Below are 953290 nucleotides of genomic sequence, written 5' to 3'. Positions count from 1 at the left end.
CACCAGACACCAGATGTCAGAGCCTTGATCTTGGACTTCCTGGCCTCCAGAACTGTGAGAAATAAATTTCTATTCTTTATAAATTACCCAGTCTCAGGTATTCTGTTGTAGCAGCACAGAACAGACTAAGACGATCACCATTCATCTGGTGGAGTCTACACTACAATGGATTTGTACCCTGACAGCTGAAATACCAAGGTGATGGCTCCATAGGCTCCCTGAGTTTGCTCATTTCAAGTGTACTGAGTCACAGGTGCTCAGGCATTTGCTAAAGTGAGGACGGTAACTGGAACCCAATGGAGATGGATCAGATATGGTGGCTGAGAGGCAGTTGGGTTCTACAAAGCTCAGTAGCACTTGCCATTTAAAATCCATTTCTGGCCGGGCGCAGTGGCTCATGCTTGTAATCCCAGCACTTTGGGAAGCCAAGGCAGGCGGATCACCTGAGGTCAGGAGTTCGAGACCAGCCTGACCAATGTGGAGAAACCTCATCTCTACTAAAAATACAAAATTAGCTGGGCGTGGTGGCGCATGCCTGTAATCCCAGCTACTTGAGAGGCTGAGGCAGGAGAATTGCTTGAACCCAGGAGGTGGAGGTTGTGGTGAGCTAAGATCACGCCATTGCACTCCAGCCTGGGCAACAAGAGTGAAACTCCATCTCAAAATAAAATAAGGTAAGATAAAATCCATTTCCCAGTCAGCAGGACCTGGAGGAAGCTGGTATTCTGCTCAGGAAAACTGTCTTGCGAAGACAACACTCAGAATGCCAGGGTCTTCCCGGCAGTCAACACCCTGGCTCTCACCTTGCCTACAGCATTACATGCCCACTTTAGTGCTCATGATCCAAGCACTTTTTAAAAAACTTCTATAAAATGCGATATAATAAACCAATTTCCTTAAAGCAGGAGCCTGTGGGATTTTTATCTTTAGACTAGCCTCCTCCTTACTGCTTCCTCAGCAAATTTCAGACCTGGAGAGATATTGATGTAGCAATAATTTAATTTGTTTTAACTTGCTTCTTGTTTACTTTCACAGAGATTGAACATTTTTTTCTATATTCTGGAATATTCTGTAAATATCCTTGTCTTATTAGCTTAGAGCACCTCTTCATATGTTGAAAGTATTACTCTCTCTGGTTGTTTTATAAAATCTAAATGTTCTCTCCTAGTCTGTCTTTTGTCTTTTGATTCCACATACAAATATCTGCATACAAATATCTGTCATTTTTACCTAATCAAATTTGTTCATTTTCCCACTCTAAAGTTTTTTTTAAATTATCCTTTATTTTACTTTATTACTTCTATAGTTTTATTTAAAATCTAGTTAATACGTCTGGAATATATTTCTATGTGTGCTGTTAGTTAAGAATCTAACTGTACTTATTTTCCAATGAACCAAGTCATTCATCCCAATACTGTTTACCAAATTATCTATTCTATTTTTGATTTTAAATTCCATGATATATTCAATGAAAAGGAATGTTACAAAACACGTTAAGTATGATGCTATCTTTGAAAACGTCATAAAGGAAAAATATTAATGTGGCTATTACAGGAATATAGGATTATTTGTAGCTCTATAATTTTCTATTTCTGTGTATTTTCTGATTCCCTATCATGAAGGTAAGATACATTTAGATTTGTATTTGTGTTTGAGGTTTAATGCTTCCAAGGTGTGATAGCATGGGTGTGTGTGCATGTGTATGCACGTGTACATGTGTGCCTTTGTCCACATGTCCAAACCCCTAGGCTTGCCTAGGTGTACACATTCCAATGGCCTCTGCCAGGTACTTCCGAGGGAAGCCCTGAGGTTAGGATTCAGTTTTCACTGACCTATCCATATGCTTTCTCATGATTGTCCTTATATCTGAGTAGATGCTCAGGCAGGATAACTGATTGAGCTGAGTGTCGTTTATATTTTTAAAATTAAGTGAAGACACTGGCCTAAGTGGCAACTGGCCATATAGCTGCAGATAAACACTGGTGGCCTTTCAGGATTGTCATGGCTCCAGTTCCAGTGGTCCATGGTGCCATATGCAATCGTTGTCCCTACTTGCAGTCATTGGGTCCACCTTGTGGAATAGGGATAACCTACTTCTCCTATCGATCCCAACATCACAGTTCTGTTTCCATCGGTACAAACCTGTGTCTGTCCAAGTTTTTTATCCCGCTGCTCTGAACATTCAGGGTTAAACATTGGCACCATGCTTGGGTCACTTGGTAAGTATAGAGACAACAATGTGTTCCATACCAGAGAGTGGTCGCTCACCCATCGCTCACCTCTATGGACAAAGTTCAGACACCAAATGCCGGGAGCTGACAGAGTGATCTATTAGGCCAGGTGTACAGTTCTAGCCCAGAGAATTGGCCATGCTCTTTCATGACCCAACTGTCCTGTAATTTGACACACCATTTCTCCGAAGTAACTGAAGCTAGAGTCAGAAATGGACATTAGACACACCTTCCCTATTCCTGGCCATATGAGAAAATTATTTTAAAAACAGGGATGCATGACGGCAAAAAGGCAAGGAACCCAAATGGTCTTTTGTTAAAATATAGATGCACCAGAACATGGAATTTCTTTGACAAGTCAAGTTCATCTGTGTTTATGTGAAGATTCAAAGACACATACATATACACACACACACACACACACACACTAAAATACTTCCAGATGCTTTGATTTTATGTCTTGCAGGAAACAAGTCATTGCTTGCATAATTGGGGAAAGGGAAATAGATGTAGAAATAGACACAGAAAAAAAAAACACTTTTTAGGCCAGATGGGGTGGCTCATGCGATATTCCCAGACGTTGGGAGGCTTACTTGAGGCCAGGAGTTCGAGGCTGCAATGAGTTATGGTCACATGACTACACTCCAGCCTGAGACAGAGCAAGACTCTGTCTTAAAGAAAAAAAGAAAGAAAATCATTTTTAAAATCTTCCTACTGACCAGTTTGAGTAAAACCCTACAGGTTATCAGCCAGAGATAATTCCTTAAACTAAGAATAAATAAAAGGGACCATACATTTTATCCAAAGCAACAAAAACAAGAAGCAGGAAAGAAGGGGGATAAAAAACACAGAACAGTGAAGCCCAGTCCTGCCACCAACAGGCACGGACAGACCTCAGGCAAGACTCAGTCTCCCCAAACCTCAGTTGCTTAGTCTCTAAAACCAGTCATCTGACTAGTCCAAGATGCATCCCAGGTGTAAGAATCTGAATTTTCAAAATGTACAACTTTACCGATTTTTATTTTGCTGCTTTTCTGTTGCTTTAAGTAGATATAAACAAACACACCTAATAACATTTAAAAAAAAAAGGAAAGTGGAAAAACAACCCTCAGAATAGAAGAAAATATTTGTAAATCATGTTATCTGATAAGGGACTTAGAATATATAAAGAATATTTAAAACTCAATAATTAATGAAAAGGTAAGTAATCCAGTTAAAAAACAGACAAAGATTAAATGGACATTTCCCAGCCTCCCGTGTAGCTGGAACTACAGGCGTGCTCCACAACACCTGGCTAAATGTTTAATTTTTGTACAGATAGCGTCAGTCTGTGTTGCCCAGGCTGGTCTTGAATTCCTAGTCTCAAGCAATCCTCCCACCTCAGCTTCCCAAAATGCTGGGATAACAAGCATCAGCCACCATGCCTGGCTCTGTTTCTCTAATTTACTTTACTTTTTTCCTGCTCCTATCACCTGTCTTTGCTTAGGTAACCAGGAATATTGAATGCTGTAATTTTGATTGAGAATATGATTGCATTGCTTTTCTTTCCAAATTAATATAGTTTCAGCCAGGCACCGTGGCTCATGCCTGTATTCCCAGCACTTTGGGAGGCCGAGGTGGGTGGATCACCTGAGGTCAGGAGTTTGAGACCAGCCTGGCCAACACAGGGAAACCCCATCTCCACTAAAGATACAAATTAGCCAGGCACAATGGTGGGTGCCTATAATGCCAGCTACTTGGGAGGCTGAAGCAGGAGAATCACTTGAACCCGGGAGGTGGAGCTTGCAATAAGCCGAGATTGTACCACTGCACTCCAGCCTGGCAACAGAGCAAGACTCCGTCTAAAAAAAAATTAAACAAAAAGACCAGTCTCACTTGATCTAAGTAGAAAGTAACTATACTGGCCGGGCGCGGTGGCTCCCTCCTGTAATCCCAGCACTTTGGGAGGCTGAGGTGGGTGGATCACCTGAGGTCAAGAGTTCGAAACCAGCCTAGCCAACATGGTGAAACCTGGTCTCTACTAAAAATACAAAAATTAGCCAGGATGGCGGCATGTGCCTGTAATCCCAGCTATTTGGGAGGCTGAGGCAGGAGAATTGCTTGAACCCGGGAGGCAGAAGTTGCAGTGAACAGAGATCATGTCATTACCCTGCAGCTTGGATGAGAGAGAGAGAAAGAGGAAGGAAGGAAGGAAGGAAGGAAGGAAGGAAGGAAGGAAGGAAGGACGGACGGACGGAAGGAAGGAAGGAACTATACTAACAAAATGAAAACAAAAAAATACAAAATTCTAGCAAGATATGATGGTCTGCAAAGGCTCTCACTCCAAAGGAGTCCTCATCTCTTATTGTTAAAAACAGTGGAAAATGGGCAACTGATTTCCTCACCAGGGGAGCCGATGTGTTTGAAGGCTGAGTCTGTGCATCTTTCAGAAGCCACTCACCTCCCACCAGTGACATCTGTCATATGAACATGTTCTTGCATTGCTATAAAGAAATACCCGAGACTGGGTAATTTATAAGAAAAGAGGTTTACTTGGCTCACGGTTCTGCAGGCCGTACAGGAAGCATGGCACTGGCATCTGCTTCTGGGGAGGCCTCAGGGAGCTTCCAATGATGGCGGAGGCGAAAGGGGAACAGGTGCCTCACATGGCAGGAGAAGAGCAAAGAGAAGAAGTAGGAGAGATGTATAAACAACATTTAAACAACCAGATCTCACAAGAACTCACTCACAGTCTCGAGGACAGTACCAAGGAGCTGGTACTAAACCATTCATGAGAAACTCACCCCCATGATGCAGCCACCTCCCACCAGGCCCCACCTCCAATACCAGAGATTACAATTCAATGTGAGATTTGGGCAGGGACAAATATCCAGCCTATATCACCTCTCCTATGCTGATAAAAACTGGAGCTAAAGAATCCCACCCATCCACTCAACGGTGGGCTCCGAAGGGAAGTGCGCGAACCTCAGGGGTGCACGCGGTGCTTCCTTGGGATATGGAGAGGAGATACTAAAACTCTTATTTATATTCAATTGTCTATCAAAAAAGGGAAGAAGTGAAGTTTTTTGTTTTTGTTTTTTGATTTTTGAAACAGAGTCTTGCTCTGTGGCCAGGCTGGAGTGCAGTGGCACGATCTCAGCTCACTGCAACCTCCACCTCCCAGGTTCAAGCGATTCTCCTGCCTCAGCCTCCCAAGTAGCTAGGACTACAGGCGTGCGCCACCACACCCAGCTAATTTTTGTATTTTTAGCTTAGATGGGGTTTCACCATGTTGGCCAGAATGGTCTCGATCTGTTGACCTCATGATCCACCCACCTGGGCCTCCCAAAGTGCTGGGATTACTACAGGTGTGAGCCACCGTGCCTGGCCAGAAGTGAAGTTTTTAAACACCAACTACATGCATCAACCACAGTCCATCTATACCCCGCATAAACAAGTGAACAAGTGTGCATATGGTGCCGTGCACACACACATTGTTTTCACTGATAGGAGGGCAAGGTCATATGCCATTTAGGCAGCCCTGCATTCAGCCAGAACTTTTCCCACAGCGCTGGCCTTTGTCTCCACAGCTGGGCCCTCGTCTGTCCAGCCTCCTGCCTATCTGCAGCAGTTCTTTTCCAAGGAGAGAAGGGTCTACTCTTTCGGGGCCCCGCTCTGTCAAGGTGAGTCCTGCTCAGGTTCCAGGTGCCAGGCCTTGACCCCCGACTCTCAGGCTCAGCCCCTCCCTGAGGGGGGCCCACACGAAAGCCAGTGGGTCCCAAACTCCACTTAGAGCCTGGCATTGAGCCTGGGCCTCCGGTTCAGGCTGCCCCTTCCAGGCCGGGAAGCCAGCTGGAGGAAAATGGAGGTTTCCCGGGGCTGCTGGCAGAAAGCACCACAAACTGAATGGCTTCCAACAACAGAACTCTATTCTCTCCCAGTTCTTCAGCCCAGAAGTCTGAAATCAAGGCATGGGTGGGGGCAACTTCTCTGGGAGGCTGTGATGGAGGATCTGGCCCATGCTTCTCTCCAGCTGAGCAGCTTCCAGCAATGCTGGGTGCTCCCTGGCTAGTGTCTTGGCTCACTCCAGCCTCTGCCTCTGTGACCACATGACCTTCCTATGTCGCTCCCCTTCTCTTCCAAGGACACTTGTCACTGGATTTAGGATCCACCCAGATAAACCAAGATGGTCTCATCTCAAGATCCTCCCCATAACAGCATCTGTAAAGACCATCATTCCAAATGAGATCACATTCGTGTTTCCAGGGGGCATATCTTCTGGGGGCCATCATTCAGCCCACTACAAGAGGCTTCTGTCATTTCCCATCAGCAGGTGTCAGCACCCCCTCAATCCATCAGAAAATCTCTGATAAAATCCACCTGTGTGTTCCAGGCTCTCTGATCTAGAGACGGAGTTCCCTTTGCCCCCTGACCTCGTATGTACATAACTGAGAGGGGCTTCTCAAGACCAAAAATCTCTGCTCCAGATTGCTTTGCTATCTCCAACTAAATAAGGGTAGGGAGCATGACCCTGGCAGTTTTTAAATGGCAGCCCTTGGTGAAAAAACGAAAAAAATTGAATGCCAGAATGCCCCATCTAATTTGGCCCATGTCACTTGTAAATGGAGACCTGAAAGGGAGGGGTAGTTAAGAGGATGGTAGCAAGTATCATGCCCAGATTACACAGCGGGCACCATCTAAGCCCTTTCCGAGTGTTACATCATTCGCCCCTCACAGCAGCCTGTGAGGTAGGTAATATTGCTATCCCCTTCACAGATGGGGAGTGGAGGTAAAGTGACTCGTCTACATTCACACAGCAATAAGTGGCAGAGCTGGACTCTAAACCAAGACATCCAGCTCTTAGGCCCCAACACCATACATAAAGAACCCCGTGCCTTAAGCTGGGGTTCACCAGGCACTACAGTTATGTATTTTTTTTTAGAGAGACAGAATTTTGCTCTGTCACCCAAGCTAGAGCGCAGTGGCATGATCATAGCTCACTGCAGCCTCAACCTCCTGGGCTCAAGCAATCCTCCTGATTCTTTAGCGATTTCATGGACGCCTTGAGAATCAGGATGGGTGGGTGCTGCCCTCTGGCCAAACAAACTTCATCTCAAATGGAGTAACAGGAGTCTAATGGCTTAGCTCCTTCCCTTGTTTTTCAATTAAACCTTTCGTTTTTAGATAACCGTAGATTCACATGCAGTTGTAATAAATAATACAAGAGAGATGAGAGATCCCATGTCCCCTTCACCCAGTTTCCCCCAATGGTAACATCTTGCAAAATTTATAATCCAACATCACAAGAACATTAACAAAAAATACAAAGCACTGATCTTATTCGAATTATCTTCATTTCATGTATTCATTGGTGTGTGCACACGTGCGCTTAGTTCTATGCAATTTTATCAGGTGTAGGATCCTGTATCCACCACCATGGTCAGGACACAGAACATTTCCGCCAGAAGAATCTTTCTTGTTGCCTTCCTACCAGAACACCCACCCCCCTGTCCTCCTCCATCCCTTAGCCCTGGAAACCACTATCTGTTCCCCAACTCTGTAATTTTGCTATTTCGAGAATGTCATGTAAATGGAATGAGACAGTGTGTTACCTTTAGGGATTGACTTTTCTCTTCTAGCATAATGCCAATGAGATTCATCCAAGTTACTGCATATGTCTGTGTGCCTCTTCCATTGCTGAGCAGTACCCCACAGTATGTCGGCACCACAGTTTGTTTAGCCATTCACCCATTAAAGGACACGTGGGTTATTTTTGGTTTGGGATAATTACAAATAAAGTTGCTATGAATATTCATGTATAGGTTTTCAGGTGGACATAAGTTTTCATTTCTCTGGGATAAATGCCCAGGAGTGAAATTGCTGGGTCTATGGAAATTACATATATAGTTTACCAAGATGCCACCAAACTGTTTTTCCAGAGTGACTGCACCATGTTACACACTCGCCAGCCAGGGATGAGTGAGCCAGTTTCTCTGCATCCTCGCCAGCATTTGATGTTGTCGCAATTTTTTATTTTAGCCATTCTGATCGATGTGCAGGATAACTCATTGTCACCTCAAGTTGCATTTCCCTGATGGCTAATGATGGTGAACATCTTTCTGTGTGTATATTTGCCATCTGTACTTCCCCTTCAGTGAAATGTCTGTTCATGTCTTTTGCCCCTTTCCCTTCTTTTAACTAAATTTAATTAACTAAAAAATGTGGTGCTACTTTTAGAGGAACAGGAAGCACAAATCCCTGGCAGAAAAAAAAAATCAGAAGGTATGCCTCCTCAAACTTCCATGGAATGACCTGCAGAAATGGCCAGAAGAATTAGCTGAATTTATTGAACAACTGTTGTCAAGAAGAACATTTAAATAACCTAAGCTGAAGCCTCGGTTGTTTCTGCCAGGTTCTTTGAAGGCTCCAGAAGAATATTCCTGTGCAATGCTCTTCCACAGGTCACCGTCTATGCCTGTTTGAAGGGGGGTGGGTGTGTTGAGAATAGGGCTAATGTGTCCTAGAGGGTCCATTAGGACGCAGTCCCAATCCTAATACACTGTGTGATGTGCATCACATTAAGATGCTATTTTGGTAGAAATGGACATTAAGGGGCATCTGGCTTACAGTTTTCCCGGCCACAATCATCCCTTCTCTGCTCTGTGCTGTAGCATTTTGAAAGACACTCGGGTATTTGAGAAAATAAGCAAACTGGAGCTGCTGTATTTGAGAGAAGTCCCAACTCTAGGGAGAGGAATTTCAGCCCCTCCAAGCAGGGGCAAGGGACATATGATGAAACAAGGCACAAGAAGTGCTCTTTCCACCTGGACACCATGTTCACAGCAGCGTTACTCACACTCGCCAAAAGTGGAAGCGACCCCCATGGCCACTGTCAATGAGTGGGTAATCAAAATGTGATTTTCTACATGCAATGAAATACGACTCAGCCTTCAAAGGAAGGAAATCCTCACACAGGTATGAACCTGGAGGACATTATGTTCAGTGAAATAAACAGGTCACAAAATGACAAACACTGTTTGATTCCTCTTATATGTGGTACGTAAAGTAGTCAAATTCATAGAGACAGACAGCAGAATGGTGATTGCCAGGGGCTGGGGGCAGGTGGGGATGCGAGTTGTTCAACAGGTTCAGAGTTTCAGTTTGAGAAGAAGAAAAAAGAGTTCTGGAGATGGATGGCGTGATGGTTTCATAATAGTGTGAATGCACTTAAAGCCATTGAACTTAAAAATGGCTAAAATGAGGCCAAGCACTGTGGCTCACGCTTGTAATCCCAGCACTTTGGGAGGCCGAGTTGGGCGGATCACTTGAGCTCAGGAGTTCAAGACCACCCTGGGCAACGTGACAAAATCCCGTCTCTAACAAAAATATGAAAAATTAGCCGAGTGTGGTGGTGCACATCTATAGTCTCAGCTACTTGGGCGGCTAAGGTGGGAAGATCACTTGAGCCCAGGAGGTGGAGGTTGCAGCAAGCCGAGATCATGCCACTGCACTCCAGCTTGGGCAACAGAGAGACTCTGTCTCAAAGAAAAAAAAGAAAAAGAAAGAAAAAAAAAAAAAAGAATGCCGGCAGCAGTGGCTCACACCTGTAATCCCAGCACTTTGGGAGGCCAAGGCAGGCTGATCACTTGAGGTCAGAAGTTTGAGACAAGCCTGGTCAACATGGTGAAACCCCATTTCTACTAAAAATACAAAAATTAGCCGGGCATGGTACATGCCTGTAATCCCAGCTACTCCGGAGGCTGAGGCAAGAGAATCGCTTGAACCTGGGAGATGGAGGTTGCAGCGAAGTGACAGAGCAAGACTCCGTGTCAAAAAAAAAAAAAAAAAGAGAGAGAAAAACAAGAAAGGAAGAAAGATGGACTGTCCACTTTGGACACACGTGGATCTGTGGCCTTCCCAGTAACTGGCCGGGTCTGCTCCAAAGTGCCTTGTTTTCGTTCCCCACACCTCCAGGAAGGAGCGAAGTTTAACGACCTGGCAACGAATTCTCATTACCTTCTGAAACAAAGAATACTTTCCAATTTGCCAGCAGTTGAGTCCAGCCTGATGAGGCTCACCTGGCAATGCTCCTCTGCCCTTCGGAGCTGCGGGGGAAAAAAAACTGGCTTTGGAGCAGGAATTTAAGGGAAATTGAGGTCTTGTTGGTATTACACAGATACTTGTTCACATTTTTATCTCTACCAAACCCAGTGGACGCTGCCTTGGGAGAGTGTAAGCACTAACTCTTAAGAGATCAAGGGCTTCGGAGCTAGAATGGACCCCAGAGATAATTTCATCCAAGCTCATCATAGTCCATATGGAGAAACGGAGACCACTTATCAGGGCAGGAAGGGATAGACCCAGGACGCTGTCCATGGCCCTACACCAACCTTGGGCGTTCAGTGCTCCATTTATCACACATCTAGGCCCCGATGAGGTTGCTCTTGTAGTCACATGCCTCTGGGAGAAACACACCTCAACTTGCTACCCGTGGCCACACGGAGATGATTTTTTTTTTTTTTTTTTTGACATGGCGTCTCATTCTATCACCCAGGCTGGAGTGCAGTGGGGTGATCTCAGCTCACTGCAGCCTCAACCTCCCAGGCTCAAGCAATCCTCCCACCTTAGCCTCTCAAGTAACTGGGATTGTAACTATGTACCACCACGCCCGGCTAATTTTTGTATTTTTGGTAGAGACAAGGTTTTCACCAGGTTGCCCAGGCTGGTCTCGAACTCCTGGGCTCAAGTGAACCACCCACCTGTCTTGGCCTCCCAAAATGCTGGGATTACAGGCATGAGCCACCGTGCCTAGCCCAACCACGGATGATTTTTACCATCATGTACATGAGGCTGTCAGCTAAATAGATCCATTTTCCTCCCCCAGGAAGAAGAAACTCCTGTCCTCACAAAGGTTACACCCACGGCCACAGAGTCCTGGCTGAACTGCTGTACACACCAATGTGTACAGTGTCACATTCACGCCTCACTAAACAACATTCATATAAAGAGAGCATTGACCGAGTCCTTGCCATGAGCCAGCACCGTTCATGTGTTAACGCACGTGAGAGTGTTACGTTCCCCTCATTTGATGGAGGAGACTACTGAGGCACAGGGATGTCAGGTAACACCCCATGGCACGTGGCTGGTGAGGGATGTTAACCCAGGCAAGTTCCAAAGACTCCAGTGGCAAGGGGGTTTTGCCCAACTTCAAGCTGATTGATTTAAATCCCAGATCTTTGTGAATCCAACTCTTACAGCTAACCCCACTCCCCCTCTACAGCATCCTGATGGGTGTGCCCTGTCACCACCTGCAAGGCCTCTTCTCCCAAGGCCTTAGCTCTGCGGGTTCTGAGCAGGTGTGAGCAGAGGCTGGGAGGTAAGCGGTTGGCCCCAGGAGAGACACCTGGGGGCTGCTGCCCCAGACTCACCTGGCCTGGGCTCATCAGCCACATTCCAGGGCCTACCACGGAGAGAGAGCCCCTGGGGACAGGCTTCTGGTCACTTCTGTGAGTGGCCAGTGGTGGGAGGACATCTCTCCCATCAAAATAGTTCCTCTCTCCCCTGCTGCTCTGAGTCTGGCAAGGCACAAGCAGAAGAGCTGTGAGTGGATCTCTCGGCCTCCTGAAGAGAGCCTCACCCAGCTTTCTCGTGTGGCCTGTGCCAGTTTGGAAGCCCTAGATGTGATCTGTCCTTCATCCCAGGAAAGAGTTCCATGTCGTGTCTCCTAGTGGTCAGGGAGGTTCCATGTCGTGTCTCCTAGTGGTTAGGGAGTTGAGCCCTGTCAAAATGGAGCCCAGGACCGGAGCAGCCAGTAATCTGTGGCCGAGCTCAAACCAAGATTCCATTAACTGTATTGGTCTGAAAGATACTTAGTCCAATGGGGATAAACATGTCCTTTCATAAAAACTGTCTCTCAACGTTACATTCAGGGAGGTTTCCTGAACCAGACTCCTACTCGGGAAGTAAGTTAATCCATTTAAGATTTAGATGATAAAATAAGTCCTTTATTTCTGCACTATTTAGATTCAGAATTTTTGCGAATGCTGACTGCTACACTCAGTCTTCGGCAGCCGGCTGGCCTCAGGTTCTATGATGTTTACACTGCACCAAGCAAGATGCCAACACATTGCACAAAAATAGACCACAGCAGTGGGTCAGAGTGGGGGAAGAATATTTTTTAATTCCTACTTGGGTTTTTGAGGTAATGAAAACATCCTATATATCAATTGTGACGGTGGGTACATGACAACATGCATTTGTCAAAACTCTAACCTTACACTTAAATGAGGGAATTTTATTGCATGTCAATTATAGCTCAATAAAGTTGTGGGTTTTTTATTTTTTATTTTTTTGAGATGGAGTCTCACTCTGTTGCCCAGGTTGGAGTGCAGTGGCGCTATCTAGGCTCACTGCAACCTCTGCCCCCTGGGTACAAGCGACTCTCCTGCCTCAGCCTCCCAAGTATCTGGGATTACAGGTGCCCCCACCACACCCAGCTAATTTAAGCCGCCCAAAGTGCTGGGATTACAGGCATGAGCCACCGTGCCTGGCCATAAAGTTTAAAAAAAAAAAAAATACTTTGCAATGTTTCCTTTTGTGCAAGGTGACCCATGTACTTTCTCTGGTTTTGTGCAAATCATCCTATGGAAACCCGAGTTTGCTCACTGCATTTTTGTGATCCCTTCCAGTGGTGATTTGGCAACTAGTGTAGACCAGTGTGTTCAGTAGGATAGCTTCCAGGCAAGGAAGTGCTGCAAAGACCCTAATGCAACCAGATCAAGGGATAATGCCCCACTGTGGCTCATGGCTCTCCGTCAGCCCACACCTCCTCTTTCCCGGCACTCCCCAAGGCTGTGTCCATGGCAGCCAACCTGCCTCCCTATTTCTTTCTCACTAGTCACCCCTTGTCTTCTTGTCCCAGGTGCCTCATCCTTGGCTTTGTCTCTTCTCTATCCACAGTCACCCTCTGTATAGCATCATCTCACCAAAAGGTCTCAAATGCCATCTAAATGCTGATGGCTCCCAAATTTCTGTCTTCCAGCTGGACCTTTTCCTCAAACTAAAAATAGTGGAGTGTTTCCAACTGCCTACTCAACCCCTGCCTTGGATATATAATGATGAACTCCAACTTTAAAAGTCCAAATTTGATGCCCTGGGTTTACCCACTGATGCCTGTTTCCCCCCAAGCCTTCCCCACCCCAGTCATGGACACTCCAAGCTCTGGTGGCTCAGCCCAAAAGCCTAGAGTCACCCTGGGCTCCTCCTCCTCTCACATCCACATCTGATCCATCAGGAAATCCTGACTCCTCTATCTTTAAAATATTTTCAGTTTCCAAATTCCTCTTATGCCATCCACTGCTACTGCCCTGGTCCAAGCCACCAACTCTCACCTGAACTGTTGCAGTAGCTCCCTAAGTGTCTCCCTGGTCCCACCCCTGCCCCCTGTAGTCCACCCTCAGATCCTTTCAGCAACCAAGGCAGGTGAGTGTCCTCTGCTCCAGACCTCCAGTAGCCTCCCACCTCCCCCAGCAGAAAAGCCAACCTCCTCATAATGACCTTTAAGCCCCTCCGTGACTTAGCCACCCTTCATCTCACTGCCCTCCAGCCCAGTGAAACTCCTGGCTGTTCCTCAAACACAGCTAGCACTTTCCTTGCCCAGGGGTCTTTGCACCTGCTGTCCCCTTGTCCTGGAACACTCTTCCACCCACCCCTCAGTATCTGCATGGCTCCTTCCTCTCTTCCCTTGGTGTTTGCTCAGATGTCGCCTTATCCAAGGAGGCGTCCAGATCACGCCACATCAAAAAGCAGCCACCCTTCACCCCTAGTGCTCCTCATCTTTATTTTCCTTCAAGGCACTTTGTGGCCTCCAAGGTGTTTATTTGTTCACTGTCGCCCATTGGAGCATGGGGACCTTTTCTCTTGTTCACTCCTGTGACCCTGGTGCCTGGAACAGGGGATTACTAACTGAGTTCCTGAATTAACCAGTGTGTGCTCAGCCCCCTCTTCACCCTTCCCCTGCTTCTGCCGGGCTTTTGCCTCCCTAGGAAGCCCCCCGTCTGCCTCATACACCACTCTCGAGCAGGTTCAATGTCACCCCTTCCACGAAGTCCTCAGAATACATTCCAAACTCACAATCATCTTTTTTTTCTTATGAACTCCTCCATCACTTACATATCATGTCTACCATCCTTGCCTTTGACATCATGCATTAAAATGTTCTCTAGACTTAGGACTGGCTGTCAGTCATATTATAAAGCCTCAGCAAGAGGGATTATGTGGTTTTAATGTTTCTATCCTGTGCCCTCTTACAGAGTCTGGAACTGAAAAGACATTAAGCACACACTTGATAACTCTCTATTTTGCCCCAACGTCCACACTTGAGGGGTCCCAAACTCAGGAGTAGTGGGCCACTCAGGGAGCGCTACCCTCAGCAGTGGGTGACCCAACTCCCTACAACCCCAGGCAGTCTGGAAGGTACCAGGAGAGTGAGCCCCTCTTCCTCCTGAGCACATATTTCCCCCACCCCAATAGTGGCTTTGTCCCACTGGTGGAACAGGTGAGGGAAGGGGATTACCACTGCAGGACAAATGAGGCTCGCAGCTCATCTGCCAGAGGGAGAGCAGCAGCTCTGCAGAAGCACAGGTTCCCAAACATGCAGGCTGGTCCTGCAGATCCGAGTGAAACCAGCATCCCCTCCCCTCCTACCTGGGTTCCCTCCCTCCATCCTACCCAGCTTTCCCCTCAAGCCATCTGCGCCACTGACAGGGGATTGGAATGGGCTGCATTTCCCTGCCCAGCTGGGCTCGGACATCCCCTTCCTCGGCTGTCACAGAGGGAATGTCTGGCATCCTGTGTAAATTTGTTTGGTGCCTGGAAGCTCTTCTTGGTGATAACTGGGCTTCTAATTGATTCTAGACATGGGGGCAACTGGACTCTCCCATGCTCTACTCCAGCCGTCCTTCACAGGGCAGGGACTTGGGCGGGCTACATGAAGAATCAGTCACAGCCAAAGGACACAACCCACCTCCAGCAATGGCCACCTCTCAAAGAAGGCACAGCCAGGTCAGGATGGCAAGCGGCCAGCTTGCTATTTTCTTTACCATTTAGAAGGCAAGAAACCTAGGAACGGCTGCATGGCCTTCGGAACTCTTCAGTAGAAACGACAGATGATTCTGATTGTTGACTTGTGGTTACTTCCCCTCCACCCTCCTCCTTCTCACCACCAACAGAGAGGGAGCTTCGAACCAGAATACATTTGAATGGCAAAATAATTTATGCTTAATTAGGGTGCTGGATTTAAAATTAGAAGTGTAAATGCATAATCACATGGATTGTTTAATCTCATTGTTTTGCCACTCATTAGCCACTCTTTAAGAGATCTGTGACACAGGAGCCTTCTCTCTACCCCCAGGTTATCCTTTCCTCTCCTTCCTAGAAATTATGCCAGATTCACCTTCCTAAAACAGCACCTGGTCATTTCACAAGCTTTCTCCAAGAAATTATATAGTTGCTCATGAACAGTTGATCCCTGGTGTTCAGGACCCTCCCTGCTGCCCCAGCCCCTTCCATCTCACCCATCTCACCCATGCCCTCCTCTCCTGCTGGCCTGGTCTACACACCTGTTGGTGCTTCCATATCATATCCCTTTGCTCACCCACCTCCCTCCAACCAGGAAAACATTCTACCTTCCAAAATTATGCCCATCCCTTGGATTCCAGTGCAAAAGCCACCCGCCCATGAGTTCCCTGGTTACTGTAGCAAGAAGTTGCCTCCCCACCACCACCACTTATTGCCCAGGCTGATCAAGTTCCTTATTTTATGTTCTTGTCTCCCCACTTCTTTTGGCTAGATGCCCCTAGAGACCATGAACCTTGTTCTGCAAGCCTAGCACAGAGACTTACTAGAATAATTCTTCAGGATTGAGGACAACTGAAAGATAGACCATGTCTCTCCTTAACCCTTCGTGATAGATCAGAGAATAAGACATGTGACAGGCTCATAGCAGGAAGCATCCCTTACTGCAGGTGCCACTAACACTCATGGTCTCTCCATGCTACCCACCCATTTTCCCTTTGCTCCTAATCAGCTACCTCTCTGATATGGTTTGGCTGTGTCCCCACCCAAATCTCATTTTGAATTGTAGTTCCCATAACCCCCATGTGTTGTGGGAGGGACCCAGTGGGAGGTAATTTAATCAGGGAGGGGCTGTTACCCTCATGCTGTCCTCATGATAGTGAGTGAGTTCTCACGAGATCTGATGGTTTTATAAGGGGCTTTTCCCTCTTTGCTCAGCACTTCCCCTTTCTGCCATCATGTGAACAGGGATGTGCTTGCTTCCCTTTCCACTATGATTGTAAGTTTCCTGAGGCCTCCCCAGCCCTGCAGAGTTGTGAATCAATTACACCTCTTTCCTTTATAAATTACCCAGGCTTGGGTATGTCTTTATTAGCAGTGTGAGAACAGACTAATATACTCTCCCACTAACCACAACAGCCATTTCTAACATTTACTGCTGCGCAAGCTCTGTGTCCAACCATCTCTGCCTCTCTCTCAGCAAATGATTCTGACTCTTATTTTATTAAAAGAAAAGATACCACTAAACTTCCTCTCTCACTAATCTGGACTCCCAAGACAAACTGACATCTGTCTGTCCATCCTTCTTCCCTCCTGAACCAGTGGGTGTGTTCCTGCTTCAGCTGGAGGTGGGGCCCCTAACTCTCTGTGATCATCAGCCTTTCGGCTCTATCATTTTCTTCCTCTGGCTGCAGTACCTTCCATATAATGAAGTTTCTCTCTGTACACTTTTACTTTTTGGGATACAAGCATTCTCAAAGCTCTGCAGTCCCACACAATGACAGGTCCATCCTTTTCCCTTCAAACCCTGTCTCCTTGTGACAGTGGACACTCAGTCTTCTCTTCCCTCTGGTCCAATTCTCAGCAAGGCGCAGCCTGCCTTCTGCCCCTGGGGTTTGACCAAAATGGTTTCACCTCATCGTCTGTCCTTCTGCACTGCTCTGTGCCACTCAACACCGCTGATGACTCCCTGGCCTCAGCATCCCGCTCTGCCCTGGGTTCCGTGCTGATCCCCACTTCTCTGGTCATCCCCTCACACTTCTGTGCGTGCTCTCCTTCTCCTCCATGCCCCTGGGTGTTGGAGTGCTGGGGTTCTGTCCTTAGCTGCTTTTCTCTCTCATTCTCTGGGTTTCCTGGGTGACCTCCTTCAAGAATATCATCTGTTGATGACCCTGTATTTGTTCTCCTGGTCCAGAATCCTCCCAGACATGAACATCTTACCACACCCAAGAAATCTCCATCTATATGTCCTGCAGGTCTACAAGTGCGACAAGTTCAAAGTTGTTCCATCATTTCCCCTCTCAGAACAGTTCTCCTCTTCTGGGTGTTTCCGCCTGCCCTTAACCCCACAGGCACACAGCCCTGTGGCTCTTAATGCCTCTCCCTCACCGTCGTTTCAGACTCTCCAGTCATTGCTCATCTCCCTACAGGGAAGCATGACTCAGCTGGCCTCCTGTCCCAGATAATGTCCCATTAATCCATTCTCCACAGCCCAAGGGAAGCCCACACCACCAGCAGTTAGCCATGTGCACAGAGCCAGAACCAGAGAGCCAGCGACATGAAGCAGATGTCACATGACTCCTGGTCAAGGTGGCCTCAAGCTGCTGCCTCACAGGACAGAGGATTTAGCCTGTGGCTCTTTACTCTTTGGAGGCCAGGGGGCTCTCCCATGGACAGGATTTAGGAGGCCCACAATAGCATTTGCCCCTCTTGCCTTTTGCTGACAAACCCCCTTCTGACTCACCCTTCCTGGGTGCATTGATTCATTGCGTCATCTCAGAGTCAAGACTTACGGACCTGAAAACCATTCCCTCTCTTTTTACATTTTTATGTAAACTATATATAAATTACATCTGTAGTGTACTGTCTTATAAAATAAATAGATGCTCATTATAGAAAAAATATAATACAGATAAGTCAACAGAAAAAAATGAAAGGCATCCTTCAACTCTTTTCTGTAAATAAATACATATTTTTTACAAATATGGATCATAATATGCATTTGGTTTTGAAACCAAACGTGCACTTAACAATAAACTGTAAACAAATTTCCATGCCATTAAATATTCTACCAACACAGCATTTGTATGGCCACATAGAACTCCAATGAATCAATGTACCATCATTTACTTAGCCAATTCCCCATCGTTGGATATTTGGGTTGTTTCCAATTTAAAGGGGTTTAGTAAGCGGCCCCTCCCAGGGAAACATTCCCCCTATGGGAATCGCTTGCAATCTTCCAAATGACAGTTTTTCAGCTCCAACAGTCTTGAGATCTAATATCCACCGAGGACTCTTTCTAGTCCATCTCTTCTAGTCCATTAGTCTGTTAATTCCCACACTCATACCACACTTCTAATCACTGTCACTTTGTACCTTCTAGGACGTCCCCAATCTTTTACTCACTCCTCAAAGTTTTCTAAAGTAGCCTCATAATTGTATTCTTTAATTTTTAAAAAAATAGCTTTCAGTATGGTTACAAAAATAAGACCATTTTGTTGTAAAAAACTGAGAACACACAAATAAAAATTGTAAACACTCATTTAGAAATAACCATGGTTAATATTTGGAATCTTCCATCTTTCTCTAAGCAAATTTTAAACATACTTTACCAAAAATGAAATCATGTCATGCCATACATTCCGTCCTGCAGAAACTTTACGTCCGCCAGAAATGTACAGAAACGCCCCTTTCCTACAGGCTTCCCAGCATATACACACACATTTTCAAAGTTTTATCAATTTAATATTTTAGTTGGCATTTCTTTGAATATCAGTGAGATTAAACATCACTTTCAGGAATTTACTGGCATTTTGACTTCTTTCTTGTGAATTGGCTGTAACTGTCATTGGTCCCTTTTGCCATCAGAGATGTGGAAGTGTCCTTATTGAATATTAAGAAGCCCTTGACATGCGAAGTTTTGACCCTCTGTCACATTTCTCACAGGTGCCCTTTCCACTTAATTTTTAAGGCTTTTTGGTATTTGGAAGTTTAAAATTGCTTGTGTGGGCAAATCTATCTTCAATATTCTACCTTTGTCTTGAAGTTTAGGAAGCCCTTCTTCACCCCAAGGAAATAAAAATGTGTATCTACATTCTCCTTTAGTGGTGGTATGATTTCATTTTCATTGTTTAAATTTTTAAATCATCTGGGATTTCTTTTGGTGCATGGGATGACAGATTTAACTTGTATTTTTTCAGTTATGCCAACTGCATTTGTTGACAATCCTTCCTAGAATCATGACTTTAAATGTCACTCTTTTTGTTCGGGCTGCTACAAAACAACACCTGCAACTGGGTAGTTAAAAAACAACATAATTTTGTTTCTCACAGTTCTGGAGGCTGAGAGTCCAGGATCGAGAGGCTGGCAGATTCATTGTTGAGGGTCTGGTCTCCATGTTCAAGATGGCGTCTTGATGCTGCATCCTCTGTTGGGGAGAAACGCTGTGTCCTCACATAGCAGAAGGTGGAAGGACAAAAAGGGCTAAATACTGCATGAAGCCTCTTTTATAAGGGCCTTAAATCCCATTCATGAGGAAGGAGCCCTCGCGGCCTAATCACTCTTACAGGCCCCACCTCTTAAAGCCATCACATTGCGAACACTTGAATTTTGGAGGGGACACATTCAAACCATCACAGCCACTATTTCATATTCTAAACCTATTTATTAGTTCTGTTTCTGAATTTAGTATTCTTCTCTTCATCTTGCAAACATTCTTTTGCCACTACCACACTTTAAGAATTATTGCAGCTTCATAACATATTTTGTCGTTTGGCAAGGCAGATTTTCTTCCAAAATTCTTTTATTGTATTTATTGGACATTGTTATGAATTTATTTTCCCAGGATCCCTCCTTCCACAACTTGCCCAATTTTCTAACTTCGCTGGTATATAGAAAAGCCATTAATTCTATCATTTAAGGAAAGCAATAGGCTAGCTTACCAAACACTTTTATAAGCTCTAATTAATGTTTCTCAATTGATTTGCTTGGATTTTCTAAATAGATAGCTATAACATTTGCAGATAATGATCAATCATTCTGATTTTCCTTTAAGATATTTATCATTCCTGTTTCTTTTTCCTGTCCTATCACAATGGCTAAAACTTCTCAAAGAGTGTAGAATACTGTTAGGGGTCCCCTTGACTACATGCTTCCACATGGTAAAGGTTGCATTTCTGTGATGCTCCTGACCTTCCTCTAATTCTCATATTTTTCTTCTTGGGAGCATTTGTTTGGGAGAAAGAATTTGCCTGCATGGCTTAGCCTTTTCTAGATTCTCTTTGAATCTGCCATCTGAGAAGGCAGCGTTGTCTGGTTTTCTCTGCTTCCTGAAAGAGCCAGTCCTAGCTGGGTGTGGGTGGAGAGAGTCAGAGCTGCCAGTGACTGTGGTATATTGTCTAATTCAGGGACTGCTGGCAAGCTCCTCTGGCTTCAGATCTAAAGCCACATGCTGCAGTTGGCTTTATCAGTAATGAAGCTGACATTTTGACCCATGTGTCTGATGACTCCTCTCAATTGATTTCACACTGAGACAGGGAAGAAGTGGTGATAGTGAGCTTGCTTGTTTTGCTCTTGACCATAGTAAAAATCAGCATTAAATATGATGTTGGTTGTTACCTTTGGACAGATAATCTCTACCATGTAAGAAAGTATCCTTTAATTCTAGCTTACTAGTTTTAATAAGAAATGGATATTTAATGGTATTCAATGTTATTGTATCATCTATTGAGACACAATCGTATTTTATCATATTTTTTTATTTTTTCTCATACTATGCCAAAGGATGGTAAAATATGTTAATAGTATTTTTAAAGCTAAACAAATTTTGCAATCCTACAATAAACTATTTGATCACATGTATTATTCTTTGAGCACTTTCCTGGATTTGATTTGTTGCTATTCTACATACAATTTTTTATCTCTTTTTATGTCAACAGTTTTTGGGGTACAGGTGTAATCAAAGTTTTTGATTACATGGATAAGCTCTTTAGTGGTGAATTCTGAGATTTTAGTGCACCCATCACCTGAAGTGTACACTGTACCCAATATACAGGCTTTTATACCTCACCTCCCCAATATTCCCCCCCGAGTACCCAAAGTCCATTATATCACTTTTATGCCTTTCCATCCGCATAACTTAGCTCCCACTTACAACTAAGAACATACAATATTTGGGTTTTCATTCGTGAGTTACTTCACTTAGAATAATGGCTTCCAGGCCAGGTGCAGTGGCCCACGCCTGTGATCCCAGCACTTTGGGAGGCCAAGGCAGGTGGGTCACTTGAGGTCAGGAGTTCGAGACCAGCCTGGCCAACATGGTGAAACCCCTGTCTCTACTAAAAATACAAAAATTAGCTGGGTGTGGTGGCACATGTAATCCCAGCTACTTCGGAGGCTGAGGCACGAGAATCCCTTGAACCTGGGAGGTGAAGGTTGCAGTGATCCGAGATCACAACACTGCACTCCAGCCTGGGCAATAGAGTGAAACTCTGCCTCAAAAATATAATAATAGTAATAATAATGGCTTCCAGCTCCATCCAAGTTGCTACAAAAGACATTATTCATTATTTCATTGCTTTTTATGGCTTAGTAGTATTCCATGGTGTATATATACTACATTTTCTTTATATACTTGTGGATCAATGGGCACTCAGGTTAGTTCCATATCTTTGCAGCTGTGAATTGTGCTGCTATAAAACATTCAGTGCATGTTTCTTTTTCATATAATGACTTCTTTTTCTTTGAGTAGATATCCAGGAGTGGGACTGCTGGATCAAATGGCAGTTCTACTTCTAGTTTTTTAAGGAAACTCCATGCTATTTTCCATCATGGTTGTACTAATGTACATCCCCACCAACAGTGTAAAAGTGTTTCCTTTTCACCACATTCATGCCAACATCTATCGTTTTTTGACTTTTTAATTATGGCCATTCTTGCTGGAGTAAGGTTGAATCTCATTATAGTTTTATTTTGCATTTCCCTGATGATTAGTGATGTTAAGCATTTTGTCATGTTTGTTGGTCATTTGTATATCTTCTTTTGAGAAATGTCTATTCATGAACTTTGCCCACTTTTTGATAGGATTATTTGCTTTTTTATTGCTAATTTGATTTCCTTGTAGATTCTGGATACTAGCCCTTTGTCAGATGCATAGTTTGTGACTACTTTTTCCCACTCTGTGAGTTGTCTGTTTACTCTGCTGATTATTTCTTTTGCTATGCAGACATTTTTTAGTTAAATTAGGTCCCATTTATTTATTTTTAGTTTTGTGGCATTTGCTTTTGGGGTCTTAGTCATGAATTCTTTGCCTAAGCCAATATCCAGAAGAGTTTTCCCGATGTTATCCTCTAGAATTTTTATGGTTTTAGGTCTTAGATTTAAGTCTTTGATCCATCTTGAGTTGACTTTTGTATAAGGTAAGAGATGGAGGTCCAGTTTCATTCTTCTGCACATGATTTGCCAGTTTTCCCAGCACTATTTATTGAATAGTGTGTCCTTTCCCCAATTTATGTTTTGCATGTTTTGTTGAAGATCAGTTAGCTGTTAAGTATTTGGCTTTATTTCAAGGTTCTCTATTCTGTTCCATTGGTCTACATTCCTATTTTTATACCAGTGCCATGTTGTTTTGGTAACTATAGCTTTGTAGTATAAGTTGGGTAATGTGATGCCACCAGATTTTTCCTTTTTGCTTAGTATTGCTTTGGCTATGCAGGCTCTTTTTTTGGTTCCATGTGAATTTTAGGATTGTTTTTTCTAGTTCTGTGAAAAATGATGATGGCATTTTTGTGGGAATTGCACTGAATTTGTAAATTGCTTTGGGAAGTATGGTCATTTCTCCATTCATGAGCCTGGGATATGTTTCTATTTATTTGTGTCATCTATTTCTTTCAGCAGTGTTTTGTAGTTTTTCTTGCAGAGATCTTTTACCTTCTTGGTTAAGTATACTCCTAGATTTTTTTTTTTGCAGTTATTGTAAAAAAGATTGGGCTCTTGATTTGATTCTCAGCTTGGCTGTTATTCGTGTATAGCAGTACTACTGATTTGGGTACATTGATTTTGTAACCTGCGACTTTACTGAATTTGTTTATCAGATCTAGGAACTTTTAGGATGAGTCTTTAGGGTTTTCTAGGTATATGATCATATCATCAGTAAACAGTGACAGTTTCACTTCCTCTTTCCCAATTGTGATACCCTTTATTTCTTTCTCTTGTCTGATTGCTCTGGCTGGTACTCCCAGTACTCTGTTGAATAGAAGTGGTGAAAGTGGGCATCCGTGTCTTGTTCCAATTCTCATGGGGAATGCTTTCAACTTTTCCCTGTTCAGTATGATGTTGGCTGTCAGTTTGTCATGAATGGCTTTTATTACTTTGAGGTAAATCCCTTCTATGTCTATTTTTTTAGGGTTTTTATCATAAAGTGATGCTGGATTTTGTCAAATGCTTTTTCTGCATCTATTGAAATAATCATATGTTTTTTTATTCTATTTATGTGATATATCACATTTATTGACTTGTGTATGTTAAACCATCCCTACATCCCCAGTATAAAACCCACTCAATCATGATGTATTGTCTTTTTGACGTGCTACTGTATTTGGTTAGCCAGTATTTTGTTGAGGAGTTTCACATCTATGTTCATTGAGGATATTGGTCTGTAGTTTTCTTTTTTTGTTATGTGCTTTACTGGTTTTGGTATTAGGGTGATACTGGCTTCACAGAATGATTTAGGGAGGATTCCCTCTCTCTATCTTTTGGAATAGTTTCAGAAGGATTTCAATGGATTCAGGAGAATACCAATTTTTCTTTGATTGTCTCTAGAATTCAGCTGTGAATCCATCTGGTCCTGGATTGTTTTGTTGTTGGCAAGTTTTTTTGATTACTGATTCAATCTTGCTGCTTGTTATTGGTCTGTTCAGGTTTTCTGTTTCTTCCTGATTTAATCTAGGAGAGTTGTATGCTTCCAGGAATTTATCCATTTTCTCTAGATGTTCTAGTTTTTTTATATACAATTTTTGCAATTATATTTGTAATTGATGTTACTCTGGCTTTGTTTGCTGTTGTTCCTGATGGCTATTATGTTTGTTGTGTTTTATTTTGTCTTTTTCTAAATATTTATTTGACAATATTTTTAATTTCCTCAACAAAATTGATAGACTTTGGCTTTCTACCTTTTCACTATTTCTTTTTTTTTTTTCTTTTTTTTTTTTTTTTTTTTTTTGAGATGGAGTCTCGCTCTGTTGCCCAGGCTGGAGTGCAATGGCACGATCTCGGTTCACTGCAAGCTCAGCCTCCCGGGTTCACACCATTCTCCTGCCTCAGCCTCCCCCATTATTTCATTTTTGTTTCTTTTTATTTTCCTGAAAAATTATCCATTTCATTAACACTTTCAAGTGAATTAAAATATATTTTTTTAAATATTAAAAATTTTACTATCTAGTTTTAGCTTCCTTTCCCAAACGCTATGTATCTGTGCTCATTCTCTTTTTTTTTTTTAATTGACCTTGGTAGAGGTTTTTTTTTACATTTTCTTTTTTAAAAGATATTTAGTTTTTCAATCATTTGAACTATTTTTCTATTTATTTCCTTCATTTCTAAATTTGTTAGTTCTATATTCTTGCCTTTTTAGTTTTATTTTTATATTATTTTCTCTGTTGTAAAAGTGCTTAGTTCTTTTATTTCCCTTCTTTCCTTGTTTCATAATAAAGACATTTAAGGCTACAAATTTTCTTCTGAAGACAACTTTGGCTACCTTCCACAAATTTTTTGATGTACTCTCACTGACATTCATTTGAAGCTAAATATCTTATTACTGATTTGATTTCTTCTGTAACCTGTAAGTTATTCATTTAAAATTTTTGTTTGTTTGTTTGTTTGTTTTGAGGTGATGTCTTGTTCTGTCACCCAGGCTGGAGTTCAGTGGTGAGATCTCAGCTCACTGCAACCTCCACCTCTTGGGTTCAAGCAATTCTCCTACCTCAGCCTCCCAAGTAGTTGGGATTACAGGAGCCTGCCACCATACCTGGGTAATTTTTTGTATTTGTAGTAGAGATGGGGTTTCACCATGTCAGCCAGGCTGGTCTTGAACTCCTGACCTCACATGATCTGCCCACCTCAGCCTCCCAAAGTGCTGGGATTACAGGCGTGAGCCACCGTGCCTGGCCTGTTTTTGTTTTTTTTTTTAATATCCAAGTGTTTTGGTGATTTTTGATTTTTCTAAGAGTGCTGATATGTTTTCATTTTATTCACTTGTGGCCAGAGAATAAATACATTTGTTTGAAAATTATTAATATTTTCTGTATGGCCTAGGATATGAACATATGTCCATGCAAAAACAAACCTGTAGATATTTGAAAAGACTGTGTGTTGTTGATTTACAAACTACAAAGTGCAATATGTACATTAAATCTATTTATTTATTATATAATAGTAGGCAATGCCTCTGCCACTACCCAACACATTGGGTAATTTCCTCCTGATTTAAAATAGTTGTTTCTTTGTTGTTTCTCTTTACACTACCATTCCACTACAAGTTCTTGCCCATTTTTCTACTGGACTGCCTACCTTGTACTAATTCATTGTAGGATCTCTCTTTTCAGTGGAATTTTTGCGTACCTAGACCACTAAGGGTCAATAAGGGGAAGAGGGGAAGAAGTGGGAAGTCTTGGGAACACCAAATATCATCCAAACCAGATGCTCAGTGCTGACAGATTGGCCTTTGACATGTAAGGCTCAGAAGGTGAGCTAAGGGACAATTCAGCCCAGAGCCAGTCCCCATGGAGCTTGCTGGTACTCACAACAGAAATTCCTGTTCTTCCTAATCCATCTGAGGATATCTTCACCCACATCTCCACTCCTTACAGCCCCATCTTTTTTGGTTTCAAATTATGGAGAAACTCTCATTACAAACTCCTCTGATTATTTCTACCTGGCATCTGTTTCCATTGCTTTTTTTCTTTGAGACAGTCCATTTTTATTTATTTATTTTTTGTATTATGAAGTGTAAGATGCAAATAGAAAAGTACACACACCAGGAAAAATGCTGGTGAATTATCACGAATTATCCTGTAATTAACACCCAATTCAAGAAATAAAACACTCCCAGAAATTCCTCTTATGTCCCTTCCCAATTATTACCTCCTCTTGCTCTTTCAAGGCAATCATGATCTTTTTTTGATCTTTTTTATTTTTCTGAGACAGGGTTTCACACTGTCTCAGGGTCACACTGCAACCCAGGTAGGAGTGCAATGGTGTAATCACAGCTCACTGCAGCCTCCACCTACCAGGCTCAAGCAATCCTCCCACCTCAGCCTCCCAAGTAGCTGTGACTACGGGCATGCACCACCACATCCAGCTATTTTTTTTTTAGTATAGATGAGATCTCCCTATGTTGCCCAGGCTGGCCTCAAACTCTTGAGCTCAAGTGATCCTCCCACCTCAATCTCCCAAAGTGCTGGGATTACAGGTTTAAGCCACCATGCCCTGCCAGCAATCACGATCTTGACTGTAATCACTATAGTTTGGTTTTGCCTGTTTCATAATCTTTACATAAGTTGTGTAATACAGGATTTATTCTTAAGTTTTTGACAACTTCCATTATTCAATATTATATTGTAAGAGTCATCCAGTAACTTGTTACTTGTTACCAGTAACTATAGTATATTCATCTTCATTACTGTATGTTTTCCATGGTAGGAATATACCCACAATTAATTTATCCATTCTGCTGTTGATGGACATTGGGATTGTTTCCAGTTTGGGGCTATTAGGAACAATGCTACTATGAATATTCTAGTAGGTGTCCTAGACATGGGTACACATTTCTGTTGGGCATTTCTGTACACAATTCACCTGCGAGTGAAAATTTTGGGTAACTTCAACTTGAGTAGATAATCTCAGTTTTCTAAAGTAGTTGTACCAATTTACACCCTAGCAGTGTATGGAAGTCCATATTGCTCCAAATCCTCAAAAACACTGGTCTTTGCAAATTGTACCCATTCTCGTGGCTGTGTAGTGGTATTTCAGTGTAGCTTTAATTTGTGTTTCTCTGCTGACTAATAAGATTAAGCCCCTTTCATCTATTTATTGTTACTTGGATATTCTCTTCTGGAGTATCCATTCCAGTCTCTTTTTTCTACTGAGTTGCCTCTCTTTTTCTTATTGATTTTTAGAAGTTCAGTTCCTTATATGATCCAAATATGTGCACTGTCAGTTTTATATGCTGGAAATATCTTTCTTAACTCTATGGCTTGCTTGCTTTTTTCCTCTCTTAATAGTATCTTTTGATGACTAGTTATTAATTTAAAGAGTATAATTAATCAATTATTGTGTTCTACTTTAAAAATTGTTCCTTACCTAAAGTGATGAAGATGCTCATTTATCACCTAGAATCTTCTTTTTCCTTTTTCTTTTCTTTTGCTTCTCATTACAAGCCACCTGAAGGTAAAAAAATTGTTTATGTAGAGTTTGAGATATAGGTCAAATTTATTTGTTTGTTTGCCTTCTCCACTCTGCAATGGTACCAGGTATGTTTAAGTCTAGTTTGGGCCCACTAGTCTATTCATTGTTTTCATGTTTGTTTTTATTCCAATGCCACATGGTCATAATGACCATAGTTTTATAGTAAACCTTAATTTCCACTAGAGCTAATTCTCTCACCTTAGTTTGTAGGAAGTGTGGCTTTGCTATTCTTGAAAGATTTATGACAATTCTATGCAGTCAATGTGGTCAATGTGTGTGCAGCTCCTCCCGGCAGTAGCCCCTGGGTGGGTTCTGGCCAGGCCTGGCTCCTTTCCATCCTGCCCATCCACTCACCTCACTTGGAGGCTGCTGGCTTCCTCGGCCAGGCAGATAACTGAGTGCACCTGCTTCTTCTCTACCTTCTGAGCTCCACTACTTCTCTCTGCAATTCCCTTCTTCTCAGGTGGTACAAGGGCAGAATAGCAAGTATATAGTGAAAAAGGCTCACAACCAGGGAGCAAATGTCAGTCCCTACTTCCTGCAAGTCCCCATAATCTTTGCATGATTCCTTGAAAACCCTCACTTGGCTTTAGGACTCTGCAGTCACACATCCACTTCCATCCTCTATAGGAAGAAAAAGGGATACTCTTTCTCCTTTAACTTGAAACTCCACAAAAAATCAACTTCCTCTCTCCTCTCAAGGGACAGTGTATTAGTCCATTCTAGTATTGCTATAAAGAAATACCTGAGACTGGGTAATTTATAAAGAAAACAGGTTTAATTGGCTCATGATTCTGCAGGCTGCACAGGAAGCATGGTAGCATTAGCTTCTGGGGAGGCCTCAGGAAACTTAAAAATCATGGCAGAAGGCAAAGGGGAAGCCAGCACTTCACATGATCAGAGCAAGAGGAAGAGCAAGAGGGAGGTGCTGCACACTTTTAAAAAACCAGAACTCGAGAGAACTCACTCACTGTACGGTACCACGGAGGGACGGTGCTGAACCATTCACGAGAAACCGCCTTCATGATCCAATCACCTCCCACCAGACCCCACCTCCAACACTGGGGATTACGATTTGACATGAGATTTGGTGGGGACACAGATCCAAACCATATCAGACAGGGTCTTAGGGCCAGCTGGGGCAGCCCTCAGTCCTCATTGCCAAGAAGAACATGACTCCCAACTGCGGGCAGCTCTCTGAACTTGGAATGTGGGGTGCTAGGTACTTTCATACTCAGTTTGGGCCTTAGATGCATTAGGCCACTTCCTGTTTCCCTGTACTGTTTATTGTTTCCCAACTTTTATTTTTTCCAGCTGCCTTAGTCCACTCCTGCTGCTGTAACAAAATACTACAGACTGGGTAATTCATGAACAACAAGGATTTATTTCCTCACAGACCTGAAGACTGCAGAGTCCAAGATCAAGGCAATGGCAGATTTGTTGTTCTGGTGTCTGGTGAGGGCCTCCCTCTGCTTCCAAGATGCACCTTGAACACTGTGTCCTGACATGGCAGAAGGTGAAGATCAAAAGACCCTGGCTAGCTTCCCCCACACTTTAACAAGTTCACTAGTTCTATTTCTGCAGGAGGGGTCCTCGTGACTCAATCATCCCCTTAAGCCCCTACTATTTTAGTACTATCATATCGGTAAGTCAGTTTCAACATATGGATTTTGAGGAATACATTCAGACCTTACACCAACATTTCTTTAAACCACATCTCAAGTCTTGAGGTTTTTTTTGTTTTGTTTCTTTGTTTGTTCAAGACGGAGTCTTGCTCTGTTGCCCAGGTTGGAGTGCAGTGGCGCGATCTCGGTTCACTGCAAACTACACCTCCTGGATTCAAGCGATTCTCCTGCCTGAGCCTCCTGAGTAGCTGGGACTACAGGCACCCACCATCGCGCCTGGCTAAATTTTTGTATCTTTAGTGGAGATGTGGTTTCCCTGTGTTAGCCAGGCTTGTCTCAAACTCCTGACCTCAAGTGTTCCACCTGCCTCGGCCTCCCAAAATGCTGGGATTACAGGTTTGAGTCACCATGCCCAGCCAAGTCTTGAGTTCTTAATTTCAACTTTTTTCAAACAACTAAAAATAATTACTGAAATCATTTTTTCAAAACATGATGTGTTTGAAATATTTTCTGCATCCTTGCATGTCTGAGAATTTCTTTCCAATACACATGAACATTAGATAGGCTGAGAATGGAGTTCTTGGGTTACAATATTTTCCCCTCCATACCTTGTAGCCATTTCTCAGTTGCTTTGTGCCACTTTGTCATATGAAGAAACCTAACACCAATTAATTAATCTGGTTTTTTGATTGTAAAAATTAGGAGATGTTTCTTTATCCCTGAAATACCAAAATGTCATCAGAATATGTTCAGGTGTGTTTCTATATTTTCACAAAATATCCTGAAAGATACTTTTAATTTAAAGGCCAGTCTTACTTTTTAAGGGTGCTTGAAGGGGGTTTTAATTTGGAGAGAAGACATTCTACTCATCAGCTCAGGGAACTTGTCTTAGTCTTCCTGGGCTGCTTAGTTGTTCTGGAGGCTGCAGAGTCCAAGATCAGGTGCCAGCAAGGCAGATTTCCTGCTCAGGCCTCTTCTCTTGGCTTGGAGGCAGCTGCCATCTTGCCCTCTGTGTACTCACATGACCCCTTCCTCGTGTATCCATGGAGAGAGGGAGAGCTCTAGTATCTCTTCCTCTTCTATAGGGACCCCAGTTCTATAGGATCAGGACTCTATCCTTATGACCTCACTTAACTTTATTTACCTCCTGATATGGTTTTGATCTGTGTCCCCACCCAAATCTCTGTTGAATTGTAATCCCCAGTGTTGGAGGTGGGACGTGGTGGAAGATGATTGGATCATGAGGGTGGAGTTCTCATGAATGGTTTAGCACCGTCCCCTCGGTGCTGTTCTTGTGATAGTGAGTGAGTGAGTTCTCATAAGATCTGGTTGTTTTAAAAGTGTGTGGCACCTCCCCTGTCTCTCTCTCTTGCTCCTACTCCGGCCATGTAAGATATCCCTGCTTCCGCTTCACCTTCCACCATGATTGAAAGTTTGCCAAGGCCTCCCCAGCCATGATTTCTGTACAGCCTGTGGAACCATGAGCCAACTGAACCTCTTTTCTTTATAAATTACCCAGTCTCAGGTATTTCTTTATAGCAATGCAAGAACAGACTAATACACCTCCCTAAAGACCATGTCTCCAATAAAATCGCATGGGGGTTAGGGCTTTGGCATATGAACTGGAGGCAGGAGGCACAATTCAGTCCATAGCAAAAGGTATCTTGTATTACTTCTTTACTTATTATATTCTCTCTACTCTTATTTCTCCTAAGATATATACATTTCCTGAATCTGTCTTTTGTGTTACTTTTCTTTATGTGCACCATTTTGTTTCTTTTATACTCTGAGTTTGAGAGGATTTCTGTGTCTGGCCTTTTAAATCACTAGCTTGGTTTTCCGCAGTATCAACCACTGTATAAATTTCATTTTAAAACTTGAAATATGGTTTTCAACCCAGAGGACTCTTCCTTGGCCCTCTCTCATTCCTCTTTCAGCCAATGTTTATCTAGATTATCAGTGATAGTATGAATTTGGAATTTTCACAAATTTTCTCACTTCTCGCAGCAACTCTTGTTTCATAAAAAGACATTTACCCTGGGACTCAAAAATCATCCATTCTTTCGCACTGTTGAATCAGAGTTCATGCTTTGCTTATCCTTGAGTGGGGAAGGAGAGAATGAGAAAGGGAAGGATAAAGTCTGTGGCCTTCTTCAAATGCTAGTTAAGGTGGTATATTAATTATCTATTGCTGCATAGCAAATTACCCCAAAAATCTAATGGCTTAAAGCAGCAAACATTCATAATTTTATAGTTTCTGCAGGCCAGGAAACTGAATATGGCTTTTGGTGGGTGGTTCTGTCTCTCAGGAGGCTGTCATCACCCTCAGGCCCCACTAGGGCTGAAGGTTTTCCTGCCATGCCCCTTCACAGGACTGTTTGCAGCCCCAGCACATCCTCTTTCCAGTTCCTTCCCCAGCCCCACTTCTGGGGCTGACTCACCACAAGGCAGCTAGCTTCCCCCAAGGTGAGCCACTCAGGAGGAAGCTAAAGAGAGCACCCAACACAGAAGCCACGGTGTCTTTATAATTTCTAACCTAATCGCAAAAGCGGCCACCCATCACTTCTGCTTCAGTGGCACCATATCTGTGAGAAGCAAGTCACAAAGCCTGGCTCAGCCCACGGGAGAGCAGGTTACACAAGGGCACGAATATGAGGAAAATAACAGGAAGTGTATTAGTCTGTTGTTGCACTGCTACAAATAAATACCTGAAACTGGGTAATTTATAAAGAAAAGAGGCTTAATTGGCTCTTGGTTCCATGGGCTGTACAGGAAGCATGGCCGGGGAGGCTTCAGGGAACTTATAATCATGGCCAAAGGTGAAGGGGAAGCAGGCACATCTTACATGGCAGGAGCAGGTGGAAGACATAGAAGGGGGAAGTGCTACACACTTTTAAACAACCAGATCTCATGAGAACTCAGTAGCACTAGAACAGCAAGGGGAAAATCTGCCCCCATGATCCAATCATCTGCCCCCAGGCCTCTCCTCCAACATTGGAGATTACAATTCAATGTGAGGTTTCGGCAGGGACACAGATCCAAACCATATCATTTCACCCCAGCCCTTCCCAGATCTCATGTCCTTCTCATTGCAAAATACAATCATTCCTCCTCAACAGTCCCCCAAGTCTTAATTCATTTCATCATTAACTCAAAAGTCCACAGTCCAAAGTCTCATCTGAGACACTTCTGCTTCAGTGGCACCATATCTGTGAAAAGCAAGTCACAAAGCCTGGCCCAGCCCACGGGAGAGCAGGTTACACAAGGGCACGAATATGAGGGCCATCTCCAAGGCTGTCCACCACAGATGGGTTGGATCATGATTATGTGTGTCTGTGGTCAAATATTTTCAGGCCCAAAGAGAAGAGGACAGACTTTAACCGTATGGAAATTGTATTTTTCTGTAACAGAGGCATGGAAATTGAAAAAAACTAGCAAGAGTGATGGCCAAGGAGCTTCACCGCTGGGGCAGGGTATTCCGTTCCTGTTTCTTGTGTGTTTCATTTTTTAATCTATACCATCCTGAATGGCAGGCACTGTGCGCCTTTCTGAAGCATGCATGACTGCCCCCCATGTGCCCACCACAGCCCTCCTCACAGTGCTCACTGCCACCAGCAGCCGAGCGTGACATGAGATGCTGAGGTTCTGGGCACACTGTGGGGCTCAGGGGCCCTTTCTGAACCTGCCAATGAGGCAAGATCTGCCCCACCCTCACCCCAGGGCCCCAGCCTGCATTTCTGTCTACTCACACCCGTGGCCACCTGGTCTACCCTTCCTCAAGCCTGCCCACCCTGTTGATGCCAGAAATTTCTTAAAATTTTTGTCACAGGGATACACTTTGTCCTAAGTTTAATCACTGATACATATTTTCTCCATTTTTTTCATTTTCCTTTATTTCAAAGATGATTTGAGATGGAGGTAGGGGATTAAATTTGAAAGCATATGTTGTGTTAATTATTCTTCATCCTTTAAGTGACTTTACACTGTCCTGCTTTGATCTATTAGGGTGATTTTAATGTCTAATTATCAGAGGGCACACTTTCCACCTTACATCATTGTGCTTGATTGATGATCCCCTTACCCCCAATGACAGTGTCAGTCAAGAAAAACTGACGAGACAAGTCCCAATCATATTAGGAGGTTTGTTTGCCAAAGTTAAGGACATGTGCCCATGACACAGCCTCAGAAAGTCCTGATGATATGTGCCCAAGGTGGTCGGGGCACAGATTGGTTTTATACATTTTAGGGAGACATGAGACATCAATCAGTATATGTAAGAAGTACACTGGTTCCATCCAGAAGGCAGGGACAACTTGAAGCAGGGAGGGGTCTTCCAAGCCACAGATAGATGAAGAGACAAATGGTTGCATTCTTTTGAGTTTCTGATAAGCCTTTCCAAAGAAGGCCGTCAGAATATGCATCTATCTCAGTGAGCAGAGGCAGGTTTGTCCTGAGCAGTTCCCAGCTTGACTTTTCCCCTAGCTTAGTAATTTTGGGGCACCAAGATTTTCCTTTCACAACAGGGACTCACATAATTAGTTAAATAACTCTTTAAAAGCCATGACCCTTGTGGTCTAGTCTCAAATAAGCATCTTGATTAGGAAAACATCATCCAGCAACCAAGAGATTATATCAAAGTAATGGCCTTTCTTTCTTTATCCAATTCCCACCTACTCTCAGGCCTCTTTCTGTCAAAGTCTCCCCCAATACTCCTGGTCCTTGCCTTAGCCCTTGCCCCTCTTCTCTTCCCTCCCACCCCTTCTACATCTTTTCTCACAAAACTGCATATCAAGAAAGACCAAAATAACAGACAGGAAGTATATTAGTCCGTTCTTGCACTGCTACAAAGGAATACCTGAAACAGGGTAATTTATAAAGAAAAGAGGTTTAATTGGCTCTTGGTTCCATGGGCTGTACAGGAAGCATGGCTGGGGAGGCTTCAGGGAACTTACAATCATAGCCAAAGGTGAAGGAGAAGTAGGTACATCTTACATGGCAGGAGCAGGAGGAAGACATAGAAGGGGGAAGTGCTACACACTTTTAAACAACCAGATCTCATGAGAACTCAGTAGCATTAGAACAGCAAGGGGAAAATCTGTCCCCATGATCCAATCACCTCCCCTCCAACACTGGAGATTACAATTCTTTGTGAGGTTTGTGCAGGGACACAGATCCAAACATATCATTCCACCCAGCCCTTCCCAGATTTCATGTCCTTCTCATTGAAAAATACAATCATTCCTTCTCAACAGTCCCCAAAGTCTTAATTCATTTCATCATTAACTCAAAAGTCCACAGTCCAAAGTCTCATCTGAGACAAGGTAAGTACCTTCCACCTATGAGCCTATAAAACCAAAAACAAGTTAGTTACTTCCAAGATACAATGGGGGTACAGGCATTGGGTAAATATACTCATTTCAAAATGGAGGAATTAACCAAAAGAGAGGGGCTATAGGCCCCATGCAAGTCTGAAACCCAGCAAGGCAGTCATAAATCTTAAAGCTCCAAAATAAACTCCTTTGATTCCATGTCTCACATCCAGGTCACACTGATACAAGAGGTGGGCTCCCAAGGCCTTGGGCAGCTCCACCCTTGTGGCCCTGCAGGGTTCAGCTCCCATGGCTGCCCTCAAGTGCTGGTATTGAATGTCTGCCACTTTTCCAGATGCATGGTGCAAGCTGTTGGTGGGTCTACCATTCTGGGGTCTGAAGGATGGTGGCCCTCTTCTCACAGCTCCTCTAGGCAGTGCCCCAGTGGGGACTCTGTGTGGAGGCTCCAACCCCACATATCCCCTATACATTGCCCTAGTAGAGGTTCTCCATAAGGGCTCCACCCCTGCAGCAGACTTCTGCCTGGACATCTAGGCATTTTCATACATCCTCTGAAGTGTAGATAGAGGCTCCCAAGCCTCAACTCTTGCTCTCTGTGCACCCTCAGGCTTAACACCACATGGAAGTCACCAAAGCTTCTGGCTGGCACCCTCTGGAGCAGAGGCCTGAGACACACCTGGGGCCCTTTTAACAACAGCTATAGCTAGAGTGGCTGGGACACAGGGAGCAGTGTCCTGAGGTTGCACAGGACAGCAGGGCCCTGGGCCTGGCCCATGAAACCATTCTTCCCAAATCCAAACCATATCAGGAAGGAAGAAGCAGCAGCTGACTAGGAGATGGCAGAACTGGGCACAGAGCAGGAGCCAGGACCACACAACACTGGGACGCACAGCCAGGCTGTGTGTTTGCATCTTAACCCTGCCATTTAATAGCCATACGGCTTCAACAGTAGCTCCCCACTCAGTTTCCTCATCTCCCAAGTGATAACAACCTCAGTACCATTGAGAGGAGAAAACAAGTTATATTCACAACACCTTTAGAAAGTGCCTGGCACATATTGTGAATTTTATAATCAACATACTATAATCTCAGCACATCAAGAAGTGCCTGGCATTAACCAGGGTTCAGAAAGTGTTTACTGAATGACAATCGTTTGTGTGTTATTTGGGCTTTGATGATTATATTGGTAGAAAATACCCACAACTCCAATTGTACAACTCCATCCTTGCATCATCACAAATCATGCCCCAATAGAGAAAAAAAAATCTTTCAAGAATTGTCAATGACTTTTGGCCGGGTGCGGTGGCTCACGCCCACCAAAGTGTAATCCCAGCACTCTGGGAGGCCGAGGCAGGCGGATCATGACATCAGGAGATCGAGACCATCCTGGCTAACATGGTGAAAACCCGTCTCTACTAAAAATACAAAGAATTAGCCAGGTGTGGTGGCAGGCACCTGTAGTCCCAGCTACTCAGGAGGCTGAGGCAGGAGAATGGCGTGAACCCGGGAGGCAGAGCTTGCAGTGAGCTGAGATCATGCCACTGCACTCCAGCCTGGGCGACAGAGCAAGACTCCATCTCAAAAAAAAAAAAAAAAAAAAAAAAGAATTGTCAATGACTTTCATCACATCTAGTCTGTGCCCACATCCCATTGCATTGTTTCCAGCCTCTGAAGACACACAGGAAATGAAAGTGGCTCCTGCTCTCTCGTTGCACAAAGAGCCGCCTCAAGTTCAAGTACCAAGATTGCACTACAAAGTGGCTACTGCAGCCTGGTGGATTGATGGGTGAGCCTGGCCCCGCACAGAATGGAAAATACATTCACACAAACATCTCAGTCAAAACTGTCAAGACAGAAAAGCTAGAAAAGACTCATTGAAAAGGAATTCAATTTGGACATGGTGGCTCACAACTGTAACCCCAGCACTTTGGGAGGCTGAAGCGTGAGGATTGCTTGGGCCCAGGAGTTTGAAACCAGCCTGGGCAACATAGTGAGACCCTCTCTCTGCTAAAAAGAATTTAAAAATTAGCCTGGCATGGTGGCACACACCTGTAGTCCCAGCTACTTGGGAGGCTGAGGTGGGAGGATTAGAATGAGCCCGGGACGTAGAGGCTGCAGTGAGCAGTGATTGTACCACTGCACTCCAGCATGGGCAACAGAGTGAGATTCTGTCAAAAAAAAAAAAAAAAAAAAAAAAGCATTAATCTTTAGCAAAATTAAAAAGCTTCTGACCACAAGAAGAAACGTCTATGTCGCCGGAGCTGGGAATTAGGAGAAATAAAAATAAGACAGAGGGAATCAAAGACAGGAGAGAGGATGATGCGAGATGATGGAAGCCTCTGTCCTGGGAGCAAAGCCCCAGCTGACCCAGAGTGGGGAGGGCCCAGCAGCTGGATCTGGAGGCGAGTATGCACCCAACAGCACCCAGGGGACCAGGGGATGAAGGAGCTGCTTTCCACGCTATCAGGGAAAAGCAGGGACATTTCAGGCCCAAAGAAGAAATGAGTCTCAGAGGTGAATCCACAGACAGGGCTATGTCTCGGTCAGTTTGAGTGAGTCTAGACAGGCACAGTGCTTGTCCCTTTCTCTGAGGTCACAGGGGGGTCTGTGGACTTGCGACTGTTCATTTCTTCCAGACCATGGCCCTCCCTTGGCAACGGACTTAGTGCTGGGACTAAATTAGACCCCGGTTTTATCAACTGATTTATTAGGCTTTGTTATTTTGCTGCAAATTTGTTCAAAACCAAAAGTATTGATGGAGGAGAAAATCACAAGCCTGGCAGTCCTGACCTCTTTGGATGCAGAGCTGCATGACATTAAAAATTCCAGACAATATTTATGCTTCTCTACAAGATATGTGTTATTAGCCCTCATCTAAACACATTTGTAAACACAACTTGATGTAAGTTACATACATCACTGAAAATACATGAATTATGGCACCCTCCAATGATTATTTAAAAATTAAAATAGAACAATAAAGCGACCTTTATCTGATGCAGAGAAAGCTAGGATCCGTCTGTCACTGATTGCTTAAATATATTCTACACCTTTCAAGGACAATCGCTGAAGGAGAAAGTCAAACGAATGATTTCCTAGAAGTTAAAAGGGGAAATATTTGTGCTGGGTTCCTTTCTCCTCAAATGATGGTTTAGGCTGTGGGGGGCTGGGTTGGGGAGGGGGTGACATTAGATAATCACAGAAAGAAAGATAAAGAAATAGAGACTAGAAGATTTCATGCTGAAATAAAGAAATTCATGTTGCCTTAAATATAATTTGTGTTAGTTACATTTCAATTCCTAATTTTTACATAGCAGGGTTGATAAAGAATTGCATTATAACGAAATTAGCCGGAATAATTAGCATAGTGTATGTGCCACTGATTAAACACCCAGCAGATAGCTTGGTAATTAAGATCCATGAGTGCCGTATTTTGAGGCTTTGTCATCTTATTATCTGCCTAACAAGTGCTTCATCTTTACCTCCCTTCTGATTTGAAGTTTGATAGCAGTCTCTAATAATTCTCATTTTGTTTCTTTAAATTGCCTTACCCCAGTGCTGATCATTTTCCTGTGGTCACTACCCCTCATGTCATTGTATCTACACAAATGTACTAGTGCTAGATTTCTCCCTACATGTAAGATATTTGATGCTGCAAAGTATTTGTGCTTGGAAATTTAAGCTCAAAAATCTCCAAAACCCCCAGTTCTTTGGTCAAAGAAAGAAGCAGAGACCAATTATACTCTGCAGTTCGGTCAAGCCTCTGAACAGCAGGCAGATCCTCAGAGTTCGTATTTCCCTTCTGGGAGGAGTCCATTGCCAGAGATTCCAAGGATGTCTCTATCAGGGTCCATTTGTCAGGGTCTGTGACACTAAAAGGTAGTCACTCCAGTGGCGCTGGCTACTATTCATTCATGAGCCCAAACTATGGTGCCATTGCTCCTCCACTTGGGGAGTCTGGAGTTGGCTGTTGTCATTGCAAAATCCACTGGGGTTTTATCATAGAAGGCAGGTCGTTACTATTATCAAAGAATAGAAGGCTTGGGAGGATCAACTCAAGTTCTTCACTGGCTGAGCCATTCCCCCTGCACCTCCTTAGACTAAAACCAGGACATTTCCATGATTGAAAGGCAGAGTAAATACACTACCTGTATCAACCAAGAATGCCTTCAGTTGTATGTAACAGAAAACACACAGAAAGTGCTTATGGCATAAAGACAAGAGGTCTGGTGGCTGGGGCCCCAGAGCTGGGGCAGGGGTTCAGAAATGTCATCCCCAGTCTCTCCCCCGCTTTCCATCCCACTCTCCTTTCTGTGTTAATCCTTCATTTCATATCTGTTGCCTCCCAGCTGTGATGTGGCTGCTGCACCTCCAGATATCATGTCCATGTTCAAGGAAACAAGAACAGGAAAGGGTGTTGCCAGTCACTTCTGTCCCTCTTGATCAGGAAAGCACATAACTTCCCAGACTCACCCCAGCAGCCAGAACTGGGTTGCAAGGGAGACTGGACATTGAGTGCAGGCAAAGGAGACTGGGACTGACACTACTGACCTAAATCAACATGACTCATCCCCAGGGGCTGGGCACAGTGCCCCCACCAAGAAAGCCAGGCTGTGTTGGGCAGGTGGAAGGAGAATGGATGTTGGGCAGGAACTACAGTGCCTGGCACCTCAAGTGCAGATGGAACAGAAGCTGGAAAATCACACAAATGAGCTGAAAGGAGGAAGAGGGTGTATTAGTCAGTGTTCTCCAGAGGAACAGAACCAACAGTTATGTAGGGAGAGAGAGAGAATTTCTCTTCAAGAATTGGCTCATACTATTGTGCAGACTTGGTAAATCCATCATCAGCAGGGTGGGCTGATAGGCTGGAGACCCAGGGAAGACCTGAGGTTGAGACCAAAGGCTGTCTGCCGCCAGAATTCCTTCTTGCTCAGGGAAAGTCAGTCTTTTGTTCTATTCAGACGTTCAACTGATTGATGGAGGCCCACACACATTAGGGAGAGCCATCGGCTTCACTCCAAGTCTGCCGGTTCAAGAAATTCTAATCTGATCCCAAAAACACCTTCATAGAAACATCTAGACTAGTGTTGGGCCAAGTCTCTGGGCACTGGGGTCCTAGCCAAATTGAGACATAAAATTAAGCACAGGGGAGAAGAAAGAAAGTAAGGAATGGAAAAGATGGCGAGATAGAAGGCAAGGCGAAGGAGGCCCTGTAAGCTCCACGGCCCGCCCTGGGCCCTCAGAGACCACAGCACACTTGGCATCAGCAGAGAAGCTTCAGGCACAGCTGTGCTTATGCACAGGTTGGCACACAGAGACCCAAGCACACTGAAGACACAGGTCAAGGAGAGAAAGCCCCACCTTTGCCCCTAGGAGTGCACAGAAATCCCCCTGAGGGCTCCACACTTCCACAAGTCATGGAATTATAGGCTTTGAGCAAAGTTTACCAGCCTTGAGGCATAGGGAGGTCACAGGTAATATTTAGGTTACTTTTTTTTGTTTTTCTGTGATGCTTCCGTCTTCCTGAGATCAGCCAGTCCTTCTCTGCATTTGGAAACCAAAGATTCCATTCCATTCTATGCGTTTGAGGCATGTCCAATTTGCAGGTGACCAGACGCTCCTTTTAGAGGAAGTGAAGGAACACAAGGGGTAGAATATTAGAAAATGTTCCTTTCCACAGAATAGAGGTCCAAGCCCAGTGCCAGGAAGAGGTTTTCAAAGTTTCAGGAGAGAGCCTCACTTTTGATAAAAGAAGATATTATTCAACAATACCCATGAAAGCTGTCTTTGAAAATATTGTCTCTCCTTCTTGCACCACTCACAAACATGTCTGCTGCCCCCATCTCTAGAATAATCCTTTGCTGAGGCCTCTGGAAAGATTACTTCACACCTCCCTGCTGGCAGGTGGCCCTCCGCAGGGACTGTAAGAGGAGCCAGGGTGCTGCTATTTATAGCAGCCCCCACGCCACTCTCACGGACAGCTGCTGACTTTGGAGTCGCTTTAGAGGAAGAAAAGAAGGGCTGGTCACTGCAGAAACGACGTAACAATGTCCAACTCGGATTACCTTCCCGACTACCCACTCAACTCAGATTTAGTGAAGAGATTAAAGTCTGCCCTGGATGCCAAAGATGAGGAGAGAGTGAGGGATTTAATCTGCACTGAAATCACGCCTGTGGACGCTGTGATAGAACTGGCCAATGACGACTGGATGAAAGACCCCTCGGCTCAGCTGCCCACCGGCATGCTGCTAGGTAACCAGAACGAGCCTGCTGCATCTGGGATTTAATTACTAAGTTACACTGATGGGGTGGGCAGATCCTGGAGGTAGAGGGGCAAATGTTTGGAAAAAGTAAATGATATGTACTCGGATATCTGACTCTCATACATACATGCATATATGTGTACTGCATAGACCATGTACATGCGTGTGCGACATAAGCAACAAGTGCAACACAACACAAAAAAACTAATCCTACCACAGTGGCTGCTCTGTGGCTCCATTGTTTTCCAAGCCTGTCCATTTGCGTGTGTAAATTTCACCCACTGATAACCATATCATACACATAATTGTGTGTTCTGCTCCCTTGAGATCTACAAAATCTAAATCTAAAGCATTTTCCATGTTGCTACATAGTCTTCCCAATTTCAATCCCCTACTGAAATACTTAAACCAAATGCCTACAAAAAGATAGTATTTGGTTACCTTTTTGCTTCTATAAATAATGCTGTAACGAACATCTTTATTAGGATTCATACGGCTTTTTTCTTTTTTGGGATTATATCCTTACCATAAATTCCTAGGAGCCATATAACTGGAACAAGAACATAACATTTTTTCAAATTGTATTGTTTCTAAATTGGTTCCAAATTGTTTTCCGCAAGGGTTTCTGTTCCCTCTGACAGTGAGGTGATGTGTTTCACCACAACCTCACCAAGGAGCATCACTGGTAATGAATGTTTGTATTAAATTGCCATTTGATAAGCACACACTGGTAATTCTTCACTGCCTGTCGCCCATCCTTTCTTTGCAGGTCTGGACAAAGTCTTGTCCATAGGATTTTTTCTTTGTAGGCCTCATCAGGTGCAAGACCTGTCTATTTGGGTCTTGGGCAGGAACTCTCCATCTCTTGGAATCATTTTTATCATTTTGTAGGACTTCTTCACGTAACATAGACATCATCCCTTTGTTAGGTTTCCTGAAAGTGTTTTCCTGACCTGTGATTTACTTTTAGTTGTATTGTGCTGTTTCCCAGCTTGTCAGATTAGGGGACAAGGTTAGTCTTGGCCTCTAAGGGATGCTGAGGGCTCCTTTCCACCCCCATTCTCCCTCCCAACATAGGTGCACACACGCACACGCAAGTACATGCATCACATGCACACGTGTGCGCAACATGCAGGAGGAACACAGATGGGACATGAGTGGGAGTTGCTGCTAGGGAATGGAGCTTGCAGGGTGCTGAGGCGAGGAGTCTGAGATTGGAACTTCCGAGGGGGTCCGCCCCCCCCCCTTGGTTTGGGTCTACTTTCTGGGCTGCCTTTCAGTGGGGACTTAAGCAAGTCGCTTTAGGGAGGAACCTTCTCTTGCTTCCTCTTCACCTTGGTTTTCCTAATATCTGGCGGGGGTCCATAGGCCCAGGAGCCATGATCCCAAACTTGGTACCTTCCATCTCTCTAGAAGATTGCCCTGGGGGGGGTTTAGGGGAGGTTGTCATCACAAGCAGTGATTGGACTGGGAGTGCTGAGCTGTACATCTTGCATTCACCCTTTAGGCCCACCGTGCCCAAGCACCCCCCCGAGGCTGATCTCTGCAAACTGCATCAGTCCCACTTGCCCTCTGGCTCCTGTTGGGTGCCACTAATGATAGGAGTTGGAGGAAAGTGAGGGTAGGGCAAGTGCTTCCCCGGCCCTCCCTGCCAGATCGCTGCTGGGTTTAGCAGCCTCCTTCTGTGGAAGGCTTGGCTCCTGCCCAGCAGCTCCTGCCCCTCCTCCAGCCCTATCAGGTACAGGGTTAGGAATGGCCATCCGCTGTGGCTGCTGCCACCTGTAAGTGGTCTCCTGTAGCCCCTGTAACCCGGCCTGCCTTCAGCATGCCCTGAGCTCATGCCATCTGCTTTCTGTTGGGATCCTGACTACAGCAAGCGTCCTCTCAACAGCTCTTCCTTCATAAACCAGTCCCAGCCGGTTGAAGATTTGTGTATTGGGAATCCTGAACCTAAATATCCTTTCTTTTCACATTACTAATTGCCCTGCAAAATCTTTACTGTGTGTCTCATTTTACCAAACACTTGAAACTATGAAAATTGTTATAAGAAAGTTACATTCCTTCCACAGTTATAAATTACATACTGATATGGTTTGGCTGTGTCCCCACCCAAATCTCATCTTGAATTATAGCTCCCACAATTCCCACGTGTTGTGGGAGGGACCCAGTGGGAGATAATTGAATCATGGGGACAGTTTCCACCATACGATTATTGTGGTAGTGAATAAGTCTCACGAGATCTGATGGTTTTATAAGGGGCTTCCCCTTTCACTTGGCTCTCCTTATCTCTTGCCTGCCACCATGTAAAACGTGTCTTTGTTCTTCCCTCACCTTCTGCCATGATTGTGAGGCCTCCCCAGCCACGTGGAACTGTGAGTCCGTTAAACCTCATTGTCTTTATAAATTACTCAGTCTCTGGTATGTCTTTATCAGCAGGAAGAAAACAGACTGACACATACACATGTACTATTTCCTACCTAATGATTCAGCACTGCAGGGACAATTTGATACTAATGACATGTTTAAAGTGCTTGGGTCTGTTCCAGGTTGCTTCAATTCAGGACGATGGTATGCTAAATGATTAAACACATGATCCTAGGGCACGCGTTATCAGTGACTTTATCACAGAGAAAGCAGGCTGGACTTCAGGACAAGGGTGCAGGGAGCAACACGGTCAGACGTTCATTTGGGGTATGCCACTCTGGCTAACATGGGAAACTAGGATTTGAAGGAGGCAGAGAAAGGCTAGGAAGGAGATGAGTCTAGCTGGGAGTTCATTGAAGGCAGTTGCCCAGGTGAGAGATGGCAAGAGTCTAAGCCAATGCAAAGGAAGACACAAAGGCAAAGTAACAAAGATGAGAGGAAAGGGACCCAGGTTCTTGCCTAAGCTCTCCCATGACCTGTGTGACCTTGCACATGTCACACCACCTCTTTGAACCTTAATTTCCTCATTTTCAAAAAGGGGATTGGTGTGGATCATCTCTAAGCATCTTTACAAATAATTGGGGGGCTCAATGGGAAGGTTGTGGTGATGAATAGAGGATAGGGCCACCAGCTAAGATAGAAACAAGAGGGAACTGTGATTATGATGATTTATTGAACCTCTACTCCACTGAGCTGTGTAACCTCAGGAAACTCACTGTCTGTCTCGAGACCAACGTCTCCATTTATTAACGAGGGTATGAGATTAGATTAGTGCTTCCCACACAGAGACCCACAAGCTTCCTGAGAAGAGCTCCATGGTGGGATGAGCTTGGGAACTGCTTTCTGCTGGGGCCTCCCCTCAGAGACTGGCACGATGACATATCAAAGGCTTGGAGGAGTTTTACCACAAAGGGACTTAAGGATTGCAATTGCATTTGGCACGGTTTCTCATCTCAACCCAGAACCTCACTTTCATGTCTGCTGACAACCCGTAGAATTGGTGATTTGCAGATGCTCCTTGGGAACCACTGCTGGCTTGGTTCATCGTTTAGGTTCCCTCCTTCTCCATGCTTCTCTGAGGCCATAATCCCAAAGACTCACTGTCGCAGCCTAAAATGGGCATAGGTTCCTTTTTCCTGTGGGAGCAAATGTTCTCTTTCTCAAGGTAAGGGCGAGTTTGGGGGGACCATCCTTGATGGGAGAAAGAGCTGTTTGGATTCTAAGCTACATGTAGGGTCTTTACAATTTTTGAACAGTGGTCAAAACTTATGGCAATGACCTTGAAATGCAGCACATATTGGGAATGGACACTGTCAAACACCGAAATCCCTGAGAGGAGGAATGTGAAGAGGAAGGAATGATAACACAGGAAAACAGGGCTGGGCCAAGAGAGGGGGCAGAGCTGGTGATGCCCACCTGAGCCAGGAGAAGGCAAGAGTCGAGGGTCATGTTGGCAAAAGTACCTGGGGGAAAGAAGAGGGAAGAGGTTTCTATCCCAAGGACAAGCCCAGTAGACAGAACTCTGAGTTTTATTCTAAAGATGACAATGTGAAAAAATAAGAAAAAGAAAAGTAACCATTCGCTCTGCATGTTAACATGATCACTTGAGGACCTTGCCTCTTGCAGTGCAATCACCATGCTCATCGGCCTGTGAACTTACTACTCCCACCAAATAGAACAGAAAGAAACAGAATTTATTTTGATGCATCCATGTCAACATCACCAAAAAAAAGCATAGAGAAAAAGTGGCATCCAATGGTGGAAAGGGCTTTTTCTGGAGAAGTCCCTCAGGTGAACATGTGCCCCCACCTTGGTGCAGGCAGAAGTCAAAGGAACTGAAAATTTTAGCCCCAGCAGACATTGGGGGAAAGCACAGAACATACCCTGCTGAGGCAGGCATTAGGCAGGAGAATGGCCATCAGTCAGAATTCTCTTAAACAGGCAACTGGCCTGTGCCCTTGTGAAGGCACCTGCTCTCCTGCAAGGATGGACCTGAGATGCCCAACATCCTGCTGGGCTCACTGAGGCTGAGCCCCCCACGCTCTACAGTCAGCATCCCCATCCCAACAGGATCCTCCCAGCCAGGGCTGCACCTCCTCTGCTCACCTTTGCCATCTCATCCTTCCGACCCCATGCAGGGGAGGTCACGTCCACTGGAAGGCCATCCCTTCCCACTGGGACAGAAATCGTGCATCCTCCCTGCATGAAAGCATAAAGCCCTTAGTCTCCATCCATTACGGAAGTGCATGGCCTTGCTAGGCTGCTTTTTATATACCAACTGGATAATTCAAACCTGAATGCCACCTCTTCTAGGGCCAGAACCTCGCCTAACACTCGATTATATCCAGAGCCTAGCACAGGGTATTAACCCTGAGAGAAAGCTTGGACTCTGGGTGCAGTGATTGGCATGGAAGAGCTAAGCTCCTTTGCTCACCTTCAGCTGGGTGGGCACAGACTGCATTTCCACAGACACTATTGGGATTTGGGTTTCTGCAAAGAAATATTTAATTCTACTTTCTGCTAAAGCCAAGTCTCTACTGTTTAATATTAGCAACAACTGCATTATTTGTGCTTGCCTCTTTTCAATACCAATTGGTTAGTAGCTGCAGAGAACACAGAGAGGGAGAAAGGACGGCTGGGGGAGGGGCAGTGAGACCCATCTCGCCCCCCAAATGCATCAACTGTACAATTTGGTAACTGGTGTAATCAAACGACTTAAGAAACAACTGATTACTAATTGCTATTATTAAGGATGTCAGCATTCCATGATTTTGCTGCTGATATATTATATACAAGTCAAGATGCTACTTGAATTCTTGATTGAAATAGAAAAATAGAGGCATTATGTTGTGTTTGGGGTAATAGTATTTAAGCACCCAGAGGAAAGTTAAAGAAATACTAATTGAGTTTTTATTAAGAGATCTCACCAGCGTCATGTATAGGTGGGGAATGAGTGTGGGTAAACACACCACGGACATGTGCACACATGTGAAAATGGGGTCCATTTGCAGAATTAGACTTCTCATCTAAGGCTTGATGCAGGGCGAACCATGACACATGGGCCATATCCCCTGCTCCTTTAACTCAGACATCCTTCCTTATGCCTGGAGAATAACATCACTCAGGACAAACCAAACGGCTGACTCTAAATTAAATGAGCACAGCTCCCGCCTTAGAGGAATCATTTTCCAACACAGTGACAAGAGCGTACCCATTGATGATGGTGCCAAGATGTGGTGTAATGGGAAGGGCAAGGGACTGAGAGGAAGGGGACCCAGTTTCTTGCCTAAGCTCTCCCGTGACCTGTGTGACCTTGAACATGTCAGACCACCTCTTTGAACCTTAATTTCCTCATTTTCAAAAATGGATTGGTCTGGATCATCTCTAAGCATCTTTACCAATTGGACTAACTCAGGTTCTAAGACGAATGGCTTGTGTTTGTGGAGGGGATCAACAAAGCCTCCCGACCCACACTGCCTTCCCAGGAGTGGTGGATTCTAACAGGGGCCTGTGTGGGCCACACCCTGCCTTCGAAGGAAGGCCTCCAGTGGTGAGTTTCAGGTCAAGTAGGCAGCGAGGATACCAGCTGGAAGGTGCATAGGAAGCTGGTTTACGAACTCATATGCACAGATTAAGCAGCAGCTTGGCTCAAGGCTTAGGAAGAATAAGTCCCCAAATCAGGGTATGTTCAAACTGAAACTGGTCCTACACGGAGGCAAAGAAGGAGGAATTGGCAATGCCGCAAGTCCCTGCTGTTCCCTGGAGAACAGGTGAGAGCATCTCCAAGAGCTCTCCCCTTTCCACTCCTCCAGCTGAGGAAAATGAGGCTTGGAGAAGTTGCATGACACACCTTGGGTTCCACAGACAATTGGCACTGTAAACCCAGTGCCCTTTCCCGTGCTCCACGGCACCTGTAGTTCATCCCACAGCTGCGTTCTACAGACCGGAACACTGCTGCTCACCTGTGTTCACTTGCTGGTCAACAGCCAGTTAGGAGCAGAGCAGGAGCAGGTATGCTTCCTGACTTGTAGTCAGGGGCTCTTGCTGCCTACCCACCCAGAGACATTTTGCAGGAACGTCCCTGAAAAAACTTCCCAGTGAAGCTGTCTACAACCCTTTAATCTGACATGAAGCATACATATGCATATGTACACACGCACACACACAGTCATGCACACGTGCACACAATCTCAGTAGATAGAGTCCCTGGTTTCAAATCATTGAGCAAAAATAATCCCAAAAAATCATGGGCAAGTAAGTGGGGTGCTAGGCTGGAGAATAAAAACAGAAATGGGAAGCGAGAGGTCACCCACGGCAGGGCAGGCAGGAGGAGAAGCGCTCTGCTGTCTTGACTGCTCACTCCACCAGAGAGCGTGGGGGCAGGGAGACCCTGCTCGAAGCAAAATGAAATTAAACCTTTCTAAGTACTTATAAATCAGCACCTAATGACACTATCCCACCACCAGCCTGAGCATTGCTCTTATTACTTTGATTCACAAGCCAGGAAAAGATCCGGAATTATGCACAAATTATTGTCCCATCTTCTTAATTAACGCTGATTGCAAAATTCTTGCTAAAGTCCTTGCTAACAGACTCAATTATGCGCTGCCTGAATTGATTCACCCAGATCAAGTGGAATTTATTAGAAATACACTTTCCTACAATAACATCAGATTATCTTTGAATATAGTTGAATTATTTAGGAACAAAATGGCTGCTGCAGCAGCCCTCTCTTTAAATACAGAAAAATATCTCCCACCACCTAGAATTAAAATGTTTCTTTGCTTTCTACGAGACACACACCCTAGGCTCTTTTTTTTTCCCCAGAAGCAGGTTGAATGACACTGTGATGAGATGAGATGCATGCCTTAGAGCTAATGGTCCGGCTTCAAAGGCATATGGACAAGAAAAAAAATCCTACAGGGTCGCGTCTCAGCTCCCCCCAAGTATGAACTGTCACTGCCTGTGGAACACAGTGAAATTGCAATTAGACTAAATCAGGGTATTTTCAGAATCAAAATTGAGAAACGGGCTAATAAAGAAATAATGTATGCTGATGACATCCATCTATTAACATCATCCCCAAGCACACTGGAGAGTTTGGAAAGAACAAAAAGCAATGAGAATAATAGCGGAGAGGCTTTTCTACCTTTCTGAGATGACGACAGTTTCCTGCCACAAGTGCTCTGCTTGAGAAGTAAACATTCCGAAGGAACTAATTGGAAATGGCAGGCATGCTCTCTGTAGCCTGATTCTAGCTTCCCATCCAATGCCCCACTATCTTTTAATGCCAACCTCTGCACCTGGATATTGGACAGGGACTAGGTTTGTCTTATTTGCCACATCCTGCACATACTAGGTACCTAATAAATACTTATGGGCCGGGCATGGTGGTTCATGCCTGTAACCCCAGCACTTTGGGAGGCTAAGGTGGGCGAATCTCTTGAGCCCAGGAGTTTGAGACCAGCCTGAGCAACATGGCAAGACTCTATCTCTACAAAAAATACACCAATTAGCCTGGGCATGATGGCACACACCTATAGTCCCAGTTACTTGGGGGACTGAGGCAGGAGGACCACTTAAGCTGGAAGGTGCTGCAGTGAACCGTGATCATGCCACTGCACTCCAACCTGGCAACAGTGAGAGCCGGTCTCCAAAAAACAAATGAATACATAGAAATTAAAAATAAATAAATAAAAAATAAATATTAATGCACCAAATAGCACAGGGAGAACACTGTAGAAATCCTCTGACTTGACCCTCGAAACAGGAGCATGTTCCTGGGAGGCTGTGATCCAAAGGAAGGAAGCCCAGATAAAGGGAGGCGAGCAGGAAACGTAGTGCACCCAAGGCATGGCACGTGGGACAGGGAAGTGGGACACAACTTGGACTTGGGTGTGTAAATCAGAGAAGAGAGGAAGCCCCAGGCAAAGAGATTGGGACGATATTGTTTGAGGCTACACATTCTAGGCACAGGTGTTTACACTTACTTGGAAAAGCCATGAGGAGCCATTCAGCAAAGGAATGAGGTCATCTTAATTTGGAAAGAAAACACCTGACTCTTTTACTTAGGTAAAGCAGAAGATAGAGGAGAAAGGACAGGTGCCAGGAGAGGCCACCAGCTGCTAGCTATTCCCTCACAGCCACCCTCCTCTCCTGCTTTACCAGCAAAATCCCTGTGGCATGCAATGTGCCCACCTGAAAAAGAAATACATCTCCCCACTGTGTTAGTCCGTTCTCGCATTGTGATAAAGAAATACCAGGCCAGGCGCAGTGGCTCACACCTCTAATCCCAGCACTTTGATAGGCCGAGGGGGGCAGATCACCTGAGGTCAGGAGTTCAAGACCAGTCTGGCCAACATGGTGAAACCCCGTCTCTACAAAAAATATATAAATTAGCTGGGCGTCGTGGTGGGCGCCTGTAATTTCAGCTACTCAAGAGGCTGAGGCAGGAGAATCGCTTGAACCTGGGAGGAGGAGGTTGCAGTGAGCCAAGATCGCGCTACTGCACTCAGGCCTGGGCGACAGAATGAGACTCCGTCTCAAAGAAAGAAAAAAAAGAAAAAGAAAGAAATACCAGAGGTTTAATTGGCTCACGGTTCTGCAGGCTGTACAGGAAGCGTAGCGGCTTCGGCTTCTGGGGAGACTTCAGGAAGCTTTCAGTCGCGGCGGAACGCAAATGGGGAGCAGGCAGCTTACAGGGCAGGAGCAGGAGAAAGAGTGGGGTCGCGAGTGCTACACACTTTTAAACAACCAGATCTCACAAGAACTCACTATCTTGAGAACAGCACCAAGCGGATGGCAGGAAACCGTTCCTGGGAACTCCGCCCCCATGATCCCATCACCTCCCACCAGGCCCCACCACCCTCATTGGGAATGATAATTGGCATGAGATCTGGGCGGGGACACAAATCCAAACCCGATCACCCACTTCCCTTGAAGCTAGGGCTGGTCTTGTTCCCATCAACGATGGGCTTAACAGCAGATGGAAGAGGACAGAAGACAGAGCCGGCAAATTTGAAAACATCAATAGAAAAATATTTGATTTGAAGAAGAGAAAGTAAAATGATGGGAAATTAAATGAACAGGATCTGTGGGACAAAATAAAAGGTTTAACATACACAACTAAATGCAAGAAAGAGAAGAGAAGAATAATAACAGGGTGGAAAAATATGATTAAAGAAATAACTACCAAACGTTTCCCAAATTTAGTGGTAAAAAATGTAACTTTATAGATTCAAGAAGTTCAGCCAACCAGAAGAAGGGCAGAGTTGATAGAAGGGAGTCAGCTGTGTGGGCTCGCATGCCTGGGTGCTCAATTCCTGTTGTTGAGTCAGGTTTACTCTGAGAATAGAGAGCAGATTCCATGGGAGTGAAGGGGTGAAACGTGTGCAGAGAGAAGGGTGCAATCAGTTCGATATATGGAGATGCTCATGTAACACTTCTTCCCACAAAGCTGCCATGTTCTGTACTGCCTACAGCAAGCTGGCACACTATGTCCTGTGGGCTGGCTTCCTGTTTTTATGAATAAAGTTTTATTGGAACTCAGCCACCTCCTTCATTTACATATTCTTTATGGCTGCTTTCATGTGAGCGTGGCAGAATTGGGCAGTTGCCACAGAGACCATATGACCTGCAAAATGTAAAATATTTACTGTCTGGCACTTTATGGAAAAAGTTTGGTGACTCCTGTCACCAAAACACAGTTTAAATTTTATAACAGGCATCCAAAGGCCTAAAGATGTACCCTGAGCTAACTCTGGCATCCCTGCCATTCTCTCCCGGCATCCCTGCACCCACCCAGAGGCTGAACAGTCACAGGGGCTACTCTGAATGTGGTAGGAGGTGGGAGTCACTCTGGGAAGTGTTTGACCGAAATTGACAGTAAGTATTTAGACATGTTTACAGCAATTTTAACCTAACATCCATGTGTGTGATTTGCAGACTTGTAATTACCTGTCGTTTTTCGGTTTTATTTTTGCCGGTAACTAATTTCATTGTATTTTGAAAGAGAATCAGACCAGGTGAAGTAGCTCAGACCTGTAATCCCAGCACTTTGGGAGGCTGAGGTGGGAAGATCACTTGAGGCCAGGAGTTAGAGACCAGCCTGGGCAACACAGTGAGACCCCATCTCCCACCACAATAATAATAATAATAATAATAATAATAAGTTAACCAGCAAGTGGCTGTAGTCCCAGCGACTCAGGAGACTGAGGTGGAAGGATCGCTTGCGCCCAGGAGTTCAGGTTACAGTGAGCTATGACTGTGCCACTGTACTCTAGCCTAGGCAACAGAGTGAGACGCTGTCCTTAAAAAAATAAAAACAAAAATAAAGACTGAGCCCCTTGAATGAGAATCAAACTGCAACAAATTAGACTCAGAAAAGAAAATCCCTGGTCCCTCACCTCGGGTGCTTGAGAAACTCTGGTCCAAGCCACATCTCCACAACACCTCAGTCCGCAGTCCCTTCCTGGCGTTTGCACATCTGCCTCTTCTGCTGCTTCCTGTCCTCTTGTGTGCCAGGAACACACCCACCATCCTCCCAGTGGCTCGTGAGCTCAGGGGTCAGCGTTGGGTGCTGACTGGAGTTTGGCAGGAAACTTCCTAGGATCAACATCTAGAAAGCCAGGCTGGCGAGGACGGTGGGGATCCTTGACGCCACCTAACCATGCCTTGGCTGACCCCAGGGGCAGCTCTGGAACAGAGATGACCTGTCACAGTTTTCCCTGCATGGGGCCAAAATGGCAGGACAGCTCTAGCTGCACCTGGATCCATCACTGGATCTGGCCACGTTGGGAGGAGTGTTCTTAGGTGATGCAGCTCTGCAGCTGAGGCAAACCATGGAGGAGCTGACAGCTGGGGTGACAAGTCCTCCCTACAGCTGGGGCCTGGGTGGTTCATCTCTGTGTCCACCAAAGGATCTAGGCCCCTCCTCTCCTCTCAGCCCTGAATCACAGGTCTGCTGTCTGTGGCGGCTTCATTTCCTGCTCAGGTGCCCCTCTGCCTGACCCCTCCACATCATCAAAGGGCTGGCTGCCTTCCTGACTGCACCTGTGTCCCATGCGCCATAGCATGGTGGCTAGTGACACCTGCCTCTTGCTCAGGCCAGAACATAGGGTATAGCTCCCCGCAACAATAGATCAAGAGGAGAAAACAGACATCCTGGGGAGGAAATGCACCTTCCGTGTCCTACACCTCCCTGTCACTTTGCTCAGATGCCATATTAGGGGGAAGCTGGCCCTATCCCTACCCCATCACTCTGATTCCTTATTTGAGGCATCCCCATCTTAACACCTGTACCTCCATATAGCAGTGATCTGATTCCACCGCTAGTTGATGGTGGCCACGTCTGCCCTCCCACTCAATTCAACACTCCTTAAAGGCAAGGATTTCTACTGTGTGTGTGTGTGTGTGTGTGTGTGTGTGTGTGTGTGTGTGACGGAGTCTCACTCTGTTGCCAAGGCTGGAGTACAGTGGCGCAATCTTGGCTCACTGCAACCTCTGCCTCCTGGGTTCAAGCAATTCTCCTGTCTCAGCCTCCTGAATAGCTGGGACTGCAGCCGCACACCACCACCCTCAGCTGATTTTTGTACTTTTAGTAGAGACGGGGTTTTACCCTGTTGGTCAGCCTGGTCTGGAACTCCTGACCTCAGGTGATTCACCTGCCTCAGCCTCCCAAAGTGCTGGGATTACAGGCATGAGCCACCATGCCCGGCCAGATTTCTACTATTTATTTCTGTAAGCTTCTTGTACCTGAAAAATGCTCTGTACATGTAAACTCAGTATAGAACATTTCCAAACTGAACAGCAATTTACCCTCCCACCTGCAAACTGGGAGAGGATTAGTGTCACTGAACTCTTCAAAAACTTGACTTTTAAAAAATCTTTCACAATAGGCAAAAAGATCTCTTGTCATTTTTCACTTGTATTTTAGGTTAGTAAAATTGAACGTGATTAGCAGTCCAGTGTTTCAGCAGTCACTTACAGTTCTTATCATTTTTTTTCCTGTTTTTCCGTTGGAAGTTTAAAGTTCTAATTCTGGAATTTAACTCCATCAGACAAAACTGGCCTCACTTTGCTGGATGCAGTGTTGACCAAATTGTCTCCTAGACCACCCTTCTCAACTTCAGGATAGGTAAACTTCTCGTTTCTAGAAGGGATATAAAGGATCACAGGGCAGAACAATCAAAGCAAACCAACTTCAAGAGAGAAGTATTTTGCTCCCTGTGTGAGATTCATAAAAAACAATCAGTCTGAACACGCAATTTGTCTCAAGAGGCAGGAGCTGCAATTTTATCATGTAATTAAATCCCCACGCCAGTTGTAAAGAAACTTCGTCACCTTTATCAGGGAGAGCTTCAATGATACGCTTTCCAGCAACGTCCCCAGAGTCTATAAATGTCCTTCCAGGGCTATTTACTCGTGGTTGTGCACGCTGAGGATTGGGCCGCTGTGTTTTGCACTCATCCACAGCGGATACACGGTGTTCAAGGGCATCTTTGTTTCTGAGCTTCCAAAAAAGCCCTCCTGGGCTGCCAATGAAAGCGGCACTTGACCTTTGGATAAGATCACATTAATAATGAGAAGTGACTGTTGTTCTGCATTATCTGCACTGGGCTTGGTAGCAGTGACGGGAAAATAAGTTAGTGAGGTGGTTTCCTCCCTTATTGTGTTCCTCCACATGATGGAAATGAGATTTCTTAATAATGTGAAATCAGCACAGACAATTTAAGTCATTATTAATAGATGCACTTGATCTGAGGAAGTAAAATGTTTTAATGTTTTGTTAAATGAGGTGTGCTGTGCTAACATTGTTATTCAGAGAGGAGGTTGAGATACTTTAACATTTTTGATATTAATGTCTATGTGACTAACTCTGGTGGATGGATGTGTCCTGGAACTCTTAAAAGCAGAACTTTATATACCTGCCCAGCTTCTTACTTTTAAAATATATTTTTTTAATTCTGCAGGAAGTGGGGTGAAGGAAAGGTGGCTTTAGACATTAAAACAGGAAGAATAAAGACCAGAAGAGGGTGTGAAAGTAACTCCACTGGAAGGCCTGGGGCTGCTGCACCAGTTGGTAGTGATGTTATTATCCTAGAGTCCAGTCAGACTTAGTACATGGCCATTTACAGAAACCCTCCAGGTAAAAAAAGGGGTGAAGGAAATTGACCAGGTCAACAACGTGCGCTGGCATATTTAAGAAAGAATGCACGGAATTTCACAATGTCCACAAGAGTAATGACTTCCTGCCCCTGTCTGTCCACTTGGACACTTCCAGAAGGAAGCCAGACATTTGCCAATGACCTAGGAAAGAATCTGAACATTTGCCATTCCCCAAGAACAAGAGAAAATGGCAGGGTGTCCTGCAGCCTCAAAAATTCTACCTCTTGGCTTGAAGGCATGGAAAGTTGTGGCCATGGAGAATAAGCCTGGCCCTGCCACAAAGCCCACCAGCTCCAGGTTTCAGCCTCAGCTGGATTAATCCTTGGAGGCTTCTGGGGAAAAGAAAATCACTAGTCAACTCAATGGCAAGAAGAAAAGATCCCAATGTCACATGAAAATAATAGTTACCATTCAAACACTACCATGTGGATACCCCATTATAATTTCAAGGTGGATTTTACCCTTTTCATCTCATTTGATCCAGAGGCAAAAACTCCTTCTCATTAGCTACCTACACTATAGGACTCAATTATAAAGAACTCATGTTTGTGTCTCCACTATAGGACTCAATTATAAAGAACTCATGTTTGTGTCTCCTGCAGACAAAACATCATGCTTATTATTTAAGTCTCCAAAATATTCTTTGCAAAAGTATATTTTAATCCAGTTGACTACCTGGCTAGTATTAGAGAAATTCAGTCTATTCACTCAGTTAGCCAGACACAAGCCGGGCCTCCTCTCCTGCTTGGATTCTTGCCTTCCTTTTCCTAAATTCACTTCATGGTCTGCAGCAAAAGACCACAGAAATTACATTTGTTTAGTATTCTGCCACGGTCCACCCACACAAATAAGCTTCCTCTGTCAAATAAGTACACCATTTGAAAAACTAAAAATACTAAATGTACTGGCTTGGAGAAAATTATATTCATCAGAATCCCTCTCTTTCAAGAAGGGCATTGTATTTGTTCAGAAGCATTTCCTTGACCAACACCCTGGAATAGACGTTGAAACCCCATGGGCCCTAGCAGTGCACAGAACAACACTGAAGAAAAAAGGGGGAGGATTTCCATGGCTGTACCAGAGAGAATGGAAACAGAAATGGAAGTGAAGAGTGGAATAAGGCTGTGCAAACTGTGACAGACCCCTTCACATCCTCAGTGTGATTGCCAGATACACTAAGTGATGCTGTTAGTGGGCTAGCTTGAAAACAAACCAACCAACCAAGAAAAATCAAAGAAGCCAATTGTGGCCGCCATTGTGGGAGGAGAGCAGAAGGTACACAATGCAAGCAAACATAGAGATCAAGGACAACACCAGGAAGCAAAGCACAGGGGCTCTCTGGAGTTCTCAGAGGGACTCTCAGTTCTACAAAGCCAAGAGTCCCAATGAGAAAGGGAACTTAAATGGACATCTGTCTGACACGAGTTACTCTTACTGTACAGACATGCTTTGAATGTTTTCAAATAATTTGCTGCATTTATGCCATCTAAATTTGGGTATAAATATCAATGCATCAAAACAACCAACAACCTCTTAACTTAAAAACAAGAGAAAGAAACTTCTAGTGCCCCAAACGGGGAACCCATAGTAGTGAATAGCTGTTTCAGTCATTCGATTCACAAGGACAACAGATTCCTATGGGTCTGCAGTTTGAATGCTGCCTGGTGGCATTGATTGAATCGGCCTGTTGCTCTGACCTGTGGAGACCTTTTGGAATCTTGGCTGTGTCATGCTCCATGCCACGCATCTGATAGCTACCCTTCCACAAATTCATTCAAATCACGATATGTATCACACAAAATGGGGTAAGTCCAGGGATAAAAGGCATTCCACACCACATTGCAAGGGTCACGGATTCCATGGTTGCCTTTCACAGCAATGGTTCTCAACCTTGGCTGCATGTTAGAAGTACCTGGGGACTCTTTTTTCTTTCTTTTTTTTTTTTTTGAGACGGAGTCTTGCTCTGTTGCCCAGGCTGGAGAGCAGTGGCATTATCTCAACTCACCACAACCTCTGCCTCCCAGGTTCAAGCAATTCTCCTGCCTCAGCCTCCCAAGAAGCTGGGACTACAGGCGTGCGCCACCTTGCCCAGCTAATTTTTGTATTTTTAGTAGAGACAGGGTTTCACTATGTTGGCCAGGCTGATCTCAAACTCCTGACCTCGGGTGATCCACCTGCCTCAGCCTCCTAAAGTGCTGGGATTACAGGCATGAGCCACCACATCCAGCCACCTGGGGACTTTTTAACAGTCCTGTTGCCCAGGCTGCACCTCCAACCCATTATGCCTGAAACTACCAGGTGGGCTCCAGGCATCGTGTTTTTTAAAGTTCCTCAGGTGATTCATTTTTGTAGCCAACGTTTGAACCACTGCTGTTGGGGCATCACGTGTATTATTTCTCCAGTTCACATTATTTAGCCAGAGTTTCCTAAAGAAAGACTCGCACTGTTTCCATCTTTTCCAAGAGGCTGTCATGAAACTGGCATTGCATGTTGCTGCCTACACCCCGTCTGCATATTTATGATAACCCTGTCACAAAAGAAAATTCTAGTCCACCCTGACGTGTTCCTAGTGACTTGTGGAGCTCCAGGTGACTCCACTCTGTTTTCTAAATACTCCCAAACAATCTTTTTCACAATCCATGTAGGGATCTTGCCCAGGTCTAATGTCAAGATCACGAGTCTGTCCGAAGTCTCTTTCCATTTGAAAACTAAACCTCTAGTCTTCTGGTCCTTCTTTTGTTTTATCACAATTCCTCAAAGACTTTGACAATTGTTCAGCAACTTCATACACAAATTCACTCTTGAAAGAAGTTGCATTGGATACGTACTAAAGTTGGCAGAGAAGATAAAACCTGAATTGTATCTTGAGGCTATGTATTGGCTTTGACTAAGCTGAGAAGGGTGAGGACCAAGAAAATAATGAGATTAAAATGACTTGACCCAAGCAAGCTATAGATAAATGTGAAGGCAGCAGGCAACAAAGAGCACAGTCAAGAGCACTGGGTCAGAAAACAGTGTTATTCATGTAACTACAGGGCATCATTCAGCTGCTGGGAAAGAAACCTAAAGAACTTCTGTCTTCTGGAGTCCTCCGCTCCTTGCTTTCTCCTGTTTGATCCTTGCAGGCAGGGGTATTGTTAGGTTTTTTGCCTCCAAACCCTCAAACCTTAAGATTCACCCTAAAACATAATAAAGATTACATAAATGCTTATTGAATGAATGAATGAATGAATGAGTTGGTTTTCAGGTTTGTTTGTTTTAATGTAATCATCAACATGTGGCTATTCTTGTTCTTTAAAAAAAAAAAAAAGACAGCTCTCTGCCATGCTTATGAAATAATCTGCATGTCTTATGAACTAATGCTATCTACCATGAGCTATTTTTAACGCTGTCACCAAAAAAAAAAAAAAAAAAGAGTCTGTTTCTTGACTACTACACCTTGCCTACTGAAATCAAACTTGGATACTTAGGAAGCTGTTGACAAATAATACTGGAAAGCTAAATTTAGTGTCTGGTGCAGTGTGGAATGGCTTTTATCCCTGGACTTACCTCTAGTGTCCTATCCCTTTTAAAAATAACCAACGACAAGCTATATCAGGCATCAGGAAATTCGTTAAAGTGAAACACAGTTGGATCAGATTATAGCTGTGCATGAGTAAGTCCTGCAGAAATTTATCCAATCACAAACAATTAGTCTGAGAAAAAATAAAATGGCAAAATGGCTATGCTTAGAGAAAGGAAAGACCCAAAGAGCTTCATATTGGTGGGAAAATGAATAGTGCAACTACAGAATACATAAATGAAGGGGGAAGGAGATGAGACTGAAGCCCATCATGTTGTTCTGGTGGACATTTGAGAAGGGAAGTGGTCTCCACTGTGTTACTATTGGTCATTTTATGCATGCAAATGCATTTGATCTCCAACGAAGGCTCTAAGTTCCTTACAAACATGGTCTATTTCTTCTTTACTGATGCATTTTCCAATGCACCAGCAGGGTCCTAGGCACACAGTGGGCTCTTTGAAAAAAAAAATCTCTGCTGTTCCAATTGATGACATTGATGCTGCTTTTGCTACTGATGATGTGGATAAGGGAGATGAACTTTAAAAACATGTGAAACAAAGTTTTAAAGAGTTCTCAGGGGGCATACAGTAGCCAAGGTCTTTTTTTTTTTTTTTTTTTTTTTTTTTTTTTTGAGATGGAGTCTTGCTCTGTCACCCAAGCTGCAGTGCAGTGGCATGATCTCAGCCCACTGCCTCCCAGGTTCAAGCAGCAATTCTTCTGCCTCAGCCTCCCCAGAAGCTGGGATTACAGGCATGTGCCACCACACCAGGCTAATTTTTATATTTTTAGTAGAGATGGGGTTTCACCATGTTGGCCAAGCTGGTCTTGAACTCCTGACCTCAAGTGATCCACCCACCTAGGCCTCCCAAAGTGCTGGGATCATAGGCATGAGCTACTGTGCCAGGCCAGGTCTTCTTACAAAACCTGGTAAGGATCTCTACATGTGGGGGAAGGTGGGCTGTGCAGTAAAGCCCACAGATCTGAGGTAGGTCCCCACGCTGAGCACCTGAGACCTGCCCTAGGCCAGCCGAGCGTCCACGTTATGGTGTTCTTCCCTAAGGGTGAAAGGCAACAGATGGCCAAGAATAAGAGCAAGAACCACTGAGGAGCTTTAATGTTGAGCAAGTTTCAAAGAGTCCAGTCCATTCGTTCTCTTCACTGTTGGCATTGAAGACCTTCTCTGTGTGGAACACCATGCGGGGCATGAAGAACTTCCCAGAGAGGAAGCAGCAGCCCCCACCGTCCTCCAAAAAAGCTCATGGTGAAGTGGGACACAGACAAGGAACCAGCAGTAATAGTAGAGCGCCCAGTGCCACAGTCAGAGTGCAAGGACAGACATCAGGACTGGTCTTGGAGGTCAAGGGAGGCTAAGCTGTGTTGGAGGATGAGCGAGGCTGGCCAGGCAAGGAGGGAAAATAAGGACTGCAGGCAGAAGGAACAGCCTGCACAGACACCTGGAGAGACGAAGGCACTATCTGGGGACTGCAGACCCCTATACTAAGGTGTGGCATGCTCCAGGGACAACGGTGAGGGCAAGGTAGGAAGCCCTTTTACTCACGGGAAGGTGCTTGGGCACTGGCTATGTCAGGATTCAGAAATCTTGAGAAAGGTAACTGAATCTGTGAGTCCCAGTTTCCTCACCTGCAAATGACATCAAGGGTATCAACCTGCAGGGATACACCTGACACAGAGTCACTAGCAGTGGGTGTCCAGGGAGCAGCAGCCCCCAAGGGCAGCTAGCCCTGACCCCACAAGAGCTAAGCCCAATGGGCCCTTCTGCAGCCCCAGAGCTGAGCCTTTGCCCAGAGGTCAGATAAACATGGTAAAAAATAAACCTACGGCCCCCGTGGCAACCAATTTGGGTCATGGCCAAGTCTCCCCCCACACCCAGCTGAGGTTGACTCTCACCCATGTGAGCCCCTCAGCTTTCACAGCACAGCCTCTGTCCCTTATCCCCCTGCATCATAGACTGCCAAACGTGGCCTCATCCCTCCCCACCCAGCACCACTGCAGCCCTCCTCTGTAGAAGAGAGGTGGGTTTTATCATTTGGGTGAACCTCCAGGCCTTGGGTCAGTCTGTGCACATAAACTCATGCCTGTAACAGGGGTCAGAACAAGGGTTCTACAACAAGGGTCAAAACACATCTATATCAAACCATAAATGTGTTCGATTTCTACTCCACCCTTTGCTGCAATCTCTTGTAAGGAAAATCAAAGGTCTCCCTTTGCTGAGCACTCCTTAGTTATAGAAGATCTTGGTGAAAGGGGCAACCCAAAAGCCAGGTTACTCTTCCAAATAAAGAGCCCACACAGAAAGCCTGCTCTGGTTGGGCACTCAGAGGTCGGGGGGCACTTGACGAGGGGTAGGGGGAGTCACAAGGCAGCCTTTGTGTGCAGAGAAGACTGAGAGAGAAGAAACTGGCATAAAAGGAGGCTTAGGAAGCTCGACTGTGACCAAGGATGCACAGCCCAGTGAGCTCTATTCCTTGATTTCACATCTGTTTTCCTGTTGATTCTCTGCTGTTGCTTCCTGGTTGCAACACCATGTGGGGATGGGATCCCATGGGTCCCCAGGTCTAACACTGGCTGTGAGCAAATGGGGGCTTATGCTATGCCCGCCTCCCTGGGCGAGGGTCTGCTTAGCCCTCCTGGGCCCATACTGCACTGCTCTTCTCTCTGCTCATCCAGGCAAAGCCCTCCTGACCCTTTCACCTCCCTCCAGCCTCTGCTCATATAGTTTGTATCGTAACTCATGTGCACAGGCCAAAGAATTCTGTAGCTCACCATCATTGGCCCATTCCAACTTCCTGGTGGGGAAAAACAAGAATGGTTGAAAGAAAGAAAGAAAAACAGGCCGGGCACGGTGGCTCACACCTGTAATCCCAGCACTTGGGAGGCCGAAGTGGGCAGATCACCTGAGGTCAGGAGTTTGAGACCAGCCTAGCCAACAAGGTGAAACCCTGTCTCTACTAAAAATTAAAAAATTAGCTGGGTTTGGTCGCAAGAACCTGTAATCCTAGCTACTCAGGAGGCTGAGGCAAGAGAATCGCTGGAGCCCTGGAGGCAGAGGTTGCAGTGAGCAGAGATCACATCACCGTACTCCAGCCTGGGTGACAGAGCAAGACTCTATCTCAAAAAAAAGGAAGGAATTGCATATTATTTATGTTACAAGAAAAAAATGAGCTTATTTAATTTTTTGACAATAAAATAAAGCCCTGAACCAAACCAAACCTTAGTAAATAACTCATAAGTTACTAATAAAGAACTGTTATCATTCATTTGAAAAAAAAAATGTGGCATTACTCATCTTCAGCAAGGGATGCACATTTAGGGATCAGTTCTCTGTCCCTGGAAGAAACTCACAGGTACCAGGGCCCCAGATCATGTCTTTGGGAACCCCGCATCTGTCCTATGGAGCCTCCTAACACCCAGGGACACTTATCTGGAACCTGGTCATTTTCAGTGTCCAGTGGGGCCTCCTTCACACATCCTCAGGGTGGCCACAACCCTTGGAACACACATCTGCTCATCACTGGTCATGGCAACAGAGAACATGGATGGGAAAAAAAGCTAAAAGACACTCTTCAAACCGAGAAAGACAAGCTTCACTTATTTCAGGTAGTAATTACTCTTTTTTTTTTTTTTTTTGAGATGGAGTCTCGCTCTGTTGCCCAGGCTGGAGTGCAGTGGCACGATCTCGGCTCACTGCAAGCTCCGTCTCCTGGGTTCACGCCATTCTCTCACCTAAGCCTCCTGAGTAGCTGGGACTACAGGCGCCCACCACCACACCCAGCTAATTTTTTGTATTTTTAGTAGAGACGGGGTTTCACTGTGTCAGCCAGGATGATCTCGATCTCCTGACCTCGTGATCCACCCGCCTCGGCCTCCCAAAGTGCTGGGATTACAGGCGTGAGCCACTGCGCCCAGCCCTTTTTTTTTTTTTTTTTTTTTTTTTTTGAGACAGGGTCTCACTCCACTGCCCAGGCTGGAGTACAGTGGCACAATCATGGCTCCTTATAGTCTTGACCTCCCAAGCTCTAGTGATCCTCCCCACCTTAGCCTCCCAAATAGCTGGGACCACAGGTGCATATCACCATGCCCAGCTAATTTTTTTTTTTTTGTAGAGATGGGGGGACCCTTGCTATCTTGCCTGGTCTCAAACTCCTGGACTCAACAAATCCTCCCACCTCGACCTCCCAAAGTGCTGGGATTGGCCAGACACAGTGGCTCATGTCTGCAATCCCAGCACTTTGGGAGACCGAGGTGGGCGGATCACTTGAGATCAAGAGTTTGAGACCAGCCTGGCCAACAAGGTGAAAGCCCATCTCTACGAAAAATAATTTAAAAAAAAATTAGCAGGGCGTGGTGATATGCACATGCCTGTAATCTCAGCTACACAGGAGGCTGAAGTAGGAGAATCACTTGAACCCAGGAGGTGGAGGGTGCAGTGAGTATCATGAAATATTATTCTTCTTTTGATTTTTCCCAACTATTTATAAATGTACAAACAATTCATAGCACCCAAACCATACAAGAGCTGGGAGTGGAGATCGCCAACTAGTGACAGCAGACAGACCCTTTCAGCCCTATCACCCTGAGAGTAGGTCCTGCTACCTGGCACCGCCTTCGCTTGGAGAAAGACTAAATCCTGGGCAGCCAAGAGGCCTCTCTGGAAAGTGGCTCCTGACAGTGCTGGCCCAGTTCTGAGTAGGTCCTACCTGATGCAACTGGAAGCCAGCAGAGTGGCGTGGGGGACAGAGGATGGACTCTTGAGACAGACGCACATGGGTTCCAATCATAGCACAGCTGCTAACTAGCCAGGCGGCCGTGGCCATGCTATTTCCTTCATGTGGTTGTTATTGGGAGTAAAGAAATAAATATGGTAATACTTAAAAAGCAACTGGTGTACATCGGGTGCTTCATAAATACTTGTTTCTTTCCTCTGAGCATAAGACTTTTATTTCCAGATTCCAAATATAGTACTTTAAAAAAAAATCTGAGAGGATATTACTTATTTGCTAAGTATTCTGGTCACCAAAGTCATTTTTGTAAGTGAGTCACTTACTCCACATAAACAGGTAAATGCAATGCTATTTAAGACTGGGGAATCATCTGCCCAACAGCAGGATAAATGAGTCCATCACAATTAAATGTGTGCTGGGAGTCTGCCCTCGGTGCATGGAGAGCTGCTTTGGAGCTATCCAGATGTGTCTGTCTCCAGAGTTAGCATCTGTATCATCACAAAGAGGGTGGCTGAGTACTGCGGCATCCCAGTGCTCACATGCCCCTGGTCATATCAAGTAACCATTATCACATCGGAGCCCACAGGAGTTATAAATATACCACCATCGAGCCCCAACTGGATGACAATTGAGTAATGACAATAGAAATAGCTCACACTCCATAAGACCATCTTTCCCGTTCCTGAAGAACTCTTCTGAAATCGACGGCATCTCAATGGAGAGACAGCCAGGGCCAGTGAGAGGAAAACTTCAAATATTTCAAAAGACAGAGAAGGATCCTCAAGCTAGAGCAGGGTCCCCGGTGCAGGAGTACCACACTGCCCTGGTCGCAGGGGACCTCGACCATCTGAAGCCCCTCATGGACCAGTTCTTCCAGGATGCCAACGTGGTGTTTGAGATCAATAAGGATGAGATGGAATGGCAGGTGAAATCTCCAGCCACGTTTGGACTATCAGGTACCCTTGTTCTTTAAAGCTCAGTCATTTATTTTTAAGGGGCTACTAATACTCTCTGGGAGTGTAAGGCTCCCGTGTGTAGACTGGGCACAGTGGCACTGGGTTTAACGTACACAAGAAAAGGACATCTGATGAAGTTTGCTCGCAGTAAAGTGTAGGTTTTAGGTGATGGCCTATAAGAGATCCAGTTGGAAAGGCAAAGCAGCGATTGGTGGGAATGCCTATCCGATGACGCTGGGTGTGCCTCTTGTCTTTACAAAGGAGCATTGGTTTAGGTGTGGAGCTGCCCGTGCCTGCATCTGGCAGCCAGGGAGGTGGGTGCTGAAGAAGGAAAGTCTCTCCTTCAGTTGCGCCCGGAGCAGCCTCTGGCACACAGCTCTGTGTGAGGTCCTTTATGAATCTGCAAATGCCACAGCTACAGCAGGGGCACAGCCAGCATCAGTAGAGGCAGGACCCCAGGACTCTCTGTAGATCCTCCTCCTGGAATCTGGGGAATCCCAAGAATGGGGAAGGAAAAAGGAAGAAACCAGAGGTCCTGACTTCATACGTGTCTGCAGGTGCTCTTGCTGCCTGAACATGGTCACTGTGCGCTGGGCGGACAAGCAGACCTCCCAAGTGGAAAGAGGTCCCCTCCTCCCCCTGCCCACTCAAGATGTGCAGACACTTGCTGACCACCATGCTGCATCTGGGGCTTTCTCGGATGGCACCCTGCTTTGGGCACCCCACCCGCCACCAGCTCAGATGCAACATATTTACCAAGAAGTTTCACATGCGTTGGAATCTACAGCAGCTCTGCCAGACCATGGGATTTGAGAATCTGAGGTCAGTGGCCGGCGGCCAGTGTCCCATGTCCCTGACTCTTAAGCTCTGGCAGGCAAAGAATGCGGAAGGTTGGCTTCCAAAGAACTGACACAGTTCTGTTTATACCTCACACGGGGAGAAGAGAATAAACTCAAAACACTGTCAGAGGGCCGAGCAGCTCCTGCCAACCAGTGAGGCGGTGGGGGCTGCAGGAAAGGCAAATGGCAGTTCCTGTTGGGGCTGCATGTCGCAGCCGACCCCTTCTGGGCCTCCTCTCCCTCACCTATCCCAGACCAAAAATACCAACGGCAGCCCTGGACATACACACACACAAATGTCACAATTTCAAATAGATAGTCATGTTCACCCATCATTTGCACATTCTGTATCCAAAATCAGTTTCCTCCTTCCCTCCCGAATCTTCCCACCCCTAAGTTCTGCTGCTGTCCTGTGGTACACCTGGACGACAGGATACTGGAGCACGCCCACAGCAAAGGGATGTGGGCTGGTACTGAGGAAACGGCAGCCCGGACAGTGAGTAGTGGCCCAAGGCCTCCACACAGGCTGGGAAGAGAGGGAGGCAAGCTCAGGCTGCCTGGATTCCAGCCTCCTCCGGCACAGACACCTGACTGCCCTGCAGCAGATCCAGCAGCAGAAACGACCAGACCCTGTTTGAAAGCAGTGGCCCCATGTGCTCTCCCATGAAAAGACTTCCCGGTGGCCAATTCCAGCTCCCCTGGTGGGGAAGGGATTGATCTGAGTACAGGGAGCAGGTCCCCAGTGGCCACCACCTCGGTGCCCCTCCGTGATAGAATGCTGGCCCATCCAGCCCACAGTCATAGAGAGCACTGACATGGGGGAGCTGATGCTTAGAGGGACACACCACATGCAGAGAAGCCTTAATTCATGTCCCTCCTGGTGGCAGAACTGGGACCAGAGGGCGGGAGTTACAGAAAGCTGATTCCGGCTTCCTGAGCCTTAATTCACGTCCCTCCTGGTGGCAGAACTGGGACCAGAGGGCGGGAGTTACAGAAAGCTGATTCAGACTTCCTGACTGCATCGCCAAGGACCTGGAGACGGTGCTGGCCCACACTGTGGCTGAGCTAGATCCCCACCTATGGCTTCTCCCCATCAGTCCCTGAGAAGACTCAGGAATCCAGGGTGGGTTTACTGAGCGCTAGGGTAGGGTGGGGCTGGGTTGGGGATTTAGCATTTCCCAGAGAAGGCAGTAAGTAGTTTTCATCTCTCAGAAAAACAAATCGAATCAAAAAACCAAGAGCTGGCACCTGCAGGAATGTAGGTTATTGTTATCACGGGGATAACAATGTAGATAGACTACATCCATCACCCCCTCCAGATCCGACCTGGTCTTCACTGGGAAGGGCAGCTCAAACCCATGCAGGTCCATGTCCCTGGGGCCTCTGGCCACCACCATTCCATGCCAGTCCCACAGGCCCCCCTTCCCCCACTGAGTGCACAACAAGCTCCAGGCTGGGCCTTGGGGACTCAGGGCGGCTGGAACTCGGCACCACATGCGGGTAGGTAATTAATGAATGGACTTTCAAGGCTGCTCAGCATGGGTCCTGGGAAGGAGGTGGCCTGTGAAAAGGGTCTCCTCTGCGGCTCATTACAGCCACAGTATCGATTCTTCCATCATTATCAGAAGGCCTTCCTGCCATGTGAAATCCTGCCCCTTGATGTGTATTCACCAGGGACTACATCCCCCATTTCCACGAGCGCTCCTGGCCGCTAACAACCTTCCACGGGCTTTTTGAAAGTGCCAAAGTTTTCAGAGAAGTAAAAATGTATAGCACCTGCTCCATTCATCCCTCAAGAAAGAGCAACCCTACACACACACACACACACACCCCTAAAAAGCGCAAAGAAACAAACCAGGATTGTGCTGAATGTGGACCACCACATCAAAGTGTGCTTCTGAAAACTCAGCCACTTGCAAGAGAGCTAAACTTTCTCTGAGTCCTTTTCTTGAACAACCTTGGTGATGTGTGGGTCAGTTTGTTTTGTCTGTTGTCTCTTCTTAATGATAAAGGGACAAGTTTGGAGCTCAGCTAAGGGAGTGCTGGATTCGGGAAAATTCCACAACCCACTTTCCTCTTTCAAGCTGCCCTAACTCAGGGCCTGGAACACGTGAATTCCTCACTTAAATTCGCCTACCGTGCACCCTGCTTGGACAGCTTTTAACTGACCCCATTTCCCAGTCACCCCCGTATTTGGCAAAATCCTCTTGCTTCTCAATACCCGGCGCCCCATCTCTCTAGCTCGGTTTTAGCCTTCAATCTCTCCTTTGTATTTCTTCCTCTGTCTACGCCTGTCTCTTCCCAGTGTGTCTCTCTGCTCTCTGTCTCTGTGTGCGTCTCTGATTCTATCCTCTTCTCCCTACATGCCTACCTGGTACCTACCTTTAAGAGACGGCTTCACTTTCTTTCCGCCTTAAGGAACACCGCCCACCACCACCACAACTAACCTCCCCCTGACCTTACATCCCACCTCCCTCCCCGCAGGCCTCTGGACCCTGGAGTACAAGCGTGAGCTCACCACGCCCCTGTGCATCGCCGCGGCCCACGGCCACACCGCCTGCGTGCGACACCTGCTCGGCCGCGGCGCAGACCCAGACGCCAGCCCCGGCGGCCGCGGCGCCCTGCACGAGGCCTGCCTCGGGGGCCACACCGCCTGCGTCCGCCTGCTGCTGCAGCACCGCGCCGACCCCGACCTGCTCAGCGCCGAGGGCCTGGCGCCTCTGCACCTCTGCCGCACGGCCGCCTCGCTCGGGTAAGGACCTCGGGACAGGCCCGCGGCGTCCGCCCCGCCCCGAGACCAGACGCCCGCCTCCCCCCACGAGACCGCCGACCCCGCCTCCGCCTCCGTCCCAGCCCCCGCCTCCGGACCCAGACCCTGCACCCTTGACTCTGCCCACTGGATCCCCAGACCCGCATCCGCCCCGTCCCTACCCCGGCCCCTGCCTCGGGACCCAGATCCAAGATCCCTGACCCGGGACCCCAGACCTGGCACCTCCCGGCCCTCGCCCCGCGCCCCGGCCCCGGCCCCCGCCCCGCGCCCCGGCCCCGGCCCCCGCCCCGCGCCCCGGCCCCGGCCCCCGCCCCGCGCCCCGGCCCCGGCCCCCGCGGGTTTAATTAGCGCTTGATTGCGAGCGCGCGCGGGAGGCGCCACGCCGAGGTAATGAGCGCGGTGATCACAGCCCAGCCGCCGGCGCCGGGGATGCTAAAAGGCCACTGGCGGGGTTGGAGGCTGAAAAATTAGGGTTTTTAATGATAATTTTATGCAGAATAATTGTCACAGTGTGACATAAATGGTTAGCTCCTCGGGCGGGGCTTCCAGGCCCGCTCGGAAGCGGAGCTGTGCCGGCCTCTAGGGAGGCCCAGCGGCCGCTCAGCTAGTTCGCGCCCGGGCGCGGGGTCTGGGGGTCCCGCAGCCCCCGTCCCCAGAGAGCGCCCTCCCAGCGTGTGCTCCGGGTCTCGGAAAGGCAGCGGGGCCACCTGTCTTTGCACAGGACTCGTGTGGGGTTTCTCGGCTTGCATTGTGTCATCCTGACTTTTCTGTTAGTCAAAATGCTCCAGCCCCTGCCCTTGGAGTTGTCATTGCATGGCCTTCTGTCTCTGGGGGAAGATTAAGGAAAGTCGCCCACGTTTAGTGCTGGGAACCCGCGCGGCTCTCTCAGAAACCGCATCGCCCTTGCTGCTTCTCCACCGACTGTCAAAGTTGCCTGGATGTCCTGCCCAGCAGGGGCAGCAACGCAGGCAGGCGGGACTGCTGGGCATTCAGGGACTCAGGCAGGGGACCCACCTAAGAAAGGTCATTTGAGTTCAGAGGGGGGATCAGGGGGCCACGTGGACCCCCGCCAGTCTTGAGAAAGAGGAAGGAAACAAGGTTCTAGCAATGCTCTTTAAAAGCAGCTTTACCGAGGTGTGATTGACATTCAGCAAGCGGCACGTGTTTAAGGCGTACAATTTGATAAATTCCGCAGACTTATACACTCGTGCAACACCCCGCAGTCCATGGAGGGCAGATATTTATCATTCCCCCTGTGGCCTCACGGTGCCCACGGTTCTCCCTCCCACTGGCCCCTTTCTCACTCTCCATCCCTAGCATCTGCTTTCTATTACTTGGCTTAGTCTGAATTTTCTAGAATTTTGTATAAATGGAATCTGCAGTCTTTTATCTGGCTTCTCTCGCTCGACATAATTATTTTAAGATTCATCTGTGTTGCTGTGTGTGTCCGTAGTTCATTCCTTTTATTCCTGGGTAGCGGTCCGTGGTATGGATGAACCACAGTATGTTATGTTCATCCATTCAGATGTTGGGAGACATTTGATTGTTTCCAGTCTGGGTCTTTTACAAACAAAGTTATCATGCACATTTGTGTGCCAGCCTTTGAATGGGCATATGCTTTTATGCATTTTGAATAAATACCTAGGTCACACGGTATGATTAAGAACATAACTGTTAGGCTAGGTGCGGTGGCTCATGCCGGTAATCCCAACACTTTGGGAGGCTGAGACAGGCAGATCACTTGAGTCCGGGAGTTCAAGACCAGCCTGGGCAACACGGCAAAACCCCATCTCTACAAAAAATACAAAAATTACCCAGGCATGTTGGCATGCACCTGTAATCCCAGCTACTCAGGGGGCTGAGGTGGGAGGATCGCTTGAGCACAGGAGTAAGCCATGTTCACGCCACTGCACTCCAGCCTGGGTGACAGAGTTGAGACCCTGTCTCAAATAATAATAACAATAACTAATAAATGGCCCAACTAGTTTTGAAAGTTGTACCATTTTACATCCGCACCAGCGATGTCTGCATGTTCCAGTTGCTTTACAGCCTCACCAATACATGGTATGGTCAGGGCTTAATTGTATACATTCTAATAGGTGTGTACACATGTCTTGTTATAGTTTTGATTTTCATTTCCCTGGTAACTAGCGATGTTGAGCATTGTTTCATGAACTTACTTGCCATCCACATACAGTCATTTGTCGCTTAACGATGGGGATACATTCTCAGAAATGTGTTGTTTCATCATTGTGTAAACATCATAGAGTATATTTACACAAACCAGGATGGCATAGCCTACTGCCCACCTAGGCTATATGATTAAGCCTCTGGCTCCCAGGCTACAAACCTGGACAGCATGCTACTGTACTGAATACTGTAGGGAATTGTAACACAATGGGAAGTATTTGTGTATCTAAACATAGAAAACGTACAGTATAATCTTATGGGACCACTATTGTATATGTGGTCTGTTGTTGACCAAAACCATTGTTATAAGGGACATGACTGTATCTTCTTTGGTAAAGTGTCAGTTCAAATCTTTTGCCCATTTTTAAAATTGGGTTGGTTTTCTTATTTAAGTTTGAGGTTTCTTGGGATATTCTAGATATGAATCTCTTGTGAGATATGTGATTGATAAGTATTACCTGCCAGTCTCTGGCTTAGATTTTATTCTCTTAGCAATGTCTTTTGAAGAACAGAAGTTCTTAATTTTTATGGAGTCCAGTTTATCCATTTTTTCTCTTTTAAGGATTAGGTTGGGTTATGATATCTAAAAAAAAATCTGCCTAACCCAAGGTCATACAGATTTTCTCTTATATTTTCTTCTAGAAATTTCATAACTTTACATTTTACATTTAAGTCTGTGATCCATTTTGAGTTCATTTCTGAATATGATGTGAGGTAGGGATTGAAGCTTTTTTATTTATTTTTGCATGTGGATATCTGACAGTTCCAGCACTGTTAGTAGAAAATAAGTATTTGTGAATCTAAACCCTTCCTTTCTCCACCAAACGGTCTTTGCACCTTTGTCAAAAATGAATGGACTATATATGCGTGAGTTTATTTCTGAGCTCTCTTGTCAAGCATGTGCAAAGCAGGGCAAAGTCTGACTGGTTCACCTGGTGAAGACGTGAGGAGCCACTCTATTATATAAAGAGTGAAAGGAAGAGTAGCCAGTGGTGTTGGCTCCTCACAATCTTTATGCCACACACCAAAAAGGATAACACCTAGACAAAAGGGGCTGGATGATGTCAACACAAATTGAAGAATACCCCATTTCTGAGCAGCCATGCCTAGATCAGAGCTGAGAGGTTCACAGCCTGTATCTCTATTCTGAAGGGGCTGAAGCAGGAAGGTCCCTGCCTCCTCAGGATCCAGAAGGCATTGAGAAACCATCTCATAGCAGCCTCCTAGGGGACATAGCCAGGGGAGGGGGCAAGGGTCTTATAGCAACTCCTTACAAGCTTCCAACCCAGGAGTATCCAGGTGTTCTACCAAGACGTAGATTCAGTAGTGGTTCCAGTTTTGCTTTGTGGCCTATGTGGATATGTGCAGGGTCACCAAGGTGCCATGGCAGAGCCATCCCCCTTCATCTCTATTCTGTTTCATTGCTCTATTTGCCTGTTTTAACACCAATACCATACTGTCTTGAATATTGTAACTTTATAATAAATTTTGAAGTCAGGTAGTATAAGTTTTCAAGCATAGTTCTTCCTTCTTGAAGTTGTTTTGGCTATTCTAGCTCCTTTGCATTTCCAGATGAATTTTAGATTCAGTTCATCCATTTCTACAACATAGCTTCCTGGGTTATGTTGTCCAAATCTATAAATCAATTTGGAGAAAAATAAAAATAAAAATATTGAGGCTTTCAAATCATGCACACAATATACTCCTCCATTTATTTATTTCTTCCTTTTCTCAGCTGTGTTTGATAGTTTTTAGGGAACAAGGTTTGCATATATTTTGTAAGATTTATCCCTAATTATTTCATTTTTTGATGCTGTTGTCAACTGTATATTTAAATTTCCATTTCTGATTGTGTGTAACTACTATATGAAATTTATAATAATTTATTTTTGTATATTGACCTTGTATCCTATAACCCTTCTAAACTCACTGTTCTAGTAGAATTCCATAGGATTTCTTGTAAGCAATCATGTCGTCTACAAATAAATACAATTTTACTTCTTCTACAATCTAGATGCCTTTTATTACTTTTCCTTATTTTATTGCACTGGCTAGAACCTCCAGTGCAATGTTGAATAAAAGTGGTGAGAGCAGATAATTTTTCTTGTTCCTGTTGATCCTAAGGAAAACATTAATTCACCACTAAGTATGATATTAGCTGTAAAATTTTGCAGATTCCTTTTTTCAGAGATACAGAACTCCCTTCTGTTTCTAGTTTGCTGACAGTTTGTATGATGAATTAATATTGAATTTTCTCAAGTGCTTTTTCTACATATATGGAGATAATCATGAGGTATAAGTTTTGTCTGTTAATATAATAATTTATATTGATTAATTTTCAAATGTTAAACCAACCTTGCATTCCTGGGATAAACCACACTTGATCATGAGGAGTTATCCTTTTTTATATATTATTGGGTTTGGTTTGCTGGAAAAAATATTTAGTATCCGCATCTATGTTAATGAAAGATATTGGTCTGTAGTTTCATTTTCTTGTAATACCTTTGTCTGGTTTTGGCATCAGAGTAATGCTGGTCTCAGAAATAATTTGAGAAAAAATAATTTGAGAAGTATGCCCTTCTCTTCTATTTCCTGGAAGACCTTGTATAAAATTATGTCTTCCTTAAATGTTTGGTAGAATTCATCAGTAAAGCTATCTGGACATGTCTTTTTGTAATAAGGTTTTTAACTATGAATTTAATTTCTTTACTAGCTATAGGGCTACTCAGATTATTTCTTTTTTTTTGAGTGAGCTTTAATGCTTTAATAGTTTGTATTTTCTAAGAGACTGACCTCTTTCAGCTAAGTTGTTTAACTTATTGCCATAAAGTTGTTCCTTATTGTCCTTTTAAGAGCTGTAGATTCTATAGTGATATCACCTCTCTCATTCATGATACTAGAATTTGTCTTCTTTTCCCCCCAATAAGTCTTGCTTTTGGTTTCATTGTTTTTCTCTATTGTTTTTCTATTTCATTGATTTCCACTATACTCTCTATTATTCTTTCTTTGCTCACATTGAGTTTCATTGGCTCTTCTTTTCTAGTTTCTTAAGGTGGAAGCTAATGTCACTGAGTCAGGAACTTTCATGTTTTTTAATATAGGCTTTTAGTGCTATACATATCTCACTACATACTATTTTAGCTGAATCCCACAAATTTTAATATGTGTTTTTACTTTCGATCAGTTTTAAATACTTTCTAATTTTCTTTTTTTTTTTTTGAGTCATGGGTTATATAGAAGTATGTTATTGAGTTTCCAAATATGTGGGGATTTTCCAGATATCTTATGATTTCTAATTTAATTCCATTATGGCTAGAAAATTTACTTTGTATGACTTTAGTCCTTTTTAAATTTACTGAGAATTGTTTTATGATCCAAGATATGCTATACCTTGATAAATGTTTCATGTATACTAGAAAAGAATGTATATTCTGCAGTAGTTCAATGTAGTATTCTATAAATGTAAATTAAATCAAATTGCCTAACCATGTTGTTTAATATTTCTATATCCTTGCTGATTTTCATTGGACTTGTTTTACAAGTTATTGAAAGAAGAGTGTCAAACTCTCTAAGTATAATTGTGGATTTGTCTGTTTCTCTTTGCAGTTCTGTCAGTTTTTGTTTCAAGTAATTTGAAGCTCTATTATTAGGTACATAAATGCTTAGCATTATTCTGTCCTTTTGAAGAACTGACCTTTTTATCATTATGAAATTATTTATCTTTAGTAATATTCTTTGGTCTAGGCCAGGTGCAGTGGATCACACCAGTAATCCCAGCACTTTGGGAGGCCAAGGTTGGAGGATTGCTTGAGGCCAGGAGTTTGAGACCAGCCTGAGCAACATAGCGAGAACGCTTAGCCAGGGGTGATGATAATAAAAATGTATTTCTCACAGTCCTGGAGGCTGGGAAGTCCAAGATCAAGTTGCCAGCAGATTCATTGTCTGGTGAGGGCATGTTCTCTGCTTCCAAGATGGCATTGTGTTGCTTCCAAGATGGCATTGTGTTGCTGCATTGTCACATGGCAGAGGAGCAGAAAAAATGGAAGAGGCAAATTTAATCCCTCAAGCCCTTTTATAAGGGCACTAATCCCATCTATGAGGGCCTAATCACTTCCTAATGACCCACCTCTTAATACTATTACATTGGGAATTAAGTTTCAACATGAATTTTGGAGGGACACAAACATTTAAACCATAGCACTTGTCATGTGGACCTCTCTAACATGAAACTTGTTTCATCAAAGTATGCAAGCTGAGAAGACAATAGAGACAATCTGCTTGCAAGATGGAATTTACAATCTTCTGTAATTTATTCACCAAAACAACCTCCTGTCACCTTTGCAATAGTCCATTGGTTAGCGGCAAATCAAAGGTTCTGCCCACGCTCAAGGAGAGGAGAGAAGAGCATGGACACCAGAAGATAGACTTCAGTGGGGGACCATGCTAGATACTGCCTACCATACCATCCTTTCATTTTTTAACTTACCTGAGTCTTTATTTTTTAAGTGGGCTTCTTGTAGGCAGATTATAATTGAGTCTTGCTTTTTTTAATCCAATCTGACAGTCTCTGTTTTTTAACTGGGTGTAGATCATTCACATTTAATGTAATTTTGATATGGTTAGGTTCAAAACAAATGTCTATTTCTTTTCTATTTGGTTCATCTATTATTTGTTCTCTTTATCTTCTTTTCTACCTTTTATTCTGAACATTTTTAATGATTTCATTTTATCTCCTTTTTTGGCTTACTAGATATAACTTTTTGTTGTGTTAAGTGATTTCTTTCTGGTTTATAGTATACATCTTTATTTTATCACACTCTACCCTCAGGTAATACTATTCTACTTCATGTGTAGTATAAAAACTGTATGGCAGTATACTTCCATTTCTCTCCTCCTGGCCTTTGTGCTATTATTGGTAATATACATTTTACTTCTATACAAAAGTCCTGCAATACATTGCTATTATTTTTGTTTAAACAGAGGATTTTCTTTTAAATATATTGAAGTAATAAGAAACAAGTGTTTATGTTTACTCATATAGTTACCATTTCCACTTCCCTTCATTTATTTGTGTAGCTCCAAGATTCCATCTAGTATCATTTTCCTTCTGCTTGAAGTGCTTTCTTTAACATTTCTTGCACTGTATGTCTAATGGTAATGGGTCCTTTCAGTATTTGTATGTTTGAAAAAGTCTTTATTTCACCTGAGTATTTGAAAGGTATTTTTGCTGGGTAGAGCATTATGAGCTGACAGTTTGGTTTTTTATTTTCTTCTTATTTTTTCTGCACTTTAGACCCATAACTCTACTGTCTTCTAACTTAAATTTTTTAAAATGAGAAATCTACTATCCCCTTTTTATCTTCTCAAACAGGTGGAATATAGTTATAACAACTGTTTTAATGGCCCTGCCTACTAATTCTATCACCTGTGTCATTTCTGTGTCACTTATTTATTTATTGTAGAGTTGAGGTCTTGTTTTGCTGCCCAGGGTGGTCTCAAACTCCTAGTTTTATCTTTGTTCTTTTATAGCTAATAAATATCCTTTTATCTGGCTTTAAGATTTTCTCTAATCACTGGTTTTAAGCAATTTGGTTATGAGGTGCTTTGATGTAGTTTTATGTTTCTTTTTATTATTATTATTAAATGGTGTCTCACTCTGTTGCCCAGGCTGGAGTGCAGTGGCATGATCTCAGCTCACTGCAACCTCTGCTTCCCGGATTCACATGATTCTCCTGCCTCAGCCTCCCAGATAGCTGGGATTACAGGTGCATGCCACCACACCAGCTAATTTTTGTATGTTTAGTAGAGCCAGGATTTCACCATGTTGGCCAGGTTAGTCTTGAACCCCTGACCTCAGGTGATCTGCCCACCTTGGCCTCTCAAAGTGCTGGGATTAGAGGTGTGAGCCACCATGCCAGGCAAGTTTTCTTTATGTTTCTTATGCTTGGGATTCATTGAGTATCTTGGATCTGTGGGTTTATATGCTTTTCATCCAATTTGGAAATATTTTGGCAATTATTTCTTCACATTTTTTTTCTATACAACCAGTACTCTCCTTCAGGGACTCCAATTATACATATACTATGCCACTTAAGATTGTTCCACAGTTCACTGATGCTCTGTTCATTTTGCTCAGCCTCTCTCTCTGATTGATTGATTGATCTTCTCTTCTGAAATACCTGATCTGCCATGAACCTTATCCACTATATTTTTATCTCCAACATTGTAGTTTCAATTTCAGAATTCCAATCTTAGGACTTATATTTCTGTATTTTACTTAACATGGTCAGTCTTTCCTCTAGCTTCTCAAACAGGTGGAATATAGTTATAACAAGTGTTTTAATGGCCCTGCCTACTAATTCTATCACCTATGTCATTTCTGTGTCATTTATTTATTTATTGTAGAGTTGGGGTCTTGTTTTGCTGCCCAGGATGGTCTCAAACTCCTAGTTTCAAATGATTCTCCTGCCTCAGCCTCCCAAAGTGCTGGGATTACAGGCATAAGCCACTGCTCCCAGCCTCTGGGTCACTTTTGATTTTTTGGTTTTTTCTCTACATTTCATTGGGTGTTTGATATTTTTGTATTCCTGTCAATATTCTTGATCTCTGCTCTGGAATGTAAAGTTACTTGGAAATAGTTTGATCCTTTTGGGTCTTGCCTTTAAGCTTTATTAATCAGAAGTCAATCGGTGGTTAGTCTAAGGTTAATTTTTTTTTCTGCTACTGAGACAACTCTTTTTGGTACTCTCTCCATACCTAATTATTTATAAGGTTTCACACTTTGGTTGCTGAAACCAGCCACTATTCCTGAACCTGTGCATGTGATGAGCACTGCACCGTTTCTGTCCTAGAAACTTTCTGGTAGAAATCCACCAGCCCACACTCTCAACCTCTATGCACACAAAATATTTGACATATTTCAGTCGGTTCTAATCCTTCCTTTCAGGTGGCTCTTTCCACAGCTTAGGTAGTTTCCTCATGCCCACACACTAATTGGTATTGAGCTGAATAATCAAGGGGGCCCTCTGCAAAGTTCTTTCTGTGTGAAGCTTTCTCCTCTCCAGCACCCTACCCTACAAACTCCAGCTGTCCTGGCATCCCTAGACTTCCAGTGCCGTCTCCTCCACTCAGCTCACCAGGCTCTGCTGGGGTCCCCTTCATAGAACCCTCAGCCTGAGAGCCCAGAGGCCCTTTGGGAGGTTGAGAAATCCAATACTGCCAATCATATTGGGGAGTAAGTTCCAACCTTGTGACACATTTCCATCCTTGGCTACAAGCATTCTCCACTTTCCACCAGGAGGCTTTCTTTCCAACTATTCTTTAGACATGGATTAATTTCTACCTTGCATTCACTTCCAATTTTTGTTCTTGACTCATCTGATAGATGATTTGCTGGGATGTAAAAAGGTATCATCTTGTGAAAAAATTATAGAAATTCCATTTATTTTGAAACACACAGCTCCAAGGTCAACCAATATTGACTCCATTCCTGCAAGCATTCAATCACCAGTTATTGAACCCTGTAAGGGGCTGAGGCTGGGCTGCATTAGACATAGTCCCTGCCCTCAAAATGCTTGCAGTTTCAGGGAAGAGGAAGGTAATGCTATGGCAATGTGTCAAACATTGGACCAGAATATGTCAGATATATTGTATGCATGGAGGTTAAGAATGGGATGCCAGTGGATTTCTACCAGAAAGTTTCTAAGACAGAAAGAAGCATCAGCTTCATTAAAGGACATAAGCCAACCAAATCAATTGCAAAAGTCTTTCTACATACTAAGAAAAGAGGCAAAATTATTCAATTGTGTATTGATTGCATTCAAGTTTGATCACATTTTCATACTATACAATTTTATATCTACACATAGATATTTTACCACATTTGAGGCCCAGGTTGAATTCTAATTCCAACACTTACTAGCTGTGCAACATTGGACAAGTTATTTTTCTATGTCTCTGTGTTCTCACTTGTAAAATAGGGTTGATAATTGAGCCTACTACATAGGATGGTTATGAGAATTAAATGAATTACTATAGCTAATTTGCTTAGAAGAGCACCTAGCATATAGTAAGGAGCAGGTGCTGACTGCAATTGTTGGGGCCTCATGTCTAATCACTGTATTTCTTTTATAGGAATTGAAACTATATTTTACTATTTCAAATTCATTTGGGGGCTTGATGTTTCTTTCCTTTATCTCCATAGTTATTGGTCATTTATGATTTATTTGCTATAATGTCTCTAGTCAAGAACATAACTCCCCATTATAACATGTTCCTATGGAAAATATAACCCATTTGATGATATTCCAAGTCAGGGTATTCACCATTCCTCCCTCCCCGCCTTGCCAAAATGCATGGCTATATTTATTATTCTCTTGTTCAAAATTAAGTTCTTTAAATGCAACATGGTATCCTGTATTAGATCCTAAAACTGAACATGAACATTTGTGGGAAACATGGTAAAATCCAAATAAAGTCAACAGTTTGGTTAATAGTCTTGTACCATTGTTAATTTCTTAGTTTTGACAAATATACCATAATAATATTAGATATTAACTTTAGGGGAAGCTGGGTGAAGCGTATTCAGAAACTCTCTATGCTATCTTTGCAACTCCTCTGAAAATCTAAAATAATTTAAAAATAAAAAGGTTTTTAAAAATCAAGTCTGCTTCATACCTTGGGCCCCAACTCCTCTCCCACTTTAAAGGATCAGAAAAATATTGCTTCTTACTAAGAAATCAGAATGCAGCACCCAATCATAGCACAAAATAAACACAAAATGCTGTGAATCATTGCAACACTGCTGAAGAGACGCCAACAAGCTTACATTTGGACACCATAAGGAGCTGAGGCCATATGCAGACCACCAGAGCTACTCAGCTTACACACTGAACAATAGAATCTAATATCCTGGCTTCCGTTGGTTTTACAAAAATCATACAGGCCCAGGCCATTGTTTAATAAGGACTTTTTAAATGTCTTTTTATTAAAGTGGGGATTTAAAAAATCTCTCTTCTTCTGTCTTCCTCTTCTTCCTCCTCTTTCTTCTTTCTTGTTTCATTTTCTCTTCTCTGTGTCGCTCTATGGGAGTCTTTCCCTTTGGCTGTTTAATTTGACACTCTTGACTTATTTAAATCCAGATTATTGGGGGAAAGTTTAAGATAAGTGATGAATCAACCAGCATTTCAGGCAGAACTCTGTAACAGCTGACTTAGAATCCCTTCAATATCAATGATGATAATGGAATATGCTGGCAGGTCCCATTGAACACCTCTACAATAACACAGCCAACTACCTTGAAGGATAAAAAGTTAATAGATGTCGAAAGGGCCTGAGGTTTTGACCATGGCTTTTCAGCTCTAAAGAGTCCCCCTAAAGTCATACTCTGAGGAGGTCTGGCTTCAGGTAGTATAAACATTATCACTTTGACAAGAAAGAGCTACTTTCTCTGCAATCTTTTTAAACACAGTAGATTTTAGGTCATCCTTAATTTTTTTACCTCACAGTAGAGAGGGGGTCGCTGACCTACATACAGAGCCATTCCATTTTCTGACTCTTGATGACAATGGTCTCCACACCTAGGGACCCCGTTCTGCTCCATCCCCTTTTAGTTGGCAATTCGCCATGGGCACAGGACTTTAAAACCTTTGAGTCTCTGAGTTCCTGGGATTAAAAAAAAAAAATTACCTGTGCTTCCTTCCAACCAGCAAGCTTCAGAATTCAGAATTCAACACACTGAAAGGGATATCAGAGCTTTAATCTAGGAGCCTTTTGAAGAGATTTTCCCAAAAAGAAAAGTTACAGTAAAGTAACTGTGTTCACATTAGCAGCCTGCATGCCAGCCTCGCCCTATTTGTTATCAGATTCCTCTCCTTGACCCTTTTTATTCGAGATAATTAAAATAAGAAAAGAATGTGTTGACGCCCTATTCTTTTTCTTGTCTATAGCTGTCTCGATTTAAACAAAAGTGAGAATGACTTGCTTTCCTCACGGAATTTATTAATGAAAAGCATGCAAGTTTACTTTTTTGTCCCAGGTGTGTTAATTCAACTGAATGAAAAATAAATCATGTGGGCACAGTGGCTCCTGCCTGTAATCCCATCATTTTAGGAGGCCAAGGCTAGAGGATCGCTTGAGCCCAGGAGTTTGAGACCAGCCTGGGCAACATAGTGAGACCCCATCTCTGCAAAAATTAGCAAGGCATGGTGGCACACAACTGTAGTCTCAGCTACTTGGGAGGCTGAGTCTGGAGGATCACTTGAGCCCAGGAAGTCGAGGCTACAGTGAGTCATGATCATGTCACTGCACTGCAACCTGAGTGACAGAGTGAGACTCTGTCTTAAAAAAACAAAAAATAAATTAAAAATGATTCATGAGCTGGAGTTGGATCTATAAAAGCAGCTAATTATCTTATGGGTGGGGGGACCCAGCAGTCTCCACCTAAGAACAGGAAGTTCACCTGCCTGAGATGCCAGGCTCACAGGCATTGATACATAATCCAGAAAACAATACATTCTTTCCACATCCCAGGTGAGTGACTGATTGGTTATTCAAGTAGAGAGAAGAACATGGTCTTGTTTGATAGGACTTTAAGGCATCTTGAGGAATACTGAAGAATGAGATCTCAGAGAAGAATGAGATCTCAGAGAAGAATGAGATGTCAGAGAGAGGCGGCACCCAATAGATGATTTAATATTTGCAGAATGTCACACATTCCTGAGCATGTGCAAATGTCTTATTTCCTCTGAGCCTCTCAGGCCTGCAAGGCATGGTACACAGATTAGAAAACCAAGGCTCAGAGAGAGTCCGTGTTATGCCAGTAAGGTTGCACAGAACGGAAACCAGTAGAGCCAGGACCCAAAGCCAAAGGTTGTGAGAACAATGCTAAAAGATTGCATCTCCTTTGTTAACTGAAGTTTTTTTCCCAAAAACTGTCTGTAATCAGGAAGTAGCTCCACTTATCTCTGGCCACCTCCCTCCAAACATGCTGTGTTACAAGTGTGTCCCCTTCCCTGCCCCTCAATGGCATCCCAGGTACATTCTTCAGCTTTCTGGTCACTTGGCAAGTCCCATTTTAATATCCAAAAGCCAGTCCAGGCCAAATCAAAACTTTACACTCAGGGCAAAAGCCTCGATCAGACACTTTATGAACAACATACAAATGGCCAATAAGCAAATGAAAAGGTGTTCAACATCATTAATCATCAAGGACATGCAAATGAGACCACAAATAAATATTCACCATTTCACATGCATTAGAATGGCTAAAAAAAAAAAAAAAAAAAAAAAAAAAAACCTGACAACACCAAATGTTGACAAGATCAGGGAGCAACTAGAACTTTCATACATAGTTTTGGGTGGGTAAAATGATATCTCTTTGGAAAACTGGCAGTTTCTTACAAAGTTAAATACATACCTACCAGTAATTCCATTTTTAGGTGTTTACCTAAGAAAAATGGGAACATATGTCCCCAGGAAGACTTATACAAAAACGTTCATAGAAGCTTTATTTATAATAGTCAAAAAATAGAAACATGCAAATGTCCATCAATATCAATGGGAAAATGGCTTAAAATTGTGGTATATCCATACAATTGAATATGACTCAGCAATTTAAAAAAAGAATGAATTACTCCATGCAGGCAACAGTATGGATGAATGTGAACAGCATGATGCTGAGCAAAAGAAGCCAGATACAAAAAAGTGGAAAATTTTAGAAAATGCAAAACTAACCCACTGTGAGAAAAATCAGCACAGTGGTTGCCTACGGGGGTTATGACTGACTGGTGGTAAACACAGGAGAAATTCCTGGCAAAATGGAAATATTCTATGTCTTCATTGAGGTATTGGTTACATAGGTATATTCCTTTGTTGAAATTCATTCAATTGTGCTCTTAAGACCTGTGCATTTCTGCGTGTGTACCTCACAGAAGTTATTGTATTAAAATATACATACATACCTACATGCATACAATGTTTCTCTCATCCAGTTTAAAGCTCCCCCCACCTCACCCCTATCCCTGTCTAAGAAGCTAATAGAGTCTTTTCTTTTCCATTTCCTCCTTTTCTTTCCACTCACTCTGATGCTACTGGGTCTTCCTCTTCACCTAGTATATTGGGACCAGGGGATGAGAGAAAGAGAAAGAAATGTTATGCATGCCTTACTGAGGAAGGCACACCAATGAAGCTTCTAGAAAGTCAAATGCTGCTTAGTGGGCATGTGAAGTGTATTAGGCCATTCTTGCACTGCTATAAAGAAATACTTGACACTGTGAAAGTTATAAGAAAAAAAGCTTAATTGGCTCACAGTTCTGCAGGCTGTACAGGAAGCATAATGCTGGGATCTGCTTCTGGGGAGGCCTCAGGAAGCTTTTTACTCATGGCAGAAGGCAAACAGCAAGCAGGCACACCACACAGTGAAAGCAGGAACAGGGATGGGGGGTGTCACACACCTTTTTTTGGAGACGGAGTCTCGCTCTGTCACCCAGGCTGGAGTGCTGTGGCACCATCTCAGCTCACTGCAACCTCCACCTCCAGGGCTCAAGTGAGTCTCCTGCTTCAGCTTCCCAAGTAGCTGGGACTACAGGTGTGCGCCACCACACCCATCTAATTTTTGTATTTTTAGTAGAGATAGGGTTTCACCATGTTGGCCAGGCTGGTCTCAAACTCCTGAACTCAGGTGATCCACATACCTCGGCCTCCCAAAGTGTTGGGATTACAGGCGTGAGCCACCACACCTGGCTGCCACATGCTTTTAAACAGCCAGATCACCCATGAACTCGCTATCGTGAGGAAAGCACCAAGGGGATGGTACTAAACCATTCGTGAGAGACCTACCCCCATGAACCAACCACCTCCCACCAGGCCCCATCCTGCCCCCAGCATTGGGGATTACATTTCAATATGAGATTTCAGCAGTGATAAATATCCAAACTATATCATGGGGCACACAGTGGAGCTGACTGTACAAATCTTGTTCACTAAATCATTTTTCAGTTTGCCAAGTTTCCATTTACAATGGGGAGAGAATTTGCCCAAAATATCATCATCCACTGCAATCATCCCACACTTCAGAAAAACATAAGATGGCTGGCAGCCATTGCTCCAAGGGAAACCGTGATGATAGAAATGGCCAACCAGTTTCTCTTCTCAGTCGCCCTCCTACCCTGAAGGATTTGTCTATTCACATCAGCCATTTCAATTGTAAACATTTATGTCTGATAGTCTCATAGCTTAGCATCCCGGGAGAGAGGGAGAGAAAAGAAAATGCAGAACAGAAAGGGGTAGATGGAAGATCCCCAAAGGAAAGCCTCAGCAGAAGGTCCAGGGAAATAAAGTGGAACCGCTCCTCCATCAAAGTCGTGGAGCTGTGGCTTCCCCGTCCTTCATCGGAGTCAGCTGGGGCATAGAGCCACAGGAGGAAACCTTCCTGCAGCAGCTTCGTTAGAAAACACGGCTCTGTTTTCCTCCCAAGGCTCCCCTGCAACCTTGCCCCCATAGGCTGGCACATGCCCAGCACCCACCCTGGGACCCAGCCTTCAGCTGCAGCCACCCTTCCCCTGGGACATGTCTCTAGCCCATCTGCCTCCGTGTCATCTCTGAGGAGGAAAAGCAGCAGTAACAGTAATTCAACAAGACGAGCTCATAACACCCATTACCCCCACTGAACACACTGTGTAGTGCTCAACCCCTTCTGTCTGTCAGAAGGGATTCCAGGAGCAGTCACATAAGGAGAACAGGAGAGGGAGCTCAGGATTGCCCAAGGACTCCGGTGACTTAAGGAGACAGATGCTGTATTAGTCCGTTTTCACGCTTCTGATAAAGACATACCTGAGACTGGGCAATTTACAAAAGAAAGAGGTTTATTGGACTTACTGTTCCATGTGGCTGGGGAGGTGGAAGGTGAAAGGCAGCAGCAAGAGAGAGAATGAGAACCAAGCAAAAGGGGTTTCCCCTTATCAAACCATCAGATCTCATGAGACTTATTCACTACCAAGAGAACAGTATGAAGGAAACCACCCCCATGATTCAATTATCTCCCACCGGGTCCCTCCCACAACACATGGGAATTATGGGAGTAAAACTCAAGGTGAGATTTGGGTGGGGACACAACCAAACCATATGAGATGTTTAACATTACTAACAAAATGTTCAGAAGCAATGTCCCTTTCCCCACTCACACACAAAAGGTGACGTTTGAGTCTTGAATGCAGCCTTATTTTTAGCAGCTGTTTGTTGTTGTTGTTGTTGTTGTTGCATTGCTCAGTCAGCATCATCTTTTGGTGGTTGTGGAGTCCTTGTATTCACCACTGGATAGTGGGGGCTGGAGTTCATATCCCAAACAGGACACACTGACTGCAAGGCCACCATCCTCTGCCGGGCCCTGCCCTTTAGACCACTGCTTAAACCTCAAAGATGAACTCCTCACCAAAAAGGAGGGAGGATGCCATCTACCGTGCCAGGTAGCTAGGAGGACTGGGTGAGAACCGGTTACTGTGCCACCCCGTAGAATGAGGTCCATGGGTCGCCTTGCCCTGCCTTCAGTGTCCTGTCGGTGAGTCTGTCCAGGAATTCCTGTGGAGTGATAAGAGGAGAAACACTTCTCCTTACCTCGAAAGGAGCATGGCACATGTTCTCTGCTTATTGAATGAATGAAAAGGTCACTCATAACTTGTGGAAAACGCCTAGAACAGAACCTGCCTCAGAGAAGGTGCTTAACAAATAAAACCAGTGGGAAGGGGCAGTGGAGGGGTGTGTGACTGACAGTGGGAAGCCTCATGAAGCAACGAGACCTCTGCTTTGCCACTTCCTGCCTTATGCATGTCACTGGCCTTTTAAGCCTCAATTTCCCCAACTGTAAATTCCACCTACAATGCAAAGTTGTTTCAGGGACTAAAGATAAATAGTTGTTTAAAAAAAAAAAAAAAGGCCAAGTACTGGGGAATCCAAAAGACCTTTCAGTTCAGAACCAGGAGGCAGAGAAGCAGCATTTCCAGGGCTTTGAATAAAGAGGGTGATCAGGAGGCAGGGGAGACGAGAGAGTGGAAGCCTGGACAGGCTCTGGCTGAGAGAAGAGGTATCTGGGCAGAGCATGCAGGGAGCATGGAGGCTTGGCAGGCAGCTGAGACAGGTGGGAGCAGGTGGGTGAGACAGGTGGGTAAAGGAAGGAGGAAACAGTGGGAGAGCCCAGGCTGAGGCCTCCAGGCCTTGTGCCCTGGGAAGGGACTAGGAAAAGCCAGTGCTTTGGGAAGGTGCTGGAGGGTGGATGGGAGGGTGTGCAGGGAGTGGCCAAAGTCCCACATCCCCCCACCCCATAGACATGAATTGGAATGACATTGATTCAACAGTCCTTGATGGGTTCATCTCTATTAACTCCTGCCTTTTGGCTCAAGTTACTTTTTCTTTCTGCTGTTAACCCTGGGCCCCTGTAACAACCTGTCATTGCAGTCATTATCGAAAACAGAGATGAGGCACCCAGAGATTAATGTGTTTGTCCAAGTTGCTTCATATCAGAAGCTGTTGAGACAACATGGTGTCTCCTTAATCCTTGCAAGATAAAGACAAAGTTGTTCTGACATCCTCAGATGGGAATTCTACCCTTAGATCCCAACGGTGACTGTTCTACCCTGACCCCAGGCCTTTCTGACTTTTGCCTTTCTATCAGGACAGCAGGAAACCCACTCACAAAATCTTGCCTTGGAGTAAAAGGCTCAGCCAAGGCTGGGTCCCAGACATAGACCTGCAAAGGCTTCAGGGATGCTTTCCCTACTGAGCTATTTCTTCTTCCACTGGTGGCATTGATACAGAGAAGGCAATGAAATGACAAACAGTAAGCTTTCCCCACTGGGCCATTTCTTCCACTGGTGACGTTGATAGGAGGGATTGAAATGATAGTGTTTCAAGGATGGGCCTGGGTCCTGGGGTCAGGTCTGAGAGGTCCCCACGATTGTTATCACTGAGTAGCTCCCAGCCAGCCCAGGCCTCTCCTCTCCTCACCTTCTCATGGGCATTGCCATACATACGTTCCAAAATGCTGCTTATACCTAAACAGATTGATGGAAATTTCAAGCGTATTCTGGGAACCTGGAAAGCCAAAGGGATATTCTTAGGATCCAGGAGCTGTTGCTGGAGCAGGTGGGGATGGTTTTGTTATTAATAACCTCTGTTGTGGTTCTTGTATCAAACTGCACCTTGACTTATTTTGGATAACTTGAAAAACGCATGCAGGCAAAAAGGAAACAAGCTCCCACTATGCCCATCATCCAGAGATAAACACACATTGCCCTCTAAATTTCTAGGTTTTTTGGCAGGGCACGGTGGCTCATGCCTGTAATCTCAACACTTTGAGAGGCCAAGGTAGGAGGATCACTTAAGCCCAGGAGTTTGAGAGCAGCCTGGGAAACATAGCAAGACCCTGTCAATACAAAAATAAAACAAAAAAAAATTAGCCAAGCATGGGGGCACTCGGCTATAGTCCCAGCTACTTGGGAGACTGAGGCAGGAGGATTGCTGGAGCCCAGAAGTTCAGGGCTGCAGTGAGCCATGATCACGCCACTGCACTCCAGGCTAGATGATAGAGCAAGACCCTGTCTCTAAAAAAATTAATTAAAATTAAAATTAAAATCAATTAAAAAATAAAATGAAAAATTTCTGGTTTCTTTTTCTTTTTTTTTTTTTTTTTTTGAGATGGAGTCTCATTCTGTCACTCAGGCTAGAGTGCAGTGGTGTGATCTTGGCTCACTGCAAGCTCCGCCTCCCAGGTTCACGCCATTCTCCTGCCTCAGCCTCCCCAGTAGCTGAGACTACATGCACCCACCACCACACCTAGCTAATTTTTTGTATTTTTAGTAGAGACGGGGTTTCACCATGTTAGCCAGGATGGTCTCTATCTCCTGACCTCGCAATCCGCCGGCCTTGGCCTCCCAAAGTGCTGGAATTACAGGCGTGAACCACCACATCCGGCCAATTTCTGGTATTCTTCATATACGCATAGATATATTTAAGCTTTTTCAAAATGGGACTGTACAGTGGTGCTATTTTGTAACCTGATCTGTTCACATCCACTGCAAATGTATTTCCATGCCATTAAATAGGCTCTCACACCTTCATTTTTAATGACTGCCACCGTGTACCAGCAGACGTGCCCCAGTCAATTTGTTGTTTCTTTCCCATGCCCGTGGTTCTGCTACTTAAATCATTGCCCACTCTAAAAAAGTGCCAAGGTTTAGCCAACTAGAAGCTCTTCATTAAAAATGAAAAGAGCATCTGCAGCCCTCCAGAGGGTGGGCCAGTGTCCTCATTCCTCTGAAAGGTATCTGTGTTGCAGATAGCAGCCTGGCCATTAGCCAGCTAGGCTGTGCACGTGGAAAAGCCTGGCCATTACCCAGCTATAGGCTGTGCACGTGGAAAAGGGGACTGGTCATATTTCCCTGTGGACTTCTTTAGAGAGGCTGAGCTGCTTAAAAAAATTTTTTCTTTAAAAAGAAGAAAATGTTTTGTAATTGTTTGCAAGTGCACACAGGCTCAGTGGCAAAACGAGAAGGAACCCTTGATTTCTAACGTCCTGCTGCACTGTTCAAAATTCCTCCCAGAGAAGCAAATAGGAAGCAAAGTGAAGCGCTCTGACTGTAAAATTTGCATCCTCCCTTAGCCAGTCCTGGTCCCAAAGGACTCCACATCAAACTGTACTTGTTTGTAAAGATCTTTCACTCAAGACAGACCACTTCTCAAGACACTGCTGATGTAGAAACGAGACAATCCAAAGGGAGAATTTAAAATACTGAGAGCCTCTAGGTAAAAATATAAATGGATTTAAGGGCAGCCGGGAAACCCTCAATGGATGATCTTGTTCAGAGCCCCAGTTAGGTTAATATAGTAGGAAAAGCAGCGGCAATATAAAGAAAAGCTGAAAGATGTTAATTAATGGAATGTGTTTGTTCAATATGTTTTTAGGGAATACCAATAGTGTGATAGGCACTATGATAGGCACTGGGAATCAGAGATAAACAAAGCCTCCATTTCTACACCCAAGGAGTTGAAGGTGCCAAGATTTATTTTTTTTTTTTTTTGAGACAGAGTCTCGCTCTGTTGCCCCCAGGCTGGATGGAGTTCAGGGGCACGATCTTGGCTCACTGCAACCTCCACCTCCCGGGTTTAAGTGATTCTCCTGCCTCAGCCTCCCGAGTGGCTGGGATTACATGCATCCACCACTATGCCCGGCTAATTTTATATTTTTAGTAGAGATGGGTTTTCACCATGTTGGCCAGGCTGTTCTCAAACTCCTGACCTCAGGTGATCCACTCACCTCAGACTCCCAAAGTGCTGGGATTACCGGCATGAGCCACCGCGCCTGGCCCAACAAATATTTGAAATATGGGGTGACCAATGTGCCTGGGCACATAGTGCAAGACATGTGACAACACAGAGGTGTGACCCCTCTACCTGGTGGCACAGGAAGGCTTCCAAGAGGAAGGAAAGATGGGACTGTGTGGGCCATCACGTGCAGCGGGGCAACCTGGAAGGAGCAAGCAGAGGGCATGGGGGCATGGCACGGCAGAGTGTGCTCTCAGCACCATACCTGGTCAGGCAGAATTGAAGCATGGAGAGGCGGCGCCTCAGGAGGTGAACCCGGTGAGCCCCCAGGAGCTGGATCATGATGTGTCCTGGGTCCTGAAGAGAGCAGTGTGGGCTTCGCCCAGCAGGCAGGGGGAGTGGTGGGGTTGTTGGCAGGCACATTTGATTGGCACTGGAAAGGCTCTTTCCAGATAGTATGCAGTTTGCTAGATTGCAGCAAGGGGCAAATGAAGAGACTTATAAGCATTCCGAGAAACGATGTGGCCTCAACAAAGGACAGTGACACTGGGAGTGGAGGGAGGAAGCAGTTCAGGTGATGAGATGGCTCAGTGACCAGTTGAAATGGGGCAGGGAAATAGAAAGACAGGAAAATGGCAAGAAGCAAGTCATCTAGAGCAAGACCCCAAATAAGCCAAAGACGACTAACTCTGGGCCAAGATGATCAAGAGGGAGTGCCTTCCTTAGGCCTGGGGAAGAGGGAGGCAACAGCTGTTGTCAAAACAGATTCTAATCAGTGTTGAAACAGATGTGTTTGCAGAAGGCAGGCAGGTGAGGGAGTTCCTGGGAGCTGCACCCTGAATGAAGCTGATGTAGACAGCTGAAAAGGAAGAGGGCGGAAGCTTGAGGACCAAGGTCAACATTAGGAGTGGTTAGTGGAGAGCAAGGCATGAGGAGGTGGCCTTAACACTGAAAGATATCAGTTAACTGAGGCCCAGCTGAGACCAAGGCCAGCTCCATGAAGGCTGCGTCCTCCAACAGGGCTCGGCAGACCCGCAGAGAAAAGGAGGGGGGTGAAGAATGGACTCCGGCTTGAAGATTCGGCCATTTGAGTAGGGGATGGCCATGGTCCCCTCCATTCAAGGGAACTGAGGATGCAGATGACGAGGTGACCACAGTGCTGCCCAGGAAAGGAACTGAAGCCAGGAAGGGTAGAGAGAAACGAGAGGTCCAGGGCTCAGGTCTCCATAGAGCAAAGATGGCAAGTAGGACCAACAGGCATTGGGGAGCTAGAGGACTAGGGCTGTAGTCTGAAGTCGGCATGTTTGCAGACTTCCAAGGCTGGAGCGGCCTTATCGATGGCAGGTGACTATGGGAGCAGGTGGCTGAAGTTGGGGGTGGGCTTGTGTTTTTCCGTGTCCATGAAGGACAAGGACCAGCGGAGGGCAGAGGGTCTGTATGACTGTCTTCCGGCTTCCAGGCTGGGGCACACTTCTCACCAGGCATCTGAGCCTAGGCTGAGCTGTTTAGAGTGCCCCCAGGGGATGGGAGAGGCTCTGAGGAAGCCTGGTGCCTGGGGTAGAGGACAGTCATGCTCCTGGAGGCAGCAGAAGGAAGACACTCGTCTCTGGGGAAGACCGCAGGCTCCCATGGGGGTCTAGAAGCTCCTGGAGACCACTGGGGAATTCAGGTGCAGCCAATATCCAGTCTGTTCAAGCAGCACAGGTAGGCTCACAACAGGGCCTGGTTGTGCTTCCCACCTAATGCTCCCCGGACTGTCAGAGGACAGGGTGGTGCCAGCCTGAGTCAGTGTCCTGAGGGATGGGGAAAGTCCCTTCGTGGTGCAAGGCAAGGCTTGCCTCACACCCTCACAAAGCTGAGCGGTTTCCAGAAGGGCTAGATGGGGGCCGGGAAAGAGTCTGACCCCCAAGGGCCTCTCCTTAGAACTGTGACTGCCAAACCCTTAACCTCCAGGTGTGACAAAGAGCTCAGGTAACCAGTGCATGGAGCACCGTCATTTGAACCACATCACCTTCCCAGGAAGCTCCAAGCAGTTAAAATTTCCTTATAAATTGTAACTCTGCACGTGGATTCTTATGGCATATCCTTTGCTATTTACACCACTCAGGAGCTGGTTTTGCCATAATCTCTTTTTTTTTTTTTTTTTTTCCAGTTTAGTTTGAACTCCTGACGCCTTGGTATGGGAGAGCGGAGCATGTCTTTTCATTCAGAGGTCACTTGATATTTTGCAGCAGCAGGCCGGGGGTGGAAGGGTGCGGGCGTCCTGCGTGGCGCCCGAGTGACAGGCCCTGGCTTCCCACAGGTGCGCGCAGGCGCTGCTGGAGCACGGGGCCTCGGTGCAGCGCGTGGGCGGCACGGGCCGGGACACGCCGCTGCACGTGGCGGCGCAGCGCGGCCTGGACGAGCACGCGCGCCTGTACCTGGGCCGCGGGGCGCACGTGGACGCGAGGAACGGCCGCGGAGAGACGGCTCTGAGCGCGGCCTGCGGTGCGGCGCGGAGGCCCGACGAGCACGGGCGCTGCCTGCGCCTGTGCGCGCTGCTGCTGCGGCGCGGGGCGGAGGCGGACGCGCGCGACGAGGACGAGCGCAGCCCGCTGCACAAAGCCTGCGGCCACGCGAGCCACAGCCTGGCGCGCCTCCTACTGCGGCACGGCGCCGACGCGGGCGCGCTCGACTATGGCGGGGCCTCGCCGCTGGGCCGCGTGCTCCAGACCGCATCCTGCGCTCTCCAGGCCTCACCGCAGCGCACGGTGCAGGCGCTGCTCAACCACGGCTCTCCCACCGTGTGGCCCGACGCCTTCCCCAAGGTAAGGCAGGATCCAGCCCGGCTGGCACGTGCCCTGGAGTTTTGCCACTTAGTGACCGGCCTGGGAGCTGGGTTGCATGCGGCGCTCTCAAAGTGTAATGGCCCAGGCACCCCTGGGGACTTGTGAAAATGCAGAATCTGCTCTGCCGGTCTGGGGTGGGAGAGCCTGCATTGCCAACAAGCTCCCGGGTGTGGCCTAGACTGCTGTTCCTGGGACCCCATTTTGAGGAACAGGGGCCTAGAAGCCTTCTGGTTAGAGCCACGAGACAATTAAGGGGTTGCATGTGAAGAATGCATCCTTTCAAAGTAGTCACCTGGGGACGGACGCCAGGCACTTATTTCGATGATGCAGTCAGAGCTCAAAATATTTTGGCAGCTCATCATCAGTGTCATTTTCAGAACGATGAAAATCAGTCTTTTGCCACATCTGGCATTTGATCTGAAACAAAATTACCCAATCTGATCATCCACCTTGTTAATGAGAGTGCTTCGTACATTTGCAGACTTCTCTCATTCGGTCCTCACCACATTGCAGTGAAACACGAGAGGCAGGTGATATTCTCCCTCTACCTGGGGTTCGGTCAGGTGAAGTGCCCTGCCCAGGTCATTGCAGTGTTGGGACCTCACCCCCATTCTGCTGGCTCACCCTTGCAGACTTGACTCTGAACAACTCATCCTTGTTCCACCCGTCAGATCTACCCTGAAATAATAATGATAAAGAATAAAGATTTCTCACCTCAGAAAATAACCCAAAAGACTGAAAATGTTTCCAAAATATTGGCTGGAGTAACAGGTTGTCCTCCCGAAAAGACTTCATTGAAGGGAAGTCATTCCATTAGATGTAAAATCCGGGTGTGTTTAATTTAAAAATTATCTCCATCAACCAAGACTCATCACTCATAGACATAAGACATATTTTGGCCTGATTAGTTTTGAACAAATAGCTGAAAAGCTAATATTCAAAAGTACAGTGTTCTCAGTGGTCTGAACCATCGAGAAGTGAGATTCACTCATTTCTCTCAAATGCTAACTTTCCATTATAGATGCGTTCAGAGTAGACTGTGCCTCTGAAAGGTTAGAAAATCCCCCGAGACAACTCCCCTAGTGTTTGCTCACTTGACAAACAGGATGGCACTTTCCCGATGCTGTCTCACCCCCTCTTTGGGTAATTGTCTTGTGGTGCTCCACTAAGGCAATGATTTCAATATAGTGGACTCCTGAAAGGGAAGAAATGCTAGCATTTTTATGTTCTGTGACAGCTACCTTTTATATTTATAATTTACATTTTAATGTTTCCCATCATTAGCAGGCTTAGTTCATCAACTTATAACATGGAAACAAGACTCACTGCCCTTCCCATGCACACTGTGTCTGCATTAAACCAACACACACTTCAGCCCTTGTCATATGCAACTGCATAAAGAATGAAAAGAGGCCAGGCATGGTGACTCACACCTGTAATCCCAGCACTTTGGGAGGCTGAGGCAGGAGGATCACTTGAGTCCAGGAGTTTAAGACCAGCCTGGGCAACATAGCAAGATCCTATCTCTACAAAAATTTTTTTAAAAAAATTAGCAGGGCCTGGTGGCATGCACCTGTAGTCCCAGCTACTCAGGAGGCTGAGGCAGGAGGATTACCTAAACCCAGGATGTGGAGGCTGCAGTGAGCTGTGATAGCAACACTACACTCCAGCCTGGGTGATAGAGCAAGACCCTGTCTCCAAAAAAAGGAATGAAAAGAGAAAACAAAGTTACAGGATGGGCCAAAAGGGGAAAATATCTGGGCCAATTATTTTTTTCTGACTTACTTATTCAGGGAAGAATGGGGCAATTTATTTTAAAGAAAAAAAAAGGAGTCAATATATTTCAGTAGCGACTAGAAATAATCCTTTGTTAGCCTTGAAATTGTTTCAATTTGAGTGATCTCTGACCAGGCTTTCAAATCCTAGGGGCAGCCCCACAGGCATCATTTCTAGGAACAGGACCTCTGACCCCTGGACTCTGTTTCCAAGGCTGTAGAAATTACACTGCCTTGACTAGAGATGCAGGACAAAGCACAGCACCTCCTCTCTAGGTGCTCAGGGGCCCTGTTCTGGGATGGGATCCCCAGTACTATGTCAGCCACACAGAAATGGGGTCAGTCAGTGGTGCAACTCATCCTCCATTCAGGTTGGGGGTAGGTTTAGATTTGTTGTACCTGGGGGCCAAAAAGCCATGGGAAGTGCTTGACAAGGAATCTTGTCAGTTCCCACCCATCCTGGAAGGAATTGGAGTTTTCTTGAGAAATCTTAATACCTTGAGGCTTTTGCAAAAAGCGTTGCCCACCGCTGCCTCCCTGAACATGGCGCCTGCAAGCACAGACCTTCCATCAGTGTTTGTTGAATGAATGAAAGGGATTCCAGCCACTGCAGGCTCATGGCCTGCATTAAATCTTTGGAAATAAGGATTCCACCTTTTTGCACTGGGATTCCCCCACACCTCCAGTGGGTACCCCTACACCTGGCCAGGAGAGGATGGTGGATGAGGATGCATTCACCATGCTGAGAATCCCACAAGCAAAGGCAGCAGTGCCTGTAATGTTCTAGCTTGGTCCCCACAACCGAAGCAAAACTCTGTGGAAAGCTAGAGGCAGCCTCTTCCTCCACCCAGTCTCCCTGCAATCGCTCCTCCAGGGACGGCATCTAATCATGTGCGACATCAAAGCAACAGACGCTGCAGCCAGCCACAAAGATGCTGGGCAGGCACCACACGGGCGCCATGGCGAGCCGAGCGTAGAGTCACCAGCACTGTCACAGGGCAAGCCGTCCGTGGGCAGCAGCCGTACTGTGAATAGATGTAAAGAGACACCCATGGAGCGCAGAATTACCGAGGCAAAAGGTTTCACAGCGAGCTTATGACATAAATCACAGCTCCCCATGCCCAGACAAAGGCACCATCGTCGCGGCAGGCGGACACAGGGCATCCTTCCGAGCCGGCGCAGTGCTCTGCAGTGAGAATCAAAGTAGTGTCACGGCTTCGGAAGCCCACGTGTTGACAGTGCCAGGCCTTTCTGCCTGGCTGACCGCTAGTTAACACTGGGGGCAGGGACAGGGCACCGAGGGCAGGCATAGGGGGCAGGCTGTGGATTCTGGCAGGTTTGGATTCTGGAAGATGTCAGGGCAGGCTGGGGCTGGGCCTGTTGGACAGCAGGTAGGAAGGCAGAGAAGCACACACAGACGTGGACCTGAACTTGTTTGGCATCTGCCACAGGTGACTTTTTGGGCTGGATGCTTGGTCTGGATAAAAGGCTGTGCTCAGGGGTCTCTCTCCTTCAGCCTCTCCTTACCTGGAATACGAATCTGTGAAACAGTCATGAAGTCCCATGTGATCTTTTTCCAAGGAAGCACTACTTTGCTCTTCTCTCCTCTTTGAGGAGCACATTTCTGGTTTGACCCCAGAAAATGATGGAGCATCAAAGCGTGTGGGAAGATGTAAGTCCAGCCCCGCTCCAAGATGGGACACAGAGCTGACAGTAGCAGCACGCAGCCAGGGCTCAAACCCCTGCCCTCCACTGCCTCCTTCACAGGTGTTCCTTTGGGAACCTCCTTGATTCACCGCTCAGTTTACATGGCCAGCTTTATTTGTCCCTGGATGTCACCTGACACCCGTCCATGAACACTTTTCATTTGCAGTCAGCATGCGTGGCCAGCACATTCCAGCCCCTCCTACCCTGTCTCCTATTTTGTGCTATTTCCCAAAGGCCTTCTGTTTCCTGTGGTGCAGAGGCCAGCAGCAGCCCGGGAAAACGCACCTGCAGGTGACTGTAAAGAGTTCAGACTCTCACCTGGCAGAGGAGATGCCATGATCACAAAGGTGGTTTTCTCAGGGTGAGACTTATGGATTGCATTCCGGGTCTGATGACCCGCACGGTTTTCCCAGATATGAGAAACTCATAGATGCAGAAACTGCATAATTTATGGTTGAGAGGGACTGCATTTCTACTTTACCCTGTGTAAAAATGAAATACTAATAATACTTCAGACTCATACTTGTCCACCAGTCGGGGAAGTGCAGGGACAACACCAGTAATGAAGGATTTCCCCCAAGTCATGTAGGCATCGGCTATGCTTCCCACGGGCATCCCTTTAGTACTTATGTATTCATTCAACAAACATTTTGGGGGAACTTGGGTGCTTGGTACTGGAGTCACAGTGAGGAGCAGGAGCATGTGTATTTCCCACCCTGGTGGAGCTGCCTGTCACGTGGATCAGACAAGTACACACACTAAGGTGAAGTTGCCATGGTGAGAAGTGCTGCAAAGCCGAGGCTCACTTCACCTTGAAAGCACAGAACAGGGGTTTCACCTGGCTGGGGGGCAGGGTCCAAGGCTCCCTCAAGTGTGTGATGAGTGAGCCGAGATCTGAAGGCTGAAGGCTTATCTTTGTGAAGCGGGGGACAAACATTCTAGACAGACGTCCTGGGCAAATGTCCTGGAGCAGGACAGGCACGGCAATGTGTGCAGTTGGAAAAATGAGCTAGTCGTTGGAGAGGAAACAGCTAGGGGGCACCAGTTGAGACTAGGCAGCCAGGCAGGGCCTTAAGGGCCTGGGCCTCTGACTTTGGAATATTGGGAGTTGATTACATCATTTTCAAGGAAGGAGATGACATCATCCAATCAGTATTTTGGAATTTCTAAGCTCGACGTAGAGAACACACCAGGTAGGGGGCTGATGGAAACCACAGGCTGTGGTGGCAGTCCAGGTAAGGGATTCACATAGCTTGCATGGGGGATGGAGGTTGGTGCAAGAATAACAGATTCTAGGCCAGAGGCAATAGCTCACGCCTATAATCCTAGCACTCTGGGAGGCACAAGGATGACTTGAGCCCAGCAGTTTGAGACTGGCCTAGACAACATAGTGAGACACCATCTCCACAAAAAATTAAATTACCTGGGCATGGTGGCATGCAACTGTAGTCCCAGTTACTCAGGAGGCTGAGACAGGAGGATTACCTAAACCCAGGGGGTGGAAGCTGCAGTGAGCCATGATTGCAATACTACACTCCAGCCTGGACGACAGAGCAAGACCTTGTCTTAAAAAAAAAAAAAAAAAGCAGATTCTAGAAACATCTGCAAATCTCTGGTCTTGTCTCAGCTTCTGGGCACTAACCATACTGAAAATGGAGACCTAAAGTTTTCATGTTTTCTTTTTACCTAATTACTAAATCAGGTAAAGGGACTTCGCTTATCCCAATTCCACAGGATTTTTAGTGGGAGATTTCTGGAGTAGCAGTAGTCAAAAACCAGGGCTCCCCCTCCCATCTTCACAGAGTTGCGTGCACCCAGTCCCCAGTGGGAGGAGAGAGGGGAGATCATAAGTAGGGCGCCTGTGTTTTTCTTGCTGTCGTTTTATTTCTCCATCTACATATAAAGCAATGTGCCTGTGTGATTTTTCCCCTTAATTTTCTTTCTGCCGCCTCATTAGCTGAAGAGAGTGTGGTGTGCGTGGACACTAATGACATCAGCATGTCAGAGTAATGTGGCAGCCGCCTCTCCGCAGACAGCAAGGAGGCCGCGGAGATTTTTAAACTGTGTTGGCGTAAAAATAATGAAGGCAGCCAGCTGCCTGGCAAACATGAGGGGGCACGATGCAGAGGACGGGGAGGGGCAGGGAGCCCCAGAGAGGTGGAACAGAGGAGAGACAGAAAATGAATTCCCAGAGACAGGCAATAAGACTCTGTCACAGTCTGTGACCCGGTGGGGGAGGGGCGGGAGGAGGTGGTGCTTTTGCTCTAATGGAGGGCACCTCTTCCCAGGGTGGGGCATGTCCGGGTTACCTGCAGTCCCTGGGAGCCATTTAACATTTTGCAGAGAAGTGACAGGGCCAGTGGGAGGGTCGCTGGAGGTTTGCAGTGAGCAAGACCTGAGCATCGCCTAGGGTACCAGATAAATAGCAGCAGACTCCATCCCGAGGGGTCCAGCGTGAGTCCTTCTTAATGGCGTGATTTTTTTCCCAACACAGAAGGGGATGATTGAAATCAGAGACTGCCGTGCACGAGGAAATGGCATGTTAGTGGGGCTCGTGTGAGCCAGAAATATCAACATGTGTGGGGCGCAGAGAGGGACAGGGCTGGCGAGATGGGCTGGGAAGACCGTGCTGGCCCCAGGCCTCCTGCCAGGCACTCCCTCTGTGGCTTGGTTTCTCCGTGTCTCCGTGTTCATGCTCTGTCTCTCTCTTTCCGTAAAGCCTGCCAAGCCTGACTCAGTGACAGTAATGGATGAGAACAAAAATAATTGGGCATGGGGAGGGGACCACCGATAATAGCTCTTATGATGTCGATATGATGCCCAGTCTAGAAAGAACAGCTCCTGTCCTCCAAAAGATAGCTTTGAAGGCACAGATGAGAGGAAGGAAGAAAGAAAAGGAGGGAAAGAGAGAGAGGAAATCCACAGCAACAAGGCAACCTCATGTCTGAGTCTAGGAAGACCCAGACCCAATGTCCTTCTGCTGCACGGCCGTAAGTTTCCAGGCTGTCAGGCAGACATTACCAAAAAAAAAAAAAAAAAGTCAGCCAGGCAGTGGGGGAAGCCTGTGAAGCCACAGTAAAGTGCAGATGTGAAAATCGGGGGAACCCAGCTTTCAGAGCAACTTGCCAACTGCCAGGAAGAGGGTAGCAGGAAGAAGCCTCCAGGCCGAAGCTCAAGTCCACCGGGCAAACCGTCCAACCGGGAACGGGGCTGGGCCAGGCCCTCGTCCCCCTCCCTCCACGTCTCCCGGCTGGGCACAGAGTAGGACCACAGACTTCCCCTGCATGTTGGCAAAATTTGCATCTGGTTCTCTCCTTAATCAAAGACTAATAAAGAGAAAAAGGAATAGATTCATGGGGGAAAAGAGGACAAACCGAAAAATAGAACAGCATCCAGAAAACAGGAGATCCAAGAAAATCTCAGAAAGTATGTGCCATCCTCTATGGAGTACAAGAAGACATAGCTTGTGGGATTCATCGAAACAGTACTGGTTAAGATGAAAACTCAATAGAATGACATGAAAAGGAAGATGGAGGAGATAGTTACACCAAGAAACTAACAGCACAGTCAGATTGAAGTATACACTAAAGAAGGAAAAGGCAGAGTTGATTCATAAAGAAAGAATCAAATCCGTGCTGGGCCATTGGCCCGTGTGCCCTCAGACCCTTTCCTGCTGTTCCTGGGTCCTGCTCTGCATCCTGGGTGACAGGGGGAAAGGGAAAGCCCCCTCAAGCTGCACTCAGAGCCCCCATCAGCTGGCTTCTAGTCGGACTCAGCCAATGGGAGACACCATGGGAAACGAGTGTGGAGGAAGAAAGAAACCAGGGTATTTCTCTCTTTTGTCTCTGTCTTGTGTAGCTTCACCAGCAGCACCTGCATCGTCTCTGTGACACCAACACCCACCAGACAGTCCCTCCCTTCATGGCCCCAGTCCCCAGTGGGTAGCCCCTGACTCAACTTGCTTCCAGCGGATGGCCCTGGTCTCTGGACTCTGATTAGACTACCTCATCCCACTATCCCACCAACTCTTAAGAGTAATGACAGCTTTCTATTTCGCTAATCTCTAGGCTACTTCACCTTCCCCTTGTTGGAATCTCAGCAGTTTGATTACCTACGTAACCAATTCCATGTGTAAAGTTGTTTCTGGTTGAAATACCTAGAGTGGTTTCCTTTGCCTGATTGGACTCTGATACAGGTGGTTTAAATCACAAGTAGCAGAAAACCCAATTCAAACAGGTTTAAATAAGGAAATGCATCTTTTTATCTCATATAACAGTAAGTGCAGAAGTAGCAGGCTTCAGAATTGGTTGTTTCAGTGTCTGGATGATGTCCTCAAAGAACCTGGTGCTTCCCAACTCTCTGCTCTGCCAACCTCAGTGAGTCAGCTTTGTCCTCAGAATGCCTCCCTCATGGTCACAAGATGGCTTCCAGCAACAATGGGCCCGTTTCCTTGTTCATATCCTGTTGTTCCTTTTTTCTAGAAACCCTGAGGAGGTGTCCTCAGTTGGCTTAAACCTACCCTTCTCTGAACCAATAACTGGCAAAGGAGATTGGTTTACCATGATTGGATTAAACTAATCATCTGAATTGTTGGAAAGTCAACCTCAGTGTTCACTATAATGAAATACTAATGACAAAAACTATTCTTAAGTGCAAAAAAAAAAAAAACCCAAGAAACTAAAAGAGAAAGTGATGGTAATAAAGGATAGAGAGCCAACCCACAGATAAGTGATGTTACTGCAGAAGGAGCCTAGGACAAATGGATCAGAAATAATAACCAAAGACATAATAGAAGAAAACTTAGCTGCACTGAAAGTCTTAACTTTTGGTTGGCAATCGAAAAGGGTGTTCTCTGCAAATCAATGACAGGAGGCACATACCTATATACATTCTAACAAAAATGTTCTAAAAAGACATGGAAAAATCTGGCAAAGTATTTAAGCAGAAAACAGGCTATTCATAAAGGAATAAAAACCAGGCTGGACTCAGATGTTTCTGCTGTAATAGTAACATAAGACAATGAAATATCATCCACCGATTTTGAAAGGAAAATTTGGACACTAGAATTTTAGACTCAGTGAAGATACTTTCATTTTGATGATGAAAGACACTTTTAGATATCAAGGGTTCATAAAACATGCCTTTCTAATGCATTTTCTGAAAAAGAAAAAATACTTCAATTATTTATCAAAAAGTATTTGCTGAGCACCAGTCATGTCCCAGCAATATACTAGGCACATAGGATAAGTGAGTGAACAGATAAGGGGAAAGAAGTATTCCTGCCTATGTGGAGCTTACATTCTAATGGGGAAGACAGGCATTAAATATTGAGCATGATCAACAGACCAAAAAAGTGATAAGGACTATAGAGAAATTAAAAGGGTGGAAGGCAGTTGCAATTTTAAGTCAGGCAGTTAGGGTCAGTGACTGCTGAACAAAGACTTGAGAGATGTGAGGGACCCACTGTGTGGATGTCTGGGGAAGAGCAGCCCAGCAGAGGACCAGCCATCTGTAGCCTAAGGCTGGAGTGGGCCAGCCCTGCGCACAGAACCACAGGGGACCAGTGTGGCCGGAGATGGAAGGAGCTAGTGGGATGGGAGTAGGAGATGAGATTAGGGGTGGTAAGGGAGAGGGCACAGGTTGTGTGGGGTCTTACAGGACATTGTAATGACTTTGACCATTGGAGGGATTTGAGCAGAGGAGTGACGCAATCCAACAATATTTTGTAAAGATCCTCCTCTTAACATCTGCCATGTTAAGCAGATGCTTGAGAAAGAGGAGAACAGATGTCGAAAGATGAGTTAGGAGGGTGTTGCTGTGATTCACAGGAGGGGTGATGGTGGTGTGGACAAGGGAGGCGATCTGACCCTGGATATATTTTGGAGGTAGAGCCAACAGGATTTTTTAACAGATGGGATGTGGAGTGTAGGAGAAACAGGAGCAATGGACGACTCTGATTCTAGCCCAAGAGACTGCAAGAATGAGTTTGCTATCACTTGGGAATGGGGCAGGTTATGGGTGGCACAGCAGGTTGGGACCTGGTGAACAAGGGAGTTCAGTTTTTGGTATGTGGAGTGTAGGAGAAACAGGAGCAATGGATGACTCTGATTCCAGCCCAAGAGACTACAAGAATGAGTTTGCTATCACTTGGGAATGGGGCAGGTTATGGGTGGCACAGCAGGTTGGGACCTGGTGAACAAGGGAGTTCAGTTTTTGGTATGTTGAGTGTGGGATACAGCCAGGTGTAGCTACAATGTAAGCAGCTGGATATCGAAGCCCAAAGTTTGAGAGGGAGAGATTTGGCCAACCTGGAGATATACCTTTGAGGGTCAGTGACAAAGGATGGTATTTAAAGCCAGGAAACCAGATAAGATCACCAGCAAGTGAGAGTAAACGGAAAAGAGGAACAGGCCTGAATGCAGGGATGGTCGAACATCTGAAGGACGGAGATGAGACAGCAGCTAAGGAAACCGAGGAGGGGCAACCAGTGAGGTGGAAGGAATGAGAGCACACCTTCCTCAAAGCCAAGTGAAGGCTGCATTGAGGTGGAAGACATCGTCAACATGTCAGGCGTGGCTGACACAGCAAGTAAAGTGAGGCAGAGCATGGACCACTGGCGAGGCAGAGCCTGGGCCAAGAGCAGCATTGGTGCCATTGGTAAGGACAGTATGGGGGAGTGGCTGGGGCTAATGGCCCATTGAGGTAGATGTACTCCAGCTGACAAAGAGATAACACTAACGAAGAGCTCAGGAAGGGGGAAATCCATCCCCAGATTCTCCCCACTCTTCCCCCTAAATATATCTCAAAATCTCCTACCCTCCTGACTGCCACCACCTGAGGTGAGGCCACCACCATCTCTCCCCTAGATGGACACATCTTCTTCACTGGGCTCTCTGTCTCCTCTAAACTATTCCCCAGATCCAGCCTTGGTGATATGTCCTTGTTTGGTTGGTTGGTTGGTTGGTTGGTTGGTTTGGTTTGGTTTGGTTTTTGAGAGGGGGTGTCACTCTGTTGCCTAGGCTGGAGTGCAGCAGTGCAATCATAGCTCACTGCAGCGTCGACCTTCCAGGCTCAAGCAATTCTTCCACCTCAGTCTCCTGGGTAGCTGGGATTACAGATGCACACCATCACACCCAGCTAAGTTTTTGTATTTTTTGTAGAAACAGGGTTTCTCCATGTTGCCCAGGCTAGTCTCAAACTCCTAGACTCAAGTCATCTGCCTGCCTTGGCTTCCCAAAGTGCTGGGATTACAGGCATGAGCCACCACACCCAGCCTTGGTGATATTTCTAAAATTAAAATCAGACCCAGCCTCTCCTCCACTCATACCTGGCAAGTGCTCCCTGTGCCAGCCTCCTTCTCAGGCAGATAATGGACTCCATGGTCTTCCCTGCTTTCCTCTCCTGTTTCATTTCCGAGCACTCCCCATGTCAGACTCATGCCCCAGCCAACATTATTTGCTCCTTCTCACCTCCCAAACCTGGCATAATACGTTTTCTCTGCCTAGAACACTCTTGTCCCCAGAACTCTCCATGCCTTTTTTTCCCCCTGCTAACTCCTGCTCCAGAGCCAGGTCTCGGCTTGGATGTCACTTCTTCCAGAAATCTTCCCCTGAACTCCCCCTCATATGACCACAGCACTGTATTGTTGTTGTTATATTTGGGACTGTAAAGCTCTGTGAAGGTGGAGCTGGCCATCATAACATGCAGACATAACACAATCCCTGCTTTCTAGTAGGAGCTCGGCAAATACCTACAGAAGGGATGGCTTAAAGGACAGGTGGTGAGCATACAACCCAGCTATAACAGGGACAAATAATTGGGAAACACATTGTAAAACTAAATGCAAATACCAAAATTGTTACTGAAGGAGATACGCAATATAAATATGATCATATAATAATGACAACCTGGAACTAAAACTCCAGTATTATTAAGAAAGGAAGGGAGAAGAACTGGTTAAGAGAGAAATGTAAGAGAAAGGATGATGGCATATCCGGAACATAAAAGATACTATTTAGATTTTTAGAGAACTATAGGTGTGTGTATATATATATATATATATATTTTTTTTTTTTTTTTTTGAGACGGAGTCTCACTCTGTCGCCAGGCTGGAGTGCAGTGGCGTGATCTCAACTCACTGCAACCTCTGCCTCCTGGGTTCAAGTGATCCTCCTGCTTCAGCCTCCTGAGTAGCTGGGACTACAGGTGCATGCCACCACACTATGTTGGCCAGGATGGTCTCCATCTCTTGACCTCGTGATCTACCCGCCTCAGCCTCCCAAAGTGTTGGGATTACAGGCGTGAGCCACTGCATGAGGCCTAGGTTGATATTTTTTTTTATTTTGAAGGTAACTAATAGCATTTTAAAGACAATGCATACTTCCAAAATACGGAAGATGAATCCAAAGAAAATACAAACATGTACAACAGAACCGGAAAACAAAGGAAACAAGAAGCAGAAAACAAAAAGAATAAAGTGAGACCAGAGTGAGACCAAACGCTTGATTTATGATAATAAATGAAAATTGCTTAAACTACCCTGTTACCAACACAGACTCTCAAATACATTTAAAACAAAGTGAAACAAAAGGTTAAAATTTAAAAATGAGGCCAGGTGTGGTGGCGCACACCTGTAATCCCAGCGCTTTGGGAGGCCGAGGAGGGTGGATGACCTGAGATCAGGGGTTTAAGACCAGCCTGGCCAACATGGTGAAACCCCATCTCTACAAAAATACAAAAAAATTAGCCAGGCATGATGGCGGGTCCCTGTAATCCCAGCTACTCGGGAGGCTGAGGCGGGAGAATTGCTTGAACCCAGGAGATGGAGGTTGCAGTGAGCCAAGATCTCGTGATTGCACCCCAGCCTGGGTGACAGAGTGAGGCTCTGTCTCAAAAAAAAAATTAAAGAATGAGCAGAGATAATTCTGGCAAAAAAAAATGTACTTTTATATCAATATGCAAATAGAATTCCAAGGAAATACACAAAATGAGAGGGGAAAAAATATTCATTTGATATTGACCAAGGATATAACCCATAGTGAAAAGATAACCATTATAAACTTTATGTGCCAAAGAAGATTGTGTTAAAACAGAGAAAATGACTGAAAAATAATTTAGGTGATTCTTAATTCATATCTATCACAGACCAAGTGAGCCAAAAAAAAAAAAAAATGAAGTGCAGTAGCTCCAAATCATAAATGTGACAAACATATTTTGAACCAAATGAAATGTGACTTCTGCTAGTGCCAAAACAGACATTGTCTACAGCCATATTGCAATATACCAGAAAATTAATAGTAAAAAGTCTGTTCATTTTAAAAAATAACCATTTGAAAATGTTATAGCACACTCTCAAATAACTACTGCCTCAACAGTTATTTAACTGCAGACTATTTAAGAAAGATGAGCCGGGTGTAGTGGCTCACATCTATAATCCCAGCGCTTTGGGAGACTGCAGTGGGAAGATCGCGTGAACCCAGGAGTTCAAAACCAGCCTGGGCAGCATAGTGAGACCTTGTCTCTACAAAAAAAATTTTTAAATTAGCCTGGCATAGTGGCATGCACCTGTAGTCCCAGCTACTCAGGAGGCTGAGGTGGGAGGTTCGCTTCAGTCCAGGAGGTCAAGGCTGTAGTGAGCCATGATCACACCACTGCACTGCAGCATAGGTGACAGAGCAAGACCCTGTCTCAAAAAAGGAAGGAAAGAAGGAAGGAAGGAAGGAGGGAAGGAAGGAAGGAGGGAAGGAGGGAAGGGAACACTGCCTCAAAACTCTTGGCTATGACCCTACCAACGTTCAAAGGGAAATTTATACCATTTTGAAAGTTGCCTTTATTATGACTCTAGGAAAAAAATGTTATGAAATTAACTGAGCAGTCAATCCAAGGAGCATGAAAGACAAACAAAACATACCTAAGGAGATAGGAGAAAGGAGTTAATAATGATAAAGGCAAAAATTAATGGGTTATAATATTTTAAAAGAGAACTGATCAACAAAATCCAATAGCTGATTTCTTGAAAAAAGGAGTAAAATGGAAAAACCTTCAGCAAAACTAAACAGGAAAAAAAGCATTGAAAATACAATTACAGTGAATTTCAAATGAGAAAAGGGTGCTTATTCATCGATAGAGTGAAGATCTCTTCCTTCCACCTTTATGGATCCGTATGGACCTCATTCTACAGCTCTCGGCCCTCTGCCTTCCAGCTGGGTATAGCCAGTGGGGTGTCCCGGCAGCAGGAGGGAGGAAAGGAGAGTGAGGGCAGAACATGCATTCTCTGGGCTGGCTCTTTGCCTCAGGCTAGCTGTGTATCCCCAAGCGAGGACTGCTGCTTCTGCTACGACAGCTCACCTGACTGGCCCTTCAGCCCAGGGTGGTAATACCTCTGCCACGACCCCACATTGCTGCCCTGACCCTTGTCAGTTTCCTTGTACCCACATCTGGTTAAATAGTTCCTGTATCAATAAACACTTCTGGAATGATCCCATATCGAACTCGCCATCTCTTTTTTTTTTAGACGGAGTCTTGCTCTGTCGCCCAGGCTGGAGTGCAGTGGCATGATCTCAGCTCACTGCAACCTCCACCTCCTGGATTCAAGCAATTCTCCTACCTCTGCCTCCCGAGGAGCTGGGACTACAGATGTGCACCACCATGCCTGGCTAATTTTGTTGTATTTTTAGTAGAGATGGAGCTTCACCATGTTGGCCAGGCTAGTATCGAACTCCTGACCTCAGGTGATCCACCCACCTCGGCCTCCCAAAATGCTGGAATTACAGGAGTGAGCCACCGTGCCTGGCTTCTCCATCTCTTTTCTAATGGACCTTGACTGTTATCTATGCAATGCTAAATTTCTTTAAAATGAAGATTATTTTCCAGGAAAATATAGATTAACAAAATGGACTCAAGAAGAAATCAAAATAAAATGTGCCAATAACCATGAAAGAAATGAAAACTATCAAATTACTACCTGCAGCTAAATGCCAGGCATAGACAATGTCAAATGCAAGATCTACTGTGCCTTCCTGATTCCAATAATGGTCTACTTGTTAAAATATTCCCAAGTATTAAAAAAAAAACAAATTTTATCAGATAGTTTTACTAAGTTAACATAAAATGATGTTAAAACTTGACAAAAATAGCTCAAAAAATTATAAACCAAATTTATTAAGAGATTTAAAAATCTTAGTAAATTGAGTCTGGCACTGTATTATGTATACTCTACTATTTCAAATGAGAAAAGTGTGCTTATTAATAGATACGGTGAAGATCTAGCCTGATCTAGTATATATAATAGCATATATATCCCTCTCTGATATATAGTGATATTATCATTTTATATTTTTATATATAATATGTATATTAAATATAGAAGAATAGCCAAATAGGGCCTGTTTTATGAAGGCAAAAATGGATCAGTATTGGAAAATCTTTTTCTTTTTTTTTTTTTTTTTGAAACAGAGTCTCACCCTGTCACCCAGGCTGGAGTGCAGTGGCATGATCTCAGCTCACTGCAAACTCCGCCTCCCGGGTTCAAGCGATTCTCCTGCCTCAGCCTCCCAAGTAGCTGGGATTACACGCGTGCACCATCATGCCTGGCTAATTTTTGTATTTTTAGTAGAGAAGGGGTTTCATCATGTTGGTCAGGCTGGTCTTGAACTCCTGACCTCAGGTAATCCACTTACCTCAGCCTCTCAAAGGGCTGGGATTACAGGCATGAGCCACCACTTCCGACCTGGAAAATCTTTTTCTATCAACTTGGTTAGAAAAAGGCAAAAAATGAAATTACATCTTAAACTTTGTAGTAACCTAGGAATAGAAAGATATTTTCTTAACTTAGAACAGGGTATCTATTTGAAACTAATGTTCAAGGTTATATTTATGGTGAAACATTAGAGACAATCCTATTAAAGTTAGGAATAAGATAATTATGCATGCTATTAATGTTGTTATTTAGCATTGAACTGAAAAGCTCTAGCCAGTGTAATAAGACAAGAAATATTAATATTGAGGAGAAAAAAATATCATTATTTGCAAAATTATTGTCTACCTGAAAATAACCCTAATAAATAAAATGTACTTACAAATCAGTGAAGAAATGAACACACCAATAGAAAAATGAGCAAAAGACATAATTGAGCAATTCACAAAGGAAGAAAAACAAATGGTCAAACAAAACAAAAGTAAATAGTCCATATTGGGCTGGGCACAGTGGCTCACGCCTGTAATCCCAGCACTTTGGGAGGCTGAGGTGGGCGGATCATGAGGTCAGGAGTTCAAGACCAGCCTGGCCAACATGGTGAAACTCTGTCTCTAATAAAAATACAAAAATCAGCCGGGTGTGGTGGCACCTGCCTGTAGTCCCAGCTACTTGGGAGGCTGAGGCAGGAGAATAGCTTGAACTGGGAGGCAGAGGTTGCAGTGAGCCAAGATCATACCACTGCACCCCAGCCTGGGTGATAGAGCAAGACTCCATCCAAAAAAAAAAGAAAAAAGGATAATTGCTTGTAAATAGATTCACAATCTATTCTGCATGGAAAAAAATCAGATTTCAAAATCATATGCAAAGCATTCACCCATTGTTGTCATATATATTAATTTTCTGTCTAAACACATAAAACATTAGCATACACAAAATGTTAATAGTAGTTACCTCTAGCCAGAGGAATATGAATTTTTTTTAGTTTGTCATATTTGTATTTTAAAGGGGTTTTAGGTCTGGAGCTGTGGAGAAGGGAGGCAAGTTGTGAAGTGAGCAGCCTCCATGAGTGACTTCAATACTTTCTTTTGTTGGACTCTGTGTCCATAGAGCCCCAGTAGACATGACGCAGGGCAGGCCCCGGTAGTGGTTCAGGTCATTGCTGCAGATATATGGTAGCTGGGCTTAGAAAAGTTGCATAACCTCTGGTCTCTCAACCAAGAAATAGAAAGAACGATTATACAACACTTGGCAAATCTTAGACCTCAAAAAGAGAGAGCTATGAAATTGCCCTGCCCCTCTCCAAAATCGAATCTGAATTTGGTCCAGCTTCTTTTTTTTTTTGAGACTGAGTTTCACTCTTGTTGCCCAGGCTTGAGTGCAATGGCACAATCTCGGCTCACCGCAACCTCCGCCTCCCAGGTTCAAGCGAATCTCCTGTGTCAGCCTCCCGTGTAGCTGGGATTACAGGCATGTGCCACCACGCCCAGCTAATTTTTGTATTTTAAGTAGAGACGGTGTTTCTCCATGTTGGTCAGGCTGCTCTTGAACTCCCAACCTCAGGTGATCCGCCTGCCTCAGCCTCCCAAAGTGCTGAGCCACTGCGCCTGGCAACTGAATTTGGTCCAGCTTCTAAATCCAACTACTAATTTACAGAAAACAGAGGAAGAGCAGCATGTCCACAAATCCCACAGGGATGTAATCAGCAAAAGCCCCACAGTGAGAAATGCTACAGGACAAATAACCCAGTTCCCACCACAAGTAAGTCACATGAAACAAAAAAGACATCTAAAAATACATCACAGCAACCAGTCTCATTATATCGGCCCTAACTGGAATGATTATTCAAACAAACAAATTATTTTGTTAATATAATGGCATTTAAGAGAAATCTGTGAATTTAAACACTGATTGTATATGACGTGATATTATGAAACTTGTTAATTTCTCAGGTGCTATAATATTATCTTTGTTTCTTCAAAGGGTCATATAAAAGATGCACTGAAATACAGATAAAATTATAGGATACATGGAATTTGCTTTAATCTTAGGAGAAGTGGATGGGCAGGATCAACCATGGGTTGATGGGGGGGGCGGGGATACATGGGAGTTTATCATACTATTGGCACTACTTTTTTGTATGAAGGTTCAAACTTCTCCATAACAAAAAAAAGTTTATTTTTTAAAAGCAAATAGTGTTCCCATCTTTATGGTGAAGCTAATGGACTTGAATTATAAATTTGTGAATAAGGCAATAGGAATCTTTGCCAGTGGGGACTGTGAAAATAAAACGGAAATGCCAAGTCAAGAGGAAATTCAACAGCAAAACAATTCCTCTTCCCCAATTCTCAATTTCCTGACACATCTGAAAATTGAGGTAAGAAATTGGGAACACCATCCTCGGGCCAAACTTCCTCCTAGCAGAACTTCATTCCTTTTCTCTGAGCAGCTCTCTGGGGGCCAAGGAGGCCTGCCAAGCCACCAGCATAGCCCCCCTGGGAACCTGAATGCTTAAGCACTTGGCCCAGACTTTGGCTGGGCGGCCATCATGATGGGAAGGAGGGCTCCCTTGCAGAGCCGTTGCCTTGTGTCTTTGTGTGCACTAATTCATGTGATCCCTGCAGCAACCCTGTGGTACTGCTCTGTTGCTGTTCCCTGTGTGGCTTGGGCGTAGGGAGGTCACACAGCTAGGGAGAGCATCCCCCCACACCCCCCACCCTTTCCCCACTGAGACCCAGAACCCAGTCGGCCTACGCTGCGTCTTTCACCTCTTCCCACCAGGTGCTGAAGACCTGTGCATCTGTCCCCGCAGTCATCGAGGTGCTTTTCAACTCCTACCCTCAGCTCTGCTTGTCAGAGTCCTGGAAGGAAGTGATTCCTGAGGAAGTATTCCAGGCAAGAGGGCTGCCTTTCTGCCCATCTTTAGTACAAAACTTTTGTCTGTTTTTGCTTCTTTGCATGGGGAGTTTTGCACTGATATTCGGCTAAGTATTATACATCTGAAAAAGGAAGAATGGGAAATGAGGGTGTATTTGCACGTTTCTGGTTTTTTCTGGAGGCTCCATAATCACACAGCCAGGAGCTTGTTATAGTAGTTGCGGTGCCATGGCCTCAAGGAGCTCAGAGCCCCGTGCTGGCCTGAAAAGCGCGAGGGTTCCTTAACCAGTGTCCAAAGAAAGGCCAGAGCCGCCTGAATCCACGGGCCTAGCTCCACGTCAGGACATACTAATCCGGCCCTGTGAGTCAGCTTCATGCTCCAGCAGCTCAAGATACGACCAAGGAAGCTATGGGGATTACATCTATCCACGACAAAGTCCACAGGTGACTGTCCATTAAAAGAGAGTGAGAACAGGCCAGGTGCGGTGGCTCATGCCTGTAATCCTAGCACTTTGAGAGGCCAAGGCAGGCAGATCGCTTGAGGTCAGGAGTTCAAGACCAGACTGGCCAACATGGTGAAAGCTTGTCTTTACTGAAAATACAGAAATTACCCAAGCATGGTGGCAAGCGCCTGTAATGCCAGTTACTCAGGAGGCTAAGGCAGGAGAATCGCTTGAGCCCAGGAGGCAGAGAGTGCAATAAGCTGGGATCACGCCACTGCACTCCAGCCTGGGTGACAGAGCTAGACTCCATCTCAAAAAAAAAAAAAGAGAGTGAGAAGAGTTGTGTGTGTTTTTTCTGTTTCACTGACTTGAGTCATGTGTGCATGACTGACCACCAGACCAATGCCATGCACTCGCTCCTGAGCCCCTCCCTGGCAGAAGGGAAGAGCTGGTCATGACTTGGGGAGATGAACAGGGCCACCCCGGAGCTGTAGGGCTGCTGTGCAAAGAGGATGGAGCAAAACGGAATTCGGGGAGACCACCTGGAGCATCTGAAGTCACCCCAGTCAGAATCCCCTCTCACTCGGCAGGAACTGTGCTTTGGGAGAGCACACAAGCCCCTGGGGTAGAGGGTGGTTCCCACAAGATGGTGCGTCTCCCTCCAGTGCGCTTATCTGGGATCAGTTAGCCATAGAAAAGCCCGCTTGTACCATCAGTGGTCTGGCTAAGAAGAAAACGTATGTTGGTTCCACGTGCCCAGATTTCTAATCCACCTGCCTTCCCTTCCAGATGCACAAGCCGTTCTACCAGTCCCTCTTTGCCTTGGCCCTCACCCCACGCTGCCTGCAGCATCTTTGCCGCTGTGCTCTTCGCAGACTGTTTGGCAAAAGGTGCTTTGACCTCATCCCCCTGTTACCCTTGCCAAAGCCCCTGCAGAATTACCTACTTTTGGAGCCACAGGGTGTTTTGCACTGAAACGCAGAACGCTGCAACCAATACTGTTGTTCTCCTCGCTGACCTTCCATGGAGGCCGTGTGTTGGAGAGTGCCCTGATGCAGATGGAGGTGATGGGAGTTCCCTTCCCACTTGCTCTCCGTGGGACCGGGTGAAGCACAGACCTTGCCAAGCTTCAGGTTCACCTCGAAATGGAATTGGCAACAAAAGCCCTTTCTGCCTCTCAGGGTCGCTTGTGAAAATCCAGTGAAATCGTGACTATCACAGCACTTGGTCTGGGAAAGTACCTTTCAACAACAGTTAAGCCAAAAGGTACAGTGAGTCCTCACTTAAGGTCTTCGATAGGTTCTAGGGAACCAGCTTTAAGCTAAATGAGGTATAACAATGCCAGTTTTCCCAAGGTTAATTGATATAAACAAGAATGATGTTCCTACAGCATATTTCTGGTCACAAAAAGATCACCACACTTCTAAATAAAGACCAATACAATTCTAATAGTAAAGATTGAAATAAAGGCAAGCTACACATACCTTTAAAAGAGATTAATAACAAGTAAGATAATTATTTACCCAATTTTTGGTGAATCAGTATGTGATGGTGGTTGTCCTGCTGGTGGGTTAGATCAAGGAATAAATGTTTGCAAAACGAACCTTGTCAGGAGCACCTCCTACCACCACGAAGTTCAGAACAGTCACCAATGTGGCAGGCTTGCTAGGCCCTCTCATACCGCATCATTTATTGTCATGCATTTGGATGATTATTGTATGCCTTATGAATTTTTACTTTACAATAATTTGTATTCATTCATTCATTCATTCATTCATATTCTAATGTGCTTATTCTAGTTCAGGGTCGTGCGTGGCCAGAGTCCACCCCAGCAACTCAGTGTGCAGGGCAGGAACCAGGCCTGGACGGGGTGCTATTCCATCGCAGGGTGCTCACACACCCCCACACCCACCCACCCACACACAACACTGGGACAATTCAGACACGACAGCTCACCTCACTTGCTCAGCTTTGGGATGTGGGTGGGAACTGGAGCACCCAGAGAAAACCCATACAGACAGTGGCCTTGCCCAGGAATCAGTCTTGTTTCTTTTTTGTTTTTTTGTTTGTTTGTTTGTTTGTTTTGAGACTGGCGCAATCTTGGCTCACCGCAACCTCCGCCTCCCAGGTTCAAGCAATTCTCCTGCTTCAGCCTTCCTGGTAGCTGGGATAACAGGCATGTGCCAGCACGCCCGGCTAATTTTTTATTTTTAGTAGAGACGGGGTTTCTCCATGTTCGTCAGGCTGGTCTCAAACTCCCGATCTCAGGTGATCTGCCCGCCTCGGCCTCCCAAAGTGCTGGGATTACAGGCATGAGTCACCATGCCCTGCCGAATCAGTTTTGTTTCTTATCGGTGTTATAATAAAATGACATTAAACAAAACATTATTTAAGGACCTACTGTATATGTATTTTTCCAGTGTGTTAGCAGCCCTCATGCTGCCCCTGAGCCTTGGGACCGTCCCCTCACAGAGAGGCCTCTCACCCCGCTGGGGCCCGACCACCCGGGGAAACTCTGTACCCTAGATCACAACGGACCTGCATGTTGAGAAAGGACACTTGCAACCAAGGCACGTGCACCTGCCCAGGGCCTGTCGGTGCTCTCAGTGCTCCCAAGCATATTACAGCCCAGAGCTCCCCCGGAGGACACCGGCAGGATGGTGAATGGAAGTTTCCATCCTGTGTGAGTCTTCATGTGACACCCTCACCAAAAGCCACTGCTCCAGCTCCAGGAACAGTCTGGGAAGTCAGATGCCAGGAACAGACACAGGTTGATCAAAGGGGCCTTCAGCTCAGCCTGAGCGTCACATGCCAACAGAGATGCTCTAGACAACAAGGACTATATCAACCTTGTCTTATTTTCTCTATTCCATATATATATACACCTTGGGGTAGAGGGTGGTTCCCACAAAATGGTGCATCTCTCTCCAGTGCACTTATCTGGGATCAGTTAGCCATAGAAAAGCCTGCTTGTCCCATCAGTGTCTGGCTAGGAAGAAAACGTATGTTGGTTCCACGTGCCCAGATATATATATGCCAGAATCTCACTCTGTCACCCAGGCTGGAGTGCAGTGGTGCAATCATAGCTCACTGCAGCCTCGACCTTCTTGGCTCAAGTGATCTCCTGCCTCAGCCTCCCATGTAGCTGGGACTACAGGTGCACACCACTGCACTGGGATCATTTTTTCTATTTTATATAGATGATGGGATCTCGCATGTTGCCCAGGCTCTAATTCCTGGCCTCACGTAATCCTCCTGCCTCTGCCTCCTGAGTAGCTGGAATTGCAGGAGTGAGCCCCCTCCCCCAGCTTACTTTCTCTATTCAGATGCTTTGACATCTGGGGCCTTGCTGACCCAGGAGGAACTGACTGCCCCCCACCCACCAGGCTTAGCTGGTTCTTAGCAACAGTAAACAATTCCACACAAAGCATGCTTTTCCAATGTTAGCCAACCAATCTGGAGCCCAGAGCCCACACCTCAACCACCTCTTATATCCCACTCTTTCTCACATGCCAGACCACTGTCTACTCCAGAGCAAGTGCCACACAACTTGGGAAAGTCCTATGCCCCAGAGTCTGCTGAAATTATCCAAACTAGACAAACTTCAGCCTTGCCCTCTCTTGCCCATTCCTCCCCTGCCTCCTGAAAGACCCTGGGGCTTCCTCATGGGCTGCCCCCATGTCATAGCATACCCTCTCCTCTTAGGAACAATGATCAATAAAACACCTTTTCAATAGCAGTCATCTCCTGATCTGTTGGCCCTATGAGACATCAAATTTTCTATGAATACACTGTATTTTAAAGCAAAGACTCTTCATGTTCATCCTCCAAGGACAAGCAGTGGCTCTCTTTTTTCCATTACAGCCAGCGCAAGGTGCTGCCCCAATGAACCTCAGAGGAGACACTCCCTCTGTATTGGTCTGTTTTGCATCACTCTAAAGGAACAGCTGAGGCCGGGCAATTTATAAAGAAAAGAGGTTTATTCAGCTCACAGTTCTGCAGGCTGTACAAGAAGCATTGTGCCAGCATGTGCTTTTGGTGAGGCCTTTCAAGAAGCTTTTACTCATGGCAGAAAATGAAAGGGAGCCAGTGTGTCACATGGCAAGAGAGGGACAAGGGAGAGCGAAGGAGGTGCTGGGCTTTTTAACAATCAGTTCCCAAGTGTACTAATCCAGCAAGAACTGACTCAATACTGCAGGGAGGTCACCAAGGCCCTGTGACCCAAACGCCTCTCATGAGGCCCTACCTGCAATGCTGGGGATCAAACTTCAACATGGGATTAGGAGGGAACAAATATACAAACCATACCACCCTCCCATTGGTAGAATCTGGAAAGGGAATTCAGACCCCAGCAAATAACTGCAGGGTGAGGTGGGATGTTATATGCACCATAAGTAAAGCCCATCATGGAGTGAAAGGGGGGCCCAGGCAGAGCCCAGGAAGTGAGGATGGACATCATGAAGGAGTTAGCCAGGGTGCACCTTGGTGGACAATCAAGTTTTAACACAGTGGACCTGCCCAGGGAGTGATAAGACAGCATCCCCCAGCTCCATCAGCTGACCCACCTTCACCCACCCTTTGAGATGGACAATTGATCTGTCCTACAAAAGGGCTACGTAAACCCAGCTTCAAGACCCCTCAGATCCCCATCCCAGGCAGATGACTCTCCCCAAGCCTCTCCTACATAGACTTTCAGGAGTTACCACTGCCTCCAAAGGAAAACTTGAATGAAGGCAGGTGTGCAGGGAAGTACAGGGTTCCATGGAGGGATAGTGATTTATCCTCCTGGCTAGGAGGATCCCCATGCTTTGGCAGCTGGAAGGAGGCAAGGCTAGAGAAGGTGGGGGCAGATCAGGAGGTACTTGGCTTCCAGACCAAGTATTCTGAACTTCACTGGACAGGCTGTGAGGAACCACGAAGCAAGTGAGCAGGTTTGGTCTCAGTGGGACTCTAGGAAGATTGCTTTGTCCTGGAAAGGGAAGCAATACACTGGAAGATGAGTAGCAGCCCAAGGTAACACCTTAGAGATAGGTTCAGAGCTTCTCCACTGACCAAGAACAATGACTTAACTGAAATTGGTTCAATTTGCTTACCTGGGAAGTGAACATATCTGCGCCTCTCTCACTTACTTAGGAATTAGTAAGATGTCTGGTGTAAGGCAGGTCTTCACCAAATTTGAAGGGATCTTGTTGAAATGCAGATTCAGACTCTAGAGGTTTGGAGTGGGGCCCAGATTCTGTGGCTCCAAGCATTTGGATGTTTCTGTTAACCTTGGATCCTGATCTGCAGGCCCCACTGAGCAGAGAAACTGCAAAAACCCAGGCCCAGAGCCCAACCCAGAGAAAGAACTTGATAAATGGTTCCTTCTGTTATTAGGATTGTTTTATCATTAGAAAAAGAAAACAGCCCAATATTAAGATAGAGACTGTAAAAAATGGGGAAAAAAATAGCAAATTTTTTTTTTTTTTTTTTTTTTTGAGACAAGGTCTCACTCTGTCACCTAGGCCAGAGTGCAGTGGCTTGAATGTGGCTTACTGCAGCCTCGACCTTCTGCACTCAAGGGATCCTGCTGCCTCAGTCTCCCATGCAGCTGGGACTACAGGTGCACACCATCAATTTTTTTATTTTTTGTAGAGATGGGGTCTCGCTTTGTTGCCCAGACTGGTCTTGAGCTCCTGGGCTCAGTAATCTGCCTGCCTTAGCCTCCCAAAGTGCTGAGATTACAGACATGAATCACCATGCCCAGCCAGCAATGTTATTTAAATAGCAAGGGTAAGAACAGTAAGAAATACAGCCACCATGGCCTCTAAGGAGCACAGTCCTCATTGAATTCTGAAAATGGAAATATGCCTGTCTTCTAAGACTATACCCTCCAGCCACCCCTTCCACCCCACCCTACTATAGAAAACAGTTTGGCTGACTTTCTAAAATTTTAAATATGTATTTAAGAGTCCTGGAAGAAGGCAGAGCTCTTTTAAAACATACTGACGATCGAGACCATCCTGGCTAACATGGCAAAACCCAGTCTCTACTAAAAATACAAAAAATTAGCCTGGCATGGTGGCATATGCTTGTAATCCCAGCTACTCGGGAGGCTGAGGCAGGAGAATCACTTGAATCCGGGAAGTGGAGGTTGCAGTGAGCTGAGATTGCATCACTGCACTCCAGCCTGGGTGACGGAGGGAGACTCCATCTCAAAAAAAAAAAAAAAAAAAAAAAATACTGACTTGGCCAAGCATGGTGGCTCCTGCCTGTAATCCCAGCACTGTGGGAGGCCAAGGCGGGTGGATGACCTGAGGTCAGGAGTTCGAGACCAGCCGCTGACCAACGTGGCAAAACCCCGTCTCTACTAAAAATACAAAAATTAGCTGGACACAGTGGCAGTTGCCTGTAATCCCAGCTCCTTGAGAGGCTGAGGCAGGAGAATCACTTGAACCTGGGTGGTGGAGGTTGCAGTGAGCCGAGACTGCACCACTGTACTCCACCCTGGGTGACAGAGCAAGACTCTGTTTAAATAAATAAATAAATGAAAACATACTGACTTTACACTTCTAAAAATCTAATAAATAATAATCAATTATTAGGTTTCCAAAAGCTTATTTTTCCCCAAATTGCAGCTTAAAAACAGCAACACGATTCTCACAGTGATCCCCAAAGGTCCCCCCATAGCTGCCTGAAGTTTTGCCAACATGGAGGACTTATTTCTTTTTCATTATTTTCACCCCTAAGAATTTTTAAATTCAGATGCTCCGGGGAAGAGTTAATCCATGAAGTTCCTTTGGAATAAACCATTCACTCATTTGTTGATTTATTTTTAATTTTTTTTTTTTTTTTTACATTTTATTGTGGTAAAAAGCACATAATATAAAATTTTCCCGACCGGGTGCGGTGTCTCACACCTGTAATCCCAGCACTTGGGAGGCCAAGGCGGGTGGATCACGAGGTCAGGAGTTCAAGACCAACTTGGCCAAGATGGTGAAACCCCGTCTCTACTGAAAATACAAAAAAAAAAAAAAAAAATTAGCCAGGCGTGGTGGCGGGCACCTGTAATTTAAGCTACTCGGGAGACTCAGGCAGAGAATTGCTTGAACCTGGGAGGTGGAGATTGCAGTGAGCAGAGATCGTGCCACTGCACTCCAGCCTGGGAGACAGAGTGAGACTCCATCTCAAAAAAAAAAAAAAAATTCCTCTTAGCTATCTTAAGTGTACAGTTCAGTAGTGTTAAATAGATTCACACTGCTGTGTAATAGTTCTCTAGAACTTTTTCACATTGAAAAGCAACTCCCTGTTTCCCCTCCCCCCAGCCCTGGCAGCCACCAGTCTACTTACTGCCCATAATTTTGACTGCCCTAAATACCTCCAACTAAATGGAATCATACAATATTTGTCCTTTTGCAGCTGGCTTCTTTGATTCAGCGTAGTGTCCTCAACATTCATTCATGTAGCATGCCACAGGATTTCCTCCTCCTTTTTTTGGAGTCAGGGTCTTACTCTGTCACCCAGGCTGGAGTGCGGTGTCATGAACACAGCTCACAGCAGCCTTGACCTCCTGGGTTCAGCTGATCCTCCTGCCTCAGCCTCCTGAGTAGCTGGGACCACAGGCACACGCCACCGTATCTGGCTAACTAAAAAAAAGAAAAATGTTTTGTAGAAACAGGGTCTCGCGCCATGTTGCTCTAGCTGGTCTTGAACTCCTGGGCTCAGGTGATCCTCCCACCTCGACCTCCCAAAGTGCTGAGACTATAGGCATGAGCCCCCAGGCCTGGCCTCTTTCTTTTTAAGAGCTGATAGGCTGGGCGCAGTGGCTCACGCCTGTAGTGAGCACTTTGGGGGTCCGAGGCAGGCGGATCACGAGGTCAGGAGATCGAGACCATCCTGGCTAACATGGTGAAACCCTGCCTCTACTAAAAATACAAAAAATTAGCCGGGCGTGGTGGCAGGCGCCTGTAGTCCCAGCCGCTCGGGAAGCTGAGGCAGGAGAATTGCCTGAACCTGGGAGGTGGAGGTTGCAGTGAAGCGAGATCACACCACTGCACTTCAGCCTGGGCGACAGAGCGAGACTCTGTCTCAAAAAAAAAATAAAAATAAAAATAAATAAATAAAAGCTGAATAATATTCTGTTGTATATACCACATTTTGTGTATCCACTCATCTGTCAATGGACACTTAGACTGTTTCCCCCTCTTGGCTATGGTGAAGAATGCTGCAATGAATATGGGTGTGCAAACAGCTCTTCCAGATCCTACTTTCAATTCCTTTAGATGTATACCCAGAAGTGGGATTGCCAGATGATATGGTAGTTCTGGATTTAATCTTTTAAGGAACCTCTATATTATTTTCCATAGCAGCTGCACAATTTTACCTTCCCACCAGCAATACGCAAGAGTTCCAATTCCCCCACATCCTCATCAACACTTACTATTTTCTGGGTTTCTTTTTTTTTTTTTTTTTCTTGACATTTGCTCATTCATTTAACTATCACTTTTGAAAGTCTGCCGGGGGTGGAGCCCAGTGCTTGGGGCCAAGGATCCATCATCAACAAGACAGACTTGACTGGTGCCCTCCTGCTTGTGGTGCTCACAGCCAAGTATAGGACAAGTTGTCTCAAGGCTGCTGGAGAAACTTGGGCATATGAGGAAGGCATGGAGAGAAGGGCCCCATTCTTGGCCATGTTCTCTCTGCCTATGGGCCTGTGTTGAACGGGGGCTGTCGTATTCCCAGGGCGGGTGGCAGTTTGTGCACTGTGTGGCTTCCCTGGCCATCGATCTCATCAGTGTCCCACAGGCAGTCAGGTGATTTCTATGATGAGCATTCCCTTAGTCCCACCCTGCCAAGTCAATATCATATGAACTATGGCAACCAGACCTTCAGCCAAGTGCTCTTGGTCAGCATGGACCAAGTCACACAGTAATTAACTGAACCTCCTCAGCTGGAAAGAATCCTTCACTCTGCCCCTAACTTCTCAGGAACATGACATCACAGCTGCAAGAGAAGGGGTAGGAAATCAACTGGCACTAGAAATGAGTTCTAAGTCACCTGGGTTCTAGTGGCTGTCAAGATGTGTTGAATATTGTACCTGATTTATGGATGGCTGTGATTCTTTGAGACAAAAATGGCTAGTGGGTTCTCTGGCCCTATCTTAATCATCAGATGAGATGGAACTTATTCATAGTTTTGTAGTATTTACGGCTAGCAAATTGCTTTGTTAAAGCAAAAAAATAAAATGCCTGACAAAAATATTGTTTCAGTGACTGTGTTTAGCTATGCTCTGTGCTACATGTGTTAGGAAGTTCTACAATTAAAGGACTTGCATAATTCCACATGGATAAGTGTATTAGTCCGTTCTTGCATTGCTATAAAAAATGCCCAAGGCTGGGTAATTTATCAACAAAAGCGGTTTAATTGGCTCAGGGTTCTACAGGTTATATAGGAAGCATGGTGCTAGCATCTGTTCCCAGCAAGGGCCTCAGGAAGCTTCAATCATGGTGGAAGGCAAAGGGGGAGCAGGTGCGTTATGTGGCAAGAGCAGAAACAAGAGAGTGGGGAGGTGCAACACTCTTTTTTTTTTTTTTTTGAAATGGAGTTTCACTCTGTCACCCAGGCTAGAGTGCAATGGCGCAATCTCGGCTCACTGCAACCTCCACCTCCCGGGTCCAAGCGATTCTCCTGCCTCAGCCTCCAGAGTAGCTGGGATTACAGGCATGCGCTACCACGCCCAGGTAATTTTGTATTTTTAGTAGAGACGGGGTTTCACCATGTTGGTCAGGCTGGTCTCAAACTCCTGACCTCAGGTGATCCGCCCACCTCAGCCTCCCAAAGTGCTAGGATTACAGGCGTGAGCCACCATGCCCAGCGCAACACTCTTTTAAACAACCAGATCCTATGTGAACTACCAGAGTGAAAACTCACTCATCACCAAGGGGATGGCACTAAGCCATTCATGAGGGATCTGCCCCATGACCAAACACCACTCACCAGGCCCCACCTCCAACACTGCGGATTATATTTCCACATGAGATTTGGAGAGGACAGATATCCAAATCATATCATTCTACCCTTAGACCCCAAATTTCATGTCCTCCTCACATTTCAAAATACAATTATGTCTTTGCAATAGCCTCCCAAAGTCTTAACTCATTCCAGCATTAAATCAAAAGTCCCAAGCCCCAAGTCTCATCTGGAGTTCCTTCCACCCATGAGCCTAGGAGGTCAAAAACAAGTTATTTACTCCTAAGATACAATGGTGGTACAGGAATTGAGTGTACATTCCCATTCCAAAAGGGAGAAATTGGCCAAAAGAAAGGGTCAACAGGCCCCACACAAGTCTGTAATGGCAGGGCAGTCATTAAATCTTAAAGCTCCAAAACAATCTCATTTGACTCCGCATCCTGCATCTTGGTGTGAGGGGTGGGCTTCCAAGGCCTTGGGTAGCCCCACCCCTATGGCTTCCCTGGATGCAGCCCACATGGCTGCTGTCACGCGTTGGAGTTAGGTGCCTGCAGCTTTTCCACACTGAGGTTGCAAGCTGCCAGTGGCTCTACCATTCTTGGGTCTGGAGGGTGGAGATCCCCTTCCCACAACTGCATCCAGCAGCTGAGCAATCCTGTATTTCCCCTCCATATTGCCCTAGTAGAGTTTCTCTATGGAGGCTCTGTCCCTGTGGCAGGCTTCTGCCTGGGCACCCAGGCTTTTCCATACATTCTCTGGAATCTAAGTGAGAGCTGTCAAACCTCCTTCACTCTTGCATTCTGTGCACCTGCAGTCTTAACACCATGTGGAAGCCGCCAATGTATACGGCAGCTTGTGCTCTCAAAAGCAGCAGCCCAAGCTGTACCTGGGCCCCGTTGAGCTGATGTTGGAGCCAGAGTGGCCAGGATACGGGGAACAGTGTCCTGAGGCTGTGCAGGGCAGCAGGGCCCTGGGCCTGCCCCACAAAACCATTCTTTCCTCCTAGTCCTCTGGGCTTGTGATGGGAGGGGCTGCCTTGGAGATCTCTGAAATGTGCTTTTTCCCATTATCTTGGACATTAGCACTAGGCTCCTTTTTAGCCATTCTAATCTCTCTAGCAAATGGTTGCTTAATGGCCTGCTTGTATTCCTCCCTTGAAAATGTTTTTTCTTTCTCTGCCACACAGCTAGGCTGCAAATTTTCCAAACTTTTATGCATTGATTCTCTTTCAAATATAAGTTGCAACTTTACGTCATTTCTTTGCTTCCCTGTCTAACTGTAGGTTGTTAAAAGCAGCCAGGCTGCCTCTTGAACACTTTGCTGCTTCGAAATTTCTTCTATCAGGCTGGGCACAGTGGCTCATGCCTATAATCCTAGCACTTTGGGAAGCCAAGGTGGGCAGATCACTTGAGGTCAGGAGTTCGAGACCAGCCCGGCCAACATGGTAAGGCCCCATCTCTACTAAAAATACAAAAATTAGCCAAACACAGTGGCAGGTGGCTGTAATCCCAGCTACTTGGGAGGCTGAGGCAGGAGAATTGCTTGAACCCAGGAGGCAGAGGTTGCAGTTAGCCAAGATCATGCCACTGGACTCTAGCCTGCACGACAGAGCAAGACTCCATCTCAAAAAAAGAAAAAGAAAAAGAAAAAAAACAGACTTTCTTCTACCAGATACCCTAAGTCATCATTCTTAAGTTCAAATTCCACAAAGCCCTAGAGCATGGACACAATGCAGCCAAGCTCTTTGCTTAGGTATAACAAGGGTGACCAGTTATACCTTTGCTCCCGTTCCCAGTAAGTTCCTCATTTCCATCTGAGACCTCCTCAGCCTGGCCTTCACTGTCCATATCACTATCAGCATTTTGTCACAACCATTTAACCAGTCTCTGGGAAGTTCCAAACTTTCCCTCATCTTCCTGTCTTCTTTGGAGCCCTGCAAACTCTTACAAACTCTGCCCATTATCCAGTTCCAAAGTCGCTTCCACATTTTCAGGTATCTTTATAGTAACACCCCACTCTTTGGTACCAATTTTCTATATTAGTCTGTTCTTACATTGCTATTAAGAAATACCTAAGGCTGGGTAATATATAAAGAAAATAGTTTTAATTGCCTCAGGGTTCTGCAGCTTATACAGGAAGCATGGTGTCAGCATCTGCTCCTGGTGAGGGCCTCAGGAAGCTCAATCATGGTGGAAGGTGAAGGGGGAACAGGCATGTCACATGGTGAAAGCAGGAGTGAGAGCAAGAGGGGGCAGGTGCCACGTTCTTTTAAACAACCAGATCTCACGTGAACCACCAGAGCAAGAATTCATCCCTCACCAAGGGGATAGTGCTAAGCTATTCGTGAGGGATCTGCCCCCATCACTCAAACGCCTCCCACCAGGCCCCACCTCCAACAGTGGAGGTTACATTTCAATATGAGATTTTGAAGGGAAAAACATCCAAACCATATCAATAAGAAGAAGAGAAAGAGCCAGTCACAGTGGCTCACACCTGTAATCCCAGCACTTTGGGAGGCCAAAGCGAGTGGATACCTTGAGCCCAGGAGTTCGAGACCAGCTTGGGCAATATGGTGAAACTCCATCTTTACCAAAAATACAAAAAATTAGCCAGGTGTGGGGGCATGCACCCATAGTCCCAGCTACTCGGGAGGCTAAGATGGGAGGATCACCTGAGCCTGGGAGGTGGAGTTTGCAGTGAGTCAAGATGGCACCACTGCACTCCAGCCTGGGTAACAAAGTGAGACCTTGTCTAAAAAAAAAAGAGAGAGAAAGAGAACAAAAAGAAAGAGGAGATAGAGAAGGAGGAAGAAGAGGAGATGGAGAAGGAGGAAGACAAGGAGGAGGGAGACAAAACCAAGAAAAGGAAAGGAGGCAATTAGAGAAGCAGGGAGGGAAAGAAGGAGAGAGGGAGGTAAGCTAGTTGATAAACATCTAAAGAGGCATTCTACTTTAAGACTAGAATTATCTTGGCTTACTTCTTTTCCAGTGAACAAAATATATTCTGGTTTGTTTGTTGGTTGGTTTGTTTGTTTTATTAAAGGGTCTAAAAACGTTTTCCTTTCTTACACAGTTCACACTGAACATCATTCTTTTTCTCACTGAGTGTATTACCTAAACTCAATTCTACAAGGCCTAAATTATTTCCTTTAATTTCAAATTTAGTTTTTAATGACACATTCACACAGCTCAAAATTCAGAAAGTAACAAAAGAGTAAAGGATGCGTTTACTGGCTGTTTCTACTTTAAAAAAAAAAAAAAAAGATAGCAGAGGGCCGGGCACAGGGGTTCATGCCCGTAATCCCCGCCTTTTGGGAGGCAGGAGGATCATTTGAGCCCAGGAGTTCAAGACCAGCCTGGGCAACACAGTGACACCTTATCTCTACCAAAAATTTGAAAATTCACCGGGCATTGTGGCATGCGCCTGTGGTCTCAGCTACTCAGGAGGCTGAAGCAGGAGGATCACTTAAGCCTGGAAGGTCAGGGCTCCAGTGAGCTATGATTGTACCACTGCACTCCAGCCTGGATGACAGAGTGAGACCCTGTGTCAAAGAAAAAAAAAAAAAGACAACAGAGGAATATTTTGCCTCCAACTTTTATTGAATGTCTTTGATTATTACTTGTCATTTGACGACAGAGAATTAAAAAAGAAGTGGCTGGGCACAGTGGCTCACACCTGTAACCTCTGCACTTTGGGAGGCCTAGGAAGGTGGATTGCTGGAGTTCAGGAGATCAAGACCAGCCCGGGCAACCCTATCTCTGCCAAAAATACAAAAAATTAGCCAGGTGTGGTGGCACATGCCTGTGGTCCCAACTACTCAGGAGGCTGAGATGAGAGGATCGCTTGACCCTGGGAGGCAGAGGTTGCAGTGAGCTGAGATCGTGCTACTATACTCCAGCCTGGGTGGCAGAGTGAGACCCCATCTCAAAAAAATAAAATACACAAATGAAGCTCTCCACTAATATTGGTCCTGGGGAGGCTGGCCTCTGTCCGCACCAACCATGTCCAGGACAGGACGAAACATTCATGGTTGGACCATCAGACACAATCCACAGTCCACAGGCAATTAGTACACAGACCCAGTACTGTGTGACGTGTTATGTTTAAAACTCTGAACCCAGCATTAGGCCTGCCTTTTTAGTATATTTACGTTGATTTAAGTTACTTGATAATCATCGACTCAGTATGGTTTAAAGAAAATCAAAGCCACTGACTCTTTAAGTCTATGGAGCATTTGCTGATCCCAGTTAACTGTATATAATTGTCAAATTTCCAATCTCTGAAATGACCCTTTGGACACACACTGATGGGGCAGGCTGTTGAACTTTTGCAAAGAACACTTAACCTTCTGCAGAAATGGTGTAAAATACAGGCTTGCGGAATGAGCTGGTCCACTCCAGTGCCCCCACCTCCTGTCCACGCCAGGCACCTAAGAAGCTGCTCAATCACTACAATTTCGGGTGCTATTAGCTTGCCAAGTGCTTTTCATCTTTTAAGGGCTGCCCAAGGGCCAAGGGATAAATCAGGAATGTTGTATCTTTTATTCCATTATTTTAAGGATAAATTACTGCTTAGTCAAATTTGTTATGTCCAGATGGGATATGCAGAAACCCCTGTATTTCAATTATGGTCAATACTGCATCTCATTTCTAGGATTTAAGTGTAGTTTGAGAACATCAAAATCCTTTTCAAACTCCGGGATTTGCGTTGAAATTGTTAACATCTTTCTCTGTTAAAACAAAAATTAATTTCACTAAATTGCTAAAATAAGCCTGAGGAATCTAGAACCCTGCGGAAGATTGAATAGGTATTGAAATTCATTTTCAGAGAGGCCTGCAGGTGGCGCCATAAGCAAACGGTCTTACCCTCTCCCACCAACCTACTCTCCCCAGAATTTAAAAAGGAGGAAAACAGGAAGATCTTAGCTCACATGATAAAGGGGAGGGGAGCCTACGAAAACTACAGATTCGTAAACTATCATATAGAATCGTGCTGCCATAATAAAAAATTCAATAATTAAAATATTGATTATGGAATTGCCTGCTTCCTTTGTATTAAATATGTGCAGTTTATAGTTAATGTGTTTATAAATAAATATAATTTTCAGTTGAATTTTTTATGATACCATAATAACATCCCAATCCTCATTTGTGTGTTAAACGTGTTCTTTAACAAAATTATACATTTACTATTGCAATGTAACTAGCTGGGTTTTCAGCCTTCATCTAATTTTCCAGAATGGTATTTCTGCAGTCCTAACATTCTTTGCTTAATCACTCCGATAAAAACGGTGGATTTCTTTGTAATGCAATTTGTAAGCAAAAAACATGATTGAGAATGCAGTATTTGCTGTCAACTATGTTTAACACAGGGTTTTAATTTAGCGGGTAATTATTCATTTGGTAGACGCTTTTTCCATTCACATTTATTTTCCCTGCTCTTAAGAAAGTTCGTAAGTTTGGAGAACCTTGGAAAACCAGGGTTGTGGCGTATTTGATGTAAGCCAGAGTTTGATACAGATGTTATCGCAAGAGAACATTTTTTTTATCTGCTAAAGACAGGAGGTCACATTAACTCGTAATACAGACACATAAAAATGTGATTATGGGTTCTAAACAGAACGCAGTAGGCTCCTAGTTAACACAATGAGATTTCTAGGAAGTGATGCATAAATTCTTCAAAAATGACACATTTCTCACGTTCCATTCCAATTAAATTACTGAGGCAGCTAACAGCCATGAGCACAAAGTACGGGATAAAATGAGGGTTTGCTTCTTGTAACTGTGTCTCTGTGAAAGTATATTTTTATGAGAAGCAGTTAATATTAAGCTATTATTTTTCAGCTGTGCTGGAAGGGATGTCTTGAGCCTTTCTTGTCGCGCTCTCCCCAGAAGAGCCTCCCCCTTTGTTTCTTGGGTTTGCTGATAGGAAGAGCGCGTTGCTCCACCGGCTACCGCCTTCACCTGGGGCTTTGGAGTGAAAGGGACCAGCCCAGGAAGGGGTCCCCAGCACCAGTCCCCAAGGGTGGGTGTAATCGCTGCCCAGAGGCCCTCAGCCAGGAGATTCAAAGGTGGGAGGCGCCCCCTCCGCTCCGCTCCCCCTACCCGCAGCGCCCGGCCGGGACGGGAGGTGCGGGGCTGGCCCCCACTCGCGATCCGCGAACACGCGGGGCCTGTCCTCCACGCCCAGCTCAGGCTTCAGGGACACGAGCGCCCCGCGGCTGCGCGGCGTGGGAGGGGGTTCCGACAGCCTGCGGAGCCCAGCCCCACCCTCCCCAGACCCGCTGGCAGCAAGAGGGGTTCAGGGCTGTTGCCCCGGGAAGGAGGCCCGAAGAGCTTGCAGCCGCCGGGAGGGGTGGGGCGGGAGGGGGCGTCGGAAGACAAAAGGATGTGAGGCTTTAAATTCAAAAAGATGTTTTGAAAGCCAAGCGCTGGGGTTTGAAAGGCGCTGGGAGGACGGCGGCAGAGCGATCCCAATCAGAAATGCGATTTGAAGTCCTAATGAACTTGATTGCGTGAACATTTATAATCCCCCATGGCCCTAAATGAAATCAGATATAATCAGAAGATACAGGGAAGGGAGTGTTTACAGCCGACGCCGGGCGGCCGCGGGACGGGGAGATGCGGCCCCGGTATTGATGTCGAAAATGATGGATAACGCGGGAATGGCAAATATACTATTTGTCTAATGGCTCGGCAATTAAATTCCCCTGTAAATGACCCATGCCTCATTTCATCCTAATCTATGGAATTTTGATTGAATTCGTCAGCTCTAATTGAAAAATACTGCACTTTAATGTCTGCATTGCAGTTTCAGGACGAGAGTGGTTTTAATGAGACAGTGCCCCCATGACCCGGGAATATTTGAGACTTTTATTCGGAATTTAAAGCCAGGAGATTGCTCGACTGAGCCCTGAGATTTCCTCTCCTGTATCCACGTCCATCCATCTCCAGACGCGATTTAATAAACGCACTTAAGGATAAATGCGCCCCCGACCCTCGCGCCAACGTGTTACCCCACGGGCGCCCCTCCTCGGAATAAGGGACGGCGGAGGCCGGGGAGGCGGGGGAGTTGGGGGGCTCAGAAGGTCCTGGTCCCTCCCCGGCCCAAGTTTCCCTGCCCTCCCTGCCACCCTGGTCCCCAGGCACTGTCGCGGACCCCAGACTCCGCCTTCCCTAGGCCAAACCTAGGCGACCTCCCTGGACTAGGAGGCCTGGCTGCCTGCCACCCGCGCACCGGAAGAAGGGACTCGCGCACTCGGAGAAGGGGCCGGGCCCCGACGCGCTTTATATGCAAATGGCGAGGCGAAGCCATCCCTGAGAAATTAGCTACTTGCTGAAGCATATTTACTAGATTGAAATGAGTTAAAGAGAAACATTTTAAGTCGTGCAAACGAGATAATTGGGCCGCATTAAAGCTGGGGATGTTTGCTCCTTTCAAAAAAAAAAAAAAAAAAAAAAAACCGCCGGAGGAGGAGGAGAGCAGTAAAAGCACGCGTAGAAATGAAGCCCCAGCTGGTCAGAGACCGGAAATCCGGTAGTGCACGGGACGGGTTCCCTCGGGGATCTCGGAGGGGAGACCCCCACCCGGGAGGACTGGAGGCAGCGCCTCTCCCGCCCCGGCGCGCGCAGCCTATTTCCCTCTTTCCAAGGGGCCAATCCCCACCGCGGCCCGCAGGGGGCGCGCTCAAGGCAAGGTCCCGCGGCGAGAACGGTGCCCAGTGGGAGCGAAGGGCGAGGCCAGCCCTTGGTCCTTGGCCGGCAGTTCGGGTCCCGCCTCCAAATTCGCCCCCCTCCCCCCCGCCATCTCCAGCGGTGTTCAAAACTCTGATGGCATGGGGGGGTTGAGGGGGTGGCCCTGGGGAGACGGAGTGTGGGGGCAAGCAAGAGGTCTAGGTGCACGCGTTGCCTATCCCTGGCCCACGAGAATGTAGCTAAGGTTTTGCACACATATTTAAAGTAAAATAATCAAAAATGACAGAAAAGGCTTCTCCCTGGGAAGGCCGTGCCTGGCGCCCTGGCGATGCCAGACTTGGTGCTGAGAGCAGACGACAGAGGGAGGACTCTCCAGGGCCAGACACGGCCTCCGCACCTCCGTCTCGGTTCGTGCAATGGGGATGGCGCTGCGCCCACCCAGTAGAGGCGCTCGCGAGCTCTCCCTTCCCAGGAGAGGCGTCGTATGTTGTGAAATGTCACACTGCATCCTGTTCCATTGGGTGGCCTCTGGTCTGTTTTTAGATGTTCCAGAGGCCGGGCGCGGTGCCTCACGCCTGTAATCCCAGCACTTTGGGAGGCCGAGACAGGTGGATCACTTGAGGTCAGGAGTTCGAGACCAGCCTGGCCAACATGGCGAAACCCTGTCTCTACTAAAAATACAAAAATGAACCGGGCGTGGTGGCACGTGCCTGTAATTCCAGCTACTTGGGAGGCTGAGGCAGGAGAATCGCTTGGACCTAGGAGACAGAGGTTGCAGTGGGCCGAGATTGCGCCACTGCATTCCAGCCTGGGTGTCAGAGTGAGACTCTGTCTCAAAAATTAATTAATCAATTAATAATAAATAAATAAATAATGCCCCAGAATCTGGAGCCCAGAGGCTGCCCTCCCACGGCTACTCTCACTCCGAGAGCACAGGCTTTCGCCCCTGGCTGGCCCGCGCTCCCCAAGCGCCCTGCAGCGTGCTCGCTCCTGCAGCTGCCCTCCTGAGCATCCTCTCTGGGCCAGGCGCCCGGCCCACGTGTGCTACACGATCGAGTTCAGTGCCCAGTGCCCATATCAACTCGTGCTATATTAATTATCCCCTTTTTGAGACACAGTCAGGCCGCTGGTGGAGGAGAGCGGGGATTCCTGCCCACTAGGCAAATAGAACCGCAGATGGGGAGTGGCCTCAGCTGCAGCCCAGGACCCTCAGGCCCAGACGTCCGACGGCTTCCTATCTATCCCCTTCCGGGACCTGCTCAGGGTGAGGCAGAGCCGGGAGAACCTTACATGGATTCTATAAGGAAGCCGAGGCAGATTTTCTAAGATCACCTCCAAAATCTGACGGTATTTCTTACACCTTCAGCAATCACGGAGGTCTGATATTTTTTCCCCATCGTTTATGACAAAGGCTTCTCTGGTGGCCTGGATGTTTAAAATGAAAAGAAACTGGAGATCTTTTTCCTGTCCAACTATAGGACATACCTCTCAGCCCTTCTGACCCCTGGGGATGGACAGTCCTGTCCTACCCTGGATCAGAGCCCAGCCAGCCTCCACTGCGGATGCCATTACTTACGCAGTGCATAGGGGGCGCTCCGGGTGCTTGAGCGCCCTGCACACCCACGAGGCTCTTCAGGTTAATACTTCAAAAATTGTGAAGGCTTAAATAAAACTGTTTCCTGCCATTCCCTCATTAACTATAAAATCTATAGTACTTATTTGAGTTATGTTTACAGATAGGAAATAACCTTGTTAGACAGCTAAAAATATAATGTAAAACTACATTATAAAGTTCACTTCATTTTAAAGTATAAATTTCCAAATAACTTAGAATATGGGGAATTAAATGAACGTGAAGCTTTTTTGGTTAGAATAAAGTTAAACTTTAAAAAGTCACTCATCTCTTAAGCTTTCCAGGATTGTCTTGTTTGTGCTTTAACTGGGTCTACAAGAAACTTGAGAACGGGGAAATTGATAATAATAACCAAGAGATAGACTAGGAATATCAAGGTAACAATTAGATTCTAAAACACTCACCTGCATAAAATAAGGAGATGGGGAGGGAATGAGGTTGGGTAAGTAGGGGAAGAAGAAAGTCCCTGAACTCAATGGAGGCATCAAAGTTGATCACATGATATCCAGTCCAATCATCGTCATTTTCTGAGCCATGATCAGTTTCAGCTCTTTCTAAAGCTTCAATGTTCATTATTGTCACAGACTTCAGGGAACAGGTTTGTCCAGGTGGAGACAAGCCAGATTAGCTTCTGACTTTGGTTCATTTCCCATACCCATACTAGTTTTTCTCACATGCCCAGAGGGAGAGCTGGGAGACAGAGGGCCTGGAAGAGGCCCATTCACAAAGTCACTGTCAGCGGTGGCTGCTGTGCTGTGGCCTGGTCACACTAGGCATCTGACACACACGGGACCCCCCCAGAACCAGCCCCCAGCTCCTCTTCTGGTGTCAATGGCTATGTCCCCTGCAGATAGCAATTGCCCGCCTCCATGTGTGGGTGTAAAGGAACCGCAGGGAAATGACACATGGTCCTGTGAATGACTTCCCCCTGCAGGGGTGTTTTAAAGTCACTGTGCAGAATAAATACTAGATAGCGAAGTCTGAACACCTTTTCTTTAACTCTGTGTTCATCATTTGGAGAGAAAGAAAAAAAAAACACTTGCTACACACACACACACACACACACACACACACACACACACACACGGACCACATGCCCCATGCAAAATGTTTTCATTTCCTACAAAACCCAGAAATGTCCTCTAGGAATGTCTGAGAGACAGCATTCTGGATTCCAACAATTTTCTGGATTTTTCCCACTGTGACTCAAAGAATTACTCTCTCCTCATTCCCTCAGGTTCCTATTTATTTCACACACACTCTAGCAGTTTTTGGTCACTCGCTGGAAATACTTTGGGATCTTTGGATTTGTTCTCTGACCTCACTCTTGGTTCCCTCTTTTTCTAAAGCTTGGGAACTTCAGGCCACACCCATAGGGAGATGTAATTGTTTGCAGCAAAGTCATGCAAATTGAGTTCTCCGTATTTTTTCCCATGATAAATGGAAGAAACTCAAAGGTTTCAAAGGCCAAGGAGGTCACCATTCCCAATTATTTCTGCAATCATCAAGAAGGGGCTGTGTACTTAAAGAACCTGAGGCACTGGGAACAATTGCAGATCTAAAAACAAAGAGGCTCTCCTTCCTGTGAACTCATCCCGACCTTCTTGGCCAGTGGCAGAGAATGATCAGGAGGTGTGACTTAACTGTGGAACTGTTTGAGATGGCCCCAGCCTACCTTGCATTTCTCATGGCTCAGGAGCTGGCTCAGCCTCTTGTGAGACCATGACCTCACAGCCCACCTTGGAGCCCAGGATAGGTGAGGGTTCCAAGAGCCTGAAGGGGGTGGGGGCAGTTGAGTCTGTCATCACTGGCTCTGGTTCTCCAGGGCTTTCAAGTCTCTCAAACAAGAGCAAAGATCTACCCTAGGATGCTCCTCCGATAAGGAAATGTGTCTGCCCCAGCTGGCTTCAGGGCAAGTGTTCTTTTCTCTGATTCTGTAAGTCTGGTGCCCTACTTTAAGTGAAGTGATCCTGTTTACTTTCTTTAAAGGACGGGAATCTGTTGCCCTCACTTTTTTGTTAACAGAATGGACCCCCCACCACCTCGCATCAGCACACACTCCCCTCCTGTTCTCTCCTGGGAAAAGTCCGTCAGTTAGGGTGATTTCCCTAAGGAGCTTTCTCTGATAGGCACAGGGATCCTTTAGAGCAATGTCAATGGGGCTAGTTGATCAGTTACAGACACACCTACCCTTGAGTTTTACAGAAGACCTTATTTCTGAGTGACGTTTCCCTGGGAATTCCAATGACTTTTGAATGACTTTTACAATGACTTTCGCCTGGGAGTTCCACCTGGGGGCATTTGTTACAAGTGACAGAGGCCATTCCAATTCTCACTCCCCATTTAGCCAACATCTCTCCTTTCCATTCATACCCAACGCCGTGCCCCTGTCTTGTGACATTCTTTTCAGGAGGAGGAAATAACCAGAGGAAATTCAGGCTCTGCTTTGCAGGATTTTCTGGAAGAAGAAACAGTTCTTGCTACAGCAATCACTGCTCATTTGGTCCCGGAAGAAGCTAAAGTTGGAGGGGTGCCCCTGGTGTGCATGGCTGTTGATTCAACACCCTTCTGCTCCCTCCAGCGCGGTTTCTAAAGGGTTAAATGCGTGCCCTCCGGGCAGACCGCATCCTCTTTAAAATACTACTTCCCTGAAGGGGGTCGGGGCCGTCGTGGAGGCAGCGGCTGGGGACTTGGTTTGGGGTGTCCAGGAGTCCCGGGGGGTTCCAGCCTCCAGGGAAGACTCATAGGGTCCATGGCCTGCCTCTCCTAGACACACGGTCTCCTGGCGAGCATTGGAAGCTCATGGGGCTCACAGCTAAGCGCCGGCCATCGTCTCTGGCCTCTGCTTCTTCCTTCTCCGTGTGTTGGACGCTGGCTGCGTCCAGCCCAGGCCCATTGCGACGTGCCCGCAGCCTTCCAGGACGAGGCAGGCGGGATGCGGCGCCCGCACGGTAGCAGACCCGGGCTCCTCAGGAGGGCTGCCCGAGAGGCCATCCCGAAGGTCCCCAGCCCAGGCCAAAGCGCACCCCCTCACCCCTCCGTGCCCTCTGCCCGGTTCCCAGGCCGCGGTTCACGCGGCCCGGGGATTAGCATCTCTGTGAAGTCCCGCAAACAATGCCTGCTGTGCGGGAGATGAAAGCCGGGCACCGGGTGGCAGGGCGCGTTTGAAGTCCCCGAAAGGTGGGGCCTCGGGAATCCGAGGGAGCAGATGGGAGGAGATAAACCCAGGTGAGAAGCGCCTGGCGGCCGGCGTCTCCCTCCCCAACACTCCAAGGGCTGGGGTTCGCCGACGGACGCGGCCTCCAGAACCCCGGCCGGAGCCAGACCCGGGCAGGACACAAGGGGACACCACTCCCGCCCGCACCCCCGGCCTCCGCCCGCACAGCTGCAGCCCTTGGACCCGAGCCCCCAGCCTGGCCTTCGCCTGGTGCTCCCTCTTCCCAAGCCGGGAGCCCCGGGGCGGGCGTACGCCTCAGTCCCCACGGAGAATCCCCCTTTGCCTGGCTAGGTGCTCCCGGAGAGACGCGCGGTGAGCGCGGGCGCTGGGCTTCCAGGACGAAGGGCGATGGGCGATCAGTTACCCCCAGTGGTCTTGAACTCCCCAGCCTCAATCGTTACGGCTGCTCTGAAAAAGAACTAGGACACCCGCAAGCGCCCTCGGACATCTGGATCCCGGCCGGGGGAGCCGAGTTCCGCGTGGAGTTGGGGTAGTCCCGGGCTCCAAGCGCACGCAACGCTCGCCGGGTGCGCCGTCGGCGCGACAGCGCCCGCCGCCCCAGGGGCTCCGGGGCTGTGTAGCATTCCACCCCCACCCTCCCATTCCCAGATGCCACGAGGGCTCGCCTCGCGGGCCGAGCGGCTGTGGCTCCTCCTGTTCCTCGTCGCTGGAGTGGAGAGGGCGGCGCAGGTGTGAAGGGTCACGTTTCCCAGCCTTCAGGCCTGCGGATAACATTTTTCAACTCCCAGGAGGAAATGAAGAAGAAGAAAAGCCCCTCCCCTTCACATTTCTATTTTGCGGTTGTTTTGTTTCTGCTACTTTGAGGGTGGGGGACAAAAAGCAAAGTTTCTACATAAGAATGTCGCAGCACACACAGTCCCGCAAAGTGTTTCTTCTTCAGGGAGCTTTAGAAAACCCCCTGTCCTGCTTTCTGCATGGTCAAGGAGCAGAATAATGAAACCAAAGACTTTTATTTTATAAACCACTTGATCTTTGCTTGGGAAACTCTATTAATTGAATGGGTTTGCCTTTTTTGCCAGTCCCCTTTATCATTATTTATGGGCTTTAAATTGTTTAAAGTTCCCTTGACGTTCAATTTACAAGTTTGGGGACTTTTTTTGTTCTGCCTTTTGTCCTGGAGAAAGACATCGTGTTGGAAGTGCTTTGAAAAGCCAAACATGAGAGGTTGGCAATGAAAGGGAAGCGGGCGAGATCCCTTTTAATTCCGTCCTGTTGGTGAATGGCTCTTTTACATAATTGCAGGAGCTATTTCAAAGCCAGCCAAGGGCTGACTTCACTTAGAACCACATGGAGTCTATTTTGGGCTTTCAGATTAAAAAAAAAAAAAAGCTGAATAAAATGTTTAAAAAGATGAGGCTTCAATGCTTTCTGCTACTTGCAAATTAGTGTGTCTGATGGGGAATTTTACACAAGCGCCCCTTTGTAAGTGCGTCCTGGGCTCGGGAGGGACTGTTCAGGGTTAGCTGGGTGTGAATCCCAATTGCCCTTCCATAAATAAAACCCATCCCAAGTTATTTCCCAACTATTGCCAGGAGCAAGAGCTGCGGCAATGACCAAACGATCGGGCTTCTCAAAATCCCTGTAAATAAAAACAACTCGGTTGCCCGAGAAACCAGCCTGTCGCCTAGGACTGGGCGACTGGCGGGAGCGCCAGACCCTCGAGGCCCGCAGGATTCCCCGCGTCCTCCGAGACCACGGGTGGCCACACCGTACCCTCTCCACGACCACCCGTTACCTCGACTCTGGCGGCGGCAGCGAAGCGCGCCATTCGCGGTGCTTCCTCCTCCGGATTGGGCTGGGCTGGGCTGGGCAGGCCAGCACAAGTTTGCTGCATGAATATTCATTTACTTGTGCGTTTTCTATTTCACCCTCAACCTTCATACATCTGCATGCAAGCGCAGCCTGGGACAACCCCGAAGCGAGGGGCCAACTTAATTACCATCACTTTTTCGGAATGTCTGAGGTTTTAAGTGGCATCATCTGAACCTGACACTAGCCTAGCACCTGTCGAGTGAAGTGCCCAGGGGCTGAGCTATCTTCATCTAGGGGGGAAGAGGGGAGGGAAGTTCACGAAGTTAACTGGAGTTGGAGGACCCAGCTCTCCCTTCGGGTGCGCCCTTCATTTTTCCTAATTGGAGGGGGGAGGGGACCAAGTTGCAAACATCTGTGCCCGGTGATTTTCCCGCGTAGACTGGGCCGAGCTGAGTCACGGAGGACTCTGCAGTTTGAGGCTGTTACGAGCTAAGCAGGTAGGAATCCGGAGGATGGATAAGCCATGCATCTATCGCTCCTGTCCATAAATCTATCCGAGGAGCCGAGGAAAAACTCTAAAGGCTTTTATTATCCGCAGTCCCCACGCTCTGAACGCTTTGCAGGTAGCTGAGGTGCCCCGAATGCATCTTGTTAATCACGCCGAAACACAAGGATCCTTTTATGACACGAACAGTCGTTTTCTAAGCAGCTAAGCATTAGATGAGAAAGTATTACTGCATTGCATTTGCGAAAAAGGCACTAGTAAATAAAATTCATATTGATGGGAATTATCTGAACTCACTAATAAAAGATTAGTATTATAACCCCTGCAGTCAATACTTGCTATGGCAATTTATGGATGCAAATAACATGCCATCAAATTATTTCAAGTGCAGCTATAATTCGACGGACCTAAATCTTCTTGCTGAACTTTAAATGTAGAATAATCACCAAAATAATCAAAGGAATCCCTGCCTCTCAGAGGGTAATCAGGCGACAAAAGTCCCTAGAACAATATTTTTGCGGCGAAATAGCAAAGTGCATGGCAAACCTGCCTAGGTAAAATGAATAACAGCTTCCCCCGGCATGTCAGTGGCAAGCCGGAAGGGCCCCGGCTGTAGCCACGTAAATCAAGGAAGGAATGGAGCGTTTCTTAGTATTCAAAAAACAGGGTAATGGCACCCAAGGCTGTGTCACTGTAACTATCTCATAATGAGGGGGAGTATTTATTATGCTCATAAAGATATCAGCCTTTTGCCCTGGGCTTCGATTTTTTTTTTCTTTTTCTTCTTTTCTGGGAGTGAAGAAGGAGGGATAGAGCCTGGAGATCCCACAGACACCTCCTTCTCCATGGATCCCAAAGGGAATTCATTTCCCCTCACACTGCCTAAGCCACCTCGGGGTCTGGGCGTGAAGTCAGGGGAGGCAATCCAGGCAGCGTCCTAATGAATTCCTTTCAAACCGCCTGCTGCCGGAGCGATCTATTACTGCGGCCTGGAGTGGGGAAACGCGATCGAGACGTCTTTGTCCGGGTGGTGGTAGGGAGGGAGGAGGCGAGGAGGAGGAGAGGGCTGGCGGCGGACCAGCGAGTTTTCCCAGCGTCCCGGGGCGCCAAGGACACACCCTCCCCTCTTTCCTCCAGGTCTGCTGGGTGGGCAGTGGGTCTCCGGCGGGACTCCTGGCAGAGGAGCTGATCTGGGATTAAGACGTCCCCCGGGGGGCCTTGGGGCTAGAGCGAGAGAAAGAGGAAGAACGCGAAAAAAGAGCTTCAAAGAATCGGGTCGATAAATTCATAAAGATCGATTTATCTTTATCTCCCAATTAAATGTGCTTGTAAGTGATACATAACACACGTCCAACACGGGCCAACTCCCCAACCACTAGCTCCTCGGCGTGAGCTGATTTTTAATGACCGAACTAACAATGCCCTTCTTTCCTTCTCCCCAACCCGGTGCTGTTGGCGGTTCAGGGCTGACGTCTAGACCCGGGAAGTTGAAGCCCGGGCCTTGGAGACTCGAGGAAGCCCCGCTCGCGCTGGTGCGCTCTGCACGGTCTGCCGTTGTCAAGAAGTGATTCCATTTTTAAAGGGAAGACAAGAGCTGAAAGTTTTTTGTTTGAAAATGGAAGAGGGGATAAGTACGTCCCTAGTTTCCCTCCACCCCAAAATTCCCTTACTTTCAAATTTGGGGGTCTTTACCGTTGTCGAGAACAGGGGAAACATCCTGAGGGGATCGGCTCCATCCTGCAGTTAGCAAAGAGGAACCGCGCGCCCTCGAGTCCTCGCGCTGGAAACCGGGCGGCGGCGCCAGGGTGAGCACTCCTTGCGTTCGCAACGTGCTTAATTAGCGCCTATTTACAAAACGCAGCTTTTATTTGAGCAAACATCATAAAGCTTTCATCAGGATAATCTCACGTTATACAATCTGGAGGCACAGCAACTCCCCCCTTCCTCCCCGAGGATGGAGCAGATAAAGGACTCTCTTTATTATCATAATTATCGTGGTTGTTATTTTGGTGCGCGCTGGCAAAGTGTGTAAATAGGTGCGATGATTAAGAATGTCATGAAAAATGAGAGACGGGATCGCTCACGGGAGGGCCCAGCCCGGGATGGGGGAAGCAGCAGCCTCCCCGCCCCACCCGGTGCGCGGACCTACAGCGAGCAACCCGGCGGGTTTCTGGCGGCGGGCAGGCGCTGCCAGCTCCCAGCCTTCGCCCCGGGGGTGGCTCCGGAGGGGCAGGACCCTGCCCCCAACTCCAGGACCCTCGCCCGGACCCCAGGCGCAGCCGGAGCACCCAGCGCTGGAGTGAGCCGCAGGCAGGTTGGTTCCATGGCAAATACAGTAAAAGAAATAAAGCGCCCCCGGCCCAGCCGTGGGGGTGCGGGCCCCGGAGGCTACCCTTCGAGGTGGCCTCGACAAGGCTGCAGGGCCCCAAGGTCCGAGCCTTGGAGGTGCCATCCGCCCGTCTCAAGTTTGCGCGGCACGGGCTAGGCATGCAGGCTCCGGCTCCCCGGCCCGCGCGCTCCGACGGTGGCGCCCGCAGCCCGCTCGAGGCCAGCTTGGGTGGAAAGGGCGGGGCCCCGCTTTCGCCCCACCCCCGCCCCGCTCAGCCAATGGCCAGAGGCGCCCAGCCCCACGTGAGGCGAGCCGGGCCAGGCGGCAGGCAAAATGTGAATGAGAAAGAGGAGCGCGATTTAAAGGTGCTGGCTGCGCCCGCCGGAGATAAGTACGCCGGCTTCGCGCGCTCCCCAGCGGCCCGCGGGAGGCGACGGACGGCGGGACGGACGGACGGACGGCAGCTTACCGGGGCCGAGGGCCAAACCCGCGAAGCGCGCGGGCTCCGACGGGCAAGCGGCGGACGGGGGCTCCGGCGAGCCCTCGGGGCCCGGGCGCCCTCTCCACTCCGGGGCGCACGGCCTCACCCCGCACACCCCCTGCACCCGCCCGGCATGCAGCGGGCCCAGGACTGAGGGGCGGAGGCGTCTGCTCTCCGGGTCCCGCTCGGCCCCTGCCCGGCGCTCCCGGCGGTGCTCCCGGCGTCCGGCGGGCTTCCCGGCGGCGGCGCGGCGCGGGGACTTTTCGCCTCTCGCTGGCCTCTACCGAGCGCGTCTATGAGCGCAGCGTTCCCGCCGTCGCTGATGATGATGCAGCGCCCGCTGGGGAGTAGCACCGCCTTCAGCATAGACTCGCTGATCGGCAGCCCGCCGCAGCCCAGCCCCGGCCATTTCGTCTACACCGGCTACCCCATGTTCATGCCCTACCGGCCGGTAGTGCTGCCGCCGCCGCCGCCGCCGCCGCCCGCGCTGCCCCAGGCCGCGCTGCAGCCAGCGCTGCCGCCCGCACACCCTCACCACCAGATCCCCAGCCTGCCCACAGGCTTCTGCTCCAGCCTGGCGCAGGGCATGGCGCTCACCTCTACGCTCATGGCCACGCTCCCCGGCGGCTTCTCCGCGTCGCCCCAGCACCAGGAGGCGGCAGCGGCCCGCAAGTTCGCGCCGCAGCCGCTGCCCGGCGGCGGTAACTTCGACAAGGCGGAGGCGCTGCAGGCTGACGCGGAGGACGGCAAAGGCTTCCTGGCCAAAGAGGGCTCGCTGCTCGCCTTCTCCGCGGCCGAGACGGTGCAGGCTTCGCTCGGTGAGTCGGCGGCGCGCGCAGCCGGGACGAGGGGGCGGGAGGAGGCGGGGGCGGGCCAGCGCCGGGTTCCCGCGGGAGACCAAGGGGGCGAGGCCGCGCCCCCGCTCGACCCCCGCGGGAGGAGCTGGAGGATGAGGCCCGGCTGTGCCGCTGGGCCTCCGGGGGACATTCAGAGCCACCCAACAAGCGGGGTCTCGGGAGGGGGGGCGTTTAGCGCCCGGCGACCAGCTGCTGCCCTGGGCCACATATCTATCTGACGATGCGTTTGGCCGAGGCCGCCTCTGCCGCTCCGCGGTGACCTGGGGTTCCGGGTAGGTTGCAGCCTCTAGGGGAGACGGGTTGGGCTGCGCGTCTCAGCCGTGCGTGTGCCCAGGGGCGCCCAGACTTTTTAAACCCCTTCGCTGGTCTTGCTACTTGTCTGGGAGAAACGGACTGCTGGGAGGCTGTGCCTGTGTGTTTGTGTTGGGGGTGTCTGGTGGGAACTTATAAGGCCACAAAACATCCCTTTGACCAACGTTGTCTGTCTCAAAAAAGATGGTCTGGGATCTGCACGTCCCTACGCCTCCACTCCGGTTAGGAAGCAATTGAGGTTCACTACATTTTCATGGTGGCGGTGGGGGGAGGATGAATCGTGAATCCCCCCATCAGTCCTCAACCAGTCCCCACCCCAGGGACAAAGCGGGCAATCTCTTGGGCCTCGCGCCTCCTGCTACTTCTCCTGACGCTGCCGAGGCTGGGAGGGTGCGGGGGAGGCATGGCGGCCCTTTGAGTGATGGTTCTGGGCAAAGGGCCGTCGCCTGTACTGCCTCCTCTCCTTTGAGCTTTCTCACGCTCCCCCCACCCCTCCTCTACCCCTCAAAGGCCAGGAAATCACAATGTGTTAATGTCATAGAAAGACAATCCGCTAAAGGGTGGGGGGCGGGGGGCGCGGAATGTCCAAATGACGGTGGGAAGGAGAAAGGAAGGCCAGTGTGCGAAATGTAATAAAATGCCGTTTGGTTTTGCTTTCAGTCGGGGCTGTCCGAGGGCAAGGGAAAGACGAGTCAAAGGTGGAAGACGACCCGAAGGGCAAGGAGGAGAGCTTCTCGCTGGAGAGCGATGTGGACTACAGCTCGGATGACAATCTGACTGGCCAGGCAGCTCACAAGGAGGAAGACCCGGGCCACGCGCTGGAGGAGACCCCGCCGAGCAGCGGCGCCGCGGGCAGCACCACGTCTACGGGCAAGAACCGGCGGCGGCGGACTGCCTTCACCAGCGAGCAGCTGCTGGAGCTAGAGAAGGAGTTCCACTGCAAAAAGTACCTCTCCTTGACCGAGCGCTCGCAGATCGCCCACGCCCTCAAACTCAGCGAGGTGCAGGTGAAAATCTGGTTCCAGAACCGACGGGCCAAGTGGAAACGGGTGAAGGCAGGCAATGCCAATTCCAAGACAGGGGAGCCCTCCCGGAACCCTAAGATCGTCGTCCCCATCCCTGTCCACGTCAGCAGGTTCGCTATCAGAAGTCAGCATCAGCAGCTAGAACAGGCCCGGCCCTGAGGGTCCAGAAGGGCCAGGGCCTGGCACCCACCTGGAGAAGCCCCCGCACCCGAGGGAACCCATGGTGGACTCCACTGTGTTTGAAGCAACAAAGTCACAGCCCAGCTGTGGCCATCCCAAGCAAATTGAGAATATATTCACTAAATGGGCTTAAAAGACTGCTTTTGAAGGGGCTTACAGCCACACCAGAAGACACGCTAAATATTTATTATACTATCCTACTTTGTACATAAATATCTCTATAGACTGGATCTCAGCTGCAGTATTTTGAAAGTTATAGGACTTAATTACCCAGTAATTTCTCCACTCATTCCAGAAGAAAACAAAACCTCTGCTGTAATCTGCGCGGTTAGCAGCCACCTTTCCATACTTTTCCAAAGGTAAACGTGAAACCCAAGAACAAGCACTGGGGTTTAAACTGATTTTGGTTTGCGTTCTGGCTTTTTGAGTTGACTGAAAAGCAGACATTGTTAGGCAGCCTGGAAATTCGCTTTGCTTTGCTTTGCTTTTGCCTGGCTTTGGTTTCCCCTGGGGTTGCCTATCCTATCTGAGCCATGTGAAGCACGTCTCCGTTGTGTTAATTTATTTCAATGTAGCTTATTTTCTTATAAGTTATGACATTTAAACAATTTCAGTCTTGTGAATAATAAAAAGGAGAGAGGGGGGGAAAAAGACCAATCCCTGGGCCTCATAAGTGTGTCCAGAATTTGACCGTCCCGGGCACTGCCAGGGTGTGGCCGGGCAACTGGTCTGGGACCAGTACTGGAGAAACGTCCCCTGAAACAGGTCTCCTTAGGCATCCTGGACTTGAGCCACCCAGCACTTTGCCAGGTTTAAAATAGGAGGGCAAGAGGGCCGATAGGATTACGAATTTAAGAAAACCTAATTCTCACCTTAGAAATCTATCTCCCCCTTTTGCACAGCCTAATCGATACCTAGTAGGCCGGCAAACTTCGGCCAGAGGAGGAGGTGGGTGCCCGGAGGAGGCAAGCGAGTGCGGGTATTGGTGGCTTTGCACAAACTCCTGATGCTCCAAATCGACTACAGCCAGGGAGGAAACGTCTTTCCTTTACAAATATCTCCGGCCCGAAAAGAAGCGGTGCTCGCCTGCCGGCAGAGTGGAGGGTCCATAAATCAGGCTCCGGGCGTTATCTGGCGACAGGAGCAAAAACCCAGCGAGCCCAGCCGGCTTCCCGGCAGCCCTCAGTCGGAGGCGGAGGCTGGCTGGAGCGCCCCCGGCCCCGGCACCTCCCCCTCCGGGCGGGGTCGAGGGGGCGGGACCCGGGCACCGCCCCACCCCAAGGACGCCCCGGTAGTCCGCACCACAAAGGGGGAAAACGGGAGAGGCTACGCAGGGGAGCTGGGAGTCGGTCTGCAAGGGACGGGGAGCTGCGCGCCTCCCCATCTCGGTGGGGCGTGCCTGGTCCCCAAGCCCACTCCTGTCCCAACCCCGGCCCTGCGCTCAGAGCCCTGTCCGCTCGCTGCCGGACCCCGAAGCGCGCCGCCAGATACTGCGGCGGACAGGCCCAGGGGCGTTCAGCGGGCCAGCGAGTGTGAGCGTGGTGCCACCAAGCCAGCAGCCCGAAGCGCGAGAGAAGCCGGGGCTTCGCCAGCCTCAGCCTTTCGAGTGGGGGAAGGAGGGGAGGCCGGTGAGCCGCTGCGATGCAGCGGCGCTCGGCCCTCGGCGAGGTTCTCAGCCGAAGAAGGGGAAGCGCGGCCCGCCATGGGTTAGTACTAATATTGACTTAATTTTTACTACTTACAGGCCGTCACCTCCCCACGGCGGAGGGGCCTGGGGACCAAGACCTCCACCCAAACTTCAGGCGCAGGGTGAAGGCTGGGAGCGACCGAGTCACCCTTTCCCGCCGCGTTCCCAACAGTTCCGGTGGCGGAAAATGGCCCAGACTTGGTTTTCGAGCCCAATAAAATAGAAGGGCCAGTCCTCCGAGGGCGTCGGCCGGCTCTGCGGGGCGCCGAGAGCCGCAGAGGCTCCTGGCCGCGCCCCGCCCAGCGCCATGAAGCCTGGCAGGGAGGGGATGGCGCCCGGGTCGCGCCCTGGCCTGGCGCGGGGGCCGCAAGGCCGGGATCCCGCCCGCCAGGAAGCGCTGAGTGCAGGTTGCCGGTGAGCGCCTGCTGCTCGGGGCAGGTACCCACTGGCCACACGACGCTGCTGCAGCATTCGAGGCCCGCAGGGACGCCGTCCCCCGACCCACACACCTGAGCCAGTCTGCGCGTGGCTGGGGGCGAAGAGTTTACCCGGGAAGGTTGGGGAGCTGCGGCCTCTGCCCCGCCGGCCCTGCGGGTCGGGGGAAGAGACCCTGGCACTCCCCGCAGATCCTGGAGTGCCCCCCATATCCCCTTCCACCATAACAGGTGTAACCCCACCCGCCTTCTCCAAAAGCCCATGGCAGGGATGAGGGGCAGAGGGACCCGAAGCTTTGACCGCACAAACCCGGCGGGAAAGCGAAGCCCACTAGGAACCGGAGGCCGCCGTCAGGAAGCCCCGCTCCTGGGACCGAGCTCCGGGCCCTCCCAGCCTCGAGGTCCTCGCCCTATGGAGGCACGAGGAGGAGAGGGCCCGAGCTCCCCAAGCTGGCCGATGCCGCCCTCCCTCCTGCTCCTCGGGGCGCTGACCCCCTCCCTCCCTAACCCCTGAGCCCCGGGGCGCCCCCGAGAGCCCGGCAGGGAGGCCAAGGCCCGGGAGACAGGCCGAGGGGAGGAAGATAAACAAGCAGCGCTTGATGGCCGCTGTCATCATGGCCGTCATCATGGCTTTCATTTGGCTGCCTAATGAGTCACATCACAGGCAGAGAGAAAAATTGTCAATCGCCCGGGCCCTAATGAATTTTTTTGCAAATTGTAATCAAGCCAGGCCGTCTCAGCTGGCTGATTAATGAGACCCACGAGGCTCGGCCAGCACCTCAGCTTTTTATTCCATCCCGTCCTCCCTGCACTAAATTAACAGCAACTTGTCTGAGCTTCAAATTAACTCCCAATGATTAATTCTGATGGGGGGGCCTGAAGAATAGCTTGTTCTAATAGGCTCTGGCCTGAGATGCTGTTGGAAATTAATACACTTCCCCTTTGGCTGCCGGCTTTAATCCAAGGTTGGGTTTTGACATCACTATATTTGTTGTTACAATAAATTCCACTTACATCTGCAGATCAAATAATTACACTTGGGAGCTCCTTGGACCTGCGCCCCCCAGCCGTGCACTGGGACGCCTCAGGGCTGCCTGCACCCCGCAGCCACCGACCCAGGCAGAGGTCGGAGGGGGGCCACAAGAACAGTCACTCCACCCAGTGACTGCCTTTGCTCCCTGGCAAGCCAGGCACCCCTGCCCCATTGGAGAACCCAAGGTATGCTGAAAATCCGCAGCCATCTCCCTGTTCTTGGGGCAGGACCCTCTTTAGTTTGGTCCTGGGCCTCAAGCAACTTCCCCTTCCAGAAGGAGCCCAGGACTACCTTCCCAGCAGCCGGGACCCACCTGCACTGGAAGCTGCTCAAATCCCAACCTGCGCTGGAATTTTCGAGACTTAGTGCATGCTTGTGCATCCAGCCTTTGCTTCCTGTCTTCAGCCCCCTGGGTGGTTCTTTCACAGATGCCTTGTCAGCTAAATGGAGAGCAGGGAGTGGCCCCCCCAGGCTTTTTTGAGCCCGGGTTTGCCTCGGAGGACATCCTGACTCTATGGCTGTCTGTGCGTCTGGCCTTCAGCCTAGGTGCTTGTACAAGCCTGGGCACATCGCTGGTACCTGCATTCCAAGACACCCTTTCTCTCAGGGTCAGCACCCTCTCCCTCTTGTTTCTGTTTGTTTGAGCTTAATGGGCTTAATTATTTCAGCTGCATCTGGTGAAGCTCGCACAGGGCTTCCAAGGCTGCTCCCTCCAGCCCCAGACCTGTCTGGAACAGAGTCCCATGTTATGCCCCATGGCGGGTGGTTCTAGGTGCACTGAAAGCCGGGAGTGACCTTCTAGCTTTCCGGCCTCAGGAGCCTTTGGATCACACTCTGGTTCTCACCTCGGGGCCTTCCTAGTCCCAAGTGGCTGGAGCCCACGCATTCAGCAGCGCGGGCAGCAGAGACCCTCTCGGGGCCCTCTTCTTTCCCCTGCTGGACTTCAGTGGCGGTGTGGCAGAGTGGCTCGCTTATGCCCAGCCGTGGCTTCCCAGGGAAGGAGGCTCCAGTGCACACACCTATTTCTGTCCCCAGAGACCCCAGGCATCTGCCCAGGCATGCACAGCCAGAGCAGGTGGCCTGCTCCGACCTTCTGGCCGCTGGGTCCTCCCAGGCAGCTTCAGCGCAGTGCTCAGGGCCCAGTTCCAGGGTAGCAGGGCTCTGGGGTCTTGGGGGAAGCTAAGGCCGGGGTTCTACAGGGACAGCCCAGACGAAGGGAGGTGGCATTCATCTTCATTTTAGGCCCTTAGGGTGTAAACAGGAGAAATATGATCTTGGTAACCAAACATGAATGCAAATCACACCGGCAGAGTAATAAAGCACCTGAAACCCCAACGCACATAAGCAACACCATATGTATGTAGACAACCTGCATAAATTATAAATTACATCATCAAAACCGATTGTCTATTTGAACAGTTCAGAAGTGGGGGCCTAAGCCGACTTCCGCCCTGCCCTCCGTGGCTTTGGGGAAAGGTCAAGCCGCAGTTCCCCTGGACAGGCGGGACTCCCGGCAGCGCTGCGCTGCGCTGAGGCCTGGCTGGCACAGGGGCCTGGGAGACAGGCAGCACACTTTGTCACTGCAGGCGGCAGGCTCTGCTCCGCTGGGGCAGAGGGAGGGTGGGGGGACAGGCCCATGCATTTGGGAGCTGCGGGAGGACCCAGGCTTCTTGGACTGGGGGGCCAATGGCAGATCATGGCTTGGTGGGGGTCCCACCCCCAGAGAGGCTGCCCCTTGACCCAGGCCCTTGCGGCCCATGCCTGGTGCTGCTGCCCTGGAACCCGCTCAGATTTTCCAGCTTGAACTCAAAGGTCCCTGTGAGCGCCTCCTTTGGTCCCCACGGAGTGGCTCTGTGATGAGCAGCGGTGTGAGTGTGCGTGTGTGGGCGGGTGCGCAACTGCTTGAGTCTGTGTGGGTGTGAGCAGGTGACAGTGGGAGTGTGTGTGTGCATGTGCCATTCCCTTTCACGTCCAACCCTCGCTTTGCCGGGTTTCTCCACATTCCCAATAGCCAAGGGTCCGACCCCACTGGGGGAGCCAAAAATGCTGCCCCCAGGCACCCAGCAAAGCTGAACGCCCCCTGTGCCCCTGAGCCCGTCCCTGTGGACTGCTCCCTCTCAGTGTATCCATGCAGCGGCGGGAAGCCCCTCCCCCCATTCCTTCTCCTCTGCCTAGAGGACTCTCGCACCCCCCACCACTCTTGTCTGTGACTCCCACCCGGCATCCTGCAGTCCACTTTCCCCCCACCGCCAGGGTTTGGCCTCTGAGCTTTCTCCACATACCCCAAACCTCCAACGCATGGAGCACCCCCCGCTTTCTGTCCCTGGGTTGACCCCCTCCGCAGTTCACACTGCCCCCACCCCCACCTGGACCTCAGAGCTCTTCCCGGGTCTGGCCTATGGGCTGTTCCGGCTCCCCACCTCGGCAGCCCACCATCAACACCCTAGCCTCCACCGCGAGGCCCCCCTACACACACACACACACACACACACACACACACTCTTAGGGCTCCTAAACTGACTCCCAGCACCCCCCTCCCCAGCCCACCCGCTTCGTGCCGCGGTCGGGTACACCCTCATCCCCTCTCTGGAACAGGCACCGAAGGACGCCAGTGTGCGGCCCAGAGCTGCACGTGCTAGGCTAGGGCGAGGGAAACCGAGGCCAGGGTAGCCCAGGGGTAGGCCTCCAGGCCTGGTCCTGCAGGAAGCCGTGCACCCCGTGGGCCTCGAGGGAGAGAGGCAGGAGGCCCGGCTGCGCTACCAGCCTGGCGGCTCGGACACTCAGGGAGGCAGGGAGGCCGTCGGGGGGCGCGGCGGCCCATCTCGGGCGACCTTGTTCTCCTGATACTCCCGGGGGCCTGAGACCGAAACCGGGGGCCGAGCCCCGAGGGCGCGCCCACGGCTCGAGAGCGGCCTGGGCCCGAGGCAAAAGCCTGAGGCAGGGCCGGGCCCGGGGTGGGGGGGCGGACGTCACTCCGGGCACCCACCCCCAAAGCCTTCATCTCTTTATTTCACAGCCACTGGGTCCCTGGCGGCCTTTGTCATGCCGGTGCGTCTCTGGTGTGGCCGCCTTCGTCCTAAAGGGCCCGGCCCCCCAGCTTCTGCCCCGCGGCCTCCTGAATGACAATGGCTGAAATGGGATTACACCGACATGATCCTATTAAGCCTGACCGCTAGCGGCCGGGCCCCCAGCCAGGGCCCGGGAGAACACGGATCTCCCACCCCCACCTTCTCGCGTTCCCCTTCTCCCCGCCCCCCATCCGACTTGCCCGATGCACCTGGCTCGGCGGGGACCCGGCAGAGAGCTGAGCGCCATGAGGGTTTGGAAGTGGCCGCCTGACCCCAGGAAGAGAGTGGCACCCCGGCTCTGAATAACAAAAGCCGAGCCTGACCAGGCCGAGGAAGGAAAGAAAGGAGGAGCAGACCCCACCCCAGCCTGGCCGGGCCTCCGAGCGTGCAGAGGTGTGTGCAGTCCAGACTGCCAGAAGCCATGCTTGGTGGCTCTGCGTGGCAGCCTCCGAGGCACCTCTCCCACCGCGCCAGCTGGGGCCTGGGATGCGATAGAAATGAGAAAGAGGTGTCCCTGCACCCAGCACCTTACCTGCCCTCCGGTATGGCACAGCCGCCCAGAGGCAAGAGTGAGGGTCCCTTTCTGCAGACAGAGCAACCAGACCTGGGCAGGGGACTCGGGCTGGGCCGCACTTGCAGCGGGAACCGGCCTGGATCCCTCCAAATCCTGACCTCGTCCCCTCCCACAAGCCTTGGGTTCTGAGCCAAGGCCACTGGCACTGACTTCTTTCCAGGGTCAGGGGCCAAGGCAGAGCCCCTGGCCTGTGGGGGAAGGGTGGGACAGTGGACGCCTGTCCTGGGAGAGGGGAGAGGCAGAGCTTTGACCACCCCTGCTGTTGGATACCGGACAGTGCTGGGGGGAAGCTGCAGATGTTTGCTCTTGTTTCAAGTTTTCCTTTTCCTTCTCTTCTCAGCTGAGTTCATCATCATTATCTGAAGTTGGATAGAAATTGTGGGAGAGGTGCAACAGCTGGGTCCAGAGGCCAGAGAGGCGTCTGCTCCTGGCAGAGGCTCCCCTTAGCTAACCCGATCAAAACACTCCACCCAGCGGAACCTGCACTTCTTCCCCTTTGCTTCTAGGGCACAGGTGTACAGCCTTCCAGACAGCTTGGTTTCTGGGGAGGGGAATGGTGTAGTAGAGATGAAGTGCATGATAACATCACACCACACGAGCGGCCCACTCAGGCCTAGGTGCACAGCTTTGAACTCAGACCACCTGACTTTCCATCCTCAGGTGATTAACTCTCCAAGTCTCAGTTTCCTCCTCAGCACCAGCTGGTCCAATGCAAGCAAAGGGTGCCGTGCCAAGCTGGGCACACAGTGAGTGCCGGTCACCATCAGCCACTGTTTCTCTCGCCACCCACACAGAGGCTGGCTCTTCTGCTGAAGAATGAACAGAAACAAGGCTCCAGGGCAGTCCTCCTGTGTGGCTCCACCTTGGTTAGGGTTTGCTGTGTGTCTGGTTCAGGTTCTCCCATGACAGCCCCTCCACCTGCTCAACCCAGGTCTGTCTTGCCACATTTTAAGGCCGTGTCATTCAATCCTATCCTTTGTGGAGATGGTTTGGAATTCATAGTAGCATCTTTACTCACTTGGCAAACAGGCTTCAGATCCTCTGCTGGTGCCCTCCGCCTGAGGAGCCTGAGGTCTGTGGAAGGAGATGGCGCTGTGGGCTGGTGACCCGGAGGTGTTTCCGTAGGATGGCTACGCACCTCTTTAACCCCTATATACCATCTCAGCTCAGTTTCCCCCACAAAACCAGAGGGTCTCAATTATCTTCATGTTCTATCTTATTGGACCTACTTTGATATCTTAGATTCAGAGGCAGAGGGGTCCCTGGGGTTGGCACAGGGTAGAGGCAGGATTCAGGCTCTGTCTTATTCTTAGTCCTGGCAGGGGAGGTCTCAATGAAGGTATCAATTATGAATAATGAAGTGTCATTTCAGAAAGGCCTTTTCCATTCCTAGTATTTGCACAAATCCTCCTTTGCACAGGGTCACCCACCTCCCTCAAAGGTGCCTGGTGGATTAGTTAGAAAGATGGCAGGAGCCCAAGCATTGCAAAAGCTAAGATAAGAATTTCAACCCTGTGTTGTCACCATCCTTAGTCAAAGAATCTCCAAACTGGGTAAGATCCCTCCAGATGAATCATTTGATTTTCCGGTAACTTGGGGCTCCGAGCCGCCTGGATGCAGAATGTCGACCCTAATGTGATCATTCAGAGCGTTTCTATTACCAAAGCAGTCACTTCACACATATGTATGTGAGTATTACTTTTGAACCTGAGGTTATTGATCATTTCGAATATGTTTATCAATTGTCTTGAAGTGGATTTCCATTTTCTATGACCACAGCTGGAATTTTTCCCCCAATAATTTTCACATTTCAGCATTTTGAAAGCTATAAATTGCCAGAAAAGAATGATAATCACCCATCTTTAAATGAGAAATTGTTAATTTGGGATTTATAAAGGACTTTCTTTAATGAATAGTAGTGAAGACAGATTTGTCTTCCCGCCTCATTTTGCAAAGTCACATTTGTGAAGTCAGGAGATTTCCATTCTTCCTCTAATTACTCTCTCCCTCCAGCAGGCCTGCAGCGAAGGAGAGGCCACCGGGGGCGAACTGGGTGGACTGTGGCAGTGCCCTTGGTCCCGAGTGGGTGGCAGCCATACAGAGGATCGGGGGCTGTCCTCTGGTTACCCCCACACCACCTACAGGCAGGGTTTTACCACCGGGACTGTGGGCACTGGCACAGGACAATTCTTTGTGGTGTGGGACTGCCCATGACTGCCAGAGGGGCACCCTGTCATGTGACAGCCAAAAGTGCCCCAAAGGAAAGCAGACCTGTCCCCAGTTAAGTGTCCTCTGCTGGCACTGTGCTAGGCATGAGGGGCTGACAGGCGCCTGTGTGCAACACATGCCCTCAGGCGTTCAGAACCCACGGGGAAGACAGGTAGAACCCAGTGTGAGGAGACCAGTATGCCCTGAGTTCACACAGGGGCCTCATCCCCAGCGTGGATGAGAAAGGTGCTCAGGGCCAGAGAGCCCTGGGTGGAGGCTGTGGGATGAGCAGATGTCACCCCAGGGAATGACTTTGCAGTGGAGATGCTTTGGGACCCCATGGCCTGGAGTCAACATAACGGGGTTTGCGTTCAGGCCTCAATCAGACTGGCCACCTGGAGCTCTGTGCCCAGAGGCCTCCAAGTTCACCGGTTCCTCCCCGCAGGTGCCCTCTGGGCTCTGGCGGTCCTGCTCTCCCGGGGATCTTCACTCTGCCTCTGAAGCTCTGGGAGTGATTTGGCCCATTTGAGCTCAGTGATTGCAACCAACCAGAGCTGGGGCAGTGGCTGAGGGATCCTGGCCCTGCGGGCACCCGGGTTTCACAGCTGACACTGAACGCAGGGCGAGTCCTCAGGGCTGGGCCTGGCCAGTTCTGTGCAGCGAGGCCCTCCCTCTTTTCTCAAGGCTCCTCCTCTCCTCTGCCAAGGTTGGACAGCACTTACTTGGTTCAAGGGCCACTTCCTTGGGCTCAGGACCCTCCGGTGTGTCAGGGGCATGAGGGCCTTCCTGGGGGTCTGCTCTGGTCACCCAGAGCTCTCGAGGTGGCTGTGCTGACCCCACAGGCCTTTGGAATGCTTTCTCAAGATGAATGAATGAATAGTAGATGATGATGATGATGATAATAAATTTTAAAAAATAATAATAACCCTTCCTCCCCACATTACCCAGCCTCAGCCACCTGACAGCTAAGGAAGCAGTCTAATTTGGAGTCATTTAGCGAAGTCCTTGGTGAGGGCAAGTCTACAATTTCTGAGTAATTCAGCACATTAAGCCCACAGGCTGCCTGCACCCTGGCACTCCAGCGCTCCAGCTGGAGGAATTAGATGAGGTTTTCTGGAAAGTTTCTCATTGACATGATTTCTACTTGACAGAGATGCCTTGGTCTGAAAATCCTGATTTAGTAAGATGAGCCCCCTTCCTTGTCCAGCCCTCTGTTAGACCCTCCAGATGCAAGCAGGGAGTGGTTCCAGATGTTCAGCCCTGTCCACCTTCTCCCTTCCTTTCCCTTCCAGAGCAGATGAAACCAACTCTGCTGGGGCCCTCAGAGGAGACTGGAGTCAGCAGGGAGACCAGTGGGCACGGGGTGGGAGGACAAGGATCGCAAAGATGTCAGCGCTCCCCAAACTCATTTATTAGTTCAATGCAATCCCAATCAGATCCCAGTAGAGTTATCTTGGAAGCTTGACCAAATGGTTCTAAAGCACGTCTGGAAGAATAAACATATGAATCCAGCTGGAGAATTTTTAAAGAGACACATAATGAAGAGGGGCATTTGCTTCAATAGGGGTGATTGCCCAGTGTGCACGGGTGATGGGCACTCTTCCTAGCACTTGACCTTGAAGCTCACAACAACCCTAGGAAGTAGGTATTACCTTTAACCATACAAAATTGCTGGTATTTGATGATTTTGAGGCCTATGAAATGGCAATTTTCTATTATTGTCATCTAAGTTTTGCAAAACCAAGGCACAGAGAAAATAAGAACTGGTCCAAGGTCTCACAGCGCCATTGGTAGATCCGGAATTTAAACCCAGATAGGTTGGCTGCACGGCTTGTGCTCATAAGATTACGTTATATAATCAACAGATTATGTTACTCAGAGATAGACTCTAGAATAGATGAAAAATTAATCTATGATAAGGAAACCTCTGCAAATTTGTGGAAAAGGAAAAATTGTTGCATATATGATATTTGGAAAAACTGGCTAATTGGAGGGAAAGATGGAACAATCTTCACCTCCCACTTTGCCGCAGATCAATTACAGATGGATTAAAGTATTCAGTGTATAAAAGGAAACCTTTAAAACTATGAAAGAGGATTAGCTGGATAATTATCTGCTGTGTGGGGATGACACAAGGGAAGAATAGCAAAGCTGTCTACATAAAAAACAGAGGTTTCTGTGCATTCCAAAGATCAAAAACAATGAAAAATACAAGGAACAATTGGGAAAAATGCTTGTCAGAAACATGACAAGGTGAATTAGTATGTTTCTACATAAAGAGCTAGAATGAAAGAGAAAGAAAATTGGGAAAGGGCATGGATGGCCAGTTCATGGACGGTGAAAAGCAAATGCATTGATTCCACAAATATATGTGGGGCGGTCATGACTTGTCAGATACCGTTCTGGTCTTGGGGATGGAGCTTGCATTCTATGGGGTGAGGCTGATGCTAAACAAACCAACAGGTGATATGTGATATAATGTCAGGTATTATGAAGACATGTAAGTGACAGGAAGGAGAATAAGGCACAGTAAGGGGGTAGGGAGTGGAAGGGGCTATTTTAGATGAAGAGATCAGGGACCATCTTGCTGATAGGGTGACTGTTGGGTAACTTTTTGAAAGAAGCAAGGGGCCGGGCACGGTGTTTCACGCCTGTAATCTCAGCACTTTGGGAGGCCGAGGCGGGCAGATCACTTGAGGTCAGGAGTTCAAGACCAGCCTGGCCAACACGGTGAAACTCCGTTTTTACTAAAAATACAAAAATTAGCTGTCTGTGGTGTCACATGCCTGTAGTCCCAGCTACTCGGGAGGCTAAGGCAGGAGACTAACTTGAACCTGGAAGATGGAGGTTGCAATGAGCCAAGATTGCCCCACTGCACCCCCAGCCTGGGCAACAGAGTGAAACTTTGTCTCAAAAAAAAAAAAAAAAAAAGAAAAGAAAAGAAAAAAAGAAAGAAAGAAGCAAGGGCTCAGGAAATGCACAGATCTGGGGGAAGAACATTCCAGGCAGAGGGACAGGCAATGAGACTAATGTGACTGGGTAAACTGCGCAAGGAGGAGAGTGATGAATGATGGGTTCACAGAGGTAGCCAGACACTTCATCATGTTTGATCCTGAGGAGGTTTGGAGGCTCTGCAAAGAAGTTTGAATTTTATTTCAAGTGGTACAGGAAGACATTAGTGGAGTTAGAGCAGACGAGTGCATTTTTTTCCTTATTTGTTAATAAACATATAAAATTGTTCCAACTCAGACAGATAAAAATTAAAACCAAAATGAAATATCAAAAAATTTTAAGACTGGACACTGAAATGGTGCAGTTAGATGGACACTTGTCCATGTCTGGAGGAAATACATCTGCTTACTAAATCAATAAATAGTCATTGAGCATCCATCATGAGCCATGAGCCAGATAATGTTTTGTTTTGTTCTTTTTTTAGAGACAGGGTCTCACTCTGTCACCCAGGCTGAAGTGCAGCCATATGTCAAACTTCTGGCTTCAAGCAATCCCCACCTCTTCACCTCCCAAAGTGCTGGAATTACAGGCATAAACCACCATGCCCTTCCAAGCCAGATAATCTTTGGGGGGTTTGGGGAGGCAGCAACAGACAAAAGAGACAAGGGATCTGTGTTCAGAAGGTAGAGCAAAAAATGTTCTCTCAGTCTATTTTATATTTGTTAAACAATAAGCAATATACTTTACTATCAAAAACAGTAATGGGGTGGTCTGAGTGCAGTGGTGTTTACAACTAATTGATCACAATGAGTTACAGATTATTTTGTTCCTTCTCCATTATGACTGCTTCCCTTGACTAGCCTTACTAAAAAGAAAATAGGAAAACTATTATTACTTTTATTCAGCATTGTTACTATATATCATAACCAAAGCAATAAGATAAGAAAAATAAATAAAAGGCATAGGATGAAGAAGGGGAAAGTCAAAGCATATTAATGAAAGATACATTTAAAACCAACAAAAATATAAAGCGCATAGGAAAAATTATAACTTTTTTTCAGTGACATGAAAGAACATCAGACTAGATGGAGAGAGACACCACAGTTTTGGGCAGAAAGATGCAATGTCATAAGCATGTCAGTTATTCCTAGACTGGGTTATAACATTCAGTGGGATACCAATCAAAACCCCTGAAGGTATTCGAGGAGCTTGGATTAAGAATTACCTTGACCTGGCTGGGAGCTGTGGCTCAGGCCTGTAATCCCAGCACTTTGGGAGGCTGAGGCAGGCGAATGAGGAGTTTGAGACCAGCCTGGCCAACATGGTGAAACCCCGTCTCTACTAAGAGTACAAAAAATTAGCTGGGCATGGTGGCAAATGCTTGTAATCCCAGCTACTTGGGAGCTGAGGCAGGAGAATTGCTTGAACCCGGGAGGTGGAGGTTGCAGTTAGCCAAGATTGTGCCATTGCACTCCAGCCTGGGCAAGAAGAGCAAAACTCTGTCTCAAAAAAAAAAAACCAAAAAACGAATAGCCTTGACCCATGAGAAGAGGAAGATAAGATGATGAAGGATGAAATATCCTGCCAGATATCAAGACTTGTAGGCCGGGCGCGGTGGCTCATGCCTGTAATCCCAGCTCTTTGGGAGGCCAAGGCGGGTGGATCACGAGGTCAGGAGATCGAGACCATCCTGGCTAACATGGTGAAACCCCGTCTCTACTAAAAATACAAAAAAATTAGCTGGGCTTGGTGGTGGGCACCTGTAGTCCCAGCTACTCGGGAGGCTGAGGCAGGAGAATGGTGTGAACCCAGGAGGTGGAGCTTGCAGTGAGCTGAGATCGCGCCACTGCAGTCCAGCCTGGGCGACAGAGCGAGACTCCACCTCAAAAAAAAAAAAAAAAAGACTTGTAAAGTTCTCTTAAGGAAGAAAGTGTAGTATTGACATGGGAATGAAGAAACCAGGTAAGGAAACAGAAGGAAAGGGCCAATATATATACCCCATGCATCTCTGGAAACTTGATTTATGACAGAGATAATGGATTACCTTTTTTGTTTGTTTGTTTTTTGAGATGGAGTCTCACTTTTTTGCCCAGGCTGAAGTGCAGTGGTGTGATCTCGGCTCACTGCAACCTCCGCCTCCCAGGTTCAAGCAATTCTCCTGCCTCAGCCTTCCAAGTTGCTGGGATTACAGGCATGCACCACCACGCCTGGCTAATTTTTGTATTTTTAGTAGTGACAGGGTTTCACCATGTTGGCCAGGCTGGTCTCAAACTACCGACCTCAGGTGATCCACCTGCCTTGGCCTCCCAAAGTGCTGGGATTACAGGCATGAGCCACCATGTCTGGCCGTACTGGATTATCTTGCCAGGAAAAAAAAAACTCAACTGGAGGCTTCCCTCATACCACACACACAAATTAATTACAAGTAGATTAAAGACATCAATGTAAAAGGTAAATTTTTAAAAATTTTAGAAGAATATATTTTCTAGAGGAGAGGATTTTTCTTTCTTTTTAGAGACAGAGCCTTGCTCTGTCACCCAGGCTGGAGTGCAGAGCACTCTTGGCTCTCTGCAGCCTCGATCTTGCAGTATCAAGTGATCCTCCCACCTCAGCTTCCTGAGTAGCTGGGACTACAGGTGCGCACCACCACATCCAGCTAACTTTGTTCATTTTTTGTAAATATGAGGTCTCACTATGTTGTCTAGGCTGGTCTTGAACTCCTGGCCTCAAAGGATCCTCCTACCTCAGCCTCCTAAAGTGCTAGGATTACAGGCATGAGCCACCACACCTAACTGGGAGAGGATTTCTTAAACAGGATGTAAAAGCACTGTTCATCAAATGAGGGCAGTAAAAAAAAAAAAAAGCCACAAACTAGAAGAAAATATTTGCAAGGGGTTGGTCTAAACAATGATAAAGAACAGCTACTCATGACAAAGGAACAAATTAGTCCATATAAAATAGGAAAAAAAAAAAGTCTACAAATAGGGATTTCACAAACGAGAAACCATGCTTGGCAAGTACATTTATGAGTATATGCTCAATCTCATTTGTAATCAGAGAAATTCACACTAAAGCCATTTAATGAGATACCTTTATACATTCATTCATGGTATATACCATTATACATTCATCAGATTGGCAAAGATTAAAAAGCCTGACAATACCAAGTGATGGCAAAGATATGGAGTACCTGGAACTCTCATACATACTTGGGGATGTCAATTTGTACAACCACGTAAGAAAACAGTTTGGCTTTTGTACTGTGAAGTCAAACACATGCATATCCTACCACACAGCAACTCTACTCTTAGGGATGTATTCTAGAACAATGGTTTCAAACAGGGATGCACACAATGATTTTCCAAGGAGTTACAAGAAACTGACAGTCTTCAGGGAATCTATTCAGACAAACTTCCAAATGTCCTCTTCTCTACATTTCCCCTTTCCCGCTTCCCCTTTCACAAGTGATGATTTTCCTACCTTCCCTTTCCCATGCCTAAATCTTTTCTTTGATGAGTCAGCGCAGGTTGCAGAAAGTTCTAGATTGTCAGATTTAGGTGCACTGAGACATATTGATGTCAGAATTGAAAAAGTGAATGACTAGTGATTGCTTTATAAACCTATTGCAAGTCAGGTGGTTTTCAATGCATTGTGCTCAATGACATGGAAGAGGAAATAAGAAAGTTACCAGCTGGTATAATTTTTTTTTTTTTTTTGAAGTAGAATCTCACTCTGTCACCCAGGCTGGAGTGCAGTGGCATGATCTCAGCTCACTCCAACCTCTGCCTCCCAGGTTCAAGTGATTCTCATGCCTCAGCCTCGCGAGTAGCTGGGGCTACAGGCACAAACCACCACGCCAGCTAAGTTTTTGTACTTTTAGTAGAGACGGGGTTTCACCGTGTTGGCCAGGCTGGTCTCTAACTCCTGACCTCAGGTGATCTGCCTGCCTCGGCCTCCCAAAGTGCTGGGATTACAGGTGTGAGCCACCACGCTTGGCCAAAAATATTGTTTAATAATTTGAGAAATTAGGTCAGAGAAAGTTAAAATAAATTAAAAATTAATGCTATGAATTTTTTTCATAGCATATTTCCAGCATAGAGAATATGAGCAATAAATGGACTTTAAGGAAACAAATATTAAAATAAAAATTTGGGCCCGGCGTGGTGGCTCATGCTTGTAATCCCAGCACTTTGGGAGGCCGAGGTGGGCGGATCACTTGAGGTCAGGAGTTCAAGACCAGCCTGGCCAACATGGTGAAACCCTGTCTCTACTAAAGATACAAAAAGAGACTCTCTCCAAACAAAACAAAAAAAAAAAAAAAAAATTGAGGGAAGAATAAAATGAATATACAATTTCAAGAAAAAGAAATGGAGCAATGTAAGATTTCTGAGTGTTGAAGAGGCTGCTCATGAAGTTTCAAATTGGATACCAGGGACACTGCATTGGTGGCATTTGTATTCCCGCGTCCACACTTTAAAAAACGGTGTAGTTTGCTGGGCACGGTGGCTCACACCTGTAATCCCAGAACTTTGAGAGGCCAAGGCAGCCAGATCACTTGAGGCCAGGAGTTTGAGACCAGCCTGGCCACATGGTGAAACCCTATCTGTACTAAAAATACAAAAAAAATTAGTGGGGCATGTTGGCAGTTGCCCGTAATCTCAGCTACCTGGGAGGCTGAGGCAGGAGAATCCCTTGAGCCTCGGAGGCAGAGGTTGCAGTGAGCCAAGATCATGCCACTGCACTCCAGCCTGGGTGACAGAGTGAGACTCTGTCTCAAAAAAAAAAAAAAAAAAAAAAAAAGTGTAGCTTGAAGAGCTGTATTGCTGTGAAGAGGCTGGGCGTGGTGGCTCACACCTGCAATCCCAGCCCTTTGGGAGGCTGAAGCTGGAGGATCTCTTGAGCTCAGCAGTTTGAGACCAGCCTGTGCAACATAGTGAGATGAGACCCTATCTCTACTAAAAATAAAGATAAAAAAAATAGCCTGGTGTGGTGGCATGCACCTGTAGTCTCAGCTACTCAGGAGGCTGAGGTGAGAGGATCGCTTGAGCCTGGAAGATCAAGGCTGCAGTGAGCTATGATTGTGCCACCACCTGAGTGACAGAGGGAGATCCTGTCTCAAGATAAAAATAAAAAAGCCACTAAGAGAGGCAAATCGTATTTATTAACAATCAGGACTGGGCGCGATGGCTCATACCTGTAATCCCAGAACTTTGGGAGGCTGAGGCTGGTGGATCACCTGAGGTCGGGAGTTCGAGACCAGCCTGGCCAACATGGCGAAACCCCGTCTCTAATAAAAATACAAAAAATCAGCCAGGCATGGTGGTATGCGCCTGTAATCCCAGCTGCTCAAGAGGCTGAGGCAGAAGAATCGCTTGAACCCAGGAGGCAGAGGTTGCAGTGAACCGAGATCGCGCCACAGCACTCCAGCCTGGGCGATAGAGTGAGTGAGACTCCGTCTCAAAAACCAAAAACCAAAAACAAAACAAAACAAAACCTGATTAGGCCATTTCTTGCTTTAAATATTTGACAAAATTCCTAATACTTTGGTATTCCTAATTTTTTGTGTAGTACACTTGAAATATAATAAAATAAAATTATTTTATTTCAAAAATTAAAGGTTTGTGTAATTATCTTTAAATGTTAATATTTACAATGTGCCAAGATTATATATTTTTCAATGATTACAGGTATGATTTAAAAAACTGAGATTTCAACTTTAAAATATGAGAGTAGATACTCATTTTTCAAATTCTTTTAGGGAGTCCATGAGGGGCGAGTTGGAAGACCATAGACTTAGGGAAACTCTTGCACACTAGAAAAGTGTGTGAGAACATTCCTGGCAGCCTGGTTGGTGATGGTAAAAACTGGAAACTCGAATTGTGCTGCATTCTGGAATGGTACAAATGAATGAACTCCATTCAGTAATACACAACATGGACACATCTTGGAAAATCTGTTGAATGTAAAAAGAGAATGCTTCCAGTTTTATAGAGCTCAGAAATAAGCAAAAGTACTTGTTATGTATAATAACTGAACTATCTTTTAAAAAGCAAGGGAACAGCCTGGGCTCAGTGGCTTATGCCTGTAATCCTAGCACTTTGGGAGGCCAAGGGGGAACAGATCACCTCAGGTCAGGAGTTCGAGACCAGCCTGACCAACATGGTGAAACCTCGTCTCTACTAAAAATACAAAAACTAGTTGGGCGTGGTGGTGTACGCCTGTAATCCCAGCTATGTGGGAGGCTGAGGTAGGAGAATCACTTGAACCCAGGAGGTGGAGGTTGCAGTGAGCTGAGATTGTGCCCTGCACTCCAGCTTGGGCAGCAGAGCAAGACTGTCTCAAAAAAAAAAAAAAAAAAAAAAAAAAGGAAGGGAACAATTAGCACAGCATTGAAGATAGAGGTTACCTCTACGGGAGAAATACTCAGGGGCATTGGTAACTTTCCAGCACTTCAGTAGGATGGTGGGTTATTTTGTTATTCACTGTCATAGCTTATATAAATCCCATTCTAGAATCACACCTTATCCAATGAAATCTATTTCTCAAATTTAAATATATAGGAAAATTAAAAGAATAGCATGTGAACTCCTGTATACACATCACCTACATTCAATAGTCGCTAATATTTTGTTGTTGTTTGTGGTTGAATCACTCTAAACCCTTCATGCATCTTCTGAGAATAAAGACATATGACTAGTTTACTCTGAAATCATCACCCACCTAAAAATATTATCAGTAATTTTACAGTAGCCTTCAATTCCCAGTCCATATTTGGATTTCCTCAGGTGCTTCATATGTTATAGCTTAAAAAAAAAAACAGCAATCAAGGTTCATAAATTGCATTTGATTATTATGATTTTTAGTCTGTCTTCCAAGAAAAATTTTTGCTGGGTGCCGTGGCTAACGTCTGTAATCCTAGCCCGTTGGGAGGCCAAGGCAGGCAGATCACTTGAGGTCAGAGGTTCAAGACCAGCCTGACCAACATGGTGAAACCCCATCTCTACTAAAAATACAAAAATTACCTGGGCATGGTGGCAGGTGCCTGTAATTACAGCTACTCAGGAGGCTGAAGCAGGAGAATTACTTGAACCCAGGAGGTGGAGGTTGCAGTGAGCCGAGATTGCTCCATTGCACTCCAGCCTGAGCGACAGAGCGAGACTCCATTTAACAAAAAAAAAAAAATTTTTTTTAATTTTTAAATTTTTGTTTGTAGAGATGGGATCTCACTATGTTGCCCAGGCGGTCTTGGACTCCTGGCTTCAAGCAATCTTCCCACCCCAACCTCCCAAAACACTGGTATTCCAGGCATGAACCACAGCGCCCAGCCGAATTTGAGTCGCTCTTATTCTAGAACACCTACCTCCCCTTCCATGGCATTGATTTTTTGAAGGCTTCATGCAAGTATCCTCATGAATGCTCTCCTGACTAGATTTGTCAAAGTATTATTTTCTTCTAACCTTTGTATTTCCTATTGCTGATGCCTTGCTTAAAGTTCTGAGGGGTAAAAAGCCTCTAAGAAGAGACAAATGATGCATTTTACTGTATAATTTTTATGTAAGCAAAATCTGTCCGTTCTTCTAAGATATTGATTTTTATATTTTGATGAGGCAAGCCTTCTTCAGTCCAGAATTCTAAAAATATGCCATATTTTTCTAATACTTTTGGATTTTGCATTTGCTAGATAAATTCTATTTGGAATTTATTTTTGCCTGTGGCAGGGTAGGAGTCTAAGGACACTTGTCCCTGAATGGTTGGCTAACTGTCCCTCCCTACTTATAAATAATTCATTTTTTCCATTGATGTGATGTGCTACTTTTATGGAATTCTGAATTCCCATATGTTTATGGTCCACCTTCCAGAACCTAGATATAACTCTCATCTATTTGTTTGTTTGTTTGTTTGTTTTTGAGACAGAGTCTCGTCTTGTTGCCCAGGCTGGAAGGCAGTGGCATGATCTCTGCTCACTGCAACCTCCTCCTCCCGGGTTCAAGTGATATTCCTGCCTCAGCCTCCTGAGTAGCTGGGATTACAGGCATGCATCAACACGGCCGGCTAAGTTTCATATTTATTTTATTTATTTGTTATTTATTATTATTATTTTTTGAGACAGAGTCTTGCTCTATCACCCAGGCTGTAGTGCAGTGGCGAGATCTCGGCTCACTGCAACCTCTGCCTCCCGGGTTCAAGCAATTCTCCTGCCTCAGCCTCCTGCGTAGCTGGGACTACAGGCGCTCGCCACCATGCTTGGGTAATTTTTGTATTTTTAGTGGAGACGGGGTTTCACCATGTTGGCCAGGCTGGTCTTGAACTCCTGACCTCGTGATCTGCCTGCCTTGGCCTCTCAAAGTGCTGGGATTACAGGCGTGAGCCACCATGCCTGGCCAAGTTTTGTAGTTTTAGTAGAGATGGGTTTTCACCATGTTGGCCAGGCTGGTCTCAACTCCTGACCTCAGGTGATTCGCCAGCCTCGGCCTCCCAAGGTGCTGGGATTATAGGCATAAGCCACCGCGCCTGGCCTGATTTATTTGTTACTTCCTGCTCCAACGCCACATCATCTTAATTTTTCTAGTTTTGTTATCTGATGTGGGGAGTTCCTCCTTGTTCTTCATTTTCCACTTTTTCTTAGCTAATTTTTTGCATCTTCTCTTCCAAATGAATTTTAGAATCATCTATTTGAGTTGTTTTGAAAAACCCATTTGGACTTTTGACTGCCAATGTGCTGAATTTATAGGCTACTGGAGGGTAAGTAAGGTGACATTTTCACAATACAGTCTGGTTGCGTGCGATCACGGGCCAGCTCTCCTGTTGTTCAGGTCTCTGCTGTGCTTCTGGAAAGATTTAGAATTTTGCTCATGTGAGGCTCACACATGCCTTCTGCAATGCACGCCTAGGTGCTTAACAAATATCAGTTGCTATTATAAATGGGAACCTTTATCTTACACGAAAATTTCAGATGTTATCAGTGTGCAGTTGATTTTTTTGTGGGTTTTCTCTCTCCTTTTCCAATATTTATACCCCCTTTTATTCTTGTCTGTTGCACTGGCTAGACCCTCCAATATAGTAATGTGTGGTAGTGGTGATAATCTGCATCTTTGCTGTGTTCCTGACTTTGCCAGGGATGCTTCACTTTGCTTTTTAATCTACGGCTACATCAGGTTTCAGTTTAGCATGTGTACACACATGCACCCCACCAAGCCAGGGCTTAGATCCCTCACCCAGGGATGTAGCTAGTAACATTTCAAGGGGTGCTCAGGCCTCAGCTTTGCATTTTCACACAGTTGTGTGGCCTTGGGCAGGTTCCTGACCTCTTGACGCCTCATTCTGTTTTTTTGTAAGATGGAGACATTTATGAGCTCCTAGCTAGGGGATGCTTAACTGCTTCGTGGCTCTGCTACCCTGGCTTTAGATCATGGCTTTAGAGTGGATCATGGCTTTAGAGTGGATCATGGCTGTAGAGTGGATCATGGCGTTAGAGGGGATGGCACGCTCTATAGGCAAATGGGTCTAAATAGATCATGAAAGATTTTAACTCAAAAAACTGTGTTTTCCTTAGGATGTCCTCAAGAACACAGTAACAAAACATGTATCGTGTAAAAATCAGTTAGTTACATTAGACCTCCTTGCTCAACCTCTTCTGGGAGGCTTCACTATGCTGATGGGGGGCCTGAGCCCCCAGAGGCTGTTTGAAGTCCCATATTCAGCATTTTCCACATATGTATGTGACCACAAAGTCCTCTTTGAGGTTCCATAGAGCAGAACACTTTATTTCAGGTGTGGCAGTAAAGGCTTAACAACCGGCTCTGGGGGTGGGTGTCTGTGGCGGGGAGGACCTTGATTTGTAGCATTTGCCAATTTCCGTGGTGTAAATACTCCCACCATGGCCCATTCCCAGCTACCCATGTGATGTCACGGAACACAGAATTGGGAAGAGGTACTCAAGAGCAGCTCGTGGGAGACGGTGAAAGCCACCGCCAGCACATCACTGCTCAGGTAACTGACATCTCACAGGACCTCTGCTCCCTGAGCGCTAGATGGTGACGCCACTCACTGTGCTCCAACATAGGTCACAGTGGTTTGTGTTTCTTCGAGAAATTGTTTCTGTGCATGCATCAGTATATATAAATGGGTAAATGGTATGTTTATGTGTTGCATTTTATACTAGCAGAGATGTTTTAGTCTGTACCTTGACTTTTTAAAAATTACTATATCATGGTCACTTTTCCATAATCAGAATACACAGAACATATGGAAGGGCCTGGCTCTTTTGGCCCATTTGGTCCCTATCTTCTTTTTTTTTTTGAGACAGAGTCTTGCTCTGTCGCCCAGGTTGGAGTTCAGCGGCGCAATCTCGGCTCACTGCAAACTCTGCCTCCCGGGTTCAAGCAATTCTCGTGAGTAGCCGAGATTACAGGCTCCCACCACCACGCCCAGCTAATTTTTTGTGTGTATTTTAGTAGAGATGGGGTTTCACCATGTTGCCCAGGGTGGTCTCAAACTCCTGAGCTCAGGCAATCCTCCCGCCTCAGCCTCCCGACACCCGGCCGGTCCGTAGCCTCTAACCAGCGCCCTCTATTGGACAATTCAGTGATTTCCTTTCCAGGCCTCTCCCGGGATAGTCAGGGCTGAAGGGAACAACCCGGTTCTCCCCAAGCACACATTTCTGGGGCCTTGAGGTTCCAGTCTGGGCAGCCTGGCTCAGTCCTGCCTGCTCCCCATCGTGGACTCCTGCAGAGTGGCTGGGAGCTGATTTATCTGGGGTGCTACTGCCTAATAACGAGCCAGGAAGTGCCCTTTCCTGAGCTCTTGGTGCTTTCCCCTCCCCCAAACCCACAGACAGGACAACTCTCTGGTGCGATGCAGCCGGAGGAGGTGGAGATTCTCAGGACCTTGGAGCAAGGAGTCTCAGGCTGTGGCTGCTGTGTCCCATCTGTCTCCATCTCCAGATTCTGGGTTCTTGGCAGAGCAGCTGTTTCAGAGACCGTCTGAACCTGGCTCAAAGCAGGTCCCAGGGCACACCAGGACACTGCAGGCAGAGAAAGCCAGCAGCAGCAGCAGCAATTGTGAGTTCCTCCTCGCAGCCACTCGGAAGTCCACACGGATGGTCTGTCCAGCTGCTTTCCACCTGGCAACTCTGCGTGGCCAGGGCTGGGAGCCGGGGCAGACATTTCAGTGTAATTACAGCTGATGAGTTTCCAGAGCAGTGAGGGGAGGGCAAAACTGATTTATTCAGTATATTGACTAAACACTATATGCAAGGTGTTGTTTTGGGTGCTGGGAAAAAGAGGACAGTGAGGTAGAAGTGTGGCCTGTCCTCCTGGGATCCATGTTCTGGAGAGGATGTAGACTCCAGCAGGTAACAGTGAAGGTGTGCGATCGCTCAGTAGCGGTAAGCGCCCCAGAGACAAAGAAAGTGGAATAAGGGAAAAGGGAGTGTTGGAGGTAGGGACTGAGTTACAGGGTCAGGCTGTGCTTCTCTGGGGAAATGAGCTTTGAACCTAAAGAAGGCAAAGGAGGAGCCACGGGAGGACTGCATGAGGAGCTAACGGGGCAGGGGCCGGGGCGGGGGCGGGGCGAGGGGGGACCGCAAGTGCAAAAATGGGAACTTATTCAGATTGTTCAGAAAAAGCAAGGCCGGTGTGTCTGAGGGTGGGGGGCAATGCACAGGGTCGGGGGGGGAGCTTGAGGAGGAGACATCAGAAGAGGAGGCAGGCCAGATCACGTAGGACCTTGCAGGGCATGGTAAGTGTCTTGCTTTTATCCTAGGGGTGCCAGGAAGCCGTCCGTGTGGCGAGCACAGGGGTTTCATGAGCCGACTTTTTTTTTTTTTTTTTTGAGACGGAGTCTCGCTCTGTCGCCCAGGCTGGAGTGCAGTGGTGCGATCTCGGCTCACTGCAACCTCTACCTCCTGGGTTCAAGCAATTCCCCTGCCTCAGCCCCCTGAGTAGCTGGGACTACAGGCACATGCCACCATGCCTGCCTAACTTTTTTGTATTTTTAGGAGAGATGGGGTTTCGCCATGTTGGCCAGACTAGTCTCGAACTCCTGATCTCAGGCAATCCGCCCGCCTCGGCCTCCTGAAGTGCTGGGATTATAGGCGTGAGCCACTGCACCCAGCCGACTTTCACTTTAAGAGGGTTATTCTAGCTTCCAAGTGAAGATGAAACCCAGGGGCAGCAGGAGCAGCAGGAAAGCCAGCTTGGGGCGACTGGAGTAACGCGGAGCTCAGATTTGCGGGGGAGATGTGGTCAACTCTGGGATGGATCTTTGGAGACAATAGGACAGACTGATAGGAGGGAGAGAGAGAGAAGTGTAGGATGGCTCCTGAGCATTTGGGCCAGCATCTGGGGAGGGTGAGTGCTGCTTCCCAAGATGGGGCATATTTAGGAGAGTCGAACTGGGAAGGAATTGTGCATTTCCGTTTGGGGAGTTACACCTGAGGTGACTATTCGCCATTGGAGACACTGTTGCTTGGCGACGGCAACACCTATTCCCGGCTCCTTTTTCTCTTTCCCACCAACAGAACAGAGGCTGGAAGGGATAGATACTTGCTTTTCAAACCTCCCTTGCAACCAAACATGGCCATATGACCAAGTTCTGGCCAATGAGAAAGTCATAGGGGAAAGTTTGCTAGAAGATGCCGAAAATCTAGGAATGTCTTTACTCTCCTGATAGAAATGATAGATGTGGCAAGTTCCATCTCTTTATCCCATTATTCTTGCTTTGGACATGAATGTAATGCCTGGAGTCATGGCAGCCATCTTTTGACTGGGAGGTGGCAACCGGTTTGCCAATGATAGTGGAGCAAAATGAAGAAACTCAATTTAAAGAAATAACATAGCTGAGCCACAGACCAGCTCTGGACTGTCTGCCTTTAAATATATTATGTGATAGAATTAAACATCTTTAGTACAAGCATTTGTTATTTGAGGATTCTATTATTTGCGGCCAAAAGCATTCCTAACTACATTGAATACCTACTCATCAGTGGATATGAGTCTAGAATCCAGGGTGGCAGCAAGGCTAGAGATAAAAATTTGGAAGTCACAGGCAAATATTGGACCCTTTGGGACTAGATGAGATTGCCTAGAAAGTACCATGGATAGAGAATATCATAGATTGAGGACTGAGTCCTGGGGCCTCCAACATCTGGAAATCAAAAGAGGAGGGGGCAGACAGGAAACCAAGAGGGACAACAGAATGTGTTGTGTATGTGTGTATGTGCATGTGTGAGCACACACGGCCTCTGCTTTGAGGTCCTATGCTACATGTCTATATACTCCTCTGCAACTTGAATTTTTTTTTTTTTTTTTTTGAGACAGGGTCTCACTCCGATGCCCAGGCTGGAATGCAGTGGTGAGATCATGACTCACTGTAGCCTCAATCTCCCAGGCTCAGGTGATCCTCCCACCTCAGCCTCCTGAGTAGCTGGGACTACAGGTGCTTGCCACCACACCTGGCTAATTTTTTGTATTTTTTGTAGAGACGGGGAATTGCCATTTTGCCCAGGCTGGTCTCAAACTCCTGGGCTCAAGTGAGCCACCCGACTCAGCCTCTCAAAGTGTTGGGATGACAGGCATGAGCCACCACACACAGCCGAATGTTTTATTTAATAGTATATTCTGGACATCTTCCCATGTCAGCACATGTAGGTCTACATGATTCTTTTCAATGGCTAATGCTAACCTATCATGTGGATATTCCATAATTTATGTGTCATCCATTAAAAAAGCCTTCCATCCTATTGTTTAATTGGCACAAATAGCTAACCATTTGGAAAAAGTAAAAATTTCGCAAATGAACAATGAATGAAAATTTAAATGTAATAAAATGCCATAAAATAATGGAAGTCTACTAAAGAGAAACTGAGTTTTGGATACTCTTGAGCAAGGAAGAAGTTTCTTTTCTTTTCTTTTTTTTTTTTTTTGAGATGGTGTTTTGCTCTTGTTGCCCAGGCTGGAGTGCAATAGCGTGACCTCGGCTCACTGCAACCTTTACCTCCCAGGTTCAAGCAATTGTCCCTGCTTAGCCTCCCAAGTAGCTGGGACTACAGGCACCTGGGACTACAGGCACCTACCCCCGGCTAGTTTTTGTATTTTTAGTACAGACGGGGTTTCACCATGTTGACCAGGCTGGTCTCCGAACTCCTGACCTCAGGTGATCTGCCCACCTTGGCCTCCCAAAGAGCTGGGATTACAGGTGTGAGTCACCTTGGCCAGCCGCAAGGAAGGGTTTTCTAAGCATAGCACCAAAGGCAGGAATCATAAGGGTAAAGACTGATTTGAGTTCATAGTGTTAAAATTCTGCACATTAAAAAATCGTAAGATTAAAAAGGAAAAAATGAGATAAATGTTATAACACATTATGTTATATAAAGGGTTAGTATCCTCTAAGTTAACACATCGGTAACAAAAATATTGTGCCTAATGTCCCAGCTACTCTGGAGGCTGAGGTGGGAGGACGGCTTGAGCCCAGGGGTTCAGACTGCAGTGAACTATGATCACACCACTGCACTCTAGCCTGGGTGACAGAGCGAGGTTCCAGCTCTAAAAATAAAAAATAAAATAAAAATAAAAAGATAAATACAAAAGTGAACAAAGAATATGCAAGGGTAACAACACAAAATAGAATTTGCCATTAAACATAAAAAATTCTACCCCTAATGGTAATAAAATGCAGATAAACTAAGAGAACCTATTTTTGGCCTTTCAAATTGGAAACAAAAGTGACCCCATATTGGTGAAGTATGGGGAGCCAAGCAGCCTGATTCCCAGTGGTAAGTGTTTCGATCTTGTTAGAGAACTTTTTTTTTTTCTGCCATGAAAAGTTGTTCATGCTCATTTAAGTTTTAAGAAGTAGGTTTCTCATGACAATTAAGAGCTCTGTGTGATTATTGATTGGATCTTGGATAAGGGGAAAAATCAGCTGAGAAAGACATTACAGGACAATTGAGGCAATTTGAATAGGGACTGCATATTATATCATACCAATGGTACCCATCCTGGGAGTCATCATGGTCTTGTGGTTACAGAGGAGAAAGTCCTTGTGCTTATTTATTTATTTAAGGCTGAAAAGTCCTGCTGTAGCTCCTTTACTTTAAAATGTGGCTGGGCGCGGTGGCTCACACCTGTAATCTCAGCACTTTGGGAGGCCGAGGCAGGCCGATCATCTGAGGTCAGGAGTTCGAGATCAGCCTGGTCAACATGGTGAAACCCCCGCCTCTACTAAAAATACAAAAAAAAAAAAAATTAGCCACGTGTGGTGGTGTGCACCTGTAATCACAGCTACTCAGGAGGCTGAGGCAGGAGAATCATTTGAACTCGGGAGGCAAAGGTTGCAGTGAGCCAAGATTGTGCCACTGTACTCCAGCCTGGGTGACTGAGTGAGACTCTGTCAAAAAAAAAAAAAAAAATTCAACATAGTGTGTGTCAGTCTGTCTATCTAGAGAGATGGCCGTGTATTAAAATGTTAACAACTAGTGCGTAGAGATGGGCATCTTTGGGTGTTCACTGAACGATTCCATTCTTCAACTTCTTTGTTGGTGTGACATTTTTCAACACAAACATTTGAAGGGAAGCATAGGCTAGAAGATGGTTTGAAGAATGCTATTTTATTCTTAAAATAAAAGTACAGTGGGGCACAGCAGCTCACTCTTGTAATCCTAGCACTAGGGGAGGCCAAGGCAGGAGGATTGCTTGAGCCCAGCCTGGGCAACATAGTGAGACCCCCCCTTCTCTACAAAAAATTAAAAAATCAGCCAGGTGTGGTGGCACATACCTGTAGTCTCAGCTACTCAGGAGGCTGAGGTGAGAGGATCGTTTGAGTCTCAGAGGTCGAGGCTGTAGTTAGCCACGATTGCACCACTGCCCTCCAGCCTGGGTGACACAGCAAGACTCTGTCTCAAAATAAAATTTAATTTAATTGAAAAGTACATGTGGCCTGGCACCATGGCTCACACCTGTAATCCCAGCCCTCTGGGAGGCCAAGGTGGGTGGATCACCTGAGGTCAGTAGTTCGAGACCAGCCTGGCCAATATGGTGAAACGCTGTCTCTACTAAAAATTAGCTGGGTGTGGTGGCATGTGCCTGCAATCCCAGTTACTCAAGAGGCTGAGGCAGGAGAATCATTTGAACCTGGGAGGTGAAGGTTGCAGTGAGCCGAGATTGTGCCACTGCACACCAGCCTGGGCAAGAAGAGCGAAACTCCGTCAAAAAAAAAAAAGTACATGTATATTTTAAAAAAGATGCCAGAATGCCAGAACACATATCCACACCCTAAGATCGCCTGTCTCTGGGTGGTTGGTCATTGTTCATTTCATTTTGTTTCCTTCTTTTAAAAATAGTTATAGAAATAATAATTTTTCAGACAAGTAATTCAAATAAGCAGAAATAACAAATTAAAATCAAGTTTAATCTCAGGCTGGTGTGGTGGCTCACACCTATAATTCCAGCACCTTGGGAGGCCGAGGCGGATGGATCGCTTGAGCCCAGGAGTTCAAGACCAGCTGGTGTAACATGATGGAACCCCATCTCTGCCAAAAATTAGTCTGGCATGGTGGTACGTGCCTGCGGTCCTAGCCGAGTGCGGTTTGGCAAAGGCAATTTGCCATACATTTGGAAAACCCACACAAGTGGGGTGCAGTCCTGGGCTACTCCATCTCCTCGGGCTGCTCCATCCCCTCAGCCTCCTCCGGGCAAGAAGGCTGCTGCTGGCTGCGCCGGCACAGTCACCTGGACAGGTTGCATCTATTGAGTACTTTGTAAGATATTGACAGGACCCTGCACACAAGTGAATCACTGAATCCCTTTAGCCAGAGGCAGTGCGATGCCAAGTTCCCATCATCCCTGCTAGTGGTGTGTGTGTGTGTGTGTGTGTGTGTGTGTGTGTGTGTGTGGTAGTTCCCCTTGTAGTGCAGTAAATGAGGGCTTTTTTTCCCCTCCAGCTTTAAAAATAAACAGATCTTGAAAGTGAGTGCAGCTAGCGCATTGGTCAATACCATATGCAAATAAATAAGTGCTAATTGCCTGCAGTGTCTTTGGATGTCAGGCGCGGTTATTGGACCACATTTATGGGCCAATTAGGAGCCTTACTGGACTCTAGTGGTGATAAATTGCGACTGAGTAGCTTCTCGGAACGTGCTGGAGACAGTAGGGCTGATCGTAACTCCTCCCCACTCGCGGCTGGCGTGGACTGCCAGGCTTTTGTCCATTGTACAGCCGCACTGTCATCTTCGCTGTCACCACGGGCAGGTCCGGGTGTAGCGAGGGTGGGGTGGGGAGCCCTGTGCGAGCCCAGGCTGGGGGAGAGCCCGCAGGTCAACAAGGGACCCGGCCCCTGAGACACAGGCCATGGCTGAGATTCCACCGAAGTGCCATGGGCAGCAGAGGAGGGAGGGCTGAGCGAGTCTGGCCCTGCCTTCCAGGGGAACTGGGCGGGCCTGGCTGGAATTTGGAAGGAGGGTCCCTTGGGTGCATCCCCCCCAGCCCATGTTTTGTCCTCACTCCTGTCACAGTTATAATGAGGTTTGGTTTCCTTTGACCCAAAGAAAATTGCTGCTGCAGCTGGACACTCGACACTCAATTGCGCCAAGGAAGGCAAGACCATTGATGGGCCAGAGCTTGTTCCTTCCTTCATTCACTAGTTGAGTCAGTGGATATTCATTCAGGCTGGTCCCTGGGCCCTGGGTGTAACTCACACAGATCCATGGCCTTGGAGCTCAGGGGAGGTGAATGATCCCACAAGGAAAGGCCTGTGGTGAGCACCATGGGGAAGGACTGCCAAACACAAGAGCAGGGAAGCCTGATGGGGCCAGGAGCCAGGGGCCAGGTGTGGAGGCCTCTTTGAGGAAGGGACAGTTCATCAGAGACCCCAGAGATGACAAGGAAGAAGCCACAGAGAGCAGGGCCTTCCCAGGTGGAGGAAAAGGTGAAGAGCAGGATCCGATCCCCGGGAGGGACAAGAAAAGGCAAGGAGAGAACATTCAGGAGTCAGCATGGTCCCCTGGTGGGAGAGGAGGGGGCTGGGAGGGCAGCAGGAGGCAGGGTTGGCCTTCTGGAAGGTTCCCAGCTGTGTTCGGATGCTGTGGTCAGGAGTCAGTTTGAACTTTATTTCTTCAGATTCTGTAACTTACAGTTTGGTTTGCTCCTTATTGCAATGCTTCCTAATTTTTAAAATTTTTATTTTTCTTTCTTTCTTTATTAGAGACAGGGTCCCGCTCTGTTGCCCAGGCTGGAGTGCAGTGGTGCAATCATAGCTCACTGCAGCCTCAAACTCCTGGTCTCAAGCGATCCTCCCACCTCAGCCTCCTGAGAAGCCGACTACAGGTGTACGATGCCACGCCTGGCTAATTTAAAAAAATTTTTTGGCCAGGTGCGGTGGTTCACGCCTGTAATCCCAGCACTTTGGGAGGTCGAGGCGGGTGGATCACAAGGTCGGGAGATGGAGGCCATCCTGGCTAACATGGTGAAACCCTGTCTCTATTAAAAATACAGAAAATTAGCCAGGCACGGTGGTGGGCGCCTGTAGTCCCAGCTACTTGGGAGGCTGAGGCAGGAGAATGGCGTGAACCTGGGAGGCGGAGCTTGCAGTGAGCTGAGATTGTGCCACTACACACCAGCCTGGGCGACAGTGTGAGACCCTGTCTCAAAAAAAAAAAAAAAAAAAAAAAAAGAATTTTTTTTTGTAGACTTGGGGTCTTGTTATGTTGCACAGCCTGATCTTGAACTCCCGGCCTCAAGCGATTCTCTTGCCTCAGCCTCCTAAAGTGTTTGAATTACAGGTGTGAGCCACCGTGCCTGGGCTGCTTCCTAACTTATAATCAATTTGTTTTCAGGATCAAAGTAGTTAACCAATGGTTTTTCCAATTTCAGCATGAGAACAATATATTAATAAAAAAACCCCAAACACTTTCTTTAAAGTCTGTGGCAAAATGTGAGCTTCAAGATATGCCTCAATGTAACTTTTTACAATACAGGATGAGCATCATTTATCCAAAATGTTTGGGACCAGAAGTGATCTGGCTTTTGACTTTTTTCAGATTTTGCAATATTTGCAATGAGATATCTTGGGGAGAGGACCCAAATCTAAATACAAAATTCACGTGTTTCACACATACCTTGTACACATAGCCTGAAGGTAATTTTATGCAACATTTTCAATAATTTTGTGCATGAAACCAAGTTTTGACTGCAACCTGCCACACGAGGTCAGATGTGGAATTTTCCACTTACGGAATCATGTTGGTGCTCAAAAAGTTTTGTATTTTGGAGTATTTTGGGTTTCAGATTAAAGATATTCAACCTGTACATGCTAATGGAGAAAATGGGAACAGTAAAGTAAAAGAAAGAAATAAAAACCACCCAGGATTCCCCAGAGAAAGACAGCACTGTTAACATTTTGTATATTTTTTCCTGGATATTAAAATATCTTTAATTAGAGATCACTCCTGTAAATACTTTTTTTATATCCTAATTTTTTATTTATATTATTTCCCCATGTGATAAACACAGTTTGAAATGACTAAATCTTCCTCCCCTTTACAGATGCATGATGATTTATTTAACTCTCTCCCTGTTGGGCTTTGACCTTGCTTCCAATATTGTTACTATAAATACCATAGACATGAACATTTTTAGGCACATGTCAAAGTATTCCCATTATCCCCTGGCCAGATTCGTGGGCATTGAATTCATTCATGTGGTCAATAAACACGTACTAAGCCTCTATCGTGGTGAAGGTGTGGTCCAGGTTCTGCCTTCCTGGGTCATGAGGGAAGCTTTTCAGAGTCTTTGTGCACAATTCCATATGGCTTTGCAGGGGCACTGCTTCCACCAGCAGCGTGTTTGGGTTCGCCTCACCTTGGCCTTGCCAGCACTGCGTGTGATCACAATACAAGTCTTGGCTATGAAATCTAAACATTCAGTCTTGCTTTTGTGACCTGAGAGCTTCCCAGAGCACCTGGCTTAAGTACCTTGGTCTGGGAAGGTGATTCCGTTTCCCACTCCTGGGGCCCTGACACCTCCTAGGAGGGTGACAGATACTCTGAGGTTTACTTAGAGCCCTGGAGGGAAGCTGGGTGTGGACAATGCTATGGACAGAGGAGGAGCCACTGAGCAGCAGCAGGGCAGGCACGGCCTGGCCCCCGGGTCTCTCCTGGGGAGGGAGTGTTCTGTGTGCTGACCGAAGGGTGCGTGTGAATGGTGGGGAAACAAGGTGGCTGGGCAGGGACGTGAGCCGCCTATTCAAAACCTGCTCTCCCCATCCTTCCACATCACCCCTCCCCCCATTTCCCAGCATCCCTTGCAGCCCTGAGGGACCCCGCCCAGTCTGGTCAGTGGTGTGTAAGTGGAGGCATGAGGGTGGCTTCTGGGGAAGCTGGTTAAGAGGGACCGACTCAGCTGCCTCTTCTCTCACCTTCTCTCTTCTTCTCACTGGAATGCAGATGCTGGAGATGCCCCTCTCGGGGGTGCCCAGAGGTAACAAGCACCTGGGAGCCATGGTTGACCAGACGGCCGGGAGGAGGCTGGGCCCAGCAGACTCTGCAGCTGTTGGCCAGCCCAGGCTTGCCTCTCTCCAGGCTTCTTCTTTTGGGAGGAAAAAGAAACCCTTCATTTATTTAAGCTGCTGTTTTGTAAATCTGTTATTAAATTCATCAGATAAGCAATATGCATTTTTTTTTTTCAGACAGGGTCTCGCTCTGTCACCCAGGTTGGAGTGCAGTGGCATGATCTCGGCTCACTGAAACCTCCACCTCCTGCGTCAAGCAATCCTCCCACCGCAGCCTCTCAAGTAGCTGGGACCACAGGCATGCGCCACCACGCCTGGCTAATTTTTTGTATTTTTAGTAGAGACGGGGTTTTGGCATGTTGCCTAGGCTGGTCTGGAACTTCCGGTCTCAGGTGATCCGCCCACCTCGGCCTCCCAAAGTACTGAGATGACAGGCGTGAGCCACCGTGCTCGGCCATCTATATGCACTTAAATGGCATTGATTCCTCCTAAAAGCACCTTTCCTTGTGCTTTTTCTTCTTCCGCATTTCTTAGAAGACAAGTCAGCCCAGTACCCTTGTGCATGAGGCCTGTGGGTGTCCTGTGACGGCAGGTGACCAGGTCTCTGTGCTGGGTGAGGGGCTGCCCTCGCTGTGGCCTCACATTCCATGTTGTGGCCGTCCACGAGGCATTTTGTGGCACTATGGGCTCCCACACCATGGGAAAACTTCAACAAAAAATGTCACTAATGTGTCATGAGATCACGAGGTTCTCTATTTCTTGAATGGAAGAGTAGGGGGAAGAGGACACCCCTGTATTTGCAGAGAAGACTGTCTGGAAGGCATTCCCAAAATTAGTGGTGGCATTTTTTTTTTTGAGATGGAGTCTTGGTCTGTCGCCCAGACTGGAGTGCAGTGGCATGGTCTTGACTTGCTGCAACCTCCGCCTCCTGGGTTCAAGTGATTCTCCTGCCTCGGCCTCCGGAGTAGCTGGGATTACAGGCATGTCCCACCATGCCCAGCTGATTTTTATATTTTAAGTAGAGACGGAGTTTCGCCATGTTGGCCAGGCTGGTCTTGAACTCCTGACCTCAAGTGATCCAACCGCCTTGGCCTCCCAAAGTGCTGGAATTACAGGTGTGAACCACCAGGCCTGGTCAGTTTTCTCATTTTTTTTTTTTGGAGGGGAAGATATAATGTAGTTTGTAGGCAAAAATTACAGTAATATTAATGATAATAACGGTCTTAATAATAGAGTCCTGGGATGGTTCTACTGCTAGCCACCTGCTGGGAATAGTTCTTACGACACACCTGGGGCAGTGTGGCACAGTGCAAAGATACAGAAGCATCTGGAAGTTCTGGGCCCAGTCAACCCTGGCTGGGCAAAGAACATTCTCTTGGAGTTTCTGTCCTTGTAAAGGAAGAAGTCAGAAGAGACACTCCTGGTCTCTTTCTTCATTCCGTCTGTGAACTCGTGTGCTGAGTCCCTCGGGCCTGGGGCAGCCTGGGCCTGGGGCAATCCCTGCCCGCAGCAGACAGAGCCCCTTTTCTCTCTGATTTACCTTTCCTGGGCTTAGAAACACAATTAGTTGTGACAAATGACCAACGCCACCAAAAAAAAAAAAAACAAAAAACAAAAAACAACAACTCCACGGAAGCGGTGTAGACATATTTTCATTTCTTTATTAGAAAGAGGTCTCTACACCATAGCCACCTCTCTCTGTTACTTTACACATCTTTCTTTTTCTTTTTCCCTTAGAATACTGTACAGCGGACACAAAAAAATCCCAAGGCAGGAAAATACAAACTGGCATATTTAATCAAAACAAGATCATATGAAATAACAAGCAAAGTGAAATGTCTGTCAATGGTTTTAATTACAGTACAAACAATATAAATAAAGCATCATTGAGTCATTGTGAAACATAAAGTTGCTGAATGAGGTAATAGAAAACATCCAAAAAAAAAACCTAAACCCATCTGTGGATACACCCACGCTGCCCTTCCATCTCTATACACTGCTATTTACAGAAACAGAAAACTGGCTGCAAGGTGGGTTGGCCTTCCCTGCCCCTGCCTAGAAATGCATCTCAGTTGTCACCTTTGAGCTGCTCCGGCTGCCCTTTAGGAAACGCACCCCTGTGGCAAGATGAGAACCAAATTCCAAGCTGGCAGAAGGGAAGAGCCAGTGCAGGAGACCTGCCCCCGGGACCCGTGCGACCCTCCCCTCTCCAGGCTGAGCTCAATAAGGGCCTCCCCAGCGCTCAGGTGCTCGGGGCTGAGAGGGGCTGCAGTCTGGAGAATTAGATGTATTTCAGACACAAAAACCCAGCCGTGGGAGGGAAACTGATGCTTTTCAAGTCTGCAAGAAGGAATTATTTCTAACGTTACAGTGCTGGTCCCTCTCCCCCCGTTCTTAACGCCACGAAGCAGCTTCTAAATGCACACTTTGCCACCCACCATGCAACTGCCCCACCCCTCTCCAGCCACCTGTGTACCCTCAAAACAGCCATGCTGAGAGCCCTGCTGGGACCCTTGGGGCTGGGTTGGGATGGGGGAGGTCCCTCGTGCCAACCTGAGCAGTGCGTGAGACCCACTCCCCAGACCAGCCCCTGGCTCACTCCCAACACCCTTGGAGCCTTCTCTGTTCTCCTACCCTGAGAACCCAGGCAGGAAATGCATTTGCCCAGGGACCTCCAGGAATGTCAGGGGACACCCCAGGGCTGTGGTATTGGGCAGGGGGCTGGGCTGCTTCCAGTGTCTGCATGAGGCCCATTAGGATTCCATGCACCTGGACTGTCCTTCCTCAAGTCCAAAGGCCCCTGACATCCTCATGCCCAGCTGCTGACCGAGTGGGCTTCCAGTGTCTTCTGTTTACCAAAGCTCTCCAAGCGGCTCAGACGTTAGCTTCCTGGGCCAGTGTAGACTGTTCAGCACCAGGGAGATGAGGGTTTAATTGGATTTAGGGGCAGCTGTTCCCAACAGCTGGTGTGTTAAGGGGGTTTGCTCCACTGGGAAGATTCCCCAACACACTCATGCCTTGTTTGGTTCCTTTCTTTCACCTGCATCTCAAGGCAAAGGCCATGCAATCCCCCCACGGGGCATTCTAGATCAGTCCGATGTGGACTTCGACAAGGAGTCTCTATCATATGGTTTCACCATCCTCAGGTTGGGGGAGTGCTCCCTACAGGTACCCTGTGCCAGGCCAAAATGAAAACCAAGCCCTGAGCCAGCCTCTCCTCACATTCATGAGGATATCCTGTTTGGGGCACATGGAGCGGCTGCCCAGCTTGGGCGTCCCAAGGTCGGATGCCACAGCTGCCTGCTGGTCTCACCTAGCAGCCTTAGGCCTGAGCTCTGGGGCTTTCAGAGCCCATGCAAGTCTCTGCTGGCCACTCTGGCCCCATCTGCCCACCTCCAGGCCCTGAGGCCCATCTGTAGAGGGTGAGGACCTCAGACAAGAACAGTTCTACCCAACAGGTGCAAAACCCCAAACCAAGTGCTGTCATTTTACACCAAAACCAGCATCTCATGGTGAAAGACAGTAAGAATGGGTTTTCAGATTTAGGTTTGCTTACCGCTGCTCTGGGGTGGGTGTTTACTACACTGGTGAACTTAAATACTTTCTCATACAACTCAAAGATTTAAAAAAGACTTGTTGGTTTCCCAGAATCCCTTTCCAGAATCACCTGCCAATGCGGACATGTGACGCGAAGAAAGCCGCAGACACACTGATTAAATGGGGGGGCCATTAATATTTCAACAGTCTATTTAAGGGCAGTATTTCTTCTCTAAGGGGAATAAAGTTTGTGTTTTGAAACAGTAATATCTAAGTAAATATTTCTTTCTTCATGGAGAGGGGAGGAGTCTGCCACAGGGGTTTCTGTCTAATCACAGACGGGACACTGGCCACTTCTCTCTAATCACAGACAGCGCAGCATCCCAGGGGCCAGCGATCCAGTTCACTCTCTGCCTGTGTCGGAAGGACCAGTCTGAGGACTGTTTCTTAGTGATCCAGCTCCAAGGTGTACTCTAAGGAGATACACCTGCGCCCCTTCTCTCTCCTGCATAATGGGAGGAAAGCTGACATTTTGCTGAAAAGCAACCTAATGTATGTGGTTAAATGATAGAGGGCCCGTCCCCACAGCAGGGCTGGGGCAGATCTGTCCACTGGGCAGGGCAGGGGGGTCTCCTGGCCCCACTCGCTATCACCTGAGCGTGCTGGCCTGGCCTGGGGGCATGGGGAGCAGCATTAAAGACACATGACCACAAGGGCTCCCTGAAGAAAGCCACTCAGAAATCCAAGCGCAAGCCGCGGAAAGGTGGAGAATGCACGCATTGATGCCAAAGGCCCTTATTTAGCTTTTTGGGGAAGGATGAGGGTGACAGTCATTCAAGATGTGACTTCACAACATGTGAAACCCCCGTCTGAGGCAGCGGTTGGAAATAAATTACATTTCCTTTGAAGGAAAGATGTGTATCTCCAGCACTTTTCTATCTGAACTCCTCCTTGACTGCTTTTCAATTTGTTTGCTTGAAGGCCATAAATACAACCCCGGGGAGTTCTAGAAAAGTCTCAACGACCTTGTGCAGGCGGTGAGGGACGGAAGCAGAGCACATGCCGTGCCGGGAGGTTTGGGGTTTGCTTTCCAAACACCTTTGCCTCCTGAGTAGTTGCTGAGGCCTGATCATACCGCATCTCAGGGGAAGCTACATCGTTGCCAGGCTTCCCACCTCCTGGGGCAGGAATGTGGATTTCCTCTCATTTCCAGAACATCCTAAGTGCAGGGAGGGAGAGTTGGTGTCCTGGGCGCCACGGGGACCTAGAGCGCCTACGGCACATTGGAGGCTGCAGGTTGAGCAGGCCACTCTTGTGGGGTAAGATGAGTCCACCAAGTTCAAGCACAAAACACGCTGGGAACCCGAGGATGGGGAGAGAGGGACGGGCCTGCAGCCAAGCACGGCGACCTGGGGTGCTCTCCAGCAAGCTCCGATCTCAGACAGGAGGAGGAGGGGAGCACCAAGCAAGGCCCAGTGCACGCGTGAGTCACAGCGGCTCATGGCAACGGCAAGGGGGCATCTTAAGGGAGGGGCGCTGTCCACGTCAACGGCACCTCAACAGGCTGTGGGGGAGAGGGAAGGGTCGTCTTGGCCCTGATCAGCACCAGCGAACAGCACGAGGGCAGAACTCAGCCCCTTCCTCGCCTCTAGAAAATCAACCTCAGACTACAAAGCAGAATATACATGTTGAGAAAAGTGGGCAGGTTCCAGAGAGGCTCTCAGGGAGCAAGGACCTCATTGATGCTGTTCCCCGCCATGTGGAGGGCAGGGCACTGGCAAGCTGAGAGAGGAGGGTCCTGGGCTCTACTGGGGGGGGGGGGTTGGCAAACGTGCCCATCACAGCCTCCCCAGAATGCAGGCTGGAGGACAGTGTCAGCCACGGGCAGGTTTCCTGGTGTGTGCACTGGCTTCGGTCCCATCAGTGTTTCTGTTATTAACAAGTGCTCCTGTTCTCCCAGCATCCCCTGGGCCAGGTGTGAGGCCAACACTTATCACACTGGTTTGAAACCTCACTGCACCCTGCAAGTTTCACAGATGAGGAAAAAGAGCCCAGGAAGCTGGGTGCTTGCCTAGAGTTGCAGAGGAATCCTCTGGAAGGATGGCAGGGCCAGCTGAGCCTAGGGGTCTGTCTTTCTCATTAGACCATGTTTCTCCCTAACAAGGTTAGCAATAGCTCCTATGCAGATATAGGGAATGACCCCAAATGTGCAGATGTCACAAAAATAGGAAGACTGGTATCTACACTGGATGACGAGGCCGGAACCATGCAGGCCTCATCAGGCTGGGTGAAATCTCAGAAGAGGGAGCTTCAATGCAAGGCCCTTGTGCTGAAAAGCCACTGCCGAGAACTGGCCTGTGCACTAGAGGCTCTGCAGGAAATGCAATTCATTAAGATCCCGCTCTCTCCTGTGTCTGAGAACCCTGCGATTGGCGAGTGACCCGCTGCCTTCTCCCTCCTTTCCAGTGCATATATACATTGTGCACACACTTGGGAGACAGGACACTGCACCTGGTTTTGGGGCCAGTGACTCAGGAACTTGTCACTTGCTCACCCTCGAGCTGCTCATTTCCTGGGATGAAACAGAGAGAGGGACCAGGGACCAGGACTGGGGTGCTGGGCGGGGGAAACCATCTGCCCGTCCCAGCACCTGAGGTCAGAATCACAGAGTACTGTCCCTGCGGGGTGTTTCTGCTGCAGCCAGGTCTGCACCACACCCCTCCACTCCCCGCCAAGTTCAGTCTCCGCGAAGCTGAACGCGGGGGTGCAGATGTGTCCAGATCACCCATGGGGTTACACAGGCCGCTCGTGGGCCTCCCTCAGCTGGCTGTTTCTCATCAAGGGAGAGTTTTAATTCTGAACAGGAAAGGTGAGGGGGATCCTGCAGTGGTGATCTGTCATCGTCACGTCACAGAACTGAACATGGAAATGAACAACGAAAACTCCACCCCCTTCTCAAACGAGTTATTCCTAGCTCCGCCCCCAGTCCTTGCCTCTCCCAGCCTTGGTGGTAATTAGCTTGAAAGTGGGAACGAGAGTGCGGTCCGCAAAGAAAGGACTTCTGGTTAGACACTGAAATACAAACAGACTGCCAACGAGCTCTGGGCAAAGCTGCCCCGTCTTCTTTTTTTCGAAAGACCCTCAAAAACTGCCTTTCCTTCTGCTACCAAAACTTGGGCCCTAGAAAGTGGCTGCGGAGTGGAGCAGATGGACATCACTGAGAATGGTAGAGGAGGGGCTGTGTTTTCTGAGGGGGAGTCATGGCAGCTTGTGCTGGGGGCCAGGAAGGGAAAAAACCAATCTGGCATTCAGGTTGTGGAAGGCAAAGTGAAACAAGAAGTCATTTGGGAAAATATTATATTATAAACACATAGAATAATATGTACACGCTCATATACATCCCAAAGAGAAGCCTCAAGGAGTTCCGTTTCTTCTCAAAAGAAACTTCACTATGATAAAGCATTCCTATAGTGGGAATTAACTACAATGAAATAATTTAACAATTTCATTTATGCTATATCTGTGTCCACTACAGAGTCTACGGTGAAGGCTGTGTGGAGCGAGTGTGTCTAGTGGACTCGAACACCAACGCGTTCTTCAAAAATAGGCAATGACCTGTTTTTTTCTATTCACATTTACAATAGCTACACAGTGATGAAACGCAGACTGAAAAATCAAATGGCAGGACGATGGAACTGTCGTCAAGGTTCTCAGACTTGTGGCTTCTGCACCTGTTATACTTTTGGATACGAGTGAGCTCCACTTAGCTTCGTTAAGATTAGAAATTTCCATGAAACACTTACCCACATATAAATTCTGTGTAAAGCTTTATTTTTTTCCCCACCTACTTTAATTTTTTTTAAAAAGTGAAATAAGAGGAAAAACTCTTATAAAATATAAGGTTTAACATACGAGAGAGCGAGGAACACCCCGGAGGCTGCCGGTGCGTGTGGCTTCATGTTTCTGTGCTACATGAGTCTAGTGTCCTCATCTTCCATTGTGACAACCCTTCTCCCCCCATCACACTGTCAATGAGCTCTAGGCAAAGCTGCCCCGTTTGCTTTTAACCTAAGGGATGCTGTGGTTTGGTTGACTACATTTGACTACCACCACTGAAGGCGGCGGACGTCTGAAGCGGCTGGATACCGCAACGATGGAAAATCAGGCGAGGTACTAGCGTGGAGGGCCGGGCTGCCAGGTCAAGGTCGTCTGGGTTCTCAGGAGCCAGTCTGTGCCACAGAACCATTGGCAGCTGCCTTCGTAAGGCACCTCGGTCTGGCATTCGGAAAACCACCCCATCTTGCCAGAGTCCCTTGGTCCTTGGTTAGCAAAAGCCGTATCCGATCTAAATCATGCTTTCAATCATGAGAGACCACATTCCTTCTTTTTCCTTTCTAATATACTCCAGTGTGTCTTTTTTTTTCTTTCTCAATTTTAATAAGCAAATTGTACCACCATCTTATTCTGAGATGCTCCTTTTCAAAAGCCGTAGATCACATTAATGGAAGTGTTTACTGCTGGGAATATTTTCCATGTACAATGATCTGTAACCCTCTTATCTCAACTAGTTGCACATTATTAGTTCACATCCAGTTCAATTTATAAATTAAGAGAGGTGCCATTTGTCTGTACAAAAATCAATGCATATTTATGAACTTCTTTTATTCAAATATATTTTCACACATCTTATCTAAATACATAACACAGAAGCCTGTGTGACTTGGGCAACGTGGTCCAGGAGGGCCTGAGACTAACACATCCACCTCGGCAAAAGGACATCAAATATCTCTTACAGTCGGAAAAAACAGCCTTTTGTGTATTTCCTTAGTTTACGAAATATACTCGAAATGCTATTATTAGCTGAATTTGTGGTTTCCTTTTGAGTTTCTGAGTTATTCTTATTTATTTTTCCCATTTTGTTTTTGCACCAAGGAGACCGGAGTCAAATAATACTCAGCGACTGATTTCCTCTCTTTGGACTGAAAAATTAAACAGATACTAAATGATGACAGTGAATTTAGAGAGGGCTCCAAGGGCTTGAAAGAACATGTCTGGGATAATATGGTGCTTCTAAGAGTATTGCAATCACATCGTGGCAATCACCGGCGCGTGCCGCGTGACTACCTCCTCGGCTAATATGCTTTCTTCTCGGCGATGACTAATCACGTTCTATTAAACAGCAGTAATGCGGGAAGAACTCGGCTGTACAAGTGTAATGAAGCCAGTATTCTCCCTGGACAGATTAGCTACAACTGATTTGACACACACCATCATAGGGGCTTCAAACCTGACAAACTCTGTGCTTGCTTCTGATTTATGCCGTCGAGCTCCTCAGAGAAGAGATGGAATCCAAGTGTTCCGTTTGGTAGAGGGGAAATGTACTATGTGCTCAACTGCCAGTTAAGGAAAGTTGCCCCTTCTCCTTGTTCCTCGCCTCCCCTCCCCCTCGCGTCCCCATCCCTTGTGCCACCAGGACAAGGGTCCTGCGCCATGTGCTATCATCAAAGGGCCGAGGCCCGTCGCTCTCTCCTGTGTGTGGTTTAGGGGAGTTTATGAAAAGGAGCCACTTCTGCAGTCTCCCGGCCGCCTCTTCGCCCCTTGAGGGATGTCCAGGTTTTGTGATTTTGTTTGGGGTGAGAGTGGGTGGGCGGGAGGGAGGTGGCCACCAGGAAGAGGGAGGGGATGCGACGGGACTCACGTGCTGCGACTTCTGAGCGAGAATGCGGCGAGGCTGCCGCGTCCCAGGTGCGGCGAGCAGGCGGGCACGGCTGTTCCTCAGATGATGGTGGGCACCCTCCCACTGCTGTTGTTCCGGTTATTGTTTCTCCTGGACAGGTTAGGGGTGGCCATGAGCACGAAGCGCTCGTCGGGGCAGCCGTACTGCAGCAGCACGTCGATGCACTCCTGGCTGGAGGCCTGCCGGGCGTAGGCCAGAGCTGTGTTCCCGTGGGCATCTCGGGCCGTGACGTCCACTCCGTACTGCGGAGGTAAGGGAGCCCACATTAGTATCATGGGGGATGTGATGGAGGGAGGGGGCAGGGAAGCTTTCTCTCAGCCCTTGCATGTGGCTTGTGCTTGGACAGCGGGGCCAGCTACACAACTGGCTGGGGTGCCAGGACCATCCAGTGCTGGTGGCACAGCCTGCACCCGTGGCCAGCGGATTCTTTTAAGGAAAGAACATGTCTTTTTTTTTCAACTGAAAGCCCCTCCTTTGTGCAACATTAAGGAATCAAAGATAACTTTAGTTTTGCTGTTTCTATTTTGACTTTCCAATTGCACAAAGAAAATCATTGTTTTGATCTCAGAATTTTCATTATAGGAAATACACAAATAACACATAACAGCTCAAGAAGAAAAAAAATCACCCATAATCTTACTACTTAGAGATAACCTTTGTGAATTAGTGTATTTCCTTTCAATGAGTTTTCTTTGAATCTACATGTATATGTACATAATTGAGATAAGACTGTACAAATAATTTGTATTTTTTTCATTTTTTATTGATTACTATACTGTGATCATTTTCTTACATCATTAAAAATTACTCAGAAGCACAACACAAGCTGGGTGCGGTGGTTCACTTCAGCCCAGGAGTTCAAGACTAGCCTGAGCAATACTGGGAGACCCTGTCTCTAGAAAAAAACACATTTTAAAAAAATTAGCTGGGCACGTGGCATATGCCTGTGGTCCCAGCTATGCAGGAGGCTGAGGTGGGAGGATCGCTTGAGCCTAGGAGGCAGAGGCTGCCGTGGGCCGACATCACACCACTGCACTCCAGCCTGGGCAACAGAGTGAGACCCTGTCTCCCCACCCCTCAAAAAGCATGACATATGCAAGTCATACAGTATTCCACCACATGAACAGAATTCAGAACTCTCCCCTCAACTGTGCACACTTTGTAAAAATTGTCACTGGAGCCGGACACGGTGGCTCATGCCTGGAATCCCAGCACTTTGGGAGGCCGAGGAGGGCGGATCACAAGGTCAGGAGTTTGAGACCAGACTGACCAACATGGTGAAACCTCGTCTCTACTAAAAATACAGAAATTATCTGGGCATGGTGGTGTACGCTTGTAATCCCAGCTAGTGTCAGGAGGCTGAGGCAGGAGAATTGCTTGAACCCGGGAGGCAGAGGTTGCAGTGAGCCGAGATCGTGCCACTGCACTCCAGCCCGGGAGACAGAGTGAGACTCTGTCTCAAAAAAAAAAAAAAAAAAAATTGTCACTGGAAGAAACAGTGCCCGGATGTATGTCCTCACATAGAATCTTTCTTAGGATCTGTGATTGATTATTAGAGTGATGATCAGAAGGGGGAAAATATGAGGTTAAAGTACACAACGTTTTTAAGCTTTTTGCTCATGAAAAAGAGTGAATTCACTTCCACTTCTGCCAACTCACAATGTGTGGGAGTCTGAGGCCACTCAACAGCATGGAACCAGCGCCATCAAAGGAATTTTTGCTCAATTGGAGAAGCAAAGATGGCCTGTAATTTATAACTGTGTCCCCCGCTCCCACCAACAATTCACATGTTTAAGTCCTGACACCCAGTACTTTAGAATGTGACTGTATTTGGAGACAGAGCCTTTATGGTGGTGTATTAGCTTAAATGAGGTCACAATAGGGTTAGTATCTATATGAGAAGAGGAAAAGGCTGGGCTGGGAGGCTGATACCTGTAATCTCAACACCTTGGGAGGCCGAGGTGAGAGGACTGCTTAAAGGCAGGAGTTCAAAACCCATGGGCAATATGGTAAGAACGTAAGTCTACAAAATTTTTTAAAAACTGCCATTCATGGGGGTGGCATGCCTGTGGTCCCAATTACTTGGGAGGCTAGGGTGGGGGGATTGCTTGAGCCCAGGAGTTTGAGGTTACAGTGGGCTATGATTGTGCCACTGCACTCCAGCCTGGACGACAGAGCAAGACTTTGTCCCAAAAAGAAGGGGGTGGGGGGAAAGGAGAGAGCTACCAGGAGCGAGTGCAGAGGAAAGGCCCTGTGAGAACATAGGGAGAGGGCGGCCGTCTACCAGCCGTGAGAGAGGCCTCGCCAGGAACCATTCCTGCTGGCCCTTTGATCTTGTACTTCCAGCCTCCAGAACTGTGAAAAAATAAATGTCTGTTGTTGAAGCACCCCTGTCTGTGGTATTTTGTTATGGCAGCCCTAGCACACTACACACAACTCTTATTTAATGTGCATTACATCACATGTATGACTCATGAGCAAAAGGGAGTATCTGTGTGATTTTGGTGTAGTGTCTATATCTCACTCATTCACCAACTGCACCCATCAAAAAAGTCAGATCAAGGCTGGGCGTGGTGGGTCATGCCTGTACTCCCAGCACTTTGGGAGGCCGAGGCGGGTGGATCACGAGGTCAGGAGCTCGAGACCAGACTGACCAACATGGTGAAGCCCCGTCTCTACTAAAAATACAAAAATTAGCTGGGCGTGGTGGTGCGCACCTGTAATCCCAGCTTCCTGGGAGGCTGAGGCAGGAGAATTGCTTGAACCTGGGAGGCGGAGGTTGCAGTGAGCTGAGATCGCACCACTGCACTCCAGCCTGGGTGACAGAGCGAGACTCTGTCTCAAAAAAACAAAAAACAAAAAAGTCAGATCAAAAACATGCAGAAACCTGCTGCACTCTACCCATGCTGCTGTAGAACGTGCTGCTGTGCTGGACTGACCCATCCTGCCTTGCGGGTGGAGACAGAAGAGCCTCCAGCTGGGTGTCCCACCTCTGGGTGCTGTCTCCACTTCTGGGCACACACTTGCCTTCCCTATCTGGGGAGCCTCCCTGCCGGCAGCTTTCTGCCTGCCTCTGGTGGGAACCTGCCTCAGCAGAAGCCCCAGGGGTCCACAGGCAGCCCCTAAGTGGGCGTGGCTTCTCAGACGTAGCTCCTGGGTGGCACAGGCAGGGCCTCTCTGCACAACCACTTTATCCTTCTCTTTCACTCCTTCAAGCATTGTGACACATGCTTCAATAGGAATGTAAATAATACTTTTCCCCAGTAGAAATTAATCAGAATGGTTCGAAAGAAGTCCTTTGACAAACTCCTGCCACATCAGACCTCAAAGTTTAGGGTCCAGTATTTCTGTGTTAAGTGAATAAAAACACCAAAGGTTTGGAAATGGGGAAACCCTACAAGCCATCCCGTTAATACACCGCCTTCTCTCCAGAAGATGATGGAAATGAAAAAAGAGGGATAGCACCAACCCTGCTTGATAAGGGGCAATCACAAAGTTGCAATTTTCAGAAACTCTAGCAAGTACTGTACAAGGAGGACCGGCTGTCTCTCCGTAAGGCCCTCTGCTCTTCAATCAGAGTTTCCCATTAGGAACTGTTTCCACTTGCAGATCGAGAACAACAGCCTTCTGCCAGAAAGATGCCCACGGAAGCAGAACAAAGCAGAGAGTGCCTCCTGTGGCCCCGTCCTCTGCCAGGCGTGCCGACCACCTACCCAGATCAGGAGCTGCGCCAGGACCACATTCCCCTTGCGGCAGGCCAGATGCAGCGCCGTGCGGCCGTCTCCCTCCCCGCAGGTCTCGTTCACCTCGTCCCGGGAGCCGTGTGCCAGCAGCAGGATGGCCGTCCGCAGGTCCTCGTCGGCGGTGGCCCGCAGCAGGTGCTGGCCCAGGGACAGCTCCGTGCAGGGCAGCGGGGCCAGGAAGAGCTTCTGCTCGTACTTGGCACGGATCCACCGTTCCTTCTCTTCCCTGCAAAGAGCCACCAGACAGGTGCAGTCACGATCAGGCCCGAGAACACAGGCTGCCAGCCCCTGCCCAGTGTGGTCGGGAGAAGCCGAGAGGGAAGTGAAATAACAGAAAGCAAAGGTCTTCACTCGGCACAAAGCCCCCTGGGGGAAACGTTTATCCACCTTCACAAAACAGTATCCTCACCAGCAGCATCAGCCCAGAAATGCAGATTCTCAGGTCACGCCCCAGACCCCCTGAATCCAAACCTCTCGGGGTGTTTTAAGAAGCCCTGCAGGGGATTCCAATAGGCCCAAGGTGTGAGAGCCGCTGATCTCAGGCTCATACACTGCCTTGGTGCTGCTTCTGTCACTTTTAGTGTAGAAGCTGTCCTTGGAAAGAAAACTACCAAGTGAGGGCTCAAGGCCATGGCCTTGGATCAGTGGCTCTCACACACCGATGCACAGGGGAAACCACCCTACTGCCTGGGACCAGCACGATGGAAGCACGGTCTCCGGGGCCGAGAGCACGGACCGCACGATGGAAGCATGGTCTCTGGGGCCGAGAGTTGCTTTACTGTAAGCAGGACTGTAAGTGAGGGCTATAGGACACTTGGCTGGAGCTGGGCCGGGGGTGGGGGGAAGGGACAGCCGGTGCGCTCCCCACACCTGGGGGTGACCATGTGCTTTTAGCTTCAAACTCCGAAATAGGGGGTGTGTGTGGACTCCCCAGGGTCTCCAAACCCTTTCAGCTGAGGAAAACATGGCAACAGACTCACGCAGGAGAGGGTGGAGACTCCAATGAGGAGGTTTAGCAGGGAGATGCAGCTTTTGGAATCTCCAGATACTTGGGGAAGGCTTAAGTGGAAAGGACAGAATGTCAGGAATGGCTGAGTTTTTTGGGGGAAACTGTTCCAGGGCCTGGGAAACAGGCAGGTAGCTCCCAGAAGCCAGAGCTGAGCCCAGAGGCAGAGGAGAGGACAAAGCTGGGGAGGGGGTGGATGGGGTCGGAGGTGTGGAGAGTGGATGATGCTGATGCCTGCCCGCCCCGGCCCCAGCATCACAACCTGGCTGAGATGGGGCTGCCCGACCTGGCCAGTGTAATACATGGTCTCCTCCTGGGGGGTCTACAGAGGATGGGGACCCTGCTACACATCTGTGGGGAGGGCTAAGAAGGAGAGGACAGGATGAGATGAGAAGCTTAACAAATAGAAGAGGAAACCAACAGTAAGGCATGTTTATGTTGACCCAAAGGAAGGACCCCAGGCGAGCAGCTCCTGTACTTTGTGGCTACTGATGATGGTTTCTGGTTTCTCAAAAAAGAGCGTGACAGATACTGAAAACTCAAGACTCTGCAGCACCGCTAGAGGGGAAAAAAAAAGGTAGGGTGGTGGGGGACAAGAAATTTACAAAGAACAGTGTGAGATTTTACAAGTAGCTCTTGAAATTTTACAAGGATCCCAGGAGCCAAGCCCAGCCAGGGAAGTGCTCCCTGCCTGCCTTTTTGATGAGGATGACAAAGAAAAGAGGCTGGGCGCAGTGGCTCATGCCTGTAATCCCAGCACTTTGGGAGGCCGAGGTGGGTGGATCACCTGAGGTCAGGAGTTCGAGACCAGCTTGGCCAACATGGTGAAACCCTGTCTCTACTAAAAATACAAAAATTAGCCGGTGTGGTGGCAGGCGCCTGTAATCCCAGCTACTCGGGAAGCCGAGGTAGGAGAATGGCTTGAACCCGGGAGGCAGAGGTTGCAGTGAGCTGAGATTGCGCCACTGCACTCCAGCCTGGGTAACAGAATGAGACTCCATCTCGAAAAAAAAAAAAAAAAAAAGAAAAAGAAAAGAAAGAAAAGCCCTACATGTAAGAAGGGACTGCAGTTACCCATAGAGACTTTAATAACGCACTGATTCACAATCGCCCTCTCCAAAATTCAGGTTTCTCCAGGGGAATAATCAGAGTACACAGTTACAAATGACACGGAGAAATCACTCAGGGCTTCCGCGAAAGTCTAGAAAGAAAACTCATTACCCATGACATTTCTGCTTCCGAAGTACAGAGGAAAGGCCTTGTTTACACCTTTTACCCGTGTTTACATTGCACCTAGTGATCTAGTGTCGGGTTAGCCCTAATCTGTTTTTAAATACTAAGGCAAACAAATTCTTCCAGGAGTAAATCTGGATTAGTTTTGCTTCACTTCCTGGTACATGTGAGTGACCCCAGAGTGACCCCCGACTCTTTTCATTTGGAGATTTCCAGGACAAACACTTGGCTACAGCTGAGAACTGACACCGGCCCCCACAAATGCAGCGGAGGCAGCCCCTGCACCCCACTCGGGCAAAAACACAAGCACAAAAGCACTGACAATGTCTGGGAAATACGGGTTCAGGAGACAGACAAAAAGAAGCAGTTCTGATACTATTTTAAAGGCCTTATTTAAAATGTATTAAACGTTTGTTGATGCATTTCATAAATCACAAAAGAGAAGGAGCAAAACGTCAATTAAATGAAAAGGGATGACGGTGAAGGATGCGTCCAGATTTTCCAGTTCCAATTTGCTAACTCTCATTTTTTGGTAGACATTAAAATCCCACAACTATTTGATTCCGCTCCGATTGACTTTAATAGTCATTGCCAAATCACCCAGGGATAAACCACATAACTGAACTAGTAGCTACAGTGCTAACTGCAAGTATTCAATTTCTTTTTAATATTCCCACACCCCAGCCAAAGAATGAGTACGAACCTGCGGCTCCTGAACCCTTCGCTGTGTCAGTATGTTCTCCCCGGGAACTGCTGGAGTGATTCTCTGTCCTCACATCTCACCTCATAGGCAACCTCATCCGAACTGACAAGCTGATACACATTTGAATGAGCTGTTCTTTACTTTTAAAAATCAGCATTGTTGATACCACCTTCATCCTTCAAGAATGGCCATAATCAAAAAATCTAAAAACGGTAGATGTTGGCGTGGATGTGGTGTACAGGGAACACTTCTACGCTGCTGGTGGGAATGTAAACTAGTACAGCCGCTATGGAAAACAGTGTGGAGATTCCTTAAAGAACTGAAAGTAGAACTGCCATTTGATCCAGCAATCACACTACTGTACCCACTCAGAGGAAAAGAAGTCATTATTTGAAAAAGATACTTACACACACGTTTATAGCAGCACAATTCACAACTGCAAAATTGTGGAACCTACCCCAATGGCCATCAATCAACAAGTGGATAAAGAAACTGTGGTGTATATACATATACGACGGAATACAACACAGCCATAAAAAGGAATGGGTTAACAGCATTTGCAGGGACCTCCAATGAGACTGGAGACTATTATTCTAAGGAAAGTAACTCAAGAATGGAAAGCCAAACATCGCATGTTCTCACTGATACGTGGGAGCTAAGCTATGGGGACATAAAAGGTGTAAGAATGATACAACGGACTTTGGGGACTTGGGGGGAAGAGTGGGAGGGGGGCGAGGGATAAAAGACTACAAATAGGGTGCAGTATATAGTGCTCGGGTGATGGGTGCACCAAGATCTCACAAATCACCACTAAAGAATTTACTCATGGCTGGCCGTGGTGGCTTATGCCTGTAATCTCAGCACTTTGGGAGGCCGTGGTGGGTGGTTCTCTTGAGGTCAGGAGTTTGAGACCAGCCTGGCCAACATGGTGAAACCCTGTCTCTACTAAAAATACAAAAATTAGCCGGTGTGGTGGCAGGTGCCTGTAATCCCAGCTACTCAGGAGGCTGATGCAGGAGAATTGCTTGAATCCAGGAGGCAGAGGTTGCAGTGAGCCAAGACTGCGTCACTGCACTCCAGCGTGGGCGACAGAGCAAAACTCTCTCTCAAAAAAAAAAGAACTTAATTAACCAAATACCACCTGTACCCCAATAACTTATGGAAAAAAAATCAGCATTGTTTAAACTATGTAATAAAAGGTAGGTCCAGGTTTTGTGGGCCCGAAACCCACAAAAGGGAGGCTGAGATAGGAGAATTGCTTGAACCTTGTGGAGGGTGGAGGATGCAGTGAGCCAAGATTGCGCCATTGCACTCCAGCCTGGGTAACAAGAGTGAAACTCCATTTCACAAACAAAAAAACAAAAGTTTGCAGCCAGGTGCAGTGGCTCATGCCTGTAATCCTCACACTCCGGGAGGCCGAGGCTGGGCGGGCCACCTGAGGTCTGGAGTTTGAGACCAGCCTGGCCAACATAGTGAAAACCCGTCTCTACTAAAAATACAAAAATCAGCCTGGCATGGTGGCACACACCTGTAGTCCTAGCTACTCAGGAGGCTGAGGCAGGAGAATCGCTTGGATCCAGCAGGCAGAGGTTGCAGTGAGCCAAGATTGCGCCACTGCACTCCAGCCTGGGTGACAGAGCGAGACTCTGTCTAAACAAAACAAAACAAAAACAGAAGCTTTCAATGCTGACTTCTGAGTCCTTTGGGACTGCTATATTTCAGTGTTTTCTCGGACAGTAGGAGGTGGCCAGGGAGTTGGGGCAGCCACTGGGCTTTGTGTCTGCATCAGACGTGATTCTTGTTAGCAGCTGAAATTTCACTAGTATGAAAACAGGACTCAGACAAGGGCACTGGGTTTTTTGGTGCTACTTCAGCAAACTAATGCATGTCAGCCACCTGCTGTGACTTGAAGGCCACCTCCTGTGGATGCTCCCATCCAGATACCAGGGGGAAAGCTTAGCTCCCTGTACTTTCTGCAATGCCCAAAGGCAGGGAAAAGCCAATCTCCCCACCAACACTAAGCTCACAGGCTGCACTCTTAAGCATTAGAGAGACTGTGGCTTATGTGCCTTTTCTCGACTTAGTGGTGTAGACGTTCGCCTTTCTAATAACTTCTTGGACCCTCTTTTCCTCATCTGTCAAATGAGGACAGTGACATCTACACAAGGCAGGGCTGTTTTGGGATTTGGGATCACGCATTTGGATGACACCATGGCCACAGTGGTTCCCCTGCAAACAGCGGCTGTCACGACTGAAGAAAACAACCTCTCTGATAATTCAATGTTATGTGAGCACACAGGAGCTCACCCGTGGAAGCGGCACGTGTGGGGGAAGTGCTGGTGGCACGGGGCCGCGGGTACCGAAGGCCTGCTGGGCACGGGAGGCTTCTAAATCACGGCTGTGTGTACATACGAGCTTCACGCAACTCCTCATGCTCAGCATGGTAGGGGGGATGCTCTTGGCCAGAGGTCTTGCCAAGCCTGCTGGCATCTTGTGAGCTCCCCCGAGGGTGCAGAGGATCCTGAGACTCTGGGGTAAGAAGGAGTCTGGCTGGTTTAAATGACCTCATAGCTGTCAGAGTTGCAGGAGCAACATCTGGTTGGCTCCTGCCCATAGCCTTGAGATGTTTAAGGGCTTCTTGGATGTTAGAGGCTGAGTCGTATCCCATAAAATTCACATGCTGAAGCTTTAACCCTCAATGTTGCTGTATGTGGAGATGGGGTCTTCAGGAAGAGAATTAAGGTTAAATGATGCTATAAAGATAGAGCCCTAATTCAATAAGCCAGGTGCCCGTATAAGAGGACGAGACACTGGTGATGTCTCTCTCCCTCTGAGCACACCCGGAGGAAAGGCAGGACACAGGGAGAAGGCACCATCTGTCAGCCAGGGAGAGAGGTCTCACCAGAACCAACCCTGCGGGCACCCTGACTCCAGACTTCCAGCCTCCAGAACTGTGAGACGTGAATGTCCCGCACTTAAGCCACCCAAGTGTAATACTTTATTTTGGCAGCCTGAGCTGACACATACTCTGGATAGCATCCTTCATCTTTCTCACTAGCGTCTCCATACGCAAGTCACATATGACCAAGGGACACGCTGACAATGGCTTCTTCTCGATGAGACTATTCCGTCTAGAGGCATTTGCCCTAAGAAGCCATGATGTCAAAGCACACAGACTCAAATGGTCACTCGGAGGCCGCAATTCTACTTCTGGGATCCCTGGCTTGTCTTGGCTGAGCCTTTCATTTTCCCCAAGGAAGGCCAGTTCAAGAGCAGGCAGCCGGCAGTAGATCACCTCCCCTCATTCCAATCCCCGGGAGGATCACCGTTCACAGCCTCCGTTAGCTAATGAGCTAAAAAATGAATTATTGGCGCGGCCGGCCGTCAGCAGAAAGGAGGGGGCCCAGTTCCTCATTTGATGTGGTGCTGACACACCTTTAAATAAATCAGCCGCAGGAGAGTGAGGGAAAATGAGGGAATGGGCGACTCATCAGAAGAAAGGCACTGACCCAATCCCCAAAATAAAAAGAAAAGGTACATTTCAGGCGCCATCGTATTTTATATTTGCTTCTCTTCCTGCCTAAAAGAAGAGGTAAAGGTGGCTCTTTACCTCTCTCTGGGCCATGACAGGAAGCCATCCACAGGGACAGCCAGGCACTGAGCACAGGACATAGGAATCACTGGGTAGGTTGCAGGAGCCGTGAACCCTCTGGATTTTTCGGGGTCTGCCAGCTCGGAGACAGACACTCTAGCATTGCTGCCTGACGGGCTTTGCCGCACCTGACCTTGAGGGGTGGTGACTTGGCCAAGGTGGCTTCCCTGTGTCCATCCCAAAGACAATTCTCTTGGACACTCCCCACCTGCTACCCGCATACTTAGTGCCTGCCATGCCAAATCCACTGCATGACTCAGCTGGCAAGGTGTAATCTCCATGTAACCGGAGCACTTAGTGTGGGCTTAAGGATGACAGTAACTGACTTTATTGATCATTCCTGGTAACACCCTCAAGCATGTACACATTTTAAAAAACAAACTCCAGCCGGGCATGGTGGCTCATGACTGTAATCCCAGCACTTTGGGAGGCCGAAGTGGGTGGATCACGAGGTCAGGAGTTCGACACCAGCCTGGCCAACATGGTAAAACCCCATCTCTACTAAAAATACAAAAATTAGCCGGGCATGGTGGCGGATGCCTGTAATCCCAGCTACTCGGGGGGGCTGAGGCAGAGAATTGCTTGAACCCGGGAGGCGGAGGTTGCAGTGAGTTGAGATTGCACCACTGCACTCCAGCCTGGGCAAAAGAGCGAGACTCCGTCTCAAAAACAAACAAAACAAACTCCATATCTAATGTGGAACAAGATGCACACGTGACGGCAGAGTGGTGGCCGTATTTTGGGAAATCGTGGGAAAAAAGAAAGGCTGCAGGAAAGAAGAGACAGGTAGATTTTATTGCAAGTTTCAAAAGGGGAAAAACAGTGGAGAGCCTAGAACTGACAGACCCGGCTTTTCCTTCTTTGAAACACAGCAAGAAGGAAGGAAAGACTTAGGGAATTTTACACCATTCAGCCAGACAGGGCTGCAGAGCGGAAGCAGGGGGGCTCCCAATCTGGCCCCCGCCTTCAGGACAGGCCTGGGGCCATAAGGTGGCCGGCCAGCAACCTAGCAGGGCCAAAGTTCTCTTCTCTGGAAAAAGATGGATGCTGAGCTGCCTTCAACCTGCCCAGGGACCAGACTGAGAGAGCGGGAGAGCGTTCTGTGCGTGTGCGTGTGAATGCGAGTGCCGCCTCCTGCCTCCTGAGCCCCTGAGCTTGGGCCGGGATGCCCACGCTGCTCCCAGTTTGCCCAGCGTCATACAACTCCCAGCACCTGTGAACAGAAAGCAGGTGCTGCACAGACAGCAAGACAGCCAACCCAGCGACGACAGAACCAAGGCAGAGTGAAGAACAGATCAGGAGGGAGGGAACGGGGGATGGAGAGAAGCATTTATGTTTACAGAAGAAAATGTGCAAGTCAGGGTTGTGGGGAGAGAGAGCTTTTCTTTCGTTTTCCTTTTTTTTTTTCGAGATGGAATGTCGCTGTGCCACCCAGGGTGGAGTGCAGTGGCACAATCTTGGCTCACTGCAACCTCCACTTCCTGGGTTCAAGCGATTCTCCTGCCTCAGCCTCCTGAATAGCTGGGATTACAGGCACGTGCCACCACGTCCGGCTAATTTTTGTATTTTTAGTAGAGATGGGCTTTTGCCATGTTGGCCAGGCTGGTCTCAAACTATGGACCTCAGGTGATCTGTCCTCCTCGGCCTCCCAAAGTGCTGGGATTACAGGTGTGAGCCACCACGCCTGGCCTCCAGAGAGCTTTTATTTCAATCTCTGTGGCAAGGACCCAGGGTGGGGGCGAATCATCACATGCAGGCTGCACCGGGCTCTGTCTTGGTGTTACAGGTCCTGGGGTAAAAGCCCGAGGGAAGACCACGTGGGAGCCGTCACTGCAGTGCCCACTGGAGAATGCACCTGAGCAAGACCAGTCGCGTGACAACACTGCCGATGACTCCAATCAAAAGGCAACAACCAACTGTGATGGTTTATCTGTCCTCAAGTGACTGGGGGATGCCATGGGCAGGTCTGTGTGTTCCCAGCACTTCACATTGCCTGATACCGGGATGGACCCTTTCTTTTTTTTTTTTTTTTTTGAGATAGAGTCGCACTGTTGCCTAGGCTGGAGCGCAGTGGCTTGACCAGGGCTCACTGCAGCCTCGAACTCCTGGGCTCAAGCAGTCCTCTCAACTCAGCCTCCCAAGTAGCTTGGAATACAGGTGTATACCACCATGCTTGGCTAATTTTTTGTACTTTTTGTAGAGACGGGGTTGCACCATGTTGCCCAGGCTGGTCTCAAACTCCTGGACTCAAGTGATCCACCTGCTTTGTGCTGGGATTACAAGTGTTGAGACACAGTGCCCAGTCTTCTTCTCTCTCTTTTTTTTTTTAAGACAGGGTCTTGCTATACTGCCCAGGCTGGGTTTGAGCAGGCTGGATTGCTTTGGGCTCAAGTGATCCTCCTACCTCAGCCCCTTGAGCAGTTGCAACTACAGGCGTGTGCCACCATGCCTGCATAATTTTTTTTTTTGTAGAGATAGGGGTCTTGCCATATTGTCCAGGTTGGGATTCAAGCAATCCTCCCACCTCAGCCTCCTGAGTAGCTGGGCCTATAGGCATGCACTACCACGCTCAGCTGGGATCGGCCCTTTCTCATCCCAGTGACTGGAAACACTGCAGTGAGGGTGCCTTCCCTGCACGGATTTATCAACAAAGTCTGCTCTTTTATCACTGCTGTGTGTTTGTGTCACCCCAAATCCATTTGCTGAAATCCTAACTCCCCAAGGTGATGTTATTAAGAGGTAGAGCCTTTGGGAGGTGACTAGGTGATGATGGCCCTGCCCTCATAAATGGGATTTAGTGCTCTTATAAAAGAGGCCCGAGGGGGCTGGTTTGCCTCTTCTATCACGTGAGGACGTAGCAATGAGGTATTCTCCATGAAGCAGAGACCGAACCCTAACCAGACACCGAATCTGCCGGTGCCTCTATCTTGGACTTTCCAGCCTCCAGAACCGTGAGCAAGACACTTCTTTTGTTTATAAATTACCCCATTTAAGGTATTTTGTTATAGCAGCCCCAGAGGACTAAGACAATAATAAACAAAGGCCTTTCTGCATAATTTCTCCATCTTTATTTACAATGCTACATGAGCCAAATGGTGGGTTTTAGGTGATTGATCATGGACATATATTTATATAAATGTAGAGTCACTATTAGACAAACTCTGTTATGCAGACTAGGAAAAGTATCAGTAATGTTCACAGCCAATGCTTATCAAGTATTTGCAATGTGCCAACCACTGACTTGAGGCTTTTTTATTTTTTGAGACAGGGTCTGGCTTTATCACCCAGACTAGAGTGCAGTGGCGCAATCATAGCTCACTGCAGTCTGGAACTCCCGGGCTCAAGTCATCCTCCTGCCTCAGCCTCCCAAGTAGGTGGAACTACAGGTGCACATCACCACGCCCAGCTAATTTTCAATTTTTTTTTTTTTGTAGAGAAGGGGGTCTTTTTCTTTTCTTTTAGAGACAGGGTCTTTCTCTGTTGCCCAGGTTGGAGTGCAGTGGGTTCACCAGTTTGCCCAGGTTGGTCTTGAACTCCTGGCCTCAAGCAATCCTCCCACCTTGGCCTCCCAAAGTGCTGGGATTACAGGTGTGAGTCACTGCACCCAGCCCAGGCTGAACCTTTTACACAATTACCTGGTTTAATTCTAACAACACCTAGTGAGGAAGGTCCTATTCTTACCCCCATCTTAGAGGAGAAGGTCAGTGATACAGAACACTGCCCAGGGTCCCCAGCTGGGACACCCGACAGACTGGCTGCCCTGGCACTGTCTGACCTCTTGCTCAGGGATCTGATGCCTCCCAAATTAGGAAACATCTTCCCATCTGTACAACCAGACTCTCTGGGCTTTGAGAGTCTAGGTGGATCCACAGCATCATTTTCTCATGCTCTCCCTTTGGCCATCTTAACACTTGGTTCTGGTCTCTGACGAAGGGTTAGGTAGGGTTTGCTTCAGAGGAAGAATCTAGAGGTGTGCCCCCCAATGGGGCAGCTGTAAGCTGCCCGTGGGTGTTGACGTGAATTGAAACAAAATAACATTAAAAACACAGTTCCTTTAGACACATTTCCAGTGCTTTACATAAGTATGTGGTTGGCAGCTGCTACCCTGGGATGCTCGGATCCAGAACGTTTCCACGGCTGCCGGTCCAGAGCACCGACGCTGCCGCCGACTAGGACGTTCCCACGGCTGCCGGTCTAGAACACCGACACTGCTGCCGACTAGGACATTCCCATGGCTGCCGGTCCAGAGCACCGACGCTGCCGCTGACTAGGACATTTCCAAGGCTGCTGATCGAGAACACTTCTGCCATTACAGAGGATGCACGGATCTAGATCATCTCAGTTTTTCCTTCCTCCTCTTCTTCCCTATCAAAACTATCTATAATTTATTATTATAAATATTTATAATAATTACAAAGATGAATAATAATTCATGGAATTTTAGAATGAAGAGAAAGGAGATCACTAAAAGGAAAAGGCAAGTCATATAGATACCAGTACCCAAAACAGAAGTGCTGCCCGGGAATGAGGTGCTCGGCAGGGCGGGGTCAGGCTGACCAGGCAGCTGAGTCCCAGAGGTGAGCTTGGTCACTGCTGGTGGCACTGTCATCTATGCACTGGCAAATCCTTGTCAGTGATGAGCAAAGCATAGACCAAGACCTCTGGGGACACCTGGAGAGCGCGGGGAGAGTCACACCTACACACAACTACCTTCAGAGAGAAATGCTGTCTTCCTGCAATGCCCCATTCTCTGTTCCTCATGCATTTGAGAGCTGCAAAGATGAGGTCTCACACAGCCACCATCAGCTGTGTTTTGGTCCTGGCAGGGAAGGGTCAGCACATTGTCAAGGGGTAATAAGGTTAATGGGTTGGATTCCCAGAAAAGAAAGTTTTAAGCAAATAACCACAAAGCTTCTGACTGCCTTTCAGCACTGTCTTGTGGCGGGGTCTGGGAGATGAACGGGACACAGACAAGAGAGCGGGCAGCCAGACGTCCACCTCAGTCCTCACAGGGGCCGCTGTGTGTGGCAGGGCTGGGGCGCTCTGGGGGGCTGTAAAGCAGTCTCTTGGTGGTTTCATCCTCAGCCTTCAAATCTCACAAATGTGGCTTTCTGAGCACGTCTACAAAACACTGAGCAACACCCCTTCCCGAAAGTGCACTCCAGGTCAAGTCTAATGTGCTCATTTTTATTGGAACCCCCTCTCTCTTCCAGTGCGAAAAGGCCAAAAGAAGAATTTGCGTCTGTGTGCCCGCCACTTGTCACAGTCTTTCCTTTGGAAACAGCTGCCCTGCCCCCGCCAACAGGTGGGAGAGGAGTTTGGCAGTGATTTTCAAGGAGATTCTGTAGCAGAGCGGGCTGGCGTGGAGGAACACCCTCAGGGTGAGGAGCAGACACTGGAGGGGACCCGCCCGCCTGGTGTTGAAACTGACAAGGAGGAGAGGAAGGGCAGAGGAAGGAGAGAAAAGAGGGCTAGCAGCAAGGAATTTCCAGAGTGCTTCCTGCCTCAAGCAAAACAGGAACTGGGAGGGGAGGCATGGAAGAGGGGGCTGGAACAATACGTGAGGAAGAGAGAGGGGCTTCCTTTCTCGGTAGGGGAAGACCCCGGCCCACTGCGAGCGGGCGCTGACAGCTGCCTCCCCCTTGCATGCATGCCTTCTCCCTGAGCTGCGTTGCTAGGGGGTCAGGCGGAGGGACGGAGCACAGCCCACAAAGGCCAATGGATATTTATTCCTTAATTACTGAATGCTTTTAAGAAGCTGGCCACTGTAAATCCCGCATGCGGGGAGGAGGAGGCAGTGGACAAGGATTTATGCTAGTGGGGCAAAGACAAAATAAATATCCCGCCTGACTTCTGATCAATATTATGAGTGTTTTTGCCAACCTGCAGGGTGTTTTATGAGCGCAGAGGAACAGAAGAGGATCATTATTAATTAAATAAAGTCAACCATATTAGGCTTATTACTTCTGCAAGTCACAGTTAAATGTGCCCGGCCGCAGGTATGGGGGCTGGCAGATCCCCCGGCAGGTGCAGGCCCCAGGCGGCCCAGGAGAGCGAGGATGTGCCCGGGTACTCTGGCCCCAGCCAGGTTTTCCTGATTCTGCACTGCCCTGTGCAGGCTGGCACAGCCTGTGTTGTTCCAGAAGGGATTGAGGCAAGGGGAGGGCCAGTTACTGGGAGCTGAGCTTAGTCTTGTCCCCAAACCTTCGCCTGAGGTTCGGGTTGAGACTTGGGGCACTCGTGGCTTTGCTGCCACTAGCGCTCCCTGCCTGTTGAGTACCTGACCAGCCTGAGTAGGATAATATTCCTGGATACAAGTCACAGTGCATATGCAACCTCATTCTTCCAGAGTCTTGAGGCAACCTATGGAGACTGTCTGAGGAATCATGAAAGCGCGCAAAAAGGAGATGTGGGACCAGGACAGCAGCCCACAGCAGCCCGGCAGGGAGGATGCGTGAGGCTAGCTAGTGAACCCAGTCAGCTCAGACCCAAGGGTCTGTTTGGTGTCTAGATGTGCCAAGCACTCAGGAAGCACCCAGCACAGAGGAGGAGGGACCCAGGCCTCTCTGGGCAAGGACATGGTTGGCTGTGGGGCCCTGGGCAGCCACCCTCTCCCAGGCTTCAGTTTTCCCTCTGGAGGCTCAATGATTCAAGGCCTGCTGCCTCTGAAGTTTGAGGTTCCGCAGGAGAATCCGCTGGCGGGGGTGGGGCGGGGGGGAACGGGTAAAGAGAGGACAGAAAGCAGCTGCTGCAACCTCGGGAACAGAGAGCTGCCTGCCAGCAAGAGGCCCACACAGCAGGTCCAGACCCTACCCAGGGTGCTCTCTCATTGAGCCTCCGCACAGGATGGCCTTGGCCCAGCTTCCCACGTTGACACATCTGTAAAATGCACCATAGGCCAGGGCAGCCACCCCCTTGTAGACTGCAGCCACCTCCACGGGGCCCAGCACACTCTGTGATATGCAGTTGGGTAAGGAGGCAGCAGGGGTTCTTGGCTTCTCTCTCCTGGGTCCCCATCAGGAAGCCAGACCTTGCCTGGTCCTCTTGACCTACTCCTGCGAGACCTGCAGACCCCATCCTGCTACCACCAGCACCGTGACTTACGCAGGTGGGAAAATGAGCCCATGGCCTGCAGAGAGCCCTGCCCACCAGCTGGCTGTGCGTGACTCCAGCCACCTTCTCCAAATGCATTCATGGGAGCCCAGAATGAAAGAATTGGCTTACGTGAATTCTCGGGTTCCTGGAATCCCAGCATGGCCCCCAGAGCCCACCCTTCTCGAAGCTTTTCACTGCCTACTTGGGATGCCACAAGGCTGGAAGAAGTGTGGTGCCCATCACACAGAGGGCAGGGGCTAGCCGAGTCACGCACACGACAGCCCGGGTGGCACACAGGTGCCCGCCCAGGGGTCCTGAGCCCTGTGCGCTGCCGCAGTGCCTGCACATCAACCCTCCTTAGGCCGGCTCTGGTGAGCTGCATATGGACATCCGCTTCCCACTCAGGCTTGGATGACATGCTAGGAAAGGCCAAGAGAGGCTTGGTCACTGCTGCTCTGCAGATGGACCAACGGTCCTTAGGCTTCAATCAAAGTTCTAAAACCAAGGTCCTCTCCAGCTCCAGCCACACTGATTCCGGTATGTGCTTTGAAATTGGCAAACAAACAGAGCAGACATCCTGATGCCTAGGGCCCCAAAGGCTGCCAGCCAGCCAGCCAAGGGCAGCCAGAAAACAGTGATTTGCTGCAATGCAAGGTGTCCCTGGGAGGGGCAACAGGAGCACTGGTGTGTGTGTGCTCCGGAAAGTCAGTCGCTGAAGCCCTAACCCCCTGTGTGATGGTGTTTGGTGACAGGACCTCTGGGAGGTGATTAGGTCAGGAGAGTAGACTCCCATGAATGGGATTCTCACTCTTATAAGAAGAGGCACAAGAGGGGCCGGGCACGATGGCTCACGCCTGTAATCCCAGCACTTTGGGAGGCCGAGGAGGGTGGATCATGAGGTCAGGAGATCGAGACCACCCTGGCTAACATGGTGAAACCCCGTCTCTACTAAAAATACAAAAACAAAATCAGCCGGGCATGGTGGCGGGCGCCTGTAGTCCCAGCTACTCGGGAGGCTGAGGTGGGAGAATGGCGTGAACGCGGGAGAATGGCGTGAACGCGGGAGAATGGTGTGAACCCGGGAGGCGGAGGTTGCAGTGAGCCGAGTTCACGCCACTGCACTGCAGCCTGGGTGACAGAGCGAGACTGTGTCTCAAAAAAAAAAAAAAAAAAAAAAAGACACGAGAGATGCCCCTCTCCTCTCTCCTCCACATGAGGACACTGCAAGAGGCATCTGTCTATAAGCCAGGAAGAGGCCCCTCACCAGAAATGAATCAGCCAACACCTTGACCTTGGACTTCCCATTCCTCAGAAGTGTGAGGAATACTTTCTGTTGTGTATTTTGTTACAGCAGGCACAGCTCACAGAGCCTTTGTCTTCCTCTCTGTCCTTGGTCCCCCGCTCCGCCCATCTTTCCCCCTTACCTGGCTATCGTGTTAAAACTGAAGTTGACGCAAGACTGTGTGCATGCAGGGTTCTTAAAGTGGGATGTTTTGGATTTTTCCATTCAGACCAATTCACCACTTTGCTCGAATCTAACTGCTTTTCCTTGTAGGTAGCCTGAATGCATGTCTTGCTGGCTTGGAAAGTCAGCCCTGATCTCTGCTGCCCTGGGTGAGGGCCGTGCCTTCTCTCACCGAGACAGACAGAAGGAACTCAGCTTTATCTTCCCACCCAGCAGCCAGGACAGTGTCTCTCCTGATGCTAACCTGCCAGAGTGGAGTTGGTGAAATCCAGTCAGAGCTATGGGCACAGGCTTAGACGGGCATCCACAGCTCTGCTCTGGTACCTCGAGGGCTCTGTGCACGCTAGTCCTTTTTTTTTTCCTTGAGACAGAGTCTCGCTCTGTAGCCCAGGCTGCAGTGCAGTGGCATGAACTTGGGCTCACTGCTACCTCCGCCTCCCGGGTCCCGGTTCAAGCGATTCTCCTGCCTGCCTCAGCCTCCCGAGTAGCTGGGATTACAGGCACGCATCACCATGCCCAGCTAATTTTTGTATTTTTGGTAGAGACGGGGTTTCACCATGTTGGCCAGGCTAGACTTGACCTCCTGCCCTTGTGATCCACCCACCTTGGCCTCCCAAAGTGCTGGCATTACAGGCATGAGCCACCGCGCCTGGCCTGTGCACGCTTGTCTTTGTAACCCAAGTTGGATTCTCTAAGAGGCCAGAGGGCTGTGGCTTTGTAAGGGATTCTGATGGTGGTCCTGACCCTCACAGCCCTGTGCCCCCAAGGAATCTGAGAAGGGACAAGGATTTTGTGAGGGGCAGACAGCACAGGTGCTGGTCGAGGGGCAGGATCCACCCCTGTTGGGGAGTCATTTGATGAGGCTGCAGGATTGAGGTCTCCACCTGTCTAGGAGCACCGCTGGGGGACTTCTCAGCCCCGTGCAGTCAGAGGGCACTGGGGATGGAACAGGATGGAGTGCTGGAGGCTGGACTGCCTTGGGAAACTGGAACTGCCCATGTCAGCCTGGCCTGGTGGCGTATCTCTCACAGCAGCCAACAGGCCTGGCCCTACCAGCGCCCCGGCTGCTGGAGCGGGCCCTCAGCCTCTTCCTGCAGGCCTTTACACAGGCCTCCCGCCTTGCGGGGCTCCTGGGGCAGACCCACTGCCCAAGGCCCCCCACCTAAATGCAAGTGGGAAGTACCTAAGGTTTCACATTGCTGCAGGCCTGGGTTTGAATATTCAATTTCCCTACCCGCAAAAAGGGGATAAAACCCTCCACATCTCAGGGACATAGTAAGGACGTAAGGCGGTTGTGCATGTGGCTCAATGCCTGGGTCAGCCCTTGGTAAACGCACAGGGCAGGGTGGGGACAGGAGCCAGACAGGATGGCGGGGTGCCTAGAAGGGGCCCAGGAGAGGCTGGGCATGTCGCTCACGCCTGTAATCTCAGCACTTTGGGAGGCCGAGGTTGGCAGACCACGAGGTCAGGAGTTCGAGACCAGCCTGACCAACATGGTGAAACCCCAACTCTACTAAATACAAAAATTTAGCCAGGTGTGGTGGTGGGTGCCTATAATCCCAGCTACTTGGGAGGCTGAGGCAGGAGAACTGCTTGAACCCAGGAGGTGGAGGTTACTGTGAGCCGAGACCACGCCATTGCACTCCGGCTCTGGACAACACAGCAAGACTCTGTCTCAGGGGGAAAAAAAAGAAGAAAAGAAAGAAAGAAAGGAAAGAAAGGAAAAAGAGAAAAGAAAGAAAAAAAAGAAAAGAAAAGAAAAGAAAAAAGAAAGACAAACAAACAAGGGGCCCAGGAGAAAAAGATGGAGCCTGTGCTGAGGTGGGGGGCGGGGAGTGGCCCAGCAGGGTCAGACTGCACAGGCTGTGAACAAAATGAGGACCAGCCAGCCCAGCTGCCCCCTTGGGGGCTAACATGCCCCAAACTGGGTGCTCAGGGCTTGTGACCAATGGGTGGGACCATGCCTTTAGAAACAGCAGAGCTTGGCACCCGGGGTGACTGACCAGTGACCTCGGTGTAGAGATTTTTCCTTTTTCTGGGAGGCAGTGGGCGGAGGTGAGGCCGGAGGATGGAACGGGACAGAGGTGCTGGTTTTGGTGAGGGAGACCCCTCCACGACACATGTGCTGTCTGGAGCAGGGAGGAGGCGCTGTGCAGGGGGCTGAGTCTTCTGGGAGTCACGGTCAGAATGCAGGCCATTAATGGGTCGGGCCCTGGAGATGTGGCACCCAGGAGGCCAGGCCTGGGGGTGGGGGGTGGGCAGAAACCCCGGAGGGGAGGGGATAGGCAGAGCCAAGAGGTGGGGCGGGGGCTTGCGGTGGGAGAACAGAAAGCAATTTTGAAGTCTTTTAAGACAATGACTTTTGAAAAAAAAGTTACACTATTAGCGAAAGGCAAAACATCCAGAATGTTCCAGAAGCAGCCGGACATATTTTTATTTTTAGTATTTCCCCACCATTTTCTAATCTGTTGTAAAACAACACAACAAAACACGGGACGTTTACAGGAAAAATCGCCAGTGACACCCCCTTAACTCACAAAGTCTCATTGTGTCTCTGAGCCCCTTCCTGCCATTCTCCACTTGCAGACGTGTTTTACCCACTCGGCATTTAACACAGGCACCTTTATTATTCTGCTCAAAGGAAGTTTTCTTTCTTTCTTTCTTTTTTTTTTTTTTTTAACAGTCTCTCACTCTGTCGCCCAGGCTGGAGTGCAATGACGCGATCTCAGCTCACTGCAACCTCTGCATCCCGGGTTCAAGTGATTCTCCTGCCTCAGTCTCCTGAGTAGCTGGGATTACAGGCATGAGCCACCACACCCAGCTAACTTTTTTTTTTTTTTTTTTTTGAGATGGAGTCTCGCTCTGTCGCCCAGGCTGGAGTGCAGTGGCATGATCTCGCCTCAATGCAAGCTCTGCCTCCCGGGTTCACGCCATTCTCCTTGCCTCTGCCTCCTGAGTGGCTCGGACCACAGGCACCCGCCACCACGCCCGGCTAATTTTTTGTATTTTTAGTAGAAACAGGGTTTCACCGTGTTAGCCAGGATGGTCTCGATCTCCTGACCTTGTGATCCGCCCGCCTTGGCCTCCCAAAGTGCTGGGATTACAGGCGTGAGCCACCGCGCCCGGCCTAATTTTTGTATTTTTAGTAGAGACGGGGTTTCACCATGTTGGCCAGGCTAGTCACGAAATCCTGGCCTCAAGAGATCTGCCTGCCTCAGCCTCCCAAATTGCTGGGATTATAGGCATGAGCCACCGGGCCCAGCCTCAAAGGAAGTTTTATAAGGGAAGTTTGTGACTTCATTTGGAAACTGTGTGTGAGTATGTTTGCACAGAAACATAGCTAAGCCATGCTAGTCACACACAGAATGGAAGTTTCTGTACTTCACCATTAGAAAAAATGTGAACTACTGTTTTAAAGCATAAATCCCGATAAATGTGTACCCAGTGAGAGGGAGCCCGAGCCAGCGGGGTGAGGCCGTCCTAGACTCCGCGTAACGTGGCATGAAGCCCACGGCGGCTCTGCTGGTGCAGCCGCCATCACAGTGAATTCCGTTCACCATAACAGCGGCTGATGTGATCGGCTTTGGAACATATCGCATCATAAACAGATAAGGGAAGAGAAATGGCCCTTTTCCTCCGCTCCGGATCCCGTAAAGTGGATGTAAGCCCTCGCTGTACGTGCACCGACGCCCTTTAAACACCAGGGAGAGGAACAGCCAAGGCTCTTCTCACACGGAAGAGGCGGGGACAGGCCGGAGTGACTGCAGAGGGCCCAGTTCAGGCCGGTGGCTTCTCAGGGATTTGCTGGCTAAGTGGCTGTCAAACCTGAGAAAGAGAAGGTCGCAGGCTATGACACGGCGACACATTCAGAAAAAGCTGCAGAGAACTCCAAGTAGGCTTCCAATAAAAACTGCCAAGTGGCTTTAAGAACTGCGGCCTGTGGTAATATTATTGTTTAAAGACATAGGACCATTGCTTTGGAACAATAAGGAGTCTTCTTAATGTGGTATACCTTTTAATCTGCTTGTGGTGGGGGATCACAACAGTTCCAACAGCCAAAAACAAACAGTACCAACAACAGAGATTTTAAGAGAGGACAGGCATGGGAGTGGGGAATAACCAAAGGGAAACACATTGAAAATCAATTTGGATTTTGACTTTTTTCAAAATATGAAAACATGGAAACATGCTGAAAGAAACTGATGGAATGAGGGGCCTGGGTCTGCGGACCCCTGTGTCAGCCTAGCTGATGCTCACATTCTTTGCAGTGGGGTTGCCCTGCATGAAGCCACTCACTCCAGCCAAGATGAATTCCATCCAGGGTAATGACAACTGAAATTTTATTACAGACTGGATGGCGTTTCCAGAGAAAATCCAACAAATGCACAACAGTTGGGTTTTCTTTCTCAACTAATTTTTTTTTTTTTTTTTCTTGAGAGGGAATCTTACTGTGTTGCCCAGGGTGGAGTGCAGTGACACGATCTCGGCTCACTGCAGCCTCCGCTTCCTGGGCTTAAGCGATTCTCCTGCCTCAGCCTCCCAAGTAGTTGGGACAATGGGTGTGCACCACACCACGTCTGGCTAATCTTTTTTGTATTTTTAGTAGAGACGAGGTTTCACCATGTTGGGCAGGCTGATCTTGAACTCCTGATCTCAACTGATCTGCCCACCTCGGCCACCCAAAGTGCTGGGATTGCAGGTGTGAGCCACTGCATCCGGCCTCAACTAATCTTAACCTGAAAAACAATAAAAATATCAGAGTCAAATCTATACACCCACTAGGTGTTTTTCCCCCCTAAGTTTGGCTGTGTAGCTGGGAAGCTGATGAGAATGATTCATCATGAATACATAAATTAATTCTCCAGAGTAAGGAAAGCATTATTATTTAACAAGCTAAGTGAAATTCTTTCATTAAAATCACCAAACCTATCACTAATGGGATCAGGAGGCAGAAACTGGTCAGATGTTTTATTTTCTACCATCGACACAGAGTTTAACTTGCTCAATGTCACTGACTTTGATAATGCAAAATCAAAACTCTCTGCTGAGCTTCTTGGTGAGAAAGGAACCTTAGAAGAGGGGCACGGAGGGGGCCTCAGGGGTCTCCTAGTCCAACGCTGGCTGCATGGGTGTGGATCTCTACGGTTGCAAAGGCCCAGTGCTCAGAAGGGGCCCATGCTCGGTTCTGCTCTTACCATCTTGAGATTCTTTTTTATTGTTTTTTGAGATGGAGTCTTGCTCTATTGCTCAGGCTGGAGTGCAGTGGCCTGATCTCGGCTCACTGGAACCTCTGCCTCCCGGGTTCAACCAATTCTCCTGTCTTAGCCTCCTGGGTAGCTGGGATTACAGGCACATGCCACCATGCTTGGGTAATTTTTGTATTTTTAGTAGAGACGGGGTTTCACCATATTGGTTAAGCTGGTCTCGAACTCCTGACCTCAGGTGATCCACCTGTCTCAGCCTCCCACAGTGCTGGGCTTACAGGTGTGAGCCACTGCGCCCAGCCTCAAATTCTTGATAAAAATTGAAATGGGCCTCAAATTCTCTAGCTGATCCTGGAGAGCCCAGCTGCTTTCAAGTGTCACTTGGTGGCAAAGATATCACCAAATCCTCTGAGAAACAATAAAAAACCATATAGTGAGGTTCTCAGAAAGCCAGTTTTGAATCTGTAGGGCAATTCTGATGTTACGGCCTCCCTATGATAAAATGTCCTTTTTTTGAAAGGATGGTGACAGCAAATGACTTATTTAATGTCCTGAATGCTGCAAAATTAAGAACCAAGCACCATATTTCTTTTCTTTTTTTTTTTGAGGCGGAGTCTCGCTCTGTCGCCCAGGCTGGAGTGCAGTGGTGTGATCTCGGCTCACCGCAACCTCCTCCTCCTGGGTTCATGCCATTCTCCTGCCTCAGCCTCCCGAGCAGCTGGGACTACAGGCGCTCGCCACCACGCCCAGCTAATTTTTTTGTATTTTTTTAGTAGAGATGGGGTTTCACCCTGTTAGTCAGGATAGTCTCAATCTCCTGACCTCATGATCCGCCTCCCTCGGCCTCCCAAAGTGCTGGGATTACAGGCGTGAGCCACCGCACCTGGCCCCAAGCACCCTATTTTTATTCCCCAAATATATTTTGAAACCTGACATAACTGGGAAGTCCCCCCGGCCCACCCTGTCCCTCCTTGCAGTGAAGTCCTTGCCCAGCAGCCTACCTGCTGGCTCCCCCGCTGGGGAGGTGGGGCTAGTCTGCTCCTAGGACTAGCCTCCTTCCTCTAGTCCTTACATCTCTAGGAAGTAAGGATCTAGTCCTTACGCACTAGGATGTTTGGAGGCCTTTAGAAAGGGCTTTTAGGGCCAGGTGGGCTCACACCTGTCATCCCAGCACTTGGGGAGGCTAAGACGGCAAGATCACTCGAAGCCAAGAGTTTGAAATCAGCCTGGTCAATATGAGACCCTGTTTCTATAAAAATTAAAAAAAATTAGCTGGGTATGGTGGTGCACGCCTGTAGTCCCAGCTACTGGGGAGGCTGACGCAGGGGGATCGCTTGAGCCCAGCAGCGGGAAGCGGCAGTGACCTATGTTTGTGGCACTGCACTCCAGCCTGGGCAACAGAGCAAGACCCTGTTTCTCTAAAAAAAAAAAAAAAAAAAGGAAAAAAAGATTTCATCAAGTCAGCCAACATTTTAATTTAATTTATTTTTGCTATAGAGTGTTGCTGTGTCACCCAGGCTGGATTGCAGTGGTGCAATCTTGGCTCACTGGGACCTCTGCCTCCTGGGTTGAAGTGATTCTCGTGTCTCTGCCTCCCTGGTAGCTGGGATTACAGGCGTGCACCACCATGCCCGGCTGATTTTTTATTTTTAGCAAAGATGAAGTTTCATCATGTTGCTCAGGCTGGTCTTGAACTGACCTCATGTGTTCCCTGTCAGCCTCCCAAAGTGCTGGGATTACAGGTGTGAGCCCCTGCACCTGGCCCAACAATATTTTAAATGAATAAAACGTTCAGAATCTGAAAAACCGGTATGACGGTTCAGCGTGGAATTAGTGTATAGTCCAGCAATCCCACTTCTAGGTATATACCCAAAAGAATCGAAAGCAGGGACTGAAATAGACATTTGTATGTCCACGTTCACAGCAGCATTATTCACAATAGCTAAAATGTGGAAGAAACAGAAGTGTTCATTGACAAAAGTTTAGATAAGCAAAATGTGCTCTATCCACACGATGGAATAGTACTCAGCCTTCTTAAAGGCTGCATATTCTAATATTCAGGGACAGAAATTCTAATATCTGCTACGACATGATGAGCCTTGAGGACACTCTGCTAGTGAAGTAAGTCAGGCACAAAAGACACATACTATAAGATTCCACTCACATGAGGTGCCGGGAGTCGGGAGTCGTCATTTCATAGAGAAGGAGAGTAGAATGGTGGGGGCCAGGGGAAGTGGGAGTTTGTATTTAATAGGTAAAAAGTTTCAGTTTGGGGTAATGGAAAAGTTCTGGAGATGGATGGTCGTGATGGTTGCGCAGCAATGTCAATGTACTGAGCACCACTGAACAGCCCACTTAAAATTGGCTAAGATGTCCTGACCACGTGATCCACCCACCTTGGCCTCCCAAAGTGCCAGCATTACAGGCGTGAGACACTGCGCCTGGCTGAGACCAGCCTGGCCAACATGGTGAAACCCCATCTCTACTAAAATACAAAAACTTAGCTGGGTGTGGTGGCACATGCCTGTAGTTCCAGCTACTCAGTAGGCTGAGGTAGGGGAATCACTTGAACCCAGGAGGCAAAGGTTGCAGTGAGCCAAGGTCGCGCCACTGCACTCCAGCCTGGCGACAGAGCAAGACTCCATCTCAAAAAAAAAAAAAAAAAAAAAAAAAAAAAAAGATTAGGATGACAAATTTTATATTATGTATATTTCATGACAGTTAAAAAATCCAGAATCTGGTGCTCCTTTGCTCCCTCAGACAGACGCCACTGTGTGAGTCTCTCAAGTTGCAAGCCCACATTTTGAAGACCCACATTATTATAGCCAAAGAACTTAAAATTAATACATTTTTACCTATCATGGGTTTGGATCATAATCCTGAAAGACACAATTCCAAACACCATAATCCCAAATGCTGAAAAAAGTAAAGCACTTTACTATAAAAACTTATTTAAGATTTGATGGACTTTGCAGGAGGAAATAGGTTTCACTTGAATCCCAAACCATAAGGACAGATTTGGAATTGGTGCCATCAAGGCTTCTGAAAGTGAATTTCAGGATATTACCAATAAAGTTTGTTTTTTCCATTCAGCTCAATGCATTTGGTAAAAAAGTCAGATGAATGGATTGGCCACGTGATACGGCAAGGATGAAACTTCAGTTTAAAAGTGCATCATTTGGCCCGGCAGGGTGGCTCACGCCTGTAATCCCAGCACTTTGGGAGGCCGGGGTGAATCACTTGAGGTTGGGAGCTCGAGACCAGCCTGGCCAACACGGTGAAACTCCATTTCTACTAAAATAAAATACAAAAAATTAGCTGGGTGTGGTGGTGGGCACCTGTAATCCCAGCTACTCAGGAGGCCGAGGCAGAAGAATCACTTGAACCGGGGAGGCAGAGGTTGCAGTGAGATGAGATCATGCCACTGCACTCCAGCCTGGGTGACAAGAGCGAGACTCTGTCCCAAAAAAATAAAAAATAAATAAAAAATAAAACTGCATCATTTGTCTGCACTGGCATTCCATCTAACTGATGACATTCCAGAAGCTTTTTTTTTTTTGAGATGGAGGCTCACTCTGTCCCCAAGGCTGGAGTGCAGTGGTGCGATCTTGGCTCACTGCAACCTCTGCCTCTCAGGTTCAAGGGATTCTCTTGCCTCAGCTTCCCAAGTAGTTGGGATTATGGGTGCACACCACCATGCCCAGCTAATTTTTGTATTTTTAGTAGAGATGGGTGTTTCACTATGTTGGCCAGGCTGGTCTCGAACTTCTAACCTCAGGGATTCCCCCGCCTTGGCCTCCCGAAGTGCTGGGATTACAGGCGTGAGCCACTGTGCCTGGCTGACATTCCAGGAGCTTTTAATGAGAAGAGCCACATTTGTGTGAAGAAGCCAGTGAAGTTACCTACTGGATGAAAAACAGCTATGCACATGGTAGGGTAAGATACATAGTACTGCGGTTCCATCATCAGTATTGCTTCCACCAAATCTGAGGTCTGTACCTGAGCGAATGCAGAATGGATTTCCAAGTACCCAAAACAATAAAGAAGCATGGCACAGAAGCTGGGGAAATTTAATGGGAAATAACTCATGTTGGCGAACCCTGAATCACGGAAGAATTTCTAAAAGAGCAGCGTCACACAGAAAAGGAATGTGAACTTCTTCTCTATGGAGAGGCACATCCTAAAAGGAAAAAAGCAGCTATGCGCCATGATGCAAAACTCAAAAATATAATGATCGTGGAAGTTGGCCAGCTCTTAGGGACTATCTCTGTGCAACTATCCATAATCTAGCCCTGAACTAATATACTTCTTCATATGTCAAAATTTTTAAAAGTTTTTTCCCACAATTTTACATTGTCAGCATTATTCTAATTAGTTTTATGCATTTTTTGCAAACTTGACTCCATCAAAGTACATTACCACAACACTGTAAGCACTGCCTATGTCAATATCTACCAACATGAGAATTTCCTGTTAGATTTTCCCTTTTTCTTGTATTTTTTTAGAGAGTCTTTTTTTCCTATTTTTTAATCTTTTTTTATTTTATAGAGATGGCATCTCACTATGTTGCCCACGCTGGTCTCAAACTCCTGTGCTCAAGTGATCCTCCAGCCTCAGCCTCCAAAAGTGCTGGGATTACACACGTGAGCCACTGTGCCCAGCCAAGACAAGGTCTAACTCTGTCAACCAGGCTGGAATGCAGTGGCATGATCATGGCTCACTGCAGCCTTGACTTCCTGGGCTCCAGTGATCCTCCCACCTCAGCCTCCCGAGTAGCTGGGACCACAGGTGCATGCAACCACGCCTGGCTAATTTTTAACTTTTTTGTAGAGACGGGGTTTCACCACAGTTCCCAGGCTGGTCTCGAACTCCTGAGCTCAAGCAATCCACCCGCCTTGGCCTCCCGAAGTGTTGGAATTACAGGCGTCAACCACCACGCCTGCCCTGCCCCCACAACTTTTTTGAGACAGTGTCTCACTCTCACCAAGGCTAAAGTACAATGGCTTGATCAGGGCTCACTGCAGCCTGGACCTCCCGGGCTCAAGTGATCCTCCCATCTCATCCTCAAGAGTAGCTGGGACCACAGGCATGCGCCGCTGCACCAGGCTAATTTTTTTTTTTTTTTTTTTTTTTTTTGTAGAGATGGGGTCTCTTGCTGTGATGCCTAGGCTGGTCTCGAACTCCTGGACTCAAGTGATCCACCTGCCTTGGCCTCTGAAAGTTTTAGGATTACAGGCATGAGCCACTGTTGCCCAGATCAATTTTCCCATCTTCTGTGCCAGGCTTTTTCATTGTTTTGGGTATGTGGAAATTCATTCTGTATGCACTTACATACAGTCCACAAATTTCATGAAATTTCTTCAATAAATGAACATCTGCGTTTGTGAAAGATAAAATTTCTCCAGCTCTCACTGGGCGCAGTGCTCATGCCTGTAATTCCAGCGCTTTGGGAGGTCAAGATGGGAGGATCGCTTGAATCCAGGAGATCAAGACCAGCCTGAACAACACGGTGAAGCCTGGTCTCTACAAAAAATACAAAAACTAGATGGTCGTGGTAGTCTGTGCCTGTATTTGCAGCTACTCAGGAGGCTGAAGTGGGAGGATCGCTTGATCCCGGGAGGTGGAGGTTGCAGTGGGCCGTGATTGAGCCATGCACTCCAGCCTGAGCCACAGAGACCCTGTCTAAAAAAAAAAAAAAAATTCTCAGCTCTTTTGGCAACTTCATAGGCCATGGTGACCCATCGTATTTGCAATTTTTTTTTTTTTTTAAAGATATAGAGTCTCATTATGTTGCCCAGGCTGACCTGGAAATCCTGGGCTCGAGCAATCCTCCTGACGTGGCCTTCTGAGTAGCTGGGACTATGGTTGTGTGCCACACACTGGCTCCATCACAGCTTTTGATCAGTCTTGTCAAAAGACTGAAGTTGTTCGTCACTGTATTTCAGGTGTTATACAGCTGAGTGCCCATAATTAGCAACCACAGTGACATGCATTTATATATTTCTGACCTATGAATACAGTCTGCTTGTACCTGTTACAGCCATATGACTGTTGTTAGTACACCTGGGGTTTATGCTTGCAAAAATATAGGTTATCATTGCCTATTTGTGAAAAGTGCTCTAAAAAGTGTTCTGTTGTGTTTTTATATGTTTCTCAGAGAAACCCCCTTTAAAAATGTCAAAAAATACCTTTTAAGTAATTTTTCAAATGATCTTTTCCAGGATTATATTTTTGGGATTTTGATTTTTTGGGATTGTGATTTTGGGGATTTCAGACTTGAGAGATTTCAATACTTGGGATTATGGTGTTTGGGATTGTGTTTTTCATGATTATGACTGGCAGGCAGCCACTGATATGTGGTCCATATTCAGTTTTCACCAAATTATCCAAAAATACGTTCTAGGGCTGAATTTCTCTCCCAATCCAGGATATATGTTGCCTTTGGTCATCCTCTTATACCTCCTCCCATGTGAGAGTCCCTTCCAAACCCTACTCTTCTTTTTGGTCTTTCTTTACATTGGTATTTTGAGGATTTCAAGCTATTTCTATTGGAAAATGCCCCCAATTGTGTTTGTCCGATTCCATTTGGGTCAAAATATTACTACAGAGGTGCCACGTCTCCCTTGCATCACCAGCAGGAGGCACAGACTGTGAGTTGTTCCACTACCGAGTCTGTCTGAGTCTGTGGCTAAAGCAGGAGCCACCAGGTCTCTGTCCAGGTCCCTTCCCCCTTTACAATGACCAAGTGATCCCTGGGCTGACACCTTGAGGTGGAATATCTTGTTCCTCCCCTCCCAGGGGTGCAGCTTCAGTTTCCCTGGGCTGACACCTTGAGGCGGAATATTTTGTTCCTCTCCCCCAGGGGTGCAGCTTCAGTTGATGATCCTTGACTGAACCAATTAAAATATCACGTTTTTGGTTGCGGGATAGAGATTTTCCAGTTCCCTCATCCTCTCTGTTTACTGGTTGGCATTTTTTATAAAGAAGAGCTTCTCCCCCACTGCCTTTCTGGAGTATCGTCGTGGACCCATGTTTAAAAATTAAATGTGTCACATAAACTGCCACCAACACTATTCTTTTAGATGCTTCAATTGTTCCAGATTTGGCCAGTGGGAGGCCTGGAGCCGCTCCTGTTTCTGTCTGCGGCATCTGCCCTGGTCCCTGGTAGCTCTGTGCTTTCTTTCTGGCACAGCAGGATGCTCCAGGGCCATTCCCTACTTCTCAACCAGATCTGGAATGAGCCATTTCTCCAAGGAGCCCTGATTCTTTTAAGGGAAGCCACCTTTTATTTTGCTTGATTGTTTTAAACTTTTTAGTAAGCTTTTTTGAAATAATTGTGTATTCACATGGAGTTTAAAGAAATAATACGGCCGGGCGCGGTGGCTCACGCCTGTAATCCCAGCACTTTGGGAGGCCAAGGCGGGTGGATCATGAGGTCAGGAGATCGAGACCATCCTGGCTAACACGGTGAAACCCCGTCTCTAATAAAAATACAAAAATTAGCTGGGCACGGTGGCGGACACCTGTAATCCCAGCTTACTCGGGAGGCTGAGGCAGGAGAATTGCTTGAACCCGGGAGGCGGAGGTTGCAGTGAGACGAGACTGCACCACTACACTCCAGCCTGGGTGACAGAGCGAGACTCTGTCACAAACAAAACAAAACAAACAAAAAAGAAAAAGAAATAATACAGAGAGATCTCATGTACCCCTTACCTGGTTTCCCCTCAAAGGCAGTATCTTGAAAAACTGTAGTATGTTATCACCATAGGATATGGATACAACCCACCTGGCTTGTCCACATTTCCGATTTTCCTTGTGGTCATTTGTATTTATGTGTCCATGGAATTGGTTCAATGCAATTTGGTCACATGTACGTTCCTGTATCTAGCACCAGTCAAGGGTCTCTCTTGTTGCCTTTCTAAAACCTCACCCACCCTCTCCATCCCTAACCCTGGACAACCACTAACCTGTTCTCTAGCTCCGTAATTCTGTAATATCAACAGTGATACATAAATGGAATCCTACAGCACGTAATCTTTTGGGACAGGCTTTTTTTCACTCAATGTAATTCCCTGTAGATTCGCCTAAGTTGTTGTTGTGTATTAAGAATTCATTCCTTTTCACTGCCAAGTAGTTTTCCACAGTGTGGATGGTCTACAGCTTGTTTACTTTTTCACCCACTGAAGGGCATCTGGGTTGTTTCTGGTTTTGGGCTCTTACGAACAACGCCACTAAGAACATTCACATACAGGTTTTTGTGTAAACCTAAGTTTTATTATTTACTTATTTATGCAGAGCCTTGCTCTGTTGCCCAGGCTGGAGTTCAGTGGCATGATCCCAGCTTACTGTAACCTCTGCCTCCCAGGCTCAAGCCATCCTCCTGCCTCAGTCTCCTGAGTAGCTGGGACTAAGGTGCACGCCACCACACTCGGCTAATTTTTGTATTTTTTTGTAGAGACGGAATCTTGCTATGTTGCCCAGGCAGGTCTTGAACTCTCGTGGCTCAAGCTATCTGCCTGCCTCAGCCTCCCAAAGTGCTGGGATTACAGGAGTGAGCCACCGCGCCCGGCCTAGGTTTTTCTTTCTCTAGGATAAGTGCCTAATAGTGCACCTGCTGGGTCATAAGGAAGGTGCACGTTTAGTTTTATAAGAAACTGTAAAACTGTTTTCCAGAGCAGAGGCAACTAAATGTTAAAAACAGTATTTGATAAAACCAAATTCCATTATGAAAAAGGAACAGTTGAGACCCTCAGGATTTAGAGGAACTTGAAATACCCTGTGTCAGAGGGCAGGGCCCCAGGCGACCTGGACTAGCAGCGACCTCCGTCTTCACCCCTCCAAAGTTGCTGCACAGAGAGACAGGCATAGATGACTCAAATCTGTTTTTGGAAGTACACTGGACATAAAAATGCGTGCAGATATGCAAACACGCATGCACGTGTGTAGAAAACACGTGGCCAAGGACAGGGCATGCAGGCAGCGGATTGATGTGTTCAGAAATGTGCTTACCAGGAACGATTACGGCCGGTGCGGTGGCACACGCCTGTCAACCCAGCACTTCGGGAGGCCGAGGTGGGCAGATCACCTGAGGTCAGGAGGTCGACACCAGCCTGGCCAACATGGTGAAACCTCATCCCTACTAAAAATGCAAAATTAGCCGGGTATGGTGGCGCATGCCTGTAATCCCAGCTACTCAGGAGGCTGAGGCATGAGAATCGCTTGAACCTGGGAGGCGGGGGTTGCAGTGAGCCAAGATCGTGCCACTGCACTCCAGGCTGGGCAACAAGAACCAAACTCTGTCTCAAAAAAACAAAACAAAACAAAAAACAAAACAAACACAACCACCACCAACAAAAGAAAAACAAGGAAGGATTATGTTTGCAAGCTGGGCCGTATAACCAGGAAGACCCCCTCCCTGCTAGCTTTCAATATCCAAAAGTGATGAAAATAACACAAAAATCCGAACAACTGGAAACACGCTGCAGGAGGAAGGCCTCCCTCCGACCCCCGCCTCTCACTCGCTTGGCAAAGCCCGTTTGCTTTTCCATGCCTCTGTTCCCTCCCTTCACAGTCTCTTTGGGGCACATTTGGAAATTATTTAAAAAGATAAAATGCCTCTAATCTGTTACCAATTAGAAGAAACATGTGAATATTATTTTCTAATTTGTGACTCTTGAGTGTGCGTCTCAAAAACCAGAGAGAAGTAATTGAAATAATTATGTCTGCTTCTGAATATTTCTATCATGCTCTTGAAATAAGAGGGTGGCTATGTCCTCTTTGCATGGTACGCCTGAGGGTTGAATATATCAGTAGGAACATCAAAGTCCTGGGTGCGAACGACCACAAAACTGCCATTTCTACCCAGCCCATCCCCAGCCTGTGCAGCTGGAGCCCACAATGGTGACAGAGGGGTGAGGACACGGCCGGTCTCTGTGAAGGGCTCAGGCGCGCAGGGCAAGGTGAGGAGAGCAGTGGGTTTCCTGGTAAACACGTGCTCCTCCCTGCAACTCCACTCACCTCAAAACTTCTGTATCCGATGGATTCATTTGCAGCCAGGGAGCTGCTGTACAGGCATAAGGTTGATTTATAATAGGAGCAGTGTGAGTTTTTTTTTTTCCAACCTAGTTATAAGTACGACTTGAGTGACTAACTCCTGAAAATTGGTCATTTCTTGGTGGTTAACAGTAGAAAGTCCACCAATGAGAAATGAGGCATGCTAATAAATTTATAGGGCGTTACATGCCAATTAGACCTCGTCAGCCATTCAAGAGGCAGGGATGCCAGTCAGGTTATCATTCCACAAATGCACTCTTTATTGCCTGCACTCTCACAGTTCAATCCCCCATTTGGATGTCTGAAAAGCAGCATATTAATGCTGACTGTACAGGAATCAGAAATTTGCAGAGGGCCTTTCTGGTTAAACAACCTCCCTTTTCTTCTGTGCAAACTCTTCTTTGTTCTCCAGTGCCAAAGAAGGACTTCGGGGTGAGCATGAACTCTATATGGAACCAGATTCGTTCCAGACTTTGGGTCTCATCAACGGCAACAGGCGCAGGCCATCAGGCCACCTCCCAGTTGCTACGCTCACTCTCTTCTGCCAGTACCCGGCAGCCTAGTAGGCGCTTTATCTCCAGCATGCAGTTCATTTGCAAGGACCTCAGCTTGACCTGGGATGGCATCTTTGCAACTGGGAGACTGAGAGGCACAGAGACACATGTGTCCTTTACGGAAGAGCAAGGAATATGTAGCAATGCCCAGGGAAACTGTGTGTCAGTTTGCTCTTTGTGTTAAAGCAATTGACTAGACTGACTTTAACTTTTTATTTTTTCTTGGGGAAATAAAAATCACACAACTGTATGTGCTTTGAAAAGACCTCATCCATGCAGAAATGTACAAACTGGACTTGGACGCTGCCACCCACGTGAGCGGTCTGACTTGGACCCTTTCCTTTTGGATATTCTCTGCCGCAACTGTGGCATCCCACTTTTTCTACTCCTTCACGTGATGGACGGTGGTGATGTACCTTCTACCTTCTGTACTTTGAAACATATTATACAAACCAGTTCTTTCTCTTTTGGTAGAAGTGAGTTCTTTGAATTTGATTTCAGCCCCGTGTGTCTTTATGACGATCACCATCATGATCGAATGCCCTGTTAAGCAACTATTCTTTCAAGAAATACCAACTGAGCACTCGTGAGGAATGAGGTATTGCAGTGCACCGTGATAGGTTCTGGAACACAGTGAATAGAAGCAGAAGGATACATAGATTCGTGACAATGGGGACAGGGCTACAATTGTGGCATAAACTGCTGCAATTCACAGAAATCAAACAAAAGAGAATCTATGGTTTTACTATGTAGACCGCTCTGGACTTAGTTTACAAAAATTAAAGTGTAGTTAAACCCAGATAAATAATTAACACTACTTCCTGAAGCTTAAGAATACAAAATGCATCAGTAAACATGAAAGCATCTATGAATCTGCCTGGAGCCTGTGAGTCACTGAACCAACATTTAAGTTCACAGAGGCATCTTCTTCATGTAATAGCTATCACCCACTAGCTATCACCCAATAGCCCAACAGTAAGGATGACTCTGGAAATGCCAGCCAATTCACATGCCCACTGCCAAGTGTCTTACCCTCCAAGATGGTCATTACAGAGTGTGACAACCCAGGACCCAAACTCCAGATGCTTAATGGGTCTTTGCCCTTTCCAGCAGAGCTGGAGCTATCTGGCTGTTTCTTCAGTGTGCATTAAACCCTTTCAAAGCATTGTAGGAGAAAACTTGCCTTTTGCCAATTCCAAAATGAAAACAGCGCTGGCCTCTCTCAGTAAGGTGAAGGAAGGATTCCACTGTCTGAGGACACTCAGACACATGATAAGGCTGGGGACCCAGAGACGGGGATGTGCCTAGGTGTCCTGGAGCCCAGCTGGGTAAGGTTCACAATGAAAGGCACATTGGTGAAGGTCCCCACTTTTCTGGAAATAACCATCGTGGAGACTGAGGGTCTTTCTTGCTCAGGAGGGAGTCCTGCCAGATAGCCATCAACAAACTGAATAACCTGGACCCCGGGGCCAAGGATACCAAGCAGGTCTCTCGTCCTCCCTGTCCCTCCCCTGGCTGTGCCAGATGCTGATGTTCAAGGTCTTTACACATCTTTAAGCAGGTCCCAACCAGAGAGGACCTGCTGTAACGTCTCCTCCTGGCAAAGACCTCTGGTCTATTCCTCCCCATAGCCCATTCAAAAGCCTTGTGATATTAAATAATCAATCTAGTTTAATGGACGCCAACTTCTTATTTGGTGCTTCATGGACAAAGAAAATGGGTATGTCCCCGGTTGTCACTTAACCAATAAGGCCACTTACATGGCTTATGAGACTATTCACGGCACCACATGGAAACAGAGAAAAGCTTTAAAACACCAGGTGATCATGTTATCACGCTTAACCAAGGGGCCTGATTCAGAACATCAAACTAGTCAGAGGTGGGCATGAGCCGTCCAAGTAGCCCGTCATGGGCAGTGTGCACCACAGTCCTACACCGCATTTGCCATTTCAGCCGGGACTGTGGGGCGGGCACAGGCTCTCTCGGGAAGATGGTGTGGTAGAGCCATGAGAAGTGGCTAGGTCATAATATAAAAGGTAAATGATCCTGCAAGACGAGGTTGTCTGTCCTTGGAGCAGGGCTGTCGGGGACCTGGACTCTTTCAATGAACACCCACAGCTAGCCCCCGCTCCCGCCCCCACCCCGGGCTCTGGCTTCCTCTCATTCCCACCTCGACCCCTAAATAACACTGGAATGCCCTGTCCCCTGATGGGCTCCATAATGAGAAGGCCTGTCAATCACAGCTCCATTAGCCTGGACAGACTTTCACTTCCTGAAACAATTTATTGGATTCCCAGAAGCAAATGGGCCTTCTTCCTTTTCAGCTCTGTTTTTAGGGAGCTATTCAGAGGGAGTGTGTGTCCCTTCTGCTCCTGCTGCGAGGCCTTTGTTTCCTTCATTTACTCATGAAAACAGTTTCCTGAGTTTACCTACCTCCTCTGTCCTGGGTTTCCCGAGTGTTTGCCAAAACTTTTTTCCCCCACTGTTCAGTAGCCACACAAAACCCACCAGCTGCTTCCAGCTACTCAACCAGGGAGGGAGCGGGGAATTTTATTTGCAGATTTTTGGAGGGAGGGAGGTAGGGCAGGGGGGTGGGGGAGGGGAGAGGCACATACTTGAAGAAATTAAATTTATGCAAAGAAAGAAAGAAATAAGGCCGATGAATAAGTGCTGGCCAGTGCCCTCCTGTGTATCTCTGGGGTCCATGACTTCGTTCCCTTTCTATCTCATTCCTGACCAAGAATTTAAGCGGCTCTATTAAAAATGGCTAAAGACGCCCAGCTAAAATTTTATCCTAAGAATGTTGAAAATTTTTTGGAATGTATCCACAACACTTATCAGCTCTATGCTGAGTGACGGTTAGTTTTGTTTGGATGAGACTTCCAGCTATTTAAAAGAGAAACTATGTTACCTGCAATCAAATTGCTGTCCAAAGACTTTAAATGGGCAGTATTTCTTTTAGTTTCTGAATAGAAAAAGAGGAAAAAGAGGATTTAAAATTACATAAAATAATATTTTCCTTGTACTGCTCTTCTTAAAGAACAATATACACTGTGCAACTACACTTGAGCAGTAAGGTGATCTTCCTTTAGCATAAATCAGTTTAACTTTTAACCTGGGAAAACAGACTGAAGAAGACAGAGAGTTATGTCTCGCCTTCTGAGAATTTCAAGTCAATAGTAAATTGGGGGGCACGTTAGTACCACTGAGATCCAATCAGGATAAAATTACGCAGTCATGTAAGAAATAATATCTATTAGGCTAATTTAATCACCGAATACTTTACAGATGAATTAGAATTTAGAATCCAATTATTTCTTACATTCGGACTGTCAGAGCTGGTATCTCTAAGCAGGAGGAGGGGGGAAAAGGGCAGTAGGAAAAGGAAGATTAGGGCAAAAAGGAAGATCAGGGCAGCTTTAAAAATGCAGTCAATGGAACAGATCCTGTCCCGCTCCCAGGCTGTGATAACAGCAGAGAAATGACGAGTGTGGTCAGCGTTGCTGCCATCAGCCCAGCCTGGCAGCCAGATGAACCCACGGCCTGGACGCTGGAATTTGCTATCACTGATGGACAGCCATTGTCCCCTCCAGGAGTCCTGCTCCTTGTGTGGGGCTTGCCTTCACAAAGGAAGCCGGCTGGGCCACATCCTGAGGCGGCCCATGGAGCCAGGCAGCTCCTTGGCCTGGAAAACCACATGATGCCCCTGGGGGCCACCACATGGTCCCTGGTCATGCCCTGGGCAATGGGACTCAGCCTAACCCTCTTCCAGCCCCCAGTCCTCTTTAGGCCTGCATTTCTTTTTATGAACGGTAAAGGCTGTCTGGAGATGGGGAGGAGAGAAATGAGAAAAAAGAAGGAGCCCTGAGCATGCTGGGCCTCTGGGATCCATGGGCTGGTCCTACCAGCTGGAACAGTGTTTGTTGCTCTTTGTGTGGGGAAACTGGGGACAAATGGAAACTCAGGCTGGGAAGTGAGGTTGGTACTAGAGATGCATTAGAGATTTGATCATCTGAGCAAGAACAAAACTAGCCTTAGAGAGTGCTCCCCTCCCAAACAGATCCTCCAGGCGGCTGGGGAGAGCTGCAGCAACAAAGGACGCTTCTGATTTGCACCCTAGTGCTCCAGAAAGAATCTAACACTGCCCCCCTACCACCCCTTCTCTATTTGTCCTGGCCAGTTCAGGCAGTCACAGAATTGGGTAAATAAAAATTTTTTTTTTTTTTTTTTTTTTTTTGAGACGGAGTCTCGTTCTGTCGCCCAGGCTGGAGTGCAGTGGCACAATCTTGGCTCACTGCGACCTCCGCCTCCCGGGTTCACGTGATTCTCCTGCCTCAGCCTCCTGAGTAGCTGGGATTACAGGCGCACACCACCACACCCGGCTAATTTTTTGTGTATTTTTAGTAGAGACAGGGTTTCACTATGTTGGCCAGGCTGGTCTTGAACTCCTGAGCTTGTGATCCATCCACCTTGGCCTCCCAAAGTGCTGGGATTACAGGCGTGAGCCACCGTGCCCGGCCTAAAAAATCTTATTTTATTTTATTTTTTTGAGATGGAGTCTCGCTCTTTTGCCCAGATTACAGTGCAATGGCATGATCTTGGCTCAACGCAACCTCTGCCTCCCGGGTTCAAGTGATTCTCCCACCTCAGCCTCCCGAATAGCTGGGACTACAGGCGCCCACCACCATGCCTGGCTAATTTTTTGTATTATTAGCAGAGACGTGGTTTCACCATGTTGGCCAGGCTGGTTTTGAACTCCTGACCTCAAATGATCTGCCTGCTTCAGCCTCCCAAAGTCCTGGGATTACAGGCATGAGCTACCGTGCCCGGCAAAAATTCTTAAAATTGATATTTGAGTTGTGAATAGAATGACAGATTTGTTTCAAGGTTTCAATGATTTATATCCAAACAGAGGTTTTCCTGAAAGAAAATGTCTGAAAATTAATTTTTTGTTTGCATCCTGCATTTTCTTTAAGAACTAGAAATACACAGAAGCCCCTTGCATTATGGCTATTTAAAAATGCTCAACAATCTCCCACACTTCCAAAAGTAGAGTACGAATGTCAGGGAAAAACCACTACTTATCATTCGTTCCAGAATGATCCTTACAGCATGAAATGAATGAATGTACTGTGCATTTAAATGTTAATATGCTGGCAGGTCACGGGGCTGGCCGTCAAGACTGAATACACTTGTTTAAGTTTAAGGTGGCCGCAGAGACCCCCCCCCGCCCTTCAGGAAGGCACAACTAAAGCGAACCATCATTACAGCTGTTCCCCACCGGGGCCTCCCAGCCCCACTCCAAGACAGGAGGGAACTTTGGTGTTTACAGGCTGTAGGGGTTTTATGACAGGGGTGCTTCCTGCCTTCCTGCCCGGCTGAACAGAGAGCGCCAATCCTCCAGACTTTGTGAGTCTTCCTCCTGCACCTTTTCTTCCACCTGCCACACAATGAGTCCTTATTATTCCTTTAATTACTGAGCTGGATCCCTCTGTTCCTTCTCATCTAGAACCTTGGTGTGTGCATATGTGTGCCTGTGTGTGTATGTGTGCACGTGTGTGTGCATACACACGCACATGCCCATTTATCTCGGATTCATTTAATTGAGGGCAGAGCATCGAATGGGATCTCAGAAGAGGCACTCCTTGCTCTGCGATGGTTTATTGTGGCTCCTAAAACACCTGTTCATCCATTTATCCTTCTGTAAAAAAACAGACTTAATGTGCAGTATTTTTAAGGTATTAAAAAAAAATCTTCCTATATATTAAGTAAAACAAAAAAGCCCACATTATTATAAGACAATAAACTATTTAAGAATGATCATAAGAAAGCCTCCCAAATTTGGGGTACTTCTCTTTCTAATGTAGGCATGGGTGTGAGCATGCACACATTTATACGGAATTCCAGTGACAATGTCTTAGTTAAGCTGGTAACTGCTGGAAAATAAACAGGCTCTTCAAAATAATAGAAGAATCAGTTGCAGCATTTAGGCACCAACTTTGATGGGCTTATACCAAAAATGTCTCTTCCTTATAATAAAATGAAAACAATCCTTTAATCTTTCCTTTAGAGAAAATATCAGCCTCCAAAGCCACAATGTCAACGTAAAGAGCCCGTGAGGAGGACGACGCTTCCTTGCAACAAACCGAGCTCATCACATGACATCTGCATTATTAGGCACACACTGACCTGAAAAACCTGAGACCGAAGCCTCGGCGACTGACAACAGCCCTTTCTTTGGCAAGTTCATGAGCCAGTCTAAATGGAAGGCGAGGCCTCTTTTCTTTTTCTTTTTTTTTGAGATGGAATTTCGCTCGTTGCCTAGGCTGGAGTGCAATGGCGTGATCTCGGCTCACTGCAACCTATGCCTCCCAGGTTCAAGTGATTCTCCTGCCTCAGCCTCCTAAGTAGCTGGGATTACAGGCGTGCACCACCACGCCTGCCTAATTTTGTATTTTTAGTAGAGACAGGGTTTCTCCATGTTGGTCAGGCTGGTCTTGAATTCCTGACCTCAGGTGATCCGGCCACCTCGGCCTCCCAGAGTGCTGGGATTACAGGCGTGAGCCATTGTGCCCGGCTGATGGAGTTTTGCTCTTGTCCTCCAGGCTGGAGTGCAATGGGTGCAATCTCGGCTCACTGCAACCTCCACCTCCAGGTTTCAAGCAATTCTCCTGCCTCAGCCTCCCAAGTAGCTGGGATCATAGGTGCCTGCCACCGCGCCAGGCTAATTTTTGTATTTTTAGTAGAGACAGGGTTTCGCCATGTTGGCCAGGCTGGTCTCAAACTCCTGGCCTCAGGTGATCCACCCGTCTTGGCCTCCCAAAGTGTTGGGATTACAGGCGTGAGCCGTTGCACCTGGCCCTCTTTTCTTTAACTAGGTGAATTTTGTAAACCAATCACCACTGCAGGTGAGCTGTTTGCCCCTGATAGGCCTTTTGGGAACCATCTTCCTTTCTGGAGGGGATCGATGCTTAGGAAAAGCTCTCCCTCCCTGAGAGATCAAATGGGCAGCGGCCCCGTAGCAGGACCTGGTGGGTGAGCTCCCACCACATGCCTAATTAATGACCCTGCTGGTCGCAGCTGGAAGAGCTGAGCTGGGGGTGATTAATTAAATTAGCTGGCAGAGGAAATTACAGTGGAAAAGCCAAGGTTTGATTGCTCCATAATTAACCGCAGTGCAAATAATATCTGCATCTATAACTTCCAGCGATGAGATCAGAAGCCAATTGAATTTGGCACTGATTGAAGCTGTAAATATCCCGTGGTGAAAAATGATAGGTTTGTTCTAGAGGGAAAACTTACAGAAATGGACATCTAGCAAATGTGATCGGGGGAAAGAAAAGGGCACCAGAGGAAACGGCAGGAAGGAAGCCTTACCTTTCATGCTGCCTTTTTCCAACATTAAAACAACTCTTTTTTCACATTCCTTTTGGATTAGTGACTAGGCGTGCTATATTTCCTGTCTCTAAATTTCAGGTTTGACTTCCCATGCATGGAACCTATGTTAGGGTTCCATCCCCCTTTCTCGTTCCAGGGATTAAAACCCAATTCTAAAATAATTTCATAGGCTAATAGGAGGGGACCGCTTTCATCCCCCTGAGAAGAAAAATGTTCTATTTAGACCATCAAATGCATGAGCTATTGCAGCTTTTCTGGATAATGACATTTTTTCTTCTTTGTAACAATTTTCATGTTCAAAATATGGTTTCATTAGCAATAGGATTCTACTTAAAAGAAAAAAAGTATTTTATACAGATAATTGCCCTGCAAAAAAAAAAAAAAAACCCACAGAACTTTCAGCAGACTGGAAACATTACTTTTTCAACCATCCACATATTTTCACTGTAAGTTGTTTTAAGGAAGGAGTCATGTGTCTCTACTGGAAAAGCTTTGAAAAGTAATGACTTGGTGGCTTTGGACCACGAGGCGTGACTTCTGTCTGCAAGTGGTCAGAAAGGATTTACCCCTATCTTGATACACAGACTCTCAGTCGGGTGGAGGACACACTGCAGCTACTAACATGTGACACACAAAGTGTCCGTCCAAATGCAGCGCGGTTCAGACACGCACCCCGGCCATTTTCTCCACTGAGCTTCCATACAACCTGGGGGGTCAGTATGGCAAGTGTAGTTACTCTCTTTTTATTTTTAAAGAAGAAAGTTGAGGTTCTAGGTGGTCAGTGTTGTGGCAGGACAGGACCCCGGCCTCCTGCCCACTGTCCTTACTCTAGCCAGGACCCTCCCTTCCCGATTCGATGTGGTTTTCCTTCCAACAGACAACTCTGTCTGCACCCTACGCTGAGATGTACCCACAGGCACCACCTGTCTGGATGGAAAGAAATAGGCAGGGCTGTGACTGTCATGGGGGTTTGATGACATGGGCCACAGTATCTACAGAGGTCAGAATAATGTGGTAGAAGGGAAATGGCTCCCAAAGATGTCAACGTCCTAATCCCCAGGACCTGTGACTATGTGACCTTACATGGCAACCTAACTGCAGATACGGTTAAGACAAGGCCCTTGAGAGGGGAGAGTATCTTGGATTATCCAGGTGGGCCCAATATACAAGGGTCCTTATAAGAGGGTCATATAAATAGGAGAATCAGAGTCAGAAGATGTGAGGACAGAAACAGGTCAGAGGGGATGCAAGGCCACCAAGATGAGTAGCAGCTTCTAGAAGCTGGAACAGACAGGGGCATGGACTCTCTCACAGCCTCTAGAAGGAATGAAACCATGCAGACCCAGCTTGGACTTCTGACCTCCAGAACTGTAATGGAATACTTCCGTGTTACTTTAAACCACTAAGTGGGTGGTAATTTGTTACAGCAGCAATGGGAATCTTATACCTACCCTATTAGGAAGAGAAGGATTGAGAGGCTAAAAGCTGGATGGATGAAACGTGTACAAGATACAGCAGGTGGCTGCCCTTGGTGGCATCCATTGAGCTTGATGTCTAGTGTGATCTGTCCCTCTTGGCCATAGAGTCTCCGTAACAACTCTTCCCTTGGCCTGGGAATTCCACAGGCCTCTAAACTTGTCTGGTTGCAAACTGACGTCCTTATTTCCTCCTAGCTGTCCCTCCTAGACTGAGATGGAGGTTTCTGGACTCACAGAATCTAGACCAGAGACTTGGTGGAGGAGGCAGTCTGATCTTTGCCGGGTAACAATTCTTCTCTCTCCTTTCCCTGTGTCTTTCCAGCAGAGGCTCTGCCTGCCTTTTTTCCCAACTATCTTTCCAAGAACATGCACAGGAAACAGCCTTGGATGATGGAGATAGCATCTCCCTCCAGAGCACAGGGCAAATGTGCTTTGTGCCCACTGTAGAAGATTTGGTTCCTAAGCTTAGGGTTCCTCTCCTGCAATGCAGCCCTTGATGTGTGCGGATGCCATGGGGCCCTGACTACATCACAGCTATGGGCACTGGGACCTGGGAAATGACCCAAATGCTAATACTCTGGCTACTGCTATTGCTGTGAATAACGGATTTTTCTTTGTCTCTGACCCTGAAGTCTCATATCTTAGACCAGCTCCGTGAAACTGGAAGGCCAACTTGCCAGGTAAGTAAAATCTCAAACTCAACACAAGTTCTCATTCCCTGGTAACCAGTGCCTTGAGTGTTAGTCTTCAGCAACAGTGGAATACATGTTAGCATATTGGGGGGTCCTCTTTTATACCTTTGCATGGGGGTTCCCTCCGTCTGTACCACCCCCTTCCCTGTCCCACCAACTGCCTGTCAGGGCCACTCAGTCTCAGGTTTTTTTCTCTGAGGCTTGCCTTGACCCTGCAACCCACTTCCTCCTGTCTGCCTACCCCTGCTGCAGATTTTGCATGGATCACTATATATATATGTATGTATGTATATGTATATGTGTGTGTGTATGTATGTGTGTGTGTGTGTGTATATATATATAATTTTTTTTTTTTGAGACGAGGTCTCTGTCACCCAGGCTGGAATGCAGTGGCACGATCACAGCTCACTGCAGCCTTAAATTCCTGGGCTCAAGCGATCCTCCCAACTCAGCCTTCTGAGTAGCTGGGACCACAGGCACATGCCACCATGCCTGTTTTTTTTTTTTTTTTTTTAAATTTTCTTTTTTTGTAGAGACAGAGTCTCACTATGCTGCCTAGGCTGGTCTCGAACTCCTGGCCTCAAGAAACTCTCCCGCTTGGCCTCCCAAAGTGCTGGGATTACAGGTGTAAGCCACCGTGCCTGGCCAGCATGGGTCACAGTATCAAGCAATTTTTGGTGTCTCTCTCTCCTTCATGCTGTGAGTTTCCTGAGGGCAGGTGTGGTGCTAGTACAGTGCCTGGCACATAGCAGGCAGAGGGGACTCTGTGGAACTCTCTGTCTAGATGCCAGGCCTGGTGTGGCATCGGAGCCCTAACCCACCAGGCAGGGGTGTAGATCAGGCTGTTTCAACCACCTCCTACACCCCAGCCCCGGCATCAGGTATCTTCCCCCATGAGGGATGAGGCTAAAGGGACGGGACTGGAACCTCACTGTTCAAGCCCACTGGGTCACTGTGTGAGGCTGGACCTTCTGCTGGAATGAAGAACAGAGCTGGAAGTGAGAAAGGAAAGGCAGTGGGTGTGGCCACCCACTTAACCACGTGGGATGGGGCCGCTGCAGGGGTAGGAGGGTGGGCAACCAACCTGGCAGAACGACCAGTCTGGCTCAAGCTTAGGAATCCTACAGGGAGAAGGGGCCAGAGGGTGGACTTGGGTCCCATGGTCCCATCTAGCACCCAGCCACAGGAGCCAGGTAGGGGACAGACGTGTGTGAAACCCATCTGGAGTCAAGAAATGCTAGCACGCTGCTCAGCAGGTGGTTCAGTGGTAATACTTATCTAGGGAGATTACGTTTTCAAAGGCAAAAGTGCCCAATAAAATGCACCCCACCCCTCTGGGAGAAGCAGCGTGCGGCTTTTGCTGGGAAGGAATTCTCCAGGCAATTAAAGTCATAGCAGGATGACTCATGATCAGTTTCACATGTCAACCTGGCCAGGCCACGGCGGCCAGTGATTTCATCACACACAACCTATGCATTGCTGTGAAGGCCTTTTGTAGATGTCACTTATAGTCCATGGACTCCAAACAAAGGCAATTATCCTTGAGAAAGCAGGTGGGCCTCATCCCATCAGGTGAGAGCCCAAAGAGCAAAAAACAGGTTTCGTGATGATGAAATCCTACATCAAGCATGCAGCATTAACTTCTGCCCGAGTTTCCAGAACGCCGGCCTGCACTACACACTTCAGATGTGACACACACACATACATATACACACACACACACACACACCCCCGGCTGGCCTGCCCTACACACTTCAGATTACACACATGCACACACACACCAGCTGGCCTGCCCTACACACTTCAGATTACACACACACACACACACACACACACACACACACACAAATTGGTTGTTTCTCTGGAGAACCCTGATGGATACAGCATGGCTGTGAGCAGAGCAAAGACCCAATTGAAGCAGAGCCCTATCGCTGTGAGGCTGGCAGTGACCCAGGGGAGACGCAAGGTGAGAAAGAACAGATGTACACAGAGGGCACCACCCTTCTGGAGAGCAGCACAGTGATGTTGGATCAATACCTGAAAAAGTCCACAGCCTTTGACCTCATTTGGCTCCTTCTAGAAACTCATCCTTAGAAATGAATTAATCATAAGCCCCATAAGCTGTATTCACAAATGTGCTCAACCCAGCGGTATTTCAATATTTCATTGCAAACCCATGTCCAAGGGGGATGACTATGTAATGACGGCTCAACCATGGACGGATTATTGTGACACCACTAAAAATAACGCTTTAAAAGACATACATGGCTGGGGGTGGTGGCTCATGCCTGTAATCCCAGCACTTTGGGAGGCCAAGGTGGGTGGATCACCTGAGGTTAGGAATTTGAGACAAGCCTGACCAATATGATGAAACCCCGTCTCTACTAAAAATACAAAAATTAGCTGGCCGTGGTGGCACGCACCTGTAATCCCAGCTACTCGGGAGGCTGAGGCAGGACAATCACTTGAACATGGGAGGCGGAGGTTGCAGTGAGCTGAGATCGCGCCACTGCACTCCAGCCTGGGCAACAGAGCGAAACTGTCTCAAAAAAAAAAAAAAAGAGACATACATAAGGACATGAGAAGATGTTCATGATATAGTTTTAGCCCAAAAAAGGCTCTTAAATTCTTTAAAGCACTGTTTCTTTTCACAAATGTTGCAGAGGAAGACTACATGTAATATGTCAAACATTAACTGATTATCTCTCGGGGGTTGGAATATGAATATATATATATATATATTTTTTTTTTTTTTTTTCTACTCTTTTTTTCTTTGAGACAGGGTCTCACTATGTTGCCCAGGCTGGAGTGCAGGGGCACAATCATAGCTTACTGCAACCTCCTCCTCCCAGACTCAAGCGATCCTCCCGCCTCAGCCTCTGGAGTAGCTGGGACACAGACATGCACCACCATGCCTGGCTTTTTTTTTTTGGGTATTTTCTGTAGTGACAGGGTTTTGCCATGTTGCCCTGGCTGGTCTTGAACTCCTAGGCTCAAGCAATCTGCCCACCTTGGCCTCCCAAAGTGCTGGGATTACAGGCATGAGACCCTGTGCTGGGACTATTTTTCTACTCTGTAGGATACAGTCACTTCCCAAAATGTAGCCCTGGCTCACTGGAGGCATTTCTCTAGGAAGTGGTCTGTTGCCAGGTATGCTCATAGCGCTGGGGCTTCCCTCTTTAGTGGTTTGGGAAATTATTAAGTGCCACAAAGAAGCCTCTGTAATTTTGTTTAATCCAGTTCTCAAACACAACTCATTTTCCAGAAACATCTATCATCATTCTCTGAGATTAAAATTTCTAGGAGTATACTGTGGAAATCATGGCTTTCCCAGATTCCACGGTGTCCTGGGTCACACACTGAGAAGGTCAGGACAGCTTGTTATGGGCCATGTGCAAAGCCGTCAGGAAGTGAACATTCTCAAGACTTTATTTTTTTTTGAGATGGAGTCTCACTCTGTCACCCAGGCTGGAGTACAATGGTGTGGTCTCGACTCACTGTAACCTCTGCCTCCAGGGTTCAAGCAATTCTGCCTCAGCCTCCCAAGTAGCTGGGATTATGGGCTCATGCCACCATGCCTGGCTAATTTTTGTATTTGTAGTAGATGGGGGTTCACCATGTTGGCCAGGCTGGTCTCGAACTCCTGACCTCAAGTGATCCACCCACTTTGGCCTCTCAAAGTGCTGGGATTACAGGCATGAGCCACGGCGCCCCGCCTCAAGACTTTAAAAAACTCCACAATATTCTCTTGTGAAACCAATCTGACTTTCAATTCCTAGATCTGATTGAGGGGTGTCTCTGAAGGAGGACTGTTATGACAGCACGGGTCTTGGGCCTTGGTGAGGAGCAGAGCTGCCCCCAGACCCCTGGTCCATGTGAGGGGGCGGCACCGCCTCCGCCTGGGTGACCCACGCTGCCCCGGCCTCCTCTGCAGCATGGCCCCTGCTCTCACTCCCTGCGGAGGTTTGCTCTAATGGAACTTCTGCTGCTTCCTCTGAATGTTTGTCTGCCTTCTCCAAATAAATTTCAGATTGAGTCACCTATTTGGCCACAGATTCCAAAGCTAGAATCAATGGCGGCATCTTGATGACACTGGGCAGCAATCAGCTCTCACTGCTGTTTGTCAAAGGCTCCTCTTGAGACCTCTGTCAGGGACGCAGAAAGGCCTGTGAGGTTTGGGAAGAGCTTGAAGGGGCTATAAGCTCCTCAAAGCAGCGGAGGAGAAAGCAGCTCCTCAAAGCTCCTGGGGGGCTTCCCCTGGAGGCCACTGAGGGGCATGTCGGCTATTTCCAGTGCTGAAAGACCCTGGCAGGTCCCATATTTACCTGGAAGGCTTTGAAAACCAAGGAAAAAGATCTGGGCCCAGCTTCCTTGATCCTCACCCAAGGCCAGAACACAGTTCACTATTACGATGTCCAAGGGGGCAGCAGCGGGGACCCTTTGCGGCTTCATCCCCCATTCATCTGTCTTATGTTTTCCTTAGTTTTCTTAATAAACTGGGAGCCCTTGGGGGTGGGGATGGGCAGTACCAAGTCTTCTTTTTTCCCCAACAGCTGTATTAAGGTATAATTTACATATCATAAAATCTACCTGTTTTTAGGGATACACTTCAGTGATTTCTAGTAAAAAAAACCCAGCGCGCAACCATCACCAGAATCTGGTTTAGAACGTTTCTGCCACCCCTGAAAGATTCCTCATGCCCACCTGAAATTTTCCTTTCCACACCGACGCAACCGCTTCTCCTTCTATCTCTACAGACTGGCCTTTTCTGAGACGCCATGTAAACCGAATCAATCACTTATAGATCTTTTGTGTCTCGCTTTTTTCTTTTTGAGAGAAGGTCTGTCTCTATCGTCTAAGCTGGAGTGCAGTGGAGTGATCTTGGCTCACTGCAACCTCCACCTCTCGGGCTCAAACCACCCTTCCACCTCAGCCTCCTGAGTAGCTAGGACTACACGCGTGCAACCATGCCTGGCTAATTTCTGTATTTTTTGTAGAGATGGGGTTTTGCCATGCGGTCCAGGCTGGTCTTGAACTCATGAGCTCAACTGATGCGCATGCTTCAGCCTCTCAAATTGCTGGAATTACAGGCATGAGCCACCATGCCCAGCCTGGTTTCTTTCACTGAGAACTCAACCTTTATGTTAATTCTATAGACTTTTAAGTAAAAGAAAACAGGAAATGGAAATAAAAACCAAATCTGAGTGTGCTTTGCACTGAAGAAATTTTTGGTCATTGTCTAATTCAATAAATGTTTCGTAACATTTTTACACATTTATTTTGGTTGAGTGTGGTTCAGAAATACCTACTGTATGTAGATGTTAGGTTTTATGGAGACTATTATCTCGTAAGAGCAAATGGACTCTTTCAATGTTTAGAATGAACTTGAAATTGCTGAGCTTAAGCTTGTAAAAATTAAGAACAGCCTGTGCCATGCCAGATAAAAACTGCTCATTAACTTCCCAGAGTGCAGAGTGTGCACAGAACACCCAGTATCTTTATATGCTGATCCAAAGTCGTCCCAAAGAAATGGCTAAAGCTTTTACAGTTGATTCTATGGGGAGGGAGTGGAGAGAATCACACACTTCCCAAGCTAGCAGGGGCTCCCCGGGGGTCTTCTTGTTTAGCCTCTCCCTTGCAGAGGGTACTGATGTTAGGAGAAGTCACTTATGCTGACTTGTGGCCCAAATGGTCCAGGAAGGCAAGGTTTCTCACTAGGGCCCCTACCGCGTCAAGCTGCTCCTCAGAGTCAGCTGGTATGCAATGGAGAAACCTCTCATGCAAACTGTCACTGGATCTCTACAGCTAGCAGGGGCTCCCCAGCCCCCCACCACGCTGGGACAATCCAGGATGTCTCCAGGCATTTCCAAATGTCCCCAGGGGGCAGATCAGCCCCAGGTGAGAACCTGTGCTCCTGGAGGAGACCTTGGCACCCAGAGGGTGGTTCTTGAGCTGGGATGTGCAGCGGAAATGCTTGGGGGGAGGGGCATGCCCAGGCCAACCAGCATAGTGTGATTCTGGGGGTCTGGTGGGGGGCTGCAGGTCTCCTGCAGATTCTAAAGTGTGTTGAGAAGGCCACGGGAGACGGTGGGGTAAAGCCATGTTTGCAGCCCATGTGAACAAGCTGACCTGCCTGTACCCCCACCACCAATGAAGTTACAAGTTACAAAAGGTTAAGTGGCATCTAAGCTCAAAGTTGCTGTGGTGGGCCCTGGAGTTAAGACCAGGTTACTTAATCGCCATTCTCAGGTTATGTTATAGGTATTTATAAATTATCTTCTATGTGAGCATCATTACAAGGTCCTTGTCAAAGCCTAACTTACAACAATTACTCCTGACTGGCGCAACACCAAGATGGTATAATCCAATATCTCCAGTCCCCAGCTGTTTTGCAAGCTGTTTTGCAGCATGTTTTGCAAGCTGATAGGGCAAATGTAACTCCTGTCCTGATAAGCTATCTAGACCCATGATTGCCAAACATGGGCCACATGTGGCCATCAGATGCTTGAAACGTGGCTAGTCCTAATGGAGATGTGCTGTGTGAAATAACCTACTGATGTGTCAAAGGCTCAGAATAAAAGAAGAATATAGGCCAGGCACGGTGGCTCACATCTGTAATCCCAGCACTTTGGGAGGCCGAGGCGGGTGGTTCACGAGGTCAGGAGTTCGAGACCAGCCTGGCCAATATGGAGAAACCCCGTCTCTACTAAAAAATACAAAAATTAGCCAGGCGTGGTGGCGTGCGCCTGTAATCCCAGCTACTCGGGGGACCAAGGCAGGAGAATCGCTCGAATCTGGGAGGCGGAAGTTGCAGTGAGCTGAGATTGCACCACTGCACTCCAGCCTGGAGACACAGCGAGACTGTCTAGGAAAAAAAAAAAAAGAATATAAATATCTCCTGAATGCTTTTTTACATTGCTTGCTATGCTGAATTGACATGTTACATACACTGGGTTAACTACATTATTAAAATTACTTCCATCAGGTTCTTTTGACTTTTTAACATGCAGCTACTAGAAAATTTAAAACAACACATATGGCTCCTGGTATAGTTCAGCTGGACAGCAGACAGTGGTATGGCAGGTAAGACATTAGAGGGGAAAATGTAAGAAAAGACTATTTTTGGGCTAGATGCAGTGCCTCACTCCTGTAATCCTAGCACTTTGGGAGGCCAAGGCGGCAGGATCACTTGAAGTCAGGAATTTGAGCCAACCTGGCTAACAAAGTGAGATCCTGTCTATACTCACCTACCTACATAAATAAATAAATTAAATTAAATTTAGCTGGGCATGGTAGCTCATACCTGTAGTCCTGACTACTCAGGCAGCTGAGGCAGGAGGAGCCCTTGAGCCCAGGAGTTTAAGGCTGCAGTGAGCCATGATCACACCACTGTACTCCACTCTGGGCAAGAGGGTGAGACCCTATCTCTTTTTTTTTTTTTGAGACAGAGTCTTGCTCTGTCGCCGGGCTGGAGTGCAGCGGTGCGATCTTGGCTCACTCACTGCAAGCTCTGCCTCCCGGGTTCAAGCGATTCTCCTGCCTCAGCCTCCAGAGTAGCTGGGACTACAGGCGCGCACCACCGCGCCCAGCTAATTTTTTGTATTTTTAGTAGAGATGGAGTTTCACCATGTTGGCCAAGATGGTCTCGATCTCTTGGCCTTGTGATCTGTCTGCCTTGGCCTCCCAAAGTCCTGGGATTATAGGCGTGAGCCACTGTGCCCGGTGACCTTATCTCTAAAAAAAAAAAAAAAAAAAAAAACCCACAACGAAGACTACTTTTGGAGAGAACAGACAGGAGAGACAAAAGCTTTTTTTGAGAATTGAAAAACCACAGGATATGTGAGTTTTTTTAAAAAAAGTTTAGTTCTCTCCTAGAGATGGGCCAGGGACACCATTTGAAGGAGAGTCATCCGGTGTCTTTGGACAATTTTAAGTTTACCACAACGGTGGATAATTCCAAGATCTGGATTGGTTTTTAAAACCAAGAAAAATTACGACTCTGTGTGCCAGCCGCAGGCAGCTGTGGTGCTCCAACCTGTCTGTCTCAGGAGGCTGCTGGGAGCTTCCAGAAGACCCTGAACAGGGGCTGAGCAGCAGCGAAACTCCCCAGCAACACTGGGGAGCACTCCTATGCTGCTGGCCATTTTTTTCCTTCTTCATTTCTGTTATTAAAACTCTCACTTTTAATTCAGCTCTTTCAGACAGATCAGCCCAAATGGCTTTCCTAGGCTGGTCCTGGCCAGTCCACCGCAGATCAGGCAGGTCTTCCTGCATCGCACTGCAGATTCACAAACACTGGCTGAACTGTTTACCGTGAGTCCCCTCTGCACACACAGCACACATAAGGGTCTGTAGATCGCATGGCCCCAGTGTGGTTCTGGGAGAGTGGCTGTTGAACAAATAAATGTTCCAGATTGTATGTATCCTTGGGGTCAGGCCCTGCCACCCCAAGCCAGGTCCTCACAGTCCCTTGGGTGGGCTCTGTTCTCTGTGCTAGAACCAATCCTTCCAGGAGTGGCTGGGACCACCGAGGTGCTCAGCAGGAAGCCATCTGCAGGCCAGGTGGGCTCAGACTTGGTCCATGACTGTCCCAGACAGTTCACAAACCCCTTTTATGGTCTCAAATAAAATCTGTTGGACACTTCAAAAATCCTGCATATTTAGCCTGAGTGCTTCTTTGATTTTCTAAAAAGGATTATTCGGGGCTAAGGCCACTGATGTCAAAGAAATGAACCAGCGCTGCCCTCCAAGCCCGACTGGGCAGGTGGTTCCCATCTTCTCACTCCATGCCGGCAAAGCCGTGGGCTTCCTTAACGGTCTCAGAAACATGATCTCCTCTAGCTTTGTTTAAAACTCAGAACATGCTCTCTTTGATTTTTCCCACCACTTAAAATGTGGCATATCTTTTCTTTTTTCTAACAGCTTTGCTGAGATGTAATTCACATACCCTACGATTCACTCATCTCCAAATGCACCATTCAATGGTTTTAGCATTTTTCAGAGTCATGGAACCACCATGACAACCAATTTGGGGACATTTTGATCACCCCAAAAAGAAGTCCCACTCCCATGAGCAAGCACTGCCCATCCCCCTGATGCCTCCCCGCCCCTGCCCCGGCCCAGGGCCACCCCAATCCACTTTCTGTCCGTATGGATTGGCCTATTCTGGCCATTTCATGTAATTACACGGTATGAAGTCTTTTGTGACTGGCTTCATAATGTTGAAGGTGCATTTACGTTGTAGTATACATCAATGCTTTAGTCTTTTCTGTGGCTGAACAATATTCCATTGTGTGGATACACCATATTTTGTTTATGCATTCATTGGTGGATAGACATTTTAGTTTGTTTCCACTGTGTAGCTAATAGGAACGATGCTGCCATGAACATTTATGTGCAAGTTTCTGTGTGAACGCAGGTTTCATTTCTCTTGTGGATACGCCTAGGGGTGGAAGTGGTAGGCCACAGAGTAGCCCCGTAATTTCACTAAAACTTCAGAGGAACTCATAACTTTATAGATGCTCCTCAGCTGCTAAGAGTCCTTCAGAATTAGCCTGAGGATTTCAATGCTGCTCTTTCTCATTCATCTGGGTAGGTGAGCATGGTGTCCGGACGCTGCCCCTAACCACTCGCCCTGATGCCAAATCCAAACCAAGAGCAAACTGGGAACAAAAGGAGAACTAGCAGGTCCACTTCCAGAGGAGGAAACTGAGTCTGGGGAGGGTGCGGGTCATGGCTGCACAGCTTTCGGGAGCAATGTGGGGGTCACACCCCAGTGGTACTCCTAACACGAATGCTCTCATACAGCGCCACAGCCAGCAGATGCCAGGGCTCTAGGCGCCACTGACAGTGGACCAGTGTGCCCTTGGGTGGCGTCAGCCACCACTGTCACACTGGGTGAAAGGCAAGCCATGCCATTCATGTCAATGACACATTCCCGGCCCTCTACGGCTCTGATGTCATAGATAGCTTATTAAAAATCTAACCAAATTTTTAAAATGGCAGAAAATTAGAAAATAAAGATAAGCAATAAATAAGAATAAATCAGAACCCTATCCCCTAGAGAAAGTGTCACAATTAACAATTTGGGGTACACAATATTTTAACAGAATACCATAACTATCTCCCCATGTAATCACATTTTCACCTGCATCATCACATTTCCAGGTGCAGTGGCTCACTCCGGTAATCCCAGCACTTTGGGAGGCTGAGGTGGGCAGATCACTTGAGGTCAGGCGTTCAAGACCAGCCTGGCCAACATGGTGAAACCCCGTCTCTACTAAAAATACAAAAGTTAGCCAGGCGTGGTGGCGTGTGCCTGTAATCCCAGCTATTTGGGAGGCTGAGGCAGGAGAATCACTTGAACCTGGGAGGCAGAGGTTGCAGTGAGCCGAGGTTGTGCCACTGCACTCCAGACTGGGTGACAGAGGGAGCCTCTGTATCGAAAGAAAAACAAAGTTGCACTGTTTATATCATGTGCTATGCTCATATGTATAAATAATGCATATACTTACCATGTAAAATTTATACATTATATATAATTCATTACATTATATGAAATGTAAGATTTTATGATATATATTCAATTATACATCATAACGTATGTATATTTACATTGCATTGTCACGTGTACACGACAAAATCATGTATTTTATATAATGTAACTATATGCATTACTTGCATACTAAAGTAATAATTTATTTAATTGCCTATTTTGAATTTTTGCTTTATTTAAAATTTCTTTCTTTTTTTTTTTTTAAGATGGAGTCTCACGCTGTTGCCCAGGCTGGAGCGCACTAGCGTGATCTCGGCTCACTGCAACCTTCACCTCGCGGGTTCAAGTGATTCTTCTGCCTCAGCCTCCCGAGCAGTTTGGATTACAGGCATGCACCACCATGCCCAGCTAATTTTTGTATTTTTAGTAGAGACGGGGTTTCACCATGTTGACCAGGATGGTCTCGATCTCCTGACCTCATGATCCGCCTGCCTTGGCCTCCCAAAGTGCTAGGATTACAGGCGTGAACCACCATGCCTAGCCTACATCCTTCAGTTTTTAGGATAAATTTTTTTTTTTTTTTTTTTTTTTTGAGACGGAGTCTCGCTGTCGCCCAGGCTGGAGTGCAGTGGCGCGATCTTGGCTCACTGCAAGCTCTGCCTCTCGGGTTCACGCCATTCTCCTGCCTCAGCCTCCTGAGTAGCTGGGACTACAGGCGCCCGCCACCACGCCCGGCTAATTTTTTGTATTTTTAGTAGAGACGGGGTTTCACCGTGTTAGCCAGGATGGTCTCGATCTCCTGACCTCGTGATCCGCCCGCCTCGGCCTCCGAAAGTGCTGGGATTACAGGCGTGAGCCACCGCGCCCGGCCTAGGATAAATGTTAAGAGAAGAACTGCTAGGTCAAAAAGCATATCATTTTAAAGGCTATTGACACATATTGCCAAGTTCCTTCCAGGAAGGTTTCCCCAACTTTCACTCTTACCAGCAGTGCCAGAGGAGAGGAGAGGGAGTTGGCCAACAGGAAGGGTTATTATATTATGGAACAAAACGACCTTTGTTTTTTACCATCAGATGTTTCACAGTGATCTGCGCTAGCTATTTGATTTTTTGTTTTTTTGAGATGGAGTCTTGCTCTGTTGCCCAGGCTGGAGTGTAGTGGCGTGATCTTGGCTCACTACAACCTCTGCCTCCTGGATTCAAGCAATTCTCCTGCCTCAGCCTCCGAGTAGCTGGGATTACAGGCACATGCCACAACGCCCAGCTAAATTTCGTATTTTTAGCAGAGATGGGGTTTCACCATGTTGGCCGGGCTGGTCTCAAACTTCTGACTTCAGGCAATCTGCCTGCCTTGGCTTCCCAAAGTGCTGGGATTACAGGTGTGAGCCACCACACCCAGCCAATTATTTGATTTTAGTAAGAGCCACTCTGTCTTACAGGAACATACACAACATGTCCTTCTCTTTGCCAGATGAGATAGCACAGGACGGATGGCTGACCCTGACAGCCCGGTGGCTATGATTTGGAACATGATGCAAAACATCCAGGAACGGTCATTACTCTTTGGATTCCATGAGACTCTTGTGAAAAACACTCGCTCTTCCTCGTCTCACCTCACGTGAACACGGCATACTGGAAAGGATGTGCGGAACGTCTGTTAAGAGATGAGGTTTCTTCCCCAGAACAGAGAAAAGACAGGACCCCATTCTCTTCTTCCAATACGTGTTACTCCCAGTCTTGGCCACATCATCTAGCGCATAGTAACATAGATTATTTCACACTACTTCCTAAGAAAATAATCAGATTGTCTTTCCAGAAACATCTTTACTTTCTCAAATGGGCTAGCTCAATACTAGGCATTTCTGTAGATACTGAAGACTTGTCCTGCCCACCTGATTTAGCATTATAGCAAATATGACAGGTAGACATAGTATTTTTCATTATAATTTTTAACGATGTTTCTGAACTTGCTCAGAGTGTCTCACTCTTACAAGTTTTTCTCCTTTAAAAGCGTAGTGATTTTTCCTTAAAAAAACTAATAGATGACTTCTATTTAGAACTTAGCCCTCTATTGAGAAGATTAGGTGTTCAGCATTGTGTTATATATATTGTTCATTTAATTCTTGAAATCATCCTGATGAGGCAGGTACTACACTTACCCCTCACTTGGCAGAATGGGAAACTGAGGCACAGTGAGGGTGAACATCCAGCCCGGGTCACACAGCAAGCCAGTGGTAAAGACCAGGTTGGATGCTGCCAGTCTGACCTGAGTTGGAACTCTGAACCCCAACTCCAGAAGCAGATCTACACAGAGTACATCTGACTTACAGTAAACTCTTAGGTCTCAGTGATAAAAAAAAAAAAAATTGGTTGGTGAAGAAGACATTTTCAGATATTCCCTTACATGGGGAAAATGTATCATTGGTAGATAAACAATTCTTTTCAATTACATTTTTGAGTGATAGTAGCCAGGCACAAAAACGTATATACCATATAATTCCATTTCCATGAATTTTCTAAGAGGCAAAACTAACCTATCCTGACAGATGTCAGATTCATGGCTGCTTCTGAACAGGGAGAATAAACAGGAGGGGGGACAGGGGAAGTTCCTGGGGTGATAGGAATATTATTGATAGACCTATGCAGTTATCAAAACCAACTGAATTGATTGTATACTCAAAATGTGTGTAATGCAGTATGCAAATTATACCCCAATATAAATTTTTTAAAAAGCTAAAAGAATAATATACCACTTGCTCTGGATAATCCAACCATTTTAAGAGTTCATGATTTATCTCAACAATCTCAAAAGAATGGCATGATACTGGGACCTTAAGAATGAGGTATTCAAAATTCTAGTAATTTGGCTGGGCACAGTGTCCCGCGCCTGTAATCCCAGCACTTTGGGAGGCCGACGCGGGTGGATCAATTGAGCTCAGGAATTTGACACCAGTCTGGCCAACATGGCGAAACCCCATCTCTACTAAAAATACGAAAATGAACTGGGCGTGGTGGCAGGTGTCTGTAGTCCCAACTACTCAGGAGGCTGAGGCAGGAGAATCACTTGAGTCCAGGAGGCAGAGGTTGCAGTGAACTGAGATTGTGCCACTGCACCAGCTAGGGCGACAGAGTGAGACTCTGTCTCAAAAAACAAAAACAAAAACAATAAAAAACAAAAACCAAAATTCTAGTAATTTGTGCATTCACTGCAGCCTGCAAATCAGGGCTTCCTGAGGCCCATGTGTCAGTAAACGGATTTGCACAGTGAGTGTCCCCTCCAGAGCTTGGGCAGGGTGGCCCTAGTGGGACAAGCAATGGAAGAAGGGTTTTCAGGACACATGGGCAAGCCATTACTGAGGGCACATCCCACTGAGGGCCACGAGTAGTGACTCTGATGTTGCTGACACATGCCGACCACAGTGCCACCCTGGCCATCAGACAGCTACTCCCTAGAATCTCAGCACAACAGCTGGGGACAAGCACAGTGACTTGTCACGTTTAATGATGCAAGGATTTTCCCATCTGATAAGGAAGCTGCTGGACAGAAGGAAGGACTCTGGAAGGCTTTGCTGAAAGCAGTGCTAGATGGTGGGTCCTAAGGCTTCATTTGCCCTGAAGCCCAACTGGGTGCCACAGAGCTCCACAACCCAGCAGGAGGCAGCTGTCAGAAGAGCCCCATTTTTAAAAGGATGATGGAGATGATGTGTTCCGGCAACAATGGGACCCCACTCGCTTGCCTTAGGAAGCAGGATTTTGTTGTAAATATGCACATTTAAAAGCGTTCCTTTTTCTAAGCTCTGCAGCCCCTGTGGGCCTCCCTTTCGATAATCACCCAACTGTCCACAGGCTGGCCGAACACTGTTCCTATTCCAGAGAGAGCCTGATGGAGTGTTAGCAACATGTCAGAAAAGGTTTCTAGGCTGCCTGCGAACAGAACATTTAGGGGAGCTTTCTTTGATGGCTGCTTCACAGCCAGATGAAAACCGCCCACGGGGCGAGTGTATTTCAGAAATAAAATGCATCCAGTCGAATGCAGAGTCACAAGCAGGCAGCAACAATAGGGGCCCGAGGAGCTGAAGACACCACCACCGACACTCCTAACTCAAAGCCAATGGACGTGCCCCTGTGTGCGAATAAGTTATTGAACTTCCCTTGGCTTGGCAATTTCAAAACCACAAGTGGGAACGTCAGGAACAGAGCCTTTTCCAATGCTGTGTTGAAACCCAGAGGTTTTGACGAAGCCCGTGATGAAGGCAGCACGTAAGCCTTCCGGCCTCCGATAAGCTGCTGTCTGTCTGTATCTGCCTCACCTCTCCAGCAGTATCAGTCAGGCTGATGCTCCATGGAGCCTTTGCCTGGCCACTTACTTCCACTTCCTTTTTTTATCAGTCATATATCATGACCCTAACTTTAGTTTTTGGAAAGAAAACAATGAAAAAGTAACACAATCTCTCAAATATTTATTGAGTATCTACTATGGCTCCTCTGGAATATTACAGAACAGGTGATTATTCTTGTTTTCATTTTATGTGTTTAGAAAGGTATAGTTTGGCAATTTAGAATGAAAACATATTCCTCTTTCTCAGTTCATTCCTTCCACACCCCCAAAGAATTCTCCGAGGAAGGGTGCGAGGCTCTTCCAGGTCTTTTCACGTGCTGTTTAAAGGATACCAGCAATCAGCTGGTGGGAGCTGATCCTGGGTCCCTCTGCAGCAGTGTGGGTTTAATTTTTGGAGGGCTCTTTCCATGCTCCTCAGCAGGAGTGCTACTGGCATTTTGTTATTTATTTAGTTTTAAGACGGAGTCCCGCTCTGTTGTCCAGAATGCAGTGCAGTGGCACGATCTCAGCTCACTGCAACCTCCGCCTCCCGAGTTCAAGTGAGTCTCCTGCCTCAGCCTCCTGAGTAGCTGGGATTACAGATGTGTGCCACTATGCCTGGCCAATTTTTGTATTTTTTTTTTAGTACAGACAGGATTTCAACATGTTGGCCAGGCAGGTCTCAAACTCCCAACCTCAAGTGATCCACCCACCTCGGCCTCCCCAAAGTGCTGGGATTACAGGCGCGAGCCACGGCAGAGCAAATTTTCACGTGTAGGAGTGTCCTGGGCTTTAGCATTTGAGGCTGAAAGCTACTAGAGGCATTTGCAGCCATAACTCCATGCTCCTAAGCCACGCTGTTGGCTTCTCTCAGGAGTCTCTGGGTGACAGGTTCACAGGCTAATTCTGGCTTGGTCCAAGTCACTGGGTTAATTATAGGCAAGTCACTTTTCCTGTCTGGGTGTCATCTTCTCTGATTTTAAACAGTTATCTCCTAATTTCATTAAGATGGCAAGGATCAGCATGAAGACATTGTGGCAGCTCTTCGAGGTCCTTGAGGAGAGACTTATAGGTAAGTCATCATGATTATGTATGTATCCTCCAGGGTCATTTGTATTAGATCACGTACATCAGAGATGCTTTTTATATGAGTGGGTCCCTAAAATTGAGTGATGTGTGCTCCAGATAATGTTCATCTTCCAGACCCCTGGTTGATGAAATTTTGTATCAGTTATAAATGACATTTAATTATTTGAAGCTTTAATGGTATTGTCACTGCTGTTCTCCCTTTCTGGGCCTCAAGTAATTCTGTGAAGTCAGATCTCTGCAGCCAGGAGTGGCTTGCTTTGTCCCACTGGCCTCGGACAGTTTGCCTCTAAAGCCCAGTGACCCAGTCACAAAGCCAAGACTGCAAAGGTGAGGCTGGGCCTCTGCTACACTGGGTGGCCAGCCTAGAAATCAATCAATTAATCTTGTCGAAATCACCAGCACAAATGTGTGCAACTTTTACCTTTCTTAACATGAAAATAATCTCGTCAAGATTTTACAACTGGAATTACCTTTTGTGTGTTTTGCTTGTTGTTTAAAGGCCTCATCATCCTCCCAATGGCCCAAGAAAGAAAACTAAACATCAACATGGATGCTTGTCTTTCCCACACCCCACATTCACTTTGGTTAAGAGCCACCATTCCTGGTGGCTCATGCCTGTAATCCCAGCACTTTGGGAGGTCGAGGCCAGTGGATCACTTGGGGGTCAGAAGTTCAAGACCAGCTTGGCCAACATGGTGAAACCCCGTCTCTACTAAATATACAAAAATTAGCCATTAATGGTGGCGGGTACCTGTAATCCCAGGTGGGAGGCTGAGGCAGGAGAATCACTTGAACCTGGGAGGTGGAGGTTGCAGTGAGCTGAGATTGTGCCACTGCACTGTAGCCTGGGCAAAAGAGCAAGACTCTGGCTCAAAAAAAATAAAAGTCCTGAGTACAGCGGGGCGCAGTGCCTCACCCCTGTAATCCCAGCGCTTTGGGAGGCCAAGGCAGGAGGATCACTGGAGGCCAGGATCCCTGCCTGGGCAACATAGTGAGACCCCCATCTCTTAAAAAAATAGCTGATGGCCAGGCACGGTGGCTCATACTTGTAATCCCAGCACTCTGGGAGGCCAAGGTGGGTGGATCATGAGGTCAGGAGTTCAAGACCAGCCTGGCCAAGATGGTGAAACCCCATCTCTACTAAAAATACAAACATTAGCTGGGTAAGGTGGCGGGAGCCTGTAATCCCAGCTACTTGGGAGGCTGAGGCAGAGAATTTGCTTGAACCCAGGAGGTGGAGGTTGCAGTGAGCCAAGATTGCTCCACTGCACTCCAGCCTGGGTGACAGAGTGAGATTCCATCTCAAACAAACAAACAAAAACAAACAAACAAACAAACAAAATAGCTGAGTGTGGAGGCATGTGGCTGTAGTCCCAGCTACTTGGGAGGCTGACTAGGTAGGATTGCTTGAGCCTGGGAGTCTGGGGTTGCAGTAAGCTATGATCATGCCACTGCATTCAAGCCTGTGTGATAGAGTGAGATTCTGTTTCTAAAAAAAATACATGAAAATAAATGAAAAGTAACAACAACAACAACAACAACAACAAAATACGAGTCCTGAGTATGCTCCTAGAATCCCATACCAGCCTGGCTCTGCCTCCCTCCCCTCCCCTCTGGCCATGGCTTCCTCTAGGGAGGTCAGATCTGGGGTGGGTTCTGGCCCGTCCTGCATTCACAGGCTCAGGGAGACACAGGCCTGAGTTTCCTAGCCCAGGAAAAGGAAAGAATGGCATTGGTTTGCTGTGCGGATTCCAAGAGGCAGGGCTTGTCAAGTGCCTGATCTCTCCCAGGGACTCCCAGTATCTGGTGGTGATGATCGCTGATTCAGGCTCACTTGCTCCCCTGGACATAGGCACCACCTTCCACCTGCTCTCGCTCCCCTGTGGGCCGTCCGCAGGGCAGGAATTTGGCTGCAGTGCACATCCTGCTCAGAGCTCTACTCCCCAGGCCTGAGGAGGGGCAGCCACGCCAGCCCTCGGCCCGCACCCAGGCCCCCGCCACCCAGCATGCGTTCCTGTACGCCTGCACCTTTGCTCCAGCTGCTCTTTGTGGAACGCCCTGGCTCATCTGTTTTCCTTTGGAAATTCCTTTTTTTTTTTTTTCAAAATTGACATAATTTATATACCATAAAATTCACACTTTAAAAGTGTACAACTCAGTGGTTTTTAGTATATTTGCAAGGATGTACAACCATCACTACTATGTAAATCCAGATCATTTTCGTTGTCTCCAAAAGAAGTTTCGTACTCATTAGGCAATCACTCCGTATACGCCACTGCCCCTCCCTCCCCTGCACCTGGCAAGCAGGAATCTACTTTGCATTACTATGGAGGTGCCTGTTTTCGCCATCAGACAGATGGAATGGTACACGGTGTGGCCTTCTGTGCCTGCTTCCTTTCCTTTAGCATCATGTCTTCGAGGTTCACCCACGTTACAACCTGTATCCACACTTCACTCCTTCCCATGGCAGAATCACGTTCTGGTGTACGGACAGACCATGTTTTGTTCACCCATTCATCCACAGAGGGACACCTGGGTTACTTTCACTTTTTGGCTATTATGAATGATGTTGCTGTGAACACTCAGGTGTACATTTTTGTGTGGACAAGTGTTTTCATTTATCTTAGGTATAGACCTGGGGGAGGAATGGCTGGGTCATACGGTAACTCTAGGTTTAACTTTTCGAGGAAGTGCCAGACTATCTTCCCAAGTGGCTGCACCAGTGTCTCCACGTTCCTCACCAACACTTGCCACGACCGTCCAAGAGCACGTGCGGTGGGGGCTCAAGGGTGATCTGCATTTCCCTAAAAAGTAATGACATTAGGCATCTTTTCATGTATTTACTGGCCATTTTTATATTTTCTGGAGAAATGTCTATTTAGAGTCTTAGCCCATTTTTATTTTTTACTTATTTTATTTTTCAGACGAGGTCTTGTTCTGTTATCCAGGCTAGAGTGGAGTGACGTGATAACGGCTCACTGCAACCTCAAACTCCTGGGCTCAAGAGGTCCTCCCACCTCAGCCTCCCAGGTAGCTGGGACTACAGGTGTGCCCCACTGTGCCCAGCTAATTTTTAAAAGTTTTTGTAGAGGTGGGGTCTCACTATGTTGATCAGGCAGGTCTTGAGATGCTGGCCTCAAGTGATCCTCCTGCCTCAGCCTCCCCACATGCTGGGATTACGGGCATGAGCCTCCATGCCCAGCTCTTTGCCCATGTTTAAATTGGACAATCTACCTTCTATTGTTGAGTTTTAAGTATTCTTTTTTTTAATTTAAATTTTTATTTTTTTGAGATGGGGTCTCACTCTGCGGCCCAGGCTGGAGTGCAGTGGTGCGATCACGGCTCACTGCAGCCTTGACCTCCTAGGCTCAAGCAATCCTCCTGCCTCAGCCGCCTGAGTAGCTTACCTATGACCACAGGTGCACGTCACCATACCTGGCTAATGTTTTTTATTTTTTATAGAGATGGGGTATCCCTATGCTGTCCAGACTGGTGTCAAACTCCTGGGCTCCAGTGATCCTCCCACCTTGGCCTCCCAAAGTGCTAGGGTTACAGGCATGAGCCATCATGCCCACCTGTAACCGTTCTTTATATATTCTGGATACCAGATCCCTACTGGATATTTAATTTTCAAATGTTTTCACCCATTCTGTGCATTTTTACTTTTCTGACACTGCCCTTTGAAGCACTAAAATTTTTAATTTGGCTAATATTCAATTTATCTATTTTTTCTTTTATTGCTTGCACTTTAGGTATCATATCTAAGAAACCACTGCCTAATCTAAAGTCACAAAGATTTACCCCGTATTTTCTTCTAAAAGTTTTATAGTTTCAGTTTTTGCACTCAAGGCTTTGATCAATCTGGAATTAATTTGTGTGTGTGTGTGTGTTTTGAGACGAAGTCTTGCTCTGTCACCCAGGCTGGAGTGCAGTGGTGCGATCTCGGCTCACTGCAACCTCCAACTCTTGGGTTCAAGTGATTATTCTACCTCAGCCTCCCAAGTAGCTGGCGTTACAGGTGCATGCCACCATGCCCAGCTAATTTTTCTATTTTTAGGAGAGACGGGGTTTCACCATGTTGGCCAGGCTGGTCTTGAACTCCTGACCTCAAGTGTCCACCCGCCTCAGCCTCCCAAAGTGCTAGGATTACAGGTGTTGGAGTTAATTTTTATATATAGCATTAGATAAGAGTCTAACTTCATTCTTTCACAAGTGGATATCCAGTTGTCCCAGCACCACTTCCTAAAAAGACTATTCCTTCCCCATTGATGGGGAAGATGTCTTGGCATCTTTTTTGGAAATCAACTGCCCACCGATGAAGGGGCTCATTTCTGGACTCTCGATTCCGCTTCATTGACGTGTGTGTCTATTTTTACACCAATATCACACAGGCTTGGATCACCATGCTTTTGCAGTAAATTCTGAAATCAGAAAGTGTGAGATCTCCAACTTCTTCATTCTTTTTTCAAGACCGTTTTGATATTTGACGGTCTCTTACTGTGCCATATGAATTTTAGGATTAGCTGTCAAATTTCTGGGAAAAAAACAGGCAGCTGAGATTCTGAAAGTGATTTTGCCGACTCTGTACATCGATTTGAAGAGTACTGCCATATTCCAATCCGTGAACATGATGTCTTTTCATTTACTTAGGTCTTCTTTAATTTCTTTCGATGATGCTTTGTAGTTTTCAGTGTACAGGTAATTTATTTCTAAGTATATTACTCTTTTTGATGCTATTTGTAAATGGAACTGTCCTTAATTTTATTTTGATTGTCCACTGCTAGTGTACAGAAAGAAATACAATAGAATTTTTTTTTTTTTTAAAGATACGGTCTTGTTATTTTGCCCAGGCTGGTCTTGAACTCCTAGCTTCAAGTAATCCTCCAGCCTCAGCCTCCCAAAACATTGGGATTTAAGGTATGAGCCACTGCACCTGGCCTTTTTGATTTTTTAAGAGTCAGAGTCTTGCTCTGTTCCCCAGGCTGGAAAGTGGTGGTGCGATTGTGGCCCACTGCAGCCTTGAAATCCTGGGCTCAAGCAATCCTCCTGCCTGAGCCTCTTGAGTAGCTGGGACTACAGAACTGTGCCACCATGGCCAGCTAAGAGTTTTGCACATTGATCTTGTATCCTTCAATTTTGCTTAACATGTTTCTTATGGGTTCCTTAGGATTTTCCACATAAAAGATTATGTCATCTGGAAATGGAGGTAGTTTTACTTCTTTTCAAATCTGGATGCTTTTGGTTTCTTCTTCTTGCCTAATTCCCTGGCTTGAACCTCCAGTATAATGCTGAACAGATCTGGTGACATTCTTGTCTTGTTTGTGATCTTAGGGGAAAAGCCTGCAGTATTTCACCATAAAGTACAATGTTAGCTGTGGGTTTTTTAGAGATGTCCTTTATCAGGTTCAGCAAGTTTCCTTTTATTTCTAGTTTGCTGAGTGTTTGTTACCATGAAAGGGCACGTGGTTTTGTCAAATGTATTTTCTGTATCCCTTGAAAAGATTATGTTTTCTTCTCTCTTTACTGTATTAATGTGGTATATCACATTGATTGATTTTTGCGTGTCGAACCAACCTTGCCTTCCTTGCATTCAGTGCCACCTGATCACAGAGTCTAATCCTCTTGTAGATGCTCTCTGGCTGTAACATCTGCTGGGATATACTGGATATGCTAAGCCAGACAACAGTCTGGTAAAGGAAGAAAACAGAAGACCTGGGTCTAAAGAAGTGAGGAATGAAGTCCAGGGACTTGGATTAACACAGTGAGTTCACAGGCAAGATTGTGGACTTTTATTTTTACTACTTAGTGCAGACCAGAGTGTCTCAAACTTTAATGTGCATAAGAATTACCTAGAGAGTTAAAACACACCACTGGACCCTACCCCCTAGGGATGCTGACTGGGTAGGCTTGGGTGGGGCTCAAGAATATACCTTTCCATGTGATACTGATGCTGCAATAAACCATTATATACATACAAAGCAAAATAAACATGGGCCACATCTTCTATATCAGCAGGCCCTCCACAACCCCCGGGGAGGGCATGGACCACCTGTCCCTCTCACTGCTAGTATGCATGACCCAGGCCTCAAAGCTGATTGTATCTTCTGGATAAAAAGGAAGCCCAGGAAACTTCATAAATATTATTTTCTTTTAGCACTAACTCTACATAATTAAGTGGGTGGAAAAATGACTAGTCTCTTCTTAGAAATGAGGAATTACCCTGTTTTTAAAATTAAAATGGCAGAAGATGCTGGCCATGAAACCAGAACCAGGAACTCTATGGCCTGAGACATGGCTCCATATTGTACCATGCAGATAATAAATATGATTGTGAGGTCTCTGCAATACAGGCTTTATATTCCCAAAACGCAGTGTTGGGTCAGGGACATGAGCAGGATGTGGTTACGTGAAACACGGGGGTTGAGGGGGGGGCTCTAACCCTGCACTTGTGTGGGTGGATCTCAACATTTTACAGTTCTCAGTGCTGTTTTCTGTGGAAGCTCTTAGGATTAGCACTGATGGAAGAGAATTAAGACTTTAGAATCATGGCTGTGTGACTTGTAAGGTCGAGTTTTGGCCAGGCACAGTGGCTCATGCCTGTAATCCCAGCACTTTGGGGGGCCAAGGCAGGCAAATCACCTGAGGTCAGGAGTTTGAGACCAGCCTGGCTAACACGTTGAAACCCTGTCTCTACTAAAAATACAAAAATTAATTGGGTGTGTTGGCACGTGCCTGTAATCCCAGATACCTGGGAGGTTGAGGTAGGAGAATCACTTGAACCTAGGAGACAGAGGTTGCAGTGAGCCGAGATTGCACCACTGCACTCTAGCCTGGGCGACAGAGAGAGACGCCACCAAAAAAGTCAGGTCAGCTAAATGAATGTAAACTAAAATGGAAGAGGCTTTATGATTACTTATATTACTATAAGTGAAGCTGCTGTGAAGTGGAAAGACACTGTAGTTACATAATATGTTTGCACTACTCATTTAGTAAGTTTGACACACGATGGCTACTGAGATAGAAACTGACCAGGGGCGAGTGGGAGTGGTGCTGCTAAACATGGCGGTTCTCCCAATGCCGCTACTGACGTGGATTTGGCAGAAAAGGAACAGGAGCAGCAGCAGGACTGCAGAGCGGCATCTGGAGTCAGATCTTGGTGCCTGCAGTCTGACCTGCGCTCCCATGTGACCCTGGCACACGTCTGGGAATGGGGATAATCCAAGCACACAGGGCGCTGTGTGCTCCGGCCATGTTTTTGTCTCCCTCCTCTTCATTAAGAAGAAGAAAGAGAAAAGTTCACTAGAAGACAGAGAGTCTCTGGTGCAAAATAAGCAAAACACGACTGAAAGACAGGGCCCTTTGGAAAATGCTTGACTGCTGGAGGAATCAAAATAGAGGCCATATTTATTGGCCCATGTTATATAATTCAAGCCTAAAAAGGTTAATCTTCCCATTCCATTCCTTCATACACTCCCACAAGTAGACACAGGCTTGAACGTGGTCAGGGCACCTGGAAGCCAGTTGCTGCCTGCTGATGACTTGCCTTCTCATCTGCCAGGGGCAGTAAAAATTCTTAAGCATCAGAAACTCCTTAATTGTCACGACGGCCGTATTTCAGAACGTAAATGATAAGGATTTTCAACCCTAGACAGCTCTGCGGTAGCAAAGCCGGCTCCAAGCACACACTGGTTTCTTGCAGGATCAAACAAATAACTGGGGTTCCTGTGTGGCAGGCGGCATGATAAACCGAGAGCACCATTCTGTCTGTCTGGTTCAAAGGCAAATGCAAGTATAGTTATCCTTGAAAAAGCAGATCCCATTATACTTAACCTCATGGAGAATCTTCTTAGAATCACCTTTCTTATAATTAGAGCCAGTCTTTATGGAGAGCTTGCCTGGATTCCCACCAAGCTCCCTGGTGGAGGTTCACTAGATGCATTGCTCTATCTGTTGTCAACTGTAATCTGTAGGTATTATTTTAAAGGCAGTGTTAACGTACTTCTCATTTGTACATTTTCCTAATTGGCTTAATATTTATAGCAGAATATTTCTGATCCGGGCCCTGAGCTCTAGTAAACTGAAGCATATTTAGCAGTGTGCTAATGAGGACCATCCAGTCATGAAGGGTGGCTAAGTGAGTTATGGTTCTCTCAGTCTGATTCCAAGTTGGCTTGCTAAGAGAAGTTGCTAAAATATCTTAAGTAAGGGCTGAGGTCCCTGAGCAGCTGTTGCGTTTGCATAGCCGAGGATGTATAAACTTTATTGGTAGTAAATGTCACTCCTGCCAGCAGACGGTGTGCCTGCAAACCCACGGCTCCTCGGAGAAGGCTGCCACTGTCGTGGCTTGAGCAGGGCACAGTCCCTGCCTGGACGGGGAAACTGGGAGGGTGGACCCGCTCTGCGGCTGGGGCCAGGGCAGGCCCACTGACAAGCACGCCGCGGTGACAGAAATTCACTTTGAGTTGCAATTAGTGGTACTGTCATTTTCGGGGGCTCCTGCCAATTAATTAAGCCTGTCAAATAGAAAAACCACAGCGTTCACATGATAATTTATATTGGAAGAGACGAGGCTCACAGAGCACAGCAGCTTCCTCCACAAACAGAATTCTCCCTGAGAGCACTGAAAGAAACACATGAAAACAAGGCACATAAAGCCACACACAAAAGTGTGCATGTGTGTACATGTAGGGGGGTCTGCACGGCGAAGAAGAAAGTTAAACTGTCCTTGCTATAATTGTTAACTCTGATCGCCGGAGTAGAAGACAGGCTGATTAAAACTCCAAACGAGCCCCCAGCTCCCTGAACCCTCTGCATCCGGGATGATAGAATCAGAGGAGTTTATTCATACCATTAAGCCCCAGAGAACTTAATTGAAAGAAGAGCACAGCCCGGACCTTGACAAGCGGGAGGTCACAGTAATTGCTGCCGGACATATTTAACATTAAGATAATCAGGCCATTAATTACCCTTTGGATCATTAAATCAGCCAGTTGCAAAATGAAATTTCTGCCTCTATTACTCACTTGAGAGACCACAGGGGTGGCCTTTAATTTATCAGTGAGCTTGAGATACAAAGGCTGGGGCTGGGGGAGGGCAGCCGGGGAGGGGGCCCGGGCCCGGCAGTGGCGGCAGGGGCAGGGCATCAATCCGCCATGCTCGGTGATCGTGGCAAATTAACTAGGTAAGATAACCTCCGCTTCCAAAGGCAGGAGCTGGGGGTATGTAAATAGATGAGGGCAGACAGGGAGATCAGAGTCTGCACACCACTTAGCAGGATAATAAAGGAAATCATCCTTGATTATCAGTGCTAATTTGGACACTGCCGGTAGCTTGTTATGCGTGTTCTGAGTAGCATTTAATTAATTCAATTGCTTGTTAATGAGGAAAGTGACATGTGGGGAGCAGATGCCACCCAACTGCAGATGGACTCTGGTCATCGCGGCAAAGTCCTTTTTTTATTTTTTTTCTCCTTTCTCCCCCTCCCTTTTTTTTTTTTTTTTTTTAAGAAAGAAAATAGGAAAAGGTGTCAAGCATAGAGGAACACTCAAAAGAGACAAAACATTGACCTCAGCAGGCCAAGAACTGTTGAAAAATAATAAGATGAGACAATCCTGGGGCTGTGTGGGCAGTCGTGTTCCCTGAGGCCACATTTGGAACAGTGCATCTTTATGCCAGAAATTTGAGCCCGAGATTACTACATTGTGATCTTATGATCAAACCTAACAAGACAAAGACACAGCCAAGTGGTACTGCTTTTAATATCTCAGAGTTAGCTGTAGGGATCCAATTATTTTCAGTTTGGATACATTTCCCCTTTATCAATATCTCCATGTGCATAAATAAGATGAAAGTGGAGTTCCAGAATCAAAAAGAGATGGAACTCACATCACTGGGCAGACTTGTTCCATCTGGAAGTGTACGGCCAGTCTCTCCCACGTGGATTTCTGATGTCTGGCCCCAAATCTTCCTATCGAAGGCGACATCTTTTTATAGGTTAAAGACAAGAAGGGAGTTTAGGCACAGAGGTGAACTTACAAATAATGGGGGGAAGAAAAAGAAAAAGGATGCTAAAAAAGGGAAAAGAATACGTACTAAATCAGCAAACTCGGTTCCCTTCCAAGTGGCATCAAAGAGGTAATGGGTGATTTCAGTTGCGCTTAAAGCGCCTCTCAAGAGCTCTTTCACGGAATTGAAAACACTATTCTCCACTTCCAGGTTCCTTTGATTTCCTGGCCCAAATCAGCAGGCTCCTAAGCCGCCAAGTAAACAGGCTACCTGCACTGAAATGCAAATAGCAGCGAGTCCCTGCAGGGCCTTGGGGGCCAAATGCTTTGACACCAGGACACAAAGATGGGGAGATGCAGTGCCACGCAGAGCGAGGCTTCTGCCAAGAGGAATGTGGCGCCAGAGGGCTCTGCTCCGTCCTGCTAGGAAATCACTTGCACTGCAGCCAATCCCAAATGTTTTTAAGTGCAATGGGGACAACAATAAAGAACAACGGGCCAGGGCGCTGCCGTGCAGCCCCGGAAACACTGCTGTACCGCGAGGGAGAGAGGATGTGCGTGGACGGGTTTACTGAGACGGCTTTGCTGGTGCTGCAAACGTCAAAGCCCCGGTTTCACTCACATGAGGAATTCCAAGGCCCCGAAGTAGCAAGAGCACCTGACATGTGTTCCATGATGACGAGTTCCCGCTTTCACTCATTTACTCGTTCAATCATTCATTCATGCAGGAGACGTTCGCACGACTGTTTTAACATCTTCACCTCTGAGCTTATTACTCTTGCCTTTGAAAGGGTCACCAAGGAGCTTGGCAACTTCTCCTTACAGTAACACCATGTACCTCTAACACTGGAACCCAGAGCCCCGCCTGGCTGGTGGCCCCCGGCCCAGCTGCTCGACGCCCTACAACACGCTACGTTATGGTACCGCACACACGCACAAGCCGGGTGTTACGAAGTCCTGTCCTACACACAGCTGACGGCTCCCTTCTTAAACCCCTAAAACCTAGTTAGTTCTGTCCACTGTTACTACTTCACCACCACTTCAACATCCCCACTTAAAATCGATATTTTAAGTGTGTGCTTAAATGGTATCAATAGCAATTAGAGAGGGGAATTCTGATGCTACCCCAGATGTAGTTAATTGTTGTAGCATTGCTCTGTTTTCTAACGTGCTTCTTTTTCCAAATTAAACCCCCATTACAGAGGGGGACAAAGGGCATCCTCTCCCCTCCTGCGACAATAAATTTAATATCGAATGCACTGGGAAAAAATGGCAGTTGTTGCAGAATCCATCCAAAAAGATTTTTTTTTTCTTCCTGGGAGTAATTAAAAGATGCTTTTCTTGACTAATGATTCCCCTGTTTAGGAATGGGAAGTCAATACTGCTTCAGCCGCCGTCAGCTTCCATTGATCATGATGCTGCTCAAGTTTGAACGGCAGTTCTCAGGGCGGCAGAGATTAACTGGAACCAATTATAAGCCGTCCGAAGCTGCCCTAATCAGGGGTGCAGGGACACAGCAGAGGCCGGCTGTCCAGGGCGCCTGCTGTCCTAACTGGCCGCACGAATAGGTGACTCCAGTGTGCGGCGGTCTCTTTGGAGGAAGATCTGCTGTGTTCTACTTCCCCATGGTCTTGAATCTGTGTGTGTTTGTGTGTTTGGGGGTGGGGGCAGGCTGAACGACGCATTTCTAATTATATTCCACTGTCAGAATGAATCTTCTGCACAAGATGGAATGGACCAGAGCTCCTTGGGAAAACAGCTGGGCCCTTTTTCAAAGAATTACACCAAATATATTGCACTTGGCTTTTCCTTTGATAGAGAGAAAAATTTATTAAAATATTTCTTTTTGGTATTACCTCAGGGCCACATTAAAAGAACCTTCCAGCTGTTTCTACTAACAATCGTAGGTTCTGCAGAGAGACCAGGAGGGGCGGAGTGGGGCAGAGGGAGCGGGGGTGGCTTCGAAAGGCAGAATCTTCTCACGTCATGGACAGACCGGCTTGCGGAGATTCCAGCCCCGACTTTCACTTTTCCATTTTCTATTGAGGGGACGTGCAGGAGGTGGTGAAGGTGGTGGGAGTCTGAATTTCTACTCTGTTATCGGGCTGGGTGTGTTTTGCTTTGGACAGTGTAGTTAAGGCTTCCCGCATGCTCCACCAGGACCCTGGCCTTCCAGCGGGAAGGGACACAGACCTTGCTGGCTGCCTTTAGTCCTCTTGGGAACAGGTGGGACAGACAGAACCCATGAATAGACAAACCCTTCCCCTCTCCCCTGCCCCCAGGGTCGCTTTTAAGGTGCCAGCCCTGGCTCAGAGGCCCTTCCTGCTTCTGCTCTTTGGGCCTCCCCCATTCCTGCTCCTCCTCATTCATGGGAGGCTCCCGTCCACGGTGCTGTACTCGCCGACAGGCACACCTCCCCACAGGCCCGGCCGAGCCTGCATCCACCGAGGCCACTCCCACCCTCCAGCCCGCCTTCCCACCTGGTCCCCTGGCCCTGGCCCTGGGAATCACCCCCTATTTCAGAGTCCAGCTCAGATGCCATTTCTCCAGTGACACCTCCCAGAATGCACCCTCCCGAGCCCTGGCATCCTCAGGCAGCCCTGAGAGCCTTCACCAATCACCAGGGAACTGCAATCATCACTCACCGTTGCTTTTCTACGAGAAAGTGTGCAATGATTATTTGCTGATTTTCACTGAAAACAAAACTCCCCAGGAAAATTACTACAGGCACAAAGAAATATTCAGTTCTCGTATGTGTTTATCTTCTTAGGTGCAAAGGGAACTTAGAAATTCCACAGTTACCTTCAGCAACAGCACAGAACCACATCACCAACACCACAGTCTTGGAGAGGAATTACAACTCGGCCTGCTCTTTAGGAAAGCCAGTGTGACTAAAGAAAAGATGGGACTTAACTGCAACCACTGCACTTGGGAGTAAGCAAGTCTCTGCAATAGGTCTCTAAAATATAATGATGTGATGTATGTAACACTGGAAAAAAGACAGGGCTCTGCACTCAAGAACTTAATTCAAGGATGCAAATTAGAACTACAAAATACCTGTGCACACACAATCTTCATTTATGAATGAAGATGAAATTATAAAACATTTATCAGGTAAAACATGAACCCGTATCTTTGCTTCGAATAATTCCAAATGGTTTCTAAATTTTAATGGATGGATAAACAAACTTTTCTAATAATTCATGATATTAAAAATAGTGAATGTGCTTCTTTTACATATAAACAGTAAGATGCATAGATTTTTCCAGCTTATTTCAATGTTTTCTGCATTCATATATTAAGCTCAATCTAATTTCCAATCATTTTTCATTTTCAGACCCAAGTTTCCTCCAATGTTATCATTATCTGTGAAAAAATAGATATTAAAACATGAATTCATCTTTTAAGCTTGTTCACAGTTGATGACCCAGCTGATTTCTATGGTAGCATTAAACAAATCAAGATAAATACTTTTTAAAGTGCATAATTTCTTCGGTTTGTAAGAAACTTACCCCTGTCTACACTATAGAGCATAACTCATAAAGAGGTCGCGTATCAAAACCATGCAATTTTAAACAAATATGTTCTTTGCACCTTTCCTGTCCTCCCCACTACCAAAGAATCCCTCATACGGAGAGCCAGATGAGTAACACACCAGCTTCATTCTCTCCAGTGAGCCAAAGGTGGCACCACAAATTCATTTTTCAGTGTTAATGAACTGAAGTCCACGAACGCTTCTCACGTTCTTACTGCTCTGCAGTAGAAACCGGTTTCTGTGGCGTAACCACAGATTACCACTTGAACTTTCATTTTATCTGATCAGCAGCAAAACAAATCAGAGGAACCTAAAAAGTACCAGTGATGGGAGACCTCTCCTCTCCCTTCATCTCTTCAGACACCTGAGAGGCAAACACGGACAGCAAACCTCAACCTCCCACTTCCTATTGTGGGTGAAAATGAGCAACCCTGGAAGCCACTTGCTTTAGACAAGTACGGAGATGAAATGCTCTATTCTGCCTCCATGCCATACGCCTTCTCAGAAGACACTCCATTTTATCACCCCTTAGGAACATTAAATATGCATGTGTACTCAAAAACAGTTTATAATAGCTGTAAATGAAAAATGAGAAACTAAATGGCCTCAAAATAAATGCGTTTTTTACACTGGATAACAATTAACATTAATGAGGAGTTACATCATACATTATGCTGAACTTGGTTGACTAAATGTGTTGAGATATATTTTAGAAAATAAAATAGATTTTGTTACCATAAAAATAACTTTTGTGTGATGGTGCGGGGGGGGGATCGACAGAGCAGATGCTTATCCAAGCTATAAGAATAACAAAATTAAAGGATCAAAAATTCATAATTAGTGTTAACGGCACAGCTTATGCCTATTAGAAATGTATTAATTAAAGTAATATATTCATAAGGTTAGAAGCTTAATACATTTCTAAGAGGGGGGAGAGAAATCCCCAGGCCTAAAAACAAACATAAAAAATTAAGGAGTGTGAATTATCCACGTCTGCTCAAGACCAACTTTAAACACAGACATTCCTATGCCGGATGAATCGGAATTCCCGAATTCCTACAGGTTATCAGGGCCTTCCCAACCGTGGCTGTCATTATGATCACTTCCAGTTGCCTAACTGTTGGCAAACGTGTCGGGAGCCAGGCATCTTCCAAAGTTCCTACCTTGTGGAGTCTACCGATGGTTTCGTCCGCCCCTGGCTGCTCTCTTCCCAGACGCTGTTGGCTAGCTCGTTCCCGATGGATGACATCACCTTGATGAGCTCGACTGGCCAGTCATCCAGGTCCAGAGATCGGACTCGGGAAAGGTGGGTGCCAAGATTCCGGTGGATCCCTGAGCATTCGATGCACATGAGGGCTCCCAAGTTCAAACTGGCCCAGTTGGGATCTACGGGAAGAGGAACAGAACGCTAAACGCAATCAGACCATCATGCATCATTCCAACCGTTCTTAGAAACACAAGGCGACGAATCAGTCAAACTTCACAACGACAGAACCACATCCATGGCGAGAAAAAATGCTCCCTAGCCAGTGCTCAGTCCTGTTTCAGGTGTCCCAAATGACTGGCCGTTGGTAGTAGCTTCAGAACACATTTGGCTGAAGCCAAAGCCTTGGAATTTCCCGCACAATAAATAATTGACAGCGTTGGTTTGGATAGAAAAGATGCACTTTCCCATATGTCACAGCAGCATTCACCTTGAGAGGGCTGACCTGTGTGGGAAAAAGCACGTGTGACTCGGCATCCACTGTGGACAGCTGCTGCTGAGAGGGAAGGAGAAGTGGTGCTGAGGGGCAGCTGGGTGACACCGTGACTCTGGTCATTCCTTCATTGCTACCTCTGCAGCCACTGGCACATCAAAGTTTCCAGTAGGTACACAACGGGCATGCTTGCAAATTTCAAAGATGAGAGAGAGGTACACTACAGTGAAGAAATATCGTTTTCAGTGATCTTATTTAACTATAGCTACTGAAGCAACTGCACTGCAGGCAAGTTGGTGGGCAGGGCCCTTTGGTGAGGTTATCACGCAGCGCAACCAACGCTGACTTGCAGAATGAATGGTGACAGGCTTTGGGCTGTGAAACTAGACCAAGGACTAGTGCAAGGATTGTGCAGGACAAGAAATGGATTCAGACAGCAGCACTGGGACCCCAGAACTGGAGCACTCACTGCGTGAAACTGGCTGGCATCATCAGAAGACCAAGAACTCAGGCCCGGGTTGACTTCACGCTAGAATCTACAGCTGATGTGCAGAGATAGGGTTGACCTTGATAGTCACTGGCTTTCACCACTGTTAAGTAAATACGGCTTACTCACCTGGGAATAGGCAATGCTTACTCTGGACACACCTGAAGAGTCAACAAAAGACCAAGTAGCTTAGGTCACATTTGACTCACTGGGGAGACATCCTTTGTTTTATAAATGGCAAGTAACCAGCAATAGCCTTACGCCAGTTGATCAGAAATCAGAAAGCCAGTCCTTTATTTAACATCTACTACATATGCAAGAAGGCAGTGATAGATACCACAAGAAATGTGAGAAGAGGCTGGGTGCGGTGGTGGCTCATGCCTGTAATCCCAGCACTTTGGGAGGCCGAGATGGGAGGATCACCTGAGGTCAGGAGTTCGAGACCAGCATGACCAACATGGTGAAACCCTGTCTCTACTAACATTACAAAAAAATTAGTTGGGTATGGTGGAGGGCACCTGTAATCCCAGCTCCTTGAGAGGCTGAGGCTGGAGAATCGCTTGAACTCAGGAGGCAGAGGTTGCAGTGAGTGGAGATCCTGCCACTGCACTCCAGCCTGGGTGACAGAACGAGACTCCTCAAAAAAAAAAAAAAAAAAAAAAGAAATGTGAGAAGAGAGGTCTGTGACCTCAGAGAGGTTCTGACTGGGAAGGGGAAACCTATGCATCAAATGAAAAAAACCCAAGCAGAAGAGAACAGAGAAATGCAGAGACTCAACGCTGAAAAGCGCAGTCAGAACCAATGCACAGGTGGCACGAGAAGGAAGAGGGCAGCGGGGACACAGAGGAGGCCCTGGCCTGGGGCTGTGGAGGGTGGAGGCATGGCACACAGCTGGCGTGGACCCCTCCTCGCCTGTGCCTCTCCCTTTGTGTCTGCACAGCCCACCTCCCCACTGGCTCCCTCTGCTTCTGCACCTCCGGATCACTGACAACCAGGCCTCTACCTCCTGACCATGGACGCAGCACAACCAAAGTCACTAGCCTGTTCCAGGGCGAAACCCAAAAGACCCCTGTGGCCAACGTTTCACTCGGCCTCTTGTGGGCTGGCCACTGCCCCACCCCTCCTCACAACACTGAGTACTACTCTTTTTTTGAGATAGGGTCTCTTGTGGTGGCACAATCACTGCTCACTGCAGCCTCAAACTCCTAGGCTCCAGTGATCCTCCTGCCTCAGCTTCTCGAGTAGCTGGGACTACAGGTGCACATCACCATGCCTGGCTAACTTCTTACATTTTTTGCACAGATGGGGTCTTGCTATGTTGCCCAGGCTTCAACCACTGGGCTCAAGCAATCCTCCTGCCTGGGCCTCCCAAAGTGTTGGGATTACAGGCATGAGCCACTGTGCTGGGCCAGTGCTAACTTCTGATACCTTTTTGGTCAACGACCTCTCTGGATTTTTTCCCCACTTTCCTGGTTGCTCCGTTGTGATCTCTTTCCCAGCTCTTCCTCCCTGACCTCAGGGCTCCTGTGGGGTCATCTCTTCTGACTGTGTAGTCTTATTCAGGCCAACCCAACCCACACTTCAATCACCACTCAGGCACTAACACCTCTTCCTGGCTCCTGAATTATTATATACGCAACGACCACGTACATTTCAGTTGGGAGAATCTCCTAGTCAACATCCACTCTGCAAATGCATTCTTCTGCCAGGTCCCTCCTGTCCCAGCTATTCAAGCTGGGACCCCAGGGGTCCACCTTAATTCTTCCATCATTCCCACAGCCAATCACAAGGTTCTCAACCTCTCATAAGTCCAACGCTTTCTTCTCGAACTTATGCTCCCATGGGCGTCCTCACCAGCATCGCAACTGGGGTGCAAGGGGCTCCTGTCTGCGGCCTTGCCCGTCACTTCCCTGCAGACCTCTTCACACAGCAGCCAGGGCCCCACTGAACACGGCATCTCTGATCATGTCACACCACCGCTCAAAACCTAGCACCTCTCCTGCTCCCTTATGTCCCAGCATCCAGCCCATCACCGAGTGCTGTGGGGAGTGCTCTGACACACTGTCTCCACTCACATCTGGATCCCCATAGCCACTTGCCTAAGCTCTTACCAGAACCTCCGATTTGGTTCCTATGCCCACCCCACCGCCCTCCATGCCGCTGTGGGTTGCAGATACAGAAGCCACTCATGCTGGCCCCTCGTTCAGACCGTGGTGCACCCCCTCCTACCTCCCCCCAGCAGCTCCCAGGCTGTCAGGTCCAGATCTGAAGGACGACATTCATGCGTGGGACACATTCCTGTGCCGGACTCCGAATTCTCTGAAACCCAAAATGTTGCAGGGGGCGGGGGCACAGTGTTCCAGGGCCCCATGCTCACCACCCTCTGCTTAGAGACAGGTAAGGCTGGGGCTGACTGAGGGGAGAACCTTGCCTCCGCTCCAGCAGAGAATGACTCATCGGCAAGGGTTGGTATCTAAGCATCACCACTGCAATTTCCTTGAAAGATGCCTTAAGGCCCAACTGGGACACTTCGCTGTGTCTCGGCCTGGGTGGAGAACCTCGGCCTGTGGCTGATCCCAGCCTCCTGGCACGGACTCAGACCTCTGCACTGTCTCCTGCCCCTCCACCTGGCTTCAGGCCCCGCTGGTCCCACAGCCCCAGGGCGGCCCTGCCTGCTCTCCAGGCCCTCACACCTGTGTGCGTGCCACCTGCTAGCACTGCCTTTCCACCTTTGTCCTCTGCAAGCCTCTTGCTCTCCGGGCCTCAGCTCCCCTCCAGAGAAATGAGGCTAATAATTCCCATCCTCAAGGGGCTGTCAGAAGGATTAAAAGCTACGAGGCACTTAGAGCAGTGACTGCCCCACGGGAAGTACAGTGTTAGGTGTTGGCTGTAATTACATCTGTTCCTTCACGTATTCAACCAATATTAACACACTGGCTTCTGGGGATACAGCAGTGAACAAAACGGAGAAAAATCCCTGCCCACAGAAATGCAGGACGTAGATTCTATGAGGACAGACCAAGCAGGAAAAAATAAAAAAAACTAGGCCCAGCACAGTGGCTCCTGCCTATAATCCCAGCACTTTGGGAGGTCAATGGGGGAGGATCGCCGAAGGCCAGGAGTTTAAGACCAGCCTGGGCAGCATAGTGAGACTACCTCTCTACAAAAAATTTAAAAAATCAGGTCGGCGTGGTGGCACGCACATGTAGTCACAGCTGCTCAGGAGTCTGAGGTGGGAGGATTGCTGGAGCCTAAGAGTTCAAGGCTGCAGTGAGCCATGATTGCACTGCTGCAATCATGGACAGGCCCCGAGAGGCAGCCTACCCTTTCTGCTGCACTCCATCCTGGGCTATAGGGCGAGACCCCATCTCAACCCGCCCCTGCCCCCGCCCAAACCAGAAAAGAGCTAAGAAAATTCTAGGATACACCAGAGCCAGGAAGCCCCCAGGGCAGAACAGCAGGGAGTAGGGATGTGTGTGTGTGTGTGTGTGTGATTTCAAACCTGGAGGTCAGGGAAGGACTAAGAGGCGACAATGGGAAGGAGACCCGACGTTGCGGGACCGGAGGTTCTATTTGTGGGCCAAGCTAAAGATGAGAGCCTGGATGTGCTCCTACTGTAGGTTGTGGTGAGCTATCTGGTGGTAGTGGTGGGTGCCAGTCCCCTCTTGTGTGCAGGCCTGGGGTTCACAAAGGGAAATAAGGCAGGATTCTAGACATGAGAAAGGCCCAGGAGAGAGGGGCACCTGTGAGGTCCACGCAGCAGGGTGGGAGGGACCAGCGCACGGTCAGCTCCAACCAGGGCTTCATGGGCGACATGGATGGGCAGAGAGAAAGCAGCAGAAACGGTGAGCTGCCTCTCAGGGCCTGTCCATGAAGGTCAGACCTGCTGGTGAGAGCCACTGAGGGTCCCAAGCCCTAGGATTCTCAGGGGCCCTCAGGTGTGGACTTTCCTTGGCATGTTCCTGGCAGAAGGCAGGCAACAGGCACCCTAAACAAAGGCCCCACTGTCCGATGGGCCTGGGACATGCTGGGTTGGGCCATGCTGAACAGGTAGCTTCAGAGCAGTACTCCCCGGAAGCACAGGTGTCCGAAGGCTGCAACTTCCTGGGAGTCGGACGTTGTTAAGAGTTTCCCAAATTCACTGGCTCTCAGAATCCCTTTATAGACAGGCACCCCCAAAGCTCCAGAGGCTCAGCGTCCACTCTGGAAACAGTGCTCTGGGATGTGCCCAGTGAGCAGACAGAGGGGGCTCCTGGCGGTCTAGAGCATTCTCTGCAAGAACTGGGGGTCAGGGAGCTGTTACCACAATTCCAAATTCCACGCTGCATGAAAATCCCCAAGCCTCAAAAGACCCTACCACTCAGACACAACTGGTGCTAACCTTCCAGAGTGCAGCCTTACAGATCTTTCCCCTCTAAATACCTGTAAATACTCGTTAGGTTCATCTAGACTCATTGTCATACCCCTTTTTCATTTTACAACACATTATGAAGTTTCTTTATCTCAATTAAGCACCCCCCCCACTTTTTTTTTTTCCCTTGAGACGAAATCTCACTCTGTCGCCCAGGATGGAGTGCAATGACGTGATCTTGGCTCACTGCAAACTCCGCCTCTCGAGTTCAAGTCCTGCCTCAGCCTCCCAAGTAGCCGGGATTACAGGCATATGCCACCATGCCCGGCTAATTTTTGTATTTTTAGTAGAGATGGGGTTTCACCACGCTGGCCAGGCTGGTCTCGAACTCCTGACCTCAGGTGATCCGCCCACCTTGGCCTCCCAAAGTGCTGGGATTACAGGCGTGAGCCACCGTGCCCAGGCTCAATTAAGTCTTTTTCCATGATTTTTAAAGGTAGCAAAGACAAGACATCACCATGAACTGCTCTTCAATTGTTAGACATTTGGGATGCTTCTGATTTTTTGCCATGTAAAGCACTGTGATGAACATCTGGAAAGACAGATCTCTGCACCCGCCTTACTCAATCCCATTGGTTTAGTTCCTGGAGTATACAGCTGGAGTCAAGGGCATCCACTCTTCAAAAGCTTTTTATATACATTGTCGAAAGGCCCCATGGAGGTGTTTACAGTTCATCATCAGTGTGGGCACTGTACCTATCCCGGTACTTTAACCAAAATTGGGTATTTTTACTTAACAAATCCTTGCCAATGTGCTACATCTTCTGAGCCTTTCCATTCTTGAGAAAATACAGCAGGCTGGACAACAGATGGGTTTGAATCCTGCTTTGGGACTTGCTATTTCTGTGACCTCAGACAAATGACTTGACCCTTCAGGCTCCTCAATTCCTCCCCTTTAAGTGGGGCCCACAGGGGCACCAACTACTAGGGTTGCAGAATGAAAAGACAGCGCATGGGAGGGTTTGGCACCGGGCTGACACAGACCACACATTTAGCAAATGCGTGCTTGGTATCGCCTCTTTCTCCTGAATTGTCAAACTCTGCCTTTTCCCTTTGTCCCTGTCCATCTGCTCAGGTGGTCTTGCTCAGAACAAACTGGCCCACACCTCCCCTGCACTGGCCTCCCTTTCCCACCCCCCATCCGCACTCACATGCACAAGCTCATCTCAGACAGGACCTGCGACCTCCGATTTGCCAGGTATCATGGTCCCCGCAAGCCACGGATGGCTTTCCTTTTAAAGCGACCTTCAGACGCACGGTGGAAACAACTGCAGGCATTTTCCTTAATGGATGTTCTAATATTTCTCAGATTCGTGCTTTTAAAAAAGCTCTTACTTTTAAAACTTTTTGATAGAAACACACTTCAAATAACTGCTTCTCTCTTCGAACTTCATTTCACCACACATTTGAAAGTAAAACTTAAACATTCAAACATAAGGAGGTACTTTAAAGAAGAACCTCAAGATACCTGGAGAAGAACCCCTTCCCTCACCCGCAGGACAGGCTTCCAGAGAGGCCGCAGACAGACTTTTGATCTCTCCCCTGCCTGCTATGCTGCTGAGTGGACTCTTGGAGGGGGCGCTTCCTTTCCCTTTTGTCTGGAGCAGTCCTGGGCTCCTGTCTCCCTTCCCGGCCAAGCCGACCCTGGCTGGCCTCCTCCCTGCTTTGCCTCTATTCCAGTATGTTCAAAATGGTCTGGCCAGATCCATCTCCCCAAGTGGAGCTCAGGGTCCATCTCCTTCCTGCTCTAAAACTCCAATGATGTCTCTCTGCTTACAAATGAAGAACAAAGCTGGAAAAAGTTTCACTTGGCACTCACACTCCAACTAGCTTCTACTGGTTTTCCAGCCCAAAAAGCATCTCTAATCCTACAACCACCCAGAGAAGCTCTCCTCAAGCCACTCCCTTTGCTCACAGTGATTCCTTCGGCCCCTTCCCTGTACAAACCCTGCCCATCTCCAGAGCCCTGCTGACACGACAGCTCCTGCATGGGTGGCAAGACCGCCGCATGCCCCCGATGGCTCTCCCCAGCGCTTAGCTCCATGGTCAGCAGGTTGGTGCCTTGTCCAGTGCATTTCAGGCTTCAGGATGGCAGGACCCACCACGCCATGCACGTTTGACTCCTGGGCAGCACCCAGCCTGGTACCAGCACCTCTTACCTTGTTTGAACTGAACTTCCTTCTCTTCAAAACACTACTTAACAAAAAAAATCTGAAGGGAAGAAATTTACTGAATGTCTCCAATACTGTCTCTGGGCTGGGACTGCAACCATGAAAATAAGTCCCTACTCTCAAGATTATGAACAACAAAATGACTTTTTCAAAGGGAAAGTAATAGTATGGATTAGACAACGGAAATCATGAAATAAAACTGGGGTACTCGATGGCACAAAGCAGTAATTACAACTTCTATCAGTTCAATCAGAGGCTTTAGTGGGTAATGGATTTAAGACCAAAAAAAAACAAGACATCATTTGATGGCAAAACCCAGAACATATGATTGTGAATTTAAAAAAACAATACCCAAGAATCTCTAGGCAGGAATGAACCAATTATATTCTATTTTTATGAAAAAAAAAAAAAATCAACAAGTGATCACTGATTAAGCAAAAAGTAAGCCAGCTGCCACGCCTAGTTAATTTTTAATTTTCTGTAGAGACGGGTTCTCCCTGTGTTGCCCAGGCTCGTCTTGAATTCCTGGGCTTCCTAGATTTGGCACAGGCTGTGGGTGTGGGGTTGAATCCTTTGCACCTCAGGTATGACTGCTGCTCATCGGATGCCTAAGGCAAGGAAAGACTCACAGAAACGCACCCTGCAGCCAGGGGTGAGGCTTGTGTGGAAGGCACTCTGTTAAGGTAAAATCCAAACAAAATATCTCAATTTCCTAAAAGCAGTTAACTCTTATCTGCCAAACAGGACAGATGTGAGTCCCCTGCAACCCGGGCCTAGTGGGACCATGTGGTCTCCAGCTACACAGCGCCAGCCCCTGCTACCACCGCACACACTTACTCTGGGTCTCGCAGTCCACACAGTGGGAGTTCCCGCGCATGTTCCGGATCGACTGCAGGGCCATGGCCTCGCTCTGGCTCGTCAGCCGGGACTGGGCACGGAGGAAGACACAAATACAAGGCGTAAGCACCCCGGGAGAAACGCACATCACTGATAACATCAGGGAAAGATCAAACAGATTGGGAGCAAATGTAGGACGAGGGTAATTTCTAAACAATCACTCTTGTTTTGATGTCTTTGGGAAAGAGCATAACTGAAGAAGAAATCATCATGCATGGGGCGGGGGGAGGGAGGAAATGTCACATTTTAACTCATCAGCTGAGACGGACTCTGCCAGAAATGAGCAAAGAGGAGAGTTCTGGATCATCTGTGAATACGCATGGACCATGGTAACCTGGAGAAGGTAAATGGGTAACCTTCTGGGCAGTAGCCACATGTCTACTTGGTAAGAAGAATGAGAAAGAAATAATCCGTTTATAAGCCCAGGGTTAGGGCTTCATCAGCAATGTAAGACATATCTCATGGTTCCTTGTCAGAAAACCCCATTCATACCACACGTCACCCTGGGAGATGCACATGTCATCTGAAGACCCTCGGTTGCCACAGTGACAAAGCCACTCGCCAGGGTGGGGGCAGGGAGAAACACGAGTATAGCTGGGAGTGCTGATTCTTAACCTTACACTTGATGGCTTGCTTTATTTTTATTTATTTATTTATTATTATTATTTTTTGAGCCAGTGTCTCGCTCTGTGGCTGAGGCTGGGGTGCAGTGGTGTGATCATAGCTCACTGCAGCCTTGAACTCGTGGGCTCAAGTGATCCTCCTGCCTTAGCCTCCTATAGTGTTGAGATTACAGGTGTGAGCCACCACACCTGGCTCTATGGTCTTCTTTAAAAAGGATTTAAAAACATACATGCTCATTGAAGCAAGTTTAGAAAATACAGAGAGGGGAAAAAGAACATAAAATTAATAAACAATCATACGGCCATCCATAGTTAAGCATTATTAACATTTTGATGTCTGTTCTTTTAGCCTGTTGTTTAAGCACATCTACATACACATATGTACTTTAAAAAGCCAGCGTAATACATATTGCTGCATAGAAACCTGCCCTTTCCAGCCTAACGAAACTTGTTCATTGCTCACTGCTGTCACATACTCTCTGACATCATCATTTTAAATGGCTGCATAGCATTCCACTTAGTGAAGACCTACTTATCAAGTTCTCTTTGATGGACATTTAAGTTGCTTCCAATTTTTCTCTATCATAAACGATGCTGTAAGAACATATGATTGCTAAGTCTTGGTACACACTCATGATTATTTACTAAGAATAGATTCCTGGAAGTAGAAGTTCTAAGTGAAAGGATATGTACTGGATATGTACCTTTTTCCCCACCTAGAGAGAGGGTCTTGCTCTGTTGCCCAGGCTGGAGTAGTGCAATCATAGCTCACTGCAGCCTCCATCTCCTGGGCTCAAGTGGTCCTCCCACCTCAGCCTCCTGAGTAGCTGGAACTACAGGTGTGAACCATGCACCTGGCTATTTAAAAATTTTTTTGTAGAGACAATGGTCTCCCTATGTTGGCCAGGCTGGTCTCGAACTCCTTGCCTCAAGTGATCCTCCCACCTTAGCCTCCCAAAGCACTAGGAGTACAGGCGTGAACCATCGTGTCTGGCTGATATGTAGTGTTTTTGAGGCTTATTTATTAAGTATGCATTTAATATTATGGTTAAAGCAAAAATTGATCAATTTCAGAGGACAGTTACAATAAGCTTGATTTTTGCGTAAGAATTCTTCATAAATTGAAACATCTCATCAAATTGATGTGAAATAATATATTACTTGCTACATAATAAATTATAATGTATTAATCACTACTGTCTAATTAGCATCATGCGTTATTGAATTTTAATTCCCTTTGGTTAGATACCCAAGTATTCAAAATATGTTTAAACAGTTTACACTGGCATCTGGAATGCAAGTGTGTGATCACACACACACACACACACACACACACACATACAAAGGGATGTGCCTCTGTCTCTCTGTGTACCTGTATCATTTCTGTGGTTGGTTGGTTTGTCTGTCTGTCTAGCTATGCCTATACCTGTATCAGCTCTCAATTATCCACTGGCAGGTAAAATACTATAAAGCTGGTGGTCAACTGGGCCTGTATTTTTGCCTCCCGCTACTCCTTGTGGACAGTATTTCCATGTTTTATGCCCTCACACCTGTTCAACCAATGCCCACGATGACCAGCTCTGAGTCGGCCACCTTTGGTTGCTCAACGCGTCCTCCTCCCAAGGGAGCAATTCCCTGGAGAACAGGCGCCTAGTGAGGGCCGAGGGCAGCATTCTAAGGCTGGTGTGTGCATGAGCTGAGACACGAGTCAGGAGGAGCCTGGCAAGGTGTGGAATGGGAAAGGCTGCCACCATCCCAGATCTTCCTGAATTAGGTCGAGGTGGCAGGGGCTCAGAGTCTGCCGTGAAAGACTGTGATTTCTCCATGAAGGCAGGAACCTGTGCCTCTCTGTTCGGTAACACAGCCTGCCTCCCTGCCTTCCTTCTCAGAATGAGCTGCCCACGCTTGGAGGATGCTGTGTGCTGTTGCTTCCCATTGAGGTGGCCCCAAAGCACCCTGTGCTCGTTTCAGGAGGCACATCATGGATGCATGTGGACGTGACCCAGTAAAGCCAGGGTGTATGGAATGAAAGGCAGTGGTTCTCCCCACCTTGAGTATAAAACATCTTTTAAAAAGGGAAGCAAATTACATTATAATAATAATGACTGTGGTCTGGTTTACCCTGGTTAAAGAGGGTAATAAAATAAGACACTTCATCTTTCTGAAAGACAGACTCTCTTTTTAGTGACAAAGCTGCACATAAATCATAGGCAGAAATTTCTTTAAATGGTTACAAATGAAACTGCAGGTCGGTGGGTAACATCCTTTCTCTTAGTTTCTAGTTGATCATAGTCTGAAATATCAAAATGCTCTCCAAAAGTCTAAGACGTCCCAGCAAAGAGGTTAAAGACAAACAAACATTAAAATAATGAAACTGAAGCAATCCTTGATGGGAAAAAGGACTTTTGTAGAAGGAACATCACTGGGCAGTAGCCTAGAGAACACAGGTTAAGCCAGGCGTGGTAGCTCATGCCTGTAATCCCAGGACTCTGGGTGTCTGAGGCAGGTGGATCGCTTGAGCCCAAGAGTTTGAGACCAGCCTGGGCAACGTGATGAAACCCCACCTCCACAAATAATATATATTACATAAATAAATATACAAATAAATAAGCAAGCAAGCCAGGCCTGTAGTCCCAGCAACTCAGGAGGCTGAGGTGGGAGGATTGCTTGAGCTTGGAGGTTGCAGTGAGCTAAGATTGTGCCACTGTACTCCAGCCTAGGTGACAGAGATAGACTCTCTCCAAAGGAAAAAAAAATACAGGTTAAAATATTTTTCCTTTTCTAGCTAAGTAACTACAAAAAACAAATTGCCTCTCATTATTTTTTTAATATAGAAACATTTGGGGGTGGCGTTTTCTGGTGAGAACCAGAAAACCTGCTGGACAAATTCTAAAAGAGCTGCACCACCACCTCTAATTATTGAATAAAACACATACCAGGCTTTATCAGTTTAGATAATAGAAACTTTATCTTCCCAAACTCCCTGCACGCTCATACAGACCCATCTACTTTTCATTTATGTCCCTAACAAGAGACGGTTTTCCAACTTGATGTCGATTTGAATTCTGGGCATTTACTTGAACAGTGCATCTTTTAAGTCCGTCTCTCTTTTTTTCTGAGTGTATTCTGTCCAAAACAAAAATAAATGTGGACCCAGAAGCCACAAGAGTCCAAAAGATTCCCTCTGGGATTGGCTGACAGACTGAAGATTTAACCTTGGCTCTCCTGCCAGGGAAGCACGGTCAGGCTGGAATACTCATGTATGATGGTATAGACACAAAGTGCTTCTGATCGTTTTAGTTATTGAGCTTTCTGCTCATAAAGAATAGCTAGGTCCTGTCATTCACACTGGTCCTCTATTTTCTCCTCCCTGGGGCATTACTTGGGGCCCGCACTCCCCCTGAGCAGCCCCAGCCTTGGTTTTGGGCAGCCAGGGGCCTCACCTTGTTCTTGCTGCTCTCGCACGACTGCAGGCTGGCCAGGATCTGGCTCTCGATGGCTTGGACCCAGGCGTCCCGCTCCTCATACGTCGTGGCTTCAAAGTGCCATGTTTGGCCAGTGAGGGACACAATGATAAACTCAAAATTTTCTTCTTGTTCTGAAACACAGAGTGTGGGATGAAGAGTTTAGCTTTTATGAGACAGCAGTCCCCCTGCGGGCCCTCTGTCACAGAAGCGCCTCTGGGTTCAGCTGCCCCTGCATGGACCGGTGAGGCGCACGGCACTGGACAACCACGGCGGCGGAGATTTGAATCCATGCACCTCCCAACAGTCCAGATGTGGTTCCTAAGGCCAGCATGACTTAGCCAGGTTTCAATCAAGGCTCAGGGCACAAGGCCAGATGAAATCAACGAGTGATGTCAGCGTCTCTGTGTGGTGCACACACAAAGCAACTTAGGAGAATAACCATGTAACTCATGGCTGACCATCCTTATCTGTGGGACGAAAATTAAGTTAGGGCCGCTAATCTCCGGCTGCAGGGTTAATTTCTATCTAAGCACTCGCGTAGATCCACAGACACTCCATGGATAGAGGAACGCGGGAAGGTTCTGTTCTTTTATGGCAGAGGACCTGTTACCGTGGGAGAGGCATCAATTCCCACGTTTTCAGACAGGGAGAGTGCATGGGATCCCGCGTGCCTTAGGAGGATCTCAGCTGAGACAGGCCCCAGACTTGGTAGCTACTCTGGGGCCATGTCTGCAATGGGAAGAGAGGAACTTGGGGGTATACCCTGCGACCCCACCTGCCACATCTAAGTCTTTGGGCAAGTTCCTGGACTCCCCTGAGGTTCATTTTTTCTAACCCATAAAATGAAGGAAAAGGGCACCGACTGTCTAATGCTTTTCTGCTAGTTCCATGAAGTGTACAGACCCATGCGGACTTGGGACCTGGTCCATAGGAGACACTCCACAGATCCACGTCGGCCTCTGTTCATTATTCCTGTCCCTACTCCCGGCCCCCAAGTCCCCGCCAAAGGAGGAGGCACCACTGGCAAAAAGCATAACTAATTGCATACAACCACGAAGAACTGTTTTTGAGATGGAGTCCCACTTTGTTGTCCAAGCTGGAGTGCCATGGTGCAATCACAGCTCATTATATCTTCCACCTCCCAGGCTCAAGCGAGCCTGCCTTCGCCTCCTGAGTAGCTCGGACTACAGGTGTGTACCATCACACCTGGCCAATTGTTAGACATTTTTTGTAGAGATGGTGTCTCCCTAGGCTGGTCTCAAACTCCTGATCTCAAGTGATCCTCACTCCTTGGCCTCCCAAAGTGCTGAGTGACAAGTGTGAGCCACTGCACCAGACCCTCATTAAGAAATCTTCAACTAGGTTTTCAGACACAACATCTCATTTGACTCAATGTTTCCGGGCCCTGGCCTGTGAACTAGCTGCATTATAATCCCCTGGCGAGCAACTATTATTAGTACTGACTTTCACCTACCTGCCTGCCAACCACTTTACTTATCTCTGTCACCAGCCCGTGGCCATTGGGCTGGCTCATGTCTACTGCACGGACCTCTGATCTTCCAGACTCTTGGTCCCTCTAGCCCAGCTTCCAAGCACGGCTTACTGACCTCACCTAGACTGGCTCTCCCAGGCCCTTCCTCACAATGCGCCTGCAGCCTGGGACGTGAGGACGTGCCACCCCACTCACCCTTTCCCCACTCCTTTCTGGCTGGGTGGATATGCAGCCCTCTTTGTGGCTGAGAGATCCCTTCCACCTGAGCAGCCCAGTGATGCTCCCAAGCCCCACTCCCAGGGGTGTGGGGACAGCACCCAGCCAGAGAGGGCCCATGGCCTCCACCAGCCCCTCAGTGGTCTGTGACTCCCTAGGTGCTGACAGCCACTGTGCCCTGGGCATATTCTGGGGGCTGCAGGAAAGTGCTGTGATGCACGTGCTGAGTGGAGGTCGGGCCTGAGGCCCTGGCTGGTTAGCCCCGCTTGGGGTGTCGGCACTGAGACCCACCCTGTCCTTGAAAGGGACCGATACGGGCTGGAGTGGGAGGGGAGAGAAGAGTCTTTGGAGGAAGCCCTCAGCTGGCCCACACGGTATGGGGGTGTCCTTTGTGCTCTCAGTCACCCTGGTTCCCGATTTCTGGAGAGCTGGTGACAAGAGGTCAGGATGGGAGGGTCTGGTTGCTCAGGAATTTTATCCCAATCTACTGGGCTCTTGAATTTGGAGAACAAATGACCACCCCACCCCCGCCACCTGTGTATTTATGCAGAATGAAACACTCCACCTGCTGTGGAAAGAGGGGTGGGGGAGGAAGGTGGGGGTCAGGGTGTCTGCAGGTCATGCCTTCAACAACGACCTTAAACACTCAGGGACTTGGAGATTTCATTAAAAAAAAAAAAAATCATTGTAACTGTAACTTTCACATAGGTTTCACCATGGCTGACTTACAATGATATCGTGCAAGTACTGGCTGAGCCATTGCATCTGTGGGTCTTGGTCCAGCTTCTTGATCCATGGGCTTTTAAGTCCTAGTACTATGATTTACAACCTTTTCCATACAGATTCTCATAGGATAGTGCCCCAATTCATGTATTTTATGCAAAACTCTCCTAGTGAACAGATAGGTAAGGTATGAAAAAACTACATAACTCACAGTTAGATCATAAGGAAAACTTGGTAATTCATAGGTGGGATGTGACAATTTTTCATTATGAGATCAACTCGACAGGCTCACACTTTGTTTAATCTGTGAAATTCAAATGCATGTATCAAAGCTCCCTCTGATCAGCATTTATTGGATCTTCTAGTGAAAAAAATTACAACCATTAGCTTCCCGGTTAAATTTCTGCACAACTGGTCCCCTGTAAAGCTTTCCTGCTCAAATGTCTGGCTCTAGCCAGTCATGAGCTACAGTCACTGGAACTAAGGCTAAGAGCTGAGCTTGTATTACACTGTATGGGTGCAGGGCTCGGTCACTGTGGTCCTCAGCTGCCCTCCCCAACGTGCTAGGCACTGGGCTGGGTGGAAGGGATTCCAGCATGCAGGAGAAGCCTGTGCCCTCTAAACGTGTCTACGTGGTGAGGACGGGCACACACTCAGGCAGATGACTGAACACAAAGTGATAAAAACAATGGAAATCTGAATGAAGCTCCAAGGGAACGTCTCTATTTTTTGCCTCATCCCAACGCAGTAGCTGCTATCTGGTATCTTGCACTGTAATACTCTCAGTATCTCATGCAAAGACAAAACTTGCAAATTAAATTGCTAAAGCGCAGTTTGGCTCTGCCCGATTAATTATGTAAACAAATTTTACCTATGCATGCAAACTCTACTTAGGGGAACAAATACATGTAAGTGTTCACAGGAACATCAGAACCCATTTCGAGCTAATTTCTAAATGTGCTCCCTACAGTGGCTGTTCTATGGCTTCATCACTCACTCTATTTATTTATTTTTTGAGACAGAGTTTCGCTCCTGTCGTCCAGGCTGGAGTGCAATGGCATGATCTCAGCTCACTGCAACCTCCGCCTCCCAAGTTCAAGCGATTCTCCTGCCTCAGCCTCCCGAGAAGATGGGATTACAGGTATGTGCCACCATATCCGGCTAATTTTGTATTTTTAGTGGAGACAGGGTTTCACCATGTTGGCCAGGCTGGTCTTGAACTCCTGACCTCAGGTGATCCGCCCACGTTGGCCTCCCCAAATGCTGGGATTACAGGCATAAGTCACTGCACCTGGCCGATCACTCACTTTAAAAATCTATCCCACCACCTGTCTTCTCCGTATACTGGACAGAAGAAAGTTCCCTTGTCTAGTATCTTCTATGTCACTCAACATTTCTGTCTCTCCTTTCAGCTCCTGGTCCTTTCCTCCCGTCTCTCTGCATCCTTTACCTGGTCCCCTCATACCTTCTTGCGGACCTGGATTTGGCATGGTTTCCTCACTCTCTTGCAAACTTCATGTCCCCCTTCTACAGACCTCCTGCACTCACTTCCTGATCTCACTCCATCCTTGAGAGAGATCATCACCTCTTTTCTTCATCCTTCACTCACACAATCTGCAAAGCAGACACGTGCACGCGTGCATCCAGCTCTTTACCACCCTCTCTTTTCTAATAATGCTTCCCCATCATCCACCTGATTGAAACCTCACTCTGTAAGATTACAGATCAAGGAACAGCCAGGGGCCATGGGCTGTGCTTAGTCTTCTTTCTCACTGACCCCCCTCTTTCTGGAGCACCTGACGTTGCTGATGGGCACCACCATCTTGCAATATTTTCCCCCTTAGTCTTCTGAGATGCTTGATCACCCTGAAGACTCACCCAGATGTGAGCAAGGCTTTTATCAGGGTGAATGAAAGAGATGTGAATAGAGTTATATGGATTCACAGCTAAGGGGTACTAAGCAGCATAAACTAGCAGAAGGTCTGCAGTGGTCAACCATGGAACTATTACCTCTGTCTTGCCTCATTCAATATTCAATGTTTTATCAATGACTTGGATAAAGACATATAAAGTCTGCTTACCAAATTGTGAAAGCAAAGAGTTTTGGGGGATAGCAGATAAACTAGGGTTTTATCCCCATCCCCAAGGTCTAAAAAGAGGAGGATCTCTTAGCTGAACTGACAACTCAAATGGTCAAATGCATGACTAGAATTCCTTCTCTTGGACCCCAACAGCAGGTGAGGTTTGGGAGAAGATTTTGCTTCCCAACTACAAATATGAAAAGGCTGAAGGACTGCAGTGAACGGCAGGCCCAGAACGAGGCTCCCAGTGAAAGTGAAGGCTGTGAGTGTGTCACCCACAATGGTGGGGAGGTGGTCCTGTCTCTATCACTCAGGGTGGTGGCCAGCAGGCACCACAGAGAGAGCCCAATGCCAGGGACTGCTCACTGGGGACTCTGAGCACAGGGAACTTCTGTCTGATGGAAGAGGGATGACACCTGTTCTGGGTGCCCTGGAGTCAACCCAGGACAGAAAAAAATGATGGAGACCCTGCAAGTGGAAGATTCTGTCCCCCTCACAACTATCCAGAGATGGGGCTTGTGGGTTCTGCTCCCTGGGGGTTTCAGGCCCTTGAATGTGGCCCTTTCAGAGGAGACTGGTGGGAATTCAGCGTCTCACACATGATTGGGAGGGCCCTTGCAACTCTGAGATCCTATGGGAGTGATGCAAGATAGCTGAGAACTATCTTGCATTTGTGTTCTCAATGAAGGCAGCTTTGAGCAGCTGCAGAGAATCCTGTGTTGAGATCTCCAAGGCTGGCTCCAGGCTCCTGGAGAAGGATCTGCGATCAGCTAGCAATGTCTACCCCAGGGCAAGGAGGGGTGCCCGTGGCGTGCCTGCCATCTTCTCACTGTGCAACTATAGTTCTCTTTCGAGCTTTCTGATCACTGCTTCTCTTTCTCCTCCCTGGTTCCTCTGCATGTGGCCTTTAGTGAAGGCAAACTTCAAGTTTAGTTAATGTTCCTCCTTCCTCCTCCCTCCTTCTTAGGGGTTCCTTTCCTTCCGAAGCTTAGAGAGTCACTTCCTACAGACATGTACAGTTCTCATACATATATCTCCAATTCATATATCTAATCAGTTTTGGATTTTAAAATGCCTGTGGATGTTTCTCAAAAACTTTGTCCTCATATCAAATTTAACATGCATCACATAGATTTGCTAGCATTTTCAAATGCTCCTCTTGGGGTTCTGTATTTCTGTTAATGATTACAATGCTATTCTAATCATAAAATCTCAAAATCACCTGGATTCCTCCCTCTCCCTCTTCCCACTTTCATCTCATCAGTCACAGCCCTGCTTAGCAATATCTGCCAATCTGTACCCTTCCACTTCCTTCTACTTTCAGCCCTTGCCTGACTGTGAAATTGGTTCTGGCCCACCTTTAACACTTCGCTGAGTTTACTGTGTAAGAAGTTTGTGCTGTCGCTCTCCTCTCCAACACTTAAGCATTTCTCCCTTGTTCCTGGGGCCTGGCTTCCCCTCCAAGCTGACTGCATCACAACACAGCAGTCCACAGTGAGGCATGATCTCAAGAGGACCCTCCTTCTCCTTCCCCAAATCAAATACACGAGGTGAAACTAGAATTGTGAGCCTAAAGTGCTAAAAACCTGCAAAAGTGAAGGCTACCCTGAGGGGCAAACACCTTTGGTAGCACAACAGATAAGGTCCTAAGATAGGAAACATAAACCCAGGGTCCAGCACCTGGCAATCCTGCAAGGAAAGGAGCCGGGAGGCCCCAGGTCTCAGAGCTCCCTTGGCTTCTGGTATCTTCTCTACAGGAAAGCTTCCCATGGACGGAGACCAACTACATCTGAACTCAAAACCAGAGATCACCCAACACACTGCAAACAAGACAGCAGATTTAGATCCAAAGTATTACTGATACAGGCTGGGCATGGTGGCTCACGCCTGTAATCCCAGCACTTTGGGAGGCTGAGGCTGGTGGGTCACCTAAGGTGTCAGGAGTTCAAGACCAGCCTGGTCAACATGGTGAGACCCCGTCTCTAGAGACAGATTGCTCTTAAACAAATATCAAGACGATCACAGACTTCTTAAGAGTAACAGTGAGAGTCGCCAGATAGTGGAATGATATCCTCAAGAGAAAATAACAGTGTAGACTTGAGATTCAGATAAACTCTCTCTCAAGAACAAGAGTGAAACACAGGCCAGGTGCAAGGGATCATGTCTGCCAACTCAGCACTTTGGGATGTGAGGTGGCAGAATCACTTGAGCCCAGGAGTTCAAGACTGGTCTGGGCAACACAGTGAGACCTCATCTCTACAAAAAATTTGAAAATTAGCCAGGCATGGTGGCTTGCACCTGTAGTCCCAGCTACTTGGGAGGCTGAGGTGGGAGGCTCACTTGAGCCTGGGAGATGGAGGCTGCAGTGAGCTGTGACCACACCAATGTACTCTAGCCTGGGTGAAAGAGTGAGACCCTATGAAAGAAAAAACAGAAAAGAGCAGAGAAGAAAAGAAAGGAAGAGAAAAGAAAGGGAAAGAGAAAAGAAAAAGAAAAAGAAGGAAAGAACAAAATATATTTTTCTGCAAAAACACCCAAAAGTGCTTATTACCAATAGACGTCCACTAGGGAAATTACTAAATGATATACTTCAGGGCCAGGCACAGTGGCTCACACCTGTGATCCCAACACTTTGGGAGGCCGAGGCAGGTGGATCATCTGAGGTCAGGAGTTCAAGACCTGCCTGGCCAACATGGCAAAACCCCATCTCTACTAAAATACCGAAAAAAAAAAAAAAATGGCTGGGTGTGGTGGCACGCACCTGTAATACCAGCTACTCAGGAGGCTGAGGCAGGAGAATCACTTGAACCTGGGAGGCGGAGGTTGCAGTGAGCCGAGATCACGCCACTGCACTCCAGCCTGGGTGACAAGGAAAGACTTCATCTCAAAAAAAAAAAGAAAAAAGGATGTATTTCAGGAAGATCCTAGAAGGCAGGTTTGTGAAAGACAGGTTGGTGAGCAAATGAACTGATAAATATGTAAACAAAAAAAAAAAACTAAATAAAAACAATACCGACTATGACTGCTAATGACAATGTCTACCATGGGAAAGGTCAAAATGCTGGAGAACGTGAGAGTAGCGGTGAGGACATGGGAGTTACGATGTCATAGGGCCTTGTACTGCTCTACTGGGAGAGGTAAGGACTCACTTCACATGTTGGTAAGTAAATTAAGTCCATGTGGTAAACCTCTGCAAGAAAATAAGTAGAATGTCCAATTTCTCAACCAGAAGAAAGAAAAAAAATCAATAAGAGAAAGAAGCATGATTAAAACTCCTTAGCCAACGAGGAATAGAAGAGGACTCCATTACCTTGGACAGAGATAATCTATCCCTAAACCCCACAATGTCACTAATCCTAAGGGTGAGATGTCAGAAACATACCTTTGAACACTCAGTTACAGGATGCTCAAGACAAGGACACCCACTGTAACTGCTTTTTTCCATCCCTGCTACCCAGTGTATTAAGTCAAAAATAAGGGAATGAAAGACCGAGAGATTGGAAAGGAAGATAAAGACATTCACATGGTATATGACTGTCTTCATAGAAAACCCCAAATCACCTACAAATTATTAAAAATCATAACAGCAGTTGGCAAATGGGCAAGATATAAGATGAATACAAAAATATTAATTGCAAAATGTACACTAGCAAACAAAAATCGTATTTAAGCATGCCTTCACAAATAATAGACATATATTTCTATCTCTGAGGTAGCAAAGTAGAGATACAAAGACTTGTGAATGAGCTAAATACTTCCCTAAAAGTAAGAACATAAAGGACCACTTGGTATCCGCAGCCACTCAGAAGAGGTGGCAAAGAGAAGGCTTTACACTTTGCCTGGAGGTGACGGATTAACCAGAGCCTGAGGGTGGCCTGCTCAGGTTCAGGTCTCCTCTCCCGGAGAATGAAACCCAGGCTAATTGGCTAATTACCATGAAACACCAACAAGGCCCAACAGAGTAAAGAGGAAACAGATGCAAGACACCCTGTGACCCAGGCTGATGGGCACCAGCTTCAGGTAAAGGCATGGATTGGGAAGGTCAGCCCCATGACAGACCCTGCTGACCGTGGAAAGCACAGCTAAGCTTCACATCCTAAGGACCAACTGCAACCCCAGACTCACTTAAGATATTCTTTTCTTGAGGGGGAGTCCCGTGCAATAACTCTAAACCTGGAAAAGCACAGGACTATACAAATAATGAAGAAATAAAGACACGAATCGCAATCCCCGGGACCAACAGCTCTGTGATAGTGTGGTGGGCAGGAAGCTGTGCCATCTCTGTGATCCTTGGGTATGGTCTGTCTCTGACGTGTATGTAGCATGCACAAAGGCCCTGTGATCACAGGGCAGGTCTAAACGCCACGCTTTTCCCTGTGAGTAGCAGTTCACCATGTAGTGAGACGCCGATGAACAGCTCTTTGGGGTTTCTGTTCTGTTTTGACCAGATGGTTCATCCTAGCCCTGGAGAAGCACAAGATGGCCCCCTCTGTCTCGTCAATGCGGGGTCCAGCATCAGCTCCCAAATCAAGAGGCAATGGCGCTGCTGACCCTGGGCTGGCCTCTCCCAGGCAGGCTGTGCTGATGGGGACCAGGGCTGAACTGTGATGCAAACATCTGGGACACCTGGAGGGGAGAGGCTCAGTCTGCCCTGGGGGAGGCAGGGCAGAGGCGGGAGATGGAACCCTACATGCTCAGCGCAGAGGTGGGCACCGGCGGGAGGACTACCCTGTGTCTTCTTTTGGATTTTCAGGCCCTGAAATTTACGACAAGGGTCCGAGCAGCTGGACCTTGCTTCCTGAGGAAGGATTAACATCTGAGCACAGAGCCTAATTAAGGCCACTCTACACCAACACTGCCGAGTGGAATCCAGCTATGCTAGGCCCATGTGTTTCCCAGGATCCTGTCTTTAGGTGGCTTCATTTTTTATTTTGAGGGAGGGTAATAGGTGAATACCCACACGTAGAGTTTCAGATCTAATTTATATCTGCCATATGACTTTTCTCTGCCTCCCAAGATTAAAAAAAATAAGTACAAGGATTATAGAGCAACTGCATAGTCATGTTACAACTTCCAGGAAGAAATCTGTTTATCCATAACAAATCTACTGCATGGAGTAATAAACATAGAAAATAATACCACTGGGCTCCAAATTCTGTCAGGCACAACGCCAGGACTTTACAGCCATTTTTGCTTGTAATCATTTTCCTCTCTTAAAGTGGCAGTACTCTTCCTCCATTTCCTAAAAACAAATTAACATTTAAAAAAAGGAGCTCTCCTTGGGAATCAAAGACGGCATAGGGGCTGGAAGGGTCTCCTAGTGGCTTTCCGTTATCTTCTCCTATTCCTCATGCCAAGAGAACAAGATGGTTGGGCCTTTTGAAACTAGCTTCCCCAGAAATCCCTCAACAGTTTGTCTTACTGTCCTTCTTTTAATTTTTATTTTTTTCTGAGATGGAGTCTCGCTCTGTTGCCCAGGCTGGAGTGCAATGGCATGATCTCAGCTCACTGCAACCTCCCCCTCCCAGGTTCAAGTGATTCTCCTGCCTCAGCCTCCAGAGTAGCTGGGATTGCAGGCGCCTGCCACCACGCCCAGCTAATTTTTGTATTTTTAGTAGAGCTGAGGTTTCGCCATGTTGGCCAGGCTGGTCTCGAACTTCTGGCCTCAGGTGATGTGCCTGCCTCAGCCTCCCAAAGTGCGGGGATTACAGGCATGAGCAACCGTGCCCGGCGTGTCATACTTCTTTCTAACTGATGTCCAGTCACACAATCAGGTCAGTCTGGTAAATGCTGGGGGACATGGTACACAGAGGTGGTGGTCCTCTGGGCCTTCCACGTGCCACCTGCCGGGTGTCTGGCTCCCTGGCCAGCACAGGGAGCAGGGATGGCCCCATCTATGTTGGCCAACTGGAGCACGTGATGTCCCTGGCCACTCTGATCAGTCCTGGTGGGGGCACATGATCAAGTGTCTTCCAGGGTTTCACATCTGAGTTGTGTCCATAGAGTGCCTTCCCCTCTTATCTGGGACCTGTCAGGACATGGCCCACAGGTGCAGGTGCAGGTGCCTCTGCCCTCTCCATGGGAAGGAAAACTTCTGTTATCAGGCCACTCCCTGTGGACAGGTATGAATGCTGCTGCCCAGCAGAGTGAAGCCAGGGATGGGAGGTGGCAGGGAGCCTGGTGCCTCTGAGGTCCCTGAAGCTCCTGCCTGTCCTACAGTTCGTTACATAAGACATCCATCCATCCATCCATCCATCCATCCATCCATCCACCCACCCGAGAAGGAGTCTCCCTCTGTCGCTCAGGCTGGAGTGCAGTGGCACCATCTCAGCTCACTGCAACCTCTGCCTCCGGGGTTCAAGTGATTCTCCTGCCTCAGCCTCCTGAGTAGCTGGGATTACAGGTGTGAGCCACCACGCCCAGCGTCTCCTTTTTTTAAAACTGGATTTCTGGTGTTACTAAACCTAGTTCTGACTAATCCAGTAGAGAAGATCTATCCTGGTGGTGATCTCCTATGTGCTGCTCTGGTGACTTTATTAGGTCAACACCTAGCAAATCTCAAGATTTAATCCGTGTTTAATCCGTGTTTACACTTCGGTGGCATTGCAGTGACCATTTACGCTCATTATGTAAACAGTGAATAGATTTTTGGACCCAATTTCCCTTCTTCTGTGTGGAGAGAACAGGAACATGCTCCTCCTAAGGTTCAAAGAAGAATTTTTAGCAGATGATAGAGCCTTATTCAAATCACCGATGGCCCCGAAGGGCTGCAGCACATTACGAAGTGACACGGTGATGACATTTTACTTATGAGCAACTAGATTAAAAATGATCAAAACAGTAATTGGCAGCGTGAGGCCCATCAGTCAGAGACAGAGCCGAGCATTACTCTCCACTGCCACCCTCACTTCAAACGTGCAGAACGAGCATGTGCCTGTGAGGATGCCCTGTTCGGAGCTTTCACTTTTAGTGGTGTCATTTCACTAATACAAACTACCTATTTGTGACAATTGCAGTGGCTTCTATTTCATTCACTGTAAAAACAGATTTCAGGTTGTAGAAGCTCCTGATGGTATATCTATTAAAAGCATGTTGAAGTTTCAGATACACACACAGACAGCAAAATTAATCCCCCTGTTCCTGAAAAATCAAGATGCCACCACACCCCAAAGCCTGAAGTAACAGACGGTGTACTGTTTCCCAGTGTGACATTCCAGGGCTTAGCTGTTTAATAAAGTTTTGTGATTGGGCTCACAGGGATTTAAACAGTTTTCTGTGTTTAACAGTTAGCTGTGGAAAGGTCCACTATAATAGTATTTTAGCACCATGAACCTGTCGAAATCAACCTGCCCAATTATTCCAAACGACATTAATAACACCGGATATTACACTAATTGTGTCCAGTTTCTATGCAGACAAGGCCCCATGGGGCTAATTTTGCCTCCTTAGGGGCAAGAAACTCAGCCATCAGACTGATTTCACAAGGAATCCCTCCTCATTACATGAATCCGGGCTGTCAAACTTTTTTTTTCTTAAAGGTTAATGGGCCAATCCGTCATCAATTATTTTTTTGCGGAATTCTAGCAGACAAAGGGTTAAAGGGCTAAAAGCAGCTGAAAACCGTTTCACATTTGGAAGTTGCTTTCAACAGGAGGCATCTGACAAGGATGCATGGGGGAGAAGTGGGTGCGAGGGGAGGGAAGGAGGGAGGCACAGAGGCACACACAGGTCTCAGGGAAAGGGTCTGGGGAAAAGGACAACTGCACTGTGCTCTTGCAAAGGCCAAGAGGACCTGGATCTGTGCCCCGAGCTACGATGAGAAATGGCTCAAAGCTGTTGATGGGGCCGGGCGCAGTGGCTAATGCCTATAATCCTAACACTTTGGGAGGCCAAGGTGGGTGGATTGCCTGAGCTCAAGAGTTTGAGACCAGCCTGGGCAACATGGTGAAACCCCATCTCTACTAAAATATAAATTAAAAAAATTAGCTGGGCGTGGTGGTGTGTGCCTGTAGTCCCAGCTACTTGGGAGGCTGAGGCAGGAGAACTGCTTGAACCCGGGAGGCGGAGGTTGTAGTGAGCCAAGATCACACCACTGCACTCCAGCCTGGGTGACAAAGTGAGACTGTCTCCAAAAAAAAAAAAAAACAAAAAAAAAAAACAACCAACCACAAACTACTGATGGGTGCAGGTGCAATGCCGAGATGTTTCTCTTCTGAATAGAAAAGGGCTCAAGGAGGATGCAGAAGTCACTTACTCCAAGTTCTTCAATGACCGGATGAGAATCTGGGTCCTGGGGAGAGAGGAGGTTCTCCCAGGGTGCCCTATAGCCTGAAATCCAGGCTCCTGAGGCCCATCCAGTGTTCTGTCCACAAGGCTAAGCATCCTTTGTGACACATTTAATGAGCAACCTGTGATGAAAATGAAATGGGATATCGCAACGGTGCAGAGATGACATGCTCAGCCTGGGGGACGGGCATGTTTGCTGTACAAAGAGTGCAGGATCTACCAAGCCCAGAGGCCTCCAGACAGCACCACCGAAAAGACGGGACAATACAACAGCCAAGGCCTGGGCAGAAAATAACCATCTTCTCCACTCCTGACCTTGGTGAAAGAGTTGGGACTTCTGTTTTAGGACACACCACAAAGCCGTGGTGAACACATTACCACCGATGCTTACCTTCCGCCAAGCCCTTTTTCTTTTTCCCCTATTAACAAGTGAGTTTTCGCTATGGGTTCTCCCAGTTTCTGTCTGAACTGGAGCTCCAACTTTGGGGTTCTCTCTCCTGGAACCTACTTCCCATCCTGCCATCGACGGACTGGTGCCCATGAGCAGCCCACTTCATCTTTCTGATCTCAGCTTTATCTGCAAGGGAGGTGCCAGGCTGGACCCGGGATGACAAAGGGAAGCTCTCTCTCCTTTTCTTTTAAAAACAGACATTCCTAACTGTTCCTGAAGAGGCTGGTGCAGCCCCAGAATTCCTCTTCACACAGTTCTCCAGGTAGCCACTGTCAATGCAACGGGGTCGGAAACTCAGACGGAATATACTCGCTACCTTGTGGTCTTTCTCCCTCTACCATGACCCTAAGAGGCAATGTGTGGCAATGTCACGCACACACCCGGGCTTTAATGCTATTTTTCCTCATACACTTTGTAAAATCCTCCAATATTTCTGTTTTAAAACCATCTATTAAATAGGCGTGTGGCTTAGATATTTTACCCAATTATGACAAAAAGCTCACACACTAAGATGTCAGCCAAAACACAGTATTAGAAAGTCAGTTTTTATTTTCAAATTTTCTCCCATTTTTGTAGGAAAAGACTGATGTGAAAGAAAGCCTGCTGACCGGGTGCGGTAGCTCAAGCCTGTAATCCTAACAGTTTCAGAGGCCTGGGGTGGGGGCGGATCCCTTGAGGTGAGGAGTTCGGGAGCAGCCTGCGCAACATGGCAAAATTCCATCTCTACCAAAAATACAAAAAGCAGTTGGGCGTGGTGGCGGGTGCCTATAATCCCAGCTACTCAGGAGGCCGAGGCATGAAAATCACTTGAACCCTGGAGGTGGAGGCTGCAGTGAGCGGAGACTGTGCCACTGCACTCCAGCCTGGGCAACAGAGTGAGACTCTCTGTCCAAAAATAAAAGACAAAGACTGTAGGCAAGCCTGGAGAATATGGACCAGGGTTGTACAGAACCAAGAAACCTATGGATATACTTAGTATACTTGAGAAGTTATTAATTTTAAACAAAAACAAAAGATCATTATAAACACACGCAGTTCACGGTTCTCAGCTAATTATTTTTGGAAACTCTGAATTTGGTCAACATCTTTGTCTAGCCAAGAGAGTCCAACAGAGGTGTTGTCCTGTGGCTTAATTTAGAACAGTGTGATTAATTCTGTGAAGAAGCAAATCCCCACAGGTCAATTACGAGCTTAGGAATGTTTAACTACTAAATATTACCACGGGAAGGTTCTCATGACATACAAAGGACATTTTTATTTTTCAAACACATTATAAAGAGCTGGGATAGCAGTTCAAGGACCACGTGTAAAGAAACTCCATTTGAAAGCTTTGGCTTCCAGAGCTGTAGGGTGCCATATGTGCCTTTTTTTTTTTTTTTTTTTTTTTTGAGACAGGGTCTCTGTCGCCCAGACTGGAGTGCAGTGGCTTCATCTCGGCTCACTGCAACCTCCACCTCCTGGGCTCAAGCGCTTCTCCCACCTCAGCCTCCCGAGTAGCTGGGACTACAGGCATGCGCCACCACACCTGGCTAATTTTTGTATTTTTTGTAGAGAAGGGGTTTCACCATATTGCCCAGGCTGGTCTCGAACTCCTTAACTCACGCAACCTGCCCACCTCAGCCTCCCAAAGTGATGGGATTAGAGGTGTGAGTCACCATGTCTGGCCCGTGCCTGTCTTAAATTAAGAAAAGACTCCAAAACAAAGCTCTTGGGGAAAAAAAAATAGTTATCTGACCGCAAATTGAAAACATCTTGCGATACAGCAGGGGTGAGTGTTGCTATCTCCCTTGTACTTTCTCTGTCCCAGATACCCTGTGAAAGCTCCAGGCCCAAACATTCAGTTTAGAAAGACAAAGCAACGATAGGCACGTGCGGTGATTTATCTTGTTACTAAGCGGTAACTGTTTGTTACTCATCCTGACACACTCCCCACTTTGCAGAGGTCCCCTCGGACTCCTAATTATAGGAATAAGTGAGCACGGCCATGTTGGGCAGGCCTAGGGCGGGTTCCTCTGCAAGAGTCCAGCATGGCCATCAGGAGACCCGGGCTTACCAGGAATCTTCAGCGGCACCCTCCACTGTCCACGGTGAGGGCTTCCTCTCCTAGGTGCTGCTCAGCGCTGAGGTGATTGATACCCAAGACTGTCATCCTTTCAAAAGGAGGGGGCTAGAAAAATGAGCAATCTTCTCTTCCCAAAACGTCAATTCTAGTTATTCCCCATGCAAGGGTTTCCTAAATCTGAAGTTATCTGTATTAGTTTTTTTTTTTTTTTTTTTGAGACAGAATCTTGCTCTGTCGCCCAGGTTGGAGTGTAGTGGCACGATCTTGGCTCACTGCAACCTCTGCCTCCCTGGTTCAAGAGATTCTTGTGTGTCAGCCTCTGAAGTAGCTGGGATTACAGGCACGCACCACCATGCCCAGCTAATTTTTGTATTTTTAGTAGAGATGGGGTTTCACCACGTTGACCAGGCTGGTCTCGAATGTCTGACCTCAAGTGATCCACCCACCTTGACCTCCCAAAGTGCTGGGATTATAGGTGTGAGCCACTGTGCCCGGCCTACCTGCATTAGTTCTTAGTTGGTGCTGCTCATCACTGAGGAGGGGTGGCTTTGGCCAGCTCTGCTCTGTACCGATACATTAAAAAGGCCTACTGAATAGTCCACAGATATTCTCCATGGAGTCTTTGGGTCATTTTTCTATTAAATAAGTCTGTATAGCAATTTAATAGCAGCCACGGCGGCCAGCTTCCCTATGTGCCCAGCTCTGTGGGAAGCACTTCACAGGCTTCACTTCATTTCTTCTTCAATTACCCTTCAAGGTAGGTTTTATTGTCTGCATGCGAGGAAGAAAAGAACAGAGAGGAAGGACAGACCCAGGAAAGCATCCCAAGCCACACAGCTGGGAAGTGGCAGAGAGGGGATGAGACCCAGGCGTGTGTGACTCCACAGCTCACGCTTTTAGCCAAATTTCTACAACTGACGATTCTTCTCAGATGACAGCAAATGGAAGCAGGAGGGTAGGTTTAAAAGTCTAGATAACAGGTTAAGTTTCATTTCTAAATTCCCCCCTATGCTTCATGGGCAACACGTCTTTTCAAATCTCTGTTCCTGGCTACATAAACAACGTTCAAACACTGCAATTTTCTTTGAAAACAGAGAGAATCTGGGTGCTTGAGTACTGGGGCTTACTGGTCCTAGGCAAGGAGCAATGCAGGGGCCATGTTCCACATCTCTAGGTATGTTAGCTTGCTGACTCCTCCCCACAACCCTGTGCAGTGGGTGTCATCACCCCAGTTTATAGGTGGGGAAACTGAGGTACAGAGAAGACACATCAAGAACCCAAGGTTAGAGCTATGAAGTGGGGATGTGGGACTGAACCAAGACCACCTGAGTTAAGATCTGGGCTTGAGTCTGGCGCCCATGCCTGCCTCATACAAACAAGAGCAGTGATTCAGTGTGAAAGAGAACCCATCTGAGCCTGGAGAATGCTCACTGCAGAGAGCAGGTTCTGGAAGGCAGCCTCTCACAGTGGGGACCCACACGGGGCACTGGGGAGACTGCCGGGGCATTTGGCGGGGGCCTTGATCAGACACTGCAGTGAGTCCTTCAGGAAACACACAACACAATGGGTCACAGATTGTCAGGCAGGGCTGCCTTCTTCCTCTGCTGGAGATGATGATGACAGCTGTCTGCAGATCTGTGGATCATCTAGTCCCCTCCACTGGTACTGGTCCCAAAAGAATCCTCGGCACACACCTCACACTCAAGCCTAAGGGCGCTGCAGGCTCTGTACTAAGCCCCGTCCAGGTGCAGGCTGCTGCCTCCACCTGGAATTCCAGCCCCGTCTTCCTGAGAGCTCCTGGGGCTGATGCCTGCCCTTCTCCCAGGCTCGGTTTCTTCTTTTATAAAACAAGGAGGAAAAGATCTCCCTCTGCTAGGGGTGCACGACAGGATGTTGGAAATTTCTCAGCACTGAGGATGCGGTCACTGTGGTTCCTGTCACATCCCGCAGGCCATGATACCTGTCCTGACCCCTAAATCAAATGTAGTTCTGCTCTCCACAAAGCCCCCAGAGCATCCAGGGCCTCTTCCCTCCTTCTGCATGAGATCCTTTGTGCAGCCTCCTAGACTGACAGTAAGCTCCCTGAGGGCAGTGGGCGGGTGCACCCTTACCCTCTCCATTGCCCCAGCACCCAGCGCAGGCAATGGCGCATCCCAGCAGGGACCTGAGAGTCGGGAACAAGGAGGCAGGCCTACCTCACACTCAGCAAGACCATCATTCTCAGATGTGGGCCTGTAATTTGTTTAACTGTGAATGAGTTGGAAGTCTCAGAACTGTGACCAAGAAAACGAGTGTTGGAGGGAATGGCCAACAAGTTAGGCCTGCTCACATCTGCTCAGAGGAACAGTGACCATCTGGGCTGTTCAGTGGAGAAGGCAGGTGCGGGTCTGACTGCAGGCCTGAGGCGCGAAGCTGTATCTGTGATGAAATTTCCAAGAGGAGGTTTGCTGTTTCCCCATGGCAATGCCTATGCTTGGAATCGCAGTGTCGGGGAGACTGGGTTCCAGCGATCTGGCCCACTGTGGTGAACGGAAGTACCCAAAGCAGAGGTTTCCCAGGCCTGTTGCTGGGGCGAGCTCTAAATCCACAGAAACGGGCCCTCATAGACGGGCTCGAATTGGGACTTTAGGCCAGTACTGAATCTGGCTAACACCTGGATGCAAGTGTCATCACCTATTTGAAGAGGCCTATCTTAAGTATTCATTCTGCTGCCAGGGAATGGGCTTGGCATCCCAAGAAATGCCCCCTTGTTTCCTAACACCTCTCTCCTTTATCTATTTAGGTACTGGAAGTACTTTTCTTCTGCAAAAACAGAGAGCTTAAATGCTCTTGAAAGAGCCCATGTGTTCACCCAACTCACAGCGGATGATAATGTCATCTGTTTAGCTGCATGGGGCAGGTGAGGCCTGGAGATGGGTCCAGGTGTTGTGCAATTCTGCCCTGCGGTGCAGCGAAGAGGCCTCCCTCCCGAGTTTCCTCCTGCACAACGTCCACTCTTCTGCCACTTGGTCCTCTTTGTTCTTTCTCCAATACATTTACTTTCAGTTGAACATTGGTGAGTCTAGCCTCAGTCATCTGGTATTTAGATCTTATTCTCCCTTGGGTTGGGAGACAGCTGTTAATTGGAGGATCATACCATTAAGACACCCTTCCATTCACAGGTTCCTGAGATGTTAAAGTTACAGCTGCATTCTGGCTGAAGAAAACTCAATTTCACCCATCTTGAGAAAGTTAATTGTTAAAAAGCAACAAAAGTTTGTACATTAGTGCAATCATATATATCCAAAGTTTCTATCTCAGTTTCAGTGTTAGCCACAATGGACAGACAAAAGATAAAATATTTTTGTTTTTTAATCTTGTCTGTGCGTTTCCCTTGTAAGTTTTGTTTGTTTTTATCCACTCCTGACTTCCATCCACAAACTCCTTCCACGTGGATCTGTGAGCAGGTCCCACAGTCAAGAGATCTGGGCACACGTCCTGCCTCTGGAACATGCTAGCTTGTTCTGCAGAAAATCACTTGAGTTATCAGAATCCCAATTTTCCATCCATAACATGATACCTACCTGGCAGGGGGAGTGTGAAGATTAAATGAGATAATGTGGTCCAGAGGCCGGAAGAGAGAGGACATAAAAGAAAAAGGGCTTCAGAGAGATCCTTAGACTCAAACCTTGGCTCTGTCTGTCTCTCCTAAACCAGGATCCTGAGGAAAGTCCCAGAACAGCTGAGTCCACTCCCAGCTCCTAGTGGGTGGTCTCCTCTTATTCCTGAAGCTCAAGTTCTCCCTCTAGACACAGGAAACTCCAGTGTCCACCTTACTTGGGTGGTGTTTTTTGGGTGCCTTTGAGTAAATCACTCAAGTGGACCACTTTAAAAGATACTCCACTTGGGGATGGATATATTTAGTGTAACACGACGTGAGGTTAAAACAAAAGTTAAAATGTTCAGGATACAAATTTTCATGAAGGGTCACTTTATAGACAGTGAATATGTGATAACTTCATACATCAAAAGGCTGTAAATCAGAAAGGAATTTGACAATTATTTTATATAATTTTATAAATTCTGTAATGTATTTTTTTTTTTTTTTTGAGATGGAGTCTCGCTCTGTCGTCCAGGCTGCAGTGCAGTGGAGTGATCTTGGCTCACTGCAACCTCCGCCTCCTGGGTTCAAGCGATTCTCCTGCCTCAGCCTCCTGAGTAGCTGGGATTACAGGTGCTCGCCACTATGCTCGGGTAATTTTTTTTTTTATTTTTAGTAGAGATGGGGTTTCACCGTGTTGGCCAGGCTGGTCTCAAACTCCTGACCTCAGGTGACCCACCCGTCTCAGCCTCTCAAAGTGCTGGGATTACAGGTATGAGCCACTGCGTCTGGCCTGAATTCTGTAATACATTATTAAAAACCGTATGAAATGAGATTGTATGTGTACACATGTTAATCTTAAAATAAACCCAAAGTAAATGAAGAATGCTGTCTTTTAATTGAAAATTCATACATGACCTTGAACACCAAACAGAAACTTACTATAACTGAGAAAAATGAAAGAAATTGTGAGGGACAATTGGATATGCAGTCACTATTTAGTATCCCCAGGAATGCCTTTCATAGCTACTGACAGAGGGACCCCATGTTTGCAGTGCTATCCAGTACTGACAGATTTCAGAGAGGAATTCACGCTCTCCACCCCTCCGAGGTGCTGGGCAGAGCAGATGCTGTGTATTACCTGAGAAGCTAAGGCTGAGAAGTTCGCACTGCTGCAAATCCTCACTCCTGGTTCTACTGGGTCCCGTGTCACCCACCAGTGTCTCCAGGAAGGCCCATCAGCAAGTCTCAGGGAACCATTTGCCCTCAAGGCTAAGGAGGTATGTCCCCTTGCTGTCCCCCAATTTTCTATACACTGCATTTGAAACCAGACCTCACAATTTTTTTTTAAAGGCTGGAAGTCAATAAACAAATTTGTTGCGACAAACCCACATGCATACAAAAAAAAAAAAAAAAAAAGCAAACCCAACATATTTGATAAGGACACAGGGAGGAGAAATGATATGCACGCTAAGTTGAAAAACATTTAAAAAACGGTGAAAAGAGTATACTAATACCCTTTAAAATGCAACAAAAATGATAATGAATGACCGTTTCTTAACTTCTATTCTTTTCCCTCTTTCATTTGGTTATTTCTTGAGTGCTTTGAAAGAAGATACCAATGAGGCCAAGCTCCACTGGTATCTTAACAGACAACAATTTTCCCTTGAGAAATGAAAAAAAAAATTATGATTAAAAAATGGCTCTTTAACAAGCCATAGTGAAAATGTAGATTTGTTTTCCAGATTTCTTTTTCTTTTTTTTCCTGGCTGAGAGCAGGGCGTTCAGCGGCAAGACAGGAGTAATTGTGAAAGAAAGAAAAAAAGAGGATGGTGATATAAATCGGCAAAGGTTAATGACCAGGATGTGAAGAGAGGGACTTGTTTACAGAAATAACGTGCAATTTAAAATTTACAAGAGATTTAATGCCATTGCTTGGCAATCGCTAAAATCAACAGCCCAGAAAACAGTGACATTAAGAAAAATATTACAGTTATAATAATCCCCAAATAAGTCAATTAGTGTTAGGGCACGAGCTTGCGATTACTTGACCCATTTGGCTTGCACTTAAGTGAAAAAAAATGTCCCCCTATTATACCAAGATCGCTGGATTGTGACCTGCTTTGCATCACACGCCCGATGCCCCCGCCTCCCTTATGTGCGCTTGGGCTGATGGTGGTGGTTTTCCCTTGCCTGGCATCAAAGTAATTCCGACCCTTGACATTTGTAATCATAAAAAAAAAGGCAATTTATAATTATGTTGTTCAAATGAAGGTGGGGGAAAAATTCAATCTGCTATTATACAAAAGCAATGACGGCTGTCTTCGGTGAAAAAAGCAACGCAAGTCAATTTGTGAACTTTGGCACCAGACGACCTTTAGAAACACAACAAAATACTGACTTTACAAGCAAATAGCAGCCCATGCAAATGGCCCGGGCCTGCCTGCCTGTGGATTAGAGCTGCAGAGAGCATTATGGAGAATGCTTCCACAAAACAAATTAAGACTGTTACTTAAATGTCACGGCACACTATTGTATTTGGCTACAGATCATTACACCTGATACTAACACTTTTAAAAACTGTAATAACTTGGGAAATATTACACTGAGTGCCCACATGTATAAAGGAAAAGAAAAAAGAGGAGAAAATAGGTTTCTGAAGTAATTTAAACATCACTACTCTACGACTGAAGGGAAAGGTCAAAATTTAAGTAAGCTGAAAGGAACACGAATGGTAAAATAAAACACACAAACAAAAAGATGAAAAGACCACAGGAATGACTCTGCAAACACAATAAGGGAGCATGCGGCTTTGGGCAAATTGCATTTCCATGCCTGTGTTGGAAAGGAAGGGGCGGGCAGGGGATGAGAGGGGAAGAGGCAGGTGGAGGTGTGGGCGGGTGGAGGTGCGGAGGCGTTACCTTCAGTGTTGGTGCTGCTGCTGTATATATTTCGCAGGCTACCAACACGGTTTAGTTTCCATGCTTTGCGTTTGGCTGCATCCCGAGAGCAGAAAGGGGAGAGGGGAAAAAGAGAGAAAACAAAAAGGAAAAGAAAACAAATGAAAAGGGGAGAAAAAAAAAGGTCAAAGTAGCACGTGACGTTGCCTCCGAGCTGTCTGCGCGAAGCGGGTGGGTGCCATGGAGCTCCCTGGGCTGAGCCCTCCAACTCCCCTGCGGTGAACAGAGGAACTCAGGAAGGGCAGAGGTGGAGCAGGGTCATCAGGATTGCATCTAACGTCAAAGAACTACCCACGCGCAGAAGTCTGCTTCGCCCTGCTGGGTTTCACACGTGGCTACTCAAAACAGCACAAAAACTGGCCTCTGCCTTGGGAAATGATGACACCCTTTGAAGGAGCTATGATGCCAGTCGCCACAAGCCCTTTGATTCGGCCAAATATTAGGAGCATGTCAAATCAAGAGACCCTGGTTATGAGCAGTTCATGCCTATGTGTTGGAGAAGGTAGGTTTTAAAACCAAGAGCTGTTAAAAGTGAAGTTGTCTTCCCGAGACAGATTTTGATTCAGGCAATACCTACAGCAGCAAAACCCCCTAGTGCCATTCTGCTGTCCTGGAGGGAGGAGTCTATTCTCTTTGACACTCGGGGGAGTTACGGCTCTAAATGGAGCTCCTAGGAACCAGAAGAGCAAATGCCACCTCAGGTTCTCAGGAGAAAGGACAAAACGCCAAGTCACCGACAGTGGGACGCTGGGTTCGGAAGAGAACCAATTTAACAAGGGCGCAGCAGGCCCACCACTCAGGCTGTGTGCAGTGCCTGGCTGGCTCACTGAGATGGGGCCCCCACCCTCCAGAGACACATTCTCCACCCCACCAGGCCCTTACCCTCCCAACTATCAACTCAGAAATGCTGACATCTGTGGCAGGGAAGACATCGACTTGAGGCATTCTCTCCGCCCTTCAGGAGACATTTTATAAAAACCCAAGAGTTAAACAGGGTGGCTCAACTCTTCAGGCAAATGCAAGCAAAGGCACAGCCCCAGGTCACAGGGCTAGAGGGCTTGGACTGCCGTGCAGGCAGGTGGAATGGAATGTTTAGTGGCGGTCACTGTCATTCACCTTCTGAAGAAGGGGTCTCACAGGACCGTCTGTCTCTCTCAACTGCCACAGGCAGGAAGAGAAACCAGTGCAGGCTCCCACTGGGCTCTGTGTGGCCGTTTGTTTAATGCAGGTGAGCAGCACTTATCTGGACGGGCAGGCCCTTACCCTTCCAGAGGCAGGTCTTAAGCCCGCAAAGCAGGCAGCCAGGCTGGCCCTCTGGTTCCCAAAGCATGAGCTGGCCAACGGTCAGCTCCCTAATCAACCCCAACGTGTTCCTGACTTACGACAGGTTAACTCTTCTTGCCTGCTGTAGTGTTTGAGCCAAAATTCTCCATTTCGAACACTACAGCTGAGGCTGTGGTTGTAGGTTCGGCGTGTGCACCAAGTTCTGGTGGCCAGAAAATGACCCAGGGTGATGACTAGGCGCCTGGGATGAGTTATGTTGCAGAAATGAATCTCAAGTGCTTCTAACTACACTGGATTTCTTTGTAGAGACAACACAAAACATACGCGAGAAACCTGAGCCTTTAAGGAAGCAAATACAATTCTGCGATAAAGCACTGTATATTTAGGATGCAAATTTTACATTATTCACAAGTAAAAACTAGCTGTGATTTAGTTGCTTCTTGATTTAAAGTGATATTAACTTGTTATAACTAAACACATCTAACAATTCCTTTGCAGTGTGAAAATCAACAAATAGGCCAGGTCCTCACGTCTGTAATCCCAGCACTTTGGGAGGCTGAGGTGGGCGGATCACTTGAGGACAGAAGTTCGAAACCAGCCTGGCCAACATGGCAAAACACCGTCTCTACTAAAAATACAAAAATTAGCTGTGCATGGTGGGGCACGCCTATAATCCCAGCTACTCTGGAGGCGGAGGTTGCAGTGAGCTGAGATCGTACCACTGCACTCCAGCCTGGGCGACAGTGAGAGATTCCATCTCAAGAGAATAATAATAATAATAATAATAATAATTTAGTAAGAAACAACCTCTAAACTAGCAGGCATCTGCGGTGTTAAAGGATACGGGTCTACATTTAATTTTTCACAAGTGAAGACTTCTTTATGTCTATACCTTCAGGTTTCTTCACTATCTATAAGGTCCTACCTAAGTATCTGTCTCAGGTAACTCCAAACCTGGGAAAAGGATCTTCAGGTACCCACCGGTACAAATACCATGCATGAGGAACGAAGGAAACCAAATCTGTCCCGGGTCTCAAATGTTTGCTTTAGAAATGCTTGATGGGTATGTACCAGGGGCCCCAGGCATGATGATGCAGAATTAGGCATGGGCTTAATTTTTAACTGCTGCAGCTCTGGTGTCTGGGACAGTATTTCGCAAGTTCCAGAAAGAGGTAGCCATGAGAAGGCTGCACTCCTCAAGAGTACAACTTACCTCTTGCAGCAATATTTACATATAAATAGGCAGAATGGAGGCTGGGCACCCCTCGGGAGGGGAGGGGTGCCCGAGTGCAGAAAGCCTCTTTCCTCGCCCGCTTTATGCCTTCCATTTTTCACACTCTGCTCTCCCATTACCACAGGATGTATAAGCAGGAAGTGAACTTGCAGCCCGGCTTTCTATTAACCTATTGATGAAATAATCCATTTTAATGTGCAAAATGTCGTGCCTGTTTCTTCCCCTTAAACAAATGGATGTTTTCTAGCTGATACCAAGGTCCTGATATGTGCATCGGTCTCCGGGGGCATTGATTGCTCTAAGTTCCCTTGTTTAGAAGCTTCTCAACAAGAAAATACAATCCTATTATCATCAATAACACCTTGGGTTATGTCGGATGCTGCTGCCTGGAATCACTTTGAGGGGCTACGGAGACACTGTGCCAAATGGAACCAGGAGGCTCCGAGCTGATGTTTGGTGCCACCCAGCCACTGCCCACCACTGGCAGCCTCCCTCTGGTCTCAGGCCTTTGGAATAAAAGGCGATTCTCGGGGACTTCAGGGGGACTAGCAATAGACTAAAACTTTCCGGGTCTTTATTTTAATTAAAATTTTTAGTAAAATTCCTGTTCTACTTTCAGGAATACAGTTTCTTCCTCTTAAACACAGGCTAACTTATTTTGATTTTGTTACTAATGTTATTTCTCACAAAATCTATTATTCTAGTATCAAAATTTCACCTGTTATTAAACAAAAAGGCAGCAGGGTGTGAGCATTCCGTTAGTGTTTTCCATTCTGCTATTTTGCTTGCTGCGTAAGCAAAAGTCTCTTTGGTAAACAGAGTTTCACAATGCCTCCCATAGCTATGTATGCGGCAGGATGTCTCAGCACTGTCTTACATGTTTAAAAACACATACGCGAATCTCAATGGACATGAAATCCCACAAGTATAATTTCAGATGTGGTACAAACTGACTGTCAGCTCCAGTGTAGACAACGAGACTGATCTCTTCTCACTTTAGTCTGCAAATTAAATGGAACTTTCTGAGCTCTAATCTGGGTAGGCAGAACAGTCAGTGGGCCTGGGAGAGAATGCCACTCGTGGGAGGACAGCACTGTCCCCACAATGGTGCCAAAACGTGAACCGTGAACTCAGGTGAAACACAAGGGTGCTACATGCGGGTATCACAGCAAGAGGTCAAACAAGGGAATCACCACCGACTGCTGGGAATTTAAAACACACATGGAAAACTCATCATCATGCTGGCTGGAATGTATTTTCTTTTTTCATTTTTTTGAGATGGAGTCTTGCACTGTTAGCCCAGGCTGGAGTGCAGTGGCGCCATCTCAGCTCACTGCAAGCTCCACCTCCCAGGTTCAAGCCATTCTCCTGCCTCAGCCGCCCGAGTAGCTGGGACCACGAGTGCCCGCCACCACGCCCGACTAATTTTTTGTACTTTTTTAGTGTATTTTCTAAGGATTAAAAGGATCAAAACTTTGAAAAACTCAGGTTAAGACAATGCAGAGAGACTCACTCCCAAACTCTAAGACAAAATGTTTATTTATCCTTGTGTAATATAACAATGGTATTAATTTTCCGGAAAACACACACAGAGCCCTCCTGTTGAGGAACACCGAAGGCGTTAGCAAACTGAATTCATGAGGCAGTCTTTGAATTACAAAGAGAGATCACTGTGGCACCTTCTGGTACCACGATCCTAACGTGGACAAAGTGTGCTGATGTCTACACTGGCTATGTATGGACTTTCTGCGTCTTCAGGTTGGCAGATGGGATGGGTGTCACTCCACTCATGAGGGTCTCATGTGGTGCACAAACAGTGATGCACTTAGAAAAGAAAGTGTGATAGAAACTTTAATTCACAGAACATTTCTTAAGGCATCTGATCGTTATAAACAGCAAATCTTGTGTCTGGATGACCAAACGAGGCCTGGCATAATATACTCAGCTCCTTGTAATTACTAACAGACAGTCACGATCTTTTCAAAGACAGACAGAAGGGGAAAGTGTGCAGCTTACTACGTCTTTCTACTAAGTTAGAGTAGCTGGAATCATTTAGCGTTAACAGCTCCCAATTATTACACCTCTCCCTATTTTTAGAAGCTACAGCTTTTCATCTGGGTTCCTGCGACATGAGGAACTTAAATTTTTATTTTGAAATAAAATTTGTTAATTTGTTTCTCTAAAAGTTTTTTGTTTTTTTTTTTTTTACTAACACATGTGAATGCCTGAAAACTTATCACTGAGACTTAAACTTAACTGAACACTTCAAACTGAGACTCTTTTGACTGGCTCTTTGTAAGCAGAATAAAAATATTCTTTAGTCTGCTGGCATGCTCAAACGAGCAGGGTTTTATTCCAAACTCTTCCTCCATCATTGTACCAGGAAACCACAGGCTTATTAATGTCACCTCTGGTCTCCTCCTGACAACACTCTTTGTTGATCAGATAAATATTCCTCAGATAGCTGATTAAAAAATGATGCAGCGCCGAGGCTGTGTGTCCAAGGCGCGTCAGCCATGTTGGACGTCCAAGTGTGCATGAATTACATCCTTGGCGTGAACCGAGCAGGGACGGCTAAATGAGGCACGCTGCAGCCCTCAGAATCAATTATGAGAACTAATAGGATCTTTTTACCTCCATGGAGGAAGGGGATGGGTTGAAGAGGTGTGCCACTCATTTCTAACAATGTCTTGTCTTTGAATGAAACAAATAGCCCTCTCTATTCATAGAAGGGAGCGTAAATTTGTACCTCTAAGAAAAGTCAAATGATCACCTTGTCAGACAGCACTACTCTGTCCACATCAGACATGTATTAATTTATTTAAAAAGACGCCATCAGTATAAATGTCACTGTTGCAGAGGGGAGCGTCTCTGCTCCTTGGAGTGTTTCAGGCTGACTGCGGCACCAGGATCCTTTACACAAAGATCATCCCCCAGGAACCTCGGCAGGTGTGAGCGGATTCTGCTGTGGTTTTGTGTCACTTCCAGTTTAGTGCTCCCGGTATCCCGTGATCTTTTGTCCGTGGCGATTTCATTGTGAGGTTAGAGATTGGGGATTTCTTTTGTGCTGGCCATTTGAACGTTCATTTGCTCAACAAGACGGTGTAAATGTTCTGTTCTCTTATAAAAAGGCAGTGGATTTCTTTTTTTCATAAGATGCAACCCAGAAGATTCTTCGACTATGTGAACTCACTACTTTAGCTGTGAAGGGGCTTGACATGATGGCCGCTTCCTAGCGGAGAGCTCACAGAGAAGGAGTCATGTTGAAACATCAGTTCAAAGGGCCTTTGAAGGGATTAAACAAAACCCGAGGCCAAGCAAATATATAGGACACGTGTTCAGTAAGGAAAATAACTTTGCCGTGATCAGTTTCTTGCAAGGCCAACAGTCTTCGTAATTTGGAGCCACAAAACACAGAAGATAAAACACCTAACTAAGTAAAACTCATGAAATAAAAGTCATCAATCTCCAATTATGGAATTTTAATCTGGTTTCCAACAACTCACAATGGTTCTTTCTTTACAGCAAATATGATTTTCACATTGGTGGCTTCCTTCAACCTCTTACTCTGTGAAAACTGCCAAGGCGTTCTACATAGTGGGCTAACGTAGGTGCACATGGGAAAGACCATCAACCCGGGAAAATAAAAACGAAGCAAGACCTCCAGGATATGCAATAAAACCAGAAGTTCCAATTAGGTAGAGAGTTGGTTTTCCCTTTGGCCTAGAAACACGCAGAAGTGGAGATCAAGGGTACAGGTGCACCCCAAATCCACTGGGTATTTCAGTACAACACCAAGAGTATTAAGTTTTCACAGGGACTGAAAAGAAGTGAGTTGAAGTAGAGTATAACTTCATGATAAATTTCTAATGTAGACTTTTTGTTTTGCACATTGTCAGATGAACGTGAGAAATGCATCGGTGAAAAACAGAAATTTCTCTCCCTGTTTTCACGGAGTACCTGTTCATTTTGCAAAGGAAAGGCTTTTTTGGAGGATGGCTTGTCAGGGAACTGACACTGAGGCTCCATGGCTCCTGGGCTTCCCCTACTTCTGGGTATATGACAACAGCATGAGAACAGAAACCGACGAGGCCTTGGGTGTGGTTGGGCCCCAGCCAGTATCATGAGGCATCCCCTGCCTGGAAAATAACTTTACCGTGATCAGTTTTATTTTCTAGGTCTAGTTATTCGGCTGCACAGTGTTATATGCACTCCAACCATAACATATGTTAGGACTGAATACTTGGCAATCCAAATTGAAAACACACACACAGCAAACCAAATTCTCACTTAGAAAAAAATGAGGTTCAAATTAGTTTTTCAAAACCAAATGACGTGTGGAGTAAAATGCACCTCTTTCTTGTGAGATTTGTTCAGTGGTGGTCACACAATTGTGTGTGTTGAGCAGCACTGGTGCCGGGGAGCAGCCTCAGGTCCCCTGACTTCTGCCCCTTCTCACGTCCCCTCTCCAAGGACTGGCTCGCTGCTCTGTGAAGCGGATAGCAGGCTGGGGGCTGGTGATGCCGAGAGGGGAAGGCTGGTGAGCAGGGGCCACCTTAGCCCTCCTGAGACAGAAATGAGTGATAATGGGAAACATTCATCTCTTTTTTTCCCTCATCCCTTTCTTCTTTTTAATCTCCTCTAACAGAATATATTGCAGGCCCTTTGGTTCTTTTTTCTTAAACACAAAATCTTTTTCAAAAATTCCAAAAAAATTGTTTTTTAATAAAACTCCAAATTGTGTTATCATATTTCAAAGGCAATGGCCAGTTCAACCAACTAATCAGAGGTATAATTATGTAATGACTGCTGCTTGTGCTCTCACGCAGGGCCGTAATTGAGGGGCTGTGATCGCTGGACCACCAGCCTCCACAATGGCAAACAACCACCCTTCTTGAAGTATTTGATCTGCCATCTTTGTAGTTGAGTTCTGACAACTACAGCGGGTGAAATGATACACTTCAGGGTTATCCAGTCAATCATGCTCCTCTTATATGTAAGCCATCTGAACTGAAGACTGGTGAAAATATCTACTAGAGATAATTTTAGCTTTTCCATTTAAGGACTTCTCTGGAAATTCCCAAAAGTATCCTGACGTGTGGCTTGAGAAATCATCATGAAAACCATAAGATACATGGCATTTATTCAGTCAATCAAGCATTAATACAAAGATCAGAGTGGAAAAGCAAAAGAAGAATTCCCAACTTTGGGCTCTTCTTGCTATTATGGAAATCCTTCCTTTAAACACTCACAGATTTCCTCCCATAAAACTGCTTTGACCTTAACTTCACAACTTTTTTAGCAGGCTCTTTGGTTACTGTCAATGAGTAAACAAGGTCATTATTAATCTGGGAGGGCCTGAAAAAGCACTGCAGGGCTAACACAACAACGGAATAAAAAGTGTCTCATTTCTTTCATTTAAAATTAAATACATCAACTTCATTCAGGTTTCAGCAAGAACTCACTGGAAGACTAACATTATGGCAGAAGCAAAGTTAATTTTATGTTAGTTTAATATGAATAAGCCATGGCTTATCTACCTTTTCCATTTTTCCTTTAAAGTTCATATCCGTACACACACACAACTATCACATTGTAAGCGTAACTCCAACAGAGACCTTTGTTGGAGACTCTACAATAAAAAATACTACTTTTTAATGTAAAGTATTATGTTTCCACAGTTTTCCAACCTGTCCCTTATAACAGTTGCATCATGGAGGTAGTATTAACATAGTTGTAGCCATTCCTCATGTTAAAACACTTAGTTATTTCCAATTTTATGCCAGTAAGAATATGAAATCTGTTAAATATAGATACAGATGGTTACATATAGAAATATTTGTAGATATATATGCATATGCAGGTTAGTATACACACATTTCGTTCTTTACTCTGTTGGCCAAGAGAACCAAGAAATGGCACCCCAGAAGCAACGAGCACGCCTAGCTCCAAGACACTGGTTTCTAATACCATTCTCCAGTAAAAGGAACCAGAGCTCTTTGGGAAACAGCCGATTCTAAGATTGTGGCAGGAAAGATACAAAATGCACCTTGTACTGACAGAAAGGAAGGAAAGTGCTCAAACAAAAGAAACCCCACAGAGATGGGGTGTAGGGCAAAGGGTGTGGGAGCAGCCAGAGGAGCCCCCAGGAGCCACGGGTGGAATAATCTGGGCCACAGCAGTATTGGATAGCAGCCTAGAATACAAAATAAATATTCACAAGTCCACATGAATACAAATAGACAACTGAATATAGTCATAAATGGGGGAGAGAAACAGATCTCCCCTGCAAAAGAATTCTAAAAAATTTACATAGACACCCCACCCTCAAGGACAGGGGGTCTAACGCCCAACTCCTTAAGTGCACAGTGACTTCCTTCCAAAAGTTCAGTATGGGCTGTGGAGGGGCACAATGACTTTACAGCAGAATAACTTGACAGACACTACCTCAAGTCAAAGGATCAAGGTCAACATCAGCAGCCATAAATAAAGTTGATGGTATATACCCTTGACAGGATAGGATGGAAATAGCACTTCACCCTGTGGTCCTTCTCCACAAAACTTGTAACTCAAGATGAAACCTGAGAAAAGCATTGCACAAATTCCAGTAGAGGGATTCCTATCATACACCTGGCCCAGCATGCCTCAAGACCTTCAAGGTCATCAAAGACAGGAAAAGTCTGAGAAAATGTCCCAGCCAAGAGAAGGCTAAGGAGGCATGACAATGGAATAGGATTTGGATCCTGGAACAGAGACACGGCATGAGGTTAAAGCTAAAGAGATGCAAATAAAGTGTGGACTTTAATAAAAACATATCAATATTGACTCATGAACTCTAAGAAATGTACCATACTAATGAAAGAGGTAAATTAACAGGGGAGAGGGTGGGCATGGTGGCTCACACCTGTAATCCCAGCACTTTGGGAGGCTGAGGTGGGTGGATCATTTGAGGTCAGGAGTTTGAGACCAGCCTGGGCAACATGGTGAAACAACGTTTCTACCAAAAATAAAAAAAATTAGCCGGTGGCACACTCCTGTAGTCCCAGCTATTTGGGAGGCTGAGGGGCAAGAATCGCTTGAGTCTGGGAGGCGGAGGTTGCAAGAGCCAAGATTGCACCATTGCACTCCAGCCTGGGTGACAGAGTGAGACCCTGTCACAAAAACAAACAAACAAAAACCAAAACACACACACACACAAAAAACATGGGAAACTTGTCAGGGGGAAGTGGTGGGAAGCCTATGGGAATAACCTATAATATCTCCTCAATTTTTCTAAAAGTCTAAAGCTTTCCTAGAAAACAAAGTCTATCAAATACACTCTAATAAGCATCTTGAACAGGAATATTATTTTTTCTTCCATTCATTTCAGTTGTTTCCATAGAATAAAATGCCAAGAGTAACACTGCCAAGTTAAAGGCTAGAAGTATTTGATAGCTTGGAGTACATACAGAGAAAACTATTATCTCGTCACAATATATCATTTCTTCTCCTAAATTTTACAAATTAATGACAATTTGAAATCTTACTGTGGCACACACACTATATGTCACATTTGCTACTAAACTGCTTAACAACTCGAAAGGCTGCCCCAACTGGCATTCAGTTGTGACTGAAAGAAGTACTATTGAATTTATGATTGTGAAGATGGCTTTCAAAGTATGTTTGCTAACTAATATTCTTTGGAGGCAATAATTTACCAATGCCAGTTCTTCCGGATGCTGTGCTGTCTCCATATATTTTATTTGGAATTGTGGGAGGAGGGTATAGCCTCCTGATGCTCTTTGGGGTAGACCAGCTGTTTCCACACAGACGCAGAACACTGCTTGAAATTATTATTTTTGCTTTTAACAGATTACAACGTATGCTTGAACCATGCTCCAGCTAATTTTCAGGATTAGCTTTTAATGATCAGAAATGAGCTTTGGCCCACTGGGAAAAAAAGTTTGTGCTTATGTTGAATGTGGATCCCAGTTTCTAATCAGCACACTAAAATCATCTTTTTAATAACAATGACAAAGTTCGGTAAAGCTGGAAACTTGGGTCACGCTAAGCTGGGTTTGTGAAATTCACCGAGGCACATCTGTGGTCACTGATCTCCCCTGGGAAGGTCTAAACTCAGGAATGGTCTCAAGACCCCCAACTGCCACAGTCAGGAGACAAAATGAGCATCTTTCCTGAGACAGGAAAAACAGTAACAAAGTTACACAGGAGGAGGGTTTGCAGTCACTCAGGCATCCAGAATACACTGTGCTAAATAGGAATATTTGGGGCACAAGATACGAGGTGCCCATTGGCTATTTTCACCAAAGCTCATTGCACCTGTAAAAGCCCTAAGTGAGTTGCCAGAAAAAGGAATACTAAACCGCCCATTCCACAGAGCCATGGAGTCCAGGGGCTGACTGTTTTATGCATCAATCTATACCATGTATGTATTATTTAGGGGTTTTCTCATATTCTTTCATTTTAAGTTCTTTGGAAAAAAAGTTACATATTTATAGATAGTGTAGGACATGCAAACTTCCAGAAAAAAAAAAAAGTGGTAGGACAGCAGTGACCCCTCCACAGTGAGCTGCACACAGGCCTTGTCAGGTTTCAGTGGGGTTAATGACTGAATTTGATCAGGGTGGAAGTGCCCACCAGGCTCTCCTCTCAGCACTGCCAGGTGCACAGCCAGAGAAAGAACAGGCGCAAATCCAAGGGAGAGTGTGGGGTGGAGGGAGCTTGGATGTGGGACTTAAGGGTACCCCATGCGGGCAGCAGCAGCGCAGGGGGGCTGCGGGTGACTCTGGGCTCTGGGCCATGGGTCCCTTGTCTGTGCTCAGAGTCCACCTCCATCCCAGCGTGGCCATGAGGAGGACGTGCGACCACACACAGAGGTGGGTAAAATCTTGGTGCCTTGGTGTGGGCCAGCATCCTCCCCTGCTGCGTGAGGTCAAGGCCCTCCAAAGGACAAAGACCCATGAAAAGAAAGCATCCTGGGCTGGGCGTGGTGGCTCACTCTTGTAATCCTGGCACTCTGGGAGGCTGAGGCAGGCAGATCACCTGAGGCCAGGAGTTCGAGACCAGCCTGGGCAACATGGCAAAACCCCGTCTCTACTAAAAATACAAAAATTAGCTGGGCGTGGCGGCATGTGCCTGTAGTCCCAGCTACTTGGGGGGTTGAGGCACAAGAACTGCTTGAACCTGGGAGGCAGAGGCTGCAGTAAGAGCTGAGACCGTGCCACTGCACTCCAGCCTGGGCAATAGATCAAGACTCTGTTGGCACACAGTGGGCGAATACGTGAGTAATTTTCTAACTTACTTCTGTGTTAGTTCTGTGGTTCCCGAGTCTTCTTTTTCTCGGTGAGCAAAACAAAAGAAGAGCTGGGTGCAGAGCAGGTGTCTCATGGCTGCGCCTGGAACCCAGCGACCCCGGCCCTCCTGTTCACACACAAACTTCACCTTAGGAGACTTGGTCATTTTTCAAATCACACTTAACTTGAGCACATACTGAATTCAACGCAAGAAATATCATATAAATATTTATATTTATAGAAATCTAATAATGAATTGGACTTCTGAAACTTTTGGTAAAATTCAATACTTCTATGAAATCTCGCTTTTCAGGGGGACTCTCACAGTCCTGCCCATCTCTGTGTCCCCCCTTTAAATGTTTAAGTGTCCTGTATTCATCCAGGAGGGACAAGAAGATGCAGAGTTCCACTCTCAAAGGCCAAAGACCGCCAATGAACAGGAATGCATGAAGTAATTCTTTCCAAGGCCTTCTATAAGGGCAGCCAGTGACCCCCTCATGAGAGGGAGCAACATTACTTGTTAACATATTTGTTTCATGTCTCTTTTGTCAGAAAATCAGGATTCGCTTATGAAAACACACAGCCTCTCCCCTACTCACACATGTGCACATGCGTGCAATCAGATACTTGGAAGAGAGTGAGGATGGGAAAGGGGATGAGGGAAGAAGGAAAGTCATTTGCAGACTGTCCAGGTGGGGATGATATTTGAGCTTTGAGTCACCGGCTGTTCCAGGACGGGACCAGGAGCCTCCTGGGCTCAGGCTGGGTGCGTGGGTCATGTTGTGTTTGTCTGTTTATTTTCAGTGCCCAGCACGTGCCTACCACACATGTTCTCAACGAGTCTGCTGAATGAATGACTCAGTAACAAATGGACCCTTGGTAGCACTGCTTGTGCGGGGAAGCCAGCTCTTCCTGGCATGTCGCTTGAGAAACTCTCTGTTCTCACCCATGGCCCTGTCAACACAGACATCCCAAGTCTAGCTGTTTCTCATGGTGTCCTCACCCAGTCCAGGACCAGCCATGGAGGCGTGGGCTGAATGTGCAACGCAAGCTTCCAATCAGGCAGAGATGTCCACAGGAACAAAGCGTGAGCGCTTCAGAATGTATGTGCAATGATGTTCAGGGAAGTATTACTGGTAATTGTTAAAAAAACTGCTGAGGCAATTTCAATGCCCAACGAGAGGGGCTGGCATAACCTATTAGAGACCACGCATTCCACGCAGTGCCCTGTGGCCTTTCAAACAGCTTGTGGAAGAACTGGAGACCCACGGGGTGTTAAATTAGAAAAGTAAAATTCCAGAATATACATGGTATGATCTTATACAGAAACAAAACAAAAGGGGAAATCCCCGCCCCTCCAGGATGTGACGTTCTACCGCTCTCGGCCTCCTGGTCTCCCGGCCCTGGCCTCTGTGTCCTCTCACTTCCCATATTAACTCTTTCAGCAAGTCCTGCCAGCTCTGCTTGCAAGCCACAGTCTGTGTCTCTCCTCCTGTGGCGCTGATGCCTGGGGAAGCCACTGTCACCACTGCCTACTTCAGCCCCTGCAGCCCACTCTGCCCAGCCGCCAGAGGGAAATTTTCAACGTTAACAGGCTCACGTTAGTAGCCACACACCTTCCCCAGCTCCCTACTGTGCAGAGGACACAGAGACTGGGTGGGGGGCACTAGCGGCCTGCACCTGCCACAATGCACCGCACGCTGGGTGGCGTGAAACCACAAAAATGCGTTTCCTCCTCTGGGTTCCTCGGAGGCCTGAAGGCCATGCCAGGGCTCCCCATGAAGGCTCCCCGGAGGACCTGTCCCTTTCCTTTCTCTTGGTTTCTGATGGTGGCGTTTATCTCAGCATTCTCTGCCCCACAGCCGCGCTGCCCCAGCCACCGCCAGAGTCTCCATGTGGTGTTTCCTGTACGTCCGTCTCGCCTCTGAGGGTCCATCCCCTCCCCTCCTGTATAGCTAATGACATCTGCCATGACCCTAGTTCCATATGAGGCCACATTCTGAGGTAGTGGGGGTTAGGACAACTCATCTCTTTCTGGAGGTCACAATTCAGCCAATGACAGATGGATGACAGTCCTTTATGGCATGGACTCTCACCCTCCTCACGCCACGCGGCATCTGCCTCCCTCGCTTGGCCCTGGTTCCTTCCACACAGGCCCTTTCTCATCAGCCACTCTCTGTGCCTGGAAGACCCTCCTTACAGAACAGCACAAGTGGGGCTCCTTCTTGCTGTCAGGGGTCTTCTCCGCCCCCCTTAGTGGCCCTCACTGCAAACACAATCTCTAGTACCTGCCCCGCCACACCATCGGGGCTGATTGCCTCAGGCATGTGCCACTATCTGAAATCACCTGTGTTTTATTCTTCACTGTGCACCTCCCTGCAGGGAAGTGAGTGCCAACGATGTCCATGCCCATCCTGCTTAAGTCAGGCTCGGGCTGGTGTTCGCCCAGCCTCTGCACAGAGCAGGTGCGCCATGGCCTTCTAGGAACAGGCTTGGGGGGTGGGGGATGCACACCCCACCATCAACGCTCAGGGTGGGGGACTGGACTGGAGGAGGGGGACGCAGTACCACTGTCTCTGAACAACTGTTTATTATTTGAGCTGTCACGCGTAGTGATTTTTGTACAGAAAGTCCTCAATGCCATTGACAGGTTCTTGGAAATGTGTGACTTTAAGCAAAACTGTGTACAGCAGGTCCTCAAATAACTTTGTTTCCTCCCACGTTGTTTCATTATGATGCTGATAAGGAAAAAAACTGGCTTCATTATAAGTCCTTTCGCTTCAAGTCGAAGTTTTAAGAACCTATTGATGAATGACATTGAGTGAGGAGTTAGTGTAATTGGAAAGACAAAAATAACAACGTAATATGCAGCTCTCCAGTGATGTTGAGACAAAAGCTGGCCTGCAGGGGTGTGTGTCCTCCCGATGGATGCTGCACGGTTATGGCTACTAACAAACAAACCTTCGAGGACGCCTGCACGTGAGGACACTGGTCTAGAAGCTGGCCTTCACGTATTCTTTCTGACAGTCATTAGAAGCAGGATCAATGGTCTATGAGACTATTCGGAACTCATGACTATAAAACTACGTTCTTGGTGTAGCAGGTTTGTTATGGGCACACATCAGGAGCACCCACAAATCGTGACTTACAAGTTTAATGAATGGAAGTCAGAACACTGCCCCGCTTGACACATCTCAGACCTGACCCCCAACATTCAGGGAAGCATCAAGATACAGGTTCCTCATCTCCTGCTCCCAACAACATCATAATCAGCATCATCACCACCATACCATATTGGTCATCAAACTGCCATCGTCGCCATTACCACTATCATCACCACCACGACCACCACCACCACCATCATCACCACCACCACCTCTCACCATCGTCACCACAATCACTACCACCATCATCACCACCACCACCACCTCTCACCATCATCACCACCATATCATATTGGTCATCATGCTACCAACATCACCATCACCACTATCATCATCATCACCACCACCACCACCATCACCACTACCACCACCACCTCTCACCATCGTCACCACAATCACTACTACCATTGTCACCACCACTATAACTACCACCACCTCTCACCATCATCACCACCACCACCACCTCTCACCATCATCACCACCATACCATATTGGTCATCATGCTACCATCATCACCATCACCACTATCATCATCACCACCACCACCACCACCACCATCACCATCACCACCACCACCTCTCAGCATCGTCACCACAATCACTACTATCATTGTCACCACCACTATAACCTCTCACCATCATCACCACCATACCATATTGGTCATCACACTGCCATCATCACCATCACCATTATCATCATCATCACCACCACCACCTCTCACCATCGTCACCACAATCACTATCATTGTCACCACCACCACCACCTCTCACCATCATCACCACCATACCATATTGGTCACCATACCATCATTATCATTCTTGCCATCACCAGTACCACCACCACCATTAACTCTCACCACTGTCACCACAATCACCACCACTACCCCGTCACCACCAGCCCTATAACCTCTCACCATCATCACCACCATACCATATTGATCATCATACTATCATCGTCATTGCCGTCACCACTACCACCACCACCACCACCACCACCAACTCTCACCATGGTCACCACACTCACAACCACCACCATCACCAACTCTCACCAAGGTCACAATCATTACCACCACTGTCACAACCCCCTTCATAACCTCTCACCATCATCACCACTGTACCATATTAATCATCATACCATCACCATCATCATCACCACTATCATCATCACTGCTACCACCACCACCATCGTCACCACCACCACCACCACCACCTCTCACCATCATCACCGTCACCATCCCTAACTTTTGCTGAGCCAGGTACCATGCTGAGCACTTACCATAGACTTATATTTAGAAAGTTGGCCTTAAAGTATTATCTCATTCCATTTTCCCAGCCTTTCCATGAGTGAAGTACTAATCTATCTCCATTCCAGAGGTGTAAGAACTAGGTTGAAGCCCCACAGCTTTCAGGGGTAAGATAGGGGCTCAGTTAGAGGGACCCTGGAGCCTGCTGGCTCACCTCCAAGGCATCCATCTTCTCACTCCTGTTCCTGGAGTCAAGGAAACCTGACATATGTCTCAGGTCATCTTTAGCCCTTTCTCCTAGATTTCTCCACTAGGTGGTAACTGAGCAGAGCTTCCTAAACACTAATACAAAATGTTTTTCTCCCATCTGCAATAAAATTAGAAAAAGAGGCTCTGAGCAGCATCAGGGTAAGTCAGTTAATTGTACCTCGGCCAGAGCTTAACGCTTGCTCTCTCCTGTGGGCACTTATGCAGTCTTCTTCTATGAAATGATGGTGGCAGTCCACGGTGGTTATTGTTTTAAATATCCTTGCTTGGCAAAACTCAAAGTTGGTCAATCCTTTGTTAGTCTCTCAGTTTACTGACATGATTTTGTTAATCACTGAAATTAAAAATGCCTGGGGTCCACTTTCAGAGTAAAACAGCAGATAACAGTGACCTAACTGCATCCAAACTGTGGGCCCTTCATGTGTAACACCAGCCTCCGAGACCCCGAAATGCTACGTGGAAGACGACTGTGGCTCGTGGTTTCAAAGAATACCCCATAAACAAATGTACTGGGAAGTCCTCTTAAAAATACAATCCCTACAGAAGGGACTGAGCTACTATACAATTAAGAGGGCAGACCAGAACCTTCCATTTGAATGGTCTTCAGATTTTTTAGTTAGGAAAAAAAAAAGTTTTTATTGGTGATTCTGGAGACGGACTGCGCTGGGGAGCTGGAGTGGCTGAGAAGCTCTCAAAACCGCTTCTTCTTAAACAATAAACCAAAAGCTTTCACAAGGATCAACATATGCAGTCCCCACATACAGTGGGCAGTTACCACACAGTCAGTGTAGATGCTGCGGGCGTGGAAGGCACAAGACAGGGCTCCAGGCCTCACAAAAATGTATGGCCGCGCTACAAAAATACCAAACACTAACCTTAAGGTAGTAGAGAAAGGTGCTGGAAAGCATTAGAAATGCAATTTAGAATGACGTCTTAAATTATGAGTTATATTTTAAAAGATCTTCATTAGGCTGGGCACGGTGGCTCATGCCTGTAATCCCCACTTTGGGAGGCCGAGGTGGGCGGATCACCTGAGGTCAGGAGTTCGAGACCAGCCTGACCAACATGGAGAAACCCCATCTCTACTAAAAATACAAAATTAGCTAGGCGTGGTGGTGCACGCCTGTAATCCCAGTTGCTCGGGAGGCTGAGTCAGGAGAATCACTTGAACCTGGGAGGCAGAAGTTGCAGTGAGCCGAGATTGCGCCGTGGCACTACAGTCTGGGCAACAAGAGTGAAACTCCGTAACAACAACAACAAAAAAGATCTTCATTAAAGGCAATATGCATGTATCTATGTACCTATGCATGCACACACACTCCTGTCTTCATTATGGGTAAAGCCAGAACACTGGTAGAATAATTAAATAGGTCTCAATGATACATACATTCAGTGATTTTTTTCTTCTCCTACACTTAGCTAGTGGTGGAATTATTTTTTCTGATAAATTAGACTTGAGTGAAAAAGTGAAAAAATTGGCAAGGATTAATCTCTTTCAGTGGTTCCCAATTTTTAAAAAGTATGCAGGCGTCTTTTGATGAGCACAATTTGGCAACATTCTAAAACGACTTTGCTTTCCATTAACCACAATTTCAATATATGGTTACTTCTGTCTACATAAACCTACACACAGATTTCAGGCCCTTGGCATCTCCAGAGGTCTGTTCCTGCAGGCTGGGAGCTGTGCTCCAGCCTCTCTCCTTACTCCAGATGAACTGCCGCTTGATGGTGAACAGAAGGTCCCCGGGGGCAGCCAGCTGGCAGGGGCTGGCTCTACCGCCAGGTCATGCTGACGTCAGGGCTTGGGTGCAGGAAGGAATAACACTATTTCTCTAATCAAGATGGTTGGCATTTAAATTAAAAGGCAAGAATATTTTCATAAAAGGATCAGTAGGTGGTAATAGAATAATGCTCACCTGTTTACTATTCTCTTAACTACAGCACAACTTAACTATGTGTCAGAGCGTAAGTTAAAAAAATTAGAAGACACCTGTCAGATACGAATCTCCAATCGGCCAAGGGGCAGTAGGAGGCGAGTTTGGCCTAATTTCTGCTGGAGAGGTGGGCAGTGGACGGGTTTCCACCTGGGTGCAGGTGTCAAGCGGGTGCCCTGCTGGCAGCAGCTTTGAGTTGTTAACTACAGATAACTAAATGACAATGGCTGCTACTAATTGCTTATCGAATAATGAAACTGACACAACTGATAAAAGGTTTCAATCTTGAGAAAAATGATTTATCGTATCTCAGTTAACTGGCACTGCTATTTGTGTGACAAACGGTTGGCAAGCCTCCAGTTAATCTCTGTACCCCTCCGAGCCCACGTGGCGGCTTGGGCTTACACATCCAAATCAGGAACAGCTAATAACACTGCAGGGAGGCTGTGAGGGCTGAAAACTGGTCTTTTATTGAGGCTGACCTCCAGACCTACTGCACAGTGACCTCCAAACCCACTGCACAATGACCTCCAAACCCATTTTTGGCAATGGGTGAGGGAAAGTGAGGGAGAGAAGAGCCAGAGGCAAGAAAGAAAGGAATACCACCACAGGGTCATCCTCACCATCACCACACTCAGGCCACAGCTTGCAGTGATGCATCTAGAGTATGGCTCCGAGACAGAGAGATGGAATCCTCAATAGGACCAAAGCATCAGTGGCTTCTGATGAGGTCTGTGCAGCTTTCTTGATGGCAGAATCGGACCCGCAGTGTCAAGCTGCCCTGCTAAGGTTGTCTGCCACACATTGTTGTGGGGCTGCCGTGCACGGTGAATGTGCCTGCCATCTATGATGCACAGAGGGTCTTTCTTCTTTAAGTAGAATTTTTTCTTTCTTTTGTTTGTTTTTTTGAGTCACAGTCTTGCCCTGTCACCAAGGCTTAAGTGCAGTGGCACTATCTCGGCTCACTGCAAACTCTGCCTCTCAGGTTCAAGCAATCCTCCTGCTTCAGCCTCCCGAGGAGCTAGGATTATAGGTGCGCACCACCAAGCTTAGCTAATTTTTGTATTTTTAGTAGAAACAGGTTTCACCATGTTGGCCAGGCTGGTCTCAAACTCCTGATCTCAAGTGATCTGCCCACCTCGGCTCCCCAAAGTGTTGGGATTACAGGCATGAGCCACTGGGCCTAGCCTTTTCTTTGGTTTTTCACTATGGGAGGGTGGTGGGCATGACAGCTTTAAGTAAATTAAATATTTTATTTATAAGCTATATTCCAAATAACATATTTACTACTGTGGTACAGAATAAGATACTGTTGTATCTTATTCTGTTTTTTTTTTTTTTTTTTTTTTTTTTTTTGAGACAGAGTCTTGTACTGTCTCCCTGGTTGGAGTGCAAGGCGCGATCTCGGCTCACTGCAACCTCTGCCTCCCGGGTTCAAGCAATTCTCTTGCCTCAGCCTCCCAAGTAGCTGCGATTACAGGCGCCTACCACCACGCTTGGCTAATGTTTTTGTATTTTTAGTACAGATGGGGTTTCACTATTTTGTCCAGGCTGGTCTCAAACTCCTGACCTCGTGATCCGCCCGCCTCGGCCTCCCAAAGTGCTAGGATTACAGGTGTGAGCCATTGGGCCCGGCCTATTCTAATTTTAGTTTAAAAAAAAAAAAAGAAAGAAATTCATCATGCTCTTCCCCTGAGAAGCTTGTGTGTTTGTGTAACGTGGAAATCTAAACAACTTCGCACTTTGAGCCGAGCTCTCCACTGCTGCCCCGTCTCTGTATCATCGGGCTGCGAGGCGTTGGGAAAGTCGGGACTGAATAAGACAATGCAGGGAGTGCAATTAGGAAACAGTTTGGTAGAAAGTAACCTCTCAGTGTGTCCCCACTATGACGATGACAGTGATGACCTACTTCTCAACTTTCAAACCAGAAAGAAACGACCCCCTTAACGCTGTCCTATCAACAAGTAACTCCAAGAGGCACACAAGTACAAGCACTAAGAAAGTTGTTACGTGAGAAGAAATGAATTTTGAGGTGTGCGTTATAAACTATGTTATCTTCATCAACTATTGCACAGCACGAAAATGACAGGGAACACCCCTAAATGGAACCAGCTTTCAGGAGGGCATAAAAGCACAGACATGGAGAAATGCTAACTATGACCAGTTTCAACAGAAATGGATGTAGGCACTCTAAGACGAAGGTGTCTTGCCAAAATGAGAGTATGAAACGACAAGACTCTTAAAAAGGACACATATGGAACCATGTTATGAAGCTTTGGGGAATACAGAAAGAGTGCCTAACCTGGGCATGATATTCTAGAGGAATTAGAAGCTGGGGGACACACAGCCAATGGGGGTCCCAGGGGAAGGTGTCTGTGCTACAGCCATCCTGTGGAGCAGGCTTATGGGTCATCGTAACTTTCCCAAGCTAAAAAAAAACACCTAGGACCTGTGTTCCTAGGACATCTGGAATGTTCTGGGTTTTCATATTAGTAAAATCCCATTTGCTCACAGACTTTTCCCAAATCAGAAGTGACGAGGTCTCAGGACGTCCTGAATGTTGCTGGGTAAGTAATTAAAACTCCACTTTCTCCAAGCGCACGTGAGGACACACCTGTGCTCCCCAGGACTGGAACAGCATCTACACAGCCAAAGCAGAAGGGCGTGGCATAGCTGGTTTGGTAAGAAAGAGTTTAAGTTAAACTAGGGTATTTTCAAAGGAAGCGTTCCTCAGAGCCCTTAATTTGGTATTGGGCAGCAAAAACTCCAACAGGGACACAGGCTGCAACATTCTCCAAGCATTTTCCTTCACAGTATCTTGCTGGCTTCAGTTTCCACAATGTGAACTTTGGGAAGCATTGGTTTCTATCACACAAAACCATACTTGCAGAAAAGAAATACATCGCAAATCCAATTACTACCTCCCTATAGGCCTGCAGAGGTGCTCCCTGTCTTCCACTTTGAGAAGCAGTTTCCATCAGGGACATACCACGTGCACACACTGTGCTGGACTTTCAGGGACACCAGGAAATATCTGAGACGAGTCTCCTGCCTTCTTGGGCTTCCAGCCTAGTCGAAGGGACAAGGCTAACCCAAGTGAAATGTTTAAACCACTGACAGCAGCTCAGAATACAAGGCTGCCAAGGCTGCTCCAAGGCAGTAAATATCAATAGTATTGTATAGACTGGCCTGAGTTGAGGAAAAGATCACTGCAAATCACCCTCCTCCCCACAAACAGTTTGGTGTTTGAACTGTACAACTGCAAATTGTGGGAATCCTATATATACGCCGCTATCAATACTTAGGAAGCACAACTCCATGTATTAGCTAGAATCTCTGCTAAAGTCATTTTCAGATGTACATATGAAAAAAGTCCATGTCTTAAACTGGTTTTTTGTAACGTATAACAATAACTTTTGCTACTATCTTTCATGAAAGGCAGACACGTCAGCATGGAGGCATTTCCAGTTCCACTATGTGGCCAGCCAGGTTCTCCCAGGTAGGGAGGAGGTCAAGGAGAGACGTCCATGGTTCACGACGGAAAGAGGCCAACACAAGCTCAACTGCAAAGGCCATGAAACAATGTGCAGCCTGTGCGTGGAAACGGCTGGTCTACCCCAAAGAGCAGCAGGAGGCTACGTTAACAGGAGGCTACGCTCTCCTCGGCGCCCACGACGCATCCCCAGGTGTGCAGGACCTCAGCGGCCACGATATTCTTGGTGAGTTGAAGAGTCACCTTAAAAATGTGGTTCAATGCTACTTAATGCATACTCTGATGAGTATTGCCTTCAACATTTAAAAAGCATAATATAACAAGTGATCTCTTACATCAGAACACAACAGTGTCCCCGAGCCTTTCTTAGGTGAGTCAATAAAATCTGAAAATACACTGCACATAATTTGGCTCCCACGAGTAATACTGTAGTCTATAAGAACTGAATCCTCAGAAAGGAATGGGTGGCAGTCTCTGTCCCCACATGGAGGGTCCCCTGCCACTGAACGCCAGACACTCAAAGCACAGGAGTTCATTGAGTGAATCCTGACAACAGTCTTGGAGGTAGACAACCTGATCGTTCCCATTTTACAGCTGAGAGCACTGACGGGAGCGTGAGGCACTCGCCCAGGCCACCCGCCAGGAAGAGGTGGAGCTGCAACTCAAACCCAGGAAGACCGGCTCCTCCGCTGCGCTCCTAACCACGCAACATGGACCCAGGAAGACCGGCTCCTCCGCTGCGCTCCTAACCACGCAACTCGGACCCAGGAAGACAGGCTCCTCCGCTGCGCTTCTAACCACTCCTGTTATCTGGGTCTCGTGATGGCCACCATCACAACCCTTCTCCACACACGGCTACGGCCATGTCCTGTGGACAGAGGAGACACCAACTGAGCAGTCTCAACGGGCCTTCACAGATGAGAGAGAAATGTGGACATTTGTGAGGCTGGATGTTTCAGTTTTACGGACAGCAAGATTCTAAGCGTTTTTTTGCAAGTCTGAATCTGTAGCGAATCTTTTACTTTTTTCCCCGACTCACAATTCAAGAAGACATTACAAGAGAAAATCAGAGGTAAAAAGAACATTTTTCCAAAGTCGGAGCAATGAGAAGAAATGAAAACCTTACAAGAAATATTTCAGCAAAAGAGAAATTCCTTCTTCTTCATTAGATTTGGGAACTGCAGAAGGAAATGCCTTAATTACCCATGAAGCAAGATAGCCTTATGTGATTGCCTTCACTTTAAGAGCCTTAGAAAGAACGCCCAGTATTAAACGCTCATGTCTTTTTCCAATTGCTGGGCAACTCCAATGTCATGCACCAACCTCGCAAAATAATCTTATACGAAATGAAATGATTTAAAAAACCATTTTCTTTCCTTTTTTAAGAGGTGGGGTCTCACTGGGATGCCCAGGCAGGACTTGAACTCCTGGGCTCAAGCGACCTTCCCACCTCAGTCTCCCGAGGAAACTGCCTTGAAACTGTTAGAGTGATATGCATTTTTATTAGCCTGCCTTCATATTTGCTGGTTCTCTGGACCACTTTTTAAAACTGTCCAATTTTCTGATTGATCATGCTGCTTGGAGAGAATAAACCCTACAAATATTGGAATATAATTGTATGTGGAGAATGAGCTAGAATATACTGAATAAAGTATTTTTATACTGACCCTTCAAAATTAAAGGACAGAGAAATAAGAAATGCATAATAATTCTTGAGACATAAAATACTTCTCCAGTCATATTACCAGAGAATAAGTACAACACAAAAATCTAGGTAAAATTCAGCTTGTTTTACACAATACAGTAGAACATAAGCATATAGCACGTGATGTTAACTACAAACAAGTACTCAGTTTAAGGTGGCCACCACAACAGTGCAAACACAATTCCCTGGCCAGGAAGATGCCGACCACAGAGGGCCACCTGGCGACAGCCTCACCTTTGCTGGGCTGTGCTATGTGGTCTCCTCGGTGAGCCCTGCTTGGCTGCCTTTGCAGAAAAGAACCTTGCCCCACCCCTGGTGGTCCCAATTCCTCTTACTCTATCTTGTTCCATTGTGTTGATCACAATCTGACATAATACACATTCACTTATTTACTGTTGCAAATTACATTTTCCAAAAATGGCCATGGTCATATTTTAGTCCACATGCTCTTCTAGAACCTTGCCACTCTCTATCCAGAGGCAGAGTCTATTTCTGCTACCCTAGACCCTAAGTGGGACTCTGACTGTGTTGACTACAGATGGAGTAAAATTGACACTCTGTGTCCTCTGAGGCAAGGTCACAGAGGAAACAAGACTTCTGCCCAGCCATGTACCTCTCTCATGTGATGCCTGCCCTTGGAACCCAGCCACCATGTTGGAAGGAAGCCCAGGCCACTTGCAGAGGTCATGTGTAGGTGTTCTGGCTGACAGCCCCAGCTTAGGTCCCACCCAACAGGCAGCATCAACCATCAAACACACGAGTGACTGGGATTCGGGATGTTGCCAGTCCTGGCTTCTGAGTCTTCCAGGTGAGGCCCCAAACATCACGAGGCAGACACAGGCCTTCCTAGCTGCACCCATTCTAATTCCTGACCCACAGAGGCTGCAGGGAAGCGTCTTTGCAGGGAACTCTGCTGGAAGGTGCGGCTGGACACAGGGGCACATGTCAGTGGAGAGAGATGGGTGCTTTAAGGAGGATGATCTGTTTTGAAAACAGCATCTACAGCTCAAATAGTAACTTTGACATAACAGATAATATTTGAGCTTTTATTTTTCTGCAATTTGATTTAAACCAATAAGACAGGGTAGGAAAAACATTAAAAAAGGTTTTAACAGGAATCCTAACGGTAGAGCACTTGGGACAACATAAGAACGGCTTGTGTGGCTGTGGGTCCTGGGGTGTGGCCCACATTTTTATGAGTCTGAATCTCCGTGAGACACTGGTCCTTCACACAGATCTAGCTGATCTTAACCTAAACCACTGGTTCCCAACCCCGGCTACGCATTTGAATGATCTAAACTGTCCAGATTGCTGACTGGCCAGCCCCTCCCCTCTCTTTCATCTCTTCTCCTGTGGGCAAAAGGAAGACGCATGGATTTCCTCTTCCGAGGCTGTCCCTCCCTGTGAGCTGCTGCTGTGACCGTTCCACTCCATGCACGTCTCCCGCACGGACTGATGCTTGCCAATGTCTTCAGTCCTCCTCCCACTGACCCACCTCCTCCAGGGATTCCCCGTCCTCCTGGGCTCCTTGATTCATGACTCTTTCTCCAACCAACACCCAGGAGCTGGTGCAGCCCGAACTCTCCTAATCCCCTCTAGTTTCTCCCACATCTTCCTGGGTGGCCCTAAGCTTTGTATGTGGCCTCATGTCCTCCTTGCACGCAGGCAGCCCCTCAGCTACGCCACCAGTGTGCCCAGGCCCTGCCTGGGGCTGCCTCCCTAGGGCAAACCCTCCTCCAGCCCAGCTCATCCTGTCCCAGCACCCACCTCTCCCCTACACTCATCACCATCGAGCTGCGGACCCTCCTCCTGATGTTTTCACCTGGTCTGTTCTTCCTCCCTCCATGGTTCCAGTTGGGGGAAGGGCTTAGGAACTAGGTTTTCATTCAGGACATTGTGAGCTTGCAAAGTCACCAGATGGGCAGAGGAGCTGGGTGAAGCCACACGCAGCAGCGACCTCTACACAGTACCTGGTCAATAAATACCTGTCAGCAGCTTGAACGAAAAATATCTAATTCCAGGGAAGAAGGAAGACACCACAGACAACAAGCTGTTAAGACCTGGTATTGCCTACGTCTTGCAGTTTTAAATAACAACAACCATCATCATCATCTTCATCTCACATTATTATTTGAAGGACACAGGAGAGGAATTCTCAGGGGATGCAAACTCTGAAGAACAGAAAAACCAAAAGACTCCACATTATTGGCCAAGGGAAGCCTGACAACGTGTGGTCTGTGCATTCCTCGGAAGACCTAAACTAAAACTCAACGACCCCAAGGTGCAGGTGTGTGAGAACTGGAGGATCACCAGCACCCAGGCAAAGTGGCGCTGAAGCAAGTTACCTGCTGGGGGACCATGTGAGTGATGAGAGTCAAGGAGGCGACAGTGACGCCCAGTCTGGGAAACACATGCTGACCACAGAAAAAAGGGTGGGTGCAGGGGAATGAGTGCGCATCACCGATTCTGAAGTGCAATCTGAGAGCTCGTCTTGGCCAGAGTGGAGTCGGCGGGAAAAAAATAATCATTTCTCGTCTTTAAGATTCCATTTACCCACTGGGCCCCCTCATTACTGGAAAGTTACAGGAAAAATGCAAGTGTTTCAGAGACAATGGAAAAAGCTGACCTCTGCAGATGAACTAAAACAAGGAGAAACGCCTGCATGCCTTGACTAAGTACCTACTGCTCAGAAAAACAGCCATACCTGCCAGAGAACACTTACGCTAAAGTTCAGAAATCACTTCCTGACTTCGGGGCGGGGGTTGGGGGTGGCATTTAAGGACAAGAAATTCTGAGTAGTATCTGAAGCAGGTGCGACTGATTCATGGCAGCAGGGACAGGGAATCCATTGTCACCCACGCACCAATCAAAAGGAGTTTTAGGCCAGGCACGGTGGCTCACGCCTGTAATCCTACCACTTTGGGAGGCCGAGGCAGGTGGATCACCTGAAGTCAGGAGTTCAAGACCAGCCTGGCCAACAGGGTGAAGCCCTGTCTCTACTAAAAACACAAAAATTAGCTGGGCGTGGTGGTGGGCACCTTTAACCCCATCTACTCGGGAGGCTGAAGCAGGAGAATCACTTGAACTTTGGAGGTGGAGGCTTCAGTGAGCCGAGATCATGCCACCACACTCCAGCCTGGGCAACAGAGTGAGACTCTTGTTTCAAAAAACAAAACAGAACAAACGAACAAACACAAAATAACAAAAGGAGTTTTAACTACCAACATTCTGCATACTTTCGGTTTGATTTTCTGGAAAAAGCAACAATATTTTTAACATGTTTATATCACCTATTTTTGTAATTAGGAGGGAGCCTAATTACAGGAGCTTCTTTAATTCCGTATTACGCATGAACGGATGAGGACAAGGTGAAGTCACAGAATGATGTAAGAGAAGAATTTGGCGGTTCTCACACAGTTACATGGAAATTGAACAACCTGCTCCTAAATGACTCTTGGGTAAATACTGAAATTAAGACAGAAATCAAGAAGTTATTTGAAACCAATGAGAACAAAGAGATAACTTACCAGAATCTCTGGGATACCGCTAAAACAGTGTTCAGAGGGAAATTTATAGCACTAAATGCCCACATTGGAAAGAGCTAGAGAGGCAACAACGAACTAATCCAAAAGCTAGCAGAAGACAAGAAATAACTAAGATCAGAGAAGAATTGATAGAGTAGAGACAGGAAAACCCTCCAAAAAAAAAAAAAAAAAATCAATGAATCCAGTAGCTGGTTTTTTGGGGGGGAAAAAAATCAATGAATCCAGTAGCTGTTTTTTTGAAAAAAATTAACAAAATAGATAGACCATTAGCTAAACTAATAAAGAAGAAGAGAGAAAAATCAAACAGACATAATAAAAAATGATAAAAGGGATATCACCACTGACCCCACAGAAATACAAACTACCATCAGAGAATACTATAAATACCTCTATGCAAATAAACTAGAAAATCTAGAAGAAATGGATAAATTTCTAGACACATACATCCTACCAAGACTAAACCAGGAAGAAGTCAAATCCCTGAATAGACAAATAACAAATTCTGAAACTGAGGCAGTAATTAATAGCCTACCAACCAATAAATAAATAAATAAATAAATAAATAAATAACAATAAAAAGCCCAGGACCAGATTCACAGCTGAATTCTACCAGAAATACAAAGGGCTGGTATCATTCCTTTTGAAACTATTCCAAACAATTGAAAAGGAGACATTCCTCCCTAACTCATTTTATGAAGCCAGTATCATCCTGATACCAAAACCAGGAAGAGACACAACAAAAAAAGAAAACTTCAGGCAAATATCCCTGATGAACATCAATGCAAAAATCCTCAACAAAATACTGGCAAAAAGAGTCCAGCAGCACATCAAAACACTTATCCACCATGATCAAGTCGGCTTCATCCCTGGGATGCAAGGCTGGTTCAACATACACAAATCAATAAACATAAATCATCACATAAACAGAACCAAAGATAAAAACCACATCATTATATCAATAGATGCAGAAAAGGCCTTCAATAAAATTCAACATCTCTTCATATTAAAAACTTTCAATAAACTAGGTATTCATGGAATGTATCTCAAAACAGTAAGAGCTATTTATGACAAACCCACAGGCAATATCATATTTAATGTGCAAAAGCTGGAAGCATTCCTTCTGAAAACTGGTACAAGACAAGGATGCTCTCTCTCACCACTCCCATTCAACATAGTAATGGAATTTCTGGTCAGGACGATCAGGCAAGAGAAGAAAATAAAGGGTATGCAGATAGGAAGAGAGGAAATCAAATTGTCTCTGTTTGCAGACAACATGATTTTATATTGAGAAAACCCCATCATCTCAGCCTAAAAACTCCTTGAACTGATAAGCAACTTCAGCAAAGTCTCAGGATATACAAAATAAATGTGCAAAAATCACAAGCATTCCTTTACACCAACAATAAGCAAGCAGAGAGCCAAATCATGAATCAACTCTCATTCACAATCTCTACAAAGACAATAAAATACCTGGGAATACAACTAACAAGGGATGTGAAGGACGTGTGCAAGGAGAACGACAAACCACTGCTCAAGGAAATAAGAGAGGACACAAAAATATGGAAAAAAACTCCATCCTCATGGATAGGAAGAATCAATATCATGAAAATGGCCATACTGCCCAAAGTAATTTATAGATTCAATGCTATTCCTATGAAACTACCATTGACAGTCATCACAGAATTGGAAAAAACTATTTTAAATTTCATATGGAATCAAAGAAGACCCTGTATAGCCAAAACAATCCTAAGCAAAAAGAACAAATCTGGAGGCATCACACTACATGACTTCAAACTATATACAAGGCTACAGTAACCAAAACAGCATGGTACTGGTACCAAAACAGGCATATAGACCAATGGAGCAGAACAGAGACCTCAGAAATACCACCACACATATATAACCAACTGATCTTTGACAAACCTGACAAAAACAAGCAATGGGGAAAGGATTTCCTATTCAGTAAATGGTGCTGGGAAAACTGGCTAGTCATATGCGGAAAACTGGCTAGCCATATGCAGAAAACTGAAACTGGACCCCTTCCTTACACCTTTTACAAAAATTAACCCAAGATTAATTAAAGAGTTAAATGAAAACCCAAACCATAAAAACTCTAGAAGAAAACCTAGCCAATACCATTCAGGACATAGACATGGGCAAAGACTTCATGACAAAAATGCCAAAAGCAATTGCAACAAAAGCCAAAATTGACAAATGGGATCTAATTAAACTAAAGAGCTTCTGCAAAGCAAAAGAAACTATCATCAGAGTGAACAGGCAACCTACAGAATGGGAGAAAAATTTTGCAGTCTATCCATCTGACAAAGGGCTAATACCCAGAATCCACAAAGAACTTAAACAAATTTACAAGAAACAAACAACCCCATCAAAAAGTGGGCAAAGGATATGAACAGACATTTCTCAAAAGAAGACATTTATGCAGCCAATAAACATATGAAAAAGAAGCTCAACTCACTGATCATCAGAGAAATGCAAATCAAAACCACAGTGAGATACCATCTCATGCCAGTTAGAATGGTGATTATTAAAAAGTCAGGAAACAAAAGATGCTGGTGAGGCTACGGAGAAATAGGAATGCTTTTACACTGTTGGTGGGAATGTAAATTAGTTCAACCATTGCGGAAGACAGTATGGCGATTCCTCAAGGATCTAGAGCCAGAAATACCATTTGACCCAGCAATCCTATTACTAGGTATATACCCAAAGGAATATAAATCATTCTGCTATAAAAACACATTCACACATATGTTTATTGCAGCACTATTTACAATAGCAAAGACATGGAACAAACCCAAATGTCCAACAATGACAGACTAGATAAATAAAATGTGCTAAATATACACCATGGAATACTATGCAGCCATAAAAAGGAATGAGATCATGTCCTTTGCAAGGACATGGATGAAGCTGGAAGCCATCTTCCTCGGCGAACTAACACAGGAACAGAAAGTCAAACACCATAGGTTCTCACTCATAAGTGGGAATTGAACATCGAGAACACATGGACACAGAGCGGGGAACAATACACACCAGGGCCTGTTTGGGGGTCGGGGGTGAGGGGAAGGAACTTAGAAATGGGTCAATAGGTGCCGCAAACCACCATGGCATATGTATACCTATGTAACAAACCTGCACAATCTGCGCATCTATTTTTTTTTTTTTTTAAGAAATAAAGGAAAAAAAAAAAGAATTTGGTGGTTCCTTGAAAAGTTGAACAGAGTTACCATATGACCCAGCAATTCCACTCCTAGGTTTATACCCTAGGAAAAACTGAAAACAGGGACTCAAACAGATACTTGTGTGACAATGTTCACGCAGCATCCTTCATAACAGCCAAAAGGCGGAAACAATCCAAGTGTCTGTCAACAAACAAAATGTTGTAAATCCACACTATGGAATATTATCCATCCTTTAAAAAGAATGGTGTACAGACACATGCTACAACATGGAACATTATGCCAAATATAAGATGCCAGACACAAAAGGATCCATATTCAACTATCATATGATTCTTTTGATATGAAATATCCAGATGAGGCAAATTCACAGACAGAAAGCAGGCTGGAGGTCACAGGGGCTGGGAGAAGTAGGGGCTGGGGAGTTGTTGCTTAATGGTTAGCAGATTTCTGTTTGGAGTGAAGAAAATGTTTTGGGAATGGCGGTCATGGTTGTCCAGCACTGTGAATGTGAAAATATAATTCAACGGCACTGAATTGAACACTTAAAAACAATTAAAATGGCAAATTTTATGTTACATACAGCCATGTATCCCCATCGTTAAGTGATGCATTCTGAGAAATGTGTCGTTAGGCGATTTTGTCATTGTGTGACCATCACAGAGTCCATACATAAGCCTAGATGGTGTGGCTACCACACACTCAGGCTATGTGCAGAGCCTATTGCTCCCAGGGCATAAACCCATACAGTATGTGACTGTATCAAAAACTGTAGGCAGTGGCAACACAATGGGAAGTGTGTATTTAAACATCTAACCATAGAAAAGGCACAGTAAGGACACGGTATTATAATCTCATGGGACCACCATCACATTACTTGGTCCATCATTGAACAAAATGTTGTAATGTGATGCATGACTGTATTTTGCCACAATAAAAAAAAGTTCAAAGAAAAAAGAGAATAAGAAAGGGAGAAAAAGACAATGATGAGGTTATGGATGGGAAAAGAAGAAAAAAGAAATTAAACAAGAGAAGCAAGGACAGTCTTACAGGAAAAAGGAGAATGGAAGAGAAAGAAGGAAAGGAGAAAAAGGGGCCAGAATGTAGAAAGTGATGGGAGGTTGGTGCTGGAGAGGAGGAGCTGAACAAAAGGAGGGGGCCTAGCAAGGGGAGAAGCCCCTTGCCCAGACCCCTGCCCCGGTGGATGCCCTCCCAGCCATGTTCCCTGCAGCAGCGCTGGTCCTTTGCACACCTGTAAAGAGACCCTCCTGCAGCTCCCCTTGCTGGGCACTTCCATAACCCCCCATCCTGTCCCTTCTCTGGGGTCGTCCACCAGCCCCAGCATCCTGGGAGACCCCTGAGGCCAGCTTCCTGCTCAGCAAATGGCCCTGCAGCAGTGAGCACACCTCCACAGACCAGGCTGGCTTAAGGAATGTCTCCTCATGCTCACACATCGCTCATCTGAACAGTGTGGAGGAGTGTTTGCAAATGCTTTTTAGGGGTTGGGAAAAAAAATTAAAATAAGAACTGGATTTGGCCTATAAATGAATGGGTATCAAATCTTGTCTCAGAACTCAAGTAAAAGAACGTGGGAAAAAGTGGCTCTCCTGGGCAAACTAAGCTGATGAGCTGGCAATCAGAAACAGAAGGTAACAAGTCACTGATGACAGTAACATATTAATCTTTGAATGTCCAGAAGGAAAGAAAACCAATTTCCCATCAATGACATTCTGGAACCACTCAGGGCACAATGGTGGAAGTCTGGAAAGAATGGCAGCCAAGGGCTGGCTTCGGTTCTTTCCTTCCACGAACGGACTGGGCAAGTATTTCTGTGCTGCTCGAAAAGAAACAGGGCCTAAACCTTCTCTATGTTCCTTCAATGAGCCTGGGAGAGCAGACAACGAAGAGGAAGGTTGAAAATTCTTATCTTCAGTAGTCCCCTAGAACCAATGATAATACAGGTTACTTTTACCATTTATGAGTTCTTCAAACCAACACCCCACAACAGCAGTGCCTCATTGCATGAATCGTCCCCCCTTCCTTCTGACCTCCTAGCTATGACCCTCCCAGCTGATGTCCCCACGGTGTGCAGAATAAAGTAATATTTTGGGGGAAAATCATGAAAATAGTTATAGATCTTAAATTGCTTAATTAATTGGCCCGTTGAGGTAATTATATGTTAATTGTAAGAGTTACTCTGCATTCACAGCTAAAAGTGTTTCTGCATGTTTACTGACTCTTTGATTCTCTTTAAATGTGAGAAATGGATTTACTTGTCCAGGTAAAATTACCAGGCTGCGAAGAGATCATCATTATATATGCCAGCTTTCCAAAATTACAGCCTTTGAAACTTTGATCATTTGTTCTTCGTGGATCTGGTATTTTCTAAGTGCTGTAAAAATGCATTCTGTCAATCTGCTGAAGCACAGCCTCGGGTAAAATGTCAGAAGTTTTTATGGTTGGAATATTAACTTATTAAAATTAAGAAACACTCTTCAGATAACCCATAATAAAACCCCTTATTTTATATGAACTTCTTCTGTAGGAAGAATCCTAGACAAGCCAAGATTCGGAGGCAAGACCGCTGAAAAGACAAGCGCCCCCTTCCAAGGGAAGGGAAGGTCACCGTGGAGATGTGTTAGAGGCGGCGAGCACTGCTGCCCTCGCCTGGATCGGTGGCCCTATCGCTGCTTTCTACGTCTATGGCCTTGAGCAAGTTACTTAAACTTTATGACCCTCGGTTTCCTCAGTTATAAAAATGCGGATAACGGCACCCACCTCCCAGGTTCTTGTGAGGGTTATGAGACGCTGCGTGTAAAGCACTTAAGCCCAGTGCCTGACACATGGCAGTGGTCAATAATTGATAGTGATATTATTGCTAATAGATTGTCAACTCTGAGTTTCTGTTTCGTGATTGATTTCCTCTTTGAAAGAGGCATCACTAAATGTGTATTCTGGTAGAAAATATTTTATTTTCATGAAATTCAGAAAGAAAAAAAATAACACCGTGTGTGTGTGTGTGTGTGTGTGTACGCATGGAACATGAACTTAGAAATTCTGGTCAGCTCTCTTAGGGGTGTTCTGGTAACCATGCCTACAGTATATCATGGCTTCTGCAGAAAACCAACTGAAGGGGAAAATCATTCCTACCTGAAGAAAGCAAGAAAGACCCAAATGAATAATCAAGCCAAAGAACAAAGCTACCTATTTATTTAATTAAGAAGAGTCAAATCAAGTTATTGAAATACCTGCTGGAGCAATGCTACGGCTCTCGTCCCTCATATAAGCTTAGTGACCACAGGCCCCGAGGCAGCATGTGTTGGCAAGTTCAAGACAGACTTTGAGAAACATCTCACAGTGATCACATACTCTGGGGTGTCTAATTCCTTAGCCTTGCACAAAATGTTAAAACAAAAAAATAAAACACCTTAGAAGTTTTCCTAATCATTCTAAGACAATCCGTAAGACAAGAATCAGAATTAAGAGCATAACAGGAGGAGGCAAAAAATCTTGGTTTATACCAGTTTTCACTTCTACATAGTAACATTGGTTTAATTGTCTGATTTTCTTAAGAGGCAACATCATGCCTCATTTTGGTAAGAAACAATCCCATCCTTTCAAATGTCCCCAGACTTCAAGCTCAATAGCGAGGGGAGGGAGGAAACAATGGGAGAAAGTCTTTTGGGCACAGGGTAGCAGGCTGAGCCCAAACCTAGCAATGCTGACATGAGCTCCACGGTCACACGGAGCGACCACTCAACAGTAGGAAGAATTCTCTGCCTATTTTCCTGCAGATGAAAAGATCTTTAGATAATTAATGCTTTTATGCCAAGATGGAAACTAACCGCCAGATCTCCTCAAAGCTTAGAGCCTCCCCCGGATCAATCCGGGAACCTGAACACAGTGGCCACATAATTGAACCTGTCCTCGACGCTCAACATGTGTGCTCAGCGGCAAATGCGGTGAGATATCTTAAATATTATCAAACACTGTATCATTAAACAGAAATTAGACGGAAACAAGGGAAGCCTAAAAATTGACTAGGAGTTCGGATGCTCTCAATGGCTAATATGTCCATTTTTCACCTGAAGCCCTCTCCAAATGCAGTTTTGCTATTAAGCAAAACCCAAAGAAAGGTAATCAATTCCAACTAAAAAGCACTTATCCTGGGATGACGATGTACAAGGCACTTCAAACCCCTGGCTGCCTGCCAAAACCCAGACAACAGCCATCAATGTTTCCGACTATTCGAGGAGCACAGGGGCCATGCATAATTGACTAGAAGATGGGCTAAAACTGTGCCCAATCAGTGTGTGATCAAAAACGCGTGGAATATTCAGCGCCACTTGATTACACGGAGGGTCGTCCTTTCACTCTCCTCATGAAATCTCTTCAAGGTCCACAGTACTGTAATAAGATCATTACTGTCAAGCGGTACGAATCGCAGGCAATGAGTCTTGGGATAGGGAGTCATACTTCACAAGCTCCCCTGCTTTCTCTATCTCTCTTTTTTTTGTATTTTACTGCATGCAGAGGCAGCAAGGCGACGAGGTGGCAGATAATGATCACATCACTGTGTGGCAACTAGAAAGGCACTTTTAAGAAAAAGCAGAGCGAAATCAGCTTAAGAGAAAACTAAAACATTTTTCCTTTGCTTTTTTCCACTTAAAAAAATTAAATAGAATTAAACTGTGTGCAGTAGGCACTTTTCATGAACTCTGATACAATGTCATTGATTTTACCCATTTGATAGATTTTCATATTGCAGCAAAGCCCATTACCCCACAGACAAATGGCCAATTTTCTCCATGTCCCACGTGCACAAGAGGCCCTTGTGAAGTTGTGTGTCCGTGCACGGCAATGCCTGCCGGAACGTTCGCTGCGCCTGTTCTTTCACTGGCTCCACACCTTGGTGCCTATGGTATGTCTGAGATGAGAAAGGGGTGGAGTGGAAAGCCAGGAGGGTATTAGCAAAGATTACTAAATAAACACACAAAGTTTATCTCAACTACACCTTCTCCAAAGCATTAATACATCTTGATAAAATGAGCGCGAGTCAGTAACTATGATCGGACCCCGCAGCCAGGCGAGACAGGCATTTGATTAACACTTAAATCAGCGATGCAGGATTCAAATGAACGACAGGGGGGCTTAATCAATCACCACCCTCCTCCCTCCAACCTCAAACTGCCCTTAAAAATGTGCACTCTAGCTGGCTGTGGTGATACATGCTTGTAAATCCCAGCAACTCAGGAAGCTGACATGGGAGGATCTCTTGAGACCAGGGATTTGAGACTAGCCCGGACAACACAGTGAGATCATATCCCAAAAAAAAAAAAACAAAAACAACAACAAAAAAACCCCACAAATACACTTCTGTCATCCAAAAAAAGAAAAAGCATATCAATCTTAAAATGAACAGAAAAACTGGGTTCACTGCATCTGAATTAAATGTCCGTAAGTCCAAAAAAATTTCAAGAGAGATGTCCCCTTATAACAGAGCCCATCTAATCCTGTAGGTTCTAACTGTCTGCAAAGCAGCTGAAGCAGTGATTTGCATCTTTTTTTTTTAAAAACGTATCAGAGTGTGCATGCACTTGTTTGCAAGGAAGCCATACCACAACACAACAGGCCTCCTGAGAAAACCAGCAAAGGAATGACTGCTTCCCAGTTCTCAAGGGCAGTGGTGGGGAGCCGTGGGCATGGCCCTGCTGTGCTGCAGAAATGGACATGCACAGAGGGAGAAGCAACTCTGAGAGCCACAGGATTGAGAGTAAGAGGCCTGCAGAAGGCTCTCCTCCCACTCCAACCCCCTGAAGCCTTTTCCAGGTTAACAGATGAAATGCAAAGCAAAATACAGACTTCCAAGTCCCAGAGGCCACTCATCTACTGGCCTTGGGCAAATTACTCAACTTTATTCAACCCTCTTCCTCATTTGTGACAACAGAAATGCCACCACCCACCTGCCAACACCACACAGGGTTGTTTTAAGGATGCAATGAGGTAGCGCACAAGCAGGCAGTAAATCCATGGTGTTCTTCCTTTGCACTGGATGATGTCTCCTGACAACAAATCCAAGACTTGGGAGGGAAGAGTGAAGGGGAAAGGACAGCTGTGATCTGTCCAAGCAGTTTCTGACCTGAGACAGTCCATGAAATCCTTAAATGGCATATGGTGCGTGGGTGAGTGGGTGGGTGGGGGCCACAGGGACATTAATCCCACAGCCAGGAATAGAAAGTAGAATGGTCCTACAGACTGAATGTTTGTCTCCCTCCAAAATTCACATGTTGTAGCTCTAATTCCTCACCCCACCAATGTGCTGGTATTTGGAGACTGGGCCTTTGGGAGGTGATGAGGGTTAGATGAGGCCATGAGGGCTGGGCCTTCATGATGGGAGGGGTGTTCTTATAAGAAAAAGAAGAGCTTCTCTCTCTGTGTGTGTGTGCACACCACAGAAGGGCCACATGAGGACACAGCAAGAAAAGGGCCACCTGCAAGCCAGGAAGAGAGCTCTCCCTAGGAAGAGAATCAGCTGGTGCCGTGATCTTGGACTTTGCAGCCTTCAGAACCATGATAAATGAGTTTCTGCTGGTTAAGCCCCCAGTCTGTGGCATTTTGATATGGCAGGCTGAGCTAAGACAAACGGTAGGTGCAATTTTATTTCATCCTCCCCATTTGCCAAGTTGCTTCCACACAGACTAAGTTTTGCATTAGTCAATATCCCCTTTTGTTTTACATCTTTAGAAAGAGGAATGAAGTCGCCACTGCCTGTGAGATAAAACACTGCCTAGTTTCATTATTGCCAGGCCTGGGAGGAAAGACAAAGCGAGCTCAGCTAGAACATCTGAAAATATAACCCCCGGGCATCTCTACTTCCTGAAGCCCAGGCCGCATGTGTCTAACAGAGCGTGGGAACATCTGAGGGCTGCAGAGGCCGAGAAAAACACCCTCGTGCATGAGATGCGGACCTCTCATACCTTGCTGCTGAACATTTCAATCTGTATCCCTGTACTTTGTGTGTAAAATACATGCAGCTGAGGAAAGTAGAAAGAGTAGATGAGGATTTAGAATAGTAAGGAAGACACAAGTTGAACAGCACTGGCCGCTAGAACCAGCCCCTCTTCTGGCTTCAGGACCTTGGTCCAAGTGGACCATAATTTCACCGAGACTTAAATGACATCCGAAAAGCCTCAGAGCTCAAACATTTTGAGACCATCAAGAAAATGACTTCAAGACAGATCCTAGATTCTAATGAAAGTCGACCAATGCAGGGTCTCCCAAGCTAGCCCGAATTCCAATCCCAGGGTGCACACAGGAAAACACGGTGCCCCGAGTTCTCTGCTGATGGACGCCGGAGCCTGTGAGCAGCTTGTGCTAACCGAGCCCCACTCGCAGAAGAGAATCTCTAAGTCTAGCTAAAAAAAAGGAGTTGAGGTCCGTCACATTTCTGTATCTTAGAAAGGGACCTTGTGAGTAGTCAGCATTTTTCAAAGGTGAGTTTATGCTTCTGTGTAGCAGGCTAAGGAGCTCAAATGCTTGTCTGTGGCGTCAGGAGTTGCCTAGGTACCCCCAGGAGCTCCAAGCCACCTCTTTACAAGATTTAGTTTGTTTTGACTTTTCAGATTTTTTCCTTTTTTCCTCCTTGGAATAGCAGATATTTCGTTGTCTATACAACGTGTGTGAGTGTCTACTCCCCTTTGGGGAACCTCCCTGAGGTCCTCCAGGCAGCTGGGGGTGCCCTGTGCTCCTGCATAACCAAGTTCCCCGGCGTGTTTCTGCTTTCTCCACTGGTCTATGTGTGTCCTGATGGCTGGGCCGCTTCAGTTGATGTCCCATCCAGCATCAGACAAAACTCTTGCGTGCAGTAGGTGCTCAATGAACATTTTTGGACCTGAATCTAACCCCTTTAAGTTTGTGTGTGGTTAAAAAAATTAAAACAAACAAACAAACAAAAACCACACTACAAACATCCTTCTGTGCGTCGGTTCATCACGATGGGAATCTTCCGTTCTGGCTGCCCCTGCTGTGATCGACTCATCTTTGTTTATTTCCGACCTGCTGGCTTCCACAAAGGATCTGAGAGCGCTTACTGCTTGTGTGTGTTTGTGGCGGCCGGACTGTACCCTGCAGGATGGCTTTTGAGTCAACTGTGCCCAATCTACAATGTCAATGTCTAGAGTAAACCCAGATGATCTACTCAATTTCAGCAAGTTCATTCTCTTGGAAGCTGGAGTTACAACCTGAGAGCAAACTGTCTTTGGAAAAGTCATCTAGTTTGTGGGGAGGAGGCAAGTCCGTCGGGATGCATGGTGGCTCCCATCACTGACAGCCCAAGGGTGATGAAACCCAGCCAGTCTCCTGATATCCTTAGCAGAGTGAAGTGACTGCATTTCCAGCGTATCTCCCAGGAAGATGTTCTGATTCTTGGTTTTCCACATTCGCTACTGCATTTCCAGTGTATCTCCCAGGAAGATGTTCTCATTCTTGGTTTTCCACATTTGCTATAATGAACTGTTCAACTCAACTGTTCAGATGCACTAACCAGTGGTTTGCTAATAAGGAAGTTTAATTAATAAGTCCTTATTGTATCAAAAATTACTGTTGATTATGCAGTTTTTAGGGAGCTGATTGTGGAGACTTCTCGTTCCCTTTCCTGGGTAGCTGCCAATGTTAAACAAGGAGCAGACACGGGAGGTGCCGGTGGAATGTTCATGGAGAAGAAAAGGAGAAAACCTGAGGGAAGAATGACAGTAACACTTGTGCAACTGGATCTCCCCTCCAGCCACCTCCAAATAACACAGAATTCAATGTGAAAGCCCCTGTAGACTGGATATAAACCTGGAAGGTAACAGTTTCTGGGCCCTGACTCCTTGCCAGTCATGTGCTCACCGTCATGTGCACACTAATTGCACCCCAGGAGTGAGAAAAGATGAGAGCCTTGTGCTAATAAGACTCTTACAACCTTGTTATATTCTAAATAACAAAACAAGCACACTGCCCTCCCAATCACGGCATGCAAAATCCCCAAACTACCCAGCAATGGCTCAAGCTGCATGATAGTCCATCTAACCGGATGGTTACAGATTAACTGAGAGCTTCCACGCACCCACGTATTGCTTTCCTGCAAGAAAAAAAACAACACTGTACGATATGCATGCACGATTCTTTAATTTCTCTCCAAAGTGCCTTCCAAGACATCAACTAATTAATAATAATAAAAAAAAGTCCTCAGGTAAAAGGTAACTGATCAATAGCAACATCTGTTTCTTAGCATCTAAGTAAAAACAAAACTCCATTTTGTGACTAATTAAATCACCACCACTGGTGTTTAAAGTTGTAAGTAGGCAACATTTAATGAAAAAGTAATGATTTCTGCAGTTTTATTAAATAAGATAACCATTATGTGCTAAATCTGCACAATAAAAATTAAGCTCTACAACAGGTTAGCCTTCCCTAACTTTTACAACTCAGTGTGTATTTGTGCTTCTTCTGAATTCCCATGCCTTTCTCGAATATTCTGCCTGACATCCTCGTTACAGTTTCTTGCATGTCTTATCTCCATAATCAGGCTCTAAACTCCTTGGAGAGAGAGAGGAACCGAGTTTTATTTCTCAACGTCTCCCATGGAGGCAAGCACACAGTGCTTTCCCTGTGGTGGTTGCTTCATATTTGATGAAAGAATAAAATGATCTACAATTTCAGGTTCTCCTTTGAAAGAGTGAAGGGAAACTAAGTCCTGGGTGACCTCTGCAACTCTGGAGTTAATGAAATTTGTCAACATTTCATTGCTCAGTGAGTGCAGCTGTGATGAGCAATTCATTTTCTACCATAACAGTGAGAGGCCCGTTTGTGACTTACCCTCTACAGGAGAATCTTTCAATATCCATCCAGGATCAACCACACAATGGTGCGATAAAGACCAGAATGAACAACCAAAGGAACAAGATGAGAAGGATAAAATAAATTCCCTTCTGAGACCTTCAGAACAAAGCGCTGTGAACCCAAGGGGGGGATAACACCAGGATTTCTGCATACCCTCTTGTATAATAAGATTGGGTAAATCCAGTCTGGTCCTGCATTTTTAAAGAAAGATCTTTGCTACACAACTTCTAGATGTTATGAGCCATATAAAAGTCAGTGTCTTTACATGGAATCTGAGAAATATCAAGGAAGCTATTCAGTGTGCCCCACTCCCAGATTCAAAAGCAGCTCCACATACCTCAAAGACTTGCTTTTTGCCTGGTGGAAAGAGTTTGAGGCAGAGAATCAAGAGACAGTTCTGTCACCTACCAGCAACCTGACCCTGGACAAGAAAGCCACTTAACCTCTCTCTACTTCAGCCTTTTCACTGGGGAAACAGGGAAATTAGCACTTAATGCAAACTTGCATGAATGTTATAAAACTAACGAGAACCACCAGGTTCGGGGCCACAGAATGGGACTGCAGAGACCGTTCATTTTAGCAATGACAACCTCACTACTGGACCCGAGATATGAAGATGCCCAGAAAGTACTGTAATTCAAAGACAATGCCAAGAGCTGACAAGCCATTAAAGATCTGCAAAATCCCACTGCCCAGGCGCTTTTCCCTGGCACATACCCTTGAACTTGGACCTGGTTGGGAATCCAGGGCCGTGGTGCAATCACCTTCTAGAGCCCAGGTTCCTCTGCCCTGGTCCAACCCATGCCGACCCCATGCAGGGTCGGGGTCACTCCCTCTCAGGTGGCCCTGGTTCGTAGAGCTTTTTCTAGAGCTTTTAATATCAGAATCAAAATCCACCTCCTTGAGGCTTCCACCCATCAGGTCCCATGGTTACCACCTGGGCCATCCAGGACAAGTTGGGACGCCCTTCTTTGCAAACCTTCCATCAGCTGGTCACAGTCACCATGCCTCATGGCCCTCATCCTCATCACCACCCTTCTCTCTGGTCACTGCACGTTCCCTCCATGCATAGGCTTCAGGCCCTGTCACCATCCTGCCCAGTCACATCTCAATTTCCTTCCATTGGTCTCAATGACCACGCAGCACAGCAGCCCATCTGTGACATAAGAGCCTAGCGACGGGCTCTGTCATCCACACATCTCCTGGTAATCCTCAGAACCCAAAATATACACAAAAAGATAAGGGATTCTCCAGTCACCGTCCCTGCTTCTGTAACTTTCCAGATTCCTCCGATTCATTTTAAATGGTAAACCTAAGAAAATAAATGCTCTCCCTGGGCTGGGGTCTGACACCCTCTGCCATCTGGTGCAGAACAAAGTGGCTGTTCTTCAGCAAAAAGAGCACAGCGAGCACCTGCGCAGGGAGAAACTCCAGGGCAGGAACGGCCCAATTTCCATCGGTCACCCTGACAGCCCCGTGTAGACACAGTGTTTCTGGGTTTGCAGCAGCAGGTACTGATGATTCCTACTATTAGCCTTTACTTTCTGAATAAGTGCGCCACAGAGGTAAGAAACGGCCAGAGTGAGAACCTCTGTGCTTAGCTGGGAGTCTAGGAAGACCTTCTCGCAGGGTCCTTGTCGCACACAGCTGGGGAAGGGCACTGAGGTCTGTTCAGGAAGCCGCGAGGGCTCCCTGGGCCAGGCTAAAGCCAGACCCTGGGGGATGATGGAGGGGAGCACATACCCCTGCCCTCTAGAGCTTCGTTTCCTGTGTTTGTGGACCACCAACAGAGTGGCATGGCACGGGCTTCAGGGGCTTGTAGGAGGTGCTGTGAAAGGCACGAACACTCTACGGCTTCTGTTGGTTTTGTCTTGGTCCTGGGAGCCAACTGTGTGACTGGCATCGTGGGCTCTCAGGGCTTTTGGCCTCTGGTTGGATTTGGCCAAGGAGGGGCCACTGGAGACCAGTGGGAGGGAGAAGAGTGAGGACACCCTCACCTTCCCGGTCACCACAGCCGGACAGGTCTCTTTCTTGAAGGCCACAGCTCCTAGCTGGAAGCTTTCCCAAATAGTTGCCCTCTCCTCACCCCGTTACACCCCGGGTTCTACACCAAACCCACTTTCTCCCCGCATCTCTGCAGACAGGCCCAGGAAGACTCCTCGGCGAACCAGCCGGGGAGCCCCATCCCATTCCAGATTCATCAGCTGAGTTTAATGGATTCTACTGACCAATGGATTCAAAGGACCCTGATAAATTTGCTTACTTCAATGGAATTCTATTTTTCTTATACTCTAAAGAGATTTGAACCTAGTTATTTGTTCCAATAGGGTATATTAAAAACCATAAAATTCAACTACTTTACACAAATCTTCTATAGAAGTTTTATATCTGTAATTCCATCTTTTCAGCACTTGGTCAGGCGATAGAGAATACACTAGTAGTAACCAGTCACAGAGCCTTGCAGGAAAGAGAGGCAGAAATGGTTTTTTATAATAGAATAGTATTCTCAAAACATAAAATATAGGCCGGGTGTGGTGGCTCACGCCTGTAGTCCCAGCACTGGGAGGCTGAGGTGGGAGGATTGCTTGAGCCCAGGAGTTCAAGACCAGCCTGGGCAAAAGAGTGAAACTCCATTTCTACAAAAATACAAAAAATTAGCCAGGTGTCGTGGTGCCTGCCTGTGGTCCCAGCTACTTGGGAGGCTGAGGTGGGAAGATCACTTGAACCTGGGAGTTCGAGGCTGCAGTGAGCCGTGACTGCACCACTACACCCCAGCCTGGGTGACAGAGCGAGGACCTGTCTCAAAAAATACAATAAATAAATAAATAAATAAATAAATAAATAAATAAATAAATAAAATAAAACATATATAACTAGCTTTAGTTTCAAGAACAGATTTTTTTTTTTTTTGAGACGGAGTCTCACTCTGTCGCCCAGGCTGGAGCGCAGTGGCGCCATCCCGGCTCACTGCAAGCTCCACCTCCTGGGTTCACGCCATTCTCCTGCCTCAGCCTCCCAAGTAGCTGGGACCTGCCACCATGCCCAGCTAATTTTTGTATTTTTAGTAGAGACGGGGTTTCATTGTGTTAGCCAGGATGGTCTCGATCTCCTGACCTCGTGATCCGCCCGCCTCAGCCTCCCAAAGTGCTGGGATAACAGGCGTGAGCCACTGTGCCCGGCCAGAACAGAATGTTTAATTTGGGTGTTTTACACAATGTACTTTCAAGGAATTAACAGTAAATAAAACTATCAAAAATATCATATATCACTGAATCTACAATGATATGTTCTGACTTCAGATATGTTACAATTTGGGGGGAAAATGTGGCTTTGAAAAAATGAAATATAGACTTTTTCACAAAAGTGACTCATTTGTAGTCTGATAAGTAACTTTTCCTAGGGAAAAATGATACATTTTCTTTTTATAAATAACTTATGACTTATTTGCTATTGGAAAGATGTCATAGCCGCTGACGTAGAGACCAGACTCTCCTAATTAGAGAGTGAGGTGGCTCCCTTGGAACCTCTGCCTTGGACTTCCAAACACACGTCACCCGCTTACACATCCATGTTTGAGACACCTGTGATTTCCTAATATTGGAGTTTCCATGGTGCCTGAAATCTTTCTGCTGGTGTTACCACCTCAGCAGTAAGACCCTTTAAGGAAAGGGGCCCCCATTTGCTGCTTGGACAGAGCCCGTGTCTCAGCCTGGGTATCCACTATTGCCTCGCACACACATACCATCCCACTCACTCAGCAAGTGGACCTGAAACATCAGGCGTCCAACGTGGTCACGGTCACTTGTCAAACTTCCTTCAAACTCACCGGTGCTGAATGGAACACTGGGTGGTGCCAGCTGCTCCATCAAATGTGCAGAAACGCTACTGATTTATTCACTCATTTACACAGCGGTCAACACGTGGGTGGGATAATGAACGTGTATCTAAGTGGCAACGGTCAGTTCCCACCAGGTTGTGCATAAGAAAAAACCACAGACCTCGGTTGGAAACACACAACAAATGCAAGAAGACGCGTGCCTGTGAAAGTGAGAACAAGGCCTGTCCTTAAAGGGAATCTGGCGCCCGCCCCTGTGTGTGCACCTTAGGGGCGTGGAGGGTACAGGCTGCCCACCCTGGGGGAGGCTAACCTTCTTCCCAATCAGGGAGGGGTGGCTGCACGTGCTTGGCAGGGTGATTTTTGCCCAACGGTTGTCTGAAGGAGTCTTACCAACACAGAGCGCCTGCGGCTGATACTGTTTTCAGTGGGAAGGTCAGTGGCATCTGTGGCTGCTCTGACCCATAACCATTATTTTCCACCATCGCTGACTTAATGGGATTATCCTCACTCCCCACAACATGAGAAAAATCGTCTTTTTTTTTTTTTTTTTTTTTTAAAGACAGAGTCTCACTCTGTCGCCCGCCCAGGCTGGAGTGCAGTGGCATGGTCTCGGTTCACTGCAACCTCCACCTCCTGGGTTCAATCAATGCTCCTGCCTCAGCCTCTCAGGTAGCTGGGATTACAGGCATGTGCCACCACATCCAGCTAATTTTTGTATTTTTAGTAGAGACAGAGTTTCATCATGTTGGCCAGGCTGGTCTCAAACTCCTGACGTCAGGTGATCTTCCTGCCTTGGCCTCCCAAAGTGCTGGGATTACAGGCGTGAGCCACCGTGCCCGACGAAAAATCAGTTTTTATTGGCTAAATATGTTAGCAGGAAGCTTACAGGAGGCAAAACAGGAAGAAACGTGGTGAAGGAGAAAGGCTTCTAACCCTTCTGCGGAGGCTGGCGGGCTACTCAGAGCTCCGAACTTCAGCTTCCTGATGATGAAAGAAATGATGCTCCCTGCCTCCGGTGTTATGGAAACACACAGCACACCCCACACTCTGCCCCTTCCCTGCTAACACACGCACCGTGGGTTTGCGTGCTCCGCTCTGGATATGTGGACGGGATGGGCCACTCCCTCTAATGTAGCCACTGTCTGACAGCTCGCAGGTTTGAACCCTCGATCAAGTAGAGTATCTGGAAAAAGCATGGCAGCCATAGAGAAAGAGAAAGGATGGAAGCCATAAATGTTGCCCCTGGGCATGAGACCCTCACTGAAGACACGCTTTTACCATGTCGGTCTCACAGGTAACCACACTCTCTCACCATTGTCGGTCTCACAGGTAATAATTCATGTTCTAACAACAAGGTTCTCAAACTTTAATTTTTCCTTTTAAGTATTCCTTTGTTACAACTGCATTAATTTTACCTCTCATAATGTGGGGGGTGTGTGTGTATGTGTGTGTGTACGCATGCGCTTACCTATCTCTACTTGCATCTATGAATTAAAAAAAAAAAGGGAATTCATTTGAAGGAGCCACTTCAGGAAGCTGACATCCAGCCATCAGTGGCAATAAAAACTAAGGAAGCACTCAGGTGAAAGGAGACTCACAATGAGCTGTGACAACTGGAATATTAATAGAGCCCACATACCAGAAAGAGCTGATGGACATTAACAGAAGAAGTGTTTATCATAACACGTTGCTAAAAGCTGAAATCAAGGCAGGTGTCTGGTTAGTTAAGAGTAACCAATATCAGAGATGATTCCTAAACTAGAAGTGGGCACTGTCCCCAGCAGAGTCACGCAGCATGGCCCACCTTGGCTGGAGAGGACACTCGCCCAGGCTGCCAGGGTGGGGCGAGACCTCAGAACTGGATCAGGCTGGTGGCTGGGAGACCAGCACTCCTACCCGCTACCAGCGACGGCGGCCAAGAGTGATGACAGCAGATTTGGTTGCGTAATATGAGAATCAGACAGTGATGAAAAGGTCCCAAGGGCCCTCTCGTGCCACCTTGCAAACAGAAAGCACATACGGTGACCAGCATTACTGTGCATTTGTTGTGCTAAGGGTGTCTAATTTCACGCATTTGAAAAATAACAGAGAATTTTCCGCAGTGGAGACTCTCTCCCGGGGCACCGCGGAACCCTTACCTTCAGCAGTGCCGGACAGGCCGTCGGCTTTGAAGTTGCTAGTGCTTTTCTTCCTTCGGTGCTTCTTTCTGTTGGCGTGAGGGGAGGGGGGCGGGTCGAGCTTGGGGCTGGTGGTGCTGGAGATACTGGGGCTGGAGCATACGGAGTCACCCAGCCCTGTGTCTGCCATTGGACCGGAAAAGGCAAAAAAAAAAAAAAAAATGCAGAGTGAGCACTTACAAAGCAGAATGCGCAGAAACAGCACAGCCACGCTCCTCTCATACCACACAGGCCCTGCAAATAACATCCCATTACTGTATTGCTGAGTTGGAGGCCTAGAGCCTCTGGTATGAGATGGGCTCAGTCCCCCTTGCTCTACTGTGCCTCCCGCTATTAAAACACAAGCATTTCTTTTTCTATCAGCAGCATGCTATGGATGCATTCTCCTTCTCTCCTCTGCATGACTGGAGCTCTGCAAAAGGAAAGGGGTGAGTTTATGCTTTTTAGTTATCTTTCTCTTCTTAAAATTACCTTGATATATTAGAAATGAAAACGATGCATTTAAGAATACATTTGGAAATATCATCTTAAGTGGGTTTGACTCCTGTGGGTGCACAGGATAAGGGATTCCTGATCCTTTCTTCCGGCCTCAATATTACAGATGACTATAACTTCATCTTGTTTTATTATCAGTGAAAAATTCTATGCCATTTTTTTCTCTCTCTCACCAATGTCCAGTGACAGTGTTTGGAAGTCGATATAGTAGGCCTGCCAATTTTTGATTCATTGAAGCTACTTAGAACAGTTTCAAAACCAGTGCACACGTGATTATTCACTATAAGTGAAACTCTCAATGTATTATGTCCATTTGTATCTTTATCAAAGAGAAGGCCAAAGCGGTACTACATGACCAGAACGCGCATATAATTCAAGCCGGGTGGAAAAAAGCCCACTGAAAACGTGCAGGAAAAACAGGTGGTGCATGCCTACGGCGTCTTGAAAAGTTTTTATTTCACGATTCAGCATCTTTAAGTCCAAAGTCAGAGTTCTGTACAGCACACCGCACTCATTCAGCTGGTATTTTTTGAGCACTGACTGTGAGCCAGCGGCTTTTCAAGATGCTTGGCAGCCATCATTGATCGAGGAGAAACAGATAAACATTCCTGCCCCAATGGGGACTCTGTAAAGTGGAGTGGCAGTGACATGGCAGCCGGGCCAGAACCTGGAGTCCATCAGAAGCTGGTAAGAGTTATGGGAAAGACCGAATAGGAACGCGGGGCATCAAGGCTGGGAGGCTGGGGAGAGGCGGCAGTGATGGGGGGTGTCATTTAAAATAGGGTAGCTGGGGTAGGTCTCGCTGAGCACGGGACACTGAATCAAGACTTGAAAATGGCAGAGGAGTGAGAAGGTAATGAGAGCAGAGAAACAGTCAGAGCCTGGCTCCAAGGAGGGAGCCTGGTGTGTTCCAGAAACGGAGAGGGGGCCCGAGTGGCGGTGGCCGGTGTGGGTGGGAGAGGCCTGCGGAAGGTGGCACTGGAGAGGAGGGGGCTTGCGGGCCACCGTGAGGACCCTCGCCTGTGCTTTGGGGGGAATGGGGAGCCATGCAGGGTTCTGAGCAGAACAGTGACATGATTTCAAATACAAAGATAATGGAAATCAAAATGAATTGAAAATATTTTTATTTTGTGAAGTTCTAGGAAATTTTATCATATGTTGAGAAATGTACAAACACACAATTTAAGGTATCTGAGAAATACATACGGTCCCAAGAACACCCTGATGTACGTTCCTGGCCGCCCTAAGGCAGAGACCCCTCGCCCCTCTCTGCACAGTCGGAAGCGTCACCCTTCATTGCATGCACCCTTTACACATGGAAGAAGAGGGCTGTGGGGAGCTCCTCCTGCGAAGAGGGTGAAGGGCCACCCCAGGGCTCCTGCAGGGCAGCCCAGGCAGCACTGGACACCATGAGACACCTGAGACTGTGTCAACCATGTGCACTCCTTGTGGGTGGTCACTCACTCACAAAAGGCGGAAGTTCCCTTCACCACTTTAAGGAGTTGCGAGAAATGTGGCAATTCGGTGTCTCAGCAACTTTCCCTCTACCAGGCAGGAGGTGCTTCCTATGGACGCACATCCTTAGATGCAGAGGCACACGGACAGGTCACTGTCCCCTGGTGGTAGGTGAGAGGTAACATCAATGGCAGAAATCTGGCTGTCAGCTTCCTGGGGTGCCTCTGTTGTGACTCCACCATCACGGCTCCTCTACTGGCCTTCTCGCCCTCTCCTCCATCCTTAGAGGAACAGGCTCCCCTCTCTCCATCCCCAGAGGAACAGGCCCCCCTCTTCTCCATCCCCAGAGGAACAGGCCCCCCTCTCCTCCATCCCCAGAGGAACGGACTCCCCTCTCTCCATCCCTAGAGAAATGGGCTCCCCTCTCCTCCATCCTTAGAGGAACAGACTCCCCTCTCCTCCATCCCCAGAGGAACGAGCTCCCCTCTCCTCCATCCCCAGAGGAAAGGGCTCCCCTCTCCTCCATCCCCAGAGGAACGGGCTCCCCTCTCCTCCATCCCCAGAGGAACGGGCTCCCCTCTCCTCCATCCCCAGAGGAAAAGGCTCCCCTCTCCTCCATCCCCAGAGGAAAGGGCTCCCTCTCTCCATCCCCAGAGGAACGGACTCCCCTCTCTCCATCCCTAGAGGAATGGGCTCCCCTCTCTTGCTAAATGAACATTCCTAGCTTGTCCTGGTCCCATCTTTCATCCTCAGGTGTCTTGGCCAGGTCACTTCCACTCATTCCTCCCTCTCCACTGCGTCACTTCTGTCCTCAGAGGTCCCAAGATCTTTCATGCCCACTTTCCTAAACCCCATTATTCCTTAAAGGGTTATTTCCTTAACCCTTGAAGCCACAGTCTCAACAGCAAACACTCATCCAAAGTTACTACCCAACAGGGGCTATTCCAGGCTCTACCTTCAGCAATGCGTTCAGGACTCTTAAGCAATCCGCTGAGGCACGTGGTATCCCTACCACCTCCACTTTACAGATTAGAAAACCAAGGCACAGGGGAAGGTTAAGTAACTTGCTGAAGTCACAGAGCTCGGTCAGGTCTGCTCAAAACCGCTGCAGACCTCTCCAGACAAGGTTCCTATCCAGATAGAGGGTTTAAATCCACTGTGTTTCTTCCTGACTCCTTGAAGTCTGGCTTCCTTCACCATTGCTTCTTCAAAACGGCACACTGTTTCACTGTGCCTTCCTTCGCCCCCGTAAGACTTCCTTTCCCTTATCATGCTAACTGTGCTGGCCCAAGATGCCATGTTTTCCTGCCTCTCCTCCCTACGTCCACAGGGGCATTCTCCATGTGCATGACACCAACACCAGTTCCAGGCTTGGCTCTACCTGACCCTCTCTTCCCGGCAGCCGGCTCCCAAGAAACAGCACTCACTCTGACCTTTGCATTCCGGGCAGCTTTCTCTGCTATCACCTTGGGCTTCACCCTTGAAACTGCCACTTCCCTGCCACTTCTGCCCAACACTTGCTTTCCACGGTGGACATCTGGTAAACCTCCTTGGTTAACTGTACCCGAGGTGTAGCCAGCAGTCCTGAGACCCCCTGAGCCTGCACTATGACAGTTTGGTTGTGGTGGAACTGCAGAGGTGGGAGCGGGCAGGTTTAAATAAGACACTTCCCTTGCCTTGAGCAGCCTGGGACCTCGAGCTCAGCCTGTTTTCACAAAGCCGCTCCATGACTGCCTGCTCTCCATTTAAGCACCACGTACCCCTGGTCCAGTTCTTACCTTACCCCCAAGCCTAGACTGTGCGGCCAGCTCCACGAGGTCCTTCTCCTCCCAGACTTTCACCTTTTAAGCTGTCCCATGATTTTACAATACTGATATTTCTAAAGTAGTGGTTCTTATATGTATTTCTGAAATACTAGATTCCACTGAATATCAGATAAAAGCTATAGATATCTTGGAAAAAAAAGGGCGAGCCTAATTAATTTTTATTTATGATTTAACAGTGTTCAGAAGCCTCATAACGTTCAGGGGGTGGGGCATCCAGAGACCCCAAGATCATTACCTGATTCTAAAGCAACCCTTCTCTGTGTTATTCAATGCTCAAACCAGGCAGGCAATCTTTTTGCTCATTTTAAATATTTTCTGCCCAGGGTTCCCAAGTCTTTACCATCCCATCCTCTCTATTCAGTGTTAGGAGCCCACTTTGCCAGGTATGGTGCCAGGCCATGGGAAACAATGGTCACTGTGACTGTCTTTGCCCTCAGAGAGCTCAACCCTAGTCCTGCAGGGAGATAAGCAGAACAGGCAAACGCAACTCTCCTCGGCTGCCAGGGGCCGCTATTAAGTAATATTATTATATTAAAATCATATTATTTTACTCTGTCCCTTGGGTGTCCTCTCATTTCGACAGGCCATGTTCATCCCCAACTGTGCGTCCTTCCCTCTGTCACTCTGTGTTTGTAACACTCTCTCCCAAACTAACATTTCTCATCTCTACACTCCCACGGAGCCCACAGTTAGGACCTTCTGCACGAGGCTGCCAGTCGCTTATCTCAATCTAACTAGCATGCCTGTGCCCAGGGCAACCACCAGTGCTCGCCTCCCCTGTGGTGACTTGTGCAATGCTGAGCCTACAGTAGGTGCATTATATCATAAACTCTCTTCCGTTATCCAGCGGTTGTTTTTATGAGTGTACACCGCTATTTCGAAGACACTCAGAACACACACATTAGCTATGCCGTCCACACGACAGGCTTCCACAGGGGCGTGGTAGGTCTACCGCTAGGCTCTCTATTCCAGGCCACCACTCTATGTCTCTGTGTTCTAAGCCTATGTGTTGTTACTCTTCACTATCGCCTTAGTTATGCTTGACCGTTCTGAGCATATACTCCCATATATCCATCCACATCAATGAAAAAGATGGTGAACAGGGTGGAGTCAAGATAGAGCTTCCCACCTTAACATGCACCATCCGCTCCTGGAAGATTCTAAGAGTGACCACTGAGCCTAGATAAATTACACTGTCTTTGTGTTCAGCTCACATATCTTTCAACTTGCCTATGAGGAAACCAAGGAAAAATCTTGTCAAATACTCTGCTGAGGGCTATATGGTACCCAACTCACACGTATTTTTGACAACTGAAAACGATAAAGGGCCATCTATTTGATGTCTATTCATTCTCTTTAATAAACTACCTCTGTTCAAATACATCTGTTTCCTTTTCTATGTGCACACAAAGCAGCCCTTTAACAACTGAATTCAGAATCCCACCTGGTTGTGACCTGACTCACTGGCATCTAGCTCAGAATTCACGTTTCTGGAAATCAAAATGGCACGTCTGTTTCTAGGCCCCTTCCCACTTTTAGCTGTAGAAAACTTTTTGCAAAACAGTTGACAGGGACAGGGCCCTCTCATTTCTAAGCTTTCTCCATATCTTGCAATATTTATAATTCTCTTGGTGAGTCCGAGAAATCCCGGACTCACCTGGAGGAAGCAGCTAAGTGGCAGTCTTGGGAAGGAGACAGCACTTGGAAATACCACCACCCACCTTCCTCTAAGAGACCACCACAGCCAACCCATCAGCATTTCCTCCACATCCACGTTTTCCTTTTGTGTCCTTCCACACGAGCACTTCTAGCCCCATGGGACTCTGGATTCCCACAGATCCACCGGTTCTCCAGGAACCCCCACCCAGGACCTCTGGCAATGGCTGGAGACGTTTCTGGGTATCAAACTGGGTGGAGTGGAGGTGCTACAGGCATCAGATGGTAGAAGCCAGAGGTGCTGAAAAATGCCCTACAATGCACAGGACAGCCCCTGCCACAAAGAACAGTCTCAAATACCTAAAATATCAATAGCGAGAAACCCCATGGAATTTCAACCAGAGCTTCTAGTTTTCAACCTCTCGCACACACCTCCTTTGGAATTTTGGTCTGTCTGCATCTCAGCCTCCTGGGTGTCCTCTCCAGCACCCTGGCCTCTGTGCCACTCCACCCTCATGAATCTCTTCTGCCCTGGACCTCAGACACCCTCTCTCATGGTCTCACCCAGGCTTGCTACCAGCAAGAACCACAGTTTCTAGGGTCTAACTGCCACCCCCACCCCTGCCTCCCCAGCTCACTAGGCCTTCACTCCCGTGGCTCCTCTATGCCCTGAGTTCCATGCCATCTGACGTCCAACCCGCTCACATCCCACGGTTTTTCTTATACAGCCGGGCAGCATCGCACACGACTTGAAACTCACCCTTGTAAGTTTCCCTTCTCCCACCATCTCTCCTGAGTAGGAAGCCCCAACTTCACTGACTTCCAGCCCTCCACCTGCTCAGCACCGTCATGGGCCAGGGCTGGGAGAGGGTGGTGCCATGCACACCGGCCTCCTCTGTGTGGTCAGTGTACCCCTCAGTGGCCTCTGGCCTGCCCTTCAATCCTACCTCACTTCTGTAGTAACCCACTTCCCACTCTCCAAGGGGCTATTTCAAAGCTTCTCCTCCCGCTTCAAACACCCCACGCCCCACACCATCCTCACGATGACCTCACTTTTCACTTCACTGAAACAAAACAAAACAAAACAAAACAAAACAAAACAAAACCAAAAACCAAAAGCATCCATCAGAAGAGGACACCCTCCACCCCGCCCTGCCCCAGCCTGTCCCCAGCAGTCTCCATGGGCGCGGGGCCCCTCCCCTGGGAAATGGATGCTCACCCACCCTCGCTCACCCAGCACCCGGCACTAAACATGAGCTGTCATCTCACTTTTTTGTGCGTGTGTGTGACGAAGTCTTGCTCTGTCACCAGGCTGTAGTGCAGTGGCGTGATCTCGGCTCACTGCCACCTCTGCCTCCTGGGTTCAAGAGATTCTCCTGCACCACGCCCAGCTAATTTTCGTATTTTTAGTAGAGACGGGTTTCAACATGTTGGCCAGGATGGTCTCGATCTCTTGACCTCATGATCCATCCGCCTTGGCCTCCCAAAGTGCTGGGATTATAGGCATGAGCCACCACGCCCGGCCCTGTCATCTCACATTTTTAACACAACTCTCCCTTGGCCGCACACCTCCACCCTGGACATTTGACTCCTGCCCTTCTTTAAAGCACAACTCCCTAGGGCCTGTCCCTCTGCACTGCTGTCCACGGCTGGCCTCACTCCAGTCCCGCTCACATCCCACCAACCACTGGTGTGTCCTTGCTGGGGCCGGCGGCACCCTGCAGGTGCTGCATCAGTGGACAAGGCTCAAAGCAGTCACACCAGTCTCAGCAGCATCCACACAGCTCATCCCTGCCGCCTTAGACGGGGAGCCGTGTGGAGGGGTTCTGCTAGGCAGGCAGAAGGGACACCAGGAAGTTTTAGACTCCAGGAGCCAAAGGAGGAAGCCCCAAGAGAGGCCTTCCCCAAGCTGGCCACTGGCGCATCCAGCCCCTCCCGGCCCCCTGTGCTCCGTGGCTCTCTCCACATGGGGACATGACATGCTCCATGCGTGTTTCTTTGTTTACGGAACATCTTCCCTATGAGCGCTCGAGCTTCAGGAAGGCAGGCCTTCGCTCATCCTCTTCACCAGCACACATCCTTCCTGAAACAGATTCAGGATGAGTAATGGGGTTCGATACGTAATAAAGTTTTATGAAAGAACTAACCTCTGTGTGACAGACACTTGCGCGGGTGGATGGAACGGACCACTTTCTGGTGTATCACACAGCAGTGTATCAATTTCGCGACTTAGTTTTAAAACCAGCCACAAGCACGCTTTTGTGCCAAACCACTGTCCTATGAGTTTCCAACCATTTGGAATCTATTTTTAGGCGAACGACTGAGTCCATGAGTGAAGTCTATTGACACAGAGAAAGCATCTCCCTGTTGAGTGTCCCCACGCACCAAGCGTGCCCTAGGAGCTGGCCGCTGTCAGAGAATAAAGGGCAAGACCCCTGTCCCACGGGGCTGATTTCTAGAGTGAAGAGAATGCCTATCAAATTTCTTGCTTGATGCCTTCCATAAAAGACGATTTTTCTTGGGCCCTGCTACCTGAACAAAGAAGGAAGAGGGGAATCGCATCTCCAGTAAGCACGCCGATAGCAGGGGCCACAGGTGCAGGGAGAAGTGAGGTACGGAAGAGTCCGCACGCCCACCTGCACTGGACCGAGCATACCCAGGCCACCTCCAGCCACCCCAGAGAATGGGACCAACAGGGAGATGAAGGTGTCATTGCACCGGGAGAAAGCCCAGGAGAGGGCTGGGGAGACAGAGAACAGAAAAATGTGAGCCTTGTCCTGGCCACTGCGGGGAGAAGGAGGCAAGCTTTTCAGAGGACACAGGGTTGTCATGGGATAAAAACAACTGCAATCTCAAGAATGGAAACAGAAAGCCAGGCCAGCATTCATGAGCTCCTTGCAGTCGTCCTCAGGAGGCTATGACTCGAGTAACTGACGTGTGCAAAGCACCTGTGATCCTGGAAGCAGCACCAGCCCACGCTCTGATCTGCTGCTTACAGGGCCGAGGTCCTCCAGGGTGGGTCCGCAAGCACCCTCCCCGCCCCCATTTGGAGGCATGGAGTTGAGGCAGTGACTTTCCAGGCCATGCTGCAGGCAGGGCAGGGTGCGTCTCTGCCCACTGCGTTCTCCTGCCACGGCAATGCTCCAACACTCCATAGCCCAGGCCCTGGACATTTTACTCCAACTTTCTTGCTGGAAGGAGACAACCAGTGGCGCCTGACCACTCAGAGGTGGGGTGTCTACGGTGGCCCAAAAGGGAGGCACTCAAGCCCTTAGAGAAGCCACATGCTCTGGGCTGGGGCGGGTGGGAGCAGGTTTGGCAGGAGCGGACAGGCAGCCAGTGGGGAAAGTGGCACAGCTTTGACAGGAGGAAGCTCTGGTGCTAGTTCCAGATGCTTGCCTGTGGGAGGGCCCGGCTGCAGCAGCAGGGGAACCGGCTACACGAGGGAGTGGCCATCATGGTGCTGAGAAGGTGATGGCGGGGTGAATTAGGATGTGAATTGAGGGGGGCCGTGGCAGGAGACAGAAGTCGGGCAGGAAGTGTCACCTGGGACTCAAGACCAGTGAGGAGCGACCAGAGAGGACCCACCTGGAGGCCAGGCCCTGACCTCTCCTGGGCTGGGTGTTCTCATGGCAAGAAGGACCGGGTTCCCGTCCACTGGGCGCTGAGCTCGGCCACGGGAATATGAATGCCCCTGGCTTCTAGGTGTCGAGAGCTCGCTTTCAAGGAGTTGTTTAACATTCCCCTGGTTTAAAATATGAGCAATCACAACGCACTAGGCTTCCACGCTGTGCTTTTCCATTCCAACTACTCCCCTCGCCTGACAAGGTATTCCTCAAATTGAAGAGGCCCCGAAAGCCCCGCCTGAGACACTGTAAATGAGCTCCAGCCGGCCCACGGAGCGCCATCCGCTCCTCCTGGCTGCATACAAAGAATGCATTTTATTTTGTATCAATTACCGGGCACCGGGACAGACGACTACTGTCGACGGCGTTAAGTATGGGAGGGGAGAGGCTAAGAGAAAAAAGCCATGCCAAATTAAAAAAGCGAGCGCCTCATTACTCCACATCTAAACCGGCTCTGACGGAGGGACTGGGGTCCCGAGCTGCGCGGCGCTGAGCCGGGATGGGCCGGCACCATCCCGCACATTCAATGTCAGCCATTAGTTCTTCCCAATCGGGCATCAATGTTCAACGCACACCCCAAAAAATATATAATACGAGCAATAATGATCACAATCTGCAGTCTCTCCGAGCTTCGGAACGTGAAGTATGAGTCAAAGAAGCAGTTTCACTTTTCACTCGGAGAGCTGACAAGCATGACTAGAGGGGGAATAAAATAACATTCCGTCCGCATAAATATCAAGCAGCCTGCTTGAGACTGATGGGCCAGGAATGTATTCTTAGCTATCATTCCGGCAGACAGGCCCAAGGACACTCATAACTTATTTTACAATCATTTAGTTTCAGCTCAAGTGGAAAACGTGACAACTTATCTCTGCTGACAAGATGCCATATCGAACCTTACAATTAACTCTCCTCCGATTATCTGCCCAGCCGATCATTAGCTGGGCAATTTTTGATGAACCATTGCAGGGAGCTCGCCTTGGTGAGGGTCCTCGCCAGGTGTGCTGATAGGTTTTTGATATCCCGGGTGATATTCAAGAGATGAGTCTCTGTGCTTGTGATTCTCATATCCCTCGCGCTCCCGAGGGTCTCTAAATGTGTCCGCTGGGGGAGGTGCTGGGCGTAGGTGCACTTGATCTCTGCAAGCCTCCCTGCTGCAAGGACTCCCGCTGTTACTGCTGCCGTTAGCAGGGCCCTAATCCTCTCCCGGGTCAGATCTTCCCTGACCCTGGAGCCTGGATTTCAGGGAGTACAGGGCCCTCCAGAAACACCTCCAACCACTCTCCCTCAGGGGACGTAGTTTGATGAGGGGCACGCCACGAATTTGCTAGGAGCAGGCAACACTCACTCTGGGAGAGCTGCAATGGTTCCCGAAGGGTTGGCTGTTCATTTTCTACATGTTGATTAAAGATACAAAATGCTTTAAAACATGTTCATAAGAAGCATGCATCTATATGGAAAAAAAGGAAAAGAAAGACAAAAGAAAAGAGAGAGGAAAATGCTAAGCACGTATGTATCGGCCCCCTGCCCCTGCTGACTTCCACCCACACCTTAATTTACCTATTTGGCAGTGTCAGGTACATGACTAAAAATCCTTTTTTGCTTGGTATTAAAATAATTTAAAATTATCAAAGACAGGCCCATTTGTAGGTGCCAGGAGAGGAAATCAGTTGAGGGCTGAAGCCCCCTGTGAACTCAAGATGAAGTCGTTGTAGGAACTCGTAAATTAAAACGCACTTCCTTTGATACACGGCCAACGATATAAAGCTAATTTGGATCTTTAATAAGGGCTCTGTTCTTTCTGAAGCTTACAGAGATGTGTAGGCCGGTAAATAAAGAACAGGCCACCTTTGCCATCCAAGGAAATCACAACATCCTGGGTCTCTGTTAAAAGGTGAGTGTGAAGTGAGGTTCAAAACCTCACCCCTTCGCATAGTCCTTTTGACGGGAGCTTTCAGCGGGAGGAGGTTGACTTGAATTCCCCATCTCTGAAGATGTTTCAGAGACTGGCATTATTGTCCCTTTCCCTTTGCCGCTCACACAGAGGTACACAATGTCAGAGGGGCAGCGGGGACACGGCAGGGGGCCCAGGAAGATGACAGGTGTTGGCGAAAGGAAAAGACAACACAGTGTTAGACTGAGTTATAAAAACGGGGAGGAAAGGAATACAATAGGAGGAGCCAGAACCAAGAGAACACACAGGAGAGAAGAATTGCCTACTTGGGCCATTTTCAATTACGCCCAGAGATCTCTCTAAATTAAGCCTAGTCAGTAGGAATTTAGGAAATTTGATCTTCCATTGAGATGAGGACCTTGATTACTGAAATATGTTTATAAAGCCTTACAAAGAAAAAAGTACATATTCTGACCACCAATTCAAGAACAGAGTTTCCTTTTTGAGACGATGAAAATGTTCTGAGATTGACTGTGGTGATGGTTGCAGGTATCTGTGAGATACTAAAAACTACTGCATTGCACCTGTTAAATGGGAGAAGTGTGTTATGTGATTTTTATCTGAATAAAGCTGTTTAAAAAAAATGGGAGAGGTCGTTGTATTAAATGCTACAAAGCAATTAAATAAGGAAGATTTTAAAACGTCCACTATACGGTCTAGTGAGACGGGGGAGAGGGTCAGAGGGGACAGGAGGGTGGCTGGGTTCCCCCAGAAACTGAAGCTAAAGGCCATCATGAGACTTGGGCCATGAGCTGAGTCTGGATGAACAAATGGACGTGGCTGTCTGGCCTCCAGCCACCTACCAGGATCTGGCTCTACACAGCTGACCCACAGGAGGTCCCAGTCTTGAGCTGCTCATGGGGCCCTACCCTGAAGGGGTGTCCCCCAGCCTCCTCCTGACCACAGGTGGGACAGCCCTGGGCTTCTCAAGCTTCTCTGTGTTCTCGCCTCCCAGGTCATACTCCTCTGCTCTCTCCTCTTGGTTCCTGTCACTTTCTTTGCACCCCATCCGTTTCCTGGTATCTCTCCTTTCTTGTCCACTACAACAGTTTTTTTTTTTCATGCCAGAGGGCCAGCTGGTGCCGAATGGCATCATCCAGTTTGAAGGGATGACAGAAGGAACACAGAGTGGCCAAGTGAGGCAGAAAGCCTGGGGAAGCCGTGGGGAGTGTGACAGAAGGGAGCATGCTTGGGAATGCAATGCATATCAGGAATTTATAGTTAAGGCTCAAAAATCAAATTGTTCTCTAGCTGATTTTTAGCTGAATGCAAGCAGCACAAAGTTTAAATTAATACGGTGAACTCCGATAAATGGGAAGGCACGATGCGCAGCGCTGTTAGGTGGAAATGAAATCATTTTGAGAGATTCCCGCTTCTCCCCAGCCTCTTCCCTTTTTACATAATCAGCCACTACCATTTCTCAAGTTGGGTGCTCAGATCTGCTAAATTGAAAAGAGATTCTGTTTCACGTGTGAGGGTGAGCAGGCTGGGGAGAGACTGAATGCGTCTTGCAGAAAACTCAATTAAATCAGGAAGGTAATTAGATGTAGGAGCCCTCTTTGATCACATACATTTCTCATCTTTAGAAACTTAGCTGTTTCTATGAAAAGTCACATGCAGTCAAATGACCCACTGCTGCACAGGAAAGTGTCCTATCTGAGTGGGGAAGGTGGGCTCCTTAGGCCAGTACAGCGAGGGGCTTTGTCCAGGGTCCTGAATGCACCTGGCCACTTCACTCCGCTCAAGGTACAGCAATACACCAAACTCAGGCCGCTGCTTCGAAGTACATCCCTGCTCTTATCTACTGACATTATGTGGTTAGAAAAAGTGTGTTGGTGTCCTCAGCTATGGGAAAACCTGATATGCAGAAGCCCAGCCTTAAAAAAGAGGCAATTTGGTTGTGAGATATCATCCCATGGGTTGAGTGTTATATGTCATAGAAGATAAGTAATAGGATTCTTTTCTTCTTTAACATCATAAAGAGCAGAATATGCTTTGGTTTGCTTAGTCAGTTCCCAGCTGCTTAGAAGGATTCCAAATTTATGACCATAAATCAGTACTTCTGTGTGTTTTCAGTAATTAGGATTATGACTTTGGGGCAGCTTTTGAGACACAGGCTCATGAACATGAGCATTCGTGGGGCTCTGGATACATGCTGCTGAGCCGAAGTTCTGTGCTGCTCCCACCAACGGTGTGTAAGGATGTCCAAGCTGTGTGTCGCTGGAGCCGACATGCCTGTTACACTTCAGCTCCCACCCTGCCCACGTGCTGATGGAGAGGTCCCCGCTCCTCAGGATGGCCCGCACCCAGGGTACAAGAAGGAAGCAGATGGAGGTCAGGGAGAAAACTGCACAGTGCTCCATGAACTGGAACCGCACAGACTCGAAGGCAGCTCCAGCCCCAGCCTAGCCACCTGGCCACGTGACCCTGGGCATGTCATTTCTTTTAGCCTCAATTTCTTCACACAGGAAATGAACAAAATAGCACCCCTGAACCTCTACCCTCAACCGGCCTCACCCTACTCTTGCTCTCTTCTCCATCTTGGTCAACTAAGATGGCCAAGAGCCAGTTAAAGACTGACTAAGGCAACTCTACCCTCCACGCCAAACCAAGGGGAGGCAGTGCCATGTGGCCCATCTACCATGTGCTTGGTGTGGGGCTAGACAACATCCAGACACATGGAGGGACAGAGAGACCCATGCCCTGGTCAGGCTGTCTCCTAGGAGCTGCGATAATAGCAGTAAATAAACAAAGCTCCTGCCCTAAAGAGCTTAGGTTCCAGCAAACGGAGAGAGTTAATAAGCATATATATGTGTGCATATTGACCACGAGGAGGGATGACAAGGGCTGTGGACAAACCTGAAGGACTCACAAGGGGTTGGCAGGTAGAGGCGGGGTGTGGAGGCTGCTGGTGTGCTGAAGCTCCCCTTGTTCCTAAAGAACGTGCAAACATGGCTGTCGAGGGCCCCCAGCTTTTCCAGACAATTATCATTCACACAGTTAAAACGCAGGACCTCAACACAGAACCGTAACATACGAGATGCAAGTCACTTCCGCCAAAAGATGAGGCATTGTAAGGAGAAAGTTAGAGAACGATGAGAGAGGATGTTGGGAAATACAGTTAGACCTGCCACAATGAAAGCTGCACAAACCACCGTGCCTATGAGCAGCGCTTGGAGGGCTGAAGCCTGCCCTTCAGTGGCACAGGAGGCAGCCTCTCTTCCCAGCTCCCTTGGACACTGCACCCCTTTCATGGCCCTTAGTGTGCTATGATTGCTTCTGTGGATGTCTCCTTTATGTGGCTGTGTCCCTCTGATTTTTTTTTTTTTTTTTGGAGGCAGAGTTTCACTCTTATCACACACACTGGGTGCAATGGCGTGACCTCGGCTCACCGCAACTTCTGCCTCCCGGGTTCAAGCGATTCTCCTGCCTCAGCCTCCCGAGTAGCTGGGATTACAGGCATGTGCCACCACGCCTGGCTAATTTTGTATTTTTAGTAGAGAATAGAAGAAACAAGGTTTCTCCATGTTGGTCAGGCTGGTCTCAAACTCCTGACCTCAGGTGATCTGCCTGCCTCAGCCTCCCAAAATGTTGGCATTACAGGCATAAGCCACTGTGCCTGGCCTGATTTTTAAAAGTACATTTTCTTTTTCAGACAATGTCTCACCCTCACCAGGCTGGAGTGCAGTGGCATGATCAAAGCTCACTGCAGCCTTGAACTCCTGGGGCTCCAGCGATCCTCCTGCCTCAGCCTCCCAAGGAGCGTGGACCACAGGTATGACCCACCATGCCCTGATAATTTCTTTGTAGAGATGGGGTCTCACTATACCTCCCAGGCTGGTCTCAAACTCCTAGCTTGAGTGATCCTTCTGCTTTGGCCTCCCAAAGCACTGAGATTACAGGCGTGGAAAAAATTTTCTTTACAGATGCTCAGTGGCCAGCAAGCACCATGCACAAAATAGGTGCTCCGTAATCAAGTCTGTCAAGACAGGGAGTTGCCAAGTAAGACCACTGCAGCACAAAGAACAAACAAAATTTGAGTAATGTCTTTGAAATGCTGGAGGGAAAAAAATGCAGTATACTTCTAATTGCCTATTTAAGGCTTAGGAGTGTTGAATATTATTTAAATACCAGCTAACAAATCTGTATGAAATATCCTTGCAGTCTGAACATTTTGGAGAATAAAAAATTAACATCTTATAACGATAAATTACGTTTTCTTTTCCCTTGGCCATCACATGTAACCTTTTGTTATGTTAGAAGGCAACTGTGGGAACCATCGGGGTACTTTTTTGGGGGTTAAATCAAATGCTAATTTGCAAAATTCATTCCCCCTTATCTGTCCTCATAGAAATATTTTGTAAACACCTAAAATATTTGAAAAACTTCTTGTTCCAGGTGATTTCAAGACTCTCTCCTAAACTGTGGACAGGAAGTTTCATTATGAAAAGGGATCCTTGCGACTCCCAAGCCTTTATTGGAGGTGGGTGGCATGTCCCAGTCAGCGAGGATGGTGATAGCATCGTGGTGTCAGGTGCCTCGTACAGAAGGCCCAGCCACTTGAAAGAGGCTGTATGGGTCCTTCCGCCACACCTGGCTCTAACAATTGCCCCAGTCAACCGGCTGGAGGTCACAGAGCAATACTCTGGCTCTTGGAGCCGCCCAGCCCATAGGGCAGCTTTGAGGGCTTGGGTTCCACTGGTAATTTATCCACAGTGACCCTGAACAGAAGGCCCTGGGGCTGAGCTGAAGGAGGGGATGCAACTGCTCAGGACCACCAGGATGGTGAGGCTCAGCACCGAGGGACACCATCTTGATGGCACACTCGAAGTCTGTGTGTGCGGAAACTCCAGATATTTACAGATATGATCAACAACTACCCAGGGCCACTCAGGGGGAGGCACTGTTTAAGGCCCTGGGGAAATAGTAGTGGAACAAAACAGAATATTTCCAGTTTTTTTTAAAAAAAAACACAGATAAAATTTACAGTGCAAACACTTCACACTAATCCAATCCTAATTCTATACTGATACAGACTGACTTACAGACACAGGGGCACTCAACATATATTTGTCTACATTTGCATCATGAGCTGCCTGGGGCACCTATCTGGTACCTGGATAACCTTTTAACAGTATAAACATTTTTGATAAAAATACAGGAAAAAAGTCTGCATATTTAAATTTTAAGGATTTGGCTGATGAAATTTTTTTTTTTAAAACCTATGTTATAACTTCTTTGACAGACACTGAAAAGAAAATATTTTTCTCTCCTGCTGTTTTAGGATTTTGCTGGGCCACTGCAAATGACTAATGACTGTGCTGCATATTTTATGTAGATTCTGAGGCTGCGGTTCACCTCTAACTTCCTCTGCTTGAAAACTAGATATTATCAGCCCATTCATGTCTCTGACAAGAGGCAGGTGAGCTCTGCTCAGCACATTCACGTCAATAAGGAAGCTGAAACATGAGGTTATCTGTGCACTGAATACTGGAATCAATCTGGTGTGGTGTTAATGAGAAGATGAGGCTTATGACCTTTCATTTTTGACTACACTATTAAACAACTGTATTTAAAAATAATATATCAGGTCACAAATACATAGCAGGTAGGATGACAGAAGGTTCCCCAAACCAGATGGTAAATGAGTAGATCAGGGTGGACCATTTGTTTCCACCAAAAATCTGTAGCTAAGACTTCCTCTTGAAAGGAACCTGACAGTTTCCTGCATTTATGAAGCTCTAAGTTTGGCTGGTGTAAAAACTGCCTGTGTGTGATGGGACTGGGAGACTGGTGTGGTGTAACTCATCTGCAGCCCAAGGCTCCAGTCATCCAGGATAGGAGGAAATGTTTATTTTGTACCAACAGACAACAAGCGATTCCCGAGAATGAATCAGTGAGAAACAACAGCTGTAGCAAAGGGTAGTGACACGAGCCACCTTCCCCAGGGTGGGTGACATTCATTCTGCCTTTCCCGGGACAACCTCTGTTTACGCCTGTTTCTCAGTGCAACTATTAATATGTGGTCATGGCAATCTTAAACCAACCCTGCAATCATTCCAAAAATAACGAGAAGAACAAAGTTCAGAGGAAATCTCATAATTTTGACTAAGCTTTGGGCAAGTAAGAGGTTTGAAAACCTGCTACACATTTTTCAGTTCCATGCTACTCTGTCTCACGATGACTGACAGCATTGTCCATAATCGTACCTGGGGCTGGTAACTGCTGGAAAAGTTTGTAACATGAAAGATAATTTGAATGTGCTGTGGACATCGATCGAGTATTCTACTTGGGATAACTATCTCCACCAACACCTCCACTCGTGAGCATCTTCATCCGCAACTGCAGATCAAAGTCGGAAGTGTCTTCTAAAGCACAGCCTTTCAAAGCAGCTCCATCACAGTGGCCAAATGTGTCTTCTTTATTTCGTATTTTCCACAAAATAAGAAATCATTCAGAGTGCAACCTCCAGAATTAATGATATTTAAAAACTAGAATTAAATTTACTTCCAGCAGAAAACTATGAGTAATTCACCATTACTATTAGATACTATTAGAATATTCTTTTTGTAAAAAAGAACTGACTTTGTTTGCACCACCAAAGTTTTATCATATTATTTTTACTAGTGTCTTGGAATTTGGGCTGTCCAGCCAAAAAAAAAAAAAAAAAAAAAAAAAAAAAAAAGTGCTTGGAGATCCCGAGTTACATTTGCTGTGAGTTTAAAGCATTTCCTTTATCAAGCTAAAATTTCGTTAATACAGTTCAGTCACATACTGTGGTTGATCTTTAGGGAAAATTGCTTTAAAATAAACTGAAAGGTAAGATTGTGCTCCAAAATGTAATAATTGACATTTTCCTCTCTTTCTTTAAGCAAAACCCTGACCTCCTGTGGCTGCTGGAAGGGTCAGGGGTGGATGCGGCAGGAAGCAGAATCCTGGCTGGCTGGCTATTCAGCAGAGAAAGCTCTGGTCATTCTTCCCTACAGCAGCCTTCATCCCCTGGGGTGAGGTTAAAATCGTCAGTGACTATCCACCCACCTCTCATCCAGAATCAGGGTCCCTCCCTCCCTTCCCAGCGCTGCCAGCCCCCAAACCTCAGGAGTACATCCCTTTGCTCCTCCTGCAACTCCTGCAGGTTCCCACCAGCCATAATTTTCTCTTGCATATACTCCCGGCATTTGCTCCTGCCCACACACCCTGTGATATCCTATGGCACAGCCATGGCCAGGTCTGGCTGGCTGGCTCCTGCTCTTCTTTGCAATTCTGTAGCTCACCAGCCCAAGTCCTTGTGCTGGGCTAGGGAAACCCGGAGTCACCACTGGGAGAGAAGACTTTCCCTGGGCACTCTGGCCATGAGACTGGCGGGAGTTTCTTACTCCAAATTTGTCCAGGATCACTGGGGCCGTAACCCAGGCTAGACTTTTACACTCACCCCATTTTCTGCGCTCTCCAACTCCAGCATGGACCTTCACCCATCCCAAATGGCTTTTCCCAGCAAACACCTCACTCTCTGTGCCCAAGCATCTCCCAGCAACCCTCCAGGGAGCTGCTTCATTGCTATTTTTGGTGTCTTCCCAGACTTCCCAGCGCTGGCTACAGAAAAGGAAGAAACAGGTGCAGTTTCTTCCACGAAATTCCAGTTAGTTTTCTAGTTCTAGATCCATGATACTTTTGCCTAGGCGAGGGAGTCTATTTTTCCTGGCAGAACTTTCCATTCTGCATGAGCTGTGACTCTGGCCTTTGGTACTGTGGTGATCAGAGACGAGCACAGGGTCCACGTGCTCGGGGGTGCGGCGTGGCTGGGGTAGCTCAGCCCCAAGGCTGTTTATGCAGCTGGACCAACTCATGTTTTGCTTTTGTTTTACGAGGATAAGTGGAAAATGGAAAGATTTTAACTGATATTAGCAAAAAGAGCATGGCGCTCATAAGCTTACTATGCAAAAGAGGCACAAAAGAGCACAAAAATGGAATTCGCTAGGCATGCCCAAAGCGGCAAATCTACACAGCCTTGGGTGTTCGAGGGATTTAAGCAGATCTGTTCAGTTGTGAAGAAAGAGACTAAGATGATGATCCGGAGACACGGTGCAGAAGAACAGGCGGAGAGGTGGCATAATCAGGAATTTCATGGTATTTTTCAGCTCCTTGGGAAGAGCACCCCCTGGCCACCGCCCTCTTTTGAAGTGGTATGGCAGCACTTCTTACCAATTCAACTTCATAGGTGTTTCCAGAAAAAAAATTATCATGGAAATTACAGGTTGAGTATCCCTAATCCAAAAATCCGAAATGTTCTGAAATCTGAAAATTTTTGAGTGCCGACATGACGCTAAAAGGCAATGCTCAATGGAGCCCTTCGGATTTTGGATTTTGGGTTTAGGGAACTCAACGTGCATGTATGAAAGAAGGGGCCTTCCTGTATTTGACTGCACATCAGGCACTTTACAAAAACCAATCTGCTCATGCCATGCTTGCCTCACCCAGGGAGAAGGGGCTGGGGCAAGAGAGGATTCAGAGCCTTGCTCCCCATCTAGGCAGGTGAAAATATTCACTGACTATTAAAAATTATAATTCGCTTAATCTAACTAAACTGTAAGTTGTGATTCATCGTATTGTGGACACTGCGTTTGTAAATAATTCCAGATAACACTGGAATGCTGTCTGCTTTACTGGACACGGGATAGGCTCTGCAGAGCAGCACTGTGATTTGATACCTGGCTGCTCTGTATTGAATTGGGTCTTCCCGTACACCTGTCATTTTCTTGACTGTGTGGCAAGTGGGAGGATGGGGGCCAGGATCCTAGCATTCTCACTCTGCCCTGACACATGCCTCTGCCTGGCTGCTGTGCCCCCACTGTCCCCTCCAAGTCTCAAACACCCGCCTCTGCCCATCCTTCTCTATCATGGCCAGCTGAGGACCCATCTCTAGCGCTACAAAGACAGACTCACTGCACTCACTTTTTAAATTAAAGTTTCAAACTAAACATCCCTACTGCCAAAGCGGCCATGGAAATTCTCAAATGTTCACCTCTCAATTTGTGTTCTCGTTATGAAATTCGTATTTTAAAATAACTTTATTTAAAACATTTTTAGGCCAGGCGCAGTGGCTCACGTCTATAATGCCAGGAGACTTTGGGAGATGGAGGTGGGGGGAACACAGAAGCTCAGGAGTTCAAGACCAGCCAGGGCACGATGGTGAAACCCCCATTTCTACCAAACATACAAAAAATTAGCTGGGCATGGTGGCGCATGCCTGTGGTCCCAGGTTCTCCGGAGGCTGAGGTGGGAGGATCCCTTGAGCCCAGGAGGCAGAGTCTGCAGTGAGCTGAGATCGTGCCACTGCACTCCAGCCTGGATGACACAGTGAGACCCTGTCTCTAAGACAAAACAAACAAACAAACAAAAAAAACCCCAGAAAACCTGGCACACTTTTAGATGAGTATGTCCTCATTACTAAAAGCTGAAATGGAACAGGTAAAACAGGTAAACCTTCCCATGAGTCCCCTGCCCTCTTCATTCACACGGCCTTCATGCGGACACCTGCATTCAGGTGGGCACACAGGGAGCCTGGCCTAGCCGGCCTAGCCCAACGCTCAGGCTTTGATCCGTACATTGCACGCTGGATCCTCATCACCTGCACACTCTTGCACAAGTTATTCAAATTATTTAGGACTCAGTTTAATCATTTAAAAATGAGGATAATAGTACCACCTCAGAGAACTTCAGCGTAGACTTAACAAATAGTACCTATAAAGCATTTAATCCAGGGCTTAGACACTGGCAAACAGTAACGTTCAACTGCTCATTCTACCACCTGATACCTGGAAAATTCACTCAACAGAGGCTGACTGTGCCCCTACTGATGGAGACACTGTTCTAGGCTTTGAGAATAGAGGCAAACAAGACAGTCCCTCCCTTTAGGAAGCTTAAATTCTGGTCGGGGGGAGATGACAGATCAGAACATTGATCCAGCAGTCCCACTACTGGGTATCTACCCAGAGGAAAATAAGTCATTATACAAAAAGACACTTGCACATGCATGTTTATAGCAGCATAATTTGCAATTGCAAAAATACGGAACCAGCCCAAATGCCCATCAATCAACGAGTGGACGAAGAAAATGTTATATATGTATATATAATTATGGAATACTAGTCAGCCATAAAAAGGAACAAAATAATGGCATTTACAGCAACCTGGGCAGATTTGGAGACCATTATTCTAAGTGAAGTAACTCAGGAATGGAAAACCAAACATGGTATGCTCTGACTCATAAGTGGGAGCTAAGCTATGAGGATGCAAAGGCGTAAGAGTGATACAATGGACTTTGGGACTCAGGTGAAAGGGTGGGCGGTGGCGAGGGATAAAAGACTACACGTTGGGTACAGTGTACACTGCTCGGGTGATGGGTGCACCAAAACCTCAGAAATCAGCGCTAAAGAACTGATCCATGTAACCAAAAACCACTTGTTCCCCAAAAAACTACTGAAATCAAAATAAAAACCAGAAAAAAGGAATCACATTTCAACCAGTTAAGTAAAATATCTATATATAATTTTTAAAAAAGGAAAGGAAGGAGTAGATGACAAAGGCTGTCAGAAGGTGACTGGTGGCACGCAGAAGTAAGGTGGGGAAGAAGGACATGGGCACGTTTAAACTGGGGTCAGAAAGGCCTCACGGTGAAGGTGGTATTTGGTGGACACAAGGGTGGGGAGGGGTTCCCAGGCACAGCAGGTGAAAAGGCACTGGGGTGGCAGGGATATGCCTGGCTGGGCAGAGGGGCGGGACCACACAGTGCTGCCTCCCTGCTGGTTCTTAGAACAATGACGCCTGGCGATTTCAATGGCCAGCTTTCCAAGCTACTACATAGAAAGCAGCACTTGAATGGCTGCCCAGCCTCTCCTTGGAGGGGCCCCCAGTCCCCTACTTCTGGACACAGAGATTGTTTCTAGTTTCTGAACTGAGATTGTTTCTAGTTTCCACACTGAGAGTGTCGAAATTTTATCTATTTATACTTATTTTCTTTTAAATGCTGTTAAGTACATGAAAATATTCTAAGACATGGAAAATTTTAGTGGACATATTACATGTTTAAGTGGAAAAGGCCTGGCCGGGCACAGTGGCTCAAGCCTGGAATCCCCAGCTCTTTGGGAGGCCGAGGCAGGTGGATCACCTGAGGTCAGGAGTATTGCTTGAACCTGGGAGGAAGAGGCTGCAGTGAGCTGAGATCACACCACTGCACCCCAGCGTGGCTGACAGAACAAGACTCTGTCTCAAAAAAAAAAAAAAAAAAAGGAAAAAAAGCCTATTATGATCCAATCCACTTTGGGGGAATAAACACATAACCACACACACACAAACTGGAAGGGTATACACCCCCAAAATTAACAGCTTTGTGTAGGACTGAGTTTTTTAGAAACCAAAGAGCTTATCTGCATTTTAAATGTTTCTACAATGTATTTTTTTTTTTAATTAGGGGAAAAATGCATAATTTGGATCTGTGTCTCCGCCTGGATCTGTGTCTCCACCCAGGTCTCATGTTGAATTGTCATCCCCAATGCTGGCGGTGGGGCTTGGTGGGAGGTGACTGGATCATGGGGGCAGAGCTCCCTCTTGGTGTTGGTCTCATGAGATCTGGTCACTTAAAAGTGTGCGGCAAGTCCCCCCATATCGCCCCCACCACCACCGCCAGCCATGTGAAGTGCCGGCTCCCCCTCTGCCTTCTGCCATGATGGTAAGTTTCCCGAGGCACCCCCCCGGAAGCCAAGCAGACGCCAGCATCACATTTCCTGTACAGCTTGTGGAACAGTGAGACAACAAAACCTCTTTTCTTTATAAATTACCCAGTCTCAGGTGTTTATTTATAGCAGTGTGAGAACGGATTCATACAGGTACCCACTCCCGAATCTAAGAGCTTTGTGTAGGACTGAGTTTTTTAGAAACCAAAAAGCTTAACTGCATTTTAAATGTTTCTAAAATTTAATTTTTTTATTAGGGGAAAATGCAAAGATATTATTGTAAAATTAGCAAAGAGAAATGGTAGTTAACCCATATGTTAGAAGAAAAAGGCAGATTTGTAGAAACAGGCTGAAACATGTGCAACAGATACCAACATCCTGCTGTTCTCCAGCCATGCACTGTGGCCTCCATTTAATGGTGGGACTTTTCTGCTAGCGCACGCGTTAACCATGCTTCTGTAATGAAATAATTTTATTGGGAGGCCAAGGTGGGTGGATCACGAGGTCAGGAGATCGAGACCATCCTGGCTAACACGGTGAACCCCCCCCCAACTCTACTAAAAATACAAAAAATTAGCCGGGCGCGGTGGCGGGCACCTGTAGCCCCAGATACTCAGGAGGCTGAGGCAGGAGAATGGCGGGAACCTGGGAGACGGAGCTTGCATTGAGCCGAGATCGCGCCACTGCACTCCAGCCTGGGCAAAAGAGCGAGACTCCGTCTCAAAAAAACAAAAAAGAATTTTAAAAATGAAAAGCTTCACATAATTTTAGGAAAAGAGAAAAGTTCTTTAAAAGGACAAATAATTTCTTTTTTAAAAAATTAATTGTCAGGAACTTGGATTAGCAAGATTTGATCAATAACCTTTTGGTTTACAACGATACCACCGTCCCCCAGGAGAAGGTCCTATGTAAAAGCCGGGTGCTGGTCCAGGTAATAACCCAAACCTTGACTGCTTCAGAAGGTGGTGTAGGATGATAATTTTTCCAGAATGTGTGGTCAGAATCGATGCCGCAGCCTCACAAATCTCATCTGGGGGCCTGACCCGCCTGTCTTGCTGTCGCTGCCACTGCCTTCTGATTGATGAAGGCCTGACGTGCCCCCAGACTCCAGTTCCCCTCGTACCACCCCCATAAAGGCTCTGGCAAAGAGACACTGACGTGGTGCCTCTGGACACACAGTCAGCCAGATGACTTCAGATGTATCACTTTGGGGAGTGGAGATACTTATTTCAGTTTCTGCATTAATGCAAAGCTTGATATAGAACAAAGGATGGGTCAACAGCTGGTTTGAAGTTGAGTTTCCCAACTTGGAAAGCTTAAAATGTGGAAGTACATAAAGAATTTGTAAGTAGATGGAATTTTCTGATTCTATTTTGCATAGGAAATAATTCTTAAGTCGTATGCTTACCCAGTTATGATTTAAAAATCCAGCAAAGGACTATTTATCTACAAACATTACAAAAATAGAGTACCTAAAAAGATAACTGGTAAGGTTGTTAACTTGATGAATGCTCAGAGAGTAAGCCTCCTACTAGAGCTGAATTCTTGAACTATGACCAGATGGAATGATCATGTGTGAGAATAGTGTGATGTATTTATCGATAATTTGAAGCCCCCCATTCTGTTTTCTCAATGTAATTATAATTGTTTCCTGTAAATAAGTATATAATTTAAGAGGATCTGAAATATACATAGAAATATTTCCCTGCAACTATAGTAAGATTTTAAAAATCCCGCTGCAGAAATAATGTAGCAATTAAAATAGCATTTATAACTAAATATGTTTAAAATGTTTCTTCTCATATAAAAGAGTAAAATTTTAAGTCATTAAAAATAACCATCTGCTTCTGTGTGATATAAAATTTTTAGTATCATTGTATAATTAATATTAATATCACTTTCTGTTAATAACCTTATCTGTCACATAATAAAGCCAAGATGTAACATGATATATTCATTGAAAGAAGTTTAAGAATGCAAAACCAAAGTAACATACAAATCCTAACGGAGAAGCTGGACAGTGGGCTTGCTCAGCCACACCCCACCCTCTGTCACCCATCTCTGGCTGTCTCTCGACCTAGCCATGTTATAACCATCTTGTAACAACTTGTTCATTTTAAACACCACTCTTCTCCAACACTCATTTCTTCCATGCCTTTCTTTCTTCTCGATACCCCCCAAAATTTTAAGTGGCCAGGCATGGTGACTCATGCCTGTAATCCCAGCACTTTGGGAGGCCGAGGCAGGTGGATCACCTTAGGTCAGGAGTTCGGGACCAGCCTGGCCAACATGGCGAAACCCCGTCTCTACTAAAAATACAAAAATTAGCCAGGCATAGTGGCATGCGGCTGTAATCCCAGCTACTAGGGAGGCTGAGGCAGGAGAATTACTTGAACCTCAGAGTGAGCCAAGATCGTGCCACTGCACTCCAGCCTGGGTGACGAGTGAAACTCTGTGTCAAAAAAAAAAAAAAAAAAATTAAGTCCTTTAGGTCTTTGCCTTTTTGCATGTGTTTATAAAATCTACAAAAGGAAGTGAGGGAGGAAATGAAAAAGATTTGACCAATGTTATTCTAACAGTTGACAAAGTCACCAGGGAGGCAGTATGATTGACGGTTCTTAACCTGTTGGGTTCCTAGGTTGTGGAACTGAGCAAACCACAGAAATACAAAGTGAATATTTTCCTGTCCCAAGAGTTGTATAAAGTCATGTGGAAAAAAAGTCCTGTATTGCTTCAAAATGTACATTATAAAATCAGACGTTCTAATGTTGAGAACACAAAACATCACAAAGTTTTATTTCCAGTTGGAGAAGCAGCACATATATTTGACAAATCTTCAAATATATGTGCCTCTTGGGTAGCTGGGACTATAGACGCACACCACTAGGCCCAGCTAATTAAATGAATTTTTTTTTTAGTAGAGATAGGGTCTCTCCATGTTGCCCAGGTTGGTCTCAAATTGACAAATCTTTTTATACTGTACTACCTATTCCTAATTTGAAGCTAGGATAGTCAAGATGCTTTCTATCTTTAAAAAAGTCCCCCTGAAATTGAAAATTTGCAGCTGCAAACATGGGGACTAAAAAATTAATAAAATGCTAAATAATTTTACAAAATTTTAGACTTCTGTATGCTAGGAAATTTTTAAAATGTAATTTTTTTTTTTTTTAGACAGAGTTTCGCTCTTGTTACCCAGGCTGGAGTGCAATGGCATGATCTCGGCTCACTGCAACCTCTGTGGGTTCAAGCGATTCTCCTGCCTCAGCCTCCTGAGTAGCTGGGATTACAGGCATGTTCCACCATGCCTGGCTACTTTTGTATTTTTAGCAGAGACGGGGTATCTCCATGTTGGTCAGGCTGATCTCAAACTCCCAACCTCAGGTGATCCGCCCGTCTCGGCCTCCCAAAGTGCTGGGATTACAGGTGTGAGCCACCACGCCCAGCCTAAAATGTAAGTTAATGACACATTGTTGCCTTGAGGCCCATGAGAAGTGACCTGATTAAAAACTGGGCCAAGCAAATGAGAAAGGAACCAAAGAACGAGATGCAAATTTCAGTGACGGCTCTACCCGTGGCTACTGGACTCCTGGAACCAGGGGAATCGCGGGTTGTCTGCAGTGAGCCCACTCTGCTCTCGATTAACGCAGCCTGGCATGAGCTGTCTACACAGCAGATGATAACCCAGGCTGACTCAAGAGGGATCTTTTCAAATCACATTCCTCTCTTCCCTAGGAAATGATGAGAGCAGTCATGGCTGGGGATATGAGCTTGGGTATCTTGAGTCTAGAGGAATGCTCAGGCCTATTTCAAGAGGAGTGCAGGGAGGATGGGAGAGAGCTGAGTTCTGGGCCACATCCATCAGGGCATTCTGCTGGCTCAGGATCACGGGCAAACCTTTTTAGAATGCTTTTCCTCACTCTTCCATACCGGGCTGGAACGCTCCTTCCTTCCTCTGTGCTTCGCCTTCAGTGTCCGCCCTTCTTACCCCCCCAACAACAAAGCTCCATAGCCGCACACACCCTTCCCTTCGCATGGATCCCACACTCCCTTTAGCCTACTGAGTTCTTGGCAGCATTTGATTGGATTGGATCAACTGATGTGTCCATCTTCTCTGGGGTCACTTCCCAATGTACCCTGGGACACCACTGCATACGATAAAGCGCTAGTTATATATTTGTCAAGTGAATGGAATGAATGATGAACAGATACATTGCTGTGATGGTCTCAGTTGAAAACATGCTTAGGAATTCGCACACTCATGCATGCACGACTTGACTTCAGAATGCGAACGTATGCCTTGCACCTGCTCACCCTCATTTTACTTTTCACCACCTGACAAAGCACATTTCAATTTGTTTCCTTAGTGATTATCCGTCGATTCTTCTTTTGTACCTAGAGAGACCTGGGAACTCCGTTTGGATTCCTGCTCCACTCCCAGGGCCAGGGCAGTGGGTGGCCACAGTAAGTGGTCAATAAATACTTGTGGACTAAATGAAGTTACATAAGAAATTAAATTGTTGTGAAATGTATCTAATCTACATAATCCCTATTAATTTACACCACTGACTTTACTTATGATTCAGGAACAGGCTAAGATGATCCGAGGGAGGAAAACCAGTTTCAACTCTAACTACTTATACTAATTTAAGAACCTGTTGCTGAGACTGCTGCCAGTGTTTTCTGCCATAAACTGTATACACTGTGACCAACATGCTCTGTCTTAAGGGGCACCAGCACTGGTTCTCTGTTAAGAACCAGTTTCTAAAGCAATATGCAAAGCATTAAGATACTTAAAAATTCAGAAGATTATATCATATAAAACTGGCAGAATCCTTGGAGCTCATTTTGCAAATCGAACGAAATACACCAAGCCACCCCACCCCTGCCACCACTTGGACTATTCCTATTTGGGGATGCTATCCAAGTGTGCTCATTCACTAACTCAGCATATTACCGTGCAATGACATTGTGATGATGGGATGGACACAGCTCCAGGTAGTCAAGAAAGTGGAGACAGACAAGACCCTGAAGCCCCTCTCTGTGGTGGAGTTAGAATTACTGCAGAAGACACATAAGCAAACAGGATCATTTCAGATAGTGACAGATGCTAGGAAAACAATTCAAGATGCCAGGGGCAGGATGACCACTTGTGACTGGGTAGGAGTCGAACAAGAATGTGTCCAGAGTAAGTCAGGCCACAATACATGCTGAGAAAAACAAGAAGTCTGGGTAACCGCAAAGAATGGGATGGAGAGTGGCTGTCTGCAGTGATGTACACACGCTGGAGCTGACGTCTGGGCGGAAGCCTGAACTATCTGGTGGATGACTCATCCCAGATCTCAGCAAAGCCGCCGGCTGGAGCCATGGAGAGGCGGTCAAAAAACAGGGGTCAGACCAGCTGGGGCCTTGTCAGCCAGAAATCAAGAATTGGGAATCTATTCCACTGGCAGTGGGAAGCCACTGGAGTGGGTGTGGGGAGTGGCAATCTGGCTCATGTTTTGTTTTTTTAAAAGGTGAATTTGGCTGCAGAGAGAGAGGACTTTTGGGAAGTAAGAATGACAGGCCAGAGATGAGTTAGGACCGACGCAGCAGAAGGACCAGGGGAACACAGAGGAGGTGGAGGTACAGGACAAACCCAGCTGGTATTCTTGGAGGTCAAGTGGAGGGAACCAAGCAAATGAACAGACTGTGAGGTGAGGCCGAGGGAGGGTGTGCAAGTGATGCTTTGGGTGTGTTTTGAACTACTGGGAGGATAGATGGTGAAAAGGTGGGTGAGAAACAGACGCTCTGGATGAAAGCTGGAGTTCTTCAAATATGCTGAGCATGAGCCGCCCAACTCCCCTCCGAGCAGGTAGCTGCTTACCTGCGTTCAATGAGGAGAGAGGAGTCATGGCTGGGGATGTGAATTTGGGTATCTTCTGAGTCTAGAGGAATGGTCAGGCCTATTTCAAGAGGAGTGCAGGGAGGACAGGAGAGAGCTGAGTTCTGGGCCACATCTATCGTCTGAGGTCTGCTGGTAAAGGAGGATGACACAGGGGGCAGCCAGAGAGCAGCAGGAAAAACCTGTGTGTGTCTTCAGAGAAGCCCAGAGGAGAGAGGGTTTCAAGCAAGATGTGGAGTCAGCAGGTCTCCCACTATGAAGATTACCACGGGAACCAAGGGGTGCTCCTGGGACTGAAGTGGATGAGAGCAGTGTTGGAGGGTGCTGGGCTGATGACACATGGGAGAGGGTTGAAGAGAATGTGGGTGGTAGCTGAGGACAGACGAGTGTCCTGGAACGTGTGGTGAGAAGGAGAATAGAAGGAGAGGTGGAAACTGCAGAGGGCCATGGTGTTGGGCTGAGCGATGGCCGAGCAGGTATGTAAGCTGAAGGGAGTGATCCAATACCTGGGAGAAACCGCTGGGACAGGAGAGAGGGTGTCCGCGGAAGCAGAGTCCCTTGGAAGATGAGAGGTGATGAGTTCAGAGGTGGAAGGGATGCCCTACCCCATGTCCAAGCAGGAACAGATCATACATGGAAGCTCCAGAGGCTGGAGAGGCATGGGTTTTGGCATGGGAGAGAAGTGGGGACGTTCCCCAGTTTCATCGGGAAAGGATGCAGAGGGCCTTCAGGCAAGGGAGAGGAAGGCAGAGATGCCAGAGGAGAAGGCTGGAAACAGTCGCTGGGACCTGTCTCACTGCATCATACTACTTGGTGTCAAAGTTGTCTTTCCTGCAAATCCTACCCATTGCTCCCAGTTCAATTCTCTGGGTTTATACAGAATCAGGATCAGATTTTGTCCTATAACCACCATTCACACACATCATTCAGGTCCCTCTGAAAGAGCTTCTCAACCCTGGCTGCGCATCTGAAACCCCTGGGGGACATTCCACTGCTTGGGTTCCATCCCAGGCCAAATGGACTAGATCTCTAGCGGCTGGCCCCAGGAACAAGTATTTTTAAAAATCGCCCCCAAGAATATAATGGGCAGCCATTGGACGACGCCTTCCTGAGAGGGTCCTCCGGCCCTCCCAGGTTTTCAGCCACGCTAGGTGTTGTGGGTTTCAGGCCCCTCTCCCCATCTCGGCCCTCCGCTTCATGTGCTTCCCAGTGTGCCGATGTCTTTCTCAAAATGTGGCCCCCGAAAGGATCCTCGGAGCCCAGTGAGACATTCAGAACCTCTCTCGTCCTCTTAGTGCAGAATGTAAGTCTTGACAGCGTTTCTGCAGACAAACCACACCCAAGCCTTCCCCACCAGGTCCGGTACTCCTGTTCCATTATCTGTACTGTTGGTTTGTTGAGCCTGAATTCAAGATTTTATCTCTGTTTCAATTTGTTAGTTTCAACCCATTTTGTAGTCTCTAAATCTGGAGATTTCAATGTAGATTATGTCTCAGCTTGTGGCATCCACACATCTGATGGCCTCACCCTCCCTGTCTTCATACGCGCAGCAGGGGGACACGCTGCGCACCCAGCGTTCTTGGAGGCGGTCGGGTGGGCAGGAGAACAGCTTAGTGACAATTATGACACAGGCTGTTTGAATCTAGCCTTGACCACCGACCTGCTGCTGCGATAGGCCCAACTGCCTTCTGCCCCTGCTTCCTCATCTGAAGCGGGTAAGGCTCTGGCACTCATCTCCTCATCTGAAGCAGGGAAGGCTCTGGCACTCATCTCCTGGGGGCCTGTGCCTGGCAAGCAGTGAGTTCCATGAATGTTACATCACATCTACGCTGGTGGCAGCAGGACTGCCGCTGAACCGGCCGTGCCGCCAGGCGGATGCTCTGAGAAGCTGTGTGGAAAGCACCCTGAGGATCAGGCACTGCTCTGGGTTGGCTGCAGTGACCCTCTTGCAAACCAGAAACCGGCTTTCCTTTCTTTGGGAAGGATTCTTACTGAATTACTGTGCAACGCAGCAACCGCAGCTGGAAGGGGCCAAGGAAGCGAAACTTTCATTGTCCAGATCGGGGCTTCCTGACCGTGGCACCGCTGGTGTTTTGGGCTGAATAACTCTTGGCTGTGGGGGGCTGGTCTCTGCCCCGTGGCACACTCAGCAGCACCCTGGTGGCTTCTACCCACTAGCTTCCAGTAGCATCACCCTCCCCTATGTGACAACCAAAAATGCCTCCGGACATCACGAACTGTCCCAAGGAGACAAAATCACCCCTGGCTGCGAGCCCCTGGAATAGGTGAAGACACGCCGAGGGCCAGAGGGCCAAGAGGTCTGGTCCGGGCACTACAGCAACTAGCAACAATATCCTTCTCTACTCCCTGTTTACAAGCATTTCTAGATTTTTTTTGCCTTGCAACAACATGAAGATTTCTGGTCTTCGGGAATGAAATGTGCTGCCCCTGTTCGGTTTTGATCATGGGGCAGCATTTCACTGTCCTCTGTTTCCCCTGGTCAGCAGCTACTGCTGAAAATAGCTGATAGGAAGGAACTAAGGAGACAAAGTACAAAGTTACAACATTCTGATTGGGAGGAAAAAAAATCCACCTTTCACCCCCTGTGTCCAGTTACCCCAGGACGCTTCTGCCTGCTCCTCGGCCACATGCAGAGACAGGAAAGCAGGCTCCGAGCACAGAAGGGAGCGGGGTCAGCCTTTTAATTAGGCCGGCCAGCCTGGCGAGCCGAGCAGCCCTCCCGGCGGTGAGGCAGGGAGTGCCCAGCTTTGAGAGATGAGAGCCCAGGGGCCTTTAACACTGAGCTAAGCTGAAGGTTGATGACAACCCCCAGGGAACGCTTTTGAATGCCAGCCAAGATTTGGGAAGAATTGATAAAGGAAACTTCAGCATCAGTGAGAGAAGACAAAATGTCTATCCATCTTAGAACATATTTCCTTGAAAAGCAAGCGCTATCAAAAGACAAACAATTTTTATGATACAATGTTTTAGTACTAAGCATGCGTTTCTCCTTAAAAAAAAAAAAGCAGAGGGGAATGATTACAAGCTTTGAAATCAGAAAGATCTGGGTTTGAATTTTGGCTAATAATGATAAGTATGGTCTTGGTTTCTCAGCCTTTTGGAAGCTCAGTTATCAGAGATGATGATCCCCAGGGAAACGAGTGTTAGGCATGAAGGTCACAACAGCGGAGGCTGTCAACACATGTATTTCCTCCCCACCACGCTTCACTGATACCCTCCCATCAAAGAAGCTTCCAGGTCAGAGACCGGCAGTATCACATTACCGCCGCCTGCTGGTCATACACTAAAATTGTCAGTATAATATCCAAGAAGAGAAAAAAAATGCTCCAACTATAATGATTAAAATTGATGAATGGTGTGGACATGCTTGCTGGAAAGTGTGGTTCAAATGCATTGGCTCCGAAAGTAAGTGTGGGACAGACAGCTTCCGAAGCTGAAACTCATGTTTCGAACCCCCATCATCAAAATCGACGTGCAAAACATTTTTATAATGAGAAAAGACATTTAAAAGCTGGCAAAAACTCAAATGCTTTCCATTGAGGATCGGCTGCTTTATAACCACAGAGTCTACTGGAAAGATATAATGATTACGTGGCCAGAAGGAAACAGGGACCAGAGCATACACCCGTACACACACACATGTGATACACTCCTTCCATGTGGAAGATGGACATGGTGTTTGTGCTCGATGGTGACGAGGCTGCGTGGTGGCCTGGGGGAGGCCGAGGGAAGTGAGGCTCAAGAGCCACATGGAAGAGTCACGTGAAGAAATGCAGTATTAACAGTGATGGCCAGTCAGCGTGGCAGAAGATAAACTGTTGGACTGAAGCAATCGGGGATGGGGTGGAGCTATCAGAAGAACCTGACAGTCCAGGGCTGGGGGAGCGAGGCTGCCATGGCAACAGCATTAGCTGAGACCACCCGACGAGGCTGGCCCAGGCAGGAGCCAGCGGGGAGGGCCGGGCCAGGCTCACCCAGGTACTCAGGAGGCAGGCAGGCAGGTGAGCACTCTGGCCCTGAGGACAGGTGTGACGCATCTCAACGTGCATCTTGTCTTGAAGTAAGACAGGACGGCCAAGTATGCCACATACGACCCCCCAGGGCCCCTGCTACCCACAGTGATGCTGACTCGTGGCTAACGCTTCTAGAGGAAATTACCTATGGAGGAAATGATTAATCAAAAAAAATTACAGGCTTCCAATAAGATTCAAGAGAACCCTCAGCCAATAGTTGTTGCAGAGATAATTGTTCTGAATCTATCAATAAAGCAAAGCTGCCTCTTCATTGACTGCAAACACCAATTTCTTTCACCCAGGATTATAAGTTGGTGGTCACGGGCTCACTACTGCCATTACAGTGATAAACAGTTTAAACCACAACAGGATCTGACATGTAGATCAATTCTGGGTCCATAAAGAATCTACACAAGAGGTTGCAGGACAGGAATTTACAGCCACCAGTTTTTATTCTCTCTTGCTGCAAAAATTACTTCTGTCAAACACTTAGAAGAGTGGGAAAAAATGTAAAAAAATTAATTTTTCATGTACTCCTGGAACGGCCTTTTTCAATGCAGAGGCTCAAGATGAATATGTTTCTGCATTTAAAAAATTACGCTCAGCAGCATGTGGTACTCAGCAGAGGAGGGATCCAATCCTCCGTGCGGCTTGCAAGCCGGCAGACGGCAATTTGAAACCCTCAACCGAGCTGTCTGCATTTTCTCTAAGGGCAGATGCAGGTCTCATGTTAGCAACGCCAAATTATATTAGACATTTAATTTTAAACCTCAGGTACTTAAATGTGAAACCTTACAACAGTAATAGTCATAAAGCAGTGGGCATTCCATTTCACGAAATGGATTCTTTTCTTCTTCCCTTAATTTAAGCAGCACCTCCTGTTTTGTAGGTTGCCCCTACAAAGGAATCTATCTAATTAGGAGTTTCTCACAGCTGCTTTAAAGGAAGAAACCCCGGGGGGACCGGTGTGTCTAGAGAGGAGACTTTGAAAAGTTCTCCAGAGCCAAAGTCTTAATTTAGGGTGGACGGGGGGCGGAGAAACAGTGAATCCCAATGTTGCCGTGATTATTATGTTTTAGAGTAAGAGTGCACAACAATGGGAAGGCACACTTGCCAACACGGGCGTCTGTATTCCAAAGCTGCTTAGGCTCTCCCCATTCATTCCTGCTGCCAGCACAGAGTAAGCGACTCTGAAATCCAAACCAAAGACTAGGGATGGGGGCAGATACATTCGAAAAGGAAGTGGGGGCAGGGGGGACTTATATCACCGGCAACTTAAGAAGAAAGAGCATGACAGAAAGCTCTTAATCATGTTTGTTTCTTCTGTGATTATTTTCTAAGCCCTGCAGGGAATGTTTATGCCAAGGCTGAGTCTTGAAATCCATTCATAAACACGTTTTCTGGAAGTTGTCCATCAGATCCTGTGCCCTGGTGTTCACTAAACATTGCTGGGGTCTGGCCACTTGACGAAGCAGCACACTAAAGGGGGGAATGACGCGAACCAGAGGGACGCCGGGATGGTACCCTCGGCGCAGACAGACAAGGATGCGTCCAGCAGGCCTGGGTGGAGCCTGAATTCTGCATCACCAGCCAAATCCCCGGAGCTGTCAAATGCCACTTGGTCCGTGGACCAGGCTTTGGGAAGTGAGGACTTACAGCAGTGGTTCCCAAGCTTCAGCATGCCATGTGATCCCAGAGGGCTTGCTATACACAGGTTGCCTGGTCCCATCCCCTGAGGACTGGATTCAGTGGGACTGAGACAGGGCCTGAGATCAACATTTCTAAGCAGTTCCCAGGGGCTGCTGCTGCTGCTGCTCCTGGAGGCACACCTTGACATGCAGTGATGGAGAGCTGAATCGGGCCACCTGAGTTTGAATCCTGGCCCCTCACAGGATGTGACTTTGAGCAAGTGACATTTAATCCTTCTGTACCAAAGGCAGCCCCTGTAGAAGGCAGGTAACAACAGGATCTACTCTGTGAGGATCAAATGAGATTATCTACATAAAGCCCTCAATAAACTGTAGCTCTTATTATTACGATTATTGTCTCCCTTTTCAAAATATTTCCGGTATGACATACTATTAATCCTTAGAAAGGCCGGGCGCGGTGGCTCATGCCTGTAATCCCAGCACTTTGGGAGGCCAAGGCGGGCAGATCATGAGGTCAAGAGATTGAGACCATCCCGGCCAACATGGTGAAACCCCGTCTCTACTAAAAATACAAAAATTAGCCGGGCACGGTGGCGCGTGCCTGCAGTCCCAGCTACTCGGGAGCCTGAGGCAGGAGAACTGCTTGAGTCCGGGAGGCGGAGGTTGCAGTGAGCCGGGGTCGCGCCACTGCACTCCAGCCTGCCAATAGAGCAAGACTCCATCTCAAAAAAAAAAAAAAATCCTTAGAAAATACAGGAATCAACCAAGACCCCCATAAAGCTGTAGGAATCAGACTTCTGTGCACCATTCTGCTGTCTTTCTGGATCTTTGCTCTGTAAAATGTCAGCTCCCAAGTCTGAAAATCAGATGCTAATTTGGCAGTGCTGGGCTCTCAACACTCATCTCTTCTGGTCTCTCCTCATTTTTCTGCACCCCAACTATCACCTTTCACTTCACTGCGGCTCGTGGCTATTCCATCTTCCCTTTTCCTCCTCTCTGGGTCTTTGTCCGAAGTGCCCCAATGCTTATAATAACTTCCTCCTGCTGTTTTGCACAAAAAAATCCATCTGGTTCTTTAAGCATTTCTCAAGTTTGATTTTCTTTGGGAAGCTTTCCTTGATCAACTCTATCAATCCTTAAACGACCTGCACAATTTCAGCCCTGGGCTCTCCCTACAGCTCTCCTTCCATGTCCCTCAGCAGGCTGACACCTGGGGCATCCGCTTGCTTGTTTCTTATCTTCTATGTTCAGGGTTCAAGATTTACGAGGTCAGGGAGCATACTGGTCTTTAATGGACACCCACGTGTGTTAATATTATAGAAATTGCTTTGTGAATAAAAAACTGGCATTCAAACGTAGGCGACTTTAGTCTCACATGGGTACTGTACAAATGCATGCGTGCAGACAATGCAGCCCACTTCCATGGAAAGAGACTTCCAACCAAACGGAGGCTCTGGAAAGCAGTGTCTCACGATGTGGCGGTGTGGAAACGCCCACTGCACATACGTACAGCTCAACAGAAAGAGCTATTCAGTAGAGGGAAAGTTACCTAGTGAGTTTTTATCAAACAGGTAAGTGTGCAAAAGGAAAATCTGTATAGGATGAATTTTAGATGAATACTTAAACACCTGTATTATTGGCACCTAGACTACTCTCACTCAGCAGAGGCTGCTTGGTAAGGCAAGGCCTTGTCCGTGTCACCTGTGCACCTGGCTCCAGAAGGCCCAGCGTGCATCTCCCCACGCCCTCAAACGTGGCCCTATGCAAGAACACCTTCACGAGATGGCGGCCACAGAATGAAACCTTATCAAATAGTAATACTAATTGATAATACATATTTTAAAGTATTTGATAATGAAACGAGTATGTGAACTCTCTGCTCCTCCTAAAGGAACCATGATTAACAGTGGTTCTTCAGTCACGAAGAGCCTACTGTCCTGTGTTGTGGCACATGCCTAACTTCTACGTAAGGGAGGGGAGAACGTGTCCATTGAACAGATAAGAAAACGGAGGCTCATGGAGGTACGGAGGCTCATCCTAGGCTGCCTGGCTGGCAGGTGGCGGGGCTTCAGCTGCAGCACACACAGGGCTGATGAAAGGCTGACTACCAGGCCCGCTGGGGCATGCAGTGGTTACAAAGAGAGTAAACTGTAGACGGTTAATTTATCATAACTTCAAACCTCCTTGTTTGGGGTTTTCAGGGTTATCATCGTGATTCCAGATGAGGCAGAGAGCCTTAGAGAGCCCTTGAAGAAGCTGCAGGCAGATCTTTGCTATCTAACAAAGCACCTTCTTTTGAGGGAAGGAGCAAGCCCTGGCGCTGGGATGGGAATGGGCCAGCCGGGGCAGCCGCGTGACGCTGTGTGTGTCTGCTCCAAGTCACAAGGCTCTTCCAGACCCGCACCGCTATGGTGTGGAGCTACCTCGCTGACTCCGCGTCTCCCGGCTTGGTTTGGAGATGTCTTCCTTTAAGGCTTCTGCTTGGTGGCGTCTGCGGAGCCACTAGAAATAAGGATGATGTTTACCCAAAGCAAACGTCCTGCTGCAGCAGCTGGTGGGTCTACAGGGAAGACCTGATGCTGAATCTTTTAATTAGAACAAATTATGCTAAGATTACTCTAAAACCCCGTCTGATAGATTACATACAACAGTGGGAATTCCTTTAAATACCGGTGAACAGGCCAGAGACAAAACGCCACAGGCAAACCCTGCTGCAGCCACCAGGGTGCCCTCGGTGCTGCGTCATTCACGCTCCACACAGACGGCGAGATCGTTTCCAACGTGCATGCTTATTCCCCAAAAAGCTGGATACACTTGTCAAAATAATAATAATAATAATAATGCCAAAGGAATTTGAAAACTGAAGGATTACAAAGGGGACTCCAGAATTTAGAGGGTACACCAGGAATTCTGGAAAACAGACAAGGAGACTGAATTCACCCTAATGATATAAAATGTGCACTAGTGGTGGAAGAGTGTGGGCCACGCCACGTAGGGCAGTGTGATTGGGGAGATAAAATCAGATCTTATTTCTCAGCGCTGCCACTTCTGTCACGTGACCCTGGGTAAGCCAGTTGCCCTGTCTGCCGCCTCAGTTTCCAAACTGACCAAATGGGATGACTACCTCCTCCCTGTGCCAAAGAGGAACAGATGAGATGACAGGGGCAAGACAGCCTAGCAAGGACAAAACGTTCCACAGATGAAAGGCAAGATGTGAGTCTCTGATGCAGCCGCCCCACAGGGTGCTGCGCTCCCAGAGGAGCATGAGAGCTTAGGGCGTCCTGTCCAGCCCCTGGCTTACAACGAAGGACCTTGAGGTGGCTGCGGGTCCGTGGGGCTGAGCCCCCTCTTACCACTGCTGATGGCCGAGTTTGCAATGACCGTAGCCTCACTCCACTGGTCGGCACTGGAGACTGAGTAGGAGCGCTGGTGCATGCCGTCGGGTCGGCTGTTGAAGGAGACCAGGCTGATGCCGCTTGCCATCTGAGACCCAGATGCACTAGTGACATTCCCTAGGAATAAACAAGTCAGGTGAACACCACCGCGGACTGCAGACCACAGAAACCAGCGCGAGTTAGTCTATGGGACCCACACGCTGGCACATAGTGCACCTTACCACCGAGAGCAGCCCCTGTCCTGCCTGCATGGCAAACGGAAGCGCCAGACAGAAACTATTCGGGAGGAATAAAAGGGGGACGCCAATCTTGATGGTGCCTGACAAAGCAATGTGAAGGGACCCGATGCCACAGATGGCTCGCACCGAACAACCCTATACAAAGACGCAACCCAACCGCAACCGCAACATCGAGTGGAAGTGAAGACAAAAGACCCAGCGAGTCTTAGCAGAGACACCGCGATCCGGCAGGCCGGCAAGATGGGGGCTCCAGGAGCCCGGCCATGTCACCCTACCAATGGAACAGAAAATGATCACCCATTGAGAGTCAACTGTCTGGTGCCAGAGGATTATTTTCATGGGGAAGCCATACTTTATGATCAACACAAATCAAAGTCCCTAGACACGACACGGAGGAAATGCAGGCTCTTCAACCAGATAAGTTTACTCTTAACCTTGAAAAGACTAAGCAGAGGAAAAACAACCTGCGTGACTTCATAGAGCACAGGGGCTGTGATGAAAAATGATTCCATTGTATACTTAATGATTTGAATCAGTTGCTCAACATCAAAATGAATTATTATCTGGTCATACCAATTTTAGACTCAAAAACATAATTAAGTGCCTTTCTCTAAAGCTCAGCCAATCATACCCTGCTGCCAGCGAATTAGTCTGTTAGGTCTATTTGCAGATCTTCGGAGGTACTGGGGCTTTTTTAAAAAAAATTTTCTTCCAATTGTTTTAGTTCAGAACCAGCTAAGTTCTAAGCTGTCTCAACATAAGTTTTTCACAGTGCAGGATTTTATAATAAATACGCAGCCCATATTAGCAGTTCTTAAATCTGGCCAATTACCAGAATTTCCTGTGGAGCTTTTTAGAACTAGTGGCTTCAAAAAATACAGATTTTGATTCAGAAGCTCTGGGAATGGGGCTTGGGAAAAGATGCATTTTCAAAAGCACTCCGGTGATATGGATGAGAAGCCAGAGGCAGGAACCAGGTCTCCCCTCAAACAAGCGGCCTCACTGCGATCCCGTGCAGCACTGGGAAGCCACGGAACCACGAGCTGAAGCGTAGTGTACGAGCCCTACACCCAATCAGCGATTAACAAACGACGAGGCGTTTGGCTTTGAAGAATAGAGTTCTGCCTTAAAAAAAAAGAAAAGATACCTATTTTATGCTGTTGTCTGAACTGAGTACATTCTGAACGTCATAAGGGAAATTATTCATAGGCAGGTCTGCTTGATTCCAGAAAAAAGCCCACAGTGATGCCCCAGGGAAGGAAGGATCGGAAAGCCACAGAGGTTGTGGTCTTCGGACCTACAGAAGCAGCATCGCCAAGAGGCATTCGAGAAATGCAGAATCCCAGGCCCCACCTGCCACCTGCCTCTTAGTAAGATCCCAGGCAATCTGTGTGCACATTAATTAAAAAAACCACTCCAGCCAGAAAGTCACCACCATAAAACAAAAAATCACAATCAAAACTCCACCACGGCAGACCACTGGCATCCAAGGGGCTCAGGTGGGAGGAGCGAGGGCAGTGGCTCGGAAGCCTCGGGTCTGGGCTCCCCTGCTTACATGTAGGGTCTTGAGGCCGTTTCTCATGCCCCCAAGCCCTGATGTTCTGAGAGCTCCATCTCAGGGCATGGGCGTGCCCTAACGCCCTAGAAACACACAGCGTCATTTGGAGCCCACATCTTGAATGACAGTGCCATGTGGTGCTCCCATGCTTGCTCTTGCACCAGGCCTCACAGCAGCCGGGGGAGGTGGGCCAGGCATGTGGCATCTTAAGAGACGTGGAGGAGCAGCCCAGAGCTGGCGACATGGCACTAAGGGGAGCACTCATGCTCCTCCCTGTATTTTCCACGTGCCACCATCGAAGCCACCCTGTGGCTGTCCTCTGGGTATTGTGTGCCTTAGCCAGATCCCTATTACAATAGGGCATTCAGACCCCACAGAAGGCAGCATCCCTGAGGAGCAGAGGAGATACTCCCATCTCGGGACCCCCTCCTGGAGCCCGTGCCCACCATGTTCCTGCTACATCCCTTCACATCCCTTCTCCGCCCTGCTCTCCTCCTGGGAAGGCACCCATATGGGCTGCACCTGTTGGCTCCAGCACCTTCTAGCTTCTCACTGGGCTCAACCAATGGTGAGCATGGCAGGAATCTAAAGGAGAGAGGAGGGTGAGGGTGGGTGCTGACTCCAGGGCTCGTTCCCCGAGCAGTTGTCTTGCTGGGTGACCCCCTCTCTCCTTGGCCCTTGGGGCCCATGGGTTGTCCTGGTGCATTTCTGCCAGCCCTGGTGCCTGCACTGTCCTGTGTGCTTCTCTTCCCCTTCTCTCTCTCAATCCCACACATCCACCCATCGAAGGTGCGTTTGGGGAGGAGGCGCCTCCCAAGAGTGGCTGCCGGGGCTTCCCTGGCCTGGTTCCGCTTTCATCACGTGAATTCTGAGCAGACAAAAGGCTTCCAGACACTGCTGACACTGTTATGGTGGGCGAAAGGACTCCGCAAAGGTGGAAAAGGACAATGACAAGATGCCTGCAAGCAGCTGGGGGTGCGATTGGGGGGGCACCTCCCTTGCTGGGACCCTGACTGCTGTGCCAGGCACTTCTGGGCCTGCTCTACCTGCAGGGACACCTGCTGTGTAGGTAAGATGATAAGGAGGTAATTCCTTCCACACTGCAATGCCCAATCAGACCCCTGTCAAGTCATTATTAAGCATGCCATCTGTCCACAGACCTCATTTTATACCAGCTTTAGGCACACAAGGTCCAAATACCTGAAAAACAAAAAGGAATTTCACTGTGTCTGTCTGTCCCTCCATCTTTGGGACAACGATGACAACATGGCACTCAATAGAGCACCGCTTCTCTTGCTCCTTCTCCCTGGAGAGTGGTTCTCCGATGACAACCAGGCCTAGAAACCTTCCAGAACAATTTCCTTTAAAAGGCAGAGGACAGTATTTCAGTGCATCCATCACTGACTACTTGCAATAAAGCTCCAGAAGTAAGTATCAACACACAGTAAGGAGAGCCAAGTCAATCTCAACCCCAGACAAGGGACCACGAAATGTTCCAATGGAGGTTGCTGATCAAGAACTCATCTTAGGTTTATGAGTTCTTCATCTCATGGCCAAACATCACACTGCCAAAAAGGAAGGGAGAGATTCCTTCAAGCCTACACACTAGGAAACAACAGGACTCTGCTGTGAATGCTGCTGTGAATGTACTGGTTTTCAAACTTCTGTCTGTCCATCAAAATACAAGGACAAGTCCAATCCACTGAGATGCTGGTGCAGCAGCTCTGAGGGTGTGGCTCAGAGCCCACCTTCTGCCTCCTGAGAGAGTCCCCAAGGAACCAACCTGGAACCTCTGGGGTGACGAACCTCCTGGCAAGACCACATGCTCCTGGTGTCCAGATGGAAGACACCAGACCAGCTATCCACAATCCTTCTGACGGCAGACTCTTAGAGCCCTATAGCTCGTGAAGGCCCCCCAGCCCCAGCCACACCCACTTCCCACTGCGGGACTACACTGAAACAGCATGACTGAATTTGGGCCACATCAAGGTGTATACATGGACAAACCGTGATAAAGGTGAAACTTTCAATCAGATCCACAGACTATCGCCTGACGTCCAGGCTGAGCTCATAGAGACATTTTTACTTAGTTGATCATTTTTTTCAAAGTAGAATTAAATTGGGAGATTTCATTTAAAAATTGGTGGTTTCTGGCATCACTTAGAAAATGAAAGCATCTGGGAGCTGTGGGCCTGTGTTTATGAACAAAGAGCTGACAGCCTCTCTCTCTGGATCTGTCTGAAGGATCTGAGTGGGTTCCGGGGTTGCCCAGGCTCACACCTGCCTCCCCACACCCCACTGCACTCAACCCACCTCACTCTTGACCTCTGGTCAGGACCTTCCAAAAATATGCGGAGGAGGAGGCTCATTCCATAAGCAAAACATTTCCGATTTTCTCTTAAGGGAGTAAATCTCTGTTTCAAAATATACCCATTCACTATATTTGAGATCACTTAAATTTTCTTTCAGAAAAACCAACAAAAGAAAACAAAAGTATTTTGTGTGATAATGCAGAAACATATTTGACTAAAAAAAATTACACAGGGTCAGAAATATTGTTTCTGGGATCCAAACACAGTACCTGCCTTTCAACGTAAATGCATGAAGACATCTGCTTAAACTCTGAGGCAAACCAGTGGTCCACGACCTGAGCCACGACACTGTGGAAGCTGCCATGCTGGGTTAACACGCCCATGGAGCATCTCGTGCCATGTGTCAGCAGTCCCAGGCCAGTGGCCACAGTTTTGAGGCATTTCCACTTACTTTCAGTAAATCCACCCGTCAAAGAAACGAACCACCCCCAAATGTGGAGTGAATCTTTTTAATAATCATGCACATTCCATATCCAATTATAGTGTCATACTTTCTCATGCATTTTTTGATACAGATATGCATACAGAGTCTAATATGTAATCTCATTTCTGTTCTTGAATGAATGTCATTAACTAATTGACCTACTAATGCTGTCCTGGCATCCAGTTTTGTTATGTAAGCATCAAGCAATACCTGCCCTATGTGTTACCACACAGGAGTTTTGAACACTTTTGGAAATATCTTTAAGCATAAAAAAAGCCTCTGTTTAAAATCACTGTATTCTCACTCAAAGTACTCGAGGGCAACTGTTTTCACTCACTGGAATTCATTTCACGTTAATGAGTTATTAATTAAGGCTGAAGGTCTGAAGTTCTCATTTGTGAAACAAGCTGGATAACTTTTTTGATTGCTTGAGGGGTAAGGATCCTGACATCAAGACAAGCTAGGATACAAGTGCACCAAACACTGTTCTAAACACAGTCCAGGTCAGCTCGAAGCAGTCCTGCCGAGGTGGAGGCCTCATACCCAGCAACCAGGCTGAAGGGCAGGGGACCTAAACCCACGTGGCCGCCGACAGTCAACAAAGACACCAAGCTCTGCTGCTACTGTGTTGATTAGTTAAATCACATTTTCACACCTAGACCTGATAGCTAAGACGGTGAGTTTAAGGAAACGCCCAAGTGCTTGCTACCCAGGCATTAAAGTTGCCAGTTCAGGAAGGCTAATAGAAATAGAGCTACATTCAGAAATGCCATGAGGATTGCAAGGTGCGTGGGGTCTGCAGGAAGCCACGCCCCAACCCTCAGCCCCAGTAATGCCCAGGAAAGAGAGCCTCTGGATTGTCTCCATCAGGGACCACCTCAACACACAGCCGTTTTGCTACAGAATTTCATTCCCGTGTCTAAGGAGTAAGATATGAAGCTGGGGTCGTTTAGATGTGGGAAAACTCTGCGCACCATCGTTGGAAATGTTCTTTGCAGGCATGTCTGTATTTCCCTAGAAGGAGGAGATTGTAAAAGCCAGATTAGAATGCCCTCCTTCCTGGAGTAGACGAGGTGAGTCTAACAAGTGGTCCTAATTCACCAACCTCAAGTCACGCGCAAATACAAGGGTCTTAAAGGAAGCTTCTACCCCGGAAGCCGAGGGTACACTTATACTCGGGGATAAGTACAAGGATGTGGCCTACTTTGGGGGGTGAGTACTCTCCATTCTTCCCTTCCCTTCCATCCTTCCCTGACTTCCACTCTCCCTGCTGCTACCAGCACATCCCACCCCACTGTTGCTGGCAGCCAGCTCTCCACGGGCCTCAGTTTCTTCTTCCTCTGGGTGTGGACACGGGCAGGTGCTCTCTGCTCTGTGTTATTTTGCAGGGGATGTGGACAGAGTAAACAGACTGGTACAACAGGGGTAATGTCTACTTTAAGAGGGAGCACATCTGTTTGCTGTCTGGGACAGTAAATGTCGCTCTCCACAGCAAACTTTGGACAGGCTTGCTTACGTGCTCTTATTAAACACATGGGGTTTCCTAAGCTTGGGGTTCCTCTTACAACATGAGTTACTGTGTGTGCTGGTGTCACCCTGTGGGAACTGAGGCTTGGGAAGCCAGTGCATGACAATGCTGATACTCTCACTATTGCTATTGCTGCAAGAGACTGTCATTCATTTTGATCCAGGAGTCTCATCACCCAGGAACCTAGGGCAGGCTAACCTGCTAACTCGCGAGTAGGGGAAGATGGGACCCGGTATGCAGAAGCTGCCGCCTATTCTAACATTGACCTTCTAGCGGGCCGAGCAGCCGCATGGAACTGAGCCCCTACTGCATTGGGCACAATGAAGGAAGGAGTCCCTGTCTTAGGGAACCTACAATCTAGTCTAGTAGAAGGTATACAGCAGATCCACATGTGGCCCAAACGCAAGGCAGAGTAACACAAGAGCAGCCAGAAAGTATGAGGGTCAGGGAGCCCACCGCTGCTGGAAGGTACAGGAGAGGCTCCAGGGGACACTGCAGCTTTTAGACTTTGGAATTAGGCCCATCTAGATAAAGAATAGATGGAAAGGGGAGATACTGCCTTAAGTCTACCTAAGATACTACCTTAAGATACTACCTTAGACTTAAGGTAGTATCTTGCAAGGGATGTTGACAGAATGAACAGACTGGTGAGACAGGGGTAGTGTCTACTCCCAGCGAGGGGGGCACATCTGTTTGCTGTCTGGGACAGTAAATGTCACTCTCCACGGCAAACTTTGGACAGGCTTGCTTACGTGCTCTTATTAAACACGGGGGTTTCCTAAGCTCGGGGCTGTCCCAGGACAACCTACACCACTCTTCTAATTGACTTACTGGATGCAAAGCTTTCATAAAACATTTCAAGTCCACTTCTTTTTTTTTCCTCCTTTAAGATTTCTCTTCTCCTTTCACATCTTTCAGATTTAAATCATACAGATGCACATAAACATGGCCACCAAAAAGTAGGTGCTAGAATGTTCAGAGCAGCACTGCTCATAACAGCCCCACGCTGGGAATGACGGCACTGTCCATCACTGTAGGTACATCACGGCACAACGGAACATTACCCAATGACAACAAGGAACTACTGACACGGGCCACAACTGCGGTGACATCACACACAGAACACAGAGCCGGAGACAAGCACGAGAGTGCCAACTGTTAGGATCCCGTCCAAGGACAGGCGAAACCCATCTACGGAGTGAGAAATCAGATGGTGGTCACCCTTGTGAGTGGGGTGGGGTGGGGTGGGGGTGCACGGGACAGGAAGGGGTCCATGAGGGCTGGCTACCTGCTGCTTCTGGATGTGAGTGGCGGCCCCTGTAAACGTGGCTATGACTTATGATTCTGTGCGTCTTATGTGTATGTTGTACCAGTAACACTTATCCAAAAACCTAGAAAATGTCATTGGAATGGCTTGTGAATGCAGAGGTCAGGTCAGGAAGTGTAAGAGACAGAACAGGGTTGTACAAGGAAACAGCTGTACCAGCAATAAGTCCTTAAAAAGTGGCCCAGCCCCAAACAGTATAGGATGCTGGCTTCCACAGGAAGGCAGTCATAAAAGGACCTTTTCGGCATCGTCCCCCAAATATTATTTGCGTTACCATGAAATACATGACTGACGACATGGCCCATTCTGAACTCAGAAAGAGTGTTTCCTCAAATACCCCATCTACGGATCAGCTGGTACTCGCCCCGATTAGCAGGGGGTGACTGCATTACCATGCTAATCCATGTCCTCGCTGCGCCACTTCCTTGATATGGATATGTGTGTGTGCTTACTGAGCTGCCTTGATTAGTGCAAGCTTCCATGTGTCAAAAGCGCCAGATTCTTTCCAAAGAATAATTTTAGCTGTACTTATATCCCTAAAGTGGAAGAGTTGATTTGAAAAGGTACTTACCTCCACCATATGCTATTTTTCTTTACACAATTTGCATTTCAAAGTGAATATGGCATTTATATCTGAATGAATATCAGTATGTTGCCTGAACTGATCTCAAATGAGCATGAAAAAGATGCTGGTTTTCTATTGAACAAGAATGTTTTCATCCACCAAATGACATCAAAGACAGAATCCCTCTTTTAAGCTATTAGCTTATTACATTAAAAATAGCCTGTTCTGATTTTTAAAAATATACTCTGAAATGATGGCTTTTCATAGCATTCAAATAAAGATTCATCAACAAATCTTTACAATAACAATAACAAAATACAAAAGTTCATTCCCTGCGCCTTCCAATTTTGGTCTGTCTTTACAAATAGGACTTAACTTCACCAAAGCATTTAACTAGGAAAATAATAGCTGGCATTTGACTTATTGGTTAAGTAAGCCTGAAAAGAGGAGCAACTCTTGGTGATGGCGATAGGAACTTTCATGTACATAGAAAGAGGGCGGGGAAAAAGCCAAAAAGGATTCTATGAGCACTTGAGTGTAAAACAGACGTTTATTCCCACTGCAGAATTGTATACCTTCTATTTTAACAAATCCTAATTACAGGAATATGATTGACAAGAATTCACCCTTCCCCTATGGAGCCTTCACCCTTAGAAACATCCAGGGACGGCTTTCTTCGGTCCAATCTCATTCACAGGCAGCTTCAAATGCTGTAAAAACTCAGCGTGAGCGGCTACCTTGCAAACCCTACAGCTGCACCACGCCCGTTGTGCGCATGTGTGGGAAAACCGGGTTCCCTGGAATCACAACTGGATGAAGGAGGCGACGTTAACAGTCACATCACTTCAAACTAGGCCTTCGCCATCTGTTCTGTCCTCTAATTACAAACCCAAAAAGAACAGAATTCACAACACTACCATAAAAAGTGAGACACACGATTTAAGGCCTGTGAATGGGGCCCATTCGCTCCTGTATTTGCATTGGAGATCTGCCTTGCTTTTGGCAAGTGGAATTTCAGGCTGAGAGGATTTTTTTTCCAAGGACACATTCAGTATCTTATAAGATGTAGGCATTCGGGACTCTGCATCCTGTGATACTTGTTTTGTAAAAGAGTACAATTCAACATATCTACTAGGAAGACACAAATCTGGTGTTTCTTGATACCTTTTGTTTAGTTAAGAGATTTTCCATGTTATGTTTATCAAGACAGAGTACAGAGTTCAGACCTAGTCACAATGACAGATGTAATTACTACTAAATACAGCAACGTGGCCAGGCTTAGGATTCCACATCCTGGAATTACACAGCTCTTTCCTACAACGTAGAAACAGCTCATTGTATGCTGCTTTCTCCCTGTTCTAAATTATGATGTCAAGGAAAAAAATAATGGGGGCCTATTTTGTTGTACTGTTAAAATATACTTGGCAAAAGTACAGATATACAAATAATGTAAACTAAATCCACCAAAATCTCGTCTAACAGATCAATTTTTTATTGAACATATGCATACATTGTTCTTGGTTATGGCCACAGAAAAGATATAACTTTATACACTTCTTTAATATGATTTCCTAACCATTTTCCCCATGTTGTTATGTAATCTTCATAATTTTAGATATGTAACATTATTGATTTAATGTAGATAATTTATATCACCATTTTTCTACTTCTGGATAGTTTTGGTTGTTTCCAATTTCTGGCTATAAACAACACTGCAAAGGACATCTTCTACTTTTGAATTTTCCTTAGAAGAAATTCTCAGCAGCGTTATTACTGGAACAAACAGCATAATATATCTTTCTGATTCATGATATATGTTGCTAATTAATTTTCTTAATGACCAGTAACTAAAAGAAGATGGAACCTGGGCATCTTTAAAGCAATTTAGTCCATAATTTCTAAGTGGATAATAATAATAATGAAGAAATGGTGATAATGATAACAGTATGCCCCATGTGGTTAATATAATGATCAAATTATGTAAAGCACTCTGTAAACTGTAAAACCTCTGCAGATATCAGTTATTAATCTCATCAACAGTGGGTTTTCCTATCTCTACAGTTTTTTAGCAAAAGCTTAAAATGGTGATGTTGCTAATCTTGTTTGTCTTTAAAATCTAAAATGTCTGAATATTTTCCTTATGTTTCCCTTGTAATGGTGTCTCTTCATGTATGAACTGTGCATGCCATCTGCCTCCTGTTTGCTTTAGTGCTGTAGTTGGCATCACTTTGCTTGAGCTCATTCATTCCCTCTGTGAGTACTTACTGAACACCCACCATCAACTAGTGAAGTGCTTGGTGCTGTGGAGAACTCCACGGCACCCCCCATCTTCCAGCATCCCAAAGGTCTGATGATCAGAGCGATGCCAATGTTGTCAGAGGTACAGTTTACAAAAGAAAGGAAGGAGAGAAAAAAAACAACAACCCTGCGCTTGGGGCACCATGCGCATGCAGCGGATGAAGGACATGGCCTGACAGCAGGTGACAGTGAGCTGGAGCGCCAGAGTCATCCCTTCCCTCCCATCCCTGGGTTACTGCTCCATGTTGGGAGTGGATATCATGTGGCAATTGGTACAATTTAAGACAAAATATTTACCATGTCAGACGCTAAGTTCTCATTTAAGTAATTATATTTAGAAATAAGTGTAAGTATTTATTCTAAAGACAAAGTTGCTTTCTCCAGCCACACAGTTCTACATAACAGAAAAAAGAATATACAGAATCCAGACCCAGTTGCAATGACAAATTTAACGACTACTAAATACATCAACGTGGCCAAGCAGAATTCAACATCCTAGAATTAGACGGTTCGTCGTCACTTCCTAAAACGTGGAGTCTTATTCCGACCTTTGCAAAACAATGTGTGCCATTCTCATTTTGCCATTTTTATCTGCTGAAGGAACACGTGCTGCTCCAGATTCCGACAGTGTTTATGGAGAGCGCCATCGTACGGCTTGTCTTGGCCACAATCCATCTCCTGGTATGGGTTATATGGACAAGCTGATGCAACAGCGAGGATGAGGGGTGTAAGCATTGTGAAGACGGAGAAGAAAAGAATTTTTCTTTGTTTGGTGTCTTCCTTTGCCATGAATAACGGTTCCATCTTTACAATATTCTTTCTCCTTTATATGATAAATGCAACAGGTGTGTGTGTGTGTGTTTTTAACATGAAATTCATTTTCATTTGACAACACTGTTTTGAGGGGAGCGTTCCCCGGTCATCTCTGAATTTTACAGTCCCCTTCCAGGAGCAGGTGGCCCCACAGCTCTATCCTGAGAAGTATTCACTACTACTTCTTTCTCTGCTTTCCAGTTCTTACAAAATGATCTCACAACTGAATCCAGCAATGACACAGGGAAGACAAAGCACCAAGGAGTACCCCGGGCTCACAAGTCTGATAACATGAGGCGGGTTTTACAGGTTTGCTGGTTGGGATGTTACGGGGTTTGACCACTCCCTAGAAATACTCCAGAAACGCAAACGTTCACTATATGAGTGGTAACTCAAAACAATGGGCCACAAGGTTTCGAGATGGAAAAATGTCACGATTACTTCGAAAAACTCTCCTCTGCCAGTGTGGGAAAGGACTGCAGGAAGCAGGGAAGCCACGGACTCAACTCTAGCCTGGAAGAACCAGAAGCCCTTTCCCAAGGCCTCGGTTCTCACTGGCCCCCGGGGCTGGCAGCTGGCTCCCTGGTGGAGGGGGCGCGGGTAATTCACAGAGGCTCTTCCGGGCACCTCCTCTTTCCCACAGCTGACCCTGCAGACCACTTCGCTGGTCTCGGAAGCATCAGTTCAGCAGCTGAAACACTATTCCTCCCTGCCCACACACATTTTTGAGAGAAAAAAAGTGTTTGAAGCACCTTTTATTTACTTGTAGGCACACCTGTTACCACATCCAACTCAAGGTCCTGGCCATCCCCTGATATGTCTCAGCTGAAATCATCAGGAATCAAGTTGCTTTAGTTGGTTCTTTCAGAAAAGAACACTCCACTTAGAGTTCAAATAATTGAAGCTATCCTTAATTTAGGAAGTACAATACTTACTTCTGAATTACACACCAATGCTCAGGACCACAGAGAGCTACTACAGGGGAACATTATCTGCAGGAAAGCAACTAATCTCCTCAACATCCATCACTTACATTTAACATGATGGGTAACATGCAGGAATATATACCTAATGAGAAAATAATTGCTAGGTCACAAAACTAAGAGAGGATAACAAAGAAAGAGAAGTAACAGTGTATGCCTCAAAGAGTTTACAATTTAATGATGGAAACAATACCACACGAATTTGCCTAAACCTCAGTGGGAGCAATGTATAAACACGGAAACAACTAATAGTGAGAACGCATTGCTCATAAAAGCTGAAGATGCTGCAATTCTTAAAAAGAACTAAGATGAACTTTAGTGTCCTCTAATGTCAGATTTAGCTAACTTTCTGATGTCTGAGAAGCCTCACAAAACATTAACATTTTCCCTAAAAATTGTCAAATAGACATTAAAACCAATTCCAACAAAACCTGGTTTATGAAAGCAGATATCACATGCTACTGATATTGAGGTTTTATTTCAGAAAAATAATTCTCGACCAGTAAGGCTTCCATTTGCAAATGGTCTACCAAGGTGCTAGAAGGGTACTTAGCAGAAGCTTCCAATTTATATGTTGTAACCAAGATCCAATGTGTGGAAAACTCCCGAGTGACCTTGGTCGACATGAGTGGGAAGCAAGGATCTGTGTTCCACCAAGCCTTGGCCACACCGCATGCCGGCAGGGGACAGGTGTGGACTGACACTGCTCATCCAGGGCCCACAACAGACTCCGGACTCCAGAGTTATTATAATGTTTTCTAGACCGTTTGAAACTAAACAAAGAAAAACTTTCTTTCCATGAGACAACAACGGGTCTAGTTTTGATGTCACGTTATTTTTTTTTAATAGCTATTACCACTGAAACAGCAGCTTCGCGACTCCGCGTCTGCAGTGTGAGCAGTTTTGATAAACAGCCTCTGCGGGCCACACAACGGGGATAATGTATCCTTAAGTACCGCCAATGAGCTGCCATTCTGCACAGCCAATTACTTCTGTGCGTCTGTCACTCAAAGGAAAAATGACTGAGCCCATTAGATCAAACCTTTGTCACTGTTCCTAATGCACTCTTAGGCCTCATTAATCTCCGGGAGCAGCAACAGAGCCGCCGGTGCCTCATTGCCTCCCCCGAACAGGACCACGTGAAGCCTCTCATCTCTCCCCCAAGTGCACCACGTTAATCAAGCTCTCCTTATTACCCCGGTCCCTGTCACGGCGGAGAGCGCTCCCTCTTAAATGCTCTCATTATGACCCATCTTTAGAGCCGGCTAAGTGGAAAAAAAGAGAGGGAGAGAGGGAGAAAGAGGACGAGAGAGAAAGAGGAGAGGAAAGAGCAAGTCCGATCACATTAATATTCATGACAATAATTAGTATTCTAGGTCACTGAATATTCATGCTATTAGTTTGGTTTTTTATGGGTTTGCTGGATGTCCTGATTGCTGAAGTGTGGAGAAAACAGCATGGTTGAGACTTTAGATGTCAACGGCAGTTCAATACTCAAAACACATTTGCTGTCCCCGCCTCCCCCACCTCCCCTGGAAAATCAGCTTCAACCCTCCTGAAGGCTTTAATATTTCGAAACCGCTGGGGGCCTCAAGTAGGGAAGGGGGGGATGTAGAGGAGAAGGGGAAAGGATTCCTTTGACAAAGGTCTAAGCATCAATCTGGTTAGGATAAAAACATATCCATAGTTGCAAAAACCCAACAAAGACACACTTTAGAGACAAGAAGGTATCTGTCATCCTAGAACAAAAATGTCACAACCAGGAGTTACAGAATAAAGTGACCACAGGACACAGAACTGGAGCAGACAGCTCCATGGACATCCATGAAAGTCCAGAAGAGCATTTCTTCTGTCTGCCCCCTTGCTGCCATGATAGTGGGATGCTGTCTGTTGGGGAGCATGGGTTTGTGAAGTCTAAGCCCTATGTCCATTATGTCCACTCAAAGGCTATGTCAATGCTTTATTGTATTTGAAAAATTAATTCAAGAACATAATTTCTTTCCCCTCTTCCTTGCTTTTGGCATAACCATGATGATGAATTAATGATGTAATTCTGTGAAGTCAGCATCGGCCAAGCTTTTCAAAGGAATGCCGTGTGTTCTTCTCCATAGAACAGAGGTGGACATCATTTCCCCATTTTAAAAACAAGGAAGCTGGGGTTTAGTGAGACAACTTCAGAAGGGTCTGAGACAGGAGAAATGGGATTCTATTCAGTGATTTGGACTCCGAAACCCTTGCTCTTGGACATTATGTTTTCCTGCTCTCTACTTAAATGTGAAAATAACTGTGGAAGCTAATACAACTCTGCATTGTTACATGTGGATACAGCTTCACCAAACTAGGCTGGCCAAACATTCATGTCAGAAAATACCTTGACGTTTTACCTCCTTCTCTGGACCTATACCTGAAATTCAAGTTGGGAAGATTCTCCAAAATGTGGCTTCTGGTGGATCCTCATTAGAATGGCAACTTAAGACTATGTAAGTTCCAGGCCAAAAGAATGGAAGTGGATAATGGCCATGCACATCTTGAGAAGCCAGTGACCTTGAATGAGGAAGGGAAGGTTTAACCAGGCCTGAATATCTTTTGGATTCTTCTTTTTTTTTCTGGAGTAGACCCTTCAGTAATTTTTTCAAAACCCTTTAAGACAGAGATGTTGTATAACCCTGTAGGTTGTCTAAAGATGTCTTTTTTTTCTATCTTCATTTGATTAGTAGTCGTCTTTGCATAGGCTTCTAGGTTCAGAATTATTTGTCCTTAGGAGGGAATATTTCCATTATATTTAAGAATGCATGTTGCTCTTGAGAAGTCTACAGTCAGATTTCTCTTCTTTTGTAGGTAACCTTGTTGTTCTCCTATTTTTGGTGTGTTTTAAGATTTTATTTGTATTTTTGCAGAGCCTCCTCTCCCATCCAACTTGATACTTGACTCTTCAGATATCCTTACTTGCTTCTAGCATATATTCTTCTGTTACATCTTTGACTACCAACATGTCTTTAGCCACGTTCTTTACAGTATTTATCTAATGAATTTTTTATTTTCACAATCTTTATTCATAAAACTTTTTCTCCTATAGTATTTTCACATACTCTTTATTTTTTTGACACAGGCCTCACTCTGTTGCCCAGGCTGGAGTACAGTGGCATGATCATGGCTCACTGCAGCCTTGACCTCTTGGGCTCAAGCTATTCTCCCACCTCAGTCTCCCCTGGGACCACAGGCACTCGCCACTATGCCCAGCTAAATTTTTGCATTTTTTGTAAAGACAGGGTTTCACCATGTTGCCTAGATTAATCGGTCTTGAACTCTTGGGCTCAGGGGATCTGCCTGCCTCAGCCTCTCAAAGTGCTGGGATTACAGGCATGAGCCACTGCGCTGGGCCAAACACGTGCTCTCTGTTTGCCTCATTTTATGAGTATCATTAATAACTAACGTATTAAATCCTTCTGTTGATAGGAGTTATAATTTCCTTTTAAATTCCCTTTCACTAAAATGTCACTCTTACTAAGATCAGTTATCCTTCACATTTTACTGTTGGTTCCCACAAACACCTTCGTTGTCCATTATCTATGAATAAGAGCATGTGGGTTGATGAGGCAGATGAAGGGGTTTTCTCTGCAGCCTTGGCCAACCAGAAGGCTGGTTGTGGGCTCTGAGCAGGTGTATGGCCCATAATGACTGGCGGGTTTCATTTAGACCTACCGTGTGGGGGGCTGTGAGCTGGCCGGTGCACTTCATACCACCTACGGTCAGGGCTGCCTTGCCTCTCCATTTCTTTCTCTTCTTCTGAGACTGAGGATGTTTGAGTTTCACAATCATCTCTGTTTCCCTTTTTTGAGCACCAGCATCCACATCAAAAGGTTCTGCTCTCCCTAGGCATGCTGCCTGTTCCGATGCATGCTCTCCTGGGGGTGTTGGTGGCAGGGACAACACTGGCCAGCTCTCCTTGCTTTCGTCGCACAGCCTGCTGCTGTGCCCCAGCCCACTCCTGAACTCCACGACCGCCACAAGGAACCCAGAGCCACCCCATCACCATTGCAGCTCCTCTGCTCTCCTCAATGCATGAGCCCCAGAGGGTGGCCTGAGCCCAGTCATCAGCAGTGCACAAGGCAGCTGCTCTGACAGTGCGTGTTTCTTCCTCTCTCCCAAGCCCATGGCAAAAACTGACATGAAGATGACCACATTTCCAGCATTTTAAAGTGTGAAATGTAGTCACTATTTCAATACAGGCAAATCACTTCCCAAATGCTAGGAATACCCCACCCCCGAGCCCCTCCAGGTATTTTCTATTCAATTGCCCCATATGGCCCTTCAGCACTTATCATTCCTTACAATGATCTTACTTGTGTGTTTATCTTTGGACTCCTCCACCCCCACTTGAGTGTAAGGCTCCTGGAGAGACGTCTTGTCCTCCCCCCACCCCAATATCCAGAGCATTAATCAAGGGTGGGCATACAGCAGACTCAGTAACAATGGAGACGAATGGCACAGGAGGCAACACAATCCAGTCTCTGTATCAGTAAACTGGTGGCACACAGTTAGGCATTATAGTATTTGAAATATGGAATGCATTATGACTGTGTGCTAGAGAATCAACAGAAACATCCAGTAGCTATTCCAACTAACAAGAGTTCAGCAAGATGGCTGAATAATAGAAAACACAAAAATTAGGAGTTTTATTTCTGACCAATTAGATGACATAATAGACCCCGCCTCTCTAAAAAGGATTAGCTTCACAATGCACCAAAAATTATAAACAGAATAGATTAACAAGACATGTCCAGCAGCTAAATAAAAAAAAAAAATGCTGAACTTTGCTGGAGGCTATAATACAAATTTGAATAAACTGGGAAAGAACAGTGTTCCACGATAAGGAACTCCACACAGTAAAGATGCCACTTCCTCCACAATTCATAGCTTAAAAGCAATGCCAGTTAAAAGCCATGATAGAATTATTTTTATTATTTTATTTACGTGCCCGTATCACAGCCTCGGGAGGTCCTGATGTCATGTGCACCAATGAGGGGATTATTTTTATCAAGGAGGAGAAGGTTTCAAGTTACTCTTTAGTTCATTTGAGGAAAAATAAGCAGGCAGCAGTAGCCAAGAAAAACTGGAAGATAAAAGAGAAATATTCAACTGTGTTATACTACCAGATACAAACGGAGTCATACATCTAAGACACTGTGGTAAATCTACATAAGGTAAGACAATGCAGGGACACCAGGTCTCGGAACACATCTGAGAGGCCAGAAACACAGCCCATTTGATGAAGTGATTGAGTTCTACAACAAAGGCAACATATGGAATTAATAGGGAAAGAAAAAAAATTCAACAAAGAGAAAAACGACAGTTGATTATTTATTTGAATAAAAAATTCAATTAGATTTCTATCACACACAATAGACACAAACAAATTAAAGGTGGATTAGGGGCTAAATACATGCATATACATGTATACACACACATACACACAGATATATATGCATATACATATATTCACACACATAAACACATACATATATTTTTTAAGGGAAAAAAACAATAAAATTAAAACTTAGAAGTATATATATGTAAACTGTGATCTGGTTTCAAGATTATGAAAGGTTTTCTAAATAGCTTAAAGTAGAAATCACAACAGTAAAAGATAATCTGATTATAAATAAAAAAGAGGGAAAACCTTTTTATGTAAAGAAGACCATAAAATTTAAAAGGCAAATAATAAACTGGGGAAATACCTGCAAAATATATTCATATCCTAAATATACAAGGAGTTCTCAGATATCAATAAGAAAAAGAACCTAGTGCAAAAATGGGCAAAGGATACACCTAAACAATTAATTACAACGTAAGAAACACATACACCTAATACATGTGAGCTGTTCAACTTCATTACCGATTAAAGAAATCCAAATAAACAAAACATGAGGCATTTTTATCGCTCATCAGATTAGCATAAATTCTAACAATAATATTAATAGCATTAGCAAGTGTGTGAGGTGAAACTGGTGATGGCTATGGATGGGAAGAGTTTTCATGTAAAACCTTTTAGAAGTTAATTTGGAAATGTGTATCAAGAACCCTGTAAATGGTTATACCAACCGAATGAATCATTCCATATATGGACAGTTATTCCAAAGCAATAATAAGTGTTAACCACAAAGATTTAGGCTCATACATATATCAGGTCTATGTGAATGCAAGTTACGGGAAGAGAAGGCATAAAATGTTGATCTAATTCAATCGCATTAAGAAAATGAATACAAAAATGAAAATACAAAGAAAGAAAACCCTCCAGTTCACCCAGAACTGAGACAAAACAAATGAGTCAAGAGTGAAGAATAAGGTTAAGTATTCAATTTTTTGGCAAAAACAGCTCTCTAATACCTATTTTTAGCTGGAAGTCCCGTCTCTTAAATGTAGCCTCAATTTATTTCAGATTGAATTTGCTGTGTTGGAATTCCTCAGGTGAGAGGACATTTTGTGAATGATGATTTTAGCACAAGAAACTCAATTTTCAAAGAGTATAAAAACTCAAATCCCCAAATGCTTTAATTTCTTAAGCAAGAAAGAACGTATCACTTTACAGATTCATGTTCATGTTTAGAGAAGGTGAATGCAAATTAAAATTTCCCAAGATTTTAATGAAGCTGCTTCCTCTTACAGAAGTGCCTCCGCCCATGGCTTATTCTCAGAACCCAAGAATGAAGCTGAGCAATAAACAGGGAGCTGCTATCTGAGATCTGCGCCCTCCTGCCGCACACCAGCTGATGACTTCACCCGCATGCTTGGTCAGGGTGCCACTTCCCTTAGCACTGCTGTGGCCGTGAGGCACTTTCTTCTTCCCAAAGTGGCAACGCCTCTGTGCTAAGGTCATACCTCCACTTCTCTATCCCTAGTTGGAATCCAGAGAAGAGGGAAAGTCAGCCAGGCCCCTGTGTGGGATTAACCTGTTTGAGGGTTGCGGAGATGTCCTGTTACACACTGAGGGCTGTGACCATGGAAAAGGGATTTCAATCTTGTCGCAACCCTCCCATTTGCCCAACAGGGGCTCTTAAAGAGAATGAAACTGGGCAATGGGAAATGCCTTCCAAGGACACACAACTCACTCCCTCAAAGAGAAAGGCCCATGCCACAGCCGACTCCATCAGATATGGTACGGTTTATAGGGCCTTTGTATTATCTACTTAAAATCACACATTAGTGTTTCCCTTAGGACAACAGTGGCATTTGGCTCCAAGGAACATAAATCTCAAGATTAGGAAGTTCAAAATCCTACTTTTACATAGTGAACGCTTCTTCACAGAATTGGTGCCCTTCCTTCATATCTGTGTGCCTGGCAAATTCCTATCCTTTATTCAAACTCAGCAGGTAGCCCCCATCCCTTGAAGCCTGGCCTACCTCCTGGGGAGCCGACCGCAGCATCACTGGGTCTCCAAGCCCTGCCCTTTACACAGCCCTCCTGGGGCCTGTGGCTCCGTGTGGCCTCCATCTACTTGTCTTTCTCCCCAACAACAGGGGAGATTCCTGAAGGCGGGAACTGTGACTCAGGCACACGTTAGAAACTCCACAAATGGCATGATTTAGCCATTCCACAATGTATACATAATTCAAAACACCATGTTACAAAGATCAATAAATTTTTATTTAAGTTAAATTAATTCTATTTAATACATTTTTATCAATTTAAAATTATAAAAATGAAACTCAATAAATGCTTTTACTTATGTAACTAGATGACTAGATGTGATGGTCAGAAGGGAGGTGGAAATGGAAGAATTCTAGAGGTTAGGGACTCCGTATCTGCAGTGCGCACAACTTCTGGCACAAAATAGGTGCTTGATAGATTTTTTTTTTTTTGAGACGGAGTCTCACTCTGTCGCGCAGGCTGGAGTGCAGTGGTGCGATCTCGGCTCACTGCACTCCACCTCCTGGGTTTAAGCGATTCCCCTGCCTTAGCCTCCTGAGTAGCTGGAATTACAGGCGCACATCTCCACACCCAGCTAATTTTGTATTTTTAGTAGAGATGGGGTTTCACCATGTTGGACAGGCTGGTCTTGAACTTCTGACCTCAGGTGATTCACCCATTTTGGCCTCCCAAAGTGCTGGGGTTACAGGCGTGAGCCACTGCACCTGGCCTATAGATATTTTTTGAATAAATGCATGAGTTTATGTAACGTACTAATGTAATAAAGCCTTCAGCATTTTACTCACTACGGATTGTTTTTTCTTTCTTGTGCCCTTCTTTTCTCTCTTCCCACCCCATAGTTAGCACACCGCTCTAATAAGAAAAATCTCACGGATGTCTTGGAAGAAAGGTCAGCAGGTCATAGAAGCCCCTGGAAAAATACTGTTCTCACTTTTTTGGGAGGCACTAAAGACTCCTTTAGCATAAAGCCAGTTTTAACTTTGATTAGAAACAACAGCTTGTGTTTGTATCCAGCTTTCCCAGCACTTTCATGTTGTCTCCTCTGACACCGCCCCCCTGCAACACAGGCAGGCCAGGCAAGAGCACCCCAATGTGGTGGGAAGGAACCAGCTCAGTGACTGCCTAACACTATGCAGCGGAGCCCAGGATGGTGGACCCAAATTTGAACTCCTCTGTACCATCTTGCTCTCACCTACCAGTGTCGTTCATGCCTCAGAACCAGGCAGTCAGCACCATCCCTCTTTAAAAGCACTTGATGTTTCAGAAGAGGAAAGTGCAGCATCAAAGACCAGAAACTCTCATAGGAGAGAAATCTGTTTTTTTTTTTGAGATAGAGTCTCGCTGTCACCCAGGCTGGAGTGCAGTGGCGCAATCATGGCTCACTGCAACCTCTGCCTCCTGGGTTCAAGCGATTCTCCTGCCTCAGCCTCCCAAGTAGCTGAGATTACAGGCACCTGCTACCACGCCCGGCTAATTTTTGTATTTTTAGTAGAGACGGGGTTTCACCAGGTTGGCCAGGCTGGTCTCGAACTCCTGACCTCAGGCGATCCACCCGCCTCAGCCTCCCAAAGTGCTGGGATTATAGGTGTGAGCCACTGCGCCTAGCCAGAAATCTGTTTTAAGAAGACTGGATGTAGGTGGGAGAGAAGAAAGTTCTGGACTTTCTGCAGGAGAAAATGCAAATTCTTGAAGGGATGTCCCCATGTTGAAGGAGCCTGACTCTGTGTGTGTGTTTATGGGAGGGCTCAAGAGGATCTTCTCCTTATCTCTGATGAGCAGACATGGGAAGGTTCATGACACAGGGCAATTATTTGCAAAAACGTAAATAAAATGAACAATGTCATTTTGGATGGCTTGCAACTGGGCACAGAGGCCAGGAATTTCTAAACACATCAACATTTGAGAAAATACAGCTTTCTCTGATCCTGAATGAAAAAAAATCTCCTTTAAAAGAGAATACAGAGAACTAAAGTTGCATTAAAGAATGGCAGATAATTAAAATATAACAACACAGAATTTACATTTTATATAGGTCAAATGGTTTCCTCTGAATCTTGCTCCGAATGGTTTTTCCACTTTCATACATACAGTTATCAGAAATGAGTTAATCTTTGACACTTTAACGTTAATTCACGTTTTTCAGAAGGATCTTAAAAACCCAGTTCACATGTTAACTTCACTTTCCACTATGCAGCCCTGGAAAGGCCTAGATGCATGGTTTTTGCAGCTGTGACTCAAAGCACCATTTGCTCGCTGGCATTTGCGGAACTGAAAGTTTAAAGGAAATGATCAGCCACAGAAGTGATCAGGTTTCTAAACCTTAATCTGTAATGTGATAGTTACTGTCTCCACTTAACCTAGGAGTCCAACATTATCCTCGAGCCTGGACCACCTGTTGCTGTTGAACTTGATTTGTTAGTGCATTTGCTGTAAGCTTACCTGAATTGGGTGAGATGTGTAAACTGCTCATGTCCTTGGATAGGCCATTGGTTTTAGGGCTGGAGATGGGTGCGCAGGCTGACGTGGCTCGGGGTGGCCTCTTCCCTGGGACTTTCACAGTGGTTCTCAGAAGGTCAATCTCCTTACCATGAACATTCTGCATGTAATCCTGTTGAAAATGTTAAACATCCAAGAGAGATAAAAAAAAAAAAAAGACCTTTTACAACCTAGAACAAAAGGGTCTATCAGACGTCATGAGTTAAAACCCTATGACCCTTCCACTGTGGAAAGTACTTTAAAAATCATGAGATTTTTATCTATAGAGTACTGGTAACATCATTATTATATTTAAATCAGAGTTTTGCTTCTGTGTCCTGAACTAATCCAGGACCTAGAGATGTAAGGAGAGACACAGCAGGTGCCTCCTTCAAGGGTCATTAGGAAGTAAGTCTACACACAAAATCTGATTTTTTGAACTCTTGCTTATCAGAGGGTACATTAGGCTCCTCCTATAAATTCCAAGTAAAATTCCATGGAGTAGGAAACCATTTTGTAATAACCTTTCTGTCTCAGATGGGAATATCATTAAAATCTAGATAAGACTGAAGCTCTCTGGTGAAAAATCAGGTGAAAACTGGAAGTAAAAAGGTCAACTGTTGTGCTAAGAACCAGGAAGATGTCCAAGGGGTATCTGGCTTTCTAGGCCTTGGAAGCAAATGACCAGCAGCAATCAGAGAACTACAGGGAAGCCTCGGTGGACAGTGACTGCTCTCTGGCAGCTCACTTAACTCACTGTGGAGTCAAACACTACCTGGAAACTGGCTGATGGGCAGGGAACGGGGAAGGTGAACAAGCAACTGAGAGCCGGGGGATGGGCCTGCTGGCCAGTGAGTTACTGATCCTTTAGTGCAGCATCATCATCACTCATTATTATTATTGTTATTATTATTATTTCTGGTAATGAGACTCCCTGTCTGCAAACACAGTATCTTAAGCATTCTGGACACATATTACTTGATATCACACGTTAAGAAAGAATATACACTCAGCCCTCTGTAACAATATAACAATTAAAAAAAATACAAATAAGAAAATATTGCATTTACATTGCATGAGGTATAAGTAATCTAGGGATGATTTAAGGTATACGGGAGAATGTGTGCAGGTTATATATAAATACTATGCTGTATTATATAAGGAACTTGAGCATCTGAGGATCTTGGTATTCTGGAGGGTCCTGGAGCCAATCCCCCATGAATACAGAGAAATGACTGTATTTGAAAATTACTCTTGGAAAAACAACATTTCAAGTGTTTTAAGACTATGCAGGAAGTGGGAATAAATATGCTCTTTCTTTGGCAGCATCTTGGTGAATTCCCTTTAGATGTGAAAACCAATAAATTTGTCTTTGTTAAAAGTAATTAAGTTCAGGTGACCATAATTCCATTTCATTTATTAATTTTTTTAGAGATGAGGTCTTGCTAGGTTGCCCAGGCTGGTATCCAACTCCTAGTCTCAAGTCACCCTCCCACCTCAGCCTCCCAAAGCACTGGGGTTACAGGCACAAGCCACCGTGCTCAGCCAACGTAATTTTAGAAGAACTGCCAAATAAACTCACATGCTGGATGCAAGGGACCGAGGCAGGGTGGAGAAGTGGGCTGCTGTCTTTTAACTGCCCAATGGCAGTTACCCGATGCAGAGAGATAGTTGGATCAAGTTCTAGAATCACTATGCAAGGGTCGGAAGCCTCTGTCTCAGGGACAAGGAAACTTGGCCAAGTGTATTGAGGAAGCTGCTGGGACACAGGGTAGGGTAGCAGAGAGGCCAAAGCGAGATCCCAGTGGCTTCCAGGAAACGGGCTGTCTACCTTTTTGTTTTGTTTTGTTTTTTGAGACAAGAGTCTCACTCTGTTGCCCAGGCTGGAGTGGAGTGGCATGAACTCAGCTCACTGTAACCTCTGCCTTCCGGATTCAAGAGATTCTCCTGCCTCAGTCTCCCGAGTAGCTGGGATGACAGGCAAGCAGTCCACCTTTTAATTGCAGGGCAACACCCACACTTGTGAAGGAGTCACGGGTTTATCAACAAGTAGATGTTTGCTGATAGAAGAAAAGGCACAACAAAAGCCACAAAGTACACAATTCCAGTTCAGGGGAAAGGAATGAAACTGTGGGTCCTCAGGGCAGAGGATGAGAAGAGCTGTTTTCTCCCTGCCCAACCATGGTCAGGTGGGTGAGCCTGGGGTGTGACAATGTAGACCTTCCCGCAACCAACATGACTTACAGGCTGCCACATGGAGTCAAACCAGACTCAAGGGAAAAGGGTGCAGGAATTCTCAACGGCAGGACGGGCGGGAGGAGAACCTCTTTACATGAGGGCACAGCCACACTGGCGGGGGACACTCTGGCAGATAAATACAGAACCCCAGCAGGCTCCCCTACATCAGCCCCAGAGGGACAAGATGTTTCAGGGTCCCTGGTGACCCCTGAGGACGGAAGTCTTGGTGCAGACAGAAAGCTCAAAACACCAGGGTCAGAACCAGGAGGAAGAACAATGGGCTGAAGACCACTGGAGAAAGGATCAGAAACTGTGCTACAGTGGGGCAAATTCAGAGGCAGGGGCAAGGCCGGGCATTCCCCGGCAAAGGACAGACAGGCTATCCAGGCAGAAAACCCTGGCACGCGTGCATCTCACATCAGCCCAGAGGCCGGGAGCAGAGGTGCCCGGCCACCCGAGGCTGGTGACTGGCCATTTCATTTTACAGGGTGGCTCAGGGAGGATGGCCTGACTCTCAGGGCAGGCTGGCTGGAGTCAGCCACAGCCCCCTTGGAGGAAAGCTGTCATGGTGGGTTCGGGTAACGGGAGGGTGGTATCTGGGCTGGGAACAACAAATCTGACTTCACCAGCCCCCGAAAGGGATTCCACTTGGAAGTTGAGATGCTGGACTCCACAAAACATAATCAACTTTGAGAGGATGTAGACCAAAGACAGAAAGAAAGTTACTATTGAATTAACTCTGTTAAACTAGATGGAAGGAAAGCTAGAGCTGGAAGCGGCACAGGAATTCTCAGGACTGCGCTGTGTTGAGGGTGACAAATGAAAAGCACATCAGGCGGGGCGCGGTGGCTCACGCCTGTAATCCCAGCACTCTGGGAGGCCGAGGAGAGTGGATCACTTGAGGTCAGGAGTTCAAGACCAGCCTAGCCAACACGGTGAAATGCCTGCTCTACTAAAAATACAAAATTAGCCAGGTGTGGTGGCGTGTGCTTGTAATCCCAGCTACTTGGGAGGCTAAGGCAGGAGAATCGCTTGAACCTGGGAGACAGAGATTGCAGGGAGCAGAGATCATGCCATTGCACTCCAGCCTAAGCGACAAGAGGGAAACTCTGTCTCAAAAAGAAAAGAAAAGAGAAAAGAAAGGAAAAGCACACCGTAGAGTGGTGAGTGTTGGTCACTTCCTAAAAAAGGTTTTTCTCAAGCATCTTTAGTTTACTTCCATTAATATCCACTGAAAATATGCAAACCCAACTTTCCAAACCAAAGTTAATGCTTGTAAATAATGAATTCCTTCTTGCACAGTTACTCCTTTAAAAATATCAACTTGCTATAACTTTCTTCCTTAATGCCAATTCTTAACAAATTAAAATACAATAACAGGAGTGTAATTGAGCATTTATTGCTTATGGGCTCTAAAATGAGGCTAATCAGATAGTGACTAAGCCTCAGCATGGGCTCTTTTAATAGGCATGTTTTAACATACAATAACCACGATATTTTATTTAAAATTATTATAGAAATGTACCAAGTGTCTGCTCTCCAGATTCGAAAGCGGCAAGGGAACCCATTTATCTTTAGCTCAGCATGGGCTAAGGGATCTGTTTTCTTGCCTGAGTTAGGCGTTACAACCTCAGAAGAACTAGCTCTAAAAAAAAAAAATAAATAAAATCGGTATTTAAAATAGCCAATTCTTATATTTCAAGGCACTGCACATTTTTAAAAATTTTACAAAATGCATTTCCTACTCAATAAAAGCCCTCCGACTCAGCGCTTCACACACAGGTGGGAGATAAAGACACATGTATCTGTGGCTTCAAGTTCCTCCCAAGAGAAACGACACTGAGCTTTCTGGTTTTGAAAGAACTGATCCTTTTCATCTCTCCCCAGCTTGGTACTTGAGGAATTAAAGCTACAACCACTAAACAATGTCCTCCGTAGAAGTCAAGGGGCTGTGCAGACCCTTCACGGGTCTGAGTTAGGGACCTCGGTAAAATTAAGACAGGAAGCTTGATTTTGATATGCAAATGTTACAGATACTACCCTTCTCCATGTTCCTTGTTGAAAATGCTGATCGAAGATAAAAGAGGAAAAACCCTTTAACAAGGCGTGAGGGTAATTCAAAGCCAAGTACTTTTAAACAGCACTTAACAAGTCCCTGGGGCCCACTCAAGAGCCAGGCCCCCCAGAGGTGCCATCTCCTGCCCCTCAACAGCTTGAAAAAGTAGTAATTGCAAACCTATTTGCATTTTCCTTCTCAAGTTGTCCATGATCATCATGCGGCTTATTTTTTCCAAGCAGGCGCCAGAGCAAAGGGACCTGTTTCCGAACCCGCCAATTGCTCGGTAACTGTGCCTCGCTGTCCCCCTGCAACCCTGCTCCGGCACCTTTGCCATCCCTTGTTTTTTACATTTCGCTCCTAATTATGTTGCATCTATTGCCGTACACTTAATTAGCTGCATTAATGTGATTTCTTTTCACATAGTCAAGCAATTAAGAGCTATGATTGAGTTTCATTCAATTAGCCTCAACAAACATGCTAATTGATGTCCCAGATGCAAATGAGGTGCAATGAGAGAAACCTGCTAGCAATTGAGAGCCGTGTCAGAGACCCATAGCTTTCAGCTTGCTGACAGCAGCACAGCTTAACGTGGCGCCCGCCTTCTGTGGGGCTGCCTTTGGAGAAGGACGCGGAGTCATTAGTATCTCGGTGTACCAGATCCCTCCTGATACAGAGAATTAATTGATTCGCTGCTGTATCACGTTGTCCTAGAATTTCACAGTTATGTGTTCCCAGGACCGGGAGGTTACCAAATGAGTAACACTTGGCTCCAGCAAGGAGGGTGGTACAAAGTCCTCATCAAAATACCGTATTAGGCTACTAAAAAATATACAAGAATTCTCCCCAAAACTACAAAGGGAAAGGTGTGTACATCTTGTCTTGGCAATCCCAGATCCCACTATGTGCCTGATGGCCTCTCCCGTCCTCAGTAAATGGTGAGTTCATCTTAGTCAGCTCTGGGGCCTTTGGCACTTGAAGTTAAGCTCAAAATACAGCAATCCATCAACAGTCCCTAAAAATACCCTTACTATATTGATTCTCACTGCCTCACATCCGGAGGTTACCTTTGGCTGTCTGGTGAAAAGATGGTTTGCTGATGTGTTCACAGGGGTACTAAAAGCAGTTAACAAGATCTTAAAGCTAAACTGAAATGCATACACTATATGATTGGCATCTCAACATTAGATCAGAAATAACCATATGGCTTTGAAAATCTGACAGTGCTTAAGCTCAACTTTCTTCAAGGATAGAAAATGTAATCAGCATACTCCATTTTTACGTATACTTCAAAAAAGTATTAAGACTTTAAATTTACATAGTTAAATGATGGAAAAAAATAATGGAAAATAGTGGCAATCTGTTCCAATTCGTTTTCTCCATTAAGTTCTAGTTTATAACTGTACATGTATGTTGAGAAATATAATATTTTATATTAATATATAATACTGAAAAGATAGATCACTTTTCAGACAAATCAATAAGATTTTCAAAACAATTCAGATACAGTACTTGCCTTTTTATTGCTGTGTTGAAATTTGTTTTGATGGTGCAAACATGCTGGTGATTAACATGAATCAAAGTAGTAGCCCCAAACTGTACTAGTCATCATCACATTATTCACTGGCATGCTCTTTAAGTACAAACAAAAAAGTCTCACAGATGCTCTGAATACACTTAAAAAAAGAAGTGCTACCGATTTTTAAACATTTCGACCTTTGAGTCCATGTCTTCATTTTCTCAGGTATGACATGGAAAAAGCATGCATAAAGCATTTTTGCTGGCTACCGGAGGGTGATGGTTGTCTTGCAGAAACGCACTTCTGCAGCTGTTGGAGTTGCAAGCTGAACCAGCCACTTTTTTGGTGGGACAAGATTTTTACCTGAAAGAATGACTGTGCCAGACATTGACTGACTCTGGTTTTCAGTTCTATGTATGTGGCAAACTTGTATCTCTAACTATGAGCTTGACACCTTCCAAAGACTTAGCAACTTTTCTGACAAGATTGGCGGTGATACAAATGAAAATTTTTGATGTTATATGATGAAAACTATCACTATTTAGAAATCTGCATACTTCATTTCAAAAATAGTTTTTCTTGAAATGACCGGGGTATGACATCACATGCATGGATGCATGTGGATATGCCTGCATGGATAAAACACACGTAAAAGATCATTCAAAGGGCAAGTCAGTTGGATGGATTTTAAGGTAGTAGAGGAGGAAAAAAAATAGTGATTTCACATTGCATTACTAAGCTTTAAGAAACTATCACATGTTGAGTTTTGGTGAAGTGTGCAAGAGGAATATCCACAATTATCTGAAATGAGGGTTGAAATATTCCTCCCTCTTCCAACCACACATCTGTGTAACGTGAGATACTCAAAGACTAACCAAAACAACCTATCACAACAGACTGAAGCAGATACGAGAATCCAGCTGTCTTACACCAAACTGGGTATCAAAGAGACCTAAAAAAATATAAAACAATGCAACCCTTCTCATGATTTTTTATTTTGAAAATTATACTTTTCACAAAAATATTATTTATACTAACATGTAATGGGTGGTTTATTGTTATTTTAAATGGATTACATATTTTCTTTGTTTGAATTTCTAACATGATGAATATCAATAGACAAAATCCATATGAACAAAAGCTCTTTGGGGTCCCTCCATAATTTTTTTTTTTTTTTCCGAGACGGAGTCTCACTCTGTCGCCCAGGCTGGAGTACAGTGGTGTGATCTCGGCTCACTGCAATTTCTGTCTCCTGGGTTCAAGTGATTCTACTGCCTCAGCCTCCTGAGTAGCTGGGATTACAGGCACGTTCCTATGCTCACCTAATTTCTGTAGTTTTAGTAGAGATGGGGTTTCACCATGTTGGCCAGACTAGTCTCCAACTTCTGACTTCAGGTGACCCACCCGCCTTGGCCTCCCAAAGTGCTGGGATTACAGGTGTGAGCCACCACACCTGGCCCATAATTTTTAAAAAGATAAAGGGGTCCTGAGCCCAAAGTCTTGAGAACCACTAGTCTAGCTTCATGTCTGCAAAGCAGCCATTGGCTCCATGTGTATGCTTTTATGTACACAACCGGGGAGGAGCAAAGGGTTGGACTGTGGAAAGATATTGTAAATGTTTTCACATTTGTTTGTTCCTCCTTCTCCTGGAGGAAAAGAATGACTCATTATTCCCTATTTTCACTGCACTTCATGAATATCCAGTATCAAAAGGAAGCAGTAATTTGTGAAGTTCTATTTTTAAAAAGCCTCACTTCTGGGCTCAAAAAAAAAAAAGTATGTAAGAGAAGCCATTGTAAAGTTCACTACTATTCCCAAACTCCATTTAATATTATATTCAAAGGAAACTAATCATAAAGACATATATAGGACCACCCATTCAAAAAGATCAAGCAAACGTTCACATCCCACATTTATGAATAATAAACAATGGCCTTGTACGTAGTCACAGGTGCAGACCAAAGTCATGCTCCTAAAAATACTGTGAAAATATTGTAAAACTATGAAAAATCTTCTGGCCACATCCCTTCAGATCACAGAACTCAAGAAGACAATTACTCTTCTCCCCAAAGGATCATAGTCACAATAGCAAGGTAGGAGGCAGCTTCAAAGGGAAAAATCCCATGAGAAATAACTTTGTTTCCCAAGACAGCCAAAAGCATTCCAGTGTTTCACTTTCAGAACTGCGTTCCTGAAGACTACCTGACCCATGCTTGTAAGTGCATGACAGTGACCAGCAGCCATGGCAGGAGGAAGGCACCTGGCCAATCAGATGTGTAGCATGCACAGAGGCAAACAGCTCATGCTTATGGAATTCACTGGTCTTACCATGTTCCCCATCATCCTGAAGCAGCTGGATTAATAGAATGGTGGAATGGCCTTTTGAAGTCACAATTACAATGCCAACTAGGTGACAATACTTTGCAGGGCTGAGGCAAAGTTCTCCAGAAGGCTGTGTATGCTCTGAATCAGTGTCCAATATATGGTATTGTTTTTCCCATTGCCAGGATTCACAGGTCCAGGAATCAAGGGGCAGAAATGGAAGTGGCACCACTCACCATCACCCCTAGTGACCCACTAGCAAAATTTTTGCTTCCTGTTCCCACAACATTACGTTCTGCTGGCCTAGGGGTCTTAGTTCCAGAGGGAGAAATGCTGCCACCGAGACACAACAACAATTCCATTAAACTGTAAGATTGTCACCTGGCCACTTTGGGCTCCTCCTACCTCAAAGTCAACAGGCTAAGAAGGAAGTTACAGTGTTGGCTGGAGTGACTGACCCAGACTATCAAGATGAAATCAGTCTACTACTCCATCATGGAGGTAAGGAAGAGTATGTGTGGAATATTCTTGACTTAGTAAATGCTTTATTGGGTCTGGGTCATTATGCTACACGTGGTAAACGAGAAGGCTGGTGAGGCCTTGTTGGGGACCAGTGGTGGCAGCTTCATGTACAGTGGAGAGTCCCTACATGATGGCAAAAGCAGACTTCTCTGCTTCATGTGCTGCGGAGGCCAGTGTCCAACATGCGTGGGCTCAAGTCCACCAGTCCAAAGGGTTAAGTTATTCTACTACAAATCAAAAAGCAGAAAATTCTAAATCGAATTATGAATACACCTTTTGCTTCTTGACTGTATCTGTCTTGACTGACCTACTGTATTGAGGTTTACACTGCCTGAAAGATTTTTCTCATTCTAGGTTAAATTGAGTATTACGCAGTTGTAACCCATGCCTGCTCAAACCTAGCCTGTACGATGCATGCCTCGGATATGAAAACAGCTGCTTGTCTCTACACAGTCACTGTAGGCCTCTCATTACAATGAACTTCAAGGAGCCAACACAATTCCTTTGCTGTCCTAGTATTTTAATATTTGAATATGGCTTGAAACAACTGGATCAATAGTTAGATCCTAGAAATTTTGACTTATAAGGAAATGTTCACCATGGTGATACTGCCTGTCTGGGTCTCTTTAAAACTTCAGATTTCTTTGGACGAATTTGCTAAAATGTGCAGCGCTAAAACAAACAGTATATATATATTTTTAAGACACAGTTTCGCTCTTGTTGCCCAGGCTGGAGTGCAGTGGCATGATCTTGGTTCACTGCAACCTCCGCCTCCTGGGTTCAAGCAATTCTCCTGCCTCAGCCTCCCAAGTAGCTGGGATTACAGGCGCCTGCAACCATGCCTGGCTAATTTTTGTATTTTTAGTAGAAACGGCATTTCACCATGTTGGCCAGGCTGGCCTTGAACGCCTGATCTCAAGTGATCCGCCTGCCTCAGCCTCCCAAAGTGCTGGAATTACAGGTGCGAGCCACCGCGCCCGGCCAAACAGTAGAGTTTTAAGACAGCAGAGCATATACATCTGTCCTCTGAGGTGAATATCGATTGCTACATCATGTCTTCTGCCATGAGACCTAAGGTAACACGGACAAACTCCCACTTCAGTTTTTCCCCTTGACAAAGGGTCAGTACTTCTAATTTTTAAACTTTCCACCTAGGCCTATTTAGAAGTCTTCTATACGTATTTTTCCCATGCATTGCTTTTACAGGAACTACTCTTGTTTTCCTAAACATAATGCCTGCCAAGGGAGTTCACAGCACCTTGTATTAGATTCCATTCAAATGAATCAGATAATTCACTGATAACCACACTTTTCTGATTTCCTAAAGAAGTCTTTGGAAGACAAAAGTTGACTTTCTCTTGGTCAGGGAATAAGCCTCGAAATCAGAGTGCCTCCACTCTCCTCCGAGTTGCACACTGGGGGCCTGTCATTCAGTCACTCAGGGTCCCCATGTCCACATCTTTAAAAACAGTTCTAGCTTCATGATACTGTTGCGAGGGTTCACTGAGATAATACTCAAGTGCTTAACAGAGCGCCAAAGCCCTCCATAAATGTTAGCTCTCACCACTCTTGTCCAATAAAAATACTGAACTATTTTCCCTTTGACTTTATGTGGCAATTTCTTGGGCTAAAGGTGTTGTTCCCACTTGAGGTAGCAATTCTGACATGATAAGTCATTAGGGTTGACCTGCAAAGCCATTTTTCACTTTGTAGCACAGGCGGGGGTGGGGGTGGGGGGGGGAACCTGTCCTCTGCAAACGCATGACATTTTCTGCTTTTTCCTCCTTCTCTTCCCCCACCTTTTTTTTTTTTAAATGGGGGAGGCATGTATATGGTAGTCAGACATTTTTATTGCAAAATGCCGTCTGGAAAAGATGCAAAACAAAATTGCTAAAATGCAAGGGGAAAAAAAGAAGGGGGAAAAACAAAAGGCCCCGTTCCCTTTGCTTATTGAGTTCAAAGGCAGAACATGTAGCACCCTGCAGCAAATGGGAAGCTACACTAATTTTAAAGCCATAAAATGCTATCAAGTGCCCTGCGGGGCAGGACTACTCTGAAGCTAGTGGCACCTAAATAAGACATGGTTCATTTACTTCGCAGCTTAGCCTAATGTAATCATCAGCGGATTTTTAGCCTAGAGTTGTAACAGGCAAATAGCCGATGCGGCAGAGGTGGCCCTCCCAGCCATCGAGGGGGCTGCAGCTAGATTGCTGTTGATTAGAAAATTTTTCAGTTTTGACAAGCACTTAATGAACATAAATCGCACCTTGATTGGTTTCCATCTGGGGCCACAGGCACACCTGAGAAGAAACAGGCCTCTCCAGCCCTGCCCCTCCCTACCTACCTTCCAAGACCTCAGCAACAAGCCCGCAATCAGGTTATAAGCCAAAGAAGAAAATATTTATAAAATATAATAATGAAATTCAATTTCTTAGTAGAAGTAAAAGAACATTCCTCATGACCCCCCACAGTCATCCTCTCCTACTGAGTCCTCGGCTGTGACTTACTGTTGCTGAGGAAACCAGAGGGATTTGATTTATTTACCTTGTGTAAGAATTTTTGGCCTCAATGAGTAACACGAAAAGGCCAAAAATGGAAAACAAAATGTTATCAATTGGGTACAAAGGACGGCCAGAGACGATCTGACATATCACGCGGCATACTGGTAGGACGATGTCCCTTGGATTCCACTGGAAGCTTAGAGACTCAAACCCTCCAGCCACACTGTTAAATCTGCTATTTATAGAAACACACATATATTCTATTTTTTCATTTTAACTAGAAATGCAAGAAGGCAGAATTTTTCAATGTTGAAAATAGGTTAGGTAGGATCTACACTATTTAGTGGTATAATTTTTAGAAACATGAGGACTTGGTCAGGCGTGGTGGTTCACGCCTGTAATCCCAGCAGGTTGGGAGGCCGAGGTGGGCGGATCAGTTGAGGTCAGGAATTTGAGACCAGCCTGGCCAACATAGCAAAACCCTGTCCCTACCAACAATATAAAAATTAGCCGGGCATGGTGGAATTGCTTGAACCCTGGAGACAGAGGTTGCAGCGAGCTGAGATCACGCCACAGCACTCCAGCCTGGGCAACAGAGCAAGACTTTGTCTCCAAAAAAACAAATAAAACCAAATAAAACAAAAAACAAACAAAAAAAGAAATAAGAGGACTTTATTTTGTCCAGTCTCACCCTGCTTCCATTCACTGTGTGTCAACAACATCAATAATGAAATGTCGTGAGGATAGCTTTCGGCCCTTTTATTTTTAAATCCCAAACATTTCCAAACCCTGAGGGTATATAAAACAAAGAAAGAATTACATAGACAGAAATAGACTTTGATACAGAGTCCTTTTCTGTGTTGGTGTAACACCAGTGAGTTTTTAGTAGGCTCCATTTCCAACAAAAGTTGTCACTATGCCCTGAAAACATTTCTACTTTTATGGCGGCCTAATTCCTTGGCTTTGGAACTGTTGACACATGGGAGAAACAACTGATCACATTCTTTCAAACAGGTCACATGAATGACAAAGTTCTTTCCCAGGTCACCCAGGTGCTTAGCAAACTCCAGGAGAGCCCATGTGACCATGTCATTGCTGGGTGGTTTTCTTCTTCTTATCACATGGCTTCCAGACCACCATGCATGTTATGAAGCCTGCACAGTTCACTGTGGTCAGGACTGGGCCCAGCAAATGTACCATGACCAGAGTGCTGGTAAGGTTAGGCAGGTTTAATATTCAGCCATACTCTGTAGCTTTCCCATGTTACAGTTTTTACATTTAAAACCCAAGCTCTGAAGAGTTATCTGTATGCTCACATTCCTAGCAGCATTGTCCACAGTGGCCAAGAGGTGAAAGCAAGTGTCCATCCATGGACAAACAAAATGTGGTGTGTACATATGACGGAATATTACTCAGCCTCAAACAGGAAGGAAATTCTGACACACACTACAACTGGAAGAATCTTGAGGACATAATGTTAAATGCAACAAGCCAGTCATAAAAAGACAAACAGCATATGACTTCATTTATATGAGGTTCCTAGAGCAGACAAATTCATAGAGACAGAAACTGGAATGCTGGTTGCCAGGGGCTGAGTGGAGGGGGGATAGGAATTTGTGTTTATGCGTAGAGTTTGTTTTGTAAGATGAAAAAGTTCTGGAGGTTGACTGCCCAACAACGTGAACGTATATGATACTACTGAACAGTATACTTAAAATGATTAAGGTGGCAAATGTTGTATGTATTTTACAATTAAAATGAAAAAAGCAACAAACAAAATCCTGAAGCTTTTCTCCCATCAAGATCCTTCTTTAAGTTGCAGCAAATGGAGCCAGAATATGGCTGAGACATATTTCTGCTTCCTAAAAGTGTTGCATGGTGGATTCCTTCCACGAGGTTTTAGGAACTCTAGTCCGACACATTTAAGGAAAGGTTAAGCATATGGGCTAATTGTGCCTCCATTCATCCATCCATCCATCCATCCATCCATCCATCCATCCATCCATCCATCCAACAAGCCAGTGTTCCAGATGTTAGAGATACATTGGTGACATATACATCCTTGCCTCAAGGAGCTTCCAGTCTTGTGGGAGAATCAGAGAGATGGCCCAATAGAGTAACGTGAGAGCACACACAGCATGGGTGCCCAAATAGGCCGAGTGTGGGGAAACTCCCAAGAGGAAGTAGCATTTAAGCCAGGATTGGAAAGAGGAGTTAGTGAGGCAAAGAGATGGGGCAGAAAAGAACATTCTCAACAGAGGCAACTGCATTTGTGAAGACCCGGAGGCCAGATAACATGGCAAGTATGAGAAACTAAAAGAAAACAAAGACAGCGATAGAGCAGGAAGCAGGTGAGAGGCCAGTCTGAGGAGGCAAGCTGGGGCAAGAGCAGGGGCACGGACATCAACCAAGCGGGAGAGGGGATCTTCTCCATCATGGAAATACATAAAAGAACTCAAAGGAGGGAAATCAACAAAAATATGATGAGAATCACAAGGTGAAAGTTAAAAGCAGCTTAGGAGTAACCGCTATTCTTCATACAGCCTACAGGTTTTGGAAAACTTTATGAGCAGGCCACTGCGCTAGCTGAACTGAGCAAAAATGCAGGCCTGCACACTCAGGGGAGTATGGTCTGCAAGATCACCTCTGTGTGACTTCTGGCGTCATTCTGGATGAATTCCCAGGAGGAAGAGAAAACGGAGGCCGAGGCCGAGGCTGTGGGTGGAGGAAGAAGAGCTACCAAGCAATCACTGCATAATTGACCTTGAGAGGCTCAGTGATTCTCACACTGTGCCTGAGTCCCAGGACTCCACAAAGCCACGTTGGAACCAACATGGAAGCGGGTGGGGCAACGGCAGAATCGGAAACCACAACTGATTCCCAGCTCAGTGTTCTTTGACCTGCACACCAGAAGGATCAGCTAAGAGAGGAGCCGAATCACACTTTAGAATAAAGGAGGGAAGAGATCTTAAGATGGAAGGAGGTAATTTAGATTTGCAAGCCACAAAGTTCCAATGCCTTTACTTCACAATCTACAAGTTGAAATGAAGTTGTGCCCATAGCTGTGTGTGTGTGTGTACATGTGCATGTGTATGTTTAAGTGTGTGTGTATGTGTGTGTGTATGATGTATGTATGGTCCTATGCATGTGTTCACAATACATTTTCACATCCATTTTCTGTTGGAAGCTGCTTCAAATCCTATCTTGGGAAGAGGCAGAGCTGCAGTATGACTTGAAGTAGGCAGTATCTACACGTCAAGGTTCTTGGGGTGACATTCACACCACTGGCTTGAAGGGCCAGATATCCCTGTGAAAGCAATCCACACGGAAAGCTGGACTCTGGCTGTTCCCAGGGAAGCGAAGAACATCACGGACTCAAGGATGTGAGTGTAGGCTCTGTTCAATGGGGATTATCTCTTCGGTCCCAAGAATAGCCAACCAACTGGGGATTCTTCCTGCTTCCCCCGAGCTGACTCCTGCCAGTCTTAGAAACTTGCAGAAATACCCGTTGCGGTTCATATTGTTTCCAAAAGCATTCCCATTTGCCTAAAACAGGCAGCTCAGGCTAGAACAGCAACGTTGGTTTGTTGCCATAGTTCCAGATCTTTGTTCTTTAATATCCGTACAATCTCCTCATATGCCTCTAAATGGATTGCTTTTTGGATTCCAGTGATGTGTTTAGATTTTGCAGCATTTGTAATAATGCCACGTGAGGCAGTGATTACGTGTGTGTGTGTGTGTTCACCCAACCCTATGTCAGTTTAGGGAGGTCATGTTGTAAGACATGGTGAGTACTGTTAGTCTCAATCATACCACAATCTGTAGAGCACAGCCAGGATTGTCAATGTTGAGGGCTGGAGTCCAGGAAGTTCAGGAGCAAAGATGCTGAAGGAGTCACACGATTGGAAACTTCATTGTGGTGGCACTCAAGTCACTGTGACCGGTGTGTACTAAGCAATACCTATGTGCCACTCACATGACAGCCCCTGGGCAGACTGTGGGGAACACAGCCCTCCTCCTCAATGACATACACTAGATGGGGCAGAAAGGGACATTCTCACCCGAGGCAATGATGTACACTAGATGGGGCCTGGGAATCAGGGAGGGCCATGAAGGCACATCTGCATGACGGACACGGCGCACCCTCATGATGGACACGGCACACCCGCACCACAGACATGGTGCACCCTCGTGGACATGCCACACCCACGCCACAAACATGGCTCACCCTTATGATGGACATGGTGCACCCGCACCACAGACACAGCTCTTCCTTATGATGGACACGGCACACCCACACCAAAGACACGCTACACCCACGCCACAGACACAGCACACCCCTATGATGGACACGGCACACCCACACCACAGACAAGCCACACCCATGCCACAGACACGGCACACCTGCGCCACAGACACGCTACACCCACGCTACAGACACGGCGCTTCCTTATGATGGACATGGCACACCCGCGCTACAGACATGGTGCTTCATTATGATGGACATGGCACACCCACGCCACACCCGCGCCAAAGACACAGCGCTCCCTTATGATGGACACGGTGCACACTACGCCACAGACATGGCGCACCCTTATGAGGACACAGCACACCCGCACCACAGACACAGCACATGAAAGGCCAAAGGACAGCTCCAAGCACCTTAGCTTATGACCAAGAAAGCAAGATGAAATAATTTTTGATCTTAAGATGAATCACGCCTTCTGCAGCAGCGTGCCAGACTTGACATGTCTGACTACGCTCTTCTCAGTAAGAAAGGGAGGTCTGTCTTTTTGGTCTTCCCAGCTTCACATCTGAAAATCTGGCCTTCACATTTGTCAGTCCAGTAGCCTGCACAGGAGTTATTCTGACTGTTTCAATGTTCTGGGGAAACCAGTGAAAAGTTTCTCTGAGTGTAAATGAATGTTCACGACCTCAAGAAGTCTGAGGTCCATCCTAGCAGACAGTGAAGGTGGGTGAAGAGATGGATCACAGATTCTTCGTGAATCTTCAATCCTCAAGTAAAATGTTGCAGTCCTATGTGAGGAATTCGTGTATTTACAAAGGCAGTTACAGGCACTGAGCACAGCCACGAGCTGCTATTCTCATAGCAATCTTTTTTTTTTTTTTCTTGAATGATTTCTTTTGAGGAAAATACCTACTTAGGAATCATCACAGATCTTTTTGTTGTCTTTACATCAGTAAAGAAGTGGGTCTTCTGTCTGATTTTGAAACTAGAAACTTTCTGAAATCTGCATTCTGATGATAATTTTAGAGAGTCCAAGTTTGGCTGCCCTGGCTTTGAAAGAACAAAACCAAACTTTGACGACACACAGAATCAAAGGGTTTATGTGTTGCAGGAGAGTCCAAGCCACTCAGATAGAAATTAACCTGCCTAGTAATGAAAAGAAGAAAAGCTCTTTAACAATTTTAAAGGAGGAAAATTTAAGAAGGAAAATTCCAGTATTGCAGGTCAGGGAGAAATGACAGAGCCACAGCTGTTTTAATGTGGGCACATGCAGAATGGAAAGGAATCTAAGAAGGACTTTTTTTTTTTTTTGAGATGGGAGTCTCACTGTTGCCGAGGCTGGAGTGCAGTGGCACCACGTCGGCTCACTGCAACCTCCGTCTCCTGGGTTCAAGCAATTCTCCTGCCTCAGCCTCCCAAGTAGCTGGGATTACAGGCACCCACCAGCACACCTGGTTAGTTTTTATATTTTTAGTAGAGATGGGGTTTCACCATATTGGCCAGGCTAGTCTTGAACTCCTGACCTCAGGTGATCCATCCACCTCAGCCTCCCAAAGTGCTGGGATTACAGGTGTGAGCCACCACACCTGGCCAGAAGGAGGTTTTTTAAAAGTCTGACCAGTTCATGCACGTCTGCCAGGTATGGCCCGGAGGGGAGGAGTTTCACAGCTGCCAAACGACCTCCTGAGGAAGCCCAGAGAGCCAGGACCGGAACACTGGTGAGCTTTCCTAGACAGGGGCACCTTGAAGTCCTTGGCTTGACCGTGAGGCCACTCAGCTCATCCTTCCAGGTCCACTTAGGAATCTCACTGCACACATCTTTGTCAGCAGGGAATTGCAGCCTTGCACTCGACGGCCGTGCTTGCGACATGGAAGATGAATAGGTGGCCACGCTGAACTGTGAAGCCCTGAGGTCCAAGTTCTTTCTCATTATGCCTCCATTTTTCTATCAAGGTGCTCCCTAAGGCTCACATTTAAGTCCACAGAAAGGGACTCTCAGGGTCTTAGAACAGGCTGCCCTCGATCCACCTGAACTGTGATCCAGCAAAGTGTCTGAAAACCATGAGACACTCATATATATTTCCCCCAAGAAAGTTAAGCAGTTAGGGCTTTTTAAAGGTCTTGGAGACATACAATTTTTCAAAGACACAAAAATGTAGACCGCAGAGCAGCAGCATCAGCCAGCGTGCTTGCTTTGACCGTGTCAGTCTTATTTAAATGTTTAGGGTTATCATTGCAAAATGCGAAGTGGAGATAAAGGAGCTGTTAGGGCGGTCAGTACTGCAGCAAGTGCGGCCAGGTCCCAGATTGCCTGGGACTTCCCTGATGTTAGCTATGAAAGTCCTGCACCCTGGGAACCCCTCAGTCCTGCAGAAAACCAGGGCAGTTGGCCACTCCATTAAGGCAGTTTCATTCATTATTTGGTTGAGTTTTCTATCTGTTATCTCAACTGGGTTTTGGTTTCATTTAATAATAGCATCTTGAGAAAGAAAGATGAATTAACTGAGGTGTTTTTTTTTTTGAGCCTCAGTTTTAGTCTTACACCCAGTAGCTTCAACTTCAGGACAGCGTTTTCCTTAGAAATCCAACTAACTCCATTAGCTTGAGTTTGCTGAGAGTTTTTGGTGAAAGTTTTAGAGCTCACATTCTTCAGAGTCTGAAGTGACCTAGAAGACAATGTCATCAAACTTCCTACCCAGTGAAAGAATTCGTTCTCCATGTTTCTAAAACGGACACCTTCCAGCCAGTTTCCCAATGTCTACCTTCAAACACACCCACTAGAACGGATGTAGCCTGAGCGTCTGCAGCAGGGCACCTCTGTGTGATCTGAAAGCTATGCAGGTGTGCTCCAGCTCCTGGACAGGCTGGGCAGCCCCCGCCCACTGTCAACTGGTGGCTGAACATACTCTGTGAGGGAAGCAATGATGTGGACGCTGTAGGTTCATTCACCCCTCCCCACTCTGGTGCTGTCCTTGTTATCCTGCCCCACCACTGGCCTTTAGGAATAACCACAGCTGGGCAGAGTGGCTCATGCCTATAATCCCAGCACTTTGGGAGGCTGAGGCGGGTGGATCACTTGAGGTCAGGAGTTTGAGACCAGCTTGGGCAACATGGTGAAATCCCATCTCTACTAAAACAAAAAATTAGCCAGGCGTGGTGGTGCATGCCTGTAATCCCAGCTACTTAGGAGGCTGAGGCAGGAGAATCACTTGAACCCAGAGGTTGCAGTGAGCTGAGATCGTGCCACTGCACTCTAGCCTGGGGGACAGAGTAAGACTGTCTTAAAAAAAAAAAAAAAAAAGGGAATAACTACAGTGGAAATCTACCATCACTTCCTCCTGTGCCCATACCTCCTTCTCTCAACCTACACAGCATGGAAGTGCAGGGACCCCATCATCCTGAGGCAGCCAGTGCTAACACCTCCTAAGCCTTTGGGGAAGAGCTGAAGGAGGCTGGGAGATGTGGCTGTGGGTGATGGCTGGGGTCAAGACTTCACAGAACCCAAGCTGAGCAGATCTGGGGCCTGGAGGTTATCACTGGCATAAACTTTCATGGAGCTTTCTTAGTCTGAGTTGGCTCCATGTTTTGCTTCTTTTCCCCTCTGATTTCCAGGGAAATTATCACATCCTATGACCTGGCTATTCCATAAGCAATTCTATTCCACTGCTTAGAAACAGAGGTTCTCTCCTAAGAAAAAGGTTTGAGGTTTTCAACAACATGAAACAGACCTGGAGAAAAAGGTTTCCCTCCATATCTTCTATCTGTGGTGTAGGAAGGGTATGTAGATTTAGCTTATGTCCTAAGTAAAGGACAGAGTGAGGCTGAGCTGCAAGTCAAAGGAACTAGGGATTACTGGTCTCCTAAACAATCTATGTAAGGACTGAGCTTGGGGCTCAGGGCTAAAAAAAAAAAAAAAAGGCAAAGACACTTTTGGGGGATGACGAGAAAGGAAAGAGAAATCCAAAGCAATTAAGTGGGAAGGAAAGTGACATCCCAGGGCCACCACCCAGCTGAAGTCCCTTGTCATGATCTTCTGCAAGTAGAAAGCTGCCCCAGTTCTGAGGGAGACACGCAGTCCCTGGGGATCAGTATTCGTGAGGTTCCCAGGCAGCCGACCCATTCTAGGTACATTTTCAGCCTCACACCAGCCCCACGGTGTCCTGCAATGTCAGGTTTCCCCAGTTTCATGACTGGCTGCTTTGTTCTGAAGCCACAGTTTCAAAGAGCAGGTCATCCTGCTGGGATTCCACGAGCTCGGTGCACAGCACGGCCACATACCGACTGTTTGTTTGGCCAAGAGCTGGGTTTATTTTCGAACACACCGATGTGTGGAAAACATCTGTCTGGGACTGATACTTGAAGTTCGTGTCCAAAGGTGATCGATCTTTCACACAAACACTTCCGTGGACACTTGTGCAATAAGCAAACTGTGTTCAGATACCTCAGGAACAGAAATGACCTCTTCAGGGAGATCTTTTCCTAAGGGCATCTAATGAAGACATTGAAAAACCCTCACCCAGAGTTTTTGGCAAGGTTAGGAAATGGTCAGTCTCCTGCTTCCACAGTGTGCAAAGGAACTGAAAGCCAGAGCTCCCCACTGCTGGGGTGTCTTTCCCAAACAAAGGTATGAGGATGCTGGCACTGCTGGGAGCACGCAGGAGCTGAAGTGGCCACAGGGAAGGCTGGGGCAGTGGGTGGCCGCTCTACCCGACAGCAACAAATGCTGTACCTGCCTCTATCAACTTTTTTTTTTTTTTTAAAGACAGGGTCTTGCATGGTCGCCCAAGCTGGAGTGCAGTGGCACGATCATAGCTCACTGTGAAGCCCTGACCTCCTGGCTCAAGTGATCCTCCTGCCTCAGCCTCCTGAGTAGCTGGGACTACAGGTGTGCTCCACCACACCTGGCTCACTTTTTTATTTGTTGTAGAGATGGGGTCTCTCCATGTTGCCCAGGCAGGTCTATCAACTCGGCCCTTGCTTGCCTGTCTTGTCTAGGGAGGACTGGTTGGGGAGCTCGCCTGGGAATTTAATTTGGTTGACTAATGCAGGAGCTGTGTGGAGCAGCCCTAGGAGGGGAGTCGAGCCTTCTAGACCCTCCTATCCCACACAGGCAATCCTCTGACATCAGCTACTATGCCTGAACATCCCTGTGTCACAGAGGGAGAAAGACAAGGGTGGTAAAGACCCTCGATTCCACCTTCTCGGTTTGATCCTAAAGAACAAATAATCCTGAGATCCTCCTGAACTACCCGCTCCCCCGCCCCCTGCCCATAACCACATTGGCCTATTCCGTTTAAACTTGACTCAGTTGTTTACTCTTGCTCCAATGTTCCTTGTGTGCAAGACCCTCTCCCCAGCTCCCTGAATTTAACATGATAAGCAAATGGAAGGAGGCTGGTGGTGGCACCAGGGCGCAGCCTTACGTGGACTGTGAGCGGCACACACGTGGACAGAAGATAAATGTCTGTGCCGGAAGGGAGAGGCCTCACCACCACGAGCAAGCGCTGCCGGTGATGGGCTGCCGCACGGCCCTATCTCATCTCTGTCTGAATCTTCCACGTTTAATACAACTGCAAGCCTGGCGCTCTCAAGTCAGCACCCCATAATAGAAGTATTAGCTGATTAGAATCCCGTCTCCCCAAAAGCATGCTAGTTTCCTTTTTAGTCCACTAATTACCTGGGCTTCTTAAATTAGTGGTATACACCAGGAATCGGTGCAGCAACCTCACTATTGATACCCGTTTACATCTTTGTAGAAAACTAAAAATATCTGATGGTTTGGCCGGGATTTTTTTTCCTGGGCTCTGTGGAAAAGAACGGGCTGTAGGCTATGCTATATGAGATCAATGCAGGCCCCTGCTCCGGGGGCTCTTGTGTTGGAACCTGGGCCCCATCTGCCTTTGAGAGAAAAGGTGGATGAGAATAGTGTTCTCAGAAACCAGATAACATTTTCCTCTAGTGTAAAACAGGGAGTTATTCTGGTCCACTGACAGGTTAACATCTACTTTTAATGACTTGATATAGGTCTACAGAGGCTGGACATGGGCCTGAATCCCAGAGGAGAGAAAAGGAGGCAGGTTCCCATGTTCAGACAATAGGGTGTTACCAGGGAGAGGCCCCACTTCACGCTGTGGTCAGTAATAGAGTTAGGAGCAACAATAATGACTCTGAAACCCAAACACCAGCAATCCTGGCAGCTTTCCCAACACTTGACCACTTATGCCACCACTGCATGTGGCCAATGACTCTCAGTGGTCCTTCTGCCGTAATACATCCTGGAGATAGCCAAGGATGTGGGTGTCACAGCATGGTCCGTGTTTAACTGAGATCATCTGGTTCTACGATCTTTTGAAATTTTCCAGACTGAGATAACTGGGTCACTCTCACGGTGTAAAATTTTGGGACCTGAACTAGCAACACATTTGCACATTCTCAAGTTTCTTATGAAGGAAAATCTGGATTCGGCTCGTGGGTGTCCCATTGAATGCCTCTTCCCATTTTGAACCAAGACCACCAGACTAACTCAGCTGGTGTGGGTCAGCACTTCCCCTAACAAGTCACAACAGAACGGACTCGTATGCACCTGTCAGAGAATACACCTGGAAGTCACTGCCTCTCCACACTTTTATCCAATGCTTGGCTGTGAAAATGAAACCCATGAAGGATTACGTGGAAGGTCATGCCATCTCTTCAGGCTCTAGTGATTCAAATCCATTCCTGGATTAAGCCCCTTCCATAGGGAACTACGTACCTGCATCAAAAATTTCAGTTCCAAGGAGACTGGCATTAAAAGGATTGCATTTGAAAATGACATTGGCTCTTGCTTGCTATACAATTATACAACAAAGCCCCATTGCGCCCCTCTTCCGTACTCCAGTAAGATTCATGCATACTTATGAATGAAGGAGAAAGGATGGAATTGGCAAACACTGAGGGACATCACAAAAAAAAGCCTGTGGATAGGAGAATTTTTGAAGAACTGGTTGTGATTATATACTCAAGGGATTGGATGAAAAGCAAACAGGCTTTAGGCCTCCTAAGGGAATCTTCTGATACATATCGTTGTTACCATATCTGCCCCTTGGCAAGAAGCAGCAAACATCCCTTCGACTGAGCCTGAGCTCAGCAGTGAGCATATGTTGACTGGAAATGTATCATCCATCAGCTCTCACTTTTTACTGGTCAGTGAGTCTTACCAAGAATGATATTTTGATTGCACTTCTCTAACTTACATAAAGCGACTGGTTCAATAGTTAGACCTCTGCTCTCTGACAGGGTCCATAGGAGGAGCTAAGCCAGTAACAGGGCAGCCCGGCCACTGCTGATGGAGCAACTTTGCAGAGAGAATCCAGGGAAGACCTGGTGCCTCGCTGTTGTTCTGATGGATGGAAGCTGGGTGTGGAGAGGGCTGCAGAACTGGAGACCTACATGGGGCAGTCCTGGAGAGATGCCAACCTGGTCCCAGGTGGGCGTCATGGAATGGGTATTACATCTCTTCGATCTGAAGGCCCCCTGGAGAACCAGTCTGACTATATTCCAAAACTAAACTAGCAGGACACTGAGCACAAAGGAATTTCCTTACTGCAATAAAGAATATCTATGTAAGAATCTATCCATATCTGCATCTCGAATCCCACTGAATAGTAACGCATGGGAGGTGCTTTCAGTAACAACAGAAACCAGTGAGAGATGCCGACGGAAGACCTGCTTTGCTGCGTGGTTCTGAAAGGTATAGCTACGCTAAAAGACAAGGAGACAAGGGCAACTCAAGACGCCAGCAAGCGAACTCAGCATCAAGGTTCCCATGTGCTACCTATCATATTAGGAAAAGCTCTTCTTTCTGAAGGTAAATGTTCTTGAGAGGGCAGAGAAAAGGCTCTCTTATACACTGCCAGATGAGATAAACTGATACAACCTTTCTGGGAATTTGACAAAATACAGCAAAAACCATGAAAGCACATGCGACTCTTCAACGCAGGAAGCCAATTGCTAGGAATGTATCCTAGGCAAATTGGACAAGGGGACAGAGAGATAAACAGAGGAACGTTGATTAGAGTTCTTTATGACAGTGAAAAAACTGAAAGTAAATTTATCTGCCAAGGTTCATTTTTCAGATACCGTGGGATCAATGAAGGCACATCCACACAGTGGAATATTATATAATCATTAAAAATGGTGGTGTACAAGTATATTTCTTGACATGAAAATATCTACTATGAGTGAGGAAGGCAGGCTGTGGGCAGTGTATACACAGTGACCATGTGCTTGTGGAAGGAAAAGAGAAATATACATAGAAATAGCCGGGAGTATGCACCCTAAAATGTGAAGTCAGGTTCCCTAGGTGGTATTTTAGGAATGATATTAATTTTCTTCAATATGCTATTTCTAACTTCTCATCAATAACTGTGCCATTTTACAAAGCATTTCAAAATTTTAAAAATTAATAGCTTGGCTGGGTGTCATGGCTCATGACTGTAATCCTAGCACATTGGGAAGGCGAGGTTAGGCAGATTGCTTGAGGCCAGGAATTCAAAACTAGCCTGGGCAACAGAGGGAGACCCAGTCTCTACCAAAAAATACTGCTGCTGCTGCTGCTGCTGCTGTGACTATTACTACTAGCCTGACACAGTGATATAAAGTTGCCTTTTGTTATCTGTGGATTCTGAATGTGCAGATTCAATCAACTATGGATTAAAAATATTCAAAAGAAGGCCAGGCGCGGTGGCTCAAACCTGTAATCCCAGCATTTTGGGAGGCCGAGGCAGGCGGATTTCTTGAGGTCAGGAGTTCAAGACCAGCCTGGCCAACATGGTGAAACCACGTCTCTACTAAAAACACAAAAAAATTTAGCTGGGCATGGTGGCAGGCACCTGTAATTCCAGCTATTTGGGAGGCCAAGGCAGGAGAATTGCCTGAACCCAGGAGGCAGAGGTTGCAGTGAGCCAGGATCGCGCCACTGCACTCCAGCCTGGGAGACAGAGTGAGACTCCTCTCAAAAAAAAAAAAAAAAACAGTGAAAAATAACCTAATACAACAGTGAAAAATTATACAAATAAAAAACAATAGTATAGCAACTATTTACAGAGAATTTACATTCTATTACATATTATAAGTAATCTAGAGATGACTTAAAAGTATAGAGGATGATACTCTCAGGTTATATGCAGATACTATGCCATTTAATATAAGGGACTCGACCACCATGGATTTTGGTATACAAGGCAGATCCCAGAATCCATCCCCCATAGATACTGAGGGACAATGGAATCAAATGACTGACTTCCACCATATATTCTAATCTACACATTTCTCTGCATCAAGTAAGAGTTATGGAATGGTTTGCTATGAAACTAGAACACCCCAACTTTAAATTTTATCAAGGGTAGAATGTCTGCATTTTTTTATATTTTATCAATGGGTAGAACGTCTGCATTTCTTCCCCAAGAATAAAGTTAATTTTGTTTATACATCTATCTTATACACCACGGATATAACAAACTTATATGTAACATAAACTTACATATAACACAAAGAGGAGAGTTTCTTTTGCCTAATGCACTGGAATGTGTTATCTGACAATAAAAGCTGAGTCATGAATTGCATTTGACTTCTGATTATTGTTCACAGCTTTTCAAAGCTAAATCCTGGGTTCAAATGTAATTGTTTCCTTCATTCTCGATTTTCAGATAGACCACTCTTCTCTCCTTTCTCTTTTCTCCTTGCCCCTGTCTTTTTACTCTCATCTAAAATTTTACTTCATCTGTGCCTTTTATTGTAATTCTTTGTAGAATTGGAAAGCCACAGATTGACTGGTAGGGAGGGGAAGAGAGAGAAAGACATATGGTCTAGTGGAGTGTGAGGAACAGGGTTATTTATCTCACAGTTGAGCAGGAGACCAAATACGACTTTCACTTCAAACAGAGACAAGAGGCTGGGCTGCTGGTAGGTTCCCCTTCCCCACAGTGTTTAGTTGAGGTCTGCAGCTGTTAATTGCTCCGAGGGGGCTATACTCACATGTAAACTGGGATGATAGGTCAGCACGCCATTGTCACACAGGGTGACATATTTCTTTTTCCACTCTTTATTCAACGATTTGCCACTTCGCTTCAACAGCATGCCCTACAAGGGAAAAAGAGCCAAATAGAAATTCTAATGTAAATAAAAAAAAGAAAAGGCAGGTACACAGGCAACATATACATTCAAGTTCTGTGTGTGTGCAGAACTTCACTCTGTGATACTGGCGAATGCTAAAAGATATGCCATTAGTTCAACAAATACGACACAAACACATTGAGACGTGCTACACTAGATCTTTTGGATAATTAACTGCTAAACACACAGGAAACACCTAAAGGTATAATGTTTTAAAGAAAGAAACCCCAGGCTGGGCACGGTGTAAGGATCGTTTGAGCCCAAGAGTTCGAGACCAGCCTGGGTAAGATGCTGACACCCCCATCTCTAAAAAAATAAATAAATAAATAAAATTAGCTGGGCACGGTGGTGTGCTTCTGTAATCCCAGTTACGTGGGGGGTTGAGGTGGGAGGATCTCTTGAGCCCAGGAGGTTGAGGTGGCAGTGAGCTATGATTGTACCACCGTACTCCAGCCTGGGTGACAAAGCGAGTGAAAGAAAGAGAGAGGAGAGACAAAGAGAAAAAGAAAGAACAAACTAAAAAAACTGCATTAACCAGGCCGGGCACGGTGGCTCACGCCTGTAATCCCAGAACTTTGGGAGGCCGAGGTGGGCAGATCACCTGAGGTCAGGAGTTTGAGGCCAGCCTGGCCAACCATGGCCAATATTGGTGAAACCCTGTCTCTACTAAAAATACAAAAATTAGCTGGACGCAGTGGTGGGCACCTATAATCCCAGCTACTCGGGGAGGCTGAGCAGGGGAATTGCTTGAACCCAGGAGGCAGAGTGTTGCAGTGAGCTAAGAGCCCGCCACGGATGGTACCGATTGTTTTAAGAAAATGGCAGACAAACCAGACGTGGGGGGAATCGCCAGCTTCAATAGGGCCAAGCTGAAGAAAACGGAGACGCAGGAGAAGAACACCCTGCCGACCAAAGAGACCACTGGGCAGAAGCGGAGTGAAATTTCCTAAGAGCCCGGAGGATTTCCTGCCCTCGTCATCCTTAAGACCCCAGTTGTGATGTGGAGGAAGAGCGACCTGCAAGATGGACACGAGCCACAAGCTGCATTGTGAACCTGGGCACTCTGCACCGATGCCACTGGCCTGTGGGTCTCTGAAGGACCACCCCCAATCAGATTGCCAAATTCTCTGGTTTGCCCCAGGACATTATAGAAAATTATTTCTATGAATAATGAAAATAAAACACACCTTGTAGCCAAAAAGAACAAAAACAAAAACAACCAAACACAAAAAAACCCACCAAAACAAAACAAAACAAAAACCACAAAAAAACCCCAGAAAAACCCAAACTGCATTAACTGTATTCTCACCTTATATTTGTAAAGCAGAATTTTTTTACAGTTTCCTTCATTTCAGATTTTTTATTAAAACCAAAATTCCACTGGCAAATTTCAGTAACAGTATTTAATAGATGAATCCCATGTAATTTACTCTAATTCATTTTTAATGAAATCATATTAAGCCTCCTTGAAAACCACTCAGAATTTGAAACCAACACATTTTTGAAGTCATGTTTAATCCAGTCTTCTTAAATGGTGGTTGAGAATTTCTTCTTGTTTTAACACCAATTCCCAGCAAACCTTGCTCTACCTTGACAGGTTTCCCTTTGTTAAGGAAGCTGACGGCCAACACTGAGCTTGGGCAGGCCCCACACCTTGAGCTGGGATTCTCTCCTGCTCAGCCTGGGCTCCATGCCTGTCCAGCTCAGTCCCTTTCAATGGCAGCGTTCACATCGGGAGTCTCTGTCTCTGTCTTCCTCCCTTCTCATCTAACTCTGGCCCATGTTAACCAAGAAAAATGGAACAATCTCTTTACTTCCTCTTCTCCTACCCTTTTATAAACTTATGTAACCTTAATATGACTGAGAGAGCGTAAGACTCAGGCTAGTTAATTCACCTGGACTGAGGCAGAAGGAAAGTTATGAGTTTTGAAATACAAGAAGACGCTTTGAGAAAGCCGAGATGCCCCACGAGTCACCTTCAGAACTTTTCCCAGCCTCCATCGACCTCCTAAATTCTGCTATCTTTCAAGAATTACAACATAAGAATGAATAATTATTATGGGATATAATTGAGTTCAAGTCCAATTAATTACCAATACTGTGACAATACTGTTTTTTATTTACTAGATCGTAACCAAGTTTCACAAACTTAATAAAGTATGAGCCAGCTTGGGGCTGCAATCACCATTAGACATTGTTGCTTAAGGGAAAATATTTGAGTTTGAAACGACTTTAGAAGATGATTTCTTTGCAAGTTCTTATTAACGGAAACGTGGCAAAATGTGGCATACCTTGATTTCTTGGAATCTAAATCGCTATACACCAAATATGGAACTGAGACCAATCAACCCAATGAAGCCCACAGGAAAATGCTACTAAGTTGCAAACCAAGACAATAAGGGCTTCCTTGCATGGCAGGAATTAGAGAAGGGCAGTCACCATCAGCGATGCGGTAATAAACAAGCAATTGCTTCAACTCATGAGAGACCCCTCTTCAGTGGGATTCCCGTGGATTTTAAAACTTAGCATAACAAAGCCTCACTCAAGTTCTTTTTTTGTTTTTTTTTTTTTTGAGACGGAGTCTCGCTCTGTCGCCCAGGCTGCAGTGCAGTGGCGCGATCTCAGCTCACTGCAAGCTCCGCCTCCCAGGTTCAAGTGATTCTCCTGCCTCAGCCTCCAGAGTAGCTGGGATTACAGGCAAATGCCACCATGCCTGGCTAATTTTTTTTTTTTTTGTATTTTTAGTAGAAATGGGGTTTCACCATGTTAGCCAGGCTGGTCTTGAACTGCTGACCTCAGGTGATCCACCCGCCTCGCCCTCACTCAAGTTCTCCAGTGGGCTCCCATTTTTCCGTCATTCATTTCAGATGGAATTTCAACAATGCCAGGGCCACGGTCTCTGGTGTCACCAGGAGATTACAGATGCTCCAGGCTTCATTCAGAAAGCTTCATCCCTTCCCACTCAGACAAATGCTGGCCACGGCGCACACCCTCGGGGCTCCACGCGGATGGATTTGCACCACTCTTCTGGCTGGCGTGTGGGAGGTACTTTCGTGAGGAAATCACATCCTCAAAATTGTCCTGCCCCCAGTGAAGGCTACGAGGACTTATTTGTTAAGGAAAAAGGGGGAAACAGTCTAATCGGGAGGCATGTGAAGACATCATTTTATAGCTTTCTGAGGAACTAAATTAGGCTGAATTAAAACTTTAAAAAAAAAAAAAAAAAAAGGCCAGAGTGCAGTGATGCTATCATAGCTCCTTGTGGCCTTGAACTCTTGGGCTCAAGTGATCCTCCCTCCTTCCTCCTGAGTAGCTTGGGACTACAGGCGTGTGCCATCCTGTTCGGCTAATTTTTTTATTTCTGTTTTTTGTAGAGATAAGGTCTCGCTCTGTTGCCCAGGTTGGAGTGCAGTGTACTGATGCAATTACAGCTCACTGCAACCTTGAACTTTCCAGCTCAAGCAATTCTCCTGCGCCAGCCTCCTCCGAGTAGCTAGGACTACACACACATGCCACCATGTCTGTCTAATTTTTTATTTTATTTTTTGTAGAGACAGGGTCTCATCATCTTGCCCAGGCTGGTCTCGAACTCCTGGGCTCAAGCAATCCTCCCACCATGGCTTCCCAGAAGTGCTGGGGTAACAGGGGAGTGAGCCACCATGCCTCGCTTAGGTCTTTAGAAAGTGCTGGATGACAGGGAGTGAGCCACTGTGCCAGGCCTACGCTGATTTTCTTTTGATCCTAGGAAAACTCTCAATAAACTTAAGATCTTATTAAATAAGTAAACTTAACTTAAACTCTACGTCTTGCCAGGGGGGATAATCTTGGATTATAGGCACTATTCAAATGCTGCGTAAGTGGCAGGACTACAGAATACCCTGGCCTCTTAGGAGTCATATTTCTGCCTTCCAGCCTTGGCCCCAGTTGGGTTTATTATCTGACCCCCCCAAGAATTGCTGTGGCGACCAAGAGCCACTTGGCTGCCCCGCTTGCCATGTCATGGCTGTGGTCTAGCTGGGCTGGGGCAGGTGCACTTTTCTTTCAGTGGCTGGAGCACTACCCCATGCTCAGCCCGGCTGTGCAGTCATGTCCCCTGCTCCCCAAAGGAACAAGTCAGGGGCAGCGAAGTTATGGAAGCCATGGCTCCCTGAAAGCCAGGACTGAGTTACACAGGGGAAGTGTCTTGTTAGCTAACGGAATGTGGCAGGGCCAGCTCTCCTGCCGTCTTCACTCCTGCCAGGACACTGGGCTGCTGGGCTGCCAAAGTCTCCTGTTCCTACTGATGGGCGGTGACCTGCTCCCCACGCAGAACCTCTGGGTGTCCCAGCCACTGCCCAGCCCAACACTTTTGGTCTTGAACTTCAGCTCCCCCTTCCAAAGCACAACCACCAAGGGGCGGCTGCTCAGGATCCCTCTGGCAGGCACCTCTGTCACCTGAGTCCCTTGCAGGGAGAGAAGTGAGACTTCATGACAACTCGCATTTTATCTTCCCGCTGCACCCCACAGTTTACAGAGGGTATCCCCAATTCCCAAGACATTCTGATTCAGTCAAGGAACATGAGCGGACAGGGGCTCCGCTTCACTCCCAAATTCCCACTGAAATATAATGTGAGCTTGGAGTGAGAGCAGATGAGCAAATATTTCCCTTAACTGAGAGTGCACATGGCTCCAGAGGAAGCGGTTTCTGTTTGCTAAATCCAGGAGCAGCCTGAGAAGGCCTCAACCCTGAGTGTCTTCAAGGAAAGGAGAACAGGACAAGAAATCTCAACCCGACTAGCAAATTCCAGGAACGGGGTGCCCAGGGCTGCTGGAAACTAGAGATCAGACCTGCTTGGCAGGGAGGAGTACTTTAGCCCAGAACGTGACTGGGCCAACATGCTGCCACCAACAAGCCCCTGGGGTTGTGCAACACAGCGACCCTGCAGGGCTGGAGGGTCCCACGTGGCCAGATTTCCTGATTATCAAAGAGAAGGAGAAACACTGGACTTGTGTGTGATGGCTTCTTATGTTAAAATACTGGCCACAGGTATACATTTTTGCATTGAACGCTGGTTACACTGAACCTGCTGCAGGCCAGCTGCACGTGCACGCGGTGTTTGTGACTTCTGGCCAAGAGTCACTGGGGTTGGATGGAGTCCCCCTGCCCTCCTATGGATCTTAGGATCCAGCAGCCGCAGCACCCATACTCTCCATCTGACATGGGAATATGGCCCTGAGGGGCAGCAGTGTGCAGAGGCCACACTCTCGGGTTTCCACGGGCACCGTGGGCCCTTCTCTCAAATCAGCGGGCTGCCCTCAGCCCCACTTCCTGCCTGGCCCTGGAGGTGCCTGAATGTCTGGGCCCTGCCATAGGTGTGCAGGGTGGAGGGAGGAAGGGGTTATCTGATTTGCATTAGGAAAGATTCCCCTGGCGAGGACAAATTTTAAGTTGGCAAAAGACGGAAGCACTTTCCAGCTCAAAGTGTGGCCCACTTTAGACCAGTGGTTGGGTGTACCCAAGAGGGGGAGGGATCAATCCAAATGTAACAAGATCCCCAGACGGTCTGAGCAAATTTGAGATGCAAGGGAAACCTGTCATTTTCTCTGGAACCATAATTTCTCCAAGAGAATTTTTAAATTTTTGAGTGTATTTTAATCACTATCTAAAAAGTGATCCAAAACCACCACTGGATTCCACTGCCCGAGTTGGCATCTCCGACTTCCTAGGTCATGAGTGGTGCTAAGGGGGACAGCGCTGAGGGAGACGCAACATGTAAATCACTCACTCTGAGAACAAGTTAACCCCCGGGGAAGGCACCGCATGCTGTACACGAAACGATTTCTCAGTATGAAAGCAGGAAAGGAAGAGACTGGGGTCACCACGTGATACGGTCACGAGGCAGCTGACACCAAAGGAGCCTGCCCTGCAACCGTCATCCCTAACCCCTGGCACGGATGGCCGTCATTTTGTTTCAGCAAAACATCATCATCCTTAACATTAAATGCACAGTAAATTAATGGTATTAATTTAAATGTTTAATAAATATAACTTTTATATCTATTTAAAAGCTATAAAGACAAGGAGCTGAATCTTAGTTTTCTGCTTGTACCTAACTGCATAATTATTATCAAAACAGTTAAATCAATGTTGAAGGATTCATGAGATTTTTGTTCTTTTAAATGGCTCTGGCAGGGCGTGGTGGCTCATGCCTGTAATTCCAGCACTTTGGGAGGCCGAGGCGGGTGGATCATGAGGTCAGGAGTTTGAGACCAGCCTGACCAAATGGTGAAGCCCCAACTCTACTAAAAATACAAAAATTAGCCGAGCATGGTGGTGCATGCCTGTAATCCCAGCTACTTGGGAGGCTGAGGCAGAAGAATTGCTTGAACCCGGGAGGCAGAGGTTGCAGTGAGCCAAGATTGCGCCATTGCACTCCAGACTGGGCAACAAGAGTGAAACTCTGTCTCAAAAAAAAAAAAAAAAAAGGTTCCACACCACTCAAATGTGGGAAAGACTGGTCTAGAATGGCAGCAACGATCAGGGATGCGCCTGGGGGCAAGAGAGGAGAAGGAAGGCAGGCAAGGAGAACGCAGATGCAAGAAACACGCTGGAGGTAAAATCGGGACAAGGTGCTGGGTGAGGTGGGGCGGGGCCAGCACAAAGTCAGGCTTTAGTTGTCGTGGCCCAGTGGGGTCATTCACTGAGCCAGAGAGTACAGGAGCTGGTGACCAGGAGGGAAAAGAAGACTTTGGTATCAGCCACACAGCACTGGGGGGCTGGTGCCCCAGGCAGGCAAGGCGGCCAGGCCAGCCGTTGAGGTTCCACGTTCAAGGAGGAAGTCCGGGAGACGGAGGGTGGCTGGGGAGGAGCCATGAGAGAGGAAGAAGCCTAGGGGTGAATATGGTGACACTTAAGGTTTAGCACGCAAGGGCCGGGTTATAATCTGCTTGGCCAACACAGAATCAGAATCCCATTTTGAAGAATTATCATCTAAGGGTCAGCACAATTTTTCCTGAGAATCATTAAAATCATGACGTAATCATTTAATAGGTTGACTAGTTCATTCTCCTTTAAAAATAAATTATTTTAAATATTTCTAAAAGTACATAAATTGATAGTAAAAAGCATCATGTTCACCTTAGGAAAACAACAGATACAAGTATTTGCAATTTCAAATGAGGAAGCTAGAGAACAATGAAGTAAAGATACAGAAGGCAATGCACACCTCTATTGGAGATGAGAAAATTATCTGCAGGTGAGCCCCTTACCCTGGAAACAAGTCATCTAATTATAGCAAGGAGATCTTGGTCATGGGTCTGACATAGAACAACTACTTTTTGAGGAAATTAACATTTGTTCCATTATATGGTCAAACTTAACTCTCATTAAATGAATCCATGTTAAATATAAACAAACAATGCATTGAGTTTTTAAAATGAAATAAAAAGACATTTACCCATTGAATAAAAATTTAGAAGTCCCTAGTGCAATTATAATGTATTTTGGAAGATGTTTTTGTCTGATTAGTCCGGATAAACAGCCATCAAAATCACTGCACGTACTGTCGGGCAGTGGGAAGTGTAGGTATCTGTGCACAACTAACACACAAGTCTCCAAGTGGCTCCATGTGTTGGTGTCATGGCGCCCCATAAGCAAATGCAGATGGGAAACAGGAGACCACACACTCCCGGGAAAGCTGGGGAGAGAAGCTCTACTCCACCACAGGCCCGGGCTGCAGGCGGAACCTCAGGAAACGTGCTGGGAATCACGTGTCCAATCGCAGCCTTCAAAGCACAAGTGTTCCGACACACAGTAAGCACGTGACTCAAAACCGACCTGGCCCTGAGCCGCACAGCCTCGTGGGCATCACAGACCTGTGCTGGGTTCTCAGCCCTGACAATCATCGAGTGAGGAAGGCCGGTCCGCTGGGAATCAGATCTCTCAGCAGACAGCACGATGGTGAGACTCGCACCTCGGTGGGCTTTTATCCTAAGATCTCAGGAACCCAAAGTGCTTGTTCATCCCAACAATTTAAAATACCATCGATTTTATTACAATTGTTGTTAGTCCCAGGAATTCTAAAAGGTGAAAACAAACAACGGGAGTTGCTCTCTGGTTGGCAGATACAGAAACAGGACAGGGCCATGGACCAGTAAGGTTGAAAAGTGACCTCATTTATAAAACAAGGCTGACCTCCTCCTTGCAGCAAGGGCAGATGGGGGAGAGGGGGTGACAGGGCTCTCTCCATCCCAGGACCCCAGGAATACTGCCTTTGGCCTCCAGGGTTCTTCTCCCAAAACTCAGTCTTCAACCAGTTCTAGTTTCTTTTTTTGCCCACGTTTGGGAGAGCTGTTTCTAGTTTGCTTCCGCTTCACAAGAGGTTACTGCCTATCTAATGGAAATGTGGGGCCATGATATTGACAATTTCTCTGATAAGAGGGTATTTTAGTACCAGTTTTTAAACTCATCCTCTGCCTTGATCCATGAGCGTGTGCAAGAGCACACGCACACACACATGCACACACACACTCATGGTATCTTGGTTCTAGGAGTAATGCTATCTTTGTAATGAGTTCTATACATGAGTGCCTTCTCTTTCACATTCACATGTCCAGGTTCTCTTGAAATTTCCAGAATAGATGAAGGCAAAGCCAGAAACATGACGAAGTCCTGTCCTGACCCCTAAGGACAGGAGCAGCTGATCCAAGTGAGGCCTGCACAGAATCTTGAGCTCACTCCAGTCCCACCCAAACCCGTCTGCTGTTAGCAGCCGAGCCTCTTAGCTCCCTGCAAAGTGCACTTCGGTTGCTCTGCCTAGGTGAAAGCACCTAGAGTGATGGACAGCAACTATAACCACAGCCCTGGCCCCAAGGAGGCATGAGGGCAGCCATGTCTGAGAAGCTGCTGCAGCGCCCCCAGTTAAGCCAACTTCCTTCTACATCACCAGGTACCCTCGGGAGCTCAGCTCAAGAATGTGGTTCTGGGCCGGGCACAGTGGCTTACATCTGTAACCCCAGCACTTTGGGAGGCCGAGGCCGGCAGATCACAAGGTCAGGAGATCGAGACCATCCCGGTAAACATGGTGAAACCCCGTCTCTAGTAAAATGCAAAAAATTAGCTGGGCATGGTGGTGTGCGCCTGTAGACCTAGCTACTTGGGAGGCTGAGGTAGGGCAATTGGTTGGAGGGAGAGGTTGCAGTGAGCTGAGATCACGCCACTGCACTCCAGCCTGGCGACAGAGCAAGACCCTGTCTCAAAACAAAAACAAAAACAAAACAAAACAAAAAACAGAATGCGGTTCTGGGCTGGGCGTGATGGCTCACGCCTGTGACCCCAGCACTTTGGGAGATGGAGGCGAGGGGACTGTGTGAGTCCAGGAGTTTGAGACCAGCCTGGGCAACAAGTTGAAACCCCGTCTCTACAAAAAAATACACAAATTAGCCGGGTGTGGGGGTGTGCACCTGTAGTCCCAGCTACCCGGGAAGCTGAGGTGAGAGAACTGCCTGAGCTCAGGAGGTCGAGGCTGCAGTGAGTCGTGATTGTGCCACTGCACTCCAGTCTGGGTGACAAAGTAAGACCTCGTCTCAAAAACAAAACGAAAATGTGGTTCTGGACTGACATCAAGGTCCTTCCACATGGACTGGACAGCGGCACTGGCCTTCCCACAGTCGGGTAACTTAGGCCTCCAAATTATTACACAGGCTTGCTCTTCCTTGAAGGGCCCCAATCCTGGGAAAGCCCGGACTCCCCAGCTGTGGATTTAATGCCCACAGATCTTTGACGTCAGAGAGTCCATGTCTGCATTTATACATGTAAACCTTTAAAAAAAAAAAAGTTTGCCAAAACAATAGGAAAAACTACAAAACTCTCTATTGTCTCTCCTTAAATAATTTTAAAAGGCTGTTCCTCAAAAGTACGATGAGACAGAAGCTCTCTGATGAGTGAAGACGTTGGCTGGGGCTTCAGAAGCAGGAGGCCAGAGGAGCAGTCATAATCAGAGGTTCAATTGGACTACAAATGAGCAGACTCGGGAAATAGCTTTTGTGGATTAAAAACATGCTTTTTCTTTCTTGGCTTAAATTAATTCTGAACACTGATTTTTGAAGAGTGTTTGTACCAAGTGGGAATCAGAGAATTTCAGTCTAGAGCGACCCCAGAAGTTAAACCATTCAGCCCTGAATCTGCTACAAAAATGTTTTGCATGATCCCCACCTGGGGTCCCGCAGTCTCTGCATAAGCACCCTGGGGACAGGGGTCCATAGGTCTCAGCAGTGAGAGCTGCCTGGATGATCTCCCTTGGAAAGAGCCAGGGTCCTCTGCCCTCCTGGGGCACGGCTGGTTCCTAATTCCAGAGCTGCACTGAGCCAGTGGGGACTTTCAGGGACCGTGGAGCCACCACAAAAGCCCCATTGAGAGGTCTTCTCACATGTGGCAACACAAGCCAAGCCCCTTCTTAGTCCACACTCTTCCCAAAGCAAGTTCCAGTTCGACCATGGGACGCCCCTCTGAACACACTCAGCATCCCCCATGTGCAGCAGCTAAATGGAAACCAATCGGGGAAGACAGGGGGCCCGTCGCTTTCCTTAGGGAGGAAGTGGTACTAAGGTGGCCCCCACTGGTCTGGGCTGAGCGCGCAGACAGCCTCCTCTATGTTCAATCAGTCCGAACTTTCACACTTCCTACTCTAAGGACCAAGAAAATGGAAAACCCTAAAAATAGTTCATTTGAAACTTTTAGAGGACATGAAGCCGTGATCCTACTGGCCAGAAGATGACAGAGGCCGGAAGGCTCTGCCTGAGATGCTCAGGAAGAGAGTTCCTGTCAGTGAGTGCCAATGGCCCCTGTGATCCTAAGTCTTTTTGATTCTGCATAACCCAGGGCCAGCGGCATGGTGGCATGTCACCATGCATACTTTGTCCATCTTTCAGATGCCACTTTTGTACATGTGAAAACCATCTCTGCTTAAGATTCTTTCTTGCTGTCCAGCTGTCACAGTGAAGACATCAATTACAGTTAACGCTTTCTTTGACTCCTATGTGGCTTCGGCATTTATTTAGAACTTTTTTTTTTTATTTCTATGCAATATTGGGCTCACTCTGAACCAGATGCTGCTGCTCTAAGTGCCTTGCAACTGTTAACCCACTGAAAGTGCATGACAACCAGATGGTCATTGATTATCCTCATTTCATGGACAGGAATTGATATGACACCTTTAACTGGGTTCCAAAGAGTATGAATACCAATCTCTCAGTATTCACAACTGCATATTTCATCAACTGCAATCACAACTGATATCCACGACGATTCTCATTTCATGGATAAGGACACTGAAACAGACTGCTTATGTAACTTGCCCAACATGCACAGCCAGCGTGGTATCTGTTCTCCAAAGACGGCTCCCATTGAACCACACTTCGTGGCACTGGTGTCCCTGTATAAATAAATCCTCCCACACTGACCCTGGGCTGCCCGAGACTCACTTTAGCTAACAGCATCAGTGGGAATAACACTATCTCCATTGGGTTTAATTCTCGAGAAAGCCTAGCAGCACCTGGTGCCTTGGGAAGCTCTGACAGATAAGTCAGCCCTGCTGGGCTCTGTCCACAGGTCTCAGCCACAGTGTTATAAGAAACAGTCAAATGATCATTTTCTTAAACCCTGAAGTTTCAGGGTGGATCCTTATGCAGCAACAGGTAAGAAAAACAGAATTAGCATCCTGTACTGCTGTAACAAAAATCAAAAACACATGGCAGTGGCTTTGGAACTAGGCAGTTGGCTGAGGCTGGCAGAGATGTAAGAAGCATGAGTGGAAGTTGTGAGGACAGTGAGGAAAATGCTACCTTAGGATGGAAATGGGGCCGGCAGAACAGGTACCAGCAGGGCAATTAGCAACCTGCCCCCTCCCGGCCACCCCACGCAGGGGGATGGGTAGCATAGCAAGAGTGCCTCGTGAGCCTGCACACCTAGCTACCAGATTGCCATGCCAGATGCTGGAAGTGCTCCTGGCTCTGTTAAATACGGGAGGAGAGAGAGGAGGTCCAGGGAATTTTCCAGCACAATTAGAAAAAATATTTCAACTGTAAACCTTGCTGGACTGATCACAAAACAGTTTCTCATTCCCAGCTTCTCCTGACAGCAGAAAACCCTTGAGTAAGAACTGGCATCAGAACTAAGATCAAATCCTGGGGATGCCAGTAGCTGTGATCTCAGAATGAGGACCCCTTCAATGGTGTGGCAGTCAGACCCTTTCCTTGAGAACTCAAATATTTTAAGGCAATGCCTCACAGACCCTTCTGATTAGAGATCCATGGATTAGAGAGAGAAATCTGTGCATTAGCTTTTGTTTAATGGAACAGATTATGATTTGACACAAAGGATACCCACAAGATTTTTAAAGGAATTATACCATCTTGGATTAAAATGCACAGAGAAAGTTCAGAAAGAAAAGTGGTCTCTGGGCCCTCAACTTTAAGTACAGCAGGAAGCAGGCTGAGAAAGCTGCATAGTAGCAAACATGGGTCAGTTCTTATGGGAAAGGCAGAGGGCAGAGCCAAGGGCCAAGGAGGATGCCTCCTGGGGAGAATATACAGTTCTTATGCCCAGAGCAGGGTGAATCAGCATCATGTGCTGGCTGGATTTCAGAATTGTTATGGCCCAGTGACTATTCCATGTCTCTTGTCCCTCTCCATCATTTTTTTTTTTTTCCAGATGGAGTTTCACTCTTGTTGCCCAGGCTGGAGTGCAATGGTGCAACCTCAGCTCACCACAACCTCCACCTCTCAGGTTCAAGTGATTCTCCTGCCTCAGCCTCCGAAGTAGATGGGATTACACACATGTGCCACCATGCCTGGCTAATTTTGTATTTTTAGTAGAGACAGGGTTTCGCCATGTTGGCTAGGCTGGTCTTGAACTCCTGACCTGAGGTGATCCACCTGCCTCAGCCTCCCAAAGTGCTGGGATTACAGCCTCTCCACCTTTTTAGAATAAGGGTATCTGCTGCAGTTCTCCTGTTCCTGAGTCACCACTGCATGGTGTGTGAGATAACTTGTCCCCTGCGTATCGTGGTCTTCCGATGGGGAGGACCACATGCAAGGAACCTCATCCACGTGTACCTGGTGTAGACGACAAGGCCATGAACTTCAAGCCTGGGCTGGATGCCATAATGGCTTGAGACTTTGGGTAGCTGGGGACAGGCTGTGGGTACTTTGCAGGAAGGAGGGTAGAGTGAAGTAGCTAGTGTCCGAAGATGGCACACAAAAACCAGCCCCCTCATCCCCCGTGGTGCTCATATCCTGTGTGATCACTCTGTCCTCTGACTCAATTGAACCAACAGAATGTGGTGGAAATTATGCTGTGCCACTCCTGGCCAAAGCCTGAAGGAGGCCTGGAAACTCCTGCTTTACACCCCTGGGAAGCCTGCGCAGCCTTGTTAAGAGGTCAGACTATCCTACTGGGGAGACCAAGTAAAGAGGAGACACCCTGAGACTATTTGAGGAAGAACTGAGGTCTCAGATAGATGACTGCCAGTGACCTTTTCACGTCAGCCTCCAGCCAGCTGTGCCACTTTTGCTGAGGCATCAGATACATCAGTAAAGAAATGATCTTGGACGCTGTAGCCCTAAGAAAGTATCTTGTGGAGCATGGACAAACTGTCCCCAATATGCCCTGCCCAAACTCCTGACCCACAGAATCATGATAAACAATAAGGTGGCACTTTTATTTTTTATTTTTGAGACGGAGTCTCGCTCTGTCGCTCAGGCTGGAGTGCAGTGGCGCGATCTTGGCTCACTGCAACCTCCACCTCCTGGGTTCAAGTGATTCTCCTGCCTCAGCCTCCTGAGTAGCTGGGATTACAGGCACCTGCCGTCACGCCCGGCTAATTTTTTTTTTTTTTTTTTTTTTTTTTTTTTTAGTAGAGATGGAGTTTCACCATGTTGGTCAGGATGGTCTCAATCTCCTGACCTTGTGATCCACCTGCCTCGGCCTTCCAAAGTGCTGGGATTACAGGCGTGAGCCACCATACCTGGCCAAAATGGTACTGTTTTAAGCCACTATAATTTGGGCTCATTACCCAGCAATAGATAACCCAAACGGCAGTAAGGGGAAGAAACAGGCGCAAGATTCGAGGTACAAACCAAGGGTTTATACTTGTTACCCCGCTGCTATGCTGCCTCCCTGCAAACCATTTCACCCACCAGACAAATTTTAACTTGTTTGTAAAGCAAGAAATTTCAAATGTTTTGTGACACCTCAAATTATTCTTCTTATGTTACTTGGAAATGGCAAATGTTGATCTAATTCCTACCACCTAATTTACTGACATATCAGAAAGACTGATTTTAATGACCTATAACCAAAATATCAGGATTCCAGGCAGGCACATCTTGCTTTAAGCCCAAGGAACCTTTTCTACAGTGGAGCAAAGAGTAGAATTGTCTTTTGGCTGCAATCCCTTTATTCGTCATGTGTATTCTTTGTCTAGTCCCAAGAGGTCATTGAAAGCCAAAAGCAATGTTAAGTGTACAAGCTTTAAATAACTTACAAAGTTAATGTCATGAATGTAAGTGCTATCTGAAACCCATCACTCAGTGTTTGCTGCAGCCCCAAGCTGTGATAAAACACCACTCATAAATTTATATTAAAACTCTGCTCGATAGCAATTATTTACCAACAAAGATTTATTGACTGCATTAGAGACTGGGGGTCTTAACCAGGCAAATCAGTCTTTGTTTTGAGTCTCAGGGACCAAATGGTGCCGGCCTCTGCTCGCACAGGGATCATCGTTACACAGAGGGAACATTTCATGGCTAAGCTCCTACGGGGTGATGGAGCAACAGTCTCAACGCAGGCGGCGCCATGTCAAGATCAGATTATCAACAGGCACGTCCACAACCACTCGCCTTTGCTCTGCGGGCAGCATTCCTCATCGGCTTTAACAGACACCGGGGGCCGTGCATGCATCTGACTGAATGTAAAGGACGGTGCACGTGTGATTTCGCAATGAGATCAAATGAATCCTCTTGCTGCTGCAGGAGCACTAATAGTTTCCTAATTACCAAGTTTTTTAAAAAAAGTTTTTTCTGGCTTAAAAACATCCATGCAAGTTCAAAAATGTTTCTACTTCTAAAAAAAAAAAAAGTGATGTTTGAGTACTTCGGTGGTTTTACAGTGAATATTGTTAATAGCTCATTTAGTGTCTTATGATTTGCATTCATTACACTTTGGAACAGGTTCTTGTTAAAGGTTTCTATGAAGTTCTAAAATAGGTCAAAGAAAAGCTGGCACCTTTAACTGAGATCCAAAGAGTGTGAGTACCAATCACACATTTGCATTTAATAATTTTATTCTAATTATTCTAATTAAGATTTTTCCCCCTATAAACATGTATTAAAACTGTGGCTGACAGGAACCAAACTGACCTCAATAAAACTAGAGAAGCGCATCTGGGTGGGTGGTGGGTGGATGGAATGTCATCATTGGAAACTGGAGAAGCACACGGGTCATACAAGCTGTGACCTATTCTTCCCCCACGGCACCAGCTCCATGCGGAAAATGGTACATCCAGGTGATGCCCCTGCTGAGGCTCCCCTGACATCCCACTTTTCCGTAACGAACACTTAGTCATCTTGCTTTTGCCCTCTCATTATGCTAAGCTATACCCTGCAGATAACACTTAGCTAGAAATAGGCCTGGACCCAAGACAGTGAAAATCCATGGCCCTGTGTGCTTGGTGTGGGGGTCACCCTCCCTCACTTGCACACACACACACACACACACACACACACACACACACACTGCAGCACCAGCATAAGGTGTATGATCCCGAGGGGCCAGAGCCTTCCCGCCTAACAGGAACTCTCACAGCCTGTGCACCCTCATCCAGACTATTAGCGTTGGGGATCCTACGGGACTGGGGCCGGCAAGCTCCCACATGTCGGCCAAATCTGATCCTCTGCCTCTTTCTGTAAATAAAGTTTTATCGGAACACAGTCAAGTTCATTGGTTGGAATGGCTGCATTTGCCCTGAACTGGGAGAGGTAGGTAGTTCAGGAGAAACCACACGACCCATGAAGCCTAACATACCTCCTCTCCAGCCTTTTATAGAAGACTGCTACAGGACAGGAAACCATGCAGACCCAATCAGAGGCCAGAAACTTTAATGTAAATTGGCAAATTCAATTCTTTTCCCCTGAAATGTCCTTCTTGCATCCTGCCCCTTCCTCTGGCCATCCTGGTGAGCGCCCCTTTAGCCTCCCATGCTGAGCTGCAGGGTCACAGGCTCCGCATAAGCAAGCACCCCCCGACGCCCATCCCTTAGACGATGACTATTATGGGCTGCATTGTGCTCCACTCCCTAATTCAGATATTGAGATCCTAACGCCCAGCACTCACGATGTGACTCTATTTGGAGTCAGGGCCTTTACAGAGCAAATTATGTTAAAATAAGGCTGTTAGGATGGGCCCTAATCCAATATGACTGTTGTCCTTATTAGAAAAGATCAGGACACAGACACTCACGGAGAAAGACCACGTGAAGACACAGGGAGAAGATGGCTGTCTGCAAGCCAAGGAGAGAGGCTTCAGGAGAAGCCAATCCCACTGAGGCCTTGATCCAAGACTTCCAGCCTCCAGAATTGGGAGACAATAAATGTTTGCTGTTTAAGACAAAGTCTGTGGTCTTCTGTTATGGCAGTTTGAGCTGACTCACACACACAGGTGCATGAACAGGCTGTGCACTGCTCTAGGACAGAGAAATGCTGTCTCCCCCTTCCCCCTCCAGCACACTGATGGCACCCAGCATGGGAGGTGGTCCAATGCTGACCTCACCAGTCTCACCAAATACGCCCCACAGGCCCTGGTGTCACACTGGGGACTTCCGCTGTCTCTTCCCCACTTGCTGGAGTCTCAATTCCCATTCCGTACTGGACACACTCCCCCGAGTATCTACCAGGTACCTCAAGTCCAGAACACCCCGATCACACACACGGATTGTCTCCCTCGGTGGGAATTCTGGGGAGTCAGGACTGTCTGAGTCGGCTCGGGCTCCCAGATTCCCACATCAGTAGCTAGCACCCGGCTCAACCTGCAAGAATAACCACACCAAGTTATAGATACTCCTAGTCTCAGAAAATAAAACATCAAAGCAGTCCACCAAAAATCTAAAACCAAAAATAAAGATGCGCACAGGGCATCGCATGCTGCTGCCTAACTAAAACAGCATCAAGTAAATCTGGATGAGTGACCCATATACTGCAAGACGTAGGGTTTAGCAGAAAAAAATCAAGTGTGGCAAAAATGACCAGACCGCAGATACACAGACATACATGGATCGAGACAGCTTTCATTCAAGCTGCAGAAAATGCCGTTAAGTGAAAGAAGTAAATCGATAACATAGAAATCATTCGTTGTGTGCAAAAACACATCCCAATTAACTGGCTTTCCCCAGTCCTCCACAAACGGAAAACTTCTGGCAAATTCACATCCACGATGCTGGGAGGTAAATTTTGGTAAAAGGAGATGACTAGAAAATGTGACCAGCAGACACAAGCTCTGCCGCTACTAAATCTTTTTAACTTTCTCTCTAGTTTAAAGTGTTTCCATAGGAACAGCAGGAATCCCCCCTTAACTGAGCTTTTTAAAATAGTAATATTTCCCGCCCTGCCCCTCCTCCAGAGCACCTATTATTTTACAAATGGAGGCTTTTCTGCAGCTCCTTCTGTACAGTGGAGGGAGTTGGGGGAGGGGCAAAGGGGCGAGGGGCCGATTCTGGATCTTTAACCAGCTCCCCAAAGACCCCCTCCCCTTTCCGGCGAGTAATATTTCTGTCGTTGTGCCAGGTTGCAGGGCACAAAGGGTTACACTTTAATTGAGCTGTCAGCATCTCCAGCAATCGTATAAAGCCCCGATTGCGCACGGCGGGGTCGGCGCCACACGTGTTACTGTGGGTGCCCTATTTGCGGAACCCAAGGCTGCGCCACACACAGGTCAGCTCACCCGCGCGACCTTCCTGTCATTAGCCGCGTCTATTCCTACCTCACTGCTGAGAAAATCGCACAGCACAGGCTTCAAAGCGCCGGCCGGGACTGGATTCGGCCAGGAGCTAATCACCCACAAATCCAGCTCAAATGGCAATAATTGGCTAAACTGCTCCCCTCTCCAGAGCTCAGCAGTAATTTGGGATAATAAAGAAAAGAATTATTCAGCTAACTGCCCCGAAATGTATGCTTTGTGACCGACACACTTCACATTTTAATAATGATGGACACAGAATCCAATTTAATACAGCGTCCACTGAATAACAAGACCAAGAACAATGACAGGGAAAGAAATAAAAAGTTTGTTGTGTTTCTCTCCTTCCCTTTTAAAAACCCATGTTGACGATGAGTAATGCCGACGAGATGTATGGTTCACATTAGGTCTGGCTAGCATTATTAAGTCCCAACCAGAACCAAATGCTAATCAAAGGAATTTTGAATATGGGCAGAAAAAAAGCCAATGAAGCTACTGTATGCTGGGGTACTAAGACCAAACCAAACCTCCTCCATCCAAAGGAAAGAAAAGAAAAGGAAAAGGAAACTAAGAAAAACAAAATGTTTTTTTTTCCCACCAGGACTGACAGATCCCCTCTTGATTTTTCTAGTTAATATTATCTCTTGATCGCCTCGTTTTTCTTTCCTTTCACTCTGTCTCTCCCTGTCACAAGATTTTCAGGGACGACACCAGGGACGACAGTATCTGCACTTAATGGCTGCTGGTGACACCTCTGCAGGCTGCCCCTCCATGCTGACCTGCGTTTGGGGGCTCCGGGGCCGCGCAGTGGAGCGGAAACGCTCAACCACCTTCCGGCCGCCCACCTCCTCCTCCCACCCAGACCGCCCTGGAGGCCAGAACCGCAAACAAAACCAACGGGCACTTACCATGGTCTGGAAATGGACTCCATTTCTCCCATAGCTAAAGAAAATTAAACAGAATCCAACTGCCTGCCTAGGAAGCACACCCAGGCCTCCAGGCCGGCCACAGAGTGAGCCGAACCCCTTCACATGATGGGGGCATTCTGCGAAAATGCAGAGTTCACGGGACTACACAGTGGCACATGGATATGGCAGGGAGGAATTCCTGAAAAAGGAACAATCAGAACCTGCTGCTCCTGCTTTATTCTAGCGAATGATCCCTAAATTGTTGTCACTGCAAAGATTACACATGCTACAGCAACTGTTTATTAAATCACGTGGGAACGGCCCGCTTGCGCATTCAAGTCAGATCTATAGAGTCAAAACCGAGCACACCAGGCAAGCTATGAAGTCGACTTTTATATCTATGGAAAATATTTACAAGTCCTCCGCATAAAAGATTTGTCCTTTCTCTCCAACACACACTTTTAAATACAGAAAGTTCCTGAATGACACACTTCCCTTGTTCCCTCTAGTTTCTCTTTTCCATTCCTGGCAACTTTTCATCCACCTGACTCTTCAATGCTCAGAGTTCCTTTCTTTCCGAGTTAACTCTTCCCCTAGAAGGTCTCATCCACAGCTGCAGACATCACTACCTGGTGTCCCACAGGTGGCACATCCTCAGCCTGCAAACCAGGTGTCCCGCCTCACACCAGGGCTTTCTCCCATGCTGCTGCCTTGCATTGGCCAGCGACCCGTAGTTAGCCATGTGCTCTCCCCACCGGGGCCTTCGATGACCTCGGGCCCAGGAGGCCCACCTCACACTGCCTCCCTAACCCCAGCCAGCGTCTGTCCCCTGGTCAGCTGAAATCATCCCTAGCTCAAAGAGGAGGCTGTACCTGTACCATCCCACAGGGCCACCCTCAGCCACATGTGCCAACTGAGGACTCGACGGGAGGCCAGTCCCAGCCGAGAGGTGCTATATAGGTGAACTACACACCAGATTTTGAAGGTTCTGTAGGGCGCAAGGTAACTTCTTGTATTGATTATATGCTAAAATGATCAAACACTGGATATACTAGGTTAAATAAAGCATATTAAAATAAACTTCAGATTCACTTATTTCTTCTTACTTTTTCTCATGTACCTGCCCCTGCAAAATGGAAATCACATTGTGGTTGGCACTGTGTTTCCATTTGACAGGGCTTCCCAGACCACGTGGGATGCCCCTGCCATCTGGCTCCTTAGTTGCTACATCATGAGCTTATGGACAGTAGGGACCACTCCCGTCTTGCCCATAACCTGGCAAATATCAAATGTTCAAAAAGTATTTGATGAATGAATTACTGAATGATTCTAACAAATCTCATGAATGGTAAAAAGTTTCATGGAGGTTAAGTAATTGGGCAAGGTAATATAACCAGTGAGCAGTAAAGGGGAAGCCACATTGTCTGTGGGCTCCAAATCCCATTATGATAACTACATACATATGCCCTGCCCTACACAGAGCAGAGGAGATTAGAAAAAGCATGCACACAGAGATCTCACCAGAGAGCAAAGCAACCCAAACAGTCTCAATGCACGCACGGTGAGTGGACAGCACCACCCTGGATGTGAAGAGGCATAAAGAACAACCCAGGGCTGCCCTCAGGATCCTGACATCTATTACGGAAGTTCAAAGGTGCATATGGTCTGTGAAGGCAATTCAGACATGGACTAGAGGTTCTACTGGAGAAATGAAAAGGATTACTCACTTTCCTCCTGATTAAAGAAAGAAAAAGGTTTATGCAGACAAACAGCCATGTGTCAATTTTAGTCTTAAAGACTTAAACCAAGAATGGCTAAAAGGTACCTGGGACAGTTTGCAGTTTGCACTGCCCTACCCCATGGTGATGGCAGATGGCATCTGCAACACCTGAGCCTCCGAAGCCTTCTCAACACAGCACTCCACGCAGTCTCTGCTACGGATGAGAACGGGCATGGAAAATGCACCCTACATCTGGCCCTGATCTCCAGAAACATTCCATGTGCACGTTTCATTACGAGCAGCACAAATATTTCCTTATACTGCTATTACTACCACCGCCACTTTGATGACGATGACAAGGACCGCTACCACTGCTACTGGCAATAACTCCTTACTACAAATAATTTAATTTCTTGGAAATTTGAATACCATCCCGAACTGATTAGAAGTTAGAAGACAAACTGTGCTTCTGGAAAACAAAGTGCATCGAATCAGAGTCATGGTCCCGGGCTGCACGTGCACGGAGCCATGGATGAATGGAGCCATGGATGAACACCCAGGACAGCAGGGCCCCTGAGTGGTCTAATGCACTCCTGCAGTTTCCTTTCTGAGACACTCACTCGCCAGGTGCTAAGCCATCCGGTAGTACAAGCTGAAGGAGGCACTCCTGGTTTTGATCTCTGACGAAAAGAATGAGCTCAAGCAAAGGTGCCCAGGACACTCAGGAACCCCACGGGGCAGGGTCCCCAATGGTTCTCTTCCTCCCAAATGGGACTTTTTAACTCATGTTACATCTAACATGTCAGAGAGATCTTTTCTACAGATGTTAATGTTTCATTTAAGGAAATGCCAAGTTACTGGAACTAGTGACCAGATGGAGGTAAGATACAGATATGCACAGAGAAGGTGAAGGGTCATGCCCAGAATCAATCCCCTGATAAGCAGGAATCAGGGTACCTACCAGTCCCCCAGGGACACAGTGGGTCTTTCTACAGACAAGCAGTCAGTTCAACTGCCTGGACCTTCCTGGAACTAAGGAGAGGGAAGAGAGCTGTCAGCATGCGCTCCCTGCAAATCACAGGCAGAGGCTGCCCTGCTAAACATAGGTAGTGCATGTGGGTGACAGAGGTGACAGTTAACGTGGGACAGCTTGGATGTGTTTCATTTCCACCAAATGTCCTCTACGAAAGCCTTCTCTGTTCCAACTTAGAGGCTGTAACAGAGATTGCATGCTGTTGCTATCAACAAGAGTGTGTTCCCTGATGAGGGAGTAGATTTCAATGGTGCCTGTGACACCTTTACCAGTTGCAAAAATCTGGATGAAAGGCACAGCAGTGGTCAAAACGGCACTTCTGGAAATGACCACATAGAACAGACCACACCTTATTTCACTCCCAAGTTCCCAAGTGCCAATTACCATTTAAAGAAGAGGATGAAGTGATGTTGAACAAATCCTCTGATTCATCACATTTAAAAAAACTACTCAAATGGTCCCCTATAGAAGTTGATTGTTAATCAGGACAATCGAATGATGAACCACTGCAAATATTGTATCAGCAAGCTAAAAATGGCCTTGTTTCAATGGAAGACTCACACAGTACATACTATATATAAAGTATTGCATTTCATGCCCCATTTCCTGTAACATATTAGTGGGCTCAGTCATCAAGTAACAATTGTCTCCTTGCCTGGTTCAGATATTGTGGTGGTAAGAGGAGGGGTGTCTGCAGTGGGAGAACAGCCCTTGGAGGCTGACGGCCGTACACAGGGAGAGATTTGGTACTATTTGTTTTATGGGCCCCATCAACAATATTAAATAATTGCACATCTCCGTTTTGGCAAATAATGCAGTCTTGGTAAATATTTATTTTTATACATGCTAATTGAACCATCATTTGGCATGTTGTTCTTCCTTTAATTATTTAAGATTACTCAAAAAAGAACGGCTGAATAGCAGAATCTTCCTGCAATTATTTGATTAATTTACTTCACTATTAAAATGTCAGAAACATTTATTACAAAAAAACAGAATCTGTACTACTGCCACTTCTCTGTAAAGCAAAACATTGTACTGTCTTTAATTGTGAGCTGTTTGGAATCTCAGTCAGTTGCTGTATTTTTGAGAAATTCCACAAATGAGAATAAGATTCACAAGGACAATACTGGATTTGTTAGACTCCTGTTAACACTATCCTAGATACCATTAATAAAATACGTATCTGTGATGTGAGACTGGAAGGTATGGGGAGACAGTGGTGACTAGAAAGCTGCGCAGTTAGAAAAAGGTAATCCTCATATTCAATCCATAAGCCATCTCCTTGAGGCAAAAAAAAAAGGTAATTATAATTATGGTTTCAAGTTAGAACAGTTAAAGGAAATACCGAACGCACTTACGTAATGACTTCCAGCAGAGCTCAGCATTATTATCTTCCTTTTTGCCTTGAGTGCTAGGATGCTCAGAGATAAAGTTATATTTTTTATTTCTCAGTGTATGTTTTCTGGTATGCCCTTTCCTTTGTTGCTTGACAACTATCTTTTCACTGTTTTAATGAGTATTTGTGTTTCTTTCAGTGTAAGATACAAGTTAAAAGGAGGAGGAGGAGGAGAAGAAGAAAACAAACTGAGATGAAGGTTTAGCCCCTAAACTTAGCATTACTGAGGACAGAAGAAAGCAATTATGAGACTGGGCTGGGAGGGGAAGGTAACCCATGGGGATGGTGATCCCAGCCTAGTTCCTTTACAAGAGACATTCGCAGTGGCCATACAACCTCTGCTTGCTGGTGGAAGGCGCTGCGCACAGCCAAGAACTGAGTTGTCCTAGAATCAGAGCTGTTTGTTGCCTCTTGCTGGCGAAAGAGGAGCAGCTCCAGGGCGGAGGCATTTCAGAGCCTTTTGAACTGTACACAGTGCTGTGAAGGGCAGGCAACGGCTTTTCAGACAATAGTTCAGAACTTATTCAGCAAAGCTCGATTTTTTCCTTCAAAGGTTGAAATTTGTTCTACAGATAAAAGTAATGCCTTCGGGAAAATAACTCTAAGGCCTTCCGGACAAATGCGAGTCTCTCTGAGCATTGAGTTACTATTGTGTTAAGGTATAGTCAGCTATGGAAATACAGTTAGAAAAGGGAAGCAGGAACTTTAAAAAAAAAAAAAACTGCTCAGAAAAAATAAGAAACTAGAAGGCCTCATACCAATTAGTCGTTCCTATCTGAAAGCTGCAGATCCAAAATAGTGTGTCGTTTTTAGAGGTAATATGCTCCCATTTTGAAAGGGGATGGAACAAAAGGCGGGGGGGGGGGGGGAGGTTGTGGGGGGAGAGTTGCAGATTTCAGGATGGGGGTTCTCACCGGGCCAGTAATGGCCATTTCCCCACAACAACAGTGAATGGTTCTCTGGCCTTAGCAAACAATTCCTTCCATTTAACTTCTCTGACAACTTCTTATGGGTGGAGAGGGAGTTAACAAAAGAAACAATATGTATTAAAAAAAAAATGCAAGGTGCCCAGAGTACGGCTAATGGAATTTGATGCTGGCTTTAATTTTAATGAAGAAAGTTGCCAGTAGCAACAAAACTGTCAGCAGCCGCCGAGCACCATTAATAAAGATCGAGACAACATTAGTGCCCGGCACCAGTACAAAGGGTTCCCCTTGCTTCATGCTGTGCTAAATTGGCTGCCCAATTTTTCTTAAGTGTCCATTCTATTTAGAAGACAATTTATTAATTTTTGCCATTCATTGTCAGTTGACAGGCCATCATTTTGTAGCCAGAATTTTAGATGAAAACTAATTGAAAAGACTGGCAGTATTTATGAGGGGTATTATTTGTCAATTACAGTGGCAAATACTCCTTGCTACCACCAACTTTGATGCCCCTGATCTCTGGGTGTGAGCACTGTTACTGCTGGCATTAAAATATGAGTAAGCCTCTCCCTGCTCATCAATTTCACAGGCATGTAGAGAAACCACCTTTCATGTTCTAGGGACCTTTCATGGTAGACGGATACATTATAACTTTTGACAAAGAGGAAGTACACATCAATTAATAATCACAGACAATCATGCATACAAAATATAATTCATTGTGAACTAGTTCATATTTTTTTTTATCATCTCTCAGTAACAGTTATTAGTTAAAAGGTCTGTTTCCTAAATTCTGTATGGTTTTAAAACATTTTCCCCCTAACCTACTGCATCTTAAACTCAAACATGTACAAACAGGATATATACGTTCTGCCCATCAATTTGCCAACTTGAAAGCTCAATGTCTTATCTTAAATAAAACAGGCTGACATTTTTATAAGTAAAAATGTTTTTAATCAGTAAGCAGCCCTTAGAAACTGTGCAACTAAAAAGTTTGATAAATATACTTCTCTAAAAATGTTATGTTCATGTTCTATAGCATTATTCTTACATTTTTTAACTAACGCTACCAAAACCGTTGATAAAATGCATCTTAGCAATGAATACTAATCTGCTTACTAACTAAAGAAAAATTTACTGAATTACGATTTTATACGCCCAACTTAACTTCCTTTATGTGGTAATGTTGATGATGGAATTCATTAAAGATTGCTATATAGTCTGGATTATGTTCAATTTGAATTTATACAAAGTTAGAGATTTTAGCAATTAAGATACACATTCTCCCGAAGTGGTGATACTAAATTAAATGCTGTACCGTCATGGTGTATCTCATAAACTCTCCAGTCCTGTACCAGAAAAATGAAAATCCCCCAAGATCACCCAGGAAGCAGCCCTGGGTATAAGCCTCACACTCCCAACATGGGCAGACAGTGTGGCAAAAAACATGGCACAGGGCGATAGGCCTGCTTCTGCAGGCTCTGGTTCTTCCAGCGCTTTTACTGGAAAACTCTTTATACCCAGTCAATTCCCAAATGACGACTGTACTACATTCTTGCAAATCAGTTACATAAGAATGCTTATTATTAGCTGCTTCCAGTCTTTCCTCATCACTAGTTGACTTTGAATTTGCTGCTATACAAAAGCTAGTTGGCAAACCGAGGAGGTGCTCTTCTGTGTCATTTCTGTTATGGTGTATATGTGGAGAAACAGACAATGTATACATGTGACATGCAATGCATCCATGTTCTTGGTGTATCCACTTCTGCAGGTTCTGTTTAAAAAGGAACAGCTGCAATCAGGGTGGGAAGCTGCTCAACGGACATGCACACACACTGTGAGCAACGGGAGGGTCGGGGTCAGGACCCTGCAAGGCAGGAACCTGTGTCTGAGGTCTCCTTGGGGACGCTCGTCAAAGGATCTACGACAGCGGCCCCCAACCTTTTTGGCACCAGGGACCAGTTTCCTGGAAGACAATTTTTCCACGGATAGGGAGGAGGGATGGTTTTCAGGGTGAAACTGTTCCACCTTAGATCATCGGGCACTAGATTCTCATAAGGAGTGTGCGTCCTAGATCCCTTGCATGTGCCGTTCTCAATAGGGTTCGCACTTCTGTGAGAATCTAATGCCTCCGCTGATCTGACGGGAGGCAGCGCTCAGGCAGTAATGCTCACTCACTCGCCGCTCACCTCTTGCTGTGTGGCCCGGTTCCTAACAGGCCACAGACTGGTACCAGGCTGCCATCTGGGAGTGGATGACTCCTGCTCTAAAGTGTAGCATCTCAGGCTCACCACCTGCGTCTCCATGGAGATCACTTACACAAATCCCGGCCCATTAAATACAGTGTGGCTGAGTGTGTGTGTCTTCATGTTTCCCTACAGCGGCATTCTTTCAGGCACTGGTCTCACATCTACCACGTCCAACCGGACCGCAGCGTGGGAACCAAGCGTGCTCTCAGACACCTGAGCTCACGACAGTGGCTGGCACTTGCAGGAGGCCTTCAGGTCTGAGTGTCAAGCAGGGAACACTGGCTGAAGTTTTGAAATTTCATGACAACTTGGGCAAGGGACATTTATGGTGGTTGTCCTACATCCAACTCCTGTGCTCATGGCCAGGACCTGTGACTCTGCATGGGCAGGTGACCCTTTCCCATCCTGGCCTGTGTACTCTGGGTCAACATGTGGCCTAGGCCAAGGCAATGAGCCCCAGTCACAGGAACTGGTTCAGTACTGGACAGGCAGATGGTCCACACAGAGCTGCTCACGACTGATGAGGACATTAACGGACCTTCGGTTTGAGTCTACTGCTGGCTTAGATGTGGAAAGGACAGGAACCTCAAGGGCCCAAGTTTAAGCACACAGGTCATGAGAATGTACAGATCCTGATGGCAGCCCCAACCCAGAGGGATCGGACTCAGGCTATCCTCCTCATGGTGCTGTTTGGGGTGACACCCCTGCTTCTATGAGTCAGAGAATCCCTTCCTTACTGACACCAAGCGAATCACATTTTCTTATATGGAAAACCCAAACAATTCTGGGTGAATCACTGGGTACAAGAACAAACTAAAGAGAGGAAGCTATAGCTTCAGTGATGCTAACTTGAGATGAACATTTAAAAATATTCTCGGCCGGGTGCGGTGGCTCACGCCTGTAATCCCAGCAATTTGGGAGGCCGAGGCGAGTGGCTCACAAGGTCAGGAGTTCAGGACCAGCCTGGCCAATATGATGAAACCCCGCCTCTACTAAAAATACAAAAATTAGCCAGGTGTGGTGGTAGATGCTTGCAGTTCCAGCTACTCGAGAGGCCGAGGTAGGAGAATCACTTGAACCCAGGAGGCAGAAGTTGCAGTGAGCCGAGATCATGCCATTGCACTCCAGCCTGGGTGACAGAGCGAGACTCCATCTCAAAAGAAAATAATAATAATAATGATAATAATAATATTCTCAGTACTTCTGAGACAAGGCTGACCCCCTGGGAATGCAGTAGCCTCCGTGCATCTAGAGACCTCATAGGGTAAACAAGGCATTTCCTCTAAGGCATGAGCCTCAAGGACGTGTCCCCAATCACCCACTTGTCACTGTCACCCATTTACCAACACCCAGTCTCCAATTCAAACAAATATCCTCTGACTTGAATTCAGTGGAGCTGCTGCTCAGCCTCTCGGTCTTCCCAGCACAGTGGAGATAAGAGAATGAGATGAGTAGCTGTGTATTTATAATATCAAAATCAAAAGTTCAGGGCAACGAATCTAAAGGAAAGAATGATACCCTATATTTAAAGCAGAAATTGCTCGATTTTAAATTTACTATAACTCAACTTTTATGACTTCAAAAACATACTGAACGTAACACAGTTTAGAATTTGGTTTGAAAAATGATAAATCTGTAACTGAATGAATAAGGACATCTAAAGAAACTTTAGCAATTATCTTTAAATGTAGTATAGCAAAGAGAGCTTAGAATTTCAGTTGACTTTTAGCTTTGAATAAATCTACTGATGATTAATTTTGACATGCCTGTCACACTACTCACTCCCTGGAAAATCAAAGTAACCATTTTCCAGGTAGACTTTTGTTACTGATCACAGGGATGACCTCACGCTTCCATTTCCGTGCGCCACCCCAAGGGATGGCAGCACATGCGTCACCACGCCGATTTTCCACCTGGGGCCTGATGAGGCTGGTTTGTTGAACATCACAGACAAATACCTTCAGCTTTTTTTGCCTTTAAACCTTTTCTACTTTTCTGTTCCTTCACGAAATAAGGGTCCATTAGTCACCCTAGTTTAAAATAACTGGCATTAAGATTTCAGAAGTAACAAATACAAGGAGGCAGACCTCATGGCGGGCCCTCCTCTGAAGCACCCTCCCTCTCACAAAGTCTACGTGACGAAGTCAGAGCTGACCAAACGTCCTGGGCTCCTGCAGCAGAAACGATCTACACTTCTGAGGACACTGTACAGGATGCAGACTCCAAAACTAAGAATGAATAAAGAATTGTTTCTCATTTGCTCCATTAACTCCTCTATGAAAATAATACTAATAATAAACAAGCGAAACCAGGGGAAACAGCCACTTTTGAGCTCGTGCCATGACAGTACCTATCACTCCACAATTCACTGCCATCAGCAACTGCCACTTAACAGATAAAGCAAGTCAAGCTCGGAGAGTAAGAAACATCCCCAAGTCCACCACTGGTAAGCGGACGCGGCAGCCCCAGGCTCCAAGCTGGTCTGGGTTTAAAGCCTCTGGTTTCCTATAATGCGCTGAAATGGGCCTGCTGTAGAGCTGGCTTTGCCTTTGTAGCCACAATAGCAGCTGAGGCTGGAATGAGGCAGCCATCCTCCCCCACCTCTGTGATGAAGGGCAAATAGCCAGCAGGGAGGTGAGCTGGCAGGAGTGGCCCATCTCATGCCAAGCTGAGCTAGAGACAGGCCTCACAGGTCCCATCTATCGGGGAGAAAAAGAGGGAAGGAGAGCAGGCCCATAGGGAGCCAACAGGACCACAGCCCACGTTCAGTTGGATGCGGGGGAGGAGCGGGGTCTACTCCATGCAATATTCTTTCTCCATGTGACCTTGAACAAGGCCTAAGTTTCTCAGCTGTGACAGGAGTTGTCAACACTTGATCACCGGTTTTCAAATTGGGTTTGCTGGAGGTGACCCCACGAGCCCGGGAAGACAAGGGGAGGCTGAGGGGGAGTGCCTGTCTCAACACAGCGGCTCCACTCTCTCTAGCTGAGTATTTGGATTTTATCCAGTCATATAAGGCGGGGTCATCCCATGAGCCTACGCATCAACTTCCTTTTTCTACACTCAAAGAAAGCCTGGAACGGACATATTTACCATATTTGCTTCATTAAAAACTTGGAATTGTTAGGTATGGCTCAATTATGGCATCTAGTATCTCCACATGGGAGGCTGACAACAAGTCTGCAATGAATGACTAGGGACTGTCGCTAGTAACAGTACTTCCCAAGTTAATTCAAGGTATAGCCTACACTTAAAACCAAAACAAGCTAGCGACCATCCTTTCCCCCATCCACACACACCAGTCTGTTCTCAGCCTACTTCACAAAAATGACCTCATTTGTTCTACAAATTTCAGCACTTGTAGATGCACTTATCATACTTTACTCCCTAAATGAGGCTGAATAATATATTCATCTGATTAAATTTTCATTAACATCCAAAATCACTGTTCAGTCATATTGTCTGATAAAACATTCTGGCCTTAAGTCCCCAAATAATTACCATAGGGTGGTCTGGAAAAGTGGTATCTAGTCTTGCTAACAAAGAAGAAACAAAACTTCCATTTAATCTATCTATTATAAAACACTGACTGTAGAAGAGGAAAAGAAAGGCTCACATCTTCCTATCTGCCGCATCCCTAGGGTATTGAGAGATTTATCTGTACCTGCCTGGGGGTTAATTAGAAAGGAACAACTAAAATCACAAGGAAGTTGACATTATTTCCAACTCAGTACTAAGAAAGTCACAACATTCCCTGTTCCTAAAACAATTCCTCACTCAACCTGCCTGAGTCAGATATTTCAAATCTTGAAGCAGAGTAGGGGGAGCCATTTTACCCCGTTTTTCTCTCATCCAGTCTATAAAACGCAGTCAAGACAGATCCGCTCAATCTTGGATTTTAATGTTTTATGTTTCTACCACTGCTTGTACCCAAAACATGCAAAGCGCCAGTAAATGTTTTTTTCTTTAAAAAAAGGTTCCTCAAAGAAAGAGCGTAAACGCTCATTGATTTCCTTCCTTTGTGGACTGAATTGCCCGCTATAGAAATTAAGGGGTCTTTTGTGAGTTGCCGAACTTTCTGGAGGAGCGCTCCATTTCTCCAGCTCTCCCTCCTGTAACCTCTTTGTTGGAAGGTGTCAAAGGTCTATCAGAGATGCGCTGAAGTCAGGACAAACAGCAGCGGCCTGCAAGCTATCGGCCGATCTGGAGTTCACCTCTATGTTAACTCCCACCGCTAATTCATCATGGCCCCGGACAGCTGGGCTGATTGTGGGCCTTCAGCACAATGCGGGCTGGTCTGACCACCCCTCGGCCCTGGCCAGGGGGAGGACTGACGGGCACGGGCTCCAGCAGGCCTGAGATAAGTGCTGGCTGTCAGTGCAAGGACAAAGAAGGGCAGGCCCTGGGGAGAGAAAGGAGATAAAAAAAATTCTTCACAACTGCTTTATCTGATGAGGGTTATGGCTAATTAATTATAAACTCAATTACCTAACCCTTACTTCAGCAGTCTCTATTCATTAAGAGATAAAACTTGACTGACGGCTAACTTTCTCTCGCACACATACACACACAGCATGCTTGCTTCAATTTGTACTCGCAAACACCCAATTTCCTAAAAAGATCTCCAAAGGCACCCATACCTGTCAGGCGCCTGTCAAAAGGCGGCCTGTTTCGGGGTTCCCCCCCCTTTCCACCCCAAGCCCCCTCCGCGCACGCTAGGAGGGCCCTGCTCCCTCGCTGGGCGCTGGCATTAAAAAGCAAACGCAGACGCAGACAATAGGCATTATGCACGCCCGGGCCCTTCTCCGCTGCCTCGCTTGTCTCTGCTGCATTTTAAGTGAATCTTTTAATTTGGGTGCTCAAATTGGGTAATCGGCTACAGAACCGTTTTTCCTCTTCCCGAGTAAATCTTCCCAATCAGAAACGGGGGAAAAATGAGCACTCAGGCATATATTAGTTTTAAATATACATTTCCATTTCCCCCCTAAATTCTGGACAGGCCTGACCTTCTTTTCAGTTCCTGGCACCTTGTTTCAGAGTCGGCAGCAGCTCACAGGCCTGTTTCATCAATGGGCTCTATTCAGCGGAGGTTGTTAATCTCTTTCACCCTCTCTCCGCTTTGCCCACTTTAATGTATTTTCATGTCTATAAGTTCTTTTAATAAGCTGGGAGGGTCTGGGAGAGAAATACTTCAGGTTTCCTTACTGCTTGTCGCCAAAATTACCTCTGGCGTACTGCAGATGAGACGTGCGAGGTGTGCATCAAAACACTGGGTTTTATTTCTTTTCCTAACAGGAGGCTACCAAAGCCCCCAGATTTAATTTCAGCTCAATTATTTTTATGGCGAGCAGTCAAGAGGCGCTTCCCCGTCCCCTTCTTCTTCTTTCTGTTCATGGGCTCCTTGCACTTGCACTTGTATTTCCGGGTGTTCTGGGTTCAGGGCCACACACACGGAGATAAGCCTAGAGTATGCTGCCGCGGGCATCCTGGCGCTCGCCGGCTGCAAACACTCCAAGGGGGGAGATACCCAAGGGACATTGGTAGCAAGTAACTGCAAGAACACACAATACACTTTGCTTTAAAAAAAAAATTCTCTGAAACGAGGGCCATTTTCCCATCACTCGCCTGCGGCACATGGTGCGTTGGTGGACGGGTGAAGTTTAGGGAAAGGGGGTGACATGCGGACACCTGGGGCCAAGCTGCTTCTGCCCTTCCCAGGAGATGGCCTTGCTTAGCATCTTCACCATTCCATGGCCTCCCAGCCCAAACCCCATGTCTGTAGTGGAGCCACGTTTCCCTCCCAGCTCCGACCGAGCAGCAGGAGCGCCAGGTGGGCACCGATGGTCTATATTCAGCACTGACAGCCTGGACAGGGCCCTCTCAGGTCCACTGGCTCCTTGCACTCTAGGCCAGGCTGTGAGCTCAGAGGTCCTGGTAACACTGGCTGCTGTGTCCAAGGCTAACACTGGGCTGTGCCTAGAAACCAGGTCTCCTGGATCCTTTGCAGCTCAGCGCCCTTCCTGTGGGAGAGTCCTGTGAACACCAACCCCATGAACAGCCTGCCTGGGAGCCCCCTCTGTAGGTTGTGCAGGGAGGCTGTGTACAGTGGGAGGATGCTGGGCCAGGTCCCGGAACAGCCATTCCCTTGCTAAACCCCTTGGGCAGGTTAGTCAGCCCCTGCCCACCACAGACCACAATCCCCCAGATGGACTTGGACCTGGAAACCCATTGCTCCCTGGAATGCACTTGACATGAGTGGGTTGTGGGGTGGGCCATGGAATTCCCCAACTTTGAAGTACAGTCATCATGCTTTCAAATCTCAAATGTGTGTGAAGTCACCACCCCCAATGATGGGATGGCATAAAGACGAAGGGTGACTAGAAACAGGAAAACTTTTTGCAAAAGCAGCTATTTTTGTGAGAATACACAACAGCTCATTCCAAAATGTCCTAAAGTACTTCTTTGTAAAGCCCTACCTGCCAGCAGCCTTAGGAAACCAAGAAGCAACACCGCACCCTCATTTCCCAAGTGAGGCCTCTGAAATCAGAGCTGCTCAGAGCGACTTCTCCACCAAGGTGCATGGACACTAATGCGGGGTGGCAGAGCCAGCCGGCTGATGTCCTGCCAGGGTGCATAATGCAGAGGTGCTAGGACCAAGGGGACCAAGGAGACCACATCAGGCACTGCCCCAGGGGAGATGGCTCCTTTCAGAACTACAGAAAGGCCACGCATTAGTAGAGCAAGATTGGAAGAGAGGTAGAGGCCAGTCACTTGTGGCTATGGAGATTTCCATTGCATTTAGATATAACAGACCACCTCCCACTGCTTCAGCTGCTTTTCTGCAGAGTTGGAACACGCACATCTTCCTTCCAGAATCTCCATTCCTTTGGCTCAACTGCAGCCTCTGTGTTTGCTAACGTCGTCCGGTTACTAACCCACGGTTTGCCGGAATTTGTCCACAGCACTGTTAAGAGGTGCTGTGGGCTGCAGAGCCCTGGGGCCAGGACACCGTGGGGTGGGTGGGAAAGGCAGGTGCCAGGCCAGACCTGCTCAGGAGGCATCAATGCTCCTCCCTACCTTTCCTCTGCCCTGTCCTCCATGGAAGAGGAAGAGGCTATGAAGAAGGCTGAGAGGGAAAAGTGAGAAAGGCAGGACCAAGAAAGAGTCGTGGTGAGAGGGAGAGGGGAGCATGTCAGGGTGTGAGTGGCTTGTTCCACACATGTGTGAGATGGGGACAGGAGCACTGGGCGCCCAGACCATGCTCGTCTTCCTCCCCTCCAGGGGCGGGAAGCAGAGTGGACGGTGGAGCAGGGAAAGGCCATCTGTCCTGGAGAAGTGAGGGCTTGCCCTAGCGGCCATGAGGAAGGGAGAAGGGCCAGGCGAGGGGCTGGGTGAGGCTGGACACTCCATGCCCAGCAGGTGGCAACCCTTATCCAGGCCTAGCATCCCCGCAGCATGGAGAAGTCGTGGCTGCAGAGGCTGAGCTCTGAGCGTACAGGCATAAGGGGGCCCGGGCTTCTGCTCACTCCAGAAACCCTCCAGAGTCACACATGAAAACCTGCTCTCAAACTGTGATGTTTTGCAAACCTGTCCTCCACTGCAGGAGAGGTCACTGCCTGAAAACTTAACATTAGCTTGTTTCTATCATCTACACCACTCCGATAGAGAAATCACTTTTACATTTGATTTCGAACAATGAATACTTGGAGAGACATTCACAAAAAAACCAGTTAATTATAGTAATATGTGTACTCATAATTGGCCCTCGTTGGCCAATAGAAGGAAGACACTTGCAACTTTTCCCAGGAAATTATATTCTAAATCCTTCACGAGTTGGACCTCGTCCTTTTCTGAGAAAACTTGATGGCGGTCTTTAGTATTCACTGGCATAATTAGGACTGCAGTTAATTTCATTAAATTCTCTTGCTGCTAAATGAAGCAGATTATGAGACATCTTTTATTGCAAGGCGTGAAATTACAGCCTGTCAGCTGCCAATGGTGGGGTGAAACTAATGAATTACAGGGTAAATAACACCAGAATTAACCAGCCAATTTAACATAGTGCCAAGGAACAAAGTCATTTCTACTTAGAGCTTTAAGGAACAACATGGCCAGGATACCTCCAAAGCACACGGACGGACAGGGAAATCAGTCTTGGGATACTGACAACCCTTAACACTGAGATGGGCAGGAAGGAGCAACAACAAAGCAGCCCCGAATACAATTCCTAAAACCTTCCCCACTATCAGAAAAGCATTCAGAGCCCAAATGAGAGAAACTCCTCAAATACTTACTAGCTGGGGGGAAAAGTTAAAGCACTAAATGATCAAGGTGCAACTGTGTGTTCTCACCTGATCTTTCTGTTAAAAGGACGAGGAAAATCATCTGGTTATCTGGGTGCTGTGTGATTTACATTTCAACACACACAGCAGGGTTTGGAAAATGTAAAAGTACTCTGAAAATAGTACCTTCCGAGCAAACTAAATTACCAGTATTATTCTCGAGAGTAATGATCTCACCATGGACATCACAATCAATGGATTATTAGTTTCACTGTGAATTATTTCCAGTTTTTGCTAAACCCAAATCTTTGTTGAGACAATAATTATTTCCCTCTTTTTCTTAAGCATGTTCTGATATGGTACAGGCAGCTGAATAGCTCCCAGTGTTAGAAAGAAGAGATTTGCCTCTGAGTAGGACCTTGTTCCTTATTCATTTACCTTGCATGGACTCTATCCCAGGTACTGTGCTGGGTGTGGGTGGAGTGATGAGGGCACAGGCCAATCCCTAAAGAGGCTCAACACTGGCAGGTGGCTCTAATAGGTGGACGGACAGATGCAGTTTAGTGAAAGCTAGGCCAAGATAGGACCATGCCCAGGGCACTGTGAGGAGCCAGGCAAGGGACCTTAACCTGGAGTGGGGACGGCTGTATGAGCCATGGCTTATGGAAACAGCATCCTCAGGATGATGGCGAGTGACAGAGAGTGTAACCGGTGGGATACTCCCTGTCTAGGGCACCCAGAAACCAAGCAGTGCCTAGAAAAAGGTATCACTCAGGAGGCTGTGAATGGCATTTGCTTATAGAACTGACCAAAAGCTTTGTTATGCCAAAGGTTTTAATTCTTCCTCATTGTATTAACCAGACTGTGAAAACATAGGACTTTATAACCCTGGTGTGAGAAGTGGCTTCCAAGGCCGCCTGGTAAGATCCATCATGTAAAACACAAGCCAGGAACAGGAGCACTTCCTGGGGATTCTGCCATCCTTGGTCAAGAAACGGAAAACGGAGCCCCAGGGAGCTTGGCTTGGGCTGCACCTTCACATGAGATACACGTTAGGCGTCGTGTACGAGAGCCACTGTCGTGGCAAACAAGCACAGAAAGGCGCCCGTTTCAGGATCTACAGACGGTACTGAAATAGAAATGATCTCTTCAGTAACACCAGCTGTACTGCTTGAGTGATGAATAGTCAAAATATTAAAAATGTTTCTTATTTGATAAAATGACTCAGATTAATTTACTATGGCTAGAACAGTTTTACGATAAACTTGATTCATTTTAACCCTGTCATATCTTTTCAAAGATGTAATTTTCTATACAAAATGAACTTCAACCTAAATAATTTATGAAGTGGTTCACATTACTTATGAATTTAATATTGAGTATGTACACTGTGTAACAACATCATTTTCATTGTGAATCATTTTTCTTTTAGACAAAATTGAAAGCAAGAGTCAGTGAGTAGAAAGAGCATTCTGTATTTTGGGATAGAGTCAAAAGCCAGAATGGCCATACATGAAAAAGATGGCCGTTTTTCAGTCCCAGTTTCCTTTCTAAAGCAGTATTTTTTCTGAACCAAACCATCTTTTCTTCCTTAGTTTGCTATTCTGTTAATGAAACCACCATTCTTACAGGCACCCATTCTCGAAACCTAAAGTCTCATGAGATGTTCTACCTTTAAGCCTCTATATTCAAAAAGTCGCTGAGTCTTGGAGTGCTTGCTGGTCTACCTGTGTGACTGCCACGGTGGCCTCTGCACCACCCTCCTAGCATTTTGCTCAACATGTCGAACCTGGGACATGTCAAGCAATCCACAGCTCTTAACCTCTTAGGATGGGGAAGAGGGGGAGGCCACAGGCCCTCTTCAAAACTGTGGAACCAGACCAGGCGCAGTGGCTCATGCCTGTCATCCCAGCACTTTGGGAGGCCAAGGCAGGAGGACTGCTTGAGACCAGGAGTTCCAGACCAGCCTGGGACACATAGTGAGACCCTGTTCTCTACAAAAAAAGCCAGGCATGGTGGAGTATGCTTGTAGTCCTAGCTACTGGGGAGGCTGGGGTTAGAGGATCACTTGAGCCCAGGAGTTAGAGGCTGCAGTGAGCTGTGATTATGCCACTGCACTCCAGCCTGGGCTTTGTCTCTAAAAACAACAACAAAAAATTATTTAATAAATAAATAGGTTGGGCACAGTGGGTCACGCCTGTAATACTAGTACTTTTACAGGCTGAGGTGGGATGATCACTTGAGGTCAGGAGTTTGAGACCAGCCTGGCCAAAATGGTAAAACCCCGTCTCTACTAAAAAAAAAACCAAAAATTAGCCAGGCATCACGGTGCCTGCTTGTAATCCCAGCTACTCAGGAGGCTGAGGCAGAATAATCGCTTGAACTGGGGAGGTGGAGGTCGCAGTCAGCTGAGATCATCGCACCACTGCACTCCAGCCTGGGTGACAGAGTGAGATTCTGTCAATAAATAAATAATAAATAAATAACCCATAGAACCTCTTCTGAGAAGATGTACATGCAAACTCTTACATTCCATTTTGCATTTCACAAGGGTCTATAAACCTCAGGGTAAGAATTTACAAATGACTTTCTTTAAAATCTTCTGTAACTTCTGAGTCCTAGATCGAAATTTCCAACAGTCCAGTAAATGATTTACAAGGATGTCTCTTTCAAACTCAATGACTTATGGAGAAAAAGACATCTAAATATACAATCTCAGTAAAATATGGTAACTGCAATGGTGAGAAGTTTGAGAATATAGTGAAATTAAAATTTTTTTTTAATTTAGTATTTTTAAAATTTAAGCCTCATCCAGGAGGTCTGGAGGGCCTGGGAAAGATTTCAACCCTGTGGCTGCAGCTGAAGGGTGAGTGGAGGGGCCACTCTGGGGGTGCAGGAAGGAGGGCATATCTGAGGGCTACAGACTGAAGGTTGGAAACCAGTGAGGAGGCCCAAACACACATCCAGGCCCCAAACCACATGCATGACTCCTTCGGAGGGCACGACGGGACAGATGCTCAGGAAGAAAGGGAAGAAGGACTTGGTGACCATCTCGGAGCAGCTGGAGAAGGTTAATAGATGACATCAGGAATAGTCCCGGCTGGTGACTTGGGTGACTCCGTGGATGTCACCGAGAGGCAAAGACAAGCAGATTATACCAGAAAACATACACTGAGAAATTAAAAAGCAGATCGGGGGGGGGGTCAGGAAAGGAATAACTGGAAGGAAAGGAATAACTGGAAGGAAAGGTCTGCTGTCGACCGGCTGGGCTGTCGGTGGATAGTGGTGACCCCACAGCTAAGAATGGGGTGTCCTCAGGAAGCCCAGGGTTCGCCCAGCTGGCTGAACAATGCTCATTCCCCCATTCCGTTTGCTGACTCAGGAACTCAGGGTATCATATGATTTTCTGCTTCCATGTCTGCAAAATCTGCACTCCCAGAAGCCAGCATGGTGTTGGATTTTGCTCTGGGGGTCCCCTGAGCACACCATACATGTGGTCTGAGCTGGATTAGTTACAGACTCAGCCTCTAGACTCCTGTGCAGGGGTCTGGCTGTCTCCCCTGTACTTGCTGCTGGGCCTTTGTGAGATCCTGGGATGGCTGGGCTGCTGCTCCCAGATTTCCTTGACATGTGTGGCTCTTGGGACTAAGCTTCAGCCCCATCTACAGTTCTCTGTTTGAGCGAACGGCTAAACAGGATGACACAGGACTTGTTAGGAGGCTGCCTTGTTGACTGTTCAATTCAGCCATGTGGAGCCCCACTGCTGGGCCGGGACCCCACTAGGTCCTGGGGACAAGGAACAGCAAACTATAATTGCTGCTCATACAAAAATCAGAGTCTAGTGGGGGAGGCGGCAAAGGTAATAAATTATCATTACCCAGTGTGATGGGTGCTACAATGTTTGTCTTACAGAAGGCCATCTTGGGAATGAAGGGATGAGGCACAGAAAAGAGGCACCCCCTCGGGCCAGGGAGAGGAAAGCCAGGAAGACTTCTGAGGGGGCGACAGCACCAACGCTATGTCTTGGACCAGCAGGACCAGCCAGGTGGATGAGTGATGGATGGAAGAACACTGTGTGCCCAGGTTCGGAGAGGAGGCCACTCAGATGCCTAGGGACTTGGGTGTTGGGAGTGGATGAGACAGAAGCTGGGACAGGGAGGCAGACATCGGTCAGGGGGAGCCTTAAATGCCGTGCCAAGCTGCAGGAGCTTCGTGGGAAGGTCAGGGGGTGGGTTTAATGCAGAGATGCCATCTTGGTGACTTGGGGACTATTTCTAGTCTGCAGAAGCATTTTCATCAGCCCCCAAAAGTGCATAATAGATTTTTGGAATCAGTTGCCAACATTTAAAAATGATAAAATTTTATATGCAAATCCAAATTCCTGGCTTTCCTTCAACACCAGGACCATCCGGGAACACGAGGCCACTGAGGCTGAGGAGGGCGCAAGTGAGGGACGGCTGCCCCTGTGGGTGGGAGCTGCCCTCCCTGTTCACCCAGACCCTTGCCCCCTCCAAACCCACTCATGACAAGTACCTGCCTGGCTCCTGCATTCAAGTTAAACATTTTAATTCGTTGTTTAGAACATTCAAGATGGACAGGGAGTGGAGATGAGAGCCACTAGCTGAGCTCCAGACCGGCAGGGGAGGCCTGTGGGGGCAAGCCGAGGACTCTCACAGGCAGACAATGGATGGCCCAGAAGGCTTTCAGCAGGAAAGACTTCATTAGCAGTGGGGAGGACAGACTCAATGGGGCCAAGACTGAGCCTGGGTGGTCCTTTGGGGACTCCTGCCAGATTCCAAGAGGGAGAGGTTCAAGCTCTGAGCTGGGGCAGCGGGCAAGGTCCTGAGTGACACTGATGACAATGTGAGGCCATGCTGGGAAGCAGGCTCCTTTCTCGGCCAGCTCCACACCACTGGCGGCCCAGGAGGCTGCCTGGAAGAAGATTCTGTGCCAAGTGTGGACACAAAAGGAAAAGAAAATGTGGCAGTGACTCCCGATGGTGGCCACTGGCACCCCAGCTCTATGCTGTCCACTGACATCTTGGAAAAGTCCAGTGGGGAGGTCCTGCCGGGAGCTAGGCTGATGAGATGAAAAAGATCCCAGTGGCTACACATCTAGGGAGAGCTGGCCTTAAAACAGAGATCTCAGATGCAGGGCGGAGGGGAGCCCAGGTGCAGAAAGACCACAGATGATGGGGAAGAGAAGGCAAGTGCTGCTGGCCAAGACAGGGCACCTAGAGGCTGCAAATGGGGAACGAAGGGAGGCGGAGGCATCCCACAGCAGAAAGAGTGCTGTGCAGGAGGAGCTGGACTGCTTTTCTGGAAATGGTAACATTGCTCCCTGGCCCCAGAAAATACCTTTCCAGGAAGAAAGTGGGGCCCAACCAGACCGTGCCATGCAATAAGCAGACACCGAGGAGGAATTCTGAAATGAACTCAAAGAAAGGAAGAGAAAGGGACACAGCGTGGGACAGAGGGAGGGAAGGAAAGAATTGTGTGGGTGAGAAAGGGGAGGCAGCAAGCAGTGAGACCCAGGGGGCTGGAAGGCCGCAGCCGAAGCTCAGGTCCTCCCGAAGACCACTCTCTAAGAAGGAGGGCTGGTGATGGGTTCTGGGAGCTGGGGGTACAGGGAGCCTGCAGGGATGAACAGCGACTTCACAGGCAGATTTGGTCTCAAAGGGCTGCAGGGTGAAAAACCGACAAGGGTGGCAACAGGACAATGAGCACTTCTGTTTCATTATGAAGACCCGTGTCCTCAACTTCACATCAAATCTCACACGGGCCGGGCACGGCAGCTAACGCCTGTAACTCCAGCACTTTGGGAGGCCGAGGCGGGCCGATCACCTGAGGTCAGGAGTTCAAGACCATCCTGCCTAACATGGTGAAACCCCATCTCTACCAAAAATACAAAATTAGCTGGGCATGGTGGCACATGCCTATAATCCCAGCTAGTCGGGAGGCTGAGGCAGAAGAATCACTTGAACCTGGGAGGCAGAGGTTGCAGTGAACCAAGACCGTGCCACTGCACTCGGGCCTGGGTGACAGAGTGAGACTCCATCTCAAAAAAACAAAACAAAACAAAAAAAACAAACCTGACACATGGGATGAAAACTTCAGTTTATAGAATTCATAGGGTAAGAAACTCAAATCCACATGGAGGCTTGCTACAGGTGGGTCTTTTTTGGCACGTCCCAAAGGATCCCTTCTCAAAGTATTAGGTTTAAATTCATAGGATTACAAAAGAACCAATCATATCAAAATACAGTCACCAAAATATAAGCAACGCCTGTGGCTGGGTAATAAGCACACTGCTTTATTAATGCACTGAGACCCAGTGGCAGACCTAGTACCTTCCATTGCCAAACGGTGACCAGAGAAAACAACCTATTCAATTATCTGGGACAACGGCAATGCGCTGTGAACATGTCTGTGATTTTGAGGGTGGCAAAGTCACAGGTTCTGCTAACAAAACACCACTGTGGATCGTTGCCTACATTCATATCTGAAGGAAACGTTAACTTTCAGTCGAAGTCAGTGGAAATACGAATGAATTTCCCCCCAGCCACATTCGCGGACCCCTGAATTCTATCTACAGAACCACAGTGAAGAACTCTTGCTCCAGAGCACGGAGTCTGTGCTCCAGAACTAAGAAACCAGGAGCGGAGGAAGCCCAACGCCAGCAGGCTGGGGAGAGGGGCAGCCATGGAGTGAGCCTGGGCTTCCAACGAGAGGCCCTCCTCCACATGAGCGACATCCCGCAGGAAGCAGCAGGTGAAAACCTTAGTATCCCAGCGTCTGCATGGAGTGGTGACGGCAAGATTTCTTCTAAACACGGAGACACATCAAAGTTCCTTAACTCACTAATGAGCGTGTAGGGAAGACTTCCCAGAGCTTCAGGGGAAGAGAGAGAGCAGCAGGATACGGGTGAGGAAACAGGAAATCAGGAGGAAATGCGGCCTGGATGAGCCTATAGGCAGGAATATAACTTATGCTCTCAGCAACAACCAAGGAAAACAGAAACTCAGAGCTGTCTGGAAGGAATCGTCCCTTGGTGAAAATTAAATGCATTCATAACATAAAGCCAAATTACAATGCCTAACATGTACGAAGTGTTTGACAAATACAGGTAATTATTTATGAATTGCTAAATGATAAGCTACAATTTTTCTTTTTTCAGACATGGTCTTGCTCTCTCACAGCTCACACTGGAGTGCAGTGGCGAGATCACAGTTCACTGCAGCCTCAACCTCCCTAGGCTCAGGTGATCCTTCTACCTCAGCCTCCAGAGTAGCTGGGACCACAGGTGCACACCACCATGCCTGGCTAATCTGTTTATTTGTTGTACAGATGGGGCCTCACTATGTTGCCCAGGCTGGTATAGAACTCCTGGGGTCAAGGGATCCACTCGCCTTGGCCTCCTACAGTGCGGGGATTAGTCGTGAGCCACCGCATCAGGCCCGTAAGCTACTAACTTAAATCAAATGTACGTCTACTCTAGGGTTTCCTAGTGAGCGGCGACTGTTGGTAACTTCTTTCTGGAACAGTTCGCCACTGTATCATTTATTATTCCAAGCGAATCGATAACTTCTAGACCTGTTCCTCCCTTTAGCATCACAGTTGGGCCTCTCCTAGGCGGTGTCTACACTTGCTGTGCTGTGGCTCCCTCCTGCTCATCGTTCATAGCCCTGCCGCCGCTTCTGCTCCATCATTTCCCTGATGTCATCAAAGACCCCTCCATCCCACAAGCCAATGGACATGCTGTAGTCCTTTTCCTACTTTATCTCCCTCTTTCAAAAGGCAAGTTCTTTTTTGTTCTCCTAGGAGAACAGTCTCTCAAGTTTCTTTCCCGCTTCTCTGGTCCTGTTTGCTTTCTGGGGATTCTGCCTTTGTCCCTCCTAAGACCACCAGTGGTCCTTAGCTCTCATTGCACCAAATTCCTGGATCTCACACTCTCTCATGTCTTCAATGGCTATTTCTGTATGATTCCCAAATACATACCTTCAGCACAAGTGTCCCTCATTTATAAAAAAAAAAAAAACTCTTCTTTCTCCTTCATCCTCCACATCGAATCAACCTGTCCATCGGTCCTATCTATTCTACTTTCCGAAAGCCTCCAGATATGTCTTCTCCTTTCCATTCCTGCAGCCCCCAACTCTGAGAGCCCACCAGGCTCTCTCTGGGAATGCTGCTCTACCGACCACCTCCTGCCTGGGCTCCTGCCCTCCAACAGCCTCCATTCTGCAGCCAGCATGGCCCTTCTGAAGTACAACATGGTACCGCTAGGACAACACGGACCCACGAGTATTGAGATCTGACCCACCACAGTGCATGGCTTCTAAAGGGAGAAGTATAGAAAAGGAGGCTAAGGAAGAGGCTGTTTCTAACACTTTCTGGGCAAAGGTGAGAACAAGGAGAGGAACAGCCTTGTCTTCTCTGCCCCTACATAAATGTCGCCGTGTTATGTCTCTAAGCCACTTTACTTTAATGGTCACTGCAATGTCCACTGAAGCCATCAGAATGGACAGCGGCTGAAGCCATCAGAATGGACAGCGGCTGAAGCCATCAGAATGCACAGAGGCTGAAGCCATCAGAATGGACAGCAGCTTGCTGTCATGAAAGACTGGTTGTCAACAGGTGTCACCTCTGGAGGGAACCTGCCCTAACTCCCCTAACTGTAAGGCCAGGAGGGGAAAAACAGAAACCACAGGCTGTGGGAAGATCACAATATGACCTGATTACAAACATTCCCATCAAGGGTTTTGAATAAACAGCTAATACACTCTTAGATGGAAAATTATTTTCCTCATAAATTATTTCAGATTTTAATTTTCCCCTTTTCTGGGTATGCTGCCTCCCTTCATTGACTTTCTCATTTTAACAGAAGTTCGTAATTCTTTATAAGAGTCTCTCATCCTGTGTTGGTGACATCTATTTCTGAGTGGAAATCAGGCTACCAAAATGTCTTTCAAATGATAATCTGCAAATAAAAAACCATTTCATGTATGAAAAGGCAAGTACTCCTCCTGTTCCCACATCTCCTGGAAAGGAGGTACACGTAGGAGCCCCTTTCCTCTGCCTAATGTTCTTCTAAAGTGGTTGTTCTTAAGGGGGTGGAAACGAACTCGCTGGGAAAATGGATTCTCAACAAATCTGCCCTCCCCAGGAAAGCCCCTTCCCAAAGCCTAGAGTCTGGCTCCTCCAACATCACGTTTTGTTTTTAAGATGGGGTCTTGCTCTGTCGCCCAGGCTGGAGTGCAGCAGTGCGATCATAGCTCACTGCAGCCTTGAGCTCCTGGCCTCCCGAAGTGCTGAGATTAGAGGCATGAGCTACTGTGCCCGGCTTGCTTTTTGCTTTTTTAAGCTCTCCAGGTGATTCTGATGAACACCTTTAAATGGGAAACACTAGAGAATAGATGCCCGGGCCCCACCCAGGCCCAATGAGTGTGACTCTGACCCTCCGTGGACGGAGTGTGTGCGTGTGTATGTGTGCCTGCACGCCCACACCCGTGGGCATATCCAGGGTTGAAAATCACTGGTCCAACAGCTTTGGGATCTCCTTGTGCCATATTTAAATGGAAAAGCACAGGTTTGTGTTCTCAGACTTTCTATTTCAAACTCATTCTATTTTTTGCAAGTTTTTTCCATAAAAGATTGCTTCACAGTAAATGCAGACTCAGGCCCCTGGGGAGAGCAGTGGCATGGGCATGGATTCTGATGCTCAGACCTCGGTCACATGAAATATCCGACAGAGTTGATGTTCTAAACACCAACACACCAGCAATTTATCTCTTGAATAAACCTCACGTACACCCGCGTTAGCTTAATGAATGGCTTTATGTTTCCAACTGAAATTCCCGAGCGGCAACATTTCACCAGAAAGTCTTAGGCACTGGATTTTTCACTTGTAAGTCCAAAAAGTTGTGTTCACTTCTAATTTATGCTTCTTAAAAAAAAAAAGTCTTTAATCAATTAGGGTCAGAGAGAGAGGCTTTCTGTTCACTAAATGTCATCTGTAGAAAATACTAGAAGGTTGGGGATGGATGTAACACATGGAAAGCGAAGCAAATGATCCCTTCGGGGTTCCCCTGGCACATTCTAGTGCATACCTAGTACAGTCAGATCTGCACAGCAGTTACTGAGACAAGCCTGACTTTCTTGCTAGGTTGTGAGTTTTTAAAAGTGTAGACTGTATCTCACTAAATCAATTTCCTTTTTATAACTACTGATGGTGGCTAATACATACATATGGTCAGTAAATGCTGGCTGGTACAATACGTAGTTAATCACATCATAATATTTTGGAGCAAATTATTTTGAATTCTTCAGATTTTCTGAACACTTACCCCTGGGAAAAATTCTAAGGAGGAATAAATGCTTCAGAAAGCACAGTGCCTCTTCTTCCTCCTACCATATGAAATGTTACAGAAACTGTATATACACATACTTTTAGCAAAATCACTTTGGAGGCAAAATATTCACCAATGGCAAGCCTGTTATTTATCAATAGTGCCATTTACTTACATTTGTGAGATGGCTTGATTGTCAATTAAATGTGTTAAACAAACTACAGCTTTGTAAAGTAACCCTGGCATTCCCTCTTTTCTTTTTTTGGGGGGGTGGGGGGACACAGTCTCACTCTGCCACCCAGGCTGGAGTGCAGTGGCACAATCTCTGCTCGCTGCAACCTCCGCCTCTTGGGTTCACGTGATTCTCTTGCTTCAGTGTCCCAAGTAGCTGGGACTACATGTGCACACCACGACGCCCAGCTAAGTTTTTTTGTGTTTTTAGTAAAGATGGGGTTTCACCATGGTGGCCAGGCTGGTCTCATACTCCTGACCTCAGGTGATCTACCCACCTCAGCCTCCCAAAGTGCTGGGACTACAGGTGTGAGCCACCACCCCCGGCTCTGACATTCCCTCTTAGCCTTTATTAAGGGAGCCTGTACTCCCTTATCTATTCTATTTTTAAGCTTAATTTTTTTCTAACATTTATCTGGAATTAACAGTAATAAATTTATTGATGAGAAAAGAGACTCTCCTCCCATATGGAGTTACTATGACCTAATAAGGTTTAATGTCTAGTGTTTACATGTGGTTACTTTCACAGGAATACAGAGATCATGACAATAGTAACTTATTTAGTGAGCTGTTGTTATATGCCACCTCCTTTACTGGTAGACTCCATCATCTTATTAATCCACCAACAACCCTGGGGAAGAGGGTTGTTCTATCATCCTCATTCTGCACCTGAGTTAACTGAGGTTCAAGAGGTCTAGGGGTTTGCCTGAGGCTCACAGCTGGCAAGTAGGGTCTCCTTCCATGGCTTAGGGCCCTGGACCTAGCAGCCCTCCCCACCTTCCCAGCTGTTCTGACCCTGAACATCAGTGTCAGGGCTCAGGCCAACAACTGTGTATCTGGATCCTTTAGAGTAAACGTTCCCTCTCAGGAAAGTACTCAGTATTACTTTAATGTAACCGCTGTTAATCATATTTAGCCTAAACCTTTCAAAAAAAAACCCTTGAAGGCTGGGTGCAGTGGCTCATGCCTATAATCCCAGCACTTTGGGAGGCCGAGGTGGGCGGATCACCTGAGGTCAGGAGTTCAAGACCAGCCTGACCAACATAGAGAAAGCCTGTCTCTACTAAAAATACAAAATTAGCCAGGCGTGGTGTTGCATGCCTGTAATCCCAGCTACTTGGGAGGCTGAGGCAGGAGAATCTCTTGAACCCCGGAGGCGGAGGTTGCGGTAAGCTGAGATTGCGCCACTGCACTCCAGACCGGGCAACAAGAGCAAAACTCCGTCTCAACCCCCTCCCACAACCCCCCCAACCCAACAAAAAACCCTTGAACTCTCCATCCAGCTGCCTGAGTTGTGATCTCCAGTTTTACACCTGCATTGTGAATCACCTAGAAAGTTAACTGTGAATGTAAATGGCACCAGTGTAACCCGTTCCTCCTGTTCTGTCTGTGCCCCTGTGGCTCTGGCCTGGGTCATAGTTCTCTATCTCGAGGAGGGAGCTTTAGAAAACATACCAGGAACTTGATTCTTCAGGGCTGTCTCCATCTTCTCCCGCTCCTTGAGAAGAGTGGATGAAGGAGCCCTGGACTTTTGGAATCACCCACTTAAACTGGTTAACTTTAAATGCCTGCCCCCTGAAGCATGACACAGATCAACACGGTTTGAAATCTGAGAACCCAAGAGGAGAAAAAGTGTGACAGACACCAGATTTCCACTTCCCGGCTAAGCGCCTTGCAGCAGGCTGGCTGAGACACTGACTTCGATATCACAGTGTGAACCTGTACTTAAGTGACTGGGTTCTGAAGCAACCCCAGTCACGAGTGCAGCTTTCAAAAGTCAGCAGCATTCCCACAAGGGAGTGGATGCATTTCCTACAGGACCACTTGTTGGTGTTTCTCCTCTATCGGCCCCCAAAGGATTCTGCAGGGCCATCACCAGCACTCCCGGCCACCTGCTGCAGTGCTCTAATTTGAGTATTACTCACTCAATATTGCTTTTGATCGCTGTACCTTTACCAAAGAATTAAGGTAATGGAAAATTTATGGCAATATTTATAGCCATCAAAAGTTTGCTTCATTCAAAAGCCGGCTAAAGGGCTTTAGACCTGTGCTGTTCAGTTTACTCTTTTGATTGCTTTTCCACTATGTAAATCAATTTGTTAATGTTCCTTACAAAATGCATGAGCCAGTTATACTGACAAACACACAAAGCTCATTTGTAATTAGCAGTTAATTAGTAAGAAGGAACAGATGCTGTTAGAGTTTCAGCAGGCGAACAGGTTCTGTAAACAATGCTTATAAATCTAAATGAATTTATTAACCACAATACAACTGTCAACATTTTGCTGGCAACCATACAAAATATGGCGGAATCCCCAAAATGTCATTACAATGTATTAATAATCACGGTGACAGCCGGAGCCTCTCCAGTCAGTGGTTGGCTCTTGTTAGCCGCCTTCTTTGTCTAAGAAGCAGTATCAAAATCATTACTTTCTACCTTAATCTTTGATACACACTTATTAGTAAACTACACGAGCAAAGCTTAACATGATACAAACTTTTTGCAATGGAGACACGATTTTGTTGTAAAGTGCCCAGCACAGGGCTAAGCACCAAAGTCCCAGCCATCTCCAGGAACTCAGTGTCCATGGAGAGCCAGATATGAACCCCTTGTCCTCCTCGGAAAAGCTTACACAACGTGCCAGCTACTTTAACAAAGTAATGGACAAAGTGCTAAGAGGCCCACAGGGTGGGGCAGTGGGCAACTTACACCTCAGATGAATAAGAATGGTTACACAAGAGAGGGGCTACATGAGCAACATCTGAAAAGATGACAAGTTTACAAAACACAGACGTAGATGAAGGAAGAAAAACGCTCCAAGCTGAGGAGCCTCTCTGCCAGGTGTGGCAGCACAAGATACACTGTGTATTTGAAAACCAAGAAAGTTGATGGCTGGGAGCTCTGGGGAGACTATCTGAGACCAGACCAGGGTTGGGGTGTACAGGCTCTGACACCTTCCAAGGGTTATAAACATTTTGGTGCAGGCCATGGGGAGCCACTGAAGATTGCAACTGAAGGAGTGACAAAATCCAGCTGGCACTTACTGAAAGCTACCTCTGAGCTCAGCGTGGGAAACGCATGCCCGGGGAACACACTGAGGGCACCTGTCCATCCAGTGAGGCTACTGTGCAATCGGGGAGAGCAAAAGTAGAGAATCGGGAACGGGGGAGGTGTGAGGCCGAGGGGCGAGGATGCCAAGACTTTAAGCGAGACTCCCTGCTCTGGTTTCTGAAGTCATTCCTGTCCACTCCAACTAACGAATCACATGTTCTCGTGATGTTAGCAAAATGCTTCCGCAAGTTTTCTGCATAGAGTCTGTTCCACCTGCGTGGCGTGATTAAGACAGGCTCTCCCTATGGCAGAGGGGCCTCATCCTCCACCACTAGACCCGAGCCTCTAAGGGCCTGGATATTCCACACATGCGCCCAGAAGTCAACCTCACTTTCCACATCCACCTTTCTCCGGATGCCTGTCTAACTTCGGAGACTCTCGCTCTTGCTGACCTTTTATTTAAATGGCATTTTCCTATCCTCTCACGGGGACCTCGCAGGGACCTCCTTTCTAATGGTCTGCTAAGTGAACAACTGGTGAAAATGAATGTGAACTCCAGTGGATGGTACCCAAAAAACTGACATTCCAGGTAAAATATTTTCTCAAGGCAGGCATGGAATATGTAAATTAAGAGCCATAATTATGGGTTATGCTGCAGAGGAGGACAGGGCTCTGCCCTCCTGCTGCTCACAGACCGGGCTCTGTGGCCTGGGTGGGTGCACGAGGACAGGACGCAGCGGGGGAAGCAGTTATTCCAGCAGGCAGGGACAGAGGATGAACCAGGATACACCCTTTGAAAGGACAGAAGGCATATCTGAATCTGCAGTGTGATCTTGTCCCCATGTTCTGTCTGACACTGGTGTGTCCCTATGAAATAAAAGCCTGCACCTCATACTATGCGGAAGAACATGCAGAGACACAAACCCCATGGCCAGCACACCTCTGTGTACCTGTGGAAGTAGCTAAAGAAAACCTGGAACTTTTCTCCCACAAGGCACCACATGGGGCGCCCATCTGACCACGGTGATCACGCTGAGAACTAACCATCAGCTGTTCCAACCGGGCAAATGAGAACTCAGTGTGCCCGTGGACTGCATAGAGACACAGCACTGGATTTCGCCAGACTGGCCTACATGGAGGGGGCTGGCTCAACTAGGATGACAGTTAACATGTCAATACTGGACAAAGAGCCAGTGCTGCTACTGGCTTTTTTTTTTTTTACAAAAAAAATGTGAGTTTTACAAAATATGTGAGATAATTAGTGGGTCATGAAATTACTTTAGTGAGCTGCAACCAGAGCTTTAAAAAAAAAAAAAAAAAAACCAGATTGGAGGATTGGAGTGAGATGCACTTAGGATCATTTCATAGAACATTTGTTTCAGTTATACACATGTATTCATAAACATGCACACATGTAAGTGTGTGATCCCATTTTATAACCATATTTGTAGTGGGATCCCATTTGATAAATATCTTTAAAGGTTTACCAGTTATTGTTCCATTCATTCATTCGGGATATATTTCTTGAGCACCTTTTATGACATTCACTGTAACGAAAAGTCAAGATTTCTACCCACATGGAAGCCAGGATAGGTGGGATCCAGAGTGACATTAGCAAGCACTCTGAGGAGGGGGCGGGGTGATGAGGAGAGTCAAGGTGAGCATGAGGGCCTTGGAGAGTGGGGGTGGGTGGTTTAGGTGTTTCAGAGAGAGTGAACTTGAACAGGGGTGCAAACTATGGGGATAACCACTTTCATCCTGGAGTACTGGCATTAAGGGGTGACTTCTACGTTTTTGTCCATGTACATCTTCTAATTTTGCTACAGCAAGCAGGTATGATTTTTCTAAGTTTCTAAAATAATCCTGCCCTGTCCCTTCCTTCCTGCTCATTTGGCCACGTGTGGTCCCGCTCCCGTGCCTACGCCAGCCTCTGTCGTGGCCCTGGCATCACTCAGCACGGCGGCAGGCCGACGGTGCTTCCACAGCACTGCTCCAATGGAGAGCGCCTGCAGCACCCAACAGCCTGCTTGCTGCCTGCACCCTCGGGTCCTGCCAGTGCCCCTCCAGAGCCAGCTGCTCTCCGGCTTGTCTCTTCTACCATGCTCCCTGGCTCACCGGCCCCCTCCAGGTCTTGTTTCCTTGTGATGATGTACATGCCCTGGCCATCAGATGTCACACAGTCTCAGAGCCAAAGGCCCTGGTCCTCGGTCAGGGCAGTGGCAGAGGATACTAGCTGCTTTGGGGCTGCCAGTCTCCTGTTGTACACTCATGAAGCAGGGGAGAGACCAGCCTCCTTCTGGCAGCTAGGCTCTCCCACCCTCTCTCTCACACACATGGTATTGATCCATGGGATCTGGGTGCCAGCTGCCCACCTGCCTTCTAGTCTGTGGGTTTGAACATCCCTTCACTCCCAAGGCTCAGCCAGGCTTGGTTTGCACGTGGTCACTTCAGCCAATAAGCACAGCTGCCAACAGGCAACGACTTCCCTAGCTGTTAATTACAGATGTTATTAGCACTGACACAGGATGGGGAGAATTATCATTCATAAGAACTTCACAGATTCCTGGATGCTTATTAGCTGCAATGAAGTCTAGAATGTCTACAATATATAACTTATAAAATGTCACCCATTCTACATTTCATACAATGTATAAAAGTGCTTTTAAGAACTGTATATGCTCCTAAGCAATTATCTCATCGGAAGAGTTGATGATTTTGAGGATGTGCTCACTCAGAAGGTTTCACAGTGTAGAAATTGTTGAAATTAATTTTATCAAACTGTAAGGAAAATGCTAATGATATGTTACAGGCAAAATGAAGCCCAAGACCTACCTAAACAACATATCAATAAGCTGGAGAACCTTGAAGGAGAACAATTATTAGGAGGGAAAAGAAGAAAGATCAAGAAAACGAGAAGACAAGCTACAGACTGGGAGAAAATATCTATAAAAAACACATCTGAAAAGGAATATTATCCAAAACATACAAAGAACCCTTAAAATCAACAATAAGAAAGTGAACAACTCAATTAAAAAATGAGCAGAAGATCTGAACAGAAACCTCACCAAAGACGACCTACAGATGGCAAATAAACACATGAAAAGATGCTCCACATTATATGTCATTAGGTAACTGCAAATGAAAATGACCAGGGGATACCACTATACACACATTAGAATGGCCAAAGTCTAACACTGACAACACCAAGTGCTGACAGGATGTGGAGAAACAGAAACTCTCATCCATTGCTGGTGGAAATAAAAAGTGGTACAGCTACTCTGGAAGACTGTTTGGCAGTTTCCTGCAAAACTGAAAACATTCTTACCATACAATCTAGCAATCATGTTCTTTGGTATTTACACAAATGAGCTGAAAACTTAGGTCCACACAAAAACCTGCACCCAAATGTGTATTAGCAGCATTAATCATAATTGCAAAAAGTTGGAAGCACCCAAGATGTCTTTCAATAGGTGAATGGATAAACACACCATGGTACATCCAGGCAATGGAATATTACTCAGCACTGGAAAGAAATGAGCTACTGAGCCATGGAAAGACATGGAGAAAGCTTAAATGCATATTAGTGATATAAGCCAATCTGAAAAGGTTACACCTCTATCATTCCAACTCTATGGCATCCTGGCAAAGGAAAAACTATAGAGGCAGTAAAAAGATCTGTGATTTCAGGCGGTGGGGGAAATGAAGAGGTGGACCACAGGATTTTTAGGGCAGTGAAACTGTTTCTTATGATCCTATACACCGCAGTGGTGGATACAGCTCATTATACATTTGTCCAGATTCACAGAACACACTCCAACAGTGAACCCTAAAGTACAGATGGACTGAGGGTGACAGTGCTGTCAGTGCAGGCTCATCGGCTGCAACAGACTGTGGGGGACAATGGCGGAGGCTGTGGGTGTCCTTCTGCTCAACTTTGCCGTGACCTAAAACTGCTCTAAAAAAGAACGTTTACTGTTTTTTTTTTTTTTTTTTAAAGAAGAAGAGTGAAGCACTCTGGACCAATCTAGTTAAAGTCTCGAATGTGATTCCCTAACAGCTGTCATCAGTGCAGAGAGCAGCCAGCAGGTGCTGGTACCACTGTGACTCTCATGGGGTGTGCTCCTGGGTCATGCTTGTGACATCTTATAAAAGTAGCAAATGCCAGCCCCGTACAACGGCTTCCCAGGTATCGCCTACACCTGCGACACACAGGTGAGGAGGCGGCACCCATCAGCATTCTCACAGGAGTCCCCACCATCCAGTCCCATTCCTGCTTAGCTGCAGACAACTAACCAGCTAATAACTACTCTATTAGTTAGGAGTTGACTACTGGGCCTACCGACAGGTGGACCTGAGAAGAATGAGGCTATCAACAGCATCCAATAGAAGTAAAATCACTTAAAAATTCCGAGGAAGAAATATCTTATAAATGCATTTTCCACCTGCTGTGAGGAACACTAGGAGTGCTGTGTTAGTGGCTTGGGGCCGCACACCGTCCTGGGCTGGCCTAGAAACCTCAAGGTGCAACCCCCACCCCCTACCAACATTGCTTCCCCCAACAAATAAACTCCAAGCCCCCTGAGCCCCCAAAGTATCTCACAAAGAGTGCTCAGCATGCAACACTTCTGAACTGTAAACTTCCTGGTGCACACGGACCTGATGAGAGGGCACCCTCTATCAGAGGCTTTCTGATGGGATGTTTAATGAAATGAATACTTTGAAAAACAATGAATGGAACTGACGGCTTTGAAGTGCCTGCAATCAGAAAATTCACTGGCCTTGATTTGAAGAAAGACAGTGGACACTGCTAAGTGACAGCACACATCTATCTCCTCACTGACATGAGCAAAATATGAAGACAAATTCCATCTGACTTTTAAAATACAACGAATTTACTAAGTAAACCAATCCTCCACGGGCACTCAAACGGTGACTGTAGCCTGGCCCACTGGTGTCATGGGGAAGTCACACAGAGCCGACTCCTACCTTGTCTGCATCTTTTCTGGGCCTCCCAGTCTCGGATCACGGTGGCCTTGCCTTGGCAAGTACTGCCTTAGCCCTGGACAGTGTCTTCACAAATGAGAACGACTCCATCAGCCAGCCGCCAAAGCTCTGCATCATGCTGTCCCACCCCGACCCCCAGTCTTCCTTCTGACTGTGTATGTCCAGGTGTCCTGGTCCCCATGTGCCCCCAGTCTTCCTTTGACTGTCCATGTCCAGATGTGCCGGTCCCCAGAGACTACTTGTCACTTCCTGAAGCTCTGCCTGTCCCGGCCCACTGACACCCACTCTCTATTGCCAGTTCTTCACACCACCTTCTCTGGTCCTTGACCACCCCCTGCACGGCAAACTCCCCAGGGCCAAGCAGCCTCCTGTCTATCTGCGCCTTCCACAGAGCCCAGCACAGAGGGGCCACCCACTGCTGCAAGGATGGACGATACCATCAGGCTGGGTCACCAAGCCCCCATGGAGTTTGAAGAATTTCCCACAAAGAAGATGTAGAAATACAGAGAGTCCAAAAAATTAAAAATCATCTATCACCAACTTATAAAAAATCTCTTCGCAATATATAACAAGCTAACATCATGATTAATTTTTCACAAGTGAAGGAAAACTACCCAACTGGCTTCATCAGGAGTGGTGGTGAATTCTCTAGTGGCAATTCAGTATACATTTGGCCAGGATTGACTCAGATGTCAAATGCTGTGCCCTTTCTTGCTCACAAGGTCTCAGGGTTCTTAGGAAAGTTAGAACCTGGTTATTAACATGGCCACAGTCTCTACATCCTGAAAATACTTCTCCCTTTGGAAACACAGGTGACCGACTGCTAATGCTGCCCCATCACATTACGGACATAAAGAAAATGAATCCTTGATGACGAAAGTGGAATTCTGACAACGGCCACAGTGGTCCAGCTCTCTCTCTCTCTCCAGAAAACGAAATGCACCATCTAACAACAAGGCCAGGGGCCAGGGGATGCACAGAGGCTGCCTGCAAGTCCAAGGTCAGCCAGGCGCTGCCTCATGCCCCATGGCAGAACAAACAGGGAAACGCAGGTTGTAGACAAAGTCCTGGTGCCAATCTGCCCAGTCACTGGTGCCCATCTACCCAGTAGCCCAAATGTTGAAAGACAACAGGAATAAAAGAGAGACATCTGCCTTAGACTGAACTCTGTACCAGTCCACAAAACTGCATCTTAAGACAATGACACCTGACCCCCAAAACTGAGGCTCAGAACTCTGGACAGGCTGCGTCTGAGAGCTGTGTCTTACAAACGAGGACTCAAGGTCTGTTCTTTCTCGGAGCATCCATTGCACGTTCAAATGGTAAGGGCTGTGAGTCATGCAAAATGACACCCATTATCTTCGTGTGGTTTAGCGTGTCCTCAACGTGTCAACCAGGGACATCTCATGACATCCGAGCAACATGTGGACCCAACAGTCTTGGGATGGACTTTGAAAAGGCTGGGTGAGCGAAAGCTTCTGGAATTTGCTCCATGACATTCCACTCTTAGGGCAACATGCTCTCAAAGTAAGCTTGAGCCTAAATTCTACCCTGGACTACCCTCTACGTTTCCAATTCCAGAGGTTTATCAATTAAGACATACACACCCCTGGGCAAGACCTCCCCAGGTATTTTCTGCCTTCTCATAGAACAAACGTGACTCGTGGGCAGTTCCATACAATGCATAAGTGTTAGTTTACCACTCCCAGGCTGAGTGACATTGAGTAAGTGGCTCAACTTCTCTGAGCATTCATTCTGTCTGTGAAATGGGGATTATGCTATTATCCCTCCTAAGGTGGTTGTGAGAATTGAGATTTTTCATTACATAAATATTTACTGAGAGCTACTCTAGGGGTCTGGGATACACTGGTGACCAAAAAAAGAAATTCCCAACATGGGGTGCTTATGTTCCAGTGGGCTGCCACAGAAAGGGGTCGGCCTAGTGCAGAGGAATGCTCATTTCACTGAGTTCAAAATACTTCCTCTTCCATCAATTCCTGTAGCCAAGAAAGATACTCGAATTTAATCCCATTATTTCCCAGAAACATGAGAACAAGCCAGAAAACATTTGTCCCCAGGAAACCAAAATTCAGGATCCCCATCTGCTCTCATCTTTCTCTGGGATACTTGTTGTAAGTCTGTCAAAATGCAGCCCCTACTGCACCGTCAGGACCCACAGTGGCTGGGCAAGCCTCAGTCCTGGAGTCCCGCAGGCTGGCCTGCTCCAGAAACCAGCGCTTCCCAGAAGCCAGTGCAGCCTCCCTCGCAGCCCAGCCCTCCGGGCCTCTCCCCACAGGCATGCTAGCAACATCCCAGCAGGCGCAAAGCATTCCAGAGTGAAGGCAGCCACCCCTGAAAACACCCCTCTATCTTCAAGGCCTACATTTCTCCAGTATTCTGACAGCTTTTAGTACGGGCAAGCTATGTTAAAGGAAAGCCTCCCTGACTAACCTTGGAAGTGTAGTTCAATGCCGGTGACGATTCAGCCGTGGATGTTACTCTTAGGCGTGCCACCTGTGACTCATGCTCAGAGGGTAGAATGGGGGCCACAGCCACACCCTCTCCCCTTCCTTCCAAGGGCTGCAGCAAAGTATCCTGGCACACTAAGGAACTTTTAAAAGTCATTGATAAGGCTCATTAATGTATCAAAATGTCACCTACTCAATGTGAACCATTAAAAATTATTAGTACAAGTATTAGTAGAAATAGTCATTAAAGTGCAGAAATACCAGGAGAAATATCAAGTAGAAATATTCATCACCTTGGAGCTACGCCGGCAGCCCCCTTACCTCCTGCTCCAAGCCCTTCAGCCACGTGGGTCAGGAGCTGTGCCCTGTGGTCTCAGCCCTCAGGTCAAAGCCCTGAAACCTCAGGGTGAGCAAGGAGAGTCTGCGTGGAGAATCAATTTCACTCAAACACTTGGAGAAAAACAGCAATGTTAACTCACAAATAATAGAAAGTATATTCAAACACGTGATGCATGTATGAAGCAGAAAGTAAAAGTCACACATATTTTTAAAATAAGACGTTGCAGCTGTGTCCTCTCATCTTGAAGGGGATGTATTTCCTCTCCTCTGCAATCTGGGGAGACGCACAAGCCGCACTACAAACCCGCCCAGGGGTGAAGAGCTCCCCTCCTCCTTGCCCTGCTTAGGATGAGCCATGGATCTGGTACTGAATTCTCCAACACGCGGAGCCACCGTATCTGAAAAGTGCAGGTACTTTTCTCTAACTTAATCAAAGTTAGTGAACAATAGGAGGAAGGAGATATGAAATCATTGCTTTGGAGGCTGTTTGGCCAAATTTGTGTGTTTTAGAAACATTCTGTGGAGAAAAGTGACGAAGACAGCCAGCCACCTCCACAGGAACTTCGTGAAGAAACTCTCAGGGTGGCTAATGTTGCAAAAAAACATTTTTAAAAAGATATGGGGAAGCAAGCCGTGTGCAGTGGCTCACACCTGTAATTCCAGCACTTTGGGAGGCTGAGGCGGGTGGTAGGAGTTCGAGCCCACCCTGGCCAACATGGTAAAACCCCGTCTCTACTAAAAATACAAAAATTAGCTGGGTGTGGTGGCGGGCGCCTGTAATCCCAGCTACTTGGGAGGCTGAGGCAGGAGAATCACTTGAACCTGGGAGGTGGAGGTTGCAGTGAGCCGAGATCGTGCCACTGCACTCCAGCCTGGGTGACAGAGCAGCAAGACTCTTGTCTCAAAAAAAGGAGTGGGGGTGGGGGAAGAAAAAAAAAGATATGTGAAACGGAGCAACGGAGACGAAAGTAGAAAGAATGAACCTGCAAATGCATGGTTATGCAGCTGATGGTTACCTTTCCTTATCCCTGCTCAGGCCCTGTATCTGCCCAAGCAGCATCTCTGAGTTGGCAGAGGTTAGACTTTTGGGGCCCTTAATAAGCCATGCTCATGAGGAAAACTAGGTCACCCTATTTGGGGGTAACCTGAAAGGAATCTATGAGGGATAAAGAGCATGCCAACGCTCTGCCATCCAGTAAGCAAACGGTGTGTTCCTTCTCCTTCTACTGGAGCCAACAACTAAGCAGGTGGCTCTTTCATCACAGGGCATGGCGCCACGTTAGCATGGTTTCGCACACCTCCTCTTCCACGCTGGGTGCAGCAACAATTGAGAGGGTTTCTATTTTTTTTTTTCTGTTTTTAATTTTTTGAGTACATAGTAGGTGTATATATTTATGAGGCACATGAGATGTTTTGATACAGGCATGCAATGTGAAAGCAGCACACTGTGGAGAATAAGGTCTCCATCCTCTCATTTATCCATTGGGTTACAAACAATCCAATGACACTCTTTTAAGTTATTTTTAAATGTATAGTTATTACTGACTAAAGTCACCCTGCTGTGCTATCAAATAGTAGGTCTCATCCATTCTATTTTTTGGACCTAGAGAGGGTTTTAACATTTCAAATTAAACACTATTTTTTATTGTATATACTGACCAACATGCAAACATATTTGATAAATTAGTAATTGTGTTCAATGTATATTTAGTTCTAGCCATCTTAAGCTTTTTAATGAAGACTTTGCTGGATACATTTTTCTGCTTCACCTAACTGAAAATAAAATACTACCATCTACTTTTAAAAGCAGACACTGAAATAATGCACATGATTTTTGCCCCAGTTAAGCAAAAGCATAATGATATTTATATGCATAAGTGATCACGGGAAGGGCAATAGAAAAAAATAACGGACTGGCCTAAAATGAATAATAATAGTTTTCAAAAACTCGTTAATGCTGCTTTTCAGGCCATAAGCACGGCCAACAAGATATTAAAAATGTTTTCCTCAAAATGAAGCCACAGCCACCATGGTGGCAGCTGTTCAAAGGGTCGTTGGATCTTCCACTGGAAATTCAAAAGGATAACGGTTTCTGCATCTTTCACATTAGCAGCACCAATATGTGCATCATTTCAGTGTCCTCTCCCCTCGGTCAAGAAGGAAGGGGTCTGGAGACGGGAGCCTGCATCCAGGAAGCCTGGGAGGCTCCCTCTGACCCACGATGGCTGTCTCTCCTTCTATCCACACTCAATTTCAACAAGGAGAAACAGGTCTCATTTTCTTTCAATATCATTTTCAGTAGCAATTTGCACTTTTCTACAAATGGTCTTTCATATGGTTATTCTTGCTGAATTGCAAATAAGAAAAAGCTTCCATAAATCAAGTCTCCTGAATCTCCTCCACTGTTGATAAAAAAAGGAAGGTTTCCATTAGGGGGAAAGAAAAATCAGAAAAGCGCCTGTAAACGTGAGACATAAAAACATGCTTTCCTTTTCCTGAAATTATCCAAACCCGTGAATGCACCGGTTACCTTGATGGGTATACATAAAACAACAATATGCCTGAGAAAAACACAGTTGTGTTTTAGGTTGAGCATTTCTTGGTACCGCGAAAGAATGCAGGCCGTCTCATATAAGGGCACATCTCATCTACATGTGGAATATATTTTTATTGCTCTGGGAATAGTCACTGTTAACTGAATGCAACAACAAAAAGGGGGAAAAGGAGCATGCAGACCCGAGGGAATCACCAAATCAATTAACAAGTAATTCGGGAACTAATTTCTACATTGCCTCTTAGCACAAAATTGTATCTTTAATTTCTCCTGCAATAAGCATCTCAATGATGGTCCTAACACACACTGACGCTGTAAATGAGTTTACAAGTATCTCTTTTTGATTGGCTGTACAACATTATTTCTTCACAGTTCAATGCTACTGTAGCCAAGTGCTCTGAAATATTTAATTACACTGGTAGCTACCAGTTACCAATTTGCAAGACCCACAGTGAGTACAGTACATTTTAAAGAACTAGTAATCAACTAATTAAAGCCACTGTCAATCCCAGATACTCCAATTACAAACAACTGCTTTCGAATACACTTAGAGGATTTCTGTATTAAGGGGAAAGGGATCTCACAGAAGGCCTAGCTGTACCGTGGAACACGGGTGCCACCAATCGAAGACCCCTCAGCGTTGGCGCTATTTAGAAAACGTTTCTGCAGTAGTCCCTGGGTGTAGTCCTGTGCCTGAATTTTTAACATAAACAGAATGTTAAGTTATATATAAGTTAAGTTACATACTGGGAGCTCGGTGCTACATAAGGCCCTTCAATGTGAAGACCACTGGTTTTAGGATAGGCAGACCTGGGTTTGAATCTTATCTTTGCCTCTTCCAGGCTCTAGGAAATCATGCAAGGCGAGCCTCAGCTTTCTCATCTATAAAATGTGCAGAGGAATGAATGCCACCTAGCCTCACAGGACTGCTGGGAATCAATGAGCCTGCTAGATACATAAACACACAAAGGATGGTCATGTTGTCTCTTAGTAACCACATGCTTTCAAAGGTAATGCTTTTTATCTATTCCCTTGCATATTTAAAAAAACAGATAAAACAGCATGAAGCTTAAAGATTCAACTTAGAAAAAGCTGACCAGTCGCAATACAATAAAAATATCTGGGTCAAAACAGTAAACAACCACTACTTGTTATTTCTATTTTTTTGAGAAGTGCACAAGGAATAAGAAAATGCTGGTGTCAGTGGTGGAAATGGTACTGGAAGAGCATCTGGAAGGACCTTGAGCAAGCTCTTTACCCTTCCTGGGACTCAGTTTCCCTAGGTATAAGATGAGGGTCCCTTCTAGCTTTAAAAACAGCATGTTTGTTGGGCAGTTCACTGTAATTCTGGTGCGAGCACAGGGAAAAGCACTCTAGAGCTGGGCGTGGTGGCTCGCACCCATAGTCCCAGCTACTCGGAGAGGATAAGGCAGGAGGTTTGCTTGAGGCCAGGAGCTCGAGACCAGCCTGGGTGATACGGGGAGGTGGGGAAAGACAGCACTCAGTTATTTGGGCAACAATGGGAAGATGGTAGGGAAAAATAAATCTTAGGGTTAATCTATAGAATTATAGATTATAATTGTTAACATAATACATAATGATATGTTACATATCATAATAACATGTTAATATGTTACATAAATTTACATATGTACACACATACTATACATAGTTTTTGTTCTCTGAGAGAAACTACTTGGAAAAAATAGGTAAGATTCTGAGTAACAGAATTCCCAACCTTCATGAATGAAATTACGAGATGAAACCCAAAGAACACATGTTGGTTTGTGGCAGCGCCTTTGTGAAGCTTCTTTACCTAAACAGCGAGCCACACCTGGATCACAGTAGCACTTGAATTGCATCTGTTGCTTGACAAACATATTGGCATGGCCTGAAGGGAAATCAATAGCCATCCATCCTTCCCTCGGATGTGCTGGGTATCTACCGCATGCCCACCCGTCGGGGTCCACGACCAGGAAGCCCCTCTTGTTCAGTTCTAGAACTGCCACCCCATTCTCACCAGATCTATCTGGGAAGGTCCACTCACACTCACCACTCCCAGCTCGGGCTCACTCAGGGCTTCTCCAGCTCCTCTTCACCACTGAGCTTCTTCAGCTTCTTCCCATTCCCAAGCTTCTCCAGCTCCTCCTCACCCTTGGGCTTCTCCAGCTCCTCTTCACCACTGAGCTTCTTCAGCTTCTCCCCATTCCCAAGCTTCTCCAGCTTCTCTTCACCCTTGGGCTTCTCCAGCTCCTCCTCACCCTTGAGCTTCTTCAGCTTCTCTTCATTCTTGAGCTGCTCCAGCTTCTCTTCATTCTTGAGCTTCTCCAGCTCTTCCTCACCCTTGAGCTTCTCCAGCTCTTCCTCACCCTTGAGTTTCTCCATCTCCCCCTCACCCCTGGGCTTCTCCAGCTCCTCCTCGCTCCTGGGCTTCTCCAGTTCCTCCTCACCTCTAGGTTTCCCCAGGTCTTCTTTAAGTAACCAACAAGTTTCAAAATCATCCTCATTTACTCCTTCCCTCCAATACAGGAAGAGTTAAAAAAGCACTTTAAATTTTATTTAAGACTGTACACATTTATCAGAAGAAAATAGTTTTCATTTTATAAAACCTACTTATTATTGAGTACAACGTCTATCACTAAAAATGATCAGCACAGCCTCAAAGTATCTCCCCGAAGACATTCATCCCTAACTTTATCAAATGGAAAAATAAGAACTCAAGGGAGAAATCCAATAGGTCTCGCCTTGTCCAAGTGACCAAGGTCAGTGTTCCCAGGAATAAGACAGGTGGCTGTCAGGTGCCTCTGGTACAGAGCACCAGGAAGGGTGCAAGGCTTCTGTGGTTTTCCTGCCAGAAATGTAGATCTTCTATCTATTCAGGAGATGACATCAGGCAATCCAAATTAAAGAGCTTTCTACAAAGTAACTGATCAATATTCCTAAAATAGTGTCAAGGTCATGGACATAAGACTTGAGGAATTTTCTCAGGGTGGAAGTGGCAAAATAAATAAAGCAATTAAGTGAAAGGAGGGATCCTGGATTGGATCCTGAGATTAAAAAGAACATTTCAGGAAAAACTGGTAAAATGTGAAGAAGGCCTATAGATAAGTTACTAGTACCTTACCAATACTAATTTCCTGGTTTTTATAGCTGTACTAGTTATATAAAAATGTCCACAGTGAAGGAAGCTGGGTGAAGGGTATATGGAGTCTTTGTATTATTTTTTGCAAATTTCTTTCAAATCTAAAATTATTTCAAAACATGAAGTTAAAATTTTTAAAGTTCCCTGTAGTCCCGGCTACTCGGGAGGCTGAGGCAGGAGAATGGTGTGAACCCGGGAGGCAGAGCTTGCAGTGAGCCAAGATCGCACCACTGCACTCCAGCCTGGGTGACAGAGCGAGACCCCGTCTCAAAAAAAAAAAAAAAAAAATTGAAGTTCTGCTTTAAACCTACCCCAGTTCACTTGTTACTGCGTTCCTATTCATCCAATTTAAAGCCACATGTATACATATTTTCATGCTCCAATTATTATACACAGTTTTATGTTTTATGCTTTCACTTATCTCTAAAGGGTATTCAAATTGGCCATTTTAATGGCTGTACATCCTGGTACTATTCAGTTAGCAATTACTAATTTAACTTCTTGCTTGTTGAAAATTTGTAGCTCCCAGAATTTTAATATTATAAATAACTGCTATACACACTGTTTTACACTAAAGGTCTTTTTCCCTTTCTCCTAGTGAATTATTCCCTTGAGGATAAACTTCTAGAAGACAGATCACTGGGACAAAGTGAATCAAATTTCTTATGTCCATCATGTATGACTGTTAGATTGCCCTTCAAGAAGACTGGGTCAAGTTTCAGGACTATAGCAGTGCATTTCCACAACTCTGCTCTTCCTTATTTTTCTTAGAGTAGGATTTTATCATTCTTTGTTAATGATACATTTTAGTATACAATGATTTCATATTGTCTTAAATCTCCAATACTTTAGATATGAGCAAAGGAAGGCCAACACACCCAACCAGAGCTATCTGCTTCTCGTGGTTCCTCATTGCCTAATCATTACTTGGCACATTACTCGTCTCTCCACTAGTATTTCTGTGTAGCTGTTTTATATATTTGTATAAAATTAATTTTTATGTACACTAAAAATATAAACATTCTTGTTTTTAGCATGAATGAAATCACAGAGGCTGTGGCTGATAGAGACTGAACAATATGGTAAAAACTTGGCAATTACAAAAACAGTCCGGTGTTACTAAAATTTGTGGGTTTAATCTTGAAGAATTCCTTATAAACAAAATTTTGTATGTGAAGACATTTATTTAAACAAATCTTCTTCTGGATAAATACTCAAAAGTAGAAAAGTTGTACAAGAAACCAGTTTTCTGAAATTATTTTGGGTCACTGGCAAAAGCTTTCTTCTTTGCAGATTAAAAAAATGTGACCACTTCTGTGTAACCTAAACATACTATCTTAGATACATAAAAGTTAAAGAATGTTGACTTAAAAATTATAATGTTCCTGAAAATACAATTTAATGAATACTGTAACTTCTCCAATATAACATATTCTTTTAAACAAACAAAATCTGTTTTGGTGAAGAAAAGACATTTTAGCCACGCATGGTGGCTGTACTCCCAGTACTTTGGGAGGCCGAGGCAGGCAGATCACCTGAGGTTGGGACTTGAAGACCGGCCTGAACATGGAGAAACCCCATCTCTATGAAAAATAGAAAATTAGCTGGGCATGGTGGTGAATGCCTGTAATCTCAGCTAGCCGGGAGGCTGAGGCAAAAGAATCACTTGAACCTGGGAGGCGGAGGTTGCGGTGAGCTGAGATCGCACCATTGCACTCCAGCCTGGGCAACAAGAGCAAAACTCCGTCTCAAAAAAAAAAAAAAAAGAAAGAAAGAAGAAAAAAAAAAGCCATTTTACACAATTAACCTATGCTACCTAGTGCTACTACCACCAGCAACCTGCCTACCAAATACCCTCCCTGCTGTGTACACAACGCAGGAGAAAGAACATGTCTCGGAGTGTGCACCATCCGGAAACACGTGGGAAAGGAGGCGTGAATGATGCACATAGCTATAAACAGGGAAGATAGAGAGCAAGATCCCAAGATCGGACGGGCATCGGAGGAAAGAAAAGGAAAGAGCACACATCTCATTGGTTTACCTGGAACAGAAGGCATCTGACACGGGCCTCACGGCTAGGAAAATTTTCACGAGCACAGATTAAAGGGGCTGGTACGAATCAAAGAGTCATCTATTTGTGAGGCGGGAAAGGAAAGAAGCCCTAAGTGACTCCATGTGCCTAGAAAGGGGATCTCAAAGTGTGGCTCCTGGATTAGCAGCATCAGCATCACTTGAGAACACAGAAATACAATCTCCTGCCAGGCGCAGTGGCTCACGCCTGTAATCCCAGCACTCTGGGAGGTGGAGGTGGGTGGATTGCCTGAGCTCAGGAGTTTGAGACCAGCCTGGGCAACATGGCAAAACCCTATCTCTATTAAAAATACAAAAAATTAGCCAGGTATCGTGGTGTGTGCTTGTAGTCCCAACTACTTGGGAGGCTGTTATGAGGATCAATTCAACACGGGAGGCAGAGGTTACAGTGAGCCAAGATATTGCACCATTTTATTTCAGCCTGGGTGTCAGAGTAGACTCTGTCTCCAAAAAAAAAAAAAAGAAAAGAAAAGAAAAGAAATACAATTTCCCGATACTCGATTCTGACCTACTCAGGCAACCTCTGGGCCCACAGGGACTCCGATGAACACTGGAGCTCAAGGACCTCATCTGATCTTGATCCAGGTGCCAGACAGCACAGACTTTCCAGGACAGCCCTGCGTAAAACAGCCTGCCTTGCTGGTGCCCCACCAGGAAAGTACACTGTGTACTTGATGCTTGATCTTGCACAGAAAAGATGGCCATGGGCCGGGCATGGTGGCTCACGCCTGTAATCCCAGCACTTTGGGAGGCCGAGGCAGGTGGATCACCTAAGGTCAGGAGTTCGAGAACAGCCTAACATGGTGAAACCCCATCTCTACTAAAAATACAAACCTTAGTCGGGCATGGTGGCATGTGCCTGTAATCCCAGCTACTTAGGAGGATGAGGCAGGAGAATTGCTTGAGGTCAGGAGTTCGAGACCAGCCTGACTAACATGGTGAAACCCTGCCACTACTAAAAATACAAAACGTAGCTGGGCATGGTGGCCCATGCCTGTAATCCCAGCTACTCGGGAGGCTGAGGCAGAAGAATAGCTTGAATCTGGGTGACAGAGGTTGCAGTGAGCTGAGATCATGCCATTGCACTCTAGCCTGGGTGACAGAGCAAGACTGTCTCAAAACAAACAAACAAACAAAAAAAAGACGGTCATGGTGAGCACAGATGGCATGGGGCGGGAAGGGGATGCAACAGCATAGGCTTTTCTAGAATGTTTCAGAGAGGACTCCTGGATTTGAATCCCAGCTCTTCCACTCACGTGGAGCTATATAACATCGGTCTCATACCTTAACATCCCTGAACCTCAAACTCTTCGTCTAGAACAGAGTAGCAAGTTGTATCTTAGGTTGGTGGAGAATTAAATGAGGTCCTGTGATGAAGCAACCAACGTAATGTACAATATGTACTCGGCATGTAACTGCCAGCATTCTTATTACAAGTCTCACACGATAATAATGTGGTTGATTCTGATGAGTTTTTAAGCAGAAGGAAAGGTTAGGGAGTAAATATTGCAGGGAGCAGATCGGATTGAACCAGGAGGACTAGACTTGGGACGGCCCTAAGATGTTAATAGTATTTTGAAATGTTTCTGTTTTCACCAGTCTGCAAACATTAACTATAGTATTAGGTAATTTATGGACAATGTCTAACTAGGAACATATTTCCCAAACTAACAAACTCTTCTTTTTTTTGAGACAGAGTCTCACTCTGTTGCCCAGGCTGGAGTGCAGTGGTGCGATCGCAGCCCACTGCAACCTCCCCGTCCCGGGTTCAAGCGATTCTCCTGCCTCAGGCTCCCGAGTAGTTGGAATTACAGGCATGCGCCACCGTGCCCGGCTACTTTTTGTCTTTTTGGTAGAGATGGGGTTTCGCCATGTTGGCCAGGCTGGTTTTGAACTCCTGGCCACAACTGATCTGCCTGCCTCGGCCTCCCAAAGTGCTGGGATTACAGGCATGACGCACCGCACCCAACCTAAAACTAACAAACTCTTCTATGCCTACTTTATAATATTTACATTCCTATATATTTACTTATAGCTGTCAGCTTTGGTACCAAGGAAAGAGTGTTTTGGTTTCAAAACATGGCCTTCAGTGAGTCAGTTAAAAGTAAATTCTTTTACTTTTAGATGTAGGAGAGGAAAAAGTGTTTTTGCTACTCAAAACTATCTGATAAAAATGTCATTGTCTGATGACTTTCCTGAAAAGCCTCAAAAGGGGACTGTGAAGACTTATTAAGCCGCCACCTTCTTTAGAACTTGTGGAGCCAAAGGCTCTGGAGTAGGCAACAAGCAGAACCATGTCATAGGGGTGTGTGAGGGAGAACCACAGCGACAGTCTTGGGACAGAGTGCACAGTCTGGGCCTTCCTGACCATTTCTGGGAAAATGTGTCTGGTCTAAGAGCCATGCCAAGTGCCATAAGTTCCACGGTTGCTGTTTCTAAACAAAACATGAAATTCTGGCAGCCAGTGATTTCTCTCTGCCAGGAGAGGTGCTTGTTTGGTTGTCAAAGCCTCTATTCACAAAGGACAAAACTCAGCTTGGGAGAAGTCCTATTCCACAGTCCAAGTTCCTACACGAGGAGAAACTGAGTCTGCTGTCAGGAACTGTTAAATAAATACTGCAGAACTGAAATAAGACTTTAATGATACAATTTCCTTAGGAGTCTTGGTCTTGGTAGATATCTTTTTTTTTTTCTTCTTTTTGAGACAGAGATCAAAAAAGGAGTCCAGTAGCATGATCTCGGCTCACTGCAACCTCCGTCTCCTGGGTTCAAGCGATTCTCATGCCTCGGCTTCCCAGGTAGGTGGGATTACAGGTGCACACCACCATGTGTAGCTAATTTTTGTATTTTTAGTAGAGATGGGTTTTTGCTATGTTGGCCAGGCTGGTCTTGAACTCCTGGCCTCAGGTGATCCACTCACCTCGGTCTCCCAAAGTGCTGACATGACAGGCGTGAGCCACCACACCCAGCTGGTAGACATCTGTTTCTATGTAGTGTTTGCAAATGGCCAAAGACTGTGGGAAGTAGTCAGAGCTACTTGTCACGTGTGGGGATTTTAACCTTTAAGGTGAAAGGCCTCCTAAGTCTGACCTGGAGTCTCTGCACTCCTGCTCTTTCTTTCCTTTTTTTTTTTTTTTTTTTTGAGACGGAGTCTCGCTCTGCCACCCAGGCTGGAGTGCAGTGGTGCGATCTTGGCTCGCTGCAACCTCCGCCTCCCGGGTTCATGCGATTCTCCTGCCTCAGGCTCCCAAGTAGCTGGGACTACAGGCACCCGCCACCACGCCTGGCTAATTTTTTGTATTTTTAGTAGAGACGGGGGTTTTACCATGTTAGTCAGGATGGTCTCGATCTCCTGACCTCGCGATCCACCCACCTCGGCCTCCCAAAGTGCTGGGATTACCGGCGTGAGCCACTATGCCCAGCTGTATCTTTCTTTCAGTAATGAAGTGAGTATATAGCTATCTTTTATACCTGGGAGAAATTAACCAAAACACAAAACACCACAGCCACTGTCAAAGCAACCAGTGACACAACTGACGGACAGTGAGCACCTGCCCAATCCACAGGCTCTTCCTGAACATCCCCAGCTACAGGCCCAACATTTACCCGCGGCCCTGAGGAGCTGCCTCCGCAAGGGAAGGGAGCTTTGGTTTTCAAAACCAGCCTGAAGGAGGTCTCCCATGGACGGGACTGAAAGGCCTCAACAGCTGTAAAACGCACTGCACAGAGTGAGAGCTACGCACCTGGTATAAGGATTCGTTCCAGCAACAGTCTTATTTCAAATGACAACAGTTTACCACAACTTAGGAAAGTTTCAATGGAAACCCCCAAGTCGGAGTACTTTGAGTCTCGTATGCTTCCTATCTAACGCATGCGGCCTCTTCAAGTAAGTTTTTCTTTTTTATTCTCAAATATGTTGGTTAGAAATCAAGTGGCCTTACCTTATATGACCAGGAAGGCCTAAGCTAGGACATTCCAGATGGAAAGAACATGGCAGATGGCTCTCGGTCACACAGAGCTCAGCTCCCGTCCCAGCTCTGCTACTACCCAGCTGTGTGTTACAGGATGAAATACGTCCCCCCAAAATTTGCATGTTGAAGCCCTCACCCGCAGTGGGACTGTATTTGGAGACAAGGTTAAATGACGTACAGATGGGACCCTGATTCAATGGGACTGGCATCATTATAAGAAAAAGAGACACCAGGCGTGTGCACATGGAGTCCAGGCCACGGGAGGACACAGCAAGAAGGCAACAGGCTCAAGCCAAGGAGAGGGCTCTCCAGAAACAGGCTCTGCTGGGCCTTGTCTTGGACCTCCAGCCTCTAGAACCGAGAGATCAACTTGTGCTGTTTAAGCCGCCCAGGCTGCAGGATTTCATTAGGGCAGCCCTGGGGACTCATGCGCTGTGTGGGGCTGCTGGGCACGCCCCACTGTCTCCCCAAGCCTTAATGTTCTCATATGGGAAAGGGGAGCGTGGCACTTCCTAGGTAAGGGGGACAGCAGTGGAAAGCTCTAGGACAGGGCACTCGGAAAAGTGGTCAATAAACGCTGGTTACCGCCAAGACTCTGGTACATCAGAACCCCCATCATCTCAAACCCTATGGGGACAGAGTAAGAAGGGGAGGGAGATCCACTCCGTGCGGCCATGAGTCTCTAAACCCCCAACACCACTGCTCCTACAAATAATATGGGGAAATCAACCCTTCTCTGCAGAGCAGCCAGAGTCCTTGGCAAGCAGATACCCTGGGCCTTTAGGACCCTCCTCCCCACTTCCTCCTGAACCCCTCCATCCGCAGCTCTGCTGTCTGCCTCCCTCCTGTTCTGCCACCACCTACTTGTATGTCCCAGTCCAGTGGGATTGTCCCCACCTCCATTTCCCTGTCCTTCCCTCACCCTCTCCTGTCTAACTCAGTAGAATTCACCACTCCTTGGCGTGACACCCGTCCACTTGCATTGGGGGTCATGGGATGGGATCGTCAGTACACACCTGAGCTGAGCCTGGGGGCTGCAGACACTTTCTGCCTCCTCCAGCCGTAGCAGAGGACCCAGGGCATGTCACACAAGGACCAGTGAACAATTGTTACTAGTTGATCAAATCTGATAAGAAATAATTCCAGAAATAAGTATCTTTTTGATTCATCAAGACAAAAACAAGTTCTGGCAACATTAACTTTGAGAATCTTTCCTCTACTTGTAGGAGAGCTTGTATTTCTGAGCTCAAGGGGAATTGGATTTCACCACCACTGTTCAACTTTTAAAGAAAATAAGCACTATTTTGCTGAAACAAATCACTTAGATATTATCCCGGTGAAATGGGAGGCAGGCAGGGAAGTGCTGGGTAGAGAAGGGCAGGCTCCCTGGCAAGAGCTCCGCCCTTGGGCCTGTGCCCACAGACATAGGCGAGGACAGGCATTCCAGTTCTTGCGCCCAAACACTGCATTTTCCAAGACCACCCTGGCCTGCCACTCCCCCCATCCTGTGCCTATAAAAACCCCGAGACCCTAGTGGGCACACACACAGGCGGCTGGGCGTCGAGAGAAGCACACCGGCAGAAGAACACACCAACAGACTCTGGCAGGCCACCAATGGCAGAACGATGTGGGTGACGTGGAATTCACCCGGGGGCGGTAGGAGGAGAGTCCGGCCACTGAGTGGCCCGACTCCAGGGTAAGACCACCTTCCCACTCCATCGCCCTTCTGGCTACCATCCATCTGCTGAGAACTACTGGCACCACTCATTAAACGTTGCACTCATTCTCCAAGCTGACGTGTGATCCAATTCTTCCAGTACACTAAGGCAAGAACCCTGGGATACAGAAACCCTCTGTCCTTGCAATAAGGCAGAGGGACTAACTGAGCTGATGGTCACAGGCTGCCTGTGGACAGCCAAACCGAAAAGCACACTGTAACACACGCCCACTGGGGCTTCAGGAGCTGTCAACGCCCAGCCCTAGACCATGCTGTGGGATCGGAGCCCATGCTCCCCACAACCCGCCTGACTGCCTGCCCGCCCCCCTAGGGGTCTGAGCTGCGGGACACCGAAGAAGTGAGCCACAGCCCATCACATGCCCTGCGAGGGAGATAAAGGAACTTTTCCTGTTTCACCAGCTCTGGACAATGGATACACAGAGGACACACTGAGTCTTAAAACGAACTTCCGTTCTTGGAAACGCCATTCTGTTAGCATGGCAGTTGGTCGTGTATGATGCACCTAGGGCTACACTACTTCCTGTCACCCTCATGCAACCCTCACGGCCAAGGGAAGTATTCTTTTCGATTGCTTTGCAGATTTGCATATAAATGATGGATTTTGTGCTTTGGGTAAAGTAATTCCAAATAAACATTCTGCACATCTTGTGAGGAACATATTGTCACCCACCAACATTGCCAAAAGGGCGGGGATGTAGGGGAGGGTGTGCCCGATATACTCAAAGACGGATGACTGTCATTTCACGTGTAGGCCTCCAGATATTCTGGACTGTTCTGGCAATGACAGTATGAGATTTGAGGAGTCAAAGTAAAAGCACTGATACACCTGCCTGGCTATTACATTAATCATCGTAACTGGGCTGGGTCTGTTGTGAACCGGGCTGAATATAAGACTCTCAGGGAGTTGTTCACCCAAGTGAGGTCAATTAGCTTGCAGGGCACGGCAGTTCACTCTGTAAATTATCTGCTTCTGGGGAGCAAAACGGGCCCCTACGCCCAGGCAGAGCTGATTTGCCACGTGGGTGGACATCGTACGCTCGGCGGGCCTCTCGCTCACCTTGGTTCCTCAATGGTGGGGCTTAATAAACGTGAGCCGTCCTCCTGTAAACCTCTGCCTACGCAGAGAGGCCGCAGGCCTGTGGAGCTCCTCTCTCCATGCCCCTGAAGGAAGGGCACTGCCATTCCTCTCCATCTCCTCCGATCTCTATCAAGTTTCAGCGTGGTCTTCACATTTGTTTCCTCCATGAAAGCAGCACACGCCGGTGAAGCAGTCAACCAACTCGCTGTGAGCAGTGTCAAAGTTTCAGGAGCTGTTAACGCTGGCGTCATTAGGCTGCTTTCATTCTGCCCATGCCACACAATACACCCCTCGTGTTGATCCCAGGTACCAGACAACACAGGTCGGTGGCCTGCGGCAGGCTGGACGAGGGGATTAACTCCAGAGGTTCCTTTCACTTAATTGACAATTGCCTCTTTCTACTCAACTGAGAATCAAAACACGCACAGCTTCAAAACAGTTCACAGGCCCGATGGCGGGTGCGGCGGGCTTGCCCCGGGCAGGCCGGCTCTTCCTCTGACAGCTTGGGAAGGCTTTTCCCACGGCTTCAGATGGCTGCTGGGAAATGACTGCTCTCACAGCTGACTCCCTGGAGGTGGCCATGACATCAGGGTTCAAGGTCAAAATGAAGACTTAAAAAAAAAAAGTTTTTTTGAGGGATGTTGCTCCTTTGGTGCATCCACCGAGCATCACAAAAGGGAGCGTGCCTGATGGAGGGTCCCCCGCAGCGCCCTGCAGCCCAAAGAACTGAGAAACAGCACCTTGGCGGGCATCGCAGAGGACGGACCAGAGTGGGTGGCCTGCAAGAAAAGGATCCCCAGCATGTGACCACCGCAGCTGTCAACAGGGCTGTTGCCTCCTGATGCACACGTCTTTGCCTACCTTTCTTCAAGGCAAGCAGAGACCTGGTTCTCTCAAAACATCAGCCAGGTGATCAAATAAACACAAAACTTCTGAAAGTCGTAGGCAATGTTTTTCCCATGAATCTCTAAGAGCTCTCTGTGAGTCCTGCTAGCACTTAAATCCTTAAACACAAAACCAAGAGCGTGAGACACCCTGGCCAGAGCTGGGCCGGGCCGGGGGCGGCCCCTCTGAGGGGTCTGCATGACAGGGAGCGGTCGTCCCCATGGCCTGAGGTACAGAGCATGCCCCGCACACTTTCTGTATTTCTCATTCCTGACTAACCCTAGGAATGCCAATCCCCTGATGGTCCAACCACGAACCAGGGACGGGGAATAATCAGTAAATACAGTTGGCCTGTCTGAAAAAGGAAGAAAAGACTCCCAAATGGAAGCATGATAAGGCAAAGATGGTATCTTCTATTCTTTTTTATTCTCTGAAACCTCAGGAGACAACACAACGTCTCAAAAGATGTAGTGAGGAGGTTCTGTGTGTCCCCACCAAGTAAAAATGATACGCTTTCAATTGCGTAAGCACGATGAGATAAACTGAGCATGATTTTCAAAAAATTCAAATCCTTCTAGCGTACGCTACCAAGTACAAGGCAAGTCTTGAACGGTTTATGCAGCCTGGACATCAGAGGCAGGAGGGGATGGACAGGTTCTCTGGCCGGGGCTCTGCGAAGGGCACGGAGGAGGCCAAGGCGTATGACTGTGTATCTGTACTCAAATATAGAGATTAAAAAATGCTAAAGAGAAAGAAAGAAAGGAGAGCACACAGCTGCTGTCCCCCAAACAGACCTCCCATCTGCCACCCACGATTTGCATGTCACCTTCTCCGGGCTCATTTGTACTTCATTAACTGCCATTGACTTAACAAGATTTATGCAAATGGCACCATAGGAGCTCCCTAACTCCCACTGCAATCAAGTGATTATGTATGTACAACTCTCCACAGCAATGAAAAATTAATACGTGACAAACCCACTTGCCGCTGAGCCGGGCCTCTGGCTTTTTCTTGCTTTGCTTCTTAATTTTTACTCGAATAGACCTTATTAGTAAAAAAAAAAAAAAAAAAAAAGAAACCGAATTCTCTGAACCAACCTCCTCCAAGACCCCAGAAAGGACACCAAAGGAGAAGTAGACCCAGGTCCACAAGAAATGAAGTTATAGTCCAGAAAATAAGTCATATTCTTGATGGGGAATCTTTAATCGGGAGAAAGAAGAAAGAGACAACGTCATTGACCATCATGATTTGGCAAGCTCCCACACTGAGGTGGGGGGAGCCTGGATGCTTACAGCGAACGAGGTATCAGATGGAAGTGAAAGGGGGTTAACATAAGCCACTGCGACACGTACTATCTGTAAACTCTGGGGTTAGATTGCAGAGAGTGTTGAAGGCTGCCTTGCCTGGATCCTAAACCATCCATTACAAGACTCCTGCTGGGGGAAAGAAGAGTCTGCATTAGCAACTCCACGCAGGTTGCTGGGGTTCTAAAACGACTCCTCTGCCATTAGGCAAAGGTCCATTAGCTGGTGTGTGAGGCTTCGATCATGCAGACCCGAGTCTTTCACATGGGCTGAGCATTAAGACACAGTTCTCTGCAGCAAGTGACAAGAGCAGAGAACATGTTTGCGGCAAACACGGTAAGGATGGGAATGGAATGACGCCTCCCACCCGGAGAATGGCTGAGCAGGGCTGTGTTATCCCTGGAGAAATATGTTGCTGCAGGCAGTCTCAGAAGTTTCTTTATACAGTCGTAAGATATTTTTGTCTCAGGTCGTGGTTCACTTACTTAATTTAAAACATGTAACTTTGCTTCCTAAGCTTTCTGAAGGCTTTTCATCAATGGGCAGTGGAGAGAGCGCAGACATAGGGGCAGAGAGGCCTGGTCCGAATCCTTGGACCTACTTCCTAGCTGCCTGGTATAGGGCCCTCCCTATCTCTGTGTTTAAAATAAGGAGAACACAGCTACCATAACTGTGGCAATGTCGAGGATTAAGTGGGATCTTGTATGAACAGCACTTACATAATAAGCACTCATTTAATTGTTCATTTATTCAACAAATAATTTGGTTGAGTTTCTAGAATATGGCCATCAGGCTCCATCCCCTGCAATCCTCTCATTTCATTTCCACACTGAAGTCATCACACCAGGAAGGTCAGGAATTCAGGCTACCTGAAGTGATCTATGTTCCTTTAGAAACAAGGGTACACACAGGGATGTGAGATAGATCGATACAACCGTCTGCAAACCCACATCAATCCGTCCGATGCACAGAGAGGCTTTGACAAGGGTGCCCCGATTTAAAAATCCAGTTTTGCTAACATTTAAAAATTCTCTGTGGAACCTCCACATCTAACTGCTTCAAGGGCTTCAGACATCATCCAGTTCCCCATTTTACAGACGAGGCACCCGAGGCCTGGAGAGCTGGCCACGGGGGCACTTTGCTGGGACAGGTGTGGATGTGAGGAGGGAGCTGTCTGTGGCTGCAAGAGGGGGACAATTAGGAGGGACAAGGAGCTCCCTGTGCCCAGGAGTCACCGGGAAATCAGACCATGATTTAGATTTCAACGAGATTCCTTTGAACATTCACAATCGAAAGGCATCCAAGGACTGGATAATACTCATTTTACGCTTGATGGTCAGTTCCAATCTGCACACATATTGAAAAGCTAGCCTGCAAAGCTAGCCCCCTCCACAGATGAGCAGGTACAAATTGAATGAAGGTTCCAATTATACCGGGGGCCCACCTGGCTCGCACAGAGGGACTCCCGCCAGGCTGGTGAGCGCTCCCACCCAAATCACCCAAATCAACCACAGACAGGCATTAAGAAAACAGTCTATTATTAAGTTTTAATATTCCCCAAAGGAAATGTCCTGGTACCAGTTTATGAAAAAGAATTATTTTTATAACTGATTTTTATAATTCCAGTTGAAAAAGGTATCAGTGGCATAAAAATTACACAGTAACATTAGCTTATGCAGAGTTAGGTTATAAATAAAGGCACCAAGAAAGAATAAGCAACTATGTGCACGGACCTCTGAAGTGTTTTATAGTGAAAACACCACCCATCATCAAAGTGGAAAGTTCTGTTGTTGTTGTCTTTGAATATATGGAGGGAAGAGAATTTCTCCTAAAGGTGCCCCGGGCCAATCCATATATTTGCGGCCCAGTAGATGATCATGTATCTTACATAGATGCCTGAGGGCCTTGGTGATGACCTGCAGGCCTCCTTCTTCTCTGCCTGGCAAAGGCGTGCCCTGTGAGCACGGAAGGAGAAAGCTTGCTCCCGGGCAGGGTCGGTTACGCTGTGGGCAGAGGTGTGGTTTTTGCAGTAGTTCCTGGGCTCCTTGGGAAACTCTGTGGACTCCCTCCTCTGGTCTCACCCAAGATGCTGTGGCCCTATTTAACCCCTTCCTCTCCCACATCTTCACGCTGACACTGGCTGGCCCCTCTCTAAGGCTGCGTTCCTATTTGCTTCAAATGGACGAAACCTGCACCACCAGAATAATCCAACTCCATGTGTGGAAAGACTCTCCCCTTTTTAAGGGCAGCCAGTGCCTACACAGTTCCTAAGGGATTACCGATGCTGTGTAGGTGCCCGCAGGAGAGAGGAGAGCAAAGCAGTGAGCTGGACCGGAGGTGCACACCGGTCACAAGCCCTGTGCCTGAGAGGCGGAGCCATTCTCCTGCCCACAGAGGCTTCTGCTCAAGAAGGATGCACTCTAAATCAATTGGCTTTCTTTAACAAACCAAAAGATGACATTTCAGAAGCCACTGTGTGGGGTTGAACTCTATTTTTATTCTCCTTGGAAATCAAACCACAATCTACGTCACACGTGGACTCCAGGGTTTTTTTTTTTTCTTATTGGAGATATAAAGTGATTTAGAATCTGGTTTCTGGGCTAATGAAACCCTGTTCCAGGCTAGCAACATAGGCCAAAACAAATGGTTGAATTCAAGTCCTGTTGTGTAATGAGAAAGTTTAATTAAGGCCCCACATTACAGCTGTAAATGTTCCTTTATATAATAAGGTCTAAATGAAACCGAACCTAATCAAAGTTACAATTCCTTCATTAGCAAATTACAAACAAGAGCGCACAGCTGACACACCGGCTATGATTATCACAACTAATTGCCTCGTTGTTACAAACCAGCCTGAAACAGTGTTCAGATGTCCGTCTGTGAGAGCAAATTAGGGCCACGTCGGGCTGTTCCTGTGATCACAAGGGGCTCTTGTAGGCGATCTGAGTTACCCCTGTTGCCCGGCGGCCCGCGGCCCAATCAAAGCCGTGCTACAAAGGCAGCCTTTGAAAGCTCTCAGCCTGGAAACGCACTCCATATGCAGGCGGGCAGCCCGCACTTCATTAGGTCTGTTGTCTCCGTTCCCTCTTCTCATTCTAATGATCCCATTTGAATACACACAGGAACTCTGCTAATTGATGTCAAGTGAGAGACTTCTACATTCATCAACAGAGCACATCAGACAGACCTTGGTGCGAGAGCCAGCATCATCTCCAGGAAGACCTGAGGTGTATCTCCGGCGACAGGGAGGGAAGGATGGGGAGGCTGCTCACCTGTTTAATTGGGATGGCTCGGCCGCTCCCAATGCTGTCCGCACGACTCTCCAGGCCTTTCTTCTCTTTGTCTGGGTCGCTCCCTTTCCGAGACTGCAAAGCAAAAGGAAAGTTGGCATCTGGGTAAGGGCTGTGGTTCACAGACGGGGCTCTGCCCCTGTTTGCAGAATTCCTGCCAATACACATTTAGAAAACATGCGCGATCTATGTGTGCGCACAGACACGTCCGACGAGCAGACAGCTCAGTAGTTCATCTCCACTGACTCATCATTTTTAAAGAGAATCATCTAAACTTTCCCCCTGACTTTTCCACCACAGAATTATCTTTTAATTCTTTTTTAAAAAGTTCAAAATTCAACTACTAGAAACCAATGGGCCATATGGGAAAGTAACGCCCAACAGAAAAACACTTGAAAGCTGCAGTTCACACAGCCGAGGAAAAAAGGGGCTGCTCAATGTTTATTTGGAAAATCTACTACATCAACATATGTATTTAATTAATGTTTGAATGATTTTAAAATTCTGTTGACTAGTCAGCTGTGCGATTTAACGGCACACTCTTGATTAGTATCAAGGTGCTGTTAACATTTTCCGTTTTTGCTTCTGGATGGTTGGAAAATGGCAAATTCGAAGTTAAGCTAGTGGACAATACCACAAAAAATAATGAAGGGGAAAAAAAACCCCTGATAATCGCCTTTGGACGAAAGGTCAGTATTTGGGAAATAATGAACAGCTTTATTTGACAAGGTCCTGAGTCAATTATCTCCGATGCACTGCTGACGTGCTGCGGACGACGAGTGGCTGCCACCGGGCAGGAAGGGTGGTGACCTTTAACCCAGGGAAGCCCCAACCAAAAGCGCACCTTGACTTGGGTAAAACTGAAGGAGCTCCATCGTCTCAGTCTCCTCTCTCGATGGCATGAGAAAGTGTGAGCACAATGATTTTCTGACAGATTTATTTTATTATGAGAGAAAGATTGGAGACTCGTCCTCCTTAATAACTGTGCTGACAAGTGACAACTTCACTCCATTACTTTTCAATGGGAACATTACTCACACAATATTGAAAATGGAGAAACATTTTCACGTGCTTTTCAAATCTGAGATGATATATGAAATGAACAGACTTTGTGGTGTCCACTGCTACAATGAAAAGCTAATGGAATCCAGGTTCAAAGGGATGTGAGCTGGAACAGCTGATTTAAAAAACATACATATTAAAGGGGCAATGTCATGGGTCATAATACAAACAAGGGCTGATGGGACGCATTTAGGATTCCAGAAGAGGCTGCTACCAAATTAAGGAGGAGGACAAGGAGAACAGTTCCCATGATGGAAACTCAGATCTAGCACTTCAAAGGGTGCTACTCTCCTGGGCAGCTGTGCTCATTAGGAAACATGCTTCTCAGATGGTGATAAGAGCTGATGCTTATTGAACACCTACTACGTGCCAAGCACTGTGCACTTGTTTCCCCCTTAGGTTGGTGGATGCCTAGAATGAGATGACAGGGAATAAATCAAGCAACAAATATGAAGTTGCAGAAGAATATAAAACGTAAGGTTAACCCTTTGGGCTAGAAGGAAAATAGAGATATTTATCAATTCTTTGTCAAGGGCTCATTTTTCTTTTTAATTAATTCTTAATACTGTATAGTAAGAGCTACACAATAGCCTTAAATTCTTTTCTCCACATCACAGTTGATGAGAAAAGCTGGCTCCTGAGGTTCCTAGTTTTAAAATGAATTTCAAAGCACACAGTGATAACATTAAAAAAATTTTTTTTTAATTAACAAAAAATATTTAAGAGTACTTTGGGAATTTTACAAATTCTAAATTTCTAAATTTGGAAATCCATCTTCATTATTCTGGTTAATTAAACCAGAATAATTAACAAAACAAACTTTAAAAAAATTAACATCTTCCTGTAACAAGGCAGCTCATCTGTCCCCCCAGCCAATCCATTCTCAGAGCAGAATTTCAGATTCCACTTGAAATGGGAAGAAATAGCTCATTGCCCTGCTGTAAACACCTTAGAACATGAACTGTGAACCACCAAACTCAATATCTGATCACACACTCTGAGATAAAAGAGACTGAAACTTCGGTAAGACTTCATTGCAAAAATAAAACAAAAATTTCCTGACAACTTTAACAATTTGCCGGAGACAGTCAAAAAACTAAAATTTCGGGAAAGAACAGTGGCAAGATGTTAGGCAAAAGAGTTTGCTGTACCTCAGCCCCACAATTAGTTTGTCTACATCAGGCTGTATCCATAAAATTTAAATCCAACAACCAGACTAAATCAAATCCAATGGACATAGACACCCCAGCATATACAAATTCCCAGTAAGGTTTCCTTTCTCTGCTAACTTGGGAGACCTCATCACTAATGGCACATCCTTCCGTGATGCTGGAATGGATCCGAGGAATCATCAGACACAAGGCAGCCCTCAGCACCCACGGCGTCTGCCAGGAGTGACCCTGCCCTGCATACAGCCTGCTGCACACTGCCAGAAATGGAACAGCAGCAGATCACACCCAGAAGGGCTGCAGATTTTAAGTCAACGCACAGCAAGCCACCATAGTAACTGCTTAGCCTCCAACAAACACTCGATGCAGAGGAAAGAAAGGTTAAGGTAATCCAATTATCACCTGCTTCTTTACAAAAATGTTTAACTTCCCCTGCCGTGGTGAGAGAAGCCATGGAGGACACTCCCATCAACTAACTACCTGCCTACAGGAACAAGCGCATCATTGCCAAGAGCCCTCTGTATCAAAGAGAAGCCCGTTTACCCCCTTTCAACCAGTGGCTAAGTCAACGGCTGCTGGAACACACTAGGGGAGGTACCCAGGAGCTCCTCTGCAAAAACAAATAAATGCCATTGAAACAGTTCTCTTCGCACTATGAATTTTGCTGCCTTATTTTTTTATGGCAAGTTTCTGAGCTGGGCAATGTATATTCACAATCTTTGGTTCCTGGGTGCACTTGGCTCTGTTTAATGGTATCAACATTATATGGTAAGCTTTTTAAAAATATCACATAAATAACATCGTTATTATAAAGCTTGAAAATGGACAAGGCCATGTAATGTATAATTTCAAGACTCACACTAGAACAAGTTTACAGCATGGACACAGATAATATAGACCAAATTCAGGTTAATGCTGATCCCTAGGCAGACAGGCAGGAGAAACGTGTTCTGGAGGCACATGGAAGGAGCTGCAACTTTTACTTAGGATTTGCTTATTTCTTGCAGTAGCAGCGTAGCAGAAAAGGGCTTGTATTTGATGAAGCGTGTGGTGAGTACACACGTGTTTATTTCTGTATGTTTGAAAAATTTTTCTAATAAAACACTTTAACCACGTGTAAACTAGGGCCGCTAAACTAAATTAATTGCTCTAAGAACCCATATTACCAAACTAGGGATTAAATGGATACAGTCTTTTAATGTTTGTTTTTTTTCCAAAGAAATAAGTGAAATAAAATATAACTCAGTGTTTGATTAGTAAAGTAGAATTCCTACTGCAAATGTAACATATAATTTGGACTAATACAGAGATTTTATTTGTACTATTTTATAAAAAAGTCATTTATTTTTGTTTAAAAATTGTATATGAATATATGCAAACAAACATCTGGGAGCACAAAATGTTAGCCCAGAGCAGTGCATTACAGTGTACTTTATAAAATGTGTAAAATGGTATTGGAAAAAATGATACATGCATTACTTAATTAACTATGGCCTCTTTATGATGTTCTAATAAATAAGGTGGATAGTGCCCCTCCAGCTGGGTGTTACAATCCCAGTCTGCACGAATTTTTATTCACTAAGATTGTCTGCATATCATGCATCTGTCCTCTGACTAGACACTTCCAAATAAATACACATTTTGACAGTTTATGCCTATAATCACCAACAACTGCCAGGGATGAAGAGTCTATTCAATTTTACATATTTAAAAATAGAAGAAAACTGGTCATGATAAAAATTTAATATCTTAATTGCTATGATTTCACAATTAATTTGCCTTCTTTTTGTTCCTTGGATGACACTGACATCTAGTGGAGTTACTATTTCCAGGAACTTCAACTTAAGACTACACCGCATGCATCATCACCACCACCACCACTACCACCACAACCATCATCACCATCACCACAACCACAACCATCATCACCATCATGACCATCACCATCACCACAACCATCATCATCACCATCACAACCATCATCACCATCACCACAACCATCATCACCATCACAACTATCACCACCATCACCACAACCATCATCACCATCACAACCATCACCACCATCACAACCACAACCATCACCACCATCACAACCATCACAACCACAACCATCATCACAACCATCATCACCACCATTACAACCATCATAACCACAACCACAACCATCACACCATCACAACCATCATCACCATCACAACCACAAGCAGCATCATCACCATCACAACCATCATCACAACCATAACCATCATCACAACCACAACATCACCACCACCACCACAACCATCATCACCATCACAACCACAACCATCATCACAACCACAACCATCACCACCACCATCACAACCATCACCATCACAACCACAACCATCATTATCACAACCATCATCACCACCACAACCATCATCACCACAACCACAACCATCATCATCACCACAACCATCATCACCACCATCATTTTGTTCAGTGTCAAACCCACTGAGGACCAACATATGGATCCCTGCCCAGAACTTTCACTGTCTTTTCCTTAAATGCCACAATGCAAACCTATTGCAGTGGTAGCTTCTTTTATGACTCCAAATTTCTATTCCCACTAATGCCATGGGACAGCTGGATTCAATTTCTGATCTGATCTCAAATTTATTTTCCAAGATTAAGGAGAAAGATAACAAACACTGGTCACCCTTAGATCCATAGGCAGACCATTATATTATGTGACACATTAATGGTGAAATAATTAATGGTGATTTTTGGTCACTGTAACAATGAGTTTTTACTGGCTTCTGCACCTGCCCTGCCCGGCCTCTTCATGGATGCCTGTAAGTGCACCTGTGTGTCTGCAGGGTGAATCCGCAGCAACAGGGTCTCTCCTCCTAGTGTGCAGAGCCCCTTCTCCTTCACCCTAAATCGCTTTCCCTTGAACATGGGTTGACTCTGGCAGTGAGTCTTCCTCCTAGACACTGAGCAAAACCAGGGCTGTGCACAGAGCAGATGTTAAGTCAATATTTATTAAATGGGCTGTTATTTTGATTCTCTCTGCCTTCAAGTGTTCTCCTCCCTAAGTCACCTGGGTTGTCAGGTACCCAGTGGGATACTACTTTCTGGCACACTGCAGTTCCAGAGCTTATAAAGGGAGGGGATGGGAAGGTGCTGGTATTCTCCTTATAAATAGTCTCATTTTTAAAGATACTTTGTGGTTTTAAAATTTCTCTCCTTAAAAGAGAAAGCAAAGTCAACAAGCAGAAAATGTGGCCCTCAGAAGGCGTCTGAGAATGAGTGCTCTCCCCCTTCCACTCCCTTAACAAAGACACAGAAGGTGTTCTCGACCACCACGATGACAAGCCCGCCCCTCCTCCCGGGGCACAGGCCGCCTGCCCACAGCCCACCTTCTCTCAATCCAGCTGCATCTTTGGCTATTGGTTTCTCAAGCCACCGAGTCACTGTGCAGCCTGTTCTAGCAGGAAACACTTCAACCCAAAGCCCCCCAGCCTGGGGGTAGACAGGGGCTGCTCCAGGTGTTAGACGGAGCTGGGAAGCAGCTATTTAGGTGACTGCTGCTGTTCTCGGTGTGTGTGAAGAAACTGCCCAATAAAACATGTTATCCATGCACTAATTTAAGCATGTGAGATACTCACCTGTATTTTACAGAAACCTAAATACCCACCTCCTAATCTATCACATATGCTTAACACGATCAGAAATCATTTTATAGCATCAATGGAGTGAGAAAACCATGGAAGCAATGCCACCAGATCTCTTCTGCCTCCTCCAGGAAGTCTTCCCGGAAGCCCCACTGCAGAAGTACTATGGTTTCCAGCCCAGAGAGGTCAAGTAATTTGCCTAAGGTCAAACATCCGTCAGCAGCGGAGGCCGGGATGGGAGCTTGGTCTGTCTGATCAGTCCTCACCCTGCTGCCCAGCAGTGGCCTCTGTGGGAGCTGATGTGGCGCAAGGCAACTAGCAAAAGCAAGGGGAGGCTGGGGACGAGGGGGTGTGTGCAGCTGGCAACCGCCTCCGCAGTCATGAGCATCCAATGAGAGACTGCCCCAGACATGTGGCAGAGGGGCGGGGGATCTCCCAGACTTGGCAGGAATCGCAATGTAACATCAAGATCAGATTCACAAAGGGGCAGCAAATCTGACTCCCAGCCACCCCTCTAGAGCTTTGCATCTGGGTCAGCAGTAATCAACCAAAATGGAAGTCAGATGGTTTAAAACAGGGCACCACTAACATGTGGGGCTGGATAATTCCCTGCTGTGAGGGGCTGACCTATGCACTGTGGGATGCTTTGCAGCACCCCTGGTTGCTACCCACGACTAGACGTCTGCAGAACCTTTACCTTCCCACTCCCATACTCCTGTTGTGAGAGCCCAAAGTTTCTCCAGAAGTTGCCAAATGTCCTTGGAGAGCAAAACCACCCTGGTTCAGAAGCACTGTTTCAAAAGCATGTACTTGTAATGCGTGATCCAGGGAGGAAAAGCGTTCTTCTCAAGTCCAAATGCTTCAGTCACCTGACAGCAGCTGTGCCTGGAGTTTGCGGCTCAACTGTGTAGAATCCAGATTGATTGGTAATGTCTGCTATGCACAGGGAAGGGACAGGCTGGCAGCATTTTTGCCACCTCTGTAGCTCAGAGATTCTCTGCATCTCAATCACCCAGGGAGTTTTCAAGCACTTCACATGCTGGCTGTGCACTATGGCTCATGCCTGTAATCCCAGCACTTCAGGAGGACAAGGTGGGAGGGTGGCTTGAGCCCAGGAGTTCAAGACCACCCTAGGCAACACAGTAAGACCCCATTTCTTTAAAAAAAAAAAAAAAATTAGCCACACGTAGTGGTGAGTGCCTATGGTCCCAGCTACTTAGAAGGCTGAAGTGGGAGGATTTCAGGAGGTTGAGGCTGCAGTGAGCCATGACTGAGCCACTGCACTCCAGCCTGGGCAACAGAGTGAGACCCTGTCTCAAAAGAAAAAAAAAAAAAAAAGGAACAATGCATGCCCGAGTGCACCCAGATTGTGAATTTATAAACCTGAACCCAGATAGCTCATCTCTGCTTTCAACATGCTCTACAGCAAAAAACCCAAGTGGAGAGCCTCATGGCAATGAGCCTCCAGGAAGCACCTCCCAGTCCCCCACCTCCACCCCGAGGGCAGCGCCAGGCACCCCAGCAGAAGAAGAAGAGGGCCTGTGGACAGTAATAGCTTATATATCATCTGAACGGTTAGAGACACACATCTGGGAATCTTAGAGTTTTGTCATCTCCTTGTATCCACTGTGACACATCTTTAGCTGGAGCCACAGGATAACAAGTGCCTTTATACACACCCCCAGCTCTTCATTTCAGACACACGAAGTCAGGAATGTCTACATGAAGAAATTCCCATTCTACTCAACATCCAAATCTTTGCTTCTCTTAATTTTCTTAGTCCTCCACAGAAATCAATGTTATTCACTTTAATATAGTTGAGATTCTACAAATACCACTGAACCATGTGGCAACCAGGTTTACGTTAATGGGAACGCTTCGGAATCGCATTCAAATCTCCACCCAGGGTTGACACTCACGGTGAACAGGTTGGACCGGCGCTTAGACTGCTTGCGAACGGGCGTGGGCGTGTTGGCAGTGGGAGGAACATCGATCCGAAGTTCCTTCTGGCTGGTGCTGGGAGTCGATGGAACGGAGGAGGAATAGTCGCTTAAACTCCCACCTCCATTACTTGTCTGAAATGATTAAAATCCAAGGTTTCATTAACGACATACTCAGGAACCCAAGACCTCCACTTAGGCAAGGTCATAACCAACAAGTGAGCATGAGCCCCATGGAAGGGATGCATGGGAATGGCTGACTTGCGTCTATGGCTTTGCCAGGTGTATTAGTGTCATGTCTACAGAGTCTCATCCTGGAACATGCCAATCATCTCACTCAGTGGCATCCCCTGAGAAAAGTGACTGAAGACAAAGAAGTCTCTTTCATTTAACTTAAAAGATTTCTGAGAGTTCAAATTTGATTATTTTCTCTTTCCTCTGAAAATGAAAGGGGTTGGTTAAACTAAAGGGATTCTATGGTCCCTCCACTGCTCTAGATCAGCAGAACCACAGCCAACATTATGAAAATGACACCTGGAAAATCTAAGTGTTTTTGAAAAGTATTTCAAGATTCACAGAAAATTAAACACAGCAAGTGAAGACATTCTTTTTTTTTTTTTTTTTTTTTTTTGAGACAGGGTCTCACTCTGTCACCCAGGCTGGAATGCAGTGGCACAATCACACTCACTGCAGCCTAGCTCTTCTGCTGGGCAGAGGTGATCCCCCCACCTCAGCCTCCCAAGGCACAAGCCACCACGCCCAGCTAATTTTTCTCTTTTTTGTAGATACAGAGGTGTGGTTCTGCCACGTTGCCCAGGCTGGTCTTGAACTACTGAGCTCAAGCGATCCACCTGCCTTGAGCTCCCAAAGTGCTGGGATTACAGGCAACTGCCACTCAGCCCAGCCAGCATGAACATTCATGACTGTACCTTGACAGGCTCTGACAATACATGCCATAACTTACTGGCTTCCCAAGCAAACTGAAAGTACGACACCGAACCCTTCCACCATGTCCTTAAAAAAACAGTGCCAATAGAATACCTGCCCAAGAAACGTAATCAAAAAACAAGCACAGACAAAAACAAAGTCAACTGTTTCCTTAGGAGGTTGTTGGTTGAGTTCTTCAAAGTGACCATTATTTCATTTGCTTCCAAGTAAATACTTTTGCAAAATGTTGTTATGGAAAGATAGCAGTTTCTATGGGACCTAAGGGAGATGGTAATTATAATTGAATGCCACTACCAAATTTAAGTATAAAGCGAGATTGGCCATTAAGATTTACTCACAACTGTTCAACCTATAAGCAGACTAGGACCAAGACCAGAGAAGGGTGGTTTAAATCACCAGCGAGGACTGCAGCACACACCTCCCATCACCACCCGGGCCAGCATGCCTCATAACACAGGCAGCATGAAGACAGAAAACATAAAAGAATGATTCCCATAAAAATCACTTGGCCACAGCAGTTTCTGAAGAAAATGTGAAGTCAATTACAACATGCTGTTACTTATAAAGTTGAAAAGAAAAAAAAAATCAACCTTAGCATTGGCTGGGAACACTATTTGCATATTGTCTTTGGTTCTAAGAGTCTGACTTCTCATGTCACCTAACGTACCTGGCTGATGTGCACGGCAGACACCTGCGCGGAACAGACGGAGGAATGGCTGGGAGAATTAGGTAGCGACTTGCAGGGTCCTATGGACAGCTGCTGCTTCTTCCTTGTGGCAACAATCTTCTGGGCAACTGGTGGACACACAGACAAAAAGAAATCCATGTCAATCAATTTCCAAATTCAGGAACAGAGCAGAGATCATCAGTCTGTTGTCGAAATCTGTTATTTCCTTCTTTCGCAGTAATAGCATTCCTGGTTCTTAGGTGGGCAAATGACAACCAGAATAAACATGACATTTGCCAGAGCCTCCTCCCGTCCCCCCACCCCCGCATCAGCTGAACATGGCCAGGTACACAAGCTCTGGCCAGCAGGATGAGAGCAGAAGGATCACAGGGCAGCTTTTAAGGATCTTCCTGGAGAGCCTCCCTTTGCCTAAATTCTCGTATGTTTTTCCTACTTGTTGCCTGAAATGCACAAACGTTACATGGCCTCAGCAGCACTGTGGAACACGAGGCGACACTGGGAACAGGAGCCACATGGGAGACAGATAGAGCCGGTCCCCCAACTCCACAGAAGGCCTCAGCAGCCCTGCACAGACCACCTCAGAGGAATGTAAAGCAAAAAAATACACACCTATCTCATTTAAGTTATTCTCATAAAATCATCTTTTTTTCCAGTTACTTGGAACAAAAATAATCCTAAATAAGGCAGGGCAATTTAACCAAACCCCTTGGAAAGACAAAAATCTTTTTTTTTCCCCCAAAGCCTAAAGAAATCCTCTTCACTCTACAAGCTATCATAGAGAATTATATTCAAGGAGATGTAATTATATCAAAGACCTTTTTTATTTAAATATATGACTGCACACATTGTAAGTTTATCTTAATCAATACAAATCTAAATTCAACCAGCCATAACTTCTCTTGGCAAATAGGCTCGCTGATAAAGCATACTGAATGTAATTGGAAAGGAAGTCAACGATTAGAAAACTCTTCCTACACCAATGGTGTCACTGCCGCAGAATAACTACACTTTTGATTTGAATAGATGTGTGTCTTTGGGGACTAGCAGTAATTAAGTTCAATGATATTCAATCCTTGACTTTGCCTAGATAGTTGCTATTTTCGAAGATGTCCACGGAAAGGAACTTGTCATCTCTCCCCAGCAATAGGTTATAACGTAGACGGGGCCCATATAGTGTTTGCAGATAATTTCTTTTCCAAATGAATACAATTTTAATAAGAAACTGGTTTGTCCACAGCCTATGGGTTTCATGTAAATGAATGATAGTATAAATATGATTAAGTGAAAATGCAATATATAAAAAATGGCTCACAGAGAGGAAGAAGCAGCTTCATTAGTTACATCCCACCTCCAATAGGCCTCTTATCATCCTGAAAGGATGATATCAATTAATTTATCTTCCGGTAGTGTATTGATATCACATAACCTTCATCAGCTAATCATGTTTAAATTACAGAGGAATATCGCAGCACTCTGTCATCTCAGAACCATTGGCATATTGATCTGGGGTCTTTGAAGACATTTATTAGAATATTTTAAAGTCATTATGTGAACTCAAAAATAAAATCTAAGATTTCAACAGATGCAAAATGTGTTGTCTAGGTATCTTGAAATTGCAAAAACCAAAAGTAAATTAGCCAAAAATCATAATTGCCTGGGTGAGTGCTAAAGTATTGCTACTTTGTTTTTGAAAAATAGCAATAAGGGGCTTTGATTATCAATTACACTGAAATCTGATTTTACTCCCAGCTTCAGAGTTACTATTCAGCTGGATGGCCACACTGACTTTACATTCGTAAGAAATGTGCAGATGTCAGAATTAAATAGGACTAGGATGCATGCTTTGAGAGCTTTGCAGACATTTTCATTTGTAGAAACTAAGGGAAGATGCGAGAAACTTCCTAAGATAAGTCAAATATGTTATGGAAACGACTGTTGTATGAAACTTCAAATGCAAATGAATGTTCTATCCTTTCTATGGAGTCTAGGAAGAGTCAGTTCATGAGTAAAGAGAATATTTCTACAACAAAGCCTCTCATCAAACTACAGACAGGATGTACAAAGTATGAGTATTTAGCATTGTTAACTGCTAAAATTCTTCTGTCCATTTAATTACTATTCTACCACATTAATTAAAAAATAAAATGAAGTCACAACATCCGGTAACTGGTAGTAGTTTTTAAACTCTACTATTTTTTTTTCATATTTGTCCTATTTCCCCTCTACCTGTTATGTCCTTCCTGCTTCCATACACAAATCAAGGAAAGAAAATGATTTATAAATATATTGTTCTAAAATATACGGACTGCTTGAATGCTTTAAAACTACAGGGTAACCCATACGAATAAGGGAAAACTTTAATGAAGAACAAAAAGTATCTGACTTCAGGAGGAGGAGCGGGAGCATGAGGAATAGGAAGGGGAAAGGACTCCTTTGTAATGTCTGCCCATGTCTCCCCCATCTTGAAAATGCAAACTGACTACAGAGTCAATGCTGCAAATAGCCACAAATTTGCCAACGGCTGTTGCTGCTATTTGCTTGATGTCCCAGGGACGGGGTGGAATCTCTGGGCGCCTCACTTAAAGACATCCCTAAATGAATTGTTTGGGGAAGCAAAAAACTAGTATGACAACTGCCATCCAAGACATCCGCAGTCCTTCCCCACACAACCCAGCAGCAGGCTGGGTAATCTCCTAGAGGGAAAAGCTTGGTGTGTCTATGTGAGTGGAGGAACCCCCCTCCATTCCCACCCCAAAAAAACAACTCAAAGAAAATGGATGGAATGTCACGGGAGGGAGCTGCTCTTCTGTGGCTGTAATCGTTAATTACTCATACTATTTAGAACATTTAAATGTTAATAGGTTTAACATGTGAATATTACCCCAGACTGTGCTGTCTGGGAAGCTTTTTATAACCATTGAGTTTTTGTCTATATTTGATTATCCAAGAAATAAATGTGTTGTTTCATATAAATACGTATGTTCAATGTAAATGTGTGTGGGTGCATAGACATAAATATGTTCAATGTAAATGTGTGTTGGTGCATAGATCAGAAACACAATCACGTGGATTTACTTAAAAAAAATCTGGAAGCGGCTGGGCGCGGTGGCTCATACCTGTAATCCCAGCACTCTGGGAGGCCGAGGCGGGCAGATCACCTGAGGTCAGGAGTTCGAGTCCAGCCTGGCCAACATGGTGAAATCCCGTCTCTACTAAAAATACAAAAATTAGCCGGATGTGGTGGCGCATGCCTGTAATCCCAACTACTTGGGAGGCTGAGGCACGAGAATCACTTGAACCGGGGAGGCAGAGGTCGCAGTGAGCCAAGATCATGCCACTGCACTCCAGCCTGGGTAACAGAGTCAGACTATCGCAAAAAAATTAAATTTAATTTAAAAAAAATCTGGAAGCTTTGTCACTGAGATTTGATCTTTTCTCAAATTGGGCAGCACACTTCCCTATGACTCTGTCACATGAGCTACTCCCAAATCTAAAACGGTGTCAACGGGTACTGAAAACATTTGCGCTTACTACTGACACTACCAATTTAATTACCCTCCTGAGACTCCCAAGAGTAATGCTCAGTGTTCTTTTAAAAGTCACTTCCTCTATAATTTTAAAATTTTATTTGGGTTAACAGATAAAAGATACCTCTAACTAGCCCCTTCAACTGTGCAAGTGTGCGTGTGTGTGTGTACATTGTATAAAGGTGAAAACCAAGCTGGCCTCACCATGGGGTCAGAAGGGAGAATTGTGCCCATCTTCAGGGAGCAGAGCAGGCAGGTGCCTGGGACAGGACACAGGGGTTTCTGGGGTCTAGAAATAGGCCCTCCTTGACCTGAGGATAATTTTGTGACAACTTTTTAAGCCCAAATACACTTTCATGTATGTTTCCATTCTTCAATAATAAAAAAAAAGTTTAAGAACTTAACAAAAAAAGTGAGGTATACATTTACTTTATCCACAAACTGTAAATGTTCTATTCTATAGAGGGAAATAGCACCCTTTAATTAGTGGTTAAAAATAAGACAACAGCTCCCAAACAAGACTTCATTAAATCCTGACATAATGCCCAATTTCTACTTCCATCTTGTTTCTAAATCACACAAAATGAGGCAAGGAATAGCCCTTGGTCACACTAGGAGCCTCCGGGCCAACCTCACGCCCTCTATAACCAGAGGACAGCTCCTCCTCCTCCCCCTTCCTCCTTTTTGCTGCTCAAAGGCTGAGCAGGGCTAGGCGGCCCACACTTCCCATCTATTAACTCATTTCATCCTGTCAGCTCTTTCATTTTGCAGGTGAGAAAAACCAGGCAGCAAGTGCACCAGAGCAATCCGACGGCTCTGGGACTGCTCATGACACCACCATGTGGCAATCGAACACCCTGCCAGCACCCCAACAGACTGTCCTGGTTCCACAGCACGAATCATGTGTTCTTTTGCCCTGCACCCTCAGTTTGTCATCAATTTCTAACTTCTACTTGGGTGACTAAATGAAATGGATTGGGTAACTAAACAAAATGCTGAAAAGGACTGAGTGTGGTGACTGGCACACAGGAGGTGCTCGCCAAGGCTGCCCGGATTACACCGTGTGCCACGCCCCATTCCCAGCCAGGCCTTCTGGAAAGCCCGGGGATGCTGCTCGACTCTGCCTCTCCTGCTCTCTGCAATCCCTAGGCTGGGCCTGCCATTGCCATGGTCACTGGGAGTGGTCCAGAGGCTAGGTCGCACCTTCCTGGACCTCTGAGCAGCATGTGGCGTTCCTCGTCATTCCCTCCTTTCCTCTTCTGCATCCTCCTCGGGCTTCCATGAACCCTGACGTCCCTGGTTTTCCTCCTCCGGCTGGAACTTCTCTTTCTCATCCTCCCTTGCTGGCTCCTGAAGTGCGGGTGCTTCCCTGGCATCCTCCTGGTGTCCTTTTTCCCATGCCCTCTGCCTGGGCAACCTCCTCGCGAATGTCTCGGTCACCACCTCAGTGCCAGGAGCTCCCAGGATCGCCACTGCCACGAAGAGCTCTGCCTCACATCCTGCCTTCTAGAGTTGTGTAGCCAATGACCAACTCGGCATCTCCCCTTGGATCTGCTAGAGGCGCCTTCAAGTCCGCGCCGCCCAGCCTGGGCCTCCTAGCCTCTCTCAGACCTGCCTCTCGTCTGTTTTCTAGCTCAGTCGATGGCACAACCCGCTCTTCACCATGGACAGAACAGACCTAACAGATGATTGGTTCAACCACCAGAGTTTCTCAGAAATTCGTCTTCACTGCCACTGCCTTGGTCTAAGACTTATCCTTCCACAGCTGGTGACCAAAGCAACTTCCAAATGAGTCTCCCTGACTGTCCCCTAAATGCCCCTAACACACCACAGGGCGACCTCAAAGGCAAATCTTACCACAGCGCTGTTCTATTTCCAGTTTTTCAACAGCTCCTTAGCAAAACTGGGCTCTTTCATGTTTGGGGAAGGTGGCTTGTCCACTCCTGGTATTTCCGCACATTAGTACTACTGGATAAGGACCATAGTCTCTCCTGGAATAGGCAGATGAACCCCATGCAAAAGCTTTGTGGGGGACCAGATGACACGTGAAGGGTGGGGAAAAGTGGGGGCAGAGAACTAAGGAAGACACAGAGAAAGCGTATAGATTGCAGTGACACTGAAGAGCCACCATTAGATGACAACTAATGACTCGGTGTAAATCAAGCCCACGTTTGGGAAGAGGGTTCCTCTGCTACTGGGAAAGCTGGAGCACAGTGAGGCCAGTAACTTGGGAGGCGGGGGAGCAATTCCGAGTAAGCACTGTTAGGTAGGGATTATAAAGTACGAACCACACCTCCAATAAAACCGTATTTTAAATGCTCACCATAGACACACTGATGAAATTCACATGAGACTAAACACTAATTTTACTCCACGAAAATATTTTAAAAGCAAAATTTATGCAGCTGAGGGCACTGCATGTCTTGTCTCTGTCTTTGGTGTCTCCACCCAAAGGTGACACTTACTTCACATTTCATTGAAAGGCTCTTCCCGGCTGGGTGAGCTGGCTCACACCTGTAATCCCAGCACTTTGGGAGGCTGAGGCGGGCAGATCACCTGAGGTCAGGAGTTTGGACCAGCCTGGTCAACATGGTGAAACCTTGTCTCTACTAAAAATACAAAAATTAGCCAGGCATTGTGGCGTGTGCCTGTAATCCCAGCTACTTGGGAGACTGAGGCAGGAGAATCGCTTGAACCCAGGAGGCAGAGGTTGCAGTGAGCCGTGAGCCAAGATCATGCCACTGTACTCCAGTCTGGCCAAAGAGCAAGAATCCGTCTCAAAAAAAAAATCAAATCAAATCAACGTGCCATCTTATTGTTTATCACGATTCTGTGCGTCAGGAGTTTGGACAGGGCATATCAGCATATCAGGGACAGTTTGTCCCTAATCCATCCCCCGCCCCTACAAAAAAAAGAAAAGAAAAGAAAAAGAAAGAATCTTCCATTCGAACCATAGGGGGCTTACCTGGAGACCCTCCCATAAATAATGAAAGCCACTACCGGCTGTAATCTTCCAGTAACAAATAAAAGATCCCCTAACGTCTCAACTCCATTTTAAATCACAGTAAAGTGATCATTAAACTATCTTATTAAGAAGAAATTAATTACCAAATTATCTATATAGTTCAGAATGTGTGACTTCGGAGTGAAAAGAAATATGTAGAATTTTTCTCACCATGAAAATCTCAAAGTTAAATGTTAAAGAAGGTGTACTCTATATTGTTGATAATTCAAGCCCATCTCCTAAATGTGTTTTCATATGATCTGTGTTTTCAGCGATAAAGAAAAGCTAAGTCAAATCATAGCCATGTGAGGAAGCACACACATCCATGATGGTCTCTTGGGTTTTCTGGCTACAGTATGTTCCTTAATGACAATCAGTGAACCATGGGACCCATGGCATAGCCTGGCACTTACACACCTGCGGAGATCCTGCCAAACTGTGCCGTCTACTAAAGAGTACAGTCAGCCCATGTTCCAAGACAATGGGCCAATTCCACCGAGCTGGGACCTCTTCTGGAAATGCTTGAGGCCATGCTGTATTTAACTTCCCGGGGCCAGGGCCTGCCTGACACTCAGTGGGCACACAACAACTGGATGAATGAATGGATGAGTCAACAGTGGGGCTGGGGTGGGAAGGTTATAAGAAGGTAGTGGGAGAAGATGCTGAAACAGGCAACTAGAAATGCATTTCTAAGGACCTGATATGCAGAGAAGAGTGGCAAGTGTGAAGTTGTCCTTAAGGCAATGGGGGGTTATTCAAATTGAATAGAGAAGTGAAGAGATCTATGCTTTGGAAAGATACCTGGGGTGGTTAGAAGATACAGGTCATTTCTACCTGGACACTCAAGAAAGGGAGTGTGCAGGGGTGTGGGGAGCGGAGGGGCTGGGAAAGAGCCTCAGGGGCTGAACTCAGCAGCCTGGTTCCAGCGGTTTCCCGAGAAGCACACATATATTTTGTTTTGAGACTCCCATATCTAAAACTGTCCCTCTACCCTTTTACTGGATTAGTATTTTGGCAGCACACAGAATTCTAGGCTAATTATGTGTCATCTGATGATTCTAAGCTACCAAAATGAGTTCTGATAAGGTGATACAAGCTCAGTGATACAGTTTTAGCTAAACTCCGAAAATTTCTTTAATGTACGTTCCATCTTCCCATAAGCACGGCGACCCCACAAGGAGAAATTCATTATCCTTGTTCTAGAAGAGGCTTTCATCATTTTTTTTGCCACTACCTTTAAAATCAGCACTTAGCTATTCACCCCAAATCTACCGATTCCCACCCATCCTTCACATGGATGCTGCATTTATGAACAAGTCTGGTCCAGCTACTTCCACATTTCAACAGGACAAATTCTAAACCATCAGAGTAATTTTCCAATCAGAACAAATACTAACAAGGAAGGTAAGACATCCTGCAACTAAACAGGTCATAAATTTAACTTAGGGGTGTGTAAATAGGAAATGCTCTTCTATGCATTTGCTTTTTGGTTCCTTGTCACTGAAAGCCTAATGAGAAGCTGTGGCCAAGATTCAACTGCTCGAGTAAGTCATTAGGACATGCCATGCCCCAAGCAAGCCAGCAGGAGAAAGGGTTCGGTGGGTGGTAATCCTTTGTTGACTTACCTTGCGTATATCAAAGTAATCCTTTGATGCCTTACCTTCTGAGTATCGAAGCACAAAATATGACTATATATATGTATTTTTTTTTTGAGCAAACAACCCTCTAATCTAAAATAGGCTGTGGTTAAAAAGCCAAGCTTGCTTAAATTTCTTCTAGTGAAGCTTTTAAGTTTTTCCTGAAGTACTGAAGTCTGAATTCTTAATCTGAAATTCAGTTCTTGTCTGTATTCTTTTTATCTCGTTGTATTAAAACAAATTTATCTTCATTTATGTCGCAATTACCTATTAGGGTTGTTAATTTGCTGGAAATGAAGCTATTGTTTAATTGCTCCTATTAATCGGGGGATTTAAATGCCGACTGTAATAAACAGTTACCTTCAGGACAGAGCAAAGTCAAGGCTGCTGACGTTAATTTCAGAATTTTAGAATGAGGGGAAATTTCTACCATGTCTAGGGCAGCGGGATTTCCCTTTTCCTTTCAGAGAAAAGGGGAAAGAACATAATTAAAAACAAAAACAAAAACCCTGTGCTGAAACAAATATGGTGTATTTGACATTTTTAATATGTGTATCCAATTCTGGTATAAAGTAGTTATTTGTGGTAAAGGGGACTTCAAATCACGCTGCAGGAAACACACATCCCTTCCTCTTCCATGCACTCCTTCAAAGCACAATAGTTCCTTAACATTTAATCCCAAAGTCGAGCTGCCAAAAATCAGGAATGTCTGTTCCCATAGTCACCCTGGGCTAGAGGGCAGCAGGGGCCAGGGAGCTGACCAACTGCCAGGCTCCAGGCCTCAGGAGGACCAGGGATCCTGTGTTCAGAAGCACCAACATGCAAACGTTCACCCCACTGAGAGATGCCGAAAAGCACCCTAACGTGGTGTGGCCCCGCAGCTGGTTTTGTCTACTGCCGGTCTGAATGCGCGCTTCTGAGGGCTCCATTCTGCTTCCGCCAGCACTTCTCCCCACCATTTGGGAAAGAAGGGGCTCCAAATGATCCTGTCTGGAGAACCCTCGGGGGTCATGTCTCAGGCTTCAGTCTGCCCCATGCACCAACAGGACGCCCACCAGTCAGTTCCAAGCACCGGGATGTGCACTGACGACACCGATGGACCCTCCCACTCCTCTCCTTGCCCGGCCTCACCTACCCTCCCGCTCTTCTCCTCGCCCCACCTTGCCTCCCAATCCTCTCCTCACCCCGCCTCACCTACCCTCCCACTCCTCTCCCCACCCTGCCTCACCTTCCCTCAGCATTGCTCTCATCCATGCCTTCTCCAGTTTTCAAACTCAGCTAACCTCATCCAAGATCCGCACCACACCATCCTGGCTTACTAGTGGGCTCCTAGCTGTTTATCCTTTTGGTGGACTTTCCTGAATTAAAATCCTCAAATCTTCTAGGTCTTTTCCTATCCTTAGGGATTAGGAGTTTGTACATCCAAGTCATACTCCAGCGTGAAGGAATTAAGCTGTGTCTGGAACCCTGTGTCTCCGGCTGGCTGTACCGTAGGGTCCCAGTATGGCACTCTGCTTCTCTGTGCACTTGAGCTAAGTACTGTGTATGATCATGTCCTTTCAAAACCTCCTGCCCTACTCAAGTAAGTCCTACCCATCAGGTTAAGTCAGGATGACCCCATGAGGCATGCATGACTCAGAGGCTGCAGCGTTGATGCCAATGGCCTAGGAAGGTCCCAGAATGTATAATACTTGGTCAAACTCTTGGTCCCAGAATGTTCATGGTCATGCTCTTGGTCTTACAATGCTCTTGGCCTTGCTTGCTCTTGGTCCCGGAATGCTCATGGTCATGGCTCTTGGTCCCAGAATGCTCATGGTCTAGAACGCTCTTGATCTTGCTCTTGGTCCCACAATGTACTTGGTCATCTTCTTGATCCCAGAATGCTCTTCAGCTTGCTCTTGGTCAATGCAGAATTAAGCAAGTCCTCACAGAAACCAAGCAAGTTGCTGCCCATTCTTTAATATGTGGAGTTGGCTGCTTTTCCCTTTAATGTGTCAAGGAAGGTTTCTTTACTATGCTTTATAGCATCCCTCACTCATCCCATTTACTGACTGTTTTTATTGAGCAACTAGTATATGCCAGGCAATTTGCTAGATGTGGGAGATTGTGAAATCCAGACAAATCTGCCAGCTGCATCATCTAGAAAATGTCAACCAACCAACCACAACATCACATCCACCTCCTGCACACCTTGTCTGCACCTTTCTCTCCCAATGTGTTAGATAAGTGGCAGCATGTGGGATATAGAAAGTGCTATAAAGAGAGGCGTGTGTCTATGATGCAGACAAAGAAGGAATAATCTGCAAGGGGGAAATACTGAGAAATTAATGAATGTTGCACAGACATAGAAGAGGCACTTAAAGCAGGAAAAACTCAGATAGATGAATGAAACATTAGAAAGTGTTACGCCTGTGGAACAGGAAGTCATTAGCACGTGATGAAGAAAAGCTTTCATGACATAGGAAACCCACATGGTTTGGAAGCAGCAGCCAAGGGTAGAGGCGGCCCCTGCTAGCTCAACTCTTACAACAGGAGAGGGGAGAAGCCTGAGAACTCAAAGACAAGAAGTGAGAACCGGAGCCCACTGATCACAAGCCTGTGGGGCCACGGCCCCAGGCCAGCTCGACTCTGAGCACTGCCTAAGTATGTGTCAGAGTGGCAGGAGCTGGTGTCAAGACCCTGATTTGGGGGGCGACAGCTCCCTCAAGGAAGCCTGATGGAAACAAAACTAGCATATGCTGGGAAAAGGTGTCAAGAATACGGGAGCCAGAACAAGCGGGGAAGAGAGTGGCAGGGCCAGGAGGACCAATGGACGGAGCTCACGCTTTCTCACTGGAACTCTAGGGGTCTCCTGAACCCTATAAACAAATGAACTTATTCTTCAGGACCTTATTAATGAGGTGCTTCTTCAAGACCTCACCTGCTCAGAGTAAGAGAGCTGTGCTCTTCTCGTCACAGGGCACAAGAAACTAGACGAGATCTTGTCACAGGCACATTCTCCTTCAGATAGCTTTTCATTTTCCAGAAAAATGGACTTATTACAACTGAAGCTGTTTTCCTATTTCCAAAAATAATTACCCCTACAACAATCTCGATAAAAATTTCAGAATCTCTTAGAGAGCTGAGTGTACCATTTCCCTCCATGCCCAACTATAATTCATTATTAATTATTCCACTTAATTGAATAAATCATCATCAAAAACAAGTAGGCAGAATTTAAAAGCAGCTAACATAGCTTAGATTAATCTGAAATGGAGAAAGATATGCAAAAAGCATAAATTAAAGATCTTCCGAAGAGCAGAGCTTTCTAGACTAGGTCACTGTGCTATTCTCCTCATGATACAGGTTAACACAAGAGTTGAATATAGACTCTCATTAGAAAATATGTAACATTTCAAATGCTACAATTAAACACAGTACAAATCTGTTCAAAAGGCCAGGAGATGATTAACTTTCTCTCTCACTTATTCTCAAGCTGGATGCAAATCAGCGTCTTCCAAGACGAGGCAAGTGAATATCCCAGTAAATTGGCAATACAATTTAGATGGCAGGCAAGGATCTCAAAGATAAATGACTTAAACAAAGAAGGGAAAGATGAACCTGTCACTTCTTCTCAACTCATCAAGCTGTCTCGCAGAGAAAGTTGATGATCCTGGAGCAGAAATGTTTCTGCCATCCCCTGAAGGTGAAGGCTCACCCGGCAATTCTTCAATCTGCACGTGAGGCTCCTCAACACTCTTCCACGCCAGGCAAAGCTACGGGACTTCCCTCTTCCATCCACGTTTTTTTTAAAAGGCCCAAATTTGGGGTTACAAAGTAAACTAACACAATTTGTCAGTGGAATGAAAGAAAGACCTAAGATAAGTGCAGATAAACATGGTGGTATCAAAGGAATACGATAAACTATGAAGACAGAATACAGAAAAAGTGACTGGCAAAGGATTTTAAAACATACAAAGAGAAAAAGGTACCACCAACAACATGATAGCGTGCCAGACTGATTATGCCAAATTATTCCAGCTAAAGAAACTACACAAAATTTTAAAGAAAAATGGATTATGCTAAATTATTCCAGCTAAAGAAACTATACAAAATTTTAAAGAAAAATAGATTATGCTAAATTATTCCAGGTAAGAAACTACACAAAATTATAAAGAAAAAAAGATGAGAAGATCAAGATAAATGAGGAACAGGAGACGCAAGAGTTCTAAAGAAGGGAAAATGTAAGACGTAAAGGCCAAAAGTCGATTTTGAAATCAGGAACCTTGAGACAGATCCAGTTAAGTGCAATAATTGGTTTTCTTTTTAAAAAATTAACACAGTTTGATTAATATAGGCTTAACAACTTATCAGGTCTAATTTGCTTCCTATTTTTAGATATGAACACCAACAGAAGAAGGAGTTTAGAAACTTCTGTAATCTTTCCATTTCTCACAGGCACACTCTCCTTCGGATAGCTTCTCACTTTTAAGAAAAATGGATGTATCTACCACAACTGAAGCTGTTTTCCTATTTCCAGAAATAATTATCCTTACAACAATCTACATAAAAAAGACATTTTCTTCTTAAAGTGGGGGAGAGAAGATGTCTTGGTTGGAACCTGAGAGAATTATTCGTCTCCTCCCTGCTCTGTTAATAATGAGCCAGCAGCGGTGGCCCTGTGCACGGGAAGAAGTGACAGTGACACACAGGTTGAATTATACAATGTATTGTGATGCAATTAGGAAGAAGGATGAGATGACAAAACAGATTTCCACTTGGTCTTCAACAGGGCTTTGTGCATTAAGTCATTGTAATACTCTCCCCAGCACCCATCCATTATTATTACTTAACCAGCATTACCTCCCAGAAACCTACCTTTTCTGATACGTGAAGTTCCTCTGGGGAAGTTTTGCCCTTTGTGATGTTATAGTAACATTACCCACAAACTTAGGAGATGCATGATGAATTTGAGGGTCCACATAAACATTTTTAAAACGATCTAAATTCTATATGATTAACATATAAACCAGGTAAATTTTTTTTGCATAGGCCATGGCTACTGAAGAGTTAAGTATATAGCAGAGAGAAACTTTTCATGGTTTTTTTTTTTTTTTTTTGCTTTAATAAGAAATTAAGTTTATCAATTGCCATTGTAATCGCTCACAGCACCTCAGGTAATTAAAAGGGATCTAAACCTAATTTTATTTACATTTAGAATACCTGAGGCCATCTCCGATCAAGATTTCACATTTGTGACTAATAATGTTAAGTGTTAATTAGAGTTCAGCAGAGAATACTGATTGATTTTGAATCTGTAATCTGCTGTGATTTAGGAATAGTGAGGAAGTCAAAGTATTCTTTTCTGTTACCGCAGTTTCTATGCATTAGTGAAATTCTTCAAAGAATCATGTATGCCTTTTAATTCTGGCAGGATTCATTTTTGTAAAAATTGTGGCTCCTCATTATACTGTACACTTCTACTTGTGAGAAAGCACATCACATTAAATTAGGTTTATCTGGACCCATCTTAATGTACGAGACCTACAATGACATTTTTAATGTAGTAACAATTTTTTTGATTTCCCCCTATATTTTATTAACACATTTTTTAAGCATACAAAAAAAATTTGAAAGCGAACACCTCCTTCCACTCCGGCTACATTTTATAATTGTAACATGTTGCTACATACTTGCTTTATTATATATCTATCCACCCATCCATCCGTCCGTCCATCCGTCCGTCCGTCCGTCCATTTCATTTTCTGATGCAATTCAACTACGGTGCAGGCATCAGTTCACTCCCACACATTTCAACATGCACGTGATTAACTATTAGGTTCTTTTTTTGAGATTAAATGTACATACTGTGAAATGCAAAACATCTTAGTTGTACCGGTCCATGAATGTTGACAGATGCCGTGTAACCCAAGCCACGATGAAAATATCCCCCTGAGGAGTTCCTCTGGGCCACCCCCAACCCCAACCAATCCCTCCTTCTCACTTCCTGGCAACCATTCTTCCGATTTCTTTCATCACCAATCAGTTTGCCCGTTGTAGAACTTCATATAAATGGAATCATTCTTTTCTGTGCGTGCCTCTTTCCACAGAGCATAATGTTTTGTGGGTACGTCCATAAAAACAAGTTTTCAAACCACATCTCTGGCATAACAAGATACTAGAATCCTGTGATGACAGGGACGTCACAAGGTCTTTTTCTCTCCACAGTGACACACAGCAGTCCGTCCTCTGCTTCCTAACAGGACTCTATGAGAACATGGTGATGTCCTACCACAAAGAAAGCAACACCTGATTATCAATAACTTCTCTGGTCCGGCCAAGGATGAGCAAGGAACAAAGAGCTTTTAGAACATTAAGCATACATCTAAATTTATTTGACCTGAGGTATGTAAATGTTAGCTATAGGTAAAAGGTTATAATGACTCTTCAGGCCATAAATTCAACTCTTTTTTTTAATCCCCAAATCTTGCTATAAACTACCTTAGGAAAGTATCTTTCACTAAGAAAAGCCTGAGAAACACTTTGTCTTTGGTGACATCATGGTTCAAAGCTCACTGAGAAAAATGGTATTTAAGAAAAAAAATTCATGGTGAACACTTTGAAAACAAGTGTCAATCACTGACCAGATCCTCACTCTGCAACCTAGACACACACACACACACACACACACACACAATCTCCTGCCGATCACAAAGTAGTCTAAAAGGTTAAAAACTAAAATAAACAAACCACAATTTATTGCACTTACAGCTGAAAATGCTGCCTCCCATACAACACCTATTCTGTCACTGCCAGTTACACAGCTACTTGGAAAAGGTATACTTCAACTTAAACACAATCAGTAGGTTTACCTTAATACTGAACGCTGTGAAAATTAGGCATGCAATACGGTTTCCTCAATACCATCCAAGGGTGATAGTTAAAGAGAAAGTGGGAATAGGTGACTGGGACTCCTATTCAGTTATTCCAAAGAAGGTAGACTTTCCTTCTGGGCTTCAGCGTTCTCCCACTGGTACTGCTACACAGCACCTTTTATCTATTACTAGCATAAATGTTTACACATAAGCTTTTCTAGTGATGCTTTTGCAAATTCATTTTGAAGGGGGAAAAAAACAACAAGCATAGACAAAAAGAACTCAGATCTGTGCCAGTTAATAACCCAAACCATTAGCACCCATCTAAAGAATTAAAGGAAGTAATCTGAAAGTAATGCAACCATTTCACTGTGGACACTCAAATACATCTGTGGATGAGATATGTAAGTAAAAGGCAAATTACAGCTTGTGAAATTTTAGATGGCAAATGGTGACATTGTCAAAGTATAGAAAACTGGCTATTTCCTTCCTCCAAAAAATAATATACATGAGAAAGATGGTAAAGACATTACCTCTGTTTTCAAAACAGATTTCTCTTTTGATGGAAAAAATACAAAAAAAAAAAATGGGCAGGAGTGTAAATACTATATAGTAGCCAAAGTTATCCTTCAAATAGATTGAAAATCCACTCAACCATGGCTTTGAATCAAATGCCATGCTCTTGGTGCCCTGCGTCTGGCCTGTAGCCTCTCGTGAGGAGGGCACCTGCCCAGCTCCATCTCCTGGGCTGCAGGCCTTCCTTCTGAAATGAAGAGTTAGTCCTGCTGTCCAGTTAAACTAGGCCTTAAAACAACAATTCCAATCAACTATGGCCAAACAGTGAACATGAAAGGAACCACATTGTGTCACTGGGTCTAGAAAGTTAAAGGGCATCACAGCTCCCATGATGCATGAAGACGTAGCTTCAAGCTTCCTTGATTCTACAAAAGGAATGCGGAAACTCCGTATACACTAGCGGCATCCATTAGAGAATCAGGCCTCTGATGAGATTATTTACATAAAAAAAAAAGTCCCTCCTCCCCCCAAAAAAGCCAACTGGTGATGGGAACAATAATTTGCTATTTGGGTATTTTTCAAAACAGCTTCCATTGGCTCAGGCCTTACCCTTCCAGAGCCCACTGCATTAGAAAAGAGAGGCACTGGATACTGTTTGGCTTACGAAGGCTTCTAGGTGCCTCCGAGACTGTGAATCTAGGAATGAACACGTGTCCAGTGAAAAACTGTCTGCATTCAATAAGTGTGATTTAGTCTCCAATAAAGACCCAACTCTTCATTTGTGCCTTTCTGGCCTTTATAAGCATTTAACTGTCATAACATCCATAATTCAGCACAGAAAAGGCATCATAGAGCATTTATTATAAATCTTACAAAACATCTAAGGCCCCTTTGCACTTTAATCATGTGATAACAGTTACAATAAGATTGTATTAAAAATTTAAACTGCCCTACTTAAGCAATTTACCTTCAAACGTCCATTTCCAGGGAATGAATCCAAGGGATATGAATGTCGAACCCCTGGACAGATTTATTGCACCAAAGAATATTTCTCCCAATATAGCTCTGATGAGTGAAGTCTAATGACTTTAGTTTTATTACTTTTTAAGCACTTAATGGGAAAATTTAGACATTTTCACAAGACTGAGCTTCAACAAGAATGGTACATTTAAAAAATGACAGGTAGGGAAAGGTCTGTAAGATTACTTTAGACATACCCAGATTAAATATAATCAGTGGAAATTTTAAGGCAATGACTAATATCACAGGTTTGCCTCTGTCATTATTAGTTTGGGTTTCTTTTTTTAAAATGTCTTAAATAATTGTCCAGAGAATATTTAGCAAAGAGTGGCTGCAGAGAATTTTATTCTTATACATGTAAAATTTTAAAGCCATTTAAAAACCCCACAGTATTTAATTTTTTTTCCCACACTTATAAACCACCTACCTTGAAGAGGCTACACAGCAGATACCATCATTATCTCAGTATAATTACCCCAGCCTCGGCCAGGATCAACTGTTTCTACCACCAACCAGACTGTCAGCGGGAGAACTATCTTCAAAATGTTCAGAAGCAAATCTAAAAGTTTTCCTTTACTTGAAGTAATTTTTCCCCCAACTTAAACCCACAGCTGTGATCCCTCAGATTTCAATTAATGCCTAGGCAGTAATCCTATCAATCACCAAGGACTATAAATTTCTTATCTTTCTCATTAGCTACACCGTTGCACAGCTTAAATATAAACATACCTTGCCACAGCACTGTAAATTACTTGGCCGAGCAACTCTACCCACCGTCAGAAGGGGCAGGAATGATTTCAGCAAATCTGTGGTGTGCTTGCTGCACTAAAGCTGATTTACACTTCTCCAAAAAAATAAAAAACCACCAAGAATCACACTGACAGAAGATCTCTTTGAGTTTGCTTACTTGGCTTAAAACTGGTAATGACCTGTCTTTATTAGTATTACTAAGTTTTATGGGCAGAATCCAATTTTCTGTGGAAATACATATATATATATTTTGCTGCATCTGCCAATGATATCTTTTGCAGTTACCTGTAGCTATTAATTTTCTTAAACCTAAATTCCTCAACTTATTTTTTAAAGCTGTAAAAAAAGAAAAAAAGCAACAAACTATCTTCTTCTTGAAATAAAATTAGGCACCACTGTATCAAGAAATGGTGAAAACAGGAGGTAGGGGTGGAGGTGGGAGGGGCAGCCCCCCCCAGGAATGTCACCTCCTATTTCAAACACTCTTTTAGGCTAACGTGGTGATACCATCACTCCAGGTCTTGCATGAACCGCTTCATCAAATTTTCTCTAAGGAGATTGTGCAGTCCAATTCTTTAATGGAATAGAGGCTATTTATGCCATTTGCTGTTAAGTACAAACTTTGCAGCGTACATTCCAAGCACGAGTGGTGAGGATTTTGCTGCTGCTGCCCTTTACAAAGCAGCTACCAGGGGTCCCGGCTTTAGGCTGCACAGTTCTGACAGCGGTCCAGGCTTCAGCCATGAGCTTCCAGTTTCCTATCACATTCACTTTATGCCTAATTTAATTCATTGTATCTTTCAAATTAAAATGGATGTAGCACATTAACTGGTTTTCACCTTCAGTCTGCAAAGCCTGTAGGTTACTGATGATCTCACCTGAAGGAAACCAGGGGCAGGGATGTCTGAGCCTCAGCCCCAAGGGCACCTCTAGCCAGGGCGGTACTGCCATCTAGTGGCCTCCGCTTTTCCAAGGAGCAGCTTGGGCTCTGGACTCGCAGAGCTGAAGGGCAGAACCCGGAGAGCCAGCGGGTTCTGAGTGCTGAGCTGAGCTCTGACAAATTCTCACATAGCCAAATATGGCATTCGAAGAGCCTGGAGGGGTAAGTGGTGACCAGACAGACTAAGGTCCTACGGGATGAAATGTAACCAATATTCATCCCCAATTATTTTTAGATTACAAACAACCCAAGAGTGGCCGAGGCCCCTCAAAAAAAGTCAAACCCAACACAGTCTTAAAAGCAGAGCTAAATCGTTAGGTTGGAGACTGTGTGAATTGTATCTTGGCGAGGCTGTATTTTAAAAATAACACAAGTCACCTGAATCCACTGATGTGTCTACAAGGATTTTTCTCCCTCGAGTCTTCTAGCTGCTCCTCATCAAGTTACTGAGGCTTCCTTGCAGATGAGTCTGTGTTCTTGGTAAATGTTCATAGGTTGCCTAACAGGGGTGGGGAGCGCCGAAGCTGACTGCCTGGGTTCCCAGCTCAGTGAGGCAATTTATGACCTGCATGATCTTTACCAAGTTACCTGGCCCTTTTGTGGCTCAGTTTCCTTATCTGTAAAACATACACACAGGATATGCTTCTTGGGGTTGGTGAGGGAAGTCAGTTGATCCATGTGAGGCACAGAGAGGGTGCCAGCCTCCTGCAGTGAGGACTGCCACGGGGCTGGAGAGGCCACAGAGATGCAGGTGACAAAGATGTGGTGCCCGGGCTGGCATCCCTAATATGAGGGTCTAGATGTGGTTGTTCCTGATCCCATGGGGTTTACAGTCTAGACCAAGAACACAGCCATCAGAGGCCACCGTCATCTCCAGGCCATGCTGAGTCCTACCTTGTGTGGGGCCCTGCTCCAAGCACTGGCAGGACCTCTATCATCACCAGTTTCCCAGATGAGGACCCTGGCACTGCGTCTCCAGTCAGGGGAGCCACATGGTAGCCGGGAATTCCGACCTCAGAACTGAACTAGGGAGGAGAGGGGGAAGAAACACTCCCTGGGAAGCCAGAAGCTGGAGCTCTATGCTCACAGATAAGGAGCGAGTGAGTGAGGGGCCTGGGGCAGGAGGAAGAGCACGGAGCAGGAAGCATGAGGACAGGGACTCTTAAGAACCTCGAAGAACCTTCTGGCTCTCAGGACCCACAGCACAGTGGTGGTCTGAGAAAGACACTAAAGAGATGCTGTCTGATTAGACGTGAAATAAAATTCCCTGCTGGCTGCACTGGTCAAAGAACTGGGGGAAATGGGTGGATACCCAAAGTGGAAAGTGCAGAAGGAAACCCAGGCGGGGCGATGGTGGCTGGGGCCAGGGCTCTGATGGCAAGGGTCGTACAAGGTACATGAACCAATACAACCTGGTGCTCAAGCAGCCACAGGGAGGAAGGGAGGGGAGTCAGAGTGGCCCAGGGGTCTAACCTGAGCCAGGGACAGAGGGGCCACCCAGCTGGGGCCCAGGTGTGATGTCAAGGACACAGCTGATATTTAAGTCTCAAGCTCAGAGAAAGGGTCTCAGTGGCCAGAAATGTGAGTGCCTCGGTGAAACACACAGATATGAGATCGCCCAGGTCTGAGGCAGAGGGTGAGGGCAGCGGGCTCAGGGCAGAGCCAGGAGGGGCCAAGGAAGTCCCCTCCTTCCAACCACTACAAACATTTCAAAGGTACAGAAAATGTAACATACAACAGATAAACCCCATAAACCCACTAATATCCAATAAATACAAGTCCTTTGCCATATTTGTTCTATCTCTGTATGTGTCAACTGAGTCAATTACATCACAGCCATCATTCGTTAACGTCTCAAACACTTGAGCGTGCACCTTTATCAGGACATCTGCCTACCTAGTCCTTATGCCAATGGCGGTGCTCTAGGAAGGTGCTGGGCAGGAGGCTTGAACGTGCTCAGGTGACAGCTGAAGGCACTTAGGACCAGCGTCGGATTCTGAGAAGGCGATTGGAGGGGTGCAGGTGAGACAGCTGTGACTCGTCCTCTATGGCAACAGGACATGGCGAGTACAGCCAGCGTAATTTGCTGGTGAAACAACGGTTTCTGCTCCCAGAGGCAGACGCAAGGCTGCCTGCTGATAACGAGGAGGCAGGTGGGAATCAGCCCCACACGGGCGCTTCACACCTGTAATTCTTCTTCTGTCCCATGTCTGCTGGTTCTGTCTCCAGCTCGGAGCAGCTCAGGAAATCACTTTTGTCTTTTTTTTTGAGACAGAGTCTCGCTCTGTCACCCAGGCTGAAGTGCAGTGGCGCAATCTCGGCTCACTGCAACCTCCGCCTCCCAGGCTCAAGTGATTCTCCTGCCTCAGACTCCCGAGTAGCTGGGATTACAGGCGCACGCCTGGCTAATTTTTTGTATTTTTAGTAGAGACAGGGTTTCACTGTGTTAGCCAGGATGGTCTCGATCTCCTGACCTCGTGATCCACCCGCCTTGGCCTCTCAAAGTGCTGGAATTACAGGCATGAGCCACCGCGCCCAGCATCACTTCTGTCTAATACTTCCTCGTTTCTCTGCAGGATCCAGCCTGGCCTCTCAAGAGCAGACGCTCACATGATAAAACGTGCTGGGAACTCACCATGTACTCAGCAAAGGGAAGCAAAGGTGAGCACGGCCCCAGCTTTTCCTGCTCCGAGGCTGATTCCAGTTTGGCGGAAAAGCCAGAGAGGTTGCAGCCAAGAAAGGGCTAGGAGAGCCTCGAGATTTTGGAAAAGGGGCTCCGAGTTGGTGCCGATGCCTGAGGGACGGGCAGGTTTTCGCTCAGAGCAAGGCTTTGAGGCTAAGGAAAGGGTGCGAGCTTGCAGTGCCTGGAGTACAAGGTGTGCAAGGGGAAGGGGGAGGGCCCTCCGCTCCCTGCAGGGCATAGCACCTGCAACACAGGAGGCTCTCTGGGAATAGCTGCTCATGAGCGAGTGACGCCCACTGGGACAGGTGGTGCCACATTCAGAGGGCGGAAATACTGGCGCCCTGCACTGCCCACTGCCTTACACACTGGCCTTCAACTTAGGAGACCCTCGACAAGAGGGGTTCACAGCCAAAAACAAGTTTGGAAACCACTATGGTAGGTGCTAGGGAGGCATCAAAGGCTTTCGAACAGGAAAGAATCCTATCTGAGCTCTGTCACAGGCAAGAGCAGAGGCCAGCACAGCAAAGATTCAGTGTGGGGTCATCTGCCTGGATACAGAAGCAGGAGGCTGACAAAGCAGTCTCAGTGACTGAGGAGGAGGCCTGGACTTCCGAATGGGCAGTAGGTAGGGGGAGAGAGGCTGAGGGAGGAGGCAACACCAGTCCTGACCACCCCTGCGAGGCCTTGGAGCCCCACCCTCCTCCCTTGTCACTCTCATTCATTAAGCCACACTGATGGAGAATTCACCACATCCTAGACACTGTGACCAGAATTTTGAAACAGGTCCACTTTTGGCCCTTGTAGATCTTCTCAAAGCAAAATCAGTTCTTAAGAGGGAGGGTCACGCATCTAATATATATTCAAAACCAAACACAACGCAGTCTCCTAAGCCGTACAATGTCCCATGTCCACACTTCCTATTAAACTAGGAAAATATCTTAGGAAAACCTTCAAAGGACAGAAGCTGGCGGTTGCACATAAGGCAATCCCAGGCACGGAAAAACTTAAACGCTTAAAAGGAATCAACAGGCCATCTTCATACTCAATTCTCTTTACCAATTCTGCACAACCTCCTTGAAAACTTATATCAGAAATTCCTAAAATGTGTTTCCAATGTTTTTCTATCTTTGAAATACTTCCAGGGGTATTAATCAATGTTTTGATTAATTACACGTACATAGAATTTAAGACAAAGTAAAGGCTCTTCCATCCCCGCAAGTCCCCAGAGAAAATTTATAACAGCAAAGTATCATCATTACTAAATTAGAGCGTGACCAGGTATGTACTGGGGTTAACACTTAACTCGGGGCGGGGTGGGAGGAAGGACTATGACACTTCTCAGTGGCCGTGAATTATTAAGGCTTTATCTCCTGGCAGACAGAGAAATCTAGGCTGACAATAACAGAGCAAAGTACATTTATTTTTCTTTTTTGTCTTTAAGAAATAGGTTCAGAAGGTAGGAAAATAAATGTTGTTTAAAAAGCTTTCTATGGTAACTCGTCCTGGAAAGGACGTCATTACACCTATGATTTAAGAGGACAGCTTTTTATGCTTCCGCTAATACAACTCACTTTTGGCTGGCACAAAATGATCTCACAGGAATTCTTTCAGTCATCAGGGCACCAAACACAGGCTATACCGATGCAAACCTCCTTTCGTTGAGGGTGACACACCCCATGACAAAATCCTGTGCCAAAGAGTGTGCTACAGTCTGGGACAGGAATCCCAAATTGGTTACTGCTCATCACTGGTTGGTTCCTGGACACCTGCAGGACCTGTGGGCTCTGTCCCCACTCACCTTCTCTGTTCCCCAGCTGGCTGCAGGCAGACAGGACAATCTCCGATGCCCCTTCTGTTCACCCAGTCCTTTTGCTTTGTCACTACTCCTGGAGCTTTCTCTCAAACTTTCCCAGAATTTACAGGGGAATCTCTTCCATAAAAAAAAATAAATTTGGCTCTCAGAAGGGAGCTCCAGCTTTCCCCAAACTGACATTTTGGCACCAGAGAGGGGTGGTGGCTTCGTTTTTGTAGCCTGGTGACAAGCACAGGAGGTGAATGAATGGGCGAGTGAATGCAGGCGCCAATCACTCAGATCAACCCACCGCAGAGATCTCGCTCATCTGAATTCTCTTTCACAAGATAAAAAGGTTAGTAATTACTTTAGGACTGCATCTGTTTTCTACTCTGAGACGTCATTGAAAAGACCAAAATAAGTTCATGTGAAATCTCTGATTGGAATCAAAGTACCGCCATAAAGATGCAGGCAGCCTGCTGCATCTAGGGTAATTGCGAGCAGCCTAACGACTATTTTAATCACTGCATTTAGGCCCAGCTCTACTTCAGAGCCCTGGCTTCATTTCCATTTTAAATGCGACAGTTTTCAGTCCTTGATCGCTTTCCTATCAGCAATTTTTAGGCTACTACACTTAAAGGTTTGGAATCTTATTTTCCCATTAGCCTACTGGTCTTGCCCAAGTCCACGCTGACTTGGGAAAAGTGACTGCCTGCCGTGATGGAAGGGAAGTACTCAACCCGACAGACTCAGCCCTTTTTAAAAACTGGAAGCAGGGGTGAGTCATGGAACTCCCTCTGCAGCAGCACCTCTATCTTCCCAGCCCTGGGCTGGCGACAGGTGTGTGAGGGACTCCTCTGATGGCTGTGGATAGGGGAGGCTGGAATTTCTGCCTTACGGATTTTCCAGATGTGCATTTTTAGTTTATAGATGTGCCATACTTTACAGAAGAAATGTCTATAATATCAAGAATAAGGGCATTTATTTATGAGTTGAATTTTCAAGACTTCTACAAATAGTTTTCTCCTAGATCTGGATATTTAATTGCAAGGCAGTAAAACAATCTGAGATTAAGAAATTTAACTTTTGTTCATCGTAGTCATAATAGTAGTAGTAATTGCTATCTCTTGGTCCTGTTTTATTTTTGTTAAAAATCTTAGAGGGGGAAAAAAAGTTGGCTGAATGGACCAGCAGGTGAGATGAAGAGTTGATTGTCTTCAAACGTAAAATATCTCAAGCAAGAAAAGAAGAAAAAAGTCTCTTCAATAAATGTTGGCAATATTTTCGAGATTTTTTTCTTTTTTTGGTGCAAGGACAGTAAAGGAAAACAAAGGGCACTCAACTAATTAGAAGATAAACTGTGATTCTCCGAAGAAAACCAGCCCCCATCTCAGGAAACTTCCATAGGAGAGGACATGACTCACCAGTCCATTCCCAGGTCCAACCACTGTTTCTAATGAATGAACTGGCGCTATTATTTAAAAGGATCAGAATCTATAGTGAGGTAGTAGAACAGAGTATGGGGGCAGGGAACCTAAGGCCGATTCACGCTGACTTCCTAGAACTAAATCGAACGAAAACCCCAACTTTCCACACCTAAGTAACAAAAGGACCTGAGGCTGCTCCCTTTGCAACCCCCTCCCTGCCTTTTCTGCAAGGCAGATGGAAAACTGAAAGTGCCTCCACCTGGTTGCTTTCTGCAACCAATCAATCAGACATTTGCATAGGAGTGTAACTTTGTAACTTTGCTTCAGCCTTTGATTGGTTGCTTTCCACAACCAATCAGACTGACCGTAGGCCAAATCTTCATTTGCATAGAAGTGTAACCTTTGTAACCTCACTTCCACCTTGGATTGGTTGCTTTCTGCAACAAATCAGACTGACTGGGGGCCATGACTTCATTTGCATGGGGTGTACACCAAATGGCCAATGGGAAACCTCTAGAGGATATTTAAACCCCAGAAAATTCTGTTACTGGGTTCTTGAGCCCCTATGCTCCGGCTGCTCCCACCCTGTGGAGTGTACTTTTGTTTTCAATAAATCTCTGCTTTTGTTGCTTCATTCTTTCCTTGCTTTGTTTGTGCATTTTGTTCAATTCTTTGCTCAAAAGGCCAAAAACCTGGACCCCCTCCACCAGGAACAATAGTAAGTTGATCTGCTTCCAAAACACAGAGGGGAGAAAAAGTGGCTACAGACAGCTTGGTGCTTTTCACTCCATATCCCAACAAAATCAAACAGAGCCATCCCGACAGCTTTACTGGGCACATAAAGAATGCAGGGCCCACAAGGACTCAGTGACCTCCTGAAGGTCAGAGAGAGACCCGCTTGCATCCCAGGCTCCGAGGGCGGCCTCTGCCTGTCTACTCGCGGCTGGTTCCATGTGAAGGCTGGTCACAGCCGCTCAGCTGTGCTCAGTCCTGTGACAATGAACTCTCTGCCTTGTGTTCAGTGTCACCCACCTTCTTAGGCCCAAGCTACAGACACATTTCAGCTATGAGAGGCATTCCCAGAAGAAGATAATCAAGAAAAGGCAGATCCATTTCACAGCTGGGTCAACTGACTAAGTGAGATGCTGAAGCACCATGAATGGGAGGACTCTGTGGTCCAGCCCAGAGTTTATCCATCCACAAGCCATAACCTACAAGTGCTGGCTTCTTGGTAGCTGACTGAGGAACAGCTAAGATGGAGATCTGATGGGGCTGGAATACATGCGCCTGCTGGTGAGGAGCTATTTGTCAACAGCTGTCTTTAGGGAAGTTCGTCAAGAGAAATCAGAGTTTCTCAGTGTGGTCTGTCATAAAGCATCAGCTCTGCTTGTCTTGTCATTAGCGGGATTATAAGAAATATCTGGGGTTGGGTGTGGTGGCTCACACACGTAATCCCAGCACTTTGGGAGGCTGACGCAGGCGGATCACCTGAGGTCAGGATTCGAGACCAGCCTGGCCGACATCCCTGTCTCTACTAAAAATACAAAAAATTAGCCAGGCATGGTGGCTGGTTAATTAATGTAATCTCAGCTACTTGGGAGGCTGAGGCAAGAGAATCACTTGAACTCGGAGGCGGAGGTTGCAGTAAGCCAAGATCGCACCACTGCGTTCCAGCCTGGGCAACAGAGTGAGACTCCAACTCAAAAAAAAAAAAAAGATAAGAAAAGAAAAAAAAAAAGAAACAAGAAACATGTCAGCTCCGGAACATTGCATTTACTTCTATTTTCTAAACAGAACAGTTATGTAATTCCATCTGAATTTTTTGTCACAGGCCTCGAAACAAGTAAAAAGGATGAATGATTAAAATATGAAATATTGTAAGGTTAAAACGACATACTGATTCTTTGAAGAGAAATTCAGAACTCATTTCTAACACTGGGGAGAGACAGGAGTGCTGGGAAGAGGGGGAGGTAAGGAGTGAGTTGGAAGAAGGAAGGAGGGAGCCCCTGACTGCACAAGATGTAACTGACGCAGATGAGCACCCACCACAACGGCCGGAGTCACACAGCCTCTCCTCGCTTCAGCTTCCTGGGCTCTAAGCCTCTCCAGGTGGGGATCACTCTTCGGGGAAGACCAGACAGGGCAGATGGAGCTCTCAAGTCACGTGAACACACGGCCACCAGTTCCACAGGGCAGAGACCGGCATGTCTCCAGTTGAAAAGCCACGCCCGTCATCTTTGCACGCCCACATGCCTTAGGTCACCCTGGCTGCATCCTGTGGCAGGTCCGTGGGTTCCTGGGGGTGCCCTGCTCCCAGCTGTGCCCACGTGTGGTGGGAGCCCCAGAGTGGCCCCAAGGCTCCTCAGGTGCACCTGAACCTTCTGCACCTATGGCGCAGCCTGGAGACCGTGCTCCCCAGCAGAAGCCCTCTGGAGGCGGCCTGCCTCTGACCATCTGCCTTAGCTTCCTGCAGCTGCTCTAACAAGTTCCCATGAACCCAGTGGCCCAACAGAAACTTAATTTTCTCAAAGTTCTGGACGCCAAAGTCCAAAATCGCCATCACTTGGCTGACAAGGTGCTGGGGGCCATGCCGGACCCAGAGACTACAGGTGAGCAGTTATCTGTGGGCCTCCCAGCACCTGCGGCGGCCGCACTCCTGGGCCATGTTAGTCCCAACATCCAGGCAGCATCTTCAAACTCCTCTGCTCCACGTGGACCCTTCTCCCTCCCTATTATAAGGATACATGCAATTGCTTTCAGGGCCCAATCAGAAGGTATTCAAGATTCTTAACCACATCTGCAAAGACCCTTTATATTTTGGACACAAAATATAATATTCGTCAATTCCAGGGATTAGAACTTGAGTATCTTTTGGGACCCCATCTTCCTGCTCACCACACCATCTCGGTACAGGGGTCAGACATTCCTGAAGCATTGGAATCTGCCACTTTGAGCTTAATTATCCTAGCACTGACTGTGATAATCCATGAAAGGCAATTTTTTTCTCAAAATCCACCAGCTTTTCTAAGCAGTTTAAATAAAAGTCTGAAATGATTCTGAGTGTTCTAAGCCTTGTCCTTCAGTTTAAGCTTCTATTTAAATCTTCTACTTTAGGAGATTTTATGATTGCGTGAATATCCATCATGGGCAATGCAGGAACCCTCCGGAGCCCCCACTTGAGAATCACTTGAACCTAGGAGGCGGCAGTTGCAGTGAGCCGAGATGGCACCACTGCACTCCGGCCTGGGTGACAGAGTGAGACTCTGTCTCAAAAAGAAAGAGGCCAGGCGTGGTGGCTCACGCCTGTAATCCCAGCACTTTGGGAGGCCGAGGTGGGCAGATCATGAGGTCAGGAGATCGAGACCATCCTGGCAAACACTGTGAAACCCGTCTCTACTAAAAATACAAAAAAAATTAGCCAGGCGTGGGGTGGCGTGCGTCTGTAGTCCCAGCTACTGGGGAGGCTGAGGCAGGAGAATGGCATGGCATGAACCCGGGGAGCGGAGCTTACAGTGGGCGGAGATCCCACCACTGCATTCCAGCCTGGGCGATACAGTGAGACTCCGTCTCAAAAAAAAAAAAGAAACAAAGAAAGAAAAAAATGTGTGTGTATATATATGTGTTATTACTAGGAGGTGGGATTATAGGTGATTTTTACTTGCTGTCTTACAGTTTCCTGTATTTTTACAAACAAGTTATTTTAATCACAAAAACATGTTTAAATGTGTGTATTCAGAAGATATGAGATACACTTGCTAATATATGAAACATACATAAGTGTGTATCTTAATAGAAATACATGTGAAGTGTAACTCTGGAAAACCAAAGTCCTTGGAAAGGACTGGATGCTCCTTGGCAGCCGAGGGCCATGTCCTCCCTCCCCTGTGCCAAAGCAGAACTCAGCTAACACAAGCCAGGCTGCCTCGGAGCGTCGCCTGTGCCTCCCCCATGATCCAGGACCAGGTGAGAGGCGGCACCTGGAGATGCCCTTTAGTCACTGCTTTCGTTTTTTTTTCACTGCCTCCCCGAGATTTTGACCACGATATTTTACAGCAATTAATTGTATATTGTGTTGGAAGGATTTCCTCTGAATGTCACTAAACTTCTTCAAGAGCATCCTAACTTATCTCACGCAACAGCATGAACGGAACAACTAACTGTTTGCATTTCTTTAACAACCATTTGGGCAAAGGGCCTGCCCAGGAAGGAGGACAGAAACCAAAGACCTGAGTGAGGCTTGTCACCATCTCCTCGCAAAACTCCAATTCCTTAAAACATTATTTAGTAGCATAAGCCAATGATGCAATGCCAACAATTTTCTGCAAAAGAGTGAAGACCACGCAAACCTTGCCACTGGAGGAAAAAGAAAACTCAAAGCAGAAAGAGTTGGGCACGCCCCACTCAGCAGCCCAGGCATGTCCTGGCTCTGGTGAGCAATGACTGCATGACCTGCCACCAATCCCAGGAGTACTCCTGGAGGGCACCGTGCCAGGCACTGGGGGACAAAAGACACGCCTGGGCCCCAAGGTAGCAGCAACAGGACTGTGTGACGGAGCTACGGGGGACGGGCACTAAGAACCCAGAAGAGGGAAAATACCCAGGAAAACAAAATATCTGAGAAAAGGATCCAAGGCTGGCAATTTCTAATCCAGTTGAATAATTTTCACTCATTTATGGTGAATTACTCGAGTACTGGGATCTTTAGTACAGTTGGTATAATTATTGGAATATTTGCTAAGGTCTGTCATCAGGAATCCTATTTCTGAGATCAGGGTTTTTCAAACTGTATTTCGGCAGCAGGTGTTTCTTCTTCTGTAAGAAACAGATCTGGGAACTCGATGAATCAGAGAGAGGAAGCTGCAGCGCTGGCCAAACTGGGGCCTGGCCCACATGGCTGCCCAGATCCCCGACAACACTGTCAACCGCTAACAGTGCTGGGAGCAGGCTTCATCCCACGGCGGCTGTGCCTACCCTCTCTACAAAGCCGTGCCCACCTGCAGGTAGGTTCTGTGAATGTGCCCCGGCACCGTGCACATCCCTGGATGCCGCCGGAGTTTACTGATTCGACTGCAACACCTGAACCTTGGGCCCCAGCTCTACCCATTGGCTCCCCACAGAATGCCCTACATCTTAGAGGATGGTAAAACATTGTCCTTTGGCACTAAAAGACTACTTTGAGAAAGCTACCCTCCTAAGGGGAATGTGGCTCTCCGCTCTGATGAAATACCCACTTTTACTTAACTTCTTTTCTCATGACTTTCTGCCAAATTTTCACTACTCTATATACTGAAAGTAGTAAAATTCTCCAAAATCTTTATAAATTCTAGACATTCAATTTGTACATATTCTGATAGAGAAAATGTTTGAAGAATACTGAGTTTGTGATTGGATCTATTTCTCATTTGAGGTACTGAAAATACAATTAGTCCCATTTTACAAATATAGAAATTGAAAGTGTTCTAATATGAGATGCTACAATTTCTCAAATTCTAATGAACCTTGTGTAGTGAGAGAAAATAAAGGGTGAAAACAATAAACAAACGAAAAACTGGTAGGGAGAAGCCCTCTATCTTAGGGTAAGAAAAACTAAGAGGGAAAAGAAAAAAACCTTCAAAAACTAGAAGACTCTGGCCAGGGATGTTGGCTCACACCTGTAATTCTAGCACGGTGGGAGGCAGAGGCGAGTGGAATGGCTGAGGCCAGGAGTTCGAAACCAGCCTGGCCAACATGGTGTAACCCTGTCTCTACTAAAAATACAGAAATTAGCCGGGCATGATGGCGTGGGTGCCTGTAGTCCCAGCTACTTGGGAGGCTGAGGCAGGAGAATTGCTTGAACCTCGGAGGCGGAGGTTGCAGTGAGTCCAAATCACGCCACTGTACTCCAGCCCGGGCGACAGAGCGAGACTGTGTCTCAAAAAAAAAAAAAAAAAAAAAAAAAGACAAGAAACTGGAAGATTCTATACCAAGATAAATGGTATACATTACAATCCCATCCGTGCTGTGCCCCCAGCCCACTGCCAACCCCACAGGGAACACAGCAGCTGCTAATCCTCTGGAAAGGTCCTACTGCCTGCAGAAACTTACCACTCTTGGTAACGGTGCTTAGATTTGTAAACGGAATATCTACATTTCCAAAAAATGATCAACTCCCGTCATGCTCCCAGGAGTGTCAGTCTGACTTTGCCTTTGAGGCTTCATCTCTCTCTGAACACGACTGCATAAAGGTAAGGTCATGGCTTTGGTCAACGGAAAAAGCAACGGCTGCACAGAGGCTGATGGTGTGGGCCGGACCCCCAGCCCGCAGAGCCTCCACGCTTGGCCCGGGTGCTCGCTGGTGCGCACGAGAAGCCTGCGCCCAACCTGCCTCCCGATTCAAGGCTGCAGACGCTAACGTGAGGTGCCTGGCCAATCACTCAAGCCAGAGAAACTCTTGGTGCATTCTGTTAAGAGAGAATGATGGGCTAAATAATAAGTCCATTTATTATACTCTATAAAGAAGTATCAGGCCAGGGTGCAGTGACTCACACCTGCAATCCCAGCACTTTGGGAGGCCAAGGTGGGCAGATCACCTGAGGTCAGGAGTTTGAGACCAGCCTGGCCAAGATGTCGAAATCCCATTTCTACTAAAAATACAAAAATTAGCCAGGCGTGGTGGCGGGCTGTAATCCTAGATACTTGGGAGGCTGAATCAGGAGAATTGCTTGAATCTGGAAGGCAGAGGTTGCAGTGAGCCAAGATCATACCACTGAACTCCAGCCTGGGCAAAAGAGCAAAACTACATCTCACAAAAAAAAAAAAAAAAAAAAAATTAGCCGGTGTGGTGGCACGCACATATAATCCCAGCTACTCGGGAGGCTGAGGCATGAAAATTGCTTGAACCCAGGAAGTGGAGGTAGCAGTGAGCCGAGATCTTACCACTGCACTCTAGCCTGGGCGACAGAGCCAGACTCCTTCTCAAAAAAATACAAAAGAAAAACTTTGTATCTTTGGCCAACTTTTCTTTGATTCTTCTGTAAAGTTACATGCAGGGCAAAATCACAGAATATATAACCACAGAATGTAGAATTCTTTAACCACAGAATATAACATTTCATCTTTTTAATTGTGTTCTCCTCCTCATTCCAATGAATGAAACTTTTTTACTTCTGCATTTGTGTGCTGCTGATCCAGTAACTTCACACGCTTTACGGAGTGTATCTTATTACAGGTCTAAATGGTCTCTTAAACCAGTGTGTTTTATTATATCTGTATTCTCCATGGTGACAGCAAAAGGAAAACATTTGCGCAGGAGAATAATCCTTAGACGCGCTTTCAATGCCCCCTAGTGGCGGTTTACTAAATTACAACAGCACTTGCATACACTGTGCTTCATGGGCCATACGGTCCTTCTAGCTCAGACCTTGTCACAGACCCAATGTCCTGTTACCCACATATTCTGTTGCATGCAGAAAACGCTCTGTGAATTTTTATTAGTTAGCTTATAAAAATAATCGATGTGTTATCGTACTGCATTTAATCCAAGCACCCTGTGTTAAAATGGCTTAAATTTTACTAAAAACAATTATAACTTAAAGGAGCATTTTATTTTAGCTCACTACCAAGTTTTTTAATGTAGCCAATGGCTTCTAAGTACGACATTCATAAAACAAGAATCGAACTGTGCAGCCAAAAGATACAGACCTAATTTCTAGCACCTGCCTTGCTACTAAACACTCTATCTGACAAGACCGGTCCTGTCCACCTGTGAAGGGAAGGGTCGAGCTAGGTGGGGTCTCTGTCCTTCCAGCTCTGAAATTCTACACATCTAGAGGTCAGGCCAGAAATGTAAGCACTACCTTGGACTTTTCATTGAATAATGAAATCTTGGTGCGGGCATGGGAGTATTTCCCAGTACCCAGATGACTATGTTGGTGTTCAATATTTTTTCTTACGGTTTACTCACAACGTTGAATGAGAGAGTTTTCTGAAACTCCAGAATTCACAGACCATAAAGATTCACTCTGAACTATGGCTGTGCTTGGAATACAGTTGGCTGGGGATGAGTCACAGCCCCTCCTGCAGACGTAGACACGTACAAGGCAAAGTGCTGCCGAACATTTAGCGGGGAAGCGATTGCTCAGCCCAGGGAGAAGGGAACATGTGGTACAGTCCGGTTGGCTGTGCTCACGGCACCAGGACTGACCACGCGGCAGTGAGCCGATGAGCCCCCAAACGAACAGTGTTCAGCTTCTCTTTTTAGGCTGGACTGCTGCTGATTAATTTACATGTTCGACTAAAAAGTGCAGGCACATGTTCCCACTGGAGGGGCCGGGCCTGTGGGGGCAGCGTGAGACTACCACCCATGGGGAAAGCAAAGCAGCTGCCACGGGCGCTCGCAGGTGCCCCCATCCCACAGACACTCCCAGATACGCCCACCCCACAGACGCTCCCAGATACCCCCACCCCCACGGACGCTCCCAGATGCCCCCACCCCACGGACGCTCCCAGATACCCCCAACCCCACGGACGCTCCCAGATACGCCCACCCCACGGACGCTCCCAGATACCCCCAACCCCACGGACGCTCCCAGATACCCCCACCCCACGGACGCTCCCAGATACGCCCACCCCACGGACGCTCCCAGATACCCCCAACCCCACGGACGCTCCCAGATACCCCCACCCCACGGACGCTCCCAGATACGCCCACCCCACGGACGCTCCCAGATACCCCCAACCCCACGGACGCTCCCAGATACCCCCACCCCACGGATGCTCCCAGATGCCCCCAACCCCACGGACGCTCCCAGATGCCCCCAACCCCACGGACGCTCCCAGATACCCCCACCCCACGGACGCTCCCAGATGCCCCCAACCCCACGGACGCTCCCAGATACCCCCACCCCACGGATGCTCCCAGATGCCCCCAACCCCACGGACGCTCCCAGATGCCCCCAACCCCACGGGCGCTCCCAGATGCCCCCACCCCACGGGCGCTCCCAGATGCCCCCACCCCACGGGCGCTCCCAGATGCCCCCACCCCACGGGCGCTCCCAGATGCCCCCACCCCACGGGCGCTCCCAGGTGCCCCCATCAGGGGTGGGAACATGCAGGCAGCCGAGCCGACTCAGGACGCAGCAGAGATAAGGAGACATGTTTGGGTTTTAATTCTTTAGCTGTTGTGGCAGTGACCTGTCAGTGACTGAGTTCTGAAATCCTGATATTTCAAACATGGAATAACAGATTTTTACGATCACCAAAGTGGGGGGGATGTGCTTTAGGTGCCTGGGAAACATGGATCTACGTGACCAAGATCCCCAGTCCAGATGGACAATGAGGAAAGGCAGAAAAGGAATAAACATGGGCAACGGGGAGGGGCTGAAGCGACCGTGGTGGGCCACAGCTCTTCCCTGAAAATCGGTTTCTGTGCATGAAAATGAAGGGTAGAGAGAGATTCTCAAGCCCTTCAGAGCACCAACGACACACAGCCATGCTCAAGGAACTGGCAGTTTTGCTTTTTCTTTGCCTCCTTTGAAGTGTACTTCAGATATTTGTCTGTAAGGTGCTCATGTGCCGATAAAAGCGCCTACCAACCAGTCGGAAGAGCTTACGGAAGCATGGCACTTCTGCCGTGGAAGTTCGCCTCCACATGTCACAGCCACACATGGGCAACCGCCACACACGGGCCGGAGCCACGCACGGGCCAAAGCCACGCACGGGTCACAGCCACGCACGGATCACAGCCACACACAGATCTTCAGACCAGTGCTCTGTGCTGTCAGCATTCTGGGGAGCACGGCTGCTCCCACCTTTGCAACCGCCTGATGACCCCAAAAGCGCGCATCTGTAAGAGCAGCAAGGACTGCCTGGGTCCCACGTGTCATCCTCAGGAGTACACCTTTCCTACCTAGGACAGGTGGGAAATCAGATAACAAAACAGATTACAGGACGTGGACTTATTTTCATATTTGGGGGTGACTTACATGAAATAATACTTCTGTGTATAAACTGATAGAGGTTTTCAAAATGAATATACCCAGTGTGGCCAGGTGCAGAAAAAGGGCAGCTGCTGGAGAACGCTGAATTAGGACAGGTCTCCTGGAAGGCCAGTCAACACCAAGGATTCAAAGCCTTAACATTCTGAAGGATGTGGACACACAGTCTCACTTCCAGAGATGGATCCTCGGGAAATTAGGAAGGACAGAGACACAGCTTTCAGTAAAGAAAACCATGCACGGAAGCACTCATCTAAATCAAATACAGAGGGATAAAAAACCAACCAAATGTCTAATTGGAGACTGGGTCCAAAAGCTGTTCTGTTTGCTCAAGGAAATGCCGTGCAAAAATCAATAACCACAGGGTGGGAAAAGTTTCACGGTCGCGGATCTCTTGTCCAAAATGCTTGGAAACCAGGGTGTTTTAATTTTTTTTTTTTTGTGGAATATTTGCAGGCTGAGCATCCCTAAACTGAAAACCTGGAATCCGAAATTCTGCGTGAGCACTTGTGTGCCATGTCTGCACTCAAAACATTTCGGATTTTGGAGCATTTCCAGTTTAAGATTTGGATTTTCAGATTAGGGATGCTCCACGTGTATGTGAAAGAGTATGCTATAAAGTCTCACAATGCATGACAGTCCATTTTTTTCAAACACGGCAGGTGCACGTGTGCGCGCGCGCGCACACATACACACACACACACACCCGAGCCTTAACAATCATTGCCCCCGGGTGGCAGTGTTGTCAGTGGTTTTTATTTCCATATTTTATATCCTTTAAAAATCATCTTTCTTCTCTTTGGCAAATTTCACAACATCCAACGTACTCACTGAAGGTTTTACAATCTATCTTTCTTTCCTGTTTTTTTGAGATGGAGTCTCACTCTGTCTCCCAGGCTGGAGTGCAGTGCCACGATCTCAGCTCACCACAACCTCTGCCTCCTGGGTCCAAGCAATTCTCCTGCCTTAGCCTCCTGAGCAGCTGGGATTACAGGTGCCCACCACTATGCTCAGCTAAGTTCTTTTTTGTATTTTCAGTAGAGACAGGGTTTCGCCATGTTGGCCGGTCTGGTCTTGAACTCCTGACCTCAGGGGATCCACCTGCCTCAGCCTCCCAAAGTGCTGGGATTACAGGTGTGAGCCACCACATCTGGCCTATTTTTCTCTTAGGAAAACAAAGTTGAAATCCACTCTTCCCAGCTGACTTTTGCTTATATCAGGGAGACTCCTAAGGCCGTCAGTGCATCGCTCTCCTCGTCACAACGCTTCGATGAGGCTCTGCATTCAATACACAAACTCACCCGATTCCAGAACCCAACCTTTAGGGATGCCCCTGATCTGCTCGGAGCCTGAATTCCTCACATCCTCTTGGAGCCAGTGTCTGGCCAGGCTCAACCTACAAGGACTATGCAAAAAATATCAAAGTCCATGAGACAAAGCCACCCTTTCTGAGGTTAAAGAACTTCACAACTTAAAAAGGATTACTATTCCTCATCTTTCATCAAGTGAACAAATTCAGTGCTGCTAACCCAGTGGTTTGTGGGTAGCTCCTCGATGAGTGAAGTTTACTTAGAAAAAAGGACCACATGGCTATGTCCATATTCTCTGCAATTTTTTTTTTTTTTTTTTTTGAGACGGAGTTTTCCTCTTATCCCCCCAGGCTGGAATGCAACGGCACAATCTCGGCTCACTGGAACTTCCGGCTCCTGGGTTCAATCGATTCTCCTGCCTCAGCCTCCCGAGTAGGTGGGATTACAGGCATGCACCATTACACCCGGCTAATTTTTTGCTTTTAGTAGAGATGGGGTTTCACCATGTTGGCCAGGCTGGTCTTGAACTCCCGACCTCAGGTGATCCACCCACCTCGGCCTCCCAAAGTGCTGGGATTACAGGCATGAGCCACTGTGCGCCCGGCCTATGTCCATATTCCCTAAGGAAAAAAAAATTATAAAAAACTTCAAAATAACTGGAAAACATCAGCTACAGATTATAACAACTTCTGACTATCCTAGTTAAGTAATATTCTCTTATTCTTTTGATCATCGATTCCATGGAGGGTTAACTAGGTCAAAAAGTACATCACTACTTAATCATTTTAAAAACATTAGAAAGAGCAGAATGCCGTGGCATTATGAACAGATTATGAACAAAAATAAAAGCCATTTGTATGCATTAATGATACATCACGCTAATTCAAGCTGGCTCAAGTCATTAGAGAGAAGTCCTGGGGCAAAACACAGCTATGATACCGCAGTGCAGAGAAGTATTAAAATAACCATTTTCTATGTCATTGATAAAATTAATTCTATGAGCAAAAGAGATGAGTCTTAACATGAAAATCAAAATAGAGAACATTTACTAATAGTGTGTTTAATGATCTAATGTTGGCAGTGTGAGAGTTAATTCAGGCATTTCTCTGCACACGTATGAGCATCTGTGCACACTTAACGTTTCTAGTAAGAGAAGCACAGCAGGAAAAATCCCAGACTTAGGGTAAGAAATTGCCAGAAGAGATCACAGGCTCTATTAACACAATATTCTGCAACATCACTAAATAACAATTTATTTATTGTCTCTGGTTGTTTGCAGCATCAACCTTAAGATTTTAAGATAATTTCTTCCTGTTATTTCTGAAAGAATCAAAATTCCTTTCCTTATAGGTTCCTTGGGTGTCACTCTATCATGTTTCATACTTGACCCCATATTGCTAAGGCCAGCAGGTGCCATCTGTAGCGTATGGAGCACAATGATAATTAAGATATTCCCTCCCCCACCTAAACATTTTCATATTAAATGGCTGGTGTTAAGCAAATCAAGCGATAGACTGAGAGAGAATCCTTTAAAAGTTGGGCTGCTGGGAGTGGTGGCTAACGCCTATAATCCCATCACACTTTGGAAGGCTGAGACAGGAGGATCACTTGAGACCAGGAGCTGGAGACTGGATTTGGCAATACATCGAGACCCTCATCTCTACAAAAATTTTGAAAAATGACCTGGGCATGGTGGCATGCACCAGTAGCGCTAGCTACTCAGGAGACTGAGGTAGGAGGATGGCTTGAGCCCAAGAGTCTGAAACTGCAGTGAGCTATGATGGCATCACTGTACTCCAGCCTGTGTGACAGATCGAGATCCTGTCTCAATTAAGAAATAATAATAAAAAGAAAGGGCAACTCTAAACAAGAAACAAGCTGATTTCATACTTCTAAGATGAAATAATTGAAATAATATTCAAAAACACTTGGATGATTTAAGGATAATCACCTCAAGCACATTCTCAAATTACTCCTGAAAATGTCTGGTGTAGCTTCATAACGAATTCTATCTTACACATTTGTATTTATTTTGTTTTTGGTTTTGTTTTTTGAGACGGAGTCTCGCTCTGTCGCCCAGGCTGGAGTGCAGTGGCGTGATCTCAGCTCACTGCAACCTCCGCCTCCCGGGTTCAAGAGATTCTCCCTCCTCAGCCTCCCGAGTAGCCGGGACTACAGGCACACGCCACCATGCCTGGCTAATTTTTGTATTTTTAGAGAGGGGGGTTTCGGCATGTTGGCCAGGCTGGTCTCAAACTCTTGACCTCAGGTAATTCGCCTGCCTCAGCCTCCCAAAGTGCTTAGATTACAGCTGTGAACCTCTGCGCCCAGCCCATCTTCTGTATTTGTATTTACCGAGTGAATATGGAAGATTTTTGTCTCAGTTGATGTGCCAGAAGCTTCTCTCATCAGTAAAACATGTGCTTTTATAGCTTCATGAGGGTAAGAATTTTTCAACCCAAACTAATTTTTTTCTAAAAATAGTAACTCAAAAGTATTTTTCATTTTGTTGGATTTTTTTAAACCTCTGAATGTATGGTTTACTATACAAAAAGCTTTATTTTAGTTTTGGTATTAATTTGCTATTTCAGTTTATAATTTAACCCTGTTGTAGAAAGAGCTTCTTTGGTTAAGAACTGAATTCGAAAATGCATATGAAGAAAGGAGTTGACAATGTCATGTTTCATAAAAATGATCACCATCAAACATTTATGTATTTTCCCATCCAAATATAAACCAGGGATATGGCATAAGAGAAAGACCCACACAAACCCACCAAGGCTTCTTCCTCACATGTGCGCCCCCACCAACAGGCTGAATCAAGTCTCCTTACAGTCAACAGCAGGTCTGCACCTCTCCCATTCGCTGGGAGATAAGCTACTAGGCAGGTCAGATGTGGCTCTTCTGGAGACCATCTGCAGATTCTCACATGCACTGGATGGCCCTACATGTGAAGCTGCCAGGGCCGGGCGCGGTGGCTCACGCCTGTAATCCCAGCACTTTGGGAGGCCAAGGCGGGCGGATCACGAGGTCAGGAGATCAAGACCATCCTGGCTAACACGGTGAAAGCCCGTCTCTACTAAAAATACAAAAAAATTAGCCGGGCGTGGTGGCAGGCGCCTGTAGTCCCAGCTACTTGGGAGGCTGAAGCAGGAGAATGGTGTGAACCCAGGAGGTGGAGCTTGCAGTGAGCTGAGATCACACCACTGCAGTCCAGCCTGGGTGACAGAGCGAGACTCCATCTCAAAAAAAAAAAAAAAAAAAAAAGAATGACATCAACAACCCTAGGGCTAACGACACCAGAATGTCTCCCAAACCAGCATCAAACCCCCTTATATGACCGGGTGCCATGGCTCATGCCTGTAATCCCAGCACTTTGGGAGGCTGAGGCGGTCGGATCGCTTTGAGCTCAGGAGTTCGAGACTAGGCTGGGCAACATGGCAAAACCCCATTTCTACTAAAAATACAAAAACTAGCTGGGTGTGCTGGCACGCACCTGTAATCCCAGCAACTTGGGAGGCTGGGGCGGGAGGACGGCTTGAGCCCAGAAGGCAGAGGTTGCAGTGAACCAAGATTGTGTCACTGCACTCCAGCTTGTGTGACAGTGAGACATTGTCTCAAAACAAAACAAAAACAACACGCCTTACGTGACTTGATCATTTAACTCTTGAAGAATGTTTTCTGCTCAGCCCCCAACCCCCATTTGTATTGGTACCGCATAAGTGCTGCCAGAGCCTTACAGAGGTCACTTTCTTCATGTCATCTTTGTTCTCAGAAAATGTTCAAATATGAACCCCCTTAATGAAGTGTAATTTAAGCAGCTGAACCTCTTTCATACTGTCCCAATACACATCTACCACCCATCTGTCCCAGGAAGTCTTAGAAATAAGACTTTCAATGTGTGGAGGGGGTGAGGGTGTAGAGACGGGGACAGTGATGAGTACAGGTGCACAGCCAAGACCACAGGTAGAAACGGGAAATGATGGCCTCGCCTGACACCAGCTGCACCATGTACCTCTGGGAAGGCAGCATTTCCAACAATGTAGTCCCAGCTGTAAACTGGGCCTAATAAGATCCACTATCCTACATCATAAGCCGTTAAATTGTTGCATAATTATTAGTCATTACTACAAGTGATTAAAAAATGGACAATTAATGACCCATTAATCCACCTTTTCAACATATATCAAGTGCCTAATGTACACATATACATGGCTTGCTTTCAAGTGTAAAAAATCTTATTTTTTGAAGTATTCCCTCGCTAACACACATATACACACACACATGCACGCATGCACACACACACTAGTTCCAATCTAATCTGTAATAAAGGAGAAAAAAATAGCAACAAAAACAAATCATAAAACAGGCCACCCCGACAATGAAAATTAAGCTGATTTCAGGAAAGAATGGAATAGGCTTAACTGATACATCCTTTAACAGCACAAGGACTGTGGTGTGAGCAAAACAAAATGGTCCAAGATGATGCAGGACCCAGGAGAAGAGGCCCAGAAGACTGCTTACATTCACAGATGCTCTAGTGCGTGCAATTAGGTTGCACAAACGGACTCATTAACATAGCTCCCCTGGTTCTGGACACTCCTGTAATTAGGACCAGGCAGCTGCAGCCATTTAATGTGAGATGGGGTTCTTTGCACACACCAGGATTTCAATCTCTGGAAGCAAAGCATCAAGAGCACACCGAGGCTCCCTGACTTCCCGCACAACCTTGGTAAAAATCATGCAACCTCTCCCAGCTCGGGCTCTCGGCATGGGTTAGATAGGCCCAGGTGAGCCGTTACTGGGAAGGGACAAAAGACAAATGGAATGGCTTCTATAAAAGTGCTTTCCAGAATGTTAACTGCAGCACAAACATAAAAAGCCAGGGGCAATGAGGTCAAAGGACTGACATGGATCTGCCTAGACCAGGAACTACTCTACCAGATAAACACCCATCCACCAGGACGATGTACACAGCGTGTGAACAGAGGAAGCCCTAATAAGCCACAAGGCTGTGGCCACACTAGCACCTGGCACACAGAGCCCGGGAGCACTAGCACCTGGCACACAGGGCCCGGGAGCGCTAGCACCTGGCACACAGCGCCCTTCCAGTGCCACTGCCCAGCTTTCCCATACACCTAGAACCTACTGTCTCTCCCTCCACAATAATGCAGATCTGTTCTAGGACAGAAGTCTATGTGAGATCACCAAACTGGCCCTGGAGACCGTTAAGCAGAGAGATGATAATTTGTAATTTATCTCTTTGACATGGATCTTGACCTGGTCTAACAACTACTATCAAAGTTCTGCATGTAGGTTTTCCTATGGTCATATGAATACAAGCTTAAGACGCTGACGTTTTGGTGGGGAGCACGTCCTAGCACAGTGCAGATCATATATCTAATGTGATGTTCTGAACTGGGATTTAACAAGTGACTAGAAGGTTCAGAAAATGCATGCAAGAATATTAAATTCTATATAGCAGCAGTCCCCAACCTTTTTGGCACCAAGGACTGGTTTCATGGAAGACAATTTTTCTGAGGATCAGGGGTTGGGGGGCAGGTGGGGGATGGGGATGGTTTTGGGATGAAACGGTTCCACCTCAGCTCGTCAGGCATTAGAGTCTCCTAAGGAATGCGTAACCTAGATCTCACGCATGCACAGTTCACAACAGGGCTCGTGCTCCTAGGAGAATCTAAGGCTGCTGCTGATCCGACAGGAGGCGGAGCTCGGGGAGTAATGCTCACTTGCAAGCTGCTCACCTCCTGTGCAGCCTGACTGGGGACCCCTGCTGTATACAAAACATGCTGGGATGCAAATAAACAATCCATGCATAAAACCACACTGTGGACCACTCACGTACATCTTTATCAGCTCATTCTAGGAGAGGGGGAGTGAAGAGAGAAAGGGCATCGAGCTGCTTGGAGAAGAAATGAAAACAATTCTTTGTACCACTATCAGGTTGTACTCCTGATTGCCTATGAAAGGGAAACCCCTCTTTCTTTAGGAATCAGGGGCCTTTAAAATCCCACATGCCATACAGCTACCACAAAGACACCATAATTTAACAATCATAAACTATGCCCAATAAAAGTTAGGGTGCATTGGCTCAAGAATGTCAAAACCAACAAAAAAACCCTGATCCTGTCTCCCCGATTGAACAGATGCCACAACACAGGCCCCTGTGTTCCTCTGTGGCACCGCCACCCGCAGCAGAGAAAGCTCCGAACACGCTACTCAGGAAGACGAGAAACTCAAAGCATTTGAAGACAGGCTAAAATTTACACTCTCCAAAACCTAACTGCAGGGAACGACAGTGCTGAATGCACCATCTCCAAGAATATACAGGCAGAGCCCGCTCTCCACTCTCTTCCTCCCAAGGTGCACGTGTAATGCTCAAAGGGGCCCTGTTGCTACCTATACACAGCTTGCTACCACCTTGAACATGACTTGGCCTTCTGAAGGGAGGATTTATTTTTGTCACTAAGTTATAACTATTTTAGGTGACCTTTCAGCATGTAGGCTGAAAAATCCCATCACCAAAACTATACCCTTCCTGACCTTCCGGAGACCTGACTACAGTCCCATGTCAGACACACACTCTGTCTGTCCAGAAGAGCTGCTTGCTGCCACTCAGAAAGCTGCTTCTTCATATGAAGTGGGAAAAATGTCTCTTTAAAGAAGAATCGCAAGCTGGGTGCAGTGTGTCATGCCTGCAATCCCAGCACTTTGGAAGGCCGAGGCCAGAGGATCACTTGAGGCCAGGATTTCAAGACCAGCCTAGCCAACATGGCAAAAACCAGTCTCTACTAAATAGCCAAAAAGTAGCTGGGCATGATGGCGCACACCTGTAATCCCAGCTACTCAGGAGGCAGAGGCAGGAGAACTGCTTGAACCCGGGAGGTAGAGGCTGTAGTGAGTCTAGATCGTGCCACTGCACTCCAACCTGGGTGACAGAGACCCTGCCTCGAAAAAAGGGAAGGGGAAGGGGAGGGATCGTAGGACCAGAGGAACAATGTCTACATGGAATGAACTTTATTTTTCTGTAATCCTTCATGTTCATGTATCCAGGCCCTAGGAGAACAAATCAACAGGGACTTTTGAAAAATTTAATGCCAAACACTGAAATCACCATTTTAACTTTAAAAATAGAAAAACTTGTATATAGGTTATTTCCCAGTTGCAGGAAGAGGCAAACAGAGCCATGCAGAATCTGACAGGCACAGAGCCGCTGGCTGTGAAGCAATCTAGGAACGAGAGCCCTGTGCAGTCCCTGCAGACGGACCTGCAGCCCCCAGCTGCCAAGTCCGCACATCCAGCCCGCCCCAGCCCCCAGTGCCTCCCTTCCCCAGGGCTCTGCTGAGAATCCAAACGGTTGGGTACCCACAGCCCACGTCCGGCTCAGCTGCCCAGGTCAAGCAGAAACCATCTTGTGGAACCAGCTCACCCAGCCCCGCAAGCCACACAAACTCGCCTGTGAGCAGGAGCGAGAACGCTCCACCCCCAGAAAGCAGCCTGGGCTGCCACACTTCTTTTCCACCCCTGAGCAAGACACAAGGTCATGTTTCTGGGTGACCGTTTGATGTTTACCCTCCCTAGTGGACCTTAACTTCACGGAGGAAGGGACCCTGCCTGCGCTTCCCAATCTGCCTCTAGCCCCTGACCAGACGCACAGTGTGTGGGAAGCTGGTGCTCAGATGAACGAGTGACTGGGTGGATGAACCAGCCTGCTAGGCTGCTTCCCAACACCTACAGCCACTTGCCAGTAGCCATCTGGAAACTCCATGAAAGCAAAGTAAACAGGACCACACAAGCGAACAAAAAGTGAATGCAAGGTTTCTCCATTCATTTTTACAATGTCCTTTTGTTACAAGACACTAAGAAGTCAAATGTTGGAGAAGAAAGAATGAGGTCCCTGGCCTTTTAAATGAACCTCGGTACAGAGCCAATCAGGAACATGGCCTCCGCAGGGCAATGGAAGCAGCTGGATTTTTTTTTTTTTTTTATTTACAAGCCAAACATTATGTAGAAATTACACGCTTTTCCTTTATGTTTTCTTTCTACCATATACAGGTATAAAAAGTAAATAAACAAAGTAAGCCCTAGGGCAAAAAAGAAGCCAGAGAGTTATCAAGAAATGTGAATAAACTGAGTCGGCGAGCAGGCAGGGGCCCTGCTGGCTGGGTGCATCCCCTGCAAGGCCCTCCCCAGACCTGTGGGCAAAGCTGGTGTGTTCTTAAGGCCCCAGGACCTGATTTGCTTCCATTTTAATGACAAAATGTCCCGGTGCTGTGGTTAAGTCGAGGCTCTCAGGTCCCAAGATGGGGGATCCAGTCCAGGCTGTGTCCCTTTGGGTCAAGCTATGTCATTTCTCTGAGCCTCAATTTCTTCAACTTTATATAAACCTTACAATGTTTAACTTTCCTTGAGGATTTTTACTTTGTTATTAAGGATTGCTAAGTACTGAATAAAGCTCCTACTCAGCAACTACTTTTCTCACTAACAATGAGAGTGTTTGTGATTTACATGAAAATACATATACAAATAAGAAACCATATACCATATAACTATGATATAAAATATACAAAGTAACTGATTTTATTTTAAAAATGTTATCTTCATATGAAAATATTTTAAGGACAAAAAAATCGCAATAGTCACGGAAGTTGTAGCTTCACAGGTATTTGCTTTTCAAATTCCATAAAATCCTACTTTTTTTTTTTTTTGAGACAGAGTCTCGCTCTGTCACCCAGGATGGAGCGCAATTGTGCAATCTCAGCTGACTGCAACCTCCGCCTCCCAGGTTCAAGCGATTCTCCTGCCTTGGCTTCCTGAGTAGCTGGGATTACAGGTGCCTGCCACCATGCCCGGCTAATTTTTTGCAATTTTAGTAGAGATGGGATTTCGCCATGGTGGCCAGGCTGGTCTCGAACTATGGACCTCAGGTGATCTGCCCTCCTCAGCCTCCCAAAGTGTTGGGATTACAGGCCTGAGCCACTGCGCCCAGCCAAAATCCGAATACATAATGAGAGTGTATTATTTCTATAATACGAAACTGGAACGGAAATCTCCTGTGCCCATGAAAACGGACACTCATCACAGCATCACCTGGGGAGGTGCGACATGAGCTGTCACAGTAACGGAAACGCTTTTTCTGAATATTTTAAACTAATATTTAGAAATATCAGTCCTTATTCTCCTCTTGCCACCCCCAACCTGAAGAAAACGAAATGCTTCCAACACAGAGGTGGGTGGCTGCCTGTCCTCTGCCTTGAACGTGCTGGGTGTGGTATGGAACTCAACCCAAATTCTTATACTGAAATCCTGACCCCCAGGGGAATAAGAGGTGGGGCCTCTGCCAGGTGACTGATCACAAGGGTGGAACCCTGTGATGGGTTAAGTGCCTTTATGGGAAGGGACTGGCGAGGGCTTGTGTCCTCTGTTCTCCACTATGCAAACACATATCCCACTAGGAGGATGGCCCTCAGCAGACACCACACCCACCAGCACCTGGCCCTGGACTCCCATCCTCCGTAAGTAGGACAAGTAAAAGTCTGTTGTATAAGCCACTGGGTCTTGTTAGAGCAGCCAGAACGTACAAAGGCTGTTTGGCAGGAAGGCAGCATCATCCTGACAACCCCCAGTATTCATTAATTGACAACATTATTTTTATAAGAAGCACTCATCAATTTATGGAAAACTCATGTATGTTAACCGTGATAAATACAAAAGCAAAGGAGTCACTGTGGAAACTAAACTTATCCAGACAACTGAGTCCCTGATATCCTGCATCGGGGACCGGCAAGCTCTCTGCACGGGGCCAGAGAGTGAATATTCTGGGCTTCTCAGGCCGCAAAGACCCTCATCTCTGCTGTCACAGCTGGAGAGGGGCCCAAACCCGCTGCAGCCCATCGACACAAAGCGTGGCTCTGCGTCATGAAAAGTCTATTTACAGCCAGGCGCGGTGGCTCATGCCTATAATCCTAGCACTTTGGGAGGCCAAGGTGGGCAGATTGCCTGGGCTCAGGAGTTTGAGACCAACTTGGGCAACATGGTGAAAATCCCATCTCTACTAAAATGCAAAAAATTAGCCAGGTGTGGCAGCGTGTACCTGTAATTCCAGCTACTGGGGAGGCTGAGGCACAAGATTTGCCTGAACCTGGGAGGCAGAGGTTGCAGTGAGCTGCCATCACGCCATTGCACTCCAGCCTGGGCAAAGAGCTAGACTCTGTCTCCAAAAAAAAGAAGAAAAGTCTATTTATGAAAACAGGCAGCTGGCCTCATGCACGGGCCTGGGGACCCTTCATCTACGACGCTTTACTTCAACATTCACAGGGGCCTCGGCAGCGCAGCGGCCGACAGTGACCTTGCTCCATTAGGGTGCACCTCTCAGAAGAGCTCTAAGGGCCTCCCTGCACAGTTCTTCCAAGTCTCACTAACATCTCACTCATGTTCACCAGCACGGCTTGAAATGAGGTTTACTCCCCACAGGACATTCTCCCGACAGAGGCAGCAGGAGGTGCCCGAGATATACGTTAGTGGAGGGAAGAAGGGGCTGTGGGACCCCAGCGACTTTGTGCTGATCCTCAGGGGACCCTGCGCTTCTTCAGCATTGGCACTGGATAAGGCGAGAAGAAACCTAAGCCATGAAGCAGTAACTAGGACCAACGTGCTGAAAAACAGGTAAGTATCTGAGAGGCAGAGATGCGCGGGAAGAGACGGCAGGCTTAGAAAGGAACCTCACTGCTCCAGGAAAGAAAATGTGAAGTTTGAGAACTGATGTCATCTTTGAAACTGAGTTGAACAGTGAATGTACAGAATCCCTACAATTTCATCTGAAGACTAATTTAAACATGTAATAGAAAATTGCCCCATTTGGAGGAAGTCCCGGGAACAGTCCTGCAGCCACTGCTTTCACCGTGGGTCTTCAAGGTCAGAGCGCGGCGAGTCCTCCATCACCTTGAAGCGGCTCCAGCACTCTCTGGAGAGCCCGAGTGTGGCTGCCCTGCTCTGCCCCCGACAACCCCCTGGGCACCAGAGCAGGGGGACAGGTGGCTCTGCCCCCATGGATTTAAACCAGAAGGGGAGAGGACCCTACAAGTGACTTCCACCACTCCCACCAGCAAGGGGACCCTCTGCCAGAACCATGCCTCTCCCAAGCTTCCAACTTGAAAAGACTGGCTTTAGAAGTATCAGTCCTTATTTACCCCAGACCCTCCTATCCCCAGGGTGACGCCACCTCTCCCGCCCACCCCACGCATCTGCACAGGCTCCTCTCTCATAGACGACGTCTGGCGCTATGATCATCCACAAGTATGTGACCCTCTTGCAGAACCTCATGCTCTCCTAGGAGAATTTTCTGTCTGATTTGTGGCTGTTCCTGAAGGTAGGTGATCAATAATGAATAAAATAACCTAAAAACAATTCCAAAAGGCTGGTCCTCACCCTCTGCTGTGAGTGGTATCGTGTCATTTTATTATTTTTTTGGTGGGGGGAGGTCCAAACTTGACTCTCTCTCTCCTCCTTTCAGTTCTCTTCTCAAAGCCTAATATCAAATATTTAAACTGCTTTAAAGGACGGGACTGGATTAAGAATGGGCAATTACAATAAAGAAATGCTCACAAACAAGTTTTACAGAGCACATGGATGAGTAACAGCTCAAGAAATGTTCTATCCTGTACACAAAAAGGCCCCATAGGAGACACACAGACCCAACACCAGGCTGTTCTCAAGCCATGCCTTGTTGTCTCTTCTGAACACAGCACTGTTTATATGAAACATACCTGAGAATTGCCTCTGGAATGGACTGCTCTCGATACTAATGCCCACCCATCAACGACATATTTCCACCACCCACATGCACAAGTGCAGGCAGGACTGACTTCTTGAAGTGCCTCCCGTCTATCATGAACTGAAATTAAACTCCCAGCCACGCGCATTTACCGTCCTGGAAGACCCTCTCCACATTCAGCCCGTATGTAGCACACGTCTCGTAGTACGTGCACCGTTTCAGGTCGTTGGAGAGCTTCCTCGCCCTGGCGTCATCGATGACCCTCGGGTTAGCAGAACTTATGGCATCTGGAACAGAAGACCAAAAAGTAACGGCACAGTGACAATGACAGCTCTAAATACTTCCTACACTCCCCACAACACGGAAAACCAGTACCTTACTCAGCAGAAATGTAATTAGTTTATGAATCTGGAATTGTAGAGCATCGTTTGCCTCCCAACTAAGAGACTCAAACACAAGAGAAAGTTATTCATTCGTAGATATTTGTTTTACAGGAGCGCTTCTGAAACTGCAATTTTAAAATGTTCAGAAAGAAGGAAAAAGACTTAAATATGGGTCTAGAGGATACATACTTTAGAAAGGAGGAAAAACCACACACACAGTCCCTATGTGCAGGCCCCCTTCTGTGCACCACGCAGGTGGCTAAGCATACTCCCTACACTGGCATTCTTCTTCTAGGTGTGGTCACTTGTCCAATGACGCACTTAATAAATGCTCACTGAGCCCCCATTTGGGGTTTGTTTCTGTTCTATGCACAGGGATACCCCAGTGAATTGTTGAAACAGACACAATCTGCACTCTCATGAAACAGACATTCTAGTTGGCCAGAGAGGCAAGCAGAAAAGAAAGATGAATGTGATGAATGGTTCTGAATGTAAGATGGCCACACTGTTAACTGATGCCGGGAAGGAGGTCAGGAGGCTTGGGTGACTCTGGGTTTTAGAGCAAGAGGTCAGGGAACCCTCACCTGCAGCAGGTGGGGCGCAGTAGGCACTGCCTGGGGCAGAACGCCTGAGGCAGAGGGCAGCAGGACAGCTGGTGTATATGAGGGAGATGTAGGGGTGAGGCCTAGAGGGGTGGGAGGGAGGTGTGTGGAGAGGGGAGCAGCGAGTCCCCTGAGGTTTTGATGGACCCCCTCAGGGTCACAGGTGACCTGGATCCCCCCAATCTAAGTCATGTGTGCACACGGGGGCGTTTGAGCAGCTGCACAGGGATGTCGGCACCAGTTTCCTAAAAAAGAAACTGAGCTTTTTTTTTTTTTAAGCTCAGCTGCCAGGATTCCCCACCCCCAGCCCTGCCCCATCCATTCCATTACTATTGAGTTACAGTGGCACGTGGAACAGAGAAATGAGGAGCTGGAATGTGAACAGCCACAGGGCTTAGGGAGGAGAGAGGACTTTTCACAGACAGCTTTTTTTTTCTTTTTTTTTAATGAGATGGAGTCTCACTGTGTCGCCCAGGCTGGAGTACAGTGGCGTGAGCTGGCTCACTGCAACCTCTGCCTCCTGGTTTCAAATGATTCTCCTGCCTCAGGCTCCCAAGTAGCTGGGATTACAGGTACTCACCACCATGCCCAGCTAATTTTTTGTATTTTTAGTCGACACGGGGTTTCACCATGTTGGCCAGGCTGGTCTCAACTCCTGGCCTCAAGTGATCCACCCGCCTGGGCCTCCCAAAGTGTTGGGATTACAGGCGTGAGCCACTGCGCCCAGCCTTCAGAGACAGTTTCCTAACCTGAATCTTTTTCATAGGGCTTGAAGGCTCTTATGCCAAAGAAAACAATAAACAACTCTTTAAACAAAAATCCACCAACAGGATTTCTCCACCAGTCAAAGAAATAGCAGCAAAGTTATACAACAGAGCGACCACCTTTGACATTTTATTTTTGTGGAGAAAGGGCATTTGAGAACTTCATTTTTTGAAGTATATTTAAAAAGTGATGTCCTGAGGAATTTATTCAGTTTTTTCTTTTCTCTTTTCTCATGTTATTTTCTTAGCCCTATGAAATAGGGTTGGGCTGACGTTTCCTCGTTACTGGAAGGCAAGTGAACTCTGCAGTTAAGGGTTTCTTCTCTGACAATCACCACTACAGCCTCCATAGGCTGCACCCCCGTTCCAGGGATACGGTCAAAGGGCACCTCGTCCTGCCTTCTTGTCTTGCTGATTAGTAAATCTGACTTGCATTTCACAACATTTAAGAAAAGAAAGTTTTTTTTTTAAGTATAAACATTTCTTTTTAATTGTAAAAAGAAGTTACAAGTCCATGATGTTTCAATGCTCTAGGATAATTTTGAAAACACAGGCCACATAGCATCCACCCAGCTTCCATGAGACCCTGACCTGCGGCCGAGCAATCCCGCAGCCCCTCCGTCCTCAGCGGCATGCTCGCTTGGTTTCTGTCAAATTTCGGCTTCAAAGGTGCACCACGGGAATCTCTGCCACTGCACCAAAACGGGCTTCTGCACTCGCATTTCGGTTCTATACCTGTCTCATTTTCATTCCACTTTTAACTCCGTAGCTTTTTACAGATCGTGCTTCTCCCTCAAATCAATTTAATTTGCAAGTCTTTAAAACAGAACTTGTTTAACAAACATTAAATGATTACCTCATTCATTCCCATCTTGCCCAATTATGAACATTCGTGCAGTCCTTGGCTACTGCCCAGAAAGAGCTCCTGCTGGCAGAGCTGCCCCTCCCGCCAGCGGGCGGAGGCCTCACCCCAGCCCAGGAATCCTTTGGCAATGAACCTAATTCCTCTTCCGTTCTTTCCCATCCCATATGCTCTGACCTCTAACGCTGCCTACCCCAAAGCAGCAGGAAGAGAAATGCCAGGTGCCTTCCTAGACAACCTGATCCCTCTTTTGTCTCTGGCATCCCAGGAAGCCAAACCCCTGAAAGAGCAGCCGAGCACGGGCTTCACGGAGAGCAAGTCTGCACGCAGGAAGCAAGCGTCGCGGCAGGGACCCTCAGAGCCCACGTGCATGCCAGCTTCCTGCCATCAGGCTTTCTGGGGTGCTCCCTGAAGTCTAGGGAAGGACCAAGAGAATCCCGCAGGTGAGGAATACAGCCCTGATTGCAACTTTTCGTTCTGGTTCATCTGGGGGTGGCCCAGCTAAGAGGAGTCCTGCAGGGAGGGCATGGGGCCCGCTTACCTGCTCACCCCGGGAGGGCGTGGGGCCAGCTTACCTGTTCACCCCGGGAGGGTGTGGGGCTGACTTACCTCCCAACCCCAGAGGCCACCCTCGCACACGCACACACTCCCCTGGGGCCTTCCTGGGCATCTTTCCACATCCGATCAACGGATGTTCATGGAATTCATGGGAATAAATGGGGGTACTTTCTTTTACTCAAGGACTTCAACTTCATCAGGGTTTCTCGAGAATCTAAGCAGCCACCCTGGCAGGAGGCTCGATGTGCCCCTTGGCTCAGGCAGGAGACTCAGAGGGATACGCTGCCTCCAGGGGCAGGGACAGTGGGGGGTGGGGTTCAGGATTCCAGGCAGGACCCTGGAACACTGGTCGCAGATTGAAATATGAGGAACAAAAGCAGCCATTGTTAAGATGCCTATCACATACCCACGGATGCACTGAGTGTCTTCTGGGAATTCCTGTTGAACCCCACCAAAGTCCCAGGTGTCAAGGTCACCCAGCCAGCAGCCAGTCACACGCAGGTGTGTGTGGTCCCAACTCCCGGGATCTCAGACACTCCCTTCCTACTGATGGAACATGGATGTGTACTCAGAACTCAGAGAACAGAACCTGATCGCAGGGGATCTTTCCAGGCTGGGAACTTCACTGTCACTTTTCACAGTGAGTCTAAGCAAAAGCCCATTCTGAGTCCTAAAGTCAAACCTCCTGAGCTCCAGCAGCCTGTGAGTGGTGTCTGCACACACAGCCCCGAAGGACCCTGCTCAAAAATGCCACGGTCGGGCCTGCAGGAAGGGGAGCTTATTCGGAATTTCTCTATTCGACTTCAAGGCAGCTTTAAGCAGAATCTGCTGTGGATGAGCATCCACTTTAAAACACGATTAGGCATTTTCAAGATGCCACCTCAAATACGGCAACTCTGCATTCTCACAAGAACCAAGGACTTTTGGGTGGTGCGGCCTTGTCTCCTGGTGAACACTAGAGGGTGCATTAGGCCTAAGAATCCCTCCTCCCTTCTGTGTTAGGATTAAACAGAGCTCTGGCTCTGAAGGTTTCAGGAGTGAGAGCGACCACGTACGCTTTAAAAAAAAAAAAAAAAAAAAAAAAAAAAAAAAAAGTTGGGGGAGGTGCTCTCCAGGAAGCCCAACTCTAACATCTCTCATCTAGCACACTGAAAAGATACTTATAGTTTTGTTTTTTTTTTCCCTTGAGATGGAGTCTCCCTCTGTCTACCAGGCTGGAGTGCAGTGGCACGATCTTGGCTCACTGCAACCTCCATCTCCCCAGATTCAAAAGATTCTCCTGCCTCAGCCTCCCAAGTAGCTGGGATTACAGACACCCGCCAACATGCCCGGCTTTTTATTTTTTTGAGACAGAATCTCACTCTGTCACCCAGGCTGGAGTGCAATGGCGTGATCTCAGCTCACTGCAACCTCTGCTTCCTGGGTTCAAGTGATCCTCCTGCCTCAGCCTCCTGAGCAGCTGGTATTACAGGCATGCACCACCATGCCTGGCTAATTTTTCTATTTTTAGTACAGACAGGGTTTCACCATGTGGGCCAGGCTGGTCAACTCCTGACTTCAACTGATCCCACCTGCCTGGGCCTCCCAAAGTGCTGGAATTACAGGCGTGAGCCACCACGTCTGGCTGGAAAATGTTTGTGGTTTATGCCACACTATTTATCTGGGCTTTTGTAGGTTCGTGATCAAGCAGCCAATCATCTGCCTGGGCAACCTCCTACTTAGACCACACCTAGTGCAGTATGTACAGCTGACGTCCTAAAGAGAAGCGTCTCACATCAGAGCATGGATGGGCATGTCAGATAGGCTCATTCTAAAAGAATTCGCAAAACAGTCTATTCATAGCCACAACAAAAATGAAGGGATATACAATTTTTCCTGATAGGATTATTTGTATGTTACCCATATTTCTGACAAAGCAGTTGTAAAGCTAACCTCCATCTGACTTTTACAAACATCCTACGTGACATCTTAGACCCTAGTGGCAGACCCAGCACAACCATAGGTCTGTGATCAAGAGCGAGGACATTGTGTCTCAGGCCATGTGACGGCCACTCCACTAAGAGACCAAGTTCGAAGTGACCCTCAGAGAAAACAAGAAATGTGCCCAGTTGGATTCTCTGTCTGAGGGGCCTGTCAGATTAAAAATAAGATACAGATCATAAGACGGTGACAAACAGAACTTAATAAACAGAACTGCTCTATGTTCAAAATCAGCACTATTTTCAAGGTGCACTGAAAGATAAGCTTTAATAGATTGTTTATAAATCATTTTATAGAACAGAGAATTAAAATATAGCAGAAAATATATATATGTATTTGACTATATATATACAAAACATATACACACACACATATATATTTTTTTTCCAGAAAACAAGGGAAAATAGATTTTATTTTTCATAAAGCACCTGGGATATGTGTGTGTGTGTTGTTTTCAGGTTGTTAAATGAGTGGTTTCACCATAGAATCAAATCAGGAAATGTGATCATTTCAGTTCCATAATTTTTCCCAAAAAAGTGAGCGTTCAGTAGGCAATTTTTCCTTCTTTAAAGCATTTTTTAAACTCCTCCATACTGAAAATATGTAACTGTTAGAACCCTTTCAAAACAATCTGCACACGAACATCACTCACCCTGGGTTCCCACCAGAACCAGAGGAATCTCGCTCGTGTTCCGATAGTTGGCCATTCGACTGTAGTAGTGGTAAACGGTCTGGAAACTTATTTCATCCTCCAAGCTGAAGACAAATATAACAGCGTCCACCCACATGGCAAACTAGGGAGAGAAGAAGGGGAGGAGAGCAGGAGCTGAGTGAGCAGGCTTGATTAAGAACAGAGATGTCTGCATGGCGGCAGGCAGCAGGGGGCTGCAGGAATCCCCTCGGTCACACACTGGGTGCTTGACTTTTGACTGTCACTTTTACACACTGTCACGGCATCCACGTCCTCCTCCTGAGCACACCATGCCTGGTGTTCCCCTTGGGAATGGGCCCTTCATCCTGTTCCCACCCAAGCCACTCTGTCTTCAGAGGACACAAACCACACAGTGTCCCCGCGGTCCTCATGCTCCTGGCCTGTCCGCCCGCTGCCCCGACCTGCCAAGGCGGCCCCGCAGACAGAAGGCCAGACCCACCTCCTGCCAGAGCCCCTCAAGCCCTAAGGCTTTCCACTGTACTCTCAACCTCTTAAGGAAGCCTTGCTGGACCCCTCATGCCTGCTCAGAACCTCCCCACCCCTCAGTCCTTCCCACTCGCTACCGCAGCGGCTGGCCTACTCTGTTGAAGGGTAAAGATTCAACCCAGGCTCATCCTTGGCTGAACTCCTGCTGCACCTCTGCAAAGAAATGACTACTTATTTTCAGGGAAATTAACAAAACTTAGGGAAGAAAACTTCACAATAGCCTCACTCTCGCCATTTTGTTCTTGCTTTGCCGTATTCATTTTATTCTTGTCTTGCCAGTTGAACCTACATCACATCCTCTTTTGACAGATACCCACACTGTCAGGCATATACTAGTACCTCATTTAGTACCAACAGCCATCTTGGAAAACTGGAGCTGAGTGAGTGGAGGCTGCCTGCAGGGCAGAGACTTCCCACACTCACTGCAACCAGCGCAGCACATCTGACATCAGCTCTATCTGGCAACAAAGATCCTTCTCTTTCCAAGTGCAAATTTGAAAAACAAAACCGAAATCCATCCCGTCTGCTTTCCCTAAAAGAAGCTGTAGTTCCTAGATAGGTTTTTATGGCCAAGGTTATCACCTCTAATACATTTGGTCTAAGTTTTTAACAGGTTAAACTCTGACTTCTGCATGTAAGTGAAAAGTGCATTCAGTTATATGTAAAACATGTACATGGTAAAACTTAACCCAAAGTTCTAGTGATAAATACAAAATTAAATGAGAATGAGGACTTGAAAACAAAGAAGGCCGGGAGAGACCTGGGAAGATCGTGATAGCAGCTCCCACAGAGAGTGCCAGGACCAAGGCTGACGGAAGGCATCTCCTTTTCCTCTTCTCTGCCTTGAGAAAGGCTCTTCCTGTCTCTTCTAAGAAAGCAGGAGGAGCAGACTCCCACTGCGCCCATAAAGAGTACTGGCTGACCCGGAACCAGACCTCAGTTCCCGAGCCGGGAGCTGAAGCCCATCTGAGCATCCACCCGGAGGAAACGTGAACTGTGGCTCTCATCTCCTAAGGGTGCATTCTGACTTCCCCAGCAACTTGTGTGGGGGGCACCCAATAAATAACCCCCCAATCTAACATGTTCACCATCAGAAAACTGAAACTATGCTTTGGGGTTTGTTTTTTGAGACAAAGTCTCGCTCCATCGCCCAGGCTGGAGTGCAGTGGTGAGATCTCAGCTCACTGCAACCACCTCCTTCTGGGTTTAAGGGATTCTGCTGCCTCAGCCTCCCAAACAGCTAGGATTACAGGCACGTGCCACCACGCCTGGCTAATTTTTGTATTTTTAGTAGAAATGGGGTTTCACCATGTTGGCCAGGCTGGTCTTGAACTCCCGACCTCAGGTGATCTGCCTGCCTCAGCTTCCCAAAGTGCTGGGATTACAGGTGTGAGCCGCTGCACCTAGCCTCTTCTGTAGATTTTTCTCTATATTTAAGCTTTTGTGCTTCATATACTGGTAAGACTTGCTCTTCAGTTGTGGAGAAAAAAGCTTGTTTCCAGTCACTCAAAACATTTATGTGCTGGGGAAAACGGAAAATCAACTCAGGTGATTCTAAATGTTACCTACTTCTTTCTCCTATCACCAGCCACAGGAGGGACCTTGCCTCCAAGAGTTCCTTTGTAGCAGAACAAACACGGTCCTATACATTCAGTGGGACTAAGAAAGAGCTGACTTTTATCAGCATCTGACTGATAGGATCCTATCAGACCTCTAACTTTGCCCTGCCATACTATAAACTACCAGACGGTCACTGAACATGGGCTCAAACTGCTTTGTAACTAAGTTTTCACTTTTAACACGTCTTCAAGGTCTTTCCTTGTTATGATCAAGTTCATGGTATCGTTAATGCTAAGAAACAAAATGTTACACACTTTAACAGCTTTGAAATCAGAATGCACCTAATTATTGCGGCTGTTTCATAGTTTAATTGGCAGCATCCTTCTTTCGAATACTGGTACATCTTAATGGTCACTGTCAATGGTCAGAGTCAATGCAACATGGCAAATCTGTGGCATCTTCTGTATAACCGCACAGCCCTCCAACCTGTGGAGTACTAGACCTGAGGCCTAAGAAGTCCTGTATTCAGTATCTTTCACTTTCTCCATCTTACAATCCTATGCTGCCCGTTCACAAAAAGGTTAAGTCCAGGAAATAATGCCAAGAAAATGTCTGACATTCCGTTTGCATTTGAGGTCACTAGCCGTTACCAGCTCTCGGCTCCTTTGAAGTGTTTAAATGGGTCGGGCGCGGTGGCTCACGCCTGTAATCCCAGCACTTTGGGAGGCCGAGGTGAGTGGATCACGAGGTCAGGAGATCGAGACCATCCTGGCTAACATGGTGAAACTCCATCTCTACTAAAAATACAAAAAATTAGCCAGGCGTGGTAGCAGGCGCCCGTAGTCCCAGCTACTCAGGAGGCTGAGGCAGGAGAATGGCCTGAACCTGGGAGGTGGAGCTTGTAGTGAGCCGAGATCACGTCACTGCACTCCAGCCTGGGTAACAGAGCGAGACTGTCTCAAAAAAAAAAAATAAATAAATAATAAAAAATAACAATAATAATAATAACAACAACAACAATAATAATAATAACAATAATAATAAAGTGCTTAACTGGTAAATTATGCTGTAAGTAAAACAAAGCAGGTTAAATAAACCAAAAAAAGAGATCTTCCACACTCATGTTTTGTTATTTCCAGAATGACCATCTTTCCAGGAACTTCCAAAGAAATCATAATATGCTTCATACCGGCTTTCGGTGGAGACTGCCTTGCTTGGGCCAAGGCCAGGGCGGCACAGAGGGGCCAATGCCTGTAGTTACCAGAGACAGAGAGAAGGTGGGACTCCCAATTGCACCCAGCAAGCTCTCTAACTCTCACTGCTCTAGAGATCAAACCACTCAAAGGAAAAGGCCAAAAAACAAACCAAACGACAGAAATTTCCAGATGTCATTTCAACTGGGCTCCCCAACCAGGGCAGAGTGTGCGTTTCCTGCCTTTTTAAAAACACAGAAAGTGAAAAGCCATCACATAAACCCAACTTCCCTGCAGGATTTAGTCTGGGAAAAAAATAAAAAAAGAATTAGCTTCTTAGAGATGAGAAAAAAATGCAGTGAGAGGAAACATTTTTTATGGGGTTTCCACTTTTTTGGAAACCAAGTCACCGATTTCTAGAAGCACTTCTTGAATCAAACCTTAGAAAACAAAGGGAAAAAAAGCAGGCTTGGGGCATGCATGTATACTCACCTGCGCCTCCGGGGGGCCCCCTTCATCTCTGATCAGCAGCAGATAGCTCTGTCCATCAACGACAATCTCTTTCTTGAACCTGCCACCTGCCACACACACAAAACATCTCGTTACACGAGAACAACAGAGAGTGAGGAGGGCAGACAGACGTGGGCTTCGCTTGTGGAAAAATACACCCTAGGCTGTCGCCCTGGAGGCAACTGAGTATTTAGGATGTTGCCAGCAAATGCTGAATTTTAACAGAGCCGAACTCAGATTTAAATGTTTGTCTTTAAGAACCCCTGTGCGTTTCCAGTTGGAAGGCACAGCTTCCTTCGCAATGCCAGACACTCGTGGCCAATTAGTGTGGACTTCTCATGTGGGCTTTCTATGTAAATTCAGGAATTCTCACTCACTGGGAAACAGAGAACATTAAAATTGTCATTCTCTTGTTGGGTTCACAAAACTGAAACAAATTTTTCATGCTTAACAGGTGCCTGATCTGCAACCTCTTGGTAAATTACAGGGCCGAGAACCTGTATTCTCCTCAAGAGAAACCCAGTTCTTGAAAGGGAGACATAGAACATCATGAGAATGGTGTTTCCAGAGTCACAGGCCACAATTAGGGAGGGACGCTTCACTACTACACATGGGTTAGACAGAAACTACTGGATGGGACCTCCGCACGGGTGGAGACAGCAGAGCAGCGGCTGACAGGAGGCGTTAGAGACCACGCGGGGTTAGCGGGAGACCACCGGGACCCTGCAGGAACAGAGGTGACCATGAGGAGGGGGTGCGGGCATGAGGGGCCTGGTGCTACCTTGGACGTCCCGGCCCCTGATGCTCTCAGGAGGGGATGGTACAAGGTTGCTGCAGTGCCCAGCCCGGCCCGCTAGGCCAGCCCTGCTCCTGCTGGGCAGCGGGAAGGATTCCACCCTGGCTCCTCTGCCTTCTCCAATGACAGACGTCCCCCTCCAGATCCTGGGCTCTGAGACCACGCTAGGGAACCCTCATGGGGATTCGAAACTCTTGTTTTAAAGAGGGAAGGCACGCATCGGTTCCCAGCTCTTGTCTTCCGCTCCTCTGTGCAGATGCCGTCCAGAAACCCTGTCTAAACCCCAAATCGCTGGACCCAGAGGACAATGCTGCCAGAGCCCAGAGGCTGCCTGCCAGCTCCACTGCCGCCCAGAGCGACGTCTGATTCCCTCCCCTGCGACGGGAACCTTCCCTCCTAGAATCCTGGGTCTGAACCACATCAGTGCCTGAGAAGCAAAAAATCAGAGTCCCCATCCCAGCCTGAAAGTGTCCGAGGCCCTCCAGACGGGCAGCTACCCTCTGAGGCCACAGAGGGCTGACTGGGGCAGTGGGGCGTTGGCCCGTTCCCGCGAGCTCCTGCCATGCTCGTGTGCTCACACTCAACACCTATGCCACCATCACAGGCAGCCGCATTTGCTAAAGCAAATAAATCTGCTGTTCAGTTCATTCAATAACACAACAATGAAGAAAACCTTTTGATGTTAAAGCAGATAAACTCTCATTTTGCTGTCCCCCCAGTCACTGAAACAAGACGGTAGGGCCCACTGGAAATGGTCAGGCTGAGGCCCGTTAGCAGGGGACACATCCAGGCCAGTCAGGCCGCTGGGTCCAGACAGGGTGAGCCCCAGCTGCACGAGGGTCCCAAAGACTCAGGGTCCCTGAATCGAGAGTCCTCGTAGGCAAAAAAGAAATGCTTTTCTAGCAGAGCTGTTGTCATCATGAAACAAGCTGGGAAACATCTGACACAGGTGGACGTCCCCACGTATGTGACGGTGCTGCAGACGGTCGCCCCCAGACCCCGATACTGGCCTAGCTCTGCCTGAACCCTGGCTCTGCCACATACAGCTGTGTAGTCTTGCCCCACCTCGCCCCATCTCAGTGTCCCCAGATGCAAAGGGGATGATGTCCTAGCAGGCGAGGAGTAATAAGTTGACACAAAGCACCCTGAACAGTACCCGACCCAGTCTTATTTGAAATTTCTGCCAAGGTTCTTTTAACCTGCTTTAATAAAAGTCGTATTTAACATTGAATAAGCCTGCTTACGACAGAAAAGTCTGCAACAGTGATAGTAGTATTATTTCCCTTTAAAAAAACTTTTTAAAAAGAGATGCTGGAAACCTGCTGTATCTTGGTGATGTGAATTGAATTTGACTGTTTTAAGAAAAATAACATTTAAGGCTGGGCGCGGTGGCTCACACCTGTAATCCCAACACTTTGGGAGGCCGAGGCAGGTGGATCACCTGAGGTCAGGAGTTCAAGACCAGCATGACCAACACGGTGAAACCCTGTCTCTACTAAAAATACAAAAATTAGCCAGGTGTGGTGGTGGGGGCCTGTAATCCCAGCTACTCGGGAGGCTGAGACAGGAGAATTGCTTGAACCTGGGAGGTGGAGGTTGCAGGGAGCCGAGATTGCGCCACTGCACTCCAGCCTGGGTGACAGAGCAAGACTGTGTCTCAAAAAAAAAAAAGAAAGAAAGAAAGAAAGAAAAATAACATTTGAAAAGGAAATCTGTTCCTCTTTCTTTGGAGAAGAATCTTCTCCTTCATACCCTGTTCTGTGTGTGGCCCCAGGCACCAGCCCACCAGGTTCAAATCCCTGCCGAGCCCTCCCTGGCTGAGTGACCTCCAGCACGTAACTCAACTGCTCGATGCCTCAGTTTCCTCACCTGTGAAATGAGGGTAAACAGAGCCTTCCTTAATGAGTTAATGCATGAAAAGCTCTTAGAACCCTGCTTGGGACAGAGGAGCTCAGCAAACAGGGATCCTCACCATCCCTGCCCCATTTATCTCACCCCCAAGTGTTTTTAATCTCCCTCTGCTCTCCCTTCCCTACCCCTCACATTCATTGAAATCACCCACACTTCTTTGCTAGGTTTCTGCACAAGTTTCCTGCCTGCCCGTGCCCACTCCCGGCCTCAGTCCCTCCTTCCCCTAACATATATCACAGCCAGAGGGACCTCGCCGCCACACCGTCCCGACCCTGTGTCCTGAGCCCCACATGTGCTCCTCTGTGCCCTCCGGACGCTGAGTGCCCTACAGGGCCCCAGCTCCAGCCCTGCCCTCTGATGGTTGCCCCAGATACAAGGGTATGTGGAAGCCCTCCCTGCTTGATGAACCCTAAGGTTCAACTTTGATGAGGCTTCGTCTTGTCCAAGCACGCTGGCCCCAGGTCCCATTCCTCACTAGATCCCTAGACTGTGTCACCTCCAGAGCAAGAAGGGAGGAGTGGAGCCTGTCCCAGGGGCCCTGCAACGCCAGTGTCCCTCGCTGCCTACCTCTCCAGGAGTGGGAACTTGGGGAGCGTCACCACCCAGCTCTCGTGGAATGACCGTGACGCCCTGGCAGATGACCCTCCCTGTTGCATGTCAGGTGAGCATGCATAGGACGGATTTCACGTCCATCCTCTCCTTTGCTTCCTCTAACATGTTTTTGCAGAGTCACGTTCACAAGTGAAGCTTCCAGGTGGCTGAATCACAATATTCAAGTTACGAAAGGTTCCCTAGGAGGGCACTGAGCCTTCTCATTTCTGCTCTCCTGAAGTCTCTGGCTTTGTGATCTCAAGCAAAGGACTCCAGGCCCAACTTTCATTGCCTCTAAAAGGAGCAGTGATTCCTTCTCTCATCAGCAAGGTCTCTTCGAATCCTAAAGTCAGTTTACATTCCCCCGGCAGATACAGAGTATAATTAACAGTTCTTTTCAGCATCTTACAATTTCAAACACCAGATACTGGTAATTGATTTGCATGATTTTTTTTCGTATTACACTTAAATCAGAAAGCAAAAATTAAATACTGCTAAGTATTTGCCACGAACTCAAAGGTGAATAATAAGATAAAATTCAGCCAGGTGCTCCAGCAGCCAGGTTGTATGAAAGCAAGAATGTCTTTACTGGGGAGATTTTCAAAAGGTCCCGCAGGGCACTACTGATGGGAGCAGGTTCAGCTCAATAGGACCACTGGGCCTTGAGAAGTCTGGGCTGGCAGGTAGGTAACACTTTAAAATTCATTTTCTACACTTGAACCACTTTAACCACAGAAGGAGAGCCTTAGGATGACAGCATCGTTGGCAACAAGCTGGTACTCTGCAGGCACCACCACTTGCACCATTTTAAATTCAACCTACCATTTCATCAGATCTCATCCCAGTCATTAGATTTTTCATTGTTGTTGTGTTGTGTTTTGTTTTGTTTTTTGAGACACAGTCTCACTCTGTTGCCTAGGCTGGAGTGCGGTGGCACGGACATGACTCACTGCAGCCTCGACTGCCTAGGCTCAAAAGATCCTCCCACCTCAGCCTCCCTGAGTAGCTGGGACCACGGACATGTGCCGCCACACCTGGATAGATGAGATGGGGCCTCATTGTGTTGCCCAGGCTGGTCTCGAACTCCTGGGCTCAAGCGGTCTACCTGCCTCAGCCTCCCAAAGGGAGATCTTTTTTCCACCAGAATTTTAGAGGATACCATCAAATTTTACATCCAGTTTCAAGCTGAATGTAGCTTCTGAAATGCCTGTTTTGTCCCCATTTCCATGTATTTTCCTGCAGGTCTGGTTCGCCCACCGGTATCCTCCCAGCACCTGGTGCACAGCTTGGCCCATGGCCCATGTAATGGATCTGCCATGAGTGATGTGCAACCTTCTCTGCTGCCAATTATGATGACGTACGATTAAATGACATCAGCATAACTTCATTTTCAAAAATGGTTTTCAGTCTCCCCAAACCTGATGTCCCTGTCAGACATGCATCTGGCCCAGGCACACCTGTGAACAGGTGCTAGGCGAGCTCCGTGGGAAGGGACCAGCGCCCACCCTGGAACCACAGCACCTCCCAACGGCGGGCACCCCCAGGGTGAGGAACCAGACAGATCGGTCGCAGCTGCCTGACCCTAAGGTGGAACCAGGTCGCTGGGCAGCTGTGACCGCATCTCAGTGAGAGGGGAAAACAGAGTCCCAGTCTCACTGAAATCTGTGCTTCCCCAGGACACAAGGATATCACAGGAGGTAAACAGCATCACCTGGAATCCTCAGCTTAGAGCAGAGGGAGGTGAGAACGGAACCCGCATCCCTTCTGGGCTTGGCTTTCTGCACTGAGTTTGAAGCAGAATGGAGTGCTCTCACCTCGCCCGAGCTACTTGGGGATACAGCGGTCCCATCTTCTTGTCTGAACTCAACTTCAAGTGCAATGTGCAATGTATTAGGTTTCTGGTTCACCCCAAGGCAAGTGTTCAGGGTTCCCAGAACATGTGGAAACTGCGCTGGGTGCCTTAGTTTGCCCTTGAGCTTGTATTCATAAGCGAGTCGAGGTCTTAATTTCTCCCTAAATCCCACACTGCAGAGAGAAAAGTATATGGAAGGTGGAACTGAGTTATTTCCACCAAGATGCTGAAGTGGGTGCGTTCACCGTGAATGAACAGCGCACCAGGAAGAAAAGGATACAGCTACACTCTTTCGTTTTTTAAATACCTTTTTCTAAGTCCTCATAGCCTTTCACGATTACTATTCTGAATGCTGTCTCACAATGTGAGAGCCAGTTTTAAATTTGGGGTGCTGGGGGAAGTAAAACAACTGGGTTCCTTCAAGTTTCTGCACTCACGCGAGGTTGAGCTACAGCGGAGCCTCTTGAACACAAGTGCAGTCTACACAGAGACAAGTCGGAGAGGGAGATCATCTATGCTGTCATTTCTGCTTTAAGAAAAAGAAAATAAAGAGAAAACTGAATTTTCCCATTCCAAAAAAAGGGCCCTTTTGGGAGTCAACATTGCAACAGATGTTTGGCATTTCTGTCATTTTGGCTAATTGAACTGAAAGCTATCAACGTATCATTAACAGTCCTCCAAGCGACAGCTATGGCAACGACAGTGTGCCTTCCAACGCCATCGTCTACAAAGCACTTGTTTTCCCACATCATCTCTGTTAGCCCGCACCCCATCTTATGACGCAAACATCATTGGCAACACCCAAATCCACTCAGGAGGAAAAGGAGTTCAGACACAGAGCAAGAGCTCCACGGCCAGTGCGCGGCAGGATACAAAGCACTTGTTTTCCCACATCATCTCCGTTAGCCCTCACCCCATCTTATGACGCAAACATCACTGGCAACACCCAAATCCACTCAGGAGGAAAAGGAGTTCAGACACAGAGCAAGAGCTCCACGGCCAGCACGCGGCAGGACCAAGACTCCAATCCAGACGTTCTGACTGCTTCTTACGCCTCCTCTCTTCCATGTGAACTTCTGCTAAGACAAGCCCTACAGAAACAAAGCCGGCAGCCTCCGTGTTTGCTGCGTTTTGCAGCATCCACAGGGCCAACATCAAACAGGCAGAGAGGCGGGACTATCTTATCCTTACTCCACTCACACTTGGGAAGGGTGGCCTCTGTCTTTAGCTCCAATAATCATCACTGTGCTTAGGAAACTAAAAAGACAGACACCTGTCTGTAACTTTCATTTTTTACTGTTGATTTTTATCTTTTTAAAGGGTTTTTAATTTTTACTATTCTTTTTTTTTTTTTCATGCCTGAGCTAAGGATGAAAATGACTCTTGACTTCAAAGCTCCATGTGTAGAGCCCACTGTTTCCCTTTGCCATCAGAGAGGGGAGGGACCTCATGGCAGTGTCTGATCAAGATGCAGTGGGGCCACCCCGGTTCTTTCAGCAGATGCAAGCTGGCCACACCTCGTCAACCGCCCAGCGCTGTGGGGTTCAGACTGGAAGGGAGAAAGACAGGAGGAGCATGGCTGGCAGGTCCTGGGTCCCTTTCGGCCACACGTTTGGGATTCTCTTCCAGGAAAAACATTTTCAAAATTCATCTACAATATTCCTTGTTACTGAGTGCCATGATGACATCGGGAGAAAATCTGCAAACTGTATTATTCCCTAATTATTTTTAACAAGTGGGATGAGATGGATACCTTGAAAAGGACAATCAGCCCTCGTTTTTCCCTAGGAGAATATTTAAAATTTCAATCATGAATGCGCCAGAAATTTGTAAAAAATAAGTTTGGCTCATTTAACTTTGATAAAAATACTGAAGTCAGTCACTAATGTTGGGGTTTTGGAAAAGTTTTGTATTGTGACATTTAAAAGGAATTTTGGACCACATATTATTTATACACTGGGAAAAAGGTTTTATTGGTAACATCTTTGTTTACAAAATTTAGCCAAATCAGATTTCACTTCCTCTCCCAACTTTTTTTTTTAATTTACATTGTAAAATACAAAGTAACTACTACACAAAGGTACCAGCAGTGAGTGAGGACCCTGCATGTGGCGACTGCTGACTATTTCCATGGGTGAAACACTCCGGGGTTCTGACCCGCAGTGAAGTGAGCACTTAACACGATTTCCTTGGGCAGGCCACGGTCTCTCATGGTTTCATTTAACCGAGATCTAAGTAAGGTACAAAAGGAACACAGAACAAGAAAAAAGCCAAACTCCAGGTTAAGATGGCAGATTAGAACTTCACTATAACTGAATTTCCTTTCCTCCTTTCCTAATAAAACAAGGGGGAAACATTAAAGCCAGAAGGAAGGAACTTCACCATCCAACAGGAAAAGGGGCACGGCTTTACATAATAAACCTCAAAAAACGCAGGCTCTAAGGAACAAAAAGGAAGATTTGAGCTGGGCGGAGGCTCCTCATCTCTCCTACAACCTGAGCCAACAACACCCCATCACTTCACCCCAAAGTGCGCAGGGAAGAAACAGAAGGGGCAGCCGTGGCCTCATCTTTTTCGTCTCCTGACTGAGGAATGGAAATAAGAAAGCCTTGGAAGTGAATGGCCGGCAAAGGCTCTCCGGAGGCAAAGAAGATGCCCGTGTTGCCTGGTGAGCGGGAGAAGTGACCCACGCAGGGGGGCACCTCAAGGGGAACAATGATATATTCCTCCCACCCCGCAGGATGGGTGAAGGGAACCTGGAAGAGGATGTGGTAAATTCCCAGGAAGAGCAGAGCCCTGGTCCCTAAAGAAGGGCAGACTCTTTCAACGGGAGGCAGCTCCCTCCAACTAGACGGATGGCAGAGCATGGATGCTCAGTAAATCCTGGGATCTCCAGAACAGCATCCAGTCTCAGCTCCCACAGCGTGGGCAGTGAGACTCGAAAGATGCCCCCAACACCCCTGGGGCTGGCTGGGGGAGGTGGCTGAGGTCTGGCAAATGGGAGTGTGGGTAGAATGGTCTGGCCCATCTCGTCCAGGACACTCAGGATGAGAGCATCTCCTCTCCCTCACCTTCTCCCACCACAGGAAGCAGGGCGGTCACGGGCTCCCAACAGCCTAGATTTGACTCAGAATGAGGGAGAAGTCTTCCCAGTGGTCAGCATCGGTCTCAGGGAAAGACAATGTCTGGGAAGAGAGGTCCAAGCCAAGAAGGCTGAAGAGCAGGGCTGGGGACATTATGCAAAGGCTCCCCAGCAGGGAAAATGGGAAGGCGGGAGAGGCTTGGGGAGAGGAAGGAGGGAAGGGAACAGAAGAGAAACAAAGCAACAATGGAGAAGAAAACAAAGCTCAAAAAGCAGAAGGAAGTCCCTTACAACCGCTTCCCACTCCAGTGTGACTTAAGAAAGAACAGCCATTCCAGGAGACGAGAACCTCCAGTATGAGAATTTGAAACAATATGAGATAAAATGGAAACGTCCAGATCTGAGGATCAAAACGGCATTTGGGGAACTGATGAATAAAATTAGAAAAAGTAAGGAGCAGAAGAGACAAGGCTGAAAGCTGAGTTTCTGACACAGAGGAATGGCTTGAAACAGACACAGTCAATGAGATTAAAAAGACAGAGGTAAAGTATTTAAGAGAGAAGTTCATTGACAAACGGACCTAAACAAAAGGATAAATGGTATCTCTGACAACACATCCACAACAAAAGAACTCAAAGACTATTCGAAGATAAAAGACAAAGGAATGTTCCTGAGACGCAGAAAGATCTGAATCCGCAGATCAAAAGTGCACGCGATACACCAGGAAAATGTGACACAGATTCACAACTTTCAAGATGAGAAAACCAAGGTCTGCAGAAAAACAGCACACAGGTTTTTGTGCTGGAGAAAAACAGCACAAAAGATGAGGCCACGGCTGCCCCTTCCATTTCTTCCCTGCGCACTTTGGGGTGAAGTGATGGGGTGTTGTTGGCTCAGGTTGTAGGAGAGATAAGGAGCCTCCACCCAGCTCAAATCTTCCTTTTTGTTCCTTAGAGCCTGCGTTTTTTGACGTTTATTATGTAAACCTCACACATAGGCTGTGTGACCCTGAATAGCTTTTGTGGCCTCTGGTGCCTCTGTTTCCCTAGGTATAAATGAGCTAATCCATGTCGGCTGTCAGCTTCCTGAAACGTCACAAGTGGCTCATAAAAATTAACGAATGACTGCTACATTACGATGATGACTATACCATTTCCAAATGGAAACTCACACATGGAGAGCTCTGAAACGCTAATTCAATGAACAGAAGAAGCAAAACTGCAACAACCAGAACATGAGAGATGCCTGTCTTCTGTTCAATTCCCACAGGAAAGCCAGGCCTCTTCCTAATACGCAGCCATAATTCCATGCTTTCTGGAAGATCCAGGATACGTCTTTTCCCTTACATCAAAATAGCCTATAAAATAGCACGTCTTGGACAAGTGCTTCTCAAATGGCTCTAGGAAAAAGATTCTATAAATCTCTAGTAAAGGAGTCCATGTTTATCCAAGTGTGTGGCATGTTCCTAAAGTCAGACCAGAGCTTCCAGGTAAGCAAGTGATAAAATAACAAAGGGGAACGCATCTGCTGTATACTCAGCCAATGATACAATCTGGTTCCCATTAGTGTGAGCTCCTTTTTCGCAACTACACCACAAGGGCCTGTGCCTGTTTCTCCACTACCACCCTACACAGGTCAAGAACATCTTGGTCATCTCAACCACCACCAAACAAACAGCCATCCCCATTACATGTCAGACACAGCCTTGATGCCAGGAATAGGGTGAACAAGACAAGGTCTCTGTCCTGATAGAGGTTTTTGTCCAGAATAGCAGCAGAAGGAAACTGACTCATGTAAGACAAGGAGAGCCGGGCTAGGGGCTGGGGGTTGGGGGTAAGCTGCAGGCAGGCTCAGCATGCACCTCTCGGAGAAAACGGTTGGGGGCTGCTTTTCAATCACCACTCTGAAGAAAAAAATAGTCACATAATGATTGGCCCCACCCAATACAACCTAATACATAACCAAATAAGTAAACTATTGATTGAAAATCTTCCGATACCCACCAAAACAGTGGTGCTTGAATATTTCAGCATCTCCCACTGTCTCTCAAATAGCCTGCATGGTCAACTAAACATATTTAGTAATACACGTTTGGTTCTTGGGAGGAAAATGATTTTTAATATTTTATACATTTATTTTAAGCATAAAAAAGGTAAATGGCATGGTAGCTCACACCTGTAATACCAGCACTTTGGGAGGCCAAGTCAAGAAGATCGCTTGAACCCAGGAGTTCAAGGTATAGTGGGCTATGATGGCACCACTGCACTCCAGCCCAGGTGACAGAGTGAGACCTTGTCTCGTTTTTTTTTTTTTTTTTTTTTAAAAGGTAAACAAAAGAGCATTGCAAAACTGGAGAAAGTGCCTAACTCCTCATCTGGGGTATTTAAATAATGCTTTCTCACCAAGTAACAGCACCATGACCTGAGACGGATGCACAATGGCACAAGTGTTAGAATCCAGAGAGGGCAGGAAGCAAGTGGGACAGCAGAGTGCCAAGCAGGGGACCCTTGGCAGTTACTCGGCTGCCGACACGGGCACACAGGCTCCTTGTCCCTCAGACCCTATTTCTCTACACTAGTGCTTCCTATGTGAACATAACTTTAGATTAAATAATAATCGGCTTTACATGAACTCTCTTTTTCAATATGCAATTCAGGAAGTGAGTATGTAAAAGTACGGGCTTATGAGCTGTTTGTCCACATATAATTCTCTGAATGTAAATAAGGTACTTGTTTCAAGAAACTAAGAAAGGATGGTTGCTATTCGATGAGCCTGCATGGAGAAACTAAGAAATCCTACGTGATTTGACTGTTCTATGCCTTTTTTCCATACTGTAGGGTAGGGGGCTGGCGAACTGCCTGTGTAAAAGGCCAGAAAGTAAACATTTTAGGCCTTGCATGTTGTATCCTTCTTTGTTTTTATGTTTACAACCCTTTAAAGAAACTAAAAACCTCTGTTCTCAGGCAGTAGCAACACGGAAGAGGTGACAAGTCGCTGCTGTAGTCTCATCTTTGGTATTTCTTTTGTTGACAGATGCACTTTACTCTTCTAACTGCCAGACTCCTTTTTCTCTGGGGACTCTGGAAAACGCATTTGTAATTCTTACAATCCTGTGGTGACACTGTAATGGCTTTAATGGAAGGAGGCCAGCAGGTTGTCTCCAGGCCTCTGTCCCCATCCTAGCTTGGATTTTGGTCCCCAAGAATAACCAAGTGGACCAACGCCCTGAGCTGGAAAGCACCAAGACCCGGTCCAGCCTCTCATCCACAGGTGGCAGAGGTGAGACCGCCGTGAGACTGCCCCTACAGCATCCTCCTGGGGGAGGGGGTCACTGGCTCTCAGGCTGAGCTGACCCTGCAAGGCCCAGTGGTTCTTCCAGGAACCTCCTGCCTCTGGAACATCTTGGAACGAGCTGCATCTGCCACTGAGGTACTGCCAGGCTCCCTGGGGCTCCCAGCCGAGATGCTGCCCAAGTTGAAGTGGCTGCCAGGTCACATGGTTCTAGACGGCCCAAACACACCTGGGAATCAGTTTTTCTTAGGCCCAATAAGCGGATGCGGCTCCTCAAGGGGCACACGCCCTAGTTAGTGCAGGGGGCTTCATGGTGATGGGTTCCAGCAGCTCATCCCATTAGTCAATGTCAAGGTCCAGAGGTGGCCTGGGGATTCCCCTATCTGTCCTCTTAGGTCCCCCTCCAAAGCCAGTGCTCCTGCTAATAGCCTGGCTGGAGCCCTGGAGCCCAGCCACTCTGACTCTTATCATGCCTCTGCCTGGCCAACCCCACTTCTCCTCTCTCCGTCCCTGGGACATGGAAGACCCACACAGCAGCTGGCCTGGTCCCCTGCCAGATGGTGTGGTCACATCACGCCTGGGTTTTGACCATTCCTCCACAACCCCTGCTCTCGTCCAGGCTCCAAACCTCCCTTCTTCATCCAACCTAAACCTACTCCCTTCTTCTTAGTGTCTAGAGGGCAATGCTGCAGGCTGGCTTCCCCTCCTCCCCGCCCCGCTCTTGCTCCACTAGGCACGCTTTCATTTCAATGTATTTGGCCTTCAAAGAGCAAGTGTTGATTTTTTCCTTCTTGCTTATGGTGGTGTTAATTTTTAAAAAAATATACAACATTAAGAAATGGGGCTCAGAAAATAAATGCTGGCGACATGGGCTGCCCTCATACAACAAGAACAGACCACCACCAGCTTTCGGACCCAGGGCAGGCACCAGCAGCTCTCACACTAGCACTCCTCCTGCACACAGACCCTGCCTCAGAATCCTCCTGAACACTGTGCGTTCCAGAAGCCAACAAGCATGGATAAAGGACTACACTGTGAGTTGAATCAGGTTTCCATTTCTGGTCTGGGTCAATCATTCATGAATTTGTTAGTTTAAGCCATTGGAATCATATGAAACTGTCATCTTTTGCAGATTATTGGCAGCTGTATATAGCCTAATTTACATTGATTTAAGAGCACGCACACACACACACACACACACACACAGAGTCTGGGCCCAGTCCTTTTCAGATCTCACAGCCAGCCAGTAGCACATGAAATGGAGCGGGGAGCTTGGGGGCACTTTCACTACATCTCAGATTCTCCTGATGTAATTCTTTCTGGCACTCGACCTAATTTGCCGTTGGGAGTTTCTTTCAACTTCTACTTCCCTTGTCTCCATCGTCCTGGCCCTTGGAATTTGCCATGGGCAGAGAAGTGGCACTTAGTGTCCAGGCCCCCACTGGGCAGACACGGTCTTACAAGGACGCAGCATTTTCTTTGGGGAGTTGCGAGAGGCAATCCCAGCTCTAATCGGTGCTGAGTGGAACGTGTGCTCTGCACATTCAATTTCATTCCCGGCCTTCTCTGAAGTGTCAATCTCTCCATTCTGACCCACAGCCAGGCCCCCAAACTAGACATGCTGCACCCCCACCCTGTCTTTTCTCTGCACTTCGTCTTTTTCAGTATGCTACCTTCCAGAGGAAACCATTGAACCCTGATTGCTGGACTGCTACGCCTAAGAAAGGCTATATTATGATCAATATGGGTACCTCCTGAGAGACTGATCGCTCCCCTTTCCTGACACCGATAAAACAGGTTGGGGGAGAAGCGGAGAGGAGGAGTGGTGGTGAGCTAATGCGGTTGATGATGTTGGAGGAAGGATGTAAAAACATTATTTTGTGAGCTGACATTTTTAAGATCCAAACAATGTATAACATTCCAAAGACTAAGCTTTCAGCATTGGAGATTAAGAAGCAAAAACTTGCCTGAAAATGTCAGAGGTCCACAGCCCAAGTGAGACTGTAAAAGTCACAAGGAGACACTTACCAGAGGTAGCTTTGGGGTGAATTCAAACATACCCCAGGTGCTTCTCCTTTAGCACCCAAGTTCAAACCGTGCAAGCTGGGTGTAACGTGATCTGTGAATTAGGAAAGAGAACTGCATTGCACAACACCCCCTCCCCCCAGCCCCACCCTGGCTAAAATGTTTAAAACGGACAAACCCTGAAGACACAGGGTTGGGACTTGCCTCCCGGCCTTTTCTGGAGTCCACCTTCTGCCCAGCCCTAGTCTATCATACTCCTGCTCAAGCCACTCAGCTCAATTAGGCTGACCTCATCTCCCCACCCGAAGGGACAGAACAATCAAAACATCCCCTCCAACCTGTGATACTGATTGTTTTAGGGAAAAGCACCTGACTCAAATGAGGCCACATGGAACTGACTTAGAGTCTTTTGCTGTAGCTATTGACAAAAATCCTCACCTTTCCCTCCTCACCACATCTGAGCACTAAGGACCGAAACCACCATGAAGGGCTTGCTACCAAGTGGGGAGACCTTGCTGGGCATGATGCCCACCCAACACAGGCAAGAAATGGGGGAGAGGGCTCCTCAAGAACTTCAGTGCATCAGGAGATTAGGGTCTTTCTAAAACTAAATCCATCCCCTTGGCAGCTCCAGAGATGCAAGTTAAGAAGTTAATAATTCACCACTGGCCCACCCCCTCCCTGCCTTTCTATTTTAGCTAACCTAAGTTGGTCAACTATCTCATGCAACCAAAAGAGCATTGACTAACACAGCGAGCATGGCCCCGGGGCTTCCAGACCAGAGCAGGCGGTTCCCTGGCCAGGGGCACAGTGGTCTGCTATAATCTGGTTTCCTGGACCTGGAGCTGGGCTTCCAGAGAGATGGCGTGATCAAGGCCAAAGACATGGGCAGACGGGAGGAGCAGTGAACACAGGTGAAAGTGTGTGATGGTGGTTCCATTGGGATAGATTCAATGGCTCTGTTAATCCGCAATAAACAGGTAAATGCACCCACAGCCTCAGAACACTTTTGGGGTAAAATTTCTCTAGGAAAAATGATTTGTAATTACATACGTGAAACTTTCTAGGCTCTAGTCTCCATTTTCCTCTTAAAGAACGGTTTTGTTAAAATATCTGATGCCGTGAGGTTTCTTAGGAAAGCAACAGTTGTGTCAACAGCATGTGCTGTGCTGTTGTTGGGCTCTGTGAGTGAAGGGACACACATGAGCCTCTGTGCGCTGCCCTCAGGAGACAGTGACTCCCCACAGAAGCCAGCGGGCTTGTCCTCTTTAGGGCGCTCCCAGACCGGGTGTAAGTCCCAGCCCTGCATCACAGTTACTTATTCAGAAAGGTATTTTCTCTGGAACACAGGCTCCAATGCAGGCCCAGTATGGCTTTTGGTAAGCCCTGGATTTCTTGTCAAATTAATTATAACAATATGGGACAATACATTCTGAGTTCCATACAGCCAACTCAAAAACACACTTTGTCCTGCCAATTTCATCAATGCCAAAAACATGACTATCTCCTTATTCTGATTTTACGGCTTTTTTTCTTGCTCAAAATGAAACAGAACATGCTTCCCTTTTATTATTTTTTTGAACATCTAATAATAATGTTAGCATCCTTTACCTATTTTTAGACAATATCACCTGATCCTCACTGATGGCTTCCATGCCAGGGGTCAAGTTAGGGACTGTCACACACATAGGAAGACAAGAACAAAGGGGAATGGTATTTCCATGGTGAGTGATCAGGTTAATTCTGAAAATCATCAGTGAAGATGGCTGAACTGACTTCTGCTTTATCTATTAAACCAACATAGCAGCAGGCTCATCATCTCAACGTTTACAGATAATTCTCATTAAAAAATTATCATGTGTTTATAATCACTTGGTTGCAACTAACGGTCAAATTGAGGTTGAAAAATCTAAATGGCTAGATTTCACGACTAGTCAAATGTTACTGGAGTATTACAGGTGTTTTTTTTTTTTTTCCACTGGAACATTAAACAGCACCCAAGAACAGCTTTAGAAATAAACTCTAACATCTGGGATGCAGTGGTAGCTGACAACCTTTTTTTTTAAGTTATTTGACTTGGAAAGGGTTTTTGGAGCTGACAGCTTAAACACACTTCATGTGTCCCAGAAAATAAGACTGGGTGTTTACCACGTTTTGTTTCTAAGAAACTAAGTAAACATTCGTTAAAACATATTTAAGATACACGTGCTCCTGAGAACACATTTACTACCCCGATGACAGGAAACAATTCTAGGCAGTCCTGAAGGAGGGTGGCAAGGCTAACCCCGGGAACAAAGACTTGCAGGTGGCTGTACAGCCAGCTGGCCCTGGAGGCCAGAAGCCAGTGGCCAGTAGAACTCTCATCCAGCACACCGCGTCAGCAGCTTGGAACAAGCAACAGAAACCAAACACACAGTGGAAAATCCCAGAACCCTTCAGCCTCAGTGCAGCACAGCCTGACCCCCGACATGCTGGAAACGAGACGTCCTTTCTCCAGGAGGTGAAGCGGCTCATTCCTTCCTACAGAACCTCCAAGCCTTTAGCAAACTCTGATGTGAACCAAATAAACCAAACAGACAAGCGAAAGGCTTCTCTTGGAGAGATGTAAGAAATGAGGTGGGTCTGGTGTACTTTCCTGCTTCCCAGGCACAAAGCAAAAGTATGTTTGAGAATTTCCTATGACTTATGCTCAGAAACTCGACTTTCCTGAGTTAGGGAACTGTCGAGCCTAATCTCACCCACTGTTTCTCACTGGTCCTTACCTGGTAGTTATAATTACTCTTAGCACCTGGTATTTTCTCTTAAAGCTTTTCCTCATGAGCACTGGATGTTCAGGTTTCTTCAGTCTCCCTTATCTGTTTTGGACTCTTCTTTACATAGGGAACTCCCCCTCCCCCCACCACCGCAGGTACCTTTTCCATCTGGGAGGGCACTGACTTCCCCTGCCCTACGCTGGCAGGCTCCTGAGTGAAAGAGCTGCCTTGAGCTCCTTGACCATACTCTTCCAGCTACCTCAGCTATCATATTCTATCGGGAAAATGAATGAGGGAGGCTAATCTCCCAGTGACCAGTGTGTTCCGTCTCTGGGACAGAGCATGGGGGCAGCTGCTGCCTATGTGTGGCCCGAGCTGGGAAGATGGGAGAGCCTGGACATGGGGCTGGAGGGTCGCCCTTCTGGGAGGGAGGCAGGGCCGGCACAGCCTTTACCAGCCATCCCCATTACCAGGCTCCCGGCCAGGAGCTCGCTGGCTGTTGGCCTAGGCACATTCAGGGCTGCCTCAGCCTTGGAGCTAGCTTTCTGCCTAAAATTTTGAGTTGGTTAAGAATCAGTCAGAAACTCCAGATTCCATCACTGAAGGAAGGAGCCCCTGCTGAATTAAGCTCATGAAGACCCGGGAATGCCAGGGCCAACGCTCCCACATCATGCCTGGCTAAGGCCCTTCCCTGCAAATCCCTCTGTGTGGCGGCAGCAGGCTACGACACCACTGACCCTCGCAGGCAGCCGCTGGGCCTCAGTGGCAGGCAGGCCCCGGCCCTCCTTTTGCCACTTTCACACCTAGATGTGGGTTTCTTCCAGATCTGGGATAAAGGCGGCTCTCAGATGGCCCACCTTCCTCTCGGTACTTTCATTTTGCAGCTTGGAGTTGGTCTATGAACATTCTTAAGTCTCTGTCGATCGACCAACCAACCAACCAACCAACCAACCAACCAACCAACGATAAAAGCTCCCACTCAATCCATATACAGTTTAGTTTCATCTTGGGAAGCTTGTGGGGCCACCTTTCTGCCCTCCTCAGGTGTGCCACGATCTCAGCGTGGTGCTGGCTTTCAGCTTTTCTGGTCCTCAGGTCCTTCTGGCACACAAGCTAACCTGCACAGCTCGGGAGGGCCCATGGCCCAGGGTGCCTGTGATGCCATGGGTGACACAGAGAGAGTTGTCCTGGGGAACGGGTCTCAGAGCAATGACTCAGTTCTGCAACCTGAAAAGATCTCAGGAGGACGCCACACTCTCCCCACCTGCAGGGGGTGAAGTGTCTTGGGCAGGTCCACATTTCCTATCTAATGTCCACATAATACTGGACATCCTAGCTTTGTTTCCTTTGACTTTTTCTCTTTTGAAAGGAGAGTTAAAAGCTGAGTGGCATCATGTGGGGTCTGTGTTGGGGGACGCTGAATATTAAGCACATAAACACACCACGAGGGAAGTCACATTACACACCCAAAATGTCACACGATTCTAATCAGCAGCCATTAATAGGGCTCAATTGGCAAATAACTAATTTTCATCTCATTCTCTTTATAGGAAGTGAACGGCAGCTGTGAAATTGTCCTCAGAGGTGTGAAGGTCACTGCCAGCCGATGAGTCCTTGTGAGGTTCTAGAACACCAGCAGAGCTTGCAAAAGCATCACTGGCAGAACCATGACCACCACCAAGTGATGGGGCCAACTCCAACAGTTCTAAGTGCAGCGACCGTCTAAACCAAGCTTCTCTAACCTGCCAACCAGGACAGCTTTGGATGCGGCCCAACGCTAATTTGTAAACTTTCTTAACACATGAGTTTTTAGTGTGTGTATAATTTTTTTTTTTTTTAGCTCATTTGCTATTGTTAGTGTTAGTGTATTTTATGTGTGGCCCAAGACAATTCTTCCTCTTCCAATGTAGCCCAGCAAAGCCAAAAGATTGGACATCCCTGGAGAACATCACAGGTATATAACACACACTGCTGTGGGTTGAATTGTATCCCCTAGAAGATACGTTCAAGCCCTAACCCCTGGGACCTATGGTGTGACCTCACCTGGATAGAGGGTCTTTGCAGATGGGATCAAGTAAAGATGATGTCATGCTGGAGGAGGATGGGCCCTAAATCCAATGGCTGGTGTCCTTATAAGAAAAAGTTTGGACAGTCACAGATAGCCAGGAAAACACTGTGATGACAGAGGCAGAGACTGGGGTTAGGAGTCTATGAGCCAAGAAACAGCATGGATTGCTGACAGCCACCAGAAGCTCTCCCCTGAAGACAGGAAGGCCCTCACCACCTTAACCCTCCCAGCCATCTACATAACCCAGCCATCTACGTATACCAGCCACAGGTCATGATTAGGATAAAGTATATTCACGCACTAATTAAATCAGAACAACTGTGCACAGACATGCAACAGATTCAACCTCAAAGTCTGCAGAAGGACCAACCCCGTCAACACCTTGATTTCCGACTTGTGAGAATACATTTCTGTTTTAAGCCAGTTTGTGGTACTTTGTTACCACAGCCCTAGGACTGAGGTACACATACATATATTACACACCCAGATGTGCACACACACGTGTGAGCACGCACACCCAATTAAGGAATCTGTCTATACAAGAGGTTTACTCTTTGATGGCTTTCATGAAATCACAAGCTCTCTATGGAGTAACCCACTTTTGCACTGTTAATTCACTAATTGAAAAACAGTATTTACATCCTTCCCTCATTTGAACTGCATCTTTAAAATCATCTAAATCTGTGAGTTGGCTCTCTTCACTGTAACAATAAAATATCAACCAAAATGCATCACACAATTAAGACAGCAGATGTTACCCTCTGGGATGGAGCTAAAATGCATCTGATGTATCTGCTGAAAAGGAGGCCTGGATCTGGAGACGGCTCTGCACCAGAAATGTTTCTACCACAAGAGAGCTCTCCCCTGAAGACAGGAAGGCCCTCACCACCTCACCCCTCCCAGCAATCTACATATCCCAGCCATGGGTCAGGATTAGAATATAAAGGATATGCACACACTAATTAAATCAGAACCGCACAGACATAGAACAGATTCAACCTCTAAGCTGCAGAAGGAACCAACCCCGTCAACACCTTGATTTCAGACTTCTGAGAACTATGAGAATACATTTCTGTTTTAAGCCACACTGTGTGTGGCAGTTCGTTACTACAGTGCTAGGACTGAAGTACACATACATATATTACACACCTAGGTGTACACACACACACACACACACACACACATAATATTAAGGAATCTGTCAATCCAAGAGGTTTACTCTTTGACTGATTTCATGGAATCACAAGTTCCCTACGGTGTTACCCACTTTTGTGTTGTTAATTCACTAATTGAAAAACAGAATATTTATATCCTTCCCTCATTTGAACTGCATCTTTAAAATTATCTAAGTCTTGGCTGGACGTGGTGGCTCATGCCTGTAATCCCAGCACTTTGGGAGGCCCAGGCAGGTGGATCACTTAAGGTCAGGAGTTCAAGACCAGTCTGGCCAACATGGTGAAACCCTGCCTCTACCAAAAATACAAAAATTATCCGGGCGCGGTGGGGGGTGCCTGTAATCCCAGCTACTCAGGAGGCTGCGGCAGGAGGATCACTTGAATCCTGGAGGCAGAGGTTGGAGTGAGCTGAGATCACGCCACTGCACTCCAGTCTGGGTGACAGAGTAAGACTCCATCTCAAAATAAATAAATAAATAAAATAAAATAATCTAAATCTTGTGAGTTGGCTCTCTTCACTACAAGAATAAAATATCAACCAAAATGCATCATACAACGAAAAGACAGCAGATATTACCCTCTGGGATGGAGCTAAAATGCATCTGATGTATCTGAGGAAAAGCAGGCTTGGATCTGGAGACGGCTCTGCACCAGAAATGTTTCTACCACGAGAGAGCTCTCCCCTGAAGACAGGAAGGCCCTCACCCTCACCCCTCCCAGCAGTCTACATATCCCAGCCACGGGTCAGGATTATGACATAAAGGATACTCACGCACTAATTAAATCAGAAGAACAGGGCACAGACATTAAGAAGCGCAGGGAGAATCCAAGGAACTATCTGGACAGGCAGATACACAGCAAAATGCCTTTCATTCAAAGTAGCTGCCCAGTTGATCGCTCTAGCAGTTGTAAGAGGAAAGGAGGTCTGATGAGAAGGCAGCAGTACACCAAGAAATGGGAAGGCCACAGAGCTCACTCAAAATCCAATCCCTCAACCGGGCGCCAACCACTCCCACCACTGTGGGAGTGCCCTCACCTTTGTGTGGGTAAGTAACCACAGGTGAGGCTGGGCCATCATCAGCTTTGTCAGCCTCCAGCACTCCCCGAGGACAACACATCCCTTTGATAGTCTCCACACACCCAGGTGACAACACAGTAAATTATATCCCAAACCCACAACACTCTATACCTAAAGCTTCTCAATTAAGCAAAGCATGGGTAATTGATCAACACTAACTCACTGGACAAAAATTGAAATCACTTTCCAGGTACAGGCTCCCTGAGCATGAGAGGGAATTTCAGGATGGCAAGACCGTGGTATGAAAGAAACACGGCTTCTCATTTGTTTTCTTTCCCAAACAACAAGTATGGCTCCCTTCATTACAAGTGACATTACAACAAGTTATGGCTCCCTCCTGCCACTGTCATGAGGCACACAGTCACATGAACAGGAAGTAGAAGTCCATTCCCTGGTCTCATTAAGAGGGGCAAAGACAGTGGCCACCTGCTTGGTTCTACACGGGAAAGGTGGCTCAGCCATGAGAAGCATGAATTCAGCAGGACTAAGAAGCTTCCAGGCACAAGGAGCCATGTATTCATAATTCTTTCAGCACCCAGGGGCCCTAGACACACACCCACTGGGGTGCACCTGGGTGTCTGCTGCTGTCAGCTCCTCACACTCCCACAGAACAATCCCTGGGACCTCGAGTCAAAAGGTGAGAGGCCACATGCCCAGGGAGGGCTGCTGCAGGGCATGAGAAAAGGTCAGGGATCATGATCTTTCCCCTGACCCAGGAAGCCTTGGGCATGGGGCCCCATGGAGGGGATGAGCTACTTCCACTTTGCAGATGAAGAAAGGAAGGTACTCACCCACGCTCCTACTCTTAAAAATAATGTATTTTTAAAAACCATACACAATACTATGAAATTTCAGTGCAGTAAAATGCATTACTTGAAAAATCAAAGAAGCAGGGATGTTAGTGATCAGTTTAGGTCACCCCACAATCCTTCCTTTTGATGTATAAACGTTCAAGAGAAATGCTTTGGTGTGAGTCAACATGTAAGGGTCAATTATGCACTGCAAAAGACATCCCAGCTGGGCCCAAATACAATGGAACACACTGTGAATGCCCAAAGGGAAAACAGCGAAAAGCCACAAAAATGACCAAATAGCCATATAGCAGAAAGGCCACCATGAGTGAGTCGTGGTCCTTGTTCTTACTCCAGAAACCCAGGGCCTCCAGCGCTGCCCCACCAGACACCTGAACCCCAGGGCCAGAGACTGCCAGAGCAACAGCAACAAAACCAGGCCCGACTCATGTAACTTCCTGTGGTCCCAGCTTGAAATCCACAGAGTTGCAGGGCCCTGAAAGTAGATTTACTTAGAAAAGGTGGTCATTTCATTTGCAGGTGAGTTAACCTCTGTATAACCTCTACAATAGCTAGCCCTTGAAAATAAGTGGAAAACCCAAAGGAAAAATCTCTAAAAGATTCTCTAAAAGGTGTCACCAGCTGGCCGTGGCTAAAATTCATATTCCGACACAAAGGAGCAAATAAAAGCCGTCAAAACCCAGGGACAGAGCCCTGACAAAATGTGGCCTTTGCTCATTTCTCCAAATCATGCCATTTTCTGGCATCTGTATGCATTTCTCAGTGAACAGGCAAGCTTTCTCCTATTGACCCCTACATACAAGCCTTCATTATCACCTCTAATCTTCCTAGATCATCATTTCAGTATGGAAGGTCTCTTCCTGATGCATGAGGTGTTCATGACATGACTACACAATTCTGCAAAACGGTGGCAGAGCCTCAAGCCACTTTTATACTTCTCCGAACGGTTCCGCAGTATTCAGGACAAGAGTTAAATGCTAGGACAGGTGTTACAGGGAACAGGTGAAGCTGCTTGGGACTACTGCTAAAAAGACAACTAAGGGACAAAACAGGGTGGAATGTTCAACTGAAGAAAAAGATAAAATGAAACAAAACAGGATGGTACACAGAACAAGGAGGGAAGGGAACGCTACAGTACAAAGTGGTGCCTTTCCTCTCTCTCCAAAACAAGACAAGCGCTGCCATGAAGAAAATGAATAGTTACCTGCATCCATATCTGCAAAGAATGGAACAGCCAGTAAGAAAAAGAAGGAACCAGAAATTCAGTGTCTCAGAGTTGGATTTAACAAAGTTACACGGAGAGAAAATTTCATTTAGAAAACTGCTTGTCAACTACACCCCTTCGTTAGGGGACACGGGAGCTAAATGCTTCCTACCATTATCATAATTTTATTTAAGGCAAAAAATAAAATATGGACATGTTAACTGAAGAAGCAAATGCCTAATGGCAAAAAAAAAAATCTTACTCTCATGCAAAATGATTATTAAATGTTTATAATATAAGGGGGGAAACATACTCAAACATATGGTGGTGGTAATCTGAACGTCTTATCCCGGAAGGCTCTTATCTATGACTAAGTAACATTACATACAAATTATGTATAAATTCAATATCCAGATCACAGGAATGTCCAGTCAATATTTAAAGGAGCAACAATGGATAAGAAGGACACTGGATTAAAAAGGACATTTGAAAGGACAGAACAATTAGATAAGAAATAAATTCAATAGTATTTCATGGTTCTACTGCGCTATTCCAGATATCAAAGTGAATATAACGGGTTTGCTAAAAATACTACAGAAGAAACCACATACTTAAGGGTTTTTACCGCTTGGTATGTTTTATTGCTTTCTTGACCTGTGATACATCAAAGTCATGATTTATAATATGCTAAGGAAAAATTTTAAAAAACTACATTCTTAAGTTTGCAACTGCCTGCCAAACAGCATACCTTCCGGAGACTCCTCCTGGACATATGTGCCCGTCAGGTACCGGTGCACCAGGGCAGACTTGCCGCTGGCCAAGTTACCCACAATTCCCTGAAACAGAAACGGACAACCGTTAAGCATCATCAAATCACTCTATTTGGCATTTTGCAAATACTAAGAGGCTAAAATAGACAGGAGGCCTAAACACAAACATAACCAAGCACTGGCTGGATGGCCAAAAACAAGCTCATTCAATACTTCCATTGGAGTAAAAGGGAGTCCAACACTCTTAATTAACATCTCACGTTCTCATCAGCCTCAACAGCTGCAACGGCATCAGCAATGCTGGTATAAACACTGGTTTGGCATTCTTCCAGAAAACAAGCACATTGTTTACATCAGGGCTGTGTTCCTTGAGTTAGCCCGCCGGCATCTACTGTGCACCCTCCAGAGACTGGGAAAAGCAGCAGGTGAGGTGGCACCCGAGGGCAGAGGTGAGTGACGTGGGGAGAGTGGCGAGGACCCATGCATGGTAGCATCTTTAGGGGATGAGTCTAGGGTAGACTTGGGGGCAGGACAACAGGAGCAGAAAAGGGCAGTGTGGGGAGACCTGGGGGTGGAGGAGCAAGGCAGGGGCCGGCCACACAGGCGAGGAGGGCACACACCTGCCTCCCAGACACAGGACCCACCAAGGCATCTCCGAGAAAAAGGGGACAGTGCCAGGGCTGCTGGGAGAGACGGCAAAGGTGCTCGTTTGTGCTGGATTAGAAGGCGACCCTCAGGAGGGAGGGTGACATGAGGGCCTCTGTCCTAGCAGTAACCTGGCGGCAAGGCTGACTTTCCAGGGGATTCTTCACAGGAAGCCTCCCTGTTGACACAGGAGACACACCTGGCCTCCCAGCCTCCAAGTGGCCGATCCTACAGGGAGCCTCCCTTTCCCTGTGCTTGGGAGCTGGATACCCCCCATGCCGCCTTCTCTGGGAAGCTGCTCATCAAAAATCTCCTGCATTTTAACCTTTTCCTCCCCCACTAGAACATCGCTAGTGATCAAATTTAAGCATGATCTAATCGATTCCTTAAAAAGCCCAAAACATCACAAGGCACCCATCCCCAGGCACAGGTGCTCATTAAGGCCACCTGCCATTCCCTGAGCTGGGACTCACCCCGCTTGCTCTCGGTTCCACTTGTTGACCTCCCTCCTGCCTCCACTCAAATTATCTGAAGCTCTGGCCCTGTTGCTACCAGGAAACTGCCCACTAGGTCACCCGCAACTTCCATTTCAAAGCCACTAGCCTGTCTCGCTCTGACCTGGCCCCATCACCAGCAGCTGCTGTTAAGACACTCTCTTCCAACTCTCACACTGGCTTCCGCCTCTACCTCCCTCCCAGCCCTGTGGGTTCTTCCTCCATCTGCAGGGACATACTGGGACTCGCCAGGGCTCCATCCTCACATCTCCAGCTGATCCTCCACTCTAATGTCCCAACATGCGCCTGTCCACATCCAACCTTCTCTCAATGAGCTGCGATTCCATTTAACAGGAGACACCCTGCAGACTCTGGAATCATAACTCATTGATAGAAGGTTGGATGTGGGGGGAAAAAAAAGCTGCCTATTCCCAAATCGCATCCCCTGGCCGCCGTCCACCCCAGCTCCAGGCGCCCCTACTTAGCTCCCACCAGGACTTTATATACATCCGTACGCCACCTATGCGGTATTCACGCCTCGATGGGTCCACACCTTGCCTCTCTCTCCCAGTCTCCTCATCAGCTTCTGAGGCCACATCACACCCAGCCTCTCAAGCCAGAAAGCTGGAGGCCATCCCCGACTCCCAGTGGCTGGAAGTCAGGGAGTCCGCTCCCTCCTGGGCACCTTGCTGCCACCTCAGTGTGGACTCTCCAGTGTGCACGGATCAAGGAAGCAGCCTCTAGGGCCTCTCTCTGCCTGCAAGCACCTGCTTTTCAACCCGAGAACACCAGAGAGGTTCCTAGAAACAAAGTGACCATGAGAAAGTGGCACTCCTTCATTTCATAAGCCGTGGGAGACTCCTGCTGCCTGGAGGCCCAACTCCAAACATTTTAGGAACAAACTGTCTCCTTCCAAATCCTCGCACACAACTTTGCTGGCAGCTAACAGGCCCAGCAGGTCCATGAACTTGCCGCAAGAACACTTCACTGCTCCTGTCACCTGAGCACCCCTCCCCTTTCACCTGAGGAGGGCTTCACTTTCTCTTGGGAAAGCTTCCCTGCTTTCCCCTCACCCCCAGACAGCCTTGACAGTGGCTGGTGAGGCCCTGGGCTCCACCTCCCACTACACTTAGGACCCCGAGGGCCAAGATCTCTGTCTCTGGATACGGGCCAAGACACCAGCTCCGAATCTGTACACTTGTCATAGTCCCTGGCTCCAACAAAGTCCTGGTAAACACAAGATGGGTCGATGGATAGATGGATGACAAGGAAGAAGGATGGGAGGGAGGAGAGATGGAAATAAAGGGGAGAGGAGGAGAGACAGGAGGGAGGAAGGAACGTTGGTTAAGTAGATGATGAAGCCAATAGCTATTAAGAACAAACACAGGGCTGGGCACGGTGGCTCACGCCTGTAATCCCGGCACTTTGGGGGGCCGAAGCGGGCAGATCATGAAGTCAGGAGATCGAGACCATCCTGGCTAACACGGTGAAATCCCATCTCTACTAAAACTACAAAAAAATAACAAGGCGTGGTGGCACACGCCTGTAGTCCCAGCTACTCAGGAGGCTAAGGCAGGAGAATCGCCTGAACCCAGGAGGCGGAGGTTGCAGTGAGCCGAGATACACCACTGGACTCCAGCCTGGGTGACAGAGCGAGACTCTGTCTCAAAACAAAACAAAAACAACAACAAAAAAGAAAACAAACAAACATATAAGAGAACAAATTTGGCATGACAGTGTGGAAAAAAGGTTCTCAGTGATTTACAGGCCACCGTGGTCTGCTGTCTGAGTGATGGCTCATGGATCCAAATGTTCTCTGTCACCCAGTCCTGGCCGCTCCCACTCTCTACTCATCAGCCAGAGTGGCCTTTCTAAAACCTATGCTCGGTCCTGTCCTCTTACACCCCAGTTACAACCCTCCCGCCTCTCATCTGCCCGCTCCCTGCTTGGCCTTCTAGTCAATCAGCTACCAAGCCCCATCCTAACAGGCCTTGCTGTCTCCAGGCAACTAAAGCTTTCCATATCAATCATTCCCCGAAACCTACTCTTACTATCAGTTCAGATGTCACCTCCTCTGACAAGCCTTCAACTATATGGTAGGAATGTTTGTGCTTCCCCGTCCTACCCCCACACTCCCAGCCAAACTCATATGTTGAAACCTAACCCCTGGCTGGGCATGGTGGCTCACGCCTGTAATCCCAGCACTTTGGGAGGCCGAGGCAGGTGGATCACCTGAGGTCAGGAGTTCAAGACCAGACTGGCCAACATGGTGAAACCCTGTCTCAACTAAAAAAATATAAAAATTAGCCAGCTGTGGTGGTGCATGCCTGTAATCCCAGCTACTCAGGAGGCTGAGGCAGGAGAATCACTTGAACCCGGGAGGCAGAGGTTGCAGTGAGCTGAGATTGCACCACCGCACTCCAGCCTGGGCGACAGAGTGAGACTCTGTCTCAAAAAATAAAAACAAAATAATAAATAAAATTTTAAACAAAGAAACCTAATCCCCAAGGTGATTGTATTACGAGGTGTGGCAGTTGTGGGAGCAGATTAGCGCCCTTGTAGAAGAGGCCTGAGAAAGACCTCTCGCGTCTTCCTCCACGTGAGGACACAGCAAGAAGATGCCACCTACGAACCAGCAAGCAGGTCCTCAGGCATCAAATCTGCAGGTGCCTTGATCTTGGACTTCCTGGCCTCCAGAACTGTGAGCTATATATTTCTGTTGTTTATCAGCTGCTCAGTGTATGATATTTTGTTACAGGAGCCAGAAGAGACGAAGACACCTTCCTGATGCCACAGCCTCAACTGGGTGCCTTTCCTCAAAGCTCCCTTAGGTCTCTGCCCCAAGGATATCTCACAAGGGAACACATTATTTTGGAAACATCAGTGTGTTGATCTGGCTTCCTCCAATACTGACAATTCCTCAAGGACAGGCACCTTGTCTCATTTGCCTTGTTCTCTGAATCCCTGCGTAATGCAGAGCCCAAGGCAGACGCTCAAGAGCACGGGCCGAGTAAAAGAACGGATGAGTACATGCATGACTGCACTGCTGGTGAGTGAATGAGATGCTTATTACTAAGGCTCAGAGCCAGGCTCAAGCCAGGCTGTGTGGACAGATTCTAAATAAAGCTGTTTCCCCTCCTAATCCGACGTACATCTTTTTTTACCCTGGGCCTCTATAATCGGAGAATTTCTACCTACTAATTATTCTTTTGCTCAAGGGCACCCGCTTCATGTCAGCTTCATGCTGGGAAAATCCAAAACAGTATGCCACAGAATTAAATTTTTAATTAAGATCAGTTTCTCTTTCTCGAGGAAGAAAATGCTCCAAAACCAAACATCCTTTGGTCTGTGCCTTCTCTGCATAGCAACGTTCCTGCCTTCTTCCACCTAACAAGATGGGCAAAGATTAAGCTCTCCCCTAAGTTCTCCCTTAGGGCAATCAATCTTGGAGTGGAGTGGGAAGGGGTTTGGTTTGGCTGGAACAGCCATCTCACAGACCACCTCAGTCACACACGATGGCATCATTTTAATTTGAAACGCTGGTGGAAATTAACAGTTGATGGTGAAAGGAAAATAAAATAAGGGGTCAAAATGCCGTTTCAAGTGTGTCACGCCACCCGTGAAGCTGTCGGAGCGACTGCTGGAAGTAAACCAAGACGGAGGAAATCAATCCAGAGCGAGCCAAAGAGCTACATGAGGAGGAATGAGGTGTCTTGAAAATCACAGAACTACGTACTTAAGGCAGGAAGAGGTTGCCACTGTCAACCTCTGTGCAGGGGTCACCGTCTGTGCAGGCACATGAAGTGCGTTGGAACCCATACTCGGCCCTTCACATCACAAGGCCAAAGGGAATGCAATGTCTTCCTAAACTGATTTCTCCAGAGCCCCACACTAACCCTGAGGTTTGCTGAAAAGGAAATCAAGGCTTTTAGTAAAAATTCCAGTTGGAGTTCAATGAAAACACACAAATAGGATGTGAGGAGCTGGGGACTGAGGTCCCCTACACAGGCAAGATGTCCAGAGCCTATGTGCCTTCCCCTCTGACAGAAGCATCAAGCTTTTGCTGTTGGGCACACATCTGCAGCCAGCAGCGGTTGGCTCCTGTGCAGCACCAAAAGCAACTGGTCATGGACGATCTGACCACAGCACAACTTCAGAAAACATCAGGCCGGGCGCAGTGGCTCAGGCCTGTCATCCCAGCACTTTGGGAGGCCAAGGCAGGCGGATGACGAGGTCAGGAGTTTGAGCATAGCCTGGCCAACATGGTAAAATCTTGTCTACTAAAAATAAAAAATTAGCCAGATGTGGTGGTGGGTGCCTGTCATCCCAGCTACTTGGGAGGCTGAGGCACGAGAATCACTTGAACCCAGGAGGCAGGTTGCAGTGAGCCGAGATGGCGCCACTGCACTCCAGCCTGGGTGACAGAGTGAGACCCCGTAACAAAAAAAAAAGAAAGAAAGAAAATAAAACATAAGGCATGGTACTACCACTCTTGAGAAGAAAGCGAACATTGAATTTTTTTCTCTGACAGATTTCAAAAGATTTATTGCAAAATGTTACATAAAGGGCCTATTGGAGGCTTGCCATGACATCATGTCACTGCTGCGTTTGTGAAGCAGGGGCTGGGTTCCTGAGACGCTGACCTAAAGTGCCACCTGTCCTGGGGGGGCTGCGCTAGGAGGGAAACAATTGCAGCCCTATAGGCACTTGGAGGCTGCCTAGGGAACAAAGCAGCGCTTTCTTCAGTCCCTGAGCACTCCTCAGCACACAAGGGATCTGCTGGGGGTGCCGATGAGGACGAGTGCCCGCTGATGCCACAACAAGAAGGCACTTGGGCTAGAGCAGAGCTGGTGGGCCTGCCAGGATCTCGTCCATCCACACTCAGGCCAGGGACAGGACCGTTCTGAGAACTGTAGAACCAACAGCATCGAAGCCCACGGTGTCAGCAAATTGAAGCAAGCCTTAAGACAGTCCGTTTCAGAATGAGGAGCCCATGCTGCCTCAAACGCAACTGTCTCCTACAGCTCTGGGCAGATATTCCAGAAAATCATATGCTTTCAAAATACCGGCAGAGCACAAGTTTTTGGTGGTAAGCATCCTCGATTATGGGCTGGTATGATCATGTGGGCCCTCTCTGAACCTGTAACACCTTGAACTGCCAAGTCAGGTGGTTCAATACTTGACGATCAGTTAGTCTGTAATGCTGGCAGTAGGGTGGCCGCTGGCCCTGTGTGGCTATTTCAATTTAAATGAACTAGAATCAAACTTAAAATGCAGCTCCTTGATGGCACTGACTGGCCACGTTTCAATCACTCAACAGCCACATGGCGCCAGCCGTGACGGCACTGGGCAGTGCAGACGCAGGAGGTTTTTACCGTCGAGAAAGTTCTGTCAGGCAGTGCGGTGGTGGAAGCACCAGCTCCAGGCTCACACCTCAGCTCCCCCACTTACTCACTGTGGCTCCTTGGGCAGGTTCTTCATGTCTCTGAGCCTCAGTTTCCTCATCTGTGAAATGGGGATAACCGTACCTATCCCTCCCCATGGGGCACTTGTCAGGATTAAGTAATTTTGTAAAGCACTTAGAACACGACCCGCACAGAGCCAGCGCTGTATCCACACCATCACCACCAGTAAACCACCGTGACTACTGTTCCGTGCCCATCACAGCACCCGAGTGGCAGCGGCTGTCTTAACAGGAAGTAACGGAAACTGCGGGATTGTTCTGAGAATCTCCTGGTAACAGCATTGCCAAGCCTGTGCCATTCATTCAACGCACATTTCCTGGACGGCTTCAATAGGCTTAAGACACCCTGCCAGTGCCGCGGTGACAAAGCACACAAAAGACAGAAAGAGGCGGCTCTTTCCAGGCCAGTCTTGCGGAACCCCAGGCTTCTGAGACAGCACTAGGACTGAGAGACGCTTTGTCTCCCACGGGCAAGTGCTGCAGAGACAGCCCAGAGACCTTCAGGGAGGAATGGGGCGGGGGGCAGACACCGGGAAGGAGATGGGCCCAGCTGATGACACCCCGCGGTTGCGGTGGGGATGGGTGTGTCAGACACCAATGAGAGAGACGGCACAGTGACCACAGGGCCTTCCCACCTCAGGGCACCTCCCACTCATTGTACTTCATTTCCTAAGTTTAAAAACAAATACTTTTCCTGGTGACAAAAGTCTCTTCAAAGACCTAGAAGTTCTTTGTTGCTCTATCTCCTCATCTCAGACATGAAGGACCGGAAGGATCCTGTCTCCTGGCCCTTGTCCTGTCCTCCAAGCATGCAATGAGGTTGGGGTCAGTGGGGAGGAGTCCACGGGCCGCAGGGGATCTGGTGCTATCAATAGAAATGCAGAGGACAGACACACTAGGCAGGCCCATGCCGGAGTCTGCAGAACAGCAAGAGCTCATCTGCTTTGCTTTCACGGTCAAATTAGAAAATACATACACACACATACAGAAATTAGACATATATACATACATACATAGATACCTACATAAATATAAACATACACACGGAAATTAGACATATATACACATATATACATACATACACAGATACATAACCATACACACAAATGCCACATATTTCACGACAAAGAACCTGGTTGTTTCAAAGTTAGACTTGCCCCTTCCTTCCATCCTACGGTAGAGGGGAGCGGCTGGAAAGGGTGGCTGCGATGGACCACTTTTTACACGTGCCAATTTGAAGCTCTACATAATTTCACCGAAAGGGTAAGGTTCGTAAAAGACAAAAATTTTAATTTCATGCCAATACTTGGTCACAGGGTAAATAGTCACATTTCAAAAATGATGGATACCAAAGCTTGGTGACTCATGACAGAAGCCTTCCGTGACATCCTGCAAAGAACAAATCAATCCATGGGGGTGTGTGTGTGTGGAGCCTTCCGTGACATCCTGCAAAGGACAAATCAACCCATGGGGGTGTGTGTGTGTGGACACACACACACCCACGAGATGTGAGAGAGAGGATGATGATGGCCTCTGCCCTGCACATGAGACACCGCCCTGGCTGAGTGGCAGTCATGGCTGTCATAGCTGTCCCAGGGGCACTCAGGAACTTGGACTCTAGTCCCAAGCTATCAACTATACCTGGCCCTTCCCAGGAACACACCCAGAGTCACACTTCCACTCTGGGCCCCAGGCGATGACCAGTTGCCTGGGAATGCAGGCTTGGGTGTGCACAGAGCCCCTCCCTTCCCACAGGTGCCAGGGCCAGAGGGAACCACTCACCACTTTGAGCTCCGGGACAGATCGACTCAGCGTCCATTCCTGGCTGTTCACGAAGGCATCTGAAAAAGAGGAGGACACAAAGTCAGACACCATAACTCACGTAAAGGCCAAGTCAAAATGCCTCCAATGGGCCATTTTCACATCCGAAGGTCACTGAAGATGGTGCAGACAAGCCTCCCTGTGTCACTCTCACCCCAGAAAGATCAGTTTGTCCCAGTTCACGACACTCAGCTAGATGCCAGTGGGGAGTTCCAGGTCCAAGTCTGTGGTCGGTAACACATGCTCTATCCAATGACTTCAAAAGTTACTGAAAATCGAACTTTCCATTTTTCCCCTGCTAAAGCCACAGCCCTTCAGTGGAGCGTGTATCTTCAGACCCTCCTGACTGTGCCTGTTGGCAAGTGTGGAGATATTTGAGGACACACCTAGCTTTCCGAGGAGTGATTCTGTTATAGCCTGTCGGTCCACATTTGGTCTTTTGCTTGTCTACTACAATAGTCATTTTTCTGAAATCCCACACACACAGCAAAAAGTATGATTGAATTTGAAGATTTGAATGCTCACAGTGTAAGTTAACACTTCAGTGTTTGTAAGTAACAGGTTACAGCTCAGAAGAAAGATCTGGTGCTAGAGTTTTGACCCTCACAAAGATATTAAACACTGAAGACCCAGCCAGGATGGTTTAGACTATGTCAGAAAGATGGAGGACTCCTAAGCTCCATGGGGTGGTCTACAGAGCCCAGCCCTCTGCAGGTGCACTCTCCCCCGCCTCCCCTGACTGCCTGTGCACAGTGCACCCACCCGATACAGATGACCCAAACGACCATGGCTTTACCTGCAACCCAGTTTTCCACACCCACCACATGCCATTTCTTATCATAAATGAGACCCCATGATAGTAGTCATCATTTGTCCTGGTGATCACATGGCAGCTCGGGCAACACATGACGAGTGGGCTGGACCAGAGGGAGGAGGTGCATCCCACTGATAGAAAAATAGCTCTTTCCACATGGGATTTACTTCCAATATATTGTCCTCCAATGCTGAAACTTACTCACTCTACATTATGTCTAAGAAGTGACCTGATTCATAAGATGCCTAAAAGTTAAGAAACACCATCACCTTCACAGAACTGTGTGATATGAGGACCGCATGGATGCAGGGCTGGAAGCCAAGGGGCTAACCACACCATGGGTGTGACACAGGAGGGCAAAACCAGCATCTGAAGGAGGCCAGGCACACCCTGGGGAGCACAACCCACCAGGTCACACGATGGGGAGCACGTCCCACCAGGTCACATGATTGGGAAGCACAACCCACCAGGTCACAGGCTGGGGAGTGCATCTCACCAGGTCACATGCTGGGGAGCATGTCCTACCATGTCACACACTGGGGGAGCATAACCCATCAGGTCACACAAATGAGGAGCATGTCCCACCAGGTCACACGCTGGGGAGGGAGCACATCCCACCATGTCACACACTGGGGAGCACGTCCTACCATCTCACACCCTGGGGGAGCACAACCCACCATGTCACAGGCTGGGGAGCACGTCCCACCAAGTCACACGCCGGGGGAGCACAACCCATCATGTCACATGCTGGGGAGCACGTCCCACCAAGTCACACGCCGGGGGAGCACAACCCACCATGTCACACGCTGGGGAGCACGTCCCACCAGGTCACACGCCGGGGGAGCACAACCCACCAGGTCACAGAGTGGGGGGCACATCTGCCCAGTGTGTTCTGGGCGGGGGGGGGGGGGGTCATGGGGAGGGCAACTGTGCAGCAAACCAGATGCCACGGGCCCTGCAATGACAGCGTCAAGGGTCTCCCGATGCCGAGTGAGACATCCCGTCAGAGGAACACTCCCTGCTCCAGGAAAGGACAGCTGGGTAGATCAGGAGGAGATCTGAGTGATCTCTAGAGGGCAGAGACTTTCGGGGCACAACATGCCTGTCCAGCTGGCAGAGCAGACCGGCAGAGGCCCATCTGCAGGAGCTCAGGAGGAAAGCCCAAGAGCCCTGAGGAAGAAGATGCCTGGGAGGCGGACTTCTCCCTGCACTGCCCGCAAAGACTTCCAGTCACTGCCCCTCTACTCTCCTCCCACTGACACGGACACATTGGGAGCTAAATATCGGGGGCGCAAAATTTTGCATAATTGTGCACCCAAACACCACCCCAACATGCTGCAGACAAACATTACCCGTGGACAGATGATGCGAGGAACGCACTAGCGTGGGCCTGACACCCAGCAAGCGCTCAGTCAGGGGTAACTAATTGTGTCTTAATACCATCAGTGAACAGCATTACCAATTAATTTGGAAAACACTTCTTTCTGTTATCGACTACTCTTGCAGAAAAATGGGAATGTGGCCTTAGAGGATCTGCAAAGTGACCCTAATGGTCCAGGGAAAACTGAAAGGTCAATGATGATGACTCCAAAATGCAGGCCCCAATAGTGTCTGGCTTCTCAGAACGTCACTCTGTTGCTGCACTGTAACAAACCACACCCTGGTTAAGTAACTGTGGATATAGCCACATCATGGAATAGTAAAACCAGTAACTGAAGCTCAACATACTGCAGTGGGGATTCCCCAAGTCCCCAGGCTACTATCAAGTGATGACAGCCAGGTGCGATACAGAGATGGATAGGATCCTCACAAATGCATTTCTAAAAAGTGTATCGGGGGTGAGGGGTGCAAAATATGTATACGCTTGGCCGGGCGCGGTGGCTCAGGCCTGTAATTTGGGAGGCCGAGGCGGGCGGATCACGAGGTCAGGAGATCAAGATCATCCTGGCTAACATGGTGAAACCCCAACTCTACTGAAAAATACAAAAAAAAATTAGCCGGGCGTGGTGGCGGGCGCCTGTAGTCCCAGTTACTCGGGAGCCTGAGGCAGGAGAATGGCATCAACCCAGGAGGCGGAGGTTGCAGTGAGCCGAGACTGTGCCACTGCACTCCAGCCTGGGCGACAGAGCGAGACTCCATCTCGTTATTTAAAAAACAAACAAACAAACAAAACAAAACAAAATAAATATGCATATGCTTGTCAAGGCTGAGACTATTTCTGGTAAAATTTCCAACTTAACAGGTGCTGATTTAGGGTTAGGAACTAGATGGCTGAAGTCAAGGGTGATGAGATGATTTTCCTTTCATTGTTACCTTCTGGCACCTTTTAAGGTTTATTCCATTTGGCACATAAGAAATTAAATCGTGAAGTTTTAAAAATGAACTTTAATAGTAAAACAAAGAGGGTAAACTGTGAATTAAAATGAGCTCTATTCATCAATGCACTGCTGATTTTTCAACACATACCACCATAAGATTAACTTTCTAACAATATAAAATATTCATTATAAATTAAGCAGTGCTCCATTAAACAAAGATGCATGATTATATAAACATTGGAACAATGTGAAGCATCTTTTTACTTGCAAATACATCCTCACTTGAATGGAACATATTTGTGTTTGTGGCAATAAGAGTAATAAAATAAATGCTTGACTCAATTGGCCAAAACTCTTCATCTCCCATTAAAAAGTATTTATTTTAAAAACTTTCATCAACTCTGTTACCGCCCAGTCAAAATGGAATGCTGCCTCATACAAAGCTAAACGAAAATTAACAAAACATTCGCGAAAGCCATGCATACCAAAATAGTCCTTCCTCCTACTCCACTACAGGGACCTATCTGTGGGCTGGACACTGTGCTGGCGTGGAATTGTTCATCACTCAGTAGGTGGGGTCGAGGAAGGGTGGGGCAGGGTCCAGGCCAGCTGTCCTGCTTCCTTCCAAGGTGCAGGAACACTGGAAGGATAAATATGCTTCAGGGAAACACAGCTGGGCATATGCGCATGAGTGTGTGGATGCACATCCGGATGTGTGCACACCTGTGTTCCTGGACCAGCCAGAATCCAGTGGCACAGAGGATGTAGCTCGTTCTCAGAAGTGTCTGGGCCAGGCGTGGTGGCTCACGCCTGTAATCCCAACACTTTAGGAGGCCGAGGCGCGCAGATCACCTGAGGTCAGGAGTTCAAGACCAGCCTGGCCAACATGGCGAAACCTCGTCTCTACTAAAAATACAAAAATTAGCCAGGCGTGGTGGCACATGATTGTAATCCCAGCTGCTCGGGAGGCTGAGGCAGGAGAAGTGCTTGAACCCGGGAGGTAGAGGTTGCAGCGAGCCGAGATCCCACCATTGCACTCCAGCCTGGGCAACAGAGTGAGACTCTGTCGCAAAAAAAAAAAAAAAAAAAAAAAAAAAGAAAAAAGCATCTTGTATTTTACAATCGACGTTGGTGATAGTAATGATCCTTCCCAAGAACTAGACAGGTGCCGGGCTCGCCGACCACTGCAGCCCTTCAGGACAGGTTCTCCCTGCTGCTGCCTCTGGACACAGCGGGACACTTGGGAAAGTCCCCCTTGACCTCCTTGGCAATGCCAGATTCTAAATCCCTCCCTCATTATCTGCTGTGTTGCTCAGAGCCTGCTCGCCCTAGACTAACCTGGGACGCTTAGCAAAGCCAGCAACAGGTGAGCATCAGCCGGGACTCTGGAAATCAGAACCTTCAAATCGGCATTTCTTTTTTGAGACGGAGTCTCGCTCTGTTGCCAGGCTGGAGTGTAGTGGCGCGATCTTGGCTCACTGCAACCTCCACCTCCCGAGTTCAAGAGATTCTCCTGCCTCAGCCTCTCGAGTAGCTGGGACTACAGGCGCCCGCCACCACATCTGGGTAATTTTTGTATTTTTAGTAGAGACGGGGTTTCACCATGTTGGCCAGGATGGTCTCGATCTCCTGACCTCGTGATCCGCTGGCCTCGGCCTCCCAAGTGCTGGGAATATAGGCATGAGCCACCACGCCCGGCCTCAAATCAGCATTTCTAACAAGCTCCCTGCAGAGCTTTGTCCACACTTTATTACTCTTCATCTTCAATTTTTCAAAATTTGCTAAGCAGATGTTACAAGTGTAAAACTCCAAGAGCGGGAATTTCTGAGAAATGTGAAAACAGCACAGGTTGCCATGGGCAGAAAGTGCTGCAGTTACTGAGGCTAAACTCCTACCCCATAACGCAGCCCTCAGAGATGAGCCCTGCTTCTCCCACCTGGCCCTGCCCATCCCAGTGTCCATGGGAGATCAAGAGGACGCAGAGGGAAATGGGTGTGAGGGGTCAGGGAGCCAGGAGCCATGGGTTTGACAGTGACCTCGGTTAACTTTCTGGTCTCTCAATTTCCTCACCATAAAATAGAAGCATTTCTGGTCGGGCGCGAGGTGGCTCACCCCTGTAATCCCAGTACTTGGAGGCCAAGGGGCGTGGATCACCTGAGATCAGGAGTTCAAGACTAGCCTGCAGGCAGATCACCTGAGGTCAGGAGTTTGAGATTAGCCTGCAGGTGGATCACCTGAGGTCAGGAGTTCCAGACTAGCCTCGTCAACATGGCAAAACTCCATCTCTACTAAAAATACAAAAATTAGCCGGGCATGGTGGCAGGTGCCTGTAATCCCAGGTACTTGGAGGCTAAGGCAGGAGAATTGCTTGACCCAGGAGGCGGAGGTTGTGGTAAGCCGAGATTGTGCCACCGCACTCCAGCCTGGGGGATAGAGCGAGGGAGGGAAGGCTGCACTCCAGCCTGGAGGATGGGCGGGGGAGGGGAGGGAAGCGGGGGAGGGGAAGGAGGGGGAGGGGAGAAGAGGGGAGCAATTCTTTCCTAAGGCTTCTGTAAGGTTCCAAGGAGATGCTGCCAAGGAGGTGGCAGGATGCCTGGGAAAGGGCCCAACTACCCACAGAGGAAGCTCTCCTATTACCTTTGGGGGTAGGATTAAAGAGCAGGAATTGATGTCCCGTTGCCCAGGTGCCACAGCCGGGGGAGGATGCTCCCGCTCAGAGACAGGCACACATGCTACCTGAACTCACTGCTGCGCTGGAGGCACAAGTGAGCCTGGAGTAACACATGGCCTGCCAAGTCCTGATGAAGCAACCACACCAGGGATGGAAAACCGTGGCTCGGGCCGGGCGTGGTGACTCACGCCTGTAATCCCAGCACTTTGTGAGGCTGAGGCAGGCGGATCACTTGAGGTCAGGAATTTGAGACCAGCCTGGCCAACATGGTGACACCCAGTCTCCACTAAAAATATAAAAACTAGCCAAGTGAGGTGGTGTGCGCCTGTAATCCCAGCTACTCAGGAGGCTGGGGCAGGAGAATTGCTTAAACCCGGGAGGTGGAGGTGGCAGTGAGCTGAGATTGCGCCACTGCACTCCAGCCTGAGTGACAGAGCCAGACTCTGTCCAAAAAAAAAAAACCAAGAAAACTGGCTCACAGTGACCACTAACTCCACATGGAGTAAAACAAACTAGAAGGCTTTACTGGAGTCAGTTTTCATCCCAGGTCAATTTATATTCCATCAAACCACATAAAAATTGCCAGATCAATCTGACCACAGCCAGGAGGAGATGTTCCTGCTTGGAGACAGGCACATGTGCTACTTGTACTCGCTGCTGTGCTGGAGGCACAAATATGGTCAAATATGTTTGAATAGTGGCAATTTCACAGTGGGGTTCAACCTACAGCACATAAACGTGTATGAAAAAAGTCATCCATGTGATATGACTACCAACATATACCAAAAATTCTAGAATGGGAAGTAATCCTGGAAATGACTCCAGTTGGCCTATCTTAGCATTCTACCTCAGCAAACAACACCAACAAGGGAACAGGGCCCAAGGACTATGGTCAAGGAAGAGAACTTTCAGAGGATTCTGGACCTGAGATGAGGAAGCCCCACCTTCCCAGGCTGCAGGAGCCTGGCTGCAAGGACCAGGGAAGGCAGCTCCTGTCCAGCGGTGCCTCCACTGCGTCCTTCCTCGGGATTTCAGAGCCTTCTGCTAAAGGCTCCCCCACATTCTTCATTAGACAAGGGAGCCAGGACCTCATCTTCATTAAGACAGCCATCGTCTGGCAGGTGGGCTCATTCCCCAGCAGAGCTATGGACTCTAATTTTCTCCTCCAAATTATCAACTAGAAGCACAGCATGCAGCCAATATTAGAATGACTTGATGGTCTCCCGTGTCACGTTCACCCCCAGCCCAGCCCCCAATTCTGTTTGGCTCCAGGAACCACAAATACGCATTCCAGACAAAACTCGTGAAATTATACACAAGGCTAAAAAAAGGAACCTGAAATTGCAGGTGACATTTTAAAAACAACATATTATCTCAGAAATTGGGAATTTTCTTTGAAAACCTTAAACGTCACAAGGATTTTAACTATTATTTTTAGCACAGAAAAGGGGAGGAGCATTTATTTTTAGTTTAAAGCAGCCGTAAAGCCCCCAAATATAAAACAAAACAACAATGGAAGAAAGATGGTACATCCACAGAGGAGAGGAGCATCGGAGGAGGCTGTGGCTGCCACAGCCTGTCAGTTCTGTGCCGAGGAAGGAAGTGGAGTCTTAAATAGAATAAAGAAATCCATTTCAACGCAGCCGGAAAAGAGCCCGCTGCAAACTGGATCAGACATAATCCGCTGATGACTTTCAAATGTAGGACTTAGCAGAAGTTCACCAGCACAGTTTCAATGGTAGGATTTAATTTCTTATTTGGAAATCCTTGAATCCCTATAATAAATGAAATAAAACATAAACCCTGGGGATACCAGATTGGTTTCAGGCTTCCCTGGAAGTTCAGGCTCAAAGATCCTTTTCAGCAGCCTCAAAGATCCACAGACAAGACAGTTTCCCATCCTGACATGTCCGGACAGCATCCCCTGACCTTGCCATTCACCAGGCCCTCTCAGTGCAGGGTGACGAACACCTGGCCACCAAGATGCCACCATGCCCACCCCTGCAGGTACATCCACGCCACTGCCTGCAATTCCAAGGCTCTTTCCCCTGAGCCCTGAGGCGACTTAGAATCTGTCACAACAACGTCAGCATTTGACTGGGTCCTCTCTCTTCTCCTCTAAGGAAATCCCAAGGCAAAAGTTTGCCGGCCCAAATGGGCTCTAGAGGATTTGCAGGTTTGTAACTTCTTAGAGGATAGTGATTTCCACCCCCCCATATATATAAATATATAAAATATACACTAAATAGAGCATATCATATATACATAATATATAATATGTACATATAACTATATTATAGAGTATATAATATATACATATAACTATATTATAGCATATATAATATATACATATAACTATATTATAGCATATATAATATATACATATAACTATATTATAGCATATATAATATATACATATATAATATATACATAATACATAATATATATATTACAAATATGCTAGCATGTGTAATACATAATATATGCATATATTATACATTATATACATATATTATAAATATATACTATGTAGAGTATACAATATATACATATATAATATATACTATATATACACAGAGAGAGAGAGAGAGAGACAGAGACAGATTCTCGCTTTGTCGCCCAGCCTGGAGTGCAGTGGCACAATCTTGGCTCACTGCAACCTATGCCTCCAGGGTTCAAGTGATTCTCCCGCCTCAGTCTCTTGAGTAGCTGGGACTACAGGCACGCGCTACCATGCCTGGCTAATTTTTGTATTTTCAGTAGAGACGGGGTTTCGCCATGTTCCCCAGGCTGGTCTGGAACTCCTGACTTCAAATGATCCACCTGCCTCGGCCTCCCAAAGTGCTGGGATTACAAGTGTGAGCCAACACACCCGGCCCTCATTTTCATTACAGTTTCTTCAAAAGCATTCCTGAGTGCCTCATAATACCCCTCCAGAATCACGGTGTTCCCCAAGAACGCCCTTGTCGTGGGTGTGTAAAGCACTGCTTAAAGGATTCACGTCTGAGAGAATCAAAGCAGAGGGCGTGAGGATTTGAAAGTCAAAACGGCAAGGAAGAAAATTGCCCTTTCCTTCTTAAAATGTGAAAACAGAGGCCCACCTACAGCCTTGAGGAGTGGAGCACAGCTCTCCTGCACTGCTGGGATTATCTTCCGCATTTCCTTCAGAAGAACTGTGTTCCATTAGCTGAGGCTGCTTCGGAATATTTAATGCATAAATAATAACTTCATAGTCCTGAAACCCATGCCCCAATTCCATCCCGTTTCCATCTCACTGTTATAAACCAAGGTGATAACAAGTTTTGTTGCAAGCATCTTCCTAGGGCAGGTTTTGGGTCCAGTGCAGTACAGCCTTCTGGCCCCAGCTTGTTAACCTACAGGCTGAGTACAAGCTTGTTCACAGATGCAGGGAAGAAGTTCATCCCAAGCTACAGAAACAGGCCGTTCCCCCAACACCGAGGTCCCCAGAAGAACCAGCCTGAGGTTGCCTCCAAAACACATTTTACAGCCTCCCTGGCACTTCTGGCAAAGCCCCACACCTCATAGCTTCCTTGTTTCACAGGCTCTCACTTCCATCTTTAATTCCTGAACCTGGACAGCTTGGTAGAGAGTGCAGACACCCCCACTGCGAATGCTGGTTCTCCTGGAGCCCGGACTGCTGACGCAGTCAGCAGAAGGAATGGCCTGCCCATCCTATGGGTAAAGCACTGTGGCTCTCAAAACCAAAAATGCTTCTGAGTTTGCATCTCTGAGGGATGTTAACCACTTTGGGCATGGAATGCAATTTGGATGTGGTGCTTCACTTTTTGGAGGGCATTTCATGGCTCTAAGAAGTAAATTTCAGCCACAAAATGCTCCAGGGGTTTTACAAAGAGGGAGGGAGTATCCAGGATCCCATTTAACCCGTGAGAATTCAAAGGAGTCACAGAACTCCAGGGGAAAAAAGTACAATTCAACTTCTAGTATATAGTGAGCTCCAATGTTATAAAGTCAGCCCCAATTTCCCCTGCTAAAGGGAACAAGCACCTGATCACCATCATCCAAAACCTTCTTAGTCTTCTTACAAATACATCAGGCTCTCTGTAGCAAGACAACGCAACCAAAGACACTGCCTGTATCTACAGGAGGTCTCCCCAAGCCCTAGACCCCCATCCCCCTGACCCAGCTCATCCGCTGTTCCCATGCCCCAGCAGTAACACCCCACCAAAGTAGGAGAAAAGCTGGAGGGGAAGGGAGGGGGCATGTAGGGACGTCCTGCCCGACCAGTTCTTTCCCTCCTGCCTCCCCGTCCCTCCTGTGCGAGCCTAGGTGGGGTGGGGGGGGGGGATGTCTGATGCCCGTGGTGGTCCAGGCCACCATCTCCTGCCTACACCACCAACCAGCCACAGGTATGGGCACGGGGCTCCCCTGTGCTCCTCTCCTCTCTAATCTCCAGACACCTGCCTTCAGGAGCTTGCTAAAAACCCACCCTGGGGTTTTCACATGCTGACTACATGTTCAATTTATTGTTGAGCCTCTGAGTAACTGAGCTTCTATCTAAAGTGGGAAGAGCAATAAAAATTTAAAAATTGTGATAGGTATGATGAATAATTATGCAACCATCAAGCTGCTACAATAACAAGAACCTGAGAAAATGACTGTAGGAACACACTGAGCGCCACCACCAGAACGCCAGCTGTCACACTAGGGAGACACGGCCTCCCGCCAGGGGTTCCTGGCACCCCTAAGAAGCGGTAGAACATTGTCACCTTAGACCAAAGCCAGAATCCTACATTTCATATAAGACGTAGAATTTTGAACAGATCTCGAGAATGCTTTAAAACATTTTAACACCTAAAATGAAACTGCTGAGTCCTTGAAAGTGAAAATGTTGAATAGGGATATTTTATGAAAAGGTACAAGTCAGAAACTGCAAGAAAAAACAAAATCCGTAGGTTAAATTCACAGCCATTTTTTTTTCATGAGATGTAAGAGTAGACAGCTATTTGTCTTACTGCAGTTTGGGTGGAGATGTATATTAAAACAGGGGTCCCCAACCGCAGGGACGTGGACTGGTACTCATCCGTGGCTGGCTGGGAACAGGGCCACACAGCTGGAGGTGAGCAGCGTGTGAGCAAGCAAAGCGAAGCTTCATCTGTATTTACAGCTGCTCCCCATAAGCTCACACCACCTCCTGAGCCCCGCCTCCTGTCATATCAGCGGCGGCATTAGAGTCTCACAGGAGTGCAAGCTCCACTGTGAACCACACCTGTGAGGGATCTAGGATGTGTGCTCTTTATGAGAATCTAATGCCTGATGATCTGAGCTGGAACAGTTTCATCCCAAACCATCCCCCCTCCCTCGACCCCTGGGTCCCTGGAAAAACTGTCTTCCACAAAACCAGTCACTGGTGCCAAAAAAGCTTGGAGACTGCTGTATTAAAAGATAATTTCGACTGCAGCTTAGATGCTGGTAGTATGCAAGAGCCACTGTATTTGCTGAAGTTAAGACAAGTTGATAGACACGAGAACATTTTCCCTGGTTAAAATAAAGAACGCAGGAGACAAGATATTTACAATTCATATGCTGAGTTTCTGTCAGTCCTGGGCTGGATATAATTGGGCCTGACAGTTTTCATTCCAGAAAGAATTATAAACTCAGTCAGTCATACTGTTTAATTCATGGTGAAATTAATGTTTATAATAAGGGATGGCTCAATAATAGACACAAATAAATCCAGAAGATTACCACAGAAAGAGCAATCAGAATTAACTCACTCCTTACTGTTGCTGAATTTTCGCCACAAGAGCAGACTAAGAAATTGGTTGGGGGAGGGTCCGTGGGGCAAGGTGAAGGGAGCACAGTCTGTGAAGCCAAGGGTCACCCCTCCCAGGCACAGGGGTGACAGACACAGACAGTCCACTAGGTATTGGTCCCCCCTGCCATGTCACTCACAGAGAAGCATTGCTTCATCGGGGATTGCAGGGGGAAGTGGGGGCACTGGGCACTTAATGTGGCTAAACTACTTCTAACAACCTCACATGAAGACGAACAACATGTACACCCAACACAGCTAACAAGCAAACCAGCACCTCCCCATCCCGATGCGGCAATGCTGGTTCAAATCCATGCTCTACATGGAACGCCTGGGCAGCTTTTCTGCGAGTCACTTAGCCTCTTGGGGCCTTAATCTCTTCATCTGTGAAATGGGAGGGCTGCCTCCGGTTCTTCCAGCTCTCACCTCCCAGAATCTGCTCTTAGTAAGAACACCCTTTCCACGCAGACCTAAAGCTGGCTGGTGCCTGGGGCTGTCCCAGCTTCTCTCAGGTTAATGGGCTGGCACTGACCTAAGGGGAAGGTTCAGCTAAAATAACCGGACTTAATGGCAAATCGAATGAAACAAAAGTTAGGATACTTCTCTTTTTTTTTTTGAGATCGAGTCTCCAGGCTCTGTCGCCAGGCTGGAGTGCAGTGGTGCCATCTTGGTTCACTGCAACCTCTGACTCCCTGGTTCAAGAGATTCTCCAGCCTCAGCCTCCCGAGTAGCTAGGATTACAGACGTGTGCCACCACACCCAGCTAATTTCTGTATTTTTAGTAGAGACGGGGTTTCACTGTGTTGGCTGGGATGGTCTCGTATAAGGTGGGGACGGGGCTCATTCTGAGAGGTGGCATGGATAATTTTTCCCCCACAGATAAGTCTGCAGCACATGCATGGGAAAGGGGCAGCGATAGCATGGTGCCACTACTAATTTTGTGATTGTGTTACATGATTAAAACAAATCCTGCCCATCAGGTTGTAATGCTCAGCAAATCTAATCAGCCTCCTGGGAGAAGGTCTGTTGAGCCGGCTGACCCACACGGACCATCTCTCATCCCTGTGAGCTTGGTCTGTGGCCTCACATCCAAGATGCCACAATCCAGGCTGGAAAGCGTGGAAGCTGGGGCACCCGACCCGCCCTTCACACTGAAATGTCCACTGTGCACCCTGGGACCTCACACGACTCTTGGTTCCCCTGTCACTGATGCTCAGGGTAAGGGTCATAAGCCATGGTTTAAAAATTGGTAAACAGGCTGGGGGCCGTGGCTCACGCCTGTAATCCCAACATTTTGGGAGGCCGAGGCAGGTGGATCACCCGAGGTCAGGAGTTCAAGACCAGCCTGACCAACATGGAGAAACCCTGTCTCTACTAGAAGTACAAAAATTAGCTGGGCATGGGGGTGCACGCCTGTAATCCTAGCTACTTTGGAGGCTGAGGCAGGAGAATCGCTTGAAATCGAGAGGCGGAGGTTGCAGTGAGCTGAGATCACGCCACTGCACTCCAGCCTGGGCAACACAGTGAAACTCCGTCTCAAGAAAAATGGTAAACAAAACAATCATGCAGGTTCCCTCTGGGCAATACCCATCCTGGTGCCCCTCTGTCGACAACCCCATGCAAGTGTCTCCTCGGCCCTCCTCTGTTCTCAGCACAGACCTTCCGCTGGTGCACCCAAGGGAATAAAACTTGAAGACTACATCACAGAGGGGTTGGTTATTCAGTATCTCCTGCAACAATGCTGTCTGATGTCCAGAAAAGAAGCCACCTCCTTGTGAAGGACAGTGACCCCTCTCAGCTCCCTGGGCTTGGAGCTCAGATGCTCCTGTGAATACGCATGGTTTCTTTGTGCCCCTGCTGACTTACCTCTTACCTCTTTCACCCAGCAAAGTGCCCCCACTGCGCCCGGCCCTCTGCCTGACCAGCTCAGATGTGGAAGAGACACTGCTCTGCCAATATGTATGCTTACAGGCAGACCTAGGCCCCACCAAATACTGTGTCCAGAACAAAAGCTGTCTGTTCTTGAAAAAAGTTCCACGACAGATCAAGTGTAATATACTGAGCACAAACACTGGGCTACAGATCGTCTGTAACCTGAGCCGCTGTCTGTTCACCATGTAACTGACTGACAGAGACGACATATAAACACCCGTGAAGGAAGCTGTCTTCAAGAATATCCAACTGATCTGACAACAGCAGCTATCTCTGAGGGACGGGGGTAGGGGATTGCCTTTTTCTCTTTACCAATTTCAATCCTGTTGTAAGTCTTTACGATGAGCATCTACTATTTCTATAAGATAGGGCAATAAAGGTGCACTCATGGAAAGAAGTAGTTCCTTTCTACACCTCTAAGAGCTATTATGGAGTGAACTGACTCATCCACATCCACATGGTGATCAAGCTGAAACCCTGAAGCCTGCGAAGGTCAGCCTCGATGCTTAAAACACTGGCAAGCATAATTAAGGAGGAAACACGAGGAAAAGGTCCTTGTTATTTCCCAGCTTCTCATCCTTCACACCATGAATGTCAAAGATTCTTAACTGGTTTTGAGGTTATACAGTCTATTTAATAGTAAAATAGACACAAGAATTTTTAAATACTTACATTCTCCAACTATGGAGCTCCGCTCAGCACCTCTCACCCGCCCTGGGCATCCCTGTTGCTTGCCTTTGGGTTAAACCAGGTGAAACTGCGAAGAAGCCGGAACCCCCCATGCATCCTGGTGCTTACACAGCCTCTCTTCATTTGATCTCCAAGTCTGAGACGCGTTTGCTTCCTAATCACCCATAACTCCTCAGGAGAGGAGAAGAGCACCCCACATATACAAGGTGAGCTGTGCAGTGACAGCAGGACTTGCCCCGAAAGGTGCCCAGGAGATGCCTGAGCAAGACGAGGAGGAGCAAGTGTCCTTGGGAAGGTAGCAGCTTCCTTTTTTTCTTTTTTTTTTTCTCCCTGAGGCGGAGTCTCGTTCTATTGCAGAGGCTGGAGTGCAGTGGCGCGATCTCGGCTGACTGCAACCTCCACCTCCCAGGTTAAAGCAATTCTCTTGCCTCAGCCTCCCGAGGAGCTGTGATTACAGGGCACTGCCACCATGCCCAGCTAATTTTTTTTTTTTTTTTTTTTGAGACAGAGTCTCGCTCTGTCGCCCAGGCTGGAGTGCAGTGGTGCGATCTCGGCTATCTGCAAGCTCTGCCTCCCGTGTTCACGCCATTCTTCTGCCTCAGCCTCCCAAGTAGCTGGGAATACATGCGCCCGCCACCACGCCCAGCTAACTTTTTGTATTTTTAGTAGAGACGGGGTTTCACCATGATAGCCAGGATGGTCTCGATCTCCTGACCCCATGATCCGCCCGCCTCGGCCTCCTAAAGTGCTGGGATTACAAGTGTGAGCCACCATGCCTGGCCAAATTTTTGTATTTTTAGTAGAGGCGGGGTTTCACCATGTTGGCCAGGCTGGTCTTGAATTCCTGACCTCAGATGATCCACCCACCTCAGCCTCCCAAAGTGCTAGGATTACAGGTGTAAGCCACCACATCTGGCCAGCTTCCCGATCTTATTCCTCATGCTTTGAATCACTAGACTTCAAGATAAATGGACAGTTAACTATGCAGCTTCCAGAATCACATGGTAGTTTCTGTTACTTTTTATAAAATGTTCCTGGTATGCTTTGCAACATTAACAGACATTGAAACTGCCATGTTTTTCAAATGGGAACGTCATTAACCCCCAAGTAAGGGCTGAGGATCAACTCACAGGACCCACACTTATGCCAGAGGAAATCAAGTTTATTTCTGATTTTTTCAGTGGGAATAAAAGCTAATTCAAATCTATTCTCAGTTAACTCTTATCTAATTTCTACATCCTCCTATGAGAATAGCAAGTACTACTACTTCTAATGTTTTGTGGGGTTTTTTGGAGACGAGGCCTCACTATGTTGCCCAGGCTGCACTCGAACTCCTGAGCTCGTGATCCTCCCGCCGCAGCTTCGAGTACCTAGGACTACAGCCGTGAGCCACCAGGCCTGGCTTAATGCTCTTTTAATGAGAGCTTTCCGCAATGCCTTCGCATGACTGTGGTGGGCACCAGCCTGTCCCTCTGTTCAGGGGTAAAGCCTTCAGTACCTGGCTGCTGGGAGTGCAGGTGGCTGATCACTCTAGGCTGAGTCCCCATGCCAGAGACTGCACTTGGGCAGAGAAGTGAGTGGTGTGGCCCAAGGATATGACCCCTGGAGGGCAGAACACGTCCAATCATAGACTGGTGACAGGCATAAAGGCCCAGCCCCCGTGCCTACTTGGGGATAGCTTTGAGTACTACCCCAGCTCCTAAGGCCACAGTGCCACCACCTTCAGGACCCTTGAACCCTTTGCAAAGACTGCACTGCAGCCCCAAAGCCCCCTCCTCTAGGCCTGCCGGCTGAGCAAACCCTCAGGCGGGAGCTCAAGAGGCACTGCAGGAAACATTCTGCACATGCTCTCCTTCCAGAGCCTCCTTCCCAAGGAGTCAGCCTCTGCATGGCCTTCCCCAGTGGTGACTGCCGCAGCCCACATCAGGAAGGCCCCTAGGCCAGCAAGTGGAATCTGACACTCTACAGTCCACACTGGGCCTCAGCCACTGGCCTGCAGGCCACACTCCCTCTCCCATGCACAGTACCTGCCAACTCCACTGATGCCACCACCGACAGCAACAGGTCCTGCTCACTGCCTCCCTCCCTCCCTCGCTATCTCCGGAGCCAGGCAGTGCCACATCAAGGGAGATACGCACACCAAGCACACCCTGACTCCGCCTTCGAGAATCAGCAGAGCAGCCGACCAGCAAGTCCACCGCAAGACCTGTGACTGCGGGCTGTAACAAATGCCATGCAGGACACACGAGGCGGCAGGGAAGGATAAGCAGGGAGGCTGGCGGGGTGCACGTCAGTCATCGGCTTCTCTGAGGTGCTGGGCCTGAGGGCTGAGGGTCAGCGAGGGGAACCCACTGGCTAGGCACTGAGGCTGAGTCAGAAAAGGATGGCCCAGGAAGGCAAGGGGGGAGGGCAAGGGGGGAGAGCATAGGGGCAGCAGGGCGAAGTATGGTTTGATGCTGGGGCTGGAGTGCAGAGTTTGGGTTTCATTCTAACGGCAGTGGAAGTCACCTGGTGGCTTTTGGGAGTTGGCAACATGGGTCACATTTTCTAGCTGGTGCCCCTCCTGTTTCCTAAGCCAGATTAGGCTCGATGTGCACCTGGCAGTGCAGGCACAAAGGAGCAAAGTGGACGGCCCAGTGCTGGAGAAGGCAAGGTCCCCACTGGCACCCTGGGGAAGATGGAAGGCAGGGGCCACGTTCTGTTACAGAGGCGAGGCCAGAGGAACAGGTGCAAGGCAGCGGGCATATCTACATGGCTGTCACCACCTAGACACGACGAGACCTGGCCAGGTAGGGGCATCTGCCAGGGAGCCCCCGGCTTTGGCTTATGGATACATAACGCATGTACAAAAGCTTCTTAGATGAATATTCAAACTCAATATGCGCACTTGGGGTCTGAATTTATTTTGTTTACTTGGTTTACATCCTCTTGAGAAAACTTTATAGTCTTTGTTAACTGGCTCTGTCTTACCACTAGTAACTAGATAACCAGCAACTAGAGAATGTGCTATCGTGATGCTGTTATTTCTCTGAAACATTTCACAATATGCTGCATGTCTGTTTCTACTAGGAACTCCGATTTTGCATCCCTGCCTTGCCTCTAAGTTCCCTCTCCTGGATGTCACTGGCCATTGTCCCCAAGCTCATCCCTATCCAGTACTTTCTCCTAGTGGGTGAATGGGGGGCGGGCAGGAGTGCAGGGGTCAACATGACGGAGGTCACACTCAGGACAGGGAAGGAAGGGAAGGGAGGCGTGGTCCCCAGACCAAGAGGCCCCTCAGTTCCCCAGCTTGCAGCCTTCTGCAGATGTGCATAAGCCCAAAGCAACATGATTTGTACTGAGTCTCCCGCTGGTGTCCACTGTCCAGCACTTGTCAACATGGGACCTGGCTGTGCTCACATCCACAAATGACCACGGCTATCCGACTGTTTTAGAACCAGTGTTGCTGTGTGGAGGAAGAGGGACTCACGACCAGTCACAGAATCCGACTAAATGTTGGCACATCTCAAATGAGTATCTTTACAGTCTTCAGCGGATTTTAAAGATGTGTTAAATCTACTTTTGCTTCTCGCAACGGAGACGTGTAACAATTCCTGTCTCCAAAAGTAAGGCACTGGCAACCATTGGCCATTACCAACGTGTGCCTTTCTAACTTGCCACCAACAGGGTAGCATCCACTGCCAGAGAGTGACCTTTCCCTGGATATGACAGTCCTGGGGCCAGGCACAGAGCCCTATGCGCATGTGCTTGATTGACGGTGGGAAAAGGCACCAGCATCCAGCAGCCCAGAGCCTCTCGGGGCTGGGGTCTCTCAGAAGGGACCAAGGCCTCAGAATCGCATGGGGCAGACTCCTTGCTGGCCTCACCTCGGCCTAGGGAGCAGAGTCTGGAGGAGGGGGTAGAATCTTGTCTACAACCCCCACCTTGGCACTCTAGGCACACTAATCTGAGTGTTCTAAGATACAGGCTCATAGCCTAATTGGAGAAAACCAGGTGGTGAGCGACTTCCAAGAAGGCTCCTGGCATATCTAAAATAGCAGCCACGAATCCCTGCCAAACCCTCAGGCCAGATCCGAAGTATTTATATGGCTGGATTTAGAACTCTGAAAATAAAACATTGATTTTGACTTCTCGAAACCAATACTATGACTAGACTGGAGAAAAAAATAAATAAATCAAGAAGAAACACAATGACTTTACCCGAAGATAACCGTAAAAGCAACAAAAAGTCAGTATACCTGCCCCAAGCAGACAGGTGTCTACCAATAGCCGGAAGCCTGCACCTCTTTCCAAAGAGCTCCTTCAAACACATTCAGGGCCAGGAGCACTGGCTGCCCAGCCCGTCAGAGCTCCTCAAGCAGACGCTCTGCTGTAGCTCTCAGCTTTAGCAATATCCATTCTACCTCGGACTCTGGGTCTGATGTGGCTGCTTAGGTGTCTGAGTTGGCCAGCCTCCTCTACCGGAAGCTAGGAATAAACCATGCTTTCCTCCTTGGCTATCACCTTTATTTTAAACTAGAAGCTGTGTCTCAATGTTTCAAATGCATAATATCAAGTGCTCCAATGTGAGCTCTGCCTTTGAAACACAATTTAACCTGAAGAGCCAGGCTCCCTCCTGCACCTGCCCCCAGGGCACGGCCTCCCCAGCCCCAGGAGTCCACCCCACCTGCTGCTTTCACCTTTAAAGGGTGGGGTGCGGAGGGAGGGTCAGAGTCCCTTTTAGCTCAACATTCCAGGGTTGTTTAAGACTGTGTACTAAAGTTCTCTGAGTGGTAAAAGTGAAGCCACTGGACTGGCTCCAAGCAGGTAGCAAGTGAGATCCCTCAGTACCTCAGGTAGGGGGAGAGGGGAACCTGGGGACTCAGCACCTGGGGAGAAGAGAGTGTCAATACTGCATGAAAACCCCGAGGGAGAGACACCCAGGGGCTTAGAACTCCCAGTCACCTTTGCATTTGCTGTGATATCACTTTCATCAAACGCATGCAACAACGCGATCTATTTACCATCTGAAAAAATTAGACCAGGGAAAATAAACAAAAGCAGTATTTAAAAAAAAAAATACCACAAATGACACTATAGGTTCTGAAGTGCATCATGCACACAGAAACTCCTGGAAAGGAGGTGTAGGACACCACCCCAGATGCTCTCCTGGCAGCAGCCTCAGCCCTGCTGGCAGAGTCTCTGCAGGCACGAGCTGACACGTCACACAAGTGTGCACGTACACACATGCAGGACAGTTTACCAACAGTGCAGCTCTATGACTGTCCTGAAAAGTGGAACTCTCAAATGAGTGGAAATGTTGCAGATACTTCATTACACAGATTTGAGGTTAGGGGAGGTCCCTATGGTGACCTGCCAATTTGGTGTCCATCAGAAATTATTTGCCTGAAACAATGAAAACAAGAGGGGAGTTGAGAAACAGACTTAAGACTTTCAGAATTCCCCACCACACAGTACCATCTTTCTCTGGCTTACAAACGCACTATTATTTTCCTGGACAAGCTATTCTGCCTGCCTCTCTGCAGTCAAAATTGTTATGTTCTATGGTGTAATGGAAACATAATCAGTGCACTACTTTCTGCTCACTAACCCGGTATTGTGCTGGAGACCCTACGGGCCGATGAACAGCAGCAGGCTCACTCCAGGCCCGCGTGGTGAGCTGTGCAGTGACTTGTGGACACGGCAACCTCACTCTCTCCATTGCTCTTGCTCTAGCTCCAAAGTGCCCTGAACCATCTCGGTGCTAGCGAATGAAGAGTGTCCAAGGCATAGGCAGGGCCGGGGCCATCTACCGAAGGCAGCACAAGGGCCAGCAAAGCGCAGAAGCCCTGAAGCCCCTAACTCATGGGATAGCCTTGGGCTTATTTCTTCATTGCTCTATAAATACGTATACGTAGATGTCTCCTACAGATAACCAATCAATCAATCTTATAGATTTATGGGACAATAATCTACCGCACAGGGTTGTTGCTGGAATCGCTGCACAAATGCAAGCAAAGTGCTTCCAACAGTACCCAGCTTGGCGAACGTTACACGGGTGCGGCTGCTGCTGCTGCAATTGCGTTACTGTGACACAGCAACAAACCCAGTCTAAACACAGGCACAGTTGGTTCTGGCCCTCAAACAGCACTAGCGGGTGAATGAGGGGCGGGATGAGGGGACCCAGGCCTAGTCATGCCACTGACTCCCCTGCTCCTCCAAGCTGTCACCAAAGCACCCCAATGCTCATTTCCTCCAATGCAAAATGAATACACAATGACTTTTCTTTCAGCAGCGGTGACTCCCTTGTCTAGTCTTAACGGGTACACACGTGGTCATGACGAAAATCTGAACAAAAGGAAAAAATTCCAATTCCCACTTCCCACCCACCTATAACTGGAGATGTGGGATAGAACAGATTCTAGTAGGGCCTGCAGTCTCATGTGGCAGGATCTGGCTTTTTCTGAAAGCAGCTTACATCTGCAGGGCATACTAAAGTACCCCAAGAGAGGCAGAAAGTTTCGGAAGTCTGTCTGAAGTAGAGGGGCTGGAAATGTGAGAGGTGAGTGAGTGGAGGGGACCGTCATGACCTTCCAGAGAGAATGAAAAAAACAATGTTGGGAAAGCAAAAGTGGAGAGTGCAGATTCCTTCCTGCACACACCTGCTCCCCAAACAGACACCACAGACCTCAAACACCAATGAGCAAAAGGAGAGATCACACTCCTAAAATACTGACACCTCTGTCCATCTACAGCCCAGCAAGAGTAGACAGGAGGTTCAAGATCCGAGGGCAAGGCTGGGCGTGGTGGCTCACGCCTGTAATCCCAGCACTTTGGGAGACCGAGGTGGGCAGATCACTTGATCAAGGTTGGGACTTTGAGACCAGCCTGGCCAGCATGGTGAAACCCCGTCTCTACTGAAAATACAAAAATTAGCTGGGTATGGTGGTGCGTGCCTGTAATCCCAGCTACTCTGGAGGCTGAGGCGGGAGAATGGCGTGAACCCAGGAGGCGGAGGTTGCAGTGAGCCAAGATGGCGCCACTGCACTCCAGCCTGGGTGACAGAGTGAGACTCCATCTCAAAAAAAAAAAAAAAAAAAAGTCAGAGAGCGGCGATTAAGAAGAAAAATCCAAAAAAAAAAGAAAAAAAAAATCCAGGAACACATCCTTCTACCAAAGAGCGCTGAATCCTCAGTAATGTGTACTTTGCCCCTGCTTAAATTATCTGACCTTCCTCATCACAGCTAATGTCTTAAATAAATCTCTGGCCACATCCTGCGAAGAAGATAAGTCTGATCTGAACGAAGGTGGCATTCCTGCATTCCTGTGTATTTTGGAAACGGACAAAATGAAAACTCATCAGGTCATGTAAGCCATCTTTCAAACACTGGTCCTCATGTAATAAGTTTTTATCTGCATGTTTATCAAATTAAACTGATATACATCCAATATATCTGTTTGGAAACTCACCTAAAATGAATTTTAAACTGGTATCTACGATGAAGGGCTATTACGATTTACACATATCGGACTGTCACCCCCAAAGGTCAACTACAAATGAAATCTGGACTCAAAGGTCTGCAGAGGGATGACATTCCTACATATGAAAGGTTTGGGTTAGCACTCCCCACCTAGGAACACTAAAACTGAAATCATTACACCTGATGGAACCGGAGAACTTAATCTCCTTCCAAAGGATCAATATCTACTTTAGACTTCAAAGAAATGGGAAATGTCACAAACATCTCCTGTGGTGTGGAAAATTAACTGCCTGAAGAATGGGAATCTGTTTGATAGCAAATGCCCAGATTCTTCTGTTGAGAACAATGTTTACTTTTAGAGCTAGGGTGCATCCCTTCATTGGACATACGAGGAAACTGAGGCCAAGTGAGAATGTTATCAGCTCCCGCCCACCTGATCTGCAATCTGCATGTCAAGTGAGCAGAAATGTAATGAAGTCCAGCAGGGTTCATCAGGGTTGAATGGAGAGTGGGTGGAAAGAAGAGTGAGGAAGATAATTATTCAAAAAGCCTTCCTAAGCCAAGCCCAGTGGCTCAGGCCCATAATCCCAACATTTGGGAGGCAGAGACAGGAGGTTCACTTAAGCTCAAGGGTCTGAGACCAGCCTGGGCAGCACAGTAAGACCTCATCTCTACAAAAAAAAAAAAAAATTATTTTAATTAGCTGGGCATGATGGCATGTGTCTGTAGTCTCAGCTACTTGGGTGGCTAAGGTGGGAAGACTGCTTAAGCCCATGGCTGTTGTGAACCATGATCACGCCACTGCGCTCCATCCTGGGCTTCAGAGCAAGACTCTGTCTAAAAAAAAAAAAAAATATATATATATATATATATCTATATATATATATATATATATATATCTATATCTCCACGTATATATATACACACACACGTGTGTGTGTGTGTGTGTGTGTGTGTGTGTGTATATATATATCTCCTTCCTGGGAACCAGAATTCGGACGTCAAATTTCAATCTGTCAGCAGTGTACGCTCACACTCATACCTAGGTTTGGCTACAAGTGCATGATTTTAATCCCCACAATATAATACAGGTGATGTTAGAGTTTTTATTCTGGGAGACAAAGAATTCCAATATAGAAGCTCTGCCTTCCCAAACCAGGAACAAAGATAATCTCCTGAACAAATTCTATCACTAAAGCACATCCACCATGGCAAAGTGTTCATTCCTATCGCCCATCTGACCATCTATTCACCTTGGCCAGCACCTCTTCCCTCCCAGCGGGTGCCCCGTACAGCAGGAGGCTTAGTCTATGGTCAGCTACCACTTGGGGGGACTTCAGCTTTACTGGATGAGATACATCTTTAAAATTCCTAAAAAGACCTGTGGAAAACAAAAATCTTAGGCCCCCAAAATCACTAAGCTAAAGGGAAAATTCAAGCTGGAAAATGCTCAGGACAAACCTGCCTCCCACTCTATTCAAAGTCATCGCCCTGCTCACTAAGTGCATATCTGATTGCCTCCTTTGGAAAGGCTCATCAGAAACTCAAAAGAATGTCAGAAGCCCCCTCCCCACTTTGAGTGGTCCTGCCTTTCTGGACCTAACCAATGTTTATTTTACATGTATTGATTGGTGTCTCATGTCTCCCTAAAACGTACCAAGCTGTGCTCAGGCCACCTCGGGCACATGTTGTTAGATCTCCTGAGGCTGTGTTAATGAGCGCACATCCTCAACCTTGGCAAAGTAAACTTTCAAGATTAACTGAGACCCGTCTCAAATTTTCGGGGTTCACAGAGCTCTGGAGCCAAATATTTCTGTTTTGATTTTTACAGTAAAAAAAATCGAAAGGTGCTAACAATATGGCATGACTAGTCATTTTTCATTGTGTTTTGAAAACAAAACCACCCATGGGCCTTCGGCTGTCCAGACAGACGCACCCTGTATACGCGTGGAGCAGTGAGGGGCCTCTGGTCTTCATAGCATTTGTTCTCTACTGGTCAGGTCCCAGGGGAGCATTACAGCCTCTGCTGGCAGCCACTGAAAACCAGAAAGCAAGCAGAAAAGGATATCGAGGTGATGAGAGGCCGTGGGACTAACAGCTGAAGGTGTTTCAGGCATCAGAGAGGCAGCCACACAGGAGGGGGATCAGCAGGGCTCAGTGTGACCCAGAGAGATGAGAACTGAGCCCTGAGAGCCCCTGGAAGGAGGCCTGCACTGCCAAGAGTCTGCTGCATGAACCCAGGAAGGGAGGAACCCACACACCAGGGCACACAGGCAGCTGCCAGGTCAGGGAGGCGGCTTGTGGCTTCCTCTCAGGAACTCTTCTGTCCTCATCAGGGTAATAAAGAAAGGTCCCCTCACAAGGCGTGAGTCCCCAGCAACAGGCAAAGAAGAACCCTCTGGGCACCAGGATTCTGCAACCAGCCCACTCAACCTCGGCCCACCCAGCAAAGCCCTCAGAACCTGCACACCCCTGACTCTCACAACCCCTGGGGCCTCTGGGGGTCCTGCCACAGGGAACCAACCAGCCACACCTGGAGCACAGGGTCTCCAAGAACAAGGGCTTCACAATGGCCATGGTGACTTGTATGCCACAGTCATCCCAGATTGGACAGGGCATGACCGTAAGCAGTACAGCATGATCCAAAATAGGCCCTGGTGTTCCTAATGCCAGATAGTCTCTCCTGTTGGTCACAATTCCTAATCTCTGAAAGTGCCTCTAAGATTGACGAGTGATACCAACAAGTTATTCATCTGACGCAGCTCTAAAAACTCAAGCAGCCATGGATGGTAAACAGTAGCTTCCCTCATACAAGAAAGGGGCTGCACCTTGCTTTTTTGCAGCAGCTTCCCATCTATAGTTCAGAAAAGAGGTAAGTGTGTATGGATCCACACTCCAAGAAATCACTAAGACTCACTCATTTCTAAGACACTGCTCTGCACCTGATGAATGAGTGCAGAAGTTGCTGCAAAAGTTACAGTCCAGAAGCAGCTGGCAAATCCTCAAAAGGAAGCCTCTGAGCACCCAGCGCTCCCATCATTCCATTTAGGAATTAATGTGTAAATGGGACATTCTGGGCAATGACGGTTTTTTCCAAACTGAGAATGAAGCCTAGGGCTTGCTCCTTCACCAGGCCACGATGGGCTGGGTCTCGTGATTGCCTTAAGAAAGGCTGTGGCCAGGTGCGGTGGTTCACACCTGTAATCCCAGCACTTTGGGAGGCCGAGGCGGGTGGATCATGAGGTCAGGAGATCGAGACCATCCTGGCTAACATGGTGAAACCCTGTCTCTACTAAACAAAATACAAAAAATTAGCCAGGCGTGGTGGCGGCCACCTGTAGTCTCAGCTACTTGGGAGGCTGAGGCAGGAGAATGGTGTGAACCCGGGAAGCGGAGCTTGCAGTGAGCCGAGATCGTGCGACTGCATTCCAGCCTGGGCGACAGAGCAAGACTCCATCTCAAAACAAACAAACAAACAAAAAAAGGATGAGTTCATGTCCTCTGCAGGGACGTGGATGAAGCTGGAAACCATCATTCTCAGCAAAACTATCACAAGGACAGAAAACCAAACACACCATGTGTTCTCACTCATAGGTGGGAGGTGAAAAATGAGAAGACATGGACACAGGGCGGGGAACATCACACACTGGGGCCGGGCGGGGGACGGGGGGCTTGGGAGGGATGGCATTAGGAGAATTACCTAATGTAAATGACGAGTTGATGGGTGCAGCAAGCCAACATGGCACATGTATACCTATGTAACAAACCTACATGTTGTGCACCTGTAACCCTAGAACTTAAAATATAATAAAAAAAAAAAGAGAGAGAGAGAAAGAAAAAACAAGGCCATCTCCTCAAAGGAGAGCAAGCTGGACTCCTGACCTCAGCACATACCTTTCAATCCAGAGCTTCTTCACCTTTCTAACAAGTTATTCCTAAATTTTACAAACTTACATTTAGCACATTTAAATATTAAAATAACTAAACTTATTTTATAATCTATAAGTTTTATTTGTATAATTTATTAATATTAAATATAATATGTATTAAGTATTGTATAATATTTATAAATTATACAAATGTAGATGGCATTATATCAATATGTGTATATGAGGGAGGCAAGTACATTTTTAATAAAACAATGGTATCTAAAATAGTTACTTCTTTCCAAGGGATCAGTATTTTTACCAATTCTGTCTTTTTTGTTGTTGTTTGAGATGGAGTCTCACTCTGTTGCCCAGGCTGGAGTGCAGTGGTGCGATCTCAGCTCACTGCAACATCTGCCTCCCGAATTCAGGTGATTCTCCTGCCTCAGCCCCCCAGTAGCTGGGATTACAAGTGTGTGCCACCATGTCCAGCTAATTTTTATATTTTTAGTAGAGATGGGGGTTTCACCATGTTGACCAGGTGGTCTCGAACTCCTGGCCTCAAGTGATCTGCCCACCTCGGCCTCCCAAAGTGCTGGGATTACAGGAATTAAGCCACCGCACCGGCCCTCAGTTCTGTCTTAAAGGGAAGAATTTACTTTGCGTTTTCCAGGAGAATAAGATTTCCCATAGACACAGAACCATGGCAGGGTAGCCACACTTCCTTCCAGAACATTCCCTGTGTTGGAGGGGGTGAGATGAGTCCATCAACAAAAGAACTACAGCAGCTGGCAACAGACCGGAACATGAATTCCGTGCTCGTGCTGCCTGAAAACACACACACACACACACACACGTGTGCACACACCCACACATCGAGTTCACTCACCAGTGCCCAGCAGGTTAAATGCCATTGTCAGTCCTAGTTTTTCGGGTGAGAAAACTGAGGCACAAACAAGTTAAATAACTTGCTAAAGGTCACAAATCTAGAAGCAAAATCAGGGTTCTGTGCCAGGCATGGTGGATCAGGCCTATAATCCCAGCACTTTGGGAGGCTAAGGTGCGAGGATCATTTGAGGTCAGCAGTTCAAGACCAGCCTGGCCAACATGGCAAAACCCCATCTCTACTAAAATTAAAAAAAAATTAACCAGGCATGGTGGCAGACACCTGTAATCCCAGCTACTCGAGAGGCTGAGGCAGGAGAATCTCTTGAACCCGGGAGGCAGAGGCTGCAGTGAGCCGAGAGTGCACCACTGCACTCCAGCCTGGGCAACAGAGTGAGACTCCATCTCAAACAAAACAAAACAAAACAAAACCCCCACAAAACAGGATCCTGGTTCCAGACGCCTCATTCTTGGCCACCAAGCTAGTTCAGAGTGAAAATGAAATATGCCCAGCTTGAAAGGAGGAGTCCACAACGTACATATTATTTCTATATTAAAACAAACAAAAAAAACAGTGCTGATACGGTTTCATAACACAGTATAAAATATGCAAACCGAGGCCAAGCACGGTGGCTCACGCCTGTAATCCCAGCACTTTGGGAGGCCAAGATGCGTGGATCACAAGGTCAGGAGTTCGAGACCAGCCTGGCCAACATGGTGAAACCCTGTCTCTACTAAAAATACAAAAAAAATTAGCTGGGCGTGGTGGCGGATGCCTGTAATCCCAGCTACTTGGGAGGCTGAGGCAGAGAATTGCTTGAACCTGGGAGGCAGAGGGTGCAGTGAGCTGAGATTGTGCCACTGCACTCCAGCCTGCGTGACGGAGTGAGACTCTGTATCAAAAAAAAAAAAAAAAAAAAAAAAAGCAAACTAAATTAGACCCTTTATAGGACTTAGGTATACACACGTGAAAAACAGTTAAATTTCACCAATACTGTAATTCCCAACCTACTGCTCTATTAACAATCAACCTTAAAAAGTCAATTAACACAGAGTCCTAAGAGGACATTATTCAGTAAGTGCTGGTTAATGCTAACAGTACAGATGAAAATTAAAACTGTATTATATTTTTAGGTGCATACTGTATTCCACATTTATTCTTGTGAACTTGAACTGTTAGTCTCAAGAATGAGTGAACAAAGCCTTTAAACTTTAACAGGTCTTTGAAAAAACAATGGCTCTGCATGTGTCTGGCTGTCCACCTGTCGGCTGTGTTGGGGCAAGGGAGTAGACAAGGTGGTTCACCAGCTGGAGGAAAGGTGACAGGACAGAGGCCTAGGTTTGCAGTCACTCCTCTCCCGCTCTAGCATGGCACCAGGTTTGTAGTCACGCTCTAGTGCATGCTTCCTCCTCGGGAGGCGCGTAAGAAGGGTCATAGAGTGTGTCAAAAGGGCTAAAATTGCCGGGCATGGTGGCTCACGCCTGTAATCCCAGCACTTTGGGAGGCCGAGGAGGGCAGATCATGAGATCAGGAGATCGAGACCATCCTGGCTAACACGGTGAAGCCCCGTCTCTACTAAAAATACAAAAAAATTAGCTGGGCATGGTGGTGGGCACCTGTATTCCCAGCTACTCAGGAGGCTGAGGCAGGAGAACGGTGTGAACCTGGGAGGCGGAGCTTGCAGTGAGCCGAGATGGCGCCACTGCACTCCAGCCTGGGCGACAGAGCGACACTCTGCCTAAAAAGAAAAGGGGGAGGGGGGGCTAGAATTTTCAGAGGCCAGCAAACTGCCCAGCTGAGAGGAAGTAGGAAAAACACAGCTGGCTGCATCCTGAGCTGCAGCTGTGAGCATGATCATCTTATCTGGGTTCACAGTCCCAGTGTCAGCTCAGGTGTTCAGAGGCGGAAGCTGGCCCAGGAAGTGTGGAGTAGAACTCTGAGCTGAACCTCTGGGAGCCCGCAGCCACTCTCTTCCCACCAGGCCAGGCAATTCTGGTGAGGCCTGAAAATGAGGATCTGCCTAAGGACAGCATTCCCAACAAGGAGAAGCTCAGGCAGGAGACCCGCGCCAGGATGCTCCTGGCAGGTACAGCCCCAGCTGCACACACCTATGCTAGTACATTCACCCTGTCAGCACCAGTCAAAATGGATGTCACTTGCTCCCTGCCAAGGACAAGACACCAGGAGAAGCCAGCCTCCTGCTCTCGGTGCCTCCCCACATGGCTTCAAGAGGATGCCTGGGACCCCTTCCCCAGGCCCATAGAGAGCCACAGAACAGAGATGGGGGGATCACACACATCAAGTCACCTGAGACGGGTCCAAATGGACACGAGGGTGCTTCCCAAGTCACAGCTTCTAGAGGGGGCTGCAGGGCCCCTGACCCCTCTGGACACCAGCATTCACACTCAAACCCCTGCCCTGTCCCACCCCTACAAGGGCTCAGGCCCAACACTTCTCCCGCGCCAAATTAAAGCCCAAATCCTGGCCCAACATCCTTGAATTCTTAATATTTTAGCTCATTTCCACGGACAAAGCAGATTTTACCACTCTTCTATGAATATATATTTAATTACCGCTCTTCAGTTGCAAGGCGTGGGTAGCCCACAAGGAAGGTCAGCCAGGGGGCCAGCTCCCTGTGCTCTGATCTCCTGCATATAGAGCTAAAGTTCCTCTCACTAGTTACTTGCTAGCTCAACCACTATCTAAGTTTGTAACATTATCTTCAATGGTTAAGCCACGGTGCTTTTTATCCAAAGTAGTAGTACGTTACTTAGAAACGACAGTCAAAATGTCAGCGTCAGTACAACACAGATCCACGTAACACCATTCGCATCATATTAGAAACCTAAATATTTGAAAATACGGAATTCACCAAATGACCTTTACTACACTCCACTGAACAAACCTGATCAATATACTGTGTCAGTGCTTTCTTACTCTGAAGACTAAAAGTCACGCCCAACAAGGAATATCCATCCTTATTCTCTAAAATCTCAAGAGCACAGATTACTCTGCTTTCCAGGCAATGCTCTCTGGTGCCAGCCCTCCAGGAGAAGGCACAGCAGGGATTAGGAAAGGTGATGTTGGGACGCAGCACTCAGACTAGCTGTCCAAAATAAACACATATTTGGCTTGTACCAGGAATGAGACGAATCCATATGCTGCCAAGTAATCGCTACTCCTCCGAATAAGAGGAGTGGGAAGGGGATTAAGCCAAAGGAAAAAAAGAGAACTCTATTCTCCCCATTTATAATTTTAAGGTAACAGTGGTCAATAATTTTAAAGGAAGTAGTTAAATTGAAGATCATGAGAAAATACAGGGGAAAACAGTGAAAGCAAAATACAAGGTTGGCTTATACTTGGAGCTTCGGGATATAAGAAATCCACCTGGGCAAATGTATATCTCATAGTAACTATAAATGCAAACACAGCCACATATGCAATATTTCTATTTTTAGGTCTTTTGCAAAACCCGTATTACAGCTAAATAAAGTAAAGCAAAGATATGGTGCTGGGCTGCACAGTGACATATCTGTTTACTGGCACAAGGTAGACAGAGCTCAGGGATGTAGATAACTAGGCAGAATCACCTTACTAACCGAAGTATTGTTGTCAAGACTAAATCCACTCCACCAAATCAAGACACTGTGCTTTCTCCATGTGGCAATTTAAATGTGTTCCAACAACCAACAGAAAAGCATTCTTTCTTTCTTGCCGCCATCATTGTATTATCCACACACCTGAAATCAGTTTTCGAGTCAAGGCTGGCTGTGCACAGGGAGAATCCGATTAAGATCATGCCCAGCCACCACTCACCATCTGGATGCCCAGAAGACAAATGGCATCGGTATCGAGAGGGGCTACATGGCGAAACACAAGCCCAGGCAGCACTACTGTGGGGCTGGCAGGCAGGAGAGCGGGAGTGGGAAGCAGGGACCTTCCACCCAGCACCTTGCAGCTGACAGGCAGAACTCTTACTACGTCTCAGGTGAGCCGGCAGAATATACCAGGATCCCAAGGTGGGGGCGGGAGGGAGGCAGGCAGGCAGGAGGACAGTCCAAAGAAACTCCAGACAAATATCTTCCTTTAAGCCTGGGAGAAAACTACCCCCTGAGAGAAGACCAGGTACAAAAATCAAATCCTAGATCCTGAAAGGACTCTAGACCTTGAAAACTAGGATGGGACTTGAAGTCCATCAATTCTACCAGCAACAACACACACAGCCCCCGTCCTAACAATCCCTCGCCAGCCCGAGTCTGGGTGCCTCCAGTGATAGGAGAAGCCAGCTTCTTCCAAAGCAGAATGGCTATGCTTGTGAGAAATTACTTCCTAATTCTGAGCCCCAATCTTTTTCCTTTAAGTTTCCTTAACCAGCGCTAGACACTGTGTCCTTTCTATGTGTTTCTCTAATACTAGGAACAAAGCCTCCATGCTCCAGTCTCCTCTTCCAAATTACACATCCAGAGTGTCTTCAATGAACTTGGCTTCCAGAGTGTTCATGAACCAGATCAGGAGAGAATAGACATCTATGAACAAATCCAAAAGAGAACAGACTCTCAGAAGGTTGGGATTCTAGTTTGGCAGCTGAAATAGCCGGAAGAGTGAGATATCCAAATATCTTGGAGCTGTCAACGAGCTGCATTGGCACCAGAGGAGCAAAAGCCAGCGCCGCGCAGGCTCACCGGCACCATAAGCGACTGCGCCCGCTCCTGAGGCGGCAGCACTTACTGTACAGGAAAGCAAGTCACAAATACGCATCCTCAAGGCCAAAACTCTGCTTTGCATATTTTCACAGAATAACTGGTTTTGCTTTTTTTTTTTTTTTTTTTTTTTTTTTTTTTTTTTTTTTTTTTTTTTTTTTGGTAAAGAGCTAATGGGGGCAGAAAGGCAGAAACTGGATAAATATTCTTCTCTCGCCTCCACCAACAGAAGTGATATCTGAGTGATTCTGATCCTGTGTAGGAGTCAGAGAGGGCAGGAGCCGCATCAGAAAGGCTGGCGGCATTGTTCACCGAGTCAATCTCAAGTGCCTGACGGTCAGCAGACCGGCTCAAAGAAACCCTCGCAATGACAGGCACAGAGAGCAAAGGGCACACAAGATTCCCTCTGACAATCGTCTCAAGCAAATGAACATCCACTCAAATGATGCACCCAAAGGCCGTACAGAGAATAAAGGAGCATTCCTGTGTGTTGACCACAACACCCGGCACACAACGTCACGTGAAATCTTGGACCTAACGATCACACCAGAAACAGATTCAAAACATTTTCACCATTCCAAACAAAGGACAGTATAGGAAAGAAACCGTCATTTTCCCTTCCACTCCCACAGACCAAAATGCACCTCATAAAAATTATCTTCATTTCTTAGATAAGGAGTCGCCGAAACAATCCCTTCACAAGCCTCTCACTGGTACACCCTGGTACTGAATGAGAGAGGAGAGGACTCTCATCTTCTGACCCAGGGAAGCGTGCTGTCTGGTAAGCTTTGAGTCTTTAGAGCTGTTAGTGATGTCACCATTAAAAATCAACTAGGAAAATGAACACAATAAAAGATGGTAAGAAAACAAAGGGCCAATAGCCATCTCTGAATTAAAACTAGCTAAATGTAATTAAAGGAGCAGCTACGTTCATGTCTTCACAGGAGAAGAGAGAACTAGCAAACGTGAATGCAAGTATCAACGATGGGAAACACAGTTCTAGGGCTATCACCAACAAGGAACAATCAACACCACAGCGGATTCTAATTTGGGCTGAATAAAACCTAAACCAAAACAATCAAGGGCAGATGGTACTTCTTTCAAAATAATGAAAAGACAATAATCTCCTCCCTTTTTGCTAATCCGTTGACCTTAATACCAATTCTGTTCTTAATCACCTGGCGACATGAGTGCAGCTGTATGCACTTTATCTCATCATGAGACTACCCTCAATAACTATAACTTTTTTTCATTATTTCACTCATTGTGACATCATTTTAAGTTAATATAATTGTTTCAAATCATTACAGGAAAACAAATTGACAATAGCCTAAAGGAGAATTCCTATCAGAAACAAAAACCATATACCGAAAATATTTTTCAAAAACAAAAACACCAAAGCTCATTGTAGAAAGAGTAACATCCTGTTTTATGTTTAGTGTTGGCATTAGTCATAAGGATCTGGGGAACAGGAATAAATTCTTAACAATTAACTATAGAAATCCCAAACACCTTGCTGGTGGAGTCACTCTTCTCTACCTGGTAAACTCCTACAGATCCTACAAGATCCAGCTCATTTGCCCCTCTGTGAGGCCTTCATTAACTCCTTCCCATTAACTCAAGAACATTCAATTCACTCCCTCTTCTAGTTCTCTCATTAGTTCCACCCATAAACATTTACTAAAATCTATGTGTCAAGCACAGTGTCTACAACTCTGCAGTACACAGAGGAATGATACGTGCTTCATGCCCAGGAAGGACTCACTAGTTAGAAGTGGCAGGCATGTATGCAAGGTTATTGTTACACAGTGGACTAGTGCTCTAATGGAGATATGCTATGCAGAGAAATAGTCATATCATCCCTCAAGTACCCCATGAGGCTGTGATTCATTCAATCTTTTCCATCTCCTCCAGTATGCTACTGACCTCTGAAGACAGGAACTGTGCTCTAGTTAGCTCCAGCTTCCACTGCCTAGTGAATGCAGAACACACCATAAACATGCAATATATGTTTGTTAATGCATTAAAAAGACAAAAACTACTAGTGCTTTATAATTGGGTCTTACAGCTCCAAACAAAAGGTATTTGTTAACTGTATAACCCAATAATTTGCTACAATGTGCCTGTCAACACTGGAGGACCTCTGGAGCAGATGTACTTTTGAACATTCCCCCTGGTGGCAGGATATTCCAGCCCAAGTCTCTTTGATGACTTATCAAAGAGAAAGATGTTAACAGGTGACCTATGCTGAAACTTGGGCTCCAACCTAAGGAAATAAACAGCAGGACACAGCCCACAGCGGTGACTTAGAAGGTTCCCTGGCTGACGTTCAGCACAGCTCTTCCTTGTACCCCAAGTACAACTGCTCTGTCTCCAGGAGAATCATTTTAGCCCTAAACAAAAATAATGAGGAGTTTCCTAAATTGCTATCTGGAGTAATTTACAAAAAGCAAGCAAACTCTAGGAATGTTCAATTGTAACAACAAAACACTGTAGATAATCAATTCTAATAACAAAAGACTAATCAGTTCAAAATGTTTCAAATGAGAAACACTGAATTACATAGTTTCCTTACTAGTGTCCTTTTCAGGCCAGGCGCGGTCGCTCAGGCTTGTAATCCCAGCACCTTGGGAGGCTGAGGCGGGTGTATCACGAGGTCAGGAGATTGAGACCACAGTGAAACCCCGTCTCTACTAAAAATACAAATAAATTAGCCGGGCGTGGTGGCGGGCACCTGTAGTCCCAGCTATTCGGAGAGGCTGAGGCAGGAGCATGGCATGAACCCGGGAGGCAGAGGTTGCAGTGAGCTGAGATCGCGCCACTGCACTCCAGCCTGGGCGACAGAGCGAGACTCTGTCTCAAAAAAAAAAAAAAAAACCAACCAACCAACCAACCAACCAACAAAAAGTGTCCTTTTCAGTAACAAATCAAATTTAAAAATCAAACTTTATCAAATTGTTTCAGTAATTTTATTTCATTTAATTGCTGTGTCCTCACGTTCTCCACTGAAGGCTGTTTGTTTTAAATGGTTTAAAAAATAAAAATATAAATGGTTTAAAAAATAAAAATAATAAAATAATAAAATAAAAAAACCACAGGTGTGGTGGCTCATGCCTGTAATCCCAGACCGAGGGGGGTGGATCAAGAGGTCAAGAGATGGAGACCATCCTGGCCAACATGGTGAAACCCTCTCTCTACTAAAAACACAAAAATTAGCTGGGTGCGGTGGCATGCGCCTCTAGTCCCAGCTACTGGGGAGGCTGAGGGAGGAGAATTGCTTGAACCTGGGAGGGGGAGGTTGCAGTGAGCTGAGATCGCTCACTGCACTCCAGCCTGGCAACAGAGTGAGACTCCATCAAAAAAAAAAAAAAAAAGTCTATCACCCTACAGTAATTGACTGATACAAATCAAGGGAATCAGAAATTAAAGAACAAAGCCACTCATAAAATGTGCTGTCAAAAATCAGTTGTAAATTACTAATTTTAAAAGCTAACCTCAGTAAGAGGTATCAATGAATCACTTTATTACTGTAATCAATCCTCCCAGACAGCAAGAGAACACTCTAAAGACACCGAATGTTCTGGATGGGCATAGCCAGTGTGGGCTTCACTCACAGCACAGCTGGTTCCAGGGCCGGCCCAGACGGCATCCACTGGGATGCAGAGAGCATGCGCTGCAAGGGGACCCCCTACAATGTCATTTATCATTTATTATTTGATCTTTCCTTGTATTAAATTATACTTGAGTCAACGGACTCTGCCCTAACACATGTGTATCAGTTAACACGAAACTGCCCTTGATCTGACACAGGGTCTTTCTGGAATGTCTGCTGGCTTGCTGCTATCAGTTGCAAGCCTTACACAGAGGGAGCAGCCCTGAACTCACCGAGGCAACTGTTCTGCATTAGAGGGAAGAACTAGGAAGAGCCTAAATAGACAAGTTCCAACAAGGACCAGACAGTACAAGAGAATCATCCTACAAAAGGTAGGTGCTCCAATCCTTTCATCCTTAATGCCTTCAGTTCAGAATACAGGCAAACCAAAGGTACACGTATGTAGGAGCCTGTGTGTGCTTTAAAATAAGACTCCAGCCATCTTGCTTCCCTGTGCTAATGGAAATACCTTGCCTAAGCAATTAACTCTAAGCCAAATAGACTAATGCAATAATTACTTAGTCTTTAGATTTCTGTAGCCAATTCAAAAATTTACTAGCTCTTTTAAAGAATATGAAAAGATTCTAACGGAAGAAAAACCTGTACCAGCTGAGGTCACTTCTAATTTCCTTTATATTTTCAAGGACTCCAAATTTTAAAACATTATGGCCAAAATGTACAGAAAGCCAGTGGTGCTTCTCATGATGCTTATCACGTTGCAGGTCTACGATAGTTTAGCTGTCAATCTGAAATCCAAAAAGGTCTGAGAATGGAACTTCTTTTCATAAATGGCTGGCAAATTACTTTGGTGGCAAAACCAGACTCTAACTGGCACGAGGCTATTTTTAATCACTATTTATTTCACTGAGTATGGATATTTCAGGCTTTGCTGCAAAATACTAGTGTGTTACTAAAGGGCGCCACCCGATCTCACAAGCAGCGTTCTATATAACACACACCATTTTACCTTCCTCAGATCCAAAATTTCCGAGTCCTACAAACCCACCTGTCCCCAGTGGTTTGGGGACTTGCATCCTATGGACATTTACAGGGAAACTGAGCTTGGGCTCTACTGTATCTGACTGTTACCTTAGAGATTCTCACCTAAATTCAAAATCTTAAACAGCACCTAAATTCTGAATAATTTATGTCACAGGAAGCAAATATGTAAAGACTGGAAAAATGTAATAAAATGAGAAGTTGTGACACCTATGGGGGCTACACCTTTTACCTGTAACAGACACTGGCATCACCAAAATCCTAAGAATATTGACATGTCAGACATTTTAGCCAAAGGCAAAGAATTTATCCAGGTGAAAGATGTAGCTTTTTTGAGCATGTGATTACTTAGAACTTCAGAAAAAAGTGAGGCCCTAGAGTTCTGACCATATGGCTATAATGTAGTTCATTAAATTTCCGTTTTTCTATACAACCCACAATGCTGGTAATATCATGTCTCAGACCAAAGTAATTCCGCCCAGAGAAGGACTGACCACAAGGAACAAACTGAGCATTACTATAAACATTCCAACACACTTCACACCCTTACTACTCCAAATCTACTATCAATCCATTTGACCAGAGAGGAACTATCCAAACTCCAAATGCTTTTAACTTGTATCAAGAGGGACCACAATGAAATGCATTCTCTCTAAATCATGTCTGTGCGTTTTTCTTTCTCTCTCTGATACAAACTTGTCTGGAACCGAGGCAGCTAATTACTGTTTTCTTCCAAGTCCACAGAGCAAAGATGCAAGCCTGCTATTAGAGAACTGAGACCTTCAGGTCTTAACTTCCTCTGAAAGCCAATGATGACAGGAGCAACTTCGTGCAAACCAATTCTTTTAACAAAATAACACGCATCATGTTCTCATATTTTAAGAGAATACATGAAGGGATGGGATAATGGTTGGAGTTAAATACAGTGCCTTCTAAAGTAAGTGCTCCAAGGGAGGTTAAAACTAGATGTGCCATGACAAGCTAAACATAAGTGTGGCAACAGTGTAGCCTCACTAGTGAAACAGGTCAGATTTTAACATTACCGCACATGCCACTGCTTGGTTTCAACCATCCTCTAGCACATTCTGAGGATCATTAGGAGCATATTAGAACATGACCATTTTATCTTCACTTTACCTTAAAAATATTTCCATAAGGACAGTCATTTATTTGCATGAGTTGGTTTTAACATAAACCCTAGGGGCAGTCAGCTGACCTGTTAAGTCCACTTGGGATGAATACCCTCTCCAGAGGTGGGTTACACAGCAGTCTGAACTGCAAATCAAAAGCCCACTCTCCAACTACCTTTATCTGTACCAGCCAAGTTAAAGAATTCAGATAAGAGGATGAATAATATTTTTTTTTTTGGTGGTAAAAATGCATGGCCTCTTGTCTGTGGCCACAATATCTTCAGGCATACAACCCCCTCCCAGGAGAATAAGGTGTAGCAATCTAGCACCACTTCCACCCCCAGAATCCCCCTCAGGGTGATGCGCAGTTGATGGAGTCTGTGTTTTGAGGTTTCTGGAGGCTCTGACCCCGAAATGCTACCAAAAGGTTAACTGATTCCTGCAGAGAATAACATATCTGGCTGGAGATCCCTCCATGCAAAGTCCCTGTCTGAGGACTTAAGGGAACACAGACCTGAGGTTTCAGAACAGGCTGCAGGGCTGCGGTTTTCCTGCCCTTTTGCTAGCCTACATTATGAGGAAACAGAATCCAGTCCCAGACTCGCTCTCCTCATTAAGATGCCACCTGGCAGGAAAGCTGTGGAGAGAGGGGCCTCCGTCCCACCCCAGGCCCCACCACTGTAGTGAGGTGTCCTTACAGCCAGCTCAATACCGAGGGCCACGGAGTCAGCTGAGTCCACATCACAACACTGACAGATGGTAGCACTAACAGGGAGACGACTCGAGGCAGGGAGGGGCGCCAGGATGAATGCCGGCTTCTCCCATCCAGGCAGCCGCACCTGTGCGGCGGCGACCGGCGAGCCTCGGCTCCCTGGGGCGGCCCCACAGGTGTCGCGGGCAGCCAGCTCAGGGCCCGCTCCCGCAGAAGACCCAGCGAGCACGCGAAGGAGGTCGGCGCCGGCTGGCAAGGCGACCTCTCCCGGGTCAAGCTCTCCTTGATGAAGGTGGTGGACTCCGAGGGGCACCAGCACGCACAGCCAGGCGCAGGGGCAGCCAGAAAACCCAGGACCGCTGCGCCCTGCTGGGGAAAACCGCAGTACCCGAGTTCGCATCCCTCGAGGCCACGTGCAGGCTCCCGACCCGGGAGGGCGGGTCCCATAGCCGCTGCGGAACCGGCAAGTCCCCACCACGCCCCTTCCCGTCCCGGGACCCCCGGCCACGCTGCCCACCTCTGCGCGGGGAGCCGTCGATGCTCTCGGCGCTGGACGAGTGCGCTTCGGCCGGGGCCCGCCGCAGGCTGAAGTAGCCGCGTGGCCGCGAGGCTCCGCTCCGTGGCGAGGGCCCGCCGCCCGGGCCCCCGTCCCTGCGCGCGAAGATGCCGCTGAAGAAGCGCAGCAGCCGGTGCTCCGAGGCCGCGCCGGCCCCGGCCGCCGCCCGCGCGCGCTCCAGCCGCTGCAGGTCGCTGTTGTCCAGCGTGCGGTTCTTGCTCTTACTGCGTTCCCAACGCTCCAGGTCCGAGAGCGCGTCGTTCTTGCTGAGCACCTCGCCCACGTCCAGGGTGTTGCGCTTCTCCGAGGCGGGCTGCGTGGCGGTCGCGGGCTCCAGGGTGGTCCCGGCCGCGGCCTCGTCGCACGGCGCCCAGGCCAGGCTCCCGGAGCTGCTGTGGCGCCTTCCGCCGCCCAGTGTCCGGCCTTGCGGCGCCTCAGGCCCGCTCCAGTGCCTGAAGCTCAGGCTCCGCCGCAGGGGCGCGGCCCGGGCCCCCTCCACGTCGGGGCTGCCGGACGCGGGCGAGCCGCGTCCCTCCTCCTCGGCCGGGGCGCTGCCGGCCAGGTCCGCGGGTTCCAGGCCGCGTGCGCACGGCCGGAGCCGCCCCAGTTCCAGCTGCCCGGTGCTGCGGGTGCGGAAGGTGCGGAAATCCCAAGCGCGCGGCCGGGGACCCTCCGGTTCCTCGGCGCCCTCCGCCTCCTCGGCCTCCTCCTCAAGCCTCCCGGGCGCGTCCGGGGAGCGCGCGGGCCGGGGCCGCCGAACCGGGCGTGGGTCCGGGCCGCCGGAGCCCGGCGCGGCCAGCTGCTCCTTCCTGACCATGGTCACGGAGATGCGGTAGACAGTCTTTCTGGGGGGCGTCCCGCGCGGCATCGCGTCCGCGGGTGGCGACGCGGGCTCGCCACTGCCGTCCAACAAGTACATGTCGCCCGCGCGCTGGGGCCCCGCCGCATCCAGCGAGCCCGCGGGCCGGGAGGGCGCCGGGCCAAGCGGGGAGGGCAGGCGGGCCGGGAGTGTGGCCCACGCCCCCCGCTGACCGCGAGGGCCGCACTCAGGCTGCGGGGACGGCGCCCCTGGCACCCGCCGGCCCGTGCGCCGCGCCGCCCGAGTGCCGGGGTCCGGGCCCGGGGCGCCGAGCCATGGGCCGGCGGGGCCAAGCGAGGCGGCCGGTCAGGCGCTAGAGCGCTCTCGCCGGCAGGTGCGGCCGCGGTGCGCAGGGCCCAGGGCAGGCGGCGGCGCCCGCGGCTTCATTGTCTACGACGCGGGGCCCGTGCGCATCCTCCCGCTCCGGCTGCACAGCTCGGCGGTTCCGCAGCCTCCGCCACTCCCTGGGCTCCGGGACGCGCGGACAGCTGCACCGGCTGCGGCCGAAGGGTGGCGGGTGGCGGGCGGCGGGCGGCGGTTTAAAATGGAAACGCGCGCCGGGGCGGGGCGGGCGACGGGGGCCGACGTGCAAGGGACCGCGGGCCGCGCGCCCAGCCGGGCTGGCCGAGTCCCGGGAGCGCGGCGGCGGCGGCGGCGGCGAGCGCGGCGGCGTGCAGGCCCAAGCGCCGGGATGGATCGACGCAGCGCGGACCGGAGCCTCCGAGGGGCCCAGCCCAGCACCAGCCTGCACCCTAAAACCACGCCCACTCTGGGGCTTGGCCTGCAAGAACAAAACGAGGGGCATGTCTCACCTGCTGCGCGTTTAAATGAGGCATCTTTCCTAACCATGCAGCCTCGAAGATGCAACTCATGTGACTTGTTTAAAAAACAGTCTTTGGTACCTGTTACCGCCAACCTCACCTAGGAACAAGTGGGCTTCCAGGAAGACAAGAACAAAGAGATGTGACTGTGAGGGTGCTGTGTACACCAATGCCATCCCAATGAAGGGCCACAGTCTGTCTCCTAACATAATTCTGTCTTTATTGTTTTCATTTTCAATTATCAATAACCTCACCCCAGATAAACCTCCATGGCTACGATACTGCCTCTGTGCAAAACTTCTAAAATAATCTTGTAGGGTTATTTTACCAATGTGTGGGGAAGGATTCCTTACAGGTAAGCACTTGCTCCCCATGACAACAGACAGGAGAATACTGCGGTTAAGAGCAAGCAGACAGACGTGCCTGCCCGCAAGCCAGGCTTATTCACTGACAAACCACTTGCTTTTCCACCTGTAAAACAGGGGTGCCAATAAAAGCTCCTAAACTTTGAGCATTCCTGTGAAGATTAAATTGGTTAAAATCCTATGTGCCAGGCATTCTGTGTACATGCTAAATATTCACCATTAATAATGAAAACTGAACTTCTCTTCCATCAAATCCTCGATTTCCTACCTGGTGGGCTGATAGATACTGGTCTAGGATGTTATCGGAGGCCACAATATTTAGACATAGATGATCAACTTATCAGTTCCTCAAGCTGTCTTAAACACAGATGTATTGTTTCAGAGTTTCCTTGATGAAAAGTTTCAGAAGGAAAAATACAATGTCCCCTAATCACACCACATGCTTACACGACCTTCTCCAGGCCTAGAAATGCCACAGCTTGCTACAGGCTGTTTCTGGGCAAGGTGCTGGCGGCCAGGCCAGGTGGAAGCATTACTTTGGGATTTGCTATTTGCAGGCAGGGATTGTCAGGTGCCAGCTTTCCCTACTTTAATCTTATTGTGGGGGTACCTATTGTGTTCACGACACTGGAAGTGGCATAAAACTGAATTGGGCAAGCTCTCTTTTGAAGGAAGTTATAGAAGTTATAGCCTAGGAAATCTAGATTTTATGACAGCATTAAATTTAATATTCAGATTTAATGAAATAAGTCAGAGTGACTGCTAGGTGATTCACTTTATTTATCTTGAAAGGATACTTTAAAATACACCTGAGCACCCTCTGTGGCCTCGACCTTAACATGATTTTCACCATCACAGGGTCATACCTCAGCCTACCTGCTACTCAAACTCTAAGGGCTCTGGATGTGGTACCTCTGATTACATCCTCATTGTAAGGAGGGGTCTCCAAGACAGAATCATTTTACCTTTTGAGTTTCAATAAAGAAGACTTTTTTTTTTTTTTTTTTTTTTTTTGAGACAGAGGCTCACTCGCTCTTGCCCAGTCGGGAGCTCAATGGCACGATCTCGGCTCCTGCAACCTCCACCTCCTGGGTTCAAGTGATTCTCCTGTCTCAGCCTCCTGAGTAGCTGGGATTACAGGTGCGCGCCACCAGTCCCGGCTAATTTTTGTATTTTTAGTAGAGATGGGGTTTCACCATGTTGGTCATGCTGGTCTCGAACTCCTGACCTCATGATCTGCCCACCTCAGCCTCCCAGAGTGCTGGGATTACAGGCGTGAGCCACCACGCCAGGCTAAAGAAGCCCTCTTTGATAAGAACCAAGAACCCCCAACTTCTAGAGTAGCAGCCAGGCGGGATTCATCTGTCAGAATGGTTCAGAATGACAGCCTAGCGCCCATCTGGTTAGGGAGATGCAGAGGCTCGGAGACAGAGGGCACCTCCCCAGGGCTACACAGCTCCTCAGTAAGGGTGAAATCTGGGGTTTGGGGGTCACACTGCCTGTGCTCATTTTTTTTTTGTCTTAGTAAGCATCAGCATTCTGCTTTGTTGATAACAAAGACCAAAGTAAACATGTGAATATTACTGAACTCCACACAAATCAAATGTAAATGTTACCTTGACATTTCCAGGTAGCATTTTTAGCAAACTTTCACAGACTTACTCGGTTTTCTATTGGTTCATTTATTCATCGAATATATATTGAGTACCTACTGCAATGCTACACAGTGACAACGCAGGGGTTCTGTCCTCAAAGAATTGACCCAACTCCCGAAAAATGCTAAGGCTACGTGATTTTACCACAGAAAGACAGCGAGGGAGAGAAAAGCTTCGCGATAATCCCAGAGACAGCTACAGGGCCATCCCGCCTCTTTAATGATGAACACCACTAAAATATGGCAAAAGTCTAAAATTTTATCACTGCAGCTGTACAGACTTAAAGGTCACCCAGGTCTGTAAGCTGAGAAACAAACAGCAACGTGGAAAGATAGAGATCTCTGCTACTGTCAAGGGTGGGACCAGAACCCTGGGCTCCTAACTTAGCCAGGTGTGGGAGGGGGAGGTCAATTCTCACTGTTTGAGACCAGGGCAATGTTCACATACTGAGATGAACTTTAATATGAAAGTAGCTTGTCCATAATTAAGGTATGTAAATCTATCTGGCTTGTTATCTGAAGCATTCATAGAGCCCAAAGTAAAAAATAAGGTAGTATTCCTTCAGGGCTAAAACACTGGACTGTTTGTGTCTCCCAATTACTGTACCTTTGTTGAGAATCCATCCCAGGTTTTGCACTTTGCCATATGAGATGCGGGCTGCGGAGTAGAAGAATCCATTCCATCCACCTTAGATGACACTGACTCTTCCAGGGAACCTCTTCCAGCCATAGCCAGTGTGTTTGTGATCTTTCAGCATTTCCACCTCAGAAGGAAGCACTTATTTTCCACACCAGTCATAATGATGCCATGTCAAGTGCAACTGTGGGTGCTGAAAAACCTGGTCACAGAGAATTGCCTTTCCCCACTGCCTTAGAGAGATGGGCTCTCCCGATGCAAAGAAGACACATGCTCCCGACATGTCACTCCAAAATCTAAATCCCCTTCTACAAAGCCAGACCAGCCTTTTTTGAAGAGGAAAAAAAAATCACAATACTATATATGTTCAGGTGGCATTATGCTTTATTTTCCTGTGGCTTTTTAAACACTAGACTGCCATTTCTTGAATTTTTTCATGCCATGGAGCATATCACCATTTTTTTTTTTTTAAAGCATGTAGTTGATTTCACTGCTACCTCAAAACCAAACAGCAGCCGGGTAATGCCTCCGTGCTGCAGGGACTAATGCTGCGCGAGAGAGGAAGACTGCAGAGGAGAGTTCAGGAAAGGTGCCAGCCCTAGCTAACCCCCATTCATCACCCTCAGCAGCTGGCTTCGCTCCCTTAGTTCCAAGTTTATGAGATGCTTTGGCCACCGTCTCACGACTCCTCTGTCCCGGGTCATTTCTAGCTACCTATAAATCAAACATTCTCCTGGAGAATAGTATTTCCAAGTGTTGCTAGAGCTGATAAGCCTTATTTAAAGGAAACTTCTGGTAGCCAGTCAGCAGAGCCATCTGCTACACAGGCTGGCTTTCCAAATAACAGAACCTGACAGCCAGTAATCACGTTTGCAGTATCTTAGCAGAACCGCGTCTGCTGATGGTAGAAACTGGCCAACCACTGGTACTGCCCAGGCCTGAGCATGCCCACCCCGGGAGCCCACCAAGAGCCCCTCCGTGGGTACATCAAAGGCTATTTTCTGGTAGCCAGTTGACTGACAGATACATGTAAGAAGAAGCAATTACCAAGACAGTAACGTCTTATTAATACTTTTATATTTTTAGCATAAGACTCAAATTCTCATCTGAGAATGTCATGGTAGAATGGTTTCTAAGCTAAGATTTGCCATGATGCTCAGCTTCTAGGAACTGAAAATTCTGCACGCATCCCTTTGCCTGGGACACTCCAGCTGAACTCACTGGGGACCCTATTTCTCTCGTTTTAAAAGCTGAAGGTTAAACGTGGAACTGTAAAAGAGATGAGGACTTGACCCTTATCTGCTAGTGGAGGAAGGACAAGTATGGTCTGTCTGTAGGGCAGGAACATTGATCTGGCAGGAAAAAAGACCCCAGAAGGTCCTCTGAGCACCTGCATCCTTCCTGTGTTTTTCCTTAAGGACCAACGATAGCAATTCCTGCCAACAGAACACTGGCGATGTCTATTGTGTATGAACACACCACCACACAGACAGGCTAGAGTGCAGTGGCAAGATCATAGCTCACTACAGCCTTGAACTCCTGGGCTCAAGTGATCCTCCTGCCTCCTGAATAGCTGGGACCACAGGCACATGTCACCACCCCTGGCTAATTTTTAAATTTTTTTGTAGAGAGGAGGGTCTTGCCATGTTGCCCAGGCTGGTCTCGAACGCCTCACCTCAGATGATTCTCCCATCTTGGCCTCCTAAAGTGCTGGGATTACAGGCGTGAGCCACCATGCTTGGCTAACGTTTTTTTCATTTATGGTAAAGATGGGGGTCTCACTATATTGCACAGGTGGGTCTCCCTTGTTACGCCTGCACCTGGCTAAGGGTTGAGGTGGCATCACTCACACGTACTTTATCCTCTGAGAATGGGAACTGCCACATTACAGAAGAAGAGGCTTTAGTTCTACCCATGCATGAGGAACACGGGAGATTCAGGCCCAGACTCCTTTCCTCCATGCAGCCATAGGAAGCATCGGACCCCACACTGAGACTTCATTTCCACTTAAACAGGCCAGTGAGAAGCAAGCTTGGTTTTAAAACAAGCCAGCAAGTGTCCATTGTGAGTAGATTCTTATTCCCAAACAAAAGGAAAATATTAGATATTTCTTGGTAGTTTTTCTTGCTAAGTGTCAGGCAAAGGTGACTTAAGATATTAAATCAGGCCAAGTGTGGTGGCTCATGCTTGTAATCCCAGCACTTTGGGAGGCCAAGGCAGGTGGATCACCTGAGATCAGGAGTTTGAGACCAGCCTGGCCAACATGGTGAAATCTTTTTTATATTTATAAAAATACAAAAAAAATTAGCTGGGCGTGGTGGTGTGCACCTGTAATCCCAGCTACCTGGGGGGCTGAGGTAGGGAAATCGCTTGAACCCAGGAGGCAGAGGTTGCAGGGAGCTGAGATCATGCCACTGCACTCTAGCCTGGGCAACAATAGTGAAACTCCGTCTCGAAAAAAAAAACAAAAAAACAAACTATATATTAAAATCCAATCTATTAAGCATCGTTTTACAGAGCCAACACAAACAACACTGAACAGCCACGTCACACACAGCAGCTCCCAGTTCTGGCCACTCGCTAGCTGCCAGGCACTGGCCACAGCTACGGAGTCACCAAAGGAGCTCCCATCGACCATTCAGCCTTCGAGCTCAGGGACAGGAGGGATGCGGTCAAGGGTAACACACAACACTGCAGCTGTCTATCAGACAGCCTCAAAGCAGCCCTGGAGCTTTTGTGCAGAAAAACCAAGAAATCCCTACACATTATCTAATCTTCCTAGTATTGGGTGCACAGGGGAACAGGCCTATTTGGTAACATTTTCCTCTACAGGATTCACGGGAGGGAACTCTTCTAATATCGCCATCTGTACGATGGTCTTCATGCAGACATTCCTTCTCAAAGCACAGGGAAGTCGGATTTGGATTCTCCTAAGAGCTTCCTGGAGTAGGAACGAATATCACGAACTGTCAGAGAACAATGACCTAAATATGTTTGACAACATCTGGATGTTTACCAAGCTTTTCTTTAGATCCACTAACCTCAAAGATTTAGAAAATCCATGACTTACATGAAAATCACATTGAGGCCACAAACGATGCCCTGGGAATTTTTGCCAGCCCCATTACAAAGCCCAGCTTCTGGAAGAGCGTGATTTTACACAGTTCTCCCTTCTGCATCCCATTTGGGATTTGGCTGCAGAGATATCTGAAAACTCTTTTATCTGTGCCCAGGGGACTTGAATATTTGATGTATATTTTTCCTCTAAATGTAGAAAACAAAATGCCTACGATGCCAGTTCAAAGCCCAACCCCACGCTGCTGCTCCCATCTCAGCAGAGGGATGCACGTGATCGCTCCCCTTCTTTTTTTTTGAGACAGAGTTTCCTTCTTGTTGCCCAGGCTGGAGTGCAATGGTGCAATCTTGGCTCACTGCAACCTCTGTCTCCCAGGTTCAAGCAATTCTCCTGCCTCAGCCTCCCAAGTAGATGGGATCACAGGCGCCCACCACCATGCCCAGCTAATTTTTATTTTTAGTAGAGACAGGGTTTCACCTTGTTGGTCAGGCTGACCTCAGATGATCCACCCGCCTCGGCCTCCCAAAGTGCTGGGATTACAGGTGTGAGCCACCATACCCAGCTCTCCTTCCTCTATTAGCCAGCGTGTCCCTAGCTCGGTGTTCCCCAGGCTTGAAGGAAAACACATCAGGGGCTGCTGGGAGCGGCAGCTACCTGCCCTCCTAGTTAGAACATGCATCAGAGCTCTTAAGAAAGAACTGCGTCCCCGGAATCACATCTGACACAGTAAGATGGAATAAAACCTCTGCTCGCCATGCACCAGTCAGCAGTGGCCAGGAGCACTGAGCAGGGTGAGGGGTTCTTGCAGCGGAGCAAGGGGATGAGGGACACAGGCTGGGTGTGAGCCCAGAAAACCCCAACTCCTGCAGCTGCTGAGCACCTTTGCTGAGTTATGACACTGTGCTATCTTTCCTCTGTTCAAAATCACCAACTTCGGCCAGGTGTGGTGGCACACACCTGTAATCCCAGCTACTTGGGAGGCTGAGGCAGAAAAATCGCTTGAACCCAGGAGGCAGAGGTTGCAGTGAGCTGAGATGCCACCACTGCAATCCAGCCTGGGCAACAGAGCCAAAAAAAAAAAAAAAAAAATCACCAACTTCCATGAAGGCAGACAGACCAAGTAGGGGAATGATAAACTAAATTGGGATGGCCACACAATCTACATTACTTCAAAACTGCTGTGAGTCCTCCCCTCCATGGACGCACTCTGTCCCTAGGAGTGTGGCTGAAGGTGAGACCTGGTTGGTTACATACCAAGACTTTCCTCATCAGCTCAGCTCTGCACACTGACTGAGGGATCAGAGGCAGCCTGCACAGACACTCTCTAAAGCCGCGCCACAAGTTAAGATGTGACTACCTGGCATGCAACTGAGTGGATACACAAAGCTGGGATTCATGTGCCACCACCCTGGGTCCCTTTTTTCCTGGTCACGGCCTTACAGCCACTCCACCCTAAAGGAGCTGAGTAGGGTGGTCAGCTTGGAGGTGGAGGGCCAGGCCGTGCCGCCTCCTCAGCGCCATGGTCTTTTCCTTCCCTGAATTCCTGGAGCCCCCTCCTATGGCCATACCCCAACTCACCCAGGATAACACTGCCCTACAATCTTGGCCTCCAAAAGCCCTTTCCCTGCCCACAAGTCCCAGGTTGGCCATCCTTTCTTTCTGGAACTTCCCCTCCAGCTGTAGGGAAGCTGACTGTCATGCATCCTTTCCATCCCAACTCAGAGCTGCCTCCTGGCGCCTCCTTCTCTGTCCAGCAGAGGCCAAGGGACATCACTGTATCACTGTCTACTCCAGACATGGCCCCACCTGTCCCTGGCTCCTGTAAGACCCCCCTGGGCATGCCCCAAAGGCGGATCTGTACGAACTCCAGTGCACTGGACCAGTGTTCTCCAAGCACGGTCTACAGATCAGCAGCAGGGGCTTCACCTGGGAACCTGACCCCACCCTGAGATGCTCCATGTCTCCCGGAGATTCAGGCTAGCACGAGCATCGGAAGCCCCAAGTCCACATCACCAAGTCCCGCTGCAGATGCACATGTGCTGGGGCTGCTTCCAGCATCCTACAGCCCCCCCACCCCCACAGCCCTGGCCAGCCCCCTTTCCCATTCCTAGGATTCCTTGAAACTATCACTGCCCCATCCCCTCAGTAGGATGGCCTCCAGCCATGACTTCAGAGCTCCCTCAATGTCCTGCCTCCCGCCCACACCCAACTCTCCCGCTCAGAGTTGGCAAATGGACCCTGTACCCTCAATCACAATCACCGCCTTTCCTTCAGGCGGCAGAGGAAAACACTCGATTACGTCCCACTTAACAGAAAACAGAAACAGCCTGCCTCTCCTCCCTCCCTCCAGCCCTCAACAAAAGCCTCTCCTCCGCCTGCCAATCTCTCCCCACCTGCGTATCTGTCTGAACTACCCGAAGAGTCCACTCTCCCTCTACTGTTCACAGCCTCTTCATCTGTCTCAGGATTCCCACAGCACACACGTCCTTGCTGACCCACCCCCAGACGTAGCCTACTCTCAGTAAACCATCCTTACTCCTGCAATCAGAGTCTGAGGGTACAATTCTGTTCGGAGCCCTCAGTGAGTCCCTGTCACCTGCAGAATAAAGCGTCCGTTTCCTTAACCAGTATTCAACGCCCCGACACCCTCCAGTCTCCACAGTTGCACTGAGTGGCTAAGAGGCTGGGCTCCAAGGCCAGAATGATGCAAACCACATGTGACCTTGGGAAAGTGACCTTGAGGCTCTGCATCAGGTTTTCATTTCTGCAAAAACGGGACAAGAACAATACGGTAGCTGCGACAATAAGATGTGATGATGTATGGGGAGCATCTGCTCCAATGCTGAAAACCAACAGAGGTTGTTTCTATTGCATCCCAAGATTCCCCATCTAAACACACCAGTGTCCTTTCTAGTTCCCAACCACACCATACCCAGTCTCGCCACTATCTCCTGCTGGGATCAGCAGGATGGAGCTCAACTCTACACATCACTGGGAGCTGGACTCAGGAGTCCCCAAGCTCTTTCCCTGCTGGCCCTGACCCCTTCTTCTCCCCTCATACCTGGGCACACCTGTGCACACCTGGGCACTCTTCCTTGGCATCTGTCACCCTGCTCTGACACTTCCATTTATAGAACCCCCTCCTTCAGTTAAGGACAACTTCTCTCACCCTCAAGCCCTTATCAATGTTCTACTTAATAAATGCTGCTTGATGGTTGACTTAATCAGTGCAGGTAATGCCTCAGTCATGTTACCAACAAGAAGGTTGGTCAACTTGTACTAAACCCCCAGGAAGCCCATTTACCCTTCCACACAGTGCCTCCCTCACCGTGACCCCGCAAGTTTATCTATGAAGTCTCCAGTGGTTAGGGAAAGACACAGAGAAGAGGGTGATTCACTTCTTCCCCTAGCCACAAAAATCCTCAGCCGCAGCTGATCTTGGGTGGCCGCCCCCCTGAGAAAGCCTGTCCCTCCCTCCCTTGGTGGAAAACATGAAAACACAGTCACTGTGTGTGCTGAGGGGTGGGGGCATCCCAGAGTGTGACTGCCTGGGAAAAGCCAGCCTGGTGGCAGCTGCTTCACTTCAGGGAATGGGATGCTGGTCAGACAGAGGGGTCTACAGCCTTGAGGGGCCCATGGAGGGGTGCCTATGGGCCTGTTCCTTCCCTGCCCACCCCACCAGCCTGGGCCCATGCCAGGCCCATTGTGCACAAAGAGCCAGATGTTGATTCACGAGTCCCTGACCCTCCCAGGACCAGAGGTGGCTGGCTGGTTCCCCAGATTTCGCATCCGAGGGCTTATCTGCAGAGGCCAGGGCCCCAACTGAGAGACAAAGAAATATACACTATTGATCCAGGGCTTAGAAGATCCATTAAGAAATAGAATACTTGGAATAACTGAGAACTGTTTACAGAGAGGATAATAATTGAACCCATCCCCAGAGTTGATGCAGGGATCTGACAGCCCTCGGCACCTGGACCTGCACAGGTTCTCAAAGTAATGGTTGCTATGCTTCAAATGGCACGTTCAGGGGAGCTGCAAAGGGACCCCGAGCAGGGCACTGACGCCTGGCAAGTGACCCACAAAACATGTGTTCATATAGCACCCTGACTGCCAAAGGATTTCCCAAGAAGCCACAGTTGTTGGAAATTTTGAAAAAGGTGACAGGCTCAGCCTGCCCAGCTGACGCCCCTTCCCAGTGCACCAAAGCCAATGCTTAAGGAGGACGCTACTCACTCAGATACAACACTGTGGCACTTCAGACGTTAATTCAGTTCATCCATTCTACCCCCAAAGTGCCACAGAGAGGTAGGTACTATTATTATCCCGATTTTACAGACATAGAAAGACATAAAAAGTCAGTCACAGGTTAAAAAGGTCCCTGGATCTCACTGTAAAGGGTGGGGCTGGATTGAAGTCCACAACCCACTCATCAGATTCACAGAAACGCACAAACTCGGCAGGGTGTGGGAATCCAGCTCCAGGGCCTTCCCCAGGGCAAGCCCAGAACGGCAGGTGGACTTGCAAAAGGAGGCTGGCGTGGAAGTTGGCAGGGCGGGAACAATGGAGGGCCTCTCAAAGGAAAGCAAGTGCTGTACATGCTGCTGGGCTGCTTCAGAGTGAGAGCAGAAGGGAGGAAAGAGGAGGAGGGAGGGCAGAGAGAAAAGCAACGTGCTAAAAGAGCTTTCGGAGAAAGTACTCAGAAATGGTAGTAAAACACCAACAACAAAAACAGAAGGTCCCTCACGGGTATTCCGAGGGGGAGGGTGCCGAAAACTCAAGGCTGATTGGGGTAAAACAGGCTCCCATTTCATTTGAATGTCAAAGGACAAAGAACAGCCCAGTGATTAGGATTATCTCCCAAATCCCACCCTCACCAGGGAAGTCCCCGTTTCCTTCCAGAGTTCCTGGAAAGGCTGGGTAGCTGTTCCTTGAGCTGGCTCTGCCCCGCCAACAGCTCCAGGGAAGCCCAGCCCTGTCCACTGCCCAGGTCTCTCTTTTGAGCCTGTCCACCCCTCCACCCCTGCTGGGCACGTGCCCCCAGCACCCTCTCACCCGGACACTCTGCTCCACACCTCCTCCCAGACTCTTGACCTCGACCCCCGGGAGGCTGCAGGAAAGTCTTTCAAGTGTAGATGTCTCTTTGCTAATACGGAAATACTCACTTATAAAGCCATAAATTCTTCCCGTCCGAAGCATTCTGGATAGAATTAGAGCAGTACAAAGGCCTGGGCCTTGGAAAAATCGCTTATTTCTCTGAACACATCCAGACCTTTCGCAGGTCTGTCAACCCAGACCCCTCCAAGGAAAATAGCAGCACCGTTATTTCTAAAGCTGGTAATAGAAGACATTTTGCTAATAGAAGAAGGTATGCACAAACTAGAAAAAACGCTTTGCAAAAGTGTAAAGGAAAAAAAATCCATAAATATTTAATTGGCCACCAAGGTTTTAATGACCTTCCCTAGCAATAGAAAGATTTTAATGTTCATAACATTTGAAGCCATCACTGTACGAGTTTACCAGCCTTGACCTAACAAAGTACCACGGGCTGTGTGGTTTAAACAACAGACACCTAGTTATCCTAGTTCTGGAGCCTAGAAGGCCGAGATCAGCACAGTGTGGACAGGGCTGGTCTCTTTTGAGGTCTCTCGGCTTGGACATGCCGTCTTCCCCCTGTGTCCTCACATGGTCTTTCCTCTGTGTGTCTGCGTCTTAATCTCCTCTTCTTATAAGGACACAGTCTTACTGGATTAGGGCCCACTCTACTGACCTCATTTTGACTCAATCACCTCTTTAAAGAACCTGTCTCCAAATAGAATCGCATTATGAGGCACTGGGGGTTAGGACTTAAAACACACACATTCTGGGAGGCACAGTTTAGCCCACAGGAATCACCACCATGGTTATGGAATAATCACACCACTGGGCTGGGCGCGGTGGCTCACGCCTGTAATCCCAGCACTTTGGGAGGCCGAGGCGGATGGATCACCTGAGGTCAGGAGTTCGAGACCAGCCTGGCCAACATGGTGAAACCCCCATCTCTACTAAAAAATATAAAAAATTAGCTGGATGTGGTGGCGGGCGCCTGTAATCCCAGCTACCCCAGAGGCTGAGGCAGAAGAATTGCCTGAACCCGAGAGGCAGAGGTTGCAGTGAGCCGAGGTGGCGCCATTACACTCCAGCCAGGAGACAACAGGGAAACTCCACCTCAAATAATAATAACAACAACAACAACATCACTTATTCTTAAAGTAATGGGAAGATTCAGTGTGTAATAGTCACATTTGGATTCACAGAAGGCCTTTTTCTCAGTAAAAACTCAAATAGCGACATAAACAAGGTCATGCATTGAACAACTCAACTCCAGGGCTACCCAGTGCCCTACAACTGAAGTAACAGCTATAAAGTGGAGACTAACTCAGGATTGAGAGAGACAAGATCTCCCGTCTCTGAGGAGGAAGTCCAGAGGCTTCCAACTGTAAGAAGCAGAGAGTCCCTCATGGCTCAATTTCACTGTGATACTCCTGGGGAAAGTAGGAAAGTTAACAGCACATGCATGAGAGCTGGGTCAGCTTATCTAGACTCTGGTTTCCACTTTTCAATGGAATATTAATTGGATTCATTTAAAATCATGCATGTCTTGCTGAAATATTAAATCATAATCCATGTGATTGTGGTCAGCAATTTCAGTGGGGACCCCTAGTGCAAAACCGAATAGGATGCCTCTCCTTTTCCTTTCTGTTATGTTAAAGGACTGCAACATTATGTTATATATAAAGTTTCAGTGCCACAAAAGAAATAGCACTCAAATATAAAATTTTCTTTTTAATTCTCAGCAAGGCAAGTTACTTCTACAGAAGGGTGCGCCCTTACAGATGGAGCAATGGTGAGCGCACACTTGGACAAGGGAGGGAAGGGGTTCTTATCCCTGACTCACGTGGCCCCTGCTGCTGTGTCGTTCCCCTGTTGGCTAGGGTTAGACCGCACAGGCTAAACTAATTCCAATTGGCTAATTTAAAGAGAGTGACCCGGTGAGTGGTTCGGTGGGAAAAATGGTTATGCAGGGTGGAGAATGAGTCAGGGCAGAGCAGGTAGCAGGTAATCGGAATGAGTCAGGGTGGAGCAGGTGATTGAAATGAGTCAGGGTGGAGCAGGTAATCGAAAAATGTTGCTTTATGAGAAAGTTAAGTTTAGAAGTAGAAGGCAAAGAACTGAACATACTGACATACTGATTCTTTGAAAAGAAATTTAGAACTCATATCTAACAATTAGCTTCATGTAAACCCAAGTGTTAGGCTTGAAACTGTTGTTTGTTCTCGTGCTTCTGAACGTAGCCTTAAAACAAGCAAACAATGCCTGCCCTGCAAAAAAAGTTGTCTTCTTGAAACCCGAATATCTGTCTCCATCAAGGTACAAAGCACCAAGATAAATGAAAGCAATATTCTCTACTGCTTGTCCTCATTAGCCATCATCAGCAGGAGCGGCCCCCTGAGGCCAATCAGAATGGGGGCTGCAGTCTTCCTGGTGAAGGAGAACTCCAGTGCCCTTGCAGGGAAGGAAGAAACGTGCGATGGACTGCTTCCCTGGACTCTGCATTTCTTTGTCTTTCCTGGTAGAGTGTGTACAGCCCTGCTAGTTACTTATTGGAAGTATCGGAGCTCCAACAACTGCCTTGCCACATCCTGCACTGCCCCCTCCCTTTTCCATACAAAACCCAGGGTCATATTCCAACAAAGATTCTTCCCCAGCATCCAGGATGGTGCCTCACTTAAAAAAATACCTTGGAAATTTCTACTGAATAAACTTAATCCTGAATAAATCATGCTTTTGGAAATGTGTTAAAAATACACACGTGGCACTAAAGATCCTTTCTTCACAAAATAAGGAATCCTGCTCCATGTGGACTTGCAGAGCAACACACGGGGCACCTGCTTCGCTGGAACGCAGTTAACTGCTTGGCCTGGGATCCCACTCACAGGCAGCCTTGCTAGAGAAACGTTTTCACAGCTACTAACTCATCAGATACAGGTACTCAACACAGGTTAGATATTCCCAACTAGGAGTGGGGAGTATTATACTGGTGAAATACAGGAAAAGGGATCAAAAGTAAGACTAGAGAGCCCATGAGGCAATGAAGGACTGGGCACCTGGGTTGTCCAGGTGTGATTCTGCAACACTTAAGGAGATCCCTGGGCATGACCAACATTGAAATTACCTAGAAAGGAATTCAGGCCACATCACTTTCCAGCTTTCCATCTATTGTCTTTTTCACCTACTCAATTTATTAATACACACCACAAGGAATGCATATACCAGGCTACGAAATTGTGATATCCCAATGGAATAAAGTGCTTTAAAGAACAAAAATGGAGACAACGACCTGTCTACCTTCCAGCTTCTGTACATTTAATTAATTCCATGTTCAATTCCAGCATGAATAAATTTTCAAAGCTTATGTCTCCTGTTAAATCTATGCTGACCTTGTGTCAAATGCACAAAGGTTTCTGTTAACACACAACTCAAAAAAAAAAAAAAGAGGATCATTCTGGATATAGTAATTAATATTCTTTATTCATGAAAGAGCTTTGTTTAAAATGATATGATTCAATCAGAAAGTCATTTTCTTTCCGAGTTTGCTGGCCTTCTGATATGAATGCAAATCATGGTGACAAAGACAACACAGGGATTGAAAACATACTGCCTACTCCTTATAATTGTTTAATCTTGCTCCAGATATAGCTGGGAGAAATTATTTTGAATATTTTTATTCCAATTTTCTTGAGACCACTTGCCTACGTGAAAATAAAGCAGAGACTAGTGATGGAGACCTTTCTGATGAAATTATCATCAAGCACTGTCATTTGATAAGAGAAAAAAAAAGGATCTTAGAAATCCTGTGGGTATGATTAGAAGCATGTCATCTTTAGAAGTGGCCGGGGGGACCACTGACTACTAATAAACTAGTTCACGTCACTTTAAATGTGTCACCGTCTTGAGATCACTTTATCTCCACTAACAGACACATAGGGACATCTGAGGATGACCTCTGACTTGGTGAACCATTCTTTACTTTTTACTACACTGCGACAGCAATGCACCCATTAAAATATTTCTTGTCATCATTCAATCAGTGGCGTAGAATATTGTGCCCCTTCTGAAGCCATCATTTATTAAAATATCCAATTGGAAAATCTGTTTCCCTTATCTTGCTATTGTAGTTACACAGTTAAGCATCCCCAGCTGTGCAGGAAATACCATGGCAGTGAAGACATTATTGAGCACAGAGGAATCAATTGGTGTTCCTGTCAAAGATGTCACATGCCACAAAGAGGCCAGGCGATAAAACACAAACACCCACGCTACACTAAGCACACAGTTATATATAAAATCCCTTCATGGGCCTTTGTCATCCTGTCCCAATCCAGATTGAAATAAGCAACGAATGAACCTAAAGGACACTGATTAAAATCTCCTCTAGATAACTGTCAGATTCTTCTTCTGCTTCTGTATTTGTACTTTCTAAAATTAACATGGATTGTTTTTGTTTTGTTGAGACGGACTCTCACTCTGTCACCCAGGCTGGAGCACAGTGGTGCAATCTCAGCTCACTGCAATCTCCGCCTCCCGGGTTTAAGTGATTCTCCTGCCTCAGCCTCCCAAGTAGCTGGGATTACAGGCGCCTGCCACCACTCCCGGCTAATTTTGTATTTTTAGTAGAGACGGGGTTTCACCATGTTGGCCAGGATGGTCTTGAACTCCCGACCTCAAATAATCCGCCTGCCTCGGCCATCCAAAGTGTTGTGATTATAGGCGTGAGCCACTGTGCCCAGCCTGGATTGTTTTTAATACATAAGGCCATTTTTAATTTTTAAACTTGCATGTAGGCTGGCTCTTCAACAATTTTGTTTATGCTCTGAGTGAAACATACATTGTTTTTTAAACCTATCTCTTGGTTTACTCAAACTGACCATTTTAAAATCTGTCTTGGATAGCTCCCCCTTTACTACTTAATCCACTCAGGTAGAAGAGATGAGGCTGATGGCCAGGGAGTGTGCACTTTTTTATTTATTATTTTATTTTATGTTATGTTATGTTATGTTATGTTATATTTTATTTTATTTTATTTTATTTTATTTATTTTTGAGATGGAGGCTTCGCTCTTTCGCCCAGGCTGGAATGCAGTGGCGCTATCTCGGCTCACTGCAAGCTCTGCCTCCCGGTTTCATGCCATTCTCCTGCCTCAGCCTCCCGAGTAGCTGGGACCACAGGTGCCCGCCACCACACCAGGCTAATTTTTTTATTTTTAGGAGAGACAGTGTTTCACCGTGATAGCCAGGATGGTCTCGATCTCCTGACCTCGTGATCCGCCCGCCTTGGCCTCCCAAAGTGCTGGGATTACAGGCATGAGCCACTGCGCCCGGCCGGAATGTGCCCTTAAGTAGCAAGGTAAGAGGGTTAGCTGCTGTAGGGTATGATTTCCTCTTTACAATGCAGCAAATGGGCTTTGAGAGGTCAAGTGTCTTGCCCAAGGCCAGACAGCAAAGCCTACCCTCTTATCCTTCCCGGTGCAGTGCTGCCTCCCCACACCTGTTGATGGGTCAAAGAACACCTACTGGTATCGTTCTTGTTTTTCGAGACAGAGTCTGGCTCTGTCCCCCAGGCTAGAGTGTGCAGTGGCACAAACTTGGCTCACTGCAACCTCTACACCCTGCCCCATTCAAGTGATTCTCCTGCCTCAGCCTCCTGAGTAGCTGACTCATTGCAACCTCTGCCCACCCTGCTCCCTGCCCCTGATCAAACGATTCTCCTGCCTCAGCCTCCTGAGTAGCTGGGATTACAGGCACCCGCCACCACAACTGGCTAATTTTTGTGTTTTTAAGGGAGATGGGGTTTCACCATGTTGGCTGGGCTGGTCTTGAACTCCCGACCTCACGTGATCCACCCGCCTGGGCCTCCCAAAGTTCTGGGATTACGGGTGTGAGCCACCGCACCCGGCCTAGGATCACTTATGTTTCTGTTCAACTCTACCCTTGAGTTCTCTTCCCTGATGTTCAGTGATGGCTCTGAAATGATGATGTGGTGTCTCCTGAATCACATGGGCTCTCCACCCCCAGACAGATAGAGGCTGCTCTCTTAACATGGACTCAATGCTGTCACCCACAGACAGGTGACTTGCTTAGGGTGGCTCTTGGAGGCTGATGGGCCTCTAAGGAGTAGGAAGCATGCAGAGGACAGGGGTCTCCAGGGACACAGTGGCCTGGGGGGTAGGGGGGGTCTGAGGGCTGCGTGGCTGAAGGCTGGAAAGTGGTCAGATAACTAAGATGGCCATCTCCTGACAAGCAGGGCCCTGTTGCAGGGCCACAGAGTGACAGGTGGGCTGCTCCCAGAGGGACACAGGACATTCAATCAAGCTTCCAGTTGACCAGTCAGGGAAGTCACTATAAAAGCTGCCTCTGCCACCTGGAAAGCTGATCAGCATGTCTCCTGCCCACTCCAGGTGTCTTTCAAATGAAATTAAGTTTGCCCCCTTCGATATGGTCTAGGGTTTGCAATATCCTGTATTTCTCAATTATAACCATCAAAAAAGTCGAGCGTTCAAAAAACAAAAGGGGTGCCCCAAACCCTAAGAATTTCATACCAAAAGACACTTGCTGTAAAACAGGGCTCCTTCTCCTTCTCATCAAGACAAGCTGTCTTCTGGGTGCCCTGCTGCCTTTATATGCCTGTCCCTCCCCGTGGACCGCTTTATCCTTTCTGGAACAAGATACGAGTATAAATATAAATCAACCTGTCAATTACTATGAAAATCTCTTTAGCTTAGATTCCTAGAAGCACAATTCCTGAGTCAAAGGAAGCCAGCATTTCATACATTCACATTTCCAAACAAGTTTATAAAAAGGTTTCCCTTCCCACCATCATTATTTCGGGGGGCTCAACGTTGCTCACTCCCAGCCCACCCACCAGCACACAGGCTTAATCTGCCAACAGCCACAACATGACTAGAGGGCTGAATCTGTCTACGTCGTCGACATCACTGTTTTTAGTCTTTGCTGATTTGTTCAATAAGAGCGTTTCAGATTAATTGGTTTTTGTCTATTTGCCTATGGGAATCTTCATGTTTTTCCAATCTATTTGTATGGGCTGTTTAAACATCAGGAATAACCATTTGTCTGCAACATTCACTGCAAATATGTTTCCCTTAAGCTTGTCAAAATGAGGACTGGAGTATGTCAAAAACAAAACATGTTAAGAACATTGCTGATGGAGATATCTGGCAGATCGTTTTCTCAGTGGTACTAGAACTTCCTGTTTATCATCATCCATTGAGTCGTTCCCCACCTTGTCCACCAGGTTCCTCGGCCTGTGACCACTGCCTGCAAGGGTGTCTCTTTTTTTTTTTTTTTTTTTTTTTTTTTTTTTTTGAGATGGAGTTTCACTCTGTCACTCTGGCTGGAGCGCACTGGCTGGCACGATCTTGACTCACTGCAACCTCTGCCTCTCGGGTTCAACTGATTGTCCCACCTCAGCCTCCTGAGTAGCTGGGACTACAGGAGCATGCCACCATGCCTGGCTAATTTTTTATATTTTTAAGAGAGACCGGGTTTCACCATGTTGTCCAGGCTAGTCTTGAACTCCTGACCTCAAGTGATCTGTCTGCCTCAGCTTCCCAAAGTGCTGGGATTATAGGCGTGAGCCACCACGCCTGGCCAGGGTCTCTATCTTGGCTGTCTCCTAATGGTGCCACACATGTCAGAGGCTGCTCTGCCAGACCCAGGTCTTCAGAGCACATACTAGCTCTTTTTATAGGACATTTCTTTAATAAGTCTTTCTAGAGTTTTACTTGAAGCTAAGCTCACAGATTTGCAATCTGCAAAAAACACACTTTTTCCTACTCTGAAAATTGGTACGTTTTTGACATTGAGTTTTCTGTGCCCTATTTGCCAAGGTTTTCTTCAGCAGAGCAGGGTAAAGAGCAAGCTAATTTCCAGGAACACTCAGGACCTCAGAAGGCACCACTTGCCACAGCATGAGACTGCAGAGTTTTATGTTTTCTATGTTTACTTCTTTGCCATATCCCCAGTGCCCAGAACTGAAACAGAGCATGCTCAACTAACATATAATGGATGGATGGGTGAGTGGGCAGAGGGAGAAGAGGAGGAAGACATGGATGTCTAGGTGGGTGGAAGGATGGAAGGACGTAAGGACAGATGGATAGATGAATAAACAAATGAATGAACAAACCCAACTCCCAGAACTCACTCTGTGACCCAGGCTGGAGTGCAGTGGCACAATCTCGGCTCATTGCAACCTCCACCTCCCGAGTTCAAGTGATTTTTCCTGTCTCAGCCTCTGGAGTAGCTGGGATTACAAGCGTGCACCACCATGCCCAGCTAATTTTTGTATTTTTAGTAGAGACGGGGTTCTTCATGTTGGGCAGGCTGGTCTCGAACTCCTGACCTCCGGTGATCCACCCACCTTGGCCTCCCAAACTGCTGGGATTTCAGGCGTGAGCCACCATCCCTAGCTGGTTTAATCAATTCTTATTTTAATATTTTCCATCCAAAGATCACCATCTAATCATAAAGATATTTTTCTGATGGCAGAGGATGTTCATCCAGTTTGATTTACTGAATTGTGTTGCCTTGGAATCTCATCAATTAACCTGAGTCAGACATTAGAAAGCCACTACTCTGGTATAAAAGGCACTCCACAGTAAAATAAGGGAAGCCAGCCCATGCTTGCATGGAGGAGCTGAAGTACTTCAATTGGTTTCATTTTCATCAGCCTAGATCTTTAAATTAGTGACATCTGATGCACTGTACATTACAGTATCGTTACCGTGATAGAACCTACAGCGTAGTGCTCCTCAGGGCAAGGTCCCAGACAAGCAGCATCAGCACAGCCACCTGGGAGGCGCTAGAAAAGCACAATCTCGGCCAGCCACTGTGGCTCACATCTGTATTCCTAGCACTCTGGGAGGCTGAGGCAGGAAGGTTGCTTGAGTCCACGAGTCTGAGGCCAGCCTGGGCAACATAGCAAGACCCCATCTCTACAAAATAAGAAAATGTGCTGAGTGTAGAGATGCGCACCTGTAGTCTCAGTTATTCGGAAGGCTGGGGTGGGAGGATCGCTTATGCCCAGGGGGTTGAGGTTGCAGTGAGCTACAGTCATACCACTACACCCCAGCCTGAGCAGTAGAGTGAGAATCTGTCTTTAAATAAAAGTAAAACAATAAATTAAAACTGCATAGTCTCAAGGCCTGCTTGGCCCCACGGAATTGAAATCTCTTGGGCAGGGCCCAGGAATCTGTGTTAATAAGCTTCCAGATGCTTCCTGTGCATAAACATGGCCTCTAGACTCACTCCTGAGCCTAGGAAAGACTGATGTTCCCACTGCCCCACAAAATCCTCCCCCGAGGAGCGTCCCACTCAGTGACTTCACTTACCTCTTCCAAGAGCCCACTGCCCGTCCCAGAGAGCAATGCAACTCAATTCCAATGCAAGAATGTTCTGGGGTTTTAAATAAGCCTTCCAGAAAAGTGTAACTACTCTCATCTGGGGTTCTCACAAGTCACATTCTCAGGCTAAACCCTGTTCCGAGTCCCCCAAGATCCAATTAGGAGGAGCTACCATGGTGGCTTTGGCGGGGGTACAGGGGAGGGGTCCCTGCTTCCGAAGTCCTGCGAACTGAGGTCACAATTACATGACTTTTTTTTTTTTTTGAGACAGTCTCGCTTTGTCACTTAGACTGGAGTGCAGTGGTGCGATCTCGGCGCACTGCAACCTCCGCCTCCCAGGTTCAAGTGATTCTACTGCCTCAGCCTCCCGAGTAGCTGGGGCTACAGGCGCATGCCACCATGCCCAGCTAATGTTTTTTTTTTTTTTTTTTTTTTTTTTTGTAGAGATGGGGTTTCACCATGTTAGCCAGGATGGTCTCAATCTCCTGACCTAGTGATCTGCCTGCCTCGGCTTCCCAAAGTGCTGGGATGACAGGCATGAGCCACCGCGCCCGGCCACATGACTGTCTTAACTGGAAGAGGAAGATGAGGTTTCCAGCTGTGGCTGAATGTACAGTGTGAATAGAAAACCCTCTTTCCACGGGAAGAACAACAGAGAGGGAAAGGTAACCTCACCTTAGTCTCGTGAAACTCTGAATCAAGGTGCTTGAATGTTAGTGAGTGCAGAGCTGTCATGTGCAGACTCTTCATGGTTCCAAGAGTGCATTTCTCCACTGATGAAGGGAGAATGCAACACTGGAGCTAGCCCACCGCAGAGCCTGTTGCAGGGACAGAGTGCACTGCTGCACTTTCACAATCCTAAACAACAGCAGACAAAAGAAAAAGGAAAGAAACCCAAACTGCCCACCCTGAGGGCACAGGAGGTGGAGGGGCAGGTAGCTGGGGATAACCAGAAGGTCTCAGAAGAGAGGGAGAAAGAGATGGAGGCAGCATGGCACACACGGGATGGACACCCCCCAGTCAGTCTCTCCCACAATGTAATTAGCTAAAGCTAAAAACTTTTCAACGCCAGCCTACAGCTGCCTGGCTTGTGTGCAGCTTTCTAAGAATAACTTGGGGGTTGGAAGGTCCTCAAGAAGCCACATGTGCTCATCTCAGTCACCCCAGTACTCCTGAGCTCTCTTTCTGATTGGTTCAAATTTCTCTGAAATGGTGACAATCTGCTCTCACCTGGCCAGAGGGGGGAAATTAGTGGCGGTGTGATGGTCTACAGTAAGGACAAGGAAGAGACCTGGAGGGGATCCCTAGGCTGCCACCAGGGTCTCCACACACTGGTCAGCCAAGAGCCTGGACAGTAAAATCAGGATGAAATTAGACTAGAATGGAAGTTCATTCCAGACCTAAAAACCTATATTGTCAACACTAGGATTTCTTTGTGAGGCTATTAAAATGTGATTCCTCAGCCAGGCATGGTGGCTCATGCCCATAATCTCAGCATTTTGGGAGGGCAAGGGAGGAGGATCATTTGAGTTCAGGAGTTCAAGACCAACCCAGGCAACACTGCAAGAGTCCATCTCTACAAAAAGTATAAAAATTAGCTGGCTGTGGTGGTGTGCGCCTGTAGTCCCAGCTACTCGGGAGGCTGAGGTGAGAGGATCGCTTGAGCCTGGGAGTCTGAGGCTGCAGTGAGCTATGACTGCACCACTGCACTCCGGCCCGGGTGACAGAGCAAGACATTGTCTCAGAAAAGAAAAAAGAAATGTGATTGCTCAACTCTAAAAACCTCTATAAAGCAAGTTCGAAGGCTTCAATCTGATCTGAGACAGTCATGCTACATGGGTACCCTCAAGTAAATACTTTAATGGCAGGGCAGACTGTGATCACATTGTTAAGATGATAATTACAAAACTCAGTTGCATGCAGTTGTGACCAGACTGGAACCTTTAAAAAGCAAACAAAAAGCTGACCTTGTATTACTGTCAACATTCATTGTGAAGACTCTTGACTTTTCTTTTTTTTTTTTTTTTTGAGACGGAGTCTCGGGTGGTGCAGTGGCGCAATCTCGGTTCACTGCAAGCTCCACCTCCCAGGTTCACGCCATTCTCCTGCCTCAGCCTCCCGAGTAGCTGGGACTACAGGCGCCTGCCACCACGCCCAGCTAATTTTTTGTATTTTTTAGTGGAGACGGGGTTTCACCATGTTAGCCAGGATGGTCTCCATCTCCTGACCTCGTGATCCACCCGCCTCGGCCTCTCAAAGTACTGAGATTACAGGCGTGAGCCACCGCACGCGGCAAGACTCTTGACTTTCTGTGATATGGACAAGCTTGCTTGGAGCCCGGCCCCTCCACACTGGCCAGGAGGTTGTACAGAAGGCCTCAGCCTGTGCCTCTCAAGGCCTAAGGGTGGCCCAAGCACCCAAAGGTCAGTTCCAGCAGTGACCTTGAACTTATCTCTAGTTGTTGTTCAGGGGTTAGAAAGATGGAGAAGTCAGAGATCAGGTGGAAAAGTTAGGGGCGGGGGCCCAAGGGAGAGAAGCGACACACCAACACAGGAAAAGCAAGCATGTCATGTTAAAATTCAGCAAGCCTAACCCAGCTAACCAAAATGCCCCCCGTTCCTACATGGAGAGGAGGCTTCACAAGGCTGCAAGCTGACGTCTGGTTTTGGTCAATAAAATTATTCCTGAGGCACATCTTAGAATGTTGCATTTCAAGTCTTGCTAATATGGTTGGTACAGGCAAGAATTTCTAGTTCTTTCAAAAGATTCATTTTGGACCTTGAGAGATTCTATTCATAACTGTTAAATAAAGATGCATTATCTTAAGATGGCTCCTTTTCTGTTTACCAAACAAAACAACCTTTTTTTTTTTTTTTTTGGAGACAGAGTCTAGATCTGTTGCCCAGGCTGGAGTGCAATGGCGCAATCTCACTGCAACCTCCGCCTCCCAGGTTCAAGCGATTCTCCTGCCTCAGCTTCCCGAGGAGCTCAGATTACAGGCACCCACCACCACGCCCAGCTAATTTTTGTATTTTCAGTACAGACTAGATTTCACTGTGTTGGCCAGGCTGGTCTCGAACTTCTGACCTCATGATCTGCCCATCTGGGACTCCTAAAGTGCTGGGATTACAAGTGTGAACCACTGCGCCCGCCCAGAACAACCTTCTTGATGTCAACCAAGAAGCTTGATAGACTTGGTTTCACCACTTCTGGGTTGGGGAAATTGTAGCAATGGAGCAAAGAATTGTTAGATTCTGAAGTCCTTATCTCAAGCTATAATTCTCAGACAAGACCCTCGCTCAAAAATTAGAAAAGCTCTCTAAACTGTTTAAAAAATCACCTTCCTATAAATTCTGATTTAACACAAGAAACAGGTAGCAGAGACTGGCTAGTTGTTTCTGTGCCGGTTTTCTCCTTCCCCTGGACACTCAGGCCGACCTTGTCTCCCCACCTCCCTCTGCAGGAAGGGGTGGTCATCTGACTGCGTGCTGACCCATGGAAGGGGGATGTGCAATGCTGTGTGCCCCTGCCAGGCCTGGGGCGTAAACCCCTGCAATGACCCATTCTCTGAACTCTTCTTCTTTCACGGTGGCCCTGGATGGCTGAGCCCAGTCACTAAAGGAGCGTTACTAAGCAGAAGCATCTCTTTCCAACCTAATGTGAAAGGGCAATAAACATCCCTTTGGTTAGTCATTGAGAATTTGGGATCTATCTGTTGCCATCTAATAATAGTGCCCTAATAAATACAAAGCCGGAGACCTCACTTCTCATGAATTCTATCCCTTAGCTTCCTTTAAATGGGCTAAATCCATCTTCCAGAGCAACTTTGAGATAGGTATGTGAGCCCACCTCTTCATTTTTGTTTTATGTAGAGTTAATTAGTTTTCAACTGTAATTCTACTTTGTTTGTCATATGGCAGAATGAAGGCCTAAGATTAGAACTCTTACACCTTGGCCGGGTGCAGTGGCTCACGCCTATAATCCCAGCACTTTGGGAGGCTGAGGTGGGCAGATCACCTGAGGTCAGGAATTCTAGACCAGCCTGGCCAACATGGTAAAACCCTGTCTCTACTAAAAATACAAAAATTAGCCGGGCATGGTGGCAGGCACCTGTAATCCCAGCTACTCAGCAGGCTGAGGCAGGAGAATCCCTTGAACCTGGGAGGCGGAGGTTGCAGTGAGCCCAGATCGCGCCATTGCACTCCAGTCTGGGTGACAAGAGTAAAACTCTTGTCTCCAAAAAAAAAAAAAAGTCTTACACCTTGATTGCTGTTGCTCCACTATACTTAAATGCAATCTACGCAAGTCATCCTTGAAAGACAGCGAAGCTGACACACCATAATATTGCTATAGCGTCAACACATCAGTAACAGGGGTTCCCAATCCATGGATCATAGTGGACCAATGGACGCAACACTACTGGTCAGAACTCTGGCACCAAGGTGCACTGTGCTGCATATCAGTTCTAACTCTCAAATCCCACGGCCTCTCTTGCCAAGATCCCCTGGTGGCCAAGCGCCTGACTTGGCTTTTCCTCATGCTAGCCCAACAGGGATGTTTGAATGGTTCCCTCCAAGTGCAGAGAAAATGGTTGGTCTCCAGTTCTGGGGATTAAGATTCTGCAGTGAGCTATTTACACCCAAGCAGAGAATGATGATGAGCTACTCTCAGATAAACGGGGGCGATCCTCTGTGGTTTTGGTACAGACTCCATGGAAACGTATGTGTAAGCACCAGCAGGTCCAAGGGCTAAACATCAACAAGAGCTCTCAGGAGTCCCTGCAGACACACACACATCCGTGAAGAGGCCACATGACAGTGAACGGGACAGAGATCGCGCTGGCAACAGGCTCCGCTCCGTTCTTCCCACTCTCACTCAGTATTATCTAATCAGGAAGAAATCTAACTGTTCTTCCAGACTTTCTTCTCCCATCCTCTCATCTCGCCTCCAAGGATTCCATCCAGTACTTCCCAACCACCTGCAGCGGAAGCAGCTCAAATAATCCTATGACATCTACAAGTCTGCAAGGCTGACCTTCCCGGGCTCCCACTGCTCCCTGCTTCCAGAACGTGAAGGCTGCTTTGCAATAGACTGACCCCCCTTTGTGGCCAGGGGAGCCATCTTTCTGCTCATTCCAGGCCTCCCTTACTACAGAGGCACAGAGCAAAGGCAGCACACATCACGGGGGCTCTGTCATCTGCTTCCTTTGAGTAGATAATCAGTTTTCACTCAGAGGAAGATCACAGGACACAGAAGAACCAAATGTGTATGCTGGCTCAGATACCAGGGGCCCTATTAAGAGATAGCATAATGGGAAAGATAAGTAGGTTGTTTTCCCCCCACAAAGTATCTATTTCTAAGCTATGTTTCAACAGTGCGCTGCAGCAGTTTCTGGCTTCCTATTCAAGGGAAGAGAAACAGGGTTTTGCTCAGATGGATATACTAGATACGGTTATCTCACTTGGCCCCTGCAGATGGAGATGGTAAATTCCTAATGACTTTTCCAGGGGAGATGTTTGGGGGCTCACTTGGCAACACTAAACAGTTAGATCTATCCCTTTCTGTCAAACCAAGAGAGTTTTCCAGTTTTTTCCATTTCCCCAGTGCCATTATGATGATCATTGCTCCTTGACAACACATTAAAAGATAATGTGTGGAAAATTTTTAACATCCTTTAAACTTTCTTTCTTTTTTTTTTTTTTTTTTTTTTTTTTTTTGAGACCCAGTCTCTCTCTTGTTGCCCAGGCTGGAGTGCAATGGCACAATCTCGGCTCACTGCAACCTCCGCCTCCCAGGTTCAAGCAATTCTCCTGCCTCAGTCTCCCGAGGAGCTGGGACTACAGGTGCCCGCCACCACACCCAGCTAATTTTTGTATTTTTAGTAGAGACAGAGTTTCACCATGTTGGCCAGGCTGGTCTGGAACTCCTGACCTCGTGATCCACCCGCCTCGGCCTCCCAAAGTGCTGGTATTACACGTGCGAGCCACTGCACCTGGCCATCCTTTAAAATTTCAAAGAATCCATGTATGCACAGCCAGTCCCCCTCTCTGAGCCTCAGTTTCCCCCTCTGCAATAGAAAAAAGGGGGAAGGAGCTGGTCCCTGGAGTCTGTCCCAACTGTGTATTTTCTCCTCCCAAGAAAACCTGCTGCAAAGCCGGGGCTAATCCTACAGTCACCTCCACCGTTCGGTACCTTGCCAGGTCCCCACCACCACCGTGCCTTGTCATGGCAGCACATTACAGACAGGCGGCCCCAAACACCACAGTCTAGGCCACGAGAAATCTGCCAAGACTCAGCAACCTGGGATTTGCCTAATCTTTGCAAAGCAAAATAATTTTATTCCAAGACAATGAGATAACTACTTCTCTATTTTCCCCCCTCCTTCTAAAAGCAAGAATTATGTCTGCACATCTCACATAAGCAGAGTCCTCTATGGCTGCTGTAACTTCCTGAAGCAAAGTAGCCTTGGGAAAGTAGTGGTCAGAGCACCCGCTGATTCATCCCCAAGCTGGTGTGGAGAGCGGAGGCTGGCCTGCCTTCCAGGGTGGGTCTGCCTCTGGACAGCTGGCCCCTGGTGGATGATGGTCCCGACAGCTGTTAGGACAAGTGGAAGGTGGAGAAGACAAGTCCAGGCATGACTGTCCACTGGGAGTGCTGGCAAAACCAAGACCCAAATCCCCATCCAGAGGGCTGCTGCTGTGGTGGGCTCTCATAGACCTACTGGGGACAGTCCCTGCAGATAAATCCCTAAGCCAGGTTTTCCTCAGTCACAAGCTCTCTTCTAATCAATGCCAGTGGGTGCAGCCCCAGGTCCCAGGAGGTTGAGTGCAGAGGGCCCCTCACCTCAAGTTTCTTTGTAAATCCTCCCCCACTGAATGCCCCCAAATGTGAGGAAAGAAATGCGCACTCAGGAAAGAGATCCCATTGCACATGCCACGAGCTAGCAAGACTTGGGAGAGGAATCCCCAGTGCCAGAAGGCCAAGTCGAGCAGGCGCCGCACTCCGTGGATGGGCACCCTCTGGAGGGCCCCTGGGGAAGTAAGGTAAAAACACAGGCATGTGCACCCCTGGGACCTGAGAATCTACTACGAGGCTTTATGCTGAGTAAAGAAGCAAGATGATGTAAGAAGATACCTGAAGAAATGGACAATCAACAGTAAACGGCTTAAATGCTCACAAAATGGGAATGAAGACAGAGGAGCAGTTTCAGAGAATCTTGTGCCACTGTTCAAATGATAACTGTGAAGGCCAAGGAGCAATGCAGAAAATGCTAATAATTCTTAAAAAGCACTGGAATCAGGTCATACCTGTGCACAGAGAAAAGCAAGGCTGGAGAGGACACAGAATACTGAATCAGGTAATGTGTTGAAATTAGATTATGGGAAATCATTCTTCAACCATTATATCCTATAGTGTGGTAACATTATGCCAGTAACATTGTTTGTGAAATAAATAAAATATGTATTTTTAAAAATGTAACAAATAATGCCACTGAACGTATGTGGGGGGGAAAGTAAAGCCTTGGGACAAACACAAGAGAGGCAGGGTTCTGAGTGAGAGGCACAGCCGCGTGGGCGGGAGAGGAGCCCACAGGCACAGACGGGCCACGCAACCCACTCAGCCTCTCCAACTTTTTGACATTTACCAAAGTGCTGCTTGAAGTGCTGCCTTGGAATGCAAAGGGAGGCATCCTACCAAAAAAGAAAAAAAAAAATCGGGTCGGGGAGAGGAGAGGCATTTCTTTTTAAATCACAAATTACCCTAACACAACCAGGACACTTAAAAAAAAAAAAAAAGGAAGGAAGGAAGAGAGGGAGGGAGGGAGGAGAAAGAGAAAGAGAGAGAGAAAGAAAGAATCGCAGTACTGAGGACTTACACATACATCTGCAGTTTTATTTGCCTGAATCATATTTGTAACATTAGAGGGTAATTTTTTTAGTTCAAAACTCCCATTATGCATTGTTTCAGATAAAGTGTAGGTCTGACCAACTCCATTTCTGTAATTGGCTGGTGGGCAGGACATGTGCTTTGCGTGATTTATGGGAAATACTCTCTAATCACAACCTGAGTTAAACTCCCAGAGGAAAAAAGAACTATTGTAGGCAAAGGTATTAGGCCGGTCATTACAAAAAGGCAGAGTTATGAGACATTATAAAAGACATTGTTATCAGACAACTATAAAAGACACTGTTATTAGGCAGGAAAACAGGTGGAGCAGCCAGCACTGCTTGCCAGCCCACCTAAATGAGTGAAAGCAGTCAGGACTCCTGGACTTTTCTCTCCCATCTTTTCCAATCCACCAAATTTCTGACACTTCTTCAAGTGGAAAGAAAAAGAATTTGCCTCTCAGACTCACTCTCAGGCAGGTTTGCAAAGTGAAGTTCAAAGGGTTTGCCTGCCTAGACTATTCTTTAGAATTTGCCCCCACGACATTTTTAATAGAAGACAGGGGAATAAAAATGGTGGTAGGTAACAGACAGCAGACACAGGGGCTAGAGAGGGAGGCCAGCCCCATTCATGGTTTTTCCTGCAGTCATTGCCAATTAGACAGCTTAATTACAGGCTGAAGCTGTTTACCGAAGAGAACAGTCAGTAAACAACCAGGAAATGCAACTCCTAGCTGGTCTCTAATTAAGCTGGGCCTGTCAGTGGGGAAAAATGGTCCTTTGGAGTTTTAGGATTTTCTTGTTCCTAAGTTCTGAGATGGGTAATGCATGCTTCCTTCTTTTTCTGAGATTATCCTTCTGACCTGGGTTGGGCCAGCCTCCCTGGACCCTTGAATTTCTGCTGGAAGGAACAGCACCTTTTCTCCTGGCCTGAGGCCATATAGCCAGTAGAGATCATTTTCTCTTTTAACTGCAGGGTAAAACAAGCCAGAGCTAGGGAGATGGGAGTTCAAATCAAAAAGGGCAAGAAATGTTACAGGGTCTTAAGCTTGCCTGAAACAACTGTCCTTCTCTATCTGGGAATCTAGTGGAAAACAGCAAAGTGAGTTTCTGACTAAGAGCAACTGTCCACCTCACCCTAGAACTGCCAGTATTAGTGATAGACAGTGCTGGTGTGCGCCTGAGAGGGATGAAGTTAAGTGCTTGTAAACAAAGAAATGCAATTAGGTTGCCCTAAAGACTGCTAACCGCTTCCTGAGAGATAACCCAAATCCAGCTATCAAGAAAAACAAAAACTGCTTTTGAGCAACTGTGGGTCTCTAACCCCATCATGGGCAAATTACAACTATAAAGGTGCTGAAGGGGAAACTGTCCATCCCTGCTGACTCTATCAATCCGTGGACCCCTCAAGACGTTGCAAATAATCCAAAAAGAAGTCCGAGAACAGTTTAACCTGCTCTTAAAAGTGTTTTTCAGAGCCTGAGAAGCAAAACTGGATGGTCTAGAATGTGGGATGGCATGTGCTGATTTTGAGAACACGAGATGCAGCGAGGCAAGCGCTGCCACTATCTAAGAGTGAAGGAGAGTCCCTGCGATTCTTCCCCAAACAACAGTGTGCCCAGAACATTTGGGCACCAGAAACACAGCAGGCAGCTTGACCAATAAAGGCCAGAGAGTGCTGAGTGCATGACGGCGACAAGTCCCACCCACCATGAGATCATCCCACGATGTTTCCACATCTGTTCATGAGCCTCATCCTCACCAGCCAACAGTCGCTGAGCAACAGCTCTGGCCAGAGAAACAAATTCCCTTCCCAGCCTCCTCTTCCTCTGCCCACCCTGGAAACACTGGGATTCCCCGGGTTCTATCGCAGGCCGACTTCTCAGGCCACACCGTGGTCCTGGGTGAGCTCACCCACCCACCTCCAGGGCGTGCTTTCCATCTTCCCATAACCTTCAAATGGATGCCCCCAGCTCAGCTCTGAGCTTGAGAACCACTCACCCAACAGCCTACTCAGCTGCTCCCTGGGAACCACAGACTCACAACAGCATGGCCAAAGCTGAACCCATCCCCTCTCTCAACCTGTGGGCCACTATCATCCGTCCAATTCCCCATGCCCCACATCCACCCTCATTCCTGCCTTGACCAAATTCCATCCATCAAGTCCTCTAGAAGCTCCCTCTCAAATGGCTCTAAGACTCTTTTGTCCCCTTCTCTCCACCCCTACTGACACTATTTTAACCAGTGGGTCTCAGCAGGTGATTCTGCCCCCCAGTGGACATTTGATCTGGATTGCCTGAAGACATTTTTGGTCACCGCAACTGGAAGAGATGTTACTGGCATCTAGTAGGTAGAGGCCAGAGATGCTCCTGAACATCCTGACATGCACAGGACAAATAATTATCCGGCACAAAATGTCAATAGTGCTGAGGCTGAAGACCCCTGAGGCCCACGCCAGCCCTCCGCCTGGGTTGTAACCAGCTTCCTGGCTGCTCCCTCCTCCTCCGGCCTCAGCCTGTTCTCCACTGGCAAGCCAGAGCAGCCATGTGACTCCAGGACACCACGCTATTATTCTCTGGAAAGCAAAGACAATGATGGCTCCTAGTTCTCCTACTAATTGGGAACCACCATTCATACTGTGGTATCTTTCTTTCCTGTCTTTTTTCTGGGCATATATACAGTTTTGAGGGTTTTTAAATACAAAACTGAGCTTATATGTGACCTACTATTTTATAACTTGTTTTTAACTTAATAAAGTGAAATAACATTTTCCATCGCCATTGTGATGTTTATTTTAACTAGTCTCTATTCACAATTTGTTCTTGGAGCACACTGCAGTTTTCCCCACGACTTCAGTCAAGGTTTACAGAGCAGCCACCCTGTGCAGTGCACCTCCCAAGACATAGGCCTGGAGTCTCCAGGCTCCCGTTCGAAGAGCTGCAACTGTGAGGGGGCCACACTCACCTCTCACAGCACATCTCAGGGTAATCTGATCGAACCTCCTACCTTATAGCCCAGGATACAGCAGCCCAGGCAGATGGGAGGAGTATACCCAGGCCACGCAGCTCTGCTGTGTGACAGAACCAACTAGAGTCTTGCTCTCCTGACTGTCTACCCACACCTGTTATGGTTAATGTTACGTGTCAGTTTGACTGGGCATTTCACTGGGCCAAGGAACGCCCCAACAGCCGGTAAGATATTATTTGTGGGTGTGTCTATGAGGGTGTTCCTGGAAGAGATAACAGCTCGATCAGTAGAACGAGTAAAGATAATCTGCCTCACCCATGCAGAGGGCATCACCCAATCCACTGAGGACCCAAAGAGGGCAAAAAGGTGGAGGAAGGGCAAACTCACTCTCTCTGTTGGAGCTGGAACATCTGTCTCTTCCTGCACTCGGACATCAGAGCTCCTGGTTCTCGGGCTGAAGGATGCCACCAGTCTTCCCAGTTCTCCAGTGTGCAGACAGATCATGAGGCTTCTGGACCTCCATAATCTCACGAACCAATTCCCCTAACAGACCTCCTCTTCCATATGGTTCTGCTTCTCTGAGAACCCTGAATAATGCAACACTCACTTTCTTCCATACACAATACTTCCTCTTCCTATGTGTAAAGTTCTGAAACATACAGCCCACTGGTCCGAACTTTCCACCTTCACTTTTGTCCTAAAAATAATAATGAAGGCCGAGCACGGTGGCTCATACCTGTAATCCCAGCTACTCAGGAGGCTGAGGCAGGAGGATAGCTTGAGTCCAGGAGTTCAAGACCAACCTGGCAACATAGTGAGACCCTGTCTCTACAAAAAAAAAAAAATAATAATACAATTAGCTAGGCATGGTGGCATGCACCTGTGGTCCTAGTCACTTGCGGGGCTGAGGTGGAAGGATCACTTGAACCCAGGAGGTCGAGGCTGCAGTGAGCTATGACCGCGCCACTGTACTCCAGCCCAGCCTGGGTGACAGAGTAAGGCTCTGTCTTTTAAAAAAAGTCACATTTTGAGGTCCTAGGAGGTGCTGGGCAAACTGTCACTACCACTGTATAAAGCAGGTCTTAGCCTCATTTTACAGACAAAGAAACTGAGACCAGTGGCACCTGCCTCGTACAAGATGCTGAATCCCACAGTGAGTCAGGTGACGTTTTAGTTTCCTGGGGCTGCTCTAACAAAGTGCCACAATCTGAGTGGCTTCAGAAACAGACATACATTGTCTCACAGTTCTGGAGGCCAGAAGTCCAAGATCAAAGCGTCAGCAGGGCGGGTTCCTTTAGGGGCGGTGAGGGAGGGTCTGCTGCGAGCCTCTGTCCTGGCTTCTGGCGGCTGTCTGGTTATCCTTGGCATTCTTTTTGGCTTGTAGAAGCATTACCGCAGCCTTGACATGATGTTCTCCCTCTGTGCATCTGCGTCCAAATTTCCCTTCTCAGAAGGACATCCATCATATTAGATGAGGGGCCCACCCCACTCTGGCATGACCTCATCCTAAATAATTACATCTGCGACGACCTTATTTCCATTCTGAGAGACGATCACATTCATAGGCACCGGGCGTTAGGACTTCAACCCCCAACAAGTGATGACACGACGACTTGGTCAGGCCGACTCACCTCTGGGCCAGCGGAGTCCTGGAACAGTGAGTCTAGCCCAATGTCATGGGATGCTGATGTGGAGGGTCCAGAAGTGAGGGATGCCTAGGGGAGTGGACGCTGGGGGGCCTCTGGAAGGGGAGGCTTCACATCAACACTTGGTTTCTGGATGAGTTCTCTGCCGTCCCTGACAGTGACTGAGGGTTCGAGACCAGATAGCCAACTTCCCTTTCCACAGGCATGAACACATCCACAGCGAAGGGCTTTCTCCTGGGTGTAAATTATTTGACTTCAGTGATCCCACAAACGCTCCCTGAGTGGGTGTGTTCATTTTTTAGTGGTCATCCCAAAAATTGGGGGCAGGGGACACTTTCCTGTCTGTCTGCACACAGCCAGATAAAGTCCCAGAAAGGTGCCCCAAGGATAAAGGCCCTGCACTCGCTGAAGAAAGGAGAAGAAACCAGAACCAAGCTGGATGAAATTCAGGACCAGCCTTTCTCTTTAGAATCTTTTGCTCCATAAGATGAGACTTTATTTATTTATTTATTTATTTATTTATTTATTTATTTACTGAGACAGAGTCTCGCTCTTGTTGCCCAGGCTGGAGTTCACTGGCACGATCTCGGCTCACTGCAACCTCCACCTTCCGGGTTCAAGCTATTCTCCTGCCTCAGCCTCCCAAGTAGCTGGGATTACAGGCATGCACCCCCATGCCCAGCTCATTTTTGTAGTTTTAGTAGAGACGGGGTTTCACCATGTTGGCCAGGCTGGTGTTGAACTCCTGACCTCAAGATCCACCTGCCTCAGCCTCCCAAAGTGCTGGGATTACAGGCATGAGTCACTGTGCCCGGTCTAAGATGAGACTTTTAAAGCACGGAAAGGAAAACATTTGTCCTACTCAGAACGACCTATCAGTAAACCTCCAAAGCCAACAAGTTTTAACCTTCCCGCCTCACGCATCAGACTTCCGGGCAACGTGGCTCCTCATAGCACAGCATCAGTGCAGGAGCGAGGCAGCTTTGGAGAAGGTGCCATGGCTAACTCTGATGCCTCCCTAGAAAACTCATTGATCTAGTAGGTTGCTCTAGGTTTCCAAAAGAAAACCAAAGTGCGTTCTTTCTTCTGTCTTCTTGTTCCTCAGAGACTTACCCCATGGTTTCCAAATCATGTTGAATCATCTCAAACAATGGAACTTTTTGGATGATGAATAAAAGAACGAATTCACCACACCAAAATGACAAATTTTCAGAGTAATTTGTTTTCCTAGGAGGGCTTATTACCAGGCAAGATGAAAGTCAATCCTACGGGCAGAGAAAAGGAGAAACGGAGAAATGTCCTGCTTGTACAAGGAGACTGTGCGCAGCTCACTCACGGGAGTGCTTCATCCTCTGCTAAGTCACCTCGGATAGGCATCCTCATTCCCATTTTCAGATGAGGACACGGAGGCTTGGAAAGGTTTGACCGACCCACTGCTGCCACACACAGGGTCAGGGTAAGGCTGGCATCAACACTCAGGACGCCTGTCTCTAAGTCCAGCTGCTCTTTCTACTTATACCACAGTACCTCTAGACCACCAGGTCCTGAGGCAGGAGATTCCCAACTGGAGAGGAAACATTCACGCTTCAGAGGGAAAACTGGTCCCAGAATTGAGAAAGCGCCACAGGAAATTCCATGCAGATCTGAGGACACACGGTTGGCCACTGTCTACAGCGGGGGGGAGGCTGAGGGTGAGGAGGTGGGGGTGGACCAGGCACTGTCTGCTCCATCCACTCGTACATGGAACAAACACATCCTAACACCAATAACCAGCCAAAGCGTGTGCCGGAACAAAACAGAGCCTCCTTCGTGGTACGTAAACTCAATTCTCTCTGAAAATTAAACATTTTGACATTTTGAAAAGATGGTTTTATTTTGATCAAAATAAAAAAAATTAGTGTTCTCAGTTTCAAACTAAAGCAAGAACACAGAGAAATCTGATGAGGAAAAAGCCACAAAAATGTGGAACACAAGCCTCTCTAAAATGGAATGTGGAGGAAGAACTTACGGCTGTCCCCAGATTCCCTACAAGGCTCAGCTTTCTCTGATGATTCGCAGTGTCTTGGTCACAATTAGTCTGCAATACAGGTGGCTGAACTGATTAGAGATGGGCTTGCTTCACAGCCTGAGAGACTCCATTTTGACACAAAAACTTGGTTTTTTGATGGACAGCTTCTAAGCTCCAGCTCCCACAGCTGCTTGTGACAGGACCGAGTCCCATCTCAGGGATGCCCTTGGGAACCTTCCGAAGTCTCAGCTCTTTGTTGCTTAAACAGTACCATATGCAGGGTGCGTAATTATCACCACAACAGTGCTGCTGCTGTGTTTAAGACTCCAAAGGATGTGTCGATGAAATACACAGGTACACAGAGATACACAGTGAACTGGGTGCTTTCCTCTAGCAATGCACCAATGCAAACTCAAACATGTATTCTGGAATATATGCCATAATTTATCATCAGGACTTGAAGAAATTCAGGAGACAGACAAGATTAATTGTGGGAAAATCAAGTGAGAAGCCCCACAACTTGCCGTAAAGCCTCAGCTACCGCTTCCCCCATGCCTGTGGGCCCCGCCCACCCAAGATCTTTAGAAAATCAGGGCACCAGGCTGCAACTCTGCGGCGGGGGGCTTGCTGGGGGCTGCAACTTTGCAGGGAGGGGCTTGCTGGGGCTCGGAAAACTGATACCCCAAAGTAAAGGCCACCCTCAGATGCAGCCAAGTTTCTCTCTGAGCTTCTCCTGCTCTCCTGATCTCTTGCCCCTCATTCTCCCCTGAGCCACAGGAACTAGAATTCTTCATCCCTAAGACAGGTCATAGAAACCAAAACCCCTTTTCCCCAAAGCTAGCCATAAGCCTAAAAATATTACTGTAACCTTCCCCCATCTTTTTAGGTAAAGCTGTCATAAGGTAATTAAGACCCTCATTCCAGAGGGGTCCCATCCCATACCCGAGAGGAAGAAATGTTACACAGAGGCCAAGAGGAATCTGAACAGACAGGCCTTGTAGGTCTCCCCACTCCATCTATGACAATTCACTCAAGCTCTTTTATTTTTAAGACAGAGTCTTGCTCTTGTCACCCAGGCTGGAGTGCAATGGTGCGATCTTGACTCACTGCAACCTCCTCCTCCTGGGTTCGAGGGATTCTCCTGCTTTAGCCCCCGAGTAGCTGGAATTACAGGAGCCCGCCACCATGCCTGGCTAATTTTTGTATTTTTAGTAGAGATGGGGTTTCACCATGTTGACCAGACTGGTCTTGAACTCCTGACCTCAGGTGATCCACCCACCTTGGCCTCCCAAAGTGCTAGGATTACAGGCATGAGCCACCACGCCCGGCCCGCTCATGCCCTATTTGTCCAATTCCACTTCTACTTGGCTGCCCCCAAGTCATGGAACCAAGGCACACAGACGACCTCCCCTGAATCTTCGGGTCTTCATTCCGTAGGCTCCCGCATGCCGTAAAACCAGGATCAAGTAAATGTATAATGCTTTTCTCTCGTTAACCTGTCTTTTGTTACAGGGATGTGGGCCATGACCCTTATGATGGAGAAGAAAGGGATCACCCCCTTTCTGCCGCTAGAAGTTCAAGCAAAAGCAGAACTCAAAAGCCCACCAAGAGTCGGGGGTTCAGAGGCTGCACCACGGGCTTCTGGTTTGGAAGGAAGCCGAGACCCCTTCCTGCAAGGCTAGGGCTAACCCCACTTTGCAAGAGGTCGTCTTCCTTTTTCTGCCAGCAAAGCACCTGAACCTTCTTCTAAAACAATTATGTAAATCTAAGCAGGGAAATCAAAGCGGCAGAGCATGTTTTATAAACCACACACCAGCACACCACCAGGTGCCACAAGAGGAAAACCGGGCTGATGAACGTGCAATGGCCGGCTATCAAGTCTCTTGATTAAATCAGCGGGCACTGTTTAGCATGGGAAACACGGCCACCTAAATAGCAGGAGAGGTGACAGAACCGTGGTCCCCAGAGGGAGGCCAGGTGGAGCTAGAAAAACTGAAGCAACTGAAGCAATCAAAGTTTCCCAATTGCTGCCAAGACCCCAGCCCGATTTCAGCAAAGAAAGGAAAAATAAACCCTATCAAACTTGGCCATCAGCAGATGGTCACAGATGACCCCAGGTGTGTTTCAGACTTGCCAGCTCACCAAAGCCCATCAGGCATGTAAAGCTCACCAGGCAGTTGCTGACTACTGCAAGCGTAATGGACGTGGCGAAACAGGGGCTCCATGGAGGAACACACAGGCAGAGGGGAGGCTGAGAGGTCCCAGTCCCCCAGAGCTGCCCTCACTACTCTGAGGCACCCCGAGGATAGCCAAAGGCTCTGAAGCTCAGAAACTGACTTCTTTAGCTCCTGGGGACAGCTGGCTGGGCAGTTCATGCGAACACTGCTCTGGTGGTGGGAGATGAAGTCAGAAAACCAGTTCATTAACTCCCCTTAAGTCACTGAACTGCCAGGGCGGCTAAGCTCTGGATCTTGCAGATAACACATTCTCACCTTGTATGCTAATTAGAATCACTTGGCCACATATGTCTGAAAACCCCAAATAACAGTGGCTTATACAAGACAGAAGAATATTTCTCTTACCCCTTAACAAAATCTCCAGGTGGGCTGTCCCTTGAGGCTGGTGACCCCATAAACCCAGACCCCTTCCAATGCCAACATGACCCTTGCTGTCCCAGTCTCAGATGGTGGCCAGCCATCATATATGCATGCAGGTAACAGATGGAAAAAGCAGAAAGGAAGGGTCAAAGGCAGGCCTTCCAGAAGCTGCCACAAAACACCTCCAGTTGCATCTCACGAGAGTGGCCACACCTGACAGCAGGAAGGGCCACCCAGCCGAGGAGACCGTCACAACAGCCGGAACTTAATTAGCACCGCCACCTGCCACAGGCAGCTCCAAGGCTCCGTGTGTCACCTCACAGAATTTTCTGACCATGTGAAGCAGATACTGCTATCCCCCGTGCCATCGAAGGTCACCTAAGCACAGAGAGGTTAACCAACTTGCCCAGAATCACACGGAAAGCAAGCCCAGGGAAGAAGCAAAAAGCAGAAGAGCACCAAGAGGAAATAGGTCCTCTAGGAAGGGTGCCCTCAGTGTCCATCTTCACAAGGAGGGGCCTTGGCAGACTGACCTTTGACCAGCAGGTATAACCAGGACCACGCAGTCCGGTCCTGGGACCCAGAAACCCTCTCTACCAGCAGTGATGGCCCACCCGGAGGCTGTCCTCCTTGGCTCTCCCGCCTCGTGGCCTCTCCTTGGCTAGCTCGCACAGCCTGGCCGGTCATGGTTGGCTAATCCATCGTCCTTCCTTGCGCCATGCTTGACTTTTCAGTTGAACTCTCCTAACTCAATCCTTCCAAGCCTTTAGGGGACACCACCCTTTTGTTACCCTGGGATCTGACAGCATTCCAGTTATCGAGTTTGCCATTTACCCACTGGAAGGAGGCTCTTCAACGTGTTTATTTGCAGAAGTAATGAACCCTGCTAACATCAGCCCTCGTCCTGTGGATTTTCCCTGAGTGTGTAACCCTGGTATCCAGGCATTACCAGTGCATTTGCATATGAAGGAGCTAGACTGTGGGCCCTGTCAAAATATTTTTGACAGGCCAAAGACGCGTTTTACGACACGATTCACAGTTACCAGAGAATGTGTTCACAATATGCTTCCGCAATCTGCCCCTCTCGTGCAGCGGCTCTTTGTTTTGATCGGGCTGCGGCTGGCTGTCACTCGTGTTCATACATTATGCAGACCCGCAACGGGCTGGGCCAGCACACAGACCTCAGTTCAAATCATTAGGAGGAGAAATGACAAACGGAGGCAGCGGGGCTGAGCGTTGCCATGGTGGCAGCCAAGGGAGGGTGGTCCTGTTCCGATGAAGGACAAATGTACCTGCACCTAAGCCAGTGGCGAGCCGAGGGGCACACCAGGGCAGAGAAGGAGCAGGACCAATTAACTTGAGAACTGAGGCACACATCAGCTGCTGCTCCCCAAACTAACCCCCTAATTCTTTCTCAAATACAGCTTACCAGTAACATGGATGTGCAATATTACAACACGACACGGAAAAATGCTAATGTGTTAATAAGGCTACAAACCCTATCTCAAACATCTTTAAAAAAACAATGTACAGGGGCCGGGCATGGTGGCTCACGCCTGTAATCCCAGCACTTTGGGAGGCCGAGGCAGGTGGATCACCTGAGGTCAGGAGTTCGAGACCAGCCTGATCAACATGGTGAAACCCTGTCTCTATTAAAAATACAAAAATTAGCTGGGCTTGGTGGTGCACACCTGTAATCCCAACTACTCGGGAGGTTGAGGCAGAATTGGATGAACCCGGGAAGCAGAGGTTGCAGTGAGCTGAGATAGTGCCATTGCACTCCAGCCTGGGCAACAGAGCAAGACTTTGTCTCAAAAAAAAAAGTACAGAAAGACGTTTAGGAGGAATTCCACTAAAATATTAACAATCGTGTGATAGCTCCCTGGGTTTTCAAAAAACAACTTATTTGTTTCAGTATATGTTTAATTTGGCACAAAATCTTTCTACAGTCCTATATTTTTAAAGTTTCATCTTAATGCATTTCCATCCTGCTGGAAAAAAAAATTAAATGTAATCAGACATTTTGTATACAGTGATGAAGTGGTTAACATCTGCTTTGAAGATGATACTTTAATTAATAAAGCATCATAAAAATCTCTGGAGTAATGTCTGTCATGAAGTCTATTCATGCCACATTATCAATGGTGATTTCTGTTCTTTCTTTTTTTTTTTTTTTTTTTTGAGACAGGGTCTCCCTCAGTCACCCAGGCTGGAGTGCAGTAGTATGATCATGGCTCACTGCAGTCTTGACCTCCTGGCTCAAGGGATCCTCCAGAGGGGCTGGGACTACAAGTACACGCCACCACGTCCAGCTATTTTTTTTTTTTTTTACATTTATTGTAGAGATAGGGTCTTACTATGTTGCCAGGGCTGGTCTTAAACTCTTGGGCTCAAGCAATCCCCCTGCCCTGGCCTTCCAAAGTGCTGGGATTACAGGTATGAGCCACTGCGCCCGGCCCCTCAATGACTTCTTACTCTTAAAATACCTCATGAAGTCCCCATGCTGGACACCTGGCCCCTGTGCTGGACACTCGATACTCACCTGCTGATTTTCATGTCTCTGTCCTGTTCTCCTTTTCTTGGTCTACGGTGTCTGACTAGGGCCAGAGCCTCCCACCACCCACTTTCCTCCTTGCTCCCCAACAAGTCTGATCCTGTTGCATCTCAAGAGATGGGCAGTGGCATCAATCAACAAGTGGATAAAGAAACTGTGGTGTATACACATACACACACACACACACACACACACACACACACACACACACACACACACACAATGACTACTACTCAGCCTTAAGAAGGAATGAATTAACGGCATTTGCAGTGACCTGGATGAGATTGGAGACGATTATTCTGAGTAACTCAGGAATGGAAAACCAAACATTGTTGTTCTCACGGATAGGTGGGAGCTAAGGTATGAGGACACAAAGGCATAAGAATGATACAATGGCTCACACCTATAATCCCAGCACTTTGGGAGGCCAAGGCGGCTGGATCATGAGGTCAGGAGTTTGAGACCAGCCTGGCCAATATGGTGAAACCCCGTCTCTACTAAAAATACAAAAATTAGCCGGATGTGGTGGCAGGCGCCTGTAATCCCAGCTACTCGGGAGGCTAAGGCAGGAGAATTGCTTGAACCCGAGAGGCAGAGGTTGCAGTGAGCCAAGATCACAGCACTGCACTCCAGCCTGGGTAACGGAGTCAAAAAACAAACAAACAAACAAAAAAAGAATGATACATGGACTTCGGGGACTTGGGGGGAAGGATGGGAGGGGAAGCAGGGGATAAAAGACTACAAATAGGGTGCAGTGTACACTGCTTGGGTGATGGGTGCACCAGAATCTCTACAAGTCATCACTAAAGAACTTATTCATGTAACCAAACACCACCTGTTCCCCAATAACCTATGGAAAAAAAAAAGAGGTGGGCAATGGCTCCCCCTTCTTTCCAGAGCATTCAAGGACCCACCAAATCTTGTCTCCATCTTCCCCCAAAGATACCCTGGGCTCTTCCAGAACCGGGCACTTCCACCTGCTTGTTCTTCTGCCTGGAGCTCACTCCCAGGCTTCCCTTCTGCCAAGTACATTCCCAGAAATCCATGCAAAGAACATCCCCTTTCCGGCCCTGCCTGGGTCCCTGGATCCCTGCTAGGTGCCCCTGGACAAGTCCAGTGCTCCTCCATGGGGACAGGAACAAGCACAGGGCAGTGGTCAGGCTCAGTATCCTCTGCCCCAGCAGCTCCTCCACCAAGTGGAGCAGCTCACAGGCAAGTGAGGGACTCTCGCTGAGTTGCCGAGTCTCTGAAAGGACTGTAGGCAGCAATGCACAGGTGCCCAGACAGTGCCTGACGTGTGCTGGGGGCTGGCCCTGCCTTCTCCCCATCCGCTCACCACTGAACTACCCCAGTGCAGTCAATGGTCTCACGGAGGGCTCTAGTGCTCCCCCTTCTCCTCCCACTGGAAGCAGGTCCACCTTGCTTCGGGGGGAAGCCTGCCCAGTAAGTGCATGGGGGGCTCAGACCCTCTCCCTGTGTCAGTCAAGGGCACTGTCCCAATTCAGCCTATGCCCCCCTTCTTTTCCACCAAACGCACCATTTCCTTTCCTAAGTTCATGCTCCTAAGGGAACCTCTTCCTCCCTCCCATTGAGAAGATTATAGGACATATTTTTCTAGTTCTGACCTTGTCCCATCTCTGTTTGGCCAGAACTCAAAAATAACATTCAAAGCACTGAGAAAAATCACCAAGAAAAACCATTTCTCTTTCTCAGCAATAGACATGAGCCCCAACTGTGAATAATCTCAAACAGGAGTATTGCAATGGGAGACTAAGGGCTGAGCCGGGGACGAGGCATTTTACTATTACTATCCTGGGCAATCTGGGGGACACAGACCCCAAAATCAACAGATGCTGCTGCTTCACCTCACACCACAAAATAAGCCCCACGGGCAGTGGACTTGGTACCAAGACGATCAGACGCTGAGGCTGGGGGATCAGCATGCCCAACATAAAGAACTCAAAATAGCCGGGCGCCGTGGCTCACGCCTGTAATCCCAGCACCTTGGGAGGCCAAGGTGGACGGATCACTTGAGATCAGGAGTTCGAGACCAGCAGGGCCAACATGACGAAATCCTGTCTCTACTAAGAATACAAAAATTAGCTGGGTGTGGTGGTGCACACCTGTGATCCCAGCTACTCAGGAGGCCGAGGCAGGAGAATTGCTTAAACTCGGGAGGTAGAGGTTGCAGAATTGCTTAAACCCGGGAGGTGGAGGTTGAAGTGAACCAAGATCGCGCCACTGCACTCCAGCCTGGGCAACAGAGACCCTATCAAAAAAAAAAAAAAAAAAAAAAAACCTCAAAACAGCCTGGGGCCAGCACAGGAAAAGCAGGGGACAATGCCACTCCCCTTTATAAGATAGACTGAATTGTTTTCTTAAAAGGATTCTGCAGTGTAAAATTAAAGAACAAAACAATATCCACGCTATGTCTTACTTTTCAACTTAAGACAGTTGGGTTTCAAACTTACGTTATGTGAACAGTGAAAATAAACCCAACATATCTATGCGCTGGAATGACCCACTATCAGTGGATTTCAAAAACAAAAGTCCTTAATGGGACATATTAGAACAGAGATCAGGCCATGGGCCACAGGCCAAATCCAGCCCACCATGTGTTTTTGTAAATAAAGTTTTATTGAAACACGCCATGCCAATTTGTGTCTGTACCTCTCCCTACAAGAGTTGAGGAGTTGCCAGAGACGGTACCATCCTCAAAACCTAAAATAGTCACCATCCAGCCCATTCTGGAAAGTGCACTAAAACTTTTTACTTCAACTATACTTTCGCCCCTCAGAAAATACATTTTTAGTATTACTCAGGTTACTTCTTCTTAAATAACTGTTCACATAATTAGCGTGTTCATTGAGGAAAAGAGAAATGCATATTTAAGAAAAAATGTAAAGGGAAAAAAATCACTTATAAAATCCACTGTCACTGCCACAAACATTCTGGCGTATGCCTTTCCAGACTGCTATAGACATATGTACTTTTAAAAAACGCCACCATTAACTGTCACACACACTTCCCATGTGCCATGCACTGCACCCAGACCTTACATGGGTCTCCCCATTAATGGAACAAGCAAGCTTATGAGGGAGAGAGTGTCAGCCATATTCAGTTCGTTTTTGGCTTGAGACAGTCTCACTCTGTCGCCCAGGCTGGAGTACAGTGGCGTGATCTTGGCTCACTGCAACCTCTGCCTCTCGGGTTCAAACTATTCTCCTGCCTCAGCCTCCTGCGTAGCTGGGATTACAGGTATGCACCACCATAACCGGCTAATTTTTTTTTTTTTTTGTATTTTTAGTAGAGATGGGGTTTCGTCATGTTGGCCAGGCTGGTCTAGACTGCTGACCTCAAGTGATCCACCTGCCTCGGCCTCCCAAAGTGCTGGGATTACAGGCATGAGCCACCGCACTGGCCTATATTCAGTGATTTCTGTACAGTATGGAGGCAGACACAGATATCACACTTCCCAATTTTTCGCTCATAGGATACAGCAGCAAATGCCTGTGCATTATTTTTACAAATAGCTCTGCTAATATTCTACTTCCCCGAAACACCTTTCTCTGTGTGGAATTTCAAGAATAAATGTGAGAACATTTTTAATACTTGGTCACATGTTGTCACAATGCTTTCCAGATGCAGTAGCAACATCTACACCTCCCAATAGTGTGGGGCAACATCCTAAATTATTTTAATTTTCTCTTAGAAACCTGAGCCATGATTACAATGAAAAGTACTAGCTGAAGCTACAAACAAACCATAATATATTTCAGACGACTATTTTCCCCCAGCTGAATATGTCACAACCAACTCTGTATTTAGAAAAGTTGCACAAAGATCCCTGAAACACACACCTGCCCTCATTTATGTTGTTCCCTATTAACCCCACCTTTTAAGCTGAAGTTTATAAACAACTAAAATCTGGTGACTTGTACTTGCAAAATCAGCAATCTCATTGGGTTGGTAAAAAGACACATGCAAAGCATGGTTTTCTCTTTCAAACCATTGAAACCCACCATCCCTCCAAAGGAAAGGCACCTTTCTCCCAGATTTACAGAACCTCCCCTGACCTCAGCGATGCAGGACTCCCATGAATTTCTTCCAGCTGCCTCAGCTAGGCTTTCAAACTGTCCACATGCGCAGGTCTTCACACCTCCTCCAGGTCACCTTATACTCAATGCTGCTAAAGGCATCACCCCAGAGTTGGAGGCCTGAGTGACCTGTAGGGTGCCCTGAAGCAGTTCAGGCATGTGCAGAGGGGACTGCTGGAGTCAGAGAGTTCAAGGTCATGAAGGAAAGAAGAGCAACACCAAGAGTCTAGAGCAGGCACCTGGAATGATTCCGAGAGCCTTCCTCATCCAATGATCACACCTGCTGTGTTAGTCCATTCTTGCATTACTCTAAAGGAATATCTGAGGCTGGGTAATTAATAAAAGAAGTTTAATTGGCACACGGTTCTGCAGAGTGTATAGAAAGCATGGCATCAGCATCTGTTTTGGTGAGGCCTCAGGAAGCTTCCAATCATGGCAGAAGGTGAAGGAGGAGCAGGACATCACATGGCAAGAGCATGAGTAGAGGGGTCGGGGAGTGGGGAAGGGGCATACTCCTTTAAATTGAATTTGCATGAACTAACTGAGCAAGAACTCGCTCATCACCAAGGGGATGGTGCTGAACCATTCATGAGGGATCTGCCCCCATGATCCAATCACCTCCCACCATGCCCCACTTCCAACACTGGGAATCACATTTCCACAAGAGATTTGAAGGGGACAAACTTCCAAACCCTATCACCTGCAATGATCTGAGGGGCTGTAGCTGAGACCCCTGGCAAAATCAGAATCTCCTCCATCCTCCCCACAAGCACAAACATTACAATGCCAGCACACACGCACATACACTTTACAGCACACAGAACAGAAAAAGCAATATTTAAGTAATGAAATATTTTAAGTTCTAAATGGAATATTCTAGAGCAGGTAAAATGAAAGAACCAGAGCAACATGTAGCAGAACAATTGTTTTTCCATTCCAACCACTGAAGGACATCTTCAGCAGGCGACCACTGTAGGTGCTTCCCCTCATGCACACAGAGCACCATCTACTGTCTAAGGACACAGAAGTAGCGGAGGAAAGAGATCCAGATGGGAAAGACAGACCATCTTCAACAGAACAGAGAAGGGGGCAAGGGGACTTCCACTGTATCTGTAGGTGTTTCTTCCATAAACACCAACACGCACAACATACAGAGAAAGCAAATATGGTAAAATGTCCCATCAGGGAGAAATGACATCCATCATGGTCTTTTCTCCAGTTTTTAGTATTTGAACCATCCTGTACATTCAACGGTTAAGATAAAATGTACATTTAATGGTGAGAAGTTTCCTTTCACAAAGTCTCACTTGCAACGGTGGCTGCAGAGCTGATATTTGGCCACTGGCTCTCCTGGATTCAGCCTGGGAGCAGGTTGGCCTTATTTTGGTGTTCTTCTGTTAGTAGTAAGCAGTGACAGATCCCCTAAGACTGCTTACAAGCACACTCAGAAACACAAATGGATCCAACTTCTCCAGGAGACAGCTCAAATTGGAATCATCTTGAAAATGGAAACAAAATATTCCTCTTGGGCACTACACCTTATTAATTCTGACCTTTTGTTGCATTACAAATACTAAGCATTCCATAAATATTGAAAAAAACTACAATACTCAAAAAAATCTGACATGTAAATTAATGGCTTAGGGAGGCTGAAAGCAGAGATGTATCATTCATTCTGAGAAAATGTCCAAAATGAGGGGAGGAGTGAAGATCCAAAAGTCAAAAAATATATGGCAACTGCATCACAGACCTGCAACACAGCACCCTAACCTACCATGCATCTCCAGGCTGGCTCAATGGCCCACAGCTTCAGCAACTAGCTTGGGAGCACCATGCTGTGAAGGCCCAGCAGCACAGGAACAGGAAGAGAGAAGTGCTCAGCAAGAGGGGCTGAAACAAACACACTCAACCCGATGGCTTGTGTCATCCTGAAACCTTGAAGCAGCAAATCCCAAAGCCACCACGTGCAGACCAAGTGAAGTCTAATAACCCACCATCTCCAAATTAACTAATTTTCCATCCCCAAAACATGGTTTGCCGATATTTACACAACGAGGCAAAGCAAATCTTGATTTGTAGGCTAACGCCCAGATTCATTTGACATGCCCAACATGCTGTAATACGATCAACAAGCAGAGGTCAGCCTGCAGAACACGCATAAATCTCCAAAACAGTCCATCCGTTCAGATGCATTGTTTCTGCAGCTGTATTGAAAGTTCGAAATGAAAGGAAAGGCCCATTGATTTTAAAATATCATAGCTGTAGCAGCCTGGAGAACATCAGGCAATCCACTGGAAAATGAGCTGCATGAGAGACATCTATTCCCCCAAAAAGAATGTCCAAGTTAGCTTCTAACCTCTTCCACTTTTCTCAATCCAGAATAAACTTAAGATTCAGCGACAGTCATTGCTGTTGACTTTGTTCCCCTCCTGCTTCCCTCCAGTGTGCAGGTGGGAATAGCTGGGGACGTGGTTCTCATGCCAATAGGACCGTGAAGCAGTGCTGACTCCAAGAAGAGACTATTAACATCACATCTTACTTTCTACAATGACTGTCCAGTGTGGGTGCAGGAAGCGACATGTGTGCCTGCCCTGAAGTCTCACTGCATAACCCGGCCTGGGAAAATGGCTTAGCGCTAAGAAGAGTCTGGCATACGTGAGCGCGCTACAAACATTAGCTACCGTGGTCCAAGTGATCCACAGCACCTCTGACAGTGTCCACTGAACCATGTGCTTCTGATCCAGCCAGGGCTCCCAATTTCATAGGTCGCATTCTCAAAACCGACGTTGGCTGAAGCGTCAAAGTTGACTTAGTGAGTCCACCAAGAGGAGCAACTGGGCCACCGGGGTTCAGTTAAAGGAAGCACAGCAGCAGCCAACACTGTCCTCCCCAACTGCTGTCTTCAGATCCCAGACACCTGTCTCTGCAGATTGAGTCCAGGCACCAGGTCTAGATCCATTCATCACCCCAGTGAGATGGGCGGACATGCAGGAGAGCAGCGTGGCCGTGAAGAAGCTCAGGGAGCTCTGAAGGATGAGAATGCTACAGACCACTGGCTGTCCAGAGTCACATCTCAGGACCTGCTGACAGTCTATTCCACTGTGAGCATTCTACAAAGCCAGCAGGAGGGCTGGTGTGACTATGACCATTCCTAGGAAGCAAAGACGAAGGCTCCTTTCCCAAAATTGGGAAGAGCATGAAGAACATCAGCTTTTATAAAACCTAAGCTACTTTAGCTAAATCTAATTTTGTACAGAAAAAAAAAAGTTTATTTTGGATGTCTGCATGTAACCTATTCAAAACACAACAAGAAAAGATTAAGGCATTCTAAAGTGTTGAATATGAGCTTAGGTTGGACAGTAGCAAGCTGACCACTAGTTAGAGGAATGCATTTAAAATTCTGCTCCATCAGCTACAACAAAAAGGACAGAGTCTGTAAGAGGCCGTCAGAAACATCCACACAGTGGCCGCTGTTCTGAGGGGGTGGGGGGGTCTGCGCGGCACTCCCTTCCGATCGCACCCCTCCTCCACTCCTACCCAACTGCAGAGAGCCAGAACATCAGCAGCCGCTCCCAGGGGGTTACTGCCATGTGCCCTCTCCTGTTAGACTGGGAATAGCTCCCAAGTGACTGCTGTGCCTCTTCTATCTTCAAATCCTTAGGACATAAACCCAGGGCAGAGAGCAGGCACTCCAAGTTCCAATGCATGAACAATGGGCACAGGGAATGACCAACCCTTGTGTTGGAGAGACCAGAAGGGTCACTGACATCTGGAGTCAGAGGAGCCCCTAAATGCATGATGGGCAGGGGCCATTGGGGTCAGCCCAGCCAGTGCCCAGAGAAGCCGGCTCAGAGACGTGACAGGGCCCTTGACACATTCACATGACAGCCTCGTAGGTATAGGAGGTAAGAATGGTGCCAACGCCAATGGCAGCAGCAGAGGCTCTGGCTCATTCGGCCGTGTCTAAGCTTACTTCACGTAACCCCAACCACTCTGGGAGGTAGAGACTGTTAACATACCCATTTTATTGAAACATATGAAGAAACCAAGGCACAATGAAATTAAATAGATCGGCTGGGCGTGGTGGCTCACACCTGTAATCCTAGCACTTTGGGAGGCCGAGGTGGGCGGATCACCAGAGGTCAGGAGTTCAAGACCACCCTGGCCAACACGGTGAATCCCTATCTGTACTAAAAATACAAAAAATAGCCGGGTGTGGTGGCGGGCGCCTGTAGTCTCAGCTCCTCCGGAGGCCAAGGCAGGAGAATTGCTTGAACCTAGGAGGTGGAGTTTGCAGTGAGCCAAGATTGTGCCATTGTACTCCAGCCTGGGAGACAAGAGCGAGACTGGGTCTCCAAAAAAAGGAAAAAAATTAACTAGATCTCCAAGGCCATCCAGCCACTTCAGCAGCAGAGCCAACACGCAGATGCAGCCCCCTGGCTCCTGAACTCACAACAGACCCCAGCCCCCTCCATCAGAGGTGATGGGGAGTCAAGAACTTGTCACCAATAAAAGCTGTAGGGCTGCAATTCAGGAATTACTTCCCACAACTAGAAGGAAACCAGAGCAAACTCAGGATCACTCATTCACTTGTTCACCTGCATGCCTAACGAACATCGACAAAGGGCCTAGCATTGGCTAGGTCCTGTCTAGGTGCTGGGGAAACGGCAAACACAAGCCCTTATATTCCATCCAGTGGGGAGAGAGAGACACCAGACATGTCAGGGAGCTGGGGTTTATGGGGAAATAGGAAGCAGGTGAGGAGGTGAGGAGGAGGGGCTGTGGCTGGGAGGAAGGCCAGGTGCCACGGAGGGTCCTCAATGACACTGGAGGTGAGGCTGAAGGATGCGAGGGCCAAGCTGCAAGGGCCCCCAGGAAGGTTTTCCAAAAAGAGGAAGCAGTGCAGACATGTAAGGGTCAGGAGCATGCATTTGGTTGAAGGATCAGCAGAGCCATGAGCAAGGGGAGAGTGGCAGAAGGCGAGGGCCAGGAGGAGGTTTTGGCAGAGGGCATCACACTCTGACCCGGCTTCTCAGGGATGCCCCTGGCTGCTGGGCAAGTGGACTGTCCAGGAGAGTAGCAGCATCGGCTTGAAGAGGTGAGCAGTAATCCGCCAAGCAACGCTGCTGCCCGGGACCAGGGTGCTAATGGCTGAGGTGGCTCAGGAAGCCACTGCATCCTGGATATACTTTGAAGGCACAGCCCAGCATTTGCTGATTTCTGGAAAGTAGTTCTATTGTCAGCATCCATGCCCGGCAGGAGAAGAATGACAAGTCTCCAGCATGCGAGGGCTTCAGCTGTGACAAAGAAGGTCCCTGGGGGCCGAGGGCAGGTGCTGCAGAGGCCCAGGAAGGCAGCACCACACCTGGAGGCACAGGCAGCTACAGAGACAGTAACATGTGTCTCCTTGGGACAGCCATGCCACCAAGAACAACTGGCCCGGGATCGGGGCGCCAGCAGTGGCCAAGGCTCAGGAAAACCAAGCCCAGCATATAGTCTGGCTGCGCACTCTGGACAAACCTTGCAGAAAAAAGTAGAACAGGGCCCTTGTTGCAATGCAGAATTGCCCAGACACCTGTGCTATCAGAGGAGGTAGACACTTGAGCTGCTGGGACAATGTGCAGCAATTCGGGCGCCGAAGCTGGTGTTGCTGATCTCCAGCAGCTGGCCGCCTCTTGGCAATCTTGTCCCCTTCTAGTGCAGCCAGCCCAGGATGCTCATGAAATTAAAGGGGTGGACATGGGGAAAAGAGCTGCATCTGCAGGGAGCCTCTTCTCTCCTCCAGGCCAGAGACTGCACTCTAGATCCTAGGCTCCAGCAGCCCCAGGATTGACCAGCTCCCCCACTTCAGCCCCAGGTTTGAATCCCAGCTCCCCCACTTCAGCCCCAGGATTGAATCCCAGCTCCCCTACTTCAGCCCCAGGTTTGAATCCCAGCTCCCCCACTTCAGCCCCAGGATTGAATCCCAGCTCCCCTACTTCAGCCCCAGGATTGAATCCCAGCTCCCCCACTTCAGCCCCAGGATTGAATCCCAGCTCCCCCACTTCAGCCCCAGGTTTGAATCCCAGCTCCCCCACTTCATGATGTGAACTCGGGCAAATCATTCAACTTCTCTGAGTGTTGGTTTCCTTCATGGTAAAGTGGGGATCGCCCTGTCCTTACTGCGTGAGTTCCCTATTACCACTGTAACAAACCACAAACTTGGTGGCTTGCTTGACACAACACACATTTCTTACCTTACATCCAAGGTCTAAAATCGACATGGGCTAAAATCAAGGTGACTTAGGGCTGTGATCCTGGAGGTTCTGGGGTAGAGTCCATTTCCTTGCCTTTTCCGGCTCCTAGCGCTCTCCCCCATTCCTTGGCTCATGGCTCCATCACTCCAGCCTCTGCTTTCATATTCACATCTCCTTCTGTGACTCTGACCCAAAAGATCATTCTTACTGCCTCCTTTTATAGAGACCCCTGTGATTATGACAGATCCACCCAGATAGCCCAGAATAATCTCCCAACGCAAGGTCCTTAACTTAATTTCTTTTGCCAACAGAAGGTCACACATTCACAGGTTTCAGGGATTAGGACTTGGGACATCTTTGGGGGCCGTTATTACGTCTACCACATCTACCCACCCAGGTTTTGATTTCTGCTTTTGTTTTGAGGGTTAAATAAGATTATACATACCACATAACAAGAGCTCAGTAATAATAATTATTAACAGCCACTATTAAAATTTTAAGTCTTGTAATTTTAAGCTTTTATGGTACATTATTTAAATATAAGCTTAAAAATGGACCTTAATAAAAAGATAAAATAACTAAAGCCTTTTCATCTATAAATCCTTAACTTGAAGCTTTATGCCTGAATTGAGACTGAAAATTTTTGCACTAATGTGAAATGGGTCTACCAGAAAGTGAAGGTTAGAAAAAAACTAAGAAAGACCAGACCTGCAGGAGGTCAATTAAACTGGACAGATAGGGGCTTCAACTTGCAAGATAGACCAGGTGCCCCATGACAACAGAACCTAGTCACATTCACTCTGTAGAGTAGGATGAAGGCCAAGGAAAACCAACTGCTCCCGAAAAATCACCTACAAAAACCTACTGGAATTTTCCAGCTCTTGTGGTTTAGTAATGATAACACAGAAATTGCTAGCATCCCATGTATTTGGAGCTCTGAGTCAAAATAAACAAAGAAATCACAGTAACTCATGGATATCATGGGTTACACATCATCAACGCAGTAACAGTAAAAGGGAGCAAAAACTGCACGCGCCCAAGACCGAGCACATCCCACCCTCCAAAATGTGTGCGATCACATACAGACGCAGATCTTCCAAGTCTGAGCTTCTCACAGTTACACAAGTTGCATCCTCTTGGTTGATGCTCCACGAGATGTGAGCTACTCAACTCAGTTCAGTTAACTCGCCGGCCCCTACAAACCCACAGCACCACAAGGGAGACTCAGGTCCCCCAACTGCCATCTTAGTATGTATTTAAATTCAAAAGTGCATGCATGCATATCCCAAAACTATGCACTGCATCCACTTACTTAATAAAAGAAATCTGAATTTGGAGTGTTTTTAAAAACAAAAAACAAATACTCATGTATGCAAGACATGTTTCTATCCAAACTATTAGCCAGGCCGCAGAAACAGAGATTATAACTCAAAAACAAATGTTCTTTTGTTTGTTTGAGATGGAATCTCAGTCTGTCGCCAAGGCTGGAGTGCAGTGGCGGGATCTCGGCTCACTGCAACCTCCGCCTCCCAGGTTCAAGCGATTCTCCTGCCTCGGCCTCCTGAGTAGCTGGGATTACAGGTGCCCACCAACATACTTGGCTAATTTTTGTATTTTTAGTAGAGACAGAGTTTCACCATGTTGGCCAGGCTAGTCTGGAACTCCTGACCTCAGGTGATCCACCCACCTTGGCCTCCCAAAGTGCTCGGATTACAGGTGTGAGCCACCGCACCTGGCCAAAAACAAATGTTCTTTACAACAACAAAATTAACAGCAAGCACACTGCTGATTTGGGGCCTCATGATTTCAACCACTATTCTAATTTCCTCTTAAAAATCAAAAACGTTTTCAAGAATTGTTTGTAGAAAAAGTAACTTAGCTGTGCTTTGAACATTAACAAAATCTAATTCTCTGGACATTTTAACCTAGTTTTTGAAAGTTATTATTTTAACTGCTGTTCCTCATCTATTCACACATGTTTGTTTTGTGTTTTAAGAACATTTTTCCCCCTACATTACGATTAATTCTTAAAATTAAAGTCACAATTCCCTGGTAAAGCCACTTCAGCATGCCAAAAGTGAAAGCAAATGTTTCCCTTCTTTACAGCAAATTCATAAAATGTGAGCCCAGCCCAATCCCTAGAGAGCTGATGTGACTTTGACTTTTCAACTCTTTCCAAGCTTAAAAAAAAAAAATAAAAAAAATTTAAAGATGCACGTTTGTTCATTTTACAAGCATCCCTAGGGAAGTTAATAATGGCATTTAAAAATTACAAGATACACCCCTCCTCACTTCAGCGAAGCAACAAAAAAGTACGTTTCCTAAGTGTTAGGCTACAAAATGATTTTTAAAATCATACGTTCAGAATTTTGTTTTCACTATTTGTTTTTAAATCTGTTCAGGACAGAAACATTTATTAAGGGTCTACTCTGTGCTAGGCACCAAGCGTTTTCAAGTTGAACACAACTGGGCAGAATGAAACCACAGGTGGGGCAGGAAGCCAGAAACCTATGAAGTTTTCTATACCCACAAATGTGTTTTATTTAACGAGTTTAATCAATCTAGGGTTAAAAGAAGATAGGCAGAAATGAAATTGCCAGGTCAGAGGTCAAATACATTGTTAGGGTTTTTATTACTGTTTGACAAATTTCTCTCCAGATGGCTATCTCAATTTACATTTTTCCCACTAAAATGTAAAAGGGGAACTATTTTCCATCACCTTCACCAACACTGGGCCTTTGTTTTTAACACTGAACTTAACCAGATGAAAAGAAAGAGGTCACCTTTTTTTTTTTTTTGAGATGGAGTCTCACTCTGTCACCAGGCTGGAGTAGAGTGGCGCACTCTTGGCTCACTGCAACCTCCGCCTCCTGGGTTCAAGTGATTCTCCTGCCTCAGCCTCCCCAGTAGCTGGGACTACAGGTGCACGTCACCACACCCAGCTAATTTCTGTATTTTTAGTAGAGATAGGGTTTCACCATGTTGGCCAGGATGGTCTTGATCTCTTCACCTTGTGATATGCCTGCCTCTACCTCCCAAAGTGCTAGGATTACAGGCTTGAGCCACTGCATCCGGCCCAGAAGTCACCTGTCATTTTAATTGTTACTCTTTAATCAACAAAGCCAAATATATTTATATCTTAATTGCTCCTTTGTTTCTTCTTTTATGAATTTTGTGTCCATTTCCTTTAGTTAGGAAATATTTTTCTTATTGTTTTATAAGAACTCTTTACATATAGAAGACAATGCTCTATATGTAATACATATTTTTGTTGGTCTTTTAATTTTGCTACAAGTGTTTGTGCTGTTCAGAAGGTGTTCTGTTGTTCAGATGCTGTCAAAGTAATCCCCTTTCATTTATTTTCTGCCCTTGAAGTTCATCCCCAAGAATATAGGAACACTCAAAAATTCATTTTTTGAGGAAAGGATTCTGTCTTTGGAATGGCTATGAGCATAAAGAGAAAAAACAATAATTTGACCTAGTTTCACAATAACCCAGCTCCCCAAGAGGCAAAATGCATAGCTATCCTGTGAAGTCAGGGGAGCAGAGGAAAGCTGACCCCACTTCCTTAAAATACTTTCTCTTGGCATTAAAAAATAGGTTGCAATGGCTCAGAGATGAGAATCATGCCAAATGTGCATTTGATCCATGCTTACGGATAAATTTAGGCAAGATTTAATAAATTCTCTGCCTACAAACAGTAGAGAGATAATGCTTTGAAAAAAAATAGCTCAGGCTGTGAGTAAAGAATGGGATCATTCCAACTTTTGGTCATATGAGATCACTCCAATTGTAACAATACTGGCAAGCTCCTCAGTGGGACCCATTAGAAGGCAGTGCGAGGCAGAGCAGGGAGGATGGATGCTGTAGTCACATGCCCTTTGAAGTCTGGTTCTGACTCCCAACCATGTGACCCTGGACAACCCAACCGAGGGTGGGGACGTCCCTGGACCGTGCAAGCTGGCTGGCAGTGGAAGTGACAACACCCACCTCTGTGGGTTGTCATAGCAATCAAATGAAGGAGCAGAGGCTGCTCATTCCCTGCGCGGAGGAGTCAGGCGTACTTGCACTCTTCATGGAAGGGGCTGTAATCATTTGCATTTTATTAGAAATTTTAAAAAACCACACCGCCAGGAAAACCACTCACCTTGAACAGCCTCCTTTATTTGAGCGCACCACACACAGGCAGAAGTTTACTTGGACTTTGACTATTTTCAAGTCGGCCCCAGTGAACCAAATTTGTTGTAAAATATCACATACGGCATTGGGCCCTGAGTAGAGAAAACATCTCAGCTAAACCATTAATTTAATAGCCACAGAATCAAACTGATTCCCTAGGAGGCCAAGAAAACAGGAAAAGACAGCACCCTCTTGGTACCCAACGCTGTGTTCTATTTCCCACAAAAGAATTCACGGTGAATACTGAGTTAGCCAGTCTCGTATCTTCCCTAAGCGTGTGGAAAAAGGGCCCTGCCCCTGAGCCTGGCACACCCCAAACCACAAGCCAATCTGCAACGGGGGTAGAGAGCCAACCCACACTCCTGCAGGCCTGGGTGCTCCAGATGGAAGTGAAACTGCTAACAGATTTTACACCAGACAGCATTCAATGACTTTCCACTGCTCACGGGCTAAAGAGCAAAGCCCCCACCCCTCGCCATGTTTCTCCTTGCCTTTTCTCTCCCTTGAGCTACAACTGCCTTCTTCCCTCCCCAAATACATCCAGCCCATCACAGGCCGTTTGCTGCTGCTCCTCTGGGATGACACACACTCCTATGCCATCTGAGACCTGAAGCAAGAGCAGCGGCTCCCTAGAAAACTCCCACTCGCCAGCAGCCCTTTCCGGATCCCACTTTTGTTATACACGCTCCAGCACCAGCCACCTCCCCGCTTTAAGTGACGCTGGCCACACTGCTAACTGTATGATTATGGGGTGACTCTGGCCAATGTCACCATCCCTTCTAGACTCCAAGGACCCCCTGAGGCCAAAGACCTTGCCTGTTTCTGCTCACCAGCACCAGTAGGGTATCTAGCACATTCGCAGATGTACAATCAATATTTGGTGAATCAATATATGAACAGATACCACGCAAGAAAACTTAGTGCTTTTGAGTATTTGGCCAAAACACACAAAAGGGGGAAAAAAAAAAAACCATACCAAAGATTCTGAATTCTGACTCATGCACAATATTCCCATTAACAAAGGGTTCTTGCAGACTACCACTAGCCAGGTGTCACCTAAGTCCCCTACACAGCAGATGGACAAGGCCACCCTGCGGGCCACACGGCGCCACTATATGCTAATTCACTGTTAATTACAGCCTCTCCTCGAACTGCAGGAGGAGCCTCATTCTACAGGGAGGCCCGCGCCAATTAGGCACATTCACAAAGGAATATTTTAAAGTAATTACCAGCTTATATTCATCTTTCTTTTAATTTATCAGTAGATCACCTGGAATAATAGCAATAAAGTGGTTCTAGTTATCTGTGATTTATTTTCCTCTTTTATTCTCTTCCTTACCATTTCTTGTAGTTTTTTCAGGGAGAATGGGGAGATAAAGGGAGAGAGGCAAGAAGGCGTTATTATTTACCTAAAAACACTTTCCCTGGCCTCTATCTCCTTAAGGAGAATGAAGAGTTCTGTTGGTTTCTGAATCCACAGTTTCTGCTCAAAAAGATATAAGTCTTCTCATTGAAGGAAGGAAAAAGGTTTGGGTAACAGCTCTCAAAATATGCATTAAGTGTAAACAACTTTGGATTTTAAGATAGAACCCATTTGCTTATCAAATAAGCTGCCAAATTAAAAGGTGCTTACATCCCCAGGGCTGCTTGCCTCAAAAATCTCAGGTAAATAATATTAAATGTGGCCGGGTGCAGTGGCACAGGCCTGTAATCCCAGCACTTTTGGAAGCCGAGGCAGGCAGATGACTTGAGGCCAGGAGTTCAAGACCAGCCTGGCCAAAATGGCGAAATCCAGTCTCTACTAAAAATACAAAAATTAGCTGGGCATGGTGGTGCCTGCCTGTAATCCCAGCTACTCAGGAGGCAGAGGTTACACTGAGCCGAGATCGTACCACTGCACTCTATCCAGCCTGGGCGACAGCGTGAGCTCCATCTCAAAAAAAAAAAAAAAACAAAACTGAAATGCAAAATTCTCTTGTTACAATCTATACGTATTTGCTAACCTCACCTGGGAAAGAGAGGTTAACTCCAAATTAGAAGGACATCCTTAGGCATCATCAGAGATGCCTCACATTGGAGAGATAAAAGGCCACAAACATAACCTGGGCGGAGTCTCACTGGAAGCAGAAGCCAGAATCCAGAGACGTGGGGTCATTCCCTCCACAAGATCACAACATCGGCTGGCAGGCCAACCTGGAAGCAGGTGCCAGGTATGCGTCCGGCATGCAAGCCCAGGTGGCACTCAGCACACCTGGCCGGCCACCCCATGCAAAAGGACCACTGTGCCCAAGCAACCCTGGATGCGCTGGTCAGGATTTCCCAAGTTTGGTACACGTGAACCACAACTGTTCTTAACATGAGTTTCATGCATTTGCAGGTTCTAAGGAGTCAGGGAGACCCCCACACAGTCACGTTCTTTTCCCTTAGCACCTGAATACAATCAGCTATTAAGTAAGTATTTGTCAGTTTGAATAAGTACAAAGGCAAAGACCAATTCATAGATCATCTGGAAGGGCCCAGCACTCTAGGCGCTGCCCCTGAGATCTCATTACCAGGGCCAAGGGCTCCAGCTGACATAAATTATTTACTGCTGTCCTTGCCCTCTGATTATGCACACACATTAAATGCAACCAAGGGGCATCTGAGCCCCACTTTAACCAGGCACCGCCTCCACGCCACAGGAGGGGTGCAATCAATTCACAAGCACCCCTGAGATGAAAGGTGCTGGTGTAAAATCTGTCCACTCTCTCTTCCAGCACTGCGAACCCGCCCAGCGTACACCCAAGCAGCAGGTTACCTGGGCTTCACTGAGAAAAGAAAACGTGTGAAACAATAAGCCATCTGGAAAACAAAGTCCTGAAATTGCACTCAGATTACGATTACAAGTAGAAAATAAAGCATGTCTGATTGTTCTCCAGTGAGACTCTAGGCTGCGGACAGGAATGATTTTACATAATTATTAACATCAGTATTGATGGAGGACTGCCTAGCAGGGAGGCCGCTGGGCCGGGTTTGTGACCGCCACCTAGGATGTGGTCTCAACCCTTAAACCGTGCCCACAAGCATGCCAAACAGCAATGCTCCCAGTCACAGAACGGTGACCATATGTTCCACAACTGGAACAGGGAGGGAAGGATTTCTTTGTCTCCTATGTAAATCTAATTTATATGAAAACTACAAAGGTAGGAAATGAAAATCATTAATATCATTGATGAATGCTCTTTAAAGAAATGAAGACAGTTATACCAAATCTAGATTTCAACAGAAACTCAAGGTTGTTTTTTCTCTATACAATGTTCCTCACAACTGGTTTACTATCCTGCTTATCAATCTAAAGATCCAAGCCTCCCTGGGCTCCCTGTTCAGAGAACACATGTGGAGAGGGATTCTCTAATTACACAGCGTCTGTAATCTGCAGGCCTGGGCACCACAGGGAAGTACACAGGCATCATAAATCACCACCTCAAAACAGGAATCAGAACCACCCACCCCATGTTATCACAGATGTGTGCAACTGCAGACAAACCACTCCTCCAAAAATCAGCTCCTTCACAATAACTATTCATTATGAAAATATGAAGGCTGCATTGAGGATGGCCATGACCTTGAATATTAACATCATTTTCTATTATATTCGTTGCAGCATCCTGACCTCAAGGGGCTTGCAGTCTGAAAGGGAGACTCTTCATCTCCAACGAAAGTGTTGTGTGGGCCACAAGGGAGTCAAACCAAGACCACCTTTGCAGCTGCCTGGGAAGGTGCTCTGGCAAGACAGCATGAAGTGGCAGTCCCTACACTAGGCAGGGGAACATTTCAACTGGCAAAATGAAGTGAGAGGTGGAGGATCCAGTAGGGCAGAGTCCTCCCCTCGGGGCAGTGGAAGGTCAACACACTAGCCCATCCAGGGAGCTGACTCGGCTATGGGGTTGCAGGCAGGCGGCTGGCAGGCTTCCGGAGGTCATGGGCACAGTTTCAATGAGGAAGACGGTGCCTTAGGAAGAAAGCCAAGCTAACGTCAGTCAACCATCCTACTGGGCCGCTCTTCAGAGGGGCTGAAAAGGATTACAGGCAGAGGACAGGTGAAACGAAACTGGGCTACAGGACAAGAATGAGAAGGCTGTGGGCAGGGGGTGGTGTCAAGGCAGGAAGTAGGACCTGCAAGAGTTTTCTGAACCAGAGCACACCTGTGGCCCAGTCTTAGCGCACCTCCTCCCCAGCCCAGGGTTTCCACTCCAGGGCAGGGAGCTCACGGGAGCACAGTGCGTTTGAGGATGGCGGGTCTGCAATGTGGATGTGTGCGGAAGCGCTGTGCTATGGGCTGTATTGAGCTCTCCTGAAATTTGTATTTAAAGCTCAACCCCCAATGCGATGGTATCTGAGGTGGGATCTTTGGAAGGTAATTAGGGTTGGACAAGGTCATAAGGATGGGGCCCTCATGATGGAATTAGCACCCTTAGAAAAAGAGACAGCAGAGAGCTGGCATGCTCTGCACCACGTGAGGATAGCAAGAAGGCAGACATCTAGAAGTCAGGACAAGAGTCTCTCCAGAGTCCAACCATGCCAGCACCCTGATCTTGGACTTCCAGCCTCTAGAACTGTGAGAAAATGCATTTCTGTGGTTTAAGGCACCCAGCGTCTGGTATTTTGTTATGGCAGCCCAAGCGGACAAGTGCACGGTGGACTCCAAGATGACGAGGTATCATAAGGATACAGCAGATCCTGTCTGGCCAACGAAGAAGCTAGAGCCATGTTCGGTGCAGACTCAAGCAGGCACACAGGATGACTGTGGCTCTATCGGGTAGCAGTCAACACAGATCAGAAGCCAGGAGCTGGGCTGGAGCTTACTCCAATGGTGGAGACAAGCCTGTCACCATATCTGTGACTAGGAGCTAAAAGTGCTGGCCCTGCACAGAGTTGGGGCAAATGCAGGAAAAGCATTGCTGCTGGCAACTTTACCATTATCCTACCCTAGCTAAATGGAGCTGTTGCCCAGTGCCAAACCGTCCCTGAGGAAGGAAACACCAGGTATTCTCAGGTGGTTGGCCACTCACTCCCTGCACCCAGCCCAGTGACTTCACCTCATGCACCTGGCGAGCAAGACTCCATTTACCAACCTCTGAAACACGAAGCCAAGAGTTGCGCCTTCAATCCTGCCAAGCGCCAAATATGCCCACAGCCTCCCACTACACTTTCTGGCCTGTGAGTTGGGAGTGAAAGTGGCCACATAACTTCTGAGCCACAGCATACAACAGCAAACAGAAGACCTCCAGAGCTCCTGTTCCTCCGGTACAGAACCAGGGACGTTTACCATAAGGATGCTCCCTCAGCACGGGACCCCAGAGCACTGAGACAGGCAGGAGCCCCTCTGCCATCCTCAGCGCGCATGCAGGTCCGGGGTCAAAGTGAGGAGCAGGCCTTCTCTACTGAAAACTCAAGACATGTAGGCTGCCTATAACCACAGCACGCCCAGCCTGCCTTCCCCACTCCCTCTCGCACTTCTTCCACAGCCCAGCCCCCAGTTCTTACCTCTTGGAATCTCGAATGATCGTGCCCAGCAGCCCTTGCTATTTTCTCCACCTGTTGTGGAGGCTTCCCGCTCATTCTGAAGCTCTCCCTGCCCCATGTCCCCATGTCCTCTGGCCATTTTAACAGGGACTTCTCCTGCTAGGGACTCAATTTCATTGTGTTCTCTTCCAAGCACCAGTGGCCACATCTGCTTTTCCTTATGTTCCCACAGCTTGTTTACGGTCATCATCAGTGATCAAGAAAAAGTGCTCAGAAAGCTGCCTCACTAGGACCTGGTCACAAACCCTCCCCACCATCAAGAAAGAAAACTGCCAAAAATAAGGCAAGAAGGAAACAAATTCATCAGCCCCCTGTGATAAGCATCCTTCCCAATGACAAAGCTCTGTGCAAAAATCATTTCTATGCAGAACTTACCACTGCCTCCTTCCTCCCTCCTTAGCTTCTTAAATTTGCTCTTCTGTAATTATTATTACTACTTCTACTACTATTATTCCTAGTACTATCATTTGCATAGTTGGGGGTATTAGGGATGGGGGGGAAGTCAAGAACAAGCTGAAAGGTTTTACGGTCAAAAGTGGGTCATGCCAGCTCTCAAACCTTCGTACAATCTATTCGAATTTCACCCTTGTCCCCTGATCTCCCAGGCCTCTGACAGACTGACCTCAAGACCTGCCATCAGATATATTCCATGGAAAATTGCTCCTCTCTCCCCTACTAAAAAAGGAAGGAGAAGAACAATTTTTTGGTTGGAGGCCAAGTAGCAGCAGGGCGTCCGGAATCCAGAGACCTCGTTCCTCTCTTGGCTCCACTGTTTTCTGGGCCTGGGACCCTGGATGCGTCCCCCAGACACTCTGGGCATCATCGGCTCCCCAGTGTCCTTCCATCCGTCCAGAGGGCAGGGTTGGTCTCACTGGGAGAGGCAGAGGGTCCCAGCCCAACGCTGGGCCAGGGAGGCTGCCAACATGGGACCCAGGGCCTGACCACCCCCTTCCCTGAGCATCTCCAGGTCTCCATGGCCTGGGGCGGCTCCACCTCCTGAAGGCCCCATCCCACAGAATCCCAGCCAAGCCCTCTCAGCTAGTCTCCAATCAGCGAGTTTCCTCCCAGAGCCAGATTACTTGGGGGAAAAAAAGACACAATGGAATTTTACAGAATACGGCCATGGATCCAGCCTGCTCTGATTCTGACAGTATCCAGCATGTTTGCCAACACACTTTCCCTGCAAGATGAAGAAGAACTGCTAGACGTGGGCCAAGCAGAGAAGAGATGCTGAGGCTCCGCAAGGGGATGCTCCAGAGGCATCACTCTGTGAAGCCAAAAATGAAAAGTGGGCAAAGCTAAAAACGACCCGGTCAACGTGCAGACGATGCCAACCCGCCCACGCTCTGAGACAGGCAGACTATGAAGTCAGGGGTAATCTCTTCAGCATCCACCTCATGTCTGAGACAGCAGGCACTCGCTCACTTGAGGCACTTCCAAGTCAAAACTCGAAGATCTAGATGCATTTTTTTGGTCTAACATATTTCCAAAAGAACAATATTTGTTTTGGTAGAACACAACATCTAGATATTATCTATCCTTTAAAAAATCCTAAAATACTATTAAACCTCAAAGAACGTTCCCCGATAGTGACTTGGGGCCTGGGAATCCAAGCATCCCACCAGCGCAGCAGTCTCGCGCCCCGCTGCCCTTCCACCTCCAGGAGGCTGCCCTCGAGGCTGGCCTGCAGCTTCCCACACCCAAGCCCGCACTTAAAGTGGAATCCAGAGACCTTGGTGGAGGCTCAAAGCTGTCCTCTTGTGTGCACCAGCCGAAGGGGGCCTTACAGGGCTCAGGATCCAGCCCCTTCAGGTGACAAACAAAGCAAAGGCTGAAAAAGGTAACCCCAGATCAATCTCCATCCTCTGACAGTGGACACCCAGGCCAACGGGCTCCACCCAGGCCAACGGGCTCCTGGCAAGGCCGCCTGAAGTCAGAACAGCTCCTCCTGCCCTGGGCTCTGTGAGTTTGCTTGTTGCTGTGGGGAGCCCTAAAGGTAGACTAATAATTCTGTATAATAGCTAGATTTCCACATAACTGTGAGATTGCATGAATATAAGGTAAAGTTTGATCCAAGTACATTGTTTTTAGCACACAATGGAATATTAGAACCCAAGTACTGGTGGGCTAAATCATGCATCGGGCTTCAACAAAATGTCCTATTTCCCACCTAGCATTCCCCTGCATGGTCTAGGGGCAGCCCTGGGTCTGGGCAGGGAAGGGGGGGCTCTGGATTTGGAAACAAACGAACTCACCGTGGTCCCACTTCTGCCCCTTAACGAATCCGGGAAACGTCCCTTACCCAGCTGACCCTGTTTATTTTTGTCAGTGGGATGTAAACAATAATTTAATACCCATTTTTCTCACCTGCCAGTCTCATGGGCCAGATGAGATAATATGTGTGAAACAGGTTCGTAAACAATTATAATTTAAGGTAAGCAGTGCTTTTTTTTTTTTTTTTTTTTTTTCAAGAGGCAGTCTTGCTTTGCTCTGTCATCAGGCTGGAGTGCAGTGGCGTGATCTCAGCTCACTGCAGCCTCCGCCTCAAGCGATCCCCCTGCCTCAGCCTCCTCAGTAGCTGGGACTGCAGGCGTGCGCCACCATGCCAGGCTAATTTTTTGTATTTTAGTAGAGACGGGGTTTCACCATGTTGGCCACACTGGTCTCGATCCCCTGACCCTCAGGTGATCTGCCCGTCTCAGCCTCCCAAAGTGCTGGGATTAAAGGCGTGAGCCACCAAGCCAAAAGGTTTGCAAACAACTGTAAACAATTAAAATTTAAGGTAAGCAGTGTTCCTTCTTTCTTTGAAGTTCTGGCACCAGTCAATGCTTCTATGACTCAGGATTGGCTTTCGATTTGGTGACATGCAAGATTCATTCTGATGCCCACTTTTTTAAAAAAAGGTTCATTATGGATGTGATACTAGACATTCCAAACATAAACCCAGATGATGCTTTCACAGAAGTAGTTCTTGGTCTCTGAATCGAGTAACTCATTCCTGCCATCCCCAAACCCCCAAATCTACCAGATGCTGGCTCCAGGGTGAAGGATGTTCATCTCTGGCAAACAGGTTTTGCTTTCCTTAAAAACAGATACATGATCGGCTCTCAGCGGTCTGCTGTTGTGGAGAACAGAAGGCCTTTCTTCTGCCTCCTACATCACATTCACCAAGGGGTTAAAAAAGGGCAGCCGCAAACATATGTGAAGCAATGCCAAGGGTGACCAATGGAACGCAAGCCACTGGCCAGAGCAGATGCCTTACTTCTCACCGGTGAAAGGCCGGGGAAATGGCCGATCTTGGGAACCATGAATATTCAACACTGTTTACAAGAACTCTTCTTCTCTGCAGACCTATAAACATGTTTGCTTGTTTTGTTGTTTTCCTTATAAAACACATACTTATTGGAGAAAGTGTAGAAAATTCTTAAAAAGTAGAAAGAAAAGCTCTGTAATTTCACCAGGCAAACACATCTTTGTGTCTGCAGACAGCACTTAAGCAACCGGAGTGCTGTTCACCACCACACTGCAGCCAAGGGAGGAGGATGTGCATGCCTGCGTTGCCATGGCAACACAGGGCGTACACCGCGTCCTCTATACTCATCGGATCTGCGCTGAAATTCTAGAGTCATTGACTAATTGCTGGTTGAGAACAAATGTTAGACAACAAAAATGTGCTGACCGGGTACAGCTGGCAATTTTTACAAAAGCAGCCTCTTCAAAGACCTCCCTGTTTCTGATGGAGAATGAGTCTAAAATGCTTAAATTTTTCTGTGCCTGCATTTCTTAAATATCGCTTTCCTTCTGGTCTCCCTTAGGGTGTCTTGAATAATTGGTGTTTCCAGCCGTTAGGGACCCACACGTGCCTTGGCAACAAGGTAGGGAGAAGATAAATGATGCCGGGATACAAATGGTGGGTACCAGATAATGCCGTGCTGCACGACAAGCCGGAAGGGCCGGCGTCGTCTGGTGAAAAACAGATTTTAGGATTAGCTAGAATCTTCGCATGTGGCGAAATTCTGCTCTCTGGGTATTAGCTGTGCAGCCTCGGGGTGGTTACAATCTCCCTTTCCTCATCGGTAAAATGGGGATAATTAAGAACAACAATATAAATGAAGATGAGGGGCGTGAAATGCAAAACAGCTCAGCACCTGGAATGTGAAAAGCACTCAATTATTATTTATTACTTATTACCACTTATTTATTACTATTAAATGTTATCTGTCAAAAGAAACATGAGGCTGGGCACAGTGGCTCATGCCTGTAGTCCCAGCACTTTCGGAGGCAGAGGCAGGCGGATCGCTTGAGGTCAGGAGTTTGAGACCAGCCTGGCCAACATGGTGAAACCCATCTCTACTAAAAATACAAAAATTAGCCAGGCATGGTGATGCACGCCTGTGGCCAGCTACTTGGGAGGCTGAGGCACGAGAATCGCTTAAACCTGGGAGACAGAAGTTGCAGTGAGCCAGGATCGCGCCACTGCCCTCCAGCCCGGGGGACAGAGAGAGACTCCGTCTCAAAAAAAAATGGTAATAGGCTGGGCGCGATGGCTCACGCCTGTAATCCCAGCACTTTGGGAGGAAGAGGCGGGCAGATCACGAGGTCAGGAGATCGAGACCATCCTGGCTAACATGGTGAAACCCCATCTCTACTAAAAATACAAAAAATTAGCCAGGCGTGGTAGCGGGCGCCTGTAGTCCCAGCTACTCAGGAGGCTGAGGCAGGAGAATGGCGTGAACCTGGGAGGTGGAGCTTGCAGTGAGCCAAGATCGTGCCACTGCACTCCAGCCTGGGCAACAGAGCGAGACTCCATCTCAAAAAAAAAAAAAAAAAAAAAAAAAAAAGATAATAAAAATAAAAAAGAAACACGAATGTGCAACCTAAAGGAACTGGCATAAAGAGGACAGTAACAAGCACTTTTTTTTTTTTTATTTTGATACAGGGTCTCGCTCTGTTGCCCAGGCTGAAGTGCACTGGCACAATCGTGGTTTTCTACAGCCTCAACCTCCCGGGCTCAAAGGATCTTCCTGCCTCAGCTTCCCGAGTAGCTGGCACTACAGGTGCACACCACCATGTTCAGCTAATTAAAAAAAATCTGTTGTATAGGCGGGGTCTCACTATGCTGCCCAGCCTGGTCTCAAATCCCTGGAGTAAAGCAATCTTCCCACCTTGGCTTCCCAAAGTGCCAGTATTACCAGGCAAGAGCCACACTATTCTTTTTATATATGCCAATTGGAGGAATGATACATCTGAACCAATTTTTTTTTTAAATTCCATTCCTGATGCCAGGTTCTGAAACCAGCCTGAATTCTGATATATTTATATTAAAAGGAAAAAAAAAATGAGCAAATAAACTAATCACATGGCTGGAGAGCTTCTAGCAAGATCCACCTGCTATGCAACAGTTTTTCATCTTCATCTCGGGGATGCTGGAAGAAACCAGAGTCACCGTGTGTCATTTTGATGGGTGCCTGTGCCAAGACTGCAACTTGCAGACCGTCAACCAACCCGTCAACCAACCTGATGGACGCATTCCTTTCTGACAAATGCGGTAAGACCCACCTAACTAGCGACCAAGAATTCCAGTGCTCAAATTCCCCATGAAATGTTGCATAACCGAAACACTTACAAGCAGGACTTCACAGATATGAGAGGAGAAAATACTTCACACATGGAGAGACACTCACTGTCAAGAGGAAAAGATAAAAAGCCACTTGTTTGAAAAACAAATCACTGAAAGTTGCCTATTTACAGCACTGAACATAATTTTACTGAAAGGAGAAGGTATCTAACTAAAGAATTGCATTTCCTGGTGTATACTACAGTTTCTTAAAGCATTTGCTCTCTGACTTTTATACTGCCTCCTAGCACCTGAACTGTGTAACTAGTCATTCTACATTAAGTCATTCAATAAATAATGTATTGAGCACTGCGAAGCACCCATTCTGATCTTGGTGTCTGGCACATATCTGTGCACTCTGGGAGCTCACAGTTCCGCAGTGGTGCACAGACAAGAAAACAAATACAGTAGGTGCCTTAGTTCGTTTTTCATGCTGCTGATAAAGGCATACCCTAGGCTGGGTAATTTATAAACAAAAAGAGGTTTAATGGACTCACAGTTCCAAGTGGCTGGGGAGGCCTCACAATCATGGCAGAAGGTGAAAGGCACATCTTACATGGCGGCAGGCAAGAGAGAGACGAGAGCCGAGCAAAAGGGGTTTCCCCTTATGAAACCACCAGCTCTCAGGAGGCTTATTCACTACCATCAGAACAGTATGGGGGAAACCACCCTCATGATTCAATTATCCCCCACTGGGTCCCTCCCACAACACGTGGGAATTATGGGAGCTATAATTCAAGATGAGATTTGGGTGGGGACACAGCCAAACCATATCAGTAAGAAGTGTGTCCGATGGGCCAGGCACGGTGGCTCACGCCTGCAATCCCAGCACTTTGGGAGGCCGATGCAGGAGGATCACCTGAGGTCAGGAGTTCAAGACCTGCCTGACCAATATGGTAAAACCCCTTCTCTACTAAAAATACAAAAATTAGCCAGGCGTGGTGGCAAGTGCTTGTAATCCCAGCTGTTCGGGAGGCTGAGGCACAAGAATCATTTGAACCCAGGAGGCGGAGGTTGCAGTGAGCCAAGATCGCACCACTGCACTCCAGCCTGGGTGACACAGCGAGATTCCTTCTCAAAAAAAAGAAAAAGAAATGTGTCTGATGCGGATAACTGCTAAGGAAAATGGAAACAGGATAAGAGGAACTGTGGAGGTGGAGGAAACATGCACCATTAGGCTGAATGGGATGGCCACACTGAGCAAAGGCTTGAAGGAAGGGCAAAATGCAGGAAGCGGAAGGGCACTCAGGCAGAGGGCACGGCTAATGCAAAGGCCCTGGGGCTGGCGTGCTAGAGGAACAGCAGGGACTGAGTGTGGCTGGAGCGGAGGGAGTGAGGGTGAGCCTGGCGGGCAAAGAGGTAGTGAGGAAAGAAGGCCAAGCAGGGGTTAACAAAGTTCCACTGCCACGGGCCAGGGAGTAGATAGTTTAGGTTTTGTGGGCCAAGAGACAAAATCGAGGGAATTATGTAGATCTCTGTCACAACCAGTGAATTCTGCTGATGTCACATGAAAGCAGCCACAGATAACATTTGAGCAAACAGGCATGGCTATGACCCAACACGGCTTTATTTGTGCTCGCTGAAATATGAATTTCATATCATTGTCATGCACCACAAGTTATGCTTTTGATTTTTTCCCCCAACTACTTAAAACCACAGAAACTGTGCTGAGCTAGAAAGCCATACAGAAGCAGGTGGCAGCAGTTTGCCAGTGCCTGCTCTGCGGCCCTGGAGGTCATAGTAAGGACATCGGTGTTTATCCTGAGAATTTTGGAGAGCTGCTGCAGGTGTGAGGCCCAGGAGTAATGTGATTGGACTTGGGTTTTAGGGGTCACCCTGGAGTCTCCTTTGAGAATGGACCTTTTGGGATGGGGCACGGAGGCCCGCTAAGAGGTTACTGCAGTGACCTGGGTGATGTGGTGGCTGGATTGTGTTGAACCTCCAGTGTGACTGTACCAGAAAAACAGGGCCTGCTGGGAAGTAATTAACTTTAAAAGAGGTTGCCCAGGCTGGTCTTAAACTCCTGGCCTCCAGTGATCCTCCCGCCTCAGCACTGAGATTACAAGTGTGAGCCACCACACCTGGCTCCACGGACTGGTGATATGGTTTGGCTGTGTCCCCACCCAAATCTCATCTTGAATTGTGGCTCCCAGGGACCCAGTGGGAGGTTACTGAATCTTGGGGGTGGGTTCCCCTATTCTGTTCTGTGGTAGAAAATAAGTCTCACAAGATCTGATGGTTTTATAAACGGGAGTTCGCCTGAGCAAGCTCTCTTGCCTGCCCCCATGTTAGATGTAACTTTGCTCCTCATTCACCTTCCGCCATGACTGTGAGGCCTCCCCAGCCATGTAGAACTGTGAGTCCGTTAAACTTCTTTCCTTTATAAATTACCCAGTCTCAGGTATGTGCTTATTAGCAGCACGACAACAGACTAATACAACTGGTGTTCTTATAACAAGAGGAAGAGACAGCAAACCTGTCTCCATCTCTTTCTCCTTCCCTTCTCGCCTCTCTCCCCACCCCCAAGCACAGAGAGGACACAGTAAGGAGGAACTATCTGCAAGCCAGAAAGAGGGGCCCCACCAGAAACGCCACCTTGACCTTGGACTTTCAACTTCTACAAACTGAGCAAATACACTTCTGTTAAGCCACCCACTCTGTGGTCTCTGTCGTGGCAGCCCAAGCTAACACAGTGGCATCCAGTGGAGGTGGGGAGCTGGCTGGACCCTGCAGGTACTGTGGCAGTGGCGTTTCCCAGCTTGGCTGGATACTGAAGGCAGTGAGAAGAGGAGAGGCGTTACCAGGACTCTGAGATCTGGGGCCAGAACAACAAGCAGTAAAAATAAAGTGAGCACCAGCTGAGATGGGGGAGGCTGCAGGTGAAACAATGGTGGGTATGCTGGTTAATACTGAGTGTCAACCTGACTGGATTGAAAGATGCAAAGTATTGATCCTGGGTGTGTCTGTGAGGGCGCTGCCAAAGGAGATTAACATTTGAGTCAACGGGCTGGGGAAGGCAGACCCACCCTCAATCTGGGTGGGCATCATTTAATCAGCTGCCAGCAAATATAAAGCAGGCAGAAAAACATGAACAGGCAAGACTGGCTTAGCCTCCCAGCCTGTATCTTTGTCCTGTGCTGGATGCTTCCTGCCCTCGAACATCAGGCTCCAAGTTCTTCAGCTTTCGGCCTGGGACTGGCTTCCTTGCTCCTCAGCTTGCAGCCAGCCTATTGTGGGACCTTGTGATCCTGTGAGTTAATACTCCTTAATAAACTCCCCTTTATTACATATCTGGCCTATTGGTTCCATCCCTCTAGAGAACCCTAATCCAGCGGGGATGGTGGGGGTCTGTAATGAGGGGGTATCTACAGGAGTATGGGGGTCTATAGGGCAGAGGGTGGGTAAGAGGAGGGCTTCAGGTGAGGGCTCCCTGAGCCTGAGTTGCTACTGAGTGTTTCCAGCACAGTCCATGCAGGCTGAAAAGGTAGTGCCAGCACCTCCCTTAGGAGCAGCCCCCTGGAAGCAGGCACACTGATCGTCTGTGGGGTAAACAGAGGCCATAAATCATCCGAATTAGATCATCAGCTCTGGCCCTGCTGCCAGATGAGCTACAGAATATTTCCAGTGTCGGCTTTTTGGATTTTGGACAAGGGACTTGAACCTGTAATTACTGAGTAAATAACAGTTACGAGAGAGGAAGAAAGGCTGGGATGGAGAGAGGGGCTCCCTGGAGGCTGTTTATATTCCCCTGAAGTTGACACCCTGAAGTTTACTGTGGCTGCAGTTTGCACCTACTCATCTTTAAAGTTGTCTGGAAGAATCGCCTGTTTTCAAATCACAGTGGAACCTCCGCCCTGAACACAGGCACTTCCCTGAGTCAGTTTCTCAGAAATTATTTTCCTCATCCTTCAGGGCTCCACGTCGTGGGTACCAGCATTGCCTCCACCAGGGGCGACTGACCGTGCCATCACATCCCAGGATCCCTGCTCATCTTCCCAGCCCTGGGGCAGGCGCTCTCTCTGAACCTGGAGGGGAAAAGCCCTAGAGAGCCAGCGATCAGGTAGAATCACGTGGGACCCAGAAAGGGCACTGGAGGAAGTGACGCTGGGCAAGTGGACTGCAGGATTCCTCTGAAGGATGAAAACAGGCTCTACGAGCCACTCCCAGGAACTTCCGGAGCCACATGGGCCATGGCAGGGGATCCGCAGTTCTCCAAAGCAGAGTGACCATTCTGGACAAATCCTGACTTGGTGGGGGCTTTTTATAAACTTATTTTTGTGGCTATGGAATAAAGAGTAAGATAGCTTTGCAGTCATTTCCCACATCACACATAACTGCCCTCTGCGTGTGGCTAATTCATGCAAATACTTCCTCCTGGGTCGCCCAGAGCTCACCCTGCAGCATCCACTTCCCCAGCCTCCTTGCTGCCCGCCACACCTTCTCCATCACCAGACTCCTCCTGGGCAAAATTGGGGCAGGAAGAAAGCACACTGCCACCCCCCCAACACACAGTGTAAACGTACTGCAGCCCACAGGCCCTCGGCCACCGAAATGAACAGCTGTGTGGGTTCTCGCAGCATTCGTGGAAGGGACTGGCTGCGTACCCTGGGGTGTCTTCTACAAGCAGCTAGAAATTTCTTTGTTGGCGTCAAGTAAGTTCTCCACAAGGAAAAATAGAAGCAGCATCTCAAATGGACTTACTGCAAGCATCTGAAGGCATGCGAGTAAATAAATACATTCCTACCTGCTCCGAGGACAGCAGTGAGCTCATCTGTGTACACCACCACAGACGCAAATGTCAACAAGAGGAAGACAGGCTCCCACTCATCTGCCCAGCCAAATATTTAAAGCAGCTGAGCCCATCCACAGCCCTAAATATTTAGATGAGTGAATAAAGAACTCATTTCTCATGTGCTTTTTAAATGGGTTTTCATTTTGAATAAAATCTAAAAATAAATTATCTTAAAAAATAAAGACTTTGCCAGGAGTCTGGCTGAGGTAGTGGGACTAAGACGTCCCACTGTGCACCAAACACACAGCCCTGGGCCACCATGCTGAGTGGCACAGTCAGCACCCGGAGGGACGACTCCGTTACAGCAAAAACGCATCATCTGTACATTTAGCATAAGCGGCTCCTTTTCATATCTTTGCATTTAATTTGGCAATTCTGAGTTTATACTTGAATAATCCCAGGATGATGAGTAAAAGAAAGTTAAAATTAGTTTCACGTCATCCAGTAAGTCCTCACTTCACATCACCAATAGGTTCCTGGAAACAGCAACTTTAAACGAAACGACATACAATGCAACCAAGTTTCCCATAGGGTAATTTGATATAAACAAGAGTTAAGCTCCTATGGCTTATTTCTGGTCACAAAAACATCACCAAACTTCTAAATAAAGACCAAAGCCCTTCTAATATTAAACACTGCAATAAACGTGAGCTTACATACATGTAAAAATAAGTAAGATAATTATTTACCCAATTATTCCAGTTCAGGGTGGTGGGAGCCTGTCCCAGCAGCTCAGTGGGGGCAGGCAGGAACCAGGGCGCTGTTCCATCGCGGGGCCACTCACACATGCCCAAACTCACTCAGACTGGGATGCTGTAGACACGCCAGTCACCTAATGTGCACAGCTTTGGGACGTCGACGGAAACCGGAAGACCCAAAGGAAACATGGGAGGGCGTGCACGCTCCACACAAAGGAAACACGGGAGCGCGTGCACGCTCCACCCAAAGGAAACACGGGAGCGCGTGCACGCTCCACACAAAGGAAACACGGGAGCGCGTGCACGCTCCACACAGGAAACACGGGAGCGCGTGCACGCTCCACACAAAGGAAACGGGAGCGCGTGCACGCTCCACACAGGAAACACGGGAGCGCGTGCACGCTCCACACAAAGGAAACACGGGAGCGCGTGCACGCTCCACACAAAGGAAACACGGGAGCGCGTGCACGCTCCACACAAAGGAAACACGGGAGCGCGTGCACGCTCCACACAAAGGAAACACGGGAGCGCGTGCACGCTCCACACAAAGGAAACACGGGAGCGCGTGCACGCTCCACACACAGGAAACACGGGAGCGCGTGCACGCTCCACACAGACAGGGCCCCAGCGGGAATCCATTTTTTTCATCACCAACGTTAGAACAAATCCATGTCATTCGAGGGCGTGCTGCACATTTTTGGGTAACCCTAAAATAATAATAGTATCAATTGTGCAGTAAGGTGGTTGCAATGTTTTCCTTTACAAGCAGTCTGGACAGTTATTTACAGCTGGAGACACCCCTTAGGGTCAACTAGTCTGAAGCTCAGGAGACAGGGAAAAAGGAAAGGAAGTGACGGAAAGACTGGCCAAGCAAGGGGTGCTTGCTGGGTGGCCAAGGTGTGTGGCCCTGGAGGGGCCAAGGCCTTGCATGAAGGGCTGTGTGTGGCAGAGGACAAAGCAAGCCCCGTCCTCATCTCTGGGAGCTGTGCTTGCAGAGTGGAGGTGGCCCTGAGCACACAACATTCACTCCCAATTCTGCTCCACACGTCCTGAGCACCTCCAGTGCCCCCAGCTCTGCCCTGGAGGCGGGCAACAAGGGTGACAACGCTGAACCACAGGGCATCCCTGGCCTTGGTGGTTGAAGGGGCATCTTTCCACATAGAAGAACTCAGGAGCTGGAGTCTGGAACCTTAACTCTTTTGATCTCCCTTAATCTGGCTGTGATGAGTCGGCTGGGGCTGCTATCACAAAGACCACCGGCAGAGGCACTTCAACAACACACGTTTACCTCTCACAGTTCTGGCAGCTGGAAGTCCAAGTTCAAGGTACTGGTCAATTTGGTTCCTGGTGAGGCCTCTTCCTGCAGAAGCCATATCTCCTCATGATGTCCTCATAGGGTACAGAGCAAGCGCTCCTGAGGGGCATTCGTGCCACCACAAGGGGTCCACTCCCATGACCTGATACCTCCCACAGACCCACCTCCTAATACCATCACACGGGGTTGCAGGGACACAATTCAGTCGACAGCCCCGGCCTTGGGAAACATCATTGCTTTTCTCATCACTAGGACTGGGGCACAAGAGAGGAAGAGTGAAAGCTGATTGACCTCCGAGGTTTCTCTTCTATCTAAAAGTCTATTATTCTAAAAATAAATTTAACAACATCTTCTTACACAATCCCCTCAAATACAGCCATACGATGACACAGCACCTGCAACCAGGAACCCGGGAAGGGTCTCTCCAACTCTGCCTGCCTTTCCCCAGACCAGGGACCAGCAGCCGGGGTGCTACCTGTGGCTCACCAGAAACACAGACTCTCAGGTCCACCTTGCCTTGCTGAATCCAAATCTGCAGGTAACAAGGTCCCAAGGTGACTCCAGGCACACCGGAGTTAAGCAGCTGGAGTAAGTCTCTGGGATGCCCCTCCCCAGGTAGACTCCTGTCCTCAAGGTCCTTGGGGCTCCAGTCTGAGACTCTATTTCCTCAAAACTCTGTAGTGCCCCACAGGCATCTGGACAGTCCCACCTGTCTAGTTTGAGCATCTGTTAAATAACAGTGAATACACATCCATGGCCGGGTTCTGACTCCGTTTAATCACCTTAGATGGAGCTGGGAATGTTTACAGTGTTCATGGATAGCTGTGCCACTTAGACTTGACATGAAGTTAGACTGAAGGCTGTGCTTATGGGTGATTTCCATGGAAAGACGGCATCACTGTTAGGAGCACAGCTGGCTCTTAGGGCACACAATTCACAGGGCTGCGATTTTCACAACCACTTCCAGGAGCATAGCTTCATAACATCAGAAACATCTGCCGGCCCCTGTACACAGTACGCAAAGTAATACATTACTGCTTCATTCTGAGACGAAACACTTTGACCTTGTGCTTCTCCATCATAGTTTAAGAAGCTGCCCTAGTTTATGTTGATTTATTCTTAAACAGTTCTTAGCAAGGCAAGTAAACGTATAATTTTTCTTAATTTTCAAAGACAACGGAAACTTTCCCAAATAGCCTTTGCCACCTCATATCGCTGTCAACTGCTAGTTTTTGTTAATTTCACATCAATCATCGGCTATAAATATTTGTGCCATATCAGCAGGGGATTTATTAGTGAGCACGCTTTAGCAATGCATCTGCCCAAACACCAAGCATGAGGGACAGTTTGTTTACGCATCTCACTCCCTCCACCTGCTGGTGGCTGCTGGAAATGAGTCCCCCAAAAATCCAGCCTTCACTTTGTAGGAAGTGGCACTGACAAATCCACCTAGTACTGCTTTACTTAGCTGTAAGTAACAGCATAATTGAAAGTGCTATACGTGTTTATCAGAACAAAAACACAGGAGCAGGCACATTAAGGCAGCAGCAGGCCCAGGAGTGAGAGTAAGCTGAGTTCTGGACTTCAGCTACACTTCCTTCCTGAGAATGTATTTCAGTGCCCACTGGACCTATGTGCTTCTGGTCAGTTTCACGGTTTCCGGCCCCTCGAGGGTGTGCTCCCCAGGAAGGCTGCCTTTCTAAGAGTCAGCTCCCAATACTGGTGAGAAGCCCAGGAGCTGTTTCCAGGCATCAAGACCATGCTGGCCAGATCCCTTACAAACCTTCAGTTTTCCTCCCCTTCCCCTGGAGGCTGGGCTGCACTTACTCCTCTCCCAAGCCGTCTGAGTCAAGGCTGCCCCTTATTCTCTGAAACTCCCTTTCTGCAAAACACACTGGAGTTCTTCAGGTCTGCAACAGGCCCCTCTGGCGCCACACCCGCCTCACCTGGGTCATTCCGTCCACATGCCGGGAGGTGCCCTCTCCTCCTTGCCAGTGCCAGCCTGGTGCTCTGGTTCCAGCTACCTCCTCTAGATAGCAGCAGATGAAACTTTCTTTAAAAAATATGTTGATACTTTTACATCATAAAAAAAAAAAAAAAAAAAAAAACAGCAATCTGGGCCGGGCGCAGTGGCTCACGCCTGTAATCCCAGCACTCTGGGAGGCCGAGGCAGGTGGATCACTTGAGGCCAGGAGTCCAAGACCAGCCTGGTCAACATGGTGAGACCCCATCCCTACTAAAAATACAAAAAATTTAGCTGGGTGTGGTGGCATGCATCTGTAATCCCTGCTACTTGGGACGCCAAGGCAGAATTGCTTGAACCCGGAAGATGGAGGTTGCAGCGAGCCGAGATCACATCACTGCACACCAGCCTGGGTAACAGAGCAAGACTCCCTCTCAAAACAAACAGCAATCTGGAAAACTCCGCATCATATTGTCAATTCTTCTTTAAAATTGATAAATCTCATGAAATGCTGAACACAGTACCTGGCCCACAGAGATGCTCTACCCATCAGAGGAAGGAAGGACAGAAGAAAGAAAGCCAAAAGGAAACTCATTTACAAAGAACAGCAAGAGACAGAAAGTTATTCCTCCTCTCAAGGAAGAAAGGAGAGTACAGAGGAGGAGACGCTACCTCTGATCCTCATTTTGTTTTTCAGGTTCAGTAATAAAACTAATATTTAAATATGAAAAAAAAAAAACCCCAGAATGCCTATTTGCTACAGATATTATAATCTTCCTAGTCACCAGAAGGGGGCAGCATCTTAAAAGCCATGTAAGAACTGTATTCTGTCTCTAGAGTAAGAAGCTGAAGTACTAAGTCTATTTGAAAAGCAAACGCCTATCAGATGCTATTTAACATCTCAATCTCCACTTCCTTAACACCGCTTGAAAACTATCCTTACTACATGTGCACCTATGATTATTACTAAATAAAAATCTTCATTAAACTTATGTATACTCTCAAATTCACCTTAGAATTTGATTGATTTTTTTTCCTTCTCTTCTTTTTCCTTTTGAGACAGGGTCTTGCTTGCTCTGTCCCCCAGGCTGGAGTTCAGTGACACAATCATGGCTCACTGTAGCCTTGAACTCCGGGGCTCAAGTGATCCTCCTACCTCAGCCTCCCAAGCAGCTGGGACTACAGATGCTCACCATCATGCCCAGCTAATTTTTGTATTTTTTGTTTTTAGAGATGTGGGTCTCACTATGTTGCCCGGGCTGGTCTTGAACTCCTGGCCTCATACAGTCCTCCCACCTTGGCCTCCCAAAGTGCTGGGATTACAGAAAGGAGCCACTAAGCCTAGTCCTTATTACTGAATTAGCTGTAGCGCTACACGATTTGAATACACATTTTTGAAAACCTCAAAGCCAAAACACACAGTAGATATATTTAAGTATATATCTATATACACGGAAAACATATTTAAGTTGTAGAGTTGGCAGGCATCATTTGTTTAAATGAAGCAAAAACCTCGAAGATTTTAACAGTTCATCAGAAACATTTAACATGTAAATCAAGCAGGAAAAAGTACCATAATCTAAAACAACTAAAATTAGATTCTGTCCTCCCCACCCAAAAAAACATACTAATATCACTGTAACTCATTCTGAAATAAATTTTAAGCCTTTGCTTTTGAAATCAGGAGGTTGTTCTGTTCCACTTTTGTTTCCTAAGCTCAGTCTCGGGTCTCTGCGTTAACACCATCCCTCCAGGGAAGAGCCTATTTACCCAATCCACTTGTTACCCACGTGCTGCAAGACAGAATCTCCTTGAGGGCTCAGGAAAAGCTGCCCGTCTGAATGCCAGCTTGAGAGCCACAGGTGATTCCAATTTACATCTCAGGTTGAGGGTGGCTGATATCAATAAGGATTACAGGCCCACAACCTGCATCCCTCTCCCCTCTCCCTCACTTCCGAGCCATCTCTCACCTGGTCAGGTGAACAGGGGCCTTCAGCAGGTCAGGGTCACCTAACGCTCATTTCAGAAGCTCAGCAGCCCTCCCGGCCACCGTCCCAGCCACCGATCATCCTTAACTGAAGCTGTCAGACAGCCTCTCCTTATTTTGAGATGCCAGGTGTCTCCCTGAGACACCAGTGTTCCTGGAAACTGTGCAGCAGCTGATCCCCACCTCCATCTTCCATTTCCCAAGGGGTGCTCTCTTCTCCAGACGAGCAGCCACCCCGCACTCTCACCCTGCAAGGGCACAGCTTTAGCCATCACGTCCCCAAGCAACCTCGGCCAGATACAGGCTTTGGGACTGACACCATAACTAAGATGCGCCCATATCTCCATGTGCGACATCCAGCAGTACTGAGGTCTCCCCTCCCTGCCTTGACTCTGATATAGCTACTCCTGTTCAACACCCCTCCCGTGAAGCCAGCTTGGAATCTGCTCAAAACCACAAGAAAGGAAGGCCTGATTGGCTGACTCCTTAGGGAGAACCTCCAAGAGCTCATGCCACAAGCCGCAAGCCCGGAGTCAGCCCTAAATGAGCCTCTCCTGGAGCCCTGCCCTCCAAAACCCTGGAAAAGCGGGGTCCTCTCGTGGTTCTAAGCTCCTTCACCATCCTGCTCACTGCCCCCCAGAACATGGCTCATCTACTCCTCCTTCACCATCCTGCTCACTGCCCCCCAGAACATGGCTCATCTACTCCTCCTTCACCATCCTGCTCACTGCCCCCCAGAACATGGCTCATCTACTCCTCCTTCTGGCGCGTGGTGCCCAGAATTAAATGCAGCATCCAGGTGGCCAGGGCAGTGGAGGAGGAGCCTCCTTGGCTGCAGAGCAGGGATACCTAGCACAGCTCCTGGCCTCCAGCCACCCTCCCTCCCCAGGTCTTCCTGGCCACAGGGCGCTGTCCAGGCAAGCCTGGGCCCCTGGGAACCAGCGCCACTTCAATGTATGACTGTGTGAGTCTGTTCTTGCGTTGCTATAAAGGAATGCCTGAGGCTGGGTAATTTATAAAGAAAAGAGGTTTATTTTGGCTCATGGTCCTGAAGGCTATACAGGAAGCTGGTAGCAGCATCTGCTCTTGCTAAGGGCCTCCCAGAACTTCCAATCATGTGGGAAGACGAAGGGGGAGCAGGCATGTCACATGGCAAGAGAGGAGCAAGAGAGAAGTGGTGGGGGGTGGGGGTGGGGGCAGGCTCTTTTAAACAACCAGGTCTCTTGGCACCTAATACTGTATACTGTTGTGTAAAGGAAAATTAAAAACAAAACAAAACAGACCTCTCATGAACTATCAGAGCAAGAATTCACTCATCGCCAAGGGGATGGTGCTAGACATTCATGAAGGATTCACCCCCATGACCCAAGCACCTGCACTAGGCCTCGCTTCCAACACTGGGGATCACATTTCGAAGTGAGATTTGGAGGAGAAAATCATCCAAACCACATCAGTGACATCAGGCTGAAGAGGCCGTATGCTTATCCCAAACTCGAGGTCAAACAGTTGACTGCAGCCTGGGGCACATTTGCCTCTGTGGAGTCAACATCACACCAAGAGAAGGAGGGATTAAGCCTCTAAACCCAAATCCGTGCGCCTTTGTTGTGCATTCTGCCCAGGGCCACTGCGTTTCACACCAAGACCCGGGCAGCACATTGCTTCCCACTCCACTCCCCCTCGTTCAGTCAATTCATTCCCGTTGCTGTTTACATAACTTAAAAAACAGGGCTGGGCGCAGTGGCTCACGCCTGCAGTCCCAACAGTTTGGGAGGCTGAGGCGGATGCATCACCTGAGTCCAGGAGTTCAAGACCAGCCTGGCCAACATGGCAAAACCCCATCTCTACTAAAAATGCAAAAATTAGCTGGGCATGCTGGTGGGTGCCTGTAATCCCAGCTACTCGGGAGGCTGAGGCACGAAAATTGCTTGAACCCGGAAGGCAGAGGTTGCAGTGAACCGAGATCGCCCCACTGCACTCCAGCCTGGGCAACAGAGCGAGACTGTCTCAAAAAATTAAAAATATAGGCCGGGCGGTGGCTCACGCCTGTAATCCCAGCACTTTGGGAGGCCGAGACAGGCGGATCACGAGGTCAGGAGATCGAGACCATCCTGGCTAACATGGTGAAACCCCGTCTCTACTAAAAATACAAAAAAATTAGCCGGGCGTAGTGGCAGGTGCCTGTAGTCCCAGCTACTTGGGAGGCTGAGGCAGGAGAATGGCATGAACCCGGGAGGTAGAGCTTGCAGTGAGCCGAGATCACACCACTGCACTCCAGCCTGGGCGACAGAGCAAGACTCCGCCTCAAAAAAAAAAAAAAAAAAAAAAATGCACACACACACACACACACACGCACACGCACACACACACACACACACATTAAAACAAAACAAAACAAAAAAAACAGAAACAAAAACAAAAATGAGTGGCCTATCCTGGCAGGTTCTGTTATCTTTAAATTCGAAAAGCAGGTTGTGGTGGAGAGGGCAGTGAAAGGCATTGCTGGTGACCCCCAGAAGCCCTGTCTCTGGGCATGGTCACGGTTTCCAGCCTCCCGTCCCTTCCTGCCCACACCTGTTGATCAACAGCTTCAACATCCAGCCTCGCGGAGCTCAGGCCTCCTTCCATATCCCTAGGAGGTGCAGACACCGGGAATCTGTGCAGACACTCCCTGGTCAACTTGGCATCTGGCATAAAAGGATAGGCACCTAAAGGTTAAGAATATTTATCTTTGGGCAGAGAGCTGATGGGTGCTTACATCTGTATTTTAAGAAAGACTAAAAACTACTTTTTGAAGCTGGAGCTTTTAAACGTTAACACCGAGTAAAAACTCAGGGAGACAGTAACAGTGAGAGAAAAGAAAGGGCCGGGCGCGGTGGCTCACGCCTGGAATCCCAGCACTTTGGGAGGCCGAGGCGGGCAGATCACTTGAAGTCAGGAGTTCGAGACCAGCCTGCTCAACATGGTGAAACCCCCTTTCTACTAAAAACACAAAAATTAGCCAGATGTGGTGGCACTCACCTGTAATCCCAGCTACCAGGGAGGCTGAGGCAGGAGAATCGCTTGAACCCGGGAGGCAGAGGCTGCCATGAGCTGAGATTGCACCACTGCACTCCAGCCTGGGCGACAGAACGAGATACCATCTCAAAAAAAAAAAGGAAAATAACTTCCTACTCATTCCCAAACCCTTTCCTAAGAGGTGAGCCTCTCTCTCTCTCTCTCTAGATGCTCTGAATTCTGGCTACCCCAACTCAGAGTGAGTCCTGGCCGTGCTCTCCTGGCTACACAAACACTAAAATGACCACTGCTTCCTCCAATTATCTCCATTCTATATCTCTATCTATCTATCTATCTATATTTTTTTGAGACAGGGTTTCATTCTGTCATCCAGAATAATTTTAAAATGCAAAGAGAGCCTTCCCAAAGAGGACAAGCCACCTAGAGCGGACATGGTCCTCCTGCCCATGAAGAACCAGGAGTTACACTTGAAAAGTTCGGTTGGATGGGAAATTCAGAAATAAGCCATTAACTGGGACCAGCACTGGCGCGGTGGCTCATGCCTGTAATCCCAACACTTTGGGATGCCAAGGTGGGCGGATCACCTGAGGTCAGGAGTTCGAGACCAGCCTGGCCAAAATGGTGACACTCCATCTCTACTAAACATACAAAATGTTAGCCGGGCATGGTGGCAGGCGCCTGTAATCCCAGGTACTTGGGAGGCTGAGGCAGGAGAATCACTTGAACCTGGGAGGCAGGGATTGCAGTGAGCCAAGACCGCGCCATTGCACTCCAGCCTAGACAACAAGAACGAAACTCCGTCTCAAAAAAAAAAAAAAAAAAAAAAAAAAAACAAAACAATAAGCTATTAACTGGTAGTTCTCAAAATCTCCTTTTCTACCAGCATCGGGGCTCCTGAAACCTTCCAGAGGCCCTGAGCGCTGAACCCAAGAGGGACCAGAAAGGGCATTTCAGGGCCTCCCAGAGCAAGGAGCACCTGTGAAATCTGGCAGAGCTATTCAAGGTCAATAAAACACAGTTGTATTTCGATAGGAAAACAACTCAGCACGAGCACAACGAACAGTGGGAAATACAGACTGCTGAGAAACCTAGGGGCCAGGCAAAATTCTCAAATAAGCCAGGAAAGCAGGCCACTCGGGACCTTTCCCAGCCGGAAGATTCTTTAAAGGTCTCGTCAGTAATCACAATCCCCAACGTGCTGGGTAAAGGAGGCAGAATGGTGTCTACAGAGCTGACTGCAAATTTCAGTGAATAATGACATGTATGATATTCTTGATCTATAATTTACCCTAGTAATCTCCAAATCAAAGATAGATTTTAAAGGAACAGAAAGATAACCATTTGTGTTACTCCGTGAATTTAACAAAATTCAGAAATTTTTCCAAAAAGGAATTAGGAGTCAAAATGAATATGGTATAATTTCTTAAAAACTCAGCTACAGAAGACTGTTAACAGCTCTTTGAAAACCCAATTTTTTTTTATCCAGATTTTACTATTTGGAGGGGTTAAGTGTGAGAGGCCAGATATGACCAGGGTGTAGCAGCCACCGGGAGTCCTGGGTTCTAAGGGGTCTTGAATGTCTCAGCATCAAGGGTGAGGAAGGTGACGGTGCGTTGGCATTAAAGAAATGGGAAGGGTGGTTGAGTGTAGAGAAGTGGAGGAGAAGAAACCCTAGCCTTCCCTTTGTTCTGGTATTTTATCCCCAATGGATCCTGAGAACTAACTTCCCTGTAACAATTTTCATTTAACACTGGCAGAATGAAATCACTGATGCAAATGTGCATTTTTTTTTTTTTTTGAGACGGAGTCTCACTCTGTCACCCAGGCTGAGTGCAGTGGTACAATCTCGGTTCACTGCAACCTCCACCTCTCGGGTTCAAGCAATTCTCCCGCCTCAGTCTCCCGAGTAGCTGGGACTACAGGCATGTGCCACCATGCCCGACTGATTTTTGTATTTTTAGTAGAGACGGGGTTTCACTATCTTGGTAAGGCTGGTCTCAAACTCCTGACCTCAGGTGATCCACGCATGTCGGCCTCCCAAAGTGCTGGGATTACAGGCGTGAGCCACCACACCCGGCCACAAATGAGCATTTCTAAGGCTGCCAGATGACTTCCCTTCCGTTCATGGGAAGCTGCAGGGACCGGGCAGGCGTGGAAGGAGCAGCAGGACCTGGAGACCCCTGTGGGGCTGAGTGTTAGCTCCTGACCCTCACACTGGCCTCTTAAGCCCGTACTTAAGTGAAACAGGTTGTTGTGACTTTTTTTTTTTTTAAGGCGGAGTTTTGCTCTTGTTGCCCAGACTGGAGTGAAATGGGGCTATCTCAGCTCACTGCAACCTCCACCTCCAGTGTTCAAGCAATTCTCCTGCCTCAGCCTCCAGAGTAGCTGGGATTACAGGTGCCTGCCACAATGCCCGGCTAATTTTTTAAGTATTTTCAGTAGAGATGGGGTTTCACCATGTTGGCCAGGCTAGTTGCAAACTCCTGACCTCAAGTGATCCGCCCACCTCAGCCTCCCAAAGTTCTGGAATTACAGGCATGAGCCACCGCACCCGGCCTGTTGGGAGACTTAAACAAAATGATGCATTTCCGGTCCTTCAAACAGCACCCAGCACATGGTGAGCATCCCGCTGCCCTGAGCTCGGAATCCCAGCCTCCCACCTATGGTTACTACAAGGAGGATGCGCAACTGAAAAGACAGCTGCTGCCTCTCAATCTCTGTCACTCTCTGGCTGTTTGCAGCTCCATCTGCTTAAAAGACAGGACTCCTCCGTCCTCCCCTCAGAAACTTGGTCCGACTTTTCCACCCAGAATGCTCTGCACAGAATGAGGAGACAAGAGGTGTTTGCTCAGTTAACAAGTGAAATCAACGTGAGTCTATTATCACCACCATGTTTCTGTTTGGGTAATACCTTCTCCATACAAATGGCTCAAAAACTATTCAATTCAAACCACTGACTCATCCATTCAAATAAGGATTTTGTGAGCATTTAAACTGCACTAGAATTAACTAGAGATGGAGCTAGACAGAGTAAATGTGTTTGTTTTCATGGGACTCAAAACTGCCACCCTAGTAATATTCTGCCTCTTGATCTGGTTACACACGTGAGTTCATTCAAGCTGTATGCTGACAGGCTGTGCATGGTATATGAACTACACTCCGACAAAACCCGTCCTCAAGAAAGCTCCCTCACTCAGGTCTTCCCCAGCCAACCGCTCCCTCCTGTCCTATCAGGAATGGGAGGATTTGTCCCCCAGACTATGTTTCCTCTGATGGAACAGCTTTGTCACATCTCTTAGTGGTCTGTGTTGTTCACACATAGAAGCCGTACTGTACGGGGCAGTCCTGCACAGTCTCACTCTGACAACCCAAGTTGGAAATGCTGCAAAACCAAGGCCCAGGACAGTGTGTGGATTATCACCAAGAGACCTCAGCCTGCAAGGGCCTTCAGGTCACACAGGCCTGTGCACAGCATCCTCTGGAGTCAGCCTCTGCATGGACATAAGGAGCACTCAAAATACTTGCTCGTGGCAGCCTTGACTGCTGTGAATCCAACACACCACATAACAGCTGCCTCCACCTTGCCTTCCACAGGGGAGTCCGAGTATTTGGGGAGGTCACAGCCTCTTCAGGCTCAACATCCGTCTCTTTCCCAACTCCACACACACCCAGGGGGTTGTAGCAGTGTGCCCACCTGCATCCTTCGTGGAGTGAGCGTGCAGAGGGCAAAGTGGGTGGTCTGGTCAGTGGAGAGTGCAGCGGGCTTCTCTCTCCTCTCTTCTGGATAACATGCCCGTATGGCGGGCTGAGGGCTCACCCTCTTTGTGTGTATGCGCACACACACAAGGTAGTGTTGACTTACACGGAGACAATGGCCGACCTAAATCCTTACATTTACTGCTTTTTCCAGGAGGCATTTTTTTCAGCCACTTCCCCAACTTGCATTTGACTCGCTCATGAAGCTCCTAAATCCCCTTCCCACTCAAGCCCAACACCAAGTCTGTTGCCAGAACCTGCCTAAATACACTTCTCAGTGGCAGCTGCAACCCTGAAACCTGAGAATTTAACTGATTTCTCCATGTAGTTTGGTTTGCAAATCCATGCAGGATTCACCGGGTTTTTAACAACTCACCTGTGCTCTCCAGGCGCTCCAATTAAACAGAAAGGACGAGACAGCCTTCATTTCGGGTCCGCGCAAAATAATGAGCCAACACAGCAGCAGAAGGTAAGACGGTGGTGGGTGGTAAAAGTTGGCGTGTGATTGGTTTGAATGCACCTGTTGGTTTTTACCTACAAGTTTTTCTAAAGGTAAAAAGTACATTTAAGTAAAAATGGACTCAAATTTCTGTGGAGCCTTAAGTTCCTCTTCCCAAACCTAGATTGAGAATCACCTATCCCCTGCAGATGATGATGTAAGGATCAAAATGAATGTAGAACTCAAAGAGACAAAATACTAAGCCTCAGAACACATTCAGGCTGAACAGTGGCCCCCAGAGATGCCCACAGACTCATTCCTGGAACCTGAGAGCATGTGGCTCCACGGGGCAAAGCCACTGTGTGCATGTGAAGAGGTGAAAGATTTTGAGATGGGGGTTTTGCAAGGATTCTGGATTACACAGGTGGGTCCAATGTAATCACAGGGTCCTTCCAGGAGGTCAGGGTCAGAGCAGGCCACGCAGCTACCACGGCAGAGGCCAGAGGGATACAGAGCTAAGGCCAGGAATGCAGCAGCCATTGAGGCTGGAAAAAGCAAGGAAATCGAGTCTACCCCACAGCCTCCAAAAGGAGCACAGCCTTTGATTTTAGGCCCGTAAGACCCATTTGGAGCTTCTGAGCTTCCGAACTGTAATAAATCTATGCTGTTTTAAGCCACTTAGTGTGTGGTAATTTGTTACAACAGCGATAAGAAATGAATCCACAGCCAAGAGAGGGAAAGACCAGAGCTAAAGAAAAAGGCCAGAGCTACAAGATATCCACAAGAGTCTCTCTCAGAGAGTCAGAAAGAAGGTTTCAAGAAGCCGGGGGCAGCAGCAGCAGCACTGTACCTAAGTGGGTAGGGGGGTGACGCCTAAAAGGAGTTTTTTGGTTTTGGGTTTTCTTTAAAAAAAAAAAAAAAAAAAAAAAGGTAATGACTTAGCCACGATACACGATACACAATAGCCAATGGCCTCCAAGTTTCCGCTGAGAAAACGAATAAAAGCAGAGACCACGTGGCAATGGGAGAGGGAGGAGTGAGCGGCAAACAGGTACTCAGAGGTTGTGGGTAACTGTGGGGAGGTTAGCACTGCTGTAATCAAGTACCACAAACCAGGTGGCTCAAACAGCAGAAATGTATTCCCTCGCAGTTCTGGAAGCCAGAAGTTCAAAAATCAAGGTGTCTGCAGGGCCGTGCTCCTTATGAAGGCTGGGGGAGGGGATCCCTCCTTGCCTCTTCCTAGCACAGCTTGCTCCGACCTTTGCCTCCATCGTGACATGGCCCTTCCTGCGTGTTGCTGTCACAACCTCCCTCTTCTCAGATGAACACCGATCACTGGATCAGGACCCACTCCAATCTAGTATGACCTCATCTTAACTAATTACATCAGCCAAAGACCATCTCCAAGTATGGCCACACACACAGCTACCAAGGTTAGGACTTGAACATACTATTTTGGGGGACACATTTCAACCCACAACACAGTCGTCCCTTAACCTTGTTCCTATAAGAACAAAGAGTGCAGAACTTAAATCATTCACTTGTTAATGTAATTATTACGTTCAATGACAGGCCAGGACACAGGCTTTCCCAAGGCCTTCTTTCTTCACAGATTTCCATGCAAAAAAAAAAAAAAAAGTGGTTTATTGAGGGTCATGCTTCAAGTTCTTAGTGAGGCAAGGCTGGAAGACAGCCTGATGTCATGCTCTGCAGAAACCCCAAGCGTACCATGAGCTACATCTGCACTCTCCAGGAGGCTGTGCCACTACTATGTTTTCAATCCTGATAATGCAATGTGGGCAATTCAACAATTAAAAACAGGCCCTGGCCAGGTGTGGTGGCTCATGCCCATAATCCCAGCACTCTGGGGGGCCGAGGCAGGAGGATCATTTAAGTCCAGGAGTTCAAAGACCAGCCTGGGCAGCAAAGTGAGACCCCATCTTTTTTTTTTTTTTTTTAAGACATGATCTCATTTTATCACCCAGGCTGGAGTGCAGTGGTACAATCTTGGCTCACTGCAACCTCTGCCTCCTGAGTTCAGGCAATTCTGCCTCAGCCTCCCGAGTAGCTGGGACTACAGGCGCACACCACCACACCCAGCTAGTTTTTGTATTTTTAGTAGAGATGGGGTTTCACCATGTTAGCCAGACTGGTCTCGAACTCCTGGCCTCAACTGATCCACCTGCCTCAGCCTCCCAAAGTGCTGGGATTACAGGCATGAGCCACCACACCAAACCTCTGAGACCCTATCTTTACCAAAAAAAAAAAAAAAAAAAAATTAGCCAGGTATGGTGGTGCATGCTTGTGGTCCCAGTTACACGAGAGGCTGAGTATGAGGCTGAGTATGCTCTCTTCCTATCAGGCCAACAACCACCGGCCTGAAGCAGCCGCATAGGTTCAAATGAGTTTCTCTGGTAAGATCACCATGGCTGGGGTTATATGGCAGTGAGACCAACGCAGGCAGGGGACCCGCACCTGACCCTGGCCCACTTGGAGTTACCCCAGAGTTACATGAGAGGCTGAGTAAGAGGATCATTTAAGACCAAGGTTCAAGGCCGCAGTAAGACATGTTTATGGCTGCTGCACTCTGGCCTGGGTAACAGAGTGAGACTTGGTCTAAAAACAAAAGCAAACAAAACAGGTTCTTACATTAAAACCCTGAGTTTACATTAAAACCCAGGCAGAGGACCCACACCTGACCCTGGCCCACTTGGAGGTGCCCCAGAGCCCCTGGCTTCTGGCTTTTCCCTTTATGAGTCAAGGACAAATGAAGTTTATTCTAGAAAATGCAGCTGGTCTGAAAGTGGCCAGTTTACTAGGGAACTATTTCAACTTTAACACACAGGGGTCCTTGGCAGGTTCCGAGCCAAATCCCAACAACATAAAATGAGTGGAAAGCAGCCTTACAAGCTTCCTCCCGATTCCGGAACACACTCCATCAAAGGCTCACCAAAATCCTTGCCAGTGCTGCCTCCTGGAGTCGGTCAGTGCTAGAAAGCACTTTAGGAAATGCAGCATAAGGCTGTGATGCCGGGAGGCTAGGACGTGGGACTCAAGTGCCAACTCCTGCTAACAGCAATGAGAGCCCAAGAAGGACCACGAGCCCCCTCTCTCTGACTTCTCCCAGGCTCCTTCGGCCATCACTCCAGCAGCTAAATCCTTCCTTCTGAAGTACACTCCGTGCTTTTGTTGTAAAACACTTTTAAGAAATATTTATAGGTCCTCCCCCAAAGAATCCTTCTTTTATATCTGAGAAGCTCAAAATGTGGCATCCCTTTAATCTCAAGGCACCAAACCTCAACACATAATTACACGCATGACCAACCAACCCCACGATCTGACTCAAGAGGGCTTCATCAATGCAATGAGCTCCCATGATGTCTAAGGGGACACCCATGCTTCTCAATGAGGCATTTAGGGCAAGTCGCTTCTACACTGTGTGGCTCCTGTCCAGCACACTGCAAAGGACAAGCAATCCTGGTCTTGGGCTTTAGTGACACCCTAAATGCCAGCACAAAGAGCCACACCACCTCGGCAGGCAGCACCACGCAGCGGGGTAGAAAGACTCAGCACACTCCTGGACCTGCCAAAGGTCAGGCTCAAGCTGGGGCAAGAATGGGTCAAAACCACAATCATGCGCTCCAGGGCTCACATCTGGTGACCAGGGGCCACCACTAGGATCCAGGGGTCTCTGCTCCTCGTATAGAGCAGACAGCCCCATAGCATCACTATCAACTCCTGCCTGCTGCAATCACGTCTTCCCTGGATGGAAGGAACATTTCATGTCTCCTAAAGACTGCGTTAATATGTTGGGTTGCTGAAGGACATCAACACTCAGGCCTTAAGAATTTCCTGGGGTGAACACAGAATAATAAAACCTCCCCGGGTGCTAATTCAACAATCATAGTCCAGTTTTCTTCTTCCAGGTTTCAATTTTTGACACCAATCATTGTGATGTTTGAGAATGTCCCCGTGACTGCAGGATCTCCATGGTAACCTTGTTATTTTCTTTCTTTCTTTTTTTTTGAAGATGGAATCTCGCTCTGTTGCCCAGGCTGGAGTGCAGTAGCACGATCTCGGCTCACTGCAACCTCCACTTTCCGGGTTCAAGCAATTCTCTGCCTCAGCCTCTTGAGTAGCTGGGATTACAGGCATGCACCACTACACCCGGCTAATTTTTTGTATTTTAGCAGAGACGGAATTTCACCACGTTGCCCAGGCTGGTCTTGAACTCCTGAGTTCAGGCAATCTGCCTGCTTTGGCCTCCCAAAGTGTGGGATTACAGGCATGAGCCACTGTACCCAGCCTATTTTCTTTTTAAATGGCCTCCTGGAATATATTTCCACCAGTTTCACACTCAATCCATTAAAAAAAAAAAAAAAAGAACAATATAAACAATCTTCTTCATGATTGAATTCTTAAAAAGCTGGGGACAAAGACCAAGCTGGAAGTCCTGCACCTCCACTGAACAGTGTGCAACCTCCAAGTCTCCATCTCTTTCACCCTCCATCTTTTTTTTTTTTTGAGACGGAGTTTCGCTCTTGTCACCCAGGCTAGAGAGCAATGGCATGATCTCAGCTCACTGTAACCTCTGCCTCCCAGGTTCAAGTGATTCTCCTGCCTCAGCCTCCCAAGTAGCTGGGATTACAGGCACCTACCACCATGCCCGGCATTTTTTTTTTTTTTTTTTTTTTTTTGCTTGAGATGGGGTTTCACCATGTTGGCCAGGCTAGTCTCGAACTCCTGACCTCAGGTGATCCACCGACCTATGCCTCCCAAAGCAGTCTCTGTTTCTTAAAAAGCCTCCACTCCACACCTCACGGGATTACTGTAAGGATCAGAGTGTGCAATAATATACACAAAAGTGCTTTGTAAACTGTCAAGCCATGTGGTAAACACAGCAGTCACAAGTTATTCACCATACAAGGAGCAGGGCCACATTACACCCTAAGGTCGAGAGCAAGAACCCACTGCTCAGAGACAGGATGATCACCTCTCATGCCAGGTCAGATAACATCCTCTCTAGATTTTTTTCTCTTTCCACCTTGAACTCAAGCTGTGTGATTTCATTCACTGTTGCAATTGCTGACTGTCATCTAAGTGCCACTGTCAAAACATTAGAGGCCAAAGAAGTCAAAAAGAACTAAACACAAAAAGATAGCTATCAGCAGGTAACAAAACCATTCTCAATAAACTCAGCTTCAAGAACTCCTGTACATGAAAATGCCCATAGTCAGGCACAAGTAGCTGTTTTTTCATATGTTAATGTCATTTATTCTAAGAGAGAAGCACTCTCAGATACACTCGACTCTACCTCTAGAAGACACTAGAATGGTGGAGTAGAAAGCGCACCCTCCCCAACCCTCCCTCCCCCACTGCCTCCAACAAGCACCGAGGGAAAAGCCAGCACTGCCACTGTGAAGGAGATGCAAGAAAATGAAGAAATCAACCCGACAAAATGTAAGCGGCCGGCACGTCTTCATTCTCACCACTAATGATGGGGAGAACAGTATGGCGGTTCTTCTCAAAGTCAAATACAATTACCTTTCCAAGCAACCACTCAGCTCCTAAGGATATACTCCAAAGAGGTGAAAATGGCAACTCAAGCAAATCCCTGTACACGCACGTTCATAGCTGCATGGTTCCCTGTAGCCAAAAGATGGACACAAACGCCCATCAACAGATGAATGAATAAACAAAATGTGGTCCCTCCATACAATGAAATATCATTCAGCTGTAGAAAGAAATGAGGCACCAATGCATGCTACCACCCTCGATGAATCTCAAAAACATTATATTAAGGGAAAGAACCCAGTCACAGAAGGCCACATGTTGTATGGTTCTGTTTATATGAAATGTCCAGAATGGGCAAACCCACAGAAACAGAAGACTGGCGGTCGTCAGGTGCTAGGGAGAGGGGGAAATGGGCAATGACTGCTGAAGAACATGGGGTTTCCCCTGGGCGGGGGTGATGAAATTGTTTTGGAACTAGACGGGTGGGTGGTTACACCATGTGGTGCATACGCTAAGTAAGTGTTCACTTTTTTTTTTTTTTTGAGATGGAGTCTCGCTCTGTTGCCCAGGCTGGAGTGCAGTGGTGCCATCTCCACTCACTGCAAGCTCCTCCTCCTGGGTTCACGCCATTCTCCTGTGTCAGCCTCCCGAGTAGCTGGGACTACAGGTGCCCACCACCACGCCCGGCTAATTTCTTTGTATTTTTAGTAGAGACGGGGTTTCACTGTGTTAGCCAGGATGGTCTCGATCTCCTGACCTCGTGATCTGCCCGCCTAGGCCTCCCAAAGTGCTGGGATTACAGGTGTGAGCCACCACGCCTGGCCAAGTGTTCACTTTTAAATGCTTAACTTTATGTTATGTAAATTTTGCCTCAATATTTTTTAACGACAACAACAAAAGAGCCAAGTCGCCCCCTGGGATTGCAACCCACAGCTGTATTGATCATGCCCAAATAAGGTTTGTTTTGTTTTAACAAAAAGGCTGGAGACCTCAGGGCATGGGAAGGACAGTGAAAGGTTACGTCACACCAGGAAGGATTAAAGCAAAAGTGTCGCCTGGTAAACTGAGCCCGGCTCTGCAGAAGCCAGCTGGGCATAAATAGAACTGCCTTTCATTTCTGAAGCCCTCAGTGGGCAGGGGCTGACACAGTGCGCCCTTATACGAAAGTTTTACGACAGTAAACCAGCCACAAAAATGAGCGCTCCACTGTGACACAAGCTGGGGAAGGCTGCTTCATGGTGATAATTTGGTTTCCTGGTTTTCTTTCCAAGATGATTCAACTGGGTACCTTTTAACTTTAGCCAGTAATAAGAAAACCCTTAATTCTTCTAAGACTTAGACTAGCAAAGAGAAAGAAACAGAAGTAATTCAAATTACATATCTATATCCGTCTGTGTGACTGACAGCTAGAGGGACAGGCAGATAGGTAGACAAAGGTAAAATTTTGACCCTCAACAGTGAAAAACTATTGGGCTATACACAAATGTTTATTTAAATAGCTTATTGTAAAAAAAAAATTTTTTTTTTTTTTTTGAGACTGAGTCTCGCTGTATTGCCCAGGCTGGAGTGCAGTGGCACAATGTCGGCTTACTGCAACCTCCGCCTCCTGGGTTCAAGCAATTCTCCTGCCTCAGCCTCCCAAGTAGCTGGGATTACAGGTGCACACCACCACATCCAGCTAATTTTTTTGTATTTTTAGTAGAGACGAGGTTTCACCATGTTGCCCAGGCTGGTCTCAAACTCCTGACCTCAAGTGATCCGCCTGCCTCAGCCTCCCAAAGTGCTGGGGTGGCATAAGCCACTGCGTCCAGTCTGTAATTTTTTAAACTGTGGCAAAATACACACAAAATGCATCATTCTACCCACTTTTAAGTGTGCAGCTCAGTGGCACTAAGTACATTCACACTGGCACATGCTTACCATCATTTTTAAAGGTCTTAATCATGTCACTGACTTCTCCCAGGACACCTGGGGGCAGGTAAGGGGAACAGGCATTGTGGTTCTTAGGTTGTAGTTTGAGGAGAGGTCAGGTCCTTGTCAACAAAGGTGTGGGGGCACAGTGCAGGTAGGAGACGGGCACCGTGGAGCTCAGGCTGGCTCTGACAGTGGCAGTTTCATGACATGGGGGGCTCAGCTCCAACCTTGGTGGCCAAGTCCTTTATAGCTCTACTGGTCAATGGTGGTCCCAGAACTGAGGCTCGCCCTGGAACTCTTGTCTCTGCTCCCAATCACGCTCGGACCCTCAGACCAGCAGGCAGGATAACAGTGGTACCCAGCTCCTCACGAGGGGAAGTCCTGATGGCGGGACCAGCACACGCAGGCACCTGGATGGTGTCGGGTGCGATCCAGACCCCCTGTGCAGACACTGCTCCCTTGTCTGCATCAGGAGCCTCAACAAACAGCCCCGCTCAGACCAGGCTCAGTGTTTGGTTTTTTTCATCCGTACAAAGGCGAACTATCAGGTCCCAGCGAGCAGACATGGGCCTTTTGTGCAGCGCTGAAGGAGGGATTACATTTCAGGAATAGCAAACCTACTCTCTCTCCCGGGGGAGGCCAGCAGACAAGCCTGTGTTGAATGCACTTTTTGTTTACTGGCTCAATCAGCCAAGCCTTCGAGGGGATGACGACACACACGTTCCACTCGGCGAATGTTCCGAATGCTCAGAGTTAACTGCCCAAACAAAAATAACCGGGGGAAGAACCATGTAGTCAGGCAGCCACACAGCCATGCTCCGGGCAGCAAGGGACTCTCAGCTCCCACCGACTCCAGCAAGCGACCAGGGACACAGGAGCTTCCGATCATTTCCAAACAAACACAGGACTCTGCTCCAAGCAGGCATTCAGCGAGAGGCAGTGTCTCATCTGGCAAAGGCTTTGGGCAGAAGGTCAAGAGAATGGGGTTTTAATCAAAACCCTAAGGCCGTGGTGCCCAATACAGTAGCTCCAGCCACAGGTGCTACTGAGCACTAAAATGTGGCCGAATTGAAATGTGCGATGAATGAACATTACACAGCACCACCCAAAGCATCAGTACCAAACAGGATTATAGCAAACCTCGTCCACAAATTCCAGATAATTGCAATGAAAGGATAATATTTTGGATATGTTGGATTAAACAGTTTATTAAAATTAATTTCATCTGTTTCTTTTATTTTTTCTAATGTAGCTAGTAGAAAACTTTAAATGACGTATGTGGCTGGCATTCTACTTCCACTGGACAGAGGTACAAGGGGGTTCAGGAAGGCCTGATATTTCAGGACAACAGAAATGCTTTTCTTGGTGAAGATGCAGAGGTAGAGTTTGGCATTTGGGGTATGGAGGGAAGATGGATACCTGTGGAAGGAGGGGAAGAAGCAGAACTGGCCAGAGAGAGGCTGAACTGCCAGGCAAACCTGAGGCCATCTCGCCAACCCAACAGGGAGCAATGGAGAGGCCATTAGAATTGTCCCATGATGGGTCCAGATGGCCCCACCTTTCTGCCCTTCACACCCTGGAAGAACAGTCACGGGAAGAGGGTCTGACAGGATGTACCCTTACGCTGGGCATCTCTCCATGAGGAGCTGCAGCTAATGATGCTCCCAGCAGCAGGGGCGACAGTCCTCCCTCAGAGGGGGCCCAGGCCAAGGCATCCCCCTCCTCTCTAGAGTTCCACCTTCTTGCCTGCGGGACTCGAACCTGCCCTCAACGGCCCCTGAGGTTCTAGCAGCCTTTAGGGCACAGCACGACCACTTGGGAACACTGCAGTCAACCAATACCTGCAACAAAGTTCTTAAAACCAGCTGCAGTGAGTCACCTCATTAAAATCAGGCAATGCTTCCAGCACACGGAGAGGAGATATTCCCCAAGCACCACCTGCCTGGTGACCAGAATATACCATACTCGTCAAACTTCAGGGGAAACAGCAAATGAGGACACAGCGCACTGAGAAGCACGTGCTGAGTACAACACACACAAAAATAATCAATGCATTAGCTTCTAGTGAACCAGGTTAACAACTTCTGGCCCCCAAACACTTTTATAGAAAAGACTGGAGAGTAAAACGAATATGGTGACTGACAAACTGGACAAAGACTCATAGCACAGAGGCGACCAAAGCCCCTATCCTACCTTTGCCACTGGGGAACCTGAGGCCCAGGGTTGCGCCAGGTATGGACCCAGCCTCCTGCCTGGTGCCCTCCCAGCCTGGTGGCTCCTCCTGTTGCAACCGGGCTCTGGGGAGCGACAAATCACCCACAGTTGGTCTCTGCCACACAGCGGCTTATCACAGGCTGTGCACGGACAGTGACACCCAGAGAGGCTTAGGTCCCTAGGACAAGGGAAAGGTATCCAAGAAGTTATGTGAGGGGACAACACGTCTCATAAAAATGCCACTTTTTTTTCACATCATCTTCTTTTGAAAACAGAACAGAAGGGAATGTCTTATCTGATGTCGACAGCAGACAATTCAATGGAGACAGACTTCCCTCCCCAATCTCAGTAAAGAGGTGGTTATTTTACGGAAAGAAAAAGGACACCAGAAACAGAAGAAAGACACATCTCCATTTACTTGAAAAGAAAAAAGCTGAAAAGAACCTTTGCAATAAAAAAGTGTTATAATTTTAGGCATGCAAACCTGTGCGTTCACACCTTTCCCTACGGCAGCCCTTTCTCCCAGGTTCCAGGAGTAGAGCCCAGGGCGCATGTCTGAGTTTGTCTCTGGATACTAGTGTCAAACACCTGGCCACCCGTGAGCACAGCTCACGGAGGAGGCAGAGCAACAGGACAAACGGGTATCTGAAGATATCATTCAACAGCCTAGAATCACACTGGTCCTTAAAGGAGAAAGCCTTCCAGTTTCCTCGGCTCAGCTTTTCCCAAACTTCATGCACCACCTTTGTGGCTTCTGCCACATTCAAAGACCACCTAAACTATCACCTACTTCAACTCTCTTCAACTTTAAATTCTTTCAAATCTTAAGTTTATCCTAAGTATTAATATTTATGAACTCACACCTTTGGTGTCTTTTTAATACACATTAAAACATATACAAATAATCAACAAACATGACATGTAATTTAGGAATTTTGGAAACACTCATCATATCAAGCTACATTTTGTACAACTATTGAGCAGCTGGAAAAATAGCCACAAATCCAACCACCATCTCTTTATTCTCAATGTCACCTTTTTTTTTGGTTTGTTGTTTTTGTTTTTTCGAGACAGGATCTCACTCTGTCACCCAGGCTGGAGTGCAGTGGTACGATCGTGGCTCACTGCACCCTCAACTTCCCAAGCTCCAGCGATCATCCCACCTCAGCCTCCCATGTACCTGGGACCATAGGTGTCTGCCTCCATGCCTCGCTGATTTTTGTATGTTTGGAAGAGTCAGGGCTTTGCCATGTTGCCTAGGCTGGTGTCGAACTCCTGAGCTCAAGTGATCCATTTGCCTCGGCCTCCCTAAGTGCTAGAATTACACGCGTGCTCCACTGCGCCCAGCCTCAACAAAGTTTAGATTCTAAACCAAAGGTCTCAGAAAATATTCAAAATTAGTTATTTGGTCTTGTGTGATTTTCTTTCTTTTATTTTTCTCGTTCATTCCCTCCTGGTGTACTTGGTCCATTATTCCTCTTAATACAGTCTCTTTAAAAAGCAAAAGACCTTCCTTTTAGGGGTCAAATGCACATGACTATTCATTAACTGTCGCACAGAACCAAAAAGGACCTAAAAGAACACTGCTTGACTTTTTGAACAGCCTGGTAAAAACTATCAAATCAAGGAAACCAAAGACTTCAGTGGTGGGAAGTGTTTAAAGAGATTTAAAGGTATAATCTGATCACAGCTATTAAAAGAGAAACTACACTGCCAAAAAGGGCTCTTCCCAGTGGCTGAGATTTACTTTATCAGATAATGCACCTTCACTAATTACATTTCGTTATACAGTTTATGCATTTAGCAAAGAAGAAAAAATGCTTCACACATACAATTAAATCAATCCATTGAGGCCTTTCCCTTAAGGTAAGGGAACATTTTCAGCTTTTCTGTTCGGAAGATTTTAATGCCTGATGGCAGGAGTGGGGGTGGATCTCAGAGGCGTTTTTAGGATGATTATCCAAACAACCTGAAAGAGTCCGTCCAGGCCCAGATGCTTCAGGTGCCAGAATGCAGTCACAGCTGAATGCCCAGCTGGGCCTGAGTGCTGCTAATGAAGCTGATGACAACTTTTAGGTGATGTCCCTGCAGGCTGTGGACCTCAGATAGGACAGGCCCCAAGGCACCCAGGCCCTGCCTCCCTGACCAGCTAACAGTCAGGGTCTGGTGAAGCCAGTGGGCTCCTGGCCAACACAGGAAGGGAGGGGTCAATAAAAAGGTTGTGCGACAGCAGGGGAAAGCTGAACAGAATGCCAACCCGCTGGGAGGCTCTGCCAGGAGCCAGCCCCAGCCATGAATACACGGGGTCTCCAGCCTCTCAGCTGGCCAGGCTCAGCACTGGGGTGAGGCAAGCATTTGGATTTAGGAATGCACATTCCATGTGGTAACAGCTATCCTGACCAGCCACCCCTGACCTGACTCTCCAGATGAGCCGGGGCACACCTGCCAAGCCCACCTGCTGGTGATGGGGCGCACTCATGGGGCGCACTCATGCCGTTTGCAGAGACCAGAATTCTGTCCTCCAGTGTCAGCAGTGTTGTTGCCACACTTTCTTCCATACGCTTCCTTCTAACTATTATCACATCACTTAAATATCACACAAATCGATGAAATGGGAGTTTTAATAATAGTAACTATAATGACATCATTTGATTAAACATTATACACACTGACTAAATAAGAATTTAAATAAGAGGACTTTTTCCTATGAAAATTAAGTTGAATGTTTTGGTAAGTCTCAATGAAACAAGCTGCTTTAAAAAACAAAAAATGTAAGTACGTGTGGGTAAGACAATTTTAAAGATGGAGCAGCAGCCGGGTGCAGGGACACACACCTGTAATCCCAGCACTTTGAGGGGCTAAGGATCACTTCAGCCCAAGAATTTGAGACCAGCCTAGGCAACAAAGTAAAACCCTGTCTCTACAAAGAAGTAAAAAAGTAACCAGGCATGGTGGTACATGCCTGTGGCCCAGCTACTCTAGGAGCACTTGAGCCCAGGAGATCCAGGGTGCAGGGAGCTGTCTGTGCCACTGCAATGCAGCCTGGGTAACAGAGTGAGATTCTATCTTTAAAAAAAAAAAAAAGGAAGAAGAAGAAGAAAGAAGAAAGAAGAAAGAAGAAAGAAGAAAGAAGAAGAAGAAGAAGAAGAAGAAGAAGAAGAAGAAGAAGAAGAAGAAGAAGAAGAAGAAGAAGAAGAAGAAGAAGAAGAAGAAAAAAGATGGAGCAATCGGGGAGTCTGACAGCAACTCTCGTGCTGCTTCTCATTCACGTTCTAAAAGGAGTCTCAGGCAGAATGTCTGCTTGCCTGCCCCCAACACCAGGAGCTCCCGCAGCCGAGCTGGTCCTGTTCACATGTGTAGCCTCACTCAGAGCTGGGCACACGCTGAGCACACAGTAGGTCCTCCTTTGTGGGGCTGAAGTCAGTGTGATGCACACAACGGCCTGCCAGAGCAGGAAGACTCTAAGGGCAGCTGCTGTGGCATTCCAAATGGAGGGGTGACTTCTAGCCAAGGTGATGGGGAAGTTGGCCACTATTTTCTGGAGAGGTGAGATTTTAGCTGGGGCAGAAGCCCAGGTGCAGAGAAGTGGGCAGGAAGCCCCTATAGGAGGGACTTCAGAGATGAAAACAGCAAGAGAGATGATGAGCAGGGGTGGCAGGACCTGTGGGGTATGGTGCAAAGGACGCAGGAGGCAGGACATCTAGAGGACAGAGGAGCACCTGCGGGGGAAGGGTGGTGGTGCCCAGTGGTGGAACCTGCTGATGGATATCACCCCCACTGCCTGAAGAACTACCCCACCAGTGCACAGCAACAGTGAGGTGCCACTGATGGGGCTCAGCCACCCCATGCCTGGTGCCAAATGCACTCAAATACCACTCCTGAAATTATGTGCATCTAGAAAGTCCTAAGTCACACAGCCATGCTGAGCTGCAAGCGGGGGTCAAGAGTCAGCTGACACACACACAGGGCACGGCACGCAATCTCCCCCCACCCTCAAGGGCTCTCAGTAATGCCACCTGGTAACACTTTCTTCATTGCATTTGCCAAGCAAAGCTCAATAAAGTTCAGACCCAAATTAGAGGCTAAGCCCCCAAAGCCAGGAGCAGAGCTGTGAGCTTTGAAAATCAGGTTGGATGTTTTAAGAAGTTTCAATAAAGACGAGCTGCTTCAAAAAAAAAAAAAAAAAGTGTGTGTGTGTGTGTGTGTGTGTGTGTATACATATATATGTATACACACACACACACACACACACACACAAAGTGTGGGCAAGACAACTTTAAAGATGGAGCAGCAGCTGGATGTGGTGGCAAACGCCTGTAGTCCCAGCACTTTGGGAGGCCAAGATTGGAGGACCATTTGAGCCTAGGAGTTTGAGACCAGCCTGGGCTACAAAGTGAGACCCTTTTGGAGGGCCACTCTGTTGGGGAAGTGAAGCCCCTTTCCCTTCATTGAGCACTGACTATATACTACAGCGTCTGCCTCTTCCCTTTCAGCAAGCCATATCCCAGGTGAGTTGCCTTTAATATGAAAATTCACAATTTCCCTGTAACACAAAGGGCTACCCAGGAAATAAGTATTGGAAAAGAACCAAGGAAATGGGTTTAGATACAAAGGAAGTGTAGGTGGTTAATATTTTAACCTTAGCTGAACAAGCACTGGCCAACAGAACCTCTCAGCCGTGACAGAAACCTTTCACTATCTGTGTGGTCCAATAAGGCAGCCATCAGCAGCACATGGCTGTCAGGCCTGGAAAACGTGGCTAGTGTGCCCAAGGAACTGAATCTTTCATTTCACTTAAATTTAGCCACAAGTGGCCTGTGGCTACCATACTGGAGGATATACAGCTACAGCACATAGAGACAATCATTCATAAAATGTTTTACTATGCATAAGACACTGATATGGTGTGAATCCTTGTCCCCATCCCAAACCTCATGTCGAACGGTAACCCCCAGTGTTGGAGGTGGGGCCTGGTGGGAGGTGACTGGATCATGGGGTGGATCCTTCATGAATGGCTGAGCACCGTCCCCTTGGTGCTGTTCCTGTGATAAGGAGTTCTCACGAGATTTGGTTGTTTACAAGTGTGTGGCACAGCCCCCTGCAACCCCTCTCTTACTCCTACTCCAACCATGTGAAACGTGGGCTTCCCCTTTGCCTTCCGCCATGATTGTAAGTTCCCTGAGGCCACCCTGAAGCTGAGCAAATGGTGCCACGCTTCCTGTACAGCCTGCAGAACTGTGAGCCAGTTAAACCTCTTTTCTTTATAAATTACCCAGTCTCAGGTATTCCTTTATAGCCGTGTGAGAACAGTTGAATGCAGATACCTGAGATTCCTCGAGCAGCAGTACTTGCCAGGCACCGGCCTAATCACCTACACGTAGTGTCACACCAAATCCTGATAAAATGTTTTCAGATGTTTGCCATTATCTCCACTTCATAGAGGAAGAAACCGAGGCTCAAGGAAGCTGGAACCTAAATGGTCTTTGGATTTAAAAGAATCTTGGGACACCCAGAGAAACTTAATTTTAAAAAACTAGTCTCTAATGCCGAGGCCAAAGAGCAGCACTGAAACCACCACCAAACACACCTAGCAAGTGATCAAAGGAATGCTCGATGAGGGCACCTGCTTCTTCTGAAAGTCTCTGCAAAGAAAGACAGGAACGGGAGGCTGCCTTTACATGGAATGTGCTTCCCACATTAAAAGGGACCCAAGCATATTTGTGTGATAAGTCTTTGTCCTCTTTTTAAGCAGGACTCTCTCACACATTATAACAAGATAATGATCTGGCTTTAACATTCCTTTTGGCCAGCAAGAGGGAGACCAGCATTAAGCAATCTGTTGTTTTCTTGAAAGGAACCTCCTGCCCCTACCTAGGCCCCATAAATAAATGGCTTCCTAATGGAGGCAGGGGCTTGTAGGTGGCAACAGCCGCTAGCCGGGGACTGCTCAAGCCTTCTCCACCAGGGCAGAAGCACCGATCACTGCTTTAGGAAGAAGAAATGTAACAACTCCTTCTCATGGAACTGGGCACAGCAAGTAAAGCAAAGGCTAGGGGGAAGCCTGGGAACTCCCTGTGAAGAAAATGAAAATAATTTCCCTTTGATTCCGTCTTCAAAAAGAAAAACCAAAACTGAAAGAAACAGAGAGAAGGAAAGAAAAAGAGAACTGAGAAGAGTTAACAAAGACGACAGGCGCTGCAAATAATTTGGATCCCGGGCCAGTCACACCATGTTTTCCTTAGATATACAACTCTGGTTTTCGTGTTCAATTCTATAAACATTCTAAATTTTTGCTGTTTTCACTAAACAAGTAAAGAGACCAGCAATCGGAAAAACAATAGCATCCACTTTCAGCTACTGATTGGCAATGGGGATTTGGGAGAACTCCAGAGAGCCTAAGAAATAAAAACTACCCAAGGCTCGGTCTCAGAACCTACAGGTTCCATAGAAAGACCTGCATCTCCTGTGAGGGGCAAAACCCAGAAAGGGTTTGGCAAAGGTGTAAGACTACAAACCCTCACACAGGGGCACAGTGAACACACCCTACCTGGGCACAGCCCCTCCAGGGATGTCCTTCGAATCCTCCAAACCTATCCACAGGAAGGTTTGCTCACAGACCATGCTCACATGGGCAGAGGGCAGAATTCGGGGCTCAGAGGTACAAGAGGCCAGGTTTGCTTTCCATTTTGCCCTTTACTGCCTATAGAGCCACCAAAAGTCTCTCTGTGCCTAAGTTTCCCTATCTGTAAAACTGAATCCCGAAGCCTACTTTGGAAGGCTGCTAGGAAGATTCAAGGATAACATACACAAGGGGACACCTGGCCAGGAGAGGCACCCACTCGGGGTCATGTACTTCCTCCAAGATCCTTTTTTTTGAGATGGTGTCTCGCTCTGTCGCCCAGGCTGGAGTGCAATGGCGTGATCTTGGGTCACTACAACCTCCGCCTCCTGGGTTCAAGCGATTCTCCTGCCTCAGCCTCCCAAGTAGCTGGGACTACAGGCGCCCGCCACCACACCCAGCTAATTTTTATACTTTTAATAGAGACGGGTTTCCGCCATGTTGGCCAGGATGGTCTCTGACAACGTGAGGGAAACTGAATCATGGGTCCCCCAAAATGTCCATGTCCCAACACCCAGAACCTATGAATACGCTGCCATATCCTTATATGGCAAAAGGAACTTTGCTGGTGTGATTAAATTAATGGCATTGAGGTGAGGGTGTCTTGAACTATCCAGGTGGGTTCAATGTAATCACAGGCATCCTTCTAAGAAAAAGCAGTAAAGCTAGGGGACAACATGATGATAGAGCAGAGGTGAGAGGTCAGAAGATGCTCCATCCGCTGCTGCCTTTCAGGATGAAGGATGGGCCCACAAGCCAAGGACTGCAGGTGGCTTCTGGATGCTAGAAAAGGGAAGGAAATGGATTCTCCCTGCACCCTCTAGAAAGAACACAGCTTTGTGGATGCATTTAAGGACTTCTGACCTCAAAGAGAATGACGTGTGCTGTTTTTCACCACTAAGTATGTTGTAATCTGTTACAGCAGCAGCAAGAAATAACTGCAATTGCTTCCTTTTACAACCGGCACTGAGCCAGCAGCGATCCACATCCTCCTCCAACACATACACAGCTTCTCCTTCCTGCCGTCTGGGTCTCGGTTCTGCCACGAGTCCATGTCCATCCCACGCATGCATGCCAGGTGCCCGCCACATGCTAAGTGCTAGCGGCTTTAGGACATGGCTTCACTTCATCAAGGAGCTTCAGTTTCTTTCTCCATAAAACGGAGAAAAACTCTGGTTCAACAGGTTGTTGCATCAACAGAGTAAGAGAACGGGCGTCCATGCTCCGCAAAGTGCCTGGCCCACAGCAGGCAGCCCACGAACAGCAGCAGCTCGGATCCCACAGAGCTGCTCATCAACCTGCAAGCACGCCTTTGCCCTCAAGTTAGCTGGCGGGGCATCACCAAGCCCAGTAAGGAATGACCTCCATGTGGGCCTCGATCTGACAACCTGCCACCTTCAGGGGCCTCCTTTCATGGAGGCTGCAGCTCAGGATGCTGTCCAGGGTCCCTGAGGGCACTAGAGACATCACGAGGTCAGTGTGGGAATCCCCACTGAGTCAGAGCCCCAGAGACTGAAGGGAACTGGCAGTGTCACCCAGCCCACACAACCTCCCAGAGGGCATATACCTGGCATTTCTTACATACCAGCAAGGATGCTGGCTCCAAAGCCACCTTCCAGAAATGTCTCAGTTCTGCGCCAGTGCATCCTCTAGTGCACAGCCCTCCTGTTTTCAAGCCCCTCCGCATATTGAGAGGCCACTGTCACCTTCCCCCTTTCCACCTTCATCTTTGTCCTTTCCTCTCTCCTCTCCCACTTCCCCTACAGGCCCAGACCCCTTGGCTTCCTCAGCCGCCCCCCACAGTGGACAATTCCCACCCTGCCCACCCCCCAGTGCCACGTTCCTCCTGGCCACCACCATCAGATGCTCTTCCCCTGCAGCCCCTTCTCCCCACCACTCCCTAGACCTCTAAATAGTCCACCAGTCCCACAGTATGCGACCGGCTGGGAAGCAGGTTGAAAACACACCTGGGTTCACAGCTCCCCAGCTGCATACTGGCACAGACCTGAGACCCATGAAAAGACAGCTCCCATACAGATGGACAGCGCAAGAACAGACACGGGGAGAAGCAAGGCTGCAGGTGTGGGTAGGGAGCTGTAGAACCTCTCCCAGGGACAGTGACTGGGGCTTGCAGAGGATGACCAGGCAGGTGCTCAAGCTAAATGACGCCCAGGGCCCATCTCCCAGCTGAGGGCAGGGCCCTTTGGGGCTCTGGAAGGGAAGGCCATGGGCCAGCTGAGGGCAGAGCAGTCCTCTCTCATGAACAAACACCGCTCCGCCTTTTCCCATTCTCATATCTGAACATCCTTCCAGCTGAAACCAGGACAGGAAAGAAGAGAGGCAAAGACATCCGACCCGCACATCCAAGCTCTAGGCACACCCTCTGCCAAGGGCTGCCCGCTGGCCTGGGGGTGGGCACACTGCCAGTGTGCTCCCTTTAGGGGGACAGACCTGTGGGAGAGGTCCACACAGTCCCCGCAACCAGGCTCAAGCTTGTACTGGGGTGAATAGTGTCCTCCCAAAATTCACACCCACCCAGAAGACACATGCCGGGAAGAGGGCACGTGATAACAGAAGCAGAGACTGGAGTGATGCAGCTGGATGGGACACCAAGGATTGCCAGGGGCCACCAGAGGCCGGAAAAGGCTAGGAGGAATCCTGCTCTATCCTCTGGAGGGAGCACAGCTCTGGGCACACCTTGATCCTGGGCTTCAGGCCTCCAGAACTGTAAAAGAATGATGTTCTGTTGTTTTAAGCCACCTAGTTTGTGGCTGTTACGGCAGCCACAGGAAACTAACACGGGGCCCCCTTCAGGCAGGGAAATCTAGGGTCCACTCATGTTAACCCCAACAACTTCCTGCCTGAATATGCATCCTGTGTTCCTCGAACAGCCTCTCCCCGGTCCCGGCTGGTCCTGCGGCATGAGGAAGGTGTCAGGCATACAACATAAATAAGAGAGGCAGGAGACAGACCTGCCCACTCACAGCACTGGTCATCTAGTCCTCTGTTCCATAAAATAAAGTGCTGGCCAAAACGTACGGCGCACTGATGATTTGTGCTTTTCACTGTTTATGAATGCTTATCTGGAAATAAAAAAACAAAACAGTAAATCAATATTGATCTCGAGTTAATAATAGCAGCTATGCATGCGGCAGTCCTTCAGTCTGCCGTTGACTTTGCAATGCATTGAAAAATAATACAAGGCCGGGCGTGATGGCTTATATCTGTAATCCCAACACTTTAGGAGGCCAAGGCAGTTCGAGACCAGCCTGACAAACATGGAGAAACTCCGTCTGTACTAAAAATACAAAATTAGCCAGGCGTGGTGGCGCATGCCTGTAATCCCAGCTACTTGGGAGGCTGAGGGAGCAGAATCACTTGAATCCGGGAGGCAGAGGTTGCAGTGAGCCGAGGTTGCGCCACTGCACTCTAGCCTGGGCGACAGAGTGAAACTCCACCTCAAATAATAATAATAATAATAAATCGAGGAATGGACAAATGAAAGATGACACAAGCAGAGGGAAATATTGTTTACAGAATCTTGGCAATCAGTGTACAAGTACTCACTATAAAATTATTTCCACTTTTCTGTATGAAATTTTTCATAATGAAATGTTGTAAAACAATAGTTTAGTGGCAAAACATTCTTTAACAGTTTCTTAATATCTTGGGAGATTGAGGTGGACAAATTGCCCACCAGCCTGGGCAACATGGTAAAACCCTGTCTCTATCAAAATAAAAAATGAGCCTGGCGTGGTGGCGTGCACCTGTAGTTCCAACTACTCAGGCGGCTGAGGTGGGAGAGTGGTTTGAGCCTGGGAGGCAGAGGTTGCAGTGAGCAGAAATCATGCCACTACACTCCACCCCGGGTGACAGAGCCGACCCTGTCTCAAAAAAAATACAAAAAGTCTTTTAATGTCAATGACATGAGAAGCTTTTGGTATTGACACTTTATAGCAGGTCTTTTAAGAGTATTTTCATCACAAATAACTAATGAGGTAAAGCACCTTCATAATAACATTCACACACAGGAATCCCTGGTTAGTTCCTGTGAGCCCCGCCCCACCTTTCGTAGGTCACACTGTTAATTATGCTGGGTAGGCATGAGTGGTGTAACTGCACAGGCAACAATGCAGATGAGAACCCTAAGATGAACTTGTTAAAGTACCCCCTTCATTCCTATAAAACAGATACCACAAAGCTAAGTGGGACCTCTTCACCTTGGTTTAAAATGCTGACAAGGGACAAAGAGTGTCATGTGGCATGGGGCCAATGCCAGGCTGCTCCTGGCTCATACCTGGCCCTGCGAAGATGCTCCTGGCTCACACCTGGCCCTGGGAGGATGCTCCTGGCTCACACCTGGCCCTGGGAGGATGCTCCTGGCTCACACCTGGCCGTGGGTGGTGGTCCAGGCTCACACCTGGCTGTGAGTGCTGGTCCAGGCTCACACCTGGCCATGGGTGGTGGTTCAAATTCACAGCTGACCGTGGGTGGTGGTCCAGGCTCACACCTGGCCCTGGGTGGTGGTCCAGGCTCACACATGACCCTGTGAGGATGACCCTGGCTTACACCTGGCCCTGGGAGGATGATCCTGGCTCACACCTGGCCATGGGTGGTGGTCTAGACCCACAGCTGGCCGTGAGTGGTGGTTCAGGCTCATACCTTGGCTCTGGGTGCTGGTCCAGGCTCACACCTGGCCCTGGGTGGTGGTCCAGGCTCACACCTGGCCGTGGGTGCTGGTCCAGGCTCACACCTGGCCGTGGGTGCTGGTCCAGGCTCACACCTGGCCGTGGGTGCTGGTCCAGGCTCACACCTGGCCCTGGGTGCTGGTCCAGGCTCACACCTGGCCCTGGGTGGTGGTCCAGGCTCACACCTGACCCTGGGTGGTGGTCCAGGCTCACACCTGGCCCTGGGTGGTGGTCCAGGCTCACACCTGGCCCTGGGTGGTGGTCCAGGCTCACACCTGGCTGTGGGTGCTGGTCCAGGCTCACAACTGGCCCTGTGTCAGGCTCAAGGCAGGCAGGCCCTCAACTACATGTGAACTGGATGAAAAGTGGAAGAACCTTAAATTTAGGAGTAGCACTTGAAGATATACTCAGAAGTATAGATGGCTCCATGGAATTTGCAGGGAGCTAGTCTCGGTTATTTGGCCTGAGCAACTAAAATCCTTCCCCCACCGAAGGCACCTGGAGGCCTCCCTGGCCTACTGTACGGCAGAAGGAATCAATTTCTGCAGCAAATAATGCTCACTAATAGTAACAGTATCCCCAGAGAGTCTGACTGCTCCAAAGCAAGGCTCAAGGCTGTCATTTAAGCCAGGTTTCTTGGTCCAAGAAAAGCATCCTGGCTGTCACCCCTGGTCATGAGCAGCCAGATCACTTTAGGATTCGATGGATAAAGGCCAGGGCTACGATCATAAATAAATTTTAAAAGGTTGTGTGGACTAAAGAAAAAACGTACATTGACAAAAGCTAATTGTAAAGAGGAAGACCTATTGACTGGTCCGGTGACATTTCCTCCAATCGCAGAGCCACATACTCGCCATGACACATGCACTCTCCCACAAAGAGGCTCCAGGAGGCATCTGAGGATGGGTCTGGGAATCACAGACCTGTCCACACCCCCCACCCAGCTTCCCACTGATAGCCATGTAACCTGGAGCAAGCTTCTTAACCTGCTGGAGCCACAATGTCCCCATTTGTAAAAGAGGGTAACAAGACCACTTCAAAGGGGTTGTGACAAGGATTAAATCAAACAGTCCAATTCAGCAGCCAGCACAGTGCCTAGCATATACCAGACCCTCAAGAAACGCTAGCTTCCTTCTCTCTCTCCATGCAGAGGCCCCTTCCCAAGCCATAGCAAAGTTCATTAGAATCAAGAGAATACAGCAAATTCCTAGAACTTACCCAGACAGCCAAAATCACCCTATCCAAGAACAGGATGATCACTTTCTTAACAATCCAAGTCCCCCCACCCCCCGCCCGGGCTATAATTTACACAGGATAAAGTTATAAAACGACAACTTCCTGTCTGACTGTAAAAATAGCCCAGTGTGTGCTGAGGACCCTGGATCCAATTAACACATTACTTTCCTCCACAGAAGGAGCCGAGGCATCTTAGTTTCTGCCTGGGCAGAGGAAAGTGGGGCTGATTAGCAGAGCTCAGGTAGCTTCTCAGGGGGTCACCTGGGCAAGAGGCACGGCAGTGTGATCTCAAGCCGTGGCCAGGACAGGAGGGCACAGAGGCAGACACAAGAGCAGTGATAAAAGGACCAGACACAGCAAAGGGGGGCAGGACGGAAAGAAATGAAGTGCTGGGGACGCCGAGTGGGCCAGGGCAGGGGGGCACAGCCAAGGCCAGGCAGCTCGGAGGGTGCGAGGCATGAGATGCTGGGGCTGCACACCTCCCAAGTACAACAGAGATGCTGCATTCAGCACAAGGCAGGTCCTGTTTGCAGACTCCCCACAGCAGCCCCAGGGCAAAGCGACTGTACTTATTTTATTTTATTTTAATTATTTTTTGAGATAGGGTCTTGTTCTGTTGCCCCAGGCTGGTGTGCAGCGGCTCACTGCAACCTTGACTTCCTGGGCTCAAAGGATTCTCCTGCCTCAGCCTCCGGAGTAGCTGGGACTACAGGCGCACACCACCGGCCGGGCTAATTTTTTTGTATTTTTTAAAAGAGATGGGGATCTCCCCATGTTGTCCAGGCTGGTCTTAACCTCCTGGGCTCAATCAATCCTCCCACCTCAGTCTCCCAAAATTCTGAGATTACAGGCATGAGCCGCGACACCAGCCAGCATCCCCATTTTAAAGATGAAAAACACAGAGCCATGGTGACTTGCCCAGGGTCACCCAGCTGCAGAGGACCGGAGCCAGGACTGAACCAGAGCTGTCTGGCTCCAGGGGCCCTGCTCTTAAAGAGGACTGAGGGTTTTCACAAAAGAAGGCATGTGGAGGAGGGTTTTGTGAAGGACTCAGAGATAGTCCTGAGTCTGCCAGGCCACCAGAAAGCATGGGGCAGCGGAAAGGAGAGAAGCCGGACTGCTGGGGCTGGGGAGGCACCTTGGCGAGTTGACTGCAGGAAGGGAAAGCAGTCTCACACACCATGCTCAGAAACACGTGCAATCCGTGCTATTCAGGAACAGGGCGCTCTGCCCCAAAACACACAAGAGGGAGGGGGCTTCGGGGAACCATCTCTCCCCACCGTTAGTGCCAAGTGGTGCAAAAAAAGACACCTTTCCACTCCTCACGCCACAGAGACAAAAAGTATAATCACGTGCTATAATCACTTGATTGCAGTCATAATATGTTATGATTTGACTACACTGCTTATCAAGGCATGAGAAAATAAAGGTACAGTTTCAATCACACTTAATGTAACAGAGGAATCAAGGAATCACTTTAAATCATGGTGAATAGCCTTAAAAGTTAACTAAAAACTGATTTCCTTTAGAAGATTGCTTGACATAATCTTTTACATGCAAAGGTGTAACACTACACATACCCCAATCTCTCAGCTCAAATATTTTGCCATCATTTGTTAAGATGTGTGTTTTTGCTATTTTGACAATGTCAAGGTATGAGCTGGTTTGCTTTGGAGAAAAACCTCAAGATAGTCCATGGAAAAGCCATAAATCTAAGTTAAATGAAAAGCCTTGAATTTTGTAAAATATGACAGAAGTCCAACTGGGAAGGGTATAAAGAAAGCTATGTTTCAACTTGACTGGAAGTCATGGCTCTCCTCTGCAAACAGAAGCGGCTTAGGCTCCGATCTGTCAACAGTTTTTAAATCAAAGGCCTTAGTTTCTGCCTTAAACACTAAGTCAATTACAGTTCTAATCCACAAAAGGTATGTAATGGGCCTCTATTTAAGTTTACAGATACTTTTTCCAAATACTGAATTAGCTAAGTAATCCTCTCAACATCCTCCCCAGCTAGGCAGACAGCAATAAGCCTCAAGAACACTTGCCTGGGGCTGGGACTGTCCAGGGTCAGCCCTAAACCTTAGAAGGAAGCCAGGCACACCCATCCCCAACTCTTCAGCCCTCCCCTTCTCCCAGCATCCCTCCAAGTCAGCAGCCAGAGGAAGCAGGAGATAAAGGGTGTAACTGTTAATAATTACACACCTGAACCAACGAGTAGGAATAAAGAAAAATTCTACCATGTCAGGAAACCCCTCCCAACCTCGCCCCCTAAATCAGTGGAAGAGCTTAGGAAGCCCTCCTGTTCTTACCCGCAGACCCCAGCAGCTCCTGACCTACAAGGTTTCCTAAACGTCATTTGTTTGTGGGCAGTTTAAAATTGGAGATACTCTTCCCTAAGGAAATAACATTGGAAACAGCGACTAGGTCTGTGGACAATTCACTGAAGCCTCCTCATCCCACAGTGAAGCAGAAACTCTGTGTTCACATAGAGAGCACAGGCGAGGAGGCAGTGACCCTATGGAAGCCAACACAACAGAGAAGGCTAAATGGACACCCTAGGCTCCTGCCACAAGCCTTCTGTGCATGGCCCAAACAACCAGGCAGCGGCACCCACTCCAAAGAAACACTCCCACCTCTACTGTCTGTGCTGACATTCTGGTCAACATTTTTTATGACTTTTCAAGGACACATGAGAAACTGATGGAGGGTGGAGCATCTGGCTGTGACCTGAGGTTTCCTGGAGCATCGCTTGGCCTAGTGGAGAAGGCAACACCTGAGGTTTAGAAGGTTGGAAAGGGGAGGTGCACTCATCTACTGCCGCCGTGACCACTCAGCTGACTGGTTTAGAACGACGTGATTTCACTGTCTGACAGTTCTGAGGGTCACAAGTCCAATGTGGGTCTCACCAGGCTTAGGTGTCAGCAGGGCTGTATGCCCTTCAGGAGGCTCCAAGTTTCCTCATCTTTTCCGAAATTTTAGATGCCATCCACATTCTTTGGCTGGTAGCCTCCCTCCATCATCAAAGCCAACAGTGCTGCAACTCTCTCGCCCTCCTTCCACAGTCCCCGACTCTCCTCTTTCACTTCCCTCTTCTACTTTTAAGTACTCTCATAATTACCTTGAGCCCACAAGATCATCCATCTCAAAGTTCTTAATCACATCCGTAAAGTCCCTTTTGCCATGTGAGGTAACATCATCGCAAGTTCTGGGGATTAGGGGACAGGCATCTCGGGGCCATTTTTCTGTCTACCACAGTAGGGGAAGGGATGGAGGGAGGCATGGGGAGGTGAGGAGGGAGGGATGGAGACGGGAAGGGAAAGGAAGCAGAAAGAGAGAAAGAAAGAAGAGAAAATCAATCAAATGATCTAAGCATGCTGATATGAAGACAGCCAAACATGCCGTGGAGGGGAAAACCAACTTGTACAACAATATTAATAGAATTTCATTTTCCTTTTAAAAAATTGACAATTACCCCATCTTACACCATATACAAAAAGTAACTCAAAATCAAAGACCTAAACGTAAAAGAAACCATCAGAAAACTCTTAGAAGAAAACACAAGGAGTATATCCTCATGACCTTGGATTAGGCAGCGATTTCTTAAATATGACACCAAAGTCCAAATAATCAAAGAAAAAACAGGTAAATTAGATTTCATTAAAATTAAAAGCTTTAGTACCTCAAAGAATATCAAGAACATTAATGGACAAACCACAGAAAAAAAGAATATATTTGCAAATCATATATCTAATAAGTGTCTAGTATCCAGAATCCATAAATAACTCCAACCACTCAACAATAAAAAGACTCAATTTAAAAACAGTCAAAAGATTTGAATAGGTATTTCTCCTAAGATATACAAATATATAAATATGCTTTAAGATAAGCATATTTAAAAAAAAAAAGGTCAACACCATTAGTCACCAGGGAAATGCAAATCAAAACCACAGTTGAGATACCACATCATACCCACCAAAATGTTAAATTTCAGGGGTATAGAAAATTTCTGGGAGGCTATAACGTAACATATAACCACATAACAGTGGTCACGTCTGGGGATCTGGATGAGGGATCATGAGGGATATCCTTTAGCTTTCTATTTCCTGTGCTAATTTTTTCTACACTGAGTACACATTATTTACATAATGAAAAACTGATTTTCAACCTTAGAGAAGAATGTTCGCAATGAGAGATACCGACACTAACGTCAATCAATCACTGGCACACGGCAAGCACCCACCAGCGTCTGCAGGCGCTCATCACAGACGCCTCTGGCTTGCCACAGAGAAGCCGATCAAGTACAAAACATCAGCACTTGCTTGTCAGAACAACCTTCCAAACAGTCTTGGGACACCCAAATCACCCCTTCATCGTATTTTTATAAAGACTAAGCTGGCAAGTTTCTAAAAAATCTTCAAGCCAACTGTGGTGGCAGCTCAGGCCTATAATCCCAGCACTTTGGGAAGCTGAGGTGCGAGGATCACTTAAGCCCAGGAGTTCAAGACCAGCCTGGGCAACATGGCAAGACCCCACCTACACACACACGAATACAAAATATTAGTCGGGTGTAGTGGCGCATGCCTGTAGTCTCAGCTACCTAGGAGGCTGAGGTGGGAGAATTTCTTGAGCCTGGGAGGCGAAGGCTGCAGTGAGCAGAGATCACACCACCGTACTCCGGCCTAGGACACACAGCGAGACCCTATCTAAAAAAAAAAATCTTCAATGACGTGTAATGAACTTTTTTTTTCCTTATTAAGAACAGACATGTCTGAGGCTATGGTAATGATTTCACAGCACTCACATGTGTATGTGCTCTCCTTCTACCCACAGTACCTTGGGGCTCCTCAAGAAATCAATTTGCACAATGTGTTTATGGCTGAGGGCATAACGGCATTATTGTAAGTTGCTGCGGCTGAAAGCGGGTGCATCTTTCTAATCGCACATTTCGAGGCAGAGTCCTTTGTGAGGAATGCAGTCCCCATCCCATAACATTGTTCCTATGGGAAAACCAGACTCAGCTTCCTGGAACTCAGTGTGGGGGAAAGTAGGCTGGCCTCTCTGGGGTCTTTTTATTTCTCCTGAAGGCTACGACTGGAGGGTAGCGGGGTTAAAGCAGAAAGGGAAAGGAAGTGGATGGAGACATGAGAACATTCTGGAAAAGCTCTGAGTATTTTCAAGGGCTTGAGAGGTCAGATTTCAAAACATGGTTTTCCTGGTCACACTTTATTCTTGGAATCAATCATACACATATCTCCCAGAGATGCTGGGAGACAGGGAAACCAAAACCAAGAAAGACACACAGAGGTCTCCAAAGCACAGAAGCCTGTCAGGGACAGACAACAGAGGTGATGAGAAGGAGGTGACAGAATAGAAAAGGAAGAGGTGACAGTACTCAAGGAGGAGAGCCTGGTCCATCTCCACTGAGCATCCCACCCACCTCTACACACAGCCCATGCGGAACCGAGTAATCCCCATAAATGTGCGTGTGTACTGCATACCCTGCGGGGCCAGGCACACAGAAAGGCCCCTTCCACACAGGGAAGGCCGCCAGCCTCCTACTCGCCATCCCGCTTCTCCACAGCCCGTGCCTGGTACTCTTCCCACTCACAGATGGACTCTGCCCCAGGTGTATCTGCCTCTAAAGACCACTTTGTTCATCTAAACCTATTATTTTACAAACAGGCAGCCTCTGGAGGGGAGCTCACCTGTCCAGGACCACAAAACCTCACTCACATGGCGCAGGGCTCAAGAAAGCACCAATAGGTTCCTCAAATGTCATTTAAGCATCAACAGTTAACTGTGAATCTAAAGTGTCTAACTTCCCCTTGTCGAAATGTAGCCAAGTCCGTTGTTTTCATAAGGCACAACCCCAGCACGTACCATGAAGGTGCACACGGCCATGGAGCGGGACCTGAAGTGCCCACTCTGGGGTCAGGCTGTCTGGGTGTACCACAGCAAGTTCCTCGACCCTCTGTGCCTCAGTTTCCTTATCCAGACAGCAGGGAAAGTTCTAGGACAGGATGCTGGAAGGATTAAGTGGGCTTCTTCAGGTTAAGCACTGAGAGTTATTGGCACAGAAAAAAAGGCCAATAAATGTTCACTGACATCATCGTTTCTCATTTTCCATTTTTTATAAGTTCTCTTTATATAAGTTCTCAAAAGCCAGAATCTTCGGAATGAACTCAGACTTCATGCCTTTTACCAAATCAAGATGACTCCAGAGCCTGTACCCAGCATCACCGTCTTCGGAGTGATTTCCCTTCCCAACGGCGATACATGGACAAGCCTTTCCAGTCTTAAATAAAATCAACACGCGGTGAGCAACAGCTTCCAAGGTGAACAAACTGTGATCCCATGAAAGAGCCGGGCTCTGAGCATCCCCATGGCCAGCCCAGCTCAGTTCCAGCCTTCCCCTCTCATTCCAAGTGGCAGTTCCCAGGGCTTCACCTCCCAGGATCATGAATGGTGGTTCACGTCCCACAGGCTCTGCTATGGAAGCAAGCAGGAGGCAGACCAGGTCAGCAAGACAACCAGACCCACGGGCTCCAGAGCTCACCCCAGGACCCAGTCCCCTAAGTCCCCAGTCCCGCGCCAGCTGGGAAGGCCAAGTCTGCCTTCGGGATCCGCCCCCCAACCTCCAGAAAGCCCTGAGTTGCACAAAAGAGGTGTGCACTAAACGCTATATCCTCAGAAAATGATCAAACCTGGATTTAAAATAAGACAGCCCTCAGTTCAAACTTGACTTCTACATTGCCAATGAAGAGCAAAAGACCACACAAGCTTAGGTCAGGAATTTAGCCAAGACACTTCCAGTAACACATTCACTCCAGGGTAAATAAGTGCCACTTCTCAAATATACAATAAGCAACGACTTTCAGATTCACGATCTTACAGTCTGAAAAGTTTAATATTCATCTTACTGTACTTTCTAAGGCAGTAGACACATATAACTATCTTACATTCATTTGTGTTAATTTACATATAGTAGCATGTTATTTACTTGCACATAGGGGAGAGAGGGAACCAGAGTATTGGAAAGGAAGACCACCTTCCACTGAACTCAGCAGAAGGCTCCTGATGCCTTCCCTCCCCCAAGGTGCCTGGTCAGAGCAGAAAACAGGTAAACGGTTAGGCACTCATGGCCCTCTGCTGAAGCCCTTCTCTGGTTTGTGTCACCCCAAAGTCCCCCAAGACTGCCTTGTCCCATCCTGAAGACCTAGGTGTGGGCAGCCTGGACGAGACTGGCCTGGGCCTTGGGGTCAGTGTCCCTCCTCTCTCTTCTGTAGCCACTGGAGCAAAGGGTAGCCCCAGAATGCAGAAGGCAGGTATAGGCCAAGGACAAAGGGGACCCAGGGGGTCACAGGCTTGTTCTTGGACCTGGACCTGGGGGCTGATCAGTGGCCTGGACAGAAAGGGTGCTCTGTGATTGGCCAAGGCATGAGGGGGCAGCTCTGAGGAGCTGCTGCAGGTGTGCAGGCCACGGTCCACCAGGCTGGCTCCCTCCCACATGCACAACCCTTCTTCAGGTCTCAGTGCCCCCGTCCATCCTTCTGGAGGCTTCCAGAAGCCAAGCTGGAGGCATTGCTCTCCTGCAGGATGCTGTTTCTCCCTCACATGTCCCACGTGCCCCACAGGCAGAAACACAAGGACACAGCAGATAGGTCTACATCGCTTTGTTTTTGAGGTCTAAGTATTGCTTTGCCTCATTGTGTACATGGCCCAGAGCAGGTGCCCCAAATATTCCTCAGCCAATCAACCAACCAACCAATCAATGCCCTGCACAAACCTGCAAACTCAGGCCTCACACACATGGCATGACCCCGAACCAAGTCACTATTTAACTTCTGTAACTCAGAAATGAGTGATGACCCCCAAAGTCTCCTCTCCTGAGCACTTCAGCCAACCAGGGCTTCACTACGGTCTGAATCACAGAAGGAGACTGACAAGGCCAAAGCAGAAGTTCAAAAATGTGGTTTGGGCCAACTTCCTTATATTCTGCCAAAAGGAATCTGATGAAAAGACCCCAAGGCCTGCATAGCTCATGCACAGCCCGGCCTCCAAACATGACTACCTCTTCCTGCTGCAGGACAGCTGGCGGTGGCAGAGGGAACATGACATAAGCTGCCTTCGCTTGCAGCCAGTGACCCCCATGCCGGCCCCAGTCCAGCCCTGGATGTGCCTGGAGAGTGTGCCCCACATGCCTATTCCCTGAGCTCCACCCATCCACCTGCTTGAGGTCCACGTGTGTCACTGGCAGGAACCAGCCATCTATGAGCATCTTCCTGTGCAAGTGGCCAGGCTTTGCAGACTGGACTGGGGACTGCCTTTACTCAGACACTAGAAATGGAGACCAACGAACACAAAGAGACAGGGCAGGGCGGCAGGTTCTGTGCATCACAGAAGTGGGTGGGAGCGGCAAGAAGGATGGCACTGCAGGGCGGGCAAGCCTCTGGCTCCTTTAAGAAAGACTTTAGAAACATCCATCTGGAAAGAAGAATCAGCAACCCCTGTGCCTCTGCCTAGGAGCATCCAGGCTGACCCTGGCGGCCGCGCTCTCCTCATCCCAGCCCCACCCCACGATGCTGAGAAGGCAACTGCTCCACCTCCTCTCCAGGACCCTCTACAATTGAACTGGCTGGAGAGAAAGCATTGTTTGAAAAACTCAAGAAACAATTCTGGCCAGGCACCGTGGCTCACACCTGTAATCCTGGCAATTTGGGAGGCCAAGGCAGGCGAATCACCTAAGGTCAGGAGTTTGAGACCAACCTGGCCAACATGGTGAAACCTTGTCTCCACTAAAAACACAAAAATTAGTCAGGCATGGTGGCAGGCGCCTGTAATCCCAGCTACACGGGAGGCTGAGGCAGGAGAACTGCTTGAACCTGGGAGGCAGTGAGCCAAGACTGCGCCACTGCACTCCAGCCTGGGCAACAAGAGCGAAACTCTGTCTAAAAAAAGAAAGAAAGAAAGAAATGGTTCCGTGATTTTAAAAGGGAAAGGAAAGAGAAGAAAGAAACAGCTCCAAGTGGCATCAAGGCATTTTTCAAGGCACTTGGAACCTCCAACCACAGGCGTGTAAATGGACCATCCTCCCTAAAGCTGGAGCCCTTCTGGTGGTTTCCTGAAAGGCACTGGGAACAGCAGGCCCACATGCAGCAGGGGCTTCTGATTAAAGGGCTGTAACACAGCAGCATGGCCTGGCGTTTTCTTTCCTTCCCAGGAAATCAATGCCCGGGCACAGGTGCCCCATCTCTACTCTGGGGTTGTCAAGAGCTCACCCCTGGGCCCTGGGAGGGACCTCAAAACAAATGTCACTTGGCCCAGTCACATGCAAACTTCCCAAATAAGAAACCCAAATAAATGGTGCGGAGCAGCTAAGCAGGCCACTCTCTGCTTCAGCGTGAGCACCGTAAGGCAGGCTGGACCACGCTAATTAAAATGAGATGCTCAAGATCAGAGTTCCTAATTACCTGCCAAATTAATGTGCTGTCTTATAGGCTCCTTCTGCTTCTCCCAAAAGTCCTACCTTCACTCAACCTTTCTATTTTTGAAGATCACTTTCCCCAGAGCCCTTCGGCAGGTCTCCTGCAGTGACTGGGTGGTATTAGTTACAAATAAGCTTCCCTAAATTTCTGGCCAGAGGTGAGTCACACAGAAAACCTTTGTCCACCCAGTAAGGGGTCCAGGAGGGCTGACCTCAGAGGGCTGGTCTTGGCACACGCCGCACCACGGGGTGGGGTGGGAGGCGGAGGCAACCGTGCTTCGGGATCCTTACGTGGAAGTTCCTTTCACTTATCAAGTGAATCAAGCCATTGTCGGGTGGAAATACGACGTCAGTTGCTCAGCATGAGGAGTGCCACTTACGAATGTCACATGTGCTCAGAGGTGCCCTGAACGCTCCTCTCCTGCACCCCACCCTCACCTGCTTGAGACTCTGGCAGTTGGCTCCCTCCAAATCCAGGGCCCTGGAGGCAACTTTCCAAATGCTGGCTCCAGACGTAAACTGTACCTGGGTCACCAGGGACCAGGCTCCACTTCACGCACAAATGCCACACCCCCAAATGTGAGCCAACAGGCCAGAGAGATGCGTGGACTCGCCTTCTTAATATTGACAATGATGATTCTAGCAGAAGCAATTGTTTACTAACTACTCACCATGTGCTAGTGACCTCAAATCAGTTCTTAACTAATCCTAGCAACACAATCATGTAGTTTTTAAAACTAGCTGTGGGATTAAAGGAGAAGTATGTAAACAACTATGTTTTATTAAAAATTCACAGGAACATCGTGACCTGACCAAGACAAAAAAAAACCCAACTTCCTCTGACCCCCACTGCCTCCCAGATGTCCAGTCGTTGGTCATCTCTTGATCTCAACCCCCTCCTCTTCCCCCAGCCCTTAATATAAAAAGCCTAAAATCTGTACTGACTTAAGACAGTACTTGAGAATGTTAGTTCACCATCTTCTTGGTTTTCAAATATACCTGCTGTTTCTCCCACCAACCCTTGTCTCTCAAGTCTGGCTTTCGAGTGGTGAGTAGCTGACTGTATATTCAGTTATAGTATTAATGCTACTTGCAGATGAAATAAAGCAGAGGCTCAGAGGAACCACCCAGCTAGGGAGCTGACTGAAAACTGAAACCCAGATGTGGCTGTCCCCATACCCTTCACTGTGTCACACACACAATCAGATGCACATGTGTGGATGTATGTGTGTGAGAAGTTACGACCAAGGCAGGCGCTGCCTCTCTGCACTCCTTGAGCCCACAACAAGGCCTCCAATGCTCTGCAGAGTCAGAACCCGGCTCAGCAGAGAGAGATGGGGCCCATCACACTCTGTCAGGCACTGCATTCTGCAGCTGGCTTTCTGAAACTCAACTCTCTCCACTTTGGCCACTGCTCTCTCCTCACTCTTCACCTCTCTGAACTCTCCTGGTCTCCTTTTCCTCCATTCTCTGGGTTAAGCCTCTCTGCATCCCTCACCCACAACCCAGCTCCAAACCTCTGCCAGGTGTGTGTGCACCTGCCCATACGCCGCATCCCCAGTGCCTGGCCAATGGGAGCAGCATCCCCCTACACACATTGCGGGTGAGCTCATGAGGGCAACTGAATCCAGGTGTGAATGAAGGAGTAGCAGAAAAAATCCCACACTTCCCAGGAAGTCCATTTCCCAGTGCTCTGCACTGCACTCAAGCAGCCAATGGCTCTACTTGACTTAGTTGGTCTTCCTGACCTCCAACAATGCCAAGCCTTAAACACATAATGAAATCCCACTTGCATTATAACGACACCAAGGCAGCACTCCAAACCTGGCTTCCTAAGCTACTTCCAGTTATTAAATGTCCCCGATAGGATTTCTTGGCACCAATGTCTCTCTCTTTCCTGCAGAAACTGTATTTCTCAACACCAGCAATAAGCAGAACTGCAGGTGGTTCTCAGAAGCCCTGTCCAGACTACCGCGGCCAGAGTTACGGGGCAATGAACACCAAGCACACAACAAACACTTCCCTGCAGGCCCCTTCCAGCGGGTGGCAGTACCGCGGCCAGTTATGGGGCACTGAACAGCCAAGCACACAACAAACAGTTCCCTGCAGGCTCCTTCCAGCAGGTGGCAGGGACCAGAGAAAAAAACATTAGCTCTACAACTCCAACTAGAGTTCTTTCAAGAAATCTTGTGAACTTCCTTTTTAAAAGACGGTAAAATTAACCAGGAGAAAGCTGGGATCGCCCTCCTGGCTCCTCACAGCTGAAAGACAGCAGTGGCCGCCTCCAGCATCACTAGAAGCTCCTGAGGCCCAGCAACGCTCAGTTTGTGTTCTCCAGAGGACCCTCTTTCTACGCCTTCAGGATCTACCAGTCAAGGTGAAGAGCAAAGGTAACATTCAGAGAAAGTCTTTTAGGGTTTGTCCTGCTTTCCCTAAAGATGCTCCACTCACAAATGCTCAGCAAACATCCTGCAGGAAAGAAACAGCACCCACCTGCCACGTGCCTTGGAAAGAAAAACGTTTTAATTAGTCTCACAAAGTGTCCTTAGAATGCATGCAGCTCAGGCTGGCAATGGTAGTTGATGCCTATAATCCCAGCACTTTGGGAGGCTGAGGTAGGTGTATCCCTTGAGCCCAGGAGTTAGAGACCAATCTGAGTATCACTGGACGACCCGTCTCTACAAAAAAAATCAGCCAGGTGTGGTGCTGCGCACCTGTAGTCCCAGCTACTTGGGAGGCTGAGCTGGGAGGACGACCTGAGCCTGGGGAGGTTGAGGCTGCAGTGAGCTATGATCAAGCCACTGCACTCCAACCTGAGTGACAGAGTGAGACCTTGTCTCAAAAAAAAAAATCTGTCTAGCCCCTCTCTCCTCACCCTTTCAGAATCAACTCAAGAGATGCAGAGGCCTGGAAATCCTGATCCAAGAAGGCATACAAGTGAGACATGAAGACCTTTCCCGGGTGGCCCCACCTCAGATGACATCAAGCAACCAACTCACACCACTGGAGGTGGCCAGGGAGGTGGGATGCCCCCGACCCCCCACTTCTCTTCCTCAGAAGCAAACTCACTCTTAAGAAACACTATCTATGGCCGAGCGCGGTGGCTCACGCCTGTAATCCCAGCACTTTCAGAGGCCGAGGTGGGTGGATCACTTGAGGCCAGGAGTTCGAGACCAGCCTGCCCAACATGGTGAAACCCCATTTCTACTAAAATACAAAAATTAGCTGGGTGTGGTGGTGCACGCCTGTAGTCCCAGCTACTCAGGAGGCTGAGGCAGGAGAATTGCTTGGACCCAGGAGGTGGAGGTTGTAGTGAGCCGAGACAGTGCCACTGCACTCCAGCCTGGGCAACAGAGTGAGACTCTATCTCAAAAAAAATAAGATAAAAATAAATAAACACTATCTCATCAGCATCAAAGAGCTCACTCTTTGGCCACAGGAAGGATTTGCGATCGTCACTACATTCCGCATCATGCCCGGAGATCCCCACGCCTCAGGTGTGGATGGTGCTGATCCTGTGCTACAGTCCTGCTGGGCCCTCGGCACCTCTGCGGCAAACACACCTGTCTGTGGCTCCCAGACCGACGCCTGCAGACCCTCATCAACTCTGAGTCTGGAGTCGCAGGTGTGGGGTGGGGCCCAAGAACTGGCATTCTAGCACACTCTGGGCAGGCACTGACACTGCTGTGAATGGCATTTGAGGAGAGGAAGGCAGAGCTGGGACCAGGACCTGACAGCCCGTGTGCATGCTCAGTGACTCCCAATGACGAACAGCTATGAGAAGTCACTGGCAGTGATTTTATGAAGAGCTCAAAAGGCAAAGGGAACACAGAGCCCCAGAGAAAGAGTGCCAGAGGGGACCCTAGTACAGGGCATGAACGTGGGGACGTGCCCTCCTCGCCAGTCAGGGCTGCGGAGAACACTGTGACGAGGAGGTGCCTCGGGCTGCCTGTGTGCTCGGTGATAATCCACCTGCTAAGACTGCCACGGGTGCTGGGAGTGTGCAGGCTGCACGCAGGATGATGGTTCTGCCCCACTCAGGGTCTACTCCAGATGTGGACATGCCACTTGATCTCTGAAGCAGCAACCCTACCCGTCCTTCCTAAAAATGTACAATACAAGGACATCCATCATATTATACAGCTGCAGACACCAAAGAGTTATGTGAGACTACCAGAGCCAAGGCCCAAGGCCCAGGTGGTTCCCCCACCACTGAAGACAGCTTCACACCTGTGGTCATCCGAAAACGTCCCCAGCCTCTCATCACCCTCCACCTGCGCAGGGCGAGTCCTCCCACTCACTCCACTAATCCCCATGCTCCCGGGGATGTTAGGCCGCGGTGAGATGCAACTAGGATGTTGTCTATACCTGTTTGTTAGAGTAAGAATCCTGAGAGGTGTAAACAGTTCTATATAGAACGCGAACTGCTAAGAGCACTCTTAAATGCATGTGAATGCTCGTAAAGTATCAATACATTTGCCAGGTGCTAAAACGTGAACAGTATTAGGCTCATTTTTAAAAAATTAGATGGTGCCAAGGAGTTTTAAAGAAACAAAAGTAATCCAAAGGAACAAAAGCTGCCCACAGGCACGCGGAAGACGGAGGAGCAATGCAACTCTGTACGTGAAAAAGGCTGCCAACACCATCTAGAACAGCAAGGCTGGGCTAAAGGCACAGGCTGGAAGCGAGGGTCTCATGCTGGCTGATGAACACCCTGCATTGCCTCCCAACCTCAACAGCATCTCTCCAAGTAGCTGGGGGAGCTCTCTGGGGTCCTCTGACAGGAGGAGGCTTAAGCAGTCTGCAACCCTGCACGCTGACCTTCCCAGGTGAGAGCTGGCATCCCAGCAGGCTGCACTCGCCAGCTCTCTCCAGTCATCCCTGTCCTCCACGTTCCCCCCAGCTTTGTCACCTACAGAAACCAGGCCCTTCTAGTTTGTATTCCTTAGAAATAAAAGGTCTGGAAAATCCTGCTGAACGTGGCAAACTGTCCTCAAAGAACTAGGAGGTATAAAATCCAGGAAGAAGAAGGCTTGAATGATTTAGTCATTAGCATGAGCTCCAAGTACCCTGGGGTTGTGTCTCTACAAGGAGAGCAGGTCCCAGTTTCTGCACAAGCTGCCCTGCAGTGCTTTCCACCCAGGCTCGGACCACCTTGCAAGCAAAGCAGGGCAGGTCCGCTCCAGAGCAGGGGTACAGATGCTTTTTCTGTAAGGACCAGGTACAAACACAGCCAAAGGCAATATAAGCGAAAGGCTATGGCTGTGTTCCAATAACCCTTTATGTTCAAAAACGGGGCAGTGGCCTGAGTTGGCTAACCCACGTCCCAGAGCACCCCTAGTCAAACGCATGGGTACTTTTGTAATGAAAGGTGCACTCTCACATGAGCAGATAACTCAGGTTCTGCTGCCAAATGAGTGGGCTGCAAAAATCAGTGCTTTGGGGTTTTTGAATTCCAGATAAGGGGCTGCAGGTCTTCATACATCGTGGCATTTTTTTTTTTTTTTTGAAGACGGAGTTTCGCACTTTTTGCCCAGGCTGGAGTGCAATGGCGCAATCTTGGCTCACTGCAACCTCCACCTCCTGGGTTCAAGTGATTCTCCTGCCTCAGCCTCCCGAGGAGCTAGGATTACAGGTGCATGCCACCACGCCTGGCTAATTCTGTATTTTTAGTAGAGACGGGGTTTCACCATGTTGGCCAGGCTGGCCTCGAACTCCTGACCTCAGGTGATCCACCCACCTCCCAGAGTGCTGGGATTACAGGTGTGAGCCACTGCGCCTGGCCCATTGTTGCATTTCTGAAGGTAAGTTGGAGAGTGCTGAAAGAAATCTGAAAGTGGAGGAGAAGGAAATGGGAGAAAGTGAGCCGATTCAGCAGCACCAGCCTGCAGTGCATTTTACATGAGCGACACTACAGGAACAGGAGAGCAGTGTGGCGTGCAGGGCAGCCCTGTCACTACCAGTCCAAGGGAGACGAGACGCAGTCCACTGAGTGCTTGACTTAGCTCTCTGCCCTAGGACAGGAACAGCAGAGCAATCGTGCCATTTGTTTTCTTGCTTTAAAATGGACACAGCTATTTCTCACGACCCTGGGGCAGAAACAGCAGCCTGAGGCCAACCCTCTGTCCGCAGCTTGGCTAACAAATATTGTAGCTGTCACCGCTATACCTGCATTCTCATGAAATAATTCAGGAACCGTGTGCTAAACACAAACAGGCGTGGAATTTCACCGGGCTCTTTTCTGTTCAACGCACAGACACCAAGCATCTGCCTGTTGCCTCCATTACCAAGTTCACCCTGGCATTTGCAAATTCAGCTTCTCACGGGAGCAAGGGGAAATAAGACCAACCCCACAGTAGAAAGGACTCATGGCCGGGCATGGTGGCTCACGCCTGTAATCCCAGCACTGTGGGAGGCTGAGGAGGGCAGACCATTTGAGGTCAGGAGTTCGAGACCAGCCTGGCCAACATGGCAAAACCCCGTCTCTACTAAAATACAAAAATTAGTTGAGCGTGGTGGTATGTGCCTGTAATCCCAGTATTTTGGGAGGCCGAGGCAGGCAGATCACCAGAGGTCAGGAGTTTGAGACCAATCTGGCCAATATGGTGAAACCCCATCTTTACTAAAAATACAAAAATTAGCCAGGCGTGGTGGTGCATGTCTGTAATCCCAGCTACTCTGGAGGCTAAGGCAGGAGAATCGCTTGAACCCGGGAGGCAGAGGTTGCAGTGAGCCGAGATCGCACCACTGCACTCCAGTCTGGGTGACAGAGCGAGACTCCATCTCAGAAAAAAAAAAAAAAAAAAGTCAATGTAAGCAGCATATTACTGCCTGGAGTTTTATTCAGGTGATAGGAGGAAAGAGTAAAATTTAAAAAGAAGTAGAGACTTGCTAAAGAGATTTCTTAAAGCCTTCAAGAATCAGAAGAATAAAGTGTGTAACTCTGGACGTGGGCCTCAAGCAGCTAGGCCATCTCCTTGGAGTTGATGGTGTCCCAAAGCCACTGCCCGTCACCTCCCTGGTCTGTGTTGCAGCATAGAAAGCATCTCTCCACAGTGGGGTCTTACACCACGATCCTAAAAGCATGGGGAATTTTTCCCTGTTCAACAGTCAAAGGCTCCCAGATCTCTGTGGGGAAGCATCTTTCTGCTGAAGTGGTTCACCTCTGCACAGTTTTATGGCTGCCACAGCAGGTCCCTACGGGTGGAGAGCTGAATACGGCCAGTGAGCCGCCTGCTCAGTCAGCTTCCACAAACTGGTTTTCCTTAACCTTCTTTTAACATGCTTCAAGATGCACAGCAGCATCTAGATAAAAACCTTTTCATTTAGTCAAAGAAGAAACTAATGACTACCAAGGTAAAGTAACTTGCTAGCCAAGAAAGAGCACACTGAGAGGTCTCAGACTGACAGCTCCTTGTTCTGACCCACCCTGAGGTCATTCATGTGGTTCTGGACTCCAAACCGGCCGGTGAGAAGACAAGCCATCGCCATCACTCCCAATGATGCCCCCACACACCCGTCACCACGCCAGCCACGTCCCCACACTCACACCCTGACCGTCACCACTAGCTGCTAAGAAACCTGAACCCTGGATGGAAACCACCATTCACCTTGGAAGGGCCACAGCCTGGCTTCCCAGCAGAGATCTGTGACAGACATGCGGGTCCCAGGCACAGCTCTGGGGCCATAATTCCTTCTCTTGATAGGACGCCAGGAACCACCAAGAGTGTAACCTGGTTAACTTAAAACCTGGCTACTTCCAGACTACACTTCCACTTTTCTTGTCCCTTCTGCCTCTGAAAAAGACTTTTAAGCCATCTATTTCTCTTTGTGGGATATAATCAAGGACCTGAAAAGGCAGGATGGCCCCATCAGGTGGCACCCGAGGGCCTGCGGGCCTGCTGGACACTCAGACATGGGGTTCCTGCAGCTCTACCTTGGGCTCGGATGAACAACAGTCACACAAAATAAGAAATCAACTGAATTCTAGCAGAACAGCCCAGATTGGTGTGGCCTGCTTTGATGACAGCTGTCCCCCATCCTTGAATTTCTGACATCCCCTTCACAGACAGACTGTTCCAGTTCATTTGCAAAGCACACAGCACAGCTGGGCACAGATGAAACCTAACTCACTCCTCACAGAAGGCAAGGGCTGCTGAATCTTGAAGAATGAGGAGGGTCTGGCCAAGGTGCCTAGGGGCGAAGGGTGGGGTACCATCCAGACAGAGGGGACCCTCCCTGCCTTCATGCTCAGAAGTCAGTCACCCAAATACTCAGCAATGCCTACGATGCCTGGTGCTTCACCAGATATCGGAGGTGTGTGGATGGTGGTCCTGGGCCTGGGGAACTTTCAGCACCAGCAGAGCCAAGACAGAATCCAGCTCTGTCCAGCATAAAGCAACATCCCACAGGCTGGAAGAAGAATGCCACTGCAGGTGACAGGAGGGAAAGAGGACTCCAGCCAAGTAATCCGGGGGAGCACAGGGGCAATACGTGTTGATTTCCAGAGGCAGAATCTGCAGGGAGAGCCTCCAGGAAGGAACTCCACTAAGGGCAGTGACGCCCACGGGCCAGTGTCTTCAGAAAGAGCAAATGACTCTGGGAAACAGCAACGGAGTCGGAGTAAAACTAACAATGTGCTAAAGCAGAAAACCCCAGCTGCTACTACTTCCCCCGCAGGTGCAAGAGACCCAGAAAGGTTCTGGCTCAGTCTCAAACTTCCTATAAGTAAACCTCTAAGTAAGGGCTCACACGCCAGCCCTGCAGAACTGTGACTAGGAGGGAGGCACTGTTCTCCTGAACCTTCTAACCCTGCAATAATCATTCCTTCCTTTCCAGGGCTAAATACTCACACCTGTAGAGCTGAATTAAGCTGTGTTTCACCGATCACACTCTTGAACACTTAACGCTATTTTCAACATGAGAAGGGGGTGATGGCCCAAATGATTTTCCTCAATGGCACTATTATTAACAAGCCCTTTGAACCTAAGTGCCATTATTTAGAATAACTTGTAAGGTGCCCATATCATGGACCACATGGAGTCATATTTCCGCTAACAGACCATGATCTAAACAACAAAGTAGCAAGAACCAGGGTAAGGGATGGAAGGTTGGGACGGAAGGTTCAGAAAATTGTCTAATTCCACTATATAGAATGTAAAAGATTTATCAGTATGTCAAGTGACGCCTTACCCCGTTAGAATACTGCTAAACTCAAACCTAAATTTTAAAACTATTCAAATTTAACTCAAAAACTTCCCCACCACACCAAGAATACTCGAGTATTGAGAAGACAGCAACGTGACCCAACAGAAACAAAGCAAGTCTGAAATCTGAGATGAAAGGTCCCCTCAAGTCAACATTCCAGTAGGAAGACAGATTTTACATCAACTGGAAATTCGAGTTTGACAGTTGCAGTGTGGGAGAGCCTCAGGCGAAGGGCTTCCTGTGAGAGGCAGCATTGGTTTTGGGGGCCATCTACAATCCAGCAGGGGTACCCAGCAGGCCTCCCCACCTCTGCCCGGCCCAAGCTGCACTGTCCCACCTTGGTGGACCACTGATGGGATGACACCTGGATGACTTCGTGCATAATAGAGGAAGGGGCTCCGTGGTCGGCCCGGCTGGCTCCTCGCCTTGAGAAATGGATTTCCAGCGATGGAAGCCTCCTTCCAGCCACACGGACCACGGGAAGGTTCAGATGCTCAGCCTAAGGGGACCGCTGAGGCCCCAAAGAGTATCCTTTCCTTCTAAAACTTACATGGTAGGAAACTCCTACAGAGGAAGAAAGCCAGTCCCTGCGGGACTCAGAACCTCGTAAGCAACGGCAGGAGGCACAAACCTAGGTGGTGCGTTTCTTGCACAATTTTACCAAGAGGGAGTCTGCTGGCTCCGTTCCTGCCACACCGCCTGACCAGCCCTGGACCACTGGACAGGAAGAGACCCCTCCTGAAAACCAGGGAAAGTCATATCTGAGCAATCTGTCACCCCTCATAAAGACATGCTGCCATTCACAAATGAAATGCCTTTTAAGCATTTGAGCATATTCAACGTTAGCCTTATGAAACTGTCACCACGAATCGCTCTGCATTCAAACATGCTTGTTTAAAGTGGGGGCAGGGGGTGACTCAATAGCCAGCACATGAGGAATGGGGCACGGCCAGAGCCAACCCGATCTAGGCCACAGCAGTGGCCTGGGCACAGGCGGCAGAGAGAGAACTCTTCCTATCTGCCGCAAGCCCTTGACCAGATATTACCCTGGAACCATCCCGTGATTCCCTGACAGGTCTATGCTTTTAGAGGGCACGTGTTGCCCCTGGATACCCCAAAGTACAGCCCCTAGGGCCAGTGTGAGCTCAGATGGCTACCGCCCTGACACTACCACTCCAAGGAGCTCTCGTGCTGTTCCTACAGATGCACAGGCCCGAGGTGGTTTCAGCCCAGCCTCCTAGGCCTGCAGGGAAGAAGGGCTCCAGGAAACACAGATCCTTGGAGAGTGAGGTCAACCCCCCACCTGCCCTCACTGCTCTCCCAAGCACTGTAATCAGGCACCTGCGCCACAGCTCCAGGCTGGGGAGAGGCCGGGGAAACACCCCCGGCCAGCCACAGCCCTTGCTGCAGAGCTCAATCCAGCACGGTTCTTCCCAGCCAGGTAGACCAGGCCGAGCCCCAGCTTCTTCTCTGGATGCTCTGCCATGTCCTTCGTCCCCTGGTTAAGACTGAAACCAGCAGTTCTCCCCGTACACGGGGACACAGCCCATCAGCCAGAATTCCAGGCTCTGATTCAACTCTCTCCTGGAGTGGAAACCGAATGGCAGGGAAGCCACTAACTTCATCCTGAACAACGGGTACCTTCCGACTAGGCATTTCTCACTGATGCTGCCTGGCTCAGTCAAGCCCCCACTCAGAACCTGTGGGCGACACTGAGTCACTTTGGCTGTTGATGACTGTGATGATATGACTACTGCCTGCATCCCAGCCAGGAAAGAGAAGCCCTGGGCTACTCAACACCCAACACCCAACACCCAACACCCAACACCCAACGAGGGGCAGGGGGCGGGGGGGGGGGAGGGGGAGGAGGCGGGAGCAGGGTCGCACAATACCCAGGGAGGGAATGACTGTGGCTCCCGGCTCAACTCGACAAACAGGTCCCAAAGAAAAGTCCACCCTCAGCAAACAGGAAGTCAGGCTTCCAGGAGACCGTCCCCAGGTCAGGAAAACGAAGGACAAAAGCCCAATGCAACTGGACCCCTCCCCTTGGGTGGTGCAATTCACACAGGTGAAAGCGAGATTCAGAGCCTTTTACAGGAGGGGCCTCGGTCTGAGAAACACAGGGAGCAGTGCTGGAGGCTGAAGCACCATGGGGCCTGCAGGGCATCTCAAATGGCTTGGCACAAAAATACACATATATTACTTACATAGAGATTGACAAAGCAAATACAACAAACTAGTTTTTTAAAGTCTCCAAGAAAATCAACTTTTTATGATCATATTTGCAAACAATTCTCAGAACAGTCTATATTTTGAAATGATTGTACATGTAAAATATGTATCATTTTGTTAAGAATTTTTAATCTGAATGGACACATCAAAGGTATGTATCAGTATCACATGGGTCAGGAGGATGTACGGATTTGGGATTTTTCCTTTTTAACAATGAATAGGTATTATCAGACAGAGATGAGACTTTCTTTTTCGGTGATGGAGGCTGGGAGTTGATGAGCTCTTTTGATCCGGTAGAGATGGCGCTGTCTGAAGCTGCAGGAGCAAACAGCTCCATTGATTGCTTCCTTTTCATCTGAGGATTCAATCCCGCTTATCCACACAAGGGCGGGCTCCCTGAAGGCCAAGGCCAAGTCCCTGGCCCTGGCCCTTATGCTCAGGATGGGTCTCTGCTCACTAGGCTTCAAACACCTAACTCCGGGCTCTCTGACAACTGGCCCCCCCCCGGGACCCACTGTCTGAACTGCACTTTGCTTCCTAGGTCTTGCTCTGAAGTCCAGCTGCAAAAAATGAAAGTGAAAATACAAAGCACACAAACAGTTCTAGCCTTGAGAGCAATAACCCTGTTTGCACAAAGGATAACAACTTCCATCCTGGAACAACCTGATCATTCACAACTTAGGTCCTTACCCATTTAATATGTCAAGATAATATCCAGTGTGGGCAGAAAAAAATAAATAATGCAGCCGTTAGAAGAACCAATGGAGGTCATACCATGCAATTCATTAAGTAGAATATTATACAGCAGTGAAAATGGATGAACTATAGCGACGTGCATTATCATGACTCATTACCAGAAATCATGTTTAGCCAACAAAGCAAGTCACAGAACCACATACAGGTAAATTACATCTATATAAAGTTTATAGAAACAGGTAAAATTGAGCAATATATACTTTAGGGACATTATATACATAATGAGATAGAGATTCAGATATAGATACAAATATGTTAAGTGATAAAATTAAGAATGGAGGCCGGGCACGGTGGCTCACGCCTGTAATCTCAGCACTTTGGGAGGCGGAGGCGGGCAGATCACGAGGTCAGGAGATCGAGACCATCCTGGCTAACACAGTGAAACCCTGTCTCTACTAAAATAATACAAAAAATTAGCCGGGCACGGTGGCGGGCGCCTGTAGTCCCAGCTACTCAGGAGGCTGAGGCAGGAGAATGGTGTGAACCCGGGAGGTGGAGCTTGCAGTGAGCCGAGATCGCGCCACTGCACTCCAGCCTGGGCGAGAGAGTGAGACTTCGTCTCAAAAAAAAAAAAAAAAAAAAAAAAAAAAAGAATAAGAATGGAAAAAGGAAATAATGGACAGAAGATTTAGGAAGGGGGTTGGGAGTGGAAGCAAAGTAAATGGAGAAGAGGCCCACAAGATGCTTCAAAGGTTCTTGTAAAACGTCTCCTCAGCCAGATGGCAGCCAGGCTGGCATTTTTATTATCCCTTAATCTGTACATTCAAGTTCATTCTTGTTTGTGTGAGGCAAATCTATGTGTACTGATGAAAGTCCACGTGCCCAATGGTGATTATTAAATAGAGCTACTGCGTTTAACTGTTTTAGAGCTTATATAAGGATAGAAAATTTCTGGAATATTCCAAAATCATTCGCTAGAGTTACTTTTGATGGTTATACTCCCTTTTTTAAAACTATAAGCAAATATTACTTGTATTAAAAAAAAATTGTAAGTCTACCCAGACTTTGTTTAAGCAACTGAATGACCACATAGAGAGCCATGTTGGGTAAAAAGTGGCTGCAAACATCCCTCCAAATCTGCAACTTTTTGATTCCATGCCCCCAAAATACCAGAAGTCACGTATTTATCCAACATGAAGTTTACACACCAGCCCTGAAGTGTTTCTTCTCACTTTTTATACTGCCCGGCATGGAAAGTGAAGGGGGTGCACGTCCCGCCCCTATCCCCACCATCTTCACCTGCTTTCTCCCTTCATAAGGGTCTCTTCATCCCATTTTAATTCTACAAGGATTTGCTCACCATTACTCTCTCCCAGCACTGCAAGGGGAAGATTTTGTAGAGATTTTCTCCAGCATTCCCCTCCAAAGAGAAAGCACCCAGGGAGGGAGCACAGCTTTCTAGCATCTTTAAAATCATCATTTATTTTGCATCTCTGATAACCAGGCCCTTTTCTCTTTTTTGATTCTATTAATTTCTTTTCAAATTCTCTCAATTAGGATAAAGAAATGGATTGAGGTTGGGTACGATGGCTCACGCCTGTAATCCCAACATTTTGGGAGGCCGAGGCAGTTGGATCACCTGAGATCAGGAGTTTGAGACCAGCCTGGTCAACAATGGCAAAACCCCGTCTTGACTAAAAATACAAAAATTAGCCAGGCGTTGGTGGCGTGTGCCTGTAATCCCAGCTACTTGGGAAGCTGAGGCACGAGAATTGCCTGAACTCAGGAGGCAGAGGTTGCAGTGAGCTGAGACTGCACCACTGCACTCCAGCCTGGGCAACAGAGTAAGACTCTGTCTCAAAAAAAAAAAAAAAAAAAAGAGGAGAGAGGGAGGGAGAGAAAAAAACAAACGGATTGAGAGGAACAAAATGAGATGGAGGTGTCCCCACCTGCCACTGTCCATCTGTCCATCCTGCCTACCCCTTCCCCACCACCTTCCTGAGCAGGACATGGGACAGTTCCCTGGGAGGGATGGGGCGGTCCAGAGTCCTGTGGGCCTGAACGGAGACCAGGAGGACCGCGGTGGATGACCAGGTGGAGGCACTAGACACTTCCTTGCCCCAGACTAAAAGGGCTTGTTTTCCTATCCCGAAAACAAGTGCAAGAGAAATCTTCACATCCCTTAGTTGCTCTTCATTTTCATTCCTATCCTTTCTGTCTCTCGTGTCCCCCAGTGGCACCCAGAACTAACACCCGTGACCCCAGGACCCACAGCAACCCCTTACCGAAGCGTCTCTCCTCGAAGCCTCTCTTCTCAGAACAAATGGCTGATAAAAGAGAGGTGAGTTGATCTAGATTCCAGCTACCTCTACCCCACAGCTCAGTATCTCTGAGGACACTGCAGCCACCTGCACCACCTCACACCTGGGTCTCCTTCCTCCCACCCTAGAGGGGAAATATGGGAGAGGAGGTGAAAGAGAAAAAAATACCAAAATAGACACAACCCAAAAAATAATCGCACAACAAGGAAGGAGGCAGCATGGCTTCCTAAAAAGGAGCAAGAACTGGAGGTGACAGGCCAGCACCCCTCACAAGGCAGCGCTAGGCAGGGATGAGACCCATGGCCCATTCCCTTCCCTCAAAATGGGCGTGGGATTCAATCAGAAAGCTCCCTAAGAGATCCTCTACCTGAGATGCGTCAAGACAGCAAAGCACTGTTGCCACTCCATGCCCTGATGGTATATCTAAGGCCATGATAATCCAGTGCATCATAAAAGTCCAGCTGCAGAAGGTAACCTTCCTAGCACACATTTTCCTGGCAGCAGTTTCAGAAAAAGTCCTGATTAGATGCAATCACATGTGTGCAGAGCAATCTCTGCGAGGCTGCACAAGGTCTTGAGACCAACGCAGATCACCATTTCAAATCAGGAAAAGGCAGGTAGGCACGGGTTCTCTTTCTCACCCTGAAAGCTTGCAATTAGCAATGTAGCTGCCACCTGGCTGTGAACAAGAAGGTACAATATAAAACTCTCCCTTTAAGAAAGGAGTGAGTGAAACATGACCGAGTTTTTCCTTCTGCCTCCCACTAGGAAAAAAAAATGGCTTTAAAATGCTATAAGAAAGTAATAACAGGTTCAAAAATCCTTTTTCCACTTACTTTTAAAAACTTTTAAAATGCCATAATAAAGTAATAGTAAGTAAGCTTTCCCACACTAGAATTCCAAGCCTGGCTCCAGGATACTAAATCCTATCTTGGACAACACACTTCTCAAATCTCCTCAAAAAGGAAAGTTCAAGGAAAGTAGGAAACTCTGATGCGGAGATGGGAACGGGAGGCTCTACAAGATGAGTGAGGATGGTTCAGCCTGAACCAAAGAGGAAGAGGGTAAGCAGTCTCCGTGGCGGAGACTGGAGTTACCACCAGGTGATAATTTGCTCCATGCCTGCAACAAGGAGGAGACAGCAAGGCGTGCGGAAACCTATGCAGAGAACTGTGCAGAGAACAGGACCCTAGGACTTAGGTGCAAGCCCTCTTCCCACCCTCTGTGCACAGGCGTACAAGCATGCACACACACACACACACACACACACACACACACATAGTGGCTGAGGTTCTTCCTCCAGAGCCTAGGAGAGGAGCAAGCATATTCTCCGACAGTCTGAGTAGAATCCAATGCATTTTGTGATTGAATAATGCTAATCACATAAAAATAAGATGCTCTTTTTCCTTCAGCAGCCCCACAGACACAATATGCCTTAGCCAAAAACGAATCTTGTCCCTGCCCTGGAAATTCAGATTTTACATTATAAGTCAGTAACACCCAACTTGTACAACCATAAACAGTGAAAGGCTCCAAATAAGCCTATAACCCTATTTTCTTTTCAGCAACATCACAGTATGGATTAGACTTCATAGTGGTTCTCTGAATTTATCCTGGGAGAACAGGGTATAAGCTGAGATTTGGCTTTTATCTTGAACATGCAACAGTAATGGCTCTACCACGCATATTAGCAGCCTCAGAAAATATGAATTAACAGCTAACAAGAAGCCTCTTAGTACGGTTGGTACAAAATATCAGAAAAAGATGTCAAGCCTGCTATTCAGGGGAAAGCATGCCAGATATTCTGATGACAGAAGCACACAATCTAAAATGTGGCTGACTTAATGCCGTGCAGAAAAATGGAGGGCGAGAGACAGAGGAAAAAAAAACACAAAACACACAAGTGACTGCCAGCAGTGAGTCCTTCCGATCATTCAGTGACATTAGCCTGAAAACCTCCATGAACCTCAGCCAATGGTATCGCAATTGCTGAGATAATTATTAGACAAGACTGGGAACTCAACAATTTAAGTGTGAAAGCACTACAGGATCAATATTAATATTGATAGTAATAAGAAGAAACAAACAGATCATTTTCACATGGAGAGCTGCAAGCTTTAAGATTTCTCCTATTTTACACGTGCCCAGCAATGGGGCAGCCAAGACATGAACACAAGTGCATGTTACCATGGTGCTGTCCTCTCCCCACTGCCTGAGCAACCAGAGCTCCCCCATCCTCCCACATCCTCATGACTCCCCAGCCTCCATGAGGCCCCACACCACCTGGCCTCCCCGCCTGGCCTCCCTGCTTCCCTGAGCTGACGCCAGCCCTCTCCCTCAAGCTCTGTGCTTCCTCAGGGCCTCTGCCTTTCTCTTCCTTGGGCCTGGAAGCAGCACCCACCATCTCCCCACCTGGGCCTGCAGCGGATGCCACCTTCCCGGCCAGGCTCCCGAGGTGCCCCTGCACCCACACACATTCACACCACCCCCGCTCTCATTGTTTTCCTTGCCACCTTTGCTAGCTGTGGTACCGTATGTTTTACTAAATTGTGCTTATTGTTTATATCCTCCACTTGTCCACCAAAACATGAGCTCTGTGAAGATGCGTTTGAGTCTGTTTTGTTCACCACTGCATGCCCAACGCTGGACCTGGGCAGGCGCAGAGGAGCTGCTCATCAGGGACCTGCCTCACTAGGGAGGAATGAATAAATGCACGCACAGATAGATGGACTCACGGAGGAGTTGGTCAGGCTCCTGCACCTGCCCACAGCAGAGAACTGGGGAGCCATGGCCTGTCCAACTACAGAGGGAAGGGAGAGGTGGAAGGAAGCCGCAGTCCCTGGAAACTAAGAAAAGGTGACACACACTGTCCTCCAGCCACAGAGATTAAAAACACTGACGCGTGAAGAATCAAGTGAATGCTCCCTCTCTCTCTGGTTCACCGCTGCACTTGGGGATGCCAAACAGACTCAAAGACGTCTTCGCAGACCTCATGTTTTCAGGGACGGGTGGAGGACATAAGCAAGGGGTGTGTGTGTGTGTGTGTGTGTGTGTGTGTGTGTGTGTGTGTGTGTGTGTGAAGGATGCGACACACAAACCCAGGGGTCCTGCTGTGTATGTGTGTGTGTGCAGGATGCCACACACAAACCCGGGGGTCCTGCTGTATGTGTATGTGTGTAGGATGCCACACACAAACCCCAGAGTCCTGCTCTGTGTGTGTGTGTGTGTGTGTGTGTGTAGGATGCCACAAACAAACCCCAGGGTCCTGCTGTGTGTGTGTGTGTGTGTGTGTGTGTGTGTAGGATGCCACACACAAACCCCGGGGTCCTGCTGTGTGTGTGTGTGTGTGTGTGTAGGATGCCACACACAAACCCCAGGGTCCTGCTGTGTGTGTGTGTAGGATGCCACACACAAACCCCGGGGTCCTGCTGTGTGTGTGTGTGTGTGTGTGTAGGATGCCACACACAAACCCCAGGGTCCTGCTGTGTGTGTGTGTAGGATGCCACACACAAACCCCGGGGTCCTGCTGTGTGTGTGTGTGTGTGTGTGTGTGTGTGTGTGTGTAGGATGCCACACACAAACCCCGGGGTCCTGCTGTGTGTACTGTGAGGAAATCGTGAGAAAGCCGCAAAGAAGGCAGCCCCCTCCATCTCCTCAGGGGTCTAGAGGAGGCACCACCAGGGGAACTGAAAGACAACTTAGTAGCATGAGTCTCGAAGGTGAGGCCGGCTCTGGGAGAGCAGGAAGCAGATGGGGCGAGGGGCCTTACGTCCACCAGCCAAGGAGGGCAGGAAAGCCACTGTGGCCAGAGCCTGGAGAGCTTCAAAGGCCAGGCTACCTGCGCGTGGACTCCTAATGTGTGTCTGCCACTCCCAGAAGGTTCTGGAAAGCAGAGCCGCTGCCTGCCGGGCTATGCAGAGACTGAGCCCACTGCATGTCACACGCTCACTTATTAGGCATGAAAATACAAGTTTTGTGAAAGGCGGCAGAAAGGCTTTTCTATAGAAAATGAAAGTGAGTGGCTTGAATGGCAAAGAGCATTAAAGGGCTGGAGCTGGAGCGCGACGCGGGTGCCTGGCACAGCCCCGCCCGGCCCCCAGGGTCTTTGAGGAAACCTTTGGCCCCGCCACCGTTCCTTGCTACCTGCCGCGCAGAACAGAGAGAGGGGAGGATAAAGAGGACACGGATTTCATTTCATGTTTTTTTTTTTTTTAAATCCAAAATACTACCCTAAGATCAATTCCTCCTGCACCTCGATGGGAAAAAGAAAAAGGGCAGTGAAGTTCTAATTTCATTTAGTAGTAACTGACATAATGAGGGTCAGGCGCCGCGACCTCACACCCTCTTCAATAAACTTGCTCGTCGCATGCAGTACTTCATTTTCTTGAACTCGGCTCTACCTGGAAGTTCGCACGCCCGCATTGAAAGAGACGTGCAGATGAAACGGGAGGCAGCAGCGAGGGCACTGTGAAACCTGCTCCATCGGGTCTTCCGCTCCTGCAAACGATGGGAGGCAACCTGGTGCGGGTGGCCCGGTGGAGGGAGGCTGACCTGGGCTGCCTGGCACACACCCCTGCGGATAAGTATTGGCCCTGGCGAGAATCCATTCACCTGGGGGAGCAGGTCGTTTTACATCTGCAGACATGTGTGCTCCAACTCCAGCGAGTATCTGGGAATAGGTGAGAGGCATTTGGAGGAAAAAAGCATCCTGGGCTGCTCCCTAAGGGCTGGTGTCTGCTTCCCACTGTCACTCGCTTGAGTGACACTATTTACAGAAAATGTCAATACTACAACTGATAACTCATCCAAGGACCCCTAAAGAGGGCAGGATGAGGCTACAACGAGATACCCTGACAGCTAAAGATGTAGACTGCTACTATTCCCCAGGCGCTGACGCCTGCACGGGCTGCCGTTGGCTCTTCCACGGATGGCTGCCTTTGAATTTCCCCATGTCGTGCTGAAGACACACTACCACTATCCCCGTGTCCCTGAATGAGGAAACGGTGGCACCGTGTATCCCTGAGGCTTTAATGAAATGATTTGCACTGGGCATATATTATGATCAGACTGAGTAATATAATTTATACATGAACATGTATATAAACAAACCGCTAAGCTTGAAGCACTGATCAAAGGTAAATGACCTTGAGGCTGAAACAGGTTATGGAGACAAATACCAACCCAACAATGAACTACCAAATGTGCACCTCCAAAAAACACCAGATCTAGTAAAACAGCACACCCATCCTCGGGCACTGCATGCAGGTGCCACTGTATTTTTTTTAGGTGTACATTTAATCCAATGAGTCCTCAGATGGATGCTGCTTTTTAAACAGTGGACATGTCTGGCCGACCCCCTATCATCACAGCAGCGACCTCTTATTAAACATGGACTGTGTGAAGGTGACGTGGCAGCAGGCACTGTATTTACTTCCCTAGTCCTCCCCTCATCCCCACCATGCGCACGCTATCGGTCCCATTTGGCAAAGAACACCGACCATCTGGCAAGCCCTTTGCCTGAGCCACCGGGGTCGGCAGGAGGGCACAATCCGAACACGCCACGCTGCTTCTCAGAGACAGAAGGGCATGGAGAACACACAGTGAGTACTCCTTCTGCGGCCCACAGGACTGCTGTAGCATCGACAGCGACGGTGTTTGGAGGCTCCAATCAAGTGCTACAGAAATGTTGGTTAGGGGGCTTCCCATGTGGCTCCCCTGAAGCCCACTCCCTCCCTGGAGAAGTTCTTTGGATGAAGTATTGGTTTGGTTCAGCAGTTAAGCCACAATCAACATGGTTTAAGCAGCAAGCGCTTGTCCAGCCCACAGCCCAAACCAACCAACTCTCTTGACCATTATCCCCAAGCCCAAAATGGATGCTTGCAGCACAGAGGGGCCAGCGGGGAGGGGTCCAGCTCCTGGGAGCAGAACCGAGGGGTGAAACCAGGCGACAGGAGCAGTAACAGCTCCTCACACATGAGAAAATCCCAACACTGATTTCTTGCTGGCCTCCCAGTGCTATTTTCTAAGCATTCCTTTTCATTAGAGGAAAACATGAAAGAACAAAGACCCAAAAAAATAGAATAAAGCCTGCCTGATGATTTTAAATACTGGAGTAGGATGCTTGCCATGTGTTTAATCTCAGCCAGAGTATAATTTTGCTCAACATTCCAAGCAAAATCTTTGTTTTGATCCTTAGCATAAAATGCCACCCAGTTCCTAATTATCTGACATGCTTCTTCCTATACAACAGTAATTATAATACAGCAAACTAATGAGTAATGGATGTACACATTTCCCTAAGACCGTTCTCCACTTGTCTGATCCAGAAAAATTAGTCATTAAGCTTTCTTACATAATTTCCCATTAAAATCCGCTTGATTTCCTGCCTGCCACAAATATTTGGATGTATCTTCATTAATTTTTTAAAAAAGAAAGTCAAAACCTCTTTCATCAGAATGTGGCTGATGACGGTTTCTAGTGAGCTTGACCATTTCTGGTTTTTAATGAACCATTATTAGATTTTTAAAAGATGTTTTCTTAAAACAAAAACATCCACAGCAGAGCTGTAACTCCACATCCGCGATGCTCCTAACTCAACGCGGTCATGACTGATTCCACATCAACTCACTCCCCACCATACATGTGGTGGGGTTTTTTCCTTTATAAAAATCTATAGCAAGTTACTGATATTGATTGATTGATTTTTTTTTCCCTTCAAACAAAAGCATGACTAGTCTGAAGCATCAATGACAGAATCAAACCAAGGAAAGCGAAAGCCCCATTTGCCAACATACAAAAGCAGCACTGGGTGGGTAACAAAGTAGCCCACGGCTGTTCACAGTCACTGCTAAGGACCATGGCCAGCCATGCACCGGCTGCCAGGAGGGAATGGCACGGCTCACTGCCCACTGCACCCACGCACCAAACAAAGGGTAAGCTGAGGCAGGTAGGAGCTCTTGGTTTTCTTTTCACTTCTCTTACAACATTAACTTTTGCCATTTTTTATTTAAAGCATCCAGAGTGTTTTTAATATAGTTTGAGATGAGTCCATCTCAATACATCCATGATTAAATATCAAGCAAACATTTAAAAAGACAGTTTATGAAAAGGCGAGGACAAAGAAAAATGTCACTGTAGGAGAAAAGCTGGACAAACCACTGCATATGTGATACATATACAACCCTCGTAAAACACAAAGGTAGGGCAGGTGCAGTGGCTCACACCTGTAATCCTAGCATTCTGGGAGCCCGAGGCAGGAGGATCGCTTAAACCCAAGTCTGACACCATTCTGGGTGAAACCCCATCTCTACAAAAATACAAAAATTAGCTAGGTGTGATGGCGTGGGCCTGCAGTCCCAGGTATTTGGGAGGTGGAGGTGAGAGGATCACTTGAGCTGGGCAGGCAGAGGTTGCAGTGAGCTGAGATCACACCGTTGCACTGCAGCCTGGGCAAGAGAGAGACTTTGTCTTAGAAAAAAACTAAAAAGCTACAAAGGTAGAAAAACAAAAAGCATCCCCAAGAGTAACAGCAGGTACCTCCAGCTAGAAGAATTATAGGCAACTGTTTTCTTCTTCTTTATAGTTTTCCATATTTGCATATAACACATTGATAACTTTTTTAAAAGTTAAACTATTTCCTGCAAAATCTACTTTTTGTGATCAACTCTACTTTTTCTCCTGTATTTTCCTTTTTAAAATTCTAAAACTTAAACAAGTGTCTGCCAGGTGTCCGATCTAATGCGGACAGCCACTTCACAGGGCTGGAGTCCCAGCTTGCAATTTAAAAGCAAAGCTAGGCCGGGTGCAGGGGTTCACGTCTGTAATCCCAGCATTTTGGGAGGCCAAGGCACATGGATCAACGAAGGTCAGGAGTTCGAGACCAGCCTGACCAACACAGTGAAACCCCCGTCTCTACTAAAAATACAAAAAAATTAGCTGGGCGTGGTGGCAGGCACCTGTAATCCCAGCTACTCTGGGAGGCTGAGACGGGAGAATTGCTTGAACCCGGGAGGCGGAGGTTGCATTGAGCCGAGATCGCGCCACTGCACTCCAGCCTGGGTGCCACAGCAAGACTCTGTCTCAAAAAAAAAAAAAAAAAGGCAAAGCTACCAGAGAACCAAAGGTGTCCCAATTCCCTTGTCCCACTGGATATGGCACAAGCGAGGACACATGTATGAATCATTACCAAATTTCAAGGCCAAAATGGCAGGTGACATGGGAGCGGGTCACTCATGAGCTACAGGACATGAAAAGAGAAGACCGATGCAGAGATGAGGACAGGCAGCCACAGAGCAGGGCAGAAAGGATGGGCAGTGAACATTCAACACTACAGTTGAGGGGGAGAATACAGGAACCAGAGTCTGCCCAGCTAGAAAAGCCATAGGAAGGAGTGAGATGAGACCTCTTCCATGCACATAACCAGCAGTGTGAGGCCGGCTGCAAAAGTGCCAGTCATCTCATGAACTGCAAGATGAAGCACTGCCTCCCAGCAAAAAGGAGAGCTCCAGCCAATGAACAAGAGCCCAGAGGTATCACTGGACCAGGAGAATCAGTTGTGATCCCAAACTAAGACTCCTTGTGCTGAGTCTAGATTTGCGGACACGTGCATTAGCAGATCTGTGCCAAATACCCTAAATCTTTATTCAGCTACTGGTTTTCTCACTGTACTTTCTAAACTGAAGTGGAAGTCTGTGGAGACCGCCAAGAGCCTTTGGGTTGGCCAGTGTCCCCCTACCCTCAACCGGTGTTGACTGGCTCAGCCCCAATGACAGCAGGTGTGCAGGGTCTCCCACAGTGAGGGAAGAGTCAGCCCTCAGGAGAAACACAGAGGAAGGACACTGAGGTGGGCAGACACCACCCTCCCCAAAGATGCCCAAGTCCTAATCCCCAGAACCTGCAACTGTGACTTTACATGATAAAGAGGCACTGTCGCTGTGATTAAGTCAAGGATTTTAAGACAGGGAAATCATTCAAGATTATCCAGATGGGTCCAACGTAATCACAAGGGTCCTTATCAAATGAAAAAAGAAAGCAGAGGAGCCGGAGAAGGGGACGTCAGGATGGAGTGGAATGGAAGAAGAGATCGGAAGATGCTACACAGCTGGTTTTGAAGACAGAGGAAGGGGCCATGAGCCAAGGAGTGTGGGCAGCCTCTAGAAGCTGGAAAAAGCAAGGAAACAAATTCTTCCCTAGAGCCTGCAGAAGGAACGCGGCCCTGCCAACACCTTGATATTAGGATCTGACCTCCAGAACTATAACAGAATAAATGTGTGTTGTTTGAAGCCACTGCATCTGGGGTAACCTTGTACAGCTGCAATGGGAAACGGACACAGGGACTAAGGCACAAGGGCTCCCGTGAAAGCCCTTGTAACTACTACCTATCTAAAGCGGAAGCACAGTCTAACGGGATATCACATTAGGCATATGGCAAGTCGACTGTACATCAAAATCTTTCAATCATGAGTTCAGATACACCAAGACTGCGAATGAGCTCAGCCTCTGCAGCAGCTGGCTCTGGTCAGTTCGTGAACCTGCATTTGAGGCCAACTGCAGCTCCAAGACCCACGTCTTGTAGTCCTACGGGGAGTTTTACTGTCAGAGGTACGAGACTTGTCAGTTTTGGGACAGCAGGGGATGGATGGTGGCCTGTCCTGTGCCTTCTCTTCTTAGTGTCTGGGGGCTCATTTTTGCCTCCCCAAACCTACTTTGACCCCAAAACCATACAGAAGCTTCAGATGGCAAAGGCTCCAACAAGCCTTATTTTAACCTTTCAATCTCCAGAGGACAGGTAGTTGTTGAATCCCATCCTCATCACCCAACAAGGTGGACACTGCCTTTGCCCAGCCCAATTCTCGTACAACCCCAGCTCCAAGCTCTCCTCCCAACCACTCAGGCTGATGGGCCTGGGGCCTCGATTTCTGCCCACCCAGCTTCACTTCTTTCCTCGGCTGCCCAGCCACTACTTCCAAAATTCCCAACAGTCCAGAGCTGAGGATTCACATGTAGACAAATGTGTGCACCTCACATGGGAGGTCATCAGTGGGGGTCAGGTGAATACAGTCATGAAATAACCTCAATGTGGGTGCTCACTGCTCCCTTCCAGGTCCTGGATTTTGTGATGTGGGGAGCGTGAGCTGTCAAGCATTCTGTATTAACTGGAGTCTGATGCTGACTGCACAGCTGTCCCCTGTCCCACAGACACCCCACCTGCTTGAGAGATCTGCACCTCCTGCCAGTTCAATCCCCACACACAGGCTCTAAGATCAGGCACCCCTGGACACCAAACCTGGATTCACTATTTGCCACTTTAATCCTTACAATGGCAATGACAGCATGGATTTTGTAAATTATTATAAGAGGTCACCAATGTACATAAGATACTTGGCAACAGTGGCTGTCCACTAAATTGTGGCTATTACAACCATCAGCACAAAGTAGCCTCCAGCATATACTGTAAGACTAGTTCCCTGGAAGGACTGAGATCAACTTTCCACCATATTCACAGAAAGGACCAGCGCCAAGGCAACACTTGCCTGGCCACAGGGGCTCTGTCACAACGCAGCAAGGAAAGTTACCAGGCAGCAGAGGTGTGGCCTAGGGGCCACAGAGCTAGCTAGAGACTCAGGCAAGGGGACGTGGTGTTTTGTGGCTCTCAGAAAGAGAGAAGACACACAGCAGGAGAATCAAGTAATAATCAACAGCCAGACAATGATCACAAAAATTAACCCCACTGGCTGGGCGCAGTGGCTCATGCATGTAATCCCAGCACTTTGGGAAGCCGAGGTGAGCTGATCACCTGAGGTCAGGAGTTTGAGACCAGCTGACCAACACAGTAAAATCCCATCTGTACTAAAAATACAAGATTAGCCGGGCATGGTGGCACATGACTGTAATCCCAGCTACTAGGGAGGCTGAGGCAGGAGAATTGCTTGCAACCCGGGAGGCGGAGGTTTCAGTGAGCCAAGATCACGCCACTGCACTCCAGCCTGGGCGACAGAGCGAAACTCCGTCTTCTCAAAACAAACAAAAAATTAACCCCACATACAAATGCACACAAGAGAAGGCTGGAGAGGTATGGTCTCCTACAGCTACTATATGAAACAAGCGGAGCAAACATCATTTATTGAGAAGACAATCTTTCACTGACTTAAGGAAAATGACAATCTCTCGAGCATCTCGCCATATGCAACTCCCACACACTGTGCTTCGACTTTTCCCTGCATTTCTGTCATTTTTCCATCTCACTCTGTAATTCTAGATCTGAAATCAGCCAAAAGTCCATAATCAATATCCTTATAAAGCCTAAGAAATAAAAATGAAACCGCCAGTGGGAGGGGAGGGGGCGGGGGAGGGGGAGGGGGCCTGAGTGCACAGATGGTGGATGGAGCCGGGCTTGCTGGGGTGAAAGAATTTGTGCGCTCCAGCAGCCTGGCATGGCTCAGGAATGCCAACCACGTGGCCAGGTTCCCCCTCAGATGCAAAGTCCTGAATGTGGGGGGGATGGGGAAGGAGGTCTATTCTCCTTAGAGGGTAAATTGGTAAAACTTTCTGGAGTTAATGCAACAATATAGCTATTATTGTTAAAAACAAATTTCTGACAGACCAATTTTTGACAGATCCAGGACAACATCACAAAGAGCCTAATGAGGTTATCATGAAAATATCCTCACTGCATTGCTGAGAATAGTGAAAACTGAGAAGCGACTTACATGTCCAAAGAAGTGTGGCTAGTTATGACACATCTGTGTACTCAAGATGATACAGACAGAATTTGGTGAAGATGCTCTACTTATGATATTGCTAGATGTGAAATGCAGGGCATGAGGCTTTACGGATACCTTTATACACAGGAGCCTCTCTGTTCTAAGGTGTGAATGGGAGCAGGTAAAGCACATCTGTAATGACAGACACAAGAACTAAAACACTGCACCTTGAAATGCTAGGCTGTGGGCATTTTTTTCCACCCTGTTTCTACCGTGAATAATCCTACAACGAACACAAATTATAGATGTTTAAAGTAGGCCAGGAGCGGCAGCTCACTACGGTAATTCCAGCACTTCGGGACGCTAAGATAGGCAGATGGTTTGGGCAAAAGAGTTCAAAACCAGCCTGACAACAGAGCGAGACCTCGTCTCTACAAAAAAACGCAAAAAATAAAATAAAATAAAAATTGGCCAGGCATGATGGTGCACACCTGTAGTCCCAGCTATTCAGGAGGCTATGGTGGGGGGATCACCTGAACCTAGGAGGTCGAGGCTACAGAGAGCCATGATCGTGCCACTGCACTCTAGCCTAAGCAACAGAGTGAGACCCTGTCTCAATCAATAAGGTAAGTAAGTAAAGTCTGTTTCCAAATAATAGAACAGCCCTGACAGGCACAGGAATGGAGTGCAATTTTTCCGGTGTTTTGCCCACTTATTAATAACTGCTTGATTTAGGTCAATTTAAATGTCTAAGCAGCCCCACCTCCACACTGAGATGCTTGCCTGGCCAATGTCTTCATTCTGCTCCCTGAATCCTCCTCCTCTCATCAGATGTCACCCACCGTTTCTCATCTCCAGGGGATTTTCCAATATCCCATCCTTTATCTATTTCTACTGATTGCTACATGTCATGGACAAAATACTAACTTGTCACACAGCAACTACTGTTTCACTTTTGCTTGATACAGTTTTGCAGAAGACTCCAAGTTTGCCAGTGTTTCCATCTCAGAAGAAAAACAAGACTAGAATGCCTCCACCCCAAAACTTTGGAGACAAATCCTTTCCAAAACAAAACCACCATATCTGTTCCACTATTTCATTCCATCTGTGGAAGCTTTCCTATTTGTTTCTGGACACAACCCACCCACATACGATTTGAGAGAAAACTGTGGTACTTTTAATTTTTAGGTTTATCATAAATCATAACTATTCTGAACCCAAAGTAGCAACGAGCACCTCAAATTTCCAAACTCAGGGTGGCAATGACCTTTTACCCATCACCCATGTTGTTCAGGTCCTCATCAGTATCTCCCTTTGATATTAATACACACAATAATTTTGTAAAGTTCTTATTACTTGTAAAAACTTTTTTTAATTTTTAAGGTTTTTTTACTTCTCCAAATAATTCATTCCTTGTCACCCTAACTTATTCACAAGAGGCTTGTTAAATCTTTTTATGTAATGAGATTTCAAGAGGGATAGTCTATAATTTCAAATGATTTTCCTGCTGCAAAACTAAAAATCTAATTCACAGTCTCCAAGTAAACAGGTGTGAGTTATAAGCAAAGGGAAGTCATCGGAAGAGACAGGCCAAGACATCTGTGGTGCACCAAAGCCCTTCCCATACCCTCTCCCATGGAAGGCCACAGGACCAAGAGCACAGCTGGTCTGCAGGTTCCTGTCAATCAAGAGAACCTAGATATGCCTCTGGATTCATCTGGCTGAGTGGCCTTGACTTTGAAAAATAGCCATCCAGATCCAACTGCCTCTCAGTCCTCCACATTATAAATCAGTCCTCTACTTTATAAATCAGTCCTCCACATTATGTGTCAGTCCTCTACTTTATAAATCAGTCCTCTACTTTATAAATCAGTCCTCCACATTATGTGTCAGTCCTCTACTTTATAAATCAGTCCTCTACTTTATAAATCAGTCCTCCACATTATGTATCAGTCCTCCACATTATGTATCAGTCCTCCACATTATGTATCAGTCCTCCACATTATGCATCAGTCCTCTACTTTATAAATCAGTCCTCCACATTATGTGTCAGTCCTCTACTTTATAAATCAGTCCTCTACTTTATAAATCAGTCCTCCACATTATGTATCAGTCCTCCACATTATGTATCAGTCCTCCACATTATGCATCAGTCCTCTACTTTATAAATCAGTCCTCCACATTATGTGTCAGTCCTCTACTTTATAAATCAGTCCTCTACTTTATAAATCAGTCCTCCACATTATGTATCAGTCCTCCACATTATGTATCAGTCCTCCACATTATGTATCAGTCCTCCACATTATGCATCAGTCCTCTACTTTATAAATCAGTCCTCCACATTATGTGTCAGTCCTCTACTTTATAAATCAGTCCTCTACTTTATAAATCAGTCCTCCACATTATGTGTCAGTCCTCTACTTTATAAATCAGTCCTCTACTTTATAAATCAGTCCTCTACTTTATAAATCAGTCCTCCACATTATGTATCAGTCCTCCACATTATGTATCAGTCCTCCACGTTATGTATCAGTCCTCCACGTTATGTATCAGTCCTCCACATTATGTATCAGTCCTCTACTTTATAAATCAGTCCTCCACATTATGTGTCAGTCCTCTACTTTATAAATCAGTCCTCCACATTATGTATCAGTCCTCCACATTATGTATTAGTCCTCCACATTATGTATCAGTCCTCCACATTATGTATCAGTCCTCCACATTATGTATCAGTCCTCCACATTATGTGTCAGTCCTCCACTTTATAAATCAGTCCTCTTTTTCTCGTATTGGAGACATTTGCTTAAGATCATATCAATATCTCCAGTTTCAAAAGAGGCACCGACATACAATACAAATTTAACATTAAACAGTTACTGCCCCAAAAAAGAGAAAGTAAATGAAAGTAATCAATCTCAATTTTCTGTTGTAAATTTCACGCCTGCCTCATGTACTAACCGTAAGAAATTTAACCCTGACATTTTAAGGTGACATTCAGATTCTGCAGACTAAGGAGGAACACATGATATATTTTAAAGCTTTTCTTAATTGAAAAATCCTATTTTGCAACAGAGACATTTTACCTAGAATCTGCACAAAGAATTAGTTTTTCTAGAATTTAATAACTAGCTGGTGAGCAATATCCAACAATCGGCCCAAGAAGACATCTGTTCACTGAAGAGTTTCTCTCCTCACCCCTACCCCCACTAATTATGTTTGGGTCCAAGACAAGCCAATGAGTTCCCTAAAAGAAAGGGACGAGGTCCCTAAAAGAGAGGGGTGATGTGTTACCTGCCATCAGGTTTTCTCTTGGACACAGGGTCCCTTCCTCGCTGGGCAGCAGGAGCTGTTGTTAGGCATCCTCTCCAGCGGTAAGCATGTTTTCCTACTTTATAGGAGGGAGCAACTCATCCATGTGGGGAAGGCATGGTGGGCGGGCAGTAGTGGGGTGGGGGTTATACTTACCCATGGGGGCTGGGTGCAGCCCCGTGGCCTGTCTTCTCACAGCAAGGACAAGCAACTGCCCATCGCATCCACTGCTCTCTCCAGATTCTCAGCTCAAAGGCTCTAAACTTGCCCCCACTGTCAGGCTGTGCAAAAATATCACACAGGACAGTACACTTTCACTCCCACCACACTGTGGCCTGCTAACCACCCTGTCCTGTTCCTGCCAAACCGGATAAGAAGGCAGGACTAAAAGTTACATCTGGGCCACAGTGGACCATGCTGTCCCCAGCCTCACTCTGGCGTGACCCTACTCGCTCTGGGCAGGACTTCTGATCACAGCCCAAGTCCCTGGGTGTTGCTGGGTTCCAAGGACAGCCAGATGCCAGGAGACAATGGTGGCCCACGGACGCCCGTGGTAAGAATACACATCAGCATTTCCGATGGAGCGTCTACAGTGACACAGCCCTTTCCACAGTCCCATGGAACTCAGCAAATGCCTGTCGTCATCCCCACTGGAAGGATGGGGAAGCCGGGCACAATCCCACACCCTGGCCAGGTCACAGGGTGGTGAGTGGGCCATTCAACCCAAGGCCACCGCCCCCGGCCTCATCCGTGCAGGGTCATCCCTACTGGAGGGATGAGGAGGCACGCTGCAATCCCATACCCTGGTCAGGTCACAGGGTGGTGAGTGAGCCATTCAATCCAAGACCACCGTCCCCCTGCTACGTCCAAGCAGGGTCACTCCCACTGGAAGGGCAGGGAAGCAGATGCAATCCCACACCCTGGCCAGGTCACACGGTGGTCAGTCGGCCTTTCGACCCAAGGCCACCTGACCACTGGCCACCACCCCCCGCCATGTCTGTGCAGCCTCCCCTGCAGACACCCATTCCCACCCCACTCCCTGACTGGTAACACCTGCCATTTCATCCCTGGGTGGGATAAAGCCTTACTCAAAATCAGCTTTTCACAGTGAGGACCACTAAGGGCTGGGAGGGAGCTTAGCGGACAGCACGTACCATGACATGGGCACAGGAACCTGCACCAAGCAGCTGACCCTGCCAGGCACCATCCATCAAGTCCTAGGCCTTGACTCAGGCACCGATGGGAAGCAGTCCCTTTCAAAATTCACAACAATCACCATGCAGCACAGGTGAGCAAAGCCTAGATCCCCACAGGGAAGGAAACATTTTCTCCCCAAGAGCCTCCTGGGGCTCCAGCTGAAGAACTGCACCCTCACCCTGTTATGGGCTGAATGCATGTGTCCCCCTGAATCTGTATGCTGAAGCCCTAAACCCCACTGTGATGTCATGAGGAAGTGGGGCCTCTGGGAGGTGATCAGGTTTAGATGAGGTCATGGCCGTGAGGAGCATGATGGGATCAGTGTCCTTACAGGAAGAGGAAGAGACCAGCCTTTCTCTCTCTCTCTCCACCATGAGAGGCCACAGCGAGAAGGCAGCCGTGTGTAAGCCAGGAAGAGAGCCCTCACCGGAGCCTGCCCTCACTGGCTCCCTCATCTTGGACTCCCAACCGCCAGAACTGCGAGACATAAACGACTATTGTTGAAGCCACTCAGTCTTAGGTGTTTTGCTACAGTAGCCCCAGCTAAGACATCCTGGTGGCATGTCACCCACATGACATCCACCATGCCAACTGCCAAACCCAGGAGATATCAGAAGGATCTATCCTTCTCCTCTTCTGCCCACAGGTTGCCCAGAAATGCAGGACAAATCGCTCTAACAGTACCAAACAGATATCACCATAAAGGTCAGCTTTCCAGCCTTGCAGAGAAAACAGGCTCAGGCACAAAGGCCAAGACATCCTCCCTTACTCCCATCTTGCTTGTCTTTCCCACTCAGCCATCTTCACACAACTTTCAGCCTCCCCTCTGCCTTGTGGCCAGCCTCTTCATCGGCATCACCCCGTCCCTGCAATCGCTCCCTCATCAGGGCCAGTATTGTCCAAACACTCATCAAGCTCAAGTCTCTCCCAACCAAAAACCTGGCCTTCCTCATGAGCCGTCTTCCTTCCCTCCCCAGCTTGGCTTCTCCAGGGTGTCTCCCATTCTCTTGCGTCCTCTCCTTCCTCACTTCCACCATCACCACCATCACGCCTCCTATGAACCATGAGATTGGTATTATCAAGACCCCACAGATACAGAGAGGCTGAGCGTCTTACGGAGGAGAGGTACCTCAGAGCTGGTACAGACAGAAGCCCAGGAGGTCTAAGTCCAATGTGCCCACTCCTTACCACCTTTTTACCAAAACCAGTGGCCTATTCAAATCCTCAACCGACGTGACATTCTCACCAGTCCATCTGGACTCCCTGTCCACAGCTCCAGCTTCTAACAGAGCCTGGCCCAGGTCGGGCACACGAACAATGTTTACTGACGTTTAAGGAACTGCCAGGAAGCCTCATCACCCCTAAACAGACTCTAAGCCTCTTGAGGAAATGTTCTATGCTTCTCAGAGCCCAGTCAGCCTCTAGGAACCAAAAAGACTGCACATCCTGATTACATCCGATGTATTCAAAAACCAAGCTGTGCCTCTCTGGCAAACATCCAATAGTTTGACAGCACCCTGTTGGGAAAGAGGCACTCACGTATATTGCTGGTGGCACACTTATTATGGATGGGAATTTGGCAACCTTTAGCGAAACTACATGCACATTACCCTTTTGACTTAGCAATCCTCCTTTCTAGGCATCTATCCCAAAAATACATTGACAAGAAATAAGAAAAAGATAGACGTAGACTATACAGCACTATTTTTCAATAGCAACACACACACACACACACACACACACACACACACACACATATATATAACAAACAAAAACAAGAAACTGGATCGATCCCAACGTCTATTAATAAGAGACCTGTTAATAAATTGGGAACAGTTTCACAATGAGGCCTGTTCTGGAGCCCACACTATGGAGTGGTTTCCAGAACATGTTCCTAAGTTAAAAAGGCAAACGAAAAACAGTGCATGGGAAGCTACCTGTATCCAAGCAGGAGGTTATATAAGTACCCATTCGCATGTATTTGCTTATATTTAAAAGAGACAAGTATAAACAATACTTATTAAAAAATAGTTATAGGTGAAGAGAAGACGACAAGGTGAAAAAGTGACAAAGAGAGAGTCTTTGAATTTATCTTTAAGAATCAAAGCCAGGACTCTTAGAATTTATTTTGATGATGTGACATTGGTTCCACACAAATATGTTAACTAGTTATATAACTATTTCCCTAAAAATTGAAAATAAAGAAATGTATCTAAGTACACCTCCACCAGGATAGAAGAGTCACAGAGAAGACCAATTCCATGTGATTTAAAACACAATAACTGGAGTTTATCACCGAAAGTGAGATACACCCTAAAGAGGAAAAGCAATTTGCAGCACGTTGAACTCATTCTGGTGGTCACACTGTTGGAAGCTCTGCTGGAGCTGTCTTCTGAGAATTGTATGGGGAAGCCCAAAGCAAATGAGGAATTATGTTCGTGTCCCTGAGAACCGTGACTGCTAGAGAGATGACCAATGTACCACATGAGCCTGGGGCATCTGTCCATCTTTATCTTTCCTGTGACATCAGAAATCCAGGAAGTGGTCAATGTCATGTCAAGAGAACACAGAAGGCTTCCTGAAATGCTTCCACACGCAGAAGATGGGATCACTGGAGCATCCATAACAGCTTTCACCGCAATGCACCATGTACATTTAATCCAGAGAGTTCACAATGATCTAAAACTAATTAGTCAATTTTAAACGGAGTCTACTAAACCAAAACTTGTTATTTTTACGATTAGTAAATAAAGAGGGTTATCTTGCCTTTCCTACATGACCCGAAAGGTACTCTTCATAGAATTATCTCATCTTAAACAAATAACAGCAAAAAAAATAATGAGAGAATTATAAAATCATCATTTTGCAACCTCTGACGAGCTAACTGGTCCCGACTGCTAACGTGGGCAAAAGGACAAATAGAAGGTGGGATCCTCCTGATGAACCACACAGACCCGCCCAGAAAGGAGTCCAACCAAACCAAACAAAAGCTAAAAACCTAAACAAGCCTCCAAACACCCACTAATTTATAGGAAAATACAGGAGACAAAGGAGCACGCTGACTGACTCCAAGGGGAGGCATTCGAAACAAACACAGGCCCCGGGAAGGAGAGAAAGACGGTCATGGAACCTACTCATTGGAGGAGTTTCAGAAGAAGTCTCCACCAACTGCAACGTGCACACAGTATTTGATCCTGATTCCAACAGGCAAACTGAAGGGAAAAGTTATGGTAATCATGAGACAACTGGAAATGTGGGCACAGACTGGATATTTGACCATATTAAGGAACTGTTCATTTTCTAAAGTGTGGTAATGTGGTCATGTGTGCTTTAAGTTTTCATCTTTTAGAGATAGATACTGAAGTATTTACGGATGAAATGGCAGGGTGTCTGGAATTCACTTCAAAATAATATTGAGGCCGGGCCTGGTGGCTCATGCCTATAATCCCAGCACATTGGGAGGCCGAGGCAGGCGAATCACCTGAGGTCAGTAGTTCGAAACCAGCCTGGACATGGTGAAACCCCATCCCTATTAAAAATACAAAAAAATTAGCCAGGTGTGGTGGTGGGCACCTGTAATCCCAGCTACTCAGGAGGCTGAGGCAGGAGAATCGCTTGAACCCAGGAGGTGGAGGTTGCAGTGAACTGAGATCATGCCATTGCACTCGAGCCTGGGCCACAAGAGCAAGACTCCGTCTCAAAAAAATAAATAATGATAATAATAATATTGGTAGGTGGCAGGGTATATACAGGATGAACTAATTACTGAAGCTGGTTGAGGGTACACAGGAGATCATTACGCTTATTCTACATACATATATGTGTGTTTGGATTTTTTGGTAAGCTCTAGAAAATAATACTTAGCTCAAAAAATTCAAGCCTAAATGTTTCTTCTGCCTTTGTTCACTATGCACACACAACACATATACACATACACACAAGAAAATATGTGTTATATCAGTATATAGAAAATTCTGTATTTTCTATGCTTATTACACCTTCTTCCAGAGAGGTGAGAAATGAATTATCACTCAATACTCTTAGTCTCAAATTCTGACACCTATATATCAGGAATTATATCTTCAAATTCCTGGGAGGATTAAACCAATTAATAAATATAAACTAGGGCCATGTGCGGTGGCTCATGACTGTAACCCCAGCAACTCGGGAGGCCATAGTGGGAGGATCACTTGAGGCATTCAAGACCAGCCTGGGCAACACAGCAAGACCCTGCCTGTCTCTACAAAAATAATAAAGAATTAGCCAGGTGTGGTGGTGTGCGCCTGTAGTCCTAGCTACCTGGGAGGCTGAGGTGGGAGGATTGCTTGAGCCCAGGAGTTTGAGGTTATGGTGAGCTACGATTGTGGCACTGTACTCCACCCTGGGCAACAGAGTGAGACCCTGTCTCATAAATAAACACATACACACACACCAAATGATATGATTCTTGTCACATAACCTGCAAATTGCTGTTGTGAATAGTACTCGTTTCAGATAATGTTGAGGTCTGCTCTGACCCTTCTGCTGTTCCCAAACAGTGTGAAGCCAACTGGCCGCAGCCTCCTGTTGCTGCCCCTGCCACTGAGGCCCAAGGACAGGAGACTCTTCCGCTGCAGGAGCAGCGGGCATTCACGAAGTGCACCCGCGAGGCAAGCCTGCCAGTCAAGATGTGAAGTTTAACCTGAGGACATGCAGCTGCTGTTAGCTATGCCACCATCCCTCTGGCTTATGAGATAGAAAGTTATTATTACTTTGAGGATTAAAAAAGTTATATCCAAGCATTAATTTTTTTTGTTTGTGTGCAGGTGGAGACTGTTTTCTTACTAAAATATTCAAAACACCATGTCACTCTCCTTTCTCTTTGTCCTATGGCAGAAAACACCAGCTGAAGAGACATTTGCAAAGCTCCGTGCCCCTCCCAAGGCTGACGGTGGGAAACAGCTGGCACCCAGTGACCTGCAGCTTCCGCCCTGGCTCTTTGTCAGAAACAGAGGAAATCCAAGGAATTTCTATGAAACCAATTGCAGGGTGGGGCACACGCATCATCACAAAAAGTCTCAGAAGAGGCAATTTGAGAGGTAAGGAATTTGGTTGATTGCCAATTTTATTTCTGTCACTTTTTATATTCTTTATGAAAAACCTTTATAAAAGCATTCAGAGATCACTGTCAGTGGAGGAGAAAGAGAAGTCAAAGGCATCTGGTTGCCCAAAGCTGGGTTTTGAGATTCCTGATAAGCATCCAATCAATCAAACAGTGTAAACAGCTCCACTGTCTTCACGTGGATTAAACACCAGAGTTACAGAAACAACACAGTGAAACCAATGCAGCAGAACAGTCGTCTTCGGGCAAAGGAGAGATGGGCACAGCCCTTATGCACTTTCTCTAAGAAAGCATTTCCAGCTCTCAGGTTAGGGTCCCTGCGCTGCACCTTCGGAGGCTGGGCCTGCCTGAGCTTCCACCTCTCACCTGCAAATGGGGGCAAGAACCCCAACTGAGGCAAGCCGGGACTCAGACCTCAATGGCAACTATGAGTTCTACCTTTTTTTTTTCTTTTTTTTTTTTTTTGAAACGGAGTCTCACTCTGTCACCCAGGCTGGAGTGCAGAGGCACAATCTTGGCTCACTCCAACACTTCCCGGGTTCAAGAGATTCTCCTGCCTCAGCCTCCCGTGTAGCTGGGGTTACAGGCACACGCCACCATGTCTGACTAATTTTTGTATTTTTAGTAGAAACGGGGTTTCACCATGTTGGCCAGGCTGGTCTCGAACTCCTGACCTCAAGTGATCTGTCTGCCTCGGCCTCCCAGAGTGCTGGGATTACAGGTGTGAGCCACTGCATCTGGCCCAGGCTTCTTTTTAAATCAAGTTTTAATTTTTTTCATAATCTAGTTTATATTTTAAAAACATGACTTTGATCTAAACAAGTTCTTTTACATTTTTTTACAAAGTAAAGAGGATCTCCTGCCTCATGGCTGCTACTTCTTTCCAGTAAAAATTAGTCCCTGCGACCTCAATTAAAATAAAATTACCATAAAGATCTACGTTGGGCACAGCTATGTCGTCAAAGCCCTGCTCTGGGTTAAGTGACGAAACACTCGTGATGCTACTACATCAGTGACAAATCCTCAGAAACCACCAGGGAGGGAGGGATGCTGTACGGACTGCGCAGTATCCCCCAAATTCCTCTGCAGAGGCTCACACCCCAAGGTGACTGTCGCTGGAGATAAGGTCTTTAAGGAGGCAATCATGGTAATATGGCAGCTTAAGGGTGGGACCCTCATCCAACAAGACTGGTGTCCTCCTGAGAACGGAAAAACACTGAAGACCACACACACGGAAAAGACCAGGTGAGGCACAGAATGGGAAGAAGCCAAACCTGCCAGTGCCTTGATCATGGACTCTCAACCTCCAGAACTGTGAGAAAATACGTTTGGGCCTCCCAGTCTGTGGTATTTTGTCGTGGCAGCCCGAGCTGACTAACGTAGGCGCCAAGCCCCTCCAGAGCCACGTGGCACCCGTGGCTGATCAGCCTGCCATGCTGGCAGATCTACCCTGTAGGGCCAAAAATGCTTCTACCTGCAACTGCCCATCAATAACATCTGCATGGCTGTTTGCAGAGGGCAACCAAAGAAGAAAGTTCAGTCCCACTGCACCAACCCAGCTGATGGAACAGAGTCCCACATGGCACTCTCCTAAACTGGGCAGCGACGCCACTTACTTCCAGAATACAGGGAAGATTCTGAAGCCTGCCGGGGAGCTGAGTGGACCCGCATGCACTCACTCATCCACTCCACAGGCATTTGTCCCAGGGTCTCCAGGTATGATGGGAAGCCAGGGTGCACAGGGCCAGAGGCGACAAACACATTCCTGCCGGGTCCCAGAGAACGGAGGCTGGCCAGGAATACGGGCGGCATGAACTACGCTCAGGCTGCAGGTGCCAAGCACTTACACTTGTTTCCTTTGGAGTAAAGCTAGAGGAAACAGAGGCTCCAAATTCAAAAGGCTTTCCTGAAAGCACACAGCTAGAAAGAAGCTGCACCAGACTTCACTTGAGGACTCTTCTTAGACATGACATATACTGCCTCTCAACAAGCAGCTGTACTGTGGAGGAGAAAGTAGAAAAGTGCCACAAGAGATTTAAAAAAAATAATAATAATGCTCCTGGGCCTGAGACAGGGAAGGAGTACAGCATTTCTGTTTTATTTCTGGGGGCTGGGGAGCAGAGCAGAACATTCAGGAAAGACATTCATTCTGCAAGCATTTACTGGGGATATACTATTCGCCAGGCATGCATGTAAAAGAGGAGCCACGTGCCCAGAGGGATGGGAAGACAGCACGTTCCAACCATGAAGTCGGGGAGCAGAAGGAAGCACAGGTGAGGGAGAGTCCATGGGAACTGGCGGGCCAGCAGCAGCAGCAGCAGCAGCAGCAGCAGCAGCAGCAGAGGAGCCCATGCGGCAGGAACAGGAGCCCATACCTGAGCACTGAGGCACCCAGCCACCTGTCACGATACTCGGAGGACTGGGCTACAGAGGCCGCACACCCCAGCAACCAACTTCTCCCCGCTCCTAGCAGGCCCTTAAGTCGCTGTTGCTGAGCTCCCCTCACCCCCTTAAATATCTCTTTCCCACCAAGATGCAAAAGGCAACACCATCCTCTAGCATTTGCCCAGCTCTGTGCGTGTTTAATTTCCTTACTATTTGCAAGAAGTCATTCAAAATGTTGACAGCATCTTAACAGTTTGCACATGATATATCTGCACATCTTACAGGTTAGCATCCGTGTCAAAAGTCACCAATGAACACATTACAATCTCTCCATTTCCATTCTCTTTTAAAGGCTGCAGAATGTCTGGTTCAACACTAAGCAGACTTTTTTCCGCAAAATTACAAGGAAACACTGAACAAGGGCAGATGCACAAAATGATACCCATGACGCCTGACAAACAACTCCGTGTTGACAGAACAGCTCGAGGCCCTTCCCCATTCCAGTGGATCAGCGCTGTTATTGCCAGCTCAGTATCTACGCCCCTGTCTTTCAGAGAACCTTTTCAGTGTTCCTTTGAGGACCTGCCCTGCTCTTCTCTCTGCTGCCACTCTGATGAGGCTGTCCATGAAAGGCCTCCCCTGGCCAAGAAGTGGCAGAATCTGGGCCAATAAACCACTCTCCAGGCAACCCAAGCAGTGCCCTAAATACACAGGCAGCCTGTGCCTGTCCCCTGGGCCCATGGTTCAGTCCATCCCAACGCCTCTATGCTCAAAGCCACCCCCACATCCTTCGAATAAAATCCATGTCTGCTTGAGTCAGCCAGAATGGGATTCTCATGTTTCCAACCAAGGACCCAAAGAGTCAACTTACCACAGTGCCCAGCTTGAAGGGTAAACAAGTTCTGACAGTTCTAAAAGGCAAAGACCATCTGCTTAAGGCAAACATTACCTAAATTTAAGGACTTTTTTAATGCCCTAAATTCTGATGGCAACTCCCAAAGAAAAGATTCCCAAAATGGTGGCCATGGCAACCTCAATGGCCTGAGTATACAAGCTCCCCAACTGACCAATACGGCTGCAGGCCCCTTCTCTGGGACATGAGTCATTGAACATCTGATCTAAACACCAGGTATGTTCCTTGTTGCTACACAGACTGTGCCCTACAAGCCAGAGTCCATCCCGCCTCCCTCATGCAGTTAAGCTCCATGGAGCTCTCACCACGTGTCCAGTCCTGGATGAGACACCGGGGTTTGGTTCCTGAGCACCTTGAGCCCATGCTGGGGAGAGACGTGCAGCCCACGTCACAGCAAAGTGCACAGGCCACCAGGTGGCAGGCCCTGGAATCGCCAGCAGGAGCCATCGGAATGGCCTTGGGGAAGCAGGACTCCTGAGCTGGGTTGTGAAGGCATCAGGTGGGTTAAAAGAGGCTTGCCAAGGGGCAGGACTCAGGTGATCCAAACCCCCAGGCAGGGCCCCAGACAGAGGAAGTGGCCTGCCAGGAACTGTGAGCCTGGCTGACGGTATCCTCCACAGCGAAGGTGCCACAGGTGGGGTGAGACCAGGCTGGAGAGCAGGCAGGGCCACGGCAAAGGGCCTGGGAGCCCAGCGAGGCAACTCCATTTCCATTTCTTTACTTCCTCCATGACTCCTTCTAAAAAGGCTTAAGGGTGAGGCCAAGGAATTTCAACTTCATTCTAAAAGCCCTAGTGAGCTATTTAAAGGCTTAAGCAGGTTGAGGTCTGGGTAAATTTATATTTTGGGATCTATTTATGGGTTAACCCAGCTGTCAAACATGAATTGCCACATCAACATTCTCTGAGAGGAGGTATGTGTGTGTGTGTGTGTGTGTGCGCGCGCGCACGCGCATGCACTGGCACACACCAAGGTGAGACTCGGGGAAATCGCCTGTGCTCAGTCACGTAAATACAGATACATGTGTTCTGTACACATAAACACCCACAGGAAAGATACAGGGGAACGCACAACCTCATCACAAAGCATCTCAACAGGAGCCTGGGAGTTATCAAACTGTTAAAACTTGAAAAGCTACAAAATCGCCCTTTATTTGGAAGAGCTCAATCATTCTCGGGAGGGTTCAGCGTGGGGGTGCTGTGTGTTGTTGGGTCTTCAGATTTTTTAACTAAGAAAGGACTCCAACCTCATGGACATCATAACGGCAAACCAGTTTCAATGCTTCTAGACCCCATCAAGCACAGCTGGGTGGTCCTCTATCTGCCAGCCAGAAATGCACCCAATGGAACAGTCCAGGCTCCAGGATTTGGTTCACCCACTGCTCCCCATGCCATGGCACCTGGATTGGGAGTGCCCAAAGCCATAGTACCCAAAGTGTGGCACCAAAATGGCAGCAGCAGCCTTGCCAGGGGGCTCGTCATGAAGTTCCCAGGCCTCACCCGCCACCCACTGAATCAGAACTTCTGGGGGTGGAGCCCAGTGATCTGCATTTCTTTTTTTTTTTTTTTTTTTTTTTTTCTGAGACGGAGTCTTGCTCTGCCGCCCAGGCTGGAGTACAGTGGCGCGATCTCAGTTCGCTGCGACCTCTGCCTCCTGGGTTCAAGGGATTCTCCTGCCTCAACCTCCCAAATAGCTGGGATTATAGGCGCCTGCCACCACTACTGGCTAATTTTTGTATTTTTAGTAGAGACGGGGTTTCACCATGTTGGCCATGCTGGTCTCTAACTCCTGACTTCAAGCAATCTGCCCGCCTCAGCCTCCCAAAGTGTTGGGATTACAGGCATGAGCCACCCGCGCCCGGCACAGTGATCTGCATTTTAACCCACCCTCAGTTAAAACGTGACCTGAGGTGATCCTGACGCAGGCTAAAGTCTGAGACACTGATCTCAAACCTTTAAGACCATTTAGCAGCAAGAAAAAGCTAGAGAAGCCACATCTGAACTAGAAAACACAAAGGGGCCCAATGAAAGTGCAAACTAGATTTTCTCAAAAATGACCAGAACTGCCATGAAATGAACTGGTCAGGATAAACTTGACCAGAACCAGGAGTGCCCAGTTCTAAACAGATGCTGCCAGAGGAATCTCAAGTGCAGAGGGCCTAGGCCGGCCGGGAGCCCTGCACGAGCATTAATGGCACAGTGTATTTTTTATAACATCCAAAGCACTTAAAAGAATAATATTTTCACTCATGTATCTCAACAACTTCCTGGAGAGGAAGGCAAAGGGCAGATTCTCTGGCTGGCGCAAAGGTTACATGGTCAGGAGGGACCCAGGAGCCACTGAGCAGAGGCAGGCAGGGTGGGAGGCCCAGGGAGCTTATCACCTACCTCCAGCTCAGATGCCTTTGCCCAGCTGCCCACCCCATGGCAAATCCTAACAGGGAAATCAAGGCAGGAATGGGGGAGGACGCGCATGGATTGACTGATTGATTGATTGACTGATTTTTAATGATAGGGTCTCACTCTGTTGCCCAGGTTGGAGGGTAGTGGTGCAATCATGGCTCACTGCAGCCTCAACCTCCTAGGCTCAAGCAATCCTCTCACCTCAGCCTCCTGAGCAGCTGGGACCATAGGCAGCACCAACACACCTGGGTGTTTTGTTTTTTCGTAGAGATGGGGGTCTCCCTATGTTACCCAGGCTGGTCTTGAACTCCTAGCTTCAAGCAATCCTCCCACTTCGGTCTCCCAAAGTGTTGGGATCACAGGTGTGAGCCAATGCACCTGGCCAATTTTCTTATTCTTATGTCAGCAAAACCAGTGTTTCCCAACCTTGGTATTCTCCCCTGAAAGTTAAAAAACAGATACTCAAAGAAAACTCCCAAACTCCCAAACAAGATGCAGCCATCTGCCCAGCATTCTGCTGATGCAGCAACAGATCAAGAAGTGAGTGACAAGACCACCAATGTGGACAATGACCATCACCACACACACACACATTCACACACACACACATTCACACACGCATTCACATTCACACATACGCATTCACACACACATCCATTCACACACATTCACACCTCACACATTCACACAGTCACACACGCATTCACACACGCATTCACACACTCACAATCACCTTTACACACACATTCACACCCACACATACACATTCACACATTCACACACATCCACATACTCATTCACACTCACATTCACACACATTCACATACACACACACATTCACACACATCCACACTCATACATTCACACACACATTCACACACACTCACACAAATACGCACACTGAATCTCACAAGCATGTTCTATAGGAACAAAATCCACAGTTTGGGGAAATTACATGGGTTTTTCTCCCCACCCTACAAATAGAAGAACTGCCAGGGGAACTCTCTTGAATGCGGAATTGTCAAAAAGATTTATATATAGAAGTTTCCAGGAGATTTTCTCTTGGCCAGAAAACAAGTGAGTAATTTCCCTGGGCCCAGCATAGGTTAATAATCAAAGAAGTTCGTTAGGAACTGCCCTGAGCTCAGGCTGCCAGGCAGTTAGTCATAAAGAGCTAGGTGGAATTTGCCTACTCAGGCAATGGGAGGAGTGAGGGAGAGTCACATCCCCACAGAGAAGCCGGTTTCCTAGAACACTTGAGGGCCAGGAGCTGGCTGAGCCCCCTGCGGCTCCTGGCTGCCCCCCTCCCTGAGGGCCTGGCTCAGACCCCAGGGAACCAGGTGTCCTTGCTCACCGAGAGGGCGGGCCCCTCTGGGCACACAGGTAGACACACCTCTAGATAATTACACCAGCTCCCACCGAAACAGAATCGTGCACCAGAGTAATCCTTGGTGAGTGTGGATCAGAGGCTGAGGGGGTCACAGAGCTCATCTGACCTGGGGCTCTCAGTCTCGGGATGACGAAGACTCAGGGCTGCCCCAGGCATTGCGGGATCTTGGGCAGCATCCCTCACCTCCACCTGCCACGTGCCAGTAACAACCATGACACCCCAAAGTTGTAACAAACCGAAAATTGCCCCAGACATGGCCAAATGTCCTCTTGGGGGCTACAATGCTTGCACGCCATACACCGCCGCCCCCCGCCCCCCCACCCAGCACCTTGTTGAAAACTGATCTTGGCCAAACATCCGGATTTACAGACAGGGAAACTGAGGCCAGAGGTCACAAGGAGAGGCACACTGGCTCTGCTCCCTTGGATTTTGCGACCTTCTAAGGTGGTCTTCAGTCTGCACCTCTTTCTGAGGCTTCTCCTTTCCCTCCTCAGCCTCACTCCTATAGCCTCCCACCCCCCTCATCAGTACAAGACACTTCACAGCCCAAGAGACACAGAGGGCAAATGCTCTTTCTTAAGGACAGCTGCTATCCCATCACTGCCAGAAGCCTGCTGAACTTAAGCCCAAAGTGGACACTCTCACACTGCCGGCGGGAGAGTAAAATCAACCAATTTGGAAAACAGCAGGCAGTTTACATAAAAGTTAATTATATACCCAGCACATCTCCCAGCCACTCCACTCCTAGGTATCTACCCAAGAGAAATGAAAGCACGTGCCCATATGAAGACTTGCACGTGAATGTTCACAGCACCTCTATTTGTAAAAGCCAAGAACTGGAAACAACTCCATCAATATCCATCCACAGGATAAAAACACTGTAGTAAATCCATACAATGGAACATTACTCAGCAATGAAAAAGAAAAAGCTATGGATATATGTAACAACTTGAATGACCCTAAAAATCATCATGCTGACTGAATGAAGCCAGTCAAAGAAGGGGTCCTTTACTGCAGTGGTCCCTAACCTTCTTGGCATCAGGGACCGGTTTCGTGGAAGACAATTTTCCCACTGAAGGGAGGCAGGGGGATGGTTTCATGATGATTCAAATGCATTACATTTATTGTGCACCTTATTTCTATCATTACTGCATTGTAATATATAATGAAAAAAATTCTACAACTCACCATAACGTAGAATCAGTGGGAGCCCTGAGCTTGTTTTCCTGCAACTAGAGGGTCCCAGCTGGGGGGGACAGGAGACAGTGACAGATCATCAGGCATCAGAGTCTCATAAGGAGCGCCAAATCTAGATCCCTCATATGTGCTGTTCACAGCAGGGTTTGTGCGCTTATGAGAATCTAATGCCGCCGCTGATCTGACAGGAAGTGGAGCTCAGGGGGTAACACAAGGCAAAGGGAGTGGCTGTAAATACAGATGAAGCTTCACTTGCTGGCCCGTCACTCACCTCCTGCTGTGTGGCCTGGTTCCTAATAGGCCCAGTACTGGTCCATGGCCCAGAGGCTGGGGACCCCCTTTTTAATGCATGATCTTATTTCTATTTTATTCTGGAAAATGCAAACTAATCCACAGTGACAGACAGCAGATGGGTGCAAGCAGACGGACAGAGGTGATGCAGGTTGCAAACGGGCATGAGGAAGTGTTGGGGTCGGGGAATGGTTGCCTTCCATACCTCAGTTGTAGCTACAGGGGTCAAAACTCATCAAATGGTAAACTTTCAAGAGTTGGAGTTTACTTTATGTAAACCACACCTCTGGCCGGGCGTGGTGGCTCACACCTGTAATCCCAACATTTTGGGAGGCTGAGGAGGGTGGATCACTTGAGGTCAGGAGTTCGAGACCAGCCTGGCCAACATGGTGAAACCGTCTCTACTAAAAATACAAAAATTAGCCGGGCGTGGTTGTGGATGTCTGTAATCCCAGTTACTCAAGAGGCTGAGGAAGGAGAATTGCTTGAACCCAGGAACCTGGGAGGCAGAGGTTACAGTGAGCAGAGATCGCACCACTGCACTCCAGCCTGGGTGACAGAGCCAGACTCCATCTCAAGTTTAAAAAACAACAACAACAGAAAAAACACTTCTCTAAACAGATAGACAAAAATCAAGTAAGTGTAGAAAAAGCATTCCAACTATAAAACCCACCATTAATTTTCACGGTAACTATAAGTAATCGTTCACATCACATGAGTTCACACCACCCTCTAGGTAAATCTGGTTCAAGCAGGTGAGGGTGGCTGCAGGTGAGCACACACCCCACACGGCTAGGATGCCAGTGAGTGGGAAGCAGATAGCGCAGCCACCACCACGCCCCCGACTAAAGTGGTGGAGTTTGGCGACACACTCGGCATCCCGCCCGTGCACTGGATTCTGCCACTTCCGGCTCTGCCACCTTCCTCTGTGTAACCCTGGGCAAATCGCTTTGATGCACAGAGCATCCCTTTCTCCCTCTTTTGCTAATTACAGCACAGGGGGAAAGTAACTTCTATTTACATGTATAAAAAGTTAACTGCCCACTAACATCTCCATTATTAAAATGTCACAGAATTTGTGTGGCTTAAATGTAAGCTGTATTTTCAGCTAGCCAGGATTAAAGGTGCTGCAGATTTCCTAAACGCAGGTGAATTTTCAAAGGCATGCCGTTTGGAAATCCTCCCTCCTCCCGGACTTCGGGACCTGTAATCGCAGGCAGTCAGCTTGCCTCCGTGCCTCCTCCTCATGTAATCAAAACCGTCAGTCAGCATCCCAGCCGCCACCAACTCTCAGCGAGGGAATAAAAGTGAACCAACAGCTGTTATTTTCTTTATAACCTTGATGAGTAAAAAACCGAGCGTGAATGTGAGTTTCAAATCACAAACCGAGATCTGCAGGAGAGCTGCGAACTGCGGAGAGAATTCCCCAAGTACTTCTGCAGACTTATGGGCTGATTTCTGAAGTTTCCTTTTCTACTTTACTAAAACATCAAAACTGTAGGTGGCATTACTTGGTACACACCTGAAGGAATATAATTGTTCTATTGTGTCTATATAAAGACACACGCAGTTAGTTGTGTGTTCACTGTGGCACTATTCACAATAGCAAAGACATGGAATCAACCAAAATGCCCATCGATGGGCTGAATAAAGAAAATGTGGTACATGTACACTGTGGAGTACTATGCAGCCATAATAAAAAGAATGAGATCACGCCCTGTGCAGCAAAATGGATGGAGCTGGAGGCCAATATCATAAGCGAACCAGCGGAGGAACAGAAAACCAAATATCTCATGGTCTCACTTGAGCTCAACATTGACACAAAGAATGGAACAACGGCCACCAAGGCCTGCTTGAGGGTGGAGGGTGGGAGGGAAAGGACTGAAAAACTACCTATCAGGTACTGTACTTACTATGCGTTGTAATAATCTGTACACCAGACCACCATGACACCCAACTTACCTATATAACACACCTGCATGTGTACCCCTGAAACTAAAAGTTTTTAAAAATATAAAAATAAAGGCCCATAGGTGGCTGGTGTCCACGGGTCCCGAGTTCGAATCCTGACTCTGCCACCTTCAGAAGTGGGTGGATTCAGGCAAGGCTTTAAACTCTCCAGGCTGCAGGCTCCTGACCTGACAAATGAGGGTCCTACCACCTCTGTCTGGCAGTGACCAGGATAACAAAATGACACAAAGGGCACCCAGCCCTGAACACGGCGTCCTGCAGAGACAAACACTCAAGCGGCAGGTGCTATTACGGATTTTATTCAGTGAGGGGAAGGGAAGAAACCAGGAGGATGGTTCAGGAAATGTTCCATAGAAATTTCTGGAATCTGGAGCAGGAGCAGCTGTCAGAGATGCCTGCAGGCAACGGTGTCACTTACAAGGCAAAACCGCACCGGCTGCTGCTGCAGAGCTGTGCCCCAGTCCAGCGGGACGCCCCCGACTCCTCCACCAGCGCTCCCCCGCCATCACCATCCAGACTCTTGCTAGCTTCTCACTTATCCTCCTCACTGTTTACATCTTCTCATCCTAAACACGGATTCATAACTAACGTCTTCATAAAACCACAGGGGACAGGGTGACAGAGACAAAAACTCCTTAGTCAGTCGGCACGCAGGACACTCGGCAACTGTCCATCTATCGATGACAAGACAGATTCTGGGCAGCTGCTCCATTCAGGGCTGTGCAGGTACTGATGCTCAGCATTAAAGAGACGACTCACGACTACAGAGCAGTCACCCAGAGAAACGGCAGGAGGTCCTAAGTCAGGGTCGCCCCAGCGCGAGGTAACCAGCTGCCCACGAGCTCCAGGGAGAAAGACTCAGCAAGCGGCCACTCCAGCTCCCTCCAAGCTCAAGTCCTGTGAGAGACGATAATGTACACAAGACTGGAAGAAAAAGTCACCAAAACAAACCTTGCCCATACCCTGTGGGCAGACGGCTGAGGTGTCTATGCCACCTGCTCTGCCATTCACTTCCCGAGGCCCCGCCCTCATTCTCTCCCAGCTTTGCAAACCGTCAGCACAGGAAAGAGGATGAACATGGATGTGAGTGAGGAAAACAAGAGTGTGTGCTTAGCTTTCGTGTGTGGCTTTGCATCTCACTGGCCCTGCCCATACAGACCCGGCTTCCGGTGGCTCCTAACCAAGAATGTTCCCAGTGGCATCCTATTTTCAAAACAAGAAACTCTTGGACAAATAAATTCAAGTTTCTATGTAAAATTCTGAATTTTATGTCCAGAAAACCCCCCAAAAGACAATATCATAGTCATCACAGTTCAATTTTTTTTTTTTTTGAGACAAGATCTCACTCTGGCACCCAGGGTGGAGCGCAGTGATGCAATCATAGCTCACTGCAGCCTGCAACTCCTTGGCTCAAGTGATCCTCCTGCCTCAGCCACTCAAGTAGCTAGGACTAAAGGCACTTGCCACTGTGCCTAGGCTGGTCTCAAACTCCTGGCCTCAAGCAATCCTCCCACTTCGGCCTCCCGAAGCGCTGAGATTACAAGCATTAGCCACCGCACCTGGCTTCAAATTTTTTAAAATATTGAAACCCGAGCTAAATAAATAAATAAATAAAACAGGGCCGGGCACAGTGGCTCATGCCTGTAATCCCAGCACTTTGGGAGGCCAAGGCGGGTAGATCACCTGAGGTCAGGAGTTTGAGACCGGCCTGGCCAACGTGGTGAAACCCTATCTCTACTAAAAACATAAAAATTAGTTGGGTGTGGTGGTGCATGCCTGTAGTCCCCGCTACTCAGGAGGCTGAGGCAGGCGAATCACTTGAACCTGGGAGGCAAAGGCTGCAGTGAGCTGAGATCACACCACTGCACTCCAGCCTGGGCGACAGAGCAAGATTCCGTCTTAAAAAAAAAAAAAAAAAAAGAAAAGAATTTTAAAAAAAGCACTCCCCTCTCCAAGCAGGATCCATAATCAGTAGTAGACCGTCCAACAAAAGGTCTCCCAGCCTGCTCTCGGGGGCTGTCAAGGATCACTTATCATTCGGCCGCCTACCCCGCTCTTCCCAGGCTGAAGTGACTCTGTTCTGGATGCTCCAATCCTAGTACCCACTAGCCTGGAAAGCCCTCCTGACTGCTACCTGGCTTCCAGGATCTCTCCCTGGACTCCGCCCCATCTCCCAGGCCCCTCCCACACAGCCTTGTGTGGCTGCGATCTCTACCTGTATCAGTGGCTCCTGGGGGAGATCTGAAGGGCCCTGAGTGTCCCACACATCTGCCTGTTCTCCCAGCTTCAAAAACTGCGCTCTGCCCAGTGCAGAGGCTTGATAAAATCTTGTCTATTGATTCTCACATTAGCCACTTCCCCTACTAAACAAAGTGAGTATAAACTTGGTCCTCCCACCACCATCCCTCAAAATAAATATTTGCCATTGCAAAGCCACCAGAGAAATCCACACACGCACACACTGCCCTCACTCAATCCATGGCCCCGCGTGTCCTTCCTGGCTCTGGCCTTGTTTAGCACTGGCCTTTGTGGAGGGGGATGGGCAGCTCCCAGGACACAGCGCTGGAACAAAGAAAATTACTCCTTGAGTTGGCAACACTTAGCTTTTTTTCTTCTTTTGTGTCTTCAGCATAATTGCTACAAACAACAAAAACTGAATAATGCTAATACGTAACTATGAAGGCCATAACACAGTTTAGGCCAAACATACAGAGTGAATTCCCTTTCAAAGACCAACACAGATCCAGTGGGTTATCTAAAACCCAGCACAGGGATGGATTGAGGCTGCTTGGGGCTCAGCCAGAAAGAGTCCCCCAGTTGACAACTGACTTCTGCCAGGAGCCAAGGAGAGCCAAAGGGGCCCCTGTTCCAGTCCCAGAGGAACTGCGCCCTCTTCCTGGTGAGGGATTTCGCTCACACAGCTCCATGCACACAGCCGTCATTATTCAACTAACAAGGAATTAATAGCCTGCAGACAATCCAAAAGTTTAAAAACCTAATCTCTAAGTGCTGGAAATGCATTAGCCATGCAAACATTTGTTTATGAACAAACAACTGAAAGAATGAAAATCAGCAAAAGGAGACAAACGGCCATCCTGAGTGTCATAAAATGAACCTTGAAAGCACTGAAAGGTTTCCCAGATAGGGGCTGCTGGGCTGCAGGAGCGGCTTCACGAGCAGCTACGTCCAACCCACAGAGAGAAAGACACAGCCCAGCACACACCCGACAGAAATGAGGCCATATGGGCACCAAAAGGCAAGTGAGAATCTGCACAGTGGTGCTATTCATGACAGCCCCAAAACAGGCAGCCACTCAAACACTGACAGCCCCCGAAACAGGCAGCCACTCAAACACTGACAGCCCCCGAAACAGGCAACCACTCACACACTGACAGCCCCCGAAACAGGCAGCCACTCAAACACTGACAGCCCCCGAAACAGGCAGCCACTCAAACACTGACAGCCCCCGAAACAGGCAGCCACTCAAACACTGACAGCCCCCGAAACAGGCAACCACTCAAGCACATATCACAGGCAGAAGAGACCAATAAATGGGGGCTACAATTTCTAACGACCCTCACGACAGATGAGTCTGTGCTGGCCACTGAACTGGATGCTGGTCCCACATGTGATCAGTTTGTGAAAACTTTCTCCTTTATGACTTGGGCACCTTTCTCTGTTATGTGTCAAAAAAAAAAGAGAGTTCGAGGCTGGGCGTGGTGGCTCAAGCCTGTAAACCTAAGACTTAGGGAGGCCAAGGCAACATAGCGAGACCCCATCTCTACAAAAAAAATTAAAAAATTAGTCGGGCATGGTGGTGCGTGCCTGTGGTCCCAGCTATTTGGGAGGCCAAGGCAGGAGGATCGCTTCAGGAAAGCAAGGCTTCAGTGAGCCACGATCGTGCCACTGTACTTCAGCCTGATTGACAGAGACTGTCTCAAAAATTAAAAACTAGGCCAGGCACAGTGGCTCATGCCTGTAATCCCAGCACTCTGGGAGGCTGAGGCAGGTGGATTGCTTGAGTCCAGAATGTCAAGACCAGCCCAGGCAACATGGTGAAACCCCGTCTCTACTGAAAATCCAATGAATTAGCCAGGCATGGTGCACATCTGGAGTCCCAGCTACTTGGCGGGGGCTGAGGTGGGAGGATTACTTGAGTCTGGGAGGTTGAGGCTACAAATGAGCCCCAATAGTGCCACTGCACTTCAGCCTAAGCAACAGAGTGAGACCCTGTCTCAAAAAATAAATAAATAAATACTAACAAGTTCCAAGAAATAAAAGAGTTTGAAGTGGTCTCAATCCCACCAATTCCAAACCCAAACTTCAAGTACTACATGGACACTCAGAGACCCAGGCTTGATTGTTGAAGCTAAAATTAACACAATGCTGTTCCCCGCCAATCACACCATCCCCTCCCAAATCAGGTTCACCAGGCTGAACTTCCAGCAGGAGCAGTCTCGTCAGAACAGGAGCAGATACGCGATCCCGGCTCACAGCAGCACCCCAGACCTTCGAAAACAACAACAAAGGGGGTGCAGACAGGCTTCCGGAAACGCCCTCCCTGGAAAATATGCTGGATTCTCCCCCACTGAAAAGGGCAGCTCAACGCACAAACAGGATGGAAATTCAGGGCAATCAGCTCTTTCCAAATCAATTTCTTTTTCATTACATAAGCTAGCCAGCACTTCCGACAATACCAATCCTGCTGAAGGGTACCATCACACAGTGGGCATGCCCCCAAGGTGACATTTAAGAAGTGAAAACTCTTTCCTGAAAAAAGGGTAGGTCTTGTGGCTATTTGTTGCAGGTGTTCATAAATTTTTTAAAAAATGTTTAACTTCTTTCTTTCAAGTATCCTCCATACTACAAGTCACTATTGGCTAAAACTAAAACTTATTGAATTGAAGCTAAATGTACTTTCTAAAGGTACGGTTCTGCCTTTCAGACTATTATCTGAGTGAGAACAGGGTAACAGTAGCTTCGTCCTAAGCTGGAAATCAACATGGTTGTATTTACTAGAGCCTGTTGAATGCTGACATTTCTCCAAGACCAAACATAAATCATTTGTGAACATGGACATTATTTGAAATTCTTCTCCCAGAACCATGAAAAGTGTTTTCCCACCCTTAAAAAAAAAAAAAAAAAAAAAGGCAAATAAAAAGCTTCTAACCATGATGCTAATGACAACCAGACGGCATGAGCAGTTTTAAAGATTAGACAGTTGCTTGTGTAGAAACACTGTACAAATACTCCAACACTGCAGCCCAAAAAAAGACAATCCCCATCAAACAGCGGGAGAAGTGTGAAATTTGCAAATGAGCCCCTGGTTAAACAAAAACACCAATCTGTTCCCAGAGAGCTCAGGGTGGCCACCTGTTTGGGACTGGTGGCAAGTTCTGGTTACCAATGGAAGAAACAATACTGGAGCAAGCAGTGGCAGCCCCCTCTCGGGCCCTGGTCCCCACCCTCGAGCCTATATTTAGTCTGCTCTTTACGGAAAATGTCCCAACCTCGCACACAAACAAGCTATCTGGCTGGTTACTCAAAGAATCCATTAACGATCTCTTCTGCAGGGGGTGGTATTTGTTTTCCTTCCCTCCCCAGGCCCCAGACACAAGCACGATACCCACTTCTGGCCATGGTCTCTTGTGACCAGAAAAGCCCTGGAAGATAGAGGGACTGGACCCCACGGACAATACCAACCCTGCCTCTGATGGGTCATCACTGCATCTTGGGAAAGACAGCCCACACTATGAAAAGGGACCCCCAAATCCCCCTCAGCCCCTCAGAAGCACAGAGCTTCCAGAAGGCCAGGGCTCACCGCAGCACACACAAAGCACTTGTACCCCTGAATAAAAATAACAGATGCTGCAAAGATTAGAGATTAACATCTGTAGAGTGCATTTTGTTTCTCGGAGAAAGGTACTTAACAAAGGGAAGGAATTATGTAGCTAAGCACCAGATCAGAACCTCAAACCCTGGATTTTAAAAATAGCTAAGCCTCATCCGCTTTGCCAGACTCAATCACTTAAGCTAAGGACGTGAAGGCTGGAGGATTGGGATGGGGGCGGGGAGGGGGACACAGGTTTGCTAGAGTGTAGAGAAACATAAGACGAAACGAAATCAGTGGTTAAAACAAGCCAGAGTGAGACTCACAAACTATAAACACCTGCAGGGTATACAGGGGGAAAAACGGATGCAAAATAAGGGATTTTCGTCTTAACAAAATAAAACGCCTGGTTTAGGCAAAAAACAAGAGGTGGTAGCAACAGGGCTGCAGGTTTTGTTTTGAAGGTTCCTGCAGCTGCCCCCACTGCTTCTCTCCCTTATGAGTCACTTCCTTCAGGCTCCTCCAACAGCTCTTTTAAGCTACTAGTAACATCTAGCTCCTGTCTTTTACAGAAACGCGCTTTCAGCTTGGAAATATTGGTAACAAAATGTGTCATCTGCCAAATTATCATATAATAAGTGAATACTGAAGAACCCAATCTAAATATACATAAGACTACATTAAAAAGCAACAATCTCCGAAAGACAAGAAGGAAAATCCGCAAAACCACAGAATGAGTCTAGAAGGAAATGGACATCAGCTGCCTCTACCTCCTAACCAGATTCTCTTGGCAATGTCCATCCGACATGCCACCGTGTCGCAGAAACGCAGCCCACTGACAGATGCCCCTGACAGCAATAACTGAGAATGGCCCCACATGGCAGGTGCACCTGAATGTATGTTCGGGGTTCTGAGCTAAGGAATCCGGGAGTGGCCAACCCAGAGATTCATTCCTTATCTATGAGGAACATCTAAACCCCCAGCCTGTCCCATGGAAAGCAGGCCATACAGGGTATTGAGGCTCTTTGATTGGTGTTAAGGTTGCTGGGTGGTGGTTGTTTGGGGGAGGGTGTTAAGCGAAAATGCTATATAAACTGCACGCTTTCTGAAAGCAAGCAGCAGCGCTTCTCCTGCCCAGGCCGCCATGGGACCACTCTGTAAATAAATTCCCCTAATAAACCCTCTGTCTTTTGTTTGCTGGCTCTAGGTCTCCTCTCCAGTCTCTTGAACCCGGTGCCATCCCTAATGAAATTTAAAGGGGTCTGGCACGACAGGCCCCTCACCCAGCATTCAGCTGCTTTTCAAACAGCATCATGAAGATCACATGAACACCAGCTTGAAACCATTCAGATCTGGTTTAAGTCCCTCGTCCACCACACTTAGCCTGCGTGACCACAAGCAACTCCCTGAGCAGCTGGCCTTAGGTGTCTTCACCTGAAACCTGCAGGGCAGGCTGATAGGAAACCTTCTCAGCTGGCTACAAGCACAGCAAGGAAGAAGAAACAACGGCCCAGAGATGATACCAAGTCAACTGGAGCTGCCTTTCCTTTACAGCTATGCTTCCAGAAGTGCGGTCCCTGGACCAGGGCATCCGCATCCTCAGGACACTTCTTAGAGAGGCACATTCGTGCGTCCTGCTCCAAACCCACAGAACTAGAAACTCGGGAGGTATGGGAGGGGCCGGCAATCTGTTTCCATCAGCCCTCAATGTGACCTGACACACACTCACGTTTGCTCTCGGTGTGACGCCAAAGATACTATATCATGGCAGTGACACAGGCTGTCACCCATTTGTCCTCTTAATATTGATTCTATGTCTGAAATTCACTTACACCCAACATAAACACCAACCTGTTGTAGACAGCTGATCTGAAAAAGCTGCCAAGATTTAGCAAGCAAATCTTTTGCTTCCCCTACCTACAGTAAAGAAAATTTCACTTCCATCCCAAACACCACATGACACTGAGTTCCCACCAAGCCAGCCCACCAAATCCAAAAGGTGTCTAACCCTAACTTCTGTGCTCTGGGGACGTTTCAAATTGTCCTCACTTCTGCAGCGTATAAACATTGTTTATCCTACCAAGAAGGAGCTTTGGAAAGGACCCTCTGGCAAGTCAGCCAGCCAACAAACCCCTGGGCATCCTTCAAGGGCCAGACGTGATCTATCAAACCACTGAGGATACAGCAATAAACAAGCCCTGATTTCTGCCCTCAACCAGCTTCCAGACCTCCCAGCTGATTAAGTAGATGAGCCAAACACGGTGGGCAGAGACCAGGAGGGCCTTAATTCTGGCGAGGCAAGGCTGGTCATGAGTGACACCAACAGAGACCGAGCCTCGCAGGGTGAGCAACAGGCAGAGAAGGCGGCATCTCAAAGAGCACCTGCACCACAACTGAGAAGCATGAGTAAGCTGGACTCACAAGGAACGCCCGCATTGTGGAGGTCCCGGGTGCCGGCAAGGTACGAGAGCTCACCTGGAAGCAACTAAAAGCCAACTGAGTGTTATTTTTAAGGAGGGGACTGCAAACCTGCCACCTTTCATTCAACTTGAAGGATTATGAACATGGCCAATGGTGACAAAGAAACATGACACTTATCCACAGCAGGAAGAAAATGTTTGTTTCCCTAAACATGCACACCTGCATCAACCGGACTAAATACATTTCCACATGAAAACAAATGCTTCTGGAAGTTTTGCCACAGTCAGCTGCTTTACAGAGAACAGAATACTTTAGGTTCTTTGGGGCCTTCTCAAACCCTCTTGCCTTGGGTGGCGGAAACAAGCTTGGGATGCTTTGCACACACGGCCTATGGGAAGTATGAATAACAGGGGCTCCGCAATCTCACACGGCGACAGAGGGCCAGAGGTGAGGTCGGACGGGCCCAGCTCACCGCTCTCGCACAAGTGTCCTAAGCTTTCTGGCCTCAGCAGTGCGTCTGTGTACAAGATCGCTGCAGGACGAACTGAGATGATGCACCTCAGACACTCCGCACTCTGTGGGACACACATGCTCAACAGAGCAGCTGTATCATGGGACAAAGTGGGGAACCCTGACCCATCTTCCCAGGTCCCCCAAACACTGGGGCTGAGATACTACTAAGGGGTCCTGGAATCTCCCTGTGGAAATGCCCTTAAGAAGTGCAGGGCAGGGTTCTCCTGCCAAGTGCCAGGCCAGTGGAGAGCCTGGGTTTCCTCTCATCGGCCACCTGGTGGGGATGGAGGCTTGTGGGCTGGATGAGGGCTCAACCTCAGAGGAAGGCCAACCTTCCCGGCGATGCGTGGGAACCTGGGAATCGGGCCGCCTGGCTGAATGAGCTGGCTGGGCTATCACTCACATCACGGTCCTGCTGCTGGCAAGCTGAATTACGATGTGTGACTGCTAAGAGAGGCTTTATCCTTGAAAGAAGAACAAGCTTTATTGAACAAGAAAGGCAGTTAATTCATCTACCTCAATGCCATCAACCCCCGATGGACTTTTCTAAGGAGAACCAGAGGGGAAACTAACACACGCTGTTCAGACTGGAGGCGAGATGGCTCTCAGGCTCATTTCTGGGCATGGTGGCTGCGGAGGCTCCAGAGACGACACAGCTGTGTGGCTACATTTCACAGCATGCCATGCCCCATAGGACATCCCAGAAACCTGATCAGATAAATCTGGAACAATCAGCAATGCTTCCTTAAACTCTAGTGATTTGGGGGTGAAGGGAGGGGGGAATAAACCTCTCAATGTACAAAACAAAAATTGGGGGAAAAAAACTGTTCTCTTCTGACAAGCTAGTGTTTTAAAACAAGACTGAGGGCAAAATCACCTGTATCCCATGCCTACAAACAGGATTACGGATGTGTTTTTATTTGGGAGCCTTGGTGGGCCTTTCAACTAAAATATGTTTAGTCCATCGTTAAGAGATTTTACAACCCAGACCCACCTCCACGCGCTCTGAAATAAGCATTAGCCAAAACATCCTTCCCCTGGACAAGGCTGCACCTCACTCCAACAGCAAAAATTCCTGAAGATGCCAGAAAACAGTGAAGTTTTGAGTAGGGTGCAGCCAAATGTGGGAATTTTGTGCCAACAAGAGAAACCCTATCTTCAAAAGCTCTTCATAACGTTAAGAAGTGCCCGGCCGGGCACGGTGGCTCACACCTGTAATCCCAGCACTTTGGGAGGCCAAGGTGGGTGGATCACGAGGTTAGGAGACGGAGACCATACCGGCTAACACAATGAAACCCCGTCTCTACTAAAAAAACAGAAAAAATTAGCCAGGCGAGGTGGTGGGCGCCTGTAGTCCCAGCTACTCGGGAGGCTGAGGCAGGAGAATGGCGTGAACCCGGGGCGGAGCCTGCAGTGAGCCGAGATTGCGCCGCTGCACTCCAGCCTGGGCGACAGAGCGAGACTCCGTCTCAAAACAAAAAAAGAAGTGCCCACATCACGGTAGTCCAGAAGCTTGGGAAGTCAGACCCCAATTCTGTGTATGCACATACAGAGGAAGGGGAAAAAATCCCTAGCTGGAAATCTTCTAAAATGTGGCCAGCTTTCTATTTGGTGGGACAAGTGACTTTTTGAGCCATTTGTTATGATGTGCACCTGCTGTCCTGATTGGAAACAGTTAGACTTTAAAACCTCCAAGGTGCACGCACAGGCAGGGGCAGCTCTCTGCCCCTGCAGGGAGCCCTCTGCAGTTACTGTGATGTTCCAGCGCAGGCTTAGTTGCCAGCACTGGGTTCCTGCCATCCACATGCAGTGTGGAGACAGAAACTCCATTCAAATGATCCCTTGGTTCAGATCAGACTTCAAACCACCTCAGTCAAATGTTAAGGAGGTCATTATCCCTCCCTGAACCTCCACCCGCTCCTCCATAAAATGAGGATGAGGAAGCTACCCACCCACCCTCACAGGGTTGGTGAAGCCACACAATGAGACTATACATGCAAAAATATTTCTGTTAAAGTTCTACAGAAATGAAAAGTGGTATCATTATTGATAACAGAAGAACATGCAAAGAACAGCAGCATGTCTGAGTGGTTCTTAAGCCTCACTAAATTAACTACAGCTCCACATAATGTAGACATCCCTATTTCTAAGAGAAAAATAACAGCATCACCCCAGTCCCAAACAGGATTCACCCAATGATTCTAAGCCTTATTAAAAATGACAAGGATCCCGGCCAAGAAGGGGCCTAAAATCTCAAATCGCAAAGGTAGGCATCGTGCTGTCAAAAAAAACCATCATCTAGGAACGACGCATTTTTTTTTTCTTTTAAGGGAGAAAGGAAAATGCAACCACATCCTCTTGCTAGAAAGTCAAACTGCTTTGCTGGAAGTGCTTGAGCCCCAGAGCTCAGCTTCAAGAATGGGAAATAAAAACGAGGTGTTGTGAACCCCACTCAGCCAGAGGTCTTCATGCAGCAAAAGAGGCTCTCAGCCAGGTGCCTTCAATACCTGACGCCGGCTTTCACAGTGTTTCATCAGACTTCTGTGGATGCAGCCAGAGAGCCAGGAAGAACCATCTGAAATGAGCACCGTGCAGCCTTCACAGCTCCCGTAACAGACGCAGAGCTGGAGCTCTGGAGGAACCTTGCTGCAACACCACCTGATCATCAGCAGATGGGTCCAGGTCCCACCGCCACTCATCACGAGTCATGCAGAGGCAGACAGAGCCCATCTCTTGAGGAATCCACAGAGCATCTTAAGTCACCAACAAGGCAGCCAGGTGACCTCATGGGAGACAGATACACACAAAGGGCTAGGACCCCATAAGGCTGGAGCTCCACCCGGATCCTCCCCTGGAATTAACAAGTCCCCCAAGGGTATAGTCTGCCAGTCATCCAGCCTGGCTGGGACATGGTTCAAGTCTACAGGGCTGCCAAATGCCAAGGGCTCAGCAACACAACATCCACTTTCTCCACCTAACTGGCCAAGTTTCAAACCAAAGCACTTCGGGGTTAGTAGTTCAGACTACATAGTGCCAAGGCAAAGCCTCTCTGTGGGCTGATACCCTCTCCCTCACAGAGGGAGGAGGCTGGGCAACGCCAGCACCAGGCTTTCAGGCACATTCCTGCCGGCTTTGGGCCATTCTCAATGTTCCTCAATAGAGGTCTTACCGGCCAGTCTGTATTATGGACAAGCCACTCTGCAGGCTTTTTACCATCACTGGCCAACAGCGCTGAGAAGGGAGAAAGTGCTGATCAACTGTGGCTAAGATATGACTCCACACTGTCCACGCACATGCCACCTGGTGCCCCAGGTGAGTCTTGGCCGGACCAAAGGGATGAAGCAAGAAAATAAATCAGCAGCCTGGAAACAGAGAAATGAGAGCCACCAGAAATCCAGAGGGCACAGCCCCGGAAGGCAGACTGCTGCTGTAGCTCTCCTGGAAGGCCATGGCCCTGCCTGACATGCAGAGGGAAGCGGGTGGGGATTCTGCCCAAGCATCCTGCCCCTCTTAAAACCACAGCACCCTCCACTTCAGTGGCCTCCAACTGCAGACATATGAAAGCGAGACCCTTCCGCTGGAGGACGCCCTGCCCTCCTGGTAGGGTTCTTCCTCTAATCCAACCCCGGACTTTTGGTTGGTACAAAGCACACTACCGGTTCCAGCGTTTGCACAGGGGCACCTGGACACGATGCTCCCGCGGCTAGGGCTGGCTCTCGGCATCCACTAAGTTCAACTGCACCCCTGAATTAAGCAAACACACTAAGGAGGGCAGCCCTGCACCGCCCAAACACGCCGGCCCGGGCCTCGCCCCCAGCGGCAGCACTTCTCAGAACACGTCTTCAACGTCCAGCAAGACGCCCAGGCCTGGCCTGGTAACCTGTCAGGGGTCGGGTGGCGCCGACCCCGCCGGCTGCCCCCAGGCGTCTGCTGGGCCGGGACGCTCCGGCAGCCCAGGACGCGGAGGCACCGAGCCACTTTCCCGCAGGAGAGACTCTATTGTCCACGATCAAATTAACGCTGACGATCTATCTTCCTGGCGGAGCTCGCGGCGCGGCGGGGCGCAGGCGACGCTCGCCCGGCCTTGCAAGACAAGCAGCGCCGCAGTGCTCCCTCGGCGGAGCAGCCGCGTGCCCCGGCCGGCGTGTGTGGACACCCGCACGCACACAGCGCACACCCCCGCCGCGCCGCGGGCGTCCGTGCCTTCCCGAGGCCCCAAGGCGGCCCGGCCCTCACCTTCGATGGCGATGACGTGCTCCCGGATCTGGTTCTGCAGCACCGGCTCCTCCACGCGCTCCAGCAGCTCGTAGATGGAGTAGATGTTGGGGTGGACCGACTCGAAGCGCTGGATCTCGGCCCGGATGGCAGCCGAGTTGGCCAGCTGCTGCTGGTAGTTCATGGTGCAGGCGCCGCGCCCGGAGCCGCGCGCCCCCCGCCGCCGCCGCCCCGCGCCCCGGGGCCCGCGGGCCGCCGAGCCCGGGGCGCCGCAGCCCCCGGGGAGCCGGGCCCGCCGGCGGCGGGCGGAGGAGGCGCGAGAAGAAAGGCGCGGGCGGAGCAGGCGCGGGGCTGGCCCGCGGGCTCAGTTCATGGCCGGGACGCGCGGCCGGCGAGCGAGCGGGCCCCGGCGTCCCGGGTCAGCGGGCCGCCCGGGGGGAGCGCGCCCCCATGGAGCGCGCCGCGGCGGGTGCGGCCGGCCCCGAAGGAGGCTTGCTCGGGTGACTTCCTGAGCCGCAGCCGCCTTCCAGCCCTAGGCGCTGCTCCGCGGAGCAGCCATTAAAGCCCAGGCAGCCGCCGCGCTCCGAGCGCCGGGGCCGAGGGCCGACCCCTGGGCAGTGTGGCCGCGCTGCTCTGGGCTCCTGGCCGTGGCGTGGGTCCGCGCGCTGCGTACTGCGCCGCCCGGCGCGCCGGGGCCCCCGCGCGAGCCCGCCGTGCGCCGCCCGCCGACCTGGGACCGAGTCGCAGGCGCCTTGCAAGCCGCGGAGCCCGCTCCGAGCGCCGCCCGCCGCCTGCCCGGCCGGCCCCCTCCCTGGCACGCAGGGCTCCGGCCCACGTCGGCCCCGCCCCCGCCTTCGCCCTCGCCCGCGCCCGCGCCCGCGCCCCGCCTGCCCGCGCGCTTGCCGCCCTCCGGCCGCCGGCGCTGCGTCCTCCTCGGCGCTTCCCAGCGCGCCGGATCCCGGGGAATTGCGCCAGGCCCCGCCCCGCGCCTGCCTCTGGGCTTCCTGGGACTTGTAGTCCGCGCCCCCGGCGGGCCGGGCCAGGGGGGTGCGCGGGGTGTTCACACTGGGCCGGGGTGCGGGACCCTCCCGCCGGCCAGGCCCCGCGCCTGCCAGCTCCTGCCCGGGTTCTCGCGGCGGCCCCCGCGCCCCGGCACGGGGGAGGCTGCCCGGGAGTTCGCCCGCCGCGTTGTTGTTTGTTTCCAAGCGGCTGGCTCCAGGAGCCTCTGCGACTCGCCAGTGTCCCACGGCCTCGCTTGGTTGGCGAGCCTCCCCTTCCCGCGTTTGGTAACTTTCTGCCTCCTTTCTCAAAGTAGCACACGTGCTTTCCCTTAATACATGCGATTTCTTTCCAAAGGCGAAGCGCCTCCTGAGCCCATGCGGCGTGGGGGTCCACACTCCACGAGTGGACTGAAGTTTAGACAGGGGTGCGAGATGCGACAAAATACCACAGAGGCTTTCGAGGCATCCTTCTCCCTTACAATTTTTAAAAATCGAGCCGTGGATCTCAAGCTGCTGCCTCCTGAGCGCCGCTGCCTGCTCCACGGGGTTCCTTAGCCCCTGGACCGTCTGTCCCACCGCAATCCCCGATTTAGGTCATCCCCGGGGACCCCCCGCGGAGCTGGGACCGCACTGCAGCAGCGCTTGGAAGGCTCGTCTCGCCGCTTTGAGGCAAATGGGACCCTTCAGATTTGCGGAAGCACTGGCTGCCGGGCGGTCCCACAAGGTCCTGGATTGAGGACACTGGCTGAGTCCCTGCCCCCAGCCATCGGCGTGGTCTTTCTGAAACTCAGCCAGCCGGGCCGGCATCCCCGTTTAAAGCCTGCTGAGCCTTCACCGGCTCACATGCAGTTTGCTATGGCCTAAGCACCCTGGTATCCAGCCGTGTTGGCTTACTGGCTGGGCTCCACAACTTCCCAAAGATGTGCTGACATTTTTACCATTCCGGACCTGCTTGTCTTCTCCTTGACACTTAGGCACAGGTCATCACTCCATGCCTCGGGCTGTCCACGCATAAGTAACTCTAGTAACCAAGAGGCAGGCATGTGGCCTCACCAAACCTGACCTATCAGCAGCAGCTGATCACTTGCGCTCCTGGAAACCCCTTCTCCCAGTGCTCACCAGGGCTTCCTGCTGTGTTTCTGGCTTCACTGTCCCTTTTGTGGTTTTCTTCTACTCCCCTAACCTCTAAATATGGAGGGCCCCAGGGCTTATGGTTAGGCCTCTTTTCTTTGCTATTTGCTGTGATCGCCCCTGTCTTATGGCTTTGAATATCATACACAGGTTAATGAAGCTCATATGTATCTCCAGCTGTGACCTCACCCCTGAATAACAAATTCACATCCACCTGCATCCTCAACATTTCCTGAAGCCTAGCTGGTGTTTAAGTCCAGCATGTCGCCAGCTGAACTCCTGCCATCCCTTCCGGCTACATCTCCTAAAAATCTTCTCCATCCCAGTCATCGGCAACTCCAGGCCACCATTTGCTTAGGCGAAAAATTCAGTGCTGTCCTTTTTGCTTATCATTCTCTCATATCCCAAATGGTGTCAGCTCCACCTTCAGAGGATCCAGAATCCCACGACTTCTCACCACTCGGCTGAAGTCAGGATCATCTAGCTGGACCATCACTAGATCTAACAATTGTAATAGCTCACTGCTTCCTACCTGGTGAAACTTACAAAACCTACGTCCGGACTTGTCATGCCTTTTCTCAAAACCCTCCAATGACTCCCATCTGGCCTCGCCCCACAGGCATGAGCTCTTATCAAGAGCTGCTCAGGGGCTGAGCTATTCCCCTACTTGTAAGCTAACAAGTTAGCCTGCCACAATTCATGGATGCTGGCAGAAGACATGAGACTCCCAGATCAGAAACAAAGGACTTTGTTATTCATAATAGTAGCATTAGCTGGAATATCAGCATTTTCATGCACCAGTTTACTGAGACCCAATTCCCACGGGCAACATGAGGCCCAGGTGAAGCCTGTACTTGGAGTCAGCTGCCCTATACGAGTTTTATAAGTTTTTAACCCTTAGCTTAGAGAGCTCAGATCTTTCATACGGGCAGTAAGTGTGTCTGCCCTTCACTCCAGAGGGAGACACTGTTTTTATCATGGACAGTAAGCATGTCTACCCTTGACTGTGGCAGAAAACATTATCTCTGTCTTCCAAGGCTGTTTGCTCTGCAAACATCCTTGAGAATATAGTCCAGAGCAAAGGCGCCTGGTGTCTCTACCTGTGTACCTGTGTTACCCAGCAAGGGCTGCCATAAAAACCTTCCACAGGCCTGGCATGATGCCTCATGCCTATAATCCAACACTTTGGGAGGATTGCTTGAGCCCAGGAGTTCGAGACCAGCCTGGGCAACATGGTGAAACCCCATCTCTACAAAAAATACAACAATTAGCCAGGCACAGTGGTGTGAGCCTCTAGTCCCAGCTACTCCGGAGGCTGTGCAGGGAGGATGGCTTGAGCCCAGGAGGTCAAGGTTGCAGTAAGCTGTGATCATACCACGGCACTCTAGCCTGGAGGACAGAGCAAGACCATCTCAAAAAAAAAAAGGCCGGGCGTGGTGTCTTACGCCTGTAATCCCAGCACTTCGGGAGGCCGAGGCAGGCGGATCACGAGGTCAGGAGATCGAGATCATCCTGGCTAACATGGTGAAACCCCGTCTCTACTAAAAATACAAAAAAATCAGCCGGGTGCAGTGGCGGGTGCCTGTAGTCCCAGCTACTCGGTAGGCTGAGGCAGGAGAATGGCGTGAACCCGAGAGGTGGAGGTGGAGCTTGCAGTGAGCCAAGATCGTGCCACTGCACTCCAGCCTGGGTGACAGAGGGAGACTCCTTCTCAAAAAAACAAAACAAAACAAACACACAAAAAAAACTTCCACAGGCTGCATGGCTTTAACAGAAATCCATTTTCTCAAAATGCAGGAGGCTCAAAGAGCCAAGATCAAGCTGTTGCAGGGTTGGTTTCCCCTTGGCTTGTGGATGCTGCCTTCTCACTGTGTTCTCACAGGGTCTTTCCTCTGTGTGTCTGTGTCCCCATCTCCCCTTCTTAGAAGAACTCCATTCATATTGGATTAGACCCCTTCCTAATGACATCGTCTTAGCTTAGTCATCTCTTTCAAGGTCCAATTTCTGAATATAGTCATATTCTGGGGTACTGGGAGTTAGGACTTTAATATATGAATTTTGGGGACATAATTCAGCCTATGACTGTCTCTCTCGCCACAGCATCTCTACTTCTAGCCTGTTCTCTCCTCTTCGGCCACACTGGCCTCCTTGTTGCCCCCTAAATATACCCATCACACCCCCACCCTTGTCATCTGCTTCTCTGTCTCCCTGACCCCTTCACCAGGACTTTTGTTTCCTTATGTATTTGCTCCAAAGCCACCTTCTCAATGCGACTTTCCCTAACATCTTCTCTAAAATGGCATCCCTGTTCCCCAACACTTCATGTCCCCCTTCCTTGCCACAGTAGAAAGAATAATGGTCCCCTAAGATGCCCACATCCTAATCCCTGAAACAAGTAGATATGTTAGTCTAAGTGGCAAAGGACTTTACAGGTCTGATTAAATTAAGGACCTTGAGATGAAGATATTATCCCAGATTATCTGAGTGGGCCCAGTGTAATCACAGGAGGCCTTATACGAGGAAGGCAGGAGGGTCAGAATCAGAGGAGATATGATGACAGGTGTAAGAGAGAGAGAGAGGAGAGGAAGGCAAGGGAGAGAGAGAGATTGGAAGATGCCGCTGGGCTGACTTTGAAGATGCAGGAGGGGGCCACCAGCCAGGGAATGTGGGCTGCCTCTACAAACTGGAAAATGGAAGAAAACAGATTCTCTCCTAGAGATTCCAGAAGGATCACATCCCTATTGACCCATTTTTGGACTTCTGACCTCCAGAACTATAAGATAATAAATTTTTGTCATTTAAGCCACTAAATCTGTGCTAATTTGTTATAGCAGCAATGGGAGATTAATGCACTTGCTTTATGTTTTTCTTAGCACTTATTCCCGTCTAACTCACCATATACTTTAGTTATTTATCTTGTGTATGGTTTGTGTCCCCCATTAAAACATAAGCTCCACAAGGGCCAGGATTAATTTTTGTCTGTTTTGCTCCCCATTCTATTCCAGTGTCTATAACAGTAGCTGACACATAGTAGCTACCCAATAAATGTTTGGCAAACAAACAGCTTCCCCATTAAATTATAATTGTCATGAAGACAAGGACCATATTTCTCTTGCACAGGGCTTGGAGCATTATAATGCAACAAACGTTCAATAAATTAATTAATCAACAATATCTCTCCTATGGTAAGAGCTGTTCTCTCATCATGCCAGGCACATAGTAGGTGCCTAATAAAGATTTGCTGAATTAAAATGGAAGTTTCTCCAGCAACATGGGACCCAGTGACATTTACCAGGAATGTGCTGCAGATTTATCTTCTGTGAATAGAGCCAAGAATTCTAGCCGTGTGTGTGTGTGTGTGTGTGTGTGTGTGTGTGTGTGTGTGTGTGTGTGAGACGGTCCTTCCAGGCACTTATAAGCTCTGAGTGAAAACTCCACTGTGAGAGCAAGCCAAGCCTTAAAGTAGTGAACGTCTTCTGTCCCAGAAATATCAAAGATGGTTTGAATGATCAGCCCATTCATTTGTTCATTTATTCTGTCACTTATTTATTCATTCAACAAATCTGTATTGATCATCTACTGTATCCTAGGCAGGGTGATATGTTCTAGGGATACAGAGGTGAAAGATGAAGCTTGCCTTTAGTGAGCTTGCATTCCAGGGGATTATCTCTTGAAGAAACACTGCTTCTAGCGTTCAATTTCTGAATCCAATCTGAGACTGCAAACAAAGAATAAGTGAGAGGCCAGGCACGGTGGCTCGCACCTATAATCCCAGCACTTTGGGAGGGCGAGGTGGGTGGATCGTCTGAGGTCAGGAGTTCAAGACCAGCCTGGCCAACGTGGTGAAACCCTGTCTCTACTAAAAATACAAAAATCAGGCCGGGCGCGGTGGCTCACGCCTGTAATCCCAGCACTTTGGGAGGCCGAGGCGGGCGGATCACGAGGTCAGGAGATCGAGACCATCCCGGCTGAAACGGTGAAACCCCGTCTCTACTAAAAATACAAAAAATTAGCCGGGCGTAGTGGCGGGCGCCTGTAGTCCCAGCTACTTGGGAGGCTGAGGCAGGAGAATGGCGTGAACCCGAGAGGCGGAGCTTGCAGTGAGCCGAGATCCCGCCACTGCACTCCAGCCTGAGCGACAGAGCGAGACTCCGTCTCAAAAAAAAAAAAAAAAAAAAAAAAAAATCAGCTGGGCATGGTTGTGCATGCCTGTAGTCCCAGCTACTCAGGAAGCTGAGGCAGGAGAATCACTTGAACCCAGGAGGTGGAGGTTGCAGTGAGCCAAGATTGCACCACTGCTCTCCAGCCTGGGTGGCAGAGTGAGATTCTGTCTTAAAAAAGAAGGACACTTTGGGAGGCCGAGGCGGGCGGATCACGAGGTCAGGAGATCGAGACCATCCCAGCTGAAACGGTGAAACCCCGTCTCTACTAAAAATACAAAAAATTAGCCGGGCGTAGTGGCGGGCGCCTGTAGTCCCAGCTACTTGGGAGGCTGAGGCAGGAGAATGGCGTGAACCCGAGAGGCGGAGCTTGCAGTGAGCCGAGATCCCGCCACTGCACTCCAGCCTGGGCGACAGAGCGAGACTCCGTCTCAAAAAAAAAAAAAAAAGAAGGAAAGACAGACAGACAGACAACAGACAGAAAGAAAGAAAGAAAGAAAGAAAGAAAGAGAAAGAAAAAAGAATAAGTGAGAATATCTGTGGATGAAGGCAGCCATGATGATTCATACACATGAACACAGAGCTCACACACATGAACATTCACTGGCTGAGCAAGAGCTGGATGAACAATTCTGGTAATGCCTAATTAAAAGTGTGAATTAAAGACAGTTCTGCCAGTGACCAGCATAGTCCTGTACTCCTAATGCACAGCAGTAGGAGTTGTGAGCTTCATAGGAATAACTTTACAGTGATCACTTGATTTTATTTATTTATTTATTTTAGACAGGTTCTCACTCTGTTGCCCAGGCTGGAGTGCAGTGGTACGAACACAGCTCACTGCAGTCTCAACTTTCTGGGCTCAATTGACCCTTCTGCCTCAGCCTTCTGAGTAACTGGGACTACAGGCACATGCCACCTTGCTGGGCTATTTTTTGTATTTTTTGTAGAGATGGGATTTTGCCATGTTGCCCAAGCTGGTCTTGAACTCCTGGGCTCAAGTAATCTGCCCACCTCAGCCTCCAAAAGCGCTGGGACTACAGGCGTAAGGCACTGTACCCGGGCACAGCCATCACTTTAAACATCAAAATGCTCCTCAACCCCCCATGGCTGCAGACCTTACGCACAGCTACAAAGCTCTTCCACTTCAACTAGCTCTAAGAAGTGTTTTAGGAAATGTATGAAACATTATGTGTCTCTAGACTTTTGTGTGCTTTATCCATTTGCCTGAACTTGAAACAATTTCATTAGTATCCTTCCCATACTTGGATAAAGAGCTTCATGAGATTTTTATTTGATATGCTTGTGGACTGTAATATGACAGAGCTTGATTCATATAGCATGGGATCAGCAGCAGGTCTTTGTGAAGCCAGCAGTGGGAGCTTTGGTTAATCAGTGCCTCATAAAGGCTTTGGGCTCCTAGGTGAGGGTCGGAGGGGTATATGGGGGAGGAGAGGAGGGCAAGAACAAGGAGAAATAATCCAGAAATGCCACAGATCAAATTTCCTTTTCTTGCTTTTTGCCCTTCTTTGGTGAAATAACTCTGCAGTGAAGACCAGATATACCCAGATTGTGTTTGTAGTTTGTAGTTTGGCCATTCGACTATGTATTGGTCTTACCAGCAATCTGTATCAGTTAGCTTTGCCCACAAAAATGCTGCATAACAAACACTCACAAAATCTCAGCAGCACACAACTTCAAGCATTCACTTTGCTCACCCTTTTAGGGCCAGCTGTGAGCCAGCAAATCTAGGGTGGGCTCTGCTGGGCTTTTCAGCTCTACCCTATGGAGCTCTCATTCTCCTACTGGCACCACCAGGCTAGACCAGGCATCTTAGTGATGGCAGAAGTGCAAGAAAAGAAACCCCAGTGTGCAAGTGTGCAAGCACATTCCAAGCGGCTGCACCCTTCATGTCCACTGATATCCCCTTGGACAAGGCAAGTCACAAGACTGAGCCCAGAGTCAGGAAGGGACACACACACCACCACAGCAGAGGGCCCTGCAAAGTTATGTGGCAAAATTGTAGGTGTATAATCCCATTTCTGGGAGGTAGTGCAGAGCCAGCTACTAGTTCAGTCTGTCACACCATCTTTGGCCATGTAAGTCATTAGGCTGAAATTGAGTGCCTCATTCAGTTCTTTGGCTCACTGAAGACAGCAATGATGTCTCACAGGGTGGCAGTGAACATCAATAAGATATGCATGCTATGCTTTGTCAGCTGAAGATGTTATTCCAGCAGGGAGCCAAGAAGCTCTTTAAGCCTCCATTTTATTATGTGCAAAAGATAAATTATTACACCTAAAACATTCTATTATTACTGTTCAAAGAGCTCTAGTCAACTTTCCTAATTCACACAGCAAAGAAATGACTGAGCTAGGATTTGAATCCAGATCAGTTTTACTCCTTTTTTTTTTTTTTATGGGAAGCAATAGAAAGGTGGTGTCCATGTTTTCTATATGTGTAATTTCTCCAACCACAGAATGCAGCAAAAGTAATGAGGCAGGATTTCTGAGGCTGGCTCATAAAAAGCTCTACAGCTTCTACTTGTTTCTTCTCCCCTACGCCCACCCACTTGCCCTAGGCCACCATGTTGTGAGGAAGCCCAAGCCACATGGAAAGCCTGTATGTAAATAAAAGATCCTTCAGATGATTCCATCTCTTATGCTTAGGGTCTCCCAGCTGATACCCTAGATACGGTGGAATGAAACAAGCTGGCCCCTCTGAGCCTTGTCAGTATTCCTGACCCACAGAAACTCTGAGAAGTAATAAATGATTGTCATTGTTTTAAGCCACTAAATGTTGGAGTAATTCATTCTACTGTTATAGATACTTATAGCATTCCTGGAACCCTGTGAGAATACATGAGAATTCTGGCATGTGTGTGAGAGAGCTTACAAATGCACGACATCTTTATTCCTTGAGTCGTCATTTACCAAGTATCGTATGTTGAAAGGGCCACATGTTTATCTTGAATAAGGGACCCCTTGAGAGAGAGTCCAGTCCCCATGCTGGTTCTGCTTGTCATCTCCAGGCAGCCCTTATCTGATGGCCATGACTCATCTTCTAAAATATTATGAGTTTTCTATTGCTGCCGAGTGGCTTAGACACACAGGCATTATCTTACAATTCTGTAGGTCAGAACTCTGATGCAGAGCTCACCAGGCCAAACCCAAGGTGCTGGCAGGGCTGCGTTCATTTCTGTGGGCTCTGGGAGGATCTGTTTCCTTGCCTTGCCCAGATTCTACAGGCCACCTGCATTCCTTGGTGGTGGCCCCTCCCTCCCTCTATTTCAAAGCCAGCAAAGGTGAGTTGTTTTCGCATCACATCACTCTCCTTTGCCTCCCTCTCCCACTTTTCAGGACCCCTGTGATGATACAGAGCCCACCTAAATAATCCAGGGTGATCTTCCCATCTCAAGGCCATCTGCAACCTGAATTCCCCTTTGTTATGTACGGTCACATACCCATAGGTTCTAGATATGAGGACATGGACATCTTGGGTGGGGAATGCCATTCTGCCTGTGACACGTTGATAAAATCTTGCCACTGTCCCACATGCATTTCCTGTTGACTATTTGGGGTTGTCAGGTGTAATAGTAATTGTCTTTTGTTTTTGTTTTTTAACAATGGGGTGTCACTTTGTTGCCCAGGCTGGAGTGCAGTGGCATGATCATGGCTCACTAGAGCCTCAAACTCCTGGGTTCAAGAAGCCCTCCCACCTCAGCCTTCCAAGTAGCTGGAACTACAGGTGTGCCACCATGCCTGGCTAATTTTTGTATTTTTTGTAGAGACAGGGTCTCACTATCTTTCCCAGGCTGAGCTTGAACTCCTGGGCTCAAGTGATCCCCCTGTTTCGGCCTCCTAAAGTGTTGGGATTACAGGGGTGAGCCACCACATCCAGCCAGTTATTGTATCTCAATCCACATCTACATATAACTAGAAGAATACTCAATACTTTTTAGGTTAGTCTGTGCTTATTTCTAGGCTTAAAAGAATATCTTTCTGGCCAGATGTGGTGGCTCATGCCTATAATCCCAGCACTTTGGGAGGCCAAGGTGGGAGGACCACTTGAGCCCAGGAGTTCAAGACCAGTCTAGGTGACATAGTGAGACCACGTCTCTATTAAAAACAAAACAAAAAAAATAAGCTGGGCATGGTAGCACGTGCCTGTAGTCCCAGCTACTCAGGAAGCTGAGGTGGGAAGATCTCTTGAGCCCAGGAGTTAGAGCAAGCTTGTCCAACCCCCGGCCTGAGGGCCACATGAGGCCCAAAACAGCTTTGAATGCGATCCAATACAAATCAGTAAACTTTCTTAAAACATTATGAGATTCTTTTTGTGTGATTTTCTTTTTTACCTCATCAGCTATTGTTAGTGTTAGTGTGTTTTATGTGTGGCCCAAGACAATTCTTCTTCTAACGTGGCCCAGGGAAGCCAAAAGATTGGACACCCCTGAGTTAGAGGTTTCAGTGAGCTGATTTTGCCACTGCACTCCAGCCTGTCCAGCCTGGGCGACAGAGCAAGATCCTGTCTAAAAAAAGAGAATATTTTTCCTGATGTGCAAAGTAAACAAAATGTGCAGCAGTACTGTTTGCTTAAAGTCACTTTTAAAAAGATTTTCACATTTATTGGATATCCTTAAAATTAATTTAATAGAGCCCATAGCTTTCATCACAATTTTCAAAATCTCATTCAAAATGCAGCCTTTACCTCCTGGGCTCCAGCAATCCTTCAATTCTCCTGCCTCAGCCCCCCAAGTAGCTAGTTTTTTTCTATTTTTTGTAGTGATGGGGTTCACCATGTTGCCCAGGCTGGTCTCATACTCCTGAGGTCAAGTGATCCACCTGCCTTGGCCTCCCAAAATGCTGGGATTACAGGTGTGAGCCACTATGCACAGCCAAGGCTGTGTTTCTTAAAGGCTCTTAGAAAGCTTTAGGGCAACAAAAGGTGGGACAGGAGCTAATGAAATCTCAACACTGGATACCGCTTTTCCTGAAAGTTCCTTAGTCACAACCATCTCTTCCTGGCCACCTTGCCTCACCTTTGTCCTCAAGGACCCAACGTCTACCCTCTGACCTGTTCCCTCCCTTCTTCTGGGGGCAGTCGCTCCTTTCCTCACAGTTGCCACCCTCTTGAATTGCCAAGAAGGAATTTTCCCTAAGCCATAATATTTTATGATACTCACATATTTTCCTAAATTATGGAGTGTTACTCAGAGATGACCTCTATGGGTCAGGATTTTTTAATAGGTTGAGAAATCAACTCGATCAATCCCTAGGCTAGGCTAGACTAAGATAGCGGCGCACCACAGATAATAAGGTTTATCCACAGGTACTATCCATAGGTAACAATTGTTCTGTGAAACTTTTGTAATTGAAGACAGAGAAGAAGCACTATTTCCCAGAGGACAAACACATAAGCAAAATCTGCATCCTGCCTTCTACCTCGGTGTCTTTGCTGAGCATAACTATTCTGGAGTTCCCATGTTGTACTGGTTCCCCGTGGCTGGTGTAACAAGTTACCAAAAACTTGGTGGCTTAAAACAATACATATTTCTTGTCTTACAGATCTGGAAGAACTGTAATGGTCTGGAATGATCTGTCTTAAAGACCTAGAAGTCAGAATTGGGTTTTGCTGAGCTAAAATCAAGGCATTGGGCAGGGCTGCATTCCTTTCTGGAGGCTCTAGGAGAGGGTCTGTTTCCTTGCCTTTTCTGGCTTTTAGAGTCTGCCCACATTCCTTACTCCCTGGCCCTTTACTCCATCTTTAAAGCATCGTAGCATCTTCAAATCTCTGACCCTCCTGCTTCCTTCTTTGGCTTTAAGGACCCTTGTGCTTGTGATAAACCCTCTTGGATAATTCAGAATAACCCCCCTTCTTAAGATCCCTAATTTAAGCACATATGCAGAGTTCCTTTTGCCATATAAGGTGCATTTTCACAGGTTCTGGGCTTGAGGACACGGGCATTTTGGGGGAGCCAAACCACTGAGTGCCTACCACTCATGCTGAGAATGCACGGAAATAGATACAGGCTTTGCATATTTCACCGAAATACATCATGGGATGTTCCTTGGATATATTCACACCAAAAAATATTTCATCTCACACACACACACACACACACACACACACACACACACACACACAAACCAGCTGTCAGTGCCAAATTCAAGCACTGTTGGCTTTCTTCATTTTCATTTAAAACAGGGAATTAATTAAAGAAAAATTTTTTTTTGAGACAGAGTCTTGCTTTGTCACCCAGGCTGGAGTGGAGTGGTGTGATCCACGGCTCACTGCAGCCTTGACCTCTCAGACTCAATTGATCCTCCCACCTCAGCCTCCCAAGTAGCTGGGACTACAGTCATGTGCCACCATATCCGGCTATTTTTTTTTACTTTTTGTAGAGATAGGGTTTTGCCATTTTGCCAAGGCTTGTCTTGAACTCCTGGGCTCAAGCAATCTGCTTGCCTTGGCCTCCCAAAGTGCTGGGATTACAGGCCTGAGCCACCACACTTGGCCTAATTTAATGTTTTTAAATGTATTCAATGTAATACATAGAGTACAGAGAAAATTAGTTATATTAAAATGCAGTTATCAAGATATTTAACCATGATATATTCCTATATCACAATATAGGAATATACATGCTTCTTTGTTAACAAAGTAATTAACAAGGTGCAGCGCTGTTCTTTTTCTTTTTTCTTTTTTCTTTTTTTTTGAGACGGAGTCTCACTCTGTCGCCCAGGCTGGAGTGCAGTGGCACGATCGTCACTGCAAGCTCCGCCTCCTGGCTTCATGCCATTCTCCTGCCTCAGCCTCCCGAGTAGCTGGGACTACAGGCGCCCACCACCATGCCTGGCTAATTTTTTTCTATTTTTCAGTAGAGACGAGGTTTCACCGTGTTAGCCAGGATGATCACCGTCTCCTGACCTCGTGATCCACCCACCTCGGCCTCCCAAAGTGCTGGGATTACAGGCGTGAGCCACCACGCCCAGCCAGCGCTGTTCTAACGACCATAACTCTGGATTATTGATGAACTTAAGCAATATTTAAATATATTTGTAATATTTGAATGTAATAGGAGAATATCTAATTCCTTTTGGTGACAAAGTCACAGATATTCCTACTTCTGTGATTTGTTGTCTACATTCATGATGAAAGGAAATGCTACATTTCAATTCGAGTTAAGTGAAATTAGAGAAGTCAATGTGTTCTTATTCAAGTTCATAGAATGTTTCCTTTAAAGCCAGGACAGAGAAGACAGTGCCCGGCCTGGGCAGAGGGTTAGGGTCTTCCAAGGCAAGTCCTTTGTTTTTTTTTTTTTTGCTTTTTTTTTTTGTGATGGAGTCTCACTCTGTCACCAGGCTGGAGTGCAGTGGCGCCATCTCGGTTCACTGCAACCTCTGCCTCCTGGGTTCAAGCGATTCTCCTGCCTCGGCCTCCTGAGTAGCTGGGACTACAGGCGTGCACCACCACACCCAGCTAATTTTTGTATTTTTAGTAGAAATGGGGTTTCATCATGTTGGCCAGGATGGTCTCGATCTCCTGACCTCATGATCTGCCCATCTTGGCCTGGCAAAGTGCTGGGATTACAGGCACAAGCCACTGTGCCCGGCCTGATCCTTTCTTTTAAATTGTAAAATACACATAACACAGCATTTCCCACCTTAGTTATTTCCAGGTGCGCAGTTCAGCAGTGTGAAGTGTTAAGTATATTCACGTTGTGGTGCAGCCAGCTCCAGCTCTCTTCTCACCTTGCAAAACTGAAACTCCCTATGCTTGAAAAAAACAACTATCATTTCTTGCTCCCCTAGGTCCCTGGCAATCACCATTCTACTTTCTGTTTCTGTGAATCTATGTTAGGTACCTCATACAGTGTTTGCCCTTTTGTGACTAGTTTATTTCATGTATCATAATGTCCTCGAGATTCATCCATGGTATAGCCCATGTCAGAGCTTCCTTCCTGGATCATATTTTATTGTATGTCTAGGCCACATTTCGTCCATCCATTCATCTGTCAATGGACACTTGGGCTGTTTCCAGCTTTTAGCTGTGGCGAATAATGCTGCTATGAACATGAGGGTACCGACATCTCTTCCATAACCTGCTTTTGATTCTTCTGGGTACATGTCCCGAAGCAGCACTGCTGGATGAGGCAGGTCCTTTTTTTTTTTTTTTTTTTTTTTTTGAGATGGAGTTTCACTCTTGTCGCCCAGTCTGGAGTGCAGTGGCATGATCTCAGCTCACTGCAACCTCCGCCTCACGGGTTCAAGAGATTCTCCTGCCTGATCCTCCCCAGTAGCTAGGATTATAGGTACGTGCCACCACGCCCCGCTAATTTTTGTATTTTTAGTAGAGGCGGGGGTTTCACCATGTTGACCAGGCTGGTCTCGAACTCCTGACCTCAGGTGATCTGCCCGCCTCGGCCTTCCAAAGTGCTGGGATTACAGGAGTAAGCCACAGCACCCAGCCAGGCAGGTCCTTTTAATGTCACATAAGAGCTCAGCTCAGCTTCGTGGAGTTCACTGTGCATTCAGGCCAGGGTTACAGCTCCTAAGCTTTGTGTCTGAGGGAAGTAGAAGGATGCATTGTTTAAGTGTGTCACAGAATCGATGATGAAAGGGACCTCGGAGCTCCTTTTCCACACCGATGAGAAAACTGAGGCTCCACAGGTGAAGTGACTTACCCAACCTCACACAGCTCCTTAGAAACAGACCCAGGAGCGGACCTCAGCCCCTGAAGCTACCAACTGCAGAACCAGCATGGGGGTGGACCTCAACCGGCTGCAGCCCCCAAGACTGGTGGCGTCAGGTAACAGAGCAGAGGGTGGTGCCGCCCCCTGGGATGAGGAAGAGGAAGAGGCGATGCAGAAATTTTACCGCTGGGTGGAAATGCCCCAGCCCCCTTCTCTGATGGGAACATGCAAGGACTGCTTTCCTACAAGGTTTCCGCAGAGGCGGTAGCTGCTGCTTTTTCCCTTTTCAAATAAGGGTAATGTGAAAAGAGGCCTCATTCTTCAAACAACCTCCTCAAGCCACCTTCTGCATGTGCCACGGAAACACCAGTCCACGTTGACACCAGCTATGGGGACGGGGGGAGGGGGACTTACAATCCATCTGTAACTTGCACACCCACTTGGCTTTCAGCAGTGTTTCAAGTGGAAGTTTATAGAGACACATGCTAACACAATTGTGCAAATCATTTCTTCCGTGCATCCAGTGCAAAACACAGGATAATTCTGAGTGTATGAATTCTTCTCTCATAAAATGGAAGATTAATTTGCTTATACACATTCTGTGAGCTGATTAAAAAGCTGGTTTTATACACATAGTTTTGGCTGATGCACAAATTAGACATTGAGAAATCAGATGCAAATGAGTAGTTTACAGACACTTTTGAAATTATATAATCATTTCCCAGATCATGTGAATACCAAGAAACTGATTTAGAATAGATCTATTGAGGCAGCTAAAAGGAAGGCTTCTGTAATGTTTACCAACTTCATTCTTCTCATCACATTTATCATTTATTTTTGTAAGCATCTTTGCACTTTGGCTGTTGTTTGCTCATTTGTTTTGTATATATTCTGCTACAATATCTTTGGGGTTATTGTTAAACTTTAGGATTTAATACATTTGGTAAACTCTTCTTTTTAATGCAGCCGCTCAGCAGAGTATACACAAAATGACAACCACTGAAAGGACTGCTTTTCTGTTCTTCAATTTTCACGTGGTTTCCAAAAATAGATTCAGTTTAAATATTTACTGAACTGGCGCTAAGCACATGCGAGGCACCTTTCAACATTATCTCATTTAACCTTCTAAGACCTTGCAAGGAAGCCAAAACTGTCCAAACATGAAACCCTGAAGGTTGAGGAAGCGGTGACTTGCCCACGGCTCAGTTTTCTGAGTGTAAATCCACAAGTTTTCCATTATTACCACAGTGCCTTTCCTAATTTTAAAAACACAGTGGGATATTTCATCTGTGTGATCACAGGGACATTTTTCTGCGATTTAGAAGACGATCCCATTATAAATCATATGTTGATCAATGTGCATGGTGACTACATGACTTCCTGTAGCATTGGAGAACATTTTTACTGACCATTTTGCTCATTCAGGCTGGAGGGCAGTGGTGCGATCTCAGCTCACTGCAACCTCTACCTCCTGGGTTCAAGTGATTCTCCTGCTACAGCCTCCCAAATAGCTGCGATTACAGGCAGCCACCACCACGCCCAGCTAATTTTTGTATTTGTAGTAGAGACAGGGTTTCACCATGTTGGTCAGGCTGGTCTCAAACTCCTGGCCTCAGGTGATCCACCCACCTTGGCCTCCCAAAGTGTTGGTATTACAGGTGTGAGCCACCACGCCCAGCCTCTCAATGCTTTTTGGCTGTGTAGTATGACCCACCCAGTTGACTTCCTAGCTCACCATAATCCCTTCTGGTCAAACTGTGAGTGTGCACGGCAGACACCCACCAGCACGTGCCCCACCCGGATCCATGGCCACACTTGTCATGCAGCAGGCTGGCCGACGTTTTGGATATATCCCAAGAACGTAAGAGGGCCTTTGGAAGAGGAACATCAACAATTTGTTTGGACTTGTCACCTCCTTTCCTTAGAACAATGGCAATCAGACTGTGTTCTGTGGAGCCTGCCACCCCAGAAAGCCTGAACTAAATGAGGCTAAGGGCTCTATATACTCTCTCCCATCGACAACTAGGTTAAGTGATAATAGTCCGTTCCTGCTTCATCCTGTCTGATCAGAGATTTGGGTGGACTGGTACCTACAGCCTGGCTACTCAACTGGCTGTAGCCCCCAAGCCCTGACCCCCTTTGTATAAAAGCTCCACTTTGATCTTTTTAATATATGAGGTTCCCCATTAGACTCACTTGGTGGGGGAAGTTAAGAACCACTGGTACTGAGTGTCAAAATATTTTGTAGATATTAATACTTTCCAAGGTCGAGAGTGGTGGTTCACGCCTGTAATCCCAGCACTTTGGAAGGCTGAGGTGAGCAGATCATTTGAGGTCAGGAGTTCAAGACCAGCCTGGCCAACATGGTGAAACCCTATCTCTACTAAAAATAAAAAAAAAATGAGCTGAGCGTGGTGGTGGGTACCTGTAATCCCAGTTACCTGGGAGGCTAAGGAATGAGACTCACTTGAACTCAGGAGGCAGAGGTTGCAGTGAAAAAAAAACAAACACAAAACTTTCCAGTGCCATGACACTTCTTCATTATTACCTGGGCATCAACCACTCGGGTGTCTTTGCTCTACTGGTTACATAAGGAGAAGGTGAAGGAATGATATGGGCAAATGAGGAATTAGTGAAGAAGACTCCCCTTTGACACCTCCCTCCAGTTCTATTTTCCTTTTCTCCACTGAGCGCCCTCTGCACCCTGCAGCCTCCTGGCCAGGCCGAGCATCTTCCTTCTGGCCTCTGTCCAGCTTTTCCTCAAGCCCAAGTGACAGGAGTGTTTTGTGTCCCTTGCAGGGCGCTGCTCTAGGAGGCTGCCCAGCCATCCCATCCTCCGTCCATCTCCTGGGCTGCAGGCAGGAGAAGGGAGTCCATAGCTGTAGAGGAGGTGCAGGAGCAGTGGAAGGAGCAGGAGGCTTGCCTTGGCTGGAGCATGGTGGATGCAGGACTCTCCTGGCTCAGCCACCAGCTTCCTGTCACGTGGAGTAAATGACTTTCTCTCCTGGGCCTCAGGGTCCTCCCTTGAAAAACGTCAGCTGGACCAGAGGACCTGGAGGCCACATGCCTTGGACTTTAAAGTGCACACACATCACCCGACATCTTCCTTACAATGTATATTCTGATGCAGTGGGTCTTAAGGAAGAAATAATTCTGCACTTATTTTTATATTTTAGAACTTAAGATATTTAATTTTGTTTCATTAATAATGGCTAATATTTATTTTTTTAATTTCAACTTGTATTTTAGATACAGGGATTACATGTGCAGGCTTGTTACGTGGGTATGTTGTGTGATGCTGAGGTTTGGGATTCAGATCCTGTCACCCTGGTAGTAAGCATAGTACCCAACAAGTAGCTTGTCAATCCATGCTGCCTCCCTCCCCCTTCTAGTAGCCACAGTGTCTACTGTTCCCATGTTTATGTGCATGTGCGCTCACTGTTTAGCTCCCACTTATAAGTGAGAACATGCAGTATTTGGTTTTCTGTTCCTATGTTATTTCACTTAAGATTATGGCCGCCAACTACATCTATGTTCCTGCAAAGGACATAATTTTATGGTTTTTTAATGGCTGCATATTATTCCATGGTATATGTGTACCACATTTTCTTTATCCAGTCCCCCATTTATGGGCACCAAGGTTAATTCCATGCCTTAGCTACTGCGAATAACACGACAATGATCATATGAATGCATGTGTCATTCTGGTAGAATGATTTACTTTCCTTTGGGTATATACCCAGTAATGGGATTGTTGGGTGGAGTGGTAGTTCTGTTTCAAGTTCTTTCAGAAATCTCCAAACTGCTTTCCACAGTGGCAGAACTAATGTACATTCCCACCAACAGTGATTACTCTTCTCTTTTCTCCCCAGACTTGCCAGCATCTGTTGTTTTTTGACTTTTTAAAAATAGCTATTCTGACCAGTGTGAGATGGCATCTCATTGTGGTTTTGATTTGCATTTCTCTGATGATTAGTGATGATAAGCATTTTTTTCATATGTTTAGTTGGCTTCTTGTGTGTCTTCTTTTGAGAAGTGTCTGTTCATGTCCTTTGCTCATTTTTTAATGGGGCTATTTGTTTTCTGCTTGTTGATTTGTTTAAGCTCCCACTCTCACCATTCCTATTCAACATAGTACTAGAAGTTGTAGCCAAAGCAATCAGGCAAGAGAAAGAAATAAAAGGCATCCAAATAGAAAAAGAAGAAGGCAGATTATCTGTCTTCATTGATCATACCATTCTATATATAAAAAACTCTAAAGGCTCTGCCAAAAGGCTTCTTGAAAAGATATAAAATCAATACACAAAAATCAGTAGCATTTTTGTACACCAATAACATCTAGGCTGAGAGTCAAATCAAGAACACAATTCCATTTACAACAGCCACAAAGAAAATGAAATATCTAGGAATATAGCTCGCCACGGAGGTGTAATATTTCTGCAAGGAGAACTACAAAACACTGCTGAAGGAAATCAGAGATGGTACAAATAAATGAAAAAACATTCCATGCTCATGGATTGGAAGAATCAATATCATTAAAGTGCCCATACTGCCCAAAGCAATTTATAGATTTAATGCTACTCCTATCAAACTACCAATGTCATTTTTCACAGAATTAGAAAAAACTATTATAAAATTCATATAGAACCAAAAAAGAGCTCAAATAGCCAAAGCAATGCTAAGTAGAAAGAGCAAAATTGGAGGCATCACATTATCCAACTTCAAACTATACTATAAGGCTACAGTAACCAAAACAGCAGGTACTGGTACGAAACAGACACACAGACCAACAGAATAGAATGGAAAACTCAGAAATAAAGCTTCACACCTCCAACCATCTTATCTTCGGCAAGGGTGACAAAAACAAGCAATGGGGAAAGGAATCCCTATTCAATAAATGATGTTGGGATAACTGGCTAGCCTTATGCAGAAGAACGCAACTAGACCCCTACCTTTCACCATACACAAAAGTTAACTCAAGATGGATTAAAGATTTAAATGTAAGGTCTCAAACTATAAAAATCCTAGAAGAAAACCTAGGAAGGCCAGGCGCGGTGGCTCACGCCTGTAATCCTAGCACTTTGGGAAGCCAAGGTGGGTGGATCACCTGAGGTCAGGAGTTCGTGACCAGCCTGGCCAACATGGTGAAACCCCATCTCTACTAAAAATACAAAAATTAGCTGGGTGTGGTGGCAGGTGCCTATAATCCCAGCTACTTGGGAGGCTGAGGCAGGAGAATCGCTTGAACCCGGGAGGCAGAGGTTGCAGTGAGCCGAGACCACACCATTGCACTCCAGCCTGGGCAACAAGAGCAAAACTCCGACAAAAAGAAAGAAAGGAAGAAAGGAAGGAAGGAAGGAAGGAAGGAAGGAAGGAAGGAAGGAAGGAAGGAAGGAAGGACGGACCTAGGAAATACCCTTCTCAACATCAGTTTTGACAAAGAATTTTTGATTAAGTCCCCAAAAGAAATTGCAACAAGGCCGGGCGCAGTGGCTCACGCCTGTAATCCCAGCACTTTGGGAGGCTGAGACAGGCAGATCACGAGGTCAGGAGATCGAGACCATTCTGGCTAACACGGTGAAACTCCGTCTCTACTAAAAATACAAAAAATTAGCCGGGCGTGGTGGCAGGCGCCTGTAGTCCCAGCTACTCGGGGGGCTGAGGCAGGAGAGAATGGCGTGAACCCGGGAGGCGGAGCTTGCAGTGAGCCGAGATCGCGCCACTGCACTCCAGCCTGGGGGACAGAGCAAGACTCCGTCTAAAGAAAAAAAAAAAAAGAGAGAAATTGCAACAAAAACAGTAATTGACAATTGGGATCTAATTAAACTAAGAGCTTCTGCATAGCAAAAGAAACTATCGACAGAGTAAATAGAGAACCCACAGAACGGGAGAAAATATCCGCAAACTATGCATCTGAGGAAAGACCAATATTCAGAATCCATAGGGAGATTCTGCACTTCCATCAGGTTCCAGGAACAGGTCCGCTGCTCTTGCATGGAGAAGCCAGCCTGGAGGCACCAGCCTGCCTAAATCTCTGATCAGGCAGGATGATGTGGGAATGGGCTCTTGTAACTTACACAGCTGTCATTGGAAAGGTTTTTTTGTGTGTGTTCTAATCGTTGCTATTAAATTTCTCTCTAAACTATTTTAGACCATAGCCCTGTTTGAGGAAGCCTACCGTATTTGTGAAAACCAAAGTAGCTCCCAGAAATTTCGTAGAAATGAACACAATCCTTGCTTCTTTCCCTCTGAAATCCAAAGGCCCTGGTTGTACATTTCACCACACTGCCTGCCTGGTTATAAGAAGCAGAAAGTCATTCCCAGGTTTATAGAGTAAAATGTCCTCACTGGGGTGTGGTGGGTGTCTCGCCAGTTATCTTTCCTCAGACCTGGGGTAGAGCCTCGCGGTCCATGACTGCTGGAAGCTCACCCATCTTCTGCCTTGCCAGCAGCCTGGGCTCAGCCTGGGCTCGTGCTTCCTGAAAGTGATGTTAGGCCCAATGGGCCTCATGCCTGATGAGTTTGATGAGGTCCTGTGTGGGAAGACCTGGGTGCAGCACCTGCTGATGGCTCTTTTTTATGGATGAGGAAACAGAGGCTCACAGCTAGCCTCAAGTCACCCCAAAGTCAATGGCAGAGGTAAGAGGAGGACAAGATGTCAGCTCCATCACCCTCTCCAGAGAACCCCTAAACCTAACACAAAGAGAAGGTTGCATACACCAGTCCACTGGATTCAAATTCTGGCTCTGCCATCGTTAGCTCTGTGATTTGGGGTAAATTCATTCTCTTATTCAGTCCTTGGTCTCCTCATCTGTAAAATGGAGCCACTAAAACATCTCCTGCCTACAGAATTATGATGATGTTTCTAGGAATTTGCCCCATCTGCAATCTTATTAGCGACATTAATAACTTTAATTTACACACATGCAAGTATAATGTTTAATGTCTTTTTACACTTGCCTTCGAACTCAAAGTACGTCTAACTGAATTTAAATATGCCCTCTGCAATCTTATTTTTCGAGATATATGCATTTATAGGGTGGGTTGGGGTTAGCATAAAAACGGGTCCAGTCAACCAATCAACACATGTTTGTTGAGTCCTGCTCTGTGTCAGGTGGTATTTGGGGAGCATGGAGCTAGAGATTCAGGGTGCCATGGTAAAGGAAGCAGAAAGAGTTACTTCCTTCTCAGAGCTGCCGGGGCAGGCAGAGAGTAAGTGAATACTTTCTCATCACTTATTAACTAACTTCAAGGATGCCCTCCAGTGCACATGAGGTAAGTCACACTTGACGTTGGCTTTAGTGCCTGCACCCCAAGGGTCTGGAGCCAGATTTCCATTTTCCTTTCTCTCAGGTTCATGTGTTTATTACTCCGTGGCACCTGAGCTTCCCTTTGACTCTGAGCTTCATGGGCATGATGAGCTGGAGTTGCAGGGACAGGTCTGAAGAGCAGAAGCTGGTCAAGTTTTGGCAAGTCATAGGAGTTTTTGTTTGTTTAAGTGTTTTTTAGAGTCTGGGTCTTGCTCTGTCACCCAGGCTGGAATGCAGCGGTATGATCATGGCTCACTGCAACTTTGAATTCCGGGGCTCAAGCGATCCTCCTGCCTCAACCTCCCGAGTGGCTAGGAATACAGGCGTACAATGCCACGCCCTGCTAATTTTAAAAAAGGAAATTTTGTAGAGATGGGGGAGTCTCACTACATTGCCCAGGCTGGTCTCAAACTCCTGACCTTAAGCGAACTTCCCTCCTTGGCCTCCAAAAGGGCTGGGAATACAGGCATGAGCCACTGCACCCAGCCCTGTTTGTTTGTCTTGAAGAGAGGGAATAAATGTTTGTAGAATAATAAAGTTAAAACTCTTAGGTGATTAAAGGTAGGGTTTCAAGGCTCTCTGGGAAGAAATGGGAGGAGGAGAGGATACCCGGTAATGGGTAGTCAGGTCTAAAACCTAGAGACAGAAACAATATGACTAATGGGAAGCTTCATTAAATTTTACTATATGGCACGTGGTCTTTTTTAAACCACTATATGGCATTCTTTTCTTTCTATAGGAAATGCATAAAATCTACATGACTTGCACATGCACTGGACCTGGATGTGGACCTTTTAGTTTGGATGGAAGGAGTGCTGGGGCTGAGTGGGAGAGTGAGGGCCAATGCTCCCCGGCTCCAGCCTCCCAGGGTACAAGTGTGCAGGTTGGGTCAGAGCAGGGTTCCTAGTCTTGCCCTGCTTGTTCAAGCAGCTTCACCCACCAGTTCTGGTCTCATGGGTACCATTTTTGCTCCCTGGAGGAATCCCTATGGCCAAAGTGTACACCCACTGGGAACTGTCCAGCACTGCAGAGCATAAGACGTGGGTGAGGGGCATATTGGCAGGGAGACCATCTTTTTTCCATCTTGCCTCAAAACAGAGAGCCCCTGGCCAGTCGTGGACTGTTTGGTCATGGCGATAGAAGGGGATGAGGACTGACCTGGGGGCAGTTTGGAACAGGTGATGCAATGGAAGCCAAACTTTGTGAAGCTTGCTCCAATGCTCAGCTATTGCATCACCTGTCTCCAAGGTGCTGGCAACGTCAGGAGGCCAATGATGCTCTTAGAGATTCTCTAAAGCAAACAAGCCCATCCTCATTATGCTGCTCCAGGATCCTGGGGAAGCTGGCAAGGTCCTGGTGGTGGTGTCAGGTCACCCTAAGATCTGAGCAGACTGGAGGTGCAGGAACCTGACAGGTGATTGTTAAGTGGCAGATTTAGGTCTAGAATGCCACCGCCTCATTCTCAGTGTGCTTCAGCTGAGCTCATATCCAGTGATTGTCAATTACAAACAAACAAGGTTGGAATCAGTCTGCTGGTCTCAACATGGAAATCAAACTTGCCCACCTCTCTGTTTTAATGACTTCCCCCAAAACTCTGTTAAAGGTGTAGAGCTCGTGTTCCCTCTTCTCACATCATATAGGCTTTTCTGCAGAGAAGAGGCTGGTGGAGTGGTATGTCCATGGACAAGCTGGGCTCAGATGGTCCAAGAGCTTCCCTGGTGGGCAGGGCTACTGCTATGGACTGAATTGTGTTCCACCACCCCAATGCATATGTTGAAATGCTAACCCCCAATCTGATTGTATTTGGAGATAAGGCTTTCAGGAAGTACTTAAGGTTAAATGTCGTTCTAAGAATGTGGTCCTAATCTGATAGGGTTGGTGGCCTTATGGAAGATCTTGTTCTCTCTGTCTTTCTGAGTGCACCAACCAAGAAAATGCCATGCGAAGACATAGCAAGAAAGTGGTCATCTGCAAACTAAGAACACAGCCCTCAGCAGAACCCAATCATGCTGGCACCCTGATCTTGGACTTCCAGCCTCCAGAACTGTGAGAAATAAATTTCAGTTTCTTAAGTCTATAGTATTTTGTTATAGCAGCCCCAACTGACCAAAATAGCTACTGTCTTCCTGGCTTCCTGGCTCTATTCTTGTCTGAGCAATTCCTCCCAGCAACTCATAGGCACAGAACACCATTATAACCCAGCTGGAAAGCAATGTGGCAACATGTTGCAAAAATGGTTATGCCTTTGGCCTTGTCGTTCCAGTCCTGAGTATTTTTAGGAAGCAATTTAACAGGAGGAAAAAACTGCGTACATTGAAAATGCTCCCTGGAATGATATCTTGTAGGTCATCAAATCAAAAGTATTTAACAATATATAACTATCCAACAATAGGGAACTGTGTGTCAACTTGGTAAAATGTGGTACAGTAAGACCGCAAGTAGTAAGGTTATACAGAGATATGGAAAATATATATATATATATATATATATATATATATATATATATATATATATATATATTAGATGCAGTTTCGCTCTTGTCATCCAGGCTGGAGTGCAATGGCATGATCTCCACTCACTGCAACCTCTATCTCCAGGTTCAAGTGATTCTCCTGCCTCAGCCTCCCGATTAGCTGAGATTACAGGCACCCGCCACCACGCCCAGCTAAATTTTGTATTTTTAGTATAGATGGGGTTTCACCACGTTGGCCAGGCTGGTCTCGAACTCCCAGCCTCAAGTGATCCACCTGCCTTGGCCTCCCAAAGTGCTGGGATTACAAGCGTGAGCCACCACACCCTGCTGAAAATAGATTTTATAGTATATAGTTTAAAAAGGCAAAATGCTACAACTTGTGAGTATTTTAATTAGAAATATGAAAAACATGCACCCATGCATAGGAAGATAGGAAGAAAATATGCCAATTAATTAACTTAGGGTGGTGGGATGTTAGGAATTTAAGCAATTTTTCCTTATGCTTGAAGTTTCATTGTTTCTACAGAGAACAAAACAAGGCTTATGCTTGTCAGCCTGCATCCTGAGCAGAGCCTGTTTTTCTCCTCCAGCTAAGAGTTTCCAGACCCACAAGAGGCCTTTGATGCCACAGTCCCATGGGGCTGTATTTTATAATAGAAGAGAATATCCACTTGTTACAGGAACTGCATCCTACACAGCAGTGTAAACCGTCACCGCAGTCCCCCGACAGCCTTCTCTGCACCTTTCCATTAACCTCGCACCTGAGCTCACCTCTGGTTAATAGAAAAACCTCCATAAAGCCTGGAGCCAAGACTAACTTCAATTTTCCACAGCTTTACACTGGCCAGCCATTTCTCACACTGGGGTGTCACATGATTTGCTTCTCATGACAAAATTCCCTGGAACCAGATCCTTCTCTGAGTCAGAGCTGAGTCCTCAAGCTGAGCTGAGTATCGGGTAGCAGGAGGGAGGTTATGCTCAGCCTGGCCATTTTTGACATTGAGACATCAGGAACGGGACTGCCTCCACTTCCCTTCCCAGTGACGGGCAGGAGCATCTCCTGCTTCCGTGTGTGCCGGGGCAGAGTCCATCTGACAGCCCCTAGACTCACAGGGTCTTTTTATCTACATTACTCAGGTGCACGCTGTCCTTCGGAATTAAATTTACACAGGAAGTGGTGAATATTCTCCATTGATACAGCACCTTTATTTACTTTTGAGTCTGTTTTATTTTCAATGTAAACAAATGAATATATGGCAAAAAAAACACCCCAAAAAACACAAAATGATCTAAAGAAAGAAACAAAACTATATCCCCACCCACCAGTTCTACTCACTGGGAGTAATTATTGGCAAATTCCTACGTATCCTCGGGTCTATCTTGTTTGCATATGAGCAAAATCTGTATGAATATTCTGTATACCTTAAAAACAAAACAGGACCAAGTTAGGATCATACTGCGCTTTGTTCTAGCCCTACGCTTTTCACTTAATTATATATCTTGGGGATCTTATCAGCACATATATACTTTAAATTTTTTATTTTTGTGGGTACATGGTAGGTGTATATATTTATGGGGTACATGGGATGTTTAGATACAGGCATGTAATGTGTAATAATCACATTCTGGAGAATGACGTATCCATCCCCTCAAGCATTTATCCTCTGTATCATAAATAATCCAATTATACTCTTATTCTAAAATATACAACGAAATTATTATTGACTATAGTCACCTCATTGCAACACTTTTTTTTTTTTTTTTTTTTTTGAGATGGAGTCTTACTCTGTCACCAAGCTGGAGTGCAATGGCGTGATCTCGGCTTACTGCAACCTCCGATTCCCTGGTTCTCTTGCCTGGCTTCCCGAGTAGCTAGGATTACAGGCATGAGCCACCATGCCCAGCTAATTTTTGTATTTTTAGTAGAGACGAGGTTTCACCATGTTGACCAGGCTGGTCTCAATCTCCTGACCTCGTGATCCGTCCGCCTTGGCCCCCCAAAGTGTTGGGATTACAGGTGTGAGCCACTGTGCCTGGCCAACACATATATTTTTAATGGGTGCATAGTATCTTACTTATAGCTGTAGCATAATTTATTTACATAGACATAATTTATTTAATAGACATTTCAGGGATTTTTCTTTTTTTAAAATAACAAATGCAGCTGCAAGTGAGCATTTTGTGCACATAACTTTGTGCACATTTCAAAGTATATTTGTAGGGAATTTTTTTTTTTTTAAGACAGGGTCTGGCTCTGTCACCCAGGCTGAAATATGATGGCATAATCATGATTCACTACAGCCTCCACATCCTGGGCTTAAGCAATCCTTCCTCCTTAGCCTACTGAGTAACTGGGACCACAGGCACGTACCACCAAACCCGGCTTATTTTTGTATTTTTGGTAGAGATTGGGTCTCACTATGTTGCCCAGGCTGGTCTCGTACTCCTGACGGAGCTGAGGCCAGGTGTTCGAGACCAGCCTGGGCAACATAGTGAGAGGCCAGCCTGAGTCTCCCAGAGTGCTGGGATTACCTGTGTGAGCCACTGTGCCCAGCCTGGTAAATTTTTAATGATGGAAATACTAGGTCAAAGGTAACATGCACTTAAAATGTTGATTTCTGCTGGCAAACTGAATAAACTGCTGTAGTTTATTCTTCTACCATCAATGTGTGAACCTACCAGATTTTCCACATTCTAGCAAATGATGCATGCAAACTGTTTAATTTTCCCAATGATAGTTGAAAAGTGGCCTCTTCCATTATTTAATGATGATACTATCATTATTTAATTTGCATTTTCTCAATTCTGAGGTTAAACATCCTTTAATGTATTTGTTGGCCATTTATATCTTTTTGGTTCAGTGAAATGCCCTGTTCTTGACACATTTTTTTCCTCTTGGGTTTTTGTCCTTCTATATTATTTTATTAAGGAAATTAGCTCTTTTTCTGCTTGTAGATTATAAATCTGGTTTTTTTGTTTGTTTGTTTTACCATTTGAAGCCTGTTTATTAGATTATTTTTCACAAAGAGGAAATTTTAAATTTTTATTTAGCAATTTGAACAATTGTTCTCTGTTTTTTAAGTTCTTGCATTGGTTTTTAGGTTTTGCATTGATTTATCTCCATTCCAAGATTTAAAAATCCATGTTTTGTTTTCTTCTAGTGCTTTAATAAGATATATTTTTAGGCCAGGCACGGTGGCTCACGCCTGTAATTCCAGCACTTTGGGAGGCCAAGGCTGGTGAATCATGAGGTCAGGAGTTTGAGACCAGCCTGGCCAACATGGTGAAACACTGTCTCTACTAAAAATACAAAAATTAGCTGGGCGTGGTGGCGCGTGCCTGTAGTCCCAGCTACTCGGGAGGCTGAGGCAGGAGAATCACTTGAACCCAGGAGGCAGAAGTTGTAGGGAGCTGAGATCACGCCACTGCACTCCAGCCTGGTGACAGAGCGAGACTCTGTCTCAGTAATAATAATAATAATAATAATAATAATAATAATAATAATGTTCACTTTTACATTTAAATCTTTGAACAGTCCAAAGCAGCTTCATTCAGTAGAACCTCCTGTGTTGATGGAAATGTTCTGTGTTGTCCAATATGGCAGCCACCAGCCCCATGTGGCTCTTGAGCACTTGAATTGTGACTAATGCAACTGAATATGAGTTTTTACCATTATTTAATTTAAATTAATTTAACTGTAAAGAGCTCCAGGCGACTGGTGGCTACATTATTACAACTAGAGTTTATTCTGGTTTTAAGATTGCAGGAAGAGCCAGGCGCGGTGGCTCATGCTGTTAATCCCAGTACTTTGGAAGGCTGAGGTGGGTGGATCCCTTGAGCTCAGGAGTTCGAGACCAGTTTGGGCAATGGTGAAACTCTGTCTCTACAAAAAAATACAAAATGAGCCAGGCATGGTGGTGTGCACCTATAATCCCAGCTACTCAGGAGGCTAAGATGGGAGAATTGCTTGAACCCAGGAGGCGGAGGTTGCAGTGAGCTGAGATCTCACTACTGCACTCCAGCCTGTGCAACAGAGACCCTGTCTCAAAAACTAAATAAATTAAAAAATAAAAATAAAAAAATTGCAGTAGGGGCGGGGCACGATATCTCATGCCTGTAATCCCAGCACTTTGGGAGGCTGAGGTGGGTGGTTCACTTGAGGTCAAGAGTTTGCGGCCAGCCTGGCCAACATGGTAAAACCTTGTCTCTACTAAAAATACAAAAATTAGCCGGGCATGGTGGTGCATGCTTGTAATCCCAGCTACTTGGGAGGCTGAGGCAGGAGAATCATTTGAACTGGGAGGCAGAGGTTGCAGTGAACCGAGATGGAGCCACTGAACTCCAGCCTGGGAGACAGAGTGAGACTCTGTCTCAAAATGATAATAATAATAATAATAATAATAATAATAATAATTGCAATATGGATCACTTCCCCACCCCTACTCGCTGATACCAGTTGTCCCAATGTCATGCACAGAACCTTGCTTTTGCCCTAGATGTGAAGTGTCCCCATTGCCATATGCTCAATTTCCATGTATATTTGAGTCTATTTCTGGATACTCTGCTTACTTTCATTGATTTTAGGGAAACTTTATATCTTTATGAGAGCTTTCAGAGAGCTTCTCTACCTTACAGTATCTCAGAGCCTTAGGATTGCTTAACAGAAACATCTATTGGCTAACCTTAGCATAGAAGATGGCAATTTATTCTTTGTTAGTTCCCATTCTATTTTTTGACCATAATATTTAACCTGAACTAACAATGATGGCAAAGAACATAGAAAAACAGCCGAAGGGTTGACACGTGGAATTTTTAAAGAACTAAACACACACACACACACACACACACACACACACACACACACACAGATTTTTCCAAAGTTTTCATTCTCCTGGAGCCAGCTCCAGGTAAATGGGGCTGGGGGCAAGGTCAGTTTCAGCACCTTCATGTATGCATCTCTGGGCCCTCCCATCCCAAACAGCAGATATTCCTCACTCATCCAGAGCCTCCCAAATCTGTCCTCCCCTCCTCTCTCAGGAAAGGACTGAGCCAATGTCCTCTCACAGGAAAGCCCAAGGGGTCCTTCCCAGAGGGATGTGCATTTCAAAGGGGAGAAGATCCCTGGCTTTATAAGAATAATGACAAATTACTGGGGAATTTCTGGTACAACCATTGAGAAGAGACTAATAGTTGGGGGTGTTAAGTCACCTTCTTGTCTGCTAAGAAACTTGATTTCTTAGATTTGTAAGATTTGTTGGCTGGGTATGGGGGCTCACGTCTGTAATCCCAGCACTTTGGGAAGCTGAGGTGGGTGGATCACCCGAGGTCAGGAGTTCGAGACCAGCCTGGCCAACATGGTGAAACACTATCTGTACTAGAAATGCAAAAATTAGCTGGGTGTGGTGGCGTGTGCCTGTAATCCCAGCTACTTGGGAGGCTGAGGCAAGAGAATCACTTGAACCTGGGAGCGGAGGTTGCAGTGAGCCGAGATGGTGCCACTACACTCCAGCCTGGGCAACAGAGTGAGCCTTGTCTCAAAAAAGAAAAAAAAAAGATTTGTCAAGTGGGTAAACGCCAAGGGGGAGCCATAAGGAACAGTCTTGACTCCCAGCTGTCTTTCTTCTTTACTTTTCCAATCTTGATCCACTGCTTCTCCCTTTCCTGTCCTAGATGACTCCTTGGGGCGGAGCCACAGCTTTCCGGCCATCTCAGCTGCCACAGCCTCATTTAGGTGATGCCAATTCCCTTCCCAAGATTAAATGATTGAGGCCAGCCTAATACCCACACTTCCACCTTGTAACTGGGGTGTGCCTAGCTCTGCCAGCCAAACCCCACCGTGGGAGAGAGGGTACCTCTTCTCTTCCTTCTCCCATCCTTTCCTGTCTGTGTCTTCTGGGGCCAGGGCAGGCAGGGAAGGGCTTAGCAGAAAGGAGCAAAACTCCTTTGACTTTGAGTGTGTTCTTTGTAGTTCTCTCTTGGCTCCCAAAGCTCTTGGCCATGGCACGCGTCCAAGTGCTGGCTCTTTTGTCACACTCAAGATATCAGCTCTTAGGAGGGCCTATGCTCTAACTAACTGCAGCTCTGTTCAACTCCTGCCCCAGGGTCCAGCCCATGGCTTCTTACAGCTGAGGACCCTATGCCCTTGAAGGCTGCCTTTGTGGGTGGGTTCCCATAATGTCAACTCTAGTCAGCCTATCTTCTCAGCATCCACTTGCCACTCCCCTCCCGAAGAAAAAACTCATGCATTCATACCAGACCCAATGTTGGGGGTCCGTGCAACTGTACAGCAGCCCACTCCCTCAGCCCTGCCATCTACCACAGGTGCCCCAGCCAGCTCCCACTGTCAGAGCCCTCCGCTGGGGAGCAGGATCCAGTTTTCCCAAGCCCTCCCACCTATGCTTCACCCCAGTGCATCAGAATGGCCTGCACTTCTGCAGCTCAGCCACTGTTCAGGTGGAGTGAAGCACAGGCACCAGCAGCCTCTACAGAGTGTTCTCTTGGAGGCATCTGGGGTTCAAGGTGGGAGTAGTGGGAAAACACTTCAGCACCCTCCCCCACCTCAGTTGGACTCTTCTCCATTTCTTCCTCAATTCCTACCAGCAATCTCCAGTAAACTCCAGTCTTTCTCAAGATAGCTTGCTGGTGGGAGTGGATTTGAGTACTGCAGAACCTACCTGGTCAACTCAGGATAAATTCCACGGGGATGTGTCTTTTTTTCTTTCTTTCTTTCTTTTTTGAGATGGAGTTTCGCTCTTGTTGCCCATGCTGGAGTGCAGTGGCTCAGCTCACTGCAACCTCCATCTCCTGGGTTCAAGTGATTCTTCTGCCTCAACCTCCCAAGTAGCTGGGATTACAGGCGTGCACCACCATGCCCAGGTACTTTTGTATTTTTAGTAGAGCTGGGGTTTCACCATGTTGGTCAGGCTGGTCTCGAACTCCTGACCTCAAGTGATCCACCCGCCTCAGCCTCCCAAAATGCTGGGATTACAGGCTCGAACCACTGCGCCTGGGCAGGATGTGTCTTGAAGCTCGACTTTAGAACCTAAAGTTATTTTAGAACAAAATGCTAGAACAATAGTTAGCAAAATAAAAAGAGAAACGTTTTTAAGTTGACAGGTATTCAGATTCATTTTGAAGTTCTTTCTTTGCATTTGCACTGCTACTGGGAAGGTTTTTTCTCCTCTTTGGCAAAAGTAGGCTTCACGTTATCCATTCCAGCTCGCTGTGTACAGCAAGCATGTGACAGGCATCCTACCTGGCTGCGGCTGCAGCTGTAGCTGAGCACAGCCAACCCGTGGAATCCAGGTATGAGCAGCAGAGGCGGCCCCACGATGCTTGGCAGAGCTATAAGTTCTCCCCATGGGAATAAGTAGAAATTGTGCTGAGTTCAGATAAGAGGTATCTAATTAATAAGAAATTTAAAGAAGACCCAGTTTGTTCCCCACAGTGAGTAGTCTCCTTATACAAATGCCATAGACTGGTGGATTCAGGGAACCTCATGGCCACAATGGGCTTAATTGTCCTTTATGGAAGCACAGCTGAGCACAGTTGGGAATCAGAAACGGGGCTTTGGGAAATAGATATCGGCCAGTTAGTTCCACATTCATTTTCAATTGCTTGTGAACTGAAATATTTTCCTCACAAACAAAACACAAAAGGTAATTTTCCTCTGCTGATGTTGAATTTTGAAAATCAGGCTGGATCCTAGCACTTTGGGAGGCCATGGCAGGATGGTTGCTTGAGCCCAGGAATTTGAGACCAGCCTGAGCAACATAGCAAGATCTTGTCTCTACAACAAAAATTGTAATTAGCTGGATGCGGTGGCGTGCAACTATGGGCCCAGCTACTTGGGAGGCTGAGGTGAGAGGATTGCTTCAGCCCAGAGGGTCGAGGCTGCAGTGAGCCATAATTGCACCACTGCACTCCAGCCTGGGCAACAGAGCGAGACCCCGTCTCAAAAAAACAACAAAACAAAAACAAACAAACAAAACGACAAAAGAAAATCATGCTGAAGACCTTTTGGTTTTGCATTTACATCCTAGAACTATAAATCGGTAGCCAGAGCTGTCCTGAGCACCTTGTCAATGCTGAACGCATGAGCAGGGGCCTGTCCATATCCACTTCTCTAAGTCCATGAGCTTCCTCATTTTCTCTCAAGGGGAGCCATTGTTTTGTTCAACCCACATCCGTTGAGCAGCATTGATAACCGGCTCCTCAATGAGTAGAGGCAGGGGAGGGAAGAGTCAGGATGTGTGTTCTAATCCTGGTGCTGGGTCTGACTCTGAACCTTTTCATATGAGTCTCCTCGGGCTGTTCTCACAAAGCCCCGCAAACTGGGTGGCTTAAAATAACAGAAATTCACTCTCTTGCAGTCATGGAGGCCAGAAGTCCAACAGCATAGGTGGCAGCAGGGTGGGTTCCTTCCTGGGGGCCCGGGGGTTGAATCTGTCCCATGCTTCTCTCCTGGCTTTGCTGGGAGTCTTTGGTGTTCCCTTGGTTCGTGGACACATGGCTCCAGTCTCTGCCCCTGTAAACGCACAGCATTCTCCCTATGTCTGTCTCTGTGTCTTTTCTTTTTATAAGGACATCAGTCGTATTGCATTAAGGGCCCACCCTACACCAGTAACACCTCATCTTAACTTCACATCTTAATGACGTCTACAAAGACTCTATTTCCAAATCAAGTGTATGCACAGGATTAGGACTTCAACCTATCATTTTGGGGGACACAATTCAACACCTTCCAACCTGGCTTCTGCTATTGGGATATTTACTGTGAGAGTCACGAGGAAGAACTTTGGAGTCCTGGTGACATCTAGCTAGCCCACACTACCTCTTCCCCAGTGCCTTGAAGAGCAGCCCTTGGCTACTGACGGCAGACCAACGATTATAATTCGTGTTCTTCATTTGGTCACACAAAACCCAAACTAATGCACAAAAATTGAATGTAGTGGGTCACAGTTAGTAATTGAGCTAGTACAATCTTTGAAAAATCTCTTCTCCACAAATCTCAAATTCTTCCTAACCATTTGGTCTAACTGCATTTTGATACTTGTTCTCTTGCTCTACTTATTTCCCTCTGAGATCGCAAATGAATCGCCTCGTGAAAGCACACACTTGTCGCATTTCTTCTGAATTCTGATCCCTTTAATTCTGGTCCTTTGTCACTGACACCCATCCTGTTTCCTGTGCTAACAGACCAACAGCTTTGCTCTTATCTTCACCCCCTGGCAGCATGACTCTGAGCTGTGTCCCTAGATAGCATGTAATTCCCACCAGTGTTTATGGAATATTCCATCTAGCGCATCTCCTCCGCTGACTCATCATGTTCAGTTTGAGAACTTCAAACTGGCCAGTGTTGGTGGACGGGGCAAGTGTGACCCAAGAGCCACCCACAGGCAAGTAGCCCCCGCTCCAGGCTCACCTCTTCTTCCCTTTTGCATAACTCCATTCCAATCCTCCATCTGTCAGTCTCTTCCACTCAGCTCTCCCAATAGCTGGGCTGTTTAGTTGACATCAACTCCCAACAGCTGGGCTGTGTGGTTGTCCTGATGTTGACATCCTTGGGCTGTTTGTAAAGGAGAAGCCTCTAGCATTCTTACTGCATTTTTGTTTTTGTTTTTGTTGTTGTTTTCTTTTAAGATACGGTCTCGCTCTGTTGCCCAGGCTGGAGTGCAGTGGCTCCATCATAGTTCGCTGCAGCCTTGGACTCCTGAGTGCAAGTGATCCTCCCATCTTAGCCCCCTGAGTAGGTGGGACTACAAGCACACACCATCATGTCCAGCTAATTTTTTTATTTTTATTTTTTTGTAGAGACAGAATCGCGCTATGTTGCCCAGGCTGTTCTCTAACTCTTAGGCTCCAGCAATCTGCCTGCCTTGACCACCCAAAGTTCTGGGATTACAAGCATGAGCCACGGTGCCTGGCCCTGCTTAGAGCTGAGGTCCTGCAGCCCGTGCTCAGGTGCTGTGAGAGGAAGGGGCAGGGTCTCAGCATCTTGAAAGCAAACATTCACTAACCTCTCCATCTTTAGTAGGAGGCTCTGCTCTCAGGGGAGCCTGGTGTGGCCAGCCCAGAGGGTGTTTGCTTTCCTCTCTCCCAAGGGTCCAGTCCCAGGCTTTGCTGGGTGGGAAGAGGCATTTTCTCAACTGAGTGTTGCTTAAATGAACTCTCATCCCATTCTCCTTGGTTCAGTTCTATGCCCGCTGCCCCAACTCACCCTACTTCTGGAGGTACCTAGACCTTTCGGTGATTCCACACCTTGGATCTCAGCCTTCTCGTAGCCTGCACAAAGTTCCCAAGCTCTGCTGGGTCTTTATCACTCACTGGACTGCTTTCCAACTTCCAAGTCTTGTGGCTGTTGTTTATTCTTCCATTTTTCTCATTTATATGCCTTAAACAACACTTTTGTATTTGTATTATATGGCTCTATTGTAATACATTTAATTAATCAACTATTGTTTTGGATATTTAAATTGTTTCCATTTTTGTTATATTACAGTGAAGCTGAATTGAACAGCCCTGTACATATTTGTTCCTATAGCTGTTGACTATTTCTTAGAATAAATTATTGAAAGAGAAATTGCTGGAAACACAAACATACACAATATTTACTATATATTATATATATCAAAAGATTTATGAGTATATACATATTCATATCATATATATAATATATATTCTAGATATATATGATAATATTGTTTAAAAAATGATTTTGGTGCTATCCAGTGCAGGTATGCTTTTCTTTCATTAACTTTAGTGGTTGGGGTCTGACTCCTTGGGCTCAAATCTCAGCTCTTCCACTCACAGTTGGTGTGATATCATTTAGCCTCTCTGTGTGTTAGTGTGCTCTTCTGTGAAATGGCTGTGATAGATTGCCTGCCTTTCACACAGTAGTGAAGATTCAGTACAGCCATCACCGTAACGACCCTGGCACTGAGCCCAGCACAGAGCCAGCCCTTAGGAAGGTTCTGAAACGCTGGCCTTCAGGGTCAGGAAACAGCATTCCTCTTCCCACCTGACTTCTTTCTTTTTCCTTTTTTTTTTGAGACAGGATCTTGCTCTGTCACCCAGGCTGGAATGCAGTGGCGCAATCACTGCAGCCTTGATCTCCTAGGCTCAAGCAATTCTCCTACCTCAGCCTCCTGAGTAGCTGGGACCAGCGGTGCATACCGCCAACCCTGGCTAATTAAAAAAAAAATTTTTTTTATAGAGACGGAGATCTTGCTATGTTGCCCAGGCCAGTCTTGAACTCCTGGGCCCAAACAATCCTCCCGCCTCGGACTCCCAAAGTGCTGGGATTATAGATGTGAGCCACTGCATCTGATCCCCACCTGACTTCTGAACAATGCTAAACTAAATAAAAATATCAGTGGACAGAGACCTCAATGTCACCTTTATTACTGACAAGGCCAGATTCAAGGAACAGCCTGCTAGCTCCCTGCCTGTAGTGTAGAATTGGCACAGGTCTTGGAGGGAGATTTGAGTCTGTGCCCAGCTAGACACTATACCCCATCCCTCCCTTGGGCTGGTCTGCATAGAGACAGAGGGGAAAGACAGACTCTTGGGGCTTAGACTGTCGATAGGTTACCTTCTTGCAGCAGAGCAGTGAGAGCTGGAGCTGTTGCCCACGGAGAGCTTGCTCTGCTACCGTGGAGTGGGGGCAGGAGACCTGGAGTACTCTGGGAAAGTCCTTCTTCAAGAAAACCAGAGGGGCAGCTTCTCTAATCCCAGCTTTCTGTCCTCTTTACTCCCTGCGCTTCCCGTTCAAGACAGTGGTCGACCAAGGGCCAGCCTCACCTCCCAGAGCAAGCAAAGCAGCAGTTTGTCTGAGCAGGGCTGTGCCCACCTTTCTGTGATGCTATCTGACACCAGGCGCTGGGCTTTCAGAGATTCTCTTAGGCGCTTAGAGAAGTACAGAGTTTGCTCCTAAAGAGCTCTGAAATCAGTCAGAATACCACGTGAGTTAAATCAACTCAAGGTCACTTTTCCCCAAGGCCAAACACTCACTCTCTTTTATTTCTCATCTCAAATTATATCTAACCATGTTGTTTGACATTTCTTATCAGAGGTTCTGCAGTGTGATCAAATGACATCCTAAAGATATCCCCAAAATTCAGAAGCTCTAACAAGTTGTCTCATATTTGAATATAAGCCCTCTCTTCATTAAGAAATTCCTGGGGATAAATTAAAACCAGAAGATTAAGTTTCCTTGCAACTTGAAGTTCAAAGAAGTGAAAGTCCAAGGGAATCAAAGTTGGAATTAAATTTTTTTGCCCTTGCGAGTTAAAAGTCAAAGAAATAAAAGACCAAACATCAAGCTCCCCAGTTTCTAATTTGTCTCGGGCTCAGACATAGATGTTCTTGACAGATGTGCAGGTAGCCCCGGGGCGCTTCCTGCAGTTGGATTCTCCTCTGTTGGAGATGGCAGGGTTTCCAACTTTGGCCACAAAGGACAGTTACCTGGTGTCTTAGTTGCCTAGGACTGCCATAACAAGAGAACACAAACTGGATGGCTTAAAATGACTAAAATTAGCCTGGGCAACATAGTGTGACCCCATTTCTACAAAAAATAGAAAAAATTAGCCGAGTGTGGTCGTGCACATCTGTAGTCCCAGCTACTTGGGAGGTGGAGGCAGGAGGATCATGAGCCCAGGAGTTCCAGATTGCACCACTGCACTCCAATCCGGGCAACAGAGCAAGACCCTGTTTCAAAACAAAACGAAACACAAGCCAACAAAAGACAACAGAAATGTATTCTCTCATAACTCTGGAGGCTAAAAGTTCAAAATCCAGGTGTCATCAGGATTGGTTCCTTCTGGAAGCTCTAAGAAAGAAACCGTCCCATGCCTCTCTCCAGCTTCTACACCTTGCTGTGCCTTGGCTTGTGGACCCTCCACTCCAGTCTCTGCCTCTGTCTTCATGTCACCTTCTCTGTGATTCTGTGTGTCCTTTTTCTGTCTCTTATAAGGACACTCATAGGATTTAGGGCCCACCCAAATTCCACATGCTCTCTGTATTAGTCTGTTCTCGCTGCTGCTAAAGACATACCCGAGACTGGGTGATTTGTAAAGAAAAACAGTTTTCATGGACTCACAGTTCCACGTGGCTGGGTAGGCCTCGCAATCATTGTGGAAGGCGAGGGAAGAATAAAGGCACGTCTTACATGGGGGAGGCAAAGAGACAATGAGAGCCAAGCGAAAGGGGGTTCCCCTCATAAAACCATCAGATCTCATGAGACTTATTCACTCCCATGAGAACAGGGTGGGAGAAACCACCTCCATGATTCAATGATCTCCCACTGGGTCCCTCCCACCACACATGGGAATTATGGGAGCTACAATTCAAGATGAGATTTGGGTGGGGACACAGCCAAACCATATCGCTTTCACTTTGATCCTTAATTAATTCCATCTGCAAATATACCCCATTTCTAAAGAAGGTCACATTTTGAGCTTCTGGGTAGACACAAATTTTTGTGCTACTGCACTTGGGGAGAGTCAGTGACTCCTGGCACCCAGGCCGTATCCCACCCCTGTGGATTCAGAATCTCTAGGGTGAGGCCCCAGCAACAGGACTTTTCAAGCCTCCTTGGGCGATTCCAAAGTGCAGCCATGGCTGAGAAGCTGATCCAGGCCTCGGGAAGTTGAGTGGGTCTCTTGCATGTACCCCTTTTAAAGCAGTCAAGAGTGAAAAGGATGGGAACAACAGAATACCCTGGGCACACCCTCTGCCTTAAGGAAGCAGGCTTGTACCAGCCTTGCAGCCACCTGGGGGTGGGGTCTGAATGAGGGAATGAGGTGGAGAGAATCTTGCTTTCACCTCCAAGGATGCCCACCAGTCCAAGGCAGTTGACTGCCACTTTTGTAGTATATTTTATTTCAGCTGGAGTTTTTACAACTTAGATGAACTTTAGCTTTATTGAGGGCAGACTTTAAACACTCTTTACGCCGAATTCTGTTAGCTTGGGTTAATTGTATGGCCGTGGTGGCTGGCAAGAAATTAAGCAACCCTAAATATTAGTATAGCCTAGTTAAACTTTGGTTTATTACTAAAGACTTATCACTGCTGTTTCACGTGGGGGTGTGGTTGAGCAAAGTGTTTTGAGCCGCTTTCGGACTGGTGGGCATCCTTGACCTCTGAATGAAATGCAAGTGGAAGAACCTGCATCAACGCATTGTGATGATGCTGTGTTTGCTTCATCTCAGGGAGAATCCATCTGCTCATCAGAGACTTCGCTGCCTTCTGGCAAAGCTTACGCATTTGCTGTGGGTACATACCCCATTCCCAGGTCTTACTTGAGATAATGCTTTTCCCCTTTCTGCATAAGGAGACCTCTGATTTGGCCTTTGCCTTTTCAGCCCAACCTCTGGGCTGCTCCACTGGGCTTTATGGGGCCTGGCCTTAAAGTGTTTGGCTGGTGTGGGTTTCCCACTGCTGCCCTTGTCTGATGGTGGTGGTGGGGGCCCTTGAGTTTCTAGTAGTTTAAGTTATTTCCTAAATTAAGCATGTAATTTTTCTTAATTTTGTATTTCTTCTTAATTGTTCTTAATATTTTTTCTTAATTTCTTTCTAATTAAGCATGTAGGGTGAGCCTTGTTTGCCTGGTCTGAGTGCCTTGCCTCCTATTTCCTTGTGGCTTTGGTTTTTCTAACTGACTCCTCCATACTCTGCCTTGTGAGGCTGCCATAGTGAGAAAAATGAAATCAAAATGTTCTAGGTCTGTCGCAACCACCCATTGTTCAAAAAGTTCTCCTCTGCTGACGACTAACTCCCTCCTGAGTGGGACAATTCTACCTGGGTGATATTCTCCCATAAGATGAGTATTTTGGCTGGGCTTGGACTTGATTTGTTACTGCCCTCCTTGGCTCAGGACATCTTGGCTGAATCTCCTCTTAGAGTTCTTATTCCTGGAGCTTGTTCTCATAGGGTACAGAAGTACCCATGTCATGCTGACTGTGACACCTTAAAATCCACCTAAAGATGCTGCTTTCAGTGTTTTGCTCTCATCTTGGTGGCCTTCTCTCAAATCTGTTCAGATTTCCTGTGCCCACTTAGAATAGCTGTTCAACCATTAATGGTGTTTTTCCAGCTACACTTGCCATAGACTCTGATGCTCCAAGTGGTTCTCCTGGAAAGGTGGTCCTTCCAACATAGCCCTGAGAGTGCAGAGCTGCTAGATTTCATCAGACACCATTGATGCTTCTGATCTGTTAACAATGAAGATCATGTTGTCAACAGCACCCTCCCCCTTTCCCCTGTAAGAGCAGTTAGGTGTGCCCTTTCCTATTGATATTTGTCTTTCCTAGACCATAGATTTCATTTTCCCCCTGCAATACTGTTGTGGATGTCTGCTAGATTACACTCTTTCTCCTATATTATAAGGAAATTTCTTTCTCCAGTGGAAACCTCCTGGTTGGCCCTATTTTTATTTTTCCAAGGCTGCTGTTCTGACTTTCAGCCTTAAGCTTTTTTTCTTAAATGTCACTCTGATTTCTTCTTGATTTTTGAGCAAATATGATTTCTAAAGACAACATGTAACGGGCACAGGCCTTTCTAGCTTTTGGGTTGGCAATAACTTACTGACTTGTTTCTCTGTCTTAATCTAAAATGGCAGCTTATGTACACACACACACACACACACACACACACACACACACACTTGCATATATATGTGATGGTAGCATAAATATATATTATTTTACAACAGAGACCTGTGGGGTTTTTTTAATTTGTGTATTGCCAGAAATCCATCACTTCCTGAGAGTGAGTCAGTTTGGGTCTCTGAAGGTGAAAGCCAAGATCAGAACTTTTGCAATGAACAGATCCAGAGCTGACTTGAGACCCTAGTGGGGAACCACATAATTCAGCTGAGTCCCTCCAGCTTTCTCCTTGGCTATACATGGAGAATAGAATTGGGTATCCAATCTATTGCTGCCCATCTCCCTCATGCTAAAGCTTCAGTGAATGTGGAACCCAGCTGCCTCATAGTTTAAAAGCAGAATATATTCTGTCAAAGGAGGTCTCCTTTAGCCTTAGCCTCACCTGCAATACCAGCATGCATATTCCGATGTGTCTGCACAGTGTGGTTCAAGGTCAATGCACAACAGCCGGCACATCAAGGCCACCCACGCAGCTCATGTCTGGCTAATGCACTTGCTTGGTCCCTGTGGCGCATGCCTGTGCTAAGGCCCCGGGGTCTGTGCAGCTTCCCTGCAGCTTGTACCACCTGTTCAGGTTTGCATAGGCTGTCCTAGCTTGGGAGCATTTGCTAAGGTGTGGGTAGCTTGCACTTGGTCAAGGTCAGGACCTACTGCCCTTCCTGTTTAACAACAAAACTACCCAAACCTGCAGCAACTCACCAAGGTCAAACCTCATTTGGACTGTTTTAAATCTGCTTGTCCAGAAGCTACGAGAAGTTATTAGAAACTGTTGATATCCAAAATCTGCAAGGTCTGTTCTCACTAAAACCTCAATTGACCTGTGTCTTTTGTAATCCATAAAGGACTCCTATACCAGATCATGGTTTAGACATATGGCAGCACCAGGCTTAGAAGTACCCTATTGGCTCACCGTAAGTAAAGACAAAAGATGGCAGCCTGGAATGCTTGGGGCTGGAAGCTGTAGATGGAAATTCAGCTCTTTGCTGGCAGGAGTGGGGACGGGCCTGAGCTATGCATGCTCCGTCTCTTTCCCTGACTTCCCAATCAGGTCACTGACCCCAGCCTTCTAGGGAAAAGTAAGAGGTAGGACAAGGACTTGGAGTATTTAGGGAAAGCTTCTCTCATGGAAACCAGTGTAGCAATGGAGAAGCAATGGAAATGCAGTTATCACTATTTAGGAGGAGTTGAATGCCTTTTAGACACTTAGCACTATTTTGAGGTTGTCATGGCCACATCTTATGTTAGCTTTCAAATGGTAAGCTTCACATGAGCATCTAAACTCTGGGGTTTCCAGTGTCCCTTATTGAAGTGTTAACTTAAATTATACACAAATCTTTCACCCGAAATGCAGTTAATTGCTGTGGATTGGTAGAGCTCCAATGTCCACAGAAAATGTAATTTTGGAAATAAAATTCACTGTGATATAAGTATCTTAATTTATTTGACTCTTTGCCAGTTATAAGGTTTAGAGAATTGGCAATTATATTAGGATCATTTTCATTCTATTTCGTGTCCTTGGCTCTATGATGGCAACAAAGGGAAAAGGTTGCATATTTGTTTCCAGTTGAGGCTGAGCCCCTACATCTCTTCTAAGCTGCATCACTAGAGAAGGAGCTCAAGTGAAGTGTACCCTTGATGGATGTTCGTGAGTCCTCTCTGGCTACAAAATGGACTGTGGGTTTCTGGAGGATTGGTTTTGCTGCCATTTCCATGACACTGGTAGCCTCCCCGATATACTTACCTAGAGCAGGATAAATGGCCCCTGTGGTGTTGAATTGGAATCAGAGGTATCAGCATAAACTCATCATTTTATAGAGCAAGCATGACAGGTGATAGATGGTATAGTTGTATGTGTACACATGGGTTATTAACACATACATATCTTTCCCAGCTTTGTCTGCTGAGAAAGTCTAGAAGCAATGACATCCCACTAACAATGAGTAAACCTAGTGCCTGTAGCTTGGTCTTTAAACACCATCCCCAATAAAAGGAGGCAAGGGAAGTGGTGCCAGGGCAGGGAAAATACAAGATGAGCCTAGAACATCTTGTGATGCCAGGAAGTAAGGGAGTGCTCAAGAAAAGATGGAGTTTGTTAAAAGATTGCAGGAATCAACCCAAAGGACCTGTTAGTGGTCCAAGCTGAAACATTTGAGCAAGAAAATAAATGATGATAGTACTGAATTTTAATGTAAAGAATAAAATAAGTGTGGGCATGGTGGCTCAAGCTTGTAATCCTAGCACTTTGGGAGGCCGAGATGGGCAGATCATGAGGTCAGGAGTTTGAGACCAGCCTGGCCAACATGGTGAAATCTTGTCTCTACTAAAAATACAAAAATTAGCTGAGCATGGTGGTGTGTGCCTGTAATTCCAGCTACTGGGGAGGCTGAGGCAGGAGAATGGCTTGAACCCAGGAGGCGGAGGTTGCAGTGAGTCAAGATTGTGCTACTGCACTCCAGCCTGGGAGACAGAGCAAGACTCCGTCTCAAAAAAACGAAAACAAAAAAACCCAAAAACCAAAACCAAAAAACTAAAAATTAGCTGGGTGTGGTGGCATGCACCTGTAGTCCCAACTACTGGGGAGGCTAAGGCAGGATAATCGCTTGAACCTGGGAGGCGGAGGTTGCAGTGAGCCGAGATAGCACCACTGCACTCCAGCCTGGGCAGCAGATTGAGACTCCATCGCAAAAAAAAAAAAAAAAAAAAAAATAGAAAGCCATCATGAGTTTGTAATGGTGTAAATGAACAATTGCATAAGTAGGTGAGTAAATGAGGGAGCAATAGAATTTCAATTACTAAAGAGAAATAGAATGAAGTAGAGGAGAGCATTAAGCAAACACCTCAGTAATAATTGCTGCAGATAAGAGCCCCACTGATAATAAAATTAGTAGTTTTAGAAACCGCTAAACTAAACCTAGAAACTACTAAGTAGTTTAACTAAAAACTAAATAGTTTTAAATTAAAATTAGAAAGTTACAGGAGAAATAGGGTTTGTATAGTCTCAAAGTATCTCCCCCAAGATACTAATCAACTACCAAGAAGAGAAAGATAGTAACTTACAATGGAGAAGGCTGGCAGAGACCAACTTAACCACACGATCAAGGTAAATGTGCACATATTGGCATCAGGAACTCCTTGATAAGATGCACGGAAAGGATGTAATGTCATTTTTTTGCCACATTATTGCTAAAAATGTACAACTTTGCACCAATCATGAGGAAACATTGGCCAAACCTAAACTGAGGAACATTCCATAGAATAACTGATCAACATTCCCCCAAAATTTCAAGGTTGGGAAAGATGGGGAAAGACTCAAGAACTGTGACACACGGGAGGAGATTGGTAAAAACTAATTAAATGCAACATGGGCTCCTAGATGAGATCTTGGGGCAGAAAAAGCACGTTCATGGAATAATTGGTGAGATTCTAATAAGGAGTGCAGTTTGGTTAATAATACCATAGCAATATTAATTTCCTGTTCTTGATTAAACTATGGTTGTGTTAGCATTAGTTGGAAGCACAGTATACTACTTTTATGCCTTTTTTAATGTCTAAAATTAATTCAAAATAAAAAGTTTAAAGGAAAACATTTTCTCTCCTTATGACTTCATGCAGGGGCAGGTCCAGATTTTGTGGAGCCTGAAGTATAATTTTGGAGAGCCTCTTTAAGAATAATGTAAAATTACGAATATTAGGTACAAAAACTATGAAAATTAGCCACCAAAATGAATACTAATTTAAAAAGGGTAAAGAAAGTACAAGAGATTTTTGATTATATATAATTTTGGAATTGAATTGCTCTCATGCCACAAACACTGACTTATGGAAAAATATTATGCTTTTGGCCTGGCACGTTGGCTTATGCCTATAATCCCACCACTTTGGGAGGCTGAGGTGGGCAGATCACTTGAGGTCAGGAGTTCGAGACCAGCCTGGCCAACATGGTGAAATCCTGTCTCTACTAAAAATACAAAAATTAGCCAGGTGTGGTGGCAGGTACCTGTAATCCCAGCTACTCAGGAGGCTGAGGCAGGAGAATCACTTGAACCCGGGAGGTGGAGGTGGCAGTGAGCTGAGATTGTGCCACTGTACTCCAGCCTGGGCAACAAGAGTGAAACTCCGCCAAACAAAACAAAAGAAAACAAAAGAAAGAAAGAAAAATATTGTGCTTTCAATGAAACCTTGTTTATGTAGCCCATTTTGCTCTGTGGGTAGTAATTTGCATGCTGTGTCATCTAGAGCCATCAGACTTGGTAAGGACAAAATGTGTCCAATATGTGAAAACACGATCTAAAGGTTGACGTGCACAAATGATGCATCTTTATCCACAGGTGTGCCTGCTCTTTGTATCACTGCTGCAGGTTAGCGTGCATTTACACAGAAATTCTGGTAAGTTCTATTCACACAATTCCCATGGATAAAGGAAAACTTTGTCCATTTACAGCTGCATGTGCAGCATTAAAGGGTAGATTCCTTACGAGAGAGGACGGCCACTGGAGGTAGCCGCCGTGAGCACTGAGGCCTCAGCTTATGATTTAAACACGTAATGGCTGGAAGAGCTTCCCACAGACCAGCTTCAGCCTCTGACTTTAAACTTGTGTTTACTCTTCCACCCACATGTTTGGAGTGCTGGAAACTGAAGAGTGCTGGAAACCCACACGTCACTAGGCGATGGCCCGGTCAGTATATCAGGTACATCAAGTGAGCCACAGAGTGGGCGACAGGATTATTCCTGGCAGCTATTCCTATGCAGAGATGGCTAGAAGTACCATAACCATGTACAAAAAGTTCCTAAGCCAGATATTAATAAATAACCCATTAAACTCCAACTGAATATATCACCAAGGCAACTTCCTCTCAGTGAGATCCCAAAACTGCCCACAGCAGTTTAATGTCACCAGCATGAGGAGAAGTGGACAGAGGCAAGGATTAGAGAGACAGAGAGTGCATGGTTGTAACCAACTGCTGTTAACACGTCTTAATTTTGGCCAAGCACAGTGGCTCATACCTGTAATCCCAACACTTTGGGAGGCTGAGGCAGGAGGATTGCTTGAGCCCAGGAGTTTGAGACCAGCCTGGGCAACATATTGAGACCCTGTCTCTTCAAAAAAAAAAAAAAAAAATAGGTGGGCATGGTGGTGCACACCTGTAGTCCCAGCTACTTGGGAGGCTGGGGAGGCTACAGTGAGCTGTGATTGTGTGGCTGCACTCCAGCCTGGGCAACAGATTGAGATCCTGTCTCACAAAAGCAAAAACAAAAAAACCTTACTTTTGCAACATTTTCACAAACATGTATGACCATATTAACATGTTACCTGGCCCTCCTGGGGTTTTGGGAAAGGCCCCTGCAAGCCAAGAGCACTGACATGCAGACGTCATTCGTTTCATGCCATCAGCCCCTGGCTTATTCCTGGCTGTCTCTCACCTTCAACCCTGATCCCCACACGGGCCCCTTCCTAACACTGGCCAACAAGCCTTTTCTGTCTCTCTTTCCCATCCCTTCTCTTCTAGTCCCCTTTTGTGGAGACATCTCTGACTCTGGCTTCCTTGGCTTTTCTCTTCAAGACACTGCAAGCAAGAATGACTCCACCCTGGAAGCTAGAGAGAGGAAAGGCTGAGCATGACCCCGCACTGGTATTGCTTGTCTCTGTTCTACACTAAGAGCTTAGGTTCTCTTATAATTCAGTCCTGATGGTTAACTTGTATCAGGTGCCAGGTGAGCTCTGCATGTTGCCCCTTGGAATATTCCTAATGACTCCATGACAAAATCAAGAGTGATATTTAACTTAGGGAGTTTCGTAGGGCATAAGCTATGATCAACTGGAAATGGACTTGGCTATAGTGATGGATCAGGGCCCTGGAGGCCTGCTGGTGAACTGGGCATAAACCTTCTCGCTGCCACATTGTGGGAAAATGGTGGGACATCCCTGGGGGAGAGGCTGGGGGAGTTGTCATGGAGAGGGTTCAGGCAAAGAGATGGGGACAGTGGCTATTTGCCAATTGGTATAGAAACATTTCAACATTTTATGGCCTTCCTAGTGCCAATAGCCTGAATGCCAGCTCTGGAGATGGGAACTGAGACTGCCTTCATTTCACAGAGGAGAAAAAAAGATTGAGAACCGGTAGCTCATTCAGGCTCACCCAGGAGTCGTTTGCAGAGGCAGCTGTAGCACGCACTTTCTTAACCATTGGCCTTGGGGCCTCTACATGAAGGCAGGGTCCCCTCTTGCTTCCTCTGTCATTCACTCTGTCCCTTGGTGTTGCTACACCTGTACCTACTGGAATGGGAAATCCATGCTTTAAAGGAGAGGAAATCAAGTGAGAGCCTCTCATGAGAAACCATCTGGCTCCAGGAATGGGATCGTGGCATCTGGGAAAGGCTTTTTCGTGGAAGGGAGAATGCCCATGACCTCCTCAGCTGCTGCATCATTGAAGGCCAAACTAGACTTTGCATAATTATTTTAAAAAGCCCAGCATGTAGATATGCCAAGACCAGCCTGACCAGATGAGCCAAGCAGCATCTTAAACAAATGCCACTTAGTATGAGAATGCCTTCTCCCAAATTGTTGCCAATGCTGGCCATCTTCCAACAGTTTAATCTTTGACAATTAGGCAGGTAGGAATTGGTATTGTGTTGTTGTTTTGATTTGCGTTCACTTATGAGAGAGGTTGAATATCTTTAGAGTCAATATTTAGGAAGGTGATTTTTGACTACATGTATCAGAACTAAATGTCTGTACTTACATGTGAATTTTATTAACAGAAATGGATCATTTATTCTGGCACAGGAACACAAAGGTTTATAATAATAATAATAATAATAATAATAATATTTGACAATTACTGAGTGTTTACAACATGCCAGATGCTGTTCTAAGCACTTAATGTTATTATCTCATTTCGCTCAGACAACAACCTATTGGGAGGCACTTCGTTTATTCCCATTATACAGATGAGAATACTGAGACACAGAGAGAGTAATATCTTGCCCATAAGTCACAAAGTGAATTTATTACCGTACTGTAAATAATTGCAACATCCAGAAATAACTTATATAGCTGTCAATTAGAGAACTGGCTAAATAATATTTAGAACAGTCATTCAATGGAATGCTGGACAGCTAGCTACTTGGATGAGTAACATAGATGCTTATTACTATGGTAAGGAAAGATGTCCAAGATATATACTACTAGGTGAAAAAATAAGTGACAAAATAGTATCAGCCCACTTAAGTATATTATAAATGTGTTTATGTATGGGTCTGCTTCTGTATAGGTAGACATTATCTGGAAGAACATTTAAGAAACCCATATAGGGCCAGGCGTGGTGGCTCATGCCTGTAATCCCAGCACTTTGGGAGGCTGAGGCGGGCCGATCACTTGAGGCCAGGAGTTTGAGACCAGCCAGGCCAATGTGGCGAAACCCCATCTTTACTAAAAATACCAAAAAATTATCCGGGCGTGGTAGTGCATGCCTGTAGTCCCAGCTACTTGGGAGGTTGAAGCAGGAGAATTGCTTGAACCCAGGAAGCGGCGGTTTGAGTGAGCTGAGATTGCGCCACTGCACTCCAGCCTGGGTGACAGAGTAAGACTCCATCTTAAAAAAAGTAATAATAATAAAGAAGAAGAAGAAGAAGAAGAAGAAACCCATATAGGACAAATAACCTACTTGTGGTTACCTATGGAACATAGAATTGGGATAAAGGAGAGAAACCTTATTTTTCACTTTATATACTTCTATACAGCTTGATTTTTAAAAAGTACCATGAATATGTATTACTTTAGGAATTTTTTAAAATTACATTTTAAATGGATGTCATGGTTTCTAGCTCATGGGACTGTTTTGAGAATTAAAAGGGCTGACAATGAAGGAGTCTAGCCTATGCCCGACTTAAAGCTAGACCTCGGTGAATATTAATTCTGAGCCTAATACGATGCTTGGCAAGGGGTATGCTATACATCATTATTGATTGAAGAGTGAGTTCTGCTCTGAGCAAGTGTCCTAACTGCTTTAAACTTGTTTCTTTTAATTAAAATAATGTGCAAGAAAAACAGCATGCAACTCGTAGAGCTCATATGATTGCTGTGAGGATGAACATGCCATAGAGAAAGTCATCTCGGGCTTGGCTCAGAGTGCTGGGCTAAGGATTTAGTGCCACCACTCACAGGCGTGTGCCTGCAGGAAGCATATGGGTCTCAGGTTGCTGGGAGGATCAATTCAATAATGTATTCAAGGCAAGCCTTCTGTCAATGCTAAAACACTGCACCTAAGTTCAGCTGTGTAAAGGCATCATATGAAACAAACGATGCAACCCCCAGATCTTGTCCCATTCATTAAAAACAAACCAAACGAAATAAACTCAGGGGCTGGGCATGGTGGCTCACGCCTGTAATCTCAGCCCTTTGGGAGGCTGAGGCGGGTGGATCACCTGAGGTCAGGAGTTTGAGACCAGCCTGGCCAATATGGTGAAATCCCATCTCCACTAAAAGTACAAAAATTAGCCGGGCATGGTGGCGTGCACCTGTAATCCCAGCTACTCAGGAGGCTGAGGCAGAAGAATTGCTTCAACCTGGGAGGCGGAGGTTGCAGTGAGCTGAGATCGCGCCACTGCACTCCAGCCTGGAGGACAAGAGTGAAACTCCATCTCAAAAAATAAATAAATAAATAAATAAAATAAACTCAGGGAGCACTCACCGAAATGGATTACATTAAATCATTTCAATCAACTCTCTATTCTTTTTCTTCCAGAAAAAGGTGGGAGGACTTCCAGGTTCCACTTAGGATGTAGGAAGGTGGAAACGGCAGGGCTCATACCCCAACAACAAGCACATCTACAAAACCGTGGCCTTTGCAATCCCATCACAGCACTGAGGTCAACGGGCAGTCAGCCTGAAAGCTGAGGAAAGAGGCATGGCTTGGGCCTGAGCAGCAGCTTAGACGAATCAGAGCATGGAGGAAACAGGTGGCGGGTGGGGTAGGGGGTGCAGAGGAACACACAGCAGGTGAGAAGATTCCAGCCAGGACTTTTAACTGATTGACGAAAGCCAAGTGAGGGCTCTCCTGAGAGCATCGGCTCCCAGGGACTGCAGCCACAGGGAGACTTTGCACCCACTCCTGGCTCTTCTCTTTAACCTCACCAATTGCTCACAAGAAAAATGGGGGTGGGGTGGGAGGAGCAGCTGCCACTAAGGGAAAGGCCCAGAGGCCCCCAGGGAACTTCTCACTTGGGAAACGAGAGCCTTAAGCTGCTGGGGGGCAGGGGTGGGGTGGTGGAGGAGGAGCAAATCCTGCTGTCCCTGTTACTTTAATTAGTAGAAACCGAGGTTTAAAGCTGATGAAGACCCATTTTGTCTGGAGGAAAGAGGGAAAAAAGCCTTCCACTCCTGAGAGAGTGACAGGGTACCATCTGGGCCCAGGACACAGACAGTCTTCTCAGGCAGGAGGCGGGAGAAAAGGCAGGAACCCAGAGACCCCCACCCACCTCCAGACCCAGACCCAGGGGCGCAGGGTCTGCCTAAGACTGAGGATGAAGCAAGGCAACAGAGAGCAACCTTTTTGCATCCCCAGGCTGACACTCAGGGTTAGAAAGAACAGCATCTCTGTTACAGGGCAGGGGTCCCGATCCAGACCCCAAGAGAGGGTTCTTGGATCTCACACAAGAAAGAATTCAGGCAGGGCAAGTCCGTAAAGTGAAAGCAAGTGTATTAGGAAAATAAAGGAATAAAAGAAGAGCTACTCCAAGGTCTGCTGGTTGCCAATTTTGTTGGTAATTTCTTGATTATCTTAAAGATAGTGAAACCCAAGTTTCTCTTCAAAGAATCAGTATGTCAGTATGTTCAGCTATCTTATTCTTTGATTCTCCATTTTAAAGTTTAACTTCCTGGTTCTCTTCAGTCCCTCGCTTCTTGTTTCAGTAAACAACTTCCCTGTCAGTCTTAATCAGTAGTTCACATCTGTTCCCCTGGTCACCTGCTCTGTCCTGACTCATCCCGGTCACCTGCTTTGACTGAGTCACCACTGGTCACCTGCTCTGACCTAAGACACTTTTAGTTACCTGTTCCTAACTGTCCTTCCCGCCAAACTACTCACCCCGCCACTCTGGCTCACACCCTTGCCCTCTTTAAAATAGCCAATCAGAATTAGCTTAGACTGTGCAGTCCAACCCTAGCCAACAGGGGAACGACACAGCAGTAGGGGCTATCTGCCTCAGGAATAAGACCTTCTGCCCCTCCCCAGGTGTGCTCTCGCCATTGTTCCAACCAGGAGGAGCACCCTTTCTGCAGAAAGCAAAAGTTGCCTTGTGAGAAAATTAAATTTATGTTCGAGTGCTATTTCTTTATGGCACTGGGGAACAAGCATTTTGCATTTCTAACAATTATATGCTAAACAAGGGGTGGATTATTTGTGTTTCCCCTTTGTAGACCATATAGGGTAACTTCCTGTGGTTGCCATGGCATTTGTAAACTGTCATGGCACGGGTGGGAGTGTGGCAGTGAGGATGACCAGAGGTCACTCTTGTCACCATCTTGGTTTACGTGGGTTTTGGCCGGCTTCTTTACTGCAACCTGTTTTATCAGCAAGGTCTTTATGGCCTGTATCTTGTGCTGACCTCCTATCTCATCCTGTGATTTAGAATGCCTTAATCCTCTGGGAATGCAGCCCAGTAGGTCTCGGCCTCCTTTTACCCAGCTCCTATTCAAGATGGAGTTCCTCTGGTTCCAATACCTCTGACATTTCCACCAGGGGAGGGACAAGAAGGAGGGGAGAGGCATCTTCTGTGACATGCGTCACAGGAACAACCCAACACTGAGATGCAGCACCGGCCTTCAGAGAAACTCTCTGGCCACCCAGCCTGTGCCCTAGCAGGAGGTAATTCCAGAGGAATTTGAAGCTGATGGTGCACTGAGGATAATCATAGCAACAAGACTCAAACCCAGTTCAACTCCTGCCTAGACTGACCCAGCGTCTCAAGCCAAAGGTCTGGAAGGAGAAAAGGTATGCCTGTCTCAAGGCACAATACAATAAGATGTACCTCAGCCCTTGTTGGCCTATGTAGGAAGGTCAGTTTTCAACTCCAAACCACAAAACACATAACAAAGTCAAAACAAATCAGCTTACTGTTAAGAGACTAAGCAATCAGTAAAGCCAGATTTAGAAATGACCCCAGAAGTTGGAGTTATCAGAGAGGAAATTTAAAAGAACTACGATTAATATTTGAAAGTTCAAATGGAAACAGTGTGTATGTAGGTGAACAGATGTGGTATTTCAGTACAGAGATGGAAACTATTAGAGACAATCAAAGGGAAATTTTAGGGGGAAAAAAAAGAACCCATGGCAACAGAGATGAGGAATGCCATTGACAGGTTCATCAGACAGTTTCACATAGCTGAGAAAAAAACCCCAGTAAACCTGGAGATAGGTTAATAAAAATTCACCCAAACTGAAACACAGAGAAAAAAGAAATCAGACAGAAGAGAACAGCCAGGCTGGGCGCGGTGGTTCACGCCTGTAATCCCAGCACTTTGGGAGGCTGAGGCGGGCAGATCACCTGAGGTCCAGAGGTTGAGACCAGCCTGGCCAACATGGCAAAACCCCATCTCTACTAAAAATACAAAAATTATCCGGGTGTGGTGGCATGTGCCTGTAATCCCAGCTACTTGGGAGGCTGAGGCAGGAGAATGACTTGAACCCAGGAGGCGGAGGTTGCAGTGAGCCGAGATCGCGCCATTGCACTTTGCACTCCAGCCTAGGCAACAAGAGTGAAACTCCGTCTAAAAAAAAAAAAAAAAAAAAAAAAAAAAAAAAGAAGAGAACAGCCAAGAGCTGTAGGATGGTAACAGCATGTGGTCTAATATGTGTGCAATTGAAATCGCATAAAGAGAAGAGAGGAGAGAACAGACATAAGAAATATTTAAAGAGATAACAGTGAAGAACTTTCTAAAAAGCATCAAAGACCTTAATCTACATAGCCAAGAAGCTCAGAGAATACCAAGTGAGATAAATGATAAACAAAACAAAAAGCCACACCTAGACTCACCATATTCAAACTGCGGAAAACCCACAGAATAAAAAGAAAATAGTGAAGGCAGCCATGGAGGGAGGGGAGAACACATTTCAAAAAAAAAAAAAAAAAAAAGAATTATGGCAGACTTCTCTCCAGAAGATAAGAAAGCTAGAAGATAGGCTGGGCGCGGTGGCTCATGCCTGTAATCCCAGCACTTTGGGAGGCCGAGGCAGGCGGATCACGAGGTCAGAAGATCGAGACAATCCTGGCTGACACAGTGAAACCCCATCTCTACTAAAATACAAAAAAAAAAAAAAAAAAAATTAGCCAGGTATAGTGGCAGGCACCTGTAGTCCTAGCTACTTGGGGAGGCTGAGGCAGGAGAATCGCTTGAACCCAGGAGGCGGAGGTTGCAGTGAGCCAAGATCGTGCCACTGCACTCCAGCCTCGTGACAGAGAGAGACTCCATCTCAAACAAACAAATATACAACAAAAAAAAGAAAGCTAGAAGATAATGAAGTGTTTTTTTTTTTTTTTGAGACAGAGTTTCACTCTGTCACCCAGGGTGGAGTGCAGTGGTGCGATCTTGGCTCACTGCAACCTTTGCCTCCTGGGTTCAAGTGATTGTCTTGCCTCAGCCTCCCATGTAGCTGGTGGGATTGCAGGCACCCACCACCACACCCAGCTATTTTTTGTATTTTTAGTAGAGATGGGGTTTCACCATGTTGACCAGGCTGGTCTCAAACTCCTGACTTCAAGTGATCCACTTGAGCCACCATGCCCGGCCTGAAGTTATATTTTTAAAGTGAAAGAAAAAAACCCTAAACCTGTCAACTCTGAGCTCTGTACCTAGGAAAATACCTTTCAGAAATGAAGAAGATAGCGCATTATTTTTTTTGCTCAGTAAAGCAAAACCTGAGAGAATTCATTGCAAGCAGACTTGTACCAAAAGAAATGTTAAAGGAAATTCTTCAGGCAGAAGGATTAGGAAGAGATTATGGATCGACACAGGAAATAGAGTGCTAAAAATAGTAAGAATGAAAGTACAAAGAAAATGCACGTCTTTTTCTTATTTTTAATCACTAGAAGATAATTGTCTACAGCAAAAGTAGCAGCGATGAGTCGGGCACGGTGGTTCATGCCTGTAATCCCAGCACTTTGGGAGGCTGAGGCAGGCGGATCACCTGAGGTCAGGAGTTTGAGACCAGCCTGACTAACATGGTGAAACCCCGTCTCTACTAAAAATACAAAAAATAGCCAGGCATGGTGGCCGGTGCCTGTAATCCCTGCTACTCAGGAGCCTAAGACAGGAGAATTGCTTGAACCTGGGAGGCGGAGGTTGCAGTGAGCCAAGATCACGCCACTGCACTCCAGCCCCGGTGACAGAGTGAGACTCTGTCTGAATCAATCAATCAATCAATCAATCAATCAGTAAAGTAGTACCGATGTAACTGTGTTTACAGCAGGTAAATGAATGACAGCATGTGGGCTGGGAGGAATTGCGGTTCTACTGTTGTTAGCTACGCTATACATGAAGACGTCTGATATTATTGAGGGTAAATCGTGATTTGATTTGCTCTGTAGCCCCTGTATTACTGCATTGATTCACCCTTTCTTGTCCATCAACAGCTTCTTGGGAGGGTCCTGCAGCGTCCCAGCCTTTCAGGTATTGAAAAGCTCGGTGCAGTCCCGTTTGACCCTGCAGTCTCATATCCAGCTCCTGTCTTTCCTGATGGCCCCAGCACCCACCAGGCATCTTCCTGAGGGGCCTGCAATGGGAACGTCCCCTTCTTGCCTCCTCCCCGTCTCCCGGGTCTCCCTTTTTCTTCCAGCATTTTGGTGTCTGGGAGGAGGGATGGAGGAAGGGCCCAGGTCTCCGCTTACCTGGCTCTGCTGTGTGTGTCCTCCCTGGGCTTGGTAGCTGTGTGGGTGCCCTGTGTGTGTCCAAACCCCATAGGTTTGGCTGCATCCCCTCATTACCCAGTCCTCAGACTCCTGCTCGCCCTCTTCCCCATCGGGGGCTGCCCAGCCATGCCATCCACCTCCCAGCCTCCCGTGGCGAGGGCCCAAGGTGCTGAATAGTCCCCGATTCTCAGGAAGCTCAGGTGTCCCTGCTGCGAGAAACTGGGGAAGATTGCTGCTGCTAGCGGTGCCCCTCTCTGGCTTTTCATCAGCCGGCACCAACTGTCCTTTCCTCTGCTCAGATAGACTGGGGAACAGTAAGTCGGCTTCTCCAGCCACCGCCCAAGTGGGGATGAGCACAGCGTTCCTTTCTTCAGGCATCCCCCAATCTCCGTGGGACAGTCCCAGGGCTCCTCCTACCACCTGCTTTGCAGGGAAAGTTCCATTCTTTGGTAGAGGTTAGATGCACATGGGCTGGTGGTTTATGTCTTTTCTATGCCATTGAAAACACGACAGACCAGCCGACTCACTTTAGTTATTCCCCACAAATGGGCACAGACACCAAGGCAAGGATGCATAAGAGAAACCCATTAAATACCAGGAATAATGCATTTCTTTTGCCTTCCATCACTAGGTCAATTTCCATTGCTTACTATGCAACTGACAATGTAAATAATGCAACTGAATATACAAGAGTATCCTTAAAATATTATTTTGTGATTGTAGAAAAGAGAAGTTTGAGCTTCCCAATTTTTTAAACCTTATTTTCTTTTCTCCCTAAATACAAAAAGCAATGAACATTGTCAAAAATGAGGAAAGGGTATATAGAGGAGATAGAAAAATTGCAGAACCAAATTTCTTAGCCTGATGGCTAATGTCTCATGACTTGGATTCAGGCTGGGTTTCCTACTTCCAGGTGGCCCCTCTGCAGCCACGGGGGCTGCCACCGTGTACCTCTCCTGCACATCTTTGCTTATGATGAACCGTTACTGCCAAAGGGCTTCAGACTTACCACCAAAACACAGCAAGCATTTTGGTTTACATTTTCCACAAACTCTCTCTGCATATATATGCTTATGTAACTTGACTGTGCTATTTTGATTAAAGCTGTTGATGGAACAACTCAGCCAAGCCTCCCTTTCTCAGCAGCAGTAGAGGTGGCAGACTTTGATATTTCAAACCCCTCCAGGAAGAAGTGGGGTGGCAGTGCCAGCAGTGTGCTGTGTGCCGGAAGTGAAACAGCTCTGCAAACAAGCGCTCCTCGCAGAAAGCAGAAAAGATGTCCAGTGACACTGAACCTTGGTTGTGTGTGTGTGTGTGTGTGTGTGTGTGTGTGTGTGTGTGTTTAATGACAAGTGGGAAGGGAAAAGACCTTTTGCCAGGCTTCCTTCATCTATTGTCTTTCTGCCATTATTTTCTAACTGAGGGCTTGGCAACCTATGCCATGTCATGGTGGGGGGTGGGCACATGGTATTGGGGATGACTTGGAGGACTCTGAGGATGGGCAGAAACAGGTTTGAAGCACAGCCTTGTGTCTACTGGGATTTGAAGCTTGTTCTCCACCTTAGCTGTCACTTGAGCCTGAGAAAAAATAAGGGAGGGAGGGAGAGAGAGAGAAAGAGAGACAGAGAGAGAGAGAGAGATTCTCTAACATATCAGGCATGCTTACCCTCAAAGGAGAGTGAGATTTTTCTCCCTTCTGCCTATTTGTACCTGGAGGTTGGAATTTTTTTACTTTCTTTGTTTTTTTTTTCCTTACCTTGAAACCTACAGACTTTTGAAAAGATTACTATTATTATTTCAAAATAATACTGGATTCTTCCTGACCACCTAATACATTCAGAGGCCAGGCCCATATCTAGGTCATATTGTCTTTTTTTTTTTTTTTTTAAACTTTTACACTGCAGTTCTTTTGCAACCAGAAAGTTAACATAGTTTTCCAATTCACAAAGCCATGGGGCATGAGGAAAAGAGGTGTTATTGCTAATTTCTAACCTATAAGTTGGAAAGACATTTCCCAAACACTATACTATGAAACACTGGTACCGCAAAGTGTCTATGGCTATTTCATGGGCAGACCACTCTGTGATTAAAAAAACAAGAAAGAAAGAAAAGAAATTGTGAATATTGGTGATTCATTTAGCATTTTAAAGGCTTCTATAAGTTTTGCCATAAAGAAGTGTATCTAACATGTTAAGCTAGAATTCTCCAAACTTACTTGACTCTAGGAAAATTTTTCTTTAAGAATTGCCAAACCCAGTTATGGTGGCTTACTTCTGTAATTCCAGCATTTTGGGAGGCCAAGGTGAAAGAATTGCTTGAGCCCAGGAGTTCCAGACCAATCCTCACAACAAAGCAAGACCCTGTGTCTACAAAAAATAAAAAATAAAAAAAGCCAGACACAGTGGCCTGTGCCTGTAGTTCTAGCTACTTGGGAGGCTGAGGTAGGAGGATAGCCTGAGCCCACCAGTTCAAGGCTACAATGAGCTATGACCAAGCCATTGCACTCCAGCCTGGGTGATTGAGTGAGACCCCCTGTCTCTAAAAAAAAAAAAAAAAAAAAAAAAAAAAAAAAAAAAATTGCCATACAGTAAAGAAAATGTGGTATACATACACAATGGAATATTATTTAGCCATGAAAAAGAATGAAGTCCTGTCATTTGCAGCAACATGGACAGAACTAGAGGTCATTACATTAAGTAAGCCAGGAACAGAAAGACAAATATTAAATGTTTTTACTCATATGTGGGAGCTAAAAAAGAGGATCTCATGAAGATAGAGAGCAGATGGTGGAAGGGTATGGGGGAGAAGGGAATGAAAAGAAATTAATAGGTACAAATATACAATTTTATGGAAGAAATAAGACCTAGTGTTAGATAGATCAGTAAGGTGACTATAGTTTACAATAATCTATAGCAGGGGTCCCCAGCCTCTGTGCCGTGGACCGGTATCAGTCCATGTCCTGTTAGGAACAGGGCTGCACAGTAGAAGGTGAGTGGCGGGTGAGCAAACATGATTGCCTGAGCTCTGCCTCCTATCAGATCAGCGGGGGGCATTAGATTCTCTTAGGAGAACTGTGTATGCGTGGGATCTAGGTTGCATGCTCAACTGATCTATATACATTTCAAAGTAGCTTGAAGAGAATTCAAATGGTTCTAACATAAAGAAAGATAAATATTTGAGGTGATGGATATTCCAACGACATTGGTTTGATTTTTGCAAACTATATGAATATATTACATTATCACATGTACCCCTCCAAATTAATTAAGCATATGAGTGGTTCAATTTTCTTTTGCTGCATTGATCTATATCTCTATATTTTTTGTCAATACCACACTATCTTGTTAACTGTAGCTTTATAGTAAAACTTGAAATCAGGTAAAGTAAATATTCTGTCTGATTTTATTCTTCTTTTTCAAAATGATTTTGGCTATTCTAGGTCTTTTTCCTTTCCAAATTAAATTTAGAATTGACTTTTGAATTTCTACACAAAAGAATTGCCATTTTGAAAAATGAGGGCAGAGACTCTATGCGAAAAATTTCAGATTCCCTAACTACTTAGCAAATTGAATGAATGAATGAGCAAATGAATAAACAAATCATCTAGGGACCAAAGGCAAATAGCACATTAGAAGTGAGGAGCCTATTAGAATGATTTTGAACGGAGGCTCAGAATTTATTCTGAATCGTATTGAATTAAAAAAGTTAAATAACTGGGCCGGGAAAAGTGACTCATGCTTGTAACCCCAGCACTTTGGGAGGTTGAGGTGGGTGGATCACCTGAGGTCAGGAGTTCGAGACTAGCCTGGCCAACATGGTAAAACCCTGTCTCTACTAAAAATACGAAAATCAGCTGGTTGTGGTGGCATGCACCTGTAATCCCAGCTACTTGGGAGGCTGAGGCAGGAGAATCGGCTTGAACCCAGGAGGCGGAGGTTGCAGTAAGCCGAGATCATGCCACTGCACTCAGCCTGGGTAACAGAGCGAGACTCCATCTAAAATAAACAAATAAATAAATAAATAAATAAATAAATAAATAAATAACAGGGCCTATTCCTTTTACAAGCAGTTGAAATATAAGCTTGAGTGGCTGCAGTAAGAATAAATTCTGAGTCTCCATTCAAAATCATTCTAATAGGCCCCGCACTTCTAATGTGCTATTTGCCTCTGGTCCCTAGACCATTTGTTTGTTCATTTGCTCATTCATTCATTCATCAACCTGCTAAGTATTTAGGGAATGTGAAATTTTTCACATAGAGTCTCTGCCCTCAAGAAGCTATAGTCTAAAGACTAAGATGACAACTGGCTCCATTGAAGGGCAAGATAATAGTAATAATATCAATTAATCAATTAATTAACCTAGTAATTTAGTAAATAGTTATGGAATGCACTCAACAACATTTCTGGGGAAATGTGAGTAAACAAGTCCAAGTCCTCGCCCTCATGGGATTAGCACTCTGTTTAGGAGAGGCGGACAATAAACAAATACATGTGTAAAACATCGGTGTGTCAGCTGATGACATGTGTTGAAACTAGGGAATGGGGCCGGGCGCAGTGGCTCATGCCTGCAATCCCAGCACTTTGGGAGGCCGAGGCAGGTGGATCACCTGAGGTCAGGAGTTTGAGAGCAGCCTGACCAACATGGTGAAACCCCATCTCTACTAAAAAAATACAAAAAATATTAGCCGGGCGTTGTGGCGCATGCCTGTAATCACAGCTACTCAGGAGGCTGAGGCAGGAGAATCGTTTGAACCCAGGAGGCGGAGGTTGTGGTGAGCCAAGAGTGCACCATGGCACTCCAGTCTGGGCAACAAGAGCGAAACTCCATCTCATAAAAAAAAAAAAAAAAAAGAGAAAGTAGGGAATGGGACAGGGAGTGCCAGATCGGGAGAGTGCGAGATCAGGGTGGTCAGAACAGGGTTCATTGAGAGGTGACATTTGACCTCTGCGTGTGGAGTTGCTTACTTCCCTGGCGAAAAGCATGTCCGGCAATGGAAAGAGGCAGTGTACTGGCTGGGGATCTGGTCTGCTGAGACAGAGCCTTATATAATGTTGCGTAGTCACAGACTGACATCCCATCACCTTTGCCATATTCTGTTAGTTGGAAGCAAGTGACAGGTCTTGCCCACACCCAAGCAGAGGGCACCACAGGAAGGTGCCAACACCAGGAAGCTGGGATCATGGGGACTGTTTCAGAGTCTTTCCACAACAGGGCATTTTTCAAGGAGGCCAAATGGCATTTGAGGTTCAGAAACCCACCTCTCTGACAACAGCCCACCTAAGCACATGGAGAGTTTCTCTGTCCTACAAGTTTATTGAGAACGGGGACCTCTGCCTTATGTATTCCTGTACGTTCAGATTCTAGCTCAACGCCAGACACATAGTTGGCACTCAAAAAAAATGTTTGTGGCAATGAATTAAACGAATGAAGTTGTGTTGCATTACAGAATAGTGAAGTAACTGGCAAAGGGGGACCATTCCGTCCAACACTGAAGGAGATGGAGAAGACGAAGGTGAAAGAAGGTACAAAATAAACACATCTGAAATGGAAAGGGAATGGATATAGACAGTTTTGCATGCTTTCTGAAATATTTAAGATCTTCTTATTATTAAAGAGTTGTGTAAGGCAGTCACTAGGAACGAGAAATTGTCCCCCTCCAACAGGGCATGCTGTGCACATGATAAGCCTTTCCTGATAGGGAGGTTGGAGGAGCAGATGAGCAGAACACCGAATCTGGGGGACATCCTCAGGAGGGTCCCCAAACCTTATGATATTGTTAGGGTGAAGGGTTTACAGTCTGACCTGGATTATATTTCATGCAGTCATGAACAGCTGTGGGAAAATTATGACCACAGAGCATTGATTAACTGACCAATGTCAACATAAATGATGGTTTTTGGTGGGGTATAGTGGCTTAAGCCTGTAATCCCAACACTTTGGGAGGCCAACAGGTGAATTGCTTGACCTCCGGAGTTCGAGACCAACCTGCGCAACATGGTGAAACTTTGTCTCTACCAAAAATATAAAAACTAGCAAGATGTGGTGGCACACACCTGTGGTCCTAGCTATTCAGGAGGCTGAGGTGGGAGGATCACTGGAGCCCAGGTGGTGGAGGTTGCAGTGAGCTGTGATCATGTCACTGTACTCCAGCCTGGGTGACAGAGCAGGACCCTGTCTCAAAAAAAAAAGAAAGAAAGAAAGAAAAAAGGATAGTTTTCTATAGTGCTTCACCTGGTCCTGGTCAACATTTAAAAAACCTGAAGCTCCCTTGCTCAGTAGGGTCTATTGCTCTTTGGTGACATTTGTTCAAGTCACAGTTCCTCAGCTTAGATCAGCTGTGTCACTGGCCTTGCACAGTTCCCTTCCTGGCTATGATGGATGCCAAGGTGGCTGTCTTCCAAGTTCCGTCATTTCCACTGCACTCATTAGATCTTGTGTTGCTCAGCCTTATATCAGCAGTGTCAGTTCCTCTCCTAGCCGTGGCCATCTTCTTAGCGTGAACTTGTTATTAAAACTAGCTAAGACCTTTCCAGAGGCTCTTCTTTTAGCCAAATGAGACATCTGGTGGACACCCAGCTCCTCCATATATTTCAAACCACACTTTGTTTTTGCGATGGATTTGTGATTTAGGATGTAGGATGTGTGTGATTTAGGTGTAGGATGGAGTCATATGCCTCCTCTGAAAGGCCACACTTTCTCCCAGCTGAGTTGTTTTCCTTTCCTGGAATCAGCCTTCTTCTCCCCCCACTCCTCTCCTCCCCAAATGAGTTTCTACTCTTTCTCCATAGTTGCATTTACAAGCTCAAAATTCTGCCTAACTCAGCTGACAGTTTCAAGGCAAGCTTAGAGCAGCTCCCTTTGGTGTACAAAATGAGAATTCTTTTTAATGATGGTGAAATATTTAAGGCTGAATTATACTACTCAACTTAAACCCTTTAATGGAAATTACAAAAATATTTCCCTTATAACCATTTAAACCTGCCAAAAAGGTCACGAATGTGCAAGGAAGCATTTCAAGGTCACGCTGGAGACCGTGTCCTGGGCTGTGATTCAATTTTCGGTTGGGAGGAGGGCACACATGTGAAGTGGCGTCCCTTCTAGCTTTGGGGAAGTTATTTCTGTAAGTCCGGGGAATGTCTCCGTGGGTCCTGGGCAAGTGGCTCTTTTCTCGGCTATGTTCTCCGAGGGGAGAGAGCCTGTCTGCTTGGGTCAAGTCATGTCCTGTGAAGCCAGAGTGCTGTGAAGGTTCTTGGCACGGACTAGCTTTTGTGCCCTTAGCCACAGTGGTCTTTCCCTTGGGCTCCTTCCAACAGGATGGTGTGGGCATACGGTGCCAAATGGCCCTGAAATAGAGTCAGGGATGTGAGCACAGAGTAGACAGCTGCCTTGTAGCCTGACATCCGCCTAAACGCCCCACTCCATTCACAGGGCACAGGAAGAAAACCTGCTTACGTTCACATCACAGACCGGCATGAGTGCATTCTCACAGTTGAATTTTCTATATTTAGGCTTTTCCTTCATCTAGGGAAGCACCTGCAGGTTACTAATACCCCAAGGTGCTGATTGTTTTTTTTTTTTTTTCTAGAAATCAACACATCTAGGGGTTAATAGGCTAGAATGACACAAAAATAGTCCGGTACTTGCAACCACTAAAATATGTTAAAAACGAGCAGAGGAGTTATTCTAGACAGTTGGCACAAAAGTCAGAGCATCTTACTAAATAAAAGCTCATCTTGGAAACTTAGCATTGCTTTATTATACAAGTAATATGTGATCATTGCTGAAATATCGGAAGATTCAGATAAAGCAGGAGAAAACATGGGGAAAATACTTGTAATCAGAGGTAGCATTTAAGGACTTCTGAATGTCCTTGCAGAGTATTCCCCGTGTTATGTGGAAATAAATCACATGCCATTTATAACCTTTTTTTTTTTTTTTTTTTTGGGATGGAGTCTCACTCTGTCGCCCAGGCTGGAGTGCAGTATCCTGGCTCACTGCAACCTCTGCCTCCCAGGTTCAAGCGATTCTCCTGCCTCAGCCTCTTGAGTAGCTGGGATTACAGGCACCCACCGCCACATCTGGCTAATTTTTTTTTTGTATTTTTAGTGGTGATGGGGTTTCACCATGTTGGTCAGGCTGGTCTCGAACTCCTGACCTCAAATGATCCACCCACCTCGGCCTCCCAAAGTGCAGGGATTACAGGCGTGAGCCACCTTGCCCAGCCAGAACCTGCTTTTTTACTTAATATATTATGAATAACTTTCTATATTGATTAATTTATTTCTGCAGTATAACTTTTAAGGGCTGCACATTATTTCATCATATAGTTGTGCCATAATTTACTGAATTGATTCCTTAATTCTTGACTGATTAAATAGCTTCTAATCTTTCACCACAATTTTTCTAACAATAGTCATGAATGTTTGTAACATTTTTGTTTTGTGTCCCAGGTACACAGGATTGGATTGGGCATTATCTCCAGCTTGGGGCACTCTATCTTCATTAATCCATTTAAAAAAATATTTCCTATTATTTTTTTTTTCTTCTTCACCCTCATTCCACGTCTCACTCCATTTCTCCCCCTAGATCCTACTTTTGAGTAATTTCTGTGGTCCTTCCGATCTATCTTCCATTTTCTACACCTTTATTTACATGCAGGTGTAACTGGTGAAAGATATATATTGCTTTACGTGTTTTAAAATGTGAACTTCTTAATTTTCCTTCAACATTACGTAGTGAGCATTTCTTATGTTGGTTTGTGTAGCTTCCTTCCTCCCTTTTGATTTCTGGGGCTTATTCAATCACGTGCAGGAACTGAATGTCGTGTGTCTTTCCATCCTGGTGCTGGACTTTTAGATTATTCCTAACTTTATGCTATTATAAGCAATGCTGTAAGGAACATCCTCATAAATGTACTCTAGTGGCCTGATGTGCAAGTTTATTGGAGGTATTTACCCTGGAGTTGAATTTCTAGGTACCATTACATGTGCAGAGTAATTTCCATTAATTAGCTTTGCCAGTTTATACTCCTACTAATGGTATATGGGGACTCATGCACTGCCCCCCACCCCCCAATAGGATCTCGTTTAAAATTGTGGGCCAATCTGATAGTTACAAAGTGACCATTTTTACTGATTTAATTTATGATTACTAATAGGGACATTTCATTATGTGTTTTTAGCTATTTTTTTTCCATCTGTGAATAAACTCTTCATAGCCTTTTACCACCTTCTATTTTTTCATTATACATTCTAGGCTTAATTTTCTTTGTTATATATGCTGAGGTCATCCTTCAGTCAATTATCTGCCTATTAATTTTATCTCTGAATTGAAATCTTTACCTTTCTGTTGGTCTTAAACCATAAATCTCCTCCTTTATGGTTTGAGCTTTCAGAATCTTATATAAGAAATCATTTCTCACCCCCATAGAACAGAGTTCTTTCTTAATTAACTACTTCCTTAGAATACATTATTTAGAAATGGTATTGCTGGGACAGTAAGTATTTATTAGATCCTTTTGCTTACAATGGAAAGAAATTTAGCTCAAACAGCATAATGTAATCAAGGAAATTTATTGGCTCACTTAACTGAGAGATCAAAGGCATGGGGTCAGCTTCAGGAACAGCTGGATCCAGGAGTTCAAATAATGTAATGAGGGCATTGGTGCTGTGTCTTCCCATCTTTGCCCTGTTGCCTGGGCTTGATTTTCAAGCAAGAAGTCTCTATGTGGTGTCAAGAAGGAACACTGGCCAGTTTTGTCCCATGAAGTCTACAGAGGTTGCAATTGTCTTTCCTGGTATCCCGGGGAAAAGTCCTGAGGAAGGCTTTGCCTAGTAGCTTTGAGGTAGGAGGTGGGACTTACTCCAGAGGTGGGGCTTGGACACTGGACTAAATTGAGGATTAGGTAAAACAGGTCCAAGGCGGAAGTAGCTTTCCATAAGACACGTACACCAGTGTGCCATGTCAGTTTACTATTGCCATGGCAACACCCGGAAGTTACCACCCCTTTCCATGGCAATAACCCGATGACCCAGAAGTTACCACCCCTTTCCTAGAAATTTCTGCACAATGTGCCCCTTAATTTGCATGTAATTAAAAGTGGGTATAAATATGACTGTAGGACTGCCTTTGAGCAGCGACTCTGGGCACACTGCCTGTGGGGTAGCCCAGCTTGCAAGGAGCCGTACCTCTGCTGCTGCTGTGCAATGCCGCTTCAGCAAAAACTGTTGTCTAACACCACAGGCTCGTCCTTGGATTCTTTCCTGGGTGAAGCCCAGAACCCTCCTGGACTAAGCCACCATTCTGGGGCTCGCCCGACCTGCATCAGCTTGAGTCTCACATCTACCCTTGGGAATAGGGAGAAATGGCTCTTGATTTGAAGCATTCTGAACCGCCCCCCACCCCGCCGAGAAAAGGAGAACAGTGGTTTCCCAGAAGGGGACATACTGGACAAATAAGCATATGTCCATATTTTTTTACTTTGTGATACATGTTGGTTCCAGAATAGTGAACCAATTTCCATTCTCAGAAATAGCCATGAGTGTGTCTATTCCTTTATGACACCCTTCCCGACAGTAGGTATCATCATTTTAAAGACATTACAAGTTTAATAGACAAAAGACGACCCTGCGATTCATTTGATTTTTTGTTTGTTTTGAGATGGAGTCTCAATCTGTTGCCCAGGCTGGAGTACAATGGTGCAATCTCTGCTCACTGCAACATCCATCTCCTGGGTTCAAGCGATTCTCTTGTCTCAGCCTCCCGAGTAGTTGGGATTACAAGTGCCTGCCACCATGCCCAGCTAATTTTTGTATTTTTAGTAGAGATGGAGTTTCACCATGTTGGCCAGACTGATCTCGAACTCCTGACTTCAGATGATCCACACGCCTTGGCCTCCCAAAGTGCTGGGGTCACAGGTGTGAGCCACCATGCCCAGCCTGATTCATTTAATTTGATTTTCTGTGATTACTATGGGGGTTGAGCATATCTTTAAGTATTTATCAGTCATTTGCTTTGAAGGGGTTTTCACGTATTTATTGGTCATTTGCTTTGGCGTGTGACATGGTGAGATCATTTCTTCCCCTTCACAGGGCACAGCACTTGCTGGGTAATAAGGGAAATGGCCGGTTCTCTGGTTGGGATGCCTAAATCTGAACCTGGGAGTAGAAACTAGGGTGAGATTCTATTTTATGAAACAAAGGTGGGCCTGCCTTCAGCAGAAGCCTGGGGATACGTTTCCTAACCTATTGTTGTTTGCCTGATAACCAATGTCACTTTCTTTCCCCAACCTGGCAATAGCTTATATTATCATTCATTAAATGGGAGTCCTTCTGAATTTCTGTCTTCTACATATTCATGGAGACTGGGGGTTTTTGTCCAGGCACCATTTCGGACCAGAAGGTGAACGCTTTTAGATTTCAGAATCATGGGAATGTCCCCTCCTACTCTGTCCCACTGGATTACAGGAGTGTGGACGAGGATACAGCACCAGGCACACCTGTGCTTTGATGATTCACACCTGAGACCACCAGCAGTCTCCTCCTGCTGGAGCTCCGTCCATGAGGCTTCTTACCACACGTCCTTCAGGCACTCTCCCAGAATCATGTTTGTCGCCCACAGCAATCATCTCTCTGTCCAAGGCTGGCTGCCTGCTGGCTTGCTTCCTCTTTGGCCCTGCGGTGGCCACTCCAGTGAGGTCCAGCTGGGTGCTTGACCAGTCCGGCTTCCCCTTCTGACCCAGGACCTCCTTTCTTACCAGGGACAGATGGGGTCCCTGCAGCAGAGAGCAATGCCTGAATGGTCAACCACTCTGCATTCACTGACAGCTTTCATTGTTTTACAGTGCATAGCTTTTGAGTGCACCAAAATCATGATTCCCATTCAAATCCTTCAGAGCTAAAAAGTTTTTCTTCTTTTTAAGAGAATTAGTTCATATAAATATTTAAAGTAACAGATACAACACACTAAACAAAACCGAACCCAAGAAAGCCTTCGAAACCGTCGTTTTATTTATGTCCTTGTGAAGATTAGTCTGGGATTGATAAAGAAGGATAGGAAGCGGTCCCTTTCCTCTGGGAGCACGCAGAGTCAATGGCGGGACAGGAGAATGCTTCCTTGGTTGGGGTGTGAGCCAGGGACCAGTGGGAGTGCTGCTGGTGGCCGACTCCACCCTCAAGGACCCTCACACCTGGCTTCTTCATTGTCCTGCCTCTGGGAGACTGCACCCAGCATGAGGAGAGTCACTCAAAAGCTCTCCAAGTTCCTGCAGAGTCGCCTCAGGGGCCCCTGAGACCGTGCCCATCCCATGGTGCTCCTCTGAGCGCACTGACTGATCCTCCACAAGTGCCGCCATCCTCCCTGCTGATCCTGCCCCCGACAGCTAACAGAGCGATGGGGCTGCTGGAGGCCCAAGTCGGCCCCCTCCCGGAATCAGCTAAAGTAGGTATCTAGGCAGGCCAGGTTCCCCAGACAACCACGCCTTTTGTTCAGGAATCTCTTGGAGCTGCCAGGAAATCCAGAGATGGTGGAGGAGGGCACCCACCCATCCTGGGTCCTGGGGAGCTGACCTGGTCCACCCTTCTTGTGCTGGAGCAGGTCAGTCATCACCCAGGAGCCCTGGGCTGGGCCCAACTCATGCATGAGGTGGCTTAGGGCCTGTGTAGCTTCTGGCCGGGAGGCTGATTCTGAGGGAGCAAGCTGACGGTTCTAGGCGGCAGGGCCTAGAGTGCAGCCTGGCCTATACATGCAGCTTAACATGTGACTGATAAGTGTTTGGATCCAAGGTTCGGGTCATGTCCTCCACTTGTGTGTGTGCATCCACACATGGTAAGGGGGAGCCGTGGAGCAGGGGATCCCTGATTTTCCATATGCCCCGAGTTTCCTTCTTTGTCTGATTCTGCACAGATTTGAGACACCTGCTCCAGCCTTCCTTGTGACCCAGGGGTGGCTCTGTCCAGAGATAAAAAAAGGGCAAAGAGGGGCTGCCTCATGGTCATCTGATGGGCCCGGGCTGTACTCTCCATGGAGTGGCATCTGCCTAGGAGAAGACATCCCTCGGGAGATCTGGTGTCCTTGGCCCCCGCCTGTGAGGGGCAGAGCCAGTCAGCCTTCAGATGAGACAGAAAGTGGGTGCCCACCAGGTTGCGTAAGGGTAAGTCACAAGCCAGGAAATGGGTATTTGGTGACCACAGCTCAGGCATGGACTGGAGATGCATGAAGACTCCTCATGGCAAACCCTTTGCTTGCTCTGCTGGGTCACAGGACACAAAGCACCCCAGAGACAGGGGAGGCAGTGCGGTAGTTGAGGCTTGTCATGCACCCTGGAGACTGGCTGGATGTCTGAGTGTTCCTGGTGTGGAAGACAGCGTGGGAACTGCCGTGATTCTCAAAGTGTGGCGTGGAGAAGCTCCACACGGTGGCCTCAGACAGATCCCCAGAGGCAAGTCATGTATTGTATCTAAGGGCCGAGTGCACAAGTCCAAGGACTTGGTTTCATTTATGATCAAGCGCTCTTCCAAATGAGTTATCAACAACTTCTAAAAAGGAGCACTCAGAAGCGAAAACTAACATGTCACTAGCATGTGCTGGAGTTAATTTGTTTAGCTGCTAGCAAAACTGGCTGCCACAAAGAGCCAGAAATTTCTTTTCCTTCCTTCCTTCCTTCCTTCCTTCCTTCCTTCCTTCCTTCCTTCCTCCCTCCCTCCCTTTTCTCTCTCTTTCTTTCTTTCTTTCTTTCTTCCTTCTTTTGTTGACAAGTTCTCACTCTGTTGCCCAGTGCGGTGGTGTGATCTTGGCTCACCGCAACCTCCGCCTTCCAGGCTCAAGCGAGCCTCCCACCTTAACCTCCCAAGTAGCTGGGATCACAGGCATGCGCCATCAAACCTGGGTACTGTTTTTGTATTTTTTTGTAGAGATAGGATTTCACTATGTTGCCCATGATGGCCTCCAACTCCTGGGCTCAAGCAATCTGCCAGCATCAGCTTCTCAAAGTGCTGGGATTACAGGTGTTAGCTACCGTGCCCAGCCTAGAAATTTCTATAAAGCCTGTGTGCATGTGGATTCTCCAGGTTCTTATTTTGGGGCAGGTTTTTTGTCCTTACCAGTACATCATCCATGCTGTCTTCAGTTGAATATGGTAATTAATTTTAGCTATTTTTTAAAAATTTAATTTTATTGAGGTCTAATTTATATACAATAGAATGCATCCATTTTAATGTATAATTTGATGAATTTTGATAAGTCTATCATCTAATTACTATCTCAGTCAAGCTACAGAACATTTCCATCACTCCAGAAAGTTCCTATGGGCTCTCCTTTGTAGTCAGACTCCACCATCAGGTAAACACTGTTCTGGTTTCTATCACCATTGATTGGTTTCGACTATTCCAGACTTCGTATAAATGGAACCATACAGTATGTGTTCTTGTGTATCTGACTTCTTTTGCTTAGCGTAATACCAGTGATATGCATTCACGTTATTGTGATGATCAGAAATTTATTCTTTTTCATTGCAATTACGGGCATACCTTGGAGATATTTTGGGTTTGGTTTCAGACTGCTACAATAAGGTGAGTATCACAATAAAGCGAGTATCACAATAAAGCGAGTCACACAAATTTTTTGGTTTCTCAGTGCATATTAAAGTTATGTTTAGGGTGGGCATAGTGGTTCATGTCTGTAATCGCAGCACTTTGGGAAGGCAAAGCAGGTGGATCACTTGAGGCCAGTAGTTCAAGACCAGCCTGGCCAAAAGGGTGAAACCCCATCTCTACTAAAAATACAAAAATTAGCTGGGTGTGGTGATGTGTGCCTGTAATCCCAGCTACTTGGGAGGGTGAGGCAGGAGAATCACCTGAACCTGGGAGGCCGAGGTTGCAGTGAGCCAAGATTGCTCCACTGCATTCCAGCCTGGGTGACAGAGCAAGAGCTTGTCTCAAAAAAAGTTATGTTTATACTATACATAGTCTATTAAGTATGCAACAGCATTATGTCTAAAAAAAGCCTTAATTAAAAAATACTTTATTGCTAAAAAATGCTAACATTCTATCTGAGTCTTTAATGAGTTGTAATCTTTTTGCTGGTGGAGGGTCTTGCCTCAATCTTCATGCTGCTGACTGATCAGGATGGTGTTTGCTGAATATTGGACTGGCTATAAAAATTTCTAAAAATAAGACACAAAAGTCTGCTGCTTTAATGATCTCTTCCTTTTATGAAAGATTTCTCTATAGCATGTGATGCTGTTTGATTGCATTCTACCTATAGTAGAACTTCTTTCAAAATTGGAGTTAATCTTCTCAAACTTTGCTGTTGCTTAGTCAACTAAGTTTACGTAAGATTCTAAATCCCTTCTATGCAAATTACCAAGCCAGGTTAAAAATAAAATAAAATAATTTCTTCATTGTCATTTCAACAAAGTTCATGGCATCTTCACCAGGAGAAGATCCCATCCCAAGAAACCACTTTCTTTGCTCATCCATAAGAAGCAACTCCTCATTCATTCAAGTTTATCATGAGGTTGCAGCAATTCAGTCACACCTTCAGGCTCGAATTGTAATTCTAGTTATCTTGCTATTTCCACCACATCTTAAGTTATTTCTTCCACTGAAGTCTTGAACCCCTTAAAGTCATCCATGAAGGTTGGGATAAACGTCTTCCAAACTCTTGTTAGTGTTTGTATTTTGAGCTCCTCGCACAGATCACAAAGTTCTTAATGACATCTAGAATGGTGAATCCTTTCTAGAAGGTTTCCCATTTACCTTGCCCAGATCTAATACAGGAATCATTACATATGACAGCTATAGGCTTATGAAACATATTTCTTAAGTATTAAGACTTGAAATTTGAAATTACTCCTTGATCCATGGGCTGCAGAATGGACGTTGTGTTAGCCGGCATGAAAACAACATTAACCTCCATCAGAGCTTTTGGGTGACCAGGTTCACTGTCAATGAGGAGTACTATTTTGAAATGAATCTTTTTTCCTAAGCAGTAGGTCTCAACAGTGGGCTTAAAATATTCAATCAACCATGCTGTGCTGTCATCCAGGCTTTGCTGTTCCACTTATACAGCAAAGGCAGAATCAATTTAACATAATTCTTAAGGGTCCTAGAATTTTCCGAATGGTAAATGAGCATTGGCTTCAACTTAAAATCACCAGCTGCATTAGCCTCTAACGAGAGTGTCAGCCTGTCCTTTGAAGCTTTGAAACCAGGTGTTGACTTCTTTGTAGCTATGGAAGTCTTGGATGGCATCTTCTTTCAGTACAAGGCTATTTCCTCTACATTGAAAATCTGTTGTTCAGTGCAGCCACCTTCATCAGTGATGTTAGCTAAAGCTTCTGGATAACCTGGTGCAGCTTCTACATCAGCACGTGCTACTTCACCTTGCACTTTTATGTTATGGAAACGGCTTCTTTCCTTAAACCTCATGAACCAACCTCTGCTAGCTTCAAACTTTTCTTCTGCAGCTTCCACACCTCTCTCAGCCTTCAATAGAATTAAAGAGAGTTAGGGCCTTGTTATGGATTAGGCTTTGGCTTAAGGAAATGTTATGGCTGGGTTTTTTTCTTCTACTTAAATCACTAACACTTTCTTCCTATCAACAATAAGGCTGTTCTTTTCACAACTTTGGGTACCTTGAGGCCTAGCTTTCGGCCTACTTTGGCTTTTGATGTGCGCTCCTCACTAAGCTTAATCATTTCCAGCTTTTGATTTAAAGTGAGAGACATGTGACTCTTCCTTTCACTTGAACATTTAGAGGGCCTTACAAGGTTAATTGGCCTACTTCCAATATTATTGTGTCTCAGGGAATAGGGAGGCTAGGGGAGAGGAAGAGAGATGCCAGGAACCGCAGGTTAGTGTAGCAGGCAGACCACATACACTATTTATAGATTGAGTTTGCCATCTTATATGGGCATGGTTCATGGAGCCCCTAAAACAATCACAATAGTAACATCGAAGATCACTGATCACAGATCACCATCACACATATAATGATAATAATAATAAAGTCTGAAATATTGCAAGAATATTTCACCAAAATGTGACACAGAGACACAAAGTGAACGCATGTTGTTGGAAAAATGGCACTGATATACTTGTTCAATGCAGGGTTGCCACAAATCTTCAATTTGTAAAAAATGCAATATCTGTAAAGTGCAATAGGCAAACTATGCCTGTGCATTTTTTTTTTTTTTTTGAGACAGGGTCTCACTCTGTGCAGTGGTGCGATCTCGGCTCTCTTCTCGTGTTTGTTAATATTAGTTATTCACTTTCCTCTCTCTTTTGCTTTCCCATAGGTGGAAAAGCTGGAGGTATAGCTGTCACTCTCACGTTTGGAGCTGCTCTCTTTCTGAGCCATCAAGAGCTTGCACACCACGAGAGCTGGGTTTGGCCTGAGCCCCCATCAGGCCTATAGCCCCCAACTTTCATGTGCACCTGGCCTCCAGTCATGTGTTCTCCTGCCTCAGAAGGTACCTGAGACCTAGATCTGTGTGTTTTCATATTATGAGTCATGACCTCTAGGGGGTCATGAAACAATGTAGAGGTTTATGATCTGCATTACAAAAAATGAAATGAAATTCCCAGCAATTTGGGAGGCTGAGGTGGGCGGATCGCTTGACGTCAGGAGTTCGAGACCAGCCTGGCCAACATGGTCAAACCCCATCTGTACTAAAAGTACAAAAATTAGCTGGGCATGGTGGCACACGCCTGTAATCCCAGCTACTTGGAAGGCTGAGGCATGAGAATCCCTTGAACCCGGGAGGTGGAGGTTGCAGTGATCTGAGATCACCATACTGCACTCCAGCCTGGACAACAGAGTAAGACTCTGTCTCAAAAAAAAAAAAAAAAAAAGAATGAAATAGAGAAAGTATCAGAGTGTACTGTACTCAGTAGGAGTAACTAATATTTTGTGAAGTTTTGTTTCACTTGTGCACGTGCTTGTGTGTGTGTGTGTTTATGTGTGTGTGAATGTGTGTGTGTCACAGGCTACCATGTAAAATGCCTTTTTATTGTGGGTCATGCACAAAAGCAAGGCTTGAGAAACACTGGTCTGGAAGAGCCCCCAGAATCTCTCTCTTCCTCTGTGTGCAGGCAACTGTAGCTGCAAATGTGTTGTGGATGTGTCTTTTTTTGTTGTTGTTGTCATTATTATTTTTTTTTTGAGACAGAGTCTCACTCTATCATGCAGGCTGGAGAGCAGTGGTATGATCTCGGCTCATTGCAGCCTCGACCTCAGGGCTCAGGTGATCCTCCCACCTCAGCCTTTTGAGTAGCTGAGACTACAGGCATGTGCCACCACACCCGGCTACTTTTTTTGCACTTTTTTTTTTTTTTGTAGAGACTGGGTTTTGCCATATTGCCTAGCAGATCTTGAACTCCTGGGCTTAAGGGATCTGCCTCGGCCTCCCAAAGTGCTGAGATTACAGGCATGAGCCACCAAGCCCATATGTGGATGTGTCTTTAGCTATCCTAGGAGTGTACCCCAAGTGCCATCCAGATCCAGATCCACCTTGAAGATGTTCTAGTTTTTCCTCCCTCCCTCTCAGGACAGGAGTTGGGGGTTGGCACCTGTCCTGCTCTGGCTGGGTCCAGTTCCTTGCAGCCCTGCCAGACCCCTCTCTGGTCCAGATCCCAACACGCCCTTGCCATGGTTGCTGCCATCTGGAGCCTCACTGCCCTCCCACAATGATGCAGCCACTTCTGCTCTGCCAAGACTGTGACCTCTGCACCTGGTTGGCAGCTGCCACCATTCCTCTTGCTCCACTCCAGCTGGCCACCTGGGCTGCTACTGGATCTGCCTGGCTCAGGGCTAGGATATAAAAGCTTCGGCATCCAGATGGGTGTTTTTAGAGGTTGGGACCCTGAGACCTGGACCAGACTGGGTGAGAACTACACAGTGGTGGCCCAGGTAGTACTTCTGTGGGTGATGGCATCCTGATTGATGAGGGAAGGCATCAGGAGTCAGGTTAGGGGGAGGAAGGAGGGAGGGAACAATGGGAAAATGAATGACAAGGCTGGGGCTGGGAGGATTGGAGGGAATTAGATGTGGTGTGCAAATCAGCTCGGGAGGGATAAAGACGGAATCTGTGAGTGGGAGGAGGGCATCAGAGGCCCATTTTAATGTGGCACTGGACACACTGGGTAGGGACAGATTGGATGGTTGAAAGAGCCAGGTAGACCGGATAAGCTGGCAGAGCACCAGGCACCTCTGGGCTCCTGCCTCAGGAGCCTGACTCTCTAACTTTTCCTCATTTCAGAGTGAGTCCCCTCTTCCTCCAAGTGTCCTACCCAGGGCTTGCTCTGAGGTGCCCGTCTCCTCCTGTTCGTTGTCAAAAATTGGAGCATCTTAACCTAAGTGCAGGTGATCTAATCTGAGCTCCAAATCCTTCTCAAAGGCCCTCTTGCTGGAATTTTGGGCTGCTTATGTCACAGTGGAAGTAGACAGAAGAAAACGGTACTCTTGGACGGGCACAGTGGCTCATGCCTGTAATCCCAGAACTTTGGGAGGCCAAGGTGGATGGATCACCTGAGGTCAGGAGTTCAAGACCAGCCTGGCCAACATGGTAAAAGCCCATCTCTACTAAAAATACAAAAATTAGCTGGGTGTGATGGCGGATGCTTGTCATCCCAGCAACTTGGGAGGCTGAGGCAGGAGAATCGCTTGAACCCTGGAGGCGGAGGTTGCAGTGAGCCAAGATCACGCCACCGTACTCCAACCTGGGTGACAGAGTGAGACTCTGTCTAAAAAAAACAAAAACAAAGACAAAAACGGTGATCTAGTAACACAGAAATGGCGACTGAGCACTTGGTCAGGGGACCTTGCACACAGGCTTGGCTCTGTCCTGTGAATTTCTTGTGTTCCAGAAGTTCAAGGGCCTCATCTTACTCTTTGCAGAAATGGAACTCCATCCTGAAGATAAAAGATGTCTGCTGCTGGGCTCACTTGAAGATACTTCCTAACTTACATGAATAATTAGCATGGTATAAATGCACTTTATTTGAATACATGCTTTCTTCCTATTCAAAACTATATGCTCTTTTGAAGCCAGAGATAACATGTCTTCATCTTTTATTTCCCCAGCATGGCCAGAGACTTGAATACAGTGGGTGCTAATTAAGTAGTTGTTGAATTGAACTGGAAAGCCAAAGTGAAATGCTCTCAATTCTCACAATGGATTGTTCCTTTATTTTAAAAATCTCATTCAAGAGCCACACTGTGATCGCCTACGTGAATCATGCCTATCTGTGTTAGCTCCACCTCTTCTGATGCAGCAAAAGCGTTTTAAAAAAGCTGCACCTCCCATTCGGAAGCTTGCCTTCCTACTGGGAAGACAGCTCCAGTGTGTACATTCATTCCTTGCTGGAGAGGTGGGTGTTGGGTGGAGTTGGGTGGGGGAGGAGGTGTTAAAACACCATGGGAACAGGTTGCATTGAAACTATTAAAAGTCAAGGGTGGCGCCTGTGTTTTCCCACTTAATTAACCGAGTAACACAGTTACTAGCTAAATGGAACTTCACGGAGAGGATGCCCCACCCGAGCTGGCTGTGTGGAAGCAATAGGAGCTTGAGAGTTGCAACGCTGACCGCCATCACTCTCCCTGCATCCCGCCATGAAAGGGAAAACACAAGTCACCACGAGGCCACTGCAAGTGGGGGGACAGGGCCGTAGACTGGACGTCAGGACACCCAGGATGGAGCCTGGGCTCAGCCTTTAACTCACCGAATGACCTTGGCAGGCCACTTCACGCTGCTGCAATTCAGTGTCCTCATCCATAAACGCATTGGGCAGATGACCCTCGAGGTCCCTTTCATCACAGACACTTTAAGTCTGAAATTTCCTTTGGGCTTTAACATTCTCCGCCCGAGAGGGCAGAACACTGAGGCATCAAGACACAGACTCTGAAGCCGTGGAGTGGCTGGGGGGCCCAGACGCGGCTCAGTCAGGCGGGCACTGGCAGAACAGTTTCGGCACAGCGTGGTCCACAAATGAAGGGCTGACCACTCAGCAACTCTGAAGACATCGGGGTGGCTAATGATATAATTTTTCCAGTTTTTCATAGCTATTGAGGACATTTATGAAAATCTCTTTATATGCAAGCAATCGGCCACAGACCTTTAGACTGAAGTTTAGTGTTGTCCATCTTCACAAAGAAGTGCATCTCCTAAAAAGAACTGTGCCTTGGAAAAGTGAGATGTAAATTGCACATGGTCTGATAAAGTGGTTTGCTGTCAAAATAGAGCCAAATAATAAGATGTGCCGGATGTAGGCAAATAATATCGTTCACACTCAAATAATACGCAGAGCCGGTGGGGAAATAATATTTTGCATAAATAGCTTCAGAGAGGGACGTTTAGTTCTACCACCGTCTGTTCACATCTGATCAAATTTTCTCCACAAGGGGTGAGCTAAGCAGGTCTCCAGCTCAGCATTTCCTGGAACTGCTGGGAAGCAAACAGACTCCCCTGGGAAACATTTTTTTTTCTGTTTTGTTTAAGGAGACTCAGAATTTTATGCAATTTGGAAAAATGCATGTCCTAGATCATAAAATTAATGTAGCATTTTGGGTGTTAGTTTAAGGTTGAAAAATGGCGAAATGAAAAATATCAAATGTGAAAGTATTCCTTTTTTTGAGACAGAGTCTCACTCTGTCACTCACGCTGTAGTGTAGTGGCACAGTCATAGCTCACTGCAGCCTTGAAATCCTAGGCTTGATTAATCCTCCCAACTCAGCCTCTTGAGTATCTGGGACTACAGGCATGCATCACCGTGCCAGCTGATTTTTAAAATTTATTTTTAGTAGAGACAAGGTCTCACCATGTTGCCCGGGCTAGTTTCAAACTCCTGAGCTCAAGCAATCCTCCCACCTCAGCCTCCCAAAGTTCTGAGATTACAGGTGCAAGCCACCGCACCTGGCCTGAAGTATTCTTCTAGGTAGATAAGTACAAATGCAGTCCCTTACACAGAATAAGAGCTCAAAGGAATGTTGTTATGAGGCATTTGTGTTCTTCATTAATTTAGAAGACCTTGAAGACCCTAGAAACAAAGAGGTATATGATAATGTATGAAATTAACTCATTCAATACTGCAGTCTTGGAAGAGGTCATTTATCATATGGGGCATGTGCTTCCTGAAAGGCAGCTTTAAACATTAATGATTAATTTAAAAGTTGATGAACTATTTATAAAAAGAAACAGTGTTTTTTTGTTTTTATTTGTTTTTGCAACCTACAATGAGATACTCCAAGAATTTTGCTAGGAAGTTAATATTTTGGCATATATATTGTCTCAGGCTGCCATAACGAAATACCATAGACTAGATGGCTTAAACAACAGAAATTTATTTCTGATAGGACTAGAGGATGGGAAGTCCAAGATCAAGGTGCCGGTAGTAGGTTTCACTAAGGCCTCTTCTCTTGCTGTGGGCACCTGGCATCTGGCTGTGTGCTCACATGGCTTCTCTGTGAGCGTGGAGGGAGAGAGAAAGCTAGCTCTTTGGTGTTTCTTCTGTAAGGATGCTAATTCCATCATGAGGGCCCCATCTTCATCTAATCCTATTCCCCTCCCAAAGACCCCATTTCTAAATACCATCCATTGGAGGTTAGGACTTCAATATATGAATTTTGGGTGGACACAAACATTCAGTCTATAACATGTACTTTGTACATACATTTACTCAAAAGCTATGCTTCTTTTAGACTGTTGCCTTGAAAGCCAGCAGGCAGGAAAGCCGGGAACATCCAGCCAGTGTGAAGGGGCTGCCAAGAGGAAGTGAGTGGAGAAGGAATACAGCTCTTGCGTCCTGGCTTGGTGATGGAGGTTGGATGGCACTGACTGCAGGGCCAGCTTTGTGGGGCCCCTGCCTTCTCCCTCAGACCTGCTTAGCATGTTTGGTGAGGGGAAGGCATTGTTAAGACAGTGCTTTTTCCATCCATCCGTGAGTTAATTATCCACAAGAAAAATAGCACAAACGATGTGACCGTCACTGGGACACCAACAGCAGCCATCCAGGAGACCTCTGGCAGTCCCATTTCATCAAACAAAGTCTCCCAGGGTGGAAGAGCAGGGATTCTGGGAGGCTACTTCTCAGTACTAGATCTTCCATTCTGTTCTATCTGCATTCTGCCCAACCAAATTTTAACTCACTTCCCAAAACCTCAGATACTTTGCAATCCCAGGCCCTGATGACATGGCAATTTCTCTTTGAGGGAAATGATGCCCCTCCCCTCAAACCATGTGGTTCTTTCTCCTCTTCCCTCCCTTGGCTCAGGGACCAGCTTCTCCACTGACCTTCCCAGAAAACCCAGGCTTCCAGGGATCTCGCCTCTGAGCACACAGCACATTTTCTCTGTACCATTTGAGCCATCTCACCAACTCCCTGTGTTGTCAACATGAAGATTCTGAGGTCCTTAAGGTCGGGGGAAAATGCAATTAGATTCTTCTTTGAACTTGCTCAGCTGCTGAGAACCAGGCTAGGAGAAGGCTCTGGAGTGTGTGCTGATTGGCTCAGGCCCCCAGATCATCGGCCCTTGACAAACACTAAGTAAATACAACAGGAAATTCCTTTCCTCGACCAAGAGAACATCTTGTTGCTATGAAACGTGTAACAGTTATGAAAGCCATGACAATGTGCTACAGCGAAACTGTCCCCCGTCAAGTATTAGGAGAAAGAGAAAGGGACCACAGCTTATTGGGGTGATCACCAAGTGGCAGGTTCTGTCTATTATTTAATTTAATTTTCACAACAAACCTGTGAATTAGGTATTTGCTTCCCTGTGTAACCAGTGAGGAAGCTGAGCCTTGTAGAGATTGACTTGCCCAAAGCCAACTAATTAACAAATGGCAGAATAGGAATAACATTCAGATTCATTTGATTTCTAAGTCTACGCTTTTTTCATATATTAAAGCGCCTTCCAACACATTATACATATACAAGTATATTTTATCACGGTAAATTTCAGATTTAAAACATCCTCCTTAATGCCAAGAATTAAATACATGAATGGGTTCTCAGAGCTTCCCTCAGTTACATTGTGGCTTTACTCAGCTTGATACCTGTGGACAGTGTTCATGTCACTTCTGGGTTAGGCAATCCTGATCTGTCCAATCTAAAGTGATGACCTTCAGTGCTTTTTTGCTTTTTTCTTATGTCAGGAAGTCAGGCATTTATTGAACTTTAAGGACAGACTTTAAGAAGGAACACATGAAAAAAACTGACTATTCTTAGTTAGCAGGGAAATGCAAATCAAAACCATGATGAGATACCAAGTTACACCCATTAGGATGTCTGTAATAATAATAATAATAATAAGCGGATGCGTGTAGTCCCAGCTTCTTGGGAGGCTGAGGCAGGAGAATCGCTTGAACCTGGGAGGCGGAGGTTGCAGTGAGCTGAGATTGCACCACTGCACTCCAGCTTGGTGACAGAGCAAGACTCTGTCTCAATAATAATAATAATAATAATAATAATAATAATAATAAGATATTAAGTGTTGATAAATGTGTGGAGAAATTGGAGCCTCATTCATTGCTGGTGGGGATGTAAAATGGTACACCCACTTTGGGAAATAGTCTGGCAGTTCCTAAAAATGTTACATATAGAGTTATCATATGACATAGCAATTCCACTTCTAGGTATCTACCCAAGAGAAAGAGAAAGATATGTCCACATAACAACTTGTACATGAATGTTTATAACAGAATTATTCAAAATAGCCAATAAGGGGAAGCAAACTAAACGTCCATCAACAGATGAATGGAAAAACAAAATGTGGTATATCCAAACAATGGAATGTTATTTGGTAATAAAAGGATTGAATGCAAAAACATGAATGAATGTTGAAAACATTATGTTAAGTGAAAGGAGCCAGGCACAAAAGACCATACATTCTTTGATTCCATTTAAGTGAAATGTCCAAAATAGGCAAATCTATAGAGACGGGAAATAGATTCGTGGTTTCCAGGGGCTGGGAAAAAGAGGGAGTGATTCCCACTGTCTAATGGTGTGATGGTTAATACTGAGTGTCAACTTGATTGGATTGAAGGGTGCAAAGTATTGATCCTGGGTGTGTCTGGGAGGGTGTTGCCAAAGGAGATTAACATTTGAGTCAGTGGGCTGGGGAAGGCACAGCCACCCTTAATCTGGTGGGCAAAATCTAATCAGCTGCCAGCTAATATGAAGCAGGCAGAAAAATGTGAAAAGGCGAGACTGGCCTAGCCTTCCAACCTACATCTTTCTCCCGTGCTGGATGTTTCCTGCCCTCAAACATCGGACTCCAAGTTCTTCAGTTTTGAGACTCAGACTGGCTCTCCTTGCTCCTCAAGCTTGCAGACAGCCTATTGTGGGACTTTGTGATGGTGTAAGTTAATACTTAAGAGACTCCCATATATGCATATGTATATATCCTATTAGTTCTGTCCCTCTAGGGAACCTTGACTAATACAAATGGGTATGGATTTTCTTTTTGGGATGACGGAGTATTTTAAAGTTAGGTAGTGCTGATGGTTGCACAGTATTATGAATGCACTAAAAACTATTGAATTGTACACTGGCATGGATGAATTCTACGTCATGTGAATTGTATCTCAATAATGCTGTTATTTAAGAAAAAAAGGAGAAAGAAAGGAAGGAAGGCAAAAGGAAGAAAGAAGGAAAGAAAGAAAGAAGAAAGCAGGCACCCCTACTGCCTGTTCTTGTAGAGCCCAGGGGTCTGGGTCATTCAAGAAACTGGTCCACTAGCAGTTTCTCAAGTCCCCATGCACCTTCTCAACACCACGCTTCTGTTCATCCCATTCATCCTGGGAGGCTCTTCCCAGTTCTGTCTGCTTGGCCCAGTTCCCTTCATACCCACTCTTCCCTGTGGTTTCCACAGAGTGACCTGGCAGGTTGCCCTGCTTTCTTATCTGTGTGCCCAAAGACTGAGCTCTTTTGGGCTTGTCACATGGTGCCATGGTTCCTGGCCACCTGTCCATCTTCCTGATTACTCTGAAGGTTTGTGGAGGGTCAGGAAACAATTGCAGTTATTTTTGAGCACCTAGCAGCTGGCACAGGACCTGGCAGAGAGCAAAAGCGGGTAATCGCATGTGGAGTGGAACTGCGGCTATCCACACAAAGGCCTTCCATACACGCACACCAACCCCCCACCCCCCAACCCCATCCCAGGGTAAAGCCAAGGCAGAATTCACTGCATTTCTTTTTAGCCAGTTTCCTCCTTCCTGTTAAATTTAGGGCAAATGATCAGCTATGTGTGTTGTGATTGTGATTAAAAAAAAAAAATCCCCAGGTTTGTAATCCAATTCAGGAAACTGGAGATTCTACTAACCAGTGCTGAGAAAGACTGGCAGGTTCTGCTAGAAATTCAGAACGCCAAAAAAGTCAAAGGCGATTACCTTGAAAATAGCAATTTACCTTATGCTACCAACTTATTTTGCCTTCTGTAGAATAAGTAAAATTGATTTAATTTAATAATGTGTTTGCCAATTCTGAGAAAACTTGGTCAAAGTAGTAAATAATTTCTTGGAAGATACATATTTGCTGCCTAAATGCCAAATTATTTTGTTCACAGTTTAGATACATTCCATAAATGTTTTTGAGAGTATCAATGGAAAATTCTGACTGCAAATTGATCAGTGCTGGCCTGCCCCAATTACAGTTTGTATTACATAGGAATTTTGGTTGCAAAGGACAGAATGTCCTATGAACTGTCTAACCAAGAAGAGAAATCCATTTTAAGGGCATTGAGACCTCTATGAACCTAAGGCCTGGGAGGCTACTGAGCTTCAGAGCAGAATAGAATCAGGCCCTGGAATTCATTGGGACTCTCAGGAAGAACACTGCCAGGGACTCCAGTTTCTGCTTCCCCCAGTCTCTGGGTCAGCCTTTGCTTTGCTACCCAAAGGCCATCTCTGCCTCCCAGCCAACACATTTTAAAATGGCGCCCCAGCAGCTCCTATGTTCATATTGGCTTCATTCAAGACAAGAGTCAAGCTTACGTGGAAACAGCCTCATTTCCAAATTACATACACATTTTAAAGTTAATCTTGGTAAATTTCAGATTAAAAACATCCTCTTCCATGCCAGGAATTAAGTACACAAATGGAACTTCTCTGCACACACAAAGAGTTCTTTGGTCTGGCTTGAGCCAGGTGCCCAGCATAGTGATATATGAACCTGGATGTTCCCTGTGGGCCACATAGATGAACAAAGCAGGCTCAGTCCCAGCAGAAGGAAGGGCCTGCTGGGCAGATAAAACAATTGTGCCTGCCATACAGGGACAGAGCTCTCGGCTCCTCCTCTGCAACTTTGGCACCACTTCCCTACAACCACACTGGAATTTCCCTGAGCTCTTTTCCATGCAGCTCAATAACAACAGTAAATAATCATTTACCATTCTGACCATTTTTTTCTAAACTCTTTTTTCATTCTATTTCCTTAAAAGAGATGCTTTCTTCCCTAGCAATTTATAAATGCCTGTGTTGCAATATGGATTATTATTATTTTTTGAGATGGTATCTTACTATGTTGCCCAGACTGGACTCAAACTAGGCTCAATCAATCCTCCTGCTTCAGCCTCCCGAGTAGCTGGTATCACAGGCATGTGCCACCACTCTCAGCTAATATGGATTATTTTATAGGTAACACTTGGAAAAGTTGAAGTTCCATGGAGACCCTCTAGAGGTGCGGGGCTAGCTGGCAATGGGATATAGTGGGTGGAGTCAAGGGAATGAGGAACGGGTGTTAAGATCTCAGATCTCCAGTCAGTATTCATAGTTGGCCTACATTCTCCACTGTGGACCGCTGTTGGAATCAGGAGTCAGGTTGGAGGTCTAGTCAACAAGAGGAGAGGAGAAGGAAAAGGACATTTGGCTGCTTCCATAGGTGTCTAGGGCTGGTTCACTAGAACCCCAGGCTTGGGTGGCTATGGGGTATAGATCACACCGGTAAAAGATGACAACCCGTGCTCTTCTGCCCAGCTGAGTCCAAGGGAGGTGAGGCTTTGGTATCCAGAGCTAGAGACTAGGGGACTGCTGGGCCCGGAAGTCCAGGGGCTTTGGCCATCAGCTTGTCCAGAGATGGCAGTTATGGAGGGAGTGTGGAGAGGGGTCGTGGGCTGGCAGATTTTCATAGGCTTCTAGGCCCTGAGCCTGGATGGGATTCAGAGACAGGTTCAGGAGGTAGCAGGAAGTCAAGATAAGCTGCTGCTTAGTCACAAGGTTGAAGGGGGCAATGGAGAGGTATCTTGGGATGGTCTCCACCCACTGCTGTGGCTGAAGGTTCTAATATCTTCTCTTCCAGGACTGGGTGGGGCTGAGACGGCAGTTGCAATGTGTATTATTAGTCCATTCTCACATTGCTGTAAAGAAATACCTGAGGCTGGGTAATTTATAAAGAAAAGAGGTTTTCTTGGCTTATGGTTCTGGAGGCTGTACAGGAAGCATGATGCTGGCATGTGCTTAGCTTCTGGGAGCCCTCAGGAAACTTACAATCATGGCGGAAGGTGAAGGGGGAGCCGGTCCATCACATGGCCAGATTTGGAGGGAGAGAGAGGAGAAAGATGCTATCACCAGGACAGTACCAAGAGGATGGTGCTAAACCATTCATGAAAAATCCACTCCCATAATCCAATCACCTCCCACCAGGCCTCCCCTCCAGCATTGGGGATTACATGTTGACATGAGATTATATCACAAGGCGACTCAGGAAGGTAGGGACTGGCCATTTGGAGTGACAGATAGTGCCCAGGTCCAGGGTCTGAAGACCTGGGTTCTCATGAGAGCTCTCTCCCTATTAGTCATTGATCTCACAGCATTTCCCATCTCTGCAAGGAGGCTTCCTCCACTGTAAAATAGGAAGAAGAAAAGTAACTCCCTGTGAGACTTAAATAAGGTCACAGACTTCAAGCCTCTTACACAGATAATTAGGCACAAGGGAAGCTTAATGGGTGTCAATGCCCTGCCCTCAGCTTCCCCTTCCCCTTCCCCTCCTTCTCCTTTTCCTCTCCTTCTCCTTCTTCATCTCACTCCAATTGCCCAGGCTGGAGTGCAGTGGCATGATCTTGGCTCACTGCAGCCTCGACCTTCCTGGCTCAGGTGATTCTCCCACCTCAGCCTCCAGAGTAGTTGGGACGACAGGCATGTGCCACCACGCCTGGTTAATTTTTGGTATTTTTTGTAGAGATGGGTTTTTGCCATGTTGCTCAGGCTGGTCTCGAACTCCTGGGCTCAAGGGATCTGCCCGCCTTCGTCTCCCAAAGTGCTGGGATTACAGATGATGTGAGCCACTGCACCCGGCCCCCTTGGCTTCTTCGAATGCTGAATAAAATATCTGTCTCCTTGCCTTATAAAAGAGGATAGCAAATTTCCTTCTGACATCACAGGGATATTTGCAGGTACAAATGTTCTGATGCACATGAGGGTGCCCCAGCTGTGATTAGTAGTGAATGCTGAATACTCCTCTGTCCTCTAATTTCCCAGTCTCTCTTGAAGTTAGGTTGGGACTAGGTTCCAGCTCATGTGATGTGGGCAGAAGTTATATCAGCCACGTCCAATCTTGACTTTAAGAACACCCTCCAGATTCCCCAGTTCTCTCCCTTCTTCTGCCATAACCACCTTGGAAGCCGGGGAAGTAAGGGGGTGCCCCACCTGCACTGTGAGAAATCAACCTTTGTTGGGGGTTTGTTTTGCAGCATAGCCGAGTCTATTCTGACTAATTCAGGTACTTTGAAATTCCTCAAGGGTTACCCAAAAAACAAACAAACAAACAAACAAAACTCACACATTCAAGATGATGCCAAAGCTACTCCCTGCTTACAGAGATCCATTTGGGAAAGTGTGAAACATATAGGAAATGTACAGCATCCTAATGTTCAGTTGGTATGTTTTCTACAATATAATGCTCTAGGTTTGAGAATTGTTTCACGCTAGTCTTTATATTATATATATATATATATTTGAGATGGAGTCTTGCTCTGTCACCCAGCCTGGAGTGCAGTGGCACGATCTTGGCTCATTGCAACCTCCACCTCCAGGGTTCAAGCCATTCTCCTGCCCCAGCCTCCCAAGTAACTGGGATTACAGGCTCCCACCACCATGCCTGGCTAAGTTTTGTATTTTTAGTAGAGACGGGATTTCACCATGTTGGCCAGGCTGTTCTTGAACCCCTGACCTCAAGTGATCTGCTTACCTTGGCCTCCCAAAGTGCTGGGATTATATGCATAAGCCACTATGCTTGGACTATATTATAAAATTAATACATGCTTATGGTAAAAAAAATTTTAGAGTGTAGAAAGGAACAATCTGAAAAGTAGAAATTACTCTCCCCCTCTTAAACATAGTCCTGTTCCTGAGATAATATTTCTTGTAATTCTTCTCTTCAATTATAAACACTTTTTAAAATAAAAGAAGCACAACTGGGATTCCCTTAAATATATTCTTCAATAATTTGCCTGTTAGCTTTTAATATAGATTACAAATATCTTTCCATGAAGACCTATTTTAAAAATGACAACATAGTATTTCATCATGTAAATATACCATAATTTATTTAAGCAATTTTATGTTTTTCAGGGTTTTTCAATTGCAAATAATGCTGCAGTAAATGTGCATGTCAGCCAGGCACATTAGCTCACACCTGTAATTCCAGCACTTTGGGATGCCAAAGCGGGTGGATCGCTTGAGCCCAGGAGTTCAAAACCAGCCTGGGCAACATGGCAAAATGCCATCTCTGCAAAAAAATACAAAAAATCAGTCAGGCGTGGTGGCATGCACCTGCAGTCCCAGCTACTCAGGAGGCTGAGGCGAGAGGATCACTTGAGCCCGGGAGGTGGAGTTTGCAGTGAGCTGAGATCACATCACTGCACTCCAGCCTGGGCAATAGAGCGAGACTCTGTCTCAAAAACAAAAACAAAACAAAACGAAAAACAACAAAAAAAAACCAAACAAACAAAAAAAGATGTTCATGTTTACATCTTGCAAATTTGTGGAAGTTTATCTGCAGGAACAATTTCTAAAAGGGGAGTTTCTGGGTCAAAGGGTATGTGCTTTGGAAATGCTGAGAGATTGTGCCAAATTGCTTTCCTAAAATACAATAGCAGTTTACATTTCCGAGAAGAGCGCATCAGTGCAGTCACTGCTTTCCAAGGAGGGTTTTTATGTATTTATTCATGCATGCATTCAACCAATCATTCAATCAACCAACCAACCAACCAATCTTCACTGGATTGTCTATCATGTGTCAAGTGCTCTGTGGATAACACGGTGAGGGGAACAGACTTGAACTTTGCCCTCCTTGGGTGACAGTGTAGTGGAGAGTAGCTGTGCACCATTTTATGTATTTTGATATGTGTAGTGAGAAAAAGTATGAGGTACCATGAGACCACAGAGCAGTTGGTAATGATCTACTCTGGGAGCATCAGCTTAGACCATTTGTGGGAATGATCAGCTGGAAGCCCATGTTTAGGCCTTTCAGAAGCTAACAAAAATACTCTCTGTGGCTTGTTTTTCTTCTTCTTTTGCCTTGGTTAATATTTATTTCCTCTCTTCTTTATCACTAGGCACAATGGAGTCCTTCATTTCTCTACATTTCCTTCTTTATTAAATAGGACCAGCTGGTGGTAGCTTGCCTTCCTCTTGTTGTAAAATCATTGTGCCTTCACATTTACTCGATGTTTGGACTTTGTATGACTCTTTTTGTCTTCCTCAAAATTATTATTTAAAAAAATGTTTAATTGGGTAGGGCTCGTGGCTCACGCCTATAATCCCAGCACTTTGGGAGGCCGAGGCAGGTGGATCACCTGAGGTCAGGATTTCGAGACCAGCCTGGCCAACATGGTGAAACGCTGTATCTACTAAAAATGCAAAAATTAGCTGGACGTGGTGGTGCATGCCTATAATCCCAGCCTTTTGGGGTGCCTGTAATCCCAGCTACTTGGGAGACTGAGGCAAGAGAATGGCTTGAACCTAGGAAGCAGTCGTGGCAGTCAGCTGAGATCCTGCCACTGCACTCCAGCCTGGGCGACAGGGCAAGACCCCCATCTCAAAAAAAAAAAAAAGGTTTAATTGATGTAAAAGATACATGACATAAAATTTACCATCTTGACCATTTTAAACAGCACAGTTCAGTCTTGTTAAGGACGTTCATGTTGTACACCAGTCTCTAGAACTCTTTTCATCTTCCCAAATTGAAAATCTGTATCCATTCAGCAGTAACTCGCCCTCTCTCCTCCCCAGGGTAGCCACCACTCTACTGTCTGTCTCTGTGATTCTGGCTACTCCAGGTGCCTCATATAAATGGAATCGGACAGTGTTTGTCCTTTTGTGACTGGCTGCTTTCACTTAGCATAATGTCCTCAAGGTTCATCCATGTTGTAGCATGGGTCAGGACTTCCTTCCTTTTTAAGGCTGAGTAATATTCCCTTGCATGTGTACACCACATCTTGCTTGTCCATTTCTCCCCTGATGGACTCTTTGGTTGCTTCCACCTTTTGGCTGTTGCAAATAACACTGCTACAAACATGGGTATGCAAATAGCTCTTTTAGGTCCTGCTTTTCATTATGTTGAGCATTTACCCAGAAATGGAATTGCTGGATCACATGGTAATTGGTAATCCTATGTTTGGTTTTAGTTGTTGTTTAAAGAGACAGGGTCTTGCTTTGTCCTCCAGGCTGGAGACCAGTGGCACGATCGTAGCTCACTGCATCCTCAAATTCCTGGGCTCAAGCAATCCTCCTGCCTCAGCCTCCCAAAGTGCTAGAATTAAAACCACACCTAGCTCTGTTTTAATTTTCTTTTTTCTTTTTTTTTTTTTTTTGAGATGGAGTCTTACTCTGTTGCCCGGGCTGGAGAGTAGTGGTACGATCGTAGCTCACTACAGCCTCGAACTCCTGGGCTCAAGTGATCCTCTGGCCTCAGACTCCCAAAGTGCTAGAATTACAGGCATGAACCAGCACACCCAGCTCTGTTTTAATTTTTTTTTTTTTTTAGACAGAGTCTCTCTCTGTCACTCAGGCTGGAGTGCAATTAGGTACGATCTCGGCTCACTGCAACCTCTGCCTCCCAGGTTCAAGCGATTCTCCTGCCTCAGCCTCCCAAGTAGCTGGGAAAACAGGCATGTGCCACCATGCCTGGCTAATTTTTTTTTCTTTTCTTTCTCTTTTTTTTTTTTTTTTTTTGAGACAGAGTCTCACTCTGTCACCCAGGCTGGAGTGCAGTGGCGTGATCTCGGCTCACTGCAAGCTCCGCCTCCCAGGTTCGAGCCATTCTCCTGCCTCAGCCTCCCGAGTAGCTGGGACCACAGGCACCTGCCACCACGCCTGGCTAATATTTTGTATCTTTTTTTTTTTTAAGTAGAGATGGGGTTTCACCATGTTGGCCAGGCTGGTCTCGAACTCCTGACCTCAAATGATCCACCCGCCTCAGCCTCCCAGAGTACTGGGATTACAGGTGTGAGCCACCACACCCAGTCTGTTTTAATTTTTTTTTTATATAGAATCCATCCTAACGGGCATGACGTAGTATCTCATTGTAGTTTTGATTTGCACTTCCCTAATAGTGACTGATGTTGAGCATCTTTTCATGTGCTTCTTGGCCATTTGGATATCTTGGCAGAAATATCTAGTCAAGTGCTTGGCTCATTTTTTAATCAGGTTGTTTGCTTTTTTGTTGCTGTATTTTTCCTTTTTAAGATAAACATATGCAGAAGTGAGCAGGGTGAATTCTGAAAGTTATCATTGAAGCTTTTATTCTGAAACTCCTGGCCCTGGGCCACATTCTCAAACTAAAGAAAAACCATTTTTCCCACTCAAGGCTCAAGTTCAATACCCACAGAATGTTTCCGGAGTGCTGACTTCATGCCAAGAGGGCATTGTCTTCCTTCAAGGACTGTGTGGCCTGTTCCTGCTACGGTGTTGCTCTCCCGGCTGGGAGGCTGGCAGGCGACCACTCAGCCACCAACCTGTGCTTGAGGGGGGAGTGGCCTGGGGAAGGCGCGTGTGCCAAGACTTTCTTCTGATCCTGCTCCCCAAGGCCACCTAGTTGTTGTCCTCCTTCCTTAGAGTCCTGAGAGCAGCTTCCTAGAGGTCTTTCGTTCACCCAACGGTAGCCAGAATTTAGGCCCAGCTGACCACAGCCCTCTCTCTCCCTGGTGGTAGTGGGGAGTGGAAACAAGGCTTCTCCTGGGGAGTCACAACCCGCTAGTGCAGAGGCAGGCTCCTGTGGACCTCCAAGGGCCCCTCTAGGTTCTGCGTCTTCTCTCCCTGGTTCCCCGTTTCTTCCCTTTTGCACCCTGCAGCAAGCAGTCCCTCAGGTCTCACGGGGAAGAAACTTTGTGTCCTTCAGATTCTATCAGCTAAAATATTTCTGAGGCAAACAATCCTTTTTCTTACAAATATTGACCAACTGTCAGTGCATACCTCTGATTCGGTGACTTAGGCCAGCAAAGTTTCTGTTCGTATGAGTGAGGTCTGCCCAGAAAGTGGGATTGGGAAGGAAAGAAGGGATAAGAGGCTCCCAAGTAAGATTTCATTTAAAAGAAGTGTTCCTCTCGTTTAAAAGGAAACGAGGAAGGAAGAAAGAGGGAGGAAAAGAAGGAAGAGAAAGAGAGAGAGAGGAAAGAAGGAAGGAAGGCAGGGAGGGAGGGAGGGAGGGAAGTAAGGGAGGGAGGGAGGGAGGGAGGGAAGGAAGGAAGGGAGTATAACAAAATTATGTTTGAAAACTACCTCTCCTGGTAGTGGGTGCAACTAGGAGAGTGGTGACCCAGGGCTATGTCTGCAGTGATTCTGGACTTCTTTTTCCTTCTGGAGGCTTGGATAAATATTTGTGAAAGGTTTTTTTGTTGTTATTGCTGTTGTTGTTGGGACGGAGTCTCACTCTGTTGCCCAGGCTGGAGTGTGGCACGATCTCGCTCACTGCAACCTCCACCTCCTGGGTTCAAGCAATTCTCCTGTCTCAGCCTCCGAAGTAGCTGGGATTACAAGCCCCCACCACCACATCCAGCTATTTTTTTGTATTTTCGATAGAGACAGGGTTTCACCATGTTGGCCAGGCCGGTTTCGAACTCCTGACCTCAAGTGGTCCTCCCACCTTGGCCTCCCAAAGTGCTAGGATTACAGGCATGAGCCACCGTGCCCGGCCTTGTGGAAGGTTTTAAGTCTCTTGACCAGGATGTTCCATCTTGGTGTGATGACCGCTGCGTGTTTAGGAAATCAAAGGTTGTTTTCCACACAATTTCAGCACAATTACAGATGAGCATTCAGAGACCAGGGAGGACCCCCCAGCTTTCTTGCTCTGCCCTCGGAGAATAAGGCGTTACCAGCCTGTCCTGTGACTCCTCACTTGAATCCTCACATCCACACCAAGGGCTTGGCTGGATTTCCTTCATCTCATGCTCTCATGACTTGGAGGAAGAGTAGCAAGGTACAGAGAATTTGTGTGTTTCATGTCTGAACTCCACAGCCCCCAAATGTGACAGCAGAGAATGGCCTTTCAGCAGCCCACAATCCCTCAAATAGGAAAGTCTGCATAGCACCCCAAACATTTTTATTTTTTAAAATAATTAATTAATTAATTTTTTTGAGACAGAGTTTCACTCTGTCACCAGGCTGAGGTGTAGTGATGTGATCCCAGCTCATTGCAACCTCTGCCTCCAGGCTCAAATGAGTAGCTGGGATTACAGGCGTGCGCCACCACACCCAGCTAATTTTTGTATTTTTAGTAGAGATGGGGTTTTGCCATGTTGACCAGGCTGGTCTCAAACTCTTGGCTTCATGTGATCTGCCCCCCTCAACCTCCCAAAGTGTTGGGATTACAGGCGTGAGCCACCACGCTTGGCACCTCATTTTTAGAGCTCACTGTCAACACTGACTTATTGAATATTAAAAGTCATCATATAATTTTGGGATTGGGAAGGGTGAGAACTGGAAAATATTTTTTGTTTTGGTCAATGTTTATCTGTATTCCTACTTGAAATTTTTATAATAAGCCTATAGAGGGAATTTCTTTTTTAAATATAAAACCCATGTGACTAGATCCTTAAATATGATGTAGGTATTAGGATTATTTCCATCTAGGGAAGGAATCTACAATTTTGGAACTGTAATGCAGGTTGGAGGCAGTGGAATTTCTCTCTTTCTTTCTTTCTCTCTCTCTCTGTCCCTCTCTCTCTCTTTCTTTCGACAGAGTCTTGATCCACTGCCCCAGACTGGAGTGTGGCATGATCTCGGCTCACTGCAACCTCTGCCTCCTGGGGTTCAAGCAATTATTCTGCCTCAGCCTCCCAAGTGGCTGGGATGACAAGCACCCGCCACCATGTGCAGCTATTTTTTTTTTTTTTTTTTTGTATTTTTAGTAGAGACAGGGTTTCACCATGTTGGCTAGCCTGGTCTCGAACCTCTGACCTCCACCCGCCTTGGCCTCCCAAAGTGCTGGGATTACTGGTGTGAGCCACCACACCCAGCCAAATGTCTTAAGTCATAGAACTGATATCCCGTTCTGGCTACACTGAGGGCAGACAGCTGAGTAAAGTTTTCTCTATTTCTTTCTCATAGTATACATTCTATTTGAGTTGTGCTTTCAAGATTCAAAGCACCTAACTTACTTCATATCAACCCTATGAGTTTGGGAGGCACAGATTCTTTTTCTCACTTTACAGCTTAGGAAGCTGAGGTCCAATGAGATTAAATGACTTGCCTGCCCTAAGATATGAATACCAGGGCCCAGATGTGAAATTAAAATCCTATTTATTCTCTTCCATACCAGGGATTTACAAACTCTTCAATAAGAGTAGGGCTGTTCTTCTATATTATGTTTTCTATATTACAATTTGCACTACAAGACTTTCTCTAAAGATTTTGCTTTATGGTCTCTGGCCCTCTGCTGTGTCCCCTGAGGACTTTCCGTAGTATTGAGCCCGGGCAACACTTCCTAAGGCCAGACTTTACAATTGCAGGGCATCCTTTTCCAAAGGTGTTTGCACCAAGGAGAGTTTCAAACTTCGATTGCTTTTAAGATCTAAAGGAAATGAACCTCAGGTGTGGTAATGTTCCAGGTCTGAGACAGGTGTTACTATAGGGACGGGGCTTCAGATCTTTTGCTTCCTGGAGAGTTGGTCACATTGTAGTCACCTGAAGCCTATTTTTCCTTTTAGCCTTAGTTGCATCCATTTAGACTCTCATTAAGGTTTAAAAAGCAGCTTTATTATTTTCAGGTACAGAGGATTCCAGCTCAGCTTATTGCCATGATAGCTACTGAGTGACCATGTCATCTTGGCCTTTATGTTAATTCATTTTGGTCTTTATACCACACACTCCAACACTGCTCACTGGGTTGGGCAAACTTATTCACAGTCTTTCCACAGTCTGTCCTTTTGTCAGTCTCCTTAAATTCAGTATAAAGGAAATATTTATTGTCTAGGAAAGAAAGGAAAAAAACAACAATAACAAAACAACCCAGAATTCAGGAATTGTGGTAGTCACTTCCTTAAAAGAAAAGGGAAACTGTCTTCTATTTTTGACACCTAAAAAAAGTTTTGTCACATATTGCCCATGAAAGTAACTTAAACTCCATTAAAAAACCCCAAAAACCAACCAAAAGCACCACCTCCCCAACCTCGTTTAACAGTATCTATTGGGAGGTTTTCTTTGGGGCAGGGTGCGAGGGTGAGAACAGAGTAGTATCGACCAGGAAGTTTTATTTTTCTTTACTTGTGTATTGCTTGAATTTTCTAAAGCGAGTTTGTATTACTTCTGTGATCAGGAAAAGCAATAAAGAGAAATTATTTCCTTGAGGGTAAAAATGTTGGTAAGGAATAAGTGTGCCTTTAGAAAACAATTTCTGGAAAGCCTTATGCAATTGCAGGTAAGCTTCTGTTGCTAGGGGGTTGCTAAGGAACATCAAGTTCCTAATAGAATCCTGAGCAGTGATCAATGGCTGCAAGAAAATGTCACATTCCTTTAATGGGCAGGAGAACATTCTTTCCTTTTGATTGAAAGGGATCCAGGCAAAGTTCAGGGTTACCATACAAGGAGGCTACTTTTGCTTTTGGAAAGCCAGTGAGAGGGGTTAGGGCCAATGGAGGTGGGAAATAGACCAGATACCCCGTGGAAGACCTGAGGCATGGAGTTTGGCATGACACAGACACATCACGTATTTCTAAATCTCACTACTGTCCTGAAAGTTAAACAATCATGATGCCATAGGCAGATAAAGAAGCTCAGAAGTAATGTGTTTGCCCAGATCCTATAGTTATTAATTACAAGCCTGGGACTGAAACCCAAGTCTGTCTGGTGCCAAAGATTATGTTTTTTTCACTGTGCTAGTCCTCGTCTGAGAGAAATGGAGAATCATTGGGGGATGACTTCTGATAAAAATGGCCAACGAAAGCTGTTGCAGAAATGAACTGAAATATTCACACTCAGCAAGTGTTACCTTTTTGTCATTAATCGGTTCTGGCATCTCAAAGCCAGGTTTAGCCTTGGAGCATTGGATTCAGGAAAGGATTAACTGTTGCAAATTATAGAGATGTATTTGAATCTACATCTCTGCATAATAGGATTGGAATAAGTTCATGAGAGTTAAGAAGTACTGATAAATGTATCAAATTAAAATTAGACATTTAAGTAATTTCAGTCACTGCTGGAGAAGGAGAAAGTTGTAGGCTGTTTTAAATGTGGGTGATTTTTTTCCCATTCCTTCTAATGGCTTCGGGAATTGGGTTAGTGACAAGGATCTGGGTCAAAGTCTACTCTTTACTTCAAATCCCCATTTTCTGCAAAGGCTTGGCTTGCCTGACAAGGACACCAATCAAGAGTCTGAGGACAGGGAATTGTATTGGAGAGGGGAGGGATTCTCCCTAAAGGCAACACTGGAAAAAGCCAAGATTCAAATGATGGGAGGATCACATGTTTAAACTCTATGCATAAATGTTGACGGACTATATTGAAATATCAAATCTAGGTGTGGTGACTCATACCTGTAATCCCAACACTCTGAGAGACTGAGGCAGGAGGATGGCTTGAGCCCAGGAATTTGAGAACAGTCTAGGAAATACAGTGAGACTCTGTCTCTACAAAAAAAATTAAACATAAAAAAATTAGCCAGGTGTGGTGGCACACACCTATAGTCCTAGTGTATTAGTCCATTCTTGCATTGCTGTAAATAACTACCTGAGACTGGATAATTTGTAAAGAAAAGAGGTTTAATTGACTCACAGTTCCACAGGCTGTACAGGAAGCATGGCTGGGGAGGCCTCAGGAAACTTACAATCGTGGCAGAAGACAAAGCGGAAGCAAGCATGTCTTACATGGTGGGAGCAGGATGAAGAGAGCAAGGGGGAGGTGCTACACACTTTCAAACAACCAGAACTTGTGAGTATTCTATCATGAGACAGCACTAGGGACATGGTGCTAAACCATAAGGAACCACTGCCATGATCCAATCATCTCCCACTAGGCCCCACCTCCAACACTGGGAATCACAGTTCAACATGACATTTGGTTGGGGACACAGAGCCAATTCTACCTCAAGGCATATTATTCCACCCTGGCCCCTCCCAAATCTCATGTCCTTCTCACATTGCAAAATATAATCATCCCTTCTAAACAGTCCCCCAAAGTTTTAACTCATTTCAGCATTAACTCAAAAGTTCACAGTCCAAAGTCTCATATGAGACAAGGCAAGTCCCTTTTGCCTATGAGCCTGTAAAATAAAAACAATGGGTATACAAGCATTGGGTAAATACTTCCATTCCAAAAGAAAATAATTGGCCAAAGCAAAGGGGCTACAGGCCCCATGCAAGTCTGAAACCCAGCAGGGCAGTCGTTAAATTTCAAAGCTCCAAAATAATCTCCTTTAACTCCATATCTCATATCCTGACCACACTGATGCAAGGGGTGGGCTCTGAGGCCTTGGGCAGCTCTGCCCCTGTGGCTCTGCAGGGTACAGCCCCAGGGCAGTTTTCATGGACTGGCATTGAGTGTCTGCAGCTTTTCCAGGCACACAGTGCAAGCTGTAGGAGGATCTACCATTTTGGGGTCTGGAGGATGGTGGCCCTCTCCTCACAATTCCACTAGGCAGTGCCTCAGTGGGGACTCTGTGTGGGGGCTACAACCTCACATTTTCCATTCACACTGCCCTAGCAGAGGTTCTCCGTGAGGGCTCCACCCCTGCAGCAGACTTCTGCTTGGAATCCAGGTGTTTTTATACATTCTCTGAAATCTAGGCAGAGGCTCCCAAGCATGAACTCTTGCCCTCTACACACTTGCAGGCTTTAACACCACTTGGAAGCCACCAAGGCTTGTAGCTTGTGCCCTCAGGAGCAGCAGCCTGAGACATATATGGGGCCCTTTTAGCCATGGCTGGAGCTGGAGTGGCTGGAACACAGGGAGCAGTGTCCTGAGATTGCACAGGGCAGCATGGTCATGGTCCTGGCCCACGATATCATTCTTCCCTCCTAGTGCTCTGGGTCTGTGATGGGAGGGGCTGCTGTGAAGATCTCTGAAATACCTTCCAAGCATTTTCCCCATTGTCTTGGCTATTAACCTTTGACCACTCTTTACTTTTGCAAATTTCTGCAGCCAGCTTGAATTCCTCCCCAGAAAATGGGGTTTTCTTTTTTACCATATGGCCAGGCTGAAAATTTTCTAATATTTCACATTCTGCTTCCCATTTAAACTTAAGTTCCAGTTTCAGATCATCTCTTTGCTCATGCATATAAGCCTGAGCTTGAGTGCTCTGCTGCTTAAACATTTCTTCCTCCAGATACCCTAAATCATCTCTCTCAAGTTCAAAATTCCACAGATCTCTAGGGCAGGGACACAATGCCTCCAACCTCTTTGCTAACTCATAACAAAGGTGACTTTTGCTCCAGTTCCTAATAAGTTCCTCATCTTCATCTGAGACCTCCTCAGCTTGGACTTCATGGTCCATATCACTATCAGCCTTTGGTCACAACAATTTAACAAGTCTCTAGGAAGTTCCAAACTTTCCCTTATCTTCCTGTCTTCTGAGCCCTCCACACTCTTCCTGTTATCCAGTTTCAAAGTCACGTTCACATTGTCAGGTATCTTTATAGCAATGCCTTCACTTTTGGTCCCAATTTTCTGTATTAGTTCATTCTTGCATTGCCATAAAGAGACTGGCTAATTTGTATAGAAAAGAGGTTTAATTGACTCACAGTTCCACAGGCTGTATAGGAAGCATGGCTAGGGAGGCCTCAGGAAACTTACAATCATGGCAGAAGACAAAGAGGAAGCAAGCATGTCTGTCTTACATGTCAGGAGCAGGAGCAAGAGAGAAGGGAGAGGTGCTACACACTTTTGAACAACCAGATCTTGTGAGCATTCTATTACGAGACAGCACTAAGGAGATGGTGCTAAACCATCAGAAACTGCCCCAATGATCCAATCACCTCCTACCAGGCCCCACTTTCAACACTGGGGATTACAACTGGACGTTTGGAGATTTGGGTGGGGACACAAATCCAAAGCATATCACCTAGCTGCTTGGGAGGCTGAGGTGGGAGGATTGCATGAGCCCAGGAGTTTGAGGCTGTAGCGAGCCATGATTGCACCAGTGCACTCCAGCTTGGGTGACAGAGTGAGACCCTGTTTCCAAAAAAAAAAAAAAAAAAGAAAGAAAGAAAAATAAAACAAAGAAATATTAAGAGTACAGGAGCTGAGCATGAGATCAAGGTCATAACAAGCTAAGAAAGTCAGAGTGAGTGTGTGATGGTCATAGCATGCCCACAGCTTTCCTTATTTTGTTTATGTGCATGTCCTCTTGAACTGAGCAGGTTTAATGGGAAAATGCAAGGAAGGATAGTCCCAGTGCTTCTTACTCTGGGGTCTTGGACTGGCTTCATGGAAGGACTCCATGGGCAGCTCCTGTAATTGTCTGCAGTATTTTGTGTACATGCATCCAACTCATTTTTTTTTTCTTTTCTGCTCTGGCTCTTATTTGTTGGCTACTGCTGCCTGCAAGACCTCACAGCTCCCCTGGCTGGTGGTTTTCATCATGTTGGGCACATGTGCATGCCAAGGATGCTGCCTCCAGGCGTCTCTAAAGCTGATGGCTTTTTGTGAGTCAAGAGTGGAACTGGTTCAGAAGAGAGGTAAAGAGAAGGGCCTTTCCCCCGTTCATGCTTTGTACATGCTTTGTCATGTCACCTCTCAATGCTCTGTTCTGCTCAGAGACTCACAGTGTTCTTTCATGAAAGCAGTTCCTTCAGCACCCAGCCCAAACCCTCTTAACACAGGGCCCCAAACCTAGTTCAAAGGCCGAAGGCTGCAGAAAGGAACTGCTGCTCCCCCTCATTTATCTGCTATGATGACCCTTCTCTCCGAACTAAAACCTTCCCTTTATAACCTCACTACTATGCACATTAGTTTCTTTTTTTGGTATTTTTGTATATTTTTAATTGACAAAATTGTATATATTAATGGGGTAGAGCATAAGTTTTTGGAAACACGCAGGCATGGGAGAATGGCTTGTATTAGTTTCCTATTGCTGCTGTAATAAATTTTCACAAACTCAGAGGCTTAAAACAATACACATTTATTTATTTATTTATTATTTTATTTTACTTTTTTTTTTTTTTTTTTTGAGACAAAATCTTGCTCTGTTGCCCAGGCTGGAGTGCGATGCTGCAATCACAGCTTACTGCAGCCTTGACCTCCCGGACCTAAGAGATCTTCCCATTTCAACTTCCTGAGTAGCCGGGACTACAGGCATGCACCACCACACCTGGCCAATGAAAAAAAAATTGTTTTTGGTAGAGATGGGGTCGCCTTATGTTGCCCAGGCTGGTCTCAAACTCCTGGGCTCAAGCAACCATCCCTCGATGGTCTCTCAAAGTGCCAGGATTACAGGCATGAACCATTGCACCCAGCCACAAATTTATTATAGAACTTATATAGAAAGATTCCAAAATGGATCTCACGGCTAAGATCAGGTGTTGGGAGGGCTGCTTTTCATCTGGAGGCTCTAGGGGAGAATCTGTTGATCTGTTTTCTTGCCTTTTTCATACTCCTAGAGGCCACTGGCATTCCTTACCTTGTGGTCCTCTTCCATCTCCAAAGCCAGAATCATCCAAATTCATGTTTCTTACATCACACATCTTGACTCCGACTCTTTGGCCACTTTATTTCACATTAAAGAACCTGGTGATTACATTAGACCCACTCAGGGGCTGCTACCAGATAATCCAGGACAATCTCTCCATTTTAGGATCAGCTGATGAGTAACCGTAATTTCCCCTTGCCATGTAATGTGACCTATTCCCAGGTTTTGGGGATTAGGACATGAATATCTTCGTGGGGAGGGCCACTATCTGCCGATCATCCTATACGAATATAATTCTAGGTGCAAACAATCCAAATGGCAGGCACTATTATCTACACCAGGAATCTGGCCCAACTCAGCCAGCCAATATTCCCTGCTGTGGTCATAGCTATTATTATTACATAGAATGTGCACTTACATAGGGAAGTATTGTTTTGTCTGTTCATCTCTCTCCTGGTGAGAGCACTTTCCTTCCAGTGTGTGGGTGGGCTTGAGATCCTACGGTTAGAGGACTCAGAGCCGGGAGCTAACACTCATTGACTCAGGTCGACGTTGATGGATCTGGTCTGAGAACCTGACCCAAGCCAGGCTGCTCAGCACATCTGAAAGTCCCTGGGACTTCTCACACCGCACCTGTAAAGGTGGAGTCTGTCTCTGATGATGGGAGACCCAAGATATCACATGTGGCAGGTGCTGGCCACCATACTTCCAGCCACATGGGGAAAGCCAGCTTAGGCTGATAGGGAATAAGGCTGGAAAGCAGAGATGAGCCTGAGATGGGAGAATGAGAAAGACACACACACTTGGAGTCCCAGCTCTGGTACTTTCAGCTGCTTTGCAACCTGATCGTCCCATGTGGGCGTTCATTAACCTCTCCTTCTACTGCATCAACTGTCACGGTGTTCTTCCAATAACTTCTCCCTTTTGTCTAAGCTAGTAGGTTTTTGTAGCTAACAGGTAAAATAATCTTCACTAATACTACTTATTGTAGAAATAAAGACAAAATGTGTAAAAGGAGCCTAGAGTTAATAAGAAAAGGTGTCTGTTATAAGGAGGAGGAAAAGCCTGAAACAACAACAAAAAAATACAGACATTTTGAGTGTGAAAAAGAGAAGAAAGAGACATGAGGAATCAAAGCATAGGAGTGTTAAAATGGGAAAATGAGTTCCTCCCTTCACAGGTCTTCAAGTAGAGGCTGATAGAAAGATAATTTGTGGGCCAGGCGTGGTGACTCATACCTGTAATCCTAGCACTTTGGGAGGCCGAGGTGGGTGGATCACGAGGTCAGGAGTTTGAGACCAGCCTGACCAACATGGTGAAACCCCATCTCTACTAAAAAATACAAAAATTAGCCAGGTATGGTGGCGCATGCCTGTAATCCCAGCTACTCAGGAGGCTGAGGCAGAAGAATCGCTTGAACCTGGGAGGCAGAGGTTGCAGTGAGCCGAGATCACACCACTGCACTCCAGCCTGGGCAACAGAGCAAGACTCCATCTCAAAAAAAAAAAAAAAGAAAGAAAGAAAAAAAGAAAGATAATTTGTGCATTTGTATAATGATGTTTCAGATCGCTGATGCATCTGAAATTCTATGACTAGGATACTCCAGTGCTCTAGTTTTCTACCTCCCTTTCTCTCTTTCTCTACAACTTTCACTCTCTAGCTTTCAATTCATGGAGAGAAATCCAAAAGCTAAATAAAAATTACAGACCAGAGAGGAAGAAAACTCTGTTAGGTGGTGATGACCTACAGGGCTGTCCTCAATGTAGTTTCAGAAAGCAGTTTCTAGGACCTGCCTCCCAAATTGTGAAAGGTTTTGTAGGATGAAGGATATTGCATGTGGCTTCCTGCACATGAGGGTATATCTCATGTGTTGTGGTGCCTCAATGCTTATCTTCAGAATTGTAGAGCTGGAGAGGAGAGAGTTAAGTTATACTCCCCAAAATGAGAGAAATTAAATTATTCGTTGAACAGAGGACTGGTAGAATGGGCACTGGCTACAGGAAGCTTAGAGGAGACGTAACCAGAGTTTTTATGACAAGGCTGGAAGAGAGGTGCAGGAATGATAGGTCACAGGAAGAAATGCATTCAGGTGCCTTTCCCCAGCTTGAGGCAGGGCAGGTGTAGATGGATGTTTTGTGATTGGGAAGATGTAGGAGTGGAAAGCTGGGGTACTGGTGGGGGAGGCAGTGTTCTGGGCAAAAGAGTGACATGACAAAGTCGTGTGAAGATTTGGCTGGGACACGGACAGGGTAGTAAATGATATAGTTGAAAACAATTTGCCAGAAAGCCATTTGGGAGAAAGCAAAATGGTCAATGGAAAGCAAATTGGTTGAGACAATAGTTTGGTTCATAATGAACATACATAATATTTTGAGTATTAGTAATTTTCATGCACTAATGGTTGCATGGTTTTGCAACCATTTGCAAGTTTTTTTCAGAATTTTTTCCGCATTTGAATTACTTAAAATTTCTAATTCACATCCAGTGAAGTTTCTTGGCCAAGATTAGCTGGAGCTAGGGGAAAGACAGGTGACCTAGAACTTTTGGTTCAAGAAGTTGTAGCATCTGAACTCGGGGAGAAAATGTGATTAAGTTCCACAGTTAGGTCAGGAGCTATGGCCTGTGAGCTTGGAAAAAAGGATGGAGTCTGGATGTTGGAAAGAGGCCGATATGAACATGAAACGAAAGGTCAAGAACAACCTTAGAGCACAGGTCATCTGGACTGTGGTCCAGAGGTGAAATGGTCATGGTAGAGTATTTCCAAATCAAGGCTTTTGTAAGCCTTAAATTCCACCCTTATGAGTAACAACTCTGAGTCATAAGGTAGTGGAGAGAATGCCTGACAATACTCAAATCTGAGGTCAATACGTGCATTAGTCTGTTCTTGCAGTGCTATAAAGACATACGTGAGATGGGGTAATTTACTTTGAAGACAGGTTTAATTGGTTGACAGTTCTGCGAGCTGTACAGACTTCTGCTTCTAGAGAAGCCTCAGGAAACTTACGATCCTGGCGGAAGGTGAAGGGAAAGCAGGCACGTCTTACCATGGTGGAGCCCCAGAGAGAGAGAGAGAGAGAGAAGGGGGAGGTGCCACACACTTTCAAACAGCCAGATCTCGTGAGAACTCTATCGTGAGACAGTACTAGACGGATGGGGCTAAAGCGTTAGAAACCACCCTCTTGATCCAATCACCTCCCACCAGGCCCCACCTCCAACACTGGGGATCAAAATTCAACATGAGGTTTGGGTGGGGATACAGAGCCAAACCATGTCAGCACAGCCTTCCCAGAGGTCTCCTCTGCTGTCTTTCCACTCTTTGGAAGAATGTCAGGGGCTGATGGAAGGCTTTGAAACCGAAAGGGACCTACCAGGGGGAACCTCATATGAACAGGAAGAGCCGGCAGGAGCTGCACTGCCCACAATAACGTACTCTCTTGCGAGAGAAAATCCATTCTCCTGTTCAGCTGACCCCATCGCAGGACCTTCTGCCCTCTTTGGATGTCATTGGTTGCCACTATAAACTGAGCATGTCAGTACATAGAGAGAGGCCTTTCTTTTGATGTTTGATCGCCTTTTGATTTGATTTATTTGGATTCTACAGCTTCTTTTTTTTCCCCCAAGATGGAGTCTCACTTTGTGGCCCAGACTGGAGTGCAGTGGTGCGATCTTGGCTCACTGCAATCTCTGCCTTCTGAGTTCAAGCGATTCTCCTGCCTTAGTGTCCTGAGTAGCTGGGACTACAGGTACACACCACCATGCCCAGCTAATGTTTTGTATTTTTAGTAGAGACTGGGTTTCACCGTGTTAGCCAGGATGGTCTTGATCTTCTGACCTCCTGATCCGCTTGCCTCGGCCTCCCAAAGTGCTGGGATTATAGGCGTGAGCCACCGCGCCAGGCGAGATTCTATCACTTCTAACTGAACCCTTTCATCGCACCTTCCCCAGGGTTGTGTGTAACATGCAGACATCGCAGAGTTTCTGAAAACTATTCTGTGGTGACGGCTTTCTCATTGAAAACCTGAGGACCAGAGCCTGTGGCGTGGTTGAGTGCCTTACAAGAGTGTTTTCTAATTAAAAAAAAGTCATAATGCCCATGCCAACAATTTAGACAACTAAGAGATATAAAATGAAGACAAAATTCTTCTTCCTATCTCAGGACCTCAATTTTTTCCCCTGAGGGACTCCTGTCATTTTCCAGGGGTAGGCTATTACCCGTATATCATTCCAGAAATGTCCATGCTTGTATTTATTTTTGAACTAACAACCAATCCCTTTTAATCAGTTGTCATTATTTTCCTCTGGTAACTCTGTCTTGAAACCAGGCTGCAGTACCCACGATGAGCACCATCTCTAAAACAAGAAGAGCCAGCCGGGCATAGTGGCTCATGCCTGTAATCCCAGCACTTTGGGAGGCTGAGGCAGGTGGATCATGTAGTCAGGAGTTCGAGACCAGCCTGGCCAACATAGTGAAACCCTGTCTCTACCAAAAATACAAAAAATTAGCCAGGTGTGGTGGTGGGCACCTGTAATCCCAGCTACTCAGGAGTCTGAGGCAGGAGAATTGCTTGAACCCGGGAAGCAGAGGTTGCAGTGAGCTGAGATCGCGCCACTGCACTCCATCCCCGGGCACAGTGTGAGATTCCGTCTCAAACAACAACAATAACAACAAACAAACAAACAAACAAAAAGAAGAGCCTTTGGCGGACCAGCCTTGCCAGGCACCTTCTCGAAAATCCCATTCTTCCCATTTTGGGCTAATCTTGTCTCTGAATCTGCTACCATCTCTCACCCCGATGGTCACAGCTGACATTGCTGCTGATGGTCAAACCACTGTACTGCGTTTCAAAGTGTTAACGGTTCATTTTCTCCAGCCATAGGCTTGTCTCGGGGACTTAGCCTCTCTTCCTAGGGTGGATTCCTGGTTGGTTGAGGACTTGGACTCATACAGATGGAGGTCTTCATTTCTTAGAGGTACACCGTTGGCTGCAGGGGTAAGGAAGCAAAGCAAAGTCCACATGGCAGGAGGCCACGAGGCACCTCTAGCAAGGCAGCAAACCCCAGCTTCAGGGCCGCCCAGGGCCGCCGGGTTAACAACTGAGAATGTCACCCAGCGGCAAGGGAGAGCTGGCTTCCAGCACATTCTCCAGTGCATCGTGGTATCTTATGTGGCCGATGGCTGTCTGTTTCTGTTCGAAGGTATTATTAGACTGTCACACAGATGGAAATAGCATCGTGCTGGCGATGTCACATACTGATGCCCGATCCGGAATGCGCGCGGAGATGCCTCATTTCATTCCCTTCCTGGGAGGCAGGCGCCATCACTGCTGCAGTCCTCGCTCTGCAAAAACTCTTCCTAGTGTGGATGTTGCTAATTGTCTGCCTTCCTTGCCAGGAAATCTACGGCTTGTCGGAGGAGAAGACTGTCACGTTAGGGAGCAGTTTGCTTCGCGAGCTTTGTTATTTTTCTACAACAGCTGTCCACGTAAGATTAAAATCCTGAGGAAGCTTGAGCGTCGCCCCCTCTACCCCCAGAGAAATCTGGCCCACCAAATGCTAGAACACGCAGCGGTTTGCTGATTTTCCTCCTTACTCTGTGGAAGTCAGCTTTAAACGGTGTGTCCCAAGGGAAGCCCAGTCGGTATATTTATACATGAGGATGCCTAGAAAGCCACGTCTTCACAGTATTTCATATATTTACAGAAAACAAACATATGGCTCAGCAGTGTGTTGAATATATTTTATATATCTATAGCTGTATATTTCTACCTTTCTGTGTGTATCTAAAACCACAGATTATTAAATTCGAAATAGGTGGTAGAGATCATCCTGTAACTAGTAGATTTCCATGCCACAGTTCACTTTTAGGTGAGGAAAATGAAAGTCTACAGAGAGTAAATGACTTGTCCAAGGAGGCAAAGCTATTACAGTTGGTGACAGAGTCAGGCTAGAAAACAGGGGGTCTGCTTTTTCCTGGTTCCTGCTTCACCCCAACAGGATCCATTCTTGCTGCTCTCTGCCCTCTCTGTGCCTCCAAAGACTAACTCCTTGAGTTGCATCTCTTGGGCTCCCCTTCCCATTGGCTTCTGGTTGGTTTGGCCAATGAGAGGCACTGGTGTAAGGTGGAGGGGAGGTAGAGAGGGAGGCTGGGGTGTTTCTGCCCACCACCCCTGCTTTGACATCTCACCTCTGACAGTAGCTCTGACCCTTCATGACGACAGCCTTCTCCTCTAGGTTCCAGCTCTCACCTGCCTTTCCTTGCTCCTTTAGTCGTAGGGAAGGTGGCACTGCCCACTGTGAGAAGTCTCGGGGTTCCCCGCCATCTCCTGTGTGGTCCCCCAGCCCTACCCATACCTCCGTAAAGAATCCTTTCTCTAGAGTCTCTTCCTTTGGACGATTTCCTGCTTGGTCGCTGACGGATGTGCCTGGTGTCCTGAAGTCACTTCTCACTCTCCTGTGCTGACCTGTGGCTGCGTCTGCAATCCGTCTGCACAGCCTGCACAGTGCGTGGGGCTAGCAGGCCTTTGGCAGACACTTGTGGAATGAGTAAATGAGTGCCTGCAGGAAAGAACAGAAATGCCCAAACAGGGAACGTTGCCTATTATTTGAGCAAAATGTATCCATTTTGAAGTTTTTCTAGAGTAGAAAATAATGTTAAGAAGTAAAACTATTGATACAGAGGAGTTCAGAGAAGGTGCAAGGATGGTACAAGGAAAAAAACTGTGGGCTAACGGAGTTGTAACCTCATTCGTGCTCCCAGCTAGAGAAGCACAGCTGGCAGATGACGTGTCTGTGAAAGCAAATCAGACATTGCCCTTTTGAGCATGGCGAACCACAAGCCACAACAGGAAGAAATCTGCCAGGGCCTTAGAGATCTTCTTATTCTACTTCCTCATCTTACAGAGCAGCGGGGCGTGGTCTAGGAGAGTCAAGTGAATGTGGGAAACTGGATGATGATCCCTAAAGGTCCACACCTTCGTCTCTGGCACCTGTGAGTATGTCCCCAATGTGGCAAAAGTGACTGCAGAGGGGGTTAAGCTGAGGATCTTGAGATGGGAGATTATATCCTGGGTTATCTGGGAGGCTCAGTGTAATCACAAGGGTCTTTATAAGAGGCAGGAGGTCGGACTGAGTAGTAGGAGCTGAGATGATGGAACAAGAGGTTGCGGTGATGCAAGGACGGGGCTGCGAGCCAGGGATGCAGGCGGTTCCTGGAACTGGAAAAGGCAAAGGAGTGGATTCTACCCTGAAGGGTATGCAGAAAGAATGCAGCCCTGTGGAAACCGTGATTTCAGACATTGGCCCTCCAAAACTGGGAGAGGAAGTTTATGTTGTTTTAAGCCACCAGGTTTGCAGTAATTTGCTACAGCAATGCTGTGGACTGAATTGGATCTTCTCCCCAGTTCGTAGGTTGAAGCCCTAACCCCTGATGTGACTGCATTTGGAGATGAGGTCTTAAGGAGGTAATTAAGGTAAAAGGAGGTCGTAAAGGTCTGATAGGACTAGTGTCCTCATGAAAAGAGACACCAGAGAGGATGTCCCCTCCCTGTGCACACTTAAAGGAAAGGCCACGTGTGGACAGAGTGGCTGTCAGCAGGCTGGGAAGAGCCCTCATCAGAAACTAGCCCTGCCGGGCCTTGGTTGGGGACTTCCAGCCTCTATATCTGTAAGAAACCAGTTTCTGTTGTTTCGGCTGCTCAGCCTGTGGTATTTTGTTATGGGAGTCCTGGCTGACTGGTATAGTCCTATAGAGCAGGTCAGAAATGCTGAGGTCTTTCCTGGGCCTGCCCATCACTCCTGCCTGGGCTATGGGATCACGGGCATCACATATCACCTCTGCACTTCAATTTCTCTACCTTGAAAATGAAACTAACAATATAAGTCCTTGAATACTTCATCAGAAGGTACTAAGGGTCTAATGCAATAATGAAGAAATGCTCTTTTAAAATTGTACAGTATCAGTCAATTGTTAAGGGCAATATTTTTATAAACTCAAGTTTTTTTCTGTTTTTTTTTTTTTTTTTTTTTTTTTTTTTTTTTTTGAGACACGGTCTCACTCTGTTGCCCCAGGCTGGAATGCAGTGGCATGATCACAGCTCACTGCTGCCTTGAACTCCAGGGCTCCTGCCATCCTCCTGCCTCAGCCTCCCAAGTAGCTGAGACTATAGGTATGCACCACTATGGCCGGCGCATTTTTTTTTTTTTTTTGGTAGAGACAGGGTTTCACCATGTTGCTCAGGCTTATCTTGAACTCCTGGTCTCAGGGGATCCACCCACCTTGGCCTCCTAAAGTGCTGGGATTACAGGTGTGAGCCACTGCACCAGCCAAGCTTGAGGTTTGAGAGGCGGTATGTTATAGGGAACTGCCCAGCCAGGTACTTCCCAGGGTGTGGTTACCTCATCTACAAAAAGATAGATGATGGTAGATCACTTGCCAGGGCCCACCACCATCCAGACTCCAGGTTCGGGGCACTATTCCTCCTGTCCACAGCACCTGGACACCCACAAGCCCAGCATCCAGCACCACGTCAGTTCATGGGAACAGGGCGTGAACATTAGTGATAATGAGAGCAGAAGGCCATCTCAAGGCACTAGTCATTGAGACTGTGCTTTACAGAAGCTCCTGAAATGTGACTTAGGAAATGGGCTATTTGAATGCAGATTTGGCTTATTAAAGTGACAGGCTTGGTCCAAGGTCCCTCACTGGGACAGCATTAACCATAAACTCACAGCAGTCTGTCCCTGGCCACATTATGAGTTACCCAGAAAAATTAGAGGGCACTAAGATTACCAAAGTGCTGCAGAAACTCCAAAGCAAATAATTACAGAGGCACAGCTGGAGAAGAGAAGAAGCATTTCCAGGACCAGAGAGGGTTGCACCTTCAAGACTAGAGAGGCTTCCATGGGGATTGGCCCCTGGGACCTTCAAAAGAGGGCTGGCTGCTTAAAGGAGTATGGAATTGGCTCGAGAGCAGACAAACAGACCAAAGGAACAGAATAGACTGAAGAAACACGATAAAGAGCTCAGAGACAGACATCAGTGCATATGGAAATCTAACATGTGATAAAGGTGGCATCATACATCAATGGGAAAAGACAGGCCATTTTGAAAATAGTGTTGGGAGAACTGGCCATCTCTATGGAGAAAAGTGAAACTAGATTACTGTCCAGCATCACACACAAAGGTGGAATCCAGTTGGACCTGAATGTGAAGGGTAAACTGTAAAATTAATTGTGTGTGTATCCTTTTGACCTAGGGAAGAAAAGGACTTCTAAAACAAAATTTCAATATCACAAACTATAAGGTAACACCAAGCCAAAACAGAAAACCAATGTGATTATATCAAATTGATGATTTTGTCTTTTGTTGTTCAAAAAGTACACCAAACTCTTAATACTTGAAAAAAACCCAATTTAATAATGAACAAAGGATCTGAATAGACATTTCTCCAAAGAAGATGTATAAATGGATGATAAGCACATGAAAGATGCCCAATGTCATAGCCATTAGGGAAATGCAAATCAAAACACAGTGAGATGCCTCATCACACCCACTAGGGTGGCTGTGATAAAAAAGACAGACATCCCTAGGATTGGTGAGAAAGTGGAGAAACTGGAACCCTCACGCGTTGCGAGCGGAAATGTAAAATGGTGCAGCCACTGTGGAAAACAGTTTGGCAGCTCCTGAAAATGTGAAACACAGAGTTACTATGTAATTCCATTCTTAGGTATACATAAGAGAGAAATAAAAACATATTTCCATAAAATAATTTGTATATATGAATATTCATAGCAGCATTATGCATAATAACCAAGACGTGAAAACAACCCAAAAGTCGATTCGCTGATGAATGGATTAACAAAATGTGGTATAGTCAAGCAATGAAATGTTATTTGGCAATGAGGAATGAAGCATTTTGGGAGGCTGAGGTAGGTGGCTCTCTTGAGCCTAGGAGTTCGAGACCAGCCTGGGCAACACGGTGGAAAAAAAAAAAAATCCTGGCATGGTGGTGCGTGTCTGTGGTCTCAGCTACCTGGGAGGCTGAAGTGGGTGGATTACCAGAGTCTAGGATGTTGAGGCTGCAGGGAACCGAGATCGCGCCACTGCACTCCAGCCTGGGCGACGGAGTGAGACCCTGTCTCAAAAAAAAAAAAAAAAAGGAATGAAGTACTAATGAATGCTACCACAAATGAGCCTTGAAAACATTATGCTAAGTGAAAGAAGCCAGCCTCAGAAGACCGTGTATTATATAATTACATTTATACGGAATGTCCAGAATGGACAAATCTATTAAGGCAAAAAGTAGATTAGTTATTTTATAGCACAGGGTGCTGGGAAGTGACTGTTAATGGGTATGTGGCTTATTTGGGAGATGATGCAAATGTTATCAAAATTGATGATGGTGCTGGTTGCACAACTCCGCGAATATACTGAAAACCATTGAACTGTGCACTTTAATGGGGTGAACTGTACAGTATGTGATTTGTTTCTCAAGTCGTTAAAAAGTACACCATAAAATTAATAAAAATATATCAAAGTGGGAAAAGGCATTTGTCTGTAATTGAAAAGGAAAGAATACTTAGAATATGTAAGGAAATACTGCAAACCAACAAGACAAGGATACGAACAGGCAATTTACAGAAGAAAAAAACTCAAAGAATAACAATCATGTGAAGAGATACTTCAACTCCCCTACAGAAAGAAATGCAAATTAAAACTATAATGAGACTTCACTTTATTAGACTGGCAAAAATTGGAAGAATAGCAGCTGGATAGTGCTCATGTTGGCAGGGCTGTGGCCTACGGGGACCCCCATGCTCTGATGTTAGGAGGGTAGACTGGTACATTCCTTGAGAGATCAATCTGGAAGAGTTCAGGTAAGCATGCCCTTGGAATTCCGTGGGATTCTGTGGAATTTATATGCACACGCATACCACCACCAATCTTCTCTGTGTCGATGAGGGCATAGCTCAGTGTGTTTATCTGTATGTGGTGGGGTATGAAGACAACTGGGCACCCATCACTTGGGGGGTGATGAGATAGAATGTGGCAGACACCACAGGGATCTGTATAGTCCTTCCAATCGATGGAGGAGGGGTGCACTTAGCCACATGAATGCACCTTTGTGCAGTATGAAAAAATTAAGCAGCAGGCTGGGCACGGTGGCTCACGCCTGTAATCCCAGCTCTTTAGGAGGCCGAGCAGGGCAGATCACCTGAGGTTAGGAGTTCAAGACCAGCCTGACCAACATGGTGAAACCCCATCTGTACTAAAAATACAAAAATTAGCCTGGCATAACCTGGGAGACAGAGGTTGCAGTGAGCTGAGATTGCACCATTGCATTCTAGCCTGGGCAACAAGAGCGAAACTCTGTCTCAAAAAAATAAAAAAAAAGAAAAAAAAAAGAAAAAATTAAGAAGCAGCTAGGCAAGGCAACCTTATTTGTGGAAGTCATACAGGTACACACCAAGAAACAGGCACTTTCTAAGGTTACATCTAAATAACAAGATGCATATTATCCATTGGCCTGGTTGCCTAGGATGGGGTGGTTAAAAAGGAGTGAAAAGAGGCAAAATAAATAATAAGATGAGAGAAGGGAGATTAAAAAATACTTTATACGGTTCTAGTCTTCCCACTGTCTAGAGAAAGCAACCTATGAGCTTTTCTTCACACACCTCTTTCTAGTTTAACCCATTTGTGCCTGAGGTTGCTATTTTTTGAGTTTTTGCAATCAGACCTTGGCAATGACCTTGAGCAGTAGGGAATAAATAACTCCCATATGCTCAGTGTTCCAATAATGGAACACTAGGCATACATATGTTTTAATGAGCTCAAGTGGCCCCTCTAGAACTCTTTTTTTTTACAATGCCCATTCCCAGGCCAGAGCTTTGCAGCTTCTTTTTCTGTTGGTCTGGGGTAGGAACCTAAATTGTGTATTTTTAACAGTCTCACTTTGTGATTCTGACATAGGTGGCCCTTAGTCCATTTGAGAAGCTGATCAAGACCGACTTTGACTTCCCTGTTTTGGACATGTCCACCCCTTGCTCACTGCTGCTGGACTTGGCCTTGGTCTGATCTGTGCTGTCTCATCTTGCCCCTCTAGGATCGGCTGTCTGCTCTGCACTAACCCAGCCGCTAGCCTGGTCCCTGTTCTGGCTTTGCTGGGTGGACGTGGCATTGGCCCTGACCATCTGCCTTGCTGGCCTTCATTACAGCCAGACCCCCACTCAGGGCTCGCAGCTCCTGTGGTCTCATCCCCAAGAACCAAGACAGGGCAATGTCTCTTACTGCCTGTAAGAGCTTGTCGTCCAGGCCTGGAGCAAGAGCCACTGTGGACCCCAGAGCCACAGGAACGCCTCTGCCTGCGGCGGATGCCTGGCCAGGCTGAGGCACGCGTGGGAAAGTGCTAATCAGGACTTTTCTCTCTGGGTGGCTCGCACCATCCTGGCAGAAAGGCAGTGGGTCACTGTGTGGCCACACAGCCCAGAGCCATTCAGGGGGCAGGAGGGAACATGCAGAGCGGAAATGAAATGTCCCCTCTCAGAGCTGCCAGGCCAGATGACGTGCCCCGAACAGTCGCGACTTTCTTTGTGAGGACCAGGGCTGCATAATGCGCATCCCCGAATAGAGCCCCGTCACCCGGGAGACAGAGGCCTTTTCTTTCGCAGGCTGGTGACTTCACTGTACATTCCCAGGCCGCGGGAAGCACTGGGAAGCCTCTCTTCCGCCAGGCCTCGGACAATGCCGGGGAAGCAGGGGAGGCGCTCGCGGGGGCCTGGACATGGGCAGCGCCGGCGGAGAGAGGTCCACATTGCCACGCTGGTCATGTCGAGCCCAGGCTGGCCACAAAAACGGCCTCTGTGAATGGGGATCAGCGGGGCAGGGGCTGGTTTCCTTTCACCCCTCCATGAAGAGGAGGCTGAGATGGAAAACAGCAGGCGAAGAAGGAGCTGGGGAGCCGGGGTTGGATAAGCACAGGCCCAGCGCTCCATCACACGCTGACTGTCCCCTGGCAGGGACTGGAATGTACATGAACGAGTTCTGGAAGCTCTAGAGACTGTCTTCTTAACTGTAAAAGGAGCTCCCAATGGCCACTTATGGGATGGCTATGGGATTAAATTTCACTAAGTGCATAATAGTCCTTGCAAGATAAGTTAGGAATTCTTCAATAGACACTGCCCCAAAACTGTACTATGGGCCAGACAATTAGCCCTTATTAATATCAATGGATACAATCTTAAGAATAGTTTGCAGCCAGGCGCGGTGGCTCAAGCCTGTAATCCCAGCACTTTGGGAGGCCGAGGTGGGCAGATCACGAAGTCAGGAGATCGAGACCACGGTGAAACCCCGTCTCTACTAAAAATATAAAAAGTTAGCCGGCGGCAGTGGCGGGTGCCTGTAGTCCCAGCTACTCAGGAGGCTGAGGCAGGAGAATGGCGTGAACCCGGGAGGCGGAGCTTGCAGTGAGCCGAGATCGCGCCACTGCACTCCAGCCTGGGTGACAGAGCCAGACTCCGTCTCAAAAAATAAAATAAAACAAAATAAAAATAAAAAATAAAAAAAAAACTTTGCAAAACAGATTTTCTTATTTCATCTCATGGGCCCACTTTGCAGTTGAAGACATTGAAACTCAGATGGTTTAGGTAAGGTACCCACCCAGCGCACAGGAATTGGCAGATCTTTCATCTCCAAGTTCAGTGATTCTTCCCCTGTGCCAACGATGTGTCTTTTCTATGTCCCAATAGTTTACCCAACTGGGAATTCTGCCCTTTCTGGAAAATTTGACCTAGCCTCTGCTCAACACAGAAGTGATTCATTTTCAGATCACCGTCCGCGGACAGCCCCTACATTGTCTGGCCTGACCTATTTCTCCTCCCTCTACTCAGGGCAGATGGAAAATTTTCTTCCCAGCTGTGCCTTCTCTTTGAGATTGCCCACCACTCTTCTGATGGCCTGATTTGAGACTATCCCCTCTGCTGTATACCCAGCATTGGCGAGGCCAGGTCAGGCAGGCATCCAACCTCAGCCACGGAATTCAACCAGCAGCTGTGCACTCATGCAGCTGGCAGCTTCAGAGGACAAATGCTAGCATTTCCTCCAATTCAGGGGGCTTCTTAGAGTTTAATTCTCACTGACTTCTCTTGGCACTGGGCAGGACGAGGGTCTTAGTACAGTGACCCTGGAGTGCTAGCCTTTATTGTGGTCTTTAACATGACTGGTCCTGCAGAGATCCATGTGGTAGAAGAAATTCCAGCCCTTCATTATCATTTGGGCCCTTTTCTTTTCTAACAGGTGAGTGTATGATGGTCACTGGCACTATGATTGACTGACAGAAGAACACCAGAGACACTCAATAGAGGAGGGCATGGGGACCAGGTGTCTACCTAAGGCAGGAGATGGCCCAGCATGTGCTTTCTAGAAGCTCAGAGCAGCACACACTGAGCCTGCAGGTGGCTGACCTCTCCCGCCAGGAGCGAGAAATCTGCCAGGTGTCAGGAGCTGCTCTGCATCTGGAGCACATCAGGCATCTCCAGATGTGGGGTACCCTTTGCCATTAAAGAAACTGATATTCTCTTACTGGGCCTGCTGTCATCTTTAGTCAATCATCTTCAATGATCATCTTACATTGGTCATGAGCCACGGCAGGCAAGGAAGTGGGAGCAGCATGACATGGTGAAGAGGTCTGAGGCGGGAGTCCAGGCTCTGCAGGAGGGCATCTGGTCTTGAATCCTGTCCTAACACAAACTGTGTGAGCTCTGTCAAGTTCCCTTTGCTTCTCTAGATTGTAGATCTCTCTTCTGTGAAAGGAGCGTGTTTGTTTCCTATTGCTGCTTGTGTAAGTCAAGGTTCTTCAGAGGAACAGAACAATAGGATTCATATATATATATGTATATAATTTTTTAAAGGTATTGGCTCATGTGGTTATGAGGCCTGACAAGTTCCTAGATCTGTAGTTGGCAAGCTGGAGACCTGGGAGAGCCAAGAGTGTAGTTCCAGTCCAAAAGCTAGCAGGCTCGAGACCCAAAAAGAGCTGACGTTGCAGTTTGAGTCCAAAGGCAGAAAAAAATCAAACAAACAATGCCCCAGCTCAAAGGCAGTCAGGCAGGTGGAAGTCTTCCCTTACTCGAGGGAGAGTCAGCCTTTTTGTTCTATTCTGGCTGTCAACTGATTGGATGAGGCCCACCCGCATTAGGGCAGGCCGTCTGCTTCACTCACTGGACTGATTCAAATGCTGATCTCATCCAGAAACATCTTCAAAGACACACCCGGAATAATGTCTGACCAAATGTCTGGGCACTCTGTAGTTGATGAAGTTGATACATAAAATTAACTACCACACTAACTTTGTCTAAGAAGTGTTCTTTCTACTACAATTACGCTCATTCTCCCTCTGGCAAGTTATGAGGAAAATCAACCAAAAGCCAGACACTAGGCTTAGTGTTTGGTCCTAAAATAACTCAGGACAGGTTTCTAGAACAGCTAGATTTGAAGAAAAGAGCTGACTGCAGGGGGCTCCTCCTTCATGTGTTAAGGCCTTATTCTGATGTGAAAGACAAGGATGAAATGGGAAGATGTCCAATGAAGATGCCATATTTCTAATATGGAGAGCAGAAGCCAAATGGGAGAGAATGGACAGAAATTCCAGTTAGAGTTTTGAGAAAACAAACATTCTAGGCAACCAAACAACACACCAACCAACCAACCAACCAACCTATCCACCCACCCACTAACCAACTAACTAACCAGCCAACCTACTCCCCCATACCCACCAACCAACTAACCAACCCACCCTCCCACCAACCAATTAACCAGGCAACCCACTCACACCCCTCCCCTCCAACAACCAACAAACCAACCACCCCCTATACAAACAGCTTTTGGTTGCACATAACCAAAGCTGTTGTTGAGTGGGAAGTGGAGATTGTCTAATTAATAATCTGTTTTATTCTTTTTCAGATCACGTTGCACAGGGTACATAAAGCTGAATCATCTGGGGGAAGTTTGCTAAAGACACAGAATGCAAAGCCCCATCTCACTCTTCTTGAATCAGAATGGCTGACTGTGGTGCTCAGGAATTTGCATGTTTAATAAGTTTTCCCCGGGTGATTCTAATGAATGCAACTTGAGTACTGTTTAGTATATGCTGAGTATACCTGGAGCTTTGATGTGCTGCAGGGATTAGAAGAGTTTTCTGATTTTGACCTTCCCATTTTGAAATAAGTAGATTCACCATTTTTTTTTTTTTTGGGATGGAGTCTCACTCTGTCGCCCAGGCTGGAGTGCAGCGGCGCGATCTCTACTCACTCACTGCAACCTCTGCCTCCTGGGTTCAAGAGATTCTTCTGCCTCAGCCTCCTGAGTAGAGATGGAGTTTCGCCATGCTGGCCAGGCTGGTCTCGAACTCCTGACCTCGTGATCCACCCACCTCGGCCTCCCAAAGTGCTAGGATTACAAGCGTGAGCCACTGTCCCCCGCAAGTAGATTCACTTTTACATGACAAAGAAGACTTTGTCACTCCTCCTCCCATTCATTAGTCACTAATTCAAAGAGGAAGTTGGGACCAAAAGTCATGCATCTGAGAGGCTGCCATGATTTCTCCCCAAAACACATTGGCAGGTGTAAAATTATTGAATGAACCCATCCCACATGTGGGCTGTGTTTCTGGCTGGGTTTGACCCACATGCATGTCTGTGGGCTGCTCTGTCTAGACTCTTCAATATTCCAGCCACATTTTGTGCCTTAGAATGAAATTGCTGTCGAGATATTGATCTCCGTTTTTGTCGGGGTGCAGGAATTTTATTCTATGTTGTCAGGATCCCCTCTGGATGGTGTAATAATATTGTGAGATAGTTCTTTAGCATATCTTTAAATCTTCATATTTATTTTGAAAAAATTAGAAATTTTAGAAATATGCATTCATTTTTTGCACCATCTAGAATTAACAACTGATAGTATTTTGACTTATTGGCTTCCTTTTTTAAATAAAAAATTAAAATATTACAGATATAGCTTATGTCCTTGTACTTATCAGATCTACCACCCCTACTTCAATTCCATTTTCTTCTCATCTTGCCAAAGCCACCTACTCTCCAAAGCTTGGCACATGTCCCTTTGTTCCATTTGAAAATAATTTAAATACATATATCCACATGTACACAGTATCTAGTATTGTTTTCGTGTTTTCAAAATTTCTCACACACATGGCATAAACTTTTTCTTATCATTCTGTATCTTGTCTTTCTCACTCAGTCTTTGGCTCTTGAGTCTATGCATAGAGCCATGTGTGGATCTAATGCATCTCTTCGAACAGTTGAACCTTGGAGACCTACACTTATTTTATTCATGCATTCCTACACCGATGGACATTGGCACCTGGTTTCCTCCGCTGCAGATAATGCTACATTAAACATCTCCGTACATATCACTTTGTGCATAGAGTTTCTCTAGCATATAGAACTAAAAGTTAAATGGCTACACTATAGAGCATGCACATTTTAAATTATCATAGATATTACAGAAACACTCTGCAAAATGACTAACAGAATTTATTTTCCCACCAGCAGTCTATGAGAAGGGCATCCTTCCCCCTCCACTTTTGCTGATGCTATGTACAATTTATCTATTTTTTTTTTTTTTTTTTGAGAGGGCGTCTAGCTCTGTCACCCAGGCTGGAGTGCAGTGGCTCTATCTCGGCTCACTGCAACCTCCGCCTCCTGGGTTCAAGTGATTCTCCTGCTTTAGTCTCCAGAGCAGCTGGGATTACAGGTGCCCGCCACTATGCCCAGCTAATTTTTGTTTTTTCTTTTAGTAGAGAGGGGGTTTCACTGTGCTGGCCAGGCTGGTCTTGAACTCCTGACCTTGTGATCTGCCCGCCTCAGCCTCCCAAAGTGCTGGTATTACAAACATGAGCCACTGCCCGGCCAGTTTACCTAATTTTTGTCAATCTGATTGATGAAAATGATGCCTTGCTGTTGTTTTGCTTTTTGGGTTTCACTAATAATTGTTGAGACTGAGCATGTTTTATAGGTGTTTATAATACTTTTTGATGAGTAATTCATTATCCACTCCTCTAGGTTACAGATTAGATAGAATTTGTAAGTGATAAACTGTTTATACTTTTAAAAAGACTATTTTATTATAAAATAATCAGTGATCACCATTAAAAAATTAAAACTTTACAAATTTATATGAAGTTAAATGTAAAATCCTCTGTTCCTCTTAACCCATTCCTACAGCTGGTGACCAAGTGGCTTATTGTCCATGAAGGGAGGTTTGTAAGAGGAAGGGAGGCTTGTAAGTATCGCATTTTAGGACACGCTGTGGAAGCCAGGACTGCCCTGCGCAGCAGCCACTGTGAACAGCTTGTGATTCATGTGAGTCTCCCTGGACTTCTTCCAGCTTACAGAAAAATAATAATGCAATGATTTTGTATATAGCCTTTACCTAGTTTTACCAAGTTGTTCACGTTCTGCCACATTTAAGCATACACTCTCTCTCATATACATAAGTGTGTGTACATATATGCACATAAGGATTGCTATTATTGCAGAGACATTTGGGACTAAGTTGGGGGACATCTTCATCTTTTATCACTAAATATCTCAGTGTGTATCTCCAGAGAGCAAGGGCATTCTCTCATACGTGCAGAGTACAAATCATTTTCAGGGAATTTAACATCCATCTAATACCACTATCAAATATACATAAAAACACCTTAAAGCTTTCTATAAAAACACCTTAAAGCAAGATACCATGTAAGTCTATATTGATAGTCCCCCAGTCATCCCGATAGTGTCCTTAATTGCAATTTATTCTTCTGATTTGGGATCCAATTCAGGGACACTCACTGCCTTTGGTTGTCCTACGTCTTCAGTCTCTTTAACTATTGCTCATCCTCTCTCCAAGACACCGAGATCTTTTAAGGCACACAGGCCAGTTTTGTAGACTGTCCCTCAGTTTGAATTCATCTGAATGTTTCCTCATTGCTAGAGTCAGGTGATTCATTTTGGCAGGAGTCCTGCCTAAGTGATGCTGCCATCTCAGCGCCTCACACCAGGAAGTTCCTGATGTCACTTTCTCTTACCCTCATTTCCCTTAACAGTTGCATTATTGTCACATTTCATCCTGTGGGTGTAGCAGAATTACTCCAACCCTGGCCCTATTGATGGCTTTTAGGTTATTCTCAGTGTTTGGCTAATGAAAGCAATGCTGCAATGGATGTGACAAGGAGTGTTGTAAACGTTAGGATAGATAGAATGAATGTGATCAAGAAAATAAGAGAGAAGAAAGAATAATGGAGAACAGCGCTTTAATCAGACTTAGACATGAATCTTGATGGAAGAATGGTTGGCTGACGGGAGCGGGATGTGATGGAAAAAGACACGATCACTTTGGCTGCAATAAGGAGGATGGGTGGGAGAGCAAGACTGGAGGCAGCGAGACCACTTGGAAGCTGTTCAAGGCAACAGTGAGGGAAGAAGGAAGAGAGAAGAGAGAAGGACGAGGGAAGAGGAGATAAAGGCCTGAAGCAGACAGAGGAGGGGTGGTAGAGATAAAACTAAAGGGAGCAATTAAAATAATTTAGATAAGTACTGACACATGGTACAACTTGGGTGAACCTCACAAACATTACGCTAAGTGAAAGAAGTCAGTTGCAAAAGACCGCAGCTTGCATGACTCCTTATATATAAGATATTCCTAATAGGCAAGTCCACGGAGCTAGAAAGCACATTCATGGTTACCAAAGGGTGGGAGAGTGGGGAATGGGAGTGATGACTTTAATGGTACAGGGTATTTCTCGGATGTGATGAAAAGTTTAGCAACTAGAGAGAGGTGGCGGATGCCTAACGCTGGGAAAACACTAAATGCCGCTGAACTGTGCACCTCTAAAGAGTCAATTGCATGTTATCTGAATTTTACCTTAAAAAAAAAAAAAACCTTAAAACATACAAACCATCAGGATGCGGGATTTGACAGATTTTGTGAAATGAGAACTGGTTGTGTTTTAAGCTTTCTGGTTTAGGTGCCTGGGCAGAAGGTGATGTGGTTAACTGAAATAAAACTTTGAGGAAAAGGGGCAGGTCAGAATGGGTCAAGAAAATGATGTGTGCAGATGTTTGGAAGGCGAATCATATGGCAAAATGTCACATGCATGCAAAAGTACCCAGAAAAGGGTGATGAAGCCCCAAGGGGCCATTATCCAATTTCAACAGCAACCAGTCGTGGCCAATATTTATTGCTTCTTCTGTACCCACCTCCCACTTCCATATTATTTTGAAACGAATCCAAGATATCATATTCTGTTATCTATTAATAGTTTAGGATATGTCTATAAAATATGAGGAATTAAAGAAATACTAAAAATGCTGTTATTGCAGCTAAAAAAATTAACAATGATTCCTTAATATGATCTGATATTCAGCCAGTGATCAAATTTTCAATTATCTTATAATTTTTTCTTATGATTTCTTTGAGTCAGGATCCAAGTAAGATCCCTTTGTTGTGATTGAATAATATGCTTCTCAAATCTCTTTCTATCTCTTTTCCCCTACATCTCTCTCTTTCTCTTTGATTATTATTATTTTTAGAGGCAGGTCTTGTTCTGTCACCTAGGCTGGAGTACAGTGGCACGATCATAGCTCACTGCAACCTCAAACTCCTGGGATCAAGTGATCCTTCCCTATCAGTTTCTCAAGTAACTGAGACTACAGTCATGTGCCACCATGCCCGGCTAAGTTTTAAATTTTTTGTTTGAGATGTTGTCTTGCTATGTTGCCTGGGCTGTTCTCAAACTCCTGGTTTCAAGTGATTCTCCTCCTTTGGCCTTCCAAAGTGCTGGGATTACAGGTATGAGCCATTGCACCTGGCTGTCTTTTTCCTTAACATTCATATGTTGGAAAATTAGAGTATTTGTCCCGTAGAGTCTCCTGTGGTTTGGATTTAGCTACTGCTTCTTCATGGTGCCTTTTACATGTCCTTCTGTTCTTTGTATTTATGATTGGTAGCTGGCTCAAGACTTGATCAAATCTGAGCTCAATTTTCTAAGCAACCCCTTCCATCAGGAGGCATACAATGGTCGACTGTCTTTTTTTTGGTGATGTTAATAGTTGCTGCTGATCCATGTCTAGCTAATCCAGAGAACCTCTTCCCAGATTCCTGATTCTCAAAAACTGTGGGAAAATAAATGTTTATTGTTATTTTAAGCCATTAAGTTTTGAGATGACTTGTTATGTAGCAATAGATAACTAATACAGCAAAGTCAAAGCAATATTAGGAAATCCATTAATATAATCCATCATACTAACAGACATAAGGAGAAAAATCATAAAATCATCTCCAAAGATGCACGACCAAACCAAACCAAAGCATTTGATAGAAAACAATACTCTCTCCATCAAACAGGACTTGACAGATAGTTTCTTACTTCGATTATGTCTGTGTGTGTTCATATGTGTGTATGTATATATGTATATGTTTATATATGTGGTACATATATGTGTGTGTGATATATATATATATATATATATATATATATATATATATATATATATATATATATATATCAGCCCCAAAGCTAGCACCTTATTGATTGGAAAACATGAGAGGCTTTCTGATTAAAGTAAGCAATAAGACAAACACACGCCCACTATTTCAACTGCTTATAATGTGTTGAAATGATTAACCCCTGCATTTTGACAAGGGAGAGGAATAAAAGGCATTAGTACTGGAAGGAAAAGCTGAAATGTAGTGAAGTAGTCAGTTATGAAATTAACATATAAATATCAAGCAGAGCAAGACAGAAGACGTAATAGGAGAGAAGACCCAATTTATGATGGCAAGTAAGAGAATAAAATAGCCAGGAATAAACTTAACAAATGCCTACCATCTGCATAAAGAAGGCTCTAAAATCCTTCTGAAAAACACAGTAGTAGAACTTAAATCAATGGAAAGGTGTACATGTGCTTGGATAGAAAACTCAACAACTTAAAGATGAAAATTCTATTGGTTGGTGCAAAAGTACTGCAATTACTTTTGCACCAACCTAATACCTATTAATTTTTACATTAAACATAATCTCAAAAAAATTCTACAGCTTTTTTTTTTTTCTAGAGTTAGATCAATTGGTTATAAAGTTCCTTGGGAAGAACAAACAAACAAGCATAGTCAGGAAAATGCTACCGCTGCTGATTTTAGTCGTAGTGATTTTTTTTTTTTTGGCGGAGCGTTGCTCTGTCGTCAGGCTGGAGTGCAGTGGCGTGATCTTGGCTCACTGCAACCTCCGCCTCCTGGGTTCAAGAGATTCTCCTGCCTCAGCCTCCTGAGTAGCTGGGATTGCAGGCACGCGCCACCACGCCCAGCTAATTTTTGTATTTTTAGTAGAGATGGGGTTTCACCATGTTGCCAGGATGGTCTCGATCTCTTGACCTCGTGATCTGCCCGCCTCGGCCTCCCAAAGTCCTGGGCGTGAGCCACCACGCCCAGCCAGTGATGTTTTTCTTAAGTGCCCATGGAGTTGAGTGGCCAGGTGAAAATGTTCAGCCAGGAATTAGACGTGTAAGGCTGCAGCCCAGGAGTCCTTAAGGACCCAGGTGGGTGGAGTAAAACCAGGAGGGCCTGGGCTTTCCCTGGAGTCGCTGGGCTTTTCCGGAAGGATTGTGAAGTGAGGAAGGCCTTAGGAAAGACCAGCGAAGAAAGAGGGTGTCAGTGAGTGGGCGAGTGGTGACGGAGGGGAGGGAGAAGGGGAGATGGAAGCAAAGGAAGAAAAGTAGCAGAGAGGAAGGAGGAGACCCAGGGAAGAGCAATGCTACAGGAGACAAGCGTGTGGAGGGTTTTCTAAAAGGAGCTGACGAAACCTAGCGGCTGAGATTCTGGAAATAATGACGGAACGTTTCGTCTGGAACTGGCTGTGAGTTCATTCGTGACCCGTGGCACCGTAGGGTTTGAAACGCACGTGCATGAGGTGGAGGTGTGAATGAGATCACCAGAGATAACTACTAAATACAGTGTTTCGGTGACTCTCCTCCTAGACGTCACTCTCTGGCTGCGCACGCTCTATGTGCGTACATTGCAAATGAATGCATCACACTAGAAGAATATTCTATAATCTGCTTTTTCCACTCAGCAATATAATGTGTAACTCATGAAGTCATGCCTTAGTTAGCTTTCTAAGTCTAACTTAACGCAAGAAAAACTCGGTGAATCTGAGGGTTTCAGTCCCTCATTTAAATCTGTAATGCATGCCTCCACGTCCGGCGTTATTCTGCATGTCTGGGATATACCGTGAACAAAACAAAGATCCCCTCCTGACAGAGCTTCCATTCTAGACACCAAATATGTAGAGGGGTGGTGAGTGCTATGCGGGAGAAAGAGTGGTCAGGATAAGCGGGACTGGGGGATAGAGGTGGGTGGGTGACAGCTTGCAGTCTTGCAAACAGTGATGGGGCAGGACTCAGGAGAAGGTGAGATGTGAGCAAACTGGCAGGAGGTGAGATATTGGGAGGTGCTGTCTATCCAGAGAGGTAATGATGGAGGTAGGCGGGGTGGGGGGTGGGCAGGTTGGATAAAATGATGATATGATTTTCACCCAGAGGAGTCGAGGTGGCCGTTAGACATCAGAAAAGGAGATGCCCTTTGGGGAATTTAATTCGTGGGTCTAAAGCCCACAAAAGATGTTTGGCCTGGAGAAAACGGCTTGGAAATTTTGATGAGATTACATGGAGCAATGCTTGGGCTCTAACCCCAGAATTTCCAATTCAGTGGGTTGGGGGCGAGGCTTGAGTATCTGCATTTCTCACACGTTTCCAGTTGATGCTGCTGGTCCAGGGACCACACTTTGAGAACAGCTAGGGTAGAGCAAAGGAAGCTGAGCTTGGAATCTGTAGTCAAAGGGAAATGGACGAAGAGGGCCTTGGACAAGGGGTGGGGAGCTGGGGGGTGGGGGGGGGGATAGAAGGGGCAGGGTGTAAACTAGAAGGAGTAGGTCACAGAAGCCAAAAGAGGGAGAGTGGCAGGGCAGTGGGAGAGGGCAGCAGAGCGAAATACTCTGGCAGATGGATCAGAGATGTGCTTGCTGAATTTAGTCATTGGAAAGCTATTTTGATGGTTTGAGGGTGAGAAGCTGGTTCTCAATTGGCAAGCGAAGGAGCAGCTGCTCTGAAGACCAAGGGGGCATGAGGTTAGGTATTAAACAAGGACTCTCTCTAATTCATTCTCTTGATTGCTTGCTACTTTGAAGTGAATAGTGACTACACTTCTGCAAGATGCAATTACAGAAGGAAAAAATGATTTCTGCTAGACTGATGTGTTTAAGCATATGTTTCTTAATGATAATTGTTGTAGCTATTAGAAAGGACATTTTACTTAAACCCATATGTAAGGTAGGAACAAGATTTTCATATTTGTAGGATAATTGATTCCTTTGAGCAACTAGTGCTTCTTATACAGTGACAAAAATTTTGATGCACTAAACTGAACCATTAAGAATGGATTCAATCAATATTTAATTATAATATATATGGATAGGACATGTAATATGGGACAACGTAGCAGAAGCTATTAAGTGTACAGCAGTTTAAAAATGTAATTTAGCAATGAGGTACTGCTAACCAAAGCAGAAATCATAAAGCAAAATATTGGCAGATTTTACTACATACAAAAAAACCTTAGTATCCCAAACATGTTGTATATAAAAATAAAAATAAACACATAGTATACAAATGTTAAAACATTTAAAAATATGTATTACATGTATGCAATAAAAGGTCAATATCTTTATAAGATTAAGACAAACTCTTTGAAATTAGCAAGAAAAAACACAAACACTGCAATGGGCAAATGACTATCAGACTAGAAAAATCCTCAGAGGAAGAAATAAAAATTGTCAATAAATATTTTTTAAATTGCAATTAATATTCTTGGGGATATAAGTTAAAGTAATATTCAAATTTTCACCTTTCAAATGGACACAGATGAAGAAAACCTCGTAAATTATTCAGGCTTGGTAGTTGTGTATGGAATTTTTTAGAGGGAAATATTTTTAATTCAGAAAGCTTGCGATAGGCTTAGAATAAGGAAAAATCAACCAGAGGCAACCTAAATATGGAATAATAGAAAATTGATTATCAAAATTATGAGCCAGCCTGGCAGTGGCCTCCTTTACAGCCCTGAAAAATGATGGCATAGAAGAAAATGGGTTGGCATGAGGGGGTGGCCCCTCTCTTTGTTTGGTTAGCTTGTTCTTCCAGATGCAGTTTTGGGCAGCCACCTTTGACTTTTGGGCAGCCTCTGCTTTGCTGAGCTCTAATGGAACTTTGGTAATTATGTTAGTGGAGAACTGTTCATTGTGCACAGTAATGATTTATTCATATTTCTTTTTTTTTTCAGATAGAGTTTCACTCTTATTGCCCAGGCTGGAGTACAGTGGCACAATCTTGGCTCACTGCAACTTCTGCCTCCTGGGTTCAAGCAATTCTCCTGCCTTAGCCTCCCGAGTAGCTGGGATTACAGGCACCTGCCACCACCCCTGGCTAATTTTTGTATGATTTATTCTTATTTCTGTTATTTGTACTTGATAATGAGCTTTTTCATTGCAGGGATCATATCTTACTAATTTCTCGTAAGTTCCCTCCCCCGCTTACCCATCTCTCTGTCCCTAGCACTGCGCAGGGCCAAGGAAAGTACCTGGACCATGTGTGTTGAAGAAATGAAGATGGAGGTGGCACTGGAGTTCTTTAGCAATGCTAGAGGCACAGGACCTGGGAGCCAGGATTTACAGGCTGGGTAGCACTCACACCCTTGACTGCAGCTCAGAATCAGCTGGGGTGCTTTTGAGAGAAATGATTCCTAGGCTCCAGCTCATACCACTTATGGGTCTAGAAATCTGTACAGATGCTCCTCGACTTATGGTTGGGGTTTCATTTCAATAAACCTATCATAAGTCAAAAATGGATTTAATATTTTGATAAACCCATTGTAAAGTCAAAAAGTTATAAGTAGAGCCAGCGGGGACTGTCTGTATTTTAAACTTCCTTTGAAGTTGAGAATGACGGAGCCAAACCAGTTCAAATCGGTTCAGGTTCAAGAGCTGCCCGGAGGAAGCTCTGGGCTGAGCAGGTGCTGTGTCAAGCTGGGTAGAAATGGAGGAGCCCACAGGAAGTGCGCTCGGGTATGTGGGCAGGTGCACGGGCAGGTGCATGGACAGGTGTATTGGCAGGTGCGTGGGCAAGTATGTAGACAGGTGTGTGGGTAGGTATGCAGACAGGTGTGTGGGCAGGTATGTAGACAGATGCATGGGCAGGTATGTAGGCAGGTGTGTGGGCAGGTGTGGGGGTAGCTATGTAGACAGGTGCATGGGCAGGTATGTGGGCAGGTGTGTGTGCAGCTGTTCAGAGTCTGCAGGAGTGTGTGGATGAGCAGCTGGTAACTTTTGAGCTGGGGTTCCTTGATTCAGCCCTGATCTTGTGCCCTGGGACTCTAAGGAGAAGGTTTCCTGGCAGGATTTGAGGTGGAGCTGAGAAGTTGATGGGGATCTATCCATCCTAATGGAGAAGCATAAGATGAGAGGAAACTGGTCTACTGGGAAGTCTGGAAGTGAGAGGAGCCAGAGTCTGGGCAACCAGTATGGTGAGCAGGTGGAGAGAATGGGCCAGGTGGGGTTAGATTAGCCCTCATGCCTCCCAGGTGACGCGGGTGCCCATGACGTGGTCTAGGGCAGCTTCTTGCCTTTGGGCTTCATTTAGATGACAACAATAAGGGTTGCAATTGCGATACTTACTGCAACTGCAGCACAGTCTCTGAGCAATTATTTTTACTCTGCCTGATGACTCTGGTCCAGAATCACAGGTTCGTTGAGTAGTTTAACCGTTTGCTGTTGTGGAGATAAATCACTTACTGTTCCCATTCCCAGGGCACTGTCACAGTCTAGTCTTGGGAAATTAGGAGAGGCGTGGGATGCCCACGGGCTGGGGGCCTACAATTTAGTGTGGATGTGAGTGGCTGCAGAGAGGGAGGTCTTATAGCTTTCATTAGAGTCTGACACTTAGACCCCAAAAGCTAAAAGGTTTCGGGAACTCCTGATGCATGATGCATTTATAGTATTTGGTGGAGAAATGTTGATTTCTGCTTAGTTTAGGAGTTGCCAACTTGCCCATGCACCTGCCCACATACCTGAGCATATTTCCTGTGGGATCCTCCATTTCTACCCAGCTTGATACAGCACCTGCTCAGCCCAGAGCTTCCTCCGGGCAGCTCTTGAACCTGAACCGAATTGAACTGGTTTGGCTGCATCATTCTCAACTTCAAAGGAGGTTTCATGAAGAAGCAGCTTCATGAGCTGGGGTCAGGGTAATGGCACTCAGGCCAGAGCAGGAAGGTCCCTGGTCTCTGGGGGTCCTCCCCGGAAGTACAGCTCTGGGATGCCTAGACAGTAGTCTCTAAGAGGTGATGCTTTTTCACTCTGAATTGAGCCCAGCTTCTATAGCATCTACCATGCAAGCCTTCTCTGCCCTGGCCTGGCCCTTCCTCTACTTCTCCTCCTCCTTCCCTCTCCTGCTCAGCTTCTCACACTACCCAGCAGCCAGGCCAGAAAACCACTGTTCACTCAATGTGCTTTTCTACCTGTCGTCTTTGTGAGTGCTGGGGCCTGTCCTTGGGAGCCCCTCCTTACCACTAACATTCACAGTCCCAAGGTTCAGTCCAAGGCCCCTCCTTCAAGCCATCTTCCTGGATCCCCGTAATGGAAGGGACCCTTCCCCTCCTCCAAACTCCTGCCATAGTCTACCTGATCCTCTTTCTTATCTTCCCCCATCCTGCCAGGAGAAGCAGAGGTTGTCCCTGCCTTTACTCCTGGACTGTGGTGAGCTCTCCCACAGTAGAGACATTACTTTCACTCTTCTTTGGGGTTGATGTCCCTGCTATGGTGGCCTGTGCACGCTGCCTGGGACACAATTGAGGCCCGATGGAAAGGAGCTAGTGTGGGTAAGGTGGGCAGCATAGGAAGGTGAGGAGGATGGAGAGGGTGGGTTTGGGTGAGCCTGGCCACCGTGGACTTGGTCTGCATGTCCTCACCCCTGAGCACTGCCTAAGTGTGTAAGGTACGAAATAGATTTTCATTTACCAACTTTTGAGTAGACAGTCAAGTTCATTCTACTCTAGATTACTCACACGTATTTAAGCATTCATCTACTTCCCCTCGGTGATGACTCTTGAAAGAAAATGTGAGAATTCGCTTTGCTTTGAGCTCACATTAGAGCTTGGGAATATGTTTAAACCGTGATTTTGGAGCTCTTCATGATAACACTTTCTTCCTTGTTTGTGAAATGAGCAAGCGCCTAAGTTAGTCACATTCATTTTCTCTTGCTTAAAGTGCAAATTTTTACAGATTTAGTTTGCTGCTCGTTTTCTTTGTGAAAACGAAAGCCTACAATTGAAAAAGGCTTTTTAAATAATGCATGTATTACAGAGTCACCAAAATTGAAACTGTATTTTCTTTTTTTTTTTGAGACAGTTTTGCTTTTGTTGCCCAGGCTGGAGTGCAGTGGCGTGATATTGGCTCACTGCAACATTCGCTTCCCGGGTTAAAGCGATTCTCATGCTTCAGCCTTCCAAGTAGCTGGGACTACAGGCACACACCACCATACCCGGCTAATTTTTGTATTTTTAGTAGAGATGGGGTTTCACCATGTTGGTCAGGCTGGTCGCGAACTCCTGACCTTAGGTGATCCACCCGCCTCGGCCTCCCAAAGTGCTGGGATTATAGACGTGAGCCACCGCGCCCAGCCTAAAACAGTATTTTCTGATTTAGCCATAGAAATGGACAGGTGCTTTTCCCTGTGTATTGCCTAGATTTTCCCAAGGGGTTTTCCATGACAGGTAATAAAGCGCATATTCCGTTTCTTATCCCAAGTCACTTTATCAATCGCAAATGAAGAACAACCCTGGCCCACCATCAACGTGGCGACTCTCTTGGCAGGCCTCGCCGTCTAGTGGCTAGGCAGAAAGAAGAATGGTTTCCCTCATGGGCCAACTTGTCTCCTTTGCTACTGCTTCCTTGCTGAGACATGTCAGTAGCTTTTGTAACAGAAGGGTACCTGTGTGTCAATGTGCTTACCATGGTCTTGTCACCAGCATGTCACACTGAGACCGAAAACGTTATGTCCTTGTGCAATCTCTTCTGCTGCCTCCTTTTCCCTAGTACTTTTGCTGGGGCAGAGCACAGGTATGGGATGTGACGCTTCCACATTTTCAGAGCTGACATAGACCAAAGGCTTTTTATAGATGAGGAAATGAAAATGATGATTTTGAGCATGAAAATAACATGATCTAATTTAAGTTGAAAGTAGATTGCAGGGGACAGAGCAGACAGAGAGAGCCCAGGTAGAAAACCTTGCTAGTCTGAGAGAGGTGAAGGTGCTTCAGACTGGTGTGGCGGTAGTGAGGGTGAGAATCGGTCAGATCCTGGGTATATTTGCAGGTGGAGTTGGCGTGGCTTGCCAATGGATTGGATATAGAGAGTGAAAGAAAAGAGAAGGGTTAAGAAGGAGGTCATTGTTTTGGCCTGATCATGTTGGTGAATGAGCTTGCCCCTTACTGATATGGGCTGTGCTGGTGGAGAAATGGGTGAGAAGAGTTAAAATAAGAATTCTATTTTGGACAGGAAAAGTTTGAGATGCTGATGTGACATCCAAGGAGTAGTGAGGAGTAGAACATTGGATGGGTGGGCGAGGAAGCTCAGGAAGGGATTGAGGCAGGACAAATGTGGTTAGGACCAGCTGACCTTTGGATCCGGTGATGCGGAGGTCTTGGTGACCTTAACCAGGTTCGATTCAGTGGAGTGATGAGGAGAAGACCTTGCTGGAATGGGGTGAAGAGTGAGGGGAGGGTGAGGAGGTGGAAGTGCATTTATGGATGGCTCTATTTTTTTTTTTTTTTGAGGTAGAGTCTCACTCTGTCACCCAGGCTGGAGTGCAGTGGTGCCATCTTGGCTCACTGCAACCTCTATCACCTGGGTATAAGAGGTTCTCCTGTCTCAGCCTCCCGAGTAGCTGGGATGACAGGCACCCACCACCACACCCGGCTAATTTTTATACTTTTAATGTAGACAGGGTTTCACCATGTTGGCCAGGCTGGTCTCAAACTCCTGACCTCAAGTGATCTACCCATCTCGGCCTCCCAAAGTGCTGGGATTATAGGACTCAGCCATGCACCTGTCCTGGACAGCTCTTTTCAAGAGCTTTGTCATAAAGAGCAGGGGAATGTGGTGGGGTTGGAAGTGGGGTCCACAGACCATCAAGCATATCTGGATGATTTCCTGACCGGGGCTCCTGGCCCTGCCTGCTGGCTGCTTTTTCCCCCTAGCGACTCATAATGGCTCATGCCCATGGAACCTGCCCTAGGACAGGTGGTAATGTGCGTGGTTGGACTTCAATGAGGCACCTCATTAAAGCTGACACATCCTGCTGTAATGAAGCCACGCTTCACAATTCACAACCCGCTGCCTAAAAATAACAACATCGTGGAACCCTTGCCCAGCACTTTGCCAGCTAATTAGCTCATTCCTGCCCCTTAACGATTTGATTTATGTAGCTCCTCCCTCAGTGAGGCAAGCTCCTAGGTAAGGAAGTGCAGAGACATTGGGTGACCTGCCAAGGATGTCCCAGATCTGCACCGGGTTCAAGGTCCACACCCTCTTTTCCTAACTTGCTGATGGCTCCCCAAGCCATGGAATGAATGGGCCTGCCTCTGTTCAGTTTCTGGCTGGGTGGTCAGGAAGCTGTCCTTCCTCGGGGAAGGAAGAATGTGCTTCAATATTCTGGGAGCAGAGAGTGGCAGGAGCTAGAGCCTGGGGCATGGGTTGAAGCCATGTAGAGTCTGAAAGACCTGTTCCGTGGGAGGGCCAGGTGGAGTCACCGTGGTGTCAGCCGGAAGCTCGGGTGTGAGCCTGCCTAGCTGTGCTCCAGCCCCTCCCCTGGTCCTTCCCCATTATCGCCCAAGCCATCACATTCTAATAAGACCAAAGGGTGAGCTTCATTGCTGTTTTAAAAAATTCATGTATTCATTTGCTCTTCTATCTTGTTCTAAAACAAGAGAGACTTCCCCAGTGTCAGGGCTATGAAGGACAAGGTGTAGCCAGCTCCCATGCCAGGCAGACTATGGCACCAGGGCAGCCTGACCAATTCCCCGGACCAAATCCCTCTTGGACTTTCTGCCCTTCCCCGTAGCTCAGGCTACTGAGTTGTGTTCAAGGGGAAAATGCTGCTGCGTCTGTTTAGCTGGGAGCTGGCTCCTCTCACTGGGTGAATTAGTGGCTGATGGACAGCAAGAGAAGGGGACATTTGGAGTGCAAAGTGGACACTGTCCCATCCCTCTGGGGGGATTTTCCCCTGAATAAAAGAGCACACTACTAGTATCTGTGTAGGTACATAGATAATGGCAACTTATTAAAGTCCTGAGTGCCTTGAAGACAAAGTTCAGAGATTCTCATATTACAGATGAAAAGAGACCTCCACTTTGTATTGTCCAAGAATCTTGGGGCTTTCTTGGCTGAGGGCCAGCTCTGCTTCTGAACGCTTCTAGGGGAGGGAGGATGTAGGATGTCAGCCCCTGCACAGCCCCCAGCTCTGCTGCCAGTGCTCCTGCCTCCCTGCGTGGCTGGAGGAAGCAGCCCTGCCTTGCGTGGTGTGCTTGGCTCTGCTGCAAGGGTGCCCGTTGGTGTCCCAGAGCCCTGCCCACCTTGGTAGGGCCCATTCCTGGGCTTGTGAGTTTCCAGCTCTCTTTATTTCTGACTTCTTTGTTCTGCGCTGGTGGCTGGAGTGGGGGCAACTTCCAGCATTACTGCTTTCCCCCCAGATGGCTCCTCCCTTGCAAGATGGGCCTTCTGGCCCAGACCCCCTTCCCACAGCAGCTCTTGCCTCAGCTCCTTGGAGCCTTTTCCTGCTGATAAACTTCAGGTGGATGCTTTGGGGAATCCTTAGGAGACCCATGAGTGTACAGCTGCACCCTCTCAATGGGACAGATGAGCCTAATAGATGGGGACCACTGTCCTTCAGTAAGTAAGGTCAAGCTTGTGAGCTTTCTCAGGCTGTCTGTGGTGGATCCCAACCGAGGAAAGAGAAGTGCAGCCCAGAAACCAGGCAGGGAAATTTGTTTAAACAACTTGCTTCTTTTCTTCCCTCCTTCCCTCCCTCCCTCCCTCCCTCCCTCCTTCCCTCCCTCCCTTTTTTCCATGTGGGTGCCTCCATGGACAGGTTAGGAAGACCTTATCTTTGCATCCCAAAGAGGAATAAAGCAAGTTAAAACTGGAGTTTTACTACAGCCCTGCAACTTTCATTCCAAGGTATGGAGGGGGAGTTTCAGAACATCCCCACCTGTTCACTGGAAGGGAACCCTGTGGTCCCTGCAGGGCGCAGAGGTGGGTCCTCCCTTCTCAGTCACTGAGTGGCAACCTCTGACTCTCAAAGACACTCCCTGGGGCTCAGGCCACCCCCACTGTCTACAGGCAGAAGTCAAGGGTGGGTTGGCAGCTTCTGCGGAGAGTATGAAGTCATGTTTGATGGGGAATGGAGGGCACAGAAAACCCTGTCCCTGGCTTCTGTCCATGGTGTCCAGAGATGTCTGTCTTGCTGCAGTTGCAACCACTCATGTGATGGGGGCTCCTGAGAGGAGACAGTGCCTTGTGGGGCAGACGCTATGACTGCGACCGTCTCAGTGTGTCCGTGGGAAGACACGGCCCAGACAAGGCCCAGCCTTGGTGGAACCATCCAGAGGGTCCTGCCGCCCCTGTCCGCAAGGCCATGGCTAGCTGATGGCACTCCTTCCGTGACATTGGAGAGGCCTCTCGAGTGAATCTTCCTAGGACCTGCGAAGTCAGTCCAGGTTGACGGAGGTGGCTGCTGTCCACCAGGTCAGAGAAGAAGCAGGCAGTGTTAACAGCAGTCCTCTTGCTGATCATTTCAGAGTCCTCTCCCCCAACCTGGCCCCTGCTAAAAAGAGACAGCAGAGAGTAGACTACTGTTAACTTCCCTACAGTCGGTTGACAATTTGTCAGAGACAAGGGCTTTACAAACCACTTAAATACAACCCCCTACCCTGCAAAAGAGCAGCTGACGGCCTCTAAAGGCAGATAGCATTTTGCTAAATTAGTGGACATATTCACAGTTTTAAGCCCTGTAACCACATAGGTGATGCTGCTGGCAGAGTATTCCCTGCTTGCTATGCTCACTCTCTCCCGAAGAAATTTTCTTGCCTGTGAAAAACAGGCTATGATTAAGGTATTAAGATGACTTAGTGACTGATGAGACTGAGCGTCTGTCCTGCTTCCATCACTGCTTCCACAGACATTAATTCTGATCTTGGCTGTTACTGACCCGGAACAGGGAAATCGCCTTCTCCTCTGCTGCCTTTCGCACAGAGCCTCATCAATCCTGCACTGAGATCTTCACTGCTGAGGGATCTTGTTCCCATGGAATGTGGGCTGAGCATTTCTCAAAGGACACTGTGTAGGCTGGGCATGGTGGCTCACGCCTGTAACCCCCACCCGCCAAGGCAAGTGGATCGCCTGAGGTCAGGAATTCAAGACCAGCCTAGGCAACATGGTGAAACCCCGTCTCTACTAAAAATACAAAAGTAGCAGGGTGTGGTGGTGCATATCTATAATTCCAGCTACTTGGGAGGCTGAGGTGGGAGAATTGATTGAACCTGGGAAGTGCAGGTTGCAGTGAGCTGAGATGGTGCCACTGCACTCCAGCCTGGGCAACAGAGTGAAACTCTGTCTCAAAAAAAAAAAAAAAAAAAAGGACACTGTGTGCCGTGGAACTCTAGCTCTGGGGAATGTTCATGGACAGACGGAAAAATACAGTGATTTGGGACATACTGGGTCAAGCTGGCCTTCTCAGCACAGGACAACTCAGGGTCCTTACCTGTGTACAAATGTGTGTGTATCTCCCAAAGAGAGAGGAAATACACAATGGTACTCGTCAAATTAGTTAACTAAAGAGGCCTTGTATGGAGACCACCTGTGACACTCCTCAGGAAGATATTTTGGGAAAAGCTGCCGTAAAAGGAATGATTGAGTCTTCTCAATGTCTAGTAGCAATGTAGCCTGAGCCACAAATGCGAGCCACATTTGTAATGTTAACTTCCCAGGCTGGATGCAATGGCTTATGCCTATAATTCCAACACTTTGGGAGGCCAAGGTGGGAGCATCACTTGAGTCCAGCCTGGGCAACATGGCGAAACCCTGTCTCTACAAAAGAATACAAAAATTAGCTGGGTGTGGTGGTATGGAACAGCTGGGTGTGGTTTTAGCTACTCTGGAAGCTGAGCTGGGAGAATCACCTGAGCATGGGAGGCAGAGGTTGCAGTGAGCCATGATTGCACCACTGCACTTCCAGCCTGGGCAACGAAGCAAGACCGTGTCTCAAAAAAGAACAAAAACCAGGTGAAATTAATTTTAATAAGATATTTTATTGTGTATTATAATATGTCTTATAAAATTAACTTTTCCTGCCACTTGCCTCTTTTTACTTTTTTTTTTTTATTGTGGCTGCTAGATGATTTAAAATTACTTAAGTGGGTTGCTGTAGGTGAGTTGGATGCACGCTGGAGCATGAGAACTGCTGACCTAAAGCTTAGGAGTTGCAGGAACTTTAGAAATACCAGGTATCATTGCTAGGATTGTGCTGCAGGCCAGGAAAATGAAGGGGGAGTTGCTTACTCCCTAGGAAACAGGTCAGAGGGGCAGGAACTTGAACTTTTCATTTTATGTCCCTTTGCATTTGTTTTGCATCATTAAACTAAATAAAATGAATTCAAACTAAACAAACACCAAAACAACAAATACAATAAAAGTTAGAAGAATTGAGGCAATGGGCATTTTCAGCATTTCATTGATGGGGAGAGGAAGGAAAGCAACCCATTTTCTCACTGCTGACTCAAGTGGCAGACACTCCGTAAATTCCACCCATCTCTATATAAATTTACATAGATGCAAGTATCTTGCTACTGCCATGCAAATTGGTCCCATCTCTTTAGAATTAATGCCTTTGGTACTTACATAAAAACAATGCAATTTGGGGGTAGTCTGAGCCTTCCTTTCAGTTAATCATATCAGCCCCACGCATTTTTATATGTAGAGAGGAAGACAAGAGTGTGGAAGGCAGAGGTGGGTAAGTTTTCATTGGGTTCACATTTTAGCTGCGCTTGTGCCAGGGGACTGCTATAAACTGAAAAGAGGTGGCAGAGCTGAGCGGGCAGATCTCCCCCTGCGTTGTTGGTGTGTTGATCATGGAGGCACACGTGGCAGAGGTTGCATCGCACCCGCATCACTGGGCACCAAGATCCTGCCAATAAAGAAAGCAGGTTCATGATCACAAGAATGGGAACATCGCGACAAGAAGCTCTCTTACAAAGCCTAAAAGAAGTCTCATTTTGTTTTCTGTTCTTTATTTTTTATTTTTTGCATTTATGGGAGAATGAAATGGAAAGAAGTGTTAACTGAGGGCGTGTGCGGCTGAAGGTGGAAGTCATCGTCCAGGATGATTTAGGAATAGGAAGATGGACAGAATCCTGGTGTGGAAGGAAGTCATACATGATTGAGATGCTCTTTTCATCTCTAAATGATCCTCTCTTTCAGATGTGTAGACTTTAAGAGCAAGATCTTTAAGTTTTGGAAGAAACCAGACTTTTCCTATCGGGGTGCTAAAGATGAGACAGTAAGGGGCAGCTTGTTTTTCTCTTGACTACTGCCTATTTAGAATTATTATTATTATTATTTGAGATGGAGTCTTGCTTTGTCCTCCAGGCTGGAGTGCAGTGGTGTGATCTCAGCTCACTGCAACCTCCATCTCCCAGGTTCAAGCGATTCTCCTGCCTCAGCCTCCTGAGTAGCTGGGATTACAGGCATCCACCACCATGCCCAGCTAATTTTTGTATTTTTAGTAGAGATGGGGTTTTGCCATGTTGGCCAGGCTGGTCTTGAACTCCTGACCTCAGGTGATCTGCCCACCTCAGCCTCCCAGACTGTTGGGATTACAAGCGTGAGCCACTGCGCCCAGCCTAGAATCATTTTTAAAAGACTTGCTGGCAACATGGTGTTTTCAAAGAACAGTAAGGGAGGGTGCTTCAGTCCAACAGTAAGCCAAATGCTTTTAGGTGTGAGGTTGTCTGTCTTTTGTAAGCCCGGTAATGCGACAGACATTCCCAGCTAAGCTGAGCCTGCAATCTTGGAGCTGCCCTGTATTTCTATTCTCTAAAAACATGTGTATTAGTCACGGTTCTCCAAAGATACAGAACTAATAGGATGTGTGGGTTTGTATAGACAGAAAGAGATTTATTTCAAGGAATTGGCTCACATGATGATGGAGCTGGCAAATCCAGACTCTGCAGGAAGGGCCGTCAGGCTGGAGACCCAGGAGAAAGCCGAGGCTGCAGCTCAAGGCTGAGGGTTGTCTGCTGCAGAATTCCTTCTTGCTTGAGGGAAGTCAGTCTCTTTGTTCTGTTCGGACCTTCAACAAATTGGATGAGGCCCCCCTCCCACATTAGGTAGGGCAACCTGCTTTACTCAAAGTCCACTGATTTCAATGTCAGTCTCATCCGAAAACAGCCTTATAGAGAGACCCAGAATAATGTCTAACTACCTGTCAGAGTGCCCTGTGGCCCAGCCAAGTTAACACATAAAATTGGCTATCACATGGTATGGCCTGGTATATCACAGGAGAGGCTCTTCAAACAGAATTGTATTTAATCCCTTCAGGTTTGAGGAAATGGAAACTTGGCATGTTGAAGCCACTTGTCCAAGGGCCCTCAGCTTGGCCCTCCCAGGCCCAATGTGTCTCTATGTTGGGAGGTCACCTCCACTAACCAGGTCCGTGATAAGTGGGAGAGCCTGTGCGTGCAAGAGGTTTGCTAGTCTTGCTTCCGAGGAGGGCTCAGGTTCTGCAACAGAAGGAAACTACTGCGAGGGTCCTGCCACTTTTCAGGAAGCAAAATATCAATGAAACATACTTTTTCAATTGTTAGTGTTTTTCAACCTTAAGTTTTTCTTTTCTTTCTTTCTTTTTTTTTTTTTTTTTTGAGACAGAGTCTCACTCTGTCACCCAGGCTGGAGTGCAGGGACTCGATCCCAGCTCACTGCAACCTCCGACTCCCGGGTTCAAAAGATTCTCCTGCCTCAGCCTCCTGAGTAGGTGGCATTGCAGGCACATGCCAACACACCCAGCTAATTTTTGTAGTTTTTAGTAGAAATGGGGTTTCACCATGTTGGCCAGGCTGGTCTCAAAATCCTGACCTCAGGTGATCCGCCCGCCTTGGCCTCCCAAAGAGCTGGGATGACAGACATGAGCCAGTGTGCCCAGATCAACCTTAAGTTTTCTTAAAGCATTGGCATCTGCCTCTGCTTTCCTGCTAGTGGGTGCTAACAGGCCATGCAGCCATCCCGCAGAAGCAAGCCCCCACCACAGCAGCACATTAAACCAGTAAGCCTCTTCCTCTGGAGTTGTTTGAATCCTGGCCCAGCCACCTCTTGGTCACATGACCCTGGGCACGGTGCATAGCCTTGCTGTGGCTCCCTCTCTTCATCCACATGAGTCCCCCCTTCCAGAGGGCTGTGGGGAGGAGACAAGCCCTACTTCACATGGACCCAGCTCAGCCTTGGGGCTACTCCAGGTCCAAAACTTTGCCTTGCTTTCTGGCCAGAGGGCCCAGTATTTTGGGATCCAGTTGGTGAGAAACACCTGCAGTGGTGGCTCCTCCTGATCCTTCACGCTGTGGGTAGGTGTGGCCTCACAGCTCCCTGCTCATACCCACACCTCTATCTGCCTGTCTCCCACCCCTGGCATCCCCTGTTCCCACTGAGGTGCCAGACCCCACGGGAGATGTGAAGTGTCCAAGCCTGGTGTTGAGGAATGGGTCAGAAGGCTCGCAGAGGCGGGATATTAGGGTGGATGCGCCACATAGGATCTGAGGGCTTAGAAGGACCTAGAGGACACTCCCTTCAGAGCTAGATAGGAAGTGCCCAGGAGGAGGGCTGCTGGCATCTCAGAGGGGTTTGGAGGAGGCTGTCCTCCATGGTTGGGGTTGACTCAGAGAGGCTCTGGTAGAACTGGCTCCCTTGTAGGAATGGAGCCAAGGGCACGTTACCAGCAGAGACAGAGTAGTGCAGGTGCTCCCAGGGGTGGCACCGAGGCCTCAGTGCAAGCAGAGAGTGCTGAGCCTTGGGGATCTGTGCTGATAACAGTGAGGTTGTGATGGTTTTCTCAGGGGCGAGAGAGATGAAACAGCCAACCAGAGTGTTGCTTGCTTTCTAGGATAAAAAATTGTGGTGGCTGGGCGCGGTGACTCACACCTGTAATACCAGCACTTCAAGAGGCCAAGGCGGGTGAATCACGTGAGGTCAGGAGTTTGAGACCAGCCTGGCCAACATGGTGAAACCCTGTCTCTACTAAAAATACACAAATTAGCCGGGTGTGGTGGCGCCTGTAGTCTCAGCTACTCTGGAGGCTGAGGCAGGATAATCACTTGAACCTGGGAGGCAGAGGTTGTGGTGAGCTGAGATTGCTCATACTGCCTGGGAGGCAGAGTGAGACTTTATCTCAAAGAAAAAAAAAAATTGTGGCTGGAATTGTATTCTTCAAAAAGATGTAGAAGCCCTCACTCCTGGTCCCTGTAAATGTGAGCTTTTTTCTTTCTTTGCTTCTTTGGAGATAGAGTCTTGCAGATATCATCAAGGTAAGATGAGGTCATACTGGATTAGGGTGGGCCCTAAATCCAATGCTGCTGCCCTTAGGAGAAGGGGAGATTAGGACACAGAGACACTGAGGAGACACGGGGAAGAAGGCCCTGCCCCGTGATGATGCGGGCAGGGATGGGAGTGATGTAGCTGAAGTCAATCAAGAGATGCCTAGGCTGACCTCCGCCGCCACCACAAGCGAGGAGGAGGCCAGGACGGAACCTTCCCTGGAGGCTTCGGAGACAGCATGGCTCTGCCAACACCATGACCACGGACTCCCAGCCTTCAGGACTGTGACGGAAGAGGTGTCTGCTGTGGGCGATTTGTTAGGGCAGCCTAGGAAGCTGACCAACAGTCAAGGCCTGGGGAGAAGGCTGCTGCCTATGGCTGCCATGGAAAAGTGTGCCCTTATCCAGCTCAAACCCGAGCCTGAGCAGGTCACAGCGGGCCTCGGGGTGCAAGCCCACCCTGGTGTAGTCTCCCCAACCTCCTGACAGGTGACTGGGAGAGACCGTCCTAGAAGCCGGCAGAAGCTTCATCTCTGATCTCTGATGTGTGGAGGATGAGTAATGACAGCACTGAGTGCCACATGGAACCATGGAAACACCAGGACTGCCACATGGCAGACAAAGCTCACGTGCCACCCCAGGGCCTAGCAAGGGTGCGTGGGGCGCTGCAGCCGTGGAGCGAGGCTGCTGAGGCCTGCGGTGGTGGCAGCTCTCAACCCCGAGTGTCACTGGCAGGCAAAACCCAGCAGCGCCTCCCTACCGGGCATCACACGCCTCTTTCTTTGCGCTTCGTTATTGTGGCTGAGGTGCACATGCCACGGCCGTCACTTGCCCCGACACATGTGCCTCTGGGATGAGCAGGGAAGGTGACACCCCCACAGGTGAATTTGACCAGTGGGAGACAGGGGCCAGTGGGTACACTTTTCTCTCCTCCCCACCTTGCACAGGTACTTGTTCTTGGAATGTCTCAAACAATAAGGAATGGGCTTTGGAGTGGGGCAGCCTTCCTTCTCCACCACGTACTTACTATTTACTTTGACTTTGTGCAAGTTGCACAACCTCTCTGAGCCTCACAATCATAATTTAATGACAACGGCAACCTGGCAGGGTTGCAGGGTTGTTGGGGTTGGCGGGGAAAGAAGGAACATCTATGAGGCACCTTTTTTTTTGAGATGGAGTCTTACTATCGCTCAGGCTGGAGTGCAGTGGCATGATCTCAGCTCACTGCAACCTCGGCCGCCCGGGTTCAAGCAATTCTCCTGCCTCGGCCTCCCCAGTAGCTGGGATTACAGGCACGTGCCACTGCGCCTCGCTAATTTTTGTATTTTTAGTAGAGACGGGGTTTCACCATCTTAGCCAGGCTGGTCTTGAACTCCTGACCTCGTGATCCGCCCGCCTTAGCCTCCCAAAGTGCTGGGATGACAGGTGTGAGCCACTGCGCCTGGCCTGTGAGGCACCTTCTACAGGGTCTGCACGCCATAGACACAATAGCTGCCATTAAAAAATATTAACATGCTGGGTGCGGTGGCTCACGCCTGTCATCCCAGCACTTTGGGAGGCTGAGGCGGGCGGATCATGAGGTCAGGAGATCGAGACCATCCTGGCTAACATGGTGAAACCCCGTCTCTACTAAAAATACAAAAAATTAGCCGGGCGTGGTGGCGGGCGCCTGTAGTCCCAGCTACTTGGGAGGCTGAGGCAGGAGAATGGCGTGAACTTGGGAGGCGGAGTTTGCAGTGAGCCCTTGGGTGACAGAGCAATACTCTGTCTCAAAACAAACAAACAAACAAAAAAACCCATAAACTTGTCTTGTGCGTTTGAAAATTAGGACTCTTACCAGGAAAATTTGGGTCTTCTAAGCCTCCATCCATGTCACCTGTGACCATAGAGTGGGTCATCTTGAATCTTTTCCCCGTCTGGGTACCTTGCTGATTTCCTTGCCTGCATCACACCTACCTGGTTCAAGGTGAAGTGGAAAGGTGTCAGTTACTCAGTGACTCAGAGACACAGCCCGAATGAAGAGGTATGGAGCTCCTAGTAGCTGACTGCATGAGCTCAGTGGGATGCCTCTTGCCAGCAAATGCTTTTCCCCTCTGCATCTGTGTTGGTGTCATCCACGCCTGAATGATGTTAAGGGAGGCCCCTGGTGGGACCTCAGTACAGCTTCTCTATGAGGGAGATCCCACCCTTTGGCAAAGCCAAGGCCGTGGAAAATGAGTTCATTAAATGAAGGCTCCCAGACACATGTCACTCATAACAACCATGCCAAAGGAGATCATTTCCTTTTCTGTTTCTGTTCACGTGGCCGGCAAAGCCAAAAGAGAAAACTAAGCTCATACAACCCATCAATCTAAAAAAAAAAAAAAAAAAATACTCAAACCACCAGAGGTGTGGCATAATCCTTAGAGTCTAAACAGAATGATCCGGCTGCCGTAAAGGCAGATAAACAGAGGCGAAATAATTTTTACAATCAAAGCCTCTCTCAACATTTTATGCATTATTTATAGTGTGAGGAGGCAGGGGCTTTCACAAAGAGCTACTTTTTGAACATATAAGATAGTTTAATATAAAAATCATCTCTGACTTTATTTTAATTTAGATTTCCATTTATTATGGAAGCAGTAAAATAAAAGAATCAAGCTTGACATCTGATTCAAATATCCAATTTCTTTACTTGTTATTCTCGGTAAAACACAAGCCTCTGTTTTTGTACTAATCCTTTAAAGCATTTCATTGGCCAGCCTTCATTATCTGTTTCCATTTTTTTTTTTTTTTTGAGATGGAGTCTTGCTCTGTTGTCCAGGCTGGAGTGCAGTAGCACAATCTCGGCTCATTGCAGCCTCCGCCTCCTGAGTTCAAGTGATCTCCTGTCTTAACCTCCTGAGTAGCTGGGACTACAGATGTGCTACTGTAGCCAGGTGACCACACCCGGCTAATTTTTGTATTTTTAGTAGAGATGAGGTTTCACCATGTTGGCCAGGCTGGTCTTGAACTCCTGACATCAGGTGATCCACCCATCTTGGCCTCCCAAAGTACTGGGATTACAGGTATGAGCCACTGTGCCTGGCCATCTGTTTCCTTTTAAATGCCCTTAAGATAGCACTGTCAGGCAGTGTGTGTGTTCCTGCAGCAGAGTCAATTCTAGATCCAGCATGAAATGAGATGAGATGGAAGCTGATGAGGCAGAAGGTCTGTATAAAAACTTAGTGCAGTTGTGCGGCTAGGTTAGAAAAAAATCTGTCCCCGGAGTGTGATGTTCCCCTTCCTGTGTCCATGTGTTCTCGACTGTTGTGGGGTTGGGGGAGGGGGGAGGGATAGCATTAGGAGATATACCTACTGCTAAATGACGAGTTAATGGGTGCAGCACACCAACATGGCACATGTATACATATGTAACAAACCTGCACGTTGTGCACATGTACCCTAAAACTTAAAGTATTATAATAATAAAATTAAAAAAAAAAGAAAAATAATCTGTGTAAGTTTTGCCAGCCTCTCATTTCCCCCCTCACTCTAAGCTCTGCTTTTCCAATGTCCTGTTGCCCAGGTGGAAGGAAATCAAATATGCATAAGCAATGCTGCTGACTGTGGTGGAAAACCTGAGGAATGTAGGTATTGCGCTGTTTGAATAAGTTAATTAGTAAACACAGTATTTGTAAATTAGCATCTGTTTGACTTTTTCCCCAGGGATAGTATGGGTTTGTCTTGATCTCTCCATATTAGCTGGCTCAGTCTCTTTGGACCGAGGTTCCTCAACCTCAACACGAAGACATTTTGAGCGTGCTGATGGGGGCTGTCCTGTCCATTGGAGGATGTCTAGCAGCTTCCCTGGTCTCTACCCACTAGATGCACCCACTACCCCCAGCTGAGATAACCAAAGATGTCTCCAGAAGTCTCCAAATGTCCTGGGGGCACAGTGAGTTGTGTTTAGAACCACTCTTTGGACCACAAGGGCTGTGCTGCTTTTCGAGGACACCCTCCCTTTCTTTCCCCTTGAGGAAGAGTAGGTTTCAAGGTCAGTAGGGTCAATCTATTGCTCTCTTTTTTGCAGAATTTGGATAGGAGAGGTGGGCAGAGAAAGGACAGAGAAGATAGGGAGGGTGTATGTAGTTCTCTACTCCTCCATTTTTAGGGGGGATATGAGAACTGTGTGACTCCCCTTGGAGAGGCTGCTCTCAATCTCTTGGGCTAAGGAGTCCAAGTGAAGCCAGGGGTGGGAGGCAGGGCTGGGCGAGGAGAGAGAGTAGCTGTGTTTTATGTTCATGTCCGAAGCACCCCGCACAGTTTCTGGCACATGGTGGGTGCTCAGAGGCTGGTCTGTCTCCTGAGCCTGTGTAGAAGGTGTGTACTTCCATCTAGAACACTACATTACCTGGAAGCAATGGTCTCCCTCCTGCATTCACAAGCAGAAGGGGCTCAGGAGCTTACAAAATCGTGGGTAAAAGCCACCCAGCAAGTGTTATGTCTTTTTGTATAACCTGACAGGAATGTTCCATTTTTATCACCTTCTTTCCCACTTACTAATGTTTTTGCTATTATTTTTATTATTACTCATTAATTGACAGATACATTTCTTTTTTTTTTTTTTTTTTTTTTTGAGATTGAATCTCACTCTGTTGCCCAGGTTGGGGTGCAGTGGTGTCATCTTAGCTCACTGCGCCGACCTCTGCCTCCCAGGTTCAAGTGATCCTCATGCCTCAGCCTCCGGAGTAGCTGAGATTATAGGTGCCTGCCACCACACCCAGCTAATTTTTGTGTTTTTAGTAGAGATGGGGTTTCACCCTGTTGCCCAGGCTGGTCTTGAACTCCTGGGCTCAAGCGATCCACCCGCCTCAGCCTCCCAAATTGTTGGGAAAACAGGTGTGAGCCACCACACCTGGCCAACAGATAAATGTCTTCCGAGTTTTCTTGTACAGTCTTGACAGTCGGATGGCTGCTAAAATGAACAATTCATTTGTTACCAGGACAGTGCTGAATACTGACAGGGGACTTTTCCTTGTGGTACCAGGACTCTGAGGATCGATTGGAGATGCAACTTTGGATGGGTAGATTGCAGCCACCAGTCTTACAGCAAGGTGATGCCGTAGGCCTTTAAAACATTTTACATGGCACGTGATTGGTTTTTGTGAGTATGTGGCACTGTTCAGGTCAAAGGAGACTGCAAATGAAATTCCCAAAGCACAACATGACATGAATTGTGGGTTTGGGTATACCATGTTGTGATTAAATAGAGCATATTCATATAACATAGCAGAGGGTGAAACATTATCGACGGAAGCCAGGTGGGTGTTTGTTGAGGTCTGTCTAGAGGCTGAGACTCTAAAATGTACATCTCTAGCCTCATCCTTTTTCCTGAATTCCAGACTTCAACTTGACCTTCCCACTTGGTCATCCAGCAGACATTCCAACCCAGTCCTGTCTAAAACTGACTCCCCAGTGCACCCCTCCTAGCTCCACCAGCCTGCCCCCTTCCCAGTGAATGGCAACTACAGAATTCCAGAGGCTCCTGCCAGAAAACTTGGCAACTTCCTTCACTTCTCTTTTTCTGTCTTCCCCCCACCATCAAAACCATCAGGAACCTTCCTGACACTTGACTGGCTTCAGAATAGATACAGAAACTGATTACTTCTCATGGCTCTGTAGCTACTACCCCGTTTATGCAGTTGGCATCTTTCTCCTTTATTATTGGGCTGGTCCTGCTCCGATCCCTGACCTCCTCTCCCTTTCCCTCCCCCACTCTTTTCTCAACACAGTTGACAAGAGTGGTCCTTTAAAATTAAATATGATCAGAACACTCCTCTACTCAGAAACGATCTCATGGGGTAGTTTTTCATTAGACTAGAAGCCAAAACTCACAACGCCCTCCAAGGTCAGCACGAATCTCCCTGCCATGACCCCCACCGCCACCCCACCCCCAAGCATTATCAGCCACCACTCTCCCCTCATCACCACCACCCTGGCTGCCCTGATGTTCCCTGACCCTGCTGGGCCCTCCTGAGCCTGGCCACTGCATTCGCTGCTCCTTCTGCCTGGAATACTCTTGCCAAATATACCCACACTCATTCCAGGCTTTGCTCAGAGATCATCTTCTCAATTTGGCCCACTCTGGCCATCCTATTTATAACTTCAACCTGCATCCCTTGCTCCTGGGACTCTCAGTCCTTTATCTGCCATTTCTGTAACATTCAGTCTTTTTTTTTTTTTTTTTTTTGAGACAGTTTCACTCTGTCGCCCAGGCTGGAGTGCAGTGCAGCATTGCAATCTTGGCTCACTGCAACCTCTGCCTCCTGGGTTCGATTCTCGTGTCTCAGCTTCCTGAATAGCTGGGATTACAGGTATGCACCAACATGCCCGGCTAATTTTTGTATTTTTAGTAGAGATGGAGTTTCACCATGTTGGCCAGGCTGGTCTCGAGCTCCTGACCTCAAGTGATCCACCTGCCTTGGCCTCCCAAAGTGCTATGTTGGGATTACAGGTGTGAGTCACCACGCCTGGCCCCCTAGTCTTCTATAATAACTTTTGGTAGCCTCCCTTTAGGGTCTGTCTGCTCCAGCTAGAATGTGACATGCTCAAGGCTGAGATCTTTGTCTTTTTTGTTCACTGATGCATCAAAGCACTGAGCACAGAGTCTGGTACACAGCAGTTGCTCAAGTGTATGTTACCTGAATGTGCATGCATGAACGAAACTCTCAGTTCTTCTCTCTCCACTCCCATCTTTTCTTTTTCTTTTAGTTCTGGAAGCATTTTTCCATCTGTTCTTTTAGGTTGTTTGTTTTCTACAATATACAACCAATTGTTTGCTGCCCCTGTGAAGTGAAAAGATTCCATTGTCCTATTTTTCATGTCTTTCGTTTTGATTTTAGGTGGCTCTTATTTCAAGATGGCTGGCTATGATTTTAAAGATGTAAAGTCCTTTCAAATCATATTGAGAATATAGTAGAGTTAAAAAAAATATGTTCT

General features: G+C 47.0%; 3 protein-coding genes, 8 long non-coding RNA genes and 4 pseudogenes across 19 annotated transcripts, besides 86 other annotated features; 7 read left to right on the top strand and 8 right to left on the bottom strand.

The window, feature by feature from the left end:
• Positions 40682-111629, top strand: ASB18 (ankyrin repeat and SOCS box containing 18). The gene is made up of 6 exons (NM_212556.4): positions 40682-40947; positions 63686-63808; positions 67132-67399; positions 90222-90726; positions 108703-108816; positions 110031-111629. The coding sequence occupies exons 1-6, from the start codon at positions 40743-40745 to the stop codon at positions 110214-110216; spliced, it is 1401 nt and encodes a 466-aa protein (NP_997721.2). The 5' UTR covers positions 40682-40742; the 3' UTR covers positions 110217-111629.
• Positions 65951-66581: an enhancer, noted in NCBI's record as "H3K4me1 hESC enhancer chr2:237147150-237147780 (GRCh37/hg19 assembly coordinates)". NCBI's record gives its function as "activates a minimal SCP1, AML or CMV promoter by ChIP-STARR-seq in naive H9 embryonic stem cells {active_cell/tissue: H9 hESC(naive)}" and the evidence as "EXISTENCE:reporter gene assay evidence [ECO:0000049][PMID:30033119]".
• LOC124908000 (uncharacterized) lies at positions 83452-88450 on the bottom strand. The gene is made up of 2 exons (XR_007088137.1): positions 88185-88450; positions 83452-84181 (listed from the first exon to the last, which is right to left on the bottom strand). It is a non-coding gene; the product is annotated as an uncharacterized LOC124908000 (long non-coding RNA).
• On the bottom strand, positions 90863-137646 carry GBX2-AS1 (GBX2 and ASB18 antisense RNA 1). The gene is made up of 2 exons (NR_186035.1): positions 137419-137646; positions 90863-91425 (listed from the first exon to the last, which is right to left on the bottom strand). It is a non-coding gene; the product is annotated as a GBX2 and ASB18 antisense RNA 1 (long non-coding RNA).
• On the top strand, positions 94540-94715 carry RNU1-31P (RNA, U1 small nuclear 31, pseudogene; annotated as a pseudogene).
• Positions 96581-96752: a silencer, noted in NCBI's record as "fragment chr2:237116979-237117150 (GRCh37/hg19 assembly coordinates)". NCBI's record gives its function as "represses an EF-1alpha promoter that drives an FKBP-Casp9 reporter gene in an ReSE screen in phorbol 12-myristate 13-acetate-treated (for megakaryocytic differentiation) K562 erythroleukemia cells {active_cell/tissue: K562(+PMA)}" and the evidence as "EXISTENCE:reporter gene assay evidence [ECO:0000049][PMID:32094911]".
• Positions 124733-125248: an enhancer, noted in NCBI's record as "H3K27ac-H3K4me1 hESC enhancer chr2:237088483-237088998 (GRCh37/hg19 assembly coordinates)". NCBI's record gives its function as "activates a minimal SCP1, AML or CMV promoter by ChIP-STARR-seq in naive H9 embryonic stem cells {active_cell/tissue: H9 hESC(naive)}" and the evidence as "EXISTENCE:reporter gene assay evidence [ECO:0000049][PMID:30033119]".
• Positions 125249-125766: an enhancer, noted in NCBI's record as "H3K27ac-H3K4me1 hESC enhancer chr2:237087965-237088482 (GRCh37/hg19 assembly coordinates)". NCBI's record gives its function as "activates a minimal SCP1, AML or CMV promoter by ChIP-STARR-seq in naive and primed H9 embryonic stem cells {active_cell/tissue: H9 hESC(naive and primed)}" and the evidence as "EXISTENCE:reporter gene assay evidence [ECO:0000049][PMID:30033119]".
• Positions 126708-127002: a silencer, noted in NCBI's record as "tiled region #229; K562 Repressive DNase unmatched - State 4:PromP". NCBI's record gives its function as "represses a minimal TATA promoter and a strong SV40 promoter by Sharpr-MPRA in K562 cells {active_cell/tissue: K562}" and the evidence as "EXISTENCE:reporter gene assay evidence [ECO:0000049][PMID:27701403]".
• Positions 127208-127502: a silencer, noted in NCBI's record as "tiled region #4909; HepG2 Repressive DNase unmatched - State 4:PromP". NCBI's record gives its function as "represses a minimal TATA promoter and a strong SV40 promoter by Sharpr-MPRA in HepG2 cells {active_cell/tissue: HepG2}" and the evidence as "EXISTENCE:reporter gene assay evidence [ECO:0000049][PMID:27701403]".
• Positions 130897-131682: an enhancer, noted in NCBI's record as "H3K27ac-H3K4me1 hESC enhancer chr2:237082049-237082834 (GRCh37/hg19 assembly coordinates)". NCBI's record gives its function as "activates a minimal SCP1, AML or CMV promoter by ChIP-STARR-seq in naive H9 embryonic stem cells {active_cell/tissue: H9 hESC(naive)}" and the evidence as "EXISTENCE:reporter gene assay evidence [ECO:0000049][PMID:30033119]".
• Positions 131683-132470: an enhancer, noted in NCBI's record as "H3K27ac-H3K4me1 hESC enhancer chr2:237081261-237082048 (GRCh37/hg19 assembly coordinates)". NCBI's record gives its function as "activates a minimal SCP1, AML or CMV promoter by ChIP-STARR-seq in naive H9 embryonic stem cells {active_cell/tissue: H9 hESC(naive)}" and the evidence as "EXISTENCE:reporter gene assay evidence [ECO:0000049][PMID:30033119]".
• Positions 135292-136062, bottom strand: LOC124906126 (uncharacterized). 2 transcript variants are annotated; one of them, XR_007088135.1, is made up of 2 exons: positions 135704-136062; positions 135292-135605 (listed from the first exon to the last, which is right to left on the bottom strand). It is a non-coding gene; the product is annotated as an uncharacterized LOC124906126 (long non-coding RNA). The 2 variants fall into 2 exon arrangements; XR_007088136.1 differs by having other exon boundaries at positions 135292-135559.
• GBX2 (gastrulation brain homeobox 2) lies at positions 136702-143748 on the top strand. Of its 3 annotated transcripts, XM_047443907.1 has the most exons (4): positions 136702-137639; positions 138651-139554; positions 140098-142534; positions 142624-143748. In XM_047443907.1, the coding sequence occupies exons 1-2, from the start codon at positions 137117-137119 to the stop codon at positions 139172-139174; spliced, it is 1047 nt and encodes a 348-aa protein (XP_047299863.1). In that variant the 5' UTR covers positions 136702-137116; the 3' UTR covers positions 139175-139554; positions 140098-142534; positions 142624-143748. The 3 variants fall into 3 exon arrangements, with proteins under 3 accessions (XP_047299863.1, NP_001288616.1, NP_001476.2); NM_001301687.2 differs by lacking the exons at positions 140098-142534; positions 142624-143748 and adding an exon at positions 137914-137950 and having other exon boundaries at positions 138651-139852; NM_001485.4 differs by lacking the exons at positions 140098-142534; positions 142624-143748 and having other exon boundaries at positions 138651-139852.
• Positions 137571-138523: an enhancer, noted in NCBI's record as "H3K27ac-H3K4me1 hESC enhancer chr2:237075208-237076160 (GRCh37/hg19 assembly coordinates)". NCBI's record gives its function as "activates a minimal SCP1, AML or CMV promoter by ChIP-STARR-seq in naive H9 embryonic stem cells {active_cell/tissue: H9 hESC(naive)}" and the evidence as "EXISTENCE:reporter gene assay evidence [ECO:0000049][PMID:30033119]".
• Positions 140686-141505: an enhancer, noted in NCBI's record as "H3K27ac-H3K4me1 hESC enhancer chr2:237072227-237073046 (GRCh37/hg19 assembly coordinates)". NCBI's record gives its function as "activates a minimal SCP1, AML or CMV promoter by ChIP-STARR-seq in primed H9 embryonic stem cells {active_cell/tissue: H9 hESC(primed)}" and the evidence as "EXISTENCE:reporter gene assay evidence [ECO:0000049][PMID:30033119]".
• Positions 141884-142368: an enhancer, noted in NCBI's record as "VISTA enhancer hs249". NCBI's record gives its function as "enhancer in: neural tube[7/8]" and the evidence as "EXISTENCE:transgenic organism evidence [ECO:0001131][PMID:17130149]".
• Positions 142326-143145: an enhancer, noted in NCBI's record as "H3K4me1 hESC enhancer chr2:237070587-237071406 (GRCh37/hg19 assembly coordinates)". NCBI's record gives its function as "activates a minimal SCP1, AML or CMV promoter by ChIP-STARR-seq in naive H9 embryonic stem cells {active_cell/tissue: H9 hESC(naive)}" and the evidence as "EXISTENCE:reporter gene assay evidence [ECO:0000049][PMID:30033119]".
• Positions 143146-143967: an enhancer, noted in NCBI's record as "H3K4me1 hESC enhancer chr2:237069765-237070586 (GRCh37/hg19 assembly coordinates)". NCBI's record gives its function as "activates a minimal SCP1, AML or CMV promoter by ChIP-STARR-seq in naive H9 embryonic stem cells {active_cell/tissue: H9 hESC(naive)}" and the evidence as "EXISTENCE:reporter gene assay evidence [ECO:0000049][PMID:30033119]".
• Positions 143968-144787: an enhancer, noted in NCBI's record as "H3K27ac-H3K4me1 hESC enhancer chr2:237068945-237069764 (GRCh37/hg19 assembly coordinates)". NCBI's record gives its function as "activates a minimal SCP1, AML or CMV promoter by ChIP-STARR-seq in naive H9 embryonic stem cells {active_cell/tissue: H9 hESC(naive)}" and the evidence as "EXISTENCE:reporter gene assay evidence [ECO:0000049][PMID:30033119]".
• Positions 144788-145608: an enhancer, noted in NCBI's record as "OCT4-NANOG-H3K27ac-H3K4me1 hESC enhancer chr2:237068124-237068944 (GRCh37/hg19 assembly coordinates)". NCBI's record gives its function as "activates a minimal SCP1, AML or CMV promoter by ChIP-STARR-seq in naive H9 embryonic stem cells {active_cell/tissue: H9 hESC(naive)}" and the evidence as "EXISTENCE:reporter gene assay evidence [ECO:0000049][PMID:30033119]".
• Positions 145609-146429: an enhancer, noted in NCBI's record as "OCT4-NANOG-H3K27ac-H3K4me1 hESC enhancer chr2:237067303-237068123 (GRCh37/hg19 assembly coordinates)". NCBI's record gives its function as "activates a minimal SCP1, AML or CMV promoter by ChIP-STARR-seq in naive H9 embryonic stem cells {active_cell/tissue: H9 hESC(naive)}" and the evidence as "EXISTENCE:reporter gene assay evidence [ECO:0000049][PMID:30033119]".
• Positions 148444-149232: an enhancer, noted in NCBI's record as "H3K4me1 hESC enhancer chr2:237064500-237065288 (GRCh37/hg19 assembly coordinates)". NCBI's record gives its function as "activates a minimal SCP1, AML or CMV promoter by ChIP-STARR-seq in naive H9 embryonic stem cells {active_cell/tissue: H9 hESC(naive)}" and the evidence as "EXISTENCE:reporter gene assay evidence [ECO:0000049][PMID:30033119]".
• Positions 167921-168421: an enhancer, noted in NCBI's record as "H3K4me1 hESC enhancer chr2:237045311-237045811 (GRCh37/hg19 assembly coordinates)". NCBI's record gives its function as "activates a minimal SCP1, AML or CMV promoter by ChIP-STARR-seq in naive H9 embryonic stem cells {active_cell/tissue: H9 hESC(naive)}" and the evidence as "EXISTENCE:reporter gene assay evidence [ECO:0000049][PMID:30033119]".
• Positions 168422-168922: an enhancer, noted in NCBI's record as "H3K4me1 hESC enhancer chr2:237044810-237045310 (GRCh37/hg19 assembly coordinates)". NCBI's record gives its function as "activates a minimal SCP1, AML or CMV promoter by ChIP-STARR-seq in naive H9 embryonic stem cells {active_cell/tissue: H9 hESC(naive)}" and the evidence as "EXISTENCE:reporter gene assay evidence [ECO:0000049][PMID:30033119]".
• Positions 173295-811045, bottom strand: AGAP1 (ArfGAP with GTPase domain, ankyrin repeat and PH domain 1). Of its 5 annotated transcripts, none has more exons than NM_001037131.3 (18): positions 810239-811045; positions 595851-595909; positions 587444-587531; positions 564040-564125; positions 560249-560390; positions 554600-554734; positions 507202-507329; positions 505566-505721; positions 497757-497849; positions 421639-421743; positions 396182-396350; positions 374165-374323; positions 336465-336626; positions 268373-268527; positions 264247-264337; positions 255807-256029; positions 184641-184896; positions 173295-181169 (listed from the first exon to the last, which is right to left on the bottom strand). In NM_001037131.3, the coding sequence occupies exons 1-18, from the start codon at positions 810399-810401 to the stop codon at positions 180966-180968; spliced, it is 2574 nt and encodes an 857-aa protein (NP_001032208.1). In that variant the 5' UTR covers positions 810402-811045; the 3' UTR covers positions 173295-180965. The 5 variants fall into 5 exon arrangements, with proteins under 5 accessions (NP_001032208.1, NP_001423054.1, NP_055729.2 ...); NM_001436125.1 differs by lacking the exon at positions 810239-811045 and adding an exon at positions 634031-635443; NM_014914.5 differs by lacking the exon at positions 374165-374323.
• Positions 175339-176276: an enhancer, noted in NCBI's record as "H3K4me1 hESC enhancer chr2:237037456-237038393 (GRCh37/hg19 assembly coordinates)". NCBI's record gives its function as "activates a minimal SCP1, AML or CMV promoter by ChIP-STARR-seq in primed H9 embryonic stem cells {active_cell/tissue: H9 hESC(primed)}" and the evidence as "EXISTENCE:reporter gene assay evidence [ECO:0000049][PMID:30033119]".
• Positions 177860-178370: an enhancer, noted in NCBI's record as "H3K4me1 hESC enhancer chr2:237035362-237035872 (GRCh37/hg19 assembly coordinates)". NCBI's record gives its function as "activates a minimal SCP1, AML or CMV promoter by ChIP-STARR-seq in naive H9 embryonic stem cells {active_cell/tissue: H9 hESC(naive)}" and the evidence as "EXISTENCE:reporter gene assay evidence [ECO:0000049][PMID:30033119]".
• Positions 184220-184962: an enhancer, noted in NCBI's record as "H3K4me1 hESC enhancer chr2:237028770-237029512 (GRCh37/hg19 assembly coordinates)". NCBI's record gives its function as "activates a minimal SCP1, AML or CMV promoter by ChIP-STARR-seq in primed H9 embryonic stem cells {active_cell/tissue: H9 hESC(primed)}" and the evidence as "EXISTENCE:reporter gene assay evidence [ECO:0000049][PMID:30033119]".
• Positions 184963-185705: an enhancer, noted in NCBI's record as "H3K4me1 hESC enhancer chr2:237028027-237028769 (GRCh37/hg19 assembly coordinates)". NCBI's record gives its function as "activates a minimal SCP1, AML or CMV promoter by ChIP-STARR-seq in naive H9 embryonic stem cells {active_cell/tissue: H9 hESC(naive)}" and the evidence as "EXISTENCE:reporter gene assay evidence [ECO:0000049][PMID:30033119]".
• Positions 195468-195991: an enhancer, noted in NCBI's record as "H3K4me1 hESC enhancer chr2:237017741-237018264 (GRCh37/hg19 assembly coordinates)". NCBI's record gives its function as "activates a minimal SCP1, AML or CMV promoter by ChIP-STARR-seq in primed H9 embryonic stem cells {active_cell/tissue: H9 hESC(primed)}" and the evidence as "EXISTENCE:reporter gene assay evidence [ECO:0000049][PMID:30033119]".
• Positions 195992-196515: an enhancer, noted in NCBI's record as "H3K27ac-H3K4me1 hESC enhancer chr2:237017217-237017740 (GRCh37/hg19 assembly coordinates)". NCBI's record gives its function as "activates a minimal SCP1, AML or CMV promoter by ChIP-STARR-seq in primed H9 embryonic stem cells {active_cell/tissue: H9 hESC(primed)}" and the evidence as "EXISTENCE:reporter gene assay evidence [ECO:0000049][PMID:30033119]".
• Positions 198088-198611: an enhancer, noted in NCBI's record as "H3K4me1 hESC enhancer chr2:237015121-237015644 (GRCh37/hg19 assembly coordinates)". NCBI's record gives its function as "activates a minimal SCP1, AML or CMV promoter by ChIP-STARR-seq in naive H9 embryonic stem cells {active_cell/tissue: H9 hESC(naive)}" and the evidence as "EXISTENCE:reporter gene assay evidence [ECO:0000049][PMID:30033119]".
• Positions 198612-199135: an enhancer, noted in NCBI's record as "H3K4me1 hESC enhancer chr2:237014597-237015120 (GRCh37/hg19 assembly coordinates)". NCBI's record gives its function as "activates a minimal SCP1, AML or CMV promoter by ChIP-STARR-seq in naive H9 embryonic stem cells {active_cell/tissue: H9 hESC(naive)}" and the evidence as "EXISTENCE:reporter gene assay evidence [ECO:0000049][PMID:30033119]".
• Positions 217676-218317: an enhancer, noted in NCBI's record as "OCT4-NANOG-H3K27ac-H3K4me1 hESC enhancer chr2:236995415-236996056 (GRCh37/hg19 assembly coordinates)". NCBI's record gives its function as "activates a minimal SCP1, AML or CMV promoter by ChIP-STARR-seq in naive H9 embryonic stem cells {active_cell/tissue: H9 hESC(naive)}" and the evidence as "EXISTENCE:reporter gene assay evidence [ECO:0000049][PMID:30033119]".
• Positions 221796-222295: an enhancer, noted in NCBI's record as "H3K4me1 hESC enhancer chr2:236991437-236991936 (GRCh37/hg19 assembly coordinates)". NCBI's record gives its function as "activates a minimal SCP1, AML or CMV promoter by ChIP-STARR-seq in primed H9 embryonic stem cells {active_cell/tissue: H9 hESC(primed)}" and the evidence as "EXISTENCE:reporter gene assay evidence [ECO:0000049][PMID:30033119]".
• Positions 229118-229622: an enhancer, noted in NCBI's record as "H3K4me1 hESC enhancer chr2:236984110-236984614 (GRCh37/hg19 assembly coordinates)". NCBI's record gives its function as "activates a minimal SCP1, AML or CMV promoter by ChIP-STARR-seq in primed H9 embryonic stem cells {active_cell/tissue: H9 hESC(primed)}" and the evidence as "EXISTENCE:reporter gene assay evidence [ECO:0000049][PMID:30033119]".
• Positions 230629-231129: an enhancer, noted in NCBI's record as "H3K4me1 hESC enhancer chr2:236982603-236983103 (GRCh37/hg19 assembly coordinates)". NCBI's record gives its function as "activates a minimal SCP1, AML or CMV promoter by ChIP-STARR-seq in primed H9 embryonic stem cells {active_cell/tissue: H9 hESC(primed)}" and the evidence as "EXISTENCE:reporter gene assay evidence [ECO:0000049][PMID:30033119]".
• RN7SL204P (RNA, 7SL, cytoplasmic 204, pseudogene) lies at positions 232532-232793 on the bottom strand (annotated as a pseudogene).
• Positions 233412-233913: an enhancer, noted in NCBI's record as "H3K27ac hESC enhancer chr2:236979819-236980320 (GRCh37/hg19 assembly coordinates)". NCBI's record gives its function as "activates a minimal SCP1, AML or CMV promoter by ChIP-STARR-seq in naive H9 embryonic stem cells {active_cell/tissue: H9 hESC(naive)}" and the evidence as "EXISTENCE:reporter gene assay evidence [ECO:0000049][PMID:30033119]".
• Positions 242342-242972: an enhancer, noted in NCBI's record as "H3K27ac-H3K4me1 hESC enhancer chr2:236970760-236971390 (GRCh37/hg19 assembly coordinates)". NCBI's record gives its function as "activates a minimal SCP1, AML or CMV promoter by ChIP-STARR-seq in primed H9 embryonic stem cells {active_cell/tissue: H9 hESC(primed)}" and the evidence as "EXISTENCE:reporter gene assay evidence [ECO:0000049][PMID:30033119]".
• Positions 242973-243604: an enhancer, noted in NCBI's record as "H3K27ac-H3K4me1 hESC enhancer chr2:236970128-236970759 (GRCh37/hg19 assembly coordinates)". NCBI's record gives its function as "activates a minimal SCP1, AML or CMV promoter by ChIP-STARR-seq in primed H9 embryonic stem cells {active_cell/tissue: H9 hESC(primed)}" and the evidence as "EXISTENCE:reporter gene assay evidence [ECO:0000049][PMID:30033119]".
• Positions 248875-251133: an enhancer, noted in NCBI's record as "VISTA enhancer hs921". NCBI's record gives its function as "enhancer in: forebrain[6/7] | limb[4/7] | branchial arch[5/7]" and the evidence as "EXISTENCE:transgenic organism evidence [ECO:0001131][PMID:17130149]".
• Positions 248875-251766: a biological region, named in NCBI's record as "VISTA enhancer hs921".
• Positions 251019-251766: an enhancer, noted in NCBI's record as "OCT4-NANOG-H3K4me1 hESC enhancer chr2:236961966-236962713 (GRCh37/hg19 assembly coordinates)". NCBI's record gives its function as "activates a minimal SCP1, AML or CMV promoter by ChIP-STARR-seq in primed H9 embryonic stem cells {active_cell/tissue: H9 hESC(primed)}" and the evidence as "EXISTENCE:reporter gene assay evidence [ECO:0000049][PMID:30033119]".
• Positions 257770-258273: an enhancer, noted in NCBI's record as "H3K4me1 hESC enhancer chr2:236955459-236955962 (GRCh37/hg19 assembly coordinates)". NCBI's record gives its function as "activates a minimal SCP1, AML or CMV promoter by ChIP-STARR-seq in primed H9 embryonic stem cells {active_cell/tissue: H9 hESC(primed)}" and the evidence as "EXISTENCE:reporter gene assay evidence [ECO:0000049][PMID:30033119]".
• Positions 258328-259107: an enhancer, noted in NCBI's record as "H3K27ac-H3K4me1 hESC enhancer chr2:236954625-236955404 (GRCh37/hg19 assembly coordinates)". NCBI's record gives its function as "activates a minimal SCP1, AML or CMV promoter by ChIP-STARR-seq in primed H9 embryonic stem cells {active_cell/tissue: H9 hESC(primed)}" and the evidence as "EXISTENCE:reporter gene assay evidence [ECO:0000049][PMID:30033119]".
• Positions 259108-259887: an enhancer, noted in NCBI's record as "H3K27ac-H3K4me1 hESC enhancer chr2:236953845-236954624 (GRCh37/hg19 assembly coordinates)". NCBI's record gives its function as "activates a minimal SCP1, AML or CMV promoter by ChIP-STARR-seq in naive and primed H9 embryonic stem cells {active_cell/tissue: H9 hESC(naive and primed)}" and the evidence as "EXISTENCE:reporter gene assay evidence [ECO:0000049][PMID:30033119]".
• Positions 261893-262804: an enhancer, noted in NCBI's record as "H3K4me1 hESC enhancer chr2:236950928-236951839 (GRCh37/hg19 assembly coordinates)". NCBI's record gives its function as "activates a minimal SCP1, AML or CMV promoter by ChIP-STARR-seq in primed H9 embryonic stem cells {active_cell/tissue: H9 hESC(primed)}" and the evidence as "EXISTENCE:reporter gene assay evidence [ECO:0000049][PMID:30033119]".
• Positions 262805-263717: an enhancer, noted in NCBI's record as "H3K4me1 hESC enhancer chr2:236950015-236950927 (GRCh37/hg19 assembly coordinates)". NCBI's record gives its function as "activates a minimal SCP1, AML or CMV promoter by ChIP-STARR-seq in primed H9 embryonic stem cells {active_cell/tissue: H9 hESC(primed)}" and the evidence as "EXISTENCE:reporter gene assay evidence [ECO:0000049][PMID:30033119]".
• RNU7-127P (RNA, U7 small nuclear 127 pseudogene) lies at positions 267777-267838 on the bottom strand (annotated as a pseudogene).
• Positions 269718-270287: an enhancer, noted in NCBI's record as "H3K4me1 hESC enhancer chr2:236943445-236944014 (GRCh37/hg19 assembly coordinates)". NCBI's record gives its function as "activates a minimal SCP1, AML or CMV promoter by ChIP-STARR-seq in naive H9 embryonic stem cells {active_cell/tissue: H9 hESC(naive)}" and the evidence as "EXISTENCE:reporter gene assay evidence [ECO:0000049][PMID:30033119]".
• Positions 277048-277547: an enhancer, noted in NCBI's record as "H3K4me1 hESC enhancer chr2:236936185-236936684 (GRCh37/hg19 assembly coordinates)". NCBI's record gives its function as "activates a minimal SCP1, AML or CMV promoter by ChIP-STARR-seq in naive H9 embryonic stem cells {active_cell/tissue: H9 hESC(naive)}" and the evidence as "EXISTENCE:reporter gene assay evidence [ECO:0000049][PMID:30033119]".
• Positions 278608-279108: an enhancer, noted in NCBI's record as "H3K4me1 hESC enhancer chr2:236934624-236935124 (GRCh37/hg19 assembly coordinates)". NCBI's record gives its function as "activates a minimal SCP1, AML or CMV promoter by ChIP-STARR-seq in naive H9 embryonic stem cells {active_cell/tissue: H9 hESC(naive)}" and the evidence as "EXISTENCE:reporter gene assay evidence [ECO:0000049][PMID:30033119]".
• Positions 290850-291813: an enhancer, noted in NCBI's record as "H3K4me1 hESC enhancer chr2:236921919-236922882 (GRCh37/hg19 assembly coordinates)". NCBI's record gives its function as "activates a minimal SCP1, AML or CMV promoter by ChIP-STARR-seq in primed H9 embryonic stem cells {active_cell/tissue: H9 hESC(primed)}" and the evidence as "EXISTENCE:reporter gene assay evidence [ECO:0000049][PMID:30033119]".
• LOC124907999 (uncharacterized) lies at positions 297892-333044 on the bottom strand. The gene is made up of 2 exons (XR_007088134.1): positions 331426-333044; positions 297892-304859 (listed from the first exon to the last, which is right to left on the bottom strand). It is a non-coding gene; the product is annotated as an uncharacterized LOC124907999 (long non-coding RNA).
• Positions 303269-303563: an enhancer, noted in NCBI's record as "tiled region #6211; HepG2 Activating non-DNase unmatched - State 15:Elon, and K562 Activating non-DNase unmatched - State 24:Quies". NCBI's record gives its function as "activates a minimal TATA promoter and a strong SV40 promoter by Sharpr-MPRA in HepG2 and K562 cells {active_cell/tissue: HepG2 | K562}" and the evidence as "EXISTENCE:reporter gene assay evidence [ECO:0000049][PMID:27701403]".
• Positions 304142-305032: an enhancer, noted in NCBI's record as "H3K4me1 hESC enhancer chr2:236908700-236909590 (GRCh37/hg19 assembly coordinates)". NCBI's record gives its function as "activates a minimal SCP1, AML or CMV promoter by ChIP-STARR-seq in primed H9 embryonic stem cells {active_cell/tissue: H9 hESC(primed)}" and the evidence as "EXISTENCE:reporter gene assay evidence [ECO:0000049][PMID:30033119]".
• Positions 331838-332337: an enhancer, noted in NCBI's record as "H3K4me1 hESC enhancer chr2:236881395-236881894 (GRCh37/hg19 assembly coordinates)". NCBI's record gives its function as "activates a minimal SCP1, AML or CMV promoter by ChIP-STARR-seq in primed H9 embryonic stem cells {active_cell/tissue: H9 hESC(primed)}" and the evidence as "EXISTENCE:reporter gene assay evidence [ECO:0000049][PMID:30033119]".
• Positions 349762-350262: an enhancer, noted in NCBI's record as "H3K4me1 hESC enhancer chr2:236863470-236863970 (GRCh37/hg19 assembly coordinates)". NCBI's record gives its function as "activates a minimal SCP1, AML or CMV promoter by ChIP-STARR-seq in primed H9 embryonic stem cells {active_cell/tissue: H9 hESC(primed)}" and the evidence as "EXISTENCE:reporter gene assay evidence [ECO:0000049][PMID:30033119]".
• Positions 354214-354713: an enhancer, noted in NCBI's record as "H3K4me1 hESC enhancer chr2:236859019-236859518 (GRCh37/hg19 assembly coordinates)". NCBI's record gives its function as "activates a minimal SCP1, AML or CMV promoter by ChIP-STARR-seq in naive H9 embryonic stem cells {active_cell/tissue: H9 hESC(naive)}" and the evidence as "EXISTENCE:reporter gene assay evidence [ECO:0000049][PMID:30033119]".
• Positions 370191-370691: an enhancer, noted in NCBI's record as "H3K4me1 hESC enhancer chr2:236843041-236843541 (GRCh37/hg19 assembly coordinates)". NCBI's record gives its function as "activates a minimal SCP1, AML or CMV promoter by ChIP-STARR-seq in naive H9 embryonic stem cells {active_cell/tissue: H9 hESC(naive)}" and the evidence as "EXISTENCE:reporter gene assay evidence [ECO:0000049][PMID:30033119]".
• Positions 370692-371192: an enhancer, noted in NCBI's record as "H3K4me1 hESC enhancer chr2:236842540-236843040 (GRCh37/hg19 assembly coordinates)". NCBI's record gives its function as "activates a minimal SCP1, AML or CMV promoter by ChIP-STARR-seq in naive H9 embryonic stem cells {active_cell/tissue: H9 hESC(naive)}" and the evidence as "EXISTENCE:reporter gene assay evidence [ECO:0000049][PMID:30033119]".
• Positions 398435-398935: an enhancer, noted in NCBI's record as "H3K4me1 hESC enhancer chr2:236814797-236815297 (GRCh37/hg19 assembly coordinates)". NCBI's record gives its function as "activates a minimal SCP1, AML or CMV promoter by ChIP-STARR-seq in primed H9 embryonic stem cells {active_cell/tissue: H9 hESC(primed)}" and the evidence as "EXISTENCE:reporter gene assay evidence [ECO:0000049][PMID:30033119]".
• Positions 398936-399436: an enhancer, noted in NCBI's record as "H3K4me1 hESC enhancer chr2:236814296-236814796 (GRCh37/hg19 assembly coordinates)". NCBI's record gives its function as "activates a minimal SCP1, AML or CMV promoter by ChIP-STARR-seq in primed H9 embryonic stem cells {active_cell/tissue: H9 hESC(primed)}" and the evidence as "EXISTENCE:reporter gene assay evidence [ECO:0000049][PMID:30033119]".
• Positions 400130-400664: an enhancer, noted in NCBI's record as "NANOG hESC enhancer chr2:236813068-236813602 (GRCh37/hg19 assembly coordinates)". NCBI's record gives its function as "activates a minimal SCP1, AML or CMV promoter by ChIP-STARR-seq in primed H9 embryonic stem cells {active_cell/tissue: H9 hESC(primed)}" and the evidence as "EXISTENCE:reporter gene assay evidence [ECO:0000049][PMID:30033119]".
• Positions 400665-401200: an enhancer, noted in NCBI's record as "NANOG hESC enhancer chr2:236812532-236813067 (GRCh37/hg19 assembly coordinates)". NCBI's record gives its function as "activates a minimal SCP1, AML or CMV promoter by ChIP-STARR-seq in primed H9 embryonic stem cells {active_cell/tissue: H9 hESC(primed)}" and the evidence as "EXISTENCE:reporter gene assay evidence [ECO:0000049][PMID:30033119]".
• Positions 411694-412194: an enhancer, noted in NCBI's record as "H3K4me1 hESC enhancer chr2:236801538-236802038 (GRCh37/hg19 assembly coordinates)". NCBI's record gives its function as "activates a minimal SCP1, AML or CMV promoter by ChIP-STARR-seq in naive H9 embryonic stem cells {active_cell/tissue: H9 hESC(naive)}" and the evidence as "EXISTENCE:reporter gene assay evidence [ECO:0000049][PMID:30033119]".
• On the top strand, positions 422561-422971 carry TMSB10P1 (thymosin beta 10 pseudogene 1; annotated as a pseudogene).
• Positions 427995-428495: an enhancer, noted in NCBI's record as "H3K4me1 hESC enhancer chr2:236785237-236785737 (GRCh37/hg19 assembly coordinates)". NCBI's record gives its function as "activates a minimal SCP1, AML or CMV promoter by ChIP-STARR-seq in naive H9 embryonic stem cells {active_cell/tissue: H9 hESC(naive)}" and the evidence as "EXISTENCE:reporter gene assay evidence [ECO:0000049][PMID:30033119]".
• Positions 428496-428996: an enhancer, noted in NCBI's record as "H3K4me1 hESC enhancer chr2:236784736-236785236 (GRCh37/hg19 assembly coordinates)". NCBI's record gives its function as "activates a minimal SCP1, AML or CMV promoter by ChIP-STARR-seq in naive H9 embryonic stem cells {active_cell/tissue: H9 hESC(naive)}" and the evidence as "EXISTENCE:reporter gene assay evidence [ECO:0000049][PMID:30033119]".
• Positions 439036-440274: an enhancer, noted in NCBI's record as "VISTA enhancer hs521". NCBI's record gives its function as "enhancer in: limb[6/6] | branchial arch[6/6] | eye[4/6] | ear[6/6]" and the evidence as "EXISTENCE:transgenic organism evidence [ECO:0001131][PMID:17130149]".
• Positions 449253-450452: an enhancer, noted in NCBI's record as "P300/CBP strongly-dependent group 1 enhancer chr2:236763280-236764479 (GRCh37/hg19 assembly coordinates)". NCBI's record gives its function as "activates an origin of replication core promoter dependent on BRD2, BRD4, P300/CBP, MED14 and CDK7 cofactors, with strong dependence on P300/CBP, by STARR-seq in HCT116 cells {active_cell/tissue: HCT116}" and the evidence as "EXISTENCE:reporter gene assay evidence [ECO:0000049][PMID:35650434]".
• Positions 455264-455764: an enhancer, noted in NCBI's record as "H3K4me1 hESC enhancer chr2:236757968-236758468 (GRCh37/hg19 assembly coordinates)". NCBI's record gives its function as "activates a minimal SCP1, AML or CMV promoter by ChIP-STARR-seq in naive H9 embryonic stem cells {active_cell/tissue: H9 hESC(naive)}" and the evidence as "EXISTENCE:reporter gene assay evidence [ECO:0000049][PMID:30033119]".
• Positions 476724-477923: an enhancer, noted in NCBI's record as "MED14-independent group 3 enhancer chr2:236735809-236737008 (GRCh37/hg19 assembly coordinates)". NCBI's record gives its function as "activates an origin of replication core promoter dependent on BRD2, BRD4, P300/CBP and CDK7 cofactors, and independent of MED14, by STARR-seq in HCT116 cells {active_cell/tissue: HCT116}" and the evidence as "EXISTENCE:reporter gene assay evidence [ECO:0000049][PMID:35650434]".
• Positions 509789-510083: a silencer, noted in NCBI's record as "tiled region #1374; K562 Repressive non-DNase unmatched - State 23:Low". NCBI's record gives its function as "represses a minimal TATA promoter and a strong SV40 promoter by Sharpr-MPRA in K562 cells {active_cell/tissue: K562}" and the evidence as "EXISTENCE:reporter gene assay evidence [ECO:0000049][PMID:27701403]".
• Positions 511565-512065: an enhancer, noted in NCBI's record as "H3K4me1 hESC enhancer chr2:236701667-236702167 (GRCh37/hg19 assembly coordinates)". NCBI's record gives its function as "activates a minimal SCP1, AML or CMV promoter by ChIP-STARR-seq in primed H9 embryonic stem cells {active_cell/tissue: H9 hESC(primed)}" and the evidence as "EXISTENCE:reporter gene assay evidence [ECO:0000049][PMID:30033119]".
• LOC105373942 (uncharacterized) lies at positions 514837-557390 on the top strand. Of its 2 annotated transcripts, XR_001739944.2 has the most exons (5): positions 514837-515157; positions 521598-521774; positions 528047-528131; positions 529296-529431; positions 531106-531245. It is a non-coding gene; the product is annotated as an uncharacterized LOC105373942 (long non-coding RNA). The 2 variants fall into 2 exon arrangements; XR_001739943.3 differs by lacking the exons at positions 529296-529431; positions 531106-531245 and adding an exon at positions 557327-557390.
• Positions 516350-516850: an enhancer, noted in NCBI's record as "H3K4me1 hESC enhancer chr2:236696882-236697382 (GRCh37/hg19 assembly coordinates)". NCBI's record gives its function as "activates a minimal SCP1, AML or CMV promoter by ChIP-STARR-seq in primed H9 embryonic stem cells {active_cell/tissue: H9 hESC(primed)}" and the evidence as "EXISTENCE:reporter gene assay evidence [ECO:0000049][PMID:30033119]".
• Positions 580374-580941: an enhancer, noted in NCBI's record as "H3K4me1 hESC enhancer chr2:236632791-236633358 (GRCh37/hg19 assembly coordinates)". NCBI's record gives its function as "activates a minimal SCP1, AML or CMV promoter by ChIP-STARR-seq in naive H9 embryonic stem cells {active_cell/tissue: H9 hESC(naive)}" and the evidence as "EXISTENCE:reporter gene assay evidence [ECO:0000049][PMID:30033119]".
• Positions 580942-581509: an enhancer, noted in NCBI's record as "H3K4me1 hESC enhancer chr2:236632223-236632790 (GRCh37/hg19 assembly coordinates)". NCBI's record gives its function as "activates a minimal SCP1, AML or CMV promoter by ChIP-STARR-seq in naive H9 embryonic stem cells {active_cell/tissue: H9 hESC(naive)}" and the evidence as "EXISTENCE:reporter gene assay evidence [ECO:0000049][PMID:30033119]".
• Positions 595171-596370: an enhancer, noted in NCBI's record as "P300/CBP strongly-dependent group 1 enhancer chr2:236617362-236618561 (GRCh37/hg19 assembly coordinates)". NCBI's record gives its function as "activates an origin of replication core promoter dependent on BRD2, BRD4, P300/CBP, MED14 and CDK7 cofactors, with strong dependence on P300/CBP, by STARR-seq in HCT116 cells {active_cell/tissue: HCT116}" and the evidence as "EXISTENCE:reporter gene assay evidence [ECO:0000049][PMID:35650434]".
• Positions 613393-613893: an enhancer, noted in NCBI's record as "H3K4me1 hESC enhancer chr2:236599839-236600339 (GRCh37/hg19 assembly coordinates)". NCBI's record gives its function as "activates a minimal SCP1, AML or CMV promoter by ChIP-STARR-seq in primed H9 embryonic stem cells {active_cell/tissue: H9 hESC(primed)}" and the evidence as "EXISTENCE:reporter gene assay evidence [ECO:0000049][PMID:30033119]".
• Positions 613894-614394: an enhancer, noted in NCBI's record as "H3K4me1 hESC enhancer chr2:236599338-236599838 (GRCh37/hg19 assembly coordinates)". NCBI's record gives its function as "activates a minimal SCP1, AML or CMV promoter by ChIP-STARR-seq in primed H9 embryonic stem cells {active_cell/tissue: H9 hESC(primed)}" and the evidence as "EXISTENCE:reporter gene assay evidence [ECO:0000049][PMID:30033119]".
• Positions 645996-646651: an enhancer, noted in NCBI's record as "OCT4-NANOG-H3K27ac-H3K4me1 hESC enhancer chr2:236567081-236567736 (GRCh37/hg19 assembly coordinates)". NCBI's record gives its function as "activates a minimal SCP1, AML or CMV promoter by ChIP-STARR-seq in naive H9 embryonic stem cells {active_cell/tissue: H9 hESC(naive)}" and the evidence as "EXISTENCE:reporter gene assay evidence [ECO:0000049][PMID:30033119]".
• Positions 661009-661303: a silencer, noted in NCBI's record as "tiled region #12909; K562 Repressive DNase matched - State 8:EnhW". NCBI's record gives its function as "represses a minimal TATA promoter and a strong SV40 promoter by Sharpr-MPRA in K562 cells {active_cell/tissue: K562}" and the evidence as "EXISTENCE:reporter gene assay evidence [ECO:0000049][PMID:27701403]".
• Positions 672996-673869: an enhancer, noted in NCBI's record as "H3K4me1 hESC enhancer chr2:236539863-236540736 (GRCh37/hg19 assembly coordinates)". NCBI's record gives its function as "activates a minimal SCP1, AML or CMV promoter by ChIP-STARR-seq in primed H9 embryonic stem cells {active_cell/tissue: H9 hESC(primed)}" and the evidence as "EXISTENCE:reporter gene assay evidence [ECO:0000049][PMID:30033119]".
• Positions 707458-708310: an enhancer, noted in NCBI's record as "H3K27ac-H3K4me1 hESC enhancer chr2:236505422-236506274 (GRCh37/hg19 assembly coordinates)". NCBI's record gives its function as "activates a minimal SCP1, AML or CMV promoter by ChIP-STARR-seq in primed H9 embryonic stem cells {active_cell/tissue: H9 hESC(primed)}" and the evidence as "EXISTENCE:reporter gene assay evidence [ECO:0000049][PMID:30033119]".
• Positions 709309-709603: an enhancer, noted in NCBI's record as "tiled region #15430; K562 Activating DNase unmatched - State 12:CtcfO". NCBI's record gives its function as "activates a minimal TATA promoter and a strong SV40 promoter by Sharpr-MPRA in K562 cells {active_cell/tissue: K562}" and the evidence as "EXISTENCE:reporter gene assay evidence [ECO:0000049][PMID:27701403]".
• Positions 718722-719222: an enhancer, noted in NCBI's record as "H3K4me1 hESC enhancer chr2:236494510-236495010 (GRCh37/hg19 assembly coordinates)". NCBI's record gives its function as "activates a minimal SCP1, AML or CMV promoter by ChIP-STARR-seq in naive H9 embryonic stem cells {active_cell/tissue: H9 hESC(naive)}" and the evidence as "EXISTENCE:reporter gene assay evidence [ECO:0000049][PMID:30033119]".
• Positions 737421-737921: an enhancer, noted in NCBI's record as "H3K4me1 hESC enhancer chr2:236475811-236476311 (GRCh37/hg19 assembly coordinates)". NCBI's record gives its function as "activates a minimal SCP1, AML or CMV promoter by ChIP-STARR-seq in primed H9 embryonic stem cells {active_cell/tissue: H9 hESC(primed)}" and the evidence as "EXISTENCE:reporter gene assay evidence [ECO:0000049][PMID:30033119]".
• Positions 743081-743250: an enhancer, noted in NCBI's record as "experimental_57171 CRE fragment used in MPRA reporter constructs". NCBI's record gives its function as "activates a minimal promoter by MPRAs in K562 erythroleukemia cells, with activity observed for the introgressed 2:236470567 variant allele {active_cell/tissue: K562}" and the evidence as "EXISTENCE:reporter gene assay evidence [ECO:0000049][PMID:34662402]".
• On the top strand, positions 787167-791348 carry TNRC17 (trinucleotide repeat containing 17). The gene has a single exon (NR_146582.1). It is a non-coding gene; the product is annotated as a trinucleotide repeat containing 17 (long non-coding RNA).
• Positions 797522-799337, bottom strand: AGAP1-IT1 (AGAP1 intronic transcript 1). Its single transcript, NR_131900.1, has 2 exons — positions 799288-799337; positions 797522-798135 (listed from the first exon to the last, which is right to left on the bottom strand). It is a non-coding gene; the product is annotated as an AGAP1 intronic transcript 1 (long non-coding RNA).
• Positions 799539-800045: an enhancer, noted in NCBI's record as "H3K27ac-H3K4me1 hESC enhancer chr2:236413687-236414193 (GRCh37/hg19 assembly coordinates)". NCBI's record gives its function as "activates a minimal SCP1, AML or CMV promoter by ChIP-STARR-seq in primed H9 embryonic stem cells {active_cell/tissue: H9 hESC(primed)}" and the evidence as "EXISTENCE:reporter gene assay evidence [ECO:0000049][PMID:30033119]".
• Positions 804017-804622: an enhancer, noted in NCBI's record as "H3K27ac-H3K4me1 hESC enhancer chr2:236409110-236409715 (GRCh37/hg19 assembly coordinates)". NCBI's record gives its function as "activates a minimal SCP1, AML or CMV promoter by ChIP-STARR-seq in naive H9 embryonic stem cells {active_cell/tissue: H9 hESC(naive)}" and the evidence as "EXISTENCE:reporter gene assay evidence [ECO:0000049][PMID:30033119]".
• Positions 808918-809791: an enhancer, noted in NCBI's record as "H3K27ac-H3K4me1 hESC enhancer chr2:236403941-236404814 (GRCh37/hg19 assembly coordinates)". NCBI's record gives its function as "activates a minimal SCP1, AML or CMV promoter by ChIP-STARR-seq in naive H9 embryonic stem cells {active_cell/tissue: H9 hESC(naive)}" and the evidence as "EXISTENCE:reporter gene assay evidence [ECO:0000049][PMID:30033119]".
• Positions 843830-844654: a transcriptional cis regulatory region, noted in NCBI's record as "candidate enhancer chr2.7130 targeted for multiplex CRISPR interference". NCBI's record gives its function as "positively regulates AGAP1 gene expression with high confidence in K562 cells {active_cell/tissue: K562}" and the evidence as "EXISTENCE:mutant phenotype evidence [ECO:0000015][PMID:30612741]".
• Positions 844335-844531: a silencer, noted in NCBI's record as "fragment chr2:236369201-236369397 (GRCh37/hg19 assembly coordinates)". NCBI's record gives its function as "represses an EF-1alpha promoter that drives an FKBP-Casp9 reporter gene in an ReSE screen in K562 erythroleukemia cells {active_cell/tissue: K562}" and the evidence as "EXISTENCE:reporter gene assay evidence [ECO:0000049][PMID:32094911]".
• Positions 909766-910965: an enhancer, noted in NCBI's record as "CDK7 strongly-dependent group 2 enhancer chr2:236302767-236303966 (GRCh37/hg19 assembly coordinates)". NCBI's record gives its function as "activates an origin of replication core promoter dependent on BRD2, BRD4, P300/CBP, MED14 and CDK7 cofactors, with strong dependence on CDK7, by STARR-seq in HCT116 cells {active_cell/tissue: HCT116}" and the evidence as "EXISTENCE:reporter gene assay evidence [ECO:0000049][PMID:35650434]".
• Positions 924027-926024, top strand: LOC105373941 (uncharacterized). Its single transcript, XR_924010.2, has 3 exons — positions 924027-924057; positions 924851-925015; positions 925837-926024. It is a non-coding gene; the product is annotated as an uncharacterized LOC105373941 (long non-coding RNA).
• Positions 926025-953290: the final 27266 nt, after the last annotated feature.

This window comes from Homo sapiens, chromosome 2 (genome assembly GCF_000001405.40).
Source record: "Homo sapiens chromosome 2, GRCh38.p14 Primary Assembly".
NCBI classification, from domain to species: Eukaryota; Metazoa; Chordata; class Mammalia; order Primates; family Hominidae; genus Homo; species Homo sapiens.
This window is presented reverse-complemented; position numbering and strand designations above follow the sequence as displayed.

What these genes read in the sequence shown, in the direction of transcription:
- ASB18 (NM_212556.4), top strand. Translation starts at nt 40,743, where the DNA reads ATGTCCAACTCGGATTACCTTCCCGACTACCCACTCAACTCAGATTTA. An exon ending in CGCACGGCCGCCTCGCTCGG is followed by an intron (nt 67,400 to 90,221) that starts GTAAGGACCTCG and finishes GGCTTCCCACAG; the next exon opens with GTGCGCGCAGGCGCTGCTGG. An exon ending in TTCCTGAGGAAGTATTCCAG is followed by an intron (nt 108,817 to 110,030) that starts GCAAGAGGGCTG and finishes CTTCCCTTCCAG; the next exon opens with ATGCACAAGCCGTTCTACCA.
- GBX2 (XM_047443907.1), top strand. Translation starts at nt 137,117, where the DNA reads ATGAGCGCAGCGTTCCCGCCGTCGCTGATGATGATGCAGCGCCCGCTG. An exon ending in GACGGTGCAGGCTTCGCTCG is followed by an intron (nt 137,640 to 138,650) that starts GTGAGTCGGCGG and finishes TTTTGCTTTCAG; the next exon opens with TCGGGGCTGTCCGAGGGCAA.
- AGAP1 (NM_001436125.1), bottom strand. Translation starts at nt 634,988, where the DNA reads ATGTACTTGTTGGACGGCAGTGGCGAGCCCGCGTCGCCACCCGCGGAC. An exon ending in CTGCCGTGCACATCAGCCAG is followed by an intron (nt 505,722 to 507,201) that starts GTACGTTAGGTG and finishes TAATCATTTCAG; the next exon opens with ACAAGTAATGGAGGTGGGAG. An exon ending in ACACATCTCACCCAATTCAG is followed by an intron (nt 374,324 to 396,181) that starts GTAAGCTTACAG and finishes GTTTATTCCTAG; the next exon opens with GGAATGTCACTAGTGCATCT.